General features: G+C 40.7%; 4 protein-coding genes and 2 pseudogenes across 14 annotated transcripts; 2 read left to right on the top strand and 4 right to left on the bottom strand.

Annotated features, from left to right (window-relative positions):
• The first annotated feature begins 29,115 nt into the window (after positions 1–29,115).
• On the top strand, positions 29,116–566,644 carry Psd3 (pleckstrin and Sec7 domain containing 3). Of its 6 annotated transcripts, XM_075986909.1 has the most exons (18): positions 29,116–29,257; positions 34,765–34,956; positions 129,025–129,902; positions 261,340–261,448; positions 302,946–304,029; positions 307,478–307,882; positions 368,001–368,204; positions 368,310–368,390; positions 370,710–370,822; positions 373,278–373,336; positions 395,686–395,775; positions 480,524–480,567; positions 501,620–501,813; positions 515,062–515,132; positions 536,973–537,130; positions 537,880–538,024; positions 541,997–542,140; positions 558,632–566,644. In XM_075986909.1, the coding sequence occupies exons 3-18, from the start codon at positions 129,126–129,128 to the stop codon at positions 558,845–558,847; spliced, it is 3,894 nt and encodes a 1,297-aa protein (XP_075843024.1). In that variant the 5' UTR covers positions 29,116–29,257; positions 34,765–34,956; positions 129,025–129,125; the 3' UTR covers positions 558,848–566,644. The 6 variants fall into 6 exon arrangements, with proteins under 6 accessions (XP_075843024.1, XP_075843025.1, XP_075843027.1 ...); XM_075986910.1 differs by lacking the exons at positions 29,116–29,257; positions 34,765–34,956; positions 129,025–129,902 and adding an exon at positions 192,855–193,047; XM_075986912.1 differs by lacking the exons at positions 29,116–29,257; positions 34,765–34,956; positions 129,025–129,902; positions 261,340–261,448 and adding an exon at positions 290,046–290,485.
• Positions 102,889–103,366, top strand: LOC142856938 (small ribosomal subunit protein eS25 pseudogene; annotated as a pseudogene).
• Positions 566,645–659,374: 92,730 nt separating the features above from the next.
• LOC142856937 (arylamine N-acetyltransferase 3-like) lies at positions 659,375–660,247 on the bottom strand. Its single transcript, XM_075984565.1, has one exon. The coding sequence runs from the start codon at positions 660,245–660,247 to the stop codon at positions 659,375–659,377; it is 873 nt and encodes a 290-aa protein (XP_075840680.1).
• Positions 660,248–717,291: 57,044 nt separating this feature from the next.
• Positions 717,292–725,861, bottom strand: LOC142857861 (arylamine N-acetyltransferase 2). The gene is made up of 2 exons (XM_075986907.1): positions 725,780–725,861; positions 717,292–719,514 (listed from the first exon to the last, which is right to left on the bottom strand). Exon 2 carries the CDS (start codon positions 719,506–719,508, stop codon positions 718,636–718,638), a length of 873 nt encoding a protein of 290 aa, XP_075843022.1. The 5' UTR covers positions 719,509–719,514; positions 725,780–725,861; the 3' UTR covers positions 717,292–718,635.
• Positions 725,862–727,964: 2,103 nt separating this feature from the next.
• LOC142857860 (arylamine N-acetyltransferase 1) lies at positions 727,965–740,162 on the bottom strand. 6 transcript variants are annotated; one of them, XM_075986903.1, is made up of 5 exons: positions 740,064–740,162; positions 738,885–739,392; positions 732,991–733,222; positions 732,284–732,361; positions 727,965–729,595 (listed from the first exon to the last, which is right to left on the bottom strand). In XM_075986903.1, the coding sequence occupies exon 5, from the start codon at positions 729,587–729,589 to the stop codon at positions 728,717–728,719; it is 873 nt and encodes a 290-aa protein (XP_075843018.1). In that variant the 5' UTR covers positions 729,590–729,595; positions 732,284–732,361; positions 732,991–733,222; positions 738,885–739,392; positions 740,064–740,162; the 3' UTR covers positions 727,965–728,716. The 6 variants fall into 6 exon arrangements, with proteins under 6 accessions (XP_075843018.1, XP_075843019.1, XP_075843017.1 ...); XM_075986904.1 differs by having other exon boundaries at positions 732,991–733,104; positions 740,064–740,160; XM_075986902.1 differs by lacking the exon at positions 738,885–739,392 and having other exon boundaries at positions 740,009–740,143.
• Positions 740,163–775,297: 35,135 nt separating this feature from the next.
• On the bottom strand, positions 775,298–775,840 carry LOC142857057 (3-hydroxyacyl-CoA dehydrogenase type-2 pseudogene; annotated as a pseudogene).
• Positions 775,841–1,002,612: the final 226,772 nt, after the last annotated feature.

Raw genomic sequence — 1,002,612 nt, 5'->3', positions numbered from 1 at the left:
TAGAAGAAGAAGAAGAAGAAGAAGAAGAAGAAGAAGGAGAGGAGGAGGAGGAGGAGGAGGAGGAAGAAGAAGAATAATAGAAGAAGAAGAAGAAGAAGAAGAAGAAGAAGAAGAAGAAGAAGAGGAGGAGGAGGAGGAGGAGGAGGAGGAGGAGGAGGAGGAGGAGGAGGAGGAGGAGGAGGAGGAGGAGGAGGAGGAGGAGGAGGAAGAGAAGGAGGAGGAGGAAGAGAAGGAGGAGGAGGAAGAGAAGGAGGAGGAGGAGAGAAGGAGGAGGAGGAAGAAGAAGAAGAAGAGAGAACAGGGTTATAAGGGGAATGAGAAGTCTGTGAACTGGAAGTAGTTTAGGGTAGGATAGAAAGTGAGAATGGCTTTTACATTCTGAATTGTGTAGCAGGTCCCTGTGATACTAAAGGAGCCTGGAGGCCAGTGTGAGCTGTGGTGTGCTAATGGGGAGCACAGGGAGCCATTGTCCTTCCAGCTGGTCATAGTGAAAGTGACTCCTTGTGGTAGGGAGAGACAGCTTCACAACTTCCTGGGGAATGCTGGCATTTTATATAACCTGCAGATATCCTCCACTAGTCCAGGTTGGACTCAATTCTGGATCTGTGGACTGCTTTTAGGGCTTTGAGGACTTGGAGGTTCCTTTGGACATAACAGGCATCAATAACTTTCATTGATTTGCAAGTCAAAAACCAACCTTTATACTCAAACATGTATAAAAACGCCAGCCAAGCAGCGATGTTGTCCTTCAGTAATAGAGTTAAAGTGTGGTCACTTACTTGCAATTTCTTTTCTTTTAATTTTACGACACCCCTTCTCCCATCACCTATTAGTTGGCCATAGTAACTCACTGCATGATGAAATGATGGTCCAGGTTTACGGAGGTCTTGTTTAGATAATCACATGAATGTGGACATTGTGTAGTGTACATCATTTCCCAGTATTTATCTGTAACCTTTGCCTCCGTGTTTGAAAGTAGTCCCCGAAACTTGGAGGGTGTGATATAGCTATTGTGTTGAGGTCTGAGCACTAGACATATATGCATCCTCTGTATCTTGGCCAGCTGTGAGTCTGCATTCACCACAGCTCACTGCTTAGATATGTGTCTCTGATGAGGGATGATAGATGCCCCAATATACGGTTATAAATCTTAAGTATTTAGAAGGCAAGTTGGTACCATGCCATTAAAACCAAACAATAGAGGTTCTCTCCTAGGGTCTATCAAGTGGATTAAACACATCAGTAACTAACTCTGAGTCACTATCAGTGCATCAGTGTTACATAAGGAAAGAAATAGGAGCCTGTTCCCTTAGAATCATTTAACCAAGAGCACATCTAGGTTTGAATTCTCTGCTCAATGCTCCTTGTGTCCTCTGCCCTCTGTTGCATGAATCTGAATCTGTACCTGTCTAGAGAAGTCTCTCATGAGTCCCCTGTGTGTGTGTCTGTCCCTCTGTGACTGTCCCTCTTACTGCTCTCTCTCCCCCTCTCTGTCTCCCTCTCCCTCTCCCCCTTCTCTCTCTCTCTCTCTCTCTCTCTCTCTCTCTCTCTCTCTCTCTCTCTCTCTCTCTTTCTTACCCCTCCCTCTCTCTCTCCCTCCCTCCCTCCCTCCCTCCCTCCCTCCCTCTCTCTCTCTCTCTCTCTCTCTCTCTCTCTCTCTCTCTCTCTCTCTCTCTCTCTCATTGATTGACACAGAAAGCAACACAGAGGAAAGGAGTGGGATACTTTACAGAATCATTCACAGAGTCTTACAAGGAAGTAAGCCAATGACTACGGCCAACACAGAGAACAATTGTGGGTAAACATCATTGTTTTCTGACTAACATCTAAATGCTGCTAAGCTCGACATTTTTGTGAAAATTTAGTTTCTTTTTTCTTTTCTTTTTAAAAGAAAGCAATCTTTTTTCATTTTACATACCAAACCTTGTTCCCATTCCTTTCCCTCCTCCCATTCCCTCCAACTCTCTCCCACTGCCCCCATCCACTCTTCAGAGAAGGTAAGCACAATACTATATCTAGGCTGAGCAAGGTATCCATCTAAAGAGAATGGGCACCCAGAAACCCAGTACAAGCACTAGGGATAAATCCTGGTGCCACGTCCAGTGGTCCCATAGTCTTCCCCAGCCATACAACTGTCACCCACATTCAGAGGGACCAGTTTGAACATAAGCTGGTTCTTTCCCTGTCTGGCTAGAGTTGGTGAGCTCTCATTAGCTGAGGTAAACTGTTTCAGTGGGTATCCCCATCATGGTTTTGACCTCTTTGTTCATATTCTCACTCCTCCCACTCTTCAACTGGACTTTTGGAGCCCAACCCAGTGCTCCACTGCATGTCTCTGCCTCTGTTTTTATCAGTTGCTGGATGAAGGTTCTGAGGTGATATTTAAGATATTCATCAGTCTGATTACAGGGCCATGCCAGGTCGCTCTATTGCTTAGGATCTTACCTGGGGTCATCCTTATGGATTCCTGGGAATTTCTCTAGTGTCATGTTTCTTGCTAGTCCCATAATGGCTCCCTCAATTGAAATATCTCTTTTCTTGCTCTCATCTCTGTCCTTCCTCCATCTCGACTATTCCATTCCTTCAAGGTATCCTCCCCCTCCCCTTCTCTCCTCCTCTTCGCCATCTGTCCTTTCTTCCCCCCAAATACCTATACTCCCAATTTTGTCAGGTGATCTTATCTATTTCCCCTTTCCAGGTGGATCTATGTATGTTTTTCTTAGGGTTCAAATTGTTACTTAGCTTCTCTGGGAGCATGAACTATAGGCTCAATATCCTTTGCTTTAGAGCTTGTATCCACTCATGAGTGAGGACATACCATGTTCATCTTTTTGCATCTGGGTTACCTCACTCAGAACAGTTTTTTCTATTTCATCGATTTACACGTAAATTTCAAGATGTCATTTTTTTAACTGCTGAGTAGTACTCTAATGTGTTAATGTGCCACATTTTTTGTTTCATTGATTCTTTGGCCTGTTTTCTGTGTTTCTATTTTGTTGATTTCGGCCCTCAGTTTTATTATTTCCAGTCTTCTACTTCTCCTGGGAGCGTCTGCTTCTTTTTTTTCTAGAGCTTTCAGGTGTGTTCTTAAGTCCCCAATGTATGCATTCTCCGTTTTCTTTAAGTGGGCACTTAGTGCTATGAATTTTCCTCTTAGCACTGCTTTCATTGTGTCCCATAGGTTTGAGTATGTTGTCTCTTTATTTTCATTAAATTCAAGGAAGACTTTAATTTCTTTCTTAATTTCTTCCTTGACCCAGGTGTGGTTCAGTAGTTGACTGTTTAGTTTCCATGAGTTTGTCGGCTTTCTGTGGGTAGCATTGTTGTTGCCTTCTAACTTTAATCCGTGGTGATCAGATAGGACACAGGTGGACACTGATATTTTTTTGTATCTGTGGAGGTTTCCTTTGTTTCCAAGTATGTGGTCAATTTTTGAGAAGGTTCCATGAGCTGCAGAGAAGAAGGTATATTCTTTCCTATTTGGGTGGAATGTTCTATAGATGTCTGTTAAGTCCATTTGCTTCATTACCTCCAATAATTCTCTTAATTCTCTATTAGGTTTCTGTCTGATTGACCTGTCCCATGGAGAGAGAGGTGTGTTGAAGTCTCCTACTACTAGTGTGTGTGGTTTGATGTCTGCCTTGAGTTCTAGTAATATTTCTTTTACATAAGTAGGTGCTTTTATATTGGGGGCGTAGATATTCAGGATTGAGACGTCATCCTGATGAATTGTTCCTGTTATGAGTATAAAGTGACCATCTCGGTCTCTTCTGATTGATTTTAGTTTGAAGTCAGTTTTGCTAGAAATTAATATGGCCACACCTGCTTTTTTCTTAGGACCATTTGCTTGAAACACCTTTTCCCAACCCTTTACTCAGAGTAGGTGCCTGTCTTTGTGGTTGAGATGTGTTTCTTGCAAACAGCAGAAGGTTGGATCCTGTTTTCGTATCCAATCTTTTAGCCTGTGCCTTTTTATAGGTGAATTGAGCCCATTAATATTAAATGATATTAATGACCAGTGGTTGTTTACTCCGGCTATTCTTATTGCTTTTGGTAGTAGAGATTGTGTGTCTCCCTTCTTTGAGATGTGCTGGTGAAGGGTCACTAGATGCCTGGGTTATTGTAGGCAGTGTTGGCAGTGTTGGATTCCTTGGGTTGCGATTTTCCTTCTATTACTTTCTGTAGGGCTGGATTTGTGGCTACGTATTGTTTAAATTTATTCTTATCCTGGAATGTCTTGTTTTCTCCATTGATAATGAACGATAGTTTGGCTGGGTATAGTAGTTTGGGTTTGCATCCATGGTCTCTTAGCTTCTGCAGTACATCTATCCAGGACCCTCTGGCTTTCATAGTTTCCATAGAGAAGTCAGGTGTAAGTCTGATTTGTTTACCTTTATAAGTTACTTGCCCTTTTACCTTTGCAGCTCTTAATATTCTTTCTTTAACCTGTATATTTTGTGTTTTGATTATTATATGGTGAGGAGATGTTTTTCTTTGATCCAGTCTGTTTGGTGTTCTGTATGCTTCTTGAATATTTAAATGAATATCTTTCTTTAAGTTGGGAAAGTTTTCTTCCATAATTTTGTTGAATATATTTTCTGGGCCTTTGAGCTGTGACTCTTCTCCTTCTTCTATTCCTATTATTCTTAAGTTTGGTTTTTTTTTTGTTGTATCCCATATTTCCTGAATGTTTTGTGTTGAGAATTTGTTGGCTTTGCTGTTTTCTTTGATCTGTTCATTTATTTTCTCTATGGTGTCCTCAGCATCTGAGATTCTTTCTTCTATCTCTTGTATTCTATTTATTATGCTTGTTTCTGTAGACTCTGCTCGTTGACCTAGATTTTCCATATCCAGCTGGTCCTAAGTTTGTATTTTCTTCCTTGCCTTCATTTCAGTTTTCGGTTCTTGAACTGTTTCCATTACCTGTTTGATCGTTTTTTCTTGGTTTCCCAGGGTATCATGTACATATTTACTCATTTCTTCAAACTTTTTGTTATACTTCTCATCCATTTCTATAAGGGCATTTTTTACATGTTGTTTAAGGCACTCTATTGCCTTCATAAAGTCAATTTTTTCCACTTCTTCTGTGTTAGGTTGTTCAAATACTTCTGTTGTAAGATCCTTGGGTTCTGGTGTTTTCATGTTGTTTTTCAGATTATTGGGTGAGTTCTTGCCTTGGCATCTGCCCATCTCCTCCTATTAATCCTATCTAATTGGTCTTTTAAAAACCGGATCATGTTTCCCTGCTGGCCCAGTGCTCGGCTTACAAAATGCCCTTGCTCTGTTTCCTGGTTCCTGCCACAGGCCAAGAACCCTCTCACCCTTCCAAAGGGTCTTCAGGACAGGACCAGGCTCCCCGTTTGCCAGTGACCTGGCCAACCAAAGGCCTACCTCTTTGATTTAATTGTAGTAGGGTGATCTGCTCTCCTTATTGCATGCCTGACCCTGCCGCTTGCGTCTTTTGCCGCGCTGTCTCCCAAAGCCTCTTCCTGAATGCGGTGTCGCTCCGCCGCGTCTGGCCGCTGGCCGCTAAGCCGCGTCTCCACATTTTTTTATATACATTCTACCTTTGAGGAGCATTTAAGCTGTTTTCAGGTCCTGGCTATGATAAATAATGCTGCTATGAAGAGAGTTGACCAAATGTCCTTGTGGTATACTTGAGCATCTTTAGAGTATATGCCCAAGTAGTATTCCTGGGTCCTGAGGTAGGTTGATCCCCAGTTTTCTAGAAACGCCAAACTGATTTCCAGAGTGGTAGTATAAGTTTGCACTTTCACCAGTAATAGAGGAGTTTTCCCCTTACTCCACAGCCTCCCCAGAATAAGCTAATCATTGGTGGTTTTGATCTTAGCCATTCTGATTGGTGTGAGATGATATCTCAGAGTTGTTTTGATTTGCATTTCCTTGATGACTAAGGCTATTGAACATTTTATTAAGTATCTTTCGGTCATTTGAGATACTTCTGTTTAGAATTCTCTGTTTAGTTTCGTACCCCATTTTTAATTGGATTATTTGGAATTTTAATGTCTAATTTTTTTAGTTCCTTATATATTTTGGACATCAGTCCTCTGTCTGATGTAGGGTTGGTGAAGTTTATTTTCCCACTCAGTTGGCTGCCTTTTTGTTTTATTGACTATGTCCTTTGCTTTACAGAAGCTTCTCAATTTCAGAAGGCCCCATTTATTTATTGCTGCTCTCAGTGCCTGGTCAACCAGTGTTATACATAGGTAGTGGTCTCCGCTGCCCATGCATTGAAGGCTATTTCCACTTTCTCTTCTATCAGGTTCAGTGTGGTCAGATTTACACTGAGGTCTTTTATCCATTTGGGCTTGAATTTTGTACATAGGGATATATATGGGTCTATTTGCGTTCTTCTACATGTTTACTTCTAGTAATGCCAGCACCATTTGTTGAAGATGCTTTCTTTTTTCCATTGTATAATTTTAGATAGTCAAAAGTCAGCTGTTCATAGGTGTGTGGATTAATATCTGGTTCTTCAATATTATTCCATTGGTCAACCTGTCTATTTATGCCAATACCATGCTGTTTTCATTACTGTAGCTCTATAATAGAGCTTGATGTCAGGATGGTGATGCCTCTGGAAGTTCCTTTATTGCACAGATTGTTTTGGCTATCCCATGTTTTTCATATAAAGTTCGGTATTATTTTTTCAAGGTCTGTGAAGAATTGTGTTGGGATTTTTATTGGATTGCATTGAATCTATAGATTGCTTTTGGTAGGATTGCCATTTTTATTTTGTTGATCCTACCTATCCAAGAGCATGGGCGATCTTTCCATGTTCTGGTATCTTCTTCAATTTGTTTATTCAAAGACTTAACGTTCTTGTCAAACAGGTCTTTCATTTCTTTGGTTAGTGTTACCCCAAGATATTTTATGTTATTTGTGTGTTTTATGATGGTGATGTTTCTCTGATTTCTTTCTCAGCTTCTTCATCATTCGTACATAGGAAGGTTACTGGTTTTTTTTTCACTTGATCTTGTATCTTGTGACATTATTGAAGGTATTTATTAGCTTTAGGAGTTCTCTAGTAGAGTTTTTGGGTCACTTATGTATACTATCATATCATCGGCAAATAGCTAAGTTTGACTTCTTCCTTTACAATTTGAATCCCCTTTATTTCCTTTTGTTTTCTTATTTCTCTAGCCAGAACTTCAAGAACTATGTTGAAAAGATATGGACAGGGTGGAAAGCCTTGTCTTGTTTCTAATTTTAGTGGAATTGCTTTGAGTTTCTCTCCATTTAACTTGATATTGGCTGCTGGCCCATACACACTGAGTTTAACATGCCAGCATATGTAAATTGCATTGGTACATTGTGCGTGCGTGCGTGCGTGCGTGCGTGTGTGTGTGTGTGTGTGTGTGTGTGTGTGTGTGTTGTTGGAGACCCTGTCTGGCCAGTGAAGAGGATATTATTAAAGACATTGACATTCAACTCACTGACAATCCTGTGAGATACAATATACTATATTCTTGGTGCTTCTAAACAAAATATGGTCTTACAATAGCTTAAAATAAAGGAATTTTCTTCTCTCATGATTCTGGAGCTGAGAGTCCCAGGATGATGGAATCAGCAGGCACAGTGACTCTGAAGTCTCTAGGTAGCAAACTTACCTTGTTTCTTGTGTGTCTCCTGGTTTCTGTAGGTTACTGGCAAGGCATGCCTGGGCATTCTTTGGCTTGAAGTCCCATCATTCTACTCTCTGTCCCCATCTATCTTTTGTTTAATTGTTCAAAGTTGTCTCTTTTTAAAAAAAAAAGACACTAACTCCTTGGATGAGAGCTAGTTTAGTAAAACATCATTTTGATAGTATCTGCAGACATCCTATTCCCAAATAAGGTGACACTCAGATATTACAGAAGTTAGGACTTACATAGGATAATATTTTGGAGACATAATTCAATCCACAAAATCTGGGACACCAAATGCAATTTGCAAATGCTGACATGTTAGATTCAGTGCATGTGTGATTACTTGAGATCACCTCATTGTAAAGTTTCTTGCCCTAAGATGTTCCATTGACCAGACCCAGGAGGGCAGAATAAGACTTGTAGCTTTCAGGGTCCAATGGATGGGATGGGAGTATTGGAGAAGCTTACTTGCAGGAAACTCTCTTGCTGGCTAGAGAAATGGGGGCATATGGGGAAATAGCCTAGGATTTTGCCCTGTATGGAGGACCCAGAGACTCAACCAAGAAAAAGAATTACAGACCAGTCTTACTCATGAACAATGATGCAAAAATTCTCAATAAAATACTGGTAAACTAAATCCAAGAACACATCAAAAAAAATCATCCACTGTGATCAAGAGAGTTTCATCTCAGAGATGAAGGGATGATTCAACATACAAAAAAATCTATTAATGTAATCCACCCTATAAACAAACTGAAAAATAACATATATGATTATCTTGTTAGATGTTGGAAAAAAATTCAACAAAATCCAACACTCGTTCATGATAAAAGCCTTAGAGAGATCAGAGGTACATCATACACACACGTGCGTGCGCGCGCGCGCAGACACACACACACACACACACACACACCTATATCTATCTATCATCTATCTATCTATCTATCTATCTATCTATCTATCTATCTATCTATCTATCTATCTATCTATCCTTCCCTAAATATATATACACATCCCTAAATATATTTCCTGATCCATAAATATATATATTTCTAAATATAAATCACTCAAGAAACATTTCTTTAAATTTAGCTCTGTCTGGCCTGGATCTTGCTATACAGATTGGACTAGTCTCAAGTTGTAGCAATCCTCCTGCCTCTCTCTCCAAAGTGCTGAAATTACAGATATAAAACATTATGCCCAATTAAAATGTGTTTTTTTTAACTTTTGTGTTCTTATGTATGTGCCTACCCATCTGTATGAGCACTGCACATGCAGCAACCGAGGAGACAAGAGTGTTGGATGCCCTCAAATTGAAGTTTCAGGCGGTGGACCATCATTGGGGTGCTAGGAATCAAAGCCACGTTCTCTACCAGAGCAAGCAAGTGCTCAAATCGTGGCACATCTCTGCATCTCCCACTATGATGTTTTCAATGGCAGAAAAAATGCACTGAGGTACTATTTGAGTTTTCTTCTATTTCTGTGATGAAACACTATGGCCAGAAGCAACCTGGGAAGGGGAGTGGAATTCCTTATACTTTCAGGTCCCAACCTCTCACAGGAAGGTGGGGGTGGGAACACAAGGCAGGAATGTGGAGGCAGGCACCTTGATCATTTGCTGGCTTGTTCTCCAGCTCTCTCAGGCTCATAATTTCTTAAATAGCCCAGCAGCACCTGGCAAGGAATTGTGTTGCCCCAGTATGCTGGTCCCCCAAAGACATGTCCACTGCCTGATCCAATAAAGGACAATCCTCAGAAACCCCTTTCCTCTCCGTGGTCTCTGAACTCTGTCAAGTTGACAGTGCTAAGAAGGACAGTTACATTGTGTCTCATTGTCACTGTGTTGTGGGACAGGTACATTGTGTCTCATTGTCGCTCTGTTGTGGGACAGGTACATTGTGTCTCATTGTCGCTGTGTTGTGGGACAGTTACATTGTGTCTCATTGTCACTGTGTTGTGGGACAGGTACACTGTGTCTCATTGTCACTGTATTGTAGGACAGGCACATTGTGTCTCATGGTAACTCTATTGTAGGACAGGTACATTGTGTCTCATTGTCACTGTATTGTAGGACAGGTACATTGTGTCTCATTGTAACTGTATTGTAGGACAGGTACATTGTGTCTCATGGATACTCTGTCATAGGATAGGTCCATTGTGTCTCATTGTCACTCTGTCATAGGATGGGTACATTGTGTCTCATTGTCACTCTGTTGTAGGACAGGTACATTGTGTGTCATTGTCACTCTATTGTAGGACAGGTACATTGTGTCTCATTGTCACTCTATTGTATGACAGGTACATTGTGTCTCATTGTCACTCTATTGTAGGACAGGTACATTTTGTCTCACGGTCACTGTATTGTAATTCCTGTACACTGTGTCTCATTGTAACTGTATTGTAGGACAGGTACATTGTGTCTCATTGTCACTCTCTCATAGGACAGGTACATTGTGTCTCATTGTCACTCTGTTGAGGACAGGTACATTGTGTCTTATTGTCACTCTGTCATAGGATAGGTACATTGTGTCTCATCTTGACTCAGTTGTAGGACAGGTACATTGTGTCTCATTGTCACTTTGTTGTGGGATAGGTACATTGTGTTTCATTGTCACTCTGTTTTGGGACAGGTACAATGTGTGTCATTGTCACTGTGTTGTGGGACTGGAATATTGTGTCTCATTGAAACTCTGTCATTGGACAGGTACATTGTGTATCATTGTAACTGTATTGTAGGCCAGGTAAATTGTGTCTCATGGTCACTCTGTTTTAGGACAGGTACAAAGTGTCTCATTGTCACTCTGTCATAGGATAGGTACAATGTGTCTCATTGACACTCGGTCTTAGGACAGCTACATTGTGTCTCATTGTCACTCTGTCATAGGATAGCTACATTGTGTCTCATTGTTACTTTGTTGTGGGATAGGTACATTGTGTTTCATTGTCACTCTGTTTTGGGACAGGTACAATGTGTGTCATTGTCACTGTGTTGTGGGACTGGAATATTGTGTCTCATTGAAACTCTGACATTGGACAGGTACATGGTGTATCATTGTAACTGTATTGTAGGCCAGGTAAATTGTGTCTCATTGTCACTCTCTCATAGGATAGGTACATTGTGTCTCATTGTCACTGTATTGTAGGACAGGTTCATTGTGTCTCATGGTCACTGTGTCACAGGATAGGTACATTGTGTTTCATTGTCACCATATTGTAGGACAGGTTCATTGTGTCTCATGGTCACTCTATTGTAGGAGAGGTACATTGTGTCTCATTGTGACTGTATTGTAGGACAGTACATTGTGTCTCGTTGTCACTGTATTATAGGACAGGTACATTGTGTCTCATGGTCACTCTGTCATAGGATAGGTACGTGGTGTCTCATTGTCACTCTGTCATAGGATGGGTACCTGTGTCTCATTGTCAGTCTGTTGTAGGACAGGTACATTGTGTCTCATTTTCACTCTATTGTAGGACAGGGTCATTGTGTCCCATTGTCACTCTGTTATAGGACAGGTACATTGTGTCTCATTGTCAATTTGTTGTGGGATATGTACATTGTGTTTCATTGTCATTCTGTTTTGGGACAGGTACAATATGTGTCATAGTCACTCTGTTGTGGGACAGGTATGTTGTGTCTCATTGTCACTGCTTTGTGGGACAGGTACATTGTGTCTCATGGTCCCTGTATTGTAGGACAGGTACATGGTGTCTCATTGTCACTCTATATTAGGACAGGTATGTTTTGTCTCATTGTCCCTCTGTTATAGGACAAGTACATTGTGTCTCATTGTCACTCTGTTATAGAACAGGTACATTGTGTCTTATTGTCACTCTTTCATAGGATAGGTACCTGTGTCTCATTGTCACTCTGTTGTAGGACAGGTACATTGTGTCTCATTGTCACTCTATTGTAGGGCATGTACATTGTGCCTCATTGTCACTCTAATATAGGACAGGTACATTGAGTCTCATTGTCACTCTGTTGTAGGACAGATACATTGTGTCTTATTGTCACTGTTTCATTGGATGGGTACATTGTGTCTCATTGCCACTCTGTTGTAGGATAGGTACATTGTGTCTCATAGTCACTCTGTCATAGGATAGGTACTTTGTGTCTCATTGTCACTCTGTCATAGGACAGGTACATTGTGTCTCATTGTCACTCTGTCATAAGACAGGTACATTGTGTCTCACTGTCACTGTATTGTAAGACAGGTTCATTGTGTCTCATGGTCACTCTATTGTAGGACAGGTACATTGTGTCTCATCGTCACTGTATTGTATGACAGGTACATTGTGTCTCATTGTCACTGTATTGTAGGACAGGTACATTGTGTCTCATGGTCACTCTGTCATAGGATAGGTACGTTGTGTCTCATTGTCACTCTGTCATAGGAAGGGTACATTGCGTCTCATTCTCACTCTATTGTAGGACAGGTACATTCTGTCTCATTTTCACTCTATTATCGGACAGGTACATTGTGTCTCATTGTCACTCTGTCATAGGATGGGTACATTGTATCTCATTGTGACTCTGTTGTAGGACAGGTATATTGTGTCTCATTGTCACTGTATTGTAGGACATGTACATTTTGTCTCATTGTCACTCTATTGTAGGACAGGTAAACTGTGTCCCATTGTCACTGTTTTGTGGGACAGGTACGTTGTGTCTCATAGTCAATGTATTGTAGGACAGGTACATTGTGTCTCATTGTCACTCCGTTGTAGGACAGGTACATTGTGTCTCATTGTCACTCTGTCATAGGACAGGTACATTGTGTCTCATTGTCACTCTGTCATAGGATAGGTACATTGTGTCTCATTGTGTCTCTGTCATTGGATGGGTACATTGTGTCTCATTGTGACTCTCTCATATGAGAGGTACATTGTGTCTCATTGTCACCTTGTTGTGTGATACGCACATTGTGTCGCATTGTTACTATGTTGTGGGACAGGTACATTGTTTCTCATTTTCTCTGTGTTGTGGTACAGGTACATTGTGTCTCATGGTCACTGTATTGTAGGACAGGTACATTGTGTCTCATTGTCACTCTGTCATAGGATAGGTACATTGTGTCTCATTGTCACTCGGTCATAGGACAGGTACATTGTGTCTCATTGTCACTCTGTCATAGGATAGCTACATTGTGTCTCATTGTTACTTTGTTGTGGGATAGGTACATTGTGTTTCATTGTCACTCTGTTTTGGGACAGGTACAATGTGTGTCATTGTCACTGTGTTGTGGGACAAGAATATTGTGTCTCATTGAATCTCTGTCATTGGACAGGTACATTGTGTCTCATTGTAACTGTATTGTAGGCCAGGTAAATTGTGTCTCATTGTAACTCTCTCATAGGATAGATACATTGTGTCTCATTGTTACTGTATAGTAGGACAGGTTCATTGTGTCTCATGGTCACACTCTCACAGGATAGGTACATTTTGTTTCATTGTCACCGTATTATAGGACAGGTTCATTGTGTCTCATGGTCACTCTATTGTAGGAGAGGTACATTGTGTCTCATTGTGACTGTATTGTAGGACAGTACATTGTGTCTCATTGTCACTGTATTGTAGTTCAGGTATATTGTGTCTCATGGTCACTCTGTCATAGGATAGGTACGTTGTGTCTCATTGTCACTCTGTCATAGGATGTGTACCTGTGTCTCATTGTCACTCTGTTGTAAGACAGGTACATTGTGTCTCATGGTCACTCTATTGTAGGACAGGTACTTTGTGTTTCATTTTCACTCTATTATAGGTCAGGTACATTGTGACTCATTGTCACTCTGTCATAGGATGGGTACACTTTATCACATTGTCAATCTGTTGTAGGACAGGTATATTGTGTCTCATTGTCACTGTATTGTATGACAGGTACATTGTTTCTCATTGTCACTCTGTTATAGGACAGGTACACTGTGTCCCATAGTCACTGTGTTGTGGGACAGGTACATTGTGTCTCATGGTCACTGTATTGTAGGACAGGTACATTGTGTCTCATTGTCACTCTGTTATAGGACAAGTACAATGTGCCTCATTGTTACTCTGTCATAGGACTGGTACATTGTGTCTCATTGTCACTCTATTTTAGGACAGGTATGTTGTGTCTCATTGTCACTCTGTTATAGAACAGGTACATTGTGTCTTATTGTCACTCTTTCATAGGATGGGTACATTGTGCCTCATTGTCACTCTGTTATAGGACAGGTACATTGTGTCTTATTGTCACTCTTTCATAGGATGGGTACATTGTGCCTCATTGTCACTCTGTTATAGGACAGGTACATTGAGTCTCATTGTCACTCTGTTGTAGGACAGATACATTGTGTCTTATTGTCACTCTTTCATAGGATGGGTACATTGTGTCTCATTGTCACTCTGTTGTAGGACAGGTGCATTGTGTCTCATTGTTACTCTTTCATAGGATAGGTACTTTGTGTCTCATTGTCACTCTGTCATAGGATGTTTACATTGTGTCTCACTGTCACTCTGTCATAGGACAGGTACATTGTGTCTCATTGTCACTGTATTGTAGGACAGGTTCATTGTGTCTCATGGTCACTCTATTGTAGGACAGGTTCGTCGTGTCTCATTGTCACTCTGTCATAAGACAGGTACATTTGTCTCATTGTCACTGTATTGTAGTACAGGTTCATTGTGTCTCATGGTCACTCTATTGTAGGACAGGTACATTGTGTCTCATTGTCACTGTATTGTAGGACAGGTACATTGTGTCTCATTGTCACTCTATTGTAGGACAGGTACGTTCTGTCTCATTGTCACTCTATTATAGGACAGGTACATTGTGTCTCATTGTCACTCTGTCATAGGATGGGTCCATTGTATCTCATTGTCACTCTGTTGTAGGACAGGTATATTGTGTCTCATTGTCACTGTATTGTAGGACATGTACATTGTGTCTCATTGTCACTCTGTTGTAGGACTGGTAAACTTTGTCCCATTGTCACTGTGTTGTGGGACAGGTACATTGTGTCTCATGGTCAATGTATTGTAGGACAGGTACATTGTGTCTCATTCTCACTCTGTTGTAGGACAGGTACATTGTGTCTCATGTCACTCTGTCATAGGACAGGTAAATTGTGTCTCATTGTCACTCTCTCATAGGATAGGTACATTGTGTCTCATTGTGACTCTGTCATTGGATGGGTACATTGTGTCTCATTGTGACTCTCTCATATGAGAGGTACATTGTGTCTCATTGTCACCTTGTTGTGTGATACGCACATTGTGTCGCATTGTTACTATGTTGTGGGACAGGTACATTGTTTCTCATTGTCACTGTGTTGTGGGACAGTTACATTGTGTCTCATGGTCACTGTATTGTAGGACAGGTACATTGTGTCTCATTGTCACTCTGTCATAGGATAGGTACATTGTGTCTCATTGTCACTCTGTCATAGGATAGCTACATTATGTCTCATTGTCACTTTGTTGTGGGATAGTTACATTGTGTTTCATTGTCACTCTGTTTTGGGACAGGTACAATGTGTGTCATTGTCACTGTGTTGTGGGACAGGAATATTGTGTCTCATTGAAACTCTGTCATTGGACAGGTACATTGTGTCCCATTGTAACTGTATTGTAGGCCAGGTAAATTGTGTCTCATTGTCACTCTCTCATAGGATAGGTACATTGTGTCTCATTGTTACTGTATAGTAGGACAGGTTCATTGTTTCTCATGGTCACTCTCTCACAGGATAGGTACATTTTGTTTCATTGTCACCGTATTATAGGACAGGTTCATTGTGTCTCATGGTCACTCTATTGTAGGAGAGGTACATTGTGTCTCATTGTGACTGTATTGTAGGACAGTACATTGTGTCTCATTGTCACTGTATTGTAGGACAGGTATATTGTGTCTTATGGTCACTCTGTCATAGGATAGGTACGTTGTGTCTCATTGTCACTCTGTCATAGGATGTGTACCTGTGTCTCATTGTCACTCTATTGTAGGACAGGTACTTTGTGTCTCATTTTCACTCTATTATAGGTCAGGTACATTGTGACTCATTGTCACTCTGTCATAGGATGGGTACACTTTATCTCATTGTCAATCTGTTGTAGGACTGGTATATTGTGTCTCATTGTCACTGTATTGTATGACAGGTACATTGTGTCTCATTGTCACTCTGTTGTAGGACAGGTACACTGTGTCCCATTGTCACTGCTTTGTGGGACAGGTACATTGCGTCTCATGGTCACCTTATTGTAGGACAGGTACATTGTGTCTCATTGTCACTCTGTTATAGGACAGGTACATTGTGTCTCATTGTTACTCTGTCATAGGACTGGTACATTGTGTCTCATTGTCACTCTATTTTAGGACAGGTATGTTGTGTCTCATTGTCACTCTGTTATAGGACAAGTACATCATGTCTTATTGTCACTCTTTCATAGGATGGGTACATTGTGCCTCATTGTCACTCTGTTATAGGACAAGTACATCATGTCTTATTGTCACTCTTTCATAGGATGGGTACATTGTGCCTCATTGTCACTCTGTTATAGGACCGGTACATTGAGTCTCATTGTCACTCTGTTGTAGGACAGGTACATTGTGTCTCATTGTTACTCTGTCATAGGATAGGTACTTTGTGTCTCATTGTCACTCTGTCATAGGATGTTTACATTGTGTCTCACTGTCCCTCTGTCATAGTACAGGTACATTGTGTCTCATTGTCACTGTATTGTAGGACAGGTTCATTTTGTCTCATGGTCACTCTATTGTAGGACAGGTACATCGTGTCTCATTGTCACTCTGTCATAAGACAGGTACATTGTGTCTCATTGTCACTGTATTGTAGTACAGGTTCATTGTGTCTCATGGTCACTCTATTGTAGGACAGTTACATTGTGTCTCATTGTCACTGTATTGTAGGACATGTACATTGTGTCTCATTGTCACTCTGTTGTAGGACAGGTAAACTTTGTCCCATTGTCACTGTGTTGTGGGACAGGTACATTGTGTCCCATTGTCAATGTATTGTAGGACAGGTACATTGTGTCTCATTGTCACTCCGTTGTTGGACACGTACATTGTGTCTCATTGTCACTCTGTCATAGGATAGGTACATTGTGTCTCATTATCACCCTATTGCAGGACAGGTACGTTGTTTCTCATTGTCACTCTGTTATAGAACAGGTACATTGTGTCTCATTGTCACTCTGTCATAGGATGTGTACATTTTGTCTCATTTTCACTCCATTGTAGGACAGGTACATTGTGTCTCATTGTCAATCTGTCATAGGACAGGTACATTGTGTCTCATTGTCACTCTGTCATAGGATAGGTACATTGTGTCTCTTTGTCACTCTGTCATAGGAGAGGTACATTGTGTCTCATTGTCACTTTATTGTAGGAATGGTACATTGTGTCTCATTGTCACTCTGTTGTAGGATAGGTACATCGTTTCTCATTGTCACTTTATTGTAGGATAGGTACATTATGTCTCATTGTCACTCTGTTATGGCTGATCTTCACCATCCTCTGAATTCATGTCAGAATCATAAGAATGACAGTCATGACAGGCCATGGTGGTGCACCTCTTTAATCCCAGCACTCAGGAGGGAGAGGCACTTGGATCTCTGTGAGTTCGAGTCCAGCCTGGTCTACAAGAGGTAGTTCCAGAACAGTCTTCAATGCTACAGAGAAATCCTGTCTCTGGGGGAAAAAAATGACAGTCAAAACTACCTACCTGTCAGGAACGCATTCCAAAACAAGCTGAGAGCAGACTCACATAGAGGAGTGATTCCAGGACATCACAACAATACAGCCCTGAGCTATTGGCACATCTTAATCCTATTTCATCTGAGCGAAACCTCCCCAGGTTTCCACATAGCTCACTCACTGAATTGCTTTCTTCCAGCATGTTTTTTACAGATCAGCAGAGGAAAGGGAGCTAATGGATGCTTTCTGGCTCAGCTACATCAAGACTCAGTCCAGTAACGAAAAACTGAACAACATGTTCTACACAGAATGCAGTGTAATCTGTGGCTCATTTGTGGTCTTTTTCCTGGAAATCTTTACTACACAGTTTGTCATCAAAGAGACAAAATGAGGGTAGCCACCAGCCAAGTGTGCTTGCTTTGCCAACCAACAAGATAACAGTAAGTTGTCTGTGTAACCGGCCGCCTGGTCCTCGTGTGGTTTGAACTGAAAGCCTTTGGCATTATGCACACTCCTCATGGGCTGTTTTATTCTTGTCCTTCCTTTGAAAATCTGTTTTCTTTAAACCCTCTCTGCTCTCTGTTCCAGGAAGAAGCAAAGACACAATGAGGCCACATAGGAGTTAAAGCTAAAGGAAGTTAGCAGCATCTCCCAGGCCTTCCCATCTCTGCTCCCCAGATGACAAGATACTGACAACCTAAAGTTTTACCATTGTCAGGTGAGGACGCTCTGGCCATTTGAAGATGGTGCCTCAATCATCAGCTTCTTCATGGGCGGGAGTTACGAAAGCTGATGTGGTCCTTATCACCGCCAGCCTGAGGTGCCTGGAGTGGTCCTCCCCTCCCAGCCCTGCCGCTGTGCCCTTTGCTCCCTATGGATGCGTATCTCTTCACTGCAGAGCTCCACTTTGATGCTGCCTGCTACATGACATGTGTCATGGTTTCAACAGGGTAACATCTCCCACTAAGGTGTCAGTTTTTCTTCCAGGCTCAGGACATCTCAGGCTCATGAGGCTATCCTCGGGTTTACGGCAGAAAGAACTGGACCAGTGAGATAAGGCAGCCACATCACAAACACGAGGACCAGTGTGTCAGTGTGCACACGAGGACCATGAAAGTTCTGCTATGTCCCTACCGTGTGCCCCTGTACTTGGGTTCCTGCAGGTCTCTCTGGAACCCTGGCTTGGGCAGGTCTGCTGCTGTCAAAATGAGAACTCCAGATAACCAGCTTCTCTCACTGCAGTAGCCTGGTGGAGCCACCAGAGGGAGGCAAGGCTAAGCAGGCAGAAACAAAGGGCATATGTGACCTACGTTCTCCAGCTCTCCACGTTCAACACCACTGTGTCGCTGCATAGTCCGTGTGTCCTTCCCTCTTCCTGCAGGAATTCCAGTCCATGAACTGAGTGATCCTGGGCTCTGTACCTGTGTTTTCTTTATAAGAGTTGTTATGGTCTTGGTGTCTCTTCATAGCAATAAAAACCCCAGCTAAGACAGAAACTATATTTGTTTTCTCACTGGGGGGGGGGGGGGGTTAGGGTTTTTCTTTTCTTTTTTTTTAATATTTATTTATTTATTTATTAATTCATCTTATATACCAATCACTCACTCCTCCTCCTGCCCCCTTCATCTCTCCCCTGCCCCAGACCAATCCCTATCCACTCCTCCCAGCAGGTAAGGGCTCGCATTGAGAGTTGAAACAGTTTGGCACATTTATTTAGGGCAGGACAAAGCCCCTCCCCTCTGCATTAAGTCTGAGTATGGCTTCCCCTCCTTGGCAATGGGCTCTAACAAGCTAGCTCCTGCAACAGGGATTGAGCTCCTGCACCAGGGATAGGTCCTGGTGTTACTGCCAGAGGCCCCTCAGACCAAGGTTCACAACTGACTCCCTCATACAGAAAGTCTGGTTCAGATCCACGGAGGCTCCACAGCTGCCCATCCAGACTTCATGAGTTTCCATGAACTTGGTTCAGTTCTCTCTGTAGATTGCTCCCTCATGATCTTGTCCTCTCTTCTTCATATATTCCCTTCTGTCTCTCGTCGACTGGCTTCCTGGAGTTTGGCCTGGTACTTGGTTGTGGATCTTTCTATCTGGTTCTATTACCAGAAGAAGGCTATAGCTTAGGCTCACTTAGGATGTTTTTTTTTTAAGTTCCTTTCATTTGCCCACAAATTTCATAATGTCATTGTTCTTTATAGTGTAGTAATACTCTATTGTGTAAACATACCACATTTTCTGTAGCCATTCTTCAGTTGAGGGACATCTAGGTTGTTTCCAGGCTCTGGCTATTATGAATAATGCTACTATGAATATTGTTGAGCAAGGGTCCTTGTGATATGATTGAGTATCCTTCAGGTATATGCCTAAGAGTGATATGACTGCGTATTTTGACCCCAAATAAGCAGAATGGGGGAGACAAACATGAGGGAAGTCTATCTTTAATGAGCAAAATTTAATCCTTTTTTTTGGTCCCATTGATGAAGAAGTCTCAAACCTGATCTTATTTTTATGAATGAGCTAGTATCATCCCTTTGACTATCATATCTCCACAATCATTCATCTCATCTATATTCTGAGCCTATATCATTTTTCCAGGAGATAACTTGTGGGTGGCTTTGACCTTCCAGATCCTGGGATTGAAGGTGATTTTGAGAGAGATCCTTAGGGGGCGTGTTCGCCTCGGGCTAATGTTTACATATAAATCTGGCGAGCATGAGCCCACTGCCCTCTTTTTTTGTATCTCCTGCTCACGGCTGGATCCCTGGTGTTGTAAGCTATCCCCTCATTAAAATTTGCTGTTTCATATTAAGCTAGCCTGGTTATTAAGCCTTTGCCCCCGCCCCTGAGCACCCCGGGAGCGCAAGCTCGATCTTTCCCAGCCTTTGTGAGCAAGTCAGCTACCGGAGCTCAGGAAGCTCGATTGGGCTCCAGCGAGCATAGCCGGCTAGCTTTCACAGCGAGTTCCCAACTCGCTTTTCCTTCCCCCACTCAAGTCCAGCTCTGGTGCAGAGCAACTCGACCCAGGTCAAGGTACAGTCACAGAATGGCAACCCCCGCTTGGCCCCATTCGCCACAGCCTGCCTGCGGGCCCTGCCCCGTCCGCCAGACTTACTTGGGGCCGGAGCACGTTAACCCCTCCCTGCCTGCCTTGGCTAAGTTTGCAGCAGAACCCTGCTGCCTGAATTAGTGGAAGTTCAGGCGCCTGCGGTTTTGCAGCATCAGGGTGATTCCCTGTTTGCAACAAAAGGACCACTTACCTAACTCAAAGCTGAGCCCCGATTTCCTGGCCCTCCCCCTTGCTATTTACTGTTAACTTTTGGTCTTTTTCTTTTTAAATTTATTTATTTATTAAGGATTTCTGCCTCCTCCCCGCAACCACTTCCCATTTCCCTCCCCCGATCAAATCCCCCTCCCTCATCTGCTCGAAGAGCAGTCAGGGTTCCCTGACCTGTGGGAAGCCCAAGGACTGCCCACCTCTATCCAGGTCTCGTAAGGTGAGCATCCAAACTGCCTAGGCTCCCACAAAGCCAGTACATGCAGTAGGATCAAAAAAACCCACTACGATTGTTCTTGAGATCTCAGTATTCCTCATTGTCCACTATGTTCAGCTAGTCCGGGTTTATCTGAAAAAGCATGGGATAAACCCAGATTAACTTTTGGTCTTGAGGGTTACTTTCAGACCGGCTCTGACTTTTCAGCCATGTGGACTCAGCTGCACTTCACCAACACTGGCAGGAAACGGTCCTTACTGGTAAAATTTCTTTTATAAATAAAAATAAATACTGATTTGATTGAAAATGTCTGAAAACGTTGCAATTCAAGATTTTAACAGTCTTTTTGATTGTACCATGTGGGAGATTTTACAAGAGGTGTCTGTCACCCCACATCTATGGATCTCTCTGGGATTCGTAGTTTTCCTTGGTACTATATGGATTGATAATAGAATATGATAAAGTCTTTACGAGACGAATCCAGGATTCTTAAGGCAGAGGTTGAACGCATAAAAACAATTGAGAATGACAACAATCTTCTCAAGAATCAGTTTGAAGTTCTCCAGGAAGAGAACAGATCTTTGTTTAACATGACTCAATCAACTGAGCAAAATTTAGAAAAGGTACAGGCTGATGTTAAGGAGAAATTCATTACTATGGAAGAGGGAAGAGCTGATTTGGATCATAAGCTTCAGTCCCTTTCTGTAGGAACTGAAACATTAATGGCTGATATTAAAGAGAAGTTCATTACTATGGAAGAGGGAACAGCTGATCTGGATCGTAAGCTTCAGTCCCTTTCTGTAGGAACTGAAACATTAACTGAGAGAATCAAAACTGCTGAATGTGACAATCGAATTTTGTCTAAAGCTTATGACAGATTGGAGGAAAGATTGTCAATACAAGAAGGCACAGTTTATGCCATAAAAATTATGTCCAAAGTTGAGATGTTATCTCTAATGGACAAACTTCATACTTTAGAATCCTCAATGAAGGCTTTGGAATAATTCTGGACAGGAGATTCAGACATTGAAGAAGGCAATGGTGAATGGAATTGAAAAGATTGAGGAATTTCTAAATTCTCATAAAGAGGAGCAAAGGGTAGAAAGGCAAATTTTAACTCCATCTGTGGGTAAATCTCTCCGGGACAATTCCCACAAAGCTCTACCTACAGCTCTACCTGCCTTTCCAGTAATAACAACAGAAAAAGTGGTTGGTTCTAGAAACCCTAGGGTCATCAAGGAAGATACATGGGAGCTTGTTTGTATGAATGATCTCAAAAAAATTAAACAGGCTGTGATGGCTTTTGGGATGCACGCCTCCTTTGTTAAAGAGATGCTAAAATCTTGGGCCAGAACAAACAGGGTCATGCCATTTGACTGGCTCCAGTTAGCTTCTGCGGTACTTGAGAGTGGACCGAAATTGAACTGGAAATGCTTATTCAGGCAAGAGGCTAGACTCTTAGAACAGCAGGAAAGAGCAAAGGGAATTGACATTTCCCTAGATAAAATTCTAGGTGAAGGGCTCTTTTCCGACCCTCAGGAACAAGCTAATTTTGATGAAAACACACTCTCCATGTGTACTACAGCAGCTTTAAGGGCTTGGGACAGGGTACAAGACCCAGGACAGAGAATGGAATCATTTGTCAGAGTTAAACAGGGTCAGAGAGAACCCTTTAGTGACTTTTTACAAAGACTAACTAAGGCTGTACAAATAGGGATATCTGACCCAAAAGCAAGATGTATAATGATTGAGTCTTTGGCTTATGAAAATGCAAATGTGGAATGCAAAAGGATCTTGGGGCCTTTAAAGCTCAGATCAGCACCCTTGGAAGAATGGGTCTTGCATACACTGAATGTTGATACATTTGACTATGGCACTGAAGCATGGGTAGAAGAAGCAATTTCCAATGGTAAAAGGAGACACCAGAATACCAAATGTTTTAATTGTGGCAAAATGGGTCATATGAAAAGGAATTGTAGACAATGGATTTTCAGAAATAATAATAATGCATCTTCTAGAAATAACAGAAATAGGAGGACTCAGCCTTCAGGTTTATGTAGAAGATGTGGAAAAGGCAGACACTGGACGAATGAATGCAGGTCTACAAGAGATAGACAAGGCAACCTGATACAGACGGGAAACGTGAGGGGGGGGCGCTCACAGGCCTCTATGGCAAACATGGTTCAGTCATTTCCAGTTACTGTAGAGAACGTGCCTCGTCAGGACAATTTGGAGGCCCCATGCCTACTGGTACAAGCAATAATGATCAGAAAGATGAGTTCCATGTGTTTTGGCAAACCTCTTATAAATGATCAAAGACCAAAGCTGAGAGTGTGTGTAAATGGCATTTTTATTACTGGCCTGCTGGACACAGGTGTGGATGTAAGTATCATTACCCCAGAATCTTGGCATCCATATTGGCCTCTTCAGAATATAAATGTTCAGCTCCTGGGAATTGGAACCCTATGTCGAGTAAGGCAGAGCATAAGATGGGTTGAATGTATAAGGCCAGAGGGATAAATAGGAAAATTAAGGCTATATGTAGCCAATATTGCAATGAATTTATGGGGTCGTGACCTATTACAACAATGGAATATCCAAATTAACATTCCTGCTATTTCTAGAGCCTATATTTCTGAGAATAATATTAAAAGATATTACAAATGGAGAAAACAGGCCATTCGGGCTGTACAAGAACAAGCAATTGATGTCCCTTCAGAGATACCAACAGCCTTGCCTCTAAAATGGTTGACTGAGAAACCAATATGGACAAAGCAATGGCCTTTAGCTGATGAAAAGTTACAGGCTTTAGAACAGCTGGTACAAGAGCAATTAGATGCTGGACATATAGAAGAATCTACCAGCCCTTGGAATTCTCCTGTATTTGTGGTTAAGAAAAAATCAGGTAAATAGAGAATGGTGACAGATCTCAGGGCCATCAACAAGGTTATTCAACCTATGGGCCCTCTGCAATCTAGAATTCCTTTGCCCTCTTATTACCAAAAGGATGGCCTCTCATAGTTATTGATTTAAAGGGTTGTTTTTTCACTATACCTTTACAAAAAGTAGATAGAGAAAAATTTGCCTTCACAGTGCCTACTTTTAACAATTCTCAACCTTCGAGGAGGTACCACTGGGCCATCCTCCCCCAGGGTATGTTAAATAGCTTCTCCCTGTGCCAATATTTTGTGAATCAACCATTGCAAATAATACACAAGAAATTTCCCAAATCGATAGTATATTATTACATGGATGACATTTTGTTATCCGATTCAAACATGGATACCTTGGACAGACTGTTTGAAGAAATAAAGATACTTTTACCTAAATGGGGATTGCAAATTGCTCCTGAAAAGATTCAGAGGGGAGATTCTGTTAATTATTTAGGTTATAAAATAGGTTTGCAAAAAATTAAGACACAAAAGGCACAAATTAGGAGAGATCGCCTATGGACTCTTAATGATTTTTAGGAGACATTTCCAGTCTACGACCAGCTATTGGGATAACACCTGATCTAATAATTCATTTGAACAAAACCTTGGGTGGTGACAAAGATTTGAACAGTCCCAGAGAATTAACAGCTGAAGCAGAAAAGAAACTGACAATGATTGAGGAAAAATTACAACAGGCACATGTGGACAGGGTGAATCCAGAGCTCGACTGTATTCTCGTCATACTACCATCAAAAATTTCTCCTACAGGTATTTTAATGCAGAGAGATGATATTATCTTGGAATGGATCTTTTTACCACATAAACCAAGTAAGAAACTGAAAACTTATGTGGAAAAAGTCTCTGAGTTAATTATAAAAGGTAAACTGAGACTTCGTCAACTAGCAGGCATGAACCCAGCAGAAATTATAGTGCCTTTCACTGCTGATAAACTAAAGAAATTATGGGAAGATAATGAACCATGGCAAACAGCTTGTGCTAATTTTTTGGGAGACATTAATAACAACTATCCAAAAAGCAAGAAGCTTAACTTCATAAAGAGAACTTCTTGGATCCTTCCTCAAATCGTCCGTGATGCTCAAATAACCCGAGCCCGTACATTCTATACTGATGCCAATAAATCAGGGAAGGCAGGTTACAAATCAGAAGACTTGGGTAAGGTGGAACAAAGTCCTTATGATTCTGTCCAGAAGGTAGAATTATATGCTATTCTTATGGTGCTAAGGGATTTTAAAGAACCTATTAATATAGTTACTGATTCACAATATGCAGGAAGAGTTATTTTACATATTGAAACTGCTGAATTTATACCTGATGATACAGAACTAACCTCATTGTTTATCCAGGTACAAGATTTGATCAGGAACAGGCTTTGCCCTATGTACATAACACACATCCAATCCCATACGAGTCTGCCAGGTCCTCTAGCACAAGGTAATGCAGAAATTGATTAATTATTGATTGGTAGTGTGCTACAAGCCTCTAAATTTCATAAAAAACATCATGTTAATAGCAAAGGTTTGAATAAAGAGTTTTCTATTACATGGCAACAAGCTAAGGAAATTGTAAAGAAATGCCCTACTTGCTCTTTCTATAACCAAACGCCACTGCCTACAGGGGCTAATCCAAAGGGCACTGAAAGGAATGAAATCTGGCAGATGGATGTGTTCCACTTTACAGAATTTGGCAAATTAAAATATGAAAATATGTTCATCACACCATTGACACTTATTCAGGCTTTCAGTGGGCAACTGCTTTAAGTTCAGAAAAAGCTGATTCAGTAATCACTCCTTTATTAGAAGTCATGGCTATCATGGGTATACCTACACAAATAAAGACAGATAATGGTCCTGCTTATGTCTCTAGGAAAATGAAATGGTTTTTTGATTATTACAATATCAAGCATGTTACAGGTATACTATACAATCCTACAGGTCAAGCAGCCATAGAAAGATCAAATCGAACTATAAAGGATATGTTGAACAAACAGAAAGGGGTGGAAAACACCCCCAGAAATAGGTTACATAATGTTTTGTTAACCTTGAATTTTCTCAACACTAATGAGAAGGGAACAACGGCTGCAGAAAGCCATTGGATAATGGAAAAGTCTACTGAACTAAATCAACCAGTTTATTTCAAGGATGTGCTGACCTCACAATGGAAGCCAGGAGATGTGCTGCATTGGGGAAGGGGTTTTGCTCTTGTCTCCACAGGTGAGGAAAAATTGTGGATACTGTCAAAATTAACAAAGGTTCAATTTGAAGAAGAGAAGCCACTTGGAAAAGATAAATAACAATTCATTCACAAGGATGGTGAGCATACTGATGGTAAGAAATACAGATAGGTTGGGGACAGGGTTCTTTTCTTATCTCCACAGGAAAATACCCATCTTCGAAAAATTTAAGGGACCCTGAATATTTAATTACTGATGGATGGACATGTTCTCTAAGTATTAATTTATATATATATATATATATATATATATATATATATATATATATATATCTTATTAAACATTTCTTTATAAATATATAGAGCTGGTTTTGGAATTGGACTATGGCTCAGTCCCTCTTCAATTCCAAGCATGTTGATAAGAGATATCTCAGAGTTTCTGTCTCAGGTCAGGAGCCATAAAATGTGACAGAATAAGAATAATTATGTACTTGATAAACTTTCTTTGCTTTTCCTCACATCTGTGTCTTTCTTTATATGTCAGTATGTGTCCATGTTGTTAATGTTTAAATTTCCCATAACAAGCAACAAATTTTCCTACAGTAATCTTTGAAGTTTCCAGGATGAAGATGGGGCCCCACAATATCAACTCAATCTGGTTATTATGACATCATGAATATTTTTTTAAGCACTAAAATTAGACCTGTTTTTTGGTACCAACTGCACGAGACAATTTCGAATGGTGCACATTTTTGACAACACTCTGGCTGGACCTTCTCAAAACGCTCAGAGACTAGTTACAATTTTCTTAGGTCAAAGGTTAATTTGGGAATTTTACCATCATTTGCTTTCACAGGACCCCCTAAGAAGAACGTTGCCCCCATGTCAGCTAAAAGCAATCTTAGAGGATGACGTCCCCTCTCCCAACAGAGTTTGCCCTCAGGGTTGGGGACATCATTTAGTGATTGGTTTAGGGTTGAGGGGATGGGGAGATATTTTATGGATTTAGGGGTATTTTCAAAAAAAAGGGAGGGATTAACTGGCTTGATGGGATGATTGGTATTTGTGAATTACTGTTTTTAGAAAATTGTATTGGTACTGTTTCTTGTATATTGATATATTGAATATTGAATGTGTGTTCCTACCTCTATTTTTGTATGCTTATAACTTTGTCTATATTGTATTGATACATTTACCATATTACAATGTACATTTTTACCTCTGATATTATTTATATGATAACATTGTTTACATTTGATATGTAATGACATTGTTTACAGTTGAAGATCATTGTCTTCATATATTGCACAGTTGTTTATTCTCTTAGTCTTCAAGTTAGATAGGTATTGAGTATTAATCAGGTCTTTTAGATACATAGAGATTATATTTAGTATAGATAGTATAATCTTCAGCCTCTTCGAAGAGCTGTAGAAAATGGCCTTTAATCTAACCTAGAGTTCTGTGCCAATGAGACACAATTACTCCTGTCAACACCACTCTACTCCCGAGAGAACGTTGAGCACCAAAGACACTCCACTGGGAGCTTGTCTTCTTGGCAGAACTGGCCTTTGGGTTAAGAAAAGCCCATACCTCAACTACTGAAAAAGATACAGAATATCCATAAGTGGATGAAACAGGATTGTCTTATCCTGCCAAGACAGGGTAGGATAGTTCTAAGAAAGTTCCTTGCCTTTAATAATGGTATGTCAGTTATGTTAGGCCTTAGCCAAAGTTGGTTGACTCAACATTACAAACGAGACTTTGGGTGATTGCCCAGGTAGTCAGTTGTCTCTGTCATTTGTTGCACATTTTGGATATCTCTCGTTTGTTAAGTAATATTTATTCCCTTCTCAGATCTTTGACGGAGTTGAAGATTATATCATTGTAGTTACTCTCTACATTATTTAGACTCCTTGAGATAGAATGTTTAGCAAAACTTTTGTTCTCAATATTGTTTGTTATATTTATTATTTGTTATTATTATATATAGTTGTATTTGGTTTAGTTCTGTCTTATTTAGACAAAAGGGGGAGATGTAGGGATAGCACAGCCCCCTTAGGGGGCGTGTTCGCCTCGGGCTAATGTTTACATATAAATCTGGCGAGCATGAGCCCGCTGCCCTCTTTTTTTGTATCTCCTGCTCACCGCTGGATCCCTGGTGTTGTAAGCTATCCCCTCATTAAAATTTGCTGTTTCATATTAAGCTAGCCTGGTTATTACACCAATTACAAGAGATGCTCCAAGAAGCTGGCCTTTGCTGCAGGTAAGCTGAACCCAAGGCCTTCAGTCTTGTACTGAGGATAGCTGGGCTCTTCAGTTTTCACATGGTGAGGACAGAGCTCCACTGTAAGTCTCCCTTGTTCCTGGTCTGAGGTCTACCAGGGTAGACACCCAGTGGCTATGGATCCACACACATGTGGGTGGGGAGGGGGTAGCTCAGTTAGTAGAGTGTTGTCTATCACACACAAAACCCTGAGTTTGATCCTCAACACCACAGACACTGACTTGAGTGTTTGTGCCTGTAATCTTAGCACTCCAGAAGTAAAAAGAGAGGAGGTTCAGAAGATCAAGGCAGTCTTCAGCTGTGTTAGGATCTAAAACAATGTGAGCTACATGAGATTCTCTTGATAGAAAGGGGGCAGGGAGGAAGGGTGACGGAAGTTAGGAAGGAATGAGACTGTATGTGGTCTACTTGTCATCATTTGTTCTCGTGAGTAAATTAGAAACACAGCCTGTACTCTATGTAAGATGCTGCATCACACATGGTGCCACAAAGGATGAAGTGGTCCTTCTGTATTCACGCATCCTCCCAGATTCACTTTTGTTATAGTTGTTTCTTTTTTTGTGTGGTTCAGTTGCACCATGATGTGGGAAGTTTAGTGGTGTCCTGATACCCCCAAGCTTTGGAACATCTTTTGCAAATCTGTCAATGAGAAATGAGCCTTCTAGCCTCCATCTCCCCAGTCTGGTGAAGAGTAAGTGATGGCACCCTGGTGATTCATTTAATTTCTTCTGTCATCTGTTTATTAATCTGTAACTTCCTGCTGAGTTGCAGGGTGTGCTTTTTAAAGAAACCTTACACAGCACAAGTTTTATTTTGGGACCGGAAACACTAATACACAAAGAGGATCTCTGAGAGTTTCAGAGTTCTTCACGGGCTTTCCTCTCAGTAGAAGTTTTGTGATCACTCATGGGCACACCCACGTGCTGGTCAGTGAAGTGGTAGTGTGTGAATGAATGCACTCTCCTCAACTTCGAGCACATAACTATGCACGCCAGGGCAATGAAGGTCCTAACGTGTGGTAAGTACAATCTTGACATTCAGTGTCCACTGGGAACCAAGAGAACTAGAAAACGCTAGAGAAATAGAAAGGTGAGTACCATAGAAGCCTCTAAAAGGAAGACTGAGAGGGACTTTCAGCTAGCATTTATCATAATAAAACGTCTTGGTTCGGTGACTGTGGAGTAGGCAAGGAAGAGCTGGACGGTAGGGCAATAGCTTGACAGCTATTCTAAGAGTTTCTTGCAAATGGTTTAGGCAAGAGGCTCTAAAGGGCAACTTGAGAGCAAAAGGGATGAAGTGGATGGGAGACCTGAGGGATTTTCATTAAGAGACATCATAGTAGGCAGTGAAACAGGAACTGAATCAGGGTGCTGGCTTAGAATTCTCGGGGATGGTGCTGTCTTCAAGTAGAACGGGAAAGAGAAGCAGTGCGTTAGGGGATCTCTGTGGGGTCAATAGGGGACTGTTGATGTTTATGTGCCACCTAAACTGTGAGTACATGATTCGGGGCCATCTAGATTGGGCAAGGACATCATTCAGCTGCAGGTCATTGTAGTTCACAGTTTGAGAAAGAAGTACAGACTAGAAATACACAAAAGAGAAAAGAAGTACAGACTAGAAATACACAATCTGCCAACTTGGAAATATTTTTTTCTCTATGGAACTTCATGACTAACTAGGGATTCAAAGATGTACATATTTTGTACTTCGGAAGTGTTTTACAAGGTTGGTGCCCTCCAGATCACAGCACTTCTAATGGTGTCAGATTCTATGTTGGGTGCTTGGAGATGTTAGGGGGAGCAGTACAGACTGAACATGATCCAGCAGCTGACCTGTAGACTGTGAATGCCTACACGAAAGCATTGCTTGTCTTTCACTGTGAGAGAGCTTTAAAGCTGACAGTTGCAGCTAAGCTGAGGAACACTACACAATGAAGCAGAAGCTCCTCCAGTAATGCTTCTACCAGTCACCCTTAAAAAAATGGAGGAAAATGTAAGTCTTCTACCATACAGGATAATGAAAATTTCCAGGATATCTTTTAGTGAGAGTATCCTTTGTGTTTGGGAATATAAAGATAACCTAAGTCAGCCTTAAAATAAACCTAGCCATAACATCAATGGCAACTCTATCACGAATCTTAGCTTTAAACCTAATACAAAATTTCACTTTCATCCTAAAGTGAATTCTAACACCCAACACTAATGACAAATCTAAGCATAGTCCTACTTTGAACCTAAAAGGAGCATGAAGTCTAACTCTAGCCTTAGCCCCTTAATTGTTCACTAAATATAACCCTAACCTTATAACTGACATTTTGGGGATTAACCTAGTAGGTGAGAATGTTCTTTGGGACTCTACTAACTAGATAAAACTAAAAGTTGACTTTAAGATTAAATAAATAATTTCAGGACAGGTTTTCACAACACAGTCTTTAACAAGATATCACTGGCTCTCCTGTTGTTTCTGATGGAGACAACCAAGGGTATAGTTTATTCGTAAATATCTACAGGACACACTTGATTCTTCCCTCTGACTTCAGTAAGTGTAGTCTAGGAAGAATTGCTATAAAATTTTAGGGAATATTTCTAAGAGATAGATTCCAGTGGAGAAAATACTTTCATATGTAACTTTCACAAAGTGGAAGCTAATCTTTAAAAACTCCTCCAAAGAGCAAGGGTTTTCTATTTCTAGGGCTTTCCAGAGAGCTGGGGTCACAAGCTTCTCTATTTATATTTAAATCCCAATGTGACCCCACCTAGATCTTGCCAGCTAGAACATATCTAGATTAGTCTGGTGATCACCAGGGTGATGTATGGCATGGGACTCTGGGGTTTATAAGCATAAAATAAGGTACCACGCTGTGCTGCACCTGGAAACTCTGCCACTCTGAGCAAGAAAAACGATGAACACACGTACGACATCAGAGAATATGATGAGGCAGACAAAATTCATAGTGTGAAGATCACGAGAACACCAATGCTCTTAAGGGCTGCAGTTTGTGACATAGACCTGGATATTGAAATGACTCAGAGTTACAGATATTAATGGACGCAGTAGACAATATCTTGTCTCATCTCCATAACATTAGAACCTTATCAAAACGTTGTAACATCTATTTAGCTATTCCCAGGCTCTCACGAGCATAGGGCATTATTATTTGCATATGCAGAAGTAAGCTTAGTGGAACTTCTTCTTTACCCCCTGATTCCCCATCAAGAATGGTAGAGATCTGCACTCAAGTTGCACAATTTTGAATGTTACAGAAGCTCCTTCTGTTTCACAGAATAGATAAGGCGTGAACTGTGCCCCAGAGGATCGAGCAAAGTTTAGAAGATCAAGCAAGAAAATCACTTTGGAATGTGAAGGGGATAAGAGCAAGGCAGAAACATAGGATGGGAGTGTAGGCAGATGAACAGCAAAGACACAAATTAGAAACACTGGGAGATGCAGCCCTCCCAGGGCCAGCGCAGGCAATGATGCTTCAAGGAAAGTTGCACAGAGAAGTCACCAGTGTTTTGAAACAGAGAGTTAACCAATCCAAGATGGATCTGTAGCGGTGATCAGGGAAGACTAGAAAGCAAGTCCTAGAGGCCAGCTGGGTGACTTTCAGGTGTGACATCAGGGAAGAGTCTGGAATGTAGTAGTAGAACTTAGTATAAAACAGAAATAAGGGGCTTAGAGAACAATATTTAAGAAGGCAGAGTAGTCTTTGAGAAGAAGGGGTGAAGGAAGTGAAAAATGAAAGAATTCCACATTTTTAATAAGTAGGTGGATGCAGGTAAATCATGTACTCTTTCTGGGTCTCTCAGGAAGAAGTCTGTGGAGAGATCACCCCATGCTGAGAGTATAGAAGCCTGGTGCATGCACAGGACTGTGGCATAAACCCATCACTCGTAATGAAAAAAAAAAGCAATTTTAAAATGGCAAGAAAGGTGATGTTTTCAATAACATTATCTATACTTGCCAGAAATTGGGAAATATCTGAATACTGTACAATGGGGGAAGAGTTTAACGAATTAGGAATATTAGGTTGAACTAAAAACTGTGTTTGAAAAGCATGAGGTGTAAATGCTCACAGTATAAGGGTGGCTGGGAAGAAAACCGGTACAACACTACCTAATATCATGGAGACAGGGTGGGCTTCAAGTTTCCTCTCCCAGGGAGGCACTATCGGCATCCGGTAGCTACAGAAAAAGGAAGGATCAGTTTTCTTTAAGGGTGTGTCCTTGGGGAAGTCTACCATGCTCCAGTAGTAAACCAAACATCCAAGAGTATATAAGCAGCCTAAGTTGAACTCCATGGCTTTTTGTTTTTATTAGTTTGTTTTTTAATGATATAAAGTCAGGTGAGCAAAAAAGTGGGATGGATCTGGGAAGGGTTGAGGAAGATGTAAATATGATCAAAGTACAATGTGTTAAGTTCTTAAAAAACTAATAAAAATAAATAACTATTCATAATAGTTATGTAAATGAAGCAAAATCTGGTTAGAAGGAGCTTTATATGACTAGTTTACATTATTTTGTACATTTAAGAAACCTCCAAACTTTTCATGATGAGTCTTCATATAGCTTTTGTAATGAGAAAATATTTAGGAGAAACTGTTGGTGTTCTAAGTCTTTAGGTGTGCAATGTTTCAAAGCTAACATTGCATGACGAGCAAAGAGTGTGCATTCATGCTGCACTGGCCTTAGACAGCCTAAGTAGGAAGGAATGGTTTCTGATAAATGGCAAAAAAGAGGAGGCCTTCATAGGAGAGGGGAACACAGCTACAGAAGACAATTGCAGCAATAGCAGAGGAGCCACAGTCCTAACCAGCCCAGGACCAGAGTCCTCATCAGAGGCAGGCTGACCTTGGGGAGCTGTTTACAGCTCAGATAAACACAGAATCAACTCCGGAAGCAGCTAAGAAGACAGTTATGCCCTAGTTGCAAACAATACCTCACAAAATACTTCAGGGTGGGGGGGTGCTAACCTCTGGGAGAACTCTGCTAGAATTCCTCTCATTGCCTTCAGGACTGCAAAACACTCTAAGGCAGACACATTACTGAATAAAACCAAAATCATCCATCCAGGGCCACTATAAAATACCTCTGGGAAATGAATTTAGTGAGTTTATATTTAATGGAATATAATGTCTCTAAGAAATAAACTCACATATGTGCTTTGGGAAAAATAATAGGTGAAGGTCAAAATCATGACTAGCTTAGAATATTGGTATTCATTCATGACAATGCTTGTTTTCCTGGTGGGTGAGCCACTATCAGAACACAAAGCCAGCCCTCATCTGAGGGACTGCGGAGCTGGACTCGTGTGCCCTTGCGTGAAGTACACACCACAGTAACTGTCGCCGACAGATGAGCTCCCGATGAGTGGAGCCTTCCTTTCCATGCGGCTTTCCTTTCACTTTAGCTGCTAAAACTTCAGGAGATTTTCCTCAAATTTCTGTTCTTCTCCCCACCCAGATTAACCTTGTTCTCTGTTTTCAGTGCCCTCTTTCCCAATGCAGCACCTCCAGGAAACCCCTAAAATAACCAAATCTAGACAGAATGAAGATGCGGCTCTTTGCTTTTCTTTGGGGGACTGCTTGCTAGGAGACCTTCTCTATGCCTCACGGTGCCTGTCTCCCTGGCGACGGTCACGTTTGAAAGGAAATCATGAGCACAAGTGACAGAGGCAGTGCCCAAATTCCTTGCTAGCCAGAGTCCATTGCTCCTGTCAGTGGCAGTGCCCAAATTCCTTGCTAGCCAGTGTCCTCCTGTCGGAGGCAGTGCCCAAATTCCTTGCTAGCCAGTGTCCATGGCTCCTGCCGGATCTCCCAGGTACTGAATAAGCACAACTGCTCTATATAGAGATGGAGGATTTCCCCCAGTCAGGAGATATTGCCCCCCCCCCCGACTGTCTAGACAAACACAGTGAAGCAAACAGCATTTGGAAAACAAAACCACACACACTGGTTGTAAAGTCTTAATAGATGAACCTTAGACCATGCTTGCATCTTCAAAGTATCAAAGAGGAGGAAGGGGATGAGAGCTGGGAGGATCACTTGACCTTATTTGTAGAAATGAAATAATTAAACTAAGAGAGTATTTCGACTGCAGCTCTCACACTGCATTTTAACCAGAATGACTGTCAAAATAAATTGCAATTTACCACACCGTTTGCAATCAGGACCTCCATAAGAGGCCACTGTTTGTCTAACTTTAGCTAACCCGAGCACTTCCTGTAGTGTGCTTTAGCTGTCGGAGCCAAAGGGTCCAATTACCCTCTGGCTAGCTTGGGAATCCTCTTTCTCTTTCTGCAGAGATGTCTCTTTCTGCGCTTAATACTTCTGGCTTGAAAAACTTACTCTATTGATAAATTTATATGAGCAGAGGGCAAATAGAGTCAGCTCCTTCTATCTGGAGAAAGAAAGGGAGTTCTGAATCCTTTCGTGGACAGTGATTTCTGCTTGCTTGATTACATGTATGTTTCATACAGTTTGCTTGACAAGCGCGCCAGGACTGTGTTTTTCTCATCCATGACTAGGTGTGCAGAAGAGGAGGAAGACCGCAAAGAAAAGAACGTGAAGATTTCGGAGACAGAATGGACTGGGCTTTCACTGTATTGTGGAGTCTGCCAGGATAAACAAACATTCACGAACATTTTGCATTTTAAATTCCAAGCACAAGCTGAAACCCAGAGAGGAACTTCTGTGAGGAGCTAGCAGACTCCAGCTTGGTAAGTCACTGCTTCAGATTGGCACTCTGTGGCAAGCCACTAGCAAGGATGCAGTTTAGAGGGGATGTTTGAGTCCTAGGAAATTCTGTTTTCTCCCTATCCAAGGTTTTACAGAACTAAGAATTCTCCCATAGTGGGAGAGGAGCATGGGGACCTTATAACAAGACTGTTTTGGTGCACGTTTTTCTTCAAAGAATTGGAAAAATATCAATTTTACCAACCTCATCCCTACCCTGGCATAAAAACCAAATTGTCAGTGGTGTGGAAAGATGAAGAAGGTTAATGATGTGCAAATTGTGCCTTTCTTTCAGTATGTTCCTAGATATTGACTCTTGGCACATAGAATTTTCATGGACATGTGCTGAGGGACAGCCTTGTTTATGTGTTCATGTGTGTCTCTGTATGTAGAAGTACATGCACACATGTGTGTGGAAGCCAGAAGACAACCTCATATTTCATTCCTCGGGAGCTGTCCATCTTTTTTTTTTTTTTGAGACAGGAACTTGCACAGTAGACTAGGCAGGTTGGCCAGCAAGCCCCAGGGTTCTGCTGTCTCTACCTCCCCAGGGCTAGTGGATAGCACCACACTTGGCTTTTTTATACTGGTCTTGGGGATCAAACTCAGGTCCACAAGCCTGTAAAGCAAGCATTCCATGGACTGAACTATCTCTTCAGCCTTGAGGGATGACATTTTTTATTTGAAATTTAAGTCTATCCTTTTGTGAAGAAATTTAGACACACTAATAAACTAGAGAAGAAATTTTCCTTTTATGCCCTTTGTTTGATAATAGTGCTAGTGTTAAAGAGATAAAATCATCTGAAATGTGTTGAGTTGGTGACAAGCCAATTATAAAAATAATTATAAGTGATAGAAACATTAGACTCAGGTACCATATGTATTTTTAAGCTGGGTATCTAAACATCAAAAACCAGAATTACAAGTGACAACAAACCACAAAGAACCTTTGCATTATCTTTAAATCTCTTTATAGTTTTATAGTCAGACTCACCAAGTTGGCTTTTTCATGTCCTTTGCCCTCGTCCTATCAGTGGAGAAATATCTAAATGTGAAATTGCTGCAGTTTATAGATACCAGAAGGAAACTTGTTACTAGACATATCAAGTATCCAGTCTCTATGTGGATCAGTTGCTAACAACAATAAATATCACTATTCTCTTGCAAGATGAGTAACCACGCAAAACAACATATGTTTATAAATAATTAGGAAAAATAATTTGAACCCATGTAATCTTGTATTATGCCATGCTTGTTCCTAAGGTGACTAAATTCATACATTAAGTAGCAAAGGCTGGGAATGTTCTGGAATGTAGATAAAATGCCAGCCTACTACCTTAGCCACAGTGAGGTAAGTGGACAGGACAGGAGAGGGGAACACACACAGGCAGGCAGGGTTCAGGAGTGCATGGTATACTTCTGTGGCTGTGATAGTTCTGGAGTCTTAGGAAGAATTCTTGCAGCATCAAGGGATATTATTTCTGCCTTTCTCCATCTGGAAGTTTTCATTTCCCTGAGATAGGGAAGGGAGGGAACTTCCTTGACTTCTTCAGGGAACCCTTTGTCCCCCAAAACAAGGAACTAAAACTTGTAGTATGAAATCCTAAGGAAACCAGAGGAACCCTAGCGGAGGCCTTTGGGATTCCAAAGGGTCCACACTTGAAGGGGCCTAAGGAAACATGAGGATTCCATGCAATTTTGTGTTGAATTTTTAGTTTACAAACTTTGCAAGTATCAGTAGAAAGGGACTTGCATAAGTGGAAGAGAGAGGCTGCCACACTTAAACTGCCTCTGAAGCCAGGGCTTCTGTCCAGCCTGCGCCCCAGATCTCTGAATGCTCATGGTGGCTTTCCAGAGGGTGTCTGTGCAGCCGTGGAAAAGGACATAGGCTTCTTCCTCTTTGGAAACAGATGTGGGTCAGCCTGAGAGACTCAAAAACACTGCAATCGGGTTAGTCTTGGTTCTGAACATCGTGGCCGTGAGAGGAATGGAGGTTTGTCGGGGTGACTGTGAGTTGGCAAAATGAAGACACAAGTGGAGATTCAGAATCTAGGTGTAATGGATTATGGGAAAGAAAAGAGGTGTGTGATAAAGAACTGAAGAGGAAAGAAAATGGGAGGTTGGAAGCCAGAAGTGAAGAAGGCACTGAGAGAGCCAGAAACAGGTGGACAGGAAGGACTTAGGATGACAGTCTGAACTGATTTTGCCTACCGAGTGCGTATCTGTATTCTGGGTGGAAAAGCATGATCATGGTTCCTGGAAGGTAATACTGAAAGACCCTCAGAGAGAACCTTTTTCTCCGATGAAGACCCCAGAACCAGGACACTCCGAGACCAGGCCACAGGATGCAATTAGCAAGAGGTTTATTGAGTAAACACAGGTACCTGCAGGCAGCAAGTCTTTTTGGAGGACTTGCGCGCCTGCAGACTGGGGGGAGGTCTTTTTTATAGGGAAGAGCAAAAAGCAAGTTTACAGAAGCAAAAGTGTGGTTATCGGTTGACCGGAATGAGGCGGGGGCATGAATGGTTTCCTCTCTCAGCAAGGGTGTCAGCAAAAAGCAAGCTTACAGAAGCAAAAGCATGGTTATAAGAATGAGGCAGGGGCATGAATGGTTTCCTCTCTCAGCAAGGGTGTCAGCAAGAAGCAAGTTTACAGAAGCAAAAGCGTGGTTATCAGAATGAGACGGGGGCATGAATGGTTTCCTCTCTCAGCATGGATGCCTGGCAACAGTCATCCTGTTTCTGTCTTATAGCTAACCTGCTTTGTTGATATCCTATCTTATTGACATCTTGCCTTGCAGTCTTCCTATCTCTATCTCCTGCTCTCTCAGGCACATGGGATGTTCTTACGAGAGCAGGCTGGCTGCTGATCCGGAGAGTTTTTTTTAAAGCAAACAGGACGTTTCCCCAGGAGCATGCTAGCTGAGGGTTTTGAGGAGGGGGTCTGTAGGGTCTTTCAATACAAAGGAATGCTCAGACAATTAGAGACATAGTTAGAACATACAGGGTTTATCTTGTATGCCTCTGACTGTGAATACATGTGGGTTCTGTGCCTTGATCCTAGATGCCCTTTCAGTATTGTACTGATAGCTTTAAATGGTCAGCTGGACACAACCTAGAATCCCTTAGTAAGAGTCCTAATGAGGAATTCTGTAGAACAGGTTGACCTGTGTGAATGTCTACAGGGAATTGTCTTAAATGTTAACTGATATATAGAGATCAGCCCATTGTGGGCAACGCTAACTCCAAGGTAGAAGATTCCAATCTGTAAGAGATAAAAAAAATACCTGAGAGCAATAAGGATACAAATTATCTCTTTCATCTTGACTATGGATGTGATAAGACTAGCTGCTTGAATCCCTACTATGGTCTTCCTGGACTGATTTCTCTATAACTTGGAAATGTAAGCCAAACAACCCCACCCCAACTAGAAGAGGAAGGGAGCCATACAAAGATACCAGATGTTCATCCCCAAGTTTGTCACATTACCTGAGGTAGGATCAGAACCTGTGTCCCCAGCTGTTGGAGAAAGCCGCTTGTTGGTTTTCAGTTGCCCGGCTAGTTTAGAACTGAAATAATCACATAGAAACTGTATTAATTAAAATGGCCCATTAGCTCTAGCTTCTTATTGGCTAACTCTTATATTAATTTAATCCATTTTTATTAATCTGTATATTGTCATGCGCTGTGGCGTACTTGATGAAGTTACCAGCATCTATCTCCAGTGGCTCCATGGCTTCTCTCTGACTACCTCCTTTCTCCCAGCATTCATCTTGGTTTTTCCCACCTAGCTCTGTTCCCCTAGAGCTCTCCTATTGGCCCAAAGCAGTTTCTTTATTTATGAATGGTAATCACAGCACACAGAAGGAAACCCCTTATCACCTCCCCTTTTCTGTTTAAATAAACAAAGGAAGGTTTTAACTTTAACATAGTAAAATTACATATAACAAAATAGGTATTAAGCAAGAATTAAAGTTACAATATTTATGTCTACTTTATATTTTATTATAACTAAGGAAAACTATATTATTACTATCTATTTTAACTCTATAAAAGGCTCTTAGAATACATTACCTAAGTAAACAGGAAGTGCATTGTAAGCAACTTCCAAAACTCTATAGAGTTGACAGAGACATTTTTCTACCTGGACAGTCACCCAAAGTTTTTTTTGTACCATTGGGGCATCTACTTTTAGCCTACAGGCACATAGTATTTAGTAAACTTTTTTATGAAGCAGGAAATTTCAAAGATAGTTCTGCCTATATTGGCAGTTTGTCAGTCCCTTTTTTTGTGTGTCCTGCAGAATGTCTAGCAGACTCTTTCATGAAGCAGGAATCTTGAAGGACCATCTCTCACCTTTAGGCAAGTTTAATAGTCATTTTTCTGCAGGTCCTGCAAGTCCAGTTAAGCAGTCCAGGCAAGAGCAGTTTCTTGCCCAAATGGCTAGCAAACTCCATAAGGAGCCTCTTTAATGCTCATCTTTCTTTTGAAGTAACTGGTGCTGCCAGGAGCAGAGATGTCTCTGACATGAAAAGTCCTAATTTCTTAAAACATTTAAATGCCCTATTCTGAAGGTCTCTGAAATATTTGAAGAATACCTAACTGAAATATATCTCTATATATCTAGAAAATTTAATTAACATGACTACAAGCTTGACTATTATAGATGACTATCTATTAACCTATATTTTTAAATTATACATTACATTTTTAAATGAACTGAACAGACAAAATACCTTAATCAAGAGAAGAAATATACATATAACAAAATTGACCTTAAATTTTCATCAATAAATCAAGATACACACCAATGCAAATCTCTGCAACACCCAGCAGTTATAATAAGCTAGGTTTGGCTACACATCTCAGATAGGCTAATTGAAAGAGCCAAATTAATAGAGAAAAGCAGATGAAGGAGGTTAATTAGATGTAGGTACATCTGGAAAGGGGGCAAAAGAATTCAGAGACAGGGACAGTATCCACCCACCCCTGAGACCCCATCCATCTGTTCATCCACTTTTCAGGTCCTTAAATTAGGGCAAAGTTTCAACAGAAAGCAGGAGAAGAGCATAATTAAGCAGCCCATCACTGAGCCATCATTGCCTGGGCTCCCGTCTTTCCCGCAAGGTGGTTCGATAATTCGTTGCTACCCTGTAAAATCCCTTTCCTGGAGACAAGTTTCAGGCTTACCCAGTTGTCAGATTTTTCTTTCTCCCAGCCGAAATTCAGGGGAGAAATTCCCATCAACTAGGGAGCCCTGTTTCAATAGTCCAGATAGCCAGTGCCTTTAGAATGTCTCCATCTCTTCCAGGCAGGCAGGCTACAGTCTGTTTTTGGGTTTCTCTGAGTGTGGCAGATCCTGACAGTGGATTCTTTGGGGTCTGGGAAGACTTTAATATGATTTCAAAAACATTTCTTTGGGTACCTCCAGCTTTATTAAGGTGGGTGTAGATTTTCCTGTGGTCATCTTCAATATCTTCTTTCCCCTCCACGCCTTTGACTACAGCCTATTCTGGATTCTTTCTACCCAAATAAAGCAGGGGCCCTGGAGTCAGACGTAGGGAAACATTAGTAAAGATTTTACAAATAAGCCTTTCTGCTCTTATTTATGGGTCATTCACTGACCTAAGTGAGGAGTTTGCATCTGTACCCAGTCAATGACAGAAGGCAAGGAGCCTTTGGTCTCATCCTGCTCTGTCTTGCTTGCTCTGTGGTACACACTAGCATGTCAAGCCTGTGGCAAGTGCTTCATTGGGCCTGCTAGAGTTCCTCTCATACTAACCTTGTGGTGAGGGAAGCATCTCCCTCCTTTCCCCGGGTGAGGGAGGTGGAAAGGCTCAGCTTTGAAACATATACCTTGGTGGGCTTTGGATTTTGATAGTATCTGGGATCTATTATTTTTCAGCCTTTGATAGTCAGTTAAAAACAAAAATAAAAATTAAAAACCTACTATAGAGAAGGAAGAAATGTCCATCAAACATTATAAGATGGACTGAGATACCATAAGATTTCATAGGAAAACCTAATCATCTAAATAATGAATCCAATATTGAATATGTGTGAGCATGCGTATTCCTGATCGCTTATAAATCTATGTGGGTGTACGTTGGGGCCCTGAGATTGAAATAAAGTATTTTTCTTAATAAGACTCTACCTCATTTTTATTGATACAGGGTTTCCCACTTAACATGGAACTCACTGATTTGGCCAGACTGCCCTGGCCAGCAAGCCCCAGGGTGTTCCAGGCTCTGTCTTCCCAAAGCTAGGATCAAAGGCTATGTTCAAACAGTTTATTAAGTGACAGTTCCTGACACTGCACGCATCAAATAATAGAATCTCTGAAATTTCTTCGAAGCCCAGTTTTCTTTAATAAATTTGATTGGTTTAATAAGCTTAAAGGGCACTTCCTAAATACTTAGAAATGGATGTTTAATTAGTTCCTGCAAATCCTTTGCATATGTAGTGAATAAAAGTAAGATAATATCCTCATTTACATTAAATCATTTTGGAAAATGAAAGACATTTTAAAATAGATTTGATTAATTTTGATGTGTGGAATTTCTATCCATTGCCTTATCTGACATTTCCATTCAGAGCAAGGCTTAAAGAGCCCAATGAAGGTCTGAGACACTGCTTCCAATCTCCTACTTAAAAGTTGTTCATCTTGATGACCATCTTATCTTTTCCTGTCTGTCTTCCATTTTCGATCTTTTTTGTTTGTGTTTGTTTTTGGAAACAGTATCTCAATATGTAGTCCAGGCTAGCCTAGAAATCATAGCCCCACCCTGCTTCGTCTTTCCAAGTGCTGGGCTGTGTAGACACGGGTGAGCCACCATGCCTGATTCTTTCTGTTGCTGTGACTGAATGCCTGTAATGTGGAAATTAATGAAAAGCGTTAATTCATTTCTTGTAATTTTAATACCATATTGTCGGCATTTAGTGAGGGCTTTCTCAGGGCTTCTTCCCGTGTCAAGACATGCGAGAGGGTTGTGAGGTGGAAGGCAGTGAGAGCTGACCGTTAGAACAAAGTCCCTACCGTAATAGCCCATAAATCCACATGCCCTCCCACAGCCCCACAGCCCAGCATACTACACTGGTGGGAAAGCTTGAGAACCCTTGAGCTTTGATGAAACATATTAAAATAATAATTATGATATTGTAGTCTTACTAAATGTTTTCATTTATATTGTCTTGATTGTTCTTTAAACCCATCTCACCAATTAAACAAGTGCTAGCGATGTAACTCAAACTTCACATTTTACTTTATCAAAGTAGACCGAAAGAAACCCAGATTAAAGCACCGATAAAATGGTTAAATTAATCACAAATGATAAATAGTCAGAGTAAGAGGGTAGCTAAAGTTTTTATAGGAAAAGAAATAAACTTTCTGGCCAAGCCAGACTGTTCTTTATATAAAATATAATCTCTTAGGTAATATATAGTCTTAAGAAATATCTCAGAAGCATTACAGCAATAAACTTGAACACTAGTTCATAAAGCAGTAAATGTGCCCGGGAAGTTGAGTGCTACCGAGTCTTGCTCTGTACCATCCTAAGAGATATGGTTATGTAAGAGATAATGAGTACTCCGCCTGTCATACAGGTTTGGAAATTAATGATAGGCTGAACTGTCATTAAACGTATAGTCAAGCTTTGGAGCATTGCCCTTGACCTGGTGGCAGCTTTGCTATTGGAAACACAGCCAATATTTTACACATCTATAGACAGAAACTTTCCTGACAACAACCCTTTAAAAGACGGAGCGCAGTTGCCCTTGTTAGATCAATATTGACACGTAAGCTATTTCCTCATTTCCAGTGAAACTCGCGTTTCTTAGCACCGAGTGTTTGTTGGACTATATTGGAAGCAGTCAGAAAACAGTGTATATATGACCTGATGTCCACCAAAGACTTGATTTCCTGTGAGCTTGGAATGGTTGTCCTCTTGTCTCGGAGGAACTAGAGCCCCCAGAGGGCTGTCCCTGCAGCCTTTGTGGCAGTCAGGCACCCCAGTGGCACAATAGGTGGGGTCATGACAGGGAATTTCAGCAGCTCTGGCAGAAAGTCCCACACTGAAGGTAATCATTACTTTCCTTCAGCCAAGGCTACTTTTGGCCCCTAAGAGAGCAATTAATACAACCGCATTTTATGTTCAGAGCTAAGGTCATGAGCCTCTGTGCTTTCTCTTTCAGACGTAATTGACAAGGCCAATAAATGTAGCTTCTGTCTGAGCGCCTCTTGTCTTCTCAGGTTAAAGGGCTATTTGGTCTGAGGTGCAGTGATTAGAGGAAGTTGATTAAATCAATGGAGGTTCACATTTCTCCTCTAAACTGTAATCCTTGTGCTCCTGTGGTCTTCCTTTCCCTGATCTTCTAGCTCCTGGCAGCAAGTGTGGCTTCCCAGGGTTCTGAGAAGGAGGCAGTTGTGGTCTCCACGTGATATGTCCCCTTTTGGCTCCTGTGTTTGAACACTCGGACTGCAGTTGCCAGTACTGTGTTGGAAGTTGGAACCTTCAGGGGTGGAGCCTCACTGCAGGGCCATCCCATGCGGATGGGCCTTAAGGTTTAACCTGATTCTACTTTCTAGGCACTGCTGGCTTTCTGACTTTGGAATCAGTGTGACAGGGTGTTCCACATACGTGTCCCCATGGGGCTACTACTGCATGCCTTCCCCACCATGCAGATTATATCTGCTCGGACTTTAAACCCAAATAAACCTTCATTCCCTTAAGCTGCCCCTTGTCAGACATTGCCATTACAGGTAAGCGGTATGGAAACTGTATGGTTTTTTTGTCTCTTCCATCTCCCTCTTTTCTATATACGTATTCATTCTTTGCTTATTCTTGTCATAGGGACTATTTTTTCCTACGTCAATTTTTTCATTGACTTTCTGAATTTTTTTATCTTTCTGATTTTCCTCCTTGTGTGGCATTCGTGTCCTTAATCTTCCACTGTCCTCCACACACATGTCCTAGTAAAAGAAAACAGTGGCTTTTTGTGGTAAAGTCCTCAATAAAGTCTGTCATATTCTCTTAAAATGAGTCAGAACACAAGAGGGCTTCTTAGGAGGGCCTCGGCAATCTTGGGGCAATTTCTATTTATTGGTTCTTTAAATGAATTCATATTGCAAATTAGACCCCACTGAGCTATACAAAGTCTGTGAGTCTCCATGGCCCAGCTTCTCCCTTGAGGAGGAGTGGCCCATTCTGCTCTGATGAAGTCATTGAGGAAAGCATTTTGAGGTATAAATTTTATACTCACTACAAGATAGCCCACAATCCCTCCTTGTCACATCTTTGAGCAAAGCCCAGGGTGCCACCCTGGCAAAGCTTGTGCATCAGCTGAGTGTGTTCCCTCACAAATGTCTCAAGCTAGACAACGCGCTGCCCTGTTTCTGTGTGCAGACTGCAGTCGCTTGGCTACTGCTCTCATCTGTCAGCAATCCTTCTTCCTCTTCTTCTCTTCCCCTTCCTCCCTGCTTGTGGAACTACTTTCCTAGGAACTGCTAATAACCTCTTCAAATTGCGCTTTCTGCTTTCTTACAAATTAAAAAAAAAGACACTCATGCAAATACTAAACAGGGGAAAGAGAAGCTTAACTTACAAAATAAGACAGGAGCCTGAGTTGAGTGCAGAAAGCTCCAGAAACCCCAGAATTCATCACAGTCCCTGTGGTCTAGAAGAAAAGGAATCTCAAACCCTAGCTAAGGAGTTGAGCTTTTTATGTTTTCTTTCATTTTTTGCTGATTACATTCCTTGGAAAACAAAGTTTACTCCCAACAAACTGAGCATATTTTAGAGGAAGTAAACATACTGGTTACATTGGCTCCAAACGACCCTTGTTTTTTCTTTTAGTAGATTCAACTTGTAGACAAGTGGGGACATATCTAGTAGTCTCTGAAGAAGTGGCTGTTTCCTCACATGTCTGAATTGTCGAGAGGATCTTCCTGGACTCTGGGCTTCTTTTGTATCTCTGTGTTTTTAGAGTGTTGCAAAGGTTAGCACTGGCCTGAACTGATTTAAAATGGAAGGGTTTTGCTAGGGAAAGGTTGGCTATGTTGGTGGTACTCTGTATTATTTACTCTGTCCTTCAGTCTCTCAAATATTTCTATCACTTACAACCAAACAAAAATTTGTTATTTATTCCTTTGCGTTTGGTTTTGTTTCCCATCTATTTTTTGAGGTAAAGCACTCACTGGTTATTGTGAAAGTTACCTTAGCCCAGCTCATCAGATGACTCCAGCCTCTGAAACTATGTCAACAGTGTAGATGTGGTGTCTTTTGCGCAGGATCTAATGTTTCTCTAGGAATTAAAGGCAAACAGTAATGAACTGAACTAAAGATTTATTTTTTCAGTGTTGATGGCTAAGTAGTCCCAACATGTTCCATGTGACTGAATAGGAGACCAGAGGGCACACACAAAAATATACGACCCTTAGTGGTTTCTGTCTTCCTTAATTTATCCTGCTCTTACCACAATCAGTAGTAAGTAATAAGTATGTTCCTGGAACTTTACGTTTTGTCAAATTTGCCTGGAAGATGTGTTACGGTGCATATTGCTAGGCCTTCCTTCCAGTTTCGGACAGTCTGATCCAGGAAAGCCCAGAGATTTGCATTTAACAAGCTGCCAGGTGCTGCTGCTGGTGTCGACAGTGCTCTGAGGAACGACGGTTCTAATTACAGCCCTGCACGGCAATGAGCACACACAGTGCTTCAAATCAGCTTCTAATTTTACTCTGCATTGTGCAAGAGAAACAGAAAGATTACTCTGGGATTTGCAATTTTGATGAAGAACACATATCGAGAAAGATGTTATTTTTAAGAAACCTAATATCTTAGCTTCAAAGGGTAGCACGTGCAAATCAGCAGAGCCTGGGTTGCTTGAAGGTGATCTCCAGCCAGCGTTGCTTTGGCTGATGGAAGAACAGTGTGTGAGTTAGGCTATTCTTCAGGCTGGATACATTACATATAAAACCTGTTGAATCTACAAGCCTGTTGTAAGGTCCATTGGAATGGTCTGCTTAACAGTTTGAGTCTAATTAGCTGTCATTCACACAGTTCAAAGTTGATGCATCCGAACGATGTGTCCTTCCGCAGTCAGACCACAAGACAGGCAGTATCCTCCTTTGAAAGTTCTGCCTCTAGAATAGAACATCCACCAGGATTCCTCGAATTGCTAATCGTCTAGAACATGTTTTTCATGACTTAGCTTGACTTTTCTCCCCTTATCTGTTAGGTATTTATGGGTTTGAAACATCCTTAAGGTGTTTGCCTTTTCTTTTAATTTTTTTCCGTATGATGTCACATCTGAATACAGATGAGGGATCAAGGAACTGTCACAAGCACAAGTTCAGATCCTACAGAAATAAACAACAAGGGCTCAGGTGATGGTTTGTGGGTAGAGCATTGGCATACAAGTGTGAGTTCCTGAGCTCGGATCCCTAGAGCCCTTATAAGACTGGACATGGTGTTGTATCTATAATCATAGTGTTTCTACAGCAAGGAGGGAGGAGGAAGGAGAATCACAGGAGCTCAAAGGCTAACCAGCCTGAGGTATCTAGTGGCAATCAGGAAACACAGTCTCAAACAGGAAGAAGACTAGGACAACACCCAAGGGTGTCCTTAGTCCACCACAGCCACACTGACACTCACACACAAATAGGCACCGACAAACATGTACATGGAAGACAGAGATAGAGACAGAGGCACAGCCACACTGACACACACAAACAGGCACCCACAAACATGCACATGGAAGACAGAGATAGAGACAGAGGCACAGCCACACTGACACTCACACACAAATAGGCACCCACAAACATGCACATGGAAGACAGAGATAGAGACAGAGGCACAGCCACACTGACACTCACACACAAATAGGCACCCACAAACATGCACATGGAAGACAGAGATAGAGACAGAGGCAGAAAGAGACTACTGCAGAATCACTGTGCTTGCACCAGTGGGTGTGACTGTGGAGGACAGCCCCACAGGGACTTGGAGTGTGAGGCAGAAGGAAGACGAGTCACACTAACATAGGGAAGAGGAACTTTAGCACTGTCTGTGGCCCGTGCTGTGCAGAGCTGATGAAGAACTGTGGGACTAGTTTGAACATTGAGCGCACAGCAGCACAAGTGCCTACATATTATTTTTGCCTTCCAAACCTCTGGTCTCATGCAGCATGACACAAATCCAAAGGTTGCGTGATCACCATTGCTTAGCCCACGTTTTAGGTGAACAAACTGGCCCGGCAAACAAACCAGGAAAGGAAAACTTAGTTCTGGTTATCTGTCCTTTTCTTTCTTGGCTACCTTGTCTGGGTTCTGTCTCTTGGGTTTTCAAGTGGGAACGGGGCACAAAGACAGATATTGCCATTGGGAAGGAGGTGGAAGCACTGGGGAATCTTTTTAACATTGCCTTCTTTCTTCATTTTTTTATCTGTCTTTTTAAACCAACACACACACACGCCATAAAACTTCATCCGACCAACCTTGCTGTCTTCATAACTCATAGAATAGCACTGTTCTCAGTTAGGTTTTTCAGGTTATTCAGTCTCTGTGTTTGTTTCCCTCCCTCCCTCTCTCCATTCCTCCCTTCCTCCCCCTCCCTTTCCCCCTCCCTCTCTCCATTCCTCCCTTCCTCCCCCTCCCTTTCCCCCTCCCTCTCTCCATCCCTCCCTCCCTCCCCCATTCCGTCTATCTATTCATATACTCCCCTTCCCTCCCTGTCATAGTTTGCTTTAAATGTCAGCTTGACCCTACCTAGCCCCATCTAAAGAGCCTCACTGAGTTATTGATAACATTAGGTTGACCTGTGGTCATGTTTGTCAGGTTCATCCTAACTGATTTAATTGATATGGGAAAGCACAGGCCACTGTGGGCAGCCATTCCCAGGTCAGATAATCTTGAACTGTATGCATGAATAAGTCGGGCTGAGCACACAGCCTGTGAGCACGTATTCAGAGCACGTACTCATTCATTTCTCTCTGCTGTTAACTGTGGAGACAACGTATCAGCTTTTAAAGTTACTGCCTTGACCCCCCCCCCCGAGAATGACGGCTATCACTTGGAGTTGTGGGTAAAATAAGCCCTCTCTCCTCAGGGTGTTTTATACAACAAGCACGAAACGCTCCCCATCTCATTCCTACTGTCCTCTATGAAATACTGCAAAAGATGAATGGTCTACCCACACTACATGCAAAATCAACAAGAAAATGGGATTCTAAACATTATTTCCATTTTGGACTATGAATAAAGACTCTTTATGATAATAGATGATATAGGATTTGCCTCATATTTTTAGTAGATACTAAATTATTAACGGTCCCTTCTCCTACCAATTCAATATCGTAAAAACTGACAATGTATTTTCATACTTGTCCTCAATCTGATGGATTATTATGTATATTTATTAAAAACAGAATTTACTGAGCCTGACAAAATGGTAAATTGTTTTTTCTTATAAGCTGGTAAGGCTTTTAAAGTATATATATATATATATATATATGTTTTTTTGAGACAGAATTTCTCTGTGTTGCTTTGGATCCTGTCCTGAAACTAACTCTTGTAGACCAGGCTGGCCTAGAACTCACAGAGATCTGCCTGTCTTTGCCTCACAAGTGCAAGGATTAAAGATGTGTGCCACCACTGCCCACTGCCCAGCACATATATTTTAAAGTATATATATATATATATATATATATATATATATATATATATATATATATCATATAGAGAGAGATGTATACATGTGTGTGTAAACATCCTTTGAAAGTATGTAGACTGAAAGACTGAAAACTAGGTAGCAAAACAAATAGAAAACAGAATAAATATAATTATTAACAAGCTCTTCACGGGTATATAATATTATAAGCTTGACATAGAAAATGCAAGTTAAAGAAATATCTTTTTTCTTAATACTGAATATTTGGAGGCCTATAAATATCCCCTAAAGAACCCAGCTGGTCGTGACCCCCTCCACAGCCGTGTCCTGGGTTGACGTCATGTCTAACAGTGAATCTGAGATGTGGTGGCTCAGGAGACTGAACAGGAACGCAGTTCTGTTCTGCTCTGGAGTGAACGCTGTAGGGTGTGACACATCTCTAGAGACTCCGCGTAGTACATGCTCCATGAAGCACTCCTTAGCGGCTCCCACTCCTGTGATGTGGTAATGGCATCCTTCACACCCTGACAGGAAAGGACCTCCAGTTTACACATGGAGTTGCGGAGTAAGAGTCTTTGGTTAAGATCCCACAGAACCTGGCATTCTGGGTGGTGACAGCGGACCCAAGAGAATTCATCACCGGCTTTACAGGAGATGTTACAGAGAAGCCATGTCAGGTGAGAGGACCCAGGCACTGTGGCTGTTGGGGTCCAGATCCTGGCATCTTGCTGACCTGCTTGAGGGATAGCTGCTGTATCAACCTTTATCCACAGTGCCTGCATAATTCCTCACGTTAAGCGTAGTGTGTCCGAAAGAGACAGAATGGTGGGATACATTAAGCCATAGTTTCCAATAGAAAAAAAATGAGAGGAGTGTGAGATACTGAGCCTGTTTTTCTGTCTGGGAGAAAGAACGCAAAGTCACTGAACTACATACTGATTGATTTAAATGTACCTTTTTATCCACAGGCTCATCTGCGTTCATTGGTTTGATGATTCCTTCAGAAGAATAGATATAGATTTTTGTTTTCCCTTTAGACTTTGAGGAAGGCAAAAACAAGGAGACAGTCTGGTGGTGAGGGTTCAGAGAAGGGACTAGGTTAATTGGGACATGCTGAATCCTTAGACTTGCATGCTACTTCTATTTATCAGTGATACAGATTACAGTAGAAATATGGAGGGTCGATTTCATTTCAATGTACTGGTTATCGAGAACATCACAAACGTAAGCTGGGATACCTGCTGTTTGCCAGAACGTCACAAAATATGTAGACAAGAGAGGCCTTTTTCTTGCCTGTGAACTTCGGGGAGTACCACAAAATTTCACCATGTGAGGGAAGTCTCACTCTGATAAATGTCATGTTTGTTTAAGGGGTAGAACCCCTCTGAAATCACTGTTATTTAGCTTAGTAACTATAGTTGTGGGGCTTCCATTAGCCCCCTGTGCCAGCTTTGTGTCTCCCTGGCCTTACTTGGTTCCACTAACGTGCTCTCCGAGTGAGTGAGACTGGTGGGGAAAGAGAAGTGGTCTGGGAGGAGGTGACAGAAACATAGTTCTCAGAGCAGAGGCCAGAGAAACCAGGCTGGAATGGTTTCCATTTGTACCGGGGACATGTGGCGTGCAATTAGGTCAAGAATAAGCAGTTCACGGAATCTTTGAAAATTAGATAAATCATATACTTTCAAAAATGTGACTAGGACATCTAATCGTGTCTTTAGTTAATATTGCCAATAGTTTGAATGATGGCTCCCCAAAGATATGCCACATCCTTATCAATAGAACCTATCATGGGTATGTGTGTGTGCATGTGTATGTATGTGTATGCATGTGTGTGTCTGTGTGTATCTGTGTGTGTGTGTGTTCTCTTGTGTACAAAGCCAGAGGCCAGCCTGAGGTGTTGTCTTCAGGAACACCAGCCACTTCCTTTGAAGTAGGCTGTCACTAGCCTGGAGCATCATCTGATGTTTTGGGTCTCAGATTGGCAAGTTTGCCCTGTTGAGCTCCATACGCACTTGCTCCAATTACAATAAGTTCTTTTTATTGATTTGTTTCTCTGGAGAATGCTGACTCCACTCACTCTGGTCTTGGATGCCTGCTACCCACACCCAGCCGGAAGGCAATCGATGATATTCACATCCTGGTCTCAGAGCAATGTTGATCAGGATTAGCTCAGTGCTGTGGCTGCCAAGGAAAGGGGGAAATGGACGTGGGTTAAGTGTGGGGCAGTTCAGAACGGAAAGACCAGAGCTTGAAAGACCCTCAGAGAGGACCTTTCCTCTCTGATGAAGACCCCAGAACCAGGACACTCCGAGACCAGGCCACAGGATGCAATTAGCAAGAGGTTTATTGAGTAAACACAGGTACCTGCGAGCAGCAAGTCTTTCGGAGGACTTGCGCACCTGCCAACTGGGGGGAGGTCTTTTTATAGGGAAGAGCAAAAAGCAAGTTTACAGAAGCAAAAGCGTGGTTATCGGTCGACCGGAATGAGGCAGGGGCATGAATGGTTTCCTCTCTCAGCAAGGGTGTCAGCAAAAAGCAAGCTTACAGAAGCAAAAGCGTGGTTATCGGTTGACCAGAATGAGGCGGGGGCATGAATGGTTTCCCCTCTCAGCATGGATGCCTGGTAACAGTCATCCTGTTCCTATCTTATAGCTAACCTGCTTTGTTGATATCCTATCTTATTGACATCTTGCCTTGCAGTCTTTCTATCTCTATCTCCTGCTCTCTCAGGCACATGGGATGTTCTTATGGGAGCAGGCTGGCTGCTGATCTGGAGTTTTTTTTAAAGCAAATAGGACATTCCCCCTGGAGCATGCTAGCTGCGGGTTTTGAGGAGGGGGTCTGTAGGGTCTTTCAAGCTGATAGACAAATTTTTATGTAGAAGGTGGATTCTGAACTCTTTTTATCAATGAAAATATGCCTGAAAGTCATTTAATAAAGTTTCCATAACAGCATCAGCTTCTATTCAGATTAAGATCGATTTTACTGCACATAGTATAAAGATTTATTTAATAAAATTATAGTAATTGAATTAATAGCTATATGAAATATTTGCATGCGAGGCACTATAATAAATATATTTCTCTGGATATTTTCTTCATAAATATTAGATAAAAGTGCAGTGATATGCACTGATTTACACCAAGGAGTCCAAATGCATATCCAATGGATGTAGGCATGGCTACCAGCTGCTCCAGCGGGGCTCTAAGGATTAAGTGCTCTGGCCTGCCACAATGAATTGCACACATTCCATATAATCCCAGGTGTTGTGAGAGCAACACTGGCCTTGTGGTCAAGCCAAAGCCACTCATGGGCAAATAAACCAACTCCCTGACTCCAACAGTAAAGATTGTTTCTGTCTTCTTAGAAGGAGAAAAGCTCAGTTCTATCAGGTTCTTCCAACAGCCTGCTCTAAATTTTCCACTGCCCTTTTCCCCAGGACCAGACCTGAGAAGGAAGTTAAACACAGAGGTAAACTCAGGAGGTCACAGACTGAACATGAATCTGGCCTGGGAGGAGTCGGAGGCGTTCAGCTTTCCTCTGGTAGGAAATTCTACTCTCTGCATCTTGCTGAGCATTTGGGGACATTAAAGAGGCCTGTCTTCATTTTGTCACAAATCCAGGGCTGTCATGGGAGGGGGAACCAAAAGCACAAGTGATACAAAATGAAAAACTCATGATGGTCACAGCAGGCCAGGGAGCATCTCCCAGCCCTGGGCCTGTAATAGGAGGAATAAGGTCAAGGTCAGCAGGAGGAGTGGGCTGTAGAATCCACTACTCCACGTCTTCTCCTGGTTGGCTCTTGCCACTGGCTGGCCAGAGATGGATGTTTGGGCTGGGTGATGGCTCTCTAGACAAAAGTGAAGCATTTCCACTTTCGTGACTTATGTGATGAAGGGCTCTGTGTTCCAGTCTGAGCTTTGATGGCGTCCTTCAGGGTTCACCATTCTTGTGTTTCTCCAATTAAAGAACCCAATGAGGCACTGAACTCCAAGGAACTAGAGATTGCTTGATCTCCCAACACCCAAAGGAGAGAGAAAACAGAACCTACCAATGTAAATGGCCAACAAGTCAGCAATGGCCAGACCTCTATACAGCTTTGTTACCAAGCTCTCTGGCTACCAGGGCCAGGGACCAGTGCAGCAGATCAGCAGCAAGAAAGGAATCTTTAAACCCCGTAGAAATTCAGGTTGCACATCTAAGACAGGTAGGGCTAAGTTCTATGTCCAAGTCTGCCTTAAAATTGTCTTGTGGCCATTGGCAGGTGAAATAACTCCTCTAGCCTCAGCTTTCTCAAGGTAAATGATATTGCTGTGAAAAATGACCATGTTGACCATCCCTGAAACCAGATGTATGGATCTTGTACAGCTTTGATTCCTAGAACCTAATGCTGTGTCACTGTGGGTTCCAAGTCTCTACTGATGCTGGTATCGCCTCCAGGACATCAGAGCATTGGGCATCTGGAATTCAGACAGGGCTATAATAGGCAGGAAATATACACACTCCACTAATAAAGCAGGATATTATATTCTTCAAAATCCCTTTCAATTTAGAGCTTCTACAAGACACAATACAACTAAAACATAAGTGTAGAAGGAGCGACGGGCTGCTTCCTGCCACCTGGCTCCCGGCCACAGGGTAGCTTTACGCAAAATAATTACACGGAAACTGTATTCTTTTAAACACTGCCTGGCTCATTAGTTTCAGTCTCTTATTGGCTAATTCTTATATCTTGCTTTAACCAATATTTAGTAATCTGTGTAGCACCACAAGGTGGTGGCTTACCAGGAAGATTTTAACCTGTGTCCATCTCGGACAGGAGAGCTATGGCATCTGCCTCACTTCCCTTCTTCCTATCATTCTGTTCTGTCTACTCCACTTATCTATGTTCTGACCTATCAGGCCAAGCAGTTTCTTTATTAATTAACCAATGAAAGCAACACATAGAAAGAAGACCCACCTACATCACATAAGAGTAGGCTTAGCCAGGCAGTGATGGCACACACCTTTAATCTCAGATCTCTGGAGGCAGAGGCAGGCAGATGGAAGTTGGGGACCATACTACTGTAGTTATACAGAGAAACCCTGTCTTGAAAAAACCAATTAAAAAAAAGAGTAGGTTTACTAGATTCAATTTGATACCCCTAACCTCATCTCTTTCTTTGCAACTCAATATTCTTCATTATATAGTATGAAAATGAACTGGTTTTTAATGAGAAATTCAGCTCTTATTGGAGATGACTGTATTTTGATTAGAGACTTTAAATAATTGAATTATTTGGGTGATAGTGCTTGTGTTATTATATTATTGAAGAAGTATGTCGTCCTAGTTTAGCACTGGGTAAGCAGTAATTCATTTACCACATGAACGTATTACTTGGAGAAGACAGTCAGCATGTGGCTGGTCTTCTCTTTAGTCCTTGCAACACACAGAGCAGCTAGTCATGACTCTGTGATAATACTGTTTTCTCAGTTCTGAGCAATGCTGTTATTTATTCCTCCTTTGGGAGATTTCCATAGCTGAAGAGAGTTCCCCGGCAGTTGGCACTAAGTGTGTTGACTTCATCTACTTCATTTGCTTTTGTTTATATTGCTTTGCAACAGTCTAAGTTATTCACCCTTTCCCTGGAAAATAAGCACTATATTTATGGGAAGGCAGCTGTGACCTCCCTTCCTGACGAGGACTAGGAATTCTTCTGAATGTGTGCATCCCAGCTGCACTGCAAACGCTTCTGGGATGGTTGCATCATCCCCCATGAACTTTCCCACTCTTTCTAGAATCATTTCCGAGTTATCTACACCATGACAAACGTGTTGCCTATCCACGACAGTCTCGTGTCCTGGTTGACATTCCTCTGTTGATGTGATCATATGGAGTCTGGGTTGCTTCTTGACTCCCTGTCTTTGACATTTTGAAAATTCATATTTCATATTTTCTCAGTTAAAGAGGGTTCTTTTCATCTACCATATTGAGGAACAGAGAAGATGAAACATTTGGAGCAATCTTAGTACATATCACATATTTCATATTTTCTCAGTTAAAGATGGTTCCTTTCATCAACCATAGTGAGGAACAGAGAAGACGAAACTTTTGGATCAATCTTAGTACATCTCTCACTGCTGTGGTCAAATAACCAGAACAAGCAAATTGAGGAAGGAGAGATGTACTTTGGCTCCTGGTGTCAGGTGAGCCCTTCCATCATGGTAGGACAGGCATTGTGACTGAGGTAGCTTATGCTGGTGGAAGCTTATGGTGGGATTTATTTTATTCTTGGCAGATCAGGAAGCAGATAGTTCAGGTGGGAACCATAAGTGAATAGCACCTTTAACACCTACCCATTAACCACTTCTGCTAGGTACATACCAGGGTATCAGAGATTCCACAGCCTCCCCAAAAAACCAACACCAACATCTGGAAGCCAAGGGTTCAACCACATGAGTGAGCCTATCAGAGACATTTCACACTCAAGTCGTCCACACAATAGGCACACAATTGAGGAAGATAGGGATGTCAGAAGAAGACAGGGGAAGTCCAGTCTTCATTATAGTGCAGCAGACCCCTGGAGGAAAGCAAGATCTTCAAAGGTTATGGTAAAATGCCTCCTCCACTCTGAAAGACATTCTTAAACACGGGAAATCAAAACATGCCCACACACGGTACATCCAGTGGTATACAAAGAACACCTTGGCACGGAAGGGGAGCTGAGATATGGGGGACAGAGCCTGGAATGTTGGTTTAGGGTTAACATAAGGGGAGAACTGACTGCGGGGCTCATAAAACTGCCTCTTCACACTGAGAGAACTCTTCCAAGACCCTGAGGACACTCTCAGCAATGTGTTTACACGGTCGGCTGTTCTCGTAAAATATGCTGAAAAATATTTACAAAATTCTAAGGACTTTTGGTTGAGATCTTTGTCTCTAGTCCCTCCCTTACCATCCCTCTTCTCTCTCTTGTGTAAGTACATTCAGACTGTGATGAGAACTCCGTGGCTCCACATGAGGGAAGCAGAGTCAGGGAAAACATTCCTGGGTTGAGTGGGTTAGTGAAGACATTCATAGCCATTTGTGAATAGGGTTAAGTCATTTCTCTTCCAGTGTGCACATAAATCCCCAATTCCCCTTGTTCTGTTCCCTGCTCTTCTTTCTGTGATGCGTAGGCATAGAGCCGGAGCTCAACACTGATAAGGTCGTGTTCTGCAGGGCAGCACTGGTATGGCTGGATGATGTAGAAGAAACTAGGATTCACCACGTAGAGACAGAAACTCCTCAGTGGGAAATTTTTGCTGTGATCTAACATGTAAAATGATAGATAGCTCTATATATTAATTCACCTGCTCAGGATGGAAGTGTTGAACTCAGGAGGTCATTCAGTAGAGAAACATTTGCCTCTCGTACCAGGCCCTGAATTTGATGATGGCACTGCCAGCATCCCACCTATCCACCCCCGCCCAAGAAAGGAGTCAATAGCAGAGTGCAATGAGAAAAGACTGAAGAGAGGCTAGAGAAAGGCTCAGGCTCAAGCCTAAGGACCAGAGTTCAGCATCCCGTGAATGCCTGCAACCCAGCCCCGAGGAGAGTGGAGCTAGGAGCATCACTGGGACTTACTGGCTGTCAGCCTAGTGGCAAAACAGAAACTTCAGATTCAGCGGGGCCCTCGCCTCCAAAGGAATAAGGCAGAGAGTGATGGAGGAGGAAGCAAAGGCTGCTCTGGGCTCTGAGCACACGTGCAGGCGAGCATTGCAGGAACATACACATGTACATATACCACACCAACATTTATCACACACTCAAATGCATATACTCAAGGACACACAAAGAGAATAAATCAAACAAATCCCATCTTTAAAGTAATAGAAGCACTGCACAGCATCTTTGCCGATAGGAATGGGTGGGCAAATGGTCAGACTTCATGGGTGACACTCAACACAAACCTACCCCAAAGCTAGAGGGTCTGACTATGTGAAAATGGATGCACTTGATGCAGCTTTGTAGTCTCACGGGTCCTGGGCTATCTTGATTCTACTTATTCTATAAGTCTCCTGTATATTGTCTGCTGCCTCCAGAGGAAGCAACTTGAAAAACAGCCATTGACAATGATGAATTAGGGATAAAATCCTTGAATTCATTAACTAATAATTGGTCATTAACTAACAACTGGTGTAGGATGAACAAAATTTGAATAAATGCTCACACAGCATTTGAATTGCTCCTATGTGCACCTTAAATTTGAGTTACTGGGATGCATGTTTATTCTTTATATTAAAATTCCAAATGTGATACTCAAGAAGTATCCCACAAGATTTCCAAACTATAAACTGAATAAAAGAAGACTGGAAGTTGGGGAAAAAAAGCTTTTCTACATATGACTACAGAAATACGAGAGACATATGAAGAGAATGCACAGGAGAAATTAAAAAGGGTTACAAAGCAGGAGAGAAAAAGAAAAAACATGAAAATAATAGTAAAAGGTATTTTGAAAGTTTTCTTTGTTTGCATGCATGTATGTGCACCTACATGAGTTTGTGTGTACCGCGTTCATGCAGGATCCACTGGAACTGGAGTTGTGGTTGCTGAGGGTCTTCAGGTGAACACTGGGAACCAAACTCAGGTCCTCTGCAAGAGCAGTAAGCTCCTACCTTCTGCATTAGCTCCGAAGCCCCCAAAGACATCTTACATGAGTAGTACACAAAACCCAACAGCAGCTTTAGGCTGATGTAGTCACCGATAAATATTGTCCTCCATAGAGATTTTTCAAATTTCTACAATTTTTGCACAAGTCTACAAAGAGTACAGCAGATACTCCTCAGGTGCTGGTTGCTGGGCATTTTGCTTTACAAACGCAACCCCTGCTCATGATTTTTAGCTTTTGATAGTGGAAAACTCACTTGTCTGTGACTCTCTCAAGTAAACTCAACCATAGCGCAACAGAATTAACTTTGAAATGGGAACAGAAAAGCCACAGCTCTCTTCCAGGGCGTGAGTCATCGCATTCCCTGGTCTCTTCCAAAAAAAAATCTGCCTTCTCAGGTCTGGGAGGCAGATCTGCATCAGTTAGCATGCTTGTTTAGAACTGGCTCTTCTTTAGGAATACTGCACAAAGCACAATAGAATTTACTACATTCAAACACAGAGAAAGAAACAAGGGTAGGATGGGGTCCTGGAGAGATGACTCTACCGGTTAAGAGCATTGTATTCTCTCATAGAGGACCCAGGTTCAATTCCCAGCACCCATGTGGCAGCCCACAATTGTCTGTAACTTCATGAGAGCTGACACCCCCTGCTGACCTACTGATATTGTATGTGGTGCACAAATACATGCAGGCAAAATACCCATATGCATGCAATAAAAATAAGTAAATATTTTTAAAGAAAAGAAAAAAGCAATAAAATTCATCTTAAATGTTTTTTGTAATCACTAAAATATATTTGAATATTTTAAGTGTCAACATTAAATTTCAATCTTTCAATATTTCTAAATTAAATGTATGGATTTTTATTCACTGTTTAAATTTTTAAATTATTTATTTATTCTTATTTTATGTGTATTGTGTGCCAGGGCCCCCTTGACACCTTGTATAGATGTGAACTCCTGAGCAAGCTACAGGTCAGGTGTCATCTGCAGGTGACACCAGGGCAGCTCAGTTAGGTGGGCAGTGGGTGGGTCACTGCTGCTGGATGGCTCTCCTTTGCCCCAAAGCCTCACATATTGTGCCCTGAACCCTTGAAACAGCAGCGCAAAGTTTGTCTTTGGGATCCCAGGAATCAAATGTAAAAAATTATTTCCAGATGCAGATCTTCTCACTATGTCACTGTCCGGAGAGCTGGGAAAGCAGCATTGCCCTCCGACCAGCTGCATAGAGAGCTTTGTTAAATACTGTTATTCCTTGGTTCCTCGAAATATGTCACGCAAATGGGAGCCTCACAGACTGTTCAGTAATTCTAAGCTCTATTTGAATCAGGACAGTTCATATTTCCTGTGACTGTTAGTGGTTATAGTTTAGATTTTAGGTGTTGTCCTAAAGGAGTGGAGACTAAATCCACAGGGAGCGAGGCAAGTTGGAATGAGCCACATTTGTGTAATGACAAGCTTACTGTCTCCTCCTAACACTTCCAGTTTCTGAACATTTTCAACATTCTCATGTATTAATTATTTATTACTCAAATACTTTTCCACTTCCCACACAGCCTTCGTTATCCGAACACAGCTTATTCTCCTCAGATCACAAAGATTAAATGCATTTTACCCCAGTTTGTTTTGCACGTGACCAAACCCTTGCATCCACTGATCTCTCTCATTCATCTGATTTAAATAATAAAGTGTTAAAGCATTTGTGCTGACTGGCGCATTGCTCTGACCTCTCAGGTACTAACAGCACAGCAGAGACTGGCTAGGGTCTCGACCCTAAGGCATCTTGCCTCCACAGAGTACTACCCAGTCCCTCATGTGCTGCAGAGACATTAGGTTCACTACCAGCTTGGAAGTCACAGAGGATCTTGCTACAGTGCTAGTAAGGGATAATCGGTGCCCACATCTGTTGAGCATTAACAATGCAGGGCTCCTACCGTGTGTACAATTCACACTGCCCCACGTAATTCTCACAAACACCCCATCAGTAGGCCCAGTATTGCCCCCAAATTTACCTTGCAGAAACAGAAGGAGAGAGATAAAATACTACGGAATAATAGCAGAAGTAGTGGGATCTCATTCTGAGGAGAACAGACCTTCAAGTACTGTGACGCAGCAATAAGAGCTCTAGGCTGAAAATGCCACATACCGTCACCAGGCTGGTCAAGTAGAAACGGCAAGAGTGTCTGTTGCGGAAAAGCAGCTGCTCTGGGGGAGTTCCATCGTCTTTAATCCTGACTCTGAGGCGGGACTTTTCGAGGAGGGGAATCTCATATTGGTAGGATAATGACCAACATTATGTGTGTGTCTCTCAAGTCACCGATACCAAGGTGCCAATGCTGAGGAGCCTAGGTTCACATGTTAGCACTGACAGTTTTCTGTGGTGCCATCCTGGGCACCTCTAACCATTCTCAGCCCTGTTCTCTTCAGGTTTTAGCTAAAGATTTTAATAATACCCATTACATATGGTTTTCAAGTGTAATTAATAAAACAGTGGAGGTTTGATTTATTGGCTGCACACACTAAGAGCACCCCATGGCTACTAGCACAGAATCAGACTTCTCTTGATTTATCTGTAAAGCTAATCAGACGTAGTCAAGGACGCAAGGCAGACTGTGAACAAGCATCCAGGCAAGGCAGGAAGAAGTAAGCCATGACCGGGGTGACACCCGACCCTGTGCAGAAGAAGCATAGATACTGCCAATGCCACCCTGGAGGCTGGGAAGGAGCAGAGCAGGACCTGGCTGCGGCCCCATTTAAGAAAACAGAGCTTTTATATTTGTAGGGTTGAGTCAGTCTCTAACTTCTCTGTCTCCTTAAAGACATGCTTTCTCATGTGCCCATGATGTAATAAAAGAACCATTTCTGATTATTAAAAATCTGTTACTAATATGATCACAGATTAAAAGTCCCCTTTCTGACATTCTTGGAACTTGCCACAGAGTTCCAAGTTTCACACTGTTAGGGAAGTTGAAGATTTGCATATACGGAGTGAGATATCTTAGTGATGGGACCCAAGAATAAGTATGAAACTCATGGATGCTTCATACAAACCTTTTACATATTGCCTCAAGGCAGCTTTGTACTATAGTTTTAGTGTGCCTTCATTTGACTATGTTCTGTCGTGTAAGATCAGCAGTGAGTTTAGTGTGCCTTCATTTTGACTACGATCTGTCCTGTAAGATCAGAAGTGAAATTGTCTACTGTGACTCAACAAATTCTATATCATGGTGCATTTTTGACTTTTCAGATTCAAAATGTGTGTAGTTATAAAAACTTATTGGAACTGTAAAATGAATGCTGATGCTGTTAATCTAGTCAATGGTAGGGGGCAATGTTATCTGAATATACGTAACAACGGTCACCATGCACAACAGCGGCCTGCGGCTTTCTTGCAAATGATTTCCCCAGTGAAGCCAGCCTGGATAGTGACTGGTGGTTAGGTCACTGCAAACATTCTTTCCCTCTGCATCACTGGAAAAGTCTCTTGAGCTGTCTGACTGTCCAGCTGTTACTAATCAAGCTAAATGAAAACTAAGTTATGCTCTGAAGAGAGTCCAGCAGTCACTGTTCTTGCCCAGGGCTACAGTGGTCTACGAATTGGCTTGCTCAATGGTGGCCGTTTTCCGTTTCTGAAGACCAGCAGCTATGTGTTGTTGATCCTGTTGAGATGCTCTCTGCTTCTCAGCACTTGTCAGATGTAATCTCCCTAGAGGGATGCTGGGCCAAGCCCAAACATTTGGTCAAGTCTGGTGTTTGACATGGGTGAATATGATAACCAAAGGCCTCACTCCCACTAGAGGCTCTGATGCCCACCAGAGGCAAGGACTGGTTCAAACACCGAATTACAAAACATTTTTGCCAGGCAATCAGGCAGCCTTGTCAGGTTTGACTTTAAGTGCAAACGTCCAAAGTGAAATGAGAGGAAACGTTACTCTATGATATAGAAAAAGAATAACATGACTGTGCTCATGAAGGTTAGGGGAGGAATTGTTCCTGCGAAGGCTTCAAAATTAGGCAAACCAGGGTTCCCCTCCGACTCCGCAACCCGGTGTCTCTGCACTCATCATTCCACCTCTGAATGGTGCAGAAGTGGCTACAAAGTAAATAAATAGCATGGTGGTGAACATTATGTGGAGATGAAGATGTCTTCATGGGAGATGGGGCTAAAGTGAGCCTTCAGTGAATCATTAGGTTTAAAGTTATGAGAACCAGGGTTCTCGAGAGAGTGCAGGCTTCAGCACCTTGATAGTATAAAAGTTCTCATATTTCTTTGTAGTTAACAGTTCAGATGCAAGGCAGGATTAAAACTCAAGTCCTTGCATTACTTGGTACAGCAGGGAAAGTGCCACCAGTTCAAATTGATTCCACCTGTTCTGGGCATCCTTGTGACCCTACAAATGCCACCCCCACCAGACTTGTGCTGGGAAATACAGCTACTTCTATTCATTTTGTTCCCATAAGCCCTTGGAGTACACGGGGACTCCTGATTCTTCTTGGTTACCATGTCCTCTTCCTTAACTCTGTGGTCTGAATCTCGGCTTTAAGTTTGTATTGTTTGTTGTTGTTGCTGTTTGTTGACACTTAGTAAAAATGTAGTTTTACTAAGTATCTCAGGCTGACCTCAGACTGTAGCTATTCCTCTGCCTCAACCTCTGGAGCACTGGGATAACATGTACCACCTTGACTTGCTCATGGTCTCAATCTTAAGACGCCCCTCTCCCTTTCACATCATCTCACATCATTATTGTACCCGTCTTGCCTATTTTTAATGGAAAAATTCTATTTTGAAAACCAGACTCTGAGCACTAATGTTTTCTTGGTCTTCACACTCAGATAACAACTATTTCAATCCCTTCAAGGCAGATGAAGAAACAGGGTTTCACACAAACCACTCCCACACGCACCCACATACAGAAGATGTGTGGTATGCACCCAGTGGCTTATCTCTCCTTAATCCTTGAGCTCACTGGGGTAGGACTGTCCCGTTCATTGAACTCGGCTTCTACCTGCATTTTGAATTCTGTCTCTCCCACTCACCCAGTGACTTTCGACAAGGTGTTTACCCTGTGTTCTTTTGCTTTTTGTGTTTAAAACACTAATAAAATTGTTAGCCAGTGGTGGAATTTAGGGGATTAAATTGCTTCATACACAGAAAGTTCTCCCAATAGTGCCTAGCGTGAGTGCTCGGCAAATGGGAGCCACGATGAAATTAGCTCATTAGCCAAACTACATTGCTCAAGAATGTTAGATTAAAGATTACACAATGGTGCAGCAATCAAACTTAAGATGTGGATCAGAATATCTGTTACCACTGAAGAAATGTCACGTTGATTTCACTGCATCCTTAAAAATAGGGTTCAGGTTAGAGCAATCTGTACTCCCTTATGTGTGTGGAAATTTAAGTTTAGCTTTTCTTTACACCTAATATCATGCATTTATGATATTTAGTACAACTCACACCGACTTTCAAACTGTGAGCTAACATAAAAAGTGGAATTACAATAGTAACAACACAGGGATGTGCAGGCTCAAGTAGAGAATTGCAATAGGTGTACATGCAGGCAGGCAGATCTGCCATACATGTGCTGCTGTTCTGGGTCAGCCATGCCGCTCTTGAGTCTGCATAGCTCAGGGCAATCATATTCCTTTCTAGCTCTGAAGAAAGAACACGGAGCATCATGGCCTAGACTTTCACTGCTGCACAATGATCTGGCCCTTCAGTTTGGGTCAGCACCGCATCAAGCTTTCTCGTGAATGGAAGCTCTGAGTTACTTCCACCCCAGAACCTTGGGATTCCAGGGGTCTTACTTTTAATGGGCTTCGTGTAAGGAAAAAAAAATCTTAATGCATACACTTTGGAGAGATTCCTCTGATATACTATTTTATTTGAAGACATTGATATATTTAAATATAAAATTCTATATAAATAAATTAGTAGCATCAAAAGATTAAGCATCCCTTATTAACTACCAAATCATTTTCTGTATTGTTTTATTTATCTCATTTTTTTTGGACAAGGTCTCACCTTGTAGGCTAAGCTAGTTTTGAACTCATGACAATTCTGTCTATCTTCAGAGCCATAGATTACAGTCCCCACCAAATCTCTAAATATTCAATTCACTTCTCTTTCTTATTTACTCACCATGATGACAATGTCTATAGGGACACTCTCCACTGACACTTCTGCTGAAATATAGCCCCACTGCAAGGCATTGCTAGGGAGAATTACTAAGACGTGACAGGGTCTGGAGGGCTCTGCTCTTATGAATGGATTAATTCATTCGTGGATCAATGGATTAGTAGATCATGGGTTACATCAAGAAGGACCTTGTTACAATAGTGAGGGTTCTCCTCTGCCTTTCATATGATTTCCTGAATTGCCTTAAGGCTCTATACAGTCTCCACCAGCAAGAAAACCCCCACTTAATACAACCTTAATACAACCTTTGTTGTAATTTATGTCAAAAGTAGAGTGAGAGAGAAAGACATCATGTGACAGAGCTCACATAGAGGGGGAAAGGGAATGGAAAAGGGGGGAGGGAAGAGGGGGAACTGGCCTCTGGGGACAGGAGCAGCAGAAGAGAAGAGACAGGTAGAGAGAGGCAGAGACAGAGACAGAAAGACAGGGAGGGAGGGAGGGAGGAAGAGAGAGAGAGAGAGAGAGAGAGAGAGAGAGAGAGAGAGAGAGAGAGAGAGAGAGAGAGAGAGAGAATGAATGTGGGTAAGGCCCAGATTTTAAAAGGGAACATAGTGAACATGCACAGAATGTGCTCTTAGTGGCTGCAGGTGAGGACATATCCTGTCAGGTTCCCAAGGGCAGGGCAGTACAGATGCTAAACCCTTAATCTTGGGTATTTCAGCTTCCAGAATCTTGAAGTGATAAATATTTCAGTGTGTAGTATTCCATTATATCAGCAGAAAAAAACTAAGACAATAAGCATGTATTTTAGAATAACTGTCTGCTACTTAAGACTATACATAGTCCATTATTGCCATGTGGTGGTGGTGCACGCCTTAATCCCAGCACTCCAGAGGCAGACTCAGGCAGAAGACTGTGAGTTCAAGGCCAGCCTGATCCACAAAGAGAGCTCCAGAACATCCAGAGCTGAAACAAAGATAAACCCCATCTTGAAAAACAAAACAAAACAAAAAAGAATATAGTTCATTATCTAACTCTTGTAACAACAGTCCTAAATTAACCAAACCACCAGCTTAAGAATTCAGAAAAGAGACACTGAGAGGACACATGGTGGTTCAGACCTTGTGGGACAGGAGATTAACTTTCCTGGTAGTTGGTTCCCCATGCTCCATGTGGTCACTGCTCTCACAAATGTGGACATCTACTCTGTAGCTGGGGATTTTATTTCTCCATCATCTTTCTCCTTCTCTGTGCATATACACTTTCTAAGAAAACAAACCAAGTACATATTGTGTGTAAATAAAGAGTCCATTTTGGTCCATTGCCCAGCAAACAAATACTCAGTCTCTTCAACTTTAAAAAAAAAATGTTGATAACAAAATGCACTAAAGAAGACTGAGGAAATGGCTTCGTCAATAAAACTGAAAAAAAAAAAAGAATTCAGAAAAGAATATAACTAAAGCCAACAATGCTAATGAAAAGGAAATTGACATTTATGAATTTTTGTCTTATTTTGGGGGACATGATTTTAAACTATTTATTCTATTCACCTTATATGTGTGTATGTATGTATAATGTATGTATGTATATGCATATATGTATGAGTGCAGGCTCTCTAAGCACATGAAGAGGTCAGAGGACAACTACTGGGAGCTGACCCTCTCCTGCACTCTGTGGGGCCTGAGAGTCAGACTCAGGTAATCAAGCCTGCATGTAAGCATCTTCTGAGCCGTCCCTGGCCCTTGACACAAATTATTAACTTGGTAAATTTAATTTTCTATGGTTTATCTCCAGTCTCCCAAATCCATTCCTTGATATTTTCCATTTATTTTATGTCATATTCAGTTGCTAACTGGATTTCATTTCTGTTATCACCCCAAAGCATCTTGTTTCTCTTTCTGCAGTCTTCTTCGCTATAGTAATTGTGCACTCCTTCCCAGGATGTTACGCTTTTTACAGAATGTCACTTTTCACATTGTTTTCTAAGCTCTCCATTTAGCAAACTTGTGCTCAAAAGCAAACTGCAAGTACTGCGAACTTCAGAGCAATGTGGCGTTCCCTCCCTTCATGAGGCTTCCAGCAAAGCTGGAATAAGGAGATCAGACGACACTTTGTAATGAGCTGTGTCTGCAAGACTACACCAGGATCTCTTCCATTGTGGAAAATGCCATCCGCTTTCTCCTTACTCCCCACAATTCTTCTTCTCAGGAGTGATCTGCAGTTCCTTGCTGCCAACAAAGCAGTTACTTGATTTTAACTAAAAGGCTGGTGTAGGTCCTGTATCATTATTGTCCCTGTCCTTTGTTCTTAGAAAGATACAATTCTGACTAAACCTTCAGGAAGATGAGTAAATTATGCCCAGTAGACTTTGGTCAGAATGTATGCTTATATGAGAGGAAAAACTTCATTTTTTAAGTAAATAATGAAGTGAGAGAAAACACTTCATTATTGCATTGGTTTTCCTCATTCTTTGGCAAAATCCCCTAACAAAAGCAACTCAGGTATTAATTTTGGCTCACAGTTTAAGGGTCTGGTGCAGCATGGTAGGGAAGTAATGGAGACAGGAGTTTGAAATAGCTGGTCACATTGTAGCCACCAGCACAGAACAAGAGTACCTGCCATCACAGAACACAGAGTATCCACCATCACAGAACACAGGGAATCCATGTCACAGAACACAGAGTATCTACCATCACAGAACACAGAAAATCCACCACCACAGAACACAGAGTATCCGCCATCAACAGAACACAGAGTATCTGCCATCACAGAACAGAGAGTATTCACCATCACAGAACATAGAGAATCCACCATCACAGAACACAGAGTATCCGCCATCAACAGAACACAGAAAATCCACCACCACAGAACACAGAGAATCCATGTCACAGAACACAGAGTATCTACCATCACAGAACACAGAAAATCCACCACCACAGAACACAGAGTATCTGCCATCACAGAACACAGAGTATCCACCATCACAGAACACAGGGAATCCATGTCACAGAACACAGAGTATCTACCATCACAGAACACAGAAAATCCACCACCACAGAACACAGAGTATCCGCCATCAACAGAACACAGAGTATCTGCCATCACAGAACAGAGAGTATTCACCATCACAGAACATAGAGAATCCACCATCACAGAACACAGAGTATCCGCCATCAACAGAACACAGAGTATCCGCCATCACAGAACACAGAGAATCCACCATCACACAACACAGAGTATCCGCCATCAACAGAACAAAGAGTATCCGCCATCACAGAACATAGAGAGAACATAAGACTCAGCTGAACTTCTGTTTTTTTATGCGGGCTAAGCTCCCAGCCCACTGTACAGTGCTATCCACAGTTAGGGTTGATTTTCCCCGCTCTTATTCACCAGTCTAGAAAATCCCTCACAGACATGTGCAGAGGCCTAGCTCCTTGGTGATTCTAGGTCCTGTTAAATTGGCAATATTAACTATCACATTAGTGGAAGAAAAAAAGTCAAATGATAGCTGTATATGATAGTTGTAGGCCTGGAGATTATGGTGGAATTCCAGCATTTTAGGAATGAAGAATTGAGGTCTAGAAGCTAATGGGGATTTGGCCAATCTTCACTGAGTCCTTGGGAGTAGCGTCAGCCCAACTCTAATGAAAAGCCAGGTTTTCATCAAATATGATTTATATATTTGTAAAATGAGAAGCTTGTAGGTAGATATTTTCATATAAGTATTTGATAAGGAAGTCCACACCCCTATGCCTGTCTTCAACGTAGACTAAAACAAGCGTTCTATTTTTCCTTTGTAGTCTGAATGTTTCTGCTTAGCTTTTAGATATTGAACCATCTGTGGAGAATTCACTCAACTGTATTTAGCAAATGGAATTAAATAGAACAATTATCTAAGGAAACAAAACATCCATTCAGAAAGCTGTGGTCCTGGATTTCTAAGCCATATGGCTTCATCGGAACAGCCTCGTGTATATGTAGTATGAGTCTTACTGGCGCAGGCTCAGGTAGACAGAAACCTGACTACCCATATTTTCCAGTAAGTGAAGCCCAAGGCTACCCTAAACTGCCATCCTTTCTAAAGATGGAAAGTCTCTTCATTTTCAGTTTAAAGGTTTTCCAGTCATTTAACATCGTCTCTGCCTTCCTTCATCACCTTCAGAAAGATGATATAAATCTCAGAAGCTGTTTATCATCCAAGTCAGGGTGGGGCTCTTGTCTGGGGAAAGTGTGGGTTCTCCAGTTGTTTTCTGTGCTGACAAGATATTCAGTGATGACCCCATCAGGGTCTTGGGCTTGGGCCTGTCTGGCATCTACTAGGAAAATTCCTCTTCATCTTCTATTGGACCGCCATGAGTTTCACACTTAACAGTTTATGTGCCCAAACCAGACTACTTGTTTTTCTCTACGTGCACATTCCATGTCTCTGTCTGTACTTCACTTAGGTCTGCAAAAGTCTACCCATCCCAGTAATCTCGCCTCAGCACCGTCTAATCTTAAAAGCATTCTAAGCCCAGACCACCATGCATCCAATGCCTGTGTCCCTGCCTTCTACCAAGTACAACCCCATGCTGTCTAGTCTTGGCCTATTAAACAACCAAACTCTGTAGATACTTAGAATGGGCCCCCAAATTACTGAGTTAACCATCCAGTTTTTTCAACTGAACTCACGTCAAGGTCAGAAGGTGGTGAAACGTAGTTAATAATACAGTTATTTGGAATAAAACTAGGAACATTATGAAAATTGGAATGCCTTCTCAAATCCGAGATTGACACGAAAAGGTAACTTGACCCTCAGTTTATCTGAGCCCTGTTCTTCACTCATCCAGTTACAGGATGGAGTAGGGCGTGTGAGGGATGATTATGGGATGGAGTATGGAGTGTGAGGGACAATTATCTGATGGAGTAGGGCGTGTGAGGGACAATTATGGGATGGAGTGTGGTGTGTGAAGGATGATTATGGCATGGAGTGTGGTGTGTGAGGGACAGTTATAGGATGGAGTTGGTTGTGTGGAGGACGATTATGGGATGGAGTAGGGTGTGTGAAGGACTCTTCCGAGGCTGAAATTTGATGAGGCAGTCATCTCTCCTCGGACTCTTTGCCATTGAATCTGATGAATCCACATCTCATAAAATACCTCAGTGTTCTGGGTGAAGTGACCTCACTGTCACCCCAACAACTACTGCTGGTATATGTCACCCATCTTTTATCAACGAAGATGGGGCTGAACACAAGGCACAGCTTTTAAGAATGCTTGCCGATCCTCCAGAGGATCAGTTTGGTTCCTAGCACCCATATTTTATGGTTCAGTTCCAGGGATCTAATGCATTCTTTTGTATCCTGCCAGAAAACATGCGCATGCATGCACGTGCACGCACGCTCGCATGCACACACACACACACACACACACACACACACGGTCACGCACATGCACACACACCTTTCTTAGAAATCTTGAGATCTGAGGCAGAAATGACCTCTCTCTGCCCTCAGCCTCCTATGGTACCTTACAGTTCACATCACTCAACATGTATTGCACTCTTTGGTAATTTCTGTCATTTTCTTTATTTCCTTATAGATAATAAGGTTCTAAAAACAGAAGAAATTAAATCGTATTTTAGCCACAGCATTTGAGGATTCTCAAAATCTAGTTTCTGTGTGGTTGGAACACTTCCAAGCTGCTTAAAAGAGTAATTCAATGGCTGGCTATACCACCAATGTGACTTTCCTCCTGGATCCTGGGCACCCTGTGGTGGCTCTGTTCCATAGTCTATAGTCGGGAACTAACTAGAGGAGACACTGCTGTGTAGAGCTCACCCTTCCATTATGGATGCATAAAGGTTGATGAGAAACTTAGGTGTCCAGTTAACCCATTACTGCCTCCATGAATGAAGACCAGTCACCCAGCCAAACCCAACTTCAAGGGGAACTATATTCTTCCTGGGCTGAGGTAGGACAGGTTCACAGGTGGTACATAGTGAAACATATCATACTGCATGGCAGAAAAAAAAATCTGAGAACTGTGGCTGGATAGAAGCAGATGTACAGGGAGTTTTGATGCCATAGCAACCATAACTAAAGTACCAGCTGAGCTAAGTCAGCACCACCAAAGAGCCTTTATGCGTTTTTCCAACCTTAAATTTTTTTCTGCTTGAGGAGCTGTCAGACATGGAGTCCCAAGTTATATAAGAAACCTATGCCAGTGGAGTAAAATACAGATGTGCATAGGTTCAGGCTGTCCCCCAGATGTTTAAAATGGATATCTTCGTTCCATATCAGAAGAGCAGAGGGAGCAATAAGGAAGCTATTTCTTAAAAAAAAATGTTATTGTTAAAGTGTAAGTTACATGCCAGATTCACTCATTAAAAGTGTGATTTGGAGGATATAATATCTTCACTGTATTCTGCAACTATCAACACAATCTAATTTTAGAATATTTTCATAACTTTAAAAATCAATCGTGTTCTTTCATTGCATCTTGTATTTACCATACCTCGGGGATAAGGAGTTCTGGATCTACTTTATGTCTCTGTAGATAATTCTACTTTGGATACTGCATAGAAATAAAAATATAGAACATATGACCTTTTACAACTTCTTCCTTCTATGTATTATGTATATTGAAGACTCCGTGAGAACCGGAGAGAACAATGGAGAGAAGAGCAAACAGAACAAAGTATAATGACCCTCACAGCCATGAAATTCATTACTTTGTATGTTATCTTGTATGTTATCTTAATAATTAACAAAAATAACTGGGTGATGATGGTACACACCTTTAATTCCAGCACTCAGGAGGCAGAGGCAGGCAGATCTCTGTGAGTTCAAAGTCAACCTGGTCTACAAAGTAAGTTCCAGGACAGCCAGGATTTTTTGTTATACTGTCTTTGTTTAACTCTTTGCTCTTTGGGGGCCTGCTACCCAGTTCCTAAATAAATACATGGAGACTTCTTCTTTCTTAAGAATGCCCAGTTTTAACTTGGCTTGTTTCTAGCCAGCTTTTCTTAACTTAAATTATTTCATCTATCATTTGCCTCTAGTCTTTTGCTTTCCTATATACCTTTTTTTTGTATTTCTCACTCTGTGGTTTGCTATCTAGCTGGGTGGCTGGCCCCTGGAGTTCTCCACTCCTTCTCCTTTAGATCCCCTATCCTTTCTTCTCAGATTTCTCCTCCTGCTTATCCTCTCTGCCTGCTAGCCCTGCCTATTCTTTCTTCTGCCTCACTATTGGCTGTTCAGCTCTTTATTGGACCAGTCAGGTGTTTTAGGCAGGCAAAGCTTAACAGAATTAAAAAGAAATGTAGCATAAGATAATGCAACAAATCTTTTCATCATTAGACAAATGTTCCACCCCATAAACAAACTTCATCTTCAACTAATGTTTCAAAACATTACCCAGAGAAACCCTGTCTCAAAAAGCCAAAAAAAGAATAAAAATAAAAATAAACAAATAAAAGACTCATTCATATTGTAGCATGTACCAACACTTACAGCTTTATAGTTAAGCAATATTGCATTGTATGAATGCATCTTACTTATTTACCAGTTGATAGGTATTTGAGTTGTTTTCACCTTGGGTGATTGTTGTCCAAGGTTTCTGTCCTGCCTGGCTCCCACAGTCGTTAAGTCCCAAAGAAATCACACAGAGGTCTACATTAACTCAGGCTTCTTATTAATTCTTATAACTTATATTAGCCCATTATTCTAGTATATGTTAGCCACATGGCTCGGAACCTTTTTCGGTGGGGTAAGTCTCATCTTCCTTCTTCTGTTTCTGGGCAGGACTGCAGAGGAATGGGCTTCATCCTTCCCAGAATTGTCCTGTTTTCATTGCCCCACCTCTACTTCCTTTCTGGTTGTCCCGCCTATACTTCCTGCCTGGCTACTGGCCAATCAGCATTTATTTAAAACATAATAACAGATGATTTCACAAATAATGCTGTTATAAACAATTGTGTTTAAGATTTTGTATGGACACACGCTTCACTTCTCCTAAGTTCAAAGTAGTATTGGATTGTTTGGTTTCATGATAGATTTAATTCTAAGCCCTTTAAAGCACAGCCAAGTCATTTTCTAAAGCAGAGGCTCCATCATGAGCAACACATAATGTATCCATTGCATGGATGCATGATTCCCTGCTGCTTGAATCCACACATCCTAGTCATAACTCATTGAGAATTTAATTTGCAATTCCCTAAAGGCCCCTGTTAACATCTTTTGTGGACTCACTGGCCACTTGAATGGGTTCTTTTCAGAAATTTCTATCCAATGCCTTGTTTATTCTGTTTCGATGCCAATCTGTGATCAGATTAATTAGTTATAAATACTTGCTGTGGGTTGACTTTTCTTTCTTGATGATATCACAGAATGAAGTTATTTTGCATAGGCTCTTAAGCTCACAACCTTTGTGACTTCAGCTGGACTTGGTTGCTGGAGCAAGGAAGTAAAGAAAGCTAACCTTCCAGCCCAAGATTTGTTCCCAAATCGATTTATCTGTTCAGTCTGTCAGCTTGAAATGAGTTAAGTGAACCCTGGTTGTGACTCTTCCTCTACAAAGTGTAACAATCAAGCTTTCTGTTTGTACACCAACCACACAGCACTAGTCACATGACACGAGCCAACCCAGCTGTGGCTTGAGTAACAGCCAGTGGGTCAGTGTCTGCTCTCCCTGGCATGGAGCCGTTTCTACCTCAGCTGGAGTCAGGATGCCGAAGCTTTTCAGATAAAAGATGAAGCAGGGCTGCTGGTTCTCTTTTGGGTCATGTCACCAACTGTGAGGAGCTCCTTTGTGTGCTGTGAAGAAATTATTTAACTCTTCGCATTTACTGCCAGATAATCTAATTAGACGATGTTGGCAGGCACGCTGCGTGTTACGTGGACTTTAAATCAGCGTCTTGGAGTAGTTTCAGAGATACTCAAGAGCGCCTCACAATTTCCAGCTAATGTTCCATGACCTGCCTGCTCTCAGTCCCGGGATCTAAAACCTAAAGACACAAAAGGGAGCTGACTGAAAATGCTAATCCCGTCTGTCTCCAAGCATAACTGTGCCTTTGTAAACCTGAGCTCAAAAAGAGCCCTTTGTTCCTGTTGGGTTCACCGGGGTCACATAAAGATAGGGGGACAGACCGCCAAAGTCTGTAATGCCAGAAGAAGACTTTATTCCAGGAAAAAAATTAAAAAAAAAAAAACCTTATCAGCTAGCTGAGACCACAGCCAGAGATAGACTTGTAGGGCTGTAGCAAATGCCAGTTTCTGAACGCCCCCTGTTTATAGCAAGAAGCAGCAAGCATTAGGCAAGAACAAAAGAATTTTTACAATCTCGAGAAAAAACTCAGATACAAATTGTCCATCTTTGCAATTTCCGTTAACAGATTTTTTTTTTCAGTTAAACTAGTATTTGTGTTTAGCCCATTGTTTTCTTCAGACACTTTCTGATGGTGTTTACCAAAGCTCCACACTCCCCTGGTTCTGCCAGTTTTGTGTGGCAGGGAGGGGCATGGGAAAATGCACAGCCAAAAAGTCAAGTACACCCCATCATTTAAAAGTTAACTCAGCTCACATTAATTGTTGGTTATCTAAAAGCTGACCCTCAGTTTGCAGAGGGTTACTTACAGCCTTGCAGATGGAGCTATGGGTTGTAAAGCGAAGTAGCCCACTGCTAATAGTTAATCCTTAAAGTGCTGAGAAAGTTGCAGACAGTTTGTGCTCCTTCTCCTAGGCTTACAACTTTATATCTATTTATTTTGTGCATTCTTATTTGTTGAATCTACATTTCTATATTCTTATACATTTCTACATTTCTATATTCTTATTCTTGGACTCTTCAGTTCCCAACATGTAAGAGGATTTGGTGTAAAAAGCCTGAACTCAGTTTCAGGAGTCTGTATCAAATGTAAGTATGTATTGAGCTCCTAACCAGATGTTGTTCAATTCATTGCTACAGTGACTCAGAGCAGAGAACGTAGGGGCAACTAATCCGTACTCAGGGGTATGGTCTGCACAGGAGATCTACACACTCTTGTTTAGCTGCTCTCAAGAGTGCAAGCAATAGACAGACTCTATGGGCTGATAGCAATACTCATCTTAGGTAGATTTCTGGGAACAGGCGCTGAGACTAGTTTGTGGTTCTTGCTTCAGGAGTCATGCCTGTGAGAAAAGAGGTGCAGGGACAATGGAAGATTAATCTGTGAATGTTTGTCACAGGAAGGAGCATGGAGCTGGAAAGGCCTTTCACGGTTATTCAGAATAAGATAAGAAAACCTAGCTCTGTACCAAACATGATCAAACACAGCATATGGGCTGTCCCCAGGGTTGGGGCTTAGCCTTGGGAAAGCCAATAGCTAAGCAATAAGATTATTATGTTAGCTTGGAGCTAACACTCTGGGCACATTGGAATATGAGGAGTGCACTGTCCACTCCACCCAGCACACATCACCTCCTACCGCTGCACACCAGGAGTGCACTGTCCACTCCACCCAGCACACATCACCTCCTACCTCCTACCGCTGCACACCAGGAGTGCACTGTCCACTCCACCCAGCACACATCACCTCCGCCTCCTACCGCTGCACACCAGGAGTGCACTGTCCACTCCACCCAGCACACATCACCTCTGCCTCCTACCGCTGCACACCAGGAGTGCACTGTCCACTCCACCCAGCACACATCACCTCCACCTCCTACCGCTGCACACCAGGAGTGCACTGTCCACTCCACCCAGCACACATCACCTCCGCCTCCTACCGCTGCACACCAGGAGTGCACTGTCCACTCCACCCAGCACACATCACCTCCTACCGCTGCACACCAGGAGTGCACTGTCCACTCCACCCAGGACACATCACCTCCACCTCCTACCGCTGCACACCAGGAGTGCACTGTCCACTCCACCCAGCACACATCACCTCCTACCGCTGCACACCAGGAGTGCACTGTCCACTCCACCCAGCACACATCACCTCCATCACTGCACACCAGGAGTGCACTGTCCACTCCACCCAGCACACATCACCTCCACCTCCACCACTGCACACCAGGAGTGCACTGTCCACTCCACCCAGCACACATCACCTCTGCCTCCTACCGCTGCACACCAGGAGTGCACTGTCCACTCCACCTAGCACACATCACCTCCACCTCCACCACTGCACACCAGGAGTGCATTGTCCACTCCACCCAGCACACATCACCTCCTACCACTGCACAGCAGGAGTGTACTGTCTACTCCACCCAGCACACATCACCTCCGCCTCCTACCGCTGCACACCAGGAGTGCACTGTCCACTCCACCCAGCACACATCACCTCCACCTCCACCACTGCACACCAGGAGTGCACTGTCCACTCCACCCAGCACACATCACCTCCACCACTGCACACCAGGAGTGCACTGTCCACTCCACCCAGCACACATCACCTCCACCACTGCACATCAGGAGTGCACTGTCCACTCCACCTAGCACACATCACCTCCACCTCCACCACTGCACACCAGGAGTGCACTGTCCACTCCACCCAGCACACATCACCTCCACCTCCTACCGCTGCACACCAGGAGTGCACTGTCCACTCCACCCAGCACACATCACCTCCACCACTGCACATCAGGAGTGCACTGTCCACTCCACCCAGCACACATCACCTCCTACCACTGCACACCAGGAGTGCACTGTCCACTCCACCCAGCACACATCACCTCCACCTCCTACCGCTGCACACCAGGAGTGCACTGTCCACTCCACCCAGCACACATCACCTCCTACCTCCTACCGCTGCACACCAGGAGTGCACTGTCCACTCCACCCAGGACACATCACCTCCACCTCCTACCGCTGCACACCAGGAGTGCACTGTCCACTCCACCCAGCACACATCACCTCCACCTCCTACCGCTGCACACCAGGAGTGCATTGTCCACTCCACCCAGCACACATCACCTCCTACCACTGCACACCAGGAGTGCACTGTCCACTCCACCCAGCACACATCACCTCCATCACTGCACACCAGGAGTGCACTGTCCACTCCACCCAGCACACATCACCTCCTACCGCTGCACACCAGGAGTGCACTGTCCACTCCACCCAGCACACATCACCTCCTACCACTGCACACCAGGAGTGCACTGTCCACTCCACCCAGCACACATCACCTCTGCCTCCTACCACTGCACACCAGGAGTGCACTGTCCACTCCACCCAGCACACATCACTTCCACCTCCTACCACTGCACACCAGGAGTGCACTGTCCACTCCACCCAGCACACATCACCTCCACCTCCTACCGCTGCACACCAGGAGTGCACTGTCCACTCCACCCATCACACATCACCTCCACCACTGCACACCAGGAGTGCCCTGTCCACTCCACCCAGCACACATCACCTCTGCCTCCTACCGCTGCCCTACAATACAGGGAACAGAGTGTGTCTGCTCCAGCCTGCATGCTTCCCCTAGAGTCTACCCCCTCTACCAACTGCTATTGTGGACTTAGGTGTTTCAAGGTTGGTGTTAGGAAGTGCTGAGATCCAGTCTTTCACAGTGGTGCCCCGAGTTTGCAGAGCAGACCTACCTAACTGTTTAAGAGCCCTGGTGTCTGACAACCAGGACCTGAGGCTCCTGACCAATTTTCTCAACCCTTTTCTGGGAGATGGGAGCAGACCCTTTGGCTTCCACATTTTGCTTTGATTTGCTCTTCTGTTTTCCAGTAAATTTCTCCCTGGTTTTCTCCAGAAAGTCAATCTACCTTGAGGCAATAGCTTTCAACTCCATTGTCATTATAGCAAACAATTTTTGCAAACTTTGAAAGCACTAGGTAGGTACCAGCAAACTATCCTTCCTTGTGAGAGAATACCATTCCCAATTGCATCAGCACTGGGGGAAGTTTAAACTGGGCAGTGCTCATTTCCCAGCATATCTCCAGCAAATTGCCCCGAGCTATGGCTAAGACAATAGAAAGTCCTTGCTCTGAGTGCAGACAAGCATCTGAAATTCAAGTGTGGGCAAGGCTATGCTCTGCCTGTGGGCTACAGAAGAGTCTATTTTCCACTTTCTACTTTAGGTGACTCCAAGCGTCCCTTCTATTGTGACTGCAAAACCCTGTCCTCTACCTCCATCTTTCCCGGGTCCTGTTCCCTGGAATTATTGCCTGTCTGTCGTCTGCTCCTACAAAGACACCAATCATCAAACTTAAATTCAGGCTGTTTTATCTCAAGGACTGACAGAAACAGCCCATTTTCAAATAATATAATATTCTGAAGTTGAAGCAGGTTTAATTTTTTGGAGTGATTATGTCCATTAGTTTATTTGTACCAAGCTTGTAACTATCAACTCTAAAATTCCATATGGCTTCTCATACCTCTCCTAATGTTATCCAGCTTTTCCAGGAAGCAGGTTTGAGGATGGCGGTTAGCATCCAGAGTGCTGGGTCTCCTTGGTAAAATAGTTTGAGTACACACATGTGTATACACACACACACACACACACAGAGAGAGAGAGAGAGAGAGAGAGAGAGAGAGAGAGAGAGAGAGTTGTTGCTTTTTAGTCTCTGTTCATCAGGACTAAAAATCAAAGGAAATACCTGGAGAACAATATTTAAAGAAGTATCTACTCTCTAGCAATGAGCCTATGGCTCTATGATTCTGTGAGTGATGGTCTCCTTTAGGTGCCATGCTGCTAACACTTGCTTGCCTCACCCAGGCCCTGATTCAAGAGGGTAGGTACACGGTTAACTTTAACAGTTGCTTGCCAGTGCTTCTCAAAGCGTTTGAACCAATTTGCATTCTCATCATCAACATCCGAGGGTATCAATTATATTGCATTCTTCAATTTGACATCAGACTTTAGTGTTTGAGAGTCTGATGGATGTGAACCAGTATGTTGATTTATAGCACTTTTATGACTGGTAAAATGGGCCATACTGAATGTTTAATAACCATGAGGTTTCATTTTCGTTGAACTTTTTTTTTCATAAACTGCACCTACTTTTGTTTTATTGTCTTATTGCTGATTTATTAATTACAATCATCAGCTGACCTCTCCAGTGTTATACAGTAGCAGATATATTCTGCTTTGATATTTTAATTTGCTTGTTTGCTTGTTTGTTTGCTGAGATGGGGTGTTGCTATATAGCCTAGGCTGGCCTCACTCATGATCCCCCTGCCTCAGACCTCAAGTGTTGGGATCACAGGTACACAATATCACACCAGGTGTTCTTTTCTTTTGTGGCATTTGTATTATAGAAAACGCTTACAATTCCATACATTCAGATCACCTATGACTACCTTTTATGACTGTATCTTACATTCTTCCCTAATGTCATGAAGATATTTTGGGGAACCAAAGATGGGACTCAGAGGTTAAAAGCACTGATTACTCTTCCTGAGGACTGGGATTTAAATCCAGCACACACACACACACACACACACACACACACACACACACACGGAAGCTAATGACTATAGCTCCATTGCTAGGGGAATCTAATGCCCTCTCCTGGCCTCTGTTGGCATTGCACACAAATGTTGTACAGATACACATTCAGGCACTCATGCATATAAGTAAAATTCCCCCAGTTTCTTAAAAGATATTTTTATAAGTTTTATTATAAAGTTCTAAAGTTTTACTATTTATATGGAAACATTTAATATCATTGAAATGTATTTTATGGACAGCATCAAATTTTCCATATGAATACTTAGTTTCCATAAAGATGATCAGAAAAATATGCTTGAAGAGTTTTCATAAATTTTGACTCAGGAAATAAATTTATTAAAATTTATTCCAAAGTAAGAAAAAGAGATACATGCAGACTTTCTGGGATAAGAATCTCGTTACCTATCTGTATGGGGGATTTGCAGGCAATCTGCAAAAAAGTATGAAGATGAGGAAATAAACTTGATTCCAACTACATGGTAGAATGCTCAATATAAAACAGAGTCACCCTTGTCAAAAATGATCTCTACAATGAGAAGGAAAGGATAATATTAAATGAAAGAACTAGGCAAACAAATACTATTTTTTTGAAAAATATGTAGACACAATCACGACTGACTCCTCATTAAGCAAAGAGTGCTTGACAACTGAAGTTGTTGCTATGGTTGTTTGAAAGCATCTTTCTGCTTTTGTTCTTAGGATAAGATACGTAGGCTAGACATGACAACTTGTGTCTGTGGTCCCAGCACTTGGAAGTTCCAAACAGCCTGGCCTACAATGGGAACTACAATGAAAAATAAAGCTAAGAGGTTATTAACTTGTTAATAATTATCTCTGGTCTGTGATATTATGAATAATTGATTTTCTTTTTCTAATGAGTGCTTTTCAATTATTATGGATTACACTTTACTATCTTATTTTGCTGTAGTTCTAATTATGAGGGACAAGGTCTTCTTTGTGGCTGTGATTAGCTTGGAGTTCCCATTGTAGGCCAGGCTGATTTGGAACTTCCAAGTGCTGGGAACACAGACACAAGTTGTCATGTCTAGCCTATGTATCTTATCCTAAGAACAAAAGCAGAAAGATGCTTTCAAACAACCATAGCAACAACTTCAGTTGTCAAGCACTCTTTGCTTAATGAGGAGTCAGTCGTGATTGTGTCTTGTGCTCTAATGAGATGCCCAAAGCCCAGAATCTCTTCTTTCAATTGTATTAGTTAAGATTTTTATACAACGCGTTTTGATCATATTTGCCCAACAGTTGACATATGCTAGTGTAGGTGCCTAAATAAAGCTTTATCCAAAGTATTGTATAGGAGTTGTATTTAAATCATATCACATTTCTGTAAATTCAGTTTTCCTTTATAAAAGATTAGCAGCTATCCTGTTTTCTTTCTTTTCGAAATATGAAATCCTATCCACTGTTTTTATAAAAATTAGACAGATTTATAATATTATATTGACTTATTAAAACTCTTGGGATTGTGGGAAGTTCTTTAGACGAATGGATCTCACTTAAAATTGAAACTTAGAAGAAACTGCTTCTAAGGTGTAACTGCAGCTACGGGAGAATCAGAGAACTGATCTGACCTTGGGAGAGTTCTTTTGGTCAATGAACTTCAGTCTTCTCTCCTGTCTGTGTGATATTATTTGTGATGCCTAATTAGAGATTGTTCTAAAGATAAAGCAAAGTAACCTGAAGAAAGCTCTAGAAAATGCAAAGTTTATGTCATTGTTAGGAATTGGAAATGGAACGGTGTTTCAAAAGCACATACAGACATCACTAGATGACCAGATGCAATTAAGCTTGTTTCTGCTTCCATGGACATAGTCGGCTAACCGGCTACTCTTCTCAGACACTGCGCACTCTGCTCCAAGCTCTGGTCTTCCACAGTCACTTCTCTCTCTCTCTCTCTCTCTCTCTCTCTCTCTCTCTGTGTGTGTGTGTGTGTGTGTGCGCGCGCACACGCAGGAGCATGCACACATGCACACAGACACGTGTGTGGGTGTGGTTGGAATAGCAAGCATGTGCCCAACCACAGTTATGTGAGTCAAGGCTCTTCTGAGACTTGTGTTTACTTCGAGCTGTTCCGTTCCTCATGGCAACCCAAGAGGCTGGCTTCGCAGCCCAGCATCAAGCAGTTCTAGGGGAAGTCAATGAGTTCAGCTTGTGCTTCGGAGATTCTTTCTGTCACTCTCTCAGAAGAGCACAGGTCACGTCCGTCGTGTCAGCACCGAATCTTTCTTCACCTCCTGCGATTCTGCATCCTGTCTAACCACACAGTCACCATCCGATGAGGTTAGCTGGGCAGGATTATACAGCTGTGCCCAGTGAGCTCAAACTATCAGCACCTCACCCGAGCCCAGTCTCCATGGGGAGTCCTCAGACTTCACTGAAATTCCCTCAGGGGGTTGAATATCCTGATTTTGAATTCAGGCTTCAGAACTGTGTAGAATAAATCCCTGTAGTTCATAAGTTTATATGGCATTATTTTATGATAGCCCAAGTGAACACAGATGGAAGCTGAGATCTTAATAAGAAACCGGCCACGAAAACTAAGCAGCAAAAGTACATTAAGCAAAAAGCTCAGAAATGACTAAAACCCAGGTCCGAGTAGACACAGGAAAGGGGCAGGTTATCTGAGTGTGACAGATGAGACTAGAGAGCTGGGAAGTGCACGAGGTGACTAGAGTCAGCTCACACAGACCTCCACCAGGCAGGGCAGGGAGCCTAGATACTAGTGCAAGGTTTTAGTTCAGAAATGGGTCCACTTTGTGGAGCCTTTGGGACATTGAAAAAGCCACGGCTGTCAGAATCAGGAAGTCTGAGCAGGTTGGTTCATGGACCAACTATTGAAAGTAGAGAGAGACAGTGAAGGAAACGGAGCCGTTCCAGAAAGAGCATCCAACTGTGGAGGAGCGAGTAACAGGCATGACTCATTCCGTGAAGTTCTCAGTTGACTGAAGGAAAACTCTCCAGCAGGGTGAATCATCTTCCTGATGGAGAATGAGCAGGATTCCTGTGGCATCATACAAACCCGAGTGCTTGGGACTCAGGGCCCCTGCATGCCATGGTGCAGAGCCCACACATACAAACCTTCTGCGAGATCCTCACGGGTAAGAGACCAAAGTCTGCAAGCGTTCCAGAAAACAGGATAGCTACGTAGCACTGAGCCTCACCAAGGAGTGGCAATCGGGTGGGAAGAATCTTACTTTCGATGGTTAAGGATCAAATCACTACGCTGTACCTTTGGGTCTGGATGCTGCTTACGCTAGGTCTTCAATATTGCTATAAAGCATGCCTTGACGAGAAGAAAGACGGAAGCTCACTGCAGCTGGAACTTGATTGTGCATTCCACAGGCCGATGTGCCGGGGTCAAGGAATGATGAACTGAAGCCTTCTATGCCAACAGCACCTCAGAATGGCATCAAGTCCTGTGCCTTCAACAGCAGCGCAATCTCTAACTCTGTGGTACAAGTTCATATTCTTCTTCACAGACCACCCTGCCTCCTAAGTAAATGTGTGCTTAAATTTCTATTAATTGTAGTAAAACCGAGGCATAATTATGAGTCGAAATGAAATTTATTTCAAGGAGATGTAGAAATATTTCATAAAAACATTTATATCTGTTGACTTGAAACCTGTCAGCATTTTAGTATTTCCTACAGCAAGGTAACAAGACCATGGTTATTTTATTAGAAGCACTCATTCTTGGGGCCTTCCTGTGCTCTGGGCACAGTGCAGAACACATTTTACATGACCTCATTCTCTGCTCTGCCCCTGTTTGCATATTTAGCAATGTCCCAGAGGAGCTGAAGGGCGTCGAGGGCCATGTGTTCGGCCCTGCATCATCTGGATGGCAGCCGCGTTCGCAGTAATGTCTTCCTGACTCATGGAGCGCGTGCGGCCGCTCTTTTGAACTTCCTTTGCTTCTCTTGCAGAAGCAAGGCAATAACAAGTTAGCTAAACTAACCGCTTGGTCCTCAGATAGTTGGACAATAACGCACAAAGGGAACGAGAGATTACGGGGTCTGCTCTAGGCCACACAACTGCTGTCTGTTACACAGAGTGAAGCCAAAACCTTACCAATCTTGTTACCATCACTTTCTGCCAAATGGAGCTTTACATGAGAACAAGCGTCAAGTCAGTGTGTGTTCAGGGTTAGACGTCGGTTCCCCTTGGCCAGTGCGTTTCCAAACCAATGAGTGGGATGGAATAAGAAACGACTCCCGCAGATGGTATGTGGTGTTTTTAACCGGCCAGTGAGTGAGGAACTGGGGAGAGACGGCTAAAACCAAAACACTGTGGCTTGAGAACAAATGAGCAGCGCCTGGAGGAACTACAGCCTGGCTTCCCACACAGCCTCACCTGCAGCGCCACTCTCCCCAGCTCACGTAGGGATAAGTACGCGGCTCTCGCCACTCTCTGCTTTACCGCATCTGCTCGGCTATGTCTGCGTCATTGCTCCTTCTGCTCACATCTGGACCCTCAGCTCAGCACCCCAGCGAGCAGGATGCAGCTGAAGAGAGAGGACGCTAAGATCACCTTCCTTGCCTTTCTCGGGTGGATTTTTTTATTAATATGGTAATAGTAATGAGCATTGCAGCTCATTTGAGTTGTGTGTGTGTGTGTGTGTGTGTGTGTTTGTGTGTGTGTGTGTGTGTGTTTGTGTGTGTGTGTGTGTGTTTGTGTGTGTGTGTGTGTGTTTGTGTGTGTGTGTGTGTGTGTGTTTGTGTGTGTGTGTATGTGTGTGTGTGTGTGTGTTTGTGTGTGTGTGTGTGTGTGTGTGTGTGTGTGTGTGTGTGTTGACAGGTAGGGTGATCTTAATGACGGCTGGTCGTTCTTGACCCACTGATGACGTTTTCTGAATAGAAACAACCTCTTCTATCACAAAAGGGGCTAGTCACAGAAAACCCTCTGTTGATATTAAAAGCCTGAACAAAGCCAGGCAGTAGTGGCGCATGCCTTTAATCATAGCACTTGGGAAACAGAGGCAGGCAGATCGCTGTGAGTCCTTGAAAGAAAAAAGCCTGAACAAATAGAGATGTTGACTTAATGAAGGTGTTGGAACCACACAGGAAACAAGAAAATAGGCAAGATTTGGTGGAAGCAGTAGTGTCTTTTGAGAGAAAGAAACAAAGGAACAAATCCACAACAAATGAAGAGTTGGCTGCCACATACCAGTGTCCCCTCCCAGTCACCAGAGAGGCCAAGGCAAGAGGGGAGGGTCAACTAAACTCAGGATTTCAGACTAACCTGAACAATATAGCAAAAACCCCATTGGGGAAAAAAAATAAAAAGAGCCCAACCAAAACGGGCTGTGAAGCTATCACATTCCTGCTGAAAAGGAAGGTCTGAAATCATGCTCAGTTTTCAATAGTTTATTTACAGATATATTAGATATCCCTCACTGGGCACAGGAATTTACCTGAAGTGTTCGCTCGCTGTTTTACAGCCACCACCATGCCTGTCAAATTACTCCTTAGTGATCTTCTGTCTAATGGTCGGTCCAGAAGAAACCCAGGGTGTTGACGGCTTGAGCTGGAGAGTGAGTCAGACCCCACTCCACCCAGGAGTGAAGCCACAGTGGAGCCTTTCAGAACACAGGTGTGAGTCATTCCGGAGCACTGACCCACACTGTGACATCACCATTACAGCCGGTTATGGGGGCCACCCAGTGGCGGTAAAGTAGTGGTTACATCTGTGTTCAATTGGGTTCTATTAGATTAATCATTGCAAGGTTAACATCTGATACTTGCTTTTTGGATAGGCAGAAACCTTGAAAATAAGCGTGAAAGACTTTGTTAATAGGCTCTGGTAATAGAAAGCTGGGTTCTGATTAAATTTTGTTTAGCATGCACTTGTAGACACTGGTGTATCTTACAAGGATTCTCCAATTTTTTTACATTAAAAAATTATAACAGCAAATATCCTTTTAAAAAGCATCTTATAGTTAGTCATAATATGTCCACATAAATATATACATATTATATGTTTATATACACAAAACTGTTCACTACAGTCTATTTTTATTGTTTTTGTTGAGTTTTACATTTCCCCCACCCCTTTTCTTTCCTCCCCTCTCCCCTTCCACCCTCCCCCAGCTCCCATGTTCCCAGTTTACTCAGGAAATCTTATTGGTTTCTTCTTTCTAAGAGAATAAATGTATTCTTCTCTTGGGGTCCTCTTTGTTGTCTAGGTTCTCTGGGGTTGTGGACTGTAGGCTGGTTGTCCTTTTCTTTTTGTCTAATATCCAGTTATGAGTAAGTACATGTTATATATTTTTTCTGTACCTGGGTTAACTCACTCAGTGTGGTTTTTTTTCTAGTTCCATCCATTTGCCTGCAAATTTTATGATGTCATTTTTTACTGCTGAATAGTATACCAATGTGTGGATATACCACATTTTCTTTATCTATTCTTTGGTTGAGGGGCATCTAGGTTGTTTTCAGGTTCTGGCTATTGCAAATAATGCTGTTATGTACATAATTAAGCAAATATCCTTGTATTATGAGTCTGCATCCTTTGAGTATATGCCCAAGAGTGATATCACTGGGGCTTGCGGTAGATTGATTCCCAGTTTTCTGAGAAACCACCATACTGATTTCCAAAGCAGCTGTACATCTTTGCACTCCCCTTACCCCACATCCTGTTCAACATAAGCTGTCATCAGTGCTTTTTATCTTGGCCATTCTGACAGGTGTAAGATGGAATCTCAGAGTTGTTTTGATTTGCATTTCTCTGATGACCAAGAATGTTGAGCATTTCCTTAAGTGTCTTTCAGCCATGTTAGATTCCTCTGTTGAGAGTTCTCTGTTTAGGTCTGTACCCCATTTTTTATTGGATTATTTGTTCTTTTGATGGCCAATTTTTTGAGTTCTTTGTATATTCTGGAGATCAGTCCTCTGTCCAATGTGGGGTTGGTGAAGACCTTTTCCCATTGTAGGCTGCCTTTTTGTTTTGTTGACTATATTTTTGCTTCTCAGTTTCAGAAGTTCCCATTAGTTAATTTTTGATTTCAATGTCTATGCTACTGAGTTATATTTAGAAAGTGATCTACTGTGCCAATGTGTTCAATGGTACTTCCCACTTTCTCTTCTGTGAGGTTCAGTGTGTTTGGATTTATGTTGAGATCTTTGGACCATTTGGATTTGAGTTTTATACATGGTGATAGATATGAATCTATTTGCCTTCTTCTACATGTTGACATCCAGTTATGCCAGTATCAGTTTTTGAAGATACTTTGTTTTTTCCATTTTATAATTTTAGCTTCTTTATCAAAAATCAGGTGTTCATAGGTGTGTAGATTGATTGTCTTTGATTTGATTCCATTAATCCTCCTGACTGTTTTTATGCCAATACCAAGATGTTTTCATTACTGTAGCTCTATAGTGGAGTATGAAGTCAGGGATGGTAATGTCTCCAAAAGTTCCTTTATTGTGCAGCATTGTTTTGGCTATCCTGGGTTTTTGGTTTTTCCGTATAAAGTTGAGTATTATTATTTTGTGATGTGTGAAGAAGTTGGATGGAATTTGGATGGATATTGCATTGAATCTGAGGATTGCTTTTGGTAAGACTGGCATTTTTACTCTGTTAATCTACCTATGGGAGATCTTTCCATTTTCTGATGTCTTCTTTGATTTCTATCTTCAAAGTTCTTGTCATACAGGTCCTTCATTTGTTTGGTTAGAGTTACCCCAAGAACTTTATGTGATTTATGGCATTGTGAAGGGTGATATTTCTCCAATTTCTTTCTCAGGCTGATTGTCATCTCTGTACAAGAGAGCTACTGATTTTTTAAAGTTAATCTTGTATCCTGCCACATTACTGAAAGTGTTTATCAGTTGTTGGAGTTCTCTGGTAGAATTTCGGGGGTCAGTTATGTATGCTACCATATCATCAACAAATATTTATAGTTTGACTTCTTCTTTTCCAATTTGTATCCCCCAATCTACATTTGCTGTCTTATTGCTCTAGCTAGAAATTCAGGTCCTATATTGAATAGATATGGAGAGGGTAGATAGCCTTTTCTTGTTCCTGATTTCAGTGGGATTGCTTTGCATTTCTCTCCATTTAGTTTGATGTTGACTGTTGGCTTGCTGTATTTGTACTTATTATGTTTAGGTATGTTCCTTGTATCCCTGCTCTCTCTTAGTCTGTTGTCATGAAGGAGTGTTGAATTTTGTTGAAGGCTTTTTCAGCATATAATGAAATGATCATGTGTTTTTTTCTTTCAGTTTGTTTATATGGTAGATTACATTTTTTTTTTATGTTGAACCATCCCTACATTTCTGGGATAAAGTCTACTTGGTCATAGCAAATTATTTTTTCTAATGTGTTCTTGGATTCTGTTTGCCAGTGTTTATTGAGTATTTTTGCATCAATGTTATTGAGTGAGATTGGTTTGTAATTCTCTTTCTTAGTAATGTCTTGTGTAGTTTGGGTACAGGGTAATTGTAGCCTCATAAAAAGAGTTTGGCAATGTCCTTCTGTTTCTATGGTGTGGAATAATTTGAGGAGTATTGATATTAGTTCTTCTTTGAAAATCTTATAGAATTTTACACTGGAATCATCTGTTCCTGGGCTTTTTTTTTTTTTTGGTTGGGAGACTTGATGACTGTTTCTACTTCTTTATCAGTTATAGGACTCTTTAATTTGCTTATCTGTTCTTGATTTAATTTTGGTAAGTGATATTTATCCAAAAATTTGTCCATTTTCTTTAAGTTTTCCAGTTTTGTGAAGTACAGGTTTTTGAAGTATGACCTGATGATTCTCTGATTTTCCTCTGTGTCTCTTATTATGTCCCTCTTTTCATTTGTGATTTTGTTAATTTGGATATTCACTCTTTTTGTCTTCTGGTTAGTTTAGATAAAGGTTTGTCTATTTTGTTGATTTTCTCGAAGAACCAACTCTTTGTCTCATTGATTCATTGTATTGTTTTCTTTGTTTCTATTTTGTTGATTTCAGCTCTCAATTTGATTATTTATTGCAATATAGTCCTCCTGGGTGAGTTTGCTGCTTTTGTTCTAAAACTTTCAAGTGTTCTGTTAACTTACTAGTGTGGGACTTTTTTTCCAGATTGTTTATATAGACATTTAGTGCTATGATTTTCCTTTTAACACTGTTTTCATTGTGTCCCATAAATTTGGGTATGCTGTGTGATCATTTTAGTTGAATTTTAGGAAGTCTTTAATTTCTTTCTTTATTTCTTTCTTGACCCATTGGTGATTCAGGTGAGCACTGTTTAATTTCCATGTGTTTGTGAGCTTTCTGAAGTTAGTGTTGCTGTTGAATTCTGATGGTAAGTCATGGTGATCTGATAAGATACATAAGGTTATTCTAATTTTTTTGTATCTGTTGAGATTTTCTTTGTTACCTTATATGTGGTCAATTTTTGAGAATGTTCCATGAGGTGCTAAGTGAAATGATCTATAGATGTCTGTTAAGCCCATTTGAGTCATGACATCTGTTAGTTCCCTTATTTCTCTGTTAAATTTCTGTCTAGAAGACCTGTCCAGTGATAAGAATGGAGTGTTGAAGTCTCCAACTTTTAGTGTGTGGGGCTGATGTGTGATTTAACCTTTAGTAATGTTTCTTTTACAAATGAGGGTGCCCTTGTATTTGGGACACAGATATTCAGTATTGAGAGTTCATCTTGATGAATTTTTTCTGTGATGAATATGAGATGACCTTCTTTATCTCTTTGGTTTAATATTAGCTTGAATTCTATTTTGTTAGATATTAGAATAGATAGACCGGCTTGTCTCTTAAGTCCATTTATTTGGAAAATCTTTTCCTAACTTTTTACTCTGAGGCAATGTCTGTCTTTGTAGTTGAAATGTGTTTCTTGTATGCATCAGAAGGATTGATTTGTTTTTTATATCCTATCTATTAGTCTGTGTCTTTTTATAGATGAATTGAGTCCATTAATATTAAGGGATATTAATGACCAGTGATTGCTAGTTTCTGCAATTTTTGTTTTTATTGTTGGTGGTGGTTGTATTATGTGTGTGTTTCTCTTTTTGGGTTGCTGATGTGGGATTATCTATTACCTGTGTTTTCTTAGTGTGGCTAACTTCCTTAGGTTGGAGTTTTCCTTCTAGTACTTTCTGTAGGGCTGGATTTGTGGACAGGTATTGATTAAATCTGATTTTTTCATGGAGTGTCTTGTTTTCTCCATCTATGTTGATTGAAAGCTTTGCTGGATATAGTAGTCTGGGCTGGCATCCATCTAAGGCTTCTCTAAGAATCTGCATGATGCCTGACCAGGACCTTCTGGCTTTTATCGTTTCCATTGAAAAGTCGGGTGTAATTCTGAAGTTTGGTGGAAACCGATGCAATCTGAAGACAGAATTGCCCCGTTGGTAGAGAACTCTCTGTTTAAGTATCTAGCCAAAGGCTGCCAGGAAGAAACCTGAGCAGCATGGTAAATGGGCCTTGTCACAGGAAAGAAGGCTCAGCAGTGCAGTGGGCAGCCCAGGCTGCTGGGAGAAGCCTCAGTGGCATGGTGTGCCACAGCAATGGCATCCAGAAACTACCCGAAAACCAGGAATTATCTTACCCTCACCCCTGCAGGCACCGGGAAGAGTGACCTTCAGAGCCATACCTGAGCCTGCACCTGGAGGAGAGAACATCTGAGATTTGGGTCCACAAGCACCTGGAGAAATGAAAACCCAAGGCTCTGCCCTGCTTCCACCTGAAAGAGTATTCAACAGAGTCACAGCCCCCAACTACACCAATTGGAGGAAAGGGGACACCTCCCGAAACACGGGCCCCAACTGTTCTGATTGGAGGAAGAGACGGGTAGACAACAAGGTAAGAATATATTCAACAACATAAAGAGCAATACAGCGCCACTAGAAACTAGTGGTTCTACAACAGTAAGACCTGAGTATCCCAACTCAGATGAAACAGAAGAAAATGACCTTAAAAATGAAGACAATTGAGGCTTTTAAAGAGGAAATGAAAATTTTCCTTAAAGAAGTGGTGGCAAAGACAAACAAAAATTGGAAGAAATCAACAAATACCTTACAGAAAACCAAGAAAAAACAATCAAACAGCTGAAAGGAACAGTTCAAAAACTTGAAAACTGAAAGGGAGGCAATAAAAAAACAACCAAACTGAGGGACATCTGAAAATGGAAAATCTGGGTAAATGATCAGGAACTACAGAAGCAAACCTACACAATATAATACAAGAAATGGAAGAAGGAATCTCAGGCATTGAAGATACAATAGAGGAAATAGGTTCATCAGTCAAAGAAAATGTTAAATCCAACAAATTCTTAAAACAAATTATCCAGGAAATCTGGGACACCATGAAAAAACTGAACCTAAGAATAGTAGGAATTGAAGAAGAAGAAGAAGAAGAAGAAGAAGAAGAAGGAGGAGGAGGAGGAGGAGGAGGAGGAGGAGGAGGAGGAGGAGGAGGAGGAGGAGGAGGAGGAGGTAGGGGACCTGGGTCTGCCCTTGTTCCTGGGGTGCATTTGTGAGAACAGTTTCTGGTCAGCTAACTAAGCATCCTGTTTGTTTCTGTGCTCTCCCTGCCCCGCCTGGTGATTAGCTGTAGGGCATTGACTCCTTTGTTAATATGGTAATTTCCCACCTGCCTGGGCAGAGGTCCTTGTGCAGCAGTTAGGTACTTAAGGACTTCCCCAAATCTGAATAAACAGCATTCCGCTGGTCTCCTTTCGAATGACCCTGGACTCTTTGTGTGTTCTTTCAATCTCCAGGCCCTTGCTCGGCTCACATACAGTACAGTGGCGGCGTGCGAACTCTACTGAGGGTGTAACACAAAATCAGGTGTTACAGAAGAAGAAGAAGAAGAAGAAGAAGAAGAAGAAGAAGAAGAAGAAGAAGAAGAAGAAGAAGAAGAAGAAGAAGAAGAAGAAGAAGTCCAGCTCAAAGGCACAGAAATTACATTCAACAAAATCATAGATAAAAACTTTCCCAACCTGAGGAAGGATATCCCTATGAAGGCACAAGCAGCTTACAAAACACCAAGTAGACTGGACCAAAAAATATGTTGCCACATAACAATCAAAATGCTAAACATACTGAATAAAGAAAAATATGAAGAGAGACAAAGGAAAAAGGTCAAATAATCCACAAATACAGGTCTATCAGAATTATACCTGACTTCTCAGTGGAAACAATGAAAGCCTAAAGGTCCTGAACAGGTGTCATGCAGACACTAAGCAACCATGGATGCCAGCCCAGAGTACTATATCCAGCAAGACTTTCAATCAACATGAACAGAGAAAACAAGATATTCCACAACAAAACCAGATTTAATCAATACCCCAGACTCTTACAGAGTATTTTTTAAATAATAAGTGTCCAGCAATAAATGGCCAATTGTTGGATATTATTTAATTAGATTATACTCTATCTGTATAATGAGATGTTATGGAAGTCTAAATAAATAAAAAGGTGTGTGTGTGTGTGTGTGTGTATATATATATATGAATGAATGAATATATATTTATAGATAGAAAAAATAAATAAAAATGAATGAAAGAAAGAAAACAACATGCTACAATGAGTATATAGTTGGATACTTTGTTGGTCTAAATGACACGGCTTTCAGAGGCACATCTATTCGTAAATAGCTCCCAAGTTGGTGAAACTGTTTGGGAAGGATTAGAAGGTGTGACTTTTTTGGAGGAGGTGTGTCATTTTGAGGTTTCAAGAAGCTCATGGCGGTCCCTGTCTGTCTATATATCATCTATCTATCTGTCTGTCTGTCTTTCTGTCTGTGTGTCCGTCCATCCATTCGTCTGTCTGTCTGTTTTTTCATCCATCTATCTATCTGTCTATCTATCTATCAAAATCTCTCTGCCTCATGACTGTGGATCAAGATATGAGTACTCATATGTTTCTTTGCTTCACCATATGAATTCTAACCCTCTGCAATATTAAACCTAATTAAATTCTTTCTTCTGTAAATTTCCTTGGTCATAGTATTTGAACACAGTAATAGAAAACTAACTAAGTTCTTTGTATGAAAAAGAACACTTGGGATGGCAAGATGGCTCAGTGAATAAAGGTACCTGCCATCAACCATGATGACCAGGGTTTAATACAAAGGATTGATAAAAGGCTAGAACAGACATCTTGCAAGTTATTGTCTGACCTCCACACCCAGACAGTGTTTGGAACATTGTGGGAAATCGCTACAGCTACGTTGGCTACTGCAGAGGGACTCATGTGCTTGCTTGTGGAAACATTGTGGGAAATAGCTACAGCTACGTTGGCTACTGCAGAGGGACTCATGCGCTGTGGAGAGGGAGTGGTGAAAGCAAGAGTTGTTTGTTAAAGTTAGCTTTTCTGCTTAATGTGGCCTTGAAAATAATCTCTAAAGAAAAATGCACAAATGCACTCAGTATTCAGAGATCAAGTCAGTCACCGCATCACCGGTTGCTGAAGCACTTATAAAATGCTTCCAACTTTCCATGAGTAAGGATTCAAGTGACCTGAGGAAATTTCATTGTTAATGTTTCAGGCTGTCATGCTTTCTCCTTAGCACCATTTTCAAGGAGTTTGGAGGCATTCTCGAACCAGAGACTTCCTTTCCTAATTCAGACACGCATTGATCTAATTATAAAAGGAAGCCATTAGAGACACCCTATGCCAGTTATTACTCATGCTTGATAAATTGCGTGCCCGGAGGAATGTGAAAAAGCACATCCATGAAAATAGAACGTAATTCACATTGATTAAAACAGCGTGTGCCAGGCAGTCTTTTAGTGGAAGATGAGAAGTGGCAATAAGTATCCAGAAACTTAAAATCTGAGTGTAGGAGATGTTGGGTCCCTGTGAGTTTCAATTACTTGACAAATTTTCATTTTTCTTCCCTTCTTTTCTTTTCCTTTCTTTTTGTATTTTGTTGTGTATTGGGTGTGTTAAGAATTAGCAAGAGGACAATATGGTGAAAGAATAAACAAGGTCTGCATTGGCTAGCATGGCTAGACAGCAAGCCCACTATGTTCGTATTTTCCTAGCTCCATCTCCAGTGCTGGGTTACAGGCATGCATGGCCACACCTGACTTTTTATATGATTTCCAGTGACCTGAACTCAACTCTTCATGATTGCAGATCAACTTACTTCTAAACCATCTCGCTAAACCCTTAAACCACTATTGATATAGAATAAATGTTTCTTCTGTGTTGTCCTAAGATCATTTCTCCTTCTTTGGTCTAGAAAACAAAAGTATTTCATTATACTACAAGGGCTAATTGATATTAATTTAAATATATGTTTGTAATAGGTATTAGAACTAAGCTTGTCTGTGTACCATACCAGAAGTATCAGCCAATACTCCTGGCATTGCTAAATAGAGCTCTCTGCATCCTCGCCCATCTCAGCAGCTTTCGGGGTTCACTCTCCACTAGGCAGACAGTGCTCATTTATACTGCATGCCCTGGTACTTCTGCTCACGCATCCTGCCCCTGCCCACTTTATGCCACTTCTTACTACCACCTCTGCACCCAGCCTGGCTCAATTCTCCTCCAGCCTCTACAAGATATGCTGGACACGCCCCCCTCAGCCTCCAGTTTTGATTCACCTGTCCTTTTCCTTACCCTACTCCATCAAATAGTGATCGCCCCTGTTAAGCCCTGTTTCTACTCATGTTTTTCTCCTCTCCTGCATCACTGTCAAACACATAACACGTTTAACACATGATTTGGTTTGTTACCTACAACCCAACCTCGTAATATGAGCTCCAGGATGGCAGGGGTTTGTTTGGTTTCTTCTCTGTTGTGCCTCCTGAATCTATGAAATCACTCAGACTATTGTATATATTTAATGCATATTTATGGCTTATCTGTCAGCAGTCATTAATTGCCTGTAGGTCATGAAGGGGTAGGGCCTTCTGAGAATTTCCACATTTTTGTTGGCGTGTTAGCTGGTGCTGTAATTATGTAGGTTTTCTTTAGGTGACTATTTTGCTAAGTTTCCATGACTGCAGCTTTCCTGTTGTATATAGAAGACACCATCTCACAGCAGATGTCTGGCTCTCCACCTCTTACCACCTCTCTGCCCCTTCTTCTGCAGTATTTCCTGAACCTGTGTGTAAGAATCACGGTGTAGATGCATCATGTGGGGGTGGGAGCTCCACCATCTCTTGTTCTCTGCATTCGGACCAGGTGTGTATTTCTGTAATCACCTCCATCTACCTCAGGAAGGCGCTTTTGTGACGAGAGCTGGGGGCTGCGCTTACCTGACAGTAGGAAGAGAAAAGAGGACCCCCCACTGCCAGTTTTCTGCATGATTACTAACTGCAGTCCGAATGCTTATCCATTGCAAACAAGTAAGCGAGGAATATCTTTCTAATGAAAGGAATCAAAGACACTCAGCTAGAGAGAGATCAGGCTCCTGGGTAGAATGAGTCAATATTGTTATGTGTCATTTTCTTCAATGTTTCTATTGAGTCAATACAAATTCATTCAAATCCCAGAAAATATTTTGTAAATATTAATAAAATAATTCTAAAGCTTATGCCGAGAGGTGATAGACTCTGCATAACATTACGATATTAGAAGAGAATGAAGTTTGAGGGTTGATGGTGGATGAAGGCTGTGAAATTTTGACATACTAGAGAAAAAATGGAACAGAGATTCAGAAATTGACCCATAAAAATAAAATAAACTGATCGATAAAGGAGCAAAGAACAAAGAGTGTCATTTTTCAGTGAACGGTGCTTAAATTATCTGACATTCACCATTCACATGCAAAGAAATCTAGACATAGATTTATACATGTCATAAATAAAGTTGAACAATTTGGATTCAAACCCAAATATAAACTACAAAAGTATATGTTTTTCTAAAACATGAGAAAAACAAAGTGACCCTACATGTGTTGACAAAAATTAAAAACTTTTGTCAAAGTGGTAAGGTAGTTAAAAGACATGCCACACATACAGAAATTTAAAACTTGTAGCCAAATTATATAAAGAATTCTTACAGATAACTTCAAATGAAAAAAATTAAACAAAGCAGGGAAAAGATCTGCACTCATCAAAGACAATGCACAAACTGACGTTAATTATTTACAAAATGTTGATTGCCTTGGCGGGCTACTTAGTCTAGGGTTAGTAGCCCGCCTGGCAGTTCAGTTATTCCAGGGTCCCGGAGAGGCACTACCTGGAAGATATGGGCTAGGAGACAGGAAGAAGGCCATGCAAAGTTTGTCAGAGCCTCCGTTTATTACAGATGGGGGACAACTTATATAGAGTAAAGAGTTGGGGGATGGGCACAGGGGTCTGGGCTCTTGCCGCGTGGTTCACGTTGGTCACGTGGTTCTCGTTGATCACGTAGCCAGGTTACCTTTGGTCAGGTCACTGTAGGCCAAGAAGTCGCAACTAGGAGATGACACACCTAGTTCTCGAGATAGTTTGGAATGTGGGATGGGTTCCGCTAACAGATAGCTCTCATTAACAGCCAATTTGGGTGTGGGGTAGGCTTTGATTCCTAACACAATTAGGGGTGTGGGGTTCTCTGCAGACTCTCCAGGGTGATGGTTCCTGTAATGATTTTAGGAGGAAATTGGCTCCTGACAGATCCCCCTTTCTTTTATAAAGACAGGCAGCTATTAAGTGAAGGGCATCAGGTCAGAGTCCAACCAAGGTGTCAGATCTAAAAGAGAAGGGACTGGGACAAGGAGAGCCCCTCCTCTCGAATGGTGAAGCAATTTACCTCTCCTGGGAACAGAGGGGTGCCTTATGATTCTTAGGTCGAGTGGGGACCAGGTCTTTATCCCCCTTACCCGTCCTAGGATTCCCAGTATCCTGTCTTAGGTTGGGGGATTTCCTGCCACAAGTCACCCGTCCTTGAAGCTCCTCAAATGAAAGGTATCTAGCGAGATTTAAAGTAAACAGATCACAGGTCACCCTGTCTTAGACCATGTGGAGGGCACTCCTCGTGCCTGGCACCATGCCATGTTGAGCCGGTTTCTAAAACCTCTGTATGGTGTGCTGTTCAGGCGAGGATCCACACTAACTCCCGTCATTGGGCCCCTGTGTCTATCATTAATGAAAAGACTGTGAGTAGCTCCTCAAACAAAATATAATGATATAATTTTGGGCACCAATAACTCCATCTTCCAGACAAGAAGAAAGGGCATTTTCCAAACCCAGTATTCACCTTTTAATCTGGCCTTAGGTATCCTCCTTCCTAAATGCCTACTCCACAATAAGATTATGAGTGCTGCCTGCCAACAATTAGGGCAGTGTAAAAGGGATCTAAATCTAAATTTTTTAACATATGCATTAAACCCAAACATTTTACAGCGTGTGTCAAACTTTTCCCAACATCTATAAGCAGTTATAAGTATCATTAGATCAATTGCAGTAAGAGCACAATGATATACATTGTTGTTATCAAATACCACCAGTTCCAGTCTCTGAACAACAGTGACAGGAACCCTAATCTTCCCCCTTCTTAAGTGAAGAGAGGTTAATATTTTAATTAAAATGAGTTCTGTGTCCCAAAGATTAAAACTGTCTAATGTTTAGTCCGCATCAGAAGCAGCTCAGCATTTGTGCTTTAGGGCAGGTGGGATTCCTGAGTGAGGTGAGCTGGATTCAGCTATCTGAAGCACATCCTGGCACTTATCTCAGGCGGGTCTCCCTGGACTCTCTAGGGGCAGAATTGACACCCTGCAGAGTGGGGTAGCAGGTTCTGTTATCAGGCACTCCTCTCCTTGGGGGCAGGAAAGGCCGGACCAAGGACCTCTCCCCAGTCTCCTCTGGAACTCCTCTGTGGGCATCTGCAGCCTCGACATCAGATCCAGCTTTTATTTTCTTTCTGTGAAAAAAGCATAAACATATCCTCGACCCCAAATATATATAGGTCAGGTTTTTTCATAATGCATTGCAAGGGCTTTTCCACCTTGCCTTAGCAAAGGTTAGCTTGGTGTTATCACACCAGATCCATTTGCATCAGGATCTGCTTGCAACTTTTTATGAGTTGCTTTCAAGGAGCCTTGTTACGCTCCAGAATTTTTTTATTTTAACCATATATGCAGTTTTTCCATTGGAAAAGCCATTTGTAAAATTTAGCATAAAATCCTTTAAGGGATTTTTTTTTTTGCTATAACATTAGCAAAATAGTTGTGTGAATTGTAGCAATGATCTGGGAAAAGATTATTGTTTTTGCCTTTGAATTGAGCAAACATAATTGTCCAGGAATCAGTCTTAAAATCATCAATGAATCTATTATTTAGTATAAGAAACATTGATTATAGTCAATATTTTGTCAAACCATTTTTCAGCTTTTATCCTGCCCTTTTGTATCAGACAGGCTACTGTTTTAAATTAAGAGTTTAATATCTTAACTGGCAAAACTGAGAAGGTTTAGCCATAAACAGCATTTTTTATAAAACTGTTGTAGAATAAGTTTTACATTTAATATACACATTTGTCATAGGTGAATTATAATTAATATACTGTATTTGTTGATTATTGTATACTTTACCTGTTGATTTATATTTTTTACCTGCTTGAGTACCTGTTAGGCAGCTTTCTTTAAGCTCTCTATTGGAAACTGTTTTTTTGTAAGAATTTTACCTAGCAGCTCAAGGTCTTTCATAAGAATATTATAACTAGGGCTTTAACCATTGTATATCTAATTAAAAGTTTGTAAGCTATCCTCCTCTTAAGTTTTAAGTCTGCCTTGCAGATAGGAAAATGGAAAAAGGAAGCATTTTTTGACTAATAATGCTGACCTCATTAGACACCAACATGTAGAAAAATGAAAATAAATCTACATCCATCTCCATGTACAAAACTTAAGTTTAAATGAGCCAAAGGCCTCAGCATATAAAAATTATTTTGAACCTCACAGAGAAAAATTTTGAAGCACATTTTGCCACATTTCAAACACAGCCTCAGTGGCCTAAACATTTGGAGAAACCATAAATCTCCTGAACTGAGAAACTTTTGTATAACAAGGCTACATAGTGGGAAAAGATCTTTACTTATCATAAATCCATTCCAAAAACATATGAAGAACTCAGGAAATTAGTTATTAAAAATTTTAATCCAATAAATATATTTGTTATAGACCTAAACTGAAAAATCTCAGACGAACTTAAAAATGACTGAGAGACACTTAAAAATGCTCAAACATAACAACCTTTAGTCCTCAGAGAAATGCAAACTAAAACTCTGAGATTTTATCTTATCCTTGTAGAAATGACCAAGATTAAAAATTATTATTAACAATTTATGCTTAAGAAAATGTGGGTAAAGAAAAAACTTTATTGCTGGAAGTGCAAACCGACAGTCACCTTTGGATCACACATAGTAATGAAAAACCTGGATGAATCCAGACTCTCCCAGCAGGAAGAGAAAAACCAAAAATCCAGGGCTAGCCGCTTCAGGGACCCTGCCCTAGGAACTAGCTGAAGACAAAGCCTTGACCTCGAAAAACAGGTTTTCCAGCTGCAATTATCACAGTACTGTTTTAGGAACTAGGGGATTACAACCTTGGGAGTGGTCCCGAGGCAGGAGAGCTGTCCTCCAGCAACCACCACAGGATTTTTGGAATTTATGACCCTCCCGGACCACCAGGATGTGGCCCCTTTCCTCAAAAAATTCTTTCTCCTGGTCATTGGGGGTCGAACTCCTCCCCCACCAACCAAGGCCACGTGTGCGACCTCAGCAAGGATGGTCTCAGGCAAGCTATGGGGCATCTGCGCCATCCCAAGACCTGAGTGAGAGTCTCCCCAGCATTAAGGGACCCTCATTTTGTCTATTTTTTAAAATTAGGCAAATATCTACCTCAAAACTTAGCAATACCCCTTTTGGGCCTAAATACAAAGATGTTTGACCAAACCACAAGGACACGTGCTCAGCCATGCCCATAGCAGAACCATTTTATCATAGCCTAGAATCTGAAAATAACCCAGATGTACCTCTTTTACATCTAGGATAAATGAGACATCATCCTTTTTAATATTCATGAATACCACAAAATATCTTGGAGTAATTCCAAGCAAGCAGGACAGAAGTTTTGGGTCCCATCATCTCTGCCTGTGAAGGCGGAAATGTTTTTTATTTTTAACCATTATCATTTGTTAGAGTATAACTCTGGCCCTTGATAAAGTTAATTAAGAGGCCTGAGTCTCAGCAGACCACCTTGAAGCCACACCTGGCAGCAGGAAAGGACCTCAAGCTGAAACAATACGACTCCCACCCAAGAGCGGGCCGTACAAATGGAAAAACTTGTAGGATAAGAACTTTAAATCTTGAAAGATCCCCTACTTTCTTGCAAAAGCAGAAGAAACACAGCAAAAATGACAATTTCACTGAAAGCAGTTTACAGATTCAGTGTAAATGTCCATTAAAAATTATAGCAACATTTCTCACAGAACTCACAAATTTAATGTAAATGTTCATTAAAATTATAGCAAAACTTCTCACAAAACTCAAAAGAACAATATAGAACTCAAAAGAACAATCTCCAACCTTATACGAAAAAAATAAAAACTCAGGATAGCCTAAACAATTTTAAAAATCCTCTGAATATATCACAATCTTTGATTTTAAAACTTTTCTACAGAAACACAGTACTGAAATTAATCTACCTTAGATATAAACTTAAACATCTACAAACTAAAGATTTTTGACCAAGAAGCAAGATTTTTAAAATGGAAAAGAAGCATATTTACTGTCCTGAATGAAGCTGCAGCTTTTTGAGTCTAGATTCCTGTATAGCAAACCTGCCTGTCAGCTTTTGCTCCATATGGCAGGGGGTTAAAGACATAGGCTCTCTAGCCCTAGCAGCCAGCCTGCTTGGCAGGCGTAGCTGTGTGGATTGTACCCTAATTTCTCGCATCTCGAGGGACTCCCTTTTGAGTCCACAAGCAAACACATAAAGCAAAAATCTCTGTTTTTGACTCTTACTCCTCTCTCCCTGAGTGATTGATTAAATTCCTGTATGAATTTCTCTTCCCTTGAAAGTCCCATATCTTTTTGGACGACGGTGAGCCTGCGCCTACCTTGTCCTGCAGATCTGTCAGAGTTCTACAGCCGCAGAACCTTCTGTTTTCCCGGGACTGCGCGTTGTCGTCCGATAGTTGACCGTGCTCCGCGTCCCTGTTCGGGCGCCACTGTTGATTGCCTTGGCGGGCTACTTAGTCTAGGGTTAGTAGCCTGCCTGGCAGTTCAGTTATTCCAGGGTCCCGGAGAGGCACTACCTGGAAGATATGGGCTAGGAGACAGGAAGAAGGCCATGCAAAGTTTGTCAGAGCCTCCGTTTATTACAGATGGGGGACAACTTATATAGAGTAAAGAGTTGGGGGATGGGCACAGGGGTCTGGGCTCTTGCCGCGTGGTTCACGTTGGTCACGTGGTTCTCATTGATCACGTAGCCAGGTTACCTTTGGTCAGGTCACTGTAGGCCAAGAAGTCGCAACTAGGAGATGACACACCTAGTTCTCGAGATAGTTTGGAATGTGGGATGGGTTCCGCTAACAGATAGCTCTCATTAACAGCCAATTTGGGTGTGGGGTAGGCTTTGATTCCTAACACAATTAGGGGTGTGGGGTTCTCTGCAGACTCCCCAGGGTGATGGTTCCTGTAATGATTTTAGGAGGAAATTGGCTCCTGACAACAAAAATCATTAGAAAGTTTATATCCATTGTAAGTCTGACTTTAAAGATAGGAGAAGTGGATCGTTTTCTTTTTCCTCCAAACCTCCAGCAAGGGACCTAGTGTCATATAAACCATCAGTTTTGAGGATGCTTACCATTTAAAAAAATCATGTTTTAAAACAAAAATGTAAGGCATTTATTCAGATCAACAAAGCAGTATGAAATAGTGAAACAGTAAATGCCTTCCATGGTCTATTTTGTTTATTTATTGAGAGGAAAGATATCTTTTGCTGGTTTAAATTCTAAGTTATATCTCAGTTTAAAATAAATTAAGTGAAAGAGTAATCGCATTCTTTTGACATCCTCAGAATATTGCACAGATGTAAACAACGATTTCAGGAAGGTAGTTGAATAAATATCGAAGTTATTTCCTGGGGTGTGTAGTGGTGTGGTGGTTATATTTTTCAAAGCCTTATTAATAAGCAAGCAGCAGGTCTATAGATGAGTTCTCCCTCTGAGTTGGCATCTATCATAAAGAATAATGTGTGAGGCTTGTTTGTGACCTAGCTAATTGTGACATATTGGTAAATTCTAGTTTAAGATGTTTAGACATGTCTAAGTGCTTAAAAGTTAGAATATAATGCATATGAAAACAGTTTTAATAATAAAATTCAAATGGATTTTAGGAATGTGTTTAAAAGATACTACATCATTGCATGTCTTGATTGGTTTGAATAGCAATTAATTTGTAAAGCTTCTTTTCCAACAGAACTAGGCCACTATTAATATATTTTTAATCACTTATAAATTAAAATGCAGAAATGTTATACTGTCCTATGATAAGCCTACACATTCTATTTCTGTAATATTTGTTTCTACCTACATAAGAAGTAACATTATTTGTTAGAGAGTGGGGGAAATTAAAATATGGATAAAATGTTAGCACATAGAAAGCAATCACTCATAACTAGAGGCAGTCTTTAGAAATTTTATATGTTTTTTTACCTTTGCTATACAGATAAAACCGATTTGAAATGAAAAAAAAAAGATATGGGAAAATACTCAATATATGTCATCAGGGGATTGAAAATTAAAAGAGACCATGCAACTACTAGGAGAGTTACAATCCAAGGCCCTGTCCAGGTGCTATCAAGGACACAGGCTAACAAAAGCACTCATTCATTGCTGGTGGAAATGCAAACTAGTACAACTACTTTGAAAGATACTTTGAAAGTTTTTATAAAACTAAAAATAGTCTTAGCATTTGATACATGTTTGCTGTTACTTTTCCAAATGAATTGACAATTATGTCCATAGTAGCTTTATTCATAACAGTCAAACTGTGGAAGCAAACTGATGCCCTTCAATGGGTCAACAGACACAGCGGATAAGAACTAGATCAATCGGGCCACCAATGAGATTAGAGAGCCTTAAATGTTTTTGGTAAGTAAAAAAGTATATATCTAGAAAAGATACATACATTCAACAGAAAAGAATCCTTGAATAGGCAAAATTACAGTCATGTTGAAATGAGCGGTAGCTATCAGAGGTTGATGCGGTATGAAGTTGAATCAAGAGACTAGAAGGGATTTTGAGGGCAATGAATGGCTCTGATGGTGCTCTTATCTCCAAAGAAAGAGAAGAAACAGGCAATAAGCACAGTTATGATACATTTGTCTAAACTCAGAAATGAACACAAAGTGTAAACCTAGTGTGAATTCTGGATTTTAGTTAACAATCCATAATATTGGTTCATCAGCCTAACATATGTGCAATATGAGTGTAAGATGTGAGCAGTAGGAAGTTGTGGGCAGGATATGGAAACTACTTTCTGCTCAATTTTTCTGTAAAATGTCTATGATCATCGTACTATTAAACTTATGGTCTTTGTTATAATTCCATTTACATGCGTTAATTATGTTATTAATAGTTTTCTTTGTCATATTTTAGCAAATGTATACAATATACCTATCATCAAATCTAGCCTTCTTTTTTATACTCACTCTACCCCATACTCCCCTGCCTTGAGTAATCAGTATTCTAAATTTGGGTCAGCTTTATTTAGCTTCCATATATGAAAAAGAACATATGGTTCATGTCTTTCTGTGCCTTGCTTATTTTACTTAACATAGTTTTTTCCTATCTTATCCACTTGCTGAAAATAACAGAGTTTCTCAAATGTTGGCAAAGAAATAAAGGAAAGGGTATTCTCATACGTGGCTCTTGTGGTGAAGAGAATGAAAGTTCTTCAGTAAAGCTACAAATAGATATATAACCCAGCAATCCCACTTCTATTTTAGTTATTATATATTATATTACATATACAACCAAAGGAAATACAACTAGCATAACAAAGAGATAGCTGCATGCCCTATTTACTACAACACTTTATAATAGCTAAGATATAGAATCAGCTTAGGTACTGATCAGTGGCTGAATAAATACTGCATAGCAGCTAGTGAGATTGCACAGCAGGTATACAATGTAATATTATTCAGCTACAAAGTCTGTTGATTTACCTAGGAGTCCTCTAAGGTATTTGTCATCTTTAGGATCAGAGAGGACTCCTGGCCCTACAAGATGGATGAATGATGGATGAAATATGATATATCAAGGACCAAGACATGGAGAGTTCTGTGAACCAGAGGAAGGAGTTTTGATTTCATTCTATATATCAGAGGATGCTTCTGGGACAATCTGAATTCAAAATCGTCTTCCACTTATTATTAAAAGTAGATTATTCCTGTAACAGAAGACACAGGATGTTTACAAGGTCATTGTTTGCATCTGTTAACACATTAACCTCAAGGGCACCAAAATGCATCCATGTTGCATTAAGGAAAGAAAGCACAATCACTTTCCCTTAGATTATTTTAACTGAGAGTGAGTCTAAATTAAATTCTTTATTTCTCTCCCTGTGCCTATCTGTAGTTTACAGTTGCTAGCCTATCTGCAATGAATCTCTCTCTCTCTCTCTCTCTCTCTCTCTCTCTCTCTCTCTCTCTCTCTCTCTCTCTCTGTGTGTGTGTGTGTGTGTGTGTGTGTGTGTGTGTGTGTGTGTGTGTGTGTGTGGTGAGCCTGATTTCTGTGAGTTGCACATATTTCAGTGTTTGTTGCTGGGTCTGTCCCCACAAAGGGCTTTTCTCTGTATTTATTGAACAGCACATTCAGTATGGTATGGGAAAGCAATAATGAATACATTCAGAAATCTTTAAGAGTTTTACAAGAGAAGGAACTTTATTCACTCTGAAGCATTCAGAAAAGCAAGCAGTCCTATAGAGACATCAGCAGCCCATCTCCACATTGCTTGCTGCATTTTTGGGAGATGTTTGTTGTATAAAGCTACTTCCGACCTCTTGGCTGCTTTAACTCATCAAAGTCTGAGCTTCTTTGTCCTTGTCTGAGATGCCTGTCAAACTTCCAGGGGGAGCCTTTTTTCCTGACATCTTAGGGAGGCTGCAATGGTCGTCGCCACTCTCGGAACTTCATCATGCCGCCCAAGAATGACAAGAAGAAGAAAGATGCAGGAAAGTCGGCCAAAAAAGACAAAGACCCAGTAAATAAGTCCGGTGGCAAGGCCAAAAAGAATAAGTGGTCCAAAGGCAAAGTTCGGGACAAGCTCAACAATCTAGTCCTGTTTGACAAGGCTACATATGACAAACTCTGTAAGGAAGTGCCCAACTATAAACTTACTACTCCAGCTGTGGTCTCTGAGAGACTGAAGATTCGCGGTTCCTTGGCCAGGGCGGCTCTTCAGGAGCTCCTCAGTAAAGGGCTTATCAAGCTGGTTTCAAAGCACAGAGCCCAAGTAATTTACACCAGAAACACAAAGGGTGGAGATGCCCCAGCTGCTGGTGAAGATGCATGAACAGATTCAATCAGCTGTACTTTTGGAAAAATAAAACTTTATTAAATCAAAAAAAAAAAACTTCCAGGGGGAGACGTCACTCTTACTGATCTTAGGAATAATCTCCTAACAAATGGTGGTGGAGGAGAAGTTATAAACAAGTATTCAAAATGTTGAATTCAAGATGTTTAAGAGTTCCAAACGAAGTTGCTGAACATACAAGGTAGAGAGCTCAGTCTGAAATGGACAGGATACAGTCAGGCATGAAGACAGTGTGTGGAAGTTTGCAATCCCTCAGCTAGAGGGGAAGCGAGGTTGAAAGACATTGCTCCTTGGCTCTCGTGTCCTACATCCCCACTTTTCCTTGCAGTTCCAGCAAGCCATGAGGAGGAATCCGCACCCTCTCCATGCTCTGCATGTGACTCTCTCTGACCCTGTCCTGTAATGCAGGTCTTCCCTTCTGTAAATCCTTCCATGGGACATTACCCCCAAATTGTGTGGTGGCTAGAGATGGAGGCAGACACATGGGCCTGACATTGTGCACAGTATGCTTATTCCTCCCAATTCTCTATCTCTCTGTCTCTATCTCTCTCCTTCCCCTTTTCTCTGTCTTTCTCTGTTTCTCCCTCTCTCTCACACACACATGGAGTCTTAGAGCTCTCAAATCAGTCAAAAAGGCTTAGGAAGGGCCTGTAGCCCATGGAGTCCACATTTCTCTGTACCAGAATCACATTCATTTGAAGCTTCAAAGTTTCTCCGTCTTTGTCACACAGCCTAAGAAGGATTGGGCTTCGGAAGGATAGAACAAGCTGGCAAATCCCAAAAATATGCTTTGCCACAGCATCTGATTCCTGGTAGGGATCTCTTTTCCATTCTATACATGTTCCTACATCCATCTGTCTAAATAAAAATTAGTTTAATTTTATATCTGCACTGACGGAGAACTTCATATTTTGAGAACTCTCTCACCATTCTTAAAACAATTTCTCTGTTTTGTTTCTTGGGAAAGGAGAAATTTCTGAGGCAAAATTTTTCTAGGAATGAAATACTCAATAGAGCAATAAAATCTAATTTTGTAAAAGCACCCATTAGTTTATAAAAATTTTGACCTAGGGAGTTATCTGGGATTTCTGAAGAGGTGTTTCTGCTCTATTCCCCGCCCCAGTACAGGTTTTTTTTAAGACAAATTTTGAAATGATTTTTAAACTGAGTACCCTATGAATAAAGTATCAGTTTGTCCAGTTGTTACTTGTTCATGTTAGTGGGTTTTAATCAAGTGTAAGTTGTATACTACAAATTTTTTAAAAAAGATTTGTTTTCTTTCCAGGGTTCTGGAAAAAAATATGCTCAGAAAATAGAGACAATTACATTATTTGATCTCAAAATGAACAATCAAAAATTTTGTTCTCTGGACACATTGATATTCTCAAAAATCAAGTGTTACTAGGAGCTATCCACTTTTGTGTATTAATAAGATGTTTGGTATATGATGGGTATGTAAGATACAAATGTGTATTTATAGATATGCTATAAATCTGAGAAAATTATAAAACATAAGAATATAAAGCACTTTTTCCATTATTTGTTAAGTGGTGACGCCATGGAAGATGCACAGTGTGAGAGAGTAAGCGTAAACAAAGCGTGCAAAACCCTAGAATAACTGTGACAATCTGGACTTCAAAGGCTTCCTTGAGTCTCAAGGACTGACAGTAGCTCCCAGGAAACGGCACTTAAAACTGTTCTTTTCAACCTAGTGACAGGAGATGGCATTGGTTAAGCTAGTCTCTAATGTCCTTACCCGGATTCTCTGCGATCTCAGTCCATTTAAGCTTACAAATTCTTTCACACCTTCATTGGCTCATATGTTGGCAGGTCATGTTTCATTTAGAAATAGGCCCTGAAAGCTCCCTAGTTTCAGAAGGTGACAAGGAGACCTAGTGTGGCAGAGCACTTGCTGATAGGACCTAAAGTATGAGTCCCATCTGATTTTCAGTAGAGATGCTCAGAGTGGAGAGAGCCATCTTCAAACCATATATCCCTGGAGCTCAGAGTGGAGAGAGCCATCTTCATACCATATATCCCTGCAGTTCAGAATGGAGAGAGCCATCCTCATACCATATATCCCTAGAGCTCAGAGTGGGGAGACCCATCCTCATACCATATATCCCTAGAGCTCAGAGTGGAGAGAGCCATCCTCATACCATATATCCCTAGAGCTCAGAGTGGAGAGAGCCATCCTCATACCATATATCCCTGGAGCTCAGAGTGGAGAGAGCCATCCTCATACCATATATCCCTGGAGCTCAGAGTGGAGAGAGCCATCCTCATACCATATATCCCTAGAGCTCAGAGTGGAGAGAGCCATCTTCAAACCATATATCCCTAGAGCTCAGAGTGGAGAGAGCCATCTTCAAACCATATATCCCTAGAGCTCAGAGTGGGGAGAGCCATCCTCATACCATATATCCCTGGAGCTCAGAGTGGAGAGAGCCATCCTCATACCATATATCCCTAGAGCTCAGAGTGGGGAGACCCATCCTCATACCATATATCCCTAGAGCTCAGAGTGGGGAGACCCATCCTCATACCATATATCCCTAGAGCTCAGAGTGGAGAGAACCATCCTCATACCATATATCCCTAGAGCTCAGAGTGGAGAGAACCATCCTCATACCATATATCCCTAGAGCTCAGAGTGGAGAGAACCATCCTCATACCATATATCCCTAGAGCTCAGAGTGGAGAGAACCATCCTCATACCATATATCCCTAGAGCTCAGAGTGGAGAGAACCATCTTCAAACCATATATCCCTAGAGCTCAGAGTGGGGAGAACCATCCTCATACCATATATCCCTAGAGCTCAGAGTGGAGAGAACCATCACACCATATATCCCTAGAGCTCAGAGTGGAGAGAACCATCCTCATACCATATATCCCATAGACGTCTAGTATTTTGAATATAGAAGAATTATTAAACCCAGTCTTAAGAAGCTGAGTGGCATAGTTTAAAAATAGAAAAGATTTTCAATAGTAGTTCTCAAAAGACATGCAAATTACAATGACATAACAAGATGCATGATGTCACTAGTCACTAAGGAACTTTATATAAAAACTCTGCATGATTGTTAGTCGTGATGCACTCATTAGGATATCTATAGTAGTTTCAGAAGAAGATAATAACAAGCACTAGATTATAAAAATGTTGGAATTCTCACTTTCCATTTGCCCCAAAATTAAACACATAGCATAAAATTTAGCTCCACTCCAAACACAACAGAAATGAAAACTTAAGTTTCCATAACAGAACTGTTCATAGTAACATTAATTCAAATTAGCCGACAAAGTGGATGCAACTTCAATATCTCTTAACTGAATAAAGTGTTTTAGCCATACACTGAACACAAACATGCCATTGTCTATAGCGTAACACTGATTCATCTTGCAGATATTGTGCTAATTCATGTCAAGAATCTTCCCATGCTGGGTTATCTCCACAGCCAGATAAGATCTATTCTCTCTCTCTCTCTCTCTCTCTCTCTCTCTCTCTCTCTCTCTCTCTCTCTCTCTCTGTGTGTGTGTGTGTGTGTGTGTATAACTATATGTGTTTATATACACGACTTATGTGCAGGAACCAAGAAGGCAGACAAAAGGCATCCAGTTCCATGAAATTAGAATTGCTGGTGGTTGTGAGCTGGCAAGTGGATGCTGGAAACTAAACTAAGGTCCCCCAAAAGAGCAGCAGGTGGTCTTAACTGCTGACGCATATCCCTAGCCTCCATTATCCTAACTGAAAAAATAAGCAAGCTGGATAAGGTAACATGTACCTGTAATGCCAAAATTTGGGATGCTGAGACAGGAGGATCATATTATCTAAGAACTAAGGATCACTTAATTCTAGGGAAGCTGGGGAGACACATAGAGAAGCTGTGAAAAAGACAGAAGGGGAAGGGATGGAGAAAAGATGGAGGGAGAAAGGATAAGAAGGAGGGAGGGAAGGAGGGAGGGAGGGAGGGAGGGAGAGACGGAAGAAGGAAGGAAGGAAGGGAGGGAGGGAGGGAGGGAGGGAGGGAGATCATAAATGCAAACACAAAAGGATACTATGGTTGTATTCATATGAAATGCCTAAACTAACAAATCATATAGACAGAAATTCGGCCCTTGGTTTCCAGAGGAAGATAAGAGAGGAGAAAAGCCAATGACTCATGTGATAATATACAAAGTCCTGAAATTACATAGTGTATTGATAGTGCAACTCTGGTATGCTAGAAAGACTTTAAAATGGGAAATGTTGTATGAGAATTAAATTCCATTGAAATATTGCAGAAACAAAAAGGGAAATACAGCCTACAGAAACCAACACTTCTAGCAGCAGACTGTGTTATGCATAAAACAAACAAATGAGTAAAGGAGATCTTGCTGTCGATTTTTGTTGGGAAGGAATGTGTGGTGAATTTTCATTCCACTCTGAGTCAGCCTCCCAGAGAAGCAAAGCTGAGTTTTGGGGGTCACTGCTCTTGCTGGGCAGTGGCTCACACAGTCAGAACTTAAAGATGCAGTCATTCAAGCCAAGCGAACATAGTTCTGACGGAGCATATGAAAACTCACTGGACATGCATATGGGCCAGCTGGAGACATGCTTGGGTTAAGGAAGAAATTTTTGCTTACCCTTTAAAGATTAAGGTAGAGTAAAACTGATAGAAAAAAATCAAACAAAATTCCAACCAAAACTACTGCCTCATGCAAAAGCTCAAACACAACTAGTAACTATCCCAGGCTGCACAAAGTTACCTTCAAATTCGTGTGGAATTGTATGGGTGGGTACTAAAACAAGAAGGCAAGAATAATCTGGGAAAAGTGGCTGAGTCAGGGGAGTGACTGAGGAGATAGAGAGCTTGGTTACTACTTGTCTAGTTTCTGAGCTGTGGTATCCCACAGGCTGGCTCACAATCCCTTGTCTGAAATCACAGGGTCAAAAATATTACAAAACAATGAGTGTTTTGGTCTTGAGGAAGTAACCCATTTCAGAGGTGTTCAGTACACTGTGATACTGTGTTAGGGTTAGGATCAACAGCTCAGAACCAAGCGCATCAGCTTGCCTGTGGTTTTATCCTGTGATCATCACACTAAATGAGAAAGAGTCTAAAATTAGGTTCTTATCAGTACAGAACAAGTTATTGTCCTCAAATAGATTCTGGAACAGTTTTTGGTATAGATAGATAGATAGATAGATAGATAGATAGATAGATAGATAGATAGATAGATAGATAGATAGATAGATAAAAATAGACACACACATATGAAGAGAGAGTCAGAGAGAGTTCGCAGCTTAGAGTTCAATTGTTCACCTTAAGACACTACCTCTTTTGCTTGCTCAAAAGAAAATCTCATTCTGAGCTACTGGCGGCAACTCCTCTACAGTAGGTCCTCCACCATCTGCTTCCTTTTGGCCTTTCACAACAGAATTTAAACAAAAATCGTCAGTACCAAACAGGAAGCCACCAACCAACAGTGGACCTTATAAGATATAACCCTGACATCCAAATAGACAGATCCTTGCTAGGAAGACTCCCAGGTGAGTTTTATAATTACTGGTGGGCTTTGGTGAATCATGGAGAATATGTAAGTATCCAAGTGGTTATGTTAAATAATCTTTCCACTTATAATTTGCTTTGGTCTAAATTGTGTGCACCGCCTGTCTCGACACCTTAGGTATCCGATGTAAACAGCATGATGTTCCCCAGAGAACTGAAATGGGTGGGTTATCTCTACACTCTGCCCTTCTGCTTCCCCCACCCCATCCCTCTCATCCAATTCCAAGTTAAGTAATTATAAAAATATAAAGAATAAGAAGACAGCACAGATAGCAAATATTGTCAAAGTGAAGTAAGGTCGACATTGTGGCTCTGGGCCAAGGCTTTGCTTTGAACCATTTTTCTTGGTTGCCGTCTCCACACAAGGAGAAAAAGAGATGGCTGGTTTCCAACAGAAGGATTGAGGGCTATGTCATACGAGCGTATCCAACAGAAATAGGTAAGCTACACTTATCACTTCAAAGTAAAAAAAAATGATATTATTCTAATGATGTTATTTATTTAAACCAATATATACAAAACATTAACATCCTAATCAATATGTCAAAAATAAATAAATAAAATATATCTTACCTTCATCTCTATTTTCATACAAGTCTCCAGAGTCCTATATGTAGGTACATCTCAAGGTTTATGTGGTACACAGAAGTATTGACTGTTGTGTTGAACAGATTAGGAAATATAGACTCTTTAAAGCAGAATGGGGCTTAATTCCTCAGGAGTTTATTATTCTGGAAAAAGAGTGGTCCCTGCTTATTTCTACTTCATTTTTGTATTGGCTATGCTTCCTATTATGTCTATAATTTAAAAAAAATAGAGACCATCAGCTGATGAGGACAAGTTCTTTCCACTACACCCGGTCATAGAAGTTTACTGAGTCCACATTGAAAACGGTGCTGTCCCTTGGCTACTAGAGGTTACTACTTGAATCTAAAATTGAGGAAACAATACAGTCAGAAAGATATACCCCATGTTTCTGTAAAGACATGTGTGGAACTCCAGATATCCTGTTGACGTCAACCCTTTGTAAAGAAAGAAGACAGTAAGTGAATATTGAAATGGCTCTAGCGTGCAGCTCAAACTTGGTCAGGAGTCTAGATTTCTTCCGCATTGAAACCAGAGTCTTTAGATTTTTTTTTATAGTAGTGTTTAGTTAAGAAACCAACATGTAGAATTTTCACTAATAGAAAATTAGAATAACAGCAAGATATACATACTAAAAACAGAATGTATTTCAGGCATACTCTGACACCACTGATCTGTTTACTATTCAACAATGGTCATGTGATTTCACCATTTTATTTCAAGTTTAAAAAATTGAAACAAAAACAAAAAAGGCAGAGCAGTTTGCCCAAGATCACACAGTTAGGAGACACTGAATCAATTCATATCCATGTTTGACTCACTCTATGTCATGGACAATTTGGTTATATTATATAGGACAATACTAAATGGTGGCCCTTTGAAGTCCTGGAATAACTATTTTATTCTTGATCTTTTCTTCTCTCCCTTATTCTCAAAGAAACCAGAACCAAGTGGTAGGAATTAAGGCACACTGCCTGTTGCAGAAGCTGTAAAGCTGGCATCAATACTCCCATTCATCTGCATCTCTTCTGGGTCAAGAGGGCACAGTGACAGTAGAGATTCTGAAACAAACCTTGAGGGCAGGAGGCCAAAGCAAAGTCCAAGAAAACAAACTATAAGGTCACAGCTAAACTGCTAATGAGCAGATAGCTGGCTTCTCATAAGATTCTCCGGGGCCGAGGAACTTAATAAAATTAGATAGCACGTCAGTGAATGGCATGAGGGCATAGGTACATAATGATGATACAATTATCCCAGTTCATGCAAATTACTTGTGCACATTATTACAGATTAATGCAAGCTACGGGTTGGAATTAACTCCTTCCTCATCTCAGAGCACTAGCTTTTGTTTTCCTCCTGGGGGCTGGAAAAAGGCAGTGTGTCCGTGGCTCCTCTACTCATCCTTATTGGATCATCATGCAGAAATGAAATGAGGTGCCTAACAAGAATTTAAAGACCATCATTCTGTTGAACCAGAAGAAGTATGGACATGCTTGGTTTCATTAAATTTCAGTAAATTGGTGTCATTCTGAGTTGGTTCAATTTGGATTGTGGAAGTTATACATGAATATAAATTATACTAAGGGCCCCAGGCCAAGCTATTTTTCATATCATTTTTCAGAAGTATAAACATCAATCTGTTCAATCTAAACCCTAAAATCTGTATTTTTATGCCAGAGAAAGCAATAGTCTCTTCAATATCAAATATTCAGCCATTAAATTGGTGCTTTGAACTGCTCCTAAAACAGTCAGTAGTGTTTACCTGGCAAGGTAAGAACTTTTGATATTGTTATCAGGATACATTGAAAAACAAAGGAAAACACATGGGCAGGGCTCACACTGCTAGTTTCTCGAGTATGTAAACATTAGTAGACTTTATCTCTGAGAACAGGAATTAGCCCAAAGCTGGTGCTCTACCAAAAAGCTGAACCAGTCTATGTAGATTGTCTTGTGCCTTCCCCAACTGACGACAGTGAGAAATTTCATCACAATAGGAGTCAAAAAGGAGTATAATGTGATATTAAACATTAGCATATGCAAATCATCCCATAACATATGCTGAGTGGTCTTTAGTTTTTCTTAAAGCTGGTTCCTTATGTAGTGAACGGCTCCTGTTAACTTTTTAAATGTCACCACCATCAACCCAATATATTCTGAGCTCTTGTCATCCAAGATTTAGGCAATTTTTTACTTTTTGTCCTAATCAATTAAAACTGTTCCCCAATGCCAAACTGATCACTGTTTAGCATGCTTAGGGCAGTGCCACACCTCAGTACATAACACAGAGTGACCTACAACTGTCTACAGAATCAAACTCAAGCTTCTCGGGCTAGCTTTATGGCCAGGCTTTTCTGTCTTCTCTTCCTTTACCATCTCTCTTTCTTCCTTTGGGTTTTTTATTGAATTATAATATAAAATACAGAAAATATATAAGCTTGTTGAATGTAAAGATTATGAATGTTCACTAACAAAACAAACAGGTTACACTCAGCTTGAGAGAAGTGCTTACTCGCTTGTAGGTACAACCAGCCATCCTAATGGAAACCCTAACCTGACTTCCAAGAGAAGAAATTAATTAAGCCAATATTAACATGTATTAAGAGTCTCCGACTTGTGGAATTTGGGAGAAGGCATTGGCTTGGAGGACATGAGGATGTCTCAGAGCCTCCAAACCTGACAGCCTATGACAATCTCATTCAAGTCCAGACGGTGGATATATCCAAGTTCCCTTAGGTGTCACTGAAGCAATCACAGTCTACTCAAGAACTACCAGGTGGAGATATCAGAACAGCAATGATGAGAGCTGAGCAAGCAGAGGCTGGCAGTGGGACTAGGGTAATATGAAGGTAACACGTGCAGCTCACCTCCCTCTTGTTTCCCCAGCTCAACTCCTTAGTCATCTCCCGCCTTCCTACTTGATGACATTTAACAAAGGACTCAACAAAGGTAGCTTCAGCCGTGACATTCAACTTTTGGGTGTTGACATGACCTTTTGTCCTCAAAGTAAAATGGACACAGTGAAGGGATGGTCACTAGTGCCATCTGTCCTAAGGAATACCCTTCCTCCTCACCAGGGAAAAGACAAGTCATTTTTTTAAAATATATACTTCTTTTTAACAAAGATTAGCTGTATGCTATTACTAGGTGTGTTATTATAGAGTTGGAATTCTGCTAAACTCTTATATTGTAGAAGCAACTCAAAAATAGTAAATTAATTATTGCTGGAACACCGGGGCAGATTACTCATAGTTACAACCCCACTAGAGAAATACTGTACTTTAGGTTTTATATATTAATCATCAGGTGGTGTCCACACAATGAATCCAACCTTTGTAATCTTTCTGTAGTGATCATATCAGGAAAGTATTTTGTGCACCTCTGGTTTATCCCTTATCTAACCTCTGCAGATGGATGCTTCTGATACAGACGCATAACATCTCCCATTGCCTTCTGCTAACATGTCACCTTAGCAACAAGCTCTGGCTGCTCATTCAGGGGAGCCACAGAGCTGAGCTAAAATAAACGATGCTAGTACAGCATGCCTGGATCATTGCCCTATCCCTCTATTAACATTTATGTAATAATATCCTACTGGAGATGTGCTCAGGGGTAGAGTACATATTTACATAGTATAAGGTAGACCTTAGGTTCCCTCTTCAGCAGGGGAGGTGAGATTACAAGGGTCACCTCAAGAATCTCTAGGTGTGAACTATAGAGGCAACACCTGCCCTACATACCCTACAGGGTGTTTCATCAGCTTGTTAACCTATTCTGAGAAATACTGTATACATGAAGTGTCTGTTGCTGGAGACTGTGGAAGCCAATGGAGCTAGCATCTCCAGTTACTGAAGGTACATCTCCCATGGCAACCAAAGACTCTGGTACAGGTGGGCTGATGTGCTGTCTTGGAAGAGAACTAAAGTCAGGCTTCAGGAAAGCAGCCATCTATGGTTCCCAGATGACATGAGTCATCTCTCTGAACTCTATGCTCAGGTCTCCTTGTCCATTTCAATCCCCTCCCTAGTTCCATGCTTTCTCTCTTCAGCTCCTCTTCACCAACCTCTTATTATCAGCTTCTGACCAAAGCAGAGGTCCATTGTCTATTGACTTGGAGTCCCAGCCTTTAGCAACAACTGTATTTACCCTTCCTGGAAGGGAAGTGAGGAGGACCCAAGAAATACAGGAAACTCCATTTAGTCTTTAATGTTTTCCATCAAGATTGCACAAAAGAAGGTAAAATGTTTCTTTTCAAATCCCATATACAATTCTTCAAACATAATTTCAGAAGCAGAAATAGTCATTTGTTGAAGGAGAGAGGGCCTGCTTTTGGTCCCGGCCACCCAGCTAGCTTACACCCTAAATAATCACACAGAAACTGTATTAATTAAAACTGCTTGGCTATTAGCTCTAGCCTCTTATTGGCTAACTCTCACATCTTGATTTAACCCATTTCTTATAATCTGTATATCACCTTGAGGTTGTAGATTATGGGGAAAGATTTAGCATATCTGACCTGGCGTCTCCATGACAGCTCTTTCACTCTTCTTTCATCATCCCTGTAGTAATAGGAGTGGCGGCGGGGCTGCGTCCCCAACACCCCAGCCGCCTGCTCGGCTAGCTTTTGCCCCGAAATAACAACACACAAACTGTATTCATTTAATCACTGCTTGGCCCATTTCTATCTAGGCTAATTCTCACATATTAATTTAGCCCGTTTCTAATCATCTGTGTAGCGCCCCTAGGTGCGCTTACCGGGAAGATTCCAGCCTCTGTCCATCCTGGGTCGGAGCTTCATAGTGTGCGTCTGCCTGGGAGCTGGGAGCATGGCGTCTCTCTCTGAGGTGTCTGCTCCCAAGAGGAGAGCTGTCGAGTCTGAGCTCACTTCCTCTTCCTCCCAGCGTTCTGTTCTGTTTACTCCACCTACCTATGTCCTAACCAATAAAATGGGCCAAGGCAGTTCCTTTATTAGCCAATGACCTTCCTCCATCACATCCCAGAATTCAGTTCTGTCTTCTCTGCCTGCCTAAGTTCTGCCCTATCAACAGGCCCAAAGCAGTTTTCTTTATTAACCAGTGAAAGCAACACAAATACAGAAGGAACTCCTACACCAATCATTTCTGATTAGAAGGAACAGACAGGATTTTGCAGAGAATGTGGCCTTTAGTATGAATGATAAAGTCAGAGGAATTAGAATAAGTAGAGGAAGTATTTCATGGAAAGACAGAAGTCAGAAGTGACAGAAAGTAAAAGAGATCAGAAGACTTCAAGAGAGAATTTCCACCACTGATAATGGGAGAAAGAGACTAGGCCCTAAATGCCAGAATCAGTGCTTCTCAAAGATGCCTACAGGCCTCACCCAGCATACAGCCTTTGTCCCCAGCATCTTCCTTGTCTACTGCCACCCAGGCACTCATTGCCATAGTTCTTGTATACCTGACATAACATAAAACGTGTGGGCATCCCAATGTCCCTCTGTAACATTCTCCTTGCCTTCATTCTGGAACATGGTGGGCTTCTGAAGATATTTCTCTTTAGAGTCTAAAGGTCGGCCATCAGAATGTATATTTTTCTTCACAGTTCTGAGTATCAGAGGCCCAGAGAGAAGGTACCTTTATGTCCCCCTCTCTTACCTTCAGTTAACTATTCCTCCTTTTCTTTAGAGGTATTGTCTTCTGAAGTGCATACAGCATGAATGCATCTTCATTCTCATGACTGTTATCTCTCCATCCCTCTAACTCATTTAGTGAGACCTCAGTTCCTTGTTCTCAGTCTTTGTCTCATCCCAATTTTAGTGAGCCCTCAGAAATTTCAGTTATCTTATCAGTTGGTGTCTCAGGTTAGTAAGACAGATCAGCTGACAAAGGCACTTGCTGCCAACCCTGACCACCTGAGCCCTCACAAATATGCCATGGTTTGTGCATGCACACACAAACACACACACACACACACACACACACACAATGAAGTGTGTGTTGTAGTGTGTATTGTAAAATACAATTTCAAATCCCTGACATCTCAATCTATTTACCACTGGAGATAAGTCCTTATCTCAAAAGATTTTTATTTCCATCTACTCTAGCTATTCAGTTCAACACTTGTGCTGTCCTAGATCAGTACCCCTAACACGCCAGCTGGCAATGTCAAACACTTGAGACAACCTGTGTCTTTCTGGCTTTTGAGTTCAACTACCCGTGCTTTGAAAGTCCTTCAGCCTCACCCTGGACTCCATTTCAGTGATCTTCCCAGTAGCTCACTATTCATACTATAATCAAGAAAGCATCATTTCCTGCTTATAGTTTTCTATGCCATTATTCTGATCACTTTTAATAAATACAATGACTTCTTTTTTTTGGGGGGGTTGGTTTTTTCGAGACAGGGTTTCTCTGTGTTTTTGGAGCCTGTCCTGGAACTAGCTCTTGTAGACCAGGCTGATCTCAAACTCACAAGAACCGCCTGCCTCTGCCTCCCAAGTGCTGGGATTAAAGGTGTGCGCCACCACCACCCAGCTACAATGACTTCTTTTATCTACCTTACCACCATGAATGAATTCAGCCATCTTCCTCGTTCTATACTGAAGTAGCTGAAGTGTGACTTCATCGTAGACACAGAGCATCTTCATTGTAAATAATGACCCAAACCTGAGTCTATAACGTTCCCCAGTCAAGGTAAACACTTTCAAACCTGTCCTTAGAAGGCTAGGGGGACCCAAAGTTACAGGGTACGGCTGTCACTAACCATACGTGACTGAAAGGCCTACAATGGGGGAAAACTATTGCTAGCCCGGTCCAATCAACGTACACCCCACATAACTGTTCTTTGATTGACGAATTAGAACTGATTAGCTCTGCCAACCATACTTAGAATTCCCCAAGATTTCTTTAGAAGAGCCTGCATGCATTTGCCTCAGGTTAGCACCATTTTGTGCGACCGCCTGAGTAACAATCCCACACAGACATTCACATCATTCCCTTTGGACCAGGGAACATGGTACTTTCTGTGACCACCTTATAAATGGGTCCATTTTAGGCACCTCACATTTGCTGCTTCCTCTGCCTCAAGGTCCTACAGATGTTAAGCATCAGCAATTGTAGAGAGGAACCTTCTGGTGCCTTTATTCCTGGTCACTGTTCCTGTTATTTTTGTTTGTTTGGTTGGTTTGGTTTTTCAAGACAAGATTTCTCTGTCTAGCTTTGGAGCCTGTCCTGAAACTCACTTTGTAGACCAGGCTAGCCTGGAATTTACAGAGATCCGGATGCCTCTTCCTCCCAAGTGCTGGGATTTAAGGTGTGTGCCACCACCGCCTGGTGCATTTTACAACTTCTATATACAAGCCAGTTTATTTTTGTTTTAATCATACTGTTGTTTCCCTGGACTGAAGCTTCCACAAGACCTGAGAATATTTCACTATTTGAATGTGAAAACCCCCATAGCTTCATATATTTGGATACTTGATCCCCAGTTGATAGTACTATCTGGGAAGGATGAGTATGTGTGGCCTTGTTGGAGGAGGTGTGGTACTGGAGGTAAGCTTTGAGTCTTCAGAGTCCCATGCCATTTCTAGTCAACCCTCTTTCTCTCTCCGCCACCTGTAAGATGGGCGCTCTCAGCTGCAACTCCTGGGCCATGTTTGCTTGCCTGCCGCCCTGCTCCCTGCCCTGGTCATGGACTAATGCTCTGAAATGAAAATCCCAGATAAATGCTTTCTTCGCTAAATCGCCTTGGTAATGGTGCTGTGTCCCAGCAGTTGGATCGTAACTAAGATGCCCAGCACCATTAGCTCAGCAGTTAGCAGAGCTCAGCATACACCTCAAATTCTCACCAAGAGTTCGTGACCGAGAGTGAGGGAGGCAGGTGAGGGTCCTGGCCCCGTTACTACAGGCACACAGGCAAACCCTGAGTGCAGGACACAGGGAGATCCTGTTGCTGTTCTCAGACTCGATAGAAAATGTAGAATATTTTGAGCAAAAATAATCTCAAAATTATTTGTATCCATTTTATAGGCAAATATTCCTAACATGGTACACAGGATGGGTTGAATTAGAAAGAAATAGTAGGTGAAGATAATGGTGATATAAATAATTTAGCAGATAGGCCTATCTTTTTACAAAGAAAAGGACAATATAAATACACGACTAGTTTATATATAATAATTATTTTTGTTACTAAGATTTGATATTTGACTTGATGCAACAGTTCAACCTCATGTTCACCATGTTCAAATTACCATGTTTGAATGAATGTCCTAGGTTACTTCAGAACATATTTGTAGTAACAAGCTGCAAAACATTTATAGTTTGTGGTTTAGGGGCTAATCAGGCTGAAAGACTCTTTCTACACTAACTGGAAAAAGATTCCCATATTCATCTGGCTATTTTTAGACACTCACATCCTCCCACTCCTCCCAAATCAGATTGCTTTAAACTGGGAGAGTAAGTCCTCTTACTCAGACATGTGTGTGCCAGCCCTGGGGTTCAGAGGCCCAGATCCTTCCAACTCTCTGGATTGAAATAGTGTCTGGAAAAAGTGATTAAAGTCAATATGACTCTTAAAATTTTTAAAAATAGCCAATTTAAAAAAAAAAAGATGTGCTTTGTAACAAACAAAAGCTAATTCTACTCAAGGTACCTGGGGGAAAAAGCCAGGAACAGCTCTGCTTGGAGCACCAGGAGAGATGAGCAGGGGGTGGGGAGTGGGGAAGGCTTACAAGGCTTGAACTGAGTTCATGCCAGGGTCCACCTCTAGCAGGCTAAATGGACACTTTGTTCTGAAGCAGTTTTATTATCCAAAAGTTTTCAGCAGAGTGAGCACTGGATGGGAGGAGATCCTGCGATGAGGACAGGGCCCAGAGCCTGCTAAAGCATTCTCCTCTGCTCTTTTCCCTTCCCTGGGCTCTTCAGGCTCCTGCTGCCTCCATTTTCACCCATTGGATTATCTATGGCACAGGAGAAGCCAGAGAAATATGGAGAATATAGAGGAGGGCCAACCAAACTACTGTGAAAGGCAGCTGAATAAGTTTGTTTCTATTTTAATTAAGAGGACACAGCATTATGTTAATTCCCAGGTAGTCCGGCATCTAGGAAGTAAATTTTAGTAAACTTCACAGATGGATGCCAATGGACATTCCCAATGTGTTATTATATCACTATGAAAATGCACTAATATAAACATACATCCCCTTAGCATGTAACTAGCATTTCTGGAATGAAATTATAGACGGAGATGCACTGTATAGCCGTGTGACCTGGGGGCAAGATCTCCAGCTAGGCACTGGGACATTTGGTGCTTTGTCCTTAGTAACTTTCCACTCTTGGTCTGCTTTGATCTAGTAGATTAGTGCCATTTGGTTCAAGGAGGGGCTGCATCCCTGAGACAGGCAAGGACAGGCATGCAGGAGTGAAGTAGAAGGCCTGCCTCTAGCTTGGGCTGCATTATTGACGTCAAGTTCATCCATGAAGGGGAAGAAGCAGCTTCTCCTGCAAAGAAAATTCTTAGTCTTTGCCCGGCATAGGAGGGATGAGGAAATGCTGATAAAGTCACAGGGATATTTAGAAGCAAGGACAGATAGTGAGCTGAACAATGGTTCCTCAGCATTTCCGGCTGTTCAGTGAGGAAATGAAAACCCTTGAGCGCTGGAAAAGGGAGAGAGTGGGGTTCAGGAAAAACAGCCATGGCCAAAGATCTTAAGGACACATGGCAGATTACATTCTGCTCTTGAAAATTCACGAAGCAGAGTAGCATGCTATAGATTCTGAAAGTTGGGCATGGATGGTACACGGCTTTAAAATCCAGGAGGCAGGGGCAGGAGGATCATGAGTTCAAGGTCAACTTAAGATCTATTGCAAGACTGTCTCAGTAAACAAAGCCCAGTGAAATTGAAATCCTACGTAAAGAATCAAGCTTACCAGTGAAAGTCACTACCTTCAGAAACTGAACAAGTGAAGAAACTCTTTAAAAAGGGATGCTTATTAAATAGATTATATATGCATGCATTTGTATATAATAGTAATGTAGTTAATAACAGTAGTGAAAACATTGTTCGGGGGTGTAAATCGTAAGCTCCCTAACAAGGTGTGCAATGCCTCCCGGATGGGGTCTTGTCACTGCCTGTCTCAAGTCAAAGCACCTGGGCTCCCCTCTTTGCAGCCCTGCCTCCCTGTGGGTCTGCAGGCCCCAGCCTGCCCTGGAAATCACAGGCCACAAGGTCTCTTTGTGTGTGTGTGTGTATTGCCTCAGCAAGGCATAAATAATCTCTCCTCTTCCTTCACCGCATAATTGCTATTTATTTTCTAAGCTTTGAGTTACTCAGAGTCTCTTCAGAGACTCCATCTGCGCACGATGTTTTGTAACTTTGAGTGAAGCTGGTTATTAAGAAAAATAACTCACTTTATCCATGATATCTGTTTTATAAATTGCTTTCTTAAGTATTAGTGCTTGCTGCAACTCTTTAAAACAGATAACGTTACAGTCGTAATTCATAGATGAGAAGATATAGGTCAGAAATTCTAAGTTAGTTGCTTAAGATTACCCAGTCAGGAAACAGCAGTTGCTCCTTAGGAATGAAAGCCTCCCCAAATCCCCAGGAACTGCTCTTAAACCAAGTGTGATGTCTGCTTCCCCCTCCGTCTTTCCCCAACACTATTCTTGCTGGCCCCTCAGATGGGCCTCTGTGACCAGAGACCAGAATGTATACATTGTCCCCTTAGGTCTTTCTCCTCACAGTTTTTGACTTGGTTGGATTTTTTTTTTAAGATTATTGTTTTCTACCTTAAATGCAAAACCAACAAAAAGCAATTGCACCCAGGTAACGCTCCCTCTACCCAACACATGGGTATTTCCTTTACATGCAATTATTCGTAAATAAAGGAGCTTGAAAGAATGAAACTGACCCTTTCTTCCTTTATTTCTTTTTTGTTTGTGTTTTAAAATCATTGACTATATTTTAAAAGTTGAAGAGAAAAAAAGCTAAAGGAAAGTCTACTCCCCTGCCCCAGCTGTCATTGTAAACCCTGAGTCTATAGACTAGCACTGCTGAGTTTTGCTACCCACCTTCCTGACTTCAGTGAACCTAAGACATTGGGTGCTGTTAAGGCTTATGCCTGGCATGTGTGCCCTATTCTCCCATTGCTACCACCCCATCACAGGAATAGCTGGATCTGGTCAATCAACCCAAGTGTTAGACCCAAGGCTGTGGGCCACATGGGATTCAGATAGCTATGGATGTGACTGGCCACACATTTTTACATTTGCTTAATACATTATTCACAGGTCTCAGGCAGCAGCTAGGTAGATACAACATATCACAATGTCAATGGTTAAACAACCCGGATATAGAAGTAGCCTGGGAAATTCACTTGTATGAGAATAAGAAAGGTATTGGGGCTTTCTCTTCCTTCCTTTCCATTGCTGTAACTCAGATTTGAAATGCAATTAATTTGTGGGAGAAAAGGGTAATTCTGGTTCATGGTTTTAGAGGTTTCCATCCACAGTTGACTGGCTTTCTGCTTTGCACAGCACAGCAGCAAGGTAGAAAATAACTGCTCACATCATGGCCGGCACATGAGAGGAAGAGAAAGAGACAGGACCTCTCCATCCTGTCCGACAGCATGCTTCTAATGACCAGAAGACTTCCCACCAGTTCATTGCTTTCTGTGGTGTAGGCATTTGTGGGCCAGTCTGGGTCTAAAGAACACCACTGAAGAAGTAGGATTTTAAAGCAGAATCTGCTGCTTAACCTAAAACAATACATACTCTAGACAAATGAAGTTACAGGGATAGAATCATGTCTATGGCCCCTTAGTGGATCATAGGACAGAAGGCCAACGGGGCCTTCATGGCACTTTTAACATTTCATCCTATGGGAGAGTCTATTAGCCTCCAGTTTCTAAATCCATTTGACCCTAGGGGACAAACAAAGATCTTAAGAAAAGAAGTCTAGTGTGTGTGTGTGTGTGTGTGTGTGTGTGTGTGTGTGTGTGTGTGTTAAATGGACCAAAGAGCCATTTATGTCATTTAAATAGCCTAGTGGAGATCACTGTAGTCAAATCCTACTTCCAAGTGTTGCTTTCTGTCCTCTGCCCCTACTCTTTGAAGATAAAAAGGTCTTTCTTCTATTTCCAGATTTCCAGAGAAGGCAGAGCATCTGTGATGAGCATACTTGCTCATAGCCTATCTGTATCCCTTTGAGGGTGTTGAAATTTCTTAAGGTGCCAGGCAAATGGGAGCCTCATGCCTCTATCTTATGTACTGCTTAGCGTGACTCACCCCACCATGCCCAAATATTCCTGCAGCCTCTCTTCTCCAAGAAACCAAGATGCTATGTGTTGCAGGGAAGCAGATGGTGACAGATGGTGGTGTGGAAATCTGGCCTGTGCCTTCCCTGTTACTGTGTCTGCTGCATGGTCAAGTTAGCTTCAGAGTCTCTCTTTACTTCTTAAACATGAGGGTACTGGGTACAAGGAACTGCTCAAACCACGTATTTTTTGTAAGAGTTTTTCATTTGATTGCAGGTGATCCCCACCCAGCCTGCTCATAAGTCTGGATATAACAATGTGTGTTTATAATCCTAGTGCTGGGAGACATAGACAAGAGTTTATTGGCTAGTCAACCTAGTCAATTTGCAAGCTCCATGTTCAGAGAGACATCTCATGTCTCAAGAAACAAGGTAGAAAGGAAGAATCCCAATTCTGCCCTTTGGATTCCACAATCAGGAAGACGCACAAATATAAAACCCGTTCCACTTATCTTTAAACACTACTTTACTGCATGTGTTTGTATCTCATATGCGAATTTATACTCATACTGTTAAATACACCAGTTTGATAGTGTTTCAGTGAATTTTGTTATCTGTAATACATATAAAAAATTGCCAACATGCAGTTCAATTCTGAGTTTATAATTGAGCCAAATATTTTGCTTATGAGAGACATTTGCAATGTTAAAATCCTTTGGATGAGTTTTAAGTATAACTCAGAATAAGTAAAAAGGAAATGTTGACAGATGTAGCTGTGTTTCTGCTTCTCCCCCCTCTTTCCCTCTTCTCTTCATCACAACAAAACTGGCATCAAAATGAACGTGGCTGAAAGAAAGTTCTAGAAAAGAGGGGACTAATGAGAGCCAGTGGCTGGTGATGATCTCACAGGTGTTAGGCTCTTCCAAGGTGCAGCAGGCAGTTAGAGGGAGGAAGAAGGAAGAGGTCAGAGTGATGATTGACACACAGGATTTGAATAGTGGGCCTGAGGAACTGTCCTGTCTCAATGCAGAAAAACAATGAAGAAAACAGGGAAGGTTTGGGCCAATTCTGGGCTGTGGTGCCCACAGGCAGTGAAAATGGCCCACTCTGAGTCTTCCTAGGTCAACACAAAAGCACATATAGAATTGATTGATCGGCTTCAGTGAAGAATGGAGCAACAGGGTAGTGGCAGAAGCTGGTGAGACCCAGGCATGGGTCTGACAGGGTCTCTGGAGCCCAAACACGAGAGGCCGCAGTGCTGCCTGTGCCCCTGGTTAGCCTTGTCAAAGTCCTTCATCTCTGGGTCTTGCTAACCTTAAGCCTCCAGCTACATGGAGAGTGAGCTGAGCAGCCAATGAGAATTACCTGGCTGGGGAAGATCACACAATAAAACGCAGACATAACCAAGTTCCATGGAAGGTGCCCCACTTTCCCCCAAATAGAAGGTGTGTTTGTAAGAGCAGCTCCTCTTTCTGTCGGCCGTGACCACTCTTTCCAGTAAACTCACAGCTATGTGAAGTGACTCCACTGGGGACACCCTGCAGTTATTAGAAGGCAGGTGGAGTAGAGTTCGGGTGACACAGAGTACAGCCACCTTAGTCCTTCATCCCCACTCTCATCCCCACAGCCTCAGCCTGTCTTTGTAGAAAAGCCTTGCTCACCTCTCCCTAGCTGCAGGACCTCTGTTGCTAACACCCAGTGCCCCCTTCATGTTAAGGGCTCCAGAGGACGGGACATGTGGACATCTGCACAGGACACAGAACAGAGCGCTCAATCTCCTTCTGGTCCAGCGTTCTGTCTGGTTCAGCACTTTTTTCTCACTTACTTCAAAAGCAATGGGCCTGTTTGATCAGATGCCAGTGCAGGCCCATATCAATTTAAAGCAGAAAGAATCACTAAGAGCGTGCCAGTGTGTGCATGGGGTGGGGCAGCGGTAGGAGAGGAAATAGAAACAGGATGGAAAGGAAAGACTTTCTAATTAAAATATTTTCCAAGACTTGCCATCTGGTTCTTCCATACGGATCATTGCAAGACGGATCCCAGACATGGTGTCATCTCTGACATGAGTTGGTCTTGCCCTTTGAAAACAGGCAAGAAACTCGGCACTCTGGCCAGTGTGGACAGAGTGTGAGGTTGAGGAGTCACAGGAACATGTACCCCGTGACTTAAGAAGAGACGTGGGAAACTTGACGTTTAAAAAGCTTCTCCCAATCTTTTATCCATGGCAGATAAAGTGGCTCCCAGACACACTGATGTGGAATGAGACGGTACGGCAGGAGCAGCTGTCGGAGCCTGACAGGCCTGGGCCCACTCCTGCATCTGTATAATTTCTGTGCCACGTCTGCAGACGGTAGCGCCGGTAACTCTGATACACGGAATGTAATATGTGCCACATTCTGGGGACGAGAGGAGATAGAAATGGGAAGTGGGCCACTGGGAGGTGGTTTGCCATGAGTGGCAGAAAGAGGCCCAAGAGAGAGCCTGTGCCCTCTCTATCGTGTGAGATTAAAGTGAAAGACGCCTGTCGAGAATCTTCCAGGACCTTGGCCTTGGACTTTTCCATCCCCAGATGCATGAGAAGTAACTTTTCTTTAAGTCACCCAGTCTATGGCATGTTGTTATAGAAGACTGTCTTAGGTAGGGTTTCTATGTCAGACAATCTATGGCATGCTGTTATAGAAGACTGTCTTAGTTAGGGTTTTTATGTCAGACAATCTATGGCATGCTGTTTTAGAAGACTGTCTTAGTTAGGGTTTTTATGTCAGACAATCTATGGCATGCTGTTATAGAAGACTGTCTTAGTTAGGGTTTTTAAGTCTCCCAGGCTATGGCATGCTGTTATAGAAGACTGTCTTAGTTAGGGTTTCTATGTCACCCAGTCTATGGCATGCTGTTTTAGAAGACTGTCTTAGTTAGGGTTTTTATGTCAGACAATCTATGGCATGCTGTTATAGAAGACTGTCTTAGTTAGGGTTTCTATGTCACCCAGTCTATGGCATGCTGTTATAGAAGACTGTCTTAGTTAGGGTTTTTATGTCAGACAATCTATGGCATGCTGTTATAGAAGACTGTCTTAGTTAGGGTTTTTAAGTCACCCAGTCTATGGCATGCTGTTATAGAAGACTGTCTTAGTTAGGGTTTTTAAGTCACCCAGTCTATGGCATGTTGTTATAGAAGACTGTCTTAGTTAGGGTTTCTATGTCACCCAGTCTATGGCATGCTCTTATAGAAGACTGTCTTAGTTAGGGTTTCTATGTCACCCAGTCTATGGCATGCTGTTATAGAAGACTGTCTTAGTTAGGGTTTCTATGTCACCCAGTCTATGGCATGCTGTTATAGAAGACTGTCTTAGTTAGGGTTTTTAAGTCACCCAGTCTATGGCATGCTGTTATAGAAGACTGTCTTAGTTAGGGTTTTTAAGTCACCCAGTCTATGGCATGCTGTTATAGAAGACTGTCTTAGTTAGGGTTTTTAAGTCACCCAGTCTATGGCATGCTGTTATAGAAGACTGTCTTAGTTAGGGTTTCTATATCACCCAGGCTATGGCATGTTGTTAATAGAAGACTGTCTTAGTTAGGGTTTCTATTGTTGTGAATAGACACCAAGACCACAGCAAGTCTTATAAAGGAAAACATTTAATTGGGGTGATGGCTTATGGTTTTAGAGGTTCAGTCCATTATCATCACGATGGGGAGCATGTGGCATGCAGGCAGACATGGTGCTGGATAGGTAGCTGGCTGAGGTTACTACATTTTGTAGACAACAAAAAGGAAGCTCCATGTCACACTGAGTGAAGCTGGAGCAAAAGAGACCTTAAAGCCTTCCTCCACGGTGACACATTCTCTTCAACAAGGCCACACCTACTTTAACAAGGCCAGTCCACACCTACTAACAGTGCCGTGCCCTTTGGGGGCCATTTTCTTTTAAATCACCACAAAGTTGAAAGACAGTAGCTACAGTCGCCATCACTATCAGGTTGCATCAAGTTCACATCAAACTCACTATGCTCCTCATAACGGGGAAGAAGCTAAACTATAGTCCTGAAAGAGGATGGGTGCCTAGTAGATAGGATATTCTGGAGGACTCTGAAGCCCGCTTGCTGAGGTGTGACTCAGTGCTCAGTGCTTATTCTTGTATTTCTGACGCCCTGGGTTGCATCTTTTATTCTGTTTCCATATCGCATGCCCTTGCATCCTATTCCTTCACTTCTTTATAGTCTTTTACTGGACCCCAACTCAGCTTTATCTCTCCATCAATCAATCAATCAATCAAGAATTGTCATCACTTTCCAAATATAACCCTTCTATCCTCATTGATGAGGAGCTCCCCTGATACTGCATTCTTTTGGTCCTAGCAAGCTGTGAATATGGGTAAGGTACAACCAAATCGGACCCAGGGGCTCCAGAGGGCACCATTGTAACTGCCAAGGACACCAAGAGGGGACGCCACCCTCTGAGGAAATAGATGAGAACCGGGTGGAACAATATCATTCCATTGAGCTGAAACTGAGTGGAATGTTTCTAGAAATACTTGGGAAACAAACCTAGAGAGTGTGAGGTGAGCAGTGGATGCTGCCCCTCGAGATAGGAAGACGGCTGAATACACTGTGTGGATGATGTTTACCCCTCAAAGAGGGGCAGAAAGAGCTGCACCTGGATGGAAAGATCAGTTTCTGCCCTCACTAAAGGTGTGACTTAGAGCAAATGACTCCATATCCCCTGCTCATTCTTTGTATTCCCAATAAAAGGGCCGTACTGCTCTTCAGAAAGTCGCGACAGGTTGAAGAGAAGGAATTAAGTGCTCCATTACTCTCACACACTGTGTCCTCCCTCTCTATCCTTGAGAAGATTCTAGAACTCTTTTTTTTTCTTTCTAGAATTGTGGAGAAGAAATTATCACCGTTAGCTAAGACATGGTGTCATTTAAATTATATGTCATTTCTGTCTGCATTGCATGAATCTTGACATGTTGGCAGGAAAGTAGGAAGCTAGCTTAGAATCCTTTCAAAGCAGTGAAACCGTGGACTTCACAGAAACTACAGAGAGTGATTTAGCTTAGAAGCATTAATAATGTTACTATATTACTATAGATAGTGCATGCCTGTTAATTCCAGCACTTGGAGGGTAGAAGCAGGAAGATCAAGAGTTTAAGGTCATCCTGAGCTCAGGGCTAGCTTAGGCTATTGGAGATCTTCTCTCAAAAATAACCCTCATATAGACATAGAGGTGTGTGTGTGTGTGTGTGTGTGTGTGTGTGATGTGTGTATCTATATCTGTGACTATATATTTCTGTAACAACACATCACAACTTCAAGAATTCTGTGCTTACAAATGACTTTCCCACAGATCATCCCATTTGACCTGTAAAGTGGGAAGGATAGACATTCATTTTGCTGTCCACTGAGGTTCAGAGATTTTCTATGAGTCACACTTAATGGATGGTTACTCCAAAACTCAAGCCTATGTCTCCTAACCCCAAATCCACTCCTGACTCTCACATGCCAAGTACTTCCTCTGCTCCTAGAGGCTTGTCAGACTGGAAACATAAAAGCACGCAAATGGCCACCCACTGTAGGCGAAAACAATGCATATGTGTGCATACATGTATGTGAGATGTATGTACCCATGTGTATGATCTTTTCATTGTTTTGCTGCTTAAACAAATTTCTTCAAGGCTTCAATATGTGGAGACATTCCAAGAGAAGCTAATTGTTATTGAGGGTTTGTGTGCAATGTGTCACTTAATCCCTACATAAATAGCAAACTTGTACACTAGGCATTATTAGCTAATCTTTGAGAAAATTGATCTTCACAAAGAAAAATTGCTTTTCCCAGGGTCTCACAGCCACCCAGTAGAAGGAAGACTCAGAGGAATGGTTGTCTGTCATGTGATTGACATGCATGTTTCCAATCACAATGTCATTTATTGTTTCTCTGTACCTTCCCCCTACTTCTTACCCAGAACAAAAGATCCTTTAGTAGCCCCCTAATATTTATTGCTTTCTCATGGAGGTCTCCTCCATGTACCTTTGAGGCCAGCCCTACCACCAGCTCCCACATACCATCTGTTTCCCTGCATGTCTTGTATTTCAGGTCACACAGCTTAGAACTATAGTATCTGTCACCGTATAAGAAGTTCACATGTAAAAAGCAGAGAGGAAGGTCCTAGGCCCATCACTGCCACTATCTCTGTTTCCTCAGTCCTTCCTTTAACTAGAATGTTGGACATTTGAACTTCTAACTATGAAGAGATGAAGGAGCTGTGAAATTTCTCATGTGGTATCTTGCCAGCCTTGCCTACTTGTGCAGTACAAAGTCATCACGGCTAGGAGCCACCTGTCCCCTAACTACAGAGTCCTCTACTTTATAGGTTTGTGTTGTGTTGCATGAAATAATGGTCTGTAAAGCACTGAATGCAGTGGCTGGCACGTTGAGAAGCTAATACAAGATAGTGCGTCCTTCTCACCTAAACCCTCCACCTTACTGAAGGCACAGCTCACCATTACGGGCAGCTCACCCCTTTCCAAACGATTGAATTATTACAATATCAAAGAAAGTTCTTTTGTAGGATACTATGAACCCTGCATACTTTGCCTATCCTTAAACCTTGATAGAAAAAAGACAAACTAACAAACAAACCCTCTGAAATGATAGGAAAATCCACATTAGAATTCCAACTGGCCATGCTGACAACTTCCAAAGGCTCTAGTACACCAGCCAGAACCTATATTGCTTTCCCGCCATGGTGGGCACCAGGGGAGTCATCAGCAAGGAGCTTCCTCGTGGTCCAAGCCCAGGGTGGTGGGTCACAGACTCTAGTCACCTCCCAGAAGGTCCTCCTCTCAGTCACTTCAGCAACGCATCAATTTTGGAAGCAGCAAATTCAAACTATAGTACTGAATGCATTGACCTGGATCATGAGACCATGAGAACCCCTCAGGCATCATTGTCTTCAAACAAGAGCTTCAGAAAAAGGTTTAGAGTGTTTGCAACTGTCTTACACATACAGACAAAGTCCATTTCAAAGTTCACAAGAGGTTTCATTGATAACCACATAGCGTCTCAGATCAGACTCCAAATCACAGGTATAGTTAAGAGAATTTAGGATTAAACAGTGAATGAACAGTAAAAAGTGAGGGAAGTGATTCTCTTTGGACATAGGCAGGCCCCTGACCACAAACACACATCTGTCGCTTGTAGGCTTTTCTCCACCACCAATCTGTTTGTTTTGTGACTCTGAGCAGAGTCCAGTTCTCCAGCAAACACAGTCCTCTGGTCCCCAACTCGTCGGAGACTCCCCCTGGGTGCTAAAGGTGTGTTATTTCCTTCCACAGGCTGCTGGTGAAACCATGGGGCTGAGTCATGTCTGCCTGCAGCTGCTGAGACACTGAGGTCGAAAGCCCTGGCGAGGACCAGCCCTGCTCCCTTGGAGGAAATGGCCGAGCAGCCTCAGCAACAGCAGATGAAAACTTCCTTCCTCTTCATCCAGCTGCAGGCCCCCCCTACCCGGGCTACCCTAACTCTCCCCGCCCCTTCACCAGCCACTGCAGCCTCAACAGCAGCCCCAGGGGGCCTGGAGGAGGGACACATTTTCCCAAGTCCCAGGACAGGCTTCTTGGCTTGCTGGGACCTCAGATGTGCACAGGATTTAGCTACTTCTCCTTTGAGCCTGCTGCCCGCGGAAAGCCCTGGAACCCAGAGACCAGCTGTTTTCAATTGCTATTCACTGAAGGAAAAGAAGGAAGAAACAGAAAAACTCCAGAATCTGGATGTAAGGACGGGTGTTATTTGCGGATCCCCGCACAGTAGGCGGTGCCTGGCCCCTGCCTCTAGGAAACTTGGCCAACCACAACAATTGCCATGCAGGCTTGCTAGCCCAGCTCCTACAATGAATGATGGAGGCAGCCGTCCTTCTATGGGCTGGAAGCACCGGCCAGTCATTTCTGCCCATGAAGACCTGTGGGGTATGGACCCACAAGCCAGGAAGGTCACTGAACTCTCGGTTCCGCAAAGTAGCCGGTCCTCTGGTGCTCACAGGGGCAAATGGGCAATCCAGAGGAAAGAGACTGCTAGCCAAGGGGTACTTGAGAAGAACTGTGGAGAAGGAATAGGTACCACAATCTTGGCAACAAGGGCCCACCTCTTCAGATACTGCCCGACCGTTCAGATCAGCCAGAGCTGCCCAGCCCCACCTGCTGCTGTGCCTCTCAAGGTAAGGAGCTGAATATACCGCAGTCCTCTAGACCGCAGCCAATGCAAAGCAGAGGGAACGGGGCCAGGCACGGATGTGTGAGTTTGGACCCAGGGTCACCCTCTCCTTAGGTCAGCCATCCCTCAGCAGCAGAGGCGCCCACCAGCTGCAGTATTTCTTAGGCTCTTTCCCATACTCTGCTGCCTTCTCTCCACCATAATAACATCCTGCCCTAAGGGAGACAGTGAGTACAGGATTCTCAAGATTTCTGTCAAGGAGAAGGTGGGTAAGGAAGACACTACGTTATAAGAGATAGCCAGAGAGGAGCACAGGACATCTACAGACATGGGATGGGGCAGTGGTCATGACCGTTCTGAGAAATTAAGGCTTGTATCTCCAGTTTCAGAAAAGATAACTAAGGTGCACGTAAGCCAAAATGCTCTCCTTCCTTTAAAAAAAAAGAATAAAGTAAAACCTATTTTCAAAGGTAATGCTGAGAAAAATAGGGAGGAAAGCTTCAGTGGGGAGTGGCATTTTTCGTAACTGAAGCACAGCCTTGGAACACTTAGTCTCCTTGAACACATGACATTTAAAGGCCTCATTTGCCTGCCATCTGCACTGGGCACCAAGTGGAGGAGCAGACCTGGATATGAGCCTCTGACTCTATCAAGAAGGGGGAGGTAGCCCCGTGTGATATCCAGGGTTCCTTTGGGGTTCTCTAAACTCTTCTTCTGGTCATAGCCATGCTGTGGTACATTAGCATCCTGTTTTCTGCATCTCTGGACCACTCTTCCTGAATCCATCCTCTCCACCCAGTTAAGGGGCACCACTCTCAAGATGGGTGAACAAAATTTAAAATAGCCATTTTTCGTTTTCCCTTTCCCGGTAGCTTGGATATGTAGTTATTCTGTACATTTGGGCAAGAAGGGTTGGGTAAAATTGAGTCTACATGTAAGGATTAGTAGAATGAGCTAGAAGAAAGGTGTGGTGTATGTAAAAGGCCAGCATGAAAGGAACTATGGAGAAGCTGCAGGAGAATTAGGTGAAATTCCCAGCAGCCTTCTGAGGGCTCGGTGGTGATCTGCTTCATCCAGATCCGTGCCTGTCTCCTGCGTGCTTCTGCACACTACCCTGCCTCCTCTTTGCTCTTTTAAACAGAGGGCTGGCAGAGCCACAATCAAGGCTGAGTCCAAGTTCTCTCCAGGGTGAAACAGTGTGAGCATACTTCCTTACAGAATAGTTCACATTCCATCTAGTGTTTGTATCTCCCTTCCTGCAGAGATGTAGGAGGCATGACATTTGTGCATCTGAGCCCAAGTATCTAGATGTAGGTCACACAGTAGTTATCTATGGACTTTGATGCTAGTCACCTCTGAGCTTCTTCCTCCGGTCTTTGGAACATAGGCTCAAGCCTCAGACCCGTGGCTAGTTCTCTGGGAGAAGCGCTTTGGGAGCTGGCTCAAGAATGCGGATATCAGCAGTAGAAGTTTTATCTTGGCTTCCTAAGTAAATGGATCCCCCTCCCCCATATCTGTTCTGCTGAAATGAAAGGATACAGAATTCCCAGGGGGAAATGGATGTCCCAAGGTTAAGTCCTAACTGTAAACAAGCCACCAGAACTGAATCTCAGTTTCTTCATCTTGAAAACAACAGTATCCCTTGCTTTGCAATTGCTGTACATGGACATCTGTGTTCCCAGGTAATAGTTGAAAGGGACCCTCAGTACCTCTGACTTCTTTTTTTAAAACCTTGTGGCCCTAAGGATTGAACCAAAGCCGTTGCACATGCTGGACAAGCACTGTATCACTGAGTTATGGCCCTAGCAGTTATGGCCCTACATCTCCTTTGAGGGAAACAAGAGAATCAAGGCCAATGTGATGTTAAGGAGGGTCAGAGAAGCCGCAGAGTCTGAGGTGCAGCAGAGGGATTCCAGAATCTAGTCAGAGAATATGGCTACAGAAGCTGACCCTTAACCATGCTGCCCAGAGGTAACCCCTCGGCCATGGGGAGACAGGAATTGTGGAAATCATTCCTTTGGATCTACAAATCTTTTAACAGCTTCACAAGGATCAAGTCAGGTGATCCACCCTTGTGCTATGGTTTTTTTGTTTGTGTTTTGTTGTTTTGAGAAGAATCAACATATATAATATAGTTTTTCCTTCTGTCCATCTGGATAGCTTGAAGTATCCCTCCCCATTCCCAATAAAAAAGATTCTGAATCTTACCCAGTATTTTCATGTTTGAGAACTTGCCTATATGAACATAAAAAGATTGATTAAAACATTTTCTTGTCCAATCAGCTGTAAGAGGTGAGACCCTTGATGACTCACAGTGGGATTTTACAATTGATGTAGTGAAGAAAAGTGCGCTCGATTCTATTTAAAGTGAAATTCTGATTGTAGTGAAGTCTCATCACTCCTGTGTGCATGTTGTAGCATTGAGCTCCTTGTAGAAATTTTCCAGAAAAAAAAATTGAATGTCAACAATAAACATTCTTTGTAACAGTTCAAATGGCCAAATGTATTTTCTTGGTGTTTAAGCCCCAGGCTCCAGAGTGAAAGTCTTTGGCTGGCATCCTCTGTAAAGAGGCAGGGAGGAGGGAAGAATGGAAGGATGTAAGGGTCTAAGTAATGATGTAAGAAGGATGTGTGATCTAAGGCAGATATAAGAATGTGAGTAAGTAGGTAAGGAATAAGTGCTGTGAATCAAACCTCCTGGTTCTTCATTTGTAGGATGACTGAGCCTTAGTAAAAAGATCTTAGCTCTTGCAAGGCAGGCTGCTTGTTCTTACCAGCTGATGGCTAGCTTAGCCCTGAAATAACCACACAGAAACTGTATTAATTAAAACACTGTTTGGCCCATTAGCTCTAACTTCTTACTGGCTAACTCTTACATCTCGGTTTAACCCATTTTTATTAATCTATGTATTGCCACGTGGCAGTGGCTTACCGGGAAAGATTCAATATGTCTGTCTCTGGCGGCTCCATGGTGGCTCTCTCTTATTCTGCCTTTCTTTCTCCCAGCATTCAGTTTTGTCTTCCCCGCCTACTTAAGTTCTGCCCTATCAACTAAGCCAAGGCAGTTTCTTTATTCATTAACCAATGAAAGCAACGCAAGAACGAAAGGAACTTAGCTCTAGTTTTCTCTCATTTACTCTGTGACCTGGACAGTTCCCAAGTGCTATCTTCCCTTCTGTGAAGATGTATGTGGCGTCATTCCCAAATCCCCGATGAGAGGAGATGTTTAAAAATGGTCTGCAGCTTGCTGGGACTCACAGCTAGGACATGATACCTTAGGACTGACTGTCAAATCATCTATTCAGATCTCAGGCCTCTCTCAACCTTCTTTCATAATCTCTACAGCTGGGGAGACTCCCTTGGAAGGTAACCTGATGTGTCCTGGAGCCTTTGGCTGATGTTATACTAATACCCATGGTGGAGAGAGCAGATGAGAGACTGAGGACTGTGAGCTAACTAAGTCTTGTCACTCAGCACCACCAGCTTTCTGGGTCAAGAGGAGGTGGGGCTTCAGCTCATGGTGATGCCAGCAAAGGTCCTTCACCTTCCCATGGCTAGTCTGTCAGAGTAAATTAGAAAAATTCCAGAGTCTGGGCCAGAGCCTGGCCTCACCTTTGCCTCCTACTCCATGTTATGCTGCCCCTTTGTGGGAGCACAAGGAACTGTCCACATTACCCCCATGTTTGGGACTAAAGATACCCAAAGGAGGGTAACAACCAAAGAAGGAGTGGGGAAGCCAACAACTCAGTAATAGTTTCTGGAATTTACGGATATAAAAAAAAAATAAGTCTTCATGTCTTACATACTGTATGTTTTAAATAGCAGTGACTATTTTATGTAAATATATTTAAAAATAGTAGTAAATTTATTTCAAATTTCTGTACCCAAAATTCCATTTAAAAACCCCACAAAATAATCAAATTTCTCAAAACCTTGAACATCTGGGTTTTTCTGCATTGTTTTTTGTTTTAAAAATGTTTTGTTTGTTTGTTTGTTTTTATTCCCTTCTTCTCTCATGCTAGGAACTCAATTCCAATCAGTTTTCTGAGTTTTCACCAGCTTCTAGGAATGTTTATGATTTAGGAAACAGTATGTGCATGAGCAGAACAGACGTGGGCACAGTAGTGGTTTAACCAGCACATTCCAATGATGGAAACCGAAGGCAGGGCATTTCCTGGTGGTCAGACCCTGTCCTACAGTAGAAAGCTTTAACTCTGTTTTGTATCATTATTCCTCGAAACAAAACTAGTATTCCAACTACAAATCTCTAAGGCACATTAGATTTTTGGTGGAAAGTTTTTTTTGTTTTGTTTTGTTTTGTTTTGTTTTGAAAAAAGATTGTCAGTGCTGGGATCCAGGAAATTAAAAAAAGAAGAAGAAAAATTCAAATTTAAAAGCGTTGGTTCTGCTAACAAATTGGCCCTGAAACCTCTCATGAGTCCTTAAGGAGATCTAGCTCTCTCCTGTGCTCTCTGAGGGCTTTCCAATTCTGTGATAACTGAATCTGTGAGTCTGGAAAGGAGCAAACTGTTTGATGAGATAGAAGACCAACACAGCTTCACTTTCTCTGTTATACCTCACATGTCTCGAAAAATGCGTTATCTTGTTGGTTAACTCCACTGTGTAAAGTTCTCTATATCAGCGGCATGCCTTTCTTGGGGAACATTGGCGCTCCAGTGTGGAACTAAGAGTTTAAAGTATGTCACCAATTCCTGTCACAGAACATTAGGATCTGTGTTGGCAGCTGTCGGATTTCAGATAGATATTTCTTTTTCTGCCCAGATCCTGGCTTGAATGACATTCCCTTTGAAGACCGCCCCCAAGCCTTGGACTCTTAGTGCCCCAGGAAGCTGTCATTTCCCTTCTCTGGGAACGATTCCTTCCTTCCTCAAGCTTGTTCCACTTTTCTGGCCTGTCATGAGTTTAAAGACTCTTCTACTCGTGAAATGGTATCTTAGATAACGCTGTCTCTATTTTAATCTACCTCTGTGATTAATGCCGAATGTTGAGACGGAATTTGAATAAAGAGAAGGCATGCACAATTGCTTATATAGAAATTTTAGCAGAGGCAGAGCTAAATGTGCATTGGAGCATCCCGTTTAGAAGATTCTGATGTGTAGAAACAGTGTTGATTGGATTGTGAGGTTTATTTTTAGTCCATTTCATGCTACATTGGTTTTGACTACGATGTCTTGATTTATTACTAGAATAAATAACAGTTGAGATAGTAGAATGGGTTTCAACTCTCATCTCGTAATTTGCTTCCGTATCTCCATGACAACACACTCTCTTTCTCCCTTCCTTTGACATTCACACACAGTCCTGTGCATGGCTGTACAGATGCTGCCGTCTGTCGAGTAATTCCACAAATCTCCATGCTTCAGTCCACCTACAGGAAGAAAAAGGCAAAATACATGGACCACTTTATAGCTGTGTGTCCCTATGATGTGGAGAAAAGCAACCAGACTGGGAGCTGAGACCTGGGGGTTCTAGCTTTCTTTCTGAATTAAGGTAGCAAAGGGAAGGCAAATGTCTTCATTCCGGGTCTGAACCCCATGTTTGTTACGTGGAAGGATTAGGCTGTCTGGCCTGGTTTCTTCCCTGCCAATCTAGGGCTGCTCCTGTCAATCCACTCGGGACTGTGTTTATGGAGTGGCCACTAGAACTGTGGTCTGGGTGGCACATCTCCAAAAACCCATATATCAAGAAGCCTCTCTGTGTGAGAAGCTTCCTTTGTTTGTATAATTAGATGTCTCTCCAGGCTAGAGTAGGAACAAAAAGCAGATATGGGCAGCTAGTTCAATAAATGTCCCCAGTCTCTTTAAGAGCATTACAAATGACAATATAATTTGTACAAATATATTGCCTGAGCCTCTCAGATTTCAAGGCCTTCAGGAAGATTAGTTTAAAAGCACGTCCTTGAATTAAGTAATATGTTGGCGTCAGCTGTGGATGCTTCCACTTGTCATCCCAGCCATCCACAGGCTGAGGCTGAAAGGATGCCGCAATGTCAAGACCAGCCTCGGCTACGTAACAATAGAATCAAGAAAAGAAAGGGGTTAGCTTCAAATCATTTCCTGTTATACTGTGGTGACATAAATGGATTTTTCCCCCTCAGTTGGGCACTAATTATTGAATAAAAGAAAAGAAATAAAAGGAAGAACATATCTGCTCCTAGGTATGGTAGAGGGGGAGGCTTATTGTGGATAAAAGAAATAGCCTGAGGCAGGAAGAACTGGGAGAGTTCAGAGTGAACATGATCCCGAGCAGGGCCATGAGAAGAAAGATGGGGAGGGAAATCTAGGAGAGTAAAGGGCAGATGAACAAGGGGCCAGGTAACCAAAATGCCTGGATTATATAGGGAAGGGAAGGACTGCTGGGGGAAGGGCAGCCCAGCCCCCCCCCCCGCCGGGGTGGGGCTGGAGAAACTTAGGGTAGAATGGTGTGCCAGCCAGACCCTGTAACAGTAGGTCTGCTTGATATGTTAAATAGGTACCTCTGTTAGTCCTGGTTTGAGACCTAACAATTATGATATGGTAATTTTTTTCTCTTTTATAGGTGTGTGTGTGTGTGTGTGTGTGTGTGTGTGTGTGTGTGTGTGTGCTCACGCGCACGTTTGAAAGTATAGGCTACTACAAGATCTGTTCATACATAGTACTTAGGTAAAAGAGTTGCACTGGCAGACTACTACCATGGGTTCTGCATATGGGCTCTTCAATTTTATATCAGTTCACTGGGACACCTGACCCCCATTTCCAAAGCCAGAACAAAGTGAAGAAAAACTACATTCCTTGTGGTGACTTATACCAGTCCCTTAAATTGAACCATATCAGTGCAAGCCAAACACCAAGGAGCTAAAGGAGGATAGTTTGTGGTGTTGGCTGGCAGAGGGCGTGGCTTTAGCACAGTCACCACCCTCATTCTAAGGTCACTGGCAGCTGTGCTCCTTTTTATCTGTTCTTTGTGCTGTGCATTTCCTGGGATTATAGTCAATATTTTTGGAATTTAACTTTCAATTTTCAGGATGTATAGCTTGCATTAACCTTTCAGTCACCAGATCCAGCAGATTAGGAGATAAAGTCCCAAGGCATTCTATTTCAGGACTTAGCATTTTTCTTTTTTTTTATCATTTAGAAATGCCATTTTAGCTGCAAGAGGCTTGGTTATTCTTCAGTGAGTCCTCAACTTAATTGTATGGTGCAGTGACCTTTGCGAAACCAGCCCATTTGTCTCGTGTCCAAGCAGAAGGGTCTTAGGAGAACTCAGTTACATATATTCAGTCTTTTGCCATGAAGATCCAGTGCCCCAAACAATGGCACAAATCACAAATAATAAATGAAAATAACAGTGAAAGATAAATAGTAACAAAATCGTGATGTGTAGGAAAAGTAATAAAAGTCAAGATCAAAAAAGGTCACAGTATGTGTAGGATGAAAACCACATGCCATAAAGGGCCATGGGGCTAACGTGTTTGAAGCCAGACACTGAGCTTTCTCCTGGCTCGAGCTAAGAGAAACATGCTTAGTATCATAGGTCTCACTGTGAGAGAGAAAGGAGAAGAAAGGAGTGGGAGGTCTTTTAACATGTTAATAAAAATTAATTCTACTAGAAATAAAAATGTGCTTGCCTTTGAAAGGACTGGTGAGATGGCTCAGCAATAAAGGGCACTTGCCTGTAAGCCTGACAACCTGCATGCGATTCCCAGGAAGCAAAAAGCCAACTCCTGCAAATGTCCACTGACCTCCATACATGTGCTGTGAGCACACACACAGACACGCCACATATGACACATACATACCACACATACATCACACATATACACCAAACACACATACCACATACCATACACACACATGCACACACACACACACACTCACCACATATAATACACACACACCACATAGACCACACACATTCATCACAAATAACACACACATACCACATACACATCACACATACATACCATACCACATAACCATATCAATGTAAAATGAATAATTAAATCAAATATATTTTGGATCACAATATTCTTTTTAAATCTTTTTTCCAATTTTACTATAAGTAGATTATTTTCTCATATAAGATATCCTGATTACAGTTCCTCTTCCTCTGCTCCTCTCAGTTTCCACTTCCTCTACACCTGCCCTCCCATCCAGATCCACTCCCTTTCTCTCTTTCATTAGAAAAGAACAGGTTTTGAGCCAGGTTGATGGTCTAACCCTTTAGTCTGAGCAACTGGGAAGCAGAGACAGGTGGATCTCCATGAGGTCAGAGCCAGACTGGTCTATATGTGAGTTCCAGGACAGCCAGAGCTACATAGTAAGACTGTGTCTCAGAAAAGAAGAAGAAGGAAGAGGAGGAGCTTTTTAAGACATAACAACAAAACATAGCAAAATAAAATATAATCATCTAAAACAAAAATCGTCACGTCAAAGTTGGACAAGATAAATTAACAAAAAGCAAAGAGCCCAAGGAAAGGCACAAGAATCAGAGGCCCTCTTGTTCACACAGGAGCCATAAACATGCTGCACTGAAAGCTACACGTATGCCGAGGACTTGTGCAGCCCTGAGCTTGCTGCTTCAGTCTCTGTGAGTTCCTATGAGCATGGCTCAGCTGACCTAAATGTCCTTGTTCTCCTGGGTCCTCCAGCCTTCTGGCTCTTATGAAGGTGCTTTAAGGTGTAGGGTTTGATGGCGATGACCCATTTAGAGCTGTGTGTTCCAAAGCCTGCCTCTCTCTCTTTCCCTCTCTTTCTGCCTTCAGAGATCATTTTGTCTTTTTGGTAGTTACTTTTCTCCATATTGGACATCTCTTCTCTCTGTTATTAGTATGTCTGCCACTAATATACTTTTTGACAATTTATTGTAGCCCAGGAATCTAAAACAACAGATTGATTTAAATTGTAAAGAAAACCTACTAATTATCTAAAGAGACAGTGAAAAGACCGTGTGAGGAGCTGAGTGACATACTTCACCAGGGAGATCAGGAATTTGTGATTTATGTTTTTTTATTTTTATATGCTTGTGTATGTGTACATGTCCATGTGTGTGAGTGCATCTGAATGCCATAGCACAAGTGTGGAGGTCAAAGGGCAACCTCTGGTATCAGTTCTCCCCTTCCACCTTTTTTAAGACAGGGTTCTCTTGTTTGCTACATATGCCACAAGCTTCTGGGGACTCTCCTGTCTCTACCTTCTCTCCCGTAGCAGGAGTGCCAAGGTTATAGATGCTTGCTGCTGTATCCAGCTTTAGGTGGGTTCCAGGGATCTGAAATCATTGTCCTCATGCATGGAAAGCCTTTTACCCACTGACACATCTCCCCAGGCAGCCTCTTGAATTTTCATATAAACTCTTTTGTAGGATTTTATCTAATTCAAGATGACGCTTTTGCTCTTTGGTGCTATGAGTCTCCATGAGTAAAATCATGAAACAAAATGCTACAGCGTGTGTCTGATTTCTAACCAGGTTTTGTGTCCTCTGGAAGTTCATATATTAGAGGCCTGCTCTCCCCAGCTTGGTGCTACTGGGAGATAGTGGAACCCTTAAAACGTGGGGGCAAGTGAGAGGTGGGGACAACTGGGAGGTCTTTGGGTCATTAGAAAGGGTGGGTGGGACCTCAGTCCTTCATTTTCTTCTGTGAGCTACCTGATGCCTTAGTTAATTAAATATTTCTGTAAGTGCTCATGGAAGAGACCAGTTGGTGAAGCTGAAATCCTTACAAGTTGGATCCCTAGAACTGACATTTAAAAACCAGATCTGGAGTTACACAGAATCTCAGTGCCGAGGAAACAGAGACAAGTAGATCCCTAGGGCTAGCTAGCCTGCTAGTCTAGCCTACTGGACAAGTTCAGGCCAATGGATGAACCTGTTTTTTAAAAAGGGGTGGGTGACATCACTTCTGAAGAATGACAGAGTGTGTGTGTCTATGTGTATGTGTGGGTATCTTTAAATCTACCATAAAGTTGAACAACTCTCCAAGCTATCTCTGGGCTCACAAATCAAGCACAGTGATGTTTTTGCAAACATTTTTCTCATGGTTTAGGCTTATGCTTCAGAAATTCTTGAGAGGGCCTGTGGCCAGGAAGTTACAGTAATATTTCTCTTTGGCTGAGCTTCTTGACCTAGTTTTCTAAATCTAGTTTGTGAATAATCGTTGGGAAAAAAATGTGTCCTCAACAGCTGAATCTGTTCTAAAGAATCCACTTCACTCTTGCTTTAAACAACATACAAAATAAATATATTAAACTGAAATAAGTAGTCCCCACTTTCTGGGATGTTTTAGGAAGCTAGTAGAAAATTTTCACCTGTCCTATCAATGAGTTTATTTATTTATTTGGGAAGGCACTCCACTGCTGAGCCTCATTCCCATTCCCTCCTTTGTGTTTCGGTCATTTCTGCAGACTGGCCTCAAACTCACTCTGCAGTCCAGGCATCTTTGGACTTGCATTCCCCTGCACCAACTTTTCAAGTTCTTGAGATTCGAGTCCTGGGCCACTAGGCCTGGCTTTGGTTACCTTTCCTACTTCCAATCTTTTTCCGTAGATGAACTCTTTCCTGTGGCCACTATCAACTGTCCTCCCATTCTCTTTTCATGCTATTGTATGGAATGCTGGTGACTGTCTGCCTTTTGTAACATGACTGTTATGAGGATTTTGATTATGTTGTGGTCCAATGTCCAATTGAATAGAGCCTTTGGTTCGAGAGGCAGGGTTCACATTCAGCTGGCTGGAATGTCATAGAGTCCTTGGTGGACTCTGGACAAGAAAGAAGGCCTTTGGGAGAAGAGGTGGGGCCAGAGGTGGCTGGGCCTTTTCAAGCCAGGAAGTGAGTGGTTTTGCTGTCGCTTGTGATATCTCAGGTTTTTATCTTTAGTATTTGTCCACGGGTTTTATACTTTAATAAACTTTAAATCACAATACATGGCAGTACTTTGCACAGAGTTTCTGAAACTCTTATGTGAAAATGATACACAAATTAGATGTTATCAGAATGAATCTAAGAATTATATTGCTTTAGTTACTTTATATATTATGGAACTGATTTGTTAAGTGTGTAAGTTCATCACTAAGCACAAGAGACTGAAGACTCCTTCCCTGGTCTCTATAGCTTTCATGTTTAGGGCAGATGAATATATATGCAAAAAGATATCAAAGACAGATACATGAAACAGCAGCGGGACAAAGACCATGATCAGTGGACACAGACATAGGAACGGTGGCTGAACAGAAGAACTGGATGTCCCTGCTTACCCTGCTTAAGTTTGAGAGGAAAACTAACATGCTTTATTCAGGGAGTCTTTGCAGCAGAGATGGACTGAAGTAAATGACAGTGAGTAGTGAAGAGAAAGCTGGCAGGCCTGAAAGAACAGAGGAGGAGCATTTAAGTTTGAGGCTTCTCTCAAGTTCATGCATGAATTTCAGAATCCATTATGAAGTGATATGACCTACACGAATACAGAAAATTTTGTTTTTAGTCTGGAAATTAAATTTTCTTGCTTAAAAGTTTTTCTTTTTATCCAAAGTTATGAAAAAGTATAAATAGTAAATAATACACACACACACACACACACACATATATATATATATATATTGAGAAAGGGTTTCTCTATAGCTTTGGAGCCTGTCCTGGACCTAGCTCTTGTAGACTAGGCTAGTCTCAAAAAGAAGTATATATTTTAACATTAAAATATTCTCCTTCTTGTGTGGCAAGAGGACTCAGTGGGAAAGATCAGGATTTGATTCCCAGCTACTACCATCTGTAACTCTAGTTCCAAGAGAGTCAATACCCTCTCTGGCTTGTGCAAGTGTTGCACAGATATATGTGCAATTCCGATACCCCTACACATAGATTTAAAAATTAAAAAAAATCATTAAGTATGCTTTCTCTAATGAAACATTGGAGAATTTCAAATTAGGAGCAGAAAGTTTGGTTATAGATATTCATGGGTAACCTGGACCTGAATCTTCGTGTGTTCCGTGGACCTGGACCTTCATGTGTACACTGGACCTGGATCTTCCCGTGTACACTGGACCAGGATCTTTCCGTGTACACTGGACCTGGATCTTTGTGTGTATCCTGGACCTGGATCTTTGTGTATATCCCGGACCTGGATCTTCATGTGTACTCTGGACCTGGATCTTCATGTGTACTCTGGACCTGGATCTTCATGTGTACACTGGACCTGGATCTTCTCGTGTACACTGGACCTGGATCTTGATGTGTACACTGGACCTGGATCTTCGTGTGTACTCTGGACCTGGATCTTTGTACCTGAACCTGGATCTTTCTATGTACACTAGGCCTAGATCCTCATGTGTACACTGGACCTAGAATGTTCTCCCTTGTTTTGTAAGATTCCGTTTCCCAGGTAGCAAGAATGGCAAAAGAATAAGACTAGCCTTTAAGATATTGCTAAGAGACAGACAAAACACAGAAATGGATGCTGTGAATTTGGCCCAAGCCAGGACCTGATGCTGTTTCCAGGTGAAAGCACAGAGCTGTGAGTATCTGAATTGGGCTTGGAACACTTTTAATGAGGCTCCTTGGGCAAGGACTGCAATTCTGGTGTATGAGCAATAAATCAACACAGGTGCTCCCTGTGGAGGAATCCTATAACCATTGGCGATAAATGATGTCCAGATATGTGCCATCTATAACAATAGGCCAGCTCACAATGGTGATAACTGCAGATTTGCTTGTCTGCCTCTTCCCCTCTGAGGCAAGGTAACGGTTAAGGCCTGTCTTCATTATGAATGTCACACACGCACGCACGAACACACACACACCGAGCACAACAAAGTACAACAAAGGATTTATGGAGTTAATTTCCCTCCTTTTGCACTACTACCTGGCCTCCACCACAGGTGAGGCTGATTTTCTCTTATGAGAAAAATTAGGTCCTCAACAAGAAAAATCAAAATGAGTTATTCATAAACAATGAGTACAGAAGATATAAAAATCTATCGGCTCACAGAACCATTTGATTATTTTAATAACATCATGTTTAAATGTGGTTCCATATCTCATGTACTCTGAAGGTTTGTAGACCACTGAAGTTAGAGAAATAGCCTGGCTATGGCACCAGCATCCAGGACAGCCTAGCGTAAAGAGGGAGGGTATAGAGTCTATAGACAAGCTCTTGCTCTGCCCCTTCTAGCTGGGGAATCATGGGCAAATCACTTAACCCTTCTGTATGTTTGTTTCATCCAATGTTAAAGGAGGATCATCAGAATAGAGCACTCCCGAGCTGATAGGGTAGCACCTATGAAGGCATTGATTGGCACCGATCTGGCACAGGGAATGCACTTTGGGAGCCTTCGGTTGCTAGCCTTCCACCCACCCTAATTAGGACTGAGCTGCTTCCCACCTATTTCTCTCCCGTGGCTTTGCTTCTCAATCCTGGCTGGGTCTTAGAGTTCGAAACACAGAGTCTGGGTTCCTTCTCCTTTCCATAAGTCTGAACTGATGTGCGAAGTCCTTCTGCATATGTGTTGCTTTTATTGGTTAATGAATAAAGAAACTGCTTTGGCCCATGATAGGGAAGAATAGAGCTAGGCAGGAATCAGAACTGAATTCTGGGAAAAAGTAGGCAGAGTCAGGGAGATGCCATGTAGCTGCTTCTGAAGGAGACAGACAGACGTCTGGGAACTTTACAGATAAACCCTGACCACATGGTAAAAAACATAAAATAATGGAAGTGGGTTCATTTAAGATTAATTAAGAGCTAGCTAGCAATACACTTAAGCTACTGGTCAAGCAGTGCTTTAAATACTATAGTTTCTGTGTAATTATTTCGGATCCGAGCAGTCAGGAACGAATTCTATTTACCAAGCCATCATGATGTTAACAATAAAGTTAAATATTATAATTTATTTTGTTTAATCTTAAATTATGTTTCATGTAAACAATATCTTATTCTTCAGGAATTTGAGATTTTCTATAATTCAGAGCTAAAAGAATCTTGAGAACAGCATTGAGGCTTACGGATTAATCAGAAAAACAAATGAATACTCTGTAGTTTAAAAAAATAGTGTTCCTCACATGTGCCTCTCGGATGAGGTTCAAAAGTTGGGAGCAGAAATACTAAAGCCTCTACAGACAGCACTGACTGTGGAAATCAATTCTAAATGCACCTGTTCTTGCTGGATTTGCACCAGGACCCTGCCCACAGCCCACCCTGGGCACTGTAAGCTGTCTCTGGACGTCACCCTGCCCACAGCCCACTGTGGGCACTGTAAACAGCCTCTGGACTTCACCCAATGATCTTTCTACCCATTTTCAGTCTCCAGCAATGTATCAGGCATCTCCTATATTCACCTTGGTTTGTTTAGCTGTGAGTTCCAATGGCAAAGACTCGGTCCGAGGGCTGATAGCCAAGAAGAGCTGAAGACAGGCGTGACGAGACGGTATATCGGGGATGGGGAAATGGCAGCCCTTCTATCCGTATTTATATACCTCATCTCTCTAGTTTTACTTTTGTCTTTAAAATGTTCATGAAAGAACCAGGGTATGAATAGTCCTCATTTGTGGGCAATAGGTTCAGCACACAAAAAAGTCTTTATGAAAGTAAACTACCATATGCTTGGTGTATTATTATGATGATATTCATATTACATTTGTGAGTGTGTACATATAAATTTTTTGTTTTTGTCTTTGTCTTTTTTTTTGGCTTTGTTTGTAGGGTTTTTGTTTTGTTTTTTTGTTTGTTTATTTTGATACAAGGCCTCTATTATGCAGCTCTGGCTGTCCTGGAACTCGTTCTGTAGATCAGGCTGGCCTAGATTTCACGGAGATCCACCTGACTCTGCCTCTCTAGTGCTGGGATTAAAGGCATGAGCCACCACACCTGGTCTTATTCTGGTCTCCTTGAAGGAAAGAATTCAGCCAAAAGACATGAATTGTTTAGCTGTGGATTCTGAGGATTTTTTTTAAATCAAGATTTATGAAGTATATGGCATATTCATGAGGAAAGGTAGCCCTGTTTCCTTTCCCAAATCACAGTGGATGGGTTTTCTCCTTTAGTGTATTTTCTTTGCATGGGGCCAGTGAAATGGTGGCTCAGTAAAGGCACTTGCTCCCAAATCCAATGGCCTGAGTTTGGCTCCCAGAGCCTCACATAGTAAGTAGGAGAGCACTGACACAAGCTGTCATGTGTGCTCTCTCTCTCTCTCTCTCTCTCTCTCTCTCTCTCTCTCTCTCTCTCTCTCACACACACACACACACACACACACACACACACACGTAACATTTTCTTAAAATAGATAATGCAAGGGGTGGCTAAAGCAAATGACGTTATGATAATGCCAGTCTTCATTTGTACACGTGTGGCAACCGGACAGGTGCTCACACTTTAGCTTTTGACATTGCAGGAAGAGTCTAACTGTAGTTTCTAGGATATATAGCCATCAGGGGACATTCTGAAAATCAGGAGACACAGCTAACAAGAAACCCCCTCCGTTTCCTTGGTTTTCTCACATCTAAGAACCTGTCTATCAGAAGGCACTGTGGATAAATCCACACTTTCCTGGCTTACCTCATAGACATCTACTTATTGAGTCAGGTCTTTTCTTTTATCATCGCTCATTTTCTTTCCTGGCTGACTGCCTGTCTGTCTGTTTTTCCTTCTTACTATTTTGCAGTGTAAGGGAAGTGTTATTTTGGAATGCTAGGCAATATTCTACCACTGAGCTACATTCCGAGCCTATCTATGTATACATAATAGTCATGTGTACACCGGAGTGTCGCGACCGCCTCGACCAGCAAGGATGACGCAACACCGGAGCTCTTCTTGCAGACAGTTTATTCAGGACCTTTTTTACAATTGTATCTCTCTCTCTTCTCTCCGCGGGCAAGCCTCTCCCAGCCCTTAAGTAGGCCTGGGCTACCAATCCTGGATAGCTACGTGGGTACCGTCCATTGGTCCACGCCACGCATACGCAAACGGCTTGGGATCATCGGGTGGTGAGAGCAAGAGTCCGGCCTTAGCCAGATAAGGAGTTGTTTGTCAGAGAGCACTCACTTTCCGGATCGCGGAGTGCGGAAGCCAGCGCCATCTTTAAGGTGCGGCTCCACGCAGCTCTCTACACCGGGGCTTTTGCTAATAGGGTTCCAGGGTACAGATGTGTAAACATGACTAGGCTTATCACACTGAGTACTATTGACATGACAGCTCTTCCCAAGTTTTGTACCTGCGGTCCCACAGCAGCTCATCTGCAAAGGAGCTCGAGCACCTAGAACCAGGAGTCTGTTCTATGATACTCCTAATCCTAGGAATCTTTTCAAGTCTGGATTTCCTGAAGAGTAGCTTATTATGGTGAGATATAGAGTTGTCTGATTTAACAAATGTACATATCCATCTTAAGGCTACATTTATGCTATAGAATCATCAGCTATCTGAAATTCAGATTCAGTCTTATATCTCACAGACAACCTTAGTGGAGTCAGTTCTTACAGTAAAGTTAAACCAGTTGGGTGATCCTGGATGAATTCCTTCTAGGACTGAAGAATAAATGGTTCAGTGGTTAAGAAAATTTGATGTTCTTGGCAGAGAACTTGGGTTCAATACCCTGCACCAACATGGCAGCTCACGAGTATCTGTAACTCCAATCCTAGGTGATCTGATATACTCTTCTGGTCCCTAGAGGAACCAAGCATGTAAATTATAGGCATATATACAAGCAGGCAAAATAAACCTAAAGTGATTCTTTTAAAAAAAATACTTTTCTCTCTCCTCAGTTGTTGTGAACATCTTTTGGTAGCAAATGCAAAACACTTAGTATATGGTACAGTCCTCTCAGAATGCTCGTCTTATCACGATGGTAACAAATATTCCCTGCTGGAGTAGAAGGTGTACTTTTGGAGTGCATAGTTTGCCCAAAAATGCAGCTCTTGCCCTGGCACCTCTGTCGAGTCTAGTTTCCTACCTTTTTAGCTCAGATACTTCTTCTGGGTCTCCTGTTCCATTTCTTTCCCTTCTCCCATTGGAAACATGTCTTGTTCTTATGTTATGTAGAGTTAGACACTGCTTCTCTTAGTTTTTATAGGCCGAAGATCCCACAATGTGCAGAAGATGAAACTGAAGGCTCGCCTGTACAAGTCTTTGAAACTACAGATGGGAATGACTGACCTACACCAGGACTGCTCTAAGGATTTAAGGATATTTGCATTCAAGCTGGTGAAAGTAGTTATGACACTGGGTGATTTTCCTTTTGCGGAGTTGTCCACAGTTGAAAATAACTTAACCTATGTGAGCTCGACATTAACCAGGGTGTAGGAACAGCTTCCATCAGAACTATCTGCTGGTTGTGAGGGATACTTAGATTTTTCTATGAAATTATGAAGCATAACAAGGATTTTGGAAAAAGCAGATAAGGAACAGTGGGAAGAACTTGCGGGGTCACTGGTCATCCAAGGCCATCCCTTGAGAGAAAGATGAAGTGTCCAGCAGAGAACACACCATCATTGGTCACAGTCACTGCAGGGCCCACTGTAAAATGCCTGAACACAGCCACAAGTCCAGTGAAGTCCCACCATTATCGGCAAGAGCAAGGCCAGTATGAGAATCCACGGCCATCTGAGACCGACTTTCTTTTCAACTCCATGACTACTTTGTATATCACTGGGTTGCTCAGATATTTTGAGAGGCCATCAATTGTAGAGGAGCCAGCATCAGGGCACTGTGCGGTCGCCACTGTATTCCTGGCACCTGGGTGTAAATCATGAACTAATGAACTGGTTTGACCTTTTGGATGAGTGGGAAATGGTTGCCTTCTGCATCATTATCAGACAGTGTTTCCCATATGCCTAATTGATTGTGGGGTTTTCCTTCAGCCCCCCGGGTGCTCCATGCTAGCCATCTGCAGAAAAAAACAGAGTTCGTAGACAGATGTCAGGAATGCTTCTCCAAGCCTGCCAAAAAATAAGTTCAGATAATTCGGATAATTCCAGGAGTTACCCAATTAGCTTAGAGGGGAAAATGAGAGATCTGGGATCTTAGTGACCAGTTCTGGCCCGTTTCACCTGTTACTATGAGTTATTTAGGTTCGTCAGTAACAGATTCCATTCAGGCCTGTGTGACAACTCTTGCTGCTATCTCTGGACACCCTGCAGAACACTCTGCATCTGAACTGTCCAATCATGGTTCTCCCTTCCTGTTCTAGCTCCGTATTCACATGGGATTTCCAGTCCTTTCACCACCTGTTTGAATGATGCCCAGGGGTGTCAGCAGTTAGGCTTCTGCATTTAAAAAACATGTGGTCAGTGTCTAAGGTCTCTGGGGGTGCTCTTTCTGTGAGAGACTTTTTTAATGCTGTGATTCTTGTTGTGACGAGCAGACAATTCTGGAGTTGGTCACAATTCAAATTCGATGAGTCTGAGCTGGGAAAATAGGCTTTGAGGGTATGATGATGAGGAAGATGATGACAGCGATGACGATGATGATATTGATGACAACATAAACAACCATTTTGACTCTTCTTCATTATCTTGTAAAGCCACAGCAAAATACTGTTTCTTCACAGTATTGATAAAAATCTGACTGCTTCTTAAACACGATGGAGTATCTATCCAAAGAACTCGTGTATCTTATAGTTGAAGCAGTGAGCTCATTTAACGAATAATAATGCCCAGGCTCTGCACTATACAATAGGGTTATGAAGGGTCATAATTTTTAAAAGACATGTCATTGAGATGTCTATAATCTAGCTGAGAAAGCAATTATTTAAGTAATTAGAAGAGTGATGAATGTCACAAGGGAAGTCAGCAGTTATGGAAATGAGCATTGGAGGCACCCAGCCTGGTGAGCTGCAAGGATGTGGCCTGGTAGTAGCAGCTATCCAGGCAAGTCATAGGGACTTCCATTGCTGAGCATTTGTTCTGAACAGTCATAATATGTGCGTTACTCTGTCAGCACAGAGCCCCATCCGCAGAGCTCGTTAACTGGCTCATAGATGAAAGAAATCAAGGTTGAAGAGGTAGAATATAGTAGGCTGGAGGCTCACGGCTAGTTTGAGGTGGTACCTGACCCCAGCTTAAGCAGGTTGCACACCGGCTCTCTGTGACTGTAGCACAGGAAGGACAGTGAGTGAGATTAGGGACAAAGATTAGGTCAGAGTTTGTGGGACTCAGTGGGCCATAGTTAAGCCCCATAAAGAAGTGTTGACTGTGTGACCTGGGAGGAAGGTTTCCTTAGTTCCCTCTGCTCCTTTAGAGTTCAGTGCCTCCATAAAACAAGAATGTGCGCTTGCTCGGTTACAATTGAGGGAGGGTAAATTCTTTATATACAACCAGGGTTATAAGGGTTTGATTAATTTTTTAAATTTTTATTTTTTTAGTTTTTATTATTATTATTATTATTATTTATTTATTTATTAAATATTTCCCCCTCCCCCAATCAACTCCCCCTCTCTCATCAGCCCGAAGGGTTCCCTGCCCTGTGGGGAGTCCAAGGACCTTCCACCTCCTTCCAGGTCTAGTAAGGTGAACATCCAAACAGCCTTGGCTCCCACAAAGCCAGTACGTGCAGTAGGATCAAAACTCAGTGCTATTGTTCTTGACTTCTCAGCAGTCCTCATTGTCCACTATGTCCAGTGAGTCCGGTTTTATCCCATGCTTTTTCAGACCCAGTCCAGCTGACCTTGGTGAGTTCTCCGAACGAACATCCCCATTGTCTCAGTGTGTGGGTGCACCCTTTGCAGTCCTGAGTTCCTTGCTCGTGCTCTCTCTCCTTCTGCTCCTGATTTGGACCTTGGGAGTTTCTCTGTGTAACATCCCTGACTGTCCTGAAATCTGCTTTGTAGACCAGGTTGGCTTTGAACTCACAGAGATCCATTTGTCTCTGCCTCCTGAGTGCGGGGGCTAAAGGCATGTGCCACCAGTGCCCGATTGATGAAATTTCCTTAAAGAATAAGAGATTCACGAATCAGGCACCAACTCATCAAAAAATTTAGAAAGGCACTGAACAGAGTAACTGGGTCAGACCTGCAGAAAAGTGGTGGAGGAAGGAGACTAATGAAGATCAGGTATGACCGAGTCATTTTCCTTATGAGGTTTATACAGACAGGACTTCATTATTATGCTGGCTTGACCGACTAGTTTCCGTCCTGTGCTAGCTGCACTACAGTCTCTACGTGCTCCTTATCTGCAAAGTTTGCTCCATAAACATCATCTACAAGCATCCTGAGGTCATAGACAACATTTTCCTCATCTTTGTACCTCACCCACTAAACAGAGAGAAGGCTAAGTAGAGAAGAACCACTATTGAGGTTCATGATACTGCGCAAACTCAGTCAGCCAAGACCCTTGAGCTCCTGCATTGAGGAGCCCTGGGAGTCTGGATAATGAGTTGGTTTTGTTTTTCTTTCTGATTGATTACAAGCTTGGATGCTCTAGGAGTTAATTGAGTATAAATAAGCCATGATGGATGGAGCAGTTAAGGAACTGGGAGAAGCATAGGAAACAGGGAAGTGTCTTTATGAGTGGACAGTTCCCTGGGAGACAGTAGGGTGGGCTAATTAGGCAGGTGGCTAATTCACTGTAGTTGGATGTGGTCAGTTTCACCTGGGATGGGAGGGGGATAGTAGTCAGGAAATCTGGATGGAAACTGAAGCATCATCATGAGGGCAATAAACTAAAATAAACGGTACGAAGGTGAGAGCATTCTAGATGGGTTAGTCATGTGTTTAAAATCTGGGATTTTTTTTTCTAATGTGTAAAAAATAGTAATACCTGCCTGCTCCTGGTTCACACACAAGATTTGCAACCTGACATACCTGCCAGTTGAGTCATTTGGCTAATGTGTGATTTGTCTTCTTACCTATGATTAAACTAGGCTCCTTTTTCTTTCCTTAAATACTCCCCAGTCTAGGAATCTTGACCAATTGGATAATTTGATTTATTTAGCTGCTTTTGTAAGAGTAGTATTGTTGTGTAATGACTTGAAGGCGTTGTCAACTGTGGGCTCGCATGCTCCTTTTTTTGGATGCTCACCTTAGGAGACCGGGATAGAGGTGGGCAGTCCTTGGGCTTCTCACAGGTCAGGGAACCCTATTGCTCTTCGAGCAGATGAGGGAGGGTGACTTGATCGGGGGAGGGGGAGGGAAATGGGAGGCGGTTGCGGGGAGGAGGCAGAAATCCTTAATAAATAAATAAATTAAAAAATAAATAAATAAATAAAAAAGAAGTAAAAAAAAAAAAAGAAACTCCATCTTGTGCTCAATCATGCCACAAAGAATGTGCTCAGCTATGTTCATAGCAGCATTGTTTGTCATAGCCAGAAACTGGAAACAACCTAAATGCCCTTCAACCAAAGAATGGATAAGGAAAATGTGGTATATTTACACAATGGAGTACTACACAGCAGAAAACAATAATAACATCTTGAATGTTGCAGAAAAATGGATGGAGCTAGAAAACATCATATTGAGTGACGTAACCCAGATACAAAAAGACAATTATCACATGTACTCACTCATAAGTGGTTTTTAAACATAAAGCAAAGAAAACCAGCCTACAAGTCACAATCCCAGAGAACCTAGATAAAAATGAGGACCCTAAGAGAGACATATCGATCTAATCTACATGGGAAGTAGAAAAAGACAAGATCTCCTGAGTACATTGGGAGCATGGGGACCTTGGAAGAGGGTTGAAGGAGAGGGAAGAGGGAGGGAGGGGAGCAGAGAAAAATGTAGAGCTCAATAATAATAGTAATATTAATAATAAAGCTAAAATACTATTAGATAAATAACACGGGTTTGTGATCTTTAAAGGTGTTTTTCTGTTTTACTTAGTGGGAGTCTTAGGAGAATCTTCTGAGTTTCTGAGTATCAAGAGTTCATTATTTTGTTGCCAAAATGTGTTCCATAGAGATAATCTCTTGGATTCTGTATATGAATAAAGTTACAACAAACAACTATATAAAAAAGAAGCCCCATCTTGTTGTAGAGACAGGGGAAGAGGTGAGGATAAATGAAGCATGATCAGATGCCCCTGGTAGGCGCTGGCACCTGGTTGATGCCTGAGGTGCTTGCCAAGACTGTGCAGAACACCATAGCCAATGAATGTGCCCCACTGTATTTGTGGATGACTGAAAGGAGCCAAAGAAAGGACTAGAGTCAGAGTAGGTAGAAGCCAGGAGCCTTGAACAAGAGGGCTGTTGTTGACTTGCCAAAAGAGTTATCTAGATAACCGGGACCTTCTGAGTCACTTCCATCCTAAACCCGATGCCCTTGAAAGACTGGTTGCTTCCGAGTGTCATCTTTCATTCCCTTCTTTCCTCAACTACCTTTGCAGCTGAGAATTTCATGCAGAAGAATTCAGTCCTACCAACTGACAGCAGGCATGGTGGCACAGGAAATATTGAATGCCCTTTGATATGGAAACACGTATCATACTACCAAGTTCTAGTGATACATTAGTGTCAACCTATATAGGATACTGGATTACAGATATAAGAAAAGAGTAGCCCCATGTATAGAAGTAGATTGCCACATATTGACATATAGTTGGTATTGAAAGCAAAATCTTGCTTCAAAACCCCTATTTATTCCAAGAACTACTTCTGAAATTTTAATTCTGATTCACAGTGTTTTTTTTTAATTTTTTCCTTCAGTCCCCTGAAAGTACATACTCATTAAATTCCAAAAACTTCAGAACTGTACTTTTTAAGCTGATGTTATTCATAAATAATAAAAAAAAGCCATCTCAACAAAAACTTAGAAATAAATCATAGTGCAACCTAAATTAGGTGTCATTTGGGAGGTTTTCTTGGGTCACATGCTTTTATCTGAAACTCAGATCTGAAGGTAGAATGAGATTTGTGCACCCAGGGATTCTCAGGTCCTGCTACATCACCTGGAATGCATCCCTGCATGTGGAACAAAGCCAGGAGTTCCAGTGACTACAGGAGACAGAAGTCAACCAGTTGCCTTGGCAACAAGCTAGCTAGTGAGAGCCAACAGCACTCTGGAAGGCTAAAGGAAAAGGGTCCAGATAAGGAACAGCCTGTATTTCTGTTTCTTTCCTATTCTCTTATCATCTACATAACTCATTTCTTAACTTTCCTTTGCTTCTGTTTTGGGAGTAATTAAAATTTTCAACTCGGTCAGCACTGTAAAAACAGGATCCCTTTTGTTTATTGAACAGCTGATAACAAACTTGACTTCCATCCCTTCCTCATCTTCCCAGCCTAGCTGGAGAGGAAGTGGAAGCTAATCTCATCCAGTCTCATCTGATCCTGATGTAAATCTTAGACTTGGCTAAAAGCATCTGCCCTCCTGCTCAATTTGTTCTTTTTCCCCAAGCAGCTGCTACTGCTGTTTGATAGAGCGTGTTAAAGAGGTTGGTGTGCTAACCAGGAGGTTGTAGAGCATGCCTTTCATCCCAGTATGGGAGGCAAAGGCAGGCACATCTCTGAGTTTGAGGCCAGCCTATTCTACAGGGTGAGTCCAGGAAAGTCAAGGCTACACAGAGAAACCCTGTAGTTGGAAAACAAGCAAATAAACAAAACAAAACAAATTTTAAAAGAACTTATTGTGCTCTGCTTTCCTGCCCTTGCTCTGTCCTCCCCACTCCCTCCTTTGGGTCACACCATCAGCAAGGGAACAACAGAGTTGGTGGGCAGGGGCCATCTATGCACGTGGGTAAAAGCAGTCATGGGAATTAAGAAGCCTTAGTGTGTTACTCTTCTGCTGGTCCTCATGAGGGCACCATTCTGTGGCTGCTTCCTGGCACTATGGTGTAATTTTACTCTACAGCAAAGAGATAATAGTTAGGCACAAGAAGTAGCCCAGACATTAGACCAGAGTAGCTGTTTTCCATGGTTGCTGCAGATTATATTCGGAATGTCTCCCGAGGGTCCATGTATTAGGTTCAGTTACTGCCTCTGAAGCTCTTGACAGGAACCTTTCAGAGTTAGGGTCTAGAGGAAGGAATTGTACTCTTTGACGGGATTAGGACCTCAGCATTCTTCCTTCCTTTTCTCTCCCTTTTCCTCTCTGTCTCCCTTCCACCCATTTCCTCCCCCCTCTTCTTCCTCTAGCCTATCTCTCTCTTTTTCTTTTTCTATCTCTCTCCCCATTCCCCATTCTCTCTTTACTTCCTACCATGACAGACTATTCCCCCACATGTTCAAGCCTCTGAAACTATAAACCCAAACAAGAGGAAATCTCTTTTAAGTGATAGATCTCAAGCGTGTTTTGTCACAGTGATAGAAATGGAATGAAGATTTCAGTCTATATAGCATGTAGAAGTTTCATTGGCAAAGTTCAGCCTTAGCACTACTGATCATCCCTAAACACTCCTGGGGTGAGCACCCTCCTCTGTAACTCAAGACAGCAGAATATGTTGTTTCTCTTTGAACTGGGCAACCCCATTGTGCAGAGAGATCACACAGACTAGATGCTTCTGTTACCCAAGTGAGGTCAACTGGAAGATGGGAGCCCACACTGGAATCTGGGTAATCACCAAAGCAGTCAGAAATCTGTGTAGTTACAAAACTTACGTGCTTACCCTCATAATCCTCAGAGATCTCTGATATATTCCTCATATCATAGTTTTGTCCCTTAAAAGTTGAGGGGGGAAATTAAAACTTTACAAAGCATGCCAATTAAGGCTGAATTACAAACTATGCTGGGGACTCGACCAGAGCCCAGTGGGGGAGAGAGAAGAGCAGCAGCATCTGGCCCCCGCACTTAGAACGAGAACTTCACAAAATAGGGGAAACCTTTTCTCTGCTGAGTTTGGATTTGACTCCAAGAGGTTGCTATGGCTACTCCTATCACTGTAGCTACAGGATTAACTGTAGCCTCGGACCTGGGATACTGGAGATAATAGGAAATAAAGGGATGCTATCTACCTTTTTAATTACAAGATTTTCTCGCTACTTTTCAGCTACAATGTAGTCTCCTCTCTCCTTCTCACCCTCCCTCCCTCCCTCTCTTTTCCTTCCTCTCCTTCCTCCTACTCTTCCTCCTTCCTTTCTTCCCTCTCTCCACCTCAGTTTCGCAAGTTCAATTTAAGGGAAATGAAGGAAAATTGGGACACGCTACCTAACGCACCTGCCAGCGCATGTTTCCTTCCCCAGACCCTCAAATGTCTCAGGCACCCACGCTGTGTACTTGCCCTGCTTTCATTCTATCTGTTGAGACCACATGTGACGTGGGAGCCCCTCTGTGTGCTGTGGTTACCATTAATGAATAAAGAAACTGCCTTGGCCTGTTGATAGGAAAGAACTTAGGTAGGCGGAGGGACTGGACTGAATGCTGGGAGAAGGAAGGGTGGAGTCAGAGAGATGCCATGGATGCGCCTGAAACAATGCTGGGAATTTTACCTGGTAAGCCACAGCCATGTGGCGATACACGGATTAATAGAAATAGGTTAAATTAAGATGTAAGAATTAGCCAATAAGGAACTAGAGCTAAAGGGCCAAGCAGTGATTTAATTAATAGAGTTTCTGTGTGGTTATTTGGGGGTTAAGCTAGCCAGGCAGCCAGGATGGACAGGTGGGTCCTCTCCTTGCTACACACATGAGCAACAGGCCTACTGCATCATATCTAGAAGCACAGATTCTGAAAACTCTTTACCTGACCACATTTTTCCATCTCTTCTGTTTTGTTTTTAACACATGTTGTAAATGGAGACCTTGACATCATTTTATAGGACAAACCAACAGCTGGCTCTTCAGTATTTCCCCCAGTATCTCTTCTGTAAAATGGGGTAGTGCCTTTCTTTACAGTAGTTACAAAGTTTGAATTATGTAATGTGCTATTTTAAGAGCAAAGACTCCTTCCAGGTTGGGAAGAAAGGTGCATTGAGACAGATTTCAGCTAATTGGGCCCTTTGATAATGCTGGCCTCCGGAGGCAGGGGAAACTGGAATAGGAGCTCCAACAATTCACAGAATAAAGGAATTCCTTACATGGACAGACTTTAAAGGGAAGGAAAATTCTGAGCTTAGAAGGGGAGGGTCTCTTAGTTTAGCAGATCATTGATGGTATAGATAAAATATAGGGCAGTGATTTAGGAAGTTATTACTGTTGTCCCACCCTTCCTAAAAGCTTCTACCTGCTAGGAGTTTAGCACTTTACAGAAGGTACTAGATAGGACTTAGCTGTGACTGCTCCCTTCTACAGGGTTAACCTCTGTGATCTAGCACTTGTAAGATGTGGCCTCTTTAGGTATTTAAAATACAAATGCGGCTATCTGTAAAAGAATAGATAAAAATTTTAAGAGCTTGAATATAAAAAACAGCAAAATATAAATTGAACAGAATGCCAAGTTTATACAAACACACAAGTTCATTTAAATACAATGAAACCTATCTGAAAGTTAAACAATAGAAACTTTAAGTTTCTTTCATTATTGCTACTTTTTTCATAAAAAATAAGCTGTAATTTCTTTGAAACTTCTTTTAAATATGAGTTTACATTGTTAGATGGATTTCTTATTTCTTCTGAAGAGTTTTGAAAAAATGTAAATATCATTCAGTTCTAAGACATTGAAGACCTCAGAATTCCATGCTAAAAACACTCTTCCCACTCAGAGAAGCCCTTAAATTGGGCACTGAGTACAGAAGTTGGAGGTGTAGTCAATGCTAAACTTCCCATGAGTGAGGCAGATAAAACCCAAGGGTCTGTAATTGCTAGTGTCCCAGAAATTCAGAGAGAGTTGATTTCAAGAAAACACAGGTTGCTCAGTGATTCACCAAACACAGAGCAGGAGTCAAGGGCTCCAAGCCCCAGAGAGCCATGGTTGTTATAAATATGGTGAGAGAGAGACCTGGGTAGACCCCATGGCAGATGGATCCAAATCGTAGCAGGTGAGGGGCGAATACCCCATACAGACAGAGTTTGAGTGCGAAGTTTATTGAGTGTACAGTTAATAGGAGGGAAGGGAGAGACAGAGAGAGAGAGGGAGAGAGAGGGCTTGATTCTTCAGAAGAAAAGTGAAGAAAAGAAGTCGGGAGTGAGTGGGCTTGTCTCTTAAGGGGACCTTTGCACCTGCATAGTAATGTAGCAGCCATAGGAGCCCCTGGGCTGACAAAGGTACTGCCTGGGTTCACACTGCCAGGTGACAGGGCAGGCCAACATAGTGCCTGAATCCTAACCATGGTTGCCTGGTACATTCTTGCCAAAAGGTAAGAAACCATGCTTAAGAACTGACTTCTCACTCGTGGAAAATGGTCAGAGGTGGAGAAGAGGGGGCTCACCAATCATGCAAGTGTTAGGTGGAGGGGTTCAGTGATCCATTAGTTGGAGAAGCAAGGCTGTCATATGTGGACCAGGTTCCAGGGTCCCAGCAGCCTCAGACTGCTGTTGGCCAGGAGAGAGTGCCAGGAGAGCCTTTCCCAGTAAGGGAACCAATGATGTAATTTATTTAAAAACACTGCAACGAGAAGTCATGCTATGCAACAAGGCTCACATAGGAGGCTTATTGGAAGAGGAGAGAGAAGGGGCAGAGGGGATAGAGAGGGGGTGCAGGCAGCAGAGACTAGTCCTTGACATAAGTGTGGAGAGAGATTGGGGGGGGTGGAGAGACAGAAAGAGAAAGAGAAAAAGAAAGAGATGTGATGTGGTCAAGGCATACCCTTTATAAGCAAACATAGCAAATGTGCATAGGAGGGGTTCTTAGTGGCTGTAGCTGAGGAAGCATCCTTTCAGGACCCCAAGCACAGTCCAGTGCAGATGCCTGAATACTAACAGATTGTAGGTGGAAGGTTCTGTGGCTGGGCTGATGTCCCAGTTCTACTGCTGAGAGCCTTATCTGGTTGTAAAAGATGACCAGTTCAGACTCTGTATCCGCTATTTCTAGGAGACTGCTAGATGTGCTCTCAGAGATTCCAGGGACTTTCTACACCAACCATCAATTCCAGCCATCTCTCCCGATACTCTCTCCCTCTGTCCCACCCACTTCTGATCCTTCCTGTTACCATGCCCATTACCCCAGTCCACCTGAAAAATCTATCCCAGAGGGGAGATGCATGTGTTGCCCCCCACCCCCACACCCCCACACTTCCACACCCCACACCCCACCAGCCCTCCTTGTTACTTAACCTCTCTGGGCCTGTGGTTTGTAGCATTATCCTTTACTTAGCAGCTAATGTCCACTTACAAGTGAGTACATACTATGTTTGTCTTTCTGAGTCTGGGTTACCTCACTCAGGATGATCTTTTCTAGTTCCATTCATTTGCCTGCAAATTTCATAATGTCATTGTTTTTAACAGCTGAATAACACTCCATTGTGTAAATGTACCACATTTTCTTTATTCATTCTTCAGTTGAGGGACATCTAGGATGTTTCTAATTTCTGGATATTATGAATAAAGCTGCAATGGAGATGGTTGAGCAAGTATCCTTGTGGTAGGATGGTACATCCCTTGGGTTAATGCCCAAGTGTATGGGTATAGCTGGGTCTTGAGGTAAATCGATTTCCAATTTTCTGAGGACTCAACATATTAATTTCCATAGTGATTGTACAAGTTTGCACTCCTACCAGCAATAGTTCCCCTTGCTCCACGTCCTCACCAGCATGAGCTGTCACTTGTCACACTTGCTTTGTTAATCTCTCAAAACCAAAAGGTTAGAGGAACACCCCTACTATGCTTCCCGCTGTTGCTCTCCATGTTACACAAAGGGAAAGTCACACAAGAAATTCTTTATCTTCTGCCAGACTAATCTGTGCTCTCCGATAGCCTTGACTATTAATCTTCTAAGTCATGGGCACAGCATTCATTCTCAGTTTTCTAAGATACCTGGGAAGTAATGGAGAATTCCCTATGCACATGAAGTTGAAAACTCACATTACCACAATCCACAATTTAGATTCTCCACTAACATTATGCTTTAATTTAGTTCAAATTTCTAAAATGCCAATATAGTTCAATCTTGTTTCTCCACTGAAATAGTTTTAAATGTCAATGAAATTAAACTGATAGTCTCCAGCTGTACCTACTGAACTATATGTGTGCTGTATGTACAGTCTTTATGACAATGAGGTCCACAACACTTTCAGGTCCCACCCACCAGTCTCCGGGAACATCACCAAACTCTTCCTTTTTTGTGTTGTATCCAACCTGAGTTTGCACACCTGATGACCAGTCCCTAAACCATCCAGTCACTATTTGAAAAAGACTTCCGGTCACTCTCCCCTGATGCCAGTGTGGCTCAGTTGAGAGAGGCAGGGCAGTTTGAATACTGGAGTTCATCCTCTCTTCTCCTGGGGAAGGTAGAGAACAGAGTGTATCCTTGATCTTCTGACTACTGGGGAGCCATGGACATCACAGCTTCATCTGGGTTGCGTGAGGGGGGGGGGGTTGCTAAGGTAGACAAACCATAAAACAAGCAAAATTATAAACTGAAGAAAGTATTGTGAAATATTGGAGAGGGGTCTGCAGGAAGGCTTATCTTACCACCAAGCCTGAGAACCTGAGTTCAGTCTCTGGACCTTCATGACCACACATTGTCCTTTTGACATGGCACATGTGTGCACACACATACACACACATGTGCATGTACATGTGCAAAATAAGCAAAAGTAAAAAAAAAAACACTACAATGGAAAAAGTGAGTGGATGATCTAATTTGCATTGAGTACCTGAAAAAGACCTCTCTAAGGTCTTGTGCTGAGACCCGAGGAATGTCAATAAACTTATAAAAGACTATCTTTTAAGTGCAGTTTCTGAAGTTGGAAAAAGCTTGATGAATTCAGGAATCAAACAAAGCCAATGTGATGAGAATCCCAGAACAAAAACAGGAAGTAGCACGCAGAGTCTTATTTATGCATGTAGTTTATTTCAAGGGCCATGGGAAGTCATGAAACAGTTTGGACAGTTGGATGCTGTCATGGGATGATATTTTTAGATTTCTCTAATCTCTGTGAAGATAAGAGTGGGTATGGGCAAGGATGGAGACCGGAAGCATTTCAGGGGTTGTTAGTCTAGGAAGGAGAAGACAAGAGCATGGAGTAAAAGGTCTGTGGAGATAGAACTGAGAGAATGTGGAAAGGGAGTGTGAATTCAGTGCAGACAAAGGAGAACTCGCTTAGCTGGGCCACGGGAAAGACCAAAGAGAGACAAGTTGATGTGGTGGAACCGAGGTTTATGTGAGAAATGAGTCAAGATGTGTGGTCTAAGGTATCTGCAAAGCATCAGAGAAAAATTTAGGGAAATTAATCAATAAAACAAACCCCCACACACTCCCAAATGGAAAATTCTAGAAAGAAACAATTTTTAAATAACGTATTACAGTGTATTGCTGCCAGTGTTCTGCTGTATTGATTGTTGCTCTTACTATCTATTTATTAATCAAACTTGGTTATAGTTATATACTATGTGCAGAACAAATAGTATATAAAACTATTGTTATCCATGATGTTCAGCATCCTCTGAGGCTTTAGAGATCTGCACCTACATATCAGATGGGACTATTCTAGAGTCTTGAACTCTAGAAAAAAAGATTAGTATAGAAATAAAAGTTTAGAAATTACTAGCATACGGCTTTTGGGAACCTATTTCCTATACTGAGTTGCCATGAGCAGCCTTGATGCTGGGGAAGAAGCTTGGTCATGCCTCAACTTGGTGAGTCATGCTTTGTTGACACTCATGGGAGGCCTTCCCCTTTCTGAATGGAGGTGGAGGAGAAGTGGATAGGGGATAGAAGGGACATGGGGAAGGGAACATGAGGAGAGGAGGGAGGGGAAATATGATTAGGACGTAAAGTAATTGAAAATTTTTAATCAATTAAAAAAGAAATACACACAAAGAAGAAATTATTAGCATATTAAAGATACTTTAATCCCTAGAAATAAACATCATTTTTCAGGGTGACATTGTAGAGAGAATAATATACAAGTTCAGGAAAAACACATGTAGATGTAAGGCATCTAGAATGTATGTCTCTAGGCACCAGAGAAATCTGAGTTCACAAAGGTGAGGCACAGACATTGGCTAATCAGGGCATGTGCCATGGCACCCCCACTATGAGTAAGACAGTTATTATTCCTTCCACTTGGTGATTGAAACTAATGTTTAGCAGGGTTGGACGAGAGACAAAGACAGTAAGAAGGCTAGAACAGTGGTGGCTTGGAATAGTAGCTGTTGGTGTAGCATGAAATGTGACAGGCCAGCCGTACTCTGGGAGACAGCCATAGCAGTGCCGTAGCCCATTACATGAGTGTTCAGAGTGCTGTGAATGCACCCACTGTACTGTCCATGACTGAAGGTTCATCACATGCCACTAACATGGTACCTAATACTTGATAATGATAGCAGTTGTTGCTACTTCCAAGCAAATGTACTATCATTCTTTTAAATGGTATTCCATGAACTTGTAGAAAACCGTAATATAAAATATTTTATAGAACACCAGCAGCAACCTCATCTATCTCATGTGAGACTGCATTAAGAGACCACGTGATTGGCCTCCACCATCAGGTTTGTGTTACACACTCTATGCTGTTCTCACAGTGGAGGAATCAGCCAGCGATGCATTTCTCAGAACGTGGCCCCATAGTTGAGCAATGAATGAGTGTATTATAGCAACTGGTACAGGTCAGTCAAATGAGGATCAGTTGCTTTATATAAGAAGCTGCAGTAAAGAAACTGCTAAAACAGCCACTCCTTTGGGGGAAAGGTTTTTACTGTAGGTAAGAGGAGGAAATACCCAAAGTCATCTGATATTTCCAGAGCAGAGAGAAAGAGAAACAGATTAGACAATCCCAGGGCTCTCTGTGAGGAAATGAGACTGTGCTGGATGGGGAAATTATGGAAGTTATAAGGAGCATGGGTGGCTGTGAGAAGGGAAGTCTGTGAGGTAGAGAGCTGGTCTGGGAGTTGGAACAGAAGGGGGACAGAAGGACAGGACGCTAGCATGGGGCCTCTGAAATCTATAGTGGGTATGTGTGAGTAGGGACTGTGGGAGCCTGGAAGCCAGCATGGACTTTGATATGCTGATAGGGGCCTCAAATACAGGTCAACAGAAAGTCCCTTCTGCCAGAGGCAAGTGAAATGATTCCTCTTGAGGGTGGGCAAGAACCTACTACTTCACACATTCCTGGGCAGGGCTGATTTTTATCTAACCACTAGAAATCCTTCTGCTGTACACACTGAGTTCATTTCAGGATATCTGGACTGCCTGAGAACTAGCAGTCCCTAATCCTGTGAGAGGAATACGGAGATGTGACTGGAGTTCCTGCAGTGGTAGGCAGAGGTGTGTTTTCATTGGTTTTGTTTTTAATTTTTTACGGATTGTTGACAGTTTGTGTCTAATGCTGTTCAGTGAGGCAATGGGAGAAACTTGGCTATACTTAGTGGTAGAGAACTGTAGGTAAAGGGTGTTTAGCGGAAGTAAAACATACTTGTAGGTCAATACGAACAGAAGAGAGTGTTGAAGATACAGAGACCGGAGAATATCCAACAGACACAGGTTTAAAGGGAACACTATAAAGTAGCATTAAGAGCTCTTCAGAGCTCTCGAGAAGAGGTGGGTTCTTTGGGAGGCTGGTACATACCAGTATGATTTAAGGTCACAGCCTTCTTGGGCATCCTAGTTTCTTAAGTGGAAGCCAAGGTCATGGCCAAGGCACAACAAGCTTCTACTTGATCTTGCTTTGTAGAGTTTTATCCATTTAATCCCTTAATTTTTTTCTTTTTTTGCTTTTCTTTTTATCTTTGTTCATTGAATCCAAGTAGCTAAGGAAGAGGTTAGCAACAATTATTCAGGCATATTTGTACCACGGGGATTTTTAGTGTTTACTTAGTGTCAGAACATGGGAAGCAGACAAGCCCAGGATCAGCAGCTGAGGGAGACGGCCTGACAAGAAGGTGTGCAGACACAGAATGTATTCTAGAGCCGGAATGAGCCGTTCACTGCTGCTGAACCTGGAAAGAAACAGCACTGCATTGCAGATGTGGCTTCTGTTCCGCCATCACTCGGGTTGCCCTTACATTTCTCCATACTTGTTATAATTTCCACACAGGATTTTCTACTCTTTCCATCAGGAGCCTGCTCTTTGCCTTGTAATTCCATAATTGGCCAAAACTGGGAGTTCTCTCCCACTCAGGGAAGCAGTTTCTAGACCCATTTTCAGTTGAATCTAGATTTTCAGGTGTCCAGATTCAGGCTGCCTAGGTCCATTAGGATAGAAGAGGCTAGGATTCATCTGCAAATATGTAACACAACAGATTTTCCAGAGTCTGTGACAGGTTGCCTTTGAGACTCCTGAGTTTTATATTTTTACACTGAAATGATGTTTTTTTTTTTAACTACCTTTAGTTAAATAAAAGATGTAAAGGAAGAGAATTATCTTAAGAAGTTGCTGTAGGCGATCCCTTTTAAATGAGGTTACACTCAACAAATAGCAACACAGGGCACAACAATCAATACCATAAAGAAAGAAAATATATTCGACTAAAATGTACAGGTTTTCAAGATAATAGAATGACCTTATGGAACAATATATTCTTGATATGGCATGCAGTAACATATTTACAAGCAAATATAACTTGAAAGCTGTCTCTTGCATGCGCTCGCACAGCTAAATGCTGAATTACGTTGTGTCCTGTGTCTCCTTTGTTTGGTGGACCAGCTTCCTACTTCATCTGAGTGTAAGTTGAGTACAGGAACAGGAATCACTGTGAAGATTAAATCTCTGTGGTTACAGGTCACAGACTGAAGTGCGGATTCCACTGGGTCTGGGATTTCAATGTACTGGTTAAATTATGTAACTTGGCATTATCAATGCCCTTTATACACTTGCCCTTTATTCACCTTGTGGATTTTCTTCATACTTTGTGATTGAAGAACATAGCGTGATTCTTTTACCACAGGACTATAATGTCAAAGCATTGGAAACTCATCAGGGTACGTAGGAAGAAGATGGGTCTCGTTATGTATGGATTGCTTCTTCAGCAACTATTTGGTTAGAGGAGGCTAAGTTAATCCTTGATAATTTATCACACCTTGAATCCCAGTGAATTAGTTTAGCAAAGCTCTATGTCTTCTTCATACAAATAAAGGAGAGAGTGATCACTCCTGAGAGTCATGGAGAGGATTTTAACTACCTCTGTCAAGAAATGACATGTATCTGTTTCACTTCTGCTAACCAGAACTACAGACTCGCTCTCTACCTATAAGGGCCTGAACCTGGAGTCTTCTATGGATCCAAGAAGTATAGAGGATATGGTGTGGACCAGGAGTTTCTAAAAATTTTCTTTATGTTTTCAATATATATAATATTATGCATGTGTACAATGTATATAATAGCCCTATTTTCTAAATGACTCGGTTGAAAACTTCATCAAACCCAGAATCATAGATTTATATAACAGGACTGAACATGATGCTGTTATTAAGGGTCAAACTCATCAATATGATTCTACTTCAGAATTGTTTTAAGTCCCATTTTTATAAAACAAACTGATCATGTAATTATGAAAAGTAGGACTACCAAAACTAAGAATCCCCTGAACTATCCCCTTCACAGAAATCTGAGTGAAGCTTCCTTGTTACATATTAGCATTCACAGAGCAGAGGAGATGTGGGCAACAAAATGGAGATGGTTTGGGCAAAGAAGTTAGATTCGTGGCAAGATGATTTCAGAGTTCTGCAGTATCATCTCTCCTTCTCCTTCTTGTTTCCTCTTCTCCTATTTTTCTCCTTAGTATCTGTTATTCAACTTTAATATATGCCACAGATTTCCCAACACCAAGGAGACTTTCATAAACAATGTAGTCTTTGTCCCTGTATTAGGGTATGCTATGGCAGACAAACCCTAATTCTTAGCAGCTTAGCACAAACATTTGCTGATAAGTCCTGCACAGTTCAAAATGTCTATTTTCAAGAAGTGGAAAGATATTGTCTCTGCGATTTAGGGACAGGATCCCTCATTTGTGTAGCTCCAAGAATTAAACCTGTAGTTTCCGAAGTGCTTATTTACAGCAAGTCAGCAAGGGAGAAAAGTTCTTGGGGCCGTCTATGGAGATGTCCACAGCCTGGCCTAGCAGCGTTATATGTCATTCTCACATCCAGACTCAGGATGAGACCAGAGCAGCAGAGATTTGATGGGCCAGAGAGAAGCAAACCAGAGGTATTCTCTTCCGGTTTAGAAAATCAGAAACTTTTGTTCAACAAGTAATATTGAGAGCCATTTCTCCCAGACAATGTCCCAGGAATTAATGATACTGTGATAGAATAAAACAAACTCCCATCTTTGCAGAACTAATGACTAGGTTTAAAATGTCTTTTGTAGGTTAATGTTACCAACCAACTTTCAGGCCTGTGCCCTTAAGAAAATATCATATATATGCATAATGTTATACAATGTTGCAGATAATGTTTATTAAAGAACTAGTTGGAAGCAATGTTCATCTATAGTAAAAGATAGGCATATATTATGTATTTATTCATTGATAATATATAGCAGATAAACTGAAAAAATAAGCTACTAGTATCAAAATGAATAACCGTCATGTCCGTGTAAAGTTGCATGTGCTAGTGATTCTATCATTCAGAAGGCAGAGGCAGGATGATCATGAGTTTAAGGCTAGTATGAGCTTCTAACAAGTTCAAGATCAGCCAGAGCTACATAGCAAGATCACTTATTTAAAATATCATCATTATCATAAAGAGAAAAATGTCAAAAGCATGATGTTGTATGGAAAAAAGCTACTTCTAGACTTGGGCTACATTTAAATACATCTGAAAAACAATACAGTCTATTATTTATGGATGCAAATATATATCAAAAAGTTCTAATGCATTGCAGGGGCCAACTAGGAAAACAGTTCAGTGAATCAGTGTCTTTGCTAAATAATCACGAGGACCTGAGTTTAAACCTACAGCACCCACATAAAAGGGCAGTCATGGCCACTTGTGCCTGTTAGCTTGGTGCTGGGAGGGAAGGGATCAGGAAAATCACAGGGGTTTGCTGGCTGCCAGCCCAGCCCCAGGTTATGTGACAGGCTGGGTCAACAGAACAATAAAGCAAAGAGTGACAGAGCAGGGCATTTCACAAGCTCCATTGGCCTTCACGTGGGCATGCATGGGCCTGCATACCTATATATGCATACACCACAAACACAGACAGCCTTCACTCATGCATGAGCACACACACACACACACATGCATGCATACACATGTTCTCTCTCTCTCTCTCTCTCTCTCTCTCTCTCTCTCTCTCTCTCTCTCTCTCTCTCTTATTTGCATGGGAAAATGCATATTCATTCAGATTATTTTTCTCCAGAAGAAAGCAATAGAGAGAAATGGGTGGGGGAGGTATAGAGAACATGGGTCGGATCATAAAGAAGTATGATTTCTCAGAGAAGTTTGAAATAACAGTTGATTAGTTAAACTAGATGCATGTATTCAGGAGTTTAATGCATCATACTCTATTTTGTTATTACATCTGAAATGGTTTCGGTTCCTTCTCTAGCTGGAATCACCTCTCCCTAGCTCCATCTCATTCCATCCTATCCCCAGCACACATCCTGCACAGATGCTAACTAAATCCCTTGGCTACCAGTTAGAACCAGAGGAGGCCTTTCCCCTTCATTCCCCATCAGTGAAGCATGAAAAGCGGTTTGAAAAGGGTGATAGTGGGAAGGAGGGAGGAGCAGAGTGTTAGTCTCCCAACCAGGAAGGCAGTAAGAAGCAAGAAGGTGTTCATAGAGTTCACCTTGCCTGCTGATGTCTGAAGATTGTCTCCTAGCAGAATGTTGTTGCCTTTGTCATCTGGAATTCAGCTCGTTGGACCCTCCACTGCCTCTTCTGACATGAAAAAAGGTATTAATTTTATTAGGTTCAAGAGAATCTAAAACACTTGTACTTTTGAGACTTTGCGGGGGCAATGCATGTGCTGGAACTTTATAGAACCGGGTTGTTTTTGGAATATTTATCTTTTGTTAGGACAGATGTCAAGCCCTCTGAGTCATCTTGAACCAACAGGCTGATTCTTGTATTGGAAAAGCATTTCTAATTGTACATATTTGAATGTCTGATCTCTAGCATATGATTGTGTACATTGGAGAGCCAAACTTTCTCCTTGAACTGAACAATAATAGTTCACAGAAAGGAGGTAAATTTGTATCCCCTGTGAATTTCCCAGCTGCACGCTGCAAATAAGTACTCAAGGCTAAGATGAGCTTTGGCTCAAGGTGCCTCTGAGCAGAACAGTGTCTTCAGAGGCCTTAGTTTCTCTGTTCTGTGCTGTGGGTATTGTCTATTTTATTACAAATCTTTTTACCTCCTCGTTTTTTGTCTCTTCATTTTATAACACAACTGGCCTTGAAACCAATGCCCTGGTGATTTTCTCATTGGATCTTACTTTTTCCTATTCCGTTTTACAAAAGAAAAAGGATTTGGATGTTTATGTCTATGAATGTGCACTGTGTGTGTTTGTTTGTGGATAGGTGTGTTTTCTGTGATAGATGTGTATGTTTGTGTGTATAGGTGTGTATGATGCGGTTGGGAGGGATAATTCTGTCTTCTTAGTCTGAGTTCCAGAAACATCATTCATCTTTGCTTGCTCATAATACCTATTCAACCATTCAAATGTGCTGTTCAGCCATTTCCCATGCTTACGTCACTCGCTCAGGCCTTCCTAACGTGACATGAACACTTGGCTTGTGATTTCATTCTTTTTGAATTCTAGCAATAGCTCCCATGTTGAATGTCTGTCCATCATCTAATTACTTCAAGACAGTGACCCCTGTGGAGATTACCCCTAAATTGGGTTCTGTGGTTGGAACCCTGGCTCCAAGTTGGTCATCTCTCATATGTCCTTCATCTGATACAAGCAGTGAGCGTGTAATTTTCACTGAGAACTGACATGAGCAAGGCATTTACCAGGAAGCGGGTACAGCCTGGCTGCTCCATTATCAGATGACATTCAAGTCTGTGCTCAGGCACATGCTCTTCCCCAGTAGGGCTGGGTTTGAGTCCCAGAGCACTTGATAAACTCACGTAGAGCTTTCTGGGATCATGTCCTGACTTTCTTCCATCAGCAAGGTCCTAGCAACTGGAGTCTCCCTCTTTGCCCAGACAGTCAGTACCCCTGAACTCCTCCACAATCCTGGGCTCCTCATTTAGGTGTACTGAAACCAGCCTCTGCCCATTCTTCAAGCTCTGGATTTAAGTAGGAAAGCACTCTTGGAGGAATTCCAGTAAATATATTTATGTCAAGTCAATTCTCAGCTCTTGGCACTTGCTTTTATGACTTCCTGTGTATTTCTAATGAACATTCTGGCATTCTTACAAAAATGGCCTTTCTAGACCATCTCTTCTTTCTTCAAGATCAATTTATTTATTTGAGACAGGTTCTCACTTTGTAGCCCAGGTTGTTCCTCAAATTCAGTATTTATCCTGGGAGGGCAACAAATTCCTTTTCATTCTTTCTTCTACTTCAGGACCTTTCCGAGGAAGGCTGATTGTTGGGAGTACCCAGTACAAACGTTCCTCTTCCCATTTCTTGTCATCTTTATCTATTCTTATTCTTCCTTCTGTTTTTCTTGTTTTGCTATAGCACTAGATGAAGTTTTCCTGGTTGTTCCTAGAGTTAACCCATTTACCGGTGATCTATATTTCTTTCCATTTGAGCTAGGAAGTCCTTTAAACTATTATTTTAGGTGAGTGTTCTGTGTCTTTACCTTTTAGTAAGTGTGTACATACCCGCACTGTGTGAGTACTTTGGATATAATGATGAATAAATAAAACACAGCTCTTATGCAGGGGAAGATGGTAGTGTGATACTGACTTGATTGTGCGGTAAATCAACATGACATAACAAATAGTTCTGCAGGCCCTCACCGGAAGGAGCAATTACTCTGATTGGAGATTCATTTCCTCTGCCTTTCCTAAGCCAGTTTCTCCATTCCAGCAGCAGAATAAATAAAAAGGGATGAAATTTATGCAAGTACTCTCATCTTCTTAATCTGATCACCCATACAGGAAAGCCTGCATGTGTGCCAAGTGTGTTGCAGCACTATGTTGGGTGGTGGATAGCTGATGGGCAAAGCCAGGCGATCGCTAGGTTCATGGATAACTGAACTGACAAGCGTTTCTCATACAGATAAGTGTGAGTTGTATTCTGTCATGGTGAAGTAGTGATGGGCCATGCAAGAGCACAGTAAGATATGTGCACTGGTTCCACAAGCAGGGACACCTTCCCTACCTGGGAAAGTAAAACTGAGAACTGAAGGGTGGGCGTTGGCTACCAAGGCAAAAATAGGAAGGGAAGAATAACCTAGAGGAAATACACCCCCATAGGAAGCCTGGTCTGTGTAGAACTTTATAGAGGAAGGAGCCAGATAAGGACATGAGCCTGGCAGCTGGGCTGCAAGGGGAGCCAGTGGGATAGGAGGCTAGGCACATGCAGATCAAGCAGAGCTATCCCAGACGAAATGTTCTCAAGAATGGCTTAAGAAGATGCTTTGATTTATATCTAAGACCCATGGAGACACCGAAGATCTGCTCAGACGTCTGTGAGAGAGACATTTGGGCAGAAGACCCTCTAGCAGCAGTGTGAGGAATGCTGTAGAAGGATCTGAAGCAGCTGTGGTGAGGCTGGAAGAGCCCTGGCCTCAGAATCACCAGTCAGGAACCCAGAGATCTTCAACAAAGTCCCAAGCCTTGGTATCCTTTTCAGAACATCAAGACAATGAAACATTATTTATGACAAACACATCATGGTCCACAGAAGTACCATCCAATTTTCTTTTGTTTCTAACCCCCAATCCTTTATAAGTAGGTGGCCTTGTCAGTGACACGTGTAGATTATGGAGCCTGTCCATTTTTTTTCTTCTCAGAGAAGCTACTTGGGCATACTTCAAAGCCTTAGAAGTGGCTGTGTCACCTAATGTTGAGCCTTTTATTTCTTCTCATTTGAAAATTACCGTCTTCCAACACTAACTCAACAGAGCTGACATGGAGTCCTAGTAAGTAATGAGCCCCCGAAGCTAAGAGCTAGTACAGACTCGATCAAGAGTAGATTAGCATGTCGGGACAAAGTGTTGTTTGAAAGTCTTGGCTCATTCCAGATGTTCACCTTCCTGGTAGGTACTGGCTGCAACTGGAATTTTAATAGCTACATTCCTTCCCTTGTAATAGGTTTTTTTTTAAGTACTATTAATGGTAAATAGTCAATTAACAGGTTAAGCTGATACATGTCAGAGACGGGGTTCAAAAGCAGGGTGCTTTCCTTTGGAGCAGTAGTTCTCATGTTGTGGTGATTCCATCCATAAAATTATTTTCATTGCTACTTCATAACAGTAATTTTGCTACTGTTATGAAACATAATGTAGATATCTTTCTTATATGCAGGATGTCTGATATGGGACCTCCACAAAAGGGTCATTCAACCCTCAAAAGGGGCCATGACTCACAGGTTGAAAATGGCTGCCCTCTTGTCTGTGTAAGACTATAGCAGTGGGAGACAGTTTCCTCTCTTCTGGGAAAAGATCACCTCATTTTAGAAACTTTTAGAGAGTAAATTGTGCCCCTGCCAATTCATAATACTACCCAGCTAATACCACAAAATATAAAGTATTTGAAGATGAGGCATGTTAACAGGTAAGGGAGGTATAAGGTCCCCAGGGAGAACACTAACACAGAGTGTCTGACGTTACAGGGAGCACAACACTCAGGACGCTATGGCAGGATGATCAGGAGTCAGAGGGTAGCCTGGGCTACATAGGTAGGTTCCAGGCCAGCAAGTGTGACCCTGATGTGACACAAGGACACAGCCATTAGCAATCCAAGTAAAGACATCCCAGGAAACCAAGCCTGCTGACACTTGCAGCCTCCAGAGCCATGAGAATAAGAATTACTCTTGCTAAGCTTCCCTGTTTGTTGTTTTCCCCTTTAGCAGCCTAAGGGAAACACAGGACCTCACGTAGCGGTCCCAAATTTATGTGAAATGAGACCTGAGTGTGCTTCCAGTGATGGCTATCTTTATTTTGTGAATGAATTTACTCAGAGATTCATAATCAAGTTATATCCCTCTGGCTTTCAGCTCCACATTTTACAGTTCTATGCTTATTGGCCACTTGCGGGATTTGGAGCCTCATTCTCACTTCATAAGCTAGCACATCGGCAGTTAAACTTCTCAGAGAACTTAAACTATTCATTCTGCAGCTTCAGTGTTTTTCTGCTCCTTTATCGTCTGTCTTTGCAAGCTACATGCTCAAGGCTGCAACCATTTCTTCAGAAATCTTACTTGCAAAGGTATGGGGAAACAAAGTGCACTCTGCTCTCATAAAAGATCCTATAAAAGTGTCTCCAGGTGCTCTTCTGTTCCAGGTAATAGATCTGCCAGGGCTATATGCCCTGGAGGAGTGTGAGGCTGCATCTCTTTAAAGAGCCTCAGAGGCTGGCTCCATTGTCCCACCAGGCTCTCTGGCTTTCAGGTTCGTTTAAGTCCCACAGGGACACCAGCACGCCCAGTGGTCTCACTCTGGCTGCCACTTCTGGCAGAGACTTCTGCAGAATGAATCAGAAGCTGTCTGCCCTGGGTCTTTGAAGTCTTTGAATGTGCCTACTGCTTGTTTTTAAATTTGGGCAAGCCAGGGCTACTGCATAACCAAAGACAAAAAGCAGATTTGCATAGTGCTTCATTTTTCAACAGTCTAATAAAAAAAACAATTAGTGGCCAAACTTGACTGTGAAGGAAGCCTGCCAACTCAAGGCATCAGTCGTAGGACATGGTGCTATGCCAGCTTCTGCCCAGAGTGCAAGGATCTCAGAATTCTCTTGCTAACATATACTTGTTCTTAAGGAGCAGAGGGACAGATCTTGATGGTTAATTCATATTACTCAACATATCGCTCCTGAGAACTTCCTTGTTCCAGGAGTTATGCAAGGTCCTGGAGAAGAGCAATGACTCGACAGCTTGGGCTCTGCCCTGAGGGCTCAACAGTGTAACTCAGGAGGAGCAAAAGCTGTTTTTTCTCTGGCCCGCTGCTGCTCAGACTTTTCACTCTCCTACCATCAGATTTTTGTCCATTCATTTGCTCCCAGCACACTCTTACCTCCCAGGGCTCATATACTGCAAAGGCTTCCGGATGAAAGGTGATGCTTAACCCAGGCCAGGAATCCCCAGTAGGGGAGTTTTATCATGTAAATAATATTGATATTTGCCTCTAGTGGACCCTCCACTTCAGGGATGCCCAGTCCCTGTGTGTGGTGATGTCTGTGTTCTGAACCAGCTCTGCTGTACTCTGGAGGGCCTGTGAAACTTCTCCAGAGTTCAGGGAGCTGCCAAGGTTGAGCAGCGTCTCAAGGCTTGCAAATCAGCAGTGAAGTTTGCCATTAGCTAAGCAGAAGCTGACCGCCACTGAGTTTCTCTCTCTGCTTAAGTTCTTAAGTACCTTGTCTACTCAAGCACCTAGCTTAGTTTCTGCTTCCTGCAGAGATTTATGACCCCATATCCATAGGAATAAAAGTCCTGCTGGCAGTCAGCCCCAGAGAGGCAGTGGAGTTTGCAGAGAATCACTGAAAAAATGTAATTGCTGGCAGCTGTTAGCCCCAGGGCTGTCAGCCATAAAATTTAACCCTTAATTATCCAGGTATTATAGAGCAGAGACCTCTCTTGATCTAAGACAAGTGTGCACGGTAGTCCTGTAATGGAGGACTGTGTGCCTGTCATTATTACCCATTTGTAATAAGTCTTTGCTTTTGTTGCAGGAGTAGCCACACATTTCCCTTGCTCAGACTTGAAAGACGGTGAGTGCTGGTATTCAATACTGCTCATCCACATTGATGGGCTTTCTTTGAAACTTCTTTTGTTAGCTTCAACAAAACCTCATCAGCTCTTATTGAGGAGTTAGCATCGGAAGCTTTATGCAGTAATCCAGCATTGCTTCAAACTTGGAAGAAAAGACAGCTTGGCTTGCCTTGAAAACTCAAGGCAAGGTTATATTGTACTGGGGCATTTCAACAGGCAGAACAAAAGGACGAAGTGCGCAATGCCAAGATTGAGTAAGAGTATGCAGAGCCCTTTGTTGAGTCTGACCTCAGCCAGAGGCATGGTTCTGAGAACATAATGTATTTGTTCAGTGAATAAGAGAAAGTCCAAGAAAGGAAATTACTCAATGCTAAAATGGTGGATAAATGAAGATCTCCATCAAACCTAAGCCAATAATGTCAAGTTTCCTCATCCCTATACAATGCAATGTTCTTATCTCCTATGAGGTCATTACAATCAGAGCTTACTTAGTGAACCAAACTTCAAACTCATTTCAACTGTAACCATCTGTTACAGACATGGCAAAAGCAATGATGCAATGATGCCTATGGGTTAAAGGAAAACATTCAGACTCTAGTACTGGTTAAACTAAGGTAGGCTTGCTGGAAAAAAGCCTAGTGGTTTAAAGCATTTATTGCTTTTGCAAAGAAGTTGTATTTGGTGTCCTGCACCCATATAAGGTGGCTCAGAGCCCCCTGTTACCCCAGTTCCAGGGGATCCAATGCTCTTGGTGCACATAACTTAATGAAGGCACACAGAATCTCTCTCTCTCTCTCTCTCTCTCTCTCTCTCTCTCTCTCTCTCTCTGCAAAAGAAACAAAGAAAAAAAAGTTAAACCTAGCAAGCCTTGAATTCGAATGAGAATAGCACAACCTGGCTGGCAGATAAGGTGAGATGCAATGCTATGGCACGTACCCAGCATCACACATAGTGCTGGCATCTAGAAGGTGTCCAGCTAAACTTCACGCCCCCTCCCAGACCCCAGAGCTGGTTAACTTTTGGTGAGATCAGTAGCTGTTTTTGTTTGATATCTCTATTTCTAGGATTTTCTTCCCCTTTTTATTGGAGAAAAGTATTATTGAGGCGTGAATTATTGCCTTTCTCTTGTTCTGTACAGAGATGTGATCTTTGTCAGTCCTAGAAAACAGCTACTTAGAACTGCTGCTTTCAAGAGCTCTGTGCTGTTGCTTGGAAACAGCTTTTGTTTGTCCTGGAAAGAACCTTGGCTGAATTCAAGGGACTTTGGCTACTGTTTTTTCTCAACTGCATCAAGAGTCCTGATGAATGGAAAGTAAGATTTAAGAGGGATATAGGGATACCCAGGGCCGTTAGTCAAAAATTTCCATTCTGCATGATTCTTGTGTGTTTGTATGTGGCATATACATGCGTATGCACATATGTGCACCTGTGCATGCACATGCAGACACCAGGGTAAGATGTCAGGTGCCTTCCTCTACTGCTCGACCTTATTCCTTCGAGACAAGGCTTTCTCATCGAGGCCGAGATCACCGTTAGTTTTTTTTACTTGCTTTTGTTTTTATTGTTTTAGTTTATGGTCACAAAAGCCCCAGTGACACCCCTGTTTTCATCCCTATCCCTATCCCCAACACTGGGGTGAAAGTCACGTGCAGCCATGCCCAGGTTCCCACCTGACTGCTGGGTATCCAAACTCAGGGGTACTTTCACCATTCCTGTTAAGCCCCATTCTGCTGTGAATCGTAATTGTATTCATCAGCTCCTTAAAATTTTCTCCCTGTCACCTGTAAGAAATAAAGTCACTTCTTCACAATGACATTTTAAGCTGTTTACAATTTGGACCTTCTTTCCTTGGAATATACGTGTCTATTATGTGACCTTCCTGATCTCTGCATCCCAATCCTATTCATCCCTGAAGAACCTTGTCTCTGAAGGTTTTCAGTACCACAGAGCAAAGTTCTAATGATGCCTTTGTGGGTCATTCACTGTCACAGCCATTTTCATATTTTATCTTCATCTCTTTGGCTTCAGGAGACAGAAAGAAAGTCCCAGCAGTGGTTCTCAACCTATGGGTCACGGCCCCTTTTGCACAAACTTCTCTCTCCAAAAAAATATTTGCATTACAATTCATAACAGTAGCAGCATTACAGTTATGAAGTAGCAATAAAATAATTTTTTGGATGGGGTCATCACAACTTGGGCAATTGTGTTAAAGGGTCACAGCATTAGGAAAGTTGAGAAGTATTGTCCTAGAGACTGAGACCCGGACACTAAGGTTTTGCTTGACTAGATTAAAGACTATAGAATAAGTTAATGAAGAACAGAAATGACAGGCAGTGGTGGTACACGCTTTTAATCCCAGTACTCAGGAGGCAGAGGTAGGTGGATCTGAGTTCAATGACAGCCTGGTTTACAGAGTAAGTTTCAGGATAGTCTGGGCTACACAGAGAAACCTTGTCTTGAAAAACTAACAAGCAAACAAAACAGAAGGTAATTTATAGTTATTTAACGGATACATTGGGGCTGGAGACATGGTTTAATGGTTAAGAACATGTACTGCTTTTCCAGAGGACCTGGGTTCGGTGCCCAGCACCTACATAGTGGCTCACAATCATCTGTAACTCCAGCTCCAGGGGATCCAAAGTCCGCTTTTAGCTTCTGTGAGTTCTTATACAAATATGGCCCCCATATATACATTCAAACAAAACATTCATACATATAAAATAAATAAATCTTACAAAATAACTACTGCAGATAAGGGACTGTATTAGAAACATTCTAGAAAATAATCTATATAATCTTATGTAAGATAGTCAACAACTAAGTCATGATTAACACATTTACAGGCTAGTAAGTGCGTTTCAGGGTAGAATGACTCCTTTAGACTCATTAAGGCTGATCTTACCTCTGCATCCTCTGTGATGTCCAGATACCAGGCTCTCAACATCAATCCCAGCAGCTCCAGAGAAGGCAAATGATACAACAATAGGTTGTCATTAGTGAGTAACGTGAACTTAAGAAAGATAAGGAGAAGCAGCTAGGAGATTGTGCAATAATTGCGCTGTGAGGTGATGAGGGCAAGGTGGGAATAATAAATAGAAAATCAATAAAATGTAATGGGCATTGGCTAGGAGGTGCAGATGGGAGAGGAATGCAAAGGAAAGCAGATTCGTAGACGCCATCCATACAGCCCAGGGCGTGCTTGCTTCTGGATGTGTTTGAATCAGGGTTGGCTAGTGACTCTGAGACCTACTAATTAAGAGTAGGGAACAGTCCTGAGACAGGATTTCCTCAACAACACAGTGGCTCTGGTTTTGTCGCTGGACCTATGACCCAGAAGCATGTTGAACAAAAAACAAAAAGATTCAGGTCTTACAGTGAAATCATGTGTGATTAACATCTGTTTGAAATAAATATATAATACAATGTGTGACCACAGTATTTCCACCCATAATTATGCATCTAAGAGGAATCTACAGAAATAAAAGGCGGGACCCCAACCTGTTGGTTTCTTTACCAGACAAATCCACCAAGTGTATCAGGGATATTGGCAACTGTATAGACAAACAGCACCCCAGTTCCACAAAAACACTGATATGGGGGGCTATTAACAAGCTCTTATGGAAAGATATCACAATGCACAGAAAATTGGCGGGGAAGGAGAATGTGTGTGTACACATGAGTGTCGTGTGTGGATTTGTTTGGGGTGTCTATTCAGATGGACTCCATAACACCCGTTTCATTGAGCATCTGGAAGGAAACTATCTCTCTGCAGGATGTAACCCTAGAAGATAGGGCAGCTGGGAAATCACTTCGGAATTTGAAACCACGATGGGAGCAGGCAGAGGCTATGGGGTAAATGTCATATATGCAACGTCGGGATCTAAAATGCTTTCCTTCTCTTCTGTGTGCATGTTAGTCAAGCCACATGTTCCTTCATCTGTTTCTCATTCGTTTGTTTTGTTCCATTTAAATACACACACACACACAACTAAGCAGTCTAATGAAGGGAAATTCTGTCTTCTCTTGAAGTTTCTTTGATGATGAGATTCACAGAAAACCCCGAATTTACAAAATAAATACAAGTTAGAGTTCTCACTGGAATTTAAAACAAAATGCAGTTCTGATTGTCCCCTTGTGTCACTGTTTCCCTTCAAGTAAGTTCCCTCATTCTTTTGATCCTCCTTGTTAAACCACATAGGAAAACCTCAGTCTTGAAACAGGAATAGCTTTCAGAGTTGGGGTCCTTTTTAACAAGAAGAAAATAATCCATCAGAAAACTCCTGCTGACAATATCCAGATATTCTGGTTTAGAGTGTTGGGATGGACCCTTACTCTAGTCTTACCCATTGAAAAGCTGTCTGGACATAGGACCCTAAGCTTTTTTAAACCATATGGTATTTAAACAGTCTATATGAATAATCCAGGTTAGTTCAGAAGGTGTAACATTCCCCCAAAGTATTAGCTTTTCCAGCAGCCATCTTTTCAAAGTGAAGCAGCACAGAAAAAAAAAAGTATAACATTGTACATTCTGAACTGACTTTTATGTACAGTTCTACTTGGATTTTTTGTTTTGTTTTGTTTTTTTGAGACAGGGTTTCTCTGTGGTTTTGGAGCCTGTCCTGGAACTAGCTCTTGTAGACCAGGCTGGTCTCGAACTCACAGAGATCCGCCAGCCTCTGCCTCCCGAGTGCTGGGATTAAAGGCGTGCGCCACCACTGCCCGGCCTACTTGGATTTTTTTATACACATATTTCTTCATGCTTGTTCCCACATAGTCTCTCACTTGATCTTCAAGGATTTGTATCTCTTTTTATGATGAAGACTCAACAGAATCTGATCCTGAGTAGACAACTGAAATAAATGTCACATGATAGACACCATTTATATGGCAGCACATCTTATCACATTCAGAACATATACACAAATACCCATAGTAAATTCACTTGACGTGCTCTGTTCCACTTTGTCTATTCCTGAGGTCTAGTATTTCCCACTTTGCTTCAGAGCTAGAAGACATAGTAAGTCAAATAGGGGGTAGAGAAGGTAATTTTTACATAAAAAGATCAACCCTCACATTGTCTCTCAATCCATGATAATAAAAATCCTAGGTAGCCCAAGAATAACTCATAGGCCTCATTCCTGATTTTGCTCCCTTTTCTGGAAGACCACCAGAGAGAGGATATATTACTTCACAAATTAGCTTAAGAAGCAAGTTCATTACTTATATTATCAATAATATTCTGGTCCATAGCCCCATCACCTTTTAGCAGGTTGACTCCAGTTCATTATGAATTTTAACAGGTGTTCTTGCTAGTTCTTTTCCACAGCACCAGAGATATATTCTCCACACTGCAGCACACGATTGTCTTAAAATGGTAGATTTGTGGGATCTAAAGAGAAACCAGAACACAAACCATCTTCTAACAATGAGATAAAGCGGAGTTAGAAGCTTCTAAGATATATTCTATTACACATAAACTCTAAAAGGGTTGGATGTCTAAGCCCAGTGGCCTTCTAACCTGCTAGTCCCCTTCTTAAGCACTCTTTTAATCACATGGCTCTTCTTGTCCTTCCAGCATGCTGGGCCATTTCTGTAACACAACCTTTGTCCAAGCTCCCTCTGGTTGACAGGCTGTTCCCTTGTGTCCCTGTCGCATGTTCTCTTCTTTTATGACCACGTTCAAGTAAGATGAGTCCCGTCCCCCATTTGGTTACTCACAAACCCTGACTCTTTCATCCTTCTCTAGAGATCACAGTGTCCCATTTGATGATACTTGGGGTCTCACAAACTAACACTTTCTTCCTCAGGTCTGACCCACCAGCATAGAAACCGCTAACATGCTATGGCCCTTAAGTTTTCACTTCCTTCACTCATCATTAAGGTCTTCCAAGATCTTTTAAAATCAAGGAATGGAGATACCAATAAGGACTGCAAGAACCCCTTGGTTGTTTAGGATGATGTTAAGAACAGGTAAACTCTGTGTAAAGGAGGAGGGGCTGAGCACAGATGGTGCCAAAAAGAAGACACGGCTCTTGAAGACACTCATGAAGGCAAATTTATCTTCCTTCACATCTTTGGCTTCATCTGGCTCTTGGTGAGGACTGGAGTGTCATCCCCCACTTCCAAAACAAGCCTAGGTCTGACCATTTACTCACCACTAGAAATCACTTCATTTATGGGACTTAAATAGTCAACACCCATTTAAAAAGACCTATCCACGACAAACGTGTCAGCTCGCACCTGTAATTCCAGTTCTCGCATGGCTGAAGCAGTATCTTGCCTTGAGTCTGAGGCCAACTTGTGCGGCTACCTAGTGAGTTCCAGGTCAGCTGGGATCCAGGAAGGGGTTCTGTTTCTAAATAAATACAGAGGCCCAAGGTTCGTGATATTGTTTACAGATAACCAAGAGCACCACAGTTTGCCAGTGTGTAAGACTTCTAGATTCCAGCCAAATAATCCCACACAATCCGGGTGGAGTCTGGCTCCAGTCAATCAAACCCCAGAACCCTGAGCGTGGTTAAATACACTGCACTTTTTTTTCCCCACTTACAAATACATCTGTGTTAAAATTCAGGGAATTGGCCTAGAAGTTTTCTGAGGATTTTCCCACTTTGGGTTACATGACATTAGCTGAGCTTCGACACTCTTAGAGACACAAGAAGTCACGGGTGGGCAGCAGGTAGAAAAGGAGCAGTGCTGGCTGCAAAGTGTGCACCTAGGACAGGTTTGGGGACAATCTATGCAGAGGAGAGGCTGGCAGCTTGTCGTAGTGCCCCATCTGCATCGGGAGTGGATTTTCTTTTCTCTTTTTCCTTTTTTCAAGACAGGGCTTCTCTATGTAACCTTCCTTGGCTGTACCGGAGTGGGGAGTTGTTTTTAGTTCTAATCAATAAACCTTACACAGAGCTTGGGAGGCTGACAATATTTTGAAGGTGATCTACAACACACAGGAAATCTCTTGTGTAATTTCTGGAAAAAGTTCCAGGGGGATAGTGTAGTTTATTCCTCTAGTTCTATACCCCCAACAATCTCTAGAACTTTCTTTCAGCATTATAAAACTAAAGATTATATCCCTAGCATTTGAACATTAAAATGGCCATTAAAGTGTGTGTGTGTGTATGCGCGCATGTGTGTAAGTCTTGTGATAAAAGCCTTAAAGTAGTCTTAGCTACTTGGAAGGCTGAGGTAGGATGACCAAAGAATGACCAAAAGTTCCAGGCCAGTCTGTGAGACACTATCTAAGAATAAAAAGGGAAATGATAGCTGGAAATATAGCTCATTACTACAGCTCTTGTCCAGTATGTGTAAAGTCTTGGGTTCTATCCCTAATACTGCAGAAGTGTCATAGGAAACATTGATTATCACTATATTAGTTTTCTTTTTTGATTGGCTATGTAATGTTTGCTAAGATTTGGTCAAGGAATAGACTGGATGATTGATTATTTATTTGTTTGTAGGGTCTCTCTATCTTGTCCACATTGGCCTTGACTCTCTGGACACAAAGGATCTACCTCTCAGCTTGCAAATATCTAGGAAGCACATATCACTGCCAAGTTGTTAAATTTTTTAGAAGACAGTTATTGTTTAAATGTCCTACCAGTCATGTAGTTGAACATTTGTGTTCCAGTTGGTGGCACAGCCATGTAACCTTTAGGAGGTAGTGCCTTGGTGGGGGAAGTATGTCACTGGGGGCTGGCTTTGAAAGTGCACAGCCTAGCCTTGATTCTTGTGTGCTAATAGAACCAGCTATCTCCCTGTTTCTGCCAGCACCATTCTCCTCCAAAATGCACTGTACCCTTCTGGAACTCTAAGATAAAATGCGTTCTTTAAGCTGCTTTTCGTCATGGTATTTTTATCACTGCAATAAAAAAACTAACTAAGACACCAGTACAGGTAACAATAACAACAACAAAAAACTTCCTAATGCAAAAATGAGATTATTACCAGTAATATCAAGTAAATCAGTCTATTCTGACAATAAACAGGTCACCACTTGTGATAGCTACATTAGAAGCAATTTTTAACACTGGGTATCTATTAATAGTAGTAACAGTACTTTATCAACAATTAATTAAACACATCTATTTTAATTGGTTGCCATGGTAGTAAATGGAGATACAGAGAATGTTTACATTTATCAAATTTATTCTTAGCTCTTGAAACACAATTCATGTTAGGTAGTAAGTTATTATGCAGTGCAACAAGGTGGTTCGAATGTTATGTCTGTGTTAGTAAGAAAAAGATATGCAAATATAGATGGATGTTTTGGGTACCAGCTGCTCAAGATGGCTCCAACTTGGTTAACTGAAATGGTGTACTTTTTACAATGTTCTGGCCAGATCTCCAAATAAGAAGCTCAGAAAAACCCAACCGAATACTCAGAGACTATTTGCAGTTATACCAGACAGTAATCTTGGAACTTAACCATCATTTTACTTTCACAGGATCCCTTAGAAAGAACATCGCCCCCATGACAGCTGGAAGTAATCCTAGAAGACCACGTCCCCTGTCTTAACAAAGTTTGCCCTCAGGGTTAGGGACATCATTTAGGAGTTGATTATAATTGGTATAGGGTTGGGGGTTGGGGGAAAATTTTATAGGCTCAGGATCTCTTTGGAAAAAAAGAGAAAATTGAATTGGATAATAGATTAGTATGAGCTTATTCACACTAATAATAATAGTGAGTAATAGGGTGAATACTTGTGAGTTATTATTTATAGGCATTTACATTGGTATAGATTCTTGTATATTGATACAAACTTAAATCATATTGAATATTGTATGCAATCATGCTTCTACCTCTGCTTAAAACATTTTTATATATTGATATATATTTATCATATTGCAATGTACATTTCAACCTCTGATCAAGATACTTATACATTGTTTACATTTTGAAGTCATTGTTCTCACTTGTTGCGCATTCGTTTATTGTATAAATAAATTTATATTTATTTATATTCTATATATGAATATTCTAATATGAATTCTTAGTCTTTAAGTTATATAGGTATTAAGAATTATAGATCAATAGTCATCTAGGTTTGTCACACTTATAGTTAGACTAATCAGGTTCTTTAGATACATAGAGATTATATTCTGCATAGATAGGTAATCTTCAACCACTCCAAAGAGCTGTAGAATATGGCATTTAAATAACTTAGGGTTCTGTTGAAGTGAAACACGATTGCTCCTGGCAGCACTGATATATTCCCGAGAAAATGTTGTGCACCGAAGACATTCCACTTGGAGCTTGTTTTCTTTTGGGCAAAATTGGCCTTTGGGCAAAGAAATGCCCATGCCTCAACCACTGACAAGGTACATGGTATCCTGAAATGGATAAGCAGGACTGTCAAATCTTGCCAAGACAGGGTAAGATGGTTTTGAAAAATTTCTCACCTCTGAAAATGGTCTGTCAGTTATTCTAGGCCTTAGCCAAAGTTGGTTGCTTCAACGTTGTAAATGAGACTTTGGGTGATTGCCCAGGTAGCCAGTTGTCTCTGTCATTTGTTGCACATTTTGGAAGTTGCTTGATTGCACTTCCTGTTTACTCAAGTAATATTATTTCCCTTCTCAGATCTTCAATGGGGTTGAAGACTAGATAGTTATAGTTCCTTTCCTTTCATGACTTGGCCAAATTATTTATTATACAAGACTTAAACTAGTTAGGATAAGATAATTATTGAATATATTTGTTCTTATTGTATATAATTTTGTATTAAGCTTAGAACTCTCTTATTTAAACAAAAGCTGGAGGTGCTGTAGGAAGTGGTTACCCGCCCACTGGGGTGTGGCCTCTTATAGTATTTACGCCCATGTAGAGCATGCATCCAGCCTCTCTTTTCTGACTGTGGGATTAGGTTTCTGATCTCTGTTCCAGCAGAGGATTCCAATTTGTGAGTCTACCCCTAAATAAAAGTCTATTTCTCAATTCTGAGCTAGTGTGAAATTTCTTTTAAGCATCGTCCCACACATGAATACACTTGTGACTAAATATTTATAATAATAATAGTTATGTTTGCTACTCACAAAAGTTTCTTTAGTGAATCTGATAGTTAAAAATAAAAATTTGATAAATTATAATTATTCTAGTGGTAGAATATCTATTGTGTTGGCTCTGAGCATTCATCTACCCTGAGAAGGTAATTGTCAGGATGAAAGAGGCCAATGAACAGAAGAACTGTGGGAGAAGCTTAGGGAGAAATGCCCATTACACTCTGTGGAGTCTACCACAGTGGCTATGGAAATCGACTCCAGCTGTCCTTATTGGAGATCTTCTAGTCTCTGCTGTGACATGAGTTCAGTTGCATATTTATTTAACACTCTTCAGAGTGCTCACTTCATTAACGTAAACCCACGAAAGTCAACTCAGCAGAAGAGATAATAGAGTCCCTGGAATTCATTATATCATTAGATATATATTAATAATATTAATCACTCATATTGTGATTTTTCTCCAAAATGTAGTATAATGAACATAATGAGATTGTTTCAGCATAGCTGACCCATTTCCTTTTGACTAACCGAATTCTTTCAAATCATAGCTATTTTCACTTGTTTGTTTATAGTTGAGTCTAGTTATTAATTAAGAGTAGTAGTATTTCTGCCATAGTAGAAATCTTTCATTTCAGCAGTGACACGATATAAAGGGATTTTTTTTTAACTTCCTGAAATGTGTTGACACACGTTCTGCTTGCTCTGGCCTTAACAACTCCCTCCTTAGACAGGGAACATGGAGGATGTCATGGAGATTGTGTTCCAGGTGTGCATTGCTTTTGTTGACTGTCTATTAACCGGAACCAGTAATGGAGCCGCACCTGGATATACTAATGCTAGGAAAAACAGCCGAGGAGGAAACTGCCTTGGTTTGGCAAACACCTCAGATTGCTTCAGCCTTGCTTTTCTCTACCAATGAGTCAATTTTCAACAAGATCAAGAAAAAGGGCCTACAAGGAAAATTGTCTACCTATCTGCATTTTTCATACCTCAAATCAGAGTGTTCCCTGAAGGCTTTGACAGTTACCAAGCTAAGTTTTTTCTAATTGAAATGATTGAGAAATGAGGGCATGGCACCAGATGGAAACTAAGGAGCTACAGAGGGAGAAGAAAATGCAGAGAGGGAAATATAGACTCTTCCGTAATATGGGGATCACTAGAAGATGGTTTTAAAATCTGGAGACAGTCTTAAATATTGGCTCCATAGTAATTCCTGGGTGCTCACTTTCTGTCTTATTCAGTTTAAACTACTTTGCAATTTACTTGATTACTTCCACCATTGAATTTAAGATTAAACTTTCTAAGATACAACCTTAAAAGATAGAAAAAGAAAAGCAAATTAAATCTAAAGTACGATGGAAACAATTGAGCTAGAAATCAATAAGGTAAGAAACAGAAAAAATAATATAGAAGAGTCAAAGGAAGGGTTGGAGAGATGGCTCAGTAGTTAAGAACCCTTACTGCTCTTCGAGGGGACCTAAGTTCAAATCCCAGTACCCACATCTAATGGCTCACAACTAACCGTGACTTTAGCTCTGGGGGATCTGATACCCTTTGTGAGCCTTTTATAGCCCTTGTGAGAACCTACATGCATGAGATACATACATACATAGGCATACACATATGAGTAAAGATAAATAGTTTAAAACAAAAAAGAAAGATCAAGGAAATAAAATATTGACTCTATGAAGGATCAATAAATTGATGTGCCTTTGGCCAAATTGCTGAAAAAAGAAAACACAAATTGTCAGAAGTCATGAAGACATTAAAACAGTAATATACAGGCAAATACCATATAATACTTTGTCTCAGCAATGTAGAGAGTGTAGACAGAATGAGCAACTCAAGAAGACATGTGTGAATATTATGACAAGCCTATCAAAAATGCTTACCTATTTTTAAGAGGCTCTTTGTGTTGGTCCAATACTTAATTTTGTACATCTTGCAAATAGTAATTTGGTGAATTACATTAACTGATTTTTAAGTTCTAGATCAATTTACATTAAAGCGATGAACCCCATTCATTCATGACATAGTATTGATTTGTTTGGCAGCTATAACAAAATAGCACAGATTAAGTGGCTTAAATAGTTAAATTAATTTATTTGTTTATACTCTGGCTGCTAAATGTCTAAGATCAAAGTGGGTCTTACTCACCTTATGAACATGAGTGCTATCAGATTGGGACCCACCTTCATAACTTATTTAATCTCTTTTTTTTGTCTGTTTGTTTTTTTCTAAGACAGGGTTTCTTTTTGTAATAGCCCCGGCTGTCCTGGAACTCACTCTAGACCAGGTTGACCTCATACTCAGAGAGATATTTCTTCCTCTGCTTTCTGAATGCTGGAATTGAAAGCATTCATCTCCTTGCCATACCTGTTTCATTTAATCTTAACCCCTTCAAGGCCCTATTTTCAACTTCACTCATGTTGACTTAAACTTCAACAAGTAGGTGTATTTTTTTTCCCCCAAGAGGCTACAGGAACATCCATGATAATTATCCATTTTATATGTTGGGGAATTTGCAATTATTTTCACTACATCACATTTTGTCTATAGATATTGGTCTATAGTTCTTTTCTTTTAATTTATTTATCTGGTTGGGTATCAAAGAAGTGCTGACCCTACAAAATAAATTGAGAAATATTCTTCCACTTGCTTTAGAATTAGTATTATTATCACCTGCAATGCTATCCAGGCATGTGGTTTTCTTACAAGTATTTTTATTCAGAATTAATTTTCTTTAAAAAATGTATATACACATATACATAGCTAAATATACACATGTATAAACATATGCATAGTTTGTGGATAGTAGTCACCAAATGTTACCTCTTTAGAGCCACTGAAACCAAAGGAATTCTTAAACAAATATTATGCTATTGTCCAAAATAAGGGGAGAGAATTCATTCATTGTTCACAGACTTTTGTTGAATATCTCCCATGTTCTATGTTCTAGGCAAAATGGTCAATGCTAGACACTTTTTAAAAAAGCAAATCAGTGATGTGTGGCATGGTATTCAGGCTATCCACACCTCACAATACACAGTATGTTCAGGTGAGGTGTTGATGGCATGGTACTCAGGCTGCCCACATCCTCACAGTGCACAGTATGTTCAGATGAGGTGATGGTGACATGGTACTCAGACTGCCCACATCCTCACAGTGCACAGTATGTTCAGATGAGGTGATGGTGACATGGTACTCAGACTGCCCACATCCTCACAGTGCACAGTGCACAGTATGTTCAGGTGAGGTGTTGATGGCATGGTCCATGCTCAGACTGCCCACATCCTCACAGTACACAGTACACAGTATATTCAGATGAGGTGATGGTGACATGATCCATACTCGGGCTGCCCACATCCTCACAGTACACAGTATGTTCAAACTTCAGCTGCATCAAATCTCTGCCTTCCTAAGTTTTGTTTCTTAGGATTGATTGAGAAAGAGAGAAAAATGAAAAGATTTATTTATGGATGTTTTGCCTGCATGTGTATATATATTCACATAGGCCTGGAGGCCAAGAGAGGGTGTTAGATCCCCTGGAACTGGATGCAGATGGCTGTGAGCTAACATGTGGGTACTGGAAATTGAGCCTAGGTCTTCTGGGAGTGCAGCAAGCACTCTTAACTGCTGAGTCATTTTCCAGCTTCCCTTTTCTTTAGTTAAAATTTTTTATTTGTGTATGCCTCTCTCTCTCCCTCCTGCCACCTTTCTGTCTCTGTCTCTGTCTGTCTCCCCCCAGCGAGTGTGTGTGTTGCCATGGAAGTTAGAAAACTTCCAGGAATGAGTTCTTACCTTGCACCACTTGATTGCCACTATTTAAAGAGTCTTTACTGAGACCAATTTCTAGTCCTTTCTCCCTTCCCTCAAGGTCAGTAGGTGGTTTGAACTGAAGGTTCCAACCTTTTAATCAGGAGGTCTACTAGGGACTATTCTCAGCCTGAAGTTGTCTGGGGGACCCACTTTAATGCCCGTCATCAGCATTAGCTTAGGAGGAATAAAAGGGGCTCCTTTGAGAATAACAAGCCCCTCCCCCTTCACTCAGTAATTCCTCCAGGTTTTACAAGCCTTATGCTATGAGCCAGGACAGAGGTCATATGTATCTAATGATGGCTGGAACCTCTGTTCCCTGATACAGCCTTCACCGTGCCAACTTCTTGGAAACATTCCAAGGGGTTTTATAATTTGAATATCCACTGGAATAAATAATTTCTGTAGTTCATTTCTATCTTGGGGTAAATGTTAAAGTAAGATATTGATCTTAGTAAAAGTATGTTTTTCTATGGAATCCCCCTTGCACACCAGTATTACTTTTGAAACCAGTGTTCTTCATTCTTGGAATAGTTCTGGAAAAGTGGGCCGTGGCTGGAGGGAAACAGGGACTTTTTTCTCAGATGTTTTCAGGAATTGTTTGATGGTGAAACATTTTCTGGTAGAGTGGAAGGATACAGGTGAAAGAAGAAAAAGTAACTGTAATTATGCTCCTGTACAAACATTTGCTTCTTGTTTTTAAGGCTGATACATAGTACAGCTAGGCCTTAATGTACTATGGGGTTACCTCCGAATAGGTCAGTTCCAACTTGAGAGTATCCGAACTCAACTACGTGTGGTGGCGTATACCTATAGACCCAGGTACTGGAGAGGCTGAGGCAGGAGGATCACTTCTGTCCATCAATTAGAGATCAGCCCAGATGATAGTGAGACTCTGTTTTAACAATAACAATAAAATGTTAAGTAATGTAAAAATACATTGACTACACCATGCCTACCAAACAGCTTAGCAACTCAAGTTGCTAAATGTAGGTGTCATTTAATATCTTTATTTTGAGACATTCTCCTATAGCTATGGCTGGCCTCGAACTCCTGTCCTCTGACCTCTAGTTGGAGACTGTAGTGTACGAAACAGTTTTACAGTTTAGGACAATACACAGTGTGATCTTATGCAATGTTAGGACCACACTCTTACCTGTCATTTATTCCTTGCCTTTCTCTGGGCCAGCGCTCTGTGAGGCAAAGTGCCTAATGGACCAAACTGACGGAAATGGTCCTGGTATGCTCTGTCTAAATAGCATAGCCATTAACTGCCTGCGGCTATAGCACGTGGGAAATGTGCTTTAGAGACAGAAAAACTGAACTTTTAAACTTAATTTTCTTTTAATTCATTGAAATGTAAATGACCACATTGTAGCTATTGAATTGGACATCACAGGTGAACTGGGTAGGAGAAATGAATGCCGGGTACTCACAGTGCGGGTGTGATAGATTGGGCCAAATGCAGTGGTGTGGTTATTTTTCTCAGTCAGATATGGTTGCTGAGAGCCAGTCTTTCAGAACCATCACCTTTCAACATAGGACCACAATTTGAGCATTTCTTAAATGGATTCTTGTTCCCACTCTGACTTACTTAAGTCAGCACTACCTCCCACTTGGATTGCTTCAATAGGGTACTAATTCACCTCCCTGCTTCCAGCGCACTCCACAGGGGGATCCTAGGGGAAAAACAGCCAGGTCCTACTGTTCCTTTGCATGGCATCTTCCAGGGGAAATCCAAAGCCTAGATTGGCACAACAGCAGATAAGATCCCTCCTGTCATCCCTACTCCTTACGCCTTGCTTAGCCCTAGGCATCCTGAGAGGTTTGCTGCACACCAGGAAAGACCTTCGAATTCAGCATTTACTCATTCACATATTTGCACGGCTTTCATACTGTTCCTGCTTTAGGTTTTTATTCAAATTTCATCTGCTCAGTAAAATCTTCCCTGGAAACTCCTTGCACCTACCGACTCAAATTGCAATAAGAAATATTTCCATGCTAGCCCAAACTAGAATATAATAAAGGTTTATTTATAAGGGGTAAACTCACAGAACTAGTAGCAATCCACAGTCCTCTGCATGCGCTGGAAACCGGAACTGAATTCAGCAGCTAAGGGGCTCATGCACACCCCTACATCTGCGTTTATATTAGTGAGACCATGACCAAAGTGGGCTAGCATCTCAAAGGCCATTGACTGAAGGAGTTCCCACAGCATACTCACTGTCCCAGCCTAACCCCAAACTCCTTATGCTTTGTATATGTGTAATTTTCTCCCAAAGACAGTGTTATGCAGCTTCCCATATGCTTACCCACCTTACTTATTTTCTGTTTCCTCAACCTCCTAGGCTGTATGCTCCTTGAGGGAAGAAATATTTTGTGTACTGCTCTAGTTAGGTAAGTGTACCTAGCACATAATACATGTTCAATAAATATCACATGAGTGGGTGAAAGAATAGCGATCCATATAAAGGATAATAAAATGTTAGTGCAAGCCTGTAATCTTACACTCAGCATGTGAAGCAAAAGAATCACAAGTTTGAGACAACGGAGTATGTAGCAAGACCATGCCTTAAGCAAAGCATGCATCTTATTACTGCTTTTCTTACCTCACTTAGCCTAAATTATTTGGGTCATAGGGGAAGGTTGAGTTGAGTAGGCTTGTCACTTCAGACCACCCACGGATCTAACATTTCTAAATTCCAGAAAGTCAGGCAGTATCTCCTCTCTCTTCACTGCTTCCCATTCCTTCATCCACCTGAGCACACTAACCACATTTTTGGACTTTCTCATTTCTCACTGCTCTTATCCACCCAGCATTCTGTCCACATTCAGTGGATTTGAGGTTAATTTGGCTCGGTCATGTCCTCTTGGTATCGTTTTGGGCTCTTGAAATCAAGCACAAGACAATTTCAGGTAGTGTTGAATCGTTCCTCTGTGGGGAGTGAAAAGCTTCCTGTCAACAACTGCTTGTAGAAGCACCGTTATGGGAAGGTACAGGATCAGGAGGGCGAAGCGGGACAGCCACGGACAGTCTCTGTGAACTGTTCACATGCGGTTGGTGTGTGATTGTGAAGTATTCCATCCATGTGCTGAAGCATGTGCAGGAGGCCTTCCGATTCCGGAGACAAATGTAGTGTGCAGTTAGCAACAAACTCCTCTTTCGTTAAATCTGTTTTCTAAAAGTTGGGTTGTTTAATAATCCAAAATAAATAACTAAAATAAAGAAGACTGAACCATAGATCACAGCGAGCAAACATTTAAGTGTCTTACATTTTCAACACAAAGTAATTTACAATTATGAAATATCAAAACTTGTAACAGAGAAAATTAGAATAAGCCAATGAGTTGTGCCTAAACCCTGGGGTTCAAGTGTTGCAGCGACCTTCCCCACTTGGTTTCTGTTCCTGAGCAGGCCGGTTAGTTATCTCGGCTTTCACCCGGGTTAAGGAACTTGCCTTGTGACTCCTGGAGAGAGAAGACATTGATGGACTTGGCCATTCATGTGCTAAGGTTTCAGACTTACTTGCTTTAAGAGTGTTTTGTCTAGTCTTAAGTTAACACCCTCTAATTCTAATCTGAATACGTCACTTGATTCCAATTTTATATATTTTTCGTTTGAGGTTAAATTCATATACAGAGCAGTGAACATCTCTTAAGGATTAAATTTGGTATTGTGATTACTATGACATCACCCGAGTAGGCTATTTGCATACTCCTAGACAGTTCCTTTCATTCCTCATTAGAAACGAACATCACCATTAATCACTGCATATGAAAACTTGGAAATCCTGTGAAAGAAATTTGATAGTTTTTCCAACATTTGTTATCATAAGTATACATATTATTCTAAATAATTGACATGAAGAATTCCCTTTATCAAATTTATTTATCAAATAAATGATAATAATATAGGTGTAAGTAATAGGATTCCTTTGGGAATAATAAAATATAAAATTAGCCATGGTGACACGTGCACTTTTCTGCTAATAAACTAAACTGCATTGTGAGTTTTAAATGGGTCAGTTTTGTTGCATATAAATTAGGTCTCAACGAAGCTATTAAAAATTATTTTAAAGTGGAAGCCAAGAGTATGCAGTCACCTGGGTGCAGGATCACACACCTTTATTCATAGCATTCAAGAGGCAGAGGCAGCTGATCTACATAGTGAATTCCAGGACAGCAGAACTATACAGTGAGACCCTATCTCAAAAAATAAGTCTCAAAAATATATGCCAAAACATATGGGAAAACATAATATTGAAGTATTTTAGAAAGTTCATTAATAGAGGTAGTTGATAAAAATATCATGTGACTTTTCTGGATTTAGTAGCCTTGGGGAATTTGTCAATTTTTGGAAATTTATATTGATATTTTTTCAATCTACATAATTATTTACTTCTGTATCAAGAACATGTAGTCCAGAATCTGAGCTTTTCAGACTGTGGGAAATAGTAAGGATCGGATAATAACGCACTCATACTACATGACACAATTTTACCCTTTCCATGTCTTCTTTTGATTTCTGGTACTGTATGTCTTCCTTGCAGTCTTTTCTTTTTCCTTCCAAACCACACACATACCAGGGCTCACGGTCCAAGTTAATAGACATATGCTGTATTGAGTAATCCTACACTAATCCATGCTTTGGGGGGTCACTGTGGCATGCATTTGGGGGTCACTGCTGCTTAACTGGTTCTTCTTTTGGGGTGACGCTGTAGACTGGAACCAGGGCATTCTCTGTATTAAGTAAATAACTGAGAATACTCTAGTTAGCCCTTCTTCCTGTGGTTACAGAGGTGAATTCTTAGTAGGCATTGTACTGTAATCTTTTGAACTGGGTTCCTGGGGTCTCTGGGGGACTAGTCCTAGGTTCCTTAATTAAAAAGCTTATATAAATTGAGGTCCACCTTTCAGTCTATATAATTTTTTTAAAAAAAGTTCTGTCATAAATCATGGGTCATGGGTTATTTTTCTAGGTAAAGGCCACAAGGTCAGTGGCCCTGTCGTAGGGTAGCAACTGCATTTTGCCTCAAGTCTTACTCATGATTCTTGTCGACACAGCTGTCAGACTGGGAGAATCAAGAAGGCAGAAACATAGAACGTGGACACAGATACTATATCTGTGAGGTTTTTTTATCTAAGGGTGAAGGGCAGATCCACAGACTAGAAATAGTCCATTAACTGGGGTTCTTCACAACCCCATGAACTTGCCCATACTGCTGGTCTGGCAAGGGGAAACCTGGACAGCAGCTGGCTTTCAGAAGTTGGAATGAGTTTATTTCCCAGTATACTTTCTCATTTTGGTTTTGTTGGTGGGTACCATAGGTGACTTTGATAGCCAGAGATAGGTCAGTCAAGAAAAGTAGGTGATTCACACAGCTTTCCTGCTTATTCAGTGTCCAGATAGCAGCCAAGCTTAGAGGTGGCCCAGACTGACCTGGTGGCCTGGATCTATGGGCCACCAGGAATGATGCCTACCTCCTACTTAAACTTGCCATGTTAGTCACTTCTTGCTCTTTGGTCATCTTCTACTGGTCACATGAATAAGGCAATAGAGCTGCAAGAGAATTACAGGACCACTCTACAGGGCCTTCAGGTGTGTAGATCCCAGGTTACACAGACTAGACCTTCCTTAGACCCGATGTGCTAGTCCTCCCTTCGGGACCTCTGTGTTTGACAATTGTGTTAACAAAGAACCAGAATAAGAATTAGCAGAAAATAAAGTTGTTAGTTGGGACGTGGCCACTGGCCTCATAGCTTTTACCTGGAAAATTAGCCACCAACTCCTACATATATTCATAATCCATAGACAGAAATACAAGTCATCAAAGGGGGTGGATTTAAGGTCTTCATTTCCAGTGAGGGAGCTTTTCCAGCCCTTGTTTCTGCTGCAAGGATCAAATAGGGCAGGAGTGGGCAGAAGTGCCCACTGGACCAGGCACTTCTGACAAACTCAGTGAAGTGATATTTCATTGTGGGATAGTCCTAGGGACAGGCTTGCAGTGTGGACCAGAGAGCCTCTCTCAAGGTGAGACCGATTTCCAGGAGAAACGGGCCTTGACAGTTGGTCCCAGGGACTAGCGTCTCCGGATGGGGCAGGTGGCAGGTGGCCCTGAGCGCCCTCACAGACCACAGACTGAAGGCTCTGGGCGCGGAGCTCCCCACAGCCAGCGCGGCGACCCCGAGGAGACGCGGGCGCGCGCGCGCGCTCTCGCGCCCGGGGCCCAGGTGGGACGGCCCGCGCGCGCCTCGCCTCCCCCGGCACCCTGGGAGAGGAAACGCCCGCGAACGCGCCGCTCACTTTCCTCAGGCTGGGAAAAGTGTTGCGGAAGGAGACAAAGCAACAGGCAGCCGAGGGCTGCAGGACGCCGCCCCGCCGCCCGGCGTCGCCTCCGCCGCCTCCGCCTTGACGTTGCTGGGGGCCGGCCCGGGTGCCCGGCGGCCTCGGGCTCCACCGCTCAGGCCGGGTGCGCGCGGCCGCTGCCGGCCGTCCCGGGGCGCGCAACAAAGAGGCCGCCGCACTCGCGCGCCCGCCCGCTCGCTCGCCCGCCGCAGCCCGGGTCGCCCGCAGCCCCGCGGCCCCGAGCCCCACGCGCGGGCGATGGAAGATGGAAGGAAGAAACGCTGCGGTGAGCTCGCCCGCCATCTGAGCCGGGCTAGGGGAAGGGTGTGTGGAGTCTGTCACCGTGTCCGTACCTGACCCGGGCTTGCTTTTGCCTTGTCCTTTGCTCTGCCCCATCAGGATCCCTGGGCCACTTCACTTTGTGCTCGGATAACTATTTCTCTTCTCCTCCCCCTCCCCGCCCCCTCCGTTTTCTTTCTTTGTGTTTGTTGGGGAACCCAAGAGGGCCAACTTTTTGTTGTTAAGGTTTCGTGGTTTTTAATTCAGCCCTCTCCGCCTTGTAAAGCTCATCTGGGGAGAAGAAAGCTGGACGCGCCTTCTTGCTAATGATCTGACGAGGGAGGCATAACAGAGCACCTAAGGTGCTCCTGTTAGTCTGCCAGGTCAGCTCCCAGATTGAGTGGCTATCATGTTTCTCTATCAGGAAGAAAAGAGAAAACCCTCGCACGGAGAGAGCAAACAGACGGGGAGATTATCCCGTGGAACATCCCCGCTAGCTTTTTAAAGACATTTTTGGGTGACTCTCTTTTACATGCTTTGACTCTCTCCATAGCTGTCCTGGCAACTGATAGGATGAAAAAAAAATCGCTTAAAAAAACCAGGCAAGGACAGATTATGAGGCAGAGTTTACTATGCTGTCCCCCTCAGTACTGTTTACTTTTGCCTCTGTTCTGGATGTAGTAGGATGTTAAACACCACCAGGCAGGAGATATAATGGGCGTTAGGGTTGCATCTTCCAGACTCGGACCCTCCCGACGGTGGGATCGAGGATTTCCGCCGCAGAGAATTTCTTGAGTGGGTCCAGGTGCAGGTGGAGGGAGGAGGGAGGTCTGGAGAAATCACTGTAAGTGGGATTTTGGCAATACGTAGTGCAATTCATTATCTGCAGTCGAGTATGCACAGAGGCCGTTGCCAAGCCCAATGGCCATGAAGAAGAATTGTGCTCTCTAGGAGCCAGCTTTCTGTCGGGAGAGACGAGTGCGTGCTGCGCAGGATCCAGAGAAAGCAAGGAGTCTGTCTGCCTGCCGTACAGATCTGGAAGTCCCAGAAGAAGCCCTGGCCCTTGACGGGCTGGGTTTGGTTGGCTTTTGTTAAGGTGTAGGGAGATGTTCCTGCTGAGAGAGCGAATACACTTTCTGCCCTCTCCCAGTAAATGACTGCTTTTTGCAGCCTTGCTCAGAGCCTTTCCACATTCCCTGTAGAAGTTCTGAAGTCATTTGTCATCTGCTATTCGTAGACCATGTCACCAGTGTTACAACGGGTTAATCTGGGTCTTGGTTAAGAGGTGCAGAGGTGAGCAGCAAGATGTGTATGCACCTCCTTCTTTGAGGATTATGGGGACAATGTCATTTGGCAATTATGAAAAGATGGTGTTTTGGGGTTTGGGTTGGATTAAAAGGTGAGTAATACATGCTGATGTTTCTGTTTCATCTGCAATATATTCAGACTTGATTGAGCTTTAGGCGGGCAGAAAAGGAAACTGTAACCAAAGCCTGTGCTTTAGTGTGGAAATATGATTATAGAAGGTTGGGGAGGGGTCAGGTCTAACCTGGGTCACGTTTGCTGCAAGTGTTCTCCACCATCTTCTTCCAGGACCTTGAACGGCTTTCTTCCTGGGTTTTAGATTTCTTCTTAAATAGTGCTAAGTATTGAACCCATAGTATGTATGCTATGCCTGTGCTTAGTTCTTTCCCTCCACACCTCCTGAGTTCTCCTGAGTTAAACCAAGCTTGGCTTATTTAGGAGAGTATTAATGAAATCCTCTAGATGTCATTAGGACTCTGATGGATTCCATACAGGATACTGATGACGTTCTCTAGAACGTTAGTTCTCAGTCGCGGCAGGCTTCTATCTGTGATGTTGTACGTATGTTCTGAAATGAAATGGTGCTGTTTCTTTTGGTACCATTCTGTGTTTTTGAGTTATTGTCTAAAGCTCCGTTTGTAGTGACTGTTCAAGTTTATAGGGGAGAAGAGGCTAATTTGAAGTGCTTAGCCGACACATTATCCTAAAATCCAAATTGCCATGCCTTGTTGGGAAATGAGGTGTAACTCTGAACATTAATAATGAGTCTTTGCTTATGCTATCTTATTTATACAAAAATAGCACATGTCCTTGCAATACTTGTTTGCCCTACCAAAAGAACAAATTTTTTTCTGTGCCCAGAAGGTCAACAAACTGGAATCCAGTTGGTGTTGCCAAATGGACAAGGACTTTGTTGGAACTCCAGGGCACAGGAGTGGTGGTGGATAATTCTCTTTTGACAACACCCGTGATATAAGGAAGCCTCAGCTCTTCTCTTCTCCCATGTCAGAGTCACACAGGGGCCAGGGTTGCCTTTTCCCCCCTTTATTTAATTATGGCAAACAGCGAGCTTGTGTGAAATACTCTCCACTTTTGATCCTGGACCAGTGAGCTACACCAAATGTCCTTGCTTTTGAGCTCTCTTAAGTGGTTGTTTTTGGAGTTCAGGATCTGGAGTGACTGGAAGCATCCCATCCCTTCCTGAGGCTGGGGCACTTTTCTTTTTGTATGTTTATTTATGTGGCTGTGCTGTGAGTTTGTGTATGTCCATATGTTGTATTAACGTGTGCTGTGAGTTTATGTATGTGCATATGTTGTATTTACATGTGCTGTGAGTTTGTGTATGTCCATATGTTGTATTAACGTGTGCTGTGAGTTTATGTATGTGCATATGTTGTATTTACATGTACTGTGAGTTTATGTATGTGCATATGTTGTATTTACATGTACTGTGAGTTTGTGTGTGTGCATATGTTGTATTAACGTGTGCTGTGAGTTTATGTATGTGCATATGTTGTATTTACATGTACTGTGAGTTTATGTATGTGCATATGTTGTATTTACATTTACTGTGAGTTTATGTATGTGCATATGTTGTATTTACATGTGCTGTGAGTTTGTGTGTGTGCATATGTTGTATTAACGTGTGCTGTGAGTTTATGTATGTGCATATGTTGTATTTACATGTACTGTGAGTTTGTGTATGTGCATATGTTGTATTAACGTGTGCTGTGAGTTTATGTATGTGCATATGTTGTATTAACGTGTGCTGTGAGTTTATGTATGTCCATATGTTGTATTAACGTGTGCTGTGAGTTTGTTTATGTGCACATGTTGTATTAACGTGTGCTGTGAGTTTATGTATGTGCATATGTTGTATTTACATGTACTGTGAGTTTGTGTGTGTGCATATGTTGTATTAACGTGTGCTGTGAGTTTATGTATGTGCATATGTTGTATTTACGTGTGCTGTGAGTTTGTGTATGTGCATATGTTGTATTTACGTGTGCTGTGAGTTTGTTTATGTGCATATGTTGTATTTACGTGTGCTGTGAGTTTGTGTATGTGCATATGTTGTATTTACATGTACTGTGAGTTTGTGTGTGTGCATATGTTGTATTAACGTGTGCTGTGAGTTTATGTATGTGCATAAGTTGTATTAACGTGTGCTGTGAGTTTATGTATGTGCATATGTTGTATTTACGTGTGCTGTGAGTTTGTTTATGTGCATATGTTGTATTTACGTGTGCTGTGAGTTTGTGTATGTGCATATGTTGTATTTACATGTACTGTGAGTTTGTTTATGTGCACATGTTGTATTTACGTGTGCTGTGATTTTGTGTATATGCACATGATGTATTTATGTGTTCTGTGGGTTTATGTATATTCATGCATGTATATGCATGTACATGTGGAGACCAGAGAACATCAGGTGCTGTTCCTTAGGAGCGATCCACTTCTGATACAGTCTCTTATTGGTTAGGAGTTTGTTATATATGTCAGCTGCTTAGTGGGATTCCTCTCTACTCTTCTCCAGTGCTGGGATTACATATGTGTGCCCCTGCATCTGGTTTTCTTAAGTGGGTTTTAGGGTGCAAACTCAAGTCCCTGTGTTTGTAAAGTGTTTCATAGTGCTAACTATTTTCACTTATTCACTGAATTTATTGCAAGTATTTTCGTGTGGGGCACCCTGAGAAGCAGCCGTGCCTTTTAGACAGCAGGCCCTAGCTTTTAGAGAATGCAGTCTTTACAGTGAAGGACAATGAAGTGCTACAGTCACAGCTAATGTTATTTTGAGTTCTGCCATACATATCTCCTGTCCCTGCAATAGCCATGAAGTCACTACTGTCATCATCTCCGTCTTTGATGTTCTGAGAAATGTAGTTGCTCAGGATCCCACAGCTAATAAAGTTACAATATTCAAACTCAAGTCATCTCATGTTAATCCCCCTTTCCTGTATCCTCGGAGCTAGCACTGTGTGCTGCAGAAATTGAGGTTTCAGATCTAAAAGGTGATGAGTCCATCATCAGCCTCATTTGACAGATTTATTGGCTTAAACAGCTGCACGAGTGTTACATGACTCAAGAGATAAAAATTGTATCATTTCTTATCCAGAGTACATTAAAGAGTTCCCTATAGTCATAAATAATTAAAATAAAGAGTGAATCATATTAACAATATCAGGTTGAATGCAAGCCCCGCTTATTTGATTTCTAATTATAACACCTCAGAGCAGTTTCTAGCTGTTTCTGCCACAGTGGTGTTGACATAGAGAAGACAGCTTTTCCTTGTTATTTCTTCCCAGCCCTGGAGCTCAGAGCTTGTTGAGAAGGCATATGGAACAATACAGTGGGCTGGGGAAGCAGCAGAAGGCATTGGGAAGATCAGGCCGCGGCTGCTCCCTGCTCCCTTGCTGTCCCTTTTCTTCTCTGACCTTTGCTAAGGAAAAGTGACTTGGAGAAATGAAGCGGCTTGGCCTTCCTGTGGCTGCTGGTTAGTACACATGAGAAATAGAACGAGGTAAAACCGTGGCTGTGGCTTCCTCTGCGTGGCCTTCAGGAGATTATTGGGGAAGCACTTATGGGATTGCTTTTCTGTATGTAAAATCCTGCTAGCATTTTTGGAACTTAGGGTTTTGAAAACTTTATTTTCTGAGCAGCTGCTGGGTGAGGTAGATCGGGTCACAGGACACTGAAGAAGGGGACTGTAGGTTGTAGTGCAATTAGATGCTTGCTGTCTTTGTGATTATATTACTTTCTAGCAAATTTACAGTCGAACATACCATGAAATTGGAGGCAAAGCTGTATGATCTTTCAGGGCATCTCCTGTGACTTCCCCTTAGTGTGTATGAAAGCCTCCAGTGGTGCACGCATAAAGAAGGAGGCTGCTTTCTTGGGTCTGGAGCTTTCTGCATGCCCCCTTTGGACAGCTGTCTTTGTTTGTTTTTTGTTTTGTTTGTTTGTTTGTTTTTGTTTCTTGAGACAGTGTTTATCTGTGTGACAGTCCTAGCTGTCTTAGAACTAGCTCTTATAGATCAGACTGGCCTCAGACTCACAGAGATCCACCTGCCTCTGTTTCCCAAGTGCTGGGATAAAAGGCCTCCACCACCACTGCCTAGCTCCAGTTGTCTTTGTTTTACAAATATATTTCTGGTGACTCCAAAGGGTTCATGAGCTGGTCTGCTGGCACTCATTTCTTCTTATAAAATCTTCATGAGAAAACAAAATAAAGCAGACAAAAAAAAAGCATCGTTCCTTTCCGGGCACTAACATAAGTAAATTAGGGCAGACATTAGTCCATACTATTTGTTCATCCATTCATGTATGCATGGAGTCTCTAAACAGGTTTGTCTACTGATCTAAGCTGACCAAAGAGAACCTGTGAAGAACACTCAGAGTCTTCGAGTTGTTCTTCGGAGAGTCAGACTCTACAGTTGGTAACTACTGATATTGCTGTATCTAAGAATTCAGCTCTTGTGAGCTGATGGACTCAGTCAAGCTTTTCTTAAGCATGCCTTCATAGAACTTTCTGTTCTGTTCATAATGTCCTGTATCTCCCTTGTCCAGTAGCCAGAGTGTGTATGTGGCTAGTGAGTACTTAATATGGCTATTCTCAAGAACTGAATTTAAAATTTTATTTAGTTTCAATAAATTTATACAGTCTTAGGCAGCTACTGGCTATTTTGCTTCACAGCAAGGTATTCCCAAGAAAGTGTCATTGTTTGACCCTTTGGCTACTCCGGTGTTTACTAACTGGACTTTGATAAATTGAGAATTGTTCTTACCACATCATGTCTGATAGCACAAGGGTGGGGAAAGTATACGTGAGATTTTAGTGAAAGTAAATAAATTCATTTAAAATAATGAGAAAAAAACATAATTACTAGTAGTAGCTATTAGGAAGAAAACAGAAACAGAGTATTTTTTTTTTAACTAGAATTAACATAAATGGGAAAACTTGAGTCTGGTCTGGCTGAGAGTTGTCTATTGCTTTAGCTTCATTGAAGAATGGATGCCAGTGTTTGGAGAGCTTAAGGAAGAGATGGCAACGTTACAATTGTCTTCTGACTTTACTGTAAGGACTCTCTGATGCTCACCTCAGGTTCTTGTGAATCTGGATAGCATAGGCATGATGATCCAGTCAGACAGTGGTGGGTATCCAATCAGTGAAGGTCTTTTCTTAGGATGCATACAGAGCTGTCTTGGAGAACCGGAAGGTCCTCAAAGAACATGAGGACAACAGGAAAGTGCCGGGATGACACGCATATTGTCAGAGAAGTGAAAATGAGAGAAACAGTGTCCTCACGAGACCAGGACAGAGAAAACCCTCAGCTACTCTGTGTGACAGATCTAGGAAATAAACAGCTACATCACAGGGTCCAGGGTTGTTCCATAGTTATGCATACCAAACTGATTGTGTGTGCAGTTTGTGTGTCGAGATGAGAAGATTCTCAGCCGTGGTCAGAGGCAATGAACTCTCTCTATGTTCGTGCTGGCTTTGATCTCTCTTTCTCTCTCGTAAGTGCTGGAATTACAGTGTGAGCCACCCTTCATTATGGTTTTGATTTGCATTTCTCTAATGTCTGACATTGTTACATCTCTTATGTATGTTGGCTACTTGTTCATCTTCTTTGGGGAAATAGTTGTTCAGGTAGTTTCTGGACTCCTGTCTCCTACGTCATATGTGCTTTTCAAGCATCTTCTACCATTTTTTGAATTGCAATAAATGTTCTTTATCTTAAGCAAAGAATCATTAGCTATACTTACATAGTTGCTGAAATGAAGAGACAAATTAAGCAAAACTATTGTTTTTATACTTCTTTCTGGTAGAAAAAAGGGCAGAGCTGGGCATTGTAAATGGAGGTTTTCTGTCCCACCTGCCAGTTCCCAATTAACACTCTGAGGCTTAGTATCAGTTATAGTTGTTTGGCCAATGGCTTAGTCTTCTTATTGGCTAGCTCTAACTATAGATTAACCCATTTCTATTAGTTTATACTTTACCATGATGCTCGTGGCTCGTTAACTCATAACTTGCTTCCCCAGTGGTTACATGGTATTTCCCTGACTCTGCCTTTTCTCTCTTTGTTTGAACTTCCTACCTAGCTTTACTCTACTAAGCCATTGGCCCAAACAGCTTTATTCATCACCCAATAAAGGCAACATATATATAGAAAGACATCCACATCAGGGCGTGGTGGCACTCTGGAGGCAGAGACAGGTGATCTGTGTGATTTGGAACTGCAACATAGTCTATATAGAAGAGAGAAAGAAAGGAAGAAAGAAAGAAAGAAAGAAAGAAAAAGAAAGAAAGAAAGATGGATGAAGGAAGGAAAGAAGGAAGGAAGGATCTAGCCTTGGGCTATTCTTTTTGGGTAGAACTCTGAAGACTTTGAGATCAATACGTTTACTGAAAGGAAAATCTGAAACAATTTCTTTTCTTTTTTTTTTTTGTTTTTTTGAGACAGGGTTTCTCTGTAGCTTTGGTGCCCATCCCGGAACTAGCTCTAGTAGACCAGGCTGGCCTCAAACTCCCAGAGATCCGCCTGCCTCTGCCTCCTGAGTGCTGGGATTAAAGGCATGCGCCACCACTGCCCGGCATGAAACTATTTCTCTAGATCTTTTGTATGTAACACAGTGCTTTCTTGAATAGGACAGAAACCCACCTTTTGAAAGAAGACACTGAACCTAGTCAAACCTGCTTGGTCTTTATAGATGCTATTATTTCACCATTTTAATAATGTCTTCTATACCTTTCTGTCACAATAATCTCCCAGCTTCAGAACTCTAGGGATACCTGAAGATTCTGGTTTCGTAGTACTATGAAAGGCCATCTGTGTTCTATGAGCCTTTTGTATAATTCTGAAGAACAGGATGCTGGAATCTCAGATCTAACTTGGTGACAATGACTCTCTAGTGGTAGCCTGTAAAATTTAGTTGATTCTCTTTAGCTGGTGTGTTCTCTAGGTGACAAACAGCCTTCCCTATGGGAGATCACAAGATGTTGATCTAGCCATGCTTGCTTCTGCCCCTGTGCCCAGCAATGTGTTTAGATCGTCTTGCCATTGCTGAATCTCTGGAGGCCTCCTGTAGGCACATGGAATTCCATGAATCTAGTGGGAGAAAGGGCACATGATGGAAAGCAACACAGACATCATTTTACATATTTTCTACTTGGATTGCTTTATGTGGCTGGTTTGAGTCTCCCGAAGAATTTGCTAGGTGTATAGCCCTAAGAGGAGACCATTTCCTCATACAGGAGATTCTGCCTCAGCAGAAGGGAGTGATATTCGTGGTTACCATGCAGACCTTCCTTTGTCTCATTTGCATCTGGAATCTGTCACAGAGGTGTATCACCCTAGGCAAATTATTTTGACATCCCTGTGCCCTACAGCCTCATGGCATCATTGAATACCTAACTAACATTTACTAGTTGGGAAAAGCTTAGGACTACATGGAAAAGCAGTAAGTGGGCTGTGAATATGACCTTTGGGTGGAAGTTATACTTATGTAGGAGTAGAAATATTGCCTTTCTTAAGGTCACATATCTGTTAAGTAGTATACTGGCCTTTCTGGCATCTGTCTGTGATTACCTGTAAAAGTGCTAAATAGAAGTCAGAAGAAAAAATCTTAGAGCTTTGTGTGCTGCTTTGGCTCATAGTAGTCATTTAATAAATGTTCGATGACTTTTCTGAATATCACAGACAATTAAATAGGTTAGTACGAGAAGCCTCCCAGGAAGAGACGGGCAGTGGAAGTGCCTGGATGGTCAGCCATGGCTGACCGTGGCGTAGAATTGACAGGTCATGACTGTTTGTGTCTTCCTAACTTCTGTTGGCTTCACTGTGGACTTTTGTTGCATCTCTGTTTTGTGAAGGTGGAATTCTCCCAGTTTTGAGTCAGCATTTATGAGTTGCAAGTTTCAGGTGTGTGGCTTGAATTATAAGTCTCTTCTTGCAAATAACAACCTAGAACACAAAAGATAAGGGTAACAGTACTGTGAAAGTCCTCACCTGTCCCTTGCCTCCTGGGAGAATCTTCTGATGGAAGTAGATAAAGACTAGGAGCCGTGCATGCCTGGTGTGATAAAACGGTCTTAGAAATCCTTGCATCCATTCATTTTTTTTTATTTTATCTTATCCTTTTCCTTTCTTCTCCTTCCTACTTTTATGTTGAGACAGGGTTCCATGTAGCTGAGAATGACCTTACTGTTTGTGTGCCTCCTGTGCTGGTATTCTAGGCATGCACTGCTACACCCCAGTTACATGGTGCTAGAATCAAACCCAGGACATTGTGCATGCTAGACAAGTCTTCATGAACCAAGTTACATCCCCAGCCCCATCTTTTATTCTTGACACATTTCTTCCTGCATCCTGGTGAGACTTTATGTCAGTTGATTGTCTCTCTTATTGTTGAGTCCTGTTTTGGGCCATGAGGAGCGCTCTAGTAAAGCATAGTAGGATACTCTAAAACTGGAGCTCAAGTAAAGATACGAAGCTTATAGATGTAAAAGACCTTGATAGTTTTAGGGAAGCTAAAGCCAGTTTTTAAACCGTTAGACTAGTATCTATAAGTATATACTTACTTAAGTCAGTGAAGTGCGATTTAGTTATAAAGTCATATATCAATAAAATAATCAAGGGAGTTATACATATAACGATAGTTCTCTTTTTTTCAGCCTAAGTAGTGTATATAGGGATATTTGTATCATGGGTTTTTATATTTTATAAATAATGTTTTATTTTGTTTCCTTTTAATAATGGCAATTTAAAACAAAATAAAATTATCTAATGATAACTTAATATTTTTGGCCTGGAGCTCACTGTGTAGCCCAGCTATCTTAAAACTCATGGGAATCCTCCTGCCTTAACCTCCTTTGTGGTGAGATTATATGCATGTGTCACTGTGCCTACCATGATGTCTTCTTCTGGGGGTGAATGAGTGGTTATTTTAGCTTATACTTCAAGGACACAGTCCATTATTAAGAGCAGTCAGGGCAGGGACTGAAGCAGAAATCATGGAGAAATGCTTCATGGCTTTTAAAGTGGTCTGTTTGGCATTTATGCTGAAATCGCTCTTACCGTGCCTCTGTTTTATTTTTTTGGGGAATGTTTTGTGAAGAGTACCCAGTTTTAGTAGTAAGTACAACCATCAAAATCTTGGGGAAAACACAAATGCTTCTTGGTAATCTTCCCGTGAGCAGAATTTCTCAAGTTTGCCAGAAGCCTGATGACCTCCTCTGATTATTAGTGGTGGTGGGCGTCAGCTGGGATGTCTTAAGTGGTACTTACTCACCTTCGAGGTGGTTAGTGGGAACTTCTACTATGCCCATAATCCCAGAAACAAAAGAAAGCTTATTATATGCAAATTAGTATGATTATGATATCAATATTAAGGCAGAGGAATTAGCACTTTTTAAGATTTTGTTTTAAAGTCACTTTTCTCTGCCTTTCACCATTTCTGTTGTATGCAGAGATACTCCTTTGTAGGGTAATTCAGTTCTACACACAAACAAGTGCTGAAGGTAGTTTCCTTTTCTTTCATCTAGAAGACTCTTTTAACTTCCCTAAAGTGGCGGCTTATAAAAACGTGATCTACCATGTTCATTTACTGTGTATGTGCTGAAGAATAGCAGGTTTTTTTTTTTCTGTTTTGCGTTTGAGTCCAGAAGTTCACTGAAAGTGGGTAACACCCAGACTTTATACATCATAAAACATAAGGTGCTTGCACCACGCAGCATAATTTCCCTTTCACCTGATGAAATCAAAGTCCATTACCTTGGCCTGGCCTCCTCAGCCTGCCTGCAGGAGGGAAGTGTGCTGCTGAAGCAGGATTTAGAGCTCTGAGGAAGCATGGCATGGTGTGTGGAGAACCGCTTTACAGTGGGCCTGAGTTTATGGGGCTAATTTAATGATCAACTAACTGAATATGTGTGTGCGTACAAAGTGATCTACTTAAAAACAGCACTTTAAAATGTTACCCATGATACTATAATAGATTATATGTGGCTCTGTAACACAGTCACCTTGCCTTTATTCTTACACTTCATTCAACAGATACTGAATTTCTCTGTTCTAGGCATTGTTTTAGGTGCTGGGTTTTCAGTGGTTGACAAAACAGACCAAAACAGATGTGTGCGTATGAGAGAGAAAGGGAGAGAGAGAGTGTGCTCTTATTTCTTTAAGGTGTGACAGATGGTGTGTGTGTGTGTGTGTGTGTGTGTGTGTGTGTGTGTGTGTGTGAGAGAGAGAGAGAGAGAGAGAGAGAGAGAGAGAGAGAGAGAGAGATATTGTGGTACAAAGTCTTCCAGGACAAAATAAAGGACAGGAGGATTGTTGAAGGTTAAGAGAATAGGAATTCTGAACAGTATGGTTGCTGGCAGATGGTGAATGGCCTGAAATAGGGAACAGCAGATGCAAAGTCTAGGGCAGGGTCATGTTCTCAGCCTTCCAGGAACTGGGAAGTCACGAGCAGAGAGGAAAGCAGACAAGATCAGCAGTTCCCTGAGGAGCCTTGTGGGATTGTAAGGGTTTTGGCTTGCATCTAGCATGAGTAGGGACGCTGTTGAAAGAGTGTCAAGTAAGGACATGATATGATGTGGCCTGTGTCTTTATAGCAGCTGTGTCTCAGGAGAATAGACTGTAGTAGGCAGGGGGAAGCAGGGAAATAGACAGACCTGTTAAGAGACAGTTCTTTGAGCAACACTGACCTGAATGGATCAAAGAGATCTGGTTTTGATTTTTCCCCTTAATCCCTCCTTCTTTTCTGAGATAGGGTATCACCCTATGGCCCAGGCTGTCCTCGATCTTGTGACTGATTTTGTTTCAGATCTTCTGGAATTATAGGCATGAGCCCCCACACCTGGCAAGGAACTCAGTTTTGCAGATTGTTTGCATGCTTTCCAAAGAGAGGTCCAGCCAGGAGATAAATACTGTGGAGTTGTCAGATGCTTTACTAAAGGAAATCCACAAGGAAGTAATTGTCAGTGAGAAAGAAAGAGGCTTAGTCCTGCTGGCTCACTGGAGGTATTTTCTAAATAAAGGAGAAATAAAACCTTGCATATTTATTTGCTGTCACAAGAGGCGTCAAGTGAAGACACTTTAAGGATGGATCAGGTACTTCTTAAAAGGTCAAGTAAAATGAGGGTCAGGTACAAATTGACTGGAAGCATATCAACGGAGAGATCATGAATGAGCTTCTTAATAGTCATTTTGGTGGAGCAGTGGTGAAGAAAAACTGACCAGTAAAGGTGGACGCGAGTAGGGGAGTAGAAAAAGAAACATTCTGTGTCTGTTGACAAAGATTTCAAGGGTTTTCCTACTGTAAAGGGAGTAGGGGATGCAGCAGAAAGCAGGGGAAGGAGGTTTAAAATGAGAAATAACAGCTTGACTATTGGCTGGGATGAGAGTGACAAGGAAAAGGCAGATGATGCCTAGTGCAGTAGTACAAAAACAGCTGGACTCATCTGGCTTGTTTCTCAAACACTAATTCTTGTTCGTGCATCAAGGATATGTGTACTGTGTACATGCTAGTGCCTGTGTTGTGGTGTGCAGCTGCATGTGGCATGTGGAGAACAGAGGTGGATATGAGCTGTCACCCCCAATTCCTTTCTACCTTCCTTTTAAATAAAAAAAATATGTTTGCCATTTATTTAGTACATGGGTTGTGTGCTGTGTGTGTGTGTGCTCTGTGGCATGAATGCAGCTGCCCTGGTGTGCCATTTGCTTTTCAGAAGATAGTTCATCCGTCTGTTTTCTGTTCCTACCATGTGAGTTCTAGGATTACATTCATGCAATCAGGCTGTGCTTTTATCCACTGAATTCAGTCGCTGTCCTCTACCGTATTTTTACTCAGATCCCCATGCTTATACCAAAGGCACTTTATGGACCAGCACATATTAGCAGTTCTAAAATGATGCTTGCTTGCTTGATTTATGTATTTGTTTATCCATCCACCAACCCATCCATCCATCCACCCATCCATCCATCCATCTACTCATATCCATCCACCCACTCATCCATCTGTTGAGGGAGCTGCAGGCTGTGTTCCTGCCTCCCAGCTCCCAGCTGCGGGCTGTGTTCCTGCCTCCCAGCTCCCAGCTGCCTGGCTAGCTTATGCCCCAAAATAACAACACACAAACTGTATTCATATAAACACTGCTTGGCCCATTTCTATTAATGTGTGTAGCACCACAAGGTGTGCTTACCAGGAAGATTCTAGCCTACGTCCATCCTGGGTCGGAGCTTCACCGCATCTGCCCTGGAGAGCAGCGGCCTCACATCTGAGCTCACTTCCTCTTCCTCCCAGCATTCTGTTCTGTTTACTCCACCCACCTATGTTCTAACCTATCAGGCCAAGCAGTTTCTTTATTAATTAAGCAATGACCTTCCTCCATCATCTATCCATCTATCCATCCATCCATCCATCCATCCATCCACCCACCTATCTATCCATCCATCCATCCATCCATCCATCCATCCACGCATCTATCCATCCATCCATCTACCCATCTATCATCCATCCATAGATCCATCCATCCATCCACCCATCTATCCATCCATCCATCCATCCATCCATCCATCCATCCATCCATCCATCCACTTATCCATCCATCCATCTATCCATCCATCCATCCATCCATCCATCCATCCATCCATCCATCCACGCATCTATCCATCCATCCATCTACCCATCTATCATCCATCCATAGATCCATCCATCCATCCACCCATCTATCCATCCATCCATCCATCCATCCATCCATCCATCCATCCATCCATCTATCCATCCATCCATCTAATTTTTGGTGTGTATCATTTCTGTTCATCTTAGTCACCCAGGACATCCCTAGATCAAATATCCATGTTGTCTAAAGTATATGTTGCCTGGATTCTGTTGGTAATTCATGGGTTCTTTAGCAGTTATTTGGAACACAAATTTTCCATCAGTTTTTCAGCATGCTTGTAATCTGATTTCCTATGAACTTATTAGGTAACACAGTAACAAACTGAGCAGTACATATGTTTCTCGATGTTGTGCAGGTGAACAGCTGACTGTAGGAATCACGTGAGCACGTGGTTGAAGTGAAGATCCTTCTAGTCTGCGATGGGGGCTGAACTGTTTTCCCAAAAAGTTCCCACAAAAAGAGGGGAGTGCCCGAGCACCGAGCACCTCCTTTTGAGTAAAAAGAGATCAGTGAGCAGAACTTCCGAGTCCTTCTTCCCTGGCTAGCTTTTGTTCTTGCACTTTTATTCCACTGGATACTTGTCTCCTAGTCCTCTTCTGCAGGACCTTAGAGACTTAGGGAAATGCAGCATTTCAGTATCCCTGCCTTCCTCTCTTTGCCTGTTTTGGTCTCTGACATAAGCCTGTGGGCATCTGTGCTTTTTGCATAATTATCAGCTAGCTGAGGAGACACTAAGCAAGTTCATTTGCCTATGCAGAAGGCCAGACTCAGGGTCTAATTTAATTGGCAAGACCATTTTTTCTGCCTCATGAACTTTGCTTTCTGAACATTGGTGAAGTCCTATGTTAGTGCTGTTTTGCCAGTTTAGGTGTTGTTCCTATTGTAGTGCTATAGACACCTGCTTGTCACAGCCAAATCACTTCAGTAGGTGGGGCTCCCTTGTTAGAGGTCAGTTCTTTTGGTTTTATTATTTAAGTAAATTCGGTCAGTTTGTGGAAGTTAGAGCAAATCTTTTATACATGCTAATACAAAACATTTCTCATTCTTCATCACTTCAGGAGTGTCAAGTGTGGCTTCCATCTCCGTAGATTCAATAAAAAAGTAGCGTCCTGTAACATTTGTGCCACTATTTATTTTGGTGGGCTTTTAGTTTCATTTTGATATTTTTCTCTGTTTTGTTTTTGTATTTGATTTTTTCTTTCTTTTCTTTTCTTTTTTCTTCCCTTTCTTTTTCTAGAAAAAGAACATGGAGTTGGGTGGGTAGGAGTTTTAGAGGAGTTGGGAAAGGGAAAATATAATCAAAATATATTGTATTAAAAAAAACAACTTTGAAGTCAGTGAGGAATTGACTGATGTTGGTAGCCTGTCTTTCACCTGGGACCAGGGTGAAATCCTGGCCTGGGATGCTGCCTTGAACCATGTCCTGGTCTGAGGTCTTACAACAGCTTGGACCTGTGTTGATGTCTATGGCTTCTGATACCATTGAAGGCCATGCTGAGGCCAGGGGTTTGGGCTGCTACCTGCCATGTTGGTGTCCAAGGGCCATTCCAGTCTGAGTGGCTTGTGCTGCCACCTGCCATGGCGACATCCTAGCCCAGGCTGCTACTGATCCAGTGATCCTACCACAGCTGGATTCTGTGTTGATGTCCAGGGACCAGGCCTGGGTTCTGAGCCACCAACCTGTGGTCTTTCTGTTATTTGAGGACTGTGCTGTTGTTGAAACCATGCCAATCTGTGTGGCCTGCACTGTCACATGGGGTCATGGTGTTGTCTGGGCCTAGGCTGCAGCCATAGGCCTTGTCTGAGTCCATGGCCCAGGATCAGTAAGGGTCTGGGTTCTTGTCTGTTCTTTCTGTTGCCACCGGGGCTGTGTAGATGCTGGGGTCTAGAGATTCACCTATCCATAAATATAGCAAATTAGGTCCTTGTGTATTCTATAAGTTTGTGATTAAGATGGTAACAAGCCTTTGGAAGCATAGATACATAAAATTACTTTGAAAACCTAGTTTAATTTTAAGTAAAAACATCAGCTGAGTATGTATCTTACTGGTCTGGAGTACCAGAGGTCTTACTGGTCTAAGGTACCAGAGGTCTTACTGTTCTAGATAGAGCACCAGAGGTCTCACTGGTCTTTAGCACCAGAGGTCTCACTGGTCTAGGGCCCAGAGGTCTCGCTGGTCTAGAGTACAAGAAATCTTACTGTTGTATAGCACCAGAGGTCTTGCTGGTCTAGAGCACCAGAGGTCTTGCTGGTCTAGAGCACCAGAGGTCTTACTGATCTAGAGCACCACAGGTCTCACTAGTACCAGAGACTCTGGGTTCTCTCCCTAGAATGTGCTGCTGGGAATAGATGTTCTAATCCTAGACACTCCAGAGGTGGGAGTTGGAGGATCAGAATTGAGCTCATGATGACCTGGGCTATATTAGATCCTGTCTCAAAACTTAAAGAAAAGGTGAATACTCTACTTTCCTTCAAGTTGAATACTGGAGAGATGGCTCACAGGTTAAGAGCACAGGACCCACCTTCAGTTCCCGATACCCACCTCAGGAGGCCACACAACCACTTATAACTCCAGCTCCAGGGGAGCCAATACCTTCTGGATTCCAAGGACATCTGTGCACTTGCAGCATAGACACAGGGAGACACTAAACATACATATGTGTAAATGTATACATACTTATATATGTATATAATAATAAAATGTTTATTTTTATGGTTTTAAAATATGAATGATGTCCGGTGTCTGGACAGCCACCTAAGATCATGTTGGTGGCCAAAGGCCTTGCTGCCACAGGGCCATACTGGTGTTGGTGGTCTGTGCTGCCTCTGGGAACAAGGCCATAGCCAGACCCAAGGTGCTGTGGAGAGCCATGTCTGAGTCTATGGGGCTGTGATGATGTCCATGGCCCATGTTACCACAGGAGGTCATAGGAACCATGCATGTTGACATCTGAGGGCTAAACTGAGTGAGCACCGCTCATCATTGGCCTTGGGCTCCTGACTGGACACTGCAGCAGAAAAGCTGGCCCTGCCCTCTGTGGGAGAGCTGCTGTTCCCTCCCTCCCCCAGCACTCCAGAGTTATGACCTTAACCTACCTCACCACAGGTGTGTGGGAGAGCCCTGGCCCAGATGGCAGGGACCTAAGAGAGCTGTCTCTGCCCTCCCCTGAAGAAGGTGAACCCACTCGCTTTAACTGATCAGCTCAGTTACCACCCAAACCCATACCTGGGTCTTGGGTTGCCCCACTAACATCTGCCCCTCTCTGTCCTGCTGGAGTTTGAAGGGACTGCTCATGTGGAATGGTAACACAGGAAATCCAAGAGGACTTTCATTGAGGGTCCAGTGATGACAGTGTGCCAGAGGCCTGGAACCAGACCAACGACTCATTGCAATGCGCATTTTGTGGGTGGGGCTGATTGGACAAAAGGGTATACTGCTTGACACACCATAGCTCCCGAAGCTGCTAGGATGATTGAAGAGGTGTTGGAGAGATAGTGAAGCTAGGTGGTTTGTGTTTGTTTTGTTTTAAATTCATTTTGGGGGCTTCTTTTGTGGGTCATGCTGCAGGGGTGATGGGCAGATATGGAGGGACTGGGAGGTGAGCGGGATTGATGTGCATGATGTGAAAGTCCCAAAGAATTATTTAAGAATTATGTAACCTTCTAAGATAATAATACAGTAGAATAATAGGGTATTCAGTCAGGGTGAGATTTGAAATTGATTCTGTATAAACTGAAAATTTATGTAAATTTTGTACTTAGTAAAAATCATATATCTACCTTTTTAATTTTTAAAGATTGTACTGTACTGAACTACATAGCAGAAATATACATATAATTTGAAATCTTTAATAGTAGCTATATTTAAAAAGTAAAAGGGATGAGATAAATTAATTTAATGTATTTTATGTAACTTAGTATGCCAGAGTATTGTCATTTTATTACATTAGTGCTATATTGAGGTAATTTATGTATTTTTTATATTAAGTCATAAAGATTGCTCTATATTCAGCATCTACAGCACATCTGCCCTATTTCAGGTGCTAATGGCCCCAAGTGGCTGCCATATTGAACAGCACAAGTGTAGTAGAGCAATGGCAGGCATGAGAAGCACAGTTTTGTTTCTTCTTTTGTTTGTCATTCTCCATAACTATCAGCATATGATGTGCTAAGTGATTACATGTAGACCAGCAAAGTTAATAACAAGATGGAATTTTAAGCGTTAATATTAAAGTCTGCCCTCAGTTGTGTTTATTAGAATATATAAAATATTAAGCCACTGGCTGACTTTAGTAGTAGTCAGCCCTCAGAGGTGAGGACCTCCTTAATGGCTCTTCTTGGTTATCAGCTTGACAATGTCTGGAATGAACTACAATCCAGAAATGGAGGGCACATCTATGAGATATTTTTTGCTTGGTTTGAAGTAGGTGTATCTATTTCTAGTTGGGAACTTTGAGGTAGGAAAACACACCTTTGATCCTGATCTTGAGGCTGGGCTACACCTTCTGCAGGAAGCTTATATAAGGCTATGGAAGAAGGAAGTTCTTGCTCTTTTCTTGCTCGCTGTTGCCTTGCTGGCACATCCATTCCTTCATTGGCATTGGAACCTACTTAGTTGGAATTCCAGCATATACAGAAGAGCAGTACATACAGAAGATTCCAGTATATACACAAGACACCTAGGCTTGTGGGGCTGGGCAGCTGTTAGATTCTTGGACTTTCCATTCACACCTGTTGTTGGATTAGCTGGGCTGCAGCCTGTCAATCATTCCAATAAATTACACACCACACACACACACACACACACACCACACACACACTCACACACACACACACACACACACACAGAGAGAGAGAGAGAGAGAGAGACAGAGAGAGAGAGAGAGAGAGAGAGAGAGAGAGAGAGAGAGAGAGAGAGAGAGGAGAGAGAGAGATTCACTCCCTAAGTTCTGTGACTCTTGAGAAGCTTGACTAATACAACCTCTAAACATTTAAAATGGTTAATGCTTTTAGACAGTAAGTTTTAATAACATTATTTATGATGATTTGCTTCCTGAGGTAACATCTGAGTAATGTCACAGTGACATCACTGAGTGTTTAAAAGGCAAGGAGCCCATGCCAAACAGACATTACACCCGATATCCTTGATTCCTTTATCTCTTAGAAGGCATAGAGGTGGTGTCTTGACATACATTTTACAGTGGGGAGCCTAAGAGCAGAAAGGATAAGTGAGTTTTCCTTGGACACAGAGAAAGATTTGAACTCCAGACAGTTCAATACCAGAACTTCCTTAGATTCTGCCGGCACAATGCCAGGCGATGCATGCACTTTCTTCATCTTTAAATTATATACAGGGAGCCTAATTATTTAGTTGTAAAAAGTGAGGATATCTAGCTGATATAATCTACTCACACTGGAAACATTGCTGTAAATTCTTCATATAACTTCATCCTGTTTATCATTAATTTCAGTATTAGTTTCAAGAGTTGTTTAGAATTTTGATGATCTTCTATTTTAATTTTAATTAATATAATTAATTATAACACCTTAATTTTCTGCCTAATCTGTAGGTCACGCATTCTTTGAACCACCAGTTCCCAAAAAAATGACATGGAGACTTCTTATTAATTATGAGTGTTTGGGTCTTGAGGTAGGTTGTTTCCTAATTTTCTGAGAAATTGCCATACTGATATTCAAAGGGGCTATACCAGTTTGCATTCCCACCAACAATGCAGGAGTGTTCCATTTACCTGACATCCTCTCCAGCATAAGCTCTCATCAGTGTTTTTGATCTTGGCCATTTTTACAGGTGTAAGATGGAATCTCAGAGTTGTTTTGATTTGCATTTCTCTGATGGCTAAGGATGTTGAGCATTTCCTTAAGTGTCCTTCTTTCAGCCATTTTAGATTTCTATGTTGAGAGTTCTCTGTTTGGGTTTGTACCCCATTTTTATTGGATTATTTGTTCTTTTGATGACCAATTTCCTGAGTTCTTTGTATATTGTGGAGATCAGCCCTCTGTCCGCCATGGGGTTGGTGAAGATCTTTTCCCATTGTGTAGGCTGTCGTTTTGTCTTGTTGACCATGTCCTTTGCTTTACAGAAACTTCTCAGTTTCAGGAGGTCCCATTTATTAATTGCTTCTCTCAATGTCTGTGCTACTGGAGTTATATTTATGAAGTGGTCTCCTGTGCCAATGAGTTCAAGTGTATTTCCCACTTTCTCTTCTATGAGGTTCAGTGTGGTTGGTTTTATGTTGAGGTCTTTGATCCATTTGGACTTGAGTTTTCTGCATGGCGATAGGTATGGATCTATTTTTATTCCTCTACATGTTGATATCCAGTTATGCCAGTACCATTTGTTGATTATGCTTTTTTTTCCATTTTATATATTTTGCCTCTTTGTCAAAAATCAGGTGTTCTAGGTATGTGGATTGATATACAGGTCTTCGATTTGGTTCCATTGGTTCTTCTTTCTGCTTTTGTGCCAGTACCAGGCTGTTTTCAGTACTGTAGCTCCATAGTAGAGTTTGAAGTCAGGGATTTTGATGCCTCCAGAAGTTCCTTTATTATACTGGATTGTTTTGGCTATCCTTGTTTTTTTTTTTTCTTTTTCACATGAAGTTGAGTACTTTTCTTTTGAGGTCTGTGAATAATTTTGCTGGGATTTTGATGAGCATTGCATTCAATCTGTGGATTGCTTTTGGTAAGATTATCATTTTTACTATGTTAATTGTACCTACCCAAGATCATAGGCGATCTTTCCATTTTCTGGTGTTTTCTTCAATTTCTTTCTTCAAAGATTGAAAGCTGTGGTCATACAGATCTTCCACTTGTTTGGTTAGAGATACTCCAAGATTTTTTATGTTCTTTTGGGGTTTATACCCAAAGGATGCTCAATCACACTACAAGGACATGTGCTCAACTATGTTCATAGCAGCATTATTTGTCATAGCCAGAACCTGGAAGCAACCTAAATGCCCCTCTACTTAAGAATGGATAAGGAAAATATGGTACATTTACACAATGGAGTACTATGCAGCAGAAAAAATAATGACATCTTGAAATTTGTGAGCAAATGGATGGATCTGGAATACATCATTTTGAGTGAGGTAACCCAGACACAGAAAGACAAATATCATATGTACTTACTCATAAGTGGCTTTTAGACATAAAGCAAAGAAAAACCAGCCTACAAATCAGAATCCCAGAGAACCTATACAATAAAGAGGACCCTAAGAGAGACATACATGGATCTAATCTACATGGGAGCAAATTGGTAGCATGGGGAGCATGGGAAAGGGTAGAAGAGGAGGAGAGAGGAAGAGAGGGGAGCAGAGAAAAATATATAGCTCAATAAACACAATTTCAAAAAATTATGAATGTTTGACCTTAGTTTAGGCTTGTTGCTAACTAGTTCTTAAGACCTAAATTAACTCATATATATTAATCTACATTCTATCATATACTCTTTACCTCTCTTCAACTCTGTACATCAGACTTCCCTTAGTGTCTGCCTGGCAAATCCCACACTCCTCAGATTCTTCCTGAGTCTCCCTTTCTCTCCAGAAGTACCACCTATTCTCTCCTTCCTAGCTATTGGTCATTTGGCTCTTTATTAAACCAATCAGAAGGCACCTTAGGCAGAGACACATCTTTACCGGGTACTAAAAAATTATCCCACAACACTAATCCTTTGGGAATAAACAGCTAATAATATATACAATAATTTTTCTTGTCATTGCTAGTTTACAGCTTGATTGTATAGTTAGAAATATTATATCATTGTTGTTAGTAATCATAAAATCACATTTATTAAGCGATTATTATGTAACCAGCCACCCTTGTGCTAATACTTTATACTCATTTAATCATTAGAGCAGGGCTCTAAGATTAATTTTATCTTTATCAATAATTAGTTATCAGTGACAGTATCATTATAGCTGGAAATGATTAGACTCTAAGAATTATTGTATTATAAGATTCTTGTATCTAAATTTCCCCTATTTTTTAATGACTCTATAGCCCAGGTTAGCCTTGAACTCTTGGTGATCCTTCTGCCTCATCCTCCCAAGTGTGGGTTACGGATGTGTACTACCGAACCTGGCAGGATGTTTGTTTTCAGAATACTGTTAACAGTGAAAGGGTAGGTGAGTGGTGAGAAAAAGATCTTGTGGAAATGGTGATCTTTAACCTAAGGGCAAAAAAAGTTGTCTTTCAGCATTTAGAACAAAGATATGACCTGAAAAAAAAAAGAAAACAGAACATGTAAGAGTTTTGTCTTAGTTAGGGTTTCACTTGCTGTGAAGAAACACCTTTCATTGGGCCTCTCTTACAGTTTCAGAAGTTCATCCACTATTATCATGGTGGGACATTGCGATGTGCAGGCAGACGTGGTGCTGGAGAAGGGGTTGGAGAAGGACTTCCAACAGGAGTTGAAATAGGAGTCTCTGTCACTGGGAGTATCCTGAGCATAGGAGAAGTTAAAGCTCACCCCCACAGTGACACGCTTCCTCCAACAAGGCCACACCTCTTAATAGTGCCACTCCGTTTGGGGACCATTTTCTTTGAAACCACCACAACTTTTCTAATGGAGTTGACTGAAAAACTGAATCAACTTTCTGTCTTGATGCCTTTGAACAAAGACTAGGTTACTGCCTCGATATTCTAGATTAAATGTTTACATTAGCAAGTTTGGATATATAAGGACATAGGCCATAACTTAAAGAATTGTTCAAGTGTGAAAGAACCTTTAAGTTGTGATTTTATAGTAAATTCTGTTAAAAAGTAAAATTCCCTTTATAATTATGGGCTTGTTTGCAAGAGATTCTGGTTGTGATTTAGTAGTAGAGTGTCAGAGCTCAAAAAGACCCTAGAAACAAGACCTAAAGCCTTGCAAATGAGAAAACAGGGAAAGTTAGAGAAAATGAATTAATTAATGGTACAGTTGGAATAGAGCTCAGGAATTGAATTCAAGTATATTAACTATGTTTTTAAAACAATTTCCGATGTATATATGAAATACACTGAAACACATTTAGACAGATTAAATGTTCTTCTCGGTCTTTCCTTTTACTAACAGAATGAGTGACCTGAAGGCCATTTGGTTTGTTCTATTAGGACACACTTGAGTTCTTTTGACTATCTTATCTAAACTTGAAACCCAGTGATTTTCCTAAGGAAATGTTTCTTCAACTTTGCTTAATGTCCCTATGCTTCATTTCATTGAAAACCTGAATCTTTGCAATAAAAAAACAGGAGGAAGGATGAAGTGCCTTTAAGAATTTATTTGTCCTGTCAATTTATATTTTTTGAAATAATCTATTTTTAGTTATTCATTTCTTTTTTCTTTTGTTTTTGTTTTTCGTCTTTTGTTTCTGAGATAAAGTTTCTCAGTAGTAATGGAGACAGCCCTGGAACTCACTCTGTAGACGAGACTGGCCCCAAACTCACAGAGACTCCTGAGTGCTGGGATTAAAGGTGTGCACTACCACTGCCTAGCTCTTTTTTCTTTTTAAATACATTTTAATAATTTTCTTTGAGAATTTCATACATGAATATTGTATATACTTCATTTCCTTTGTACTGTCTGTCTACTTAAACCTCTTCCTCTATAAGTCCTCCAAATCCACCACCTACTTTCAAATTTATGACCTTTTCTTCTTTAGTTATTATAGTTACATACACACATGCACATGTGCACACATACTCACACCCACATCCCTACCATGAGAACCTCCTGTGTGCTACCTGCTCTTTCAAGATTGTACTGTGAGTGATTTTTACTTTGAGATGAGAAACCATTATTCTCATAGTAGATCTGGAGATCTGTTTTTCTCTTTGTCTTTATTTATTAATTTTAAAATATCACTAATAGTTTAAAATCATTACCTGTAAATTTCATCAAGCTATAGTCCAGTATCTTTTGATTTGGTGAACTATTCAGACAGCAAGCATTTGATAGTTGTAATTTAATTTTGACATTAGTTAAGTATATTCACAATAAATGCAAGCTGCTTAAAAATAGCCCATCTTATACTGGTTGGAAAAGCACCATGGCTTCATGAATATATTTGCTGGATCTAGGTTTGATTTCACATTTTACTGATGGTCAGAATTTTGAGTAAATATGTTCATTTTTTTCATTCTTTAAATCTTTTACTCCCTCCCACTCTCCTCTCCCCCTCCCTCCCTCTTTCTTTTCTTCTTTTTTTGATAGAATATCATACTGTAGTCCAAGCTGGTATGGAACTCACTATGTTGCCTAGGGTTGGCCTCAGGTTGACAAGTATTGGGGTATCAGGTGTGAACCACTATACCTGGATCTATTCATTTTTCTGAGCCTCAGCTTCTTCATCGGTAAAACCACCTGATTAATGGGCTCTTTGAAAATTAAATGGCTAAAAAGGAGATGGTACTTTTGAAATATCTGGCGTATTGTAAATATTTCATAAAACGTACTATGATAGGGATAGTCTCACCAAGAAGATTTTAACAATGGATACAAACAATAAACTGGGAGAATAATTTAGAATTTAATTTTAGATAATTTTATGATTTAAGTTTAGAGTTTTTACAAATGTCCCAAGGTTTTTGTTTTTTAATAGTCTTGACATTGAAACAATGCTTACAATAACACTTCTATCTTCACACTGGATATTTTGCATGTATGTGAATTCTTTAAATGTCATTAGCTCTTTTTGTAATATCAGTACATTGTGTATTCTGAAAGTCTCCTCCTCACTCCACAATTATCAGTTTTGGATCAGTTCTGGAGGTCAGAGCAGGATAAGTCCTGCTGTAAGGTCACAATTGACCTGTAGCTGGAGGAACTGGTGTGCTGTAAGGCCTCTCTGAATACCATGTGTGTGTGTTTGTGTGTATACTCTGGTACTCAAGATTTTTCTCTTTCCAGAGAGCAAACATAGCCCTTTAAGTTGTAGATGAATTCCATAATGTTCTTGTTTTCCTATTGTCACTGGTAGTAAATACAATCCAACTTTAAATTTGGTATTGTACTTGTCATGTGTCTGATCACCAGCATTGTAAATCTGACTTGCTAATCTCCATGTAGCCAGGAGGAGACTACTGTAAAACTGAACTGTACCTATGCTAAACTCAGTCCTGTTGGCTCCTACAACTCCAATTGGCTCCCTGTTCCTTCCAGGCTCTGGTTGTCTGCTTCCTTGGCTCAGTTCTGCAGTTCATTTCCCTTGAGCTTAGGCATCAGTGAACTGAGCTTATAAATTCATCTGAGTTGAGGGAGGGTCAGAGGACTATTGTGTCAAGATGTTGTGCTCCCATCAGTTACTTAAAAGCACTGTAGCGAGTGCTGAGATCACTATGTGCTAATGTCACATTCTAGCCTTCCTCTTAGTTGATCCCTTTGTGTGGCGATCATCGTGGGGATTGTAGATTGCAGATAAGGTAGCTGCATGGAGGCATTAGTTTCACAAGCACGTATGACCTTTTCTTAGGGTACGTAATGAATTTTAAAAATTCCATTTTAAAGTGAAAAAAAAACAATGCTGGTTGTGGTGGTGCATGCCTTTAATGTTTGAGGCCATCCTGGTGTATATAGTGAGACTCTGCCTCAAAAAGTAAGTAACTTAAGAAAGCAATAAATAATACATTTTCCTGTTTATAAAAATGCCTTCGTAATAGTAGGTAACTCAAGCTATCCAGATATATCTTCAGAAGAAGAAGAAAAGTTAATTGTACTTTCTGGAGTTAAAACTGATAATCTTTTTGAGACATTTCCATTTTTTGTTTTATTCTGAGTATCTGTATCATAGAGTATACATTATTTTATGTCATGTTTTACTGTGCTTACCATTACGTTATGAACATTTCCCCATGTCATTAAAACTATTTTCAAATATGTTTTTAAATGAATAGTATTTAATCTTAAGACTACCATAATTTATTTAGTCATTCATTATTGTTTAGAATATTTCAGATTATTCACTTTGAGGTAAAACACTGTGTTGTGTGATGCCTACTGAGTATCATCTAAGCTTTCACCTGCATCTCTGATGGTTGCCCTATCTTCTCTCTTGAAGTAGAGGGAGAATCAAAGGGCTGACCCCTTTTGTAAAGGTAGTGTCAGTTTAAATCCCTACACAACACAGTATCAGATGGAAAGAAGCTTTTGTAGCTTTTCTATTTTGCTTTATTTTTTTTTATTTCTTTATAGGGTCTCCCTATGTCAGCCAGGCTGAGCTTGAACTTGTAAGGATCCCCTGAGTGCTACTATTATCATCACCCCTGACTTGAACATGATGCTTCAAAGGCCTGGCTCTTGTATAGCCACTGAAAGTCTTGATCTTTGGTGGTGAGACCATAGGTGCCATTGGTCCTTAGGAAATATGTAATCCTATTTTATATTCCCCAGATGAGAAAACAGAGCTATAAAAGTTTATTGACTTACTTGGGATCTTATAGATAGTAATTTGCAGAACCAGGATTAGAGGCCTGACTCCTTGTCCCATGTTTTCTGTATTCTGATCCTCACTTACAGATATAGTAGTACTTGGCCAGCTTTGAATCAAAAGTGGCAAAGCCTATGACCTAACATTCCCCCTGGCCCATCATTTGCCGCAGTGTGACCACTGCTCAGTATAACTGTGCCATACTCATGATCTGGCTGACAGTGTCCCTGTTCCAGGGTTTGCAGATAGGTCCTTCAGGTTAATTCTGATTAAGTCTGGTTTGAGTTATGGAGTGGTGAATTGTGGATAGGGTACCTTAACTAAGTCTGTGTCAGTGTGCACAGTCATTGCCCTGGAATTGGATGCTCAGATGCTGGCAGTTTAAGTCAGACCACATACAGTGAGATTGAGGGAGAGATGAGTTCTAAGAACAGGCCAGAGGAAAGATGCTTGGCAGACGGAAACAACAGATGTCTGTGGCAGATGATATGGGGCTGTCCAGAAGAAGCATATGCTTCTTCGAGACAAAGGGCATGTGGAGGGAAGAGGTTAGCATCTGAGCAGCTGAGAGAAGGTGTGGCCTGAGTAGGTACTGGGAGATGTAAAAGTGGAGAATGGCCTTGGGAAAGTGAGATTAGATCACACAGGATTTTACTTAGGTGCTTAGATTTTATCCAGTGAAAATGGATAGTTAGTGGCACAATTTAAGCAGATTAGCTTTTTAGCAGTATGGAGAGTTTTGGAGAAGTCACAGAAGGAGCCAGGCAGATCTATTAGGAGCCCGTAGGTGAGTGATGGTTTGAACTCTCAACGCCACAGTAGTTGAGATGTAGCCAAGTAGAAAGACAAATGAACAGCTGTCTTTATAACATCTGGAGACTGCCATTGAGTCTGGTTCACCTGAGGGTAAAACAGGAGCAGAGAGAGCAGTGGGCATTGGAGACAAGTTTGGCTACCAAAGGCCTGCACATCTTTGGTCAGATGGGTCTTGCCTCCAAAGGCCCTACAGTGTGCCAAATCATAGCCATCTGTTTTATTTGTTTTTGGATATTGTTCTGTGGCACTACATTTCTTATATCTTACTGATTATAATATTAGGACAAATATTAGCCACATTCATATCCATCACTGATTTTTGATGTGCTCATTAAGTCATATAGTAGGCATATGACTTGGTTAGTCATAAATTAGGTGGGTATTTGATTCTAAGGCTTACAGCTTTAAGAGGAAGTTTAAAGGAGCAAAAGTCATCTTCATTAGGATGTTCGTTAGGATGATTTAAAAAAAAAACGGGAGGAATTGGAGAGAGGCAGACCTAAAGAGAACGTCCAAAGAAGCCATGTGACAGTTATCTTGGCTTCTCTTGTGTAGGCCTCTGTTGTGGGGTGCCCACTTGTTGGTTTCCTGGTTGCTCAGACTCCTGAAATAATCACATAGAAGCTGTATTAATTAAAATCACTGCTTGACCTATTAGTTCTAGTTTCTTATTGGCTAGCTTGTACGTCTTAATTGAACCCATTTCCATTATTTTATATTTTACCACGAGGCTCATGGCCTACCAGCAAGGTTCCAGCTGGCAGCTGGCGTCTTTCTCCTCTGGTGGCTCATGGCATCTTTAAACTCTGCCTTTTTTTTCTCCCAGCATTCAGTTTAATTTTCTTCTCTTACCTCTATTATGCTCTTTTCAGGCCTAATATAGTCTCTTTATTAACCTATGGTATTCACAACATACAGAGGGGAATCCCACATCCCCTCTCCTTTTCTGTTTAAATAAAAAGGAAGGTTTTAACATTAACACACACACACAAAATTACATATAACAAACAGGTATCAAGCAAGAATTGCAGTTACAATATTTATATCTACTTTATTTTTTATCATAACTAAGGAAAACTGTAACTATATATTCTTCAACTCCATCAAAGACTCCAGAAGGATATAATATTACCTATGTTAACCAGAAGCACATTGTAAGCAACTTCCAAAACTCTAGAATTGACAGAGACATCTTGCTGCCTGGACAGTCACCCAAAGTTCTTCTGTAACATTGTGGCATCCATCTTCAGCCTACAGGCCCATAGTATCCAGCAGACTTTCCCATGAAGCAGGAAATTTCAAAGATAGTTCCGCCTATATTGGCAGTTTGCCAGTCACTTTCTTCTGTGTCCTGCAGAATGTCTGGCAGACTCTTTCATGTAGCAGGAACCCCAAAGGACCATCTCATCTTTAGGCAAGTTCAGCAGGCCTCTGTTTATGTGACATTCCTGTGGTTTGCTTGGTCCTGGTTGGTTCTCAGGTTGAAAACCCCACCCCTGTGAAAATGGCAAACTCCCTTCTAACAAGCTGACAGTATCTGGGTTCACAAACATTCTTGTGGGCACCATTTTTTGTAGTTAGTTATTTAAAAGTGATGATTAAGAGAATTTTAGAAATCCAAGTTTTTATGTATGTCTCTGGAGGAATATCAGAACACTTATTTCTGTTTCTTAGGTTTCTAAGCAACTGTCCCAAAACTTTGCCATCTTTTCAAACCCTTCCCCAATAAATCAGCACTTGTTTTGACATACTCTCTTCTGGAAAACTAACTTTCAGTTGCCTGTCTGGAAGGAGATCTCTGGAGGGAATTGGCATAGAGGCAGGGTGAACAGTTTTGAGTTGGGTAATTAGCCACAACCATGCGGAACAGAAGTGGTGATGAATCTAATTAGGGAAGCCATTGTGTGAGTGTTATGGACCCCTGGGTGATGGCCTAGAAACACCTCTTTTCCTAGTTTAACTGATTGATGAAAAACTGCTTTCACATGTGGGGATTTATTTCTTTTTCAAAGTAGAGATTTATTTACCTGTTTTTCGTCTGTTTCTTCGATAGCTGAGAAGCAAGCATGTCTCTAGTTTTGGGATCCGACTTTCCTCCTCTTGTTTCATTACACGGGCTTAGTGGAGCACCTGGAAACAGGGCACCTTCAGTCTTTGCAAAGAATCTTAGTGCTTTTTGTGGATAGTTCAGAAGCACCTTTGCTAGTGACATCCTTTTCTGGCTACTTCTATACTACTAAATTGTTCATGTTTGTCTTTAGCATTTCTTGGCACTTACTGTGCATCAGGCACTATCAGATAGATGCAAAGGATTGAAAGCTAATCTATCAGTTTCATTTCTACACTGTAGCCTCATGCTTGGTACATGTTAGGTTACTGAATAAGTATTTGTTGAAAGACTAGGTCACTGGTTAGACCCTTATTTTGTATTTGTACGCACACTCTTACTTAACTATTACAATTACTGCTCATTCTGGAGGGTAACTCTTTTTTTAAAGAGTGAACTTCCGTAAGCCAAATCTCATTTATTTCTTGGTAGTTTACAAATTTTAAATAATAGTTATTTGATTCTTTTTGAATTGATTACACTGTATTTTGAATGTCCTCTCCCGTCTCCTCCCAGACATGCTCATCCCTCCACTCACTCAACTTTGTGTCCTGCTTTATTTTTTTTAAAACCCAGTGAGTTCAATTTGTGCAATCCAGATCTAGCCATAGTAGAATAAGTTTCAAAAAAAAGAGAAGAAGAAGAGGAGGAAGAAAAGGAGGAGGAAGAGGAGGGGGAGGAAGAGGAGGAGGAGGAGGAGGAAGAAGAAGAAGAAGAAGAGGAGGAAGAGGAGAAGGAGGAGGAGGAGGAGGAGGAGGAGGAAGTAATCTTTAGAGAAAACTCAAATGTGGCAGGGTGAACAAAGACATGAGTGAGGAAGGGAATGAGGAAGGGGATGAGCTCATCTCTGAGCCCTGCACTATTGTGCCCACCGAATAATGCTGCCAAAAGTACACCATAATGTCTATGAGGCTTACATGGAGCATGGTTGAGTGAAGCAAGAATCACAATTCAGTATTTCCAAACAGAACTGTGTAGTTACACATATGAACTCTCAGCAGCCTGACATCTTGTATAAGACCTGCAGAGACTCAAGAATCCCATCATGGAGGGAAGGAGGGGACCAAGTCCCATCCCTAACTAAGAACCTATTGACAGGTGAAAGCCCTGGGAAGGGAGAGCCAAGCCTTGTGAAAGAGTTGCTTCTAAAGTATGGTAATAACACCAGAAGTGCTATAGATTTTAAAAATAAGACTAGAATAAAAATGTTTTACCAGATGTTACTGTGGTGCTAGGCATAATTGACAGAGTATTTTTGTTCACTCTTGGTACATCCTTAAGTCACCTTGAGCTCCATTAGACAGCACAGACATTGTGGGATACTTGTGGCAGCATTATTATGGTGAGCACAATAGTGTGGGGTTCCGAAATGAGATCATTTCCTTCCTCATTCCCTTCCTCACTCATGTCTTTGTTCAGCCTACCACATCTGAGTTTTCACTAAAGGTTACTTTGTTTGTTTGTTCAGTCATTTGTTTGTTTGTTTTTATTTGATTCTTACATAGCAAATGGATGGATTGGGATGACTAGCGCCAGTTCTTTGGGGCATTCAGCAATATATGAAGTATCCACTTTTCAAAGTCAGGGTCAGTCAACGGAGCTGCTAACTAGGCAAATGAAATGTAGCACGGTTAATGTTTGTCAGATTTTTTGGCAGACATTGGATGTTTTGTTCCAGTGTAGCCATGCTGACCTTAGGGGGATTGATAAGAATGTGTGGTGAGGCAGAGAATCATGTAGACCTTTCTGGAGTTTCTCATTACTGTATTAAGATTTTCTAATAGAAAACCAAAGATAACAGTGTCAACCACTGTGGGATTGTTTTAGTGAGGAAACGAGCCAATTATCATAAGCACAGTGCTATCCAAATCAAGTTCTCAGTATTTCAGAGTAGAAATGAAATAAAATAGATAGGAACAAATTACTAAGCACCCAAGTGTGGGGTTCATTTCAGGTGCCTTTGGAAACTTTAAAATTGAAGTTTTCCCTAGCCATTAATGAGTTTTTCCAAGACCTATTAATGTTAACCTAATTTCAGTTACGTTCTATGTGAAAATATCATACTAGTTTCTCTTGCAAACAAACTTCCTGGATTCAATATAAGCCCACGACAATTTATCCAAAGAAATGAACTTCATCATTATGCAATGAGTATTTAAGGTCCATTGCTATGCTACCATGTATTTCATGGTTTAGAGACTTTAGAAAAAAATCAACTCTTAGTTTGTATGTATTTATTTTGATATGAGGCCATGTTATGTTGTTTAGTTGACCTTAAATTTCTAGGCTCAAGCTATCTTTCTACTCTAGCTTCCTAAAAACCTGGAAATACAGGAATATGGCAAAGTGCTGGATTGACTCTATTTTTAAATAGAACATTTGGTGGTAAAATTAGGTGGGCGGTTGATAGCAAAGCTTAATAGTGTAATTTTAATACTGATACTAATTTGTAGTCAGGAAGTATTCATTCAGATCATACTGTTTAAGAAGTAGTTGATTGGGTCTGATAAAATGAACTACATTGTCATAATACTAGGGGAGAAAAAACTTCAAAACTTATTTTTGACTGTTTATAGAAGAATAATAAATTTTATTAGAGTAATGCTTTTGATAATATGGAATTGTTACTTCATTTAAAAAACTGAAATTGTCTCTTCAAATGATCAAATGGTTCCTTTAGGTATTTTTTCTTGTTTTTTTAATTGGGTGGTGCAGGGGGATTAAAAACTATAATACTGTGGTGGCTGTCTTCTGGCAACTTGACTCAAACCTTGGTGATGTGAGAATGTGGGAAAGAGGACTCTTAATTGAGAAAATCTCCAAAGATTGACCCGTAGGCAAGTCTGTGGAGTTATCGCCTTGATGAATGACTGATGCGTGAGAACATGACCTATTTAATCCCAGAGTGCATGCTTCACTCATATAAAGCTGTAATGAAAGTTACAGCAAATTATTAAAACTTTTCCTCTTGACGAGAAGTTTGTGCTTAACTATATCAAAGCTACATCTCTTCTTGTGTGTGTGAAAGAAACTATTGATGCTATTGATCTAAATGGCAAACATTTCCTTGTTAAATAGGAATGAGCTTGCCTAAGCTAGAATCTACCTGATTTCATAGAAGAACTACTCACTGTGAGTAGAGGATGCTGTACAATTCAGTTATAGGCAGGATATTCAGTGTTCAGTTATACTGCATGAGCACAGGTGGATATACTTCTTGGCTATAGATATATGGGAAGCATTAAGTGAGAAATTAAAATTAGCTTTATGCTGTCCTAGTGGTTCATAGTAATGATTTTATTTGTATTTTGTAGAAGTACAGAATTTTGAAGCAGGAGAAAGGTCTGAGAATCTCTTTACCCACTTACCTTGCGGATGATAAAAGGACCTGTGGTTAGGCAGGGACTGGGGTGAGTGATGGCATCACTCCAGATAGAAGGATGTAGACATTGCAGTTGTTACGGCTCTCCTTCTTGGAGGAGTTACTTCTTGCTGCCTAGTCCTTCTGTGGCTGTGATCTCTTGCTCCTTTGTATAGTGATAATGGTGGGAAGAGGAAAATGAGGGAGAGACAGAAAAAGGAAAGAGACAGACAGTAAGAGAGAACACAGAGAAGTTGGTAAAGTCAATTGTTGGCCTGCTTTGCTTCCTTTAGAAAATGGTCCCAGTAAAGCGGTGATCTGAACAGTTTCTGGTGCATCAATTAGGCCTGGACCACGGAGGAGACAAGGGACACCCTATCCTTGCTGCTGCCTGCTCCGTTCCTAACCCGTCTTGAGGTTGCTGTTTCTGTGTCTAGGATTGTTGACTGTTGTGTTCTAACCAGTACATGTAGCTGTCTCATGTCATACCAGGGAGAGAAGAGGCAAGCTAAGATACTATGCGTGGTTGACTGTCAAGTTTCATATTTTTCAAATCTTAGCAATAGAACCTTCCCATTTCCTTTCTACTTTTATATCTCCCTCACATTCTAGATCCCTCTGCTTGTTCAACATGATGTTTTAAGAGAGGTTACACTAGAAATTCACTGTCCTGAAGCAGATCGAATGCGTAAGTTATCCCTTGCCAGTTCACTCACTCTTTTATTGATTTGTTGCTGTGAAACTTGTTGGAACCCAGCAGCATGTGGCCATGGCTGCTTCTGCCAACTTGCTCACAGTGCTCTCTGGACTTGTAGCAAACTTCAGCCCCAAGTCATGTGCCCAGTTTTTACTCCTCAAACACTTCCCCGGTCTACATTCTGATTTGTAAATCCTAGCGCCCTTCCCTGTGTCAAGTGGGACCTGACCTAAGGGACATGGCAGGCTTGGCTACCAATAAGCTGCTGTTCTTGGTAGTGTCAGAGACTCCAGCTTAACTTCTCTTAGGAAAGGCTGTTTATCTGTGTTTTCTCTGAAGCCCATCTCTGGACTGTCCATTGTAAATTTTTCTATTTGGCCTCTTTCTTTATGGCTTCCATGTTTGGAAGGAAACTCATAGCTAAAATTTTAGGAGATAAACAATACATATTCTAGAAAAATCAGAAAATAAGGATAAGGAAAACGATATAAGTTATCTATAATCTATCTGCCAGAGACATGACTAAATAACATTTTGTGCATATCTGAACTTTTTACACGTTTACTCATGTAGTGTTAAATTACTTTTATAAAAAACGAGTCCATAATGTATATGGTGCTTTGAATTAGTGTTTCTCACTTGATGCATTTTATACATGTCATATAAAATAGAATTTTGCTCTTTGGAAAGATAAATCTCTGTGTTTCAGACTTTTCAAATCTAAGTATAAAGAACATTTTTTAAAGGGCCTATTATCTTCTTACTCAGGTTGACATATAAAAATGATTAGCGATCAACCACGTAACTAACTGATTGCATAGTGTATACTAAAGTCTCCTTTATCCATAGCCTTCTTTACTTCCTGAAGAAGCTGTAAGAAGTAGGTGTTAGCATTAACCCTGCTTTACTGGGGCTAAATATTTAAATATTTCCCCAAACACAGATAGTAACACATGAACCCAGACTAGGATTCAGACTCTTGACTCCTAAGGCCATTAGTTTTTAAGATACATATCAAACTTTTAGGGTTTAACATGAAAACCAGTCAACCGCAATGACAGTTATAGAATAAGCTATCTATTCATCTCTCCTAAAACAAAAGGGATCATACACAGTTTCCTATATCTTCAAAAAATAAATTTAGTTAAATACCTAGCAATTCTAACAGACATACACATAGCATAATAAATGTAGGAGATATTTATCAATATACATAGAGCCACCTCACAATAATAACCATATCGATAGTGATTATGCGCTTTGGTTTAATTTTCAAATTCACTATTGGCAGACAGTTTTATTGTGTACAGGTCTTTTCAAAGATAAGCACCAATATTCTTGTAGTACTAGTTTGTATTAAATGCTAAATTTAACTACAACATAGTAAAATTAGTCATTTCTTGAGAGTGGACCATACTAGATGTTTATTTAGTCCTTAAAGTATCCTTATGAGCAATGGTTTGTTCTTGTTTCTGTTAGCGAGAAATCCAGAAGTTCTTATTAGGAGAGATCCAGAAGTTCTCCTTTTGTCATATATGTGAAGGCTAAGGTTTGACCGAAACCATCCTGGGGATTTGCTTTAGACGGCTCCTATTTATGTGGCAGACGTCACGGGAACAAGTAGCTCTTGTCCCAGAACTTAAGACTGAGGCAGTTCTGACAGTTCTCATGGCTGCATACGCGTGCACTGTGAGACTATAAAAGTGCCTCTTTCAAGGTAAACCATTGAGAAGTTAAGCAGTAGTATGCTGTGTTAATTTGAACATTGAATGATGATTATGCTTGAGTAATGTGAGTTTACTGCTCATTTGTGTTACTTTTTCTGTAAATCTCCTAGTCATTTCTGTGGCGTAACAAGTCCATAGACTAGGTAATTTGTAAACAATAGAAGTTTGTTTGGCACCTGGCTCTGGAGGCTGAGAAGCCTGTACGTGGCACAAAGCCTTCATGCTGAGCTATGGCAAGGCAGAAGGAAAACAAGCATGCATAAGACAGATATCACACTGAACTCTTACCTTTACCTAGTGACCCTTGCCATATCTGCACCAACCCATACATGAAGCATAACCCTCATGACCTAATCATCAGTTAAAGGCTTTTCCTCTTGATATTGTCACATGACAGTTGAATTTCAGCCTGAATTTTAAAGGAGACAAATTCAAACCATAGCTACACTTTTATTCATTTTTCTATGGTTTGTTTAAGAACTGATTTAAAAATAGATGTATTCATTTTTATGTGTATGTGTGAGTGTCTGTCTGTATGCATGTGTACCTCATGTGTCCTTATGTCTGCAGAGACCAGAAGGTGTCCGGGCATTGGAACTAAATGACATGCAGTTGTAAATTGCCTGGTGTGAGTGCTGGAAACTGAAGCTGGGTACTTTGTAAGAGAAGCAAGTGCTCTTACCACTGAACTGTCTCTCTAGCCCTTTTAAATGATTTTTATGAACTCTTTAAAGTAAGAAAACTGTTCATATGCATTGCAAGTATTTTTCCAGCATAAATATTATTAATGATTGTACATTTTCCATTACATTAATAATGGGGCTTTTACTTCCAGCTTTTTATTACAATATTCGGTAATTCCACTTGTTTTCTTAAGAAACTTCCTGGAACAAATAAATACAAGAGGGAAGTAAATATGCATTTTATGCCTCTAATTAGTGTATTATAAGAAATTTGACCCACAGGGTGTGATCTAATACTCATTTCCCAATAAGCCATGATATTATTCATTATTTAGAAAATCTTGACCAATGTACATATATTTCTTTGAGTATGCATTAAGACTGAAATCTTTTGGATATGTTTATTTGTATTTTGCTTTAAGGGTGATTTTGACTTCATATACAATTTATAAAATTCTTTATACAATAATCTAATAGAAGGAACACACTTAGCTTCCTATTACTAACGATATTAGATTAAAAGTTGTTGGAAGTGTTTATGGAAATCGATGAATGTTTATTTGATTGCTTTGATATTAGCTTAATGATTCTTACCTGGTTTAATCTTTAGTTCAATATTAGAGATAACATACAAGAGTCTAGAATAGGTCATATGACCTATTCGTAGTTGTGCATATCAGTAGTAGCCAATAATCTTCCTGATCAATGTTTTACCATATCTTTCTTCCCTTCTGCCACATAGTCTTTACTCCTCAGTCATTCCTTGTTCATGATGATTCATTCATGCCCGGTGGTGATGGCGCAGACATTTAATCTCAGCACTCAGGAGGCAGAGGCAGGTGGATCTCTGTAAGTTGGAGGCCAGCTTGGTCTACAGAGTGAGTTCTAGGACATCCATCCATGGCTACACAGAAAAACCCTGCCTCAAAAAACTAAAAAGAAAAAAATTATTCATTACCGTTTGCTGCTAGGTTGGAATGGAAGCTGTATTTTGACAAAAGGTATGAAATTTTCAGAAAGTGTATTGTGATATGGAGTACTTGAGAAATTTGCTGTTCTTTTATTTTTATTTTTCTACTTATTCCGGTAGGTGTCTTGATATGCTCCAGGGACAATAAATATGGGTAGGGTGTAGGCAAAGACCCCTTTGAGAATAACAGTGAGCCCTCCCCTTCCTCACACTTCCACTGTACCCTTCATTTGAAAGCTTTGCTTGCTACCAGTCCCCTGCAGGCCTCGGCACCCCAGGGAGAGAACTTTCTGCTGGCCTATTGTCTTCTCCTCACTGGTCCCTTTCTCTTCATACCCAGGAGCTTGGAAGACTGCTGTCTCTAGTTGCCTAACACCATGGCAACAGGACATGGTAACTGCTTTCCTTGCAGTCAGGGAAAAAGACTTCTTACTTTCCTTTCTCTGAAGCCTTTTGTTTGCAGTTAACACTGTGATCCACCCTTTCCTCCAGTAATAAACAAGGAAGTACTGGTCTGTACTCAGAACTGCAGGACCTGCTGGGTGTCATAACCATGAGGCCTTCTGCTCTTTTGCCTCTTTTGCCCTAGTTTAAAACAAACGGTCGCTAGTCCACTCTTTCTCCAGTAGAACCCATTGCATCTTCTGCCCCTTCTTTTTCTTTCTTTACTTGACGTGTTCTATATTTCACTGTATTTGGAGTTTGATTGTTCTCTATCTAGAATGTACTGTCTCTATGAGTGGGGTTCCCTTTTTGCCATTACTGTTTGTGTTCCCTTGATGATAAGTATTTGTCAAATGGCCACAGAGCTTAGTGATAAAAATTTTGATTTTTTTTTCATAGGACTTCCTCTCCTTGAATCGCTTCCCCTCTTGAAAGAAAGACATAGATTACATTTAGCCTTCTCTTGGAAGTCTGCTCACTTCCAGGACATGTTGAAGTCCATCAGGTTCCAGGCCTTAGGCCAAGTATGAGCTCAGTAGGAGTAGGTTATAGTTCACACGGTAGAACTGAGGAATTCCCGTTTGAAATCACTTGACAGCGGTCTGAATCTTGGTTCCTCAGTGTTTCTAGTCCCTGTGACTTTAAAGATGGCTTTTGGAGCCTGTTTTCTTCTTTTATACCACCTACCTCCTTGGCTCTCTATGCAAATTAACTCTGATAGCATAGAGAAGCAATAGATAGCTAGAAAGAGCCAACAGTGTGATTATGATTGTTAGTGTTTTATTTTTCTTCCAGTTTTCCATTGGTAAATGAAGTTATTTTCTCAATTATGTTGCAGACTGTTGAATATAATAGGAGCTGGTTTGGATGGCTGTGAGACAGTTGCTGTCTCTAGCTCTACTGTCCTGGTGTGTTGCTGTGTCTATTCCTGCCTTAAAGAACAATAGACAAATATCAGCTTTATTTTTAGATGCAGCCTTTCATATACTCAAGATTCGGTTCTATGATGAACTGAATTGCCTCTCTCTAAAATTTGTTACATTGAAATCATAACCCACCATGTCAGCAGTTCCCAATCTGTGGGTCACAACCCTTTTGGGGGTTGTTGAACAACCCTATTGCAGGGGTCGTTTAAGACCGTTGGAAAACACAAATATTTACATTATGTGTCTTAACAGCAGCAAAAGTACAGCTATGAAGTAGAAAGAAAAATAATGTCATGGCTGGGAGTCACCAAAAGGGTTGCAGCATTGAGAAGGTGGAAAAGCACCACACTATCTGATGACCACACTTGAGCTTACATGAAATTGCAAGAAAGGGGCAGTAGTGCATGGTGTATTCAGTGTGAGTGCATGGGGAGAGGTCATGTGAGAGCACAGCAGTCATGGGGGGTCCCAGTCAGAGGACTGCTGTCTGCAGGCCAACAATGCCATCACTCGAAACCAGCCCCATAGGCCCCCTTGATCTTGGACTTGCAACCTAAGAATTGTGGGGAAATGCCTACTGCTTAGGTATCTTGCAAAGGCCTCCTCTCATTGAGGATCGTCACACTGAGGTTAGGATTTCATTGTAAGAATTTTAGGCAACCTAAATATTTAGTCCCTTGAATTGTGCTCTTAGCCATGCCTTCTCCTATATTTTCAATGGCAGAGGTCCCCATATTTTATTTTGTATCTTGTTGCATTATTGGATTCACTCAACTCTTCAGAGGAATTATGTCTATTGAATTAAAATCTGTTTAATTTCTACTCAATGATCACATCTGTGTTCTTTTGAGTAACAGAATGTAATTACTGAATATGACAGTTTCTGATATTCTTCTCTTCCCTGTTATTTTCAACATTACAATACTGTTTTATTTAGTATCATTGGGAAAATTAATACCACTTGGTTTTAAAAGCCCAAACTGGAAAGATAAATCAATCTGTAAGAACATAAATAAAGTAGGAGCCTAATTAACTGTGAGTCGCAATTTCTTTTTGTTCTTTTCCATGAATATCTTATCATTCTGATTTTAAAATTCTTTTAAATCATTTTTAAAACTGAAATAGATTGAGAAATAGACTATGCATATTTTATATTTGTGCCAGTAAGATCCATATCTTCCTTTTCTGTTTAGTATGATACAGCCTTTCATATAAATGTTATCCTATTGCATATTTATCTTAACTATACAGACTAGAAGAGATCCTTCATATAACTCATATCTTCCAAATCTGTATTGTCAGAAAGTTTATCATATTTTTTCTGTTTTTGTATCAGAATCCTGACCTTTATTAGAGTCCATCTTCTATAACATAGGATGGGAAGCAGGCTTAGCCTCCCTGAACTGAAGCCAGTGGTTGTGACTTCCTTGGTTCCTCTGTACATCTAATTGGGCATGGCAGCTGAGCACAGCCAATCTGGTCAGCTCTGTCATTTTCTCAGGTGATTGTTTCCAAGGGCCATCTGTGATGGACCAGTATCTAGATGATTGTTTTAGAGTTCAGAGGGAGGAGCTTGGAGGTGACTATCCGCTGTAGTGAAGTATCATTGTGTGGTGTCATTTGGGATGGGCTGTACTGTTTAGTCCCAGCCTGAGGCTAGGATTCTGGCTTTCTGTAGATAGTGAGCTACCTTAAGTTTCAGCAGCAGAAAACTGGGCCAGTTTCTTGCTTTTGACCAGGAACCTCAGAGGTACAACTCTATTTGACAAGTTTCAAGTCATCCAGTTTCCGCCTAAACACATGTGAGCTTTGCATGTTCTTGTTAAGGAATGTCCTCCTTTCAGTTGGAAACCATCTTTTCTCATCCTTAACTGTTTAGCTATCAAAGCACTACGCTAGGGGAGAATTCTCTCCCCCTTCAAAGAAGGGCCTGACTGTTAGGAGAAGGCAGGCAGGGGGCATGCTGCTCTGCTGGCTGAGAACACAGGAAATGTTTTGAAGGCCCCATTAGGAATCCTGCAGTTTGTACACAGTTCATTTGCAGATGTCACAAGAAAGGTTGGTTTGCCAGTGGTTCGGTAGTTATTGGTGGGGGAAACCGAGGTTGTTTTTGTTTGTTTTCCTTTGCTACCTACTGCACAATTCTCACTTCAAAAGGCCATATCGCTAATAAATAATCAATTGTAGGTTATTTTGAAACAGGGGTTCTAGATGACTAGCCTGGGGTGGTGCCTGTTTGAAGAGGAATGTTGCATTTAGATATTTATAGTCTGCTTTCAAAACAATGTTTATAGTTTCCATATAGTGTTTATTGTCTAGTAAAAATATTCCCAGTCCCAGATGATTTTGCTTAGTCATAATTGATTTGGGAGCAATTTTCTGAGCTGGAAATCTTATTGGGTGAACTAGGAGGTGACTGTCACTGAGGTCAGTGGTTACAGAACCCAGAAGCAGTGTGGACTTTGTATGGATGTGTAGAAATAAGCTCCGCCTTACTTCTCAAAGGGTACAGTGGGTTTGTTCCTTCTTCTCAGGGACATCAGATCCCCAAACAATTGAGAGCAGGGAGGTCTTTCTTTGACAGTTTCAGGAGCAGTAGAAACATGAACATAGATGTCTGATTTATTCCTAACTTCCTGAGATTTTTTTATTGTTGTTGTTGTTTTAGTTTTTCAAGACAGAGTTTCTATGTGTAGCTTTGGTACCTGTCCCAGAACTTGCTCTGTAGACCAGGTTGGCCTGAAACTAACAGAGATCCATCTGCCTCTGTCTCCTGAGTACTGGGAGACCTATGCCACCACCTCCTGACTCTTTTTTTTTTAACTTGATCTGTAGACCAGGCCCGAACCCAAACTTGTTATACTTTTTTGCCTCTGATTTTTGGTGCTTTAGACTTAGATCTTTCTCTAGCCTCTTGTCAAAAATTTTTGTTGTTGGAAGTAATTATTCTTCTATTTTGGAGGATTTATTTGTATGTGCTTTCCATACCTCATCCTAATTCTGAGCTTGAACAAATAAATCTTAGAAAAAGCCTTTCATTTGTTCCTTCAGCTGATTTCCCCCATAATCTGCATATTTCCTTTATGCACTTCTAGCTCTGTAACTAGCTTGATTGATCATTTCTTTATGGCTGGTTTTAAAAAGAAGTTCATGGCAATTTGGCACTTCATTTCAAAATATATTTTAATATAAAGTAAGGTGTGTGTGTGTGTGTGTGTGTGTGTGTGTGTGTGTGTGTAGGCTAGAGGTCAGTCGGTGTTGGGCATCTTCCTTGATTTTTTTCCACATGAACTTTTGAGACATGGTTTCTCACTGAACTGGGGCACATGGATTTGGTTAGGCAGGCTGGCCACTGAGCTCCAAGGGATCTGCCTGTCTGTTTATCTCTAGAGTTACGATTACAGATGTGTGGGGAGACTTTGATATACATGGCTTCTGGGACCTGAGCTCAGGAACTGTATGGCAAACAATTTATTAACTAAGCCATTTCTCTCTTAGCTCTGCAAATCAGATTCTAAATGACCATCTGTTCAAACTGAGTGCCAAGAATATCTTCCCATTGGTCAAGACCATTGGGTCCCTCTTTGGTGAGACTTACGTTTTAGAAGCCCAGGTGCAGGCCTCAGTGGTTTTATGAAGTCTAGGGAAGTTCTGAGTCTCCTATTGTTGTGATAAATACCGGAGGGAAACAAGCTACAAGGAGAGAAGCTTTAGTTTGGCTTATAGCTTATGGAGTTTAGTCCATGGCAGGCTGACTCCATATTTCTGGGTCTTTGGCAAAGCACAAACTCACAGTAGAGTGGTGTGGCAGAGGAAACTGTTCACCTCATGACCTCTGGGAAACACACACACACACACACACACACACACACACACACTGTATCTGGTAGCTAGCTTCCTTGTCTGTTTTTATTTTCTGTCTCCGTTATTGGCCCACATGTTTCTGAAGACACCCTTACAGACACATGGAAGATTGTGCCTTACTATTCTCTGAGGTATCTGTCAATCTAGTTAGGCTGACAGTCAAGATTAGCCATCATAGGAAGTACACATTTTAAAAACTTACTTTGACAACCTGCCATCGACCGTGAAGACTGGGAAATGGAATGGCAATATAGTGTGCAGCTGCTCTCCTGAGAAATGCATTTCCTTTACAGTGGTCGGTCTAGTGCATTCATAGTGTGCTGGGGTGTCTGTCAACTGCTTCCCTAACTATAGGCTTGAGTGCTGGCAGTTAATCCTGGGGAAAGCTGTGCAGCCCCTTTTCCAATCTAAAGGGGATTAAAATGCTCGCTGCCCACCTCTTTCACTGGGTGTTGTGAGGATGAATGAGATCATGCTAGTAAAGTGCTTTAAACTCCGGAAGGAGCAGGTTCGGGGAACCCCAGACATTATGGCACTCTTTAACTCACGCTTGGCTTTTACTATGCTATTAAGCTTCCATTTATTTTGTTCACACGTTGCTTTGGACAATAAAGCAAAAAGCTATATTAAGCTTGAGGCCCATCTAGTGGGAGTGATAATATTCACATGTCAGCATGGAGGAGTGAGCCTATTCATGTGTTTGAACTTCCATCCATTGTAAAAATCACATAAGCTTGAATGGTGACAGTGGGCCTGGACACATTTTCTGTGTTTCACAGGGTCTTCTTGTAATAATCTCTAAGTGATTAGAGCTTGCTTTAACTTGAGAAGTAAATTGTCATGTTGGTCATGTAATGTGTATACGTTCTCACCTGCTGTCATTTGCACTGATGTGTTAGGACTGAGAGAAAAAGGTCATGATGGCAAGCTTGCGGGCCCCTTTGTAAAGGGTCCCCCGGGGCTGCTGGTTCCTGAAGGACACAGCCCTCTGTGCATAGGTAGCGCCTCCCTGATTCCATTTGGAGATGCTTCTTTCACACGTAAGCATGATGTGCTCGTATGTTTTCAGGTAGTATAAACTCAGCTCCATGCTACAACTTACAAAGAGGAGAGAGAGGCTTCCCGGCTTGATAGTTTTCAAATTTGCTGGGGGCAGCATACAGTGGCGCATCATGGAGGGAATACATGTACTAGCAAAATGGTCACATCTTGAACTGAAACAGAGAGAAAAGATCATTTCTCCACTGAGCCCACCCAAGTTTTTTGTTTGTTTGGATAGAAAAGATTTTATTCAGAATGAACATTAATTACAATAAAAAAGACCACTCCATTCCAAGAAAGCTACTGATGTCTCAAAATCAGGCAGAAAAAGAATTCCTATTATATGATAAAATAGGTAGAATATTTTGATGGAGACTTGCATACTTGGGGAAAATGCCAGAGAACTGACAGGAAAAGTTCTCCCTGGGCCTGATCAGTTTTCAGGAAATGCTATTTAGGAAACCAGTTTATTTTGTCACATTGGTTTCTTTGCTTGGCGTTGCTCATACTTGAAAACATGACAAGCCCCAGGTTGTAAAAGAAAAGCGGTAAGTCTGGCGTTTGCTGGAGGCAAAGGGTGAGGAGTGACAGCTGGGCACACCTGATCAGTAGCGCTGTGGTTATGGTACAAAGACTTGGGAACATATCAGTGCTGAAGTCAGAGTCACTCTCAGGGTCATGCTGGGATGACTGCCACATGCTTCTGACCCTGGGGAGTCTGTCAGATTGACATGTGCTAGAACATGGAAGATAGATGTGTCTAGTAGTAATGTTACAAGAGTAGCTATTAAAAAGTGAGGAGCTGGAAAGATGGCTCAGAGGTTAAGAGCACTGGCTATTCTTCTAGAGGTCCTGAGTTCAATTCCCAGCAACCACATGGTGGCTCACAACCATCTGTAATGAGATCTGTGGTCCTCTTCTGGTGTTCAGCCATGCATGCAAGCAGAACACTGTATACATAATAAACAAATATTTTTAATATTTGTGAATGCATGATTAGAACCAAGATCTGTAATCGGAGAATTACCAGTGGAAATTCTTAGAGTCTGAGCCCCAGTATTCAGGTAAGCAAGGGAAGACATAGAGAAAGGTTCCAATTCACAACCCCGTGTAAGGATATAGTTTCATAACCTACAGGAAACCTCTCTCCACACCGACTGTATCCTAAATATCTTACCACTTCCCATTAAGGCCCAAGCCTGTGTCACATGGGACTCCTGGGGGACATACAGCCTCTGAATTGTAGCACTGGCTCTGAGTTTAAAAGTCATAAGCCTAAGTATTCAGAAAGATATTTATGAATGACCTATGAATGAAGCTATTGTAATAGATAACAGCAAAGTTTAAAATAATGTTGATATTCAGAATGGCAGTTGGGGTGGGGTGGAGGAAATTAGATGGAAAAAAAATAATTTTGAACTTTTCTTTTTCTTCCAGAGAAAGAGAATGCCTAATTGTTAATATATTCTAAGCAATGAGTTGGGGAGTTAGACACATTTAAAAATAGCAATTAAGCATGAATGAGCCTTTGTATGGACTGAGCCTCAATGAAGAATAAAGTAGTCATAAAATTGTAGCTTAGTAGTCTATTTTAAACACTGGATTTTTAACAAGTATTTGAGATTTATGAAAGAAAAAATAAAAAGTCTGACCTAAAAGCACAAAGCGGTTCAAAATCTGGATAAGGCATATGCCCTGTGAAGCAATTCTGGTTTTCTTATTTATAGTGTTATGCTTTCTTTGAGTTTTAAAATAAGTAAAGGGGTTATAAAAGACAAACCACTGACTTGGAATGAGTTGAAAATCCATGTGAATGCAGGAATCTTTTGTGCCTCTTTGCAGAAAATTAATTTCAAGCCTCTCAGGACGTTTATAAGAGCAGTGTTGGAGATCAAGGGAGGCCTTGCCTAGGGAAGTCAATGGCAGGAGGAGGTAACTCTTCAAGGAAGTCATCACTGTCTGTTCTGAGAACTGATTCTGAGGCAGCTGAGTCTTTGAAATTAAAACAACAACAACAAAAGCCCCTCAAAACAAAACAAAAAACTAATAAAGGTTCTGGATTGTTTTGTGTGAAAAATAAAAAAAAAATTAACCTGAATTAGGGACTACTTTAATCAATCTGTTTTGTCTAAATATGTAGAAATGTTTGCTGCCTGCCTAAGATACTTCTTTCCTCTGAACTTGAAGAAGTTGTTCCTATACGGAATACATTACATGGGAAATAATTTACCCAAACCAGATGCCATCTGCCACAGAGTGGTAGCAAGCAGGGAGCACAGTGGTGGGAATACTCCACAGACGAAGCACATTTGAGGGGCAGGCAGTGGCTTTCTCTTCCTGTGGCCTCTGATGTATTTGTCTCATGTTGCAATACTGTAAGCCGTATATTTTCAGCTCTAAGTCTGGCAGGGAGATGACTCGATGGATAAAGTGCTTGCCCCAGAACCTACATAAAAGCTGGGCAGGTATGGTAGCCACTTGTAGTCCTGGTCCTCGGGAGGCAGAGAGAAGGGATCCCCAGGGCAAGCTGGCTAGGTAGAGAAACTAGAATCAGTGAGCTCCAGATTCAGTGAGAGACCTTGCCTAGTAAATAACAGTAGAGAGCAATCAGTGAAGAACCATAATATCAAGTTAGGGCTTCCATGTGCACATGCAAACAAGTACATGTGCATCCCCCCTTTCACATCTTCCCTGTGCACATATGGACATGCATTTTCACATACATATACCACACACACATGCAAGGAAAAGAGAAAAATCTTAATGCCATGTTGAACTTTGTTTAACGCTGTTAATTCATTCTTTATACTAGAAAACACTTGACCATTCATTTCCTCCATTTCTCGTCTCTTGTTTTCTTTCAGCTATGGTCTATAATAGAAATTCTTCTGCAGGAGTGTATTTGAAATAGACTAGATTTGTGATGTGGATGCTTGTTATTTTAGCTATTGCTCATCAGGCATATAGAACAGACCTCACTAATGTTAGTAAATGAGAATCCGTAGTAGCGAGAGCCCTGTGAGACTCTGGCATGCACATAAGACAAGTCTTAAGGGAAATTTTAGTTTTTTGAAGCTGAAATCAAGAGAGAAAGTTTTCTATGGTAGTAGTCCTGACTACACATGGTGCCCAAGCCTGTCTCTTCCAGTGATCATGGCATATTGTGATTCCACCATTAGTCTGATGTGACTTTTAACCTTCATATATTTCTTTGCCAGCAAGATAGCTATGATAATACAAAATAGAAAAATGATAATAGATTTTTTTCAGCTAGTTATAAAGATTAATGTAACAAGATGTGATAGTTAGCTTCAGCTGTCAACTTGACATAAACTAGAGTCACCTGGAAGAAGGAAACCTCATTTGAGGAATTTTCTCCCTAAGACTGACAGTGGGTATATCTGTGGGACATGTTCTTGATTGCTAATTGATGTAAGGCCCCCGCTCGCCGTGGAAAGTACCATCCTAACTATAAGAGAGGCGGATGATGGAACAAGCGATAAGCAGCGTTTCTCTGTGGTTCTGCTTCATGCTCTTGCTTTGAGTTCGTGCGCTGGTTTCCCTTGATGGTGGACCTGCAAGGTGCAGTAATCCTCCCCAAGTTGCTTTTGGTCACAGTGGTTTTCCCAGCAACACAGAGCAAACCAGAACAGAGGTGAAGTTCTCAGCATAGTTCCCAACTTGTATGTAATCATGCATAATTTCTTTAAAAAAACATTTTTAAAGCTAAAAAGAACAGTTAAGACATAGCTTTTAAGCAGGTGGAGGCACTTCAGGCAACAGAAGCGATAGATAGAGCATCATGTTGGTAGCTACCTGGAATAACTCACAAGTCTTCTAAATGTGCTGTTAGCCAGTCAGAGAAGACGGACATATCAGTAGAGGTGCAGTAACAACTCTGAAAGAAAAAGCAAAACCTTTACCGTGTGTTTGTACTATTGTATATTTCCACCATGAAGGAACCCCCAAACTTCTGTCATTATTAAATTTATTTATTTATTTGTCTGTGCACAGTGCATGTTTGGAGGTCAGATGACAACTTGCAAGAGTCAGTTCTTCTATCATGTGGGTCCAAAGACTGGGCTCAAGTCTTCACAATTAGAAGCACTGAGCCATATTAGGGACCCTAGCATTTTTAATGTTGGGAAAAAGTTTAAAAGGAGTCCTTGATATTCATGACAAGATTTTTAGAATAATAGCTGACGTATGTTCGTTTTAAATATACATTGTTTATAAAGTGAATGTCATTGTCACAGATTTAATATGGCTTTATCAGAAACTTGAGCCAGTCATTAGTGGTATCAGAGCTGGCTGAATGGAATGTGTGCTGTGTGGTGGGGGGGATTGGACACTGCCAACTATTACTTGGGAATCTTTCTGTCAGACAGTATATATGATTTATTATGTCATTTGCTAAGGACAAATACAATGCCTGAATGATATTTTTAAAGACCTCCATATGAGAATACTCATAACCACAAATAATATGTATGATTCATTTTTAAAAGAAAACAGTTATCTTATTTTTAGTCATATGTATGTGTGTATGCCTTTGGACATGAATTGCAGTTGCCTGCAGAGGCCTGGGGTAACAGATCCTAAGGGAGCTGGAGTTACGGGAGGTAATGAGTGGGTTCTCCCCTGCACTGGGATTACAAGTATATGGTATTATGCTCAACTTTTTCTGGGGCTGAGTGGGGTGCTGGGAATTGACCTTAGATCATCATGCCCCATATTTTGGCTTTATATAGTATATACGTATAAATGAAGAGGATTGGGAGAGTGATCCCACACTGGAGTGTTTGCCCAGCTTTGTTGAGGCTCTGGGATTGATCTTGGCAATGAAAACAAACAAACAAAATACAGCGAATTTAAGTCCGACTATATAGAACTGAAATTGTGATAAAATTTTAAGACAATTGCAGTGAAAAAATTTTGATAAGAAACTCTTTAAAGTTAGGTTCTAATAGACTGTGCCTATTTATGCCTCAAGACATTGAAAGTGTCTTGGCAAAGATTCATTTTTCACAGTACAGGACACTTGGATTTTCTGTGACGCTGTCTTCACCCTTCTTCAGTCATAGAAGTTGGTCATGAGCATGGTGATCTCATAAGCTTTGGAAGCAGTGACTTCCTGCTAGAGAACCTTCTGAGAACCTTGGGAGCTGCTGTGTTCTGGACCAGTTGGGAGGAAAGGACACTGGCAAATTGCCTGAGATCAGGAATTGAGCTTAGTCTAACCTAAGTTATTCCTGTCTTTTGATTTCTTATTGTATCTCCCTTTCCAGGCCATAATGTAATGAGTGAAAGATTTCCAGCAATCAGTATTCCAACACTGATGGTGACTGGAAGGGACAGAAAGTGATGTCTGATACAGAATTAGCTTTGGTGATTTGCCTAGGCTGTTTTTTCCTTTGCATTTCCCTGAGCTGAGTTAGTTCCCCACATTTTGAATAAAATACCATTTTTCCTGTGTGAGTATTTATTCTCTATCTGGTGTGTTCAGATGATATATGCTCCAAGAACTGGTAGTCATTGCTCACTGAATTTGAATGAGCTAGGCTCAATGAGTTAGGGGGAATAACTCTTGGTTACCCCTATGTCATTGTGATGAGAAGATCCATAACTAGGCCTTTGGTTGCCATGAAACAATGATAAAACAGCATTCAGGAGCTTTGAGCTATGGTTTCAGCTGAGTATATCAGAGAAAATAAGAGGTAGGAAGTTTAAAACTCTTAATCCATTCATTTATATCTGCTAATTATCAGTTCCATTATTAACATTATTAACAACAATATATATGCATATATATGTATATGAGACATGGAAACCTTGCCAGAATAATCTTGGGATTGTACATAATATTAATTGAAATAGAGAAAATACTTATATGACAGAAAATATTAAAATGGTTGATTATATGACAAATATTTTTCTTACCTTGTTTTTTCTATGTGGTTAGGTCTCTATTGCCTAGAAACCTCTCATGTACTCCTTTCATTCAGTTGACTACAGTAATCTAAAGCTTATTAGTGATACCTGTTTCTTTAGTATAACCATCTAACATTATTCGAAATATGTTTCATGGACCAACAGCTTCAGTATTGCTAACAAGTTTGTTAAAATGCAGCCCTAACTGCTCCCCAGACCTGCTGAATCAGACCTGGAATTTCAGCATGATCCCCAAGCATATTGAAACACTGTGATCTACTTATTGTTTCCGACTCCTCTCCATGTTCGTCCTGAATTAGTCCGGCTGTCTTTTCTGAAGCCATTCTATACATCTACAGTGAGCCCTCCATTCCTGGGATGGCACTGTCTCCCCAGAAATGCCCTTATCTCTCTAGCTTCCTCTCCTTTCCCTTAGTTCAGTAGATGCCTAAAGTGAACTAAGAATTGTGGTCAGGCTTGAAATTCAAACAGGTATGAGCATAGTTAATGGTCACTGCTGGTCAGACACTCTGGAGGACAGTTTGGAAACTTAGAAAGACTTGAGTCTCACATGTGCTTTTTTTTTTTTTAAATTTGATTCTGTCTTTCCTCTTTGAGGAGATTTTCCTAAACTAATAATCAGAATAGAAATCCTGTTCCAACACACCCACAAAAATAACCAAAAGGAAAAAAAAGAAAAATAATATGTGGATGTGTAGAAGGAGCGGCAGGCCTCCCAGCTCCCAGCCACCGGCTAGCTTTGCCCAAAATAATTACACAGAAACTGTATTCTTTTAAACACTGCTTGGCCCATTAGTCCTAGCCTCTTACTGGCTAAATCTCACATCTTGATTAACCCATTTCTAATAATCTGTGTAGCACCACGAGGTGGTGGCTTACCAGGAAGGATTATAACCTGCATCCATCTTGGAGAGGAGAGGCATGGCGTCTGCCTCACTTCCCTTCTTCCCAGCATTCTGTTCGGTCTACTCCGCCTATCTAAATTCTGCCTGATCAGGCCAAGCAGTTTTCATTATTAATTAACCAATGAAAGCAACAGGTAGATAGAAGACACTCCCACATCATGAATGTAATAATGAAATAAAAATATGTCAAAATTAAGAATATTCCCTATTGCAATGTTATTACAACACACGGTGCCTGTATTTCAAGGAAACACATATTTAAGTTATTGAGATAAATGTATATAACCTAAGTAACTTTAAAATAGAAATATAGCAATAATAGTAACAGCAGTAAATAGTTGGGTACTTACCAAAGTCCAGGCTCTGCTCTGTGTATATGTTTCCTTATCCATAAAAAAGTGTAAAGTCAGGTTGTTATTACTTGTAGATGAAGAAATTTAAGCACACAGAGGATAAGAACTTATGCCAGGTCACAGAGCTCAAAGGTTTAAATTATGATGTAGTGGAACATTAAGACAGTGTGTATACAACGTTTGCAGGGATTCCTTGTTTCCCATGTTACTTGGACAGTGGGGACAAGCATTCCAGATTATCTGTAAAATGGCACACGAGGTGAGAAAGGAGAGGTTCTGGGCATCTGGGAAAGTAAGAAGCCAAGTAGGGTATGATGTTTCAGAGATGAGGAGGGGTCAGAAGTAGATACATTCTGTGCCAGTGATTTGACAATTTCGTTCTAAGCATACAAACAGTTGGAAATTTTTAATGTGGAAGAGCCTAGTTTTGAAATTCTCAAGTATGGGACTAAACCTGGGAAAAGATCAGCTCACCTTGACCTCAGTGGTCAAGTCTGCAATGGTGAAGTCACAAATCAGCACACAGCAATCCTCATCGTTGTGACTGTTGCCAGGTCCTAGTCTGGATGAGGATAGCATAAAGAGGAATATGATTGTACTTGAATTAAAAGATGATATTAGAGAGGTACCATGGGGATAAAATTGACATTGTAGAAGATTGGTTAGAAGTGGAAGTGAGAGAGAAGAGAGTGTCTGTGGTGACTTCTAGACATTGTCTTGCTTGTTCGTGTGTGAATGTTAGTATCCCGGAGTGAAATGAGGAGTGTACAGTAGCCTCCCTTAGAAGTTTCATGCTCCATGGCCTTAGTAACTGATGGTGAACCTGAGTATGAAAATAGTAAATGGAAAATTTTAGGTATAAGGCATCCATAAGTTCAAATCATATGCTATTTTGAATGGCACGATAAAGCTTTGTGTTATGCCCCTCCGTCCTGCTTGGTATGCAATTAGATTTTTTACAGTGGCTTCTCTGCCAGGATATCTACTAGTGTTCCCAATGATAAGTGGAATGGTTTGGGCTTTAGAATTAGTTTCTTTTTGTAGTTCAGCTTTCTCATCCTAGAATATGAGCAGAAGTGATGGATATAACTTGTGTTCTTTGGTTCCAGAACTCTTCCTGTGGCATTATAGGTAGGCTCTGCCTCTTTAGCCTGTGTTCCAGAAAGAAGGTAGACTGAGCTGATTCTCTCTTTCTTGGACCTGGAGCAAAGCCACAGTTGTCCCCCAGCAGCCTCAGTATCTGAGCAACAACTGAGCATTCATTGAGAGGCTCTAGCATTTGAAGGCTAATTATTAACTGCCGCAGCCAGATCTGTGGCAGCTGACCAAAACAGCCGTCCTCCACCTGACTCCACCATGATCTGCGTGCTCCTCGAGGGCCTGTGTTATTCATCATTTTGTCATCTGTACAATATAACCGGATGTCATTTGTAAGGTTGATCCGGTTCATTTAATTTGGGATGTGTGGAAAAGTTAGTTCGCTTGTATTAGAGCAGTGTCTTCTCACTGTGTGACCCTTGAGACAGCTTTATCAGAATCATTATGAAATTTTCTAGAAGTCACTTGATTCCCACTGGAGGGTGAAGGCTCAAATCAGTTCTTAAATGCCTTTAAGTTTTGGGATGACTAGACTAAATATTACCTATCAGGATTTTATTAGCCCACACTGATTGGTATAAACCAAATGTGTTTGTTTGCCTTCTTTTTCTAGACCAGACAACTTTTATGATATGGGAAGATGGCTGGATGGATAGATGGAGTGTGGCTGGCTGGATGCATACGTGCCCCATCTTGTTTGAGGGAATTTTAGCTGTATTTGATTGAAGGACTGTGTAAGGCAGTCTGCAGGTAGGAAGAGCCAGTGCTCCCTGTTCTCTGTCCTTGAGGTTCTGCTCTTAGAGCTTCAAGCCTACTTATGTAAGTAACACAAGCACATCCTGAAAATTCAAGTTACTGATAAAGTCAAGTTTTTCTTCTACTCCTCCCTGAATCTTGGTCCCTTATTATCGACTTTGTGTGTTTTTTTAATCCATCCAGTTTCTTTTTCTCCTTCCTCTCCCCTCCTACCCCTTATTGAGCTATAGCCTTAGTCAGAGCCTCCCTGTTCACACATGCATAGTTAGGAAGTAACAAAGTCTTTCAAAATTGCTCACGTGTGACAGCTCCTGGGGGTCTTCTGAGATAGGAATAAGGTTATAATAGCATAGATATTTTTTTTTAGTATTGTCTACTTTGGTCATTCTGAAATAAACAATCTGCCTTCTGAATTGTGACTGTGTTGGCTGGTGATTGTGCTCCAAATAACAGAATTATACCCCGATTATGTCACACCTCCTTACAATTCTAATTAGTTTGCCCTTGTCATAAACTAATTTTGTCCTCATCTCCCTAAAGCACAATTAAGGGTTTGTAATCAGACTCATGTCAGGAATCTTTGTTCATAAATTAATAGAAGCTATCAATTTCATTAGCTACATTTTATTATCATGGTTATCGATACAGTTTGTAGGCAATCTTTGCACTTTCTGTGTGGATTTCCAAGTTTTCTTGTAATCTAATTATTTGGAGCTCTGCTTTTATTTTCTCTGATACAAGACAGGTTTCTGGTTTCCATCAAGTAACTCTCAAGGAGACGTGGTAAAATATTATATTCTTTGAGCCACATCTATCTTAACGTTATTATTACTGTGATGAAACACCATGACCACAAACTAAGTTGGGGAAGAAAAGGTTTATTTGGCTTACATCATTGAAGAAGTCAGGACAAGAACTCAAACAGTGTAGGAACCTGGAGGCAGGAGCTGATTCAGAGACCATGGAGGAGTGCTGCTTACTGGCTTGCTTCCCATGGCTTGCTCAACCTACTTTTTTATAGATCCCAGGACCACCAGGCTACCCTCCTCCATCAATCACTAATTAAGAAAATGCCCTGCAGGCTTGCACACAGCTTGGTCTTATGGAGGCTTTTTCTTAATTGAGGTTCCTTCCTCCCAGATGACTTTAGCTTGTGTCGAGTTGACATAAAACTATCCAGCACATCTTCAGTAAAACATGAAGCATTCTTTAAATCTAAACCTGGGAAGTATCTTGTGTGTGTGTCCGAGTTCCTTTGGTAGGTGCACAGGTGATGTAGGTGGGTCTTCTTTCTAAGTGTTGCTTTCATTGGTTAATTAATAAAGAAACTGCTTGGCCTGATAGGTCAGAACATAGGTGGGTGGAGTAGACAGAACAGAATGCTGGGAAGAAGGGAAGTGAGTCAGATGCCATGACTCTCCTCTCTAAGATGGACGCTGGTTAGAATCTTGCCGGTAAACCACGACCTCGTGGTGGCATACAGATTATTAGATATGGGTTAGTCAAGATGTGAAAGTTAGCCAATAAGAGGATAGAGCTAATGGGCCAGGCAGTGTTTAAATGAATACAATTTGTGTGTTATTATTTCGGCTGAAAACTAGCCTGGCGGCCGGGCACTGGGAACACAGCCCGCTGCTCCTTCTGCACACAGGTATAAAGATTAAACCGAATCCTCAGCTGTGCAGAGTAAAGATGGTGGGATAGGGTGAGGTGGAGTTGGCCACATACTTTATGAAGGTGGTGAACCATTTCTTCGCTAGTGTTTAAAAGCAGAGGCAGTCTGCATCTGCATTTGCATTTTGTTTCTTAGTTCATGGAAAGCAAGGGTTGCTTCTCCAGTGTTGTCATGTCTTTGCATTGGATGGTCTCAAACTAATTCTATGTCTGCCTGTTGTTCTTACTGAGCAACATAAATTTAAAGCCATTGAAAACAGCAATGAACAACTTTAACAGACTCGGAATAAGTAAGAAATGCTAATTTATCTATGCTTTGTGGTTGTAGCTTGTATTGTGGAGGTGGATGAGACTTGAAAGGGATGGACTTTGCTCTTGGTCAGCAGCTGCTCTGCTGTTCCTTACGACTTTTTGTTTGTACTTAAGGAAGACATCTCAGTTTTGTGGGAAGGATTGAGAAAGTGATTATAGGAGGAAATGGATATAGGCAGTGCTTATCTTTAAAATATATTGAAAAAATCTCAAAGAATTAACAAAAGTATTAAATTTTAAAAACATATCTCAGGAAGTATTTGCTTTTAACATTTTGTTTCTTAGAAGTTTAATCCTGTAGCTTTCAGTGATAGCTTCTATCTGGGCATTTGTTACAGGTGGGATCTTGTGTCTTTGTACAGCAAAAGCCGTACAAACAAGGAACTGTTGGATCTTGTAGGTAGAGTTAGTATCCTGAAGCCCTTTAAATAGTGAACAGCTTGGGAAGTCAAGATTCACGTCATTTTGTCTTGTTTGTCTTGTTTAAATTGTTGACTGACCATTAGGACTTGACTTGAAGCTTGTATGTTAAGAGTTTGTTACTGAAAACTGGGCAGGGGCTGGAGAGATGGTTCAGAAGTTAAGAGTACTGGTTGTTCTTCAGAAGACCTGGGTTCAATTCCCAGCACCCGCATGGCAGCTTCCAACAGTCTGTAACTTCAGTTCCAGGGGATCTGGCACCCTCACACAGACAAACCTGCAGGCAAAACACCAATGCACATAAATTTAAAAAAGGAAAAAGAAAACAGGTCAGCTAATACATCCTGCTGCTGTTTTTTTTTTAATTTTATTTTTTTGTCAACATGACACAAACTAGGCAAGAGGCAGTGAATATAGATTGGCTTGGAGATAAGTCTGAGAGCTTTTTCTTGATTAATGATTGATGTGGGAGGACCAGCCCATTGTGGGTGATGCCACTCTGGGCATGTATGTGGTCTTAAGTTGAGTTAAAAAAGCAATCTGAAGAGTCGATGAGGAGCAAGACACTAAGCAGAATTCTTAAGTGATCAGAACCATAGTTCCTGCTTCTAGATGCCTGCCTTGAGATCTTGCCCTGACTTCCCTGCGTGATGACTTGCAGCGTAACCTGCAAGATAAAATAAACTGTAAGTTGCTTTTGGTTATGGTGTTTATTATAGTAAACTAAAACAGTATAAATTTACCAGCGAGGTTTGAAGAAATGATTTTACTGGCAAAGTGCTAACATGACTTTTAGAATTATGAGGGATACCCACTCCATATATTTTACTATCTTTATCCTCTTCAATAAGAATATGGTAAACAAATCATCTGTACCACAAATAATTAATGTTTGCCTGATAATTGATCTAATTTTTTGAGTCATTTCTGTTTTCTGGACATAATGTTCCTTTTGGTGTCCGTGTTTGCCTCGGCTATATGGACACTGTGTTCTGGAGTCTTGTTACATTCTGTGCACATGGCTTGTTCTCAGTACATGACCATTTCTGTTTATAAAAAAACACACGGAGGAGCATTTTTTTAATTTTTTTTTATTTTTATTTTTTTGGTTTTTCGAGTCAGAGTTTCTCTGTGGCTTTGGAGCCTGTCCTGGAACTAGCTCTGTAGACCAGGCTGGTCTTGAACTCACAGAGATCCGCCTGCCTCTGCCTCCCGAGTGTTGGGATTTTAATCCCAACCATCACCCAGCACGGAGGAGCATTTATAAACAACATTTATTTATAGTCAACTTGAGTTTTCGTAGGGTTTCTGATTATGTCATGTTAACTTTGATAGTTTCAGGAATATCCTCTGTATGTGGTGTGGATGGCTGATTGCTGACATGGAATCCAGCAAGCAATTTCAGACTCTTAGACTGTTTTGTATTTATTTTTTAAAAACGTGACTCCTCACTGGGCAGTGGTGGCGCACGCCTTTAATCCAAGCACTGGGGAGGCAGAGGCAGGTGGATCTCTGTGAGTTCGAGGCCAGCCTGGTTTACAAGAGCTAGTTCCAGGACAGGCTTCAAAGCTACAAAGAAACCCTGTCTTAAGAAAAGAGGGGGGAACTCCTCATTTCATTTGCTTCAATTATGAATTTTAAAGTGTCAGAAATACACAAACCCAGAGCCCGAGGAAGACAAAAATGTCAGTTTGGGAAGGAAAAAAACAAAAAACCAACCAACCAAAGAAAGGTGAACTTGATTTGCTGGGCCTGCTCATTAGCTGTCAAACGGCCCACCCATCTGTCATGACTAATTGTGAAAGGGTGGGAAAGGCGGAGGAGGGGATATTGTGAGCTAATAGTATTTGGTTGTTAATTTTCTTTTAAACCATTTCTTTGAAGCTCCCTAGCTCTCTGGATAACTGCTATCTTAGTGAAGGAGCTATGAGGAAAACGACACCGTTATCTTGAATTTGCTTTATAGAAGGCTTTTTTTTATAGATGAATGTTTAGCATCTTATTTTCCAACATTCTACACCTCACTTCCAGTAAATAAACAAACAGATAATTATATAAATAAAGCAGGAGTAACTGTTTGCAGAGCTCTAGTGGCTTACGAGTTAGCAGAGTCGTATCTAGGGTAGGCTCAGATCCTTGCAGGAGGAATGTAATCTTCTCACTTGTTGGGTCCAAGCTGAGGTTGCCAGTGGAGGAGGTGTGTAGGTCTGTGACAGGCTTGCTTTCATATTGATGGGAAGTAGCGTAAGGCTGGGTGGAGCTCTGGAGCTCCTGGTTTCTGCCCCCATTGGACCCTGGCTCTGACTTTCGCCTCCCCTAGGGAGCAGCTGAATGTCCATTTGCTGTTGTCCCAGGGGAGCTGCTCTCAGGAAATGGGCATAGTGATTAGACAGCAGCTGGTAGGAAAATGAGAGCGAACCTCCAGGGGCTTTACAAAGGGCATGGATTCAGTTTTGTCTCTTTTGCTCACACTGTTCACAACAGACTGGCAGCCAAGCTAGCAAAGGACTGCTGCTACTTGCCATTGTGTTCTGACCTGTGGCCCTTTCCCGCACCATCCTCTACTGACGTAAAGGGTTTCTAACTTTTAGAATTGAAAGATCTCGCCTTTCACTTACTCTGCTTTTCTGCTGGATGCTTTTAGCTTCTCTACTCTCGAGATGCTCTATGCCCCATTTGATGTTGTTATTGACTTCTGGACAATGCAATTAACCTGTCAGGGAATAGGGACTAGTGGGAATAGCGGGCTGCCCCGTCTTCTCATGCACCGGTGGTTTTTTTTGTCTTGTTTATAGGGAGGCACAAGTTGATTATATTTTTAGGGAAAATGTGCATGTTAGTATTGAATCTCCCCGTCTATTTCAGGAGAACTGAAAGAATGGATGATTGTGGGTGCTTCTAGGTAATAGACATTTTTTAATGGCAGCAAAGGTTTTAATTCTAGTGGAATTGCACTACATTATATTTGGACGCACTGTACTAACGAGGACAGGAGAGGACAGTACATTCCATGTTAGTCTTGTGATGATTTCACTAACAACTCATTAGTAACTATGACTTCTGTTTACAAATCAAAGCACATCTGAGGGTAGACGAGGACGTGTGCTGTTGTGTGCTCGTTTCTATTTCAGCCTTAGTTTTCTGTGACTGTTGTACGAACGTTAGTTTATTTTCTTAGTGCCCTAGAGGCCACAAGGAGGGTTCGGCTCTCAGTCCCAGCTTGACAGTGCTTCCTCTGGGGACTCAGAAGATAATGTTTCCTTGCAGTCTAGATGCATTCTGTTGCCCTGGACCCCTCCCTCCACTCCAGAGCCAAGGGCATTAGCATCTGTTCTTGTCACACAGCTTCTGTTTGGTCTCTCTCTTTGCTTCCTCAGAACACCTGCGATTGCATTTAAGGCCCACTTGAATAATAATGGAGAGTCCTGGAATTTAATTTAATTATGACTTTACTTTTCTTCATGACTTTACCATATGCGCCCCCCGCCTCTACTTCCCTTTCTCTGGTCTGAGTATGGCCCGAATTTGTACTTTGCTTCTGCTAACTCTAACTCTAACCCTTAGATTATTTGCTTAAAAAATTTCATGACCCCCTTTTTATACTTACGGGTTTTTAATTAATTTATCTCTCTATTTATCTAATGTATAAACAAACACTCCCTTTTTGTACTTTTTTTTTGACAGGATTTCACTGTTTATTTAACTCTAAATGTCCTGGAACTCACTTTGTAGACCTGGCTGGCCTTGAGCTCACTCACAGAGATTCACAGGCCTCTGCCTTCCAGTGCTGGGATTAAAGGCTTGCACCACGACTACCCAGCCCCTTTTTGTACTTGTAATGATTTTGGAAGACAAACAAATGTGTCTGTTTATTTTGCCATCTTCCCCCAAATCATCAAGTGATCTCTCTCTCCCTGCTCCTACCATTGCCCCCATTTTTGTTCTTGTTTTTTGTTGGACTCCTCTGCCCCTAATAAGCCCTCAAAACCTGACTGTGTAAACAGAAATCAGTGGTTATGTCTGGGTAGGTGCTGAGAGCTTGTAGGAATAAGAATCCTTTCATTTTGTCTTCTCTGAGTTGCTTTTTCTAGCCAACCAGTCTCTCAGCCTTGCTCGCTGCAGGTGGGCTTGAACCATTCACCATGTTATCCAACTTCCCATCTCTTCACACCCTCAGTGCTCTCTGTGAATTGATGGAAGGGTACACCCTCTCATCCTTATTCCCTTTCTAGTTGAAAGGAAACAGCGGGACTCAAGTTCTGTCACTTTGTTAAAGTAGGAAATCCTCCTGGTCAAGAGAGCAGAAGCTCTGGTGTGGGTGTAGACCAACATTTCTGTGGAGGCCTGGTCCTTCACTTTGGCCAGAAACCACCTCTAGGAGGATGAGGTCAGCTTAAGCCATGCTAAAGAATGGTAGGATAATTAGACCATTTCTTTTTCCTTCCTAATTTTTCCTTCCCTGGTGCAGTAAATCTACCCAGGTATGAGTTATTCAGGAAAACGTAACTTTTCTTTTTCTTCTTTATCCTTTCCAAGCATGTCTTCCTTAAAACGTTGGACTCCCTCCCCAGCATCTTGAAAACTTTCTTATTCTTTCTCTAAATCCCCTCTCCCCACCATTCGATTGCTTCTTGATTATGGATCTAAGCGCTGTGTCCCTTAAATGACTATTCCAGCCATCTCCATCCTCGTCCTCTCGGCTGCATCTGCAGTTTACAACAGGTTTGCCTTGGGGTTTTTCATTCAAACTAATAAAACTGTCCTTGAGCCTCCTTTTGACTCTAGCCTTAAATGTTTTTATTAATGAGATTAAGAACCCTGAAAGATGACCGAGATCTCCCATGTGTCCACCATAGACAACCTTGGTTTTGCCTTTAGTTATTTCAGGTTTGCTGTGTGTCTGCTAGGATGTTAACATACCACAGACTGAGTGGCTTATGCAGCAGAAATGAATTGTCTCGTTTTAGAGATCAGCCATCTCTTGTGTTGCTACTGAGGTCCCTTTCCTTGACTTTAGGTGGTTACTTCTTGCTTTGTCTTCATGTGGTTGTTGCTTTGTCTATCTCTCTGTGTCTCTAATCTTGTTTTCCTAGAAGGTCATCAGCTACCCCAGATTAGGACCTGTTCCCATGATCTTGTAATGATTTCCAAATACACTCATGTTTGGAATATGGGGATTAGGGCTTCAACATGAATTACTCAAAATAAAACAGCCAGGAACACCTAACCATGCTTCTGAAATGTATCAGCCTTGAGCTTCAGGTCCCTGCCTGTGTTTGGTTGGTGTGTACACAGTACCATGTTATCAGTGGACTTGGCTTTTGCTGGATAATGAGGATAGATGGGATTAAACAAGATCAAATGTGGAATGTTGGAATTGAGTGTTGGTGTTAAGTGAGTCGTGAAATATTGCGTTTATAGTGGTTGTTCAGTTCAGCTCTTAACGTTTTCTGGGCCAAAGCAATCTGCAATACTCAACTGACTGACTTTGGTTCAACATATGAAAATCTGTCAATGTAATCCACCATATAAACAAACTGAAAAATAAAAACCACATGATCACCTCATTAGATGCTGAAAAATCTTTCAACAAAATACAACATCCCTTCATGATAAAGGTCTTGAGAGAGCAGGGATACAAGGAACATACCTAAACATAATAATGACAATATACAGCAAGCCAACAGCCAACATCAAACTAAATGGAGAGAAACTCCCAGCGATTCCACTGAAATCAGGCACAAGACAAGGTTGTCCACTCTCTCCATATCTATTTAATAAAGTTCTTGAGGTCCTAGCTAGAGCAATAAGACACCAAAAAGAGATCATTGATTTGTTTGTATTGTGTTTTTTGTTTCTATTTTGTTGATTTCAGCTCTCAATTTATTTCTTGCCCTATAGTCTTCTGAGTGAGTTTGCTTCTTTTGTTCTAGAACTTTTGAGTGTTATGTTAACTTACTAGTGTGGGATTTTCCCAGCTTGTTTATATAGGCATTTTTGTGATGTGAACATTTCTCTTAACACTGTTTTCTTTGTGTCCCATAAATTTGGGTATGTTGTATGGTCCTTTTGTTGAATTTTAGGAAGTCTTTAATTTCTTCCTTTATTTCTTTCTTGACTCCTTGGTAATTCTGGTGAGCATTGTGTAATTTCCATGTGTTTGTAGGCTTTCTGAAATTAGTTTTGCTGTTGAATTCTAATTTTAAGTCATGGTGATCTGATAAGATACATGGGGTTATTCTAATTGTTTTGTATCTTTGAGGTTTGCTTTGTTATCTAAGTATGTGGTCAGTTTTTGAGAGGGTTCTATGAGGTGCTGAGAAGAATGTATATTTTTTATGTTTAGATTGAATGTTCTATAGATGTCTTATATATTAAGTTCATTTGAGTCATAAAAGCTGTTAGTTCTCTTATTTCTCTGTTAAGTTTCTGTCTGGCAGACCTGTCCAGTGGTGACCGTAGGGTGTTAAAAGTCTCCCACTATTAGTGGATGGGGTTTAATATGTGACTTAAGCTTTAGTAGTGTTTCTTTTACATATGAGAGTGCCCTTGTGTTGGGAACATAGATTTCAGTATTGAGGTTTACTCTTGATGGATTTTTTTTCTGTGACAAATATGAAATGTCCTTCTTTGTCTCTTTTTGTTGATTTAGTTTGAAGTCTATTTTGTTACATGTTAGGATAGCTATACCAGTTTGTTTCTTAGGTCCATTTATTGGAAATTTTTTCCCAACTTTACTCTGAGGTGATGTCTGTCTTTGAGGTTGAAGTGTGTTTTTTTTATGCAGCAGAAGGATGGATTCTGTTTTTGTATTTATTCTGTTAGCCTTTGCCTTTTTATAGGTGAGTTGAGTCCATTTAATTTTAGGGTTATTAATGACCAGTAATTGCTAATTCCTGTAATTTTAGTTTTTGTTTTTGGTGATGTTATTGTGTGTGTACTTCCCTTCTTTGGGTTTTGCTGCTGTGAGATCATCTAATGTCTGTGTTTTTTGGGCTGAAGTTTTTCTTTTGGTACTTTGTGTAGGGCTGGGTTTGTGGCTAGGTATTAGTTAAATCTGGTTCTGTCATGGAATATCTTGTTTTCTCAGTCTATAGTGATTGAAAGTTTTGCTGGGTAAAGTAGTGCAGACTGGCATCCGAGGTCTCTTTATGTCTGCAGAACACTTGACGAGGACCGTCCAGCTTTCATGGTTTCCATTGAGAAGTCAGGTATAATTATGATAGGTCTGCCTTTATATATTACTTGGCTCTTTTCCTTTGCAGCTCTTAATATTGTTTCTTTATTCTGTATGTTTACTGTTTGATTGTTATGTGTAAAGGAGACTTTTGTTGTTGTTTGGTCCAGTCTATTCGATGTTCTATAAGCTTCTTGTATCTTCATATACACATCTTTCTTTAGGTTGGGAAAATTTGCTTCTATGATTTTTTGTTGAATATATTTTCTGTGCTTTGAGTTTGGTTTCTTCTTCTTCTTCTTCTGTTCCCATCAGTTTTAGCTTTGGTCTTTTCTTTGGTCTATATCTCCTGGGTATTTTGTGTTAAGTTTTTGTTAGATTTAATGTTTTCTTTGATCCGTGAGTATATTTCCTCTATTGTATATTCAGTGCTTGAGATTCTCTCTTCTATTTCTTGTAGTCTGTTGTTAATGCTTACTCTTGTGGTTCCTGATTGTTTTCTCATATTTTCTGTTTCCAGAATTTCCTCAGTTTGTGTTTTCTTTATTTTATCTATTTCTGTTTTCAAGTCTTGAATTGTTTCTTTCACCTGTTTGATTGCTTTTTCTTGATTTTTTAAAGAGAGTTTTGCTTTCTTCCAATTTCTGTTTGTCTTTTCTTCCATTTCTTTGAGAGAGGTTTTCATTTTCGGTTTAGGGCCTCAAACATTCTCCTAAAGTTATTTTTTAGGTCATTTTCTTCCGCTGGTGTGTTCAAATCTTGCTGTTGGAGAGCCACTAGTTTTTGGTGGTGCTGTGTTGCTCTTTGTGATGTTGAGTGTGTTCTTACCTTGCCTTTCCATTTTTTATCTCTGATTGGTATAGTTGAGGCCATGTCTCTGGTGATCACTCTTCCCGGTGCCAGTGGATCCAAGGCTCAGATTGTTGCTCCTTGTGGTGGAGCCGGGGCCATGGTTTCAGTCACCCTGGAGGTCGCTTGGCGGCATCCCTGAAGGTCCCTTGGTGTTCCTAGAAGTTGCTCTGCAATCCTTGAGGTTGTTCATGCCTGCTCCCATAGAGGTCACTTGCTTGGGGCTGCTCCCGAAGATGTCACTGGCTGGGGCTTCTCCTGTGGATGTTGCTGGCTCAAGTCTGTTCCTGCAGAGGTTGCTAGCTTGGGCCTGACACCTTGGAGGTCACTGGCTCGTACCTGCTCTTGAGGAGGTTTCTGGCTAGGGTGTGCTCCCACTGAGAGCACACTGGCTTGGCCTGGTCCCAAGGAGTTCTCTCACTGGGGCCTGCAGAGCTTGATGACTCGGACCTGCTCCCACAGAAGTCGCTCTCTGAGGCTGAGATTTTATTGATGTTCTTGTGCTTGTCTGCACAGCATATATGTTATACATTGGTGATCTCATCACTGTAAACTTATCACAAAGAAAAACTGCTAATTACTCTGTAATGAAGTCTGTGAAGGTGGTTTAGAAATATGAAGAATTACTATACTTCAGAATTAGAGAGACTCTCAAAAAAATTGAACTACAAATTTTGTATCTCCCATTGAGAATGGATGGGATTAGGAGTAGTTAGACTTTGATGGAAGTTTTAGTATGGAAATATTTGTGTATGTATAATGAGATGCCTTACATTTTATATATACCATATATCCATGGTCTGCAAGAAATTTCACTTAACATTTTTACTATGCCTTCATTTTCACTTTGTCCTGCAACATGAGGTTGGATGTGGAATTTTCTTTTTGTGGTGTTTTGTCAGTGCCTAAAATGTTTTAGATCCAGATTAAAGATGTTCATTGTAATACTGGATTTTTGGTTTTTTGTCCTTCTTTCATTCCTTCTTTCCTTTTTTAAAAAATTTAATGTTTATATATTTTATTTATTATTTTTATTGAGCTACACATATATCTCCATTCCCCTTCTTTTCTCCCCCTCTCCTTCTACCGTCTCTTGTGCCCCCCATACTTGCAGTTTACTTAGGAGATCTTGTCCTTTTCTCCTTCCTATGTAGATTTATGTTTCTCTTGGAGTCCTCTTTGTTGTCTTTGTTCTCTGGGGTTGTGTACTGTAGGTTGGTTTTTCTTTGCTTTATATCTAAAAACCACTTATGAGTGAGTACATATTGTATCTGTCTTTCTGAGTCTGGGTTACCTCATTCAATATGGTTTTTTCTAGATTCATCCATTTGCCTGCAAATTTCAAGATGCCATCGTTTTTTCACCTCTGTGTAGTACTTCATTGTGTAATTGTACTACATTTTCCTTATCCATTCTTCGGTTGAGGCATATTTAGGTTGTTTCCAGGTTCTGGCTATTATGAATAAAGCTGCTGTGAACATAGTTGAGCACATGTCCTTGGGGTATATGCCCAAGAGTGGTATTGCTAGGTCTTGAGGTAGATTGTTTCCTAATTTTCTGAGAAATCGCCATACTGATTTCCAAAGTGGCTGTACGTAGTGTCTCCCAATATAGATCAGTTTGACCTTGAGTTGCCAACCTTCCCTCCTCAGTCTTCTGAATGCCAAAACCACAAGCATGTGTCACCATGTGTCAGCTATACAGTTTCTATAGTACTCTTGCACAGCAGGGAGTCTCAAGTGTAGAATGTATGGAGTATTGAGGAGCAGCTGGTACCTGCTGAGCCGGACTTTAGTCCTCATCATATAACTTGAGATATAAGTCCTTTACATCCATTTAATTTGTATTTTTAGGTGTCAAGGATTGGATCTAGGTTGTAATGCATGCTAAACATGTACTCCTACTGCTGAACTCATCCCCAGTTCCAATTCTGTATGCTTATTGAAGAGATTTATGCTCCTAAATTAATTGTGATAAAGCAAAGGGAATATGTTTTATTCAGGTAGTAATATAGACTGAAAAATGTATTACTGAATCATGCGTGTCTTTAATCAAGCTGATTATTTCAAATATCTGTACAAATTACTCTGGAGAGAGGTGAAATTTTAAAAGCATTAGCGTGGGAAGAGCAGCACCAGCAGGCCTCACAGTTGTAAGATGACTGATGTGGGGAGGAGTTTTACTTCACTTCGTGACTGGAGGGATAGTAATGCTTTGATTTGAGCCTGGATGTAGGGGTCCCCACAGTTGCCAAAATAATGGAGCACTTTGTCAGATTGAGACGCTTTCATTTGTGTTACTCCTAGATAGAGCAGCCCTTAAAAATATTTCCTTCTCAGAGAATCTGAGTATGCTTTTAATGCTGACTGCTTCACTCTCCAGCTTAGAGAGGGCCTGCAAGTGTAGATACTCAAATGTGGTCTGCTCAATACCAGACCTGCACAGCCACTAGTAAGACCTCCAGTTGATTCTTACATACCATAAAGTATGAAAAGCACACCAATCAGGAGCTGTGGTGCAGACAATGAATTCAGAATCATCAGCATCACCTGGATGCTAGAAGATGCACATTTTCAGGCTCTGTACTACCTAATTCTGAAGCTCTTGATTACACCACAGACGTGTGTTTTAATAAGTGCTATGGGTTATGGATTATGTTAATTTGTGCTAATGTTTGAGAACTTCCTTGTATCAGTATTTTTTAAATAAAATTTATTTATTCTATGTAATTTTCATATCAGGTATCTTGATTTCATTCATTCCCTGTCCCTTCACATTCTCCCTCTGCCCCTGCAAATTCTCCCCCACCCCACTGAATATAACAAAATTCAAAAAACAAAAAAGAAAAATGGAGAAAATAACATAAGAGAAAAAAGAAAGAAAGGGGAAGAAATTAAAAATCTCATCATGAAAGCTGCAGTACGACCCAACAGGTCACGCTGTATACCCCTTTGTTCATACATCTCTACCTGCAAGTGTTCGTCGCAGAGACATTGGTCTGGTCCACTACACATTCGATGCTGGGCCCCTTCCTGAACATCCCACTCGTGTCCTGTATTGTGAAAATCCTGCAGCTTCGGGGCTGTGGGTCAGCTCCCTTCATGTGCTCCAGCAGATCATAGACGGAGTGGATGTTGGGGCCGGCTAAGTTATAACCCTGGGTCTGCGCCTGGGCATCTTTAGGGTTAGGCTGCCAGATGGGAAATGGGGACAGCTCTCCCATGGTCGCAGTTTTGTGGCTGACTCATCTGTGTGCTAACCATGTTGGCCCTATTGTGCTGCCCTGGCGAGGTGGAGGGACTGCTCAGCTGATAGGGGTCAGGGATGGCTCTGCCATTCTTATGACCACAGGGCCATCTATCCCACCCATCTCAGGCATTCATGAGTAATGGGGACAACTCTACTATGGTCACCATTTCGAGGCTGGCTTACACACACCTGAGCAAACAGTGTTGGCTCAATTCTGCAGCTGGTGGATGTCAGGGATGGCTCTCCCACACTTATGACCACAGGGTAAGCTCTCCCTCCTGCTTCCAGAATTGATAGTGGGGGTCTTCTCCCCATCGGTGTGTTTAAGACTCATAGAGAAGAATGCTTTAAATTATTACTCCATATACTCACTGCCCTGGTTATTGTTTTATTGTCAATGTGAGACAACCAAAAGTCACCTGATCAAGATGAGACCTCCTTCCCCAAATGTTCCATGCCTGTTTAATCACTGCTTCTGATCCATGCTGCTCTGTCTGTGGGTCTCTGAGCTACCCCCTTACCTGCTCCGTGCTTCTTGCCCTTCTCTTAGTATACATAGGCTAGTCGTTTTCAAATGCCCTTCTGTGTAGTATACGTTTCTCTCCTTACCCAGCATCACTTCTTACCATTTCTGCAGGCATCACTTCCTCAGAGAGCCTTCCATAAGCATCTTCCAAATTAGGTCACTTTCTGTTGGGAATCCCTAGGGGAGCTCCTCTTTTATTAGCAGAAGCTCTCTAAATACACAGATTATGATTATTTTCTCTCTGTTGGGGAAAAGGATAATTAACCTATACTTGTTAAACACATTACGCGAAGAAGAATTTCCAGAGATGAATTTTGCAATCTGAACATTAAATGATTACAGAGTTATTTTTAGGAATTCTGTTTCAAAAATTCTGCAAGCTAACTTTTTGATAATGATATAGAAGACCAAGGTGATGGGGGACACATGCTGAACTGGTCTGTAATGGGGTGATGGCATTGTAACTGGGCTTCTATCCTTCCCAGTCATTTCTGCTTCAAAGTCAGTTGTAGGAGTTCTAAGATAATCTTGCTTCAAGTAGCTAGCTTCTTGGTTGTTCATATAACCCTGAATGTTATTGCCCCCAGGAAGCAGGGTCAGTTGTGGGTCAGACATGAGAATAGATGTTTCATAGTCAAGATAGAAATTGGTGTAGGCATTCTAAGGATCCTTGAAGGTCACCTGGTAGCCAAGTAAAAGCTATTGATAAAAGCCTTCTGTAATCTCTTCATATACTGTGTGCAAGCCTGCCTCCTATGAATGAAAACAGGATCTGGACGTTTTCATTCACAGTAGAGGCAAGAGGATGACTCCCCGATATGTATAGATCCCATTTCATCCAGTACTTAATTTTAGGCTAGAAACAGGAACCCCCTCAAGTTTTGACAATTGTCTAAAGTGGTCAGGACAGTCTTGGGAATTCAAAATCGTGATTTGAACCACCTTTCCCACTGTATCTTTCTTTTAAAGAGCATTTTTTTTTCAAATCACAGAGGACACTGGGCAGATGCTCAAATTTAAGACAGATAGCATTAGTGGAGGGGCTGCTAGTCCTGTGTATGCCTTGTCTAGCTACATCGTGTTTCTCATGTACAGATGTGGTCGTTTTTGGAGAAAAACTACTTTCTTTTTGAGGTGAATCATTAACCCTATAGAGAGAAATATTTTAAATTTTGACTGAGTGATATTAATCAGTCAGAAAAATAGCATAAATAAATAATTTTTGTTTATTTTTTATTTTTTTCCGAGGCAGCGTTTTTCTGTATGGTCCTGGCTGTCCTGGCACTTACTTTGTAGACCAGACTAGCCTCAAAATTAGAGATCCACCTGCCTTTGTGTCCCGAGTGCTGGGGTCTTTATGCCATCAAGTCCAGCTTGTAAGATAGTTTTTAATAGCTAAAAAGTAACACAAACTTTCTGTTTATGTATGCACGTGAAGCCTGTTAAAGTGGATACATGTTTGTGAGATTGAATGTGAAAGCCAGGGGTCAACCGTTGATGTCATTCCTCAGGGGCCAATCACTTTGAAACAGAGTCTCATTGTTCTGCAGTTCACTGAGTAGTCCATGCTGGCCCACCAGGCTTCCCAGGGCTGTGGCTACAAAGTCATGTCTCCAACACCTGCTTTTTTTAAACCTAAACTTGAGATATTGGACTCTGGTCTCTACGTGTATATGGAAGCACATCACGAACTGAGCTCTCCCCAGCCACATAAAGGCTTTAGAGCAGTTTATCATGGCCTTGCTCCACGGTCACGGCAGTCTTCTCGCCTGTTCTAGTCTTCCCCGTGCACGTCCTGTGGACACTGTGCTTTGTCTGGGGCTCACTGCTGAAATCGTGTATCCCGATGGTATTCTGATTTTTCTTGTTTCATCTTGAGTGATTATGCATCACGAGGGTTTGATCATTTTCTTCTTCGGTAATTATTATTTGTTCCGCTGTATTGTAATGATGCCTTTGTTTCACTCTCACTGCAGGCAGAGACATTTGTTTGGGGTAACACTGCATCAGCACATTCCCAGAGTGTTGCCAAGGCCAAGTACGAATTTCTGTTTGGGAAGTCAGAAGAGAAATCTCCAGATACTAGTAAGTGCTTGCCAACATTGTCCTTCAGGTAAAAGATAATGTGGCCCCAGCGATTTCTGAGTACTGTATTTACCTCCATCACTACATCACTTCCTGCTTTCCACCGTGAAGCCTGTACGTTCCAACTGTTCTCCAGAGCAACCTTCCAAGACTAGAACTGGATGTAGTTCCTAAAGCTGGCTCTCAGGAATTTCAAGTCTTCTTCCTTGAAGACTTTTTTGCTTATAATACTTCAAATTTCAAGAATTAACTAATTCTCATTAAGTTTTTATTGTCTGCATTTGCTGTTGTTCTATATACCTACACTTTAGTTTTTACCACCATTCTATATTATGGAGAGTCAGTGCCACAAACTTTTTAGACAATGTAAGCTTAGGAGAGCTTTCTTTTGCAAACCTATTTGTCCAATCTGTCATATTTCCAATCCAACTGGTCACATTTTAAATTAGAAGCAACTCTCTTAAAAACTGTTTAGAACAGATAGAACTAATATCAGTACTAATATTAGTAATCTTGCTAGCTTACTCGATTACTTCCAGGTCAGCACTGTACTATGTACTTTGAATATGGTATCCTTCAGATCACAATTGCTCACAGGTCTAGGACTTTACTCCATATTGTCTGACCCAGGCCTGAACTCCCAGTCAGTTGAAACAGTACACTTATGAATACACTTTCCTATAAGATGGCATAAAATACACACGCTTGCAGAGTTTCAGAATACTTATCTATATCTATGGAAGACTGTTGGTGAAGGAAGAGGTAGGCCTCTTGGAAGACAGAAAGGGCTCAGTGCTTGTGTTTGGAGCTAGACTTACTGAGTTTGAATCCTGGCCTTATAACTCACCTTTGGGTCATTGTGTAAATTATCCAACTCCAGTTTTCTAATCTTAAAAAAAAGATTACAGTGACATAGCTCAGTTATTTTGAGGATATAGAATGTGTATGCAAAGATCTCAGAATCATGCTTGGTACATAGCAAGTGCTTCTGGTTTTGTTTGTTGTATTGATGAGGATGAGTAGCATGTCCTCATGTCCATATCCCCAGTCTTCAACAGTGACATTTAGACCGATAATCATTACTGTTTTCACCTATATCATTATCTAACCCTTGGTATCTGTTTTAGATGTTTAAGGAATTTGACCTAATGTGGTTGGTGTTTGGTTAAAAACAAGTAACTATCTTTTAGATCCGTGTGTTAGTTGGGATTATATAACAACATTTCAAGATTCCTAAGAAGACAATGCATGCATATTACTTTATCTTAAAGTCTTAAAGTGAATATTAATATTTTAATATTTATAAATGTTTAGATATGATAAAATACAGTGAAATAATTTAAAACATCATTATTATTATAGTTTATAAACATCTAAATACAGTCTGAAACTCTTTGGCTACTTTTAACTTTGAACGCCACAGGTGTGGTTTAGCTTTGAATGCCACAGTAAGGTTTTGTGCTTTCTTCACATTTTTACTCTGATGAAGCATAATTTTTATTTAAGTACGTAAACAATGTGCAAAATTTTCTGTTTCAAAAGTGAATATAGCAGGGTGGTGTTGGTGCACGCCTTTAATTCCAGCACTCGGGAGACAGAGGCAGGTGGATCTCTGTGTGTTTGAGGCCAGCCCAAGAGCAAGTTCCATGATGGTTTCCAAAACTACAGAAAAACCCTGTCTTAAAAGAGAGAGAGAGAGAGAGAGAGAGAGAGAGAGAGAGAGAGAGAGAGAGAGAGAGAAAGAATATAGCTATTCGCAAGAATGTGAATCTGCTGGGTCTATTACATACAATTGTGTAGAATATTTCAAAGACAGTTGGGTTAAACATATCTTTTATATCACCTGGCCATTTTATTCCTCAGTATTTTTCCAAGAGAAATTCAAATTTATACACATTTTTACAGGAATGTTTGCCACCTGCCCTTTTGTTTTGCTCTCTGGGAAATCAAGCACATTAGAGTTTGTGCTTTTTAGCAGTAAGAAAGGATTGAAATGAGATGAATGCACACATGGTAGGTAGACTCTGTGAGGTACTTTTCAAAACTTCGCATTTCATCTTTAATGCTAATTGGCTTTGATTTAATATATTGTGTGTGCTGGAGGCTCTTCTATAGGCCCTTGAAATTTGACTTTGAAATCTATGAGACAAGCATTTGAAAAGAATCATACACAAGTTCCTTGGTCAGCGGCGTGTTTTTACCTTCCTTCCTTCCTTCCTTCCTTCCTTCCTTCCTTCCTTCCTTCCTTCTTCCATATCATTAATGTTAAGGCATGTGAGAACGTGATTGAAAATTTAAGTCCAAGCTGTGGAACCAAAGAAGAAGATGGAAGGGGAAAGAGAAATGTATAATTTTATAGTCTTAAGACTATACCAGTTCAAGGATAATGTTTTATTAGTCCTTTGAAGTCATTATCATAATTTAAAATGTATAAATATTGTATTATATTTTTGGTTGTAAGCTTAGCCTTTAGCAGCTGAGCCCTGTCTCCAGCCCTAAATATTATATTATAGATAAATGTAGAAATAATAGAACTTTAGAAACATTTTTCATTACAATGTTAAAATACAAAGATCTCTTTACTACTAAGACTTGTTAAATGATATTTTTAATGTCCTTGGTCCTTCACCTTGTCCCTCCTGTTGTCAATATCTTACATGCATGGTAATTGTCCCCAAACTTGTAATTTTCTTAGGGTTATAGAGTTGAATCAATGGTATGAAGTATCCAAACTTAAAAGAAATATATAGTGGTTCCTGTTAATATGACACCTCTAAAGTATGACATATATTCAGAGACCTCTCGCAGCACACTGGATTGAGTTGATGCAGAACAGGAGAAAACAGCAGACCCTGAGTAGACAGGACAGTTTGAGAGCAAGGCATCTCCTGTGCTGGACAAAGAAGAAGCCAAACTCAGAGGAAAGCAGGGGACCTAGGAAAGGGTTATTTTTTTTCTCTCTGATAAGAACAATTCATGTGCCCATTAGTTTCAAGACAAGAAACTAGCATGAAGTTTATGCAAAACTGAACATTGTTCATGGAAGTTATGACTAGAAAAATTGTGCATTACCTAGAAGCTGTTGTATGGGGCTGTGACTTGATATACCAGTTTTCCCAGAGTTCTGAATGTTGGGGCCAACTCATTTCTTGTAGAATGGAAGCCCAAAGTTGGGAGAGAGCACCAGCAGTAGTCTAGAGAGTGACATAAAACTGGATGTAGGATGGTGAAATGTTACAAACTGTTGCTGAATTTAATGCAAAATTGTGGACCACTTCGGTAATTGTGGACATGTTAAGCTCTACATTAACAAATAGCCTCTAAACTTACAAGCTTACAATTAGTATCATCTGCACAGAGCAAGGAGCCTTTATGGGAAGGAGAGCCATCATTTACAACACAGGTATCAAGACCCAAAGAGTGAGAGCAATGGAATATTGTGAAACTATAAAATAAATTTCTGCAAATATAAAAGGGGAAAAACCACTAAGATAAAGCAGCAGCATATGAAGAAGACATGCACATGCTTAGGAAACAGTCTGTGTCTCTCTTTGAATTTAAAAATACAGATAGTGGGACTGAAGAGATGGCTCAGCAGTTAAGAGCACTGGCTGCTCTTATAGGGGACTCGGGGTTCAAGTCCCAGCATCCACATGACACTTCACAACTGTCTGTAACTCCTGTTCCAGGATATCCGATGCCCTCGTACAGACATACAATCAGACAAAACACCAATGCATATAATATAAAAATAAATTATTTTTGAAAGTTTGCAAAAGGTGCAGATAGTGACATAGGAAAAAATGGGGTATTAGGTACAAGTTTATTTGGTTTGTTTCATTGTTAAATTGATACACTTGAGAAGAGAGGCTTAGTGTACGATTGTCTGGGTTTGGTTGGCTTGCGGGTTTGCCTGTGAGAGGTTTTTCTAGTTTTGGTCAGCTGAGGTGGAAAGACTCATCCTGAACGTGAGTGGCGCCATCTTAGGGTTGGGCCTTGAACTGTATGACCGGAAAGGGAATTGAGCAGCAAGGTGCATTTCTTTGTGCTCTTGAACGTAGATGTAAGCAGCTGCTTCGGGTTCCTGCAATGATGAACTGCATAGACTCTGGAACTAGGTGAAAGGCAATAGTCCCTCTCTGTGTGTTGCCTTTTTCAATGTATTTTCGGCTCAGCAGCAGCCGTGAAACAGAGACAGGGTTGTGTTTGGTTTGTGAACCAGAGCCCAATGATCTGGTTCCAGGATCTCCCATTGCCCCAGTGCTGCCATAGGAAAGTGAACAGGGAAGAAAGGAAGAAGAAAGAACATCCCTAATTCCACACAAAAGTTTCTCATGTTGGTAGTTTCCCTCTCGTACCATCTATATTTTCATGTTACGTATCTGAATGTGTACCTGTGTGTTCAGTTTTGAATAGATGACTGCTTGGTACTCTGCACCACGTATCGTTCCAGGCCTTAGTGATAGGGTTTGTTTCTTATTTTTTTTTTTAGTTGACCATTTGTGTATGTGTAGAGGGGCTGGGCAAACTTCTATAACTTATCCCAGGAACTTACTGTTCTCCTGCCTCGTCTTCCCTAGGTTTTGAATTCTAGGCTGTTCTAGCATATCTAGTAAAATAGCTTTAGATCTTAACTAAATGAAAATCCCCATTTATCAAACTGCCTAACAGAAATACTTTTCTGGTTTATATTCTCATTGCCAAATTTAATCAGGGAAATGGGTTTATTTACTCTTAGTCTGTTATATGTAGAGATTTTAATTGATAAATAATTAGTTATCTTAACTATAATGTGAATATTTGATTTTTATTTTTAAAACAAAGTGTATGTCTGTTTAAGAAGTGGATTACTGACAAAATTACACAAGACACAAAAATCAGGAGGGTCAGCTCCTGCCCCTCCCCATTACTTGGGCTCCACTGTTAACACAGTGGTCCTTAGCCTTTTTCTCTGAGCCTTTTCCCTTCACCCTCAGCCAAGGCTCCATCCCTGGCAGTAAGTTCGGGCCATTGACTCATCAGTTTGTCCTTCTCTGTATTTGTTTGATTTCATGAACATTGCTGACAGTTGCCCCACAGATAATACTAATTCTCTAATGTAAAAATCAAAAAAAAAAAAAAAGGCTTATATGGTCTTTTGTAGTGGGAGACTGCCCTTTCATTTCCCGGCCACCCAGACCTGATTAATAATGCAGAAATTATGTTGATTACAATCTTGTTTGGCCAATAGCTTAGGCATATTTTTAGCTAACTTTTATATCTTAATCCATTTCTATCAATCTGTGTATCACCACGAGGCTGTAGTTTTTTGGTAAGGTTCTGGCTGGCAGCTGGTGCTTTCTCCTTCAGGCTCTTGTGGTCAGAAAAAGAGAGATATACAGTAAAGAGAGATTCAAAGACAAAGAAAATTTCTAAATGGTTTACTGTGTGTTAAAAATATATGCAGACTAAAAGTTGAAGTTCTTAAAGCAAAAAAACAAAAAAAGCAAGAGAGTTGTTGTGTGTGGTAGTACACACCTTTAATCCCAACACTTGGAAGGCAGAGGGAGATTGACCTCTGTGACTTCAAGGTGTGGTATCACACGCCTTTAATCCCAATGCCTGGAAGGCAGAGACAGGCCCATCTCTGAGAGTTCAAAGACAGCCTGGTCTACAGGGTTATTCCAGGTCAAAGATGTGTGCTCAAAAAGTTAACCCAGGAATATCACAGCTTAGATTCTTAAGCGCCTAGTGATTTAAAGGCGCAAATCAAAAGTGCTCCTGGATAGTAAAAAATTGCAGATTCACAATAGGACAGATTCAGACCACTAAATGAGTCACACTGTTGGATGAATGTACGTAGGCTTGGGAGAGAGAAGAAAAAGAATATAGAGAATAAAGTTAATGGTTTTAAAAAAAAAGGTAAAGTCTTTAAAGAGACAGAGTACAGATAGTTAAGAGATTAAAAGAAATAAAGAAAAATAAGCCCTTATTACTACAAGTTTTTCTGAAGCAGATGTATATGATGAGAGAGAGAGTTTGTTTGCTTGGATTTTTAAATATTAGCATGTAAGACTTCACTTTTCAAGGTGATCAAGAAGTCTGCTCATGACGTCATGACATAAGGATGTGTGGTCTCTGCTTCCCCAGATTCCTTTCCTCTGGGATCTGTCTTTGCTCTTACCAGACTTGTGGTATCTACATTTTATATTATAAAAACAGAGAGACTTTTGTGCTTTTAATACAGACTGACTCTAAAAACAACTCTTGTACTAACTGCCAAATCCACATAGTGTGGGCCTTTACACCTGAAGCGGAAGAGAAGTGGGGCCTATGGTACGCGCCCTCTGCTGGCCACTAGTGGGAGAACGCATCAGAGCACTGGAAGGAATCTAGGGAGTGGAAGAGTGTTTTGTTACATGGCCTGATTAGGTATTACTTTTTCATATCTTTACTATGTTATTTGTTGAAGGAATATGTTTTTCTCTGAGAGATATGATTCTCATTCTAATCTTCTGATGTTTTAATTTGTACTAAAAATTTTCTAGGCTGTTATACATCTCTTCTCTGTATAATTAAACATAATCCTGCTTAGGTGTGCTGCTTGGGTCTCCTTCCTCATCCGTGTGTGTGTGTGTGTGCACTTCAGAAGGTCTAGATTGGTAAGAGTTCTAAAGCTGTGGGTCTGGACATTTTATACCCATGATTCATCGCTTTCCCGCAGGCACTGGTCTTAGCTTACCCTTTCCAGTTGGAGCTCTGTAACCCTGGCTTCAAACTCCTTGGTCCCCTGGTGCTGACAGGGCTGATATTTGCTCCTCATTTATCGTCTGCTCATTCTTGCTGATCTTCGTCCAGGCGTCTTTGCTCTGCCCTATATGTCATGAGGATGAGTCTTGTTCTGGCTGACAACTGGGGAGCCCTTTCTGTCGTAACTTACATTACCTCTGGAGATACTACTTTTTATTATTTTTCACTTATTTCCACTCTACTCATTTTCTAATTACTTTTACTTCTAAGGTTCTTACTACACAGGTAATAGGTTGATTTTGTTTATCTTCTGTGCCTCTTAGGTTTTCATTCTTATTTTAAATTATCACTTGACATTTTTCCTAAACTTTTCTGTTTTGATGCTTGTATTTATAAATTTAGTCACTTTTCTATTAATCTTCATTGTAGTCTTTTCTTTCATAGGTACATCATTTTGAATTTCTAAAGAATTGATCAGATTTTATTGTCTAAGATTACCCTAAATTTCCTTAATTTATTCTTTCTCCCAGGTCAATTCTATTTCATTGAATTTGGGACTTATCTTTGGAAGTCTCTGTTTTACCTCGGATGTTATTACAGTCTGTTTCTACACTGATATGTATGAATTAAGGTTTGTCCTTAGGTGAGGTTTTCCTAAATGTGTGTAATGTCACTTCTACAGAGTTGAAGGACTGGGATGAATCTGTGTGAGGCAGGATAGAACATGTAGACTATCACAGATACACGCATGTAGAGTGTTGTTTGCAGGCAAGCCTCTGAGAAGCAGAACAGGGTAGGAGTGGGGTCATCAAAGGCAGCTGATATGTGGGTTACTTTCCAGTTAATCAGAGATGGCAGATGTTCCACGCCCCGTGACAGATGGAGATAATGCTGGTGTGGGGTTTTCAGCTTTCCTGTGTCCCTCTTTTTAGGATAAGTGTGACTGCTGGTGTATTTGGGGTTGTGACTTCTCATGCGTCTCATCAGGGATTGTAAGGAGCCTGTGTTTGGGCATGAGCTGCCTCTCAAATTCACCTTAGAGTAGCGCTTCTCAATCTTTCTAACACTGTGACCCTTTAGTACAGCTCTTCATGTTGTGATGTCCCCAGCCACAACATTATTTCATTGTTACTTCATAACTGTCTTTTGCTACTCTTATGAATCGTAATGTAAATATCTGATATACAGGATGTCTGATATTCTACCCCTGTGAATGGGTCGTTCAAGACGCTGAAGGGAACATGACCTTAGAGGAAAGAAAGGAAAACCTCTGTCCCTGTGTGCCATAATCATCCAGAAGACAGAATAAGTATCTTTTGTAGGAAATGTAGAATTGCCTTGTTTTATTGAGATAAAATTAATATACAATATAAGCTACCTACTTAAAATATAAAATTCATTGTTAACCTTTGCATAGAATTCTATGTGGATGACTGTAGTTATATTAGGGCATCTCAAAAAGAAATGAGTGTACCGACAGCAATTCTCCAGACAACCCCCACATGACTTCCTGTCTCCCATAGGCTTATATACGCTAGATGTTTCCTATAGAGTTCCTTGTGACTGGCTTTGTTCTCCAGTAGATTTAATCCCATTAGTGATGTTAGACGTCTTTTAATGTGCCTGCTAGCTTACTATTTGCTGTCTCCTTTAGAGAGGTGTCCTCTCAGATCCTTTTCCTGCTTTTACCGTGGCTTGTCAGTCTTTTACTATTAAGTTGTAAAAGCTCTTTCTGCATTCTGTATACAAGTTCCTTATCAGGTATGTGATTTGAAGGTTGTTCTCTTCTTCTGTTCTTTTCTTGATGATATCATCTGTAGCATGAAAATATTTAACCAAAATGAAATAAAGCCAAGTTTTATTTGTGCTTTCAGTGTAATGCCTGTTTGCTTACTTCAAGGTTAAGTAGATTTTTGCCAGTGTTTTCTTCCAAGTTTTCTAATTCACTTGGCCTGTGATCCACAAGGAATTAAAAAACAAAAACATTTTGTACTGGCGGTGGTGGTGGCAGCAACGGCGGTGTGTGTGTGTGTGTGTGTGTGTGTGTGTGTGTGTGTAGACCATAGAACAATATGCAGAGAAGTAGATTTTTTTTTCTACCATGTGGGTCCCAGTGATTAAACTCAGATAATCAGAATGTGGCAAACACCTTCACATACTGAACTATCTTACCAGGCCACTTTTGCGGTATATGTTTTGGTTTGTGGTATAAAGATGTGCAGGTCAGTACTTCTTGATGATAGAAAGAACACGTTAGTTAGCACGTTACCAATTGGGTGGACACTACTCTATATACACAAAACGAAAGGTAAAACAGAAACATAACAAGAACAACAGCAGCCAAACAAAAATTAACCTTGGAACACTTCAGGGCACAGGTTTTTTTTTTTTTTTTTTTTAGTCCTTATTCTAATTTTTGCCTGTAGCTGTAAAATCTATAAAAGCTAGGAGTCAATCCTTTAAAAAAACATGATTTGGCATAGAAACCACGGACATGCAAAGGAATGAATGAAAAATGCACTAATTATTAGGTTTTAAATTGATTTGTTTTCTTGTCTCCACCACATGTTTAAGTCAGTTTATAATTTCATGGTGAGTCTTTTAGTAAGACTGCCTTTGGAAAATTTCATATAGTTGTTCTTCCCCTACCCAGACTTCAGTTTATAATTTCATGGTGAGTCTTTTAGTAAGACTGCCTTTGGAAAATTTCATAGAGCTTGTTCTTTCCCTACCCAGACTTCTTTCTGTCCATATGGACAGCAGATAAATGTCTTTGCAGAATTTTATACAGTTATATGATGAATGCGCTCAGTATTACTTGGCCCCTACTGATAGTCAGATGGTCTCCATTACTCTATATGGGCCACAGACCCTGCTGTTCTACAGACCCTGGTTTCATCTGGTTTTGGTTTGGCCAAATGAGCTGGAGAGTAACTGTAAACTTTCTGTTTGGGTGGGGTTGTTTATGAACTGATCCACATATCTGCAGAATGAGCTGTTCCCCAGCAGCCTCAGCTGTCTGGTTGGAAATTCTTGGTGTTTCCTATGCAGAGATAACTGGGGAGTGCTGCAGAAACAATCTGGAAGGTGTGCTGAAAGCTTCTATCTTGTTCCCACTTTCCAGTATAATAGTTTCGCCATATTTTTAGACTAATGCTCATTATTGTATTGCTTTCTTATTTTATTTGTGTGGTGCTGCTATGAATGGAGGGTCTAGCACATGATAGATAAGCGATGATTAAGATTCAACTCCATAGCTGGGCCCATTTCTTTCATTCCTCCATCACTTCTTCCCTTCTTTTGATACTGTCTCACTGTAGTCCAGGTGATCTTTGAACTCACAAAACTCCTGCTTTAAGTAGTAAGTATCAGGGTTACAGTGTGGGTCAACACCCCAAGCTCTGCTTTGTCTGTTCCCCCCACCGTAGGTTTTTTGTCATGTCATTTCCTGAATTGAAAACCTGAGGAGGCAGGGATGATGATTACTTGAGTTTATAACCTGGTTACTCAGGGTTAGTAATCATTTGATACCCATAATTCAAATCAGTTTGGGTAACAGAAGAACATACACGTAGACACACGTAGACAAACAGGCACATAATTTGATAAGATATATTTAAATTTCTCTTGAGGACAGAACTAGATCAACCTTGAAAAAACATTGGGATATCATATGTTAGTTAGGACCAAGATATTTTTGTCCTCAGTAATTTGTTGTATCAAATACAATTAACACCAGACTTTTTTCATGTGCTTACTCACAATTTATGATTAATTTTAAATGATTTATTTGTCTGTCTATGTTTTATATTGAAGAGATAGTTTCTTGCTATCTTGTACAGCTCTTTGGATGATGTTGGGATGTTTTAGAGTACAGCCTTGAGATATAGAATCCAAAGACAAACACATAGGCATCCTCATGAATATCAACCTTCATCAGGCGATGAAAGGAGACAGAGACAGAGACCCACATGGGAGCACCGGACAGAAATCTCAAGGTCCAAATCAGGAGCAGAATGAGACGGAGCATGAGCAAGGAACTCAGGACCACGAGGGGTGCACCCACACACTGAGACAATGGGGATGTTCTATCGGGAACTCACCAAGGCCAGCTGGCCTAGGTCTGAAAAAGCATGTGATAAACCCGGACTAGCTGAACATAGCGGACAATGAGGAATACTGAGATCTCAAGAACAATCGCAGTGGGTTTTTGATCCTACTGCACGTACTGGCTTTGTGGGAGCCTAGGCAGTTTGGATGCTCACCTTACGAGACCCGGATAGAGGTGGGCAGTCCTTGGGCTTCCCACAGGTCAGGGAACCCTGATTGCTCTTTGAGCAGATGAGGGATGGGGACTTGATCGGGGGAGGGGAGGGAAATGGGAAGCGGTTGCGGGGAGGAGGCAGAATTCCTTAATAAATAAATAAACCTAAAAAAAAAAAGAAACAGGGCTGTAAACTTGGAGGTGGCATTGATGACCAAAGTCAGAATAAACATCTGTATGAGAAAATAGGAAAAAAAAAAAGAATCCATAGGATTTCTTTATTGTTGTTGCTTGACCTGTTTCACAAAGATGTTTAGCAGGGGTTCCCTGTGGTGTTTCTTGGTGAGCTGTCTAATCTAAGATTTCCTTTTATTTTTTTACATACCTTTCCACTTCTGTTTTGCAAAGTAGAGATTACATATTACATATTTCAATTATGCTTTATTTGATCAACTTTGGTGAAAACAAACCGAGCTGTTAAAACTTTGGAAATTTCATGTAAAAATAAAGTTCTGAAGGTTCTGGTGATGAGGACGGAACTGTGTGGTACTCAGCTGTGTCATCAGTGCATTGATGCCTGTAGAAATCAGGTCCCCAGTCACCAGCCCTCAGTGTGGTCTCCCTCTGCCTCTCTACCAGTAGGCATTTGGCCTTATGGCCCCAACATTAATGTCTTAGCACTGGTTCCTGTAGAAGGAGAGCCAGGCTGCTTGTTTGTTCCGGCTGCCCCATTAACTTAGCCCCAAAATAACCACACAGAAACTGTATTAATTAAAACACTGCTTGGCCCATTAGCTCTAGCTTCTTATTGGCTAACTCTTACATATTAACTTAGCCCATTTCTATTAATCTGTATATCGCCACATGGCTTACCGGGTAAAATTCCCAGTGTCTGTCTCTGGCGGTTCCATGGCGTTCCTCTGACTCTGCCTCCTTTCTCCCAGCATTCCATTTAATTTTCCCCACCTACCTAAATTCTGCCCTATTAACAGGCCCAAAGCAGTTTCTTTATTTACCAATGAAAGCTACATAAAGAAAGAAGGAACTCCTACACCAGGTTCCCATGGTGGGCTGTGATTTCAAGGAAATCATACTTGGCCATCCAAAGTTGCATTCCAGGATAGACTTTCTTGAATCCAATGAATGCATGAAGCTTCCAAAGCTCTAAGGAACATACCATACTATTTTTCTTTCTCCTAAAGACAACCTTTTCCCTAAAGTGTATTTGAGTTAGGACCACATATGTGGATCTGCCCTGGCCAACCTGCCTTGACCTGTGGAGGTCAAGACTTCTAGACCTCTGTAGTGGTTGGGATGTAACAATACTGGAAATGGTTGTTTCAAAAGTTCTGTTGACTTTAATGTGGTGAACATTTTCTTGGTGTGGGGACAATATGTTTCTAATTATTTGTACTTAGGATATATTATATAAACACTTTGGAATGATCTTTAATATAGGTTTTTCTAAGACAATCACTACTTATACATCAATAGAAGACTGGACTTTGGTTTTGATTTTGGAGATTTACTAAAAGATAGTCATGATTTTGAAATATCATCCCTCAGAAGGCAGTGGTAAGGTTACTGAGTCATGGTTCAATGCACTTGCAACCCTCTTGACTCCTGTCTTGTTTGCAGGGTGATTTTTCCTTTAGGGACAAATTAGTGTCTCACTAACTTGAATAGTCATATAATTAATGCCAGCTAACTATTGTTTTTTCCTTTGCATTATATTTAAAAGGTTATAATGATTATTTTGAATTTTACCTTATATTGTTATATTGTTTATGAGTTTTGCTTAAGGATAAAGTATTGTAATCCATTTGTTATTTTAAAGACTTGAAACTTGCTTTTTAGACATCACAGTTCTTAAAAAGGTTCTTAAAAATGAGAACATATTGAATTGGACTGTGGAAGTTGTGAAAATGATCACTGTGGCTTCCTAAGGAGTACTAGTTCAGCAATTATTTAGGGAACCCTGGGGACTTTTTCCTCTTCCCAGAACTTAGAAAGTGCTATTCTTCATATCTCAGTACACTAGAAGCAGTGGATAAAGGCGGCTGCTTCCATTTTGGGAAGTACTGCATAACCCCAGCTTTGCTGTGTTCCACTTTCAAGCAGAAGTACTGTAGACATCTTGGATGCTTCTTAGGCTTGTGAAAAATTCAAGTTCTTCTAATTCTCTCCATTAGCTCCTATTCTGCACACTACTGTGATGAACTCCGTAGATGTGCAGCTAAAGGTAGTCTCACTGTGACCGAGGAGGGGCGAGGCCCCTTTCTAAGGGCATGAGAGGTAATGGTTTCTGAGATAAAATGGAGTCATGATAACTCCTGGTTGGTTGAAATTTCTCTGAGTCCAATCACCATGTGGGAGATGGTGTAACACATACCACTAGACGATCAAGAAGAGATCATCTGGCTCCTGTTACATCAGTTCAGCTCTGAGCACTGTGACCTAAAAAGCTGGGCACATTTGCAGATTTATTGTAGGATCATTTACAAAAAGACAGCCACTATAAAATAGGGGGGGAGGCAAGCCTATTTTTAGAGAGGAGAATTAAGGAAGTTATATCAACTGGTGAGTTTTAGGGTTATCTTCAGATTCCTATTAGCAGATTAATAAAACGTACTGGGGGAGTTGGGACTGAGGTCTCAAGGGTTAATGGTGGCGACCAGACAAGGGCACAGGCCAATGTGAATTATCTTTTAGCTCAGAGAAGCCCACACGGGTAGGAGGGAAATGCTCAAACAGATGGCAGTTAAACAGGCTCAAAGTAGCCAGGACCACTCAAGTTCTGAATCATCTGTCTAATTTTCACTGAAAACATTTTTCTTAGGCCAGTGTGTGTGCGTGTGTGTGTGTGCGTGTGTGCATGTGTGCGCACGTGTGCACATGTGCACTTTTGAGTTGCAGATGCATACAATGTGTGTGTGTGTGTGCGCATGTGCACTTTTGAGTTGTAGATGCATACAATGTGTGCGTGTGTGTATGCGCTTGTGCATGTGCACTTTTGAGTTGCAGATGTATACAATGTGTGTGTGTGCGCACGTGCATGTGCACTTTTGAGTTGCAGATGCATACAATGTGTGCATGTGTGTAAACACGTGCATGTGCACTTTTGAGTTGCAGATGCATACAATGCGTGCGTGTGTGTGCGCGCGTGCATGTGCACTTTTGAGTTGCAGATGCATACAATGTGTGTGTGTGTGTGTGCGTGTGTGTGCGTGTGTGTGTGCGCGCGCGTGTGCACTTTTGGGTTGCAGATGCATACAATGTGTGCGTGTGGGGCATGCATACGCCATAGTAGGTGAGTGGAGGTCAGAGGACAACTTAGTGGAGTTTGTTCTTTTTTCCATTTTTATGTGGGTTCTGAGGATTGAATTTAGGTCATCAGGCTTGTGTGCAAGTGCATTTACCCCATACACCACCTTGCTGGCCCTTGATTTGTAAAACATTCTGCATGTGAGATCATAGAATATTGTTTCTCTATGCCTATCTTACTCATATGGGATTCCCCTGTATGCTGTGAATACCATTAGTTAATAAAGAAACTGTCTTGAGCCTGTGGTAGGGTGGAAGAGAGCTAGGTGGGGAAAACTAAACTGAATGCTGGGAGAAAGAAGGTGGAGTCAATGAGAAGTCATGTAGCCCCTTCTGGGGAGAGACGCCAGAGCTTTGCCTGATAAGCCACAGCCATGTGGCAATACACAGATTAATAGAAATTGGTTAAACTAAGATGTAAGAGATAGCCAATAAGACGCTAGAGCTAATAGGCCAAACAGTAATTTAATTAATACAGTTTCTGTGTGGTTATTTTGGGGATGAGCAGCTGGGAACAAACAAGCAATCTACCTACAACATTACTCTACTTAGAAAAATATTCTTTATGATTACTCATGTTGTTTCAAATAACAGGAATCCTTTTAGATGAATAGTATTTCACTAGATTTTTATCTCATCTTTTTTCCCCTCCATTTAATCCTTTAGAAATTTTTAGGTTAGGAGAGATGGCTCAGTGGTTAAGAGCACTGGCTGCTCTTCCAGAGGACCCTGGTTCAATTCCCAGCACCCACATGGCAGCTCACAACTGTTTGTAACTCCAGTTCCAGACACCTTCACACCAATGCACATAAATAAGTAAATTTTTTAAAAAAGAAATTTTTAGGTTATAGCAGTATCTTGGGTATTTTAAACAACAATACAAAAACCCACCGGTGTTCTGCCCTTTTTCTGTATACTTAGAAACAAGATTGCTGGATTCCATGTTCATTCTGTTTCTATGATTGTGGAAATCTCTATTCTGTTTTTCACAATGTCTTTTCTGGCTTGTATTCCTAGCAACAGTGTACAGAGAACCTTTTTGTTTTCTTCCCGATTACTCTTCAACACATCTTTGTCTTTTTGGTAATAACCTTTCTAGCAGATATGAGGTGATATCTAGTGTTTAACCTTTCCCCAAAGTTATTAGTGTCTTAGTTACTTTACTATTGCTGTGAAGAGACATCCTGGCCAAGGAAACACATAGAAGACTTTATTGGGTGCTTGCTTACAATTTCAGAGTGTTGGCATACATGATCACCATGGCAGGGAGCACGGCAGCAGAGAGAAGGCATGTTGCTGTAGCTGAGGGCTTATACTTTGATACAGAGGTACAAGGCAGAGAAAGACACATTGGAAATGGTGTGGACTTTTGAAACCTCCAAGTCTGCAGTGACACACCTCCTCCAACAAGGGCACTGTCCCTAACCCTTCCCAAACAGTTCCCAAAAATACTCAAACAAGGCCATTTTCCTTCACACCACAGTCAGGGATACTGAACAAAGTTGCATGTACTTGTTCATCATGTTTGTTCTTTTGTGAGCTTTTGAGACACGTCTCTTCATATTTTCTGTCCATAAAAAAAGCCAAGTTATTTGTTCTCTTAGTATTGAGCTATTTAAAATACATTATATTTACTTCTTATCAGATGTTTGTTTGGCAAGTATTTTCTCTCATTCTGTAAGCTGTCGCTTTATTCTGTTAACTGGTTTCTTTGCTGCACAGCATTTGGATTTTCTGTACAGACATTTTCAGATTCATGGAATCCTACTTTTTAAAAAAAAATTGAAATAATTTTTTTGAGAATTTTGTATATTTTGGCTGTATTTAATTTTATCCCTTCCCCTTCCCCTTTTATGTATATACAACATGCTGAATTCATTTGATTCCCCTTTGAGGTGTGTATTTGTGTGTGTGTGTGTGTGTGTGTGTGTGTGTGTGTGTGGAGAAGAGCTCTCCCCAGATCATTCCTTAGCAGCCCTTTCTTGTTTTTAGTCTATACTTTTGGTGTCTCATACCAAAAATAAAATAAAATAGCTTATACCAGTGTCAAGAAGCTATTTTTTTGTGCTTTCATCTGGTTGTTCTATAGTTTCAGTTAAATATTTAAGACATTAATTTATTTGTTTGGGTTGAACCAAAATATTTTGGTTGAACAAAAGTGATGATAGAGTGTTAAATTAGTCATAAAAGATGTTTACTGTTTTCTTAAAGGACTGGTAGTATTAACTACTTTACCCTGACCACTGATACATGGGGCCTTTGTCACTGCGGCAGGACAATCACTACCTCTTTCAAGTTAAAATCTTGGATATATTTACTGTAAACTTATAGTATTTTTTGTTTGTTTGTTTGTTTGTTTTCCCATACAGAGTCTTACTATGTAGCCCCAGCTTACTAGAACTGGGCTATGCAGTCTGGACTGACTGGCCTAGAACTCACAAAGATCTACCTGACTGTGCTTTCCAAGTTCTTGGATTCAAGGCATGCACCAATATCCCTGGAGCCTACAGTGTTTTTATACAATGTAGGGGTCACCGTAACCTGGAAGTTGGTGGGGCAGTTGGTCCTGGCTGTCACCGATCGCCACTTTCTTTGAATTTTTGCAGCAGATTGCAAGTGAGGGTGAGGTTTGTGGAGGTGATTGAAGCAGTCCTGGGCAGAACATAAAGCTGCATTAGGAGTCTTCTCTTCCTTCGGGGAGTGTCTTTGATCTAGAGGCCCAAGTGATTGTGAACTGTGGATGGTGACGTTATGATGCCATTGTTATCTGATTAAAAAATAGAGAAAAATTAGACTTCTTTTCAAATATGAGAACTCTTTTTCCTAGACGCTTAGAAATTTTCAGGTTTTATTTTCGTTCATGCGATGAAGTTCTCTTAATAGTTAGGCAACACTTCCCCCTGGTGGGCAGTGTCTGCGGTGCTCTTTAGTAGCACTTCCCCAGCTGCCAGCAGCAGCTCCCGCCCACAGCTGTTCTGAGATCAGAGAAGGAGGGGGAAAGAGGGAGGGCTAGAGAAAGGGAGAGAGTTAGTGTCTTTGTGTCTTCCTTTTCCACTTAAAGAAATCTGGAGGCTTAGTAAAATTCCAGTTTTCCCTTAGTTCCATCAGGACATCATGAAATAAAGGTTTAGATTGTTCATACTTTAAAAATGCTCAGCTCTAAAAGATAAGAGACATCAAGGAACTACTTCCAGGTGAGCTAAGACAGTGCAGGAAACAAGGGCTGAGGTACTTGTCTTCTCAACTGTAATTTTTTTTGAAAACTTCTGAAGAAATAATTACAATTGAACATTCAGAAACAGAGAGGTTCATGTGGAAGTTTTTAAGTTGGCTGCTTATTAACTGATAATTTTTGATGTGTGTGTTTGTGTGTAATTTGGGGGTTCAGCCTGCTTTCTCCCCCAGTTAAATCCTGACCTGTATGTCTATATGTATGTTTATTTGTATCTACATATTTATACATTTATTGTTGCTGTCATCCCAATTCAAATGTGGATTCAGAAGCTGGGTTTTCTCTCCAAGTCATGCAGCCTTGCAGAGAAGCACCTCATAAAACAATTCTTTAAGTATCTCATGTCTCCCTGAGGGTTAAGGAATGAGAGAGTGCGAATCCTTGCTTCCACCCCAGTGAACCAAACCTGCTCCTTAACTTCTGCTTTATTTACTGAGCTTCTGTACTCAATATCATTTAAAGGAACATTTTTTTTTGCTAGGATAAAATCAAAACCCTTTTTGAATATTGTTATACAACAATACTTACAGTAGCTCTTCTTGTTTTTCTTTTGGAAGGGAAAGCATGTGTTTATAGTCCAAGAGATCAGATTATTTAGTATTGATTGCTTTCAGTTATTAGCATTCCAAAGCTGATAACAGGGCTATTGAGGGGAAAACAAAGTCCTCATGGAATGTTCTTCTCTAACTGAAGAGGCCAGGATCTGTACATTCTTTGTTCCGTATGACTTGGAGCACCTACCCTGCCACTTTTTTATTGAATAACATTCAGGACTCCATGATAGACATCCCAGCCAGACATTGTAACATCAGAAGATGAAAGTCAAAAATATGCAAAATGTTGACCTTGATGTGCAAGTTATGACTTCAGCTTGCAATGCTGTTGAAATTTTCTGAAAACAAATACAAAATGGCAACGAAGCAGCAGCCACCCATTTACCCACTACTAAATAATCTTTGTTCATGTTACTCCTAGTAGAGTATTAGGCTATTGGAGCCCAAAGATTATTGATTAAGCTGCTGATATTAATGATATCAGGGCCATTAAAGTAAAGATTAAGCTTAATTTTACTACACGAGGAACTTGACAGTATAGTACTCATAAATGTTTAAAATGGAGTCTTGAGATATAAGAGCATAATGCAAAACAAAAGAAACTGCTTAACTTTCGAAAGACCCAGGCTGGTCTTGAGTTCACTTACTTGCCCAAGTACTGGCATTACACACCTGTAAGTAGGAAAAATCAATTTAATGTTTATCTTTTTGATGGTTGGTGGCTAAATATTTCAAATTTGGGTCTTTTAGCTGTCCTTGAAAGAACTGCTATGGTGAACTTGAGTTAATCGTGGTCAAAGGAAACAAACACAGAGGCTTATTTTAAATTTGTAAAGGAAAATGGCTAGAAACTCTTTTATGTGGTAACATGTTTTCCACAGTTTGTTGGGAACTGAGATGCATAGTTTAGATTCTTATATCTAGATAGTTTAAAAGATAAGAAGTACCAGTAGATTATTAAATAAAAACCCAAGTGCCCGGCATGGGCTATCTTCCTATGAGTATTGGTCAGGGAGACTCCCAACGCCCCTGAAATAATTGATACATGTTATTGCTACTGCTGTTGTTTGCCCACAAGAACTAGATGATAGAATACTATTGCTGAACACATCACAAACTTTGGTTTGAAATCAAACTGGGATAGAGCTGGAAGCTTTCCCTCTGCTGTCTAGATTTCATAGAATCAGAAGGAAGGTGCTGTTCAGGGTTTTGAGGGAGAACTGTCATCAATAATCTCCTCAGCCATGGAACCTTGAGTGCCACGCTTTCAGCTTGCTGGACAAGGTGTGCAAAGTGGTACAAACATGACATGATGGTTAGGGGGTAGCTAACAACTTCCTAATTGGATGGACACTCTAAACGTAGCAGGATGTCACACCTAGTGCTGTAATAACCCATGGCTGGGGAGGACATAGGCCCGAAGAGCGAACATACTACTGTTGTTTTGCTAAGTGCACATGTTGTCACACTACCTTACTAAATATTTAATTTATGTCCATAGATTAGTGATGCTGTAAGCTTTGGTCATTCTCTTGTAATAGGTGGCAGGTTCTGCAGAGACTCAAAACTGAGAACAAATAACCGTGAATGCTCAGCCTTAACTGGGATGTCTTATCACCCCCTTCAAGGTTCAGGAGACATCACAGAAGAGGCAAAAAGAGTGTTATAGCCAGAGGAAGGTGAGGAATAGCATGGGATTTTGTCTTTTGGGCACGGCACAGCTATTGTACTTTTGAACTCTCAGTAGCTGTGATTACCTGCAGTTAATGGGTGCTAAGGAGAGAGAGAGAGAGAGAGAGAGAGAGAGAGAGAGAGAGAGAGAGAGAACATGCTTTTTTTAGTGGTATTACCAAGGCAAATTCTCTTAGTTCCTATATGAAGACCTACTCTTAAAGTCATTGGGTCACAAAGGAAAAAGACATAAAAGTAGAAGGGGACTAAATGGGAAGAGAAAGGGAATCAGTGAGATGAAGGGGGACTAAGAGAGGGCAGTAGGGGATGAGTGTGATCAAATATGTTTAATGTATATGAAGATGTCATCCATTGTTATGTAGGATTAATTTTCTTAGTTAGGGTTTCTATTGCTGTGAAGAGACTCCTTTATCACAGCAACTCTTATAAAGGAAACATTTAGTTGGGGTGGCTTGCTTAAAGTTTCAGTGTTTCAACCCATTATCATCAAAACAGGGATCATGACGGCATGCAGGCAGACATGGTGCTGCAGTAGTAGCTGAGAGTCCTACATCTTGTAGGACCAAGAAATTTACTGGGACACTGGGTGATACCCTGAGCATAGGAAACCTCAAAGTCCACCCCCACAGTGACACACTTCCTCTCACAAGGCCATACCCACTCTAACAAAGCTATACCTACTAATAGTGTCAGTCCCTATAGATTGTGGTGGCAATTACATTCAAACTACCACAGCAATACACACACACACACACACACACACACACACACACACACACACACACATTCAATTACTTTCTTCAAATATTTTGAGTCTGTTGTTTATCCTGCATTGATAATCTGGACTCAAAGGAGCTAATGAATTAACAGGCAAGGCAACATTTATACTAGGAATCATTTAATAGGATATGATACATAATTTATTGTCAAATGATTGATAAAAATCTCATGAAAGGACGATTAATTCTGTGCCAAGATCTGCATAAAAGCAGACAGGATCTTCTGCAAGGTGACAGAAAATAAATGCCAACAGCATCACAAATCCTCAATACAATTGCAAGTATTAGAGATGGAGATCAACAGGGAACCTGGGAATATGTGGTCAGCACTTGTGTAGAGGAAGAGTGGAGTGCAGGGCGCAGGCGGTGGCCTGTACAGGGTTGGAAGGATAGGTGTCAGGTGGAGGCCGAAATGGGATGAAGGTGTTATTCTGGGAGCAGGGGAGATAGGGTTATTGTGGGGGACAGTAGAGTGCTGATGCAGCCAGACAGGTGAGCGAGTCGAGAATTGATCACTAGAACCAAAGTACAAGTCCAACAAACAGTGGTGATCCAGGTTGGATACCCTTGGGGAGTCTTCCTTGATCTCTCTCAGTCTCACTGACTGCTCCTTTTGGAGGCCGCTCCTTTGTCTTCAAAGTGTCACTAATTTGGAGGTTTTTCCTCTCACTGCTGAGTTGAAGATTACACCTGCTTGTCTGTCTGTCTTTGCATTCTGCATCCACTGTTTAATATTAAATATAGATCCACCAGTTTACCCAGTCCATCAGTTTACTTGTTATATTCTGTTAAAGGTTTGACTTCTGACCAATTTATGATGGATACTTAAACTTTTGGTGATTTTTTTTTTTTAATTTTCTAAGGCAGGGTTTCTTTGTGTTGTATTCCTGGTTGTCCTGGGATCTTACTCTGTAATCAAGGCTGGCCTTGAACTCAGAGATCCAGGAGCTTTGGCCTCCTGATTGCTGGGATTAAAGGCATGGCACCTGGCTTTAAATTTTTTTGTTTTTGTGTTATATTGTACTCATTCTCATTCTTTTGTGGAAAATTCAAAACAAATAAATACTATTTGGCGAAACATATAATAAATCGGACTTTTATTTATAAAAGTTGAATGAAGGAAACTAAAATTTAATGAACATGTCACAGGTATTGTTACTAATCCCTCTGAATTGTATCTGAGGGTATGTTAATACTGTTGGCAAATATTTTTGAAGGTTATTTGTGCCTCAAAACTTGTGTGTGTATGTGTGTGTGTGTATGTGTGTATGTGTGTGTGTCTGTGTGTGTGTCTGTGTGTGTATGTGTGTGTGTCTCTGTGTGTGTCTGTGTGTCTGTGTGTGTGTGTGTCTGTGTGTGTCTGTGTGTGTGTATGTGTGTGTGTCTGTGTGTGTCTGTGTGTGTGTCTGTGTGTGTGTGTGTCTGTGTGTGTCTCTGTATGTGTATGTGTGTGTATGTGTGTGTCTGTGTGTGTATGTGTGTGTCTGTGTGTGTGTATGTGTGTGTCTGTGTGTGTCTGTGTGTGTCTGTGTGTGTCTGTGTGTGTCTGTGTGTGTGTGTGTCTGTGTGTGTCTGTGTGTGTATGTGTGTGTCTGTGTGTGTCTGTGTGTGTCTGTGTGTGTCTGTGTGTGTCTGTGTGTGTCTGTGTGTGTCTGTGTGTGTCTGTGTGTGTATGTGTGTGTGTATGTGTGTGTCTGTGTGTGTGTCTGTGTGTGTGTCTGTGTGTGTATGTGTGTGTCTGTGTGTGTCTGTGTGTGTCTGTGTGTGTATGTGTGTGTGTATGTGTGTGTCTGTGTGTGTGTCTGTGTGTGTGTCTGTGTGTGTATGTGTGTGTATATGTGTGTATGTATGTGTGTATGTGTGTGTATATGTGTGTGTGTATGTGTGTGTGTATGTGTGTGTGTCTGTGTGTGTGTCTGTGTGTGTCTGTGTGTGTCTGTGTGTGTATGTATGTGTGTATGTATGTGTGTATGTGTGTGTGTATGTGTGTGTCTGTGTGTGTCTGTGTGTGTATGTATGTGTGTATGTGTGTGTCTGTGTGTGTATATGTGTGTGTATGTGTGTGTGTATGTGTGTGTATATGTGTGTGTATATGTGTGTGTATGTGTGTGTGTATGTGTGTGTGTATGTGTGTGTGTGTCTGTGTGTGTCTGTGTGTGTCTGTGTGTGTCTGTGTGTGTGTGTCTGTGTGTGTCTGTGTGTTTGTGTGTCTGTGTGTGTATGTGTGTGTATATGTGTGTGTATATGTGTGTGTATGTGTGTGTATGTGTGTGTATGTATGTGTGTATGTGTGTGTGTATATGTGTGTGAATGCCCCTGCACATGTGTGGAAGTCAGAGGACAAGCTTGGGTACTGGTCCTAGCTTTTTAACCTTAAACTTGAAGAATTTACGGTTAGCCATTCCTGTTTTTGTTTTTTTGGTTTTTGTTTTTCTTAGTCTGTGTTGTTGTTTGGGATTTGAAACAAGTGATCCTGGAGGCTTAGCATAAGAGAATGTGTGAGATCTGCAGAACACCTATGCTGAGCCTTCACGAAGGCGTCACAGGAAGTGCTGAAGGAAGGAGACACCTGCAGACTGGTGACATCCTTCCTCTCCTTCCATGTCTTTGCTCTTCACTATGCACTTCTCCTTTTCCATTGATTATAATTTAAAAATTTAAACATGTTTTTTATTTTATGTTTTGTCTGCATTTATGTCTGTGTATGATGTGTGTGCTTTGTCGTTGTGGTCCAGAAAAGGCTGTCAGATCTGGAACTGGAGTTAGAGACTGCTATTAGCTGCCACATGGGTACTAGGATTCAAAATCCTGGTCTTCTGCAAGAGCAGTCCGTGCTTAACCACTGAGCCATCTCTACAGTCCTATTAATGTTTTTTGATACTGGGGTATAATAGTACTGCCACGTTCTTTTAATACAATGAAATTTCTTTAAATGCATTATATTAAGATGGAAATTTAAGTAACTCAATCTATAAGCAGATAATATGAGACCCTCTGAGGCATTTTCTTATCTTTTTAAAAATAGGTCCCTAGACTTTTTATGCAACATTTGTAAAATTTTTGCATGTATTTTCTGTAGGAGAAAGATTTAAAGGGTTTTCACTGAGACTTCTCTTAGATCTAGGTAGCAGAAAACAGTTTAAAGATTCTATTTTCCTAGTCCTAGAAATCCATCCATAGGTTACCACAAAACAATCATTCTTATGGGATGTTTGCTATAAAACTGCAAAATAGGCCTTTCTAAGTAATTCCTATGAAGATAAAATATTCCAGTTGCTTGTAGAAGTCCTCATGCTGGGAATACCCAAAGGATTAGCCTGTACTTTTTTTTTTCTTTTCCAAAATGATATAGTTACCACAAAGAGACCACGTACTTTAATCTTTATAAATATGAGGAAGGTTAAAACTGTTCCATGCCCGTCTCTCCGTGGATGGCTGTGGATGTTAAGATGCTCTGGTAGTTATCTAGTCTGTTCCATAGACAGCCTAGGCCAGGGAGATAAGCGTCACTAAGCAAGACAGTATAAAATCTTGAAAATGTAAGGGCCTCACGTAAAAGTGCAGGTCACATATATTAGGGCTCGGTGAGAGGAGGGATTTGATCTGGGCATGGGAAGAGTAGAGCACAGTTGGATATAAGGAAATAACTTTGAGTGAAGATCTGGAAGTTACTATGCTGTTTACAGTTGATCAGTGGAGAGGCAGCATTCTTTTTAACAGAATGAACTCTGTCCTGGGGCATCCTGGCTTCTCGTGCTGGCTGTAAGCTACTGGGCCACTCTGTGCTATTTTTTTTTTAATGTAAGAATCCAGACTATGTCCAGCTCTTGGGCCAGTTTCAGTGGCCTTTGAAGGTAATGTTTTATTGGAGTGTAGTCTTGTGTCAATTTGGTATTGTTTATGGCATTGGCAGACATATTACCATGGAGATCACAAAGCTTAAACTATAAATTTGTTTTTGAGATAGAGTTGTGTTATGTAGCCCTTGCTGGCCTCCTCCAGTCCAGGCTGCCCTAGAATGCCTGGCAGGCTTCCTTCCGCTTTCCAAGTGCTTGGCTGATAAGCCTGGGCCAGTATGTCTGACACTGATCTGATCTTTTAAGGAGAAATTGCTGATCCCTGAGCTAAAGAATTACAGACTTAACATAAGTATGTTGGAAGCCTGTTTCCAATTTCTGTTAATTGTGCTTTGGAGAAGGGAGGCCCACGATTGGACAATGTTGACAGCACTGACGTCAGAAGTATGGAGCTCAATACACAACATGCAAGCACACATAAAATGACTGATTAAAAAGTGTGGGATTATTAGCATGATTCTTCATTATTCTTTTCTTCCCCTCTCTCTCTCCCTCTCTCTTCCTTCCTTTCTTCCTTCCTTCCTTCCTTCCTTCCTTCCTTCCTTCCTTCCTTCCTTCCTTCCTTTTTGTTGCTTTGTTTTTTCAAGACAGAATGTAGTTCTAGCTGTCATGGAACTCACTGAGAACCAGGCTGGCCTCGAACTCACAGACATCCTCCTGTCTCTGCCTACCTGCTGGTATTAAAGGCATGAGCCACTACACCCAGCTTCAAGGTGTAGGGAAACTACGTACAGTGGAGGATATCAATCATCAGGTTTGTAGTTGAGAGCAGAAGTTAATTTCTAAGCAATACTCTGTGCTCTATAAAAGGGTAAGTGCATACACAGATGGATGAGACTTCAAGAAAAATAACTATGTCATGGTGATGAGACACAGGGAGACATGAAGTATGGCAGGAAAGTGACAGGAGGTGTTAATGATGCATCTGAAATAGGAATCCTTTGTCGGAAGCTAGGTTCTCATAGAAGGCAATCATTATGGTTGTCTCATGTTGGATGTGTGACATGGAACATACGAAAGATAGTCAGGAATTGACTCTGCCTCTGGGACAGGGTCTGCTCTCCAGGGAGAGTAGGAACTGCCCTACTTATTCAGGCCCCTTCCCAGACCGTGGAAAGTGAGACTCCTTCTCCCAAGCCAGGCTTGCTTCTTCTGGTGGCCCCTGTAGAAGAAGACCTAAGTGGGTCGGACTGATGAAAGACTGTGCGTGTCTGAGACTTGGCTGTGGGAGAGCACGAGGCGCAGTGGTCAGATGGTCTCCTGAAGACGTAGCACACACCAAGCCTTCATGTAGAATGCAGACCTTTCCATTTAACACAGAGGCGCATATATCATTAGTAACTGTGGGGGAACATTAGGCGTTTGCCTCATAAAATTGATTTGAGATGAAAACTGACAGATATCCCATGAAACTGTAGTTGTAGTCATGAAATGACATTCTGGTAAGTCTCTACACCAAAACCACTAGTCATAATCATGACCCCACGCTGGTGGCCTTAGATGTCCAGACCAGACCTCCTAAGCTTCAGTCTACTTCACCCTTCTATTGAGTGGCAAGACTGGATCTAATGAGACTATGGCATAGGGAAAGGAAAGCTGTCAGTCATTAGTCAATTCAGACGTACCAGAAAACTGCTAGGCCAGCCATCTGAGGTCTAGAGTCGGGGAGAGAGAGCAAGGTAACTGAAGATGACTATCAGAGTGCTTAAATAGTCAAATATAATAGGAATCCTACTGGGTGGACCTAAAGTTCTCTAAACTTCATCTTCATCTGTTATGTGGTCGCAGCTAGACTTGCTTAAGAAAAGCTGTATACTGAGAGATTTTAACAGAAGGAAAGTACTTGTCTGTAACCCAGCCCTTGGTCACTGAGCCTCTGATTGTGGACCAGCTAAGATTGTGTAAACTGCATATAGTAGAAAACTGAAGTGAAATAATGTAAGGGTTTATTCTCTCTGTTACAACAGATCCTAGGGCTGCAAGATTCTTTGGTGGATATTTGGTGGGGTCCTGTTTTTATTTCCCTAGCCAGGATAATGCTTCAATTCTAGACTCCTCTTTTCTTTTTTTAAAAAATATTTATTTATTTATTATGTATACAATATTCTGTCTGTGTATATGCCTGCAGGCCAGAAGAGGGCACCAGACCCCATTACAGATGGTTGTGAGCCACCATGTGGTTGCTGGGAATTGAACTCAGGACCTTTGGAAGAGCAGGCAATGCTCTTAACCTCTAAGCCATCTCTCCAGCCCAAGACCCCTCTTTTCTTACTCACGCGGAAGGGAAAGGGAGAGCAAAGGGCTTCTGTCCCTCTCTCCTTTTGTAAGGAATCTCTGACAGCTGCTGCCAGCTTCAGAGTGCATCCCATTGGGAGCTGGTGATTTGTGGGTTGGTTAATATCTGGATGCGGCCAACAGAAGTTGTGCCTTCTACCTTTCCAGTCAGCCTAGCCCCCATCCCCAATAATTCTAGCAGATTTTCTCAGAGTTTTGGAAAGGGAAGAATTGGGCAGTTTAGTTAAAAATAAACTAGTCATGATGTCACACGCCTATACACTCAGGATACTGAGGCAGGAAAATCAGGAATTTATGGCCATCCTGAACTATTTAGTTAGATCCTGCTCCTACCCCAAGAAATGGAAGTTACTGGTAATAATAGTTATAATAATTACTGAGGAGCTTTTACTAGATACAGTTGCTCATCTGAGTGGTTTGTCTGCACACTTCAGTTACTTAATCCGTAGAGTAACCCTATTGTTTCTGTGGTTTTGAATGCTGAAGCTGAGGACTACTTAAAGTGACACAATTGTAAAATAAAGAAGTTTAGGCTGTAAGTCTAGATGATGTGCTCTTACCACAGTGTTATACTAGTCAATAAGCCAAGAGCTCATAGCTTAGAGTCAAGAAACTAAAGCTCGGAGATTGTAAGCTGTTTTCCTGAGCTAAGACAAGCTGTCAGCTGTGAAGTGGAATGTCTTGGCTTTATTTCTGTTACCAGTCTGCCGTTCCTGGGTATACCATCTAATTTTTGTCCTCCTATTTATCAATTAGTCTTCTTAAGAGAGGGGCTTGTTTGGTTTGCTATTGTTTGAAACCCTGGAAATAATAGTCTTATTTTAGAATTTTTTCTTTGGCATGCAGGCTTCTAGGAAGGAGGGTAGCTTAGTGGTACAGAGGGTGAAGTTTAGAGCCACAGTGGCTGTGTTTGAATTTTACTCCCCTGATCTGAGATGACCCACACCTCTTTTGTATTCTAGTGGTCTCATCTGTACAATGGGTTGGTTAATAATAGTAGCTTTCCCAGAGCCTTCTGGAAGGAATAGATGAATTCGCAAAATGAAACTGCTTAGCATGGTGTATAGCACATCACTAAACAGTTTCTAATCTATTATTTATAAAGATGGACATTCTGAATTAAAACTACCACATTTTCTGTCACCTGGTTATGCTGCTCACTGAGTGTATAGAATACAAAAAAAAAAATAGCCTTGACGGGCCTTTGCTTCTCATGCTGATTAGAATATTAATGATACTGAAGATTCTATTTTTTCAGTGCTGGGGCTCGAACCCGGGGATTGGTAAGTGCTCTAGCATGGAGGAACACTCCCAGCCCAAGACGAGATTATGTTTAGTACTTACACCAAGTCCAGGGGTCAGTGTTATGTCATTCACCATGGGTTAGTTTCGTGTTATTATTTATAAAATGAGTGCTTTTACTGAGATTGCTTGAAAAGTATGGTACACATCCAAAGTCCTTTTAGTGGTGTTAAACTTTATGCCACGGCTTTTAAAACTGGATCTTCATGACTTTCAATCTTTTCATGTCACATTTTTCAAGCACTATCAATTACCCATTAAACTGATAATTTATCAGAGGAACAGTAATGTAATCATTAGCGAGATGCCTGGGTGACAGCAGCACTTACCAGTGAGATAAGGACTGCCAGCGCAGGATTGATGTCATGGGAGCAGCTTCTGGGCAGCGTTTTTGCATTTGCCTCTTCCGTTGGAACAGCGTGAGAATTAAATGCTTTTAAAGGGAACCGGCCCATCTCGGTTCATGTGTGTCATTTCAGCATCAGAGAAAATGCTGCATAATACTAGGATGACAGCCCCACCTCTGATGTCAGCCAGGATGGTACGATCCTCTCCGAGCCTCTGCCGGCTTCCTGCTGCTGCACTAGGGGAATGGTTACATTAAAGCTAACTCCCGGCATCTCAGTTACCTCCTTGGAAGTAGTTTTCACAATTGTAGCAAAGCCCTACAGTGGCTGTTTCGGTAAGCTCCCAAGTTAGAGAGCGCCTGAGGCTGAGCACAGCAGGAGAGCAGGCTCTTCCTGCCTTTGTAAGAGGCTGAGGCTGCAGTTCCTGGGCTCGGCTCAGCTCTGCTTCCAAGTGCTCAAAGTGCTTCCATTGACATCACCGTGTGCAGTGCAGGGCAAGAGGGGCCTCCAGGAAATTTGAAACTAATTTGCTTCCAGTTGACTAGAACAGCACATTTTGCATTAGCTCGCTTCTTTTCTGGTTAACTTTTCTCAAGCGTTAAACTGATGAACGGGGCATTTTCTATGCTCAATGGGTAACTGCTGGAGCTACAGTAATCTCTGTGAGTAACCTCTATTTGTAGGTCTCTGCAGGCAATAGCTCTTATTTATCTCTCTCTGTGAAATGCTGCTCTGACATTGTCGTCTGTATTATTGACTGCTTTTGCTTACCGCTGTTGTCTTTCTGGCCATCCCAGTAGGAGACTTCTGGGGGTGAGCCCAAGTTCTGCTGAATCCTGCTGGCTATCTAGAAGAGCAGACTGCATTCGTTCTGGGGTGTCCCTGCCAACCAGTCTTTAATTCCCCCAGAAAACAGAAAGATACCACGGGGCCTCCAAATGCTTTGCCCAGTACCTCTCTTGCTTAGCTTGGAATATTGATTTTAGTATCTGATGTTGAATTTTCCAAATTTTATTTTTAAGCAGAGAGTAAGTAGAACATCGTGCTTACCTATAATTTTATTTTCTTTCATCCCTGTGTCCCAAGCAGTTTTCCTAGGAACAGGGCTTTCTATCACCCGGGAGAAATAGGCTCCCTTTTTGTGATGCATTATACAGGCAGAAGGAGGATAGAGGCTACTCCTGACTTTAGAGAGCTGGTGTTGGATGGGATAGGGGAGGAGTTTCTCTTAAAGAACCCCAGCTCCTTTTCATCTGCACTTCTGAAGCACAGCTAGGAGGCTAAGTAGCCCAGAGGGGCTGAGGAGGCCTTCCGAAGTGGCCCCACATGTTCCCACCAAGTTGACACTGAGGTCTAGTGTCCCCTAGAAGAACTGTCTGTGATTCCTTCATGCTTCTTGCCTCTCTGTCAGAAACATTTAATAGCATTTTAAGATTTATTCCTCTTTAGAAAAACTGAATTTCAACGTTCTGTTCATCTTTCAATGGTAGATTTACTTAGAATTGTTTGTATCAGTTTGTGGGACGAATCCTGACTTTAAGCCCTAAGGTTTACTGAGCATGGAAGCCCTTGGAGATCAGCTGAGGTTTGGTCCTGGTCTCTGCTCAGTGAGGCTGCTTGTTTATGCTGACATCTGCCTCGCTAAGTAGTTCACAGCTGCGGCTGGTTATCACTGCTAATAACACTACTACTTGCCACTTGAAATGATTTTTAAAAGAATTATGTAGTATTTTGGACATCAGCTTAAATTTCTTCACTGTTAAATTGCTTCATGAAAATGCACAGGACAAGTTTCTTTTAATGTTCCCACATCTGTGCTAACTTCAGCAAAAGAAAGCGTGGTCTAATCATGTTATGGAGTTAGGAGTTCGGTGTGAACTTTTATACTTTTAAGAAACCTAATAAAAGCTAAAGTGATACGAAGAAATTTTAAGACCGGATATTAGAAGCATAGATTTAGAAATAGGAAGAAGTTTAGAAAGTGGACAGAATGAATAAAATACAGGGGGGAGAAGAGGTAAAGCTAAAGGAAGAAATTTGAGTGTGGGCCTAAAAAGTAGTTGGAGGCAGACAAAACTGGGGAATTGTTCAGGCTGAGTAAAGGAGTCCAGTTTTAAGAAAGCGATAATTACAGACAAGCTCCTGCCAAAAGGTTTCTGCAGGAGAGCAGTGCTCGGTGCATTAATGCCTTGCTCTGGTCTCATCCCTCTGACCTTCCGAATGCTGTCTGCTGCACTGTAGTTGACAAGGCTTCTGATGAGACTGCCTGGCATGGTAAACTACTATCACTCCTGTAGGGATTAGGACTGAATGAGAAAAATTAGGTTCTGAATCATTAGCATGTGGGATTTAGTTTGTGGTAAGCACAGCTGTAACTATTAATCACCAGGGGAAGAATGTCCAATTAATGGAACATTCTGCATTTGTATGCACACGCTAAAAGCTTGAATAAGGCTTGGCAGGTCTTTCCTGCCCTTTTGAAGCACATAAACCTTAAATATGCATGCATTTAGAGAGCTATCAGCATCCATAAAATAGTGAGTATTGTCCACTGTATGTGGTAGTCTCCAAAATATGACTTTTATTTGGATGAAGAGTGTGTCCCCAAATATAATGCAGTTGAATTACTCATTTGGCAGTTTTGCATTACTCACACTCATTTTCTGATATTTTTTTATCATACCAGATACATTTTCTACTGTTTGGCAAGGGGATTAAATTATTCCCTGCTTTGTTTTGGTGCAGCCCCTTCCATTGCATCAAGGGTATAAGCTGTGCATCTGTTTCTAGAGAGGTTATTGATCACTGTTTTTCATAGATAAGATTTATAGCTACTAATAGGCAAAATGTGCTTGAGGTCTTTTAAAGGCTTGATTTTTGTATTTGTGTTGCAAATGAGGCATTTGTTTCACAATCTTTGATTAACAAAATTACAGACTGAATGGTCAAATTTGGCACTCTTTCTCATCACTGGGGATGAATTGCTTCTAAACAAGTCAAAGGTTTTGCCTTTAGCTTATTTCTGCAAAACTTCCACTATTAAAATAATTGAAGAATTTGTAGTTTTCTTATATGTTGTTGCAGTTTGAAATGACACACACAAGAAGAGGGGGGACCAGGTTTTGGTGGTAGAGGACCTGTGATTTGTGAAGGACTGGAAATGTGATGATCTGTACTATTCTCAGAAAGCAGATCACAGACTGTTAATGCAAGCTCACTGGTGCCTTAGCAAAGTGAATTTGCTCATTTTTTTAAAACAAGTAATATACCCAAGAACATGAATAGGAAACTCTGGGGGGAAAAGAACTCTGTTTTTATTTATCACAAAACCTTATTTCTCTCAACCTTTATCTTTTAAACCCCCATATAACTTATTTAAGGACTATTAGATAGTAATGTTTAAGGTTTTTGTGGTCAAGATCACTTTTGCAATTTTGTGTAAGTGTAGTCACTAGCTGTGTGAGCAACTCTCACAATGAGCTCTACACTCAGGGAGGGCAGTATTCCAGCAAAGGGCCTAAACCTTGTGCTCTTTGAAAAGTACCGCAGATCACTTGGGATAAGGGCAAACCCACATCAGAATGATGAAGCTAGGAGTGGAGACTTTTTGACCTCTGGAAATTTTGGTTGGTTGTGTAATCTATCGATTGAACTAGTGGAACTTCCAGCTAGGAGGTAGAAACTTGTAAATTTTTTTTGAACAGCAAAAATGTAGTCACTTAATTTTATATTGTCAGAATGATTTCTAGAGGGCAGTGTAGTTTCTGGAGCGGAATTGCTCATGCTTCACTGTGTCTGAGTCTTTGGCCTGCTTGATTCATTATTTTAGTGTGTGTGTGTGTGTGTGTGTGTGTGTGTGTGTGTGTGTGTGTGTGTGTGGAGTTGTATGTATGTACTCAGGGCAGTTCATACAGAAGCTTCAATTGCTGTCGGCCTTATCATGCCTTGAAATGGGGTGTCTGAACTGGAAGTCTGCCATTTTTAGGTAGCCTGCCTGAATGCTAAGTTCTCAGAATTTTCCTGTTGGGACAGGGAAGTGACTCGGTGGGCGAGGGCATATGTTGCCAAGCTTAATGGCTTTAGTTCCATCCCCAGAACCCACCCGCATGGTAGCAGAAGAGAAATACTTTATGCAGGTTGTCCTATGAGCTCTAGAAGCATGTCACAGTATGCCTTCTCCCAGACAAATAAATAAATGCATGTAAAAGAATTTAAAAATGCACATATGTCCGTCCCCTAGTTTTGGTGTTAAAGGCATGTGTAGCCAAGTCAAGCCTGAATTTTTAAAGATGTATTTATTTTTATGTGTGTGAATGCTTTACCTACGTGTGTATGCGCGTGCGCGTGTCATATTCATGCAGTGCCTGCATAGGCCAGAAGAGAACATTGGGGTTCCCTGGAATGAGAGTTTCAAACAGTTGTGAACAACCATGTGTGTGCTGGAAATTGAACCCAGGTCCTCTGCAAGATCAGCAAGTGCTGTTACCACTGAGCAATCCCTCCACCCCCACGCCTGGCTTTTGATGTGTCAGGGAACTCAGGTCCTTGTGCCTGCACTGTGAGCACTTTTGCTCCCTGGACCATCTCCATAGCCCCACATTAAGTCTCTTGTGTGAAGCCCTCAAGTTTCTGCCTTGGAAAGTCTGAGCAGTGCATGTGTGCTGTCCTGTGTGTGTGTGTGTGTGTGTGTGTGTGTGTGTGTGTGTGTGAGTGTGTGTGTGTGTGTGTGAGTGAGTGTGTGTGAGTGTGTGTGTGTGTGTTGCTGTCTCAGGGTCAAACTGAGTACAAAGCTTTAGGACAGCACTTTCAAATCAGACTTTCATCAGAAATGATCTGTCTATTCAGAGTAGTTTGAGAGCTGCTAGTGATGTATATGGAACACTGACTGAAACTTAAATAATTTCTAGGTTTATTTACTTTTATTTTGTGGGTAAAGGTATTGTACCTGCATGTATGTCTGTGCACCATATGCATGCCTGCTGTCTATACAGGCCGGAGGACGGCACTGAATCCCCTGAAACTGGAGCTACAGAGGGCTGTAAGCCACTATGTGGGTGCTAGGAATTGAACCTAGGTCCTCTAGAAAGAGTAGCAAGTGCTCTTACCCGCTGAGCCATCTCATTTAATGCAGTTAGTTTAAGTGGTCAGATGCATATATGGCTATTATATTGATCAATACAGGCTTTACTGGGTGGTCAGTTGTAAAATTTCTGCTTAATGTGAACAGCCTGGCTAGCATCATGCTAAATTCTAGAAATGTAGCTAAAGTTGTCTTAATTGATCTTTACCACCCAGTAAACTCTGTCTGCAGGCATTGTGTCCAGAAGGAATCACTGGCTCATGAGCCCTTGATGGGAGGAGTCCTCTGATCTTCTATGTTGTTCTTCTCCCAGTGTTTAACTCGTACTTAGTACACAAGAGAACCTGGCTGAGATGGTGAAAAGATGAGCCTACTCTAAGTTGGGACAGCTCTCTGAATTTCCAGCACTCCCTGTTCAGGCTGGTCTTGGGTTATCAGGAGTATGTGTCATGTTTTACTTGTATTTAAGGAGGCATTTAAAAAAAATTGCCTTGAGTTCTCCTAAATGACATCTGGTTGACTCTATGACATTCTTTATTTCACTTAGACAACAAAATGGCCATTTTGCTAGGCTCTAGTGTTGTAAGGGATATAATAGCGAAGAACAGACCAACTGCCCTGTGGACTTTATATTCTAATGGTGACAAAGAAAAACAAGCTAGGTCCTCTTCCTAAAATCTACTGGGCCCAGGTCCCAGGAAACAAGTGTGTACAATTCATAATTGTGCATCCCCAAAGGATCTTGGCTGGCTGTGGCCGTCATGTTACCTGGGGAAGCTCAGGTCTTGCTGCTCAGAAACACTTAAGAAAGCTGCTTTTCTTTTTTCAAGTTTCAGTGACCAAGTGTCTGGTACATGAGCCAAATGGTCCGTGGGTTGGTTTTCTTGGAACCATTTTCTCGCAAGTTTGCTAGCCAGAGTGGAAGAGCATATTTCCTATACTGGTTCTCCCAAAGCATGCTAGGAAGGCATAGTCTGTCCGCGGCTAGTCTGTGAGACAGGCTCATTTCCTCACCACTGAAACACATTGTGCTTCTATTCCATCATTTTATTGCAGTCCTTTCCTTGGCTTGCAGAAACAGATGGATACTTAATACAGAGTGTGAAGCAGTGCTAAAATGTTCTTGTTAACACTAAAATTACCCTATTTCTTTCTCAGTGTATTAAATTAAATTTAAAGCCAGTGGGCTTACAGATCACAGGAAAGTAACTTTACCAAATACTATGAAACATAATTTATTGGAAGCTTTGCCAAATATAAAGGTAGTAGGTAAGATTTCAGATAGAAAACTTTGAGTGAAATAAAATTTCCTCCTAGTGTAGCTCTTCAGCGAGTGAAACTTCTCTTCCGTTCACTTCTCTCCTACATATATTTTAGACTACATTTACATTCTTCTAAGAGGGAAGAAGAAGTGCAGTTAAACCATGCACCTGCTCCTCCAGTTCTGTATGTGGTTTATATTCAGGTAAGCGCTAGAGCTCTTTTTAATAGTTAGCCAATCCCCATGTCAGATTTGGGCAGAACTAATTCAGTAAGGCTTTCTGCCGAAAGAAATGTTGATTGGGGTCTTATGTGAGTATCAGACTGGGGATGGGTGCAGCTTAATTTGGGAGAGACAGTCCATACCAGGTAGATGAGGGCAGCAGTGGCTTTGGTGGGATATGTGGAAACCAGTTAGGTGCAGAGGAAGCGAGATGAAGTAAAACACCCTGATGGGTAGCAGCTCTGCTGTTTTTGTTTCGACCCAGTCCCTGGTGCATGTGCTCTGCCTCATGCTCAAGCCTTTGATTATCCTGAGTCTGTTTATGGCCATTCTTTCTCCCTTTGGGCATCTTTCACTTGCCACTCATGTCTCTTTTTGCCTCAGATGCAAACTTCATGTCCGACAGTGTGCTTTTGGATTCCCTGTTTGTCACATAGCAGGTTATAGGTAGAAAGGTTTGCTGAGTGAGTGAACGAGTACCGAAAACTGGGGCAATGTTTCGAAAGGAAGCAGAGAAACAAAGCAAAACCTTAAAATAAAATAAAAATTTGCTTATTTTCTTTCTTTCCTTTTAAGAGATAATCATAGAAGTATAATGATTTCCACAGGAATTACTTCCATGGGATAAATACAAGATTCCATGGTAAAGGTCAGGATTAATATTTTGCAGTGTTTTGTTTGTTGTTAATGGCACTGGTGACGAGAAATACCAACAACAAAAGGAAGCAGCTCTTGCAGTGTGACAGCAAAGGCTCCTTCCTTTGCATGGAAGACCTGCTATGTCTTGTGACTGTTCTCTGAAGGGCTCTGTGTGGTGCCCATGAAAGTGGTTTGTCTGTAGAAACTACTCCAGATAGAAGAATGTTTTTTTACTATTTTTGTTAACTTTACTACTATTAAAAGCAGTGACCTCACTACTTAGTGGCATTTGAATCTTCCCCACCAATTTTTGCTGGTAAAGCTGAAGACTCGGTTTTGTCTCTGGTTGGAGGCTGCTCTGGACTGTTTGCACTTCTCCGTTAGCTCCTTGGCCCCCTAGACTATTATTTGCCCTTGACTGTCTGTGCCAGTCTTTACTTACTGAAAGGTAAATGAAACTTCTTAAACCAGATCTTTCTAGAAAGTAATCTTAGACCAGGAGAGCTTATAGAGTAGTAGAGCCTGCAAGGAGTCCTGCAGGATCCTTCTTTCTACTTTCTCATTTCCTTGGACCAATGGCCAAGTTGTGTCAAGCATCACAAGCCTTTCCTACACTTGATGTTTTTCCTTTTTCTTTCTGAATGACATTTTGATAAATCTCCTGCAATTGTGGAGAAGGATTTACCATATTTTTTGAGAGCCCATTTCTCTATTTCTCTTGTTACTTCCCTGGGCCAGTGCTTATTTGCATGCTTGTTATAGATGGAAAGCTAAGCTGTTGGGACAAAGTAGGCTTCCAGAAGATGTCAGCTAACACTTCTTTGTTCTTCTGAATGGATTTCACATAGTGGATTTTAATGTGTGTATGACTTTGGTATCCCTATGGTAGAATTTCTTAAAATACTTCATGGTAGATTAAAAATTGTAGCTGTTCAGAGGATAGAGAAATGGGTCATTGTTTAAAAACCCCTCTGCCCCTTTAGAGGAACTGTTTGGATATCAGCAGCAATGCTGGAGGACTCACAACTGCCTCTGCAGCTCCCAGGGGATGGGGGCACTCAAAAAGATATAGCAGATATTCACGCATATATACACAAATAAAATAATGCATCTTTAAAAGTCGTAGCTGTTTGAACCCTAAAATGTGAGTTAACACTATGCTTCTGGTTTCATGTATGTGAACAGCTAAAGTTCTGTTGGCATTTCCAGTGAAGGAAAGTACTTTTCTTTCTTTTAAGAGTTGGTTATCAAAGAAAGGTTTAATTAAAAGTAGTGAACTGGAGTTAGATCTGGAAGGGTAAAAATAACGTGATCATTTGAGATGAGAAGAAATGTGTCAAGTAAAAAAAGACATTAAACAAAGGCAAAGGACAGTGCATAAAGTTCAGAATGGCCATGTGGTTCACTTTATTTCCAGTATATACAAGAATTAAAACCTTTTCAAGGTATGGTGTCTGACACCGTACTTCAGTTTAGAAGCAACGAGCTACCATTGGAAGGGGAGCTGAGAGACTATAAAGAAAAGATAGGTTGGGACTGGAAAGATGCAAACCTCTCTACTCACAGACAACAAGGTAATTCATGTAGAAAACCTCAAGAAATGTGTAAAATACTATGAGATCTGAGCCACAAGGTTAGCAAGGTAGTTGACTGTGAGAGTAGTAATAGCACCCCAATGTACTTCAGTAGGAATGCACAGTTCAGAAATGTAGTTTTTAGAAATCCACTCAGTATTGTCAATAGAAATAAAATAAAACTAATAAGATAATTAAAACTTATTCATAAAACTATTGCTGATGAAATAAAGGGAGGACAGCCCATGTAATAGTAATATGGCTAAGAATACAGTGCACTATCAATTAATTGCTATTCTTGTTAAAAATCCCAACTGTCTGGTAGGTTAATCCTAAAATTTATATAGGAAATATAAGGGACCCAGAGTGGCCAGAGCAGTCTAGAAAAGGAAGAACAGAGTTGGGGGACTCCCCCAGTTCCACACTTTATCTATCGCAGAGCAGCAGTGGTCAAGACAATGGTGTGCTGGCATGAAGATCCAGCTCAGTGAGATAGGGTGCAGAGTTGCAATACAGCTTTACAGTGTTGGTCGGCTGGGTGTCATGAAGACATCAAGGCAATGAAATGAACAGGGAGGGTCATCTTTGCCAGCACATAGCACCAGGACAGCTAGATGTCCACATGCGACAGAATGAACTTGAATCCATCTTTACACAAAGATTAACCCAAAATAGCTAGCCTTAGAAAAGCTATTAAAATAAATCAGGATTTTATCTTTTTAACCTTGGATAAAATAGTGATTTGTTACATATAACGAAAAGATAAGTAACCAGAGAAAAACAGGTAAGTTAGACCTTCATTAAAATTATAAACTTTTGTAACTCAAAAGATGCTACCAATCAAGTAAAAAGACAACTCGTAAGATGTTTAGAAGAATTTTTATAATTAAATAATAAAAAGACATAGCAATTGTAAAATGGACAAAAGATCTGGACAGACAGGTCTTTAAAGAAGCCGTCCAGATGACAAACACATGACAAGGGTTCCATATCAGTAGTCAGCAGAGCTATCAGAAGCACGGTAAAGGTCACTTTACACCTTTAGGGAGCTCTCTATGCTCAAACACAGAACCAGGAGAACCTGGACACACTGGCAGCAGAACAACATGTCCAGTTGTCCTGGAAAGCCCGTCCACACCTTCTTAAAACGTGAGAAATACATTCAGCAGCTGACCATAAATTCCACTCTTAACCATGAGAACTTAAAATATATATGTTAATACAGAAACTTATGTATAAATTTGTTATATATAATAGCCAAAAGGGAAACAACCCCCAAATATTTGTTAGTTAATGAGTGAATAAAGAAAATGTCTTATTCTATGTAATTAAATGAAATTTGATGAAACAGTGTAATAAAATTCTGACTCATATTGCATCTTGAATCTTCCTGAACACAGTGTTGTTGTGGCATAAGTGAGAAGAAAACGCCAATATTGTATGAATGTGCTTATATGCAGTGCTCAGAATACTTATGTCCATAGATATAAAGGCTGGCACTTAGTAGGGACAGAGGAGAAATCACAGTGAAAAGTAATTGTTAATGGATATGGGGATTTATTTTATAGAGGATGATAAGTGGCAATTATTGCATAATTTTATGACTATATTTAAAATTACATAATATCAAAAGGGAAAATTCAAAAGTCAGACTATATTATTTTTAAAAATATAGCATTTTTTGGGTTGTTTGTTTTTTAAAGACAGGTTCTACTATCTTTTCCCGACTGGCCTGGAACTTGCCATGAAGACCAGCCTGGCCTTGAACTCACTGTGATTCTTCTACTTTTGCTGCCTGGGTTCTGGGATTAAAGGCTTGTCCTAGCATGCACAGCTAAAATTTATAATGTTTATTGAATTTTTTTTTCTCTGACAATTTCATACATGTGTAAGGTGCATTCTGATTGTTGTAGCCCCCACCTTCTCATCAGTCTCCCACCCTATTACTCCTTTCTTAAGGTTCCTTTTCCATATTCAAGGCTTACTTTGTTGTTTTTGTTTTGCTGTTGCTTTGAGTTTAACTGGGATCATTTGTGTGGCCATGGGTTTGGAACTATCTGTTGAGCCTGGTGGGCTTCTCATTGGGTCTACAACCGAAGACAGTGACTGCCCCATCCCAGAATCCATCAGTAGCCAATAACTGATCAGGCAGGGTTAGGCCAAGAAGTCCTGTTCCCTTATCCATGATTGACTGTTGAGAGGCCCAGTCTTGTGTAAACTATTACAGAGGGGCATAGCTACTGTGATATTATGATGTGCCCAGATGGCAGCAGTTTTTATCCCTTTCCCTGTCTTTTGGCGCCTAAGCCTATTGTTGCCTCTCTTCTGCAAAGATTCCTGAACCTTAGAGGGGGTAGTATAAATGTCCCCTCTAGGGCTAAGCAGTCAAGTGTCACTTCTCACCACCTGGGCAGCCATGTACCTCTGCATGTACCCCTGTTCTTTGCAGACAGGGTTCTCTTGATTAGGTCAGAGAGTAGCATTTTACTTTGCATATAAATATAAACACTTAGAGGCTACATCTGTATTCTCTATTGAAAACAATTAAAATGTCAATCCAATTGTTTAGCTGTCTTCCTTTCTAAAACCAAGGTTTGGAAAGTTGCTTCCTTTCAGGGTTAGGAAAGTATGTATGTCTTACTAGTTTTATCATGAGAATCTGTAAGTACTTCAAGGATGTGCCTGAGATTATATACTATTTGATTCAAACTTAATGTTGGAAATATATTTCAAATTGCTCAAGGTGGAATACAAAACTACATATATGCTCATGAATACTGTTTGCCAAATTTTAGTCTGCAGGGAATACTATATGTTGTAGTAAACACATGCTCTCAAGTTACTCCATTTTGTTGATGCCCTGGCCAGGTCTTTCGTGCTACTCATGTGTGTATAGTCAGATATCCATTAACTGTTTTCTAAAGAGGAAGCTTGTAGCTCTGCAGCGGCTGGTAAACAGCAAAAGTTCTCTTTCATAAAACAGAAGTTAGTATACCATAGATGAGGCTTTTCCTGATCCTGTAACAAAAGCCAAGTTCAGAGGGAGGTTGGATTCTGACCTAAGTTATTACCTGTAAAAACTTTGATTTAAAGGTTTCATGTATCGGAATTTTCCTATCCTCAGGTCTCACTGACTGATATTGGGTCTCATTTTAATAGGGAAATATAAATTTTATTGATTGTAATAAATATTCTAGTTACACATTTTCCCTTGCTTTATATACTGGGATTTATCATATGATACAATTAAATTTTATGCAGTTGGTAGCCTTATATGTGGACTCTCAAAATGTTGCACTCATGGAACAAAAGGTAAAATGGTGGCCGTCAGGCTGGGGACAATGGGGGGGGGTTATGAAGATATCCCTCAGTGAATACACAAGTTCAGTTTGAAATAAATCCAAGAAATTTCTTTTACAATATAGTGACTACAGTTAATGGGTACTTGAAATTACTGAAAGAGTATATTTTAAGTATTTTTAGCATTATATATATATATATATACATATATATATATATATCCAGTATGTAAGGTTAATTTAGTTATTCCACAATGATATAGATGTCAAATTATATTGAAAAATTTATGTAACTTTTATTTATCAATTAAGAAAATAAATAAAGTGGTGGTGGCACATGCCTTTAATCCCAGCATTTGGGAGGCAGAGGCAGGTGGATGTCTGTGAGTTCAAGGCCAGCCTTGTCTACAGAGTGAGTTCTAAGACAGTCAAGAAAGGCTATTACACAGAGAAACCCTCTCTTGAAAAATCCAAAAAAAAAAAAAAAAGCAAAATAATTACACAGTCGAAACCCTAAAATCCCTTAGCAGCGTGTGTTTCCTCTTTGCTGTCACTCTTCAGGGAAGTTTACAAATGTCTCCGTCCCTAGACAGTGACAGGGAGGGACAGACTTCTAGCTGGAAAATCTTCACGGAGTTGAAGTAAATACTGCCTTTTCTGAGGTCTTCTCTCAGATGTCATGGCTTATTTGTAAGGCTGCCCCACATCAATATTTATTATTTCACCAGTGGTATTTGGATAATGATACTTGCCATAATTTTAATATTTGTACGTATGAAGGAACTGAGTTACTATAGTCTCATCTCTGGGATTTCCTAAGAAGTAGGATTAATATGGTGTAAGTCATTAGACTGCCTCCTCCTACGTAGAAACTTCTGTGATGTTTATGTAGGCCGAATAGAAGGGGCCACTGCAGGTTATAGTAAGTGTGTGTTACAGGGATGAACAGAAAGAAATAGTAAACAATTATTAAGAACCTAGCATGTATGGTATTTATTAATATGAGGTAGACTCTGGTGTCATGTTTCCATTCTGTTCCATTCTTAGGTGATCATGGAGGAAGCACTTTACTGCCACCAGCTGTCACAAACGAATTTCCAGAATATGGGACCATGGAAGAAGGAGGAGAAGGCCTTAAAGCCTCTCTAGACCTTGATGCAAAGTCTCTGCCATGCTGCTCGCCAGAGCAGCAGGCAGTCCACCTTCTTGCTGGTCAAGACTCTGTGCTCAACAGTGTTACGGAAGGACCAAATGATGCCTCTCAGTGTCACCCTCAGGAACAAAGTTTACAAGCTATTGACTCTTTAATTTCTGCTCTGAAAGCTACAGAAGCCAGAATAGCTTCAGGAACATTTCAGGCTACAAAGGTACTGGACAAAGATGCTGATTTTTCAGTTCAGCAGGTGGATAAAGAGCTGAGTACTGCCAGTCGTAAGCCACAGAGAGCCCATAGAACATTCCCTGCTGGCCCAGGAAAATCACCGGATTTACCTCTTTCAGTGGAAGTACCAACAGATGTTTCGTTGAACATCCAGGAGGATCTCACTGCACTCTTACCAGAAGAAGCTCAGGCAGAACTGTCGCAGATAACTAATTATAGGAGACAAGGGCCTCTCTGTATACAGGAGCCAGTATGTCCTGTGTCCTCCCTGCGGAGCTCAAGAGGGAGCCATAACCCTGTGGACAGAGTTGATGTTCTGAAAGATCAAAGGTCTGATCTCGTAAGGGAGCACCCTAGAGGATGTGATTCTGGTGGCTTCATGGGTCGTCAAGGCCGGATCAAACATGTAGAGTTTCAAGGAGTAGAGATTTTGTGGACAGGAGAGAAGGCGGAGAACCAGCATCCTGTAGGCACTGAGACAACACCAGAAAGGACAGCTTCTCCTGTGAGCAAGGAGCTTGCCAAAGGGCCAAGCCATTACAGCTCAGCTGCTGGTTTGTGCAGCAATTCTGTTAATTTAGTTGGGAATGTCTGGGATGAAACCTGGAAAGTTCCTTCAGCAAGGCCTGGCACGAGCGTAGGGACATTGTCCCCTGTGCCTCTTGGTGAGAGTGGAGAGGATGAAGTCTTCCTGAGGGAAAGCAAAGAACACCTTGAGAAGAACCTTGACATTCAGGGAGATAAAGAAAGGTGAGCGGGAGAGTTGCCATGCTTTATGATGCCTGGACCAGGCCTTAGAAAATTACTGTCTGTGCCTGCAGCCACTGTGCTACCTGGAGTCAACTGTGGCATTCAAAAATATTAAATGGAGATTTCTAGAAATTGATAATTCATGTTTTACATAGCTTTTATTACAGTGTACTGTTGCGGTTGTTCCATTTGTTATGATTATTAAATCTCTTACTATGGCTAATACGCAGTAACTTTATCATAGGTATGCATGTATCAGAATGGCATATTTAGGAATTGTTATAGTCTGGTTTCATACCAGTGTCAATGTATCCCTGTGCATAAATGGAAGGGCTGCCATACTTCTTGCCCTTGTTGTCACAGAATGGAAGAGAAAGGATTTGATTTAGGCGTTTCTAAGACAGAGAAGTCAGCATGTAATAAAGCTGTCTGTTAGACAAGGACCAGGGGAGCAATGCTGAAGAGACCAGGAACAATAAACCTCGCAGATGTGCTTTTAACACGAAAGACTACTGACATGTCCTGTGTGGTGATGGCAGCCCATCTGTACCTTCCTCTGAGGAAGAGGAAGTGTACTGCATAGAGTGTGCAGCGCAGCATGCATGCAGGCTACAGTGCAGGCCGCTTTCCTGTGTGCACAGAGAGGTGTGGGCTTGAGGGGCCATCTCAGATCAGAGGTAGACTAGACTCCAGTTCACTTGTTCCATGATAGCACAGACAAATTCCTTCTTTTCACAAATGGCATGCGTTCTGATGTGTGGCCTAGCTAAGTAAACTTTACATGTCCTGGTATTTTCTGACCTTCTCTGTTTCTGTCATCTGCGCCACCTCAGAGCTTGGTTATATGGAAGGCACGGCTATCATTCTTCAGTGCCTTTGATCATGCCTGACCATTGTTATGACAAGTCGTTTGTTGTGTCCTGTGCTAATGTACTTTGATGCCCTTTTCTTCTGTCGGTCTTCATAACACATGTTATAGTTTATCTCAGTGGTTCTCAACCTGTCAAAGGGGCCACCCAAGACCATTGGAAAAGCCAGGCATTTACATTATGATTTACAGTAGCAAAATTGCAGTTATGAAGTAGTTACAAAAATAGTTTTATGGTTGGAGGTCACCACAGCATGAGGAAGTGTACCAAAGGGCTGCAGCTTTAGGAAGGTTGAGAATCACTGGTTTATATGCTAAAAATATGCTAAAGGAGTGTGTGTGTGTGTGTGTGTGTTTTATGTGTGTATGTATGTGTCTTTTCCATTTAAGATAATGTTCCTTTTGGGTGACCATTTAGGATCACAAAACCCCTAGACTTCTATGAAAGGTAGCCTTGCTAAATGGCTGTTGTCTTTACATCCCTGCGAAATGTGCGCTTTCAGTGCTGTTTGGACTAGCCATCCATTGCTCCCACACCCTTTCCTTCCCTTTCTTTTTTGACTAGAAATGTTTTCAAGTTGCTTGTTGTGTCCCTGACCCTGTTAGAAGCTGCACATAAGAGTGGGGAAAGTATATGAGATCCCTGGTCTGTGGACTTCCGTGCTAAATATACAAATTGACCACATAAGCACTTTCTAGGTAGTGTGAAGGGAAAAGAACGGAGATCTACTGGAGAGATAGACTTGAGTGGAAAGAAAGAGCCTGGTTCAGGTGGCAGCTTGGATAAGATCTTTCTGTAAACACGCTAATTAAGTGAGACTTGAGAACTGAGGCAGTTAGCCAGACAGAAAATGGGCAATGAGGTCTGTACAGGATCTTTGTTTTGTTTAAAGACCAATGAAAAAGTTTAAGAGGTATAAGCCCGGAAAATTATTTGGTACACAGTGGAATTACAGTAAGTTAGTGCGAACAAAGACCGTCATACCATTGAGTGCGGATTCTGGTAACACCTAAGAATCATTTATGAGGCATTTAATAGATACTTCTTATTTCTGCTTTATTTCCTGTTTATAGGAACCAGAGGTGCAGAGAGGCCAAGTAAAGTTACCTAAACTTGCATAGCAAGTAGGCAACGCTGCTATAAATCAGTCCCGTGTTTTCTAAATGTTGACTTGCTGCTCTGACCACTGACTTGTCTAAGTTGTCTGAATGTTCATCTTAATATTTGAAGACCATCCTGGATATTAATTCTTCACATCAAACATTGATTCCACACTCCTTCATATTCATGTCCAAGTTGTATCTAGCTTTTTATGATTGTGGTTGTCTTTACAAATGCCATGTTTATCAGCTTTTTTTAAAAAATTCTTTTTTTTAAGAAGATAGCTTTCTCTTCCCTTTCCCCTCTCCAAACCCTCCTATGTACCCTTCCTTGCTCTCTTTGAAATCCAGTCTCTTTTTTAAAAAAATTAATTGTTCTTAGATGAATATATATTGCATATATGGAATATACATGGGTATTTCTAAATACATAAATACGACTGGTCAATCTATATAATGTTACTTGTATGTATCATTGTTGACCTCATATGGTACCGGATGACTCATCGGTAGGAATGTCAAGGTACACCCAGAACATCTCATGAACCTGACTGCATTAAGCATGAGCTGAACAAGGGCAACAATAGACATGTTAATGTGGACAGGAGCAGGGGTGGAGAAGACCAGGAGACCTTAACCCTCCCCAGAGCACTAAAGGCAACTCAGGAATACAAAGGTCCAGAGACATAGTCCTCTCCAGGGAAGAGCACAACTATTGTTAGCTCTTTAGAAATGGACTGATTACTCCCTGCTGCGAGCCTAAAGTCTCTGCAGTTCTGCTTTATGTCAGCAGAGGGCAGCAGCTGGATTCAGACAGCTTCCTTCCCCAGAGCTGCTGGTCTCACTCAAACCAGGAAGTAGCCAGGGAGAGTGCAGTGCATTTTTACGGATTGTTTACTGTATCAAGTTTACATGATACTTATATGCTTTTCTTATAATTAATGATGATAGTTACATGATCTGGACATGGCTGGTTAAAAAGAAAATTACTATTTTTTTCCAAGTATGCACTATTAAAAGATGTAGGAAACTAGTTTGAAACTTTATTAAATTATTTACAGATTAGTGATATGTGTGTTAATATTTTAACCTTGGGTTGGAGATTTAGCTTAGTAGTTAAGAGCACTTGTTCTTACAGAGGACCTGGGTTCAATTCCCAGTACTCACGTAGAGGTCCACAGCCATCCATAACTCCAGGTTCAGGGGATCTGATGCCCCTTCCTAACTTTTGTGGGCTCCAGAAATGCATGTGGCGCATGCATACATCATACATATAAAATAATCAAGAGAAAGTATTTTAACCTGAGTAGGTTTCATATCCTTTTCCCCAAATATGTTATTAAGCTGTAAGTTTAATGGATATAACAGTTACATTTATACAACACTGTCTTTTTTAATATGGTTGGTTGAAGGCAAGAAATTGAAGAGGAAAAAAAACTAACTTAATACTGAAAATTTTCACTTTTACTAATTTTCCAGGTTTCTCGAACAAGAGGAGCACCTTAGGGGAGGAGGAGAGGATGATATTCTCGGGCCCGGGTATATGGAGGATTCCACTGATGTGTACAGCAGCCAGTTTGAAACCATCCTGGACAGCACCTCCTTATACTACAGTGCAGAGTCGCTGGAGACGCTGTACTCAGAGCCCGACAGCTATTTTAGCTTTGAAATGCCGCTGACTCCTATGATCCAGCAGCGCATTAAAGAAGGCGGCCAGTTCTTGGAGAGGACCTCTGTGGGAGGACGTCAGGATGTCCTGAGTGTGTCAGCAGATGGCGGGATAGTGATGGGCTATTCTCCGGGGATCACCAATGGACTGGGACTGCATGACTCTGCTAACTCTGTCTACACGAAAGGCCCTCAAGAGATTGCCTTCTGGGGAAGGTAACAGTGCCCTGCCGTTCTCCTTGACTTCATGCTTTTCTTTTTTTGGTTTTTGTTTGTTTGTTTGTTTTTGTTTTTAGAAGTAATCTCTCTTTGAGAAATTTTAAATGAATTTAGTATGTACTTTAAATGAATTTGGTTAGTTTCTGTCAATGTAAGCAAATGTTGTGAGTAAATGTAAGTTTGGCATTGAAGAGAATGACAATTACACCCTAGGGCTTGTCAGATTGGCAAACTGGGGCCTTTCCTGGCTTTCTGCATGTGAATGGGTACTGTTGGTGTTCAGGCTGGTGCTGCTCACTGCAGGCAGTGCTGGTGCTATGGAGGAAGCCTTTGTTTCACACTGGCAAGGATTTGCTCTCTCTGTGAACGCTGACGTCCATCTTGATATAAAATGACAACTTTGATAGGGTCCATTATTTATGTCTACTTACAGATATCTATCATTTCTCCTGTTTTTGCCTGCCTCATCAGTTCCTCTGTCTGGCATTTAACATCTCTGTCAGAGGAAGGGAAAGCTATACCTTCTAAGTTTTATGAATTTCATTTTGAAATATGGTATATATGGTGGTGTTCGGAAGGTTAAATGAGGACAAGCATTTTAAAGGTATATGAGAAATGTCAATGCTGGTCTCTTTAAAAGTCTGTTCACATTGCAGGTTTCCAGGAAAGCTGTCTTTTCCAACAGTCTGTCTCGTGTTGGAAGCATGGTTTCATGGCTCTTTGGAGGGACAAATTCAGAAGCAGCACCGTTCAGTACTGTAGTTGTGTTCTCCTGTGGAATAGGTGGTGGTGACTAGAGTCATGGGGAGACAGAGGATGACAAGCACGCGGAATCTCAGAAGTACCACGCTGTAGAACACGTGTGCAAAATAGTTCACTGTATCTCCAGCCCAACTTCCTGGGGCATATGGAGTTGTTTATATTGCAGATACAATCAGGTGAAGAGCTAAGCTGGTTCGGGCTGTGACCTCTGCCACAGAAGCCACAGGAAAGGTGTCAGTGAAGGTAGCAGGGTAGAGCCAGTGGGCAGCCCAGAAGATGAGAATGAAAGGCTACTTCCTCTGTAGCCTCTGTGCCCACTCGCGGAAGAGATAATAATCACTTGGTATATCAATAATAATCAATTAATAAATTAATTAATATTAATAATCAATTAGTATAGGTGCTGTCTTAATTAGGGTGACTGTGGCTGTGCTGAAACACAATGACTGAAAGCAATTGGGGAGGAAAGGGTTTAATCACAGTTCCATGTAACAGTTCATCATCAAAGGCAAAGGCAGGGCAGGAACTCATGTAGAGGCTGGGGGGGGGGGTACTTACTGGCTTGTTTCCAGGACCACCAATAGGCTGGTCATTGTGGCACCACCTACAATGGGCTAGGCCCTCCCCCACCAATCACTAATTAAGAAAACAGCCTACTGCCAGATCTTAGGGATGCCATTCCTCACCTGAGCTTCCCTCCTTCCAGGAAACTCTGGCTTGTGTGAAATAGACAAAATTGTCAAGCCCAGGCCCCAATCCTTAGTATGGGCAGAATTGAGCGCTGGGAATACTGTACTAGTTCCTCGTGTATTGCTATGTCAGATTAAATAATGTCATCTGTTGGGCAGAGGTAAAATTTCAGCTGGGTCACCTGCCTAGGGCAAAAAGACCAAATCCTAGTGCAAAAAAGAAGTATCTGAGAACACTTTGTTCAGTGTTCTTTGGGCTCAAGGTGATGATAAAGTTTTACAACTTGAAAGGACCATATCGAACATTAGTTACAACAACAATAACAACAACAAATTGGCGTCCTGGTTTGGCTGGGGAATTACCCAAAGCCATGTGACTTGGTAGTGCCTGAATCTGGGACTGGTTTTAAGATGCTCACTCGTAGATGAGTGTTTTCTCTGTCCTGTACTTTCAGGCCTTTCTATGATTACTACTTTCATAGAACAATTATTTCCTTTTTGTTCTCTAGTCTTTCTGCACAGACAGATGTCTGAATTGGTCCGTTTTCAAGAACTTATACTAAACTAGTTGTTAAACTGTTTTTGTTGTTAGTGTTGTTTGTATGATGTGGTGTGGTGTGTGTGTGTGTGTGTTTATTACAAATGGTCATAATTTGAGGAGATAGTAACCAAGTCCTTAATAAATGCATTTCTGTGAATTTTGAAGCGGCCAAATGAGCAGCCTGTCAAATTTGCTTCTTCATCAGAACAACCCCTACAGAGTATGGAAGCAGATAGGTATTGAGCCTACTACAGAATTCCAGTTAACCTAAGTGACTTCTTTGAACCAAGCATGAGGGTCAAAGGGTAGAATTCAAGGAAAGGAACCTTCTCCAACTTGATTAATAAATTTGATATTTACAGAAGAAGATAGAGAAAACATAAAACACAGACCTGGCATTCCATCTGCATTAGCTTCCCTTTCTCTTTCTTGCTCATGAGCTGGAGGTCTGGCCACACTGGCTAAAGTGAACTCCGAAAAGTCACAAAAGAAGGGACATAACAGTTGAATTTCCTAATGAACTTGTTTCTTTGATATCTCATAGACTAGTTGAGGAAACAGGCCCAGTCCTCTTGACTTTTTCTTTTTGCATAAAGTATTAGTGGTCAGCTAGTAGAAAATATTTCAAGTGTATTGTAGCCACTCTCATAATATGCTTTTATATCACACGTAGACCAAGCTGTTATTTATTTAGTAAAGATATGATGCTTAATTCTCATAAAGTGGGAGAAGGAAAGGAGCTAATAATGTCTTTTATCAGACAAAGAAACTGAGGCACAGAGCTGTTAAGTAACTTGATCAAGATCACCCGTGTCAGGTGGCACACTGAACATTGTCCAAAGTGATGGGCTCCAGAGTCTGTGCTTTCTTGAGTTCTGCCAAAGTGATCCTTAAATCATAGGCATCCTTGATAATGATTTCATGGTAGATTCTAGAACAGTATCAAGTATTTTGAACCAAATAAAAATGTATTTGTTTTGGTATTGCCTAGCTATATTTTTAAATTCTCTCTGGTTTCAATATGTGTCTTTACTTTCTCATTAAAGCTCATTTCGGTGGCAGTATTTGACAGTGATTTGAGCATAGAAAGATCCTATGCTGTATCTCTAAAAGGTGTGTGTGTGTGTGTGTGTGTGTGTGTTAGGGAAATTGTTTTGTTTGGCGGTGTGTTTGTGTGTGTGTGTGTGTGTGCGTGTGTGTGTGTGTGTGTTAGGGAAATTGTTTTGTTTGGCGGTGTGTTTGTGTGTGTGTTAGGGAAATTGTTTTGTTTGGCGGGGTGTGTGTGTGTGTGTGTTAGGGAAATTGTTTTGTTTGGTGGTGTGTGTGTGTGTGTGTGTGTGTTAGGGAAATTGTTTTGTTTGGCGGGGTGTGTGTGTGTGTGTGTTAGGGAAATTGTTTTGTTTGGCGGTGTGTGTGTGTGTGTGTGTGTGTGTTAGGGAAATTGTTTTGTTTGGTGGTGGTCACTGTAAAAAGTTTCCTTTCCTCTTTCAGTTTTGGTAGCAGGAGGAGATGGCATTTCCCTGCTACTCTACCACATGTCAAAAAAAAAAAAAAGAGAGAGAGAGAGAGAATTCCTTAGATCTGTCATATTCCAATATTTAGCTGGGAAGATTCATTGTTTGAGACTATATGTATTTAAAAGTGTTATATATAAATAAGTTGCTGAGATCCTGGATTCAGTTTGCACAGGAATAGTTAAATTCACTAAGGATGCTCTGACTGTCTGCTGACTAGGGAGCTGCCTGACAGCAGGAAATAGCTCACCTCGCCCTGCTATGTAATGCAATATTTTTAATGCAAAAGAGTAGCATCCCCTCCCTTAGTGGTCCAGCTGGGGAGCCTCAGGCCCCCAGGGTTCCCGCAGTGCTCTGTGAAGTCCAGTCACATGGCTCCAGAATTAGAAAGGATAATTAGAGACGTAAAGTCACACATGTCCCCATGGGTGCCTTTGTGTCTGGGTGTTTCTCTCTCGCTGGCCTATCAGCCGAGGACCACAACTCTAACCAGTAAGTTCTGTCTGACCTGAAGACCCCAAAACACAAATGTCATTGTCACCGAGAGCCATGGTGAATAATGTCCTTTTCTGTTGAGCTCGTTTGGACAGAGGCAGAGAGATAGCAAATACAGGAATCTGTCAGCAACTTTTCTGATACTTCCAACTATAAGAGACTGCCTTTAAAATATGCTTTGCTATGTGGAAAATATGTTTTACATCTCAGCTTCTTAGATTTTCTCTCAGGATAGGAGTTCGGCAGAGGAGGTGAATTGCATCTGTGAGCAGCTGATATGCCTGAGGGAAGTGCTTCCCTGTTCAGTATCCTGAAGTGGATTTTTGTGGGTTTCTTCTTTTTTCCCTTCTTCTTGCCCCTCGTCCTCCTTGCTCTCAAATGGAATGCTACGCTCTCTCTTCTGTAACCTTTTTCTTCCCTTAGTGCCTTTCTGCTTGGGAAGATGTAACTTGAAATAACAGTGATAAAGAAATTGGTTAAAGTCTAATTAAAAAATTAGCGTCCCAGTTTAATTAAAAGCTGAAATGAATCTTAATATGCATAATTATTGAAGTAGGAGAATGAAATAATGTGGTGTTTGTTTATCTGGTGATAGAGTACAGTTTTAGTTTTATTTAGTGTCTCAGGAGGCTTCTGGGACTCGGGCCTTCTCATCTGTCACTAGGAGCAGGACAGGCAGCTGCTTCCTGGGATAGTGGTAGGTGGATGTGCCTCCAGTAACCCTACAGTTTCAATGTCTGAAGCTTTGTCTGCAGAAAAGGACCTTCTCCTTTTTCTCTTCCCAACCTTCTCAGTGGTTGTGGTGGTGAAGTTACATAGTTTACAGCTTGAGGGTTCCTGTAGAGTTCAGTCAGTCAAGCCAATTTAGACTCTTAGTTATTTAGCAGGGGTGTATGTATTGTTAGTTATTTAGTAGATGTGAATATGCATTGTTTGTAAGGGTCTAGGAATCTCGCCAAAGTGGGAAATTAAATTGATAGTTAACTATTGTAAAGGAAGAGGTAACAAATGACATGAAGGAGAAGGGAACCAGGAAAGGACAGCCAAGTGGCTAATAGTGTCGGATCGGATGCTTAGATCAGTGAGTGAGGTCACGGCTAGAAGAGTAGGCCTGAAGAGTCACAGGCTGCTCCTCAGTAGCCTCTAGCTGCCTTCAGCCTCAGAGCTGTCAGGACTTCCCAGCCCTAAGCTTCCAGAGGCTTCCCGGACACTGCTGTCCTGTACTAAGGATTACTCACTAAGTGGGGTGGGGCTGGAGGGTGGGCCATAAACTCGGAACTTATGGCTGTTTAATCTTGGGCAGCTCTTTGTTTGTTGAACCTGATTCCTTGTGGGTAAAGTGGAGCTGTCCTTACCACCTATTTACTTTTGGTGTATGAATTTGCCGAGTGCTAGTTTTAGCCTGTTCATGGCTTATACAGTGGTCTGAGTAACTGTCTGAAGAATCATAGGAAAATAGATAAGAAAAAATCTTGGTAAAGAAAAAATGCACAAAGATGGGAAGAGTGTTTCAGTATGGGGCAGGTGGGGTTGGTCAAAGTGACCTTAGATTTCAAGCATGGATGACTCCCTGAGTTCAGAAATTACCATGTCTAGTTAAGGACAGAACCAGTATTTGTAGGAGTCGCCTCCCCAAGTTCAGCTTCGAACATGTTGCATTTGAGAAGTGCAATGGTTAGCCATTAATGAAGGCCTGGTGGCATGTAGGATTGAAAAGTCGCTGGAGAGATGTTGGAATCACCCATCCCGTGATTTGTAGTTTTCAATGGGAGAGGGATGAGTGAGGAAGGCTTCACATAGTAGAACCTTCACATAGTAGAACATTGTATATCCTTAGTTTTTTATACAAAGTGGATTTACAAGGGCTTTGCAGATTTTGGTTTGAGAGTTGAGATGCTGGCTCCTTGGATGTCTTTTATGAAATACAACTTCAGATGATAAAGATGTGGAGGTAGAAGTTCTAACAAATAGTTGTGGCTTTAAATGAAAAACTTTAATGTTTAACATTTCACTGGGTTGAGATGCTATAACAATTCTTTGTCTACACCTCAGGGCAATATTTTTTATTGTTTGCTGATGAAGATTTTTACTTTTTGAACTAATCTAATAGATGTTACTACTCAAATCCAGAATTAATTAGCTTCCCAAACAAAATACATAGAGATGGTACATGTATCGTCCCAGTATACAAGAGGAGTTTAAGACCAGTCTCAACTACATAGTGAGTTCAAGGCTCACCTATCCTAGCCTACATGAGATACTTCCTCAAAAAATCAAAAAGTGGAAAGCTGAGAATGTTGGTGCATCTTTCTAGAAAAAACATGAACTTGTAACTTTCTGCTTTGTACAGATTCTGTTAGGGATTTCTGCATGAGTGTACTAGATAAATATAGAGAAAAGCACTTTGGTGTTTGCAGTCTTCAGCTCGAAACAGGCCTTTTACAGTTGCCTTCAGTTGGTCTGCAAAGAGCAACCTATCTACCCCTTAGTGCTGACACAGAGGCACAATGAGCTAAGGAACAGTACCAACAGATGACTTAATCCTAAACCAGTTCTCCCAGACAGTAGCAATGATCTAAGACATTCCCATGATGCTTGATGGAGTCCATGATAAAGCCTTCTAGCTGAAGGGTAGCAACACCAGCAGCTGTGACTTTAAAGACGCAAAAGGTAATTTATATTTTCCTTGATTCAAAGATGCTTCTGAACACTCACCAGATTCTCATAGATTAGCTCTGCCATCCCCACATATGGCTTAAGTGTATCTTGGTACTGACTAAGGAACCCTTTGGGGCAGAGATGCTTAAAAAGGCAGAATAGGAATTCTTCTCTTTCAGGAAAGATGACTTCATATTTTACAGTCTTCTGAGAGCAAAACACTCTTTTTCCTCTTCCTCAGTGTTTCCTGAGCCCTGAGGGGAGGGATTTGGTAAAGACAGCCACTTAGGGCTGAGTGTTCCAGCTGTGGGTCTCTGTATTTGTTGTTCCCATCCTCTGCAGGAGGAGGCTTCTCTAATGCTGACTGAGCGGGCACTTGCCCACCAGTGCAATATTTAACGGTCAGAGGAAGCAATGAAATTCTTTCATCAGAGCTCCTGCAATGCCATATCTACAACACTAGACATCCCGCACCCATGCTTCGTGGTGGGAGGGGAGAACGTATGGAGTGTCTTTGAAGAAATAGTTCTCTGGGACCTGGTGAGCTGACTCAGTGGGTAAAGATGCCTGCTGGAACCCATGGGAAGATGGGAGGAGGGAACCCCCTCTAAAAACCTGTCCTCTGACTTACATATATTGGTCATCCCCTATGTGACCTCATACATATTACATATAACACATACAATACAATAAAAAATGAACTAATCTGAGAATTATTTTTATTTTATTTGACTAAATGTAAACCTGACTTCAATTGGGCATATATTTAGCATTTTACCCAACCCCTCACTCCCCCACACACTATTTCCTTTCTTCCTTTGGATGTCATAAGTTTTCTGCAGACAGAAATTAAGAGTTGTTGTTGACTTGGCAATAGTTCTCAGCAGAGCTTTCCTGTTCAGCATCCAAAACACTTAGTGGCCACCGCATCTAGGGCATTCTTTTTCACAGTGGTGGAAAGCTGACTAATATGTTTAATAGTGAAGTGTGTGGATTTTTAACTTGTTTTTTTTATTCTAACTTTTTTTATTTGAGATGACATATTAACAATATGGCATGAGTTAACAATTTACTAAAATGTTGTGAGTCTTCAAAGTTTATATAGTCAGTAATAATAGTGTTTGCATTATCTTTACCATTGTTCTCAAAGTCATTCCAGGTGAATGGACTGCGTTAAGATGGTGTTATATTGTATATGTGTAATAATAATTCTAAGTCTTGGCGGTAAATAATAGCACTTTTTTATTATATTTTAAATACTCTAATAACCTCAGCTTAACACAAACACTGTGACATTTTCTTGCCAAGATTAATATTCTAGTCTTTAGGCTAGAGAGGAGAAGAGGTATTGAATAAATGAATTATACTGTGAAACAAAGTCTTAGAAGTGCCTTTCGCTTGGCAGTCACTTAGGTATGTCACCTACTAGGCGGTATACTTACTTCTCAGGTCTCACTTGGGGCCCCGAAGAACCTCTGGAGAAGTGGGAATGCACTGGACACTGATTTTCATTCAGTCAGGAACTGAAGGAGCAGCTGTTCTCAGCTGCTTCACACATAGCTCTAGTGCTGGGCTTCGGCAGCTAGGCTGAGGCCCTGGCCGGGTGGTTGCCATGTGGTGTCACAGACAGTGTCCTGGAACTGTTGGTTTTTGAGGTAGGCTTTGCCAGAGGTGGATATGTGGGACTGGTTGTTGGGGTAGGAGACAGGGTGGGAAAGACGGGTAAAGGGAGGCAGACAGAGAGACAGACATGGAGACTGGTAGAATCAGCCATTGCTTAAATTTTAGCAATGGGGAGTCAAGAACAAAACTTCGTTTCCTATTTGATAATCTCCATCCTGAACAGGTGCTGCTTCTCTTAAAAAAATGAAGTCATCACACAGGAGAGCTTCTCCAAGTTCGGTAATATTTTGTAGGCATGCCCACCAGGGCAGAAAATAAGAAGTAAGAAAATAATAAGCCCATGGCTTCACCCTTCAGCTTAGGAGAGAAAGCATAGTTCCTGGAGCTCACCTCGTTTCCTCTCCAGGCAGGGTAACTGGTGTGTTTATCATTCCTATTGTCCACGTGTCTATCAACAGTAAGTCCTGTCTTTTCACATGAGCTTAGACTGTATATGAGATAACATCTGTTTCCTGTGATATCACTGTTTTTTCTCAACGTTTGTAATGCATTTGTTTACTTTAAAGCCCTAATATACCAATTAATTGATATGAAGTAGTCATTATAAGAATGCATTATATTTCTGTTTCTGTTTTCTTTATAGGAGTATTTTTGTTATCTCTGATAGCATGGTAATGTGCACTTACTCTTACATAACACACAGCTTCCTGTGTAAACATGGGAATGTTTCTCTAGACCTTGGTGTTTAGTTAGGAATAAAAATGGATATATGGATAATATAACTTTTTTGGCGAATCACTCTTGAAAATGCAGACTAGATTTTCTTTGTGTGTATGTAATTTTAGGTGTTTTTGTTTATAAGATAACTCTTAGTTCTTCCTCCTCTTCCTACCTTAACAAAGTAGCCTAGGTGAAAGGAAAAATAGGCAAAGAAAACATTGTAGCCACCTTAGTCCCCTTTCCCCTTAGGAGCTTTGATAGACTCTGGTATCCATTAGTTGAGTCTGGAGGCTGTGTCTGGATCAGATTGCTCAGTTACTTCTGTCCCTTTTCTCCTGCTGATGCTTTTGTGGCAGTTGCTGTCCGAGTCTGACAACTGTGGCTGACTAAAGAGGAATTTGAGCAGAAGGGCAATAAATATTTTCACAATATGATTGCAGGAAAACAGAAACAAAGCTAGAATGAAAATAGAAAAAAACACCAGCCACCAAAGTGTATCTCATGGCTTCACTAGTTCTCAAATAAATGAGCTAAATCTGTTTTGTAGGCTAGTTCAGTATGTGAACTATTAGAAAGTCTGTCTTCTTAACATAGTACTTCTAAAACCTTGGCACTTTTATATAAAAGACGGTGCTCGAGTATTTTATTTTAGAATGGTGTTGATTGAACACACACCCATTAACATCAACCACCCGAATTATGCTAAAAAAACAACAAAACAAAACACAACTCTACTGTTTCTCCCTGTTACTAGCTCTCCTCTGGCTTTTAAAGAGTTAAGTGGGAGGTTTGTGAGGTCATGTGTGACTTCACTGGGTCTGGACTTTTGAAGCAGGTCTGTTGGAGGGAAGCTGCCTGGTAGAAGGAAGGGCTGGGAAGAGGGGCCAGACTCCATAAACTGCTTTCAAGTTCTTGTCCCACAGGCAGCCCCCAGGGGATCCAGTGGCCTTCTGGGAGAATGTCACTGTGGAGTCAGTGTGTAGCAGTGTGTACTCACACAGAAGCAGCTTCAGAAGTCCGCTAAAAGAGCTCTGGGAGGATGAAACTTTGCCGAGCAGATGGAGCAGAAGCGTTTTCTTCCTTTCTTTCCTGACAGATTCAGACTGTTTGCTGACAGAGGTAACAGGAATTTGGGTTGATTGTCTTTGTGTGGTCTCTGGTCTGAGACAGTCTGGATTATGCACAGATGTAGTTACAGAAAATTACATGGGCTTGAAAATATTTAATTTCACATATTATAGGACAGTCCTGGCAAAATACTTAAAATGCCTTTTTTATTGTTTCAGTAAGGCTGACAGAAATGAGGATGGTACTTTGGAAGGGTAGTGTTTGGGCTCGGGAGGAGTTTTCTTAATGGAGCCACGTTGTTGTTGGAGTTGTTGTTGGATGTGATTGTACATAGCTCTGTGAAACCCTGACACTCCTCGCAGGCAGAAGGCCGTCGGCTTGAGCGTGGTCCATTCTGTTTCACAAGGCTGCCATTCTTAGTTGATTCTGTCACTGCTCTGAAAAGAAAGTTGACTTTGCAGTTAATAGGGAGAAAGGATTCGTGTTGGAATTCAGGGATAGGTTTGCTACTTGAAAGGCTACCCAGTTATCTAAGGAAAAAGTATATTTCATCTCTACAGGTTTATCTCGATAAAGGTCTCTGTCTGCTGTCGTGTTCCACAGACACAGAGCAGGACAGAAGATAAGGGACCACAGTGACATTGAAGAACAGGGCGTGAGTGAGTGTGGCCCATTGATAATTCCACCTATCCTCAAGATATTTGAAGACTCATCCACCAAAAACTGAGAGTACCAGCCCTGAATTCTCGGTGTAATTAACCAATTATATAACAGGCATGTTCGTGTATATGTATCAGTCAAGTTGGCATTTCTTGACTTTATTACAGATTTTTTTTAGTTCCTATTTATAGTAATTTACAATATCCTTTGTTTTATTGGCCAGTTTGTATCAAGTTCTGACCTCCTGTGTATGGATATTTTGTTTCACTTTCCTCATAGTAAGGTAATAACAGAAAATACACTAGGCATGTTTGTGGGAGGCACAGTGCGGTGGTTAGCAGTCACCGGCCCATAGTTTAACATTGGCCTCTAGTTCTTAGGGGTTGACTTCTCATAATTTACTTAAGCACCCTGAAGCTCAGTTTCCCCATATTTAAGTAAGTTTGAAAATGGTACTTATCCTAAGGGATGGTTACCGTAAAGACTCACTACAGTACAGTGTGCGAAAGCATTTGCCATAGTTTAGTCTATCCTAAGAAAAACTCAATGAATGTTAACTTTGGCTGCTATTATTGTGGTTCAGTTGTGTTTCCTTATGTCAGGTACTCAAGAAGACTAGCTGTTAGGGAACACAGTAAAATGTAGGAGAGCTTTTATTGTCAACATAGATGGGGCTTTGTGGTCAGGCTCCAGGTAGCACTTCTGTTGTGTATCCTCCAGTCAGTACTTTCCCTGATCCAGCCTCCCATGCACAGTTAAGGGAGAGAAGGAGGGTGAGGGTATCCAAGTGTGAACCCATCAACACCTATGAAGACTTTGACTTCTGGCCTGTGATGGCATGGCAGTTTTATCATCTTCGAATGTGGGGAACAGGTATGCTTAGATACCTCAGGGGTGGCATGTGATACGCGCTAAGTGTTAGGTGGGAAGGGCTGCTGGAGTGTGGGCGCTCTCCCTAGTCAGCTCCTCTGCTGCCTGGCGGTGACTGTTTATAGGCTGTCTGTAGCTCCAGCTTTGCCCTTTGCCTCTCATTACTTCATGGACTGGCGACTCCTATGCATGGCTTCTTATTTCCTGGTCTGTGGTTATGGATAATATACATTTCATTGTTGAGACCAAACAAGATTTGTGGAAATGCCTAGCACAGAGTAAGCAATAAACCTATTTTTACTTCTCTCCAAAACTCTCTATTTCTTGGCTTATAGTCAATGAAAGTTTAATTATAATTTGTAAATAAGTCTCTTTATCCTGTAGTGCATTGTAAAGGTCCCGTGTCTAGACTGTGGTTCTTTAACTTTTGACTAAAATACTTTTCTTGAGTTGAGATTAGATGCCCACCAGTCTTCTCAGACTTGGGAATTCTCGGCAGGAGAATCAGGAACTCCAGACCAGCCTTGGCTACATAAGAGTTCTGAAGTCATCCTGGAATGCATGAGACCTTATGTCTATAGTGGTAACAATAGTAGACTTGTGCTACTAGTTTATGTCATTACTGTCATTATGTCAGCCTTTCTGATAATAGTAAAACTTCTGTATAGTTTACAATCCGCGCAGCTGTTAAATTCAGCTTTAATCTAGTTTTCAAAAACATTATATAAAAAATCTACAGTGCATTAATAAAAACCAAATTGAAATCCTTGCTTTTCTCCAGAGGAACTCCCATTGGAAGTTCCCAGTGTATCTTTAGAAGGCAGAGCATTTGAAGTTTTGGGGGGATTTTAGTTTGAAATTATCTTCCTGTTATAAAAGTACAAATGTGGTCTGGAAGGTTCTGTTAGGTTTGCCAGGTCCCTGCACAGTTAAGTCCCTCCTTCTAGTTCCCCAGAGTTTGGAATGTTTGGGAGTGCCCTTGCAGGGAGCTCCCTGCACAGCTGGGTCTTGTCACCCAGAGCCCAGGGGACTTGACAGCTCCAGCTCTGCTCATACGCCTTTGGGTCATCTGACCAGCCCAGAGTTCTTGGAGGACAGTCAGGGATTAAAATGCCCTGAAAACCCCAATCTTGCTGTGTTCCAGCAAGGATTTTAGTCATTGCTTAGTTGATTTGAGGGTGGGGTTCAGTCAGTTCTTTGGTCTGCTGTTGTGTTTGGCTTTGAGTCATCAGCAACACTGGGTGGGGAGAATGTAGAAACTGTTAAACTGAGCATGGAACTGCAGGACTATGTTCATCGTCCAGCCTTACTGTTTACCATGTGACCTTGGCCAAGATGACTCTGGCTGTCAGCTTCTTTACTTCCGGAATGGAACAATTGTAGAATAAATTAATGTGTGTGATGGTGTCAAGTGCTCTGTGGATTTGTTAAGTCTTAGTGGGTTGTTTATACGACTGTGGTTAATTCGGATCTGGCTCCGGATCTGAACATTTGTGATCTGGGGAAGGGGAGAGAAAGCTCAGTGTAATTATCTGGTGTCGTTAGACTTAGCCTCATCTTTTTGAGGAGACTTTTGGCCTATCTGTGCATGAGTGCTAGTGACATGCTGAAGAATTTGTACTAAGAAGGTAGAGAACAACAGAGTAGTTTTTATGCCTAGAGTGTTCTCCAATAAGCTACCTTTTTGTTTAGGTTGTGGTTTAGGTAGGGGGAGCTCTGAGAACATAGGTTGACCCCATTCTGTACTGATTGCCAAGACTGGAAGTTACTCTTTATCTCCCAGCTCCCCAGCTTCAAAAGCAGAGGGTGAACTAAAGACCCTTTTGTGTGGGGAGGATCTGGGGGCTATCTTCCCAGCTCTGCCTTGCTGTCATAATTTTAGAGGACGATATAAGATCACCAGTTTAAATAATTTAGGAAAACTACTAAATAAGAAATATTAATTCTTTGGGAATCTTATATAAAGTATTTAATCATATTCACTTCAATCTCTTTCCCCAACTACTCTAAAATGCACTCTTACCTCCCTACCCCTGAATTTCTTGTCCTCTTTTAATTTTTAGTTTTTAGAAGAACCGACTGACTCCAGTTATGTCATCAGTTTATTCCTAGGTGTGAGGCCACCCTCTAGAGCATGGTAGCCATACGAAGAACCACGTCTTTAAAGAAAATGGACTCTTCTTCCCCTGGTAGTTATCTGTTGTTCATAGTCCACATGTTCATGAGGAAAAGGGATGGAAAGTAGTGGATTAACTTAAGGAATGAGTTGATGGAAGTTTGATATTGGTCTGCGTTTCCTGACATATTGACATTGGGAAGCTGGTGTTTTAGGTCATGACTTTGGGTTTGATCTTAACTGACTTTGCTGTATAGATTACACAGCTGAGCATTTTCTAAATCTTAAAAGTGATAGAGCCACAATGTATCTATGTAAAGCACAGCTAAGAATTGCCAGTCTGCACATTATTGTACAGCAGTTAATTGCTTGTGTTTTCATTGCCCCTATGGAGAAGATTAGTGGCTATTCTTGCCTCAGCTGTTAAGTAGTCTGAGTTTTATACTCTGATCTTACAAACGTAACTCTCTTTTGGTAAAAAGAAAACAATTTTAATAGCAAAACACTGAATTGGGAAATATAAGTTGAACCTGAATAGGCCACTTCCATAATTGTCTGGCAGAGAGAAGACAGACAGAGACAGAGAGGCTTGATTCTTAATTAGAAGCATCCACCGACTCCAGTCATGACATCTAGTTATGTCAGGAGTTGCATGCTGTTTCTTAACTCCAAGCCTGGCTTGGTTGCCTGACCATGTGCTCAGTCAGCAGGTTCTGCCAATGGCATGCAGGTCTTCCTGGGGATGTCTCAGGACCTCATAACTCTGGAAAGACTCTAAAGAGATCCAAGCCAACTTGGGCCCTGGCTGTGCCAGCATTTAAGTTCTTAATATTCTCTCTCTATTTCCCTCTCTTTCTTTCTCTCTCTCTCTCTCTCTCTCTCTCTCTCTCTCTCTCTCTCTCTCTGAAGCTTTCATTTACTTGTCTTGGATGATTCAATAATTCATAGCCTAAGTACAAAATTTTATTACTTGACTCCATGAAATTATATTTTACTCCTTACATTAACTCTTTGTGACCAATTACAGTCTAATCTGTGGAGCAAATTCAACAATTGAGGAGGCCATGGACTTGGATCAATGGAATATAACAAGTAGTTAGCAGTAATGATCATAGACTATTGGGTCTTTAGAATGGAGAGTCCATGAAAGGAGACATATATATTTCCCTTTCTTTGTCAATAATGTTTGGGATGTCTAAACTTGATGGTTTTTGTATTGTTCTTTTGTGGAAAAAATATAAATTGGTTACCTTTCCTCAATATGAGTTGAATGCCTTGACATACTCATTTTGAAATCCTAGTTATATTTAGTTTTGTAAGGAAAAATACAATGGTCAAGGGAGAGTATAATCTCCTGCTTACTTCTTTTTTTCTCCCTTTCTTTCTTCCTTTCTTTTTTCCTTCCTTCCTTCTTTCCTTCCTTCCTTCCTTCCTTTCTTTCTTTCTTTCTTTCTTTCTTTCTTTCTTTCTTTCTTTCTTTCCTTCCCTCTTTCTTTCTCTCTCTCTTTCTCACTATCTCGGTTTTTTTTTTTTTTTTGCCTGACCATTGGTTGTGGCTTTTAAGTCTTGTTCAGAGGGTTCTTGTTCTTACATGGAGGCAGTGCTATAAAGCTACATAAAGTCTTATGTTCCTTTATTTCTTTGATTGTAATTCTATGGCTATGTAGGGTGTAGATATTGTAGATCCTATGTTTAGGAAAAAAAATCTCTCTTTTTATAACTGAAAGCATAGCATGGGATTGGCACATCGAAGCAGCAGAATTTCTTGTATTTCATATTAGCTCTAGGATTTGGAGCATGCCACCCTTTCTCAGATCTCACCTTAAAAATGAGATAGTGTAGCCAGGCAATAGTCATGAGCTTATGATTTCTTTCTTTCCTAATAATACTGTCAGGGAGGAGAGGCAGTGAAGCAACAGGAGTTAGAATTAGTTGGGGTTTGCTTGTGTTTCCTGGGCAGCCTGTAACCTATGTGAGGCAGAGGCAATCTTTTAGTTTTTGGACAACCTTAAGTCGAGGCCACCACAAAATGTTTTAACATTGATTATTCCTTTTTTGGTCAGTACATTAATTTTGGGATGTATTTATCAAAATGTCAGCAGTTTGTAGCTCTCTGCTTGGAGTAGAATCTCCCATAAGCATTTGTGGTTCCCAACCCAACTTCCCTGCCTGGACAGTAGAACTTTTGAGTATTTGTACCATTATGATGAATATGGTTTTTTTTCTTGGTAAACTCTTCCCCCTTTTGTGTGTTTTTTATTCAGCAGAAGCCTCAAGGACACTCGCTGTTAGATGGCCTGTATTGATGTGTCTGCAGGCCTTCAGGTTCAGGGCCTGCTTCAACACTGAGAGGGAATCGACACTTCTCCAAGAAATCCTTTGCTTTTTGCAATGATCTGTCTTCTTAATAATGGCAGAACTAGTTACTCTTACATTGCTTATAGAGTGTATTTTCTGGATTTGAGGCAATCTGACACCCCCATTAGCTTCTCTTACTATTTTACAAGGACATTTGGGAGTTGACTAATTGTCTTGTTTAAAATAGATCTTGTTTCCATTCGAGGATGCTGTTTTCCCCAGCCCTGTCGGCACCTCTCTTTTGGCTCATGCCAGTGACTTAGGTGAAGATTATCATAACTGTATTTGGTCATTTCTATTAGTTAGCATTGCTTCAGAGTGGTTCTGGGGGTGGAAGTCAGGGCTTTGCATGTGCTGGCAAAGTTCTCTTACCATGGAGCTAAGTCCCCAGCAGGATTTAGCATTTGTTTATTCTCTTCAAAGCAACAGTTTCAATATATTTTCCAGTCTGGTTTTTATACTAGGTGGGCAGTTCATTCGTGTTTCTTAGTTCTGGCCATGAAACTCGGGAATCTTCACTTGTTGGCAACCTAGGGGAAAAGGAAGTCCAAGGATACTGTTGACTCCCTCCGTCCCGAATGAGTGATGCAGTTGATAGGGTGTTTCCAGGGGTCCCCTGTGTAGAAACCTCATGCTGTACCCTGGGTGTGGTGACTGAGGAGAACACAGCTGCCCTGCTTATGGCAGTAAGTCTGGAAAGACAAATGGGACAGGCCAGTGGGGTGGCACTGCTGTAAATTCTCAGGGGACACCCGCTTCTCCGGGCCAGTACAGGCCACCTCTGCGATGCTGCTGTCCACTGCTGATGCTCCTGTCCCACACACACACACACACACACACACATACACACACACACACACACGCATACACACACACACACACACACACACACTTTAAGACACAGAATCTCTAATCTCTGCGGATGCTGCTGTCCACTGCTGATGCTCCTGTCCCCCCCCACACACACTTTAAGACACAGAATCTCTAATCTCTGCGGATGCTGCTGTCCACTGCTGATGCTCCTGTCCCCCCCCCCCCCCCCACACACACACTTTAAGACACAGAATCTCTAATCTCTGCGGATGCTGCTGTCCACTGCTGATGCTCCTGTCCCCCCCCCCCCCACACACACACTTTAAGACACAGAATCTCTAATCTCTGCGGATGCTGCTGTCCACTGCTGATGCTCCTGTCCCCCCCCCACACACACTTTAAGACACAGAATCTCTAATCTCTGCGGATGCTGCTGTCCACTGCTGATGCTCCTGTCCCCCCCCACACACACACATACACACACACACACACACACACACATGCATACACACACACACACGCATACACACACACACACACACACACACTTTAAGACACAGAATCTCTAATCTCTGCGGATGCTGCTGTCCACTGCTGATGTTCCTGACTCCCCCCCCCCCACACACACACTTTAAGACACAGAATCTCTAATCTCTGCGGATGCTGCTGTCCACTGCTGATGCTCCTGTCCCCCTCCCCCCCCACACACACACTTTAAGACACAGAGTCTCTAATCTCTGCGGATGCTGCTGTCCACTGCTGATGCTCCTGACTCCCTCCCCCCCCCCACACACACTTTAAGACACAGAATCTCTAATCTCTGCGGATGCTGCACTCTTCTAAGAGGTGTAGTCTCAAGCCAGAATGGTCATAGTGAAGCAGGGTATAGTCACCATACTCTTGCCTCATGGTTTTTTCCCTTTAGAATATACTTATCCTTAAAGTAAAACCTTATTTAAATAGGATTTTAGGAAACATAGGTCATATTGTGGACTTGTGGCAGTACATTGCAGGATTTGAGCACAGAGCCTTTTTCTTTGCTATTGAATGAACCGGTCATTGTAACCGGCTTTGTATGGAACAGTTGTCCCAGATCCCGACCCTGCAGCCTCATTATTTTCTGTATACCCATAGTAAATGCTCTGCTCACTAGCTCACCCCAGAATTTGGCTACACATATTTTCTCTTCTATAGAAAGTTCCTGATGCTCATGTGGTTAGTCTCCTGATTAAGTTATTGCTTATATACTAAAGACTTTCCTGATAATTTTATTTTTTCCAGTGAAAAGAGTCCATTCTATTTAAGGTAGAGGTGTGGTTAAGCACCAACAAATCCTGTGTTTTCATTTTCTGCTTTGTAATGTTTTCAGTGGAAGTGGTTCAATCTCAGTGTGGTTTGAGTCCAAGGGTACAGAAAAATAAAACCTAAAAATATGTCAGATAGGAGGAGGATAGGTTGCCAGGATAAATATAAGGAAGAGTTCCCACTGGTATAGAAGTTTACAGTTAACTAGAAGGTCTATGTGACACTTCAAACCATTAGTATAGCAGGAATAAGTAATGAACAGATGAACTCGTAGACAGTTTTACTCTCTGGAGCTCTCAGGGGACCCAGAGGAGGAGGGACTTCCTCCTTCAATCCTTTCTGTTGCATCATCATTAGAAAAAGAATTAAGAGAGTACTTGTGGTTTTTCATTTGGGAAGATAAATTATTTAGATAATTATAATTTTATATGATTTAAAAAGGGCATTAATTGAAGTTTTACCACTTTTGGAATTTTATCGAGCTAGTTTCTGGATATCATATAGGACCAAACTCTATGCGAGCAACAGAATCTTGTGTAGAGTTTAGGTCTTCAGTTTTTTGTAAAGTATTTTCCATCATAGCCCAAGGTGGATATTTCCTGAAAATATTGCCTTAGGTAAAAATCCCTCTGGCTCTCTGTGAAATAGTTATAGTAACAACTCCTTGGAGCTGTTAGATCAGAGGATCAGCCTAGATTCTATTTACCCAGTGCCTAGAGCAGTGCCTGGAGCTGGTGTGTGCACAGTCAGGGCCAGCCATCGGCCATCTCTGTGTATTCCTGTGTGCTGCCGTGCTCTTCATCTCTGTGCTCAGAATCACAGAGCTCACATTAGGAGCAAAGCACAGAGCAGCATACTCACTAATACTTTTTCCTTTTATATTTTATGCCGTCTTCGGTGTTTGGTCAGAGGTGCTAGGTGAGGACTGAAGTATACCTTAAAAGTGTTTGAGAGAAGCTGAGCGCAGCACAGAATGTAGAGTTTTGTGCAGTGTGCGGACAGGTTGTCTTAGCTTCCCCACGTTGCTATAGTATGTGAAAGCGGATGGGTATAAAATGAGAGGCTCAGTGTTGATCCTCTGGTTGTGGTTGTTGGCGTGGTGGTGTGATTCCTCATACTGTGTGACGTCTCTGCAGATGGGTGACTTTTCATAATGAACTCCTATAACCCTCTGATGACTTTATTAATAGTTACAGCAAAGGGCCAGTCTTCAGTCACACTTGGAAAATGGGCATGGAAGCTGAGTATCTCCTTATGAAAAGTAGAATAATAGGAAATTTTGTAGATCTGTAACCCAGAGTTCACTAGAGGAAGGCATCCATAGCTCAGCATTTCAAGAGACATTCTCTAGGTGGTAAACTCATTTCGTGGTCACTAATTGTCAGTATTATTTACCTTAAAGACATGTTTTCACTGTGTTGTCCAAACTGGCAGAAACTCAAGGGTTGAACATTCCTTCTGGTCTCCCATATAGGTGGGATTATAGTTTTGTGACACCACACCTGGGTTTCCTCTTCCTTAATACCTATCTGTGTCTAAAATATTTCCCAAAGAGCTCTTTTAGGCTGAATATTGAAAAGTAGAACTTCTTTTTAAACTAGAGTCTTGCGGTTATAGCTCAGGCTGACCTTAATTCAGAAATCTATGTCTTGCCTCAGTCTCCCCAGTTCTGAGATCATAGGCATGTTTCACCACACCTGGATAAAACTGTATACTCTGAAAAAAATTACATTGTGTTTATTTGAGAGGGAGAGGGAGAGAGAGAGAGAGAGAGAGAGAGAGAGAGAGAGAGAGAGAGTCAGTCTTTGTTCATTGTGCATGTATGGAGGTCGGAGGATAATATGAGGGAGTCATTTTTCTCCTTCTACTATATGAAATCCAGAATTCTCTGAGAAACGGCTATTTTTTTCCGTGTAAGTCCCTGATGGTTACATTTTTTTATGCCAAACTGTGTTTTTTAGTCGTCTCCATACCACATACAGGTTATAAAAGGGCGTGTGAGCTGTCGTTGTGTGGATCACATAGAGATGCCACATGGCATACTCGTGGTTCTGGTCCCAGCCACTGTTGTGGCTTCCTCACCTGGACCACGGTATTGGTGAACTGGTATGATCTGCAGTGCACAGTCCCTTGAATCCCTATGTCCAACAGTAGCCTGTGGGAACTCTTTCCTGCTGGTATTCTAGTTCTCTTGAAATATTAGTGACCCTGAGAGAATGGTGAAGTCTTACAGGGCTGTTGCCTTGGAAACAGCAGAGCCGCCTTTTCACTGCCCTCCTGCTGTGACTGGTGGACAGAGCTTCTCAGTTAGCTTTCCCTCCCCTACATTTTTGTTATCCTGGAGTATTTGTTTTAGAGATAGAGTTTTTAATTAACCAAAGAAAGCGACCAGGGACTTTGGTTAGTTTATGCATCTAGTTCACTTTCTTGTCCTCAGATGCTTAGGCAGTCAGGGTTTCTCTCCTAGGTCTCTCTCCTTGGGATAGGAGACTTTCTCTACCTCTCTTTCTGGAACATCCTGAGACACTGGATTCTAATTAGTAAGGAATGGGGGTCTGTCAACAGTCTCAGAGAATTCTTTATCTCATCAGGACTCATCTTAGCAGGACTCAGTGATAGTGGTTGTGTGTAACTCAGAAGAACCTCAGGAAAGCTCACCTCCATCCTGCGGCCTTCTCCTGTCTGCTTCCCAGTGCCTAAACTTCTTGTTTACAGTTCCAGAAAGCATCCCAGCCCTTTCCTCTGAGCATGTTTCTCATTTAGTGGATGTTAAATTATTCCTGGTGTGTGTGTGTGTTTAAAGTAAGGAGGAACTCCTGGTTTTACCAGCAGGCTAAGAAGCTTGAAGAGTAGGTTTGCAGAGCACTACTCTGGGGACTCCCGCCTACTCTCAAGAGCTCTTTTGTTCTCACCAAGAGTACATGACTGATGGTCATGCTGTGCTGAGCACACGCGCATGTGATATACACATTTGCAACTGTCATAGACACACTCATCTCATTTCTCAGGCAGCCCACTAGTGTGGATGCAACCTCACTGCCTTAGGCAGAGTTGTTACTGCTGGCCATGGGCTTGCTAGGTAATTGTGGTTGTAAACTCTTATTTTCATCCAACAGAAATCATGTTTTGTTGCTGTTCTTTGTTTAGATTTATACTAAGTTCTTTTTGAACAATAAGATAGCACAACATATTCTAATCAACTTTGTTGCTATAAATTGCAATAGAATTTTGGAGTTAGGATATCCATCTACTCTTGTAAACTCCTCACCCGCAACACACATGCAGGGATTATATGTTAGAAGTTCTGAAACAAAGGAAATAAGGACAGTTGCCCAAAGTCACACAGTTATTCATGAAAAGTTTAAATGCTTCCCTGTATCCTGCTATTCCGGGTCATCACAGTGTAGTTTACCATTTTACCCCTCTGCTAATCTGCTGGAAGGTACCTGAGGCGTACGACAAAGTCCCTAAAGTAAGAGGCCCTGGAAACACATCCTGGCTCTGTCACAAGTATTATTAGGATGGCTCTCATTTTTCTTGCTTGTCAAATTGACATGGAGCTCTTGTGAAGATTAAAGGCAACAAAAAGTCTCAGGACAGTGCCTGGAAAGATGAGGGGACTTAATACGTGTTATCTGTTATGTTTGTCTGAGCACTCTGAGTGGCAGTGCAGGTAAAGTAGTGAGTAGAGTCTGTTAGCAATCCCATTGAAGGTTTCCCTCAGCCAGAGAGAGCAATTAGACAGCACTTAAATTATAAAATCTCTCTCCCCCTCACTCCTTTTCTATCTCTCTTTCACCCCCCCCCCCCACACTTGCTCACCTCTGCCATCTCTGGGGAAACCATGTGATCATCAACACTCAGCCCCTTCCCCAGCATACCTACTGCTGAGAGAGGCTTAAAACATTAGGTGCTAACAGTGATGTGGTGCACCCATCCTAGTGAGGGCTGACATTCCTATTAGGCTCTTCACACTTATTTTCTTGGCTGTCACATTGCTTTGAAACATGGCCTAGTAATTCTGTTAAAGACTAAAGTACAAAAGGATTAATAATATGACCCCTAAAGCACTTATGGAATAACTGCTTCTGCCGAGCACGAGCCAGTATTTTGCTCCTCCATGTAATAATGGAAATTGCTATGTGGAGTTGCAGCTGGTGGGAGGAGTGGGGAGTTTTATGGAGTCATAGTATTGCATAGTCTGCCTCTGTGAATGATGCAGGAGAGATAACCACCAACTCTTGCTCAGTACCTGCCATGTCTGTTAGTCCACTGCAGTGGTTGTGTGGGTTGCAGGCAGGTTTGTGTCATCACTGTCATGGGAGAACTGCTGCCAAGCTCAGATCTCACTTGTGTGATGAGTGAGGCACTTGTTGAATAAGCAAGTTTGTACTTGAGCTCAGCACTGCGATGGCTTACAGTGGCTAATGGCAGAGGTGAGGACTGTGTTCCGGAAAGGACCTGTGGAATGAACTGAGGAGTGGCTTTCCTTTCCTTGGGTGAGTGAGCCTCCTTCTTTCCTCCTTCCATCTGCAGAAGTGTGCCTTCTGAATGCAGGCTTCCTGGGGTCAGTTACTCCCCATCTCTGCCTGTAGCTGACTATCCTTTCAAAGGCTACAGGACTTGTGATAGGATGTGCTTTGGTGTGAAAGAAGGCAGAGAGGGAAAGTGACCCTTTGACAGTGGACCTTTTAAGAGAAAACAAAACAAACAAACTTGTTTTACTGGTGCTATTGTTTCTCTTGTTTCATGCCTAAGAAAATGTTTTCCTTTAAAAGTATTGAAACGATTAGGTGTGTGCTTGCTTAGTAGAGGAAATACATTTTTGGACTGGGAATATTTTTATACACCAGCTGTGGTGAATTAAGGATGCCAGAAACTGGTGAACAGAACACTTGGAATGGCCTGCATTCTCTCAAGTGAGGCTGCAGATATTCTTCAGTTCCCAAGTGTCTGGGAGGGAGGCAGACTCTGGAACTAGTGCTACGAGATGGATTTTCTCATTGAGATGCCTGCTTACTTTGTCAAGTTAGCTGGGCTTGTTTGTTTGTAGCATTCATAGAGACTGTGATTGCTGAACAAGTCAAAAAAAAAATGAGCAAGGCCTAGTTATAAAATTTCTTGAAATGCAGCTAACCCAAGTTTCTATTTTATGAGGTATTGTCATTTTAAAAAATGTTTAACTTTGGCTTTCATATACTTAACCATATCTCCTCAACTCTGCTTTTTAAGAAAGGACAGGATGGAATTATGTGGGTTTGCTAATTACAGAAAGGGGAAGCAGAGAACCATGACGGGAGAATCAGTACATTTCCTTTCAAGGAAATCTATGCTCCTTGTTCCCAAAAGTGCTAAGGCAATGCTGGCTTTCAGGGTAGTTTTTTATTCTTAATGCTTGTTGGCCACACCATTAATACTTGGCTCTCCACAAATTTAAACCTTAACTTCTAGTATTATTCAAGGGAGTTTGTTTTAGATAGGAGGAGCCCTGCTTGAGATGGTAAGGTGAATTCTAGTGTGAGTTGTCAAGGGCTTTATATGATTTCACTGTATCATCAACTAGTTAAGTCACATGACTCATTGTATAGATGACATGCCTTAAGATCACATCCTACTGCATGTACTGGCTTTGTGGGAGCCTAGGCAGTTTGGATGCTCACCTTACTAGACCTGGATGGAGGTGGGTGGTCCTTGGACTTCCTACAGGGCAGGGAACCCTGACTGCTCTTTGGGCTGACAGGGAGGGGGACTTGATTGCGGGAGGGGGAGGGAAATGGGAGGCAGTGGCAGGGAAGAGACAGAAATCTTTAATAAACAAATAAACGGAAAAAAAATAAAAAAAAAGATCACTCTGTGATCATGCATTTTACCAGAGAGCCCGAGAGTGGTCTGCACTTGGCATGTCTTTAGAAGAGTTCTCTTATTGTTTCTTCCCTAGACTGACTCTCTCTCCTTAGGAACAATCCCCCTGATTTACAGTGTGTTGTTTCATAGATAAATCAGTGCAAAGACATCTTTGTTCTTAGTCAAAGTGGAAAATTGCTTGAAAACCTTGGGAGAGGACCAGAGCGCTTTTAGCTCTTAATTTCTCATTCCATTCACTTTGTGTATTTGTGCTTACTTTGTGCTTAATTCAGTTTATCTGTGAACATTGCACATTAGAGCAGAGAGACCATCATAACCACCTCCTTTTAGAGCTCACACTGATCTTCAGTGCGCATACACTCACTTCCCTTCTGATCTGCATGTGCATATACATGTTTATTTTAAATTCCATTCATGTGAAAACATTTGAGTATTTTGTTAAGATATGGTGTCATGACATCACATGTGTCAGAAAAGCCTTGCTTGTCACAAAGCACTGAAATAAAAATGAAAGGCAGCTCCTGGGCTGTGAAAAGAAATTGGTTATGGCTGGTTCCTTAGTGTTTGGAATTTGGTATATATATTAATTACTCTTAGCTGCTCCAATATAACACCTTAATCAAAAGCGACTTATAGAAGAAAGTTTATTTTGGTTCCAGAGGATGAGTCCATAATAATATGGGAGAATAGCGGCAGACCACTGGAGCAACAAGCTGGGAAGTCACATCTTCAACCTCAAACACAAAACCCAGAGTGAACTGGAAGTGAGGCGTGGCTATAAGCTCTCAAAGCCCGCACTGACTACTTCCTCCAGAAAGGCTCAGCTCAGCCTCCTGAGGGTTCCACAAGCTCAACAGGACCCCCAACTGTTGACCAAGTGCTCAGATACATGAACCTATGCAAACCATCACAGCTTGAGGATTTGATTTTGATTTGTTATTGCTATTGATTGAATTTTCAATATTGTATGTATTCTCGGTGTCACTACTGTTTGAAGTTCAAAGCCTAGTTTTCTTTAATGTATTACCATTTCCTATGAATTGTTTCATTTTAGATCCCTGCTTTCCTTTTGGTCTTTTGGATCTATAGGTAAAGCCCTATATAGATAAACTAGAAATAAAAAATTTTAATTTGAACAAGATTTGTGTGTGTGTGTGTATATATATATATATATATATATATATATATATATATATATTAAAACCAGTTGAGAGGTTTTTGATTTATAGGAATGAAGTTTGTTTATTGAAGACAATTGGTGAAGCACACTTAAAACGAATTAGATAATAGTGAAGACATCCTGACAAATACAGACAAGAAAAATCTATTAGCCTTCAAAAATAACATCGCTACTCCTTACATTAGACTGGTCACTGTATGTGACTATGGGGTACCTGTGCTTAGTTAGGTAAAACCTACATGGGATAATGTCTGGTCTTACATTTATTTGAAGTAAGTGCTTTTCAAAGTATAGGTCAGGAACCTTGTGGTATGTGAGTTAATTACAGAGAGTATGTAGAGGAGTGTATTTGATCTTAGCAGTTGCATGTTGTAGTGTGTGTCGTTAAACTATGACTAGCTCATCAAACCTTACATCACGGAATACTTTACATGTCCGGAGTCTCCAACCTCTCACTCATTAGGTAATTTCACCAGTTCTCAACTACACAAATCTGGTCAACTTTACTTCAACATACATGGCAACAACTCGTAATTCAGTATTCAATGTTGCAGCGATCCAAGTCACCATGGTTTATTATGGAATATTTTATACTCTGTTCAGTCTTTTCTTAATTTACTTGCTCACTTCTCACTTAGCTGCCAAACTGCCCCACTTAGTTGCCTAGCTACCAAGCCCCTCCTTCCCTTCCCCCTTTCCTCAGTTCCCCCTGCCCGAGCTCCTTACTGAGGAGTATTTAAGACATGAAACTTGCTTCAATAAACGGATGCCTTGACAAGGAATACTGCTTGGTGTTTGTTTCTCCCCCCGCCCATGTCTTTCAGATAGTGCCTCTTCAAGACCCTGGAGTAACTTGGGACCTGCTGGGCGGGTCAGACCTCCAAGTTTCTCCATGACCAGTGTGCTTCTGAGCTCACACCAGTCTTCCCACTCATGTTCACTTTGCTCTGGCTGCATTGGCCTCTACCTATATCAACACGTTTAGAGTGCTTCTGCCTCATGTCTGTGACCCTGGGGTTCTCTCTTTCTGGGATATCCTCCTCAGATAGCCCATGGCCTATTCCCCAAGTCTTATTTTTTTTAAAGATTTCTCCAACACCCCAACACCCCCAAACCCTCACATCCTCCTCACTAGCTTTTAAAACAATTTCTTACCTGTTCCATTAACATGCAACATGCTTATTTATCACCTGTCTATCTTCTGAAATGTAAACACCATGAGGGTGAACATTTTGATTGTTTTAATTTCTGCTGAATTTCCAGCACCTAGAGCAGTTCCTAGTACATATTAGGGCTTAGTAAATAGTCATTAGAAAAGTAAGCTAAACAAAGCAGGAGCTGACATAATGTTTATAGAAAGTCAGTCAATTGGCTACAGGGAAGGTGAATTTGTAAAAGTGATGGTGTTTGAGAATCATTGATAGATAATTTTTAATTTTGTTTTGCAGGTGTAGCACTGCAATAGATATTCTTATGTAATTTTTGTAGATTATATTAATGATGTTTCACATTATTTTTTCTTTTTAGAGTGTGTGTGCACACGCGCGTGCATAAAAGAGGGAGAGAGAGAGAGGGAGAGAGAGGGAGAGAGAGAGAGAGAGAGAGAGAGAGAGAGAGAGGGAGGGAGAGAGAGAGAGATGTGTGATGACTCACATGTTGAGATCAGAGGACAGTGAACAGGAGTCAAGGTTTTTCTTTCCACCATATGGTTACTAGGCATCAAACTCAGGTCTCAGCGTGGAGGGAAGCACCTTCACTTCTGATCCATCTTGCCTATCTTGGTTTTCGTGAAGGGCTTGTAAGTGTTGTTGTAGGTTCTTAGAGTAAGCACATTTTAAAGTTATAAAACAAGACTAATGTGTGCATCTCTGCCTTTACGGTCCTACTGTCTAGGAATCCCTATATTTCTTCTTGTGCTTCACAGTATTTGCCAGTTCTGGGGGAAAGCTTTATGAGTGCTTAGCTTGCATTTATTTAATACAGATGATTTTTCACATGTCTAGTTCTTATCTGTTTTTTTATTGCTTGTGTACATTTATTGGCAGTGGGCTGAAATGTGCTTGTACTAGTTTTACTTTTTGAATATTATGGATATCAGGTTTATATCCTTGGAGAGATTGGACAAGATGGTCGGGCTTCCTGCCGACTAAACTAGAAGGTGTGGTGTTCTCTGCTTCTCACTGCTTGCTGTGCTCCACCCTTTTCTCACTGCATCTTTGCCCTCATGTGACTTTATTCCACCTGACATTTGTGTGACTTCTGTTTAACTCTGTTCTAGTTCACGTGATCTGTTAGTATGGTATTGTTGTATTCTAAGTGTCTTGGATATCTATACCCCAGATGTGTAGGACTGAGAACAATCTACTTGATTGTTTTATCAGCTACTGGATTCCTTTCTGGACAGCTCAAATCATTATGTGAACCTAGGGCTAAAGCAACTTCTATAGCCAAGACACAGAGATTAGAATATGCAGGACAGTTTCTTATATATTTATTTATTTCGTTTATTCTTGTATATGAAAGTTTTGTTGTGTGGGTTTTTTTCTCTTATCATCTTAACTTTTCTTGGCGACATTGCTTATATAATTAAATCAATATTTCTGTGAGTATAAAGTCAGGAACATTTCTGTGAAGAAATTTAAACATTCATCGTATTTTCTTTTATTCATTTATGGCTATCTTCTTTAAAACATTTGTTTGTTTTGTTTTTGTGTGCATCTGTGTGTATACTTCTCTGTGTGTCTGTGAGCATGACAGCACACGTCATGGTGGGACGATGCCGTGGCAGTTTCTCTTCTCCCATCATATGGGTCCTAGGGATAAAGCTCAAGTTCTCAGGCTTGCTGGCAAACAGTTTCCAAGCCATCTTTCTGGCTCTCTAGGATTATTTTGTATGTTCTCCTTGAATTGTATTATATTTTAGAGAGACATAGGGCAGAATCAAATATTTATTCAAGGCGCATAGTGTTTGCATTAGTTAGAATTTTTCAAAGCAATAGGAATAAATAGTATAAATAATCTCCTCCTCCTCTCTCCTTCCCCTCTTCTCGTTCCTTCTCCACCCCCATGTGTGTATGTGTACGTTTTTCTATATGTGTTTGTAATTATACAGGGTGATTTATTAGACTAACATACATCAGATAGACATACAAACATTTGATAGAGACAAAGCATACACATTTGATATATACATACATCATTAGATACATACATACATCATTAGACTAACATACATCAGATAGACATACATACATTTGATAGACACAAAAATCAAAAAAGCAATCTGGGAATTGAAGAGTCAGGGGAATAGCCTTTCTTAAGAAACTGGAAGCAGGAATCCACAAGGATGACCCCAGCTAAGACCCTAAGCAACAGTAGGGAGGGTGCCTGAACTGGCTTTTCCCTTTAATCAGATTGATGACTACCTTAATTGTCACCATAGAACCTTCATCCAGCAACTGATGGAAGCAGATTCAGGGATCTACAGAAAAGTACTGGGGCCGAGCTTCCCAAGCCCAGTCAGTAGAAAAGAGAGAGGAGCAATAAAATGAGCCAAGGGGTCAAGACCATGATGGGGACACCCACTGAAAAGGCTTACCTGAGCCAGTGGGAGCTCACTGACTCCAGACTGCCAGCGGGGAAACCTGCGTAGGCCCAAATGAGGCCCTCTGAATGTGGGTGACAGTTGTGTCCCTGGGACATTCTGTGTGGGCCCTGGCAGTGGGACCATGATTTATCACTAGTTCTTGAACTGGCATGTTGGAGCCCATTCTCTATGGTGAGATACCATGCTCAGCCTAGATATAGGGGGGAAGGCCTTGGTTCTGCCTCAAAGTGATGAGCCACTTTGTTGACTCCCCATGGGAAGCCTTACCCCCTCTGAGGAGTGGATGGAGAGGGGGATGGGTGGGACTGGGAGTAGGAGTGGGGAGGGAACTGGGATTGGTATGTAAAATGAGAAAAGATTGATTTAAAAAAAAAGAAAAAAGAATTCATGAGTAGACTGAAATAGAAACCCACAGCTTCTTAAAAAAAGAAAGAAAGAAAGAAAGAAAGAAAGAAAGAAAGGAAAAAAGAAAGGAAAAAAGAAAGGAAAAAAGAAAGAAGAAAGAAACTGGAAGCTTAAACATGAGAGACAGGGCTGTAGCCTCAGCTTGAAACTGAAGACTTGAAAGCCCAAGAGCGCTGGTGAGCGCCAGGCTCAACCTGGAACAATCTGGAGTCTGCTGTCTACAAGTGACAGCAGTAGCAGTGAGCAAGCAAAGCAAAGCCCACATCCTGGTGTAGGGGAGTCATGTATGCCTTCAAGGCCATGCCTCCCGCTTCCGTCCATCTGAGCCCCGCCCCCCACCTTCCACTCTTCTGGAAATGTTGTTGCACACACAGAAGCATGCTTCACTTCTCCAGTTTTCCAGGCATCCTCATCAGTTTTAAATCATTCAACTTTTAAATTCAAGTGATTCAAGTTGAGAGTCAAAATGAACTATCATAGTGTTTGTTTATATATTTATAGTTCTTTTCAATCTTTTCTTCTAATTTGTACTTCATAGCTTGTTAACGTGCTTTTAATTTTCCTTTTATAACTGACCGTTACATTATACTAGTTTCACATTTAAAAATATGTATTTGTCATTGATTCTCTGAAAATTTCATATAATATATTTTTTTTAAATTAGTCTGAGAATTTTATGTAACTTTTCTTTGAAATCATCATAGGGCGTGTTTGGATCACTCTCACTCCACCCCTCAATTCTCTCCAAATTCTCCCCGCTTCCCTGCCTACATAACTATGTGTTGTTTTTTTTTTTTTAATCCTTCAAGAACAGTTTGTGTTGCTTAAATATTTTTGGCTATGTGAGCTTCTCCTGGAGACTGGTTGAGTTACTAGGTGCTACACTCGTGTAGGAAACTGTGTCCCCCTCTCCCTCTCCCAGCAGCTACCAGTTGCTCACAGCTCCATGGCTTGGGGGTGGGATTGTGTTGCACGCTCCTCTCTCCTTGCTCTATTGTCCGGCTTGGGCTTGCACAGGTTTTCGACATGCTCTCTCAGCCCCTGTAAGTTCATATGTGCAGCTGCCGTGCTGTGCCCAGAAGACAATGTTTCCTTGTAGCCATCCAGTACCTCAGCCTCTTCCACCTTTCCTTCTGTTTGGCATCAAGCCCTCTTCTGAGATGGATGTCTAAACAGCTGTAGTGTCTGCAAATGCTTCTGGTTTTGTTTGCTCTTCACACACACACCCCCGGAATTTACTATGCTGTGTCTTTTGGAATGAGAAAAAATAATTTTTGTGGCATGTAGCCCGTGTCTTATGTTGGTGTGTTTTGTTGGTATAATTAGTATGTCTGAGTGAGCACAGTGCTTTGATAGCGTGGAAGAAAATACAGGTATATTCAATTTTGGAGACACCTCTAACTGAAACAGTTTGAGCTTGTCTAGAAACTTGCACGCTTCGCTTGTTAGTAACGTTTTCCAGTCAAAGCATCATCCCTAAAATGTTCCTGTTATTCTTCCCCTAAGGCTAATGTAGCATGGCATCTTTTTTTTTTTCTGATAACTAAGACTGGCTTATTGTTAGGGTAAATTGAGAAATGGAATAGAAAGTATTTTTGGTTTCATGGTAAGTATTTTATTTGAGGATTTCATATATTTATCTACCTTTATCATCTGCCTGTTTGTGTGTTTCTATAGTGTGTGTGTGTGTGTGTGTGTGTGTGTGTGTGTGTTGGTCAACTTCTCTCCTTCCCCTCTAAGTTGCCCACACCCATTTCTCTTCCAGCTTCGTGTTTTCTGTTTTCAAATCTAGGAGTTCAGTGCTTCTAGTACGTGCATGGGTGTAGGTCATGAGAGATACTTGTTCATCTGTGCTCCTTGCTGCAGTGTTTCCAATAGTCAAGAGATAGAAGCAGTCTAGTGGATAGAGAAGTATTGTGATGGTGACCTCAGCAGGAGCCTTTGTAATGCTGCAGCTGCTTAACTCTGTTATCAATGTCTTCTCCCAACCCCCAGCCAGAGCATTGTTGCCTCCCTTCCATAATCTTTAGCTGGAGTGAATTTTTGCTCTTTCAGATACATCTTGTTCTTTTGCCTAGTTATCCCTGACTTTAGCATCTTGGTTTTCAATGTCAACTTTATTGGCACTTTTTAAAAAATTTTTTTAGGAAAGTCAGTTTGCTTACAACAATTTATGTGTCTTACTTTGTGATCCCAATGCCTCCTTTATTTTCTTCAGACTAGCATTTTTATAATTGTTAAAGGGCTGATGACTGTAAGGCAAGCACTGACAAGCTACAGGGAGAGGAGTGCTCTGAGGCTGTGAGAAAACTCTGCTGCTTTCTGAGTTCCAAGCCTGCCTGGGTGTAGGGTTTCCTGTGTTTCAAGAAAAAGAAAACAATAAAGCTCTTTAGAATCACTTCCCTTGGGACTGTAGAAATACCTTGGATGGTAAAGACCTTTTGAGCAGTAGGACCATGGTTCAAGTCCCAAGAACTCTCTTCCTTCCTTCCTTCTTTCTTTCTTTCTTTCTTTCTTTCTTTCTTTCTTTCTTTCTTTCTTTCTTTCTTTCTTTCCTTCCTTCCTTCCTTCCTTCTTTCCTTCCTCCCTCCCTCCTTTCTTTCCCTCCCTCCCTCCCTCCTTTCTTTCCCTCCCTCCCTCCCTCCCTCCCTCCCTCCCTCCCTCCCTCCTTTCTTTCTTTCTTTCTTTCTTTCTTTCTTTCTTTCTTTCTTTCTTTCTTTCCTTCTTTGTTTGTTTTTTAAAATCTTTTTGTTTGTAGAGCAGGACATGGTAGGATGAACTTGCAATCCCAGAACTTAGGAGTCAGGAGACAAATGGATCACTGATCGGCCAACCTAGCTTGTGTGTTGAGTTCCAAGCTACTGAGAAAGATGGTGTCTCAAAAGAACAATGATTGACATATGCGGAAGAACACTCAGGGTTGATCTCTGGCATCTACATGCACATGCACAGATAAACACCCATATATTTTCATCTGCAAAAATACATAAGTATACACATACACAATATGTGTATAAGTGTACACATACACAGTGGTATGTTATTACTGAAGAATTATATAACCTCAAACTACAATGACAGAGGGTGTGTCTGCTTTGACTATTGCATCTGGTACATAAATAGCCGCTCAGTACATATTTCCTAAATTCATGCTTAAGAAGGGAATGGGAATAGGGCCTGGCATGTTTAACCAACTTGAATGACCACAGAGGGTCATTTGTTTAGCAGAAGCAGGAGAAGTAGCTGAATGAGTTAGAAGGGACAGTGTATGCCAGCACCTAAAGTCTTCTAGTCTTTCCAAGATCTGAACCAGCATAGACCTGAAGGAGCAGCTAGCTCCTGTGTTCTGTGTTTACTGCAGTTGAGTATAATTTTGAGGATTTTGATATGCAGTTTCATACATAGATGAACTCTGTAACTTTGGACATGAAGAAAATATAACCCTATACTTTATGTCTTTATCCTTTAATTTCCTTGCTCCTCGGGGTTGCAGTAATGGATCCACTGAGCTTTTACAGCTTCTAAAGTGGCAGGCTGGCCTGCAAAGATCAAGAACCCCACCTATAATAAAGAGAATAGTTAAAAAGCCTGTGGGGGAAAGGCAGCCAGAGAAAACAACCCAGGAATATCTACTTTGTTGGCACGGGGCAGGAAGTTTTGCTTTTGTGAGCCTGAATAGTAGCAGGTTTTTAATATCTTTGCAGAAATAAATAAACACTATAAAATCCCAAAGTCTTGGTGAATTTACCTTTATATATTTGTTTTTACAGTATATGTTTGTTGTTTTATAAACTATGAATTCAGAGATGGATGAGAGTAGGAAGAGTAATGCAGGTTTTGGTTATTTTCTGTATTTCATTTATTTGTACTATGTCTTTGAGGAAACCTGATATTTTCCATAGTATTGCATTTAGCTTGGGGAATTAAAAGCAAATGCATGGTGATTGGGGCAACTTTTTGTGGATTTCCTGTGTGAGCAGTAAAGTGAGCAGGGCTGAGGCTGCTGAGGGTGCAGAGAGAGCCGCAGCTTCCCCAGGACTCCGGTTTTAGTCCTTTCACTTTTTGAACGAGGAAGGCAAGCTGCTAAGTAACCACAAGGCGGTCACACAGCTGCTCAGCTTTAGAGCCAGGCAGCTGCACTGCTGTAGACACAGGCCGTTAGGACTTCTCTTGCCCAGTTTGACAGGTGACCAGACTCAGCCGCTGGTCTGTTAAACAGTTTCTCTTAGGGCTTTCTAGGAAAAAGTTGACCTGAAAGCTAGGAAAAAGTTGGCCTGAAAGTCAACAAATGAAACAGATTGATCATATAATGCCAAGATGTATCGTGATACTAAATATTTAATTCCCTGCTTCAGATAGCAGATTCCTTCTGCTAGCCCTTTAAATTGTTTCCATTATAATCTGTTTTTTGTCATTCAGGGAAATAGCAGGAGCTTTAATGTATAAAGCTTGTGCAAGGCACAGTTCACCCACAGTGGATCTGATTTCGATATGGACCACTGAGAGTTGATAATGGGAGTACCAACAAAAACCTAAACATTAGCACTTAACACAATCTAAAACAACAAGGTCCCTGGAACCTGAGAAGCCCGTGGAATGTAGAAGTATATCTATTCAATAGATTTAGCATTTTCAGAGCTCTCTCAAGAGGAAGGAAATAGTTGCATTTTTTTTCCACATTGGGCTCTGTGACAATGTAGTTTTTAACATTGTGTTTACAAGATTTTAATAAAAATTTCCCTTACGTTTTGAAGAATCTTTTAATCCACATCACAAGTGTAATTATTTCAGCACATAAAGAAGTGCCCTATAAAGCCAAGGACAATGGCACTGGGTTTTGATCCTACTGCATATACTGGCTTTGTGGGAGCCTAGTCTGTTTGGATGCTCACCTTCCTAGACCTGGATGTAGCAGGGAGGACCTTGGACTTCCCACAGGGCAGGGAACCCTGACTGCTCTTTGAACTGGAGAGGGAGGGGGAGGGGGATGGGGATGGGGAAAGGGGGAGGGAAATGGGAGGGGGGAGGAGGTTGAAATTTTTAAGTAAAAATAAAAAAAGAAAGAAAGAAAGAAAGAAAGAAAGAAAGAAAGAAAAAGTGCCCTGTAGAGGCAAAACAGAGGTGCTATGGAGTTGTCAAGCTAGCAGAGCGTTGAGCAACTTCACACTGGCATTTGATTTGAACCAGATATCTGCTTGGTAGAAGCAGAGAGGACCCTGGAGGCTACAGAAACCATAGCCAAGACTGCATCGCAAACAGGAAAGTGGAATGGGCTTGAAGGTCGGGATTGGACCAGCTGGATGAACAAATCTAAGGGCACAAAGCAGTGCAATAGGAACTGTGATGCTGGGAAGTTCATATTTTTAAAGAAAAGAAAGGTTATCCCTTGTATCTGTGGAGCTCAGGAAGGAGAGTAGCTTTATAGAAAAGAAGAAGAAAGCCTTGTTTTATTGTCTGAAGATTCTTGGGGTGCATGTTAACTTCGAATCTTGATTATTTTTGTATTTTGAATGAATTTTTAGTTTTTCTGTAGTGTAGGAGATCTATTAGTTTAATGTTTAAGTGCTTTGCCTTTTATAGTAAAAATATGTTTCAAGGTAACTATTTTTAAATCATAAATTTAAGGTGACATCAACTATCAAAGCTCCAATATAGCTTCTTCTATAACTTATAAATGGAGTATACTTTTAATATTAAATATTTGGGGAATTTCTTGTTACTAATAAGAGATGCCATGAATCCTTCAACAGAAAAAAAAATTACCTGGAAAGTGTCTGACGAGCGAAGTTATAGATTTTGGGTTGTTTTCTACAGTAAGACTGGTAAAAAGCAGAAGGCCAAATGACGTTGGTTTGTGCCCTCTGGCAAGAGGAAATGAGAGCCTGTGCCTTGGAGTCAGAGGACTTGACCTGTCATTTTGTTGCTTGCAACTTTTAATCATGCAATCCAGGGACTATCTCATTAACTCCTCTGAGTCTGTTTTTGTAAAATGATTATAACTTTTATAAGGGGTTTATGAGAAGTGAGTGATTTAAGTATGTGGAACACTAGATTTTCGTATCATAAAGTCAGTGCATTGTCTGCTTCCTTCCTCAACAGGCTGGCTTATATTTACCTTGGTTCAGGGCCAGCTAAGAGTCCTGATTGACTCCCTCAGTTGTCCCTATCAGACGCCGTGAAGTCCAACTCTGTTTCTCCCTTTTCTTGGGTTTTTCACATGTAGCTTTCTGTGAAATCCTACCAGCTTTACTTCTTTTCCCTTAGTTCTGCGCTCATTGCCTTGTATGGAGTCTGTTTGCCTGTCACCTGTTACGTGGATGCTGGCATCGTCTGCTCAAACGTGGATCCCCATCAGAGTCCCATCCTCTTAACAGACGTTTTCATGGAACTTGGCTGCTAAATCCTGTTGAAAGAAAGCACTTGATAAATTATTATGACTCATTTAATCCTAGCATTTTCTATGAGCCACCCACTTCTCCCTTAGAGCTGATCATTTTTCTTATTTACTTAAGAGCTTTTTTCCCCCAAATTCCTCTTTCTGAGCATTCCACCCCTATGCTTTACTGACTTTTTTTTGTACTCTGTAACCCAGTACAAGTCATGTGACTGTGCTAGTCTCTGTGCTCAGGGAATCTCTCATTTCTGTCCACCTGGTAAACTCCCCTTTAGGCTCAGGCCAGTGCATAGCATAGCCTCTTCAGCTGAGGCACTGACTTCTCTAATGTCTTAGCGTGTCTTAGAGCCTTAGAACATGGAATCCTTGATGTTAGGAGCTATGATTTGCTCTTTATTCATGTCACATCTAGCATGAGATGTGACTGTTCAGCAGCTGATGTCAGAGGGGAGCTTTGTCGTTTCCTAGGCAGCCAGATCTTCCTCTCCAGCCTCTTGTCTTAACTGTGACATTAAACGTTGACAGCACCATGCTAAAACCACGTTACCATTCACACCACTTTGATATGAACTGATAATCACATTGCAACACCAGAAAACTCAGAACTTAGAGTACATTTGAAAGATAGCACACTGCCTCTGGCTATAGCTGTGTCTCAGTGTTCTAAATACAAGATGGAAGTTAATCCTGAGTGTGTGTGTCTATAATTAGTTTTTTAAACATTAAAATAAAAAAAACCATCAAAAACTTTACAGATGGCCTTTGCTAGGGTTATGTGCATCTGTTAATGCATTAAAGATAACCTCAAAGTGGGCATAAAAATGCATCCACGTTACATTGTGCCATAAAGACAGAAACTTCCCATTGGTTCGGTTTGACAAAGATCAAGCCCAAATCTGAATTATCCACTTCTGTCCCTGTGTTTCTGTCTGTAGTTTATGAATGCTGGCCTGTCTGTATTCTATCTGATGTGTGTGTATGTGGGTATGTATTCATACACATGCACGCCTGATCTGTCGCTGATGCCTTCCTGATCTAGCTGTGTCAGTGCCTGTGCCTAATGAAGGGCTTCTTTTTGTATTAATTAAACAGCAAAGAAAATATGGTGTGGCAAAGGAGCAAGGGATTTGTTTATAGAAACTGTTAAGAGTTTTAAAGGAAAAAGCCTTAACTGGCTCAGAACAGCTTTCAGAATCTCATGTCATCGACCTAGCTACACATACTGCTTCCAACATTTATTACATATTTATTTTATTTAAGTTGCCTTCAACAGGCTGTCTGGTTTCAGCAAGTGATTATGACAGCATATGCATATGCACATACATTGTGTCAGAGGCAAGGAACAGTAGGAATGATGTAAGTTATGCGCTTAGCTGATGCTGTAAGGCTGGTTGCATGGGAAATCCAAGGCATGGTACATTTGGTTCCATTTTTCTCTTACAGACAGGCTTAACTTAAAGGGGCTGAATACACAAGCAGGTTAAATACACAGTCTGAAGTGTTTTAAGACATCTTAATTTGGCTGTAAGATCTGGTTAAAGCCCAGACTTTAGGGTCAAGAGATTTTCAGAAAAACTTATCACCACAGTTATCAAAGTTGACATGTTTTCTTCAACCTTCAGAAATAGCGTGTTATATATGTTGCTGAAATCACTGTATGTTATATGACATTCTCTCATTAGTGGTAACATAACTATTTATTCTTCTAACAGAAAGCTTCTAAGGATCTTTAGGAGGCAGTTCCTTTACATTTAAGAGAATATACGCTAACATTTCATTTTGACATTTTAAGAACAATATAACAAATTGGACTTTGAAAGTTAGAAGAGAAATTGCTGCTGATATAATTCCACTTAGACCTAAGAACTGGCCCAATTCATATGAAGAGTGTAGCATATCTTCATATGACAGAGAAACCTCACCAATGGGAGATTTTCTCTTTGTCATCTTCTGTCTGTGTGCACATCCATCCAGTACGCAAGCATGGAATTTGTTATAATTGTTTTTATGATTATGGAGACTGAAAAGTTCCTTGATCAATCACTTGCAAGTTATAGACCCAGGAAAGGGTATTTTGAAAGCTGGAGAGCAGAGAGCTGGTAGTGTAGACTTCATCCAAGTTCCATTTGTGAGCAGGTGGGTATTCCTTTTCAAAAAAAGAGGAAAGTGCAGTTCATGTGACCAGAGAGACATTGAATTACCCTTTCTTCAGCATTTTTGTGCCATTTAGGCTCACAGAGATTGAATGATGCTCATCTCCATGGAAAGGGTACTTGTTCCCCAAATCAAATGCTAGTCTCTTCTGGGTGCTCCTTTATAGATACAATAACAGAAGTATTGCCTGTGTATCCAGGTGTCCTGTGGTCAAGCAGAAAATTACACAGTTGAGTGCCTCTTGCTATGCGGAGAGGAAATACAGAGAGACTTGAGCATCTGAAAAAATGACGTGTTTCTCAGTCACCTGATGCAAGGTCGTGTTGGATGCCCTGATTTCTCTAGTATTTTTAGAGTCAGAAATCAGCTGCTCATGGAGACTAGAGAAAGAACCAGGTCTTCACAAATGATTCTCTGTCTTTCTGTCAAAAATTATATTTTAAAGTAATAATGTTCAAAATATAAATTAATAATTTTCAAGGGCTGCCTGAGTTAGTGTTTACTGTTGTACAGGATTTACTTTCCTAACTTCCTATATCCTTCTCTGACAGTTACAGTTTTGTCCTGTAACAAGAGACAATGTGAGTGGTAGCCATGGTGTTACATGCCTTTAATCCCAGCACTTTGGGACGTAGAGGCAGGCAGATCTCTGTGAGTTTGAGGCCAGCCTGGTCTACAGAAAAACAAAACAAGAAAACAAACAAACAAACAAATAAATAAATAAAACCTAGGAAAACTAAAACAAAATAAAACAAAAAGAGGCAATGTGGTTAGAATGTGGATGCCTGCATCAGTAGACATGGACTTTTCAGTTACCTGTTGTAAGGAGGCTGCTTGTTCATTCCAGATGCTCAGACCCGAAATAATCACACAGAAACTATATTATTTAAACCACTGCCTAGCCAATTACTTAAGCATATTGCTAGCTAGCTCTTACATCTAGAATTAACCCATCTCCATTATTTTTATTTTAGCACAAAGCTTGTGGCTTACTGGCAAGGTTTCAGCATGCCTGTTTCTGGCGGCTCCATGGCTTCTCCCTGACTCTTCCCTCTTTCTCCCAGCATTCAGTTTAGTTTTCCCCTAGCTCTGTTCTACCCTATCAGGCCAAACCAGTTTTCTTTATTCGTTAAGGGTAATCACAGCATACAGAGGGAATCCCATATCAGTTACTCCTTCTCCATTATGAATCACAACCTAGGTTGTACCTGTGACTCTTTACTATTTACACATGATGCCCATAATCTGCATTTTCTTGGCCAGTGTCCCAGAGAACTCTCACATACGATAAAAGTTAAGAGCCATGTAGAACTCTATACTGAGGCCAACTTGCATTTCTGAATACACTGTGCGCTTTGCAATGTCAATAACTCATTGACTTTCGACCTTTGGGGCTGGGATGGGGCTGGGTAGGTTGACTGTATAACAATCCCCAAGTAATTCTAATGCCAGAGTGAGTTTGTCACCCACAACAAAAAAACAATGCAGTAAGGAAGAGGGTGAGTAGATGTCACAAAGGGGATCCATAAGCCAGGGTTTGAGAGTTACTGCTGAGTTAAAGATGTGTTTGTATGTCTGAATATTATCATAGTTTTCTTGTCTAGAGACTTGGCTAATGTATAATTGTGGGCTGTGTGTTTCCTGACACTGGGCTGCAGTGTTGTGTGGTGCTGATGCTCTTATCAGGGGTTTAATCTCCATTCTTTTAGATCTCTGCATCGTAGTCCCACATTAAACAAGCCATCTTGGTTTCTAGAATTTTTAATTGCTACTCCAAACACTACATTTATTTGTAGCATTTACTATAAGGAGTGAAATATGTTCCTTAAGTTGATTGCTGGCCTTTGACTCTACTTAGGGGAGTTGTGGAGAACTTTTATCCTTATTTCTAGTTTGTAAAAATTAAGAACTCTAAGAAGCAGAAGCCATTAAAATGTTTAAAAATATTTTCTCAAGAGTAACTCTCTGGGGCAAACATCTTTAATTCTCCTGTTAACCATTTAAGGCATATGGTATTCTATTATTTTCATATGAGGAAACTGAAGCTGGAAATGGAGTTAAAATTTGTATGTCTGCCAATCCATAATTTTCCCTTTTGTGCAGACACTTTGTCTTTTCCGTTTTATCTAGAGTTGTATAATGGATTGTTGACTGTGCACAGTGCTCTAGGATCTAGACAGGTTTGAGTCAGTTCCAGCTGTGCGCCTCAGGAGCTCGGTGTTTTGGAGAAAGCACTTACTACTCAGGGTCTGGTTTATTGTTTTCTTTCGTTACATTTGTAGTACTTTAGAAAGGTTTTTAGTAAACATTTATAAACATGGCTCTCTCTCTCTGTGTGTGTGTGTGTGTGTGATATTATATGTGCTTAATATAAAAGATCGGTAACTGAGGAGAACACAGAGCAGGTGCTTCATTTTCAGTAATGAATTTTCTCCTCAACGTTGGCAGCATTTAATTGGGGGCTACTTCTAGAAGGATTTTGGTTGCTATGAAGTGACTAGCATGTGACAGCATTGTAACAAGGTGCAGAGGCGTCATCCTTTGGGTGACTTGGGGCTGGTGACATTACATTGTAGCCCATTGTGGAATTTAGGATCTCCTGCGCTAGCCTGATTCCTAGGAGGACAGGACTTCTGACACCTTTGGGGATGACAGAGCGGAGAACTCACACCTTGGCTATTATTGCCATCTGACCTGTACTTTTTTCAGTGGCTGTGGTAAAGTTGCTTTTGTAGGGCTTTTGAGAGCTGATTTATAGGATTCTGAGGGTTATTTTATCAGTCTTCCTTCCTGCTATAGCAGTTTAGAATGTCAAACCCAGGCAGTCTCCATGAACTGTCCATGTTGAAGGAAAGATTTAAAAATGAATTTTAAGAATTACACAGCAATGAGTAGCATTTGCTTCCAGCCTAGAGGGAAGGATTGTGTCCTTCAGGTGCAAGACCCGGATGGTAAGTGTGTCTTGCCTGTTGGTTGTCCTTCTGTCTGTTGAAATAATTAGTTTTTGCTCTCTTTTGTTCTCCCTTCCTTCCTTCCTTCCTTCCTTCCTTCCTCCCTCCCTCCCTCCTTCCTTCTTTCCTTTCTTCCTTCCTTCCTTCCTTCCTTTCTTTCTTTTGTCTTTATAATATGCCTTATAATATCCCTAGAGTGATTTTTCTTACATGTTTTATAAATACAGTTTAAAAAAAACTCTCCATGGATTTGAATAACTAGAGGTCCCTGTCAAGTGCACAGATTTGCTAGGATAAGTAGTGCCAGGACCCAGGGAAGGAAGGTCAAGGGGATTGATATATCTGTGCTTACAGAGCTGATGTAATCTGAAGCTGACCATCTGGTACATTGTTTTCATTTTTGGCAAAAGTTAAGGTAAATAGGGTTAAAATGTATTGTGTGCTGAAATGTGTGTTCTCTGAAAGTCACCAAATGTGTGCTGGTGCTAGTTTTATCTCTGGTTTTCAGCTTCCTGCAGCAGATAGGAATTTCAGAATGATTCATGTCTACCACACCTTGAGGCACTTAGGAGGGAAAACGGAGATAGTCAGTAGTTTCCCACTTATGAATTTCGTATGACCATCCTTTAGAGAAAAATGGATAAGTCAGATTTTAATACTAGTCATCTCTAGTGTATTGGCTGTGTTCTAAAGATGATAGCAGTGCTCAAAACACCTTCATTTCACTCTTCTGGAAAGGAAGACTTTAAAGGCTATTGACAGATTTTGGTTAATTTCTCTAACACTTTGAATGGTGGTCTTTGAGACTTATACAAACCTCTAGAATTACATATAAAAAATAAACACCAAAATAGCATATACTGCCCCAAATAGAGAACTGACAGCAAAGAACCTTATACCATCATGATTTGATTATTATGCCTTATCAATAAATAAAGAAACAATACAATCTTTTTAAAAATTAGGTGTTAGAGAATTTTAAGGACAGTGTATATTAGTAAAAAATAGGCAGAACATTTTAAAAATATACAATGTTTCTGCTACTGACTGGGAGATATATCAGTTCCACTGGACAGAAATATGTTACTAGCTAACTATGGTAAAATGCTTTGTGAGATTTGAAAATTCTATTAGTAGTTCATAGCCTGAGGTATTTTTACATGCAAATAATAATTATTTTAGTTGTTTGGGTTTGATGCTTTTGGCATATTTAATACTTTTGTCTTACTACCAACTCATAGCTTGATTTTTTAAAGACATAAATATCAATTAGATCAAGAAAAGCCAGCAGTGTAATTTCCCTTTGACACAGGAATAAACATCTGTTGGTCACTTTTCTGACAGGTTTTGTACTGCATGCTGCATGAGAAACCATTCTAAAGTCAAAGACTGGAGGTTGATAAGACAGACTATGTACAGGAGTTGATGAAATATGTGTATAGCAAGCAGTACTGGAAACAGGAACTACTTTTGCCTAAATTCTCCACAAGGTTGCATGGGAGAAAGGTCAGGGGAATTTTTTTCTTCTGCATTTGGTAGCATCTCTGGTTCTCTTGGCCACTCTCCTCTCTTTACAGGAAAGCTTAAGAACTGGTTCTGGGGGATACACTGGGGTGCACACTGGGGTGCACACTGGTTTGCACAGCTTCCAGCACATCTTCTTTACTAGTTTCCTGGGCTTTTGAATTTTCTCCCTTTTATCCTGATCGTATTTTCCATGTCTTGAAAATTAAAATGCTAATGAGTTTGTTGAGAGTATGCCTACCTCTTGGGGAGGCTGATTTTGTCCTTAGATTCTGAGCTTGTCACTTCTGCTCTGGATAGTGCTACAATAGACAGATAGGGATGGTATTGTTGTTCTTTTTTTGTGTGCAATTTTAAAGATCTGTTGACCCAGGTGCTCTTATAATCTTAGTGTTGGGGAGGTAAAGACAGATGCCTCCATCCCTGAGACTCACTATCCAGCTAACCTAGTTTACTTGAGGAATTCTAGGTCATTGAGAGATCCTGTCTAAAATAAAGACAGACAGTTGTAGACATAAGTTTCTATCCTACCCAGTTCTGCAGTTGTTCAGTCCCAAAGGAACATACAGAGACATATATTTTTTTTTCTTTTATTTATTTATTTTTATTTATTTATTTATTTATTTATTTATTTATTTATTTATTAAGGATTTCTGCCTCCTCCCCGCAACCGCCTCCCATTTCCCTCCCCCTCCCCCAATCAAGTCACCCTCCCTCATCTGCTCTAAGAGCAATAAGGGTTCCCTGACCTGTGGGAAGCCCAAGGACCGCCCACCTCTATCCAGGTCTCCTAAGGTGAGCATCCAAACTGCCTAGGCTCCCCCAAAGCCAGTACGTGCAGTAGGATCAAAAACCCACTGCGATTGTTCTTGAGTTCTCAGTATTCCTCATTGTCCTCTATGTTCAGCTAGTCCGGATTTGTCCCATGCTTTTTCAGACCCAGGCCAGCTGGCCTTGGTGAGTTCCCGATAGAACATCCCCATTGTCTCAGTGAGTGGGTGCACCCCTCGCGGTCCTGAGTTCCTTGCTCGTGCTCCATCTCCTTCTGCTCCTGATTTGGACCTTGAGATTTCTGTCCCGTGCTCCTCTGTCTCTGTCTCCTTTCATCGCCTGATGAAGGTTAATATTCATGAGGATGCCTATGTGTTTGTCTTTGGGTTCACCTTCTTACTTAGCTTCTCTAGGAACATGCATTATAAGCCCAATGTCCTTTATTTATGGCTAGAAACCAAATATGAGTGAGTACATCCCATGTTCCTCTTTTTGGGTCTGGCTTACCTCACTCAGGATAGTGTTTTCTATTTCCATCCATTTGTATGCAAAATTCAAGAAGTCCTTGTTTTTTACTGCTGAGTAATACTCTAATATGTATATATTCCATACTTTCTTCATCCATTCTTCCGTTGAAGGGCATCTAGGTTGTTTCCAGGTTCTGGCTATTACAAACAATGCTGCCATGAACATAGTTGAGCATATACTTTTGTTGTATGATAGGGCCTCTCTTGGGTATATTCCCAAGAGTGGTATTGCTGGGTCCAGGGGTAGGTTGATTCCGAATTTCCTGAGAAACCGAAACACTGCTTTCCAGAGTGGTTGCACAAGTTTGCATTCCCACCAGCAATGGGTGAGTGTACCCCTTTCTCCACAACCTCTCCAGCAAAGGCTATCATTGGTGTTTTTTATTTTAGCCATTCTGACAGGTGTAAGATGGTATCTTAAAGTTGTCTTGATTTGCATTTCCCTGATCGCTAGGGAAGTTGAGCATGACCTTAAGTGTCTTTTGGCCATTTGAAGTTCTTCTGTTGAGAATTCTCTGTTCAGCTCAGTGCCCCATTTTATAATTGGATTGATTAGCCTTTTACGGTCTAGTTTCTTGATTTCTTTATATATTTTGGAGATCAGACCTTTGTCAGTTGCGGGGTTGGTGAAAATCTTCTCCCAGTAAGTGGGTTGCCTTTTTGTCTTAGTGACAGTGTCCTTTGCTTTACAGAAGCTTCTCAGCCTCAGGAGGTCCCATATATTCAATGATGCCCTTAGTGTCTGTGCTGCTGGGGTTATACGTAGGAAGTGGTCTCCTGTGCCCATGTGTTGTAGAGTACTTCCCACTTTCTCTTCTATTAGGTTCAGTGTGTTCGGACTGATATTGAGGTCTTTAATCCATTTGGACTTGAGATTTGTGCATGGTGATAGATATGGATCTATTTTCATTCTTTTACAGATTGACATCCAGTTTTGCCAGCACAATTTGTTGAAAATGCTGTCTTTTTTCCATTGTACAATTTTAGCTCCTTTATCGAAAATCAGGTGCTCATAGGTTTATGGGTTAAAGTCAGGGTCTTCTATTCGATTCCATTGGTCGACTTCTCTGTTTTTATGCCAATACCAGGCTGTTTTCAATACTGTAGCTCTATAATAGAGTTTGAAGTCAGGGATGGTAATGCCTCCAGACAATCCTTTATTGTATAAGATTGTTCTGGCTATCCTGGGTTTTTTGTTCCTCCATATAAAGATGATTATTGTCTTCTCCAGATCTGTGAAGAATTTTGATGGGATTTTGATGGGGATTGCATTGAATCTATAGATTGCTTTTGGTAGTATTGCCATTTTTACTATGTTGATCCTCCCAATCCAAGAGCAAGGGAGGTCCTTCCATTTTCTGGTGTCTTCTTCAATTTCTTTCTTCAAAGACTTATAGTTCTTGTCGAATAGGTCTTTCACTTCCTTGGTCAGGGTTACCCCTAGATATTTTATGCTATTTGTGGCAATCGTGAAAGGTGATGCTTCTCTGATTTCCCTCTCTGTTTCCTTATCCTTAGTGTAAAGGAAGGCTACTGATTTTTTGGAGTTGATCTTGTATCCTGCCACATTACTAAAGGTGTTTATCAGCTGTAGGAGTTCTTTGGTAGAATTTTTGGGGTCACTTATGTATACTATCATATCATCTGCAAATAACGAAAGCTTAACTTCTTCCTTTCCAATACAAATCCCCTTGATCTCCTTATGTTGTCTTATTGCTATTGCTAGAACTTCAAGCACTATATTGAAGAGGTATGGAGAGAGTGGACATCCTTGTCGTGTTCCTGATTTTAGTGGGATGGCTTTGAGTTTTTCTCCATTCAATTTAATGTTAGCTGTTGGCTTGCTGTAAATAGCTTTTATTATATTTAGGTAGAATCCTTGTATCCCTATTCTCTCCAAGACCTTTATCATGAAGGGGTGTTGAACTTTGTCGAATGCTTTTTCAGCATCTAATGAAATGATCATATGATTTTTTTCTTTCAGTTTATTTATATGGTGGATTACATTGATAGATTTTCGTATGTTGAACCAGCCCTGCATCTCTGGGATGAAGCCTACTTGATCATAATGGATAATTTTTCTAATGTGTTCTTGGATTCGGTTTGCCAGTATTTTGTTGAGGATTTTTGCGTCGATGTTCATGAGTGAGATTGGCCTGTAATTCTCCTTCCTGGTTGAGTCTTTGTGTGGTTTTGGTATCAAAGTAACTGTAGCTTCATAGAAGGAGTTTGGTAATGTCCCTTCTGTTTCTATACTGTGGAATACATTAAGGAGTATAGGTATTAGGTCTTCTTGGAAGTTCTGGTAGAATTCTGCATTGAAACCATCTGGTCCTGGGCTTTTTTTGGTAGGGAGGTTTTTGATAACCTCTTCTAATTCTTCACGACTAACAGGTCTGTTTAGATTGTTCACCTGGTCCTGGTTTAACTTTGGTATATGGTATTTATCTAAAAAAGTGTCCATTTCTTTTACATTTTCCAGTTTTGTGGCATACAGGCTTTTGTAGTAAGATCTAATGATTCTCTGAATTTCCTCTGTGTCTGTGGTTATGTCCCCCTTTTCATTTCTGATCTTATTTATTTGTGTGTTCTCTCTCTGTCGTTTAATTAGTTTGGATAGGGGTTTGTCAATCTTGTTGACTTTCTCCAAGAACCAGCTTTTTGTTTCATTGATTCTTTGGACTGTTTTCTGTGTTTCTATTTTGTTGATTTCAGCCCTCAGTTTTATTATTTCCAATCTTCTACTTCTCCTGGGCGCGTCTGCTTCTTTTTTTTCTAGAGCTTTCAGGTGTGTTGTTAAGTCCCCAATGTATGCATTTTCCGTTTTCTTTAAGTGGGCACTTAGTGCTATGAACTTTCCTCTTATCACTGCTTTCATTGTGTCCCATAGGTTTGAGTATGTTGTCTCTTTATTTTCATTAAATTCAAGGAAGACTTTAATTTCTTTCTTAATTTCTTCCTTGACCCAGGTGTGGTTCAGTAGTTGACTGTTCAGTTTCCATGAGTTTGTCGGCTTTCTGTGGGTAGCATTGTTGTTGCCTTCTAACTTTAATCCGTGGTGATCAGATAGGACACAGGTGGACACTGATATTTTTTTGTATCTGTGGAGGTTTCCTTTGTTTCCAAGTATGTGGTCAATTTTTGAGAAGGTTCCATGAGCTGCAGAGAAGAAGGTATATTCTTTCCTATTTGGGTGGAATGTTCTATATATGTCTGTTAAGTCCATTTGCTTCATTACCTCCAATAATTCTCTTAATTCTCTATTAGGTTTCTGTCTGATTGACCTGTCCCTTGTAGAGAGAGGTGTGTTGAAGTCTCCTACTACTAGTGTGTGTGGTTTGATGTCTGCTTTGAGTTCTAGTAATATTTCTTTTACATAAGTAGGTGCTTTTATATTGGGGGCGTAGATATTCAGAATTGAGACGTCATCCTGATGAATTGTTCCTGTTATGAGTATAAAGTGACCATCTCGGTCTCTTCTGATTGATTTTAGTTTGAAGTCAGTTTTGTTAGAAATTAATATGGCCACACCTGCTTTTTTCTTAGGACCATTTGCTTGAAACACCTTTTCCCAACCCTTTACTCTGAGTAGGTGCCTGTCTTTGTGGTTGAGATGTGTTTCTTGCAAACAGCAGAATGTTGGATCCTGTTTTCGTATCCAATCTTTTAGCCTGTGCCTTTTTATAGGTGAATTGAGCCCATTAATATTAAGTGATATTAATGACCAGTGGTTGTTTACTCTGGTTATTCTTATTGCTTTTGGTCGTAGAGATTGTGTGTCTCCCTTCTTTGAGATGTGCTGGTGAAGGGTCACTAGATGCCTGGGTTATTGTAGGCAGTGTTGGCAGTGTTGAATTCCTTGCGTTGTGATTTTCCTTCTATTACTTTCTGTAGGGCTGGATTTGTGGCTACGTATTGTTTAAATTTATTCTTATCCTGGAATGTCTTGATTTCTCCATTTATAGTGAACGAAAGCTTGGCTGGGTATAGTAGTCTGGGCTTGCATCCATGGTCTCTTAGCTTCTGCAGAACATCTATCCAGGACCTTCTGGCTTTCATAGTTTCCATAGAGAAGTCAGGTGTAAGTCTGATCGGTTTACCTTTATAAGTTACTTGCCCTTTTTCCTTTGCAGCTCTTAATATTCTTTCTTTAACCTGTATATTTTGTGTTTTGATTATTATATGGCGAGGAGATGTTTTTCTTTGATCCAGTCTGTTTGGTGTTCTGTATGCTTCTTGAATATTTAAGTGAATATCTTTCTTTAAGCTGGGAAAGTTTTCTTCCATAATTTTGTTGAATATATTTTCTGGGCCTTTGAGCTGTGACTCTTCTCCTTCATCAATACCTATTATTCTTAAGTGTGGTTTTTTTATTGTGTCCCATATTTCCTGAATGTTTTGTGTTGAGAATTTGTTGGTTTTGCTGTTTTCTTTGATCTGTTCGTTTATTTTCTCTATGGTGTCCTCAGCATCTGAGATTCTTTCTTCTATCTCTTGTATTCTATTGATTATGCTTGTTTCTGTAGACTCTGCTCGTTGACCTAGATTTTCCATATCCGGCTGGTCCTCAGTTTGTATTTTCTTCCTTGCCTTCATTTCAGTTTTCAATTCTTGAACTGTTTCCATTACCTGTTTGATCGTTTTATCTTGGTTTCCCAGGGTATCATGTACATATTTACTCATTTCTTCAAACTTTTTGTTATATTTCTCATCCATTTCTATAAGGGCATTTTTTACATGTTGTTTAAGGGACTCTATTGCGTTCATAAAGTCAATTTTTTCCACTTCTTCTGTGTTAGATTGTTCAAATACTTCTGTTGTAAGATCCTTGGGTTCTGGTGTTTTCATGTTGTTTTTCAGATTATTGGGTGAGTTCTTGCCTTGGCGTCTGCCCATCTCCTCCTATTAATCCTATCTAATGGGTCTTTTAAAAACCGGATCAGGTTTCCCTGCTGGCCCAGGGCTCCGCTTACAAAATGCCCTCGCTCTGTTTCCTGCCGCCGGCCAAGAACCCTCTCACCCCTCCGAAGGGTCTTCCGGACAGGACCAGGCTCCCCGTTTGCCAGTGACCTGGCCAAACAAAGGCCTACCTCTTTGATTTGATTGTAGTAGGGCGATCTGCTCTCCTTATTGCCCGCCTGACCCTGCCGCTTGCGTCTGCTGCCGTGCTGGTCTCCCAAAGCCTCTTCCTGAATGCGGTGTCGCTCCGCCGCGTCTGGGCGCCGCCGCTCCGCCGCGTCTGGGCGCCGCCGCTCCGCCTCTGTGCGTCTGGGCGCCGCCGCTCCGCCTCTGTCACAGAGACATATATTAATTAAAAACTGTTTGTTGTATTTGGTCAGGCTTATTATTACCTAGCTCTTACAATTTAAATTGACCCATAATTCTTGTCTACCTTTAGCCATGTGGCTTGGTACCTTTTATCAATGAGGCATTTGCATCTTGCTTTCTCTATGTCTGGCTGGTGACTGCGTCTCTGCATTTTCTCTTCTCAGCATTCTCTTAGTCTGGTCACCCTGCCTCTACTTCCTGCCTGGCTACTGGCCAATCACTGTTTTATTAAAGCAGTAAAGTGACAAAACTTTATAGTATACAAAAGCATTATCCCACAGCAGTTCCCCCTTTTTTCTTTTCAAAACAAGACACTGGATCTGCTCTCCTTTGTTTAGCTTTTTTCCTGACCATTATCCATAACAACTTGTAAGCAATACACTAAACAATGACAAGCATCCATAATCCATTTCTTGGGAATTTGGGCATAGTTTTCTAGGCTAGTGATTGGGAGTGCTGATAATCTTATAGGAATCCAAAGAACATTTATGTTTATGGTGAAGTCCTAACTGGAGTATTCTGTGAGGCTGGGTCCTCTCAGCAGCCGTCTTGAGGCTCATCTGGATGTAGAACTCAGAGGAAACTGCAACAGAAGTGCTTTGAAATATTAGATCATCTGGGCCATCTGCTCTCATCGTAGTTTTCAGGATATCTTCCTTGATCAAACCTTGCTTTTCTTAGCCAAGAATGAATCCACAACCTCCCATTTCCTGTGGAAACAAAAGCAAAACCTGTTTTCCAAAGTAACATATTTTTTTCACTTAAATTTTGGAATCAAGGCATTTTCAAAATATATAGGTTAGATTAATCCAACAACTTTTATAGTCAAATGTCTATTAGCAGCTGTTGCCACTTCCCGAGCAATGACATTAGTGGTTGTTTTCTGAGTTCCAAATGTACGCATGTGAGCAAATTTCCACACACAAATATACAAAACCAAAAACCTCGACTTGAATGGGGAGGGGTCACATCTCACATTGTGGTTCCTGCTTGCAGTTCAAGAGAGAGGTTGTCCTGATAGACATAGATCGAGCTTTTAGTTGTATGCCAAGCAGGAAGTAGGGAGGATTGACACAGATATACCAATTTTGTGAGAGGAACAATTGTTTAATTAGTAATATGTAACTTTTAAATTGTAGCCATTATCCAAGTAAATATTGTCTACTTTTTGTAGTATCTACTGCCAATTTTGTAGCAAAATTTTTATGCTTCTTCACTGGCCAATCCTAGATCCCCTCAAGCAGCCCCCTTATCCCTTCTGCTATATAGCCTCTGAGACCAGTACACAATATTGACTTATTCATCTGAACTTAACATGGACAGAAGGCTGTCCAGTGATATCCTATGAGTATTCTAGAAAGATGAGTCCTGCCCGTTGGATTTGGGGTTCACTGATCTCAACATGTACAAAGAAACTCCTGTGCAAATAATGACCATACAATGTTTTCATATTTGGTTGTGAGACATGATAATGATTTCTTTAAAATTATTCATTTCAAATTGCCGTGGTGTGGTTTTCATCAAAGTGGATAATATTACAGATACTACATTCTCATCTGAGAGTTGGTACAACTCTGCAACTTAGGAGAACAAGGAGCCTGGCCTAATTATGCATGCTGGTACTCTCTGTGCCTGGGAGGTAGAAACAGAGCATCAAGAGTTCACGAACTCTGTCTCAGAATGAGCAACAACAAACTCAAAAGTCCAAATGCGGAAAAGTGAAAACCTGAAATCACTGAGTTTTTTTTTCATAAAGAAGCATCAGTGCCTATCAGGGCCAAGTTTTCAATTGTTACAAATCAGTCTGAGGCTCACTGATGCGTATGCTGGTGCCCTCTTGTGGAATTCTGAGTGTAGGACCTGGTAAGATATGGTTTCTAGGGACTCCTGGAGAGGGCAGACAGTGATTGAAAGCATCATGGTAAAGACAGACTTTTTGCTTTTGTACTGCACAGAGAAGTCTCTGCCAGGACCTTCACTAATTAGGATGTTCTCTCATGTTTTAAATTATGGGGCCTATTTTAGGAAAATGTATACTGTATAGATGTAAAAAAATGTGATTATTTTGGGGCAGTTGTCTTTATCAAGTTAATTGCTAATTCCTACTGGCTGCCAACCAATGTTTCCAAGTGTCTGATGTAAAACACTATCATCAAAATAAATACACAGTAAGGTTGATGTTGAAAGTGGTAGGGGCAGGTAGTTAGTCATGATGAAGATGGACCTGATGCTGGTAGCTGACCAGACACTGCTGCATGGATCTTTTCACTCAATCATTACAACACCCCGCCAAGTTGGTGGTTGTTTCCATTTCATAATGGGACAGCGTGAGATCATTGCCAATAATCCCACCTTGGTTATCAGTGGATAATTTTGACTATGTGACTGTTCTTTGGTAGGTATTTGTTTTCAAAAGCACCTTCTGGATTAGTAATTGTTACTCTTCTGGCCAATGATCATTAAGAGTATTCATAATAATGAAGAGAAGGAGGTAGGAGGCTGTCCTTCTGCTGCAGTAGAACTTTGTTCAGACGGCAGCATTGCTGGCTGTACCGTGTTGGCACATTTCAGGCATCCTTGTCATGTTGAATGCTACAGCTTTCTCCAGATTATTGTGTCCTCCAATACTGGGTATCTGCTGGGGCGCTGCTGAGTTTCCACAGGTGTGAATGCTAGCCTCTTCCCTCTTTCTGCCTTGTTTCTTTGTAGGTATGAACTTTACTTGGGCCCTCTAATTCCTTTTGTGAACTCACTGTTTTTGTTAGTGACCTCATATTTCCAGGAGCTTTTAAGTAATAATCGGTCTTTTTCCCTCTCTCAGAATGGCCCCATACACCTTATTTCTCACTGTCTACCTCATTTTGCCTTCTCAACATTTCAGAGCAGGATTTTTTGTGCCAACTCTCAGTTCAGGTTTTCATGTGTTGACCCCCTGCGTGGTTTTACTCTCTGTACCATCTGCCTGTACTGTGTGTACTAGGGTACTATGCCTGTAGTGCTGCGCCTGTCCTAGGGGAAGGTTTGCGAGTCTTGGGCAAGGGCCTGGAGATTTTAAACATACACACACAGACAGTGAGACAGTGACACGGGTCATCCCTGAAACAAGAATGCCCTCTTTATTGTGTTCAGGGGCAGGTTATATAGTGCTCTGGCCACGCCCCAGCTCTCCGGATCTTTCAGCTGCAGATCCATCAAAACCCACTCCCCTGCCATCAGGGTCTCCTGCTCAGAGCAGCTACAGGCTGCTCAGAGCAGAGGAAAACAAGTTGTTTACAGGAAATTCTGGGTCTGGTGGTCCTCATTCCCCAACATCTACATTCGGAATACAAGTTAGAGGGATCCTACCAAAACTCCAAACAAAACACATAAGCTTGAAAGCATTTTTTTAAAAATATTCATTAATTTATGTATGTGTGTATGTGTGTGTGTCTCAGTGTATGTGCACCACATTTGTGCAGGAGCACAGAAGTCAGAAGGGCATTGGAACCCTCAGAACAGGAATTGTAATCAGTTCTGAGCCACAATGTGGGTGCTAGGAATCAAACCTACGTTCTCTGCAAGAGTGTATTTAACTTCTGAGATGTTTCTCTAACTCCTTGAAGGCAATGTTTGCTGTGTAATTAAAGAACCAAGAGGGATCAGGAGTCCCATTTGGGGTTTATGTGGATAACATGTATGAAAGTGGTCAGAGGAAGCCTTGTTGAAAAGGTAGCATTTGAGCAAAACTTGAAAGAGATGTCAGTTATGCTTTTTTCAGGACATGAAAGGCATTGTGGGCAGAGAAGAACCAGCACAGAGGCCCCGAGGCTGGAGCACTCTGAAATGTGAGACAAGCTAGGTCAATATGGCTTCATATGGGTCTGAGTGGTGGCCCAGAATCATCTCAATCATTCTGGGTAATAAACGGGAAATTCCAAGGCCTTCCTTAGGCCTGTACACAGCCAAGAACTTCCTGGAGGGAGACCCTGGCCCACATGCTTCCTTGGACATCTCAAGGCTAATTTATTTGAGACAGTCAGCTTCTCTCCCTGGTCTTTGGGTCTTGGCCAGTGACACGTCTGCCCCTGAAGCTGTGCTGGCCTGAAAGGTTCACTCTTACTCTCACTCCTCAAAGTAAGATTTGGTAGCAAATCATTCTGTGCTCTCTCTGAAGTATAGCCATGGCAACCCCTGCAGCAGTATCTTCCCTGGAATTTTTATGGTCTCTCACCATGGTCTTGTACACTTCATTGTTTCAAAACAATGAAGGCTTGCCCCTTTAACATTACAAATTGGAAATTAATTTTCTGGTCTGTCTTTTGTATGCTGGTGTATGTGTACACAGGTGTGCATGTGTGGAGGCCAGAAGAAACTTTGTTTCTTGAGACAGGGCTTTCTCTGGCCTGGGACATTAATCAGGCTAAAATGGCTGACCAGTGAGCCCCAAGAATCTGCCTGTATCCACTTTTCCAGCAACAGCATATCCTTGCTGTCCCACAACAGCTTCAACCATTCAGTCGCCACTGGAAATATGGTAGGACTTTTCTGCGAACACAGAATGCTTTTGTAGGTTATCAACACTGAAAGGGAGACAGTCCCTAAGGTAGACAAATACCATGCCAACTGCTGCTAGTTAAAAGCTTAGCCATGCACAGCGAAAAGGGATGCATTCTGAGAATGTATTGTCAGGAGATTCCATTTTATGAATACCATAGTATGTCCTTAGTATAACCAAGGTTGTATAGCTCACTGTATACATAGCCATATGGAATACACGATCATCTAAGAGCTACCATAGTATGTTCTTAGTGTAACCAAAGTGGTATAGCTCACCGCATGCCTAGCCATATGTAATATACCATCATCTAAGAGCTCCCAAGCGTCTCGGGTCATCATATCAATTAGTGTTGTTGAACTGCAAGAACTGCAGCTCCTGGCTTCCACGGTAGATTGTGCTGTTTCTTTTGGTGGCATAGCTTGATGACTGTATTTTCTCCAGCTGATGTGGTAGAATATTAGTACTGAGAAAACATCTAACTATATTCCCTTTGACCCAAGTTTTCAGACGTTATATAGTTGTCAACAGGTATACACAATTAGTAATAAATATATTTCAAGTTAAATGTACTTTTCAAATAGCTATAAATTAATTTCATTTAATGTTAGTACACTATTTTTCTGAAAATACTGTTAAGATTTTTTTTCTTATTTTGAGCTTAGAGTGTAACAAAAAGGTTATATATTGAGGTCTTGTGAACTGAGAAATTTGCATCTATGGAGTACTCCCTTAAGCCTTACTGGTTCCTTTACCTTCTCCTTCACTATTCTGATGGAGCTACACTGGTCTAACATGTTCTCACACATGCTCCATGCTCTAGACTTTAAAAGGTTTTTTTTAGTGTCTAGAATGCTTTTCATTTTTGGTGAAGTACAAATGTTGCCCTTTCAAATAGGCTTCCAGTGACCACTTTCTATATGAAAAGATCTATCTACTCTGTAATCAAATAGGCTTCCAGTGACCACTTTCTATATGAAAAGATCTATCTACTCTGTAATCAAATAGGCTTTCAGTGACCACTTTCTATATGAATAGATCTATCTACTCTATAATCCAAATAGGCTTCCAGTGACCACTTTCTGTATGAAAAGATCTATCTACTATGTAATCAAATAGGCTTTCAGTGACCGCTTTCTATATGAAAAGATCTATCTACTCTGTAATCCAAATAGGCTTCCAGTGACCACTTTCTATATGAAAAGATCTATCTACTCTGTAATCAAATAGGCTTCCAGTGACCACTTTCTATATGAATAGATCTATCTACTCTGTAATCCAAATAGGCTTCCAGTGACCACTTTCTGTATGAAAAGATCTATCTACTATGTAATCAAATAGGCTTTCAGTGACCGCTTTCTATATGAAAAGATCTATCTACTCTGTAATCCAAATAGGCTTCCAGTGACCACTTTCTATATGAAAAGATCTATCTACTCTGTAACCCAAATTCGAATTCTTGTTATCTTTTGGTTCTTTTATTACTAGAGCAAATATTGTCTTCAAGTATATATGATTCATTTACCTGTGTTTTTTCTTTAGTTGTGCTTTGTTTACTGAAATATTCTAGGCACCATACGTAAATACCCTTTCTACATTGTTCCCTTTGCCCTCTCTTCATGCCCACAGCCCCTTGCCAAGTTCTGCAAACTCTCTGTCAATCCTACAGAGCCCCAGAGAAGTAAGAGCTTTCTAAGAAGGATGCTGCTGTCTTTCCACCTGCTGCATCCTTCCCCTATTTTGGATGTGACTCTTTGGTGACACTGCTTTCCACAACTCCTGACTCTCTCACTACTGCTGTTAGCTTCACTTTGTATTCACATCACAAGACTCGGTTGACATGACTCAATAGAAGGGTGTAATGTCTGGAGCAATCCACATTATAGTTTCCTCCATTATCGTCTCAAGTTTGTTACCAACACTGACATGTGTGTTACACTTTCTAATCCATTATGACTAACTGAAAAAATGATATCAACAGGGGATGACAGATACATTGTTTTAGATACATTGTCTAGAAAAGGCAACTCTAAAGATCTCTTAAACGGTGGCTAGCTATGACTTCAGCTGTAATAGGACCCCTATGACATCCTCAGGTCACAGACTAGATAGACACAGAACCCTGAAACCAAGACTCAAAAGCAATCTTCTTGGTAGGAAGGAAAGTTAGTCAACGTGAATTTTAAAGGTATTGTGAAGTATATGCAAAACCATGAACAATAAGATGCCTCTGAGAAAGAAAATGGTATCCTGTTGGCCGTGGTTGGTTGTGGCATTTGTTACTCAGGCATGCAGAGACAGTACAGTATAGTCCCAAAAGAAATAGAAACAAATCACTCAGAACTGCCATGCACCTCCAATAGTCACACTCACCTCTAGTAATATTAGTCACCTGATATCATCTAATGCTGGTTCAGCATTCATTGTTTGCCGGCCACTCAGCTAAGAGTAGCCTGTAGGCTGTTCATCCAAGAGTCTTAGAAAACAGGCAGAAAGGAAAGCTTGGGGGAGGAGCTGGGCATAGGCAACCGGACTCTAGAACCCAGTTCTTTATGTTGTAAGCTAATCAGTTGCTATGGCTAGCCATCTTCTAATATTCATGTCCTCACTGATTTAACAAATGTTTATCAAGTTCCTGATGATGGATATGTAATGGTTCAGGTATTTAGAATATTTCAGTAAACAAAATACAAGTAAGGAATAAACATGAGACTTGAGGGAATACTCCGTAGATTGATTCAAGGTTCCCGAATAAGGTAGATTGTAACTTGAAAAGAGAAGTTATTGTCTGCTTGTGTTGGGTCTCGCATATCATACCCTGGATAAGAATTTTTGTCTTGAGTAAGAGTTTTGTCAAGTACACATATTGTTACATTTCTAGTGGTGGTCAGATGGCTAGGAGAGACAATAAAAACACATGGGAAAGTTTTCCATTTGTATACAGAGGGCATTAGAAAAGACTCCGTTCATTATCGGCAGCTGTCAGTCTTGATCAAACTACAGAAAAATCCAGAAATGTTAAGTGAGTTACAGAAGGAAGTCAAAACACATTTAAAAAGTATCATTGTGAAACCAATGGTAGGAACACCATTAGTACAACTCTTTAAGTTTTGAACAAACATTTTTTTTTAAAAAAATAAGATTGTCAGACATAATATTGAATGCCTAGTTAATCTCAAGTTTAAGATAAACTGAATTTTTTTAAAAAATTAGTATAAATATGTTCTTGCAATATTTGTTAAAGATGTGCACATAAAACACTACTTTGTAATTATCTGAAAGTTAGACACTTGGGCATTTTATTACATTTATTAGGAAAATCAAGCAGCCTGTTAAGATGAAAAGGTTCTGGAAGGCATAGTGATTGGACTCCATGATCTGATCTGGATTGTTGAGAGTTGCCATGGTTACTTGGCTGCGGGAACTAAAGGCTCCACATAGGCATTTCTTAGACTACAAAAGTGGGGACACTGATGTAATTGGTAGAGATCTTACTTTTAAGAGATTGTCCAGACAAGCAGGGAATGGAGCTGAAATATACAAGAGGGAGACAGACATCTCACCCCTGGAAGTGTCTAATAGTCACTGTATTAGAGGGGTGCTGTTTGGTGTATTTAGGGGAAAAGAATAGGGTGTTGTCTCTCTTGAGGGCTCCTCCAGTCTGCTTTATTACGTATGAACAAGACAGGGCTGCTTCATTCTTTATTATCTTCATGCATAGTGGCCCCTGTGTTCTGGCTCTTGTTTTTATTGGGGCTGTAAAAGCATTACAGAAACCCCAACAGTAAACAGGGCTGGAATGTGACGTCATAGTAACATGAGGTCATAGTAACATGACGTCACAGGGGCCAAATTCTTGGAAGGCTAGGTAGTTGGGCAGAATTGGAGTTAGGGTAGAGAAGGGAAGGAGAAGGAGCTTCAGTAAGAAGTATGGCCCTGACATATGCGAAGTATGGGCTTAGTTGTCAAGGGCGTTACGTCATGCGTGCGTTATTGCTGGTGAGCAGTATTGTCATCATATTGTCATGACTTCTGATTTAAAAGGAACATTTCTGTGTGGTTCCAGTAATCTTATAAACTGTGGGAAAAGGACAGATTGAAGATGTCTTGGAATGAAGGTGTTTATCCTTGCGTTGTCCCCATCTTCTCCTTTTAATGAGAGTAATTTATTTGTTGTTTTGAAAGAAGACCCAGAAAAGACTGATGTACATAGATTTTACAATCACATCTTTCTTGCGTCTACCCTCACCCCCACCCGGCCTCAGGAAGATGAAGTGAAGTCAGCTAGGTTGGGCATGAAGCTAGAAGGAAGAAGCAGATGCGTGGCATGAGGACTGTGAGAAAAATAACTAGGATTTTTGTTAGCAGTGTTTTTTCAAATTTATAATTACATTTGAATAAAATCAGTTCATTATATCAAGTTATTAGACTGCAGTGCCTGCATGAAGTGATTAATAAGAAAGGCATGAGCAAGTGAGGAATTAACAGTAACCAGTGATGTGCCGGTAAAGGAAAGTCTTTCTTTGGCATTTGTTTGTACTACGTTATAGCTATTATGTAGAGAAAGACAGGAAGACTTGTGAGAACACAACTGCAGGAAGGAAGTGTAAGTGCATGTGTTTGTGTGTGTGTGTGTGCATGTATATACACATATAGATATTTGTATGCATAGATGCATGTATATGTGTGTGTGTTTATATGTGTGTGTATATTTATATGTAACTTATTTGGTTGTAACCAACATTATTCTTGGCATATTTTATATTCTATTACTGATGTGGTAAAAACTGAATTTCTCTTAACATGAAATTTCTATGAAATTATTTCTATAGATGTGTTATAGTTAATAAAATATAAAGTGTTCACACAATGGCAGTTTTAACTGTCTACATAGGAATGAAATCTATATTCATTTTCATGACGAGTTCATCATAAGCAAGCAGTTGTTGTTGTTGGCAGGTATTTTTTGTTGGAAAGTGAAGGTGGCTCTACCATGAACACTTGTTTCTATAAGTCTATTTTTGTTTAGCTCATTGTTTGCTGTTGACAGTGCTTTCTAATTGGACTTGAAGGTGAAAATAGTTTCTGTGGGTTTGGTCCTCCTCTGAACTCGCCCTGTGGTCTCTACTGAGAACAAGGAAGCTGACATGCGCAGGGAATCGAGTTTTCACGTAGGTGGATGTCAAAGGCACTGGGACATCATAGCCCCTGCTCTCCACTCTCAGCTTCTCTTAGAGCAGCTTCAGGTTCTTGCAGAGCGAGTGCTGAGGAGGAGTTGCTATTTAAGGGGAACAATCGACAAATGTCTGGCAGTTGTTAAATTAAAATTTTTATTAATAACTAACATTTTAGTAATCGAAATCCATCCAAAGTTGGTGGCACATGCCTTTACTTTAATCCCAGCACTTGGGATACAGAGATAGGAGGATCTTTATGAGTTGGAGTCCAGTCTCCTATAGTATGTTCCTGGTCATCCAGGACTGCATAATAAAACTATGACTCAAAAATAAATGAGTAAATAAATAAAATATTAAAAATAAAATACTGAAACAATTTTGGAAAGCCATCTCTCACTGGAATTTTAGTAGTTTCCTTGTACTTCACTACATTTCTGAGGAATGTAACAACTTTAATACAAGGGATTTTTCTAATATTGTGGGATGAGACATGTTTATAAATACTTTATAAAAAACAAAATATAGCAGTTGAAAATTACACACAGATGAAAGGTATAGGAATGACAAATATAGGGTTGAATCTACTGTATGGGTACAAAAGCATAATGGAATATGCTTTATATTACAACTGACATTTAAGAAATTATGACTTTCTTATTCTCATGTTCTATATATATGAAGTACATCCACAGTTATTTAAATGGGATATTAAAATATACATTTTTAACTTAAGTATCTGTGTGAATTCAGATTTTTTTCAAAATACTTCAGTCAAAACAATAAATTAAGAAGTTTAACCAATAGGTAGTTCTGAGAGTCTTGCTGTCCTCTAAAAGCTAGCCAGCAATCTGTAAAAAAGTATAAATCACCTAATTTTATATTATTAGAGAATATGGTTTTTAGTAAAAAATGTATTAATATTATGCACAGTAATATACCGAACATATTAAGTGCCCCACATTTTATTTACCAGCATGGTACATATTAATACATAAAATTGACACTAAGCAGAAACTTATTGGAGTTCTCAATACTTAAAAATAATAAATAATAAGTTCTAAGATGGAAACCGTTTGCTTTAGTGCTTAGACAAGTGATTTCCAGTGTGTAGGTGGAGAGTCTTTGGCGGTGTCACGTGACCCTTTTAGAAGGATCGCTTAAGAGAACACAAATATTTACATTACAAGTTTTAACAGTAGCAAAGTTACAGTTATAAATTAATAACAAAAAATAATTTTATGGTTGGGGTTTCCACAGCATGAAAAACTGTATTAAAGGGTCATAGATTAGGAAGGTTGAGAACCACTGGCTTAGGCAATTATTTTTATAGTCTCTAGAAATATAGTGCCTGAATATATTTTTTGTGAAATATTTAAATAAAACACAATCTTATTTAAATAATTTTATATAGTTTATTTTACATTGTTACAGTAACTTCATCTATTATTTCTGTTTTGCTATACATGAAAAAAATTCTATTTTTTTTCTTTTTCTTTTTTTTTAAAGTGGTGGTCATAGCCATGCTGAGGTGAAAACACAGCCAGATGCTCATTCTGAAATGGGGAGCACCGAAATTCTGGAGAAAGAGACCACAGAAAGTCTCAGTAATGGTACTAACAGCAACGTGGAAGCAGCTAAACGACTGGCCAGACGCTTATACCATCTAGACAGATTCAAACGATCAGACGTTGCAAAACATCTAGGCAAAAAGTATGTTCTTAAGACTGGTATGGGTCTGAGTTTTTTTGTTGTTTCTTTTTTTTTTTTTTGAATGGTTGTCATTTCAGTAAACAACTCTCCTCTGTTTCCTTGCAGTAATGAATTTAGCAAACTAGTTGCAGAAGAGTATTTGAAATTTTTCGATTTCACAGGGATGACGCTGGATCAGTCTCTCAGGTATGATGAACCCTCACTTCTGTTCTGCATCATCTCCCAGTCTCGTCTTCTCCGTAGAGGAAGTCCTGAGCTCTGCTTGCAGTCGGACTCCTTTTGTTACCCCAATTCCATTTGCTTTCTGAGTTTAGATGAGACCGGGTCCTACGCAGGGAATAAGAGAGAAATAAACATGAACTGATATTCTGCATGGAATAGTAAACTCGAGTCCACAGAACATAGGAGAGTATGACCTGAAATCAAATCTGGGGGGGAAAGTCTCTTTTGAGAGTTTCTTTTTAATTTTTCTATTACAGTAAAAATATGCAACTAAATTTCTTATCTTAACCATTTCAAGGGCCCCGTCACTGCCAATAATGCATGGATCCAGCTGAGCACTGTCAGTCACTAATTTCCTTTACTCTGCTCCTCTCTGAGCTAAAACTATACCTGGTATACACCTCCCCCAGAAGCCACTCTTTTGACCTTGCTGACTACTTCATGTACCTGGCCTCAGGCAATATTTGGAGGGTTTTTTTGTTTAGTTGTTTTTGTTTTGTTTTACTTATTAGGTCTATTGGCCTCCAGGTTTTTATATGTTCTAATTCATCACAGAACATAGCACTGCTTTCCTATCTACTCATCAATCAATGCTTGCTTGAATTCCACCACAGTTTATCTATTGTGACTGCTTCTGCAATAAACACAGGCATACATGTCTCCTTGAGACTCTACTTTCAATTCTGTTGAATAAGAAGTTTGGAGTTTGACAGTTAAAAAGAATACTGACTATAAAATTAGAGGTCTTTGTCCCTTAAGTATTTACTTAAAATAACAAGTATAAAATCTTTTCAGATTATATTTTGTTATTAATTCTTCAATGGAATAAAATAGCTCAACCAATATAATCTACAGAATGTATCTGTGAAATATGATATTACTATCTGATAAGTTTTTGAAAATGAAGGCCCACCAATACTAATTTTTCACATTTGAGCTACTAAACATAAAATCTAGTGAGCATTTAATCTTATGAACTACTTTTAAAACATGTGAACTTCAGTGAGTTCTGATCATCTTGTATAATCCCTTAATTTTGCAAGTCAGACAGCAGAAGCCTGGGCAGGGAAGTGAGGTTTGTTATACTAGAGTAGTTCCTGCTTTCCTGCTGCTTGCAGGCTGTTGTTATTTAATGAAAGCATCTAAGAGTAAAGGGATGAGTTAGACCTTTGCTTTCTGGTGTTATATGTTTATTTCAAAAGTTGTAAAGAAATAGTGATCAGTGTGGGTTAGAATCATGAAGTAGAATCTCTAGTAAGAGTAAAAATATTCTCATGAAAATCAAGCTTATTATATGTACTTTATGATAGTAATAGTCTTAGAAAAATTTAAATGATTTTTATAAGTAGCATATTGCTTGACATAAGGAACAATTTAAGATTATATTTTCCAGTTTCTTCCTCATGAATCTATGATGATGTGAAAACAGGAAAATAAATTAACCCAGATCTGCTGTGTGCAAAGCAGACAGGTGGAGGTTACATCACTATTGAACCCTGATGTGTGGGTTTTAACACATAGCTAGTATGATTGTACAAATGAGTCATAAATGTCTGTCTTTTTCTTTTTAATATAATTGATCTTTTAAAAAATACCATTTGACAATCACAGTATAAATTGCCTGCCTTTTTCAGGCTTTCTTTGTGTATTGGCCTATCTGTTCTTCCTGTGACATTTTATAGAGGCTTACTTTTCTTCTTTCCTTCTTCCATCCTCCCTCCCTTTCTCTTTCTTTCTCACCCTTCCTTCCTCCCTCCCTCCCTCCCTCCCTCCCTCCCTCCCTCCCTCCCTCCCTCCCTCCCTCCCTTCCTTCGTTTTTCTTTCTGTGCATGTGGTACAGCCAGCATGGAAATTAGAAGACACTCAGTTTTAGCCTTCCATTTTGCTTTTGAGAAGGCCTCTCTTTTTGTTTCTGCTGCTACAAGGAGTTCTCTAGATTAACTGGCCTATGAACTTCTGGGCAGTTCTCATGTCCTCAACTAATTCTGAGATTATAGGTGCATGCTACCAAATCTCACTTTTCACATGAAATATGGATTCACATTCTCAGGCTTGTGTGGCAAGCTTTTACCTGCTGAGCCATTTGGTCTGGCCCACATTTTATAGAATTTAAATTTCCATTTGTTTATATTGAGTTCTATCTAGTGAATATATTAGGAAGTAGGGAGAAAGGACTATAGGATGTTTTTGTATAATTCTTCCCTTACATTTCTCTAAGTTAACTGTTAAATACAAAAGATGAAAACTGCTTAAACATTTCTCTTCTTTATTATTCTTTCTCAGGTATTTCTTTAAAGCATTTTCTCTTGTGGGAGAAACCCAGGAGCGTGAAAGAGTATTAATACATTTCTCCAATAGATATTTTTATTGTAATCCAGACACTATCACCTCACAAGGTAATCTAATGGAAAGCTTGCAATTTTATGACTATGATTATTTTCCTTATTATAAGTTTTATATTTTTTGTAAAAATGTAAGAAGTTATATTTAATTTGCCTTCTCCTAATTATTTAAATCCAAACTGGAGTCATTAGTTCCTTTTCTCATTCTTTCCCTTTCATTTTAGTTTTTTTTTATGGCATCATCTGCTTAAGGAATATTTAATAACGTATTTTGTTCTCTTAATTTATTCTTTTTAAAAATTTATAGTATGGTGGTATTCTTTATTTATATTGTCTTCATATGTTTAGCTTTGAACACTGGGATTTTATGTGCAAAGTAGTTTGTGATACATTATTGGTTTTCTTACTTCTTCTTATATGTCCTATGTCAGTGGAGTTTCCCTGTCCTGACTGCCTGCTCCCAAATAACTGGCAGCCACTTTCCAAATAACTGACTCAGAGACTTAATATAAATTATAAATACTTGGCCAATAGCTCAGGCTTGTTACTAGCTAACTCTTACACTCTAACCCATATTTCTTATCTATTGTTTTTCCCATGGATCATGGCATGCTACCTCATTTCTACATGGCCTGCTTCCTCAGTGGCTGGCATATTCTCCGAGTCTGCCCTTCTTCTACCCATAATTCTCCTAGTTTGGTTGTCTCACCTGTAATTCTTGCCTGGCTACTGGCCAGTCAGCTCTTTATTAACCAATGAGAGTAGTACATATTTACAGTATACAGAAGGATTATTCCACAGCAGTCCAGTCATTATACTTCTTGAAATCAGTGTGTTTAGCTCAGATTTTCCTTTTGCCTATTTATCTATCTCATGGAGACTTTCCTGAATCTCAGGTACTTTTGTTTGATATTAATTAAAATCTTTAAAGCTGCCATTCACTTATGACTTTAGTGAAATATGAGTTTGTTTGTGGTACTGTTTTTACAGAGTAATATAATATTTAACTATTTAACTATTGGCCTACCCACAAGGAGATACCTTTTTCATTCAAAATACAGTAGCAATGTACAACTTCAAGTTTTAAGTCAAGTATATTCTCTTTTAAATGGGAAGTTTCTTACAAATTTATTAATTGTGGAATAAATTGATATGGACAAGGAATAGTTATTATCTGAGACTAGAGATTGATAGTAACCAAAGTCCTTCCTCACTCCAACCCTCCAGGCTGTAGCTAGTCAGCTCAGCATTTGATCATCAATATCACATATTTATGTGCAAACTGATACTTTGTGGACTGATTGTCAGTTCTGTCACTGGGTCAGCACCAACTAGAGAACCCAAGAGGTGGAGGAGCCTTGTTTCCATTACACCTGCAAGTCAAGGGGAGTTAGCAGGCCTGGATAGAGCAGGGCATGTGGGAGTGCATGGACATGCTCTTGAGGAGGGTTGGGTGTTGGCTGCTGTCTTTTACAGTAACCCCAGGAACTGCTCTGAGTGTGTGATAAGCAATTGGGACGGAATAAATACGCTGTGGGGCATGAGTGACTAGAGAGACCACCCACTAACCTGAAATATGTGCTTTCAAAAACAGACGCACTTTCCTGTGCGTTTGGCATAAATTAATAAGGTTTTCACTTCCTCTAAAGCTATTATCCTCTGCTATACGTGGGTTAAGAATTAGGGGAGAGAAAAGCTAACTGATATTTGAAGGTAAGTGTTTAACTCTGCATATAAAGTAAGATGAAAGTGATAATCCCATTTAAGTTGGAAATGTTATTTCAGGCTTTGACCACATTTTTCTGAATATTTAATTTTTTAATCTTCCTAGATTATTTCTGTCTTTTACTTTTGGCTTTACCTAAACATCCTAGAAAGACAATACAATCTAAATGTGCTCTTTAAAGAATGCTGCAAAATATGTCTATTATTAACTATACATCTTGAGTATTAAATGATTCCTTTTCATATTGATACCATATGCTACAGAAAATTGAGAAAATACAAATAAAACAGAAATATGTGTCATGATCCAGAAATAGCTTTGTATTTTGATATATTCTTTTAGATATATTTACATTTAGTAGAATTATACTGCACATATGTTTCTCATATGACTGATTATCAAGTATCTTTTCGCTTTAGCCTATGTTTCTATACAACAATCCTAATGTCCTTAACATTACAAACTTTTGTTTCTGCAGAGTTATATCTGTCTCTCATTGCGAGCAATGTCTGACTTTGTATTCTTGTATTTATGTAGATCCTTAGTTGTCTCCTTAGTGTAAAGCCACAGAAGAGTTGCGGTGTTAAATGACACTGCTTCATGGTTTTGCACATGTAATACCAAATTGCCCTTCAGAGAGGAGGTACCAATTTACTTGTCATTAGAAGGGTTCAGCTGTCTTTGGAAGTCCTTGCAACTTATCCATTTTCTTACCCTCCACACAAAGTTGTGTCTAGTGCAGCTGTGCATATGCGATGTTAACAGTAGTCCTTGTTTTTGCAGATGGAGTCCATTGCCTCACGTGTGCTATGATGCTGCTCAACACAGATCTGCATGGCCATGTAAGTGTAGGTTTGTGACGTTGTCTCATAGGATCTGCAACGTTGCAAGCTTGTCTGTGCGTTTGTGTTCATACAGATTTTTCTCTGCCCCTCCTTGCCTTTTTCTCTAGAGCATTCCAGTAACATGTAGATAAATATAAATTTTCCAAGAAAGAAATATCCTTTTCATTCCACATGCTAGCACAGAGAGTAATTTTAAATACAAGATATTTTGTTGGTGTCTGGTATGGTTTCAGTGTATAAATTCCATATCAGCTTCCTCCACCAGATGGCAGGCAAAGGCTACTTGTTTTAGATTCTGTTTTGTTGTCTTCTGGTTAGACTGGTTAGTGACTGATGTACAATATTGGAAAAATAATAGAAGTTAGAACTGAAACTGCCATTTTTAAGTTTTAGTAGGTATAACAATTCAGTCTTTTCTGAATTCTTCAACTCACCCCTTTTGTTATCTAGCTAAAATATCAAAATAAAACCTAACACAAAACCAAACTATCTCATCTTCTGTTTGAAATCAAAGATGTACATCATAAATTTATGACCTGTAATAGAAATGAAATTTTATCATTTTAGTTATCCACTTCATATTTAGGAAATGAGAGTATTTTAAATAAATATAAACTAATGTCTATTATTTAGGACAAAGTTCTAGGTTCATGTAACTTGAAGGAAAATTTCAAGTTTCTATGTAATTGAATATATTAGCCCTTGACTTTATATATTTTACTTAGTAATTTTATAAACTATTTGAAAATTACTATTTAGCAGCTGTTCCATTATCCCAAATATTCCATTATCTTGATACTATAGAGCTCCTTTCTAAAGAGTTAGTGTGGGGCTCTGTGGGACCTTTAAGTTGAACCTATTCAGCATAAAGAAGCCTCTTCACATTGGATGTTTTTGAAGTCCCATTAACCTAAAATAATAGTGTATTTATCATTTTTGATAAGAAATGTCTTATAATGGAAGAATGTGCAAATATTTCATTCTTGTTGAAAAATGTTAAGGTTCTCATATAATGTCTGTAAAAGTTGTTGGATTTGGGGAACATTTCTTTTTCATTTGGATTGCTTTTTGTAAAAAGCTCATAATGCTTTAATAATACTTTGAAGTTATCATAAATCTTACTGCTCATAATAATTGGAAATAAAGCAGCAAGTATGGATTGACAATTGACTTTTATTCAGATAACCTGCTGTGGTTGAATGTAGATGCACTGTGGACCTCCTGGTGCCTGGAAACACAGCTGCAAAATCACAAGGGCAGGGCCATCTGTCCTGATCCCAGCCTCAGATCTCCTGAGGGGATCCTCATGCATTGGGCATGTGGCACACTATTGGAATTCCAGAAGTTGGGAAACTAAGGTGGGAGTATTGAGAGTTTGAGGCTACCCAGAAATCCATAGAGGTGCACTGCTAAACAATAAAGAAGTCAGCAAACAAGCAAATCTGTATTTCCTTTGACACCAGGATGAAGAATACTCTAATGTTGCCTTTAGTTGTGCTGAACGTAGATAATTAGCAGTTGCCTAATGTAGCATGTTACTGATATAAAAGGGGAAATTGTAATGACAGTAAATCTCTCTGGATCATCTGGATTGTATTTTTGGTGGTAATTAGTTCTCAGCCTTGGTTGAGTGTATAAAAGTATATACGGTATACTTAGGGTTGTCTAGTGCTTAGGTTTTTTGTAATAATCTTCTTTGTTATACAACACATACTATTATAAATCTGTGGGATGTATAGTTGCTATGATAAGCACTAACCATATGAAAATGTGTTTTTCTTATCTTTCCCTCTGGATTCATTTTAAAAATAAACTTTCCTTCTAGGTGGTAAGTGTTTGTCCATAATTCTGAATGTAGATTCTCTTGCATCATAATTGCCTGATATATTCCAGTCTCTGTGCGACTGGTTAGCATGACCGTCCTCAGGCCGAGATCATTCAGAAGATGAGTGAATTCCTTCTAGTGTTTGCTTCTTCCCTTTGCCTTCTTTGCTACTGCATAGGCCATCACCATCTACTACCTGACCCCATGCTGGAATAACCTATTGTTATAAACTAATCCGCCATTCCCCTTCTCTGTATCATTGGCCATGACAGCAGCACCGCAGCATGACTTTCTAAGAAGTGCTAAGCCGGCTTGTCCTCATGGTTTCTCCAGGGAAGGAAGGGCTAACTTGGGGGATTAATTGATTTGGCCTATTTTTTTTATTTTGTTTTGTTCTGTGATTCTCCTTTATGTAATGATGCTCTGTAAATGCTTCGGCATGGACCTTTTTATCCTGCTATTCTCATTAATAAGATGACGGAATGAACACTAACACAATAACCTCTAGAAGGCAGCTCCACATATTGTATTGTTTTTCTATCTTTGTCTGATTTATCCGCTCACTCACCAGATACCAGTGTTATGCCCAGATCAAGGAGACTCCCCAAAACCAACAAGGAGATGGAGTCCTGTATATAAAAGCAAAGAACCTTTATTCTTATACAAGTTTGCAAACTTGGACTCTCCATGTGTCCAACGTATTGGACTGGTTGGTAGCCCCTAGTTCAGTTGAGTTGGATTTTTATGGTAGCAAAGGTGAGGGTGAGGGTTTTCTAAGGTGAGGACCCCTGATTGTCTGACATTTGTCTAGGGGTGTCCTTGTAAATGTATGCTGGCAGATGATCCTATCTACAATGGGTGGAACATTAGGAATTTTCTTTGGATGGTCTGTTCCTGGGTGGTCTCAGTTTGTGGTCTTTCTTGAATGCCTCAGGTTTAACTACTGAGACTCAGACCTCCCTTGAGCTTATCATGGTAGGGACCAACATTTCCCTCTTCACAGGTACCAATGACAGGACCCAGTCATGGGTCCGGCTTGCCCATTGGTTTAAGGAGATAGTATTGGGACCTAAGAACCATTAGCTAACAGATTATGTTTTAGGACTGTGGTCATTCTCTGCTATCAGGCCCTGTAGCTCTGATCTTTTGAGTACAACCAAATTGAATTATAATCCTGAATGTCCTCTTTGGTACTGTGGTTCTGCGTAAAGAACAAAGTGTCTTTTTACTGTAGGACTATTTTAGTTAATAAATCCATTAATTGACAACTCTGGGCCTACTTTTATGGTATATCAATGGGTACTATAGGTAGACAAGAGAGTTCCCCCTTGTCTCAGAACTTCAACCTGTTCTGGGCAGGAAGCATGGGATGATGTGTTCTTTTCTGTAACTACTTTGAGCTGACATTGGGGTGCTGTTGTCAGGGCCCAAGAAAGGCAAGCCAAAGATAAGGAAGGAATTCAGGCAATGGGACACTGATGAGAAGCATCTGGTTCGCAGACTCTGTTGAAGAGACAGGGAACACTCACATTGGCTGGACTGATCGACATCAGCTTTCAGCAAGTCCAAGGCTCGCAGCCATTTGGAGCAGGATGGAGTCAGCTACTGATGCTTAGATTTTTCTGCCAGCCAAGTGAAACCAATTGAGAAGTTTGAATTAGGAACAGAAGTTAAAATTTATGTACTTAAAGAAAAATAATACATTTGAAGCTTTCAGGCCCATATTGAAATCCGTATCATAGATAAAGGCAGATAATGGGTATCTGTATACAGCATGGTAGACTCATACCTTTGAGTCCCAACAAGTACTCCAGATTTTGGTTAGAAGCATATATTTTTTTTCTGCTGTCCAGAGATCCAAGTATGAATTGGACAGAGATGTCTTTGGTCTTATGAGAAACACATTTACGTTCATATTTAGATGACAACCAGACTAAATCTAAAATCTTGAGCTTGTGACCCAAACAGTAAGTAGTCATTGCTCTGTTAGCTTACCAGAACTATACCATAGAAGGGGAAAGAAATCAGAAATATTTTCCATATCTTAACCTGTATTTACATTTTAAATCATTTTAGACCCTCAAAGCTTATGAGCTTTTATATCCTCAGATCTTTATATATCTTAAAACATTTTTTTGTAATCTAGAGACCTTGTAGCTTTAGAAAAAGCAAGGCTTGATTTCTCGCCATATAAAATGAGCGAACAAGCTGGCTATAGCTTTGTGCAAGGGTCTGGATACCTGTTGCTGCTAAACTGACAACATTATAGCTGTCCTAGCCATCAATACTATCAGAGAGGATAGATAAAGTATACCTGAGTACAGACCAAGTAGTTTCCAAATCCATTAAAAATGACAGGGACCAGAGTCATATACAGTTAGCCATACCCAGGTCTCCACAGCATTGGAGACAAAAGTATTCAGAACAACAGTCTTAGAGTCTTAGCCAGGCCAATAAGGTGATTTTTTTTTTCCTGTGGAAGAGGGACATGGAAAAGACTGACCTTATTTTGTCTAGGCATAAGTGGTGCAGTCAATTCTCTAGTGTCCTGCCATTTGTCCACAGTCTGGACCGGGTCCTGGCAGCAGTGCTGCACTGGGGCATCTCACCCAGTGGTCAGCATTGTTGTAATCCAGGGGGAGACATCATGGTGTCCCATGATCTTTTTCGGGGACTGTGGGTCACTGCTAGGACCTCAGAGTCTCTGTTTAATATAATAAACTTTTTAATCATTATTTTAAATGCCATATTCTGCAGATCTCTGAAGTATGAGGGCTGCCTAGGTTTATGTGATTAGACAAACTTTGTTTCTAGTTACTTGTCTTAAGTTTGACTTTGAAAACCTAAACAGAGGACTAAATAAGGCTTATCCCTGTAATTAGTTATATCAATACTTTAAGGATGACTGACTAACTTGTATTTCCTAACAGTCTATAGTAAGTTAGCAGCTTTCATAAAACCAAAACTTTACATTTTGTCAGGATTAGCCTTAAAAAAATAGTGATTTTCAATTGACGCTAATAAAGAGTCATTGCGAGGGTAAAAATAGAACCAGTTTGTGTCCAGCTGTTAATACTGTCTCCTGTGAAAGCAAAGAAAAGGCCCAGGGTGAAAAGGGATCAGGAGGGAGCAGAGGAGCTAGCTTTGGCTTGACCAGTTCTAATTCACTGAGGCCTCACCTTAGGGAAGGGCCACAAGTTCTTTTTGCCAGAGTTAAGGAGGGAGGCTGGAGGCCCCCTTTTTAGGAAGTAACTACTTTCTCCTAGCAGCCTGAGGGAATGCCTGACCTTGGGAAAAGGACTTTGTGGGCTCTCTGTTAAGTATGAGCCTTAGAAAACAATTTTTCAATTGAAGTTCCTCTTAGTATCAATACAAAAATCTGTGACTCAGTTTATCCAAATAGCTTAAACCCAACAAAGTTAGCAAAGGCAAGGAGGCTAAACATACATTTTTAAGCCTGAATAGACCTTGAACAAGGAAATACATTTTAAAACCATCAGTTGATATTTTTAATGCTTTCACTTCCAAGCCCTCTATCAAACTGCCTAGGTCATTGACTTCTGCATCACAAGCAATGAACATCCAGTTTCTGGTTAGCATTTTGTGTTTATGGCTGTGACCCTAATTTTTAGCTTTTTATTTTAAGTCCAAACATTAACAATATATAAAACATTTGATAAGCACAAATGTCCCATAGTCTTCACGTTTAAAAAAAAATTAAAAATCTCTTAAATGTCTTCTTGCAATATCGAAAATAGAGGTCCTCTTTGGCCTCACCATCGACGGCATATACATAGCCTGTCTTTTAGATCTCAGCCTGCTCTATTTCACTGTAGCTGGTGGTACTTGTGACTATCACCTGGCACTGGCATTTCTAAAACCATTTTAAGGTCCATTCTTGGAATTGCACATTATTTGGGACTCTAGTCCTGCCATACATTTGTAAACCTCAGCTGTTTCCTATGATCCCTTTATGCCTTTATAACCATTATCACCTGGGTGACTCTTAAATTAACAAAGTTTAGCTGGCAGAGCAAGGTACATTTTTGAGTATAAAAACATTGAGGTGCAGCTTTAATACTTTAAATCTGATATATATATATATATATATATATAGTTTTAAACCTTGTTTTTAGAATGGTACATGAGTCATACAAAATCTATCCCAATCCAAACTATCTTGGAGATCTGTTGTTCTGAACCTCCTAGTTAGGCCCACTCCACATGGTCACCTTTAATCAAGATGTGGTGACATCATGTGGCATCCATTATTTTTTTCCAGCAAAATGGCAACCCAAAATCTCAAATAGAATCATGCCTTATGCTTTCTTTAAAATTACTCATGCATAAATTTTAAGTTATCAATTCCCAGTGTTACTAATTAACTTCTTCTTTTTTTTTTTTTTTTTTTGGTTTTTCAAGACAGGGTTTCTCTGTAGCTTTGGTGCCTGTCCTGGAACTAGCTCTTGTAGACCAGGCTGGCCTCGAACTCCCAGAGATCCGCCTGCCTCTGCCTCCCGAGTTCTGGGATTAAAGGCGTGCGCCACCACCACCTGGCTTACTAATTAACTTTTAATTAGTTTCATTTTTATTTTAATAGATTTTTGACCATATCTAACAAAATAAACTTAAATCTGAAGCTAAAGAATGTTCACATAAACCAAGTCCAATTTTTTTGACTCTTCTGCTTTGTTTTCTTCTCCTTGTCATTGTGCCAGGGGCTCAGACTGACAGAGTGACAGGAGAAACTTTTAAATAAGCCTGGGTCTAGTGAAGGAAAGAGTCATAACTCTAGAGCCAGCTCTTCAATAAAGAACAGCACAAAACAGTTTTAACATTGTCTACATCAAAAAGTCACCTGAATTTCTGCTAACCCAAATCCAGTAACCAGAGCTCAGGTGGGTGGCAGAGGCAGCAAAAATATGCAAACCATTTCTGTCTCAGCTCCATGCTTGCAAGAAAACCTACAGAGACATACTTTTCAATAAAACAAACACATTCAGTATTTGCAGGTATGAGAATCCACAACAAACATAGTTCACATCCCCTTCTGACCTTCTATAACTTTTAAAAAACCTTTAATCCATTTTTCTCTCTTTATTTTTTCAATCTCCTGCTTCCTCCCTTACTTTTCAGACAACGTACCAAAGTCTTTCTCACTTCTCAGACAACGTAAAAGCTCTTACCAAAGTCTTTCTTATGATTTCCCTCAGTAGTATATAATATATTGTATGGCTACAATATTTTAAACATGAACAAAAACATTCATATACTATAACATACATAACTTTAAATTTGCATCACATAAAATCCTGTGCCAGTGTGAAACATCTGAGACAAACAGCAGTTTCTTTTCCATACCATAACCAGTAGTAACTTGTAACCAGCCCCTCTAAATGATGACAGATATTTAAAACCCGTTGGATCTGAATGACCAAAGCTGCTCTGGTAGAGGGAAGTCTGGCTATAGTGTCACAACATGGCCACTGCCACTGCACTTAACACCTATAGCCAATGCCCTTGGCCCACAGAGTCAAACCTTGGTCAGGTTTGGCCAGAAGTCGAGGCACACAGCTCCCAGGGCAAGCGAAGGGAACCCATCCACCAGAATGGGAGAGGGGAGGGAGGCATGCAGCGTGGGGGAAAAAGAGTGTTAATTTTTCCAGCCATAGCAATTAACCCCAGATTCTCTGTTCAGTGTTTGAAATCTTATTGGGGCACATCCGCACCCTACAACTGTGGCAGGCAGGCAGCCTCACTACATTGTAACAAGGCTGTATAGCCCAGCCACCCAGCCATACACTCGTGCTGCCCCGCAGCTTCGTGCGTGTACAGCAAACCTGCCAGTGTTGCCCCCGCACTACAGGCCACGGCTGACTCCTTTCCATGAAATGTTTAAAGTGGATAGAGGTTGTGTGTCTCATTCCTTTAGGAAAATATACCCCTATGCTTATGGTCCTATCTCTAAATCCTGTAAGTGATCAATATCAAAGTCAAACAAGTCGTGATTTGAGCCTGTCCCATTACATCAGTCTCTTAAGTCAGAAAGAAGATGCACAAAAGACAAAAATAAAACAACACACAAAACAATACAGAGTCTTCCTGGTGCCTGGAAGCAAAACCTGAACCGAAGATAGCCTCTAGCTGTTTTGCATGAACATCCTCCACGTCCTTCTACAGAAACCAGAGAGATCCACTCTCATACAGAAGGGTCCTGGGATCCAAATACAGAAGGGCCTTGGGGACATCTCCATAGGTACTCCTCCTGTGATCTTTCCACAATTCTGTCTCACATGTTCTGGGCCCATTCACAGAAGGATAGCCAAAGAGACGCAAAACAAACCAACTAGGAGACCAAGTCCTGTATGTAAAAGCAAAGAGCCTTTATTCTTACACAAACTTGCAAACTTGATCCCTCTGTGTGTCCATCATATTGGACTGGTTGGAGAGCCCCGGACTCAGTTGGAGTTGAGTTTTTATAGTATCAAAGGTGAGGGTGAGGGATTTCTAAGGTTCAGGACCCCTGATTATCTGACATTTGTCTAGAGTGTCCTGGTGAGTGTGCTGGCAGAGGATCCTATCTACAATGGTTAGAACATTAGGACTTTCCTTTGGATGGTCTGTTCCTGGGTGGTGCCTGGGTAGTCTCAGGGTAAACTACTGAGACTCAGGCCTCTATTGACCTTATCATGTCTGGGTCCTACACCAGTAGTGTCCCTGTACTGTTTCAAGGTCTTACCACTTGGGCATGCAGGTGTTTAACCAGTCAAAGCGCCTATATCGTTGATGACTAGGCTGGTTACCATTGCTCAGATTTAGCTGAAGGCATATTGAGCCTGATAAGTTGTTGTAGAAAAATATGAAGGCTTTGAAAATTAAATTTGAAAATTTAACTAAAATTAAATAGGCCAGTGAGAAAAATGAAGTATATACTGGCTCTTTCCAGATAAATTCATTGTCACCCTTTACTACCTACTTTAAAATACAGCAAAATGGTTCATTGTTATCTTAATCCCAGCATCTTATTTATACTTGTTTCTGAGTGTCCTTGTTTGTAGTTTTGAGCACATCAACGACTTGCTCAATAATCCCTTTTATTTTTATCCAGTGTTTCATTATCTACAAAATGTATACGTAATTAAATTCCTATAAATATAAACTTTTAAATTACAGTATTAAGTAATAAGCATGCTAAAATTGCTTGGAATATGAAGGGACAATTGGCATTTTTGTTTTATGGGAAATACTATAAAGATGTAACATATGACAATAAATTTGATCATGTCTGTTTGGACTAAGTTTCAGATGAGATCTACTGGCTAAAACTAACTAGTTCTCATATATTTGGTACATACTAAGGATTCATCTCCCCTCCCCCAGCAATATTATTGCCTGATCTAAAGAAAGGTGTGTGTGGGGGGGCAGGAGAATTGGTAGGACTGGTATTCTCGTGGTAATGGTGGGGGTTGGGGAAACAGGAGCTGGCTTCCAATGAAGAGTGAGCTGATATAAACACCAAATCCACAAATCTATAACTAGGAAATCTCAAGAAATTTGCACCTCAGATATCTGTTTAAACTCAAAACATGATTAAGAGTCTGTGGCTCGGAAGTTACTGTTAGACTAATTTGTGATAGAATATACTGTTGAACATTGTTTTTTGAGATTTTCAATAGCAACTTTCCCAACATTGCTCGTGTTCTTCAGCACGGAGAGGATCCACACACCAGGTATTTCGGGTAGAAGACAGAGAGTATGATTCCTAAGGGGAGTTTCTGCTGTCTTCATTGGTTCCCATACAGATTTCTTTTCCTTGGGGCAGAGTGTCATCCTTGTGGTCTGAGTCTAACAGGAAGCATGACCTTACTTGTGTTTGATGTTAAGATTAAAGAATTAAACACAGGTCAAAACCTGGTAAATATGCCAGATTGGTAGGGAAAAGAGAATTAAGTGTGCATTTGTAACAGATTAATCTTAAAATATAGTAAGAGTGCCTTCACAACAGTGAATTTCTTCTGCAGCAAGTAAAATGAATTCTTGGGTTGGCTCTGTGAGAATTTAAATGGTAGATGAGTATTTGGTTTACTTCGAGTACCGGAAGATAACGCTAAAGTTTTTCTTTAAGACAACACTTTTTAATTTTCTTTTGTTGTTTTTCTTTCATTCTTGAAAATTAATACATGTATATAATAAAATATCATATTCATACCCAATTTCCCACCTCCAACTTCTCCTGTATCTTTCCCAACACGCCTCCCTTCCAACCTTATGTTATCTTTGTTGTTGTTGGAAACCCACCAAATCCAATTGATGCTGCGCATATGTACATGGGGTGTGGATCACGCACCAGAGCATTGGAAAACCTTCAGAAAGCAATGATTCCCCTCTCCCCAGCAGTTCTACATGTAAAGGCTTAAAAACCCTCCATGAAACTGATGAACTGTTTGTAGTTAATGTCCTTGGGAGTGTCTGTGTCTGTAATTACTATTGTAACTAGTCTTTTGCTTACCTCCCTTTCTCCTGGCTTCCCATTGTCTTCCTGTCTGTGCTGCCCTGTATCCTTGGTGGCCTCTGCTATGGAGCGTATCCCCAGTTATAAGACTAATAAAGGACTGGAGCTGTGAATGTAATTTCAGCCCATCTGATGTGATTGATCTCTTTTCCCTTCTGGCAGTGGTTCTCAACCTTCTTAATGCTGTGACTCTTAACTACAGTTCTGCATGTGTGGTGACGCCCAACTATGTATTGTGCTTTATAACTATAATTCTGCTACTTTATGAATTCTAATATAATATCTGATATGTGACCTTCACTGCTGCCTTATGGTATTTTCTCTTGGTCCAAGTTCCCTACTAGGCTTTCATCTTGTAGAACTCCTCATCACTATTGAAAGTCTACGGAAGCAGAAGTAGGCTTTTGTCTAGAAATGAGCAGGGTTTCTACCTGAGTTGTTTAACAGTTATTATGTTTTTAAAATATGGTCTGTTACCAAAAGGAGTGTGTATGGACTAGACTGAGAATCTAGCCTTCAGCTGTGGAATGCGTTTACAGAGAAATGTCATGGTTTGATTTTTCTTTAATTTTCAAATGACCTTTAGAATGCAGTGCCACTCACAGTCATGCAGGCAATGGTGTGGATTTTAATAGGATTGAGCTTGTATTTAAGTATGTAAAAGTTTAATTATGCACTAATGAATTTCATCCAATTCTGTGACCTTTCCATTCCTCTAGCTGCTCTTTCACTTCTGTGTTATTCATTTTTAATTCGGCCTGTCTGAGAACAGGTTCCCACAGAGAAAAGCTGTCAAGAGTGCCCACCTCCTGAATCTGTGGGCTTAGTCAGTGGCCTTGGGTGGAGCCAACAGGTTCCTTCATCCATTGCTCTTCTCTGTGAGTTTTCACAAGTGTATAAGGCATGTGAATGAGCTTTAACTCAGTTTTGTCCTCCCTCCGTCCCTCCCTTCTGTGGAGAGAAAAAGAATAAGATTGAAGAAAGTGATTGAAAGCTCACTAGACCTCTATGACTTAACTCATTTCCTCTACAACAGCCAAGTTAGAAGTAAAATTAAATCTTCGTGCTTTGACAGAGTTCAATGTGTTTTATTTTCTCAAAATTAAAAAAAAAAGTGTTCTAATTAAGTACTGGCAGAATCTGTTCTTAGGACATTTCTCCAACTTTGTCCTAGAATACATTTTTACTCTAAAAATGTTTGAAGACCCAAACAGAGGTGATTTTTTTGCATGTGTTTTAATATGTACAGCATTATGAACTGAATCTAATGAAACTTTAGAGTCATTACTCAATCATTAAAACCCACTAAATGAACAGTGCACTTTTTATAATCATGAATTATACTTTATGACATAAAAACCAGTGGCTAGAGTAGCATTTACATTTTTGTGAGTCCTTTTACTATTTGGACTAATAGAGGACAAGTTGTAGAATTCTTCAGTGAATAGTTTAAGAGAATGCAAGTGAAAAAGCGGCACTTTTCTTTCTTTCTTTCTTTCTTTCTTTCTTTCTTTCTTTCTTTCTTTCCTTATTTCTTCTTGTTCTTGTTCTTCTCCCCCTTTTCCTTCTCCTTCTTTTGTATTTTGAGACAGGATTTCTTATGTCACAGTCCTGCAATCTGGAACTCACTTTGTAGACCAGGCTGTCCTTGAATTTACAGAGATCTGCCTGCCTATGCCTCCAAAGTTTGGAGTGCTGGTATTAAAGGTGTGTACCACTATGCATTGCCTGGCAAAGTAAATGCTTTTAGTATTAGTACAGAACAGATTTGAGCTTTTGGAAACCTGGAAGAGGACCCTAGAACTGAAAACTCTTTCATACAGTGCATAACGTCTTCTTACTACTCAGCGGCAGTATATTACAGGACAGGTGGATAAAACTCCCCAAGATTTCAGCTATCCTTAATGTTGGATTGTCAACCTCTTAAATCTGTGACTGGAATTTATAGAAGATACTTTCTCATATTGTGAGCCCCGCTTTTAAACATTCTTCTTGTTTGCTTTTGAGATTGTAATTACATTTTCTCTCTCACTTTCCTTCTTTCACTTCCTTCTCCTCCCACTTTCAAATCTGTAGCCTCTTTTTTAAGTTAATTGTTATTGTATGCATATTTATTTGTATATACAAATATAACCTGTTGAGTCAATGTAATATTACTTGCCTACTACTGATCTGATAGGGGAAATGGAAAGTGGCGCTTTCGTGGTGGGGGAGGTAAATACAGAAGGAGGTGAGAAGAGGGCAAAGGAGAATAGCAGCATTTAACTGATCTAATGGGGAAACTGAAAAGGGGGAACCCCTTAGGGAGGGAGAGAAGGGTAAATACAGGAGGATGGAGGGGGTAAAAAAAACCAATATGAATGGCTGAAAAAGGCACAAGGAATCTTACTATTAACTATTATCTTTAAAAAGTGCACATAATCTATCTATCTATCTATCTATCTATCTATCTATCTATCTATCTATCTATCTATCTATCTATCTATCTATCGTTTTAATGAAGTTTTCTCAACCGGGCTGACAGAACTAGCTCTTAAAAGTCAGAAACCACCTAATGAAAACCCCAACACCAGACCTGAGAAGCCCTCTCTTGAGTTGTTGGCCAGGATTGTTGAAGAGACTGCTTTGAACATTTACAGAGGATTCTGCTTAGCCCACCAATGGTGCATTTGAAAAGATGGACACCTGAGGGCAGCATAACACAATTAGACTTCCTTGGTAGAGGAGAACAAAACAAAAGCAAACCCAAGGTTAGCTGTGCTGCTTAACTGAGGTCTGAGGTCAGTACCAAATCAGTGATACACTGTTTCATCACTTTCTGTAACTGGTGGAATTGTCTTGGCTGGGGAAATACCGGCTGAGCTCTGTTATCTTAAGACTTCTGAAGCTGGATTTTACTCACAGACAGTGAGAATCATTAGTTTCTCCCAAAGCATGAGACAATGCCTTACAGCTGGATCTCATGGAAGCATTTCCTCAACTGAGGCTCCTGCCTCTGATAACTCTGGCTTGTGTCAAGTTGACAGAAAACCAGCCCGTACAGATGGACAAAATATCAATCACAGGCAGAAATCTATCTGGGTTTTGTTTTGTTTCTTTGCTCTGTGCGCGTGTGTGTCTGAATAAAGTTTTATTGGAATATATCCATGCCTACTTGTAAAAATCTTTACAGAGTGGTGAGTGTTGAGCAGTTGTTACAGAGAGCTTATGGTCTGCAAAGCCTGAATATTAACAATCTGATCCTTTACAGAAACTTATAGGATTTTTCTGTTTAAGATTTCTTTAAGGGCGAAAGAGATGACTGTTTAAGAACACATGATATTCTTACAGAAAACAGGAGGTCAAAGCCCCAGTTCCTGTATAGCAGCTGACAACCATCTGTAACTCCATGTCCATGGCATCTAGGGCCCCCACACACAAAAAAAAATTCTTCCTTTTTCTCACATACACATGAATAAATCCTTATTAAAAGTTTACATTCAAACTACTTCAGTTTGGATTTCTCCTCCCTCCACACAATTAGGTGAGGTTTAGAATGTTCTCTTAAAGTTTGAACTAGGACTGTTCTAAAATATTTAAAATCATTTATTTGGAAAAGAAAGAATCCCACTCAAAAAGACATTCACTGTGTCTTTAAAAGATATCTAGAAAAAAGACTCTTTTCTATTAATAGAAATCTATTTTAGGGGCAGAAGCAATGGCTCAGCTGATAAGAGGGCTTCCTTCCTGTGCTTCCAGAGGGCCTGAGTTCAGACTCCAGATGCACGTGAGCCAGCTCATAACCACCTACAGCTTCATGTGCGGGCTAGTTTGCTATCAGCTGTCACACTAAAGTCATTGGTGAGGAGGGAGCCTTAATAAAGAAAATGCCTACATAAGATTAGGTAGTAGCCAAGGCAGTAGGGCATATTCTTAATTAGTGATTGATGGGGGAGGGTCCAGCCTGTGGTGGGTGGTGCTATCCCTATGACCTGGGGTCTGTAAGAAAGCAGGCTGAGCAAGCCATGAAGAGCTAGCCAGTAAGCTACTCCAACTTGTTGCCATGATTAACAATGACGGGAAGGTGTAAGCCGAATAAACCCTTTTCTCTCAAACTTGCCCTTGGTCATTGTGTTTTATCACAACAGTTGAAACCTTAAGACACTCTGGCTCCAGGGATCCAATGCCATCTTCTGGTCTCCCTGGTGCCTGGACACCCAATACACAGAGACACATTCACACACAGAGAGACAGACAGACAGACAGACAGACACACACACACAAAGACACACAAATAAAATCTTTGTGCTGAGTGATAGTGGCACGCACCTTTAATCCCAGAACTTGGGAGGCAGAGGCAGGCAGATCAGTGTGAGTTGGAAGTCACCATGGTCTACAGAGCTAGTTTCAAGACAGCTAGGACTGTTACACAGAGAAACTGTGTCTCAAAAACAAACAAATAAACAAACAAAATAAAAACCCAAAATAAACAAATAAAATTCTTAAAAATATTTTAAGCAGCCATATAATCTGTGCAGAGGATAATCTTCGATTTGTTTGGTAAGCCATTAATAAGGAAGTCTGATTTTTCTTCTTTAATGCACTTTCTCCTAAAGATAGCATCTTGATCACCTAAACGTTTAGGGTTTTGGCCTGTATAATATCTGAAAGTTTCAAACAAAATTCATTATTTCTGTGGTATTTCCTGTTTGTGTACTTTAACTTTCTAGGTTTGGATTAAAGTCTTTCTTGTCTCCAAGGGAGTCATTTGTGTTAGCATTGCAGTTTTGAGAAGAAATCCATCTCTATGATGAGTCAGGATGCCTTTTCAATTTTTTTTTTCTTTGCTGACCTCATGAAAAGGAACTCAGGTAGTTGATCAACCCCTGTTTTAGAGAGGCCTAACCTTCTTTAATCAACTCGGGAAAAGAATGAATGGAATATCATGATGTATGAGCATCTTTGCTATACAAAGACTTCTTAAGCTACAAAATCAGTAACTAGAGGTAGTTTTACCCAGTGGACAGTATTTGCTTGAATGATACTTAAAAGTTCATGTGATTTTATATAACAAAGTAAAGAAAATATGGGAACCAGAAGGAAGGTTTCTTGATGAAGTGTACTTTAGCTTTACTTTCCATTAAAAATTTTATGAAACTTTGTTGAAGGGAGAATGTCTAAATATGTGCCAGTCAGAATTATAATGGACTGGCTTGAGCCTTTACGTTAGCCTCCAATTCTTTCTTAGAAGAATTGCCAGTAAGCCAGAGAAAGACAAGAAGGGGCAGTGATAACAAGCTTCAGTTCATCAGATATTCAAGAGATGGTTAGGCATCTTTGACACAGAGAAAGCCATGTGTCTTTCTTGTCTTTTTTCTCTGTTGTTAAGAGAAATTGACACACAATGTCAATTATGATTACACTATGCTTCTATACTGTGTGATCCAAGGCATGGCCACCCCTCCACACTAGCAGAGGATTGATTGTAGCAGCTTGGTGCTCTAGTCCCTTATAGAAATAGTAACATTTTCATTTTTCTAAACATACATTCCCTTATGACTCAAATTGCCTTTTGATGGATTATAAGATTTAATATACTTCCCCCTAAATACTTTTTCCATTGAAGTTTATTTGATTCTGATGAGGAAGATATCTGAACTTGAAGGTGTGTGCCGGTCATTCCCAACTGCGTGTTTCCGTGTCCATAGGCATGTCCAGGGGTATCTTTTTTACCATGGTGGAAATAATGTAGTCATCACTAAGGTATACCAGGGGTATACCTTAAATGAACCTTAAATTTAGGGTATACCAGAGGTATACCCTAAATGAACAATCTAAATAAATATGGATTTAGAATGAAGTGTTTTTTTTTTTAAACCAAAAGACTCCACAGACTTTACTGCTGTTTTGAAGTATTAAGCCAGAGTTTCCTAAAATGGTGGCACTTCCACTACAGTAGAAGTTCAGTGTACTGAGAAAGCATTCTTGATATAGTAATTTCATTTGTTGTTACTTGAAGCAGTGTATCCTGTGGCCCAGGGTAGCCAGGAACTACCAATATGGCTGAGGACAGCCTTGAACCACTGATTCTCTTGTCTGCTCCTCATCCTACATGCTGGGATTACAAGCTTATGTTGGCATGGGTACCAGCCATCTTTAAAGATTTTATTCCTGAGTCTCCTTAGAGAATGCTTAAAACATTATAGTACCTCCAGAATGGGGGAGGGAGGACCCCAGGAGCTCTTCTTCACTATAACTTTAGTAACACAGAGAGAGATAGTCACCATTTTTAGGACTTTGGAAATTAACCCCAGCTTGTAGCAGTCTGCAGTGTATTCAAGGGAAAACAAATGAAAACCCCACTGTGCAAACAACCATTGTGCAGTGTTATTTCTCGTCATGTTACATCCCTTGTGTTTAGCTCGGTGAGAACCAGCCTTCAATACCAACTGCCTTGCAAATCACAGTGCTTGAGAAACCGGAGATGAATATCCACTGGTGCCCGAATGTGCAGTCATCCAGAGCCTCATTTCCAGAGGATTGTCAATGAATTGTCTAGCCGCTCACTCTTGGGATTTGTCTTTCTTTGCCCTGGCTCTGCACTTCCTCGGTACAAATTGCCTGTGGCAGCTGTTGAATATTGTTGCCTCAGATGGTGACAAGTGATGACAAACACCATCTCAAAATATGGAGAAGGGAAACTTAGGGAATGTGGTTCACAAATAGAGCTCTGGTAAGTTCTGGTGTGTCTTTGGTCATTTAGGAAACCATACATGAATACCCAAGAAAGAAAGACCTAGAAGTATATAGGATTGCAGCTTCTGCCTGACCTTAAGATGCTGCATAGGTAGGAAGTCCAGGGGAACATGGGATGCCTGCTGGAGCATTAAAAGCAATGTCCTGGAGCCATTGCAAACTCTGTTTTTGTTCATGTGGCTTCTGAGTCACTGCTCATTTGGCTCAGTGGCCCGCTGATGATTGGACTGAGGTATCTTTAAATATCAGAGATTTGTTCAGGAAAAACTACTAAACACCTCAATGATAGGAAGTACAAGAGAATTGGAAGGACTTGCAGGATTGCCAAACAGTTTTAAATCTTTAGCTTTCAGCAAATAATATAGGACAGACAAAGAAATAGTATGTCTCATACACAACAAGAGAGTATTCCCTGTTTTCCTTCCCACTTCCCAAACAGTAAGAGACTGAGGCATCTACTTCTGACAGCAAAGTAGACTTGAAGATAGTATTCTTTTACTAGAGACAAAGCAGGGCACTTTTATATAACCATAAAAGAATCTAGTAAGAAGTTGTAACATTTTGAATCAATATAGGCACCTGGGATGTTGTAATAAAATAAACAGTATTTGTTTTGTTTTGTTTGCCCCTGGCAAGTGGAATAGAACCTTTGTAGGCACAGTGTTAGAAAGATCTAGGAGAACTTTTTGTTCTTTTGTTCTTTAACTTTCAGCACTTAATACAGACCTTCCAAATTTTTGTGATTTTCTAAGTGAGAGGAGATTCTCATAAGGAGTCCTTAATCCCTTAGGATTTTCTGGGTGATAATGACTTTTATTCAGAGATAACTCCTGGTGGCTTACTAGGTAGCCACAGAATGGAGGTGGGGTGGCTTCTGAGAGAACAGGCCTTTGATTTGGATTAGGAGGCTAGGATTTTCATCCTCTATCCTATATACGCCTACCCTGCGTGTAGGCGAGAATAAGACTGAAGATTGAGTTGCCTCTAGTGGCAGTGTTTTAATAGTCAAACTGTAATACAACCGCTATAGACGCCACAAGGGGATATTTCTCCTTTCCCACCCCTGGACTTCTTCCTCACTTAATGAATCTACTCCACAAGCACACACACACACACACACACACACACACACACACACACACGAGCGCGCGTGCGCGCGCACGCGCCAAGTAGATGAATATCTAAGTCCCACAAAAGACAAGCCTCTGTGCTTGATAGCCTTTTAGACCAGCCTTATATATTTCTTACCAGAATATTTCTACGTGCCATGCTTTTAAAATAAGGGGCAAATGTTGATATGTTATTGAAATTTATAAAGAGGAGGGCAAAAAACAAAGTCAATATGCAAAAAGATCGAAACTATACTATTCTTTATATGATGGAATGAAATTAAAAGGGACTGAAGGAAATTTGTGGACATTAAATAATATACTCCTAAGTAAACAATAGGTCAAAGAAAAAACTCAAAAAGGAAATAGAGAAGTTATTTTGAATAAAAAGAAATTTAAACCTCTTTTAGAACACAGTGTTATCAGTACTATATGGTGAATTTGTTATAAGGGTCATTTGGCAAGGAAGAATGAGTGCAAATCAACCATTTAGAAACGGATTTAAAAAACACATGTAAATCAGTGAGATTAAAGGAAATATACAGCGAGTTACAGAGTAGAAGAACAATAAAATTTAGTGGACTCATAGGTTTACTCTCCTATAAAATATCAGTGACATTTTCCGTCTTTAAAAAGAAATGATTTTATTTTATGTGCATTGGCATTTGGTCTTCATATGTGAGCATATCACATCCCATGGGACTGGATTTACAGTTGTGTGCTACCATGTGGATGCTAGGAATTGGATTAAGGTCCTTTGGAAGAATAGTCACTGTTACTTACTGCTGAGCCATTTTTTCAGCCCACTGTTAGTGATGCTTCAATCCATAAAAAAGAGAAGTTTCATATTATAAAATGCAGTAAAAAGGAGTATTGATGGACTTTGTAGAAATACTGTCAATAGTTGTATGTCAACAGAATATAGGTAATTTAGGTGAAATGAACAACAACAACAAAGCAATAAACTACTGAAACTCCAAAGTCTAATCTCTGAATAGACTTGTAGTAAGTTCTTAGTAAGCAAAGCTCTCTCTACAGTGAAAAGCTCATTGCATGGCTGAAGTTGTGAAGCATATCACAGATGTAAAGAAAATGGGAGAGGGACACTTCTCAGGCTCCCTGTGGGAACAGGATTAACCAGATATCAAAATGGAGAGATATCACAAGAATATTAATATTCTTTATGAATAGTATATATTAATACAACCAAAGCAAATAACCTCTCCATTTTGTCAAAATGAAAGAGTTCTAAACCTAATACAAAACTTATTGTATATGTATATATATATATATATATATATTTATTATAAGAACAAATATCAAGTATAAAAATTAGAATTATAGCCAGCATAAACAATATCAAGCAAAAAACATATGCTAAATGTTTCACTAGTTAAATTATCCTAAGGAATCTAAGACTTGTATTAGAAATGGCTTGGCTAAATCATGAGAGGAAAGTTACCATGACTATCTAGTCTTTAACCTCATCAAAGACCTGAGAAGGGAAATAATATTACTTGAGTAAACAGGAAGCACAATCAAGCAACTTCCAAAATGTACAATAAATGACAGAGACAACTGGCTACCTGGGCAATCACCCAAAGTCTCGTTTACAACATTGAAACAACCAACTTTGCCCAAGACCTTGAGTAACTCACCAACCATTTTCAGAGGTAGAAAAATTTTCAAAATCATCTTAACCCGTCTTGGCAAGATTTGACAGTCTTTTTTTGTTGTATCCTGCTTGTCTAGTCTGGACACTGTGCATTTTGTCAGTGGTTGGTGCATGGGCAGTTCTTTGCCCAAAGGCCAGTTTTGCCAAGAAGGAAGCAAGCATGGTCACGTGTACTATATATACAGATGTAAAGGCATATGTGGTCCTTTGGCTCCTAGATTTAGTTCCTGTTCCCTGCTCATGCAGAGTACTGCTGATCTGTGAGTCTATCCCTAAATAAAGAAACCTTTATTATACTGCATTCTGGGCTAGTGTGGGACTATTTTGTTATAATCAACAACAGAGTAGCACCCAACGTGGGCCAGTATCTTAAAGAATATTGGCTGAAGGAGTTCCCACAGCACTTGTTCCTGTGATTTTTGTTCTGATTATAACAAATCAGCCCTGTCTTTTGGGCTTATTCTAATTTTACTTCTTTTGTTATTCTTACCACTTCATTGAACTCTTAAACTCCTCAGAATCTTCATGAAAGCTTCAACAAACTTCTTCCAAACTCATGGTAACTTTGAGATTTCCTTAAAAACCTCATGAATTATCAATCGTCTCAGTGGTGATTGCTTTCCACAAAGTTCCCACCTTCCTTTGCCCAAATCCACCAATGAAACACTATTTTACTTTATATTTCTCCTTGAATTTATAGTTTAAGTCTAATTTTCTATTAAAGTTTACTTGTGTTAGGTTATTATACTTAGAATTTTTTGGATCATAAATTTTATTTGCAATAAAGCCTACAAAATAAAATGAAATATGTTATCACATGTTAAGTATATTTTAGAATGATTTATAGTTGGTAATTAACAGTTTATTATAAGTAAAATAATGTTCACATTTAAAAAGAATTTGAATTTCTCCAACATTAAAATATTTTTGTGTGATTAGTGATTATATTGAGTCTTTAGATTTTTTTGTTAAAAGCAAAGATTTTTAAAAGAAGTAATTGCTTCATGATTATTCATTGCTGTTTCTTATGTTCTTGGAACGTAAAAAGGCCTTGCCAACTCATGTTGAAATGATTTGCTCATACCTTGAGATACCTTGGTTGGCCTAAGAAAGGAGTATGAAAATTGAAATTTGTCATTTTTGGTGCACCATTTCAAAGCACATTTTAAATAAAGTTCCTTCCTGTGCTTTAAATAAGAAAAGAAACCATCAAAACTTAAGAACTGAAGACTTAATTTATTGGCAATAACTACTGAATAAGTTGATTGGCAAGGCTTGTTCTTAGTGTCAAGCTGTTCATCCAGTCTTTCCTATGAAATTTGTGCCTGCTTGCTGATGGAAGAGGCAAGGGTTTTGACAAAACAGTTTTACCGTTTCCACCCTAAATATTTAGATAGCCTGGGTGGGCGAGCTTCTAGAGTGAAGTCAGGGAAGGCGAGGCAGTTCCTGTGAAGAAAGGGGTGTGTCCTGGAAGCTGGGGTTCTGTGTATGTACTTGCTGCTGTCAGAGTCTCAGGGAGTACCTGTACTCTTTGTCTCTGGAGCATGTGCTGAGTCACTTTGAGGGCTGTGGTTCGGAACACACCGCTGCTATCTATGAGGCAACGCGATAGCTTTGGGCAGCATCCCTGTAAAGCTGTTGGATACAGACATGAATGTTGCTGCACCCTTTGTTCACCTGCCTCGCATACTGCCAGAGACGCTGCTTGCCTCTCTGTGGTCTGCATCCTTCCCCTGCATGTGCCAGAGCACTTTTGGTTCTTCTGTGAGTCGTTCTATTTCTCAAGTGAGCGGCTTTGGAAGGAGCTGTACTGAGGTTCTGCTTACTGCATTGGAAGATGGATGTGATGCTTCTCTCTGGATGGGAGGGGAAGATACTCTTTGTGCATTAGCAGAGATCCTCATTTCTTAGGCTTAGAGGCTCACTATAAAAAGAATCCTACTACATTGTACAAGTGTGTGTCATTTGCCCCTGTTCAGTTTGTGCGAGCTGCAGCTCAGGCAATTCAAATAGTGTTAGCATTTTCTGACTCCTATTATGGTAAGCATGAATTCCTGCTTATCTTACTTGAGAGTCATTTCCTCTGCTGATAAGATAATCTGTTAACTTCAAAGTAAATAAATCTGAGGACCTTCAGTGTACTTAAATGTAAGGAAATACAAACCTATTAATTCAGCTCAGAAATGGCATTTTAATCCATGTTTTAAGCTTAAACCATATTATATATTACCTGTATAAATGCAGCATCATTTTGCAGATTTTTGTTTGGGTTAAAATTAAGATTTAACATAACTTTATGATTTATACAGTACAACAATTTTAAAAACATAATAAGCGATGTGTCTTTTTATGTTAAAGTTTTATTATCACACACACACGCACCTACGCGCACACACATACACATGTTCAAAATCTGCTTACCCACATTTTAAAGAATTCGTCTTAATTCTTTATTATTATAATTATAAATTATATTTTCCTTTGTTCTAGAATATTGGAAAGAAGATGACCTGCCAAGAGTTCATTACAAATCTCCAAGGAGTAAATGAAGGTGTGGATTTCTCCAAGGATCTTCTGAAAGTAAGCCTAGGACTGTTGGTTTTCAAACAGATTTGAGTTTATGTTTACTGTGAACTTAGGCCAATAATTGCTTGAGTGTTTAAGCTTTTTATTTAGGTCTTTCTTGGTGGTATTTCTATTGAGCTTTGAGTTTGTTGCTCAGATTACCAAGTTTCCTAAGGCAGCACTTCCTAAGGATCTGTCCCGCAGTAGGTAATGCAGAGAGAACGAGGGGATGTGGACTATGGTGGTGGCACTAGTTAGTGAGCGGGTTTCGTGCTACAAGGGTATAGTTATTTCAGAAACAAGCATTTGCAGACTTCTGTAGACATGTATGACAGTGTTCATTCTCAGTCACAGGTGAATTATTTGCAGTTGGCGTTTTTATTGTTACATTCATGTTTTCATCAAATTGTTTTCAAGGAGACAAAATCAGCTTTGGCATTTATAGATTTTTCAGAATTATAAATAAGACGTATTTGATAAAATGTGAGATAACAAATGCTGTGGAGTATGAATATTTTAGAAGTAGGGTATAAGATATGTATGTTGAGACTGCGAGTTTTACAGGTCCCTGGTCTTTCAAACTTGGTGCAGATAGCTTTCTTTAGGAAAATTGTCTAAGAATGGTGACACATTTGAATCATGCCGTAGGATGGAAGTGTGCTTGCAGATGGGTGTCCTTCATTATAGTTTATGTAACTTTTAGTCTGTTTGTAAGGGGCATGCTTAGCCAGGGCTGTACTGCCAAGCCACACCGCCAGTCCTGTGTGATTTATCAAGAAAGGGTGGAGTTCTGCCAGATTTGAAGAGACATGCTGTGGAAAATTAAAGAAGGTATTATGTACAGTGCTGTCAGACTGCAGAATGTAATGCTTTTAACACTACTGATAAAAAGTTAGGTGGTTAAAAATGCTACTTTTCTTGTAGTTTTTGATTTTCTATATAACAAGATTTTTTAATGTTACAAAATGATTGCATTCTTTCTACCCTTCCCTCCAGTCCCCTCCAAGTACTTCCTCCTCTTGCTGCCCCTCAAAAGCAGGGCCTCTTTTTCTTTAATTGCTATTGTTAAATGAATGCAACCTGCTCATTTCGATAAGTGTTACTTGTATGTATGGGATTTGGATGTTTTAGGGCTGACCACTGGTTAGTGGTTAGCCAGTTAGGGCTCATTCCCAGGGAAGACGATATCGCCCACTCTCAGCCTTGCTTTAGTTATCTGTAGTTCTTTCTCTATGGATGCCGTCCTGTGAGATTTCTCCTTACCGTGTTAGCATACCTAAAGATGTCCAACAAGATATTTTATAATGTTGTTTCCTTATTGTGTTAACGCTGCCATTTCTAAGGGCATAATTTCAAATGACAATGGGAAATAGAGATGGCAGACTGTGACATGTTGAGTGTGTTGTGCACACTCTACTAAACCTATAGTGTTGACAAGACATTTTGTTTTTGTGTTTGTTTTGTGTACGTATGTGTATGTGTGTGTGGTATTGGAGAGGAAAATGATGAAATTTTACCAAGGGAGAGTCTGTGAAGTGTTTTTTTTAACTACATGAGAAAGGGAAATTGACAGGAAAATATCTAGATATTTAAATGTTAGTTAAAAGGATTTAGATATTAATAGTAAGCATATGGATGCCTCCATGGCTACAGGTATATTATGGGGTAGATCATAGCATTTTTGATGGAGCCATTTACAACCAAGCATAGATAATGTACTACTCTTGATTTACTCTGACAAGAACTAGCCTGACGCTCTGTGAAGTCCTGCAATTCTAATCATGGCCATGAACCTCAAGGGAGGGACTCCTATTTGGCATTTCTTCTCTCCTGTGGGAGAAGTCCAGTGATAGAAAATAATAGTGGCATTTAGTGAGGCGACCATCATGTGAAATACGGGTTTTCTTCTGCTGCTCACCTTCAAGGCAGGGCTTTTGTGTTAGTCTATTAGGAGTGGTGTTTGTTGTCAGTTTCAGTAAGGAAAGGTTTCCTGAAAGCAGTGTGACTTTATTTCACTTGAATATTCAAGTTTTCCCTACCCGCTTCTTCTCCTCTTCCTTCTTTCTTTTAAATTCTTTGATGGTCTGCTTTCTTTGTTTCTGTTTTTTTGAAATATCTTTTAATTTGGAAGAAAACTCCAATTATATTTATGCCATAGAGATAAACACAAAAACATATGTTACCATCTCACAGGTTTTTGAGTAACTATTTTTTCTCTCCCTTCACCCTCTTTCCAAACTCTAAAATGGCAGGCATTCATGACATTCCGAGAATTTTTTAAAAAGTGTGGTAAAAATGAAAATAGATCATTGAATATTTTCTTATGAAAATATAAGTAGCTGTATTAATAATCAGAAATGTTTTAATATACTATTAAACTTGCTGTTTTGTTCTTTTACCTTGGCCTTAATTGCTTTTAAACTTCTATGGCTCAAAAGTTAGATTTATATTTCCAATTTCTTCGGACCAGAAGTAACTTTTGTACTAATATCTGATTATGTGTGGTTGCATAATTGGAGACATTTATTAAAAAGGTTTAGCATGTGTTTATCTGGTGGTATAGGGCTTGGAAAAGATTCCAGAAAGGAATTTATATATCCTCGTTGATCACAAACTGCTGAGAAACAAGGAGGACTCATTGAGTTTGAGAAGCTCTCTAGTATTAGAATGAAAGGGCACTGTCTGCCCTGCCTTATCTCAGCCATACCATGATATATTTGTGTAAGGAAGAGAAGCGCACCTCTGCTCTTCGATTCAGAGCATGTATAGCATCTTCCTCCACCTCCTGCTGACACGATGACAAGTTGGGCCTTTTCTATAGTTGTCATCGCGGTTCCAGCTGTTTCTTAAACTACAGGGAATTTGAGTGTTTAATTTTCCCCATAAGTTGTTTGGAGTAAAAGTTATAGACATCTGTAATCGAAAGTGAAGAAAGTTAGATGCAGAAAGACAGCCAATAGTAGAAGATCTTTTAACTTCTTCAAAGAAGGTAATGATTTTGGTGCTCAGTTAGAAGCCTTATTTTTTACTCAAGCTATTAATCGGTTTCATTTTTTACCTCTTATAAAAAGTCTCAATATGTTTGCTTTAGGGTGGATTCAAATGCTTTATTAAGAGAAGATAAAAAACACTGAATTTAAATCATTATAGGTTTATCTGAGCAGACTCTCATTAAATTTTCTAATTAAATACATTTGCTTTTTCTTGCTTTGTCCAAGAACAGAGTTTAGGCAAAATCCTTTTAAAAGAAGTTTCTGAAACTCCATAGACTTCCTGTGTCCACTCCTTAGTTGGTTGGATACTTTATAGATATATACTTTGTTTTTGATGGAATTTTTCATTTGGTATTCTTAAGGGAATGTACATTCTAAAATCGTAGAAAATTTGGGTAGAAAGTCACAAACCTTAAGTAGACTCAAGGCTCAACAAAGAGATGAATTTTAGATAAAGATCTATGCAATTTCTTGGGCAAGAAGGAAATACGATTAGAGAATAAAAAGTTATACAATGGAGATTCATAACCATTAGCTTCTTATTCAGTTATTGCTCTCTGTAAAGGTAAACTAAAACAACAAAAAAATAGTCTGGAAAGTTAGAGATAGATTATTTTATGAGTTCTGATACCACAAAGGACATGTTAACCCATAGTTGACAACAAGAACTCTTAGGACTCTTCTAGAAAAGCAAGAGCAAACAAAGCTACCATACTTCCTCAGCTCCATCTGGCCTCTAGTTAGAAGACCACAAACATGACACTGCCAAGTTGCCCTGTTCTCCGCTATTTCCTGCCAAAGGTTGACTCAGGCATCAGTGAGCCCTTCGCTTTTCCTGACCTCCACACACTCTACGTGTTTGCCCCACCCTTTGTATTTGATTCTGTGATTATTAGTGAATGCAAGTATAGTTGGGGAAATGTGAATGAGGCCAGATTTTATTAATCTTACTTGTATTATTTTATTATTCACTTACAAATTTTACATTGAATGGGACCATATAAAGGTACAAGGAATCCATTATTTCTTATGACTCCAAGCTTTTCTACAATTATCTCAAAAACTGAAGTTTTAATAAAAAATAATGAGCAGGTTTACTAAAAGAAAAGAGGGGGTCTGTACTCTATATTCAATCAGATTAGGCATCATATTAAAATTGGCTTTAATGAAATTTTGCTGTTCTTTACTCTTCTTTCAGAGTATTGAATATCATGTAACATAGCTCAGATATAACTAGCAATATTAAAAAGTAGAAAGTCAGTGACTTATAACAAACTGTATTAACTTAACAGAAACACAATAGAGGGTTAGTAGACCCTGCTTTTGTGATTTTCCTTCTTTTTTTTTTAATTTATTTATTTATTAAAGATCTCTGTTTCTTCGCCGCCACCACCTCCCATTTCCCTCCCCTCCCCCAATCAAGTCTCCCTCTCTCCTCAGCCCGAAGAGCAATCAGGGTTCCCTGACCTGTGGGAAGTCCAAGGAACCCCCACCTCCATCCAGGTCTAGTAAGGTGGGCATCCAAACTGTCTAGGCTCCCACAAAGCCAGTACGTGCAGTAGGATCAGAAACCCATTGCCATTGTTCTTGAGTTCTCAGTAGTCTTCATTGTCCGCTATGTTCAGCGAGTCCGGTTTTATCCCAGGCTTTTTCAGACCCAGGCCAGCTGACCTTGGTGAGTTCCCAATAGAACATCCCCATTGTCTCAGTGTGTGGGTGCACCCCTTGCGGTCCTGAGTTCCTTGCTCGTGCTCTCTCTCCTTCTGTTCCTGATTTGGACCTTGAGATTTCTGTCAGGTGCTCCAATGTGGGTCTCTGTCTCTGTCTCCTTTCATCGCCTGATGAAGGTTAATATTTAGGTGGATGCCTATATGTTTTTCTTTGGGTTCTCCTTATTTAGCTTCTCTAGGATCACTAATTATAGGCTCAATGTCCTTTGTTTATGGCTAGAAACCAAATATGAGTGAGTACATCCCATGCTCCTCCTTTTGGGTCTGGCTTACCTCACTCAGGATAGTGTTTTCTATTACCTTCCATTTACATGCAAAATTCAAGAAGTCCTTGTTTTTTACTGCTGAGTAGTACTCTAATATGTATATATTCCATACTTTCTTCATCCATTCTTCCATTGAAGGGCATCTAGGTTGTTTCCAGGTTTTGGCTATTACAAACAATGCAGCTATGAACATAGTAGAGCATATACTTTTGTTGTATGATAAGGCCTCTCTTGGGTATACTCCTTAAATGGATTTAAGTGTATATTTAATGTGTATTTAAATGGGTTTAAATGTGTCGTTAGATATTTGTGAGTTATACAGAAGTAAATTCAGTCTTTAGAACAAAAATAAATTTGGGATTATTTTGAAGAATTGAAAACTGAACAGCAACATGAACCTTTTCTTCTTCTAGAGGATGTTGCTGGGAAGGAGCACAGAGTGAAAAAGGCGGCACAAAACCTGCTATCCAGTAAAAAGTGCTGGCCTGGATAACAGTGTCAACAGTGATGAGGGACACGTATATGATATTACTGGGGCCTCTGGTTGGATCTTCTTTGCTGCATTGTTTTTCTCAGATCCCCCATGCTTTTCTTACTGTGTTCTAATCAAATGGTGTTGAAGAGAAACAAGTAGTAAAAACAAAATTCTCACTGGGTGTGGTGGTCCACACTTTTAACCCTAGCACTTGGCAGGCAGAGATAGGTGAATCTCTATGAGTTCAAAGCCAGACTGATCTACAAAGTGAGTTCCAGGTCAGCCAGGGCTACACAGAGAAAGCTCGTCTTGAAAAACAGAACAAAACACAGAAACAAACAAACAAATCTGTGTTCTCGATAATCTGATTTATGAAACTGAATGCACCAGAATGCTTCCTGGCAGAGTTTGAGATAAACAGTGTAGAAGAATCAGAAGAGCAAGATGGTGCAGGTCATATAACTGTTCAGCATCCAATGGTATCTGTCTCTTAGAGTGAACAGGAGGATTAAGATGTCATGTGGGCCATTTGTGGGCCATAAAGCTTCCTGGTACAGCTGTGAACGTGTGTCTGAGTATTGCGAGTGATATCACTAGTGATAGCATCTTGGGGTGGGGGCTAATGTTCATTTTACTTCTTTTCGTCTTAATCTCTATAGTTGTAAAATAAAGCATCTGCCCTGTGCCTGCAGTTGCCATATTTTTCCTATGGACTCATGAACCATGCAATACTGCCCAGCCTCTTCATTGTCCTTCCCCTCCTTCACCACAAGTGTGTTCTCAGTTTCTGATGTTCTCAAACTTGACTGTGTGTTGTGTTTGAAGCAACTTGGCACAAAAGGAATTGGAACATGGTAGGTGTCCTTTAAGGATCCATTCAGTGCAGGGCTGGGGTGTTCTTTACACTGTTCTTGTCTTTGTAAACTCAAATCATATCCCTTAATGTTTGTTTTCCTCTTGGGGCTACTGGTTAGACAAAGAAGCATGCAAAAATAATGGAGACAGCAAATGTTCAGATCTAAATCTAAGAAAGATGTTCTTTTTATAGCAGCATTCTCAAAAGATTGTGCCCTGAAGACTGGAGGAGAGGAAGAAGGGGCCTCAGTCTGAAACAGGTCTAAACTTTTTATAAATGAAAAGCCAGAAGCGAATTCTCAGAAATACTTGATCTGAGTTATATTCGGAGTATGTAGTTAGAAATAGGAACTTATGGGTGGTATTTAAGTGCAGCTATAAAAAGAGCATCGACTGTTGCCTGGAGTAGGTGAGCTCTCAAAGAGAAGGTCATGTAAACCTGGTAGCAACAGTATCTATGGAAGAAAAGGCTTAGATGCTTATCCTAGTATAAGGAGGAGAGCCTTTGAAAAGAAAAGCTGTGTTAGTGAGCTTCTAAAGAGAAAAGCATTAAAGCCTGTGGCTCAAAATACAGGCTCTCGCTGCCTTTTCTTCAGTGTGGCAAATCAAGCTGAGTTGTGAGATGAAAAGTGTGTTTCTGTTCCTACCTTCTCCATGGAAGTCTGGAAGTCAAGATAATGGCGGTGCCTTTTGTACGGATCAGATCGCAAATGAAGAACAGTGCTGATGAGGATGATCCTTTAAAGTGACTGGAATCTACACACCGTGTTTGTATTAAATGGAAACAACAGCAAAGCCCTCCCCGAAAGAAGTTCATTAGTAAAAGGGCATGACAGACAGGTGCTGTTTAATGGGTACACAGAGTTAACCAAAAAGAAAGTTTCAGTGGGGGTGGTAGTAATCAGTAAAGGTATTGTAATGGAATATTGACAATTCCCAGGCAGATTCAATATTTGATTTGACCACAAAGAAGCATTACCTGACTTCATACCCCATTTACTCCACAAAATTTTGAATGGTGGTGTTTGAGCATTCTTAAAATTTTGCAGCATTACCGTCTAACTTAGCATAGACACTCGACTCAAAGTCAGTCTAACTGCAACTTTCAACCTTTTTGCTTATGATTTACCCAGAGGAGCCTGGGAGGCCTCTACGAGGGACATGGTTCTGTCTGCAGGCTTCTTATCCAAGATTATAGAGCTATCACAGCAAAATAGTGTGATATATCATGCTTATTCACTAAGTAACAGTGGAACACATTTTCATTTAGAGGAATTTGTAGCTACAATAAAAATAGCTCACAAAGGAAAACACTTTGTTTAATGGTTTTAGTAATAACTTTACTGTGTACAGATCAGTTGTATGAAACAGACTCAAAAATATGAGAACAAGCAAAAAAGTTAATCCTTTTAATCATCTCCCCCCGTCTTTCCTGCCTTGCTTCCTCCCTTTCCCCTCATTTCTTCCTTCTTCCTTCCCTTTTACCCCCTCCTCTCTCCCTTTTTCCCTCTTTCTCTCCATCCCTCTCTCCATTCCTCCCCTTGATGCCAGGCAAGCACTCTACTCCCTGAGCTGCGTCTCTAGCCCTTCCTGTTCCCTTTCATTGGCTTCATAAACACTGCTGTTTAAATGCAGGTATATGCACGTACTTGACACTGGAGACTGGCCTAAGCACATTTTGTGGAGCCAGAGTCTCATTGACAAAATACTAGCCACTCCAATCACATCTTTAAAGACAAACAAAATGAAATTATTTAGGTGCTTAACTTTTAAGTTGAAATTATTTTTTAAAAATACAATTTTTTGAGTTAGGGTCTCACTTTTAAATAGTCCACTCTGGCCTTAAGCTCTGTGTAGCCTAGGTAAAACTCAAATTTAGAAATACTGTGTAACTCAAGAGCTGAGATTACAGTTATACCACCAAGCCACAAATATCAATTACTTTAGAGAATATTAAAAATGAATTAGAAAAATTAAGTTAAAGTAAGCATGTGTGTCCGTTATGTGTTGCTAGCAAGAAGTAATTTGATAACTATGTAAAATGAAGGTGGAACCTTTGAGGGTAGTAGGTCTCTAAATGGAACCTTTGGGTTTTGAGTAACCTATCAGAGAATGGGTATATTCTAGCACTCCAAAGTAATGGGTGTACTTAATGAATCATCAAAAATGTTCTGCCGTGTTTGTTTAGTTTCATTAGGAGATTGGAGTGTGAAACGGATGTGGAAAAACTGTCCAGCTACGTTATAAAGATTTATAGCATTTAAAGAAATCAGCTTCAATCAGAAAATCAGCTAACACAGAATAAATCATTTCTTTACCTGAAATCATCCTGCAACGTTCATTCTCTGTCCGTGATGGATTCCTGTAGGTAGTTATAGCCGGCCTTGCACATTAAACCAGCATTAGATTAACAATATTTGGTAGGAAATTGAGTTTGCCCTGAACATATACAGACTTTATTCTTACTATTCTCTACATAGTATAACAATTATTTCTATATCATTTGTATTACATTCATTATTATTAGGAATCAGAGAGTTTGAAATATGCAAGAGGATGTGTGATAGTCATGGAAAAATGCTGCGATATTGTACACATGGTGCTTGATTGTCACATTGTCTGAATCTGTGGGTGGGGTGGGGTCTCGGAACCAACACCATATAGATGTCAAGGGTTGACTGTTAAATCTTCCCCTTTTAAGTTTTCACTCTTTTCTCAAACTTTGCATAGGTAGATCATTTTCTTCCTTCCCATCTCCCCTTCCCCTAAACTGTTGCTCTCTGTCACCCCTCTAAACCTTCCCTACCTTCCCTTATATATTCCTTTTTTCTCTAATTCATGGTTTTTCCTTTACTTGTTTTAATTGTGTTGTTGTTGTTGGTGGTGGTGGTGGTGGTATGTGTGTGTGTGTGTGTGTATTGCTTAATTAAAAATCAGCCTTCTCAGAGAGTTTATATGATGTTCCCTATATGTATATGACAGGACTAACCAACTGGAGGGCCCTTTTCTGGGAGGAACACTCCTCCTCAACATTACCCATTTACCTGTAGTTAGAGGTCCTTATAGTTTTCCCCTTAACATCTTCATATTTTCATCGGTGTCACCATTGCTCAGGTCTTATTTAGGCAGCTGTGTTGATGACATTTCTAGGAGACACAATCTGACAGCAGACTTCTTGGTTCTCTGGCTTACGATCCTTCTACATACTCTTCTGCAATAATATCCCAAGCCTTAGGTGTGGGAATTGTGTTCTAGATATGCCAGTTGAAAATGGGCATCATTCTGCCTCCTGTTCTATGCTTTCCAGTTGGTTGTAGTTTTCTGTAGTGGGCTCAGTCTGTTGGAATAAGATGTTTACTCTATGAGGGGTGAGAACTACACTTAACTGTGCATTTAAAGATGATTAATGTTTAGAATGTAGTTAGGGATTATGCCGGTTCAGTAAATGGCAGTTGTAGATTTACCTCCAAATTCCATGACTTCACTAGACCTGGATAGTTGGCCAGGTTTCCAGTATCATGCGTGGACTCCCTCTTGTTGAGCAGGCCTTGGGTCCAATTAGAGTTGTTGGTTACCACCCAGGTATGTGTGCCACTATTGCATCCTTGGGGTTACTTTGTCATACTGGGCTCTGAGTTCATGGGTGTCATTGTTGGGTAGGAATATTGTTTGCATACCCTTTCTTGATAGATCTCAGTACCACGAAAGCTAGTTCTCAGGGAAGAACTGTGAAGGAAGTCTCTTAAGGGGAGCCTTCCCCTTCAGTGTCCCATTTGTCAAATTGACACATTCATTCTGTTGTTCTCCATTATATATTAGTCACAAGGATTTCCACATCTTCAAGGCTTTCCTAGAATGAAACATGTTATCCCTTTGGATACCAATGCTACTTAAAAGAATGCTGAAAAGGAATCTATGTGTCTATGTATATAAAGTGTAGTTACTAGACTTGCCATGATTTTCTAAAGTCCGGTGAAATTTAATAGGATTTGCAAGTTCTCTTTAGTAGAAGCTGTATTAAATGTACTGGGACAGACATTAGTTGTGCACTGAGTTGAGGAATTATTAATCAGTTATAGTACTTTTCAGATCTGACCACCCAATAAAATCACTGGGGATAAGGGAAGAAAAGAGAGCAGTGAAAAAATTCTTATTCAAATGACAATGTATAAAGCAGTGAACACTGGAGAAAAGTCTGGCAATTGGATCCCTATGTAAACATAGCCTATACAGTTGCTTTGCTTCAAAAGAAAGTACAAAGACTTCTTGAAGCAACTTTGTTAATGTAGTTCCCATAGAAACCATTCAGATGCCATCATCAGATGAAGTATATTAGTTCCTCGAGAAGACAGACGTGAAAAAGAATGGACTACCTACCGATGCAGAGATTAGGGCTCTGCATGCTGACTTTGTTATTTGAAGTTCGTGAGTGGCAGAAACCAGTTTATGATGGCAATAAGCAAACAACAGTTGCCACAAAACAAGTTTTCAGCAGGACAATATTTCTTTGTAGAAGCACTAAAGCTGATTCATTTCCAAATTCATCCAAACAGTTTACATAATTGAGCCTCATGTGGCTGTAGATCTTTCTGGTGTTTTGCCAGAAGTCTTCTCAGTTTGCAGAGTTGACCATTCTTTCTCCATCTATCTTGGAAGCCAACAGTGATGGGTCACGTCATCCCACTTTTCATAACTGTCTGGTGACCTCCCTGCCCACCACTTTCTGCCTCATCCTACCTCTGGTTTCCACCTTTGGCTCATATTGAGTGACTGTTGTCAGTTACGTTGTGAAGGACACACGTGATTACAGTGGCTTAACTTGGATAATTCAGGGTAAATTTCCTGTACTAAGAGGGGTCAGCTTCTTAGCAACCTGAATTCCATCTACCATGACCTTTATCAGCAGCATCTAGAGAAGTATTGGACCAACTAAGCACAAGAAGTGTATGCGTGTGCATATACAGTATCTGTAATTTATTATAGACAATATAACATATAATATAATATAGTGTATATGTGTGTGTGTTACATATAAAATGCTGTGGGCTTTTGGAACAAAGATAAGCAATCTGGGAAACCATGTTCTATGTGCAGAATTGAGTTGTCTTTTGAAAGAAAATTCTGATGGATTCTGTGGAGCTAGAACATGAGATATTTTTGATTAGGAGCAAGACTCATAATACCAGTGGGTAGCAGTGTGTGATACATTCAAACAGCCCCTCCACATGAATGCTTTCTCTGTTAATTATTATTTACAATGTGTTTATTCAGGTCAGTGTAGCATGAAGTCATGTTTTTATTTTAGATCAGAGTATAAAAACAGAAATATCAAAAAGTTTGTGAACATTTATTGGGCAGAGATATACTATTTTAAAAAAGACTAGGGTGGCTATATGCAGAGATTATTTTTTGTACCACCTTCACACTGACAGAATTTTTTTAGAATTACACATGAAAGTATAAAAATCTATTTCCATATTTTTACATTTCTGAAAACTCCACATCTATAATCCAAAGAATGTGACATTTGATGAAACTCTGAAACTCTCACAGTATTGTCCTGCAAGACATCTCTCTTTGACCACAGCGAATGGATCTTGGGAGCTCAACTGCACTCACAAACTGAGGAATGATGCCGTGGTGTCTTCCTTTGTTTAAATGTCATAGCTATGCATAACTGAGTGTTTCATAGACCCTCTATAAAAGAAGAATTCTTTCTGTGGGCGCTGGTTTGGGTTTAATCTTACTTTTTATCCAGTCGTTTTTAATATACATATATATATATATATATATATATATATATATATATATATATATGAAAGATATATATTTGCATAAAAAGTTGTAGAATACTTCTTCCCACCTTTAAAATTACAGCATGATTTTTGGGCAGGTGTTTTTATTAAACCTTTTAAATGTGTCTATGTAAGATCTAAAATACTGAAACCAGCATAACTAACTGGCACATTTCAGAAGCTGGATATGAGACCTAAAGAGAAAAGGGAGATTTTGTGGCAGGAAGCCAAGGGGTCTTTCACTGGGCAATGTAAATTTCTCTTTTCTTTGATGGTGGGCATTTTACTCATAGTCTTTCCAAGGTTTTCTTTATGCCTCTCACCAGTGGTTGTTTTCCTTCCCTCTCTTCCCACCTTTCACCCAAACTGGAATGATGTTGGCCATGTGATCACAGGCCCATGAGGGAAATTCACTGCCTCTCTGGCCTTTCCTTACTTTGAAAAGAGGAATAGTTTATGGTGTTGCTTTCTGAGTCAGCGTTAGTGCTAAATCTCTCCAACCTGATTTAATTCAGATCTTCAACTCCTACAAAGGAAGCTCCATTCTTCATTGTGTGTGACATCTCTGGTAACCATCGTGCCTTCGTCTCTACGAACATCTTGATTTAAGCATTGCATTTTAAAAGTATATTATTTATTTTATATCCTGATTATAGTTTCTCCTCCTTCCTCAACTCCCAGCTCCTTTTCCCTACCTCCCCTTTCCCTTCCCACTCCCCTCCCTTTCTATGCAGAAACGGCAGGCTTCCCATGGATATCAACAAAACAAGGCATATAAAGTTGCTGTAAGATTAAGCTCATTGCCTTGTATGAAGTCTGGGCAAGGCAACCCAGCATGAGGATTAGGGTTTCAAAAGCCAGCAAAAGAGTCAGAGAAAGCAGAGTCAGCTCTTCTCCTGCTGTAAGGAGTCCCACAATAAGGCCAAGCTATACAACTGTCACATATATGCAAAGGGCCTAGGTCAGTTCCATGGATGCTCTCTGCTTTTTGGTTCAGTCCCTGTGAGCTCCTAGAGCCCAGATTAGTTGATTTTGTGAGTTTTCTTGGGATGTCCTTGACTCTGGTTTTTACAATTCTTCCTCCTTCTCTTCAGCAGTGTTCCCTGAACTCAGCATAAAATTTGACTGTTGGTCTGTTCCCACCAGTTGCTGGATGAAGGATCTCTGATGACTATTTGGCTAGACAGCAACCTATGAGTATAGCAGAATATTATTAGGCATCATTACACTGACATTTTTTCCTCCAGTTGTGTTTGGTTCTATTCTAGGTCTCTGGGCCATTCAGCCTCTGGATCAGGCACTCCGGGCAGTGTCTGTCTCCTGGCATGTGTCTCAGGTTGGACCAGTCATTGACTGGCCATTCCCACAATCTCTGTACCACCCTTACCTCAGCACATCCCTTAGTGTGTGACAGACTTTAGGTCGAAGGTTTTGTGGCTGGGTTGTGTCCCAATCCCTCCACTGGTGGTCTTGCCTGGTCACAGGAGATGGACAGTTCTACATATGGCCTATTGCTAGGAGTCTTAGCGGGGATCATCCTTGTAGATATTTAGGAGTTTCCCTTGCTTCAGGTTTCTAGCTGACCCTTATATGACCCCATTTCCAGTTGGCTCTTTCAGTAATCTTCCCTTCACTCCACCTCTACCTGATTCCTCATGTCTCCATCCTCACCAGCCCCCAGGCCATTCATGAAATCTCTTCTATTTCCCATTCCCAGGAAGATTCAAATGTCCCTTTTGAGCCTTCCTTGTTTTATCTGTTCTCTCTGGGTCTGTGGACTATAGTATCATTATCCTTTACTTTACAGCTTATATCCACTTAAAAGTGAATATATACCATGTTTGTCTTTCTGGATCTGTGATACCTTACTGAGGATTATTTTTTTCTAGTTCTATCCATTTGCCTTCAAATTTCATGATGCCATTGTTATTAACAGCTGGGTAATACTCCACTGTATAGGTGTACCATGTTTTCTTTATCCATTCTTCAGTTGATGGACATTAGCTTATTTACAGGTTCTGGCTATTATGAATAAATAAATGATGAATAAATTATGGTGTGAACAAATGAGCAAATGTCCTTGTGGGTATAATTGAATATCCTTTGGGTAAATGCCCAAGAGTGCTGTAGCTGCATCTTGAGGTAGATTGATTACCAATTTTCTGAGAAACTGCCATATTTCCCAAGTAGCTCTACACGTTTGCACTCCTACTATCAATAAAGGAGTGTTTACCTTACTCTATATCCTCGCCAGCATAAGTTTTCATAAGTGCTTTTGACCTTAGCCATTCTGACAGATGTAAAATGGTATCTCAGAGTTGTATTGATTTGCATTTCCCTGATGGCTAAGAATGTTGAGCAGTTCCTTAAGTGCCTTTTGGCCATTTGAGAGTCCTTTGTTGAGAATTCCTATTTAGATCTGTACCCCATTTTTTTTTTTGGTTGGGAGACTTTTAATGACTGCTTCTATTTCCTTGGGAGTTATGTGTCTTCTTAAACTGTCAGATCTCAATTTAACTTTGATATATGGTATCTATTGATAAAATTTTCCATTTCTTTTAGATTTTCCAATTTTATTGAGTACATTTTTGAAGTATGATCTAGGCATTCTTCGATTCTCCTCAGTATCTGTTGTTATGACCCCTTTCATTTCTGATTTTATTAATTTGGATATTCTCTCTCTCTGCCGCTTTTTGGATAAGGGTTTGCCTGTCTTATTGATTTTCTCAAAGAACCACTCTTTGCTTCATTAATTCTTTGTATTCTGTTTGTTTCTAGTTTTCCATTTCAGCACTGATTTAGATTATTTCTTGCCCTCTACTTCTTTTGGGTGTTTCTGCTGCTTTTTGTTTCAGAGTTTTCAGGTATGAGAATTCTCTAATTTCTTTATGCAGGTCCTTAGTGCTATGGACTTTCCTTTTAGCACTGCTTTCATTGTGTCCCATAAGTTTGGGTATGTTATGCACTCATTTTCATTGAATTCCAGGAAGTCTTTATTTTCTTTCTTTATTTTTCAGTTTACCCAGTAATTCAGTATAGAGTTGTTTAGTTTTTATGAGTTTATAGGGTTTCTATTGTTTCTGCTATTGTTGTTGAAATTCAATTTTAATCCATGGTGGTATGCTAGAATACACAGGGTTATTTCAATTTTCTTGTATCTAGTGAGACTTGCTTATTACTGAGTATGTAATCTGTTTCAGAGAAGGTTCCATGGGGTGCTGAGAAAAAGGTATATTCTTTTGTGTTTGGATGGAATGTTTTATACATATCTGTTAGGTCCATTTGAGTCATAACATCTGTTAAATTATTTCTCAGTGTTGTTTCTGTCTGGATGATATCCATTGGTAAGAGTGGGGTGTTGAAGTCTCACACTATTAATGTGTGAAGTTTGATTTATGATTTCTAAGCTTTAGTAATGTTTCTTGTACAAATGCAGGTACCCTTGCATTTGAGGCTTATAAGCATTGCAATTCAGTGATCCGGGAGCTGTTTATAACTCATTTTCTACTGACTTCCTGCTTATAGGGTTAAGATATATTTTATGAAAGTTCTTAATATGCCCTTCATCTATTTTATGCTTTCATTTCTACAGCCATTCTTATTTTCAGAATATATGTCCTTGTTTATCCACTGTTAGTTACATTTTCTTGAAAAATTGGTTTTAAAAGATGAAACCAAAGAATAGAGGTTATTTTAAGAATTTCTCCATGTTATTTTATTCTCCTCCTCCTTTGTTCATAACACTTTAAGCTTGCTTTAAGGATCCTCCTTGCTATAGTCTAAGTATTGATAATACTCTCGTGGGTACCCAAATAGAGAGAGAGAGAGAGGGAGGGAGGGAGGGAGGGAGGGAGGGAGGGAGGGAGAGAGAGAGAGAGAGAGAGAGAGAGAGAGAGAGAGAGAGAGAGAGAGAGAGAGAGAGAAGAGAGAATTTGGGGCAGTATTTATGTTTGAGAAACCATTCAGTCTTGAAATCAATTTTAGAGAATATTTTATTTTTGTAATCACATCATTTCCTTTGAAAGAGGAGATACCACCTTTAAAAAAACTAAAGTATGTGCTTGTGTGCCACACATACACAGACATACATTCACATACCCAAACACACACACTAAACAAAAAAACAAGATGATACACGTGCCTAGATGTACACAAGCAGTGATTAGTATCTGTGCCCACATTGAACTTACTTTTTGGTTCCTCATAGAGTGTATTCTTCTGATTCATTTCTATATAATAAATTGGTATGTCTTTGACTGGCCCCACTATGTTATAGATTAGCAAATTAATCCAATCAGCTATACTATACAGATTGGTCAAATGAAAATAGGAACAGTAACTACAGACCTATCTTATATTTAGATAAGATTATTTCTAATTACACTGAAGAAAATGTTTAAGTGAAGAATTATTTGCTGTTTTGAAAAAGACAATGTTTTAATGAATGCTATTCAGGTGGAAGCAGATGTCAACATAAAATCACCAAACATTAGTTGTAAGTTTGTTTTTCGAACAGGTGAGAGCTAGCATTCAGAAACTATTACAGTATGCACACATAGGGATTGAACAATAAGCAGATATATTTGTGATAAGAGCTAGCTTTCTGCCATAATGGAAGAGTAAAGTGAACCCTGTGGCACCATATTGCAGTTGGGTTATTATCTGTAAATTTGTAATTTTTGATGCATAGATGCATGTATGTAGATGGTTCTGTAGGCATGGGCTTCTTTGTGTTACATGTTTCTTTGCCCTACCTTCTAAGAACACTGAGAATCAATCCTTTACCCTTGGTAGCAATGAACAAGGTAAAATCCAGTCCTCAGCTTTAAATGGTAATTCATTAGAAAGGAACTGGGGCATCTTGGAGTAGGTGATAGATTTTGTTCTGGAGCAGAGAAAACACAATTTGAAGACCTCTTGTATTGCCAGAAAGTAAAGGAGTATGCAAAACAGAGGAAGGACTGCCAGGAGATCAGTCCAATCCAGATGAGCTCTTAAATTTCAGAACGGGTATTCTGAAACAATTTAAGGAAGAAAATTTTAGTCTATACCATACCCACAGAATAAAGTAAATATTCATGAAAAAATAAGTGATGTAATTTATTACAGAAAGAATTGCTAATAAATGTGTGAAGAAAGTGCTACTAGACATCACAGTAATTGTTGTACATAGACCCACTGAGGGGTCCCAAAAGTAATAGGTACAAGTTGGAGAAGCAATATTTGCATAGTCAAAGTATTTCTCTCAGAATATTAATAAAACTTCAAAGGGAAAATACTAGCTTTATGGTATAAACACTTAGTAGGTACCATCTTAGTGGGTCATTCAAAGTTTAGATTACTACTGTAAGACTTATGGTCACCATGACATCTCTGAAGCAGTAGGAAAGACATCATGTCCCAGTATTCTTTCCTAAATGTTAGACTTCTTTGTGTATATGAAAAACCATTAGCTAATCGTGAATGAGTGATTCATTCCAGGAAAATCACTCTGCCTTTCCAGAAACGTCATCAGCCTAGAGAAGGAAAGGGCAGTTATAGAAAGGCTGGAGTGATTTAAATAAAGCTTATAGCTTAATTAATACTCCAGTGTCAATGTTTGATAATTAATTATAGCTGGTTATGTAAAACGTTAGCAGTAGGGGAAGGTTGGGTGAAAGATGTATAAGAACTCTTTGCAAACAGCATTTTTGAAGATCAGAAATTATATGAAAATATTCTTGATGGTGAAATGTGCAAAGATTGTATACCAGGACATTAATTGCAGCATTAGCTATTATATAATAGCATTATAAAATAAAATTTTGCAGCATTAGCAAAATAAAATGAGAGTAGCAGAAATGCCCGTTGATGAAATTTTGAACATGTTATATTTTATTCAGATAGCCAAGTAAATATTCCAGCTGTCAAAAAGATCACATAGTGTCGTTTGTACTGGTGTGCATGAACTCGCATGCCTCACACGCACATGCCGTAGTAAAGATGCAGGCTTAATTTTGTTTTACCTGTTACTCAAGTGCCTGTTTTCTAACCACATCACTCGGACTTGAAACTAGTTGTGTGGTCTCGGGCAAATGATTTCTCTCTGTTCATTCATTCACTCCTTTGCTGATGAGGAATTGATAATATTTAAGAGCTAATCATAATGATTAAATGTCAAAATCTATGTGAAACACTCAGTGTATACTTAACAAATAATAATTGTAATAATAGTAATCAAAACCCAGAGACAGTCCAAAGAGCTGTCAGGGTTCCCTGTCCTGTGGGAAGTCCAAGGTCCTCCCCCCTCCGTCCAGGTCTAGGAAGGTGAGCATCCAAACAGGCTAGGTTCCCACGTAGCCAGTACGTGCAGTAGGATGAAAACCCTGTGCCATTGTCCTTGGCTTCTCAGCAGCCCTCATTGTCTGCCACGTTCAGAGAGTCCGGTTTTATCCCATGCTTTTTCAGTCCCAGTCCAGCTGGCCTTGGTGAGCTCCCAATAGATCAGCCCCACTCTTAGGAGTTGAGACTTTTTCAGACCACTCAAGACACATCTTTGTTGTCATGAGAGGGAGGTGACTGAAAGGCCCATGGAGATGAAGACTGAGCGTATGAGACAGTCCACCTGAGAAATTTACAAATGCAGCACCAAGATGTTTTCACATCTGTGGCTAGAGAAGGTCACTGCAGGCTGTCAGACTGAGGAGAGCTGAAGTGGAAAACAAGGGGGTAGAGCTGAAGTCTGAGGAGAGAAGGAGGGGATCATTGTCACAGATCTGTGCTAAGCACTGCGGTGGCTGTGCAGGCTGGGTTGACACAGGAGGGATGTCAGTATGGTGCCAATTCAGTGTCAGTCCTGTAGGCTTTCAGAAATGAAAGCTGGCAACAGGAGGTGGGAGAAGCCATGTTGTGTGGAGAAGGCGCTGGCCCAGGGATACATGCTCCTGTATAGCCGCTCCTGCTGTGGGCTGAGGACCTCTCTAGTTTGCTTGACAACCTTATCGTGCAGCAGGTCTGCACGCTCTTGTCTCTGAGCTTGTTCGCAAACACAGGCATTGCTAAGCACCAGTATTCCAGGTTTATTTCACATTCGTTGTGATTTCTTCACCTTTCTTCTAGAAAGAACTACTAATTTCCTAAAGACAACTTGTAGTGCCATTTTCATTTAATTTCTTTTATTCTTCAAGCCTACTTTCTTTAAGTGAATAACAGATACGAAACTTGCCTTTAACCAAAAGGTTGAATAAATTTAAAAATGTTTTTACCGTGGAAGTATGTTTAATTAGCTCAATCTCATTATTCTATGCTGTGACATGGCTTTATTTCCACATAACCGTACTTGCATAATTTAAATTGATTTATAAATTAAAAATTGCTTTATAGTCTACCACTCAAAGTATATAACTCAAAGTAGGCTAGAATTCTAGAGTTCTGCTTATTAGTAATAAAAGATACACATGGGCCTTTTTATCTGTACGTCAGTAGACACACAAAGATTAGACTAAAAAATAGATTTCAAAGCATATAATTCATTCTTTCATTTCCAGACCTATAATAGGACGCAGATGTTTTAAGGACAATTTCTGGTCCATTGTAGCATAAAGAATGCACTGTATTTACATTTGAACTTTTCCAGGTTTACCCAGCTCTGTGTTTCTTTAAATACTCGTGGTATTTCAACTCGTCAACTAGAACTAATAATTAAGCATAGGAACACCCGTTTTTCCTTGTATATATATTCTTCTTTACTTTACAAAGATTTGTTTATCTAAAGTTCTTAAATCTTCTGAGAGAATCATATGGTTTTGCATCCAATTTTAGCTAAGCAGGGTTTCTAATTTGAATTAATTCTTTAATTACCTAATCTTCTTTCTCAAAGATATTTATCATTAAATTTTCATCCAACTGAATTTTCCCAGTTTTCCAAGTATACCATTTAAAATGGTTATTGACCCACAAATATGAATAAATATAATATGAACACACAAATATTAATAAACACAAATATGAAATAAATCACTAGGAGAAATCAGCCACTGGTTTAAGATCCAAACACTTCATGATACATCAGTGCCTAATGCCTGTCTTAAAGTAGAAAAATCTCAAAACCTCTTCTTTAAGTAGCTATATCTTTGAAAAATATTACAAAATGAAATTTTTGATTGAAAATATTGGAGTTTTGTATGGAATGTGTTTTATTTGGGGTGGGGAGGGTGGGGGACTTTCTGTTTTCAGTATAGCTTACTTCTGCTTGGAATTATTTCATAATACAAAAAAGCCAAAAATAGTGCTGATGAAGCGTTTACCAGCCCCTTGTCCTGTCTGGCACTTATATCTCTCAGAGGTACTTTTGTTTCATTGGGCAGCATATGAGTACTGATGGTTCGGGGAGTAAGATGCTACTTTGGGCCCTTATTACTTTTCATTGTATGGTATATCCTATTATGGCCTTCACATTTCAGATCATTTTAAAATAGTGAATATAAGGCAGACTTTACTTATAGTTACTTTGTGGTTGTGAATATATATCATATAGTAGTAGTGATCTCAATAAAGCACTATAGACAGTAAAAAATATTTTTAAAAAATAAACAGAAGTCCGACTCTCAACTAGGATATTAACCAACAAGAGTTGACAGTTATATTTAGGAAACTTATGAAAGTTATGATCATATTGAACTATATAATTTGGTAAGTAGGGAAAAATGGGTTTCAAAGAGAAGTGTCTTATTCAAATCCCCCTTAATGGGCTAAGCTATAGCTTAGTGGTAGAGAGCTTCCCAGCACCATGGAAAGACGTGCTGTGTCTCATTCCCATTCCTTGCGAGTCCCTCTTCAGAATAAATTAAACCTGCGATGACATCCACTACCAGTTATTGGAAAGCATTTGTCATGTGATGCCGAGCTCTACAATTAACCTTTGCTTATGGTTTTGTTGTGTTTTTCCCCTGTGATCCCATTTCAGGAATTTGCATTTCCTTATTCTCAATCCATTACCCTTTTCTCGGTCTCACATTGATGAACATTTTTTTTTAAATCAAGCAAAAAATAGCTTGTAGCCATCCCCATCTGTAAGTGAAAGAGACAATTACAAGCAGTTCCTCTTGGTCACAGATGGAAGAGGGATCCTGTACCTGCTTGACAAGGATCTATGCAGGGGAACAGTTGCTGAGACAACAGGAAATCTTTTGCCACCATCGAAAGCATAGCCCAAGTGGTTAGCTTTGTGTGTCTTTTCTTTGAAAGTTCTATAAAATTAGAAAATAAGAAATAAATCAAAGAGAATCTGTACTATGGGGGAAAAGAATAAAGTACATGCTTTTCTCCCCTAAATTTGTTCCTGTAAGATTTGGAGAGTCATGCATATCATGAAATTGTATATTTTATACGTGATTTACTGGACTGAAAATAACAGGCAGGCAAGAGGTATAGTTGATTGAATATTTGCTAATCGTGTGTAGGACCCTGAGTTCCATCCCCAGCACTGAAAAAGGAAAGCAGAATAAAGTACCTGGGTTCAAATTACAGTTCAACTCTTTCCTAATCACCTCTTTTGTGAGCTAATGAAGGGCTTCTCAGCTGTAGCTCTGTGCTAGAGCCATGCGACAGAATTAAACAGACAAATGGAACAAAACAGTTTCTCCGTCCCCGGAAAAATCCTCATTTTAAGTAATCCATGGTGGTAGTTTTTAAGACTCCCCATGATTCTAATGGGCAAACAGCATCTACAGAAGATTTTCAGATCTTTTCAAGGTCTCATAATCATCCATTCCGTGGTTTCTTGTGTCATCGTAGTCCAGCGTGGTGCTCTGTGTGCTTTAAAGGGAGTGTCTGTATCTCTACCATCATCCATGCTGAATGTTCTCTGTTACCTTGAGGAAACAGTCTATTTTCACAATAACCAAATTTGCCCTTGGAGAAACCTAAAACTTCAATTCTTTCTTATCTGATGCCATTTAAATATTGGAGATTACTTGCAGGACTCTCTTTGTGACAATGTCTTGATATATAGAACAAGCTATAGGACTAACAGTGGAGCGAAAGCTGGACTGGAACGGGTGATCTTTCTGCCTTGGGCTCTGAAGTGCTGAAATTCCAGACACGGGTCACATTTCTGACTCTACGTATTTCTTTTTCCTACCTTCTTTATTGAAAAGATTTTATATGAACAATACATTTTGATCATGTTTTTCCACCCCAATGACTCCGTCCTAAGACGGTATCTTTTGCTCATGTGACTTCATCTCCAAATCTCAACATCTTGTTTCCTGTGTTCTGGAACACTACCTACTTTTGTGAATTTGTTCACAAGAGATGGGCAGAGCCCTTTAATAATAGAGGAGGGAGCCGCAGAGTTTGATGCGTTCCATTTTTCAGATATTGTCAACAGGGGTCCACTCAATCTGCTGATAAACACATGCAGTAAGCACTGCCATTCTCATTATTCTTCCACTTTTACCAAGTAGCATAACCTTAAAATATCTTAACATGTTTGGTTTATATTATTTAACCGTCAAGTATTTAGATTTAAAAGAAAACAAAAAGGAGCAGAGCAGGCGTCTCTGAGTTATGACCGGCTAGGGTAGGGTATTGGCTGGTGATACAGGGTGCCCTAGGTCCCTGGAGCAGTGACACATATGTGACAGACGGCCAGGTTTGTGGTCCTGACAGCAGGAGCACTAGGCAGGTGCTCCAGTTGTGTCCGCTGTCAGAAAGAGCAAGTAAACTCCAGTGCTCTGCTTACCTTTGCTTTGTCATTCAACCCAGGACCCCAGCCTATGACGTGGGGTGGGTCTCATTCAGGGCGACTCTTCCCACCTCTGCCAAGTCTCTCTGGAAATGCCCTTATACGCATGTCCATAGGAGAGTCTCCTGTGTGATTCCAAATCTCCTCAAGTTGGCAAAGATTAGATATCACAAGGAGCATTTTGTTACAGAGCGCGTTGCCATTTAATATTTTCATAGAGATTTTTTCATGTATAACATAGGAATATTGATTTCTAAGTTCTTTGTCTGCCCTAAATTCTTAGGTTTGTGAGTACATTAATAAGGTTTTGTTTATACCAATAAATTTAGCAATATATAGTCAAAACTATTGATTTCTCATATCTGTTCCTAAAGAAATGGAGCTAAAAGGTTTTCATTTATCATATTCTAAATACAAATAATATTGCCTGAATTTGCACATAAAACTAATTTTTGTTCATTTTATTATTTTTATTCTAAGTTAAAAATCAATAATAGAGAAATTTAGATTATAGATCTTAAAACTTTGAAAAAGAATATGAATTGAACCTTATAGAATTTCACAGGGTTTTAAAAGCTTTATCTTCCTGAAACCTATGATTTAAGTAGGTCTACAGAAGCTGGAAAGACGTGAAAGTTAAAAAGAGTATGAAGTTTATCTTTTCAGTAGTCTTAATATTGTTAGACTTGATTTCCATCTTAACAAATTTCTAAAGCTGTTTTCCATCATACAATTGATGTTAATTATAAATCATCTGTTATTTAGATTATATTTTAAATGGATTTTGTTAAATAACCTTTGTTAAATTTACCAAATGAATTTCTAAATCATATTTTCATTATTTAGATGAATGTTTCTTGATTGACCCAAATATGATTTTTCTGGCTATCCATCACGGGACAAACCCTTTAAAGAAATTTTCTTGGTATCCACTTATTGTCATGTACTCACAGAGCCGCCTGAGAGATGTGTCTTGATTATATCTCTTCATGTCTGTATTTCTCAGTCTCTCTTATTCATTCTGAAAGCTCAGACCCTTTGAGGAAGGCTTACATAGTTAAAGTTACCAGCAGAAGCAAGGTGTAGACCCTCTGTGTCGTTGCCATAGCTTCTGGTGTTTGTAGGACTGATAGAGAAAGGCTAAGAATCAAATGCTTCTGTTCACATTATCTCTGTTAGTGTTCCATTGTGATCATTCATCAGCGTGGTGTATGATTCTGAATATGTCCTGTGAGCATCTCAGCTATCATTTCTGACTGTATGCTGAGTTTGTGTGGTCCTGTGCTGCATCTGTATCACCTTCTAAATGACTGGATTCGGGAGAAGAGAGCACAGCTTCTGGGAGGGCAATTTTCCCTTTAATAGCATAGCTTTCCCTTTAACAGTAAATTTTAAGTTTCCCTCTTTGGTGAGGACTTTTGCTTTGTGATATTGAAAGCCTTTGTAGCTTTGTTGCTAGTTTTGGAAGCTTTTGATTTCAATTTTAGAATGATTTAGCACCCTCAAAAGCATCAGAATGAGAAATCATGAGCCTCTTTTTTGTTGACATTTATAACCACAGGCAGAGACTAAAATCTAGAGAGAACTTTGAAGGCATTCTAACTCAATCACCTCATTTTTATAAGCTGCCACCGGAAACTATGCAATTGCTCTTTTTATGTTCTCCCATGGCATAATAAGCCCCATGAGATGAGGGACTGATCAGTTTATTGTGTTAACTGTTAGTACTCCCGATGCACTCAAAGTAGGTTTGCTGAACAAATGAATAATGCTTAATATCTTAGAAAAGACAAACTTTCCTGTGATTGTCTTGTCAGTCCATGTGAAATATGACCCCAAAACACGATCTTCTGACTATAGAAATGTGCGTTTTCTGTGATGAAAAAGTACACTTGCAGTCTTGATGTGTGTAACTATTAAAATCATATATGGTTTATTAATACAAGTGTTCAAAAATAAATTATCCATATTTTTATAGAGAAAATTTTCAACTTTAAAGGACTCAGTAATTTATCAAGGGCTACATAGATCAGAACTAATATTCATTCTAGATTCTATGCCTTCAGGGTTAGTGAGTGCTCTTTTTACTTTAGCCAGTAGGAAAATTAAATAACAGTAATTATTTTTTCCAGAATTTTCATACATACCTACTATGTTAAAAGTTAACTTGACCCTTAGGGATCTGGATTTAAAGGCAGACCAAAATGCCATGCGTGTGTGCGTGCGTATGGTGTGGTTGGGGTGTGGGTATTTCCCGGTTCCTTTTCCTGTCATTTTTGGTTTTGGATCCTGTGCAGTTTCTCTTTGGCCTCTTGCTTTGTTAGAAATCTTTTTCTTTTTGTCTCCCATTCTCCGTTATTGGACTTGGAGCTCCTTGTTTTGTCCTAAATGACTTGCAGACTCTAAAGCTTGTCCACTGTGTCAGAAGTCCTGCTGAGATACAGAGGTACTACGAATGAACGGAGGATAAATGAGGACTACCTTTTTGATTATGTTAGACAGTGGGGGAAAAGCAACAAACAAGAACTATGTGAAGACACTGTGACATGGGGCAGTCACCTACATTTTGTGGGCTAGGCTGTGCCTTTTCCAGAGAAAGTTTTGTTCGGGCTGAACAAAGTTGATTTTGTAGGAGCTTAGAATCATCTCATCACACATCCACAGCTCGCATCCATCTGTTAACCATTCTTTGGCAAAAGTCAAGCATGAGTAATGCCACTGTTTTCTCTTTCCAGAGCATAGGGATTTGAAGACTGAGTAGACACCACTGTACCTTGGTGCAGGAGAGAGGAAACTGCCTGTCCTAGGATTTGAAGTAATATACCATTCATCTGTTTTATTTTTCAACTGTCGATGTTACAAGTCTAATATGTATTTATTATAAAAAGTTATGATAGAAACATTGACCTCTTAAAAATACTAAAAAGCAGAGCTTTGCAACTTTAAGAAGTTTGCATTTTCCCCTACAAATTTACTTGGGAATAAATTCTTAGAATATTTTTACTGTGTGTTTAAAAATGGTAGGAGAGCCAGTGATGGCTGTTAGTTCTCTTCACCTACTCTCCTCATCCACTATAAGAATCCTGATTAGATATTGCTATCCTGGGTGCTCCTGATTGTCAGATACCTTCATTTCTATTTTCTGTGGACATGAGATGTGATTATATTATCAAGGAATGACACTTGACCCTCCATGCTTTATGTCTTTACTATTTTCCTTTTCATTTCTTTTATATATTATTCCGGTTTCCTTTTGTGTGAGTTGCGATTTTTTTTTATATGGAAATACAATTGTCTTTGCTGTGCTGTACACACTCATCTTAGGGGAGCAATCTTTCTCCTGCCCTTGATCTCTGAGATCCTTTGTGTGACAGAATGGAAGAGAAGTGACTCTGCAGTGATCGTAGATCTTCAGAGGGCATCACCAAGAATGGAATGAGCTCTGAGCCACACTGCTGGAGAGAGAACCATATGTAGGGGCACCAGGATGTTCTAGCTTGCAGATTGTACTACACCTAGGTATAAAACTGGGTGTCTTGATCCTATTGAGTTCTGCCCACAACTATACATGCACAGAACAAGTAAACTTTTCAGTGTTTTAAGCCACCGACATTAGGGAGGCTCATTGCAGAGATTGTAGTGCCTTGTAAGAAGATTTAGATCCTGTAAACCATGCTATCTCTTATCATATCTGTTTACTGCCTTCATAAGTCATTCCATTCTGTGTTGCTGTGCAGTCTGCCAACTGGTGGATATTGTACTACAGATTTGCTGAGTATTTTTGGGGGTAGTTGTCTTGTAGTTAGTGATACTCTTTTTTTTTCGCTTAATTTTTAAGACTATTTTAATTGTTCTTAGAGAAAGTCATCCATACCTGTAGTACTACTGTTTTTTATCATGTTCACCCCACACTTTGTTTTACCCACTCTTTACAGATCTACCAACTCCATGTACTTCAGCTCCTATTTAACATTTTTTTTAAAGAACCTACTGAGTCAGTCCCTTTAGTGCTTTTCGTAAGCATATGTGTGGGGTCAGCTACTTGATAATCAGCCTACCAGGGACCAACCCCACTCCTAAAGAAAACTGACTCTTCTTCCCCTAGCAGCTATCAACTATCAGTAGCTCCTTAGGTAGGAGTGGGGGCTTGTGAGGCCCTACCACTCCATCCTGGAATATTGATTGGTTTGATTTTAACAGGCAACCACAGCTACAGCTACCATGAATTCCTGAATGCAAAGGTCTTGTCAAGTTCTGAAGTCTCTCTGCTATGCGAGCGCTCTGAGGAGGGGGTGTAATCTATTCTTTATGGCTGCACACTCTAAAGATACTTGTTCTCTGCTTTGTCCAGTAATGAGTATGGCGTGAGTTTTATGGAATTTGCTACAATTTTCTTCTGCTTCACAGGAGGAAGCTCATTCCTGGCACTGTAAATGTGACTAACAAAACTTACGACAGGGTAGCTCATGGGATCTAGATTAAACCTACTACTGCTGCTTTGCTAAATGGGCATAGCATCAAGTTGCCTTCTAAATAAAGAGCTGTGGTCCCACAAATTAGTGGAGCTCTCTGAGAACTGAGAATCTTTGGTGGATAGATAGGGACTGACCCTGGTGAGCGGTGCCTTCCACCACTCAGAGCAGACGTATCTGCTGCGATGCCTCATGGTGAGCACCCCGCTAGAGGACACAGAAGCACCTGTTTCATGTAGTTGTATGCGGGAGAGAAAAATGATTCTTCTTTCTCCACAACACACTGATTAGAAAAAGAGTTATTCACAGGCACAGGGAAGTGGTGGCACACGCCTTTAATCCCAGCACTCTGGGCACAGAGGCAAGCAGATCTCTGAGTTTGAGGCCAGCCTGGTCTACAGAGTGAGTTCTAGGAGAGTTAAGGCTATGCAGAGAAACCATTTCTCCAAAAACCAAAAATAAAAGAAAGAAAGAAAGAAAGAAAGAAAGAAAGAAAGAAAGAAAGAAAGAAAGAAAGAAAATAAAAAGAGTGATTCATAAAGAGTTCTTCCTGTCACATCTATACTCACCTCTCTGTCTCCAAAAGTAAACTTATATCCTATTTTTTTTAATGGACAAATTGGGCATGTGTAAAAATAAAATTTTAAGGCAAAGGCTAAGACACTTTCAGGGAGAGTTTGCAATGTGTATCTCTGTTCAAATTATAAGTGTTCCCAGGGCATCTAAGAAGGTAGTTATTTAGTTTTATTTTAAACTTTCTGGAAGGATACAGAACATTTTAAAAGTACAACTTTTAATTTCCCGGGTACAGTGAATGCTTGTCTTAAGCTCCTTACATAGCTTCTACAAGCCGTTCCCGTGACAGCTCGGGGTCGTGGTTTCTCATGTTGCTGTCACTGTTTTTACACTTAAAGATTTATTGATTTTTTATTGGTTTTTTTCTTTCTGCCTTGCAACTCTTGTCTTCAAATTGTCCAGAGTAGTTGATTTAAAAGGGATAGAACGGAGAGGGGAGGAAGGGAAGGGAGTGGAGAAAAATGTATAAACAATTTTAAAAAGGAAAAAAAGAATGTAGTTTTTTTTTATTATGTTTGCTCTAAAGTATCTGATAAGACAGAAGAGTTCAGAGAATCACAGTTGTTTTTCAGATTGGCACAGGGGATCTTATCACACACACCTAATGGCTGTTCCTCACCTTCTAGTAATTATTGACAAAGGCTGACTATTAGCTTAAGTCTGTAGCTGGAATAAATGGTCTGCTATATTAGAAAGAGAATGGTTCTGAGGTGTTAGTAAAGGGGATGGTGTATTTCAGAGATAAGTCATTATCATTACCTCCTCCTCCTTTCTTGTTTTTAGGCACCAGATTTTTTCCCCCAAATCTGACTTATACAAGTGTAGAGGGTCCCTGCAGGTGTCCCTTGGGGGCAAGGGAATGTAGGTCTTGAACCAATGATGCAGGCACCGGGAACAGGTTGGAATAACAAGCTCAGTTTATTTCAGGAAGGGGTAAGTCTTATATACCCCCACCCTAACCAGGGGTGGTGATTCGCTGAGCTGGCATCTGCTGAAGCGATGTTTTCACTGTCTGTAGGTCCATGTCTTTGCTCTTCAAACTGGGCTGCTGTTGTCAATCAAGGCCCTCTGATAGACCCACTCTGGCTTTTAGAAAGTATCTACTGTGCGTGCTCTTAATACCAGTGTATGCTGGCTGGCTCTCAGACCCATTAAGTAAGACTAAATTAAACTTTGTTTTAGATCAGTGTTTGGAGCATCTATATTTTAATTTATAATACTTGTATGGTACTCACTATGTGATTTTTTTTATTGAGAAGTTTTTTTTTTTCATACAGTATAATCTGATGGTGGCTTCTATTCCCCTAACTCCTTATAGAGCCTCACTTCCCCACCTCCCAAATCCAGCCCTTTCTTCCTCTCATTAGAAAACAAACAGGCATCTAATAATAAAATAATACAAAATAAGATAAATAAACCAGAATAGGACAAAACAAACAAGCAAACAAAAAAAAGAGCTGAAGAAAATGTGTGAAGAAACACATATAGACACAGACACACACATTCACAGGTGATGAACACCCATTAAAACAAAATCAGACCGTACTATGTAAGCATAGGATCAGCAAGCTCAAGAAAAGTCCCAAAACACCACTGTGTGCATTTTGCATTGGTTGTCTGCATTTTGCCCTTCAGTGTGGATTGTAGCCCCCGGGAGATTCCATTGGTGAAAACTAATTCTTTCTTTGTGAGTGGTTACAGCCAGTTGTGGGTGAGAGACAGGAGCTTGTGTCTACTTCTCTCATTGCTGGGACCACATTGCTTAAACTGTGCAGGCACAGTGAATGCTGCCACAGTGTCTCTGAATTCACATGCACTAGTCCTGTTGTGTCTCCATGCCTCGTTCTCCTGGGGTCCTCCACCCCTACTTATCTTACACTCTTTCCACTCTCTCTCTCTCTTTTTTACTCTGCTAAGCCACTGGCCAAAACAGCTTTATTCATCAACCAATAAAGAAACACATATTCAGAAGAATATCCCACATCATCTCCCTTTTACTATTTATTTATTTATTTATTTTTTTAATTTATTTTTTTATTAAGAAAAGGAAAAAAAACAAGTTTCCACCTCATCCCAGCCTCCCATTTCCCCCCCCCTTCTCCCACCCTTCTCCCCCTCCTCCCACCCTTCTCCCCCTCCTCCCACTCCTCTCCCCCTCCCTCTCCAGTCCAAAGAGCAGTCAGGGTTCCCTGCCCTGTGGTAAGTCCTAGGTCCTCCCCCCTCTGTCCATATCTAGGAAGGTGAACATCCAAACTGGCTAGGCTCCCACAAAGCCAGCACATTGCATAGGATCAAAACCCCGTGCCATTGTCCTTGGCTTCTCATCAGCCCTCATTGTTCACCATGTTCAGAGAGTCCGGTTTTATCCCATGCTTTTTCAGTCCCAGTCCAGCTGGGCTTGGTGAGCTCCCAATAGATCAGCCCCACTGTCTCAGTGGGTGGATGCACCCCTCGTAGTCCCGACTTCCTTGCTCATGTTCTCCCTCCTTCTGCTCCTCATTGGGACCTTGGGAGCTCAGTCCGGTGCTCCAGTGTGGGTCTCTGTCTCTATCTCCATCCATCACCAGATGAAGGTTCTATGATGATATGCAAGATATTCGTCAGTATTGCTATGGGATAGGGTCATTTCAGGTTCCCTATCCTCAGCTGCCCAAGGAACTAACTGGGGACCTCGGCTTGGGCTCCTGGGAGCCACTCTAGGGTCAAGTCTCTTGCCAACCCTAAGGTGACTCCCTTAACTAAGAATTGTGCTTCCGTGCTCTCTCTTCTACAGAGTTGCCTGGACCTCGAGGGGAGGGATTTGGAGACATCCCATTTAGGAATGAATGTTCCAAAGTCTCTCTGCACATTGTTGAGCTGTGGGTCCCTCTCCTTGTTCCCATCTGCTACAGGAAGAAGCTTCTGTGGTGGTGGCTGAATAAGACATTGACCTATGAGCATGTCATTTCACTGCTGTGTTCCTTTAGCAGAGCAGTCATATTGGGTTTTCCTCTAGGTCCATGGCCTATGTAGTCGTAGGTTCTTGTTGACCTGGCCAGGGTTAGGCATGGGTTCCGTCTTGTGGAGTGGGCCTTAGTTCCAGTCAGATAGTGCTTGGTTATTCTTCAAGGGCAGATTTTCTAAAGTAAACAGAGAATGATGGTATTTGGGAAGAAAGATGTTTTCATCTTTACCTAGGTACATATGATTTGCTTTTCAGTTGCTATTTTAACAACCATAGAACTCAGGCTATTTATGTATTTGTTAAAATTTTAAATATGTTTCCTGTATGTTTTCAGAATTTTAGGTTTCTGAAGATTGATGGCTAAATATTCAACCCAAGGCATTAGTCTCCATGGGACATGTTTCAATGTTTGGAAACGTAGTTGATTGATAACACCAGTTCAGATAGCCGCTGCTTGTGCTTTAATGAGTAAAAGCCAGAACTGCTGGTTGCTCTATGTGCATAGTGTCTGGCTCACAGAAGGATGTCCAGCAAGGGCTTCTTGGATGGATGTGTGAAACATTAGTCATGTAGCAATGATATCAAATGTCTTTCTTTCACATAGGTGGAAAGATTCAGCTTTGTTAAAGATCATAGTATGTGTTCAAATATAGAATATTATTGTCATGTAAGTATTGGCACACAAAGGATCTTTACACTCTGTGCAGTAGCAGAGATCAAAGCTAGATGTTTGTTTATACTAGCAAGTACTTGTAATTTAGTAGCTGGAGAAAAAGACATTTATTTAATGCATGAGCATTGGTGTCTTTGTTGATGATCATGCCATGATACCTTCCTTCATCTACCAAATGACCCTTCATTTTTGCTGTGTAGTTGTAGAATGTACAACCCTATAGATTTTTCCATAATAATATTAGGTATAAATGAAGTATTGCATTGGGGAAACACATAGTATTTGTAACTAGGAGAACACAATAATTTAGTTAATGAATTTTTTGCTTTTAGAAATCAGATACTAAAAATCTGTGTGACGGCCTTGTTTACCAATGGGGAGGCTTTTACTCTGTGGTGCTTGCTTTTGAACTCTACTATTTTTGTGCAGGAGAAAATAGATTCAATTAATAATCGAAGCGTTACTGAGTTGAAACATTGTTTAATGTACTGGAGTAGCATTCCTAAGAAAAAATGGAATTATTAACTTCCTCAACAGGAAGGTTCAAGTTTGGTGTTTATTTCCCTCTCCTGTTTAGTAGGGCAGACACAGGAGTGTGGAGTGCTTTCCCTGAGAATGGCACTTAAGCGTATCATGGTGACCTTGCATTCATGGCCCAGAGTAGCTACAAGGCATTTAGAAAAAGGGCATATTTGGAGTTACTGTATATGATAGTAGCTCTTAATGTACAGTTGCTCAAAACTGCTGTGAACATCTAAAACTTGCTTAGAAATATGCATCTTTTTTTCTATCCCCTTATATATTTCTGTGATTTTTTCTGTCCACTTCTTTAATGCTCTCAAAAGTACCACATGGAGTCCAGACATAGCTCTCTGCATCTTGAAGTAGTTTAGAATGAGGCAGGGAGTGCATTTGTGTATCACTGGGGGCTAATGCAGATCTTGGCACACATAATGCTCCTGCTATTTTTTGCATTTGTGGAATGAATAAGTGCTAAAATGTATGGTTCAGAAATGCCGTAGAAAAATCCAAGAAGTAATTAGTGTGGGTGGGCTCACACTCTGAACCTTTAATATTGAATGGTAAGTGCCTTCATGACAGATATTTACCAAACCCTATTCTAACTTCCTTGTAGTTTTCTTGTTTACTTAGGATTGCTTGTTCATACAAAAATGAATGCTTCATTCCTGGTATCTTTGTAGGTGCTGAAGATGGAACATAATAAAATCCCTGTCCTCATAGAATTTATCTTATAATGGATAGAGTTGGATAAAATGAGCTAAATATAAATATGGAAATTAGATTGGTGGGTGGAAGGGCAATGGGAGGCCAGATTCATGGGTGGGATGCACCGCAGAGTCAGCTCTAACAGTTCCCTTAGGAGTGTAATTTTACTGTGGGATGAGGCCGGACATTCAGAAGGACAAAGCACTCACAGGCAGAACGGACTCTTAGCCGGAACTAAGAATGTAGACAGTAAAAATAAAAAGCCAGCTAGGTAAGACTGTCAAAATAGGGGTGATGAGAGCCAGCTTGGCATATGTTGGTGGGAGAGGGAGAAAGCCAAATAAGACAAAAAATTATGAAATGTGTACATATTCCTTCCTCCCTCTCTTTCACTCTCTCCTCTCTCTCCTCACCAATTCCCATATCCCCTTCCTTCCTTCTGCCTCTACATTGTGTGTGTGTGTGTGTGTGCATGCGCACATGCTCTCTTACTCACACACATATGCACACAGAAACAAATGTGTCATGGACACATATGCAGAGGTCAGAGGACATTCAAAGGTGCTGCATACAGCCTAGTAGCCTCCTCTGTCTAACAAGTCTCCATCTCTGCCTCCCATCTCTTGATAGACTCATGCGGAGATTCCCGAAAGCTTGTACAGCTGAACTGCAGTCGTCATCAGCTTCCTGGGCAGTTGTTTGACCGCTGTGCCACCTTAGCCCTCCTGCACTGTGTAGCATATCTTATTTAAACAGTGGATAGGTGATCGTAGGCTATTTAGGACTATAACTTGATAGAGCCCAGAAGATGATGACACTTCAAGAAACATAGAGGCAGTGGTGTTTATTTACTTGGTTTGAACATAGTCCCACAAGGTGAGTGTAAGACTTTGGTTTCCTTTGATGGATGCTCATTATGCCTGTTTTCAGGGCAGAATGGTGCAACCGATCAGATGAGGCCTCTGCTGTGGCGCTCTTTAGGTTCCAGCATCAAACCTTGGTGACAGAAGGGCACGGTCTAACAGTGTTTGGGAATTTTTGACTTGTGTATTGAAGACATGAGAATGAGCAGAGGTTTGGGCCTAGGTCTAGGTAATATTTATTTCAAATATTGTATCTATATCTTGATAGACTGTTGTAAGGATAGTAGTTAGTTATACGGTAGTAAATACCAAAACTGAGACAAAAGAAAGTCAAAGAATTTTAGTGGATCTTTTAATCAGTTGTGGTTCTTGTCTATATGAGGAAGTTAAAAACCAGGCGTTTCTTAGGCTTCAAATGCTAAGCTGTTGTTTTTTGTTTTATGCAAGTTCGATAACTGAATGTCGGCTTGTTTATTACTTGGCAGTATCTCACTAGCCCATCCATGTCAGCGTAGGCTGGTCTCCAACAAATGCCTGAAAGGAATGGAGCCAGCGATTCATAGGATTTTAAGCAGATTTGGCAGAGGGTGCCTTCCTGTGCTCTGGGAAGTGGTGGATGTAAGGGACTCTGCATAGCCATGGCTTTTCTGTCCTCATTCTTGTCTACCTGTCTGGAATGGCCATGTGCTGTGTGGTTCGTTTTTTGGCTTCGAGATAAGCATGGGTTGGCATTGATCCTCGAGCTGGTTTTTTTTCAGTCCCAGGAACAGCATTCTCAGTGGGTGCGGAAGTGGGCGGGACATGAAGCCATGGTTTCATATCACATTGCCTGGCTGCTGCTGGGCATTTCTTCCTTTTCTCTTTGCATCACTGGTATTGGTGCCACTGATTCCACTCCCCACCCCCAACACTTTCATAACTTGTTTCCTAGGGAGCCGTTCGGTGTTTCAGTATTAGATCTTCTTTGTGATGGACCCACCTGGGCGGTGTTATTCATTCTGTCTTACATGATTAATGTTCACTTCCTCTCAGTGAGTGGGTTGTTTTTCCTCCTACATCTTCTCCCTGGCTATCTTGTACTCTGGGGCAAAAAATAAAGGATTATACACTCTAAATGCCCCACACCCTCAAAAGTGAGAGAAATGGATCATAATGAAGGAGAAACGTGGTAAATAATCCTATGCTTATTGCCTCCAGCAATTCTAGGAAGCAGAAATTAGCCCATTTTCCAGAATGAGGGTTTTTTTTTTCTTTCCCTCACTCCAACCAAGGAAACTCATAAGAGTAATTTCTTTCAGGCTATAATCCTACATCCATCTCCTTTATACTCCTTTCTCTTTTCTGTTTACAACTTTTATTCTCAAAGCTGACCACAAAAGAAGCTGATTTCTAAACTCTCTAGGAAAGAGAAGAATTCCTGGGGACTGCAGTAAGTTAGATATGACAGGGTAGGCAGCAATATTGCATTGGTTGGGCTTGATGTGTGTGTGTGTGTGCATGTGCATGTGCGTGTGTGTATGTGTGTGTTGTTTTGTTTTAGAGACACTATTTCTCAGTGTACCAGCCCTGGCTGTCATGGAACTCCCTCTGTAGATCAGGCTGGCCTTGACTCACAGAGATGCTCTGGCCTCTGCCTCCAGAGTACAGTGTGTGCTATCACATTGTAATCATGGATTACAAGAGGTTATACTGTGCCCTGGAACTAGTACATAGAGCACCACTATTGCACTAAGCACTGAACAGGTTAATTTGGAAGAAAAGAATTTGTAAATTACATTTGTCCAATGCCATTCCACATAGGAGAATCCAGTTCACTTTCCTGCACCCCACCTTTTTTTCCCATCAGTCCTCCCTTCCATCCTTCCTCCTTCCCTTACCCTCCATCCTGACTTTCTCATTTTTCTGTGAAGCTTACACTAGCCTTGAACTCATTATGCAGTCTAAACTGGCTTTGAATTTATAATCTTCCCGTTTCAATTAACAGTGTTAAGATTACAGGCATGTCATGTGCTAGGGTTGAATTTTTTTCTTTCTCCCTTTTTCTGAACTGGTAACATCCCAGTAGTTCTGGTGGGTTTTGAGGGCTTTTTTTTTTTTGTCTTTGTGAATAATTAGTTAAGTCGGTTTTCTTACTATTCCTGTTTTGTTCATGGATCTGTTTATTCATTCCTCCAGTCCTAAGTTCATTTTATAGGCTCGTTTTGCTCAGCAATATTTAGTTTTCACATTAACACTTTCTTGTGTGAATTAACTCCCAACTAAACATAAATATGTTGTTTGATTTGTAGATTTACCCGCCATGCTTTGTCTCGATTTCCCGTCTGTTTCTAGGCTTGGTCACAAACATACCTCTTTCCATTTATTCTCCTGATAGACTCTCCACCACACACCACTCCGCTACCTCCACTGCATCTGTAATACCCAAACATTAGGTTCATAGGGTTTTTTCTATTCTGTATTTATGATCTTTCTGTGTCTCTATTATTTTAAGTATGGTATTTCTGTGTAAGATTACAGGTCTCATATTTATAAAGGAAGCCTCCATATGTGTTCTTTCCAGAACAGATGCAAAACTAGCCCATCAAAGTATCTGCTCCCTCGGGAAACATGAGAGAAGGTTTGAAATCAATAAAATGGTTCTCGTGTGAGAGTGGGTATGTGTGTTTCTGTGTGGGAATAAGGTCTTCTATCTAGATAATCAAGGCAGAAGCAAAACCATGTTCTTAAACTATATCAATGTGTTTTTATGGGACCAGATTTCATGTGATTATAAAGGGTTCCTATATTTGCTATAGTTATACTTAAATTTTTCATTATTCTCTCAACAATATAATGCCCCTGGAACTCTAGAGTGGTCACGATATTGCATCTATAGAAGAGATGGCATGAGCAGAGGGCAGCATTTTGTCCTTCTCAAAACAGAACTGTGTCCCACCTGTGTCTGTGTGCATTGCAGTGCCGCTTGGTACAGATCATTTAATCAATTTTCAGTAGAGAAATGCCTATGTAACTAATTTAGATTACACTAAAATAGCTACTGAGAATCTTTTAAATACTTGCTGTAAAATGAGAAAGTGCACTAGATGATGAAATCCAAAAATGTAGGAAAGATTACATCCATATATGTACAAAGGCATTTGGTGAATCTTCATGACAGTTATGCCTAAGTATTACTTATGGCACTTAGCTTTATATGAGGATGAATACGAACAATGGCAATATCCATTATTGTATCTGGTCCATTCAGAGGGGTGTAGCACTCATGCCAGGTATAGGCATGTATCTTGCTCTTGCTTCTGGACTGATGAGTAGCCAAGATAGAAATATTATAGATCACTTGAGATGTATGAGTGCCACTGTGTTAATACACTGCAGTATATTTTCCCACGAAGCTCCTATTTGTCTTTCGCATATTACTATGACAGCAAATATTGTGAAAGTATGAGTTTGGGTGAATGCCCTCAATCTTTTTTTGAAGTGGAAAAACAGTACTGGTAATATGTATGAAGCAACTAGCAACGGCATGGACATTCTATGATTAGTTTCTTCTGTGATTGGCAGCTATTATGAACTTGTACAATAAATACTCCTCAGATCCTGAGCATTTGGTAAATGTGTTCTGGGCAAGAAAATCCCAAGAGAGTGGTGGAACTTGGATGGGCTTTACAGGCAGATGATATGCATAATGCAGACAGTGGAAAGGTGCCCGTAAGGACTAGATGACAGCAGGATTTGGGAAGTAGGCTGGGAACATGGTTTTCGTGGAGAATGACAGTGAATATGGCTGAGTGGGTTCAGCACAGTTGTGGCTGTTCCTGAAAAGATAAAGTAACTGGTCAGAGGCAGTGGAAGACTGCACCAGGAGCTGAGATAGGCCGCTTTGTCTTTTTTATTCGCTCGTCTAAAACGGCTTCCTCCTCCCCCTTGACTTGACACCTTTGAAAATGAGATTGACATCTATTTTTGTGGATTAAATTTAGATATATTAGAGAGAGAATTTATGTTTATCCATTGTTTAAAAAGCCAAGTTTATTCCTAGCAATTAATAAGAAACTTTCACAGACCATACAGCTAAGAGAAATTTCTGAGTATCAGCTGTGATTAGAGTTGCTTTGATTTGGCTGGAAAGAGGACATACAAGAGCACATGCACGTCTAGGTTCTGATGTAATTCACTTATTATATGTATCAGTCCTGCGGTGCAGACCAAGCAGAGGCAGGATGAGGTTGCTGCTCAGGAACACCCTGCTCTTGTGGAGCTGGGGAATCTCTAAGGCTCTGTCACATACATTTTAGTCCCTCTGACATATTACTCCCACACCCTTGTGGGTAGTAAAGTGAAGCTTTTAAAAATGTTCTTTGATCTCCCACCCACTGATCTCATAGACGTTTAAGCTCAGTACTGTATCTGGAGAAAGGGTATTTGAAATACAATTTATACTGTTTTATTTTTTTTTTAAAATAAAACCTCAAACATCAGTCTCGGTCTCTGTCTCTGAACTAGGTTTGAAATTATAATAATAAATTGTCTTCCATTTTTAAATGTGTTGTTAGTCATCACACTTTAAATTGCATAGCGTTACTATTAATGACCTACTTAGTAGTTGTCTCTTCATTAGGAACAATGTGCATGCAGCCGTTGGTTGACTTGCAGACGTCTGAAAAGCTGTCTTCTAATTGTAACATTATGTTGAGCGTCAGCATGTTAAGTAAACACTGTGATTCTCTATGACTGAATGCCGTTGGGTGAACAAGTGTGATTTGTTTTTTGTCTGGGCAACCATTTAGTGCAGAGTTACTCTGTTAATTAAATGTCTTCCTCGCAATATTGACAAAGATAGGGCACATATTCCAGGGTGATCATCTGTGTATTCAGTGATTCCTGGGGTAAAAAATCAAGAGTCTGGGCCCTTCTCTGGCCTTGATATCACCTGGCTGTCAATCAGGAGTTGTCTTCAGAAGCGCATGAAATCTAATCATATGATGGTTAATAATCCAGAGTAGTATGTAACAGGCTGGTAGGGATGATTGAAATGTGCCTGTGTTATTTAAGCACAATTCAAGAAAAACCTGGGTTTTCTGCCTAAAGTAGGTGCTTTAAGTTTGTTTTGGAACTTTCTATTTCTTTCTTTTTTTTTTTGTAGAGAGTATTACTAGTCTCTAGTACACATTACTAGTACACATCTGAGTTGTCTGTATATTAGATATTATCCCTTAATTACTAATTACCATTTAATCTATGGGACTATCACAAATGCCTATAGCTGTCTATTTTATAATTTTGAAATATCTCTATTTTTTAAATAAAAATTTAATAATTTTTACAAGCATAAGAGAGTATTTCTGTTATTTAATCCTTGTTACTCTGCAACTTATAAAATATCTCATAGTATCTTAAAAGCTTTGACAAAGCAAAACATAAAATTTTTCAGTATGCATAAAATGATAATCATGAGTAATGTTTGTGTTGAAAGCAAAGACATGCAAAGCAATCAAGTCTGACTTCCTTCAGGTTGGGCTTCAGAGATGTGTTACCTGGTAGTAATGGACTCCTTACACTGCAGTTAAGGACAGAGGAGCTACCTTGTAGTAATGGACTCCTTACCCTTCGGTTACAGACAGAGAGGCTAACCTTGTCGTATTGGACTCTACCCTGCAGTTATGGACAGAGAGGCTAGTGTGAATGTTAGACTAGGGTCTCTGCTGAAAGCATCTTAGGCCAGTGGGCTTTTAAGTCTTCTCCAGATGAGTCTGTAGTCCATTTTGATAATTTTACTTAAATGGAGCATTACTTTAAAGCAAGGGAACTGTTGTATATAATGGAAAGATTGCAGTCAGCTACTACCTCTGCCAACAATATTTCTAGTGTGGTTTGAATTTTTTCTTTTGCCCTAGAGTTCTCTAAAATATGACATAAGGTATAGATTTAGTGGTTTATTCAAATCAGACTCAATTTCAGGTTTATAAAAATAAGTTTCATACAATAGTTAGTCAAATTCCAGTATAACTACGAGGAATTTTATATATGCTGTGCCTCAAACATTTTACTTGGATAGAAGTGGAGCCCATTCTCTCCCCCAAGGTACCTTCTATCTGTTTATCAGGCAGAACAGAGAGCCTGATACCTCTGAGCCTATCTTCTGGGCTGTCAGAAATCCTAGCCACCTTTGCAGTCTCTATCTTGGCCGTTTCCTTAGCTTAATCTCTTGCTCTCGGATATGTCAGTTATCACATCCATCCTTTAGTCCTTTCTCTCGAAGGATCTCTGCATCAGCTGACCAGGTGGTTTCTCGGTGTTACTGTCTAGGTTTTTGTGATGTGATTCATTTTTTAAAAAAAATCAGAGCTCTTGTTTCCAAATTCAGTTTGTTCGAATTTATTTTTTATTATTTTTAGTTATGTGTATATGTCTGGGGGGGAGTAATGTGCATGTGAATGCAGGTGTCTGCAAAAATCAGAAGAGGGTGAGAATCTCCTGGGTCTGGACTGAAAAGCAGCTGTGAGCCTTCTGGCATAAGTGTTGGGAACCAAACTCGGGCCCTCAGCAAGAGCAGTGCCTACTCTTAACTGCTGAGCCATCTCTTTAGCTACTCGAACTCATTTTATCCCAGTATCAGAAAATTTCCCTCATGTGCCATTTTCTTCTCTCATTGCTTCCTTCTTTCTCATTCTGTATGCCATCTCCCAAGGGTTCTCTGTGGCATTTTCTGTCTTAGAAGAGCTTACGCTCAAAGGCACGGCTGCTGCACTGAATACAATGCTAATATTTACCTTAATATTTTCTTATTAAACAGTTCTTCTAGAAAACCTCTAGAATACTAAAAACACATTAGTATTCTTATTGCTCACAGGTGGTTCTTTTAATATTCTTTTCCAGTTCTCTTAATGTATAAAGTCATATGACCTAGCATTTTCGTCCTTTCTATTGCTTTATATCCCATCACGAACACCACACACACACACACACACACACACACACACACACACACACGTATGCTAAAATTATTAATCTCTTAAAACTCTTTATGGGGAATGTGTTCATCTTAACAGGTAGTGTATGGTGACTATGTAAGCATTTCACTGTGATCATAAATGAGTTCATGTAGATCAGTAGCAGACCGAATAAAGGGCAAGACTGTGAGCGTATTTCCTTATGTAATAGGATTGCCGCTTCAGAAAATGCGTAGGTCTCTAGTGGCTGCAGAGACAGGAGGTCATATAAGTCACAACTACCTTTCCATAGACTGTATGTATCAGGAGCTCACTGGAGCATATGTGAGACAACACCCACTGTGTGTGTGTGTGTGTGTGTGTGTGTGTGTGTGTGTGTGTGTGTGTATGTGTGTGTGTGTTTATGGACCTTGGGTCTTATTTCTCAGGTACCTCCATCTAGTTGGATGTTGAGAGTCTTGCTTGTCTTGGAGCTCGGTTGGCTAGGCTGGCTACCTTGCCAGTACCAGAATTATTAGTACATGCTACATGTGCCTGACTTATGAGTAGTGGGGATTGAACTCAGAGCATCAATTTTGCGCATCAAGCACTTGGCTGACAGAGCTGTCCCCCAGCATGCTCCCTTAGTGCCCTTTCTATGGAATGTGCTTAAAATTGTATGAAACATGTAGATCAGAGTGTGAAGGGAACACGCAAGCCTGACGCTCTCAGAGGCCAAGCTCTTGAGATACCATCTTAAGATGCCATCTTCTGTAGGCTGTTCCAGCCAAAGCAAGTATTAGCCTCTGCTGGGAAACATGTTGAAATCACCTTTGTGTTTCAAAAATAAAAGAAAATTACTATTTATTAATAAACATTAATAAATAATTCCTTAGGTCTTACTTATTTTCCTACTCGGTCTCACTTTACCTAATTTAACTCATTTTAGAAGAGCAAAACAGTTGGGAATTTGTAAAAAGAGAATGATTGGTTTGGATTTACATGTAAAAAAGAAGCACAAAGCATGGTATCAAGAGAGGAAACAGGAAATACTGTTTTGTTGATTTAAAAAAAAAATCTTTCCGAGTTGGTCAAAATGGCACGGTCTGACTCTAGTCCTCTAGTGTGACCCTTTATTAAATTCTATTTTGTGGCTGCTTTGAAGGATGTAAAAAAATTACATTTAATATATGGGTACATGAAATATCTATGTATGGACTACAGCAAATGTGTTTGAAGCTGGTTTCCTATATTCCCTTTTAAAATTTGAGCATGTTTGGGCTTAAATGCTTAAAACATCATTGTAAAGAGAATAGCAAATTATCACATTCAGAGTACTCATAATGGGTGACCTCAAACCAGTAATGGCTGCTCTTGGCAGAAGCTTGGCAATTACTAAATGAGGCATGTACTTATGGTGAGTTCTCCCAGCTCCCATTTTGGACCATTTTTAAAGTCGACATTTCACTTAAATGACTTTGCTCACTGTGAATAGCATATGAAAAACAAATGCTTGCTACCTGAAAAAAAAATTAAAAGAAGTAATTTACTATGACGATTTTATTACACTCACATGTTGGATTTAACTGTATTTTAGAGAAGAAACTCAGCCACCTGAGCCATTGTACTCTGTCCCCTGGTCTTGTTTTCTGTTCTTTATAACACTTGGGACAACATGGAACGCTTACTTGAGTTGCTTAGTGCCTGCCTCCCTTGTTACAATCTGTGCTCCAAGACCACATTTGCATTTCACCACCATGCCTGGCCCCACCTAGAGTAATGTCTGACTAGTGTTAAGGGTTTAGTGTCTTTCCTGAATGAGCATAAATGCCAGCTTGAGTGTCCTGGTAACCACCTGAAGGGTGAAGATGGGAAGAAGGGAAGTGTGCCTTGGGTCTGAGCAGAGGGGCGCTGCTATGAGGGAGAGCAGCTTGAGTCCTGTGAAAGTCATCTTCTGTAGGCTGTTCCAGCCAAGGCAAGTACTAGTCACTCTGCTGGGAAACACTTAAATGACCCTCATGTTTCAGAGAGAGAGAGAGAGAGAGAGAGAGAGAGAGAGAGAGAGAGAGAGAGAGAGAGAGGAGAGAGAGAGAAAGAGAGAGAAAGAGAGAGAGAGAGAAAAGAAGAAGAAAGAAGAAAGCTGGGTGGTTTGGACTTTATAGAGCACTCACCGTTGCTTCCTCCCTTTTTTGGGGGAAGCAGTCACCCCTTCTACCTCAGGCTGAGCTCACAGTCATCCTGTGACAGTGTCTCTGCACTGCTGGTCACACCTGAAGTGTTTCCTTTTCTGGAGCATGTGGAATTAGGATAATTACAAGACTAGTATAGCATTGTCTTCCCTTAGAGTGTTCCAACTTTAAAAAGAGCAATAAATCAATATATGAATATATTACTAAAGCACAATGAGCCAGATTGTGGCTCCACTAGTTGGTAGGACATTGAATCAATCTAATGTCTTTCAAATAGAATGATAAGCAGTTGTTCTTATTAGGAAGGTAAGCAAGGTTCTCTGAAAGTTTCATCTTGTATGTGCTGGGCCATGGTAAGACTTCCTCCTCACCTTTAATGACAGCTCAGACAACACCAAGTCAGCAGTGTGATCTGTAGCTCATTGGTGATGGTTTGCCCAGAGGAACTGCTAAGACTCAAAGTTAGACATTTGCCTGTGGAAAGATTTACCTTATTATTATTATCAGAACCCTGGATTTAGAGCTGGCATATAATGCCGTGTACTCATACAGGTGGGATGTAAGGATGAGCAGTGCATCACCCTGCACTGAAATTGGTACATGCTTGACAACAATCTTATTTAGACCTCCCAGTACAATGTACAATGTTATCTCTAAATTACAAGGAGAAAAAAGATCTCCTGTCATTTTTGTTTTTCTCTTCACTGCCATGTGTATAAAAGAGGGAGAAACAGTAAGCACAAGTATTAAAATGAACCCTGTTAACACTAAGTTATACAGTACTTCTCTGTCTCTACTTTGCTTCCATCTCTAAGGATCAGACAGGTCAGCCCAGCCAAGACTGTAAGTAAATATTCTTTACTTATCTGACCCCTATATTGTTAGAAGCAAGGTTGCTTGTTCTTTGGGGCAAGACTAGAGAAGGTGGCTAGGTGGTGATGTCCAGTCTCTCCTCCATTGCAGAGCAGTTCCACTCTGGCTCGAGACCTACATGACGCCAGGTCAGTATGTATCTCTCTCTATTCAGGCGTGTCTTTTGTAGGCTCTTATTTCCTACTCTAAACTTTCAAATCTAGAGAGAAATGTTACAACATTTACCTATTTGGTTACATTTCTTGTGAGACATACATCATTAATATAAAGATGCTTTAATGAGCAGGAGACAAGGAACATAAGCTTTGATTCTAGCTGTGCCCCTTGAGAACTCAGCAATATCATCAATCACTTGAGCTTTGCTGTCTCACATGGAACATGGGAGACATAATAATATCTATCTCTTAGTCTGGTCTTTGGTTTTTATGACCTAATTCATTATCAAGTGCTCAGAATTCTGCCTGGCAGTAGTTAGCCTGTTTGTTGTGTGGCAGCCAACCAGAAAGCCCACACCTCTTTACTGCCAAAACAAGCAGGATAAACCTGCTTGGACATTGCCAGACTCATTTGTCAGAACTTAATCCCACGTGCTTTTTATTCCATGATCCATAGTTTACCTAGTGTCCAGGGTTTCACAGTCAGTGGAGGAAAGTCTCGTGTTGTGGTAACATAAGCAGAGCAGTATAAATGGATGGGGCCAGGGTTGTGAGCTGTGAGAAGCAGGTTTTCTGGAACAGTGAGGAGGCTTGAGCTCTGGGGTTTTTGAAGGATAAGTAGAATTTGGATAGAGAAGAAACTGGGAAAGATGCAATAAAATGAGAAGACAGATGTAAGATGTGTATTTGTGTGGGAGTGAAGGCAGAGAAGGATGCGTGGAGAGGAAGACAGATCCTAAGAAGGATTAGAGGGTAGGTACTATGGAAAGATCCTGAATTTCTGAATATCCACTTAATAGTCATCAATCTTTGTCTAGCCTTCCTTTCTTCTTTCTGAGACTGAAATACAAATACCAAGTAAATCAGTTACGTTTGTGTTGATTGAACTAGCACATTCTTTTTCAACAGATAAAACTACTAAAATGTCAGATAGTACTCCAAAAGTTGCCTAGCAGATGAGGCTCAGGACCAAGAGGGTTAGAAGAATTATCTGTTCATTGTCATTTACCTGAAGAAGTTCCACAGCTAGTTTCAATAAAGAGGAATTTTCAAATGGGTCATTGAGGCACGATTAATAAAAACTCAGAAAAAGAAATTGGGGTCCAACCTGAAGATCCGAAAAGCAAACCAGTCAGCCACTGGTCCAATCTGAAATGGTGATCCTGCCTCTAGTAATCTCAGAATGAGACTGTGTGTTGAGAGCTGTTTCCTCCCATTTTATACTCCTCACTAGGGCCGGGATTAAAGGCGTGCACTGCCCAGTTTCTATGGCAACTAGTGTGGCTTCTGGGATTAAAGGAGTGTGTTACCATAAACTGGTCTGTAAGGCTGACCAGTGGGACTGTTTCAGTCTCAGATCTTCAGGCCATCTCTTTATTTATTAAAATACAATTGAAATGCCACTACAGGTCATACGCCTCAGCAGTTTCTTAGTTCCCTCTTCCACACTCTCCATGTGAAGATCACCAACTCAAACTGTAGCACTACTAATAAAAGTCCAGAGACAGGAATTGTTCAAACTGAAGGTCAGAAAAGCAAAAGAGCCACGGGCTTCACTTCTAACTCAGTGTGAACTGGTGATCCTACCTCCAGGAATCTCAGAATGAGACTGTGTGTGAGAGCTGTCTCCTTCCGTTTTATATTCCTCTCTAGTACTGGGATTAAAGGCGTGCACCCCTACCGCCTGGTTTCTATGGCAAACTAGTGTTGCTACTGGGATTAAAGCTGTGTGTCACCACTGTTTGGTCTGTGAGGATGACTAGGGCTGCTGTTTTACTCTCTGATCTTCAGGCAAGTTTTATTTATTAAAATGCAAATGAAATATTATAGAAGACCTCTTGTAAAGAGAATAATTTAAAATAGAGTTTTTCACATAAAGCAACATTTTAGGTGATTTTCAACTTCGAATTTTCAGAACAACCCATAAGGTAGGCTGAATATGTAGACAGATCTACACATGATATATTCCTATCTTGTAGAATTGAAAAATGAAGCTTAGCAAAAATGAATCATATAAAGTTTCCCAGATAGTAAATGATACATTCTCATATAATCTTCATTATTTTTAATATTTTATTGGTGTCCATTCACCAATTATTGTCCATAGTGTTGTGCGTTCCAAAGACATTTTTATTCATGTCTGTTGTGTACCTGTCTACCCTCACTCTCGCCCCAACTTCCTTTCTCCCAACTATTCCTTTACTCCATTTGCTTTCTCCCCAATCTCTCATCTACTTTCATGTCATGTGTATATAAATGATGTTGGGTATGTATGCACAATGAGGGCTCACGAATGAGGGAAGCATAGAGGATTTATCTGTCTGCATCTCTTATCTCACATAATAAGGCAGTTTCCAGATCTCATTCTTTATGGCTGAGTAAAACTCTTGTGCATATATGCTATATTGTCTTCATCCAGTCGCCCATTGATGGACACATAGGATGAATCCATAGTTTACTTGTTGTAAGAAGGTCTGCAGGAAACCTGGATGTTCAAGAATCTATGTAGAATGTTGACTTAGAACCTTTCAGGTTTGTGCTTAGACCTGGGTAGCTGAGTCATTCAGTAGTTTTGTTCATTCTCAAATACTGATCCGAATTTCTTCAAAACTGCATTTAACTAATCAGTTGTGACATTATCAAGAAAAATGTAAATCTGGACATAAGTCTACAAACAGTTCTGTTTCAAGATTATCTCAAACACATAGAAAGAACTGTTGATTACAGAAAGATCACTTCACCCATTCTCCAAGACAGACTAGGTATCAGCATACTCCCTAGCAGGAGGAGCTGTCACTCAGGGCATTTGAAGGCGTCCTACTGCTTGTGGGAAATGTTTTTCCTTAAGAAGTCAAACATTTAAGCATATGGAATCTTAAGGGATTTTGTTTTGTTTTCAGTTCTTTCACAAAAGAGCACTTAATTTTCACATAAATCTTAGACCCAACATCCCAAGAGCCATGGATGGTTCTGTGAATGTAGGATTTTACACCAGTGGCATTTTCATGAGTTTTATTGCTGGACTGAGAAGACCAGAATGAAATATTTTTCATAAATCTCTGCTTTGTGTTTACACCCATGGGAGAGATCTTGGCTGTGCAATTTCAGTTTTTACCCAGTAAATATTTCAATTTTAAACATTCATCTAAAGTCAAATTCCCAACACTACATTGGGAAACAGCTTCCTTTGGCATTACTTGTTATACTACTAGGAAGCAATGTTTTGTTTTCTTCTAAATGAGAAGTTCTCTTACATAATGAGATTATCACATACTTATTCTAGTTAGCTGAATTATAATATAGTGGATCAAATTGTAATTATTGACTGTTATGATTTTGTTTTATATTGTGTAGGAGCTTTCTTGATATATGATTTTTAGGTTGTGCATTATTCATGAATTAGCTTGTTAAAATGGGTTCCTGTGTATGGATTTAAAACTTAATTGTCATTGAAATTATTTGTACTAACTTGAATATATATAATTTGCTGTAGCCAAAATAAAAATTTCAATTAAGATATGTAACATAATACTATCTTTTATGAAACCATAGAACTTTACATTTTGAAAGACTTTATATAGACACGCTAATTGGACCTGAAAATATGAAGTGGCCCTTTCCCGCCTGTGCTACAGGATGGTTGCATTGCTTCAGCTTTCCATAGGTATCTGAATCTCAGTATAGAGTTTATGTTCATGCTCAGGCTCACACACTCATACACCCTATCACACACACACTCCCCTCCCTTCCTCCTTCACCCCTGTATGTATCTGTTTATGGGTGCATGTGGAAAGCCAGAGGTCAATGTTGGACATCCTAAGGACTACCTTACATTTTGGCTCACTCAGCCTGAAGCTAATCAACCATTTCTCCTTGGCTGCATTGTCAGTAGCCCCAAGGAGCCTCCGTGTACATACAAAGGAGTGAATTCAAGTTTTCCTGCTTGCGTAACAAACCATCTCCTTAGGTCCTCAGTCAAGCACCTATTCTATTGTACTCTTTCCTCAAAGATAGACACATAAAGAAAAAGTAAAAAGGTAGGCAAACACCAAAGGAAGGGAGGGTGGAGCATTCCTTGCATGGGCCCTCACTGTAGCATACATTTGTGGTGTCCCAGAGTCTAGATATGTAAGTCTTTGTGCTTTGCTCATGGTTTGAAACTTTTAATAAATTACTTAACACTTTGGGCTCATTTACGCTGTAAATGAAAACAGTTCCCCCATACTATTTGACATAGTTAACCCACCTTTTTCTTTTGTGTTTTGATAGGGATGGAAATGTCTTTAAGTATTTATTTGCTAGACTAAATATACTTTACAACTAGATGACCAATGGTAAAATTGTAATAAATACAATAAATAAATAGAATTCTGTGCCCCTGAACATATACTGACAAGCTTTCTCTCCATCTGGCACCCTACAGAAGTCTTGCTCAGGGATCATGTTACATCTCTGCTCATTCTTATTCCCAAAATCTATTTCATCCAACAGGACTTTCACGTTATTTTTAACGGAAGTGTGTACAATGACAGACATTGGATACAGCCTCTAACTAAGGTTCATAGGATGTAGTGTGTTATGTCATTAACATCTTGATCCCGGAGAGAAAAATGGTGCTCTAGAAAATACAGCATTCACAGAAATTCGTACGATGACTCATTTGTGAGAGTCTATAAAATTTATGTTCCTAGCTGTCGGCTTAATAAATTATTGTATAGTATGTACCTCTAAAATGTTATCTAATTAATTGATTGAGAAATCGACTCTCACAGAGAAATGGGGGGCTCTGCTACATTACTTTCTGGGTTTTTTTTTATGATTATTAGGAGAGTACTCAAAATTGGTTGCTAATTTTATGTCACAGTTTACTGCATTAGTCTAGGGAAATGATACAGTATTTGACTGGAAGAAAAATTCTATTAAGACCTTTGCAGAAAAAGAAGCTTCACAACTATCAAAAATTTCCAGGAATTTTATCACCAGTTAACTCTCTAAAGGGGAAATGTATACTTTGTATAATTTCAACTAGTTATAACCATTTGCCAACAGATAGGCTTAGGTAAGAAAGGAACAAAAGAGAACATGGCATGGTTGTTCTGATAGGCCTCATTATATAATTTATATAATTTTTATAACCGAGAAGAATCTAAAGACATTTGCTTTAAGTGATGGAAATGGTTAGAGCTCTCTACATATCATTTTACTCTCTAGGTTTACCAGTCATACTTTTTTTATCCTACCATGCTTAGAGCTCTCTACATATCATTTTGCTCTCTAGGTTTACCAGTCATACTTTTTTTATCCTACCATGCTTGTCCAAACTCACTGTGAACTTCGCTTTTTAATAGCTGAAATATGATATTTTGTTATTATGGTATATGGTTCAGTTTTTCCTTGTGCTACCTAAAGTCTGTAACAGGATCTATAATATTCCAAAATATCTTTTCTGAGGAAATTCTTCAGATAGATATTAAGCTGAGTAGATAGGTGATCAAGATCTCATTAAATATAAACCTACAGTCTTTACCAGGGAACACTGGTTCTTAAATTCCTTGCCTTGGAACTAGTCTATGTTTATTCTGCTCATATTTGACTAACAAGGATCTAGCTGCAAGGGTCATTGAGAAACAGAAATTTCCAGAAACAACCACAGCATGGAAAGGAAAATAATTTGGTTGCTAAAGAGTAAACTTCTGTCATTCCAGGCAACCTTTTCATTGTTCCTCTTAGAAGCAGGGTTTCCTCAGGCTTCAGATATTCTCTGATTCATTAATACTAACATAGGCTTACTATTTATTTTGTTTTGTTTGTTTGTTTCTGAGACAGGGTTTCTCTGTAGCTTTGGAGCCTGTCCTCAAACTAGTTCTTATAAACCAGGCTGGCCTCTAACTCACAGAAATGTGCCCATATCTCCTTCCTAAGTGCTGAGATTAAAGGGGTGCACCTCCACTGTCCCACTGATTTACTATTCTTTATTAATAGTAATTTCAAATGCCAACATTTCTGGATCTTTTCCAAAACAGCTATCGCTTTTCTTAAATTGAACTCAGCTCATGCCCTGTCTTATATATAGGGACTAGGATGGAACCTGTCTGATCTGACAAACAGGAAGAGTAGTTTGAAGTCAGTGTGCCTGTTAACATTAGCCAAGTCAAGCATAAAAGCTTGGATGCTACTTGTATGATACACAGATGTATCAGCTTCCAGTTGCTGCTCTATTGTATTAGCACTGTTACTAGCTATAGTGCTGAGGGTCCAAATTCCTGACTAGGTTGCAGGAACTGGGCTTCTCTTCTAGCTTCTAGAGCGGTGGCATTTTGTTTCCACTACCTACTGTCTATTCTTTGCATCATGGCCCCATTTCTGTCTTTAGAACCACTAGTACAATCACATCACACCCATGCTGACCTCTGCTTCTTTCATGTCGCCTCTTGTGACTCCGAATCCCCTGCCTACCTCTATCTGATAGGAGACCTGGAATTCCATTATCCCATCAGAAATAGCCTGAAATAACTGCCTAGCTTGGAGGACCTGGAGTTAATCATCTGTTTAAAGTCCCCTTTGCCTTGATAGTTAGCATATTCATAGAATAACATAAAAAAACCTCCTAATCTGCGATTAGGACATAGGTGTTTTAGGGAGGTAGCTGTTTAACTACCCCAATATGTTAGAGATGGGCAGACAATTTCCCAGAGGAAAGCAGGACAATCGAATGGGCCTGTGGTTGCTGTTCAGGGAAATAAATACGCTCCTCAGATAATCCCTGCCGTGTCATATCATGCTGGATTGGAGCGACTGTGAAGGTTATCTTGTCCAGCACTCGTGTTCTACAGAGCTAAAGCCCAGTGCTTCGGAGAGACATTTTCCTAGAAACTGGAAGCTGTTTGTCAGAGGCAGAGCTTTGGGAACTTGTGGGGATTTTAGTATAAAGGAAGAAAAAGAGAATCTTATTTCTTTCTTAGAGCTTCATTTAAAGTATCTAGGTGTTCATGTCTCTTCCTTTCACTTTTTTTTACTTTTATTGGAAATAGATTTTTTTCTCACTTAACACATCCCAGTTGCAGTTTCCCCGCCCTCTACTCCCCCAGTTCCTCCCCAACTCCCTTCCCATCTGCGTCCCCCTCCTTTCTGTCCCTCATTAGAAAATGAACAGGATGGGCTTCTAAGGGCTAATAATAAAATTTAATACAGGAATATAAAATGTAAGATAAAACAAAAACTAACACATCAAATTGGATAAAATGAACAAACAGAAGGAAAAGAGCCCAAGAGAAGGTACAGGAAACAGAAAGCCATTCATTTGCACACTCAGGAATTCCATAAATATACTAAACTGGAAGTCGTAATATATACACAATGGGTGCCCTTTCTGCCTACACTTCAGGAGGGTTCACTGAGTCCTGAGGGGAGGGATGTGAAAGAGACATCCTGTTTAGAACTTAGGTAAGTATTCCAAGGTCTCTCACTCTCTGCATGGTGTCTGCTGTGGGTCTCTGTGTTTGTTCTCGTCTGCTGGAGGAAGAGGCTTCTCTGCTGATGGCTGAACAAAGCACTCATCTTTGGGTATAGCAGAAAGCCATTAGAAGTCATTGCATTGCTACCTTTTTGAAAAAGGAAGTATTTGATTTTAGAGTAGGTCCTGGGGCTATATCAATCTCAGATGCTTGGTCACCCAAACAGCATTGGGTATGGGTGTGATCTTGTAGAGTGGGCTCAGATATTGGTTGGTTACTACCACAAGCTTTTTTGCCATCATTACCCTAGTATATGTTGCAGGCAGGACAGCACTGTCAATCAAAGGGTTTGTGATTGTGATGAGGCTTGCCTTTCTGCTTTGGTAGCCTGCAGAATCCCTTCCTACACCAGAGATGCTAACAGGTAGAAGTGAAGGCACTACATAGATACCAGCTCAGCTTGTTCATGTTCAATTGAGTTGTGTAGGTGTTTTCTTCACTAATAGGATATTGCTCTCAGTTTGTGTAGAACAATCTATAGTTTTGGCAACAGTATGGGATTTTTGGAAATTCCCATTGGACACCTTGAACCAACAACTCAATTAGATGTACCTCAATTCTGGTATTGGAAGTGACAAGAGATGGCCAGTTGGGTCTTTATTTCCCTCCTTTATTTGGCAATTTCATTTAGATCACCTTCATATATGTATATGTTTTAGGAAGCTTCTACTGTATTAGGTTACCATGCTACCCTTCAAATGGTCCTTAATTTTATCTATTTCCTCCATCATCCCCTCTGTCCTATCCTTCTCCACTTGATTCTCTCATTCCAGAACACAGTATAGACCCATAGCTGTACTGTTTACCTTTTTTGGGGGATGTCAGTCTGCCTCTCCCGGCCCCTTTCTCTATACCTAACTTCTATGATACCATGGAATGTTGCTTGGTTATCGTTGATTTAAGAGCTAATATCCACTATAAGTGAATATATACTATATTTGTCTTTCTGGGTTTGGGTTGCCTCACCCAATGATTTTCTTCCATACATTTACCTGTGAATTTCATTTTTTTTACAGCTGAGTAACAATCCACTGTGTAAATATTCCATATTTTCCGTACCTATTCTTCTGTTGAGAAGCATCCAGATTGTTTCCCGTCCTGGCTATTTTGAATAGAGCAGCAATGAACAAGACTGAGTGTCTCTGTGGTTGAGTCTTTGGGTATATGTGCAGAATGAGTTTTATCTTGAGGTAGATGGATTCCCATCTTCTTGGGGAACCACCAAACTGGTTTCCAATGTGGGTGGACAAGTTTGCACTCCCAACAGCAATGGATGAGTGTTTCCCTTTCTCCACAGCCTTACCAGCATAAATTGTCATTTATTTTTACCAATCTTAGTCATTCTGACAGGTGTAAGATGAAATCTTCAAATAGTTTTGATTTGTATTTCTCATATAGCAAAGGATGTTGAATATTCCTTTAATGTTTAAGTATTTGGGTTTATTCATTTGAGAATTCTTTGTTCAGATCTGTATCCCATTTTTTATGTGATTTTATTTTCCTGATATCCAGTTTTTTGAGATATTTATGTATTATGGATATTAGCCCTCTATTGGATTGTAGTTAATTGGTAAAAATCTTTACCTGTACTGTAGGCTGCCACTTTGTCCAAAGGACAGTGTTCTTTGCTATGTGGCAGCTTCTCAGTTTCATGAGGTCCCATTTATTAATCTTATTGACTGTGCCAACAGTATTCTGGACTGAAAGTGTTTTCCTGTGCTAATGAATTCAAGGCTAGTCCCCACTTTTCCTGCTATCAGGCTCAATGTATTTGGTTTTATCTTGATGTTTGACCTATTTTGGAGGAGTTGAGTTTTATGCAGGATGATAGATATGGATCTGTTCGTGTATTCTATATGAAACTATCCCATTTGACCAGCACCATTGGTTAAAGATACTTTCTTTTGTCCAGTGTATATTGTTTTCTTTACCAAAAAGCAGTTATCCATAGATGTGTTCATGCATTTATGTCTTGTTCTCCAATTAAATTCCATTGATCAACATGTCTGTTTTTGTGTCAATACTTTGATGTTTAGTACAGTTAGTACAATTTAAGATAGGGGATGGTGATGCCTGCAGTAGTTCTTTTATTATTCAGTATTGTTTTAGCTATCCTTTTTTTTAATTTGTGTGTGTGTTTCCATTTGAAGCTGGAAATTGACCTTTCTAGATCTGTGATGGATTGTGTTGGAATTTAGGTGTGGATTGCATTAAATCTGTATATTGCTTCTGGTAAGATAGTGATTTTTATTATGTTAATCCTACTGACCCATGAGCATGGGAGATCTTTCCATGTTCCGATATCTTCTTCAGTTTCCTTCTCCAAAGACTTGAAGTTTTTGTCATACACATCTTTCACTTGCTTGGACAGATTTGCCCCAACATATTTTATATTATTTGAGGCTATTGTGAAAGATGTTTTTCCCTGATTTTTCCCAGTCTGCTTATCATTTGTATATAGGAAGCTACTGATTTTTGTGAGTTAATTTTGTATCCAGATACTTTGCTGAATTGTTTATCAGCTGTAGGAGTTTCCCTGTGAAATATTATATGTCACTTATGTATACTATCATGTCAACTATAAATAAAAAATGTGTTACTTCTTTATTTTCAATTTATATCCTGTGGATCTACTTCAGTTGTCTTAATGCTCTAGCCGAGACTCCAAATCCCATATTGAGTAGGTATGGAGAGTGGAGTCTTGTCCCTGATGTGAGTAGAATTGCTTTGAGTTTCTTGCCATTTAAGTTGTTGTCTGTGTACTTGCTGCAAACTGCCCTTATGTTTTGGTATGTTTAGGTTCATCCCAGGATTCTTTTTTTCTGGTTTAACATTTTAATTTTTTCTATGTTCATTTTAAAATTCTTTTCTCATATAAATCCCAGAGCTTTTATCATAAAAGAGTGTTAGACTTTTTCCCCAAAGGCAGTTTGTGCATCTAATGAGAGGATCATGTGGTTTTTGTATTTCAGTTTGTTTATATGATGAATTGCATTTATCAATTTACCTATATTGAACCATTCCTGCATCGCTGAGATGAAATCTACTTAATCATGGTGTATGATCTTTCTGATGTGCTCTTGAATTCCATTTGGAAATATTTTAGTGATAATTTTTTTTACCTAAGTCCTGAAGGGAAATTGGTCTGTAATTCTCTTTCCTTGTTGGGTCTTTATGTGGTTTGAATATCAGGATAATTGATCTGATAAAAATAAATTAGACAGTGTTCCTTCTGTTTGTATTTTATGAATAATTTGATTAGTATTGGCATTAATTCTTCTTTGAAAGCCTGACAGAATTTCTATGCTAACACCATCTGAACCTCTCTGAGTGTTTTTTTTGGTTGGGAGACTTTTAGTTACTGCATCTCCTTGACAGTTTATAGGTCTGTTTAGATTGCTTACCTGATCTTGATTTAACTTTTTAAGTGTTATGCATCAAGAAAATTAGCAGTTGCTTTTAGATTTCAAAATTCTGTAAAGTACAGGTTTTTAAAGTCTGTCTTTATGAATCTCTGGATTTCCTGTTGTTATATCCCCTGATGGTCTCTACTTTTATTAATTTGTATAATCTCTCTCTCTGCCTTTTAATTACTCTGAATGAGAGTGTGTCTAACTTGTTGATTTTCTCACAAAACCAGCTTTGTTTCATTGATTTGTTCATTTGTTTGTTTGTTTCTATTTTATTATTTCAGCGCTATGCTTATTTTTACTGTCTCTGCTTTGGGTATAATTTCTTGTTTTTAGCTTTTAAGTGTGCTATTAAGTGATTAGTATGAGATCTCTGCAACATTTTAATGCAGACACTTAGTACTATGAATTTGCCTCTGTGTCCCATAATTTTGTTTATGTTGTGTATTCATTTTCATTCAACCTTTAGAAAGTCTTTCCTTTTAAAAAAAAAGTCTGCCTTAATCCATTTTTTTGTTCAGTGGAGAGTTATTCAGTTCCATGAGTCTTTAAGCTTTCTGTTGTTTCTGTTGTTGATGTCCAGCTTTAATCCATGACAGTCAGATAGGATGCAGAGTGTTATTTCAATTTCCTTGTGTCTGCTGAGACTTGCTTTTTGTCTAAGTGTATAGTCAGTTTTGGAGAAAGTTGTGTGAGGTTCTGAGAGGGTATATTCTTTTGTGTTTGGGTGAGATGTTCTGTAAATATCTGTTAGGTCCTCTTGGTCTATGATGTCTGTTAGCTCTGGCATTTCTGTTTAGTTTCTGTGTGACTGACCTGTCTGTTGGTGAAAGTGAGGTTTTGAAGTCTCCCGTGATCAGTGTGTGAGGATCAATATGTGATTTAAATTGTTATACCTTTTTTTTTATGAACATGGATGCTCTTTTTTTGGTTCATTGATATTAAGTTGTCATGTCCTCTTGTTAGATTTTGTTGGGGACGTAGTGTTCTTTCCCATCTGATTGTTTTTGGTTTGAAGTCTGTTTTGTCAGATATTAAAATGACTACACCAACTTGTTTCTTATGTCTATTTGTTTGGAATATCATTTTATTGTGGAATTCAGATCATTGATACTGAGAGATATCAGTGAACAGTGTGTTGATTTCTCTTATTTTATTTGTTGTTGTGTGTGTTTCCCCTCTCTTAATTTTCTGTTTTGGGATTATATATTTCTTGTGTTTTCTTGGGTGTATTAACCGTTTTAGGTTTAGGTTTTCTTTCTATTCTTAGATTTTTCCTTCATGTGTTATTGGTCTTTTTCTTTGCAGCTTTTAACATTCTATCTTTGTTTTCTGTTTAGTGTTATGACTATTATGTACCAAGGGTACTTTCTTTTTGAGTCCTGTCATTTAGTGTTCTGTATGCTTCTTTTACCTTTATAGGTATCTCTTTTTAAGGTTAGGGAAATTTTCTTCTAAGATTTTTGTTGAAAATATTTTCTAGGTCTTTGTGACCTGGGTTTTTTTCCCCTTCCTTTTATTTCTGTTACTGTTAGGTTTGGTCGTTTCATATTGTCCCAGATTTCCTGAGAAATGTTTTATACCATGATTTAACAGTTTCTTTGACCAGGGTATCCATTTCAATGTCTGAATTCTCTTCCATCTCTTGTTTTCTATTGATGAGGCTTGCCTCTGCGCTTTCTCTTCAAGTTCCTAAATTTTTGTTTCCAGAATTCCCTCAGCTTGTGTTTTCTTTATTTTTTTTTAATTTCTACTTTCAGGTCTCGAACTATTTATTTTCCTTCCACTGTTTATTTTTGTAGACTTTTAAGGCATCCATTAGTTTCCTCTTTAAGAGAGCTTATCATATTCATAAAGGCTATCTTAAGGTCTTTGTCTGTGTTTCAGCTATGTTGCAAAACACACAGGGCCTGTTATGTTAGGGTTGCTAGGCTCTAGTGGAGACATTATATCCAGGCCATTTCTTATTATGTTTTTATACAGGCTTCCAGGCATCTGGGATTGGGAAATTTTAATTCTACATTGCTGATATCTGGTCCCTTGCCAGCACAATAGCCAGAAGGTGCTCTCCTTAGAAAACATCAAGTAATAACTGTCTGTGCCTTCTGGCTTATACATTTGCTACTAACATACAAGGACAGGGACTGTCTACTACCTATGGCTGGGCTCTTCTAAAGTGGGAAGATATTATGTCATTGAGTAGCCTGAAATCTGTGACTGCCCAGCACGGCGTTCTTCTCCTGCTTTGTTTGAGTTTTGTTTTTGTTCTGCTGTTTGTTTGCTTGCTTGCTTTGTTTTCTTTTGTGTGAAATTTAGGAAATTTAAGGAATTCTCCCTAAATCAATGATCAAGCCAAGATGTCAGCACAGGTGTCTTTGGAGCATAAGCATTGTGCTTTACCGCCACCGTGCGTACTCGAAAGCCGTGCAAGCCATAGCTATGGTCTTAGCCAAACTGAAACCTGGATGAGGCAGAATTAAACTGTAAATCTGTTAGTTTTGTTTCTTTGGCGCTTTACTTTTAATTTTTTATTTATTTATTTATTTTTAATTTATTTATTATGCATACAGTGTTTTGCCTGGGTGTATTCTTGTACACCAGAAGAGGGCACCAGATCTCATTGCAGATGGTTGTGAGCCACCATGTGGTTGCTGGGAATTGAACTCAGGACCTCTGGAAGAGTAGTCAGTGCTCTTAACCTCTGAGCCATCTCTCCAGCTCTAGTTTTAATTTTTAATTTCTTTGGTGTTTTCGCATTTCTGGGTGGTTTAGTGACATTGGCCCCCAACAGATATTGTAAGGGCTGAAAGGGGTGAGGAGAAGGCCAGCAGCGATATCACCAGTAGATCAGGGAAAATGCCTTTAAAATAGTTCTGGATCCCTCAAGCCTCAAAAAGACTGGCTCAGACTGAGTTGTTCTTGTGTATGTCGTACCTGGCCTTTACCTATTTAGGAAAATGAGCTAGATTTCTTCTGAATCGCCTCATGGTTTCTCTATATTCTTGAGTAAAATACCTGAAGTATAAACTCCCACCTAGACTTTGGTTTCCCGGAAATGGACTTCAGAAACCACAGAATATAATAATTTTTTATTCACCTTCCCATATGATTTAAAACAAAACAAAACAAAAAGCAGAAATTGAGATTGAGAGACCTTATTGACTGAGATGTTAGAATAACATATGTGCTGCTTAGGCAATTTTCTTATTGTGCTTCTGTGAAAACTAAGGACTTGGATGCAGATAATGACCCTAAAGTAACAACTTTTATGGGTCTTTGTGATTACCAACCCTTGCCATGGCTATCATCTCACCGTTACTAATAAATAGCAGTGTTGCTGTGAATTCAAGTGGCCTAGCGCCTTTACAGCCATAGGCAGCAATCAACTGGCGCCATATTTGTGTAGGTCACTGGACAGCGACCCTTGACACCCTTGAGGTTACCCTGGGCAAACATGAAGGTTACGGCACATTGAGGAATATCTGTTGGTACGGCCCAGGAATCCTCGTAGTTACTGGGAAGAAGGGAACATTCGGTCACTTTCTGAAAGTCCTTGTGAGAACATCTTGCCAGCCTTAGCCTAGCTGCCGTCCCTCAGCCCTTCCTCCTTCTGTCTCCTCTCACTCGGGTTCACACTTCCCAAAGGACCTGCTCAGTCTCCCTTTCCAGTTTCTTCTTCAGTCCCGTCTCAGACATCAGTTCCTAGTCTCCTCTGGGAAATCCTCCCCAAGGCCAGGAAGGTTGAAAGAAAGCCTTTCAGAATTCCGCATGTTTCTTCATTATGATATTGCCAGTGTTACTAATTTATCTTTGTTCGAGGGATTGATTATTTAATCAATGATTATTTGATTGTCTGTCTCCGTGGGAAGGGATTCTGCCTGGTTTTACATAATAATCTGTTACTAGTGCCTGGAATAGTAAATGAGAGAAATCAAAATGTTGAGCAGAATTAAACATGTTTTGTCATTTGCACTATAGAAACTTCAGTTACTCTTTACTCTTACATGGCACCAAGTGGGAACCATTGTATGTTTTGAGGGTGCTGTCTGATGGTTAATTTACATTGTTAGCATGGTTGGATTAGAAATGCAGGTTTAATGAGCCTGCAGATATGTATGTGAGGGCATTTCCAGAAGGATTTGCTGAGACAGAAAGACTTTCCCTGCATCATCCCCTGGGCCTGACTTGAGAACTGAATAAAAAGGAAAATAAAGCCAAGGACTCCCGTGTTTTTTCATACTTGATCTGCTCAGATGTGAGCTCGCCACAGCTGTAAGCTGTTTGTGCTGCAGTGCCTCCCCTGCTATAAGGAACACTATTCCCCAAACCGAGCGCCAAAAGAAATGTTTCCTCCATTCATTATTTAGCCAGTAATTTTTAATCACCAGCAAGAGAAAATAAACTACTACTGCTTAAAATAATTGACTGATTGGAAACTAGAGTGATCCAAACTACTGACCAAACGGATAGAGAATTTCATGGTGAAGGATGGTGGTGTTGAAGGACTTTCTGATAACAGAAGGGAGATAGAAGAAAATGCTGTGCTCTCTGAAGAATGGCTTAGGAAACAGGCAAGTGGAGTTATTTACTGTGATTGACACTTTCTTGCATAGAAGTGTAATTTATCTCTGTTATGAAGCACCATGCGGGCCAGGTCTCTAATCTTTTCATTTCCTCATAGACACTGTGCCTGGCACGTATTAGGCACTTGGTAATGTTTATTATCACACTGGATGGTGTAAAGAGGTAATTATGGGTGGGTTTATTGGATTAGATTCTAGAACAGAACATTTTCTCAGCATTCGCTACCCCATATACAATTATTCCTACTCACCTTGGAAAACAGCTTGGAGCTTGGAAATCCTATTTTTTATGTTTGCTTCTTGCAACTATTCTGCAACAAAGTGAAGATTATTGTCTTATAACAAAAATTTATAGTATTTACAGGGTATAGAATAGGTTGGTTTACCCACCCATGTCAAGAAAGCCTAAGTATTTACAGGGTATAGAATAGGTTGGTTTACCCACCCATGTCAAAGAAATTCTAAGGCAGGGTTCTGTATTTTTTCCCCAGGTAATAGTTTGAGAAGAAAATGGCAGTTTCCCAGAGCTGGGTGCTGGGTGAAGGCTTCCGGGTGCATTTCCCTTCACTCCAAACTACCAAAACTAGTGGGGGACTAATGTGAGAACTAAGTGACTTGACATGAGTGTCTGGGTTCAAGAGGAAAGATGCTTTCTTAAGTGTGGGACTCCTTCCAGCATGTTCATGTCATTTAATTTTAAATGTAAGAAGGTTCTATTTAAAGGATTTGCCCCATCTAGTTGCTTTGTATGTTTGAAGAACAGATGGAATTAAAAGCGTGTGATGCTACAGGCAAGATTGAGCCTGCTAAACAACGTGTTCTCGTAGGTAAAACAGACCAGAGGGTCTCTGACTTCCAACTATGTTACTATACATATCAATTGATCTTTAAAGATGACTTAATTTTAGTTTTTAGTTTGCATCCTAATTGTTTCTGAATTGGGAAATGTATAGCCACCCCTGCAGGGCAAATCTTTGTACTTCTGTTTTTGAGATGAGCAAAAGTATATATATATATGCAGCTTGCTCAGCATCCTTCTGAACCAGAGAACAAAGTTAGATAGGCAGTGTAGAACGAGACGCCGTTTTGTGAGAAATTTCCAGAGTCCTAATTCGGAAAAAGAGGTTAGGGTCAATTGGTGGACAGATGTCATCTGGCAATGAGATTCACTCAGCACAGGCTCTGATATGAATGTTAAATCCAGTGGAGCCTCATGTAACTAGACCATCTGAGGATGAAGGTTTTGTTGTGGGTCATTGAGTTCTATTAGGAGTAAGCTGCCACATCATCTCATGTTCTCAATGGGTTCTATGGTAGCGCTCTATCAGCATGGATAAACTGGAGGGAGACAGGAGGGTTTTTAAATGTCACAGTCTTTACTGATACATGCATTGTCACTGGTGGTGATAAATACTGTTCTGTGAAAGGATGACGAGTTTTGTGTCACATGATGTCTGGAAAGGAAATCTACACAGTGCATGGAAGGGTGCCTGCCTTCCCCTACTACAGCAATGAACAGAGAACAGCACATGTTTGACTTGGTTTGTAAGCTACTACAGACAGTTGATTTTTTTATATCTTCCTTCTATAACTATTTTATGAGTGGTCACCTCCATTTCGTGTCTGAAATGTATCTCCCCAAATCTGCTTACATTTCGAGACAATCATTTCCAGCTTTGTCATATCTAGAAAGATGTGTGTTTGTGGTCTTTAGCTTTTAAAAGACAAATAGTGTCAGAGACAGCATGTCAACCTCCTGTACCCCTAAATAATCCCTCTGGTGTTGGGAAGTAAGAACCCCAGCCATAGTTAGGTCATGCTTATTCATCATCAGAGGGTGAAATATGTAGAGCCAAATAAAAATCAATAAAAAAAGAAAAAAGAGAGAAAATGAAGAGCTCAGAGGCGATTATTTGTAAGTCCAAATCTGACAGTGACTTTGAGTCCAAAAAACTAGCTTGGTAGATTATTAATTAGCACCTTTAAAGAGCAGCAGCCTCTTGAAGTTGCTGGTCATGTGATGGTCATGTGACAGTCATGGCAGCACCTGCTATCTGACTGTCAGATCAGCATCTTGTCACCTTATCCGCCTCAGTAGCACAATCTGAGGAACACAAAGGAAGAAAGGCCTGGGAGCCTTTGAATTGGGGAATTGATAAAACCACCACTCTCTTCTGAGAGTAAGGAAAAATTGCCTCCTTTGACCCCTCACGCCCCACCCATCTCCTGAACCCTGTAAGCCTCTATATGATTGATACTTAAAATTCATTTCCATGTTGTCTTCGCTCCACCTTTAATAACTAGATATTTCACTTTTCATTTATTTAGTTCATGTTTAGACTTGGTGGTTTGTTTTAGTTTTGTTTGTTTGGTTAACACTCTATAAGATTATTTTAGAAAAGAGGGAAGCTTCTGCCTAGTTGCCATTATTGTTCTTCCAGTTATCTCACATGAGGTCTCCGAACCTTTATGTTTGTTGATGCTCCATTGGAATTCACTATTGCCATTACACTATCATAACTGAATGGTTCAAAGTTACGGGCATGGTTATGTTAAATGGAGTTTATTTCTCTGGGAATATGTGAGAATTTTATTTATTACTACTACTATTATTAGCTAAAACTTTCTTAGGAAGGCTTTGGGGACTAATACCCTAAATAGTGTCCTCATTCCCGGAAAGCATCATAATGTAAATGCCAGCTCACAGCCCTCTGGCTAAGAGATTTGCCTTGATAGTTTTTCCTACCATTTTGTTCTGTTAATGAAGTCACCTTTGTTTTCTACTGAAGCTTTCATGGAAAGTTATTTTTTGCTGTTAAGCAGCTGCTGCTCTCTAGGAGGCCTGCCCTTATTTTAATGGAAGCAATCTGTCTGCATGGGCCAGCTAATGTGTAAAACAGGCAAGGCCTCAGAGTAGGCTAGTGCAGAATGGAGCCATGTGAGATGTCTTTAAATTGATGCTTTCAGATTGCATCTAATTGTAAACTGTATGCAGCCATATCAAGGCAGTAGGTAGTAGAAAGGAAGTATAGGAAAACAAAAATACAATTTGCTTGGAAGGCCATATTGTTTAAATATGCTATATTGCATCTACATTTTCTGAGCCATTACTTATTATAGCACAAGATTCACTGAGCAGTGGTGGCACACGCCTTTAATCCCAGCGTTTGGAGGCACAGGCAGGCGGATCTCTGTGAGTTTGAGGCCAGTCTGGTCTACAGAGATAGTTCCAGGACTGACTCTCCATAGCTACTGGGAAACCTTGTCTGGAAAAACACAGGGGGGCGGGGACAGACAGAGACATAGAGACACAGAAAGAGTAAATTCAATGACCAATAGTATGACATTAATGAAACATAATATACCCATATAATGCAATATTAGACAATTATTATTAATGAATGAGATAGCCTCATATGTGATTAAATAAACAGCAAGAGTATCTATGTTTTCATGTATTTCCTATAATAAGGAAACAGATATATACATATAGTATGTTTGGGTAGATTCATTCTGGAGGGATGCATACCAAACATTCTTGGAGAAAGTAGAAAGATTAATCAACCAGAATGGGGAAGAAATTTCAATTTCATGCTCTCTTCTAAGCAAATAAAACCCAAAATTCATGGTTGTTTTCTATATTTATTTTTCAAAAGAAGTTAAATTTCTTTAAAAGCAAGGTCTGTGGAATGAAATCTGATAGACAAACTTGCCTTGTATTTAAACATTTTGATTATTCTCTAAGTAGTCGCTAAGTTGTTCTCCACCAGCTGCTGATGTGGGTTTGAGACAGCTATGACTTTAGATTAAATGGATGTCCTGAGGATGAGGGTTGTAGGGCTTGTGATGGCGAATGACTAGGATGTAAAATAAGGCTTGTTGTAGGAAGGGTAGCTAGTGGAAATCCCTTTGCAAGATAGCTCTTGGGCTGACTCTTGGATGGTGAGAAGCCTACCATGTAGACTCCAGGAGACTGAGGGGCAAGGCAACACAGCTCCTGGAAGAACAGCAAATGATAATCCCTGATGAAGGTCCAAAGAGGAGACAAGCCCATGTTCCATTTATATGTGTGCAGGCTTTCGTCCAGTATATTAACCTACATGAGGAGATGACAATCGATCTGATTGAGCAGGACAGCAATGGGGATAAAGTTCGGGTCAAATGAGGCTAGAATACCAAGAACCCTGAGAACTAGGAACTGTAGTGTTTCTCAGGTGCTCCTAAGAACATGCATAGAAGGTTAGAGGCACCATCTGCTCTTAGTCCTTGGACTGTGAGTGTCATTGCAGCGGAGCCTGTCACTATTCAGAGGTATGTGTTCTGGAACATAGAATACAAGGCAGGGGAAGGAGAAAGGATTTTCTCTTTAGCTTCATAAAGCCTCACCATATCTGTAGTATCAGAGAGGCGGTATCCAATCGTATAGCACAACATAAGGGCTTGGATCTGGTTGTTTTACAGCATCCTAAGCTGATCATCTCCCCTGTACAGGTGGATGGTGATGCAGTTATTGCAGTTACTTCTCTGAAATTGTAAGTGTTGAGCAGTTGCAAGTAGTTATTAATTACAATCTATATCTAATGCCAGTTGGGCACAGCAGGGCAAAAATAATAATCCATTTCTTCCATATCTCCCAGAAATGGAGCTGGATATCATATTTTAAGGTATAGTTTCCTCTTTTACTTTTTAGTAACCAGCTTGGTAGAGAAACGAAAAGGGCCTCAGGAGACATTCTGAATCTGCCTCTGGAGACTGGCAGATAAGTGCTTTCTCTTTTGCCCATTCTGCTTGGAATTTGCTGTGATGTAGTGCCCTTGTGGCTCCACCTTGTGTTGCATTGGTTAAATATACTTACTTATCATATGCTCTGGCTATAGTTGTACATATTGTCAATGATTAGCTTTATTGCACTGTCACAGTACATGTCCCATAAAATATAAAGCCATTACAATTCATCATCAGTTACTTGAGGTGAGAAAGGTATACCTCATAGAAGACAATGTGATATCATAGACTCTGAACTCCATGCATCCCTAAGGGCAGTAGAGCCCTAAGATCTTCTAAATATACTTTGATTATTATTTAGAACAAATTTCATTTTAATTTGTCACTGTACTTATAAAACAGTTGAAACCCCAAGGTTTCAAAGACAAGATGGGGAGAGTAAAGGGAAGTGGGACACATTCTGTCATGAGGTAAAAAAATCAAAGACTCAAGGGTTCCCTTTCCCTGGGCTGGTTGACGAGGGGTTCAACAGCTGAATATTTTAATGTCTCAGTACCTGGTTGTATGATATACAGAATTTTCAAGAATCCGAAAGGAAGTCAGATTTGAGGGTTATAATGAATGGAGACAGCATCTTTTGCAAAACTGTTTTTACATTCACATTTTGCTAATATTTATTTGCTAGTATTTATGTTAATACCCAAACCAAGACATTTCTCTGCAGCTAACCTGCTGCCTCTGAGATGCTGGACAAGTCAGGTGGTACAACTGAACATTACATCCCAAAGTAACTTAGTGTATTATAACTAAATATATCTTGTTCTCAAGCAATATCGAGCTTGTAACTCTTGCTCAGAAATCAGCACGTTCCCATTTATGGCATTTGTGACTTTGACAATTTTCCTTATTGATCTGGATTGACTTCATTGATCTAAGGCATGTTTAACACTCTCGTGTTTTTTTTGTAACTTTCAGTATGACAGGGAGATAAATTACATTCTTCTGCATTTGTCAAACAAGTCAGCAGTACTGTCTTAATACCAAGCTCTCATATTCTACAGTCATAGGAAACGTTTAATTCTTCTGACGAGCACCACAGTTTGAAATAGGAAAGGAAGGAAAATTATTGATCACCAAGATGCCTTTGTGGCTAACCTACTGTCACAAACCTGTAATTGATTGAGCCTATTACCACCCTGACACCCATCTGCATTTCTTTTCCCCTTTTAGAAACGTGGCTCGATCCATTCTTATTCCACATGGTGCCTTGCAGATTACTTGCGACTTTTATTTGTGGTATCTCTTTTGTTGTTGACGTTAATGAGATTACTGCACAATATCACAAGAGAAATGGTGTTGCTGTTTGGAATGTTAATGAATTGCTTGCTTAGCCAGTTGCCATTTGTTCCACTGTGTGAATATGGTGTGTGTGTGTGTGTGTGTGTGTGTGTGTGTGTGTGTATGTGTGTGTGTACGTGCTCGCGCATGCCTGCGCTCGCTCGTGCGTGTGTGTAAAAGAGCCGAGTAGCAGGGGTGGGATTGCATTTTTTTTTCCTCTTTGCAGCCAGTGACGTGAGCCGTGCCTGGAACAATCAGACTCGCTGCAAACAGGGTAGTTGAAGATGCTGGGGGAGGCAGCTTGGTGCTTCCTAAGCTAAGGCGATCTCAGAGCTGCTCAGGAGCTGCTTGGAGCTGCTGGAGTACAACCTGCAGAGTTCCTTCAGCAACAGAGCCTAGCAACGGGTAGAAAGTGCCTTCTTATTTCTCTAAACCTATTCCCTAGTGGACCTTCAAAATGATTGGCGTGAATAGTGTTCAGAGTGCCAGCAAGGTACGGGTGAGGACCTCAGGTTCTGTGAAGTATTCCCGGGAGGATTCTATCCGGCGGCAGTCCCACCGGTCAAAGTCTATGAAAATTTCCAACTCCTCAGAGTTTTCTGCTAAGGAGACCAAGGTAAAGAAATGGCATGTTAAATATTTTTGACAGTTGTATGGTGGGATCTCAGGATGCTATGCAGTCTGCCAGCAGGTGATATGCAGGGGCAGGCTGAGAAAGTAACAGGAAGCATAAAATGGCTCTAAGATAATCGGTGAGATTGGGGTGAGCAATGATACCTGAACTCCAGATCGGAGAACCACTGCGCTGTGCAGCAGTCTTGCACAGAGCCAGCTTGTGGAAGAGAAGGGTTGGAACGGCGTTCAAACAGCGATGATTCTGGAAACCGGTGGTTGGCACAGTGGTCATGTTTTAGTCTCAGAATGGTTGCCTTGACAAGTGGCTTTTCAGTGCGGCATATTTTTAGAACATCAGGAATTTAGAAATATCTTGTATAATTTTTATCTTTCATTGAGTTCATTTTTTTTCTTTCCTCTTCCAGTATGTCCCCCTCCCCCAGTCTGTGGAGCTAGTATACAAAAGTGACCGTGTTCTGCATGTTGTATTCTCGCTATGTTCATTGCCAGGTGTGTGTAACTGGGAGAAATTCCTTCTTTTGTGTCCCTTACGTATGTGGGTGCTGCTGCCATGCTGCCGTTAACAAGGCGTCGGTGTTTCGGTGACTCTGAGATAGCATCATGTTGGTTCATGTGGACTGGGAAGGAGTGATTACGTAGTGAAGTGGGCATCTACTACATGCATATTCTTGAGATCCTTCCCACCGCCATCTGTGTGAGCAGGGTACTCAGAAACACTCCCACTCCACAGGTTTAAAAATGGAATGATGGAATCATAGGATCACAGAACTTTGGAGCTGGGGATGTGGATGATTATAACAAGATTCATAGGCTTGAGGATGTGTAGGAAAAGCTTTGGGAGGTGGATCTCTATCATTTCAGCCCTCATATGGGTTCTGTCCAGACCCACTGAGACTGACATCAAGCCTACACCCTTTCATTCGGTGCCGCTGCCCTCCTCCACTGCTCCTTCCCAGCTCTTCCTCCTGCCTTGGTACAATATTGAAAGACTTTGTCTTAACAAGTGTCACTCAGAATATGATAGGCAATGGATGGTAACTTTAAGAAATATGCTGATTCTCATCTATTACAGAAGAATCTAACCCCAGCAATCATTAGCAGATTATTTTGGCTCTGATAAGTTTTTCAGAGTTTTTTTTTCCTTAGAGATTTTTAAATTATAGTTTTAAAAAGGAGCATGCATTTTTTGACAGTCTTTTAATGTGACCCAAATGAGCTTGTCTTGATTTTTACTGCAACTTTATGCAACGTCCCATGGTCTGATGACTACTGTCCCCTGGTGACGTAGACCTCCAGGGCTTATTACAGTATTAAGTAGATGGATGTGATGGTCAGCATGGTGATAATTTTTTTTGCAAAGAACACTGATTTAGTGTCTCTGGATTTTGTTTTACATGTCTTAATGTGCATTATATCTGTAACATGTCAGAGTCCCAGAGAAGTAAGAGGTCATCATTATGAATGCTTCTGTAGTTCACACTCACATCCTGATAAAAATTCAATTATTCTGTACTGTTGGTTTGCTCAGAATTAGGTTGTATGGTGGTATACTGGAAGCTAACAGATACCAAATGAGCAGATTTCTTTAATGCCTTCTCTGTTTGTCAACAATCCCAGCCACTCCTATTTGGTAGGAATATATGCACTTTGGTGAACATTTTAGTCAAGAGTATTATATATACATTCCTGATAGAATTATAGTCAGGAGGCCATCAAAAGACTTTGACAATTATAGTCTATTAAAAAATACATTGGAACATTATATGGTCTCTCGAATTCAAAGTTGTTTGTTCAAGAATATATCTAAACTCCTAGACCCCAGACTCTGTCTCCCTGTACCCCGACCCCTGCCTCTCTGACTTGTGTATGTATTCCATTAGAATTAGATTAAATAGATTAAACATTATTATTCATTGGCAATTTTTGTTCACTAAATGAAGTTAACTGAATATCCTAAGTGTTTGCACCCTAAACTGATGTACTGAATTTCATTATGGACATGTGTCACTACATGGTAACCTGTGTCCTTTACTATACCTTTTATTCATGTTAATAATTAAAAGGCTTATTCACTTGACTTGTATCTAGTAGTAAAACTCTAGTAGTTAAAAGCAAATCAGTGTTTTTTCTCCTGTTAATCAGCTAAGTAGTTGTTTTGCTTTTTTCTTTTTTGTTATCAGATGGTTAAACAAAGAATGAAAGTTTGTTTAACCTGATGATAAGAAAGCCTATTCCCTCTACCCTATCTTCCCACTCTTTCCTCCATTCAAGAAAGATAATATTAATTAACTCAGGATAACTTCTAGGATTGAATTCTCTCTCAAAACCTCTGCCTAGCCCATTCTAGATAAGGAGAATAGTTTTCATCTTTTCAAAGAGTTTAATTATATGTTTTATAATTTTTGAAAACTGTCATCTTTGATGTCTCTAACTTTTCTTTTGTTGGCCATAAAACTCATTTATTTACATTACTACGAAATCAATTCATCTGCAGGCCTCACTTTTCATCTGATTATGCAATTTGTTCTTTATATGAAGAAAGTGTTAAAAGATTTCCGGAAGGGTTAATTATTGCCTTACATTTGATTAAATCTCATTAAATATTTAACTAAACATTTTAAGTGAAGAAAATTGAATTTTCTACTCTTTGTGCATCATGTTGTCATTGTCTGAGGTAAATTTCACCTCCCCAAACATTTTCTATTTGTTGTTTTCTGTAGAACGCTGCTCTTCGTGGGCCTCCCCTATCCCCTTAAAAAGTGATTCAGTCCTCCTCTTCTGAAGAATATGACTTTGCCTTTTGCTGGATAATGTTTATATCAAATTCCGGAACAGATAAAATGTAGAAGATTCTTAACGTTGTTTTTTTTTCTTTCTTTTTTTTTAGAAGAGTGCTTATACATTTGTGGAGACTGACATTCATTGTCAAAATGTCTCTCTTAACCCCGACTTTGGATTCAACCATTTGTATTTTATCTGATACTGGAGGCTTACCATTAAGCCTCCTGGCCATTAGGTGGCACTACAGACCTTTTTGCTACCAAAGCTAACTGGCTGCTGTGCCTTAAACAAAAATAACAATTTGGATCAATTTGGAAGGTTGATTCTTAACTTTTCTTTACTTGGTTATTTATCCCATCCATTTATGCATTTTTCATGGTTTTGTGTATTGAATGTACTCCAGGTTTTACACCTGCTTGGCAACTGTCCTACCATGATCTGCATGACCATCCCAGAACATGCTAATTTAAACTTCACTTCCACCAAACATTTACACACACACACACACACCGTTCATCTGCTTAGATATAAACTACCTGAGTATTTTTAGTTTTCAACTTGCTTAGATTAAGAATGTGAAAGCTGATTCCATACTTTCATTTGTTTCTCTGTGCCCATCTCTTATCTGGGCAAACTCCCAGCTTGACAATGTCATGCTTTGTGATGCGGCAGAGGATGAAAATAATATGCATAGGGGCACATTGTTGGGGAATAATAGAGCAACACATAAAGAATTCTCTCCCTGATGATTGTGTAAAATGAACTGTTTACAGACGGTTTTGATAAAATCGCAAAGGAAGTTGAGAAACGACACGTCAAAGTCACAATATTTTTGGGTGGTACATAGTGAAAACATGTGCCGTCTGCTTTGTGGCCAAGATGCTGCCCAGGCGCAGTGTGGATTCACTCAGTAATTATAATTGTTCATCTTCACAAGTCTTTTCTCTGAGTAGATTGCAGGAGTTGAAATATCCTTCTAAGCAAGGTTAAGTTTTGTAATTGTGACAGACTTATACTTTTTCTGTAAAAAAAAAAAAAGGAAAAGAAAAAAACAAAAACAAAACCCACAGACCTACAGACTGAGCTAGCTTCCAAGAAGTTGAGTTTTATAGCATTTTAGATAAATCTCGGCTCTAGGCAACGTTAACTGTAAACGTGTGAGAGAGAAATGGAAGTGCTTTGCCACAAAGCACTGCTCTGGGAATGCCTAATTCGTTGCTTTGTAAAACATGTGGCGGTGATGCTGAAAGGCGCCATCAGCTCTATTCTCTTCACTCTGCAAAGGCCCTGATTGCCTTTTCCCTCGCAATGTGCAGTGTTAGGTAAATGCCAATCACTTCTCCGCCTGTGAGTCAGAGCTCTATATACAAAGGAACCTGAAACCGTCTTTGCAATGCCCCTTTGCAACCTCATATTTCAGTGGGAGCTGTGCAGACTGATGTCATGGTTTTTCCCTAGATCATTTTTCTTTAGACAGAAGGCTAAATCTGGGAAGGAGATTCTGATCAAATAGGTCATTCCCATCTGCCTGTTTAAAAATGTATATGATATGAAGGAAATACCTCCTCAACTGAAACTGTCTTTACACAAATATGTGTTTGTGTGTGTGTGTGTGTGTGTATGTGTATATATATATATATAAAACAAAATATATATTTAAACTCTGAAGTTGAGGCAGAACATCTTTTAATTCCTGTTAATTGAAACCTTTTGGACAGATACGATACAGATTAATATGCCCCAATATTAAGAACATCCTAGGTCTTAGTTGAAACCCTGGCACAAGAATCTGGGAAGAGTGCAAAGATTAAGACATTTGTATTCCTAAGCTCTTTTTATAAAGGTTAGCTCTATCATCTTTACACTATACTTACTGTGTTCTAGGAAGTTACATTTTTGCTATAGGTGTGATTCCGCCAGACTCTCATGAATATATTAATCCAGTTATATTAATGTTTTGTTCTGTACCTAGGGAGACCTTATGAAGAGACCTCGCTCCCTCAGCTTCTCCTACAAGTTGTGTCCTTATCAGTAACTATGTATCTGCCTCATGCCTTGAGTCGGACTTGCTAAAAAGCAAAAAACGTGTCTGCCTTTGGTTGTATTTCTGAGTTTCCAAAGCTAACGGAGTGGCTGGGGTTTTGGGCTCCTGCTCCCCAGCTTGGTGCTCTGAATTTTGTAGACCCTGCAGTGTTTTGATGTGAGTTAGCACCTTTTCCCAGGACGTGCAAATGACTACTTAGGAGTAGGTGTTGAACAAGCCGTGCTACTGATTGGGTGACACCTGCTGACTCTTGAGCACAGTTACAAGCAGATTGTCCGCCATCCCAGCTTGATCCACTTTCTCGTGAGAAAGGAGCATGTGGTGCTGTGCTATTGCGCGTGTCTCTAAAATGACTCTCAGTGCCAACCTGTGCTCCTGTTCCGCTGTTCCTGTGAGTCGATGTGTGCTCACCTCTATGTGCCATTTGGACACTGGAAAAGAATTGCCAGTCTGTGCGGTTCTACTTGTCAAGCTCTGCTCCTGCTCACGGTGAATTGAGGAGGGAGAGGAACACTGTGATAGAGTGAAGAGAGGAGAAGCAGGTGCTCTTCCTAGTTGGTCATTGTTGAAATAGGGCAGTGAGAAGGGAAACATAGGAGGACTCACGTTCTCGAGCATAATGCCTTTCCTTCAGAGCAGCCTGCTAGATGGGGCCTGGCTGGCTCAGCATTCAAGGGCTATATGCTCCTGTAGTTCTGTTAGAGACTATTTTAGAAAAACAATTATTTATTCACTCATAGTGATACAGAAATTGAGTAGCTGACTAAGAAGGCTTTCTCTTCAATCTATCGTTGAAGTTACTCTGTGCTATCACTAATTGTTATTATTTTGAATTCCAATAGGTCAGTTTTTCATTACTTTTTAAAAATCCAGTTTACCACATTCAAATGGACACCTCTTCAAATGCATGATTTTCTGATTTCAGTTGAATTTGGTCTTGGCAGGAGATTCTTTGGTATTCGTCTCAAAATTTTATGAAAATCCCTGAGTGGGGCCCTCCCTTTGTTTCTTACTCCAGTTCTTTTCATGATCTGTTGCTGCTTGTCACTTCCAGTTTAGTTTCTGAAAGTGAACTGCTGCGCACAGTGGTGCATACATATCAGTATGCTCCTTGCCAGACTTGGTGTTATAAGTCAAATAATGCTATGTGGTCATCCGAATAGTCTCAACTTGATGATTCTGGGCTAATTTACTAGACCTCTGTGTCCACAGTAAGCACTAAGATTCCCAATCCTGGAGGCCTGCAGCTCATGACAAAGGAGTCAGTCCCGGCTGTATGCTTCCTTACAGTTACCTACTAAGATCTCCAGTATAAGCAAACCAGATACATTGGCTTTCCAAACTGGCTGCTTTAGAAAAATGAAGCTTTAATTTTCATGTTATTGAGAACGGTTCTGTATAGCCCTGTCTGGCTTCAAACTCTTGATCATTTTGTCTCAGTGTCTCGAGTCATAAGATGATAGGTATGTGTGTCACCGTGTCTTGCAAGAAAGCAGTGTTTACTGATACGAGAGGGATAAAGGCAAATAAAATGCCAAATTATTTATGTTGGTTTATGTCACCATTCTTCACTCTTAACACGATTGATCAGTGTTTTGAAGGGCTTTTTGTGTGCTTCGCTAAACCCATGCTATGTTCTTTTAGGAACAAATAAATTATGTCTTTATCCAGCCAAAACTTAGCTATGCTAATTAGTTTAAGAGAACAATGCCTTTTTATTTTTGTGCCTTCAAAAACTCGACTGAAATCTTGAGGGAGGAAATCATAGATCTTCAAGGAGAGGGCAAGTGAGAGGATGCCCTAAAGATGGCAAAACATTTGGAAGCTGAAAAGCAGATCTTACCTTTTAGTCCCCAGGAAAGAGCTGAAGCACAGGAACCAGGAGAGTGAGCTAATACAGCTGGTCCCCAGGGAGGTATGCCCTGGCCACAGACTCCACCTCCTAAATGCTCTAGAGTTAGAAACCCTAAATGCCTTACCCTACCTTGTGTTTTCAGTGTTCCCCTCCCCGTCCCTACATTTTCTGTTCATCTTCAGCACTGAGTTAACCAGGGGCTTCATGCTTAAATCAGGCCCATTTTGAGGCCCACAGTGAGATCCCCACGTGGAAAAGCAGTGATGAGTGATGTGTCAAATAGTTCAGGAAGGGAATCCCTGCCCCCTCTCCTCCCTCAGGTATATTTTCTCAGAAGTAAAGAGAAGACAGGAAGTTGAATAGCACAAGGGGAGGGTAACTCCAGAAACATGATAGAGGAAAGCCCTGGACCATGTCTGTGAAGGAGATGGAAACAGCAGCTAAGACAGGAAAAGTGGAAGATTCTAGCTCTAGCTCTGACAGAATATCTGGCATGGAGCTCTGCAGAGATAGAAACTGGAAATTTGATGGGAGATAGCTGAGGTGAATTGGAGACGGGTTTCTTGAAAACGCATTTAATGTGGCCAGCAAAATGAGGTTTGATTAATTCTATGGTAAACAAAAAAAAACACAATAAAAACCCTATTTTTTAAAAGGGCTATACTGTACCACATTGCTTAGGTATGATTTCTATCAGTACTGTCATTGTAACATAGACACTGACAATTGATGACTCTCCAGATTGTGAGGGATTATAATCCTAATCCATTAGGGAAGCAGAGAAATATTTGTAAGCATAACATATATGGCATATATCTGTGTGTGTGTGTGTCTGTGGGTACATATGTATATATGGCACACAGAATACACACAAACACACATATAATTTGTTTTGATGGAATGTTCTTTTATTTTTATAAAAAAATATACTATTATCTTAACAAAAGAAAAAACCCAGCAATTCTGTTTTCTTTTGAAATTTCTTTTGAAAATTCTCTTGTTTATGAAATATAAGTGCCTGGTATTCACTAAATTTAATTGTTTAATTCAGCTGTATTGATAGTTTTGAATAAAATCTTTTTCCATTTATATTTGTCTTCATTGCTTTTTCTAATGTATGGAAATAACAAGGAGCAGATGCCAGGCTTGGTGTTTCTTCTAAATGAACTGTTCTCTGGGGTTTTTTTAGAAGCCATTTATTAAAATGGGATCTGCTTGTTGCCCAGAAAAAATGCTTTCTTTAATAACAGTGCACATTAATTTTATGATCATATCCATAATCATTAAATATAATTGATCGTTTTTCTTATGTATTTAAAAATATTGCATGTAATTACAAGATCTTTTAAAATTTATGTGTCTCTTATATTTCAGATTGTAAAAGGATTCTTATGACTTCTGTCTGCTACCTTTCAACAACAAGGATTATCAGACAAAAGATCTTATAGCAGATCATAGCAAGTGCTGTCTAGAATTCTCTCTGAAAATGTAGGCTATGGTTATATTTTTCAAGCAAGTATTAGCTGTCCAAATATAGAGAACCTTTTTGATAAATAGCACTACAGAGGATCAGGGGGTAAGCGTTAGAAATGAAATCAAGAAATGTCTATGATCACAGTGAACTTGGGGCTTATGAAGTGCTGCATTTGCTAAAGAACGTTCTCAAAGTCAGCCTTCTCCCTAAGTCTGTAAGTGCATACAGTTTTATTTCAGTCTTTCAGACTGTATAAAGTTTTCTGCATAAATCACATTCACATAAGATTTGAAGACACTTGTGTCTAACATCTATAACGAGCTGAGGAAAGATATGGGTACTTTTATATGTTCCTGTCATTCTTGCTCTATTTCAGTCAACTAAAAGAGAATGCCTCGTCTCTCTGGGTTGCATACCTTCTTCTGGAGAAAATGTTATCGTCATGGCACCACCATTTGGGAGACTAGTATAAAGAGAATGTAAAATACTCAACTAAAAACAAGCCTAGGGTCTGACTCCTGTATTCAAGTTCTTACTTCCCAAAGGTCACCAAAGTTAACCAGTATGACTACAAAGCAGCCAGATAAATTAGGTTATTTCAAATAACAATTTTTCCTATGTCTAATATGAAATTTGGGGGCATATTTACACGGAAAAGACTCATTCAAGCTAAAATTTAGTCAGATATCCTGCTTTTGGTCAGGCATTCAACACCCTATAGCAAGTATCAGCTCTCCAGCTTCCAGATTAGTGAAGCCAAATAATCACACTAACTTTGTTATTTCCAGCTTTGCTGATTTCTAGACCAGTAAGTCTTGTATAGTCATACTTGTGATATTGAGCAAGGATTTTTAAAAAGCACTGAGTTCAAGATAGTTTATGCAGTATTGTCAGGACTAAAATTAGACCGGAGATAACATCTACAGAGTTTAAATCTAATGTTATCTGTATTTTAGTTAAGTGACATGTGTGTGGTATGTAAGATATTTAACAGCACAGAAGACAACATATAAAAAAACGTTTTTTGCCCTCCCATCCCCAAGTTGCTCTCACCAAGGAAGATCAGTAGTAACACTGCAGTGGTTTTTTCCATTGTTTTGTTTGTGTCTCTATTGGATCCACAGTTTTCCATTAAATGGAAACAGACCCTAGACTTTGCTTTACTATTTACTTTTGACAACATATTCTGGTATATTTCCTAAAACTGTATTTAAATAAATATTGGTGGGAAAGATTGTATTGCTGGTGTTGCTACTGAAACAGTTTTTCTACTCACTCAAACATTAATGCTTAAATAGTGCAGAAATGAGCTGCCCTTCTCTCCTAATTTAAGAAGGTAGCATGGCACAGTCCCGTTCTGCCGCTGCCGTCACCCAGCCCCAGTCACATCTCCTACCTGAACACTGGCAAAATCATGACTCTCTTGCACCTTCTGCCACCCCTCTGCAGCAGAAGCCGGACAATCTTAAAATCATGACTTATAGCAGGCCACTCATCTGTTTAGGATAATCCACTGTTTGCCCAGCTTGCGTAGAAGAAAGGTCTAATTGTTTCTAGTTAAAAACCCTATGGGTCCCAATTGTCTGCTGTCCTCCAGAAAAAAGGTTTCCATACCTGAAGACCACTGCATCCAACCACATCTCCTTTGTGTCTGGTTTTTTTGGGGGGCTCTTCTCACTCAGTTTTTCCTACAGAAGCTCATCCTTTCTTCCAGATTTTGTACTGCATGTGGGTTGTGTTTTATGTTCCTTGCAGAATGATGTTCTCTGACCATCTAGTCTAAAACTGATCCTTTGAGTTATCATTTTTAATAATCAACTGATAGACCACTGGAGTTACCAAAATTATTCTTACCTTTTTAAATTTTTTTCAACCTCAGTGAAATCTAAATATTTTGTTTGAACCTGTGGACATAGTCTTTGTTAGCTGAATCTGTAAATAAATGCATGTCTTTAAGAAAAGATTAATGTTTGGGCTGACGAGGGAGGGGGACTTGATTGGGAGAGGGGGAGGGAAATGGGAGGCGGTGGCGGGAGACAGAAATCTTTAATAAATAAAATAATAGAAATGGTTTAAGATATATAAAAAAAGATTAATGTATACTGTTAGAAGAATAATAGGGTGTGTTGGCATAAACTTGTAATCCCACCTCCTTGGGATCACATTGTCCACATTATTTTTTGAGACAAGATCTCTCATTGAAGCTGAAGCTTGGTTGATTTGGCCACAATGGATGTGCAAGAAGGGATCCTCCTGTCCCTTGCTACCCACTACTGAAACGTGATCATGCTGCACCTGGCTTTTAAAATGGGCGCTAGGGATCTGAACTCAGCTCCTTGTGCTTCAATGCCAAGCACTTTATTTGCTGAGTCATCTCCCCAGCTTCAGTTTTCAAACTTTTAGTGGACAGAAATGAAGAGGACTGTGAGACGGAGTCTACTAGGCAACAGAAGAGAGTTCAAGAATATCTTGGGCAGCATAGTGGGACCTTGTCTTAAAATAAGAAAGGGAGTGTGAAGGCAAGGGTATGACTCAGTGGAAGAGTTTCTGACTAACCTGTGTGTAGCCCTATGTTTAATCCCAGTAGAGAAAACAAAACCAAAACTCTACAAGTATCACACAGTGGTAATCATATTACAAACACAAACCAAAGTCTTCTGGTAGCTGCAGAATCTCATCTATGCTATTTCAATACATGTAGTTTACTATCTACTCGACTGTGAAAATGTGTTATATACTATACCATAAAAAGTTATTCTGTTCAGTTAGTAGTAGTTGCCCAGCTATTTCCCCTACATTTATTAGTCTCTGGTGTGGTATTTGCTGTTATTATCATTGTGTGGCAGATTACTTTATGTATGTAGACATTGGCTACATTCTTTCTCATGCAATTGATGTGTGTCCAGTCAGACTAAGTGAAAGGAACATGTGTAAACAGTCTCCTCGACAGTCATTGTGTGTGTGGGATAGCACCTATTGTGAAATGTCTAGATCATCAAGAAATGTCAGATAAAACAGCTGCTCAGAAGTTTGAATCTAAATCATCATTAATCAGGAATGTCACAGTATCTATTTAATTCTTTTTTTTTTTATTTTCGAGACAGGGTTTCTCCGTAGCTTTTTGGTTCCTGTCCTGGAACTAGCTCTTGTAGACCAGGCTGGCCTCGAATTCACAGAGATCCACCTGCCTCTGCCTCCCTAGTGCTGGGATTAAAGGCGTGTGCCACCACTGCCCGGCTCATCTATTTAATTCTTACTATTTACTCTTTACAGTTTTCTAATCAACTCTGTCTACTAAAAGATTCCAAACTGGATCTGGGAAGATGGCCTAGCCGGTAAAGTGCTTGCTGTTCAAGCATGAGGGTCTGAGTTCAGATCCCAAGCACCTGTTTAAAAAGCCAGGTGCAGCATGTCCACATTCTCGGTGCTGGGTAGGAAGAGACTGGGGGTTCCTCAGCTTGTTGCACTATCAGCCAGGCCATTTCAGCGTATCAGCTAAGCTTCAGGTTTGTGAGAGGTTATGTCTTAAGAAATAAGGTGGAGAGTGATTGGGGAAGGTGTCCTCTGTCAACCCGTGATCTCCATGTGTGCATGGGTAAAAGCACGCACATGCGCAAACACAGACACTAATAAATAAGTTTAAAAAATCAGAGTTCCAAAGGTTACATGTTGTATGGATCTGTGGGTTTTGTGGCCTTTTTTCTGTGTTTGTCTACAATCTAACATGTGCCAGTTTTGAATAATTTTCTTTTGTTCTACCTATGAAAAAATTCCAGAACCCAGGGTAGTGATGCTGCCTTCCTACAAAGCTAAGATCAGGCAATGTCTGCAGACTAACTACTGTTCTGCTGCAGCTTTCCCTCTACCTGGGGTGGCTCCTCAGCTGCTGAGTGCTGAACTGGCAGGAGTTTGTCTCTACAGTTTGAGCAAGAGAGTTGATTAGGAACGGATATGGGAGAAGTTTTTGGCGTTGATGTTTATGTTCTGTAACTTAATTGGAGTATGAATGTACTTGTCAGAATGTATTTAAAGGTACATTTAAGATGTATAAAGTTCACTTTGTATCAGTTATATCTGAAAACACTGTAAGCAGACATTGAAAAGTTAAGATAATGCTGGTATATGTCGCAGTGAAGTGAAGTATGCTGATATCCAACACATGCTTTTTTATTGTCGTTACTTTGAAACAGGGTTGTATGTTTCCCATGCTGGACTTGAGCTTGCTATGTAACCTGGCCGGCCTTGAACTCTGGATCCTCCTGATTTCCTGTCACAAGCGTTAGGACTGCAGGAATTCTCTCTACCATGCCTTGCCACTGTCTACTTTTAAATACACTGAGAAATAAGATGGAGTGATAAAGTGGCAGGATGAGTGCGTAGATCATAATTAGGTGATAACATAAATTCATTGTAAATGCAATTGAGGGGTATATCTGTTACAGTATATAATTCCCTCAATTTATAAACACTGAAAATTCTGTAGTAAAATTACAGGAGAAACAAGGGTATTTTACTCATAGGAATCTACTCCATAGAGGTAAAAGTTTTAAACTATAATAAAATAGATAATATGTATTAATCTTTGAATATATACTTGGTATTTGGGATTAGATATGCTACCAGTTAATGATGACAAAAAAAATTAGTGGAGAATACAAGGAAGGGGATGTGTGCAAGAACGAGGAGAAGAGCTGGTTTCTGTGTGTGTTCCAAGTAAAGTCATAGACCGAGGGAGCTGCAGGGAGCCAAGGAAGGTAACTGTGTACGAGCCTCTCAGACTGCATATGTAGAAAGCATGCCAGTTTGTTAGCTTCCCAATGTCACTGTGGCCAAAATACTTAAGAAAACCATGTAAAGAACAAAATAGTCTTTGCCTTATAGTTGCATAGGATTCAGTCCATGGAACTTGTCCCCATTACCTGTGCAGAACATTATACTAGTGGAGTATCTTCTTCACCTCATGGTGTGTAGGAAAAAGAAAGAACTATAGGAAGATGTCAGAACAAGGTATAATCCCCATAACATTTGCCTCAAGTTATCTCTTTCCTGCGACTAGTCTCCATCTCCTATTTTTCACCGCCTCCATTTATGTCAACATATCATGACTCCACCAAGAGATGAATCCAAGGGCTGAAGAAATGTCCCAGTTGGTCCTCATGCAAGCCCACGTGAAAACTGAATACGGTGGTGTACATCTGTAATTATCAGTGCTCTCTGGTGGCATGGAAGTGGGTGGATCCTTGGAAATCACTGGCCAGTAAACCTTAGCTAATGAACCCCAGGTTTTGTGAGAGACAGTGTTTTCAAAGGTAGTGGAGAAAAATGGGAAAAGACACTGGGTATTGACCCCTGGTCTCCATGAGCACCCACATGGATAGGCACACATGTACACACATGCACGCGCGCGCGCGCACACACACACACACACACACACACACACACACACACACGAGGGGCAGTCAACCCACTTATTAGGACAGAACACTTATAATCTTAGTTGTGTCTGGAAAAACTGTTACGGACACAGTCGGAAATGTATTGGCAATCGAGATTAACCATCAGCTAAATCAAATAATCTATTTTCAATAGACAATTGAAAAGCGGGTGTCCCACCTCTACATCTCATGTTCTTAGCTGCTTTTCTCTGGATCTCTTTTCGATGAATTTTTCTTTGCATAAATAAAACAATGTCATTTATTAAACCCAGTGTGTGAAAGTGTCTTGTGTATTGTATGTGGGAAGAAGTAAGTTAATAGAGCCTGTCAGGTGACTAATTCTCAGCTAGGTAAAGTCAGCCAGGGTTAGCAGTAATTTTGTATTCCTTATGTAAGAAACCAATGAAGGCAGAATAAGGGGAGGTTCATCTGTACCTGGCACGATGCCTTCATAGTCTTTACAAACTGCTCAAAAATGCTTATTACATGATGAATTATTACTCTACCTCATATTCATTCCCATTAAGGTAAGGGCTTTGACAGTTTACTAAGTGTTATGTATCGGTGATGATATGTCCATTTGTGGTTAGCTGTCTTAGTGGCTGCTATTCTGGTTTGTACATGCATCATAGCACAAAGTTAAGTTAATTGCACAGGACATAGGTTTTTTGCATGGGACATAGATTTTGGCTCTGTTTGCCTGATGAGTTGGTAAAAAAAAAAATGAATCTGATTGTAGATATGTAAAAACACAAGCAAGATTTAGACATGCATTTGTTACTTTGAATGTGAGCCAAAGAGAGATAAGGCCACTAGATGGCTTGTAATTTTTATCTTCTTTAAAGTGGCATGCCCTTTAGACTTGGGTTATTCCAGTGGACTTGGGGATATGGGTATTTATACAGAACCAAAATCTAATTTTCACTGCACACTGAAAAACATTCTCTGTAAATGGATCCATTGGGAAGGTCTCATTAGGTTTCAATTTCTTCTCTGTTTTCACCTCTACCTGATGGTTACCTTCAGCCATCTAAAGAAACAAAAGGCAAAATTATCATCAATCACTGCATTTTATACATATCAGAGATGTAATAAGACTATAGGGTTGAAGGTGCAAAAAGAGAATCAATTCCAAATGCTAGTTTGGCAAGGTAATGCTGCTCGTCAGTATAAAGGCAGAGAAGATCAGAGAACATGCGTGGACCATTGACCTTAATATGGTTTGAGATTTTTCAATGATGTTTGATATTTGTCTGACAACTATAGTTAAACTATAAATTTAAGCTAAGTCCTCCTCTTTTCTCCTCCACTTTTTTTCGTCGCCTCCTACGGATTTCAGTCCTCAGGTAGGATGGCCTCTAACTTGGGACAACATTACCTCTTTGGCCTTCTGAGTGCTGGGATTACAGGTCCAGCAAGCATGTCTTTTTCAAATATGCTCTTCTCTGGTATCACTGTAAAAGTTGGTATATTTAACTCTATACATAAAAATCAGCTTTATTCAAAATGCATGCATGAGTTGCCATTGCATTTGGAAAAAGGATTCATGGCCTTGGCGATGGTAGTGTAACTTCAGTGGTATAAATTCCACTGTGATCACTATCACTTCTGCTAAAAATGGAAGCTGGGTAACATCTCCCATGCTTTTCATAATTATTCAGGATCCACTGAGGAAAAACCACCATTGGAATTTAGAGATGTTTTAGCTAAAGTGCATGTGTTCCATCAACTACACAAAATGTGCTTCTGGAGAAACAGCGAGACTTTTGATTATACAATGTGGTAATGGGAAGAGATTGCAGAGCCTGTGTGGGCTGCCAGAGAGGTGCTAAGCTTTGAATAAAATGGCACTTTATCATCTTCGAGAAGCAATCAGAAGTGAGGAACAAAGACTTAAAAGTAAATTTAGACCAAATTCCCATACTTTGTAATTTAAGTATTTGTTTTGCTTTCTCGTGCTTTAGATTAATCGCCTTCATATTAGAAAAACTGCCTTTCCTGTTCAGTGTCAGTAGGAGGGTCATTCAATAGTTCCTGGGGTAAGGTGGAGGAATTTTGGTTAGAAACCGAATTTTTAAACTCAGAGAACAGTGACTTTTCACATAGTGTCTGAGAGGCATTTGAAATATTTGCTGGTAATTCATGCAGAATCCTCCAGGAAAGCTCTAGAGATCTGGGCTAGGGTCCAAAATTTTAAATTCCCTTGACTTATAAAACTTACTTGTCAGATTTTGGTATATACGCTCATACTTTCAGATCATATCTATAAAGTAAAAGATACTTTTATGTAGGGCTAGCATGTAAATATTTCTGAAAATTGCCTTTATTAAGTTATCTGCCTTTCATTTATACCCTAGTGCATTGGTTTTCTGTGGCTGCTATAACAAGTGACCACTAACACATTGCATATTAAAATGTCAAGAAATATATCCCCTCACAGTTTAGGAGACTGGGACTGTGAGATTCATGTGAAGACAGGGCGGCACTTCCTCTGAAATGTCCAAGGAGAATCTGTTCTCGCTTCAGGGTTGCAGGGAATCCTGGCTAATGACTTCATCACTTCACCATCCTGGCTCCTTTTTCTTCTGCCTTCTCTTCTGCTTCTTTAAATTGCTCTCAGCCTTCTTCTTGTAAAGATACTTGTGATTACATTTAGAGCCCACCCACAGACTTTCCCCATCACAAACTCTTTAAATTTGATCTAAAGATTTTTTGCCATATAAGGAAATATTCAGAGATTTTTTTTTTTTTAAGAATCAGGACATAGGCATCTTTGGGTGGTAGCTATTCAGCCTTCACAGCAAGCATCACCTCACTGTGGGTATCCATATGGGTGGGTCCTGTGGTAATTTTCTCCCACTTTACCCTCGCTGTCAATGCAAGGGGGGTGGACAGCCAGCCAGGACAGTGTTAATCCACAAACCCTGATGTCTATGTGGGCAGGAGAGAGAGAGAGAAAATCATACAAAGATTAATGCTGTGTGTCTTCTTACTCAGGCATTCTCCATTTTATTTACTGATTCTGGAGCTCCCTGATTCAGCTAGACCAGAGAGTAACAGGAATCTTTCTTATAGTTACGGAAATTACAGATGCATGCTCCATACATGACATTTTTTTTTAAATATAGGTGCTAAGGATACTAATTGAAGTCCCCTCTGCTTAGATGGTGTGAACTTTATTAACTGAGCCATCTTCCCAGGCCCAAGGATTATTTTGTTGAGCTGTAGCCTGTACCTCCAGTTTTAACCACTCACATGGCCAATACATTTGATTAGAAGTGGACTGAGAGTACAGGCCATCTTAGCAAGCGTTTCCTCACTGACACAGGTACTTGGAGCATGTGTCCTAGCAACAGTGACTCTTCTGTGAAGCTTATCTTTTAAGATTAGATTACATGCCTCTTTTCCCAGTACAGGGGAGCTAGGAAAGTTCAAGATCATTCTCAGCTCTGAAGTGAGTTGGAGAACAACTTCAGCTATATGAGACCTGCCTCAAAAAAGCAAAGGAAATCTTGATTCTTTTTTATTCCGCATCTTGTATTGAAATCTTAGTTCTTACGTGTCGTCTTAGTGTGGATTTGCAGAAGTCACCTGGTGTCTCTCTTCCTGTGCGACAGAAAGACAATAAAAGAGTAAAGGTGATAGTGTAGATTGGGCAACCCTTGTCTAAAATGCTTGGTCCAAAAATGTTTCAGACTTTTTTCATGCATTGGAGCATTTGCACATAAAATATTCAATATTTGCATGTCTTACATATGATCTTGGGAAGGAATCCAAATCTGAGTAGGAAATTAATTTTTTTCTGGTAGACATTATGCACTGTCTGAAGGCATGCTTTCAGAGGACTTATAATAATTTTGTTCATATATTTTGTTTACCGTTTTTGAGAAAAAGCCTCACTATATAGCTCAGGGTGACCCTGAAATTTTTATTAGTTCAGGCTTATCTGAAACTTACGGTTAACTCTTTTCAGCTTCCTTTATGCTGTGTTATAGGTGTGCAATACCTCTCCTGGTCTAAAACTAAGATTCATGGTGTAGACTTTCCCGTTTGTGGCATTGTGTTAGGGTTTTAAGATCTTCTCATTTGGAGCTCTTGTGGTTGGTTGGTTTGTTTGTTTGTTTTGGGGGTGAAGGGTATTTTTTTTATTGTTTTGCTTTTTGATTAGAGTTGCACTGGTTCTTTCCTTGTCACTTTGACAAAATCTGTAGTTTCAGTGTATTTTTGCTAAATTTGGATGAACATTGATAAGGGAATTTGCTATGGAAATAGTCTTTTTGCTGACATGTGACACTCAACCTTCTGAAGCCTGCCTTCCCTCATCCGATGAGTGGCCAAGTAGCAGCTGATCCTCCTCTCCATTCTCAGAGTAGAGATCTTTTGCTGAACATTCAAGCTTTAACAGATCCAAGATTTTATTGAGAAAAAGTTCTAGCATCATAGGTTTTACTGTTTTTTTTCTGTATTATTTTCTGCCATGCCTTTGCAAATGCATTTGTCTTACCTTTATTTTGTCTTATTCTTAATTAAAGCTCTTTCCTGGGTATATGCTGTAGATGAGCAAATTGATCACAAGGGCTTTATTTGGAATACTGATTTTGGGAGGGCCAGGAAGGCTATGTGTGTTTTACCAAGCTCTTGGGAAGCTTTCTTTCTCCTTCATCATTAGTATACATAGATATGGAGGTAGCACTTACTGAACCATAGGGAAAATAATGACCTTAGAATAATAAAAAACCACTTGAGTTAGTGGTGTAGAAACTCTTAAAACTATCCCAGGATGCATTTCCATATCTGACTTAATGCTTTCTTCCATGTGTCTATTCAGGTAATATAAGAGTAATCATATTTCTTCCATTATTGAAGAGTGTGACTACCCTTAAAGTCCATATTTATGAAGATGGTTTTTAAGTGAACGGAATAGAATGTGCTGCTTGAGTTCAATCATAGCCTAATTTTACTACACCAAGAAACAAGGCACAGTACTATATGTTATTTATAAAAGATAGTTTTTGCTTACTGAATGTTTCTTTGTTTCACAAAATGCTCATTTTCTCCCTGTGAATTCTTAAGCTTCTAGAGACCAATCAGTTAAGATATTCTGATTGTGAAGGCATGAGGAAGTTGCTCAAAATTTACTGAAGCCTTTGACTTTACTTTTTTACTGAATTCAGCATATGGAACAGAATTAAAAATACTAATTTGATCTTATTTCCTCTGTTTACAGGCCTTGTACAATTCAATCAAGAATGAGAAGCTTGAATGGGCAGTGTGAGTATGTTTGATATCAGCTTTTTAATAATGTTGTTTTTCAAACTGCTGCAAATGAAGACTGTGTTTTTATTTCTGGGTGTCCCGGACCCAAATAATCACACACAAACTATATTAATTATAACACTGCTTGACCAATGGCTTGGGTGTATTTTTACCTAGCTCTTTCATCTTAAGTTAACTCATTTCTATTATTTTATATTTTACCATGATTCTTATGGTTTGTTACCTCTTGCTTCTTGGGCAGCTACATGGCATCTGCCTGATTCCACCTTTTTTCCTCCTCTATCTCTGCTTAGATATCCCCACCTTGCTATATTCTCCCCTGCCATAGGCCAAAGAAGCTTCTTTATTAACCAGTGATAATGAAACATATTCACAGCATACAGAGGGGAATCCCATATCATTTCCCCTTTTCTGTCTAAATAAAAAGGAGGGTTTTAACTTTAACATAGTAAAATTACAAAAAAAATGAAAGATACCAAGCAGGAATTACAGTTACAATATATCTTTGTGAGTCTAAAGTTTCAGATGTAATTTATCTTTTATCATACTAAGAAAAACTATAACTGTCTTCAACTCCTTCAAAGACCCCAAGAAGAATATAATATTACCTAATAAAACAGGAAGTGCATTGTAAGCAACTACTAAAACTCTAGAATTGACAGAGACATCTTGCTGCCTGGACAGTAACTCAAAGTTCATCTGTACCATTGGGGAATACATCTTCAGCCTACAGGCCCATAGTATCCAGCAGACTTTTCAGTGAAGCAGGAAATTTGAAAGACTGTTTCACCTATATTAGCTGTTACTCAGCCACTTTCTTCTGTGCCCTGCAGAATATTGGGCATAGTTTTCTCCCGAACTGCTTCCTGCTTTTTGTTGTGCGAAGTATTTTTAGGGTTCATGGAGAACTTTTGGGGGCTCTTGTTCCATCAAACCACATTAGCCTGGAAGGAATCCACAGGTTCCCATCCTCTGTAGAAACAAAAGCAGAACCTCTTTTCCAAAGTGACAGATCCTTAGACTCAAATTTTGAAGTCAAGATAACCTTAAAATATATATTTTGGTTTAGCTTAGCAGCCCCCAGAATTAAATGTTTTTCAGCAGTTAACTCATTATCAGTCAAAAATACAAAGAAAATACAATAATACACATAATCCAAACTCTCTATGTATTTTCCATCTTTACACAGCTTATTTTTAACTATATTACTTTTTAATGTTTATTTTATTATCTTTACTCCTTTAATCTTTGATTGTCTGTACTCTTTTATATTACTTTTACTGTCTCTTTAAAGACTTTGTTTTATTTTTTAAAACTATTTTTTCTATAACTGCCTATACTCTTTTTCTTCTGTTCTTTAGCCTACATACATTTTTAAAACACATTATGACCCATCTAGAGGTTTATTTATGTTTGAATCTGTCTTCTTTATTGTATATCTGTAATCCTTTTTTTTGATCACTGTTTTAAACTGATAAGCAAGTATGGCAAGGACCAGAGCAATCACATTGTCTGTTTGTTCTACCTTGCTCAGCTTTTCAACATTGCGGAGGTCCATTTACTGCAAGCTTTGGGAGTCATGTTTACCACCCAACTCTGAGAAGCACTTGGCCCATTCAGCCACCTAGTAACTTGCAGCAGGCTGCCCACAAACCTCATTTAAGTGCTCTGTAACAGGACCTCCCAAAAGAATCAGAGCATTTGAGCCACCAACATGAACCAGGAAACTTCCTCTTAAAGGAGCCACACAGTTTTTGCTGCTAAAGCTGAGTCAGGAAGCCTTAAAGCAGCTGTGCCTCTGCTAGCTGTCAGCAAACAGAGCCTACCTGAAAATACTCGGCTACCAAGAAGCCCCAATTGACTTCCATTTTTATGAGTCTAGAAGCCCTTTTTTAAAAGCTTACTTAGACTTTATGTGGATATTCTTGCCAAACATTTGGGCGCTGTTTGTAAATGAAGACTACACTTTCATTTACAGACTGCCCATACCCAAATAATCACACAGAGACTTAATTATAGCCCTGCTTGACCAATGACGTGAGCATATTTCTAGCTACCTCTTACATCTTAAATTAACCCATTCTATTATTTTCTATTTTATCATGAGACTCGTGGTTTGTTACCTCTTGCTTCTTGGGCAGCTACATGCCATCTGTCTGACTCCACTTTCTTTCCTCCTCTGTCTCTGCTTAGAGATATTGCTATATTCTGCCCTGCCATAGGCCAAAAAATCTTCTTTATTAACCACTGGTAATAAAACATATTCACATCATACAGAGGGGAATCCCATATAACACTACCTTTCTTTATGCCTTGGAGGTGATTTTAGAGAGTAAAGTATGTATAACTAGTTCTTATTTTATGTCATTTGTCTTATCTGCTTTATGTAAAACCTGAACAAACCTTGAGAACTCTGTTACTCTTGGTGGTGGTAGTGTGTGTTAGCATTCTTCTTTTGCTCTCGTCTATAAGCAGTTTGTTACCTTATAATGAATCTTTGAAAATTGTGTTTATACCAAAACCTAAAATACATGGTATATGTATCATCTACTTATTTGAGTTTTCCTCTTGCTATCATCAAATATCAAATGAAGCCAATCTTGTTTATTTTGACACTAGTCTACTGTGACATGAATCAATATTAATGAAAAGAGGAAAAAGATTCCATGGGTAGATAAACTTGAGAAATGATTAATCTAAGCCACCCATTTGTTTTAATCTTCAAGTTTAGAACATTACATATTATTAATAATCTCTCAAGGTATTGCATATTATTAACAGTCTCTAAAAGAAAAGAATAATTTTGAATCTGCTTGACAGTAAAATATACTGAATTCCCAGGTCTGCTCCTAATAAGGGAAAGTGTGAAAGGAGGAGAGGCCGCTGCAAGAATAAGAATGTAAAAATTGTAGTGAAGTAGGCACAGAGTTGTCTGGCTGCTGGAAAGAACTCAGACACCGTACACGGAAGAAAAAAAACACTGTACCTCTGTCTCCATCCCTTTGCTCAGCTGCTCATTATTCATAAAGTGCATATTTGTTGAACTGCTTTGTCCTATGAGGAATGCTGGGAATTCAGAAAGAACAAAAGTCTATACACCACTATGACATTTTCCTTAGGTTTAAAGCAATTCAGAGTTCAAGTTTACAAAAATCAAAGTAGGGAATAGGAGAGAGATAAGACAGCCTTTATAACTAATTCTAGACTTCTTTAAAATATACTCACAGGGGAATCTTCAGAGAATACAGCTAACAATGTGGCAATGTTAAAAATAGTACTCAACAGAAAAAAATAATGAATTTAATGCCTTAACCTGTATGATTTTTGTTATAGCTATATGGCATCTGTATTTAGGAATGCCAAGGAGTCTTCTTTAACATGTGTGTACCTGATGCATGTACCTGGCCTCACTTTAATGAAGTCACAATATAGCTCATTTTCAATACAGAGCTCCTGGGTTATACTCTCTTCTTAGTACGGTGCTCCTGCTCCTCATTTTGAGTCTGAATACACATTTTTAACTGCATCATGGCATAATCTTTGCTGCTTCATATTACCCTACCCTACCATTCATGATGAGACCATTTCAAAACCTTTGCTATCTTTTCTTCTAAACTAAACCATTACTTGTCTGCCCTCAAATTGTTCTGTGGTGTAGTGGGACACTGGGCTTTCTCTGTCCCTCTTCATCTTTTAGACTACCTCTGCACGTTTCAAAGGGCAACCATTAAACTTCCACTTTATTGTGAACTTTAAATGTAACTGTTCTTTCTGATACCATTGTTGCTCAGAGACTAATTTGCTGACATCAGAAAATGGAAAAACTTTCACGACTTGTTCCCATTTCTTTACTGTTATGTCTAGTGTGTGTGTGTGTGTGTGTGTGTGTATGAGAGAGAGAGAGAGTATGGTATGTTATATGATTTTGTATATGTATGATATATGTCAATGGTGTGTGTATATGGATATGGATGTATGGATGTAGGTGGTGTGAGTGTGTGCGTATGTGTAATATGTCTGTATGGTATAAGTATGTGTACGTGTTCATGGGGTGTGTGGTATGAGTATGTGTGTGGTGTGAGTTTGTATGATCGTGATATAAATGTTTGTGAGTCTGTGTATGGTGTAGGTGTATTGTGTTGTGAGTGTGTTATGTGTCTTGTGGGTGTATGTTTGTGGTATGAGTGTGCTTTAAGTGTGTGTATATGGTATGAGTCAATGTGTGTGTGTGTGAATGGTATGAGTGAGTGAGTATGTGAGTGTGAGTGCCTGTGTACATGTGTGTTTGAGAGAGTGCATGTGTCGTGTGTGTATGTGTGGTATGTCTATACTATGCACACACATGCTCAGGGGAGGGGTATCGCCTGCCTTATCTGTAACTCTTTTCTGAGAGGAAGCTTGAGGGATGGAGAGGATGTGCAGCAACTTGCTACCTGTCCTTGTGGCTGAGCACTTTACTTCTGCATCTCACCCAAGGGTCTGGACTGAAATTGATTATTTAATTCTGTATCTCACCCAAGGGTCTGGACTGAAATTGATCATTACTTCTATTTTTCTGTGTCTCTTGAAGCCTCTTTCCAAGAAATGAATCCTCAGTCCTCCTTTATTCTTGCTTTTTTAAAATTTCCGTGTAATATTTTACTTAACTGGGTGTGGATTCTAATTTTCAGTAATAATGTAAAATAATTAAAATGTAATTTCTGTTTCTCTGTGGGAAATAGCCACCCTCTAAGAACAAATCATTTTGTTTTGCCCAAGACACCTTTCTTTTATACTTCAGACTGACTTAGATGTGTCACCTTTACTTATGAAGATGAGTTCATCTCATTTAAGTTTTTCTTTTAATAATTTGTTCCATGAAATTCTTCCTCTGGGCTTCCTCACTTCCACAAATCAGAATCATCTAGTAGTAATAACTGAATGCCCCTTGTCTGCCTTTGGGTTTAAGGTAGTGTTCTAGAGCTGGAGAGATGCTCTTTAAGAGGACTCAGGTTCAATTCCCACCACCCACGTGGCAGCTCACCAATGTCTGTAACTCTAAGATCTAACAACCTCACCTATGCATATTTGCAGGAAAAACAACAACACACATAAAAATGAAGATAAATTATTTTGAAAAGTAGTGTTCTAAAGTGTGATTAGCATCATCAAAAATCAGTTAATCAGTTAATTATATTAATAACAACAACAACCCAAATCTCCTGTAGCCCAGCTGGGCTTTTCCTGCTTTTGTAGCTGAGGGTAGCCTTGAAGTCTGACCATCCCGCTCTAATCCGGAGTGCCAGAATTACAGGCTTGTTTCACATACCTAGTTTCATAGGGTGCTGCAGATCAAATCCAGGGCCTCATGCATGCTAGGCAAACACTCCACCAGTTAAACAATTCTCCATCCCTTTCTTGGAACATTTTTGCCTTGAGATAAAGTTGTTTCCATGAAAAAGATAAATCACAGTAGTTTATTCTTTGTGTCATTGTTTTGGGGACGTCTGTTCATATTCCTACCGTGGTAGGTACTGCCTCATGCGTCACTCTTGGTAACATCAGTGTTGTAACATCAGTGTTACCACCGCAGCTTGAGAGGATGTGCACAGTGTTTACATACAGGATATTACTACTAGGGAGGAGTATGAGCAAAGCACAGTGACACGCATGTGTGAAAATGTCACGACGAATCACATTAAATCACATTATTTTGTACACTTAAGAGATTAGTTGAATATTAAAAAAACAGATGGCATAATGATTAAAAATTGGCATTTAACTTAAGATTTGGAGCTGAAGAAAACATATCATCTGGAAATTTGCTATCTAAAAATTGATCCTGAGCTTCAGTTGGTCTTTAGAGTTTGAAGTAAGCGAAGCTTCAGGGCAGATAATTAGAGAATTCCTCAGACAACTCTATAAAATGTCATCTTATTATCCTAGATCATAGCCCACACTTAACATTTCCTCTAGAAGTGTTGTTTCTTTTTCCCACTTTTTCTCAGTGAAAATGGTGTCTTTTTCAAATGTTTATAATTCAAGCATCTAGGAAACTGGAGTAATTTGTCACCAAATTCTTCCCTTTCAAATGGTAATTCAGAAGGGAAAGGGAAAAAGAAACATTATGTATTTCCTGTGTAAATGTGGTCTCTGAGTGATTGGATTGAGATGGATCCTTGGAATGTTTCAGGGTTTCATGTGAAGACAGTTGTAGCACAGAAAAAGCAGGCCTTGGTAGAGAAGCTGTCATTACTTCCCATTTTCAGGGGGAATATGCGAAGTCATCTGGTTGGTGACTAGACGGAGTGCGACTTTAATGTTGCTATCCTACTTGTGCCAAAGCCTTTTTCTTTAAAGACACATATAAAGGCCTCCCATTATGATGTTCTTAGTTTAGAAAACTAAGCACTACAATTGTTAAAAATAGATTTTTATTTAGAAAGTGAGCTATGAGCCCCCATCTTCTTCACAACTGGCAGCATTCTTACTGATATTAAAGGGCGCCCCACAGAGCTTAACACTTTTAGATAAAGCACAAACCATGCTTTCACAATTTAAAGGTCTATGCCAAACCCAGTATTTTTAGAAAATAAAATGCAATGTGTTTCATACTTGCAGTAATGTTTTGAAGTTTATCTACATGCTTTGTTTTTTATTTTTGGTAAGTGATGAGGGCAGATCCATTTTAAACTCCTCCTGCCTTATGGCATAAAATGTAGAACAACAGACAACCCATGATGACTTATCACTGCTTTAGTTTGTCTCCTATCATCTGGCTTAATACATCTCAGTATCCATCGTAGTGATTTACTCTTGTATCAAACCACATTCACCTGTTGTCTTAAAGTGTTGGGTTGATTATTTGAGAAACTCGTTTGAGTATAATTCCAGAGTTTTCTTTTAAAATAAACTATAAGATCTGACAATTACCACAATCCATTACCCAATTTCTCCCACCCCAGAAGAGTCCTCATGCTGAGCAGCCATCTTGTTTTATGTACACTCTTCTCTGTTGTTGTGACTGGACAGTGCTCTGTATACAACTCTGCTGGACCATATATTGCCTTATTTTAGTCAAGAGATGCTCCTCATTGTGTCTTATTTACCCCCTAGGAATTTTCATCAGTTTGTTGCTTCCTAGCAACTTTAGTGCTTGATTTGATTCTGATATCTATCAAGCTGGCACTGAGTGTGTCACAAGGAACATATCCAGATGCTTCCTCCATGGAGGAGAATGGATGTTAGGCTGCCTGCTACCTACTGTGTTCCACATGCATTCGTGTAGGTAAAATGACGCCACAGTTAGGGACATTCTCTTGTAGTCCTGTGAGCTCTCTTCCTGTAACTTCTGACTTCCGTCTAGATCATGATTTTCAGTGAGATGATGACATCTAGCTTTAGAGTGATTCTGAGAAGAAGATCATAAATTATGGAGATCATAGCTGTGACTTGGGATTTAGAGTGGGGCTTGGTACCTCATTCCTTTCTTTGTTTCTGCTAGAGAAAATATACACAGATCAAAAAGCTGCAGCTATTGAGTTTTGCTCAAGCTACCTGATAGAGGGAATGAAAATGTGCACTTCAATACCAAGGTGACTCCCTGCCCAACCTATAGGGATAATTTGTAAAAATTGAAGGCACATAGAACCTGGTACTTCTGACTCATCGACAACCTGACATCAAATCCTGAAATTCTAGAACACTTCCAACATATACACTTATCAAGGCATTACGCTGTCCTGTAATTTTATTATTATTTAATATATGTTACATATTATTTAATATACTTATTTTATAATACATAACACATTTCTAGATATAAGGAAAAATAAAGAGCATACTAAAAATCAGGGAACACAATTTGAAGAGGCAGAGGCAACATCAGAGTCAGGATCAGCTAATGTAAGAAAGTTGGATTTGTCAGAGCCGGGACTTAACGCTGCTTAAGATGCTAAGTACTGCAATGGATAAAGTAAGCAGCATGTGTGAACAGATGGGAGGTATTAGCAAAGAGATGGGAGTTCTAAGGAAAAAAATGAAACTATATATTAAAAGACATGGTAGGATGTTTGGACCCATTAATAGTATAGACATGTGTGAGAAAAGATTCTAAATTTGAGGATATATCTGTAGGAACTTCTGAGTGTAGAAAAGAGGGTAGGGTCTAAGATTTAGAAAATGGACAGAATATCTGAGAACTCAACAGCTGTGAAGGGTGCAGCATCCTGACAGCATGTGGGAAAGAAACAAGAGGGAAGGGAAAGAGATAATGAACCAGTAACGACTGAGAATTTCCCACCAATGTCAAACAGCAAGCCACAGATCCAGATAGCTCAGAAGATATGAGAGAAAGTAAATTTAGGGAATGAGTGAGAGCCTTATATTTTGGCATTTCATTTCAAGCTATGAAGTAAACCTACTGTTAGCTCAAGGAAACCCATTTTAAATGTAAATACACATATGAGCTGGAGCAGCAGGATGGCCTGAAACAAACTGTGATAACTGGAACTGAGGAAAAGGACAGAGTAGCCGTATCAGCTCAGCTGAGAAGTTGAAGAGCAAGAAAACTTTCAGGAATGAAGGTGTGTGATGATGACAATAAGAGAGGAGTCTATTCTCCAAAGAGCCATGATAGACCTTAACGTGTGCATCTAACAAATGTCACCATGGGCAAGCTGATAGATTCTAAACCTTACACATGAACTGGCTGATCCAGGAGGCTAAAAGTCAGAGTCCAGCACTGTGCATTTTTCCTGCATCATCAACAGACTGGGTATAATTGATATCTGTTGGTGAATTCCTATAGTAACAGCAGAATTCACATTCTCAAGGACATGTGGAATGTTGACCAAAGTTAGTCACATTCCCAGCCACAGTAAAATACACCCTAACAAATTTTTAAGTGGAAAGTTTACATTTGCCCTCAGACTAGAATGGACTTAAGTGAAAAATCAACAACTAAATTGTAAAATCCAATAAAAATGTAGAGACTAAGCAGCATGCTTTTAAATAATTCGTGAGGGCAATAACTCTGAAGAGAAATTTAAATGGTTTTAATCTAAAGGGAGGAATGAAAATTCATCTTTTCATAATTTGTGTGCTATGGTAAACTGAAAAAGCATGGTATAAAACCGGACTCTCTGAACATGGCGGACAATGAGGGCTGATGAGAAGCCAAGGACAATGGCACTGGGTTTTGATCCTACTGCATGTACTGGCTTTGTGGGAGCCTAGCCTGTTTGGATGCTCACCTTCCTAGACCTGGATGGGGGGGGGGAGGATCTTGGACTTCCCACAGGGCAGGAAACCCTGACTGATCTTCAGACTGGAGAGGGAGGGAAGGGGGAGTGGGGGCTGGGGAGTGGGGGAAAGGGGAGGAAAAAGGGAGGTGGGGATGAGGCGGAAAGTTTTAATAATAAAAAAATGCATACAAAAAAGTAATACTTCCTTACTTAGCAACTTGTGTATAGTTAGAGAAAGAAAGGGGTTTCAAATCAGGGATTTAACTTTCTACATTAGGAAGCTGCAGCCGGGAGGTGAAAGATCGGTTAAAACCAAAAGTAGATAGAAAAGACAAAGAAGTTAGTATAGAAATTAATGAAATTGAGAACAGTAATTAAGAGAGTTAACTAAAAGCTAATTCTTTGAAAAGATGGGTGAGGTCTAACTAGTATTAACTAAGATAAAATTTAGAGCTTAAATTAACATTACTAATTTTAGATATGAAAGAAGAAATATAATTTTAAATCCTATGACATTTAAAGGATTGCAAAGAGATGTTATAGACAGCTCTATGCCCACAGATTTGATGGGAACAAATTCTTTAAAGAAAATGTCAGTCAAAACTCATTGCCCATTATATATTAAAACAGTTGAAAAAGTAATGTCTTACCTTCTTAACCAGTATTACACCTAAATGATGTTACTGGTAAATCCTGCCAAGCATTTATGGAGCAAATTTTCCTGCTTCTTTATATTGTCTCCAAGAATATAGACGTAAACAGGAGCACCAATACACATTCTCACATGCCCCAAGTGTTATAACCAGCAAACTGGATAAAATCATTAAAGCACAGACCAATGTGTCATGAGCACAATGTCAGAACCCTCAATATTCACAGATCAAATAAAACTGTTAGTCTTGTAATGAGAAACTTAAGAGTTTGCCTATTTCAGCCCACAAATGGGAGAAAATGATGCCATTTCCTCTCAGCACTGATTCTCAGTATCAGAGTGGAAGCCCTACCTAATGCTGCATGAGAAGCAGAGGTATAGATATGCAGTCTAGAAACCAGAAATTGCTGTGACAGCATGATTGCCTATGCAGAAAATCCAAAATAATCGGTGGTCACAGTTTGACATCTGTTCAAAATGAATAAATATAGCTCTCAAGTGTTACATTTAGGAATGATGTGAATACAGGTGGAAGACAATTGTTTCATATTTCTGTCATCTGTGTTGAAAAACAATGTGGAGATGATGTGGAGAAAGGACGGCCTCTAGATATGATCCAAGACAGTGTGGGGATGGTGTGGAGAAAGGACGGCCTCTAGATAAGATCCAAGACAGTGTGGGCATGGTGTGGAGAAAGGACGGCCTCTGGATAAGATCCAAGACAGTGTGGGGATGGTGTGGAGAAAGGACGGCCTCTGGATAAGATCCAAGACAGTGTGGGGATGGTGTGGAGAAAGGACGGCCTCTGGATAAGATCCAAGACAGTGTGGGGATGGTGTGGAGAAAGGACGGCCTCTAGATAAGATCCAAGACAGTGTGGGGATGGTGTGGAGAAAGGACGGCCTCTGGATAAGATCCAAGACAGTGTGGGGATGGTGTGGAGAAAGGACGGCCTCTAGATAAGATCCAAGACAGTGTGGGGATGGTGTGGAGAAAGGACGGCCTCTAGATATGATCCAAGACAGTGTGGGGATGGTGTGGAGAAAGGACAGCCTCTAGATAAGATCCAAGACAGTGTGGGGATGGTGTGGAGAAAGGACGGCCTCTGGATAAGATCCAAGACAGTGTGGGGATGGTGTGGAGAAAGGACAGCCTCTAGATAAGATCCAAGACAGTGTGGGGATGGTGTGGAGAAAGGACGGCCTCTGGATAAGATCCAAGACAGTGTGGGGATGGTGTGGAGAAAGGACGGCCTCTGGATAAGATCCAAGACAGTGTGGGGATGGTGTGGAGAAAGGACAGCCTCTAGATAAGATCCAAGACAGTGTGGGGATGGTGTGGAGAAAGGACGGCCTCTGGATAAGATCCAGGACAGTGTGGGGATGGTGTGGAGAAAGGACGGCCTCTAGATAAGATCCAAGACAGTGTGGGGATGGTGTGGAGAAAGGACGGCCTCTAGATAAGATCCAAGACAGTGTGGGGATGGTGTGGAGAAAGGACGGCCTCTGGATAAGATCCAAGACAGTGTGGGGATGGTGTGGAGAAAGGACGGCCTCTGGATAAGATCCAAGACAGTGTGGGGATGGTGTGGAGAAAGGACGGCCTCTGGATAAGATCCAGGAAAGTTCTCACAGTGTTGCTACAGTAAATAGCACTTCTGTGGCAGCCATCACAGACCTAAGGAGTCCATTCTTAGGATCCAGACAGCTGCCCCCAGATGGTACCAGCCTGTGTCTGGGAGCGGGTTGAGATTTGCCCCCAGAACCTAACAAGGCCCATTCATGATCTTTACAACACTAAAAGTACTTGTTTTACAGTATAGAATATTTGAGAACTTTTGTTCTTGGTGTTTTATTTAAAAGTGCTCTGTTTCTGTTCTCACGGTTTTCCCATTCGAGTATATTTTAGTTTTTAATACCAAACTACTAATATTTGTAACCTTCTCTAACACTCCTATCAGCAAAAAGCATGGCAGGTGTCACTAAAATGTCAAACAGTAAATTGCAAAAGTATGAGAACTTATTTGAAAAATTTGAAATAATTCTATTTGATTCTATTTATTCAGAATATTGTTCTAATATATTATCATTATATATTATATTGTAATTACTTTTACACTGAGTTTTTAGAAATTTTACCAAAATTACATTCATAAAATTGTGTTGTAATAAAATTTATTTAATGCTCTCATTTTTTTTCTCTCAAAATATTTTATCATCTCCTTTTCTTGTAATGATGTGATCTGTGGTTCACCTCACAGTTGGTCACAGGTAACTGTAACCTCAGAGAAAGGACTATTTGTGTCTCTTGAGAAATAAGAGTCCCTGTGGACATTGGACTCTCTCAGATGATCTGAAAATACTGATGACATATTATTCTAAGAGCTGTTTATTCACCCTGGTAGTCCCTTGCTCCAGGTTTGATTGAATATTTACCTGGTTTTGGTCTTGCTACCCATGCTTTTGGAGTCCTAAGAAATCACTGGCTGGACTCATATGACTCTTGCCTTGTGTCAGGTCTTACTGTGCTTAGGCCCTTCATCCACTTGAGTAAACTGAGTGCTCGTTTTTCTTCTGATAAGGGTCTAGTTTCATCCTTTGCAGGATATTAGTCAAGTTTTCCAACACCATTGTTTTAAAGAAGACTATCTTTTAGCTTGAGTTCTTAGAGATTTTATCAAAATCAACTGGCTACAGATACTAGGATTTACTTTTAGCTTTCTATCCTACTCCATTGGTTGATATATCTGTTTGATTTTATTACTAATAACATCTATTTTATTAAAATACCTGTATAATTTATAGTTGGACTATATCCATATTAATGAATTTGACAAACCATATGTTGAAATATTTTAAAGAACTGTGTATTAGGTATGTACTTATATATTTTTGTCATTGTTCACTAAATATTATTTTAAGTACTAACAGTTTACACAGAATGTGCGTTATATAAATAGATGTGTGTAATTACAACCTCCTTTTATGTAAATGCCTTGAGTACCCATGAGAAACCATGAATCCAGTTTTCCACAGATACCAGGGGAGTACATCACATGACGGCATGTGACACCTACTATTTCTTCTTTTTGTTCTGGATTTCTTACATTTCAGAGTGTCTTAGGCTTGCTATTTCTCTGAACTATCATTGGAATATTTATAAGAAACTAAATTGGCTCTGTAGCTTTCTTTAGGCAACATGATCATTCTAATCATTAACCTTCCCAGTCCATGAACATGGAATCATTATCATTTATTTGTATATCCTTTTATTTCTTTCATCAGTGTGTTGTAATTTTCAGTGCATGTTTCTTTTACTTTCCTGTTAGAAATACTCCTGTTATTTTCATTTGGAGGAAGGTAGGATTCTTTGTAAATGAGATTATTTAATTTACCAATTTTTGTGTGTATTTCCTAGGAACAGTTAATTATGTTGTATGTTTGCTTTCCAAGGTACAACTCTACTGAATTTGAAAGTTCTAAATTGGGCTTATTTTTTAATTTTTTTTATTTTGTGGTTTGATGTTCTTAGAATTCCCTTTTATAAAACCACACTATCATCAAAAAGACACAACTGTACTACCTTTTTTTTTTTCTGTGTGAATGCGTTTTATTTCATTAGCGTAGTTGTCCCAGCTGGGACTTTCTAGTACCATGTTGAAGTGGTGCATGTTGGCATCTTGTTCTTGATCTTGCCTGAAGATTTTAATCTTTGCACCTCTGATTGTATCATTTGCTCTGAGCTAAACGATCAGTCTGGAAGCTAGAAATTGCCCTTCTAACTTATGAAAAATTATAGTACTGTTATTCAATAGTGGATTCATGATATTATTTAAAAACACATTTTTAGTATAATAGTAGAAACATCGAAGCCAGATAATGCCTTTCATATATGAAAAAATAAGCTGTGTATATCCGTACAGTTAAACACTGCCCTCATAATAATAAAGGCAAAGCTGGTGGTTGGCATAGAGCATGGAGGATGTTTAGTGAATTTTCCAAATGTAAAGAAGTCAACTATAAATCATTCTGCAAAAGGCAAAATTGTAGGCAAAAAAGATAGATCATTTGGCAGGAACTGGACACAGTTCTAAACAGAGCTGTAAATATTCATATGACCACACTGAGAGAAACATGTAAAACCAAAGAAACAATTCACCACAATAATAATTGTCATTGGAAGAGCCATTTATGAATGTTAATGTAAGGCAAAGGCTAGCATAAAGCAGGATATTAGTTAAGAAACTATCTGTACTAAAATACTTATAAAATATAGTAGCTTTATATAGATTCCTGAGAGACAGTACTGTAAGTCATTATGGTTAGTTAATATCATGGCCAATAAAGCATCTACCTGTGGATCTGATGAACTGAAAAAGGGTACATGACCTAATCTGTAATCTCCTCACCCTGAACTCCAACCTCAGAGGTGGAATACACCAGACAAATCCAAAAGGAAAATAATTGTCGGGAAAACTGACCAGGATTCTTCAAAGTGTGAAGGTCATGAAGGAGCAGGAAATACTACAGAATTGTTACATATCAGAAAAGAATAAGGAGACGTGACAGTGACGACGATGACTAAGTCTATCTTGCGATCTGGGATATGATCCTGGAACAAAAGCAGAGTAATAAAAAAAGCTGGTGAGACCTGAAAAAACATGTCTCTTTAATCCATAATACTTTACTGATCTTAATTTTTTAGTTTAGAAAATGTCACTGTGGTTATATAAGATGCTAGCAGGAGAAGCTGGACATATGGAAACTCGATGTACTGTCTTTGCAAGTCTAAAATTATTTCAAAATAAATGTAAAATATGAATGTTTAAGAGTTTCAATTTTAACTTCATTTATCTCTCAGTTACTTTCAAGATACCCTTAGAGAAACAAAGGCTGCTTTTCTCCATCTTTCTCATAAACTACTTTTGAAAGAAATTTTGATTTATATTTTAAAAAATATTTTGGGGGCTGCTCAAGTTTGGATAAAAGTTAAGTAAAAAGAGTCAGTGCTTAGCATTTAATAAAGAGACAAGTTAGATGGCAGAAAGGAAAACGGAGTAAGACAGACCTGCTATGCTGTTCAGTTTTCCAGGTATTTATAAGATCCTGTGAGTAACTTTCTTCAGCCTTCTTCATTGACTGAATATTGACCATCTGATCTATTGGTCTTTTCGTAGTTAGGGTTTGTCATGATCTCAGAGTTAAAGTTCCTGTGCTTGAGGATAAAGAGATGTAGAAAACAAGGCAAGGCAAATGCGAGTTTCCCAGTAGCTGGTGGCGGTTGGAAAAGTAGTACTTCCTGAGATACCAAAGCCCTGTGGAGACACGACCCTCCCCAAGCACTTGCAGCTTTTTCTGGGGTTTGGATGCTAATAGTGAGCCTGTTTGCAAGGAAGACAAAGCTGAGTACTGTCCTTGGGGCTCCGTCTATAGATATCTGTGGTCTTTCATACACTACAATCCCCCACTGTTTGAAAGAAGATAACCAAGAAACCATCGTGGCAAGAGAAAGCAGAGCTGTAAAGATTCTCCAGTCATTCCTTCGTTATCTCTTAATTACAAAATCTGTAGCTTTGAGTATTTATTTGGATTCACTGAGTCTTTTTCCTTATCTGCAATTTAAAATTCTAATATTGGTCTTATGTAATTGTTGTCATCATTAATACTTGGCACATAGGAAACTGTCACTAATTACTATACTGCTTCTTTTATTCAAGTAAAAATCAGAATAATACATTTTATTAACTTTGAATTTTGTCCTTTATTGAAAAGTTTTTTCCTCATATAATATATTCTCCCATTACTCCTCCCATTACTCCTCAGCTTCCTCCCTACTTCCCCTTCCATCCAAATACATCCTCTTTCTTCCTATAATTAGAAAATAAACAGGCTTAATATAACTAAAGGTTATTAATAAAACAAGGCAAAATAAAATAAGCTAAAACAAAAACTAGCACATGACAATTGAATAAAACAAACAGAAGGAAAAGATCCCAAGAGAATGCATTAGAAACAAAGACTGGACAAAAAACAAAAGACATAAGAAACATTTATGTACTCAGGAATGCCATAAAAACGCTAAGCAAGAAGCCATAACTTATACACAAAGGAACTTACAGGGTAAAAGGAGAGAAGAGAAAATATATAAATTAGATAAAATAAAAATTTAAAATAAAATAAAATAATAGTAAAAGCCCTGAAACATCATTATGAACAAGGACCCTCTGGAGATTCTGTTGAGTTCATTTTCTGTTAGTCTTCTACAGCTAGGCATACAGCCTGCCCTCAAGAGGAATTTGTTTCCCCAGTGAGACTCCCTTGGAAGAAATTAAATTTCATTTGCATGTAGTTATCAGTTGGAGATAGCTTCTGGGTTAGGGATGGGGACATATGCCTACTTCTCTGTTCAACTCTAGGACCTGGGGCAGACCTGTGCGGACCCCATGCATGCTGCCTCAGTCTCTGTGAGTGCCTGTGCCCACCTATCCTCCTGATATTAGGGTCTTGTTTCACTGGTGTCCTCCATCCCCTCTGGCACTTGCACTCTTTCTACTTCCTCTTCCACAGGGTTCCCTGAGCACTGGGGGGAGGGATTTGAGGGAGACATCCCTTTTAGGACTGAGTGTTCCAAGGTCTCTCACTCTTTGCATACTGTCTGACTGTGGGTCTCTATATTTGTTCCCATCAGCTTCTGTGATGATGGCTGAACAAGGTACTAATCTATGAGTATAGCAAAATATCATTAGGAGTCTTTTTGTTGCTACTCTTTTAAAGAGTAACAGCATTTGATTTTACCCTAGTTCTCTGAGCTATGTAGTCCCAAGTTCTTGGTCATACAAACATGGTCAGGTATGGGTCCCATCTCAGGGAATGTCCCTTCAGTCAAATCAGATACTGGTTGATTATTCCCACAATATGCTACCAATGCACCAGCATACCTTGCAGACAGAAGACCAACATTGTAGGCCAAAGGATTTGTGGCTTGGTTGCTGTGTACAACTTTCTTATGGTAGTCTCCAGAGTTCCCTGTACCAAAGACGCTGACATGGAAGAGTGCAGGCTCTATGTCAGCAACAACTCTACTTATCTGTGTTCTTTGAATTGTGTGTGCATCATTCCAAGCAATGTGGTCAAGCTATAGTCTTGGCAACAGCCTACCTTGTTTGGAGATTCCCATAGGACCCTGTTAGCAAACAATTCAACTAGATATAACCCAGTCCTGGTACTGGAAGCTTCATTTGATGACAAGAGATGGCTGGTGGGGCTCTGTCTTCCCCTATTGTTTGCTGGTTTCATTTAGATTGCATTCATATATTATATATTTTAGGAAGCTGCTACTATGTTAGGTTTTCAAACTACCCCTCAAATGCCCCTTAATTTTAGCTGTTTTACTCTATATTTTCTTCTCCCCCACCCTCCTCACCTCTATTCACCTCTATTTGATCTTCCCATTCTAGTCCCTTACGCATCCATCCATAACTATCTAATATATTTCCCTTTTTTAGGGGGCTCAGTCTGTGACACCACAACTCCCAACACACACACACAGTTCTTTACCATATACCTTACCTCTTTGGTTCTATGGAATATAGTTTAGTTATCACTGATTTGACAGCTGATATCTACATATAAATGAATACATAGCACATTTGTCTTTCTGGGTCTGGGTTACTTCACTCAGGATGATATCTAAAAATAAAGATACTTTGACATTTTTTTCTTTCCAATTTCTATCCCCTAAATCTCCTTCAGTTGTCTCAGTGCTCTAGCTAAGATTTTAAGTACTTTATTGAATAGTAATGGAGAGAGATGACAACCTTGTCTTGTCCCTGATGTTAGTAAGGGTTTGTTTATCAGGATAACACTGGGTTCATAGTATGAGTTGGGGGAAGTGCTCCTTATGTTTTTATTTTGTGGAATAATTTGAGGATAATTATCATTAATTCTTCTTTGAAAGTCTAACCCTTTGGCTTTTTTTCTTTTTTTGGTCGTGAGACTTTAAATTACAGCCTCTATTTCACTAGTGGTTATAGATCTGTTTAAATTGCCTAGCTGATCTTTATATTTTTTATGTCATATCCCCTTATTTCTTTTTTTCATGATATTTATTGAGCTCTACATTTTTTCTCTGCTCCCCTCCCTGCCTCTCCTCTTCCCCTTTCAATACTCCCCCAAGGTCCCCATTCTCCCAATTTACACAAATAGCACAGACTCTTCCTTCTTTCTCCATGCATTCAGTTTAGTTTTTCCACCTTGAATTTTCTGCCTTACCATAGTCCAAAGTGACTTCTTTATTGACTAATGGTTATAAAACATATCCACAGCACACAGAGAGGAATCCCACATCACCTTCTCATTTCTTTCTAAATAAAAAGGAAGATTTTAACTTTAACATAGTAAAATTACATTTAGCAAAATAGGTATCAAGCAAGAATTACAGTTACAATATTTCTTTGTGAGTCTAAAGTTTCATATCTAATTTATCTTTTATTATAACTAAAGAAAACTATAACTATAGCTATCTGTCTTAAACTCCATCAAAGACCCCAGAATGATATAATATTGCCTAAGTAAGCAGGAAGTGCATTGTAAGCAACTTCCAAAATTCTAAAATTGACAGAGACATCTTGCTGCCTGGTCAGTCACCCAAAATTCTTCTGTAGTGTTGGGGCATCCAGCTTCAACCTACAGGCACATAGTATCTGGCAAACTTTTCCATTAAGCAGGAAATTTTAAAGATAGTTCTGCCTTTATTGGCAGATTGTCAATCATTTTCTTCTGTGTCCTGCAGAATGTCTGATAGACTCTTTCATGAAGCAGGAACCCTGAAGGACTGTCTCACCTTCTTTTGGCAACTTCAGCAGTCATTTTTTCTGTGGGTCCTGCATGTCCAGTTCATACAGCATACCATCAAAGCAGTCCAGGCAAGAATAGTTGCTTGACCAAATGCCTAGCCTTTCCACATTGAAGGCAAATTCCGTAACAAGTTTCTTTAATGCCATCAACCTCTCTGAAGTAATTAGTGTTGCCAGAAGCAGACATGTTTCACTGTCAAGAAAAGTCTAAGTTCTTAAAACATTTTAAATGACATATTCTGTAGGTCTTTGAAGTGTTGAAGATTATCTATCTAATCGAAATATATCTCTGTATAGCTAGAAAACCTAACCAACCTGGCTATAAGTTTGACTATTATAAATGACTATTTATTAATCTGTAATTTTTAATTATATATTATTTTTTAAATTATCTATATAAACATACCTTTAAAAAGAATATAAATATACATATAACAAAATTGACCAAAATTTGTATTAATAAACCAAAATTCCATACCAATGCAAAGCATTCAATCTCTGTATCATAGTCCCCTTATTTCCATTAACCATTTATAACAGCCCTTTTAAATGAAAATAAACATTTATAAACAATCATTTTTGGAATTTGGGCATTTTTTTCTCCAAACTGCTTTCTTCTTTTGTTGGGTAAAGTAATTTTAGGAGACCTTTTGGGGTCCTTGTTCCGTCAAACCACATTAGCCTGGAAGGAATCCACAGGTTCTCATCTTCTAGGGAAACAAAAGTAGAACCTCTTTTTCAAAATAAGATATCCTTAGACTCAAATTTTAAAGTGAAGATACCTTTAAAATATATATGTGGATTTAGCTTAGCAGCCCTCAGAATGAAAAGTCTCTCTGCAGTCAAAAAATTTAAAGAAAACACAATAACATACATAATCCATACTCTCTGTGTATATTCTATCTTTTCGTGGCTTATTTTTTACTCTATTACTTTTTAATGTTTATTTTATTATCTTTATGCTTTTAATATATGACTGTCTATACCCTTTTATATTACTTTTACTGTCTCTTTAAAAGTTTTGTTTTATTTTTTAAAACTCTATAACTGCCTACACCCATTTTTTTCTTAAGTCTATGTACATACATTTCTTAAACACTTTGTGACCCATTCAGAAGTTTATTTTTGTCTGAATCTGTCTTTAATGTGTATCTATAATCATTTTCTGACCAGGAGCGCTTTTTTAAAAAGTGCTAAGTGGACGTGGCTTAGTCACCCTGTGACTTTGCCTGCTAGCTTCTCCCCATCCAACATAGTATAGTAGAGGTATGTTCACAGCCTCTGTGAGCCATTCTCACCACAACAGCTCCAGAGACACAGTGGTTCTATGTTGCCGTTAAGCAACTTGTACCATTCTGCTCACAAACCTTAAGTTCCCTGTAGAAGGACCTCCTGAAAGAGTCAGAGCCATTCATGTTACCAGTATGAACCAGGAAGCTGTTTCTTAAAGGAGCCACACCTCTACTTGTGACCTGCAAACAGAGCCTATCTGGAAAAAAAATGTGGCTTCCAAGAAGCTGTGCTTGCTTCATGTTTTTGTAAGTCTAGATAGTGGGTGCCATTTGTAGAAAATAACTGCATCTAACTTTCCTGGATGTCCAGACCCAAATAATGACACAGAAACTATATTAATTACAAGGCTAGCTCTTACATCTTAAATTAACCCTTTTCATCTATTTATCACCATGAGGCTGTGCCTTACTGATAAGGTTCCAGCATCTTTTTCCTTTGACAGCTACATAGCATCTGCCTGACTCCACCTTCTTTCTCCATGTATTCAATTTAGTTTTCTCACCTAGCTCTATTCTGCCCTGCCGTAGGGCAAAGCGACTTCTTTATTAACCAATGGCAATAGAACATATTTGCAGCACACATAGGAGAATCCCACATCATCTCCCTTTATAAGTTACCTGGGCTTTTTCCTGTGCATGTTTTAATATTCTTTCTTTTTTGTGTACATGTACTATTTTGATTATCACATGCGGGGGACTTTTTTTTCTGATCCACTCTATTTGATGTTTCTTTTAGTTCTTTTCATACTTGATAGGCATCTTCTTTAGGTTAGGAACATTTTATTATGTGATGTTGTTATTGTTTTGTTGAAAATATTTTCTGTATCTTTGACCTGTGTTTCTTCTCCTTTCTTTCTTACTATTACTCTTTCATCTGGTCTTTTCATAGTGCTCATTATTTTCAGAGTAGTTCTTATAAATACTAATCAACTATTAACAAACAGGGATGATGACTCTGAATAACTTGGTTTTTTGAAAGTTATGATAAGTCCTTATTTTAGACTTTGTCTTTTCTTCCTTACAGAGATGATGAAGAGAAAAAAAAATCTCCCTCAGAAGGTACTGATGAGAAGGCTAATGGAACACACCCAAAGACTATCAGTCGTATTGGGAGTACAACTAACCCATTTCTGGACATTCCTCATGACCCAAATGCTGCTGTATACAAAAGTGGATTTTTGGCTCGCAAAATCCATGCAGATATGGATGGAAAGAAGAGTAAGCATTGCTGATTATTATTTCCTGTTTTGTTTATTTCTTTAGGCTCAAATTTTGAAGTGAATTTATGTGAAATAAAATCAAAGATAAAGAAAATTATGTTTATGTAAAGAAGTATTCTTTATGTTAAGCATCCAGTCTTAAATCAAAGATTCACTTTTGTACCTGATTTTTTCTTTTTTTTTTTTTTTGTTTTGTTTTGTTTCTCTGTGGTTTTGGAGCCTGTCCTGGAACTAGCTCTTGTAGACCAGGCTGGTCTCGAACTCACAGAGATCCGCCTGCTTCTGCCTCCAGAGTGCTGGGATTAAAGGCATGCGCCACCACCACCCGGCTGTACCTGATCTTTTCAAAGTCATTTCAAAACTGTATAAATGGAAAACCACTCACAGACTATTCATTTCCCTAGTTCTCATTCATTTGTGTATCCATGGCTTCAATACTATGTAGCATTGAGTGTGATGGGCACAGACCCTGTCTTTGTGGATCTACATTTCTGGTGGTTGGGGAAAGGTTTTATTTGTAGCACACAGAATAATCAGTGGCCTTTGATAAGATGAGAAGGGTAAGAGCAAGGGAGATTCATGTGATTAGTATTGGGACACGGAACGAGTCATATTGGTGGCTTCTAATTTCTCAGTGTATCACAAAGTGTGGCTGTTAGGTAGATAAGTGCTGTTTGGAATTTGAAATAAGAATATGTGTTCACATAGTTATAATAATCTTTGGACAGAGTGAATAAACAGTTTGTTGTAGCTAACAGGCTAAGGCAAGATTTATGCATGCTCAAAATTAGTAGACTTTACCTCCTGGGTGTCTCTGCCTTCCTACAGACACAAACATGGAGTGAAGGAGTGGGCAGCTTTGTGTTTGTGTCTGGACACTTTTCTCACAGTATTACCATATTCAGTTAAATTGTAGTTGGGAAAAGCCCCGTGGGCAGTGGCTTTGACACTGTCTTATATTGCTGAATGGATTTCTTAATGATTCAGTGTTCCAGGAGTACCTCTTCCACATTTCCTATATACTTCATATACTAGCCAGAGAGGCCTGATTTCTTTGACAACATTGTTTGGTCCGTTTAGTTCCAAGTGACACCAATTAAAACTGCTTGTAAAAAAGGCAAGCCTGAAGAAGAAAGATTCCTACCAGTGCACACGTTTCATTTATACTCCTGGGTAATTTTGTATGTGTTAGCTGTAGTGTTTCAAATTATCTTGTTATGCAGCTGGATACATGACTCTACCAGCTGCATATAAATCAATATTGACAGTAAAGAGCTTTCTAATTATTTCTTACTTTTAGTATGTCATAGGGTAGAACTGTTTTTACCTGAAGAAAAGAAACACTCTGACTGGCAGTAGAAAGAGAAAGATCCCTTAGGAAAGAGTATGGTGCAGGTCTCAGAAAAGGAGATGTTGGCAGTTATCAGTAGACATTCATCAGTACAGTTATCAGTAGACAGTCATCCGTAGACAGTAATCTGTAGACAGTCATCCGTAGACAGTCATCCGTAGAAGTCATCCGTAGACAGTCATCCGTAGAAGTCATCGTAGACAGTCATCCGTAGACAGTCATCCGTAGTCAGTCATCAGTACAGTCATCTGTAGACAGTCATCTGTAGACAGTCATCTGTAGACAGTCATGTGTAGACAGTCATCCATAGAAGTTATCAGTAGACAGTCATCTGTAGACAGTCATCAGTAGACAGTCATGCCTTCATTTTAGCCTGTATGTGCATCCCTTGGAATGCACCAAATAGAAATAACCTGTTAGTTAGCCAAACATGGTTTAATTTCCATTTACAGCAACAGATACACCATTTTCATTTTCATCTTCAAGGTACTGGGTATAGATAAAACTGTTTCTTCCAGTCAGAATTTTACATAGTTTCAGTTCATGAGCTAAATACAGAGACACATCTGGTATAACCGGTGATAGAGTTAATGGAGATTTATAAACAAAGAGAAACAGAGTAAGTCTCTTTTAGAATGCCTGTTCGGGAAACTATTTTAAAATCCAAGGTGTTGGCACATGCTACAACCCCAACATTTAGGAGGCAGAGGCCAGAGGAGCAGGAGTTTAAGACCTGCCCAGCTCCGTAGTGAGTTAGTTCATGGGCAAACCAGACTACATAGGGAGTTATGCTACATCTATGAGTATGTATGTGTGCCAGCACCACTTAGTTCTCTGAAGACAGCATTGCTATATGTTCATGACCAGACCATATTCCTTACTGAGTTACATTACATCTGAGAGAACGTATGTATAAGAGTACCACCTTGTTCTCTGAGGACAACAATGTTGTATGTCCTTAATAAGAAAAGACTTGTGCCAAAATTCTACTGAGAGATTAAACATTACCTTTTCTTGAAAAGATCACCTGTTCATTCAAGATTTGATATCTTTTAGTTTTTAATTGTTTTATGGGCTTAAGCTTTTTAGATTATGTGTATAATTTTTTATATAAACATATTTTAAACCTTGAAGTTTTATTTCATTTTCAGAATTTGTACCTCCAGGAAACAAATAATGATTTGAGTCAAGTGTTTGTATCTCCCACAGAAGTGCATGTGTTCAGCAGAACCAGTTTGTATCTCCCACAAGTGCATGTTCACCGGAACCATTAAATCTGACATTGAGGGAAAGCTTTGGAAAGTCAAATTGGAATTTGTTATTTTGTCAGACAGACTTTTAAAAAGGATATGAACTCTTGTTTTATCAGTTTGTTATTACTTGTGGGAACCAAGAAAGTGATTACATCCTCAAAATACATTCCTCATGATCAAAGTCAGTAATAATTTAACACTAATAAAAATTGCTCAATATTCAAACTTTCTCCCAACCACTTCATATGTGAAGCAAGTGCTATCATCCACTTGCAGGTAAATGAAGTCATCTGACCCAACTTAGCCCAAGCTTTATCTAGTACAGAGTGATAGCATAGCAGGCAGAAACCTGATTCTAGCTGACTGTAGCTTATTGTTACAAGGAATTTGTATGAGAAATATCCCTGGCAAACAATTGAGTTCTGCATGTCTTCTGGTGGGGACAGTCTGTCACGTGTATGATATGCATCTAAATTGCAATCTTCACTTTTTAAACACTGAAGTGCATGAATCCAGACAACCATTTCCTCTTGACCAGGAACTTATAGCCTTGTGCCAGGCCTCCTCACAGTAATTGCTGCTTTTCTGCCCCCAGCCATTTGTTATCATGATGCCCTCAGTTCACTGACATGGTATATGAGTAAGGTAAAGTCATATGTAATAACACATTTCTATCTTTTGGTAAAAATGTGGACTAATGAAGTACTTAAATAATTTTATTTCGAAGTCCATGTTAGATAGGGTACAGGTAATTAAGCCTCCTCCAGAACCTAAGACTATTATAAGATTATATATTTTAGATAATATATAAGATTTATTAGACACAAGCTGTACCCCCAAAGCACTTACATATGTACTGTGTAGAAAGGAATTACAGTTTGATTAGTGAGTATAAACATATTACTGATTACAGTGTCAACTGAATTATGTCATGAAATATTAAAAGTTGAGGGGAGGAAGAGTACTGTGGGCAGCCTAACGTTCCCATGTAATTAGGCATAAACAGCCCAATAGAGTGGAAGAGGGAAGACAAAAGCAGAGCTCTCCAGTACTTCTGGAAGGCTTTTGTTTTATATAAGAAGTCATTTATGTGATAAAAAAAGCAAAATTCGCCAGGTGGTGGTGGTGCACGCCTTTAATCCCAGCACTTGGGAGACAGAGGTAAGCGAATCGCTGTGAGTTCGAGGTCAACCTAATACAAGATCTAGTTCCAGGACTGCTATGGCTGTTACACAGAGGAGCTCTGTCTCAAAAACCAAAAAGAAAACGAAAAAAAGAAGAAAAACTCAAAATACTTTTGTAAACGGTTCTGAGACTTGTGTATGTGTATGTGTGTGTGTGTGTATGTACTACAGGCATGCGCCCTGTGTATGTGTATATTCATGTGTGCTCTTTACATGTGTGGGTATGCAATGCATCTGTACCTCAGTTCTAATGTGAAAATCATTGTCTTATAGATAAAAGTAAGAATTCAAGAAACATAGCTTTAAGGTTTTTAGAAGTATGGAACAGTACTTTATAACCCTTAGGTAGAGGATGCTAAAACTTAGAAAATCACAAACAATAGAAAAAAACATTGATCCATCTATCAATATATAGATATATAAGTATATAGTTAAATGATGGATAGATGGATAATGGATAGATTTTTTCTCTGTTCTTAAGATTGAAACCAGGTGTCTTGAATGCTAAGCACGTAACTTTTCACAGAACTATACATTTAACCAAATGATTCTTTATATTGTGATTTTCTCATAATATTCTGATTTAAGTTTTAAAAATTTAAATGTTAAAGGATAGTTGAAAAGAAGAGATATATATAGTGTTATCAGAAATTTAGATCTATAGCGTCTAATTGATCTAGGCACAGTCTTAAATTAATAAGGAAAAGAATGATCCTGTTTTTAGCTGAGTGGTGGTGGAACACGCCTTTAATCCCAGCAGTCAGGAGGCAGAGACAGCTAGATTTCTGTGAGTTCAAGGCCAGCCTGGTCTACAGATCAAGTTCCAGGACAGACTCCAAAACTACACAGAAAAGTTCTGTCTTGAAAAACCAAAAATAAACAAACAAAGAAACACATAAATAAAAGATCCTGTTTTTTTTTTAACTTTATTGATTCTTTGTGAATTTTCCCTCATGAGTCTGATTCTGTTTTTCAGTGTGCTAAAGTTAGGACTAGCCAATCTCACAAGGAAGAAATTACTCATTATTTAAAGGGTTTTACTTATTCTGTATCACAATTTAAAGTAGTGGATCACGATAGGAAGTCAAAGCAGCAGGAACTCGAACCTTTTCACATTACAGTCATAAGAAACAGAACAAGGAATGCTTCCTAGTGCTTGGCTTTTCCTCCATTTTGTACAGTTTAGGATCTCCTGTCAAAGGACCAACCACCTCTCCAGTCAGAGTGAGGCTTCACGTATCAGTTAACACAAGCCAGTCCTTCGCAGGCAAGCAAAGACTACTAGATAGATTGGCAACACTACCACATATAATAAAATTTTTATACTGTCTAGATTGACCGTACAGTCTCCAATAAAAGGAATTGTGAAATAAAAGTAGGGGGGTAGGAAAGCAGAAAAAAAATATGTTCTTCCAAAGAGGAGGATGAAAGATACTGCCTACACAGTAAACAGTGACATCAGTTACATATAATTGAAAAATGAATAGGAAAACTAGAAGTCTATGAAGGTGTGCTAATTAGCTGGAGTGTGGTGATTCACAGTGTATATAAGTATTAAATATCAAATGATCCTTAGTAAAGTTTCTGTGTGTTAGTATTACCTTAGTAAAGCTAAGGCATTGTTGTGGATATAGTTCAGTTGGTAGAATCTAGCCAACCCTGCCCAAATCCCTTATTTCTATTCTCAATACCATATAATTCAGGTGCAGTGGTGTAATAGGATCAAAAGTTCAAGGATGTTCTTAATAAGATAGTGAGCCCCAGGCTACCCACAGCTATATGAGCCCATGTCTAAAATACTGTAATTAAACTAGAAAAAATGGGTGTGTTGAGACAGGATCTCACTGTGTTAGTTCTAGCTGCTCTGGAACTTGGTATGTAGATCAGGTTGGTCTGTTGCTCACTGACATCTGCCTGCTTCTAAGTTTTAGAGGCAAACTATGTACCACGAGGCCCTGCTAGGGGAAAAGAAAACTTCACTAAAGCAACAGTGTTGTCATGGTGTTCCTTTAAAGGATAATGGACATATAAACTAAAATACATAAGATGAAGTAATGATTCATTTGCTAAAGCCTCGTCTCTCCCAATCAGTAGCCAAGAGAGGAGGTTTATAATCCGTTGAAACATAGCAAAGAAACACATGTTTCAGAGTATCATATTGGCTAAGTACCAGGAGAAATAGTTCAAATATTGAGAAGTAGATTCTTTTCAGCAAAGGGACTAGAAGGGATGAATCATAGAAGTTCATCACTTCAGTAATTGTTAAATGTTTAATGATAGCATTTTCATTGTTGATTCTACACTGATATTACGAATCCTAGATACCTTATGTTTGAAGTATTTTCCTATTGCCCCATGTGTAATGCTAAAAGAACTTGTGATGAGCTTCATTTTCAGTCTTCTTCATCGGACATGCAGGAGACTGTGTAGGGTGCCCAGAAAATAGGGGGCTTCCACTCACTCTAGAGGGGTATGCACAATTGTCTGTCATCATAAGTTCTGAAAATGTGAGAGAATCAGATATCCTGAGTCACCCATACTGGAAACAGAGTTATAATGGCAATGCAGGCAGAATGCGTTGCTATTGTGTAACACTGGGAACAGCGACACTATAATTAAGAGATAATAAAAGGGTTTTTTTTCCCATAAGACAGTTGTCTCTTGTGAGAGAGAGACTCGTGTAAGAAAAGACCAAAAAAAGCAATTACTTTAAAAGAAGGCTAAGGTCTCCCTCCCCTTTCGACTTTGCTATTCTGTGGAAACTGGGTAGTTAAGAAGTGTCAACTATCCACACAAGGCCTAGAGCTGCACAATGAAAGATGCCATGCATGTATCAAATAGTCCTTTGTCATGTGACAGTTGGATTTGGTGGAGTTTCAAGAGTGCCCCTTTACAGTCCTACATTTAAACCTAAAAAGTATGCTTTAGAGGAAGCTCCATGTTGATGGCTGTGTCTTTAATTTAAATCTACTCTTTTCGGCAACGAAGCTGGTGAAAGGAGGCCACCCACCATTCTCCCCAGAAGCAGTACTTTTGACAGGGAACAGTAGAACATAAACTGCCAATCTTTCAAAACCAAAAAAGTCTGGGTACAGAGTCTCTGACGTATTTCTTGCTGGAAGAGAAATGCAGTTTTCACTGCATCTAATTTTTAGAAGTTCTTCTATTTTTACTGTTTACCCTTTAGGTTTAGTTAACATTTAAGAGAAGGAAGAAAGTAAGTTCTGTATCTCTGTTAATTTAATGCATTATTGAATTCGTAATTAATTAAAATTGAAATTAAAAATATTGTGTGGGAAACGCACAGTGGAGTTCATAGGCTCGGTTTGCAGGAAGTGCTGGTCCCCGTGCCAAGCACGACCAGCAACAACATAAGCAACAGCAGAGTGGTTCCCGTTTCCTCAGAACATACATTTCCAGATCCCTACTCCCTGCCTGAAACTGTGGACAGGAATGAACACTGTCAGCAAAAGCCGTTTCCCTAGTCACTAAGCAGTCATCATGCATGTTGTTAGAACTGCATTTCTGAAGTGCTGCAGTAAATCAGCGCAGATTTCTTTTTCCTTCTTTTTAACTTAACGGATAGAAGATCCGTTCTTAACATAAGTCCTAACAAACTTAACAGAAGATTCTTTTTTTTTCTCACTTTCTTTCCTCTTAAAGGAAGCACTTTGCACTTTCTCCTTTGCATATTCAGACTGCCAAGGTCACTACTGTTGCAAAACCAAGAGGGTGGCTCAGAGATGGTTACTGAGGGTCTAACTTTGTAAACAGCATGGCTAATGTGGACCCATGGATGATAAAAAGACCTGGGCTGGCTTGATCACAATGGTTTGGGATTGCATCGTACTACTCAGAACAGCATGCAATTTAGAGCATGAATTTCTAACTTTTAGAATTCTCAGCTTAATGTAATCTACTGGGTAACTGAGACCACAGAAGCAAAGCTACAGAGAAAATTTGAACTAGTTACCTAAAAGAAAAATTAATCACGGTACTAAAACTTTATGTATGAAATCTGGGGCTTTACACAGCACCAAATTAAGAATTTGATCTTTGAAATGAGATAGGGCATTGATACATTTTTTTAAATTTTCTGAGCATCAGTTTTTGTGCCAGTAATACTCTTGGAGGGGAAGATAGGAAGAGTCAATTATATCTGAGTAGGTGTCATATAACTGAGCAGACGCGCTAAATTGCAAAAGGAAGGCGATGAAGTCTTTTGTGGTAGAGGTTATGGATAAGACTATTTTAACAGAGAACAAATAGAGCACAGAATCCTTAAACTGGACATAATCAGCCAGGCATTTTTTATTCAGCACAGTGCTTGGCTCATAGACGGAACTAAGCTGTTACTTCAGCTAGAAAATATCATTATCCTAAGAGGATTCTGGACAGTAACAACGCATTAAGTAAGATAGGACATAGCTATACAGTGTTATCCTTTGCAAATATTTGCTGAATAACATGATATATCATTATCCTTTTTTAAAACAACAAGTTTATTATTACAATGTTACAATTAATACATCATCATGTTAGTAATAACAGTTGTCCCTAGACTGCTAATCTATAATTTTATGTAGTGTATTGTTACTATATTTGTGTGTTTTATTTTTGCTACTGATTCTAGATAAATATTTGTATGTTTCCTAGAACATTTGCTAGTTAGATATATATTAATGCAATGGAGTATTTTAAAGTCATAGTCAAATGTAATTAGTATAAAAATGCTTGGGAAACAATGACAAATATAGAAAAATATAACATTTATTACCACGTGATTATCATTCAAAATCAGTAATGACTAAGGTCTGATTGTAGGTATTTTCTCTCTGATTTAAGTCTGTTGCACAGTCATCCCTTTCTATCTGCAGAGTTCTGGTTCCAAAACTGCTGTGTTCTGATGGGATATTTTGCACATAACCTGTGAGCATCCCCCATGTACTTAACTCATTTCTCCATTACTGGTAATGCCAAACACCATAGATGTTCTACTTTGTTGTTTAGGAATTGAAAAATAAAATTTCTCTATGTTCAGTGCAATGCAGCCCTAGCTAGATACAGGTACATGAGGTAGACTCCAGGTGAAGGATGTTCAAGGAAGGAATGCCAGAGTCTGAGAAGCTGAGAAATAGCAGGAGACTACATCACTCTTGGGAATTCAGCATACAGCTTGGCAAACAACAAACTCAAGTTTTCCTTTGTGGCACTTTTTTTGGAGGGGGGACAGGGAATGGGGCACTGGTGGTACAGGAGGGGAAGATCAGTATCTATATTTGGTTGAAGCACAGGTAGGGAACCCAGAAAACAAAGGGCTGGCTGAGCCATTCATAGCAAACAAATGAGGGGTATAGGATGGTTGATTGGCTGACAGTGTTTTAGCATCACTTCAGTGACTTGCTGCTCTCGGGAGATACACGCTGGTCACCCTTTTATGGAAAGGTGGGAAACACTTGAAATCCTAGGAAGTCAGATAAATGCAAGACACTTGGCCACAGTTATGAAGACCTAAGCAGGAAACATGGAGGCATCACTTGGGATAAAATCTGTGGCAGTGGGCAGTGTTCAGGGGTGAGGATTACCTTTCAGAAGCTCCTGAAGTCTTAATAGAGCTCCCAAGTTCGAGAGAACCAGCCATGCTGTGTCCCTTTTCTTAAAGAACAAATCTTCTCTGGGGCTGCTCTTCCTTGCCACTGGGAATTATATTTATTGACCTGAAACAACTCTTGCCTAGAGGCATTTTAAAGTGCTGGTGAGCCTTAGGTGTTTCACAGTTCCTGCACTTGACTTGAGCTGCTATTTGTAGAGTTGCATGCTCAGCAGCGCCTCTGGCTGTGTCAGCCCATGGGTCACAAGGTGCTTCTGGACTTAAAATGGCTTGATGGTCACCAATAACCCTCCTTCCCTGATTAGCAGTGACCTGCAACTTCAGAGATAGACTGTAAGAATCTGAGCACTAACCTCTTTGTAAATCTTATAAAGAGCCCAGGGCATGATGTTAATTTATTAGTATGTTTGGTCTTCTTAGCTCAGTGTTTATAGCATTCACTTAAATGAAGTCACTGTCCTTACTAAGAGTTTTCAATTCTCAACTTTTTAAAGTTTACTAAGACAAGTATTCCAGCATGTTCCCTTAACCAGATCCACTTTATAAGAATTCCCAAACCTCTTAGAATCTTTGGAGTCTTAAAGTCAATTGTCCCTGCTGTTCATTCCTTAATCAACCCTCCTTAATCAAATATCCTCATAATTTGTCAACCTATATTAGCTCCTATAAGCCTGGTTATTTTCTGATATTTTATCCCATATCCAACATCATCTTAATGGAACAATTAATGTTTTTCTTAAGTGACTTTTTTTTAATTTGGTGTTCTGAAACTTGAGTCTTACACTGTAGCTTGTGATAGCCTGAACTTTGTAGCTCCATTTGGGCTAGCCTGAAACTTATGGCAGTCCTTGTGCCTCACCTTCCTGAGTGCTTACTTGCTGGGGTTATGGTCATAAACTACCATGTCCGATGGTACACAGTCTTCTCCATAATATTAATATCTGCTGGGTCATATGTTGTTTATTTGCCTATTTAGGACATTTTGACATTTTTAATGGAGCATTTATCTTCTGTAGATACCAACAACCCAGCATACATTGGGGGGTTCCATTCTAGTTTGAGGAGAGTGCTGTGTAATACTTGTGATAAATGTATGCAAGTATTAAATAATCCAAGGGAAATTAAAGCTAGAACAGAGATGTAGCTCAAGGATAGAACATTTGTCTGTCTCGCATGCCTGATGCTGGAGGTTGAATTCGAGGAGACAGGAGAAAGGGAGAAAGAGTAAGGGGAGCATTTGTTATGTTTGAAAGCATGTTATGTTTCTGGAAGGAGAGAGAATGTTAAGTTTGGAGACTGAAGGGAGTATGTACGATGGTACAGGAGTAGGGAGAAGGCTCCTGGATGAAATAACACTTGAGCAGAGACCTAATTAAAGTTAAGGGGCAGGTCATGATACGATCTTGAAAAGAAACATTCTATCAGGAAATAGTATGAGGTTTGTGTTAGGAATTATTCATGTTATAGCTCAAAATAACGTCCTTCAGTGTGGAACGGAGATAAGACTAATGATTAGCTCAGGATATTGAAGAGTTAGTGATAGTTTCACTATTGACCATCTCTAGAGCCACCGCCAGCTTTTAGAAAAATAGCACATGAATGTGTAGCCAGTCTCCATGCATCCCACAGTTGTTCTTCATTCCTGGTGTCCAACCCATTGTGTTTGGCAAGATGAGCCTAGCTTTCTGCAGTCTCAATAGCAACTCTATGGAGATGGTATTGGCGAAAATCAGAGAGCCTCTCAGCCTACCACTGTGCACTGCAGTCCTCCTTTTCCAGTTCACTTATTTACACCCACAGTCCCCTGAGTCAATGGAAGTGATAATAGTTCTTTACTCAGAGCATTGTGGTGAGAAGCTTTACTGCAAACTGACTGTAGTCAATGAACACTTGCTTAACTCAGTTATAATTGACCAGACTATGCCAGTCATAACTATAAAAGACTGTTATTATAATTAGAAAAAGGACCAGATTACATCTTACACATCTGTGGAAGATGGAAAAGTAGCAAGTACAGTAAAGGTGATTGGCATTGGTCCTCAGGGGCAGTGTTTAGGTTGCTATTTCACGTGAGCTGCTCTTCAGAATCTGTTTCTGATAGGTGTGCTCTGGTGATGCTAAAGAACCTCTGCTTAGCTTCATAGACATATCTCTACTTCATGTTAGAAAATCTCAATATCTCAAGTCTTAGAGCCTCTGACTCAACACTAGGACCCCCCCCCCTCTCTCTCTCTCTCTCTCTCTCTCTCTCTCTCTATATATATATATATATATATATATATATATATATATATATACATACATATACATATATACACATCTTATAGGAAACAGGCTTTTCTCTGTTTCTGACCAGCGTTTAGCCAGTGTTTTGCTTATACAAAGTTATGCAAATTGTCCACATATATTAATGTATGGGCTAAAGTCCTCAGGGATTGTATGAAATTTCAGGAAGGGATCAATTCTGATATAACATGAATTCTAGATTATACCATGCTACTTCAGAGCCCATTTCAAAGCAGGTGGCATAGCCCATGGTCACTCCTATGTGCTTGATTATCATGTGGGCAGGATCAGAATTTATCGTCTCCTAAAGTGCCATGACTACCTGCTAAATTCTCCCTCGCGTTAATTCACCTTTTTCTTTTTTTAATAAAGGAAATTATAATGTACCTTTTTTTAAACAAATATTTTCAGCACATAGCTTTAAATTTTACCTAGTAGAAACAGAAGGGATGATATTTTCTATTTCCTCTAGAAACCCGCAGAGCGGATGTTTTGAGGTCTTTCTTGCCAGGTGGCCATCTCAGTGTGCTGCTGGCAAGAACACTTGGACTCTGTAGTTGGATAGTTACCTGAATCCCAAGCTGAGAGTCCTGATAATTCAGCTAAAAGATATTTGTATATGAGTATTTCCCAAAATTAAAAAAGCCAAGTGTATACTTAACGGCTGACTAAATGCCCCTGCCCCTGTGTTTGCGCTAACATGTTCAGGAAAACAGCATACAAGTGTTGACATTTTCTAGACCCACAATTCAGTGTTATTAGAATAAGTAGTAAATTTTTGTCTGATCTGTGTTTGTGCTTGAATGACTTGTTGAGTTAATAGAACTGGTGAAGTAGGTAGAGAAAGTCTGCTTTATAGTCTAGAAAAACTAAAGGAATAGTAAGACTTATGAATGAACTGACTATAGGAATGTTTGAGGTAGTGCCTAAATCTGCTTATACTACAGGATCTGTGAATGCTAAGGATTCAGGAGGTCTGTTCTCAAATCGTTCTGAGTCTAGGGAAAGAGACATGGCACTGTGGCAGTATCAGCATCAGCCTTCTGCAGACGGCCACTGAAGTGACCGCAGGGCTGTGCTTTGGTGAAGCATTGTGAGAGAAGCAAAGGGAACAGTCCTTTCAAACCTCCGCTTTGACACGTCTCTTGAATTCATATGTATCTCTCATCTCCCTGTTTTTGTTTTCCTGGGGCTTTGTTTTTGTCTTTCTGGGAGCCATCTGTCATGGAGGACAGAGGGTAGAGCTGTGCTACCAGGGCTCTGTTTCCAGCTTCCCTTCCTCCAATTATAGGACATGTGCAAGATGCTTCTCTGCGTTCATTTTAAATAAAGAGGAAAGTCATAATGCCCGCTCGGCAGGATTACTGGGAGGATGAAATACAACAATTCATGGATAGTGTTTTAGAACAAATAGCTTTAAAGGAATTTTTAGTCATCATCCCATTGATAGCTAACAAATCAGAACATTAAAAAAAAAACCTATCATCATGTTGAAGTTTTAAACTGTTCTTCTGAAATGCTGATTTTTGTCAACTAAACTTTTACATTTTTCCCTTCTTAGCTCCCAGAGGAAAGCGGGGATGGAAAACCTTCTATGCTGTCCTGAAGGGAACCGTTCTTTACTTACAAAAGGTAAAGTGCAGTGGGTAACCAAACTTTACTGCTCTGAGGACACTGTCAAAAACATGGGTGCACACGTCCCCCTGCAATGACAGTTTATTGAAGTCTGTGAGCTGTGTCAATTACTTTGCCTGCCACTCACCAGATAACCCTGACATTACTTGATAAGGGTCCTTGGCAGTCAGAAGTTATTTTCTTTTCGTCGTAATTACAACTAACTCCCAGATCACATGGTACCATATAGACTGGCTTTCAGAGAGTTAGAGAGACTACTAAAGGAAAAGACAGAGAGCCGATGGACACTCAGGGTCACGTGGTGCAGAGTCATGTGATGAGGTATTACAGCCCACTACCGGCTGAAGTAGTTAGGAAGTAGTTCACAGCAGAGCTTATTCAAGCATAGGTCCAGGACCTTATTGAGTTGAAGTCCCTGGCACAGGAGGTAGGAGTCTATCACCTATAGATTCTATAATGCATGTACTGCATAATATGGCAATTCAGTAGATGGTGGTGATAATGGTCTTCCTTCCTTCCTTGATCTGGTGTGATTGACAAGTTCATGAACCTAGATTTTCTGATTTGATTTTGATATGCCCATGGGTTCCTGATCCACTTTAGTAAATTATTTTCTTTGCATGAACAAGTCATTAGTCTGTATCTTATGGTTTGTGCTGGGCAAGTGGTAGCTTTTAATCACAAACAAGATGTAGAGTCATTCTTATTAGTGTCTTCACTCAGAATGCAGGCAATAAACTGCTATTGTGTAGTGCCAAGTCACTAGGACTAGGTTTCGCATGGAAGTTCCTGTTCCATTTAGTATGGAGTATCTTAAAGCTTGTCAGCAGCTTAAAATAGGGATAGCCTGTTCATGCCCAACCGAGCTGTACAAAACACTGACTGAACATGTATCATCTTATGCTAAGGTATACAAAAAAGCCACATCAAACACCATAGCATTGTAAATTGACACTTTGAACCTCTCTGTTTCTCTGTTGTTGTCTCTCTGTCTCTGGGTACATGTATGTGCATGTGTGTGTATGTGTTTGTGTGTGTGTGTTGAAAGCCAAAGTTCTATGTATATGATAAAAACATGATCAGGGAAATGGATAGGCTCTGTTCTAATTGTTCCGTAGGCAATATAGTAAGCTGACCCTAAATACAGACCGGTAGCAAGGTTTGATTTCATAAATAGTTCTTACATAGATTGACTAGCCCTCTAGTATATTATTTAACTACCTTACTTCCAATCACACATGTACATGCACACAGGCTTTTGTGTCTTGAAACTTTTCCACTTGAAGTTCAGATGTATTCCAGTTTCCTGGGTACATTTTCTGTCAGATTCCTTTCTTCCAGTTCCAGACCTACAGATCTGTTCATGTTTCAGTTTATGCTTCCTATCGCCATGAAGGGTGGTCTCCTGAGCTTCTAGCTCCTAACTTTGTGTGGATGGAGACAGGAAGGTTAAGTGATAACTATATGCTTAACTGGAAGCTGTTCACCACTTAGTAAAGGCCAGCAGGGTTTTACATGCTCTGTGCTATGAATGTGCAGGGATGAATTAGGGCTGAGAAGAAGGAAGGCACTGATATCCGTGTTACCTGATGAGTTTAGAGAGGGGGACTTCTATATACCCTCTGAAATGTTAAAATATTTACATTGTTGATGATGTATCTGTGTGTGTGTGTGTGTGTGTGTGTGTGTGTGTGTGTGTGTGTGTGTGTGTGTTTGCATGTGCATCTGTGTGCAGTTGCCTGTGGAATCAGAAGAGGGTATCAAATGCACTGGAGCTAGAGTTGCGGAGAGTTGTGACCCATCTGATGTGGGTGTTGGGAACTGAGCGTCTGTCCTCTGGAGGAGCAGTACTTACTGCCGGCCCTCTTCCAGCACCCTCTTAGATGTTAACACACAAAAGACATTCCTGGTAACATGGCAAGTCCAAGAAAAGTATACCAAGAAATGAATAGAAAGATTGTGTGTGTGTGTGTGTGTGTGTGTGTGTGATGTATCGGAATACATATGTATGTGTGTATATAGTCTTTATTTTATATTTATAAAACTTTTATAATACTGCTGTTGAGTGCCTTTTAAATACCTAGTGATCATTTGTATATCTTTAGAGACATCCTATTCAAGAATTTTGTTTCTTCAAACAGCATTTTTCTTGTTCTTTCACGTCTGTTTTTGCTTGTTTTGTGAGTGAGTCGTAGATGTCTCTTGTTATTTGGAGTATTGAGCACCAGGTTCTTCTCCCATTTTCTAAGGGTATAGTTATTCAGTGTTTAGTTGTTCAGTGTAATGTAGTCCTACGTGTTTGTGCTTGTCGTGGCCTATCCAAAAATCATCACCAACAATTTCCTGTTTGTTTTTTCCTGAGATGTTTGTAATTTAGGTTCTTAAATATTCAGTATGTAATCCCTCTAGTTAATGGGTTTTTTGTTTTCGTTTATGTTTTGTTTTTGTTTGGTTTGTTTTTTTTCTCTAAGATGGATATGGATGGAAAGATTTCCCAGCACCATTCTGTTCCTCATGGTTTATCACTGGCTTCTGGTAAAGACTTGGTCCTGTATTTGAGGGACTTTGGGTTTATTCTTCTACATATTATTCTGCCTTCAGACCATGCTGGGCTGGAGCTTTGCTACAGGATTTGAAATCAATACTGTGATTCCTCCCACATTCATTCTCCATTCTCTAGATTGTCTTGGACACTTGGGGTTCTTTGTGAATATAGAATTTATTTTTAATTTCTGTAAAAAAATGTCAATAATATATTGATTCAAGTAAATGTATAGTTTCAATTGAATAAAACAGATATTTTAACAGCATTAAGTCTTCCAGCCCTTTTGAATCTTCTGTTAGGGTTTCTTATTCCTAATAATTTTATGTTTATTGACACATTTGTAAATGGGATGATAAAGTCCTCTTCAATTTGTTTTCTGTTAGTCTATAGATATGCAGCTGATTTTGTGTATTAGTTTGCATTGTGCAATATTGCTGATTTTATCTATTCTAATGGGTTTTTGGTGAGTTTTAGATTCCTTACACACATAAGCATATCAAAATGGGTCTAGTTTTCAAATAATTTCATCATTATATTGATAAAAAATATATTGAATTTTATTAAGTTCTTTTCAAAGATTTGTTAAGGTATATAAATATAAGTGTGAATCTCTGCATGAGGTTTTTATGCTTTGGTTGATTTTCCATTGCTAGATTATGCTTTATCCTTACTGAGAAATACTTTCAGTTTGGGTCTTGATAATTTTACTGTACCATTGAATTCCGTGTGCTGTGGTTATATGTAGGATTTTGCATCTATGTTCATCAGGAATATTGGATAGTAATTTTTTTCAATATATATATTTAATATCGTGGTTATGCTGACCTCTAAGATGAGTAGAAGTAGTGGCATTAATTCTTCAGCTGCTTGGTGGGATTAGTTCACTGTTGGAGTCATTTGGTCCAGGCTCTTCTTTGTTGCAAGGCTTTTGGGTTTTGATTTTGTTTTTTTTTTCCATTATTGAGTTTATCTTCATACTGATTATAGATGTGTTAGTAGGTTCTGTTTTTCCATGATTAAACTTTGATGATTATGTTTCTAGTGGTTCATCCATTTCTTTTAGATCATAATATTTTCATAGAGACTTCTTGATTTCAGTGTCATCAAGTGCAGTTATTTCACCTCTGATTTTATTTGAGTGCTTTCCTCATTTATTATTTTAACTAAATATTGACCAATTTTGTTTGGGGAAAAATACTTCTAGAGTCCACCATTTATTTCCATTTATTTTCTATTCCATATCTTCTTGTATTCTAGTTCTTCCCTTCCTGTTATAGCTTGTTTAGACATAAAATTCAGAAATTTATTGTTGCCTTCCTTTTTACTGAAGATGGATATTGCCAAAAATTCTTACTGGAGCTACTTTTGATTCCTCCCCTAACTTTTGATTTCATTAAGTTTTGTCTATTTTCATTTGTATCAAGATAATTTTCATTTTTTCTTTTCACTTCTTCAAACATTGGTTCAGAGCTGCAAGAGTAGGGCCAGTTTCTTCATAGTTTCTTCTGCTGTTTTTGTAGCACTGTAGTTGGAAACTGCGAGTGAAATTATTTCGGCTGCCTTAAGTCTGTGAAGATTACAACATAATGTGTGATATGGCGGAGAGAATGTTACGTGTGCACCTAAGAAGAAGAACGTGTCTGCTGTTCTGGACATGTCTGAATATTTCACCAATAGCATGCTTTTAGTCCCTCTCATTTTCCACCTGCCACTCTTCTATCTGCTATTGAAGTGGAATGTGGAAATCTATGCTTAGATTTTTTTCTTCACTTGTATCAATGTTTGATTTTGATTTTTAAGTTTGGGAGGCCTAATGTTGGAGGAAGAGAGAAGGGACAAGGAGAGAGAAATTTATTTATCTTCCTAGTGAACTGACCTTATCATTATTACATTACGGTTCCACATTGTCTCCTTTGGCAATTTTTGTTTGAAGTGTATTTTTCCTGGCGTAAGTAAGTCACTTCTGGCTACTGTTTACATGCATTGTCTTTTCCATGATTTTACTATATGGCTGTCTGCTTCTAAATCTAAAGAAAGGTTCGTACTGATAGCATTTAGTCAGTCCTTTTTTGATTTCTTTGTTTGTTAAGTCCATTTAACCATTTCCCTTTCTTTTAATTAAATAGAATAATCTGTTGATTATTGCTGTAATAGACCACAGATGTTGTGAAAATACCCTTCATTTTTTAAGGATGCTTTTGCCAAAAACAATTCTTCTGTGGAGTTTTTTGTTGGTTGGTTTGTTTTTACTTTTTGCTTTTTTTTTATTATACTCTCAATACACAAAATCTCACAGCCTCTCAGAATTGTTTCTGCTGAGAAATCTACTGATAGTCTTATGGGCATCCTGTGGTCTATGACAAGTCATTTTTCTCTACAGTATTTTCTTTGACTTTTCATAACATTGCGAGTCTTGGTGTGATTTCCTTACATCCATCATGTGCAGCTGGAGCTGTCCATTCCCTTGCCCATGTTTGAGAAGTTTGTGTCATTGTTTCTATGAAGGATCTCCCTGCTCCCTTTCTTTCTATCTTCTTAAACTCCCATGATGCATATGTTGGTGTCCCCTCCCTTTCTCTTTCTATCTTCTTAAACTCCCATGATGCATATGTTGGTGTCCCCATAGCCACTTATGCTTCCCTGTTGATTTTCACTCTTCGTCTCTTTTTAATCCTCTCAGTGGAGCAGTTCAATGCTTTTCTCCCTGAGCCAGCCCATTGCTGAGCCTCTGCTAAGTGTTGCATTTCAGGTGCTGCATTCTTGAGCTTAAAATTTCCTCTCCTGTCCTTTTTAGGCATTTCTGCATTTTCTTGAGCGTATTGAACCTCTTTATGGTGATTATTTCACATTTTATCTTATGCAGTTCCTATAATACTGTATACTTTCTTTTCCTTACAGTTGATTTCTAGTGATTTATTCTTCTTCCTTAAACCAAACTCATTGTATCTCTTCCAGGTTCTGTTTATAATCTTTCCAACTAAAGAAACAACCACCTCTGATAGTTCAGAAAGTGCTTGATACAAAAATGTTACCACTCAAGACCTGGTTAGAGATTGGCTTGAAGACATGTGATTTCTGTGTGGCAGTGGCCACACCTTTAATCCTGGGAGACAGAGGCAGGCAGATCTCTCAAATTTGAGGCCAGCCTGGCCTGCAAGAGCTAGTGCCAGGACAGGCTCCAAAACTACAGAGAAACCCTGTGGCGGAGGTGGGGAGAACATGTTATTTCCTGGTACCTGTGCATGCAATTTCTCAATTATAGAGGATTGCTAGTTCTTTTCCAGAAACCTGTTGCCTGCCCTTCCACCCTCTAACATCTGTCTTCATTACTCCAAGTTAACTGGCTCTACAGCGGCAAGGCACCCAGCTTTTCCTTTGTCTGAGAAGCCATTGCACATTCAATTTATGCCAATTCAGCAGTCAGATGCCATTTTCTCTGATAGTCCTAAGGAGAGCCAGAACACTGGATACATATTCTTTTCCTCCACATCTCTCCCAAGTGAGAAATCTGGAGCTGTAGAATTCTCCCTGAATTGGATCTATGCACCAAGGTCTTGCCTTTCTTCTTGTTCCCTGCAGCCCTCAGGCTCTCGAGCTATCAATTCCATTAATGCTGAGAGTGAGCCAAGGCAAAGGTTGAGTCCCCAGGTTGTCCATGGAAAGTCTAGAATAATGGCCACATGCTCTCCTCCCTTTTCCCTCCCTAGAGAGAAACTTTAAGGCTGAGTGCCTTTCTCCTGACTGTTTCAAGCTGTGCTGGCTACAGCAAGCCACCCACCACTTTCCTTTTGTTCTAAGCAGTCCCCAGGCATCCAAAGCATGCCAGTTCCATCCTGCTTGTAGCGAGCCAAGAGAAACTCATTACTTGATTAGTCTTCTAAAAAGCTAGAATGCCGAATGTATGCTCTATACTGAGGGGGAGGGAGGGAGGGAAGGAGAGAGAGAAAGAGAGCCCGGAAGAGACTTCTTGTGTCAGAATAGTCCCTTCTGCACCATCTTGAAGGAGGGGCTGGTGTGAGCAACGTGAAATCATTCTCCTTACCTGTCACAGTGTGGATTTCTCAGTTCTGTGCTCTCCTGCGGGTATGGCATGCTCGTAGCTAAACTCCAGCATTCTGTTTAATAGATACTTGGGTCTACATGTGTCCTGGCTAGTTTTATGACAACCTGCCACAAGCTAGAGTCATCAGATGGAAGGGAATCTTAACTGAGAAAATGTCTCAGTAAGATGGGGCTGTAGGCATTTTCTTAACTAATGATTTGTGGAGGGAGAGCCTAGCCAATTATACATGCCAGTAAACAACGCCCCTCCATGGCTTCTGAATTAACTCCTACCTCCAGGTTCCTGTCCTGCTCCAGGTTCCTGTCCTGACCTTCTATGATGTGGAAGCATAAGCTGAATAAACCCAAGTAGCTTTGGTCATGGTGTTTCATGGCAGCAATAGAATCCCTGACTAAGACAGTATGCCACTGTGAAATCAGTGTTTCTGCAGGGGCGTGAGCTGGGACTCCCTGTTCTCCTGTTTTGATAGCACCACTCTCAGGGAAAGTCTTTAAAATCTATTTGGATTTGTATAAGAATAGTTTTGGCATCTTGACCTTCTCACTCTGCATGTTAGCATAAACACTTTCTCATTAAGTTCTTTCAGAAGTGGATTTTTTTTAATCTAGTGACTGTCATAAGATGCCATTTTAACTTTTCCTCCCATTTAGGGTTTATGAAAAAGTTTATTTTAGTACACTTGTAATATTTTTGGTTAAATAATGTTCCATAATGTAACCTTTTTCAGTTTTTCAGACATGCCTTTTTATTTTTTCATAGTTACAAATAATGATGCTATCTTAGTTAGGGTTTCTATTGCTGTGACAAAACACCATTGACCAAAAGCAACTTGGGAAAGAAAAGATTTATAAATACGCCAGGTAACAGTCATTCACAGAGTAAACTAGGGGCAGGAACTCCAGGAGTGCTGGCGCCTGGAGTGTTGCTTACTGGCTTTCTTTTCTATGGCTTGCTCTGTTATGGCAGATATGACCACCAACCAGTCCATGGGGGACACCACCTACAATGAACTGAGTCCTCTCATATCAATCACTAATTAGGAAGATGTGTTACAAGAACAGAGTCCACAGAATCATCTAAACAGGACGCATAGGGTCTCACAGAGCCTGTACCCGGTGTGAGCTAGGTCCTCTGCATGTGTTACGGTTGTTGGTTTGCTATTCTTGTGGGACTCCTAACAGTGGAGTGGAGGTGTCTCTCACTCTTTCTTCCTGCTTTTGGGACTCTTTTCCTACTTGGTCACCTCATCCAGTCTTGATATGAGGGTCTGCATTTATTGTAACTTCTTATTCTGTGTTCAGTTGCTATCCCTGAGAGGCCTGTTTCTCTGAAGGGAAATTGAGTATGGATGGATCAGGGGAAGAGGGAAGGCATCTTTTTGGGGCGGGGGGGATAAGAGTAGTAGAGAAGAGAAAACTACAGTTAGGATGTAATATAGGAAAGACAAATAAAGAAAAGAAAGAAAATGTGCTAGAGACGTGCCTACAACCTGATCTCAATTTTCTCAATTGACACTCCCTCCTCTCAGATGACATAAAACTAGCCAACACATGCATATCTGTTTATTTCCTTAAAAACTGGGATGCTGGGAGTGTCATGAATCACAGAGTAGAAGCCGTTAGCAATTGTATTTTGAGATATTTGAAAACTGTCCGTGTAAAGGTTGCTCCAGCTTTCACTGTCTCTAACAGTTTTGTTACTGTCTCACAGCAGCTTTCCCAGCCCGGTCCCGGGGTTTTCATGCTTATTCTGAGGAAGGGACCTTGTTCGTTGTTGATGTACAAACTTAAATGGTTTACACACTTGAGTGTCTCAGGGAAATGGCCTTCCCTTGAACCCATCATCTGCAGAACTGAATCAGATCTGTGTGAGAAATGATACACTCCAGAAGGAAGATAGGAATATGTGAAAAATATTTGATTCATTGGTATTTTAAACAATTAGCTGCTATAGGATATATCTATAAGATTAAAAGATTTTCTCTTCTATGAATCTAGCCTTCCTTTGTAAACCCAAATACATGGAGATCATTGTTGATATTCAGATTAACCATGCTCTTACTTGGCCAATTATTTTGTATTGTCCTTTATTTCCCTATGGAATTGTTAGAGCCTCTGATTTATACGCTGTCTTTTGTGGCCTTAATAAATTAGCATATGTGCATGCTGAGGCCATACTGGTTCTTTCAGATGATTTTGTCTCTATAGGGAGCAAGGCTTTGAAATTAAATTCCACAGTTCACAGCTGTTTCTACGGCATAAATCCCATCTCCTGGCTCACTTTTTTGTTTTCTCTAAGATCTTTATCTTTGACTAACCCTCTCCTTTGAATTGCTTCTCCTGAATTACAGAATGCAACAGCATTTGGAGAGAGTTATGTAAAATTCCTTCAATAAAGAGAAAAGGCAAAGGATAGCTGGGGGGGGGGGGGAGACAGAGAGAGAGAGAGAGAAAGAGAGAGAGGACTAGCACCAAACATGTATTTATATGTATGTACATGTCATGTGTGTACACAAACATATGTGTGCATATATGTATATGTGTTTATGTCTCTGTGTGTACATGTATATGTGTGTATGCATGTGTGTGGGGTGTATGTGTGCTTAAATCAGTAAGAATGCCGGCCTTGCTAAAACATCTACTTATAATGAGAATTAGCTATCCAAGGGTAATGAACTGTATTCTTCCTTTTGTCTTTTGGTTTTTCAAGACAGGGTTTCCCTGTACGGCCTAACTGTCCCAGAACTAGCTCTGTAGACCAGGGTGATCTCAAGCTCACAGAGATCTGCCTGCCTCTGCCTCTCAAGTGCTAGGATTAAAGCCACCACTGCTCAGTTTCCATTTTTTTTTAATTTTGAGTTTTAAATTTTATTATATTTCTCCCTAGAGCATACCTATTGGTTGTCCACTGCCAAATAATCATCCCTGAAAACATAAAGGTAACATTATACAGCCTGAACAGGTGACATTTAGGAATATACACGCGTGTACGTATACACATGTAAAAGCCACTGGTAAACAAAGGGGACGTGAATTTGAAGGAGAGCTGAGAGGTCTCTGTTCAAGAGTTTGGAGGAAGGAAAGAGAAAACAGCCATCTTTTATAATCAAGTTCTATTTTGTTTTATTATTGTTAGCATTCCTTTAAAAATAAAAAAAGTCTTAAAACGTTGAATGTTTGAAACCTCAACTAGTAATGAACCATCCTCATTCACAGTAACCTCACATAAATCTTAGAGATTAGAACATCAGTCATTGGAAGCTTATTAGGTTTATTATTAGATTGTTTATGGGAGTCTTTGCCTGATTATGCTTCAGAATGGTTTGTTGGATACTGAGCTGCCCACATAAAGGAGAGTAAACAGACAGCCTTAGAACTGAGGTTCCATACAGCAGGCTATCAGTGTCCACTGCTGATAACCCCTAGTCCTCCTGGCTGCCTGGTGCACCAGAACTCAGTAGCAGATGCTAGACAAAAGGTAAATTGTGTAGTGACAATGTGGTTTGGACTTCATATACTTTTTGTTTTATATCCTCTCAGAACTGTGGAGAACTTGTCACATGTCCGATGCTATGAAAATTTTCAGGCTTCCAAAGGGTTGCTAAGACATAGTCCTACTTACATAAAGACCAGAAGATAGGGGAATATCAAGTAAAGTGAGCATTTACCAAAACAGTAGAACAAAGTAATACAGACACTGGAAAAGTTTTTACTGAAGAGGGCCACCCCAAGAAAATTTTCAAAGATCCAAGAATATATTGAACACAAAGCTCACAATATAGCACAGAGCATTTTAGCCAGAGGGGAAAGTAACAATTTGAGAGAATGACTCGTGTTCAATAATGGTCAGTAATACTTCCATATTTATACTGTAGGATGAAGGGGGGATAGCAAGCCATGGAATGATGATGAAAAATGTGTTTCAAATAACAACCATGTCATGAAGCCTAAAGAGGCAGAGTCACCACGGTCTGGGTCTGTCTTGTATACACAAGAAGCTGGTTTCTTCCTGAAGGAATTTCAAGCTGAGACTAGCACCCCCACCAGCACCCAAGTACTCAAAAGATTTAGGTGACATTGTCTTCCCTGCCAGGCAGCTCTTCCCACAAGACTTCTGTTGGGTTCAAGAAGTGCCACATTGCTCCGCCCTCTTGCTCTCGGGATGGCAGTATTATATCCTGAAAGTTAAGTTGTGGCTGAGAAAATGGAGTCACACCCATCAGTCCTTTCAGTTACTTGTCTTCTATATTTGGTCCTGACCTAGAAGAGTTTCTCTTGCCTTTTTTTAAAATTTTCACTTTCGAATGATGGAGTCAATAATCCTCCAGCACAAACCTATCAGTTCCTGCCGCAGCCTCAGTCATCAGCAGGAGCGTGAACTGATGCTCGGGTGTATTGTGTATTGTGTGCTAAACTGTGGGATTTGGTGGTTGGTAGCTCAAGTGGATTAGGGGTATCTGTGACTCATATTTTCAACATCCAATGTTTATTATGATAAAATTCCATGAAAAGGCCAGGCGCTCCTATTTTGGGATGCAGAGTATTGAGAAAAAGGCCACCATCACTAGACCAAATTCAGTTTAATCCATCTTAGCACCAAATCAGCCACTGTGTGGATGGGCCTGTGGTAGGTGTGATGCAAAGAATTTAGGATTTAGTATCGGTCCTGGACGTCACTAGTCTGCTTATATACTGCATCCATTCTCCTTTCTCAACCTAAATTTCCCATCCAGGTTCCTTGATTTTTGTCCAAAGAGTCTTCCCTCCTGAGTGCCTGGGTGGTCAGGTATCATTCATCACTGCATCCCAGCCCAAGATGGCTCTCAATATACTGGAGAGTGTTGCTAGAGACAGAAGGAAGCAAGGCTTGTGTGTACCTGATTCTGTGAATCAAATGTGTCTTCTAAAGGGACATAATAGCTAGCCACTAATTTTCTATAAAGGTGCCAAGGAAGGGAATGGGCTGCTAAACACGTAGAAGTACATAGAACTAAGCGCTGAGAAGAGACGGGCAGATCATGGAAGCAGTTTCAAGGGAAGCAATGTCTAAGTGATGTTAAAATGACAAGTGAAACATAGACGTCTCTAGGGTTCTGACAAGGATAATCCCATATGGATGCTGAGGTGGGAAAGCAGAACACATCTGGGGAGCTTCAAGATGAGTGGGGGTATAAATAGTGTTCAGGGAAGCCCAATTAAAGAACTGAGACAGTCCAAATGGACTGTTGGAAATGGGTTGTGACAGAATTCTTAGAGTTTGGAAAGGTCAGCCTGCCTGCAGTGTGGAAACTGACCTAGAAGCAGATTCATGCATACATCAGACTGGTTTGAACTAGGGTGTGTTAATCGGAAAGGGTCTAGTGGGTGAGTTCCAACTAAGGTAATGAATTCAAAATTGTAGGGAATAGTAAGTGACTGTGTCCAATAGGAATTCTGCATATTCAGATCTGAAACTGAGGGGGATGACTAGAAATATAATCTACAGAGTCATCAACAGATTATTGACAATCCAAAGCATAGGAATGATGATGTCATTCCAGTTTTATAGACTGAGAAGATAGGAACTGGGAATACACAGACACACCATGTGTCCCAGAGGAAAAGTCATAAAGGAAACTGGATGAAGTGGCCTGAAAACCAAGAAAGCTAAGAGAAAGTGGTGTCATAGGCATCAAGAGATGTCAGACACAGGAATTAGACCATATCGCATGAATTCAGTATCCAGAAAATCATTTCTAAAAAATGTTTTGGTAGAGTGATGGGTGGTAGATGCCAGGTTAGAGAAAAGTTGAGGGCACGAATAGGGAGTATATTGGCGACTTCATGTACCCTCTTCTGGTGTCCTGTGACTTTTGCAATGTCTGTCTCATTTCTCCTGAATCTCTGCATCTTTCCTGGCTCTGGTTTCTCTCTAGAGTCCTGATCTCTCATTTTCCTCTGACAGAAGTCTCATTGAAGTTTTCCACCCTATACACAGTTTTCTCTGCACCATTAGCTCTTCTTTTCTCTGGTCCCCTCTCAATGGCCTCTGACTCTTGTGCAACAGCTTAATCTACAAAGTATCCAAATAGTGATGTCAGAATCATTCCAAAATGCCATATTGGAGACTAGGCAGAAATGAACAAAGTGTCTACTTCTCACTGAGCCTGAATTGATGGTGGATATGAAAAGACCCATCTTAGGCAGTGAGTGGCTAGTGAACTCTAAAATTCATCTTACAAAAAAAAATGAGGTAACAAGATCCACATAAGATAAGGACTGTAGTCCTACCTCAGGGATGCTGCTTTATGGAATGTATTTGGGTGGGTTACAGATACAGGTTTACAAATTTCTGGAATTCTAAAGGGGAAACCCTGTAAGATAAAACACCAGAACTGGGGCTATTACAGATACTTAACACTTCAACCATTTTGGAGTCTGGGAACCGGTCATGGTCTGGTAGTATTGCCACACTGGGAGCTCTCTGTGTTACATGCCAAATCTTTCTTTCTTCTTTGTGTTACTTGAAGAGAATTCTGTTGCAGCTATGCCTAGGGTTTTATAAAAGTCCACCTGGAGACGGTTGTTTGTTTTTATATTTAAAGTATAATAAGAATCAGGAGTGATCCTGGCCCTCCAGGAAGAAAACACTGAAGAGACCAAACCTCCCAGAAGATGCCCAGAACTCGAAACTTGTGTCCTAAAGCCCTCAGTGCCAGGGCAGGCTGATCCCAGCCAGGCTCCCATGGCTCTTCACTAATCCTGTGCACTTCATCTGTGAAAGTGCTGACTCTGTGACCTTTCATGCTTTGAAAAGGTTACACACCCACCTTCAACATTTTCAGTCTATGCTGGTTAATACTTTTTAAAGAAGCAGGAGGTGGGCTTTGAAGCCTAGTGCTCGTTCCCAGAGAACTGTGTTCACACCTGAGTTTTCATGCATCCTAATTTAGATTAATGAACCAGTCCCGTAGATGAATGTGTCCACTGTGTGAGTGACACGGAGTATAATCACAGTTTTTAAAGCCTATACGTTCTTAATAAGATACTGCAGCTGGCAGCACTCCTGGGCTTTGGGGTTCTAAGCATTTATAGGCTGTGCTCTAGAGGATTCTGCTGAAAACCCAGTTCCAGTTAGATACCCAGGCGCAGAAGCTAGCTTGTTTCATGCAGTGGCTTATGGCCCTTCCCCCGGACAAGTAGATGGTAGCCCAGGTCGTTGTAGGCTTGCTTATTCCTTTGTGCTAGTTTCACCCACTCCTCCTCCCTTCACACATGCCTCATCTCCCTTCTTCCTTTCCCTTTTCCTTCCTGTTCCTCCATTTACCTTTCTTTCCCTACCTCATGTCCTCTGAACCTTCCCTTACTTTCAGTAACTATTACTGCACCTTTACCGTGTAGAAATTATGGAGGGGAACATACACATTACCTACTGGCTTGCCCTCCTGGGATTTGTACTCAAAGAAATGGCTGTGAGGGAGGAAGGGAGGATCAGACCTAGCCAGTGAAGTAATAATACAAGTAGACTCTAAAACACATGCGCACACATGCGCGAGCGCGCGCGCACACACACAACTGTGTGCATGTGCTCACACCATAGCACACATGTGGGGCTTGAGAAAGAGAGCAGAACTGGACTCTCACAACTTGTCCTCTGACCACACACTGAAGTGCTCAGGGTTGAAAAGGCTGCCACTGTCAAGGCTGTCCAGGGGCTCACACTCAGTTTTGGCAGCCTTGACAGCAGCAGCCTTTTCCAACCCTGAGCACTTCAGTGTGTCTTTGCTTGCTCTAGAGTTCTCTTCTTCCCCATCCCTTCCCCTTTCCCTCCCTCTTCTTCCTTTCTCCCTCCCTCCCTCCCTTTCTCCTTCTCTCCCCTCCTCCCCTCCTTCCTTTCTCCCTCCATCCCTTTCTCCCCCTCCTCCCCTCCTTCCTTCCTCCCTCCCTTCCTCCCTCCCTCCGTCCCTTCCTCCCTCTCCTCCCATCTCTGCCCCAAGCATGCCTTTAACAGCTTGTTAAGTCTGACACTGAGTAAAAGCGGAGCCGGTCTTCCACCATCCCGACCTTGTACTGATTAGAAAAGTAAATAGTGAAAATTTTTAGTTTCACTTAAAAAATTGTTTAAGACTTCTTAGTGTTTTGGTTTTGGTCCACCCCCTACTCCCAAGATTTTTGTTGAAAAACCCTATAATCTTTTCCCAAAGGCAGTTATTCTAACTCTCTTTCCAAATAACTTCACACTCATTAAACCTGTCTCTCTTGTCAAATTTTATCCTGGAAACTTTCTTGTGCCTCACTGCAGCCCAAGGCCATACTGAAAGCTAGCACAAGTCTCACGGTGCTCGCGCCCCTGCCAATGCCAACACATAATGGAAACGTTGCGTCTTTTCGCTGTTTTTGGCTTAGTCTCAGTTCTCCTCTCCACTCAAGTATGGAGTGTTTTCCCGCTGTGACATTGTTTGTGTATGGAAAATCAGGTTCAGTGAGACTGTCCCTTAGGCTTTCCGTAAGTGACTTTCACACATCTGCTTAGTTTAGTGGTGGATCTGTTCACTTGCTGCTCTTCCTCCTGTCCAGATTCGTAGACAGTCATACTCTCTCTGGGCTGTGTCAACACCTAGGAGAGTGAAGCTGGATGACTTTGGAAAGATAACTGAAAGTGCTAGAATTTTTAAAAGATAGCTATGAGAATGGTGGGAAATATTGATTGCCTTGTGAGAATCAAGCATTAAAAGACAAACTAAGACCCATTGTGCATGAACTGCTAGTTTCTTTGTTAATTTTGAAATCGATCATCTCTCTTACTGAAGCACAGAGCTGACCCGAGATGATTATATGTCAAGCGCTCTGAGGAAGGAATCATAACAAACACTCCAGTCATGTTGTAATCATACCTGCATGGCTACTGATATTTCTATTTACAACCTCATATCATTAAACAGGGCAGAGTTCTCAACTCTCCTTCCATTATTCTTAGTGAGCATCAGAGTATTTCTACTTGCTAGGTTTTTTTTTAATCGCATATATCCATTGTAGCCATTTAATAAAATATTATATAAATAGCACTTCAATAAAAAGAGAATCTGAGCATACTTTTCATTGATATTGATGAGTTTTGTTGCTTTCCAGATTGTACTTTATAGTATCTGAGAATAGAATCATTTTAAACTTGATGCAATAATTTGTGATTTGGCTTTGCAAAGGCTTTAATTATCAAACACTGTAAGGAAAAGAGCTCTTTATTTCATGCCTTAAGTGAATGAAAGATAAACACTTTGTGAAATCACACCTTCACTGCTCACTAGGATGGCAGGGTACTGCAGTGAGTCATACCAGATTGCAGGGCACACAGGTGAGAGCAGCGTGTCTGGGGGCATCATTTTCGCCTTTGTGTGCTGGAGAAAATGGGTTGTAATTAGATGTCATGGGGCATTTTCCTTCCGTATAGAACACGTCTTGGTTGGATTTATCATTCTCTCTGTTTTACATTTCATTTCCACAGCAAACAGTCTAAGGTTTGAAATGGTTTGATTACAATAATTTGTGCCTTATTCCTTCCTTCCCAACCTACCATTTGAGTACCATCTCCCAGCTTAAGCAGTAAGCACTGAGGCTCCAGGATAGATTCTGTAGGGTAAAGTCATCTTTTCACTCTCATCATCACCTTAGGTCTGGCTACCCTACCCAGAGTTTCTGTCCTTGTCACCTTAGGTCTGGCTACCCTACCCAGAGTTCCTGTCATTGGGGATGAGGGTGTGGAGGGAGAAATTTGAGTTACCCAAATGTACCTTCTTGTTAATATTTTGCATTTAAGATAATGATAACATTGTTTCACTATTAGCTAGAAAAGTAGAAGCCAATAGACATAAAACCCCTAACTTCAGTTTAGTCCTCATAAACAGACCCCAGCTTCCATTTCTGCATGTGGAGAACTTTCTTCCCAGTATGAACTGGTGTGTGCCTTGGAGTGCCTCAGCCTGCCTTGACATACAGTCTCTTCCAAAGCAGCGTTCTCTAAAAGCTGGTTAGCCAGCTTTTGGATATCATGGTAATTGTTTAAGGTGGGCTTATTTGCAAAGAAAGGAGGTTTGTCTGGGCTTATAATTCTAGAGGTATGGGCTCTGACACGGGCCCTCTAAACTCCAGCAATATCATGGTAGGAACAGGTGTTTCTCTATGATTCTCTCCCCCTTAGATGTCATAAGACTCCATCCTCGTCATCTAATCTATCACTTCCAAAAGACTCAACATCTGAATGCCATAGTTGGAATACATTTTTAATAGCATGGTCATAAGACTTTAAGAATTAAACATCTGCATTAGAATGGGGACCCTATGTATTGGAGGAGAACAGAAAGCTGACAAGTACTGATGGCTTTTACTTGTAAGATCCATAGTAAGTGTTGCCTCTTCACAGCCGTCGCAGTTTTATAGCTGTCTAAGAATGCCCTGCTTTACACCTAGTTCTGAATGGAAATGTTAGCAGAGAGAATACGCACCAAGAGTAATTACAGTGGCTTCAAGTGGCGAAGTCATTGAGTATTAATAATGAGCATCAAGCTTTGCTTAGGTCTAATTCACAGTCTGTTAGGTGTCACGATAGAGGTGAGCATTGGTCGAAGATTAGCTGTGACATCTCAAGAGGCACGTTAGAGAATCAGCGAATGGGCTAGTGGCTGAAGGTGTCACCTATTAGCAGAGGTATTGTCACTAATTCATAAGAGGAAAAACTAAGAGTTAATGAGTTTAGCCCGCCTAAGGTCACGAGGACATTAAATACCAGAACCAGGTACTTGAACACATAAGCTCTAAATCCAGATACCCATGTTCTGAACCACAGTTAGTTAAATGTGTTGTGTCCATTTGGCAGGATGGGATCAAGAGATTACCATGGACATGTACAAGAATTATCAGTTAGCACTGAGTACATCCAGATCTGGAGACCTTATGTCCCTGGTGCAACCACTGTGTGCAGTTGTGTTGTTTGTTACCGGGCCATTTCAATGACTATGTAAAGGAGAGTCAGTGAGATTTTACTTTTTCTAGACTAGTTAGATGAAAAATTAAAGTGCAGCCAAGCAAATTTATTGAATGCCATGAATAAAGATAATCATCTATGAGAGTTCTAATAGAAAATATAAGAAACAAAGTTTAAACTAGCAGGGAGATGGCTCAGGGGTTTAAGTGCTTGTTGTGCAAGCATGAAGACCCAAGTTCAGATCCCCAGGAAAAAAGACAAATAATAAGAACAACAAACAAGGCCAGGCATGGCACTATGTGCCTGTAACCTCAGTGCAAAGCCTTAGGGGTCCTTGGGGCTGACTGTCCAAGCCTAGCTTAACTGGTAGACTTCAAGTTCAGTGTGAGACTCTTCCTTCAAAAAATAAGGTAGAGAGTGAATGAGAAAGACACCAACATTGATGTCTGGCCTCCACACCTGAGCCTAGGGTGCACACACATGCACACACACACACACACATACACACACACACACACACACACACACAATACACAACATGCAGAATCAGAATGTCATTGGACTCTCTTAGAAACAGGAGGAAAAGAGAATAGCACCTGCAGACTGTAAAGAAAAAGACCAGGAAGTATTGTAACTGTCAGATTTTATATTCAGTTCCAAACCTGTCAAAAATACCCTGAAGGATATTTGAGAAGAGTTAGAGTATATGACTCACATTAAGAAAATATTTGAGAGATCAAAGGGCTAAGAGTAGAGATACCAAGACAGAACAAAAAAAGGAAGCAAGTAAACAGTGAGCCATGGACACAGCCGAATCCAGAACAAGGAGAGACAGCAGTAATGCGTAAGGTCAAATAAGGCTTCTTGAAACAAAAATCATAATAAGTATAGTTTAATGAGATTTTAAAATAAAGCATATGAAAGTATTCTAGCCAAATTTAGAATGCGTGAGGACAAGAAAGGTGAGATGGAATGATTGGAAAGTCGTGTTGACCCAGCTCAGACACGTGCTTCAGTCTGTGAGCCACTGTGAGCTCTGTGTAGTTGACTCTGTGGACTGCGTTCTTGTGGTGTCCTCCATCCTTCCTCCCCCTCTTCTGAAGGGTTCCCCTGGCTTCACCTAGTGTTTGGCTGTGCTCTCTGCATCTGCTCCAGATGACGATTGGGATAAGCACTGATACTATGCATAACTTGGTGTTCTTGTGGGACCACTAGCAGCAGGAGTGGGGGTGTCTCCAACTCGTCTGCTTGGTCACCTCATCTAGCCTTGATGTGAGAGTTTGTTCCTAGTCTTCTTGTAATTTGTGATGCCATGTTCAGTTGATATCCCTGGGAAGCCTTTCTTTTCTTTTTTTCTTTCAGGAAATTGGAGGAGGAGGAATGGATCTAAGGGCGAGGAAGTTATGGGAGATGGGGGACTGGGAGGAATGGAGGTGGGGAAACCTACAGTTGAGATGTCATTGTATATAAAGAATTAAAATCTTTAAAAGTCTTGTTGATATGTGTAAAAAGTTAAAAAAAATGTACAAATGTCATGTGGGTGATACCTTCTGAACCCCACCTTACATGACTGATCTACTTGATAGAAAGAGGACTTGAAATAATAGGGAGCTCATAGTTTTAAGATGAATACTTGAACCCTACATGCGCTAAGCTGTGGAGGACTAACTTGTAAAAACAAGGAAACGGAGGGAGGGAAAGCTTCCATTGCCTCTCAGTACGTGGGAAAGGCTGGTATGTTCTCCAAAGGGGACAGACAGTGGGAAAACATGTAAGGAAAGGAAGAGACCAATCTGTGTGCTTAATTATAAAAGCTTACATGTTTTATAAATAATGGGTCTTTGCAAGAAGAAGTGTAAGCAAAAGTCAAGATTAGCTGGCTACATGAAAACCCTTAATAACTTTGGATGAAAATAGACTTTATGGACCACATAAGCCAGCAATATTAAAAAATATATAATGATAAGTAACTAAAGCTTTAGGCACGTTCTGTTACTAAGATCAAATGACATATACAAAATTAAAACCATAAACTACCTAGACGTCAGTGAAAGACACAGTTTTCCCAACTGTATTACACTTTGTAATTCTTACTCAAGAAGAAATTATAGTTTTAAAGTCTTCCTTACTTAAAGAAAAATATGGCTGGCTGTAGTAAGACACAACTCTAATCTCAGTGTTGAGGCAGAGGCTGGGGAATTACTGTAAGATTAAGGCTAGACTATCTGTTTAGTGAGTTATAAACTAGACAGAACTACATGGTAGACATCATCTCAAAAGACCACAAAAGAAGAAAGATGAAAAGTAAAAGTAGTAATTATCTTTAAAATACCATATAAAAAAGAAGAAACTCAGAAGAACTGAGAGTAAAGCCTGAGTTGTGGAGCCCAGAAGCAGAGGTTCCTGTAAGTCCTGAACTAAAGTCTCAGCTCGCCAGTGCAGGTGTGGAGGGAAGACATGCATGGGAATGGAGGCAGGGATAATTCTCAGGTAATTCCATTACTGATCCTTTCTCTCCCTCCTGTTGTTTCTCTTTATCTCAGTTTCCTGTCTAGAAACAAAGACAGACGCTATGTTGGGAAAGGGGCCTTGTTATGCAGGATCTTGTTACAGCATGATCCTGAGGCCAGAGGGGAGTTGGGACTGGGGCTGCCTGAATGAACATGAAACCCTTACTCAGAAATACATGAAGAGAGTCATAGATTTTAGAGTGCTAAGCCATTGAGAAATGCCTTTCCTAAAGTACAAAAGACCTCCCCGCATAGATAGATTATAGTTATGTGGGCTGATGGACTCATACCAGGACATACATTCTAATGTGTTGGTTTACTTCATTAACTTTTATTATTTATTACTTTATTATTATTCTTTTCATTATCTTTTGTTCATCTTACCTTGCTACAAGACTCTGTCAGCAGCAAATTGTCGTCCCTGAGCTTTAGTAAGCCAAGACTTGCTGCAATCCCATTCTGGAAGCTGGCACTTAAGATTGTGAGTGTGGGAACGCTTTGTATTACTACTGATGTTTACTTCGTGATTAAAGGAAAAACCTTTGCCTCTCAGCTTGATACTGATGTGGATCATTAAACATTCAGCTTGTCTATTTTTTATTCATTTTGAAAAAGTTCCAGGCATTAATACATTTGAATTATTTGCATTTTGAATGGTATTGGTAAAAATCAGGGCAATATGGGATAAAATACTAATTGCTTTTCTAAAAATTTGGGTTGAATAAAATACCAGCCTGTAATGAGAATAATAAATCTTCTCTTTCATATGTTCACTATAGGTTAGAAAGTGATTGTGGGTATATGAGTGTGTGTGTGTGTGTATGTGTTTTTTTATAGGAGAAACATAAGCTTATTATCCATCCAGAAATACGTGCTGTCATAGCTTGTCCAGTACGCAGCAGATCGGTAGTTTTTTACATTGGTTTTAACCTTTTTTTATTCCAGTGAACACAACAACTAAGAGAAATAATTGGCAAACCTATTTTCAATTCTGATTATTATTCTGCTAGTGAAGTTTATGTTTTGGCTGTCATGTTTAGTGGGTAGCCATACAAAGGAAATACAAAGGAACCCTTTAAAACTATGAATTATGTAGTTCTTGTCAAAAAATAAAATTGTATATGCATGAGACCTTCCTATGTATTTTATACCTATTTAGAAAAATAGAACTAAGATTTATCTTAAGTTGATCTTCCTTTTTTCCCTCATCAGAAGACCTAGGCAAATTATTTCTAATCCATTTTTCTAATTATAATATTAACCACCTCCAAAGCTACCTCAGGAAAACACAGTGCGTTCAGATGAGGACCAAGAGATAGGTCCACCATCAGTGCAGCTCTGCTGGTGGTAGCTGCAAGCCTCTGCATGTGTCCATTTCTCTCTGAAACCAGCTTATACTACTGTTGGACCTGGCCATGTTGCAGGTTCCCATAATGTGGATGTGTTTCTAGCCTTCCTCAGAAGGGTGTTGCAATTAATATGTGTGTGTGTTTATATGTGTTTGTGTGTATACATATGTGTATACATATTTATATGCATATATATAATATATATTGGCTTTATAAAAATGCCTATGTGTACATTCATGTCTTATTTCACGTTGTTCAAAAATGTAATAGCTACATTTGCAAAGTTTCAAGAGTTTGTGCTCCACATTTCACTTTTGCCATGGATTTTCTAAAATGTTTTCCTTTAATTTGAGATTCAGAAAACTTGAACAGTTGTCATACTCTTGTGCTTGTTTTCTTCATATCCATCTGCAGGATGAATATAAACCAGAGAAGGCTTTGTCAGAAGAAGACTTGAAAAATGCCGTGAGTGTGCACCACGCCCTAGCATCCAAGGCAACTGACTACGAGAAGAAGCCGAACGTGTTTAAACTCAAGACTGCTGACTGGAGGGTCTTGCTCTTCCAAACCCAGTATGTTTGTTGGATTTGTTCTTATTTGGTCTTAGTCTCTTCTTCCTTGTAGTCCTTCTCCTCCTCTTCCTTCCACTCTCCATCTACAGGGAAGGAGAGAACCAGCGCTAACCTCCGTACTCATGCTTTGACATGCGCGCGCGCACACACACACACACACACACACGTGCACACACTTCATACATACACAATAATAATATTTTTAAAGAACAGTGTCATAAACAGTGACATAAAAATGTTTGTGTATCAGTGTTTCATCTCTCTTGTGCCCCAACCTAAGAATAGAGTTATTAGGTTGTGTTGTAAATGTGTATATAATATTTGAGGAAACTATCCAGTTCTTTCCACAGTGCTCAGGCATGTTGTCTTATAGTTTCTTCTATTGCATTTGCCTGTGTTCAATTTTTTAAAAAAATGTGTGATTAAAAGAGATGAGTTAATGTTAATATTAATATTGGCCTAGACTAACTAGCTTCTAAGAAAAAGAGGCTGTGAAGCATATATGCCATTTTCTCTATGGATCTTCCAGAGAGAGTCACAACCTTGTAATGTTGTGATGATCATTCCTATATGACCTTTCATTCCTATAGTGAGCCCTGTTGAGAATGTTAACCTCCCGTGAACTAATGAACTTGTACACCGAGAATAAATTATCCTAATGTGTCATTTTAAATCAGCGATAAGAAAAAGACAAAGTGTGTTCTACCTAGATACAGCACTAGCCTGACATCCACGTCTTCCTCTCCTAGGAGTCCAGAGGAAATGCAAGGCTGGATAAGCAAAATTAACTGTGTGGCAGCTGTATTTTCTGCTCCACCATTCCCAGCAGCCATTGGCTCTCAGAAGAAGTTTAGCCGCCCACTTCTGCCAGCTACCACAACAAAATTATCCCAGGTAAGGCGGTGTGATCATGCTCTGTACTGGAAGGAGCTCTTTCGCAATTTGAGTTCCTAACGTAGATAGCAACAAGGTGAGCACTCTCCTGGAAAAGTAAACAGTGCGAGGAAAATTAAAAGTTCCATTGAAAGGGTTTGGTACTTTAAGACATATTTGTTCATAATCCTGTCACTTGTGAGCTTTTCTCCAATTTGTTCTTGTCTTTCCTCCAAACATATTAGCCTGAATTATTAAGACTGATTGCTGCCAGTGTGGCACAGCTCTTCCTGAACAGCTCTGCTGTGTAGGAGTCACCTTCTCGGCTGTTTTCGTTGCAGTGCTGCCAGAGTACATCTCTCTTCCACTGGGGGTGGAGAGAATACTTAAGTTTCCCCTCCTTCTGGTGTAGCTTCCAAACAGAATTTCATGCCCCACGACACGCACCTTACAGTCTGTTGAGGACCTCCTCTTATACCCACCGAAGCAATCGCTGTCAAACTTGGACCACAGGCCCAGTTTGTATCCCTTTGTGATGGCCAAGATCTAGGCTGAGACAGGAACTGTGCATGTATCTCAGATATGCAGGTAGCTGGATAGGAAGAAAGGTGGATGACATGTAGACTCATGACTGGGACACTCTCTGCCTTCCTTAGGTCTTCCACCACTTCTGGACACTCAGATCTCATAAAGTACTATTTCTTGCATCTAGTCTTTGTTTTTGGATTCCAGTTATGTTCTTGTAAAAATTTGAAATCGATAATCATTAGATGTTGGCAGAGTCTGTCTGTTCATTCCTGAATGCCAAGACCAGAAATAATCACACAGAAACTATATTATTTAAATCACTGCTTGGCCAATCACTAGCTCTTATATCTTAAATTAACCCATTTCTGCTAATCTGTGTATCGCGACATGGCTGTGGTTTACTGGCAAAGTTCCGATGTGTCTGTCTCCTACAAGCAGCTACACAGCTTCTCACTGACCCTGCCTGCTTTCTCCCAGCATTCAGTCTAGTTTTCCCACCTAGCTCTACTCTGCCCTATCAAAGGCCAAAACAGTTTCGTTATTCATTAACAAATAAAAGCAACACATATACAGAAGGACTTCCCACAACAATTAGATACTAAACACTGTACATTAACTGAGGGAAAGCCACAAAGTAAACACTGGTAAGAAACAAGAAACCTGTTTCTTTTATGTTGAAGTATGTACCTCTTAACAGATAGTAGGTATTTGAACACAAAGCACTCTGCTACTCAGATGCAACCCAACTTATCCTTCACTTTATCCTGTGGTTTGACCAAAAGTAGGCTTAATAAAGACCACTGAGAAGACACTGGGAATATGTGTTATGGCAGAAGAGGCTTCTTGTGGTTGCCTTCCTCGCTGGTCAGAACTATATACCTCACCCCATACACATGTCTATAGCCTGTGATGTCGGGGTCTACTGTATATATGTATTAAAATACCACACTTAAACCTCATTCATGAGTATGGTTAATGCAAGTAGCAAAAGTTAAATAAATCCAGGTGCTGTGAACACATCTATAATCCAGCCACTTGCGACGGTGACTCAGAACTGCTCCAGTGCCAGACTCGGCAGGGTACCAATTAATTACATTAAAAGACAAAATATGAAATGTCCTTCAAAATTAAAATACTATGAAGTAAAAGAAAGTAAAATCTCATTTTAAATTTTAGCTGACAAATATGATTTGTCTGTATTTATAAGTACAGTATGTTCTTATAGTACGCATATTATGCAGTGATTAATCCAGGTGATTAATATACGTGTTTTGTGGTGAGGATATTTGACGTCTCTTTTGGAAATTTTGAAATATGTCTCACACTGTTATTAATTATAGCTATCTTGATTTACTATAGAATTCTTGAATTTGTTCTTTCTGACTAGCATTTTGATCTTTGTCCAACATCTCCCAATCCCCACAATCTCCAGGCTATAGAGCCACTGTTTCACCATCTCGTATCATGGGTTTGACTTTTTTGGATTTCCTGTGTAAGTGAGCTCATACACTGTTTTCCATGTATCCATACTGTAGCGTGTGACCAGATTTTTGTTTTTTAAGGCTGAACATATATGAATATGCATTTTGATTAGTCACAGTCTCTGTTGTCGCACACGTCGTTTCTGTTGTACCATGAACATTGTGAGTAATGCTCCTATGACCATAAGAATGCGTGCATCTTTTTACATTATTTCAGTCCTTTTCTCTTTACCCAGAATTGGGATGGATGGATTATCTAGTAATTCTGGACCTTCCATTCAGTTTTTCAGAACTAGTGTGTTCTGAAGCCCCAGGGACCCAAGAATAGGGTGCCAGCAAGATCAGAGTCTGAAATACTTCCCTTTGGGCAGCAGAGGGTTGCTGTCCTCCTAGCCTTCCCTGGTGTGTAACATGCATGCAGAGAGGTCACACTTTCCAGTGTCTCCTAAGGACTCTGGGCTTTGGTGAGCTTCCGTCTTCTCCTATAAGTGCATGGGGGTTTATCTCTGCAACATGGTCTGTATACTCCTTGGCAGAGCTTAATAGATGAATGAAGAATTATAAACTAATCTCCCTGGAGAATGGTCATTGGCTTTTGTCATTACCAGTGCACAGCTGATGAGTTTTCCAGAATCTTAGGTATATCTCCAATTTTTGCCAGGATTTCTTTGGTACTTTGCTATGCCTGGTACTTCAAGTGAACCTGGTCCTTTTTCATCCTTCACTCCATGCTCCTTTGTGTACTTATTTAGTTTACTTCATTATTTATTTTCTATTTCATGACCTTAAACATTGAGGTTATTTTCTTTGAGCGCTAGGGATCTCACTAATTCAGAAGACTCTAAGATACTGTATTTGACCCATGCTTTCTGGGTAACTTTTTACTTAAATTATTACATAGTCTTTAGTATTTGTGATTATTAATATTTTGGTAGCTTTAAAATCTTTATTCTGCTGTACAAATTTTATAATATAGAATTATGGTTCCGTTATATAAGATATATTTATTGTTCTTTTTAATTCCTTTTTATCTGCCACCCAACTATTTTATACTGCAGATGTAAAATTGTTCAAGATTTTGAACAATTTTCTTGGAAAAGCAGAATGCTAAGTAGTTACACAATTGTAGGGGTGCCAGAGAGTTAGAATGTCTTTGTTTCGAGTGTGTTTAAAGCTGCTGGATGTGGAGGTGGAGGTGGAGGCAGGAGGGTAATGAATAAGTTTCAAGGCCAGCTTATTCTACTCAGTGAGTCTCAAAACAAAAACAAAATAGAAAGAAGAACGAATATTTTCAATATGTTCTGAGAGAGCTGGACAGCAGGTCTTTTTCGGTAGTGTATTACTAAGTTGATGAAAATGGTATCCAGGAATGAACATCCTTATGCATAGGATTGATAGTATTATGCCAGTGCCTTGTGTGTGGACTAATGCTTCATGCTGGAATCACTCAGTGTTTAACTTTGGTTCAGTGAACTTGAAGCAAGTGAGAACCTCTGCTACTCTAGGGAAGGATTTCATCTGCAAATACATTTCATAGAAGCATTTCTGCATAGCACAATTTCTCCCCAAGAGGAAAATATTATGCAAATTAATGTTCATTAAGATAAACAGGGAGAAGCTAAGAGCATTACTGAGTGGGCATGAAAGGAGAAGCCAAGTCACGTGATTCTCAGGAAAGGCATTTAGTTGTTCAGCTTTGTAACTTGTTTGAAGAGGCCCAGTCCCCACTTGGTGACGAGCATAGCTGGTAAAGAGCTCAGAAATGGCCTGGCTTTGTGATGAGAGCCTGGCCAGTCGTGCTAGTTCCTGTTCCATCCTGAAAAGCAACCGCAACATGGGCCTAAAACAGTGGGAAGGACTTAGGACCAAAGGCCACTGGACTGTTTTGATAATTGAAGTCATTAAACAGAAAGGATTTTACAGGCATCTTGTGCTTGTCTTTGATTATTTTCTGAGCACTGAATGACTTCATCCTTTCCTGCAGGAGGAACAGCTGAAATCCCATGAAAGCAAGCTGAAGCAGATCACGACTGAGCTGGCTGAGCACCGCTCATACCCCCCAGACAAGAAGGTCAAAGCCAAGGATGTGGACGAGTACAAGCTCAAAGATCACTATCTGGAGTTTGAGGTACAGTGAGCCTAGTGTTGCTAAGTTCTTGTTTTATTATCTGCCACTGAAGCAAACACCTCCTAGCAGTCGTGGTAGTGAGCTGGCCTTGTCCTGGCTCCAACTGAGCATGCGCTGGTATGACAGGGGTTCTTGTAGCTCCTCACACTTGGGGTTTTACTGAAGCACCAAATAAATATCAAAGTGCAAGTCAAACAAATCTCCTCCTATAGAAATAGTGTGTCCCTGAGATAAGGTTAGAAAAGAGCAGCAGCCGAGGAAGCATGCCGGGAGGACAGCTGCTTTCCGTGACCCTGAGTTTCTTCCAACAGAGTTTGGGAGGAAATGAGCTGCAGGGTGATGGGAAGCATCTGCTCGTCCCGCACACCCTTGCTGCTAGTGACATCAGTACCCTCTTCTCCACCCCTCCCCGCCCTGCTTTCAGAAGGGGATTGATGCCCCAAGTCTCGGCTCATTCACATCATCTGGTGTTGATGATGAGAAAGGCAGCAGATTCCAAACCAAGCTGAACGCATCTTTCCCCATGTGTGCTTTGCCTAGGGTTTCTCTCCAGTCAGAGCCAGTCCCCTTCAGCTCTCCCTCTTGGCCACCACCAATCATTTTCTAAAAATCAAGACAGAAAGGAAAGAGAAAGAAGAGCTGTGTATGCTGCGAGGTTTTCGTTTCGCACGCGCTCTTTTGTCGGGTCTGCTGTCCCTCTTCGCACCTCCAGTCCCGTCATGTCCCCCATTCTTCCTTGTTCCCACGTGACGTGCCATTTCCTCCTCGATATTGAAATGGGGGGCATTCAATCACTCGGCTCCTGATCCCGTCTTTGCAGTGCTCCACCCTGTAGCCTTTGCCAGAGCCACTGCCTGGTGCCTCCCCCGCGCGTGTCCTGGCTTCTTTGTTTCTCATGTGAACTGACGGTTGTCTCCAGCTGCCTTTCCTGCCTTCAGTTCATCCAAGTGCTTCGTTTTTTGGTTCTGAGGATCAACCTGATTGATAGCGTCACCTGTTCTACAACTGTCCCAGCTCCTACACCCAAACTCTGTTTACCCTACAAAAAGCCCTACACATGAATCTGAGAGGATTTGCCTTTTTCTCCTATCTGGACCATTACTCTGTCCACATGCAGTACGAACATTTCTGCTTCTCCTCTCCCCAACCATAGATACACTCCTTCTGAATTCAGCTACTTCTGCCTCCAATGTTGTTTTCTTCTTTCTACTTACTTTCTTTCAAAGTAAGGCACAAATCTTCCCTATAGAAATCCCTCTCTAGTCTACGATAAAAAGTCAGTCTGTGCTGGAACTCAGCCTCAGTTGGCTCTGTATTGAACTTCCATGAGTCTGTCTCCGTGTCGGAAGTAGATCCCGCAGGCCCCCAGTGCAGCACGGCGAGGCCCAGTACTTGCTCGTTGGAGCTGCTTCCTGAGTTGTGGCATTATATTTAAGACCGACAGCAGAGACACACACTACTCTTCTCCATGGGAAAGGAGTCCTTGCTCTCCAAGACAGAAAATTTTTCTAGTAGAACTTGAAAGTTTGTTAACAAAAACTACTGAAGCCCGACCAGCAAAAGACTTGAAAAATCAATGAAAAGAAAAAGTGAGTAACTCAGCTTTGGCCAGGCTTGTTCATCCTTGGGAAATGTGAGTTCTCAAAAAGCAATCATTATTCTTCACACTTCTGGAGTAACTCAAAACTATGCACTTGGCTTTGTTTCACACTTTGTAATTAAATTCCCCAACACCTCTCTCCCCTGCTTCCAGCACTCAGCACCTTCCTTTGAGCCCTTGTATCTGGGAGGAGAGCCTTTCCCCAGGAGGTGGAGCCCTTGCAAGGCCACAGGAAGGTAGCCAGGACTAGCACAAAAGAGACCAATGTGTGGCTCTTCTGTGGGGCACTGTTTCTGAAACTGGAGCCCAGCAAGAAGCAGCTGTCTTATTTCCTGAACACTGAAATTAGACCAGCTTTTGGGAAGTTAGGTGTTGTCCTCATTGCCTCCTTAAGGAACTTGAAGATTGTATTCCAGGACTTCATTCGTTAAAGTCAGACTCAGGCTAAGGTGCCCAGTGTGTCGAATTGTCTGTCAAGCTGTATTAACCTGTGTCAATGAGGAAGGTCCAATGGCCCTTCCTGTGTGAATGTTATCAGAAGGGCTTTCTGAGAGATGAATATATACTCTCGGGAAAGTGAGTCACTGTTTTTCACTAACTCAGATGAAAATTGAAGTAATGGATCATGGACAATCTCCTGTGCTGAGGTGAGTCACAGAATTGATCTCCTGTGGGTGCTTATGGAGGCCGATGCCCAGCATCTTCTGCTTTGAGCGGCGTTCTTCAAATAGCTCCCTTCTCTCTTCAGGAAAATGTAGGGAACTTTCCTGAATAGAATATGGGCCAGTTTGTATATTTTGCTTACAGCTCTACCCCAGAACCTAGAATGCTTACCAGGTTCTTGATACTCAGCTGCGTGACCAAGTGGAACTTTATCCTGGTGTATAAAGATAACATCAGAGAAATGAGTGCATTCAGAAGGCTTAGCCTTAATCCTCTGCAGAGGGATAGATGCAGAGGGACAGCAAATCCCCTAGCAGGTGAGAAGAAGCATCCTGTCTGCAGGTCCACAGAGTTCTCCTGGTCAGGGACAGGAGGAGGGGGCCCGCCCAGCTACATTCTCAGTCGGGATGAATTACAGGATCAGCTCTCCTGGCTCCTGAGGACTGGGATCAGCTCTCCAGGCTCCTGAGGACTGGGATCAGCTCTCCGGGCTCCTGAGGACTGGGATCAGCTCTCCCGGTTCCTGAGGACTGGGATCAGCTCTCCGGGCTCCTGAGGACTGGGATCAGCTCTCCGGGCTCCTGAGGACTGGGATCAGCTCTCCGGGCTCCTGAGGACTGGGATCAGCTCTCCGGGCTCCTGAGGACTGGGATCAGCTCTCCGGGCTCCTGAGGACTGGGATCAGCTCTCCGGGCTCCTGAGGACTGGGATCAGCTCTCCGGGCTCCTGAGGACTGGGATCAGCTCTCCGGGCTCCTGAGGACTGGGATCAGCTCTCCGGGCTCCTGAGGACTGGGATCAGCTCTCCGGGCTCCTGAGGACTGGGTCCCACTTGCTCCGCACAGGCCATTATTTCGCAGCCTCCTCAGGTGTCAGCACTACTTGTCATTTTCGCAAGCCTCAGGAAGAAAGCACTTTTGTTTTGGCAGGATGTTAAATTGCTGGTGACACCACCAGGAGAGTTCCTATGTTTATGCATCTCAGTTATGTCCCAGGTTGCTTTGAGGACAAATAATTCTTTATGGCAAGCCAAATTCGTAGCTCTCTGTAGAGCTAAGAATATCTGAAAGCTCTTAGTCTCAGTAAATAATTAGAAATTCCAGTAAATGTGTAGGTTTAGGACTTAAACAAAGAAATCTATGGAAAACAAAGAAATTTTCATGTTAACCTTGTAGGGAAAGGCTCATTTTTACCTAAAGCAGAAAATTTCACTGAGAATGAACTGTAATTAATCAAACCTGTACTTTTTGCTCTAATATTTAGTGGAGAATGGGCAGTTTTGTTCTTGACTCAATTAGTACCTGAAGCTATGTTTTTTTTTTCTTGGAAGAATTTCCATGGAAAGCTTGCTTTGGGAAAGAGTATGCTCTGATACGTTATTGAGCATCATAAGATCACAACAAGGAACCTAAGGTGTTTCCCAGTTGTGGGAAGTATCTACAATAGCCACACATCTCACACAATAGCTTATTTTCACTTTACAGTTCCCATTTTATTATAAAGTGTTTTTATTGATGTCAAAGCTCTGGGTACATTAGAAAATATATAAAGCATTAGAGGGAAGACAGATGGTTCATAGATAACATAAACACTCATAAAGTTCCAGCCAGTCAAGGCACAGTGGACTGAGCTATGCTGGCAAGCATTTTTGTGCTTGAAGAAGCAGCATCGTCAAATCCCCATGATGGCCTTGTACTTAGCATAATGTCAGCAGTCCAGGCAGGGGCATTTTCTTGCCCAGTGGCTTACTTTGGCCACAAAGAAAGTAACCTTCATGTGGAGTTTCTCAACCCCACCTATAGTAATTTAGATGAGACATGTGTTAATAAGCTGTAGTATATGCTAGGTTAGATGTATCGAATACACATTTGACTTATTTTAAATTTGGTGGACTTGTCAGAACACAGCCCATGTAAGTGGCGTGCAAAATGGGATAGAGAGACTATATTTTGCAGTGTGAAAAGAATGTGAATTTTGGAAGCTAAGGCTAGAAATGGGATGCTGTCACTAGAAAGTCCCTCAATCCACGTGTTATTAGTAAAAAGAGCTCATTGGCTCATGAGAGCTCCCCATTTACAGGTAGATTGCTGTCACTGTCCTCAACTAGGTTAGTTCCATAAGAAGGGCTTTGTTAGAAAACTAAGCCTGTCCCTAATGGATAGATCTAGAAAACACCATATTGAGTAAGGTTACCCAGACCCAGAAAGACAAATATAAGTGGCTTTTAGGCATAAAGCAAAGAAAAATAAATCTACAATTCACAACACCAGAGAACCTAGACAACAAAGAGGACCGTAAGAGAGACATACATGGATCTAATCTACATGGAAAGTAGAAAAAGACAAGGTCTCGGGGCTGGAGAGATGGCTCAGCAGTTAAGAGCAGTTAAGAGCTCTTCCAGAGGACCCGGGTTCAATTCCCAGCACCCACATGGCAGCTCACAACTATCTGAAGATCCAGTTCCAGGGAAGCTGACACCTTCATATCAATGCACATAAAAATAAAGTTAAAAAGACTATAAGAAATATTTAACAACAACAACAACAAAAAGACAAGATCTGAGTAAATTGGGTGCATGGGGATCATAGGAGAGGGTAGAAGGGGAGAGGGGAGAAAAGGAAGGGAGCAGAGAAAATAAATAGCTTAATAAAACCAATTTTAAAAAAAGAAAACTAAGCCTGTCCCTCACTTCTATTTTGCTTTCTCTTCTGCCATCAGATAGCTGCAGCCAAAGGCCCCTGCCAAGTGCTAAGGCAAATGCTCTTAGACGTCTCAACCTCCAGAGCAATGAGTCAAACATTTCTGTCTATTACAAGTTACTCACTCTTGGACCTTCTCTTATAGTGACACAAAATTTATTCAGACATGTTCCCTTATGCTTTGAAGTAGAAGTCTTGAAGGTGTATGACTCCTTTCATTCTCATTTTTCAGAAAAGAGTGTCAGATTCTTCCATAACTGAAACCAGGCAGTCAGAAACTCTGCTGACTTAGTAGGCTGTAGTTCAACTGAGTCCCCATTCCCGAGTTGTGACCCAGAGTAGCATATGCTCGTAGCTTAGCGCAGGGAGGACCCACACAGGCCACATGCCCACAGAAGTGAATTTTAGAAACAACAAATGTCTTCTATAACAAGACATGAGAATGTTTCAGATGGGAATATTTTAAATCTGAAAAATCTGGGGCAATCTTATAGATGCATTCTTTTCTGAATTTTTGTTTTTCTTGTCAATCAAAATGACTTTATTCCTTCTCATCCTGGTATATTTAAGAACAAGGATACATTGCCTATAGTCATTAGGGAAACCCAAAATAACTAGTCTTAAAGACCACATAGTATTATCAAGAAATTTCTAAGCTACCACTAAACCGTGGACATTTTGTTTCATAGTTGTTAGTGGGTAGTTAGTTTGATGTATTTCCTTTTGATCCAATTCTGTTTACTTCCTCAGATTGCTTATTTTTCATTTCCTATCGCTGTATTAATCTTTTCCAATTGGGAGCTCTATAACTATCTCTTCATTCCTAAGGACAATGGAAGGACGATCTCAGCCCACAAAGCAGCCCACCTTCTGAAATACGTTCTCTAGATACTAAGTTCTTGTTCATGGAAGTACAAAGACAGGAGTTCTTTCCCTTTATCTCCCCAGTGATAACTAAGATTAAGAACCATTAATTTACTTAAAGATAGTTGGTGTCCCTAGTCTGTCTCAGTAACCAACTCTAGCCTGGAACCGAATGCCACCTCCTTTGCAAGACAGCCTCAGAGATATGGTGTCATATGTTTGGATCTGAAGAAGAAAAATAGTACAAGTTAGTAGAATTCCTGGAAATTTAAAATTTTTCTTTTGATGGAATTATGTTTTAAATGATGTCCAAAGACAGAGACCAACGTTTGGCAGTTGTCTGGATGCTCATTTCAGGTAGGAATAGAAACAGTGTTGCCTTTTGGGATTTCATACACAATGGAAATGGACTAAGAAGCCCTACATTTTAACCTTTAAATGATTACAGTTGCCTGTAAAGGGAAGAAAAGCCTAGCTGCAAATTCTTTGATCTTCATACATGGAGCTAGTTCCTTGCCTTGAGAAGGCCTAGTAAGCGTCTAGTCATTTACTTGAAGTCCTTCCTCTATCAGCTGTGTATAGTGCCTTCAGTGCCTTCTTTGATGCCAGTCCTATTGTGTTTGCTTAACATAGTATCCAAAGAAAAAGGGTAAACGTTCTCAGAGACTGAGAAGGGGGATAATTAGCACAAACTGGGAGTCATCTGCCTACAGTTACGAGTCCTCTGGAGAATGATATGAGCCAGAGAGTCAAGACCAGTATAAGCAGTGTAGCAAAACAATATTGCTGTGCTGGTCAAAACGGTGTTGTTCTGGGCTATGGGATATAGCTCAGTGGACGAGTGCTTACCTGGTGTGCATAGAGTCTTGGGTTTCATCCCCAGCACATGGATATAAACAAACACATAAGCGCAATGCGACACCGATGTGCACATTGAAAATCACTTGTGTGGACTGGGTCAGTGAGCCAAAAAAGATCCCAGAAATGAATTCCTGAATATAAGTGTGATGGCTATTCCTGTTTGTCAACTTGGCTGCATCTGGAATGAACTAAAACCTGAGCCGCAACTGGGCATGCCTGTGAGGGATTTTTTTCTTAATTAAATCATTTGAAGTAGGAAGATCTACCTTTAATCCAGATCTTTTGAGGTGGGAAATCCACCTTGAACCTGTCCCACACCTGTATAAAGGACATGGGGGAAGGAAGCTTTAGCTCTCTGACTGCTTGCTCACTCTCCCTGGCAAGTCCATTCCTTTGCTGGTATCAGAGCCTATGTCACAGGGTTCTGGCATATGCTGAAGATCAGCCTCATGGACTGAACAACTACTGGATTTTTGGATTGTCCTTTGGTGGACAGCCATTACTGGAGTAGCAAGACCACAACCTGTAAGCCATTCTAATAAATCCTCTTTAAATTCATATGTGCATATGTACATAAAGACACACACACACACACACACACACACACACATATATATATATATGTTCTCTTCCTCTAGAGAACCCTAATTAATATAATAAGATTAAATAATCTTCAAAAAAGTTGCCAAGAATACATAGTAGGAAAAGGATAGTCTCTTCAATAAATGCTGCTTTGAAAATTAGAGATCCAGGTATATGAAAACTGAAATCGAATTCTTAGTCTGTATTACATGCAAAAATAATGATGGGATACACCTTTAATATCAGGTAGAGACAGACAGATCTCTATAAATTCAATGCCAGCCTATTCTATATAATGACTTCCAGGCCAGGAAGAGCTACTGAGTGAAACCCGGTCACAAAATATCAAGTAAAAAATAAGATTTGGGTCAGAAAGTGAAGCTCAGAGAACAAAGCATAGCTAAAAGCCCCGAACACCAGCCCTCAGTGTGTCACTAAAACCACAGACAACAAAAGCAAAAACAATAAATAGGACTGTGTCAAGCTAAAGGTCTCTGCCCATCAAAGGAGCAATCTACAGAAGAAGAACAATGAAGAGAAAAAGCTGTGTGGAGAGCGTGTTTACGGTAAGGGGATGACAGGAAAACTATGCAGGCTATCATACAACTAAATAAAACAATCAAACAAAAAAAAAACAGCCTTCCAGAAAGGATCTAAGTAGACATTGCCTGAGAGATTCCTTGCAGTTGACCCCAGTCCATGAAGCAGAGCCCATCACTACTCAACACTGGGAAATGAAGTTTAGGGTGGCTGCAGTGAGCAGGGCAAAAGGTAACATTTATATTGAAGAGACAGATCGTGGCTCCTCGTGCACGTGGATGCCTGGTGTGGGAGAACAGGGTGAAAACCCTCCAGCCCCAGTGCAGCCTATAGGTTAGGAGTCTCTTCTGCCTGTTGTTGCCGGCTGAGAGAAGAGTAAGCTAACTGATCAATAAGAAAGTAAATTGCACATCAGTTCTGCCATGACCTCCAGGAGTGCAGACTGAAAATGACCAGATTGTGTAAATAAGTAGCCAGTTTACTGGCTCCTTGCTCTGTTTCCTTTGATTTGGTTTGTAGTTTATTTCTTGATGTTCCAGCGTAGAGCTCTAGAAGCAACACATGCTTTGACGTGTATGTTACTTATTGCATTTCCTGCCTAAAGATGGCCTTTTCCTCCACCTCTATGAGAAACGAGATGCTGGGAGGAGATGCTGAGGATATGGTTTCTGGAGCATGGGCAGTGAGTGGGTGCACAGACAGCATGGCTTTCATTAAGGGGTGACTGTTGCGCTCCTCTACCAGAGAATAGAGCGGGGAGACACTTGTATTAAGTGAGACAAGGGATGATGAATGGGGCTCAGGAGAAGGGACACCATCAGATGCAGGTGAGTTTATGTGTGGGTGTGATGAAACTGGCTTCAAAGAATATCATTCGCTGGGTTTTCATTTTAAAGAGCAATTAACATTTAATCCATGTAGCATTTTAGGCACATCCTCAGGCATAGTATTTTTTGTCGGCATTCATAGGCCTTGCTACTAATGAAAAATAACTTTCTCCTACAAATTGGAGACAGATTTGTTTACAGGGAGTTAAGAATAAGCATGATGAAAGTAGGGAACCATAAAGAGGTTACACATTGAAGAAAGTATCAGAGCTTTATAAAAGCCGTTCTGCTTGTTGTTCACATGAGCTCATGAAAACAGCTCATCCGAAGAAAGAAATTAGCAGAGAAAACTTGCTTGTCTATTTCAAAAACAAACAAACAAACTTGGATCTGGGTACCTAAGTAGTTCCAGCTCTTAGACTTGGTAGAAATCCCATCTGGAGTTGTTATCAAGTAGTGGGTTAGGTCATATGGTCTTAGACTGCTAGAAATCTGTTTACACTATTGGGGCAGCCGTGAGGAAGGAAGGTAAGCTTGCAGCTAGCTCAGAAATACAGAACTGATATGAGCATGTGATTGTGGACTAAGATATCGTTAATAATATTGGCACAAGTAACAATATGTCCTTGAGGCACACCTTATTTTCTTAAATGTGTTTTTTGTCCCCTATAATGAAGGACCTATACCTGATGAGGTTGAATAGTGATAACAGAACCATGATCTAGAATGTCATAAGACCCATATTCACTAGTTTAATGACATTGCCATCCATAGGCATCTCTTGTAAGACTGTCTTCTTGCTGCCACTGTCTTTTCATGAACTCACTTTTAGACATACCATCTCATTTTTAATGATTAGAAACTGTGTTACTTTCCAATAGAGTGATGACTTTGTGGTGTGATATTAAATTAATTTTAAATGCCTCTCTTTTGATATTTCACCTCTTTTCTGCATGCTCCATTATGGATCATCCTATCCTGAAATTGTCAGTGAAGTATAATCCTTTAATATTGCTATTGTCTATGTAATGCTGATTCATTCTAATTAGTAAGGCAAGAAACCACTATTCTATGGCCCAGGGGTCTGACCAATCTTAGTTTAGCTTTTAAGCCATAAATGTGATCCTAACACATTATATGTAAATGAGATATGAGGATGACCATGCAGGTATAATCTAGATATAAATAACCCTTGGAAAAATACTCATCACTTGTGTTGTGAACTTAGAGGTTCCATACCAGTCAGCATGAGATCAAGTCGCTGTCCACATGAGCAAGCACCAGAGTCCTGGCATTGGAGTCCAATTTCTCGATTTATCTCTAAGCTTGCAATGCATGATAAAGTCAGTTCTTCTCTTCCTGCTCCATAAGAGATTGTGTACAATAAATCTGTACTTTAGGGTCCTCTGAAATAGTCGTCTGTCTCTGGAGAGGGACTCGGTTTCAGCCAGGCAGCTTCTACTTGGTGCCTGATTAGGATTTGTCACAGATAACGTCTCAACTGCCAACGTCAAGAGGGTATGGAGAGAGAAGGAATAAGCCTTGGATCACTCATGGAAGACAATGATGGAATCCATAATGGTGGAATGCCTAAAATAATGTTGTATTCTTAGAGGTTCTGGAGGTCATAACTTACCAGGTATCCACTGACCATGTCTATATTCCTGTTGTTTTTATTTATATAAAAATTGACATAGTCTGTATAAAATATATCTAGAATATATTTTCGGCCAGATGTGGGTGAATTTATTTTCTTTTGTATATACTTTTTTCAATTCATACATTTAATGGGTGTTTTATTTACTCTTAGGAAACAAAAGCAATTGTTTTCCTTCATGTGACAGCACCTAGGGGAAAAGAAAGAAATAAACAAGGTTTTCTAAAAATTAGAAATACAAGGCCGTTGGATGGGGAGAACTGATAGGAGAAAAATTAGTGAAGGCATGAGAAGAGGTGTGATGGTTTAGAATTGGAAGACCTTGCTATGACAATGACATCGTGAAGCCTGAAAGTGATGAAGGACAGTAGGGCGTGGTCTCCGTGACTTGTGGGTAAAGAGCTATGGGGAGAAAGAAAATAGAAGGAGCAAGAGGTCCTGGGAGAATGTGTCTGGCACATAGGAGGTCGGCCCTCTGCTAATCTGTAGCCCAGAGACTTCTGTAAGAGTAAACCAGTGGTGTTGGTGGCACAAGGAGTGACAGTCAACAAAGGTATCTGGGCCTCTTGAAGGATTTGAGGTTGAGAAGCATCTTACGGATCTGAGACACGTAGCACTCTGAGCAGTAATAGCATGCCGTGTCTCACATCACGGACTGTTGAGAGGAGTGTGCATCGATGCCAAAGATGGGAGAAAAGAGGCCAAGTAGGCAGCGTCTCTAATTATCTAGGTATGAAAGGATTGTACTTGCTTCAGATTTGGTAGAAACCATGAGAAAGTGCAGGGTTCTGAATATATTGCAAAGAAGGAGGAATGGGGTTTACTCAAAGAATGAATGTAGGATATAGAGAAAATAGAGTCAAGGAGGAGAAATATTTATTATGAAATTGTCTTTGTGATATAAAATGTTCTAGTTTGGTCTCTGATTTGGTATTTTAATCAGATTTTGGAACCTTACAGTTTGATATACCATCTTAGAGTCTCTTAGAAACTATAAGATATTATACACATAGCAAACATACAGGAAAAGACTAAGAGAATCCTATTAAGCTACAAAGAACAAGTAAGTGACATAATACTAACAATGGACTTAATAGTCACTGACTTAATGTTCATTATGTAACCACATTGTGGTGAATAGTAATGTCTCTCGATAAACCATTGACTATTCAGGAAAAAAAACAAAGTTATACCACACCACAATTCATTAGCCAAGTAATTATTTCATAAATAAAATCGAGACAAGAGTTTCATTGCTATTCAGTAGGGAGGTTTAATATTTGTGTAATCTTGGCTACAAATGGTAGAAAACTGACCAGATGTTTAAACGGAGTAAATCTTCTTACATCCAACTTAAAAGCAAGTATAAGTGGGTGGTTCCTGTGTGCTAAACGCTGTCATGGTGGATGTATAGGCTTTCTAAATTGCTAATCTGTTTTATGAACATAATGGCCTTTTGTTTTCATGATTATTTCGTGATTTCAAAGTGGCTACCTTCGTTTCAAACATTGGGCTGGACCCCTTGTTATTAGAATACTGCCACTGCTTTCACAAAAATGCCCTAGCAGACTGGTGCGTGTCTATCAGGGGCTAAGACCAGAGCGTATGACAGAACAGGAGACTGAAGGAGTGGTGGGAATTGCTGTTGCCTTTTCAACTTTTGTTTCCTCTCCTCAGACTAGTCACATGAATATTTTTAATTAAAAAAATAAGATAAAATTCAGTCCCATTTGTGAGGAGGAACAGGCTGTTAGGGAAGCAGCAGTCCTTTTCTAAATGTCATTTACCAGGTTCTTCAGGCAAGGTTGGCTATTTGAATACTGGCTGCTTTTTTAGTCTGATGCATCAGGCTTTTAAAAAGAAATTAAAAAAATAACTGTGGGGGAGGGCTGGTGGAGAGGGCTTAGTCTGCAGAATGCTACTGTGAGGACCTGAGTTCAGTTCCCAGCTAAGATAAAAGACAGGCACTGAGGAACAGACCTAGAATTCCAGGGCTCAAGAGGGGAAGACAAGGATTCCTAGGACTCGCTGGCCAGTCAGTCTAAGCAAATTGGTGCACGCACAGAGAGAGAGAGAGAGAGAGAGAGAGAGAGAGAGAGAGAGAGAGAGAGAGAGAGAGAGAGAGGAGAGAGGAGAAGAAGGAGGAGGAGGAGGAGGAAGAAGAAGAAACTGTCAGGAAAACATAACAATGAGGGTTCATTTATTTGGCAATGTCTGTACAACAAAGGGAATAATCAACAATATAAAGAAGCAACTTGCTGAATGAGAGAAAATATTTGCAAGTGATTCTTCTGATGGGTAATATCCAGAATGTATATGGAGTTCAAACAGCAACAAGAAAATTAGGAAAATTTTAATTGAAAATTATGCACAATACGAGTGGGTGTGCAGGTGGGATTCCAGAACACAGGAAGGGGATGGGCAGTGCAGATTACCCGGATGGACACTTTTCAAGAGAGACTATGCAAATGACCAACAATTATGAAAAATGTTCAATATTACTCATTGAGAAAATAAAAATCAAAGCAAAAATGAGATAAAATAGCTCTTATGAAAAAGACAAAATAAAAACTTAGAAATGCTGTAATGATACAAAGGAAGGGAGAAGACTCAAATACTGTTGGTGATGCCAACTTGTACAGTCATTGTGGCATGCTGTATCCAAGTTCCTCGAAACCTACAGATTACTATATGATCCAGCAATCCCACTCCCCTGGATATGCTGTGGAAAGCAGTATGTCAGAGAGATATTTGTATCCATGGGTTTATTTAACTGTTCCTAGTAGCCCAGATAAAGAATCTCAACCTAAATGCCCATCAATGGATGGAGAAGTAGATAAGGAAAATGTGTATTGTTGTTATTATATTATAGCCACATGTGCTTACATGTCTTATTCAGCCATAAGATATGGATCTGGCATTTGTAGCAACATACATGGAGCTGGGCACCATCATTGTTACATGAGTCAGACTTAGAAAGAACACAAACCACATGTTCTCTCTTAGTGAACACTAAAACCTTGATCTTATAGAAGTGGAGAGGAGAATTGTGGTAACCACAGCCTGGAAAGGAGCTTGGGGAAGGGACTAAAAGATAGCTCCGGGGATGCATTTGGAGAGAAGGGATAATGCTCATGGTCTCATGCTCCTTGGTAACAGCATTGCTCAGTTGACACTAAGTGTTTGACAAGAATAGAAAGGGTTTTGACTGACTGTTCTCACTGCTGTGTCTGGGGTGATACTTACGCCAGCTGCTATGATCTGATCATATACATTGTGTACATGTATTATAAGATCACACTGTATCCCCAGAGTATGTACAGTCAATATGAGTAGTTTAGCAATAAAATACTTGTGAATAATGAGGATGGTCCTTCTGCCTTTTCTTCCTTGATGTTCCCTAAGCCATAGATGCAGGAGTTGTGATATAGGTGCGTTGCCATTGGAGCTGGGCTCCCCACAATCTATTGGTCTCTGCACTGTGCCCCAATGTGGTTTCTGTGATGGTCTCAATAAAGTGATATGTTTCGATTGCAATTAAACAATAAACTAGAAAAAAAGGGAATGACTACAATTGCTATTTCTGTCAGGTTGTTCTTCTTGTGTATCGGCTTTAGCTTCAAACTTACCTTTCTTGGTTTATCTTGGGAAAATCTGTGACAGTCGTGTCTTCTAAGAAAGGAAGAAAGAAAATAACCCTTCAAAGATGAGGGCCGTAATTAATTAGAAGTACAGCCTCCCTACACCTCAAAGAGAGCACACAGAGAAATTGAATAAGAGATTTCATGTGATCATTGAAAATAGTCTTTTCAGAATTTTAATTTTGCCACTAAGGAAGTTTGGATGCAGGGTAATAAATTCTCAGAATAGGTAAGGCTTTGGAGCCAGTATGCCCTTTGGATTTCATCCAGCTCAGTCTTGTGATTTCGGGGCATATGTAGCAATATGTGACGTTGGTGACTTTTTGATTAGTAAACGCTGTGACTAAGCTCTCAAGTAATCTTCTAAGGTAATGCTTAGCACGTTCTTGGGTTTTTTTTTTTGTTTGTTTCCTTATTTGTAAAAATTGGAATATTCATGAATTAGTAATTCTTTTACCTGAAAATAAGGACTGTTAATAGTGCTTCTTACATACAGAAATTTGTGGTTCATCTTTATGAATATAAGGATATGGGTATTCTTAGGGTTGGGTCCAGCTCATTGAGTCAAAATATCAGGTGCTCTCTCTCTCTCTCTCTCTCTCTCTCTCTCTCTCTCTCTCTCTCTCTCTCTCTCTGTGTGTGTGTGTGTGTGTGTGTGTGTGTGTGTGTCTGTCTGTCTGTCTGTCTGTCTTTCCATTTTCCCTCAGACCAAGGATGCTTTTCTTTTGTATCCATATCCCCTGTCCTAAATCACATGATAACAGCTTTAGGAATCATATCAAATGCGGAGAAGGATTAAAGCTATGGGGCTAGAGAGATGACTCAGTGCTCAAGGAGGATCCGGTTCAACTCCAAATACTCGTGAAGGATAGCTTATCATTGCCTGTAACTCTAGGACTATCTCATTTCTCTGGCCTCTACAGGCACTGCTCTCAGGCACATAGGTGCACATATATACATAATTAAAATAAACCTTTTTAAAAAAAAAAAAAAGAAGAAGAAGAAGAACTGGTGGCTTCTCCTCCAAAGCCAGTTGTCCCATCAAAAAGCAAACTCTTTGCCAGGAGCTCCCAGCATTCCCCTGTCTGGTCCTTTCTGGAGTATCACATGGCCCATCCTAGCTGTCAGAGGAACTAGAGAAGCTGCTTTGTGCTTTGTGTCTGTCTTCAGAGTGGCAGGGCTAAGAAGGGGAAATTGAGGATAGCTTTTGATTGTGTCTGTCAGAGTTCTTCTTAGAATCTAGAATATGCATTCATCTATATGGTCAAAGAAAACGTTTGCAAAGTGGATCCCACTGTCCTCTTGCTTGGATTCAAATCAAAGTTCCTTCCTGTGCATCCTGACTTTAGACTTCCCTTCCTTTGTTCCCGTGTGAGTAAAAAGGAATAGTAGTAATATTACAAACTTTCTATGGTTTGTGTAGATAACTTCAGATTAGCATGAGGGCACTCAGTGAATGTTGTCACCACAGTGCAGTGCCATGCTTGGATGCAGAACAAATGGAATGGCTAGCAGGCCTCTTACTCTGAGCAAAATAACTTGGAAATGTAGCACTTGAAGCTGATGTCCACAAACCTCTAATCTAACTAGAAAAAGAATCCCTGAAAGATACATAGTCTTAACAGCTTCTGCCTTCCTTTGTTTGAACAGCTTTATAACTGACATACTCTCGTTTAGAAATGAAATACTGTAAGCTTTTTCCAAAGTCTTCACAGTAAAAAGTTTATTTTGACTAGAATGTATCAAATCAGGAATGTGTAAATTTCAGTATGTCTGTGCAACAGTTCTAGATAAGTGACTTAGCCAGAAACAGGGCCATTAGGGCAAGGATCCAACAAATGCAGTGTTTCCAGCCATTGGGAAACCATCATAGCACAAGAGAGATGATGGGGGAGGGGAAGAAAGGTGCTATCTGAAACACAGATGGCATCCCGTAAATTTCCAGTCACAAAAGAAAGGTAGAATGAGAAAAGCATCAGAAAGCAATTCCATGTTCTGCAGGCCTCATCTTGTTTCCTAGTAACGACTCTTCATAGCGTGAGAGTGAGAATTGGCTGATCCTAAAAGAAAAGCAATAAAAATTCAGAATGGCTTCTAGAGTGGATTACCGACTCACAGGGACTCGCAGGTGGAGTCAGTATGAGAGGACGATCCAGTTGACACTTCCAGAGTTACAGCAAGCAGATGAATGTGTTCAAACCAAGTACATATGAAGACCAGGTCACATGCAAGAGTTGCATGTGAAGCAGAGGTTACAGCTCCTCCTGCCCAGAAAACACTCCTCCCTTTGCTATGTGCGTTCCAGACGCATGTCTACTCTACCCAGTACACTGGCACTCCTCAGAACCTGGAATAAATGCTAATGGAAATTCTAGCTTAATTTCTTATCTTAATAGATGAGTCCTCATCCTGCAAGTATGAGTTCCCAAGTAATTTGTCAGCTTGGGAAAAGTCAAGTGATGAAAAACTTCTCATGTTATGTGCAATAACACGCCAGGTGTGCACACGCATGCATTTGGCAATTGTACTGACCTAATTTCTCTGATTTTTGCCTCCAGAAAACCCGTTATGAAATTTATGTCAACATTCTGAAAGAAGGAGGCAAGGAGCTCCTGGGTACAGAAGGAAACGAGGCAGTGGGACTAAAGAAGTCACACTCAAGTCCTTCCCTGAACCCAGATGCATCTCCGGTCACTGCCAAGGTCAAGCGCAACGTGTCAGAGAGAAAGGACCACCGACCTGAAACACCGGGCATTAAGCAAAAAGTTACTTAGAATCTGTCCACGGCCAGGAAGTGCTGGTCATGGAGCAAAAAGAGGTTTTCAAGATCTTTCTGGTAATCCGTGAATATATTTAAACAACTAGTCTGTGACTAAACGGTGCATTAGTGACCTTTTATATTGTATATTTTTGTTAGTTTCTGTACAGATGTCTTTGCTCTTGAGTTTCTTGCTTTGAGGATTTGGGCTACTTTATAACTAATGCACCTTTTGTGAGGAGCAGAGGGTTGCAGATCCTTTCTCCTTCCGCTTTCTCTTATTTGCACTTCTGCACAGTTATTTTATGTATTTCCAGTCAACTGTTGTACTTTTTTTTAGGTTTAAATTTTTACTCCATTGTGAAATACATAACTGGACAAGCATTGTGCTTTAGTAAATCCTAGACTTTCCGTGTGAAGTCCTGCCTAGTCACGGGGGCGACGTTGAATGCTCATAGATGTTCTCATCAGCTTGGCAGTGCTGGGAGTCCAGGTGTTCCAGGGTGGTGCACTTCATTCATCCTGGCCCCTGTTGTTCAGTGCTGGACACAGGAAAAAGGGACCACGAAGATGACAGGACTGGAGGGAGACCTTAGGAGGCACAGGAGTCTGCCTCAGGTGTGGATTCCTTTCCAGCCACACACGGGAAAGCAGATGTGGAGTCATCTTGCCTGAAGGGAGGCTGAGGGCGATTGATACCAAGCTACTTCTGTTTTCTGAAGGATGGTGGCAGTAATCAGCCCTTTGGGAGCTGCGAGCTGCAGCTGTATGGTGTGTGTTCTTCTATAGGAATGTGTTACCTCACTCCCATGGGATCTAAACTAGGAATCAGAATCATCTCTGTCATTGATACCCTTCCAGCCAGGAATAGATTCATTTTCACATAGATGTGCAGGCAATGATCATGTCCTGGTTGAATCAAAATAATGTAGAAAATGGATGCCCCCGCCCCTTTTTTCTTTGCTACATCAGGACAACTAAGGAGCAAACACAACTGCAGTTCTTCCTCAGTCAGTCTGGCCATAGTGACTGAAGACAGGGGAATCTGATGATTTGTGTGCTTATTCTCATCTCCGTCTCTATAGCCTTCTTACTCAATCTTTTTTGCAATTGCTATGGCTTCACCGTACAGTCAAACAGCCCCTTTAAAGTCCAAGGTCTGAAGTAGAGTAGTGCTTGTGGAGGAAGAGAAAGGAATAGAAAAGGTGAGTTTCCTCTATGGCTCAAAACTCTCAGGTTTCCAGCCTTGAAACTGTATTCTCCAAAACTATCTTCCCTACCACATATCTTCAAAACTAAGAGGATGACTTTTGAATATTCTTATTGTCCTTACACATTTTCTCTGTTTCTGATTGGTTAGCCGAAGGTACTATGACCAGAGAATCAGCTGCTCTTGCATGAATAGCATGATTCCAGTAAGTTAGAGAAAGCCCGTTAGAGAATCACGGTAGTTTATAGAGGCATCTCGTTAGAATATCCTAGCATTTAGTTACAGGATTAGGTATTAACCTGCACCTCTTTCCACTCTGTACATGTCTCTCTTGCCTGTGTCCAGGAATAGGAACTCCTAGCTGCTTGTTTCATGGCATTTTGCCATACTATTGAAAGACTTCTTTTAACTTCTGTCTTGTTTAGGTGAAGGCAGTTGACTTAATTTATATTTCAGAACCATGAAGCTGACATGGGAGTTGCCATTGTGGTTCATGTACCTGAACTATTTCATAGCTTCCTACTGAATCCAATATTTCCTGAGCAAGTTGCCTTTCTTTTGATGAATTATCAGTGTATGCTTTTTGCCTAAGTATTTGTAGTCCCTGAAGGGAAAGAGGTACCAAGACCTTTGAGTCTTGAGCATCATCTTTGAGCATCAGTAGCTGAAGAACAGTGAACATGTTTGAGTGTTTGTCCAGAGTGTGTGTCTATGTGTATAGAATGTTTGTGCGTTCTTACCTAGATTATCTAGTATACATTGAATGGTACCTTGCTGCAGAGTTTCTGGCATGGAGAACAGTCTGGGAATACCCATAGCATCAGCACTGCCATGGTCCCTACTACAGGACTCACAGGTGTTGACTCCAGAACTTAAGGTCGTGCTTATAGATAATCAGATAGCAAAGTCACTTTCAAAGCTGTGGACTATGGTGTCTGCATGATTTATCTTGAAAAATAACTATAGCATTCTTCTGGGAGGTAGAATCTCGGCCTGCCCCAGTGTAATGCAGTGTAAGCCTTAGGGGGATAGGCTTAAAATGTGTCTTCCCCAAGGCTTCTGGAAGGATGCTGCTTGCTAAGAAGGCACAGCAGGCTGTTTAGCCTATGGTAGGAAACACATCTGATCCGATGGGACTCTGGTCCATAGCCAACCCCTTTCCACACAGTATTTAGTCGTAAGAAATGGAAGGTAGTCCTTAGTACAGCTACTCTAAGCCTGTTGCCCAGCGCACGGTACAGGGAGCTCTCCTCCCCCTGCTTTCCATGGTACTTCATCCTACCCCACCTATACCGACATTCATCCCTACCTCAGTGCCCTGGAGCCTTGGAGTTCCTCTCCATATGATAAATATTATCTGCTTTACATTAATACCCTTAATAATGATTTTCAGTGTAGAGGGTCTCAAGTCATCCAAAGCTGATGATGATAGTCTTGTTGTAAACTGACCCTGTATAAAATGTGTATATTGTGGGGTTCGCCCTACCTCACACGCTGACTTCTAAAAAGGGTTACCAGGAACTCAATTTTAGAGATTAAAATCTATTCACTACCACTCAGAGTCATTGTTTTATTGGTATATCATTGTCATTACTGAAATGTCCTTTCAAAAAAATATATCACTTACCTAACTCTGAGCAAGGTCTAATTAAGCCAAGTGTTACTTATATACATTTCAATTAATCATAGTGAAACCAGTATGTGGGGGAGTACTCTGATCAAAACAATTTACAGATGGTGTGTAGCTTTCTTAAATTGCTCTTAGGTAAATAAGATGGAGCCATTTTCTCATGCAACAATCTTGTGAAGTTTGTAAGGCACTGGGTGTCCCTCCATTGACTTCCCTCATGCTGAAGGTGAGGACTGTTTTCCAGGAAAATGTAAATGTGAGGGGTTCTGGAAGAGAAGATCTCGCTTGTTTTTAAAGGCCCAGCTAGATTTGTGTTATAGTCTACTTGGGAAGCTGAGTGCAGGAAGTCACACTCCTTTGCCTTCTGCCCTTTATCATGTAGAGAGCAAGGATAAGGGGCCATGCTCTGAAATAAGGAAGGACCATCCTGAAATGCACGCCTCGTCTGCCTTATTGATTAGAAGTCAGTCATACCTCTTTTGTCTTCCCAAGCTAGAGAGGCTTTGATGAAGCTAACTGTAGATGGAATTTTAATTCTTTGTTATTTTTTTCTAGTCCGCATCAGTTAAGCCTCCCTTGACATTAATTTTCTTAGTTTTGAACATTTGGCCCAGCTTTTATGGATGCAAGATTTTATCAGGTCAGTAGCTCCCTTCCTGGTTTTATCAGAGAATAATTCCTTTGCAAGTTCAGGTGACAGTGTGCTCTTCCTGTGGAAAGCTCACACTAGACCCCAAGTAGAATTGTAGCATCAGTGAAACCTGGACTCTGGTTCAAGAACAGTGATGCAGCTTGGGGTTTGAGTTGCATCCGTTTTTGTGTCCAAGCTTTGTGTCGCTCAGACAGAAACAGAACAGTCAACTTTGTAGGCAGAGCATCTCCCTTGCTCCAGGACTTCTAGAGCAGCAGAAATCCCCCCACTCACTTTTGACATCTGCTGCCATCTTGCCATCCAGAGGATGTTATCAATCCATATAAAATAATCCCTGATCTATTGCTGAGGTCCTTTGTCAGTGCATATCCTTCCAGACTCCTCCTCCATGCTTCACACCTAACAAGACTGACATCTGAGGTCATTCACATTCTGCATCTGTGGAGTGGCCATCTTAGAACCATCAACTCATTGCATGTGGAAAGAATGTCAGTAAATACTTGAATCTGCATGGCAGTTTGCTGGTTGTATGCAAGAGCAAGGAAAAAAGCAAGTTACTTGTACATACAGTAGGTTTCCTTAGGTCTTGTGGGCACATCCTTTATAATTTATATGTATATCTGTTATAGTGAATATTTGGAGAAATGTTTGTATAGATAGTATGTCACATGTCAAAGGAAATGCTTTCTGTCGCCCGCTAATGTTGTGTTTGTGGGTATTTATAGTTGTATGTATGTGCATAAATGTGTAGATTGTGTATCGGTATATGGTATATGTATGTTGAAATTATTTTTGTCAATAACAACCATTATAATATAAAAAGAACGTTTAAAAACCTCATAGGAATGATTATATAGTACAGTTGTTGAGAGCTCATATAGTGGTATTGTTTTATTAAACTTAAATTCAAATGATATTTTGATTAAATTTTTTAATAAGACTTTACAATAGAAGATTCCATCTTTAAGCTTTGAATTACCAGGGCAAAAATTACTTTGAAGTAAACTTGTGAATCTATTGAGGTGTACAGTGTGCAATACAATGAGAACATAGTATAATTTGGGAACTCCAGAAGTGTGGGGAAAGCCAGCCTGGGCAGTCTTAGTATCCTTAGTATTAAGAGCACTTAAACATAAAGTTGAGCTGATAACTTTGGGCTTATTACAAAATGTGATGCTTTTGAGCTCACGTTCTTTATTGTTGTAATTAGTCCAGAAAAATACATAGCTTTCCGAAGAACTACATAAGTACCCAGTGTATCTTCTATGTACCGGTGTATACTTTAGAGTAGACCAATCACTCTCCTGGTGCCACACCCTTACCCCCTTTGTTATAAAGGAATATTGCAGATGATACTGAAGTCTATCAGGGCATCCCAAGATCGGGTACTGTATTCCAGGTTCGCAATTGCACAATTAACAGCTAGTGTCACAGGTAAAAGGACTTTAGGAACAAGTTAAAACTTTATTTAATATTTTTATACTTCAGTCTCCTTTTCCTGACTCTCCCCAAAGAAGAGCCACTGGCCTTAGTTGTTTGACGTTATTGCTTATATTATAGAGTGTAAATAGTAACTAGAGACTACAGTTTTATCAACCAGCATGTTTGGTATATTTAAAGCAGTGACTGGGTGTGTTTGAGTGAGCGGTTGGCTGCAGTGTCTTTTGTTTGAACACACTGCCTCGTGTCTTCATGTCTGAGTCGGAGAATTGGAACTGCAGGGTCTGAGACCACCAGCTCCAGGCTGCAGACCCATATGGGCAGTTACACTTGAGTTTTGTTTTTATTAACTCTTCATTCTCGAACTATTTTTACAAATATATATTTCTCAATTTGTTCTTTACGTGTGGTGCGCTGGCTCTGTGGCTGATGAGCAGGGATTCTGTGAGAATATTTCCTGCTAAGGATTACTTGTGATTTGCAGAAAACACAGCCATTTGATTCAGAAATCACACAGAAAATGAATAGTGGAAATAAAGTATATTTTAGGCCATAGTTACTTGAAATGTTTGGATTTTAATATAAAGCCATGGAAGTTGTAAAGCCAAGTAACCATTGACATGGATAATAATCTTCACTCTAGAGAGTATATATCCATAGTGAATTTTTCTGTCATTAGAATACTTTTTTTAAGCTTTAGGAATAAGAGTAATTAGACCAAATTGAAGTGGAAGGGTAAGCTGGCTGTTTTCCACTTGGGGTCGCCATGTATGTGTTAAATCTTCTAAGAGATTCACTGTTAACTGTCCTCTTGGGTGTTTAAGGAGAAAATTGATATGCCAAGGCACTCATCTGTGGAGAGGGAGAGGGAGAGAAAGAGAGAGAGAGAGAGAGAGAGAGAGAGAGAGAGAGAGAGAGAGAGAGAGAGAGAGAAGAGGAGAGAGAGCTTTAAGTTATACAAATGTATGACCTAAAGACGCGTGAGGGCCAGAGTATTATAAAGAAATAGTGAACAGAAGCAGTGTAAACTGTATCACAGATGTGTCCCAAAAACCAGGGAAAACTGATGGAGTCCTGCTGTTTGACTGAGTGGCATCACATTTTTGAGACATGGGGCTGGGGACACATGCCATGTCCTTCCTGGTGGACCACCAACTTGAAGTCTTTCTTGTGACTCCCAGATAGTGGCTCTCCAGCACCCCTCCCCCGCCAGCACTCTGCAGACCATTCATTTAAGAGGGCAGTGTAAATGGAGAAGCCTTATTACCTTCAGAGCCCCAAGTGTGGATTGCCTGCCCTGGCTTCTCAGCTGTAGGTGAGAGAGCTTGCACTGGAGTGTGCTGAACGGCTGAGCACTCATCCTTAGGCCGGGGACTTCAGGATGAATGTAGGCAGGAGCCCAAATATAATGTACTTTTGCAGGGAAGAGTTCAGCTCTCACTAGCAGTAACATGACAATAAGCTCCTTGTCTTCAATTCTGAAAGCACTGGTGGATGGAGAAAACTTTGGAGGTTCGCTTTGTGTTTCCCCGTCAGTCTACATAGCCTTTGAACACACCGGTAAACCCCAGCCACGGGCTCCATGAAGGATCCCATAGCAGGTCTGAGGCACTATGCTGAGCCCTTACCATGGGCAGTGGGGAGCAGGGTGATCTCCCCACTCCGGAGCTTCTCCTTGGCCTTTTACTCTGCTCGGGCTTCTGCTCAACAGCAGGTATATCCTGGGTCCTGGACTATTAGGAATCCAGCCGTCCCAGTGGCTTGACCCTGTGCAGGCAAGATATCAACTCTGAGAGTGACTTGGTCGTGGAGGGCGGCACAGTGTAAAGGATGCTCAGCTTGAAGCTAAGATGGCATCTGTCTTTTCGAGAATCAGATGAGCACGTTGAGTTCTGTTCACTGTCAGCTGATATCTTTCCCTTTTGCTCCCAGATTTCTGGAAATGGATACGAGTTCATTTCTGTGGGAAGGGTCAAGAAACATAAAATTGCTCAACAGTGCTCTGTTCACGTGAAAGTTGTTGAGCAAAGGCCGACATGCCTCCCTGCACTCTCTTCTACCTCAAGTGTTGGAATTCGCTTCTGGAAGAGACATTAACACAAAGAAGAGCCCATGTTGTCAGCCTTGGCTTGTGGGATGCACGTAAGGGTGGCTGTTTCTAGCTTTGAAGATAAGACAGGCACCGGGCTTTTGTGGCCTATCCCTGGCTCTGTTCACTGTGGCTCCCGCTGATTGACAATGCGTAACATTCCTCTACCTTCAAAGTTTTCTCCACCAGTTGTTTCTGTGTCCCTGCAGATTGCAAAAGTAATTAGTGGCAAAATCATAGCCTCCCCTTTTCAGTGGCCAAAAAGTCAGCGTTAGCAGACCTGGGAAAGCTAGTGGTACCACACCATGTACTGAGAACCTACCTGTTCCTTATCACACACCAGACTCAGAAATGCCACTTCCAGCTTGTGGCATTCATGGTGGTAGTCTTTGAGTGGAACAGTAATTTATGTGGATATTGTTAAAGTGTTTAAAGAATATTTTGAAAATTGAGTTTACATTTTACAATTGCTTTATTTTTATTGAAATGACTGTATATAAATATTGCCCTATGTCACTGTTATTAAAGTAAATCTAGCCCTCCTAGACAGGCGGGTCAACTGTGTAGAAGCTGTGATGTAGACAGTACATTTCTCTCGTGTGTGAGGCCATGAGGAGAACTGTCCCTGTGGTTTTATAAGTTGAGGGTATTTTGTTGTTTCATAACAACAAGATTTATTGCATTTGAAATGATTTTTATGTCATGGGAATCATGCCAACAGTGAAGGATTACAATATGGTATATGTAAATGTACAAACTTTAGAAAGAAATAAATACAACAAATTTCAGTCATTTTGGGAGAATGTTTTTATTTGCTTATTTATTCAAGTTGAATAATACTTTTAATAGTAAGTAGTACTACACTCTGCACCCTTCCTTAAAAGGACAAGCACAGGGACTGGGGACGTGCGTTCACTGGGTGTGAACACCTGCTGCGTAAGCATGCGAGCCTTGAGGGTGGGTCCTAGTGCTCACTGAAAATGCTCGATATGGCTATGCATGTGCTCGTATCTTAGGGCTAAGAGGACTGAGACAAGCTCATCATCTCTAGGAGGTGCTGGCTACCAGCTTCGAGCTGGGTTCAGTGAGACAAACTGTCTCAAAGGAATGAGGAGGAGAGAAAGCAAGCAGAATATTTGACGTCGTCCTCTGACATCTATGTACGGATAAAGGCACATGTATCTGCACATATGCACACACACACACACACATGTCCAGGCATGGCAGATCCCATCTGTAACCCCAACACTGAGAAGGCAGAGATAGGCAGATCTGCAGAGTTCACTAAGCTGGCTAGTGTTGGCTTCAGTGAGAGAGCTTTTCCCAAAACTACAGTGGAAAGCCCTTGAGGAAAAACACATGTACCCCTGTGACCTCCACATGCACCTGCACAACACACACACAACGAGTAAATAGTAATAAAACAAAAATAGAGACATACAAGATGAGAGCACTCCAAGATGGAAAGGTCTGACCTTCGGAGTTGAATGAGGTGGTATCCACTCTGGTAGTTGATACTAACTAGCCTCCAGGGATGTCTGTGAAGACTGATGTAGACACAAAGACCTTAGACATGTTAAAGATTATAACAAGGGAGGAAAAGTAACTTCTTGAATCCCTCCCAGTGATGTCTTACTCAAAGCAAGTGTACAATGTAGCTAATCTGTCCTAGATGCTCATATCTGTAGCATTGCTCCATTGTGACTAGCATGTACCTTTCTGCTCCTTAAGAAAGCCTAGTGTAATTGAGGTCTATTGATTTATAAAATAAAGTTCCACCTCAACATCTGAGTATCAGAAACGATGTCAAGGTACTCAATGGCAGGACTGTGTGCATCCTGTTAAACAAAAGCACCTTTTGCTATAAGATAATATATGGAGAATAGTAGATGCCTGAGCATAGGAAAGGAGGACATAGGCGCAGTATAAAAGGTGAGACACTGGTGCATCTGCCTGGGGTGCCTGCTGTGAATGGAGCTTTTTTAGTGGGGAGTTGTTCTAGGTGAGTCACTGGGAGAAGCCAAGACGTCTGTTTTGTCCATCTCAAGAAGTAAAGCTGTGGGGAGTGAAGAAGGCCCGAGCCTCCCTGTCCCCTAGCTTCTCTTTCAAGTCCTTCTTTGGAGTGTGAAGCTCAGGCTTGAGTCTCATTGCCTGGCAGCCTATCCTCCTGTGGCAGTAGTGGGTGTCTTCCCATATTCTCTGTGTGGCACAACTAATATTATAAGAACCATAGGGACTGAAGAGATCATTTTAAGAACATTCCTAAGAGGAAACTAAAACCCAGGTCTAATTAAGATGCTGGAAGGAGCAAGTGGAATCTGTTGCATCCCCAGATTAATTTTTTGAAATGGCATTGGAAGAGACACCCAGAGGGACAGGTGAATCCCTGTCAAATCATATGGAAAAGTTTTGTCAACCAAGAACAAAACCTACTCAAGAACAAAGAAAACATTTATTTGGAACCAATTGGGACTGAAATCTAGGAAAACACAGATTCAAGCAACACAAGGGGGCTGGAAGTTTTGGGCAATGCTGGCAAAGTTAAACTGTATTTTTAATTAAATTATTATATAGGCTTTAGTCTTTAGGAAGTGTGGAGAAGGATGGAAGAGGTTAACTATATACTAAAGGCCAGCTTACGTGTGGAATGGCCATGTCTGCAACCGCCTTCAAAGGGGTCCCGCTTCTGCTATTGGATTAACATGGCTTCCCAACTCTTAGTTCCTTGCTCTAATGCTATCCTACTTTTATTTTCTTCCTTGACAGTGATAAGCAAGAAGAAACACCAGAGAAAAATGTATGGGAGTGCATGTTGGGTAGTGACTCTGTCAGTAAAGCTAACTCCCAAATATGGAGATCTAGATGGGGCGGTTTGGACTGGAACTGTCCCCTGTAGGACAGGCACTGGAGCACTTGGCCCTCAGTTCCTAATGATGTTTCAGGAGGTCTACGAGGTGCAACTTCATTGGGAGATGCATTACTGGAGAGGGGAGAGCTTTGCGAGTGTATGGCCTCCCTGCTTCCAGTTTGCCCTCACTGCTTTGTGCTTTTGGTTAAGGTGTGAAATGAGTTTTCTGCTTCTGCCGCCATGCCTGGGTTGCTGTCATACTTCCCTGATATGATAGACTCTTATGCCTGTGGAGCCATAGACAAAATACATTTGTAATTCACTTCTGGTCATGGTGTTTTACCGCAGCAATCAGAAAGTAACAAACCCAGCATGTCACTATGTGCGTGTGTGTGATCCCAGCATCGCAAAGGTGGAAACAGGAAGATCGAGCTCGCTTGACAGCCGTGTATACCAATTACTGTGCTCCAGGACAATAAAAGACAGACATCAGGCAAGTTGACAGTGTTCCTGAAGATGACTCTAAAGGTAGCCAGCCATCCTTCATATGCACCCCACACAGGAAAACAGATGTATACGCACGTAGATGAAGCCATATGTAAAGAAAACTATTCTATGCTGTAGACCAGTAAACTTGAACTTCACCCTAGGCGTATCTTTAGACAGAGAGCAAGCAGAAATTATTTGAAGTCAGAACAGGCTTCCAAGAAGAAATTATATTAGACTCAATTTTCTATTCTATAAGGCTGGTACATTAGACATGGGTAGTAAATAAAATATTGGGGCTGAAAGTGAGTTAACATGATCTTTAATGAAACACGCCCTGGTAAAGTGAGAAGTACAATCCCCACACTCACACTGCGGGTGGGCGTGCAGCCACTTAAATAGCACTAATTAAAGGATCCGCAACAACCTGGAGATGCATCTCCAGTGTCCTGCTGCAAAGCTTGCCTTTGGCCCCATCTGTTCAACATTTTAATTAATAACTTGGCAGAAGCTACAGAGGCAAGTTTATGAAAAATTGGTATGTCATAAAGCTGGGACAGAATGGTTATCCTAAATGACAGAATTGGGATTCAAAAAAGATCTCATCAGGCTAAGCAATGGGGCAGATTAGCCATGTGATGTGGAAGAACTGGAAGTGACTTCCGTTTGGTTTAGCAACACAGGTGCACAAGGGCAAGGTAGGTCTTTTGAGCTGCATAGGATCGCGACCGCACAGGGTAGAAAGTCTCCAGTTTCCGGCTATAGAAAACTCAGTAGAAGCCCAACAATGCTGCCATCACAAACATCTGGGCTACATTTCTGAGTTTGGTTTCTAAATCAGAGGAGGTGAGTCTTATGCTGTTGACACCAGCAAGACCAGATGGGGAAAGTGATCTACAAACTGGCACATTCATGTGCAGAGTATGCCTAAGTAGTAGCTAGGCATCAAAAGCTATGAACCCTGATGTAAGGAACAAGGGAAGGGTATACATGGGGGACGGACCGTCCATGGTAGTGAGAGAAGGCTGGTTAAAGTGCTGAAATGTGCTTGGAACCATCGGGCCACCCCAGCCAGGGAGGCAGGGGCTAACTGCACTTCTTCCAATCTCCTTCCACTCCCTCAAACCCAATCCAAGTCCCCTCCCCCAGCTGTGAGCAGAACACTAGCTGCGGTTGTCTCCTTTTCTGTTCCCTTCAGTAAATCACACAGAACTTCCCCTAAGAATTTCTACACCCCCACTTACTGCTTTATCCTAAACCCCAAATCCAACATCTGTTCCCTGGGGACCCTCAGGGCAGTTAGGCCAGGAAGCACTTAGGCTATCTGAGGATCTTCAGCTCTCCTTGCATCCCTCCAGGCTCAATCCCCAGTCTCCTCCCCAGTCTCCTCCCCAGCTCTGGGACAGACTTCCTGCTTCAGCCTTGGCTCACTCTAGGCCCACATTCCCAGGAGACTAAATAGAGCCTAGTGAACAGGCTGCTTTCCTCTTTCCTTTGTCCCCGTCAACCTCCTCCTCCTAGCCCATTCCCAGTCCTAAGCGTCAGTTCCCAAAACCTAGAAACACATTTTACCCGGAACCCCCAGTGTGCACATCTATTAGGAAGAATTTCTTAGCAGGCAAAACACAACCACCACACCGAGAAGACAACAGAACCAAGGGACACAACATCCACACAACAAAAACAAGACCAGATATCATCACTTAGAATGATAATCTTTCCAAACTCACGTGCCCAAACTTCAGCATGAAAAACATAATTAGTCATATCCAGGACAATGCCTCTGCTAAAGCCCAGCACCCTACCACAGCAGGCCTTGAGTATTGCAAAATAGCTAAAGCACAAGACAGAGACCTTCAAATAGCCTTTGTGAATATGATATGGGTATGTATAGAGGAAATCAATGAATGAATCCATTAAACAAATCTAAGAAAACAAATTGTAGAAGGAGATGAATAAAAGAGTTCCTGAAATAAACAAGACCTGAAAGTAGAAAAAGTAGAAAACTGAAATTGAGGGGAATTGGAAAGTGAAACATTTAGAAACTTAAACAGGAGACACAAAGGCAACAGAATACAAGAAAAAATGGGAGAAAATCTCGGGCATTGATGAAAAGATAGAAGAAATCATTACCCCAATCAAATAAAGTGTTAAGTCTAAAATTGTTCCAGCACGAAACATCCAAGAAATTTTGGACATTATAAAAATACCAAATCAAAGAATAATAGGACTGGATGAAGGAAGAGAAACCTAGTTCAAAGGCACAGAAAATATTTGCTACAAAATCATAGAAGAAAATTTCCCTAACATAAAAAAGGTGATGCCTGCCAAAGTACAAGAAAAATGCGGAACACCAAATAGACTGGATTAGAAAAGAAAGTCCCCTTAGAACAAAAGAAAAGAGTAACATACAGAACAAAGACTATTAAAAGCTGCAAGGGAGAAAGACCAAGAAACATATAAAGGCAGACCTATTAGAATAACACCCACTTCTCAGTGTAGACTCTAGAAGCCAGAAGGGCTTAGACAGATGCTCTATAGACTCAAAGTGACCACAACTGCCAGCCCAGACTACTATACCAGCAAAACTTTCAATCACCATAGATGAAGAAAATAAGACATTCCAAGATAAAACCAAATATAACAATATCTGTGTCTACAAACCCAGCCCTCCAGAAGGTGCTAGAAAGAAAAATCCAACCTAGAGGTTAACTATATCCCAAAACCAAATAGTCTCACCACAGCCAACCAAATGAGGAGAAAAACGCCCCCCACACACAAGTACAGGTACCCACCCACCCAAACACAACCACAAAATAGCAGGAATTAACAAGCACTACTCATTGACATCTTTCAACATCAAAAGTCTCATTTCCACAATAAAGTGGCACAGACCAACAGTATGTGAAAACAGAATCCATACTATTGCCGCGTCCAAAAAAAAAAATCACACCTTAACATAAAAGATAGACATCATTTTAGGGTTAAAAGGATGGAAAGAGAGAATTAAAAGAATAGAAAGGAAATGAACCTAAGAAGGAAGCTGGTGTAACCATTTTAACATCTAACAAAATAGACTTCAAACCAAAACTAATCAGAAGAGATAGGGAGGGACACTACATACTTGTCAAAGGAAAAATCCACTAAGAACTTACAATGCGATTCTTACTATCTACGCCACAAACACAAAGATACCCAAGTTTGCAAAAGAAACATTACTATACTTAAATCACATATTAACTCCATACACAGACAGTGGGGAGACTTCTATACTTATTTTTTGCCAATAGACAGGCCATCCACATAAAAACTAGTATAAGTGGATACTAGCTATAAACAAAAGATATAGTTCATGATTCTAGAGAAGCTAAGTAATAAGGTGAACCCTAAGGAAAACATATATAGATCTACCAGGAAAGTAGAAACAGGCAAAATCACCTGACAAAATTGGGAACATGGGGGTGGGGGTAGAAGAGAGGGTGGAAGGGGAAGAGGAAGGAGAAGGGGAGGGGGAGAACTTGAGGGAATGGGGTAGTCAAGAAGGAGGAAGGACAGATGAGAGCAAGGAGAGAGATATCTTGATTGAAGGAGCCATTGTAAGGTTAGCAAAAAATCTGGCTCTAGAGAAATTCCCAGGAATCCACAAGAATGACCACAACTAAGACCTTAAGCAATAGAGGTGAGGGGGGCTGATCTTGACTTGCCCTGTATTCAGACAGATGAATATCTTAAATATCACCATAGACCCTTTGTCCAGCAACTGATGGAAACAGAGGCAGAGACCTGCATAAGAGCCCTGGACTGAGCTCCCAAAGTCCTGTTGAAGAGTGGGAGGAATGAGAATATGAGCAAAGAGGTCAAGACCATGAAGGGTTCACCCACTGAAATAGCTTGCCTGATCTAATGGGAGCTCACCAACTCCAGCCGTTGGGCAGGAACAAGCATAGAACCAAACTAGTCCCTCTGAATGTGGTTGACAGTTCCATGGCCGGGGCAGACTGAGGGGCCACGGGTAGTGGCACCAAATTTATCCCTACTGCTTGTACTGGCTTTTTGGGAACCTATTCTCTTTGGATGATACCTTGCTCAACCTAGATATAGTAGGGAGGACCTTGGACCTTCCACAAAGCAATGTGCCTTACCCTCTCTGAGGATTGGATCGTGGTGGGGTGTGAGGGTAGGAGGAGAGAATAAGAGGAGGGGAGAGAGTGGGAACTTGGATTTTATTATTATGTATAATAAAAAAGATAGTTTTTTTTAAAAATAAATTTTTTTAAAAAGAAAAAACTAGAAGGATAAATGGGGGAGCTGAGATTAAAAACCAAATGAGCCTAGCAGATATTTACAGCAGATTTTACACAGACACAAAACAACAAGCCTACTTCTCACCAGCTCATGGAACTCTCACCAGAGCTGAGACCACAGGCTCAGACACAAAGCAAGTCTCAACATATACTCTAAAATTGAAGTGACACTCTGAATCCTATATGATCAACAACAGAAATAATAGTTAATAAACTCATAGAAACTGAAAAGCTCTCTACTGAGTGAAAGATGAGTTAAGACATCTAGATGAAAGACTAAATGAACAACTTTCTAAACTTGAAAGAAATGAATACACAACAACCCAAATTTATGGGACACAATGAAAGCAGTTCTAAGTTTCAAGTTGATAGTACTAAGTGCACACATAAAAATATTTCGAGGATACGAGTAACTTCAAAATATACTGGAAATCTCCAGAACAAAGTGAGAAGAAAAATTACATGCAAAAGGAGTAGATGACAAGAAATAAACTTGGGGCTGAAAGACTTAATATAGAAACAAACAAATAAACAATAAAGTCAATGAAATGAAGAGTTGGTTCTTTGACAAAATCAATAGCATTAACAAACTCTTAACCAAATTAATTAAAGGGTAGAGAGAAAATATCCAAATAACCAAAATTAGAAATGGGGGTAGGGAATAACAATGGCCTCTATGAGTTTCATAAGGACATACTTTAAAAACCTGTTCCTCACCAAACTGGAAAATCTAAAAGAAATCAATAATTTTCTCAACACATGCTCGTTAACAATGTTAAATCAAGATAAGATAAGCAATTTAAACAGATATATGACATCTAGTAAAATAGAAACAGTAATTTAAAATCTCCCAACCAAAAAAATAAAAGCCCTAGGCTAGATGGTTTTAATAAAGAATTCTGCCCAAGTTTCAAAGATGAATTAATGTCAATATTCCTCAAATTATTCCATAAAACAGAAACAGAAAAAACATTGCTCAATTTGTTTTACGAGGTCACATTTATCCTGATACCCAAACCACATAAAGACTCAACAAAGAGGAGAATTGTATGCCAACTTCCCCTAAAGAGACAAATATTACATTTAACAATAAAATACTTACAAACAGAATTCAAAGATACATCAAAAAGATCACGCACCATGATCAAGTAGACTTCATCCCAGAGATGTGGGGATGGTTCCATATACGTAAATTGATAAGTGTAATCCATCATATAAACAAACTGAAAGATAAAAACCACATGATCATTTTATTAGATGCAGAAAAGGATTCTGAACCCTCTCCCGCTTTATGATAAAAGCCCTGGAGAAATTAGAGATATAAGGGGCATATCTCAACAGAACAAAGACATTTTACAGCAAGAACACAAACAACAACTTAAATGGAAAAAAACTCAAAGCAATTCTACTAACATCATGAACAAAGCAAGGTGGTCCACTCTTTCCATTCCTATTCAATATAGAACTTGAAGTCTGAATTTCCACAAGTCATAAACACTTTCAGTAATGTAGCAGGATATAAGATTAACTCAAAAAAAATCAGTATCCCTCCTGTACACAGATGATAAAAGGGCTGAGAAAGAAATAAGAGAAACATCACCCTTCACAATAGCCACAAATAGCATAAAATATCTCAAAGTAACTCTAACCAAACAAGTGGAAGACCTGTATGACAAAAACTTTAAATCTCTGAAGAAAGAAATTGTAGAAGACACCAGAAAGTGGAAAGATTTCCCATACTCTTGGGTAGGCATAATTAACATAGTAAAAATGGCAATCTTACTAAAAGTAATCTATAGATTCAATGCAATTCCCAGCAAAATTCTCCACAGACCTCAAAAGAATGGTACTCAACTTCATATGGAAAAGCAAAAAACTCAGGATAACCAAAACAATCCTGTACAATAAAAGAACTTCTGGAGGCATCACAATCCCTGACTTCAAACTCTACTGCAGAGCTACAGTACTGAAAACAGTTTGGTATTGGCATAAAAACAGACAGGAGGACAAATGGAACTGAATCAAAGACTTGTATATTAATCCACACTTGGTTTTTGACAAAGAAACAAAAAAATATCAAATAAAAAAAAGAAAGCATATTTAACAAATGGTGCTGGCAAAACTGGATATCAACATGTAGAAGAATGAAAATAGGCCCATATCTATCACCATGCACAAAACTCAAGTCCAAATGGATCACAGTCCTCAACATAAAGCCAGCCACACTGAAACTCATAGAAAAGAAAGTGGGAAGTATACTTGAACACATTGGCACAGGAGACCACTTCCTAAATATAACCCCAGTAGCACAGACACTGAGAGAAACAATAAATAGAACCTCCTGAAACTGAAAAGCTTCTGTAAAGCAAAGGACACGGTCAACAAGACAAAACAACAGCCTACAGAATGGGAAAAAATCTTCACTAACCCCACATCAGACAGAGGTCTAATCTACAAAATATACAAAGAACTCAAGAAATTGGTCATGAAAAGAACAAATAATCCAATTTAAAAAAATAGAGTACAGAACTAAACAGAGAACTCTCAACAGAGAAATCTAAAATGACTGAAAGACACTTAAGGAAATGTTCAACGTCCTTAGTCATCAGAGAAATGCGGATCCAAAACAACTCTGAGATTCCATCTTATACCTGTAAGAATGGCCATCATCAAAACCACTGATGACAACTTATGCTGGAGAGATTGTGGGGTAAAGGGAACACTCCTGCCTTGCTGGAATGCAAGCTGGTACAGCCCCTTTGGATGTCAGTGTGGTGATTTTTCAGAAAATTAAGAAACAACCTTCCTCAAGACCAAGTAATACCACTTTTAGGTACATTTCCCCAAAGGATGCTCAATTGTGCCACAAGGACATGTGCTCAACTATGTTCATAGCAGCATTGTTTGTCATAGCCAGTAGCTGTAAACAACCTAAATTCCCCTCAACCAAAGAATGGATAAGAAAAATGTGGTACATTTGCACAATGGAGTACTACACCCCAGAGAAAAACGACAGCTTGAATTTTGCAGGCAAATGGATGGATCTAGAAAACACCATATTGAGTAAGGTAGCCCAGACCCAGAAAAACAAATATAAGTACTCACTCATAAGTGACTTTTAGACATAAAGCAAAGAAAAATCAGTGTCTTAAATCACTTCCTATTGCCTGCAAGTCAGGATGTATTATCTCTCAGCTCCTGCTCCTACACCGTGTCTGTCTTCATGCCACGATATTCCCCACCATGATGAAAATGGACTAATCCCCTTAAAATGTAAATCAGCACCAATTAAATATTTCCCTTTTCAAGAGCTGTTATGGTCATGGTGTCTCTTCACAATAATAGAAACCCTAAATACAGCAAACATCCTCAGATAAATGCAAATAAAAACTACTTTGAGATTTCAGTTTACACCAGTCAGAATGTCTACTATCAATAAAAGAAGTGACAGCATATGCTGTGGAGGACTGGGGCAGGGGAACACTCATTCTTTGATGGTGGGACTGTAAACTTGTAGAGCCACTATGGAAATCAGTGAGGCAGTTCCTCAGGAAGATGGGAATCCATCCCCTTCAAGATTCAGCTAGACCACTCTTGGGCATATAGCCTGGAGATGTTTCTGAAGCGTGATTAATAAAAACTCAGGGTCAGAAATTGGGGTTCAACCTGAAGATCCAAAAAGCAAAACAGCCAGTCACTGGCTCTTATCTCTACCTCAGTCTGAAATGACAATCCTGACTCCATAAATTTCAGAAGGAGGCTGTGTCTGAGAGCTTTTTCTTCCCTTTTTATAATCCTCTCCATTTGCATTTGACAAATTAAATTCAGAAAAAATACTCCATATCTATCCTATCTTGTGAGTCCAAAGTCTTGTACCTAATTTACTTTCTATCATAATTTTTTTTGTGTCTCGTAAACTACAACTATAATTATCTAGTCTTCAGCTCCCTCAGAGACCCAAGAAGGAAATATTAACTGAGTAAGCAGGAAGTACAAGCAAGCAACTTCCAAAAAATGTGAGAAATGACAGAAACAGCTGTCTGCCTGGACAGTCACCCAAAGTTCCTCTGCAATGTTGGGGCATCCATATTTAGCCGACAGGCCAAGCGTATTTAACAGACTTTTCTGTGAAGCACGATATTTTGTGTCCTGCTTGTCTAAATAATGCCAGGAGTCAAGGCAGGGGCATTTGCTTGCCTAGCGGCTACTTTTACTTACTTAGTTGATTGGTTTTTTTTTTTTTTAAATAACTGTTGTTTGTTTCTTTAATTGGTTGAGATTTTATGTGTTTGTGTGAGTTTGAGATTGTTGTTTCTTGTTTGTTTTGTTTGTTTGTTTTTTTCTGTTGCTATATTTTGTTGAGATAGGGTCTCTTTTTGTAGCCTTAGCACTAACTGGCCTGAACTTGCTTTGTAGAACTCACAGATCTATCCCCTGAGTGCTGGGATTAAAGGCATGTGCTTCTGCTTTGATCTGCAGAGGTGCCAGCTCTGAGCACTGCCGTTTTCCTTCTCTAAGATGTGACAGGCAGAGTACATTCACAGCAATTAACTGTGGGGCTGGGAAGACGGCATGATGGGTGAAATGCTTGCTGGGCAAATGTGAGGATCTGCTTGCTCATAAGTCCCAGAATGCGCGTAAATCTGGATGTGTGTGCAGTTCTGTGCTCCTTCAGCAAGAGAAGGAGGCAGAGATAGGAAAAGCCCCAGGAGAGCCTAGGCCAGCCAGCCCAGGGAAGACAGTGAGGCAGACTGTTGACGGGATGGGAGGGGCCAAGGACTGCCACCTGTTTGAATGGGAATGGCTCCCGTAGGACCCTATGCCTGGACGTTTTGCCTCCAGTTGGCGAACTGTTTTGGGAAGGAATGGGAGGTGTGGCGTTGATGAACAGGGGTGCACTGAGAGCAGGCTGGGGGCGTTCAAAAGCAATGCCATTCCCAGGGAGGTCTTCCTCCCTCTGCCTTGTGGTTGTTGCCCCAACATGCTAGCTCTGAGCTACTTCTCCAGGGCCATGCCTGTCTGCTGCCATGCTACCTGCAATGGCGCTCATGGACTCACCTCTGAAGGTTTAAGCATACTCTCAATAAACTCCTTCTATAAATTGCTTTGTATGGTGTCTCTCCACAGCAATAGAAAAGTAAAAATGACATACCTTTACACAAGGGCTGCCATGCGGCTGCCGAAACACAGAACTCCCCTCTCTCTCCTCCTTCTCTCTCCCCTGCTCTTCTCTCTCTCCCCCCTTCTCTCCCCCCCCCCCCCCAGTTTGAAACTCCATAAAGGACTAGAGAAAAGGCATGACTGTTTTTCACTTGGGAGCAGCTGACAGCAGAAACACCCCTTTCATTACCTGCTGGAAACACAGAAAGCCCTTTATTGCCGGGGCTCTCCCAAAAAATCCTGATAGAATTGCTTGATCTGGAGGGGGCCCAAGTGTGGAAATCTTTTAACTCCCTCCCTGTATGATTCCACGGTGCCACTGGACTTCAAAAGCACATTCATTGAGCTGGCACAATGTCCCCTGGTCACATTTCCTAGAAGCTTGTGGGAAGAGCAGGCTTTTAGACCCTTTCTCAGACCCTGGAAATTAAAGTCTGCTCTGACCTAAGATTACAGGTATTCACATACATCAAGGCTGTCTTTCCAGTGTGATTTCCTGTGCTGTAGCTGAAGCAGCAGCAGCAGAGGCAGTAGCAGCAGGAGCAGCCCCAGCCACTCAGAACTCATTACAAATGCAACGCAGATTCGATTTCTGAATTCAGAATTCTGGATGTGGGACCCAGCCACCTGTGCTTTTCAAATCCTTGCTATATAGCGCTGATGCCCATGAACGCTGAGTTCCAGCACTCGTGAGCAGCAAGTGTCTACAGTCACCCCGGGCTCATGAAGAGCCACTGGGCCTTTCCTGCCACTGAGCTGACAGCTCTCCTGCATGCTGTCTTGCTAAAGGTCGCAGTGATGGAGGGGCCAAGCCATCACCACTGTGTAATGACCTGCATCCCAGACAGAGCTACTGAGATGGACAGGATACCTGAGACAACAGGAGGGCAGGCCCAGCAATTCCTAGCCCTATCCCACAATCCCAGCCAAGCCCTCTACCACGCCATGCCTACCCTGCTGGAAGGAAAGCCCCTGCCCCACGCGGAGCCTTCCCTAGTAGTAGTTACTACTCAACTAAGTGCACAGTGAAGGAAGTCTAGCTACTATGTCTCTGGCCGCCTAACCTCTTCCTCCAGGACCACACGCTACTTTTCTCTGGTTTTCATTGTAGCCATTATAATACCTGTGAGATTGGCTTTCTGTGATGTTCCTTTCCTTTAAGAAATGATGGCATTGAGAATCTGCTCAGGTGCCTATTGGCCATTATTGGTTCTTCTCCGGAGAATTTTCTGCTCATTTTTTGTTGTGATGATGTCTGAATTCTTTATGAATTCTGGACATTAAACCTATACAAGATATGTAATTAGCAAAAATACAGGCACATAAAGATTCTTAGGGCTGTGACAGGGCTCAGTGGTTAGGGGTGCTTCCTCCTCTTCCCAGCACCTAAGCCAGTAGTTCATAACTGCCTGTAACTCCAGCTACAGGGACCTGACACCCCCTCTGGTCTCTAGGGGTACTGCACTTGTGTGACACTCAAACACATAGAGCTGAAAAAAATAAATAATAAAATTCAAAGAAGGTAAACATTCTTTCACTTTTATAGGCTGTCTTCTATACTCTCTGGATAATGCTTGTTTTGGTATTTGTTTTTTTAGCTTTGTCTTTGTTTAAAGCTGACCTTTTTTTTTTTAAAGTCCCCTTTCCCCTCCTTTCCTTATCTTAGTATACTCTATTTGGTTTGCCAGTTTTATCATCTCTGTGCTCAATTTATCCCTTGTCCATGATGAAACTTAGTTTGTTTTGTGATCTCTCTGCTTCACATTGTTTCAATATTTATTGGATTGCATTAGCTTTATATTAGTTTTATATTATATTAATTTTATATTATTTCTCATCCTTGTCCTCACTCTTGTAGTTCTAAATTTTTCTTAAACTTTCCCTTATCTTTACTTATGTGTACAAGTGTCTGTTTGCTACTCTGTATGTGCACTGCTTGCTTGCAGTGCCCAGAGAGACCAGAAGAGGGCAGTGGTTTCCCCCAAAACTGGACATACAGGCAGCTGTGAGAGAGGAAACCCAAAGTGGATGTGGGAACTGAATCTGGGTACTCTGCAAGAGAACCTACAGCCGAGCCAACTATACAAACCCTTCACACTCGCTGAAGCATGATCAAATGAATTTGGTGCCCACCAGGACGGCTTGTCAGGTTTGCTTGGTTTTCTTTCTAGTTGTCACTTGATGGATAAAACTTGTGTTCAAGGGAACATCTATGTTATATAGCTTATGTTATATATTACATATTATATATGTGGAGCACCTGCCTTTAAAAACCACTTCTGTACCATTGACATTTGAAGAATTTTAAATATAAAAATTCTTGTCTCACATTTTCTTGAATTAAAAAACATGTTGGTGAATTTATTTCCTCGCTATTATCACAGCCAGGCTTTAAGTTTGGGACTAAAAGAATTCTTTTTCTATTGTCCTGGAAATCTGACTGATTTACTAAAATGTGTCTCATGGTTGGCTATTTGGGGTCAGTGTTTCCAGGTGCACAGTTGGTCCTTTCAAAACATATCATAAGTCCTTTTACTCCCATGTTCATTTGGGGGGGGGGAGGCTGCAGTAATGGTTCAGAGGTTGAGTGCAAACTGTTCTTAAGTTGAGAACTCACAACCACCTGTAACTCTAGAGCCAGATAATTCAACACCTCTGGTTTTTGAGGATACCTTTACTCATGTGCACATATCTCTACATAGACACACAATTAAAAATAAGAAGTTGGGTATTTAAAAATGTTACATCACTTGGGTTATATCAGTACAGATCTTTCTCTCCCCCTTTCCTGGAATTTTGGGTTGTTTGATACGTCACCCTTGATACCTCTGTCACCATGGAGATTGAGGTTGGCATGGAGAACATCTCTTGGCTGCAGCATAGGGAGGACAAGGCAGTTGATTGCATCAAGTCAGCATTCCAAATGCAGAAAGCTCAACGTGGACCCATGCCAGGCTATCCACCTGGCCTGTCCCCAGATAACCCACTTCCTGCATCTACCCCATAAAAGTTCCAAAACCTCCCTGAACAGCATCAGCAGCAGGGAACTGTATCAGGCTTTTTCTTTTGAACCACCAACCAGCTCTCAAATCATGACATTGAGACTTAATAGTTTTGAATGCTCAGCCTAGCATAGGCATATTTCTGGCTAGCTCTTTTAACTTAAATTAACCCGTTTCTCTTTATCTACCCCTTCCCTCAGGCTTATTCCCTTTCTTACTTCTGTATATCTTACTTTTACTTCTGCTCTGTGTCTGGCTGGCTAGTATCTGCCTGGCTTCTTACTCCAGGCGTCTCTCTTGTTCTCTTCTCCTTTTTCTCTCATTCCTCCCATTCTTTTTTTTTTTAATTCTAGATTTCTCTATGCCTGCCTGCCCTGTCTATCCCAGCTGTTCAGTTCTTTATTAGATCAATCGGGTGCATAAGACAGGCAAAGTAAACCAAACGCAACACATTTTTACATAATTAATCAAATGCAGCATAAACAAAAGTAACACAGATTTACACAGTAATAATCTGCAGCATAAACAAATGTAGCATATCTTTATTCCACAATCGGAGCCATGTGTTAAACCCCAATAACCTGTGAGAGATATTTCTTATCCAAACCATAGCATTGCGTATGCCAACTCCCGTGTTCTGTTTATTGAAGTGCATTGCGTTAACTTTCCAGGACAATAGCACAGGTGATGCTGTAGAGACTGGAATGAGTTCACCTGGCTTTCAGGTTTCTTTATTTCCTGCTCCCTTTTCTCTTGGTGTGGTAGGCACCCTTCTCTAACACTTAGTGGTGGAGGCTGTGCTAAGCAAATGTGTGGCTTCCTTTTCTGTTTCTAGGACCCTCAGTTCTTACCGTCTGCTCCCTCCTTTCCCTTCACAGACAAGTCTCCTGCTGGGCAGTCTCAACCTCACTCCCTGAAAGTGACATTTTCACAAGACTGACACCTCACTTTCTCCACAGTCTCAGGCCCTTCCCTGCCATCCACCCTTTAGCCAGTACTGCGTGCCACTGGGCCTCAAATGGTTGTCAGAATGTCTTCCGTCAGGACAAGACTCCTTAGATCAGAGTGGTCCTGCCATAACAAGGTCCTTAACTGAATGCAGACGTTAGCCATAGGAGGTAACACTTAAGAATTAGGACCTGCATACTTTTGAGGTGACCATTATTCGGCCTACTTAATTGTCCAGGAGATGCATGCTGTTCTCTGTGCATGCTCAGGTGGAAAGATTGTAAGAGCCAGAGAATCAGGGAGGTCCCAGTGAACTTTGCCTCCTAATAATGTAATAACCTGTACCCAGAAGGTCTCACCAACACTGCCCACACATAAGTTGAACAAAGACAACACCAATGGACAGACCAACATGGATGGGGCCTCAACCCTACACAAGGAACTATTAGGCAACCAAGGAAAGCTGGGAGCAGGAGATGGTTGTCCAGTGTCAAATGGTCACCCCTAAATACACACCTACAAGTAACTTTGTATGGACTGAGAAGGTTATGTTTAGGAATATACACATGTATATCTTTATAAATATTCATGCAATGGCAATTAGTGAAAAAAATGCAGGAAGGGGCAAATAGGAGGGTTAATGGGAAAAGGAAAATGTTACTTACAATTAATTATATTATGACCTTAAGAGAGAAATAATATTCTTTGTGGTGCTAGAGGAGTAGATTAGAGGTTAAAAGCACTTATTGCTCTTGCAGAGGACCTGGGTTCAGTGTCCACATGGCAGCTCAAAACTCTTTGCCGGTTGCAGGAGTTCTGACTCCTCCTGGCCTCCACCAGCACCAGGCACACACATACATGGTAGACATATGTACATTCAAGGAGAACAATCGGGAATAAAAAGAAATCTTTCAAGAACAAGTGAATATACCACATTCCTCGTTAGCACAGTGAACACTCGCTACTCTCTTTCCTCTGTGTTTTTTCTCTGATGCTTTGCGTTTCCATTCACTCTGGATCTTTTGGTTTATCCAGTCCTTTCTTCTCCTAATTAGGTACAGGTAAAGTTTTAGTACTAATTTCGCTTGTAGGGAAGAACATGACACACTCTGAGGACCATTGTGTTGAGCCGCTATGGCAATGGATGGGTTACAGCCCAGGTAGCCACTGTTATTTTCTGAGGATGAAAGGTTCTGCTCCCCATTCGCATCTTGTCCCTCTGGCAAGACTGTGCAGCGCTTCTGTGTCCTGTTACTTTCAGGATCAAATGGGACGATGGAAACCCCAGTGTGCACCGACTGCCCAGTGATCTTAGCTACTGCTGTCATTCTGGTTGATGTGATGGGTCTCTCCTATATCAAATGCTGTCATGGGGTCCTTGTGCACCAAGTGTCTCCTGGGGTAAGAATCTTAGCTTGATTTGCAGACTCTCTCTCTTAGTAACACATGCCAGCTCTGTTTTAGTTCCCTATTCAAGTTTGACAAGCAGTTTATATTTTTCATTTCTAAAAATCTTTTTTTTTCATATTCTGATATTTTCCCACTGGGAGTAAAGCCTTCCTCAAAAGCAATTAATCACAGAAGCAGATGGAGTGGTGCTGGCTACACATGCCTGGTGGGTCCCAGCCAGAGGGCTCTGACAGTGGCTCCACCTCTCACTCTGCCTGGGCTGCCTGCAATGGCCGCTGCGCCCTTTGCTATGTCACGGGAGTCACTTTTCAGACCTTGACGTTTCTTTCCTCTGCTTTGCCTTTCCCTTCTTCTTCCTGCTCTTCCCCTTATATGAGTGCTGCCCCCCATCATTGTTGCCATCTGGCCTTCCACCCTGGGGCCCATCCTACAGTGTGTCATCTGTAAGGTTAGCTCCTGTTTAGTATGTCCCCCCTTCCAGATGGCGCTAACTTCAGCATATGTCCTGCAATTCTAGTTCCTTTTCTTGTCCTATCTGCCCTTAGTTCCTTTGTCTCCAATACAGACTTCACAAGCTGCAATGTATTGGTGGGGCCAGGGCTGGTTTTTACACCATTGCTCATGTAATGTCATATACCATATAAGGGACAATTATTAGAGGATTCTAGCCCAGTTTCCTACTTTTGAACAGAAACTATTCTTGACTTTTCTCTTTCCGTGTGTGTGTGTGTGTACGGATATGGATTTGGTTTTCCTCTGTCACCATTACATGGATTCTGGGGATCAGACTCAAGTCATTGGGCTTGCTTAGCAAACGCCTTTACCCAGTGATCCATCTTGCCAGACCAAGAGCTCACTTTTTAGCAAACAAAAGAAAACAACAACAACAACAACAAAAAAACATTGGAAAGGAAGTCCCTACAGGGAAATGTGGTCATTTTATATCTGAAACTGGGATTGTTGTGGATTCATTAGTGTCAGGAGCCACAGCTCCTGGACCACTTTGGATTGCCTAAAATAAATTTTATGTTACTTTTAAGACACCCTTGCAGAAAATAGACTTGAAATCGAAATTCAAACCAAAATTAAATATGGGAAGAACTGTGTGCGTGCGCGCGCACATGTGTGTGTGTATTTAGCTAAGCACGATTCCAGAGGTTCAGAATGGAGAGTGTGGTTTCTGTGCACAACACATTCATAAACACTGCAGACAGTGTCTAAAATTCCTGCCTGAGGCATCTCACGCAGGTGTCAAGGCACAAAGGTCACCTCTGTGGCTTAGAACTCCCGTCCCTGTTTTTTGTTGACCTCAGCTGTAGGGACTCTGGCCTCCTTTCCTGGTCTTATCAAGTCTCCAAAAGTTTATTTCAAAGCCTGATTTTGTAGGTTGGTTTATAAAAAGCTCTTTTCCCCATTTCAAATAATACAGCATTTTTGAAACATAATTTCTCCACCAGTTTTAGAACCTTTGTATCATGGTTTGAAGTCATAAACTGGGGTGTTTGCAGGCATTTTTAGAAATCTAGAAATCCTGACGTGTGTGAGGTGGCTTTCAAAGGACACCGCAGCAGGGGAACCTGTGGATCATTTCTCTGCTTTTGTAGAGAACCTTCAGTTCTGAGTAATTCATTAGATTCATGGCTTCCATCTTCACATGCCCGGTTCCAATCTTTAGATAACACCCCGTTTCCTCCTTGACGGGGTCTAGAACCCTCTGCATGTCTTAGACTTTCTCTAGACAGCTGCATGTCCAGCCGCAAGCTTGGTCCTCCAAGATGGAGCAGCTGTCAGCCCACCAGAGCCGTCCTCCCATTTTGCCCTGCAAGGCGATGTCTGAGGAAAACAGGTAGAATAACAGATCACGTGATAGTGACTGAGAAGGCAACTAGCAACCTTGCAGATGCCATGGAACGGAGAAAATGTCTTTATTCACAAATGTCTGTTGTCTACTTTCAAATGAATTAAGAGCATAAAGGCAAAGGCTGGGCCCTGGCGGCCCTAAGGAGCTAGCCAACCTCAGCTATTAGCCATCGGCAGACCAGCGAACAAGAACAGCAATAATGAAAAACAGAGGAGATGTAGTCAATGTGGCCATATTGGGAGGAGAAGCAAGAGGGTCCAGTGAGGCCCCTCCCATCTGTCTCTGGGGTCTCTCCCTGGGGTCTAGCTTTAAGCTGACACAGCCATACCTCACTAAGCAGTCCCAGTTGAGGGGCTCTCCTCCCATCATCGCCGCCTCTGCTCCAGCCTCTCCTGCAAGGCAGTTGGATAAGTTGTCAGAAGAACCGGAGTGAAATTTTTTTCCCAAGAGACAAGTTCCTCTTCCATCTGGCTGCAGCCTCCACCCTTTTCCTGCTCCCTGGGAGAGATTCCTGGGGAAATTCCAATCGTGCGGGACAACTGTTTTAATTAACATCTGATGGCCAGGAAGAAGAGTCCAGGGTACCTTTAGAACATCCTCGCTCCTGCCAAGACAGTTCAATCCGCACTCTTCAGTATGGAAGGCACTCCACTTTTCTCAGCTGCCCTCCAGCTAAGTGTGTCCTAATGCCCCCAATGCTGTGCCTGCCATTGATGGCTGACTGTCTTTACCCTTCTAACGTAGGAGAAGCAGCAGGATTAATGCCAGCATGCCCCAAGCTAACTTTCGCACTTGGTATGGAAATAATGTCTATACCAAATGTGCAAACACACGAAGTATGTAGCACAGTGGGTGGTGTGTGTCCGCGAGGTGTGGCTCAGCACCTGTGCAGCTCTGCACATTGTTAGGTGCTGGGCACACTCAGGCAAGAAACCAAAAGAAAAAATGACAGTCGCACCTGCCCGCAGAATTTTTTTCCTGTCCTCTGTTTCTTCCCCTTCAAAGATGATTACAATTTGGTCTGTGCTATTCTCTAGAATCCTGTTGATTCTTCTAGAACCTGGCCACACGGAATTATAGACATCCCATTCTTTGCTCACCACCATGCAGCTGTGTGTAGCACAGCCTGTTCGTTCTTTCTGCTTTGTCTGATGGCATCCCTTTGTGGAAACACACCCAATGCACTCATGCAAGGCAACATGAGTGTCACCAGTGTGAGCTCGTGTAGTCTGCTGTAAGACTGCATGCACGTCTTCTCTTTATTCCTCCTCCCGCCTCCTCCCTCCCTCTCTCCCGCACTCTGTCTGTGTCTCGGGATCACTTGTGCACTGACTTTAAGACTAAACTCAGACCCTCATAATTATGCTCTAGCCACTGAGCCGTCTCTTCAGTCCCTCACACATATTTTTGGTGAAGAGAAACCTTATATGTGTATTTTCAAATTCTGCTTAAACTACGCCTAGACGCACAATTGTTAGGCTGTTTAGAAGATAACACCCAATAGTTTTCTCGGGAGACGCTTTCTTCCAGTGCAGTTCCTCAGTGGTGGCTTTCTGTCTTTCGGTTGGGATCATTCTGATGTGTATATAGCAGAGTGGCCAAGGTTTTGACTCCGTTTTGTCTGCTGGCTGATTAAGAGGGTTAGGTATCAGAAGCCCATGCCTCAGTGCCCTGTGTGGTCTATGGAATCACCAGAGGTTCTGCTGCAGAGATCTTGGCTTACCCAACCTCTGGTGGTTGAGGGACTTCCAACCTGGGTACCCTCATAGAATCCCTATCTGTTACAGGGCATGGCTGGTTACCCTTACCCAGAGGCTCTTCCCTACACAATCCATACATTTTATTACCTGGTCCCTCTCGTCTACTCTCATGGCCGATCTTTTGGACCAGGATACCGCTCTAGTCAGCAGCTCCTCTCCCCTCTGGCCTCCCCATTCTCCTCACACTGCTTAGGGTCATGTGACTCTTCTGGCCTCTCTATCTACCATAAACTTTCTCCTCCATCATACCTAGGAGCAGCCATGACCTTTTCTTTTCTTTTCTCATTCAGCAAGGTCCCTCCATGAGCCTGGTTCTCATGTTTACTCAGCTAGGCTATAAGCCAGCAAGCCTATTGTCTCCACTCACCTTAGAGTTGGGGTGAAAATCACCCATCTGATACCCTGCTTGTTAAGTGAGTGCTGAGGCCATAGCTCTGGTCCCCACAATTGCGCTGAAAGTGCCTTAACCATTCGGCCATTTCTCTAGCCCCAGTAAATTATTTTCTTATACTGAGACAATTACAAATGTACCATTCTACCTTTCTGTCAGTTTGTCCTTTGACAATCAGTAAGTTTCTAGTCAGACATCCCCAGACAAGTTCCCTGCCATGAGAAAGACACAGACTCAGCATCAGGCGGTCTCCTTGGTGACTCCACCATGGAGCTCTTGGGAGCTCTTCACTGAAGTAAGTATTTCTTCGTGAGGTCACCACCGAGCAAAAACCCCATCAGGCTCCTTGGAGGGAAGTGAAGCACGGGTTGTTTTCCTTGGCCAGGCGGACCATGATCAAGCCCCAGTGAGTCTCCTCCTTCTCCTCTTCCTCTTCCTTCTCTTTCTCCTCCTCCTCCTTTGCCGGCTTCTCCCCTTCTATTTTATGGACCACTCTGAAGCATGATGCTCATTCAGACATTTTGTTTCTGTGAGGCTCTGGGAAGAGCGTCGGCTCCTGTCCCCGAACCCCTTTCCTGGGTATGCTGGCTAGTTTTCTGTCCACCATGACACATGGTAGAGTCATCAGAGAGGAAGGAGCCTCGAGTGAGAAAATGTCTCCATAAGATCTGGCTGTGGGCCTGTCGACTCACTTTCCAAATAAAAGCTGTTTATTTCCCTTTTGATTCTTGGTAAAAATCCTGGCCCCTTCCTTCTTCCATACTGAAGGTAGGAACTCCTGGAGCAGAACCTTCAGCTGGTGTGTAAATTCAGAGAATAACACATTTTTCCCTGTAAAACTGACTCTACAGATTGTCAAAATGCATGGCTTGGCCAGAAATTTAATCACTTTTAACCTGCTCCCTAGACCCTTAACCAAAAGGCTAACCTGTGGTGGTGATGCCCAGTGCAGGGTTCTTCACCATCAGTACCGAACTTCTGAGCATGAACTGCCCATCATCCAGCCAGAGCTGAGAGAAAAAGCCAGACCGGGGCCCTTCACAAGGTTCACATTGGGGGGTTGGAAAGCTAGCTTCCTGACCTCTGTCTCCCTCTGATTTTCAGAAATCTTGAAATCTGAAGGCATAAACTCCACACAGGTCCCAGTGACACAGAACAGGTCTATCTCTCTGAACACAACACATTCTTCATAACAGAGAATATCTTTCTGAACGCTGAGACACCCACCTCTATGCCTCCTCTTCCCTGGTGCTGGTTTCAAGCCTGCTTGTCCTTTGGCCTTTTCTCTCAGTCAGGAATTTCAATTTTCCTTCTATTGAACTATTGAATTTGAGCAGCCACAGAATCTCTGCCGGTGACACTCTGAAGCTCTCCCGATAACTTCATTTCCGTCTATTACTGAAAGGCCATTCTCAGAGTCACCCTGAACCTTGAAGAACTTCTGAATGCTGACTGCTTGCTTCTGTTTTTACAATGGGATTCTCTTTCTCACAGTCATCGGCGTTCTGTCTCCCTGGCTAGGCTTTCCTTAGGCTAATATTAATAATGTAGTGTGGGTTTTTTTTTTCTCCCCTAAGAAGAAATTAACTGCACAGAGTGAGTACGGAGTGAATATTCTACCCCCACCGTGCCCAGTCTCCCTCAACGCCTCACCAAAGGGATGAGGTCTGTCTCTTCAAGTAGCAAAAAGGTCTTTTAGCAACCTCCATTCTCAGCTTTCTGGATGGAATGTGGGTATTTGATTTTATCTCCTCCATGGAGGAGGCCTCCCTGTGTGATTACCATTCCTGGGGCTCTTAGTGATTCTCTGTGAATGCAAGGACCTCTGTTTCCCCATCAGTGTAACCTGTAAAGCAATCTAATGTCTCCTTTTAATATATACACATTCTATTGGTTTTTCTCCTGTAAGTAACTCTAGCCAATAAACAATCCATCCCAGTCGGTTTAAAACAGCTTTTCACACTGTGACCAGGAAGACAATCACCTCTGATTTCCTGGGGCCTCTCTAACATAGAAGAAAGTCAGAGTTCTCCAGTTCTCTCATGGAGTTTGTCAGGGGTCCTCTCTGATGCTTCTGGATGACTCTTGATGAAGGAAGGATGCTGCATTGATGAGGATGCTGTGGAATGCGGTCCTTACCTCACACGAATCGCCTTGTATGATCTTCCTTGCATTCCTATATCAGTTCAGTATGAGCTGGTGAAATGAAAAATGAGAAATCTCAGTGCAGTGACGTCCAGTTGAGGTGTGACCTAGATTCTGGTCACACAGAGAGAAGCATCTGAAAACTGAGAACATGAGGCCACCTAACTGGCTGCACTTCAGAGGGTTGCATTTATTATCTGAGAACATCCTCTTGAAACCTTAGGACGCTATCACCTCTGCTGTGAACTCACAGATTCCAATATCGCCTGAGCAGCCACAAGGTCAGAGAGCAGCTGTCTGAGGTAGCAGTCTCCCCTGGTGAACCCACAGAGACCTGCAGGGTGTGATTAAAGGCAAGCGTCTTGGGATGCTACTAGCCTTTTGCTGACGTGTGTGGGAGGATGACCCATGTCACCTCAGACCCCACAGCTCTCACTCTTTGCTCTCTTGGTGCTGAATCTGGGATTGCTGGCAAGGAAATGAGGAAATCATGTGGGAAGGGAAAGAGTCATAGCAAAGAGTTGACCTTGGTGGGCCAGGCTGGCGATCCCACTGACGAAAATAGGTTGAGCCATAGAAACTAACCAATGTTTCATGCCGAGTAGAAAAGGGAAATTTCAGGGCTGGGGAGACAGTTCAGTTAGTAAAGTGCTTTTGAGGCCTGAATTCTGACCCAAATCCCACATTAAAAAACCATCCAGACATGGTGGTATATGCTTGTAATTTCAGGGCTGGGGAGGTGGAGACAGGCTCCTGGGACTCACTGGCCAACAGAACTAGCCACATAAGTGGGTCCCAGGCCAAGTGAGAAACCTTGTCTCAAAAACACAAGGTAGCCAGCCCTTGAGGATGACAACTGAGTTTGACCTCTGCCTACTGCCATGCATACATGCGTATACATGCACGTATTTACACACATAACCCCCAAACATGTACATACACATAAAAACGCATGCAAAATAAAAAGGAGACACGTTCATATGACTCAAATCTATTGACGATTTACTTTCTATGGCTTCCTGTTGTTCTTGGATTGATGACCCAAATCATTGATTCAGCTCAGCACCCTTCGCTCAACTATCCAGTCTTGTAGTTTCTAATGTTCTTTGTACGTTTATTTGTAGCTGCTATTTTCCAATTTTTCTCCCTACCCTGGGCTCTTGCTTACACTATGCCCGTTCTGGAATCTCTCTTCTCCTGACCGAGTTACTCATCTTGCAAGTATCAGGTGAAATGTCAGTCCCAAGAGAAGACATAACGCATCCATCCATTCCAGTCAACTACCAGGTCTGCCTAGCCTTCACTCGGCTTCTGGGATCCAAACTCTGCTGGCATCCGACCCCTGCAGGACAAGTGCTTTATCCACGAAGCCATCTCTCCAGGCTCAGGTCATACCCAAGTTCCTCGCCTACTGCAACCTAAGTCCTTTGATTCTCTCCTCTCCCACACACCCAACTTTCTCTGCAATATGGACCACAGCACTTCTCACCAGGGCTCTTTCAGGAGCTTCCTGATTGGTCCCCATCTCCATTTTCTCCCCTTATTACCTTCACTCTGAGAAACCTTTGAACCCGAGTATCCATTACTCTCCCCAGCACCCTGTTTGCCTCGTGTCTTCTCCCACACCTCTCTGAGTCCCCTCCAATGCCATAAAGCCAGTGTTTGGGGATTACTCACAGCCCCTACTCACCCCACAATTTCCGTAGACCCTATCTCTTACCTTGTCTGTGCAGTCACCAGGCTGCAGCTCCGTCTTGGTTATCTATGGCATTTCCCAAAGCCTGGACATGCTGGCTAATGAAAATCCCTCCAATCCTTGGGAAAACCTTCCAAACATTGCCAGCAACATTCTCATCAACAGCACTACAATTTCTGTGCCTCGAGATTACTGGTCCCTTAAGCGTCTATTCCTGGTGACGACCTCTAGATTAAAGATGGCTTAAGCCTCTATTCCCGGTGTGTCAGTAAACTCCTCCCAAGCACACATCAAAACCAGAGCAGATTACACTTTGCTCACTTGGACTCCCATCTCCCCCTGGGGCTGCATAAGGACTATAGGACTCAGGGCTCACATGTGTTTCTTCGGGGTTGTGGTAAGAACAAGAATGACCTAGGCCAGAGGTGGGCAGCAAGGAGAACAGGATCTTACTCTTCTGGGACTCTTTAAGTGCTGCATAACATCTTTGGAGAGCAGTCTAAGACAGTGTAGAAGGGTCTAGAAGTCTTTTGGTATTCCTGAGTCCTAGGATCAAGTTGCTGTTAATGACTGGAAAAGGAAAAGAAACTGGAATTTTGTTCACAAGGCAAAGGCACCTCCAGGGGCTCATGTTGACCGTTCAGAGTGGGTGAGGAGTGAGGATGGACGCACCTACACTCTTAGCACTGGGACAACCACGCCAGGAGAACTGCATGCTTTAGACCAGTTTGGGCTACATAGTGAGCTCCTGTCTCAAAAACAAACAAGTATCTAAAAAATGTGGCACACAGACATACATGCAGGTAAAAACTCATACACACAAAATAATAAGATAAATTAGAAAATTCTTTTAAAAAAAATGTCTGGGTCAGTAAGATGTCTCAGTGGGTAAAAATAACTTGTACCCATCCAGCAGGTCCAGTTATTCCAGGGTCTGAAGGGGTGCTACCTGAAAGAACATGGGCGAGAGAGAGGAACGAGGCCAAGCAAAATTCTCTTGTCAAAGCCTCAGTTCATTAGCGTAATGGTTGTGGCTTATATAGCCCTTGAATGAGGAATTTGGGTTGGAGTAGGGGGTTTTGCCGGGGTAGCAAAGGTCACTAGTCAGCACAACTGGTATAAGTGGAAACATTCTTTTCGTGGCTCCGTTAACAAACAGCTCTCAAGGTAGTTGGGATGTGGGGGCACTCTGCAAACATCCTTAGGACAATGGTCCCTGCTATCAAGATAGTTGGGATGTGAGGCAGGTTCTGTCAGCCAACAACTCTCAAGGTAGTGGGGCTTTCTGCAAACATTCTTAGGACAATGGTCCCTGCTATCATCTTTGGGAAAATGGCTCCTGACAATAACTAAATACTGTCAACCTGGCTACCAGGCTACCAGAGTTCAATCGTGGGAGGACCCACACAGCGGAAGGAGAGAACCAACTCCCATGTTCTTTAACCTCCCATGTGCACATGCATGCACACACACACACAGAGATGTAATAAAAAGTTATAATAAAACTCTCTAGCTTCTAGAACTTTCTAACTTGATCCTAATAACACCTTCTCTGAGAGATATGGGCAAGCAGCAATATGGGAGCTGGTATAGTCAATGAGGCCCTTGCTGCTCAGGGCGAGAGGCACTGTGTTTAAGTGTGGCATGGTTGGTGTTTCCTAACGCGGGTGGCGATTGGTGACTTTTTCTTGTGTCTGTCAACAGAGGATGGTTGTTATTTGCATCCCATGAGGATGACTAGCAGAGGGTGTGAGTGTGTGGGAAGAGTACATGTCACTGCCTTAAACCACCTCAGCTCAAGTCACTGTCACAAACAGCGTCTCCAGTCCCTGTCACTATTGGCGCTCCAGGGATGGCACCTGTCTGATTCCTGGGCATCCATTATATGCATGTCACATTAGATATACCACGGCTGTAACTGAAGCTTGGTGGCTCCAGGAAGCTCTTGACTCCCCTGGCCCTTCCTTCTCGAGGCTAGGAAATCTTCATCAGTTCTTGTGATTTTCTGTTTCTTTAACATTTTAGTTTTTCTATGAGGATGCCAAAGGCTTGTTGAAGAAGGCATGAAGGGACTAGAAGATTGATCAGTATTGAATCAATTATTCAATCAACCCATGGGCAAATGAAGGCTCTTCTAGGCCAACTGGATGGAGGTTCTTTGGAAATCATTCTCGGCCCAGCTAGAGCTTATGTGCACAAGGACAAGGAGGTGGGAAAGGCAGAGGGAAAGACACATGTGCCCTGGGAGTCTCAGTCCCCAGGGCGTCCTAGCCTCCTTCACCTGGGATGGTATCACTCTGGGGTGAGAGAGCTGCAGGGCAGGGCCCCTCTGTGGAGCTAAGACCACAAAATCCAAAATGCCCAAAGGGACATCAGTGCCTTTGGGGGTGAGGAAGGGGGAGATGAAATTCTCTGGTTTATTTCAGGCCATTCTCCAGGGCCACATGTTCTATGTATTTTCTGTCTTTTCAGCTTGGGTTGGGACTTGATTTCATGTGCACATAAAAGGTAGCTCAGGGGTTTCACATGACTCTGGAAACAGTTTCCTTATGTGACTTGGGATAGCTTGGAACTCACTATGTAGCCCAGGCTGTCCTCAAATACACAATCCTCCTGCCCACTTCTGTAAAGTGCTATAATTATAGACACAGACTGCCATGGTTGCCTTCCAAAGGTTTTTGTTCTGTTTGTTTTTGAGACAGGGCTTCATTGTGCAGCTGCACCTGGCCTGGACTTCCCTACATAGAGCAAACAATCCTCAGGTTCACAGAGATCTACATGCCTCTGCCTCCTGAGTGCCAGGATAAAATGATGTGGGATTCCCCTCTGTATGCTGTGAATGCCATTGGTTAATAAAGAGGCTTCTTGGGCCTGTGGCAGGGCAGAATAGAGCTAGGCAGGAAAACTAAACTAAACGCTGGGAGAAGGAAGTCGGAGTCAGTGAGATGCCATGTAGTCGCCTGGAGGAGAAGGATGTTGGAGCCTTGCCAGTAGGCCACAACTTCGTGGTGATGCACAGATGAATAGAAATGGGTTGATTTAAGATGTAAGAGTTAGCTAGAAATATGCATAAGCTAATAGGCCAAGCAGTTTTGTAATTAATGTAGTTTCTTAGTGATTATTTTGGGTCTGGGTGGCCACAAAACGTGCGAGCAGCCTCCAATTACAATAAAAGGCTTGTTAACACTCCACACAATTTAAACAGTTCTTGGTGTGTGCACATGTTAGTGTGTGTGTGTGTGTGTGTGGTGCCTGTGTGTATGTTTGTTTCTGTATGTATATCAGTGAGCGCAGGTGCGTGCGCACCACAACACTTGTGTAGAGCCAACATGACAGCCTCCAGTGTTCTCCTGTGTCTCTTTGCTGGTTCCTGATGCATATGCCAGGCTAGTTGGCCCAAGTTTTTTAGGGACTCTCCTGTCTCTCAGACTTCGGAGCACAGGGGCACCAGCATTACAGATACAAGCTGCCCAAGCTCCCATGTTAAACTTAATGGGCACTGTAGGGGTCCAAACACAGGTCTCCTGCTTGCACAGAGGGCACCTTCCTTGCTGAGCCATCTCCCTAGCACTTATGAAAACTAAACATTTAGCTTTATTGGAATTCGTTCTTTTTCACGTATAAGGGTTTTGAACAATGTAGCCAGTTGTAAACTGTAGCCACCCCGCAAACAGTTCAGAAGGTCTCGCTGGCTCTGCCGACTTCGACATTTGTGTTTGCTCGTTGTTTGTTTTGCTTTTCCCAGAATGCCATAGGAATGAACTGTATTGGGCAGCCTGTTGAGGCTGCTGTCTTGGCTCTAGACGCCCTTGGGTGTCAGGACAGTCTGTGTCTCCCCGCTGACCAGCTGACGCCCGACTGTGGATACAACGCATTTTATCTCTTCACCAGCGAACAGGTGAGTGTTTTGTTGTTTGAATCAACTGTGGAAAGAAGTACTATAAATATTTGCACACAGGTTGTCCTGTGAGCTTAGGTTTTCATTTCACTAGGATAAATATAATTATTCATAATAAAGGTGTTGGGTCATATGCTAAACAGAAAAGAGGATTATAGTTTTAAACTACCATATGGAAGGACGATACAATCCTCCTTCCTGTTTAAGATTTGAGCAGCATCCATTTCTGTGAATAACATTTCTTCACAATATTTGAAGCTATATTTTCAAAACAAAAGTGTTAGTGTTTTTTGCCAAGGGCTGAAATTTTCTTTTTGGTTCCTCCATCAGAGTCATCTTCTCTATAGATGAGATGTGGAGGAGAGATGAACACACCCCACAGCAATGCCCTAGACACAGAGGGCATAGTTTATCCTGCTTCTTCCCCCTTCCCAAAGGACATCGATTTATGTCTCAGTGCTCGCCCTCTGGGAAACTTGCAATTTTATGATTCATAGGATTTCTTTCTGGGCTCAGGCAATACGTGAATTTTTAGTGTTGCTTCCCCGTTAAGTCTTCACATACGCTAACGGCATCCTCATTCTGAAGTGAAAGCCTTTGTCTTGGAGACCAAGACAAAGGACAGAGCAAGTCCTTCCTGGAGCCTTTAGAGGTCTGCAGTCTCTTGCTTATCCTCCAAACTGCTTTTATAGGGCGATCTAGAGCCCTTCCAGCCAGAGTCCCAAGGGGCAGTGTGAAAACAACATCCCAATGGCATTGTTAATTGCAGGTCTCCTATAAAAGCATCATGCTGTATGCTTTTACATAAGACGTTTAGTTACTCTAACAGCTTCACATATAGGCACCATCGTTATCTTTAATTGAAGATGATGCATAGGAGCCTAGAGTGTTTAAATAATTCACCCAAGTATGGCTCACTTTTAAAATTAGCTTTATTGAGGCTTAATAAATATATTAAAAATTGCACACACACATATTGATACGATTAGACACATCCACAAACCCGTGTTTCCATCACTGCAACATAGGTTCTACATACCATTATCTCCCAGCGTGTTTGGAGTGTGTTTGGCGTGTGTGTGTGTTAAAGATTAAGAAGAGATCTACGATCACACAGTACCACATGGCTAACTGTTGGTCCCATGCTGTAAGTGGATCATTAGAATATACACACCACGAATAACAGAAACTTTATACACATGGAAAATGGTTCCTCGTTTCCTCTTCTCACTGCCTGCGCCCCCACTGTCTTCTCTGCTGTGAATGGGAACGGTTCAGATGCCCCGCCCCTTGGTGGGACTGTGCATCATCTGTTCTTCCGTGGCCCCCTTGTTTCGCTGGCGCAGTCTTTCAGGTACAGCACGGTGTTGCACAGAGCAGGCTTTCTTCTGTGTAAATGCACGTGCCTGAGAGCCCCACACTCAAAAGGGTGAGACAGAAAGACTGGAGTTGAACGTCAGCCTGGACTACATAGCCAAGTTCAAGTCCAGCACAGGTTACATAGAGAGGTGCTATCTGCAAAAATACAGACAGACAAACAAACAAACAAACAAACAAACCTCTAAATAATATATGCATAAAAGTTGAATAACATTCAATTGGGCATGCATGTGTGTATAAGTGTGCATGTGTATATGCTGTGTGATTGTATGTGGATAATATGTGAATGTATGTATATATAATAAATGTGTTCAAGACTGTATTTGTTAATGTACATATGTAATATACACATATCACACATCACATTTCTTTTGTTCATTCACCATTGGCTGACATTTGGTTTATTTCTATTTGCTGTGAACGGTACTATAATAAGCAGCTTGGGTACCGATATCTTTCTGAGGTGCAGGTTTTAATTCTTTTGGTTTTGCAGGCTAACGCAGCTGAAGTGAAATTGCTGGGTTGTGTGGCAGTTCTGGTTTGGGTTTGGGGAAATACTTCATACCGTTTTTTCCACAGTGGCTGCCATTACATTTCCCCAGCCAGGTGCCTCACAGAGTCCTCAACACTCTAGAAAGCAAGGACTGCCCTGATGTTGTGAGCATTTCAGTAGGGGTGTTAGAGAATCAAGAGAATCCCAAGAACACGCCCTGGGGCACCTGGGACAGGGTAGATTTTCTCACCTCAGGACACTAGAGAATCACAAACAGTTGGGCAGATTTAGAATTAGTCTTATTACTAACCCAGCTTTCAAAATTGGGCAATTCACAATCATCTGAAGTCAGTTTTGAAATTTGCCGGGAGACAGCAGTAAACAGGCAGATGCAACCTTCCATAGAGTCTGACGGCGATGCGCAAGGATCAGCTACATAAACTGGTTTACATATTCTCCAGGATAGGACAGGGCAGACAGCTGGCCCAGCGGTAAGAGAGCTTGATGCTAAGCTCAGCAATGTCTGCTCTGTCCTTAGAGCCCACATGGTAAAAAGAGAGGATGCTCTGGCATGTGCTATCCCCCAACCCACTATATACACCAATTTACAAGGAAAAATAGTAAAAATGCTATATATTCCACGTTGCATTCATAAATCATAATGTTGCCACAAGCATGGTCGACTGTCAGCTCATAACTATGGAATGAAAATCTATTTATAAAATAACAGAAGACCATTCAAGGTTCGGATCCTAAAAGGATTTTCTGACCCAGCCAATCCTGTGTGATATGGCTTTCAAATCACTGAGTGCATCCGTTCGCTCATGTGCATAGCCTTGCTTCCATCTCTGAATCCTCCACTGTGTTCTCTGCTGCTCTTCCCTAGGCCTGGCCATGTCCCAAGCTCTGGTTAACTCCTTCCTGTTGGATTGTGCTCACTCATTGCCTGGAGACTCCCTGAACTTTCTCATCAATGGGGATGCAGAGTAGGAAGAACCTGCTCAGGGAAGTGGCATGTGTATCCTGACAGTGTTCAGAGGCCTGGGCTAGTGCTGGCTTTCACCTGGGCGGAGGGATGAGCACTCCCTTAGGGTCCAGGAGACTGAGCATGGCCAGCACAGGAATAAATACTCTGCTCGGTCCTTAGTGCCTCCTCCCAGGGGATCTCGGTGCCTGTGTCGGTTGTGCAGAAGGCTGATGTCATGATGGGAGAGGCCAGAACACAGCTCGGACCATAGCAACACCTCCGTGAATGTCAGCCTTAGCAAGGATGACCACAAAGATGAGCTGCTGCTCCCCTATGCACGGCTCTCATCTCTGGTGACAGTCATGCGACGCCTGGCCGAGTCCCTCCAGAGCTACACTTTCTCTGTTCCCTGGGACTCATTTTGGTTTCCCCTGCAACTGTGCTCCATAGAAGGACATTTCCTTGCCGAGTCCACACAGCTGTGGCGGACTATCCCATGCAGATGTGTGTAACACTGTGTTGAAATCACCTAACAACACGTCGCTCAGAACAAATCCCTGCCGCTAAATGACACATCTGTATACACCCAGCTCTTCATCTCGCCACTTCAGATTCTCACCATCTGCATGTAGCTCTCACTCCTAATTTTCCCTCCTCATAAAGTATTTCCAAGGGAAGAGCCTTTAGTGATCCCTATAGCCGGTGGAAACACACCTAAAGAAACACAGAAGTAGGCCCTATTTGTGTTTCCCTATGTCCACCTATAAAGACGAGGGGCTAGCCTGCATCCACAGGTACTGCTTCCCTCCAGGAAAATCCCCAAAGACCCCAGGGGCAAAGCAGAGGACCAGCGAAGCCAGGCATCAGTGTGCAGCAGCGAGAATGGGGCAGAGCAAGGAGCTCTGGCACTGCTGACATCGTGCAGGGTGAGCATGGCAACCAGCTCCCAGTGCGGGTACCAGTTTGTCTAACTATGTATCTAGTCACAATGCCCCTTATGAGTAGCCTGTCAGTCTTGGCCACTATCAGTCAGAGTCCCAGGGCTCCCCCAGCCACTGCTGCCACCACCAGACAATATCGCAGCCACTTTCTGTTGCCTAGAAACAAAAACTTCTACCATGATGTCAAAGCCCAACCATTTATATCTTGGAATTCTATTGGTGGAAATCACCACCTGGAACAGAGATCCTGTTTTCACATGCTACCTTCTCAAACACATGGGCAGCCACAAATAACTCAGTGTGGTCCCATCAGCTGCTTCTCGTGTATAAATGGCAGGGGAGATTAGGGCTCAAATGAATGCGAGCTTCAAGAAAAATAATCAGGGACTTAGAACTTGGCAGCATATGCTGTTTGAAGCATAGGGTATGTGGAATTTTCTTCATCTTAGAATCTCTACTGTGTGTCCTGGTGACGGCATGCCTTAGACATTCTGGTGCTCTGGCATGGGTATTAGAACTGACCTCCGATCATTTCGACCTCCCAACTGTATATAGAAAAGAGAAATTTGTATCCGATGTGAAGACAAGCATCTCTTTAGACATTAGTTTACAGATTTTTCTTTCATATGAGGTTTTCTGAGTTTATAGTTCTATTTAAGAAATGATTTCATAAGGCTGGAGAGATGGCAAAATGGTTAAAAGCTCTTGCTGCCTTTTCAGAGGGCCGGAGTTCAGTTCCAGGCACCGCCTACCTGCCTGTAATGTTAGCTCCAGGAGATCTGACACCCTCTTTTGGCCTCTGTAGATACATGCATTGGTGTGACACAGAAAGACACACAGACACGTAATTAAAATATGGTTTGGTCATTTTTTAAAAATTACATTATACCTAAAATGTATTCAGTTTGGATTGAGCAAAATATTATGGATTTATTCAACAAGTAAGCGTTGGACTTCAAGAATGAAATAAGTAAAAACTTGGGAATAAATTAGGCTTTCCATTGTCTAAGCTTTGTATTGCAAGAAATTTTGTTTTGTTTTGCTCCTGTTTTTTGTTTCATTTGAGACAGGCTTTCCTTTCCATGGCCCAGGGCTGCCTGCAACTGCCTTATCCTGGTTCTGCCTCCAAAGCACTGGGCTGATGGCGCTGGTAACAATGTATTACCATGGCTGCCTTGGGAAAAATCTCAAATAGATACTGTGCTCCTTTGTCTTTGCCAACTGACACAATCAAGAGACACCTGGAAAAGGGGAAGCTCACCTGTGAGTCACCACCTCCGGGAGACTGGCCTGTGGGCAGGTTTGTGGTCTCTGGAGCATTCTGTAGATTACTAACTGATGTAGGAAGACCAGGCCCACTGTGGGCGGTGCCATGCCTAGGTCCATGGTTGTATAAAAAAAGTAGCTGCGTACAGCAAGGATGTAAGCCAACCCATAGCCTCTTCAGAGCTCCAGTTCCTGACTCCAGGCTTCTGGCATCGGCTCCTGTCCTGATGTTCCTTGATGGCAGATTCAGCATGGAAGACGTAAGGAACCTGTTCCTCCCCAAGCTGGTTTTGAACAGTTTTTTTTCTCTTCTTTTTTCTTCACAGCAACAGAAACTAAACAGAAACAAGTATCATCTCATTCTTTTCTAGTTTGTTTTTATCACAAGTGAGCAGGCCTCTCAGGAAGGTAGGGAGAGACTGGCGTACAGGTCTGTTATTGACAATTAGCTGCCTTTTGTTTGTTGCTAAACATGTTTAACCACTGTCTGTCGTGGCTCTCTCTAAAGATGCAATTTTAGATTGTTGACTGGTTTTCATTACTGCCCAAAGGTCTGAAGATGAGGCAATGGCTGTGATTTCTCTGAAAATGTAAACTGCTATCTTGTAAAATCAATCCCATTGTCTTTTCACAAATCAGAGAAAGGGGAAATGATTGAAGCCGTGGTTATGGACAGAGAGGAGAAAACCAGGGAGGAACTGCCCCAGGTGGAGTGGGCTGGCATGCCTCCCTCTGAGGCTTGCTTTGTCTGTTTCTGGGGTGTGTAGATGCTCCACAGGATAGAAGACAGGGCACACCAGGAGGATTCTGGGAGAAACTTCAAGGACTGTACAATGTGGCCTCATTTTCCTGTTTGCTCACCATCTGACAAACGTTCTCCAGGATTATGACATTATTTGTTAGCTAGGTCCTTATTTATCAGGTGTTTCTGGAAACTGTGGGGATGGGGGGCATGTTTTATGACTCCATACTTCCAAGGTAAATGGTAACTGCCTAACCCTGACCTGTTGAAGAGGTTGGTTTTGCTGACAGAAACCTGCCTCTCTCTGCTCGGTCAGCAGGGCTACTGTTCAGGAGGCACACAGTTAGCTATCACCAGAGATGCCTCGACTATTGTGTTTGTGACCAGAACAAACCAGTTATGATTTTAAAAACTAAAGCACCGTTATAAAAATTACAGGATATTGAAATCCCACACATGAACTAACAGTTCTGTTTTAAGAGAAAAGAGACTTTTCCAGCCCTAAGACCTCAAGATGAGCCTTATAATCTGTCACAAAACACTGTAATTTCAGTGTGTGTGTGTGTGTGTGTGCGCGCGCGCGCGCGCGTGCGCGTGCGTGCGTGCATGCGTTTACATACACATGGAAGCAGATGTCAACCCAGGAGCCATCAACCTTCTTTGGTGAGACAGGCCTCTCCTCTCACTGGGATCCAGGGCTGTCGTCTCTAGGCTAATGATGAGCCAACCCAAGAGATGCTCTTGTCTTTCTTTCTTCCCCAAGGCTAGGATTTATGTCACCACACCTGGTTTTCTCCCCATGGATACTGGGGCCTGAGCACTGGTCCTCGTGTGTGTGTGTGACAAACACTGTGCCGACTGATCTATCTTCCCAGTCCCCAAACTTTGCAATTTAATTTTGAACAAATTGCAAAGTGTCCTTAGGCCTGTTTCCTTATTCATCAGATTCTAATGGTAGTATCTACCCAGAGGACAGGGTGAACACACAGTGAAGCCAAATGCAAAGCTTCCCTCATTTGCAGTGTCTCATACAAAGTTAGTTATCATTTTACCACGGTGGAAATCTCTTTACAGCTAAGCACCTAAGTTATTTTCCACACTCACCTCCTCAACTACATTGCCTGGAGATCATAATCTTTAGATTGACAGCCAAGGTCTTCTCAATAATAACTCTTGAAACTTTCTTGTGGTTAGTCTTGCCTATGGCTCTTTTGTATCTCTGGAATCTTTACATTTTTCCTAATGTCAACCACAATAAGCAAGTCCTGTTCAAGGATAAAGATAAGGGGGAAAAATTAAAAAATGCAATCTGAGAGAAGATAGGTGAAGAAAGAGGAAAATTGTCCTGACATTGACAGCAAGTCTTTTTTGAGTGGTTAATGCAAGGCCTAAGATACTGCTCAGCATAGAGCATAGGAATATATGACTTCTGTGGAACAGGCATTAGGCTGAGATAAAGAGACTATCATGATAAGACATAAAATTGGTGAGGAGAAAGACCACCAATCTGAATCACCATGGACAAATTAATTAAAGCAAGCAATTAATTAAAGCAAGCCCTTTTATTCATGTACATTGGCTGCCTCTTCCTAGGGAGAGGTTAAAGAACTCAGCACTGGATGTGAGGAAGACAAGGTTTTTATAGCTTAGCAGTAGGGAGTTTCCAAATGGATGATTTAGTGGGCAAAATAGGTGGGGTTACAGGAGCAGAACAGAAGCATAACAGGCTAGTCAAGCAACCTTCTCAAAGACATAATTGCAAGGTAGTCATAAGGAAGTCATAACAACAGGTAGTCATAACAATATGTAGTCATAACAGTCTTCTGGAACGAAGGTAGGAATGTAAGCTGTTTATAGCAACTTTTTGAGGCAAAAACATGGTTGCCATTTTCTGGAACAGTGAGAACAGAAGCATTTGCAGTTAAGGCTACAGGTGGGGCCTAGTGCAATCCATAAATAGGAGTGAATCTAGTTTGTCTTTATTATAAAATGGCTTTTAAACCTAAGACAGAGGCAGGTTGGTCCATCAGTTGTCTGGATGTTTAACATTGTTATCATCCAAGCAGAACAATTACCATCTTCATTAGCTGTACTGTGCTTGCTTACAAGAGACCATCATAAGGCAGGTGTTGACATTTCTTCATGGAAGATCCCTGGACCCCTCCTTGTGTGCCTCCTAGCCATCTGTATGTGGTTCTACCTTATTATAATGGTCTGGGAAGTGAAAACTATATAGGCTGGGGAGGAAACAGGGAGAAGGGCCTCATCTATAGGTTCATCATTCCCCATGGTGAATACGGACATTCCAGTGTTGCTCCTGTGGGGTTACCCATGCTTCTGGAAGTGAACTTATCTGAGCTCTATACAGAGCCAAATAAACACGAATTCTATTTTGAGTTGAGTAAGAAAGGCTCCCATAGGCACATGTATTTGAATATTTGATTCCCAGTTGGTGAAACTGTTTGGGAAGGATTAGGTTGTATGCCCTTCTTGAATGTGTATCAGTGGGAGTAGACTTTGAAGCTGCAAAAGTCCATGCCATTCTCAATTAGCTCTCTTTGTCTCTTCCTCTTAGATAAGATGTGAGCTCTTGCTGGGCAGTGGTGGCCCACGCCTTTAATCCCAGCACTTGGGAGGCAGAGGCAGGTGGATCTCTGTGAGTTTGAGGCCAGCCTGGTCAACAAGAGCTAGTTCCAGGACAGGTTCCAAAGCTATAGAGAAACCCTGTCTTGAAAAACCAAAAATAAATAAATAAATAAATAGATGTGAGCTCTCAGCTACTCCTCCAGTACCATGCCTACCTGCCAGCTGCCATGCCCCCACCATGGTGATCGTGGACTCTAATCTTCTGCAACTGTGAGCCCCCAGTTGTTGACAGAGGCTGCTTGTTCATTCCCGGTCTCCCAGACCACGAAATAATCACTCAGAAACTATATTATTTGCAATACTGTTTGGCCAATAGCTTAAGCATATTTCTGCCTAACTCTTCTTATATCTTAAATTAACCCATTTCTATTAATCTGTGTATCACCTTGTGACTGTGGCTTACTGGCAAGATTCCAGTGTTTCCGTCTCCTGCAGGAGGCTACATGGCTTTTCTCTGACTCCACCTACTCTCTCCTCCTCTGTCTGCTTGGAACCCCGGCCTTGCCCTATTCTGCTAAGCCACTGGCCTAAACAGCTTTATTCATTAGCCAATAAAAGCAGCACGTAGACAGAAGGACGTCACACATGACCCAGTAAACTCTTCTATAAGAAGCCTAGGTTCTGATGGTTCTTTACAGCATTTAGAAAAGTAACTAAGAGACGGGCAATGGTGGCTCATGCCTTTAATGCCAGCACTTGGGAGGCAGAGGCAGGTGGATCTCTGTGAGTTCACGACCAGCCTGGTCTACAAGAGCCAGGACAGGCTCCAAAGCTACAGAAAAAACCCTGTCTCGAAAAACAAAACAAAAAAGGAAAGAAAAAAAAAGAAAGATAACTAAGACAGGTTCTCAGGGTGAACTTCAGAGGAATCCTACTTTGGTTTGTCACTGGGACTTCATACGAAGTGTCTCCCCAAGGGAGGTAAGTCTTGAAATACTAATGGAACCTAAAAAGCTTTTCCAGAATTGAAATCCTAAGATGAGACTGAAGAACTGACCTTGGAAATTGGTATCAGTGAAATGAAGGACACACATAGAGACAAGGACAAAGTAAAAGACACAAAAGTTAGACCAACGTGGGCTGAGAACTATTTTTCAAAGATAGCAATCAGGGCAGTGTTAGCAAGATAAAATGACCAGAACAGGAAAGAAAAGGGCAAACTCACAAGAAGGACAAAGCAGCAAGATATTACAGATCTGGGAGCACAATAAAAAAGTCACCCGACTGCATACAGCTGTCACTATTTGGGCAAGATCTCATCAGTGAGCTGCAAGTAATTGATGGGCGTAGCTGCTTGCTATTGGCTGAAATGTGGCTATTAGTTACAGGAAATATATCCCTAAGCAACGTCTTAGTTTATTTATGTACTAACATAGATTTCCTTTCCTTCCATATAACTCAAGTAGGCAGGTGGCCTCAGGCTAATAACTTTCTGTGTGTTCATTCTTTTAGCTAAAAACCAAAACTGTTTATTAAAGAAGTGAATCCACAACTCCCAAAACAATCAAAGGTTAAAGAAAACAAGAAAAGATGGGTCTGGGGAGATGGCTCATGGGTAACAGTGTATACCGTGCAAGCATTAAGAACTGAGTTCAAATCCCCAACACCCACGTAAATCAGATATGGCTGCCTATGCCTGAATCCCAGCCCTGGGATTGAAGGAAGGCAAGGAGGACACACGAGGCTCTCTGGGGATTGCTGGCCAGCAGCCTAGCCCAAAGCAATGAGATCCAGGTCCAGTGACATCACACGGGCACAATGCAGACTCTTCTAGGAGAGATATTTCAGTGAAAACTTGTCAGGATTATGTTGGCTTGTGGGCATACCTGTGGGTGATTTCTTTTCATTTTTATTAAGATTTATTAATTGTACAAGCTAATAGGCTTCATTATGCTATTCCACCCATGTATATAGCATGCTTTGATCATTTTAAATCAGACATCATCCTATCTTGTTTCACCTACCACTTGTCCCCTTCCTCTGTCTCCAAACCCCCATTCTTCCATGCATTATCTCTATTCTTCTCTTTTTTCTTTATTATCTTACATGTAAACACACATGTAAATAGGACCTTCTGAGCCCATTTAGTGTTGCTTAAATGTACATGTTTTCAGGGCTGACCACTGGTATTGGATAACCACTAAGGGTGCTCACCTGGGGTGACTGCTTGTCTCGCTCTCATTAGTTGCCTATGGTTACAGTCAGGGATGGGACCTTGTGGAATTTCCCCTGTCCACATTATCCTAACAATTGGTGATGGGCTTTGTTTTTTGTTTCTTTGTCAGGAGGGGGCTTAATTAAGGTGGGGATACCAGCTCTGAATGTGGGCAGCATCATCTATTTTATGGGCTTCTTAGCTTGGGATTACAGGTGTGCACCAGGGCACCGGGATAACGGGGCTCTGGAGATCAATCCCATCACTTCACATTAACAAGTGTCACACAAATGAATGATATTCTCAATTGTGGGGAGATTCAATTTCTGTTGTAAACTTAATGTTTGTAAACACAGGTCCTTCTCTGGAGTCTCTGTTCCATGCCATTGTTCTGCATAATAAATGTTCTGCATGAATAAAACCAACATTGTTTTATTGTTAAATCTTTACAGCAGGGCAGGATAACAGATAGAGCCAACCCCACTTCCTTTCCTCTTTCAAAGTTTCATTTTACCTGTTCTCAACAATGAACTTCGTAGCTTGAGAAGCTCTTTGAAAAACTCCGTAGTGATCTGGATTTATCCATCACATTTATAGAATAATTTATAGAAAAGGAACTCTATACTAGCCATCTTCCTCTCCGCAAAACAATCCCGGTTCACATTTACTTACATTTCCTTTTTCTTCGTTTGACCTTTAACTTTTACAATTTTCTCCACAGAGATGCTGTGTGTTTGTGCCTCCTTTTTGTCTAGGTACTTTATATTCTCGGTGCTATTGAGGCTGACATTTTAGAATCTGTTTTATCTCCAAACTGACTAGTGCCTTTGCTTCAGTTTCTCTTGCCGCTCTGTCCTACTGGCTAGTGTTGCTATTCTGGTCCCTGGCTTCCAAATCTTATTAAAACAAGCCTTGTTGCTCAAGGTATTTTCATTTTGTTAATTTTTCCAAAGATTGATTTCTTAATCTTTAAAAGAAGAAGATTGCCGTGTAGACCAGGCTGACCTCAAACTCACAAGCTCTTCCTGCCTGTGCCACCTAAGTGCTGGGATTAAAGGCATGTGCCACCATGCCTGGTTCTGTTTTTTTTTTTTTTTTGTTGTTGTTGTTTTAAGATTTTATTTTTATTTTAAATTGCCTGTGTGTTTGGCAGGGGATATTTTTCTATGAGTGCAGAGCCCACAGAAGTAGGCACTGGATCCCCTGGAGCTGGAGGATTGTGAGCTAGCTGGTGCTGTGAACCAAGCTCAGGTCCTCTGCAAGAGCATTGCATGCTGTTGACCACTGAATCACTTCTCTAGACTCAAGGTAATTTCTGAAATGTGCAAAGCAGGATAAGATGATTCCATTTGCAAAATGTCATGAAAATATCAACAGTGCATAAATGAGAATCTTTGTGGCACGTGTGAATATGTCCAACTGTTCTAGGTAACTACCACAGAGTTATGGGAGACTTTCTAAAGGGTGTAGTCCAGGGTTGGAATGTCCTACTTTTCCCGAAAGAATGACTTATGTAATTAAATATTAAGTAACTTATTTTACATGTTTTTATTATACTTATTATATATTTGGCATAAATAAAAACGTTCACACCGACTGTGAACAATCTGAAAGTTAGTATTTCAAATACTGTGATCACCTCCAAAGTTTCCATGGGCCAGTAAGTCCCTTGCTCTCAGTTTCCCAGCCCTGCTTCTCTTCATAGCTGAGCCCCAGCTTGCTTTCCTCCACCACTTACGTTAGTTTAAATTTCCTATAGCTTTGTTGTGATGGAGACACCTGTGTTTGTTTCTTTATTGTCTGTGCCTTTCATTCAGTGAAGTTATTTTGAAACCCATCAGTGAGGCTGAATATGATAGTTTGCTCATTTCTGTAGTTAAGTAGTATTCCAGGACATAGACATATCAAAGTTTGCTTTGCAGTTAACTTTCTGATAGACACTGCTATTGCTTCCTGTTCGGAGGTACTATCGCAAAGGTAATATGGAATACCACTCATCAGTCTTTGTGTGGTCCCATCCTTTTGCTACTTTTTAGTAAATACTAGGGAGTTGCACAATTCCTTGCACAATAGGGTTATGCTTCATTTTTTTAAACAGCTTCTAAGTAGCTGAGTTGTTTTATGTCCCTGCCCACGGCTGTATGGGATTTCTAGTTGTGTCCCATCTTTCGTGGCCTCAGATATAGTCTGCTGTATTTGTTTTAACCTTGTCTGTGGCTGTTCAGTTCCCTATTTTAACTCCTGTCATTTTTGCCTGACTGCTTCTGCCTCACTTCCTGTGTGTGTTGCGGTATGAGTGTGTATGTCCGTATTATCAGGTTCTCTCTCCCTCTCTCTCTCTCTCTCTCTCTCTCTCTCCCTCCCTCTTTCTCTTTCTCAGTTCACCACCGGCCCTGGTGTCACCAATTAGAATAGGCTGGCCAGCAAATCCCAAGGATCCTCCCGTCTCTGCCCCCACACAGTGATCTCAGGTGGGCAGCACAGTACCTCATTGTTACATGGGTGCTGGGGATCAGAACTTGGGTCCTAAGTATTTTCCCTGATGACTTCACTTTTTAGCTTCAAGATTGTATTGAGCACAAGAATTTCATATTTAATAGTGAATGGTATTGATACGTACTACTCAGTAAATATTCCCTGAGTTACACTTCCTTTAACAATTTAAAACACACAGTCCAGTTTATAGGCATCATAGTTACTATGAAATTTTCAATTTTGAACACAGGATTTGGTCAAATTCTTTTCACTGGCCTCGACTCTTTTCATTTTACAGTTTACAATGATAACTTTATCTATTCATTAAGTTCCTCTTCTGTATGTGTGCATCTAACTTCTTAGCCCTGCTTGTGTTACTTTTTACCTAGCCCTGTAAGAGAAAGGAAAAACTGAAAGGGGGGACAGGTGAGGAGCAATGTACACAGAAGCAAATGATACAAGTCCAAGGAAGAGACAGAGCACCCCCGAGTTTCAAGGTGCCCAGTGCAGAGGACAGAGGGCAGCCGGCTGCATACTGGCCATTTCCATTGGAACTCCCAGTGGGCTGGGTCCCACTCATCCTCACCGTTCTGTATCAGAGAGCCCAACAGACCAGGCCTGCCCACTTGTTCCACAAGTGATCTGAACAGCAGAGAGACCAGCGGTAGTGGGGTCATGCTGATGTTGATGGCCTTCACTGCCACCTGGGGCCATGGTGACATCCTGACCCAGGCTACTGCTGAGGACCATGTCTAGTTCTGTGGTCCTACTGTAGCCAGGGTCTGTGTTGAAGTCCATGGCTCATTGTGCCGCTAGGGCCCAAGTAGGTTCCCATGTAGGGAACCATGCTGCAGCTGGGGCCATACAGATCCGGGTGACCTGGTGTCATCCAGGCCCAGGCTGCTGGCGATGACCCGATAGCAGCGAGGGTCTGGGTTGTCACCGTGTCGTCTGGATGTCCATGTCGGTGTCAGAGGGCCATGCTGAAGCCTGGGCTGGACAGATCAGGGAGGCCTGTGCTGCTCCCTGACACCAAGAACTTGCAGCCAAAGGCCATGTCTGTGTCCTCGGCCCTACTGGAACCAGAGCCTCTGTTGATGTCTGAGTCTCCTGTTCCCATCAAAGACCATGCAGATTCCCAAGATCTGGGGATTCCTGCTGCAGCTGGGATCTGTGTTGATGTGTGTGGCCTGTGTCAACTCAGGGGGCCATAGAAATCATGTGTGATAAAATCAGAGGGCCATGCTGAGCCGGCCCTGCCCTTTGCTGGCCCTGGCCCTGGCCATCGCTGGACACTGCAGCAAGAGAACTGGCCCTAACCCTCATGGGAGAGCTGCCCCGCTCTGCGATCAGGAGGGATGACCCCACCCCTCACCACAGCTGGGAGGGAACTTACTCTGATGATAGGGCATAGGAGAGCTGGCTCCACCCCCTTCTTCTTTAGCAGGCTAACTCCAATGGCCCCAACTGACCACGTAGGCCCACAGCCGGATTTTGTGTTGACCTCCCCTAACATCTACCTATCTAGAACCAGCTGGGACTGTACAGGGACCATTCTTGCGGAATGACACCTGCAGGATCTCCATAATTGGAGTGGCCACAGGATATCCCAGCAGAGTTCTGGTGAGGATCTGGGGATGATGGTATCCCAGAAACCAGAGGCCTTGAACCAGACCAGTGAGCTATTGCAATAAACATTTGCTACTAAAGCTGATTGGGCAAAAGGGTGTACTGTGTGACACACCGCTCCCAGTGCCACCAAGACTAATGAAGAGGTGGGAAAAATGGAGAAACAATGAGGGTTGTTTGGGGTTTTATTTTGTTCTTAATTTTGATTGCTGGCTATGTTTTGTTTTGGTATGATTTAAAAAAAATGTTTTGGTTATTGTCTTCTCCAGATCTGTGAAGAATTTTGATGGGATTTTGATGGGGATTGCATTGAATCTATAGATTGCTTTTGGTAGAATTGCCATTTTTACCATGTTGATCCTCCCAATCCAAGATCAGGGGAGATCCTTCCATTTTCTGGTGTCCTCTTCAATTTCTTTCTTCAAAGACTTAAAGTTCTTGTCATATAGATCTTTCACGTCCTTGGTCAGAGTTACCCCAAGATATTTTATGCTATTTGTGGCTATCGTGAAAGGTGATGCTTCTCTGATTTCCCTCTCTGTTTCCTTATCCTTAATCAACTTTATATGGAAAAACAAAAAACCCAGGATAGCCAAAACAATCTTATACAACAAAGGATCGTCTGGAGGCATTACCATCCCTGACTTCAAACTCTACTACAGAGCTACAGTATTGAAAACAGCTTGGTACTGGCATAAAAACAGAGAAGTCGACCAATGGAATCGAAGACCCTGACATTAACCCACAAACCTATGAACACCTGATTTTCGATAAAGGAGCTAAAAGTATACAATGGAAAAAAGAGAGCATCTTCAACAAATTGTGCTGGCAAAACTGGATGTCAACCTGTAGAAGAATGAAAATAGATCCATATCTATCACCATGCACAAAACTCAAGTCCAAATGGATCAAAGACCTCAATATCAATCTGAACACACTGAACCTTATAGAAGAGAAAGTGGGAAGTACTCTACAACACATGGGCACAGGAGACCACTTCCTACGTATAACCTCAGCAGCATAGGCATTAAAGGCATCATTGAATAAATGGGACCTCCTGAGACTGAGACGCTTCTGTAAAGCAAAGGACACTCTCACTAAGACACAAAGGCAACCCACTGACTGGGAGAAGATCTTCACCAACCCCGCAACTGACAAAGGTCTGATCTCCAAAATATATAAAGAACTCAAGAAACTACACCATAAAAGGCTAATCAACCCAATTATAAAATGGGGCACTGAGCTGAACAGAGAATTCTCAAAAGAAGAAGTTCAAATGGCCAAAATACACTTAAGGTCGTGCTCAACTTCCTTAGCGATCAGGGAAATGCAAATCAAGACAACTTTAAGATACCATCTTACACCTGTCAGAATGGCTAAAATCAAAAACACCAATGATAGCCTTTGCTGGAGAGGTTGTGGAGAAAGGAGTACACTCATCCATTGCTGGTGGCAATGCAAACTTGTGCAACCACTTTGGAAAGCAGTGGGGCGGTTTCTCAGGAAATTAGGGATCAACCCACCCCTGGACCCAGCAATACCACTCTTGGGAAAATACCCAAGAGAGGCCTTATCATAAAACAAAAGTATATGCTCTACTATGTTCATAGCAGCATTGTTTGTAATAGCCAGAACCTGAAAACAACTTAGATTCCCTTCAATGGAAGAATAGATGAAGAAAGTATGGAATATATACACATTAGAGTAGTACTCAGCAGTAAAAAACAAGGACTTCTTGAATTTTGCATGCAAATGCATGGAAATAGAAAACACTATCCTGAATGAGGTAAGCCAGACCCAAAAAGAGGAACATGGGATGTACTCACTCATATTTGGTTTCTAACCATAAACAAAGGACATTGAGCCTATAATTAGTGATCCTAGAGAAGCTAAATAAGAAGGAGAACCCAAAGAAAAGTATATAGGTAACCTCCTGAATATTAACCTTCATCAGGCGATGAAAGGAGACAGAGACAGAGACCCACATTGGAGCACCGGACAGAAATCTCAAGGTCCAAATCAGTAGCAGAAGGAGAGAGAGCACGAGCAAGGAACTCAGGACTGCGAGGGGTGCACCCACACACTGAGACAATGGGGATGTTCTACTGGGAACTTACCAAGGCCAGCAGGCCTGGGTCTGAAAAAGCCTGGGATAAAACCGGACTCGCTGAACATAGCGGACAATGAGGACTACTGAGAACTCAAGAACAATGGTAATGGGTTTTTGATCCTACTGCACATACTGGCTTTGTGGGAGCCTAGGCAGTTTGGATGCTCACCTTACTAGACCTGGATGGAGGTGGGTGGTCGTTGGACTTCCCACAGGGCAGGGAACCCTGCTTGCTCTTTGGGCTGACGAGGGAGGGGGACTTGATTGGGGGAGGGGAGGGAAATGGGAGGCGGTAGCGGGGAAGAGACAGAAATCTTTAATAAATAAATAAATTAAAAAAATGTTTTGGGAAGTGCTGTAGGGTTGGGGGAGGATATGGGAGACTGGGAGATGAATGTGAAATTCCTAAAAAAAAATCAATGAAAAATTTATGTTAAAAAAGATCCAAATAACAATAAAAAAAAATCACGTTCAGGTTTTAGGCTTCCAATGGGGCGTGCATGGTCCAGGTTGACGCCGGACTCACATAAATCATCTTGTTTTGGTCTCATGAGATCTGAGATTACAAGTATATGTCACCTCCCCTCTCGTAACACACATATTCATGAAAAAAGACTGTTGAGGAAGAGCCTGGTGTGGGTAAGGGCAGAAGTGGGGGTGGGAGGGTAAGGATGGGGTGCTAAGAAGTGTGTGTTGATCGTTATCTGAGGCCTGATCATGGGAATTCCTGGTGGTGCCACCTCTTGAGGGCAGTGTTGGCATCTCACGATGTCTACTGATAAGGCTCATTGAGACAGAGTTTGAGATAAGCTGTAGAAGAGAAACAACTTAGACCAGGTTATTGGTTTGGAATAGTTAGTGAGGGCAGTGTCTGGGCCCTCCTTCATGGAAGAAGACTTCACAGAGGGGCAGCCAAGGGCAATGCTGCAAAAGCTCTGACCACACAGCTGAGTCTTCAGAGCTGGGCCCTCTCATCAGCAAGATCCAAGTAATATGCTGTAATCTGCTGCCCAATTGTGGGATGTCATAGAATACTGTTTCAAGTGAATGCATTTGGGTCCGTTTGGGGAGTAGTTTTATAAAAGCCTATGGCCAAGCATCTCTGAGATTTATAACACTAATAAAATTGTATGGTATTGTTTCAGAAACGCTTGCAACTGAAGACCTAGACTCAAAGGCTGAGGGAAAATTCAGGAGTCCAGAGTATAATTTATTAAGAACTTAGAGACAGAGCCATACCTTGCTGAGAGCAAGACAGGAAGATCATCACACCTAATGGTAGGAGAAGGGTTCACATGCTAAACCACTCACCGGAGAGCTGGGACCAGCCTAGATGCCCTGGATTCCTCCAGTCAACATGTCAAGTGTCAGAAACAGTCCTTTGATGGCAAAAAAAGTCTGGCTGATAATAGTAATTATGTTATTTGAGGTCACCTGGCAGACAAAACGACATCCGTAATAAAGACGGCTATCGTCACGTCAGACTGGATCCCTATGGATATTATGATCTGACATACTTAAAATTTAAACTTGCATAACCAGCCTGAAGTATTGACAATAAATTTCTGCCTTCAGGATGGAAGTGTTGAGAACTATTTCTCACTCTTGTATGGTTTGTGTCTCTGAGACGTGGTGGCGTGCGCAGTGGAGCTCTGCCCGGTCTGCACCCATGCTGACTCACCTGCTGAGGAACAAGGTGGTCAGAAGCTGCCTGCAGCCATGCCTTTTAAGGATGCCAGAAAGAGGGTGGAACCTGAGGTGGCGATTCACCGAATTTGAATCACACTCATAAGTTGCAATGTGAAGCCTCCTGAGAAGCTGTGTCCCGACTTGACCAGGTGCGTGAGGGAGAAGAATCTGAAAACGAAAGGGCTGGTGTACATGTCTACCAAGACACTGAGACTCGCCACAAGAAAAACACCTCGTGGTGAAGGTTCCAAAACATGGGATCATTTCCAAATGAGGATCCACAAGCGACTCATTGACTAACACAGTCTTTCCAAAATCATTAAACATAAATACTTCCCTCAGTATTGAGCCAGGAGTAGAGGGTGAAGTCATGAGAGCAGATGCCCAAGTCAACTGTTTTAATAAATTGACTTCGTCAGTTGATAAAAATAATTTGTTATGTTTTAAATGAATAAATGCATGGGAAAATAGAAAGCATATTAGAGCCTTAACTATAGCTGGGTCCAAGCACAGACACGTACACATCACACATGTATACATGTACAGATATACATACACATGCACACACGTACACACGTGGGCATAAATACATAAACATACGCATTCACACATCCACATATCTACACACACCTGTTTAGAAAAAGACTATTAAGAGACTAACTTGTTAATAGTGGTTTTCTCATGATAGTAAGAATTAGATGATTAATTTGAACAACGAACATATGTTTTCATCATGACGAAGCTGTACCAATTGCAGTGACTTACCGTGCAGTTTTCCATGGTCAGTCTATATTATTTCTACCTCTCATTCCCACATAGCTGCCTACTTGAGTAATGCAACATTGCCGTAAGTAGTCATGGTGAACTGGCGATTATTGGTTGGCTCCTTATGATTCCCATCTAGAACATTCCTTCTTTTTCATTTTTGCGTATGTAGCAAACAGCTCAAGGTAAGGTGGTTGAAGCCCCATCTCTCTAAGTGCACAGCTAATCCTGGTACATTGCTCCATCCAGAGCCATGGTTTGTTTTAAATGTGGTGTGTGTGTGTGTGTGTGTGTGTGTGTGTGTGTGTGTGTGTGTGTTTGGGATGACAGGTCAAGGGCCACTGACAAGATGGCAGTAGTAGCAGCCTTCTTTACTTACAAGACCAGCTCAGAGACCCTTTACTCCTGCTCACGACTTCTGAAGTTAGGTACACATTCACCTTTCTTTCTTTCTTAGAGACTGTCATCTCTTAACAGAAGAGAGTTTAAGACACTTTCCACTGTCCTTCCTGAGGACACCACAAAGTTAGCAGGAGGTTTCGTGTATTTCTTGAGGGAGGTTTCTTCCTTTGAAATGAGTGCCCTGACCTCTTGTGTAGAGAGTCCCTTCTAGAGATGAGAGCGATGAGGCAAGGCAGGGTTTTCATTTGCTAAGGATTCCAGTGGTTAAAAAAAGAATTAAATTCTAGTTTTTGTTCACTAAATCAGATCTGAATTCAAATGCTTTAAACCAATGGAATTTACATTTTTTTTTTGGTGGTGGTGTTTTTGTTTTTTTGTATCGGTTTGAAGGGAACAGCTTCACAATGGTGTTATTTCTTTGAGATGATTTTTGAAGCTTTTTCTTAATTCTCCAGCTCTGGGCAGCCTTTCATTTCATCCTCTTGGATGAATTCTTAGGTTCCTTGCACAGAATCCCTGATGAAGAAAAGGAAATCGTCTCTGTAGCGTGTGCCCACTCAGCCATCACTCCTTTGCTTTGCTTCCCTGGAAAGCTAATAAGACAGTGCTTGTGGAATAACCAACGAGCTCCGTGGAGTCTCCGGGGAGCCCACACTTCACTTCATGCGTGCCCCGGCTTTAGTAGGTAGTATTACAATAGGCTCAGTGGTAAGTGTGCTGAAGCGGAGTGAAGATTTGGGGGGGTCTGGTTTCTGGTTTTTTTTAGCTCTACAATCTTGGGGCTCAGCCGACAAGCATTCAGGGAGAAATATACTGCACCAAGTCCTGTGGCCATGTCTGGGAGGACATTTGTCACCAGAACAGACAGGAGCATGTGACCCAATGAAGGAAAAATATACTGGCAGGTGAATGTGCTGAGCTAATCCCAGGGACTGAATTTAGCCTCTCAGGTTTGGGGCTTCTGGCAACTTAATCTTTTACCATTCCTTCCTGTTTCTGCTTCCAGAAACTTTCCGGTTTACCTCCACAAACTGCCCTTACTCTCCCTTTAGTTCCAGTTTAGATGGAACCCAAAGTCTCACCAAGGATTGGAAGCGGGCCTGAAGTTGCTTGTATTTGACTACATTTTTTAAATATAATATACTCTGATTATATTCTCCTCTCTTCCAAACTCTCCCAGGACTCCTCACCTCCCCACCTACCCAGCTCCACACCCTCTCTTTCTTTCTCTTCACAAAACAGGCAAACAAAGAAACCCCTACAAGTAACTAAGAGGTTAAAAGAAAGAAAGGAAAAAAGGAAGGAAGGAATAAAAAAGAAAGAAAGGACACAGAAACACATACACTCAAACCGAGCCTGTAAAAACACAAAATAGGAAAGTATAATGTATAAATAAAAGGCCAGTAGGACAAAAAAACCAAAAACCAACTGTCCAAACAAAGCAAAATGAGACAGAAAGTCCACACAAACCACTGAGTTCTTTTGTGTTAGCCGTCTGCTGCTGGGCATGGGGCCTGCCCTTAAGCCAGCAGTGAAGAAGACCAGGAGGTCAAGGACACAGCAGAATTAGCATTAGACTCTCACAGGCTCCCTTGTTCTTCAGGAGCTGTGCCCAGAGTGGATTTCAGCACAGCTTGCAGTGTGAAGACCCTACTGCGGTAGTTGGCACCTTCTGAAATCTCTCTTCACATGCTCAGTATTAAAGACATTGTCCCCAGCTTTGTGTTATCGGGGTGAGGGTGGTAGATCTTCTATGCTCTCTTTAGCATAGTAGCTTACATGTGCTAAATGCGCTGGGATTCTGAAGCAGTTCCTTTCTGGAGGCTCCATCACCTAGGCATGGCTACCCATATCCCTGGCCAGCTTGATCTCTGGCTTCTGGGTAGGTGGGTAGGGTTGAAACTCCATCTTCTGATCTTAGCCTTGCACCCTCCTGAGACTGTTTTCTGCCCTGGTGCTGCTGGCAAGGTCCCGGCTATATTGGTTCTTTTCCTCACTGTTGGGACCTGACCAAAGGAAACTTAAGGGGAAATAATTTATCTTGACTTGTGATCTAAAGGAATCCCGTGCGTCAAAGCAAGGCAGTGGGAGCGGCGTGTCCCCACACCCAGGATGGATTTCCTCCTCCTCAGTGAGATTCTGGAAACACCCTCACAAACACACCTAGTTGTCTGTCTCCAAGGTGGTTTTAAATATAGTCAAGTTGACAGGAAAGATTAGCCTTCAAACCAGCCATCTGGGAATCCAGCCGAATACAAAAAAGACACCCGTCACTCAGGAAATGCCAAGAGTTTGAAGAATTATGTGCCAGGAAAGTGGGAGGAAGCGCAAATATATATAACAGCTCACACTATCATAGCCCATGCCAGTGTCTCCTGCTGTTTCTCCTCCTACCCACACAAGCCTGACCTAATCAGCCTATTTCCCCAAATGTGTCCAGATTCAGAGTTGATGTGGGGGGGGGGTTAAATTAAAATGTTTGGATTTTAAAGATTCTGTGTTGGTCAAACTATAATAGCTCCTGGCAGATCTGACCTCCAGTTGCCAGCCCCTGATTAGAGCTGTCTCCTCATCCTTGACAAACCTCTCAAAGATGATCATAATCCAACGGTTTAAATAGTCCTTGGTGTGAAATCCCCTACGATATTTTTCAAGCCTGAATATATTAAGTATACTCTTTCATCATTGCCTTCAAGCTAACTGCTACAACGGAGAAAAGATGAAATTCTCATTAGAGAAGCAGCATTTAGTAAACTAGGCAGCTTTACACTTTCGGCATTTAAATGTTTTCAACAGGGTCTGACCTCCCCAGGTAGACAACATGTTAGTAATTGGTTTGCTTCTCTGATACACAGCAGCCAAGATATCTGCGAATGCCGCACGTTCTCCACAGCAGGTTCTCAGCCTCCCTGCACAACATGGTTAACCTGGTTGTCAATTGACAACTGTAGGAAAAAGAGGACGGACACTCAGAATAGCTTGACAACATAAGAGAACGTTCTCCCGAGAGCGGGGGTGGGGGCTTTCATGCTCATCAGAGAAGGGAAACAGGTCAAACTTCTTGCAAGTGAAAAATTCCATTATGAATACACCCTAAAGATAAACAACACACACACACAGTCTGTGTAGAGGTGTATGAGTGTTGCCTACATTTTCTCTGATAATTACAATGGAAAATTACAAGCCCTTAAATAATTTTTGATGTCTTATGTGAATAAAATGAAGAGTGGCTTTTCAAGATAAGCCATGGACTCATCATGTGCATCTCACCACTTCATAGCCAAGAAAGTCAGGCCCTAGAGGGGAGGCAAGGCTGTCACCCACAGATGCTAAGACCAGGGCTACAACCCAGGTCTCCTGACTCCTTAGGTTGATATACATATTTATGCATGTTTGCTTATATGAAAGCAAGCCTGTATTATTAATAGTGTTAAGAAAGCTGTTGAACTATGAAGGCCTTTTTCTAGACTATTACATTCAGACATTATTCCATCTAAATATTTGGACCCTCATCCCATAGTCTAGGAATAGTACTCAATGGGAAGAGATTTAGTCTAGAAACTTCCCAGCCGTTTCTGCTCTGAAAACCAAAAATGCAAGCAGATACTTTGGAAGTAAGATTTCATTCCTAAAATGAAAGGGCTTCTCACGGCTGGCCTCTCTAATGTCAGCAGTGGTGTGCCTGCGATGCTCGCCTGGCCTGTGATGCTCCTATTCGCTCTGCACCATCGCAGCGACCTTGCAAGTGCGGAGGCAGAGCTGGGCTGAGTGACTTGAGGGGCATCGTGACCCGAAAGTGGGACGGTAATTGGCTTAGAGGCGCAGTGCTATTGCGAGTCAAGGACCTCTTTGTCCCAGAAAATTGCAGAGTTTTGTGAGGGAAAGTCACAAGAAAAGAAATTTAGAAGGACGAGCATCGTATTTGTTCAGATGCAGAAATGTCTGGGGCTGCAAAGAACCAGTCTGGCTGTGTGTTGAGGCGCTTGGGGTGCATTTTGCCTTATTGGCTGTGGGTAATACAATCTCTTTTCTTTTGGTTTCCTTGCCGCTCAAGACTACTCTCCTACCTGACAAATTATGCTTTTATTTTTTGCTGGCCATACCAAGGGAAAAATTTAAAGTGGCAGCACATTGGTACGGGCTCCTAAGATGGAAATCGAGGTCCAACATCACCTCTGGGGCTGCATATGTGTCCCAACTGCTCCCAGCAGACCTCCCAGGAGAGCTGACCATTGGACAGAGCCAAACCACTGAAAACTGAAACATAGAAGGTCACCTTTGCAAAATACCTGACCAAAATGGAAGGAACTGGAGGCGCACTGACCCCTTTCTGAGACAGTTCAGGGTAATTGCTCCTGACCCATGCTGTGCGGTCCAACCCCTTCTGCTTTAGTGACGCAAATACAGTTCCACTCCTGAGAACACGTTTTCAAGTCTGCTTAGCGGTGGGGAATGAAGATCCATGATAGAGTGCTCATGGTTTTCTCAAGGCCCTGGATTCAGTTCCGAAGCACTAGAAAACAGACTGACTTTTATAAATCTCTTTTTTTAAATCTCTCTTTCTCTAGCTTGGACTATAATCCTAATTAGCACCAGGGAAATGTAATTTCCCTTGTTCAAACAGAAAAGTTTTCTAAAATTTCCAGTTAACCTAATTGGAGAGGTGGGTCAGTGGCTAAGACATGGACACTACTCTTACAGAGGACATGAGTTGGATCTTTTTTTTTTTTAGGTCTCTAGTCTTTTTTTTTTTTTGATCTCTACATTTTTCTCTGCTCCCCTCCCTTTCTCTCCCCTCCCCTTCAACCGTCTCCCAAGGTCCCCATTCTCCCAATTTACTCAGGAGATCTTGTCTTTTTATACTTTCTACTTCCCATGTAGATTAGATCTGTGTATGTCTCTCTTAGGGTCCTCATTGTTGTCTAGGATCTCTGGGATTGTGATTTGTGGTCTGGTTTTCTTTGCTTTATGTTTAAAAACCACCTATGAGTGAGTACATGTGATAATTGTCTCTCTGTGTCTGGGTTACCTCACTCAAAATGATGTTTTCTAGTTCCATCCATTTTCCTGCAAGATTCAAGCTGTTGTTATTTTTTTCTGCTGTGTAGTACTCCATCATGTAAAATGTACCATATTTTCCTTATCCATTCTTCAGTCGAGGGGCATTTAAATTGTTTCCAGGTTCTGTCTATGACAAACAAAGCTGCTATGAACATAGTTGAGCACATGTCCTTGTGGCACGATTGAGCATCCTTTGGATATATACCTAAAAGTGGTATTATTGGGTCTTGAGGAAAGGCATTTCCTAGTTTTGTGAGAAATCACCACACTGATATCCAAAGGATCTGTACCAGCTTGCATTTACACCAGCAATGCAGGAGTGTTCCCTCTCCCCCACAACCTCTCCAGCATAAGTTGTCATCAGTGCAAATCTAAACTCTGAGAATCCATCTTATACCTGTAAGAATGGTAAGCTAGGATCTTAGCGCCACATCAGGAGATGTACAACCTCTAGCTAGCACCAGCAAATCCGATCCCCATCCTAGCTCATCTTGGTGCCCATGCACAAGTACACACACACACACACACACACACACACACACACACACACACACTTAGATTACAGTAGTCAATCTTTCGACTGATTTGTTTCTATAGCGACTCTCATGTGACTCATATGTCCCATACTCACACATGGTCTTCAGTCATAGAAACATAGCTGTTTCCTATGCTTTGACTTTTAGTGTCCTGGGTTTTGAAGGAGGCAAAGTAAGTTCCAGAGAAGACAAGATTTGTTTGGCTGATAACCTTCCTCAAAGTCAGATCCTAACCTCTGGGGCCTTCAATTCTTACTGTCTGTCATACAGTAAGACAGTATGACTGGGGCTCTGGAGATGTGACCAAATTATAGATACTTAGGTGAGTAGGACCACACTGGGAAATTTGGGGGAACCTTAAACACAATCAGAATGTTCTTCTGGAACAGTGGTTCTAAACCTGCAGGTCGCTACTCCTTTACTGTCAAATGTCCCTTTCACACGGGTCACCTAAGACCATCGGAAAACACAAATATTTACATTATGATTCATAACAGAATGAAGGCAAAATTACAGTTATAATTTTGTAAAAATTTATAAATGTAAATTTATACAAATTTATAAATTTTATATAATTTTGTATATAATTTTCATGTATAAAATTACAAGAAATAATTTCATGGTTGGGGATCATCCCAACATGAAAAACTGCCCTAAAGGGTCACAGCATTAGCAAGGTTGAGAATTGCTGCTCCGGAGGCCATTTTCTTCCGTGATTAGCACACCCCATGTCTTGTGTGTGTGTGCTGCCTTTGTCCTAAGTCTCTCCTCTTCTTCCTCCCCCTCTTCCTCTAATACCTGTGTTTAATTCTATGCTAAAATGTTTTCTTGATAATCTCCAACCTTCCCTTAAAAATAAAATGAGGAGTCGTGAGATGACGCGGGGTGTGAGGGCGCTTGCGGCCACGCCTGATTTTACATTATGATTCATAACGGAATGAAGGCAAAATTACAGTTATAATTTTGTATGGGATCCCACATGGTGAAAGGAGAGAAGCAACATCTTCATGTCCTCTGATGTGTGCATGCGTGTGTGTGTGTGTGTGTGTGTGTGTAGAGAGAGAGAGAGAGAGAGAGAGAGAGAGAGAGAGAGAGAGAGAGAGAGCGAGAGAGAGAGCGTGTGTGTGTGACTTTAAAAAACAGATAAATGTTCGTATGGAAGGTTAGCAGAGGGAGATTTGGATAGAAGGTTAAATTGGGTAAATGCTCCAGCAAAAGTTTGGATGAGGGAGGGGAAAGGATCACATAATAATGAATTCATCTCTCTAAAGCCAGCAAAAAAAAATAGATTCTTCCCCAGGGACTCAGGGATGAGTGGCAATCCACTGGTGTTGCTAGCTTTTTTGTCAGCCGCCAGCTCATGAATAATGACAAGGAGACTTACTAATTATGAAAGCTTGGCTTGTAGCTTAGGCTTGTTCCTAACTAGCTTTATAACTTAAATCAACCCATTTCTATTAATCTACATTCTGCCACATGGTGTTACCTCTCTTCTGTCTCCTCTCCATGTCTCCTGCTTGCCTAGTTTCCTCCTTCTCTTTCTTTCTCTCCCTGGAAACTTTGCCTATATCTCCTGCCTAGCTATTGGCCATTCAGCTTTTCATTACTCCAGTCATAGCCATACACCTTCACACAGTGTACAAATATCCCACAATACACTGGCACTGTGATTGGGACTGGTGAAGGTCATTTCAGATTTCTGGTCTTCAAAATTACATGAGTGCAAATGTATGCTGATTTATGACTCTGAATTTACAGTAATTTGCTTTAGTGCCCATAAGAAGGCAATCCATAAGACACTCAAATTACTAAGAAAGTTAGTCAAGGAAAACCAAAGAAAGACAACAGAAATACTGCAAAGGGCAACATTTTACATCCTTAAAGAATGGCTCTAGAGAGATGATGCTAAATTAATTCTTTAAAATCTAACTGAAATGAGGACTGGAGAGCTGGCTCAGTGATTGAGAGTATTCGTTGCTCTTGGAGAGGACACAGGTTTAATTCCCAGAATCCACATGGTGTCTCACAACTGTCTGTAACTTTGGTCCCAGAGGATCCACAGTCCCAGGGGCTCTTATGCCCTCTTCTGACTTCCTTGGACACCAGAAACACACTTATTGCACTTACATACACTCAAGTAAAACATTCATATGAATAAAGTAATAAAATAAATCTCAACAATTATTTAACGTCTCACTAAAATGAACCATAAAGTTTTTCAAAGCATACGAATGATTGTGTTGAACACGGAGTAGGAGCTACTAGAGGAAGCAGTCAAGCATGCTTTAGTTAATTTCTCCACCCTCGGACCAAGGCTGGTGAGGATAAATGGAGAAAGCTTAAAGTTGTGTATTTCTTAACCATGAACCCAAATACAACTGGCCCTCAGAGAAGTTCCTCAACTTCTCTATTCGAGTCTTCAAAAAAAAGCTTTTAGAAAGCTTTCACATGCCTTGAATTCCTACAGCACTACATTTAGTGAGAGATTTGCTTTCATTTGCACACACACCACACACACACACATACAGAGGCACGCACAACAGCCATCAAATGCTATTTCTTTTTCCCTTCCAAACCACAGTTTCATTTCCTTCACGCATAGGCTGGTTTTTCCTCCTCTTACAAGGGAAGACATCTCAAGTGACAACTTAAATTAATCTCCTTCTGCCCAGAGTCCCATCTTTACTGTCTTCTGGATCTCCCCAAGGGACTGCTTCCTTTTTCTCTTAGGAATGCAGACTTTATACTTTCATTGGATTCTTCCTACTAACAAATAAAAAAATCCAACACATTTTTTTCAAAACAGATTCCTTCAAATTCAAGTCTGCTTTCAGCTCTCCTGTCTTTCATTTCATAGCGAATTTATATGAAGAACAAAGCTTTATTGTTCCCATTCCCCCACCCCCACTCACTTCTCAGATTAATATAATGTGGATTGAATTGGCCACTAAAATTGCTGAGCTCATCAGCGAGCTTCTTGTTGCTAAATTGATCACCAATTCTCAACCCTAAATTCATTTAGTTTCTCAAAAGGGCTTGACCTGTAAGCTACAAAATGCAGGGGGAAAAGTGAGGAAACAGATTTTTCTATCTCCAAGGATGCCTTGTCTGTCTCTGCCCCTGGGAATTCAGGCTTTTTTGTATATCCTTCTTTGACCACCCCTTACTCATTTATGTCACTGTGTCATTGTGACAAATTTCCATTGACTTGTGAGTTTTACACCATTATTCTTAGCTAAGTCATTCCTAACCTCCTGAGTCACACATTCCTTCTTAATAAACCTCAAAATATCAGCATCAAATGGGTCAAAAATAGCAAAGTCACCTGCTCATCTTTTTCTTTCCCTTGAGTTAGTGCATATTGCCAAGCTAGTTGATGTATCATAATTTTCTTTATCTCTTAAAAACACATGAAAATGTCCCCATGACCTGTCAAATTTTCTTCCTAATCATGTTCCACATTGGAACTCATCCAGGCAACTGGAATTTCTTAATGGTTTCACAGACTGTTTGTGCACCCTAAACATTCATGTGTTAAAGTCCTAACCACCTACATGATGATATTTTCAGATGGAAAGATTGGAAAGTAATTGAAATTAAATGAAGCCATGAGGGTGGGGTCCTTGGGATGGGATTAGTACCCTTACGAGAAAAGCCCTGGTGCGTGAGCTAACTTGTTGGAGCCCATTCCCTATGATAGGATGCCATGGTGAGCCTGAATGCAGTGGGGAGGGGCTTGGTCCTGACCCAGCTTAATGTGCCAGACTGTTGACTCCCCATGGAAGCCCTTACCTATTGGGGGAAATATATTGGGATGGATGGGGGAGAGGTGAGGGGCTAGGGGGTGGTGGGAGAGAAAACTTTGGTTGGAATGTAAAATAAAATTAAAAAGAAATTAAAAAAAAGAAAAGCCCCCAGTGATTTCATTCATTCTATTACGTGAAGTCAAAGCAAGAAAGTCAAGGCAAATCAGCAAACCTAGAAAGGATTTGTCTTATACAGTCAACCTAATAGTACCTTTATTGTTGACCTCCCAGCTTCTATTACGGAAAATAACTCAGACTACAGCATTTTCTTAGACCAGTCTAGCAGAACAAAACACCTGAATCATGACAGTTACCTCCTAATAGAATAGCCCCATTTATCTTGGAGGCCCAAAAATGTGAGCCTATTACCACCTTGTTTGATAGAGTTTGGAGGTTGCTCAAAATGGTTGCAAGTGTAGCTACATGTCCCAACTCAACTTGGTTTTTTTGACATTAAGATGGCTCATACACAGTCGATCCATTCCATCCCGACAGATGGTCAGGATGTGCAAGCGTACTTCTGCTCCTTTTGTAATATGAGGTTTCCTGGTGAGTGGCTACCTTCAGAATACTTGGTCTAGGGTGGCTTCACTGTCTAAACAACAGAGTGCTAATAACTTGATGCCTCAAAAGTGTTAAAACAATTAACTCTCCTAGTTATCTTTTGTATCATGTTAAAGCGGTCTTTGGTTGCCTTATTCCCCCTTTTGTACTGGGGTACAAAAGCCTATGGAAAATTAAATGCGGGCGATTTCAGTATTCACTAGAACGCCTACCCAGTACTATTCTATGGTTTCTGTTTGATTATTTTTCACATGTCTTTGTATTTCTTACTTATATTTCTAAATCCCCATGCCCCTACCCTGGTAAGAGGTGTTTTTGTTGAGGCTGGTCTCTGAAAATTTATTTCACATAATCCTGGGTGACCTTAAATACAAATGGGAGCATGGCAGTCACTCTGTGAAACGTTTGGTTGGCACTTGACTCGAAGCTAAAGCCCTCACTGCTGAATATCATTTATGAAGACATAAACACTCGCCTGTGCTTCTCACTGCCTCTTCCCTCTCACGGATCATCTTGGCACCTTCTGGAAAGTCTCCCTCTGCTTTTCTGCTTCCTGCTTCTCTGCAGCCCGCTGCTCATGATGAAATATTCTCAGTCTCATCAGGATGGCAACATGGGAAGCTGTTAAAAGCATGCGCTCTGGAGTTCCAACTCCTTTGATCTGAGTCAACTTGATTTCTGTTGGAGTTTGTAGCCTCAAGTTCCCATAAACATGATACACTGAAGATTTGGTCACCAGCCTGTGATGATTTGAGGAGGTAGAGGAACTTTAAGGGTGTAGGACCTAGTGAAAGAAAATTGGGTCATCAGAGTGTGTTCTTAAAGTGAGTACCTTGGCCCCTTCCTTTCTCCCTTGCAGGTTCCAGGAGCCGCAAGGTAAGTCACCATGCTCTGCCACAGGTCCCACTATAATGCTCCATCTTATATCAGGCTCCAAAAAGAAGACCTAGTGATCTAGAAAGAATTTTTAGTGACCTAAAAAAGACAGATTGGAATTTATAAATCCAGAAGCCAAAGTGAACAAAGTGAACAAATAATCTCAAAGGATATTGCAAAGATTAAGTTAGCTTCCATCTGTGATGTGATTAGAATTCTGACCGCATAGCAAAAGGTATATTCATGTCTAATAAAGAAATAAAATCTACTCCCAGAGTCTATGTAGACACCATTTTCTCTGATGTCTCTCTCAACCTTGCAGAGTCTTCCTCAAGCGTCCATCCTCCACGCTTTCAGAAGACCTAGGCCTTCTTTAACATACAGTTGCTCTTGACCAGTGTTGGCTCTGCATTTCCCAAACCTGCTCTTCCATCAGCACCAGAAAATGGGGAATGTACCTATTGTGTTGATGCATCCATGCTCAGTGCTTAGCAAAGCAGCCTACATCAGCCATCCAATATACATTTTCTGGATGAATCAATATTCATCAGATGAATAATAGTTTATGGGTAGGCATATATCAGATATAAAAAATGTTTTAGGAAATATGTTAATAATTACTAAGAATAGTTGTGAGCAAATACATTAAGGTTACAAAAAGTCCTACTAAGGTGAAACCATGAGGCACTATTTGTCTAATATATTTTCTTTGGCCAATGACAGAAATCATAATAACACAGCCTAAATGGACTGAATAAGAGAAAGACAGATATTTGTTATGTCATGTAACAGAAAGGCTGACAGATGGCTGATTTTAAGGCTTAAACAAGGTCATAAGGACCCAAATACTCTATCACTGAATAATGCTTCCTGTCACAAGGGCTTCATTTTCAAGGTGGATTTTCTGGCCTCAACAACAAAAGACTCATAACCTCCCTGCTAAACAATCTAAAGAATATATGAGGCTTTCAATTTGTGGATTCGGTAAACAGCTGTTTGACAGACAGACAGGTGATGATACATAGAAAGGTAGGTAGGTAGGTAGAGAGAGAGATAGATAGATAGATAGATAGATAGATAGATAGATAGATAGATAGATGGATAATAAATGATGATAGATGATAGATAGATAGATAGATGGATAGATGATAAATGATGATAGATGATAGATAGATGGAGTATAGATAGATAGATAGATAGATAGATAGATAGACAGATAGATGGATGGATAATAAATGATGATAGATGATAGATAGATGGATAGATGATAAATGATGATAGATGATAGATAGATGGATTATAGATAGATAGATAGATAGATAGATAGATAGATAGATAGATAGACAGACAGACAGACAGATAGGCAATAGATGGTAGATAGATAACAAGTAAATCGATGACAGATGCTAGATTATAGAAGGTACGTGATAGCTAGGTAGATAATGGACAGAAGAAAGACAAATGGGTGATGGAAAGATGATGAATAGATAGGAGTCTGGCCCTGGGTCACACCGCTCTTGCACCAGTTGCTTAGGATCAGGTGCTCCTATTGGAATGTCGAAGCAAACACAAAAACAGGGTGGCAACTGGGGTATTACTGTCAGAGGCAGGTGAGTGAAAGCTTGTTGTGACAGTTAACAAAATCTTAGACTTCCTTTCCCAGATCCATTGTCCTTTCTCCGCCTGTACTGTCAATCAACCCCTGGGAGCACGCCTCATTGTCTGCCCAGTGCAATACTGGGCTTGGCTTTGAAGGCCCTGGAGCCATATTCCAGGACCAATGAACTTGTCTTCCTAGTCTGAGTGGTGTGTGTGTGTGTGTGTGTGTGTGTGTGTGTGTGTGTGTGTGCCTGTGTGTCTGTGTTTCTCTCTGTGTGTGCCCAAGGAAGAGTGCATATGTGTGTGTATGTGCATGTGTGTGTGTGCGTGCTGTATAGCTTCTTGCTTGGAGGGCATTCTGTAAGTTCTATTCCTCAACACAGATCTGTGCTTTCTTGCACATCAACCTTGACTGACAGCTGGAGTTCAGCAGAGGATCAAGGCAACTACTGAACTCCCCACTATCCACAGAGCCACACCAGCCCTTTTCAGGGTATCTGAACCCAGACTTAGGGAGGAGCCTTCCCATGTCTGTTCTTTCATGAGTGTTCTTGGTATATCATCACAGTTCTCTTTCATTTGTCCCTAGTTGGTAGTCAGTAATCCTTCATATTAAAATATTATTCTATTCAAATTACTGGTGTGGAGTCTGTGCCATAATTAGATTGTATCTGATACACTGTTATGAAAACACCTGCTTTAGAGGTATAACTACAGTGTTTGCAATGACATCTGTGCACTGGAAGAGCAGAAACAACTGGACCGTCAAGTAAGTTACAGGTCACTCACATGAACAGTAGGCAAAATATTTTCCCCAAATTTACAGAAACATAAAACTCTATGTCAAACTTTAAAGTAGATTATAAAGTGATTATGCAATATAACCCTTCTGTATTTTCTGGAATGCTAGAGTTATGAAACCTAGGATGATTTGATTATTTCCTATTTAAAAACATTTTAAAGTGGTACCCATTTATTTTAATGATGGAAAATAAATTACAGAATGGCTAATACTAATGAAATCGGCAGAATAGACTTTTAAATTAGGCTCTGGTTTAGCTTCAAGTAACAGAAAATTCCAATATAAGGGTTCTGAAACAACTCTGGATTTCTCTTCTACATCTAAGGAGAACCAAGGTAGCAGATGAGCATAGCAGGGCAGCACGGTGTGAAGGACTCATGTTCCTGCCTCCAGTTCTGCCCTCTGGCTTCTTCTTCTAAGAATGGACGTATGTGCTGAGTTCCAGATGAAGAACAAGATGGAGGTGGCAGACACTGCTTCTAAAGCTATTGCAAATAAATTGTGCGCTTCATTTAAAGAAAAAAAAATCTCATCTTCTGGGTCAATCAGTTTTGTTGATAAACCATTTCTGTAACTACACTGGAGCAGAAAGGGATGTTTTAGTGAAGTTTTACAGCCATTGAAACTACCACTACGATTTGGCCTTCAAAATAGACTGTGCATTTTAGAGAAAATTTAGGTTGGCAGATAAAGCCGGTGCAAAGTCAATACATGCTCCATCTTCCCCAGCATGAGCCAAGCCTTTCCTGGTGTAAGTGCCCAGTCAGCATGACACATGCTCTTCCATTGACGACCTGTATCAGCAGATAACACCTTCCAGCCCAGAGTTCTCAGAGGGCTTACTTCCAGTGCCATGATACACTTTGTGGGTTTGTACAGATTGTCACTAATATGCACGCAACATTATGGTCTCATGCAGTGTGACTGCTGCTTCAGAAGGTCCTCTGTGCTATGACTGCTTGCCTCTTCCCTCTGGCCCTTGTCTATCACTGACTGTTTCCTTAACTCCAGACTTTGCCTTTTCCTGTAGGTTGTATACTCACAACTGCACAGCATCCATCCTGGCTGAAGGTTGTGCATTCACAACTACACAGCATCCATCCTAGCTGAAGTCGTCTACTCACAACTACAGAGCATCCATCATGGCTGAAGGTCATCTACTCACAACTACACAACATCCATCCTGGATGAAGGTCATGCATCCACAACTACACAGCATCCATCCTGGCTTAAAGTCGTGTATTCACAACTACACAGCATCCACCCTGACTTCTTTCTTCTAGTACCAGTCAGTAATCCTCCATGTCGTTCCAGAGCCTGTTACTGTTCCACTTAGCACTGAACAATAATCCCTGCTATTGTACCACAGTGGTTCTTTCCGCTGCTGGAGGATATCTTGGCCACTCCTGTGTCTTGACAATTATAAATAAACTAATACAGTATCAGTGTGTAGACTTTATGTGGGAGCTACATTTAAATTAATAAGTACTAAGAAACACAATTTTTGAATTCCTATATAAGAGCACATTTAGTTTTATGATAATCTGCCACACTGTCTTCAGAAGTGACTTCATCACTTTTCTTTGATGTCAGCACTGAATAAGCATTCCTATTGCTTCACAGTCAACATGTGGTGTTGTCAGCGTGCTGAGCGGTGACCTTTCAAGTCACGTAGTGATAGCATATTGCTGTTTGCATTTGCTCTTTCCTAATCAATGATTTACAATGTCGGTTGCATTTTCATATGCTTAATTTCCACCTATTTATCTTCTTTGGTGGATGATCAGTTTCTATAAAATTGAAAATTAGATTTTTTTTTTGTATTTCTAGACAGGGTTTCTCTGTAGCTTTGGTGCCTGTCCCGGAACTAGCTCTTGTAGACCAGGCTGGCCTCGAACTCCCAGAGATCCGCCTGCCTCTGCCTCCCTAGTGCTAGGATTAAAGGTGTGTGCCACCACCGCCGGGCAAAAATTAGATCATTTATGTTCTTATTGCTCAGTGTTAAGAGTTCTTTGTGTGCATATATGTATACACGCACATCTGTATACACACACACACACATATATATATATATATTTGTATATGTATGCATCCAAATTAGCTTTAATTGTTTAATTTAATTTGACACAACTTAGAGTCATATGGAAAAGGAGTCTCAGCCAAGGACTTGTCTAGGTCTGTGGTGTGTCTACAGGGGCCGATTTGATTGTTAATTGATGCAGGAGGGTCCTGACCACTGTGCAGAGCACCATTCCTGGACCAGAAAGCTAACAAAGCAAAAACCTGTGAATGAACTAGCAATCAGGGTTCCCTCATGGATTCCGCATCAAGATTTTGTTGAGTTCCTGTCTTGACCTTAAATCATAGACTGTAACCTGTAAATTGAAGTAAACCCTGTCCTCTGATTAGTTATTTTGACCAGAAGAAAGAAACTAGCATCTATGTAGCACAGGCTAGCCTTGAAATTGCAGTAGCTAAGGATGACCTTGAGCTTCAGATACTCCTGTCCCTTCCTCCCAAGAGAGAATCAGCCACCGTGCCTGCTGTGGATGACGGGTGTCAAACCCAAGGGTTCTTCTGTGCTAGGCAAACTATTTGCCAACTGTGTTATGCCCCAGCCTCTTTGTACATTTTAGATAACCGTCCTTTAGTCCATGTCTTTGACAGATACCTGTCCCAATGTGTCACTCGAGCTCTCATTCTCTTTAAAGAGTCTTTCACAAAGCAGAAAAAATGAGTTTAATGCTCATTTAGGAATTTTGCCTTTAGAATCACAACTTTAAAAAATTACACTTTGGAGTATGAACATACTTTAAATATTTTTTAGAGGAGGAAAGTTAATTGTTCATAGATTGAAACTGAATCAAATTAGAATTCAGTGGTGGATATTTGGGAAAAATTTCCCAAATGCCTCAACATACTTTATACCAGTTTCAAGAAACAAAATCAAATAGAAACTGAGAGTTATTTGGAACTAAATGAAAATAGAGCTCATCAAAATTTTGGGGACACAGCCAAAGCATTGTTTAGAGGGACATTTATAGCATGGAATGAATGCATTAGAAAAGAAGAACACCCAGACTCATATGCAATTCCACCCTAGGAAATCAGGAAAACCAAGAAAATTAAATACAGCTAATAGAGAAAAACATAGAATTAAAAATCAAAAAAAAAGTTAAGCAAATAAAGAGAAAAAGAAAATGAGAGTAGATGCTGGTTCTTTGAAATGTCAATAGACATTATAAACCTCTAGTCAGGTTACGTGTGAGGGAGAAGACATACATTAGTAATATCAGCAAGGAAAAGGCTCCTTTACTGTTAGAATCAGATGCGAGCACGTCGGGGAGAGCTAGTTCATTCAGCAGAGAAATTTAGAAGAGTAGGTAAAGGTTCCCATGTTTGTTAATAACACACTAACAGCTGGAGTCATCAATAATCGAGGAGAAATTAAATTCTACATGTTCAGGCATAGAAATAATTCTTAACAAATAATGCATAAACCAAATTTAAGGCCTTATTATCTTACCCATTTATTTTTTCTATGTGCTGGGGACTGTGTGCACTATGGACTATTGATTTACACCAAGCCTACTCTTCACCCAACACAAAGTAAGAGACTAGAGTTGAAAAACTATAAAACCATCTGTACTTCCCAACTTCCTCCATAAATTAATGTAACCCCAACCAAAATTCTAGCTCATTCATTCATATTAGGAAATATATTGAAAGTATATATAATTTGGCTTTGAAAGCCAAACCAAAATTTGTACTGTGTTAGAGGAATGTCATGAAACCATAATAATGAAAATAGGTTTGATACTAGAATAGAAATGGAAACAGTCAATGCAACAAGTAGAAAAAGGGAAAGGTAAAACTAGTTACACACACACACTTCCATGCGTGCACACACACATACACACACACACATATACACAAAACTCCATGCATGCACACACAAATACACACAGGCACACATACACAAACAAACATATAAATACACAAAGAATAGGACTTTAAAAAAACCAAATGCAAGTTAACGTGGGAAAGTTATGAATCTGATCAAAGTAAAGAGTTTGAATCTGATTATTTACACTATAGACAGATAGCAGAGAAAGTTTATTTTTCAATCTAAACTAGAAAATAATTAGCATTTATAATATAGACGTGAGTCACATATCTCGAGGATGGAGTCAGTCTATCAGAGTGCTTGAGAGAGACCCTGAGACCTTCAAAAGAGGACCAATGAGCGGGAGAGGACTCACTGGCATTAGGGGCAAATAGCCTCTTAATTGCCTGTGGTGCAATGGACACAAAAGAGTTTGATGTCCTGGGATATGTTCTCTGAAACTGTATGCAACGGTGAGCAGCATTTGATAAAGCCCAAGTGCTACTGAAACATGGACAATCTAGGAGTAAGAACTAAAGGACATAATCCCAGGCATTTCTACGTCAGAGGAGAATTTACAGGAATGGAATTCTCACACAGTGTGTATATTAAATGGATATGTCAAAAGTATCCAGTCGATAGCTTAAAAAACCTCAAGGAACCAGGTGGAGGTGGCGCACACCTTTAATCCCAGCACTTCGGAGGCAAAGGCAGGTGGATCTCTATGAGTTTGAGGCCAGCCTGGTTTACAGAGTGAGTTCCAGGACAAGATCCAAAGCTACACAGAGAAACCCTGTCTCAAACAAAACAAAACAAAGAAAAAAACTGCAAGAAAGCAAATGAAATTAGTGAACAAAAGGAATGAAGGAATGAAGAAAGTTCAGCTCTGAGGACTGGATGGATTAAGGACAGTGACAAATGAAGTACTATGGCTTCCAGAGAATTATTTCTTTTTAAATGTTGTTTTATGTGTATGGTGTTTTGCCTACATGTATACCTGTGCACTGCATGTGTGCCTGGTGCCTGCTGAGGCCAGGAATCAGAGCCTCTAAAACCTAAGCTGCAAAGGCCTTTGGCCTGCCGTGTGGATGCTGGGACTTGAACCTAGGTCCTCTGCAAAGACAGCTAGTGCTCATAACACCTGAGCTATCCCTCCAGCCCCATTAGAGTTTTTTTTTAAGTGATCCCTTCAGCTTTATTTTAGTTGAAATCCATCCAAGTTATTCCTTTTAATCTTTAAACTTGGCCTTTAGGGTAGGCAGCAGCTGAAAACGTCAGTGTTTGTGGAATGATTTTTACACTGGATGGAAACAAATCTAAAATGTTTTCTGAATGAAGACTCAAGTTTAAGTTCCCTGGAGTGCACCTTCTCCTGCTCCCCAGAATCTTTAACGATTCCTCTCCAAGACTCTCGGTGTTTGTTTAAAGTCTCCTAACATTTGCCGTAATGAAAAAGGGCCAGACAGTAGCATTTTAATTTTCTGGGAAAAGCATGGAAAACGGGCATTTGTACTTTAACGTGTAGAGCATTTTACTGTGTGGAATCCTAAGAGTAAAGGCTGCTGCATGGTGTGTGTGTGTGTGTGTGCGTGTGTGTGTGTGTGTGTGTGTGTGTGTGTGTGTGTGTGTGAGAGAGAGAGAGAGAGAGAGAGAGAGAGAGAGAGAGAGAGAGAGAGAGAGAGAATGTGTGTCTGCCAATGTACAAATGAGACTGGTCACGAGGGCTTTTCCCCTTACTTGGTTGTGCAGTAACTCCCATAATTCATGATGGGTTCAGATGATTCAGGGTCATTAGACACAGTTTTTTGGCCGATGTGGTGGTGTGTTTCCTGTGACTCCTTCCTCCCTTTCTCCTACAACTTGGCTTCATGACTGATTCCAGCTGATTTCATCTGTGCCTTGATCAAATGTCTCCAGTTTATGTGATAAGAAGTCATGTTATCCTCTGGGGGCGGTTGGTTCAGTGAGGAGAGATTGTGAGAACCTCAGCTCAAATTCCTAGCTCCTTTCTGAAGAGCTGGGCATGGGTGCGCATGCTCATAACACCAGTGCAGCTGGAGACGAGTGCAGGGGTATCTGGGACTTGCTGAGTCGACAGCCCAGCTCCAGGTTCATTGAGAATCTTGTCTCAAGGAATTAAAATTGAGAGTGGGAGAGCAGGACACCTGACATCCTCCTCTGGCATTTGTGATTTCTTTACATGGGAATGCATCACTCCTCATATTCACACACACACACACACACACACACACACACACACACACACACACTCACGTTTTAGCGCTATTCCTTAATGCCGTGAAATGTCTGAAGTTCAGATACATCTATATGGACTAACTGTTTAATTTCTTTTAAATAATGAGTGCCTTTTCCTAATTCAGAGTTAAAGTTAAAATTTGATAGATTCAGTTTTGCAATGAATCATAACAGAGGAGGCAATCTAGAGTTCTTAATGGCAGTCCATTATTCATGTGGAGGAATTACCTGGATTCTACCCATAAGTCTTTCATCAGAATTTTTCATTTTAAGATTCCTACACCTTAGGTGTCTATATTTATAATTATTTCTCAAAGAGAGAATTCTCCCACATTATTCTGACTGATCTGTGTTTTGTAAAAAATCAACATGATTTTTAGATATGATACCAAAATTTGATATATTGAGGTATCATTAGACATTTATTCATAAATATCAATGTATAGGCCAATTAGATCAACCTGATAAAAATATACACTTTGTTATATTACACGTATGTACATGCATCCACATACATTTACACATATGTATGTTTAGTGTCTCCCTATGTCTATGCTGCAAGTGCACAGATGTCCTTGGAATCCAGAAGGTATTGGCTCCCCTGGAGCTGGAGTTATAGGTGGGTATCAGTAACTGAAGGTGGGTCCTGTGCTAGAGCAGCAAGCTCTTAACCTGTGAGCCATCTCTCCAGTATTCAACTTGGAGGAAAGTAGAGTATTCACCTTTTCTTTAATTTTTGAGACAGGATCTAATATAGCCCAGGTCAGCATGAATATTTTATAGGTGTGATGAGTAATCATACATGTCAATTTGTCTGCCTGGATACTTGGCCAAATGATGCTCTGAGTATTTATACAATGTTTTAAATGCATGAATTTAAGTCAAGCAGTTGACCCCCTGTAATGTGGGTGGTGGTCTCTTACAATCAAGCCTTAATAGGACAAAATTAACTGGCCACATCTTAGCAAGAGATTTCCTAAAGTGTCTTGGCCTGATTCATTTTCTCTCCCTGGGCTTATAGAAGTCTGCCTTGGGAATGCAGACTGTAAGATGGACTCTCCGAGTCCTCATTGCACAGATTTCAGGCTTGTACGCCTTTATAAGAATGTTAGCAAAATTCTCACAATAGATAGATCTCTTTATCTGTTTATCTATCTGCCCATCTATCTATCTATCTATCTATCTATCTATCTATCTATCTATCTATCTATCTATCTATCTACCTATCTGTCTACCATCGATCTATTATCTGTTTATCTATCTATCTATCTGATTGTTTTTATTACTCTGGAGACTCTTAACTGAGGTGCTTTGTTAGCTCTATGTCATAGAAGATGAAATAGATACTCAGAGATTACTCATTGGCAGCGATAACACAAATAGAATTCAAATCTGTTTGACTTCAATGCCTGACCACTCAGTTTTCAGCTTCCTGGGAACATGAAGCATTGAAGTTATAGATCCAGACTCAAAGGATGGTCCATGAATCCATCCTTTGAGCTCTGACTTCCAGTTTTGGCTTCTGCTCCCACCCCCACTCTGCCAGGTCTGCTTGCTCTTGGATGGAAATCCTCAGTACAGAGTAGCAGAGACTGTCTACCTCTTTCCTGATTGACACAGATCAGATTCTGTGTAGGTGGGACTGCACCACTGCAGAAGCAGCTCCCCCATCCTTTACCATCTGCACAAATACACAGTGGAAATCACTCTCTGTGTGTGCCCTCTTTGAGGTTATCAACTAAGCAGTATATTTGGTTTTCAAATCAAGTCATCTATAAAAACCAATTTGTCAGGCTAATAAATTCAATTCTGAGTCACAAAGCCCTGCAAGAGGGTTGGAGCCCTGAAATCTTATTTTTAAATGTTTCATCCGCAGCCGTGAGAGGAAAAGCCCTTTCCACCCCCTCAAGGGTGAGATTGTCTCATTCCTCTGATTCATATTCATCTTTCAAGATGCAAGGTTTTTCATAGTTCTCTTCCTTTCGAAAGTAGGCGTCTTTTTATCTCGAATTTAAACAATAACTTCACATCCCAGTGCCTGACTGTTTCTAGAAATCTATTTCATTTCACAAAACAAGTCACCAAAGCATAAATTCTTGCACAATTTCCATTTTAATATCTCTACCTGAAATTTGGATTTATTGACTATAGTCTAAAGCCTAGAATACTTTGAATTTTGAATACTCTTCCTCTGTGGAAGAAACACCTATTTGGCAAAACATGCTTTTTAAATTCAGGCTTTATTTTTGGAATCTGGGGAAAATTTTAAATCTTAAAAATCACGCACTTCCTCAGGGCTTTGTGTTTGTTAGAAAAATGGATGAACAAGATCACCAATTGCCTAAACTAAAAATACAACAAGAAATTCATTTTGAGTAAAGATTTATGAGGCCCTTGAGACCTCAGAGAAGCTGCAGAGGGCCATCCATCACCAGTGAGCTCTGTGCCTTTTTTTCCTCCTCTAACTGCTTTGCTTAAAATGGTGATGAATTATGCCATCACCCCAGTCGTGTGTTCAGCCATTAACTTCGTTCCCGTATAGGAAAAGCATGCTGTTGCTTGTTTATATTCTCATTTATTTTATGTTGGGGAGCAATTTACTTCTTTGGGAGGATGCTGTAGTGAATTTGGGATTTGCTTTTTTCTTGGCAGGTCTTCATCGATAGTCGAGAAGGAATGGGATTGTCATTCAGTTCCATCACCAGCTGGGCATCATCAAGTTCTTCTACCCTCAGGCTTCTCTCTTTGCAGAGGACAGACTAGTACCTGCAAGACGGTCCTCAAGAGTCAATAAATTGCTGTCTACAAAGTTTTTATCCCAGTGCCTAATGTGCTAGGCCTTAAAAGAAAGTTGCTTAATCCTGCAGAAAGCACTTTCAGATGCCTCTGCTTATACCAAAGCATGCCTGCAAGGCGGAGCATCTTCTCTAACCACTTTCTCCTTTTTCACAGTGTGGCAGCTGAATAGAAGGGGGGAAAGGGGGTATAACCAGCACGTAGGACTTCAGTAGGCTCTTTAATCATTGTTGAACTGTGTTCTGAAAATGCCCTTTTTAAACTGAAGTAGACAAGCAGATGGACTAGATACAGTCAATGTGATCAATTAATTTAATGATTGGGTGAACACAGAGTGGTAAGATTGTGAGAAACAATCGTAAATTCCAGGCAAAATTTCTACATGCTTGTGTGATTGTGGTGTTTGACTACACCACAATTTGCCCATAGTAACTACTTGGAGATACTCGACCAAATATGCTATGACAGCTTCTCCTTGCTTTACGTCTATGGTGTTTCTCTTTGTGATCTTTTAATTGGGGTAGAGCTTGGATCCAGTTTGAAAAAAAGAGAGAGATATCAACTTTATTTTCTTTATTCAGTGAAGCAAGTTGCTTTATTAAAAAACACATTAATAACTAAATGCCAACAGATACAACTTTACTATAAAGTGGAATTACCTTTAATGGTATAGTATTTTTTAAAAACTCTTTTAATTGGTTCTTTGTGAATTTCACATCATGCAACCCCATCTCACCCATCTCCCCATCCCCTCGCTTCTGCCCTCTTTCCTTGCAACCTGAAGGAAAACATAACATAAAACAAAACATAAAAGTAAAACCATAAAAAAAAAACTCAGTGTAGAAGCTGTAGTGTGGCCCAATGAGTCACACAGAATACCCTTTGGTCTATACATCATAAAGAATGAACATTGTAAGTGTTCATTGCAATGAGTCATTGGTCTGGTTAGAGGCTTCTGCTACACTATCGTTACTGGGTCCTCACTGGGCCTCCTCTTGGATAGCCTATTGTTGCCTTGTGGCGTGGAGGTCCTGTAGCTTTGGATCGCCAGCTCGGGCCCCTTCACATATTCCAACAGTGTTGCGGGAGGTCCTTCTGTTCCTCCAGCCAATAGCCGCTGAGATACCAGCCCATTGCTTAGCTTTCCAGCCTCATGGCTGAGGTACTGGCTGTAGCCATGTTTGCTGCCACAACACTATGGCATTTCAAGGTCCCTGCCAGCAAGTAAGTTGCAGCATTATGTCCACAGACAAGACTCAAGTCCTCTCTCTGTAGTCGGCCCTCCTGCCTCAAACAGTCAGAGTTTGCCCTGGCAGGACGACCCAGAAAGCCAGCATTTTTAAACGGCGCAGTTTTTTTCCTGCTACAGCTGAAAACTGAAAAGCATGCATTCAGCTTTTCATCAACACTGTTTAAGTGTTTTGTGGCAGGACCTCTTAATGAGCTGCAGGGATTTGCAGCTAAAGCTGAGTCAGGAAGCCTCTCTTCGAGCAGACCCAAGAAATTGCTGCCCCACGTTGGGTGCCAGGTGAAGGCGTAAGTCACAAACAATCCCACAGCAGTTTGGAATTATGATTAATAAGGTGGTATTTATTTAAAGGGGAAAAACTTACATATCACCATTCCAGACAACAGCCCTCTGCGCGATCAGGAAGGAGTCTAGTCGCCGGAAGCAAAGCAGGAAGTAAGAGAGAGTGAGGAGGGAAGATGCCGCTTTTTTAAAGAGAGAGACCATGCCCCAATGGGCTGGTATCTCAGCGGCTATTGGCTGGAGGAGCGGAAGAACCTCCTGCAACACAACAGTTCATAAATGAGTGGGAGTTAGGCTGGGCTACTTCATAGCCCTGGTTCTGGGCTTGAGTGGTGGCTGGGTTGGCTAGCCCACCAGCTCTCCCTCATCGTCACTACCCAGGCCAGCTTACCCAATGGAGCAGGCAGCGAGGAGCCAGGCCAGCTCTCCTTCTCTCATACCCTGGAATCAGGCTCACTAGCATTCACACCACCCGGGCCAGCTCTACTGTTTTGCAAGGCTATGCAATGCAAGGCCCACTCTTCCGATCACTGCACTTGGTGGAAGCTAACATGTTTACCTTGTGGGTTTTCAAGATTTCAGTCTAACAGTACATCCTGTCTTCAGTTTCCTTCCTTGGAATGCATGTCCTTACGAGCGTCTCTGGGTCCACCTTACCCAAGTCTTCTGCGAGCATCAATTCTCCTGTTATTGACTGCATTCCATCTGCCTATCCTATTCCCTCCCAGGGAAAAAGAGATCTGTCTCTTTTTTATGTTTTATTTTAATTTTAGGAGACAGGGACTCATGTAGCCCAGAATGGTCTTCGTCTTGCTACATATTAAGGGATGACATTGAATTCCTGACCCTCTTCCCCCTTCTTCTTAGTTGCTGAGATTGTAGACATGTACCATACAGTGCCTGCCCTTATATGTTTCTCTGACACACAGAATATACTCAAAGTATCTATAAACCAAGCAATAGGTGGATTGGCAATGAATTATAACCAACGTATAAACCAGAATAACTACATTTTTGGCCTTGTTGTGCCCTACTGATGACACTCGAGAACTTTCACAGAGTAGCACACACCCAGCACTAATGAAATAAACACTCTGCAGAAGAAGACAAGAGAAAAATCAAGCTTTAACAGGGATACTGTACCCCAAGGAAGGTGAAGAAGTACGCCCAGATTGACAGGTCAGACTCCAGACTCTCCACACAGAGATGGGAAGATGAGCTGTCTGTCACTCCTCACTTCCTCAGACAGGCAAACATTCACCAGCTCATTCCCACTCTGCTGGCAAAGCCATGGGGAAGCAGATTCTTCTGCACAACGCTGTTGGGGGTACAGAGTGGCTTAGCACTCTATGGCAGACTGTATGCATTTGCCTGTGTACTAGCAGTGTGTGGTTACTCCCACATCTCTAGTGTTGTGGAGTCATTTTCCTCTTCTTAGCCTGGTTAGCAGATTTTAAAAGGACTTATGTGGTTGACCATCAGATTCTTCTAACTCCCTTTATTTATTCAAATTTATTTATTTTGGTGTCTGTCTCTGTGTGTGTGTGTGTGCACGTGCATAAGTGTCAGGGGCCGAAGCACACATGCGGAGGTCATAGAACCTTGTGGAAGTGGGTTGTTACCTATCATTCAGGTTCTGGAGACTGAACTCAGATCATTAGGCTTGGTAGCAAGTGGCCTTGCATGCTGAATCATCTCATTGGCCTGACCATCCAAGTATACTGTTTTCCTTTAGACTGAAAGAGGGAGGAAAGAGAAGAGAGATTGTATATAGATATTTGTTCAGTTATAGTTGATTAAATGTGAAGGTAAATACAATGCCAGACATGCCCCATCATTTATAGAAGCAGAATACATATTCTGTATATATGAATATATGTATGTATACACACTATAGTATATGTGTGTGTGTGTGTGTTTACAGGCACACACACACCACAACATAGGTGTTAAGGGATATCCTTGAGTCTTATAGCCTTCCACTTAGTTCAAGACAGCATCTCTTGTTTGCTGTTACATAGACCATACCCTGAGACCTTCTGGGTGTTCTCTCTTTGCTCCCATAAGAGCACCATGATTATAAGTGCATGCTAACAGTAAATTATCTAAGCAATTATTGCCTAAAAGTCATTACAACATTTCCACTATAGTCAGAGGCAAACAACGTAAATGCATCGTGAAACTGTTGAGAATCAGTGCTGCTGAGACTTTTCTTTAAGGAAGGACATGCTTTGGTTACCTACTTACTGAAGTGCTGTGATGAGGAACAACATGGCTTTTGATACGAATTATATTCTCTTATCCAGCCATTCATTTTGCTTTCTGAAATGTCAGAGGGTTTTGGAGTTAAACAACATATTTTTTAAATGTATTCATTTCTTATTTCTTTATCTTTTCCTTTTCTTAGTTCTAGAATAATTGCTTTCTGAAAGGAAAATGTCAAGGAGTGTTAGGGGATGGAATGTTTATTACTGCGTGGTGTAGGTGATACGTTATATATAAGAAATACTACTGTATTAAAGATCTCCGGGGGGCCTTCTCACCTTCTGTGGCCTTTACTCAAAACGAGGAATGCAAAGGTCTTACATGATCAAACTAAATCTCTCAGAGAGAATCACATCTATAAGAATGTTTTCTTGTGCTGTTGAAATAGAATATCGTGGGCAGGGAAAAATAAAGCTGAAGCAGTGCTGGGACATCAAAATCAGCCAGAGAGGATGTGAAATGAGAGAATTTCATGACGTGGAAGCTTCTCCTACCACAGAGAACAGCCCGACTCAAAGGAGGAGTCTATTGAGGTGAAACTCTTTTCCAAACAAGCTACCTTACAGGTTCCAAGTGGCTGTTTAATTAAACAAATGCTGTGTATCCACCATCCATCATTCATCACCGTGCCAACTTTACTCAGCTGTGGACTCTGTGGACCTGCCCTGCCTTCAGCTCAGCAGTTTGGAAATGCTGGCATTCCTAACATTCCAGGCAAGATGGAGTCTGGCAATAATCTAGAGTATTCCTTACAATGTGTCATGTTAACGAACATCTTTCCTCATGGTCTCTTATTTCCTTATGTATGAGTAACATTCTCTGATCAATTGTCCTTTGTGCCCGAAGGCCCTGCTTTTCCTAACTCACTTCCCTTTACCATATTACAGGAGAGATTTCCAAACACTAAGTAAGATAAAATGTCTTATTTTTCATGATTTCATTTTTTTTGAAATATCAGATGTAGAAAAATACTTATATAAATATGAAGTGATATTTAGGAAATATTATAGAATGATAATTAAGTGAACCATTTAATGGCCTCTTTGTTGTATTAGAAAATTCCAGTTCATTAGACAAGTAAAATTGTTGTTTCATAAAATGGGAAGGTTTGACATAGCAAAGTTCCCAAGACCAATGAATCACAGATTCAAAGGCAAACATTGATTTTGCTGTTTTCCGATCTTGCATCCAAAGCAGGAAATTTATTTTAGTACTGGTGAGCCTCATGGTTCTACAGTGATGGCCATAGGTAGTTACATCATGTGCTTACTCATCCACAGCCAAGAAAGAAAGGATCCAAACTGGTAGGAAAGTCTTCTCCACCTCAGTCTGTAGTAAGAGGCCGCTTGTTTGTTTCCTGGCTGCCCAAACTCCCCAAATAATCGCACAGAAACTGTATTAATTAAATCACAGCTTGGCCAATTACTTAAGCATATTGCTAGCTAGCTCTTCCATCCAGAATTAACCCATCTCCATTATTTTATATTTTACCATGAGGCTCATGGCCTACCTGTAGGGTTCAGAATGTCTGTCTCTGGCAGTGGCTCCATGGCTTCTCTCTGACTCTGCCTTCTTTCTCCCAGCATTCATCCTACCCCCCACCCCTAGTTCTGCTCTACCCTGTCACAGGTCCAAAACAGCTTCTTTATTAACCAATGGTATTCACAGCATACAGAGGGGAACCCCATATCATCAGTCAGATGCCCACTCTAAATAAAAGCGGTGGCTAGGTAATTGACATACATGACTGGAATCCATTAATGAACCCAGCTCTTGTTTTGGAATTTGGATGAGATGGTTAAGGGAAGGACAAAGGAGAAAAGGGTGATTGTAGAGGTGTTTGCTAGGATTTGTGTCAGGTATGCCTTATGGTCACCAGGGAAACAGACTCATCCACCCAAACTCTATTTACTCATCACTGGTGTGACAGACATTCTCCTAGTCGACACACAGGGTGAATAAGGCAGTCTCTGCTCTAAGGAATGTATCGTCATGAACTCCCAATAGTATATGAGCTGTGCCTGGTTTCTCACTTCAGAAAACAATCATGCTTGTCCAGATTACAGAGAGGGAAGGTCTTATATGTAGTTTGTGAACAATTTTTGGGAATGGCTTTGGGAGAAAAATATCAGGATCTGATACCTTAAAAGATGTGTTCTCAGGTATGTGCCTTGCTGAATGGTTTTTTTTTTATTGTCAGAGTCCAGAAATAAAAGAGGATAAGTCTTGCGGTTTATAATTAAATTAAATTATTTGCAGATTGTCCTAGTTACCTCATTATTATATGCCCTTCTTTGAGTGTGTGTGTGTACTTGATAACAATGAAAATCATAAAGAGATGTATGTATGCCCATCTTTTGATACAAAAAGGGCTTCCAGTCTCATGTACTCATGATATGGTTTGAATATGAAATGGTTTGAATATGAGACTCCATAGGCTTCCCTGTTTGAATAGTTGGTTCCCGGTTAATAGCATCATTTTGAGAAGTTTGGGAATCTTTCAAGTGTAGGGCCTAGCTAGTGGAATTTGTCACTTGTAGACAGAAACTGCTTCTTTTTTCCCAGCTTCCCAGACCTGAAATAATCACACACACACAAAAAAAAAACTCTACTGATTAAAGCACTGCTTGGCCAATCGCTTAGGCGTATTGCTAGCTAGCTCTTATATCTTAAAATAACCCATTTCTATTAATCTGTGCATCGTCACATGGTTGTGGTCTACCAGTAAGGTTCTGTCTGGCATCTGTCTCCTGTGGTGGCTACATGGTATCTCTCTGACTCCACCCACTCTCTCTATATATCAGATTTCCCACCTGGCTATATTGTGTCCTGCTGTAGGCCCAAAGCAGGTTCTTTATTAACCAATGGTACTAAAACACATTCACAACATACAGAGGGGAATCCCACATCAGTTACTAGAATTCAGGAATGTGTTTAGGGCTAGATCTTTCCTGGAGGCCTGATGTATGGAAAAGGAATATGGTGTCTTCTCTAAAACCAGGAATGTTCTTGAAGGAACCAGTAACAGCCTGGGGACTACAGCTTTAGATTCTTTTAGATGCTGAGCACCCAAGTCCTACCTCTCTAACGGACTATGGTCATTGGTTCCAAGGCCACTGTATGCCCCATCTCTGATGTCATTGAGATGTCCTGTGTTTCTCTTTTGCAAGAGTGGGGGGATAGGTGGAGGAAATGAGAGGAAGGGAGGGAATGGGAACTGGAATTAGTATGGAAAATGAAAAAGGATAGTTTGTTTTCTTTTTAAAAAATAAAATAAAACAAATTTTTAAAAAATCAAGAGAAAACAAAAACAAAAAAGCAACAAAACACCGGCATCGTGAAATTTTCATGTAAACAGAATTAGAAAAACCCATCCCGAGTGAAATAACCAAGATCAAGAAAGATAAACATGGTATGTTCTCACTCACGAGTGAATATTAAACATAAAGCAAAGGATAACCAGGTTACAATCCACAACCCTAGAGAATCTAGGTAAAAGGGGGACTCTAAGAGGCACATGGAAGGCCCCAGGAAGGGGAAATAGCTAAGATCTCCTGGGTAAACTGAAAGGAGAGTAGAAGGGAGGGAATGGGGAAGGGAGCTTGAGGGATATTGAAAGCTGAGTTGGAGGAGGGATGAAGAGGGAAGAAGAATGAAAGAGATACCTTAATAGAGGGAGTCATTATGGGGTTAGGGAGAAACCCGGTAGTAGGGAAATTCCCAGGAATCCACAAGGATGACCCCAGCTAAGACTCCTAGCAATAGTGGACAGGGTGCCTGAGTGGCCCTTCCACCATAATCAGATTAGTGACAACCCTAATTGTCATCATAGAACCCATATCCAGTAAGTGATGGAGGCAGATGCAGTGGTCCACAGCCAAGCACTGGGCTGAGCTCGAGGAGTCCAATGAAGAGAGGAAAGAGGGGTCAAGGTTATCTTGGAGAAAACCGCGGAGACAGCTGGCCTGAGCTAGTGGAGCTTATGGACTCTGGACTGACAGCTGAGGAACCTGCTTGTGACCAAACTAGGCCCTCTGAATGTGAGTGACAGATATGTGACTTGATCTGTTGGGGGCAGGTGGCGGCAGGGGGACCAGGACTTATCCAGGGTACATGAACATTTTGGAGCCCATGCACTTTGTTTTATAGAATTTCACAGTTAAAAGATTGCTAGGACTCTCAGAAAAACTTAACACTTTGAGCTTTTGAATAGGTTTATATGGAACAGACCAGGGGGGCTTTTGATGTTGGTTAAATAATTCTGCATTATGAGCTGGACACGAGTGCACAGGGTCAAGGGCAGAAGGTTAGAGCTTCTTTGGATACTTGGCTCCTAGCTGTTGGTTCTGTTTTAGGAGACTGTAGAAACTTTGGGATGAAGTGTTTGAATAGAGGAAGGGGATTACTGGTGTGGGCCTTATGGATTATGGCCCAGTTCCAGCGCTAGCCTGAGATCTGTGCTTGACTGACAGACAACATTATGTAAGCAGCTACCCCATGCTCCCGGGCCACAGTCTTTAGTCCCTTTGCCATTATGCCTTTCCCTCTGCAGTGGGTTCTATCCCTGGAATCATGAGTCAGAGGAAATCCTTATTTTCTTAAGTTATTATTATTCCCTCCTGCTAGGATTTTTACCACACTGATAATAAAACAATGTCCTTTATGATCCATAAAATACTTTCATCGCATGTAGGATGCATTGATAATTCAAATATGATAAGCAGGTGGGTGAAGGATGATTAATACTGCGCAGATTTCCTCTGGGATAATGACACTAGCTGTATGTAAGGTCAGGTTTTATTGAGCCTTGTCCTGTGGCTGTAAAAATCTATTGAGGTAGAAGTACTGAGGACCGTAAAGATGTGGATTCTTTTCTGAGGCTGTTGGTGAAGAACGCTGGTTATCCATTTGTTGTCTTTCAATCCCACCTAAACATTTGCTCTCTTTTTCTGACATGGAAATGTGTAAAATGTAGTCCCTGGTTCCTTGATAGTTGGTTTCCTACTTAGCATCGTCAGTGTGAGGAACTGACGGGCACCAGCAGACATCAGATGGGCAGAAGCTGGAATCGGTTTTCCTTTCTGTCTTCTTACCTCTCATCTCTTCATTTTCTAGAAGTATTTCCTCCCAGATCTCTTTCCTTCTCACCTCCCTGGTACGTAGGGGTGGTGCCTAATCTTTGCCTCAGATGTTCATCTCCTTTTAATGCTCCCATTTTCTAGCTCAAAGAGAAGGGATAATCAGATAGAGAGAAGATGACACACTGGTTTCCTTAATTATGATTCAGCTCCCAGTAGAGCATGGGGAAGGCTGAGCACATTGAATGTGATGGTTTGAAATGAGATCTACAATTGTTTGTACATAATTTAGCTCTAAGAATATTTCATTTCTAAACCCTGATTTTTAAGGTCCATTTAAGCAATGTGGCATTGAGTAACAGCATCTCAGCCTTAGCAGGCTCTACCACCTAATCCACGTGGTAATTGAATTCTGGGGCAGTTCTGTGAGTGATGCCAGAACAAGGGCTCATGGCACAGCATTGCCTTCTGGAGAGGCACATCTGTGGAGAGTCTTCAAGTGGAGTACATTAGCTCTAGAAAATGAACACTCTCACGCAGGTCATGACTGAAGAAGTTGTGATGTAGGCTTCAGCTTGCTTCTCTCCTCTTTTGCCCTTTCTTCACCAGCCAGTTGCTTCAGATAGACTCTCCATCTAGACCTGGTACTTTCAAAAGGACCTTGAGTTCCCAGAAGTTAGCCAAGAAAGCCATCGGCTCAATCCCGTATCTGCAAAGATTTGTTTGGATTGCTGTGGAAGCTGTAAAGATAGCCAGTGGGCAAAGTACTTGCCGTACAAATGTGAAGCCAGGAGTTCAGATTCACGGCAATCGTGTAAAAACCAAGAAGGCTTGACAGCCATGTGTGATCCCAGAGCTCACAGTCAGCGGGTCCCTGGAGCAAGCCAGATAGATAGACTAGCCAGAATTGATGAAGAAAGTGATGAGCAATCAAAGAAGGCACTTCATGTCAGCTTTCGGTCACATGTGCACATGTACCCCTTACGTAATAAAGAATTTGTACACTTGTGATGATGTGCACACATACACACACACACAAATGTAAAGACAAAATTGCCAGTTCCCTCAGCATTTTCATTTGTTTGTTACTAGTTTTTTTTTTTAATTTTCAGGGGAAATTTTAACATCTTAATTTGCTCATTCCTGTAAGCTAAAGTGAAGCACTTAACAGTAGGTAAGAACAGAGGTTTTTGGTAAATGAATGAAACAATCAGATCTAGGAAGACTCAAAGGGCAACAGGGAGGTCTGGACTGGAGTTTAGTGGGAATGCATCCATTACAGTCCAGGAGACCTTAACCAGTATGTGGACGGTAGTAACATGAAGAATGAAAACAAAGCCAGAAATACGGTAGCAGTTGAATGGTCAGCATTGGAACAAGGATTTGATAAGGAGGTGAGCAGCAGAGGGAGGCTGAGTGCGAAGGCACTTGTTGCAATCCTCACTGCCGAAGACTAAGAAGATGCTTTAGGAGGTAGGGCTGCCTTGGGAAGAGTTTTGGATAAGTCTTGGCAGGATAACAGGGGTGGGCTCCTGGAGCAGATGTATGTGGCACCTCAGACACTAGCTACATGTTTAAAGTTTAGGCTATACATTTTATATCCCTTGTTTCAGAGCAACTGCTTGAGTTGTAAGAGAGAGCAAGGTGGTGTGAGTCTAAGTCCAGAGCAGTGGAGGGAAGGGGGCTCTGTAGTCGCCTAGTGGGTGGTCTTGTGAGTGCTGGACTCAACAGCATGGAACTGAGATCATACCATCTACTGGTGTCAATGTTAAAGCAAACAAGTTTATTTTCCTTGGTCTACAATGGTATTAAAAAGAATAATAGCATCAGGCATGTCACCAACTCCACATTCTTACTTTGTACCAAATAACCGTGCAAAGTTAGATGCTGTTTCTCTAGACGGCAATTACAGAAGTAATTATAGTGTTCAGTGATATATTTAGAGATAGCAAATAGTCTCCTCTCAAACCTAAAGAAAGAAAACTTATTTAATCCAAAATTTGGATTCTGTAAAATGTCTGATGGGTCCTCCCCCGAACACTACTTACTTAGAAGAAGAGCAAAGGGGTGCACATACACAAAGCAGCCTTATCTCATGCCTTAGTCAGGTTAGAGTTCTCCGCAAAACTCTGAAGTACAAAGATGTCCAGTCTAAAAGGACTTCCCCTCACTCTTCTCCTTATCATCTGCTTCCTAGCATTCTGGTATGAAGGGAATGATGCCTGGACACAAGAGGAGATCCGAGGATTCATTTACCTTAGCTGAATCAATCTTGACTCTATATATCACACAAAACATTTTCCTAAGAAAAAGGTATATTCTGATTTCTACTATGGTATGGTTGTCTCCTAAAAGTAAAAGAAAGATGGAAGAATTCTGTTATTTTAAATAAAGTCATAAAAGACCTGTAAAAACAGTAGCATAGATGGCAAGCCTTCCTGAAATTTAATTTAGGGGCTACACCTTGGTGTACTTTGATGAATAATGCCATTCCATTCAAAAGTTCATTCCTGGGGTATTGACAGAGGTTTCTATCCCACCTGGTCCTGCAGTCATTCAGTCCCAAAGAAACACACAGAGGTCTACATTAATCATAAACTGGTTGGCCTATTAGCTCAGGCTTCTTATTACCTCTTCCTTCCTACATTAACGCATAATTTTTGTTTGTGTGAGTCACGTGGCTTGGTACCTTTTCTCATCTGCTTCCTCTGCGTCTGGGTGACGAGTACAGACTGAGTCTTTGCTATTCCCAGAATTCTCCTGTTCTTGTTGCTCTACCTCTACTTCCTACATGGTCATCCCACCCATACTTCTTGCCTGGCTACTGGCCAATCAGCATTTTATTAAAACAATACAAGTGACAGGGTACAAGACCATTGTCCCATAGCCCTGGGCACTGCTGTAGACTTAGAAATATCACATTAGAGACTTACTCATAGGTGTGTGGAAATTTTCTTGTGTTCAACATTAATTCCTAGTGTTTAGAAAAATTTCAATTGGTTACTTGGGCTGTTAGAGAAATAAGGGTACCTTGGAGAGAGAGGAAGAAGCAAGATACAAGGGATTTGCCTATAGTGAACCAGTTTTGCCAGTTCCATCATTGACCTGGAGTTATTTCTGGTTTGGTTTCCCATTTTTCCTAAAGAAGACAACTTTTAATCCCTTGGATTTCTAGGGTGACTCAGACACAAGACACAAGACACACTCAGGTCCATACACACGACTTTCAAAACAGTTATGGTGGGGCTCCCAGCATTGCTCTGGGGGAACCTAAGTTACTAGTAGCAGGATATCAGCAAAACTGAAGGCTACCACAATATTGCACCCTGACTGTGTGCTATACTCCTTGTTTGTCCCAGAGTTACGTCCTGGTAGACTTTCATACTGAAGAACTCAGGCCACTGCATTGAAAGGTGCAAGGATTAGATGTCACATGGAGTGTTTTGAATAAGAAAGCCCTCTATGTAAGGGCTTTGGCTTTGCCTCAAGTGATGTGACAGACTTTGTGGGCTTCTATGGGACCCTTTACCCTCTCTAAGGAGTAGATGCCAAGATTGATGGGAAAAGATGGGAGGATGGGAGGCAGAGGAAACTGGAAACTGAGATTGGTATGCAAAGTGAGATTGTTTTTAAAAAATGTCCCCCATATATTTAAATGCTTATTCATCAGGGAGTTGCAGAACTTGAGAATGATTAGGAGGTGTGGCCTTTTTAGAGCAGGTGTGGCTTTGTTGGAGGAAGTATGTCACTAGGGGTAGATTTTGAGGTTTCTAAAGCATGAGCCAGACCTAGTGTCTCTTCCTGCTGCCTGTGGATCTAAATGTCAACTCTCAGCAATTTCTCAGGAACCATGTCTACCTCTATAACATCATGCTCCCCACCATGGTGATGATGAACTAAGCCTCTGAAGCTGTAAGCAAGCCCCAATAAAATGCTGTCTTTTATAAGAACTGCAGCAGTCATGCTGTTTCTTCATAGCAATAGAACAGTGATGAGACATCACTAGGCCAAGCACGGACAACACTCTTTAGCTAGTGGCATCCACGTTGAATTTGGACGTGCATAGGACTACTTTCTTCTTTCTATGTTTTCCCTTAGGGAATGCACTGTATCATCTACTTCTGTCCCACAACTGCATATTGGAAAAGGAAAACTTGTCTAATTTAAGTAACTATAATTAGAGGAATCTTGTCTCAGGGTTAATGACACTGCCAATAAAACCCATAACTGATTTTGAAGATGTAATATGTGTGATTTGTGGCTTGTGGTGGTTTGAATAAGAATAACCCCTATAAGATCATATATCTGAATGTTTAATCATCGGGGGATGGAACTCATTGATGGGACTGGAAGGATTAGGAGGAAGTGTGCCTCTGGGGGCGGGCTCTGAGGTTGTAAAATCATGCCAGACTCAGGTTCTCTCATAGTCTGTGGATCAGGAGAGCTTTCAGCTACTGCTCCAATACTGTGCATGCCACTGTGTACCCCACCATGATGTAATGGACTAAAATGCCAAATCTGTAAGCAAGCCCACAATTAAATGCACTTTTTAATTAATAGTTGCCTTGGTCATAGTGTTTATTCTCAGCAATAGAACAGTACTATGATAGGGCTTATATTAGATGCTAGGATGTGTCAAGATTTTGCATGTAATGTGAAGACATGAATTATGGGGACCAGAGAGCAGCATTCTATGAGTTGCATTGTGTTTCTTTCAAGTCCATATAACTACTAATCCATTCTACCCTGGAATGTGACTGTGTTTGGATATGGGACCTTTAAAGAGATAATAAGATAAAATGAAGTCATATTTCTGGGCTAAAATCTACTGTAGCTGTGTCCTTAAAAGAACTGATGAAGACAAAGCACCACAGATCGAGAGCAAAGACATAAAGCACAATAAAGTCATCTGAAAGTCAGGGAGAGGGACCTAGGAGAGATGGAACCTGTCAACACCTAGAGCTTATACTTCTAATCTCTAGAACTGTGTGGAAATTAATCACTGTTGTCAGACTCAGTGTGTACTGTCTAGCCTTAGCCAGTAATCACAACCAATGGGAAAAGATAAAAGGAAGCTACTATTTAAAGGAGCTACCGGTTTGTACTACCAGAGTTTTATTATTGAGAAGAAAGGATGAGGTTTGTTTGAACTTGGGGTCTCCCATTGTTACTTGGACCTTGAAGCTACTGTTGATTTCCACATTCTTCATGAAAACAGATCATCAGTTTTTGGTCTGAGGTTCTGTCCCAGGAGAAGGACAAAGCTCTTCCAATGTCACCTCACTTCCACACTGTCTCCTCACGTTGTTCTGGTGTTGTTTACTTGATAAATGACTGTGTTACAAAAATCTGTTGCATTTGGGAGGCAGCTTTGCTTCTTATTGTGAAATTACAAGGTATTATGAGAATGTTTCTTAATCAAAGAATAAAATTTCTTTGGGGGAGTGCTAAAGTGTTGCAAGGAACTGCTTTTTCGTCCTGGCCACCCAGAACCAAAATAACTACACAGAAATTGTATTAATTAAATCACTGCTTGGCCCATTAGCTCTAACTTCTTATTGGCTAACTCTTACATTTTAATTTAACCCATTTCTATAAATCTGTGTATTCACCACAAGGTCATGGCCTACCAGCAAAGTATCAGCACATCTGTCTCCAATGGTGGATCCATGGCATCACCTGACTCTGTCCTTCTTCCTCCCAGCATTTTGTTTCATCTTCCCTGCCTACCTAAGTTCTGCCCTATCAACAGGCCAAGGCACTTTCTTTATTCATTAACCAATACAAGCAACACACAGATAGAAGGACCTCCCATACCATTTCCCCTTTTCTGTTTAAACAACAGGAAGGCTTTAACATAGTAAAATTCTAGAAAGAATTACAGTTACAATATTTATATCTACTTTATCTTTTATCATAACTAAGGAAAACTATAACTATAAATTTTTTAACTCCATCAAAGACTCCAGAAGGATATAATATTACCTAAGTAAACAGGAAGCACATTGTAAGCAACTTCCAAAACTCTAGAATTGACAGAGATATCTCGCTACCTGGACAGTCACCCAAAGTTTTGCTATATTGTTGGGGCATCTATCTTTATCCCATAGTATCCAGCAGACTTTTCCATGAAGCAGGAAATTTTAAAGACAGTTCAGTTACTTTCTTTTGTATCCTGGAGAATGTCTCGCAGACTCTTTCATGAAGCAGGAACCACAAAGGACGGTCTCACCTTTAGGCAAGTTCAGCAGTCCTCTCTCTGTGGGTACTGCATGTCCAGTGAAGCAGTCCAGGCAAGAACAGGTCCTTGCCCAAATGGCTAACAAACTCCATAAAGAGCTCTTAAATGCCCATCTTCCTCTTGAAGTAGCTTGGTGCTGCCAGGAGCAGATGTGTCTCATTGTCATGAAATATCCTAAGTTATTAAAACATTTTAAATGCCATATCCTGAAGGTCTCTGAAAGATCTAAAGAATACCTATCTAACTGAAATATATCTCTATACATCTAGAAAATCTAACATGACTACAAACTTGATTATTATAAATGATTATCTATTAACTTATATTTCTTAATTATACATTATATTTTTAAATGAACTACACAATCACAATATCTTAATTAAGAGCAGAAATATACATATAACATAATTAACCTTAAATTTGTATTAATAAACCAAGATCCATACCAATGCAAATCTCTATAGCATATTCCTGTTTAAACATAAATAAACATTTATAAATAATATTTGGGAATAAGGGCACAGTTCTGTCCAAACTTCTTTTTGCTGTTTATTGGGCTAAATATTTTCTTTGTGGGGGTGTACTTTTGAGGGATGTTCACAGAAACCTTTCAGGGGGTCTTGCTCCAAGAAACCATTTAGTTCTGGAAGCAATCCACAGGTTCTCATCTTCTGTAGAAACAAGAGAAGGACTTTTCTAAAGCAATATATCCTTAGACTCAAATTTTGGAATTAGGATACTTTTTTAAAAAAAAATCACTGCTTGGTCCATTATCTCTAACTTCTCATTGGCTAATTCTTAAATATTAATTTAACCCATTTCTATTAATCTGTGTATCATCACAAGGTTGTGGCCTACCAGCAAAGTTTCAGCACATCTATTTTCAGTGGTGGATCCATGACATCACCTGACTCTGCCTTCTTCCTCCCAGCATGCAGTCAAGTTTTCCCTGCCTACCTAAGTTCTGCCCTATCAACAAGCCAAGGCAGTTTCTTTATTCATTAACAAATACAAGCAGCACACAGACAGAAGGACCTCCCACACCATTAAAGTTCCAGTTTCTGGGGACATGGTGGGGTGGAAAACAAGACAACTCAGAGCTGGCTGTTCCTTTCACTGATCGATATGTCCACTCTGACATTTAAGTTTGGCACAGGATTAGGTCACTACAAATGGGTACCTCATGGCCTGGTGTTAGAGTCTTAATTTTCTACAACAGAAATTGTGGCAATGGCTCTATGGGCTCAGTGGGTCAGAGTACTTACCATACAAGCATGAAAACTGGACCCTGGTATCCACGTTAAAGGCTGAGCCTTGTGTTCCAGTAGATGATCATATCCATGTACATACTGACCATACTACCGAGACTCAGTTGGGAATAAGATGGCAAAGAGGATATCAAAGTTGGAGGGGGATGTGTTAGATGGAGTGCAGTGGGGAGTGGGAGAGAGAAATGGGGGGGTACATATGATCAAGATACATTGTATACATGCATGAAATTACCAAAGAATAAGTATTTTTAAAACTAGGTGTGACCATATACATACACGTAACTCCAGCATTAATGAGAGTAAAGACAAGAGGATCCTGGTAGCTCAGTGGCCACCCATGTAGCCAAAACACTGAACGTCAGTTTCAGTGGTGCACCCTATCTTCACAGAACGTGTACAGTAATAGCTCAAGATATCAAATGTCCTTTTTTGGTTTTCACCTGTGCACACATGGACATGTGCACTGGTATACATTGGTGTGTATATACCTCACATATATACAAGATACAACAACAACAACAACAACAACAACACACACACACACACACACACACACACACACACACACACACATGAAAAAGTCCTAAACTTGTTAGACAAGTAAGCAATGTTAGTTCTTGTCCAGATCAGTGATTTCACATGGATGATGAATTAGTGAGTAGTTCTTCTGAGGGAAAATATTGAGAAATTTTATGAGGGGTATGGGAGTGTGGTATTGGCTGTGAATCAGGTTTTTGATCTCTTCAGCCTGACTGAGGCCTAGTAATTGCATGAATTTTCATTTTGTTAGTGAAGCCAAGTTCTCTGTTTACTGTTAAAGAAGGAATCTTTAATTAGCTCCACTAGGGTTTTGGCCTAGCAGTGGATGGAAAGGCTTGGCTGTTTTCAGCTGAAGGTAGATTTCATAGATGTTTATCAATGTCCCATGATCAGGACCAACTATTTGAAATAGTTGTTCCGTATATACATATTGTTTGTTTTAAGTATATAATTTGATAACATTAGAGAATTAATTATATTATTATACAAATGCTCACCACAGCTAAATTTAGTGTTTGGTTCCTTTTACTTAGCATGTCTTCTAGTTCACCTATGGAAAAGCTAGGGTTTGCTATTTCTTTTTTTAACCAGTGAATTAACAGTTGTTTGAATAGAACACATTTGATAATGTATTCATTTAAAAATTGCATTTTTGTCTTTTCTTTCATCAAATGGAGCTCTAGATGTATGGGCTAGCATCCGTAAGTACCATTATTTATATAATGCCCACTAAAAGATTGTTTCCTTAATAACTTATTCTGGGACTCCAGGGAGGTCAAGAGATAATTTCACAATGAACCTCCTTCTCCAACTCTCTTCCCAGGATCTGAGGGTGCCACAGGCCCTCACCCTGGCCTACTATGTGCAAAGTGCGGCATAAATTCACAACCTTGGCTTCACCATGAGAGTCATTATCCCAGCTTTCCCAGACAACAGGGGTTCTGCCCTCTAGCCATAATCTTGAAGTCCTGACAGGATATGACACTTCCTAATCTATGGGAAACCACAAAAAGGACAGTCATCTCTTCATAATGATACAAGGGACATCTGAAAACCTTTATCCAGACATGTTATTGACATTCTTTTTTAGTCATTCAGATCTCACACAGCAACTGCTGACATTGTGCACTCATGTTCACCTCTGTAGTCTTTCAGCTAAGACCAATATCTAATTCTTTTAGCAAGTGTTACTCCCCACCCGGCACCTAGTGTGGGGCCTAGTCCATACTTTTTGGGACCAGTTTTCCAGCCATTTGGCACATAGGGCACTGACCTCTGTGTGTTTCTTTGGGACTGAATGTCTGCAGGACTGGATGGGACAGAAATCACAGACAATAAGTGGCACCCACATGGAAAGCTAAATTCCTTTAAAACCTGACATACTTGGAAAATAATTCTAGACAAAAAAGAACAGAGTTAAGCATGGCTTCTTGGTAGCATTTTCTCAGATGAGCTCTGTTTGCTAGAAGCAAATACACCTTATTTAAGAGAGGCTTCCTGACTCAGCTTTAGAAGTAAAAACCTGACAGCATTTTTAAGAGGCCCCACCACAAAACGCTTAAATGGTGCTTATGAATAGCCAACAGCATGCTTGTGGTGGCAGCACGAACCTTAAAACTCCATAGAATTGTGGCAATAAACATGGCTCTGGCCAGTACCTCGCTATGAGGCTAGACTCTCAGAAAGCTAAGGAATGGGCTAGATCCACAGCTTGAATCCCAGCCACATTGCTTAGCAACAATAAAGACTCATGTGGTCAGAAAAAGAGAGATATGCAGTAAAGACAGATTCAGATTTAGAAAACTTGTATATGGTTGACAATGTGTTTAAAAATATATGTAGGCTTGGGAGAAAAAAGAAAAAGAATAATATCCTTAAAATGAAAAAGAAAGAGAATGTTTGGGTATGGTGGCAAACACCTTCAATCCCAACACTTTGGAGGCAGAGGCAGGTTGATCTCTGTGAGTTCAGGGTGTAGTGGCACACACCTTTAACTCCAGCACTTGAGAGGAAGGGGCAGGCAGATCTCTGTGAGTTCAAGGACAACCTGGTCTACAGAGTGAATGCCAGGACAGCCAAAGATACACAGAGAAATCTGGTCTCAAAAAAAACATATATTAAAAATAAAAGGAAAAAAATAGGGTTTAAAATAAAGTCATGTAAAGATGGAAAATACACAGAGAATCTGTACACTGTATATTATTGTGTTGTCTTTGAATTGTTTGATAGCTGAGGAAGAAGCAATGGTTGCTAAAAGACATTTGATTATAAATGTTGGTGGATTAATCCAAGATAGGTATTTTGAAAATGACTTGACTTCAAAACTGAAGTCAAAATATAAGTTATTTTGAAGAAGAGGTTTTGCTTTTGTTTCCACAGGAAATGAGAGCCTATGGATTCATACTGATTTAAGGAAAATCAGGATTGATCAAGGAAGAACCCCTAAGAAATCTCAAATGTCTGAGTTCTACATCCAGAACAGCTTCAAGACTGCTGGATGTGATGATCAAGCCTCACAGGATACTCCAGTCAGGACTTGATGATAATTCTAAATTTTCTTTAGGTCCCTATAAGATTATCAGTGCCCCCAGTCAGCAGGAAGGAGCCCGGAAAACTACACCCGCATTCCCCAAAAATGGACTATGGATGTTTTTCTTTGTTTAGAGTATTGGTTACAATTTGTTATGGATAATGGTCCTGAAGAAAGTTAAACAAAGGAGATTAGATTCAGAATTTTTCTTTTGAACAAAAAACGGGGGAAGTGCTGTGAGACAATTATCTTATACCCTTTAAAGATTTGTCAGTTGTATTGTTTTAATATAATTTAATTTAATAAAATGCTGATTGGCTAGTAGCCAGGCAGAAAGTATAGGTGGGGCAACCAGGCAGGAAGTAGAGGCAGAGCAACTAGAATAGGAGAATTCTGGGAAGAGGAATGATCAGTCTGGAGTCATCACCCAGACACAGAAGATGCAAGATGAGAATGCCTCACTGATAAAGGTACCAAGCCACGTGGCTAACACAGAAAAGAATTATGGGCTAATATAAGATGTGAAAGTTAGTTAATAGGAAGCCTAAGCTAATAGACCAGCCATTTTATGATTAATGTAGACCCCTGTGTGTTTCTTTGGGACTGAACAGTTGCAGGACCGGGCAGGACAGAAACCTCTGTCAACACCCATCCCTGCTCAGAGTGACTGAAATAGTGAAGAAAAGATGATTACACTAGGAAGGATCACTTTGTCCAAGCCCTACTGGTACATTTTCATATAACTGCAACATTTTATGTGTCCTAATTTTTTGGACCAGCCCAGTGTTTTTGTCATTGGAATGGTCTTGGTCAGAATATGGGAAAACCGCTTGAGCTCAAGAGTACCAGATTGATTTGACATTGACAGAGAGAAGCAAGACGCTGGAGTGACACTGACATCCTGCCTTCCCACTCAGGACAGGACCCTGGATGAATGCTTCACTGTACAAAATATTCATGTAGATACCTGGCTCATTCTCTTAATTAATGCCATTTATCCCAGTCCTAATATTCTTGTCACCTTCCTTAGTTGACTACAAATAGAAAAAATAAAGCCTCATTTTAGAACTGCAGCCCTGACAATGAAGCCACAAGCTGAACAGCCTGTTAGGGATGTTGTTTGATCTTGGATGTCTGATATCAACATATAATTAAATGTGATGGCAGGAAGTGACAATGGGGCCATGATTTTAAGCACACAGAGTAGAGTGGATACACAGTCTACTAAATCCTCATCTTCTACCGTAGTTGAGTGGCATTGATCAGTCACTTAAGTAGAATTTATTGGGGAGTCATTTTAAATTTGGCTTTGGCTTATAAAAGTGTTACCCCATTTTCCTCCTAGGGAATCCTAGCCAAAAGCTTTCAAATCACTTCTTCAAGGCCAATCATATATGAACTCAGCTACGTTCAAAGGAATTTAGATGTCTATTTCTTATAACAGGGAGTGGAAGGAACCAGGAGAATATGGTCTTCAGATAAGACAGAGCACAGGAAGAAGACGCAACCACAGAAAATGACCCTAGGCTCAAGACACAGTCACTCCTTTAAGAGCTCCGATTCTTATTGTACTAATAAACAATATTCTTTTTGTTGTTTTTTATCCGATAGGTGATTTATAATTTGTAATTGTTACTTTATATACAAACTATTTAATGGAAGAAAATATTTTAAATATGAATGTTAACAAATTCAGAAACATCATGAATGCAGAATCATGGCTGCCAAAGCCTTTGTGGAGAAATGACCCGCAGTGCCGTGCTCCTGGCTTCTCACCCTCAGTACTTCTGATGTCATTCTTGTTCCCAGAATCCCTTGTAACTAACACTGTATCTCATTCTCCCCTGTTTCTTGCTCAAGGCATTGAAAGGCATTTTGTGAAAATGAATCCAAATTTCTGCAAGGTGGATATAGGGTGTGCACTGTGCACTTGACTTAATCAGCACTGCAAGCTTCATGAGACTTCAGAGGTGGGTCAGCATGGAGGGTTTCAGAGCATAAATCAAGACAAGGATATCATCACTAAAGTATTTTTATTGCAATTAAATGTTAAATGGTATGTTTGTCTAAAAGTCATCTAGCTACAGAAGTGGGTAATTTTATAGGAAAAGCAATTTGATGTCTAGGATTTTCTCAACATAATGCAGGGGACAGATGTTGATAACAGTCTGTCAGACAGATACTGTCACAAGTCAGTCCTTGATGAACTTTGTGATGATGATTCAATACTTATTATTCCGTCACCTAATTTGCATAATTTGATTGTTTTATCATGAAAGAATAAGTACATATAGAAACATTGTAGACCTTTCCCCCTAAATAGTAAAAAAAGGATCGCCGCGTTTGGGCACAAGCTTTGTTTCCAAATTAATACCAAATATATGTTTTAGTACTTCTTCTATTTCTTCTTCCTTCAGAGTCTTAAATTCTACCAGATCAACATTGTCCTTATAATTAAACTTTTTGTAGACAAGAGTGGTGCCCAGTAAGCCATGAACCCCTTCTTGGGTCTGCAGGGAGCAAAGTGATGTCTTGACCATTACAGAAGTTGGAGATGTTTGGGCATATTCACTCACAGACTTGAAATCTTCAATCGTTCGAGGTTCAAGAGTAAAAGAGAATATTTTTCGGTGGTTATTCTTCTCAAGAATGTTAGAATCGATGAATTCTTGGTTTGGAACATAATGTTGCCTTTTAGTTTGGTCCAGGTACCAAGTTCCATTCTCTTCTGTCAAGTGAAAGATGGCAGGCACCTGAGGCTGATCCTTCCCAGAAATTAATTCCAGAGGCTCCCACGGCTGGCAGGAAAATGGGTATGCAGCATCCACAATATACTTTTTGCCACTGAGGGTCACCATAAGCAGGGGATGAGTCAAGGTTTTGCTATATCTGCAGGCGGAGAAGTTATAAATTTGTCCTCCCAACATTATGGCCTCAAATCCTACTGTGGTCAGAGCCCAGTAGAAAAGATTGTTCAACTGGAGGCACCAGCCACCCCGCTTCTTCCTCACGACATGATCGAAGACGGCCTCTAAGCTCAGCTCCATGGGTTCCCCGCAATGGATGTTCAAGTTCTCAAAGGGAACAGCTCGTATCTGGTGCTGAAGGATTTCAGTTAATGTTTGCAAGTCCAGTTTGTTCCTGGAGTTCTGATAACCAATTCTTTCAAAGTATTCTTTAATGTCCATGGTCCCCTAAGGCAAGAAAAACAAATCAATCAGATATTACTCTCTGAACTTTGAGTTCCTTTTATAGGTTAGTTATCTATTAAAGTTCTTTAAAGGAAAGCATAAACACACATATACAAAATTAGCTGACATTTCTGTAGCAATTTCTTGGAGCCACATTTACATACATATTTCACTTAACAACGTCAGTGAACCTGGAGGGACAGTTAGGCCATGTCTTTCTCTTTTGAATATCAGAAGTTAGAAGTGTAGGTTAGATGATACAGTGAATGGTAAGGTGAAGGTTTAGAGGTGCTGTTATGTCATGAATAAATTGGGGGTTCCCAATTGGTACCCACTAAACAGGTCTCTAAACAGTGCCTGAAAGAAACAGAAGTAGTTAACAAAAGAACACCGGACTTTTGATTCCTACAGCCTAGAGTCGTGGGAGAGGAAAACTGCAGTGCAGAACTGCCTAGGTCATAGTGGCCTGAGGGCATGTCTTTGGGGGAACTGTCTATGGTTCTTTCTGGTCTTGTCCTGACTTGTCACAGTAATGGACTGTAATGTATAAGCTATAATTCATAAGCCCTTACCTTCCCTAATTTACTTTTCATTATAATTTCTTTAGCACAGCAACACACACGAAGCAAGGATATTGACCATTCTTTTTTCCCTTTAGCTGCATCTTACCTTGTGCAATGTACCCTATTAAAAAATTACATATGCATTCACACGGATTGTTACACTCAAGAAACAATTTACCGAATATCCGCCAAGCATTTGCCACTGACACAGGGCTGTAATGGCTTCCTGTATGTTGCAGGATATTGCTGTGATACAACAACATAGCCAGGGCACTTTGCAGAGTTTATTTGGACTTACATCTCCTTCAGAATGAGAATCTACAAGCGGCTTGGCAGGCAACCATGGAGGCTGGAGCAGAAGCTGATGGCTCACATTTTCAAGTATAAGCACAAAAAAGAGAGAAGACACTAGAAATGACATGAAATTACTCTCAAAGCATCCACCTATGATATACTTCCTCCAGCAAGGATATACCTGTCAAGCTTCCCCAATGAGTGCCAACAACTGAGGACCAAGTATTCAAATGCCTGAGACTATGGGGAACATCTCACTCAAACTATCACAACTCTGTGGTATCAGAATGACAGAGACAGGGGAACCAAGTAAACAAATAAAGCATTTATCTAGAAGATTGTTTTAAGTAAGCTGCAGTGATGATTTGAAAGAAAATGGAGCCCAAAGGCAGTGGAACTAAAAGGAGGTGTGTCCCTGTTGGAATAGGAGTGGTCTTGTTGGAGTATGTCACTGTGGAGGTGGGCTTTGAGGTCTCATATATGCTCAAGCCACACCCCGTGAGATAGACCACTTCCTGTTGGCTGTGCAAGATGTAGGACTCTCAGCTACCTCTCCAGCACCATGTCTGCCTGCATGCCTCTGTACTGTGGGACAATGGTCTTTGATCCTGTCACTTGTATTATTTTAATAAAATGCTGATTGGTGCGTAGCCAGGCAAGCAGTATAGGCAGGGTGACCAGGCAGGAAGTAGAGGCAGAACAGGAGAATTCTGGGAAGAGGAGAGTCAGTCTGCAGTCATCACCCAGATACAATGGAAGCAAGATGAGAATGCCTTGCTGATGAAAGGTACCAAGCCACAAGGCTAACACGAACAAAAATTATGGGCTAATATAAGTTATAAGAGTTATAAGAAGCCTGAGCTAATATACCAACCAGTTTATAATTAATGTAGACCTCTGTGTTTTTCTTTGCAACTGAAAGGCTGTGGGACCAGGTGGGACAGAAACCTTGGTCAACACCTCCAATGTGCACAATGCTGGTAATGGATTGAACCTCTGAACTGTAGGCCACCCAAATAATTGGTTTCCTTTATAAGAGTTGCTGCGGTCATGGTGTCTCTTCAGAGCAATATAAACCTAACCAAGAGACCTGAAAAAAATCAAAAAATCTAGCAAGCAAGCAGACAGGGAGATAGGAAGAGCTTATAAAATGGAGTAACCAGAGAAACACTCCTTAAAACTAACAGTGATGGACACTGAGCCTGTGGAGGTAGGTGGGAAGCAAATGGGGAAAAGCTCCATGCCGTGGGCTTCCTGGAGTGCTCAAGGGATATCTAGGAAACATGGACAGTTGCGGCAGATTGGGAAGAGTGGATTGTGATGAGAACACACAGAAGACAGTGTCCTTACAGCAAAGTTGACATTGTTGATTTGCTGTAAATGAATGCAAACTCTAGAGGGACGGAAGGAGAGTTGTAACATGACAATACTGATCATCATCCAAGTCACCTTCATGAGACTCTGTGTGGAACAGGCAGCACACACTGGTTCACACGACGTAGGAAAGCCCTATTTGCAAGCAATTTGAATCTGGGACCAGTGACTACCCAGAGCCGGCATGACTGCCCCTGACACATGGCCCAGGTAGGGCAGTGAGACCTTATTGAGGGACATGGATAATACCGTAGAACATTAATTCAAATCTATCGGTGTTATCCTGGAATGAAACCCTCTAATGATGGAAAGACCTGGATGGAGTCCAACACTATCTTTAACAACATCTCACCTTACCCAAACAATACAACAACAACAACAACAAATAGAATAAAGGTTTTCTTACTTTTGAAAAGAAGACTTTATGAATTGCTATCTAAGAGCCATTCTATTCAGACTTTGAGTAGAACAATTATGCACTGACCTAAATGTTCGGGTTCTGTGCGGTGGCACAGCCTGTGATAACATGTCTCTACAGGATCCACTGAGACAGTGGCTGTTAAGCATCTCTATTTCCTCTTGCTTATCCATTCTCAATTTTAAAGCTCACTCCACTTTCTATTTATTGCCAGTTTCCTGCTTCTCTGCTGTGGATGTCAGTACAATTTCTCTTTAACCCTTAAGGACCCTGCTGTGTTTTCCCCTCGCCCAATGTGTTAACTGTTCTCCTCCTCAACATCAGCATAAGTGTTTCATCTTCCACGTTCAGACCCAGTGAGAATAAACCAGGTTTTACTCTGAATGCTCCAAAGCCTTGCTGATACCCACGCACTGCATGTAGAATGGAGAGGGGCAAGCTGGTACACAGAGTTTCTGCAGGCATTGATTGCCATACGATGATGACCTAGATGGTTGCGTTTCCCATTCAGAATCACTTTATATTTCTTTTGAAGCGAGTGTTTATAATGTTTATGCTCCTGTAATACTTTTTTTTAATCACTCCATCCATTTTCCTCTCACCATTATGTTGGTATGATGTCATATTTACTGATTAATTTTTTTAAGTATTTATTTATTTATTTAGTATACAATATTCTGTCTGTGTGTATGCCCACAGGCCAGATGAGGGCACCAGACCTCATTACAGATGGTTGTGAGCCACCATGTGGTTGCTGGGAATTGAACTCAGGACCTTTGGAAGAGCAGGCAATGCTCTTATCCTCTGAGCCATCTCTCCAGCCCCATACTAATTGATTTTTAAATCTCTCTTGAGATTTGGTTAGCTGTGGCCTTTAAAATCCTAATCTATGAGTAAAGTTGTATTTTGTGTGTATCTGAGGAGAACTGGTACCCTAAGATTGTGGGATAACATAACCAATATTAGATATTCTGGGACTGAATGTGTTTAAACTCTGTGTCAGCTAAGCTGGGACTCGAGGTAAAATGCTGAAAGTACTCAGAAAGTGATTTCCAAAAAAAGAGCTGAACGGAAGTGGTGTTGACACCCCAGGCTAGCTTGTGGACCCTATTGCGCATGTAGACTTTCCCCTTTACCTTTACTGCTAGCTTGGGAGACTCAGGAGAGTCAGCTTAAGCACACGCAGGGAGCCCACTGCCATAATTCAGAAAGCTTCCTGCTCTAGTTAGCCTGATACAGCTTGAATTCAGGAATCTTCAAATGCCTCTTCTTTTTCTGAGGGCAACTGATGGGCTAATTAAAACATAACTTTTCAGAGTTGTTTTGATCTTACACTTGTAAAAATGGCCAAGATCAAAAACACTGACGACAGCTTATGCTGGAGAGGTTGTGGGGGAAAGGGAACATTCCTGCATTGCTGGTGGGAGTGCAAGCTGGTACAGCCCCTTTGAATGTCAGGGTGGTGATTTTTCAGAAAATTAGAAAACAACCTTCCTCAAGACCCAGCAATGCCACTTTTTGGTATATATCCAAAGGATGCTCAATCATACCACAAGGACATGTGCTCAAGTATGTTCATAGAAGCATTGTTTGTCAGAAACTGGAAACAACTTAAATGCCCCTCAACTGAAGAATGGATAAGAAAAATTTGGTACATTTAGACAATGGAGTATTACACAGCTAAAAAACAAATAAATACATAAAGACATCTTGAAATTTGCAGGCAAATGGATGGATCTAGAAAACATAATACTGAGTGAGGTAACCCAGACCCAGAAAGACAATTATCATATGTACTAACTCATAAGTGGTTCTTAAACATAAAGCAAAAAACACCAGCCTATAATTCACAATCCTAGAGAATCTAGAGAACAATGAGGACCCTACGAGAGACTTACATGGATCTAATCTACATGGGAAGTAGAAAAAGACAAGATCTCCTGAGTAAATTGGGAGCATGGGACCTTGGGAGAGGGTTGAAGCGGAGGGAAGGAGCAAAGAGGGGAGCAGAGAAAAAAATGTAGAGCTCAATAAAAATTAATAAAAATGTATTTAAAAGACAAACACAACTTTTCTTGAAAACAAAAGGATTGCTTTGAGGACTAAATTATGGAAGATCTCTAACAACCACAACACAGTAGTCAGGTGACTATCCGATTGCGTAGGAGAGCATGCAGAAGGGACAATGGTGGCGTGTTACCTACATCTCTGTGCAGCATGCACTTTCATGTATTTTGTGTACCTAAGGACCCCTTCCCTCTGTTTGTCCCCTACACATGATATTCTGAACTCTAATCCAACAGAGAAGACTTAGAAGTAGTTTGGTTCAGGTTGACTGCCTACACTATTTGGTTATACATGAAGGCAACTGTGACTCAACACACCAGTTTTGGCCATTGGACCTCAAGAAGCACATTAAACGAGATGAATTGACAATGAAAAGCAGAAAAGGGAGATGGGAAGAATGAAGAGATTCAACTACCCCTCAAGTCTGTTTGCACAGCACTTACATAAAGTTTCACTAGAAGATGAGATCTATGCATAATTATGTTGCAAGGCCAAGATGGGGCACCCTCCACCTCTCAGCCCAGACTTTCTTCCCTGGAAGGCCAGTCTTTCCTGCAACATCTTTGACAAGTTACAAATCTTCTTTTTACAAGTAGTAAAGATGATCCACCGACTTCAGACTCCCCCCCCCCCCTTCCCCTAGAGCAAGCAGTCTTTCTTTCCCCAGGAGGATGGAGTGTCCTGATGGAACTCTAAATCCTTGAGGCCCATTATGTTAACAGTCTGATAGCCAAGGAATGGACATATGTGCCTCATTACTATATTCCCATTTCTGCCAGGCAGGCTGGTTACATTGACATTCTTGAAGGCTACAACAGTACAAGTCCAATTATCAGAGATTCGGCTGCAGTCTTCTATGCATACTTGAGGGATTTCTACTGTGACTGAAGAGAATTGCAAAGAGCCAGTGACTTGCTTTACTCTCTTTGAGTGTGCACTTCCTGATTTCTACCTCTTCTTTTCTGAGTGCTTTGTTCTCATCCACACTGAAGGGCACTGAATCACTGTGCATTAACACCATACTCCAGAACCCAGACAGAAAAGTCTGGCTGGGCTGGCCACACTAAAAGACAATTCCCCCCACAGTTCCCAGTGTTCAGGAGACCTGCAACTCAGAAATGCCTCTAATGACAGCCTCCCGAGGCCAAGGAGTAGGAGTGGGCTACTTCCAGGAAGCCCAAAAACCAAATCTAAAGGGAGATAGTGTTCATAGCTGGAGATGGGCGAAGGCCAAAGGAAAATAAATCTCTGGCAGAGAGTGGTTGAAGAAATGATAGTTTAAACGTTCTCTTTGGGAGACAAGGTAGAGGCAATAGTTTTGCAGGTGAGGAAGTGGATGGGGGTCTTCGAGAAGAAAAACAGCAATTCCCGAGATACTGTCGGCACTCTGCCCGGAGCCAGAAGTAGAGCCCTGAGCAGAGACCCTGGACCTCGGATCTCTCTTGATAGGAGCATTGCTCTTGGAGAACTCTGTGCTCTGTGTTCTGGGGCAAAGCAGCTGGATAAATAACAAATGAGACCACACTAGCACATTGTTGGCAGTTCCTGGAGAGCCTCCCCCTAAGCCTTCTTCTGTGGAGAATAGGCAGGGATCTTGAAAGTGAACAGTTTTGACCCTTTGTCTTTCCAGAGGCCAGGAAATCCATAAGGGCGGGCTGGGTTCCTAGTGCCTCTTATCTCTCCTCCTAAATAAGCACCTGCCTGACAGCTGAATGGCCTCTAACCCCATAACCTCTCATTTTGAAGAACTGAGGTGTCCAAATCATTTAGGAGATGGCTGTAGTTATGTCAGGAAAGAACTTAGGCTCCCTAGTCTTGTGGACTGTCAGGCTTGAAGGATGACTGTGGGGACCGAAGATAAAAACGAGAGCAGTGGGTAGAGACTGGTCAGGCTGTTTTAGGAACAGGGAGTTTATCAGGAAACCTCTGGAAATGTCCTGTGCAGGACCCCTTGAAGAGATAATAGACCCATGCCACTAACTGAAGAAGACATTGTCCTCCTCCTTTCTGCCTCTTACTCATGTTCCAGTCAGGACCCCAGCATGCTACCCAGACAGTTAGGACCCCAGCACACTTTCTCCAGACACTAAGAAGCCAGCATACTCCCCAGATGCTCAGAACCCCACTCCTGAGACACTCAAGATCCAGCATGTTCCCCAGCACTCAGAAGCCAGCTTGCTCCCCAGACACTCAGAAGCCACAGCACACTTTCCCCAGCACTCAGAAGCCAGCATGCTCCCCAGACACTCAGAAGCCACAGCACACTTTCCCCAGCACTCAGAAGCCAGCATGCTGTCCTGAGTACTGTGGACCTCCCTCGGTTTCTCTGAAACCTCTACCTCCCTTTCTGGAGTCACTTGGCAACCTCCAAGTCTAACTTAAAAAGCATGGTTTTCCCCTCCACCTTCCTTTTCCCTTGCAGCAGCTGTCAAGATTTTCCCCTAATTTGTGTTGGTAGTTTTCTCTCAAACTCTAATAATATGGTCTTTGAGTTTGTTTCTGAGCAAATTTTTAAATTCTGTTATTAATGAAACCAAAAACCTACAAAAGAAAATCCGAGTTTCTCTTGTATCAGTAGAAACATGGTATATCTCATATGGTTTTGTACGGCTAGAATTTTATTAACACTGATGACATTGTTCTGACTTTTAGATGTCTTCCTATACACTCTATTTTAAAATGTATCCTCAGGCCACTTGATCCCTGGCGCCAGCCCTTTGGCATCTCCTTTGCTTTCCTAATGCATGTCTGAGATTGTCCCTGAAGGCTCCCAATGGCATGTGCATGGTGTGAAAAGCTAAATTAAGGTCCCTGTGCTGGCATATCAGTCAAAGATGACCGGAGCTGGAGGCTTTGTGTTCTGCCTGACCTGGGGGTTCGCTGGAGGCACACCTAGTACTGCCTCCCATGCAGTCCAAGCTGCCCATCAGGAACCTTTTGTTAATTCTGCCTTTATAACCTCAGTCTATCCTTTCCACTGGTCCAGGTGGCAGTTTGCCCTCTTGCTAAGCTGTCCCCTCTCACCAGCGTCTCCCAGCTGCGACACTACTACATCAAACACCCATTTTGAAATGTGACCTATTTTCTTCTTTCCCATTTCATCCTTACCTTTCTTCCCTGCCTTTTCTGATGACCACTGGCTGGAAAGGGAATATTACCTAATAATACTTCTATATTCAGAACAGACAGAACATTTGAGTTTTTCACAGCAAAGATTCATTCAGACTCGGAAATATAGACCATGCTCCTCGATCACGGCATTTGATATCAAAATTTTATCAAAAATGCAACAATAGAGGAGAGTAGGCCCAGGATTTGAAGCTTGAGGAATATAAAGCAAAATAGAGAGTTTCCTTCCATCAGATACTCATTTACTTCCAGAACCCTTGTTGACATTTGTTCATCCATGAAAGAAGCAGACTTGGGAAGCTCGTGTGGCTAAATAGGCCTAGTTACTTCTGAGGAAGCAGACATGCAGATTTACACCATCAGCGCCTGGTTGCTGCCAAATGGTTGCTGAGATGTTCACAGAGAATTTCAATATTTTTCCATCGTGACAAAGTGTGCAGGGACGTTCACAGTAAAACTGGGAGGTAAAGAGGAAGCCTATACAGACACTTCAATTTTCATAATTTTTGCTCATGAATTAGAATGGCAATAAAGACGAAATGACAACAGAGCAAACATGCTGACTTGCATGCTTCTAGCACGCGAAGATTAGCATAAAAAGAGGCTGTGTAGCTGGTCTTCTGCAGAGTTTAGCAGGGTTAGCTTAAGCTTTATATTATTATTATTATTATTTGCAGTATCTTATTGGTTTTTGAGAATTACACACAATAATTTTTAGCATATTTTCCATCCCTTTCCATGACCACCCTTTGCACTTGCCATAGTTGTTGAAGTATTAACAGTCACTTGCTTCGTTGCTGTGATAAAAACACCGAACAAAGCCCCTTAAGGAAGGGCTTGTTTTGACTTACAGTTCAAGCAGAGGTCACTAGTTGCATCCACAGCCAGAAAACGGGGAGCGATGAATGCCTGGGCTCTCTTCGCCCTCCTTATGTAGTCCAAGGTCCACGGAATAGTGCCACCCACATTTAAGGTGGATCTTTTCAACTTGCAAATGTAATCTAGAAAATCCCTTACCGATGTGCTCAGAGAAGTGTTACCATGTTGATCCTAACTCCCACAAAACTTGACAATCAAGATGAACAACTCCACCCCTTGTCAAATTAAAAGCCAACACATCACTTTAAGTTGTAACATTCCACTTCTGCCTCCTAGGCCTTATTTCCATCTCAAAATACATTTAATTGATCTCTAAATGTCCCCATAAATGATAACAGTCTCAACATCTTTCAAAATCCAAAACAGAGGCTCAAAACATTCTTGTCATTATAACAAAGATATTTTTAAAAGCTCTATATACTTGCAGCATACAATTATACATCTCCAACACTATTGCTCCAAAAGAGAAGAATTCGGGCATAATAAAGAATGATCAGGTTAAAACAAGACCAAAACACAACAAGGAAACCAAATCCCAGAGCTCCGTGCCTGGCCCCTAGAACTCATGATAGAATCGTTTGGTCTCCCAAGGGTTTGAGCATCTCTGCTCCTCCGGCTCTGCTGTCTGTAGCACACATAGCTTTTGGGGGCTTTGCTGTACCCCCATGCTTGCAGTTCTTCTTGGCAGACATTCTCCAGCCTTGGCATCTCCAGCACCCTGGGGTTTTTACTGCAGCTTTTGCTTCACCTCAGAGCTTAATGCAAGAGACTCTTGACTTTTCTTTTGAGAATCTAATTCTGCTATATAGTGCCTTGCCTTGGTGCCCTATTGAGTATCTATTTTCTTTTATTGAAAATAGATTTTTTACATAATATATTCTTATTATGGTTCCCCTCCCCCTACTCTGCCCAGTCCTTCTTCCCTCCTCCCATTCAGTTCCACATTCTTTCTCTCTCTCCTTATAAAACAAACTTCTAAAGAATAATAATAAACTGCAACAAGATAAAACAAAAACAAACAAATAAGAATAGGGCAAAAAACAAACAAGAAAAAAGCAAAGAAAGAGCATAATAATTCATATATAGAGAGAGACACATACATACGCACACCAGGAATCCCATTAAAGTGACTATCACCTCCAATCTTGCATCATTCATATTTGTAAACCCAACATTATGTAGACAATGTTATCTAGTTCTCCTGGTATTTTTGGGTGGAGCCTGGCCCCCTTGGGCAACACTTTTACCAGCTTTCATGCCTTGACCCTGGGGGAACTATTTCCAAGGGCAATGTGATTCTGAAGGAGGAAAGCCAAGGCAGAAAGTGTGCATCTGAGTTGTGAAAATGTGGATTTGGAACCGGTAAGGAGGTTGCCACTGAACACCTCAGCCCAGTATGGGGGTTTCCTGGGACGCCGTTCCTTGAAGAAATCGGCGGTGACAAACAGAAACAAACACAGAGGCAGTTTGAATCTGAGTGTATTTTGCAGCTCTCAAGTGGGGGTTTTTATACAAGAAAAACAGGTATTACAATTCTAAAAGATGTGTCCAGTGAAGCAGTCACAAAGAATAATTATCATAATCATCTGACACACAACCCCCCCCACAAAATCAATCAGGTATTACATTTCATAACAGTGAGTTCAAAGAATCAATTACAAATGGAACAGATAACATTATGATCACTAAACAGAACAAAATACAAAAAAATCACTTATAGTTAATGGCAAACTTTCAGGAGTGAGTTCAAAGAATCTTCAAGTGCATTGGTTATGACCCCCTAGGTCCTGATCAGGTTAATAAATTTCCATGAGTAATCCTTTACTTATCTAACATCCAGTTTCTGTCTTATTAAAAATCCTCAAGTTCAATTTAAAACTCTACTTAAGCAATGCTTTCTACACCCCAGGGTCAGAGCCAACCTCATCGACGCACGCACAGCCATACAAATTCATATACTGTTGGGAGGACATTCTATCAAAGTGTTATTTTGTAATATGTAAATGATTATGAAGCAAAGCGTTGAATCTCTCAGAGAAGAGGTCATGGCCAGTGACCCCATTTCAAGGGGTGGCTTCTTATCCAGTTTTCTTGCTTAAAATCTCTACCCAGGCTATCAGGAACATCTTGTAAATATAGAAATGGAATAGAAGAAGATAAAGCAGACAATCTGTCATGAGAACTTCAGCTCAATATTTTTCTGGAGCTAGAGAGTTCCGCAACCGGTTCCAGGTGACCTTTGGAGTCTAACGCCTCGGCCTGTGGGACTTATCACACAGAATCTACTGGGGTTTGTGTGCCAGGGGGGTCAAGCACTAAGATGGAGTTTAAGAACATCTAGAACATTGCTGACTGCAGGAGACCATGAGGAGATCCTACCACCCAGTAGGTTCATGAAGAAGAGTTGTCTTGGGACAGGTTGATGAAGCACTGGAATTTGGACAAGTTCTGGATAGATATGCAAGGTACGGGTCTCTGATCTAAAGAGTGACACACAAAATAATAAGAGACAAGACAGAACTTGAGGCATTCATTTTGAAATACACCTGCCTTGAAGCCGTTGTTGAGGGTGTGCAGGGGACTGCAGGTGAGTGAGTAAGAAAAGGGGTTTCCATCCAGGGGCATTTGGAATTTTTGTCAGGGTTTAACTGACCAGTATGAAACTAAAGTCAACCATTGTCAGGGTCACTGCTGACAGTAAAATGAACTAGATTACTTATTCTTGTTGGCTCACAATAATATTAAAAATAATAACATTACTAGGCCTTCATGCCTAATTTTGCATCAAATAACAATGAATAGTTACATAACGTTCCCACAAGATGATATTAACCTTAGTAATTTTAGAGTTCAGTGGCATTTTTAGACATAAATATATTTCCAATGCAAATAGGTAGAAAACTTAAGGTTGAAAATTTGGAGTCTATAAAAATTTAGATGGATCTTCTCCAAAAAATTACTTACTGGGATGAAAAATGAATCAAGATATTTATCCAGACAGAAGCCATAGCTCATTGTTCAGTCAAGCACGGTTTTGTACATGATCATGGTCTTCTGCAAAGCACTGGAGAGAAGAGGAAATATGTATATTGAAGGGTGTTCCCCAACCTTATTCTTCACCATTGGGTTGCAGGCATCCAACTGTGTGCTGTTTTAAATATCCTTCCTGTCAAGTAGTCTCAAACCTTTGTGATATCAACATTTTATTCTAAGTAATTCATGGTGGAAGGACAAACTGTGCTCCCAAACTATTATGGGATGTTCTGCATCATCCCTGATCCCGACACTCTGGATGTCAGCTGCCCTTCCTCCTCCCTATGAATTGTAATAGATGAGAATCTCTGAATACATTGCTAATATCCTTTCGCAGAGTAAACTGACTTCATTTGAGAGCATTTGCCTGAAAGATGCCAAGTATTGTGAGCTGCTACAGACTCTGAAGGAAGGACCAGGGGCATGGCATTGGCTAATATCATGGAGCGGGCTAAACAGTGGACACTGGCATCTCCAAGGAAGATGACAAAAGCATCTTACTGGCAAGGTGAAGTGAAGGGAGACCCCAGTTTGCTGGGGAGGACAAAATGATCACCATACATTTTACCAAGAAAGTATTCTGTGTTGGGACATTACTGATTCTACAGAGATGCATCTTAACTTGGGTGGGTGTGTCCTGTGGCATATTTGTAGATTATGCTGTCTTCTGTGTGTGGATATTCTGCATTTCCTGTGTGTAATCTCAGCTTCCTGTGGGTGGACTGGTGGGGATTTCCTGGCTCATTTGGGTGGCCTGTCCACACAGCATGAGAAGAATTCTTCATGAACGGCAGAAAGGAAGAGAAGAGGTGGTGGATGTCGGATTTAGGTCAGGGTTACCCCATCCCAATCCTGCTCCTCGTGTGACTTTAACAAGGTGCCTGCATTCACAGCACTGCTATTCCTAGTCTGGAGCATGTCGTAGGGGACAGTAGCAGTTACTGCATAGGGTTTTATTTTTAATTTACTATTCTGTGGGACAGGACTCCCAAACCTTCCTTATGTTTCTATGGTTTCTTTCTTGTGTGAGGGCTAGTAGTTAATATATATAAGAACACTACCAAAATATTGAGACTATAAAAAAAGGGTTTGTGTGTTGCACAAGGTCACGTACCTGGAATCCCTATAATTCGGCACTATGCTGTGCTATGGTTGATTTCTTTCTTCCCTAAACTCAGGTTTATACAGTCAGGCCAAAATCTAGTAAGGCAGATGTGTTTTTAGAAGTGGATGATGGGTAGGGTTTACAGGAGTTTGGGTGCGTAGTAGAAAAGGGGCCCACTGCCATGAAGACTCTTGGCAGAAATATGGACAGCACACTGCCTCTGCTAACGGCTGGGGGTAATGGCAGGCAAGCAACCTTACACAAAGTGGGAAGGGACTTTGCTGAAATCTGTTCTAGTAATTCATGGAGAGGAGAGACTGTAGGTGATAAGCTCCCAAGCTACGTGTTGAAAGGGAGACCAGTGTTTTCCTTTTTTAGCGCAACTTGGGAGGACGAGGTTAACTGAGAAAGGAATGGTTCGATGAAATGAAACCAAAGCATGAACATTTAGACAGTCCTCAGCCTGTCCATGTTGAAAATGATGAGGATGTGTGTTCTCTAGAGAACAGGTTGTGTCTGAATAATGACAGCGATAAAGAAATGACAAGTGCAACGCGGATACGAATCAACCACCTCAGCAGAAGCACTGCCAGCCCCCACTCAGGCGTGGAAGCTCGAATGGAGCGACATAAGCCTGTTTGACATCTGGGCTTTCTACATAATAGACCCACAAAATCACGTGGCTACAGAAATGTGTTTTCTTTTTTCCCCCAAGTATTCAAAATTTATTATTTCTTCTTTATTTTGTTGTATTAGATTATATTCACTTCTCCCCCTCTGGTCCCCTTCAAACTCATGGCCTTTCTTTTTGTATCACACATATATATGTATATGTATATATATATATATATATATATATATATTTGTATATACATATATATTCCCAAACATACCTGATTTAGTCAGTGTTACTCAAATGTAGGTTTTCGGGACTGACTGTTTACAAATGATTAGTGTGCTCACCCCATGTTGTCTGTTAAGCAAAAAGAAGAGTAGACCCAAAGGTTAATCAGAGATTGGCACGATCACCATTGGAATTCACTACTCCATGCTCATTATCATGAAGCCAGCTAGGGGCCTTGTGTTTAGCAACACATTGTAACCAAATTCCACTTGGTATTTCAGAAGTAAGTATTTGAATATTTCAGTTCTGCGTTCATAAAGCCTGGACTCAAAGTAAAATGTTAAAAGCTCTTGGAATATTGCCAGGGCCGAGTGAAAACACTGTCAGTTCTGCGTTGATTGCCAACATTTTCTTGAGTGATTAGCAGCTTCTTTTCAGCTCACGGTCAACGGAGAGAAGCCCTAAATGGGCACAGCTATGAAGCCCACTTAGGGTTCCCAGAGACTCTCCTTGCATAACTGTCTTAACTGAACAGAGGCTGGTTTTCGGTTTTGGTTCAAGAGTCCTAGAATCTTCTATAAATACGCTAGGAATGATAAGAAAGATAATTTTAGGAGATAACATGACTTTCATTTATTTATCTTTACAGGTATTTTTGGATTATAAGTTATGAAGGATGCCTCAGCACTGGGAGACAGATGACACAGCTGTACCCAGATGTAAACAGCTATAATGGGCTTCACAGGGGAATATATAGAAACGATAATGATGGGAGAGGATAGAATATCAAAAACTCTATGCCTAGAGGTCCAGGAGCCACCAGGAGTAGGTACAAAAAAATCAGCCAGATGATTAATCCCATGTTTCTATAAAGGAATAATGAACTACATTCTACTGCTTCTATTAGGATTAAGATAGAATCCAAACACATCAACAATCACTATGTAGTAGTTGAATCTTTTGTTAGTTACTTTCCTTGTTATAGTGGCCAAATACCCAATGAAAATAAATTTAAGAGTTGATTTCCCCTTATAATTTGAAGGGATCCAATTCCTCATGGCAGGGAAGACATCCAGCAGGAGCCTGAGGCAGCTGGCCACAATGTATCTGCTGTCAGGAGATAGAGACAGAGAAGTTCTGATGCTGGTCACTTTCTCCTTCTTATGCGGTCCAGGACCCCAGCCCTTGGGCTAACACTGCTTTCATTCAAACTGATTCCTTTTCTTCTACTTGAAACTTTTCAGAAACACCCTGACAGACACACCCAGAGATGTTTTCCGGGTAACTCTAAAGCCAATGAAGTCAACATTGAAAATTAACCATAAATACCCAGTCTTTTGAAAAAAAATTACAGAGAGAGAGAGAGAGAGAGAGAGAGAGAGAGAGAGAGAGAGAGAGAGAGAGAAGGAGAGAGGCTAGAAAAGGGCATAATATTCCCTGGAACTGGAGTTCTGTTATAGGTGGTTGTGAGGAACTGGAGTTCTGTTATAGGTGGTTGTGAGCTGTCCAACATGGGTGCTTAAGCAGCAAGTGTTCTTAACCACTGAGCCATTTTTAAAGCCCACCTGCTCCCTTTTTAAAGTTTACAGTTTTATTTGGAGATGCTGAGGCAGAAAACTGAACATGGAGCATGTCACCAGAGAGGAAGAGCCACTACTGTGTTCAGACCATCATGATCAAGAAGTCTGCTATATTCACCTTCCCTTAGCATCTCTGAAGAGAATGGGGAGCCCAGAAAGAGACTAGCTTGCTGTCTTACCAGTCACAGTAGATTCAAGAGAGAGAACAGTTGTAGAAAAACAGAACTACACATATATGAATATGACTGAAGAAGGAAAGACCATTGCAAGATTGGGATTCAAAGGTGAGCTATAACATACAAAAATAACATGTCAAATGAGACAACCAATGCAAGAAGAAAAGCAAGATACATCACTAGGTCTTTACAGACACTTTGTGGCAGCAAATGTAAAATGGGCTCAATTTATAAAGGACTTAAAATGAGCTTGATGAAATTGTGAGATTTATAGGAATTTAAAATGAGGTAAGGTCATAAACACAGCAAGTACAAAATCAATGATAAAGATCTCTCCTGACAGTGCACATTATCATATCAGTTCATATGGAAGACAAGCTTACACCCACACCTAAGACTCAGGGAACATTGCAGGAGAGGGTGTGGAAAGATTGTGGGAGCCAGAGGATCAGGGACTTTGCTGTGAGACTGTGTCTCCTACACCAGTAAAGCTACACTAGTAGCTACAGCAGCAAAGGCTCAGCAGCTTGGGGGGCTAAATGTGAGCGGAACAAGGAGGACACCAATAAGCCTGCCAATCTGCAGGAGCAAAGTCCAGGAGGCCTCAGCCTTACACAGAGAACTGCAGGCAACCGAGCAAAACTTGGAGAAGACGTGGCCTTCTTGAAGAAATAGCACACCACACAGCTGTCCACTGTCAAATTGTCAACCCTGAAAATGTAAATCCAAGTAACATTATATGGACTCAGCACGTTATATTTGAATATATGTGTATGTATATACAAATACATATATGCATGTAACAACAATTGAGAGGCTATGCATTTGAAAGAGAGTTGAGGGTGAAGGGCTATGGGAGGGTTTGGAGGGAAGAAACAGAGGGAGAATGTTGCAATTTAAATAAAATCTTAACAACAAATAAAAAAGGGCAAGCTTGGTGTTCACAGGAAGAATAACGATGCAGGCGTGCCGCTGCAAAACTTGCCACAGGCATGCCAGCCCAGAAGGCACCGGAGGCCATCCTCACAGAACCTCTGAAGAGCAGCGTTCACACACAGGAGAGGAGGAGTGTGAGAGCAGGGAGCAAAGGCAGAAGCCAAAGCTGCTAAATGAGAGAGACAAGATTCTGGGTAAGTTTGAGTCTATGTGTTGACATTGGAATGTATTCTAGTCAAATTATAGAAACCCAAAATTAAAAGAGTTATTTAAGCATCTGGCAGAAGGAAAAAAAAGTTACTTTGTACTAAGAAAATATCCATCTGGCAACTAAATATTCCGCAGAAAGCTCCGAAGGTGAACTGAGGGAAGCATGTCTCTAAAGTACTGAAAGAAAGTGACACTCTAGAGTTATATTCTGCTAGTGTTTCACTGAATCCAGAAGGCGACATGCACACAATGAGAACCTTAAACACAAGCATGCTTGAAAAATGTGGCAAATCTGACCTTTCCTGATAATGTTTTCCTCTTCCTTCGCAAGGAAGAAAATAAATCAAAAGGAAAACCAAAAAAGAAGGAGCCACAGTGCCAGACTGCTGTGAGCCTTGACTCTTTCCACACACGACAAAGGTTAAAAAGAAGGGGTGCGTGCGATGGAAACTGAGCAAGCATTTGTCTTCTGCAGAAGTAGAGCTTAGAAAATGAACCCAGAAAAATGAAGCCTGAGATAAACCAGAGAAGACCTGATTAATATGGTAAGGGCTGGACCTTCCGGAGCTAAAGTTTGAGTCATTCAAACCATGAAAAGCTTAATGTAGACAGCAGTTTATTAGGTATGGACAAAGGGTTGAAGAAGACTAGGGGCAGGGAATAGCATGTAGGGATGTAGGGGTGCTATCTGTAAGTCACATCGATCTATGGATTTTTCCTCGTGATTTCATGAGTCTATGTTTCATTTATGAGCTTTTATATAAAGCCTGTGTGCCAAAAGAACTCTCGGGGGGCTTCTATAGCTCCCTTGTTCTTTTTTCCTGGGAAATGGAGGGTCATTCATCAGCGTCCTCTGAAAGGATTGGGCCAGTGACTTACACAAGGTCTTAAAGGCAAAGCTACGTTACCTACAGTCTGGACAAACTTTTCAATTATGATATATCTATATACAGACAGAGTTAGATTTTCCCCCAGAGAGCTTAACTCACTAGCTCACTAGTGTGTGAACACTTGGCCTGTGTCTCCTTTGGGAGTGACTAACTTAAGCTACCTTCGTTGTGCTTTTGAAGAGCTGCCTGAAAGAAAGTCAAGGCAAACACACTGAGGTTGCTTCCAAAGGGATGTAGGCACCCTCAGAAAGAGTACTGTTCTCTCTGCACATTGATGCCTGTCCACTGCTGACTGGCCAGTGTTTATTCAGGGCCAGCTGTTTCGATTGTCCCTCTGAGCTGCACTTTAACCACGGATTTCTATTTTAATGTTCTCTATAAGAACAGGTTAACATACATAATTTCAGCCTTTAGGACATTTTCATCTTGCTTAGGTAATAGTAATCTCTCTGTCTCTGTCTCTATGACATATTTATTGACATACTATACATGTATATTATTCTGTCAGGATCGTGAGAGTTTCAGCAGGTGGCAACTAATGTTCAGATGTCAATCCACCAGAGGCATGGTTATCTGATGGAGGATTAATCCTGTCCAGACAAGGTCTATAGCTCCATTGACTCTGTGACAGCTGTTGTTCGCTTTTGCTGCAGAAGTTTGATGTCTCCCTAATACCTGCAATTAGTGTGTAATCTCATGTGGTATGTATATGTAATCTCAGGATTGCATCTCAATCTTATGGGCACACACATCTGTGGGTGGTCAGATACATGACTTTTCAATTAGCTATGTTGACATGATACATCAAATATAAACTGGGACATGCTTCATAACTGGATCCATTTGTTCCACAAGGACTGTGGACTTTTCAAAGCCTTCCTTGTTCTTCTACTTACTGGATGTCTTCCCCCACCCTAGGAGACCTTCCGTGAGAGAATTTACTCATGTAGCCAGAAACTTTGGCTCACACAGCCTAATCAAACTCTGCTTTGTTCCTTGAGATACATTAGGAGCTAGACTCCTATAACTCTCTTCCATTTGGCCATGGAAACTTCCCATGGAAAGTTCTGCTGTCAGGAAAGGAGTCTTTTATATAGATAACATTTGGGACTTTCAAAGATAAAGAGATGTCCAAGCTCATTTGAGATTGAGTGCCTTAATTCTCCCATAGCTGACTTGGGAAAGTGCTAACCTCAGCTGACCCTCAGCTCTCACCCTAAAGAAAAGCTATTAACCTTGTATACCTACCTGTTTTCCCTTTATATTTATCTATCACTAACCTCTAGTTAACCAAAGCACATCTAGAAATGTGGTATTATGTATAAACCCCCTTTAGAATATGGAATCCATTAAGTCTACCCTTCTGTCAGTATGTGAACAAAATAAACAACAGCCAGGGCAATATTGTACCAGAGCTCCACTGTCCTAATACAGTAAGCCATGAATATTTCAATACAGCTGAAGCACAAGCAAACAACCTTCTGACCAATTTTATGAAGATGATAGAGGTCCTTAAAAAGGAAATGAATAAATCCCTTTTAAAAAATCAAGGAAAACACAAAGATACAATTAAAAGAAATGAATAAAATCCCTTAAGGAAATCCAGTAAAACAGAAACAATAAGAGGAAATACATAAATCCCTTAAAAAAAGACAAGGAAAAGCAAACAAACAGGTGAAGCAAATAAATAAAAATGTTTAAGACCTAAAAGTGGAAACAGAATTAATAAAGAGAACACAAACTGAGGGAATCCTGGAGATAGAAAATCTAGGTAAGCAAACAGGAATTAACAGATGAAAACATCACCAATAGAATACAAGAGATGGAAGAGAGAATCTCAAGTGTAGAAGAAATGATAGAAGAAATTGGTATACTGGTCAAAGGAAACATTAAATTTAAAAAATTTCTGACACAAAACATACATGAAATCTGGGACTTTATGAAAAGACTAAACCTAAGAGTAAAAGGAATAGAAGAAGGAGAACATTTTTTTTTTTGGAATTTTCGAGACAGGGTTTCTCTGTAGCTTGGTTCCTGTCTATAACTAGCTCTTGTAGATTAGGCTGGTCTCAAACTCACAGAGATCCACCTGCCTCTGCCTCCCAAGCACTGGGATTAAAGGCGTGTGCCACCACCGCCCGGAGAGAATGTATTTTTTAACTAAATCATAGAAGAAAAAATTTCTAACCTTAGAAAACTTACAGAACAACCAATTTACAGAACAAGTATATTTGACCAGATAAGAAAGTTCCCCCACCTCATAATAATCAAACCACTAAACATACAGAACAAATACATAATATTCAAAACAGCAAAGGAAAGGGGCTGAGTAACATAGAAGGCAGACATATTAGAATTGCACCCACCCAACTTCTCCATGGAGACTTTAAAATCAGAAGGTGTGGACTCTAAGAAACACAGATGTCAGCCCAGACTATTATACCAGAAGAACTTTCAATCACTGTAGATGGAGAAAGCAAAATATTTCATGACAAAGTCAAATTTAAACAATTTTTATTGAAAAATCCAAGAAAGCCCGACAGAAGATACTAGAAGGAAAACTCTAACTCAAGGAGATTAAGTGCAACTCCAAGAACCCAGGAAATAAATAATCTCATACAAACAATGCCTAATACACACACACACTGAAATTAACAATCTTTGGTAATTAATATCTCTCAATACCTCTGCAATAAGAATGCGAACTGAATTGATGAAAAAACAATATTCATCCTTCTCCTGCCTACAAGAATCATACCTCAGCATAGAATGTCTAATAAGATAGACATTATTTCAGAGTAAAGATTTTCAAAAAGATTTTTCCAAGCAAAGGGACATAAGAAGCAAGCTTTTGTAGTTATTCTAATACCTTACAAAATAGACTTCTAAACAAAATTAATCAAAAGAGATGGGGAAGAACATTTTATACTCATCAAAGGAAAAATCTACCAAGATAACAGCTCAATTCTTAACATCAGTGCTCCAAACACAAGGGCACACACATTTGTAAAAGAAACATTCCTAAAGCTTAAATCACACACCAAACCATACACATTAATAGTGGGAGACTTCAATACCCCACTCATGCCATGGATAAGTCATTCAGACAAAAATGAAACAGAAAGAATGGAGCTAACAGATGTTATGAACCAAATGGATCTAACATTCCACCCAGACACAAAAGAATACACCTTCCTCTCAGGTGAGGTCATGAAAGTTACTCCCAAAATGACCACATACTCACTCACACAATAAGTCTCAAAAGATACTAGAAAAATGAAATAACTCCCTGTACCTATTAGACCACCACAGATTAAAGTTAAATTTCAACAACAACAGAAACAACAAGAAGCCTCCAAATTCATGGAAACTGAACAGGTCTCTAGTGAATGACTACTGGGTCAAGGCATAAATAAGGAAAGAAATTAAAAAACTTCCTAGAATTCAATGAAAATGAATGCATAACATACCCAAACTTAAGGGGCACAATTAAAGCAGTGTTAAGAAGAAATTTCAAAGCACTAAGGGCCTTAAAAAATAAATTGTAGAGATCTCCTTCTAGCAAATTAATATTATACGTAAAAGCTCTAAAACAAAAAGAAGCAGATGCAACTAAGAGGAGTAGATGCCAAGGAGTTTGATCAAGTTGCAGGCTGAAATGAATAAAATAGCAGTAAAGAGAACAATACAAAGAATAATGAAACAAAGAGTTGGTCCTTCAAAAACTAAACTAGGGAGGCAACCTTAGCCAAGTTAGCTAAAAGGCAGAGAGAGAATATCCAAATTAACAAGATCAGAAATGAAAAGGGAACCATAACAACAGACACCAAGGAAATATAAAAGATCATTAGGTCAGACTTCAAAATCTTGTACTTCATAAAAGTGAAACCTAAATAAAAAGACAATTCTCTTGCTAGATACTACTTACTAAAGTTCAATCAAGATTAGATAGACAATTCAAATAGACCTGTAACCCCTAGTGAAATAGAAGCAGTCATTAACACTCTCCCAACTAAAAAAAACGCCCGGGGCCAGACAGTTTTAGCATAGAATTCTACCAGACTTTCAGAGAAGAGATAATACCAATATTCTTCAAATTATTTTACTAAACACCAAAAGAAGAAACATTGAAAATTCATTTTATGAGGTCACAGTCAATCTGATACCCAAATCACACAAAGATTCAACAAAGAAAAAGAATTACAGATCAATTTCCCTCATGAACATTAACACAAAAGTACTCAATAAATTACTTGCAAACTGAATCCAAGAACATAATAATACACCATGGTCAAGTAGGCTTTATTCCAGAGATGCAGGGATGGTTCATCATACAAAAAAAAAATCTATCAATGACAAAATCCAGTACCTCTTCATGATAAAAGCTTTGGAGAGTTCAGGGATACAAGAGACATGCCTAAGCATAAAAAAGGTAATTTAAGCAAGCCTATAGCCAACATCAAATTAAATAGAACGAAACTAAAAGCATCTCCACTAAAATCGGGAAACAGGCACTGGTGCCCACTGTCTTCATTATCTACTCAATATAGTCCTTGTAGTTCTAGCTAGAGCAATAAGCCAACTAAAGGAGATCTAGGGGATACAAATTGATAAAGATGTCAAAGTATCTCTAGTCTCAGATGACATGATGGTATGTGTAAGTGACCCGAAACTACCAGGGAATTTCTACAGAAGATAAACACCTACAGCAAAGAGCTGGATAGAATTGTAAGAAAACAACAACAACAACAAAAACAGTATCCCTCCTATATACAAATGACAAATGTTCTGAGAAAGAAATCATGGAAACAACACCCTTTAAAAAATAGCAACTAATAATATAAATTATCTTGGGTTAATCTAATCAAGCAAGTGAAAGACCTGAAGGACAAAAACTTCAAGTCTGTGAAGAAAGAAATTGAGAAATATATCAGAAGATGGAAATATCTCCCTTGCTTGGGTCAGTATGATTAATGTGAAAATGGTCATCTTTCCAAAAGTAATCTACAGATTCAATGCAATCCCCATCAAAATTCCAACAAAATTCTTTACAGACCTAAAAAACAATACTAAATTTCATATGAAAAAACAAACAAACAACTCAGGATAGCTGAAACGATACTGTACAATAAAAAACATTCTGGAGGAATCAAAATGCCTGACTTCAAGACTGTGAGCCCACAGAACTCTTGGGGGGCTTCTATAGCTCCCTTGTTCTCTTTTCCTGGGAAATGGAGGGTCATCCATCAGCGTCCTCTGGGAAGTATTGGGCCAGTGACTTACACAAGGTCTTAAAGGCAAAGCTACTTTACCTACAGTCTGGACAAACTTTTCAATTATGATATATATATATATATATATATACAGACAGAGTTAGATTTTCCCCCAGAGAGCTTAACACACTAGCTCACTAGTGTGTGAACACTTGGCCTGTGTCTCGTTTGGGAGTGACTAACTTAAGCTACCTTCGTTGTGCTTTTGAAGAGCTGCCTGAAAGAAAGTTAAGGCAAACACACTGAGGTTGCTTCCAAAGGGATGTAGGCGCCCTCAGAAAGAGTACTGTTCTCTCTGCACATGATGCCTGTCCACGACTGACTGGCCAGTGTTTATTCAGGGCCAGCTGTTTCGATTGTCCCTCTGAGCTGCCACTTTAACCATAGACTTCTATTTCTAATGTTCTCTATAAGAACAGGTTAACATACATAATTTCAGCCTTTAGGACATTTTCATCTTGCTTGGGTAATAGTAATCTCTCTGTCTCTGTCTCTATGACATATTTAGTCACATATTATACATGTATATTATTCTGTCAGGATCGTGAGAGTTTCAGCAGGTGGCAACTAATGTTCAGATGTCAATCCTCCAGAGGCATGGTTATCTGATGGAGGATTAATCCTGTCCAGACAAGGTCTATAGCTCCATTGACTCTGTGACAGCTGTTGTTCGCTTTTGCTGCAGAAGTTTGATGTCTCCCCAATACCTGCACTATAGTGTGTAATCCCATGTGATGTGTATATGTAATCTCAGGATTGCATCTCAATCTTATGGGCACACACATCTGTGGGTGGTCAGATACATGACTTTTCAATTAGCTATGTTGACTTGATACATCAAATATAAACTGGGACATGCTTCATAACTGGATCCATTTGTTCCACAAGGACTGTGGACTTTTCAAAGCCTTCCTTGTTCTTCTACTTACTGGATGTCTTCCCCCACCCTAGGAGACCTTCCGTGAGAGAATTTACTCATGTAGCCAGAAACTTTGGCTCCCACTGCCTAATCTCTGCTTTTTTCTTTGAGATACATTAGGAGCTAGACTCCCTATAACTCGCTTCCATTTGGACATGGAAACGTCCGATGGAAAGTTCTGCTGTCAGGAAAGGAGTCTTTTATATAGATAACATTTGGGACTTTCAAAGATAAAGAGATGTCCAAGCTCATTTGAGATTGAGTGCTTTAATTCTCCCATAGCTGACTTGGGAAAGTGCTAACCTCAGCTGACCCTCAGCTCTCACCCGAAAGAAAAGCTATTAACCTTGTATACCTACCTGTTTTCCCTTTATATTTATCTATCACTAACCTCTAGTTAACCAAAGCACATCTAGAAATGTGGTATTATGTATGAACCCCCTTTAGAATTTAGAATCCATTAAGTCTACCCTTCTGTCAGTTTATGAACAAAATAAACAACAGTCAAGGCTATATTGTACCAGAGCTCAACTGTCCTACTACAGTAAGCCATGAATATTTCAATACAGCTGAAGCACAAGCAAACAACCTTCTCACCAATCTTATGAAGATGATAGAGGTCCTTAAAAAGGAAATGAATAAATCCCTTTTAAAAAATCAAGGAAAACACAAAGATACAATTAAAAGAAATGAATAAAATCCCTTAAGGTAATCCAGTAAAACAGAAACAATAAGAGGAAATACATAAATCCCTTAAAAAAAGACAAGGAAAAGCAAACAAACAGGTGAAGCAAATAAATAAAAATGTTTAAGACCTAAAAGTGGAAACAGAATTAATAAAGAGAACACAAACTGAGGGAATCCTGGAGATAGAAAATCTAGGTAAGCAAACAGGAATAAACAGATGAAAACATCACCAATAGAATACAAGAGATGGAAGAGAGAATCTCAAGTGTAGAAGAAATGATAGAAGAAATTGGTATACTGGTCAACGGAAATATTAAATTAAAAAAATTTCTGACACAAAATACACATAAAATCTGGAACTTCATGAAAAGACTAAACCTAAGAATAATAGGAATAGAAGAAGAAGAAGAAGAAGAAGAAGAAGAAGAAGAAGAAGAAGAAGAAGAAGAAGAAGAAGAAGAAGAAGAAAGTATTTTTTAACAAAATCATAGAAGAAAAAATTTCTAACCTTAGGAAACTTACAGAACAAGCAACTTACAAAACACGTATATTTGACCAGATAAGAAAGTTCCCCCACCTCATAATAATCAAACCACTAAACATACAGAACAAATACATAATATTCAAAACAGCAAAGGAAAGGGGCTGAGTAACATAGAAGGCAGACATATTAGAATTGCACCCACCCACCTTCTCCATGGAGACTTTAAAATCAGAAGGTGTGGACTCTAAGAAACACAGATGTCAGCCCAGACTATTATATCAGAAGAACTTTCAATCACTGTAGATGGAGAAAGCAAAATATTTCATGACAAAGTCAAATTTAAACAATTTTTATTGAAAAATCCAAGAAAGCCCGACAGAAGATACTAGAAGGAAAACTCTAACTCAAGGAGATTAACTGCAACCTAGAGAACCCCGGAAATAAATAATCTCACATCAACAATGCCAAATATACACACACACACTGAAATTAACAATCATTGGTAATTAATATCTCTCAATACCAATGGACTCAATTCTGCATTAAAAATGCTAACTGAATGGGTGCAAAAACAAGATTCATCCTTCTGCTGCTTACAGGAATCATACCTCAGCATAGAATGTCTAATAAGATAGACATTATTTCAGAGTAAAGATTTTCAAAAAGATTTTCCAAGAATCTTGGACTCAAGAAGCAAGCTTCTGTAGTTATTCTAATACCTAACAAAATAGACTTCCAACCAAAATTAATCAAAAGAGATGGAGATGGACATTTTATACTTATAAAAGGAAAAATCGAACAAGATAACAGCTCAAATCTTAACATCTATGCTCCAAACACAAGGGCACACACATTTGTAAAAGAAACATTCCTAAAGCTTAAATCACACACCAAACCATACACATTAATAGTGGGAGACTTCAATACCCCATTCGTGCCATGGATAAGTCATTCAGACAAAAATGAAACAGAAAAAGAATGGAGCTAACAGATGTTATGAACCAAATGGATCTAACATTCCACCCAGACACAAGAGAATACACCTTCCTCTCAGGTGAGGTCATGAAAGTTACTCCCAAAATGACCACATACTCACTCACACAATAAGTCTCAAAAGACACTATAAACTCATTGAAACTAAACAAGTCTCTAGTGAATGACTACTGGGTCAAGGCATAAATAAGGAAAGAAATTAAAAAACTTCCTAGAATTCAATGAAAATGAATGCATAACATACCCAAACTTAAGGGGCACAATAAAAGCAGTGTTAAGAGGAAATTTCAAAGCACTAATGGCATTAAAAAATAAATTGTAGAGATCTCCTTCTAGCAACTTAATATTGTACCTCAAAGCTCTAAAACAAACAACAACAACAAAAAAACAGACACATCTAAGAGGAGTAGATGCTAAGGAGTGATCAAGTTACAGGTGAAATGAATAAAATAGCAGTAAAGAGAACAATACAAAGAATCAATGAAACCAAGAGTTGGTTCCTTGAAAAACTAAACTAGATAGGCAACCTTATCCTAGTTAGCTAAAAAGCAGAGAGAGAATATCCAAATTAACAAGATCAGAAATGAAAAGGGAACCATAACAACAGACACCAAGGAAATATAAAAGATCATTAGGTCAGACTTCAAAATCTTGTACTTCATAAAAGTGAAAAATCTAAAAGAAATAGACAATTTTCTTGATAGATACTACTTACTAAAGTTCAATCAAGATTAGATAGACAATTCAAATAGACCTGTAAACACTAGTGAAATAGAAATAGTCATTAACACTCTCCCAACTAAAAAAAACGCCCGGGGCCAGACAGTTTTAGCATAGAATTCTACCAGACTTTCAGAGAAGAGATAATACCAATATTCTTCAAATTATTTTACTAAACACCAAAAGAAGAAACATTGAAAATTCATTTTATGAGGTCACAGTCAATCTGATACCCAAATCACACAAAGATTCAACAAAGAAAAAGAATTACAGATCAATTTCCCTCATGAACATTAACACAAAAGTACTCAATAAATTACTTGCAAACTGAATCCAAGAACATAATAATACACCATGGTCAAGTAGGCTTTATTCCAGAGATGCAGGGATGGTTCACCATACAAAAAAAAAAAATCTATCAATGACAAAATCCAGTACCTCTTCATGATAAAAGCCTTGGAGAGTTCAGGGATACAAGAGACATGCCTAAGCATAATAAAGGTAATTTAAGCAAGCCTATAGCCAACATCAAATTAAATGGAAAAAAACTCAAAGCAACACCAAAAAAATTGGGAAACAGACAAGGCTCCCCACTCTCTCCATATTTATTCAATATAGTACTTGAAGTTCTAGCTAGAGCAATAAGCCCACTAAAAGAGATCTAGGGGATACAACTTGGTAAAGAAGATGTCAAAGTATCTCTATTCTCAAATGACATGATGGTATGCATAAGTGACCCCAAACTACCAGGGAATTTCTACAGAGGATAAACACCTTCAGCAAAGTGCTGGATACAAGAGTAACAAAAACAACAACAACAAAGCAGTATCCCTCCTATATACAAATGTTCTGAGAAAGAAATCATGGAAACAACACCCTTTAAAAAATAGCAACTAATAATATAAATTATCTTGGGTTAACTCTAACCAAGCAAGTGAAAGACCTAAAAAGAAAAGCTTCAAGTCTGTGAAGAAAGAAATTGAGAAATATATCAGAAGATGGAAATATCTCCCTTGCTTGGGTCAGTATGATTAATGTAAAAATGGTCATCTTTCCAAAAGTAATCTACAGATTCAATGCAATCCCCACCAAAATTCCAAAAAATTCTTTACAGACCTAAAAACAATACTAAATTTCATATGGAAAAACAAACACACAAACAACTCAGAATAGCTGAAACAATCCTGTACAATAAAAACCTTCTGGAGGATTCACCATCCCTGACTTACAGCTGTACTACAGAGTTACGGTAATAAAAACAACGTGGTTTGGCATAAAAACAGACAGGTGAATCAGTGGAATTGAATCAAGACCCAGACATAAATCCTCACACCCATGGACACCTGATTTTTGATAAAGAAGCCAAAAATTTGCAATGGAATAAAGGAAGCATCTTCAACAAATAGTGCTGGGGTAACTGAACGTCAGCCTGTAGGAGAATGTAAATAGATCCATATGTATCACTGCGTACAAAACTCAAGTCCAAGACATCAAAGACCTCAATATAAAACCAGATACACTAAACCTGATTCAAGAGAAACTGGGGAATAGCCTTGAACATATTGGTACAGTAGACAACTTCCTGAACAGAACCCAGCAAAGGAACTAAACATGACAATTAATAAATAGAACCTCATGAAACTGAAAAGCTTCTGTAGGGCAAAAGATACTGTCAATAGGATAACACAGCAGCCTATAGAATGGCAAAAGATCTTCATTCACAAACTACACATCTGACAGAGAACTAATATCTAAAATTTATAAAGAACTTTAAGAAACAAGATATCAACAAACCAAATAAGCTAATTAAAAAAATGGAGTACAAATCTAAACAGAATTTTCAACATAAGAATCTCAAATGGCCAAGAAACACTTAAACAAATGTACAACATCCTTAGCTATCAGGAAAATGCACATCAAAACAACTCTGAGAAACCACTTATACCTGTCAGAATACCTAAGACCAAAACCACATATGGCAGCTCATGCTGGTGAGGATGTGGAGTAAGGGGAACACTCCTCCATTGCTGGTGGGAGTGAGAACTTGTATAGCCATTTTGGAAATCAATATGGCAAGTTTTCAAAAAGTGGGGAATCGATCTACCTCATGACCCAGCTATACCACTTTTGGACATATACCCAACAGTTGCTCAGTCATACCACAAGGACACTTGCTCAACTATTTTCATAGTAACTTCATTCATAACAGCCAGAAACTGGAAACTGTGGTGATATTTTGTCTGTGATCTAACAAATAAAGCTTGCTGGAAAATCAGAGTGTGGAGCTAGCCACACTGACTGCTCTTAGGACTGGAGAGGAGGGGGAGTAGGGGGAATTGGGAGGAATATGGGAGGATGGAAGGACGTGGAAATTTTTAATAAATAAAAATTTTTTAAAAAAAAAGGTCAGTGAAAAGATTCTTGGTTCCTAATGATATTCTATTACCCTCTTAGACAGGAATCTAGCATAATAGCTACCAGAGAGGCTTCATTCAGCAACTGACAGGAGCAGATGCAGAGACCCACAGCCAAACACTAGGCAGATGCCAGGAAACTCCACAGAAGAGAGAGGAGGGAGAATTAAAGGAGCTAGAGGAATTGAAGACACCACAAGAACATGCCCCACAGAATCAACTAGCCAGGGATCATAGGGGCTTACAGAGACTGAAGCAACAATCACACAGCCTGTATGGACCTGTCCTAGGTCCTCTAAATATATGTTATGGTTATGTAGCTTAGTGTTTTTGTGGAACTCCCAGCTGTGGGGAGGGGGCTATCTCTGACTTCTTTACCTTTTTAACCCTTTTCTCCTCCTCAGCCAGCCTTGATATGAGGAGTGTGCCTAGTCTTATCGTACCTTGTTAAGGCATGTTTTGCTATATCCCTGATGGCCTGCCCTTTTCTGAAGGGAAAGGAGGAGGAGTGGATGAGGGGGAGGAGGGTAGGTGAGAAGGGGCTGGGAGGAGAGGAGAGACAGGAAGCTACTGGTTGGGATGTAAGATATAAGAGAAGAATAAGGAAAATAGAAAAAAGGAAAAAATATGAAGAAAGAAAGAAAAGATGAAAAAAGAAAAAATTTGAAAGAGCAATTGAGGGATATAGGGGTTAGAGGAAAGAAACCGAAGGAGGAATTGATTTAATTCATGTTATCTCAAAAAAATTAAAAGAAAAGAAAAAATCAAAAATACCCAGGACAGAAATCCATTTTAGCATTTCCATAAGCATAGCTGCCCACACACACATACACTTAACAATTCCTCATGGCAAGTCTGTCAAGCCGACTCCATCACTGATGCCCATTTTCCAGATGAATACGGAGTTTAGAGGATCTGAGAGACTTGCACATGCTTTTGTAGCTGGATAGAATTGCTGTGACTGTTACTGTCTCTGGGAAGTGTGAGACAAGCCTGTCCGATTCACTGGTGCATAGCCAAGTATTTAAACCAGCGGTGGCAAAGCCTGCACCACTCAAACATTTTTGACCAAGTGAATCTGAAGTTCAGGAAGTGCAATTTACCCAATTCCCTTCTAAGGCAGGAAGAAACTACCATATAAGTGCAGTGTGAGCCAATCAGGAAAGTTCCTCTGCATCCAGGAGGCAGGGCAAGGGCTGCCCTGGCTCTTCAGTCTGCAGCAGAGCTCTATCTGTGGGGTCACCTTTCCATGGACTCTAATTAGAAGCAGTCCTCAGCTTTCTGCAGAAGGGGGCTGCCGAGCGTCATGTTGCCCAATAGATTATTCCTCATATTTTTCACCAGAAAGATGACTTTACATGACCTGATAGTTCTCATGTGGCAGGCTGTAGAGATGTGTGTTTTGTATGTCACTGAGTTGGAGCTTGACGTCATACTTCCTCTGTCTGTCTGGGCAGATCCAGCCTCCTAGAGGAGGCACAAGAAGAGGATGGAGACTGTGCAGCACACTCCCGGCTTATGGCAACTCTATGACTGGCTGCTTATTACTAATCTCCCTTTTCATTGTTTTCTTTGTCACCAGACTCAGGTTTGGAAGACTGACAAGAAGATTATCTAGCCAGAGAGATAGATGGATGCTGAGAAAAAGAGATTGAGCTTGACTGAGGATGAGAGAGATGAGGAAGAAGGAGACAAACATCTCAGTCCTTCTTTCCATTTCTCTTGGGAAGTGGGGGGTATAGCATGAAGATAGGCTATATAAGGGAAGCAGCATTTTCCTAGGAACCTGAGTGTGAGAATGTGGTCCTCTCCACCCCAGGAATCCTATACTTGTCCTTAACAGATCTTTCTCCCTTCTAGCCAGGCTTGGGGGGCTACTGGCTCCCAGAATCAGTTCTAATATAATAATAATAATAATAATTTTTTTAAAAGCTCATTGGATTGTAGGATGACAGCCAGGCTCTGAGTATGAGAAAGAGAAGAGAATAAACCCGTATGGAGTAACAGCACACACTGAACTTTCCCCCCATCCTCATTCTGTTTGCCTCTCCACCTAAGGCAATTTGCAATGATTGAAACGAGTGCATGGATGTGGGAGGAACATGCTGGACCATTCTGCTCAGCTTGAGGCTTTGGTTAACTTTAGTGATGTTGCTCTTGACGTTCCACAGATGTTTCCCTCTACACTCAGTTTTATTTTCTTTATTTTTTTATTTTTTTGGTTTTTCGAGACAGGGTTTCTCTGTGGCTTTGGAGCCTGTCCTGGAGCTAGCTCTGTAGACCAGGCTGGTCTCGAACTTACAGAGATCCACCTGCCTCTACCTCTCGAGTGCTGGGATTAAAGGTGTGCGCCACCATCGCCCGGCTACACTCAGTTTTAAAGTTTGTCTTCGTGATGCAGTTGATGGCTTGTGTTAACTCTCTGGCACCTACATCTAGTACATCTCTCTGCTGTGTAACCTGGGACTCTCTATGGCAGTGGTTCTCAATCTTCCTAATGCTGCAGCCCTTTAATACAATTCCTCATGTTGCGGTGACCCCCGACCATCAAATTATTTTTGTTGCTACTTCATAACTGTACTTGTGCTACTCTTATGGGTCATAGTGTAAATAATTTTGGAGAGAGACATTTGCCGATTGGGTCATAACCCATATGTTGAGAACCACTGCTCTAGGTGAAGGTCCGTATTGCCACATGATTGATCAGGCTGGATAAGCCTCAAGATTCCGCTTTCTGGGACAGTTCTGCAACCATTGATGAGATGTTTTACCTACTCAAAGCAGGGCTCAGCATTGTCTGCCAGCATTGTTCAGACTTATTTTGCTTCTTTTGTTCACAGGTAACCTGCCAATCATGCACCCTTTGTATATCCTGAAACTATCTTTAATTCTTTAGTTTTTTTTTTCTACTCAGATCAGGTGTTATACATAGTTACTTCTCCATAGGAGCCCCACCCACACACCAGTGCTCCCAAACGTTATGTAAATACACCAGTACCCACACTGGCAGCATTCCCCATTCTCTGAGGAGTATTTCATTATTCTAGTATCTGCTTTTATTTTTTCTTTATGTTGTTCAGCAGTTGGGGAGCAGTGCCAGCCAACCACAAGCCTGCATTTTAGCCTGTAGCTTGGATACTGACCCCCACAAAGAGAAAGTCTGGGTTATAGGTAAGCAGAGACTCAGTTTGTGGAGCAGAAGCCATGCTCTTAGGTCGTAGGCATTTCATATGTTATCAGAATCCAGTCAAGGGTGAAACAGGGAACTGAGGGTGGAACTAGAATTTTAGGCTCAGGGGAAATAAAACATGAGGGAGAACGTTGCCATGAGCTGCTCATCTGTTACCCAAAGCACAGCCTGACATCATCCATTCATCCATAGAGCAAACGACAGAGTTTCCATCTCCTGAGGAATCAAGCCACAGACTTTCCCAATAAGACCTGGTAGCCCCAGCAGTTGGCTTGAGACATACACACAAACATCTCATTTCCCTCTTCTGACACAATGTCGGAATAACTCAGAGGATTTAAAAGAAGGAAAATGAGGATGAAGGAAGTTTTAAATCTGTGGTTTTACATGCATAGGTAAAATAACAAAAGGACACACCAAATGCAAAAGGCATTCTAAGCCCTCTCTGTAGGAGGCCTAGAAGCAAAGAGGCGCTGTAGCTGACTTTAAAGGTTTTGAAACTTGAGCTTCTAGAGAAGGCAGATTGCCCCAGGCCCCCTCAGGTAGAGGATAGAGTGGACAACAAGCAGATGTGGTCTTGTCACACACACATGGCTTCGCTGGTAAAAGATACCCCGTGACTGCCTCTACTTTGTCCAAACATCAGCCCCCTGCCTCCCCTACTCTTCCTTCTGGGAAAATTCCAGCTAAGAGACAGAGAGGCAGTGACTTAGTGCCCTGCCCAGGAGAACAGAATGCGGAATCAAGGTCAGCAGGAGGCAAGTAAGACCAGAAGCATGGTACAGTGGTTGTTGTTGAGTTATTGAATCGTTAGGACACCGACTCTGATTTGGAAAGAAGGTGAAGAGGAGATTAAAGACACCTGTGGCATGTGTGCCTGTGGGTGACTGTGGGAAGATGTTGCCCTTGGGACAGGTCCATGAAGAGGAGAAGCCAGTTCAGGCGAGCTGATGAAGTGCTGGCTTTTAGACATGATATGACTGGATATTCATGTTTATGTGTGTGACTAACATTTGTAAGTTACAGGTCACAAGGTAGGAGTAAGATTAATGCTTGAAACATGCATTTGAGTTTACTTCACTCTAAGCCTTTATTTGTGGCAGACAGTGACCTGGTGAAATCCCAGGTCAAGAGGTGAGAAAAAAGATTTCCATAAACAGCCATCTGATGTGGTTTCTGGGTACTTGACCCAAGAGCCTGAAACTGAGGTCACAACAGATCTGTTGGTGTTGCTGTGGACATTACAACGAACAAATTCATTTTCCTTGGTCTACAATGATATTAAAAGGAATAATAACATCTGCAGCATCAGCGGACTCTATATTTCTACCTTGCTAAGTTAGATGCCGTTTCTCAAGACAATGGGTACAGTAGTAATTACAGTGTCCAGTGATATTTTCAGAGATAACAAACATTCTACCCTTACACATAATGAAGGAAAACCCATATAATCTTTGAAATTTGGATTCTGTAAAATCTCTGATGAACCTTTTCCAAAACACTACTAACTTAGAAGAAAAGCAAACTAGTGCACACAAATAAACAAAATAGCCTCTTCCCCTAGGCAGGCGTGACTTCACATATGTCTATGGTCATCTGCAGAGCTCTGAGAAGTAGAAAAATGTGCAGTCAAGGAAGTCTTCCCTCTTCCTCCTCCCCATCACCTGTTCTCTGACAGTCAACTCAGAGCTCAGGGCATGCCCTTCTTTCCAGAAGTTTCCAAATATTGAACAATATTGACATTTGAGGCTGTATTAAATGTTGTGAGAGGCCAACTTGTATATCAAGGGCCAATTTGTACTATCCCTAACCCCTATCTTCCAAGTGCTGGTAACACTGTCTTTTATCCCTGCACTGTACCAACTCAAAGCATCTGTATACACTGTCAAATGTCCCACCAGTGACTATTTTCCCCCATTAAGGAATGGCTGCCTTACTAATGAATACCCCTGGGTGTTGACAGAAGTTTCTATCCCACCTGGTCCTTGAGTCATTCAGTCCCAAAGAAACACACAGAGGTCTACATCAATTATAAACTGATTGGGCCATTAGCTCAGGCTTCTTATTAACTCTTATAACTTATATTAGCCCATTATTCTTATCTATGTTAGCCATGTGGTTTGGTACCTTATTCAACGAATCAGTCACATCTTGCTTCCTCTGCGTCTGGGTCACGACTGCAGACCGAAAGTTCCCTCTTTCCAGAATTCTCATTTCCCCACCTCTACTTCCTACCTGGTTGCCCCATCTCTACTTCCTACCTGGCTACTGCCCAATCAGCATTTTATTAGAAATAATACAAGTGACAGGATAAAAGACCATTGTCCTCCAGTACTTGTGGATTACTTCTGATCTCTGTGCAGGATGGAGCAAAGGGGAACCACATGGCCAAAGCACTGACACCTCCAGGAGTGTTTGATGGAGGAAGGTCATTGGTTAAATAAAAAGAAACTGCTTGGTCCTCATTGGTTAGAAGATAGGTGGGAGGAGAAAACAGAACAGAATGCTGGGAGGAAGAGGAAGTGAGCTCAGACTCCACAGCTCTCCTCTCTGGAGCAGACGCCTCAGAGAGACGCCATGCCCCAGCTCCGACCCAGGATGGACTTAGGCTAGAATCTTCCCGGTAAGACCGGTGCTCACAGATTATTAGAGATGGGTTGATCGGGATATCAGAATTAGCCAGTAAGAGCTAGAGCTAAAGGTCCAAGCAGTGATTAAAAGAATACAGTGTCCGTGTAATTATTTCGGGGCATAAGCTAGCCGAGCAGGCGGCTGGGGTGTTGGGGACACAGCCCCGCCGCCACTCCTTATATTACTACAAGTGTTTGTGTAAGAATACAGTGGGGAAGGTAAAGCAGGAAGAGCCATGGTGGTTGCAGAGAACTAGGGGACACTACCCATCTTGCTCTGTGTGCGGGGAGGCATTGACACACATACGATGGCTCGCCATCATCATACAGAGGTGTGGCTCAAAACCACTCACCCCTTCTTGAGATGCATATGCATTTGTAGACAATTTTGTACTGAGTGGGGACATAATGACTACCTTTGTATGGCCTTAGCTCCCCCTGCGTGGGCCTGGTGAGGACTTCTTGGCATACACCCTTTACTTGTCTCTTCTCACTGTGACATGGGGAACACACCTCATGACGGAAGAACTCTGGGTGGTGAACTCGGCAAATTCTTGGAGGATATCTGAAGCTAAGAGTTGAGGATGAGATTTATTTTTCTCCTTTGTGCTAAGTAACACAGGGAGGACAGAGGTAAGTTGAAGAAGTGACTGTGAGGTTAAAAGGAAACAGAATGGGAAGAGTTGGAAATTCTTTGCCTATTCACACTGAAAACAACGAGGAGCTGTGATCTGAAGAGAACACAGAGGGTGCGGCCAGACAACCCTGATTTAAAGAAATGATGGTGTGACTCACAGATACAAACGAATATCTCAGCGCCTCTTTCTTAGCATCAGTGGTCCCAGTGATTGCCTCTGGAGAGGCAAGAGTGAGGCCATTGTTCTGGTGACCTACAGGTTAGTGGTGTGACCATTATTGATGCTAGAGAACAGAGAATAGATGAAAAAGAGACATCACTTTTGAAGCCTAAAATCCAGTGAATTTGTATAAGGTGTCTTTGTTATTTCTTATTATCCTTTTCAAGATGGGAGTGTCTCCATTTCCCCCTCTGCATAGCAAGCAGGCAATCTGTCTGATTTCACAGGTTTACAACTGAGGTGGAATTCTGAGTCAGGTGGAATCATACCTCAGTGCTACCACATTTTAGATGATAGTCATATGATATGTTGGACTTAGCTTTGATTTTGGCATGTGTTGAGAATTCTGTGAATGTTAGAATATAGTAAATAGATTTTATAAACAAGAAGGTCATTAACTTGGGGACACCAGAGGGCAAAATACTATGTGTGGTGTTATGACCATGCTCAAATATATGTGTGTAATCTAATCCAGCCCACCTCAACATCCGATGTTCATTGAGTTAGGTCTTTAAAAAGAAAACTAAGGCAGAAGATGGCAGCATGCTGGGCTGTAGTCCAATGAATGCCACTTGTGTCTTTAGAAGAAGGGATTAGGCGCAGAGCACATCTAGATTGGCAGGATGATGTGAGGGCAGTAAGATGTAGCATAGTAAAAGCCAAGGAAGGACAACTCAGGAGATCAAGCCTGCCAATGCCCAGGTCTGGACTTCTATCATCTAGAACAATGTCAATATTTTAACTGTCAAATGTATGTGTACTATTTAACCCTCTAAAGTAAATACAAGCACATTGTCTTAGGGTTTCTATTGTTGTAAAGAGACACCATGACCACAGACCACAGCAACTCTTATAGGGAAAATATTTAATTGGGGTGGCTAGCTTACAGTTCAGAGGTTCAGTCCATTATCATCATGGTGGGAGATGGTTATGTGGAGGCAGACATGGTGCTAGAAAGGTAGTTGAGAGTTCTCCATCTTGTCCAGGCAACAGGAAGTGGTCTGAGACACTGAGTGTGGCATGAGCATACATGAGACCTCAAAGCCCATTCCCACGGTGACATACTACCTCCAACAAAACCACATCTGCTCCAACAAGACCACTCCTCTCATTAATGCTACTCAGTTTAGGGGTCATTTTTTGTTTCAAATCACCACATTCTACTCCCTGGCCCCTGTATCATAATGCGAAAAATGCGTTTAGTCCAACTTCAAAAGTCCCCATAGTCTATAATAGTCTCAAACTTAGTTAAAAGTCTAAAGTTCAAAGTCTCTTCTGAGATTCATCCGATCTCTTAACTGTAATCCCCGTAAAATCAAACTGAAAAAGAAATGCAGATCACATACTTTCAAAAAATAACAGAATAGGGTATATATTACTATTTCAAAATGTAGGGAAGGGAGCATAGTGAGGATATACTGGACCAAAGCAAGACTGAAAAGCATCTGGGCAAATTCCATGTCTGATGTCAAAGTGCTCCTCAGATCTCCAACTCCTTTCAGCATTGTTGACTACAACACACTTCTATCTTTTGGGTTGGTTCTACTCCCTGTTAGCAGCTTTGCTTGCCAGGTATTTCACAACTCTGGTATCTCCAACATCTTGGGGTTTCCACGGTAATCCAGGGTTCAACTTCACAGCGTCATGCAATGTCCTCTTTAGGCCTTCATTTAGGGACACCCCTGACACATGCCTGCCCTTAGTGGCTTTCCTTAGTTGCTTCTTGACTCTAAAGCCAGAACCACATGGCTAAAGCTGCCAAGTTCTGCTGCTTCCTGAGGCTATAACATGGCTTCTTTGTTCAACTGCATCTTCACCATCTTTCTGGGTTGTATGGTTTCTTTCACTGCCCAAGCTTGGCTGCTCCGGAACTTGCTCTGTAGACCAGATTGACCTCAGACTCAGAGACTTACAAGCCTCTGCTTCTAGGGTGCTGGGATTAAAGGTGTGCACTACCACAGGCATTTTCTTTAAGTCCTTTTAGCTACTCTTTAATTCCTTTTCACAGATTGGACATTTAGCTGGGTGGAATCTTGCCCTGAGGTCGCCACTCCCTTAATTCCATTTCTTAATTTGTTTATCTTCTTGAAGGTAGGATTTAGCTCCATTCCACTTTCTGGTGCTCCTTTTTTTCTTTGCTCAGTATGCTCCTTTTCTTTATAAATCTTCATTAGAGTTACCACTTTAAACCATACAACAGTCTATCCTAGGCTGCTTTGAGATTTCCTGTCAATGGAATTAATTCTAAGTTTGTCACTTTAACCTCAGGCAAACTTTTCAGAAAAACAAAAAACAGCTATATTCTTCACCAAAATAACACAAGAACAATCTCTGGGCAACGTACTAGCATTATTCTCCTCTGAAACATTTTGAGCCAGCCTCCCATAGTTCAAATAATGCTTAGCACCACTATCTTTTATGCTCCACAATCTCAAGGTCCATATTCCTTCAAACGAAAGCATAGTCAAGCCTATTACAACAATACTCCAGGTCCTGGTACCAACTTATGTCTTGTTAGAGTTTCTATTTCTGTGAAAAAACATGATGACCATGGCGACTCTTATAAGGAAGACATTAAATTGAGAATCTCACTAACAGTTCAGAGGTTCAGTCCATTGTCATCATGGTGGGAGATGGCTTTGGGTAGGCAGACAATGTGCTGGAGAGGTAGCTGAGAGTTTTACATCTTGCTTAGGCAACAAGACGTGATCTCAGACAGTGGACATGACTTGAGTGTATATGAGACCTCAAAGTCCACCTCCATAGTAACACACTTTCTCCAACAAGACCACACATACACCATCAAGGCCACACCTTCCATTAATGCCACTCCCTTTGGGGGCCATTTTCTTTCAAACCACCACACACATATAATAGCAAGCTACCCTGTTAAATAGCCACCAGATCTGATTTATCAGAACTATGCATAGTTCATTCTGAATATTGGACATCACATGATCATCTGGGTCCTAAGATACTGTTTAATATCCAACTTTTCATAATATCAGCCCATTAGCATTTTATCCTGAAATCTTGGCATTCAGAGAAGTTGGGTACAGAAGAAAGAACAAAGGCAGAGTTTGCTTTAGAAATGGCAGCTGTTCCTCCCATCAGTAAACATGCCAGCACCTTGATATCGATGCTGTCAGACATCTGCTCACTCCATCATTGATACCTTATGGTCTAATTTTAAAAGATTTAAATGAGTCCCAGCTCTAAACCCCAATTAATGAAAATACATCATTTTAAAGTCTTTTCTCTAAGGAAAGACAAAATCCAAGGATTGGAAAGCAAGCAATGAGCTTAGCCACTGTTCCAAACAAGGATTCAAGTGGATGAAGACCTTACTTACCAACAGCTTCCCAGAGGGAAAGTTCTAGGAGCTGATGTTGTGAGAAGAGGCATGTGGCCTTGTTTGGGAACCAAGTTTTGACCCTTTCTGGCTGACTAAGATCAAGCATTTTTGAGTCTTCGCTTTGTAAGTTACAGCAAGCTCTCCGATTATTGGCCTATAAAACTAGTCTGTTTTGGTGCTACCTAGCAGGGGGATTGGAGGGTTTTAGGTTTGGGTTGAATTCGCAGCTGTTTATCAGTGTTGGTTGATTAGAACCAGCTCCTGGCACACAAAAGTATGTACATATATCTATGTAAGGAAGATGTATGTATTTTTATATCTTTCAACTAAGCACATGTTAGATACATGATTAGCGCTCAGTAAATGCCAGTCAACAGAATGTACTCACAGAGGAGTGAAAGACTTCATAAAGCAAGCAAGTCCATAGCACACCAAGACCAATCTGCAATCACCACACATAGTAAGTGCAATTGAAGAACCAACTCAAGAAGGAACTGCTGTTTCTGCCTGGGAGACCTGGAAAGGGTTTCCACAGAAAATCTACATTTTTGTATAAATATGAAAAAGACTTTGAATTTGTTTCTGTTTTTCTGTGCCTGTGCTATCTTTCCTGTGACCTGAGAGACACAAATTAGAATCTAGGTTGAGGAGTGAGTTGGGAGGCGTAGAGATGGATGGAGGGGTTGCGGGATGGAGGCAGCATTCTGGAAGGTTATAAGCCAGGACACAAACGTGGATCAGGGCCAGACTTGATTTCAGTCAGACAGCTCGAACCCTAGTAATCCTCGTGGCTCAGGTGTCACATTACTGTTGAGCAAGCTCTCAGGTGCCAGTGAGAATTAATCCTGGTCCACTGCCCTAGAAGGAACGAGGTGTATGTACAATAAGCAGCAAACTGTCAGGCAACCGAACTGCTGTTCTCTCTGGAGAAGTTGGACATGTTCCTTAAACCCCATCCCTCACAGAACCCAACACAGGAAGCTACCAGCATGGGTTGTTGAAATGACGGATAAGAAGGAACACTGTACTGAGAGAGGCAATCTCCGGGCATTCCTTAGATTTGCCAGCTCTGTAGTCTCCCACTGTGTGACAGCCAAGCCGTCCATCTGGCTCTGTCCTTCCATGTCTGGGTTCCCTGAAAGCTGATAGTTCCTGTGACAAGAGGCAGAAGCAAAGCCACCTCAGTGTCTCTTTGCTCTCTTCTTGCCTCTACAATATTCGTATAGTCTATAATCTTCAGTCTTTGGCCTAAAAGCCTGTTACAGTGTCTTCCGACTCCTTTACTTCAATATTTGGAGTTCACCACCATTAGGTACCTGGAGTCTTTTTCTTCCAGTGAGAACTCTCAGGGAAGGTTGATACTTACCACATGGCCCAGGCAGGCCCTCCTCCAAGAAGCACCAGCGTCCTTCACTTTTCTTCCCTTCCCATCAGGGCTATCATATGGAGCATGGTGGGGAGCCAGGGTGTGCCAGCCGTGTTCTTTATGGTGGCGTGATCAAGGTGACACAGCCTAGGTTTCATTTCACCCTCTACGTGCTCAGGGACTAAATCCTCTTCCTATCCCTGCCCTGAGCAGGAAAAGTGACAACATCCAACCCCATCAGGGTAAGGACATGATCTGGCCATCTCTGAACAAGTCTTGTTTATTAATTTACAAACTTGGGGGTAAGGATCATTTCTGCCTAGAAAACATCCCTCTTTCACATTCGCTGCCGTTCTATGATACAACAAGGAGAAACGGTGGTGCAGCACTAAAGAGTTAATCAGCAGGAACTTCCTGGGCAGCACTGTCTGCAGATACAAACACCCTTGATGGTCGAGAGGCTGGGTTCAGGCAAGACCCTGCTTTATAAGTGGTGCCTCCATTGCTAACTTATCCATGCACGTGCTCATTTCTCCCTAATCATGCACAGCTCATGAGTTAGGATGGGGTGCAAGGGTAGCGGTGCCCATTGCTGAGGTTGTGGTACGGTGTAGGTGTGGCCAGACAGCTCGGTGACGGATGCACACAATTCAGAACTACGTGTCGCAATGGATGACGGCTGACTGTGCTGATGGCTTTTCAGAGGGTTTATCTTCTGAACTGCTTTGTTTCCCCAGCGGTCTGGGAATCTGTGTGCCAGGACAGTATCTGACATTGGTTGGCAAGCAAGTCAACCTCTAATGATTTGGGAACTGGCTTGAGCTTCAGTTGCTCTCGTGCCGATGCTACCAATGGTACCTATGTAATCTGTTTCACTCTTTTTAAAAAAAATTTTTTTAAAAGATTTCATATATTTATTATGTATACAACGTTCTGCCTCCATGTATGGAAGAAGGCGCCAGATCTCATTACAGATGGTTGTGAGCCACCATGTGGTTGCTGGGAATTGAACTCAGGACCTCTGGAAGAGCGGCCAGTGCTCTTAACTGCTGAACCATCTCTCCAGCCCCCTGTTTCACTCTTTGACCAAAATGAAAAGAGCTCTCTTTCCTGGCAAGTGTTCCTTACCTCCCTGTGCCAAACCACCCCCTGCTCCCTTGGGTGCTGTAATGGCCTAATGATGCCCTGAGAACATGGGCATCCTTGCCTGGTGCTTTGCCCTCACCTTCTTCGGCCTACAGGATATTTATTGCCATAGCCTCTTTCTAACCCCTCTTTTGATTTCCTTTGTGACTAGCTGATACCGGAAACCTCATTTTTATTTTGCCGACCACATAAAAAACACCGTGTTCATTAGAATCGCTTACTTTCCGTACTGTGTCCATTCTCTTCTAAAATTGATTGCAAATCTGGTGGTTGGAGATCCAGCAGCCATGCTGTGTCTTGAGGATAATGGATACAGATTGTCTTCTCTGGTCAGTGGGGACATGGGAAAGACATACATCTGGTGACTTTGGAGTGGAAGGTGACTATCACCACCCTATGTCTATGCATTGTTGAGAAAGAAGAAAGTAAAAACTGCAATGCCCACTTGCACAAGCAGCTTCGTTGCTTCACCCTGAGATGCTTCCACGAGGATAGCAGATTGGCAGAGTCAAATGTCACAGCAGTAGCATGGGTACCTGCATCTGTGTGTGTCCAAAATCATGCCTGACTGAGAGACAAAATGAGAACTTGATTTTTTTTTTAGAAAGGAGATTTTTGTCAATATATTCCAAGTCCTTGTACAAAAGGAATGTTGAGGGTCGACTTCACTTGTAAAGGAAACTGGAGTGTTGGAATTCGGCAGCATTGGCTAGGGGAAGCCATTTCTTCTGGTGCCTATTTCACCTGCACGATATGTTTTTCCTCTCAGAAAGTGTCGGACGATAGGCTAAGTAGCAATTGAAATTCACATCTGACCAGAATGGCAGATTCTGGAGGCTGAGAGCTTGCTCACATAGTGAACTGCAAAGAAAAATTTAGATGCTCAGAATTAGAATTTCATTCATGTATCTGTGGCCAAACTATTAATCAACGGACTGCATTTATTAAGCCCCTAGGTTTTATTTTTTCCTAAAAGACTTGCTCCTTCCCTAACTTACAGCATAAATCAAGGCAGCCACATTGGCCACCTGTCCTGTCATTTTTCTTATTATTAGTATCACTGCTTCTGTGATGCAACCTGTCCCTGCCTTGGGGAGGATTTCAAGGTTTCCAGCTTTGTTTGTTTCTGGTTCTGGTTGATGTGTTTGCTTGTTTTGTCATGGTAGACAAAAATAAACACAAGGAAGGTTCTGGAGATGTGGTTCTGTTATAGAGGGCTTCCCTAGTATTTATGAAACCCTAGGGTCAACCCCCAGCACGACAAAAACCAAACAACAAAGATCCCCCAGCAACAGCAATAACAACAAACACTTTTGCGTACACAACAGTATTTTGCCTTTTCTTATTATTGAGAATGGAGAGCTTTGGTCCTGCCAGCCACCCCTATGGTGCACCTCCTCCCCATCTATTGGAGTAGATGGAGCCCTTAGACATGCACAGAGCACCAGACACTATAGTGTTAAAGCCAATGAGGACGTGGAATGGGGAAAGGTTAGTCCAGTTAAGAACAGATTCCCTTCCACCAGCAAAGCGTGTATTATTCCTGTCTCATGCATCATTCAGCAAGCGTGTTTCAAACACTGCCGTTTGTCGAGCTCAGCTCATCAGAACTGGATACATTCATCCATTTGTTTAACAAATATTTGTTTGACAACTGTGAGCTCAAGGATGAATAAGGCAGAGTCCCTGCTTGATGTGAGCCTAGTTGGTGCCTCCCTCGGGAAGAAAAGTTCTTCCCGTGCTTGCAGTCTCTCCTGTACGTCAGTCATTAGCAAACTTCACACACTCATGAAGTCCCTTGAAGACCGCGTATACTCGGCAGGCAATGCAATCCTGCACTTCCTCTGCCCCTTGTTGTAAAGCTTGCATGGAGGCATTTTGTCATCTCCATGAATTTTTGCGGTTTAGACAGTCATTGAGAATCTCCTGTGTTGCTCAGAGGTTTGGGCTAGTGTCCCATTGGTTAGTCTTACAGCAAGACTGAGCTACAAAGTTAGATCCTGTGGAAGAATAAAGAGACTAATTCAATGCCTCATTCAGGGATTCATCTCCACAGTGTAGCTCTAGGCTGTTGATTTTTTTACAAAATATTTTCAGGACAAGTTCAAAGCATGAAAAGCATTACATAATTTAAACAGTAGTAAGTGACAATGGAATGCTAATGACTCAACTGTAACCATGAGCCAGTCTGAAAACACCCAGGGGTGCAGCAGCTGAGTGACGGACAGGCAGAGCCCCTGGGTGTTACCGGGTTCCCAGAAAATGAGTGGATTCTGGCGTCTTGAAGAATTAAAGGCAGACGTTTTCCAGGCTGCTATTAGAAAGCTTGTTTCCAGCTGGGGGGATGCAGCCACCTTTCTGGTGTGCGGGTCCTTTGTACGCTGGCTCCTCATTTGCATTCAGACCCAGTACAAACCACACAAAAACCATCAGAACACACACTCATACACACACATCAAAGGGTTAAACTCCCCGCCCCCTAAGCCTGAATGGAGCTTCTAAACTTGGCTGCTTCTTTATTCCAGGGTGCCTTGGGTGGTCCTCGCCTCCATCCCCACATCTCCTTTTCTTGCCTTTCTGTCACAATGTCCCCGCTTTACGTGCAGGTCAGAGGTCTGGGCTTTGGAATGCTTCATGCTGTAGTGCCTCACTCTGCCACTACGCCTGCTTCCTTGTGTAACTTCTCGCTCATCCTCTCTGTGATGAGCCCCATTTTTGTGACTTGGTACCTCCTTGGTTTGTGGGTGGAAATGCCCTCACCCTACTGGGTATCATTTGCCAAATCAATCACCCTATCAGTTTCTATCAACTTGGAACCCATAATCAGAAAATAGTTCTTGCATTAACTTTGCCACCAAAAGGAAAGTGACAGGTTGCATGTGGTGACTCCTAAAGCCCAGAGAGTTGGAGTGCCAACCATGGAAACAGCTCCCATGTTAAGGTTCAGTTCTAATCAAGGAATTACCAGATGCACCCAGCTAGATTTCAGAACTACTGTGGGCTGGCGCCTAGCAGATGCTCCTGAGTTAGCTCTTGCATGAATGGTGGCTGTCTTATGTTTGTTCCGTTAGTGTATTTGGGGTGTTTGGAGGGGAAGTTATTTGTGCTGATCGGTGACAAGGTCTGAGGTCAAGAACAATGGCACTTAAGGTTTGGACTTACATTACCACATCGGAGAAGTCTTCTTCAACTCTTGACATGGTGACAAGACCTCAGCCTTCCAGCCTGAGTCTCAAGCCATAATGCAAGAGGAGGGATATTTTAGAGTTTGAAATGAACGAAAAGTATTTTGCATATTAAAGGAATGTAAAAAAATTCTGAATAGATGATTATGGCTGGTTTTCCCAAAGATGGTCTAATAAATGTAGTCTAGAACCTTCTACTTACGCACTAAGAATGATGACTAGCTCTGTCCTTGTATCTGAAAAGTTTATGGCTGTAAACCCAACGAGAATGTGACAGAGAAGATACCCTGTGATTTTGAAGCTAGGGTATTAAATGGTGTCCGAACTGCTGCCAGGAGCCATGTGACTTCTTCAGGGGACAAGGCCTGAGAACAGCATGAGCAAGTTCTCCTTTTGTCAAAGCCTGGGGGAATTTACCCCTTTTTGGTGAGGCCGATGGACAATTTGCTGTATAATTCTGGATATGACCCTAGGAGCGTATTTACCACATGCTCCCCTTGCTTTCCTTATGCCATTCGTATTGCTGGCTGCCTCTAGTTTCATTCTCTTAGGGCCGTACATGAAATGGCTATTGCATTAGGAAAACTTTCCCCTGATGACTCTCCTCAGGGTGAGCCAGAGGGGATATTACTAAAAATGTACAATGGGTCTGGTTTAGCTCCTAAAGCCTTTGATGGTTCAGTTGTGACCATGAATTCAGGCTTCTCAAGAACAGGTTGGCTCCTTTCCAGTGCACCTCGAGACTGGTGTATTTATGACATTACAAATCTGCATAACCGATGTGGAGAGAATAATTTTAACCACAAAAGTCTATGAAAAATGCCAACAGTAGATGATATCAGGAATTGATGGTAACAGTCTAGGAATGGGGAATGAAGCAAAATCATAGAAACCCACAGTGTCCTCATTTCTAATAGTCGTACCAATGCTATAGGAAGCTGAGAGGAGCGGGACGTGAAGAGGAGGAATAAATAGTGCCAACTATTGGGAGTAAGCTTTTAGGTTATGAAGTTTACAAGATGATAGGAAAACATCGGATACATCCCCACAGGCGGTAGAGTGCTGTAGGATGAAGGATGACTTGATTCAGCCTTGGCTGATAAGCTGATTGTGAGAACTCAGACTTCACCAGAGGCGAACATTAAGCATTAGAGGCAAAACTCCTCTCCACTTTGCAAGACACTGTGAGCGCAAATGCTGCCCACTAGGTGTACCTAGGTAGGACACTTCCTTTGCTGCTCACAGTACTGTTATGTTTTTAACATTAAACTATGAGCCAAGTAGGCAATGGTTGCCAGTGGGAAAATTGGGGGACAGAAGGAGAATGGAGTAAGAGGACAGACTGGTGATTATTTTAATTATTATTAGAAACTTAAGGAAACAAATTTGATTATAAAACTGTTCATGTAAACTATTGAAACTGAACAAATAAAAATGGCTCAGGCTATCCGGGGCCACTTGTTTGAAACAGCTGGTCAGAGTTTTGTCGTCACAGGAACTTCACACATCTGTCCCAGGTCATTGGGCCAACAGGTGGCGCCCAGAACAGGCCTGATAAAATAGTAAATTACTGGATGCTTGCAGTCTGAGAAAAAGAAAGATGAAAGAAAGAAAGAAAGAAAGAAAGAAAGAAAGAAAGAAAGAAAGAAAGAAAGAAAGAAAAATGAAGGGAGGGAGGGAAGGAAGGAAAGAAGGGGGAGGGAGAGAAGAAGGAAGGAAGGAAGGAAGGAAGGGGGAGGGAGAGAAGAAGGAAGGAAGGAAGGAAGGAAGGAAGGAAGGAAGGAAGGAAGGAAGGAAGAAAAAGAAGAAAAACAGCTTCTACAGAAGAACCTGCAGATCCCCGGGGGTGAGTCCAGTTGAGGATGGATAGAAAAATCCAAGAACTTTTGAGAAGCTAGTAAGAAAAATAGAATAAACTGAATTAAAGGACTGGATCTTTTTTGGCGATATTATCAAACATTCCCTTAAAGAGACAGAGATTTAAAAAAAAAAAAAAGCTCTAGTCAGGTTATAAAATTTCTACAATTTATGCTGACAGTCAGCCTCTGGCTTCCAGACTTGGGAATTTCAAATGTAGAAATATGGATACAACAGAGACAGATATAAAAACCTGGGATACAGTGACTGGAAAAAAGGACATGCCTCCTACAGCATTGTCTAATTGGAGTGTGCTTGGCCAGGCACTAGCAGGTGATAAGGTGCCCCTGTGTATTCCAAAGCCCTTTGCTCTCCCTCCTCATGAGGAAACTTCTTCATTGTTATCTTAATCAGGATCTAAGAAAGCAGTGGCACAGTCCTGTACTCCTGCTTGGCCTCCCCTACAATGCGTGATTGCAATCACTGTGGGATTTGCTGCTGCTGTAGTCAGGCCACCAGCAAGGTGAATCATTCAGGAAAGAAAAGAGTTTACTTACAAATGCTTAAGGGCGTGGAAAACTTTTTGGAGGCTGCTCAACTGAAACTAACGAAGTAAGCCGCCCTGACAGGGTCTGAGTGCCCTGCCGGCCTCTGACACCAAATTGGAGATCCTAAAAGGTCCCCACCCTTATGTTAATCCCAGCATTTAGGCTAATTCTCTTTATTCGTCTCTCTAGCTGTTTCCTCCCTTTCCTGCTCTGGCTGTTTGTCTCTCCCCTCTCACTGGTTAAGAGTCTTTATGGAGCTGTTTAAAAAGAAAAACACATGTGTGTCAGGAAGCTTCCTTTAGTCCTACCAGGACCCCAATGAAAAACTGAATTTAAAAAAAGGGTGTCTGGAGTTCTCATATGCCTAAGGAAATCGACTTGGATCCACCTCACAGGTCAAAATGCACTACAGATAAATACTGCCAATCATCAGCCTGTTTCGCCACCTATCTGTTTCTGGGGTATGGGATCCATCTCCCATCTGCTAGAACCATTTCAATTAACCCATTTCTATTCAGCTATGTATTGCCACATGTCTGCTGGCATGTTGTTCCTTGGGCGGCTGTTCATATCTCTCTTGACTCTGCTCCTCCTCATTTGAGTCCTCAATTTGATTGTTCCACCTAACCCTATTCTAGCTGGCTATTGGTCAAACAGCTTTTATTATTAATCAATAGGAACAATATATATTCACAATGTACAGAAACATCCCATAGCATTTCCTCCTTTCTGTCTAATCAAAAATGAAGGTTTTAACTTTAATATAGTAAAATTACTTACAACAAAAGAGCTAATAAGTAAGAATTACAGTTACAATAGCTAGTCTGTTTGTATCCAACAAAATTAGAAAAAAATATTATTTATTTATTCTCTTGGTGAGCTTAAAGTTTTATATCCAATTTATCCTTTATCATAATTAAAAACTACAACTATAATTATCCAGTCTTCAGCTACATCAAAGACCTGAGAAGGAAATAATATTACCTGAGTAAGCAGGAAGTGCAAGCAAGTGACTTCCAAAAATGTAAGAAATGACAGAACTATCTGGCTGCCTGGACAGTCACCCAAGATTCCTCTGCAACATTGGCACATCCAACTTTGGTCTAAAGGCTATCACATTTGACAGATTTTCCTGTGAAGCAAGGAATTTTGAAGGATAGTCCTACCTTGTCTTGGCAAAGTTCAGCAATTGCCTTTCTTGTGTCCTGCTGGTTGAATTTGGGCAGTAACTGTCAGCAACTGAGAAAAGACAGTTTCTTGGCTCACATGGATAGTTTTTCCCATAAAGAAAACAAACTCCATGTGAAGTTTTTTGTTTTTTTGTTTTCTGGAGTACATCAGTATGCTGCCAAAAACAAATATGTCTCATTGCCATGAAAAACCCAAGTTGTTAAAACATTTCAAAAGCATTATTCTATAGGTCTTTGAAATGTTCAAAGATACCTATCTATCTGAAATATATTTCTGTATATCTAAAAAACCTTACTAATGTGACCTTAAATTTGACTATTATAGATAACTAACTGCATATTTAAAAATTTTAATTTTAATTATACTTTACATTTTAATTGAGCTATATAAACACAATACCTTAAATAAGAATAATATACATACATATACATAGTATAATAAAATTAACCTTAAATTTATATCAATAAACTAAAATCCATACCAATGTAAAATATTTGAGATTAATGGCTGTTCTTAGAATTAAAGTTGATTCAATAATCTACCCTTTTTTTCTTCTTCATTTCTTTATCATATCTCCCTTTATTCTTTAGGAAGAGATTGACTATGACAAATAACATTTTGTAACCAACCCCCTTAAATGAAAACAAGTATTCATAAATACATTCTGGGAATTTGGGTATAGTTCCCTAGACTACTTCTTATGTTAATCTTTGACAGATCCTGAGAAAATTTAGAGTTATGGTTAAATCTTGGCTGTAGAGGTCTGTGAGGCTGCATTGAAGCTTTTCTGAATGTTGGGTCACCTGGGCCATCACTCCCATCAGAACTCTCCTAGGGGTCTTCCTTGATCAAACCATATTAGCCTAGAAGGAATCTGTAGCTTTCCATCTTCTGTGAAAACAAAAGTAGAACCTCATTTACAAAGCAACATATCCTTAGTCCCAAATTTCAAAGCCATGATATTTTTAAAATACATAGGCTGGATTAATTTAGTAGCTCCCATACTCAAATGTCTCTTAGCTGTTAGCTTATTAACAGTCAAAAAATCCAAAATAAATAGAATAATATACATAATTCAGACTCTGTGTATTTCCCATTTTAATGTGGCTTATTATATATTAATATTTCTATTACCTTAATGACTTTAGTATTTTTAAATTATTTTTTTAGTCTGTTATAATTTCTATCTTTTCTCTCCTAAGACTACAAACATTTGAAACAAACTGTGACCTGTTTGGAGGGTTTTTTTATGATTTTTGTTTTTTGTCTGAATCTTGTAGGCCCATATTTCTATATGGTGTGACAGCCAGGCTCTGAAGCCATAGGCCCACCTGAGGTAGTCATGTAGACCTGCAGACAGCCTCAACAAGACTCCTTCTCTTTTGTTATAAATGTAGATTGCCTGGGGAGTAGTGTTTGCAGAAGCTGATGACCTAATGGCAGGTGTGGTTCCTAGCCACACTTTCCAAGAAAGAGAATATTAATGAGGTATCCACTTAGGTTGGGGGGGGGGCGGATGGATTAAGAGATGCTTGAGAATAAACGTGGGTAGATCTTCAGGAGAAGGAGAACCCGGAGATGTCCTTCCGTGATGACCGTGTAAGCTGTGTCTGCTTATTCCTTGCAGCTCCATACCGGTCCAGTTAGGGAAAATAGTTATCTATGTTAAGGCCCATGGACTCTAACAGAATCTATCTTTATTCTAATCTATCTCATTAGTTTTTGATTGCATGAGATGAATCTTAAGATTGCTATGTTAGCTGTCTGTAGACTCAGCTTAGAGAATGGCAGTAGAGCATGGAGATTAGCTCCTTCCCCCTCAGTTCTCTGAGCATCTAATCTCATGGCAGAGGTAATAAAGAGAATCACACTTACTTCTTCAACTCTGGGAGGCAGTGGGTCTATGCTGCCACTAAGGAGCATGCAGACCACCACCCACAAATCTCAATCAAGTGTTCCATAGCAGGACCTCCCAAAAAGAGCTGCGCATGATGCCAGCACCAAGCCATAAAAGCTCTCTTTTAAAGGAGTTGTGCACCTGCTCACCACCAGGAAACAGAGCCTGCCCTGGAAAATGTAGTTACCAAGAAGCCATATCTGACTCCATTTTTGTGTGTGTGTGTGTCTAGAAGCCCTTTTATTAGACTTTCTCAGGCTTTATGTGGATGTATGTGTGCTACATTTGAGCACCATGTATAAGTGGAGGTTTCTTTGTTCTGCTCCACTCAGTAGCTGCTTCTAAATAATCACTCAGAAGCTTAATATTAATTACAAAATGCTTGGTTGAATAGCTCAGGCTTATTACTAACTAGCTCTTGCCTTTAAACTAACCCATTTCTATGAATCTATATTTTGCCACAAGTCTTGTGGCGTTACCTGTGTTCCATTACATCTTGCTCCTTCACCCACTGGCTGATATCTACCTCCACTCTGCCTCTCCTTATCTGAGTTCTCAGTTTGGTTGTTCCACCAACAGCTTTTATTATTAACCAATGGGAACAATACATATTCATAGTATACAGAAGCATTATATAGAAATTCCCCATCATCAGAGTCTATTTTTCTTATCTTTCTGAAACTTTGATCACTGTTATCCATTCTCACATCTACCCTGACTCTCAACATCTGATAATTGTCATGCTATTCTATCTCTATGCATTTGACTATTTTATATATTTACTTAATTTCAGTTTGTGAAGACAGAATCTTACTATATTGCTCAGGTTAACTCCAACTTGCCATGTAGCTCAGGCTGGCCTCCAATGTGTAACCTTCCTGCCTCATCATCTAGAGTGCTGGGAATACAAATGTGTGCCATTATGATTGCCTTGACTTTCTTAGATTCCATATGTTAAGTGAGATGATAAATGTTATTTTTCTGTTCCTGGCTTATTTCCCTTAGTGTCTTTAAGATTCATCCATATTGTAGTAAGTGATAGAATTTTCTTTTCTGTAAAAGCTGGATGGTATTTGTGTATGTATACTACATTCTAAAAGTTCATTTGCCAATGAATGTGCAAAATAGTAATTTTTTGACTATTGTGAATAACAGTATAATGGACACGAGATTGTAGACATCTTTACAGCATGCCAATTTTAATTCCTTTGGGCATGCATGCACAAATAGTATTAATGAATCCTAGAATAATCATATGCTCAGTTTTTTGAGTTACTTTAAGGCTGTTGTTTGAAGTGTCTGTACTACTTTATCATATTACCAATAGGTGTCTACAGTTCTTTTATGTCTATATGCCTGTGAACTTATTAAAAAAATGTTTGGATAATGATCAACCTGTCAAGAAGCTATTGGCCTTTCATTTTCATTTGTATTTCTCCAATGGCTCCTTAGAGTCTGCCCAAGTCATTTGCTGACCTTTAATAAGATTATTGTTGTTCCTGTTATTGAATAGTTTTCTTTCTTTATATATTGTAAAATGTGTTGCTTTCATTAGTTGAATAAAGAAAACTGCCTTGGCCTTTTGATAGGGCAGCCCTTAGGTGGGCAGAGTAGACAGAACAGAATGCTGGGAAGAACGGAAGTATGGCAGATGCCATGATTCTCCTTCCCGAGACTGACGCTGGTTAGACTTATGCTGGTAAGCCATGGCCTTGCGGTGACATACAGATTATTAGAAATGGGTTAATCAAGATGTGAGAGTTAGCCAATAAGAGACTAGAAATAATGGGCCAGGCAGTAATTTAACTAATACGGTTTCTGTGTAATTATTTTGGGGCTAAGCTAGCTGGGCGGTGGGACACAGCCTGCCGTTCCTCCGTACTACAATATATGTTGGATATTAGTCCATTATATGATATGTGATTTGCACATCCTTTATTCCACTGTATGTGTTGTCTCTTTACTTAGCTGGTTACTTTCTGCTCCATGAAGAAGCCTTTTGGTTTCATGCAATCCCAATTGTCTATTTTCCTATTTAGTTTTATGTTTGTGATTAGGGGGGGGGTCTACCTAAGCTATCAATGCATAGGTCAATGTTATCGAGCTTTCCTGTTATGATTTAATCCAGTACTTTCATGGAACAAGTCATCAGTCCTTATTGAGGCTATTTTTGGGGTAAGAAGTAAGATAACTGTCTTCATTCTTCTATATATAGATATTCAATGTTTTCAACACTAGTCACTGAGGAGACTTTCCTTTTCTCATTGTAACTTTCCTGGTACTTTTGTGAATAACTTGACCATAAATTTTATAAGGTTTATTTCTGGGCTGCCTGTTCTGGTCTTTCAGTTCAGATGCCATCTTTTAATGCCAATAGCATGCTAATTTTTTATCACCATAAGTCTATAGGATTTTTTGAGATCCAGTAATGATACCAATCATTTTGTCCCCTTGCTTAAAATGATTTCAGCTATAGTTTGAATAAATCCTCTAAAACTTGTTTGGAGATTAATGCCTCAATTCATATGCTAACATGTTTAGGGATAAAGTTATCAGTTAATTAATACTATTTGTAGTCATGAGGATGAAGTTTATGATGGGAGTATTAGTTTTATATGAAGAAGAGATACTCTACCTGGCACACTTCCACTTCTGGCCCACTGCCAAATGCCATGCAGCAGAAAGACCCTCATACTAATGACCACCCAGAACTCTTCAGTTACAGCCTACAGAACTCTGAAAAATAAGTCTACAATGATTTATAAGCTATCAATTATCAAGTATTCTATTTTAGGAGTGGACTGAGAGTATTTTTTGGCTCTATGTAATTTTTTATTACTTTCAATTTCTAAGAAGCATGAATAGTTTTTCTATAAAGCATTTATCATTTTCTATCTACAGCTTTTGTTCCCTTGCTTAAATTCACACACACACACACATTTATAAGCAATATAGTAACTCTTTCTCTATATACAGCTGATTTGATTTTCTGTTATTTGTTTCATTCTGCTGGGGACTAAACTCAAGGGCTGACACATACTAAGTGAAGATTTGCCCCTGAGCCACCTCCTCAGCCTATTTATTTAGATTTGATGTTATTGTAAAAGAAATGGCTTTCTAACTTTTGTTTCCAAAAGTCGAACATTAGCATATAGAGATACTCTTAAGTTTCTTGAACCTAAAGAGAAAATAGTGCTTTTATCGTTTTTTTCTCTTTTTAAGAATTGCCTAATATATTCAAATTTATAGACATTTGAATGCTGCCTTTCCTCATTTGTCACAGGGCTGTCATGTTACATGTCAAATCTAATTACAGTAAGCACTGTTATTTCTAAATGGGGCTCACTTAATAGATATTTTATATACCCAACTATAAAATTGGGGTGATGTTTTGGAATTTATTTTTTCACATTTTATTAAAAACAGATTCTTTCCTCATACAATGTATTCTGATTACAGTCTACTCCTCCCAGTTCCTCTCTACCTGCCCTTCCATCCAGATCTACTTTCTATCTGTCTCTCATTAGGAAAGAACAGGCTCCTAAGAGATAACAACAAAACATAGCAAAAGAAATTATAGTAAGCTAAAACAAAACCATCATATAGAATTTAGACAAGGCAAATTGACAGAAGAAGTAAAAGAGCCCCAAGAGAAGGTACAGAAACAGGAAAACCACTCATTCATGTGCTCAGGAATCCCATAAAAATACTAGACTGAAAACTGCAATATGTATACCAAGGACCTAGCGCAAGACCCATGCAGGCCCTGTGCTGGCTGCTTCAATCTCTGTGGGTTTGTATAAATTTTGCTTAGTGGATTAGAGAGTCCTCCAACACTGGCTCTTACACTCTGTCTGTCTCTTCTTCTGTGTGTTTACCTGAGGTCTGAGGGGAGGGATTTAATGGAGATACCACATTTAGAGCTGTGTGTTCCAAGATACTCTCTCTCTCTCTCTCTCTCTCTCTCTCTCTCTCTCTCTCTCTCTCTCTCTCTCTCTCTCTCTCTCTCTCTCTCGTGTGTGTGTGTGTGTGTGTTGTCTGAATGTAGATTTCTGTATTTCCTGCCATCTGCTGCTGCAGAGGGAACATTCTGTAACAAAGCTGAGTAAGCACTGGAGATGCTATTGATCATTGATTTTTAAATATCACTCTTTACCATACAAATTTACTGAGTTTGTTTATTTCTAAGATTGTTAGCTGGGCATGATGGCACACAGCTTTAATCACAGCTCTTCAGAGGCAGAAGATAGATCTCTGAGTTCAAAGCCTGCCTGGTCTACCAATCAATCCCAGATCAGCCAGGGCTACAGTGAGAACAAAAAATGGTTGTGTCTGTGTATGTGTGTGTGTATGTGTGTGTGGTGTGTCGAGAGAGAGAGAGAGAGAGAGAGAGAGAGAGAGAGAGAGAGAGAGAGAGAGAGAGAGAGACAGAGAGAGAGAGAGAGAGAGAGAAAGGAGAGGAGGAGAGAAAGATGCCTTTTTGGTGGAGACCATAGGATTCCATATGCAATCAAGGTTAACAAAGACAAGGCTTTCACTTTCTCATTTGAAGCTGCCTCCCCACCCCCTGGGACTAGCGAGTCTCACACTAAGCTGAGCAGAATGCTAGGAGTGACCAAAAAAAAAAAAAACTATAAACGTTTTCCCTTAGGTTACGATATTAGCTATGAGTTTGTCATATGTGACTTTTCTTCTTTTGAGGATCATTCTTTCTGTGCCAAAGTCATTGAGAGGTTTTATCAAGAAAATAAGTTAAATTTTGACAGAAGTTCTTTCAACATCTCTTAAAGGGATTATATAACTTCTATATTGTTAGCATGGCAAATCACATTAACCGATTTGTACATGTTGAGCACCTAGAGGATAAACCCTACATAACACGTTAGTGAGGCTTTGATGTGCTATTGGACACAATGTCCTTGAGGATTTCCATCTGAGTCATTAGAAATACTGGACTACTGTTTCTTTTCTGGGGACATCACTGCTTTGTCAGGTGACACAGGGTTAGAAATGTGCCTCCTTTCTTCTTCAGTTTGCAGGAAGAGATTGAGAAGGACTGTTAATATTTTTCCTTCAAATGATTCAGCTATCACGCCATATGGTTCTGGGTTTTTCTTCAATTGGGGATGTCTAATGAGTGTTTCAATACCCTTTCTTATTATTGGTCTATTCAAATATTCTATTTCTTTCTGGTTCAGTCTTGGTACATTATATGTGTCTACAATGATGTAGGAGGTCCTTCTGTCTATGTGTTGTTTTTATTGGTTAATGAATAAAGAAACTGCCTTGGCCTCTTGATAGGGCAGAACTTAGGTAGGCAGGGAAAGATAGGCTGTATGCTGGGAGAAAAAGGGCAGAGTGAGAGAGATGCCATGGAGCCACAGGAGACAGATGCTGGGAATTTTAGTCAGTAAACCACAGCCTTGTGGTGATACAAAGATTATTAGAAATGGATTAAATTAGTATGTAAGAGTTATCCAATAAGAAGATAGAGCTAATGGACCAAGCAGTGATTTAATTAATACAGTTTCTGTGTGATTATTTTGGGGCTAAGCTAGCCAAGCGACTGGGAACAACCAAGCATCTCTCTCCCACAACACTACAAACGTATCTTTTCCTTAGTTGTCTCATTCATTGTTCATGATAATCTCTTAGAAACCTTTGTAGTTGATATTAGTTATAAGGCCTCTCCACCTCTGTCAGGTTTTAGTACTTTTTAAATTCCTATGTAGTCTAGTTAATAGTTTCTCGGTACATTAAACTTTTCCAAAGTCTATGGCTGATCTTTTCTATTGCTCTGTTATTATGCAATGATTGTCTGCTCTCATTTTATATCCCCCTTCTATTAACTTTGAAGTTAGATAGCTCTTGCTTTTCCAGCACCCGAGAATATAGTGTTAGATTATTTCGTTGATATTTTCTTCTCTTTCAATGTAGATACATTACTATGAATATCACTTATAGAACTGCTTTGGCTGCTCCAGGGCTTTTCATCCTCAGTGGTCCTACACCATTGAAAATGCAGGTGTAGCTATGCCATAACCTACTGCCTGTGGTTTCTTCTCCAGAATTGAAAGGTGAACCCTTAAGAGAACTAAAGGGATACTGGCATTTGTCACAGTTCTTCTACCTGCATAGTGCAGAGCAGGACATAAACTTCACTTGGCTCTATCTTAAAGACAGAAGGAATTGATGTACACATTCATTATTGGGAACTGTTCTAGACATATGCCTGTGATCAGGCTTCTTCTACCTTATTAGTCCAGAAACTCTGGCAGAAGACAGCATATCCTAATCTCATGGCTCTAGCAGAAGGACAGACAACAGTTTGGGTAACCAAGGAGAATGGAGGACTATCATAAAATATCTGGCTACACATTTTGTTGAGATTCTCCTTTATTTCTTTATTTAAACTTCATTTGGTAGAAACTAACACTGTGCAGTCCGCACTCAAGTCCTGATTGCTAAATATTATAGCTATTTGTATCTTTTGATACATTTTTGTTTTCCCCATATAGTAGAAAGCTTTAAGGAAAAGCAACTGGACTAGGGTTAGGTAGTTCGTTGTACAAATAACTTCACTGAGAGTGTTCTAAAACCTTTTTGTTCTCAATGGGCCACATTTTGATTGGCTTAGTGTGCTGTGTTAGCGGAAAGGTCTTGATCAATGTGTGAGATTCTTTTCTGTTCAGAAGAACCAGAAAGACTTGGCACTGGCAAAGAGAACAGTGGAAGCAAACACAGCTAAGGAAGGGAGGCGGGAAAGCATCATTAACTGAAGCATAATTTTATTATTCATTTTTACTCAGGTCAGGCTTCTTTCATTCTCTGCCTAGGAATGTATCCTCCCTGTATGTCTCTGTCACTACATAAAATATCCATGTGGAAACCTGCTTAAAGAATTTTCCTCTATTCTAATATTGCTTCTGACTTTACATTTTCTTGATCATCATAGTTGAAGAGAAAAAACTAGTCTCAGAAGAAGTATGGATTTTACATTCTAGCCCTGATACTAGGAAACACAAGAGAGAACGTGAGCTATAGGAAAGTCAACTTTCCAAGTCAGGGACCTAAACAAGGGCATGGAGCCACCCACAATCCTTTACCAGCTGGGTCTTTCCTCTTCAGTTAAATGTTTCTAAAAATACTCACAGGAGAGCCTAGAATTCCTCTATGTGATCACAAATCTAGTCAAATCAGCAGTAAAGAGTATCAGCATGATTGAGGAGGAAAATAAAGAGAAGACTCCCCTGGAGAAGACACCAGTCTCCGTTGTATCCCAGCTCCTCCAGATAAAGCTCTCCATTTACACCACATTAGTAAACATGTTTTAATAGATCTCTTTGAAAATGTTTTAGATATATATTACATCATTTATATTAATTATGTTAGTCATACATTTCAAAAATACAGAAGCTCAAATTTCTAAATATCGTTATTTGTTCCCAGAGTAAGAAAAATCATATTAAAAGGACTGGATAAAAAACAACACAGAAAGAAATTATTAGCTGTGTGACTGGTTCTCTTGGGTCCTAATCATATCTCTCTAGGTGTTGGCCGAAGTCATATGTTGATAGACTATATAGTCTTAAATGTATTTGGAACAAACATTAGCACCCATTCTTCTTTGCTGCATCCAAATCCTAAATTATAAGGTAACATCTCATAAAAATTAGATATTGGATAGATGCTGTTCGAATTTAATGGCAATGTTTCTCTCACTATTCTTTTATTCATCTATTAGTACAAATTCCATGTAAATTAGCAATAAGCAATGTCGAGAATTCTCTAGCACCCATCAGCATGGACACCAGTATGTTCATGTCAACAGTAACGTGCTCTTTGAATGGCTGATTTCTAGCTGTTTCATTCAAAAGTCATGCAACCAGAAGTGCTGATGTTTTATAGACAAAATGTCTAGGGTTTTCTTCCATTAGGATATAGGAGTAGAGCATTGCACAGTGGCAGGATATGAGGTTTATCTAAGGCACAACTGTTGCTAATTAGAACACAGAAGTCGAGGGTACAACAGATTGTTAGCTACCGATAACTGAGAAGCTGTTGGATGGATGCAGAAAGACTCAAGTGATTACATATACTGCATATCTGTTTGAAATTTATCATAAAACGTTCAATTACATGGAGTGTCACCAAAAACTTTTACTGCTGCTTATTCTAAATGGTAAAAAATCTATCACCATGCTTGGGAACAAGTTTTTTCTCTAAAGAAACGCCAAATATAGTTTTCAGTACGTCTTCTATTTCTTCCTCCTTCAGACTCTTAAATTCTACAAGATCTATGTTGTCCTTATAACTGAATCTCCTATAGGTGAGGGTGGAGCCCACCAAACAGTGAACCCCCTCTGGGGTCTGCAAGGAACAAAATGACTTGCTTGTAAACACAGATGCTGGCGACGTCTGGAGGTAGATATTCATGGACTCGAAGTCCTCAATAGTGCGCGGCTCCAGAGTGAAAGAGTAGATTTTCCGATACTCGTTCTTCTCAAGGAGGTCGGAGTTAACAAATTCTTGGTTTGGAATATACTGCTCTCTTCTGATTTGGTCCAAGTACCAGGTTCCATTCTCTTCCGTCAAACGGAAGATGGCAGGCACCTGAGGCTGATCCTTCCCAGATGCTAATTCTAGAGGTTCCCACATCTGGTAAGAACGACCAAATCCAGCATCAACAATATAGTTCCTGTCACTGATGGTCACCTGGACCAGAAGGTGAATCATTCCAGTGCTGTACTTATTAGCTGGAGCGTTAAAGACGTAGCCTCCCAACATCGTAGTTTCAAAGCCCATTTTAGTCAGAGCCCAGTACAGGAGATGATTAACCTGGAGACACCACCCACCCCTCTTCTTCCTTACAATTTGATCAAAGATGGCCTCTAAGCTCAGCTCCATGGGTTCCCCACAATGGATGTTCAAGTTCTCAAAGGGAACAGCTCGTATCTGGTGCTGAAGGATTTCAGTTAACGTTTGCAAGTCCAGTTTGTTCCTAGAGTTCTGATAACCAATTCGTTCAAAGTATGCTTCAATATCCATGGTTCGCTAAGGCAAGGAAAACAATCCAAAACAAATATTACTACTAAAGTGGAATAAGTACAGTCAAAACTCATTTTCAGTTTATAAATACAGACAATGCTTACAACGATTATGTTTATTTTGTCCTATTAAATGAACCGACACACGATCAATGTTCATAACACCTGGACAAGTGTAGAATACTCTCTGTGTGCCAGGAAGAATGTTTTCTCATTTCCTTCAAATACAGGCTAAGTGTTGAGGCAGACAATAAACTGCTTAGAGGTAGGGTGCTCTGTGGCCTTTCCTGGCTATGCTCAGTACAGGCGCCAAGTAAAAAGAGCCAGACGAGGGCAAGTAACAAAAAGATTCCACTCAGAATCCATTAAAATAGGCTTCTGCACAGTTGCCTACAGAATCAGAACTGTGCACCATGGTACACAGTTGTCATGGTACCACTTACATAAGCATTAAACATCTAACACCCAGAAAGAACAAACAGAATTTAGTTAGATGTCCGCAGCACCTGTTTGCCTCCTTGCTCGGATTTGTATGGAATCTATGGGGGAAGCGAGCAGACTGGGTGGTGGCTAAGGCATGACTGGGCAGCTAGCTGACTGTTGCTTCCCCAGGACTGGGGAAGAAGGGGGAGAGGATCCTGCACGGAGGATGGGACTGGAGCAAACACTTGGAAACCATTACAGGCATCACAGTGAGATAGCAGAAACTGCGCAATAAGTAACAGCCAGATTTTGTGTTTGGTTTCAAGACCAAGTTTTGAGTTGGAATTCAGATTTAGTAGCTATAGGTTCATTATAGTTAAGTCAGCTTTTGCTAGGAGCTCAACACTAGCTATATGTTGTAAACAAATCATACCTGGGTATAATTGTGACTAAATATATTTCAGTTGTATACTGGTGAAGCTGGGCACAAGGTAAAATCTTGTGAGTTCCTGGAGTGGAGTTGGTAGGAAAGGAGATGTGTGGAAAATGTGATTAGTTTTACACGCAGGCTAGCAGAGTCCCCGTGGAAGGACAGACACTTGCTTCAGCCTGATCATCAGTGTAGACAGGACTTAGATAAGGTGGGAGAACATACTTAGATCCTTTGAGATTTCTTAGAAAATGCTTTTTTATATGTATCAGTTCAAAGTAGGCTGTTGGCTTTAATTCAGACAGTATCAGAATGTTTCTTCTTCTTGGTACAAACTCTAGAAAGGAAAGTTTAAAAATGAACTATAACATGGGCTGGGAGGACGGCTTACAGAGAGGAGAGCACTTGACTCTAAGCTTGAAAACCTGAATTTGATCCTCATAACTTGGAAGATGGATAGAGAAAACCAGCTCCCACAAATTTTCAGCCCCATACATTATGGTATACAATCCCCAAGTAAATGTAAAATGCTAAATTGGTATTACTTTTCTTTAAAGAAAGGGGTAGTTGTTTGTAGCATAGATTATGAACTACATTGAAGTAAACCTCTGAGCTACGTAGGGAAGCCTGTAGAAAGTGTGATGTTGAAAGATAGTAGTACCATGATAGGTTCTCAGCCTGGGACTTCCAGAAGTATCTGGATGTTCTCCTAAGTACAGGGTTCGGAACCAGCAATGCACACCATTAGTTGGCATAGGAACAGCAAAGAGAAATGAAGCCTGTTTGATGTCCCTGATTACAGTTTGTACAGTGGCCTTCCTTGAGGTGACAGCTACGGCAGGGGACCAGGGGCAAGAAAGACAGTGACAGTCTTAATGTGGTTGCCATCGGAGAAGGAGAGGGATATGGTGATATCCTGTTTGTATACTAACAAAGTTGTCTGAAGATCAGAAGGTGGAGCTAGCCACTAGTTAACCATAGAGGTCTGGAGGTCTGTACAGACAGACAGGAAGTTATATGGCTGTGCATAGAGAGGAATATAAGGTGGGAGGAGAGGGGAGCTCTGTCTCTTTTTAGTCTGAGGATTTTGTAGAGGTAAGAGCTCTAACGGCTGGCTGCTCTGCTTCTCTGATCTTTCAGTTTGCACCCCCTGATATCTGACTCCAGGTTTTTATTATTAAGACCAATTAGAATTCGTGCTACAGAGCGACAACTTCCTTGTGGAAGACATGTCACCAAGCAATCTCCTGTCACATTTGATTCTCTCGCCTCTTCTGATATGAAGTCCAAACCCGATTCTGGAAAGACACTTCACCAGTCAAACTGGATTCAAGGAGGAAATTTAGAGTTCCACATGCAAAGTTCCACACGCATGATTAAATAAAGTGAAACAACAAATGAAAATATACCATGAGGCTGGCACCAGCGGAAGAGATGTGACGTGCACGTCCGGGAGAACTAGTGGGAAAAAGGACTACAAGTTCTTCATAGACTGAACAATGTGGTTTATGCAAAGAAACACCTCAAACTTAGACTTATTAAAGACATAAAGCCAGATATTACATTAATTATGATCAAAAGTACTCTATAGATAGAACATAATAACACACCGAGAATGCAGAAAGATAGCTTGATGGTCAAGACTAATGGAACAATGAAGTTAAATGCTCATAGACACAAAGAGCAACCAAAGTTTCTGAAATGGAAAGTGTAAAATTAGAATAGAAAAAATATATGATGTAAGATGTGTGCGTATGAAAATACTGCAGGAATCACATCAGAAAGAGAAGTGAGATAACATTCCAGGAAAAACTGAATTCTATGTACATGACATGTGACTATATCTATTTAAACGTTTGAAATCTAAAATTATGAAGAGCCATTCAAGCATCTGTCAGAGAAATAAATAGTTCCTCATCGGGAAGATATCAGCTTGGCAAGAGAATGTTCCACAGAAGCAAGCAAAGGTAAAATAATAGAACCGTGTCTACAAAATACTGACGGGGCACGCAAGTTGTGCTTGGTGTTCTCTTCACATTCCACTGAACGAGAAAGTCTCCAGGCACTCGGAGACAATCTCAAACGGGAAAGGACTGGACAAACAACTGTGAGCTATCCTGGTAAAGTGCTTCCTCCTTCCCGGCCAGTGGAGGGGTAAGTGAAAAGGAAAGCCAAGAAATAGAGAGGGCAGCAAGCTGGGATGCTGTAATCATCGGCTCCTTTCATACAGGGAGGAGCAGAGAACACATTGTGGTTCCAGATCAAGCCACTTTGTCTGATAGAGAAATAGATGTAAGTCAATCATTAAGCTCAACGTAAAACTGACCAGAACCAGGAAGACCCGATGAACCATTACAAAGTCAACCTAGGAATATCTGATTTTGCAATAGCTAATGTGAGTTGACAATTCCTATGTTAGACAGCACAGACCTCAACCAGTTCAGTGTTCCCATGGGTTGTGGCTAGTGAAATCTTTTCTAATACTCTCTCTGACAAGAACAAAGGTCGTGTTTGAGGAGTCAAGGTAGAGAGCCCTCAGAGATGGGTTGGAAGCTTCTGATGGCAAAGTCTCTGGCTTTGTTTATTGTTTATTGTTTATCCCACGAACCACAAACACTGGAGCCACCCAGTCTAAAGGCCATACTGAGGCTCTGTAGCGGATGGTTAGCTATTTTCTGTTGCCGTGATTAAACAGCAAGCAAACAACCCGATGGAAGAAAGCTCTGTTTTGGATGGCAGTTTCAGAGGCACCAGTCTGTGCAGAACTGGCTTCATTACCATGGGTTTGTATTGAGACTGAAGTACTATGTGGTAAGGCAAACATGCTCACCTCATGGTGGTCAAAAAGCAGAGGCAAAGAGGAAGGAAAGAGTGACAAGAGAGACCCTTATGGCAGTACCTCCAGTGGCACTTGCTCCAATGAGGTCCTGCTTCCTAAGAGCACACTCGGCATGAGCTCGGTCCATTGTGGAGGTGAGCATCCTCACAAGTAAATCACTGCCGAATAGCACCAGCAGCTGGGGTTCAGCCTTCAATATCTGAGCTATTTATGGGGACAGTTTGTATCCAAACCTTAAAGAATGAATCCCTAACCTAGATAATGTATTAATATACAAGGCAGAAATGTATGCAACAGGGAAGGGCAGAGTAGGATTGCACTCCTTACCTAAAATGAGAAAAATACACATAAGAAAATATGGCTGGTGAGATGGCCCCATAGGTAAAGGCACTTGCTGAAAGACAGGCAGATGGGTAATAATAATGGTAATAACAGAATAATGTTTTGAACACAGCATGATTCACATGAAGCCCTTACACATACTTCTGTCTACCATGTGCACTGAAGAATAAAGAACATGGCATGCTTATGCCCCCAAAGAGGGCACAAGAGCTTGGAGAAGATTTAAAATCAAGGTGAGGTTGTGAGGAAGGATCATCAGTAATTCACTTAGATCTGCAGATTCTTTTTACCACTTCCTGCATATCTGTGGCATGGCTTGTATGCTTATATTTACATAAAGCCCTGCACCCTGTATTTTATTAGGGGACTCCTCAATGGCTTCTGGGGCTTTCTTGCTTCTTTTGTTAAAAGGTGTAAATGGCAAACCTAAATAAATGTCCTCCCAGCTCTGGGCCAAGGACACATTGGCACGGGGACTCTGCACAGCTTCCTTGCTCTTGTGTGGACAAACTAAGAGTTATAAACATAGGCAGAGCTGCCTGTCCCTAGCAGTTTCCTCGTACGTGTAACTTTGCCCCAGCATCTGGTTTGAGGGAATTTCCATTTGGCTATCTTCAAGTTTGTTCCATGGAACTATGTATAAGAAGGTTAGCATGCATAAGGTAAGGAACTTCTAGAGGGTCTGCTGCCACAGGACTGCAGATCACAGGGATATTTATTTAGTCAAAGGATCCATATGCGATAGTTATACCAGCTGCTGTCATTTGTCCCTAAATGACACAGCACGGCACACCCCTCACAAGTTGTCCTTTTTAGACATCCTGTCCCCCCACCCCCCACCAGAGAACAGGTTGGTGTAGAGAACTCTTGTTGCTTTAGCGCTGCATCTTTCTAATAAAGGAGTGATTTTCAATTGTTTTAGTAAGAGAACTCCTTATTCTTCCCACGATGGACTTGTGAGCAAGAGGCCAACAAAGAAAAGCTAGAGATTAATCCAGAAGGAGATATGAGTAGCATATTGTAATGCTGGAAGCAGGAGATACCATGGAGGGGACGCTACATTCACTGCATGGATTACCAGCAATACTCAATGAAGAGCTATGATGAAAACGAATGAATTGCTTGCAATTTTGGATGTGTAGGCCACCCCCTCCAAATCCTTTTTCTCTTTCATTTTTGCTATGAAGTCTACAACATCCAACTCTACTGACAACCACAAGCAATAAATAAATAAATAAATAATCTTTGATTAAATGGATGGAAGAGACTACACTTGTTGTCCTTGACCTGGACGTGTGCAAAGAGCACCAGCTACCTGCCCTTAGGTTATAGCAAACATACCTGGCACCCCTGGCTTCTAGTACAGGCCACCAGCAGCTAGGCAAAGGTAGGGGAGCCTCCAGGAAAACAAAACCAAAGGGAAAGAGAAACGAGGGCCACAGGTGAACACGGCATAACCATAGAGTTAGTCTGTGGTAGGTAGCTTTAAAAAAAGTTGGCATATTTTTTTCTTTTTTCTCTTTTTGAAAGACAGGGTGGAGTCAGTTGCCTGAGGCAGTCAAAGGAGGGGCTAGAGAGAGGGAAGAGCCCTTATCAGAAAAGAGCCAAGCAATGTTGTTGACATTGTGCCCACAGTATAGAACAGAGTTCACAGCTAGAGGCCAATAATCCTGGACGTTTGCAGATGCTGGCGCCTCGCTGCTGTGTAATCTTACAGTCTTGTTCAGAGGTAACAACTCAGTCTGGGTTCACAGGAAGTAGTTAATTTCTGACGTTATTGACAGCTCCTAAAAGACCCTCCAGACGAGCCCTTCTTCAAGCATGACAAAAATTCCTCCTTAACCCCCCTAGACATGCAGTGGTCAGCATCGTTAAAATTATCCAAGGGGATTCAATTAAAGAGTTCTTAAGTGGTCCACACACCTCTTTATCTCTCACAAACCCTTTGAGTAGCACTACTCGTGTGTTCGTGACTAATAAGGAAATAGTACTAAATGGCTCTTGAAATCTCTCTAAAAGAAACTGCTGTGGCTGTCACCCACTTGAACAAAACATTGTTAGAATCACCTGTGTGCTACAAAGTATTTATAACATGGGTTCCAAGTCTGTGCCACCCAACCTTCCTCAACAACCTCAGGATTGGAAATTCACGGCTGAGTTATGCTGTTTTCTCCTGGTCTTCCTCTTAGGAGAGGAGGGAACCCCGATCTCCAAGTCTATCTGGGAGAACCCACTTACCCAGCTACTAGGACCGCGGCCAGGAAGACCAGGAAGCAGGCTGAGAGGTCTGCAGAGGAAGTGCTTTTATTGGCTGTCCAAGTTGATCCGTCCTCCTATGCCTGGCGATAGCCAGGCCAAGGATCTCTGGGAAATGTAGTTGTAAGGCCTCACTGCCCCCGGCAAACTCTCGAGTTTGAAAAGTGGGGAGCTATCTTGTGAAGGGTCTTGGTATTTCTTAGAGTTCACACTCTGTCGGAGCCTGTGGGAGGTCAAAGCTTGAGAAGGGCGCAGGCAAAGCAGATGCAGGACACAGAGGAGGAAGCGATGGCCACATCTCATTCACACTCCCAGTAAAGGAATCCCCTTCTATTGATATGTTTCCCTTTTTCTTTCTTTCACCTCTCACCTTCAGGTCCTTCTGCTTCTCTCGCAAAGGCACTGTGGAATGTATATGACGTGTGTCCATACCTGTGTTGTACACAGGGCACGTGTTGTATTTCAGCGGTCTTTGATTTATAATGATAATGGTAGAAAATGCTTGCTACTTCTTAGCTGTTTCCCCTGTCCACTGTATTTTAAAGACCCTTCAGTATCAATCCTCTGTGTTATCCCTTTGGCTCACACTATTCATATATTCTGGGTAAACAGAATAGATTTTAAATTTAAGCTTCTGGGGGCGGGGCTTGAGGAGGAGGGGTGAGTTACAGAACCCATAACTCCACTTTGTTTCTGCTCAGCAGGGTCACTCTGAGGCATGCAATGCCTCTCAGTGTGCTTCTGAGGGATTTCGCTTCCTTTGTTGATGACAACGATTTGTTTGCAAACAGCTTATTTATTTTTATTCCTGCACTAGCACTTCCCAACTATTATATTGCTACAAGCAACCAACCAAAACAAAAACAGAAAAATTGCTATGCTGTGGCCGCTGCCTAGTCCTAGCACTTGGGAAGAGAAGGTAGGACAATCAAAAACTCAAGGCCATCCTGAGTTACGTGGCAAGTTCAAGGCCAGCTTGGGCTACGTACGACCAGTCCCCAAAGACAAAACAAAACAAAATACATCCATCCTTGTGGCAATATAACCTGTATATTTGGTAATATCCTGGCCCATGCTTTTCTGTTAACCTTAATATGATCATGACCAGTTGAAGACTGAAGGATGCTGGATTCTCCCGTGTTAGCCAGAGCCCTGGCAGTGAAATCTGCATGGAGAGGAGTATTCAAGAGCACCCTGGGCTGGATTACTGGGGAGTAATGGGTTTATTGGAAGAGTTATTAGCATCATGGGTATATAGACCAAGGGGCAGGAGGGCTCCAAGGAGACTTCAGGCCTCAGCTCCAGGGACAGGCAGCATGGTGGGGTCTCTGAAGAGAACAAGAATCTATGTGATAGAGGATGGGAGACGTTCTCAGCAAGAGCCTGCAGCCAGGATCTCTGATTCCCAAGCAGGAGTCTAGGAAGGGTGTGGGGAGGAGGATGTATAACATCTATAGTGCCAAAGCCAATGCTTCTCTTGATGTTAACTTGTGCTGGGACCGCCTGTTAGCTAAGGGCTCACATAAAGGAGCCTGTCAATCAGTAGCCGTCGCTATGGAGTGAAGGTTGCTGCAAGCACGGTGGCCTGAATAGAGGCTGGATTCCAACATGACACTCTTAGAGAAACCAGCCAGAAAGCATGGTACAGAGAAGTTAAAGGTTCAGATTCGGGGGCACAAGCCAGACTGTACACCTCTGATGTCTGGCGTCTGTTCTCATCAAGCACGCCGTAGGCAGCTCAAAATATGAACAGAATTTTAACAGGAGTGAAGAAAAGAAAGAGGGAAAGACTTAGAAATAATTGCCAAATCCCAGAGCAAAATAATTTTGTGTGGTAGTGCTGTAAACCAAACTCTTGGCTTATAGTGTAGTGGGCCTATAGACTAATTCTAGCCCTACATTTGTCTTCTTTTTGTCAGGGACAGAATATATATGCCTCTAATTAGTTTTATTTCTTGAATCAGATCCAAAGTTCTACCCAGTAATGTGCTCAGGGATTGAACTCTGAGGTCCACTAAGAGCCGTGTGTGTTTGCTTGCTTCTCTTGAGCTAAAGTGGAGGAGAAGGGAGTAGGGATATTAGACAAGGAGGAAAGGAATACATGCCTTACAGATGGCATATTGCTTATCATATCCCAGTATTTCCAAGAAACCTTTGACTCAGATGATATTAGCCAACACTACTTTAATAGAGTTAGCAATCAATATACTTCATAAACAATGTGTTCCAAGTAACATATATTTTATAAATCACCTAATTCCAAATATCAGTGTTCCCATAGCTTTAAAAAAAAGTATCAAATACAAACAGACATGTGCCACAAAATTAACCCTGGAAGAAATTCTACGCCATGCCATTATCTTGGCAGTTACTCATAGAGCCCCATGCACTGGCTAGAGTTTTGTCTTGGGGACTAGGAAGTTGCCTGGAACTGAACTGATGACTCACTCTTGCTTGCTTTATTCTGATCCTAAGTTGTGAAGGTGGCTTCTTGTATACCTTGGTCATCAGATTTATTCTCGCTGAATTTAACAGTTGTGTTTATTCATACTGAACTACTAGTAAAAGTTTTATGTGAGTTCAACTATAACATAATGTTTGAAGGTTTTCTCTTGCAAGTGAATATGGCTCCCAAGGTAACCACATCTTCATTAAGAATTTTTTGTATGATTAATCTTGAAAAGGATTGTGATTGTATTCATTAAAATTTTATTTAATTATAACTGATTATATTTTTATGGTAAAATGACAGGACCAAGATTTCTTTTCATAAAATGTAGGAAATAAAAGATACAAATCATTAGTTGATCAATATCAAGTTCAGTGATGATCCTATAAAGACTGTTTTGGATACATCTGCATACGTTTCAAATGTTGAAGAAGATGAAATAGTAATGAAATCCAATTTTGCGCTTCACCCTAAATAGTAAAAGACAGGTCACCATTTTTGGGTACAAGCTTTCTCTCCAAAGAAACACCAAATGCAGCTTTCAGTACGTCTTCTATTTCTTCCTCATTTACATTTTTAAACTCCACCAGATCTACATTGTCCTTATAGCTGAATTTCCTGCTTGCAAAGGTAGAGCCTATTAAACAACAGACACCTTCTGGGGTCTGCAAAGAACAAAATGAAGTGTGTACAAACACGGATGTTGATGACGTCTGGAGGTAGGTATTTACATATTCAAAGTCCTCAATAGTGCGCGGCTTCAGAGTGAAAGAGTAGACTTTCCGATATTCGCTCTTCTCAAGGAGGTCGGAGTTAACAAATTCTTGGTTTGGGACACACTGCTCTCTTCTGATTTGGTCCAAGTACCAGGTTCCATTCTCTTCTGTCAAACGGAAGATGGCAGGCACCTGAGGCTGATCCTTCCCTGATGCTAATTCTAGAGGCTCCCACATCTGGCAGGAGCCTCCAAAGGCCGCATCAACGATGTAGTTCCTGTCGCTGATGGTCACCTGGACTAGGAGGTGAATCATTTCTTTGCTGTATTTATTGACTGGAACTATGTAAACGTAGCCCCCCAACATTGTGGTTTCAAAGCCCATTTCGGTCAGAGCCCAGTAAAGGAGATGATTAACCTGGAGACACCACCCGCCCCGCTTCTTCCTCACTATGCGGTCAAATGTGGTCTCTAAGTCCAAATTCATGGCTTCTCCACTATGCATGCTAAGATTCTCAAAAGGAACTGTTCGCATCTGGTGCTGAAGAACTTCAGTTAGTGTGTCCAAGTCCAGTTTATTCGCTGAGTTCTCATAACCAATCCTTTCAAAATATGCTGCGATGTCCATGGTCCCCTAAGGCAAACAACATGAAACCAAACAAACATTACAGCCGTTCCTTGTGGATGTCCTGGAGTCAGCTAACCGTAACTAGAATGTACTATTAATATGCATGTATGAACAATGCCTGTACATGTCTCATCAATAATCATATTGTTTCTACTGCATTGCTGGCTTTTATCTGCAGGTCATCAAATATTCCCAGTGACCCTTGAAGGAGCTTTGCTATTTATTGTGTTTTCAAGATTTTGAAGTTAGAAAGTCAGATTAAATGAGCAGTCAAAAGTCTAACAGTTTAGATGTGGTCTCCTTGGTGGTATGGTAGACATTGCTGCTGGCACCCTATAAAAATAAACTTCTAAACAGTTATTCACTGTGGTGGTTTGAAAGAAAATTACCCCCACATGGAGTGGCAATATCAAGAAGTGTGGCCTTGTCGGTGGAAGTATGTCACGGTGGGGGCAGGCTTTGAGATCTATTTCTCAAACTTCCTTCCACATGACAGTCAGTTGATTTCCTGTTGCCTTCTGGTCAAGATGTAGCCAGCACCACATCTGCCTGCATGCTGCCATGCTCCCTATCATGATGACAATGGGCTGAACCTCTGGAACTGTAAGATACCATCTCAACGAAATGTTTTCTTTGTAAGAGTTGCTATGGTCATGGTGTCTCTTCACAGCAATAAAAATCCTAACTAGGACATTCATGAACATGGAGAATTGTGCAGCAGAGAACACAGTGGCCATGCCGAGTGATTCGCTCCACCACTCCATTTAACTGAATGTTATGCACAAAGCTACCTACTCAAAGATTTGCACTGATGGACCGACTCACTCCTTCATTCAGCAAGTGGTTTACTGAGCTGCCCACTATTGATCTAGTGTTTCCTTGCCCTCTAAAACTTTGCATTTTAGTGGGCATTAAAATAATATACATAAAGTGAACTGAGTAATTTTTTTTTTGGTTTTGGTTTTTTTGAGACAGGGTTTCTCTGTAGCTATGGAACCTGTCCTGGAACTAGCTCTTGTAGACCAGGTTGGTCTCAAACTCACAGAGATCCGCCTGCCTCTGCCTCCCGAGTGCTGGGATTAAAGGCATGAGCCACCACTGCCCGGCTGAGTAAATTTACTTTTATAAAACAATGTGGTAACTGTCCACAGAATAACTAAAATAAGAAAGAGGAACAGGGAAAGCTTTTCTCTGAAATAATGTGGACAAAGCAAGCCTCACTCACACATGAAGGATGCTATACAAAGAGACTGTGGGTATGTGTGAGGAAGGTGGTTCCTAGCAGAAGGAATAGAGAGTCTTCGGTGAATGTTCTAGAAAGCCAGGTTGACTGGAAGATGTGTGAGAAGAGTGGACTGAGATGAGCTCTCGCTCTTATCAATGACTTTATGGCTCGTGGGGACCTGCTGAGCTCCGCTGAAAATGAGATGAGAGTATAAGTCACAGAAGGCTTAAAGGAGTGTTACTCCGTGACAATATTTGATGCACTCAAAATCAGTTTTCTGAACCATGATCAATGAAAATGCAGTCAATAGTGCTAATTCAAAACAATGACACTCATGTACCAGTGTCTGACTCATGACATGCCCATTAAATGCATCAGTGAGATGTTAGTGAGAGGCTAATGTCCTGTAGCAGGGCAAAATCTACTGAAGTGATGGGGGAAAAGCAACAGCAACAAAGACTGTGGAAGGGAAATGAAGAAGTAGGTGCTAATGCTATGAGCTGTCAGGTGACGCGGACTCCCTACCATCCCACTTCCATCAGTCCGTTCAGGTGGTAACCTGCCACCCAAGAGCTTTACTTTGATGAGACTCTGAATAGGAGCGAAGAACACAGGTCCTGAGTGAAACCCTTTGCAATATAGTACCCTCGGGAAGGACACGGTACACACGGCCTGGCCCTGGTTCAGTGGTGATCACTGAAGCCTTCATCTGTCACATGGTCACAGCATTTCCCTTTGTCACGCAGCTACCCTTCCCACACTCTGAGGTTCACACCTTCTCTCCCTGGTTTTACCATCACCCTTCTTTGGCATTTGGACATCCTCTAAATTCTATTATTCAGGCCTAGAAAGAACAAGTGGTGTTTGTCAGAACATCCTAAACTCTCCCTGGCCCCTATCCCAGAATCTGCACTAAGTATGTTAGGAAGAGAGAGGAAGATTGAACCAAATGGGAAAGCGTAGTTAGCTAGCATGCTTTGTACTAGAAAATTATATTTCTTTATATGTGTGATCTTTATATTTAAGACTTTCATCATCCCTATCCCTGTCTACCCCTTCTTCCCCACTCCCTTCTCCCCCCCCCATCTTCCATGACATTAACAAAAGTCTCCTGTAAGATAAAATGCCAATCTGTATTGATTGAAGCTCCATCAGAATGAAATTTGCTAGGGACCTTGATACTAGTGACATCTTGTAATCAATCCATACTTTGGGTAGCCTGTGTCCAAGCATATTTTAATTACCTATCATTGAAGCTGAGATTTAAAATGAAATGCTGAAAACACTTATAAACTAGTTGCCAAGAAACTCATAAGGGAAACACGGATGAATCCACATGATGCCTTGCAGCATCTCCGTGAAGCAGCCGACTCCTTCTTTTCCACTTCATCATTAACATGAGAAGACTAAACGCTTGTGGAAGGAACACAGTAAGGGGAGCCTGCTGAGAGTTATCATGCTCTTCATACCTGTCCTGGTAAGCTTAATGTGGGCTGATTGTCAGGTTTAGCTCAGGCGTCGTAGGATGTTTCTTCTTCTTGTGAAAACTGTAGAAATAAGTAAAAATAGCTTCAAATATATATAATGGTTTTTCTTTTAAAAACCCCATCTTTTCCCTCTATGTGTCTGTGTGGGCCTTCTTCAGTTTGTGTGTACCGCATGCCCACAGGCTGCTACAGAGACAAAAAAGGGCATCAAATCCCCTGGTTGTGAGCCACCTGATGTGGGTGCTGGGAACTGAACCCAGGGTCTCTATAAGAATGCTGTTATTGCTGAGCCATTTCTCCAGCCCCAACAGAGTTCTCCTTAAGAACAAAATGGTAGTTTAATATGGAATACAAGTTCTGAAAAAAAAAAATCCCTAAATATTTTGAACAGAGGGAGTGGGCAAAATAGTGAAGGGGGCATATGATATACACAAGGACATTTATCCAAAGGATTATTATGGGAGCTGATAGCACCATGACAGTCTCTAAGTTGTGAGGTCGCGAAGTCATGAGTCATCTACCAGCCAACCAGATGCCCAGTTGCCGTGGGACAGCAAGGATACACCAACACCAGTAAGCAGCCACAGCGCCTGACCTTCCTGCAGGACATGATTATATTTGGAAATGCTGGAGCAGAAAAACAAAGTAATCTATTCATAGAGGTGGAGAATATAAAAGTAACCACTTACACAGAGAATCTCCACAAAAAAGTCTCTTGTCCATGTCATTGTCTTTCCCTTCCTCTGGCAAGACTGAGGAGTCCGAGACTAGCAACCATCAGACGTCACACCAGCTGCAGCAGACTTGAGAAGTATGCATAGAGTGGAGAGACAGATATATGGCCATAATGACAAACAGAGGAAAAGACACCTTGTTACTGGGGGAGGAAGACAAGACAGACACACAAAGAAAGTTCCAGACCTAGAAAGACAAGTATTGGAACCATTAGAAGAGGAAATGGAACAACAGAAAGAACTTCCTTACAGGTATTTGACCGTACAGAATCTTAATAACTAAAAGTTAAACATAACCCAATAAAATACCGTGTTTGGGGCAAAGAGACGGTTTAGTCTATAAGGCGCTGGCCACATAGCATAAGCACGGACCCGAGTACAAATCCAGAGCACTGAGGATGGATCTGTAACCTCAGTTATGGGGCGGGGTGGGGTAGGGCCTGGGGATAGATGGATTCCTGGTGTTCACTGGCCAGTCACCCTAACCAAACAGTGAACTCCAGGTCTAGTGAGAGACCCTGTCCCTAAAACAGAGGTCAATGGTGGCTGAAGAAGACACCTGAGGTCAATCTCTGGTCTCTGCATCCACACAATGAACGCGAGCCAAATCAACCCAGACTTAAGCAAGAGGGTGAGGTAACTTTCTTTAGCACTTTGGACTTCACCCATGGCCCTATTGCTTTGAATCTGTGGTGGCAAAAGACAACATGGCAAGATCGTGCAGTGCACAAAATTGCTTAATCTCTTCACTCTGGGAAGCAAAGAGAGAGACAGGACAGGAGCAACCTCTGATGAGCCTCATCAAGAGTGCACCCTCCATGGCTTGAAAGGTCTGTGACCTTCAAATCCGAGCAGGAGCTGCCATAAAACCTATAGAATGCACCTACAGTCCTTATTCACACCACAGTGTTCTTCCCTCGGCTTCTCTTAAAAGTCAAAATTTATCTTCTCCATGCCCAAGACCTCTAAAGCTTAACTGTCCAGTATCACTCAGAAGTCCAAGTCAGAATTCTCTCCCGAGAGTCCAGGCTGCTGAGCTGGGAGCTACTGTGAAATCTTAAAGGAGTTACATGTTAATAAATATCGACCCAGAGTTAGTGTTCTCTTTCCAAAGGAAGGATATAGGGCAATACTAAGGAACTATGAAACCAAAGGAGACCAACATTACCGTAGAGCAGAGAGTAAGCCCTCCGTGAGCAGTCAATCACAAGTGTCGACAGCTGACTCCTGGGCAGGAAATCCGGTTTTTAAAGACAGGCTAGCCTTTAGAAAAGCATTTGCTTTCCTGAATTTTAAACACTGTGCTGTCTTTTGATTAGAGGACAGAAAGAGCACATTCTGGGAGTACAATGGTTTCCCCACCAATGAGATGCAAAGACCACAAGACCCACCAGAGAGTTTGAAAACTAAGTAAATACCATGGATTGAGGTACTGTGACCAGCATTTACACTCCCTTGTCCAATTTCCCTGCAGTAGTTGATTTGCTTCACTTTTTAAGTTATTTCAACAGAAAAGCCACACAGTCATGCATAGCTACTTGATGGTCATTTTGGCCATTCGGGGATTTTTTTTCTTCGGCTTATCTAACCCTTTGGTTACAGATGACCCTCATATCCTGGGCCCTGACCTATAATCTGTCCTGTAATATTCTTGGCAAATATTATTTTCTGCAAGTCAGACATTCTTCTTCCAACTCCAGAGCAGCATTGACTCGCAGGTGTTTTTAGGACCAGATGTTTCCAGAGGTTTCAGAAAACTAAAGAAATAATACTGGTCAGGACATCTAGAGCAGTGTTCCTGCCTCCTGGTCTCCTTTTACTGGAATCGTTGATTCTGTTCATTAACATTTTAGTCATTCTTTGCAAAGTTACAATACTGTGCAAAGAATAGGAAAACAAGACAATTTTACAAAGTAGAGCCAATTTCAAACAGGTGCCCTAAGACTCAGTGGTAACTTTCCCTTGCAGTACATCTCCATGTCCAGGATGTGGGCTCCTCGGACTTGACAAACCCCACGCCCATGGTCTTACCCTCTGGCCCATGCCAGCTTCTCCCGAAGCAGCTCTGCTGCATACTGCAGCTTCCTCTCACGGGGGAATTTACAGTGCAGCTTCTCCAAGTTCCTGGGTGCCCTGTGCAGCCAAGCTTCCTTCCAGTAGATCTAAGAGGAAGTCTGCCAGGCTCTGCTTACACTGGTCCTCCCCTTCCACACACTGCCCAACCTCCCAGTACTTCCTTGGAAATCTGAGTCAAAATCTTTATGCCTGTGCCTCTGCTATTTTTATTTTTAAACCTCTCTCTCTCTCTCTCTCTCTCTCTCTCTCTCTCTCTCTCTCTCTCTCTCTCTCTGTGTGTGTGTGTGTGTGTGTGTGTGTGTGTGTGAGTGTGTGTGTGTGTGTGTGTGTGAGCGCGCGCGCCTGTGGAACTCAGAGGACAACCTAAGAGAACCCGTTCTTTCCTTTTACCATGGGGTTTCTGGGTATGGAACTCAGATCATTAGGCCTGGTGGCAGACACCCCACGCCACCCACTCAGCGGTCTTGCTAGCCCACATTCTTACATTTTTATTTGAAAGACCAGAATCACCTCAAGACACTAAGGTCTGCCACTGGTGCCCATTAGACCCATGGAGAGACTGAGATTCCGTTGTTAGCACTTTAAAAAATCATGAGGTCATCTAAGAAGGTTCCAGAGAAACACAAAGACAGAAAGACTTCCCAAGACGTCCTTTCTTATCAAAAGATTCTGCCCTAGAAAATATTAGAGGCAATTTTTCAGCCTTACAACTTTGAGATTAAAGGGATGGTGATCTAGCTCTTTCCAGGCATGTCCCCAAGGTATCTTTTTTATTGTCCCAGTGAATTTTTATGAGACCCCCCAGAACTGTACCTCTTATTCATAAAACTTCATATATGCACCTGTCATGGCCAAATTACAAGTTTTCCACAACTTGCAGCTTTGTTTCTCACTGAGCTCAGGTCCACTGTCCGGCTGCAATCACTCATGACATCTATGTCACTTCCTGAAGTCTGTGTTGCCTTGCAATCTTCTCCATCTAGTGAGTAATCCAGTCAGCTCCAAACTCACCCTAACACACAGCCTCAGGGGATCATCTGACATGGCGTGACCTGGGTGGCTAGTCTAATCCCAGTAGATCCTTCCTTCCTATCTGAAGCCCCGGGAGCATATCACTGCCCACATTTCCATCTGTAATTGGCTCTTCTGAGACCACAATGGTCACATGTTAAGATCTGCGTGGCGATCTCTTGGCATTGTCTAGAAGGCATCTCTAAACTCCCTGAAACTCATGAGACAAATCCCAAGGCCTCTGAAACACACTGACACAGTAGCAGCAGCGAATCCTCAACCCTCAAATTCATTTGCTCTTAGTCAGTTACATCTCCTGCAACAAAATATCTGAGGTAAGCAATTAAAACTAAAGGATGCTTTAATTTATAGCCTAGTTTTGAGCCGATGATCCCTTATGCCCACTGTGTTTGGGCCCGACAGGAGACCACGCTTCATCAAAAGCAGCATTTGGAGGAACAGCATTAGGGAAGGAAATCAGAGAAAGAGGAAGGTGGAGGTTTCAGGATCTTGCTCAAGGGTGGGTCCCACACTTGCAACTGACTGTGAAGTTGCCCGCAAGGCTCTACCATCTCCCAGGGGCAGAGCAGGCTTCAGACCACAGATTTAGCACATGCATCTTTAAGACCATAGCATCTCATGTCTAAGAGATGCTTTATAGTCACACTGAAGGCCGATAAATGACAACTCGGTACCAGAGCAGACGAGAGGCAGAAGAGAGGAAACAAGCCCCGTCATACTATGGGGAAGGAGAAAGGGAAAGACAACTCGGTACCAGAGCAGAGAGAAGCAGAAGAGAGAAAACAAGCCCCTTCATACCATGGGGGAGGAGAAGGGAAAGTGGGGCAGAAAGTATATGTGAGGAGAAACACAGGCATGTTGGGAATGGAAAAGAAAAAAGAAGAAGCTGTGCCCTGATAAACAAGAAGGACACAACTCTGGAAAAGTGTGGTGGTGCTGTAAGACTTTAAGACAATCCTGAAGCCATTTTTGACAATTCTGAATCCTCTCAGCCTCTGTGCCATAGTGCTTCCCCTCCTCCCCTGGGACCAAGGACCTAACAGCTACACTCGCACGTACTCAGTTCCTGAACAATTACCCATATACGTATGCTTTGGTTCGGTCCCCTGGGAAACGGGGTCAAAATGACCTCTTACCTCATCTGATCTGGCAACAGCTCTCCAGTGAATTATTGATAATAGCCCTTTCAAATAAGCCAATCAGAATAGTCAAAGAACAACCTCCCTTGCTTCTGTGACCCCTTTAAAAGTTGACTGTACCAGCTATTCAATGTCCCTCGGCTTCCCAAATGCTGGGGGACCCTGTCATGACAGAATTAATAAAATCCTCATGCTTTTGCATCGGCTGTGGTGTGTGAGATGGTCTCTGGGGGCGACTCCTTCTCGGTGTTTGGACGCTAGAGTCCAACACTGCAACACATTGTCATTGCATTCGTGAAATGCAGAGGGAAAGAGACCCGCCTGAGCATGCAGCAAAGATAGAGAGCACTTCATAAGAAGGGAGTTCTCCGTCCGGCACCAGAATGTTCCACAGGCGTGTTTGGAGGGGAAGTAATGAAAACTCCATCTCCAAGGTAGTGAGGGAAGCTACTGTCCTCACACACCGCACGGTGAGGACTTCGTGAAGGGGGTGGGGACAGGTGTGCAAAGATCTCAAACCTTACAGAAGTGAGAAGAGCAGTAACTATAAACAATCCCAATGAAGTCCTTCCTCTCCATCGCAGGGAGAACAGCAAAGGCCTGCTGCGAAGGGGTGGTCACTGTGACTGCTGGCAAGCCTCGTTGTCTTTTAGGGAACAGAGAAGTAAAATATTGGAGCAGGAGAGATGGCTAAATGGTAAAGTCCACTGACTGCTCCTCCAGAGGATCCAGGTTCAGTTCCCAGCACCAACTTAGCCATGCATAATCACCCCCAATTCCAGTCCTAGGGTATCTGATACCCTCTTCTGGCCTTCGCAGGTACCAGGCATGTACATGGTGCACAAATATGCATGCAGAAAAAACACCCATCTGCAGAAAATAAAGTAAAAATGATGGGCTAGAAGTATAGCACAGCTGGTTGAGTGCTTGCCTAGAATGCACGAAGCCCTTGGCTGCATCCCCAGCATGGCATAAACGAGGTGTAGTCTATGTCTGTGGTCTGTGATGCCACCACTCATGAAGTAGAGATAAGAGGATGAGAAATACAAGTTCAGAGCCACGGAGTACAAGGCCAGCCTGAAACCCACATCAAAACAAGCAAACAAACAAACACACAAACAAACAAAATCAAAAATGATACCTGAAGACTACAAAAGACCAGAACTGAGCCGGGCGGTGGTGGCGCACGCCTTTAATCCCAACACTTGGGAGGCAGAGGCAGGCGGATCTCTGTGAGTTCAAGACCAGCCTGGTCTACAAGAGCTAGTTCCAGGATAGGCTCCAAAACCACAGAAAACCCTGTCTTGAAAAACCAAAAAAAAAAAAAAAAAAAAGACCAGAACTGGAAAAATCTGGTCCAGTACTGTCACACTGGAACTATCGAAAGATCCATGTAGGGATATTCAAATTAAATAGCTCATTTGAGCAGATAGCAATTGAGAAAGTAAGCCAGAGGCATTAGATCCCATGCAGTTCTAGAAAAGACAAAAATGCAAAGGAAATACACTCAATTAACTAAAGAAGATGGTCCAGAGACTCCAAGACTTCCGACTGGAAGCATGCACTGCGGTGGCTTCTCAAAAGTCGCAGGACAGAACTTACCTGATTAAACGGCTGCAGCCCAGGCTAAAGAGTGATTAGCTATAATGAAACAGGGAGGGTTGGAGCTGTTAAGAAGCTGGTGAGTACACTCCTTGCCCAGAGCAATCACAAAATACTTAGAAAGCACACAGCCCAACTCAAATGAAACCGCTCAGAACTGACGGCCTCTCTGCCTCCAGGGCGGCACCAACATTAAGCAATCAAGCGGTGGAAACCAAACTCCTAAGGCACCAGAGATCGGGCAGAATTCAGGGTGGAGTCGTTCTTTGGACTGATAGGGGGTGGCGTGGGGAGGAACTTAGAGAAAGAAAACAGCAGCTCAGAAAAGGCCCAGGAGGCTTGTTCTGGTAGTCGCCTGACCCATGAGGCAGTAGCACTTCAGAGCAGAGGACACGGGCCCCTTCTTCTTGGGGCTCTGTACAGTGGAAGGCTCCTTGCCGCTATAGAATTCTGAACTGTGCTCAGGGCTGGCTTCTTAGTCTGACCAAAACGAAGTTGATAGTTTGTCCTTGATGGCTCCTGGAGGCCCTTTCCCCTGTTCTTTCCAGCATGCTAGAACTCCGCTGGACAACACAGATGCACAACCTAACGAGGCTGGACATTTGGGGCCATTGGGAGAGTTTTCCTCAGCTACCACAGACTGAGTCACTCCCTGCACCATTAACTGCGCCCTTTAGGACTTTCCCTGTTGGGGACAGAGTACTGGTTCCCCTGAGGGAAATACAATTGTAACAGTTCTCTGTGAAGATACCTACTTAACCCTGACAACCTTTTAAGCAAGCACCCTCATTTTACTGTTAGGAAATAGAGTTTTAGACAATCTAAAAGAGTTACTCAAATTTTCACTGGTAGAATGAATCCTGACGGTGACTGTCACCCAGAGGATTTGAGCCAAGCATCCCTTGTACAAGTGATGCTCACCCTTCATAATGCTGCAATTCTCTAAGTTCCTCATGCTGTGGTGACCCCCAACCGTAAAATTATTTTCGATGCTACTTCATAACTGTAATTTAGCTTCTATTATGAGTCATAATGCAAATATCTGATATGCGACCCAAAGGGGTCTCGACCCATATGAGTACCACCCATGCTCTGTGAATAATTATAACAACTTTAGAACTTGCCGTTCAGGCCTGGGTAGACTTCGGCCTCCTGGTCTTCCTATGAAACCCGTGATGCCAGACTTTCAAAGTGCTCTGCAGGTGGTCAGGCAGTCGGGCAGCTCAGCTCAAGGGGTACACCCGGCCTGTCACCAGGAAGTGGTGGCCGGCTGTCCACGCCTAGAGAGGGAGTGCTCATTGGCTGTCCAACTGCCCTGCCCCCAAGGCTCTCTGGGAACTGTAGTTTACAGGCTTCTGGGTTTCCTATTCTGAGAGTGTGCGTGCCTCAGATTGTGAGGGCTCTCGGCCTTTCACGATTTCCTGCCCGCTGCGAGCCTGAGATCAGACTATTCTGATGGAAGGTCAGAGTATGGGGAGGGGCCCGGCAAAGCAGATCCGGGACCCAGAGAGGCAGGAGATGCTGGTGTATTTTATTCCCACTACCAGCTACGATAGTCTTATTTTTCCAGTTTCCATTTTTTCTTCCCGAACTCACTCCCATTTACATCTCTGCCCAAAGGCAGCAGGCAATGTCAGAAATATATCTATGGGTGTGGCGTCAGAGCCACCTCGCTCCGTTTGCATTTTCAAATTACAGTAAAGACATTAGTCTACAATTCTTGATGCTTCTTATATAACATAGATGGAAAGGTCTATGCTTTAAATATATAAATTTATGTATCCTAAATATATAATATACATATTAGTTCTATAAGGTGTAAATGCAACCTATACTTACACTACATTTACATATAATTTATATTAGCATATTGAAAATTAGTTTAACTAGGGCATTTTTTAAAAAAATTGTTTTTATTGCTTCTCTTCACTCTTCTTTTCCTTCTTCTTCCTCTCCTTCCTTATACCTCCCACACTCAGTAGCTTCCTTTCCATCTTCAGATAACAGAGGATCTTTCTCCTCCTTTCCTCCCTTCTCAACACCTTGTCCTCTTCTCATAGTCTCCTATATAATTTCATAATTTATACCCACTGTTACATCTCTTTATTTAAATACATATAGTCGTTAAAAGTTAGGATCTGCATATGAAAGACAGCTTGGAATTTTTATTTTTTTGAGATTAAATTACCTCACTTAATACAGTACTTTCTATTTGTACTTGTTTCTCTGCAAATGATTCATAATTCTATTTTCTTTGTATAATTCCATTGTGGATATATGCCACATTTCATTATCCGTGCCTCTGTTGATGGACATCCAGCCTAATTCGATTTCCTTGCTATTGCAAATACAGAATTAATAAATAATATGTGCAAATATCTCTGTGGTAAGATATAGAGTCCTTTATGTATTTGCTCAAACCTAGTCATGTGACAGCACTCTCTTTAGCCTTTTGAGGACCCTCCATACTCATTTCTGTGGTGGCTGCACTAGTTTCTGTTTCCACCAGCAGTGGATAAGTGTTGTGTTGATGTTCCTGGCATCAAATGTCCTGGGCATTCTTATCATTTCCTGGTGAATAACCTGGAGCTCTCTTGCCTGTCACACACACACACGCACACGCACGCACACACACACACACACACGCACACATACACACACACACGCACACATACACACACACACGCACACACACGCACACACACGCGCACACACACGCACACACACACGCACACACACACGCACACACACACACGCATACGCACGCACACACACACACACACACACACACACACACACACACACACACGCTCCTGGTGCAGCAGCACACCCGAGAATGAAATGAGCTGTAGGATGCACGTCGGCATTTCCTTTCTGTTCACTTGGGGACATTCTGAGACTTGCACAGGACTTTCTCTTGATGTTATTCAGAGTGATTTTTGCCTTCTTTGTCAACAGATGACCTCCAACAATGCACCCTCTGTAGGATTAGTGATACTGCCCTGGTCTCTGTGTCTCCTCCTCCACCAGTGCTTCCTTAAATTGATTTTAAAATAAGTTGCATATTGCAAATTGTTTTCTGAGGGTGTGGCTTTATAGGGACTAAACTTTAGGCTGTGTATTTATCTTCCCAATTAAGGTTGTGTCCCTCCTCTACCTTCTGCAAACACCAGTGTGTTGAACATGCTCTTATTTCCCCAGAAGTAAGCAAAGGAACGTCTCTAGGATGTACAGTTAGAATACCATCTACAGGAGGACAGAACATAGCTATATTTAAGTTCAGTCACCAATACCTTATTTCCACACTGTGTAGAACAAGTCCTATTTAAGCCATGTTTTAATTAACAGTTTTGATTAATTAGGAATCTGCAAATGTCTGCTAGTAATATATACATATATATATGTATATATATTATACATTATAGATAAGGTAGTGATATTTTACTTTCACTTCTTTGAATGCTAGTGAATCTTCACTGATTACTAATAATTAATCTCATTTCCATGGTGTGTGTGTGTGTGTGTCTGTGTGTGTGTGGTTTAGATAGAGTCATACTGTAAAGCTCAGGCTGGCCCTGAGATTCAGACCTTTTGCCCTCTCCCACAGTATATTGGGATCACAGGCTACACCACTGTGCTCAGCTTATATTTCCTTGCGTGAACTAAGTGGCACAGTTTGGCTACATTCTGAAAATTACTCCAGACACATCATTGATGTGGGATGAATTAATTAACAAGCACATCTAGGCATAGCGTCTTTCCCTAGTGCAGAGGCAGGGGGAGGCAGGGCTAAAATGTTCTGGAATTTATGATTTGGATCTGGTCCCCCTTTTGACCAAGAATTCAAGGTTCTTTGATGAACATGTTTCAGTTGTCACTTCCTTGAGTCTAGATAGAAATATGACACTTACATTTTATCAACTTAAACTGACGTTAATGCATTTTTAAATTCTGAATTTGCAACTCTGGTTATTATCAAAGTGAATGGGCCCTTCTAGAGATGGATGATCTGCAAAAACTGATAGGAAAATAGGAAGATGGTCCACTCTCCACTGTAATTAAGGCAGAGTTAGATCTGAGTCAAGGATCTTGGTGGCTGAGGACAGGAATACGTAGACGAGAGGGCTGGGTCTGTGTGTGAGGGGTCTCCAGTACTTCCGTGTTTCCTTTCATGTTCTCATTCTGAAGACTGTAATCTCCTTGGGGTTCTATCAGTAGAAGGAGAAAAGCACTCCCACTTCTCTCTGATACAAAATACCTTAGACTGGCCTTGAGGTCATGGCTGTCTTACATCAGCTTCCCAGGTGCCGGGACTGTATGTGTGCCACACAGGCTGACACTCAGCCATTCTGAGGTAAACCAGCAGTGCTCAGCTCTCTGTTCTCCTTGAAGGAGATTTCAAGAACCTAACTGAAAGGAGAGAAAGGAAATGTCCTCTTCCAGTCTGCAGCATTTCATCCTCATCCCAAGGGGAAAGGCTGGGAAACACTTCTGCACACTGTAGCTGAGGGAGATGAATGACTGTCACCAATTATAGTGCTGTAGAATGCCCTTCTTTTAGACAAGCTTGCCACTACATCAGCACAGCAGTAAGCAGAGCAGGAATCCTAGACATGAACCTAAGGGCCTATGCTGCAGTATTTCTAAACAGCACACAACGCCGAGTTTGTAAGAAAAGACATGCCAACACACAAAGAAAAACAAGTCTAAAGAAAGGAAGGAAACATTAGAGGCTAGCTCAAATAAGGTAGAGATTGTGGAGTTCAGACAAGGAATTCAGAATAACTAAAAGGAGTTACATTGATGGGAGAGGACAGGACAATATGATAGAGTAGGCCTCTCCAGTCATCCACATCCCTCAGAAACACCAAGTTGGCCATATACTCATGTGAAACTGCCTTCACAAGAGTTCCTGAAACCAGGAGAGAGAATGCAGCCCCTGGTTATGATATAACAGTAATTAAAGGTGCCCTAAAGAAGCAGAAAGTGTTATCTATGTTAACCGCCAGCCAGCATCTTCAGCTGTAAGCAGTAGCGCTTGAAGCATGAGGTCTCTGCCTTAGGTGAGTTAGTAATGAACACTTTCAAGTTGGAATTCAGTATTAGGTTAGTGTTGGGCATAGCCTAGAGTCCCTACCCAGAAATAATGTATAAGGGCCATGTCTTCTGCCTTGCAATAGAGCCAGAAGGAAACTAATAACCTTAGCTAGCAAGATGCTTCTTCTTGGTACCAAATATCTGTGGTTATTCAACTCTGTCACTACAACAGACTATTAAATCTACTTTTAATACTTAATCACCTCTTGCTAACAACACGGGATAAAGGGGCAAATATTTACTACACAAGTCTGGGGATTATTCTAGGCCTGAGGTGTCACATATGTCAAGAAACATTAAGAATTTTCAAGAAATTATGGCATCACTTACCAGACAAAATAAAGTACCAGAAACTGATGTAGGTGGGTCTTCTATCTATCTGTTGCTTTCATTGGTTAATTAATAAAGAAAGCTGCTTGGCCTGATAGGGCAGAACTTAGATAGGTGGAGAAGACAGAACAGAATGCTGGGAGGAAGAAGGCAGTGAGGCAGACGCTATAGTTCTCCTCTCCAGGATGGATGCAGGTTAAGATCCTTCCCGGTAAGCCACCACCTCATGGTGCTACACAGATTATTAGAAATGGGTTAATCAAGATGTGAGAATTAGCCAGTAAGAGGCTAGAGCTAATGGCCAAGCAGTATTTAAAAGAATACAGTTTCCGTGTAATTATTTCGGGTGTAAAGCTAGCCAGGTGGCAGGATGCAGCCCGCCGCTCCATCAACAAATAACCAACCACAAAATCAATGATTATGTGTGCTGTCTTGGTCAGATAATGCAAAGTAGTTGCTTTTAATGACACTCAAAGAATTTAAGGAAAACACAGAGAAATAGCTCATTAACTAATTAGATAAACTTAATGATGAGACAAATTGTTTTTAAAAATCAAACAAAAATACTATAGATGAAAAATACAATAAACAAAATATCTGCTAGAAACCATCAATAGAAATTCCAAAGAATCAGTGATCTCAAAGGCAGGCTACTTACAAGAAACCAGAGGAAGAAGAAAGAAAGAAAGAAAGAAAGAGAGAGAGAGAGAGAGAGAGAGAGAGAGAGAGAGAGAGAAGGAGAGAGGGAAGGAAGAAAGAGAGGTGAGGGGGGAAGGAGGGGAGGGAGGGAGGAAGGAAGGAAAGCAGGAAGGAAAAAGGAAGGAAGGAAAGAAGGAAGGAAGGAAGGAAGCCAAACTGAGAGTAAAGAAAGATCCCAGGAACTTGAGGCTGGTATTACAAGAGCAAATAATCCAGATTATTGGAGTTCAAGAGATCCTTGTGAGTGCAAAGAGGTAGGAGTAGTATCCAAAGAAATAGCGCCAACAACTTTCAAAACATAAAAATGATAAAACATATTCAGGTACAAGATGGGTTAAGGGTCATCCAAGAGATTGAACTCTATCAAATCTACTCAAAGACAGACAGCAAGTATAAAACAGGGACTTCTAAAACAAAGTAGAGTATATGTGATCCCCAGTTTCACAGATAGAAACCTTATCAGAAGAAAGAATACAGGTCACGGGAACACAGATATAATATAGCTGAATGACCGTCACCTTGGATAGCCAAGAGACTTAGTCTATTGTCCCTTCCCTTGGCAGCACATCAAAAATAAAGTTCTTCCTAGTGAGGATTAGTGCAGGAAAAAAGGCACAGGCTGTGACTTGGCATTCAGTCATGAGTTAAAGCCTAACACAGGTTTGAGTAGTCACCCCCAGGACAGAGCTCAGAGACAAATTCTTCAGACTCATGCTGGTCTAGGGGCAAGTCAAAGTCTTTGTCAATCATAATACTATTAAAATGGCATTATTGTGGCTGATTGTAGCTTTAATTGTCCATGAGTGTGCAGCCCAAGTTGGCAGCCCATGATAATGTGCACTTTGGTCCTGCTCCTTTGTTGCTCTGACCTCAGCAGGCTGTGTGCTCTGGGAGTGGCCCATCATTGCAATGGTAGTAACCATAAGCATGGGCATCCCATTCTTTCTTAGCCCCCAGTGACTCAGCACATATAAAAAGTTGTTGTCTACCTGGGGGAAAGGGAGGTGTCTCCTTGCATGAGATCCTGAAGAATTTCCTTCCAGGGCAAGTCCCAAGGCCAGGCAGAATTCTGCAAAACCTGAATACAGGCTCGTGACTATGGAAGCGGAAAAAGGTAATTCAAAACACTAAATTCACTCCAATAGACAGTATAATAAAACTCAAAAAAAATAGCTAAAGTGAAGTATCTTAGACAGAACGAGGAAATACACGTAAATATGTCTCAGTTCTCGGTGCACGGCTCTCAGCGGAAGTCTTCCTGGCAGGTCAGAGAGCTGAGGAGAATAAACTCTGAAGCAAAAACACTGTATCAACTAAAGCTTTGCTTTCGGAATGAAAGATTAATGCACTTCAGACAAATAATAGCTATGAGACTTGAAACTACCAAAGGATCTTAGAAAAAAATGGTAAAACTGCTCAAACTGAAATAAGAAAGAATAATGAATAAGAAAAAGTTGTCAGAGGCTTACATTCCTCAGAAAGAACATATAGATTTGAATGTTTTAATATTTTAAACACAGTGTGCTATAAACATATGTAAATGTATATGAAGATTAAAAACAAAGCCCCTAAAATAAGTATAACAATATCTTAGGAGATAGGCAATGTAGAAAGATATAAAGCAGGGCTTCAAAAAGTCCAAATCTGGGACTGGAGATGCAGTTCAGCACTGAAGAGCACTGGTTGGCACCACTTCTGATCCACATCAACACTGCACCCACACATACAACATAAACCAATTTTAATCGAAAAATTTACCCCTCATCATGGAAGCTTCTCAATGCAGTAGACAGAGACCATTGCAGAAATCTACAACCAACAAAGATGCCGCGTTGAGCCCAGTCCCAATGAATATATCTACAAAACACTCCCACACGTGAGACTCAGGGAACATTATGGAAGAAGGGGCCAAAAGATTTTTAAGAGCCAGAGGATGGGGGAGTTCGCTGTGAGACTGTATTATAGGAATGTCAGCAGCTTCACCCATGAAATCACACCAACATGACTGCCTAACCAAGATCTGAACAAGGACAGCATCAACAGACATGGCAAGAAGTGGACAGGGAAAGCCCAGAAAGTCTCAACCCTGCACAAAGAACTACAGGAACTTTGAAACACATGCAAGAAAGGAATGCTGGGAGTGGGAAAAATAGTCTTCTTGGGGGCTGGAGAGATGGCTCAGCAGTTAAGAGCATTGCCTGCTCTTCCAAAGGTCCTGAGTTCAATTCCCAGCAACCACATGGTGGCTCACAACCATCTGTAATGGGGTCTGGTGCCCTCTTCTGGCCTTCAGGCATACATGCAGACAGAATATTATATACATAATAAATTAAAAAATTAAAAAAAATAGTCTTCTCCAGAGAGGAGCACACCAATCGGTTAACCAAAGCCAAATGATCAAAACTGAAAATGTACATACAAGTAACATGATATAGATCGAATGGGTCATATTTAGGTATAGGTTGTGTTTGTGTGTGCATATTTGTGTGTGTGTGTGTTTGAGTGTGTGTGTGTGTGTAAAACTGGCCAGGCATTTGAATGAGGAGGGAAGGAGGGTTGGGAGGGAGGAAAGGGAAGGGGGGAGGGAGAAATGATGCGAGGGGTAGATCACAAGGGTAGGATTTTCTGTCAGTACTTTATTTTTGGTTTCAGTTGCAATCTTTACAACCAATGTCAATCATTACTAAAATCCTTGTTTTAAAAAAAAATCTCCTGCAACAAAAGGGCCCAACTTTATAATGGGAATATTAAAACAATTCAGGAGTAAAATAGACTGCTAAAGAAAATCTAAGCACAGAGGAGACTGTGCACAGGAAGAGAAAGGAGGCAGCCATAGTAAAATCTGAAAACAAGAAACAAGATAGCAGTAGTCCAACCTTCCCTAAGAACCCTGAAAATAAACGGATTAAATGTTTCTGTTATATAGCATGTTGTGCCTGGCTAGATAGAATGACCTGACCCCCTGTGTGCTGCTTATGTGACTCTCACTTCACCTCTACAGACAGAGGAAGTGAAGCAATGGAGTAAGACACTCTATATTGGTGCCATCCTTACATCACATAAAATAATGTCAAATGAAAGGCAATGAAAGGGGCAAGGAAGGTTGTCATGTGATAAAGCTGCTAGCTCAACAAAAGTATATGACAATTATAAACCTATGTTTATTCACCCAGTGTCACGGCCCCTAAACTCATAAAGTAAACAGTGCACTCGGTGGAATTTGCCCTCTGTTGCTATTGGTTTGGTTTTACCTTCTATAGTGTCTGGTAGGCCAATGTAGCCTAAATATAGTTTGTTTATTGGCTTTCTGTGTACATGGCCAGATTCATGTACAGTGTGTCATGTTGAAGCTCTATAACATCATTGTTTTGTAACTTTATTTGTTAACGTTGGAACTCTTACCATTTGGTTGAATTGGTGTTTAGGCCTTTCAATACTGGATACCACAATTTTTTTTCTGCTACTCGATGTCTTATTATTCATCATGCTGAAGTTCATGCTAGGGTCTTGTTCATGCTATGAGCACTTTATCATGGAGCTATATTCCTAAGTCCATTTCGTGCCTTTGCCTTGGGAATGATCCATTGCTTCAAGGTAATTACTATTATAAGACTTGACACTAGCTTTTAAATAACTGTTGGTTAGTATGTACACTATCAACTTTCTCCTTTATCGATATCTTTACGGTTTGATAAGTTTCTGAATATGTGATATGCTTTGAATCCATTCCTTTTATCAACTGTGTCTACCACTGATTTTGTTTTGAGATCCAATCAAATGCCCCTAAGACATACTAATTTACTGGCTGTGTTAAACTAATAGCAACTTGGTTTTGATCCTTTGCATTAACTCCACACTGTCAAAACTGAACTTGTTTTTGATGGCACACTTTACATCTTAGTAAACCATATTTTTTAACAACCCACTGTAGCGCCAGTTGTTGAAAGCTTTGTGCTTTCCTCCTTCCTAGAGATAGAACTTATTCCACAGTGCTATTTCAGTACCATGAGCTCCATGTCATCACAAACTTACTTTCACTATTGTTTTATATTTTATTTCGTTTTCAGATTTCAGAGCCTTTAATTTAATGAGCTTTTCCTTCAGTTTGCAGAAATGACATTTCCGATAAGGTAAGTCTGGGGCTGGTACATGCCCTCAGCTTGCATTTGGCTGAGAGGACTTAAGTTTTCACACTACTGGGTAGCTGTTTATAGTGTCCTTTCTTGCTTGCTGCTCTTTGAACGTGCGCTTCTGCTTAGTTTTTATCTGTAGAGTATCTGGTGAAGGAAATCCACTTATAGTTTTATAAGGGTTCCCTTGCCTGTAACAAGTTGCTCTTCTATTAAGGATCTTTATTTTCTCTATTATCGGACCTTTCCCACAGTGCATCTTGGTGTCCTACTAGGCGTCTGCTGACTGTCCTTAGAGCAGATTTAGTTTCTCTTCTCCAGACCTGGAACTTTTCTGCTATTATTTCTTGGATATATTTTTCTGATTTTGTCTCTTTTGATTGATTGATGATGATTGACTGTTTGATTTAATTATTTGTATTTCTCTGGTGCTGGGGATTAAACCCAGAGTCTTGTATACCCTGGACAGACAACCAAGTATTTAAGTCACATTCTTTGACAGTCTTCCTTAAAACATTTATTTCCATAGTGTGTGCACATGTGTGAAAGTAGCTCCTCAGTTTTAGATTCGGAATTTATTCTTTCTGAGCCCCAGTTTCCCCATCTGCTCCTGGTTAGAATTGGGTTGTGCAATCATGAAGCCCAGAGTAGTCACCAAGACCCACACAAATAGTTCATAGCGCTGAAGAGAAGAGCAGTATTGGATACTGAGTCTGAAACTCACGCACTTAGCTTTTCAGCAGTGGGATGCCACACAGAGGATTAAGTACCATCAAATTTGATGTCATACCCTGTAGAACTGTGACTCTGATGTCTGTAACATCTATCACCTAGATCTGTATTGCATAATACAGAATATATAAAGTAGCAGGTGATGTTAACAATACCACTTTAAGAACTAGCTACATGCAAGCAAATGGATGGAAATAGAAAACACTATCCTGAGTGAGGTAACCCAGACCCAAAAAGATGAACATGGGATGTACTCACTCATAATTGGTTTCTAGCCATAAATAAGGGTCACAGAGTCTACAATTGGTGAACCTAAAGAAGCTAAATAAGAAGGTGAACCCAAGGAAAAACATATAGTTATCCTCTTGGCTATGGGAAGTAGATAAAATTGCCAGGGAGAAAAGTGGGATCTTGGGGGTGGGGTGGGATGGGGGTTAGGGGAGATGGGGAGAGAAAAGCGAGAAGGGGAGGATGGGGAAACTTAGGGAAACAGGACGATTGGGACAAAGGAAGGTTGGATAGGAGAGCAGGGAAGCACAATTCTTAGTTAAGGGAGCCACCTTAGGGTTGGCAAGAGACTTGAACCTAGAGTGGCTCCCAGGAGCCCAAGGCGATGTCCCCAGTTAGTACCTTGGGCAGCTGAGGATAGGGAACCTGCTATCCTATAGCAATACTGACGAATATCTTGCATATCACCATAGAACCTTCATCTGGTGATGGATGGAGATAGAGACAGAGACCCACACTGGAGCACTGGACTGAGCTCCCAAGGTTCCAATGAGGAGGAGAAGGAGGGAGAACATGAGCAAAGAAGTCGGGACCACGAGGGGTGCACCCACCCACTGAGACAGTGGAGCTGATCTACTGGGAGCTCACCAAGGCCAGCTGGACTGTGACTGAAAAAGCATGGGATAAAACTGGACTCTCTGAACATGGCGAACAATGAGGGCTAATGAGAAGCCAAGGACAATGGCACTGGGTTTTGATCCTACTTATTGTGCTGGCTTTGTGGGAGCCTAGCCAGTTTGGATGTTCACCTTCCTAGACATGGACAAAGGGGGGAGGACCTTGGACTTTCCACAGGGCAGGGAACCCTGACTGCTCTTTGGACTGCAGAGGGAGGGGGAGAGGAGTGGGGGGAGGGGGAGAAGGCTGGGAGGAGGGGAAGGGAAATGGGAGGCTGGGAGGAGGCGAAAACTTTTTTTCATTTTTTTTCCTTTTCTCAAAAAAAATCACAAAAAAGAACTAGCTACATGCTTGTATTATTTAGAGATTTTCTTTCTTCTAAAAGTTCTTTAGAAAATTATGTAGCTTATGAACATGCTTGTATCCATCTCACCTGTGCCTCTGTGAAAATGTCCTGAAATACATAGTTCATGACTGGGTATGTACATTTCCTTCTTGTTAGATATTGGCATATAACCAGCCACCTGTGAGGGGACTGCCTTTTATATGTAGTTAATTATAGATTCACCTGGCAGTTTAGGTGACCATCTGTGTTAGCTAATTGGTTTTATCCACAGGAATAGCAACGTTCTCATATTTTTATGAGAAAAGTTATTTTTGAAACTTGAAGGGAAAAATTCTACTGAAGTTAGATTCCTTCTCTCCCATAGAAATTGGGAGGAAGAGGTTATTTATTTATTTATTTATTTGTTGCTGCTTGCTGTATTCCCAGATAATGGGGTACTAAATCTCTGTAGAAGACTTACTACTGGCTTGCTTAGCTTCTGAAAAGATTTGCACACATTCCAAAGACAAGGAACAGGAATGTGATTTTAAAGTTTGCGAAGTAATGTTCTCAGAAATAAGGAAAAATATTTTTTAGATTTAAACAAAGAAAAAAAGCTTCTCGTTTTAACTTTTTTAAAAAGAATGAATTGAAATAAATACTATCTTATTTGCCTCCCCTTTTCTAGTTCCCTTCCAGGATTCTCATTGGCTCAAGAAGCCAGAGGCCAAGGTTGTCAGTTAGTAGGGTACATAGCAAATGGCCCACTGGGGGTCAGGAGCTGGGAAGAGAGGATAGAGAGAGGCTTGGAGGAATAGCAGAAGGCCTAGCAGGTGCCTGGCACCTGCTGGGGCATGGAAGACAAGGAAGGAGAGAATGCCAAGTTGAGTGAATAGAAAAGTCAAATGCCCTAAAAATCAAGTGCAACACGGTTTGGAGATACAGCCACTGATTTTTTTTAAAGACAGGGGTTTGTTGGATATTGGAAAACATTTTTAGAGGAGTAGAAAGAAGGAAAAATGCAGCGCATGGCTTGAGTCATGGACAGAGCATCAACACGTCTAAATGCTCTCATAAAATGTGTTCAGGTGGCTAGAAAGATGGCTCAGTGGTTTAAGCACATGTGATGCTTCTCAGAGGACCAGAGTTCGGCTCCCAGCATCCACATCAGGCAGCTCATAACCACCTGAAACTCCATCTTCTAGGGAATCTGATGCCCTCATCTGGATTTCCTGAGCATTTGTATACAGGAGAACAAATTCACACACAGACACATATGCATCAATTAAAATTAAAAAATGAAAATAAAATGTGTGCATAGGCTGGCGTTTACTAAATATCCAAAGAGAATGTATTTTTTTTTCAGCAGTATTGGTAATAGAATAGCCAAAACCAAGAAGAAGAGTCATTTTTTTTGTCATTATAGGGGAATGGAGAGACATCACATTATGAGTGGAGAGGGCAGGACAAGGTTTCGAGAGCTGATACTGTGAGTACATGAGCAGGAGGTGAAGGCGAAGCAGGCAGACTCAGCAGGGTGATTTAATGTCATAGCAAGGCAAGACAGGAAGACGGGTGGCTGCCAGGCAGTGTGGAGGATGCACCCTGCATGAATGCCTTGAATTTTTCAAGAGATGCCAATCTATTGTTCTTGAGCAAGCTGAGAAACATATAACACTCCAAACACATCCACTGGATTTCAGCCCACACCCTGATAGGAATGACAAATATTAAGTCGCAATGAGTTACAGTTTTCATCTATTGAAGGGAAACCATATTATTTGCAGATAATGGTTCTGAAATAGAATGTAGAGATGAAGCTACAGAGACTGTCCCCCAATGATGGACTCTGAGCTAAATGTCAGTATTCTCAGCTCCAATTTCAGGCCATGCTGAAGCCTAGGATTAACTGTCTTGAAAAAAATTGAGCTCTAAAGACAAAGAAAACAAAGTTACATTCTTTAGAATATCTGTGCCAGGCAGCCTTGTGTGAGAAAAAGGGTCAAGAATAAGTGAAAATATTAAGCTTAAACATCTTAAACTTTGGCAAGGTGTTGAACAAATGTGGCCTGGAGCATTACCGCCATCCTGATAGCAAAGCAAAGGCCAGTATTTAGGAATGAGAGGTTACCAGCTCTGCTAACTGCCCCTCTCAAATATCAGCTGTCTCAGTCAAGCCTTTGGCAAGGGCTAGCTCAGCATCCGTTCATGGATGAGTTCTCTGAAGACTTGAACAGCTGATATTTTATGCTATTCTTTGAGTAGAAAATTAGGTTTCTGTTCCCCGTCTCCAGCTTCATTAGAATGTAACTAACAAATAAAGATCATAGGCACCCATGGTACGCAGTGTAATGGATGTTAGTGCATGTAAACAATGTGAATTATTAAATCAATATGATAAATGCATCTTTGGTTTCATGCTCATTGCTCTTTTGAGTTGAGAAACTTTATGATTTATTCTTCTGGCATTTTTCAAGGTTATAATACCTATTTTTGAACTATAGTAAACAGAAAGTACAAAAGATTTGTAGAAATTATTCACCCATCTCTTGAAGTCTTTGTATAGTGCCTACATCCCCTCAAACCTGAAAACCACTACTCTGTGTTTCTATGACCTTGACATTTTTAGACTCCACCTACAGATAATATCATGTGTCCTGAGTCTGGCTTATTCACTTAGCACAATGTCCTTTAGGTTCCTCATTTTGCTGCAATTATCCAGACCTCCTTTGTTAAAACCACATGTGTGTGCATGCACAGACACACATCCCTTCTTACTTACACAGTTTCATACCACTGTGATCAGAAACCATTCTTGGTGAATTTTAATCTGCTTAAATTGGTTAAGACTTGCATTGTGCATTGACCTGTTCTGGAGAATGTGTATTTAAAAAGGTGTGTGCTGGTTTTTCTGGAGATGTCTGTTAGGTTCATTTGGTCTATGGTATTCTGCCTGTCTACCTTTTCCTTTGTTTTTTTTCCTCGTTATGATTTATTTGCCCATCATGGAAATTAGGGTATCAAACCCCTTACTGTTTTGCATTTCATTATCTGTTTCTTCTTTCAGTTCAGATATTTGCTTTATTATAACCAAGTGCTTTTCCGCTAGGGATCAAGATGTATATACAGCATTCTCTTTATAAATGGATAGTTTCGTCAATAAATAATGACCTTAATATCATTGTATAGCCTTTTCTTGAAGTCTGTTTTATTTGACACAAATACAGACACCATTCTACTTTCTCTCCCTTCCTCCCACCTTTTATCCCTCCCTCCCTTTCTCCCTCCCTCCCCCTTCTTTCATTCTGCCACTCTCTGTCTACTGATTGAAGAAGTAAATCAGTTTGTAGTAAGATGGTTACTAATGCATAAGAATTATAGCTACTGTGTTAATTGTTCTTCACTTACCATTGTGGTGACATATTTTACCTCCTGCTTTCCTCTTAATTTTAAAATTTTGTGTTTAAATTAGTCCATTTCTGGATGGAAATAGAAAACACTATCCTGAGTGAGTTATCCCAGACACAAAAAGATGAACATGGGATGTACTCACTCATAATTGGTTTCTAGCCATAAATAGGGGTCACGGAGTCTACAATAGGCGAACCTAAAGAAGCTGAGTAAGAAGGTGAACCCAAGGAAAAACATATAGTTATCCTCTTGGATAAGGGAAGTAGACAAAATTGCCGGGGAGAAAAGTGGGATCTTGGGGGTGGGGTGGGATGGGGGTAAGGGGAGATGGGGAGAGAAAAGGTAGAAGGGAAGGAGGGGGGACTTGGGGAAACAGGAGGATCGGGATAAAGGAAGGTTGGATAGGGGAACACGGAACCACAATTCTTAGTTAAGGGACCCACTTTAGGGTGGGCAGGAGAATTGACATTAGAGGGGCTCCCAGGTGCCCAAGCTGAGGTCCCCAGTTAGTTCCTTGGGCAGCTGAGGATAGGGAACCTGAAATGACCCTATCCTAGAGCAATACTGATGAATATCTTGCATATCATCCTAGAACTTTCATCTGGTGATGGATGGAGATAGAGACAGAGACCCACACTGGAGCACTGGACTGAGCTCCCAAGGTTCCAATGAGGAGCAGAAGGAGGGAGAACATGAGCAAAGAAGTCGGGACCACGAGGGGTGCACCCACCCACTGAGACAGTGGAGCTGATCTACTGGGAGCTCACCAAGGCCAGCTGGACTGATACCAAAAAAGCATGGGATAAAACTGGACTCTCTGAACATGGCGAACAATGAGGGCTGATGAGACACCAAAGACAATGGCACGTGGTTTTGATCCTACGCAATCTGCTGGCTTGGTGGGAGCCTAGCCAGTTTGGATGTTCACCTTCCTAGATATGGACGGAGGGGGGAGGACCTAGGACTTACCACAGGACAGGGAACCCTGACTGCTCTTTGGACTGGAGAGGGAGGGGGAGAGGAGTGGGGAGAAGGGGAGAGGGGTGGGAGGAGGGGGAGAAGAGTGGGAGGAGGGGGAGAAGAGTGGGAGGAGGGGGAGGGAAATGGGAGGCTGGGAGGAGGTGGAAATTTGTTTTTTTCTTTCCTTATTGTCTTTTTATCAATAAAAAAAATAAATTAGTCCATTTCTGTTATAGGAAATTTCCTAAATGTTTTTCTATGTGTTTATTACAGGGCTTACAAAGTCTGCTATGGTTTGCTTATTTGAATTAATAATTGATTGAAAGTTCCTGTGTAGGTCCCTGTAACCCACACAAAGTCTCCTGTGTCTTTGAACGACTGCTCACTCTATATATACGTTGCATTTCACATCTTCTCTATGCAATCTTGCCAAATTAGCTGTCATAGATAAAGTCATTTCTTATCCACTGCTTTCAAAGCATTTATTCAATAGGCAAAACTGGTCTGTATTATACTGATAGGGGAATGTTGAGGTAGAGCAATTCTATTTTTTCTCAGCTCTCGGGTAGTCTTAAACCCAAGAGTGTAGGCGTGGGAGTAAAATATGAATAGAACAGAGTGAGATTTAAACCTTAGACTTCAAAACCTGACCTGGTCTACAGGAGCTGTTGGGATCAATGAAAACAAGGATGATGCAGGACCACAGCCTTTGTCCACAAGATTGTAGGACCACAGTCATTGGCACTGTTGACTTGGGTGTATGGAGAAGCAGAACATCAAGGAGGTAAAAGCAACAAGTGAGAGAAGGGCTGGGGTAAGATGCTCCCAAGTATCAGACTCGAATAACCTACCGGGTCTCACTTCCTGAAGTTGCCAGAACATCTCAAAATGGCGTCAGCAGATACGACCAAGAAGCGACGAACGAATGGCGGATATTTCATGCTCAGACTGGAGTATTCCATTACCTTTTAGCCATCTTTTTCCTGCTCTCCCCTGCTTCCAGAGGTCTTTTTCCATATCCGTTTTAAAGTCTCTTCTACATCATCAGGTGGCATCACAGCAATGACGTTCTGTTTTCCCTTCCTGCGTTGGCATGTTTTCCACGACTGTAACAAAACATTTGGAATAACCAGCTTTTAAAAAGGGAAAGGTGTGGGGCTAGAGTGATGGCTCAGTGAGTAAGAGCATTTGTTGCTCTTGCAAAGGACCCAGGTTCAATTCCCAGCACCAGCATTGTGGCTTGCAACCAGTAACACATCAATAACTGAGTACCAGGGGATCTGAGGCCCTCTTCTGACCTTTGTGGGCCTCAGGCACTCTTGTGGTATACAGATGACATACACAGATGACATACATACAGACATACACACATACATACACACAGATGAAGCATTCCTACACATAAAATAATAAAACAAGTACATATTTTTAATCAGGGAGGTGTATTTTGGCTTCCAGTTTGAAAGTGTCGGTCCATGGTAAGGCTACAAGTGCATGCCAAACCAAAAACATCCTTGAAGAAGAAATTCCAAAGAGTGAAAATTTCTCTGGAATCTCATGCTGGGAAAGGGGAGGGATAAAACCCTCCACCAGGATTGTGCCCCTCCCCCTGATTTTCACAGCTTCTCTCATGGCTTAATTAACACATGCATGTTTTCTGGCTTTTGTGTAGTCTTTTCTATAACATAACAGTGCCATGGTGGAAACAGAGGGAGGCTAGACCTCTCATCCCCCATGTGACCAAATTGTAAGGGAGCCCATTTTCTCTTCCTGTTTTCTGTGTACACTAATTTCTTCAGAAGAAAAGGAAGCTGATGTGCCAAGTTCATGAAACTAAACTGTCCATCACAAAACTATTCACTTCCAGGATGTAAAAGGAATGAGAGCAAGAGAAAGAGACAGGGTCCACATTCCATTTCCAGCTAGCTGTCCCCATGAGGTTCCTTCTTTAAGTCTCTACTGCATTCTAATCTTGCCAAGCTGGAACCTAGCCTTGTGTATGCATGGGGACATCGAAGCTAAATCATGGCATAGAGACAAGCTATTCTGGCTGACACGACCTTAGGCATGGGGACCCCTCTCCTCCTCCATTGTTGGCAGTTTGGAGGATTCTGTGGTTATTGACCGTTATCTTTCTTCCTCTTCTTCCTCCCCAGCAGCGTACTTATTTATGCTAACTCTGAAATCTTTTGGAGAAGGATGTTTCCATTAACCCTTGAGCCTAACTAAGTTACATGTTTTAAGTCAATGTTGGCTGAAAGGCTATTAAACTATGTAATACTGATCCTTGCCCAGCTATCAATAGAAATTTTTTTGTATTTGGGGACTGGAGTTATATCTCAGTGGTAGAGTACTTGCTAATCACAGGAAAGGCTTAGTGTCAATCCCCAGTGAAAGACAGAGTGGGAGTGGGGTGCGAGAGGTGTTTTGGGGAGGGGGTCGACTTCTTTGGACTTTTGCAGAAGTGAGAAGTAAATGCTGGGAAAGGACTTAAATGTTCCTTGTCCGCAATGATGCTTTAAAAATAAGTTTTAAACAAATTGAAAGTGTTAAATGGTATAAATTGTATCATAATGCTCGTGAAAATGTCGGCCTGTGTACTGACCATGGTTTTCAGTAGGTAGTAAGATGAAGTAATGTGAATTTCAGTAGATGAATTAAAATTATATGATTTTGTTTATTTGCCTTTTTCTCTAATAAACATAATTACTTAAAATTAAAACATAGGAAATCATTGTGTCCATTTTGTACTATTGATTGATCTGTAAAAGCATATGTTTATCACATGTCTACTGCTGAATCAGGATCCTTCCACTAGCATGCTACTTCACCACGATCCATTAGCACTGAAAGCCTGTTTTAGGTTTGAATTTTGAATATTCAACTCAACTCACTATGCCTATTTGCATTTTAATCAGGATTTAACTTTAATGTCTGTGTGCCTTAATGAAAATTTAAATCCTCCAAGAAATATGAGAATTGTGTGTGGGTAGATCCAAATACTTGTCGGGATGTTTCTATGCGGAAGGACAAGACTGACTGACTCACAGATGAAAGCATTGCTGAGAGGAGCCAGGATGGCTGCTCTGAGGGATATCTACGTAAATGGATAAGCTCTCTCTGTACTAGTTTCTTCTTTTTGTTCATCTTTCAATTTTTTCGACATACATTTACCAGCTGGCTTCTTTTGTATAATCTTAAGTTACTTTACATTGGAAATGATACGGATGAGGCCAGCAGTGACTGACTTACAGCACTTGCCTCCAATCATGACTGTGAGATTGGATCCCTGGGACCCACATGGTAGGAGAAAATGCAGTCTACAAGTTGTTATCTGTCTTCCATGTTTGTGTCATGGCATGTATACCACCCACACCCGCCTACACCCATCCCCACCTACACCCATCCCCGCCTACACCCATCCCCGCCTACACCCATCCCCGCCTACACCCATCCCCGCCTACACCCACACCCGCCTACACCCACACCCGCCTACACCCATCCCCGCCTACACCCATCCCCGCCTACACCCATCCCCGCCTACACCCATCCCCGCCTACACCCATCCCCACTACACCCATCCCCACTACACCCATCCCCACCTACACCCATCCCCACCTACACCCATCCCCACCTACACCCATCCCCACCTACACCCATCCCCACCTACACCCATCCCCACCTACACCCATCCCCACCTACACCCATCCCCACCTACACCCACTCACCCCTACACCCCACACACCTACACCCCACACACCTACACTCCACACACCTACACTCCCCCACACCCACACACACCTACACCCCACACACCTACACCCCTACACACCTACACCCCACACACCTACACCCCTACACACCTACACCCCACACACCTACACCCCACACACCTACACCCCATATACCTACACCACACACACCTATACCCCCCACACCTACACCCCCCACACTTACACCCCACACACCTACACCACACACACCTACACCCCACACACCTACACCCCACACACCTACACCCCCACACACTTACACCCCACACACCTACACCCCCACACACCTACACCCCACACACTTAAACCCCACACACCTACACCCCCACATACCTACACCCCCACACACTTACAACCCCACACACCTGCACCCTCTTCCACTGTTAGGAGTTTGGTGGAGTCTGAGATGCCCTGTGGAACCATGGGTAACTGCAGCCCCAGGCAGCTTCACAGGGCATGCACTCCCAGACTTCCATGTGCATTGACAGGACAGACTTCCTTATAAGATATTAGAACGGGAATCTCAGTTCCCTCCCATGCTTCTTTTGAGTCATTGTCATGTAAGTAATTCATGGGTAATTTTACCACATGGCAGAAAGTTTCATTAAAATGAGCTAGCAAGAGACGAGAGAGTCAGATTTTCATAATTTAACCTTGAGGTGACACACATCACTTTTATAAGTTTTCTATTCAGTAAAGTAAATATAGTAGGTATATCCAGCACTTAAACTTTGGGAAATAGACAAAAACATTTTTTTTTTACTAGAGTGCCAGCGATCTTTGAAAGAATATTAGAAGACTCTTTACCCAGCTGCTTTCTGGCCTCCACGTAAAAGCTTGCCATCTCCCCCTCCCTCTTTGTCTCTCTCACTGTCTGTGGGTTTGTCTCCCTGCATCTCTCTCTGTGTTTCTCTATCTCCCTCCGCATCTTTCTTTCACGTGTGTACATGTGTGTGCACATGGGTGCATGCAGACGTGCTAGAGGTCAGGGGTTGATACTGGGTTTTTCCTCCATTGCTATTCATCTCGTTTCTTGAGACAAGGGGTCTCGCTGAGTCTGGAGAGCATGGACTTGGCGGGCCTACCTGGCCTGTAAGCTTGAGCATCTTCCCATCAACACTTTTGCAGTTTCGTGCAGGTTCACACAACCATGCTAGGTTTCTGACATGGATGCTGCAGATCTGAGTTCAGGTCCTCACACTTAGACATCAAGAACTTTACAGACTGAACCATCTCTCCAGCCTCAAAACGGCTTTCTGTGTCCAAAATGTGTTCCTAACTTAAGGAAAAGCCATAATCTGGGTCCCTTTCTCTTACAATTGAAAATATCATTTTCTGAGAGGAAATTCTTCTTATCCTGGATATAAATTGAGATGTTGTATGCTGCTAGGTAGAAGTAGAGAAGCTGACCCAGACAAACTGAGATGCAGACTTAGTGTGGCAGGACTGGGGTAGCCAACGTTGCTCTCTGTCTTCCCTTCGCTGACTGGTCAAAGGAACCTAGCTTCCATATTCCATCCTTGTTTTATGAACTAAGGTTTATATAAATGCAAGATTTTTTTTCAGGGTGGGAAGGATAGAGAGATGGCTTAACTATTAAGAGAACTGGCTTCTTTCTCTTCCAAAAGGCCTAGGTTCAACTGCCAGCTCCCACAGGGCAGCTTACAACCATCTGTGATTCCTGTTCCAGGGGATAAAATGTCCTCTTCTGGCCTCCATGGGGAGCAGGCCTTCATGTGGTACAGAGGTGTACATGCAGGTAAAACACCTGATCTCCTTAAATAAAAATCTAAAAAAATGATCAGTTGAACTGAGAGTATCATTACCTCAGGACTGCTTTCTCTCCAATATTACATCTAGTATCAAAATTACCAGCCAGATTTCTCCTCTGGGAGCACTTTGGGTGTAGCTGTGCAGTCTCTTCCATACTGTGGGTGTCGTGATGGATCTGAGCGATGCTGACAGATGTGGCAGTGTGAAGGGAGAGTTAGATGGACCTGCAGGTACTGCAGATGTGATGTAGCTAGTGAGACTCGGAAAAGGTGAGAAATTGGGGATTCTGTGATGGCCGGGAAACCACTGTGTGGATGAGAAACAAAATCAGGCTTCAAGATGATCCAAAATTCAGTAAAGAACATGAGGCGTGTTACAGGCAAATGAAATTCTAGCTACACCAGAGGAAGTGCCAAGAATATTGGAGAACATATTTTCTAAGTCTCTCTGTACATGGACTACATAATTTAATAGAGAATAATAACACTTTTTCATGATTCTGGATGAGCAGTTACCATACTATACAATTACATACATGCATGCATATATGCTCTAATTCTTGCCCTTAGTGTTAAGTCTAGGTAGAAATATAATTTACAAACATAAAATAACACAATCCCTAAAATGTACATCTCATGATGTGTCACTATAGCTTAGAGGTGTTTAGAAATGGAAGTAGTCACTTCTATGGCGAAACTTCTTGACTCTTCTTAGACATTGTCATTACCCTGGCTCTGGACCAGGAACGCTAGTCTATTGGTCAAGTAGACCCAAGGTGAGATGGTAATGAAGATTCCTGTGGGAAGAAAAATAGTAAGTCAGAAAGGAGCACAATTTCATCTAGAACACATGAATTACTTGGTTTTGAACAAGGAAATATGACTAAGCACAGTGGGGGTGGTGTTTTGAAAAAAAATGGGGCTATTTCAGCCAAAATCAGAGAACACAACCTGGAGCCTTGGTTCTTAATGAATTATGGAACAGGAAGTGTTTCCATTTGTTCTCTGGTAGGTGGTGCAGTGGCCAGAGGGATTTATATTTTAAATCTCCATTTATTTATAATTCAGAACTAGACAGGGGTGATAGCTGAAGAGCCAGGTTTCCAGAAATGATCATATTGAGTAGCTGCGAATGGCATTTGATGTCCCTTCTGGAGCTGACTTATCTTGGAACAGCGAGCTCACCTCCTCTGTGCTGCTTCTGTGCTCAGGTGGGCAGCATCGGGCTGTTACTGGTCTGCTCTGTTCTGGTGATTCTGCACAAGCCACCACTACCAAGCACATAAAGCTCTGACCATGATAAATCTATTGAGTCAATACTGTGTTGAGGGGCACTGGGCTTTCCATCATGTTTATTTCTATTTTTCAGAGTCTTCCTGTTGCCCCTGCTTGACCCTGCACCACACCTGAACTACAGTCTTGTGTCTGTGTGTGTGGTCTGTGGATCAGAGGCACTAAATCTTGAGACCCACCTACACAGAATGAATCAATTCACGTTTTAACTGAATCACCCACATAGGCTTCAAACTTTGAGTGACCTAACACCCCGAATTCTGCTTGAAGAAGGTATGGAGTAGTGACCCTGTTTCTAAGCCCTCCCTTAACCTTAGGTCCTTGAATCTCTTGTCTTGAGTTGTCAGGAGATCTGAAGATTTCTTATCTAGCTTTAAGAAGTCAAGATAATTGGAGTAGGGTAGGGTGTGTAGACATCTCAGCTTATCTAAGGCTAATGGGCTTCTCAGAGTTGGTCATTCTAGTCACACCTATTGCTAACCTACTTAAACCTTACAGGTTACCTAATCATGCCCCAAATGCAGAGAGTGTAAAATGCATGGGTTTGGAAACTGACTCCCCCAGTTCTGATTGGTTCAGAACTGCTTTTGGACAACAGTACAAGGGGGAGGGAGGAGTATCTCTGTGGCCTCTGCAGTCAGACTCACACGCAGCTGTCTTTGGGATAAAAGTTGGGAAACAAAAGAGAGCTCCTGTTAAAACTGCCATTAACAGGTGCTGCAAACTTAAGTTACTGAGTAGCTGGTACTTAAATTGTGATTTTTAGTTTATTTTGGTGCTGGGAATGGTATTCAAGTTCCACTCACGCTAAACAAGAACTTGACCACTGGCCTCCTCCCACAGCCCAATTTAGTCACTGCACATGGTCTCTCTCTCTCTCTCTCTCTCTCTCTCTCTCTCTCTCTCTCTCTCTCTCTCTGTGTGTGTGTGTATGTGTGCGTGTGAAAGTCAATATCCTTGCCTGACCTTACCCACGTGAAAGCTAGAGATTGGACACGGAATATCAGAATTCCTTTATCTCTGTTCCCCGTTTTTGGGGACAGGTCTGTCCTAGTTATTTTTCTATTGGTGTGAAGTGATACTATGACCAAGGCAGCTTAGAAAACATTTATTGGACTCAGGGTTCCAAAGGGTTAGAGTCCATGATCATCACAGCAGGAGACATCATGTCAGGCAGACAGGCATGGTGCTAGAACAATAGCTGAGAGCTTGCATCCTGATGAGACAGAGAGAGAGAGAGAGAGAGAGAGAGAGAGAGAGAGGAGAGAGAGAGAGGGAGAGAGAGAGAGAGAGAGAGAGAGAGAGAGAGAGATGAGAGAGAGAGAGGGAGAGAGGAGGGGAGAGGGAGAGTGAGAGGTGGAAGAGAGAGAGGGGGTGGGAGAGACAGGAGAGAGAGAGAGAGAGAGAGAGAGAGAGAGAGAGAGAGACGGGAGAGAGAGAGAGAGAGAGAGAGAGACGAGAGACAGAGAGAGAGAGAGAGAGAGAGAGAGAGAGAGGGAGAGAGAGAGAGAGAGAGAGGGAGAGGGAGAGGGAGAGGGAGAGGAGAGGGAGAGAGAGAGTGAGAGGGAGAGAGAGAGAGAGGAGAGGGAGAGAGAGGGAGAGAGAGAGAGGGGGGGGAGAGAGACAGAGAGAGAGAAGAGAGAGAGAGAGAGAGAGAGAGAGAGGGAGAGAGAGAGAGAGAGAGAGGGAGAGGGAGAGAAAGAACACAACCTAGCTGGGAGTGGCACAGGCTTTTGAAACCCACCCTCAAATGACATATATCCGCCAACCAGACCACACCCCTAATCATTTCCAAACAGTTCCCATCCATTGCAGACCCAGTATCCAAACATATGAGCCTATGGGAGGGGGCATTCTCATTTAAATGACCATAAGCGGTAATGAAAATTTAGAGTTCACATCACAGGAGACTAGGGTGGTGCTGGGCATGGGTTGGGCTCCGTAGGTACTGCAGACGTAATGGTAATTCTGTACTCTGATGTCTGCCTTGTTAGATCTCTGAGCATAGCCTTTCTGCCTTTAGTCTGTGTTTGGACATGCTGTGCTAGGTTCTCGTGTAGGGTGATGCTGCAGGGGAATGTGGACATAACAGTGACAGCTCCTACCACTGACTATGGATCTTGCCATTGCCCCCAGGATCCCAGGCCCTCAGGTCCCAGTTTCAGCATGCTGTAACATTGATTTACTTAAACCAGGCATCTCTCACGTAAACACATTTTTAGAATTTCTGTTCCATTTTGCAGGTTGTCAATATCAAAGCAAATGCTTCATCTCTATTTGAGTTAGGGAGCCTTGCAAAATGGATGGACACAAGTAAGTACCTCCGCCAGCAACCACAGCGTCCTCTGGCACAGTGTTAGGTCACAACGATATAGTTCAGGAAATGGAAAGGCTGAGGGTGTCGCTATGCAGAAGAGCTCTTGCACAGCAGGTGCAAAGCCTGGGTTTGATCCTCACTATGACCACACCACCCACAGCAACAAGCAGAGCATGGGCATTGTTCTGAAACCCGCTCTCCACCAAGTCTGTCTATGTGTTTTTATTCTGTCACGACATTCTTCTCTTCCTTCAAGAACTTTGATCTTTCTCGTTTTTGGCACTAACAGTATATTAGTTATCCCAAGTTCCATGGGATTGAGTCTCTATAAGGGATTCAGAAGGGAAAGGACAGTGTGTAATTAAATCATATGATGCTTCCATAATTAGAATAATAAACTAGGGAATCATTAGGGAGGCATCCAATGGACTGCTTAAGAGAGATCATCTCCATGGAGGCTGCCTCACTTCCCTTCTTCCCAGCATTCTGTTCTGTCTACTCCACCCACCTAAAAACTGGCCTATCAAAAGGTCAAGGCAGTTTCTTTATTAACCAATGAAAGTAACACACAGACAGATGACCCTCCTCCATCAAGTTTCAATGTGGCAAACTACAATCACAGGTTTTTTTTAGAGGAGAATTTGAGTTTGAGGTGTTTCGAGACTGTTTCTCACTGATGAATGTTCTTAGAATTATTCTATTCATAGGTAAGGAGGTCAGACATGCTAAATCTTTCCAGGTAAGCCACCACCTCGTGGTACTACACACATTAATACAAATGGGTTAATCAAGATGTGAGAGTTAGCCAGTAAGAGGCTAGAGATAATGGGCCAGGAAATGTTTAAAAGAATACAGTTTGTGTGTTGTTATTTCGGGTGTAATGCTAGCCATATGGAATGCAGCCCACCGCTCCTTCTACAGAAACTAACCACTGGCATTCTGATTTCCTAAGAGAATCTGTAACTAACAGAGATAACATGGATGAAAACAGATAACTGAAGAAGCCCTAAGGTACCATGTGCCCAGCAACCCTGGGTAAGGACCACTCTGTACCCAAAAGACCACATGGGCTTCCTCGATGGTAGATAAAAACAGACTGGCTCCTCAAGCCTTCCCTTCAGAAAATCTGCAATAAACACCCCCTCTGAATCCAGGAAAAAAAAAAAGAGAGATCATCTCTGCTAGGATCCCAATTGTAAGTTCTCTTCAAGCTGCTCATGGCTAGAATCTTAAGCACGTTTGAGTTTGTCTCTCCTAAAATGTCACTGAAAGTAGAGACAGAAATTAGGACTGTGGCTCACGCCGTCAGCATTCCTAGCATGTGCTCACATGGAGGCTGCATTCCACGGAAGAGAGGGAAGTTCTAAACACTGAGCTTCAGTCAGACATCCAAATCAGTTTGTTCTTGAATATCATTCAAGTGGACTTGGCATAGATTTCTCCTTTCTTATTATCCCAGAACCATAAGCTACCTCCGATTTCTCGCTTTTCCTCTTAAGATTTTTTTAAATGAAACTAATAAAAACATATTGAATGAAGCTGTTGGAATATTGATCCAAAGCTTTAGACGATAAATAAAGATAGAGATAAATCTTGCTGAAGAGCAGTGACTTTCTTCCAGGGTTTATTTTTCAAGAAGTGTGAGTATTGAAATAATACAGAGCCATATTTGTTAGGAAGCAAAATAATAACCCATCTTATGCTTATCTTTGTCTCCAAATCCTCAGTTCAACTGTAGTAAACATGTTGCAACTTAGTTGGCCCTCCCAGTATCCACACAAATGCCCCACCTAGAGTATATTCCATGAAGATGGGGAGGCATCTTCACTGCAGTGGAGGCTGAGGCAGAACACACATCGCACCTTGAAGATATGGACCAGAGACCTAGGATCAGCTAGTCTAATGCTGTGTTAATGATTCAGACTCCAGAGGAGAGACAAGAGACAGGCTGTCTTCCTTTAGAGGGTGTAGCAAGCCAGTGTTTTATAGTGTGACTGAGGGCCCCACTCCAATATCAGTAGAATTGAGTGTCCAGTGAGTGACTTGAGCCAAGTCTCTGATGTGATCCTTGCTAGACATTACATTTTATGCCCATATTTTGTTACCAAGTCTCCCTGTTGATTTAACATTTAAAAGTTACCAAGCAGCCCAATATGGAAATGGAAAGGAAGACAGGTTTGCAGGACCATAAATGGAGAATGAATGGGACCAAGAAACCAGCTTGCTCACTCTTTTGGAAATTTAAATGAGCCCAAAGGATGGGCATCATTATGCAACTAAGTCTGACCAGGTGTGGTAATAGTTCTCCATCTTCTACTCTGCTGTAAGTATTAAGAATTTAGGGTAGAGATAGAAGGCAACTGTGTTATTTTAAGGATCTGGTCTTTATGTGTGTAAGGGAGTTCCAAAAAGAATCTTTTTCTGTGCTTGGGGTTTGGAGAGAAGTCCCAAAAGATTTGAGTGTCTAAAAATATGAGGCAATTTTCCTACATATCAACAAGTCAAAGGACTGGTCTTTGCGGTTCAATTTCCATAGTCCTACCACAATGAACGATTTCTATGTTTAATTAAAGAGAATCATGTAGATGGTTGGGACCAAGAAACCTGGTTGCTATTAAAATGTCACCAGGCTGTCACACCATTCTGAGTTCCCCAGAGCATCTCATTTTATTTCCATCAATGTTCGCATTATTAGCAAGAGAGCAACAGAATGAATGCAGAACAGTCACTGCAGCACTGGACAGGGTGAATGCAGAGCAGTCACTGCAGCACTGGAGAGGGTGAATGCAGAGCAGTCACTGCAGCACTGGACAGGGTGAATGCAGAGCAGTCACTGCAGCACTGGACAGGGTGAATGCAGAGCAGTCATTGCAGCACTGGACAGGGTGAATGCAGAGCAGTCACTGCAGCACTGGACAGGGTGAATGCAGAGCAGTCACTGCAGCACTGGACAGGGTGAATGCAGAGCAGTCACTGCAGCACTGGACAGGATGAATGCAGAGCAGTCATTGCAGCACTGGAGAGGGTGAATGCAGAGCAGTCACTAGAACACTGGACAGGGTGAATGCAGAGCAGTCACTGCAGCACTGGACAGGCTGAATGCAGAGCAGTCATTGCAGCACTGGAGAGGGTGAATGCAGAGCAGTCACTGGAACACTGGACAATATGAATGCAGAATAGTCATTGCAGCACTGGACAGGGTGAATGCAGAGCAGTCACTGGAACACTGGACAATATGAATGCAGAATAGTCATTGCAGCACTGGACAGGGTGAATGCAGAGCAGTCACTGCAGCACTGGACAGGGTAAATGCAGAGCAGTCACTGCATCACTGGACAGGATGAATGCAGAGCAGCCACTGCAGCACTGGACAGGGTGAATGCAGAGCAATCACTGCAGCACTGGACAGGGTGAATACAGAGCAATCACTGCATCACTGGACAGGATGAATGCAGAGCAGTCACTGCAGCACTGGACAGGGTGAATGCAGAACAGCCACTGCAGCACTGGACAGGGTAAATGCAGAGCAGTCACTGCAGCACTGGAGAGGATGAATGCAGAGCAGTCACTGGAACACTGGACAGGGTGAATTCAGAACAGTCACTGCAGCACTGGACAGGCTGAATGCAGAGCAGTCACTGCAGCACTGGACAGGGTGAATGCAGAGCAGTCACTGCAGCACTGGAGAGGGTGAATGCAGAGCAGTCACTGCAGCACTGGACAGGGTGAATGCAGAACAGTCACTGCAGCACTGGAGAGGGTGAATGCAGAGCAGTCACTGGAACACTGGACAGGGTAAATGCAGAACAGTCACTGCAGCACTGGACAGGATGAATGCAGAACAGCACTGCAGCACTGGACAGGGTAAATGCAGAATAGTCACTGCAGCACTGGACAGGGTGAATGCAGAGCAGTCACTGCAGCACTGGAGAGGATGAATGCAGAGCAGTCACTGGAACACTGGACAGGGTGAATTCAGAACAGTCACTGCAGCACTGGACAGGCTGAATGCAGAGCAGTCACTGCAGCACTGGACAGGGTGAATGCAGAGCAGTCACTGCAGCACTGGAGAGGGTGAATGCAGAGCAGTCACTGCAGCACTGGACAGGGTGAATGCAGAACAGTCACTGCAGCACTGGAGAGGGTGAATGCAGAGCAGTCACTGGAACACTGGACAGGGTGAATGCAGAGCAGTCACTGCAGCACTGGAGAGGGTGAATGCAGAGCAGTCATTGCAGCACTGGAGAGGGTGAATGCAGAGCAGTCACTGCAGCACTGGACAGGGTGAATGCAGAGCAGTCACTGGAACACTGGACAGGGTAAATGCAGAACAGTCACTGCAGCACTGGACAGGGTGAATGCAGAGCAGTCATTGCAGCACTGGACAGGATGAATGCAGAGCAGTCACTGCAGCACTGGAGAGGATGAATGCAGAGCAGTCACTGCAGCACTGGACAGGATGAATGCAGAGCAGCCACCGCAGCACTGGAGAGGATGAATGCAGAGCAGTCACTGCAGCACTGGACAGGGTGAATGCAGAACAGTCACTGCAGCACTGGACTGGGTGAATGCAGAGCAGTCACTGCAGCACTGGACAGGGTGAATGCAGAGCAGTCACTGCAGCACTGGACAGGGTGAATGCAGAGCAGCCACCACAGCACTGGAGAGGATGAATGCAGAGCAGTCACTGCAGCACTGGACAGGGTGAATGCAGAGCAGTCACTAGAACACTGGACAGGGTGAATGCAGAGCAGTCACTGCAGCACTGGACAGGGTGAATGCAGAGCAGTCACTGGAACACTGGACAGGATGAATGCAGAGCAGTCACTGCAGCACTGGACAGGGTGAATGCAGAGCAGTCACTGGAACACTGGACAATATGAATTCAGAACAGCACTGCAGCACTGGACAGGGTGAATGCAGAGCAGTCACTGCAGCACTGGACAGGGTGAATGCAGAGCAGTCACTGGAACACTGGACAATATGAATTCAGAACAGTCACTGTAGCACTGGACAGGCTGAATGCAGAGCAGTCACTGGAACACTGGACAATATGAATTCAGAACAGTCACTGCAGCACTGGAGAGGGTGAATGCAGAGCAGTCACTGGAACACTGGACAATATGAATTCAGAACAGTCACTGCAGCACTGGAGAGGGTGAATGCAGAGCAGTCACTGCAGCACTGGACAGGCTGAATGCAGAGCAGTCACTGCAGCACTGGACAGGCTGAATGCAGAGCAGTCACTGGAACACTGGACAATATGAATGCAGAGCAGTCACTGGAACACTGGACAATATGAATTCAGATCAGTCACTGCAGCACTGGACAGGGTGAATGCAGAGCAGTCACTGCAGCACTGGACAGGGTGAATTCAGATCAGTCACTGCAGCACTGGAGAGGATGAATGCAGAGCAGTCACTGGAACACTGGACAGGGTGAATTCAGAACAGTCACTGCAGCACTGGACAGGATGAATGCAGAGCAGTCATTGCAGCACTGGACAGGCTGAATGCAGAACAGTCACTGCAGCACTGGACAGGGTGAATGCAGAGCAGCCACTGCAGCACTGGACAGGGTGAATGCAGAGCAGTCACTGCAGCACTGGACAGGATGAATGCAGAGCAGTCACTGCAGCACTGGACAGGGTGAATGCAGAACAGTCACTGCAGCACTGGACAGGAGAAATTCTGAGGAGGGTACTATAGCCCTGGAGCCCCTGTCCATGTTGTCCCTCCACAGAAGGGCAGGAGGCCTATCCAACCACATACTTGTCTAGACTCTGTCTTCTTCCTATATCTAGCAGGAATCTGGAAAAATGAAACGCAGTTACATTTTGATGCCTACACTAAAGAATCAAGCTACAAAAAAAAAAAAAAAGAATCAAGCTACAGTGTACCTCATCATTTTTTCTCTTTTCTTGAAAAAAAAAAACCAAAAAAAAGAAGAAAGAAAAAAAGCAGTGGTCTGCAGTTAACAGAGTGAGCACTTGTTATTTTGAAGTGCTCATTTTTCTTCTGGAAGAAGCTGTGCTATCAGTCAAGCATCCCTGTTGCTTAGTAGCTTGTTCAGAGATCACTGTGTGTGAATGGTTGATTGTGTTTTTTCTGACAGTCTCATTGTAGCCCATACTGGCCTCAGACTCGTTACTTAGCCAAGACCAGTCTATCACCCTGCTGTCTTCTTAAGTGCTCGATTACAAATATGTACCTTTAGGTCTATCTTTTGCCAGTCTTTTTATGTTTGTTTTATCCTTATCTGGCTGTCCACATGACCCTGAGTGAACACTGCTTAGAGCAGGGTCACAGATAACAGGCAAATATGACTCTCTTGGTTTTACATCAGGGTATCATGTTTAGCTTTTGATGGCTCTATACTGAAGAAACAAATGCTCTCGACACAAGACTCAAACAAGCTGATCTTAGTGGCATAGCCCTGTGATCTCAGCTGAGACAGGAGATCAGTTAGCTCAGGACCAGTCTGGTCTGTGAATTCAAGGCCAGTCAAGTAATGTAGAGGCAGAACTGCCTCAGAATCAAGAAGACAAAAAGAAAGTGGCTGAACATGTAGCTAAGTGGTAGCATGCTTCCTGTTCAGCCCGTAGGAACTCTGACTTTAACCTCCAAAAGGCAAAACAAAACAAAACCAAACTTAAACAAACAAAAACTAGTAGAATCTGATCGTGGTCTTTAGTTTAGTGTCGATAAATTCCTGATCTTATTGGAAGAAATTACGTGTCTGAGATGAACTGTTTTTGAGTTCTCTTGTACCAATGTATTGTGATATAATCTCCCTCCATATTGGTACAGATACACATGCCATATGATACACAATATGCTAAGACCAGTGTATTGTGATATAATCTCCCTCCATAATTTTACATTTATAAAAACCGAGGCCCTGAAAATGAAGGGTTGTGAGTCATGTAGAATATTATTTTTAACTTACCTCTTGATTCACAAGCCTTTGCTTCACCCATCTCAAGTAGCTGGGTTCTTTATGTGGTAATCCAAAGACTATATAAATGGATAATTATATATATATTAGACAAGCAAGAATAATTATGATGCACGATGAAACATGAGACCATGAGACCGACAATTTCAGGACCCAAATACTCAGTCTTAAACCATTTTCTCAAAAAATTATCATCTGGGGTACTTCATAAACCATCCTTCAAAGTCCTGTTAGAGATCACGAGTGCCAAAGTTATATGAAGAGTTAAAAAAGATTCATTGCCACTGGAAAGTGCCAAGAGATTAACAGAAATAAACTGTGACGTACATGGGGATTTCTTCCCTGGTTTGCTAAGATGAAACACTTTTTCTGTCTAGCTCTGCTGACATCTACTGTTGGGTTGAGTGGTTTGCAGGAGATGGAGGGAGGGGATAAGGTCCAGGATCTGAGGGTGTATTTATTCATCCATAAGACTAAGAACCCTAAACAATAACAAGTGAATTGGAGTCCAGTCTAGTCTAAAGGTCAACAGGCATCCAGGCCTTCTCCAATAATTTATTTGAAGATGTGTGTGAAGTTTTATTAACTGTGGTCTCTTGAGGCTGTGTGCCCTGGGTCAACGCTACTCCATTTTGCTTTTTTATTCTTTGACTAAAGGGGGGCTTTGATTAATCGTCTCTCATGTAATCTTTCCATTAACTTTTGTTATTTATGGGTGGTAATATTAAGTCAATAGAAAGAGAAGTATAAAAAAAGAAAAACAGAGATAAATAAAAAAGGATTACTCTTCACTATCACTGTGCTACTGTTGCCTTCTTTTTGCACAGGGTTTGCAGGCTGCCAGGAGATGCTGACTGCTTTAAAATAGCTCTTGAAGGCAGGTGAAGAAGGGTATGGACATCTCTGGGGTATGCACGAATACCTTGAGCTCTGTGGGGGCTCTGGCTTTGTCTTTCTCCTTCCTGAGAATTCAATTACTTTACTCGACCTGACAAAAACCTTGCAGAAAGAAAGACTAGCAAAGTGCGTTTCCGGAAAAATGCAAAAATCCCAATGCCAACAGAGCCAGGTGTACAGAAGTGTTGCTAGGCAACATCTCTAGATGACAGCTACATTTTACTATTTAAAGGACCAGAATGCATATTTTTTCCATATGTCTAGGTGTTCTGCCCACAAGTATGTATGTGTATCATATGCATGCCTGCTACCTTCCTTTATTGGCTTGAACTTTCTACCAAGCTCTTCCATAAAGTTAGATGAAGAAAACAATTTTTTATGGGATCTTTGTTCTCCTTCTGGTTTGTTTGTTTCGAGTCAGGTCTCAATTGTAGATCAGGCAAGCCCCAAGCTCACTAGATAGCCCAAGCTGGCCTCAAACCATGATGATTCTTATGCCTTAGCCTCCTGAATTCTGGGGTTGGGTCACCATTTTTGACTGGAAAAAAATTTTTAAAGAAAAAAATGATAAAAGGTGTCTTGGTTTAAATGTGGTCTTCTATGACTTGTGACTAAATAAAACGAAGTAGAATCGATGGCATGGGACAACGTCACTGCATCCGATTATTGAAGCAATCACCTCAGAACCCTTCCTCTCCACCAAACATACATGTTTGCTTTGATTTAGTATCATACATTTTCTCAATACATATGTTATGCAAATCATCTCATTCTATCTCCTTACCCCGAATCTCAGACATATTAAATTCTATGTCTTCTGTAAAAACCCACTAGGTCTATTTCTCTTTGTAGACAGAAGGTCAAGAATTTGGCTAAAAGTTCCTGGTCATAATTCCGGTGGGAGGAAAACCTGGGTTTATAGTGTACACAGAGAAGACATTACTCTGAATTATCTGGGTGACCTTTCAAAGGCTGAAATCAAATCTCAGTTGCAATAATTAAATGCTCTTTCTCCCATCTAAGAAAAGCAATGCACATTCTGGAGATGCTTGTTGCCAGGCAACAAATGCATACTTCCTTCTCCTTAGACAACTTCCAAAAAAAAATGCTAGGAAGAAAATTGGCCAATAAAATAAATCTGGTGGCTCTTAGTGTGGGAGGAGAGCAAATTCACAAAGTGTGCATGTGGTGTGGTGTGATGTGTGTGTGTTTCTGGGTGTATATGTATATGGGGTGGGTAGATAGGAAAGCATAGAAGAAAGAAACAAAAGAGTATTGTCATATAGTATTAATTCATTAATTGTGTGTGTGTATTGTATGTGTGTTGTATGTGTATTGTGTGTGTGTGTGTGTGTGTGTGTGTGTGCGCGTGTGTGTGTGTGTTGTATGCAACTAGCCAGACATGGCTGAGGTTTCCTGCTTCAGGCGGTAGCACTATTTTTATCTCCCCAAATCACAGCGAGTATTATAATCATTTCAGGGGTGAAGGAAGACTATAAAGATGAAGAAAAATACTGCCCTTTCTGATTTTATTGTTGTTGTTGTTGAGAAAAATAAGACTTGAAAATGTCAATGTCTTAGCCCCATTATCTGTTGCAATGATGAGACTGGGAAATTAGGGATGAAAATGGGTTTATCTCAACTCTTAGCTGTAGGTGTCAGGAAGTTCATGATTGAGTTCCAGAACCTTCTCCTCTTCTGTTGTGAGCTTTGCCTTGCACCAACTTACGGCAGAATATCAGAAGGTGGGCAGTACATGTGGGAGAGCAGGTGTGTAAGAAGATGAGGGAGGCACCAAACTCTCTATATGGCAAATCGCTCCGGTGACCGCCTAGCTCAGGCTCATGGGAACTGCGCTGCTCTATTGACAAGGAGGAACCTCCATGATCCAATTGCTTTCTAATCGTCCTGCCACCCAGGGCTGATTCATTGTGGCATCATGCATCAGCGTGAGGGAGTCACCCTTAGACTGCAGAAGTACTGAAGATGCTAATAGCTAATCATCGGAAGGACTTTGGTTCTTATGCAGAGGACTTCAGCTCTTTAAATACAGTCCGCATCTCTCTACCCCTACTGCCTGTCTCATGCCCTGGAGTGAATTTTATCCCTTTAACCACGTTTCATATGCACTTCCAATGGTGGTAAAATGTCCATAAAAAAAGAGATGTGGTATCCATTTTTTTTTTTAACTTTGAGAATTTATCAGGCACAGAGAGTGACTGGAGCAAAGTCACAAAATAGCTGTTAGGTTTCCTTTTAAATGAAAAGTATCTGGTGAGTTTTCCACTTTTGCCTTTTAAGGCTGCGTGCCAACTATGCCAATGACCCCAACCAACCAGCTGACCCATCCATTCAAGAATGGGTCCTCCCAAACACGACTGGCAAAAAGAAAAAAAAAAGTCAATGAAATGATTCATAATGATATTCTGCTATTGTCGTAGATTGGTGCATAGCCCAACATCCATCAGAGAGGCTTCACTGAGCAACTGATGGAAACAGATGCAGAGACCCACAGTCAAACATTGGGCCGAGCTAGGAGGATTCTAAGGAGGAGGAAGGATTGTGGGAGCCATGAGAAAATCCAAGGTAACTAACCTGGGCTCACAGGGGCTCATAGAGACTGAACTGACAGCCAGGAACCTGCGTAGGACTGAGCTCAGCATAGAAGTTACCGTACTGTACCTAGGTCTTGTGGGACGTCCAACAGGTGACAACAGGGGCTGTTTCTGATTCTGTTGCCAGCTTCTGGGACCCTTTCTTTTTACCAGATTGCCTCATGCAGCCTCAATAGAAGAGGAAGAGCCTAGTCTCACTTCAACTTGATATACCTTGGCTGGCTGATATCCATGGGAGGCCCATCTGTATCTGAAGAGGAGGAGTGGATAGAGGGCCATCAAAGGTAGACACATTGGCAATCTTAATGATATCTCCAGGTTGGCTCCCCTGGTCTGGTTCATCCTGGCTCATCTCACCAGCCACCAGACAGATCACATTGAAAGTGCCTATGAGCTTCACATTCAGAACCCCCTGGAAGTCGTTCAAGGTGTGGACCAGCTCTTCTTTCAGTTATGCACCTTAATGGCTGTTGAAATACCTGCACAGTCGACAGCCACATCTACAAGCCCAGACTTCCTTTGCTGGAGTCAAAGCTGCTTGTACATCCTTCTCAGAGTTCACCTTGGCTGGGGCAAACAGACCTCTCTCCTAACTTCATGGCTTGGGCCTCACCCCCAAGTTGGGCCAAGCACAACTGTGGCTGCTTGTCTCAGCAGTCTTCAGCTGTAGCCAGCCATTGCCTGAAGCACCCTCAGTTGTTACTGCGACAAGGTCCTTCACACTCTGACACTCCGCAGCCATCTTGCATCTGTTTGATCCATTTTTGTTATGAAGAGTTCGTTGGCACTGAATGCATTCACATTGTTTTGCAGTTTATTAGCATGGTCATCTCTGCATATTTTTCATCTCTAAATACTGAAACTTCAACCTCATTGATCAACCACTCCCAATTCCTGATGATTCAGGAAGATCCAGGGTCAGGGAGAGATCCTGACTCAAAAAATAAGGCAAAGCGTGGTAGAGAAAGATACCAGATATTAACCTCCGGGCTACGCACAAACATACACATACATACACACCCAGACACACAAGACACACAAATGCATACATAAACACAGATATGCATACATACACACACATATACACATTCACACATGCATACATAGACATAAACACACATACATACACAAACACACTGACACGCATACATTCACATACACACACATATATACACATACATACAAATAACACAAATACACATATATGATACATATGCGCTCATATACACATACATATATAAATACACATATATACACACATACATATACATAAACACACATGCATGCATGCATACACATACACATTCATACATACACACATACATACACATGTACAAAAATGCACGCATACGCATAATACATATACAAATACATACACATATGTATACACACACAGTTTCAGAAGAGTAAAGTTCAATATAAGTTGGATTTGGTATACATGAACAACAGAATGAGAACACTGGAATACAAAGGCTGGAAGTTACTTTGTTTTGGGACTCTTAAGACCATTCTGGCTGGTCTGGAACTCACTGTGCAGACCAGACTGGTGTCGAACTTGAATGAATCCTAGTGCTACACCTTCTTGGTGCTGGCTTTATAGGCATGTGCCAATATGCCTGGCTACAGGAATCACTTTTAAGGCATCACTAGAAATGGGGACCAGTTAGTTACCAAATAATACACAGAAGTAAAAGGTTATGCTTTGGAGACTGGCATGAAGTAGAGACTGTGTAGACTGAGTCTAAGAATAAGCATGGTAGACCCAAAAGCAATATAGCAATATTAATAGAATTAGATCCCCATTTCCTCAGAGCAGACAAATGAGACCTGGCAGGTGAGAAGAACATCTTTAAAAGGCCTCAGGGGATTCAGGAAAGGACTTTTTGGAAGAGAGACAGCTAACAGGGGAAAGACAGAATTAGCATCATCAGAGCACTTCCTCCACAGGATGACAATTCTAAAGCTACCAGCAAAAGTTTGAGGGGCTTCAGATTTACTTAGCTGTAGTTTGGCCTTTGGTACCCCTTCTGAAGAGACACAAGAAGTTCTAGATTGGATCACAGTTCCAAATAGGGTTGTCTTACATCTCACTTATGCCTTTTATGAAAACTAGGGTTTTATTGAGTACAGGGAAACCCAGATACTACTCTCTGAACTTTGAGGGCCATTGGAATGCTCAACAAAACCTAATAAAGCCACCTCTTGTCCTACTTTTATTTATGTTGACGTGGCAGACACCCACGACAAAAAGTAACATAAGGAGTAAAAAGCTTTTATTTGGCCTGTGATTTCAGGTTACCGTCCGTCATTTCAGGGAAGTCTAGTCAGGCACTCAAGCAGCGAGTCCCACCACAGCCACACGCAAGAGCAGAGACTGCACTCACACTTGCTTGTTCTCAGCTAGCTTGTTCATCTTTTACACTCTTCAGGAAACCCTGCCTAGATAATTCTGACACTCACAGTGGGCTGAGTCTTCTATATCAATTAAAAATCAAGACAATAGGTCACAGACATGCCTCAGGTCCAGATAATTTCTAGCTAAGACCCTCTTCTGAAACAAGGTTGAGGTTGTGCTAGCTTGTCATTTAAAACGAGCTAGCATGCTTCCAGATGATGCGGCATTGATCATTTCGATTGTCTGCAGATTTTTTTGGACCACCAGGTTTCCTAACTGGACTGGGTCATGAGAACTGTGGTAATCTCAATTGTCTGGTTTCCTAACTGGACTGGGTCATGATATCTCTGGTCTCTTGATTGTCTGTAGATCTTCTGGATCACCAGGTTTCCCAAATGGACTGGTTCATAATAACTCTTGTCTCTCAGTTGTCTGTAGGTCTTCTGGACCACCAGGTTTCCTAACTGGACTGGGTCATAATAACTCTGGTTTTGAGACTTGGTGGAATTTTGTACAAGGCTAGTTGGCCTTGTCCTAGATTGTGTGGCACACTGGAGCCCGAGTTTTAGAATCAGGGAGGAGATCAGAGCTTAAAAATGGTTATCCAGGCTGGAGAGATGGCTCAGCAGCTAAGAACACTGATGGCTCTTTTATCGAGACTGGGTACTAAGTTCCATCACTGACGTAGTTCACAACAATCTATAATTCCAGTTCCAGAAGATCATACACCCTCGGCAGGCACCAGGCATGTGTGTATATACATGCAGACAAAACCGTCTTATACATAAAATAAATACATACATATATTGCAAACGATCTCCCAGATGTCATTTCATAAGAATTTAGCTCAGAGTTAGGAACTACCCAACTGTCTATATCTTAGTAAGGCTACTGGTAACAAGTTAGCCATAGTTCTGCGGTCTCTTGGCAGAGTTTAGCTGAGGTCCCCTTAGAATTAATTCAGTCTATCTACTTTTCCTGATGGTCATGTTCTTCAGGCTGAGTGTAAATAGTAGTCAATTCTCAGTGCAGAGACTACCAGATGTGTTTCTTTAGAGATGAGGGCCAGCCTACTGTTATAGAGTAATAAGAGTTCAAGTCAACCTTATTCTCAGAGTAACTTCTAGAAGATTTTAGCCTGCAACTGGCCCTTTTTAATGATAGTGTGGAAGGCTCCAACCACACCTTAAAGGTCAATCAACATTAGCAGATGTTAGAATCCTTGAAAAGGAGGGCCCTGGGTAAGGTCTGCTTACCAGTTCTCTTCTGGGTGTGTTCACCTTGGTCATGCTGGCCATAGCAGAAGAGATGCCCTGATTGGTACCCTTCTGATGCTGAATGACTCTCTATATCACCATAACCTCCTCATCCCATGGGCATTCTTCCTATCAATTGATAGCATCTCTCCTTAGCTGGCAAGACTCACCAGTCCCTCTAAATGATCTTCCACTGGATAGACCATGATAACATAAACACTTCTTTCCTTTCTGGCTTAGTTTTGACTTAATCTTACCGGGGCAGTCTGTATCACCTCCTGCCTCATTTATATGGATTTTATAGAAAACTGTTTTTCTCATTTTTATGACAATGTACCTGACAAATGTGACTTAAGCAAGGAGAGATTTGCGGTGATATTTGTGATCTAACAAATAAAGCTTGCCTGAAGATCAGAGTGTGGAACTAGCCAATAGGTAGCCATAGAGAACAGACAATGGTGGCACACACTTTTAATCCTAGCACATTTAATTCCAGAGGCAGAGGCAGATGGATCTCTGTGAGTTCAAGACTACCTTGCACTACAAGAGATTGATTCAGTTTAAAAGAGAAACAGAGCCAGACAGTGATGGCTCACACCTTTAATTTCAGCACTTGGGAGTACCAGTACCAGAAAGGTGGAGACAGAAAGGGATATGGCTGCATGGGGAAGAATATAAGGTGGGAGGAGACAGGAACTCACCATGCTCAGTCTGGGATTTGGTAGAGGTAAGAACTAGTGGCTGGCAGCTCTGCTCTGATCTATCAACATTCACCCTATATCTGACTTGGGGTTTTTATTAGTAAGACCAGTTAGAATTCACACTACAGAGGGGCTAGCCCATGATGGAAGGCATGGTGGTGAGAGTTTGAGGCATCTGGTTGGATTTTGTCTACAGCCAGAAGGCACAGAGAGAATGCAACTAGCTAGCTGTTTTTCTTCTTTTTATTCAGTCTGAGATCCTAGCCCATTTAATAGCATTGTTCATATTTAGGTGACTCTTCCCTCTTTGATTAACACATACCCGGAGAATGGTCTCCTAGGAGAGTCTAGAACCTTTCAAGTTGACACTCAGTATTAACCATCACAGTTCTGAAGACCGTGGGGCCGATGCCTAAGAATCTTATAGGAAGAATGCATGTAGCCTTGACCTCCTTATCCACTAATATATATATATATATATATATATATATATATATATATATATATATATATATATATAAGATTCTTTTGTTGTTGTTGTTGTCATCGATGGTGAACCAGATCTAACTCTTATGAATAGAATAGATTCAGCAGTATTTTTGTGGTGAGAAGCATTCTTTCCTTCCAGATTGCAGCATGAGCATGTCTCACTAGAAAGGCAGGGGTAACATGATGGTTTCTCTTCCCTTATCAGTCATGTGAGATGGAGTGCCAGGTGGTACTCATCTATCACCCTGTTTGAATCCAATGATGACACAGTTTATTCTTCTTTTGCCATCTACAATAAAAGCATTTCTTTTAGTAAGCCACAAGAGAAAGGAGTTGTTTGGAGCTGATCTTGAAGATGAAGCCCGTTGAGATATATCTGCTCTGTTGTTTCTGTGCACAAACGGAAAAGGAGGTTCCTTGAGCAGTAGTAGACAGAAGTACATTAAGGCTTCTTACTCGGTATTCCTACCAGTAATTCCTGAAACCTGGTGAATCCTTCTCCTGGCTTCCTCTGATGTCCCTTTACCCTAACCTGCCTGAACTTGAGTGTGGTCTTCTAGACCTTGGCCTGAACACTGTTAGCTTTCTGACCTAAGGGTGCAATGGCTGCCACAACTCAGAGATGTCTAGATTGTCTCTGAACAACAGTCTCAGATATTTTAGAGAAGCAGGTCACCAGCCTTGAAATATCTCCCAGCCCTTGGAGGACTCCAAGACCAAGCTACAGAAATACAAAAAGAGGCTCCAAAGCTGCTCTGTAGCAGAGCCATCTCTTATCTGGTAAAGACCTGGTGCTGTGGCTCTAGACCTGTGGGTACGTGAATGCTTCCTTTCAAGGTCTGGCGTACAGGCTTTGTAGTCACTATGGACTGGAGATCCAGCTCCTGCAGAGGAAATTTCCTTCATCAGAGAATATGCTGAGCCACTGCTCATTTGGAAGGGAGAGGTGTTCAGTGTGACCTTACTTCTTCCTGAAGTGCTATTTCCTGGCATGAGTATGTACTACAGGTAGTGGGCTTTTAGCTAGGTAATTTGAGTCTTGTTGGAGATCTCCAACACCCTCTATCTGCCTAAACTCAGAGAACCTGGACAGTGCTTTTTCTGAGGAGACTTTCTACATATTGCAATATAATCTACATGTGAGATAGAGCAAATTTACTGACTTAAAGCTCTCTGAGTTCCTAATCACAGCATAGTTTTACAGGTAGGAGCTACATCTAAATCCTGGTAGAAGGACTGTCCAAATGTACTGCTGAATAATACAAGAAACCGAATCCATCCATTCAAACACAGAACAGGTCTGAAACAGCCAAACCCTTGCTTTGACCACAACAGTACACTGACTCAGCTGATGAACTATTCTATTCTAACTATTCTAACACTGAGATATACTATTCTCGGTGTGATTTATACAGAAGGAATAGCAATATTGGAAGGAGCCTGGAAAGGGTTAATTAGACCATATCTTAACACATCCTGTATCTCTTACAGGCTTTCATTCTAGTCTAGGTTCAGTTTTCTGGTGATGGTAGAGAGGAGACCTCCTGGAGTTAGCTGGATTTGTATTGGCTTTATTTGATTATCTCCGCTTCCCAAGGACTTACATTTGAACTGCCTTAAACACTGGATCTGGCTCTGTAATTTTGGTCTATGTATATTTGCATATTTATTACTATATTTTATTTTTGCACATTGAATAGCAGTAGTCAACCTGGTCAGCTGTCTCCAGAGATAATGTCTGAGGGAGTCCTCTTTCAAAGAAGAGTTGGGAACTTCAGAATGACTAAAAATTGCTAAGTTATTAACTGATTTCCTCATGTACAAGACAGGTACGAGGTGAATCGTTTCAGCTGAGACTTTCCATTGACTCTGACAACCATGCAGGATTTGGAGACATAACCACGGTAATAGGCTATAGCTGAGCTCAGGCCTCAGTCCTGGGAGGAACACGGCATCTTTCCACATCACCTGGTCCCCTCTTCCAGGGTAGATAATTTTTATGAGGGGGCAGTAGAATGCCCTCAACAGCTTCAATCAGGCATGGCCAGCACATGCCTGTTAGTGACTGATTCTGGCTCCCTTTTGGGGAATTGGGAGCAGTCATGCTTCCAACATTCCCTTTGCTTATTAATAGAACATCTCATATCCACAGAACACCACATAGCAATGGCATTGTGGGCAGTAGCCACTTTCGAGGGTAGGAAGAGTCCTTCATACTCCAGCGTCCTTCTTTGCAAAGAAGGCAGGCAACCCTATCAGCCCTAGTTGTCTTTGAGGAAGCAAGCCTTCTTGGATGTTTTGAGGTGGTGTGCTTTTCCAGCAACCAAAAGCCTGACATGTTCCACCGTGTCTCTGTCTCACCTCTTCAGCCTGGCTATGGGATTAACAAAGAAGGGCACCTCCATGAGTTGACTAAAAGTTGCCTGTGGGCCGAGAGCTATGTGGACACCCGGAGCCAGCTGAGGGATGTAGCGAATATTCATAACCTGACAGTTAGCAATCCTAGGGTTTCCATTTGTTGGTGTTTTAAGGGTCTCGATGGGCCCGACATAAACAGGGATGAGCCTTGATTAGGTCCCCGAGTCATTTCTTTGACTCTTCCCAATTTCTCAGTTCCTTCTATCAAACTTTATAACACTGCTATAGCAGTTCTCTTACATCTTCCTTGATTGTTCCCGTGAATACCCTCGGTTGGTACTGCAAGTGCCCTCTGGTGGGAGGCTGCATTACTGCATGCAGTTTGTCGCCGCTGTTGGGCAGCACTCCAAGTGAGGAGCTTTTCTTCTGCTGTCGGATAAAGAGAAAGGAGCGCTGGAAAATCCTTCCAGCTATCAGATAGGTTGAAGGTATATTGGAATTTCTGTATAATTCATCCAAAACCCTCGAGAAGAATTTCCCAGAATCCTCTAATGAAGCTTTAAACCTCTCATTGCGAAGGGAACACAGATTCTCAGGGTCCTCTGTCCTTCTGCTGCCACCTGCTGGACTAAACGGTAAAGGACAGAGGCTGCAGATCAGAAGGTGGTGGAAGTGCAGTCCCAATTAAAATAAGATGAATTTGTCTTTAAGGCGGGGGCTTATGTTGGGTCTCTATCCCGCAGGGGTCACCTCTGCTATTGGGTGCTCAGTTTTGGCTACAGAGGGGGAAGTTTTGGCCCGCACAGGCTGTAAAGTTAGATACTTTGTGACTGCAAATTCCTGATATAGTTTGAGCTTTTCTCTTAAGGTTGCTACGGCCTGGGCATTCGGACCTCTTCCTTGTCTTCTACAAAATACATCTAGCTGGAGGATGGCACAGAGGCTTAAATTTTCATCTAGTGTCCAGAGCTTGTCACCGTCTAACTAGACTGTAATGAGTATTGGCTACATTGGGGAAAAAAAAGGAAAAAAAAGCCTTTTAAGATTTCCATCCATAGGTGTTTCTAGTATTGGGGAACAGAGCCAAGAGGAGTGTTAATAGAGACTGAATTAAGATATTCTGTGTCCTGGAAAAGAGAATGTGGACAGGGTTTGGTGCCCTAAAAATCCCAAGCAAGTCTGGGTCCCTGAAGAGGGGACATCCCTTCTCAGCCAGCTACCCTCTGTCCATTTCAGCAACCTATCAGTACCTAAGACTGGGTTGATGCCCGCCATGTTCAGAACATTTGTGGGATCTCCTGGTTTATGAACTTTCCCAGAGTTTAGGACCTGAGAGCTTGCAGAATTTCCTCCCAGTTGGTGACTGGTAGTTAATGTATTGAAAATTCTCTAGCTTGCTGTGTGTGTTGTTGTTGTTCTTTTGGAGAATGTGTGGTCTTGGCTCTCATAAACCTTGACTTTTCCTATCTAGAATGTAGTAATATGGGGCGGCGGCAGGGCTGCGTCCCCAAACACCCCAGCCGCCTGCCCGGCTCGGCTTAGCTTATGCCCCGAAATAATTACACGGACACTGTATTCATTTAAACACTGCTTGGCCCTTAGCTCTAGCCCTTACTGGCTAATTCTGATATCCCAATCAACCCATCTCTAACAATCTGTGAGCACTGGTCTTACCGGGAAGATTCTAGCCTAAGTCCATCCTGGGTCAGAGCTTCATAGCGTGCGTCTTCCCTGGAGCAGGTAGCATGGCGTCTCTCTCTGAGGTGTCTGCTCCGGAGAGGAGAGCTGTGGAGTCTGACCTCACTTCCTCTTCCTCCCAGCGTTTTGTTCTGTTTACTCCACCCACCTAAGGGTGGGCCTATCCAATGGGCCTAGCAGTTTCTTTATTGCTTAGCCAATGAAATCAACAGATTGATATATGACACTCCCCCATCACTTCCCCTTTTTCAGTTTAAACAAAAAAAAGGCTTTAACTTTAACATAGCAAAATTACATATAACGAAACAGTTATCAAGTAAAAGTTACAATAATCTTTATCATAACTAAGGAAAACTATAACTATAACTATTTTTAACTCCATCAAAGACTCCAGAAAGATACAATACTACATAAGCAAACAAGAAAAAAGCAACTTTCAAAACTCTAGAAATGACAGAGACATCTCGCTGCCTGGACAGTCACCCAAAGTTCCTCTGTACCATTGGGGCATCCATCTTCAGCCTTCAGGCCCATGGTATCCAGCAGACATTTCCATAAAGCAGGAAATTTCAAAGGCAGTCACTATCTGCTTGTCCTGAAGAATGTCTCGCAGACTCTTTCATGAATCAGGAACCCCGAAAGATCATCTCACCTTAGGCAAGTTTAGTAGTCCTCTCTCTGCGGGTTCTCTGTGTCCAGTTTATGCAATAGTCCAGGCAAGAGCAGTTTCTTGCCCAAATGGCTATCAAACTCCATAACGAGCCTCTTCGATGCCCATCTTCCTCTTGAAGTAGATTGGTGCTGCCAGGAGCAGAGTGTCTCATTGTCATGAAAAGTCCAAAGTTATTAAAACATTTAAAATGCCATATTCTATAATCTTTGAAAGATATGAAGAATGCCTATCTAAGATATATCTATGCACATCTAGAAAATCTTAACTAACATGACTACAGACTGATGATTTTCTATTAACAAGCTATATATATTACATTTTAAGTGAACTACACAATCACAATATCTTAATCAATAGCAGAAATATGCATATACATATAACAAAGTTGACCTTAAAATCCATACCAATGCAAATTATTCATACCTATATCATTTCCCCCTTTAAATGTAAAAGAACATTTATAAACCATATTTGGGAACATGGGCGCAGTTTTTTCTCTCCAAACTGCTTCCTGCTGAATGGGGGCGTCGTTAATTAGGTCTTTCTTGGTATAACCTGTGTGCTAGTTTCATCTCAGTTGGCAGTTGAGCAAAGCAATTTTCTGTAGAAGTTCACAGCAACCCTTCAGGAGGACGTGGTCCATCATACCAAATCGGAATAGAAGAAATCCATAGAGTCTCATCCTCTGTGAAAACAAAAGAAGAATCTCTTTTCCAAAGTATCATATCCTTAGATCCAAATTCTGAAATCATAATACCCTTATCATATCCGTTCTGGTTCCATTTGGCAGTCCATATAATGAAATGTCTCTCTGTACTTAGCTCCTTCACAGTCAAAAATTTTAAAGAAAACACAATGTACATAATCCAGACTCTCTGTGAATTTTCCATCTTTACGCGGCTTATTTTTATTTATATCTATAACTATCTGTACTCTGTCTCTTTAAAGACTTTACTTTTACTTTTTTCTTTTTAAACCATTAACTTTATTCTCTATATTCTTTTTCTTCTCTCTCCCAAGCCTACGTACATTCATCCAAAAGTGTGACTCATTTAGTGGTCTGAATCTGTCCTATTGTGAATCTGCAATTTTTACTATCCAGGAGCACTTTTGATTTGCGCCTTTAAATCACTAGGCGCTTAAGAATCTAAGCTGTGACATTCCTAAGTTAACTTTTTGCTTTTTGAGTGTATATCTGTAGACCAGGCTGTCTTTGAACTCTCAGAGATCCGCCTGTTTCTGCCTCCTAGGCATTGGGATTAAAGGTGTTTGCTACTACTTGAACTCACAGAGATCTGTTTGTCTCTGCCTTTTAGGCACTGGGATTAAAGGTGTGTGCTACCACACCTTGAAGTCACAGAGGTCTATCTCCCTCTGCCTCCCAAGTGTTGGGATTAAAGGTGTGTACACACAACAACTCTCTTCCTTTTTTTTGTTTTTTGCTTTAAGAACTTCAACTTTCAGCTTGCATATATTTTTAACACACTTTAAACCATTCAGAAATTTTCTCTGTCTTTGAATCTCTCTTTACTGTATATCTCTCTTTTTCTGACCACATGAGTCTTTAATTTACCAAGCAATCTCAGTAGGACTAAAGGCGTGGCTTTGACGGCTGGATCCAGCCCATTCCTTAGCTTTCCAGCCTCATGGCTGAGGTACTGGCTGCAAGGTCCCTGCCAGCCAGCAAGCTACAACAGACAACACTCAAGTCCTCTCTCAGTAGCCGGCCCTCCTGCCTCAAACAGTCAGTGTTTGCCCTGGCAGGATGGCCCAGAAAGCCGGCATTTTTAAATGGCACAGCTTTTTTCCTGCTACGGCTGAAAACCGAAAAGCATGTGTTCAGCTTTTCATCAACACTGTTTAAGTGTTTTGTGGCAGGACCTCTTAATGAGCTGTAGGGATTTGCAGCTAAAGCTGAGTCAGGAAGCCTCTCTTAGATGAGGCGCTTGCTTGCCTCTAGCAAGCAAAGTAGACCAGAGAAATTGTCACAATCAAGAAAACATGCTTTACTCTTTCCCAAGCTTTCTCAGGCTTTCAGTGGACTCAGTTAGCCACACGTCTGGGCGTCATCTGTAGTAATATGGGGCGGCGGCAGGGCTGCGTCCCCAAACACCCCAGCCGCCTGCCCGGCTCGGCTTAGCTTATGCCCCAAAATAATTACACGGACACTGTATTCATTTAAACACTGCTTGGCCCTTAGCTCTAGCCCTTACTGGCTAATTCTGATATCCCAATCAACCCATCTCTAACAATCTGTGAGCACCGGTCTTACCGGGAAGATTCTAGCCTAAGTCCATCCTGGGTCAGAGCTTCATAGCGTGCGTCTTCCCTGGAGCAGGTAGCATGGCGTCTCTCTCTGAGGTGTCTGCTCCGGAGAGGAGAGCTGCGGAGTCTGACCTCACTTCCTCTTCCTCCCAGCGTTTTGTTCTGTTTACTCCACCCACCTAAGGGTGGGCCTATCCAATGGGCCTAGCAGTTTCTTTATTGCTTAGCCAATGAAATCAACAGATTGATATATGACACTCCCCCATCACTAGAAGAAGGTCAGACAAAGAAGGAAAAAACAGAGAAGTACAATTTCTGGTATTCGTTACCAGAACACACTGTGGGGTCCTGCTGCCAACCACTGGTTTTTGATGATTGGCTTCATTTTTGTCATAGCCAGGTAGAGTGGGACGGTCTGAACTTCCAGGACACAACCAACCCAGGAAGAAATGAGGTGTCAGGCCACAGTGCCAGTGATATATCCCCTGCAGTGTGCTGTATCTCTATGCCCTTGAATCCATCACTGCAACAAGCTGAGAATTTAATTTAGATCTATGTGTAAAGGGAGGAAGAGCTTTTCTTTTGTTCCAATTGCATGGTCCCAAATAAACACACAAAAGCATATATAATTGCAGAATGTTTGGCTTGTAGCTCAGTCTTATTATTAACTAACTCTTACAACTTAACCCATTTTTATTAATCTACATTTTGCTGCATGGTTTCTCTAGCACATCTTGTTCCTCTGGTGGCTGACCTGCATCTCCCTTGACTCTGCCCTTCTTTCTTTCTGTATTTTCAGTTTGATTTTCCCACCTAGACGTATTCTCCTTGCTATAGGCCAAACTAGCTTTATTATTAGAGAGAAATACATATTCACAAGATACAGGATTGTCCCACAACACTTCCCCATTTTTGTCTAATCAAAAAGGAAGGTTTCAACTTTAATATAGTAAAATTACAGACAACAAAACAGTTATCAAGTAAGAATTACAGTTACGGCCCAAGCCAGCAACTCCACCGGAATAGGTACAAGGGAGCAACCTCCGTGGGAGTAGTCCTGAAACAGGGACACCTGCGGAATTAGGCCCAACTCATCCACCTCCACCAGAGCAGACCACAAGTCAGCAACTCTGCTGGAGCAGGCCCAAGACAACAACCTCTGCAGGAGCAGGCCCAAGACAACAACCTCTGCAGGAGCAGGCCCAAGACAACAACCTCTGCAGGAGCAGGCCCAAGACAACAACCTCTGCTGGAGCAGGCCAAAGCAAGTGACCTCTGCTAAAGCAAGTCAAACCAAGCGAGTTCCATAAAAGCAGGTCCAGCTGACCTTTAAGATTGCAGAGCAACCTTTGGGAGCCTAGAGCAACCTCTGTGAACACCAAATGATCTCTGGGTAGACTGGATCCCATGGCCTCAACTCCACCATGAGGAACAACCATCTGAGTCTTGGAATCACTGGGACCTGGAAGAGTGATAACCAGAGACACAGATAGCCCCAACTACACCAAGCAGAGGAAAAGATGAGTAGGCAAGGAAAGAGCATACTCAACACCACAAAGAGCAACGTGACACCAATAAAAACTGACTTTACAACAGCAGGACTTGAAAACCCCAATATAGTTGAAGCAGAAGAAGATGACCTAAGAAATAACTTTAGGGGAATGTTTGAGGCCTTTAAAGATGAAATGAAAAATTCCCTCAAAGAAATGGAGGAAAAGACAAACAAAAACTTGGAAGAAATCAACAAATATCTTAAAGAAAACCAAGAAAAAGCAACCAAACAGGTGAAAGAAATGATTCAAGACTTGAAAACCAAATACAGACAATAAAGAAAATATAAACCAAGGGAATTCTAGAAAGGAAAATATGGAAAAGTGATCAGGAACCATGAGTGCAAGCATGAACAACCGAATACAAGAGAAGGAAGAGAGACTCTCAAGCATTGAAGATACAATAGAGGGAAAATGTAGGGATAAGTCCCGCCCCTTAGGGGGCGTGTTCACCTCAGGCTAATGTCTGCCTATAAATTTGGTGAGCATGCTCCACGGGGAACTGTGGTTCTGTAAGTCTATTTCTACATTAAAACTATATATATTTTTACAATCTGTCTGCATTCGTTTACGCTGTTACAGGAAAAGACTCATCAATCAAAGAAAATAATAAATCTAACAGAAACTTAACACAAAGTTAAGTTAGGAAATTTGGAATGCCATGAAAAGACCAAACCTAAAAATAATAGGTATAGAAGAAGTCTAACTCACAAGCAACACAAATATAGAAGGACCTCCTACACAAGGTTATAAATGTTTGTTTTCATTTAAGGGGGGTTAGTTACAAATTGCTATTGGTCATAGTCAACCTCTTTCTAAAAGAAGAAAGGAGACTATGATATAGAAATGATGGGGGAAAAGGAGATTATTGAATTCACTTTAATTCAAAGGGAAAAATAGCTGTTAATCTCAAAATATTTACACTGGTATGGGTTTTAGTTCATTGATATAAGTTTAAGGTTAACCTTGCTATTCTCTCTCTCTCTCTCTCTCTCTCTCTCTCTCTCTCTCTCTCTCTCTCTCTCTCTTTCTCTCTCTCTCTCTCTCTCTCTATATATATATATATATAATGCTTCTACTCTTGTTTAAGGTATTTTGTTTTTACAGCTCAATTAAAATATAAGGTATAATTAAAGAACACAAAATTTCAAAAATACAGTTAGTCATCTATAATAGTCAAACTTGTAGTCATGTTACTAAAATTTTCTAGGTATACAAAGGTACATTTCAGTTAGATATATAATCTTCTTCAAGCACTTCAAAGACCTACAGAATATGGCATTTAAAATGTTTTAATAACTTAGACTTTTCATGACAGTGAGACACATCTACTCCTGACAGCACCAATGTATTCCAAAAAAGATGATGGGCATCAAAAAAAAAAACCTCATATGGAGCTTGTTTTCTTTATTGCAAAGATATACATGCAGGCAAAGAAATTACCCTTGCCTCAAGTGCCGACAGTTACTGTTCAAACTGGACCAACAGAACACAAGAAAGGTAACTGCTGACCTTTGCCGAGACAAGATAGCACAGTCCTTCAAATTACCTGCTTCACAGAAAAGTCTATCAAATGTGCTAGACCTGTAGAGCAAAAACAGATGCCAAAATATTGCAGAGGAACCTTGGGTGACTGTCCAGGCAGCCAGCTGTCATTTCTCACAATTTTGGAAGTCATTTGCCTGTACTTATTGCTTACTCAGCATTATTTCCTTCTCAGAACGTTAATGGAGTTGAAGACTAGATAGATATAGTTTTTCTTAGTCATGATAAAAAGGTAATTTAGATATAAAACTTTAGGCACAGCAAGATAAGATAGTAGAGTATTTTCTCTAATTTTGTCAAATACAAATGGACTGGATATTATAACTTTAATTCTTTTCTGAACACTTTGATTTTATTTTTCTTTTTTATTATTTTTATTGAGCTATATACTTTTCTCTGCTCCCCTCTTGTTTTTCTCCCTCCCCTTCTGCCCTTTAGTATGGTCCCCATGCTCCCAATTTACTCAGGAGACCTTGCCTTTTTCTACTTCCCATGTAGATTAGATCCATGTATGTCACTTTTAGGGTCCTCTTTGTTGTCTAGGTTTTCTGGGGTTGTGAATTGTAGGCTGGTTTTCTTTGCTTTATGTCTAAAAACAACTTGTGAGTGAATACATATTATATTTGTCTTTCTGGGTCTGGGTTACCTCACTCAATATGATGTTTTCTAGATCCTTACATTTGCCTAAAAATTTCAAGAGGCCATTATTTTTTTTATGCTGTTTAGTACTATAGTGTGTAAATGTACCACATGTTCCCTATCCAGTTTTCAGCTGAGGGGGCATTTAAGTTGTTTCCAGGTTCTGGCTATGACAAACAATGCTGCTATAAACAGTTTGTAGGGATAAGTCCCGCCCCTTAGGGGGCGTGTTCGCCTCGGGCTAATGTCTGCCTATAAATTTGGCAAGCGTGCTCCGAGCTGTTTCTTCTACTTTCCTGGTCTCCGCGGGAACGGTGGTTCTGTAAGTCTATTTCTACATTAAAACTATATATATTTTTACAAACTGTCTGCATTCGTTTACGCCGCTATATTTTGGCGCCCAACGTGGGGCTATTTTGCCCCCGACTCAAGCGGGTAGCCCGCTAGCTAACACAGCACCCTCCTGGGTGCTGTTTTTCAGCTCGTGACTCAGGCCCCAGTGCCAAGTCTGAGACATACTCGGCCACACAGGCCCATTCTGCCTGCCTTGGCTAAGTTTTACAGCGGAACCCCACTGCCTGAATTAGCATGCCACAGCGGCAGATTTGGTCTGACACAAAGTGACTTGGCCGGGCAGTGGTGGTGCACGCTTTTGATACCAGCACTTGGGAGGCAAGGGCAGGCGGATCTCTGTGAGTTTGAGGCCGGCCAGGCAGTGGTAGCACACGCCTTTAATCCCAGCACTTGGGAAGCAGAGGCAGACGGATCTCTGTGAGTTTGAGGCCTGCCAGGCCGTGGTAGTGCATGCCTTTAATCCCAGCACTTGGGAGGCAGAGACAGGCGGATCTCTGTGAGTTTGAGGCCAGCCTGGTCTACAAGAGCTAGTTCTAGGACAGGCTCCAAAAACACAGAGACCAACAACTGGCAGGAACCGATCATTGCAGGTAAAAAATTTTTTCTTTTATAAATAAAATGTCTGAACACATTACTGTTCAAGAATTTAACAGTTTTTTTAATTGTACCATGTGGGAGATTTTACAAGAGGTGTCTATCACGCCACCTCTATGGATCCTTCTGGGATTCGTAGTTTTCATTGGCACCAAATGGTTTGATAATAGAAATATGATAAAGTCTTTACGAGACGAATCCAGGATTCTTAAGGCAGAGATAGAACGCTTAAAAACAATTGAGAATGATAACAATCTTCTCAAGAATCAGTTTGAAGTTCTCCAGACTGATAACAATCTTCTCAAGAATCAGTTTGAAGTTCTCCAGACTGATAACAATCTTCTCAAGAATCAGTTTGAAGTTCTCCAGACTGATAACAATCTTCTCAAGAATCAGTTTGAAGTTCTCCAGACTGATAACAATCTTCTCAAGAATCAGTTTGGAGTTCTCCAGACTGATAACAATCTTCTCGAGAATAGGTTTGAAGTTCTCCAGGCTGATAACAATCTTCTCAAGAATCAGTTTGAGGTTCTCCAGGCTGATGTTAAGGAGAAATTCATTACTATGGAAGAGGGAACAGCTGATCTGGATCGTAAGGTTCAGTCCCTCTCTGTAGGAACTGAAACATTAGTGGCTGATATTAAGGAGAAATTCATTACTATGGAAGAGGGAACAGCTGATTTGGACAATAAGATTCAGTCCCTTTCTGTAGGAAATGAAACATTAACTGAGAGAATCAAAACTGCTGAATGTGACAATCGGATTTTGTCTAAAGCTTATGACAAATTGATGGAAAGATTGTCAATACAAGAAGGCACGGTTTATGCCATAAAAATTATGTCCAAAGATGAGATGTTATCTCTAACGGACAAACTTCATACTTTAGAATCCTCAATGAAGGCTTTGGAACATAATTCTGGACAGGAGATTCAGACATTGCAGAAGGCAATAGTGAATAGAATTGAAAAGATTGAGGAATTTCTAAATTCTGATGAAGAAGAGCAAAGGGTAGAAGGGCAAATTTTAACTACATCTGTGGGTAAATCTCTCCGGGACAATTTCCACAAAGCTCTACCGACAGCTCTACCTGCCTTTCCAGTAATAACAACAGAGAAGGTGGTTGGTTCCAGAAACCCTAGGGTCATCAAGGAGGATACATGGGAGCCTGTCCATATGAATGACCTCAAGGAAATTAAACAGGCTGTCATGACTTTTGGGATGCAAGCATCTTTTGTTAAAGAGATGCTAAGATCTTGGGCCACGACAAACAGAGCAACCCCCTTGGACTGGCTCCAGCTGAGCTCTGCAGTACTTGAGAGTGGACCACAATTGAAATGGCAATGCTTATTCAGGCAAGAGGCTAAACTCTTAGAACAGCAGGAAAAAGCAAAGGGAATTGACATTTCCCTAGATAAAATTCCAGGTGAAGGGCTCTTTTCCGACCCTCAGGAACAAGCTAATTTGGATGAAACCACACTCTCCATGTGTACTACAGCAGCCTTAAGGGCTTGGGACAGGGTACAAGACCCAGGACAGAGAATAGAATCATTTGTCAGAGTTAAACAGGGTCAGAGAGAACCCGTTAGTGACTTTTTACAAAGATTAACTAAGGCTGTACAAATAAGGATATCTGACCCAGAAGCAAGACGTATAATGATTGAGTCTTTGGCTTATGAAAATGCAAATGTGGAATGCAAAAGGATTTTGGGGCCTTTAAAGCTCAGATCAGCGTCTTTGGAAGAATGGGTCTTGCATACACTCAATGTTGATACATTTGATTATGGCACTGAAGCATGGGTAGAAGAAGCAATTTCCAATGGTAAAAGGAGACACCAGAATACCAAATGTTTTAATTGTGGCAAAATGGGTCATATGAAAAGGAATTGTAGACAACGGATTTTCAGAAATAATAATAATAATGCATCTTTCAGAAATAATAATAATAATGCATCTTCTAGAAATAACAGAAATAGGAGGACTCAGCCTTCAGGTTTATGTAGAAGATGTGGAAAAGGCAGACATTGGACGAATGAATGCAGGTCTACAAGAGATAGACAAGGCAACCTGATACAGTCGGGAAACGTGAGAGGGGGGGCCTCACAGGCCCCCATGGCAAACATGGTTCAGTCATATCCAGTTTCTGCAGAGAACGTGCCTCATCAGGACAATTAGGAAGCCCCATGCCTACTGTTACAAGCAATAATGATCAGAAAGATAAGTTACGTGTGTTTTGGCAAACTTCTATAAATGATCAAAGACCTAAACTGAGAGTGTGTGTAAATGGCATTTTTATTACTGGCCTGCTGGACACAGGTGCTGATGTAAGTATCATTACCCCAGAATCTTGGCATCCGTATTGGCCTCTTCAGAATGTAAATGTTCAGCTCCTGGGAATTGGAACCCTATCTCGAGTAAGGCAGAGCATGAGATGGGTTGAATGTATAGGGCCAGAGGGACAAATAGGAAAATTAAAGCCATATGTAGCCAATATCGCAATGAATTTATGGGGTCGTGACCTATTACAACAATGGAATACCGAAATTAACATTCCTGCTACTTCTAGAGCCTACAGTTCTGAGAATAATATTAAAAGATATTACAAATGGAGAAAACCGGCCATTTGGGCTGTACAAGAACAAGCAATTGATGTCCCTTCAGAGATACCAACAGCCTTGCCTCTAAAATGGTTGACTGAGAAACCAATATGGACAAAGCAATGGCCTTTAGCTGAGGAAAAGTTACAGGCTTTAGAACAGCTGGTACAAGAACAATTAGATGCTGGACATATAGAAGAATCTACCAGCCCTTGGAATTCTCCTGTATTTGTGGTTAAGAAAAAATCAGGTAAATGGAGAATGGTGACAGATCTCAGGGCCATCAACAAGGTTATTCAACCTATGGGCCCTCTGCAATCTGGAATTCCTTTGCCCTCTTTATTACCAAAAGGATGGCCTCTCATTGATTTAAAGGATTGTTTTTTCACTATACCTTTGCAAAAAGAAGATAGAGAAAAATTTGCCTTCACAGTGCCTACTTATAACAATTCTCAACCTTTGAGGAGGTACCACTGGAGCGTTCTCCCCCAGGGTATGTTAAATAGCCCCTCCCTGTGCCAATATTTTGTGAACCAACCATTGCAAATAATACGCAAGAAATTTCCCAAATCTATAGTATACCATTACATGGACGACATCTTGTTATCCGATTCAAACATGGATACCTTGAACAGACTGTTTGAAGAAATAAAGATACTTTTACCTAAATGGGGATTGCAAATCGCTCCTGAAAAGATTCAGAAGGGAGATTTTGTTAATTATTTAGGTTATAAAATAGGTTTGCAAAAAATTAAGACACAAAAAGCACAAATTAGGAGAGATCGCCTATGGACTCTTAATGACTTTCAAAGACTGTTAGGAGACATTTCCAGTCTACGATCAGCTATTGGAATAACACCTGATCTAATAATTCATTTGAACAAAACCTTGGATGGTGATAAAGATTTAAACAGTCCCAGAGAATTAACAGCTGAAGCAGAAAAGGAACTGACAATGATTGAGGAAAAATTACAACAGGCACATGTGGACAGGGTGAATCCAGAGCTCAATTGTATTCTTGTCATACTACCATCAAAAATTTCTCCTACAGGAATTTTAATGCAGAGAGATGATATTATTTTGGAATGGATCTTTTTACCACATAAACCAAGTAAGAAACTGAAAACTTATGTGGAAAAAGTCTCTGAGTTAATTATAAAAGGCAAGCTGAGACTTCGTCAACTAGCAGGCATAGACCCAGCAGAAATTATAGTGCCCTTCACTGCTGATGAACTAAAGAAATTATGGGAAGATAATGAACCATGGCAAAGAGCTTGTGCTAATTTTTTGGGAGACATTAATAACAACTATCCAAAAAGCAAGCGGCTTAACTTCATAAAGAGAACTTCTTGGATTCTTCCTCGAATCGTCCGTGATGCTCCAATAACTGGAGCCCGTACATTCTATACTGATGCCAATAAATCAGGGAAGGCAGGTTACAAATCAGAAGACTTGGATAAGGTGGAACAAAGTCCGTATAATTCTGTCCAGAAGGCAGAATTATATGCCATTCTTATGGTGCTAAGGGATTTTAAAGAACCTATTAATATAGTTACAGATTCACAATACGCAGAAAGAGTTATTTTACATATTGAAACTGCTGAATTTATACCTGATGATACTGAACTAACCTCATTGTTTCTCCAGGTTCAAGATTTGATCAGGAACAGGCTTTGCCCTATGTACATAACACACATCCGATCCCATACGGGTCTGCCAGGTCCTCTAGCACAAGGTAATGCAGAAATTGATCAATTACTGATTGGTAGTGTGCTACAAGCCTCTGAATTTCATAAAAAACATCATGTTAATAGCAAAGGCTTGAAGAAAGAGTTTTCAATTACATGGCAACAAGCTAAGGAGATTGTAAAGAAATGCCCTACTTGCTCTTTCTATAACCCAACGCCACTGCCTGCAGGGGCTAATCCAAAGGGCACCCAAAGGAATGAAATATGGCAGATGGATGTGTTCCACTTTGCAGAATTTGGCAAATTAAAATATGTTCATCACACCATTGACACTTATTCAGGCTTTCAGTGGGCAACTGCTTTAAGTTCAGAAAAAGCTGATTCAGTAATCACTCATTTATTAGAAGTCATGGCTATCATGGGTATACCTACACAAATAAAAACGGACAATGGTCCTGCTTATGTTTCTAGGAAAATGAAACGGTTTTTTTATTATTACAATATCAAGCATGTTACAGGTATACCATACAATCCTACAGGTCAAGCAGTCATAGAAAGATCAAATCGAACTATAAAAGATATGTTGAACAAACAGAAAGGGGTGGAAAACACCCCCAGAAATAGGCTACATAATGCTTTGTTAACCTTGAATTTTCTCAACGCTAATGAGAAGGGAACAACGGCTGCAGAAAGACATTGGATAATGGAAAAGTCTACTGAACTAAATCAACCAGTTTATTTCAAGGATGTGCTGACCTCACAATGGAAGCCAGGATATGTGCTACGTTGGGGAAGGGGTTTTGCTCTTATCTCCACAGGTGAGGAAAAATTGTGGATACCATCAAAATTAATAAAGGTTCGGTTTGAAGAAGAGAAGCCACTTGGAAAAGATAAATAACAATTCTTTCATAAGGATGGCGAACATACTGATGGTAAGAAATACAGATAGGTTTGGAGGCAGGGTTCTTTTCTTATCTCCACAGGAAAATACTCATATTCAAAGAAATTGAGGGACCCTGAATATTTAATTACTGATGGATGGACACATTTTGTAAGTATTAATTTTTATTTATATGTCTTATTAAACATTTCTTTATAAATATATAGAGCTGGTTTTGAAGTTGGACTCTGGCTCAGTCCCTCTCCAATTCCAAGCCTGTTAGTAAGAGAAAAACCCAGAGTTTCTGGAGTTTCTGCCTCATGTCAAGAGCCATGATATGGGACAGAAAGAAATATGAGTTTAGAAAACATCCTTGCTTTTCTTCATATCTATCATACTTTTCATTGAATATATGTATATCATGCCTTTTATTGAATATATATATGTCTATATGATTAATGCTTAAGTTTTTCACAATGAACAATGAGTTTTTCCCGAAGTGACATTTGAAGTATCCAGGAAGAAGATGGGGCCCCACAACAACAACTCTACCTGGTTGATATGACGTCATGATACTGATAGCTCTACTACAAGACCTGTTTTGGATACCAGCTGCACAAGACAATCCCAACTTGGTTAGCTGAAATGGTGCACATCTTGTACAACATTCTGGCCAGACCTCCACAAAATACTCAGAGACTATTTGCAATTTTAAAAGACATTGATCTTGAAATTTAACCATCATTTTACTTTCACAGGATCCCCCAGAAAGAACGTCGCCCCCATGACAGCTGGAAGTAATTCTAGAGGACGACGTCCCCTCTCCCAGTAAAGTTTACCCCTGGGTTTAGGGACATCATTTAGGGGTTGGGAGGTTGGGGGAGGAATTTTATAAGCTCAGGGATCATTTTGAAAAAAAAAAGAGGGAATGATGGGATTATAGATTTATAATTGTGAGTTACTGCTTTTAGACAAATATATTGGTATCAATTCTTGTATATTGAAACAAAGTTAAATTATATTGACTATTGTATGCATGCATGTTTCTAAGTCTGTTTAAAACATTTTTATGTATTGACATATATTGTATTGATATATATATTGTATACATTTACCATATTGCAATGTACATTTCTACCTCTGATTAAGATACTTATATAATGTTTGTGCATTGATATATATTTACCATATTGCAATGTATATTTGTACAGTGTTTATATTTGGAGGTCATTATCCTCATTTGTTACACAGTTGTTTATTGTCTTAGTCTTTAAGTTAGATAGATATTGAGAATTATATAGATAAATAGTCATCTAAGTTTGTCATTTATAATCAGACTAATCGGGTTCTTTAGATATATAGAGATTATACTCAGTATAGATAGATAATCTTCAACCTCTTCAAAGAGCTGTAGAAAATGGCCTTTAATCTAACTCAGAGTTTCGTGATAGTGAGACACAATTGCTCCTGGCAACACCGCTCCATTCCCGAGAGAATGTTGAGCACCAAAGACACTCCACCTGGAGCCTTTCTATTTGGCAGAACTGGCCTTTGGGCAAAGAAATGCCTATACCTCAACCACTCACACAGATACAGAGCGTGCATCAATGGATAAAACAGGACTGTCATATCCTGCCAAGACAGGGTAAGATAGTTTTGAAAAGTTCCTTGCCTGTAATAATGGTATGTCAGTTATGTTAGGCCTTAGCCAAAATTGGTTGACTCAACTTTGCAAACGAGACTTTGGGTGATTGCCCAGGTAGTCAGTTGTCTCTGTCAATTGTTGCACATTTTGGATATATCTCGTTTGTTGAGTAGTGTTTATTCCCTTCTCAGATCTTTGACTGAGTTGAAGATTATATAATTGTAGTTACTCTTTACATTATTTGGACTCCTTGAGATAGAATGTTTAGCAAAGCTTTTGTTCTCAATATTGTTTGTTATATTTATTATTTGTTGTTATTGTATGTAGTTGTATTTGGTTTAGTTCTGTCTTATTTAGACAAAAAGGGGAGATGTAGGGATAAGTCCCGCCCCTTAGGGGGCATGTTCGCCTCGGGCTAATGTCTGCCTATAAATTTGGCAAGCGTGCTCCGAGCTGTCTCTTCTACTTTCCTGGTCTCCGCGGGAACGGTGGTTCTGTAAGTCTATTTCTACATTAAAACTATATATATTTTTACAAACTGTCTGCATTCGTTTACACCGCTATAACAGTTGAGCACATGTCCTTGCAGTATGATTGAGCATTCTTTGGTTATATACCCAAAGTATATTTCTGGGTTTGAGATAGGTTGTTTCCTAATTTTCTGAGAATCGTCATACTGATTTTCAAAGTGCTTGTATGATTTGCACTTCAACTAGCAATGAAGGAGTGTTCCCTTTATCCCACATCCTCTTCAACATAAGCTGTCATCAGTGGTTTTATCTTGACCATTCTTACAGTTGTAAGATGGAATTTCAGAGTTGTTTTGATTTGCATTTCTCTGATGGCTAAGGATGTTGAACATTTCCTTGAATGTCTTTCAGCCACTTTAGATTCTTCTGTTGAGGGTTCTCTGTTTAGGTCTATACCCCATTTTTATTGAATTATTTGTTCTTTTCATGACCATTTTCTTGAGTTCTTTGTATATTTTGGAGATTAGACCTCTGTCTAATGTAGGGTTGGTAAAGATCTTTCCCCATTCTGTAGGCTTCCATTTTGTCTTGTTGATCATGTTCTTTGCTCTTCAGAAGCTTCTCAGTTTCAGGAAATCCTATTTATTAATTGTTTCTCTCAATGTCTGTGCTACTGGGGTTATATTTTGAAGGTGGTCTCCTGTGCCAGTGTGTACAAATGTACTTCCTACTTTCTTTTCTATGAGGTTCAATGTGGTTAAATTTATGTTGAGTTTTTTGATCCATTTGGACTTGAGTTTTATGCAAGGCAATAGGTATAGATCTATTTTCTTCTACATGGTGACATCCAGTTATGCCAACACTGTTTGTTAAATATGATTTCTTTTTTCCATTTTCCTGTTGGCTAAGCAGACAGTTTAAGTTGCAAATTCTATTAAAAAGATAGTTTACAAACTTTTAATAAGGCATCCAATGGCTGAAACCTTATTTAAAATGTCTTATGGGAGACCTTGAGTCATTAAATAAAATTGGTAAAGGGAGCATTGATCCAAATTCCAGAAGACAGCTTACAGAAGCTGTCAGACAGGGACAGCAAGTGCATTGGATTAATTATGATCAATCTGGTCAGAATGCAATTATGTACAAAACTTACTCCTACAGAAGTTTTGTGCCAAAATGATCTGCTTTTATGGCTGCATCTTCCTGTTTTACCTGTTAAGGTATTAAACCCTTATTTTAAAGCAGTAGCTTGCTTAGCACAAAAGAGAAGGATAAAATCTAAACTATATTTTGACAAAAAACAGCTATGATCAACATTCCTTATACTAAGCAATAAACTGACTGGTTATTTCAAAATAATGATTCTTGGGCAATTGCATTTAAATTGCTCAATTTAAAGGCCAGATTAATAATCTTTTCTGAGCAGCAATTTACACGACTATTTTCCTTAATTTTTCCTAAAGTTGTAGCAAAAAAAAAATCCCTTAAGGATGCTAAATTTTACAAATGGTTCTTCCAATGGAAGAGCTACACATGTTGTTAATAGCTTAAAAAAGTAGAGTGTGCCCAAGGCTCCTTAAAAACAATTTAAAAAAATAAAAGCAAAAGACTTAAAAATTGTCACATAATGCCTGAAGTCATACACCTTTTATGCCCGTCAACAATCTGCCACAGGCAAATTTTGGCATAATGTGGCACCAAGGCAACATTTGCTAAGGCAAGGTTAAAAAACAAAACAAAACAAACAAACAAACAAAAAACCCTTTACACTAGATTATGGGAAAGATCCAACCCTCTATTAATTTGGGGTGAGGATACGCTTGTGATTTTTCACAGGAAGTAAATAAAGCTGCATGAGATGTCTGCATATACAGCAAAGGAGTACCAACCCTCGTGACACTGCTGCCTTTGATGACTTCATAGGAGAAGCAGAAAGAACCAATGTTCCTGACTGACAATGAAAGACCCTCAGAGAGGTCCTTCACTCAGGAGGAGACCCTTAACCCAAGGAACAGTCGAGACCACAGGCTGTAATTAGCAAGAGGTTTATTGGGTGGGTACAGGTACCTATGGGCGGCAAAGTCCTTTCGGAGGACTTGCACGCCTGTAGGCTGGGAGAAGGTCTTTTTATAGGAAAAGGGTGGCAAAAGCAGGCATACAGAAGCAATGCATGGTTACAGGGATCTCATTGGTCAGTTCAAATGAGGCGATGGGTTCATTTAGGGGACAAGTTCCCCGGACACATGAAGGTCTGATAATAATAGCAGACTTGGCCCTATCTAGGGTACATGTAGTTTTTCCCAGAACTGTTCGTTCCCCTTTTAGGCCTGGTATCTGACCACAGATATCCTGTTTGACCACCTAGGAGTACTGACTTTACCTTGAACTTACATTTATTTGTGTGAAGGCTTTGCAAAATGGCATTACAGCAGCTAAGCTGGGGTCTTTCAACAATAACTTGCTGCAGTTGGATAAGGTAAAGAAGATGGTGGAGAAGACTGGTGATTCTCGGCCTCTTGATGAACTTGCCATGCAGACTTCCAGATCCAGTGAGTCCTGTTTACTTTGGAGCAGGACCAAAAACAAAACTAAACCTTTAACTGTTCTACTCTTTGGGACACAGAACTCATTTTACCAGTATGGTATTCAATCTGCTATTAAAATATTGGACCTGAGAACTGAGTCCTCAATTTTCCCCTCAGGGGAAAAAGGACTGAAGCCCCTTTTCAAACATGAGGAGGTAAACCTAAGAGTTTTTTTTGTTGCTGCTTAGAGACTAGACGGTTACTTAAAAGGAGCAATGCTGTTGGACTCTCACCTATCAGAGAAACCTTTTCTTGTTGTTTGATTAGAATGTATTTAAGAGAATTGTGATGTGACAATTGTGGGTTTATTGTTAATTTCCAGCCTAGAATTATGGTATTGCCTAGCTAAAGTTTGTAATTGCTTTAGTTCACCATAAGATGTTAAGGAAAGTTTGACATTCCCTATGAGTGCTTGGATTTGACATCTTTGATAAGAAATTTAGATTTTGTTACAGTTAAAAAAATTTAAGAAACACTCTAGACTAATTAAAAAGGGCATGCCCAACCATGAGAAGACTGTAGCCATTAGGATCATGTTTATTCACAAAACATTATCTAATTGCAGATGAACTCTCTTGATGAAATATTGGCTCAGAGACACAGAGCCCAGAGATATTTTCTCCCTTAACCCCTTGCTTACAGATGTTTGCAGTTAGAGATGGGTTTTATCCTTTTTTTTTCTCCTGGGACCCTAATACATGGACATGTTTTATTAGAATATAAGTACCCAAGGTGGATAAGTCTGGGAAACCAGAAAGTGTTCACTTAAGGCAGATGCGATCATCTGTCCTGTTGCAGAAGCATAGGCTTTATTAAAATTAATAAAAAGGGAGGACTTGTGGAGGCCCCAAAATGTGAGCCTATTTATACCTTGTCTGCTGGTCAGACAGTTGGAGGTTGCTCTAAGTGACTGACAAGCATAGTTGTACATCCTAACTCAGGATGTGATTGCTTGATTCTTTTTTTTTAATCTTTTTTTAAATTTATTTATTTATTAAAGATTTCTGTCTCTTCCCCCCACTGCCTCCCATTTCCCTCCCCCTCCCCAATTAGGTCCCCCCCTCATCAGCCCGAAGAGCAATCAGGGTTCCCTGCCCTGTGGGAAGTCCAAGGAACCCCCACCTCCATCCAGGTCTAGTAAGTTGAGCATCCAAACTGCCTAGGCTCCCAAAAAGCCAGTACGTGCAGTAGGATCAGAAACCTATTGCCATTGTTCTTGAGTTCTCAGTAGTCCTCATTGTTCGCTATATTCAGAGAGTCCGGTTTTATCCCATGCTTTTTCAGCCCCAGGCCAGCTGGCCTTGGTGAGTTCCCAATAGAACATCCCCATTGCCTCAGTGTGTGGGTGCATCCCTTACGGTCCTGAGTTCCTTGCTTGTGCTCTCTCTCCTTTTGCTCCTGATTTGTACCTTGAGATTTATGTCTGGTGCTCCAATGTGGGTCTCTGTCTCTGTCTCCTTTCATCGCCTGATGAAGGCTAATATTCAGGAGGATGCCTATATGTTTGTCTTTGGATTCACCTTCTTATTTAGCTTCTCTAGGATAGCGAATTATAAGCTCAATGTCCTTTATTTATGGCTAGAAACCAAATATGAGTGAGTACATCCCATGTTCCTCTTTTTGGGTCTGGCTTACCTCACTCAGGATAGTGTTTTCTATTTCCATCCATTTGTATGCAAAATTCAAGAAGTCATTGTTTTTTACTGCTGAGTAATACTCTAATATGTATATATTCCATACTTTCTTCATCCATTCTTCCATCGAAGGGCATCTAGGTTGTTTCCAGGTTCTGGCTATTACAAACAATGCTGCTATGAACATAGTTGAGCATATACTTTTGTTGTATGATAAGGCCTCTCTTGGGTATATTCCCAAGAGTGGTATTGCTGGGTCCAGGGGTAAGTTGATCCCGAATTTCCTGAGAAACCACCACACTGCTTTCCAAAGTGGTTGCACAAGTTTGCATTCCCACCAGCAATGGATGAGTGTACGCCTTTCTCCACAACCTCTCCAGCAAAGGCTATCATTGGTGTTTTTGATTTTAGCCATTCTGACAGGTGTAAGATGGTATCTTAAAGTTGTCTTGATTTGCATTTCCCTGATCGCTAAGGAAGTTGAGCATGACCTTAAGTGTCTTTTGGCCATTTGAACTTCTTCTGTTGAGAATTCTCTGTTCGGCTCATGCCCCATTTTATAATTAGGTTGATTAGCCTTTTATGGTCTAGTTTCTTGAGATCTTTATATATTTTGAAGATCAGACCTTTGTCAGTTGCAGGGTTGGTGAAGATCTTCTCCCAGTCAGTGGGTTGCCTTTGTATCTTAGCAACAGTGTCCTTTGCTTTACAGAAGCTTCTCAGTCTCAGGAGGTCCCATTTATTCAATGAGGTCCTTAATGTCTGTGCTGCTGGGGTTATACGTAGGAAGTGGTCTCCTGTGCCCATGTGTTGTAGAGTACTTCCCACTTTCTCTTCTATCAGGTTCAGTGTGTTCGGACTGATATTGAGTTCTTTAATCCATTTGGACTTGAGTTTTGTGCATGGTGATAGATATGGATCTATTTTCATTCTTCTACAGGTTGACATCCAGTTTTGCCAGCACCATTTGTTGAAGATGCTCTCTTTTTTCCATTGTATACTTTTAGCTCCTTTATCGAAAATCAGGTTTTCATAGGTTAGTGGGTTAATGTCAGGGTCTTCTATTCAATTCCATTGGTCGACTTCTCTGTTTTTATGCCAATACCAAGCTGTTTTCAATACTGTAGCTCTGTAGTAGAGTTTGAAGTCAGGGATGGTAATGCCTCCAGACGATCCTTTATTGTATAAGATTGTTTTGGCTATCCTGGGTTTTTTGTTTTTCCATATAAAGTTGATTATTGTATTCTCCAGATCTGAGAAGAATTTTGATGGGATTTTGATGGGGATTGCATTGAATCTATAGATTGCTTTTGGTAAAAATTGCCATTTTTACTATGTTGATCCTCCCAATCCAGGAGCAAGGGAGATCCTTCCATTTTCTGGTGTCCTCTTCAATTTCTTTCTTCAAAGACTTAAAGTTCTTGTCAAATAGATCTTTCACATCCTTGGTCAGAGTTACCCCAAGATATTTTATGTTATTTGTGGCTATCATGAAAGGTGATGCTTTTCTGATTTCCATCTCTATTTCCTTATCCTTAGTGTATAGGAAGGCCATTGATTTTTTTGGAGTTGATCTTGTATCCTGCCACACTACTAAAGGTGTTTATTAGCTGTAGGAGTTCTTTGGTAGAGTTTTTGGGGTCGCTTATGTATAGTATCATATCATCTGCAAATAACGAGAGCTTAACTTCTTCTTTTCTGATATGAATCCCCTTGATCCCCTTATGTAGTCTTATTGCTATTGCTAGAACTTCAAGCACTATATTGAAGAGGTATGGAGAGAGTGGACATCCTTGTCGTGTTCCTGATTTTAGTGGGATGGCTTTGAGTTTTTCTCTGTTTAACTTAATGTTAGCTGTCGGCTTGCTGTATATAGCTTTTTTTATGTTTAGGTATGACCCTTGTATCCCTAATCTCTCCAAGACTTTTATCATAAAGGGGTGTTGAATTTTGTCAAATGCTTTTTCAGCATCTAATGAAATGATCATATGGTTTTTTTCTTTCAGTTTATTTATATGATGGATTACATTAATAGATTTTCATATGTTGAACCAGCCCTGCATCTCTGGGATGAAGCCTACTTGATCATGATGGATAATTTTTCTAATGTGTTCTTGGATTCGGTTTTCCAGTATTATATTTAGAATTTTTGCGTCTGTGTTCAAGAGTGAGATTGGCCTGTAATTCTCTTTATTGGTTAGGTCTTTGTGTGGTTTTGGTATCAGGTTAACTGTAGCTTCATAAAAGGAATTTGGCAATGCCTTTTCTGTTTCTATATTGTGAAATACATTAAGGAGTATAGGTATTAGCTCTTCTTGGAAGTTTTGGTAGAATTCTGTATTGAAACCATCTGGTCCTGGGCTCTCTTTGGAAGGGAGATTTTTGATAACAGTTTCTAGTTCTTCGCGACTAACAGGTCTATTTAGATCGTTCACCTGGTCTTGGTTTAGCTTTGGTATTTGGTACTTATCTAAAAAAATGTCCATTTCGTTTGCATTTTCTAGTTTTGTGGCATACAGGCTTTTGTAGTAAGATCTAATGAGTCTCTGAATTTCCTCTGTGTCTGTGGTTATGTCCCCCTTTTCATTTCTGATCTTATTAATTTGCAAATTTTCTCTTTGCCATTTGACTAGTTTGGATAGGGGTTTGTCGATCTTGTTGATTTTCTCCAAGAACCAACTTTTTGTTTCATTGAATCTTTGGACTGTTTTCTGTGTTTCTATTTTGTTGATTTCTGCCCTCAGTTTGATTATTTCCAGTCTTCTACTCCTCCTGGGTGCATCTGCTTCTTTTTTTCTAAAGCTTTCAGGTGTGCTGTTAAGTCTCCAATGTATGCATTCTCCGCTTTCTTTAAGTGGGCACTTAGTGCTATGAACTTTCCTCTTAGCACTGCTTTCATAATGTCCCATAGGTTTGAGTATGTTGTCCCTTTATTTTCATTAAATTCAAGGAAGACTTTAATTTCTTTCTTGATTTCTTCCTTGACCCAGGTGTGGTTCAGTAGTTGACTGTTCAGTTTCCATGAGTTTGTCGGTTTTCTGGGGGTAGCGTGGTTGTTGCCTTCTAACTTTAATCCATGGTGATCTGATAAGACACAGGTGGACACTGATATTTTTTTGTATCTGTGGAGGTTTCCTTTGTTTCCGAGTATGTGGTCAATTTTTGAGAAGGTTCCATGAGCTGCAGAGAAGAAGGTATATTCTTTCTTATTTGGGTGGGATGTTCTATAGATGTCTGTTAAGTCCATTTGCTTCATTACCTCCAGTAGTTCTCTTACTTCTCTATTAGGTTTCTGTCTGATTGACCTGTCCATTGCTGAGAGAGGTGTATTGAAGTCTCCTACTACTAGTGTGTGTGGTTTGATTTCTGCCTTGAGTTTCAGTAATATTTCTTTTACATAAGTGGGTGCTTTTATATTAGGGGCGTAAATATTCAGGATTGAGACGTCATCCTGACAAATTGTTCCTGTTATGAGTATAAAGTGTCCATCTCGATCTCTTCTGATTGATTTTAGTTTGAAGTCAGTTTTGTTAGAAATTAATATGGCCACACCTGCTTTTTTCTTAGGACCATTTTCTTGAAAGACCTTTTCCCAACCCTTTACTGTGAGTAGTTGCCTGTCTTTGTGGTTGAGATGTGTTTCTTGCAAACAACAGAATGTTGGATCCTGTTTTCGTATCCAATCTCTTAGCCTGTGCCTTTTTATAGGTGAATTGAGACCATTAATATTAAGTGATATTAATGACCAGTGGTTGTTTACGCCGGATATTCTTATTGTTTTTGGAAGTAGAATTTGTGTGTCTCCCTTCTTTGAGTTGTGCTAGTGAAGGGTCGCTAGATGCCTCAGTTATTGTAGGCAGTGTTGGATTCCTTGATTTGCGATTTTCCTTCTATTATTTTCTGTAGGGCTGGATTCATGGCTACGTATTGTTTAAATTTGTTCTTATACTGGAATGTCTTGTTTTCTCCATTTATAGTGAACGAAAGCTTGGCTGGGTATGGTAGTTTGGGCTTGCATCCATGGTCTCTTAGCTTCTGCAGTACTTCTATCCAGGACCTTCTGGCTTTCATTGTTTCCATAGAGAAATCAGGTGTAAGTCTGATCGGTTTACCTTTATAAGTTACTTGGCCTTTTTCCTTTGCAGTTCTTAGTATTCTTTCTTTAACCTGTATATTTTGTGTTTTGATTATTATATGGCGAGGGGATGTTTTTCTTTGATCCAGTCTGTTTGGTGTTCTGTATGCTTCTTGAATATTCAAAGGAATATCTTTTTGTATGTTGGAAAAGTTTTCTTCCATAATTTTGTTCAAAATATTTTCTGGCCCTTTGAGTTGTGACTCTTCTCCTTCTTCTATTCCTATTATTCCTAGGTTTGGTCTTTTTATTGTGTCCCATAATTCCTGAATGTTTTGTGATGAGAATTTGTTGGCTTTGCAGTTTTCTTTGATCAATGCATTTATTTTCTCTATGGTGTCCTCAGAATCTGAGATTCTTTCTTCTATTTCTTGTATTCTATTGATTGTGCTTGTTTCTGTAGGCTCTGCTGGTTGACCTAGATTTTCCATATCCAGCTGGTCCTCAGTTTGTGTTTTCTTCCTTGCTTCCATTTCAGTTTTCAGTTCTTGAACTGTTTCCATTACCTGTTTGATCCTTCTTTCTTGGTTTCCCAGGGTATTATGTATGTATTTACTCATTTCTTCAAACTTTTGGTTATACTTCTCATCCATTTCTATAAGGGCATTTTTCACATGTTGTTTAAGGGACTCTATTGCTTTCATAAAGTCAATTTTTTCCACTTCTTCTGTGTTAGGGTGTTGAAGACCTTCTGTTGTAAGATCGTTGGGTTCTGGTGTTTTCATGTTGTTTTTCGGATTATTGGGTGAATTCTTGCCTTGGCGCCTGCCCATCTCCTCCTATCGATGCTATCTAATGGGTCTTTTAAAGCTGGTTTAGGTTTCCCTGCTGGCCAGGGGCTCCTCTTACAAAATGCCCTCTCTCTGTTTCCTGGTTCCTGTGAGGGGGCAATGTCCCTCTCACCCCTCAGAAGGGTCTTCAACAATAGTGCCTGGTTCCTCCTTTGCCAGGAACTTCGCCACCCAAAGGCCTACCTCTTTGATTTAATTGTAGTGGGGTGATCTGGTCTCGGTGTGCGGTCCTTGCGGCCTGTATCTGCTGCCATGACGGCTCCCGCGGCCTGCGGCCTGCATCCTCTGCTGCTGCTCGGGTTCCAGCTGGTCCCCACCGGCTGCGGGGGGGCGACCTCCGTCTGCCGCTGCTACTGGGTTCCCTGCTTGATTCTTTTAACTTTGAAATAGCTCATACACAGTAGGTCCATGCCATCCTCACAAAGGTGGTCGGGATATGCAAATGTACTTCTGCTCCTTCTTTTGTAGCTATGAGGTCACCTGGGGAGTGGCTGCCTTCAGGAGCAAAGAAAACCCAACCTACAATTCATTATCCCAGAGAACCTAAACAGCAAAGAGGGCCCTAAGAAAGACATACACAGATCTATTCTACATGGGAAGTAGAAAAAGACAAGATCTTTAAATCTGTGAAAAAAAGAAATTAAAGAAGACACCACAAAGTGGAAAGATCTCCCGTGTTCTTGGATAGGTACTCTGCTTTGCTCTATGTGGAGGCCCAAAAATGTGGGCTTATGCCCTCTTGTCTGAAGGTCAGAGAGTTTGAGCTTGCTCACAGTTGTTGACAACGACTGTGGCTGCACCCTGACCTAGGTTGTGGTTACTTGGTGTTTCTGACATTAAGATGGACCATAGAGGTAGATCCTCTCCACCCTGACCTAGGTTGTGGTTACTTGGTGTTTCTGACATTAAGATGGACCATAGAGGTAGATCCTCTCCACCCTGACCGAGGTTGTGGTTACTCGGTGTTTCTGACATTAAGATGGACCATATAGGTAGATCCTCTCCACCCTGAATGAAGGTCGGAGAATTCAAGTATACTTCTGTCCCTTCTTTTGAATTAAGAGGTTTGACTTAGGGAATGGCTGCCTACAGGATACTTGGTCTATGGTGGGCTCACTGCCTAAACAACAGAATGACTTGCTCATGGATTTATAGGCTTGATGTCTCAAAGTATTGAAGTAAGTAACTGTTCTAGTTGTCCCCTGTATCTTACTAAAGCAGTCTTTTGCCTTTCCCCCCTTTTGTATTGGGGTATAAAAGTATATGGAAAATTAAACATGGGCAATTTCAATATTTACTGGAACTCCCTCCTGGTACTATTTTATGTTTCTGTCTTATTATTTTCATTTGCGTCTTCATTCTCTTTACTTATTGTTCTGAGCCCCATGCCCCTGCCCTGATAAGTGGTAACCTTGTCAAAACAGGTCTCTGCCAGATATAGGCCAATTCAGCTCTATTATTAACTGAGAGTAATACATATTCACAGCATAGAGAAGGACTATGCTACAGCACCTATGCTTCACAGAGGGCCAACGACAAAGGACAGGAACCAGCTATCTGTATGCACATCTGTGTGTGCACTCTGGGGATCTCTGTCTCTGTCATCTTCACAAAAGGGAAGACTGGATAAGAGCCTGGGCCTGGAACAAAAGGGTTGAGAAGCCAAGCACCCAGCCCTGGTTCTTTTGCCACCATGATGGAGTGAGAGTTTCTCACAAATGTCATGGTATGGAGCTATGGAAAGAAAGCACGGGCAGGCCACACACCTCTGGTTATAACAAGGATATCCTGCTTTGCCCTAGACAGGGGATACTGATGTGCCTGGGGGATAGACGAAGGGAACTGGACAATGACTATTATCCCCATTTTTGGCTGGGTCCATGTTAGCTAGTCACAGATGAATGGAATAAGGACATGAAAAGAATATACACAGCACATCTCAGGCACTGCCCATCTCTGCTTACCTGGGAGGAAGCCTGGAAAAAAGATTAAAGGAAAATTTGAGAATTCCTCTTTCCTGAAGGGAGGCTGAGAAGAGTGTGTACAGTGGAGCTAACGCAGTGCCCAATAAAACCCTAAATAGTTAACACAAAAAGTGCATATGGTGTGCCTGTGGTGGGGGTGTGTGTGCATGTATGTGTGGTGTGTGTGCATGCATGTGTGTGTGGTATCTGGGTGTGGTGTGTGTGTGGTATTTGTGTGTGGTATGTGTGTGTGCATGCATGCACATGTGGTATTGTGGTGTGTGTTTGTATGGTGTGTATGTGTGTATATGTGTGCATGTGTAGTGTGTGGTGTGTGTGGTGTATGCGTGTGGTGTGTATATGGTGTGTGCATGCACATGTGCATGTGTGTGGTATGTGTGCACATTTGTGTGTGTGTGTGTTAAAAGAACATATTAACACTGGAGACAGAGTTGCCGTGGTTTGGACCAAATAATATTCACAGACTGTCTAGCTGGGGCATGAAGTCTTGCTTGCAGTTGGTGACCTTGGAGAAACTAATGTTCCTTTCCTGCTCCGTGTCCATTTTCTGTCAAAGGAGCAATCAAGGGGTGAACATCCTGAGGCCTGTTAAATACTGGCCCTGTGGTCACAGGATGTGACATTTTTGGGTTCTGTCTCTGGAGAAGAGGATTGTGAGCTGTAGTTTCAAAACAGGCAGAAGGTAGGAGAGAAGGAACATTCAGGGTTATGGGAAAAGATCACGTGTTCTCAGGAAGAGTTCATTTAGGCATTCAGTGTCCTGGCTGAGTCACCAAGAATTCTCATGAGGTGAGGTGGGGTTTCCTTTTTAGGCATCAATTCCTTCCAGAAAGAATTTTAGGCAGCCTACCTAAATGCAAGGAAGGTGTACTTTTGCAGCTAAACCTGAGCCATTTGGGGCATTTTAAAATGCACTGTCTTCCAGTACTACCCATTCTTTAAAAGCATTTTTAGACCTTTAAAAATAATCAAAACTGGCATTATGTGGATTTAGGGTACCTTTCAGAATCTGTCTCTATTCAAAAGCTTTAGGAAAGACCACAGGGGGCAAGACCGATGAAGGACTTGAATTAGTTCTTGTGCCCTTTGGTGGTCCCTTCATCACCCACAGCTGACGTTACCAAGACATTTTGTAGCTTCTCCACCAGGAAGCTTGTCTACAAGCTGGGAGCATCGTGGTAGCCTGGTCGTTCAGCTCCAATAAACAGATTCCTTAGGGAAAATGTTTCCAGGGCAGGTGGAAATGCAGAGAAAGTTTAGGATACACAGGAAGCGCAAGGAGACCTTTCACCTCTGGGATCTGCTGTGAGTTTTTCCACTGCCTGAAGGTAAAAAATGATGACACCAGCAAACAAAACAAAACAAACGAAAAAAAAAGAAAACCTCACCGGCAAAATCACCCACAGAGACACATTACCCTTTGATTTTTAAGAGACATTTAAAAGAGGAATATTAAAATAGAAACAGTCTGTGTTTAAGGTTACAATTGGCAGGGCCTTTGAATTTGACCTTGCTCCATTTTCGTGTTGAGACCTTTCCTGAGAAGACGTCCTGCAGACTCTGAGCCGTGTTTACACTGCAGTACACGCCTGGACTTCCTTCGGTCTAAGTGTAGTGAGGATCCCTTTGACACTCAGCATCCATTGCTTCTATTTTGCTCCCACTCCTTCCTTGGGTGTGGACCTGTGTAATGTACTTCCTATACCATGTTCTCATCTCATTTGCCAAAGAGAAACTCCTCAAATAAGAAGAGGTAGACCCAAACATTTTCACTTAATATTTTAAGTCTTTTGAAGAATGCAACTTCAAAAGACACAAAAATCCCAAGGATGACTGTTGTTAAAGACCCCAAATGGGGCTGCGAATGTTGTGCTTACCTTAGTAAAGCCCAGCCTCACTCCAGGCTCACCAACCTGGAGTTCTTTCTGCAGTGCTGATCTCAGCTTCGCAGAGGAGGGGTCTCAGAAGAGACCTCCTCAGGCTGCTGCAGCCAGCGGTATTAGGTTCTGTCTCTCCCTGCTCCCCTGGTGCCGTGGGGCTGGTGACAGTGTCAGAGAGTTCCTTAATGGTGGCTCTCAATTCCACATTTGTCCAAGCAGTGCATACGATTTGGGGTTCCTCGTACTGAAGAGAGTCTTAAGTAAGAATGGTCATTACGGTTGGTTGGACAAGGTGTTTGTTAGAAAGTCCTTGATGGCAGTGGGGCAGTTTAGGGGCTGTCACATGAAACACCTGTTCAGGGACATGAACAGAAAATCACTGCCCTTGTCTCGCTATTGCCTGGAAGGAAACAGTCTTTTCCCAGCCATATTTAGGAGATTCTCAGAGCCATTGGAAGCAAATGAATGTGTGAAAGTGTGAACAAACAAACAAACAAACAAACAAAAAGCAGCCTGCCCTTGTTTGGGTCTAAAACTAGTCTTTTCCAATTTTGCATGCAAATAAACTAATTTAGGGATTAAAAATCTCTAATTTGGATAATGCAATTTGAAATCTTGGGTTGGGGGAGGCGTGTGCCATACATTTCCAGGAGGAGGAAGTGAAGGAGCTCTAATGCTGGGTGCAGTTTCAGGAGAGGTTGCTTGTCTAAGTTTTAGATGGAGCTGCACAGTTTACTTCTGAAAATTACTCTGTTGGTTAGGACTAGACGACTGTGGTTCTGGCTGTGACCTGATGTCTTAATGGCTATTCTCAAGAGAGTGTCACCAGTCAAGGCAGCAGTCACTCTCTTGAACATCCCAGGATTAGATGACAGAGGGAGGGAGGCTGACCTGAAATGAAATATGTTGAAAGTTGAGATTGTCCACATTTCCACAAAAACATCAAAAGTGGTCCCAAAAGCCAATGCTTTGTCCCATTAATGTCTAGTTGTATGGTTCAGAATAGCCACAAGGTGTCAGTATAGGTTCAGTTATAATAAATTTACGGCTTCAAAAGAGACCGGTCTGATTCTCACATCTGCTTAATAGAGAAGACATACATTTAACTAGAGACTTGGATCTTCTACTCAGTGGTGTACTGGAAGTTTTATGTCAACTTGACATAAGCTAAGGTCATCTGAGAAGAAGGACATCAATTAAGAAAATTCCTACATAAAGTATTCAAGCCTCTAAGACATTTTCTTAATTAGTATTTGATGAGGGAGGGCCCAGCCCATTGTGGATGGTGCTGTCCCAGGGATGATGGTCCTGGGTTCTATAAAAACCAGGCTGAACAAGCCGTGGGGAGCAAGCCAGTCAGCATCAACTCCTTTCTCCAGGTTCCTGCCCTGTTCCTGTCCTGACTTCCTTTGATGACACCTGTAACTCAAATTCTCCCTCCCCAACTTGCTTTTGGTCATGGTATTTCATCACAGCAATAGTAGCCCAGGATGTTAAGGGCCATGGAGACAATGGAGGGCTGGCCTGTGGAGTTTCAGGGCCATTTGCTATTTTGAATTAAGATTCTCTCTTTTTGGCCAGCTGGGGCTGAGGAGTCAGCCATGATTAACAAGAGACCAGCAGCACTGACATGAAACCTTTGTTTTACAGGGATACAAATGCTGGTTAGCTGGAGCTAAGAAACTGGCGGTGACTAAGAAAAACCAGCGTCACTGAGGTGAAGTGTTTCCTCAGAGCCAGCACACAGCTTTTCTGTTTCAAGGACGGTGACACCTGAGGTTTCACACACACACGCACACACACACTCACACGCACATGCACACACATACACATACACACACACAAACTCACACACACACATACACACATGAGAGAGAAACTTCCCCATGGAGGGTGGGACTGTCCGGTATAATAGGAACACAAAGGCTTTAGATCATGCCCAAAGGAATATTTTGGGGATGAACCTATGGAGAGTTATCCCTCCAAATCAGCATGCCCAAAGAGATGCAGGACACAGTGGTCCAGAGCTGACTACAGAGAGCATGGAGTCCTAGGGGAATGCAAATCTATCAAAGTTCACCCTGGACTCTGCAAACATATAGCAAGAATTCTGGTCAATACTAAAACCAACCTAGTCAAGAACAAAGGAAATCACACTGACTTAGGGCCGATTAGAATTGCGATTAGGGAGAGCAGACATATCCAAGTGGCCTCAGAACGGTGATCATAACTTCAGGCTGTGTGGCAGTTAGATTACCTGCTTGTCAGAAATGAAGATGGGAGCTGACAAGAGTCAAGCTGTCTTGTTAGAGAAGGATTGAATACAGAGAAGCAGAGAATTCACAAATTGTTCTCAAAATCTAGACAACTGCAATCTGACCTAGTCCACGGGTTAACATACACATGAGGATATATGTGCAGTCAGCCTCATTAAAAGATGAAACTGCAGACGTGTCCATCAACAACGACCTCTGTGTTTGTTTCTCCTCTGCTGCTCTCATAAAAACACCATGGCCAAAAACAACTTGGGGAAGCAAGAGTGTATTTTGATTTAGGTTCTAGGGAGAGGGAAGATCTGTAATAGCTGCAGAGGGGAGGGCATGGCAAGAGAGCAGGGACAGGAAACCAGCCGAACCAATCTTTACTCATGAACAGGAAACAGAGAGGGAACAGGAAGTAGGACAAGGCTATATACCCTCAAACAACCCCCAATGATGTCTTTTTTCTTGCAAGACTCTACCTCCTAAGGTTCCATAACCCATTCACCAACTGGGGACCACGTGGCCAAATACATGCCCCTGGGAAACATTTCTCATCCAAGCTTCCTTAGTCAGCCTTCATTGCTTACACCACCCCTAGGGCACCAGATGCATCCCCATGGTGAGTTGGCTCATATTCCTATCCCTTCCTAGAGCCTCGGGTTTCTCCACATATTTGGATAACCAGAGAGCTACCATAGACAGCTGGCCCACACCCTGGACTCAAGACTAGCTCTATACCTGTGTTTTAGTTCCTGATTCCTCAGGATGAACAAGCCCAGATTGTAAATTGTGATGTGAAACCAGAGAGCCTGTTACCTAGACACTGATATCATTGCCACCCTAGACTGCACAGCCATGTTCTCAGGCTTTAAAGCCCCTTGTTAAAGATGAAAATCAAAGTGGAGTAGCATTGGTTTCCAGCACTTGAAACCCAGTTGGGAGGCAGTGGATCCTCGGCACAAACATTCTGGCTGCGGCAATGATGCATGGGAAGACTCGGTGCGGCTACATGGTTGGTTTCAAATGTAGGTGCTGAGTGGCTGTGCTTGTGGACCGGGCTATGTATGGGTTTCCAAGAAGGGTCCCTAGTAGCACAGTACTTCCTAGAGAGTCTCATTCAGGCCATCTCTTCACCTCTGAGGTTCTGCAGTAAGACAAAAGGCTGTTGCTTATCTCTGTGCTGAAATAGGAGTGGCGGGGCTGTGTCCCCAGCACCCTGGCCGCCTGGCTAGCTTATGCTCCGAAATAACAACACACGAACTGTATTATTTTAAACACTGCTTGGCCCATTTCTATCTAGCCTCTTCTAGGCTAATTCTCACATATTAATTTAGCCCATTTCTAATCATCTGTGTAGCACAGCTAGGCGCACTTACCGGGAAGATTCTAGCCTACGTCCATCCTGGGTCGGAGCTTCATCGTGTGTGTCTCAGAGAGCAGAGCTATCACATCTGGAGAGGGGAGCATGGCGTCTCTGAGCTCACTTCCTCTTCTTCCCAGCATTCTGTTCTGTTTACTCCTCCCACCAATGTTTTAACCTATGAGGCCAAGCAGTTTCTTTATTACTTAACCAATGACCTTCCTCCATCATCTCAGTACAAATGGTGTAGTGTCCTCTACAAAACGGGCCTCCGCAGAACCTGGGAGCCAGAACTAAGGATTAACCATTCTTTCTATTCCTGCCCACCTCTATTCATACAGGTAAGCCAAACATAACTGTGATATTTTCACCAGGTAGTCTTTTTCTGCTATGATGATGTATGTTCTCAAATTTTCCATGACCCCACACAGGAATAGCAATTTGGTTGAGAAAAACTACATTCCTTCAGGAGGTGAACTCTGTTCTCAACAAATTTTATACTGTAAGACTTTAAATACTCTGAGGTGTGTACTATACTATGCTCCTATTCAGCAATAAAAATGATAGTGCTCTCACGGAATTGAAAGGTAGCACTTCTTAAAACATACTTTAGTATACGTGCTTTCAAAAAGCATTTATTTATTTGGCTGTATGTGCATGAGTGTTTTGCCCACAGGCATGCAGGAGCAACATATGTGCCATGACTGTGGAAGGCACAGAAGCATGTTGCATCCCTAGAACTTGAGTTATAGATGGTTGTAAGCTGCCAGGTGGGGCTGGAACTGAACCAGAATCCTCTGTAAGAGCAGTGAGTGTTCTTTAACCATCGAGCCATCTCTCCAGTCCTGTTCACAAGCTTTTAACACTGCCTCCTGCACTGTGGTACAGATAATAAACCCAGTCTCAGAAATCACCCTGTACTCATTAGATATCAGCTGAACTATTATAAGCACCATCATTAAATGTGTGTTTGCATGCTTTATTATGTTTATTAGAGTATGGTCACCATAAGCATTCATGGGAACAACCTTTCTAAAAGGTATGTGAGGTGCATTCTAAAAACAAGACAGATAATCCCTCATTATTTCATTATATGCCTTAGTGTGGCTACCTCATCCACTCTCTGAAATAACACCATCCCAACAGTCAAGAGTCAGACTTATAGAGAGATCACATCTTACAAAATTCCTAACATACAGGATCATCCCTGAAATAACACTGTTTACCACTTAGTTTTCTATCTTAGCTACTTCTCTGTTGCCACGATAAGACATCGCCATAAAAGCCGCTTAGGTGGGAAAGGCTGTGTGTTGACTTACGGACCCGTAGGTGATACAGCTCCTTATGGAGGAAACAGCATGGCAGCAGGAGCCCGAGGCTGGGCCATGTGTTGCAGCCATAGCCCGAGGCAGCAGGCGACAACAACAAGTGGGGCCAGGCTATACAACCCCACTTTGGTGACAATGAAGACTTGGACAACACAAATTAAAATGTATCCTTTATTAAGCAGATGTTGAGTCAGGTTTTCTATTTGGTGGGGGCATCTGGCAGTTTAAGACGGGGTCACTGCCTAGTCCAGTTTGGCCTGGAGCTCGCTGTCTATCAAAGGTTGACTTCAAACTGATGATAGCCCTCTTGCTGAAGTCTCCCACACCCAGGCACACACACCTTCCAAAGTGCTTGTAGATATGGTTCTCGAAAACCTTCATAACGTATGATACAAAATGTTCACAGAGGGGTCCCAGTTCATCATACCATTCAGTTCACTGGGGAAAAGGGGGTTGAATGTATCCCAAGATTCACAATCTGGGAAGTGAGGAAGGAAATGGTTTAGTTGGTAAAGCACTTGCCACAAGCATGAGGAGCAGAGTTTGTATTCCTAGCACCCCTGTAAGCATTGTGTGGGCTCAGCCGTCCACCTATAATTCTAGCCTCTGGGGAGGTGGAGAGGGGACATCGCTGGAATAAACCCATCATGGAAACCTGGGTTCAGTGAGAGACCCTGACTCATTATAAAACATGAACAGAGATGAAAGCCACCTGACATTAGCCTAAAGCCTACACATGCGTGTGTGTGTATGCGGAAGTATGTGCATTAGACACAAGTGCCCACACATTCACACACATCTCTCTCTCTCTCTCTCTCTCTCTCTCTCTCTCTCTCTCTCTCTCTCTCTCTCTCTCACACACACACACACACACACACACACACACACACACGGTTCTGATGCCTATTTCGAGAGCTTCTTCTCTGCTTCAGCTTACAGACTTACATGTACTGCTCAGAAAGCTCTGCCAGGCCATGTCCAGGGTGGCGTGTCCTATTCACTGGAGATGCAGGGAACCTTGCCAGGCTTCAGGTTTCCAACAGCTACATACACTTGGCTTCCAAGAAGCTGATGCAAGCGCTCATGAGTCCTGAGATGGCACCATGAAATGGGGCATGTGTATCAAGTTCTCACCTTGGCCAAGGGCTTGCTTTGTAAAAACACTCCTGAACGCCCCGTTGAAGAATCACGTTTGTAAGCAGGTGTCCTGAGGTTCTCTGAATATAGCTTCTGCAGGATCCACAGGCTGTTGTTTGTTTTTGAGACAAGGTTTTGCTATCTTGGTTGTCCTGGAACTTGACATGTAGACCAAGCTGGCCTCTGCCTCCTGGAATTAAAGAACTGCACCACCATGTTTAGAATTTTTTTTAATGATTTTATTTTTGAGATTATAGTATAATTACATCTTTCCCCCTCTTCCCATTCCTCCCAGGGTTACTGAAGTCATGGACCTTGTAGGAGAACTTAAAACTGTTCATTTACTGAACCAACATAATCCTTAATTATATTCTGTTTATCAATATACCCACAGATAGGTGTAGTTTTCACCCTTCATCAAGGAACTTCTCCTAGCGACATTACAGAAAACCATAATTCACCAAAAGGGGAGATGTGGATTCAAATCCCAGCTGATAAATCTACAATGCAATTATCGCACCTAAGACTCAGATTGGTGTAGAAGAGAGATCGAAAGGTTTGTAAGAGCCAAAAGAAGAGGAAGTTCGCTGTGAGACTGTGTCTCCTTGAAGAGTGAGAGAAGCTTTGCCCACGAAGTCTCACCAATATGACCTGTGGCACAGAAACCCCAACTAACATGGAAAGGAGAAGGCTTAGGAGACCTCAATCCCAGAACTACAGGCAACCAAGGATGCTGAGCGCAGGGTATACATGTTGGGAAGTGTGTGCTTCTATGGAAGGCTTTCTTCTGGGCATGGAGTCGCTGTTCCATGTCTGTACATAGCCCCAGACCCCCACAGGACATGCTCCTTCAGTATTCCCTCAAGATGAGGGACGGGCTCATGACCTCCCTCCTTTGCCCCAGAAGCTGCACACAGTTAATAGTTACTGGAGAAGAAGTCATATTCCTCACTGCCATAGCCACTAGTATGTTGTTTCCCGGAGACACAAACTGCACTGAATATTGAACTCTCTAGTGGATTCCTTCATCTTGCTTTCCACCGTCTTCTTAGCGTGGTGCATACAGAGGCGGCACATGGCGATGTCTAAGGACATCAATTAGAGTGGGTTTTGTAAAGATGGCATTTGCACTGTTTCTCCCCCTTCTTCTAGTTAATTAGGCACTTTCCCAAACTTGCTAAAACTTAATTGTCGTGATATTTGCATCAGTTCTGGCATTCCGCATGTGAGCCCCGAGAAAGCAGTTTCTAGGGAGCATTTGGAACAATGGATCAAAGTCTGCTCCTGAAAAATAGCATACTGAACTGTTTTCCTTGTTAATTAAATACTTTACCAAACTGATACCTTCCTAATGAAGTCTTTCTTTGTAGTGGTTCCCAGTGGCTTCTGGGGATCTCTTGGGGATATAAAAGAAGACATACCTCTAAGAGATCCATTCCACACTGTTTCTTTTGTAAACTGGAAGGTAACGAACTGGGAACTCTCTGCAAAACAATGTCTGTGGTCTGGTGACCCTGAATACTCAGGATCATAAGTGTCTTCTTTGGTGGATTTGACAGCAGTTTGTGAAACCGTGGGCATCTCCACTAGAAGCTTGAGCTCAAGTGAGATGACTCGACACCTCTGGGCCTCCACTCCTTCAGCTGTAAAACGCCTTTGATTAAGTACAGCTTTAAAGGATTATACACACAGTTAAAGTGGCTTACCATATGGCCGGAGTTAGCATTCCTTTCTTTTTGCTCGCAAGAATAAATACAAACTTCTAAAGGAAACAGAAAATGCAGGCACTGTGGGCGAGTAACGTAGGACTTATTCCGTTGAAATGTGTCTGCCTTCCATTTGGAGCACTGGTGTCACTGGGCTTAGGCACCCTTCCTTGTTCTCGGAATGTCACAACAGCTTCTGGGCTTCAGCGGTGTGCATGTTCTCTCAATGCATTGCTCCGTTCTGTCACCGAACTCCCGGGGAAAGCTACTAAAGCACATGCCATTTTCCTTAGCACCCAATGGAAATGAACATAAAATGAACATAGGTTCTTCTCGGCTTACAGGATGTCAAATCCCCTTGCCATACTCAAGGCTCTTTAACCTGTCCTCAAGGCATCCGTCTGCCCCCATTTTCAGATACCTTCTATGATGTGCCGAAGGATCCTTTCCTCTGTTTATGCTTATCCATTTTCAAGGCTTTAAGCATCCTTATCTTCTCTACAAGATGAAAACGAGCCTATTCTTTTTTTAAAATTTATTTATTTATTAAAGATTTCTGCCTCCTTCCCGCCACTGCCTCCCATTCCCCCCCTCCCCCAGTCAAGTCCCCCTCTCTCATCAGCCCAAAGAGCAATCAGGGTTCCCTGCCCTGTGGGAAGTCCAAGGACCACCCACCTCCTTCCAGGTCTAGTAAGGTGAGCATCCAAACTGCCTAGGCTCCCACAAAGCCACTACGTGCAGTAGGATCAAAAACCCATTGCCATTGTTCTTGAGTTCTCAGTAGTCCTCATTGTCAGCTATGTTCAGCGAGTCCGCTTTTATCCCATGCTTTTTCAGATCCGGGCCAGCTGGCCTTGGTGAGTTCCCGATAGAACATCCCCATTGTCTCAGTGTGTGGGTACACCCCTCGCGGTCCTGAGTTCCTTGCTCATGCTCTCTCTCCTTCTGCTCCTGATTTGGACCTTGAGATTTCAGTCCGGTGCTCCAATATGGGTCTCTGTCTCTGTCTCCTTTCATCGCCTGATGAAGGTTAATATCCAGGAGGATGCCTATATGTACGAACCTATTCTTCAAGGCTAGATACAACACTAGGTCCTGTGTATAAAGTCCTTAAAAATGAAATCACATACATACAAGTAACAGTATATGGACTGAGCAGATTGAGTCTATATACTTAGGACTATATCATTTTAGAAAAGAGCCCGGGATCATGAATTTGAAAGGAAGCAGCAGGTGGGGGTTGGATACATGGAAAGGGCCGGCATTAGGGAAAAAAGGGGGGGGGGACATGACATAATTAACTATAGTATACTTTAAAAAAAAAGAATTGTCTTCTCCAGATCTGTGAAGAATTTTGATGGGATTTTGATGGGGATTGCATTGAATCTATAGATTGCTTTTGGTAGAATTGCCATTTTTACTATGTTGATCCTCCCAATTCAAGAGCAAGGGAGATGCAATAATCAACTTTATATGGAAAAACAAAAAACCCAGGATAGCCAAAACAATCTCATACAATAAAGGATCGTCTGGAGGCATTACCATCTCTGACTTCAAACTCTATTACAGAGCTACAGTATTGAAAACAGCTTGGTATTGGCATAAAAACAGAGAAGTCGACCAATGGAATCGAATAGAAGACCCGGACTTTAACCCACAAACCTATGAACACCTGATTTTCGATAAAGGAGCTAAAAGTATACAATGGAAAAAAAGAGAGCATCTTCAACAAATTGTGCTGGCAAAACTGGATGTCAATCTGTAGAAGAATGAAAATAGATCCATATCTATCACCATGCACAAAACTCAAGTCCAAATGGATTAAAGACCTCAATATCAGTCCAAACACACTGAACCTGATAGAAGAGAAAGTGGGAAGTACTCTACAACACATGGGCACAGGAGACCACTTCCTACGTATAACCCCAGCAGCACAGACATTAAGGGCATCATTGAATAAATGGGACTGAGAAGCTTCTGTAAAGCAAAGGACACTGTCACTAAGACAAAAAGGCAACCCACTGACTGGGAGAAGAACTTCACCAACCCCACAACAGACAAAGGTCTGATCTCCAAAATATATAAAGAACTCAAGAAACTAGACCGTAAAAGGCTAATCAACCCAATTATAAAATGGGGCAATGAGTTGAACAGAAGAAGTTCAAATGGCCAAAAGACACTTAAGGTCATGCTCAACTTCCTTAGCGATCAGGAAAATGCAAATCAAGACAACTTTAAGATACTATCTTATACCTGTCAGAATGGTTAAAATCAACAACACCAATGATAGCCTTTGCTGGAGAGCCTGTGGAGAAAGGCGTACACTCACCCATTGCTGGTGGGAATGCAAACTTGTGCAACCACTTTGGAAGGCAGTATGGCGGTTTCTCAGGAAATTCGGGATCAACCTACCGCTGGACCCAGCAATACCACTCTTGGGAATATACCCAAGAGAGGCCTTATCATACAACAAAAGTATATGCTCAACTATATTCATAGCAGCATTGTTTGTAATAGCCAGAACCTGGAAACAACCTAGATGCCCTTCAATGGAAGAATGGATGAACAAAGTATGGAATATATACATATTAGAGTACTACTCAGCAGTAAAAAACAATGACTTCTTGAATTTTGCATACAAATGGATGGAAATAGAAAACACTATCCTGAGTGAGGTAAGCCAGACCCAAAAAGAGGAACATGGGATGTACTCACTCATATTTGGTTTCTAGCCATAAATAAAGGACTTTGAGCCTATAATTCGTGATCCTAGAGAAGCTAAATAAGAAGGAGAACCCAAAGCAAAACATATAGGCATCCTCCTGAATATTAACCTTCATCAGGCGATGAAAGGAGACAGAGACAGAGACCCATATTGGAGCACCGGACAGAAATCTCAAGGTCCAAATCAGGAGCAGAAAAAGAGAGAGCATGAGCAAGGAACTCAGGACCGCGAGGGGTGCACCCACACACTGAGGCAATGGGGATGTTCTATTGGGAACTCACCAAGGCCAGCTGGCCCGGATCTGAAAAAGCATGGGATAAAACCGGACTCGCTGAACATAGCTGACAATGAGGACTACTGAGAACTCAAGAACAATGGCAATGGGTTTTTGATCCTACTGCACGTAGTGGCTTTGTGGGAGCCTAGGCAGTTTGGATGCTCACCTTACTAGACCTGGAAGGAGGTGGGTGGTCCTTGGACTTCCCACAGGGCAGGGAACCCTGATTGCTCTTTGGGCTGATTGGGGGAGGGGGAGGGAAATGGGAAGCAGTGGCGGGGAGGAGGCAGAAATCTTTAATAAATAAATAAAAAAGAATTAAGAAAAAAATGCTTTCTCATTAACAGTCTGTCTCATCCCCCACACGCACAGATCTTCCGACCATGAAAACCCATGTTTACATACATAAAGTCTTCCATTTAATTTCCCACAAATATAGTATCCAAACCTAGGGTTGCTGGTTTTTTTAAAAAAAATTTTTAGCATCTTTTCCTTTCTTTTAATCCCATAAATTATCTTTTCATTTGTATTTTTATAGTTTTTTATTAGTTCTTTGGAAATGTTATCCAATGTATTTAGGTCATATCATTCCCCCAACTCCTACCAGAGCCATTACTTTACCCACTCAGTTTTAGGTCTTCTTTTTTGAAAAATGAGGTTCAATATCCCCTGGGGTGTGGTTGACCTACAGGGACCACATGGTTAAAGAAATCTGACTCTCCCTCTCCAGCAGCAGCCGGTTACCAGTGGCTACTCCGTTAGGGGTGAGGTTTCTGTTCTGGGATTTGGTCTGGCTTGAATTTGCACACCCATCGTCAGTGTTACATGAGTTCACACGCACAGCTGCCCTGTTTCCCTGCGGCCATCCACTGCCCCCGGCTCCTGCAATCCTTCTGCCCCCTCTTGTGCAATGATCCCTGAGCTGTGTGGAGAGGAGGAGGTGTGACATAGGTGTCCCCTTTAAGTCTGAGAAATCTATGGTCTCTTACTCCCTGACCCATGTCCATCTGTAGGACTCTGCTTTAGACACCATCTCTCTTTTTTACTAAATTTATTTATTTTTACTTTATGTACACTGGTGTTTTGCCCACATGTATGTCTGTGTGTAGGTGCCAGACCCCCTGAAACTGGAGTTACAAATAGCTGTGAGCCGCCATGTGGGTGCTGGGAATTGAACCTGGGTCTTCTGGAACAACAGCCAGTGCTCTTAACTTCTGAGCCTCTGAGTCATCTCTCCAGTCGCTGATTGTCATTTCCTGAAGAAAGAAGCTGAGAAGAGTGAAGGCTGAGAGATGCATTAATCCATGGTATAATGATGTCATTGGGCACTGGTTAACACTGTGGTGGTTTAGCAGAGTAGTTATCCCCTTGGACCTGGGCCCTGTTTAGCCCCCATGGTCCTTTCCTCATTTCCTCACCTCTGCCTATTCCAAATGAAACACATATTTGAAGAACCAAGGCTAACATGTGCAGATGAGATAAAAACATGACTTTTGCCTTAACTTCTGTGTATATGTGTGTATCCGTGGGAGTATATGCCACATGTGTAAGTATCAAATGCCCTACAGCTGAAGTGACAGGCAGCAGTGAGCGGCCTCGTGTGGGTGCTGGGAACCAAACTCAGACCCTCTGGAAAAGCAGCGAGTACTCTTGACCACAGCCGTCCCTCTGGTCCCTAGCTCCTTCCAGGTTGTTTTCTGTCTTTAGGCTGGTGGAATTTTGAAACAGTGATGTTTGGCCTCTGTTTCTCATATCCAGTGTGTGGTTACTTGCATACACCCTCTTTAAGGTTTAATTTTAGGCTGTCAACTTTTGGAAGAAGTGCTATTGCCCCTTCCCTCTGTTGGTATCATATCTAATGTACACTTCCATGCATATTTTGAGATCAAGACCTGCTTTATGATTTACTCTCAAATTCCTTATTAAAGGGATGTATTTATACTTAATTTGTTATTTTCAGTTACAGTTTACATGAATAAATTGAGAATAGGAGTATCATTGAAAAAAAAATGGTGGCAAGTTGTCCCAAACTTCCTGTTCAGTTCTGTGATACTCACCTATGGTGAATGCTAAAACGGACATGAGTGTATGCACTAAAAAGTGAATCTCAGTTACTCTACGGTCTTGATGGAGAGATGACTCTCTGGTTAGGAGTGCTTGTTGTGCAATCATGAGGACTTGAATTCAGAGTCACACAGTCATGTAACAAGCTGAGTGTGGGCTTATATGCATCTATAGTACCAGGGCTGTGTGTGGCAGAGACAGGAAGAACATTTGGGATTGATGGCAGCCAGCATAGGAAAAAAAAGATGAGTTCCAGGGTAAGGGGGCGATGATTTTGCCTCAAAGGATAAGGCAAGAAAGGATAGAGGAGGGCACCTGATACTCTCCTCTTACCCAGAAGACATGTGCTCAGGTATGGACACACACAAACACACACACACGGACAGTGCACCACACATATAAATTTAGAAAATATTCCTAAAATCAGTAATATAGGCTCTTGTCTTTCTGTTTAATATGATGTGTAAGGGCTATTACCCATTAATCTTTTGTAGTGTCAGAAATTCAGTGAGGAAGTAGATGTTAAGTTTAACGAGATATAGTAAATAGAATTACATTTTGAATAAGCATATTTTTAATTTGATGAAACATATAGGATTAGCACCTAAATGACAGTTACATAAATCTGACTAAATATTAGTAAATATAAATATTCTATCCAGAAAGCAGGATATAGTAAAAGAAATATAGTGTAAGCTGGGTATGGAGGCTCCTAACAGCCGTGTCAACCTAGAGGAGGCAGGAGAACCACAAGTCTGAGGCTAGCTAACCTAGGGGGGCAAAGAAAGGTTCAGGCTAAAAAACAAACAGCAGAAAAAGCAAGGGAAACAAAACCACAGAATAACAACTCCTCAAAACAAGACACCATGGTGTATTCATGTACAACAATTACTATATTTATTCATGGCAGTGAAAGGAACATTAGCATTACGTTTTACTTTATTTTTGATACATAGATTTATATATATTAGTTGTATAATGTATGTACTTTTGTTATTGATTCAGGAAATTATGGGCAGTTCTGTCAGAATTATCATGTTACCAGGGATGTCAAGGTTCCTGGCTGGGACTCTTAGTCTCATTAATAAAAGAATTTAAGAATGGACCCAGAAGGATGCTGAAGGACAGACAATTTTGTCTGAGTTGAGGAGAAAAACTCTGAGGAAGGCAAGGCTGAAACTTCTGCTACTCTCCAGCAGAGGAAGATGGAGACAGAGAGAAGAAAAAACCATCCACTCAGTTAAGACAGCATGACCCAGCCGGGCGGTGGTGGCACACGCCTTTAATCCCAGCACTTGGGAGGCAGAGGCAGGTGGATCTCTGTGAGTTCAAGGCCAGCCTGGTCTATAAGAGCTAGTTATAGGACAGGACCCAAAAAGCTATAGAGAAACCCTGTCTCGAAAAATCAAAAAAAAAAAAAATACCGCATGTCCCTTAGTTAGTCACATGTTGGAAAAGCAGCGTCACGCTGGGGAGAGAGTCATCTAGCAGGGATGTCTAAAGAGCTAGGGAAAGCCTGCTTTGAAAGAGATAGAAAAGGAGCAATCATGTTTTTTCAGCTAATTTGGGAAAAGAGGCAGACTCACAGTTCATGACTGGGGTGGTTCCTCTTCCCTCTTTAGCATGGCTTCCACCAGCCTAAGGAATGGTCCCCTAGCTAGTTGGTGGGCCCAAATAGATTAATTCTTTTAAGTTTGTGTAGTTTGGAATATCAGGTCTTCTCTCAAGCCAGAGAAATAATATCTCTAAAGAGCTTCCACAGAGCCCTGACTGAGGCTACATCATGACATTTCCATATGCTTTGCTAGTGTTTATTCACTTAGTACCCCCCCCCCTTTTTTGGTTTTTTCAAGACAGGGTTTCTCTGTGGTTTTGGAGCCTGTCCTGGAACTAGCTCTTGTAGACCAGGCTGGTCTCAAACTCACAGAGATCCGCCTGCCTCTGCCTCCCGAGTGCTGGGATTAAAGGCGTGCGCCACCACCGCCCGGCTTAGTACCCATTTTTATGTGCCTTCCTGTTCATCATTCTTTCCCTCCCACACCTACACTAGACCTCTTTCCACTGTCTTCTTCTTATTTAGCAGAGTTTCATAGTTAATCTTTTGTGATGTTTCCAGGGTGTCCAGGAAGTCTACAGCAGCCTGTGACTCTCAGTTCTGGTTTCTCCTTATACTGTAGAGTCAGTAATTGTCGTGATTTGAAAGAAAATGACCCCCAAAGGGAGTGGCATTATTGGGAGATGTGGCCTCGTTGGAGGAAGTGTGTCACTGTGTGGACTGGTTTTGAGGTCTCGTTCCTCAAGCTTCCCTCAGTGTGACAGTCAGTTGACTTCCTGTTACCTGAAAGATGTAAGACTATCAGTTCCTCCAGTACCGTGTCTGCCTGCATGCTGCCATGCTCCCCATTATGAAAATAATGGACTGAACCTCTGAAATTGAAAGCAAGCACCCTCAAGTAAATGTTTTTCTTTATAAGAGATGCCATGTCATGCTGTCTCTTCACAGCAACAAAAACCCAATCTAAGACAATAATTAGTAACGATAATTTTAAAGACTTTTAAAATATCATCTGATTATGTCGGAAATAATTCAATGATTATCTACGTCCTTCCTAAGTGATACATTCATCCTCTGTCAACCGAAGAGCATTCTGTAAGACATCCTGGGCAGTCTACCCAATAGACAACTGAATGAGGTTTCTTAAATATCACTTAAAAATTTAGTTGTACAAATGGTTTCCTATATAATCTTTATCACATTGATGACAAAAGAAAAGACATTGTAAACTGTAGCAATTTGTTTATCCAATTCACTTATTTTGCTTTACTTCTGTAACTATTTACAAGACCGGCATTCCTGTTGTCCTACCTTTCAATTCAAGAAAAGGATCCAAGACAAAGGATTCAAACCCTTTCACAGACTAGGGCAGCGAGCATGTCTGCTTCTGGCTTAGACAGTCCTTTCATGGAAATCAGGATATAAACCGGGTAAAAATGTAAATTTCTTATTTGTTTACTTGTTTTTATTTTGGTTTGTTAGATTAAAAGGAGCAGAGTATTGTTGAAGTAATGATAAAATAGGGCAAAGATATTGTTCTTTTAGGATATTTCTGCTTTAGGGTATATGGGAAGTGTCATGGGCTTTATTAAAAGTGATGAAGAACATCTTTAAATCTTTACATCCCCCTATGTACATCCTGTATCTATTATCCACAGAGCTAGAACTAAGTTAACACTGTTTATTTGGTGTTTATAAACCTAAAGCCTGCAGAACTTTGGCCACATAATCATAATATATTCCTAGTACTGCACATCATTACTGCTAACCAAGACAATTGAATGAGAAATGAAACTGCCAGAAAAATAATGCTCACCATGGGGAAAACGGCATTTCTCCATCAAAATCTTTAACAATTTTACTGCTATCATCAAAACAACCACCCAGTGTCTCATTATCTTCTTCCTGGTGTTAAATGGGTTGAAAAATATAACTTTTCTTTTTAAATGTGCAATTACAAAAATGGTCACAGTAGAAGAAAGTCATTACACGTGTGTCCTTGAATGACGTCTGAGTCCATCTGAGTCTGGGCTGCTGCTGGAACGAACCTGTGTAGCTAACTGACTCTGGGCTTCCTCTGTCTCCTTGGCAGAAATAGTGTCCGGATTGTTTGTCCAGAACCAGGATGGCAATGTTCTTAAATAAAATTGTCCCTAAATTTCCTTTCACATTCTGACAGCATGATTGAATAAATGTTGCCTGCTGAAACTGGCTTCGAAGATAAGTATTTCATGACAGATAATATATTTCATATGCAAATGCTTTGGCCTCTTTTTATATTGAAAACAAGGAAGAAAATATTTGTGATCTGTTTCATTTAGAATGTACTATCAAGTTAGATGTGTATGGTCCTGAAATTAAGCAGCTGTTTTGCGGCATCATACTATGAAAACGGCACATTTTGTACTGAAGACAATTTATTGATAGTATGCTGATAGCAGGTACAAAAAGAAAAAAATGATTAACTGCATATGAATTCTTCAAGTCAAATTTAGAATCATAATATACAATCATGTGCATATGCATACATCAATATATGCACCTGGACTGAGACTTTTAGTTTATTTTGGTTTTGATTGACAATTTTGCTTCCAAATTTTCACCTCAACTTCCCCATCCAATTGCAATATTAAATCTTTATGCTTTTTATAACAATCATCCTTGAGTTTCCTGAAACATTAGAAAGTTATAAATTACTTTTTATCTTATTTGAAATACTTGTGTGCTTTTAAATTTTTGTTTAATTATACACATGTATGAGATGATATGTGATAATTTTATATATATGCAATACATGTACAATGTGTATAATTATCAATTCAAGGCAGTTAGCATGTTCATTTACTTAAACATCTGTGGTTTTTCAGATTAAAACATATACACACATAATGGGATAGAGGTGTGGTATTGCAATACATAGGTAATATAGTGATTAAATCAGAGAATTATCAATTTAAAGTATTTTTACTTTATTTTAATTTATGTACTTTGTGTGTGTGTGTGTGTGTGTGTGTGTGTGTGTGTGAGAGAGAGAGAGAGAGAGAGACAGAGACAGAGACAGAGACAGAGAGAGGAGGAGAGGGGATCTGGGGTCTGTGTATATGAGCACTAGTGTGCAGGTGCCTATAGGGGCCAGAAGAGGGCACTGGATCTCTTAAAGCTGGAGTTATAGTTGGTTAGAATCTACATGGTGAGGAGTCCAGGAATTGAACTCACATCCTGCTGAAGAGCAGCAAGCATTCTTTAAACTCCGAGTCATCTCTCCATCCCATAAACACTTCAGATTTCTTTATCTTAAATAAGTCTGAAAACCCAGCAGTGCTATGTTATGCATAACCTAAATTAGTTGAATTAGAAACATCAAGCCTTCGATAGAGAGAACTGGCAATGAGGAAGATGAAGGTCACGGCCCCAAAGGAGGAGAGGGCAACCTCATATTCGTGATGGAAGGTGGATGGAGGGAAGCGGAGAAATGAGTTGCCAGAGGTCAACAGCTGCAATGACAACCTTGTGTAGTGAAGGACAAGCTGGGGGAGAAGAAAGTGTGGCAAAGTGCGGACATGGAGCTTAAATGACAGGGAAGCAAACAGTTTCACAGGGCTTCTTTTGAGTCACGTTCTAGGAAGCAGAGACAGTTAATTCCTTGTTTGGAAGCTGCGTTTACTCACTCTTTTCTAACTGACATGCTTTTATCCCAAAATTGTGAGTGATTTAGTACTCTTGTTTTTCTGTTCCGCAGGTATCTAAGAGGGAAAACATCACATTCTTGGTAGTCCAGCTGATGTTATCGGGCAAGTTGAGAAATTAAAGGACAATTTCATGACCTGAGAATAAAGACGTTTACCGTGGGAGAGAGCCCAGTGTCAGTGAGAACTCCCAAACAAAACAGAAACAACCGCATGTACATCAGCCTACTAAAAGGGGTCTGGGTACAAAAAGAAGTGTGTGTGTGTATCCCTGTGTATGTATGTTGTGTGTGTATTCTTTTTTTTATAGTGCCATGGATGCCCTGTAGCCAATCCGTTGATGCCAACACATATAAATTATTCACAAGGATACCAGAGACTAACCGGGGCAAATCTCGCTAGTCCAGAGCACGGACCTGTTCTCTTGAATCCTGAGAACAAAGGGAAGTGCACGCACAGTGGAATAGCTGCGCTGCTCTAGGCTCTGTTTCAGGATCCTATCTACTCATACCTCATCTCGACAAGCAGGGCACATATGAACATCTGCTTCTATGCTCTCCTTGGTTCGCCTCAAACACAACCTGCTGTTGTGACTGCACCTGCAAAAGGCATAAAAACTCACAGGAAAATAAAACAAATATTTGGTGTGCTGCAGCTGGAAGAGCAAGAGAAACTAGAGCAGATAAGGCTGAATTAAAAATATGTAATAAACAATAATTTAAGATGAGTATTTTCAATTTTCATTATCTATGAAGAGATAAGGAGAATATTGGAGCAGGAAGCAGGCAAAGAAGTCATAAAATATAAATGGGAAATTATTTTTGAAAAGCAGCAATTGAGATAAAGAACTGAGCAGACGGGCTGAGGCTTAGAATGAAAACCAGTGAGGGGTGAGTTACTGGTTTGCAGCATTTGGTGGGGTAGTTCTGCCAGATGCTACACAGATAATGTCCCATGTAGTCTCAGGGAATCGTACAAGTTCAGAAAAACATCCTGACATGGTTCAAGCTTCTGTGTCTTATGTGAGCATGAACAGAAAGTGAAGTCTAACACAGAATTGCAAACGATCTGGATAGGCATACAGGGGTTGCTCCAACACAAAGCCAGTCTGCCAAGACTGAGAGAGACTTGGTTATGTGGGCCTAAGAGTAGCTCAGGTTGTGAAGACTGGTAATGCACTTCTCTTTTAAATAGTCGATCTTGCCTTTTTGCCTACATTCATAAAATCATATTACTTACCGATTTTAATTTATACATGTGTCTTACAGTACATTTAAAACATACTTTAAAGTTTTTATTATTTGTCAATTTGTGTGTGTGTGTGTGTGTGTGTGTGTGTGTGTGTGAGAGAGAGAGAGAGAGAGAGAGAGAGAGAGAGAGAGAGAGAGAGAGAGAGAGAGAGAGAATATACAGGTATCTGTGAATACCAGAAGAGGGCGTTAGGGCTCCTCTACCGAGAATTACAGACCACTGTGAGATGCCTGAAATTGGTGTTGAGAACAGAACTTGGATCCCTCTATAACAGTGGATCCCTCAACCTTCTTAACTCTTTCACTTTTTAATACAGTTCCTCATGTTGTGGTGACTCCTCAATCATGAAATTATTTTGTTGGTACTTTACAACTGTATTTTTCTACTGTTATGAATTGAAATGTAAATGTCTGATATGCAACCCCTCCAAGGGTCACAAATTACGAGCTGAGAACCATTGCTCTATAAGAACAATATAAACTAATCCGCAAGCCGTCTCTCTAGTTGCCTGCATTAGAGTTTTCTCTGGTCTCCCTACAGTATAAGATGGTGTGCTAGGTGAAGTGTGTATTTGCGGCATAGCCTATCCAACAAGAAACATTTTACTAATGACTTTATAACAAGAATATATGTATATTTGAGAGGTTTGATTCGGAGAGTTTTTAATGAAACCTCACAATCAACACACTGCTTCCAATGCAGAATATTTTATTATCTCAGAGAGGTTTTTCATGTTTCCCCTAAAGAAAATTCACCTGTTTTGGAGAAAACTGACTGATTCCTATTATCTTAAATTCCTTTTCTTGCTCTCTGTATGGTAACATTTCTTTATTTGTTTGTTAAACTCATCAGCATTTTGTGTTATTATTAATTGCTGTGTGGTATTTCATTCTATGAATGTTTGACAGTTTGTTTATCCAAATAAACTTTGATGAGCATTTAGGTTCTTTGACAGTAACTTTTTTCTTTGTAACTAAAACAAATATCTGAAATACAAACCTTTGCTGAGATGGATCAGTTAGTAAAGACCCTTTTCCGTGAGCTTGACAGTCTGAGCTCTATCCTCAGCACCCAGTGTACCCATTTCACTTCCTTATGCATACAATAAATAAAAAGTAAATGAAGTGATAATGCATGATAGTTTTATTTTATAGAATATTTTGTAAATACCTAAAGAAAAATGATGATGTAAGGAAAATCTGAGCACAATAATAATTGGTAAAAGGAATTTGAACTATGTCAGAAATAATAGAAATTAAATGAAGCATCTTAGAGATAATTCTTTGAAACCCACTTCATATACAGCCAGATCACCTTAAATCTACACAAGAATCTGGCTACTGAGACAAAAAACAGATACTACCTCATGATTTCTAGAGTCATTTACATTATTACATATTGTCAAAATATACACACTTAATTCAATTGAATTACTGAACGTATTTGGTCAATCTGAAAAATATCTATTAACTGACAAGTGTAACTGTGATTCTTATGTGTGATAGACTTGACAGCAATATAAATATTTCATTAATGTTCTTTTTCTTCCTCAGGGATTGTAGGTTCATGAAAGGGGAGGGAGCTGAAGGAGGCAACAGGATTCTAACAACTGTGGATGGAGACAGCCCTCTGGGAGATGACTTTAATAAGACAACTCAACTTTATTCTAAAGTAGAATAACTTTACAGGATTGGGGAGCCTGAGGACAAACTCTAAGATTCATTAAACAACACAATCCCATCATAAGGCTTAGTATGAGGCAGTAGGTCCTATAGCAAAGCTCCTAGTTACCATATGGGCAACAGGTGGGAAGCTTCTAGCAGGGAACTGTGCCACGAGTCATACTAGAGACAGATCAGACATCTGGGTTTAGAGACAGCTTTCAGATAGGGTCAGTCCTCCAGGACTAGAGACCTTCTCCAGATATGGGCAGGTAAAGGGCAGGAAGTCTCACTGGAGAGAGAATACCTCATGTTACTGTGCTTGGAGAGAGCTGTCAGGCCATGATAGACTGCAAACTGTGTCCAGCAGGGTCTCCAAACGTATTAGAGTATATATTAGTTAAGTGGCATAAAGAATGATATGCTAAAACTCTACCATTGTGTCGGAGGCCAGCTTTGACAAACATACCACTTACCAGGGTAGGGGTATGGGGCTTAGAAAAATAGTAAAGAGAACAAAGATGTGAGTGAAAATAATAAAGCAAAAACATAGAATAGTATTGGGAGGGAGCTCTAGTGAATACTGAAATCGCCCACATTTAATTTATAATTGCTTTTATATCCCAATACAACCGGGGGGGGGGAGAATACAAAAGACTCCTTTAACATGATATAAGGAAATGAACACACCCGTTGAAGATTGCAGGCTACATTCATAGTTGAACACTCTGTTACTAGAGCAAAACAAGTCCTTCTTACACTAGACCAAAACATTTCATAGGCAAACAACCCCCTAGGTGGAATCCATTGTTATCTCCTAAGGGAAGTGGAACTTAGTAGGATCATTAAACTTTTGTTTGGGGTAAAAATATATCTACTTCTCTATTCCTGAAATACAAGGTCTGGATATTAGTCACGCCTGTTGACAATAACCTTGAGAGAACAGAACTCTCTGATCCAGGTGGGACCTTTGTTTGAGGTAGAAACAGACAATAACCTTGAAGGAACAGAGATTTTAGTCAAGGTGGAAATAGGCTCACATTTTTGGGCCTCCACAATTCCTCCCTTTTTATTAATTTTAATAAAGCCTGTGCTTCTGCAACAGGACAGATGATTGTGTCTGCGTTAGGTAAACACTTTTCCGTTTTCCAAACTTACCCATCTTCGGTACATGCATTCCAATCATGCATGCCCATGTCTTAGGCACCTGGGGTAGAGGGTAAGGATCATACCCATCTCTGACTGCTGACCTTTGTAAGCAAAGGGCTAAGGGAGAAAGCACCTCTGGGCTCTGTGTCTTTGAGCCAACATTTTGTCAAGAGAATTTATCAAAAACTAGATAATCATGAACAAGAAGATAATAATAATGTGCTACACATACTTCTATGGCTACAGTTTTGGTCAAGGTGGAAATAGGCTCGCATTTTTGGGCTTCCACACCTTGTCTTTTCAATGTATTAGAATCTAGATACTATGACTATTGAGAACTTAAGGTGATACTAATTCAAATATCAATGGGCTTTTAAAATTCAGCATAAGAGTTGGGCATGGCTCATGTCTGTAGTTCTTGTACTTGGAGTCTGTCAGCACCAAGTTAAATGCCAACCTGGGCTACACAGATAAGATCTTGTCACAAACAAATTATATAAGCATACAAAGAACTACACAGTAGATTTTAAAAGCTTAGGATCAGTAAAAAATTACCAACTATATTGGTAAATGTTTTACTTTGGTTTACTGTTATATAAATGTAAGCCAATTGTACATGTTTGCCCTAAATTTAAAAAATCTGAATGCTAGTGAATTCTAAATTATATGTATATCTTGCATTATGTTTTCTTTATTACCTATCCTTACTCTACGGAAAATTCTATGATAGATATTCAGAGTAAGAAGATTTATGCTATATTGTATAATTCTAATAAAATCAATTTTGGCAAGCAGCTAGGATTTTTAAATGTGTCAAACCTTACTAAACATTGATCGAATGAAAATCAAGAGACATCCTACAGTGATACATGTAGCAAGCTCAATTCTTCTTGATTTAGGACATAATTTTCTCTGTTTTTGAACTTTCTTTTATGATGCAGTTCATATCCTCATAGATAATCTTAAGAGACACAGCAGAAATTGTTGTACAAGTCATCCACATGGCCAGTGCATTTTATTTTTAATGAGAAGTGGAGGCAATTGTATTACTAGCTACTGGCACAGGGAAAATGCAGTATTGTTGGTATTGTCAATCATTTATAACAGCGATAAGTGGAAAAGAAGCAAAATGGGACTTATTTATTTGTTTTAAGTGTATGTGTGTTTGCCTCCATGTATGAGTGCGTACCACATGCATGCAGTACCTGTGGAGGTCAGAAGAAGGCACTGAAACCCCTGGGACTGGAGTTACTGGTTGGGATTAGCCATGCGGGTTCTGGGGCCTGGAAACTGAATCACAGTCCCCTGCAGGAGCAGCCAGTACTCTTAACCACGGATCTGACTTGAGTCTCCAGCCCTGCAAATCTTTGATAAGCATGTAAGGGGCAGAGCTGACCAACAAAGAGGTTAAAAATAATCACACAACAATTGGCACTGGGTTCACTGGTCACAACATTGGAACTTTTCTCCCATCATTCTCCACATTCAAGGAAAAATTATAAAACTCAGTTAAAAGAGGAGAATAGGCTTTTAAACAGAAATAATTCCTGGTATCTAAGCAGAAACATGTTATAACCTAGATGCTTTTTGGTGAAAAAATAGTATTAAATTTCCTCTAAATTCAAGATATTAATTGAAAAAAACATTTTCATGGAATTGCAACAAAGGGTTTTTCATGAAAATGTTAACGTGGAAAATACAACAAACCAGTAAGGCAAAATAAGATGGAAGAGGAATGGCCAATGCATAAAAAAGTCACTAGATATGGAAATATACATTTCCAGGGGAAATTTGGATATGTGTTTTGTGTCTCTAGAAATGGAAACACCAATTAAATTAATTACAAGAAATATTCTTCCTCCTGTCAGGAAAATAAACTTTAAGAAGTTGACAGATTTTGGGAAAATTATCACTACTGTCAGTACACACTATTTAAAGATGACCATGACCCATTAAGAAATCCATTAAAGCCGGACAGTGGTGGCGCACGCCTTTAATCCCAGCACTCGGGAGGCAGAGGTAGGCGGATCTCTGTGAGTTCGAGGCCAGCCTGGTCTACAAGAGCTAGTTCCAGGACAGGAACCAAAAAACTACAGAGAAACCCTGTCTCGAAAATCCAAAAAAAAAAAAAAAAAAAAAAAGAAGAAATCCATTAAAAACTTTATTTGTCACATTTTAATAGAGTAAAACTTCAAAATAAACTAAAAGTCTAATAACATGGATATGATTAATAAATGAGAAATCATATAATTGAATATTATAAAATAATTTTAAAGGTGAGATTTATCCTGGGCCACAACTCTGGCAGAAGCCCTCTGCTATACCAGAGGCTATGCTATACCTGGAACCCCAAGTAAGATCCAACCTACAGACTGCCAACACTTCCTCAGAGACTGTTCAGCTTTCTGTCCACAGTACCCCTTACCCTCATCACCATATCCCACCCCACAGCTCTGATAGAAGCCCTCTGCTCTACTGGAGGCCATGCCAGTTCCCAGAACCCCAGAACCTCAGAGGCAACACTGGTACCCAGAACTCCGGATGTCACACAGCCCACCTAAACCCCAGAGGAGGCACCCTACAAGACAAGAAGGCTTGCCAGTCACCAAAACCACTGACTATTCAGGCCAGAAAACCAAAGAGGAAATATAAACCGAGGAAAAAAACATCCATCCAACAAAGACATTCAGAAAATGGTACTTGAAGGGACTCTGGCAGGCCCAGGCATGGCAAACACGGCTCAGGCAGGCCTTTTCCTTCTCCCTGGTTCCCTCAGCCTTGTTAAAAACCATAAGCTTACATTCCTAAAGCTAGCCATCATGGTCTATTCCTTTATTTGGCTAATTCCTTTTCCTGAGGCTGATTACCAATGTCCAGGTATTGAAGTATTGAAATCCAACAATGGAAAGTCCCCTTTGGATCATATAGTTAACACACCCAATTAAAATTAAACACCTCACCCTAATAAGGGGTTTCCCATTTTACCTTTATAAACCACCATTTGCCTATGGGCCACGTAAGTCTCTGGAACAAACATCCCTTACCCATCTCCATTGCCCTTTTTATCCCTTTTCTTTGTTCCCTTCCCCTTCTCCCTCTTCTTCTATTTTCTGTCTTTGTCCCTTATCCCTACCCTCTGCCCTTCTCCTTTGTGTTGAGAACGTGATCTTAGGGGTCCTGAGTCAGCACTTTTTCTTTCATATAGTTCCGTGCCTTGTATTTAGGTTACAGAACCCCCACCACCAACAACCCAGTTCTCACACAGTCAGATCTCCTGATGCCTGATCTCCTCTTCCAACAGGGACATATTGGTAAGTTGCCCACCCTGGTTATCAGGAGACAGCCATCAAGTGTCCAGTGTCCCTGGTTTCTCCTGTGGGATTGGGTAGATTGTACCCCACCATGACCTTCATTGGTTACTGTGGACTCCCTTGGACAATCAGTAGGCACAGTCTACTTCAGTGAAGTGGCTAGACAGCTTAACAAAAAAAAGGAAGAAAGAAAGAAAGAAAGAAAGGAAGAAAGGAAGAAAGGAAGAAAGGAAGGAAGGAAGGAAAAAGAAAAGTCAGTAGTTTTCCTATATACAAATGTCAAATGAGCTCAGAAACAAACAGGAAAATAACACTATTCACAATAAGCACAAATAATATGAAATATCCTGGGGGTAACTCTAACCAAGCAAATGAAAGACTTGTATAACAGTAAATTCAAGTCTTTGAAGAAAGAAAATTTAAAAAGTATCAGAAGATGGAAAGATCTCTCATGCTCAAATATTTGTGGGATTAACATAGTAAAAATTATCATCTCACAAGAAGCAATCTATAGATTCATGTAATCCCCATCAAAATTGCAGCACAATCCTTTCCAGATCTTGAAACAACAATAGCCACCTTCAAATGGAAAAACAAAAAAACAGGATAGCAAAAGCAATCCTGTACAATAAAGGGACTTCCAGAGATAGCACCATCCATGATTTCAAGCTGTACTACAGAGCTACAGTAATAAAAATGGCATGGTATTGGCATAGAACAGGAATGTTGATCAATAGGATCAAATCAAAGACCCAGACATAAATCCACATATTTATGGAATCCTGATATTTAATAAAGAAGCAAGAAATATACCAAGGATAAAAGAAAGCATCTTCAAAAATGGTGTTGTTCTAGTTGAATGTTGGCATGTAGGAGAATGCAAATAGATCCATATCTATCACCCTGCACAAGACTCAAGTCCAAGTGGATCAAACATCTCAATATAAAACCAGATACGCTGAACCTGATAGAAGAGCAGGTGGGGAACAGCCTTGAACACATTTGCGTAAAGAGACAACTTCCTGAACAGAGCACCAATAGGAGAAGCACTAAGGTAAAGTTAGTAAATGGAACCTGAAAGCTTCTGTAAGGCAAAAGACACAGACAATAGGATAAAGCTACAGAATGGGAAAAGATTTTTAGCAACTCTAAACTTGACAGGGTGCTAATATCCAAAATATATAAAGAACTCAACAAAGTAGATATCAACAAACCAAATAACCCATTTAAGAAAATGGAGAACAGATCTAAGCAGGGAATTCTCAACAAAAGAATCTCAAAGGGCAGAGAAATACTTAAAGAAATGCTCATCATCCTTTAACCATCAGCGAAATGCAAATCAGCATGAATGAGATTTCATCTTACACCTGTCAGAATGGCTAAGATCAAAATCACAAGTGTCAGCTCATACTGGAGAGGATGTGGGCAAGTGGAACACTTCTCCACTGCTGGTGGGAACGCAGATGATATGTACAGCCACTTGGAAAATCAGTGTGGCTGTTGAGGGGGTCCCTTCAGGTGTCATACACCAAAGCAGTGAGGCAAGGTAAGAGAGAAAACCCGGTGCAGAATGTTTTCATTAACCTGGATCAGACTTTGTGGAGTCCAATACCAGGCAGTATTGACAGCATATTTAAAACACACTGTAATTTGGGCAAAAGTTTCCAGACAAAAAATCAACCCCATCTGCCCAGTTCCAGGTATACAGGGACGTTTAAAATGTGCCTGCACAAAAACTCTTCTAAAACATACATGTGACCGTGAGGTTGGGTCCTCTATCTAAAGGGTCTAGAAGTTAGAGTGGTCTCTGATTGACACCACAGAGGTCAGCAGGCCAGAAAGTACACGTGACTTCTTCCCTAAGGATGTGTGATGGTCTAGGGAGGAAAGAGTCTGGAGAATGGTTATCTATCCCTTCAGATAACAAAGCGGTCACAAGTTTGTTAAGAACCTCGACTCTCAGCTTTCTGGATGGAAGGCAGGTATTTTATTTGTATCTCCTTCATTGATCTTGTTTGATCAGCACAGCTCAAGGAATTCTGCAGAAGAAGGGGAGGAAGGGTTGTAGGAACCAGGGGGGCCAAAATCCACAAAAACAACTAAGCCAGACCCATAGGAGCTCACAGAGACTGAAGGGACAATGATGGAGTCTGCCTGGCTCTGGCCTAGGTCCTTTGCCTATATAGTAGGTTGTGGATCTTGTTCTTGGGGACTCTTAGCAGTGGGAGTGGGGACTCTGACTGTTTTTGGGATCCCTTTCTTCCTACTGGGTGCTTCACCCAGCCTTTGCAAGGGGAGGTGCCTAGTCTTATTGCAACTTGATATTTTTGAGAGGCCTGCTCTTTTTTGAAAGGATACAAGAGGAGTGGATCTCAGGTAGAGAGGAGGTGGGAGGAGGCATTGGGAGAAGAGGTAGAAGGGAAAATGGCAGTTGCGATGTAACATATGTGGGAAAAATAAATGAAAAATAAATCTATTCAACACTTTATCACATTTTTGTGGAGTAAAACTTCAAAATAAACTAAAAGTCTAATAACATGGGTATGATCAATACAATGAGAAATAATACAATTGAATATAATACAGTAATTTTAAAAGGTGAGATGGGGACTAGGAAGATAGCTCAGTCAGTAAAATGCTTGCTATACAAGCGTCAGGAACAGGGCTTGAGTCCCCAGCAACAATGTAAAAATCTGGACACAGTGGCAGACGCGGGCCGTCTCAGAGGCAGACAGAGTCCCATGGCTTGCTGATCAGTCAGACCAGCTTCTTATGGCAAGTATACATGCATTATCTGAGTGTAACCAAATAGCATCTAGAGTGGGTACTGGGATTAAAAGACTTATTGTTCACGTTAGTTGTAAACGTTGTGGCTGGAGAGATGGCTCAGTGGTCAAGGGCACTTGTTGCTCTAGCAGGAGGCCCAGGTTCCATTCCTAGCATTTACGTGGCAGCTCATAAACACCCACCACTCTAGTGTCAGGGGATCTGACTCTGTCTTCCAGCCTCCATAAGCACCATACGCACATGGCACATACACATTCACACAAGCAAACAGACATGCATAAAATAAAAAGCAAGGTCTTTTAATATAAATCTTTAGGATGTAAATGTATCTGAAACAAGAAAACTTAACCTCAGACATTCAAAAACATGGTACTATTTTATTGCCATATTAAGTGGGTGAAGAAAATAAGAGTCCATTACCGATATCTTTCTTTGTTCATTCTAGTCTGAGTATTATCTCAAAGACCCGGCTACTGCTCTGCAGGAAATATTTGGCTAATAATGTGGTGTATTTTTTACTGCTCATTACTTTACTGTGCTTTTTAAAGTTTATCCCACTTAGAAAATAAATTTTCATTGCTACCACTTATCCCAGATAAATATCCATGAAACATAAAATTATTATATTCTTACTAAAGTATGCAGCACATTGTGTCTACCCGGGCATCTCTAAATGAAAAAAATTCACAAATAAAAATGTAACAGAACTGTTCTGTGCTGGTAGATACAAACTTGTGTGTTTGAAAATTAGCAGGCAATATTAGTAAAAGTAAGCACTGATAAACTCTACACAAAAATCGAGTCAGTAGTGGTGCACTTACCAAACTCCCATGAGATAATCCTGTGTGCTTTGGCAGGAAGAGGCAAGATCAGAATGCCATGTGTTGCTTTAAGACCGGATCTCTTGCTAATTGATTAGGCAAGGTCAACTGGCCAAGGAACTATGGAAATCCACTTTGATTCCTTAAGAAATTCTCGGATTACAGGCTGAGCCATCTCCCTAGCAGCAACGCGACCCCCTGCCCCCATAGCACAGTTTCTTAATAAAGGACCCTTAAGATTGATTTAGGAAAACAGAATGAAGACAGGGGGTAAGAAAGAGAAAGGAAGCTAAAAAAACAAGTAGAAACACAATCAGCCCTGTAGCACAGAAAACTCAAACATCTGGAAAAGATGCTCAACAATCTTCATTATTAAATATTTGAAAATTAGGCTCAAAACAGACCAGCCCATTGCAGAGCTCACACTGTTTGCAAACATAGAGAAGAACACGCGTGCTTATGGGTTGATTGTGGAAGAGAACATTGTAAACCCTGTCTGCCAATTTTTCAGTGCCTCAGGATTCACTAAGCTTATGTCTTTTGATCTAGCATTTTCTTTTTTACACATACACAGGGCAAAACAGTGTGGTTACAAGAGTATTTATTGCACTGTTTCATGTGATAGAAAAGCAATGGAGACAACACAGATCTTTATCCAACAAAACCCCAGGGTTCTGCACATCACAGTGTGACGCAAGGCCACTAATGTGGTTGTAAGTTAATTATGGCACACAAAGCGAACCACAGAGATCTCAGCAAGCTATGAAATAAAACAAGACAGTTGAAGGTGATGACTGGAAGACACACAGTTATATAAAATCGAACCTTCCCTTTCCGTTTTTAGTTTCATCAAAAGAACTAAACTAGTGATTGCTTGTCTACTCCATCTCTCCTGCACTGGAAACTCTCAGGGTAATTCCTTCCAGCAAAGCCACCACCAATAAATGGAATAAAAAGTAAGATAATTAGTGACAGGGACCACAGAGCCTTCCGACCTTACAGTTGTCACAAGCTATGCTTCCAACCCAGGCAGCAGCGGAAGACAGGTGCGTAACACATACAGTCACTTCCTCTTGGTATTGGAGGAGTGAGATTTAAGAGAGCTTATGCTAAGACAGCAGACCACATTCTGAGGAACTGAGGGAGGCAGTGAAAAATGGTGACTGACACAGGAGACCATATTGATGACAGGCTGAGTCTTTGGGAGGAAACCACCTGAAACTGTATTGGTTTGTCCTAAAATTATTCCCCAAAGGGTTTAAAAGCAAACCTTGTAGACCAATTTTGTGTTGGCCAGCTCTTTCCTGAGCATGGGTCATGCATTGGAGTGCAGTTGCTATACTCTGTGACAGTTCATTGACTTTGGAGTGTGGTCGCTATACCCTGTGGCAGTTCATTGACTTTGGAATGCGGTGGCTATATATATATACCCTGTGACAGATGCTTCATTGACTTTGGAGTTTGGTCGCTTCACTGATGAAAATTGACTTTCTCTTTCCTAGCAGTTATTAATTACAAATAGCTTCTTGGTTAGGGGTGGGATTTTGTGCCCATTTCCCCTTCTCAGGGCAAGTATTTTGTCTAGTATGAGCTTGTGTATATCTTGTGCCTGTTGTTACAGACTCTGTGAGTATATTTTAATGTTTTCATCTCTAGTGAATTCTTGAGAAATGAAAATAATAAACTCATTTTTGTATTGAAAATAGATTTTATTTTCTCACATAAATATTCTGATTACTGATTATTATGATTTCCCCTCCCTCTATTCTTCCCAATCCCTTCCAACCTCCCTTTTATCCAGATTTACTCTCTTTCTGATCTTATCAGAAAACAAATGGGCAAGTCTCCTGAACTGACCACCTCCTGTAACTAGGCAAGACTTCCAGTGAAGGGATTGGGATGCTAACCAGTCACATAACCTTTGACCTGCAATTTATCCTGCCTACCAGGTATGCTAGAGTAAAGGTAGGACAGAAATTGTGGGAGTGGCCAACAATGGCGGGTCCAGTCTGAGGCCCATGGCATGGTATGGAGCCTATGTCTGACACTGCCTAGAGGGCCAGGACCTAGAGGCTGAATAGCCCGGAGACCTAGAATAGAAGCAAACACAAGCAGCAATAATAAAGTCAATATAACAATGCCTCATGATATTCTGCTATACTCATAGATTGTGGTCTCCCTACTCGTAGATGGTCATTGACTGTGAGATGCAGACTCACACTCAAATCAGGGAGTCCTGCAAAAGAGGAGGAGGAAGGATTGTAGGAGATAAAAACATCAAGGACACCACAAGAAATCAACTAACCTGGCTTTGTAGGGGATGGGATCACAGAGACTGAACCAACAATCAGGGACCCTGCGTGGATCTGACCTAGGCCCTCTGCATATACGTGAGAGTTGTATAACTTGATGCTTTTGTGGAACTCTTAACAGTGGGAGCAAGGGATGACTTTGACTCTTTTTCCAGTTTTTGGAACCCTATTCCTCATACTGGGCTGCTTGTCCATCCTTAATATGAAGTGAGGTTCCTACTCTTACTGCACCTTGATATGCCATGTTCTGTTACTACCCATCAGAGGCCTGCCCTTTGCTGAATAGGAAGGGGGATGAGTAAATGTGGGGGTGGGCAGAAGCAAGGTGAGGACGAGGGACTGGGAGGAGAAGAGGGAAGGAAAACTGCGGTCAGGATGCAAAATAATAATAATATTAAAAAACAAGAAGAAAAACAGACAGGCTTCTAAGGGATTGTTATATAATAAATCAATAGAATATCATATGTAATATTGTACATAATAAATATAATATGATAATATCAGAAACCAAACACCTAACACCAGTGTGGGAAGTCCTTCTGTTTATGTGTTGTTTTATTGCTTAATAAGAAGCTGACTTTGGCCAATGGCTTAACAGAATATAGCCAGGCTGGAAGAGATATATAAAGAGAAAAAGGTGGAGTCACGAAATGCACTGTAGCCACCAGTGGCGAAAGATGTGAGCTATCTGCTGGAATCTTGCTGGTAGGCCATGACCCATGTGGTAAAATATAAAATAATAAAAATGAGTTAATTGTAGATGTAAGAGCTAAATAGCAATATGCTTAAGTGATTGGACAAGCAGTGATTTAATTGATACAGTTTCTGTTTGGTTATTTTGAGTCTGGGCAACTTGCAACAAATAAGCAGTCTCTTACTACACACCAGAACTGGACAAAACAAACAAACAAACAAATGGAAAAGAACCCTAAAGAAGGCACAAAAACCAGACCCACTTATTGTACACTCAGGAATCCCATAAAAACAATAAACTGGAAGTCATAATATATTTAGGGTAAAAAGAAAATAAGAAAAATATAAATTAAAATAAAAATAATAAAAAATAATGATAAAAAATTTTTAAAAAGAAAGAAAGAGAGATAAAGAAAAACCCTGACAGGATGCTGTGAGAAAAGGAACCTGTAACAATGCTGTTGAATTTGTTTTCTGTTGGCCATCTATGGCTGGGGATGCAGCCTACCCATAAAAGTAGTTTATTTCACTAGTGAGACTTTCTTGAAGGAAACAAAATATTCCTTTGCAAATGGTTATCCATTAGAGATAGCTTCTGGGTTAGGCATAGGAACACATATCTACTTCTCTTTCCAGTTCCAATGTCATACATGGTGAAGATCCATGCAGACTCTGTGCTTGCTGCCTCAGTCTCTGTGAGTTCTTATGTATGTTGGCCATATTGACTTATAGGGCCTTGTTTTCTTGGTGTCCTCTATTTCCTCTGGCTCTTATATTCTTTCTGCCTTCTCTTCCACAGGGTTCCCTGAGCCCTGATGGGAGGGATTTGATGGAGACATCCTTTTTAGGACTGAGTGGTCCAAGGTTTCTCACTCTTTGCATAATGTTGGGTGTGGGTCTCTGCATTTGTTCCCATCAGCTTCTATGATGATGTCTACACAAGGCACTGATCTGGGAGTACAGTAGAATGCAATTAGAAATCATTTTATTACTACCTGTTTTTTGTTGTCATTGTTCATTTGTTCTTGTAATGCTATTGCTGTTTTGTTTTTGAACAGTAGTATTTGGTTTTACCCTAGGTCCTGGAGCTGTCTAGTCTCAGGTTTTTGGTTACCCAATAAGTGCTGGATATGGGTTGTATATTATAGAGTGGGCCTTATGTCATATAAGATATTGTTTGGCTACTCTCACAAGCTTTGTGCTACCATTGCCCTAGCATATCTTGCAGTCAGGACACCATTGTAGATCAAAGGGTTTGTGGCTGTGTTGGTGTTCAAGTTTCTCTTTTGTTAGCATGTGGCATATCTTCCTATAAGACGTGAGAATAGAGAGGTGAAGGCTCTATGTAGGTTCTAGTTCTGTGAGTTGTGTAGATGCTGTCTTCAGCAATGGGGCTTTGCCTTCAGTTTCTGAAGAGTAAGTTATAGTCTTGGCAACAGCCAGAGTTGTTTGGGGAGTCAAAGGACTCCTTTGGCCAGCAAGTCAATTATACATAACCCTATCACAGTACTGAAGCTTCATTTGGTGACAAGAGATGGCTAGTTAAGGTTCTGTCTTCCTCATTATTTGGCCATTTCATTTAGGTAAACTTCATATATGCACATATTTTAGGAAGCTTTGGTTGTATTTAGTTTTCATATTGTGCCTCAAATGGCCTTAAGTTTAGTGTCTTTCCTTGCATTTCCTCTTGTGTAACACTCTTCCTGTTCCCTCCCCAGATAATCCTCCCATACCACCCCACCCCTGTTCATCAACAGCAATCTATTCTTTCTTAGGAAAATCAATCTATTACCAAAGTCTCTTACTTTATACCTTAGCTCAGTGGTTCTACGGAGCTTGGTTGCAATGACTTAACAGCTAATATTCACATATAAGCAAATACATATGATGCTTCTCTTTCTGGGTCTGGGTTACCTCACACAGCATGTTTTCTGGTTCCATCTGTGTACCTGAGAAGTTCATGATTTCATTTTTTTTTTTTTTGGTTTTTCAAGACAGGGTTTCTCTGTGGTTTTGAAGCCTGTCCTGGAATTAGCTCTTGTAGACCAGGCTGGTCTTGAACTCACAGAGATCCGCCTGCCTCTGCCTCCCAAGTGCTGGGATTAAAGGCGTGCGCCACCACTGCCAGGCTGATTTCATTATTTTTAATGGCTGAGTAATACTCCATTGCATAAATATACTACATTTTCTTTATCCCGTCTTTTGTTGTGGGACATCTATATAACATCTGTACAACATTTGCTAAGTGTAAAGGTCATTTACACTTTCTGGCTGTTATGAACAGAGCAACAAGGAATATGGTTAAGCAAGTGTCTCCATGGTAGGATGAAGCATCCTTTGGCATAAGCTCAAGAGTGCTATAGTTGGATCTTGAGAAAGATTGATTTCTGTCTTTCCGAGGAACAACCACACTGATTTCCATAGTGGCTGTACAAGTTTACACTTCCATCAGTAATGGATTAGTGTTCCTCTTATTCCACATCATCACCAGTATGAGGTGTCACTTCTTTTTATTGATTTTAGCTTTTTTGACAGGTATAAGATGAAATCTCAAAGCAGTTTGATTTGCATTTCTCTGATGATGATATTGAACATTTAAGTGCTTCTCAGTCATTTGAGTTTCCTATTGTGGGACAATGGTCTGTATACTGCCAATTGTATTCGAATAAAATGCTGATTGGCCAGTAGCCAGGCAGGAAGTATAGGTGGGGTGACCAGGAATGCTGGGAAGAGGGAAGCGTAGTTGTTACCCAGACACAGAGAACACAAGATGTGACTGCCTTGCTGAAAAAAGGTACCAAGCCACATGGCTAACACAGAGAAGAATTATGGGCTGAGATGTTATAAAAATTAGTTTATAAGAAGCCTGAGCTACTGGGCCAAACAGTTTATAATTAATGTAGACCTCTGCGTGATTTCTTTGGGACTTAATGACTGCGGGAACTGGGCTGAATGATGGCTGGGTGGGACAGAAATTTCAGTCAACATCCTATTTTGAGAATTCTATATTTAGAGCTGTACCCCATTTTTAAATCAGATTATTTGTTTTCTTGATATCTAGCTTCATTTTTAGTTCTTTATATATTTGTGTATTAGCCCTCTATTGGATATGTTTAGTTGGTAAAAATAATTTTTCCAGTTTCTAGGCTGCCGCTTAGTTTGAATGATGGCGTTCTTCGCTATGCAATGGCTTTTCAGTTTCATGAAATCTGTTATAAATTGTTGATTTTAGTCCTGCACTATTGGTCTTCTGTTCAGAAAGTCTTCTCCTGTGCCAGTGAGTTCAAGTCACTTTCTCTTCTACCAGGTCCAGTGTATCTGGTTTTATGCTGAAGCCTTTGATCCATTTGGAGTTGAGCTTTGTTCATGGTGATAAGTATGGATCAATTTGCATTGTCCTAAATGTAGTCAACTAGTTTGATCAGTATCATTTGTTGAAGATTTTGTCTTTCTTTCTAGTGTGCATTTCTGGCTTCTTCGTCAACAATCAGGTGTTCAAAGATGTATGAATTTATGTCTGGTTATTCAATTTCATTCCACAGATCAATATTTCTGCTTTTGTGCCAATTCAACGTTGCTTTTATTATTATAACTCTGCAGTACAACTTGAAATCTGGGACAGTGATACTTTTGGCAGTTCTTTTATTATTCAAGTTTGTTTTAGCTATCCTGCTTTTCTCTCTGCGTGTGTGTGTTGCCACATAAAGCTGAGAATTATTCTTTCAAGATCTGTGAAGAATTTTGTTGGAATTTTGATGGGGACTGCCTTGAATTTGTAGATTGCTATTGGTAGGATGGTCATTTTTACTATATATTCCCACTGATCCATGAACTTGGGAAGACCTTTCCATCTTCTGATATCTTCTTCAATTTCTTTATTTGATGTCTTAATTTTCTATCATACAAATCTTTTCCTTGCTTGCTTAGAGTTAGTTTCCCCGAGATATTTTACATTATTTGAGGCTTGGCTGGCTGAGGTTTCCAGAGAGTTCCTGCTGGGTTTGGGACTGGGGATAAAGCAATGAGTAGGAGGAGGAAAGTTTGGAGGTAAAGATCTGTATAATCACTGGCGATGAGAGACTGGGAGGAAGGGGAGGCCACAGCAGGTGGTTTGCTGGAGAGCTTGGGGAGAAAACTGGAGTATTGATTTTGGAGGAGCTGAGGGAGAGGTGATGATCTGCAATTATTCTGCTTGCTTCCCTGGCTAGAGTCAATATAAACTCAATTTTAATACGCTTAGAAGAGAACACAAAGGGTAGGTGAGCTAAGAAAAACTCATTTTGAACCCCTTTCTCCATACATCTATCTATAGCTACCTATATCTATGTCTATATATCTGTCCCTCTCTCTATGTCCCTGTCTCTTCTCTTTTCTCATAATGTTATGTGTATGCAGCTCCTTTGGAGGTCACAGGAAGGTGTCAGGTCCTGGAGAACTGGAATTAAAGGCCATCTGTGGTAGGTGCTAGAAACTGATTTCATATCCTCTGAAAGAACAGTAAGTGCTTGGACCCAAATGAGCTGTCTTTCCAGGTTATAAAGAGAAATTTATTTTAAAAAGTTTGTAACAACCAACTAACTCTCTTAAGATCTAAATAAGCAAAGGATAGTAATGAATTACTGTTTATCAAGGACTTTGGTGATTAGATTTGAATTATATTTTATTTAGATCTAATATATAATATTATAGAATAATAAATGAATAAATAATATTATAGAAAAATTGAAGAATTATACTATCCCTAGATTAGTTATAACTAGGGATTATATAATTAGTCATAATTATCTATAACCAGACTATGGTTCAAAAATGGAAATTTGCATGGATAGCTTCCCAGCCCTTTAGTCTTAAAGCAAGCCTACTAGCAAAGGAATCGCCAGCACATGCCCAGAGTGGTGCAGGACGCCAATGTCACCAATCGGAAACATCAGTGTGTAGGCCCAGAGCAGTGAAGGGTGCCACAAGTCACCAATAAGGAGGAAGTATTTCAGTGTATTTCTGAGGTGCTTCCCTGTCTGGGCAGTGCTCAATCCGCCTTTACTGGGGTTATTAGCCGTGGTTTTAGGAAAGAAATGTCTGCCATTGTGTGCTAGCTACACTCTTTAAAGACTGATGATGGGTGTATTGAGAAAGAATACAATTACAGAATTTTCCCATTTTCTTTTCATCTCTCCGATCTTTCTTACCTGTGCCTCCTTGACCTCTTCCAGAGTCATGGCTTTTGCCTCTTTTTAGTTGTTGCTACATATGCTTATATATTCTTTTTTTTTATTGAAAAAAATTTCCGCCTCCTCCCAGCCTCCCATTTCCCTCCCCCTCTTCCCACTCCTCTCCCCCTCCCCCACTCTTCTTCCCCTCCCTCTCCAGTCCGAAGAGCAGTCAGGGTTCCCTGCCCTGTGGAAAGTCCAAGGTCCTCCCCCCTCCATCCAGGTCTAGGAAGGTGAGCATTCAAACTGGCTAGGCTCCCACAAAGCCAGAACATGAAGCAGGATCAAATTGTCCTTGGCTTCTCATCAGCCCTTATTGTCTGCCATGTTCAGAGAGTCCGGTTTTATCCCATGCTTTTTCAGTCCCAGTCCAGCTGGCCTTGGTGAGCTCCCAATAGATCAGCCCCACTGTCTCAGTGGGTGGATGCACCCCTCACGGTCCTGACTTCCTTGCTCATGTTCTCCCCCCTTCTGTCCCTCACTGGGACCTTGGGAGCTCATTCCGGTGCTCCAGTGTTGGTCTCTGTCTCTATCTCCATCCATCGGGGTGCACATGGGAACAGGGAAGTATATATCTTAATTAAGGGAGCTATCTTAGGGTTGGCAAGAGACTTGAACCTAGAGGGGCTCCCAGGTGCCCAGGGAGATGTCCCCATTTAGTTCCTTGGGCAGCTGAGGATAGGGAACCTGAAATGGCCCCATTCTATAGCCATACTGATGAATATCTTGCATATCACCATAGAACCTTCATCTGGCCTATATATTCTTAATTATGTAAATACAATTTGCTCAGTTCTTGCAAAGCTACTCCTTATGCATATGACTTCAGGGCTGACTGTGTAGTACTGAATAATCAACAGTTTTTAAACTTTCCATAAGTGGAGCCGATTGTAAGTCTATGGTGTTTCTGGGTCACGATGAAGAGGCAGGTGAGTGTCTTTATTGTGCGTGTTCCTGCTCACATGTGACTGTGTGTGTGCACGTGCACACATGAAATAACCTGCATATTCACTTTATCCTTGTGTTAGACTTGTTTCCAAGTTTGTGTTTATCCTGTAATGCTGCCTATAACATTTCAGTTCACTCCTCTGATGCACAAATGGAGACATTTTACAAAGCAAGAATGGCAAACTTTATACAAAGGGGCCAACAGTGACTGTTTCAGGATTTACAATCCATGTCGTCTCTGTCTCACCTACTCAGCTGCTAAACTATGGGGCAAAAGGAGCCTTGGACAACATGAAATGGGGGACATGGCTGTATGGCAAAATAAAAAGTTAAGGTACATATGGATTGGGTGAGAGATATAGATAATATTATGTTTGCCATGTCAGAAACAGGGAATGTTTGCATCAGTTTCCAATATGTAATTTATTGGATAGCAGTAATTTTATAGCTCGGTCAGTTTCATAGGCAGAAATTTGCCATATAGTACTGACTGATAGCTAACACAGGTTCTTTTATTCTAAAATCTTAACTACTAACATCAACTCTTAGATGACATATTGCATGTTATATAAACACATGTGTTTACATGTAACAGAACACATATGCTGCAAATGGCTATGTGTAGTCAAAGAGGCTGCAGCTCAATTGAAGGTGTTCCAAGAGATAGACTAATAGAAATACAAAGGAAATAGCTACACTGTTAGAAGTTTGCTAAACACAGCAGCTCCACAGTCAACTTCCAGGGCCAGAGTTGAGCTAAGGCTCAAAAGGAATTGAGCTGATTCAGTGAGGTATAGGGCATGGGAGCTGTAGATGCAAAGTGAAGAGTCAGGACTAGACGAGCAGATAAGCAGACAGATGGTAATTCTAATGGGCCAGGCCAACTGAAGCTCCTAGAATAGTTGAACGTTCTCTGTCTATTGGTCCTAGGTCTAGTGGTCAGGTGATATATTAGTGAGATCATCACCTCTTCGTGGGGTCTAGGCGACAACAGTGTTCACCCTTTCTTTAGTCTGGTATGTTTGATGGGCCTGTTATTACTGATAAGGTTTTAATAGATTAATGTGCTTAGATGGTCTCAATTTACTTTGATAAATTTATAAAGTGGAACCTTTTTAATTTTATGTGCTAATTTTAACTATCAAATTTTTAATGAGAATCTCCTGAGAGGAGGATCTTAATTAGGAATTACCTAGATCTGATTAACCAGTGAGCATGTATGCGGAGGGATATCTTGATTATTAATTGTGGTAGGAAGACCCAGCCCTCTGTGGGCAGCACCATCCCCAAAACTGAGCCCTGACGGTGTAATAATAGAGAAAACTAGTGAGCAACAAGCAGGCAATGATCCTGTGTTTATTCCCTTATGGTCTTGCCTGTTGATGTGATGCTTAGAGATCCTGCCTTGATTTCTTTGCAATAATAGGCTATAACCTAGAACTATGAACCAAATAAAGCTTTGTTCTTGAAGTTGCTTTTTGTCCGAATATTTGTGAGAAATGAAACTGAAAAACAGACAGAACTTCATTTTGCTAGTTAAGGCTAAAATCTTTTCCAACTTATTTCTATTAATTTATATTTTCACTAGCCCATGTTGTGGCAGGAGAGTAGAGACTAAAGTGTGTTCTCAAGATTAACATATAGAGGGCAGTTGACAATAAAGAGTGAAAACCCATCCCCACCTGGGCTATGTGCAACAAAGAGAGCGTGTGAGAGAAAAGTCTGAGATCAATACAATCACTAAGATCACAGGAGAGAGGCCGTTCTATGTGAACGACCTATAAAAGGCCATAACCCAGTACTTTGGAGTGTAGGGCTTTCTCCAGATCACTAGCCCAGTCATTATCAGACTACTTTCTTTTTCTTAATAAACCATCAGTATTTCTACTATTAGTAACCATGTGTCCTTGATGTAATTCTTGCCCTGGGGACCAAGAACCTGAAAACCTCAGTGGGTGTCCACCCTCCAGTTGAGATCCATGTCTTTAACAATATGATAAAAGTGTTGTTTCCCATTGCCACTAGCCCTTTTAATTCTTAAATATTTTAATTTCTTTCACGTATTAATGCTAATTTATTTTAGTAGTTACACTTATTAGATTCAATTTTTAATTTTTTCAATTAAGTATATTAGACATGGCATTAATTCTTTGTAATTAGGGCCCTGGATCTGCAACATTTCAATCCTCCACTCTCAGGGGATTTCTAGCCAGGCTGTGTAGAACATTCGTTTATGCAGGAGTGCTTATGTTCCTGGACTTCTGTTTATCCTCACTTAAAGGGATGACATCTCTCATGGAAAGCTTTCTCCTGCCATTTACAATGTTTTTCTTCAGGAATATTTGCTTGTTGTACTTTGAATAGAATCATATATTCTAAGTACTAATTTTCTTCCTTCACTCAGACTGCTAAACAAAATAATTTAGACCAAGTATAAACAGTATACTTTTGTTGTAGACGCCAAGATCAAGTCAGATTCAATATCCCATGAGGAGTCTTTGCCTGACTTGATGCTACCAGTTCTATGTTGAAGTTGTTGTCAGAGAAGAGAGAGGATGAAGAAGGATGTTAACATCCTTTCCCACAGTTAGCACACTGTCTTCTTTTCTCTTGCAAAAATGTGCTTGCCAAGGATGCAGGAGTTCAAAAGCAGCAGAATTCAAAAGGAAGGATGCTAAAGTACTATAGCATCACCAGCTATAGGAAAATGCAAATGAAAACTACATCTAGATTCCATTTCACCCTGGTCAGCATGGCAGTCATTAAGAAAACAACAGCAAACACAGTATACTCCTGCTGGGAATGCAAGCTACTCTGTCTACTGGGAAAGTTAGAGGGAAGCGTCTTAGAAAACTAAAACAGTTCTACCTGTAGCCAAGCTCTGTCACCACTCGGAACTTAAACAAAAGACCTCGAGTCAACGCATCACAGAGGCACTTGTGTATCAGTATTTGTTGCTGTTCTATTCATAATAAACAAGTGGTAGAGCCAGCCTGTGTCTAGCAGAGGAATAAATAAAAGACATATACAAATCTATTATTTTATATATGTATTGGCAATATATATTAAATATGTATGGATTCTTTTCACTCTAAAAACAAAAGAAGTGAGGCTATATCATTTGAAGAAAAATGGGTGGATGTTCCTGGATATAATCATGTTGAGAAACTTAAACTAGCCTCAGAAAGACATGGATTTTTCACATTTCTGGATTTTATATAGATATAGAAAGTCATATATGTACGTGTGAAATTTAAGTAGAAGTGGAACTTTCTAAGGAAACAGTGGACTACAGGGAAAGAGAAGCGGGAAGAAAAGGAAGAGTAGAGAGTTATAGAAGACAATATTCCTAACATACAATACACACTTTCGTGAAAATAGTCTATGCAAGCACTGCACCATGTACAATGACTACACAAAACAAGAATTAAAAGTAAGGGCTGGGAGGATGACTCAGAGAGTAAAAAACAAGCCTGACGACCTGCCAGATCCTTGAAACCTGCATAAGAAGCCAGACCAGACGCGGTGATGTGTATCAGTAATCCCAGCACTCCTGGTGAGGGGAAGATGAAAACAGTTGACCTTCGGACCTCCACGTGCACGCCGTAGCACACGAGTCCCTCATCCCACAGGCACACAGTGAACAGAAGTTCTTGGAAGGAATTTCATCTTATGTTTTTACTCATATAAGGCTGATTAACTCGTTGGAACCTCAACACTGGGGAGAAGTTGGTGTGTTGGGAGTCTAGAGCCAATTATCTTGGCCATGTTTAGGCCCCCTTAATAACCTTTTACTGCCCGTCTCTGTGTAGGCCTTAAGATCTCTGTGACTATCAGGTAAATCCTCTGGAATCCATGAAGAGAATACAAGTACCCATCAACCAAAAGCTAAGAAAGAGTTTTTCTTGCTGCTCTGGGCCTAACAATTCCACCAACATATTTTAAAAGGTATTTAGTGTATAGCTTTCTTTTTCCTGTTATTATATGAACTTCATGAACTTGTAACCATGCTGACACATGGAATTTTCACCTAAACCTGTGTTCCTGGGCCAGCATCAGTCATATTTGAATCTAGAATAAGTCAGCTCTTATACCCTTTGTAATAAGACTGGTTTTGCATTGACAGCACACTCAGTAAATACATTGATACAGTTAATTAGCTAATTAAGCCTTTTCCTTACCAAACCTGAGAGGAGAAAAGATAAAAGGTTTCCTGTCCTTACCTACCAAAGTGATGGATGTACAGACAAACTCTCTACAGGACTCTGTAAATGTCTGCCCTTACTTGACCAAGGTCATCTGATGCAGCCTTGAGGGATACAATCAGGCAGGGTGGAGGGCCCACGGTACAACTGAGGCTGTGACAATGTTATTGAGAGCAATCACAATTGTTGTAACTTTATCAGAACTGGAATATAATGGCAATTGCCAGGATCAATGCAGCTGTGTTTGCCAGGATACAATGAAGTGTACAAGCTATACAGGACACACAAGATTAATGTCTGAGACCAATTTTCCTGTCAACCTTCCATGATTCTTTGACTGCTAAGGGAACAAACAGAGAAACACAAAGTGGCCTGACCGCTTAGCTGTCTGAGGGAGTGCATTGCTCTCTCAGGAACTGGAAGACACATCATGCCCCAGGACCCATGGATGGGAAAAACCTACAACACATGTATCTCAAGACAGGTAGGCCAGGCCAACTCCATGATTCTCTGCAGGCCTCAGAATGGGTGGGGATCTTGTTTCCTGTTTTCTTTTCTCTTTCAGAAAATGAGCTACCATTAAGAACTCATTTTCTTTTTCCTCCCATATTTGAGTGAAAATTGCATCTACAACAGAGAACAAAGACAGCAGAGGGCCCAGACCCCTCACCCCCACAAAAGAAGAGCTCTGATAGCCTAATTAAGTTAAAGTTATATCTTTTCATTCATGATTTTTTAAATAGTATTTTTTATTCTTTGAAAGCACCATACATTTATACATTGTATTTTAATCATACTCACCCACCACTCTCTCCTCCCAACTCCCCCCTACTTCTTCTCCTCTTTCATAGTGATCAAATCTATTGCAATTTCTTCTTTATGTTTCTATCTTATGTTTTCATTCTGAATCATTTTTTCTAGTGAATATACTCTATTTCCATATGACACATTTGTGTCTATTCTCTTTGTGAACTGAAATTACTATAAAAAGATACGTCTGTGCTAAAGATTCTACAAGGCTGAGAACTTCATGATTATGGAGAGCTGATATGTTGTATACAGATCCAGAGCAAAATTATCCTAAATTCTTTTTAATCCCTCAACAGATAGCTAATACCAGCTTTCTATATCTAACCCAGCATATTCTTGACTATCAGGTAAAAGTTTTAGAATGTATTCTTAGCAATGACTAGCTTCCACCAGCCCTAAGCTAAGTATGTCAAGAGATGACATCTGAAAACTATTAGCAGAATTTCTCTCACTGTGCTATAACCTTGCCTACCTGTGGTTTCTACCAATGTATTTTGTAGATCCCTTGATATATGACTTTCTTTTGTAACTATAAAACAATTGATTCCATGTTGGACATGTTATTTGTGGCATGTAGCAGCCCAAATACATGTTCATGCATCATGGGCATTCTTATTCTACTTGAGGTAAGAGCTATGGCTTGTGTAAGGTTTTATGTGTCTGTGCCCTCTTTAAGAGCTCTACATTATGGAAGCTTATTTGCATTTTTTATAACTTGCTAAATTGGTGTAAATGCTTTTGTGCATAGTTTGAAGGATGTTATACATTATACACACCCAATATTCAAGAAATATGTAATAATGTAACCAGAAGTCTAGGTTCTTGAAGCTTCGCAAACTTGTCTTAGCGACACCCTTATAATTAAGAGAAAAATAATGATAAGAGAGAAGATTTTGTTTAATGAATCCAAATTTGTCTTCTGGGTACTGACATGGTATCTAGGTACAAATAGAGGCAGGACTGGGATAAAGCATTAGGAGGTAAACATAATAACAGTCCTGGCCAAAATGTGATCTAGTTTTCACTGTCTCAGTTCTGGTTCTGGAAAATGGTCCCGAGAAGGCCTGACAGCTGTCATCTTCACCTGGGTCTCAGGAGATGATTATTTCTGCTGTAGCCCGCTACCTTGCTGCCACACATAACTGCTCTAATCTTTCTGTGTATATGTTGCAGGCTGAGTTCTCTTCTCTAAGTTTCTGTCTATTGAACCCAAGGTGACTCAAGAGGATAGGTTGATGACAGCGAATTAAACTTCTATTCCTTTTGCCAAAATAAAGAAGACAGACAGGTACGCCATGAGCATAGAGATGTAGGGCTTTTATCCTGCTTTTGGTTAGTCTGTGGACTCAAGTGAAGCATCAGTACTTGCTAGTCAGCGCAGCTTCTAACTGACTGTTTCAGAAAGATGCTCACCATTCCGATATGTAATATCATATCAGATTGCTATTACTGGAGGATTTTAATTAGAACTTTACTGTTGGTCTGAGATGCTTGAATTTGAATTTTGAATTTGGAAGAAAAAAAAAACAAGAGTGAATAATATAATCGAATAGATTTCATAGTGTTTTCTATATAAGTAGTGAATAAGACATCGAAGTACACCCTGTAGAGTAAATGCATGGGCTGATTAGACCAACAATAAAGTCGTAATAATAATCCCTCAATAATGGCAATCTGATATGATATTATATATCAGAATGGTGAGCATCTTCCTGAAACAGTCAATTAGAAGCTGCATTGGCTAACAAGCACTGATGGAAACCAGGAGAGATTTGAAGGGTAACAGGGATTTTACACTGACAAGTGAGCATAGGCAACCTCATTATGAAGTTTTCAGAAAGAGGAAACAAAAAAAATAGCATGATTGAACAGAGAAGTAGTTTTCTTCGTTTTTTGTTTTCAGTAGATGTATTACATAATAATTTTATGCCAAATAGAATGATTTGGCAGGAACTTATTAGATTGATGATCTTGAATAAAAAGAGCACTGGGTTTTATTAGGATACGGAACAAAGAGGGAAGGAGAGGCAGTGTGTGCTCAGGTTTGGAGCGTAGAGCTTGCAGATGTCCTCACTGAGTTAATTGATTTTATGAGGGAAATGGGCAAGATAAACAGCTGAATCACGACCTAATATTGGATGCTTCTCAGAAAGAAAATGAATGAAGTTTTCATTTGGTAATAAAGTGCGGGAACAATGCTTGCAAGGCTTAACCCTGGAAGAAGTTTGGATTCAAATAAAAGCTAGAAATCTAAGTTAATGTTACAAATACCTAGAGTACTATGCTTTGATTGAATTCAAGTGGTACAGTGTTACAGCTAGTAGTAGTGTTAATCCCACCAAATGAGAGTAAAGACCATTACCCAAATTCTGTTAGTTGGAAGCAAGCTTTATTTTCTGTCAGACAGGACTATGTCTTTAAAGCAGGGTTTGAGAAAGTAGCAGAAGGGCTGGAGAGATGGCTCAGAGGTTAAGAGCACTGGCTGCTCTTCCAGAGGTCCTGAGTTCAATTCCCAGCAACCACATGGTGGCTCACAACCATCTGTGCTGAGATCTGGCACCCTTCTCTGGTGTGCGGGCATACATGAAGGCAGAATGTTGTATACATAATAAATAAATAAATCTTTAAAAAAAAGAAAGGAAGTAGCAGAAGACACAGGGTGTGTGTGTGTGTGTGTGTGTGTGTGTGTGTGTGTGTGTGTAAACAAACTGTAAGATTAAGAGGTTTCTGAAGGTTGGAGGTTTGTGGTTACATAGAAATTTGGCTGAACATTTCCAAATTATTTGGTAAAACAGCATATCAGAGGGAGGTCAAAGTATAGGGTGTGGGATATGTCAAATTCCAGAAAAAGGGTCAAGACATGCTCAAACCCAAGTTTTACAGAAAACAAGAATGAGTTTATTTGAATGTATAATTTAATCTGAAGATGGAGTCAGGCTGACCCAGCAGTATCTATCTTAATAATAAGAGAAGATGAAGATGTGAGGATACAGAGATACATTAACTAGTAGTAGCATCCATGACTTGGACATTTTAGTTAGAGTAATAGCAATAGTTTGGGTAACAGAGTGTTTAACTTGGAGAAATAAGGGAAGGTTAGTGGATAGAGAACACATGACTTAGAGATTGCACTATTGGTAATGATTTATGCATGAACACAGGTGAAGGTGACCGAGCTAGTGAGAAGGTAATGAACATTGAGGGAGAATTTAAAAGCAAATGCATTGTACCATTTTGTGAATATGAAAAACCTTAAGGATTATGACAGCAAAGATTTGGGTATCAGAGCCTAGGATAGTTACAGGAGGAAGTGGAAAACAAGCTGAAGGCATCAAAGTGAATCTAGAGACCTACCACACCTCCAGGTTAATGGTGTGCTGACTTCTAGAAGGGAAGTCCTAGTAAGAACACTAGAAAGATGTTCAGCCAAGAGAAAAGCAGTAGAGGGATGCGGATGAAGAACTTGAGTTCTAACATGTATCGTGTAAGAGACCAGGGCTGTGAAATGGGACTGGGGTGAATGATGAGCAATGCATAGAACTTCAAAGGGAGGTGAGTTCTTATGAAAAGAGGGTTCCAGTCTCGGGGCTTGTCATGAGCTGGATACACACAATCAGCATAGTGTTCGTATCTGTAGAAATTTTAATGATAATACTTTAATGATAATAGTGGAGTCTATTTTAACATTTTCCTGTAAAACATTAACTTGTGGGGTTGGGGAGTTGGCACAGTGTTGGCTGTGTGAACACAGAAACCTGAGTTTGGAGCCCCAGCATTCACTTCAGAAATTGAACATGGTTGTGTGCCCCTGTAATCCCAGTGCTGGAGAGAGGGGGAGGGGAAAATCCCCATGATCCTGGGCCAGTCAGGTGAACTAAATTAGTTCAGTGAGAGACTCTGCCTCAAACAATAGGGTAGAGAGCAACTGAGGACCATGGCAGACATCAATCTCTGGTTCTTCATGTGATCATGTACATACCAGTACACGCACATACACCATGTCCACACAAAACTAACTTGTTATGGCGAATGAAAAATGTCAATGCTAGGAAAGAATTTTATTACATCGAAATACAAACTATACAAATACCAATAACTAACTCTGTTAATTAATTATAGATTGGAGAATGAAGTGTTCAAGTTTCATTAGAAATTATAACTACGTTCAGCATTTCAACAAAGAACTTAGATTTACTACATTCAGTTTTAGCTAAATCAGAAGTTCAGTAAACATAAATACATCTTTAATATAAACTTTCAAACCCACTTAAAAACTGGCAAGTGTTAAGTCTAAACAGCAGGCTACTAAGTGGCTTCACTAATGAGTGCAACTGAATTCTTCACTAATTGATTGAGTACTGTAAGCTTGATGCTAATTTTTAGAATAAAAGTTTTATTTTAAAGCTTTGACTCATTTATTTAGTTACAACATGCCCTGTTTCAGGAGTGTTTGGGATTCTAGCCTACACTATGAATATTACTAACACTGTGAACTAAGCCTCTTTTACACCAATGAAAAAGGTTAGTTATCTCAAAGGAGTGCATGTGCAGGGTAGGTTTTTGAAGTGGACACAAAGTGGAGGTCATGTGATGGTTAGCTCATGGGAGGAAAATGATACCCACACAAGAGGAAGGCTGTCTGTTCCTTTAGGGAGCATCCTCGCTGAGTGCCTGCACAATCCATTATTAGCATGTCTTGGATGCTGTGCGATCATTACATTATAAACAATTTAAAAATTATAAGAAGTTCTCTAACTCATCATTTTAATTTAAGGTATTTTGGGAAAAATGCATTAACATTCTTGAGGCAGGGAAAAGGAATTTCAGAAAATACTGTAAAATTAAAGTCATAAGTGCTTTCTAGGATGGAGGTGGCCTCCTTGTAGAAGATATACTTAGAAAGGTAAGCCCAAGTTATGATTGCTTTAGGAAAATCCATCTGTGAGTTTGCTGCCCCTTCCAAAATGGACCACATATCTGCCCATAACAAAATGAACTTTGTCCATCCCAATAGTGCAAATTAGAGGAACAAGTGACAGGAAATTGAAAACAGATTCATCATTTCTCTTCCCCTGAAGTTAGCATTTGCATCTTAAAGAGAAAATTAGTGGCAAAGCAGTAATAACAAAAATACAGATTCCTGCAACCCTCAAGTATACGGAATCAGTCTTCAGCTGTGCGATTGATTGTAAGATGGGTCTGAACTCCTCAGGAGCTCTGTGTCCTCTTATTCTGCTGAATTAGCCCCCAACATCTACTCTCCTGTCATTGCCGAGCACTAATGTTGAAAGCTTAGGAATTTGAATTCTGCTAGTGAAAGCCTTCGTGCATTTTTATTTGGCTTAGAGACGGTCTCACCCAGAGTTCTCACTAGATGACACTGTTCTACCATGGAAACTCTTCAGTGGCTTCCTCCTCCCTAAGAAATGAGCTTGTCGGGCTGTTGAGCCCTTCTTCTTTGGAAATTTCAAATTGTGCCAGATTTGAAATGAAAAATGTTAGTGTTTCAGACCCTGAGAGAAAAGGATTTTAGTGTACTTGGCTGCGGTATGTGAAGTCCCATGCACCTTTCTCCCATTCTTCAAGGCGGTATATTCACAGTAGGAACTGCTGTCATTCAGCTGCTTTGATATCAGGAATTCCTCTGGTAGTTTTCACAGTAAGGTTAAAATCCAGACCAATTTATTCATTAGCTACTTGAAATGAATAAACCTAAGACACAAATCGGTTTCAAAAATAATGCAGCAAACATTATATCATTAAATGACAAGGCAGTCAGTAATGTGGATGCTGTTTGATTGCTACCATCGGCTCTCTCCACCAGCTCCAAAGGTACCCAATTTCCTCCCAAAAGGCCAGGCCCACTGGCTTGGTCCAAAATTGAGTCTAGGCCCACTTTAGGCTGCATGATAGAAGAATTTCTGGTGTTAGAAAAAAGCCAGCATTCCTCAGAAACTTGCAAAATGAGTTTCTTCTTCCAGAAGCAAAAGGAAATAACCTGCCTAAAATCGATATTCAGGAAATGACACAGATTGGACCTGACAGTAGTCAGTCTGATGCCACCTCTTGACATACATGTGTCCCTGATATGGATCTTGATTGTATAATTATGATAAAACTCAAAAGGTACAAATGGATTATTGGACTTAGGTGAAAACTACTAGGAATCAGTGATATTGGCCTTGGAATGGAAGCATTTCCCTTGCTTCTGGAAGAAGGTGCATGTGGCTCTCTATTGACATATACCCCTGGTTCCACATCAAAGCCCATGCTGACCTCCAGTTTCCCCCAGATTCCATTATACATCTCAAGGTCCCTGAAATCCTGGCACTTCTCATCTCCTCCTCCACACTAAACTCCAAGGTGTGCTTCCCAGAGCTGCTCATCCTGCATAAAACACACATGATTTTTCTACTTCCCCAGCCTGGGCCATGTCCATTCTGACTCTTTTTCTCTCTTCTCTAGACGATTCCTGATGCCTCTGAATATTTTCTCTCTCTTATACACAATAAAACAAACCTCCCCTTTAGCCAAAGAGCAGTCATTTTCATGGTTTGTTTAATATATCCTTGCATATACCTTCCATAGTCAATAACTTGTAATAGGCCAATATCACCGATTCCTATTGGTTTTCTACCTAAGCCCAATAATCCATTTATACCTTTTGAGTTTTGTCATAATTGTAAAATCAAGATCCATATCAGGGACCCATGTATGTCAAGAGGTGACATCAGACAACCTTCTGATCCAAACTGCATCATTTTCTGCATATTGCTTAGGCCAGTTACTTCCCTTTCCAAGCCTGACCATGAGGTCTCTTAAGTAGTCAATGGCATAGTAGTGGGCAGCGTAGTGTTGTTAATGACAAAGTTCATGCTGAGAAATGCAGAATCAAGTTACAAACAATTATGCAAAATTCTCATAAATGTTCTCAGTACTACGGGGTTATCCTTGACTCCCTTCACATCTGTCTTTGGCTGAAAGCAGCTTTACTGTACTCTGATCAAAACATCTGGAGCATAGAACATGATTATGGTCACCTGGACTTCTGTTCAGGACAGGCATGATTTTTTTTTAGATGCCCTTCCAGAGCAATAGCAAAGGATTCGTTACAGGCGAAGAATAAACTCATTTGCTGGTAAAGATGCAATACAGGGAATGTATTAAAACATTTGTGAACCCCACTCCAATAATCTACTTAGTTTTAGGAGAGTTTGTTTGTAGTTTGCTGATCTCTATTGCAGAAAACAAAACCATTTTACTTGCATGCAATTAAGACAGACATTCTTCTTCTGCAAAACATGATGTGGGTGGCAGTGACAGTCTCAAGTTTTTGACTTATTCTTGTGACAAAATCTCTTTCGCTTCTCTCTCTAAACAGGCCCTCCAAAATTCCTACTTCATTCTCAGAAAACTCTTAACGCTTACTAAATTACTCCTCTTAAGATAGAGAAACCCTGTCTCGAAAAACCACAAAAAAAAAAAAAAGATACATACTCTGCCTTCTGGCCTTAACTAGACTTGCAGTGTTTGAAATGCATCCTTTTAAAGCAGAAGCTGCATTTTTTCCTTCCTTGTCTGTGTAACTTAGAATGAAGTTGCAAGATCAATGTCTTCCCGTTCAGTACATTTTCCCCATTCTTTCTATATTTAAAAATAAAATCTGCTTCTTGAAGCTCAGTTCCCTCTACTTTGTCATTAAAAAATCCATCCATCCTATCCATCCTACCATATGTATAAAAATGCACACACAGAGAAAGATAATAGCATCCAGCATTGAGTTTAACTTTGGCCTAAGCTCCAATGAGCCCCCAATTTTGCCCAGCCTCCTTTTTCCCTCTTCAATGCTTGGTCTCCTCAGAACCTGTCCCTATCCAAACCTACACCAGCCATCTCCTATCATTCTCTTATTTTATGTTTTTAGCATATCATTTTCTATAACATTCCATTGTTATAGCAAAACATTCTTCTATGACACTTTATACCTCATATACCGATTCTTCTACTTATTTCTTAAAATGTTTTCTATAGTGCCTCATTTATTATGTCATTTGCTAGGGCTGAGTTTCATCATCACCATCAGTACCCATTTTCTTCTGTCTCCCGTTAGATGGTTCAGAAGAGTCTCACCTGTCTGAGACAAGTGTTCCATGTATACATTGCCTCTCTTTCCCAATAACCTCTCTGTGTGTGAGCTCTGCAGTGTCCTTCTACCCAACTCCCATTTGCTCAGGATCATTCAATTAGCAAGTAAATGCTAAAGTCTTTTAAATTTTCCATATTTTGTAGCTTATATCCTACCAATATCCTGAAGACTACAGCATAAACCTGCCACAGATAGGACAATAAGAATATGAAAAATAATTTTAACCACCTGCATTTTTAAAAAAGAGTAAAAGCTAGACATTAGTAGGCATGCAGAATGCATTTTTCTTCACAGGACCTCTTCTTGCTTCAGTGAAGTACCCACATCTCTCAAGGGATTGATACAAATATCTTCAAGGGACAGTCTATTTCATTGCACATGCACAGTGTATAGATGCAATAAATGACAGGCCAGGAGGCTTCTTTAGTTGCCTTTTAAGGGCAGAACTAAGTAGTTGGGATAAAGTACTAAAACAAGACGTCATTTTCTTCCTATTTAACCTGCAGTTCTTCTGAAATTGAATAGTTTATAAATACATTTTTTTAAAAATAGCACCTTTTTGTTATTGGTAAGTTTATTGTTTGTCCTAAATATTTTAGTGGCAGAGAGAGGTATATATCAACGACAACTCAGTTTAAAATTTTTGTTTTAGTTCCTTTGGCAATGACTAATAGTTTGGTATTTGTTATTCTTTCCTTATATTCCAACAATCTTACCCACAAAGAAATCTGAGAATCACATTACTTACATTTTTTTTCTTTTTTCTTTTTTTTAAATTTATTTATTTATTAAGGATTTCTGCCTCCTCCCCGCAACCGCCTCCCATTTCCCTCCCCCTCCCCCGATCAAGTCCCCCTCCCTCATCTGCTCAAAGAGCAATCAGGGTTCCCTGACCTGTGGGAAGCCCAAGGACCGCCCACCTCTATCCAGGTCTCCTAAGGTGAGCATCCAAACTGCCTAGGCTCCCCCAAAGCCAGTACGTGCAGTAGGATCAAAAACCCACTGCGATTGTTCTTGAGTTCTCAGTATTCCTCATTGTCCTCTATGTTCAGCTAGTCCGGATTTATCCCATGCTTTTTCAGACCCAGGCCAGCTGGCCTTGGTGAGTTCCCGATAGAACATCCCCATTGTCTCAGTGTGTGGGTGCACCCCTGAGAACTCAGGACATTTTTTTTTTGTTTAATCTAACAACGTAAGTCATCGTCCTCAATGAGTTTCCTAAACCGCCCAAAACCGGTTCAGGTTGTCAGGAGCCAATTCCCCCCCCCCCCCCAATCATTACAGGAACCATCGCCCTGAAGAGTTTGCAGAGAGCCTCACACACCAACAGTATTTAGAACTGTTTTATTGGCAGAGCCTACCCCACACCCAATTATCTGTTAATAGAGAGCTATCTGTTAGGGGAACCCACCCCACATTCCAAACTATCTAGAGAACTAGGTGTGTCAACTTTTGACTTCCTGACCGAGGAATCATGACCTGACCGATGGTAACCTCCTGGCTGACAACCTTGTGACCGGCTTGGACCACGCTACAAGATCCCTTCCTGCTCTGGTCATGCCCTGCCCCCCCCCAAATTCCTCATCCTATATAAGCTGTAACCATGACTCTAATAAACGGAGGCTCTGACAAACCTAGCATGGCCTTCTTCCTCTCTCCCGCCCATGTCTTTCAGATAGCGCCTCTCCTGGACCCTGGAATTACTGACCTGCCAGGCGGGTTACAACCCTAGACTGAGTGACCCGCCATGCGTTCTACATCAGGTGACTGAGCAAACTGAGATAAGCTACTTTGATGAACAAGTTTTGGGAGGGATTAATCAACAGAGTGCAGAGCGGGCTTACCAATTCTGTCTTGCTTTCAAGTTAAATTTGTGTCTTCAAAGCCCTGTTTGTTTTCCTCTTGCTTCACAAGTTAACTAATGTCTGCTCATCCGTTCTGAAGTGAACCTCAGTGATTTACATATGCCCCCTCTTCCTTCATGTTCCCCTTTGATCTTCTAGACTCCCCAGATCTGAAATTCTTCTGCTTCCTAGCTTTCTTTAAAATCTTGTCTGTCTGTCTGTCAGTCAGTCAGTCAGTCAGTCAGTCAGTCAGTCTGTCTGTCTGTCTGCTTGCCTGCCTCTGGGGATGTTTGTGGATGCTGCTGGAGGGCAGGAGAGCCTGTCAGGTGTCCTGGAGCTGCAGGTGAGGGAGGCTGTGAGTGGCCTGACATGGATGCTGGGAAGCAAATCTGATCCCTGGAAGAGCAGCAGGTACTCTTAAGCCGCTTCCCTCCAGCCCCTGTGTGTTTTGTTATAGTCTTGCCACTTACTGATTTTCTTTTCCTTGTAAGTGAACAATCTAGTTCTAAATTAAAAACAGATAAATCGAGTCCTTGTGTTGTCTTGGATATTAGATGTGGTCAGTTTTGAGGCGCTTGGTACCTGTGGGGGCCAGCCATGATAAGCTAAGTATAAGCAAGTCACCCAAAGAAAGTTCTTTACTTCCAACCATTATCACCTACCAGAGTAGAACTCAGCCATCAATAAATTTAATGAGGCCTGAGTCTCAGTAGTTTACCCTGAGGCAATACCTAGTTGCAGGAAGAACCACAAACTGAGATTACCTAGCACCACCCAAGAACAGACCATCCAAAGGAAATGCCTAACATTCCAACTGCCCTAAATAGGATCACCTACCAGCACACATTCACCAAGACACCCCTAGACAAATGTCAGCCAATCAGGGGTCATGAACCTCAGAAACCCCTCACCCCCACCTTTACTACTATTTGAGCTTGGGGCTCTCCGGTTATTCCTATACGTTGGACATGCAGAGAGAAGACAGGCAGTGAGCAGGAAGGCAGCGTGCCCTACCTTTGCTGGTTCTCACCACAGAGATTAGATGAGAAGAAGGGGTGAATCCAGGATTCAGGGATGCTTAGCAACTTTATCTATTGGTTTAGAACGTCAGGTATTTCTCCTGGAATACTGGTTCTTTCCTGGGTGGTGTCACCTGTTCCAGAGTACTGCTTTGTCAGGTTGTACCTGCTCTTTTTGTGATTTTGATATGCATATTATCATTGTCTTCACCTATGGAATTTTCCAACTACGACTGTAAAAGCTAGAAACCTCATGGAGATCATTCCTTCTCCTTCTCCTCCTCCTCCTCCTGCTTGCTACTTCTACTTCTTTCCCTTCTTCTCCGTGCTTTTTCACTTCACTTTTGCCCCTCTCATAAAAAATAAAGAAGATGCAGACTTTCACTCAAGTCTCGGGATAACACGACCCCCCCCCTCCCCAGTAACTCACGAGAGACCGTCCTTGCTGCAATCACACAATCAATGAGAAGAGAGGGAACCAGTGCGCTGGGGCCAAGACTCACAACCCACGCAGGGGAAGAGTTCGACCCCAAGTGACCTAGAGAAGGAGTTTTTACAGGAAGGTAATAATCAGCTAGTTCCTGAAACACAGTATTCCAAAAAATACCAATGATAATCACAAGGGGGAAACTCCCTGTTTCTCAAGATTATTCTCAAGATTACAATCTAACTTTATCTTCAGCTAGTTCCTGAAACACAGTCACTGAAAGGGCTAATCCTAGATTGCTGATTCTTCTCTTCCTGCTTAGATTTTTGGGCATTTTCTTCCTGCTAGGGAGGGGGGAACCTGGATTTATCCAGGGCTTTTTTGGGGGGGGATACCTGCATTTATCCAGGTCTTTCAAAAGTACCAAAAAAGACAATAGATTAAGTACAAGCACTAGTTTAACTGAAAAACTCTGTTAATGGAGATTGTAAAGTAAGGCAATCTGTATCAGAGCTTTACCTCGAGATTATAAAAATCCCTTTGTTCAGACCTAATGCTTGGTGGTCTGAACAATACTATAAAAGATGGGTTCAGAAACTGGGAACTGCCACAGCCTGACAAAAACAAAAACCAAACAAACAAAACAAAAAACCTCTGGCTGTGGTCTCAGCTGGTTGATAAGCTTTGTGTGTATTTTTTTATTTTATTCTTTTATTAGACTTTGGTGATCTGTCCCCATCTTTGCGTGACCCCCCCACCCAACTGTGTTCACTTTTTCATTGTCGAATGTCATAATATGTTAATTATCTTAATTGCCCTGCTCTTCTCTTTTTGCAATTATTTTTATCATGATAGTAATTAAGACATTAGCAGAACAAATGTTTATCTAATTAACATTTTGGAACACTATGTTTTAATAATGACACAAAAATAAGAGTAATAAGTTAGAATTCATGCAAAAAGGAATTGTTTTGATAGTGTACTTCCTTTTAAAATGTGGTTGCAAAGGTTTATAGTTTGTTTTAGTTTATTTACATTGTGCTTTTCATATTGTTTATTTTAATATAGTAAACTCAAAAAAATATCTGTTGCCATTAGCTAATACACAATAAAAATAGGATAAATAAGATAGTGAAATTTAGTTCATAAAGTTATTATTAATATCAAGTATGGGCAGAAAATACAGCTAGGAGGATAGGCCTCGTTATCAAAATCATAAGGAAATTATTAAAGAAATATCAGTTAATTTATCCTTATGTTTTAGAATTATTACATTTGAAAAGTAATGAAAATTTAAACTATAAGACAAAGATCTGGAGAGCTGACTCAGTGGAGAATTTGGTTCTCAGCATCTACATCAGAGGCTCAAAACTACCTGTGACTCCAGCTCTAGGAGGTCTGATGCCTTCTTGGGGCTTCTGCACTGATGTACACACACACACACACACACACACACACACACACACACACACTATAAATACAAATCTCTAAAATATAACTCAGTACTAAATTCATACAAGCACTTTTTAAATTAGAGAAAAGAGAGAAAGACTCAAAAACTGATCTAGAGGAAGGGATCAATTTACAACAAGACAGAGAGAAGAAAGTGAGGCATGGGTGTGGTGACGTCATCTATTGATTCAAAGTTAGAGAATACGTTCTTAGGAACATTAGTTTACTCATGTGCACCATGAGGTCACTAGGACACCTTGACACCATCTCCAGATAAAAGTATCTCTATGAGAAACCTAAGCAATGCCGCTGTCAATTGAATTAGTGTGTGTCAATAGAATTAGAATTAGCTCATGGTTGTCATCATTGTACCTTCGCCTATTTCCCTCCTTCTATGTTTCACTTTAACATGGGTTTGGAGCAGATAAGGAGTCAATGTGTATTTTGCTGTTTTTGTGGCAATTGATTGGACTTTTGCTTCCTATATGTAAGACTTTAAAGAATTATTAGCCATGCTTCAAAAATAGAAAAATAAAGATTTTTTGCTCAAAAATTTTTTTATCAAGAGTAAGAGGAATCTACACCTGATTTCGAAAAATTAACCTGTAAATCATTATTCATTCACTTATGTGTCCATTTAATCATTTATGCATGTTTGTGTAAAAATTATGGAATAATTGTCTTATGAGAGCCAAGGATTGCGTCAGAAAACCGGGTTTTAACAGGAAACAGGATAAATATTTGCTCCATTGAAGCCTGAATTCTAATGAGAGAAAACAGCAATGAATAGATAAATTAATTTGACATATGTTAATGGTTAATCCAAAAAAAGAAGGAATCAGGGTACAGGCTAAAGAGCACTTGGGAGTGTGGAGGGATGCTAATGAATAGAGTAATTAAAAAAGGGCAATGACTGGGAGATGCTCATGAACAGGATGGTGAGGAGAGTGTGCCGCAGGAGGCATGCTGGGAAGCAGGTCAGGGAACGATAGAAACGCTAATGGCAGATGCTCCTGGACAGGGGGTGAAGTGAAAGGCTGGTCTGTGAACTGAGACCCTAAGAACTCGAAAGGAAGAAAGGAGCTAGGAGGGTGTCTGGGAGAAGAAACACCAAAGCAGAAAGGAACTCTCGGCAGGTGGCTGGACCAGAGTGAGGAGTGGAAACTGAGGCAGGCAGGGAGCCCGCACCTATGGTCAGGCTCACTGTCCTGTGTCGTCCCTCTCATATGGAAGACAGAAATACCAGTTACAAACCAGTAAGAGTCCCTGCAGGTGCTTGCTGGAAATGTGTTAATTTTCACATGATGTTCTTCTTTCCTAAGTGACCATTTTAAGAAGCACCATTTCCAGAGGCTCCATCTGAGTTCCCCTGCATCATTAATCAGCTGCCTGCTACCGTCAAGTGGGTTTGTGATGATCTGAGACTGATGGTTTAGCTAGCAGCTGTGTTATCTAAGCGTATGCCACCAGTGAGGCTATCTGATATTTGAACAGTCTCAAATTGTTCTTATGTAGCCACAGGTAGTAAATAAATAAATAAAAATAAAATAAAATGACAAAGTTACCTGTCAAACCTTTCTGCAGTTCAGTAGTTGAAATAATTGCTGATACACGTGTAAGAAAACCCATACAAGCAATTTTTAAAAGATTCTCTCAGGGTCTAGAGTTAGGCAGTTAAAAGCAATTTCCATTCTTCCAGAGGACTTGACTTTGTTTCCCACACTGAGTGGAGCACAAGCAGTCTCCATTTCACTGGTCCCTCTGAGTGTAGCACAAGCAATGTCCATTCCGCTGGTCCCTCTGAGTGTAGCACAAGCAATGTCCATTCCGCTGGTCCCTCTGAGTGTAGCACAAGCAATGTCCATTCCGCTGGTCCCTCTGAGTGTAGCACAAGCAATGTCCATTCCGCTGGTCCCTCTGACTGTAGCACAAACAATGTCCATTCCGCTGGTCCCTCTGAGTGTAGCACAAGCAATGTCCATTCCGCTGGTCCCTCTGAGTGTAGCACAAGCAATGTCCATTCCGCTGGTCCCTCTGAGTGTAGCTACAAGCAGTCTCCATTCCGCTGGTCCCTCTGAGTGTAGCTACAAGCAGTCTCCATTCCGCTGGTCCCTCTGACTGTAGCACAAGCAGTCTCCATTCCGCTGGTCCCTCTGACTGTAGCACAAGCAATGTCCATTCCGCTGGTCCCTCTGACTGTAGCACAAGCAATGTCCATTCCGCTGGTCCCTCTGAGTGTAGCTACAAGCAGTCTCCATTCCATTGGTCCCCTGAGTGAAGCTACAAGCTTCAGGTCCATTCCCCCTGGACCACTTTTTCTCCACCCACCAGGTCCCACTCACTAGCTCCTGCAGCCGCTTATAAAATAACCATTCTGAGGCTTTGGCCTATTAGCTCAGGTTTCTTATTAACTAACTCTTGAATCTTAACTTAATCAATTTCTGTTAATCTACTCTCTTGCCACGAGGCTGTGGCTTACCATCGGCATCTTTCTCCTTTGGCAGCTATACGGCATGGACCTGACTCCACCTTCTTTCCTTCTTTATCTCTGCTTTGATTTTCCACCTTTGCTACTCTGTACGGCCATAGGCCAAGATAACTTCTTTATTAACAAATGGTAATAAAACATATTCACAGGGAATTATACATCAATTGGGTGATTCACAACCTGTAACTCCAGGGATCTGGCTCCCTCTTCTGCTATCTGTGGGCAATGTACTCACAGGTACACACACACAAACACACATATGCACACATGCACACACACGCACACATACAGACATTTGCACACACACGCGCACATACATACATGCGCGCATGCGTGCACACACACACAAAATAAATAAATAAATAAATAAATAAATAAATAAATAAAAATATTTGAAAACTCTTTGAAATTCTTAATTAATGAGTATTTTTCTAGAGGACTCTAAATGCTGTAAAATTTTTATCATGTTACACATGCTAAATAGTTCTGTGATTTAATTATTTTACTTTTATTATAAATGCTCAGTAGTTCTTTAATTGCACTTATACAAAAATACTTTTGACAAAAGCAGTAAAATTAAGTACCGTTAATTGTTTCCTACAATGGAAAGTATTATCCAAATAAGAATCACAAAGTCCTTTGGTTATTTCTTCCCAGCATGAGTGAATCTAGTTTTCTAAATAATTTTAAAATGGGTAACACATGAAACAATATTTTAAAATTGCATATGAATTTTTGATGAAAATTTTAAATTGCTTAGAACAATATACTATTGTTTACCTTTTATTGTAAGAAAGACTTAAGATATCTTCACTGAAGGTAAGCAAGTTAGTATCTGGGAAAATGTTAGGTGAGAATCTAATGGACTTGGTTTTGTATTGCTTTTGCTTTTGTTCTCTTATTTGCTTTTAAACAGCAGGCTTAACAAACTGCTTAACACCCTCCTTGGGAAAGTAATTCTGCTGGCCAGACTTCAGGATTAACTGAATCAAAAATTTACACCAAAAGTGTATTTTTTATTACATTTGTTTCTTTAATACATCATGTGTATATATGCATGTAAGACAGACCATGTGTGGAGATCAGAAGACAAGTTTTGAAGACTGGTTCTTCTTTGGGGAATTAGCTTTCCACCCTGTGTGCTGTCCAGTGGATTGAACTCAGGGCAGCAGGTTTCCAGTGAGTGTCTTTAGTCACTGAACCACATCACTACCCCCAAATTATATTTCATATTTATCTATTTCTTCCATTTGAAAATGTATCAGAATCATTTTAGATAGGGGACAGCATTAACTATGTTCTTATTGCTATGATAAATACCTGAGAAAAATAAGGAAGAAACAACTATTTTGGCTTATGGCTTCTGAAGTGTCTATTTGTTGGTTTCTGGGCTGTGGTGAGGCAAAGCCATCTCAGGGGAAAGGTACCAGGGGTCAGGGGGAGTATAAACCCCATGGCAGCCAAAAGGCATAGCAAGGAAAAGGGAGGGAAAGAGCAGTGGGCAAGACATACCTAGCCTGTCTCGGTCATGTCCTCCTCCCAGTCTGCTCCTATCTTCTAACCCCTCCATCACTTCTCAATAATATCATCAGGTTATAAGTTCATCAATAGTTTAATCTGCTTAGGAATTCAGAACAAAGCCCACCTCTGATTACTGCATCCATGGGAACCAAACCTTGAATACACAACTTCTTATGGGGAATGCCTCATACCCAAACCAAAAGAGATACAGGAAAGTTTACCCATATAGTTTATAATATAATCATCATTTGATTATTTAGGCAGTTTTGTTTTAACAACAATGGATTCAAGATCTTTGACTGTATATATAAAACTGCCCCCAAACAGCATTTGTACACACACTATTCTTCTTCTTTTTCTTTCTCAGATTTGAACCTTTGGCCATGTGCCATTGAATCATCCTGTTCTCTCTGACAGCAAAGCCAGTTTTCAGGAATAGTGTGTGTACAAACGCAGACTCCAAACACTGGATTGGATGTCAGGGCAACATTTGGTGTGGAATTTTTAAGGAAACATCCAGGAAGGTGGGATAGGTATCTAAGCAGTAACCATTTTAAAATTTTATTTGCTACGATTATTTGATGCTAGAAGAAAAATTTTCAGTCTTGTTAAATAATACTTTCAAACCAGAGAACAGTAGTCATGTACAGCTCTCATGAAGTTATTGGCATTCTTGTGGGTAGACGTACTTCAGTCTTTGGGGAACATTGAAATACAAGCAAGTACAAAAGATGAGTAGAGACTGGTAGACAAGAGACATTACTTATCCTCCTGAAAAGTATTTCAAAGTCTTCAGGAGAGAGAACTGCTGGGGAGAAACACCAATTTATTAAGGGCAAAAGAAAGTGACTAAAATCTATAACTTATAGGAGCTATAGATGGCTCCATAGGTACCAGTCCATACGAATAGCCTTGTAATGAAATATTAACTTAAGGATATCTTCAGAACTGCAAACACCACGGAATACAACAACAGAGTAAGCAGTAGGTGGATGAGCAATGGAGACACGAAGGCTGCTGGACAACTATAGGTATGGTTCAAAATCTGGAAATGGAGAATCTGGGTAAATAATCAGGAACTACAGAAGCAAGCATAACCAACAGAATACCAGAGATGGAAGAGAGAGTCTCAGGTGTTGAGAATAAGATAGAGAAAATAGATTTATTGGTTAAAGAAAATGTTAAATCCAATAAACGCTTAACACAAAATATCCAGGAAATCTGGGACATCATGAAAAGACCAAACCTAAGAATAATAGGGATAAAAGAAGTCCAGCTCAAAGACACAGAAAATATATTCAACAAAGCCATAGAAGAAAATTTTCTCAACCTAAAGAAGGATATGACTATGAAAAGACAAGATTAGAGAACATCAAATAGAATGGACCAAAAAAAGGTCCCCTCGCCATATAATAATCAAAACAGTAAACATACAGAAAAAAGAAAGAATATTAAGAACTGTGTAGGGAAAAGGTCAAGTAACATATGAAGGCATACCTCTCAGAATTACATCTGACTTCTCAAGGGAAACTCTGAAAGCCAACAGGTCCTGGATAGTTGTTCTTCAGATATAAATTTATATCTCTTAATATCAATGAGCTCAAATCACCTATAAAAAGACACAGGCAAACAGAATGGATATGAAAACACAGTCCATCCTTCTGCTCATACAAGAAACACATCTCAACTTCAGAGACAGACATTACTTCATAGTAAAGGATGGTGAAAGATTTTTCCAATCAAATGGACCTACAAAACAAGTTGGTATATCTATTCTACTACCTAATAAAAGAGTCTTAAAACTAAAATTAATCAAAAGAGATGAAAAAGGACAGTTCATACTCATTACAGCAAAAATACATCAAGATGAAGTCTCAATTCTGAACATCTATGACTCAAATACAAAGGGCACCCACATTTGTAAAAGAAACATTACTAAAGCTTAAATCACACATCAAATCCCATAGTGAGAGACTTCAAAACCTCACTCTCAGCACTGGACAGGACCACCAGACAGAAACTTAAGAGAGAAATAAAGGAACTAACAGAAATTGACTCAAATGGGTTTAATAGACAGCTATAGAACATTCCACCCAAACACACCGTCTTTTCAGCACCTCATGGAACTCTCTCAAAAATTGACCACTTACTCAGTAACAAAGCAAACCTCAATAGATATAATTGGAATACCCCATTGTATCTTATTTGATCACCATGGCTTAAAGATAGCATTCAACAACACTAATTAATAGAAACCCCCAAAACTAAAAGAAATTGAACAATGCTCACCTAAATCACTCCTGGGTCAAGGATGAAATAAAGAAAGAAGTTAAAGACTTCTTAGAACACATTTAAAATGAATACACAAAATACCCAAACTTACGGGCACTTTGAAATCAGTGCTAAGAGGAAAGTTCATAGCGCTAAGTGCCTACATAAAGAAAGTAGAGAAATCTTACACTTAACAGCACACCTAAAAGCTCTAGAACAAAAAGAAACAAACTTATCCAAGAGGAGTAGACACTAGGAAATAATCAAATTGTAGACTGAAATTAATAAAATAGAAACAAAGAAAGCAATACAAAGAATCATTGAGATAAAGAGTTGGTTCTTTGAGAAAATCAATATGATAGACAAACCTTTATCCAAACTAACCAAAAGGCAAAAAGAATATGCAAATTAATAAAAACAGAAATGAAAAGAGGATATAACAGACACTGAGGAAATCCAGAGAACTATCAGATCATACTTAAAAAAAAACTGTACTCCACAAAATAAGAAAGTTAAGTAAATGGACAATTTTCTGGAAGGTACTATATACCAAAATTAAATTAAGAACAGAGAGATAATTTAAAAAGACTTAAAACCCATAAGGAAATAGAAGGAGTCACCAAAAGTCTTCCAAACAAAAAAGCCCAGGGCCCGATGGTTCAGCTTAGAATTGTAACAGAATTTCAAAGAATAACTAATACCAATACTTATCAAATTATTTCACACAATAGGAAGAGAAGGGACATTGTCAAACTCTTTTCACGAGGTGACAGCTACCCTGGTAACCAAACCACACAATTGCAACTAAGAGAATTACAGCAGGGCGGTGGCATACACCTTTAATCCCAGCACTCGGGAGGCAGAGGCAGGCGGATCTCTGTGAGTTCCAGGCCAACCTGGTCTACAAGAGCTAGTTCCAGGACAGGCTCTCCAAAGCTACAGAGAAACCCTGCTCAAAAAAACCAGCGAGAGAGAGAGAGAGAGAGAGAGAGAGAGAGAGAGAGAGAGAGAGAGAGAGAGAGAGAGTTACAGACTAATCTCCTCATGAACATTGATGCAAGAATAAAATACTTGGCAAACTGATCCAAGAACACATCAGAAAAATCATCTACCATGATCAAGTAGACTTCATCCCATATATGCAGGGATGGTTCCACATACAAAAGTCTGTCAGTGTAATCCACCATATAAACAAACTGAAAGGGAAAAAACCCACATGATTATCTCATTAGATGCAGAAAATGCCTTTGACAAAATCTAACACCTTTTCATGAAAAAGGTCTTGGAGAGATCAAGAATATAAGGAAAGTTCCTAAACATAATAAAAACAATAAACAGCAAGCCAGCAGCCAACATCAAATCAAATGGACAGAAGCTCAAAGTGATTCCACTAAAATCATTAACAAAAGAAGGCTGCCCACTCTCTCTAGATCTTTAATAGAGTACTCAAAGTTCTAGCTAGAGCAATATAAACAACAAAAGATCAAGAGGATACAAATTGAAAAGGAAGAAGTCAAACTTTCGCTGTTTGCAGATGATACGATAGTTTACATAAGTGACCCAAAAAATTATACCAGGAAACTCCTACAGCTGATAAACACATTCAGTAATGCAGCAGGATACAAGGTTAACTAAAAAAAAAATCAGTAACCCTCCTATATATAGATATTAAATGGGCTGAGAAAGAAATTAGAGAAGCATTACCCTTTTCAAAAGTCACAAACAGCATAAAATATCTTGGGGTATCACTAGCCAAACAGGTAGAAGACCTATATGACAAGAACTTTAAGTCTTTAAAGAAAGAAATTAAAGACAATATCAGAAAATAGAAAGATCTCTCATTCTCACAAATAGGTAGGATTAACATAGTAAAATTGGCAATCTTACCAAAGCAATTTACAGATTCAATACTATCCCCATCAAAATCCCAGCACAATTTTTTACAGACCTTGAAAAAACAATACCAAACTTCATATGGAAAAACAAAACACCCAGGATAGTCAAAACAATCTTGTGCAATAAAGGAACTCTGGAGGCATCACCATCCCTAACTTTAAGCTCTACTATAGAGCTGTAGTAATGAAAACAGCTTGGTATTGGCACAAGAAACAAAAAGGTAGACCAATCGGATCAAACTAAAGACCCTGATATTAATTCAAATACCTATGAATACCTGATTTTTGACAAAGAAGGAAAATTCTCCAATGGAAAAAAGAAAGCATCTTCAACAAATGGTACTGGCATAACTGGATGTCAATATGTAGAAGAATGCAAATAGATCCATTTCTATCCGCATGCACAAAACTCAAGTCCAAATGGATCAAAAAAAAAATTTCAACATAAATCCAACCACAATGAATCTTATAGAAGAGAAAGTGGGATGTAGCTTTGAATGCATTGGCACAGGAGACCACTTTCTGAATATATGGCCAGTAGCACAGACACTGAGATCCACAATTAATAAATAGGACCTCCTGAAACTGAGAAGATTCTGGAAGGCAAAGGACTCAGTCAATAAGACAAAATGACAGCCTACTGAATGGTAAAAATTTTTCACCAATTCCACATCTGATATTGGACTGATTTCCAAAATATACAAAGAACTCAAGAAACCAGATATCAAAATAATCCAATTAAAAAATGGGGTACAGACCTAAGCAGGAATTCTCAACAGAAGAATCTCAAATGATAGAGAGGCACTTAAGGAACTGCTCAACATCCTTAACCATCAGGGAAATGCAAATCAAAACACCACTGAGATACCATCTTACACCTGTCAGAATCACTAAGATCAAAAACATCAACGATAGCTTATGTTGGAGAAGTTGTAGAATAAGGTGAACATTCCTCCACTGCTGGTGGGAGTACAAACTTGCATGGCTACTTCGGAAATCAGTATGACAGTTTCTCAGAAAATTGGGAATCAATCTGCCTCAAGACCCAGCAATACCACTCTTGGACATATACCCGAAGGATGTACACTCATATTACAAGGACATTTGCTCAACTATGTTCATAGAAGCATTATTCTTATTGGAAACATCCTAAATGCCCCTCAACCAAAGAATGGATAAAGAAAATGTGGTACATTTACACAATGTAGTATTACTCAAAGGTAAAAAACAAAAACAATAACATCATGAAATTTGCAGGTGAATGGATGGAACTAGAAAAAAAAACATACTGAGTGAGGTAACCCAGACTCAGAAAGACAAACAAGGTGTGTAATCACTTATAAGTGAATATTAGACATAAAGCAAAGAAAAACTAGTCAATGGTTCACAACCCCAGAAAAGACAGAAAACAAGGAGAACCCTAAGAGAACACATGCATGTGTTCACCACCCCCCACGGAAGGTAGACAAGATCTCCTTAGTAAATTGGCAGTATGGGGTAGGGGTGAAGGTGGAAGGGGAATGAGGAGGGCAGAAAGGGAGTGGGGAGGAGAACATGAAGGCTGGGGAAGGTCAAGCTGGGTGAGGGAGAGCAAGAGATGAAAGGAAAAGGCATAATGGGGTTAGCAAGAAATCAGGCACTAGGGAAATTCCCAGGAATCCACAGGGATGACCCATGCTAAGATTCTAATAGTGGAGAGTGTACTTTAACTGCCCTTACCCTGTAATCAGATTGATGATTACCTTAATTGTCATCATAGAAACTTCATCTAGTAACTAGTAGCAAATGCAGAGATCCACAGCTAAGCGCTGTGCCAAGCTCCTGGAGTCCAGTCGTAGAGAGGGAGGAGTGAGAATAGGAGCAAAAGGGCAAAGAGTATGATTGGGTAAGCCACCAAAACAGCTGACCTGAGCAAGTAGAAGTTCACTGACTCTGGACTGACAGCTGGGGAACCTGAATAAGACTGAATGTGGGTGATGGTTGTGTAGTTTGGGCAGTTTGTGGGACCACTAGCAAGCAGAATCAGTATTTATCCCTAGTTCATGAACTGGCTCTTTGGAGTCCATTCCGTTCAGAAGGATGCTTTGCTCAGCCTAGATTTGGGGTGGGGGGGTTCTTGGTCCTGCTTCAAGTGATATGACAGACTTTGTTAACTCCTTGTGGGAAGCCTTACCTTCTCTGAAGAGTGGATAGGGGGTGGGGTGAGGAGAAGGTGGGGGGAGTGGGAGGAAGAGAGGGAAAGGGAACTGGGATTGGCATAAAAATAAGATTGTTTTAAATATAAAAGAAGAAAACTGGAATAGATTCGCGCCTGCTTCCTCAGTTATGGGGAAGACTTCATTACCAACCTCTCTGGAGAATCCATGCTGAGACTCTGGCTGGCTTCAGATTGCACAGGTCTTGTGCATGCAGTCACATCTGTCTTGAATCCAGACATGCAGCAGCCCTGCTGCATCCAGAAGATGTACTTCCCTGTAGTCGTCCACTAGGCTGACCCTTAGACCCCTTCAGCTCCTTCTATAATGATCCCCAGACCTTGGGAGGAGGCAGCACAGTACACATGTTCTATTTGGGGCTGAGACTTCTACAATCCCTTTCCTCTACTCCCTAACCAGTCTCTACTAACCACTATCTCCTGCAAATAGAAGCTGCTCTAACAGGCTTGAAGGATGCATTAGTCAATGGGTATAAGGAAAAACCATTAAGAGTAGGCTTAGTACCATGCTGTTTAGCAGAGTAATAGTAGGTTTCCCTCTAACCACAAGTTCTTGGTCCAATAATAGTGCCAGTAATGGATTTTATTGATGTGGGATTTCCCTCTGTCTCCTGTGATTACCATTAATGAATAAAGAAACTGCTTTTGACCTATAGCAGGGCAGAACTTAGGTAGGTGGGGAAAACTAAACTGAAATGCTGGGAGAAAGGAGGCAGAGCCATGTAGCCCTACTGGAACAGTACAGAACTTTTCCCGGTAAGCCACAGCCTCGTGGTGATACACAGATTAATGGAAATCAGTTAAATTAATATGTAAAGATTAGCCATTAAGAATCTAGAGCTAATGAGCCAAGAGGTGATATAATTAATACAGTTTCTGTGTGATTATTTTGGGGCTGGGCAGCTGGGAACCAACAAGCAGCCTCCTCCAACATTTTATCTTGTGGAACAAGACTTAAATCTAATCAGAAAGTGTTTGGTTGCTCCATTGACTTTTGATTATTTGTATTAACAAAACATGACTCTTCCTGTTTTTTTTTTTGGTTTTTCGAGACAGGGTTTCTCTGTGGTTTTGGAGCCTGTCCTGGAACTAGCTCTTGTAGACCAGGCTGGTCTCGAACTCACAGAGATCCGCCTGCCTCTGCCTCCCGAGTGCTGGGATTAAAGGCGTGCGCCACCACCGCCCGACTCTTCCTTTTTGAGGTGAAATAAAGGAAATATGCATGTAAACACACTCACAGACACACACCCTTAACTATGCGAGTCTTACACTAAACCTTATTGAATAAAAAAATTAAAATTTGGGAGATTATTTATCTGGTTTTATTTTTAGTCTCATAATATCTTGAAGATTATTGCATGGCAGAGCTAAGTTGCATTGATTTGCTATGGATTAGAAAAATCTAAAAGGTCAGATAGCAGGGATGTATAATGAATTGGCAAGAATTATTTCCTAGCAATCAATTGAGCTTGTTAAAATTTAATAATAATTAAATGGAGCTCCTGACTGGTAGAATCTATGTTCTTGACAAAAATAAATAGTCCTGAACTTTATAGCTTAAATATTTCCCCTGAGATATGCCATTTTTAACTAAGAGAAAGCAAATGAAATGAAAACACAGATCCTAAATTCAGGGACAGAGACGACTGTTTGTGATATTTTCCAAAATGGATTTCCATGTGTTTCAGTGAAGGTAATTGTTCATTGCCTGCTGTTTTCATTTTAATATACAACCCAAACCAAGACATTACAGCTTCAGAGCAGCTGTCAACGAAGGCAATGGAGAGAATTCAAGTAGTAGCTTCTCCCTTTTGGCATTCTTATGTAAAACATACATCAGATATCAAGGAATCGATGCATATGCTCAAGTGTGACTCAGGAATAGCAAAGCTGATGACAAGGAAACAATTGCTTTGAATGATGAGTTTATCACTTGCATTTCCTAAAAGATAGCACCATACAGAACCAGCTGAGAAAGTCCGAGAGTGATCAGGAGGCAGGAGGAGTGAAGAAGACATGAAAGCCCAGTGTTTTTGTTTCTACGGGAAATGATAAGTGGGAAGGGAAACAAGGCTGAGGCAGGTTAGTATTGGATAGCTATGTGCCTTCATAGCTATGAGATGTAGAGATACCTCTGTCACCCACATTTGACTATGGGGTGATTCTGTGCCGAGGCAATTTTCCTTAGTTAAGGAAGGTAATCAGGGGATTGGCAGGTTTAGACAGGAAATGAATGCTATCCATAGGCTGTTTAGTGAGCGTCCACAAGCAGAGCTATAGCTGATTCTGAGAAGAACACTTTTCAAACCTAGGAGCAAGCTCTGCATGGTAAGGCTTAGAAATCAAAACATGAATATAGAATAAACCAAAGATAATAACTGGAAAATTAAACAACAACAACACATTACTAAAACACTAAGCAGAAAGAACACACATTTCTCAAACTCATCTGGCTTTTTCTGAATATCAGTTAATTGGGTTATGACCACAGAAACGATCTTCCTCCACAGATGGCGTGGCATCTTTCCACATCGGAATAGAACATCCTGGATTGGATTCTGTTGCTCTCCTCCCTAAGCGAATAACAATCTTCTCAAGTAAGGGTGGAATCATTAATTTGCCCTGCACCATCTCGTCATGTTTCTGTTTAAAAAAGAGAGAAAGAAAGAAAATTTAAAAGAAAGAAAGAAAGAAAAGCAAGCTGCTACTTCATCTGATGTGAATCACATCTTCCTTGAGTGTTTTATTTTTTTCTTTCCAAATGAAAGTAAAATAATAAGGGAGAGAAGGGAAAGCAAATTTCTCTTACCCACCCTGGGGAGTCCACACGTGTAAGATTGTTATACAAAACTTTCTTTGAGGGGGAGGGGTAGGAAGCAGTTCCCAAAAGAAAACCCATTTTTGTTCTCTATTTGAACTGTGTGAGAGACGGAAAAAGTATTGATCACTGTGGCAAAACGTGAATGCTGGAAATGGACAAAACAAATTAAATACTAGTGAGATGCTGCTCTAAAGTGATGATCATGACTCCATGTTCTAGAAACAACATTTTCAGGTTTATTTATTAATTTATTTGGGAAGATGAACACAGCAATTGTTCATCTTCCCACAGAGAGGAAACAATGTCGTCAGCACCCGCCTGTTAACTTTGTGAGTTTATTCATAGCTAGAGCTACTCTCACCAGCTCACATACATTCTGCTCAGCAAACAGCAGCCGGAGCTTTATCCACGCATGTGTAGAGTATTTCTATATCAAGACCTGGTACTCCTTCTCTCTGCCTGCATTTATATTCTTCTAATGGGTTCTTATAACTAACTGGTGACTTAAGTGATACTGTCTTACTAGATATAGAAACTAATTCAATGGGTAAAAGGAGGTTAGAGGTGCAGGGCAGGACAATTGTAATTCTTATTTATTCATTCATTTAGTTTGTTTGTTTTTCAAGACGGGGTTTCTCTGTAGCTTTGGAGCCTGTCCTGGAACTAGCTCTTGTAGACCAGGCTGGCCTTGAACTCACAGAGATCCGCCTGCCTCTGCCTCCTGAGTGCTGGGATTAAGGGCGTGTGCCACTATCGCCCAACTGACAATTTGTAATTCTTAAGCATATTTTAGTTTTATCCATTATTTGCATATGTAATTCTGGTTTATAGAGTGAGCAAGGTGTCAGAAAGGCTTTATTAACAGTTTTCCTACATTCTGTCCTTCTCAGGCAATATATTCTCTCATATAATTTTATCTAACTGCTCTCTCTCTTTCTCTGTCTCTCTCTCTGATTAGTTAAAGACTTAGTGTTGAATGGACTTAGATGTAGAAGCTCCCTGAGAGGACAGCCTATATCTCATGACAATCTTCTCTTGGTGGTTTTGTTTGGTGTCCTTAACTCTCTTGGCCAAAAGTTTATCATATTCTGTATGTTATTTTTCGCAGTGACCTGTTTCTTCAGAGTAATCTGTGAAAACATTTATATGGCAGGACAAGTGGAGTAACAAGATGCTGAATCTTGGGAGCTTTGGTCCTGGGCTTTTCATCTTCTTTGTTTCAGGGCTTTCTGGCAACATATTGTTGGATATCATCTTCTTTAGAGAGACTGAAAATCTTTCAGATTCTGAAATTTCTTTTTAACCCCAACTGCGGTGGCAGTAGTATGTATCTGACAGTCTGACAGTTCAGGAATATCCTTCTCCTTTTTTTAAAAATAGAGTTTCACTTTGTATGCCTGGCTGCCCTGAAACTCACTCTGTAGACCATGTTGTCCTCAGATTCACAGAGATTCACTGCATCTGCCTTTAGAGTGCTGGGATTAAAAACATGCACCATTATACCTGGCCACTTTTTTTTAAAATAATAACCAAGTTGATAACATTCAGATTGGCATTCCCAGTGCATCCTGAACAGACTTGTGCTTCCTCTAGCCCCAGTTCTCCTTGGTCTACAGCAAGAGTGCCCCTTACTCAACAGCAGGCAACTCTACCATGCGTCAAGATGCCTTGCTCTATGGGAAAATTTCATTTGTCATTCCCACCACTGATCGGACCATACAACTCTTCCACTCTTCACCTAGAGAATACCAACAGCTACTTCTGTGGCCTTGTGCTTCTCATAGAACATATGAAGCTTGTGTTCATCTTCCACTTCGATGAGTTTCTGACAGTTGGTGGCCAGAAAGGAGATATTCAGCTTCCTCTTGACTCAGCTGACAGCCTAGGAAGCACTCTGAAAATGAGCTTTCCTTGTTTATAAATGAGCCAACACCATAGCATTAATTATTTGGTTTTAATATTTGGTCAGTCCAATCTTTACTCTTTTCTCTTATGTATCCTATACATTTTCTCACATTTATTTCTTATATAATACTTGTGATAGAAATGTCAAGACACAATTGTCTCAAGATTTTGGTCATTTTTACGGATGACAGTGTTAAATGCATAGAGGAAGAAAGGAAAGACTGATACATTAGTAATATTGATTTCTTTTTATCAAAAAGGTATCATTTTCCACTTAAGTATTTTTAACTGCCTTATATAGAATTAAAAATTTTTGTCTTGTAGACTGTTTATTTCACATTTTATATTGCTCAATCGACTCTTTTCTTTTACATCACCTCAGCATTTTTCATTGTTAACATAGAAACCAAAATTAATATGTGTAGTGTTTGAATTGCTAATATTCGAAGATATTTTTCCATTGGATAGGCAAAGTAAAAAATAATATACAAATGCTGTTCATTTTACCTTAATATGCGTAAGGATGGTACAGCTACTGTCTTTTTCTTTTATGATTGCAATGGCTGTTACTCCAGATAAGCAAAGAATACTGAGCATCAGCCTTAGCTAGACTACCAGTGGTAACAGCCTCATCTTTCATCTCATGCTATTGCACATTACATCCCTGGCACTGCCCTTTGATAAGACGCTGACAAAACAATGTTGATTTCTACTCATGTGTTCCTACCTAAGTAATTATTGTTTTATTAAAAATTTCCACCTCCTCCCTTCCTCCCATGTCCCTCCCCCTCCCCCAGTCCTTCTCCCCCTTCCTCTCCAGTCCAAAGAGCAGTCAGGGTTCCCTGCCCTGTGGGAAGTCCAAGGTCCTCCCCCCTCCATCCAGGTCTAGAAAGGTGACCATCCAAACAGACTAGGCTCCCACAAAGCCAGTGCATGTAGTAGAATCAAAACCCAGTGCCATTGTCCTTGGCTTCTCAGTCAGCCCTCATTGTCAGCCATGTTCAGAGAGTCCGGTTTGATCACATGCTCCATCAGCCCCAGTCCAGCTGGCCTTGGTGAGCTCCCATTAGATAGATCGGCCCCACCGTCTCAGTGGGTGGTACACCCCTAGCGGTCCTGGCTTCTATTTATTTATTTATTTATTTATTTTTTTATGTTTTGGTTTTTTGAGACAGGGTTTCTCTGTAGTTTCGGTCCTGGCTTCTAAATAAGAAGGTGAACCCAAAGAAAAACATTTAGTTATCCTCCTGGATATTGGAAGTAGACAAGATTGTCAGGCAAAAATTGGGAGTTTGGGGGTGGAGTTGGGGTGGGGGTAAGGGACAATGGAGAGAGAGAAGTGAGAAGGGAAGGATGGGGAGAGCTTGGGGGAATCCGACGGTTGGGATGGAGGAAGGGTGGATATGGGAGCAAAGAAGACTATATCTTAATTAAGAGAGCCATTTTAGGGTTGGCAAGAGACTTGACTCTAGAAGGGTTCCCAGGTATCCAAGGAGATGTCCCCAGCTTGTTCCTCGGGCAGCTGAGGAGAGGGTACCTGAACTGGCCCTATCCTATAGCCACACTGATGAATATCTTGAATATCACCATAGAACCTTCATCAGGCAATGGATGGAGATAGAAACAGAGACCCACATTGGAGCACTGGACTGAGTTCCCAAGGTCCAAATGAGGAGCAAAAAAAGGGAGAACATGAGCAAGGAAGTCCTAAGCAATTATTAAATTTGAATACAGCTTAAATTTTATCAAGAATACTTGTGAAGTAGGGAGCGGAGTTGTCCTCTACTCATGAGAAGAACAATACATATAAGAGATGGAGAGAAATCTACACGGTGGTGCAGCCATCTACCATGTGTGAGGAGTGGGCGCAGCATGCTCGTTTCTGTTGACACATCTGAATGAATTCCTTCACCTCGCGACAGGGATTTTAGAAACCTTTTATAGTCAAAAGACCATAGGGTTAAGTATGCAAAACCATTCAGCTTGCAATAACAACCCAGTAGAAAATGATTGAGGAGAAATTCTTAAAACTATCAATTTTAAGTACTTAGAATAAATACCGCTTATGAAGATATTCTATTTTTAAAGAAATGTGTGCTTTTTATGATTATGAATGATGGTCATATCATCTGGAAATAACATTTTCAGGTTTCTCTAGTTTTTTATTTGTCTCATACAATTACTGTTCATCTTTAGACAGGGAGAAGACAGTGTGGTGCGCATCAATCTGTTAGCATTTATGATCTTTTCATACTTGTCTCCACAGAAGTTATTATTCGCTAAGCATTCACTTATCCCTAGTGGTACCAAGACTAAAAATTTCAGGAAGAAAAGAAAAGTTCTTCAGAAATGGAGAAAATCCTAGCACTCAGAGGCAGATAAATTCTGTATGTTAGGAGCCTTTCTTCAAATATTAGACTCCTCAAGGAAACCTCCATGAGTTCTGCAAGAACTAATCATTTGGATGATTCTTTGGTTCCCTGGCTAACTTTTAGTGAATTTGTAAAATGCCATATCTTTGCTGTGTGTATCGTGTGTGTGCGCGCACATGTGTGTGCGCGTGTGCACGCTCGCATATGGGTCATACACTAAAGTATAAGTGTTCATGTTGAAATCTTGCTGCATGATCTTGAGTTAATTTTGTCCCTAGATAGAAGAAAAGAAGAATCCATGTCAGGATGTCAGGTGACCTTGGGAGATCACTCTGAGACATTTTATTTTGCTTTCTGGAGTTATTTATAAGCTCATTTTCTTTTCATTATACTCACCTTAAAAAAATCCCAAGACCATATTGGTTTTGTATCTACTTAATGAATCTTTATCATATTTAGCTTCGTGAATATTCTAAAGCAGCGTTTAGCTTACTAAATAGACTTGTCTAGAGCTGTTTACCCTGATCGTGCAACTGGTAAGCTCCATTTGTTTCTCCTCCAATGGAAAGCCTGATTACCTGAAACCCCAGAGAATAGATTATTTATGCTTCTGTAAACTTCTTTGAAGAAGAACTACAACAGATACCCAGCACTAGACTTCTATTCTCTATTTATAAGTTCGTTTTATAATGTAGCCCCAGCTGGCCTAGAGCCTCTTTCTGTAGGTCAGGCTGACCTCAGACTCACAAAGATCCACCAGAAGCTGGCCCCTTATTGAACACGGCAGCAAGAGACCTGGATGCTTCTCCGGATGCCAAAATTAAAAGAATGCATCATCATACTCAGCTGTTAGGAGGAGAGAGAGGAAAGACCAGGAACCTTCCCAGAGCAGATGTGAATAGTGAGAACAGAGAACGTCCTCCAATTCCAGAAGACTCAGAACTCCACTTTAGGATGCGCTTCACTTAGCACAGTGCTGTAGTTCTTGGTGTCCACTATGATACTGTCGGGACCTGTGACTTACCTTGAGAATATAAACCACCTTTTGGACTGCATAGGTTTCTGAGTTCCTGAAAGCCTGGTAGCTCAGTGCCTCTCTCGTTGTGGCTCACACACCATAGCTCGTGTGTGTGTGCTGGATGTCATCTACAGTAAAATAAGTAGGGAAATGAGAGCCAACATCTGAAGCAGGTAAATCTATGAACTAGCTGTTTGTTTAGCTAAAGCTTTATTATACCAGACACACCCATTATCTCTGAGGCAGAGGGAAGTATAGGAGGGAATGGATGGCCAACAAAACTTTAAATGCTCATTATCCAGCCCTTCACGAATTCTTTTGCCTATTTATTTAGACACACAGCATAATTGGAGACGATGCAGACATTTAAGTCTAAAGTCTTTTGGTCTAGGAAGGCTTACTATGTTTCACAACTTTATTTTCTTTTGTAAAGGACAAAGGGTCGGACGCACATATTTTGATATTTTAGAAGTGCTATTTTGAACAAAACAGATATCGTCCATTATGGGCAAGTTTGTAACTTTATTTTTAGTCTGTTATTGTGGTGCTAATTGCCTAGAATGAGTCCAGATTGTCCTCTACTGGACCTGCTCTTTGGTCGCATAGCGTGATTATTGATCGCTGCTGCCGACGATGCTTTTTACCTGAGAAAAGGCTGTTAGACGATGGATTTTCCAGGTTACGTGCTGTGTTCCAGGAGGCTTTCTAGGGTGTCATTGTTATTAAAAGTTTACAGAAGTTGAATATAAACTCTGTTGCTTATGAGTTAAAATTTTTCTAAAATTTTTCCAAACATCAGCATGGAATGGATCGAAATCCATTTAACTCGATAACATTTTAGGGTAAGTCTGGCAATGTAGTGCGCACCTTCAATTCCAGCCCTCAGGAGACTTGGAAGAATTCAAAGCCCCAGGTCAGTCTTGTGGGTCTCTTTCTTCCTCTGGGGTCATTGGCCACTGGTCCTAGAGGGAAGGGAGAGCAGAGACAGCCAGTGGGGTTCAGACAGCTGTGAGTAAAACAGAAAGAAACTTCCAAAGCAGCTTCAATGAGACAGCTCAGTTTATTGAAGGCCTGGAGCCGGATTTATATCGCCCAGGGCAGGGGGAAAGGGAGGATGGACAGACAAGTTAGGGCAAGCACCTAATTTACATAGGCAAACCTGCTTGAGGACAGGTGAGCATTAATAGTGAACCTGTTCAGATACTAGAGTGCAGGGAAAAGGAGGGGTCTGGTGTGCTGACTCAGACAGGGTTTGCAGGGAGCCTCGAGAGACACCATCCAAACAAGGTAGAGAGGGAGGCCTGAGGCAAAGAGAGTCCTCCATAGTACACTGAACTCAGAGAACTCTCCAGACATGGTGAACTGCAATTTTAAGTGCAGGGTACTCCAACAAGCCTGAGCTACAAGAGGTTGTAAAATGAAACTTTGTCTTTAAAAAAACAGGAGGTATAGGCCAGACAGCAAGAGGAAGCTGGGAAGATGGAAGGCAGAGTCTTGGGAGAAAGAAGTAATACTAACAGGCCCGTGTTAAAAGAAGGTACCATCATGTGACAAAGGATAGATAAGGAATATAGGTACATTTAAAATGTAAGAGTTAGCTAGTAATAAGCCTGAGCTATCAACCAAGCATTTATAATTAATAATAAGTCTCTGAGTGGCTGCCAGGACACAGAAAAACTCTACCTACAAATAAATTCTTTTAAACTAGATTAGAAATGCCTTATCTATGACAATATTAGGTACAATTTAGAAGAAGGAACTAGTAAATAGCATGTTTTGCTTAGGGGTTTTATTTGTTTATTTATTTATTGACATGCTTTGTAGGTTAACAGTAGTTAAGACCAGCCAGGTGACAAAAAGATGTGGGGAAGCTATTCTTCGTGGAGTGGAACTAAAATTCTATTGTAAGGAATAGAGGTGGAATAGAGAGAAGGCAATAACAATATTCCTCATGCTGAAAGTTGCTTATGCTCTACTCCAGAAGTGAACATTATTATTGGCACTCGACATACTAATTGAAAGAGTCACATATTTATCTTGTCTAGTGCTGTGAGAAATTGTAAGCCTCTCTAGATAAAGCAATATCACCCCAACATCCTTAATACAGTCGTAGCTTTCCCTTGCAGCAGCTAATCCCAACCAAAACATTTCCCTTTGACGAGCATGTCATTCACAAGTCTGTCTCTCACAACCTTCCCTCTTTGTGTTTTTAAAAATTATTTGTATTTTATTTTATGTACATGAGTGTCTTGCCTACATGTATATCTCAGTGCCTTGTGCATGCAGAGGTTAGAAGAAGGCAACAGGTTCCTTGGAGCCAGAGTTGCAGGTGGCTGGGAGCTACTTTGTGGGTGCTGAGAGCCTAACCTGGGCCTCCTCCTCAAGAAGAGTGGGTGCTTTTAATCAGCGAGCCATCACTCCAGCTCTTCTTTAAGACACATTATTTACTACTCAGCTCTGTGAATACTCTGAATAGTTGGGGTCAATGGAATAATCCAGAGTCACATTAACAAAGCCAATGAGAGCCCTTTTTGAAAATATATTCTCTATTTGTTTGTTGGTCACTCTATTCTTTTATCATCACTAATAAAATTTGAAGCCTAGACATGATATTCATTTGATCCTGCGCATCCAAATGCATATTAAAAAATTAAAGATACCATTGAGATGACCTTGAAATGGCTGCTGTTGCCTTTCTTTTATTCATAAAAGGCATATTTAATGACAAAACAGCTTTTGAAAAGGACCTTCACTCTTTCTTTTAACAATATATAACTTTATATAAGTCTGCTTATTTTGTTATTTTAATGAAGTCTAACCATCTTTTCAAAAGTTCTACATAATGATTATAGCCTTAAATTTTACCTTAACTCTCAAATACTATAAATCACAAGTGCTAATAGATCACCATTTAAAATTAAATAAATAGAGAAACTATGGAAATCATTTAAATGGATTAAATACATCAATTGTCAAAGATACTAATGTAATGGTTAAAAGCAAAGCAAAAGAAAGTGAAGGATACCTGTCCATGGCTGAATTTAAATTATTTGAAGTTTGGTAGATAGAAGTGACAGATTTCTTTTCTCGCCCCAGTTGCTTTAATAAGCTATCTCAATCTTTTCTTGAGTAAAACTGCCAACTTTTATTAAGCGTAGGCGTTTTTAGAGATATCTGTGTGGGTGTATTAAGGCTGGCTGCGACTTCAAAACTGTACATGGTGTTTGTAATGTTTGACTTATCTCTCAATTATATGTACTATTTTATGATATAAATGTCCTTAGGTGTAATCAGGCAAGATGTCCTTAGCTGCCCTGTAACAGAGAACAACAAATCTCTGAGAGCCCCAAGCTTGAAGCACGATTAATCTAGGGAACAGTGCTAAAGGAAGAGACCATGTCAGCTCATGGAAACACTGAACACCATTTCTCCTCCATGGGGTAGGATAGTGTCTTGGTAAACCCTTCCCTAAACCTTTGCTACCTTCCGCTTGATCCAATGACACCAGGCTCAATATGTTGGAGATGCTAGTGGGTCAGCTCAGGAAATGATCTCCAGTGCTCAAGGAAAGACACTCCTGAGCTAGAGACATCTCTTCTCTCTCCCCACTTTGTCTCTCGTTTCACTCAACCAGAGTAACGCCATTCACCCACTAAAACAGCCCCAGGATAAAACATACATTGGAAACAAAATATAGGCTTGTAGCGTTCTTTTATGCCACACTAGGAAAGAAGTAATAACAATGCCTGTGTATGCCTTTTCTCTTATGTTTAAGGGAATTTTTAACATTGTAAAGCCCATACTGCTCTCCCAGAGGACCTCAGATGGGTGACCAGCACCTACACTGGGTGGATCAAAGCTGCCTGTCACTCCATTCCCAGAGGATCCAATGTTCTCTTCTGGCCTGCACAAGCACTTATACACACACACACACACACACACACACACACTAAACACATAAATAAGAATGACTATACCTATTTCTCAGAAATGTGTAAGTTTTATCACTAGGACTGTGCTTCTGGCGTATGAAATGCTGCTGTGTTTTTCAACTCCTTTGCTAGTGTAGATCATAGTTGTTAGGTTTAAGTTGGTAAGTATTATCTTTTAAAATAAGTCATAACATATTGTAGTCACTGTTTTCTATGACTGAGGTTCTAAAATGGGAGAAAAGCAAGGCAAATAAATCTTTGCTTCTGATGGCAACCTTGAAAGGAAAAAGAAAGAGTAGGAAGCCCCTTCAGAGGAGGAAAGACAGGAGGACATCCCTCTGTGCATGGCTGTGACACGGGTATGAGATGGGTCTGCCGAATTTGGGATTTCCAAAGTTGGTGTAGACACTTTAGTGAGGAAGATGGTAAGAGAAAACCAAATGGCTGTACAAGTTTCTGTAAAGGACTCAAAAGCCATTCATGCTAGCACACATCAGTCTCCATTGTCAAAGACCCTGGATGCTCTCTGCCCTGCCCTGCCATCTCTACCTCATCCCATCATACCAATGCCACGACAGCTCCATGGTAATGCTCACCGAGCTTCAACAGCATATGAAAGCTTTGCTCCATCCTCCTAAGACCATCACACTATTAGCACAAATTTCTGCACATGCGTGTCACGGCAACACCGATTTATGGTGCTTTATGCAGCTTCCTTTAAAATCACATAGACAAAATTATAACCCCCAAAGACATTTTTATTGTATTTTATCCTGGGAGTGACTTGAGGCTGGGCAAACTTAGAGACCTGGTAAAGAAAATTCTTTTACACTACTTTACCAAGGAACCTTGAGACTCCTAAAATAATGTGAATTAGATGCATTCTGCCCTCTCCAGTGCTGGAAATGTGGGCCGTTATTTTTATTACTAGCTCTGCTAGGAAGCAAGGACTGGAACTAAGGTGAGTTGCCTGCCATAAAGCTCAGTTATTTCTGATTCCTGCCATTTCTCTATCACAGATGCATTCCAGGCTGCCGAAAACTTTTGATTAATATCCATAGTCTGAAAAAGTTTCTTCTGACCAATTTCGTCCCATTTTTTTAAAAATTGTTTTTATTGAACGGAAGATTCTCAGAGGTCTTTACCATCTCATGTTTGCCGAGCTCACGTAAGAATAATGTGCCAATGTATTGCTCAAGGAAAAGAAGAGGCAGGGGAAAACAAAGCCTCTTCTCAGACCATTTCCAGCATGGGCATGTAATGATTTTTATTTTAAGACACTGGACAAAATGTATTTTGTGTGTATATGTGTGTTGTGGGATATTTGTACACTGTGTGAAGATATAGTGCTGTGATTGGTTTAGGAAAGAGCTGAATGAACAATAGTTAGGCAATAAATATAGAAAGGACTTCCTGGCAGAGAGAGAGAGAGAGAGAGAGAGAGAGAGAGAGAGAGAGAGAGAGAGAGAGAGAGAGAGAGAGAGAAAGTAGGAAGAAGAATCTAGGCATGCAGGAGAGATGCCAGGAGATGGAGAACAAAGAAGACATACAGGAGGAGAGGTAACAGCTACAAGTCATGTGGTAGCACATAGATTAATAGAAATGGGCTAATTTAAGTTATGAGAACTAGTTAGGAACTAACCTAAGCTATAGGCCGAGATTTCACGATGAATAAGAAGTCTCTGCCAGGTAGTTGTGGAGCATGACTTTAATCCCAGCACTCTGGAGGCAGAGACAGGTGAGTTCAGGGACAGCCTGGTTTACAAGAGCTAGTTTGAGAACTTGCACCAAAGGTACACAGAGAAACCCTGTCTTGAAAAACAAAAACAACAACAACAACAACAACAACAAAAAGAAGTCTCTGTTTCATTTTTCGGGAGCTACTTGGCAGAACAGAGAAAGACTAAATAAGTGTGAGTGTGTGTTTGTGTTTACAAGCAGACATTCATACGTGTGTGTGTGTGTGTGTGTGTGTGTGTGTGTGTGTACATGGATATAAGTGACTTCAGAGGCCACAAAAGAGCACCAGACCTGGAGTTGCAACAGTTGTAATGCCCGGTGCTGTGCTGGGAACTGATCTAGGGTTCTCTGCAAGAGCAGCAAGTGATCCTGATCATTGAACCATCTCTCCAGCCTCTCGCTAAAAACCATTACATGCCACATCTAGCTCAGAAAAGTGCCACGCTTTGTCCACAGTGGGCATATTTTATGCTGACAAAGGAAGGGCCCCCCAAAAAAACTCCAACTCCCTTATTTTATCATATGACATTCCCCTATTTTGTAATTTTATAATTTTGTTTTTGTAATCAACCTTATAATCTATCTATCTACTTTATCTAGATCAAGCTATCTTATCTGTGTAGTTCAAAGTGTCTCTTTATGGTGTAACAGTGTAACAAATTGGAACATAGAAATGAAAAGTGAAATTCATGTATGATTTGTTCATGGGAAAAATCAGATGCTGGCTTTCAGAAATGACATGAATTACTTCTCAGGGAGAAAGTCCCTTGGTTAGGCTAACCAAAAGATACTGCGCCTCCTTTTGCCCCAGAACTGCGTTACAAAGAACAAAACCTAAAAACAAAAATTAAAATGTTTTCAACTTCTTGCCCTACCATAGTACCCTGGACTCTCAGTGTGGTTCCTCTTTATTGCACGTGATGTGTGGATTACCATATTATGCCCGGGAAACAGGACACCACTTTTTGACCCTCACTATATGAATTCTTAGGATCCAACTCTCTTTTCAACTGGACACAAAGAATCCACAGCAGAATTCTCTGGGTTCAGAAGAAGTTGTCACTGCTTCCCTTTGTATGAGTTTGATGTGTGGTCTACTTCTGCTTTTTATAACAACAATGTCCAGGAAGAGCCCCTGTGTCTTTCATTCAATGACTCAATTCTGGTTTTTCAAAATCTCTCTCTCTCTCTCTCTCTCTCTCTCTCTCTCTCTCTCTCTCTCTCTCTCTCCCTCTCCCTCTCCCTCTCCCTCTCCCTCTCCCTCTCTCTCTCTCTCTTTGTGTGTGTTTTTAGTGTGTATGTGTGTGTGCTCGCTAAATGAAAATCAGCATATAAACTAAGCCTCTGGGGTGATTTGGAAAGTGTGGTACTTTGTTCCTCAGAGTTCTGTGTGCAGTGGAAATTGTTATGAATGCTAAAATGTCATTGGGCATTTATATACGTGTGTGTGGTGTGTGTGTGTGGTGTGTGTGTGTGGTGTGTGTGTGTGTGGTGTGTGTGTGTGTGGTGTGTGTGTGTGTGGTGTGTGTGTGTGTGGTGTGTGTGTGTGTGTGGTGTGTGTGTGTGGTGTGTGTGTGTGTGTGTGTGGTGTGTGTGTGTGTGGTGTGTGTGTGTGTGGTGTGTGCATGTAGGTATCTGTTTTCATGAATGTGCTCACCATGCACATATATGTTTATAGATTAGGGGTCACCTTCAAATGTCTAACTCCGAAGCTCTCCATCTTATTTCACTAGCTAGTGTTTTTATTTTACTGAACCTTATTGTTTTGAGCATATTCGTTGGCTGGTGAGCCTTCTAGAGCCACCTGTGTCTGTCCTCACCACGCACTGGGATTAAGGGACGTCATTTCCCTCCCACGGTTCTTTCCTCTATTGAGTAGAGATATCTTTCTCACATGATATATCTTGAGTATGTTTTCTTTTCTCTATTTCTCCCAGTTCTTTTCTACCTTCTCCCCCCAATCCGGTTCCACTTTCTTTTTTTGTCTCATTAGAAATAAACAGCCTTCTAAGGAATAGTAATAATCATAAATAAAATATAATAAGCCAGAACAAAAAACTAACACATTAAAATTGGACAAAAATAAAAACAAACTGAAGGAAACGTATCCAAGAGAAAGCACAAGAAACAGAAACCCACTCATTGGCAAACTCAGGAATCCCATGGAAACACTAACTGGAAACCATAGTAACTGGAAACCATCGTATATACACAGAGGCCCTGGTGCAGACCCATGCAGGCCCTGTGCCTGCTGCCTCAATCCCTGTGAGGTTTTTATGAGCTTTGCTCGCGTTGATTTAGAGGGCCTTGTTTCCTCAGGGTTCTCCATCTCCTCTGGCTCCTACATTCTTTCTGCCTCCTTTTCTCCAGCAATGGGGCTTTGCTCTCAGTTTTCAGAGAGTATATATAGTCTTGGCAACAGCCAAGGTTGTTTGAGGAGTCTTTGGCCAACAATTCAATTAGATATAAACCAATCGCATTGCTAGAAACTTCATTTGGCAGCAAGACATGGTCAGTTGGGGTGGTTTTTCCTCATTATTTGATAATTTTATGTAGCTTACCATAATACATGTAAATATTTTAGGAAGCCTCGACTGTATTAGGTTTTCCTCCTACACCTCAAATGGCCTTATTATTAGTTATTCTCTCTCCATATTCCTTTCCTTGTCCCCTTCTTACTTCTCCCTCCCCACATCATCTTCCCATTCTAGTCCTACCCCATTCATTCATAGCTATCTATTTTACTTCTCTTTCCTAGGGAGATCAGTCTACTCCTCTAGTCCTTATGATGTTCCTAACTTCTGCAGTTCTACAGATTATAGCTCGGTTATCATTAACACCTAATATTCACACATCAGTGAATATGTACCATGTTTATCTCTCCAGGTCTGGATTTCTTCACTCAGGATGATATTTTTTCTATAGTTCTGCCCATATACCCGAGTGTTTCATAATTTCAATTCTTTTAATGGCTGAGTTTTTATTTACCATTTCATTTATTAATAATAATAGTTAAATGTAATAGTATTCACATATTACATTTTAATTACAATTTTCATTGTGTAAAATTACTTCATTTTCTTTATCTGTTCTTCTGTTGAGGGATGTCCAGGACGTTTCCAATTTCTGGCTATTATGAATAAAGCAGTAATGAACAGGGTTGAGCAAGTGTCTCTGTGGTAGGATGAAGCATCTTTTAGCTCTATGCCCAAGAGTGGTATAGCTGGATCTTGAGGTAGACTGATTCCCAGTTTTCTGAAGAGCCATCACACTGATTTCCATGGTGACTGTACATGACTGCGCATGGATGAATATTTCCCTTGCCCCACATCCTCACCAGCATGAGCTGTCCCTTGTGTTATTGATCTTTGCTATTCTGACAAGCTTAAGATGAAAGCTTACAGTACTTTAGATTTGCATTTCCCTGATGTCTAAGGATGTTGAACATTTCTTTTAGCGTTTCTGAGTCACTTGAATTTTCTCTATTGGGAATTCTCTGTTTGGATCTGTTTCCTATTTGTTAAATTTGGTTATTAGTTTTCTTGATATCTAAGTCTTTTGGTGTGTGTGGGGGGAGAGGGTTCAAGGAAATGTTTCTTTGTGCAACAATCCTAGCTGTCCTAGAAATAGCTCTGTAGACCAGGCTGACCTTGAACTCACAGAGATCCACCTACTTCTGCCTCCTGAATGCTCGGATTAAAGTTGTGCACCACCACCACCACCATTGCCCTGCAATGTCTAGATCTTTTTTAATCATGTATTTTAGATATTAGTGAGATATTAGGTGTGTATTTGGTAAAAATCTTTTTTCTTCTGTAGACTGCTGCTTCAGCCATCTAGACTGACTGGCACCATTTGTTAAAGTTGCTGAAAATCAGTTATCCCTAGGTGTGTGGATTTATATCTATATCTCCAATTTAATTGATCAGTGTGTCTGTTTCTGTGCCAGTACCACATATTAATATAGCTCTGTCATACAGATGCCTGTAGATCTTTCATTGTTCAGTATTGTTTTAGCTTTACTGTGTGTGTACATGTGTGTGTGTGTGTGTGTGTGTGTGTGTGTGCGTGTGTGTGTGTGCGCCTGTGTGTGTGGTTCCATAGGAAGCTTAAAACTGTTATTTTAGCATTTGTGATTAATTATTTATGGATTCTGATGGGGATTGCACTGAATTTGTAGACTGCTTTTGGTAGGAGAGCCATTTTTACTGAGTTAATCCCACCAGTCCATGAACTTGGGAGATTTTTCCATTTTCTGATATATTCAATTTCTTTCTTCAGTGTCTTAAAGTTTTTACCATACAATGCTCTTACTTCCTTGGTTAGGGTTACCCCAAGATATTTTATGTTACTTGAGGCTATTGTGAAAGTTTCAGGTTCCCTTTCTCAGTATGTCACTTTTATATAGGAGGGTTACCGATTTTAGTCTGAACTGGCTTTTGATGTCTCTATTGAGAAGTGGGTGTTATTAAAATAGGTCTGCCTTTATATGCTAGTTGGTCTTTTTCTCTTTCAGTTTTTAATATTCTTTCTTCTGTATGTTTAATTTTGGGGACGTGCATACAAGAAGAACATCAAACAGCTTGGGAATTCATACAATATGGCTTGGTGCTCAGCATAAACAAGCTGAGTAAGCCTTGGAGAGACAGAGCCCAGAGGACTACATGTTCTAAGGACCTCATACTATTATTGAGCATAGCTCTGCTTATTGCTCGCATGGTCACCATGTCCCTCATAATCTATGAGTTGTATGGAAACTCTAAGGCGACTTCTTGTCTCTCACTGGGCAGTGCAGTGTTTAACAAAGTTAAACAAGAACAGTGGTTGACTTTTTCCAAGTGTTGCTACTGGAGTAGATTAATGATTCAATCACCGTCCTTAGAGAGAATTCAGAGATGTAGGTTGCTAGTTAATTTAGGTTAATATGGTTTTGTTAATGTCTTTGAGGTAGAAAATCTTGGGGGACAATTTAAAGTCCAGAAGGGCACACTTTTAATAGCTGAGTAAAGGACTCGTTGGGGTCAAGGAAGAAGAATGATGACAGCTCCGTTATTACCCTTGACATGCATTTCTTGTTAAAGATGGATTGGTGATCAAAGGTTTTCATTAATTCCTTGTACCCATTTCGCCCTCAATTTCCTGAAACAATTTAATCAAAAACTGTTGATATATAAGTATGCACTGTGAGGATTTAAAGTAGAAACAACTGTTTTATATATATAAAAGTTTAGAATAAAAAAAAGTTTAGATTTGTGATTCTTTTAAGATTTTTTAGAGGATTACTTTTAGAGGTAAACATTAAAATGACTGATCCTTCCAATGTAATCACAAAATAAAGTCCCAATAAAAGAACTGAGAAAAAAATGCCTTGCTTTCTTATACTTTGTTCACCTATAACACGTTGCTTAGATGTGAGTGTATATGGGTCCTTGGGAATAATTTGCTGTTCACCTGTAATATGTAAAATGTTTAATTATATGAGGGAAATGAGAAATGTGTTGTGCTCAATAATGGCATTAGGTCCTCAGGACATATAGTTCACAGAAGTCTGTCTCTTCAAGGCACACTCAGCGTGTGTGTGCCGAGTGATAAGCTGTATTCCACCAGTTCCACAGCTGTGTGCTGTCCCTCTCTCTCGAATAGCCTCTTATTTTTAGTGTTAATTTTTAATTAATTAATTAATTTATTTATTTAAAATTTTTATTTCTCAGATGCTCGTACCGCACAGTGCTCATGAAAAAAGGCTCCTTGAAGTAGCTGGAATGGGGTGGTGGTAGTGTCTTACAAAACCCGTGTTGGAAAGCATCACAATGGGACCATGCTTCCATAACATGGACCAGGAAATTCACAGTGATGAGGGTTCAAGGATTTGTGAGGATAGCTTAGAGATATGGGGACAAGATACACCTTTTTGTGTACCAGACTAATGCTCTTTTGCCATCCTTGACATTCATTTCTTTTCCTCTCTTTCAACTTTGTGTGCATGGGTGTGTATGTATACGCATTACATACAGATGTTCTATACACATATGTGTATGCAGGTGACATGTAGGGGCAGAGGAGGACATCGGGTGTCTGCTTTGTTCCCCTCTACCTAATTCCCATTAGATAGGTTCTCTCACTGAACCTGGTACTGGACCAGCAACTAGCCCCAGCTACCCTGTGACTCCATCTACTAGTAGTGCTGGCCTTACAAAAGGACACAACCATTCTCGTTTGTTTTAAAAACCTGGAGATTTGAACTCAGGCTCTCTGGTTTCCACATCAAAGCCCAGTTGCCCACTGAAGCCATCTCCCCAGGCCTCCTTCCTCTCTTATCTGAGTTTGTTTTCTTACCCCAAGAGCTTAGACTTACTAGGTGCCCTTCTGGATTTCTGTGGTATACAGGTTCTTTTGGAATAGTACGGTCTGGGTCTCCCAGTCCCCGGGGTTCTGATTGAAGCTCTCTTTCCAAGGCTGATAAACTGTGCTTAAAGCTAATTTCAGACAATGGCTGTCTTGGAAGGGACCCTGGCATCTTCTCTCTGCTGTAGAATTATAAGCAAGGGCTTCTTGGGGTCTTCAGCCTCACTTTGTTCTTGTAATTCTACCCAGATCCATGGTGCAATCTTCACTAACTTGAACCCCACATTACATATTTGGTCTGTGCTTTGGGGCAGTCTATATTAGCGTTTATCCTGAATTCTTTTTTCTATTAATATTTTCAGTAATTTATTTATTTTTAATGTGCTGAGGAGACTTCCTTTTCTGGTCCAGTGTATTTGGTGGTGTTTGCTTCTTGTATCTTGATAGGCATCTCCTTCTTTAGGTTAGGGAAATTTTCAATTTCTTCTGATTTTATTGAAAATACTTTGCATTTCACCTGCATTCCTTCTTCTTCCCCTATTCTTTTCATTCTTAGATTTGGTCTTTTTATAGTATCCCAGATTGCCTGGAGTTTGGTTTTGTTTTGGGCCAGGAGATTTTTAGATTTAACATTTTTTGACCAAGTTATCCATTTCTTGCATCACATCTTTAATGCCTGAGATCTTTCTCTTCCATCTTGTATTCTGTTGGTGAAGTTTGCCTCTGTAGTTCCTGTTCTAATTTCTAAGTTTTCATTTCCAGATTTCCCTCAGTTTGGGTTTTCTTCCTTAATTCTATTTTTATTTTCATGTCTTCAAACTGTCTTGTTTATTTCCTTTACTGTAGTGTATTCATAGACTTCCTTAAGGAATTTATTCATTTCCTCTGTAAGGACCTCTATCAGACACCATAGGCTATTTTATTCTCTTATTTTTGTACTGTAGTTATGTTGTGATACCCAGAGCTTGCTGTGCTAGGGTGCTAGGTTCTAGGAAGCACACATCATCCTGGTTGTTATTGCTTGTGCTTTTATGCTGGCATCTAGGCATCTGGAATTGGAAAGATTGTAATTCTAGGTGCTGATATCTGATCTTATCCTTGCTGGGTGGGTGTTTTGCTCATTGGTTTTTGTTTCCCTTTCTGCTCCTTAGAAGAGAGTAGTGTTTGTATTGCCTGGTAGGAACTTCTGGGATCTTGATAGGCATGTGGACTGGGGGTTCCAGGTGAAGTGTGTTTCTTGGTATCAGGAGCTGACACTTAGGATGGGGGATAGACTGTGTTCCTCCAGGATCTTCTTAGTCCCCTGGTAACGGGTACAGAGTGAGAGGCTGAAGTGGGTGATGATCTGCTACAGAGCTGTGGATGAGACTGGAAATTGGATAAATGGAGGGAGAGGTGAGGATCTATGGTTGTCTACCTGTTTAGCTGGCTGGAGTCGTCTGCTGTTTCACAGGGAGTGCCTGCTGGGTTGGGGGCTGGGATAAAGCAAAGAGTTGGGCGAGAGAAGTTAAAAGAAGAAGATCTGCATTATCCACTGGAAAATGGGGCAGCTAGGTATTGGGGTGAAGTAAAACTAAATTGATGACCTTCTGGGGATGAGACAGAGGGATTTGTTTTGGAGCAGCTGAGGGAGACATGAAGATCTACAGTTGATTCATCTACTTCCTTGACCAGAATGGCCTAAGGGTTCCCAGGAAGTATCTGTTGGATTTGATGTGGGGAGGGAGGCCAGGAAGAGAAGATTGGGTGTGATCAATTGGTGATGGGGGCAGAGAGCAAGGTGAGGCAACAACCTGTGCTCTTTTACAGAGCTAGGAATGAGACTTTCAGCGACCTCATCCAGAGACTGCCCCTTCCATACTAAAATCCCACTAGGATCAGCACTGTAATGTATTTGGGGGTGAAGTGGCTTTCTTTACTGGCCAGTGTTTGATTCCTGAGTTTATAAAGCATGTCAAAAAATTGTTAAACGAGTCAACCATTTTTGATTTACATACTTTTGTTTTTTCATTCTTGTCCCTATATTAAAAGTTACTGACATCTGCTCTCCCCTTTCTTTTCTCCCTTTTTTTCTAGAGAAATCTAGAAAGTAAGAAAAAAAAGCCCTTAAAATATACCCGAGAAAATCGATCAGCCCCAGAGCCTCCTCTCTAAGTTTGTGTTTTACTAATAACCATCGGAGTGCTTTATGTCATAGGAGCCACATGCTTGTGGCTTTAGATTATGTGTTGTATACATTAAAGTTGTTTTTTTCAAGATAGGGTTTCTCTGTAGCTTTGCTGCCTGTCCTGGAACTAGCTCTTGTAGACCAGGCTGGCCTCAAATTCACAGAGATCCGCCTGCCTCTGCCTCCTGAGAGCTGAGATTAAAGGTGCATGCCACCACCACCTGCCCAGCTGTATACATTAAAGTTGATAATGAAATAACAATTCATTATTCCAGACCCTCCTACCCTAACTCTCCCAAGACTTAAGTAACACATCATAGGGTCTAGTGAATGCATCTATATCAACCTTGTGCATTTGTGAACAACTGAACTTACCAAAGCAATTCTTAGCCTCCAAAATACTTTTTTTATTTTAATTTATTTATTTATTAAAGAATTCTGCCTCCTCCCCGCCACCACCTCCCATATCCCTCCCCCTCCCCCGATCAACTCCCCCTCCCTCATCAGCCCAAAGAGCAATCAGGGTCTCCAAAATACTTTTAAAATCAACCTTCTTGAAGTAAAGACTAAATCACATACTTTAATTTCAATAAACATTCTTAAAAGAGACTGCCTGCAAATCATTGTTCATTCTAATTGAACACATATTTTTGACTCCTTTGTCCTTTAGGCATTGTCTTCTCAGGCAAGTGCCTTAAAGACATGTCACTTGGCAAACAAAGTTATTCCTGTTTTTTTTTTAAATCTTATTTTATGAAATTATTTTTCTTTCAAATGTTTTTTTTTAACTTTTTTGTTCTCAGACACAAAAGACATAGCAATGACATAAAATAATATATTGGTCCCTGGAGAATTACTCATTATCCATTAGACACTCATCAAATGCTATTAAGCATTTAAAAATTCAAAAAGCTCAGCCAGGCTATGACAAAGGCATTCATATAATTAGCAGAATGAGTATAATGACTTAAAAAAAAATAGTCTCCACAGAGAGGAAGATGAAAGTATCTGGGAAAATGTAAAAGGCTGGATAATTACTTGTTCTCTCAAGCACCCTGTTTTGAACAGAGTGGTATTCAAACAAATCCCAATTGGATCATGTCAGAATGCTGACAGACGAAAGTGTCATCTTGTAGACACTGGCAGAGCAGTGGCACAGAAATCCTGAACCAAAAATATTGGTATTTGAAGTGAGCATTTTTCAGCTACAAGTTTGAATTACAGGAAGAATGCCAGAAAGTTTGTATTCTAGGGCAAAGTGAGATAGCAAAGCAATAAACGTTCCGGGCAGTAGAGGAGAAAGCGAGGCGAACACTGGCCTGCTGAGATTGACCTTCGGGGACACAGCAATGCTCTGCTCCAGCGGCAGCAAGATCCTGGTTAAAACCTGGCTTTAAGATGTCTCATGTCAGTTCTTCTTATCTCCCAACATTTCGCAATACTGCGCAGTGTTTAGGCTTATTTATCAACATATTTTCCCCAGGAGTGAAGAGTGCTTGAGGGCACATTCTATTCCTTTTATTTCTTTCCTTTCTTCAAAAAAAAATGTATGTTACCAGGCCAGAAAATATACAAAGTTATAGAGTTTAGGGAATCCTTATTTATCTATATAGTATCACAGTAAGGGAGAAATCTGGGTTGGAAGTCAGGAAAGTCTTAGTTTATTTTCTGCTTTACCGTCTATTACTGTGTGGAATAGCCAAAGGTATACATTTTCACACATTTGGGCTACACCAAACTTCTTTTTTTTATTTATTTTTTTCTGCTGTAATTGAGGAATGAGAATGAGACTAGATTTACTGATAAAAACTGACTCTGTAGGTTTGGAACACAGTATCAAACAAAATCCCTGTTGTAGCTCTGTAAGCTTCTTTGATAACATAATCACTTCTAGTTCAGTTGTCTTTTTATCCATTATACATATAATATGCCACAGAAATTTCAATTTTGGGACTTGGGGGATTTAGTTGGACAACCCAATAGAGAAAACTTTAAACGTGAGGGTTTGGGCCACATGCCTTGCTTGTAGAATACAAAGAAATCAAGCTGGGATTGGGTTTAAATTTTCTCCGTGTTGGCTAGCCCTCACAATGCCAAAAGCATTATTTAGGCTGCTGGGGAGAGTTTTTATTAACGGCATTAGTCAGCTGTGGGCCCTGTGTGTGAGAATCCCAATCTGCCACGTAAGATGACCCCATTGTACATTAGTGGCAAATCTGTTGTGAGGTAATCAACATATTTATGATTGACTTTTATGCTTATTCCACAGGAAAGAATTCATATCTGATATTGTAAGCCCAAAGTCTTGACCAGGAAGATTTTAGCCTCTAGTTGGGGAAGCTACTGTTGTTGTCTTGACAAATGGACATGACATACCTGTTAAACTGCCTTCTAGATAACTCTAAATAACTATGTTTCTGCCTGTAGATTAGTAACCAGCTTCGGTCAAGAAGCTTCTTTGTGTCCCAGTCCATGGTGGATGCAGAGTCAGGTGACTGCTCAAAGTACTGAGAAGGAAGTGACTGTTGATGTCTGGGCCTTTGGTAGGTCATCTATGCACCTCCTCCTGCATGACTGAGGGGACATCTCAGAAGAGGGGACAGAGAGATTGCCAGAGCCAAAGCAATGGAAAGAGGAATAGTCTGGAGTGCTGACTTCTAGATATGATATAGCTGCTGCACAAAATTTCCTCAGTACCCTGTCATGGGTGGGGGAGGAGTCCAAGGGGCTCCACCCCTCCCCTATACACAAAACTTCTTATAAATATACCAAACATCCACAAGTAATATAAAAGGAAAATGGGTTTATCAAAACTAAAATATTTCTATGTTAAGGACACTATTAGGAATGTGAAAATACTAGTCATAGGGAAACACTCCCAAATCACAAATCCAACAATTGATTGTATCACAGTGCACTCAGCAGCAAAAGGAAAGGTGAATTTAAAACATGAATCAATGGCCCTGATAGACATTTAGTAACAGAACATATAAAATTAGAATAAATGGTGATTCATTGGGGGAAAGCAAGTGAAAGTCACACAGAAACGCCATTTCTGACTCACTGGAATGATTATGTTAAACATGACAGTTTTGCATCAAGCTGTGGAGCATTTGGTATTTTTGTTCATGAAACGTAGGAACTTAGCACAGTACATTCGCTCTGGCAGTTTCCACAAAGGTTAACAAATTTACTATAGAATGAAGAAATTTCTAGAAATCTATGTAAAAGAACTGAAGCATGCAGCTCTCAAAGATGAGAGCACCCCCAAACAGATTGAGAAAGTTCCAAAGCGCATGCACTCATGAATAACCAAATGGAGGTGTGGGATATGACCCAGCATTATGGGACGCAGTGTGGATGCCTGCTACAGCATGGGCAAGACTTAGAAACATTGTTCCATTTCCCTGATCGCTAGGGAAGTTGAACATGACCTTAAGTGTCTTTTGGCCATTTGAAGTTCTTCTGTTGAGAATTCTCTGTTCAGCTCAGTGCCCCATTTTATAATTGGGTTGGTTAGCCTTTTGCGGTCTAGTTTCCTGAGATCTTTATATATTTTGGAGATCAGACCTTTGTCAGTTGCGGGGTTGGTGAAGATCTTCTCCCAGTTAGTGGGTTGCCTTTGTGTCTTAGCGACAGTGTCCTTTGCTTTACAGAAGCTTCTCAGTCTCAGGAGGTCCCATTTATTCAATGAGGTCCTTAATGTCTGTGCAGCTGGGGTTATACGTAAGAAGTGGTCTCCTGTGCCTATGTGTTGTAGAGTACTTCCCACTTTCTCTTCTATCAGGTTCAGTGTGTTCGGACTGATATTGAGGTCTTTAATCCATTTGGACTTGAGTTTTGTGTATGGTGATAGATATGGATCTATTTTCAAATGCAAATCAAGACAACTTTAAGATACCATCTTACACCTGTCAGAATGGCTAAAATCAAAAACACCAATGATAGCCTTTGCTGGAGAGGTTGTAGAGAAAGGGGTACACTCATCCATTGCTGGTGGGAATGCAAACTTGTGCAACCACTTTGGAAAGCAGTGTTTCGGTTTCTCAGGAAATTCAGGATCAACCTACCCCTGGATCCAGCAATACCACTCTTGGGAATATACCCAAGAGAGGCCCTATCATACAACAAAAGTATATGCTCTACGATGTTCATAGCAGCATTGTTTGTGATAGCCAGAACCTGGAAACAACCTAGATGCCCTTCAATGGAAGAATGGATGAAGAAAGTATGGAATATATACATATTAGAGTACTACTCAGCAGTAAAAAACAATGACTTCTTGAATTTTGCATACAAATGGATGGAAATAGAAAACACTATCCTGAGTGAGGTAAGCCAGACCCAAAAAGAGGAACATGGGATGTATTCACTCATATTTGGTTTCTAGCCATAAATCAAGAACATTGAGCCTATAATTAGTGATACTAGAGAAGCTAAATAAGGAGAACCCAAAGAAAAACATATAGGCATCCTCCTGAATATTAACCTTCAGCAGGTGATGAAAGGAGACAGAGACAGAGACCCACATTGGAGCACCGGACTGAAATCTCAAGGTCCAAATCAGGAGCAGAAGGAGAGAGAGCATGAGCAAGGAACTCAGGACCGCAAGGGGTGCACCCACACACTGAGACAATGGGGATGTTCTACTGGGAACTCACCAAGGCCAGCTGGCCTGGGTCTGGAAAAGCCTGGGATAAAACCGGACTCGCTGAACATAGCGGACAATGAGGACTAATGAGAACTCAAGAACAATGGCAATGGGTTTCTGATCCTACTGCATGCACTGGCTTTGTGGGAGCCTAGGCCGTTTGGATGCTCAACTTACTAGACCTGGATGGAGGTGGGGGTTCCTTGGACCTCCCACAGGACAGGGAACCCTGATTGCTTTTCGGGCTGGGGGGGACTTAATTGGGTGAGGGGGAGGGAAATGGGAGGCGGTGGCGGGGAAGAGACAGAAATCTTTAATAAATAAATAAATTTATAAAAAAAAAACATTATTCCAGGGCAAAGAAATCAGCCATAAAGGAACATATTGTGTGATCCCACCCACAAAATACCTAACTATTAAAATTGGGAGACAGAAATTTCTTTAGTCATTGTCTTAGCATCTAGGGTTCTTTCTAGGGTGAAGAAAGTATTCTCTCATAGGTTATCGTAGTGCTTATTTAAATTCAAATATATAAAAAGTCAAATAATTGGTTCATATGTGTGGCATGGTGCCTCTGTGGTTTCTATTTCAAGTCCTGCTTGAGTTCTTGCCCTGACTTTCCTTGGCAGTGGACTGTGAACTGGAAGTGTAAGCCAAAGACATTCTTTGACGTAGGAAGGTCATTTGTCAATCTGTTGTTTCATTGGTTAATCAATAAAGAAAACTGCTTGGTCTGATAGGTCAGAAAATTAGGTAGGTGGAGTAGACTGAACAGAATGCTGGGAAGAAGGGAAGTGAGCCAGACGCCATGCCTCTCCTCTCTGGTCAGATGCGATGGAGCAAGCCGCCAGGTCAGACATGCTGAATCTTTCCCAGTAAGACACCATCTCGTGGTGCTACACAGATTACTAAATATGGGTTAAGCAAGATATGGGAGTCATCCAAGAAGAGGCTAGATATAATGGGCCAGGCAATGTTTAAATGAATATAGTTTGTGTGTTGTTATTTTGGGTGTAAGGCTAACCATGTGGGAGCCGGGTGGGACGAAAAGCAGACCTGCTCACCCCATCACTACAATTCTTTCTCATTGGGCTCCTTTTTGTGTGGTTGTTTTATCATATCAACAGATCAGAAACTGGAACGCCCATGAATCTTCATGTACTGTTATTTTTCCCACTGCGTGCAACTAATGCAGCCTATGTGTGCACAGTAGGACCAGTCAGCAGAATGTGGGCAGCCTACTAGGGGCCACATTCCTGTGAGGATCTGTCTGGGAGAGAATGTTTGGATTTGTTTTTCTGGGTGTGGTTACTTTACTCATTATGGTTATTTCTAGTTTTATCTACTTATATGCAGATTTTATAATTTCATTTTCTTTACAGCTAAATAAAATTTGATTGTGTAAATGTGCCACATTTTCATTATCTATTTATCAAGCAATCGACACCTAAGCTGTTTCCATTTTCTGGTTATTGTAGACTGCAGCAACACTGAACATGGATGAACAACTACCCCTGTGGGAGAAAAGAGAGTCCTTAGTACATGCCTAAAAGTTGTATGGCTGGATTATAGGCGGTTTATTCCTAACTTTTTGAGGAGCCTCCACATTGATTTTCACAGTGGCTGTAATCAGAGCAATGGGCATGTATGTGGTTATTAAGAATATAGAAAAATCTTATGCATAGCATGAATAATCAGAACACCTTTCATAATCCAAACTAGAAAAATGTCGCAGTAACGAAGCAAGGAGCATGGCAAGCAGCAGCTCATTTTCTCCTTTTCCTTTTTTTATTTAAGGGTTTCATTGCAATGCAAATAGTAGGTTTTTATTACTCTCTCCTTTGTAGTTTTTGCTCATTTTTCATCATCCAAATATAATACCATCTGTTGACTATCACATTGAAGGTCCCATCTGAAGTAATGGTACAAGTCAGAAGCATTGTCACATGGTTAGAGACAGGGAAATGATTCTGGAAACAGGAAATGACAGTGTGCGGAAGGGCAGCGGAAACTGTATCTGATGGACTGTGGAGGCTCTGTGGGGCACAAGGGCCTAGCGATTGTGGGCTAAAGGCAGAGAATTGCTGATCAATAAAAGGTCCAATATATTAGCTTAAGACACTCATGGAAGTTACTCGGACAAGTCCATGGAAACCACCCTGTTCCGAAGGCATTAAGTTTCAAACCTGGGACAAATGACTGAGGTGCCTATTTAAAACATCAAGGAAGACCTGGCTGTCCAGTTCTCTCAGCATCCCTCAGTTCTTAGCTGTTACAGGGCATGGCTGGCTACCCTGCCTGTAACCCCAGCCTCCAGCCTCCATCTTTGGAGACCCCTCTCCTGTGCCCCTCCAACCTTGACCCCTCTCCAAGAAGCGTCAAGGTAGCCTGCCAAACGTTGACCCTTCCCCAGGAAAAGTCAAAACTACTCCCACAGGCTATTTAAACTGCTCCCCCAAAAATAAACACGTGGTTTTCCCTTTTCCTCTCGGGTGGTCGCGTTGTCTCCATTCATCTTAGTGATGGTCAAATCTACTTCATCATCGATACACTAGAACTTCAGACACCGCAAGCTTTCATGTTTCTCTGTCTCTTTAAGACATTCTAATGACTAATCATAATCCTAATTTAGCACCTACTAATTTAGTAGACCACCTTGTAAACAGAGCAAGTTTACTCTCAAATGCAGTATGTCATTCATTCGATCAATGCAATCATCCCATGATTTCACAATTATCTTAGTAATTTGTATTGGTCTCACTAAAATTGCTTTAAATTATAGATCCAGCAAGTTCGTATTCTGAATGTGTCCTTTGAAATTCGAATAAGTATTCAATTCGTTGAAAAAAAATTCAATAAATTGTTGATTTGCTTTATCTCCCTTTAAAACAAATGAGTACATTTTGTCTTAACTGCTCTCTGTTTGCTGGCTATAATCACGCTGAGTACACTGCCATTACTCCGTTCAGCTTCCCCATGCTTTCTCCCTCACAGCTCCCCCCCTCCCGCCACTGTAATTCAGTCCCCATCTGTGACCCCACACAGATTTCAGTTCTCTCACACAATAGAATTCCTGATTCCACGCTGCTTTTCCTAGCAGCCCAGCTCTTCTAAGAATGCTGTGCTTTGTCTGTAAGTACCCACTGCCAAGTAGAGAGCTGTGAGCTTCTCTGTCAGTTGTCTCCTCGTTACCACCAAGAAATCTGTTGTAATAGGAGTGGTGGGCTGCGTCCCGGCCGCCCCCACGGCTAGCTTTACCCAAAAATAATTACACGGAAACCGTATTCTTTTAAACACTGCCTGGCCCATTGGTTCCAGTTTCTTATTGGCTAGCTCTTACATATTGATCTAACCCATTTCTAATAATCTGTGTAGCTCCTCACCTGGGCTGAGGACGGTACAGGCAGAAAAGTTCTATTTTAGCTCCAAGTCTTAGAAATTACAGTCAATGATGGTTTTATGACTTTGGAGCATGGTGATCAAAGCAAAATGGAGGGGGCATGGGGTACAGAGAACCTGTTCAACTCATGGAAGCAAAAGAAGGAAGGAAGGAAGGAAGGAAGGAAGGAAGGAAGGAAGGAAGGAAGGAAGGAAGGAAGGACGGAAGGGACGGAGGGAGGAAGGAAGGAAGGAAGGGACGGAGGGAGAGAAGGAGGGAAGAAAGGAAGGAAGGAAGGCAGATAGGTCCAAATTCCCATTGAAAACAGTCTGTGTCTTAACTTCCTTCTCCCAGGCAACACTTCTTGAAGGTTCCAGGACCTTCTAACATTGCTACAGCCTGAAGGCCAAGTCTAAACAGAAAGACCTTTGAAGGACGCATTCACCTTACAGTCTTCTGCCTCATACCCCAAGTGTTTAACTCTCCTTTCCGTTATAGAATGTATTCAGTCCATCTCTAAGGGTTCAGCGGCTTCAGTTTTGTTGCTAAGTCATGTCTGAATTCTCCTGTGACACCAGGCAAACTCTGTCCTGAACCAACATTCTGTAAAAACCAAAAAAGGTACAATACTGATCAGACATAATGATGCCACTATTAGAAAAGATCCTAACATGAAATCCAATCACACCAGATTAAAACACATCCAATGGCTGTGTTTAATAGACAGCAGTCCCAGGTGGCTGGGGGCATGGCAGGGGAAGAGAGAGCACACATGTAAACCCAAATTACATGTTCTTCTTTCTGGAGCAAGCCTAAATAGCCTGGGTGAATGGTCTTGACCCTTCCTGAAAAGGGGTCAGTGCTTAGCCCACTGGAAGTTGGAGTCCAAGTCAGAGCAATTGCTAGGGCATGGGCTTCCAATCATCCCAGACTTCTTGGATATAGGGGTATTAGAGGGCTGGGGTGATACCCCCAGCTTAATATTACAGGTACCAGTTCCAACAGGGAGGGACGGGACAGCAGCTGCGAGACTAAGTTAACAAAGATCTCAGAGGAACAAATGCCTAATTCTATGCTCACCATCCTGGCCACACCACAGAAAAGTGGATTCCTGTGGGCGTGGTAAATCTTGCCCTATGACTTCCTGGCTGCAAACCTCAGGCTATATCTCAGGCTAGTTTTGCCTGTTCTCTACTTTCCTAGTAGTTGGTCACATTTCTGACATTTTTGTCTTCTTGAAATCTGTAATGGATTAATTAAAAAATGCTGCAGGAATCCTGCAGCTGCAGCAGTAGAAACGTTGCAGGTCCCTGAGAGGTAGCAGCAGGCCATGTGGCAGCAGGCAGGGGTCCTAAGAGCAGCCAGTCCCAGACAGGGACAGCGCAGTGGCTACAGCAAGCCACTAAGAGAGACAGAAAAATTGGCACTCCTTGAGACCACTTCAGAGGTCTTCCAAGGCAGCTGGTCCCAGGCAGGGAGACACATGGCAGCAGGCAAGAGACAGAGACATGGATAGGCACACCATGCAGAGTGAGGTTGGATATTTATTTAGTGGATTATGTAGGGAAGGGAGAAGGAAAAGCAGAGAGGCAGAGAGAGAGAGAGAGAGAGAGAGAGAGAGAGAGAGAGAGAGAGAGAGAGAGAAGGGGGAAGAAGAGAATAGAGAGAGGGACAAGCTGCCTCTTCAGGAGGGAGACAAAAAAGAGGAAGAGACTCAGGCTGCAAGCAGGAAGGAAGATCTGCCTGGCTCAGTGGATAGGGCAGGGATCTGCAGCATTTCTGCCACTGCAGCAGCCAGGGATCCACAGTGTTTTTTAATTAATCATTACAAAATTGCCATCATAACATTGGCTGCTGGTTCCCAGTTCCAGTGTCCGGGGCTATTTGCAAGGGCTCTGATCCCCACAGCCACTTCCTTCTTCCCATCTCCCACTCCTATTTCCCACCTCCCCTGGCCACCCAAGCTTTCATTGAAATCTCCATAGAAGGTTTACTAAACACTATAAGGCTTATGCTCTGTATGGCTGCAAAATCAGTGCCACAGGGGCACTACCAGGATCTGGCAGCCCTGTGAGCAATATTCCTGAGCCTGCTCAAATCATGGGTACTGCATCTTCAGTGTCCTGCAGGCTTAAAAGGGTTTTATGATAGTTCTGTTAGGCCCAGTCCCTGAGGACCAACTCTCTGAAATGCAAAAGCAAAGTTTATTGTGTGCACAATACAAGCCGACAGGAACCTCATCAAAAGCAACTAGAGCAGTAGTGGCAAGAGGAGGTACCTTGGCCCTGCTAGAGGGCATTATTTAAAGATAAAAACCAGAGAAATTACATTAGCTGGGTGTGTGTTGGCAGGTGATCCTATCTACAATGGTTGGAAGTTTGTAACATTGTTAGGAATTTTCTTTGGATGGTCTGTTCCTGGGTGGTGCCTGGGTAGTCTCAGTTTGTGGTCTATATTGGAACCAGGGTAAACTACTGAGACTCAGGCCTCTATTGAGCATGTCATGGCTGGGTCCTGTTTTGAAAATTTTGAGAAATCTCCAAATTGATGTCCACAGTTGCCCTGTTCATTTCTCCCCTGCCCCCACTAGTGAGTCGTGTGTTGTTCTTTTCTGTCCACATCCTCCATAACATTTGTTGTCAACTCTGTTGATGATAGCCATGTATGTGCCTGGGACAAGGTGGTATCTCTAAGTAATTCTAATTTGCATCTTCCTGATTTCTAGGGATATTTTGAAAATAGCTATTGACCATGTCTATTGCTTTTGGGAAAACCGTCTGTTCAGTTCCTTTGCCCATTTATTGACTGGTAGTTTTATCTCCTTACTATTTAATGTCCACAATTCTTTGTGAATTATGGATATTGGTCCCTTGTCTGAAGTGTAGCTGAGGAAGGTTTTCTCCCATCTTGTGGGCTGCCTGTGAACTCTGAATGTTTTCTTTATGCAGTTCCATCTGTTGACATCTGAGGTCAGTTCTCGTGTCTTGCCTACTCCAATATCTTGAAGTATAGGACATGTGTTTTCTTCTAAAAAATTTCAGTGTTTCAGATTTTAAATAAAGGTTTTTAATCCATCTTGAGTTTTTGGTTATTATTTAAGATAAAATATATAATTTTACTCTTCTGAGGTAGAAATCCAGTTTTACCAGCTCCTTTTTTGAATAAGCTTTTTGCCAAGGTCAGTATTTCCTCCCTAGTCAGAAATTCACTGGGAATAACTTTGCTGGTTGTAGGTCCTCCACTCCGTTCATCAGTCTGCCTGCCTACCGTATGCCACTCTCAGGCTGACCTGAAGCTCTGCAGCCAAGCTGTCTTAGGGTGGTCTGATAACTCTGACATTGTAGCCCTATAGCGAAGCTGTCTTAGGGTGGTCTGATAACTGACATTGTAGCCCTATAGCGAAGCTGTCTTAGGGTGGTCTGATGACTCTGACATTGTAGCCCTATAGCGAAGCTGTCTTAGGGTGGTCTGATGACTCTGACATTGTAGCCCTATAGCGAAGCTGTCTTAGGGTGGTCTGATAACTCTGACATTGTAGCCCTATAGCGAAGCTGTCTTAGGGTGGTCTGATAACTCTGACATTGTAGCCCTATAGCGAAGCTGTCTTAGGGTGGTCTGATAACTGACATTGTAGCCCTATAGGGAAGCTGTCTTAGGGTGGTCTGATAACGCCCATACCATTCCTACTCACTGGGATTGATTTGGTTATTTCTTTTGTGGTTCTCCTGTTTTTGTTTTTTTCCAAACCTATGAAATACGACATGGGAATTCTGATAAGCATTACATTGACTCTGTAAATCAATTTTAGTCACATAGACATTTCAACAGTGTTAATGCCACCTATCTAGGAATGTGAAATATTTCTCCATAATTTGGTATTTTCCATGATTTCCTTTCTTTTTTCAATATCTTAGTTTTTGTTGTAGAGGTCTTTTACTTCTACAGTTAGGTGCATTCCTAAGTGTCTAATTTGGGGTGAATTGTATTGAAAGGCAACTCTGTGTTAAGCCTGATCACATAATCTCCCCCAAAATCAACTAGGAGACTGAGTCCTGTATGTGAAAGCAAAGACTCTTTATTCTTACAAAAGTTTGCAAACTCGGTCTCTCTCTCCATTATATTAAAGTGACCAGAGAGCCCCAAGCTCAGTTGGGCTTGGGTTTTTATAATAGCAAGGGTAGGGGTTAAAGATTTCTAAGGTTCAGGACGGCTTATTGGCTGACATTTGTCTAGCAGTTTCCTGGTAAAAAGCAATGGGTATGTCCTGGCAGGAGATCCCTGTCTATGAGGGTTGGAATATTAGGAATTTTCTTTGGATAGTCTGTTCAGGGGTGGTGTCAGCTTATGGTTTTTCCTAGAATCCAGTACTGCTTGGCTATGGCAGTTGTGTGGCCTGGGCCTCATGTGGCTAGGCTACCCTAGGCCCCACATTCCCCTTTTATCACAAGAACTGATGACAGGACCCAATCATGAGTTCTGCTAGCCTAGGGGCTCAAAGGGGTGGTATTGAGACCTCAATATCATTAGCTTACAGAGTTCTTTTTTTTAGGCCATCTATTTGCATTTGCATCTGTTACCATCATTAAAGCCCTGTAGTCTTGATCTTTGAGTACAGCCAGATTATAAACCTGAATTAGAAATGATAGCTTTTAAAGGCCATTTAATACCTCCTTGTTTCTACATAAAGGTCAAGTGTCTTGTCTTATTGCAGAATTATTTTAGTTAATAAATCTATCAATTGACAATTCTAGGCCTATTTTTTGGTGTGTCTATGGACACTATAGGTAGCCATTTTGTCCCATACCAGGGAGTTCCTCCTTGTCTCAGCATTTCAACCTATTTTGGCCAGGAAACATGGAACGTGATCTTTCCTGTAACTACTTCGAGCTGACATTGGGGCATTGTTATCTGGACCCAAGAAGGTTGAAAGGCAAGGCTAGCCAAAGTTTAAGGAGGGAATTTAGACAATGGATCACTGATCAGAAGCATCTGTTTTTCACTCTGTTGAAGAGACAGGGAACATTCTTATCAGCTGGACTGGTCCACATCAACATTTAGTAAGGACAGGGCTCACAATCATTCGGAGCAGGTTATAGTCAGCAACTGATGCTTAGATGTGTCTCCCAGCCAAGTGGAAACCTAGTGAGACAAGTTTAAACTAGGAACAGAAATTAAAATTTATGTACTTAAAGGAAAATAATACATTTGACACTTTTAGGCCTATATTAAAATCCATATTGAAGAAAAAAGCAGATAATAGATATCTGTAAAACAGCAGAAATAGTCTCATATCTTTGAGTTCTAGCTAAAACTCCAGGTTTTGCTTAGAAGCATGTATATTTTTCTTCTGCCCAGAGAGGCATGTATGGGTTGGACAGAGATATCTTTGGTTTGATGAGAAATACCTTAAAGTATATACCCAGATGACATCCAAAATAAATAACCCAAAAAGTAAGCAGTCATTGCTCTATCAGCTTATCAGAACTATACCATAGAAGGAGAAAGAAATTAGAAACATTTTTATTATATTTATTTATATTATTGGAACCTTAATTATTTTTAAACCCTTAAAGCTTATGAGTTTTTGTATTTTTAGACCTTTATATATTTTAAAACAATTTTTTTTATCAAGAGACCTAGTAGCTTTTAAAAGAGCATGGCTTGATTTTTATATGTATATAATGAGCTCTCAAGCTGGCTATAGCCTTGTGGAAGGATTTGGATGCCTGTTGCTGCTAAGCTAAGCTAACAAAATTATAGCTAGCCTAGCCATCAATACTATCAGAGATCTCAGAAGGATAAATAAATTATACCTGAGTGTAGACCAAGCAGCTTCCGAATCCATTAGAAATGACAGGAACCAGAGTCCATATACAGATAGCCATACCCAGGTCTCCATAGCATTAGAGGCAGAAGTATCTTAACCAGGCCCTTAAGGTGAATTTTTTTCCCTGTGGAAAAGGCTGACCTTATTTTGTCTAGGAAAAAGTGGGGCAATCAATTCTCCAGTGTCCTGCTGTTTGTCCACAGTCTGGACCGGGTCCTGGCAGCAGGTGCTGCACTGGGGGATCTTGCCCAGTGGTCAGCGTTGTTGTAATCCAGGGGGAGACATCATGGTGTCCCATGATCTTCTTTGGAGACCTTGGGTCATTGCTAGGATCTGGGAGTATCTGTCTAATATAATAAGCTTTTAAATCACTATTTTAAATGACGTATTTTGCAGATCTCTGAAGTTTGAGGGCAGCCTACGTATATCTGATTAGACAAACTTTGTTTTTAGTTTCTTGTTTTAAGTTTGACTTTGAAAACATATACAGGGGACTAAGTATATCAGTACTTTAAAGATGATGACTGGCTAACTTATATTTCCTAATAGTCTATAATAAGTTAGCAACTTTTATAAGACTAGAACTTTACATTCTGTCAGGTTTAGCCTTAAAAAAAATAATGTTTCTGAATTGAAGCTAATAAAGAAAGTAAATTAGTCATTCTGAGGGTAAGAAAAGAACAAGTTTGTATCCAGCTGTTAAGGCTGTCTCCTGGGAAGACTTGGAAAGGTGGCAAGGAAAAGGTCCCAGGGCTAAATGGGAACAAGAGGGAGCCTAGGGGCTAACTTTGCCCTTGACAAAAACTAAGGCTGGGTTAGAAAGGCCACAAATTCTTTTTGCCAGAGATAAGAAGGGTGACACCCTTTTAAGGGAGTAAGACATTTTTCCAAGACCCCTGTGGGACTGGGAGCTTTATCTGAAAGTCCTTGGGAAAAGGACTTTGTAGTTGTATTCGTAGAAAACAACTATTTTCTAATTGAAGTTTCTCTTAGTATAGTTTCCCATGCTGTAGTGATTCCCTCCATTACATAATTTTTTCTTTTGTTATATTACAACCGCAGTTTTGCCGATATTATGAATCTCAGTTTAAACATCTGACATGCAGGTAGTCCTAGGTTACCCCTGTACAACCCACAAAGGATTGGGACCCGTAGGCTCAGATGCTGTTCCAAGCCCTCTGTCAAACTGCTCAGGTCGTTGTTTTCTGCATCACAAGAAATGAACATCTAGTTTCTGGTTAGCTCTTGGAGGCCATGGCTGTGACCCTAAGTTTTAGCTTTTTACTTTATGTCCAAACATTAACAATATAAAACATTTTATAAGCACAAAGGTACCATAGCCTTATAAATTTAAACATTTTAAAAACTGTTCTAAAAAAATTAAAATCTCTTAAATGTCTTCCTGCAATATCAAAACTAAAGTACTTCTTTGGCTGCACCTTCATCAGCATATACATAGCCTGTCTTTTAGATCTCAGCCTGTTCTATTTCACTGTAGCTGGTGCTTCTGGTGACTATAATCTGGCACTGGCATTTCTAAAACTGTTAAGGTCCATCCTTACATTCTTTGGGACTCTAGCCCTGCCATACATTTGCAGACTTCAGCTGTTCCTTTTGTTCCCTTTATGTCTTTATAACCATTATCACCTGGGTGACTCTTAAATTAACAAGTATAACTGGCAGAGCAAGGTACATTCTTGAGTATAAAAGCATTGAGGTCCAGCTTTATAATACTTTAAATCCTATGTATTTTCTGAGCCTTGTTTTCAGAATGGGGCATAAGTCATCACATAAAAATATATCAACTATCTTGGAGATCTGTTGTTGCCTCCTAGTTAGGCCCATTAATGAAGATGGTGATGAAATCACGTGGCATCCACTTTTTTTTAACTCTAGAAAAATGACAGTTTAAAATTCAAAATAGAATCATGCCTTATGGTTTCTTTAAAATTAACCATGCAAAGATTTTAAATTACCAATTTCTAGTGTTACTAATTAACTTTTTAACTAGTTTTATTTCAGTTTTAACAGATTTTTAAAACCATATCCAACAAAATAAATTTATAAATCTGAAGATACAGAATGTTCACATAAGCCAAGTACAATTTTTTTTCACTGTTATGTTTTATGTTTTCTCCTTGTCATTGTGTCTGGGGCTCATGTTGTTCTTTTTTAAAAATGCTGCAAGATCCCCATGGCAGTAGGCAGCAGAAATGCTGTAGGTCCCAAATGGTGGCAGCGGGCCATGTGGTGGCAGGCAGCGGGCCCTGGGAGCAGCCAGTCCCAGGCAGAGACAGCTGCTGGTCTCAGAGCAGTGGTGGTGGGCCATGTGGCAGCAGGCAGTGGGCCCCAGGCAGAGACGGCTGCTGGTCCCTGAGCAATGGCTGGTCCCAGGCAGGGAGACACATGGCAGGCGGGCAGAAGACAGAAACATGGATAGACACGACATGCAGGGTGAGGTTGAATGTTTATTCAGGGGGTTATGGAGGAGGAAGGGTGAAGGGGGGGACAGAGAGAGAGAGAGAAGAGGGGAAAGAGACAGAGAAGGGGGGAAGCTGAGAAGTGGGGAGACAGGCAGAAGTGAAGCTGCCTCTCCGAGAGGAAGATGGAAAAGAGAGGGTGAGCTCAGGCCAGAAGCTGAAGATCAGCCTGCCTCAGCGGATGGAGAGGGTTATGGGTGTGGCCTGTCTCTTAAAGGGACCAAAACCATAACATTCCCAGGTCTTCCTTATAATAAAAAGCACGAACGTCAAGGAAGCAGAAAAGGAAGGGCCCAAGATGGCAGCAGGCAGGTAAGAGGTAATGGGAGTGGGCGTGGCTTGTCCCTTAAAGTGACAGGAAAGCACAACAGCTCAGACTGACAGAGTGCCAGAAGAAACTTTTAAATAAGCATAGGTCTAGCGAAGGAAGAACCATAATCCAACTCCAGGTCCAGATTTTCAATAAAGAACAGCATAAAGCAGTTTTAACAATATTTACATAAAAAAGTCATCTGAATTTCTGCTAACCCAACTCCAATAAACCAGAGCTAGAGGAAAATTCTGAGGTCAGGCCCATAAATGTGGACACAGCAGTGATGGGTGGCAGAAACAGCAAAAATATCCACATCAGTTCTGTCTCAGCTCCATGCTTGCAGGAAAACGTACACAAACTTTTCAACAAAACAAGCATACATAATTTTCTTGAGATTGAGACAAAACTTTCCAATAAAACAATATTTTTAAACCAGAATTAACCTCATACGGTCAATTAACTTTAAAAGTTTGTACCAGCATGATGCATCTGATCGCTTTAAATGATATTTATAACCCATGGTATCTGAATGACCAGGGCAACTCCAGTGGAACTACAGCAGGCCCTGGCTAAATATCACATCATGGCTACTAGAGTTTAGCAACCATGGAGTCAAACTGCAGCCAGGGTTGGACAAAACTTGAGGCAGGCAACCCCCAGGGAAGGCTGCAGGGGCCCCACTCTCCAGCATGGAAAGAGGGCGGTGCACATGATGGAGTCAAACGTTTTCCAGCCATTGCAATTAACCCAGATTCTGTTTAGTGTTTGAAATCCTATTGGACTCACCTGCCCCTTGCAAGCTGAGGCTGGCAGTCTTGCTACATTGTCTCAAGGCCATATAGCCCAGCCATCCCATCCATACAAATGTGCTGCCCCATAGCCTCAAGCTTGTATGACAAACTTGCCTGTGTTGCCCCCGCACTACAGGCCAAGGCTCCTCCTTTTAATGAAATATTTAAGGTGGGTTGTGGTTGTTCATCTCATCCTTTTTAGGAAAATATACCTCTATGCTTATGACCTTATCTCTAAAGTCCTGTAAGTGATCCAATGTCAAAGCCAAAGAAGTTGTGCTTTGAATCTGTCCCATTACCTCAGTCTCGCAAGTCAGAAAGAGGATGCGAAAAAGACAAAGATGAAACAGCACACAGAACAATTCAGAGTCCTCTGGGTGCCTGGAGGCAGAACTGAAACTGATGTGCTGGAAGCAACCTGCACATCCATCTATAGAACTGAACTGAGACCCTGGAGAATCCCACACGTCTGTCTACAGAAAGCATAGAAAGACTCTCTCATACTGAAGGTTCCTGGGGACACTCCTCAGGCACCCAATCTGTTATTTCCATGCGTAGACTGTCTACAGGCTCTCACAGATTCTGGGCCCACTTACAGAATGATATCGAAAACAGAAGGACACAAAACGAAACATACACACAGAAAATACAGAAAACTTAACGTAGGACGGCTGAAGGCTTTGAGTCCTATATGTAAAGGCAAAAAGCCTTTATTCATATACAAGTTTGCAAACTCGGACTCTCCGTCCATCCAACATATTGGAGTGACTGGAGAGCCCAGAGCTCAGCTGGGGTTGGGTTTTTATAGCAGCAAAGGTGGGGGTGAGGGATTTCTAAGGTTCAGGATTCCTGATGGGCTGACGTTTGTCTAAGGGTATCCAGGTAAAAACTGTTGGGTGTGTCCTTGCAGGTGATCTTATGTACAATAGTTGGAATGTTAGGAATTTCCTTTGGATGGTTTGTTCCTGTGTGGTACCAGCTTATGGTTTGTCCTGCTATGGCAGCTGTGTGGTCTGGGCCCCACACTATGCTCACCAGTCTACCAACAATGCAATAATGGAGTGAGTTATTCTGAATGGAATATTTGTTCTAGTTTCTTTCTTGGGTAGTTGACTTTTTTTATAGTTGACAGGATTTTTCTGTGTAGTGCTGTCTGTTCTTTATATTACCATGTACGAGAACGGACCACAAGATATACAATGAAACTCACTTAAAGAGCTTTATTAATAAAGAGAAGGGAAAAGGAACGAAGAGGGGTGCACAGGCCTGTCTGAAAGCAACGTGGTGAGAGAGAGCGGACATTTCTGCTTTTTAAAGGCAGTTTAGCACATTTGCATAGGGCCTTACTAATCGCCATGCATAGATTATGTGGCCATGCTGTGCACAGATCGCAGAGGGCGTAAGACCCTAGGGTGACAAGGAAATTTTGCCTGAATGCTAATGGGGCAAGTGTGGCCATGGGATCTGGAAATGCTATTGGCTGGTGTGACTAAGCGTTCTGCCTGAATGCTGACAGCAGTGGGACCCCAGATGTGATGGAAATGACATCGGTCCTGGAACTTGCTCTGTAGAAGAATGTTAATATAAATATAGGCTGTTATTTTTATGTTGATTTTGTATCCTGCTGCTTTGCTGTTAGAGTTAATTAGGCCCCAGAATTACTCACGGGCTGATCTTTTAAGTAAAGAATCACTCCATTTGCAAATAGGGATAGTAAGATGTCTTCTCTTCCGTTGCTATCTCTTTTGCCTTCCCCTTGTCTAATTTCTGTAGCTAATACTTTAGGCATTGCATCAAATAAGAAAACATGGAGTGGAAATCCTTGCCTCATTGCTGATTTTAGAGGAAATTCTTTGTTTGTCTCCCCTTAATATAATGTAGGCTATAGGTTTGCTGTATATAGTCCCTAGCATTGGAGTTTCGTTCCATCTAGTCTTAAAGTCTAAAAGCTTCCAGTGTATCCCAGAAGATCTGGGGATCTCCCAGAAGTCTGGGGATCGTTCTGTCACACATGGCCTTAGGCATGTCTAAAACAGACATTTTACTATTTTCCTTTAGCACTGAATGAACGTAGCCACACAGTTTGACAAGTTTCCTATTGTGACTGACATGTATTTGAACCCAAAAGTTGCCTAACTAAAGCCTGTGATTTTCCCTCTTTTTCTTATTCCCATTTTATTGAAATAAAATTAAATCCAATGAAATTCAGCCTTCCAATGTCTTCATTGCTATGAGTTTTGTCAAGTACATACCAAGACATAACCACTACATAACTAAGAGATACCATTCCCATTTCTACCAATGTTTTTTTTTTTTTTTAATCCTTTGTAATAGCCTTTAGGTCCAGTCCCCAAACGTTACTGATTTTTTAAGTGACTCAAGTGCTCTCTTCTTTTCAGAATACAAATTGAATGAATCTATACACTGTGCGATTTTTGTTTCTAGTTGCTTTTATCTATTATGTTTTTTTAAAATTATTTATTCTGTGGTATTTCACATGAGTATGTAATGCATTTTCATTAAAACTCCGTTTGATCATATCTTTTGTGTTTATCCCACACTATTATTTTATTTTCATGACAATCAATAGCTATCACCTGAAGCTGAATACTTGTAGACATGCTTTTTCAGCTACTATTTTATTTCAGAAATCCAGTTGTCTCTCATATGGTCAGAGCACCCTTCTCTCTTGTGTTATAACAAATTATCACCTCTTATTCTAAAAGTCTACTGTGTTTTAAAGGCACTCAGTTAAGCAATGCCTTTTGTTAGGAAAGGGATCTTTCATATATGATGTCAAAAATAAGCAGGGACATGTGTTTTCCCTGAAAGCACCATTAACATGAGGTTCTCATGTAAATTGATGCATGTTTTTATTTTAATAAGGGATCAAGGCAATGCTTTGAATGGATATTGTCATTGAAATTTTCTTGATCTTGAACTTGCAAATTATATTTCTATATACTTATATATTTTAACTGCAGCCTTAATCTTCCAGTTATATTTACTTTTATCAGTGAAAATATTGGTGTGTTATTTTTTTTACTTGAAAATTTGTGAAGGCTGGTTAGGCTTAGAAATTAAAAATCTCAGATATATATAAATAACTGCTTTCCTCAAACTCATAACCATTGTTATCAGTGATGAAAAGCAATACAGAGTAATCCTCTGTAAGCATTGATCAAGGCTCTCAGCCTCTCTTGAGCTTATCTTTTCCTGTGTGCCAACATCTTTCCACATTATAAATCTTCTTAAGGCTTAGCAAGGTGTCTGTTTAGCTCTAACTTATGGTTATTTTGAAGGCTGTATGGCAGCGACTATGCAAATATTGCCAGTGTTTTTGCAATGCATTTTACTCAGATTAAAAAAAAATATCTCTCCACAATGCATTTAATTACTTTTTGTAACCCGGGTCAGTTATTCCAAGGTCCTGAAGAGGTGCTATCTGAAAAAGACACGGGCGGGAGGGAGAAACGGAGACCAAGCAAAGTCAGACAAGATTCTGTTCTCAATTTGTCAAGGTCTCACTTTATTAGTGAAATGGTTGTGGCTTATATAGCCCTTGAATGAGGAATTTGGCTTGGGATGGGGGCACAAAGGTTACAAATGGACACCACCTAGTGTTCTCTGTGCAAGCTGAATCATTCCTTTTGTGATTCTAACCACAAACAATTCTCTAGATAGTTGGAATTTGGGGTGGGTTCCACTAACAGATAGTTCTCAAGACAGTTGGATGTGGGGCTCCCCGCAAATATCCTTAGGACAATAGTCCCTGCTATAATCTTTGGGAAAATGGCTCCTGACATCTTTCCACATTATAAATCTTCTTAAGGCTTAGCAAGGTATCTATTTGGCTCTAACTTATGGTTATTTTTAAGGCTGTGTGGCAGTGACTATGCAAATATTCCCAGTGTTTTTGCAATGTATTTTACTCAGATTTTTAAAAAAAATCTCTCTACAACGCATTTAATTACTTCTCTCTTTCGCCCTTCTTTCCTTTCTTCTCTATCTTTGTCTCTCTCTGCCTCTGTCCCTCTCTCTGAGTCTCTGTCTGTCTGACTCCCACCTACTAGCCTCTTACTCTGGTATTTTTGAGGCAAATTGTTGCTATGTAGTCCAGGCTGTCCTTCAGCTCTCATAACTTCTGGAGTGATGTGAGATTCCCCTGTGTATGCTGTGAATACCATTGGTTAATAAAGAATCTATTTTGGCCAGTGGCTTAGCAGAGTAGAGCTAGGCAGGAAAACTAAACTGAATGCTGGGAGAAAGAAGGCAGAGTCAGTAAAATGCCCTGTAGCCGCCAGAGAGGAAAGACGCTTGCTGCCAGCTATAACCTTACCTGTAGGCCACAAGCCTCATGGTAAAATATAAAATAATGGAAATGGGTTAATTTAATATGCAAGAGCTTACTAGGAATATGCTATAGTGATTGGCCAAGCAGTGATTTAATTAATACAGTTTCTGTGTGGTTATTTCGGGAGTCTGAGCAGCCATGAAATGAACAAGTAGCCTCCTACAAATCTGGATTGCTGGAATTATAAGCAGCAACAAACAGGCCATATCTTCCAAAAGATATTAAAGGTTTCAGGAATGAAAGAATCAGAATTGTTTTAGGATGCATCCTAGACTCATTCATTGAGTTACATGGTTTTTGTATTAGTTAATCCACAGATGTTTAGTTCTGAGAAAACAGTATGAATTCTAAAGGACTCAGGGGATATTTTCACAGTTTTCAATTTATCTTCTTCACGAGTTGCAAGCTACGGCAAAGATTGCATAGATGTTACATTGATCCACACGTGTGTGTGTGTGTGTGTGTGTGTGTGTGTGTATCTACCCTAGTATAATTAGTTACAGTTTGAGGAGACAAGGACTTAGTTCAGGAGCTATGGAAGCTGTTTCCAGGCAGCCTGCTCTACACAATAAGAGATTTCCACGCTACCCAAAATACTCTTGCAGACATTACCCGGTACAGGGCACGGCAGGATCTGTTAAAATGAAGCATTCTCATATCCGAGGCTTTGGCATGCACACGCATGCACACCTGCATGTCACTGAGTTGCAGGGCATTGTTCTAATTGTACAGATTGCTCGGTTCAGTGTTCGTGAAGCCCACGACATAAGAATTCAAATGCACACTTGCTTCAGTGGAAGTGGACTATTTTCTTGTCTTTGTTGCTCGAGCCAGAGAATTTTAAGCTCTCTTAAAATAAAACATTTGGACAAAATGCCCCTTGCCATGAATAAACATGGTCCCGCATAAGGTCAGACTAATTTTCTCTTCCGTCTTCCATCTCTTTAAGCTGCCTTTTAAAATAATCTAACATATGGTGCCTGAAGACACAGGAAGGCACCTGGAGACCCCACCCCCACCATACCGCTCTGAACTTCTGCTCTGGCACCCGGGGGCGTGCAGGGCCCCCACTTCTCTCAGGCAGCCTTTCCACTCTGTTTCCACCCATTCTCGTTCCCCTTCTGCCCTGACACAGTCTGACCTAGGTGGAAGGCTACGCCGCATTCAAGCAGAATATGAATGGAACACAGCGATAGAGAACAAAGTAATCCATTGGACCGAAGGCAGAAGCGTCATTGCTAGCTAGAGCTCTCTGAAGCCGTCTTCGGTAAGAGCCTGCTGCGTGGGAGGCACTGGGAGAGTTTCCGCTGGCTGCAAGAACCAGCTGAACGCTCTGAGAGTCCTCCACAGGCCTGGCTGCCTGGTGTCTAGGTGCATTTCGTCGTTTGGGACTTAAAAGATGCACCAAGCAGCTAGATTTTGAATGCTGTTTTTTTTTTTTGTTGTTGTTGTTGTTGTTTGTTTGTTTGTTTTGTTTTTATCAATTTTTTTTTCTTTTATCCTAGATCCTGGGCTCTGTCATGGTTTTCAAGTACTCCATTCCGGATACACACCTTCATCCTGGCTTCAGGCTAATCTAAAAGCTTCCATTTTGGAAACTGCATATGGAATTCACTTGTTCAACTCTCAGAACAATGGCCACTGCTGAAACAAATTTAGAACTTTCCATTTTGAATACTTAAAACTGACTTGGGTGGCAGAGAACCCCTGCTTAACCAGAGGTCATGCCCGTCATCCGAACCCTACGTAGGTCACCTCTGTGCCACCCCTTTACTGGTGCCCCCCGCCCAATTTCCAATCCCCCTACCCCTCCTGGTCACTGAGTCCCAGCTCCCAACATGGGTGGAGAGCGCCTGTTCAACAAGAAGCCACACTGGTCACCAGAAGCCCAGCCCCTACCTCAGGTGGAGACACCTTGCTCAACCACAGACCACACCTGCCAGAAGAAACAGAAATCAAGGAACAAAACACTCATCAACAAAGACAGACTCAGAAACCAGCACCTAGACCTACAATAACTCCAAAACAAATGCCTAGATGCCAGCATAGTCAAGGCAATATGCCACCATGAAAGTCCAGCTAGCCCTCTACGACAAGACCAGAGTATTTCAACACAACTGAAGCACAAGAATATTACCTTAAAACCAAATTTATAAAGATAATAGAGAAACTTAAAGAGGAAATGAATAAGTCCTTAAAGGAATCCAGGAAAACAGACACAATTAGAGGAAATGAAAACATCCCTTAAAGAAACCCAAGAAAAAACAAACTATTGAAGGAAACAAAACTGTTCAATTCCTAAGAAAGGAAATAAAGAATGAAGAAAACATAAATTGGGGGAATTCTGGAAATGGAAAACTTTAGTGAACAGGAACCATAGAGGCAAACTTAAGCAAAAGAATTCAAAAGATGGAAGAGAGAATCTCAGACACTGAAGACATGGTAGACGAGATAGATACCTTAGTCACAGAAACCAGAGTTTCTGCTGATAGCCTTCTAAACATTATTTCCCAGGTCTCTTCAGGAACAGGATGGCAATCAGCTAGTCCATTGCAGCCATCAAGTTAAGACTTTTCCTGCTGCATGACTCCCTCTTCAATGGACCCCAAAACCTCTCCTCAATAGAAAGCAACTGTAATACCCTGCCCTGCATTTTTATATCCTCTTGGAGTTAGAAATGATAGCTTCCTGCTGAAAGTGTACACTTGGGCTGCTTCCTTTGCAGACTGTGGAAGTCCTTTCTGCCTCCATACGGGGGCACATCCCATGTCCTACTGTGTCCATTTTGGCCATCTGCACATGTGGTTGAGAACCATGCCCCTCGCTGTGACTAAACGTTGCCCTGCCTGAAAAAATTATCACAATTTTCTTATACTTTCTGTTGCAAGGATTATAATTCATATTAGAATATTATTTATGGAAGAATATAGAATAAACATTTTTGAGATAGGGTTTCTCTGTGTAATAGCCCTAGCTGTCTTGGAACTAGCTCTGTAGACCAGGCTGGCCTCGAACCCACAGAGATCCACCTGCCTCTGCCTCCTGAGTTCTGGGATTAAAGGCGTGCGCCACAAACACCTGGCCTTGGTTATGTTTTTTATTTTTTTATGAAATTCAAGATTGAGTGCTATTGTTCCTCCAAAGTCCCAGTGACAATGTCATGTCTTTTCTCATCAGGGTCATAGAGTTAGTTTATGCAGAGTTCAAGATTGGCATCTTTGAATGTCACATGGGTTTACACACACCATGCGGTAAACAGAAATATATTTCCTGCTTATTGAGATGAGAAGCTTTGTATTGGTCTCTTATCAGTGAGATAGATACATAAAGAGTGAAATAGAAGATAGATTTGAATAGACTAGATGGCATCATTTTAAAAATTAACCCAATTATAACCATAAGACAAGATTTTTTGCTGATGTTTCAGCTTGGAAAGCCACTCAGGAAACCTGATAAGTATTTATAGGTGGTCCTAGACATAAAGCATACTGTGGAAATGCTCCCCAAAGGGGCACATTTACTTTGATACCTTGATTAAACTATTGCTGAAAGCCAAACTTAAGCCCTGTTATATCAGGTAAACTGAGTCATTACACATGTAATCCTTGGAGAATGGTACAGAGATAAACATGAACCCAAGATCACTCATCAGAAAGAAATCTAGGAGGCAGAGGAAGGCAGTCCCTTTCCAGTGGGATGCTGTAAGACTGACGAATATCTGTATATCACCATAAAACCTTTATCTGGTGATGGATGGAGACAGAGACAGAGACCCACACTGGAGCACTGGACTGAGCTCCCAAGGTCCCAATGAGGAGCAGAAAGAGGGAGAACATTAGCAAGGAAGTCAGGACCACGAGGGGTGCACCCACCCACTGAGACAGTGGGGCTGATCTATTGGGATCTCACCAAGGCCAGCTGGACTGGGACTGAAAAAGCATGGGATAAAACCAGACTCTCTGAATATGGCGAACAATGAAGGCTGATGAGACGCCAAGGACAATGGCACAGGGTTTTGATCCTACTTCAAGTTCTGGCTTTGTGGGAGCCTAGCCAGTTTGGATGTTCACCTTCCTAGACATGGACGGAGGGGGGAGGACCTTGGACTTTCCACAGGGCAGGGAACCCTGACTGCTCTTTGGACTGGAGAGGGAGGAGGAGAGGAGTGGGGGAAGGGGGAGAAGGGTAGGAGGAGGGGGAGGGAAATGGGAGGCTGGGAGGAGGCGGAAACTTTTTCTTTCCTTTTCTCAATAAAAAAAAAAAATTAAAAAAAAAAAGAAAACACAATAGGTGGCGTAGAGCAAGCAGAAGGTTGTTTCCTTGGTGTGGCTGCTAGGTTCACAGGCATGGAGCCATCAGGCCCAAGGACTGCAGAGGACTCCTACCCGACAGCTGTCTTCTCAGCGTAACCCACAGAATACATGGGTGAGCAAACTTCGGTGGCACTCTTTGATAAAGCTACTAGTCCTAGTCAAGGCTAACCATCATGAATTATTTCTAATAAACTGAACACCTACTGAAATAAAATTAGAAAGCATTTTGTCTTATTAATAGCTACTATTTTTGTGTATGAGATCATGTTTAATAATTAGTTTTATGTTCAGCCACAAGTAAACATCAATACATTCCAAAATTATTGTGGTTTGAGTGATAGTCTCTTGTAAAATAAACATGCATCCATTCAGTTCAGAGAAGCATTACAGGCACACCAGAGTCCTGGGTCTTTCGATTTCGTTATTGTTAGGAATATTTCTTAATATTAGCTCCCTGCCGATGCAAAAATTCCCAATCAAGCCAAATTAAAAAAAAATATCTAGGTTTAAGGGGGAGATCTGCGCTCTCAGGTGGCCCCAAGGGGGAAACCGGGAAGCTGCAGAAACGCGTCCCCTGGGAGAAAGAAAAGGAGACCGCATATTCTTCTTTTGGGGAATCACTTAAGAACCCTGGGGAGTGGTCCTGACCCCTCCCTGAGGGTGCTGGCCTGCTGGGATTTGAAGTCCAGACCAGGCCTAGGGGCTGGGATAGCTGCGAGGGACTGGGACCTACGCTCCCAACTTAACAGTTACCCAGCCAGCTTTGTGACTGCTTCCCATTTCAAGGCCATCTAACCTGCCTGCTGCAGCTCTGCCCTTCACAGCTTCTTCTCCAGCAGCAGAAACCCAGAAGGGAAGCGGGGAGAGGATGGGAAGTGAGGGACTAGCTTTAAAGGACAGTCCTTTAACAGCTGCTTCCAGAACCCTACACCACTTACTGTTATCTCCCTGGTCAGATGCTACCTGGCTGGCTGTGCCCAGTTGCACATAGCCTGAGAAACATGACGCCGTCTCTCAAACATCCCCCATAGGGGATTGTACTAATTATGAGGCAGGAATGAATGTTAGCCTGTCATCCAGCACTCTGAAGAAGAAATCAAAATATCAGGCTCCTGTAAACAGAAAACTGTAATTATATTTCCATTTAATTTTCACAAAACCTTTTAGTAACTTGTTACTTAATTATTTTAACAATTCCATATACCAAGAAGGTGATCCACAAACTCCAGTTTCTGCTTAAGATATAAAACCAAGGATCAAATTCTATGAAATATCTTAGGAAATGCTGTCTTTAAAGGCATAATGGCATGTTCTTTCACTGTAGGTATCTATACAGAGAATTTAATTGATTTCAAAGGCAGAGATTTTCATAATTTTTCCCTCATAGTAGTTATATGACCTTTCCCCTGCCTAACAATATCTACTTACAGCTGCAGCTAAGCTCTGCAATTCTTCAAGTTATAAATTGCAAATGAGAAACTGTAAAAAAAAATCTGTGACAGCCAGGAAGCACTGAGAAATAATTTGTACCAGGTTACTATGCTATGAATTATTAATATAAATATTATAATGTGAAATACTGTGTAGCACAAGTAATAAAAACCCAGAGACAGATATTGGGGTCACCCTGGAGATCAGCAAAGCAAAGCAGCCCACCACCAGAGAGATCTTTTACCTCTACCAATGCTCAGACAAAAGGGGCAATCCTCAGACTGCCAAACCTCAGAGTCCACTGAGTTCCTGTCTCTTCCCCTTTATGTTCCTGTCTCCACTTCCCTAGTGCTGGGATTAAAGGCGTGTGATTCCAAGTGCTGTAATCACCTTTGTGGGGGCTCTGTTTCTCTGTTAGGCAGATTCAATCTTGTGTGGCTCAGGGTGGCCTTGAACTCTTAGAGATCTGTCTACCTCTGTTTCCTGATTCCTGAGATAAAAGGTGTGTGCTACCATTCCTTAGCCATATGACTGCCTTGCCCTTTGATCTTTAGGCAAACTTTATTAAAACAGAAATAATATACCGCTATAACACTGCATTCACATATTTCCTGGTATTTATACAATAGCCAAGTAGTGTTTAAGATTCAAGACTGGGTAGTTGTAATGAAAGTGGTATTTATGGTTATTGATACATCTTAGTCTTTGCATTTCATGAGACCAGATTAGCTACTTGAGCACCTACTTATTTCAGGGTATAGCCTGACAGAGTTTTCAGTGTGCTAGTGTAACTGAAAGGAAAAATGATGCTGAAATTTACCTTATCCTAATAATTACCTCAAGAAATGCCAAGATATCTTTAGAAAGAAAGACTTCTGTAAACCTCTTCTTATTCCACTTAAAGTGAGAATACTTTTCATCCCAGTTTCTTTCCTAATTCATGCTGGCCATCTCTTGGACTATTAATTACAAGAATGTTGTGCCAAGAAGAATGAGTAGAAAATGTGAAGTGTCTTCTGCTGGACAGATTTTTCCCACACGAAATGTGTCCAGATGTGCATCTGAATTATCCTGTCCTCACACCAGCGTCTCAGGTGACACATTTCATGCTTGCTCCAATTTCAGGGAAATTCCTTGAAATAAATTACATAAAAGCTGCATATCTTTGTTCCCTGTGCCTCCTAGAACTTGCCAGAGAGACTCTCCTCTGAATAACTGTTTGTAAGAGGTGACATTCCACACTCTGGTTCACAGAGAACAAATAGAAACTCTATTATGCAGCGATTTCCTTAAAGAGTGTCATCACATCTTTGCATAGTTAGTGCCTACTTCTGACCTGTTTCCTTTCAGAATAGCTTGACTGTTCAATGCATCACCATAAACTTACTGAAAGCAATATTGCTGTGTCCAACTTCCAGCTTTTCTGAAAGTTGCACCCTCCATTCCCATTAAAGAAGAAAGAGTTTTATATTCATTAGGGAGATTTACAACAGCTTACATCACAGAACAGAGGAAAGAAGAGAAAGAAGGGAAGAAGGAAGAGCAAAGAATGAAAAGGAGAGGAAAAAGAAGAGGAGGAGAGGAAGGAGAGGAAGAGGGGAAGGAGAGATGGAGGAAAATTGAAGAAGAGAAGGAAGAGAAGGCAGAGATGGAAGAGAAAGGCTTAAATGTAGTCTCCCTAAAAAGAGTAACAAGTACTTAAAGATTTGGTGTAATATAGTACCTTATTTTAATAGTCTCTTGTTTTCCTGTGTGAATATGTGTATATGTGCATGTATGGTGTGTGCATGTGTATGCGGGTATATGCATTCCTCTTCAGAATCCAGAGGAGAACATGAGGTTTGGGGTGTGTTCTTCTGTGACAGGGTCTCTTACTAAGCATGAACTTGGTTGTTTTGTTTGGGTTTTTTTTTTGTTTTGTTTTGGTTTTGGTTTTATGAGACAGGATTTCCCCGTGTCTTTGGTGCCTGTCCTGGAACTAGCTCTTGTAGACCAGGCTGGCCTTGCACTCACAGAGATCCACCTGCCTCTGCCTGCTGAGTGCTGGAATTAAAGGCAGGTGCCACTACCGTCTGGCTGACTTGGCTGTTTTGTTACATGGGTTGGGTGACTTGCATGCCCCACAGATCTTCCCCTCTGCTTCCCCCAAGAGCTGTGGTTACAGATACTCTGACCTGTCTGGCTTTTGCACTGTGTGGATCTCTCTACCCAAGTTCTCAAACTTGCACACCAAGTGCCTTTACCAACCACTTCCTAGCAGAATATCTGAACTAAATATCTAAGAGATATAGAACCCATGGGATTTAATCAAGCAGTCTTGATAAATTATGCAGATTGAAAAAAACTAATTTGAGAATGTAATCACTAAAAATATTTTCATACAAAAGAATTAAAAAGATTGTACCAACTAAAGCAAAGCACAAACATAAAAATGCCAAAAAGTAGAACTTAAAAAGTAGGGTTTATAGAAAAAAGTTTCATAGTTCACATTTTTCGGAACAAAGATTCCCTCCAGGGCAGCCACTCTCCCCTTGCTTAGCTACTTACTCTAAAGTCTTCTCCTGGGTCATCAGTAACTTACTGACTTTACTTCTGTTTTGATTATTTCAAGTTGTTTATTGTCATTTGTAAGAAGTAACATATCCACACTGAATGGTTGACATGTCAAATGTCTTGATCTGGAGTTCAACCACTCATTTCATTTTTAAAAATCTAAATGCAGTTCAATCAGAATTTTAGTTTATATTTTTACTCTTTTTGCAGCAGGTGTCAAACATTTTTGGATTATAGCTAGTTGCCTAGGAAACAGCCATTCACCACATATCCTGCATACAAAAATTCCCATATTCGGATCCTAAACAATCTCTGGGAAAACTACATTTCCCAGCTCACTTGGCAAGGGGAAAGCTTCTTCAGTATGATCAGGGATAAGGTAGTAGTGTGTAGAAAACTCTTCTAGGAAGCTAGCTCAGCAGATAAGTGTATCCTTTTGACTTTTTCTTATCTGGGGTTGGATATGATGGTGAGAGTTTAGAGAATGACTTTGGAGTTCATGTTGAAGATAGAAGGGTGGCTCAGTAAGAAGAAAGAACTTGGAATCTCAATGTTCTGTCAAACAGACACACCAAGTTTATTGTTTCTTGAACTTCACTTAAGAGACAGAAATAGAATCTTCTTTTTTTTGTTGTTTAAAATGTTGTTCAAAATTTTAATTATACTACAAGTCCTAGTTTTTTTTTTTAAAACTGTTCCAATGATTTAAAAAAAACACTACAGAGAGACACCATCCTCTCCTCTCCTGGGCAGACACACACGATGAAGCTCTGACCCAGGCTGGACGTAGGCTAGAATCTCCCTGGTAAGCGCACCTTGGGGTGCAACACAGATAATTAGAAATGGGCTAGTCCAGGTGCGAGAGTTAGCCTAGAAGAGGCTAGATAGAAATGGGCCAAGCAGTGTTTAAATGAATACAGTTTGTGTGTTGTTATTTCAGGGCATAAGCTAGCCATGTAGGTGGCTGGGGTGTTGGGGACGCAGCCCCACCGCTCTTATTACTACAAATGGCGCCCAGACTTGTGGACAACTGAATCCACTGAAAGCCTGAGAAAGCTTGTGAAAGAGAAGAGCATGTTTTCTTGGTAGCTGCAATTTAATAGAGGCTTCCTGACTCAGCTTTAGCTGCAAAACCTTGCAGCTCATTAAGAGATCCTGCCACGAAACACTTAAATGGTGTTGATGAAAAGCTGAACGCATGCTTTTCAGTTTTCAGCCGTAGCAGGAAAAAAGCTGTGCCGTTTAAAAATGCCGGCTTTCTGGGCTGTCCTGCCAGGGCAAACTCTGACTCTTACGCAGGCGGTTCATGCGGTTTGCAAGCACAGGCGGCTGAAGCTCGCTTGTGGGCAGGGACCTTGAAACGCCATAGAGTTGTGGCTATAAATATGGCTACAGCCAGTACCTTAGCCATGAGGCTGGAAAGCTAAGGAATGGGCTACATCTAGCCGGCAAAGCCACGGCTTTAGTCCTACTGATATTGCTTGGTAAATTAAAGACTCATGTGGTCAGAAAAAGAGAGATATACAGTAAAGAGAGATTCAAAGACAAAGAAAATTTCTAAATGGTTTACAGTGTGTTAAAAATATATGCAAGCTAAAAGTTGAAGTTCTTAAAGTAAAAAAAAAAAGAAAGAGAGTTGTTGTGTGTGGTAGTACACACCTTTAATCCCAACACTTGGAAGGCAGAGGGAGATTGACCTCTGTGACTTCAAGGTGTGGTAGCACACGCCTTTAATCCCAGTGCCTAGAAGGCAGAGGCAAACAGATCTCTGTGAGTTCAAGGTACACCTTTAATCCCAATACCTGTGAGGCAGAGACAGGCGGATCTCTGAGAGTTCAAGGACAGCCTGGTCAACAGAGTTATTCCAGGTCAAAGATACAGAGAACCTGTCTCAAAAAGCAAAAAATAAAAGTAAAAATAAACAAAACAGAGTTAAAATAAAGCCATACAAAGATGGAAAATAAACAGAGAATTTTGATACTGTATGCTATTATGCTCTCTTTGAATTATTTGAATGCTGAGGAAGGAGCAACAGATGCCAAAAGATATTTATTTATAAATGCTGCTGAACTAATCCAACATAGATATTTTGAAAATGCCTTGAATTTAAAATTTGGATATAAGGACATGATGCTTTGGAAAGGAGTTTCTTATTTTGTTTTCACAGAAGATGAGACCCTGTTCATTTCTTCTATTCCGATTTGGTATGATGGACCACGCCCTCCTGAAGGGTTGCAGTGAACATCTTCAGAAAATTGCTTCGCTCAACTGCCAACTGAGATGAAACTAGCACACAGGTTATACCATGAAAGACCTAATTAACGACGCCCCCATTCAGCAAGAAGCAGTTTGGAGAGAAAAAACTGCGCCCATGTTCCCAAATATGGTTTATAAACGTTCTTTAACATTTAAAGGGAGATATGATATAGATATAATAATTTGTATTAGTATAGATTTTGCTTTATTGATAGAGATTTAAGGTCAATTTTGTTATATGTATATGCATATTTTTGCTATTGATTAAGGTACTGTGATTATGTAGTTCATTTAAAAATGTAATGTATAATTAGAAATATAGATTGTTAATAGATAATCATAATAGTCAAGTTTGTAGTCATGTTAGTTAAGATTTTCTAGATGTGCATAGATATATTTTAGATAGGCATTCTTCATATCTTTCAAAGATTATAAAATATGGCATTTTAAATGTTTTAATAACTTAGGACTTTTCATGACAATGAGACACTCTGCTCCTGGCAGCACCAATCTACTTCAAGAAGAAGATGGGCATCAAAAAGGATCCTTACGGAGTTTGATAGCCATTGGGCAAGAAACTGTTCTTGCCTGGACTATTGCATAAACTGGACACAGAGAACCCGCAGAGAGAGGACTACTGAACTTGCCTAAAGGTGAGATGATCTTTCAGGGTTCCTGATTCATGAAAGAGTCTGCAAGACATTCTGCAGGGCACAACAGATAGTGACTGAACTGACTTTGAATTTTCCTGCTTCATGGAAATGTCTGCTGGAAACTATGGGCCTGTAGGCCAAAGATGGATGCCCCAAAGGTACAGAGGAACTTTGGGTGACTGTCCAGGCAGTGAGATGTCTCTGTCATTTCTAGAGTTTTGAAAATTGCTTACTTTTTGTTAGCTTAGGTAATATTGTATTCTTCTGGAGTCTTTGATGGAGTTGCAGAATAGATAGATAGTTATAGTTTTCCATTGTTATGATAAAAGATAAAATAGATGAAAATATTGTAACTGTAATTGTTGCTTGATAACTGTTTTGTTATATGTAATTTTGCTATGTAAGGTTAAAGCCTTCCTTTTATTGTTTAAACAGAAAAAGGGGAAGTGATGTGGGAGTGTCATATATCAATCTGTTGATTTCATTGTTTAAGTAATAAACAAACTGCTTGGGCTCATAGCTTAGAACATAGGTGGGTGGAGTAAACAGAACAGAATGCTGGGAGGAAGAGGAAGTGAGCTCAGAGATGCCATCCTCTCCTCTCCTGGGCAGACACACACGATGAAGCTCCGACCCAGGCTGGACGTAGGCTAGAATCTCCCTGGTAAGTGCACCTTGGGGTGCAACACAGATGATTAAAAATGGGCTAGTCCAGGTGCAAGAGTTAGCCTAGAAGAGGCTAGATAGAAATGGGCCAAGCAGTGTTTAAATGAAAAAAAAATTAAAAAAAACTACAAAAAATTATTTTACAGAGAAAAATATTCCATTTGCAGATTCAGGTTATCGTCCATGATTGTGGGAAGTCAAGAATAGCACAATAACAATAATGTTATAAACAGTAATAACCATAGAATGCTCTGTTAAAGTTGTTAAAAATTGTTATAAAAATAACATTATTTTAATCTCTAAATGAGTTTAGTCAAACATCAATTCATCTCTTGGAATTGGAGACATTTTGTCATTTGCCTTAAGTTCATTGAGCCAATTACCTGGATTAAGACATGTGCAATATATATTCAAGGTAGTAATAATTGAACACTCATCTTCTTATAGCTAACTGACTTTTAACAACAAGTTAATACATTCCAAAATGTATTTATGCCATAGTTTTAATAGCCTTCTGACAAAACAATTACCCATCCTTTCCCAAACTACCTCCTCATCTGTGTTTTGTATAGTCTTCAATTGGTTCACATAAAACACTATGAAAACAGCTTATAGATTGTCTCCCAAAGGTTACCACCTATACATTGAGGACTGAACAAAAGTTAACTATCAAAAATTAATCCTGACCTGTGGAAGACTATCTAATTAAATAAGTGTATGTATGTTATAATATGTGGAAACCTTCCTTCCAGATCTACCTTCCCTGAAACCCTCACAAATACATCTTCACCAGCTCATCATCACCTTGTCATCTATTGAAATCAGTTTCTAAGTTACCAGGCTAGACAAATGGCTGAGCAGATAAGAATACCTGCTGCCGAGCCTGATGACCTCAGTTTGATTCCTGGAACCCACATGATAGAAAGAGATTACAGACTGCTCCAAACTTGGCACATGTGTACACACACACACACAACTTGTGGGCTTGTTCTTGCAAATTCCACATAGACAAAACAGCCTTATTAAACTTGTTATCCTTTCTCTGAAATGTCCTTGTTGGGTAGTAAATTCCTTCCTGAGGTGGGTTAGATGCTGCCCTTTAGTGATTAGCCTTATATGCTCTCTGCATAAGGCCACAGGTTTCCTCAGCTGAATCTCATGTTGTCTCTAGCTCTGTAATCCTGATCCTGCATCTGCTTGATATCAGTTTATTTCTGCCCATCTAGTGCCCATTCTTACTTCTTCTTCTCTTCTTCTTAACTTTCTTTTTATTACCCAGAAAAAGCATCCCTACACTATCCCAAAAGAGGAGAAGACTAGCATGGGGTTTGAGATTTTTCATATTCTCATAGATAACTGAATAAAACATCTAAAATAAAACCTTTTGCCTTGATTTGAGGAACAAAAATAGAGAAAAGCAGATTACTAAATTACTGGCTAAATACAACTTTAAGTTTGGAGATTATAGTCTAATACTATCCATACCTTCATTCCTCCTAAGGAAGTCACAAAAATCTACTGATATTTCTTTAATAGAAATCTGAAATAAAATAAATTTAAAAACAAAAGAGGCTTGGCTATTCTATATTCTATGGAAGAATTTACAATGGAACAATTTAAAAAAGTGTGTGTCAAATGGGATTTGTTCTTATTTGGAGGAAATAGCAGCCTCCCCTTAAGAACGAAGGGAAGAAAAATACCCAGAAGGAAAGGGAAGGATGTCAGGGAAAGCAGAGGGGGCCAGGGAAGGGAATGGACGCCATGGAGAGAATCTTGACAGCCGAGATTCATCAAAGGCATCAAACTTGTCTGCAGTTTGGTGTCATTGCTTTCCTCCCTCTCTTACTCACATTAGGGAACATACTCAGGGTTTCGTGCTTGCTGGGCAAGTATTCCGTCCCTCAGTTCTTTTTCTGTGGTTTGATTTGACTGCATCTCCATCCTTTCTAATTTTTAATAGAGAATTCTTTTAGCCACGGCATTATCAGAGAAGAGCAGGAGACAGCAATAAGGTACACGGGTACAGTCTGCATCTGTGCAGAGACAGAGCAAGCCATGCGGGACACCAGACTGAGCATGAAACCCTGACTCTTCCCTGCTGGGATTTTAACGCACAAAAGTAAATAAATTGTACTCTTTGGCTGCTCACATCAAGCAGATGCGCAAAGGCAATGTATGGAGAAGGAGTTCTGTGGTTTGTCCCTTTCATGCCATCTCAGGTTTCATGTGTGGAGGGGCTGACAGCCTCACTAGCAGAGAGGAGCTTAGATCACAGTCCTGAAGTCTCTCCTGTCTGTGGTGGTGAAGCCCTAGACTCCTCAGGTGAAGCAGGACTTGGATTTAAGCCTTGCAGAGGCCTAGGACTGTTCTGATCACACTGGAACACTGGGTTGTAGCAAGTTTGCCATGATGGCATTTGGAGTTCATTCTAAACAAGCTAACCCCTACTTCTCTATTTATTTCCTCTGGTCTTTTCAGGAACCATTTGGTATCACTTTCAGTTAATACTGCTGCAGCCTTCCCTGTCCCCTCCACTCAGTTTCTTTTAAAGATACTAGTAAATTTCTACCATATTATCAAACACTTGCTCATCCTTACCCGTTAATATATTTTATTGCTGTAATGTATATATAATTGTGATTCCCTGTATATTTTTTAAAATCACTATTAACTTTAAAACGTTATTAGAAACAAATGTGCTTTCTATTAATTTTTTTGAATAGAGGTGTTCAGATATATTTTATCAGTGTTCTTCAGTTCACCAGATCTGAGATTTTGTTTGGACACAGTTTACTACATAGCCCAGGCTGGCCTTGAGTTATTTTTCTTCTTTAAATTTGTTTTGTGAGCTGGGCGGTGGTGGCGTACGCCTTTAATCCCAGCACTCAGAAGGCAGAGGCAGGAGGATCTCTGGGAGTTCGAGGACAGCCTGGACTACAAGAGCTAGTTCCGGGACAGGCACCAAAGCTACAGAGAAACCCTGTCTCAAAACCGCCCCCCCAAAAAATTGTATTGTGTTTATTTTTTTATTTAAACTTTTTAATTTTTTAATTAAAATTAAATTATTTCTTCTCCCCATTCCTCCCACCAACGCTTTCCATTCGCCCCTCCCCTTGCTCCCTCTTGGTCATGGTTACAGCTCCTCCCCTTGCCCCCTCCCTCAGTCATGGCCATAGCCCCTCCCCTTGCCCCCTCTCTCAATCAGGGACATAGCCCCTCCCCTTGCCCCCTCCCTCAGTCATGGCCATAGCCCCTCCCCTTGCCCCCTCCCTCAGTCATGGCCATAGCCCCTCCCCTTGCCCTCTCCCTCAGTCATGGCCATAGCCCCTCCCCTTGCCCCCCTCCCCTAGTCATGGCCATATATACAATCCCCTCGGTCCAGCTAGCGTTACTCATATGTGTATGATTTCAGGGCTGAGCACTTCATATCAGATGACTCTTTAGGACGACTGTTTATCTCATTCTCAGAAGTCTCTAGTTCCCTGGAAATATTTGTCTAGGAATGGGGCTCTGTGAGACTTTCTCCTTTTATTTAGGATAACTCTCAGTGCTGTACTTCCTTCAAGCTTTGTTATCCTAAATATCTTTAAAAAACATGAGTGGAGAGACAGGGAAGGCTGAGCGGTATTAGCTAACACTAATTTCCCCTCGCCTCAAGATAAGAAGCACTTTAAGATCTAGTTTTTATGACCATGAGTAAGGGCAAATTTGCACTGCATTCCAGAATGACCTCATAATCTTGTGCTGAGATAGATCACTTTATGTTTTCCATTTTCCTTTCATGGCATTATTTTGTGGTTACTTAAGGAATAACACAGTTATTTATCTAACGGTCTCCTTCATATTGATCAGCTGCCAGAGGGCTGGAATTCACTTTCGGGCTGATGTGCTGCATAATATCCTGCTTACTATTGCATAGCTTGCTTACTCTTTTCATTTTTCTCAACTCTGCAGGCACCTTGCTAGTTGCAATAAGCTGATTACTGACCAAAGCACGCATTGTTTTTTGACACTACATTTTTATTTTCTGTTTCTCAAATATAAAACAAAAGAATATTTATATTTCAAACAATACAGATTATGCCTATTGTTTTCCTTCAATCCTTTAGACAATGTAATTCCTACAGTAGTACTGGTCTGTATCTCTCTTAACATATACACATGTGCACAAACATATACAAACTAACAAACAAAAACCCTCCGGAATTACTGACACCTAGAAGTCCATAACTGGAATATAGTAAACTTTTTATAAGTAAAAATATTCTCTAATGTAACAGTAGAAATATAGAATAAAATGTACAATTTAGTAATGTCATCATTTATTCTCATTATCAAGTGCTCTGTATTGTGCATAGCTATATTAATACACGCTTGTCACCTGCATCACTGTAACAAGAGAGCAAAGCATTGTGCTGACTGGCATTGTGGTGGCCATGATGTCACCAGGGAAGAAAACCTCTTTTCTTTCCAATAGCATCTTAGGGAGCCACTGCATGTATGTGGTTTGTCATTAACCACTGGCTTGTACATGACACATATTTATAACAATGTTCTCTTGAACTTGCGTCTTTTCTAACTGTTTATTGTCTAGAATGATTGTTCCTGAATTAAAGCAAAATTAGGAAATATTTAATTCTCTAAAAATGTAGGTAGAAAACCACCCTAACTTATAAAGAGCTGGATACTGCTATCTCCAGTCTGTAGAGTATGTCTTTGCCTGAAAGCTCCAGGGTCCTCTCTCATCCAGTGCTTTAGGAAAAGTTAGGGAACCATAAGGAAAACAGAAGTCCTTGTTTTCTGTCCTCGATTTATTCGGACTTGTTTTAACATGTGTTTCTCTCTGGGATGCATGCTTTCTCATAAATCTTCATTATCTGAGTACTTTTCACACTATCAAGCCGACCAGTTATAAGAGTTACATGTTGGAATGCTGCGATTGGGTCACACTTGCCGTGTGCCAGCACCACAAAGCATATTTATCCATCTCTCTGTCCACAGCCCACCTGCCACCTAACAAACTGCATCCCCTGGTTTACTCTGAAAACGTCATGTTGAATCTACAGGCGGTCCATGCTGAACACGCCAGTCTCCTCTAAATGTCGAGAATCATATCTCCTTCATCAAGTGGCATTGTGGATTGTATAACTAATGCCTATTCTTGTCTTTAAAAAGTGTGTTGACCTTTTACAAACCTTGAAAAGAGCATCACAAGTTATCTTCAAAGTTACTTCTATTCAATTTTTTTTCTGCTTCAGCTCCATTTATTATTAAGACAACCTCTTCCCATTCTTGGAAACAATAGCTGGTATTTCTGACTGTCATCAGATATCAGGACCACCATTGTGGTTGTGATAGTCTTAATTATTCTTCACCAAACACATAGAATTATAAACTATTAAGGAATAAAATGGTGTTTGACAAGCGGGATTCATGCAGCATAGTGTTTTGACTGATGATTACCACTGTTGTGTTCTGACACAGTCAGATGTATACACAGGCACCCCCATGCTTATTCACATCATTTCTTCCATGACTTGGTCTCAAATAAGCTCAGTGAGAACAAATTCCAAACAAAGATAATGTAAAGTGCAAAAAAAAGAGAAGAGGGTGGGTGGGTAAAGAATTTGCGTACAGATTCCATTCTAAAAGGATCATTTTTATTATTGTTAAATTATGTTTACATGTGTGTCTGCATGTGGGGATATGTGTGAGAGCGCAGGTGCCCATGGAAGCCAGAGGTGTCAGATCCCTTGAAGCTGGAATTACAGCTAGTTGTGCACTACTCAGCATGGGTGCTGGAAGCTGAACTCAGGTCCTCTTCAAGAGTTATAAGTGCTTTTAACAGCCGAGCCATCTCTCCAACCCTGCATAATTTCCCATTTACAAAGGGATTCCCTGCACAGGTCTCAGTCTAATAATTGAAGACATGGACACTAATTTTGTCACTTACAATGTAATTTTTTTGAGTATATAAAATGTCAGTTGTGAGGGCATCTGGGCAGTTGTTATTGTTAGTGACATTTTCCCTCCAAACCCTAAAGTTTTTATTAACTCTGAGTTATAAAATAAAACCTGCATTATGCCATATTTAGTTATAATTAGTATCCCTCCCTAATAGCATTACCAAAGAGTTATCTTATATGACAAAACAATGCATATCATTTTAGTTTAGTAGGTTTGAGAATTAATATAGTGCTTATTATTTAAAACAAAATTTGAATTAAGATTTCACTAATTGTTTCAGTCATATGCCTTCATTATTTAAACTCTAAGTTGTAACAAGGATTACCCATAGCTTCAACATATAATACTTAAAATAGTTCCTCAGACATACTTGACTTTCATAAAATTTTCATGTTTTATACCTGAAAGTTTAGCTATCCTATTAATTAATTTGAGTTTTATTTTCTTTGATCATAAATATAACTTTTATTCAGTAATTAAGTGATAAAGATGGATCTTAGAGTCTTGCTCTTCCACTCAAGGAAGAAAAGACAATATGTTGTAAAAGGATTCTAATCCATCCAATAATGTTTGGAATAACAGCCAAGAAAATGAATCCAGTTGGCAATATTGTCCTTCCTCCATACATTCTTATGAAATGCACACAAAAGAGAATTTATGAGCTGTCATATTTTTAATAGAATCTTCAGTTTAAAGAGTAAAAGACAGGGTTATTTAGACAGTCTAGGGAAAACAATCAATATTTATAACAACTGAATTAATCTAGTTTTAAACTTTTGAAAATAATTAGGGATCATTTCTTTTCATCTTAAACCTTCTATACATTTTTAAATATACAAGCAAATAATATATAAGATTGGAAAAATGAAACATAATGTGAATTTTTTCTTTGCTAGAGCCTTCTGAAAGCTATAAAAGGGATTCCAATGTGTAACCAATGGCAACACTCCCTGCAAATCCTGTGCTCTAACTCTTTAAAATTCCATCCTTCCTGAGAATGTTTTCCCATCGGAGCTTGAACACAACATTTTCCTGACACTCAATGTCTAAAACATTTTTTATAATTGACTGTTTTCTTTTTCTGCTAATAAAAAGTTCTCATAGTCAAATTATTAAGTGGTTCATTTTTTTTTCAAGATGGTCTGCTTTTTTCTACACAGTGTGCAGTCTAGATCTTTAATAAAGGAAAAGCATGGGGGTGAGGGGACAGTATTAGGTGCGGGACAGAGGTGATGGACAGTGAGGAAAGCTACCTCTCAATACTCCTGTCTTGGGGTTTCTGTTGCTATGGAAAAGACCATGACTAAGAGTACCAGGGAGGAAATGCTTATTTGGCTTGCACTTCCACATCACAGTCCATCATCTCAGGAACCCAGGGCATGAACTGGAAGTAGGAACTGAAGCAGAAGTCATGGAGGAATGCTGCTTAGTGACTTTCTCCTCCTAGCTTTCTCAGTTTTCTTCTTGCAACTCCAAGTCCACCTGCCAGGGGTGATGCCCTTTCCAGTGACTGGGAGGTCATATCCAACATTAATCAAGAGAACGTCCCACAGACTTGCCTATAGGCTAAGATAATAGAGACACTTTTCAGTTATGATCCCCTCTTCCCAGATATGGCTAAGTTGATGTCAAGTTGACAAAACTAACCCAGACAACTTCACAGGCTCCCTTCAAGCCACCACTTACCCATCTACTCTTAGTAACTGACCTCAAAATTTCAGTCTGTGAAATTGTCAGCACCAAACACCTTCAGGTGTCTAATTGCACTGTCTAGGACAAGCACGATATATGTAATATGTTTTCAAGCAGAGATGTATCTAAACCTGTCTGGGGGCTATGCAAAGAAAGCAGAGAAATCAGCATTGTTTTATCTCCATATATAGCTTTCAGTATTTTTTCTATGATAGATCATGATTTTTATGCCTATTCTGAGGCCACAGGAAAATTCACTTCCACAAGATGAAATGAATAAATAGTATGGTTTGACAGAAATGATAATTTGAATGAGAATGGTCCTTACAGGCTCATGTATTTGAAGGCTTTGACCCAAGTTGGTTGATGTGGGATTCTCCTCTGTACGCTGTGAATACAAATGGGTAATAAAGAAACTATGTTGGGCCAGTGCAGGGAATACTAAACCGAATGCTGGGAGAAAGGAGGCAGAATCAGAGAGAAGCCATGGAGGCTCCACTGGAAACAGACATGCTAAATCTTTGCTGGTAGGCCACGACCTTGTGGTGATGCACAGAGTAATGGAGATGGGTTAAATTAAGACGTAAGAGTTAGCCAATAAGAAGCTAGAGCTAATGGGCCAAGCAGTGATTTAATTAATACAGTTTTTGTATGATTGTTTTGGGGTGGTCAGGAACCAACAAGCAGCTCTCTCCTCCAACAGTTGGTGGAACTGTTTGGGAAAGATTCGGGAGTGTGGCTTTCTTAGAGGAGGTATGAGGGAATCCACAGAAGAGGGTCCATTCTACTTTGACTGAAGGCCAGAGAGAGTTCTTGCTCCTTCAAGGTTATTGACAAGAGGTTTGACCCAGGGAGTGGCTACTAACAAGGTATTTTAACCTAGGGTGTGGTCACTCTGTGTTTTGAGTGTTAAGATGGTGCACAGAGGTAGATACATTCCAACTTGACCAAAGGTCAGAGAGTCCAAGCCTATTCCTGCTTCTTCAAGGATATGACAGGAGGTTTGACCCAGGGAGTGGCTGCCTACAGGATGCTCGGCCTAAGGTCTGGTTGCTGCATGTCCTGCCTAAACAACACAATACTTATCTCAGGGTTTAGTTTTTTGATGCTTCAGGTATTGAAGAGATAATTGCTGTTTGTTTTTTGTACCACGCTAAAGCAGTCTTTTGTCTCTCCCCTCCCCTCGCCCTTTGGATTGAAGTATATAAACATATGGAAAATAAATGCTTGCAAATTCACTTTTCACTGAATTGTCCTTCTGACTCTACTATGTGTTTATGTACCTCTCTTCCCCGTGACTAATATTTTCAATCCACACGCCCGTAACCTAGAATGCTCAAACCCTGCCGAGGCTGGACAACAGCAGATGTTGCCTGAGCTTGATACCCCGACAGAGGTGTGTCACTGTAGATGCACTTTGAGGTCTCAGAAACCCAAACTATTCCCAGCTAGTTCTTTCTGCTTAATGCTTGTGGGGAGATTTGAGCCCTAAGCTACTGCTCCAACACCATGCCTGCCTGCCTAATGCCATGCTACCCGTCATGATGGTTCTTAACTCTAACCCTCTGGGACTGTGAGTCCCAAATGAAATGCCTTATTTCATAAGTTGCCTTGGTCATGGTGTTTTGTCATAACATTAGAAAATTGCTTACCCCAACAACTGCCTCCACTGAGTGCACTTATATCAATTGCACAGAAGGATAGAAAAGACCAGCTTCCACATTGCTTTGTCTAGAATTACCCAGCTAAAGAGTAACAGTCCAGGAAGCGTCTGTTTCTGGTTGTGTCCACTGCAGATGATAAACCTCTGCTACTCAGGTTGCCACTGCTTTCAAAACAATCTCCCCCATCATACCAATTTTCTCCAAGACATACCAATTAATGTTTGTTTGTAATAGACTTTGCTAGATGCAAGCTGAAAGTGTGCTCCCTAAATGATGAGAAGCTCTGAGAAGAAGCCAAGCATCACTCTTGTTTTCCCGAACACCTCTCCGACTACGGCTATCCTCATCTGCACGCTTTTCACACGCACTAACAATTTTCTTTGGCATATTTTAATTTATTTTCTATTTTTTTATCTGAGATATATTTTTATGCAATATATTCTGAATCCACCAACTCTTCCTAGACTGTCTCTACCTCCCCTCTAATCTGACTCTGCACACTTTATGTCTCTCTTTAGAAAACAAACAAGCATCAAAAAATAATAAAATAGAAAGAGAAAGCAAATTGGAATAGGACAAAGCAAACACACACAAACAAACTGAAGAAAAAGAGCCAAAGTAAAACACAAGAAACACACACACACACATTTTACACACAGGAATCCCATAAAAATACAAAACTGGATGCCATCGTATATGCACAAAGGACTTTTAAGGTTAAAAAAATTATCTGCACAAAACATTGCAAGACAAAGAACCCCCCAAAATTCTATTGAGTGTGTTTTGTGTTGGCCATCTACTGCTGAGCATGGGACCTGCCCTTAAGAGTGGTTTGCATCCCCAGCGAGACTCCATTAGAGAGAACTAAGTTTCCATTTGTGAGTGGAAGATAGCTTCAGGTTAGAGACTAGGGTTTGTGTTTACTTCTCTCGGTGCTGGTCCACCATCTGGTGCTGACCTGTGCATGCCCAGTTCCTGCTGCCAGTCTCTATGAGTTCAGATGTGTGTCAGTCCTGACAGGGTAAGAATGTTTTGTTTCCTTGATGTCCTCCAAACCCTCTGGCTCTTAAACTTTGTCTTCTATTCCATAATGCCCCCTGAGCTGTCAGGGGAAGGATTTGATGAAGACACTTCATTTAGGACTGAGCAGGGAGGTGAGGAAAAAGAGCCTTATTAAACAATGTAAATTAAAAGAACTGAGGGCCAGCCGCTGTTTCCTAATGATCTGCATTGTAGAGGTTTAGCACTCATGTGTATTCAGTTCTAGAGACTTCTCAGAAAGGCTGTTGGAGAGTCTGCATGGTAAAGAGGTACTGCAGTTTATATATGAAAAGCCTCAAGGAGTTCTGTATTGCTGGCTTGGTCTTCAATTCATAAGTCTTCAGAGGTGGAAACTTGAAGTTAAAGGATCAATTCATTTACGAGGTTACAGCAGAATAGACAGTTGAGGTAGAGCAAGTCGGCCACTAGAGCTGGGTCCTTGAAGGAAATACCTTGTCCCAATGTCTTGTATTTTTTTCTTTGGTTCCTGAGAGCATGTAGTGAGCATCTGCCTCTACTTTGTGTTTTTACCAAGATTTTCCAATGATATGGACTGAAATCTCTGAGACCCTGAATCAAAATCCATCTTTCTTCCTTTAAGTTGTTTTTACTGGCCATTTTTGTCACTGAGATGGAGAGTTAACCCAAAAGTACAGAGGGATTTATCCATGTCTACTACTGTGCGCCAATTCTTTCATCAATCAGATCTCACACCCACTGGGTTTGCATCAAGCCAGAGAAACCCTTAAATTCATGAGACACTACAAGCAAATCAAAGTGGTCTGGACACTACTGAAGACATTACTTTATTATTTCAGTCAGGAAATGAATTTTCTGTCTGACCAGCATAGTTCTTTACTGTGTCAACATCCTTGAAAGGAGTTCAGAACAGCATAAACACAGCTCTGAATGCCTTCTGCCTGGAAGTTAGGAAGAACTGTGTGACACTCCTGTAGAATTACCTCCCAACAATGGGCAGGAAGAGGGCATTAAAATAGAAAAGCAGCTTCTCTTGCTTCTCTAAAAACTGTACTAGCTAGACAGCTGATTGCTTGCTTCCAGCTCACTGTCCTGCCCCGCAGGAGTATGTATTTCTATGTCCCATTTGAAAGTGAAATAAATCTGTCTTTGCATCCCCAATTTAAACTATCAGTCATCCACCAGAATCAGTCAGCTCCTGTATAAAGTCAGTGTCAATATGCAAGATCAGAAAAGGCACAGGACTTTATGTCCCTTCTCCTTTTCCCCCATCTCTCTCCGTCTCTTTCCATTTCTCTTTTGCTGCTGATTTTAATTATAAATGAGATTTTTTCTCAACAGCATGATCTTCTTTCCTTCATTTTGAATGTGCAGACTGAACAATGTCCTTGTTTGTGGCCGAAGAGGCACTATGAAATATTAGCCAACTACTGTAGCTCCATAATTCTCTGAAGGTCATATCCACTTGATGGCCACATGGACTCATTACAGTAATTGCTTACAGAGTTAAATATTGCAGTCTGGCCTCTATTGGAGAGAGGATGTTCTATTAACCCCATTGCCCTTCATAAACCCAGGATCTCAAAAACATCTTTTGTCAGCCTGTCCCAGACAGCAGAGCCACCACTGAACTTAGCTTCCTCTCATAGTTAGCTCCACTTTGATTGTTAATTTTGTCATGAAAAGTACATAATGAAGTAGACTTTGGGGTTTATTTAATCTTGTGTAACATATTACTCTACTAAGTATATTCCAACCTACTTGTCTATGTTTTTTTAATCTTTAACATTCATAGTTTTTCCACTTGAGAGCTGGCATTTTCTTTTTAAAATGTTATCTAGTATGCTCCACAACCTTTCTATGATCCTAGGTTCAGACTTTTTCTAAATTTTTCTTATAGTATTAATTCCATGTATCTGGAAAAGATGTGTTTATTCAATAAATACCTTGTATCTGAACTTGTGAAAACCCTATTTACGTACTAACCTTATGATCCCAAACTTCCTTCCTTAGCTTCTGTGAGTACCAGTTTCTACATCCAGTAATTCATCGTGGCTGCCATCTCTGCCTTATCCTACAGATCCAGATAGGGTACATGGCGACATTACTTAATCACTGCTTGAGTGTGGACAAGTATTGAATGAGTGCCTGTCATTCTGTGGGACAGAGTTGTCTGTACCATTTGCAGCCAATGGACAACACCAGCAGATCATACTAAGAAGCCAGCTATTTCTGCAGGTGGACAAAGTCAGGGAAGTCTGTAGATTTAAGAATTTTAGTTAATCAAAACATATGACTTACTTCTATTCTTTTACCAGCAGGGTCTTGACCTTTATATAGGAAGTCTAGTTTGGTTGAGAGCTTAATCTTTGTTGGAGTTGTATCTATTCTTCTGCAGTAGGTAGGGCATGAGTGTTGTGTGTGTGTGTGTGCATGTGTGTGTGTGTGTGTGTGTGTGTGTGTGCTCCCATGATGGCTTTTACCTGTCATAACTGGCTTTTATCTTACTATCATAGTCAAGGTTCAGTTCTCAAACAGAACCAACAGAATGTAATATATTACATAGGATTTATTAGGTTTGCTTATATGGTACTCTCTGGGAAACAAGTTATCTGCATGATGAAGAGACTGAGAACTTAGTAGCTGCTCCATCCATAGTCTGAATGCCTCAGCCATCCCACTATGACACTGAAGAAGGCCTGGCGGCATCGCTGGAGAATTTCCTGTCCTCTGTCCATGCAGGAAAACAACAAAGACAGCTTCTGTTGCAGTCCAGGAGCAGCAGCAACAGCAGGGTAGAAGTAAGTATTCAGCAGCAAGAAAGTAAGTTGACAGGAAGAAATAACCTTGCCTTTTGCCCAGATCTCTTCATATCTGAGGTACTGCTAGAAGGCACTGCCCACTTCAGGTTGATCCTTCTAGAAAATAACCTGCCTACCCAAAAGTATGTCACTTAATCAAGCCCCAATCCAATCAAACACCAGCCATCATTCAAACTCTGATTATATTTTTATCAATCAGTTAAGCAGACTAGTAACCACGCAACCCCACTGTCTTTACAGTACAATTCTACAAGGGTCTCCTGGTTTTTGCCTTCTAATAGAAAAGGCCAAGGTAAAGATAGTTAAAACAGAAGTTTATTCAGCAAAGCAAATAGGGCATTCCAAAAGGAGACTGGAGTGGGCTGTGCCTAAGTGAGAGGTATCAGAAGGGTGGGTTTTATATTACATACTTCAAAGTCATTTTAAGAATATTTATGAGGCGATAGACTAGTCATAGGGTAAGATGACCCTTTAATCCTCTCAATCATAGTAGACTGGATCTCCATTTTGAGTATTTCTTCCCATATCCTTTAGAAAAGCCCATTAGTGATGCAATACAGACTGTTTGGTAGTGTCTGTGTCTGGGAAATGCCCTGGTGTCTCAGTTTTGATTCATCAGGATTAACATAATTGCACCCCAAGAACGTTAGCCACAAAGGACATTCTGATCCTCAGGAGACAAGACTGCAGCCCCTTCATCTCATACCCAACACTTGTTTGAGATTGCTTAAAGTCCCATGGTTAAGACGTCTTTATTTGTCCTGGAGTTAATGTATCATGTTACTTTTAAAATGGAGACTTTGCCACAAAATTTGGGGCCATGGTTTTATGACAAACTGGCAGGCTGCCAGAACAAGAAACAAGACTTAGGCTGTCTGTAGGGCTCAATTCTCCCAGCTGCACCACTCATGTCTCTCTTCTGCATAAACTGCACACCCATCCCATATTTCTCAACCCTGTCATAAATACTTCATACTTTGCAGAGTTCAGTTGGTATAGCAGAATGGAGCTTAAATGGAGCCCCAGATCAGCCATAATGCTCAGGCCACGTACGTATGGATGCCATTTGTCTTATTTGACTCACTGTATCTTATCATCTGCATCTCTCTTGAATGACAGTTTTTCAAGATCATGTACGCAATGTCATTCAGTTGTTCTCCAACAGGAAAACATGTACCAGTGACCACAGAGCCCAGCTCACTCTTTAGGCTTGCCTATGTACTCACTACTAGTTAGAGCTCTAACATAAATTACTTGAGATTAGGTACAATGTCTCTCATGTTCTTTTTTTTTAAAATTCTAGTGTGTAGCATAAGACAGAAACCTTGTAGATAATCAATATATTTTTATTTATAGATCAAATAAGCTAATATAGTTTGACACAGTGGTTATAAATGATCTGGATGTCCTTATATTTGTAGCCCATTAACGAGCTAATTCTGGTGCTAAAACCCCTTTATGCATTTGTAGAGAAGCTAGGTAACATATTTTAAAGTTACTTTTAAAAGATATATATATATATATATATATATATATATATATATTCTATAAATGTCATCTGTTTCATTTATTATGTCTTCAGACTTTTAATTTAGCCTCTGCCATCATTGTCATCATTGTTTAAAAATGTCCTGCTCTCTGAATTATCTGAAATGGCACCATGACGAACTGGCATCTTACTAATTTTCTCTGACTGTCCAGTGAGTCATATAATATTTCCTGTCGAAATCTTTCATCTCATTTTGTTGCTAGCTAAATGTTTAAACTACTGACATTATTTATGGAATGGGAAGTTTCAGGAAGTGAGTTAGCTCTTAGCATAAACTGTCCCATTTTACAAAGTACAAATGTTTTAAGACACAATTTCCACAGTTTAGCTCTTAGCATAAACTGTCCCATTTTACAAAGTACAAATGTTTTAAGACACAATTTCCACAGTTGAACTAGAAATAAAAAGTAAGTTCATGATCTTAATGTAGCAACATGCTCCCTTGCTCTCTCCCATGTAGTAGCTCTCCATATGGGTATACATTCCTGTAAACGCATGTACAGGTGATATGGAGGTATACATCTGACTGTGTGTGTGCCGTGACTTCTGCCATAAACATTCACTCTGACAGATCTAAAGGCAGCTTCCTGACTGCTCGTTCCCAAACACCAAGTCTGTGCAGAATGTCCTCCTGGTCACTGCTTTCCTGCTGCAGCCGCTGTGAGTCTTGCTGCAAATGCTCCTCTCCTTCAGCAGGGGTCAATTCTCCCTGTGAAAACTGACTTCTGCAACCAGCTTTCTTTTACTTTCTATTAGCTACTGTGGAAAATTTCAAAATTCGTCACATCTGAAATATAATCATAATCATTTTCCAAGACTTCATAGCCAGAAAACAGCTAGTCGGGTCTACTGGTAGTGAAATTTGCAAGAAACTGGAATTGGATACAATGACGAAAGCAAATCTAAATGTATTAGCTGTGCACTAGCTAAATCTCAATCGACCATGTAGACAATCAATTGGCTTTAATGATGGCAGCTACACCATCGCCACATGTTGCTATTATCCGGAAGAACATGCTGACCATTGCGCTCAGATTTCATGTTCCATGGCTTAATGCCTCTTTGGCCAGCATTTAACAAAATCATTTTTAGCAGCCAGAAGATGTGACTTAGCTTTATTTTTCCATGAAGCACAGTTTTGCAATCTGAGTTTGCTTTAGTCTCTCGTTCTTCTAAATCCAGAAGCCAGCCATCTTCTGCTTGCACACTTTCCCACGTGAAGTGACCGTTCATTATGCCTGTCATGGTGGCTGGAAGGAGCACTGGGGTTGAAACTGCTTGTGCCAGTTGAAATTCTTCTCAAAGGTCAGAGATAATTGAAAGTCTTCTTTCTCAAAGGTAAATATTTCTCAGCACAATATCTAAGAGTCTGATTTTAAAATGATTACTAAATTAGTACTTGGGATAATGATATTTTTACAGTAGTTAAATCATATATACATGTATAATACATATGAATATGTCATTGAAAGCTATATTGGTTTATTAGAACTGCATGCATTGCCCTTTCTGTCATCAACATGGGGCAACCTTTGGGAGCTCCTTAGGATACAGAATAGCTGGTGATACAGCTAAGAGGCAGAAGACTTGCTTAGCATATGAGAGCTCTAAGGTTAGTCCCCACACAGCAGAGCAGCAGCTGGAAGAACAGGTGAGGATGGAAATCAAGAAGGGTAGATGCCGGAGGGGAACAGGGAAAGAGAGGAAGAGGAGAAGGGGGAGACAGAAGCATTCAGCAAAGGACAATGGAACTCTTCAGAGTTTCAAGGAAAGACGGACTAAGATAAAACATATATTAAGCACACCAATATACATGTGAATTAGCATGGTCTGTTCTTACAATGAAGATTGCCTTCATAAAATTTAAAAAATAAAATAAATATTTTAAAAATCTATGTCTGTCTTCAAAATTAATCAAGAAACCAACAAAGACCTCTTTGAAAGTATACTAATTAATTTATGCAATTCTGGTGATTAACAGATAATATATGATATTTTAATAACACTAAAGTATGAATTCAATGCTAAGAATTGTTCAAACCTCCTTGGGCTAAATAATCCTTACACAGAATTAGGCATTTGTATTTCAAAAGAAGCTTGCACACTTCTACCTTAGGACAATAACAGCTTGTTGGAAACTTTGATTAAAATAGGGTTTTCAACATGAGGTAGAGCCATGCTAACTGTTCTTTAATGTTTGTTGAGACAAATCACCAACATGTAGTGTATATAAAGCAATTCTATGTTGTTTTTTCAACTTTACTTTTACTCAAACAGTGGAGGGGCATTCCAGTTTGCGCTTTGTTGCTCATTTGGTTCATGCTTCCAGGTTTCAGTCCACCCTAAGTCAGGTCAGAAACTCAGGCTATGGAGGAAGGCTGCTCACTGGCTTGCCCTGTCTGGTTCCAGCTCAGCCAACCTTCTCATACAACCCAGGGCCATCTGCCACCACCGATGTGAGCACACCTTCCTATTCCAAACAACAATCAATACAATTCCCTACAATCATGACCGCTGCCTAGTCTGACCCTGATGATCCCCTAATTGTGACTCCCTCAGATAATTCTGGACTGAAGCTAACTAAGAGAAAGACTTTAAAAATGCTTAATTTTTTATATACTTGCTAGAAAATCATAGCTAATATTTGTACGCATTTGGCTGGCGAAAATGAGATTTATTAGCTAGATATTTTTTAGTACATACTAAGTGAATTTTAAATAGTTATATCAAAACACATACCTATAGTCTTGACCCAGAACTGCCATCAAAATGAAAACATAGTTTAATTCAGCATACATTTCTATCTTCTGTGGGGACACAGATTTTATAATTTGCATAAATGTGGATGTAAAATTCCATGCATTTAAATAAACCTTAACATTTCAAAATGACTTGCTTTCCAGTTTTTAAAGTAAAGCAAAATGAAAGAAAAAATATATCAAAATTAAATATTCAGAATCACTAAAAGTGATAGAAAAATAATCGTTGATGATGAAGGAAGAAATGTAGTTTGGAGAGTTGAATGTTACATCAGAAAAGTACTAGTCATCAATCTGTAATCTTATGTCTCTGCTAATATGCAGGACCTAACCAGTATCTCCAAGTCCACAGGGAACGTTCTCCAGCTATCAGTGTTGCCTGGCTGCTGATATCCCATCAATCTGCCGATTTTTAGGAGAGAAGATTTGATTGCTTACTATTTCATTCTTCAGTTAGTAAATAGAAAGAAATAGACAGATGATTAGGCTCTGTTGTAACTCTCCTTGCTGTCATAAATGCAGTTTTTAAGAATTAAAGGTAAAAATCACAACCAAAAATAAAACTAAGTTACTTTAGTGGACTATAGTTACTTGAAGCAATTTAGCACACTATTGTTACTTAGTATAGTAAAAGAGTACCTTAGGGTACTATAGTTAGTGTAGTAGCTTAGAATGACTCTAAGATTCCATAGGACTCCTATCTCTGTTCTCAAATTTAAAGCATTAAAAGTACAAATCTAAAAGTAGTTTGTTTCATTACTGTTTCACTCTGAGATTCATATATATGATGGGTTACTATTTAAGGTAAGAGAGAAGTGGAATTTTGGTGGAGTAATGACGCACATTGGTTGATCATTTACCAAAGGGAATGCATCTTAATTTAAATCTACTAAAATCTTGACTTCTATTTACACAGCAAGGCCAGAACTGTGGAGAAAATGAGCTTTGCTGAACTGAAAGTAGTACGCCATGTTAGATCCCGGCCGTAGTCCTTTCCTACTCCGTCATCTCACCTGCATGAATAAGAGAATTTTTGTTTCCTTGGTCCTGCTTTTTTAGCATACATGCTCATATTAATGAAACATGCTTCCTCAATGATTAAATAAAGGTTTAAAAGGGGGATAATGGAGTTAAGAACCCTGGCATTTTGAAATACTACTTGATTGCCTTGCCTAACAGCCAAGAAGAGATAGAACAATAATCCTATCTGCAAGCTGTTCACACAGCCATGGATAAAGATAATTCAAAAATGAGACCTGCTTGTTCTGCTCACTGATATAGCCTCCGTATTTATCTGAGTGCCTGACATACAAAAGAAAGTCAACAAATATTTGTGTTCAGAATTCTTTTTCTTAGCTTTCAAAACCTTTACTGTCATCTGAGGATTCATGTTATGTTATTTTAATTTTCTGTCAAGTTCACTTTATTACTTTTCTATATCTTCAAATATCCATTTTCCCATACTAATCTTACAATTTTGGCTTTGTATACAATGGAAAATTACTTTCTGTCACATATAAATACAGTAATCTTAATGATAATATTCTATTTGCTAGACGTATTGTTATTGTTATTTTTGTGTTGATGAAGATACTTGCTACTGCTGCTGTGGATTATGATGATGACAATAATGATGAGACTTGATGACAGTGATGAATGATGATAATGATAATTGATGGTGGTGGTGGTCGTGGTGATGGCGACGGTGCTAGAATCTGTTAACAGTAAGGACTGATGATGGTGAGAAACCATGAAAGTCATTGTATTGGCTAGGTATTTTTTTTTTTTGTCAAATTGACACAGAGTTATCTGAGAGGAGGGAACATCAGTGGAGAAAATGCCTCCATAAGATCAGTCTGTAGACAAGTCTGTGAGCACACAATCTTAATGATTGAAATAGGAGGACCTTGTCTACTTGGAGAAGCACCAACCCTGGGCAGGTGGTGCTGGGATGTATAAGAAAGTAGTCTGAGCAAGTTATGAGGAGGAAGCCAGTAAGCAACATTCTCTTATGGCTTCCCTTTCAGTTCTTGCTTCCAGATTCCTTCCTTGTGTTCTTGCCCTGACTTCTTGAGATGATGGACTGTGATGTGGAAGTAAAAACCAAGTAAAGTCATTTTCTCCAAGTTGCTTTTGATCATGGCGTTTTATCATAGCAATATAAACTCTAACTAACATGAGAGTGATGGTGATGATGGTGACTGGTAACGATGATGTTGATGATGGTGGTGGTGGTTGTGATATTAGCAACGTCATATTTCTCCTTAACCTGATCCATGACACATTCTGTGTTGCTTTGATAGACTATTCTTTGCACCTCATTAAAGCCAGAGCCTGCTCACTATCTATAATACTTTACATTCCTTCACTTCAACATACGGAAATCATTTTCTGTTTCTTTTCTATTCACAAGGCTGTGTCTTTGTCTTTTACTTCTAGTCCCCAAATGGACCAACGGTCACACTCTTCTTCTCTCCCTTCAGATGAGTGAGGGCTATCTATGTTGTGTTTCACCGCCTTTCAGTATGTCATAACAGGAACAGATGGCACATCAAAATCCAGAGATTTGAACTGTGTATGTTTACAAAGACTCACCATATAATAAGCAAGGAATAAGGAAGCACATAGCCAAAGAAATAAACAGAGACTAACAGCAGGAGAACTATCACTACTGCCAAGCACTAAGGAACAGGAGAGGTACAGGAGAGGCCGTTGACACCATGGAGAAGACACTGCCAATTGAGGGGTACCTCTAGGCCAAGGTAAAACCCAAAGGGAAGGGAGCTAAGAAATGTACATTTTCTTCTCTTCCATATCCTTACTTCTTACTCTTGATGGTGTTTCTCACTATTTCAGTCCAAAGAGAAGCCAGATTGCAGAGGTGCTCTTATTAGTAATCAATATGAGCTTCAGAAGGACAGAGCAAGCCCAGCTTCTTCTAATTCAGTATCTTTGGGGTCACAATTATCCATCAGTGTAAGAATCCTATTAATACAGAGTATACTTTCTTCTACTATTTTGATGTCTTCATAAGTCTAAATTTGATTCTCAGCTCTATCTACCTTTTGACAATAAGAAATAAGAGATTTAAATTTGCTATGGAGAACTTTTGGTTTCCATATATGCTCTTAATTTTACATTCAAACTTTGCTTATGTGTGTGTGTATGTGTGCGTGTGTGTGTGTGTGTGTGTGTGTTTACTCTTGAGGGTTCAGAACTATTCCAATGGCTTCACAGTTAATACAAGCTTTATTGTTAATTACATACACCAGAGTATTCCAAACCACTCCATTTTGATGGTTTACTAAGAAGACGCCTAACTCATAACACTTATAATATGACATTACAATGACTGGATCAGAAGCAAAATTGGAAAAGGAAACAGCTCATTGGAGGTCCATAGAAAGTGAGGCAACAGCTTCCAAGAGTACTTCGCCAAGGGGGTCACAGAAGATCCACTTAATTCCTTCAACAGCAAGCAGTGAAGACATCCACCAACGGAGCTCACTAGGGACTCAGCTCCCAGAGTTTCCGCTCAGAACTAAATTATCAAGGAAGGTAAATGTTCAACACAGAGTGGTGTAGAGCAAACTAGAAAGCATATTTAGCTGCTCTCAGAAGGCCTGGGCATGGTGAGGACCTTCATCAATCCAAATTACTATACACAGTGCATGAGCCAGGCTTAAAAATAAAGTCTTAATAAGGAGGCCTATAACGTCCGATCTTCCTCGTACACCATGGTAAGTCTGCTGCAGCTATTCATGTACTATATAGATTTGAATGTCACCCTGAGTTAAAATCTACTAACATGGAACAGTCATCCTTTCTAATTTTATGTTAGTGTTGCAAATTGAGAATGAAGCTTAAATTGTCTTTCCTTCTGATCCTACTATGATGATTTATTGGATTTCATCTTAATCCTAAACCTGGTCACTTGCTGGAAAGTTACTTTGGCAATTTTCACATAATATATTACATTGACTTTTAAACTACTAACACTTCCAGTAAATTCATACTGACAAATCTTTTAGATTTTATGTGATGATGTTTGCTTGACCTACATACGATTAGCTGACACTTCTCACTGAAACAGACGTTGGCAAACATACCTTTAAAGGATTTTATGTAATGAAGAATGGATTGAGCTGTGTCCTATAGCTAAGCCCAGGTATGATTGTCTGGGAAAAGGTGAGAGTAGAAAGAATGGAATTGACCCAAAATCAAATTGAAAATTGAAAAGTGCCATGGGAAGGAGCAGCGTTCATCCTAATGTTCCACTCCTCCCTACAGAAAAAGGGATTGGAATTGAAGAGTATAGTTTCATAATGTTTCCCTGTGCGCATATACAGAGTACTTTCAATATGATATAGAATGTGCATATGTATATATGAAACACCCACTTTCCCCGACTCTCTAGATTTGTACATATCTAAGCATTTGGAGATGTATCACATTTGATTAGGATATAAAAGTATCCCTGTAAGTTTATCAGTCATTAAATCCCAGAATCCAAAACACTTTATACAGCCTCTTTTTAAATCATTTACATGATTGCCCTAGAAAGAACTCAGTGATCACTCATCCAATAACACTCAGTTCCCCTCAGAGACTTCACCAAGTACAAGAGACATAGTTATCAGACGTCTTGAGTACCAACCTTAGCACCCACTCAGGGCTCAGAACAAGATGTCTATGGCAAGCAAAGACCTGAGGGTAAAAATGAATTAAGTCAAACACTACCTCTGTATATTTTGGGGGGGCATGAAGAAACAGAAGAAGGGGTGATCTCTGCCAGGTTTTTAGTTTTTACAGATGCAGTTTAAAAAATTCCATAGGCAAAACAATGTTATCACACAGACTTCGAATCACAAGAAGAGCAAATCTGACAAAGCAGCACTCCAGGAAGGGCACAACACCACACGGAGGGGCCCAGCATCCAAGGGGAAAACCTGGTATTCCAAACCATTAGATAAAGCTACTAAACATCCCTGAACCCTGGACTCTCACCCACATCTTTTTGTAATTCCTACCTTGTCTGTTAGCAATTGCGGGGAATTGACTTCCTATAAATTTGACTATTGGAACAAAAAGTGACTGTTGGCGCTCTAAGGCTCCCGTGGTGTGAAGGAATGGAAAGGCCTTTCCAGTTCCCCTGCAAGAGGATAAGTTGAGGTTTTGGGAGGAGTGATCCCATTTTGGAGGAAAGAATCATGGCTCCACAAGGTTTTTACAGACTTGACAGAGACTTCTCCAAAAGACAAGCAACTGTTTCCACAGCACGGCTGATGTGTTCGTCATGTGGATGTGTGCACTTCCCGCAAATCTGTCTGTTGGGCTGTCAACTGTGCATTCACTGTGTAGTCTTGTAGGCTTGTGACACATCGTCTATCAAAATAGAATTAAGCCTAGGAATGAATAGGAGGACCACAGGGACTTGAGGGAGTGAAACGTCTTTCTACCATACTGCAGTGGTAGCACATCCTCACACACCTGTCTACCATTGTGTGATGCTAAAACCAAGTGTGAACTCTGATGCTAATCTTGTGCTTGTGTCATCAGCCATGACCTGGTGAAGGATGGTGGTGATGCAAGTTAGGAAAGACTGAGAGGAAGGGGTGCGTGGGAAGCCTCGGTACTGTGAAGGGATGCGTGGGGAACCTCGGTACTTTTCTTCAGTTTTGCTACTAAAACTGAATGCAACTGTCTAAAAATACATGAGTTCAGTTATCATAAGCTCTGATTGTGCTTTTAAACACATCAACAACTGTGTTAACCATTGAGAACTATGACATATAAATATACTGAGAGGGGCCCAGCATGCTCTAGGAAATAAGCAGAAAACGCTTTGAAAAGGGACAATAAAATTAGATATGAAAACGCATTCAATTCCAGCCGAGGAGAAAAAGAAAACTTTCTATTCAGAGAGTGTCTCAGTTACTCACTGTGACAAAATCCCTGGCAGGTATAGCTTGGGAAACGACAGATGTCCGGTGGCTCAAGGTTGCAGTCTACATGACTTGACTGTTTGACTTAGGCTTGTGATAAAGGAGAACAGAGTGGCCATGGGGACATGAGGAGCATGAGGAAGCAGAGAAGGAGGAAGGGACCAGGTATAACCTCCGCAGGCATACTTTTAGTAACCTACTGCCTCCAAAGTGCTGCCTCCAGTGGGGACCAAATGTTGAGTATATGAGACTAAGAAGAACATTTCACATTCAAACCACAAACCCTGCATGACTTGAGAAGAGTGTTATAATCTGCTGGCCTGGTCTGTCAGCTGGGTACCCTGTCCCTTTAAGAGACAAACCCTGCCCCCACTCCCCCACTTCCCCCCTCTCCTCAGAGGCAGGGTGAATCTCCCACCTACTCTCCAGCCTGCTCTCTTTCTGTCCCCCTTCTGAAGATGTAAATACTGCAATACTGCCTCCTCTCTCTCTCCCTCCCTCCCTCCCTCCCTCCCTCCCTCCCTCCCTCCCTCCCTCCCTCCCTCCCTCCCTCTCTTTTTCTCTGCCCCCCTTTGTCTGGAGAGGCAACTTCTGCCTCTCTCTCTTCTCCCCTCCTTCTCCTCTTTCTCTTTCCCCCTTCCCTTTCTGTCTCTCTCCCACTGAGGCCTCAGGTGATCGGCTGCCTCCCCTTGGAACTGAACCAACCTGGGGTCACTCACATGTCTTTACAAATGACAACAGAGAGAACAGGAGAAACATTCCAGATGTAGCTGGAGAGGTTAGAATTTTAAGCCATGTATTTATAAACATCTGGTTTTACTGGGCAGTGGTGGCACATGCCTTTAATCCCTGCACTAGTGTGAGTTTCAGAAAAGCCAGGGCAACACAGAGAAACCCTGTCTTGAAAAAAACAAAGCAAAGCAAAACAAACAAACAAACAAAACCAATAAAACAACAAAAAAATCTGGTCTCACTCTGATTGAAAAAAATTTTTGACATAGGTTTCATTAGGTAGCCCTGACTAGTCTAGAACTAGAATTATGTCTGAGAGATGAAGCTGCGTGTATTGACGATGTGGCAACAAGAAGGGGAGGGTGTATCTGACAAATACTTAATATGAGAGTATATGATGATTTATGGGATAATAGAAGTACAGAAAATAGCCAATAAATAACCTCAAGTATTTTAACTTGAACTTCTAGGTAGAAGAAAACTTTTAGGTGTTGAGTTATTTGAAATAGTAGAGATAAAATGTTAAGCAACTGAGAATGAAGACAATGAACTAAGCCTGGATATGCGTTGTTGAGATGGCCATGTCATAATCCAGAGTGCTTAATGTTAAAACTGCTTCAAAGACTGGAATACAAGAGTCATTAATATTAGATACAGCTAGATGACAAGAGCTAGGTCTTCATATCAGCACTTTAATCAGTTGTTTAAAATGTGAATTCTGGCATGAACCCGACCATACTGGAATCTTGATCTTGACACTTATCAGCTAAATTATTTTGAATGAGCTCATTAACCATTCTTTGCTCCAGCACCCTCATATTGAGACTAGAAATAATTCTAGAGGATATACGCCAGTGAGACGCTGGGTGGATTTGCTTAGTTAACGTGTATGAAACACATCCACTAATGACTAGCAAAGGTAACGTTCAGTCATCATCCTAGAGAGAGAATGTGGAATGAAAAGAAGTTAAGTCAGGATTCTAAAATCTTTGGCCTTTAATAAATTCTTAAGAAAAAAAAAACAATCTGGAGAAAATCCATGGTACATTGTGAGAGGTAAGTAAGGGAGCCATCAACGAGATATCAGAAGCTATGGAAAGATCAAGACACATGAGGACTGGAAGGGCATGCATGAAAATTAATAGCAGGAGGTTATTTACTTTTTACTGCAAGGCCATGTTAGTGAAACAACAAGAAAAAATATGTAGTGCTTATCTGTGAGTATTTAATAGGGGCTAAGCACGGTGAAGGGTTATTAGTGCAAGGCAGGCTGCTGGAATGAAAAGTGGCATAAGTGGTGAGTTCAATAAATGTTCTAATAAAAAATGTTAGGGGAGAGGTCAAGACTCATGAAAATGGAGTTATAAAAGGCTAATTGATAGTTGAATTTCCTGTGATCAAAAACTGAGACTGTGCTGAACAGCCGGCAATATAATGGGGGACTGTGGGTTTCCACTGGAGAGAACTGTGTTTCCCTATTGTATCAAAAGAATAGAGAAAGAAGCTGATATTGGAGAACTTTCTAGTAGAGCCAGCTAAGAAGCAGAAAGTTTTTCCTCTCTTCTCTTTCTCACTGAAATTGGAGGCACAGACTCTGCTAACATCTTGAGTTGGAGAATAATATGAAAATGGAGAAAATTATTGTAGTTTACACTGAGGATAGATGTGAAGATCAACTTGATGTATTTTGATGTATTGTTACTAAGAAATATCAATCACAATTCCTGGTGCCTACATGTCTCTAGTTTCATAATATCTGTTTAGGAACAGACATGGATAAAGTAAGTGACTGTATTTGAATCGCATTCATTCACAGTAGATATTTTTTCTTATCTGTGTTAACGCAATCCAAGGGGGCATAGCCTTAAGCATTAATTCATTGATTTTATACTAAAAGGGAAGTGACATGTGGGAGGGTTTGGTAAAGAGAGGTTGTCAAGTTGTCATCTCCATGGTATCATGAGATGGGAGCTATAGAAGTAATAGATGGGAATCTTCAAGCTGGGTGTCCTGTATTGTGATAACGGATTTCAAGGCTAGGGATCTCAACTAACTTGCAGATTCAGGTGATGGGAAGATTGGTAGGACATGGGCAGGACCTTATTGGAAGAGGAGGTTTCTACATTAATTCAGTCATTACGGATTTTACCCTAGATTATTTACTTGCCTGGTGTTTTTGCATTGTTCAAAATCTGTAGAGCCTTATGTGGTGGTCAACTTGTAATATAGATAATGGTGGTGGTGTGAAAAGATTGTTATAGCTGAGAGCGACCAAGAATCCCGTGTGATGAATTATTCGTGTTCTAGTGATGCGTGATGTCAGACCCGAAAAGAAAAGGTATGATGAGATAGGAGAGAATCAGTGAACAAATATGAATGGCTCCATGTTCACCTGTGCTGTATGTGAAGGGAGACAGAAATGGCCCTTCCAGATAGAGTTGGTTTTACTGAGACAAACACTAACCTGTCTAATTTGATGTTTGTTTAGTAGAAAGTTATTTAAAATTCTGTCTCTCAAATTTTTCTAAGCAGTTGAAAAATACTAGTGTGTTTGATCCTCTTAACCAACCTATGAGGACTCCAACTATAGTCACACTCGCTTCACAGGTGAGGCTAAGAAAGCCCAGAAACTGAAGCAAACTGCCCACATTCATGTATTTAGTAAATGGTGGGACAGAGACGAGCTGTAGATTAAGAAGAGCCAGAAGACAGATGGTGAGAAGAGGGATGATCAGGGACAGGATGAAGTGTGAGGGAGGAGAGGGAGCATGCACACTGTATTAGGTCACAAGAGCTGCACAAGTGGGAAGACAACCCATTTGTCCATATAGGTCCTATAAACATTGACGAATGAGAAATAAGGCAAAAAAAGATTATGCGAGAAAATCAGAAGTAAATGGTTTGGGCTCTGTATTTAGCCTAGTAGTAAAGTGCATTCTTTGCGTGGATGAGGGCTTGGGTTTAATCCCCAGGGTGGGGTGTGGACAGTTCCACCAGAGAAATTGTCCTATATTACTGGTAAGAGTACAAAGGAGGAAAAATGACAGTAATGTCAAGTGATATATAGGTTAAAGCTTGTGAACTCAGCGTGAGCAGACTTTTGACCGAAACTAAAACTCAAAAAACAGGCTTATATTATGACCTAAAACAGACTCCAGGGGTGCTGCGCTTGACTAGCATATTTCTCCACATGCCGCAAGAAGCTGAAATGATTACTTTTGTTCCCATGCATGGTGGCTAGGTCTAGTCTAGGAACAGTGGAGGCTGGTCGCTAGACAATAACTGTGAAGAAACATGTCCTTTACCTTGGAGCAAAGATCTGTGCTCATGGCCTCGTTAACTACAATCTGCTGTGTGTTTTCATTATTTTTACCTCCATGAAACTGTACTGCTTTCCATTTTTTTCCAATTTATGCATGTCTGATGGGAAGGCTAACGGGGACTTGTTGAGTAGTTCTGTAAGAACCTTAATGTGAGCTGAGCCTTGGTGACCAATAAAGCCTAAGAGGTCTAAGAGATTGCAAACATCACTGTAGGTACACTCTGTGTGCCTAAGAGGTCTAAGAGATTGCAAGCATTGCTGTAGGTACATTCTGTGCCAGGCCAAGACTTTGGGAAGTTGTAAATTTTTCATGGGAAGGCTCTAGATTTCCCACTGCTGATCCCACACACAGATTATTTATTTTTAATAAAGCAGTGAAAGCCACTGGGAGAAAAGAAACATCAAAAGTGAATACATCTTATGAAAGGACAGAACTAAACAAAACTTGGAAGTCACAGAGTAAAGGACCTAGGTGTCATCTAGTTAGAAAAAAGCATCAGTCACACACGCCTGCCCTTTTCTCAGCCAGGGCTGGTATCAGAGAGTCAGCATAGGGCTTGCTTTCTGTGGGATACCAGCCTCGATCTGTGAGCCTATGCAGTGACTTAGACACCTTCAGGACAATGTGTATAGAGAACAATGAATGTGCACAGAGGCAGCAGGCAGCACAAGAGTGGAGCCTCCTGATTCTACACATTTTGCAAAAGGAGACATAATCTTCTCAAAGACATTAATTTTCCTGCAGATTAAAGGGCAGATTTAGCACATTAAAAGCTATAGGTTTCCTATACTCAGTGTTCTTCTTACCTAATATAGTCTGCTGGGTGTGCAGGCATTTCCTGGTCCTCTTCATTATCATCCTGTGGGCATTGCACTTGAGTGGCTGACATCTATGCTGACTGCCGTTTGAGGCATGAATAATGTAGTGTCTTTTGTCTCTAAATAAAGAGTCGGGTCCTCAGTATCTATGAGACTGCGCTGGCTAGTTTAGCTTTTCAGATGAGTAAAATGTCAGCTCCTTCACATGTCTTGATGCACAGATGTTGGTTAGAGAATGCCCAGGGTGCAAATGAATCCGCTTGAATAGCTTATTTTAGCATCCTCATTTGATGGTGTATAACTAGAAGCTCTGGCAAATTGTTGTAATAAATGCTTGAACCTTACTAGCTATAAGGAAATGCTGTAAGTAACCACTTTAAAGCTGACCTTTTCTTCAATCAAGTTAAAATAATTTAAAATAATGGCAAGATCACAATGGATAGATGCATTTCTTCCTAACTCTTCTGTTTAGTTATGGACAGTGAGTGGTAGATATTTGACAGCATATTTTAGTAACTTTTAAAAAATAACATGAAATGTTGACTCTTTAAATGATGACCCAAGAAAAATAATAAGCCTTTATGTGCAATGTGCTAAAAGTTATACTCATAAGTTAGTGTTTCATCAAGTATGTCAAAGCTAAATGTGTCCTAGCGAACATCTCCCGGGAGGTGTTCTGGACACTGAAATGTCAGAACAGCAGGACACCAAGATGCAAAGGGCTTAGCTTTACTTCCTGAAAAGAAGAATGTCTTGAGAATAAACTCCAGTATCATTTATAATTGTCAAAAGCTGTCATAATAACCTCCATGAAAATCATGAGTATTTCTTTTTTATTTAGTGACATTAAATACTCAGAATCTAATTAACTCGAGATATTGACAGGGAGACTCTTCCTGAATTATGTTTGACTGTCTATTAGACTTAAGCCATATCATAATATCAGAAAAGTCACTAAAATTGTAACAAGACTACTGGATATGTCAAGGCTTTCTATGCCTCATGCTATTTAATCCCTAAGTCTACATTACTATTAAGCTCACTGAGGTAGGCATTAAGGGCTATTCACACCTTTTAATGATTGTTTTCAGAATGTGCTCTTCCATCATTGCTGATTGTTACAGTCAGGTGGAAGCTGAGCTAAAAGGGATACATGAATTACACACCCTGCTGCTGTACTTTGTCCATCCATTTCTCTTAAACCATCATAAATTTATGGTTTGTTAAAGAATTTGGGAAGTGTTTTCACATATTATATAACTCAATATTCACAAGAAACCTGATGTGTGTGTAAACAATGTCCTTATTCTATAGATTAAGATGAAAGTTTGGACGAATAGTGTGTTATTTCTTATGCCTATATGTAATGGGTATCAAAGAGGTTAAATTTTATACCTCATGTTAGAAGAGAGGAGAGAGCTGAACCTTGTGTCTGTTACTAGGAGTTCCCATCAGCCATCTTGTCAAAGCACTAGGAAACACTAAGCATGAATTTTCAAATCTCATAACACAACAGATAAACTTGTCACATAAATATTGCTAAAATCTTTGAGAAAAACAAGGCCTACAGAGTTTGATTGAACTCAAAAAAGGGTTAGCTTATAGGCAGAAAAATGGGAAGTTACTGTTTACAAAGTAGATTTGAAAAGTACTTTCTCTTCATCATTGTTTCTTCCTCTAACCACTGTTCACATTTTGCCTTATCACACAAAGACAAGGCTTACTGTCCTAATACTAGAGGGGAATGCTAAAGCAATCAAATGCATCCCCCTCAACTTGATCATTCTTTGTCTTTCTAAATCCAATTAAAAATTGTAATTCCATGAAAGCTTTTGGCAGAGATCAATACAGGAAATGAGCCAGCAGGACACGCTGGATCTTTCCAGGTGAGGCTCTTGCAAATAAAACTCAGCATTTGAAATAAGTGGTGAGAACTGAGGACTGTAGTTCCCTCATGCACCAGGGCTTTCACAAGGTGGAAAGGCAAACATCACAACCAGAAAAAGGTCCCAGAGAACACTGTAGCAGGAAAGCAGTCAATGGCAGAAACAGGACTCGGGTATGACAGACACTATCCATCATTTAACCCCAAATCTGAGACATAAAACATGAATGTAGACAATGAGTTAGAATAAAGACCACATGTTACAGAGAGAGGAAATCATCGCTCAGTATCTTCAGCAACAAAACCCAAATGAAACTTCTAGTCTTGATAGATGTGCTTATTTGGTCCATTATTCCCAATTCTTACTCTACCTTTTATAAGGTGTCTATGTTTGCATGGCACATCACAATAATTTGTTGATGAGTCAAAGAATGCTGTATTACAGAGTCCCTGTGAAGAGGAGGAAGAAGTGTACCAAATTTTTATTAGAAAGACTCCCTACAAAAAAATTCTACAAGAGGAATTGTCTTGAGAAAGTGTCTTAGTTGGGGTTTCTATTGCGTGATGAGAAACCATGACCATGGAAGCTCTTATAAAGAAAAATATTTAATTAGGATGGCTTACAGTTTTAGAGGTTCAGTCCATTATCATCGAGGGGCATGGCAGCCTGCAGGCTGACATGGAACTAGAAATAGAGATGAGAGTTCTGCATCTTGATCCACAGGCAACAGGAAGTGAACTGTAGTTTGAGCATAGGAAACCTCAAAGTCCACCCCCACAGTGACATACTTCCTCCAAGACCATACCAACTCCTGAAGGCGTAAGTCACAAACAATGCCACACCAATTTGGGATTATGATTAATAGGGTGATATTTATTTAAAGGGGAAAAAACTTACAGATCACTGTCCCAGGCAACAGCCCTCTACGCAACCAGGAGTCTAGTCGCTGGTGGAGCAGGAAGTGAAGAGAGAGAGGAGAGGGAAGTGGCTGCTTTTTTAAAGGGAGAGAGATCACGCCCCAATGGGCTGGTATCTCAGCGGCTATTGGCTGGAGGAGTGGGAGGACCTCCCGCAACACCTCCCCCTTCTGTTTAAATAAGAGAGTTCTAAACCTACTATGAAATTATATACAATAAGTACAAATATCCTATTCTAACTAGCTTAGGTCTTGTATAATAAATAACTTGGCCAAGTCATGAGAGAAAGTAACTACATTTATATAGTCTTCAACCCCATCAAAGATCTGAGAAGGGAAATAATGTTACCTGGGTAATTAGGAAGTTCAGTAAAACAACTTCCAAAACATGCAACAAATCACAGAGACAACTAGCTACCTGGGCAATCACCCAAAATCACGTTAGCAGTGTTGAAGCAACCAACTTTGGCTAAGGCCTAACATAACTGACATACCATTTTCAAAGGCAAGCAACTTTTCAAAACTATCTTACCCTGTCTTGGCAGGATAAGACAGCCCTGTTTTATCCATTGATGCACGCTCTGTATCTCTGTCAGTAGTTGAGGTATGGGCATTTCTTTGCCCCAAGGCCAGTTCTGCCAAAATGAAAGACTCCAGGTGGAGTGTCTTTGGCGCCCAATGTTTGGTTTTAGAACCTCTCCCGGCTGGCAGCTGCGAGTTCAGCTTGGCGGCTGGAAGTTCGGCTTGGCGGCCGCAAGTTCGGCTTGGCGGGCACTTGTTCGGCTTGGCGGGAGCCCTTGCTTCCTCAGCCGCTGCTAGGAAGTTCTAGGAAGATCTGTAAGTTTTTTCCCCTTTAAATAAATATCACCCTATTAATCATAATCCCAAATTGGTGTGGCATTGTTTGTGACTTACGCCTTCAGGAGTTGGTATGGTCTTGGAGGAAGTATGTCACTGTGGGGGTGGACTTTGAGGTTTCCTATGCTCAAACTACAGTTCACTTCCTGTTGCCTGTGGATCAAGATGCAGAACTCTCATCTCTATTTCTAGATGGATTTAAACTCCACAGGCCCGCGTAGTCTCTGCCGGCGTGATTTGCTCTTTTCTGAGTCGTTTTTAAATCTCCCTTGCAAGCACAGCTCTTAAGTGGCGCAAACCAGAGCATGCGGTTGCTGAAAGCTGCAACCCCTCAGGGTGACTCTGTCACGTGGAGGCATAAGCAGCTTCCAGATTGCTCTTCTCTACCCCTGGATTCTAGGTTTCTGGTTCCGTCTCTGGAATTGATTTAATTACATTTACTTAGTTGAGAAACTTACGTTTTCCAGTTTTTAACATCTACTAAGGCACTGAAACAGGACCATGTTTTCATCGCGACTCTGCAACAGCGCCACCTGCTGGATAATCGGTAATATGGCAATTTTCGTTTCTAATGCAAATTTTACTGCTTTGTTTTCACTAATACAATGGATTAGTAATTTTATATTTACTAATACAATGAATTACATCATACAAGGTTTATATGATTATGGGGATACCTTAATTTGCTTGTTACTAGGCTTCAGTTTTCTTTTTCATATTCTATCATTAAGGAAGAATATGGCACTCCTAAGAACGATTGAATCTTTACATACTAATAATGAACAGAAAAATATGGCACCCCTAAGAATGATAGAATCTTTACAAACTAATAATGAACAGAAGAATATGGCACTCCTAAGAACGATAGAATCTTTACGAACTAATAATGAACAACTAATTGACAGGATTAAAATTATTGAAAATCAGAGGTTATCTGAACAAGTGGATACTATGACAGACAAAATTGATTCCATATCCAAGGGTATTAGAAAGTTACCTGAAAGGGTTCAGGCTGTTGAATTTGACCTTCAGACTTTATCACAAAGTTTTGATAAGGTAACAGACAGAATGTACCTCCAAGATGGGAATCTACATGATATACAAGAAAAGTTTAAAGAGGACATGTTATCTTTGAAGGAAAAAATTAAAGCTTTGGAATCACAGGTGCAGAATGGGAACCAAAAAATTGATACCTCAGTGAAATCACTGGAAATATATACAGGTCAGGAGATTCAGGATTTAAGAGAGACAATGATAAAAAGGTTTGAAAAGATTGGAGAAATTATTGCAGCTGGTGAACAGAGTAAGGAGGCACAAGGACAGGATACAATGCCTCCACCAGCTATTAGAACTAGCTTACCCAGGGTTCTAGCGACATACCCTATACTTAATTCTGACAAAGCGTCAACTTCTAAAGGCTCAAAGGGAGTCAGAGAAGCTAGATGGACACCAATAGCAATGAATGATCTGAAAGAAATTAAGCAAGCTGTTGTTAATTTTGGCTTGCACAATGCATATGTAAAGGAAATGATAAAGACTTGGGCTTCTAATGCTAGAGCTACCCCCCATGATTTCCATCAGTTAGTGTCTGCAGTTTTAGATAATGGACCTTCCTTGATGTTTGGAATTTATTTCAGAGAAGAATCCAAACATATGGAACAGAAAGGAAGAGCAAAAGTTGTTGAGGTTTCCCAAGATCAAATTCTTGGTGCAGGAGAATATGCTGATCCACAGGTCCAAGCTCTTTATGACGATGAAGTACTGTGTCTGTGTCACCAAGCAGCTTTAAATGCTTGGAATAGGATACAAGATCCAGCAAAAAGGGTTGAATCATATACCAGAATTAGGCAGGGACAGAGAGAACCCTTTATTGACTTTTTGCAAAGATTAATTAAGGCTCTGGACATAGGAGTAACAGACCCAGAAGCTAGACGAGTACTTCTTGAATCTCTAGCTTTTGAGAATGCAAACATAGAATGCAAAAAGATAATTGGGCCTTTAAAGTCTAGATCAGCACCTATGGATGAATGGATTCAGCATACGATGAATGTTGAGACGTTTAGCTATAATGATGAATCTTGGGTAGGAGAAGTGATTTCCAAAGCAATGAGGAGACATCAAACTGCCAGGTGTTTTAATTGTGGTAAATTAGGACATTTACAAAGGGATTGCAGGCAAAGAATTTCTAGGAATAATATCTCTTCTGGGAATGACAAAAATAGGAGACCTCGGCCTTCAGGTATATGTAGGAGATGCGGTAAAGGCAGGCATTGGTCCAACGAATGTAGGTCAACAACAGATAGACGGGGCAATCCGATATCATTGGGAAACTCCTTGGGGGGCCTCTCGCAGGCCCCCAAGCCAACAGTGGCCCAGTCATTCCCAGTCACAGTGGAGAATGTGCCTCACCAAGAAAATTAAAAGCTCCAATTTCTGCTGTAAAAAGTAATACTGGTCTAAATGATGAATTACGTGTGGAGGATGAGTCAAAAAACCCAGTAGGACAGAGTAAACGTATATTTTGGCAGACTTCTATTAATGATCAAAGACCAAAGCTAAGAGTCTGTATAAATGGCACTTTTATTGAAGGCTTATTAGACACAGGTGCGGATGTAAGTATCATTACCCCAGAATCTTGGCATCCGAATTGGCCTCTTCAAGAGGTAGATGTTCAGTTCCCGGGAATTGGAACCCTATCTCGTGTAAAACAAAGCACAAGATGGGTTGAATGCATAGGGCCCGCAGGGCAAATAGGAAGACTAAGGCCATATATAGCCAATATTGCCATAAATTTATGGGGCCGTGACCTGCTACAGCAATGGAATACCCAGATTAACATTCCTGTATTTCCAGGAATTCATAATTCTGGGAAGGATATGATGAGGTATTATGGAAAAAGGTCACCAGCCATTCAGGCTGTACAAGAACATACAGCAAATACCAAACCTTTAGAGGTACCAACAGCCCTCTACGCAACCAGGAGTCTAGTCGCCGGTGGAGCAGGAAGTGAAGAGAGAGAGGAGAGGGAAGTGGCTGCTTTTTTAAAGGGAGAGAGATCACGCCCCAATGGGCTGGTATCTCAGCGGCTATTGGCTGGAGGAGTGGGAGGACCTCCCGCAACAAACTCCAACAAAGCCGTATCTCCTAATAGTGCCATTTCCTTTCAAACAACCATGTCTAAAACTTAACCTCTTTAGGTGAAATGACAAACGTTTATCTCTAAATAGAACACGACTGACAAAGAATTTAATGAAGTACTTACATACTTTATTGGTCTTTCTTTGATCATTAAATAAAACCTATTAAGGTCATCCTAATCATACATCCTGAATTCTACAACACATAGGCAGAAAACTCAAAGTGATGCTGCTTTTAATATTTCTTAGAATAGGGGGTGGAGAGATGTGTCAGTGTTACCACTTTCTGCCTAAAAGAGTATAGGAGTTCTGATCTCAGCACCCTTTTCCAGTGGCTCAGAAATTCCTGTTACTCTAACTCCAAAGAATCAAAAAACACTCCTTTCTAGACTTACACACACGCAAAAGTGGGTAGATTTTACTTAGACTCTGCAATTATATTTAGCAATTCTAGAAAACTGAAAATGAGCTTTATGTAATTTTGAATAATCTTTTTGACTAAAAGATGAGGCTTTAAAAAATTTAAGAACCTCTGACATTTAGTTGATAAATGTGTACATAAATTTGAAATGTTAATTAGAAATGTTGTGTCATTACTCTGGATATTTATTTATTTTTGAATTCAGTTTCATTCAGATAAAATTTTATTATAACTTTTATTTGCAAATATTTACTTTCAAAAGTAAAGAAATATTCTCCAGTTCCTTTAAAATTTTTTTATTGATGTATAATAATTATGTGTAGTTATGATATGCTTTATGATCACTGCATACAATTAATAGATGCATGCAGTGTATGATAATTAAATCAAGGTAATTTGCATTTCTGTCCTCTTAAGCATTTATCATTTCTTCACTGTGTGACCTTTTAAACTCTTCATTAAACACATTATAAGTTGCTATGATGTTTTATCACTCTCCTGTGCAATAAAACATTAGAATGTATTCTTCTTCTTCTTGACATTTTGACTGAGTCCTGCTTCATTCCGGTATGATTGGACTATTGAACACTAGCCCAATAGTGGTGGGGGAGGGGGCAAGCATGTTGGGCCAATGGAAGCTTCAAAGAAGCAATAAGTATGCGGGGGAAAAAAACCTGGGAGATGGAGCTGGTGGACTACTTGTTTATTCGGAAGGGGCAGAGCACAGTTATAGCAGAGGAATGCCTAGTTTGATCCATGTGATGGTATGTCATTGGTTGGGGCAAGAACTTGAGGATGCTTCATTTGTATATCCAGGAGCAACAGGAGCCAGGGGAAGGAAGCTTACAAGGTCATATAGGAAAGAAAGGAAGTCCGGTTCAGGATGTTTTAGTAGTCAGAGAAGCAGCAACCAGCCCCTGTAGCCTTGGATATGCATGAGCTTATCAGTTGCTACCTGTACTGCGGGTCATCTGGTCTTGGGGAAGCCCAACTGCTATGGTATGTTGGCGCCTGGGGAAGGCAAGGGAGCAGCCAAACTCGTGCCCCTATCAGAATGAGAAAATCCAGGGTTTTAAACATGCTTTGGCCCCTTTAGGCCAGCCCCACACTCCCCCTATGATTTGTACCCATTGTCTTTTCTTCTCTCACCACTAGTCTTCCTAACTCTCAGTGACAACTATTTTGCCCTCTGCTTCTGTGAAATCTAATGTTTTGTCCTTCATACTTGAACATGAGATGGCTCAGAGGGTAAAGTTCCTTGTTACCAAGCCTGAGGACCTGAGTCAATTTCCCTGAATCCTTATGGTAAATGAAGAGAATCAACTCTCACATATTGTTCTCTGACCTCTTCATATCAACTATGGTAGGTGGATCACCAGACACACATTAAATAAATAAAAATAAATAAGAACAAGTAAGAACATTCCATATGTGTTTGTCCATTCTTGGTTTACTTCATTTCACATGATACCTTTGAGCTCATGCATGATGACAAGATTTCAGTTTTGTGACTGCTGTTCCACAGTGTATACCACCCACATTTTCATTACACATCCCTCCATCCATGGACAATTCATGTATTCCATATCTTACCTATTTCCTTACAATAACCATGGAAGTAAAAACACCCCAGGAGACTAATCTATATTTCCTGAAGTCTATGTCCAATGGCAACATAACTCTACTATACTCCTCATGATGCTGTATTGAACCTCAGCACCCAAAACTGGGGGCCAAGCAAAAACTCCCATCTTCACTTGAGGTCCTCACTTGAGGTCCCAAGCCTCAGGTGTTTTGTGATAGGAACAGAAAATGGACTATTACTGGCACTTACACTGGATGATCTCAGGTCTACTACATCAATCTATACATGGGAGAGTCACGCTAAAATAGTATAATTGACTGTCATTAATTTTATCATTCTACAGGAACACACATGTCCTCTGAAGTGTTGAACTTTGTTAAATAATACTTTATGATTCTAATCCTGTGTTTCAGATGAATCATAAGCCATTTTCTTCTGTATTGTGTACTCTCTACTTTTCTTCCTTCCTCTCCTCTTTGAACTCTGTGTTTTTCATGAAAAATGTTCTCAGAAACAAAAGTTCTTCAGTAACTTAGCTGTATTATTCTAACAAACAATAGGAAAAGCCGTTCCTAACTCTAACTCTCAGACAATGCATTTTAAAATGAATTAAAATTCTTGTCATTTCAAAACTATCAGAGGAAATTATTTTGTAACAAATTTTCAATATTATTGAGTTTAATAATATACTATTTTAATTCAAGAATATTTATATTATTTTGTATGAGGATAATTTGCTTTTTTTAAGTACAGAAACAAAACTTTTCTTTCGTGGGTTTGCTAACAAATAAAAGAAAACTTAATTTTCTTTACACATTTAATGAATGACTATTAATACAGGTAAGTTAGCTATTAGTCACTAAAATCTCCCAAAATGTAGGGACATTTCTTCGGGACTCTTATATGATTAGATTCTTGCATACAGACACAAAACTAGTGATTCCCCGTTTCCCACCCCTAAATGCATTTACCCACACGGGCAAGGCTTTGGGTCTTGTGTTGTTTGGAGACTTTCTTTTCTTTCTAGAGTGTGTGTAAGTCACAGGTGTATGCTGGAACATGGTAGCAGGAATGATGCATGGTGAACCATGCCTTGGAGGAACTGTGAGAGAGGCTAAAGGAAAGAAGACAGCCGCTTACCTTGGGTGCCTTTAGTTCCCTGGTGGTTCCTGCCCCCTGAGACAAATATTTGCATTCAACTTATAAGATGCTTATTCTTGTTAGGTGTCAGAACATCACTATAGAACCCAATCTGCTGAAAACGATGTGCAGAGTGCTGTCCTCAGTATGCCCTGAATCTGGATGCGGCCTTCTGCCTTGCTTTCATGCTTTTCCAGAGAAAATGTATGGTACTTGTGTTTAAATTGGTCTGTTTTGAGAACGCTCTGGGAAAGGACTGCTCTGTTCATATTTAGTATGCACTTGCTAATGTTTATTTTCATGTTTTTCTGATCATGTTTTTATAAACTCAACCTTTCTCAGACCATTGCTTTCTTTGTTTCATTTATGTCTAAAGTACACTGGAACTGAAGTATAGTTGTCTGCATTAGACCTTAGTCTGCCCCATTCTTTCAGGTTCTCAAAGCCCAGGTCTTGCAGACAGAGCTGCACAGGTGGGGGAAGGTTGACAGATGGCTGGCTCTCCAGCTTGGTTTTAGACAACTTCTTTCTCTGGCACTTGGGTTTCGCTGATTTGTCTGGATTGGCTGGCCAGTGAGCTCCAGGGATCTACCAGTCTCTCCTCTCCAGCACAGGGATTAGCAAGGACTTACTTAACTGAGACATCTCCTCAGACCCTTTTAAGAAGTTGTTTAATTTCGCCAGCAAATGCAGTCTAACTCTATAAAGACGCTGATGGTCTCACCCTCTGGCAGTTGAAGGCTATATAACACAGAGTCCATAACTTATCCTTCTGTACACCAGTTCCCCTGTATGGTAGAGGAGACAGCACCAATGTGTCTTCATAACTGGAGACATTAAAATTCTCAAGAGCATCTTCAGTAGCTGTGCCTAGCAATGCATTGATCTGGTTTCTGTTGCTGGTGCTCTCATCATTTTGCTCTTATTGAGAGCAGAGTTGTAATATCAGAAGAAGGCAGCATATGCAGAAGATTCTATCATTTGCACGGGGTTGAATTCTGTAGCTGTTGAACAACATTAAGGTTATGTGAAAGAAGTAAATTATTTCAATACTGTGCCTTCATTTACCTATAGAATAATAAGTGTTGCCTGGTGGCTTTCTCATGAGAACTAAACTGTAAGCAACCGACATGTCATACACTATAAAACTGTAGCTAGTACTTTTAATATTGAGAGTTTTAATTGACTACAAAACATCAAAAGTATGATTTATTGAATAGAAATGACTGAACTAACTGGGCCATACTTCCGTCCAACCAATAAATAGATGGTTATATACTATCAAGCAGACAAATAGAAGCACTATGCTTTTTAGATCATGCCAGTGCAGCCCTGAGCTAAACAAATATATACTACAGTGATGAATATCTTAGGCGGGAGTTTATTTCATTTCTAGTGAAAACATTTTAAATGTCCCCTAGTAATCCATTTTTATTTGTTTGCTCTGTTAACTGCCTGTTTATTTGTATTTGACTTGCAAATATATTCCCTCACATACTATTTCCTCCTCCAAATGTTTATGAAACACCTGCTGTGATGGTTTGAATGAGAATGGGCCCCACCACCTCAGGTTTGAATGCTTGGTCCCAGTTTAGTAATATCATTTGAAAAGGATTAGGAGGTGTGGCCTTGATGGAGGAAGGTGCCACTAGAGGTAGGCTTTGAGGTTTCAAAAATCCATCCAGCTCTCTCTCTCTCTTTCTCTCTCTGTCTCTAAAGATGTAAAGCTTTCCGCCACTACTCTGGCATTCTGCCTTTCTGCCATGATGATTGTGGATAAAAGACACATTTTTTTCTTTTTTTTTAATTGATAAAAGGAGAATAAAAAAAACAAATTTCCACCTCCTCCCAGCCTCCCATTTCCCTCCCCCTCCTCCCACTCTTCTCCCCATCCTCCCACTCTTCTCCCCCTCCTCCCACCCTTCTCCCCCTCCCCCCACTCCTCTCCTCCTCCCTCTCCAGTCCAAAGAGCAGTCAGGGTTCCCTGCCCTGTGGTAAGTCCTAGGTCCTCCCCCCCTCCGTCCATATCTAGGAAGGTGAACATCCAAACTGGCTAGGCTCCCACCAAGCCAGCACATTACGTAGGATCAAAACCCAGTGCCATTGTCCTTGGCGTCTCATCAGCCCTCATTGTTCGCCATGTTCAGAGAGTCCAGTTTTATCCCATGCTTTTTCGGTAACAGTCCAGCTGGCCTTGGTGAGCTCCCAGTAGATCAGCTCCACTGTCTCAGTGGGTGGGTGCACCCCTCGTGGTCCCGACTTCTTTGCTCATGTTCTCCCTCCTTCTGCTCCTCATTGGGACCTTGGGAGCTCAGTCCAGTGCTCCATGTGGGTCTCTGTCTCTATCTCCATCCATCACCAGATGAAGGTTCTATGATGATATGCAAGATATTCGTCAATATTGCTCTAGGATAGGGTCATTTCAGGTTCCCTATCCTCAGCTGCCCAAGGAACTAACTGGGGACCTCAGCTTGGGCACCTGGGAGCCCCTCTAGGGTCAAGTCTCTTGCCCACCCTAAAGTGGCTCCCTTAACTAAGAATTGTGGTTCCGTGCTCCCCTATCCAACCTTCCTTTATCCCAATCCTCCTGTTTCCCCAAGTCCCCCCCTCCTTCCCTTCTACCTTTTCTCTCCCCATCTCCCCTAACCCCCATCCCACCCCACCCCCAAGATCCCAATTTTCTCCCTGGCAATTTTGTCTACTTCCCATAGCCAAGAGGATAACTATATGTTTTTCCTTGGGTTCACCTTCTTATTTAGCTTCTTTAGGTTCACCTATTGTAGACTCTGTGACCCCTATTTATGGCTAGAAACCAATTATGAGTGAGTACATTCCATGTTCATCTTTTTGGGTCTGGGATACCTCACTCAGGATAGTGTTTTCTATTTCCATCCATTTGCATGCAAAATTTGAGACGTCATTGTTTTTTACCGCAGCGTAGTACTCTAGTGTGTATATATTCCATACTTTCTTCATCCATTCTTCCATTGAAGGGCATCTAGGTTGTTTCCAGGTTCTGGCTATTACAAATAATACTGCTATGAACATAGTTGAACAAATGCTTTTGTCATATGATAGAGCATCTCTTGGATATATTCCAAGAGTGGTATTGCTGGGTCCAGGGGTAGGTAGATCACGAATTTCCTGAGAAACCGAAACACTGACTTCCACAGTGGTTGTACAAGATTGCATTCCCACCAGCAATGGATGAGGGTACCCCTTCCTCCACAGCCTCTCCAGCAAAGGCTATCCTTGGTGTTTTTGACTTTAGCCATTCTGACAGGTATAAGATGATATCTCAAAGTTGTTTTGATTTGCATTTCCCTGATTGCTAAGGAAGTTGAGCACGACCTTAAGTGTCTTTTGGCCATTTGAACTTCTTCTGTGGATAATTCTCTGTTCAGTTCAGTGCCCCATTTTTTAATTGGGTTAATTAGCATTTTAAAGACTAGTTTCTTGAGTTCTCTATATATTTTGGAGATCCGACCTTTGTCTGTTGCGGGGTTGGTGAAGATCTTCTCCCAGTCAGTAGGTTGCCTTTGTGTCTTAGTGACAGTGTCCTTTGCTTTACAGAAGCTTCTCAGTTTTAGTAGGTCCCATTTATTCAATGTTGCCTTTAATGTCTGTGCTTCTGGGGTTATACCTAAGAAGCGATCACCTGTGCCCATCTGTTGTAGGGTATTTCCCACTTTCTCTTCTATCAGGTTCAGTGTTTTCGGGCTGATATTGAGGTCTTTGATCCATTTGGACTTGAGTTTTGTGCACGGTGATAGATATGGGTCTATTTTCATTCTTCTACAGGTTGACAATCCAGTTGTGCCAGCACCATTTGTTGAAGATGCTTTCTTTCTTCCATTGTATACTTTTAGCTCCTTTATCGAAAATGAGGTGTTCATAGGTTTGTGGGATAAAATCCGGGTCTTCTATACGATTCCATTGGTCGACTTCTCTGTTTTTATGCTAGTACCACCCTGTTTTCATTACTGTAGCTCTGTAATAGAGTTTGAAGTCAGGGATGGTAATGCCCCCAGAAGATCCTTTATTGTATAGGATTGTTTTGGCTATCCTGGGTTTTTTGTTTTTCCATATAAAGTTGATTATTGTCCTCTCCAGATCTGTGAAGAATTTTGATGGGATCTTGATGGGGATTGCATTGAATCTATAAATTGCCTTTGGTAGAATTGCCATTTTTACTATCTTGATCCTCCCTATCCAAGAGCAAGGGATGTCCATCCATTTTTTGGTATCTTCTTCAATTTCTTTCTTCAATGCCTTAAAGTTCTTGTCAAATAGATCTTTCACTTCCTTGGTTAGATTTACCCCAAGATATTTTATGCTGTTTGTGGCTATCGTGAATGGAGAAGCTTCTCTGATTTCCCTCTCTGCTTCCATATCCTTTGTGTATAAGAGGGCAACTGATTTTTTGGAGTTGATCTTGTATCCTGCCACACTACTAAAGCTGTTTATCAGCTGTAAAAGTTCTTTGGTGGAGTTTTGGGGGTCGCTTATGTACACTATCATATCATCTGCAAATAACGAAAGTTTAACTTCTTCCTTTCCAATTCGAATCCCCTTGATCCCATTATGTTGTCTTATTGCTATTGCTAGAACTTCAAGCACTATATTGAAGAGGTATGGAGAGAGTGGACAGCCTTGTCGTGTTCTAAAGGGCCCTTTTCTAATCACAGGCATGGAGAACACAGGAGTGAGAATTGCATATGAAAGAAATTACATGATAACTGTGAATTACATAATCATTTTCTTTATTCTCTTTACTTATGAATTAGTTTAGTTGAAAAGCAACATTGCTGTCAAAGGGAAATATTTTTGTTTTTAAGGCACATTTTTAATTGTATTTGTGATATGTATGTGTTTATGTGTGGGTATGTACATGTGTACTCGAGTAGCTAGTAGTTATAGTCCCGTGGAGCTAGAGTTACAGGAGGTTGTGAGCTTAAAAGTGGGGGCTGAGTACCAAATTCAAGTCCTCTGGAAGAGCACCACATGCTCTAAACCACTGAGCAATGTAGTAATGAGGAGTGGGCTACATTTCTACCACCCGTCTAGCTTACACCCGAAATAATTACACGGAAAGTCTATTCATTTAAACACTGCCTGGCCCATTATATCTAGCCTCTTCTTGACTAACTCTTACATATTCGTTTAACCCATTTCCATTAATGTTTATCGCCACTTGACTGTGGCTTACTGGCATTAGTCTAACCAGCATCTGTCATGGAGAAGAGAGCCATGGCGTCTGCCATACTTCCTTCTTCCTCCCAGAATTATGTTCTGTCTACCACGCCCATCTCAGGGCTGTCCTATCAAAAGGCCAAGGCAGTCTCTTTATTCAACCAATGAAAGCAACACATAGAAAGAAGATCCTCCTATACCAGAGCAATCTTTCCATCCTTGAGGAGGAAGGCTTTCATATGTTAATAAATATCCTGATTTTCTTTTTAGAAGCCGAGCTCCTGACACTGTTTTAAAGTGTCTTATAGGGGGCTGGAGAGATGGCTCATCGGTTAAGAGCACTGCCTGCTCTTCCAAAGGCCCTGAGTTCAATTCCCAGCAACCACATGGTGGCTCACAACCATCTGTAATGAGGTCTGGTGCCCTCTTCTGGCGCGCAGGCACACATGCAGACAGAATATTGTATACATAATAAATAAATAAATATTTAAAAATAAATAAATAAATAAAGTATCTTATAGCGCAGCCAATAAGGATATGGTGGTTCTGATTGGCTCCCTTTGTTTCAGTGGCTTGATCCTATGCAGATCTCATGGAGTTAATTACAACCTCTGTGAGCCCATGAAGACAGTAGCCTCCTCAGGTCCAGAGGACAGCATTTACAGCACTGTCTGCTGTCATCTGGCGTTACACTCTTCCCACCCCACTGTTCTGTGATCCTTGGCAGAGGGATGATGGAGGTGTCTGATTTGGGGCTAGAAGTTAGTCACTTCTCAGCAGTGAGCAATTGTTAAGTCTGCACTGACTGCTGCCCACTGCAGAAAGCGGCTTCTCTGGCCACAGATGAAAGCAGTTTGCCCACACAACCACTTAGAAAATAGGAACAGTGGGTTCAACCATTGCAGAAGGGCTTCTTGGTAAGTCTCTGTCAGTGTTTGCCTCCTTAGAGTAAACCAAACTAGAATTGTTAGTGGTGTGGGTGGTGCAGGAACTGGTTAAATGCCATCCAATTAAAGAAACAAATACAAAGCCCCATCTCCCCAAAAATAAAAAAAAGCCAGGTATGGGCAGTAATATGTTTAAATTATAAAAAAAAAGTATGTAAGACTTAAACATTATTTTTAAATTATCTTTTGATATAACCATTTCTTTCAGTTATTTAATCCACTATCTCTGCTTCTGCTGGTACCAACAGAAGGACCTTATTTGTATGCATGCATACATTCCAACTATTAAACAAAACTATGAAACTTAACTGCTTGGGCATTTCCCTCTGAATGTAATCGCATTTGAAAATATAAATGTGATTTGTCCAACGATAAAAGATAGAGTAGTATAAAGAAGTCTGGATCTTATGCTGATTGGCCATATTTAAATTTATCTTATAGAAAACTTTACATTGGAATTTCTATAATTCAGTCTTTCATACTCAAATGCACAATGCTGTCAGGTTGATTTCTTTTATTTTGAGACAGGCTTTGCTATGTAGCCTTGGCTCACCTTGAACTTTCTATATAGAGTAGACTGGGGTTGAACTTGTAGATGTCTCTCTTCCTAGTGCTGAGACAATAGTCACACACCACCATATCCTGTTAAACCATCAGATGTAGCTTTACACATTTCTAAAAAAATATTCTTATTGAAATCCACCAAGAAGGAAACTAATTGGCTTATTGACTCTACATTTTTATAAGAATTTTAGCAAAGAATTATTAAAATATCAAAGGTGGTATTTCAATGTCTAATATTCAAAGGCTTTGTATGTTGATGTGCATGGGTGTTTCTTTATCACCAGGTTTAAGAAGCAAAATGGTCTTCCTACAAATAATCCTCTTAATTGGAGATAATAATAAAAATTGCAAAGTAAGTTATTACACTGTGATGTAAATATCTTACTTCTGGCATCACCACTTCAGGGTTTCCTAGTAAGTAGGTAAATGTTGGCAGTAGAATGAAGTCTACTCTAAACTACTTCCTAACTGCCCCATGTTGTGTGTATGAATCCTTTGGCTGCACCAAAACTCTTGCTGGACTCACTGTGTCCCTTGCTTCTTGTTAAACCTAGTGGAGTTATCTGAAAGGAGCAACATACTTTTCACAGTACATACATTAAAAAAACACATTTGAGAGATAATAGTATGTACTTCAATTATGTGTAATCTTATTTTAATCACATTGAGAGATAGTAAGGGGATTTTTGATAATATGTCAAAATCCAGAGCAAAGTCACAATCAGGATGGAGTTAAACACACAGCAAACATGTAGTTTGGGGCCAAGAATTTCCAACAGTTCATTTAACAGTTCAAAGCAACCACCTATCTTTTTCACTGCCTGTTTTCCCATTGTGCCAGATAATGTAAGAACAATAAGGACAGAGACTGGAGAGGGCACAGGGCTTAGGATGCTTTCCTCTGTTCTAGAATATCAGATCTCTATTCCCAGCATGCGCGTGCGCACACACACATAAATACTATTTGAAAAACCATAAAAATAAGAGAGTAGAAAGAATAAACTGTTTGGAGACATTAATTATTGAGTGTTTGCTTGGCTTGGACATGGCTTCAATGACCCTTACAACACAAGAGAAATGTTACTAAGAAAACCAGTGTCTCATATGAAAGGTATAATTAAATACAGTGTTAAAGTTATCTGGAAAAGCAGTGATTTCAAAGTATAAAGAACAAGAGTTATATTAAAATACCTTTATTTACTGTGCAAATATGTTTGACTCAAAACTAACATCAAACATATTAAAGATGGAAATTTTACTCATAATCCACAAACTTTACCTGTCTTCTAGAATATCATCATTTCTCCACATGTATAATTTTCAGGTGTTAATTCCTCAACCTTGTGTGCACTTTATGCAGTGAATCAATATATCTAAATATAATAAAAGCAATATACAGCAAGCTGACAGCTAACATCAAATCAAATGGAGAGAAACTCAAAGCAATTCCACTAAAATCAGGAACAAGACAAGGCTGTCCACTCTCTGAATATCTCTTCATGGTTAGGCTGTCTGTCCACACTGCCCCAGTGCGTGTCAAGCAGATCTACACAGTTTGATGGCAATCTTCTAAGACAGAAATGCTCTAAGAGATGGGGGTTGAAGCCCCTTCATATTGCTAGTGTTATTCTGGCCCAGATAATCTCCATTCTCACACAATTCTATCTTTACATTTGAGAGATCGCCTAGAGCTCCTCAGAACACACTTGACACATGTACATGCGTTTATTTCAATCAGGCAATCTGCCCACACCTGCCTTCCATACTGGAGAAATATTCCCACAGCAGTCTTGAAGTGTTCTGTGTTAGGAAACAAGGCTGACAAGAATCTCGAGCTGAGCATTTCAAAGCCACCATTTCACTCTGATTATCAATTCCCCCTCTACACTAGATGGCATAAAGAAAAGAAAAATGAGTGAGTGGGAGCCCATCTAGAAGAAGCAATCACAGATGTCAGCCATTGGCAGACCTGACATTTCTTTGTAATAGTTTCAATGATCCTGACAAGTCAGGAGGAATGGCACTGAGAAAAACAAAATTTCACATTTTGAAAAGATATGATTGTATATACCTTAAAATGAGTATTTTCATACACTTATAAAATTACTGGGTTCTAAATAAGTCAAGTATATTTGAATAAAAGTACAGTTGCTTTCACATTCATGATTTCATTGATATAGCTGCCGATACAAACATTTTGGCTCTCTCATACTTACCATTTATGTACACTTATAAAACAATTCCCTTATATTGTCCCTTCAGCTTTTCTTATATTTAACCTTCTTTCCTTTTCAATTTATTTTTAGCTGTTATCTATGATCCCTTTCTGATTTATATGTATACATTTTAAACACTACATGTCTTGCTTTTTCTACTTATTTTTTTGTATTTTTTATGTGTTACCATATTAATTTTGCAGTGATGAAAACTGTACTATAAGCAGTCTGGGATATGTTAGATCCAAAGACACATGTGTCAGATGAACCAAAGAAATATTGCTCTATCTAACCCAAGCATGCCGATTATAATGGTTAGTCAAGTCTAGCAAACAAAACATTTTGGAAACAGAAGTAGAGGTTTCCATAATACTATTGTCAGTGTGTGTAGGCTCTGACACATTGAATCGGTGCTGATTTTTAGAAATCCAGCATTCACAACTTCTTACATTGGAAACCTGAAGCCAAAAGTAAAGGGCAGACTTAAGTAAAAACTCTTCGTGATGCACTTGCTGCAGATGAGCCCTCGGATCCAATTTAGAAAGATGGTGCTGATTTCAAACTCAATTGTCAAAGGCACAGAGTGCTCCAGAAAAGGTTCTCTTAGCTCCCACAATGTATAACTTCCATGATTGCCCCGACTCTTCCCCAAATAGGGAGAGCAGAACAGAACCTCACTGTCCAGGATGACTGATTTGTGTGCCCATCACATCTTAAGCTATCACATACAGTTTCTTTATAAATGTTAAACATCTTAACTGTATAAAAAGAGTCTGGTAACTACTTAAAATATACAATGATCAAATGCTTTGAAGTTATTTTGAAAATCACTTGATATGCTAATTAAAATTGTTATTAAAACAAAAATCAAGGCACTTTACCTTCTAGTATTAAAACTTAAATGTCATAATTGTGATTGTCATCACTTAATTATTCAGAATATTTCCCCATGAATATATTAGCTAATAGCAATATTTTCCATGTTAAATAGATTCTTTTGGTGGGGAGCATCTCTAACAGTTTTTTAAATAAAAAGCAATTTTATTTTTAGATATTTTTGTTTTTATTTATGCGTGTCTGTGTGTGTGTATGTATGTCCATGTGTACAGGTGTCTGTGGAGGCTAGCAGAATACATCAGATCCCCTCGAGCTAGAGTTACTGGTGGTTTTGAGATATCCAATATAGGTGCTAATAACAAAAAAAAAAACAGGTCTTCTGCAAGAACTGTAGCTCCCCTTAAATCTCTCCAGCCTCTAAATGACTCATCCTTAAATTGAAGAGATAAAATATTAAACTTTATTGTCTTACTTTTTTCACCAAAGGGATATATCTTTCCCTAGCATAAAAGTGCAAATGATCAAAATGAAGTATGAATTCAGAATTAGAAATAAATCATAGGAAGCTGATGTTTTGAAAATGATTCTAGGTTTCAGGTATGGTATTCATAATCAATAAAATTCTATAGAAATTAAGTTAGTGCAGAAAGAAAGGACAGTGGAGTACACAAGAGATGTGTATGGTGCCCCTACCCTCTTCTCTTGGTCTCCTGATGCCAGCACAGCTCTCGTGTTTGGCCACACGCACAGTACAATCTTCCCATCTCTGTGTCAGATGGAGTGTTTCCCTGATTGCCTTGGAGCTTCTGCACGCTCACGACAAAGCTCCCAAACAGCAGGCATAGACCAGAAGAGGGAGGCCTTTGGCTCCCTGAATAGCCCTCATCCCATTACAGGTAAGACATAGAGGATAATCACCCCAGCTTCCCGGTCATTGCTGAAGAACTTTGAATCATGTTCTACAAAGTTCCACACAAGGTCCCACAGGGTATTAAATGCTTTTACTCTCACTAATAGCCAATGCATAATGCATCCCTCACTAGCTTTTCCTTCACTCTGAGTCTCATTATTTTTTCAACTCTGCTTCCTAGAATTATCTGAAAATAAACTTCTACCACAGTAGAAGTTTTTCAAATTCAGCCAGAGGATATATTTCAGATTCCGCTTTGGGTAGACTATACCATGACCACAGCAATTTGGCAAAAAGTTTTATCTGACTTAAACTTCCAGGTAACAGTCCCTCACTAAGAGAAGTCAGGGCAAAAACTCAAAACTTGACAGGAACCTGGAGGCAGGAGCTGATGCAGAGGCTGTGGAGTGGTATTGCTTACTGGTTTGCTCATGATGGCTTGCTCAACCTGCTTTCTTATAGAACCCAGGACCACCAGCTCAGGAACAGCACAAACCACAATGAACTGAGCCCTCCTCCCTTCAGTCATGGATTAAGAAAATGCCCTAAAGGCTCACCCAAAGCCTGATTTTATGCAGACATTTTTTCAGCTAAGGCTCCCTCCTCTCTGATAACTCTAGTTTATGGGAAGTTGACCTAAACTAGCCAAGGGAAAAAAAAAACAAATCCAACAGCATTTTCTCTCGAGATTAAGAAGGCTAGTTATTTTTCTGTCACTGTGATAAAATACGATAACCACGGCATCGTAGGGAAGAAAAGAGTCTATGTGGGCTTACAACTGAGGTGTATCCATTATGATGTGGAGGCATGGCACCTGGTGGGTGGGGCAGGATGTTAAGAGATGGAAATCCCATCTCCAAATTCAAGTATGAAGCAGAGAGAGAACTGGAAGTAGAGCAAAGGAATAAACTCTCACAGCCTACCTCCAACGACTTCCTTCCTGCAGCAAGGCTGTGCCTCTTAAAGGTTCCACAACTTCCCCAAACAGCACCACCACCTGGCTCCTAGTGTTCAAATACCTGAGCCTATGGGGATCGCTTCTCCCTCAAACCACCAGACCATGAAACTGTCCTAAATTCATAAAAGGGTTTTCTCATATTGTAGATGGAGTGGCGGGCCATTTCCTGACGCCCTGGAGGGCTCCAGACCACTGGCTAGCTTTACCCAAAATAATTACATGGAAACTGTATTCTTTTAAACACTACCTGGCTCATTAGTTCCAGCCTCTTATTGACTAACTCTCACATCTTGATTAACCCATTTCTATTAATGAGTGTAGAACCACGAGGTAGTGGCTTACCAGGAAGATTCTTAACCTGCCTCCATCTTGGAGAGGAGAGCTACGGCGTGTACCTGAATCTGCTTCTTTTTCCCAGCATTCTGTTCTGTCTACTCTGCCTATCTAAGTTCTGACCTATCAGGCCAAGCAGTTTCTTTATTAATTAACCAATGAAAGCAACAGATAGACAGATGACCCACCTACATCATCATATCTTCTCTGTTGAGGTAGCCAAAATCTCTCTTCTATCCTTTTCCTCGCCCTCTCTTCTAAGCCATCCCTTTCTCTGCTTTCTAGGGCACACAATCCTTAGCAGTTTCTCTTGGGTTTGTTCACAATCTCTAAACCCATACAAATCTCGTCTAGCTCAAGTAGCTTATCTACATGTTTTCTTAAGTACAGTTTTCTCTCTGTGAGGAATTTTTGCACCACTTATTAATTTGTGATCTTTCCAACACTTCTATAAGCAAATAGAGTTCTAAGGATAGAACTTTTTTTCTTTCAGAAACATTTTTTCTTTATTATTTCTCTGATAATATTTAAACCTAAAAGTCCACGATATATATATGTTAATTGCCTGTGGTTTGATTGTGAGTTCAGTGATAAGGAGATATCATTTATCATGTATTATGGAAAAGGAAGCAGAATGTATTTGTGTAGAGTTGGCCCAAGTTTTAAACTGTAATAAATAACTAATTAATTGGAAGTTTGAACTAAAATTACTGAGTTGAATCAAATCTCAGGGCAAGTCTGGTTTAGCTAAAAGAATGTGCCAAGATTAATTAATGGCATCTACTACTGGGTGTGGGAAAATGAATATTCCCACAGGGTAGGCACTTTGTTCTTCCTTACCAGATGGAAAGAGCATGGGGCTTTGATATTTAAAAATATGTTTAATTTTAGCCATGTTTAGGCAGCTAAGGATTCTTTACAAGCTGATTAACTCCCATGAACCTTAACACTTTCATTTGTCAAATCAAACAGTATACTTCAGAAAAAGATTAAATGACATAAGGTATGTGCCTTTGTTAGAGTTATTAACACATTTAGCTGTCATTGGTAAATTATTCCCCATAACCCAGACAAAAACTGTGATCATGCCAACAACCCTTACAAAGTCAAAATTTAAACAGCTCAGAGTTCTTCCATAGATTTTAAAACATATATTTGTGTAATAGAATTGCATTAGGTAATAGAGAAGAATAATCAATGACTTCGTCATTCAGATGCAATTTATGTCCCAAGGAAAATGTTTGCTGTCTTCAAATGCTTACATTCTCACTTAATTGACTCAGTTGACTCATGTTTTAAGGAGATTTTAAATTATTTCTTATCATGTGGTTGGTTGGTTATATTCTTTCCATGTTTTCACTGAGGTTTGATAGAGGATTTCTACTTTGAATTACAACATAATAAAAACTTTTCAGTTACATCATCTACACATCTATCATCTACTCATCAATCTAGTATTTATCAAAGTGAGATACATGTATATACAAGTATAGTTACATAGTTACTTTTTAGTACAATGTATTTCTTGTCATATTAGATCACAATAAAATGAATTCATTTTTCCTATGCTACATTTTTCCTATGCCTAGATTTTATGTTTGCAATTTTTGGAAAAACAATAACAACTGTTCTTTAAAATGAGATTCATTTATTTTTATTTTATTTTTATTATTAGGTGTATGAATGTTTTGCCTGCATGTATGTATGTGCGTCATATAAATGTCCATGGAGACAAGACAATGGCACTGGAGTTCCTGGAACTAGAGTTACAGGTGACTGTGAGCTTCTGTGTGGATGCTAAGAACCAAACAAGGATCTTCTGCAATAGTAGCAGGTGTCCTTAACTGCTGAGTCATCTCTCCAGACCCTAGCTGAACTCTTTCTTCTCCTAGGTGCTACATACCACATTGGCACTCTGTATGAATTAGTAAAATGACAACAGGCTTTTAACTTCTGAACACTTTTTGCATGTATAAACTATGGAATGCAAGCTAGAGGCTACCCATTTTAAGGGAAAGTAACCAAAACTGTCTATTAACTGTAAATCATAGCCCTCTCCTCTGCAAATCCAACTTAAATGGCCTCCAGTCACAGAAGACACAGAGTTTACAAATCCCGCTTCCCCTTTGATACTTTACCAGCAGAGTTCCTTACTGAGGCCCTTCCTACTGGAGGTCTGGAGCCCACCATCTGATATCTGTTTCCATGACTCAGAAATGAGTCTTCATCCTTCTAGTTGAGCATACAACCACCTTGATTATCAGAACATCTGTGGCTTTCAAACTATGGCTAAGGGTATTTACTTTATATACTCTTTGTCCAAATAACTCTGCTCCTTCTTAGTACAACCCTTTGACATGGAGGAGCCAATGGGCTCTTTAATCCCATCTCACAGTTTCACTCTCTGGTTTTGAATGTTCTAACTGCCCACCATATCCACTTCTTTGTATGTGGGAGATGAGGTAGGGGGAGATTCCTTTGCTCTTTGAAACTGAGCATTGAACATTTAACAGAAACACATGCCTCCAATATTCTTGGTATCTTATTCTATCTGAGGTTATTTTGAGCTTTTTCTTACTGTAGTCAGAACACGCGGCTCTCTTTACCTCTTCACAGGCAGCTACTCTGATGTAAATACCACTGCCTTCACTTTTAAATTAATGTGTCTATTGTTTGGTTTTAAATTTAAAACCAGTACTGAAAACTTATAATCAGTTAACTACCTCCTACATGTCAGGGGGAGGTTATCTCCAGGAAGTCTGGTCAAGCATCCCTTGAACTGTGGATGACAGCATTCAAGCTCAGGGCCAAAAGCAGAGGCAAAGTAGGTGTAAGGCTAGGGAAACTAATCATGGCTCCATCCCAAGCAGAGTGTAAGTGATAGGGTCATGGCTGATGTTTCATCTGAGATGTAGGAAGCAAGGAAAGGTAAGACAGAAAACATCAGCAAAGGAGTTGAACTGAATTTGAGTCATGGAAGATGTGTGTGTGTGTGTGTGTGTGTGTGTGTGTGTGTGAGAGAGAGAGAGAGAGAGAGAGAGAGAGAGAGAGAGAGAGAGAGAGAGAAGTGAATAGCTACTGAAAAGTAAAAATAAGATTTACTTTCTTCAGCACAGCCTTTGATGTCTTGACATTCCCTCAAGATCCAATTCACAGCCTAAGCCTCAGGAGATGGGGTCCAGTTGGAACTCATTTCATCTTCCAGCAGGAGATGAGGCTTTGCTGAATCCCATAGAAAAGCATCTTCTGGCTTTAGCTGACAGTGAGGACCTTGCAGATCAAGAGGAAGCAGATTGAGTCTGTTGGTGTGGATATTCCATGCCCTTGGACTGCTATGGCAAACCGAGTTAGCAATTCCTGATGTTCAGCTACATGGAAAAGCACCAACGTGTGGAAATGGTAATTGACATTCACTTCCGTGTGGAATGTTAGTGTTAGCAATAGCACTAACAAAGCTGTCATGGAATTGACCATTGAACAGTTCAAATTTTGTCACTGGAAAATGTAGGTACATTTGGGGAAGATTGCTTAATTAACAAAGCCCTTGCTTTGAAAACTTGGGAACCTGATTTCTCTGTCCCCAGACCTTCATAAACAAGCCAAGTGTGGTGGTACACCCTTTTGACCTTAGCCTTTGAAAGCACAGGCAGGCAGATCCCTGAGGCTCCCTGGCCAGACAGCCTAGCCTAGTTAGCAAGGCCTGAGTCAATGAGAGAACTTGTTTCAAAAACAAGGTAGATGTTTTTCTTTGGGTTCACCTTCTTATTTAGCTTCGCTAGGATCACGAATTATAGGCTCAATGTCCTTTATTTATGGCTAGAAACCAAATACGAGTGAGTACATCCCATGTTTCTCTTTTTGGGTCTGGCTTACCTCATTCAGGATAGTGTTTTCTATTTCTGTCCATTTGCATGCAAAATTCAAATAGTCATTGTTTTTTACTGGTGAGTAGTACTCTAATATGTATATATTCCATACTTTCTTCATCCATTCTTCCATTGAAAGGCATCTAGGTTGTTTCCAGGTTCTGGCTATTACAAACAATGCTGCTATGAACATAGTTGAGCATATACTTTTGTTGTATGATAGGGCATCTCTTAGGTATATTCCCAAGAGTGGTATTGCTGGGTCCAGGGGTAGGTTGATTCCAAATTCCCTGAGAAACTGCCACACTGCTTTCCAAAGTGGTTGCACAAGTTTGCATTCCCACCAGCAATGGATGAGTGTCCTGAATATTAACCTTCATCAGGCAATGAAAGAAGACAGAGACCCACATTGGAGCACTGGACTGAAATCTCAAGGTCCAAATCAGGAGCAGAAGGAGAGAGAGCATGAGCAAGGAACTCAGGACCGCAAGGGGTGCACCCACACACTGAGACAATGGGGATGTTCTGTCGGGAACTCACCAAGGCCAGCTGGCCCGGATCTGAAAAAGCATGGGATAAAACCGGACTCGCTGAACATAGCAGATAATGAGGACTACTGAGAACTCAAGAACAATGGCAATGGGTTTTGATTATACTGCACGTACTGGCTTTGTGGGAGCCTAGGCAGTTTGGATGCTCACCTTGCTAGACCTGGATGGAGGTGGGTGGTCCTTGGACTTCCCACAGGTCAGGGAACCCTGATTGCTCTTTGGGCTGACGAGGGAGGGGGACTTGATGGGGGAGGGGGAGGGAAATGGGAGGCAGTGGCGGGGAGGAGGCAGAAATCTTTAATAAATAAATAAATAATGAAAAAACAAGGTAGATAATGCCCCAGGAGTGATTCCCAAAGTAGTCCTCCACAAATGGCCATGCACACCCTGGATGGTTATAAATACCCACAGATACTCATGCATACAGGTGTATATGATATAGGCTTATATCCTAGAGTTTGTGCTTTTACTTTCAATAAAAATAACTAATCTGATTATGGAACTTCTGTTCTATGAAGAGGGAACAACTGCTGCCATTCATTTATCTATCTGAATGCCAGAAAGGATAATCAACCCTAGCGGCCAGGCTCAGAATTGGCAGCTCTTTGGGAAGCGTGTTATGTTTATGTACCACCATCTTATGGCTGTAACCATGCAAGTTTTACTCTGTGATCCATCCAAAGTTCCTTTCGCTCTTGTGTGCATCTCTGAAGGGCCGATGTGATAGAACATGAAATGAGTCACCATAATTTAAATATTTATCCTTAAAAAGAGCAAAGAGCCTTACAGTGACATAATCTGAATCTAGTTTAGCTCTTCAAAAAGCTGTACTGGGATTTGGGCCAAAACTGGTTCAATTACAGACTCCATAATTTACCTCAGATTGTCCTCTGAGCACACAGTCCTGTGTTAACAGAGGAAGAAGATGTACTGACTCAGTGGGTCCTCCCTGGTTATCAGAGTCCTTTTTTCCTTCTACTTAACAACTAGCAAGAATAAATATCTAATTCTGGTGGGACAGAATGAAAATTAAAAATAATTACCCTCTCTTTATTCTTTGTTAGCAAGAGAGGTCTACACAGACCAGAGTTATGAACGGATCATGTTTTGTGGCATGCATTTATCTCATAATGAATAGCCAAAGTCAGTCTCAGACATTTATGTTTGCCCGAAAACCACGCCAGCTAATAGAACATGTCTTCTTGGAGATGTATTGGCTGTCTTTTGTGGCTTGTCATATTTTCATAGATGTCTGTCAAATGAACAGACTGAGAATATAGGGACAGTGGCTCACTCTGAAACAAATGCAGAACACACAGCATACGGCCTCCGAGTCCAATAATTCAACAACGTGTCCATGTGGATAACTACCAGACCCGTTTCAATCACCCTGATGAGATGTGAAGCCAAGGGAATGAGCACAAAAGAACTGGCACTCGGCTGCTTGCTGGGACACAACTAATTAGGCCCCTTATGCCTGATGCAGAAATCTCATGTCTTCTGGCAGCAGTTACGTGCACAGAGAGTGAGAAGTTTGGGATGGAGCCACCATTAGCTTCCCTAGCCTTACACCTACTTCACCTCTGTTTTTGGCCCTGAGCTTGAATGCTGTCATCCACAGTTCAAGGGATGCTTGACCAGACTTCCTGGAGATAATCTCCCACTGACATGTAGGCGGTAGTTAAGCCATGAAACTTGTCTTCCACTTTCTTAACACCCAGGTAGAAGGGGACCTGGGACAACAGCCAGGTCTTCACACTGCCATGCCTGCAGCAGAATGTGGCCAGTCCTACACAGCTTATTGTGGACATACCCTTGCATATTTCTCTGTCTTCTTGTGACAACCCTATTCATTCTCATCTCAGATCTGACTAATTTCTCTGTTATTCTGTTCTGCCCTTTCTATGACTTAGGATATTGTTACTGTTGTTGCTTATTAGATTTTTCATTATTCACTGTTCATTTTTTCAACATATTTTCCTTTCATGGCTTTGAGAAAATTTAAACAACATTGTTAGAAATTCTCCTCAAGAGTTCTGGGTCCTTCAATGCTTTCCTGGCCCTGGCTTCCTGGTTCTACTGATGCTAGACTTTTCTGTGTTGACCCTTGCTTCTTGGTTCTTCTGATGCTTGACTTCTCTGTTTTGACACTTGCACAGTGGTGTCTGTACCTTTTTTCTGGCATTACTCTAGGTATAATATTGGACCCCTTATCTTGATTTTCACTCCGAGAAATACATACCACATGACAAGAAGGAGCTAGATATGGAGAAACTTCATAGTACGGCCAGACTTAGATGTTAGCTGAGTGTCTGACTCTGCCTGTCATAGAGTGGTGATTTAACCAATAATCATGTGGCTCCTGTTTTCTAACAGTGTCGTGATTAGGCTCTCATACCCTTGGTGCTGTCTGTTTATAGCACACTATGAGTGAATGCATCTCTTAAGCTTTTTTTCCTACTAGCTTCTTGTTGCATTTGGCCAATAGGACGGGGCACTGGCTGGAGGTCCGAGCATAGTAGGAGTAAGCTTATGTATTCCCAACTCTGTTCATACTGCAACGGCTCACAGAACTGCATTATGCCCCTCTATAGCTTCCTAAGGATCCTGCTTCAGGCTCTTTGACACAGCTCGTGGTCCTTTGGGGAACTGTGCTGCTCTTAAACTCTGTGTACTTCACCATAGCTCACCCTACTTTGAAAATTACCCTTTTTGTTAAGCAAACTTCAATTAACATTTTGAATGTAACATTTTGTATTTTGTATGTTACCCTGTACCCAAATGCTGAACAGGCATTGTTTTTATTACATTTGTGAACCAGAATATACTTTTTACTGTATTATACTCACACCACATTGTTGTATATTATACTAACATCAGACTATGCTCTTAAACAAAATTCCATTTCTTCTTGATGTTTAAAAGTTGAATAAAAATGCACAATCCATTGGAAGTCTCTCCAGTTGTGAAATAGACATAATTTATGCTAAATGATAAATAAATAGATACGTATTATTTCTCTACTCCAGGGAGCATAAAACTGCCATTTTGTATTTCTGGTTAGACCATTTATTTGCAGTGTGAATGAAGAAGCCTCCTTTAAAGGCAGAATTCTCTTCTCTTCTCAGTGGTTTCATTAAGATTAAAACCTCAAGGCCATTATTAATGACCATCCTTACCAGCCTGTCTCTTTGCCAAGAAAATTTCAAAGACAATGATAATGTTTTTTTAAAGCAAGAGCAGTAAGTACTGGAGAACAAGAGAAACTCTTAAGAATTTAAATTTTCCTCTCATTAGAACCCCTCAAGGAAGTCTCATGTCATCCAGAAGGACAAAAGGATGCCATCAAAATAGACTTTGATTTCAGGAACATGCAGAGACCTGTTCTCCCTGGTGGTTTAGGATCAGATTAGATCTGTCTCTACTCAGCTAGGGAGTGGATTATGTTCCTGCTAGCAGGGGCCCATGCCACCAGTGTCTTACAGAAAAGTGCAAAATTGTCCTTGCTTCCTGCTCATTTTCTTGGTCCTATTCATTCTATTCCTTAACATATGCAAACTTTTGCTTTTCTGTAATGTTCATGCTCAATACTAATTGATTATTTTAAAATAAATTTAATTGACAAATTGTGTGGTTTATAAGAAATACTATTTAATCCCTGCTTACATTTTGCATATGTATCATGAAATAACATTTTCTGGTGTGGGAGAATTGTCTGTATTCTGTCAATCATGTTATAAATAAATGCTGATAGGCCAGGCAGGAAGTATAGGTGGGAAAACCAGACAGGAAGTAGAAATGATGTAATGAGAACAGGAGAATTCTGGGAAGGAGGAAGTTGATTCCTCCCACTCCTGCCCAGATCACCGAAGCAGCAGGATGTGAGGTGCCCTACTGAAAAAAGGTACTGAGCCACATGGCTAACATAGATCAGAAAAATGGATTAGTCAAGATGTGAGAGTTAGCCAGTGAGAGGCTAGAGCTAATGAGCCAATCAGCTTATAATTTATGGAGACCTATGTGTGATTTTCTTTGGGGCCAAACAGTTGTGGGTTACCGGGCAGGACAAAAACCCAACAGCAAGCAGGCCCACACTCATGTTACATTTTCTGATATACATAGTGGACAAGCAACATAGTGGATGTTGGTGTTAACACTAGGTTATGTGTGTGTGTGCCTGTGTGCACATGCAAATGCATATCAATAACAATGAAAATTGTCTAGATAAAATAATTTGAATAGAATCTTTGGCCTACATAGCTTTATTGCTATAGATAAGAATGACTAATATGTTTATTTTTGGTAAACACATTTCATAGCATTAGAAAATAGTAGAGCTAAAAGTGTTTCCCCGAAATTTCTTCCTCATTTAAAGAAAGGTTATAAATTATAATATTCAATAATAACAGTGGTTAAATGTTTTTCAGTGTCAAAAGGATAAAAGACATGACTAGTCTAGAGACCAAAAAAAGCATCCTAAATGCTATTCAAGCCCGGGAAAGTGTGTGCTTGGAGCAGTAAAATCCAAAACTCAGGCATTGACCAATGTTTGAAGCACAGCCTTGGAGACTGGAATGAGTCATAGTTAGATCTCTCCTGAAGTGAAACTTCGCCTGTCTGGTACACATTATCCTGACATCAAGCAGCTGGACTTCACAGTGGGACACAGCTAGACTGAGCTCTGTCAGGTCAATGTGACTGAAGGCAGAGCACATTTATTTTCAAAAGAACCATTCAGTTCCCTCTTTCTGCCTTTGTTAGTCCTAATAGAATTGAAATTTGGGCTTTTCCTTCCCAAAAAGTGCCTTAAGCTTATACTTCTAAATCTTCTCCCTCCCCCCCACCACTGCTTCTTGTTAGAGCATACTGCAATCTGACAAAGATTCTTTTCTTGATCAAATTCCCCTAGCCCTGTCTGTGCACTCCCTTATAAAATTCTGTCTTAGCAAGAACTATCTACACTCCTTATCTGATCACCTTGTCACCTGACCAGGTTTCTTACCCTCCACTCCCTAATGTCAGATCACCTTGGTCTGTTGTCTCGGTGTTCTGTTGCTGTGAAGAGACACGGCAGCACATATAAAGGGAAAAACATTTAATTGGGGTGGCTTACAGTTCAGAGGTTTAATCCATTATCATCAGGGCAAGAAACATGGCAGCATACAGGCAGACACGGTACTGGAGAAGGAGTTGAGAGTTCTACATCTTGATCTACAGGCAGCAGAAGAAACTATGTCCCACATTGGTGTAACTTGAGCATAAGAGACCTCAAAGCCCATCCCCACAGTAACAGTTTTCCTCCAACAAAGCCATGTCTACTCCAGCAAAGTCATACCTCCCAATAATGCCACACCCTATGGAGGCCATTTTCTTTGAAACGACATCTGTCTTTAAAAGTTCTGTTAGGGTTGTTTATCCCCAAACTCCATCATTCTTGATGTGGTCTCCCATCTGTGGGAACCCACCCTGCAGATTTGCTATGAATAACCCACTCACCACGAAATATTTGAAGTTAAGCCCAATCTTTTCCCACTGAACTGTACTTGCCTCTGCACCCGCTGTAGTGGTTATAAATAAAACCTGTTTTGCTATGTTTTAAAAGCAGTGAATTCTTTTGCTACTGACATTTCGTACATTCTTTTTATCATGTGAACTGGTAGCTATGCATCTAGATGCCTTTGTGGGGAACTCTGAGAGCATATGCCTTTAAAAATGCCAATGTTTGTGTATATCAGTTGATAGATAAATAGACCTTTAGAAAATATTAATTATGAATATATTTTAAAAGGCTAACAGATATAAGACATATAAGCTATAAGATATAGAACTATACTCAGACAATCCTTCACTTTTTAAGTTAATTTTAATAACATTTATTCATGAGGGGAGCTCATACATGAAGGCCAGACCCACAGTTTTCTAGGGCTGTTGGCAATCACCTTTATTTCCTAAACCATCTCACAGGTCAGTCTTTTGTTTAAATAGTTTAGTATCAAATTCTTGTGTTTGAACCTCCTTATTTTCACATCATTCCTCCTTAGTTAGAAGATACTCAAGTACTATATTTTTCTCAGTAAATTAACTACTTGGATATTATTCCACAATTTATCAGTAATCACTACTGGCTACAAATACAGAAAAAGAACAAAGATTCACACATCAATTTCTCTCTAAATAAATGTCCTTTCTTATAAACTCGTATTTGCTAATTTATTAGAGGTTACTGACTACCAAGAAATCTACTTTGTATTTTCAGTATACAACTGTTGGAATGCTCCTTGGGACTCAAAAAGCCATGATCATACATAGTCAATATCCAAAACTGCTTGTTGCATTTGATTGCAAGCATGAAGTAATAACCACAAACACGTGTGATTAAAATAATAGCTTTTCAATCTGGAAACGAAACACTCCATTTAGGCATTTTATGTGAGAATAACTCTGTTTCTATCTGGACAAAAAAGCCTTTGAAATTCAGAGATACTCTTCTGCCTCAAAAGTTGTAAATCTTTCTTAGATTTTCTGGGAAATTACTAGTGGCAGGGAGTCTTGAGATCAACTAGTTTATTGCTTTCTTGTGTATTGAAATATTTGTTCATCTGAACTCTTACCAAACACACACACACACACACACACACACACACACACACACACACACAATTGTGTGTTTGGTTGAAGTCATCTCTCTCTCTCTCTCTCTGTGTGTATGGAGTAGGTCTCCAATGCTGTCAGTTGTCTCTCTACCACACTAGCCGTTCACACCGTGAGGAGGAGAGGGTCTCTGAAGGAACAAAGTAAACTAACAAAAAGCTTTAATAAAGTTCTATCATAATTCATTGAGCTGACCAACTTCCTGATATAATCTCACAGATGATAATAAATTCATAGGCAATCTTAAGTCACATCTGATTAATACCAACATTCGAACTACAAATTCAGCTTTTTGTTCAGATAAGTCATTTTAAGTTTTAATTTAGATTTTACTTTTGTAATTAATATGGATTACAGGAGTGTTTGTGTGTTTTAATGTAGTTAAATATTACTCACTAAGAATTAGGAATGTCTTCTTCGCATTATTAGACTGTAGTAAGGAAGTTAAACTAGCCAAAGAAAAGAAATATTTGTACAGTGAAAATTTTAGGACACTGGAAAAAAAAGGCAAGGAAAGCATTACAAGAAATATAAAAAAGACTCCCCAAGCTCATGAATCAGAGAATGAATATTGTGAAAATATGCATCTTGCCAAAACCAATCTATAAATTCAATGCAATCTCAGTGGAAATTTCTAGGCCATTGTTCCCAAATACAAACATATGAATATTAAAATACATATGGAAAAGCAAAACAGCAAGAAGAGACAAGACAAGCCTGAACACATGAGTACTGAGAGTTACCACCATGCTCACAGACAAGTTAGATGGTGGAGATTCAGTAGTAAAAAGATGCAGGTACAGAAAAAACATGTAGACAAATCTCTCTCGTCTCTCTCTCACTTCACCACATACATATCACACGTAACATCACACACATGCACACATACACATACAAACATGTACATGCACACATACACACAAGCACTGAAGAAAAGTCAGCATCTTCAACAAAAGCTGTGGGAAAACAGGATATCTATATGTAGGAGAATTAAATTAGATGTCTCGTCCTTCACAAAAAATAAACTCCAACTAGGTTAAGACTTCAATGCAAAACCCGGACCTCTGAGACTTATAGAAAGGGTAGGTAGTAGACTACAAGACATAGGCATAGGAAAGAACTCACCAAAATCCAATAATTGACAAATAGGACCTGATAAAACTAAAAAACTTCAGTACAGCAAAGGACACCACTAATTGGATGAAGAGGTGACACATAATACAGGGTGGGGGAGGGGAGTCTTTCCAGAAACACAGGCACCAGAAGAGCAAAATAACAGAAATTAACAAACACCTTTCATTAATATCTCTCAACATGAATGGTCTCAGTCCACCAATAAAACATAGACAGAATGGACATAAAAATAAGGCGTTGTTCTACAGAGCTATAGAATGAAAACAGCATGGCACTGGCACAAAAGCAGATAGGTTGATCAATGGAATTGAACTGAAGACTCAGACATAAATCCACACACCTATGTACACACAATGTTTGCTAAAGAAGCCAGAAATCAACACTAGAAAAAAGATAGCCTCTTCAACAAATGGTACTGGTCAAACTGGAATCTGTATGTGGAGTAACTAAAATAGATGCAGAGAGTGAGAAACCTTGGAACACTCTACACTAAGTAGAATCTCTCCATCAAATATCTCCTCTACAGGCTCAGGGCTCAGGGAAACCTGCAGAAGAGAGGGCATAAGAATTGAAAGAGCCAGAGGGGATGGAGGACACCAAGAATGCAGGGTCCTCTAAGTCAACAGGATTGTTGCACATGTGAACTCATACAGGATGGGGCAGCAACAATAATCCCTGCCTGGTTCTGTACCAGAAGGTTCCTAGAGCTGAAAGGAGAAGCAGACACATCCCCTCACCCCTAACCCAGAAGCTATCTCCAACCAATAACCACTTGCAAATGAAAATTTAGGGTTTTTTTTTCTGAGGGATTTTCACTGGGGAGGCAAACTTCTCTTAGGGGTAGACTTCATGCCCAGCTGTAAATGGCCAACAGAAAATGGACTCATCGATATCTTTTGAGTTTCTTTGTCTCATTATATGTCAGGCTTTTTTTAAATCTTAGTTTTAATTTTCATTTTATTTTATCTATTTATATATACACATATGTATATACATAAATAAGTACATATTTTTTCCTTTTTTACCCTGTAGGTCCTCTGTGTATGGCTTCCATATAGTATTTTTACGGTATTCTTGAAAATATAGATAAGTGGGTCTCTTTGTCTATATCTGTTACATTTGCCTTCTCTGGGCATTTTCCTTCTGCTTGTTTTGCCCTGTTCTGATGTGTTTTTGTTTTATCTTATTTTCTCTTAGATGCCTGTTTGCTTTTTAATGAGAAACAGAAAGGTCATGGATCTGGATCAGGAAGAAGGTGGGGAGGAACTAAGAGGAGTAGAGAGGAACAGTAATCAATATATGCCACGAAGGGGGGCTGTTTTCAATAAAGGAACAAAAACAAATATATATAAAGTAGCAATGGTTTTTAAAAAACATCAACATTTTAGTTTATGTTGAAATAAAAATTAGTCAAAAATTTTTAAGAAAAGAATCCAGAAAACAGACCACCCAATTTATAGATGGGCTGAACTGGACAGGTTTCATAATATTAAATACAAATATCTAGTAAACAATTTACAAAGTGTTCGGTTTCCTTAGCAGTTAAGGAATTGTAGACTAAATTGATTTTGGTATTTCATCTCACCCCAAACAGAAGGCCCATTCTCAGAATTGACAATGACAGCAAATGTTGGCTAGGTGTGGGGAAAGGGATACATTTATGTACTCTTGGTAAGAATGCAAGCTAGTACAACAACTTCATAAATCGGTCTGGGTGGTTCTCAAAAAACTAGAATAGAATTCCCATGTGATTCTACTATACCATTCCTGAGCATATACCCAAAAGACTGGACGTTCTACTATAGAAATAGTTGCCTATCAATGTATATTACTGTGTATATTCACAATCCCTGGGACACAGAATCAGCTATGATTCCCCTATAGTAATGAGTGAATAATGGAAATACAGACCATATCAGTCATTGAATTTTATGAATCTATAAAAAGATCATATGAAATTTAAAGGAAATGGAACCAACTTTTAACAAAAGGACTGAAGTAACTCTGGTCCAGGAAACTAAACCCCGTATGTCCTTTCTCACTTGTGGATCACAGCTTTGAAAATTTAGACTTCTTTGTTTAAGTTGGAATGTCTACAAAGATCTGGAAACAAGAAAGACAGCAAGGTGTGGGTGGGTAGAGGGAGCAGAGGACCTCCTTTATGAGACAGGCTTTCTCGCTGGTACCTGACGCTTAATTACTAAGGTAGGCTGGTGACCAGCGAGCCCCAGTTTTGGAATTACAAATGTGTGCTGCCATGACTGGTTTCTGTATAGGTGCTGGGGAACACACATTGGTCCTCATTTTTTTATGACAAACACTTTACTCAGCTATCTTTTCAGCTATTAAATAGCTATTTTTTAAAAATCATCTCACTGTTCAAGAAACACAAAGTTAGCCAGATGGTGGTGGTGTATGCCTTTAATAACTGCACTCAGGAGGGAGTTCAAAGTTCAGGGCCAGCTTGGTCTACATGAAAAGTTCCCTGAAAGCCAGGGCTAAAGAGAGAAATCCTGTCTCAACAAATAATCAAAAATTAAAAAAAAGCAAAGGGAAAGAATGAAGGAAGAAAGAAGAAACATTTTCCAGGAGGCCCTTATGTATACCAACCCGAATTCACAATCACTTCTCTCACACTTAAAATTACAGATCACCCTCAAACCTAAGGAAAGTTACTAACACTGTCTTACTGTTTCAAATTGAATTCACAGACTAAAAATTCTGAAATAAACATGGGATGACTTGAGCAGGAAATCAAGGAGTCTTCTGGTTTCCCTCAGTGATTCCCTGAGAGTTCTCAGTCCACATGGCAGTAAAATTGCAGGCTCCTTATATGACTCTGGAGATATTCTTTCCATTTAAATGTAGTCTTTCTACAGTATTCCTTGAAAAATGTCCCTCTTGAAAACTTCTGCTTTATACATGCTCTGTCATGGTATTTAGTTTCTCACAGAGGGAAGGGATCATCTGTAATTCTAGCCAGAGTAGAAGATATCAAAAGTCCCTACAAAGAATATGATATTTAATGAGTAAAAAGATTCTTGGGCTATATGTAAAAATATGAAAATTAATTTCTATTTGTTCTACAAACAAAAAATAAAAATTTTCCTCCAGTCATCTTGGCTTCTCAGAAATGGAAGTATGGAATTCAAAGGTATATTCTACCCAGAGCTTGGAAAAGGGTATTAAGAAAGGTAGTATCTTATGTGTTGGGGGTGGTGATGTGGAATACCATTTTGTATGCTGTGAATATGTGTTGCTTTTATTGGTTGATGAATAAAGCTGGTTTGACCTATGGTAGAGCAGAAGAGCTAGGCTGGAAATCAAAACAGAGATGCAGAGAAAAAGAAGGCAGAATTGAGAGAGATACCAGCGAGCCACCAGAGCAGCAAGATGTACTAGAGAACAGGTAATGCCATGAAGCCACATGGCATTCACAGATTACTAGAAATGGGTTAATTTATATGTAAAAGCTAGCCAGTAAGAAACCTGAGCCATTGGCCAAGCAATTATAATTATGTATCAAGCCTCTGAATGATTATTTTGTAAGTAATTGTGGGGTCGGGTGGGTGGGATAGAAACAAGTCCAGTCATACAGAGCAGGACACAGAAAAGTTTCTGGCTACTTTAGCTAAATGGACATGGTGTCAAACTGCCTTCTCAATACACATGTTTACATTCAACGACAGTATTACACACAGCCCTAATAAGAAAGCCCGTGAATCCCTGTGAATGCAGACACTCATTGACGGACTCTAACAGTAACAGACCCAAACAATGCAAACATGGTGCTGGCAGGGGTGAGGGGGTCTGCCTTTTGCTAGACACTAGACTCCCTTGTTTGTTCACCTCTTGGTTTCTGAAACAGGAAACCAAGTTCCAGCAAATTCCTTATTTGGCTACACTGCCTAATATGTCCAGTGAGCATTTATCAACTCAGCATGCAATTTCCCCTTTCCTTCTTAAAAAATAAAACACTCCTGCTGAGACACCTGCTACTGTTTCTGGCCCAATCTAGCCACTTTTATCTCCCTATCTTACTCAATAAGGGATCTCTCTATGCTAGAAACTGGCATATGGGTGGCTCTGTGCCTAATCTGGGGTCCAAAAGGAAGCATCCTGCTGTGCATGCATCCCTTCACGCAGGGATGCCCAAGATGATGAGATTAAACAATGGTTGTGGGATCAACCTTAAACTGGACACCACCACTTCTGACACTCAGGGAACATTGCAAAAAAGGTTCTGAAGAGATGTCAGAACCAGAAATATGGAGAAGGGATGCAAAATACCATCCTCTAGATACCACACAGCTACTGCCACCATGAACATAGAGCAACTGTGCTGAATTGCATTGGTCCTGCAAAAGAGTGGCTCTGTCGATTATCAGAAGTGAGTGGAAGAGAGGCTCATAGGCCTCTACCTCTTCCTGCTGAACTTTTGGCTACCGTGAGACAGGGAAAGCCATTGCTTTTAGTTGTGTGCATACTGGCAAGCCCAGCAAGCTCGACTAGACAACTCCAAATCTATGTTCTCACAGATCTCACTGGTCAAACTTAGTGCATCTCAAATAAAGCAAAAAGACATGAATGTAAAAACCTTGCTTAGTATGGAAGGGATGCATGGGTCTGGGAAGGAGGGAGAAGAGACAGTGAGGGCAGTGAGAGCAACCAGAACTGTTATATACAAATAAGGAATTGTCAAAGAACAAATTTAGTCACTAAAAATAAATCAAAAAAAGGAGAGGTTCACGAATGCATATACATAATTATCTTAGTAATACAGGAAAATCAAACTGGGAACAAACTTATGTAAGAGGCAGGCCAAGGTCAAGTATCAAGGAGAAATTTAATAACAGCAATATGAGAAAAACTAAGTAGAAGAAAGGCTTGTGAAATTCGGAAATATAGAGAATGTGGGTTCGTCACTAGAAGAGAAAATTTGAGCTCTGGCTTAGTGAACAGAAGAGGGTCAGTAAAGTGGGATCTACAACTTAATGTTTGAAAGAAATATTTTGATGTAGGAAACAGTGTTTTTCAAATTATGTAACCATTTGTTATTTGGCACATTGTGCACCCATGTGTACACACACACACACACACACACACACACACTTCACACTCACTTCTACCTTAGGCAGTCATATTAACACAGAGTCCCAGTGAGTACAAAGAGGCTAACTGTGCTCTGTTCTACTGTGTTTCCCTGAAATGTTGTAAACACATTGATCCCACACTTCATGGATAAAAGCCTCTGCTATTTCCAGGAGCATATGGATAAGCTTTAGAAAAATTTTAACTTTTACATATTTGATTCATGTTAGAAGAAATGGTATTTCAAGACCATGGTTTCATTTACTTGAATAAAAGTAGTCGTGCACTTAAGTATGAATACCAAATATATTTAAACAAACAAGCAAAAATACTCAGTAATGAATCTTCAATGCAGTTCATCTAAAGGCATGACTCCAGGAATGGCTGTCTGAAAATATTAAATCTCATCATATTGTATCCTTAAAAGGTCTTTCTTGCTCCACCCTCTGCTTGATCCAAACTTAGAGCTTTTCTTTATGTAAAAGGGAAGATGTAACAATTTTCTGTAAAATATGCATGCCTTGTCCAGTGAGGATCATATGGACTATATTTAAAGATGAATCAACATATAAACTTTAGCCAACTATTCTTGTTCAGTCTCTTCATGCATCTAAACTTGGGAAATGTCATGAAGTATCTAGAAATAGACATTTCAAAGGTCTCATAAAAAGGGAAGCAAAACATTCCATTTGGGGATAGATCTGTGTCTATAATGTGGTTTTCTAC

Source organism: Microtus pennsylvanicus, chromosome 9 (assembly GCF_037038515.1).
Source record: "Microtus pennsylvanicus isolate mMicPen1 chromosome 9, mMicPen1.hap1, whole genome shotgun sequence".
Taxonomy (NCBI): domain Eukaryota; kingdom Metazoa; phylum Chordata; class Mammalia; order Rodentia; family Cricetidae; genus Microtus; species Microtus pennsylvanicus.
Note: the sequence above shows the minus strand (reverse complement) of the source record. Positions and strands in the feature narration are given on the sequence as shown.

Excerpts from the sequence above, each read along its gene's own strand:
- Psd3 (XM_075986909.1), top strand. The coding sequence starts at position 129,126 with ATGGCCGAGCAGCCTCAGCAACAGCAGATGAAAACTTCCTTCCTCTTC. Across the intron at positions 129,903-261,339 it reads CTGCTGCTGTGCCTCTCAAG|GCAGAGACATTTGTTTGGGG; the intron begins GTAAGGAGCTGA and ends CTCTCACTGCAG. Across the intron at positions 538,025-541,996 it reads CCACAACAAAATTATCCCAG|GAGGAACAGCTGAAATCCCA; the intron begins GTAAGGCGGTGT and ends CCTTTCCTGCAG.
- LOC142856937 (XM_075984565.1), bottom strand. The coding sequence starts at position 660,247 with ATGGACATTAAAGAATACTTTGAAAGAATTGGTTATCAGAACTCCAGG.
- LOC142857861 (XM_075986907.1), bottom strand. The coding sequence starts at position 719,508 with ATGGATATTGAAGCATACTTTGAACGAATTGGTTATCAGAACTCTAGG.
- LOC142857860 (XM_075986903.1), bottom strand. The coding sequence starts at position 729,589 with ATGGACATCGCAGCATATTTTGAAAGGATTGGTTATGAGAACTCAGCG.